We start from the raw sequence: 1,153,433 nt of genomic DNA on the forward strand, positions 1-1,153,433 counted from the left end.
CTGGATACAGAATGGTATTCCACGCATGGAGATGTAGAAACACAACGGATGTTTCCAATGTAATATAATATATACTATTTAAAAATAGTACAATTGTAAATTTATTCTTTTTTAGTAACAAGTATTGCAATATATCACGGGAATAATTAGTAAGTCCCGAATAACTTAAAAACGAAACCTTAAAATAAGTTTTAAAGTCAGTTCTGTTTTTTTAATATAATATTTAGATGTAAACTCACTTTTTCTTGCTTTAAAATATTATTATGGGTTTTCTTGGAAACTTGTATTATTTGTACACTTTACAAGTAATTACCATTCATGGCATTAAATATACATATATGAATAGCATTATTTTTTTTTAATTATCTTTAAAAGACCCATTGCAATATTTTGATTTAAATTCCCCCCCCCCCCAAAAAAAATTGAAAAAATTATAAATTGAATGTAGAGTTCAAACTTTTAAGTATAAATGTCAACGCTTCCAGTTTCTTCTTGACATGATACCAGTTGATTTGAGAGAAATTAATATGAAATTATTTTAGTGACAAATGTTACAATATTCTATAGATTTTCCCTTCAGTGAAGTAAGAATATACCTGAGATCAGTAGTAATCATATGATAAATTAAACTGAGGGCACTGACTTCTAGCCTGACAAGTTTTAATCATGTAATCTATTTGCTCTTCGTTTGGTAGGCAGAATTAAAATAAGGCTTTGTTTCACGAAACTAACTCACTTAAAAAGACATTGCGAAGAAACATTTTTCACGTTATATATTTGAAGTTCATTTTCCATCAAATCATTACATTGTATCTCATAATTTTTAGTAAATTATTTTGTGAGGGTAATAAGAGCTCTAGTCAAAAGCATTAATAGTTAAACCAGAAGGATATAAATCCAATAATAAAAATTTCCTACTTGCCAACTAAATGCATAAGTAGGTTGATGGAAAACACAGTTTCATTGAAAGAGCAGTTTATTTAATCTCCTGAAAAATTACCTAACTGTGACTTAATCTCGTTTGGTTCTGCGTTACAAGTATAATATTCTATGGTATCTCTCAAGATAAATATGGATACGGTGTTAAGAGAGTTGTCTTACATACATGCATGTTATTGTGACGTGACATCGTATGCCACGTCATGAACCTGTATGTACCCTTGTAACTTGAAACAGTGCAAGAAAGGAATTTGTTTGCCGATCATCAAATCTGCTATATTTTAAACTCCTTTACTTGTATCGGTAAGTTTGAATATTTATTTGTGATTTAAAGTTTTTCCCCAGTAAATGACGCTACTTTAAAACCGATGAGCTATTTTTGAATATGTGGTAAGAATCTTAATGAAAAATGCTTTAATTTTAAGTTTGCATTTGGTGAAAAATTATTCGTGAAACGAAAACCCAGTTATATCAACAATCACACAGCAACAAAAAATACATCTTGGTAGTCTTTTTTTTTTGCATCGGCAAAATTTCCACGCTCTTTTCCCAGGCCACTTCCAATTTTTACAGGATCAAGTTAATAATTTAACTATACTTGATGAACATAAATGATGTAGACAAAATGGGCTGGCTAAGAAACGGACTATCGTAAAAAAATTACGAATTATAGTGCCACAAAATTTTCACAAACAACAAGATGCATGAAAGGACGCATTTGAGTCGTCCTGTCTCGGAAGGTAACTTGGGAGAATTTGTAAGCATTTTTACAAATAATAGAAAGTCCTTTAGAATGCACTTTTTAGTAATTCTTTATGCTAAAGGGTCCTTTTAGAAGATGGTTTCGGAAAGTTAGCAGGAATTTGTTACTATTATTTTACTGATTTAAATGACTGATATTTTTTTAGACTCCAAAGTCTGCATAATACATGCAGACAAGGACAAACTGCTAAAATAAACTGATTCTTAAAAAAATAGTTTTAAGTGGCTTACACATTTAACGAAAGACTTAAATTCACAGCCAAAACTCAGCTGTTTTCCACACATACAAGATCAAACTCCTGCAAATTCGCTCGGTCAATTCACTTTTCCCTCGAAGTAAGATTGACCAATAATGTTTTTTTCTTAAAAAAGCAAATAAGATGTATATCATTTAAATATTCTACAACTTCAAAAGTATTTTTTCCCCTGAAATAAGGTATCAATAAGTGCTAGAAAATTCAAATCACTTATGTAGAAGTCTACTGTCAAGTTTTAACATAAATTATGCCAGCACAACTAAGGATTGTAATGTATAATATTCAGCCCTCAGAGTATGCGTAAGAGACGGCGATATAGATACATTTCAAAAGCATGAATTATCGTCTCTAAATTTTGGTCAAATAAAGCAGTTCTTCATCAGATGCAGAAGCAGAAAGATCTTCTGCTCACTATGAAGCAGAGGAAAACTCAATATCTAGGACACATAATGAGAGGCAAGAGATACCAGCTATTTCAACTCATAATTCAAAAGAAGATGCCAGGTAAAACGTATGTCGGGAGAAGGATGAATTCGTGGCTTGAAATACATTCGGAGATGGTACAAACTGCAAGTCATTTAAATCTTTCCATACTACAACATCACGTCCAGAGCTGACTTTGTGGACAGCCAACCTCCGTAAGGAGAAAATTGTCTAAGGAAGAAGTAAAATATTAAATTTTTCAATTGGAAATGTGGCTATTGCAGCTTTTATAACACATAATCACTTAAAATAGGCACACAGATTATTCTCGGCTACAACAGACATTTTTTAACTAAAAAATTTTCATTAAAATACAAATTTAGTTCATTTGATTTTCCAACGATTCTGATAGAAATAATTACAAAAACTTACATAGCACGCCTGTACTTTCAGTGTCTAGTATTTAGATCACTTGCGTAAACTTTTAATTATATATGTGTATATATAATAGGTTGAAACTCACAGGGTTCAATAAATCAATTTATTTTAAGGTGTTTTTGAAAAATGAATCGTATAAAATCGAAATTTTTAACTATTTTAAAGCAGAAATATAAATGTTTTTAAAATTATTTTATATAATTATTACTATGTGAATGTAATTAATTAGTTTTATATATTTGTGTAGTTAAGTAAACTGTACACAAAAGATCATTTTTGGAAAGACAAATTTTTACACAGAGAGACAAGGTTTGTTACACATAATTATAATGCGAGTAAATAAAAATCAAATATTTACTATTATTAATTAATCCATCCGCTGCCAGCATTATTAAATAGATAAATATCTTTATTCAGCTACCTCTGCATGTACAAAAAACTAAGATGAAATATATACTTAAAAGAAAACTTTAATTTAAAATTAGTCTGTTTTGTGAATATCATAATTACAATCGCAAACATAAGAAAAATTACAGAATAGAAAAATCCTTCGCGTGTGTATTTAAAAGATTTGTTATTTAGAAGCGTGAGTTCAAAGTAAATGTTTTAAGTTATTATTTAAGATGATTTTGGTTAAGTTACATGGTTTTACTATGAAAATGCATGATTATATGTAAATGGTTTAACACAACAAATGGATTTTATAGTTATAAAATTTTGAATATTTTTAATGAAAGTTGGACTCCACTTAAAAACAAATAAATTTTAGATTAAATCAAAACAGAAAAGTAGAGAGGCTAAATAAAAGTCCCTAAATAGGATATTTTATTGAAATATTAGTCCAATCAATAGTGTTTTTTGTGTAAATTATACAAGGCTATAATTTTTTTTTAGAGATTTTTGAAATATAATGTGCAGGGCAAATAAATGAAACTAGATTTTCAACCAATTCATAGAAAATAATCAACAATTAGAAAATAAAGAATCCTAAGCATCTTTAGAACTGAAATTATATTTAAATTCATTAAGAGAGTTCAAAATGTATTGTAAGACAAGTTTAAACAAGATTGGACTTATCAGCCACTTTTAATTATATATATAAAAAAAAATATGTTTTTTTATTTTTTTTATTCTTATCTTTATTGGTAAAACTTACACCCCCGCCTTATGACGTTAAACTGATAATACGTAGCTCACATACTAACCATAATCCACCATACAGCTAATAACTCCAAACACGACAATGGCTTTCAAGGAATTCAAAACCTGAATGCCTCTTACGAAATTGACATTTCAACTAAATGCGCTTCAGCGGTTGGCATTATTGGCTAGTGTTGGAGGCGATTCCAGGTAAGCAGGTATCTCAGTTTCTTTGTCAAATATTAGTATTAATGTCGGTTAACCTTCAGTTTCATAGCTGTCAAATTAAAATCTGTGTTTTCCAGCGCATATCCTGCATTAATATTTTACGAGCGTTGGCAGCAAAAAAAAAAAAAAAAAAATTAGAGTGCGCCTTGTTTTCGAAGAGCTTTCAAAATTACGCAGGTTAAACTAATGCATGACAGCTGATAGCACTGACACGGCGGCCTCAATTATTCGCTTCGACTGGCATGTAACGCATTTCCTGATTGAATTACTCTTTAGTTACATGCAATCAACCCTCTTTTTTTCCCACCCGGATAGCCCGGGTAATTCGAGCTTCCTCGTCTGTGTGCCATGCGGATAATGACGCTAATAACAAGGCGTGTTTCACAAACAGAAGGCGTGACCGTAAATTTGTTTTGATAAATGAGTTGAGCGTCGCAGCGCGAAGGCTTCAGCTTCGCGGGCCTTGTGTATCCACTCGCGGCTCTTACTCAACCATCGCGCCCTGAAGTCAGGTTAAGGGGGAGACAGAGTTACATAAAGACGCCATTTTCCGCCGTTTCATGGCATGACAAGATCCTATAGTATGATTATTTTAAATTTCGAAATATAAGAATATATATAATTGGATGTTGGCATGTATGACGTCGATAAACTCTTATACCGTTTGACCGATCGCCATGAAAGTTGGCACATCGAAGTGTTTTTTTTTTATCATGGAGCAGGTTTATATACTATCCATTTTTTTGTAACTCGCCGTTAGATGGCGCTGTAGCGCATCAACTTCGAAACCTTTCAACCGATCGCCATGGGTAAACAGAAAACCATAGGTCACAGATACACAAACAGTAATTATGTGTCATTTATTAATGTCCACCACACTGGACATATCGCTATCCATTTTGCTGTAACTTGCGGACTATATCACCCGGCGTTCAACCCGGGCAAAGCCGGGTACTGCAGCTAGTATATATTATAATTACTTCAAGTGTCATCATTCTTTAAATACAAATTATTGAAGGTTTTTTTTTAACAATTCTCTAATGTATGATCCCTATGTATATGAGGGCGAAAATTTAACATATAACGTTCAAAATTTGTTATAGCATAAAAATTTTAGAAACTAATTTGGTGCTTTTCAGTTCCTTTAGTTCCCCTGTGGCAATGCCTACCTTACCTCTTAGTTTATGGGAAATTTCAGAAAGTGTTCTTTTTAATTCAAACATTTCTTCAGCTATTTACTTTTTTGCATTACGTATAATAGTATTTTTATTTCACTTTGTAACTTCCATTTCTATTAGTTTTGTAGGCCTGTATTTATTGTATGGCTTTAGATTTGGCTGGTTTTTGTTTGTTTAGTTGGAAAATTTACTCAACTTAGATTATTTTTGAAACTTAAAGTATATTTTTTGATAGATCAGCAATTTTCTGTAAATTGATTTAATGGTTATTTTAAACATGGTACCCAAAAATTCGTTTGCATTTCTTCTGTTTTGTAATAAACAAAATTTATTATCTCTATGTTGTTGCAGAAAGTATTTCTTATAAAAGCTTTATAAGAGTTTCGGTAAACTATTTTCTGGTGACGAGTATCAATTGTGTTTTCCGAGGCTACCACTTGGATCGCGGCGAAGCGTGTACTACAACGTCATAGAGATATATAGACTACTAGTGGGAGGCCATCTTTGATTCCAATTGAACCATCACCGGCAGCCATGTTATTATGCAGCTAGACAGATTTGTGGGCAAAACAATGTTTTAATAGCAATCGTTGCCAGCATAAAACAAGCAGCTCCGAGCAGAATACACTTGTAAAAATCTGAATTGTAGGAAGTTGACGGAATAAATTAGCAAATGATGTTTTGAGACGATTGATGATTTGGTTCAAGTTACTTTTTTGTTCAGGGTCAGTTAAAAACTCTAATGACAATTTCTTATGTGGCATACAGTTGCACGAACACAATTTCATCGCGTGGCAATGGTCCTCTGGAATAATTTTTCGCAATTAAGGCTGCATGCACAGAATTATAAAGTTTATGTGCCAAATATCGGAATAAAGTGTATTTTATTTTAAGAATGTTCTTGTTATATTTTTTCAGATGTTTGTTTACATTAAGAATCGAGGAATGTTATCACAGCTCTTTAAGAACGACAGTATTTATAAGCCAAAAGTAGTGAAAACAATAATGATTAATTTTGGTTAAATATACATAGTTTAGTTTTATTTTATATTGGTGTGTGTGTTGAAAATTAGGTATTTGCATTACGAATTATGTGACATTTGCGAGTGCTGGGTGGTTTTGTACTCAAGAAAATGTTTAGCAAAACGGAAATCGTGTTCATCAATCGTTCAGTAAATTTAATTTTGCTACACATAACTATAATTTGTGCTAAACAACAGCTGTTAAATATTCTAACAAAATATGATTTCCTCTTAAAACGCAACCTATAAATAGGTTTGCTTTTCTTGCTTCGTGATTTTGATTCTCCGTTTAAAAAACCACTTTTAATTATAATAGAAACTGTAAAAAAGACAACTCAAACTCGTAAGAGCACATATACGACTATAATAATAACAGACACGCGCACATCATTTAATTAAAATTTTTAACGCACAGTGATGAGTAAAATTCAATGTACTCTATTAAATTATCTACCCGAAATAAACAAAGTCGGTTCAATGACTAATTTACAAGTTAGTTATAAACTAAGGGTCGAAGAAAACTTAGTTAATTTACAATCGCATATAACAGCTCAATTACACATCGCACAACAATGAAACTTTATTTAACATTATTTCTCACTCGTTTAATTTTTATCTGTTACCTGCAAAAACTGAAATATTGCGAAAATCATACATTTTGAGGGGTTTTACTAGCAAATTACAGCTTTCTCCCATTGGAACCAATACTTTTACAATTTTTTTTTGCCCACCAAGCTATCAAAACAGATCTGTCTCTCTCGCTCGGACTTTAGTTCCCTAGTCTGCCGTCAAAAGCAACAAATGACGCTGATAGCAGGGTGACAAGCGGTGTATATATCTCTAGGTCATTACAGTGCTACAAGCGGCCGTCTGCATCGCGGGAATCCTAAGGTTCACACAAGTCGATTCCATGACCCGAACAGTTCCCAAGTTCACTATATTTCTCCGTTTATTCGTGCAGGGTAGGTGGCACCTATTAAAGATAAAAAAAGGTGGGTAAAGATTTCGTCGTCCAGCTATATTAAACATGCCTTAAAATATTGTGAATGGTTGGTTGGACTAGCTTTATTACAAATACTAAAAAATAATAGGAACAATCTTGTAGTTAAATTAGCCACATTAAAAAAAGTAATTATCTTATAGGCCTAACCATTAAAATTATTTTACAGTATTTTTAATGAAACTAACACAATCCAACCAATCCATTCACTCTTTTAAAGTAATTTTAATCTAGCTAATCTAACCTAACTGACCATTCTCACCTAACCAGATCTTTATTTTTTTTTCAGACAGTTTTTTTTCCCCAGAGCTTTCAAAGTTTAAACCACTCAACATTAAAAAAACGAAAAGGCAGTCAGAGGGACTGTCGACAGAACTGAAAACTTGAAACTTTGTTGTTAAATGTGTAATATGACATTTCTACGTCAAATGTACGTAAGAAAATGATTTTGGTATCATATCAGTATAATGTCAGCATGATATAATTTATCCTTAAACCATGTTTTAGTCACAACAGACGTCAGTGGTATGTCAAAACTTCGTAAAAATTCATTACCTAGCTATGACTTACCAGTGATGTCAGACCTAGGCCATTTGTTCACTGGAAAGTGCACAGTATACACAAATGAATCTTTTCACGTGGTCAATTTATCTTTACTTACTGCCACTACAGCATGTCGGTGACAAGAGTCCAACACGCACATGATACAGTCGAGTATATACATTGTATTAGTGTATATATGCGTATGAATGTACACAGGCCGCTGCGCGTCGCCAGTCTGGCGCAACACGTGACTAGAATGTCGATGATGCGAACCCATAAGTTTTTCCTCTGCCGAAAATCGCTCAACGCGACTAAATGAGTTTTCACTTCAAGAACTTCCAGCTAAATGCTGAACACACAAGCTATAAATGTAAATTTAAAATCCAAAACCCCAGCGTGTTAGTTTCAGATGAACAAGGAGAGGAAGAGAGAAACCCTAGGACGGCGTGGTGAGGGAGCCGGGGTTCCCCAGCAGCGAGGCGGACCACGGAGAGAGGACAGGTGGCCGCGTGCTTGTTCGTGCTCACTCGTCTCTCCAGCAGAGCACCAGGCAACATCTGTCAGGACGTCAGGAAGCAATAAACTACTGCCAACGTGGGATAAGAAGTGGATTTTATGAGCTTTGTACAAGAGTCTGTGGTTATTTAAATTGTTTCATAGGTTAAATAATTTTAATATTAAGTTTAACGATTAATAGTTTTTAGTTTCCAATGTATTTGCCATGAGTTTTATTTTAAATTTTTATGTCCTTTATTTACTATTTAAAAAAGTATCAATTGTGATACAAGTAACATATAGCTTAATATGCGTCAATCATGCTTCATTACTTGCTAGTAATTGGTTCGTTTATATAGTTTGTATTATATTTTGTAAGTTGTTTATCATGTTCTTGTTTATTGTTGTTTTTTGTTGTAACTTTGCATTTAGTTGTATAAAACGTCACCACATAAAATAAGTCCATAAAGAAATAAAGTCAGCTGCAGTCAAACTCATGTAACAACCGAGCCAACAGTCCATCCCCAAGTTTTAACAAGCACAGAGATACGGAGAACAACTTCGCCAAAAAATTTTTTTGCGAGTGGTTCTTCAGACCTATTGTATATTTTGTTGGTTTGGTATCCAAACGTCAATATGCCATGCAAATTTTAGAGAAGTTAAATTTTTGTGAGTGTGCAGCCCTTGAAACGTTTTGATTTAAGCCACTGTGCAGTTATGGCAAGGCATAGTAGTAAATGTACAGCTTATTTAACGGAAAAACTGTTCATAGGTACTCAAACTGTTGCCAAGTCATGTAGTTTGGAAGCTACTTAAATTACTATGACGTATTTGGCATAATGTAATACGTAACATAAACTTTTGACAAGAATTTTTTTTTGAGGCACCTATAACATATTTTTTCCTATGCCTTATCCTAGCATGAAGGCATGCAGGCTGATACTTGCCAATGTATGACACGTAGATGTAGTTAAATTGGAAAATCACGCAAGCTGTGTAGGTGCGTGCAAGCAAGACTTGATTACGTTTTGAACTTTTCCTATATCACTCGTTTTTGAGCTCCAATATATATAATGATAGTTTTGGCGACCGTCAATAAACTGAGTTCTTGTTGTGCTTTGTAAACAGGAATGTGACATCGGTGAATTCTACTAGAGTTTGCGAAGTTTATGATAAACATTAATTTTGAAACGTTTAGGACCAGGATGTAAACTGCATACGTAAATAATTGAAAAACTGTATTTTGCTTTTTCTAATAAATTACTTTCCATACTACATTGATTCAACATTAATCAAGTAATTTTATTTTTATAATATCTCTACCTTTTTCAGTGATTATTAGTCATTTTCAATATTCTTTGGAAACACATGCCATTTCCGTTTACGCCTAGCACGATTCTGACTGGCTAACTCCTCGAAACATACCACATAAATTAGAACCAGTCTTGTGTGCAAAATATTTTATGTTAGCTTAAGTCATCAAAATTGTCAATTAAATGTGGCTGCGTTAGTGGGTATATCCTTTCATAGTATTATTTTTCATATGAATTTCCGGTTGGGTGTTACTTTTGCTGAGGATTTGACACCACTTAAAACTCATAAACAGAGTATAAGCAAATATATCTTAGTACAGCAGACTTTGCTCTTGGTCATAACGTATTTCTAACCCGGTTAACATTTGCATTGAAGACGTAACGAGCATTGGTAGACAGTGTCGAATTTAAGTCAGTGAGAGCTGTAACTCCGAAAGTAATAGACCGATTTGCGTATTTAAACTTTAAGTTGCTCATGAGTGAGCATTGAGTGTTTCTAGTTGAGTGGAATAACTATAAAATTACAAAATTTATTTGGGAGACATTAATCACAAAATTCTTAAGCGAAAACAGGCTCTGTTTGAAAAAAGACAAAAAACATGCGAAATCGCCGAGCAGAAGTAATAAAAAATGCAGAGAATTTTCGTAGGTTTAAATTAAGCCAGCAAGACGTTCATAGAATCCACATTAAAGAATAAAGCAATATCAATTTTGAAAATTATTTTATTTATTTCATAGACTACATTCCAATTAAACGCGATGGAAATTCACGAGAAAAAAACCCTGGCAGCTGTAGTTAAAAATACAGCCTACCCACAATTTTTAATGTAATATTTAATTCTGGTACATAATAAAGTAAAAATTATTTTACAAGTTTTATTTTTAATCCCAAGTGATAAGTCATGTATTACCTATACAAAGCTGTTCCAAATGAACAATCCTCGGTGGCAATATTACTAAAGGGGGTTGAGGGCAGTCGTGCACCTGGTTGTATGCTGTGCATTAGCTACCCAAAAACATGTCTCAACAATATCAGCGTAACCGAGTCGATCTTCCTCGTGTTTGTGGCGGAATGATTTCTATCTTATCTATATAACTTTTCTTCACCACTTTTTAAACGAACCTTAGCACCGGGTGGACAGTTTTACATACAAGACACGTATTTATAACTATTCGACTAGTTCTCTTTCTGGTAAACCACGGCTAGCTCCACACCCATATAAACAACCTTTCTCTGTTTAAGATTTCTTTAAATTAAGATCTCTGAAAGTAGTGAAAATAAAAACTTTCCCCAAAATAAACTTATACATTCTAAAAGTTTTTGGGGTTTATTTTATCACCCGAAAAATATTTTTTTTTAAATTTATAACGCATATAAATTATAGATGTATGAACATAACCTCACTTGAATAAATACACTTGAAATTTTTTATAAAAACAATTTCTATTACTAATACTTAAAATAAATAAACGTTTTTAATTAAATTGGCCAGCATTCAATATAAATCACTAAAATATGTGATTTAAAAACACATATAATTTTTATTTGTATGTAATATTTTTTCATCGTGCTAATTTTTGTTGCATGCTAACGCTCATCGTACAAATTCAATCTCATCATTTTTTCATAATGCGCCTAATGAAGTATAACCTAACCCCACTTTTATACAAACACTTGAAAATTCACTTTTAACAATTTATCAACACCATTTCTATCACTCATATTCACTATACATAAATGTGTTGATGATGTGAAACAGTATTCAATATAAATCACTATAGTAATATTATTTAAAAGCACATAATATATAATTTTTATTTGAAGGTAGCCCTTTTCATCCCGTCATTTTTTGTTGCATACTACGCTCGTATCGTAAAATCTCATTAACATCATTTTTCATTACGTGCTTAAAGAAGTATAAGTTCCAAAAATCTTTACCAATGATCAATAATTAAATTGCAGGTATATTAGTTTCCTAATATATTTTTAATTGTTTGCCTTAGAATAGTTCTAGCTTAATTTCATGTGTATAATTTTTAGTGTGTTAAAGCTATAAAGTAATTTGCCCATGTCTATAAATTATGCTTTTAAGAAGCAATAATGCACTTGATATTTAGTTTCATTCTTAAATAAAAATTGTTTTTATTGGAAGATTGTAGCACTTTGATGTATATTTCCGAAGTATGAGCAAGAGTTATTTATGTGACATAATTTTTAATCACAATCCACCTGACTTTTAGTTAAAGAGCTGAAAAACTTTCCAAATAAATTTAAGAACATATTATATTATTAAATATTCATAACTTTACTAATTATTTTATTTTTTACTATTTTATATCATTTCTTTAGTCCGTTAATTATTATTTAATCACGAATAATATAATGCTCATTTAACTCAATTTAAAGGCTTTCTCACAATTTTTGCAGTGCGTCGTATTGCTAAATATGCGGAGTTTTAACAGTTGACGTATTGTGGTAAGTCTAGTTTTTGTACATCCACTGTAGTAATAAGGATAAAATCAGTACAAGTTTTACACACAAGAAATATGAATAAAGTTCAGTGTGCACAACTGCAATTACAGCTCATTATGTCGTTATTCAACCAAATTGTTGGCCCTAGTCCCTTACTTTCCCCTAAGCAGTAGCGCTGCTGTATTGCTGGCCGCCTCGCTGCACTTCGCCTCTCCTCTCCTCGCTTCGCGCCGGTGGGCCTCGGTCCTCCTCCAGCAGTCGCGGCCGGCACTAGTCTCCCGGGCCGAAGCAGCGTGGCCTGTCGGTGGTGTCCACTTCGACCCGCGCGGGCTCATGACCATGTGCTGTGCCCTCAAACATGAGGCGCCCTTGTGCTCATCGCCGCCAGGCCAACCTCCTCGCTCGTCCGCATGCGTGCTTGGCACACGCACACTCACACACAATAGTAGTCCGTGGGTGCAACCAAATGCTTATACGTTTCTATCCCGTAATATTGTTAAAAGTAGATGTTCAAAATAAAAATAATAAACGTGATACACTAAAAATTTGAGTATAATTAAGAAAACAACTACACCGAAATTAAAATACACCATTTAACCCTAAATTAAAAGTATTGAAAAGAAATATAATTAATTAACATGATGTGTGAGACCGATCCTAAATATAATTTCTTTCATAACCATATTGTCCATACGCAAGAAATAATATTGTCATCCATTTTGTATCAGCGAAATAACATATGTTGTATTTTTATTAATTCTATGATAACTTGGGTATTAAACTTTTCTTCTGAAAAGTTAATGAATTACTCGAAAATATTAAAAATAGGGGATTATAATCATATTTCATTAATTCTTATTTTGCTTTTTAGCTTCTTGAGGTTCAACGATATTTAGGTTTGCACTTTGTGTATTTTTTGCATTTCTTGTCGCCATAATCGTAATACATGTTAAATGTAATTTTTAATAAGTAGAACCATTATTGTTATTTTAATTACTTGTTGTATTAATTGGGTTTTGTTCATCCAGTAGATACCATGATATGTAATTCACACACTTTGAACAATTTTCACCTTAAATTTATGAAAAACAATGTATTGTTACGAACATGAGAAAGGCCACGTCACGCGCAGGTGCAGAGCTAGCTGGGCTGCATCACATGCCGCCGTAACATGAGGTGTGCAGTGCGCACCTGGGTCGCCGCTTTATCTCCCTCCAGCCCTCCGCTCCCCCCGCGCGGCACTGTTAGTTTGACATCCGAAACCTGCCAGCTGCGGAGTTACGCAAGCCGCCGACGCGTGTTTTCGAGAGATTTCTGCCGTCGGGACGGCTCGGAACGACGCGACTTACCCCGGCCGCTCTCGTGAGTTCTGGAATTGTGCCGGGGCCTATATATATGCCCGATGACGTCAGGGCAGGGAGTCTGAGTGGAATTAAGAGAGTTCAGGTGGCAGCCTTCCCGCGGCGGAGCTTCCGAGGCGATAGTGCCGCGGGTGCGGCAGAGTGGCGAAGTCCTTGGACGAAGGTTCCAGGGCAGGGAGTGAGTGAGTGAGTGAAGTCGGGAGTTTTCCCGCGGCGGAGTCCCGAGCGAAGTTGCGAGCGAGGCGTCGAGTGGGATCTCGGCGAAGGGGAAGTGCGGCGGCGGCGGCGGAGTGCGGTGACGGAGGACCACGAGGGCTGCTGCGGTGAGAGTTGCGCCTGAGGTGCGGCCCAGCGAGGTGTGTGAATTGTGAGAAACGAGTAACCGGAGGAAGCAACATTTTTTTATGTACAATTGATTAATTTGCATTTTTAGATTATTAGCTAATAATGTAAATAGTGGCCATAAATAAAACTGTGTGTGATAAAAATCTGTAATTGGGCTATCCTTTATGAACCCCCGCGGTAAATCGTAACAGTATCATACCCATTATTCAAGAAGGAAATTTTCAACGATTATTCGAATTCGTCCCAGAGAAACGGGAGGGGTTAACGAAGCCACAATAGTTTTCACCGCCGGTATGGATTATGGATGGGGCTTAGTTGTGGTGTGTCTTCTATGTCATTCAAATTTACCTTGCACGTGGTGTACCGTGGGCCCGTCCTCTGGTATAAATTTGTTCCAAGATCATAGCAAATTTACATAATATGAGTTCGTTCGTTTTATAGACAATCTTACTAGACCCATCATAGAGTTTTTACAAAATATTCAAACACTTGTTACGTCTCCTCTAATAATAGTCTTCTTCTCTCTACTCGCGTTTTTACGTGTTTACAGCTGACGGAACCTGGAAGACGGAATATGGTGAAGTTTCTACCTAAGTCCAATTTTCTTGAACAACCAAGATATATTCGTTTATTTGAAGTGTATTCTTAGTTATAAAGTCGTTGTTTTACTGTAATTTCTAACTATGAATAATTTTATTTCTATAGTCCTATTATCTATCATGCAGATTTAAAAACCCATACATTTTCCTAAACCTATAAAGATTGTCTTAAAGTTCGGTGATTGTGATTTGTTAATACCTATGAATACACTAGTAAATTTTAAATTGAAAAATCGGTGGACGAATGAATGAATTGTTCCTCTAAGTCACTTAAAATTTGATTGCATTACAAATGATATGAAATGTGTGAGTTTTCTCAGTGACAGATACCCCATGCACTGCTTACTATTGTCAATTTCATGCGCCTCAGGTTTTTAATTTTAATTTTTACAAATATTTTATTAAAAATTCACAATCATAATTATTCAGAACAATCTGTATGTGGTTCGTAATCTGTATAGGGTTATAAATCTGCATGGGGCTGGGAGGAATTATATTATAATTTTAAGTCCTTTTTAAGAAAGTGGTAATTTAATTTTTTTTGTTTAAAAAATATCCTGTTTTTAGTCTTATGTGTGCATTGTAATCTAGTTCTAAGCTTTTTTTTTTTAGTTTAAAATCTCTATCTCACCGGGAAGTTAATTCAAGGTTTATTACAAAATTTGTACCGAACGGACAAGCAAACAGACATGAAAGCGAGGTAATAAAAACTTGGTTATAATAAAATGATAGCCTGGCGGGTGCAGCGCTGTCCTCAAGGGAGTTTGCGCGGTACAGTCGCAGCAGTAACACATTACCTCCTCGGTGGCTCCGTGCACCATTGAAGCGGTCTGTACAGCGGGCCCCGCAGTGTGCGTGCCGCGGAAGCTCTGCGGTTAGCGCTCCCCCACCCTCCTGCCCCCGACCCGACAAGCCCTGTACGGGAGGAGAGGGTTGCGGGTGGAGAAACTGCCCCAACTTGCTGAGGCGTTGTTTCGGGCTGTAGGAGCGTCTCGCGACCTTCCACCCCCTGCAAAGAGGAGGGTGGAGAGGAGAGTGAAATACCTCCCCCCACCCCCACCGCAGTCCGGCCCTGACCCCTGCGAGCCGAGTTGTATCCGCCGTCGTAAACTACTTGCTTTCCCTCTGCTTGGACCGCTACACCCTCCTCGAGACCCAGCGCGGGCAGGCACTGTCCCGAGCAGAGCCGCAGAACTCTCCACCTCTCCTGCCCCGCCCGCCTGGCGGCAGTCTTGCCAACTGTACACACACTGAGTGATTACTCCCGAGAAATCAACTTGAAAATACACTCTAGATTTCCTTCGTACGGTGAACATTCGGACAGCTAATGTCACCTGAAAATTTAACTAAGTAATTCTTGGATTTCAAGGTGGCGTGACCAATCATTCGGCATTTCTTCTTGAATCCATCCTCAACTACATAAAGGCTTGATGTTGCGGCACAGTATTTACATCTTAGCCAAGATGTTATTGTTCCCTGTGGGTGGTCATGATTGGAGGAGGGTCTCCTCAATCAGAGTGAGTATTCTCATCAGATGCAGCAGCCTTGACTGTGGCACTGATAACCTCTGAAGTTTATTAGGTTTTCCTGTATAACTATCTCTTTACCTTTTCCCAAGATATTGTACTTGTAACATATAACTACGTAAATTAAATTGTAATATGAATTGATTTTGGAAGCTAAGTTTGAAAAACCATTTAAATGGCAGAATTTTTCAACAGTATAGTTAATATATTTTTTTACAATTTCTTGTAGAGTAATTTATTTTTGACCTTTGATACATATAGCCCTATTTGGATTCCAGGGTATATTCGTGGTACTCCCTGGGATTCTAATTCGATATTTGGATACAAGAAAACTGAATTCAACCCATTACTAGTAAAAAATATTGAAAACATATTTTTTAAAATTATCATTTAAAGTATTTGTGATTGTAAATCTGGTTCTAAACTGCGTTGGCACTGTCGACAGTCCTTCTAAGATCATATACTTGGGGAAGGGGAGAAGGGAACGAAACTGTTACCCCCACCCCTGCCCTTCCTCCGACCCTTTCAAATGAAATATTTAAATTATAAATATCTGGAAAAAATTAAAAAATACAATTTCTAAAAAAATACAGGATTGTTTTCAGTATTTCCACACTTTGTAATTAACTTAAGTACGAAATTCTGTGAGACGTCATTGACCATAGAACGCGAAGCGACAGCGAAATATCGCATTATTGTGAACTTTCGGTTTCCACCCACTTAAAAAAAAATGGGTGGTTAAATACTAAATGTTTCTTGACATTACATACGCAACATATACAGAACAGCCATCAACGCTTCTAGGTTTTCTTTTTTAGTTTGGCACGTTTGAGAGAAAAACGTTTACTTAAAAATTAACATTCATTTGAAAAAATCACCGCGCACGAACACATGTTATAGATTTCACTAAAAAAATTTAGAAAACAAAATCCTTACGTAAATTATAACAGAGTTACCAACAAAAGAATTTTACTTAAGTCACGTCACGCTCGTGACAAGATGGAAATATAAAAACTTTCTAACCGCGAAGTTGGTCGCATCTGCCATCAACGTCGCGGTGTCGTCACGGATGCGCCGAGAACGATTGATTAGAGAAATATTCGCTTTAGTTGCATTGCGCCCCACGTGCTAATGTGATTCCAGCATTATTATCTTATTTTTTGGTTTTTAATTTCTCTATGTTAACTTTGACCACGCTTATATATTTTGAATAAAATATGAGGTGACCTACAACGCAACCATTTCTATAAATACAGATTAAAACGCCACGCGCATCCGTGTTTTACGCGGAATTCTGACCCCGAACCGCTCACCTCACTTCAACCTTCTGGGCTCCAGGGATTGGCTCCTGTGACTGTTAGTTTGTTGGTTTTTATTACTACTATTTGTAATCAGTTACTATAGACATGCAAATTCCGGTTATTTTTCGGTGATAGTCTACTTAGAAAAAAAAGTCTGTACTTTTACAAAATATTTCTTTGGAAACCAATTGCCAATAAATACAAGTAAGATGCTGGAACTTTATGGATCACATGGCTGTGGTTATTTATTCACAAATTAAATATTTTATTTCAGATAATACTGAGTGTTTGTTGCTAATATTAAGGCATAATTTTATTTTTTAATTTATGTTTTATTCAAACATATATTTTAAATCCATGGAAAAGCTAAACAATATATTCAATAAGTGAAAGATTTTATTATGCTTATTAATGTCCGCAGTTAATACTGGAAAGCAATTCAGGCAACGGTTGACGAATAACTTTAACTATTGGAGGTACTGGGAAAACACAGAGCATGAATGTCCGGGTAAGAATCCGAACCCCGTAAGTATCCTACTGCGAAAACCACAATGGAGTGATACGGCTGTTTTCATGTAAATGTGTAAATTTACAAATATCTGTAATTTTGCATTTATATTTCTGTTCCATTAACAAACAAAGAAATTACAGTGTAGCACGTGCGAGTGTGGACACTTGAACCGCTAGTCGCTTGCTCTAGAGTTGTGTGACACATCCTGAAGATCTAGAAGCCAACGAAAAAAACCCAGCGAGAAGTCATCTGACCGAATCACGCTCGCGAGATAGACTTGATTTACGCACACGCTTGTGAATTCTTGCCTAAAAGGATATAATGTTGTGAACAATACTTGTCTCTATTAGTTACAATAAAAAACCAGCTGGCGAGTAACTAAGTAACTCAGTGAGCGGGGTCGCAACGAATGAATTATATCTGGAGTGTGAGGGGAAGGGGGTATGGGGAACAAGTAAACTCGCCAAACGGTCATATAATATAATTACGCCCATCACTATCTCAATGACTCTGTAACGCTGTGCGTGCTTGTATGTGTGTGTTTGTGTGAGGAAGGGGATAGAAGGTGGATAAAGAAAAAAAATATACCAAAGCTACAATTTAAACCCTCTTCTGTCACTCATGATTTTAGAATAATTGCTTGATATGCACATTATATATGCAATGAAACATTAAATATATCTTTTATTGGAAATTTCAACGCGTTGGCATCAATTTGGATACCACAGTAGTTTCACACGGCCAGCTGCATGTGGCTTTGTCACGATCAAGAATTGCAAGTAAAGTAAAGGTGTGTATTGAATCGAATTCACAGTAAGAAAGATTATAAAATGAACAGAGATAATTAACAAGCAATGTATTTGTTTAAAAGGTTTTTAATTATAAACTATTTTTTTCATATATATATATATATATGAAATAATTTTATTTCTACAATATTAAAAGAAATTGAATTTTAATTAATATTTCGTGTAGCCTATATTAAAATAAAACATTTATTATATTCATCATTTTTCAACGCCTTAAAACTAACTAGTAACTCATAGTCAACAACTGACACTCAAACGTCATTAAATCGAATTGCAGAATTCCGTGTGCCCACGCACTGCACATGCATCGAGAAAAAAAAATGCTCGCACGTCAAAGTGATTTGTCGCTTGATTCCTTAATTGCGACACGAAAAACAACTATACTGGTGCCTGACGTGTCGTGTCCTTGCGGCCGAGTTCCGTTACCACGTTCGTGCGCACTGTGCGCGGAGGCAGGAGTTCCTTAAATACAATCAAGGCCACGAATGGGAGTGCTGCATCACCAAGGGCGCATCAAGCGGACGGGAAAAGGGAGAACGAGCAAAATAATAAAGGTAATAAGTTATTATAAATTTCTCACAAAATACTTAAAAATAAGTGTTAGTTATAGTAAAAAAATTAATTACTAGCAACAAACATTGCTTTCATAATTTAAATACTGTACGAATGTTATAAAAAATGTAAAATATGTTATTTTAATATTGAAATAATTTCAGCAGGTAGACAGTGAAGCTTAGCAGTGTAAGTTTAAAAGTAGTTTTGTATGAGCAAACCATATAATTCCTAATATGAAATATAAAGTTCCAATATCTGTATTTGGTAGAGAACAATCATAATTTCTAATGTTAGTAAGCTTTCACGGCCATTGTCTGAAGTAGCTTGGCTTCTGGATTGTAGCCGCGTCCTTGGCGAATAATTCACCGACGTTTCGGTCGACATTGCAGTCATCATCATCTGGGAGCAGTTACCTACTGAAGTTTTTACAAGTTATCATGCCTTTATAAACCACCGAATCAAGCTTAGATTAAAACTGTAATAAACATCTAACTGTCAAAGATGCCAGAACCCCGACATTCTATGGGCTTCCGAAGATACATAAGAAGGACATTTCTCTTCGCCCAATAGATAGTGAGTGTAATTGGCTCTCCTACTCATGCACTAGCCAGATAATTTAATGGATTAATCCAAACTTTAGTACCCATTCCTGCTTCTCACGTCGGAAATTCCGCACATTTCATTTCTATTCTTAAACAACTTTCTCTTCAACCAACAGATCTTCTGGCCAGCTTATGTGGTTTCACTCTTCACTAGAGTGCCTGTCCCAGAAGCCCTTCAAATTCTCCTCACACACCTGGGAGAAGATAATCTGAGCAGAGACATAGTGAAGCTCACAGAACACTGTGTTTCTTTGACCTTCTTCGCATTCAAGGGGCAGATCTACAAGCAGCAGGAAGGCACTGCTATGGGCTCGCCTCTCTCTCCCCTATTAGCAAACCTTTTTATGGCCGAATTTGAGGAGAAAGCAATAAGTACCAGTCAGCTTAAACCCAAGTGATGGTACAGGCATGTTAATGACAACTTTGTTATTTTGAGCCATGGTAAAGATAAGCTTTAAGACTTTCTAAAACACATGAACAGCATCCATTCGAACATACAATTCACCATGGTGGTGAAATAGAAGTAAAATTCCCTTTTCTGGATGTCTTGGTCACAAGAGGAGAATATAATTACATCGGTCACAGTGTTTAAAGAAAGCCAACCCACACAGACAGGTATCTACAGGCAAGTTCACACCACCCTCCTTCTCAGAAGAGAACAGTCATCTCAGCTTTGGTAAACAGAGCTCGAGCCATTTGTGAAGAAGGCTATTTTGGGGAAGAAATGAAACATCTTTCAAGTGCTCTTCAAGCGAATGGTTATTCAAAGACAGAAATCAGGAAAGCCATGAAGGCACGTAAACAGCCAAAGAAATAACATATTCCTAATTAATCCTTCATTCCTTATGTCAAAGGAATTTCTGACCAAGTGGAAATAATTCTTAGGAAGCATGAAATTCATACAGTTCTCAAACCCATAAATAAGATTGAGGGGTCTCTGACATAGGTGAAAGACAAAACTCCTGCCGAAAACCTAGCTGGTGTGTACAGTATTCCATGTTCCTGTGGCAATGTATATATAGGACAAACTGGCAGACGAATAATCACAAGGGTTAAAGAACACATCAGTGACTATAAACATGAAAACCTACTATCAGCTAAAGCATAACACGCCATGGAACCCAGCATTGATTTCGACAAATTCCTCACCATATCCAACATCAGATAATACAAGAAAAGATACATTCGAGAATCAGTAGAAATATTAAAACACGCAGCAAACATTAATATAGAAGATGGCTACAAATTAAGCAAAATATGGAACCCACTCTTTAGAAATTCTCAAAACACAGACACACATCAAACCAGAAGAAAGGAAGGAAGGCTCTGATTGGCCCACAGCTGCAGCCAATCAGGAAGCACCTTCCCCTCAGGCGAGAGTATAAAAAGGCAGGATAACTTGTAAGAACCTCAGTAGGTAACTGCTCCCTGATTATTGCGACTGCAATGTCAACAGAAACGTCGGAGAATTATTTGCCAAGGACGCGGCTACAACCCAGAAGCCAAGCTACTTCACTTAACCATCGTTTCATTAGTAAATTGGCTGGATTAAGACAGTAGATTTGTAAATTACAGTTAGATATAAAGGAAACTTTAATTTTTTTGTGGTGATAAACAGTAAGTTTGTTTAAATATGAGCCACTGCTAAAAGTAATCATGATTAGTAAATTTATTTACCCATTACTGGAGATCGTGAGCACATACATGACAGCCGTGCCGTTTCTATTCTTGCCGAGGCAGGATGATTATAAGACTGTTTACCATTGCCTTCCGCGGGATGAAGTTGAAAGGGTCATCACAAACACCCGCTCCTGAGCCCGGGCCCCCGGGCCACCAAAGCCCACCAGCCACACACGCTAGCCACTGGACCAAGCGGGCAGGCAATGCTAATACTGTGAGGCCAAGGAAAAATTTTGTTTCCAGTTAAATCAAAGTTTTCACTGTTGAAACAGTAAAGCACACTTCTCAAGAGCGAAATCAACTCTTATTTTCTATAAACAAAAGTTTATTTCACAAGCCCTATTGTTGAAAACTCGAATAACAACTTACGTCAGAATTTACCATTAATATAAAATAAATTGCGTACTACGAACGCTGATTTAATGTATTATTTGTATCAAAGTAATTGATTCGATAAAAATATTTTTCGGCCATAGGCCTGAAAACGATATTTAATGGATGTAGAACATTTTGGACCGCAACGTATGCGAATATATTGAATGTGTTCTAAATATGCTACTGCGTGGCAGTATGCTTCTAGTCAGTCTGGTGCATCGATGCACGTCACGAGGAGTGGAAGTCTAGCGGGCACGAGGCGACTTGCGAGTTAGAGCGAGCAGCGCAGAGGGCAGCTGTGACTCGGTGGGCGTACAGTTTCTACAATAATCTAACAAACCCGCAGATGCGAAAATACAGGATTCATCTAACAGACGACCCTACATGCGCGCTGTGTGATAGTAATGGTACAGTCTCGCACAGAATAAGTGACTGCACGAATGCGTTGCCGATATGGCACTGCTGTTGCACACGAGTGCGAAGACTATTAAGCGGTGGCCTATGTAACGTCAGAGATGAGCCTCTAATGTACTGCGACTTCTACGTGTTTGTGTTTCCGTCAGTGAAGAGAAGCGCGGCGGCGTGGTTCATCCTGCGAGCTAATAATTTCCTGAAGAACGTCACAGCACGGTTCAGAAACTCTGTCCTTCCTGTCACTTGCTGCTCAGTCTTAAAACACCTCACTCTCATATCATTAGTGTTACAGAAACCCTGTTTTTCGGTCTTTTCTTGGTCCCGCTAACCCACTTACTCGCCCGACGAGTAGAAATGTAACGGTCGTCGGCGAGCGTTTTCCACCTTAAGGCGATGTTTGCCCACGTCCAAAGGGTCTAATTCCGCACAGAGTTTTTCAACACGGGAGTCGCCCAGCGAGTAGCAACTTGCTCCGCGAGTTGCACTGGCGAGTAAGTTAACCGAAACCTGTTACCTTCTCCGTGGGGCTAAGTCCGTTGAGCTCCTTGGCTGCTATTGTACTAACAAGGGGACCACCAAGTATGGTACAAACGGATTTTAATAGGTTTTATATATGTTGTGGAGGGAGGCCCCCAGAGTACTAAACTAAAAGGGTTTTGTCCAATGCGCCTTAGTTTTCGCGAAAATGGTGGTTAAAGTTTTATACGAACGTTTTAGACCGGTACATTTTCCGTTGCGCCAGGCGAGCCAGTCTAGGCTGGTTGGTAAGGCTCTTGCCTAGCAGCCGGTCAGGGTTCGCTTCCTGCTAATATAAATTTTGTTTTTGGATTATTTAATAATTTTATAATAATTCTTATTTTAACGCTGAAATAAATAGTCAAAAAATAATTTATTTTTGCGTGATGTATTCTTTTCAATCCTTCTTGGGCAACGATTGCTACCTGATTTTGCCGTTCCCAATCACATTGAATAGCATTAAATATAACAATGAGTGAATTATGCGTTATAGTTTATTACTTCCTGACCATTTATTCCCCCTTTAAAAGATTAGAATCCCATTAGGACTCGCCTATTGTAACTACAGCATAAGAACTATTATTCGTATAAAACTTTAACCGCCATTTTCGCGAAAACTAGGGCGCATTGGACAAAACCCTTTTAGCTTAGTACTCTGGGGGCCTCCCTCCACAACATATATAAAACCTATTAAAATACTTTTGTACCATACTTGTTGGTCCCCTTGTAAGTTCGAACTGACTGCTGCAAAGTTAGAGTCCAGCTTACCAGAGTTTCAGGCCAAGTCCAAATCGGGCCCAGGGTAGGCTTATTTATACCAGTTACCTGTCCCTCCGTAACATTCTAGAATAGTCGAGTTAGGGCCGGTTTCACAAAGTCTGGTTATCGTCCGGTTATCTTCTGATTAAAATTTAAGTGCTGGTTAGCAGAATTACCTGTTTCTCAATATAGGGTTAACAGTAATCGGCCGATTAACTGATGGTAACCAATGGTTAAGTTAAACACAAGAAGAGGTTCTGATTAGTTGGCTACTGCTGATAGTTTTGAGGTTATGTATATTTTTGAAGCTGTTTGAAACCACATAGTGTGCAAAACAGAGATAATTGATTGAAGTGCCGCACTGAGGATGGCGAATGAATTGAACATTTTGTTTGAAGATGATGATGAAGAAATTGTTGATTATTTAAATAGACCACGAATATTTCGAGTAAGGCCAAATAACTTTCAAATGAATGACAGTGAATTTGCAATGAGGTTTCGGCTTAGCAAAAATACGGTCCTAGCACTGTTGCTTTGTGCCATATTTTTTGTATATTAAGCGCCCCATGCTTTTTTCTCATTTATACTAGTATTGCATATATACTATTGTCATAAATTAAATTTTAAAATTATTTTTTACTTTTTAGTTTGATAATCTTTAAAAGCATGTTTCTTTAGTTTTTTAAACTATATTTATTTTTAACTTTTTAGTTTGATATTCTTTAAAAGCATGTTTTTTTACTTTTTTAAACTATATTTATTTTTAACTTTTTAGTTTGATATTCTTTAAAAGCATGTTTTTTTAGTTTTTTAAACTATATTTATGTATAATTATCATAGGGAAATGAGTTACCGACTCTACCTATTATCATCTGAGATAACTATTTGGAGTTGCAACGTCACAAAGAAATGGTAAAGTCTCTCCGAATCATTTACAGTTAGATGTATGGATATAATCTTAGAATTTACCAGAAAAAACTTTTTTTTATTATTTCGGCGTGGCCGGGAGTAGAACCCACGATCGCTGAATCCGAAAGCTGATGTCACAGAAGTCGCGCGCCTTAGACCGCTCGGCTAACGAACATAATGAAATTGGTGGGACATTTTACAGTGATAAGCCACTCACTCTTAGTCGAAAGAGTTACAGACGGACAGACAAACAAACATACAGGTGAAGCTAATACAAAGCATGTAAAATAGAAAGACAGTTGGAAGTGTTTGACATTGTTTTAGCTAAAATTTTCCTCTAAAGATATAAGTAATTCCGTTTCCGAAGCAAGAAAATTTCCGGATCGTGGCCGCTTATTTTCGTCCATATTGATGTTTGTTTACAATTTTCTCTAACCGAACCTTAAACACTGGCCAAAAGTAACAAACTAAGGTAGCACGACAGCCAATCGCGATCCAATACGTCATCGCCTGGTTGCCATATTTCCCTTAACCGTTGTTTAGTTAAACACTCGTTAAAAATACGTTGGGAAACAGTCAAATGATAATCAGTACTTTAATGTCCTGTTTAAATTAATCGTTCGATTAGATAACCGAAACTTTAAACAGACTTTGTGAAACCGGCCCTTAGTCAGTTTCTACACCCTCTTCTGGCGGGGAAGGTGGCGGGGAGGTAGTTCAGCTGACCTGTCACGTGATGTCCCCCACCACTGCCCAGCCTTGCTCGTGCTTCGAGCTGCTCTTGTGGAAACTTTCCGGAAGGTTAGGCAGCCCACGCTGCCTTGCTGTACGGCAGATGTCATGCACAGTAAGGAAAAACGTTGCAATAACTTCGGCTAATACATTCTTCCGTTGCGTGCGGAAAAACAAACCGCAACAGTATCGCCCACAGTTCTCTCGGAATATGACAATGTATATATTTTAAAATGAATGAAATTGGATATAAAAATAAGAACATTTAACATAAAACGTACATCTTTTTAATAAGGCTTGTATTTGTATTTACCATAACATATAATACTTTAATACAAATATTTCGTGCTTATTATTATTTTTTTGTGTTTCTTTTCCTGTTTATCTGTAAAGATTCTTGTAAAGCTTTTTCTCAAATGCGATGCATTGTGTTGTTCTCGATGATAACCCATCATGTTGATATTCCACCGTACCTGGTACCCTTTCTCCATCATTTTTATGTCTTGAAGAAACTGTTCCTCTTGCTCGTCACTCACATCGCCCAAATATTCAGGAAAAATGTCAAGATGGTTGTGCAAGAAGTAGACTTTAAAGCTCATCAAAAATCCAAGATTTTTGTTCTTGTCTATCATATTAGTTAAGATAATCTCATAGTTTGGGTCTTTCACATTTCCTAAAAACTTAGTCACAACTTACTTAAATGATATCCAAGTCTTCTTTCCTTTGAAGTCATCGTTGCTTTAAAGTTGGACTCGAACATCATTTTACGAATATCAGGCCCAAAGAAAACGCTCTATTGTTTGGCTTCTAATAAATGTATATTTCACACAAGTACTTAACATTCACTATCCTTGGGTAAGGCTAATACAAATTACTTTATTAAGCCCAGCTTGATATTAGAGGTGGTAGAAGAATCTGTTTTTGGATCCACTGACGTTTATGCAAAATGTTCTTCTCGCCAGAGTTAAAATATTTTTACGGGCCATTGTTTTATGGACCAATGCTAATCCCTTGCTCTGTGGTTCCGCACACATAAAAAACATGCAAACTTTGTAAATCTCTTTTCAAATATATTTCATCTCCACATAGCATCCAATCGTGAGCTGGATAGTTAATGTTCTGTAAAATCATGTCTAGGTGTTCCTAAGTTTTCTCCCTATGGACTGAATAAGCAACATTCAAAGAAAAATAAGTATTTCCATTGTGTAAAATAACTGCCTTTAAACTAGTTTTTGATATTTCTATACAAATCCTCCAATCTTACTGCTTGTACACAATACCAAATTAGTCCATTAACTACTAATATCATTACAGTAAATCAAAACATCTTCCTGCTTGTAAAAACTGAACAAACTTTTGATGTCTTGTTCTATATTGGTAAATAGATGTTTCAGATGCCAATAATTTTTTTTCAGCCTAGAACAAAGCAATTCTGCTTTTTCCTTCGTCGAACTCAAATTTTTTATTAAGTAATTTAACTCAACTTTTATAAACAACTGTGGTTCTAAATTTTCTGGAGAACTTTAAAACTCATCATCTCTTGGTCCACTTTCATCAGACTTGGGTTCATTAGACTGTAAAACGTAATGAATATACTCAGGTGGCTCAGGGACAGGAAGTCCCGGTCCATGTTCTTTCGGCCGAATAGCTGAAGGAAGGAGAGTGTAAACAATTATTTTCTTTTTTTTTATTTATACCCACAAACACTAACGCTGCAAGTATAACAATCATTTGATTCTTTTTTGCTCTCTCAATACCACGAGTACTGCAAATCCAAAAGTTTTCTTTTGTTTTTAGACCATTTCCTAATATCCTTGACACAAGCATAACATATCTTGAGAGTAGCCCAAAGTTTTCTTGATCACCAATTGTTACACCAAAATATGTTAAGAATAGTTTTTTCCAAAGTCAGTTATGTTTCTTTGATTTTTTTAACTACAAACTCACTAAATATATAACAAAAAGTGTTAGGACAGTTTCTACAACCACGGTTATCCATGCTTAGAGCACATGGGCCAAACACTGAAAAGTGTGTTTATGTTGATTGAAAAAAAAAACAGCAGTCCCATTTTTCAGAACTGCCAATCTAATAACATTTGATTTTACTGTATTTTACAAATAATGAAATGTAAAAATATGAGAAAAAAATTACTTTTCACGTCTTCAATATTAAAATGTGAATATTTGGCGGGTGATTCGACATTTTTATAATTATTAAATGCTAATTTTTAACTTGGCCTGTGTAATCTTTTATAAGGTTTTTAAATAAATATGATTCAAAGAAAAATCTATTAAAATATAAAATTATGCGCCAAATTTTGTAGAAATATTCTCGAAAGTCGTGTATCATATGTGCATAAATAACCATAGTCAAATGTCGTACAAAGTTTTAATATCTTTCTTTTAGTTTTACAAACTTTTCTTGACAACTAGTTTCCAAAGGAATCTTTTGTAAAAGTACAGAAGAATTTTGCTGTGTAAAAATTGGCAAGGATGCAAGTAATGATGGAAGCGACTCATCCATCAGGGAAGGCTATAAGGGTCCTTGTTATCGGAAAGGTCAGTCAAAATGTAACGAATTTAATGTTATAAAAACATAAAATTGATTTAATAATTCTGATGTCATACTCTTTTGTTATGTAACATCTTAGCTCCCAGTATACATTTAGTAGGAGATTTTTTTTGAACAGAATGAAAGTCGCATGGAACGGAATTATGTAACTACGGTGCTGCCAACTGTAGCGGATGGCGCTAACCAAAGTTCACAAAACTAAAAGACACTTGTTAGTATAAACTGTTTAATGAATTTTATTAAGATGGGCAGTATTTTAATAAAAAAAATTGTCGAAAATCAGGTGCAAGCAGTTTTTTACCTTTTTCCCCAAGTATTGTTCACTTTTATCGGAGCCGTTTCATTATATAGTTTAAAATTATTTCAGTCTGCAAATCGAATGACTTGCTAGTCAACGTAGCTGTTCCGGCAACGAATTTTAGTGGCGAGTGCGGAAACTACGCGAGATTCGCGACAAGAATTGTAGTTGAAAACACAATTTGCGTATATTTATAACACTTGAAATTTAAAAAAAAAAAATTCTTTAAATTTCATGTCCGAGTTTCGTATTATAAGTGTATTTGAAACATGAGAACACAGGAATTTGCTTGTTACCGAGGTGAAATGTTACACATTTCTGGTGAGTACTGAAAAAAATCGCTCACATTTCATTTTATTTATTACATTATCTTTATGATTACTATGTTTGTTTAAGCTATTAACTTTATTTATGTATTGAGTTGTCACGCTATTCGGTAAGATATATTTTGTAATTTGTGGGCTTTGAATTTTACATAGCTCAAAAAGGAAAGTAAAAACCTAACAAGGATTTTGTTGACAAAATCGGGCCATGTGACCAAATTGTATACAAATAAAAAGTGCCTATCGGAACGCGGTCGGAAAACGGAATCTTTTTCGCGCATACGCACGTTTGTGCCTTCAAGCGAGTAACTGAACACATCCGAGGTGATTTATCGTTCGCTTCCAGAATCGCGTGCAGGGCGGCCACGTCTTGAGGGGAAAAAACTCCGTCGGGACTGGCGTGTTGTTCCCTCTTTCTTCCGCGGGAGAGAATTCCGTGCGTGAAGGGTGGCGGCAATGCACGCCGAACTGGTTGCGTGGGCGCGTGACAAGGAGATATTACAAGCGAAATTCTACAAGTTGCTCTACCTCATTAAATGGTAATTCCATATATCGGCAGCTGAAATGTATCATGCGTTAGTGACGTAATTGAAAAATGTTAGACATTCTGCATGGCTTATTTAAATTTTTTTTGTAAGTATTTTCGCCTACTATAAATTCTAACTTTCATTCACGTATCGGTTACAATGAACCAAGATGTAAAAAATATTCACGTGCAATGTTTTGACATTTTCTTTCGTTTGAGAAAGAATTAAATGTAAATGTAAATTAAATAAATGCTTTTATAAGACTTTTAAATATTTTACTCTTTTTTGTTAGATTTTAAGTGATTTGAGAAATCGTTAATTAGAAAATGGTTTTAAAAATATTCACAGAGAAACTTGCAAATATTATTTTTTTATGGAATTTGCAATATTTTAAATTTTTTTTTTAATTGTTTCTTTGCGGGAAGTTTGATTTCCAACCGGGTTAAGCTCGGATCATCGCGTTTATTAGAAACGTAGCGGACACTGCCGTTATGCAGGTAGATTTTCTCGAGGTCATCACGTTCACCCTTACTAACGCATTTTGTCACATCTCCGTCTCGTGGTCCACATACTTTGTTTTGTAACGTTTTGGATGCCCGCCCGCCATCACCACCGACTACATTACAGAACATACCCTTTTCAGTATAAAAGTCAGTGTTACTGGTTTCTTCTTGATATAACTTACCGAATTACCTTAGATAATTCATCTTACTTTACTGAGGGGTAGAAATATTTAAAATTAAAAGATATTTGACACCATGGTGGAGTTACGTAATTGTATATTAGATCATATTTAATCAAGCCACTCTAGTCAAGAATTTACTTTTTTGTAAACATTTTAAGTTTTAAAAATGGAATTTTAAAGCTAAAAGAAAATTAATTTAGGCAATGGAATGTTTTTATTTCTTAAAAAATTGCAAAAGTTAATAAGGCTTTATTTAGATCAGCGATTAATTTAATATAAAATCACGGTCTACTAAGTAACAAAAATAATTAAACACAGTAACTTAATCTCCAACACCTCGTAGAACACTACTACACCCGCTTTGAGAGAGCACTTTCACGTTCATTGACATTCGTGTATCCCACGGGAAAATTCCTTAAATTATATCTCAATGTTCAAATGTTTTACGTTACTAATTTTTTCATTGGAGTGAAAATTATTCAAGACAGTTTACAAAATGCTTTAAATTCTTCGTACTTTACTGGTTGAAGATATATTTTTGCAAGGGTGTAGTTTATTTTAAGAGCAATAACTAAAGTTCTGTAGTTCAAGAGCTGCCTTTCTCATTGATCCATTCAATGAGTTTTAAAATACGATGAAATGTATTGTTACTTATTTATTTTCGTTTATTCTCAACAGTTTCGTATTCTCAATTTTTGGGTGTAGTAAATAATTCGGAAATCATTGAAATTTATGTTTCTAATTGAGAGGGCGTGAAGCTACCATAAAGAATAAATTTTTATTTAAAGTTCATGAAAATAATATTAAAAAAATTTTTTGTATGTTACTTATCCACTGTGGAGTACATACCACATTAGAATTACAGGATAGGAGAAAAAAACGAAACTAACGGAACGAGCTGTCCCAAGTGACCGAGGGCTTATTTCAGCTTAATTTTTTTTATTAAATCGAGTCATCTCTCAGTTCAGTTGTATCAATGTCAAGCTGAATCGATGAACGTAATGGCAAACGTATGATAAGCCTAAGTTATACTAGCATATTTCACCGGAAAGAGCTACTAAGGTAATACATTATGCAGATATAAATAAAACATAATTATGGCTAACAAATAGTCTAACTTTCCTGCGATGATTCAGTATTCCTATTAATTGGCAATGATCCACACTTAACTGACCAATGAGAACATTGTTACTATGCTACTATGTTACCTAAATTATCTGTGGCCTGGCTAACATTATTTTACCAACCACAACAGTAAAATATACTATACTGTTTTAAGAAATATTCAAATATCAAATATTTAAAAAAAGTGTGTCTCGCTGTATATTTATTAACGTCTTCGTTAAATGTTGATTTCGTTACAGGCTACGACACACAAATCTAAACACAGCTTTCTTTACGCTGCCATATCTTCTGTTTGAAGTCAAGATCGATTAGCGATGAGCGGTTTGTTGTTACAATGATTTATCAAGATTTTTCATAAATATTTCTTAAATATAGTACAATATTGTACTTTTATACCCACAAGCAGCATGACATATTTTACACTAAATCTATATATATAAAAATGAAACCCGTTTTCCTTGGTCACGGCATCAGCGTGAACGGCTGGACCGATTTCACTAATTTTTTTTTGTTGTGTTTGTTATTGTCACGAGAAGGTTCTTATGAAAGAAAAAATTTAACGGAAAATTAGAAAATTTAAGAATACTGAACCACCATATATAAAATTATTTCCAAACTAACCCAACACTTTGTACAATATAAATATTTTTAAAGTAACCTTATGGCATTCAGCTTTAAGCGTTTACAGTTTCCAGTGCGGCTTGCATTTGCAATGTCAATAAATAAATCGCAAGGGCAGTGGCTAAGTGTATGTGGCATCAACCTAGAAAATCCATGTTTTTCACATGGCCAATTATATGTCGCCTGTTCCCGTGTCGGAAAACCATCAACATTATTTATTTACGCGCCAGAACATAAAACTAAAAATATAGTTCATCAAAAAGCATTAGAGTAGAGAGAAGCAGTGAGAGGTACAGAGACTATTAGTTGATTTATAGAGCGCGCGTGGTATTGAGCTCATTGTTTACTTAAAAATGCCAAGTTGTTCAATAGCAATTTGTAAAAACATTAGTGGAATTATTGAATCCTATGGAATAAACACTATTTTGACAATATATATTTTGTTTTTTATTTAATTAAATTAGTAAGGTCCTTTTCAGTTATAGTGATACCAGGGAATTATGGATTCATTTTTATATGGAGGATATTATAGATTCCAGTTCAAATTGAATAGGTACTCATACCTAAGATAGGTCAGCTATACAAAATAAAGTAGTGCATCATTGCTACGCTAAGGCGGTACGAAGTTCGCCGGGTCAGCTAGTATATTAATAAATAATAAGTTGTAATAATGTAATCTCATATTAAACTCCTATTAAAATTTCTAAATTTCAAATGTATGGTAAAGTGAGATAAATGTATATATATACAGAAAAATAATATAGGTATTTATTATAAAATATGTAATTCAAGCTTATATCAAAACAATGATTAGTTCTAGAGAAAAATATCATTAATAAATAATAGACAAAACTATTAAATATACAGCTTTATATATATATTAATAAATCCCCTCAAAAATGATAATATTCTTCCTAGTATTTTAATATAATATCCATATATATTGGTTTTCATATATGTATATATACATATATATGAGTATTGTTAATTATGCAAAAGTTTGTATGTTTTCTACTTCCTGGCATCCTCGCAGTCCATGTACTTATTCATGGAGATTAGAAACTTTTAAAATTATTTTCTTGTCCACGTCATTTTATGAAATTTAATGTTTTCCTCTCCAAATTCACTCTATGGCACTTGAGTGCCTTTACGATTTCAGTGTTCTAAATTCCATAACAGGAGTCACTACTAATTAATGTATTTATTGGTAGCAACGTATACGTGAAGCACACGCGCATCTGATTCACTCTGATGATTGTACAAAAGTGCCCTTGACGACCTTGAGCCAGTTATAAACAATGTGAAGAAATGGTTACCCTGTCACTTGTTACCCGCCGAAGGATGTGACCTTGTTATCGGACAGTAAATGTTCTAAACGAGGCTCTATTGTATGAAGGCAAATTAGTCTAGCCTGAAGTACGAGTATTGTCTGAAAAGTTTCCGACTTCATCAAAAAGATGGCATCCGCTCTTTTACAAAAATCGGGGGATGTGCGCACGATTTGGAATATACTCTCTGAAATTTCAACCAATTTGGACGAAAAGTTTTTTTTTTTAACAATCGTTTGCGCGAGTGTCTGCAAAATAGTTGCTAACGGAGGTGATGGCCTCCTCATTCAACAAAAAACTCTATCCTCCGAGCGCAACTTTTAGCCTAGGGAACAAAAAAAATGTCAATTTTTGCTTAGATCTAACAAGTCAGGAGGGTGGTCAACAATTCAGACTGAAATTCGTAGATTTTTGCCATGTAATCGCTGAGGTGTTAGTTGGTGCATAGTCTTTGTGAAACAAAATTTTTGTTTCTTCAAATGTGACATTTTTCTGCATTTTCTGCCTTCGGTTTGTCTATTAATGATACGTAGTATGCTCCTGTCATGTTTTTTTCCTTTTTAAAATTGATTGATTAAAACAATTACACATCTATCCCAGAAAACAGTCACCACCACTTATCCCGGCCAAACGGACAGTCTTTGCCTTTATTGGAGCTGATTCCCTTCGCAATTTTTGGTGTCGCAAACATTCATCTTCACTCAAGCTGGTACGGCTGTGTTTGAGTTCAGTTGCCCAAAATATCACTGTGGTAAATGATGGGACAGAGTCCCAGTACAGAGCGTCTAACTCGTTTTTCATTTAGCGAAGGCGTAATTCCATTTGAAATCAAATGTTCAATGGCCACTCGATACTCCATTTTCCATTTTCACACAATTATGCGCAAAGACTCACGCAAACTATTGTTAATAAACAAATGCACGTCCAAAATTGCTGAAGTTTCAGAGAGTACTTTCGAAGAATGAACAAACACTTTCACCAATTTTTGTCGATGAGTGCTGCCATCTTCATTTTGAGGTCGGAAACTTTTCAGACAACCATCTTAAAGTATCTCCGCAAAATAATCATGACCCTATCCATTACACCCAGTCAAACAGTGACCTGATTCACAAGAGAGAGAGAGAGAGTGTGTGTTTCCAGCCTATCAGAGCAAAGCTCATATTGGTGGGGATGAGAACTTGAAAATCACAGACAGCTAATCAATCTTCTGATAATCAGTAAAGAAAGGCATGAAAAAAAGTTACAGCAAAATGTGGTGTGGGCCATGTGTTAATTTTAATGGTTTTGAAATTATTTTTTACTTGAGAAAAAAAAGAATATAAACTATTGTAGGTATATAAAAGGTTTCTGAAAATTACATACAAGCTCTACACAAGTGTACAGGATTTCTAGTTGAAGGTTTATTAAGAGAAATAGTTTCAATCCGTATTTCACATTCCATAACGAAAATAATAAACATTGTGCATGAACACATTTCAAAGATTTCACAGTCAGATGGTAAACTAAAAAAAAAACTCTTAAATATAAGAATAATAATATTACCAATGCACCATCAACACATCATTCGAAAACCAATTTTTGACATGCATACCCAATATAAATAAAAGAAACTTCGTTCGGAAACTCTATCGGGTCCGTATTTTATCGCAACGACGCCACATATGTGTCGATTGCTAGGAAATTATTTTATTCGCGTCGCCAGTTGCACTATCGTGATTTCAGCATAAAAATATCAAGAAAATTAAGATGAGCATGTCTTTCAGTACTCGCCAGTGAAGTGTAAACTTCTACCCTCGATAACGAGCAAATTAATGTGTTCTCATGTTGCAAATTAACTATTATACGAAACTCGGACGCCAAATTTAACGTAGAATTCTTTGAAATAATACCGAGCATGATAAATAAACGAAGAGTATTCATTTTAAGGAAAAAAGGTAAAAAATAATTCCTCTTTTTAAAACAAAAATATTATTCTGTTTAACAAGATGGTATTATTGATTTATCGGGACTAGCAGAACAACAGGAGTAACATCCTCGCATGTAAATGTCTCAACGTTTTATTTGTGACATTTTCCCCCAGACGGGAATTATCTTTGCTTGTGTTTTTTCTTCTTTAGGCTAGCTAAGGATGAAATTTGAGTGTGCAAAATAAATGCAATGAAATGAGCATGTATTATGCAAACGTAAATTTAACAGGTTGAAAGTCCAACGAGCCAAAGTCGTCAAGATGGCGGACTTACGTGTGGCAACATGCACCTGTATATATAACCTTTCGTGAACATCATGGGATTTACTAAGCACATTGGTGTGCAAAATAAAACTTTATTGTAGTGAAACTATCCTGGATTACATTATGTGAACCTGAATAGTCATAACAAGAAATAAAAACATTTTAAAAGAGATATAATTTTTTTTATTTAGCTAGGAAAAGTACTTTGGGACGAACATGGCGTAAAAGATATTTAAAATTATGTTGTTCACTAAATAATTATGTACCTTGCACTATATTTTAGGTATTTTTTCAAACTAAAAGTTGCAGTAAAATACAGGACGTCCGAAAAGTATTTCCCTGTTTACACACATGTATAACTTCGGCTAGACGTACGATAAAAATATGAAAGTGGTGTCAAAATGTTAGGTCATAACTCAAGTTTTTTTTGTTATAGGTTCGCAGTAGTTGTGCAGTGTCTGAGGTGTAGTGCCCCGGATTACCATTCAGGAGAAAGCGCAGTGTGTCCTGTGGTACCACGAGACACGATCACCAATAACAGCGCAGATAAACTTCCAGACCACATATGGAAAGATTCCCCCTGATGTCAAGAGCATTAAGACGTGGTATGAGGTCAAGACAACAGGATCGATTGCTGACCTTCCGAAGTCTGGTCGACCATCAACCTCAGCTGAAAGGGTGGAAGCTGTGAGACAGTCATTTCTGCGAAGTCCGAAGAAATCTGTGCGAAGGGGGCTCACGTGGATTACAGATGCCAAAAAGCTCTCTCCACGATATCTTACACAAACGTTTAATATTTCGTGCATACAAAGTGCAAATCGTTCAGGCTCTATTGCCCAATGGCAGTACACGTCGATATGAATTTGCGGTCGAAATGTTATCACGTATGGAGAACGATAATGGCTATCTCCAACGAATTGCCTTTTCTGACAAGGCGACCTATTTTGTCAGTGGAATAGTGAATCGCCATAACGTGCGCATTTGGGGCTCACAGCCCCCTGGCGAGGTGATGGAGTGTACCAGAGGAAGTTCAAAAGTGAATGATTGGTGCGCGCTATTGCATGACAGAATTATCGGGCCATTCTTCTTCGTTGAGGCAAACATCACATCTCCAGTGTATTTGGACATGTAACAAATTTATGCTGTTCCTCAGCTGCTTGAGTATCACTCTGATGTCATGTTTCAACAAGACGGTGCACCAACTCAATGGGGCGTGGAGGTCCGTGCCTATCTTGATAGACCTTTCCTGGACGATGGATCGGTCGTGATGAACCAACGGTTTGGCCTACACGCTCTCCTGACATAACCCCATTAGACTTCGTTTTATGGGGTTATGTCAAGGACGAGGTCTACCGAACACATGTACCAGATATTGCAACCCTTCGACAACGGATAACCAGAGTCATTGCATCGATCCCTCCAATGATTTTGGCTAATGTGTGGACGTAAATTGAATATCAACTTGATGTGCTACGTGCTACCAAAGCATGGTATTAGGAAGAAAGGAGGTAAGGGCATGCGCATCTTCCCTCCCTCCACTCCTAAGCCTCTGACGTAACCTGGCGACCAGGCCATGCGCCTGGAGGGGCGGGCGCTGCACGTGTTTACCAGGAAGTGGTTTGCCGCTCTTGGTACGCCATTGTCTGTGATTGACCTCGTCAAATGTTTAGGAGATGGCAGCGGTTTTAAATATACTTAAATATAATATTATTTGTATTTGTTAATTATAAGTTATAATTCAAATCACATATATGCAAGACTTTATTTAGAAACCATGTCATACTGCTCTGTCTTTGGGTGCAATAATAGCAGTAGGCGAAATAAAAGTGTGAAATACTTTCGTTTTCTTACTTGCTCTGAAATTCAGAAGTTATGGATCAACTGCTGTCGAATGGAAGATGTAATTAATGTCAAAACTGGTAGGCTAAGTCATATTATAATACACAACTTTTAATATTTTTTACACGAGAATTAAATCGTTTCTATGTTGTCAATAATATATGTAAGTGTTTTGTTCATTTTCAGCACGAGTATGTTCAGCTCATTTTAGCGAAGAGTGCTTCTACAAATGCTTACAAGAGAAACTGCTAAATTACTCACCAGTGAAAACTCGAAATTAAAGAAGGACGCAGTGCCTAACTTGAAGCTTCCAAACGTTACCTTCACTGCACAGTTAAATGGAACTGAAAGACAGAATATCAGAACAAGGAAGAACTTAGTAAGGGAAATTCTACTACATGCAAACAGAACAACAGAGTGAGTAGTAATTAAAATCTGTATACTAGAATTAATCTGTCGTAGTACTTAGTAACATTAATTTAACATGCAGAGCGATTTTTAATGATAAAGAACACATTTTATATATATTTCTAAAACATGTTATGAGTATTTTTTGCTGGCTTGCGTTCTGTTTTTATTTAACAAATAATAGTTCCGAGAAAATTATTTTTTTTTTTATATTTTACGTGCTTTTATATTATCGTGATAATTTAATTATTTAATTTTCACTCGTATTAATTCTGTGAAACCCACAAACGAATTACTCTGCTAAACTTAACGGCCTATAATTACGTATTTCTTGATCGTTGCTGTATATTTTATTTTCGTGCAAATTCCCTTACAAAGTGTATTAACTTTTGAATTAGGCTTATATATAACCCTAAAATTCTCAAGTATAAATGTTTAGAATTTTCCCATATTGTATTGTAGGTCTATATACTGTTGAGATAATGTTAGTCCTATTTCAATTACTGCCAAGTGATTATTAAAGTATAATATAAGTTTTGAAAACTAATACATGTCATATAGCATTAATGAATTTCAATAGCTCTAATATGTTTGTAAATAAAATTAAATACAGTTAAATTTCATTTGTCAACGCTTGGTTTTTACAGGCTGAGTCCGAACACCGACGAGCATGAATCACTGCCGCCTGTCTCTACTGCCTGCCAAGACTCGCCTCCTGTTCGTTCCAAGGATGATGTTCAAAAACTTCACGATAGGATTCGAGAACTGGAATCACAGGTAAAAGAAACTTTGATTAAAAATAAAGAACTAGAAAAAGAGAAGACATCTTTGAAGGAAGAAATGTAAGCAATTAAAACACTGCACACTGATTCTAATATTAAAGTGCAGGAAGTGTTAGGGAGATTTTTCACTCCGGGACAGATTCGTTTGATTTTACCGAATAAGAAACGAAGGATTTGTTGGTCTGCAGACGATATTGCTGCTGCCATTTCTTTGAAGAGTGTAATTGCGAAAGCATATCGATACCTTAGAAACAAGCTTAATTTTCCATTATGTACTTGATTTATGTACTCTACGGAAGTGGGCTTCGCAGTTTGATTGTAACACGGGAATTTTATACAATGTTGTGGCTTTGATGAAATGCAAGAGCAGGGAACTTGGAGATTTTGATAAAGTCACTGTCATTTCTTTCGATGAGATGAAAATTAGTAATCAGATATGTATGGACAGAAAAGAGCAACAGATTCTAGGTCCTTACAATTACGTACAAGCTGTAATGGCTCGTGGCCTCTTGAGTAACTGGAAACAACCTATTTACTATAATTTTGACGAACCCATATCTGAAACAACACTGAAGAAAGTGATCGTGTGTTTAGAAGACAACGGTTACAAAGTTTGCGCGGCAGTAAGCGACATGGGAGGAGGTAATCTAGCTGTTTGGAAGCAACTCGGCATATCTCCTAGCAACACATCATTTAATATCCCTCATGATAGCACCAGGATAGTTTATGTTTTTCATGATGCGCCACATTTATTAAAACTAGCACGAAATTAATTAATTGATAAAGACTACTTCCTTCAGTCAGAAGTTATTGATAAAACATCTATTGAAAAGCTACTGTTCAAATCAACACATGACCTAAAACTAGCACCGAAACTGACCCAAAATCATCTTGATGTCCAAGGGAGTGGAAGGCAGAAAGTCAAAATTGCTGCACAATTATTTTCAAACACGGTTTCGTATTCACTGAAGTATGCATATGCTAATAACCTTATTGAACCTGACACTAGTGTGATCTCAACTCAAATTTTCTCAAATTATTTAATGACTGGTTTGACATTTTTAATTTTTCTGTTCTACAAACGGCATACAGGAAAGGTTTGGTTCATCAGGATAAGATTTTACGTGAAATGACAAACACAATAGAACTGCTGAGAGTTAAAAGCGGGAAACATAAAATGTCTTTTCAGAAAGTAATTCAGATAAACAATCAATCTTTGAAAGATTTATTTGCCTACTTAAATAAGTCACTGAACGTTCGGTACATCACGACTGTTAAACTTAATCAAGATGTATTAGAATGCTTTTTTTTCATATATCAGAGGAATGGGCCATCAAAATACACATCCATCACCAGTAGAGTTTAAATACAGGCTAAGAAACTATGTATTTGGTAAGCATTCTGCTGCAGTTTTTTTCTGAGAAACAAAATACCAACGAGAGACCTGAAGAATCGTGCTTGCTTGAGGTCACATCTCATGTTTGCGAAGGAGAAAAATATGTGGGTGAACGTAACAACTTATTACTTCAAAGAGAATTTGACGTAGCATTAAAGCTGCAAATGGAAACTTTAGCTGCAAGTGGCTGTGTAGAGGAATTTCCTTTCGAACACAATGAACATTCTGAATTGACGGAACATTCGTTAAGGAACGAAGGGTTAAAATACATTGTAGGCTATGTTGCTCACCGCTTCAGAAATACACATCCTGAGCTTGGCTCTGTGAAATTGACAACGGAAAAGCTACACAATCTGCGGGAGGCTTAGTGAATCCCGAAAATGAATTACTTGGAAAAATTTCTGTCGCAGAAAAATGTTTCAACGATTTTCATGGTCCACTATTTTCCATTGATAAAAATATGTTTGAACTTTTGACATGTGTAATTATGAAAGAAATAGGAGAATACCTTACCTTTTCAAGTTGTTCACTGCTTCGTAAGGACAAGGACATATATACGCACAAGCATTTGAATATAAAGAACAAAAATGAAAAGGACAAGAAGAGGAAAGAAATAATCAAAATGAAAAAAAAATTATCAACTAATTTTGTTGAAAACGGTACACTACTGTAACCTAGGCTGTCAAGGTTTCTACGGAGTTGAACATAAACTTTATGTTTTGTGTAGGTACCTAGTATAAATTGTTGAATGCATTATCTTGTTCCGTGAGAATGCACTTGTCGAAAATAACAAATATTTTTGTTAATTTTTTATGTTTCACAGGTATTGTTGTGTTCAAATTAAAAAAAAATTGTCTTTCGTAATTGTATACTTCTTTCATAAATTTATTTTAGTTTACTATAAAGTTCTACTGTGGTAAGTAATTTTTGAAACGCGTTTGACTGGCCTACATGTTAATGCAAGTTCTAACTACTTCAGAAACACTCATATATATAGGGGAAGGGGGGGCAAGATGGGGTCGTGAGGCAAGATGGGGCAGGTGTTTATTTGTCTGCATGGTGCTGCCATCTTACGGGAAAGGATTTAATATCGAAGAGCAAGTCACGCTGGCTCGGCGTACAAGATTTGAGTAAGCTTGGAGTATTTAGTTGTGTTCGGTGGCCATTTTATTGTATCTCACTGTTTTGATCTTATTTTAATTGGTTTTGGCAAGGCCAACAGGTAAGCCACGATTTAAAATGTTATATTTCTTGGCTTGTATTGAATAACATTGTGTTTGAGGTATTTAATACTGTAACCGCGGAACTGACTAAAAAAGCTGTAAAGTTATTATACTTCTTTTAAGTATTATGCTACAGTTGAGGCAAGATGGGGACGTCCCCATCTTGCCCCTTAACATTGCTCCCATCTTGCTCCTTAAAAGCTCCTAAATATTGTCATGCCAAGAGTAATGCTTTTGATAAGTTGTAGTTATATTATAGGTTTAAAAACCATACCTGCTCGTTTGTAATAGTCTAGTAAAAACCAATCTTTTTTAACTATTAGGACAGCTGTATGACCAATACCAAATTACTCCAGACAGAGTGTACAACTGCGATGAAACAAGTGTGTCATCAGTGCCAAAGTGAAGATCGAAAATCATCTCTTCGAAAGGAAGAAAACAAGTTGGAGCTCTAAAATCGGCAGAGAGAGGACAAACAGTAACTGTAGAACTTTATTTCCGTGCACCAGGCGTTTACATGCCACCGATGATATTTCCTCGACAGAGAATGAAAGACGAACTGTTGGATGGGTCTGCACCTGGAACTTGGGCCGAATGTCATCCATCAGGCTGGATGCAGTCCGACATTTTCGTAAGGTGGTTCAAGCGGTTTATGCAATTTACTAACGCCTCCAAAAATAATCGTGTTTTATTACTGTTTGACGGCCATTCTACACAAACAAAAAATCTTGAACTAATTTATCTAGCAAGAGAAAACGGGGTTATCCTCCTCTGTTTCCCGCCGCACTGCACATATCGCCTCCAGCCACTGGACGTTACATTCATGAAGCCACTCAGCACATATTATGAAGTTGCAGTAACCATTGGTTGCGATGCCACCCAGGGCGTGTTGTCACAATGTATCAGATAGCCAGCTTGTTTGGAAGTGCTTTTCTACGAGAAGCCACAATGACGACAGCCATCAATGGTTTCAAAACCACGGGAATATGGCCAATACACCCTGAGGTCTTTCAGGATAGTGATTTCTTGCCTTCCGAAACAACTGACAGACCAGCGCCTAGTGTCGTTGAAGGAGCCAGCATACCAGAATCTTCGGGTTCTCAAGTATGGAAGGATAATTCTGTTCCTAGTTGTTCGTCCAAAACTACTGACAGAATGATGCCTGATAATGTCACTGAAAAAGATAGCATACCAGAGTCCTCGAATCCTGTAGTAAACAAGAATTGCATATTTCCTAGCTGTTCGTTCTCCACTGTACAAAATAACACTGGTGCATTGAGTCGAGTATCCCCAAAAGATACAATGCCGTTTCCCCATTTCGGCAAAGAAAGGAACAATTCTAGTGATCGGCGCCGTGGGAAAACTGCTATTTTAACTGAATCGCCATATATAAATGACCTGAAAGCTCAAACTGGGAAACGTGCTGTTTCTTGCAAAAACAAGCTGAACCTAGAGCACAGAATGATGACAACAAAGAAGAGTATGCCCACCCAAAGAGAAAAAGGACAAAGGTTCTGAAGTGAAAGAAACTGACGATGCTAAGTGTATTTTTTGTGGTCATTTGTTTTCTGAATCAACGGAAGCGTGGGTTAAGTGTATAGAATGTCAAGGGTGGGCTCACTGTGCATGTGCTGGAGAAGACGATGAGGACGAAGACACTGCTTATGTATGTGACATGTGTAAATAATGGCACCCCATCTTGCCCCAAGTTATGCCCCATCTTGCCCCATGTATGGGGCAAGATGGGGTGTTATCGTGAGATCGTAAATGTTTTGCCATTGTTTTCAGTGAGTAATCTGTAACTATCATTTTAGTTTACAAAGATAGCCTGACATTTTGTGCACCTGTAGAAATATTTGTCGCCATTTTAGCAACAACCATTATTTTTTTAAGGCAATTTCTTCTTAGCGTCCCCATCTTGCCCCCCCTTCCCCTATATATATATATATATATATATATATATATATATATATATAATTGCATTTATTAAGTAAAAAATGTACTTGTGATCGTTTGCAACGTTGTCGGCCGGTTCAATATTGTACATTCCGCTGTCATGCGCAGTAGCCGTCGAAACTCGTCGGCCGCTTGCCTGCCCCCTGCTACCAAAGGTGTTCATGTGGAAGTGTTCTGATGTGCGAAAAATCTTGGATAGTTTCTCAACATTTTGTCACCAGTTTCATATTTTTTTCTTACTTCTAGCCGATGTTATTAATTTGTGTAATCAGGGAAAAATTTTTCGGACATCCTGTACATCCTTGCTTTGTGTTGATTTGGACTTGATTTTCGATAAGGAATTTTATTAAAATAAACACATTTTCTTGAAATTCATAAAAATTTGATACTTTGAAGTTACCGCACACGTTAGAAGTTATACTTCTATGGCATTACTAAAATATTAACCTAAAATATTTTAAAACACATATTATAACACTAAGAATATGTTTGTATATTTGTTTTCGCTTAAACTACTGAATTAATTCTGTAAATACTACCTTAAAATATCTTATTCAGCAGATTAAAAATTATTATACAATATTATTATAATATTATGTTATTAAAAATTAAAAGAAAAATTTTTCCAGTGACGAGATTTGAACCACTTCCTTAAATTTAACAAGCGCGTGCTATCCCGCCGTGCTATTAAGCCAATTAGCGTAATCCAGAGAGAAAATACTTAGAGTAATTAGTGTAATGCCAGATTTCTTGTGTGCTGTAAAACTTGAGATTACTTTTTATTATGACTATTTTAGTTTACCAAATATATTCCAGGGTAGTTTCACTAACATTAAATTTCATTTTTTACACAAATACGTTAGGTATGTATGTGCCCTAATGTTTACAAAAGTCCCTAAATACGGGTTTATAATGCTACAAGTCTGACCGCCATCTTTGTGTTACATCGACGTCCATTCCATGTTCACGAAGGTTATTCCTACCAAACGCCGTATACCGAGAGCTAAAATGTTAACACATCAAAAAATAACATTTCGTGGCACCTCGGGAGTGAGTAGTTTTTGTTTAGAGACATACGAGGTGTTATAGTGTCAGGATAGGCTTTACAAACGTGTGCGTGATCAAGTCGACGCAAGTTGTTCATTGGCTGCTGACACTCGCCTTTTTCTCTCGAGGTCAGTCTTTGTTATTGACTTTTACCACAGCAACGATAATTTCAAGGATTCATTGGGTTAGCAAAGTAGATTTAAACACATATTCATCTGCTTAACGTTGATGATTGGTCCACAGTGCTCTTGATAAGCCGTTGACGACCCTCAGTCGGTTGTAGACATTGAGAGTAAGTGGTTACCTGATCATGTGTACACAGAAAATATTTTTTTTACTTTTAAAGTAGATTCCTTTGTAAACCTGTTGCTAATACAAATATTGTAAAACTACCATATTGTTGAAACACTATAAGAAACATAATGTAACTTTGTACAACACATGGCTGGAAACATACAAAGATGTGCATAATTGACAATACTCACATATATGAAAAGTAAGATAGATTTAAGTACATCGTGTGAATATTATATGAAAATATTAAGACGATTATTACCACTAATCTTTATGAGAGTATTATATTTTAATAAAATTAATATTTAGCAAGATAATTATACGAATAACTAGGATTTCATATGATTTTGTTAGGATATTTTTCTTTAGAACGTATCCTTGTTTTTCTTAAAATTTCGATTACATATTTTGTTATAAATATATTTTGCTGTTTTTATACTTATCACTCTCGTACATACTTCTAAAATTTAATACTTTTAATGTGAGTTTAATATGATATTAATTTATAATACTTATTATCTATACTAATAATGAAACCGTTCGACGCAAAAGGGTCTGTATATTAGATGAAATGTTTAAAAAAAACTTCCGGAAATGTATATTTACATTATTTAGAATTAAATAACAAAGTTTTTCAAAAATTTGTCTGTTTTTATGTTTTTCGGTCTGTCAATTTATATATAAATATAAATATATATAAATAATTTGAGTTTATTTGGTTTTATTATGTGTATTAATGTGCACAGTTAATACTGGAAAGCTATTTAGGAAAAGTTTTCAAGTCACTTTATCTATTGGAGGTTCTGGGTCAATACAAAGCATGAATTCGCGGGTAAAAATCTGAACCCTAGTATTTCTACGAACACTACTTATTTTTTAGTGATACAGTTGTTTTCATGTAAAGGCATAAAATTTCGTAATTTAACATTAATATTTATGTTCCATTAAAAAATAATTACAGCATAACCCGCCAAATTTTGTGATCTTTTACCGACAAATGAGCGCTCTAAAAAGGTTTGAGTGTGCGTAGGAAGGTTGCGTTTAGCCTGGAGTGAAATTAATTGATTTTAGCCATCTCAAAATTTCCCCGGAGGGATTTCGGATAAATCATGGGAAAATGTATCTGGATGGTCCGACCAAGGATTCGAACATGGGTCTCTCACAAATGAGAGTCCAATATCTTCACGTTGCACGACCCTCGCCCGGTTCGCGAAACGACCATTGCGTTCCGTGAGATTCGCTCTTACGGGAGGCACGAAGGCCGAATAAAGAATATTTACGCTATTTCTGAAATAGCCGGTTTGGCAACCGTCCGTCAGCCAGGGTTCGAGCTCCCGTCTACATTTACTGCTGCGCACGGCTACGAACACGCGACCATAAAGAACCAAAATTGCTTCGTTTGTTGTTTGTATTATAATTACGTCCTGGGGGATGTAGAACATATTTCAGGTTAACCCGCACATTTCCGAAGGGATTCCCAAGCGGATCTTGGCGTAAACATCGAGAATTTTAAGTAGAGATAGGTCGGTCGAATCCTCGAACCATTTGAATACCATCGAATCTCCAGTATTTGAATGATTCGAGATTTGAAGAAAGATATTCAAAGAAAAATATTGATGAAAATGTAGTGAATTTAGAAACTTATAGCAGATAACGCTGGAGTGAACTATGCAGAATTTGTGTTTTCATTTTACTTATTGTATGAGCGTTCTCTAAGATATTGTAGTTTTGACATTAAATTATATAATTTAAATAACGTACGATTATGTAGGCTAATAATACTGAAAATACAATTCTTGAAAATATAATTCAAAGAGTAATATTTTAACACCGAATAATATATTTTTTATTTCTTGTACTTTATTTTATTTTTGACCATTGAGATATAAATTTTGATACAAAGAGTACACTTTGTGATTCGAATTAGAGATGGATTCGAGATCATTGATATTTGAGCTATCATAATTTATAATTATATTTAAACGATTATATTTTCTTTAAGAACCTTAATATGTAACATGTCAAAAAACATTATTAATTATATGTTTATAAATAATGTTTTTCAACTACCTTCTTCTAGTTATAAATTAAACGCTACTCAAATATTGCAATATTTACGCAGTTGTGAACATGTTCTTACGCATTCTGAAGTTTCCGTAAATTGGGCATTATATTTTTTTGATAACTTGATTAAATGTGAAATCCTGACAGTAATTTAACACTTTAATATGTGTTGTTTATGTGACTGACTATCTGTTTAACCTTCACGCAAAAACTACTCATTTTTTTCACGAACAAGTTTAAACACCGAGAAAGAAAATATGACTATAGCCCATCGAAATGTTTCAACGTTTCAGGACGGTGGTGGTTTTAATGGGTGGCGGCACCAACACGATTACGTTCATTGACGATATTTTCAGTTACTTCCGCCAAACAATAGTAGTAGTTTAGGTTGTCTGGTCCTAGGCCTAGGTTCTGGGTGTAGGTTGGGATTTTCAGTCTGCCATCTTGTATTGTGAAATCATGGCATCCATCTTGGTGTCAAATTTCTTCAAAATTCCTCAAAAATTGCTCAAAATTCCTAGAAATATCCCTGTTTTGAGGTACAAATTCCCGTTTTGAGGAAACATTTCCCATTATATTCCCAAAAAATGCCAGAGGCTTGAAATATCCCCATTGAGGTTTAAATTCTCATTTACAAGCCTCCGATACGTCTCTGGCGCAAGCTTTGACCTTGACCTTGACCTCGATCCCCATCGTCGCACTTTTCGCTACGGCCGCGATATTTAAAATCCGTAAATATTATCCAATTTGAATGTAAAAAATAAATAAAAAATTTAATTTATTCAATTTTAATAAAAGTGACTTTATACATTTTGAAAATCATCTACCATATTAAATTCCCAAATTTTTAGATAAATTTTCGAGAAAAAAAAATTATAAAAAAATTTACTTAATACAATTTTAATTTAAAAACGCACTTAGAAGATGGATTCCATGGTAAGAACACAGCGAGGGCAATCGATTAAAAATAGTGACAGATACAACATCCACGGAAGCCACCGTCAGACTGACCTCCCACCTCTAATGTCAAGGCAGATATTACGTTAGACAGTGGGACGTCATAGCGGCCATCTTGTTTTCATCTGCTGTAGGTCGCTGTCAACATCTTGTTTTCATCTGCTTGAGGGTGTTGCCACCATATTAGTTTAAATTGTGCCCGCTATAGAGAAGTAATAAATAATTATCATGGTGAAATTCCAAAATTCATAAAAAGAATCATTTATTAAAATAATAATTCATTCTATAGCCTTGGTACAGTTACAGACTGGTGCAAAAATGATAATTAAATTAAAAATACTATTTAAATGACAGGTTAGAGAAATAATAATAATAATAATTTTATTACATAATTTTCACTCTACTACTAGAAAACTTATATAATGTAGCAGTCTATTAAACATTGAATTCTTCATTAGCTTGAACTGACTGATTCTCCGCTTCAATCAATTTACTGAAGACAGAGACCAGCCAGATCATTTACTGGCATAGTTATCATCTTCCTGAGTTTCTCGATACTGTGTTTACTGACTGCTTTACATCGTCAAAAGTGAAAATTGTAACAGCCGATGTCTTGAAAGCGCAGTTCTCTTCCTGGTCCTTGAACGGAAACGATTTACCATATAAACAGTCCAGCCACAAGTTATAATTTAAAGGTCCGTACGTTGTTACTTCATCAGTAAGCTAATTGATAATATTCTGCTTGATTTCGTCAAGAAAAGTACCAATGTCTTTCGACTCACTAAGTGTATTTAGATAATAGTAGTATTTCAACATTCCAAGAAATGCGAATTTCGCTAATGTATTCCATTATCATTGACATGTAATGCACCGAGTACAGTCATGGGTTTATTTTCATGTCCAGGCGTCATCGCAATCGGTTGCTGCCCATTTGCTTGTGTGCGTGCATGTATACGAGTCTCCAACCGAAATCGAGGCGTTGAAATATCTGCAGGCAGTTCCACAGTAGGCACATAGACTTCAACTTTACTGTTTTCCGCGTGTCGTATCAAATTGTCAATACGAGTAAACCAAACATGACACTTATCGCAGCGAAACTTCATACAAGATGGATCTTTCGTACATTTACTTCTCTCATATCATCGTGCATCGTGGAAAAATGCATACGACATATCCAGTACCCTCAAGGATGTCTCGTCGACGAAGACGAAACTTTGAAACCGGAACCAGATACTGATTTTGCTGCAGATGTGTACTCTTATGCACATCCATGCATCGTTGTTGCAGCGAAACCTTTACTTTCTGCCGAACAGCAGGGCCTTTACATGTCATCAAGTGTTTTTTAGATTTATCATTTCTTGTGAATTGCTTGCGACACTTCTAAAAGCAAATTATTCTGCGAGAAAGATTAATAGCATATTCTCTCTTCTCTCGACGAGCATTACTGTTGTTCGAGTAAAACTTGTCGCAGTAATGACATCGATGCTGGGAAGATGCCGATGCACCTTTAATGGTCAACTTTGATGATTTTAGTATTGCAGCCATTCATCGCTCTATCGACGGCGAAACGTCATTCATCGAGGTTTACTTTGTAGCCAGCATTGCAGCCATTAAAGTCTCTTCTGCTGATGGAACCACACCTATTGAAGTCTCCTTTAATGTTTTCGATGACGATGGTATAAATTCCACCGAGTTATTCGTGGTTGTTGTCGACGACGCAAACGGAAACTGCATCACCATTGTTGTAGGCATTATATACTATCGTAAATTTATGATCGCATCGTACTGATTTGAAATTTTGCACATGTAAGTCCCTTTTCTTTAAATGTACGTCTATTTACTCAAATTTACGTTCAAAGGCTCGTCCTTTTCGTTAAATGTGCTTCCTATTTGATGGATTTTCGTCCAAAGGAGCATTATTTTCGTTAAATTCGTGTCCTGTGTATACATTGCGTGTTCGGTGTGTGCTTTGCGTGTTTGGTGTGTACATTGCGTGGTCATTTCGTGGTCATTGCGTGGTAATTGCGTGTACATTGCGTGTCCAGTGCGTACATTGCGTGTTTGGTTTGTACATTGCGTGGTCATTGCGTGGTCATGCGTGGTCATGCGTGTACATTGCGTGTACATTGCGTGTCGAGTGCGTACATTGCGTGGTCATTGCATGTACATTGTGTTTATATTGCGTGTTCAGTGGGTACATTACGTGTTTGGTGTGTACAGTGCGTGGTCATTGCATTGTCATTGCGTGTACATTGCGTGTCCAGTGTGTGTCCAGTGCGTACATTACGTGCTTGGTTTGTACATTGCGTGGCTATTGCGTGTACATTGCGTGTCCTGTGCGTACATTACGTGTTTGGTGTGTACACTGCGTGGTAATTGCGTTGTCATTGCGTGTACATTGAGTGTATTGTGTGCCCATTTCTTTTGTCAAATTTGCTTCCATATGTGCTTCTTTCTTAAATTTTGATTTAACTAGTGTATTATTGTAAGTGAACAGTGTTTTAACTAACATATTATTCGACCGGTTGCGTGTATATAACGAGTCCGAAACGAAAGGACTTTCAGATTGGTACTGGCTGCGGGGGTATAATGATCACCTATTTTGCTAAATCTGGTGCATAAGTCGTTTTATTACCTAATCTTGTGAACGCGATGATATCTTTACCGTCTTTATCGTCGAACTCGCTGGAGGTTGTACCATCGACTACGGGAACCCTGGCGTCAGCGACGACGATGATGGCGCAGATCCCTTTGCCAACGTCGACGTCAACACTAGAGGAGACTTCAACAGTCGTGGTATCACCAGCAGAAGAGGGCTTCATGACTTCAGTGCTGGCTGCACAGGAAACGACGATGAACGACGTTTCGCCCTCGATGGAGACTTTAATGGCTGGTGATTCGACAACAAATAACGAGCGTAGATGCCGTTACTGCGACAAGATTTTCGCAAAAAACAGCGATGCTGATGACACGAGAAGAGAAATTGTGCTAAGAATCTTTCTCGTAAAATGTTGGGCTGTAAAATGTGTCACAAGGAATTTACAAGAAATGTTAATTTGAAACATCACTTGAAGACATGCAAAGGCCCTGCTGTGCGGCATAAAGTAAAGGTTTCTATACAACAGCGAGTGATTGATGTGCAAAAGTGTTCACCAGGAATTGGTACAACTGCAGTAACATCAGCATCTGTTTCGAGTTCGTCTTCAATGACCATACATCCTTGCGGCTACTGCGATATGACGTTTGCATTTGCTCATGATGTACGGAGACACGAGAGGTGTAAATGTACGAAGAATCCTCGCATGAAGTTTTACTGTGATGAGTGCCATGTTTAGTTTACTCTAATTGATAATTTGTGACTACATGCAAAAAACTGTAAAGGTTAAGCCCGTGTGCCTACTGTTGTATTACAGGCAGACTTTTCGTCTCCTCTGTTTAGGTTGGAGACTCGTGAGCGTACAAGCAAAAAAAAAAACAGAATTGCAGCAACCGACTGCTATGACGTCTGGACATGAAACTAAAAGCAAGACCGTGTTCGGTGAATTACAGGTGAATGATAAAGGGTTCTACTTGGCGCAGTCTGCATTTCGTGGAACATTGAAAGACTATTTTAACTAAATAAGTTTAGTGAGTCGAAATACATTTGTATTCTTCTTTACGACAACATGGAGGGAATAATCAATCAGCTTACTGATGACGTAGCAAAAAAAGGTCCTTTAAAATATAATTTGTGGCTGGACTTTATATATGGTATGCCGTATCCGTTTGAGGACAAAGTGAAGAAGTGTGATTTAAAGACAACGGCTGCTGTAATTTACGGATCTGACGATGTGACGCAGTCTGTTAAATGTGGTGTCCATAAACTCTGTCAAGAAGATGAATAATATGTCAGTAAATGATCTGGCTGGTCTCTGTCTTGTATAAACCGATTGGAGCTGAGAATTAGTCGTTTCTCGCCAATGCAGAACGAAATGTTTATTAGATTGTTAACTTTCGCAAGTTTTTCTGTAGTAGAATATAAATTATGTAATAAAATTTATGTTTGTAAAAGAACTTGAGGTGTTTTATTTTCGAAATTATCACTTTTGTGGTATTTTTAATTAAATTACCTTTTTTTGCATTGACCAAGGATGGAACCATGGATAGGAATACATCGATTGAATCATTATATTAATGAGTGATTTTTTTGTTGAATTTTGAACTATTCCCTAATTTCTAGGGTAATTATTATGAATTTTCAAGATGGCGGACATAACGACTTACTGAAGTCTGGTAGACTAGCAGACTATGCTGCTGTTAGGATTTCGAACATGATTTATTAAATTTGTATTTTTTTCATACAATTAAAATATTTGCATCGGTCAAGGATCGAAGCAAGGTCAGGAACTAATCGAATCAATCAGTATATTAATTGCAAATTTTTTAAAATTATTTTTTGAATTTTTCCTGAATTTTTAGCTAAATAATTATGAATTTCCAAGATGGCGTCCAAATTTCAAGATGGTGGCACCACAGTAATGATAAAGATTACTGCACTCTAGCAGGTAAACATTAAACTAACATGATGGTAGCGCAGTCTATCATACGAAAACAAGATGGTTGACTCCAGCAGACATAGCCTCATACTAGCTGGTGATGTATATATACCCTGGCATTAGAGGTGGGACGTCAGTCTGCCTGCAGCTTCTGTGGAGATAGGATCTGTTGTCATTTTTTTATTTTTGCCCTCACCGGGTTCAAACCAAGTGCGTAAGTGCGTATTATAATTAATAGTTTATTAAATTTTGATTAATTAATTTTTTTATGAATTTAATTTTTTTTCGATTTTCTAGCATAAAAATTACGGATTTTCAAGATGGTGACAGTAATGATAATTGCAACATTCTAAATCCAAGATGGCGGGCGTAATGAAACATGCAACGTTTCAAGAATCCAAGATGGTGACTGTAACAAAATGTGCAATGTTTCTAGAATCGTAACGATATGTGCAACAGTGTTTTAAAATATTTTTTATTAAAATTTTATAACATAATTTTATTATGAATTTGATTTTTTTCCCCATTAAAATCTGATAATAATTACAGAAATTCAAGATAGCGGCAGTAACGATAAATTGCCACAGTTACATCACAATCCAAGATGTCGTCAGAGGCTTTTCGGAGGTTGTAGGTATGGATTCTTAAGCCTCAGTTATGGACATTTCATGACGTTGGCCTTTTTTAAGGACAAAAACGAAAATTTTTCCCTCAAAACCGGAATTTTTCCCTCGAAATCGATAACTTTTAGGAATTTTCAGTCATTGTGAGGAATTTTGAGGAAATTTGACACCAAAAATGGCCACCGTGATGTCACAAATCCAATATGGCGGTCGGCACCGGCACCACAAGCCTGAAACCTGGGCTCGGAGGCTCTATTCTACACTACAATGAAACTATTTTAAATTGCAGACAAAAATTACACAAAATAATGTATTTAGATTTTTTTACACTTGTATATCACACAGCACGCAAAATGTATGCATATAGATGAAGCATCAGAGATTCTAGGAAGAGTGTTGATGCAGCCAGATAATTTGCTTTGTAAATGCGGCATTATCTGCGGGTCATGCAACACATTTGAATGTACAGAAGCGGTCCCTGCAGACGTCGCGCACCAGACCGGACAGCGGCCAACAGGCGAGGTGACTACGAGTTCCACGAGGAGTGGGTTCTGAGCTTCGGGATACTTGTCTCCGTCTGTCACTTCCTCCCCCTCCGTAGACATCATTGGGAGTGGCACAACAAGCCAGCGCGACTACCTGCTTTCAGCCTACAAGCAGTTAGCTATTCATCTGCTAGGAGAGACTCGATCGACTTTTTTCCGCGCTTGGCCTTCCACTGTTCGGGAGCCCAGCAACACACCCTCCCCCTTCGAAGGCACTCTCGCAACTGAGCGCCCAGCGGCGCGATACTGAGTCTTATATAGTGCTCCTAGGGCGTTCAGGGATCTTTTTTATGCTATAGTAAGTTATGTTTCATTTGGAGGTCATTCAGAAGTGGGGACGGTTTTTTGACCTCTTGATCAGCCTTAACGAATTTTTTTTATTGAGTAATGATTTTTTTCTTTTAAAATCCACCTGATTAAATTATGTAACTGAATTGTTCTAACTAAATGAATTTCTGAATAAAATTGCATGCATAATTAAGTAAAAACAAATTCATGTAGAGAGTGATTTCTCAGAAATAACTAGAAGCACTCGGAGAACATCAGCATAAGTCTCGCCAGGAATAACCAGGAGCACACGGAGTAAACCAACAGGAGCGTCGCCATGAATGACCAAAAGAACTTGGAAAACCAAAAAAACATTGGTAGGAAAAATCAGGAGCATACGGAGAAATCTAACGCACGTTTTCCTAAATCAAGATAAGTGAATCACAAAAAAAAAAAATTACAAATACAGATTCTGCTAGCTTATGAACTTGTCTTTAGTTCAGCTTGAATATAGTTCTAGTAAAAGCCAGAATGTTTGTATTTTTTATATTTTTTTTTATGTACACGTGTATCATTTTCGTTAAATAAATGCGTGTCCTGTGTGTGTGCATTGCGTGTTTGTAGTGCATTACATGTACATTGCGTGCCCTTTCTGTCGGTTGTGTGTACATTGATATACCATTGCGTGTTCTTTACGTGTTCGGTGTGTTCATTTCGTGTCAATTGCGTGTCCAATGGGTACATTGTGTGTTCGGTGTGTACATTGCATGTTCATTACTTTTCAGTGTGTACATTTCGTGTCCATTGCGTGTCCAGTGTATACATTGCGTTTTCAATGTGTACATTGCGTTTTCAATGTGTACATTGCGTGTTAATTACGTTATAGTGTCTACATTGCGTGTCCATTGCGTGTCCAGTGTATACATTGCGTATTCGGTATGTACACTGCGTGTTCATTACGTGTTCCGTGTGTATATTGCTTGTTCTGTGTGTGCATTCCTTGTTTATTGCGTGTGAAAGGTGCGTCTTGCGTGTTCATTGCGTGTTCATTGAAGTTATTGGGTGTTCTTATCTTTTGTTGAATGTGTGCGATTTCGTTAAATGTGCTTAGTCAAGACTGCAGTCAGGTGATTGGCCTCGTGGTTCAGAGATGCCTAGTTTTTTACGCCTCATATTGAACATGTACTGTTTAAAATGTTGGTCGCTCATCAGCGAATAGCACTTCTTGGTTCGGAGACGCTTGGCCTATACACCTAACATTGTACATGACCTGGTCTCGTGGTTAGGAGACGTCTGGCTTTTGTATATGAACTGTTTAAAATGTTCGCAAAGTATCGACGAAAAATATTTTTTTGCTAGTGACTGGATGTTTCTGACAACCTACTGGATGTGTCTGGCTACCAAATGCATGTGGCTGGACACCTACTGGACATGCGTTCCTGGCCACTGAATAGTCGTGTCTGGCAATCGACTGGGCGTACCTTGCCATCAACTTGACTTGCTAGCCTTACCAACCGACTAGACGTGTGTGTCTGACCAACCATTCTGACGTTCCTAGACAACCAACTGGACGTGGCCGGTTAATCGACTTACAAGTGGAAATGTGCTGAAAACACATGTCAAGGCATGAAAAGGACTTGCTTCGCCTTCTAAGAAGACTGAAGAAATTGAGAAACTTTAGTACTTTGATTTTGGTACTTGTAGAATTTCTGTAATACTTTTTAATTTGTAATATTTTTTTTCTCTAACCTAAATTTTTTTGGTAATTTTAATTAAATATTCTTCATTTGCATCAAACAAGGATTGGACCAAGGGCACAAATCAATAGAATCAGTCATTATTTTAACAAGTGTTTTTTAATGATTTTTGTAAATATTTTCCCGAATGTTATGTAAATAATCACAGAATTTGAATATGGCGGCCAAGATGACGAGTTTCCCTGGCAATACATGATTACTGAACTCTAGCGGGTAAAAATTAAACTGTTATGGCGGCAGCGACCTCTAGCAGACGTAAAAATATTTCGGCAGCAGCCTCCTCTGACGAAAACAAGATGGCCGCTATGACATCATACTGACTCACGTACCTAATAATCTAGCTTGACATTAGTGGTGGGAGGTTAGTCTGCCAGTGACTTCCATGGTGGAAGAATTCGTCGCAATTTTTAATCGATTGACCTCGCTGGATTCAAACCGAGGACTCCATGACGTATGTGCGTTTTTAAATTAAAATTTTATCAAATAATTATTTATTAATTGTATTTTTTTTTTCATTAAATTCGGATAATAATCACGGATTTTCACGATGGCAGCGTAACTTAAATTACAAAGATGAAGTCATACTTCAAAATGGCAGCCGTATCTAACAGTGCAACGATTACGATATACACAGCCAAGATGGCGACCGTAACGAAAAGTGCAGCGTTATAGAATCCAAGATGGCGAGGTGTGATGAAAAGTGCAACATTTGAAGTACACAATTATTTATATATATATATTTTTTTTGTAATTTTTTCGGAACTGTTGATCAAAAATTAAAGAATTTTAAGATTTTGGTCAAGTTAAATTTCATAAAATCGGCGTCTTAAGGCAGCTAGAGACAGTGAATTTAAGCCGCTATGAAGAATTTTAATTTTTTCTTAAGAAAGTGTCTTTTGAAGTTTTTCTAATTCCTAATTTGTCAATTTTTGAGGGGAACAAAGGGAAAATTTCCCTCAAAATCGGAATTTTTTTCCTCGAAATAAGGGATATTGAGGAATTTTTGAGGTAATTTAACACCAAGATGACCGCCATGACGTCACAATCCTAGATAGCGGACACAATTCAAAATCCACACAATCCACAGCCAGAAGCCAGACGCCGGAAGAACTACTATACTATACTATATACTTTACTATATACTACTCATGACTAAGGTGTATTATTCTGAGTACACGCGTTTAGCCCTTTTAACTATCCTCAAAATACATTTTAAAAACGAAATACAGAACTACCGTATTCTTAAATACTTTTCATATACAGACCCGCTATTATATCTTGAGAATTTTTTTCAAATCACTTTGTTTTTTCTGAAGCTCTGTACACCGTGTGTGTGCCCAGGTAGGCGGGTCCCTTAGTACTTCAACGACGGGAGTCCACGTGTGACACACGCGAGGCACGCGCCTGAAAAATAAATGGCCAGCGGCGAGCGGGGTGGGCCACTTTGGAGTTCATCAAAGCGCGCCCGCCTTTGGAGCGAACACACTCAAGCATAACACCGGACACCTCCGTGCCATCCACACAGGTGGAAGTGCGGGGGAAAAGAAGAGAAGCCAACCATTGCTATAAGCCCTGCCACACCCCCAAATGTTTGTCTCCAACTATATTTGACAATAGAGTTCGACGGGTAGTAGCCTACTGGAAGGAAAATGGCTTCCAAATTTTCCATTAAATAATTTGAACAAATAACCTGAAAAAAATGTGTTTTAAATTATGTCACAAAATCAAAGTTAAATTTTGGTCTCAACTATCTAAAAAATTTCAATTTTAATATAATTTTGAAATTAAATAACATATCACAGTTCTGGGTGGAATTTTTTTAAATTGTTATGGTATTTGGGCATTTAAAAATTAATTTAACTTGCCACAATAATATTCCATACATAATAAAATTAATGTTCTGTGAATTTTCAAGTTACGGAAATATAATTTGATTTTTTCAAATAAAACTATTTCGCATACGTCATTGATATAAACACTGATTTAGTCATTTCAACTTTATAACCTCTTTAAGGGGGTGCCTCCCATTTCAGGTCATGATTTTATATTTATTTTAATCACTGATCAACTTTTAGACTTTTTCAATTGTTTAACTTTCACGAAATGAAAAATATATACAGCGCATACTTTTTGCATAATTAGCTGTCAATGTTACATTTTTAACGTTTTTGGGTTGTAAAAATAAGGAGAATTAAATTTATTGCAGAGCTGAAACTTTTTAGGTTTAACTGCAATTCCACTGGCTACTTCATGATATGGTTTGCATTTCTATCACAAAAACTCATTTCATGTTTCTTGGCTGTCAAAATCGTAATAAATTTGAGATTTTTGAAATGCCAGGAGAATTAATTAATATTTTCTAAAAGAAATTCAAACCAATTCTTGAAGTAGCCAGTGACATTGCAGTTAAACATAAACAGTTTCAGATCTGCAGTAAATTAAATTCTCCTTATTTCTACAACCCAAAAACGTTAAAATTGTAACTTTGGCAGCTAATCATGCAAAAAATATGCGCTGTATATATTTTTCATTTCGTGAAAGTTAAACAATTGAAAAAGTCTACAAGTTTATCTGTAATTACTGTAAATATCAAATCTTGACCTGAAATGGGAGGCACCCCCTTAAGTACCCATGTGTTCTTCGCCATTTTATAGATTCGTTGTGACGAAAACGGATGTTGTTTCCGTTTTCTCTAGACGCAATTTTGATTGGCTGATTGTATCCAAAAATCCAACAAATTTTAGAACCAATCATGTAGGCCTATGCAAAATATTTTATAGAAAACCAAGTCATTCAAGTTGTCAAACAACTGCACTAGTGACGTTTTTCGATAACGTCATAACCCTCCAAATTTATTTGACACACCATATCGTAAAGCGATGTAAGCGAAAGTTTGAGTGTGTGGCAGGGCCTGAAGCTCACCTCCGACAAGCAGTTAGACGCGCACTGGCTTTCGATGCGAGGAGTTCTGTGTTTGATTTCCGGGTAGAGCATGGGTTATGATCTTGATTTGTCACTACTCTGTCACATGGTCAATAAATTATCAAATGAAAAATTTAAGCAAACAGTGTCGAAAATAGGTGAGTAGAGGGGGAAAGGTTTGCTCGTTGTTAGAAGAAAAACTACCAATGGGACAAATAGTTTTAATAAAATGAAATAAAGGTGGTGCGGTGTTATATATATTGGACGCGTGTTTATTTTTATTCTGGTTATGCCATTATGATAGACTATCTGTTTTTTATGGTTTTCCTAAGTCACTCCATGTCATTTCTAAGTTCTCTTAGCGATTTATTCCTCCAAAACCACTGACTAATGTAGTTGTGTGTTTCCGTCTCTGAAAAAGAAAAGGTAAGAGTGTGAAAAATAAACTACCAGGAAGGCGTTTCAATACAAAATATATTATAAATAAATATTTAAAATGCCAATCTTATTATCTGGAGGAAAAGACAAAAAATTTTACTCATTTTAGATTATAAAGTTTAAGGCTCGTACGTATTGTTGCGTACCACAAAATTTTACGACGAAAGGAAATGGTTTGGTAAAGAGGTAAAAAGGTTTTTAAGTTTTCATTATCATAATTTAAGCATTTTAATTTTTAAAATTATAATATTGATAATTGGGACATATATTCTGCCATATAAAAAAGGGTGTGAAAAAATTAACGTTTTTTAGAAAAAAAATCTTTGAAATCCTATCTATGATTCTCTAGAGTATTTGTTTGAAGTGCTGTGGTTATTAGGTTTGTTACCTGATATTTTCCTAGCCATACTTCCACAATGACTTTAGACTGTTAGCCGCATTGTAATATTCTGAAACAGAGAGTACAAAAAGATAAATAATTAAATGTATGGTTCTGAATTTTCGAATTGGTATGTATATAGTAAATATATTTATTTTAGCAAATTAGACGCCTACGCCTACGCCTACGTTATAAATATTTTTTTTAATCTGATATGATTTAACTAGAAATAAATTCTGATGCTATTGACTTCCAATTGAAACAACTTTGGTAATAACCCAAAAATAAACCAGTTTATATTGATATGATATCAAAATACGTTACGAAAACATAATGATAATTAAGTACCAAACAATTTTCCACATAGCATTACTAAGCAGTGTCTTAAATTCACGCTAACGTATTTTCATGTATGTTTATATTGTGCGTGTTAATAAAAACGTTATGTTTTAGATTTTAAAATATTTTCTTTCATTCATAACGTGATAAAAAAACCATAAAAATTAAGACGGATTATTATATAACAGACAAGAATTATTATGTTTACACCAATTGCGAAAGTAACTAGTATATAATATTGTTACTACCTAGGTATGTGGGGATAACTGGGTTCGTAAGGAATAGCGCAATTAAGTTTTATGAACTACTAATATTTACATTACTAATAAATAGTTGTACTTAAAAATGTCCGGTCACCAATCACTAGCACTTAAAAATGTTTATTCTCAAGTCACACAATGTCTGTCAGGTTCCACAATTCGAACTCCTCACTCGAGCTAGGCTCAACAGTGGTTCGTCCCTTGCCACCCGCCTGTCCACACACACAGTCTCGAGACACTCGGTCGTACTCTCAGATCCAGTCTAACTCTGCGTCGCGCCACTCTCGAGGGGGTCTCTCACCCTCTTCGCCGATGTCGCCTTTCCCTTCGCTCGCGGAACTCTCCGAACTATCGGAACTCGCTCGGGACTCCCGCGGAGGCCGTCGTCGCTGCTTAAGTACTAGTGGTTCGTCTTTCCAGAACCAACGAGAGCGGCTGTGACACGTTGCGTCAACCCGGGCCGACCCGACGCCCGAACAGTCCATAAGGGCGGCGTTCATTCACGCCACTCCGCGCGGCGGCCCACGGTATTCCCAAGGCGCTAAAGGTGACAATAGCCCGAGACGGGACCATGCGGCCGGGGGGAGAGGGGTAGCGACGACCCTTGTAATCCGGCCAGGCACGTGTTGCATGCCTTACGTCAGTAGACGGCACTTGACATGGCGCTCTGACGCCAGTGGCCTGGCAGGGCCGCCCGCCAGCTCCGAACCTGACGCGTGTCGCGGTCCTGTCTGCGTTCGAAACCATATATTAGTTTATTTTCGAAAGAGTTTGAAAATGAAGGAAAAAGGTGGTCAATAAAAGGCGTGCTCTTACGACGGGGCTTGATGAAATGACGTTATAATTGTGAGTTTTGCACTATCTCAACGTGAATTGATATAAACAGAACACAGAGCCGTCAATCTATCCACTAGATTACACATATTGCCTCGTTAAAAACATATTTCGTGCCTTCAGAGAGAGAAAAATAATCTGCTTACAAACTTTATGTACCAAATTTAAACAAACACACATCAAAATTAAAAGGTCGTTCAGTCTTCGGCGTCAGTTTGTGGGGGTTGAATTCCGTGCGCTGAACGCTGCCAATGAAGCTAGAGGAGGAGAGGAGAGGAGAGGAGTAGGGGAGGGAGTGGGTAGGGATGGTAGGGGGTAGGGGAGGCGTGCGTGGGTGCGCTTGACCGCGCAGCGCGTGGGATGCGTGCGCCCCCGCGCGGTGTTGTATTCCCCTTGGCACGTGAATTGTCTCAAATTCAACAGCTCTCAAAAGCATCAGCAGTGATACATATTTCTCATCTCCCTTGCTCTAACGCTGAAACCCTTTGAAGTTGTTTACAAACACTGTTGACACAACCACAGTGACAGAAGGATACGCAGACTATTTGTACTTACTATTTTCGAGAATCGTCACATTTGAGGCCAGTTACGTTACGCAAACACACAGGAGGAAAACTCCCGGTTCTCGCTGGACAGATTCCGCCCATTGAGGTTTTGCTTTGCCTTACATGTTGGCATGTTCATGATTTCATTTATTAACTAAGCCAATAGGTAATTTTTTTCTTGGTTCTGGATCAGTGAAAAAAAATATAGCGGTAGTTTTTGAGCTATTAACATTTTTACAAATGTTTTAAGTTCCGTACCTTGCAACAAATTATTAAATACAGTGACTACAAATTTCCATAAATTTTTAATTTTATCCCCATTTTTATCATTTTTTCCACGCAATTCTGAATGACCCTATTATTGATAACCATTCAACTTGAAGTCGAACTTGCTATACGTTTGGATAAAAAAAACGTTTTTGCACCACTTTTTGGGGAAAATGTTTTTAATCGCACAATTTTGAAGTACACATGGAAAGTTGTAACGCGCGCTAGAGCTAACGTACGTTAGTGGAATATCTAGGTGTGGATGCTTTACGCATATTAGCATGTGTACGCTTTCATCTATACCTAGGTGTTCCACCAACGCAAGTTAGCTCTAGCTTTCATGTGTACTAGGCCTAACTCTTGTCGCTACGTACGACTTGTAGAGCGTTCCTTTCTGAAGCAAAGCAGAGGCCTATTGCGAACAGTTTGAACACATATTTTACTTAATAAAATAATTTCAATGAATGCTTAGGTTCAGTCCGATTTCAATACATGTCTTACCCAAAATCTCGTCGACACTAATTAAATTCGGGCTTCGAGTAGTACTCATTGTATTATAAATTTCATATCAGATATTTTTATAAATATGGAAATTTTGCAAAATTAAAAAAATATTAATTTTTAATAAAAGGTGATTTTATTTACATTTGAAAATCTTGTTTTTCTGAGCCAAATTATTTTTTTCTATTATTTTTATATATGAGTATATTATATTAATGTAGTGCATAATTTTACAGTATGGATAGTAAAACACTAAATTAAAAAAATTTACTGCAAAAGTCATGTTTGATTTAATTTTTTAAATTTTAATTTTAATAAATAAAAGCTTGTTCAATATTGCCCAGCAAAAAAATATAAAATTATATCTGTAATTTATTTAATCTTTTGGTGCAGGGTGGAAATTATAAAACTTTGTAAAAATGGCATAATCTCTAAAACACGACCATTACATTATTTAAATTCAGAACCGTCATTTACTGGCTAAAAAACTGCTCTCGGCTTGGCGTTTAGTTTTGGGACACTTGAGTACAAAGATTGCATTTTGTGTTCTGTAGCAATTTTGATCGCTAGTAATTTTCTAGCTTATCTGTTATTTGTATTGTCAGGTAAATAATAACGGCCAATATGTGTGCCTGACTAACTCCCTCAAGGGTCACTCAAATACATTTTCTGTGTTTGCTTCGATTAAATACCAACGAAATTGCTTGTTTCATTTTAATTTAGAAAAAAATGCTTCTTTCAAAGCGTTTTATTTACAAAAATACTAATTTTCTAAGTGGCAGGTGAAGCCAAGTTTAGTTTTACCAGTTTCAGCTGTAATTTACCCACCCTGTTAAACTTCTTCTGCTAAATACGTAATTTTATGAAGAAATGAGACATTTTGTGTCTCTTACACAACTGTAAAAAATCTGAGAATAAACTTCAATTGAGTGAACACGAAACAGATGGCCAAGCGAAAAATACTATCTATTATTTGTATAAGATTACGTCCTTTTTACATATAGGAAATAACGATAAGCATAATTAGGTGAAAATATTTACTTCGTAAAAAAAGTCATACCTTTGTAGTGGAACATTTGTATGAATTTTCATGGATAGTAACTTTTAGCATGAAAACTCTAGATACCAAAATGACGTGAGAGATAACGTTTTATCTATTATATAATGAATTAAATAAAAACATTTATTTTATATTTTGCTAGAAAATTCGCTCAAAACAATACTCCATTTTAACTTTTTAATCGTACAGGTCACAAAACTTTTCCGAAGCGTTGAAATAATTTGGTTTGTAGTTTGATATTTAACCAGCTGCCTTACCCAAAGGTATTGCGCAGCTCAATAAAGATTTTTTTAACACAGCAAGTTAATTAACGTCAAGCGTCTGAACCACCATCGATACTCCAATACATGGCTCGCCCATTAAAAGTACATACATATCGCTGCTCTTCGCGATGTCCCGTCGGCCTGCTGTCACTGAGCAGTCTGGATACGTGGATACGGAATGGTATTCCCGCACAGGGATGGGGAAACACGGCGAACGTTGCCGTGGAGATTTATATAAATGTAAGAATTTGGTAATCTCTTACAATACAATTTTGTTAGTAGATTTTATCCGGTTTTAGTTACCTACAAATATTGCTATTACTTACGGAAACAACCTAAATAAACGAAAACATAGTCAATGTCTATCCGGAACGATGCAGTATTATAATATTGGAAAAATTTTCATACATGTCATGTAGTTATGGTTTACTACTTTTAAACAAAAAAGTGTAATATCTCTCTCGGTAATACGTATACATAGTATATTATAAGTACCCATGGATAATGCAACAGCTAATGATATACTCATAACATAATATATTATTTACAAATAAAAATCATTTGAAGGAATTAAATTTTCCCTTTATTGTACGTAGTGAAGTCACTGCATGATCAAAATAAATTTCCTTGTCAAAAATTACACCTGAGATAAAATGCAATTTTTATAGCCAACACGCCTCTTGATTGTTTTAAATTTTATTTTCATTGTTATTGCGCTATTTCTGAAATTTAAAGGATACATCCCTTGCACTTTTAGTTGTGTCACAAATATTTCCAACAAATATTTACTACGTGTTATGTAATGGGTGTTAAAAACGTTGCACAAAGGACCGTTATTATTATTTTTTACTTGCGCGACCTTTTTACACAAATTATAGTACCTTAGCGAATATATGGTGAAACCTTTAGTGGTAGATCAACAAATGTATGAGATTTACTGTGTTAAATTTCAGAAACAACCCTGAAATAACAGTTATGAGGATAAAATTTAAAAAAAAACTTAACATGGCGTTTGAGAGAGAGATTAAAGAAGGTAGACTACTTTTCTAAATGTTTATGCTGCTATATATTTTTATTTTTAACATGATTTTTAATAAATTCGTAATTTAATCAATAAAAGGGGTTTTACATAGTTTAAGAAATTCAATTAATGTTTATTGGGTGGTTTTATGAACCAAACAGGGAAGAATTTAATTTTAATCTTGGTTTAAATGTAAGCATTAATAATATTGTATTTTTAGAGATTAAAACCATCATTTTGTAGCTAACTTTTGTTTTAAAACTTTTATTTTTAGTACTTAAATCATTAAATCATAAAAAATCAGTTTTTCCAAAACTCAGTTTTCTTGAAACTACTAAATATTTATTTATGAATAAGATTAAAACGAATAGTTTTACGGAAAAGGCGGTACACTAACGGTTAACGGTTTACCTAATACATGTTTAAATGTAATTTGACTTTGAAGTTTATAATAACCATTAATTAAATATTTATTAAATATATGAAATATTTTACACACAATTAAACACTGTTAAATTATGAATTATTTTTTGTAAGTATTGAACCAAAAAAAGGAAAATATAGAAGCAAAATAGTGAAGACCACCCCCGTATGCGCCCGCCTCATCTTAGAGCGAGCAGGTTTAGTAAGAGGGTAGGGGGTGAGGTTAATGAGCAGAGGGCAGATGATAACAGGGGTTCCACAGGCGACGCCTCATGCCCTGGGTTCGCACAGAACTAACTCCAGGAGCCCGAACCCCGATGAATTATAGATCTGCTTCTTAATGCCCTCTCGGGAAATGAGTTCCTCCAAGATTAGCGCCGATGTCGCCCGTTTGGCTCGGGCGGGAGAGGGGTTGTCGTATGAGCCGCGGCTCTGAAACATGAGCTCGGGAGGCGGCGCGCTAGGGCTTTGCATATAGATGAATGAGTCGGGCCGGTAATGAGGGCAGCCGTTATTTCTTGATGTGGCCGCCCCGGCCGGGAGGCATAGCGACAGGCCTAAAATATTTTGACCGACTGGTAGTAGCCTAGTTCTTCAATCGTATTGCCGGGATTAATTAAACCAAGCGTTGTTTGACCGACACTCATTCAACCAAAAACCCTCATATTATACATGTATATTGCTGGCATAAATCCTAAACTCTATTAACAGAGTCTTGACCGACAGTCACTAGTCTAAAGTCGCTTATCCGACATTTAAGACAAACGATTGCTACCGTCTTGCCCCACACTATAAAACAGAGAGAGAAAATCGTGGTGGGTAGTGTCGCTACACTATCGTAATTTTTTGTTTTGCGTGAAATCTTTTCTCTTGGACCATCAGGTATAATTTAAGAGAAAAGAAACGAAATTCATTCTCAATTCACTTTCTCAATTAATGTATTTATTTATAATTTTCAGGTTAATCTTCAAATGATATTTTACATTTATCAAGTGTAAATAAATATTTACTTTAATTTACTTCACATTTAATACATATAAAATAAGGTTTCATTTGCTTTGCCTTCGTCCATCTGCGTCGGGTCTTCAGAGTTGGAGTTGATCTCAGCCATCCCTGCCTCTGTTCTGGTCTAAGCAGTCGGTGGCCCTGCAGCAGCACCCAACACTTCAAGTCTACAGCGCTCACGAAGGCGCCTCGCTCGTTCTGTTGAGTTCTGGCGCTTCTTTGGTTCGGTAATAACCGGCCCGAGCGCTCTGCTCTGTCCCGCTACCTCTGCTGCTGAATACATCTGTAACTGTGCGGCATTGCCTGAAACAAGCAATTTAAGAACATTTTGTAAACTGTCACCAGGCACACACTCCTTTTTACTCGACGACATTTGTTCTGCCTAGATTAACTTTTACAGCACCCACCTCCATATCCACACGACGACGCATTAAAACTTGTGTAACCCTTTCCGTTTCGGAGTTATTACTAATTCTTTGTTCACTGAGAGCGAATTTCGAGGCTCTTTACCAACCCCCCTTCCCGGTTCAATGACGTAGGCGCACGATTTTGTTAATGCATTAACAGACAACGTACAGTGGTCTATTTCAGAATATATACAACACTTGGCGATACAACTGTGGAGTCACGAGATATGTTCAAATTTTTGGTTACAGAAAAAGCATTACATCGTTAACTCTGGAGGAACTTAGTAGGGAAGCCTTTTTAATAACGTTTTCACGATAAAATCATTATGATTTTAGGATTTTTGGTAAGTTTGCGGGTTCACAGCTGCATCATTTTTTTAATCCCATGAGTGAGTCATTGAGTGGTATTTCGCTTATATATATATATATATATATATATATATATATATATAAGTCCTTGTCAGAATTGTAACGGGAGAGGAAAATTATTGATGGTCCAAAAAATGAAAATTAATAAAAAATAATACAAATAATTCTAGTAAAAAAAACAAATTAAACACATAGAGAGGAAAAAACAATAGTTTTGGTTTGCGATTTAAAGTGATAAAAAGTATTTAAATACAAATTGAACTCTTATGAGGGTACTGATTGCTTCGTTGTTAATATCACACGGGTGTTTTTTACTTGTATGGGAAAATTAAGAATCATAAGGCATCTAGTGCGTGGCAACAATGTTAATAGGCAATAGGAAAATAAACTTCTAGCGCCTGCGGCATTGTCAACACACACTTCGTACGTGTACTGCATGTTGTATCTAACCCCCTCCAACGCATTTGATTCTAAATTGGACTTTTAGTAAGGATCCCTAATGTTTTTGATAATATAATATAGCCTATAGCCTTCCTCGATAAATGTACTATCCAACACTGAAAGAAGTTTTTAAATCGAACCAGTGGTTCCTGAGATTAGCGCGTTCAAACAAACAAACAAACAAACTGTTCAGCTTTATAATATTAGTATAGATTACAATTTCTTGTGTCTCTGCAGTATCATGGACGTTGCGCTATCTCTTCATTTCAATGTTAACCAAGAGTTGTCAAAATTGTAATGCTAGGATCCTACCGATTTTTTTTAGTTTTTCACTATTTCTTTTGACTATAGATTTTAATATACAGTATTAAAAATAGTTATACTATTATAAAGTTTTATTTTCAATATCTATGCGCAATGTAAATTCTGCGGTGTTCACGAAAGCAATATATAAGGATGAATCTCGTGGGGTCCACTTTTTTTTTCCAGATTTCTGAGACTTCCACAGATGGCAGCACCGTGGTTAGACATTTCTGCCCCATTCAAGAAATTACTGCTACCAAATGCCGTACTCCGACAGCTGAGATGTTATGGATCAAAACCTTAATTTTCCGTTACAAAATCACAGACTACTGTATACGCAATGTGTATAAAATACAGTGTTGTTGTACAATTTTCATCATCAATTAACGTGTGTCCAGCCCTGGGGTTGGTTCCAGAATGACGTGTGGCCCTGAGCGATAGTGGTGTGGGCCAGCATCGACGGAACGAGGTCTCTGCCAGTCCTTCGCGTCGGGCCGTGCGATCAACTTCGGGTCGCGGTCGTCGCAGCGGTCTAATGGAGCACCCGCAGAAAACACAGGCTCGCGCGCCGACCGGAAATTAGGGCCGACGGTCGCGAAGTCGTACAATCAGAAATAAACAGCGCTTCGCGATATGCGCGCGGAGAGAGTTGCCCATACGTTCCCTGCACACGCGATAAGAAGTTTTTTACAATTTACAGGGAAATTATTTTCGGTCACAAGTTGCCAATTGGAATTTGTGACGCAGCGCGCAATAACACTTGATCTAGTCTCAGAAAGTTGCCTATGTTTTCTTCTACTTTGTCAACAATGATTGTGAATAACTTCATGCGAGGTTGTCCGTGTTCGTAAACAAACATTACGTGTACGCTGGTACTATTTTTTTCAATTACGACGACACAAAATAAACATTTTTAAAACATGGCCGTGGAGCGTATAGAATGCATGTTGTATTTTATGATTATTCTGATTAATGAGACAGCTATACTTGCTTGTTGAGGTTTATCTTTACTTATATTATGAACGGAGAATTTGTGTTTGTTTGTTGTTTTGTACGAATTGAACAGAAATTACCTGACCGATTTCTATAACTATATACATCTGTTAAATTACTAATATGCTGGACTTTGTACTGTGCCATAAATATTAAATATTTAGCTATTTGAAAATTAACTCTGCCATACAGAGTAGCACGTGTTTTTTTTTCTGTAAGAACAGGAAACAGGCGGATAGAAAATTACCATTACAAACTTTACAGGAAAAGTTCTATACGTATAGTTAAATGAAGAAGAAATCACTAATCATGGCAATACGTTAGTTAAATAAAAAATATTTAACTTTGTTTTCCTTAATTAGGTTATCAAACAAAAAAAAACAAATATTTATTATATCTAAAAATTATGGTACTATTTTTGTCTACGGAGTGGGTGTGTAATATATAAGCCTACATAATGTCATTCTTATTATTAATTAGCGCGAAACAAAAAATAGCTACATGCAGTCTATTTCTAAATGTTTGTTGAATATTTTGAAAGCAACTTGTTTGGAAGAATCCTTAGAATGGCATCTTGTTTTGCGTATTATTACAAAAAATTGTTAAACAACAATTCAGCAAGGAATTACCGCTAATAGTCTACAACCATAAATTTTTGCTATCCAGAGAGTGGTGGTCATTACTTTTTAAAAGAAATAGATTTCACAAATGACTCCTTAGTACATCAATGATCATTTATTCTACCGTTATAAAACCAAAATTGAAATGCCTGACCATAGATTTGTAAAAAAAATGGTTCCTGTATTTATGTACCCGCGTTAGAAGTTATATTTACGTGGCGTGATAAAACAACTAACTTTAATTTTGCATGTAAATAATTTATAGAAATAAAAAAAAGAACTTGAGTGATATAAATATTGATGGTAAGTATAAATACAATAAAATTAAAAAAAGTTTTAAAAAATTCAGTATTCAATATTAATATAAACACGTGTATAGAAATAATTATTTATAAAAGTTAATTATATAGATTATTTTTAATTAATAATGATAATCAGAAATTATGATGAATGTTTATTTTTAATTTAATAATTGAATTTATTATATGAAAAGGTAATAATTTATAGAGAATATAAATCAAACACATATAAACATAGACTGACTTATATAAAAAACTTTAAAATAAACTTGAAAAAGTTTATATACACAATTTCTATTTCTAATTTTCAAAAAAATAAATGTTTTTAATTATATGGGCCAGTACTCAATATAAATCACTAAGGTATAAGATTTTTAAGCGCATATAGGGGAAGGCGGGGCAAGATGGGGTGGTTAAGGGATTTCGTAATATATTTAATAAATTATTTAGCAGAATATGTTTTATTATGTATACATGTTAACATTGTCTTGTTTTCTTTCAAACACATTGGTCAAAATGCTTATAACTTTTTACATTAACGAAAAAATTTCGTTTTCTCAGAGAGTGGCAAATGCCCCATCTTACCCCGACCCCCGGGGTAAGATGGGGTGGTTGTTGGGGTAAGATGGGGTATGAGTAAAAAGTTTTAAATGTGAAAGGTTTACATGTAATAATTAAAGTTTCAACATAATAATGAGTTATTATACATAATTACATAAAAACATTAGGTATTATCGCTCACAAGAACTTTAAAAGTACCTATTAAGTTTGAAACCTTAAAGCAATAAAGTTTTGAAACAAACCATTGCCATTAAACACACGCTTATAAGAAAGATTTTCATTTTCTTGCTAATAAAGTTTAGATTTTACTAAAGTGAACCATTTAGTTTTCCTTACAATGTTCACAGACAAAACTGACTTCATCATCTTCATCTTCCTCTCCGGCACATGAGCAGTGTGCCCATCTGTAGCAGTGTCTACATGACACCCATCCTTCATTAGACTGAGTATAAAAGTAGCCGCAGTACAAACATTCTGTATCACAATTTCCTTCACTGTCTGAGCTATCCACATCCTTTTCCGATGAAACATTTTTAGATTTTATATTTCCTGCTCTTCTCTTGGCCTTAATCCCCTTACACTTTTTTGGCAAATTTTTCTTCAGTTTTTTGTCAGATAGTGTTTTCTTCTGTACTGTCTCATTTTGCAGTTTGCCCTTCTCTGAAAGTTTGTCTTCGAGTTCTCTTTTATAAGGAGAACTTGTAATTATCGCTGTTTTGCCTTTTCGACATGCTACCTTCCTAACGTTTCTTTTTCCTACATGAGGAATGGGCAATATTCGATCTGGAGAAGTGGTGAAAACACTCATCTTCCCTGAGTCACTGAGGATGGAGTCGTCTTGGTGGCTCGAAGGCACAAGATGATGTGAACATCCAGGTTCGTTGTTGACTTGAAACGTACCAGGGTCAGCTGTTGTTGCCTCGCTGAGTGCACATTCATTACTGACAGTAGGATAGGTGTGGTCAGTAGTGTTTGATGCATGAAAAGCTGAGTCAGGAAAAATATCTGAATCAAAAGGATAAATTCCTGTCGCCTTGAAGCTGTTTATGGCATTGCTCATTGTTGCAGCTCTAATGAAGGCTTTTCCTAGAATCTCAGCAATCTGAAACATAGTGACCGCCTTTCCTGGGTGCTATCTTAACCAGTTTGTTGTCTCTTGGTCATAATATGTGCTAAGAGGTTTCATAACTCCAACATCAAGGGGTTGTAGTCTGTGGGTGCAGTGAGGTGGAAAACACATTATAACCACCCCACATTCTCTGGCTTTATCGAGAATGTTTAAGTTTTGAACATGAGTTGAATGCCCATCCAGCAGGAGGAGAACTGGACGTTCCTTTGATGCACCTGAAAACTGCACAAAACTCTCAAACCAACTTTTAAAAATATCTTTCTGCATCCAGCCAGAAATGTGGCACTGCGCCCACATTCCAGGAGAGCAACCGTTTAGCAGTTCGGACTTCATCCTTTGCCTTGGGTACACCAGCATGGGTGGCATAAATGTGCCGGCAGCATTCATGCATAATTCAACAGAAACTGTTTTCCCTCTGTCAGCTGAAGTCAATGCTCCAACCTGCTTTTTTCCTCTAGTAGCAATAATTTTAGATGTCGATTTGGGAACAGCTGAAATTCCAGTCTCGTCACAATTGTAAATTCGGTCTGGTGTAAAGCTGTAGCTGTCATAAAGTTCTCCCAGCAACTTATAAAACTGCGAAATATTTTCTTTGTTGAATGCTGTAGCACGAGCTATCGATGTAGGCTCGGGCTTCCGAATCGACAGATCAGGATTCCTTCTCAAAAAACCGGCCAGCCAATCTGCACCTGCTTCCTGCTTTTCTTTATTAAAATTATGTTTCTTATTATTTTTTTCAGCTAGCTGAAAAGCCAATTTTTTCAAATCATTTGTTCTGAGACCAAATAGCCGACTTTCCATGTGCTTTACATAAGCTGCCAGCTCCTTTTCTTCGTCCATGGTAAATACGGTGGTCATGGGACCTAACTTTTCTCTCACGCTTTCCACATCTGTCATCTCATTCTGCTTATTTTCTGTTCGATGTTTTCGTACCTTACGTTCCAGTGTGGTTTGTGGAACATCGAATATTGAAGCAGCCTTGTAGTAACCCATTCTTCCGCTCAGAACTTCATTCGCTGCTTTCATCATAGAATCATCTGACCAAGCTCCTCTGTTACTGGTCCGTTTATAACAGCGAACCATTTCTGGAAAATAAAAATAAATACATTCAATTCACTGGAAAATTCCGAGTTTATAAACAGAACTATGAACATTTAAAGAGATACATTTCTTATTAATCTACTTTTGAATTTTGGATGATTTACATGTAATAATTAAATTTAAAACACAATAATCAGTTACGATATGTAATTACATAAATTGTCGGAAGACTAAAAACATAAAAAAAATGCTAGCATGGATTTTAAAATTATAAATTTAGAAACCAATGAACAATTAAAATTTCAAATATACCTAAACATTATAAAAGAACAACAGTTTGTAATAAAAACCCTCATTTTCATATTAATAAAAATTCATTTACAAGAGTGATCCATTTAGTGTCACGCGCAATGTTCACAAACAAAATTTATCTTCAGGATTAATTTTTTATTTATGTAGGTCAATACTGGGGTAAGACGGGGTACCTCCCCATCTTACCCCGGGCATTCGTCCCCGTCTTGCCCCAAACCACGCCTTATAGGTTATACCGACTTAGATTAGTACCAACGAACGATAAAATTATAGTAAATACTGCATTTAAATCCATAAAAGGAGCACTATTGATGGTATGATAAATTTTATTTAGATATATTAAAGCAACTTACCGTTGGATGATAGTAAAATGCTGAAAATTACATCAACGTCGGCGAATAATGCAAACTTGTATGTGTGTCATGAACAACTGAAGAGAAAATGGCTCCAACGCTGGTATTGCTCTCTACGATTACTTTGATTTAGTTCCAACTGTCACCGCTAGATTGCAACAGCTGGCAGGTTTGGAAGTGCCACTACCCCGTCTTACCCCATATCCCCATCTTGCCCCGCCTTCCCCTACACATTTTTATTTGTATGTTGTCTTTTTTTGTATTTAGCATTTTGTTCATCATGTGAAAAGTTTCTTTGCATGGTCCGCGTGCGCATCGTAAAAATGTCCTATCATCATTTTTTCGTAACGCGCCTTAAGAAATATAACTTCTAAAAGAAAATAATGGAAATTGGGTCTGATTTCATGTAAATATTTTATGATATAACTATAAAATTTCATGGAATAATTAACTTCAGTTATTTAACAGATATAATTGTGATCATTTAACGTTATAAGTTCAAAATTATAGCCATATTTTAATTTTGATTAATTACTTACGTATAAATATAGTTTGATTAATTGAAAAGATAACACTATCTTACCATCTGAGAAAATTGAGCAAACACATATTTACGTAATAGTAATGGCCATTATTTTTAAATTCTTAGTGAAATGAAACCAGCTCGCTTTTACATTGGACATGTGTGCAGTTTCTATTAATAATTCGTTTATCTAAAATATTATTTAATTACAAACTTTGGTGTCTCAAATTATAGAGTTAATTTTTTTATTGAAGGTTGTTGTGCTTATATTATTTATTTTTACTATAAGGGACAAATAAAGGCTACGCTGTATGAAATAACTGAAACATGAGACTGAGCTATGTAATTATAAAAAGTTATTACAACAATTAGATACAAAAAATAAATCATTTTTGCTTAAAAGAAAATTTTTATACTCTAATAATTATATAGAAAAGGTTTTCCCCGTGAAGAAATTGAACCAAATAAAAATTACTTCAGTATATAGTGCCGCACTACCGAAGTACATCATGAACTGAATGATATTAAATGCTAAATTTCTAACGTAATTTTAAAGTTGGAGATAACTCGTTTCTATGACTATTTAAGTTTACAATTTGTATTCGAGAATAAGTTTACTGCTAAAAATTTTCATTTAGTACACTAATACGATTTGTGCGTCGCCCGGTGTTTGTACGAATTGGGATTCACTTTTACAGTTGTTATTTTTTTTTTGCTGCAACATATAGTCCGCTTTGAAGTTTTTTGTGTGTAACCTTTTTTTTCTTCATCCTTATAAAATTTCGTTGCATGGTGCGCACGCATCCTAAATTTTCACTCTTGTTATTTTTTCATAGCGCTACTAAATAAGTATAACTTAAGAAAAATGTTAGTGGTTCTCTCATTACACGCCAAGTTCGGTAACGAGAAAAAATTATATAATGTCGCAAATACACTTAGAATACGAAACTCGGTGACGAAATTTTACGTAGAATAAAAGAAAATAATGCTGATTAATAGATACACGAAAAGTATTCATTTAAAAGAAAAACCATAAAAATTGTTTCCCCTTTTAAAAACCTAACTATATATCTGTTTTAGAAGATGGTACCAATCATTGCATAGGGCTAGCTGAACAACAGACGTACCAAACGCGTGACATGAAAATGCCTCTACCCTGAACATTTGACAATATTCCTAGACCGGAACTGTCATAGCTTTCGTGCTTGAGGTTATACTTGTTTATGGCGTTGAGGGAGAAATTTTAGTATGCACCAGATTTAGAATGAAATAAGCGCGCATTACACAACGGAAATTTAAGAATTTTTAAATCCAAGACGCGTGAATGCTCTATAGCCTCGAGCAGAATTCATCAAATGGCAGACTCATGTGTGGCAACATAAACCCGTATATATTAACTTTCACGAACATCAAGGATGTACTAAGCGTATTGGTGTGCCAAAGTAAACGTTACGGTAGTGAAACTATCGTGGAATACATTTTGCCAACTTGAATAGGCTTAACAAGATATAATTTCAACTTTTAAAATACTTGCAATTTATAAGCCAGGAAAAAGTCGTCAGAACAAACATAGTGTCAAGGAAATATAATTTTTTTTGTTGTTTCTCTAAAGCATTACAAACGCGGCGCTTTCTTTTAAGAATTTTTCAAACTAAAAGTTGCTGTCAACTATACATGGTAAAACAAAATTAACCTGAAACCTTTTGAAAAAAACATTTTAAAACTAAGTATATATATATATATGTGTGTGTGTGTGTGGGGGGGGTTTTTTGCTTAAACGACGAAAATTTGTCCGTAAATACTTCCTACGGTAAAAACCATTACCTTACTATATTGATTTAATTGTTAGGATTTAACAGTAAAAATTTCATTATAAAATACTTTTATTCAACATAGCGTCAATTATAAGTGGACTTATAATTTTTTCTGTCTCTACAGTATAATTAAAGCTGCGAAAGTAAATATAAACGGACGAAACACGTGGATACGCCACCTTTTAGAGATTTCTGAGCCTTCCACAAATGGCAGCACCGTGTTAACACATTTCCGTTCCAATCGACTTCCGTTCCATTTCCAAAATTACTCATACAATATTACGTATACCGAGAGCAAAGATCTTTACACATAAAAACTTTACCGTTTTAAAGCTCTCATTTTTTCTGCAGCAGCTGCGGCTCTAATACGGACCGCAAAGGAAAACTTAGTATTCAGTTGCTTTTTATTGACTTAGTGTCATACACGCGAATGATTCACGTTCATCCTTTTTTGTATTACATAATTTTTAAATTTTTTCCTGGTATTGATGTAAATATTTGGTTATTTTGGGTCGGTTACATAAATAATGCGTAAAATATTTATTAAATCACTTAAATTTTCACTAAACTACTTATTTTTTGGAAGGGTGGATTTGAACATGTTTCGGGGATCCTATTTAAATATAAAGGGTTGTTAAATTATTGGAAGGACATTTAAAATACTCTTAAATTGTGAATGTATACTAAAACATGCAACAAGCTTTTTTTGTAAATACTACTTTCAAAATAATTATTTTTCTTAACTTTATCACATGCCACATTTTTTGTTTATTAATCACTGTACATACATTGCCTTCCGCTGGTTGAAGATAAAAGAGACATCACAAACACCTAACCCTCAACCCAGAGAGAAGGTTTTTGGAAAATACTCCCCCAAGTCTGGGTTCGGACGCGAGCCCCTTGGCCCGTCAGCCGGACACATGAGCGATCAGACAAGGGTGCGGACTGAAAAATTATATGAATTACAAAAAAAAAATTTAAGTTAGTGTTTCAGTACTCGCCAGAGCAGAGATTTGTAAAATCTAACCTCGGTAAAAAGCAAATTCATGTGTTGTTATGTTGCAAATACACATATAACACAAAACTTGGGCCTTGGGTACGAAATTTAAAGTATAATTCTTTAAAGTAGGTTTTAGTGTAAAAATATACAAAAATTGTGTTTTAAACTACATGTACGGATGTGAATCACACTTATTTTCCGCACCTACGGTTGGAATTCGTTGACGGAGCAGCTACGTCGACTATCGATACATTCCATCTACAGAACGAAATTTTAAACTATGTAAAGAACCGGCTCCGATTGAAGCGAAAAAAGATTTATAAAAATACTAAACCCCGGCTTTTAACCTTATTTTACAAAAGGAAAATCATGAAATACTTACTATCCTGTTAAAACTCATTAAACAGTTAATACTTTAAAGTTTACCTTTGTATATGTGACCACAGATGGCAGCACCGTGTATGTTACACACTTCCGTCACATTCAATAAACTACTCCCACCCAATGCTTTATTGTGATAGCTAAGATGTTGCACATCAAAAATAAAAATAAAAATATTTTTAACCTTTTTGTAAGAGCGTCGTGGCTTCATAACGGTGTCTGCTGATAATGTATACATATGCAAAGAAAGACTTATGGGTCTGGTAATACAGGTTGTTCATAAAAGAATGTCCTAGTTTCAATGGTATCATATAACAGTTTAATTTAGACTATTTAAAACAAATCATACATAAAATTTAAGGTAAACTGACCTAGTTTATTTTAAAAATTTTCAATATGTGCACTTTTAGCTATACGGCAGACATCCAACCTAAGGTCCAATTCTTCTCACACTTTGTGTGTCTCAACCCTGGCAAATCATTAGGTAGCGGCGGAACGTAGACACGATCTTTTATGTAGCCCCCAAAGGAAAAAATCCCCTCCAGCACAGCCTATTGGCGTAGTTAGATTTCGAAGTCCCTATTTCTTCTGGAAATATTTGAGATATTTCTATAAATTTCTGAAACATTTTAAGAGCTTAATGTACATAACATATTTATGTTCTACGATATTAATAAATGATTGATTAAATATTTTCTCATTATTCATGCAGTGAAAATGTTACTAATAGTTTGACCTCAATGCGTCCAGCATTGAATTGCTCAAAACTAATAACATATTATGCCATCTAAGATAATTATTCAATTTTGGTGATCTTAAAAAACTATTTTTCATCTCTTGCACTAATAACGTGGTCGTATAAAAATATACTTCATACAAAAATTTTAAGATGGTTTAAAATAAATTTAAACGGATTTCATACAAAGAAAGTTATGATTATTTTTTTATCTTTAACCCTTCTTTTTAAGGTAATAAATCTTTTCATCAAAAATAGTTTCAGGCAAATTTTGAGACAAATTTTAGGATTTATACAATAAATTATAACGTATTAGATAATATACTTTCAAACCTCGTTATTTTTACCTCTTGTATAATGTTTGATTAGATAAAAAAATATTTTGACAAATGTTTTAGACAATATTTATAAATTTAAACAATAAAGGAATTGATTTGATAGCGTACATGGTAAGGAAGTTATATTTATTTTCTTTTTCCAACCCCAGGTTTTTCTAACACCCTACGATAATTCTCTGAGTTATCCAAAATTGTTTCAGAATATTTTTTAAATAAAAATTATGATTAACAAACAGTAGTACAACCACCATTTTGGATTTTTACGTCACGACGGCCATCTTGGGGTCAAATTACCTTAAAATTTCCTCAAAATTCCTTGAAATTTCTCTATTTCGAGGGAAAAGTGACCGTTTTTAGAGAAAAAAATTCCCCATTTTTCCCTAAAAAAAAATTCAAGTATTTGGAATTAGAAAAACCTCAAAAGACATTTACCTTTGAATGAACCCAAATTCCTAAAAGCAGCTTAAAATTCCTACAAGCAAGCCACCCTAAGTCTCATAGTTCATGACCTTAACCTTGACAGTAAACACGAAATATGTTATTTTTGACCAAAAATTCAGAAAAACAATTTTAATAATAAAAATTTTGAATACGTCACACCTGCCATCTTTGATTATAGAAACGTTGCACTCTTCGTTACGCCCGCTATCTAGAAAATCTGTAAATATTATCCTATTCAAACGGGAATTTTTTTAGAATGACCTTGACCTTTGACGTCAGTCACCATTTAGCATTCCACCATATTAGATCCCCAATTATGTATCCACCATATTGGTTTATAGAATATTCTGCCTTTTTTTCCCTTCATTTTATATTCTAGAATTTTTCACCAATTAAAAGCCCATCTCCCTACCGTTGCAATTTTCGTTACGGCCACCATATCAAAAATTCGTAAATGTTATCCGATTTTACTAGAAAATTTTTCAAAATTATAAAAAATGTATTTAATGTAATTTCAATATAAAAAACTTCTGCTATCTTCAAAATTGTCCACCATCTCGAAAATTCGTAATTTTCATCAACAAATCAGGAAAAAATTTTAATTAATAAAATTAAATTTTTACAATTCACTTACATCATGGTGTCCTTCGTTTTAATCCGGTAATGGCAAAATAAAATGGTAACAGATACTTTTTCAATGAAAGCCACCGGCACACTAATTCCAAAGTAGTTATTACGTCAGCCAGTATGGCATCAAACGGCCATCTTGTTTTTACTGCTGGAGGCCGCCGTATATTTTCGTCTGCAAGATGGTGCCACCGCCATATTATTTTATTTTTACCTGCCAGAGTGCAGTATTCATTTATTGCCAGGACGCCCCGCTATTTTGACATTTAGACGCTATCTTGAAATTCTTTAATTATTAGCTAAAAATTCGGAAACAAGTTCAAAATTCATCAAAAAATCTATCACCTAGTTAAATCCTTTATCAATACAAAAATTAAAGTAAAATTGCCAAAAAAAAATTACAGTTTGGATAAATTAAACAAAAAAATTACAAATAGAATTTATTACATAAATTCCACAAGTAGGTACAACAACCCAAAAAAAAATTACTAGTGTTTCTCAATTTCTACAGTCTACTTAGAAGGCAAAGCAAGACCTTTGAGTGAATTTTCAGGACAGTTCCACATGACAGTCAATTAACCAGGCACGTGCAGTTGTTGATTAGACACCTCCAGTCAGTGGTCAGACATATCCAGTCTGTGACCAGTCACGTCTTGATGTAAGCTAGACACGTTTATTCAGTGGTCAGGAACACTTGTCCAGTAGGTGTCCAGCCACATCCAGTTGGTAGCCATGTGCATCCAGTAGGTGGTCAAACACATCCAAACAGTAGCCAAGAGGTATTTTTATTCAATACTCGGCGAGCATTTTAAACAGTTCATGTTCAATGTCAGGCTTATAGGCATCTCTGAACCACAAGACCAATCATGACCTTACTACAATCATGTCAATGCATATTCAAAAAAAGGAAGCACATACAACAAAAGAAAAGAACATACAATATACGCAATGAACACGTAATGAACATTCAATATACACACTTGACACATAATGAACATGCAATTAAGACATCCAACACGCAAGGAACACGCAATGCACACACCTAAATTGCAATGAACACGTATTGTACACACTGGAAACGCAATTGACACGCAATGTACACACCGAACACGTAATGAACACGCAATATACACATCTAACTAGTAATATACACACAATGGAAACGCAATGTATACACTGGACACGCATCGTATACCTGGACACGCAATGTAAACACTGAACACGCATTGTACCCAATGGTCACGTATTGTACACACTGGACACGCAATGGACACGCAATTTACACACAACATACAGAAAGGACATGCAATGGACATGCAATGCACACAACTTTCATGCCGAATACGTAATGAACACGTAATGCACACATTAAACGCGCAGTCGCGAGAACTCAATATTAGAAATAAGATTTCGTGAAATAAATCAATCACTTTTGAAATCCAAAATACAATCTAAGTATTTATTTTTTTAATTTTATACAAATTCAAGTAAAACCAGTCATTATTGTATGTAGCAAGCTTCCCTCTATTATTTGAGTATATTGGCTACTTCGTTGAGGTGCGAATAGTTTCCTGCCCTAAGCGAAGCCATCAGTAGTCTCAGAAGATTTACCTTTATGTTAGAATATTTCCATTATGTGTAATAGAATTGTTTTGCTGCTGTCATCTTCGTTGCATGTATACCTTATCACCAGCCTCAACTTCACTATTGTATTATCGTAGAAGTGAGCATCTTCGCCAGGATTACTGAAAGAATACGAAATCGATGATGTCAAAGCTTCTTTATCGTCTAAATCTTCCTAATCCAAAGTATGGTGGATCTACTTGAGATGGGCTTAAATGTATTCTCACTTTTCACGGTGATGATATTTCCATAGCTCTGAATATTTACCGGTTCAAAATCTCTTGGTCCAAATAAAACATTTTTTAGGGATTCTTGCTCCTTCAGTAAGTGTAAAACATGTTCCGTTGGTCTAATTGCTTGTAATTGATTTTATCGATACTTATGTCTTACAGTTCGAAAACTTTGTCTTGACTGCTTTAAATATGTCATATTATCTATCGACGGAGAAGGTATTGAGGTTCGGAAATGTCTGGTCTATGCGTCTGACATTGTTCATGACCTGGTATCGTGTCCGAAGACACTTGGCCTATACGTATAGCATTGTAATTGAATTGGATGGAATGTATTTCATGCATCGAAAAAAAAAATAGTCTTCCATGTGAGGCAGCGTGACAACATATTTAATTTGTCGGACAGATATAATGTATAGAATGTTATAGGAAACAGAATTTAATTTGATTTTAAGCTTTAGGGGCTCTTATAACTAGTCGAGAATCGAGCCAAGAATGCATACTAATTGAATCAATCATTATATTAATAAGTAATTTTTTTTGTATTTTTTGGAATTTTTGCTAAATTTCTAGGTAAATAATTAAAGTTTTTTAAGATGGCTTCCAAATATCAAAATTGTGGGTGCTCTGGCATTATATAATTACTGTACACAATCGCGTGAAAATTAAACTAATATGGCGTCAGCACACTCTAGCAGAAGAAAATAAGATGTCAGTAGCGCACTATAGCAGATGAAAACAAGAAGGCGACTCCAGGAGACGAAAACAATATGGCTGCCTCCAGCTGAAGAAAAAAAAGATTGCAGTTTCCAGCTGACGAAAATAAGATGGTAGCCTCTAGCTCACGAAAGCAAGTTGGCGGACGTGACGTCATTAGCCGGCAATATATACCTTGGCATTAGTAGTGGGTGGTCACTCTGTCAGTGGTTTACGTGGAGAGAGGATCCGTCGTCATTTTTAATCTTTTGTCCTAGTTGGGTTCGAACTCAAAACATTTTTATAATTTTTTTATAATTTTTTAATTATATATATAATTTTATAAATTTTAAAGTTTTTCCCGTAAAATTGGATAATAATTATAGATATTCAAGATTGCATCCGTGACAAAATTTGCAACGATGACATCATACTTAAAAATGGTGGTCGTAAAAAAAGTACCTACAGCGTTCTAGAATCCAAGTAGGTGGTCGTAACTAAAAGTGCAATGTTCTAGAAGCCAATATGGCTGGCGTAACGAAAAGTGAAACGTTTGAAGTAAAGAATTTTTTTGTTAAAAAAATTCAAGATTATGGTCATGGTCAAGGTCATGACCTCAGCGGCTTAGGGCGGCTAGAAGACGAGAATTAAAGTCGCTATGGGAAATTTTTATTTATTCTTTTGAGTCTTTTCGAATTCCAAATTTTTACATTTTTGAGGGAAAAAAACTGGAAATATTCCCTCTATTTCTCCCTTGAAATAGAAAAATTTCCAGAACTTTTGAGAACTTTTTGAGGTAATTTGACAGCAAGATGGCCGCCGTGACGTCACAATTTAAGATGGCGGTTGGACCTCACGCACCCCAGCCATGAAGCCCGTTTCCTGACATGAATGTATGCACTACTGTTGGTGTAATAACTAAGGTTGGTATGAGTATATTTTTGTTTATTTAACCCCTCTTTTTATTACCCTTTGCGGCAATGGTTAGTTGTATCAAAAATGGTTTTAGACAAATATTTTTAGAATATATGTATAAAGTTTACAAATATTGTAATTACTAAGGTTGTTATATTTTTTCTTCAACATCTGTTGTTTTCTACTCCTTGCAGTAAGAGTTGGTCGCATAAAAATTACTTCAGACGAAAGTTGTAGATAATAATTTATGGTTTTCAATCAATTATAATGGATTTAAAAGTGTAAAGGGTATAGAATTTATGATTTTTTAAATTATAATCCTATTTTTTAATCCCAATTCTTCACTGATTTTTTTGAATCAAAAATAGTTTTACATATATAATTTTTTAGATAAATGTTCAACCACTCTCGCACAAAGAGATTCCAATTGAGAGGGACTCCATCCTGTTGCCAAATAAAGTTTACAGGTTCACTCTCTACTAATTGGGGAAAGAGCCTTTTCTTTCTCGTTGTAAGCGAGAAATCAACAAAGCAGTATTCGTGCATGCGCTTATCTAAAACTGCTTGAGTTACTCTTTAATTGTGACCTTGATCCCATCATCTACTATTAAATTTTATAACTGCGACATTGTTTTAACGGACATACTGTATTTCTTTGTTGCGGGCCGCTAGTTTGGCCTCGCTGTCCTGGACTGATTGGGGTACGGTGAACCCAGGCTTGCCGACCGCAACCCGCCAGCCACAGACGAGGCTCTCAGGCTCGGGTCCAATCAGGCGGACGAGGCGAGGCCCGTGTCCTCCCTGGGGGGAGCACTGCTGCCATCTGGGCGGCAATTAGCCCAAGTCCCTCCGAGCGAGGAGCGGTCACGTGACTTCCGCCCGCCGACTGCCCCCCTGCGCCCTCCCTCCACCCCCTCACTCACTCTTCAACCAGGTTACCTTGTCATAGCACACGCTCTCTGTGCCTGGCGCCACGGAAGACTAAGGTAGAACTGATCGATCGTGAAAAGTATTCCGATCGTAAGACAAGTCATATGTTTAGGGTTTTAAAGTATTGCGGTTCGTCCAATCATGGGGTGGCCGTCTGCATGATTACATACATGGTAAGCATGTGAAGCGGTTTTTCTTTCTTCAGCTAATTGTTTCGCTGCATTAGTTAAACGCCTAAAACATTGACTGAAGTGTAGTTACTGCATTGTAGAAAAAAATTTTAAAAGCATCTTTTTTACGAAAGTGACTGGTTTTAATGACGGAGATACTAATACATAATAATTACTCACCATCATCTGACGTTATCACGGTCATATAAATAGGACTGGCAACTTCCTATCCTTTACCTTGACGTGTCTCGTGCTCTTAGTGAAAATCGCGGCGGCCTGCGAACTAACGGCGTTAGTATAAGTTCAGCCCCCTATTTCGTACATAATATGGTATTATGGTTAATTCCATCTATATTTTGAAATTTTTTCCCGATTAATATTTTCGTTCATTTTTTTTAGAGCTTGTTAAAAAGCTAAGTCATACAAATGCCTTAAATAATTTCCGCATTTGTCAATTAAGCTGAAGTGGTGAGAGCAAAAGCCTCGATTTTGTATTGTGCCTGGTTGTAATTAAGGTTACGGCTCAAAATCGTCATGTTTCTGCAAAACACTTACATTTTAAATCTCCAACATAGTAACAAATGGGAATCTTTTTTGGGGTTCATTATTTATATGAATAAATCTATGTTTGGATTAATATATTACTCCTTTTAAAAGTAATCCACCACACGTGTTAGCTTTTCTTACAAGCATCACATAGCTGAACATTTTACAGCAACCATATGTGAACTTGAAAAGTAATTAAAATTAAAAAAAAAAAGTTTTTAATTCTAATATAATAAAGTTATGTCTCAAAATAAATTTCAATTTTAAAATCATATTCTGGGCAAAACGTGTAACTTGAAAATGCAATTATACAAAATTAGCGTTATTTCAAAGAAGTTAATATATTCCCTTAATCACAATGGCTAAAATTATTACTATATGTATAGTAAGCTCTTGAATATAAATGCTAAAACTTAGAGAAGTATGACGTGTAAGTCAGAAATTATCCGCAATTGTGACATAACTCTTCTTACATTTTTTATATTGACCTCTGTCCTCGTTTATTTTGTTTTTATGCAGTTGTGGTCATGCTATTAATGTTTGATCCTAATTCCTCCATTTGTCATCCTTTTGTTGCAGTTTGATCATGGCCGCTTCATTAGAAGTTTGCACCAAAGTGCAACAACGAGCAGTGATTTGGTTTTTGTGGTCTCAAGGTGTATCAGGGGCCGCAATCCATCAAAGATTTTCAGTACAATACGAAAAAAACAGTGTTTTGCCGCAAAAGAGAATATATTAAAAAATTCAAAATGTTCTTACAAGTGTTACGTATGAGGCCACAAATGATGACAACATCGAGAGTGCACGTGACTTGGTTCTGTTAGACGAGTGGATATTGATGACGTGGCACATCGTCTACAAATTAGTCATGGTTCTGCCTACGAAATTATTCACAACAAACTTGGGTTTCATCAAGTATGTGCAAGATGGGTCCCAAAATAACTCAAAGTGTTGCATAAACAAACGTGATTGGACATCTGTCAAAAACATTTAGATAGCTATGGTATCGAACGTGCCGGCTTCTTAGACAGAAACATCACTGGTGACGAAACATGGATTCTGTTGTGAAAAACTAGACTGACTTCATTTTGTTAACTGTTTGTTTAATGTTATTTTTTGTATGTGATGATCTGCTAGTGTTTTGTACGGTATGTTGTATATTTGTCGTTAACGTGAGTGTGCATATTAAATGTTGTAGTGAAATTCGTAGTATACAAATGTAAGTCCGGAGACTGGCGCTGGCGCGTGGAGCCGAGAGTCAACCACCATCTTGGATTGTGACGTAACAGCGGACTTCTTGGATGACCTTGAACTTTGGTATTGACCTTGACCTTCAAAATTTGCCAAAATTTGCCAACATTCTTAAAAATTCGCCAAAATTTCCAGTGTTCTGGAAAACAATTCCGCCAAAAAATCTCAAAAAATTTGAAAAATAAAATAATTCTCTTTTCGAGGGAAAAATTCCCGTTTAGAAGGAAAATTTCCCGTTTTTAGTCTTTAAAAATACCAGTGGCTAGAAATGTCCATATAGAGGCTTAAGCATCCATGTCTACAGCCTCCGATAAGCCTCTGATGTCATCATGGATTATAACGTCACCTTTGCAATTTCCGTTATGGCCGCCATCTTGAAAACTTTATTTATTTACCCATTTTAATGAAAAGAAATTTTAAATTTATAAAAAAATTTATTATTAAATATTGATTTAAAATATTTTTCAAATACTGTTGCGATTTCCGATACGGCCACCATCTTAAAAATCCGTAATTTTTATTTTAGCAAATCGGGAAAATATTTAAAATTCAAAAAAAATTAAATAATGAAAATAATATACAAATTTATTTTAAAATATTATAAAAATTGTACACTTACGTCATGGAGCTCGGAGTCCTCGGTTCGAACCCGTCGAGATAAAAAAAAAGATGGTGACAGGTCCTTCCTCCACGGAAGCTATCGGCAGACTGACCTCCCACCACTTATGTCAAGGTTTTTATATCGTCAGCGATTATGACGTCATGTCCGCCATCTTGGAAATCTTTATTTATTATCCGATTTTAATGAATTTTTTAAAATTTATAAAAAATTAAATTATTTAAAATTTAATAAAATATTACTTAAAAACCACCGTTGCAAATATCGTTAAGGTCGCCATCTTGGATTATATAAATTTTGCATGTTTCTTTATGCCCGCCATCTTTGTTGAGTACGATGTCATCGTTTCACTTTATGTTACGTCCGCCATATTGTATTCAAGAATGTTGCACTGCGGCCAGAGGTGGACTGAGGGTCAGGTCATATGAACCTCTATACGCGAGGCCTACTCGTATACTACATGAGTCAAAGTATTGAATTTATTTAAATTAATTATTATATTGTAAAGGAAGCACATTTGAAATCACCATCTAACGAAAAGGAAGCACAATAAATCAAAAGGAAGCACATTCGGAAACACAATCACAAAAAGGAAGCACATTTGGAAGCACAATCACAAAAAGGAAGCACATACGGAAGCACAATAAATGAAAAGGAAGCACATTCGGAAACAGAATCACAAAAAATAAGCACATTCGGAAGCACAATTATAGAAAAGGAAGCACATTTGGAAGCACATTCACAAAAAGGAAGCACATTTGGAAGCACATTCACAAAAAGGAAGCACATTTGGAAGCACAATCATCGAAAAGGAAGCACATTTGGAAGCACAATCAACAAAAAGGAAGCACAATCGGAAGCACAATCACGACAAGGAAGCGCATTTGGAAGCACAACCATCGGAAAGGAAGCACATTCAACAAAAATTAAGCAAATCTAATGGAAAGGACACACATTGTCACGAAAATTCAACTCAGTAGGTTGCGTTCGTTAATTTTACGTTAGGATACAATGCCTCCAACAGTCATTTGCTCCAAATGTCTTTGACTCCAACAATCAATGACGTCAAAAGTATTTGACTCCAAATAGTCTTATGCCTAGCGCTATTTGATTACAAGACTAGGAGGCTACGAAGATACGAGACTACAGGACTACATGTCTACATGAGTACTTGACTACAAAGCTACAAGTCTACAAGGCTCCAATTGATGTATCTGTCTTTGGCGGAATATTATATTTGGCTCCAACTGCTCCCGCAACATTATGTTATAAGATTACAAGGCTCTTGGTTACGTAGCTACAAGTATACATGGCTCCAAATCATCATGACTACGTGACTACGAACCATGAGGTTACGAGACTACGCGACTACGAGTCTACAACGTTACGAGACTGCAAGGTTAAAGTACTACGAAGCTTCCAGGACACGAGGCTATGTGGCTACGAGAATATATGACTCTACCTGACTACAATAGCACCATTCAGTGGTGAGAGTTAATTTATCTCATGCAAAATAACCTGTTTAAAGTAGTGTCAATTCTTGTCAACAGATGACACCTCATTCTGCTTACAGGTAAATATTATTTAGTTATTTTATGTGGGGTACTGGATGCTCACTAACGATCGCAAAACAAGGATGGCTTCGCTAAGCACCAAGGAGAAGGAAGTTCGTCTTACTTATTAGTGATTCTCAGAGCTTATTATTATATATGACTGAGTAATTGTATTTTTGTTTGAATTCCACCTGATAAAATATTACAATTGATGATTTAGTAGCAGAAATTCAATTTATTAAATTTAACTCTGAATAAAATGACATGACTCATTAAGTAAAAAATCCTTCATGCATAGATCAGTTTCTTAGAAACAACCAGAAGCACTTGGAGGAACCACAAGAATAATCAGGAGCACACAGAGAAAATCATCAAAATATTGACAAGAATAATCGGGAGCACACGGAGAAAAACCGTCACATGTAATTCTTTTATATAAAAAAATCACAGAAAAATTTAAAAATAATAATAAAATATTATAATAAAAAAATCATATCAAATATTTTTGGCTTATTCTAGAACTCTATCCTTGTTCTACAAATGAGAAGTTAAAAATCTGTCAGAAACAGTTTTTTATTAATAAATGTTTTGTTTTTTTCTATTATTATTTTTTATTGTTATTTTTAAAATTTTCTGTGATTTTTTGATATCAAAGAAATATATGTGACGGTTTCTCCGTATGCTCCCAATTATTCAAGAATTGCTCAAGACTTAAGTAAATTGCCTGTGTTTTTTGAACTTGTAGTGTAGAATTTATGTAATAAAATTTATGTTTGTAAAATAACTTGTGGTGTTTTATTTCTCGAACCTGTCACTTTTGTGGTATTTTAAATTAAATTATTTCATTTTGTGTGTTGCCCAACCAATGTTCAATCAGTTAATTAATGAGTTATTTTTTTCGATGAATATTAGAATTTTTTTCCAAATTTATGGGTCAGCAAATACAAATTTCATATATGGCGGTCATAACATCTTACTGTAGGCTTGTAGTAGAGTATTTTAAGTCTCTTTTAGGATTTTGAACATCATTTATTGAAATTATTATGTTTTACATCAAATTAAACATTATTGCATCGATCAAGTATCGAACCAAGGACAGGAATTGATCGAATGAATCTGTAAATTGATTACAAATTTTTTTGGTGTATTTTGGAATTTTTATCGAATTTCTAGCTAAATAATTGGACAATTCCAAGATGGCGCCCAAATGACAAGATAGTGTGTGTCACAGTAATAATAATAAATGATTACTGCACTCTAGCGGGTAAAAAATAAACTAACATGATGTCAGCGCACTCTAGCAGGCGAAAACAAGGTGGCGGACATGATGTCATACCAGCTGACGATATATACTTTGGTATTGGTGGTGCGAGGTTAGTCTGCCTGCGGCTACCGTGGAGGAAGGATCTGTCGACGATTATTTTAATTTTTGGTCTTATCAGGTTCGAACCAAAGACTGCAAGGCGTAAGTACATTTTAAAATAATATTTTATTAAAGTTTGATTACTAGATTTTAAATTTTTTCCAAATTTCTAGCATAAAAATGGCAGTTTTTCAAGATGGTGGCCGTAACAAAAAGTGCAACATTCTAGAATCCGATATGGTGGACGTAACATAAAGTGTAACGATGACATCGTACTTAACCAAACCAAGATGGCCATCGTAACGAAACATGCAACATTTATATAATCAAATTTGGCGACCGTAACGATATGTTAAACGGTGGTTTATAAGTAATATTTTATTAAATTTTAATTTATTTATTTTTTATAAATTTTAAAAATTTGTTTATTAAAATCGGATAAGTGGAGGGAGTTCAGTCTGCCGATAGCTTCTGTGGAGGAAGGACCTATTGCCATTTTTTTTATCTCGTTGGGTTCGAACCGAGGATTCTGAGCTCCATGACGTAAGTGTAAATTTTTTATAATTTTTAAAATAAATATTTATAAAATATTTATTATAAAATTCGATTATTGAATTTTTTATGGATTTTAAATTTTTTCCCAATTTTCTATCTTAATAATGAGGGATTTTAAAGATGGCGGCCGTAATGGAAATTGCAACAGTATTTTTAAATCTTTTAAATCAAAATTTAATAATTAAATTTTTTAAATTTTAAATTTTTTTCATTAAAATCGGAAAATAAATAAAGTTTTCAAGATGGCGGCAGTAATGGAAATTGCAACGGTGACGTCATAATCCATGAATACGTCAGAGGCTTATCGGAGGCTGTTGAAATGGAGGGTTAAGCCTCTATATGGACATTTCTAGCCACTGGTATTTTTAAGGACTAAAAACGGGACAATTTTCTTCGAAACGGGAATTTTTCCCTCGAAAAGAGAATTTATTTTGTTTTAAATTGTTGAGATTTTTTTGGCGGAATTGTTTTCCAAAAAAACTTGAAATTTTGGCGAATTTTGGGTAAATTTTGGCAAATTTTGGCAAATTTTGAAATACTACGGAAATATTTTCTTTATTTATTCGGTCCTACAAATTACCACAGATTCATCATTATGAGCTAAAGAGTAAACGGCAGAGTATGGAATTGAAACATCCACAATAACCCAGCAAGAAAAAGTTCAAAACCCAACCATCCTTAGGAAAACTGTTGCTTACCGTTTTTTTTTTTGGGACGCACAAGGCCCAGTACTAGAACATTATCAGGAGCGTGGCAAAACAATAAACAGTGAGCGTTACAGTAAGATGCTAACTGATAGGCTTAATCCTGCAATTCGAAGCAAACGCCGAGGACTACTGTCGAAAGGTGTTGTGTTGTTGCACGACAAAGCCCGTCCACATGCTGCTGCTCACAATGCTGAAACGCTTCGGAATCTCAAGTTTGAAGTAATGGCTCATCCTCCGTATAGTCTTGATCTTGCCCCTTCGGACTACCACTTGTTTGGTCCACTCAGAGGCATTGCGGGGCCGTCGATTCACCTCTGACCAAGAAGTGAGGGACGAGTTGCTTGTGTAGCTCGCTGCTCAGCCGAAAACTTTCTTTCCTGAATGCATCAGGAAGTTTGTGTAACGATGGATCAAGTGCGTTGAAAAGCAAGGGGGGGGGGGGGGGGTATATTGAAAAATGAGGTCAACTTGAATTTTCTATTTATATTACAATCAACTATTGAGGATGGTTTTTGAATTATTGTAGACGTTGCCATTTAAGTTATAACAAAACAAACACTTTTGTTTAATTGAATCAAAAAGAATTATTGTATCTTAATAATCACAATTGAAAGAATTGCACTTGCTTGAAGATTAAAATGTATACCAAACGGATTTTCATTTTTAAATACGCACTTAATATTTAAAACATGCTTTCTTATGAGAGGAATCAGTTTGTTTGGGATCTGCATTCTCAACTCTCCAACTTTAAATGACAGCTACGGCAAAGTTATAAGTTATTACTATACATTTAACACCTACAAAGATTCCAAACAAATTAAAAATCCTAAACTCCAACCGAACTTTAAAACGAAACAGGGGTTCAAAATAAACACCCTTTTTTTAAACAGAACCCCAACTAAACAATATGTTAATAATGGGTTCCACTACTACTAGCGCTGTTAGTTCGCTGGCTTCGTTAAGCAGACGGTGAATGAAGGTAAGTTGCCAGACCTTTCTATATGACTGTGGACGTTATCAAGCACATTTTATGCAATATTTTGGGTGGAACAACAGTGCGATGGTGATTTTAAAAAGTTACTTCAACTACGTTACAGTTTGCCGTCTCCTGACTCTTCCTTATACCAATCATCCAATATTGAGAGTTCATGTAAGTTCCATAGACAAACAAAAACAAGGATCCAAACAACATTTCCCATCATTACATCACATACAAAATTTAACAACACACATCGATATTTTACTCTAAACACAAAATGTATAAATATATTTCTTACAAAGTTGAAACGTTTAAAATTTTAAAAAAGTGAATATATTACGCCTATATTACCTAACGAGTCCAGCATTAAAACCCAACCATATGTCCTCACAAAATACCATTTCCAAATATCGCCAGCTACTGGAGAAATTGTAAAGGTTTTTATGTGGTAGCAAAAACTTTTCAAGTAGTTTACACAGGTTGATATAAACACTCACTTTAAAAATAAATCTAGCAGCAGCCTAATTTGGTTTTCTGCTTCATTCTTCTATAAAAGAGCCAACCCACTTAAAGTCTTTAAATAATTACTTAAAAAATTACTGTATTCTAAAAGTATTTTGCTTGAAACGAAAATATGAACACTCATTTTAAAAACAGGTAAAACATTAAAGAAAATATGAATACAAATTAATACTATGAATTTTAAAAGGTTTTTTGATAAGGCTCATCAAAAAATTCCTTTCGGCACAGCCTACAGACATATGTAGATTTCAAAGTATATATATAATCTGGAAATATATAGGAATGTTAGTAGTATAGGTTAGCCGGAACTGGGACAGGCGCCAGGCGGAGGATTGAAGATTGTTTACATTGTGACGTCACGGCGGCCATCTTGGAGGAGTGTAACGGGACACAGCGTAACGGGACAAGTTTGACCTTGACCTTTGACCCTCAAAATTCGCCAAAATTGGGCAAAAAATGCCCAAAATTCCTCAAAAATCGTCACAATTTACATTTCTGTGGAAAAAAATTCCGCCAAAAAATCTCAAAAAATTCCACAATTCAAAAATCAGGATTTCGAAAATCCTCAAAAGTCGTTTTGCCCTAGAAAGAACCCAAATTCCTAAAAGCGGCTTAAAACTCCTAAGAGCTAGCCGCTCTAAGCCGCCTAGGTCATGACCTTGAAAACTAGGATGCCATGAAAGCCATATTGGATGATGACGTCACCATTGCAATTTTGGTTACGGCCGCCATCTTTAACTTTTTTATTTATTATCCGATTTTAATGAAATTTTTTTTAAAAATTATAAAAAAATTAAATAATAAAATTTTAATAAAATATTTAAAAAACAAACATTTACAACACGGAGCTCGGAGTCCTCGGTTCAAACCCGGTGAGGCCAAAAAAAAAATTAAAAATGGCGACCGATCCTTCCCCCGTGGTGACTTTTGGCAGACTGACTCCCACCACTTTTCTTAAAGCATATATATATCGTCACCTAGTATGACGTCATGTCCGCCATCTTGTCTTCGATGCTGGAAGCCATCATCATCATTGTATCGTCGACGAGAGTGCGCTGACACCATGTTAGTTTAGTTCGTATCCGCTAGAGTTCAGTAATCATTTATTATTACTGTGACACCCGCCATCTTGAAATATGGCCGCCATCTTGAAAATCCGTAATTATTTAGCTAGAAATTCGGGAAAAATTCCAAAATTCATTAAATAAATCACTCATTAACTTACATATTGATTCGATCCGCTCCAGTCCTTGGTTCGATCCCTGAATGATGCAAAACATTTAATTTTATATAAAAAATAATAATTTCAATAAACCATGTTCAAAATTCTTAAAGAGACTTTAAATCCTCTACTACCATCATCCTATCAGACACCAAGACCACCATATTGGAAATTCGTAATTGTAATGCTAGAGATTCGGGAAAAAGTTCAAAATTCATTAAATAAATTTGTAATCTATATACTGATTGATTAGATCGACTAAGGTACTTGGTTCGATCCCTGGTCGATACAAAACAACTTTAATTTTAAAAAAGTACCAGAAAAGTGTAAGGTTCGAAAAATAAAACACCTCAAAGTCTTTTACAAACATAATATTTATTACACAATATCTATCCTACTACAGAATCACTTGCGAAAGCCAACAACAATCTTATAAACATTTAGCCCTGCATAGACGTGCAACGACTACTTCTTAGCTCCAAATGGCTCCCAAAGCTCCAACAGCCTCCAAATGCTTAACACAGCTCCAAATGGCTCCAAATGCTCCAAACGGCTCCAAATGCTCCAAATGTCTCCAGCAGCTCCAAATGCTTGACAGCTCCAAATGCTTCAAAAGGCTCCAAATGCTCCAACAGCTCCAAAAAAAGGCTCCAAATGCTCCAATAGCCTCCAAATGCTTAACACAGCTCCAAATGGCTCCAAATGCTCCAAACGGCCTCCAAATGCTTGACAGCCTCCAAATGCTTAACACAGCTCTAAATGGCTCAAAATGCTCCAAACGGCCTCCAAATGCTTGACAGCTCCAAATGTCTCCAGCAGCTCCAAATGCTCCAACAGCTCCAAAAAAAGGCTCCAAATGCTCCAACAGCCTCCAAATGCTTAACACAGCTCCAAATGGCTCCAAATGGTTGACAGCTCCAAATGCATAACACAGCTCCAAATGGCTCCAAATGCTCCAAACGGCCTCCAAATGCTTGACAGCTCCAAATGTCTCCAGCAGCTCCAAATGCTCCAACAGCTCCAAAAAAAGGCTCCAAAAGCTCCAACAGCCTCCAAATGCTTAACACAGTTCCAAATGGCTCCAAATGCTCCTAACGGCCTCCAAATTCTTGACAGCTCCAAATGTTTCCAGCAGCTCCAAATGCTCCAAATGCTTGACAGCTCCAAATGCTTCAAAAGGCTCCAAATGCTCCAAATGCTCCAAACGGCCTCCAAATGGCTCCAACAGCTCCAACAGCCTCCAAATGCTTGACAGCTCCAAATGTTTCCAGCAGCTCCAAATGCTCCAAATGGCTCCAACAGCTCCAAAAGACTCCAAATGCTTCAAAAGGCTCCAATTGATCCAAGAGCTCCATCTTCAATTGGTTCCAACTGATTCCTATTACTTTTATCGAACTTGGCATGATTACTAACATGTCTTTATCAGTATACATTTTGACTGGCAGTGGTAACGTTTTTTTACACCTTTAAGTTATAAGTTTTATTTAGAAATCAGATTTCGATAAATGATAGCTTCCATCTGGAAAGAAAATATATTAATTTATCTTCAAGTTTATACACATACATTTAATTTAATCCATTATTTTATGTAGCCAGCTTCCCTCAGTTCTTTGAGTATGAAGGATATTTCTTTAATGTTCGAATAGTTTCCTGCACAAAGCGATCCATGTAGTAGTCGTAGCCTGTTAACCAATATGTTAGGATCTTCCCATGAGGCATAATCAATCTCTTCTGCTGCCTTCATCATCCTTGCATGTTTATAATAAATATTATCTCTGGTGTTTATCGTTTTAACACCAACCACAAGGTCACTTTCGTCATCTTGCCAGTGATTATCACAAGCTTGATCAGGATAATTTATTTTATTACGCCGTTTCCATCGTTTTGGTCTCAAACCACCATCACAGTCTTCGCTCTTGCATGCTTTTGGTGCTTCAGTACAGTACTCAATCATGTCAGCCTCAGATGTGTCACCACAATCTTCAATCATGCCAGCTTCTGATGTGTCACCACAGTCTTCAATCATGTCAGCACCACAAACTTGATCAGGATAATTTATTTTATTACGTCGTTTCCATCGTTTTGGTCTCAGACTGCCATCACAGTCTTCGATCTTGCCTGCTTTAGGTGTTTCAGTACAGTACTCAATCATGTCAGCCTCAGATGTGTCACCACAATCTTCAATCATGCCAGCCTCAGATGATTCATCAAAGTCTTCGACCTTGTAAGCTTCAGGTGGTTCTCCATCTTTCACATTTTCATGGAGACGACTAGATATTGGAGTAAATATATTTTCATTTCTAATGTGGCTACAACTTCCTTCGTTTGTTTTAAATTTTAAATTATTATCTTGATCTAGATCAGTAATTTTAGCATTAGCTTTTTCGCCTTTGTTCCTCTTCCGCGATGTTGTAGCCCAGTCTTCGTTATCTTTATTCATCTTAATTGTACAGGTCTTGTAATGTCTATCCAAGTAATATCTTCTACCAAAGGATTTCTGACACTGACTGCAATGAAATGGTTTTTGACAAGGACCCAAATTACACTCACTTCTCTCATGTCGTTTAGCATTCTTTCTCAAGGTAAACACCTTGCTACAGTATCTACAGTGATGACGTTTTGATACAGCAACAAATCCCGTTTCAGGATTCATATTAGTTATTGAGACTAATGCCAGATGCAAACTAAGAGTTTTAAATTAGATATATTATTTAAATAGAATTTTTTAATTATTTCATCAGCGAGAATTAATTTATCTCATTCAAAGGTACTTGTTGCAAGTAGTTCTGCTTTTCAACAACAGATGTCGCCACATGTTACTTGCAGGTAAATAATATTTAGTTCTTTTATGCGGGATGCGGGATGCTCATTAACGATCGCAAAAGAAGGATGGCTTCGCTAGACTCCAAGGAGAAGGAAGTTCGTCCATCCTGTTAGTGCTTCTTAGATTTCTCAGAGATTATTTGACTGAGTAATGATATTTTTTTTTAAATTTCCACCTGATAAAAATATTACAAGTGCTGATTTATTGGCAGAATTTCAATAATTAAATGCGACCTTGAATAAAAAATGACATGACTCATTAAGTAAAAAATTCTTCATGCAGAGATCAATTCCTCATCAGTAACCAGAAGCACCCAGAGAAAACCATCAAAATATTGTCAAGAATAATCAGGAGCACACGGAGAAAACCACAGCAAGTTTTCTTTGATATCATAAAATTTCAGGAAAAAAATAATACTAAAAATAAAAATAAATTAATAAAAAATTAAAAAAAAATAAAATAAAAAAATACATAAATATATTCTGCTAGCTTGTGAACTTCTCATTGTTGAACAAAGATAGAGTTCTAGTACAAGCCAGAATTTTATGTATTTTTTTTATTTTATTTTTTTTTTAATTTTTTATTAATTTATTTTTATTTTTAGTATTATTTTTTTCCTGAAATTTTATGATATAAAAGAAAACTTGCTGTGGTTTTCTCCGTGTGCTCCTGATTATTCTTGTCAATATTATGGTGGATTTCTCCGTGTGCTCCCGTTTATTCTTGACAATATTATGGTAGTTTTCTCCGTGTGCTCCAGATTATTCTTGACAATATTTTGATGGCTTTCTCTGGGTGCTTCTGGTTACTGATGAGGAATTGATCTCTGCATGAAGAATTTTTTACTTAATGAGTCATGTCATTTTTTATTCAAGGTCGCATTTAATTATTGAAATTCTGCCAATAAATCAGCACTTGTAATATTTTTATCAGGTGGAAATTTAAAAAAAAATATCATTACTCAGTCAAATAATCTCTGAGAAATCTAAGAAGCACTAACAGGATGGACGAACTTCCTTCTCCTTGGAGTCTAGCGAAGCCATCCTTCTTTTGCGATCGTTAATGAGCATCCCGCATCCCGCATAAAAGAACTAAATATTATTTACCTGCAAGTAACATGTGGCGACATCTGTTGTTGAAAAGCAGAACTACTTGCAACAAGTACCTTTGAATGAGATAAATTAATTCTCGCTGATGAAATAATTAAAAAATTCTATTTAAATAATATATCTAATTTAAAACTCTTAGTTTGCATCTGGCATTAGTCTCAATAACTAATATGAATCCTGAAACGGGATTTGTTGCTGTATCAAAACGTCATCACTGTAGATACTGTAGCAAGGTGTTTACCTTGAGAAAGAATGCTAAACGACATGAGAGAAGTGAGTGTAATTTGGGTCCTTGTCAAAAACCATTTCATTGCAGTCAGTGTCAGAAATCCTTTGGTAGAAGATATTACTTGGATAGACATTACAAGACCTGTACAATTAAGATGAATAAAGATAACGAAGACTGGGCTACAACATCGCGGAAGAGGAACAAAGGCGAAAAAGCTAATGCTAAAATTACTGATCTAGATCAAGATAATAATTTAAAATTTAAAACAAACGAAGGAAGTTGTAGCCACATTAGAAATGAAAATATATTTACTCCAATATCTAGTCGTCTCCATGAAAATGTGAAAGATGGAGAACCACCTGAAGCTTACAAGGTCGAAGACTTTGATGAATCATCTGAGGCTGGCATGATTGAAGATTGTGGTGACACATCTGAGGCTGACATGATTGAGTACTGTACTGAAACACCTAAAGCAGGCAAGATCGAAGACTGTGATGGCAGTCTGAGACCAAAACGATGGAAACGACGTAATAAAATAAATTATCCTGATCAAGTTTGTGGTGCTGACATGATTGAAGACTGTGGTGACACATCAGAAGCTGGCATGATTGAAGATTGTGGTGACACATCTGAGGCTGACATGATTGAGTACTGTACTGAAGCACCAAAAGCATGCAAGAGCGAAGACTGTGATGGTGGTTTGAGACCAAAACGATGGAAACGGCGTAATAAAATAAATTATCCTGATCAAGCTTGTGATAATCACTGGCAAGATGACGAAAGTGACCTTGTGGTTGGTGTTAAAACGATAAACACCAGAGATAATATTTATTATAAACATGCAAGGATGATGAAGGCAGCAGAAGAGATTGATTATGCCTCATGGGAAGATCCTAACATATTGGTTAACAGGCTACGACTACTACATGGATCGCTTTGTGCAGGAAACTATTCGAACATTAAAGAAATATCCTTCATACTCAAAGAACTGAGGGAAGCTGGCTACATAAAATAATGGATTAAATTAAATGTATGTGTATAAACTTGAAGATAAATTAATATATTTTCTTTCCAGATGGAAGCTATCATTTATCGAAATCTGATTTCTAAATAAAACTTATAACTTAAAGGTGTAAAAAAACGTTACCACTGCCAGTCAAAATGTATACTGATAAAGACATGTTAGTAATCATGCCAAGTTCGATAAAAGTAATAGGAATCAGTTGGAACCAATTGAAGATGGAGCTCTTGGAGCAATTGGAGCCTTTTGAAGCATTTGGAGTCTTTTGGAGCTGTTGGAGCCATTTAGAGCTGTGTTAAGCATTTGGAGGCTGTTGGAGCCACTTGGAGCATTTGGAGCTGCTGGAAACATTTGGAGCTGTCAAGCATTTGGAGGCTGTTGGAGCTGTTGGAGCCATTTGGAGGCCGTTTGGAGCATTTGGAGCATTTGGAGCCTTTTGAAGCATTTGGAGCTGTCAAGCATTTGGAGCATTTGGAGCTGCTGGAAACATTTGGAGCTGTCAAGCATTTGGAGGCCGTTTGGAGCATTTGGAGCCATTTGGAACTGTGTTAAGCATTTGGAGGCTGTTGGAGCTTTTGGAGCCTTTTTTTGGAGCTGTTGGAGCATTTGGAGCTGCTGGAGACATTTGGAGCTGTCAAGCATTTGGAGGCCGTTTGGAGCATTTGGAGCCATTTGGAGCTGTGTTATGCATTTGGAGCTGTCAAGCATTTGGAGCCATTTGGAGCTGTGTTAAGCATTTGGAGGCTTTTGTAGCATTTGGAGCCTTTTTTTGGAGCTGTTGGAGTATTTGGAGCTGCTGGAGACATTTGGAGCTGTCAAGCATTTGGAGGCCGTTTGGAGCATTTGGAGCCATTTAGAGCTGTGTTAAGCATTTGGAGGCTGTCAAGCATTTGGAGGCCGTTTGGAGCATTTGGAGCCATTTGGAGCTGTGTTAAGCATTTGGAGGCTATTGGAGCATTTGGAGCCTTTTTTTGGAGCTGTTGGAGCATTTGGAGCCTTTTGAAGCATTTGGAGCTGTCAAGCATTTGGAGCTGCTGGAGACATTTGGAGCATTTGGAGCCGTTTGGAGCATTTGGAGCCATTTGGAGCTGTGTTAAGCATTTGGAGGCTGTTGGAGCTTTGGGAGCCATTTGGAGCTAAGAAGTAGTCGTTGCACGTCTATGCAGGGCTAAATGTTTATAAGATTGTTGTTGGCTTTCGCAAGTGATTCTGTAGTAGGATAGAAATTGTGTAATAAATATTATGTTTGTAAAAGACTTTGAGGTGTTTTATTTTTCGAACCTTACACTTTTCTGGTACTTTTTTAAAATTAAAGTTGTTTTGTATCGACCAGGGATCGAACCAAGGACCTTAGTCGATCTAATCAATCAGTATATAGATTACAAATTTATTTAATGAATTTTGAACTTTTTCCCGAATCTCTAGCATTACAATTACGAATTTCCAATATGGTGGTCTTGGTGTCTGATAGGATGATGGTAGTAGAGGATTTAAGGTCTCTTTAAGAATTTTGAACATGGTTTATTGAAATTATTATTTTTTATATAAAATTAAATGTTTTGCATCATTCAGGGATCGAACCAAGGACTGGAGCGGATCGAATCAATATGTAAGTTAATGAGTGATTTATTTAATGAATTTTGGAATTTTTCCCGAATTTCTAGCTAAATAATTACGGATTTTCAAGATGGCGGCCATATTTCAAGATGGCGGGTGTCACAGTAATAATAAATGATTACTGAACTCTAGCGGATACGAACTAAACTAACATGGTGTCAGCGCACTCTCGTCGACGATACAATGATGATGATGGCTTCCAGCATCGAAGACAAGATGGCGGACATGACGTCATACTAGGTGACGATATATATATGCTTTAAGAAAAGTGGTGGGAGTCAGTCTGCCAAAAGTCACCACGGGGGAAGGATCGGTCGCCATTTTTAATTTTTTTTTGGCCTCACCGGGTTTGAACCGAGGACTCCGAGCTCCGTGTTGTAAATGTTTGTTTTTTAAATATTTTATTAAAATTTTATTATTTAATTTTTTTATAATTTTTAAAAAAAATTTCATTAAAATCGGATAATAAATAAAAAAGTTAAAGATGGCGGCCATAACCAAAATTGCAACGGTGACGTCATCATCCAATATGGCTGTCATGGCATCCTAGTTTTCAAGGTCATGACCTCGGCGGCTTAGAGCGGCTAGCTCTTAGGAGTTTTAAGCCGCTTTTAGGAATTTGGGTTCTTTCTAGGGCAAAACGACTTTTGAGGATTTTCGAAATCCTGATTTTTGAATTGTGGAATTTTTTGAGATTTTTTGGCTGAATTTTTTTTCCACAGAAATGTAAATTTTGACGAATTTTGAGGAATTTTGGGCATTTTTTGCCCAATTTTGGCGAATTTTGATGGTCAAAGGTCAAGGTCAAACTTGTCCCGTTACGCTGTGTCCCGTTACACTCCTCCAAGATGGCCGCCGTGACGTCACAATGTAAACAATCTTCAATCCTCCGCCTGGCGCCTGTCCCAGTTCCGGCTAACCTATACTACTAATGTTCTATAAACTTCTGGAACATTTTAAGAAATTAATGTTCATATCATATCACCAATATCTATTACTAAATAGTTGATTATAAATAATTGGTCATTTTCTATGAAGCGAAAATTTTACGAATAATTTTAACACAGTGTATCCAGTATTGAATAGTTAATAACGCAGAATTGAATAGCTTAGAACGAATTTCATATTATTTAATTTTTTTTTTGACCTTCAAACACTATTTTTCATCCCTTGCACTAATAACGTGGTTGTATAAAATTTTTCTTCGCAACAAGGTTTAAGATATTATTTAGATGATTAAATAATTTCTAACAAATTTCATACTAAAAAAGTTTTTTTTTTTATTTTAACTCATATTTAACGGCAATTATTAGTTTTATCAAAAATTGCTTCAGCGAGAGTTTTAGATGAAGTTTAGGATTCATATAATAAATTATAACGCATATAATAGCATATATATTATAAGTAATGATTATTTTTTTTACTTTCAAATCATGTTATTTCCACCCCTTATGGTTGGGTAAACAAAAATTAATTTTAACAACAGTTTTAGCCAAATTTATTAGACAGTTAAACAAAAATAAGAATGGATTTGATAGTGTACCCGGTAGGGAAGTTTTATTTATTTTCTCATTCAAACCCCAGGTTTTTTCAAACCCTTGAAATAATGGTTTTTAGTATCCAAAACTGTTTCAGATAAAAGCTTTCTGTAAAAATTATAATATTTACAAACAATCTGAATACATTTGATAATGTACCAACTAAGGGAGTTATGATTTTTTTTAAATTCTATCCCTTATTTTTTCAACTCCATACAGGAATCAAAAATAGTTTCAGACAAAAGTTTTAGACACAAATTATAAGATTTATAAAATATTTGAATGAATTAGATGTTGTTCCTACGACGGGTGTTTGGAATTTTTTGTCCTCCAACCCTTGTTTATTTTACCCCTTGCAAGTCTAATCAAAAATTGTTTCAGACAAAAGTTTTATATAAAAATTAATAGATTGATACAAAATTTGTAGGAATTCGATGTTGTGCCCACGAAAGGAGTTATGATTTGATTGGCCATCGAACCCTTGTTTTTTTAACCTCTTGCAGTTATGGTTCGTCGTACTACTGCTACGAGTTATAATACATCCAAACGGATGTTATATTTTCCATATAATGGGAGTTATAGCGATTTTCATGTTTTTCAAAACACCTTTCCTATTTATATCCCTTTGGTCGGATATTAGGCCTAACCATTAACAAATTCGACCGAGTTTCCACGATTAGATTTTATGTATCTGTTTGGAAGTGATTTGTGAAACATTGCGACAGTTATTGTGTCTACAAAAATAGTGATATATAGCTATATAATATATATAAATATGTATAAAATTGTAGTTGACGATGTTTTTCGGGTCTATGGACCATGAAACAAAAATCTATATAAAAATTTTCAGAATGACATTCCATGGTAACGGTTACAATTGGCAATATTTCTTTTAAATCTACATAAAAGAAGCAAATGTTAAGACACTACGAACAACTAGCGCCAAAGTGGCTGATCCTTGAACGAAACAGGCTTCCACTGAGCCTAACTCCGTGGCCAATGCTAGGAAGTGGCTACGCAAGATTTACTTCACGGATGCTTGCGGGACATCGAGGACATTTACTGAAGTGTGGTGATGCATTGTGGAAGCATTTTATAGGACTGTATTGATGTATAACATCTTAGCTCTCGGTATACGGAATTTGAGAGGAGTAATTTTGTGAATGGAACGAATTCGATTGGAAAGGAAAAGTGTAACCACGGTGCTGCCATCTATGAAAGTCTCAGAAATCTCGAAAAAAAATGGTGAACTCACGGGATTAATCCGTACATATTGTTTTTGCGAACATCCCAGAAATGACGCCACACGTAGGCATTGAAATGTAAAATTAATAATAGTAAAATTATTCTTTAGTTCTTTATTTTATAATTTGCAGTCATATAAATAATAATAACTTAAATACTTGGTGTTATAATACATTTTTTTAATGTTACATGTTAATATATAATTATTAATAACCATAAGTTAATTTTAGTGTCCGAATTTGGTATTATAAGTATATTTGAAACATGAGAACACATTAAATGGCTCATTACCGGGGTTAGATATTACACATCTCTGGCGAGTGCTCTCGCTCACTGGGATTTGTTTTTACTTTTCTATAATAACAATATAATATTTTATAATAATAGTGTGAATCATATCAATAAGTTTAAGGTTTGTATGTAGGAAGTATTTACATACTGACTTTAGTCGTTTGGGTTAAAACAAATTTACAAACATATCCTTAGTGTTATTTAAGGTATTTTAAAATGTTTAAGTTTAATATTTTAGCAATTCCATAGAAGTTTAACTTCTAACCTTTGCGTAAATTTATAGTATTAACTGTTTGATGAATGTTAACAAGATGGGTAGTATTTTAATATAATTACTTTTCGAAATTTAAGTCTATCCTGGGATAAAAAGAACTACAACTTTAAGTTTTAAAAATACCTGAATGCTAGCGCTATTTTCGTAATGCTTTAGAGAACCAACAAAATTTTGAATATTTTTGATGCTATGTTCGTCCCAAATAAACTTTTCGTGCTTGAAAATTTTAGATATTTAAAAAGTATTTTTAATATTTACTTATGACTATCAAGTTTACAATATGTATTACAGAATTGTTTCACTACTACAAAAATTACTGTGGCACAACAAATACGCTTAGTGTTTCCCCCCGATTTTCGCGAAACATGCACAGGTGAAGGTTACCACACGAGAGTCCAGCATCTTGACGACTTCGGCTCGTGGCTACTTCAGTTTCTGCATGCATATGCTTTGGACTTTAAACCTGTTAAATTTCCCTTGTGTAATGCCCGCATATTTCGTTACATTAATGGTGCATACTAAAATTTCACCATCAACGCAAATTAAGTAACATAACCTCAAAAACAAAGGCAATGATAATTCCGGCTTAGGGGGAATTATCAGATGTGTAACGTTGAGTCGTTTATATGGACGCGTTATGTACTTCTGCCCTGATAAATCAATATTACCATCTTGTTAAAAAGAATTATAGATAGGTTTTAAAACGGATTTTTTTTTTTTACATTTTTTCCCTTAACTTACTTATTTTCGTTTATTTATCAGGTTCGGCGTTATCTACGTTGAACATGGTGCCCGTGTTTCATATTATAAATTTATTTGCAAAATGAGAATACATGAATTTGCTGGCGAGTACTGAAATACTCGCTCATATTTTTTTATAACAGAACTGTTTGCCGATGGACATGCTGACTCATACTTATTCATCATCATCATCATCATCATCATCATCAAGCGTGGTCTAGCTCCATTTCTGCACGATGCAGTAACCGTTAGCTACGGCAGATCTGCACGTGTGAGACATATCGCATTTGAAACCACTTTATATTTGCTTTTAGTTAAAAAGTATCATTTTTCCTCAGCGAGAGAAACGAACAGTGTTACCGACTTAACCAATTTCCTTCTCTCCAGCCAGTGTTCTCGAATGCAACAAATTTCAGATGCTCTTGTAAAAGAGTTAAGTTGGTGAGTTACGAGAGGAAAACTGTTTAAACTGTGTTTTTGCTTTATTTACGTATTTCCATAATGACCGGTGGGGAGAGGCCTCGACCTGTGTCCTGGATGGAGAGGAAGCATGCAACGCGCAACTCTGAGCTGTTCGCCGGGCAGCCTAGTACAACTGATTCAGGCGCACGTACTGACGCACTGTATCACCTCCCATGTGTCTGGACCTAGGATACGTCAATGTTGTGACCAACCTATTCAAACATACAAATATATCAGTAGTTTTAACTTCATTCCTGAAATAATTAATACATTTGCGGCCGTTATGCTCTGTCATTGCTTCATACGAAATATAATATATATTTTTAAGTTAAATTTTAGCTATAGACTTAAAGGATCATCTCCTTAGTGGCTAGCTTCCCCCCTTTCTTCCCACACGTACCAAACCACTGCTTTATCTACGTTCCTACAGAATAACATGCGAGTAGTATTCCAGTCATCCTGCAAACATTTGGATGACAACTACTATTTTAAACTTATCTATTTAAATATCTTCAAATATCTTAAACCACTTTTTTTTTGTTTCTATTATATATACACAAATTTTATTGAGTATTGATTTAATATAATGCTGTGTTTTTTGCCGCTTGACTTTATTTATTACTTTATTCGGCGCAACGTAGAGGAATGCATTTAGAACGGCACAAAACATTTAGTTTTCCTCCACTACTTTCCCTCGAAATCCTTGGGAGATCGCCTACCTCATCCCCAAGCCAATAAACTTTATGGCTCATGGTGATAAAAAACATTTATCTATTTAGTGATTTAATGCATAACTGTAGATTGTATAGAAATTATTTCCTGGATAGAGTCAAAATACATATTTCAATCTCATAGCAGTAGCTAAGAAAATAACTTAAACATCTATGTTGCATTAACTCTTTTGTTAAAAGGTTGAATGTGAGATTTTTTCATAAAAACAATAAGGATCTGAATATTTTTTTAATTCCATGCTCTCAAGATCATTAAGGAATAAAACATAAACATTATCACAAAAATAGAAGTATGAATCGTATACTGATTACAATACTCTCTTACATTAAATAAACTAATTTAATACAAGCAACAAAATATGTGTGTATTTGCTAAAAGTATAATTTCTTAAAATATATAAAAATGTTTTTACAACTACTACTCATATTTAAAAAGTTTCAAATATCTTAGACAAGAGGTGACCACCTCAGCCTGCGAAACGTTTCTCTAATGTAGCCACACAGAAGAGAATCACAGCCAGTTAAAACTTAAAAGACACATTATAAATTGAAAGCAAATATTACAAACTTATACATTCCTTTCAATATTAACACTATGAGGATGCTGTATCGTGCCTAACTCAGGAGGATTGTTATTCGCCAAAATTTATTATGTTCTTCTCTGCTACGATTTAAATATGAGATATTGATCCTATTTTATATGATGACCGATCATGTAAGTATCCAACCAGGCTTTCAACATGCATTATGTTATGACGAGATCTCTCCTAAGGAAAGCCTTATTGCCTTCTCTCTCTAATGGGGCTTGAAGGGAATAAAGGGTTATAAAATAAGGTCTCGACATTAACTTCAGTTCCAATTCAATTTACTACTAACTATTACAATTGCCCACACCGTCACCCGTTGAGTTATATGTATAAAATATACTAAAGTCAATCTACGTGGCTCGCTATCACACCTGTGAGTCTCTCACCTCCGCTCTCCTGTCTCGCGCTCGCGGCAGACCTCTGGGCGAGGCGGGAAGCGGCGGCGAGAGTCACGTGGCTCCGTCTCGGCACGGCCACCCGCACCGGGCGTGGCTGCCGTGTCTGAGACCTCGACAGTCCTCGTTCCCACCCCCTCTCGACCCGGGGGCCAGCCTCGCTCCGCAGCGCTGTCCCAGTAGTTCGCGCTGGCGCCGCTGTTGCCGCAACGAGGCCGGCCCGCCCGTCGCTGCACGTGTGTCGTAACAATTAGAGTCTAATATTTGCCAACAAGTCACGGGAGAATATATGTGATTACTTAGCATTAGCAAATAACACTGTCCTCTTCATTAAACAAGTCCAATAATGTTTCCATCAGCAAGTGCAGGCCATAAACTTTGATACGTCAGATTTACTACAAATGGTCGTCAAAATTAAAATGTAAAAATTCCAAAATATATAATTCTGAAGTAAAGACTGTTTTTAGGGAACAGATAGGAATTTGTGTAGGCATATTCAGGTTGAAATAAACATAAAACCTTTGAGGATATCAAATAAATTTTCATTCCTGACTCACAAATAATTGCAATAAGAACGAATATTTTTTAAGTAAACATTAAAACCAAGATAGAATGTACTAGGTAGAGACCATAACATGACACACCACTCACTTTGGTTACCAAAACTGTACCATGGAGGTAAAAAGAAGAGAGAAACTATTCCAAGACTAGGAAGCCGTTAGGAACTTAAGAGAATCGTGTCTTGAATTGCTACAGTATCTTTAGATACATGAGAGAGATCGCCATAATTCCAGCGGCCTGTGTTCACGAGACTATCGCGGTAGCACAGATCTTCTCAGTGAGTGTAAACCAACCATTGTTACAATTGCTGCAGAAGTGTTAACATTCTTCAGTCATTTTTAGAGGCTCTAAGACTCCGCGGGTTTATTCCCAGCAAAGTAGACTTGGAATCACACATATGTCTTACTTATCAGTTGGTTTGAGGAATCTGAGGCATTAACGAACACGGATTAGTGCTGAGCCATCGTTGAAATCTCTGGTGGATTGTATGTAGAACAGTGGAGTGAAGCTTGGAGGAAAAATAATTTAAGAAATACCCATGATACCAAGATATACCAAAAATAAGAACTCATACATAGCTGTTTGTATTTTTAACACAAGGAGGATTATAATTTAAAATCACAACAAAATCTCCTCTTAAAGATAATCTTACATATTAGGTTTTCAAAAGTGTTAGAATATTCGTGTCGTTCTTATTTTATGTAGTTGCTTGAAAATTAATTTACGTGTGACTGATAATTTTTTTCTCATTACTTATTAAAATACTGTATATAAGGTTAATTATATGATAACGAAATCATAATGTTACCTGATATTAAATATATTGACATCGAAGAAAAAATTAATATCGTTTCAGTTTGTTATTATTTTCTCAAAGAAGTTAATATTTTAAGGGTTATTTGTAAATTTTGTGTCGAGCTTTTTCTCAGTTTCCATGCGTTCTTTACTAAACCAAATTTTTATAATGAGGATTAAAGTTTAACTTTTTTTGACAACGATTTTAAAAGTAGACAAATGTTAACTGGTGTGGTAACTTGAAAGATACGCGAATCAATTATTTATTTTTAAATAAAATATTGCGTGCATAACATTTAATAATAAAAATTACTTACCTTAATACAGTCTTTATAAATGAACACGTAATTTTAAATTATTGCTATACCTACCATGCTTTCAACTTAAGTGTGATATCAAACAAACTAAAGGATAACATTGGACATGTCCTGTACTCAAACATTGAGTGTGCGGCAACTTGAACGTTATCACTACCTAAGGAATTATTTGTTAGAATGGTAGCGCCCAAATATAATTATGGTTTTCAATAGCTCACGTAAGACATTACGTCTTAAGAAATTACGTTTGCTAAAGCTAAAAAAATTAATAAAATAGTATTTATTTAAATACATACTAGTCTCACGGGTAGTAATAAGTCTTTGAATAAAACATTTGGTTTTTTATATTGTTTGATCGACTTTATGCAAAGTATTCCAAACTCTTTATATAATCAACCACTGATACAAACAAAAAAATATTAATGTTGAAAATTGAAAATTGATTGTATTAAAATGTAAAACATTTTAATATTTACGTTGTTTAATCGCTGTAAGATCATTAATTAGTTACTATTATTTTAAATTAATGATTTCAAATATTTCAGTGTTTTATTTAGTTTCATTTATTCATATTAAAGGGAGTTTTTCAGGTACTGCTTGTATTAATGTTAATTAACAAATAATTGAAGTTAAGTTTATTGCTACTTTCTTGTTTGCTTAAAAATAAATATAATTAATTTTGTTTATTTCTCAGTTATTTCAATTTAAACGTCGGGATAGAATCTAAATAAGATTAAGTTACAGTAAAATTATTTTTAATTGAAATTTAAAACTATATATTAAGAAATAATGGTTAATTATTATAAACATAAGAAAATATCACACCATTTTTGTCAATAAAATTTAAGTACATATTTACAAGAACATTATCAATTTATGACTAACTTTCTTAGAAATTAATTAAATAAGGTTTGGTAATATTTATAAAATATTTATTTCATATTTTAAGTAACTTCGTATGTTAGTTATACAAAAACGAATTATCCCCGAACTTTGTGTTGGAATGCTAAGTATTTCTTACTTAAGGTAACTTGGCGTGTTATAATGTATTTTTAAATAGTTCTTTTTTGTTTCATTGCATTAATTTACATTAAATTAAACGTTAGAACAAAAACAAATAGTTTTGCTGTACTGCTACATTATCAGTAAGTGTTTGTTATTCATATGCAAACAAATATATATATATATATATATATTATTCAACCCAAGTGTCTTTTTTCGTGTGCAAAAAATATGAAAATATGAAAATAATTTGCACATCGATTTTTAAAATACTACCTATGATAGTATAAGTAAAACTTAATATTTTTATCCTTATATCGTTCTTCGCTAAAGTGCCAACAAAAATCAATAAATTAAATAAGATTTGTGAATGAAAGGAATGTTTATAATTATGAATTAATGTAGAGAAATATGTTTCCTAGATACCTTTATACTGATTTAATAAAATAGGTCTTACATAATAATTTTTATCTTCTTTCTTTGTAACAATGGAAACAATAAAGTAAATTTTAGAATCATGCCTTATATTATTTAAATGATCAAATATTTAGTTACTTTAACATTTGTAATTTTTCTGATTTGTTTATTTGAAATCAATTTCGCATATTTTGAATAAAAACCACTGGGGTTCTGTCAGACCACGAAACATGTAAACAAACTGCCATGTAAACTCATCCGCAAAAGTAATCAGGTAACGGTATAGTTCTGTTAGAAATAGGTAATTTTGTAACAGGACCTGAGTGAGTTTGTCACCTTGTTTGCATAGGGCTGTGTCCACGAGGAGCTGTGGTCACCAGGACGAGTGTCTGGCAGAGGAATGGAGACAGGACACAGGTCCTGTCGCGGTCAGTACAACCTTCCTGGGTGAGGTGAGTGTGCATTATATATTAATACAGTGCCTCCCGGGCCCTGTTTCATAAATCTATTAGAATACAAGCTTTAAGTTATAAGTAACAAATAAAGGTTCAATAAATTTCTAAACTTAACAGTTACCTAAATGTAACTGTTTGAATTGTAAAATTATCACACATATAACTCTACATTACAAATAAAACAAGTCTGCTGTATTTATAAAACGTCCACGAAAAACAAATTACTAACTTTCCAGATTTTTTTTTATAAAACTGAAAATCTAGTACGGTACTAACATAACGTAATCAATTCTTGGTTATTAAGATTTTATCTGTAGCTTGCTGTGTAAGTATTTCAACGATATGGACTGCTCATTAATTTATTAAAACAGAATCTTTATTAAAAGATTGTAGGATTAGTCAAAGCAAATACTAATACACCGCAATTAAAAGTGCAACGCTAGTAGTATAGAAAAGTATTTTCGGCGCCAGGCTTGAGGCTGAGGGGTGAGGTGCCAACCAACCTCTAATGTCACGGCCACCTTTGACGTGACGGTGGCCATCTTGGGTGACCCTGATATTTGACCTTGACCTTCACCGCGGCGGCCAATTGGATACGCCATTTTTAATTCCACCATTTTGTTTTCTAGAACTTATCGCCAACTAATAATCGAATGCCCCACTTCCTTGATGCAATTTTCGTTATGGCCACCATCTTGATAATCCGTAATTTTTATGCTAGAAATTCGGGAAAAATTGCAAAACAAATTTAAAAAATTGCTTAATTCAATTATTTAGTTAGGTATTTAACCGATTTCGGTCCTCGGTTCAATTCCCGGCGAGAGTAATCATGTATTTTAATAGTAAAAAACCAAAAAAATAATAATTTAATAAAAATTAAAAAAAATGATAAAAATTTCTTACTCAAACCCAATTTCTTGAATTTTAACGTAACCTTGGCAATTATCGTTACGGCCAATATCTTGATTTAGTCTGCTAGAGTGCACTGCCGCATAAGTTTAATTTTTACCCATTAAAATGCAGGAATAATTTATTATCACTGTGGCACCTGCGATATTGAAATTAGTACACCATCTTTGAAATCCATAATTATTTAGCTATAACTTCGGGGAAAATTCCGATATTCATTTTTAAAAATCTTCAATTTATATACTGATTCTATCGATTCATGTCCTTTGTTCGATACTTGAGAGATGAAAAAAAAAATCATGCAAAAATAATAATTTCAATAAATATGATGGAAAGTCCTAAAGGAGGCTTAAATTCCTCATATACCAGCATCCATTAAGCTGATATGTTCGCCATCTTGGAAACTTGTGTTATTGACTTATAAATTCGGAAAAATTCTAAAAATTCATCAAAACATCACGTATGTGCCACCAATTAGTATTTTTGGTACAATTATAAATTTTAAATTTTGAAAAATAATGTCGCCAGTCTTTTTTTGCTGCACGAACTTAAACTTTTTCCACCTCCTGTACACTCATGTTTAATCTTTGTCAGACCTGTCTCCCCAATCGTTCCCAGCATAAATATAATTTTGCCTACCATCTAATGACCCAGCAATTGCTATCGTTTTATCCCCGTATTGGCGCACATTCGTCACCTGTAATTCTCCTCCGAGCCGTGACTAGAAGTGCTATGTCCTGCAAGCTATTAGAGCAGCTTGGTTCTGAGAGCCAGCCTTACGCGAGCGATTTCAGGCACAAGCACGGGTCATTTTGCTCGAGCCCTCGACACGGCGCCGGCCGCTGCCGAGAGAAGTTCCCACTGGCATCAGCACATTTCCCATCCCCCCTTACAGCCTTTCCTGGGAACCAGACCCAGTTGAATGGCCGGGCGTCAACCCCGAGCCAATCTGAAGGCCACGACACCAGTCTCCGAATGTATCGCAGCTGCACTCTCGTGGCAGAGTTGCGAATTTTTTTTTCCCTGGGTGTTTGAACGCCTGCTGAACGCCTGCTAAACGCCTGCCCCCTGGTGTCTCACGCATCAAACAGTGCCCTCTAGTTAATTTCCAAGCCACCATAGTGCTGCACTAGTCCCCTCCATAAGCCCAATGCTTTAGCAGTCGCCTCGTGTGAGTCGATCTCTCCTTGTTTTGGACACCCCTCTGTAGGTCGCGCTGACATCGGTCAGTACCACCAACTTCGAGATATCGAAGTTAGTATTTCTCGACCACTCCCTCGGAAATCTTTGAAACCTTTCGGTCCAAAAGCCGAAGGGGTCTCCCCCCCTTTCTTTTGATTGACTTCGTCTTTTAATTACGAGTCGCTGCCACCCCAAACTGACTTCGCGCCGCGACAGCAGACTGACCACACCACATCGCCGGCGAGCCGCACATCAAGACTTCACTCCAGTCGTTGTTTAAAGAAGTAATCAGCTAGGCAAGGGATGTGATCCCCACAAATTTAGTAATTAGTAATTAGTCAGGCTGTGTACCTCGTAGAAGTAGTCATGCTTCGTTTATAATACTTTAAAATATATTATATTTTTTTTAATCATGGAAACGACCGCGACAACCGCGTGTTCGCGAGCTCCGCACCCTGGCTGACGCTAGAAGCCATCTCCCTGTATGGTGAGTTTTTGACAAACCTTCTTCCCCGACCAAAATCACCTTTGTTAGTAGGCATTTTCTGCCTATTTTGCTAACTGTCTGTGATCATGTTCTGATCATGTTCAATTCGGACCTGTTCACAGACAGGGTCCAAGGGCAGGATGCGGACCTAGCAACACCACCATCGAGTCCTTCCTCCAGCAATCAGGACGACTAAGGTGCCCTAACGCCACGTTAGCAGCTCAAATTTGGCCAGCGAAACCTCCAGTCCTTCAGTTTTTTATATCTTCAGAATAACATTAGATGACGTTGAAAATATCGGAAAACCAGAAATTTTTCTTTTGGGACTTTAATCGCTCTAAGTGCACTGGGACTGCAAAAAACTTAACCTGTTTATTATTTCTGATTATATTTTAATTATGTCTAATGATTATTGGTAATTTTATAATTGGGGCCGGCCCATTCTTTAAATAATGTCATTTTAAAAACCTGTTAATATAATTTAGTAATTTTAATATATTTGTCATTCAATTTATCAAGTTTATTATTCTATGTGAAAGTAATCAAAAGTTAAATAAACATAGAGGTACTTACATCTATACGAAATCATTATTTTAGCCTTTTGAAACTAAAACATCCACCAGTTACACAAGTAATCAAGAGAGAGTGAAGTGTGACAAAATGGTAACAGAGCTTGGGTTTACTGTTTACTCTGTTATTACTTAAGTGTAACACTTATTAAAATAATGATTGTAACGATACATTTCCGTCCGTGGTTTCATTTTCGCCCAGTGTTATAGGTAAATAAAGCTTAAAATAAATTTTAAATTCTGTTTCCCTTTTCCTTTCGTGGAGTTTATTAAACATTCACTGTACGAAAAAACCTCTGGACAAGATATTTGTCCGTGGAATTAAATATTTTGACACTTTCCTAGCACGGAAGTCTATTTTTTCGAAGTATTAAATACATTCCAACCAGTTCTTGTACAATGCTATACATATAGACCAAGTTTCTTCGAACCACGAAACCAGGGCATGGACAATGTCAGATTTATATGTCAAACAAGTAGTATGTAAATGGGACTCTGGCGCCAGGCTCCAGGCGCGAGGTGCCGGTGCCGAGCCACATCTCTGATTCTGACGTCATGACGGCCATCTTGGATGAGCGTGACGGGACACAGCGTAACGGGACAAGTAGATCACGGTGGACATCTTGGATCCACCATCTGTAAATCGAGAGCCCCACTCATTATGATGAAATTTTCGTCTCTGTCACCATATTGATTTTTTTCTGTTCTGCTGGAGGCCGCCATCTTGGACACCGTCGACTTTGTTTCTGCTGTTTGTTCCTAGAGAGCGCCAGCGTCGCTCTTGATTTTTTCTGTTCTGCTGGAGGCCGCCATCTTGGATGCCGTCGACTTTGTTTCTGTTGTTTGTTCCTAGATAGCGCCAGCCTCTCTCTTGATTTTTTTTTCTGTTCAACTGGAGGCTGCCATCTTGGATACCGTCGACTTTGTTTCTGCTGTTTGTTCATAGAGAGCGCCTGCGTCGCTCTGTCTCATCCAATAAGGTCGATCCTCCATTACCTACCATAGCTATTATGGTCCTTATCGATATATTAAATTTAATTTTTTATACAAAATACATTGGAAGCGCTGTGATTCGAACCATCGCAGCTCAGATCTCTAGGTTGGAAAACATACGCCTTTAACCGCATGGCCATCGAGACATTTACCAGACTGAGAATTAAATAAGGTATATATAAAAATAACATGAATATTCGGACTTTGAAATTTTTTAATTTGAAGTAATAATAACACCACTTGTTCGAGACAGAACCACCATCGTGTATTAAGACGTAACAGTTGCAATTATCGATACGGTCGTCATCTTGAAAATCCGTAATTTTTATGTTAGAAAATCGGGAAAAAATTTAAAAATCATTAAAAAAATTAATCAACCGAATTAAATATTTAAAATCCTTAAAATCACCGTTGCACTTTTCGTGACGGCCGCCATCTTGAAAATCCGTAATTATAATGCTAGAGATACGAGAAAAATTCCAAAATTCATCAAAAAATTTACTTATTAGAATACCGATTGATAAGTTTGATTCCTGTCCTTGGTTCGAAACCGCTAAGAGCAAAAAAACAACAGATCCTTCCTCCACAGAAGCCACCTACAGACTGACCTACCGCCACCAATACCAAGGTAAACAGGTATATACCGTCAGCTGGTATGACGACATGTCCGCCATCTCGTCTTCATCCGCTGGAGACCACCATTATGTTTTCGTCTACTAGAGTGTGCTGATACCATGTTAGTATAATTTTCTGGTCACCATACCTTTGTCCTCAAAGGTAGGCATTGAACTTTGACCTTGACCTTCAAATTTGACCTTGACCTTGAACTTTGACTTTGACCATAAACTTTGACCTTGACCTTGAAATTTGACTTTGACCTTGACCTTGAACTTTGACCTTGGTCTTGAAATTTGACTTTGACGACCATCATGGATCCGACATTTTATGTTCAGTACATGCTACCAGGAGCTACCGCCTGCTAGTGGTCATTACCACCATCTTGTTTTCGTCTGCTGGAGGACACCATATTGTATTTGTTCTAGTCTTACCATCATGCTAGTTTTATGCTAACCTGCGACAGTGCAGTAATTATTATTACTGAGATGCTCTCCATCTTGAAATTTGGAGCCATCTTGAAATCATGAAATTATTTAGCTAGAAATGCGGGAAATATTCCAAAAGTCTCCGAAAAAATCAATTATTAATATACAGATTGATTCGATCCGCTCCTGTCCTTGGTTCGATACTCGATCAATGTAATAACGTTTAATTTTATATAAAAAAATAGTAATGTCAATAAACCATGTTCAAAATTCTTAAAGAGACTTTAAATCCTCTACTACCATCATCTTATAAGCCATCAAGACCAACATCTTGGAAAATTCGTAATAATTATCCTAGAAATTCAGGAAAAAGTAAAAAATTCAATAAATAAATTTACATCCAAAATACTGATTAATTAGGTAGACTAAGGTCATTGACACGATCCTGGACGAAGCTAAAAGAAATTTAATTTAAATACCAGAAAAGTGTAAGGTTCGAGAAATAAAACAACACAAGTTCTTTTACAAACATAATATTTATTATATAATTCCTATCCTACTACAGGATCACTTGCAAAAGCCAGACATTTAGCACTGCATAGACATGCAACGACTATTTCTAGCTCCAACAGCTCCAGCTGCTCCAAATGCTTCAACAGCCTCCAAATGCTTAAAAAAGCTCCAAATGATCCAAATGGCTCCAAATGCTCCAAAAGGCTCCAACAGCTCCAAATGCTCCAAATTCTCCAAATGCTCCAAAAGGCTCCAAATGCTCCAACAGCTCCAAATGCTCCAAAAGGCTCCAAATGGATCCAACTGCTCCATATGCTCCAAATCCTCCAACAGCTCCAAATGCACCAACAGCTCCAAAAGGCTCCAAATGTTCCAACAGCTCCAAAAGGCTCCAAATGCTCCAAATCCTCCAACAGCTCCAAAAGGCTCCAAATGCTCCAAATGCTCCAACAGCTCCAAAAGGCTCCAAATGCTCCAAAAGGCTCTAAATCATCAATCGGCTCCAAATTATCCAACAGATCCCTCTTCATTTGGCTCCAACTGATTTCAATTACTTTTTTACCGAACTTGGCATGATTACTTACATTTCTTTATTAGTTACCATTTTGACTGGCAGTGGTGACGTTTTTTTACACCTTTAAGTTATAAGTTTTATTTAGAAATCATATTTCGAGAAGTGGTAGATACCATCATGAAAAAATTATTAATTTATCTTCAAGTTTATACATACAAATTTAATTTAAGCCATTAATGTATGTAGCCAGCTTCCCTCAGTTTTTTAAGTATGAAGGATATTTCTTTAATGTTTGAATAGTTTCCTGCACAAAGCGAACAATGTAGTAGTCAGTCTATCAACCAATATGTTAGGATCATCCCATGAGGTATAATCAATCTCTTCATATACGTTCATCATCCTTGCATGTTTATAATAAATATTATTATCTCTGGTGTCTTTCGTTTTAACACCAACCTCAGGGTAACTTTCGTCATCGTGCCAGTGATTATCACAAGCTTGATCAGGATAATTTATTTTATTACGACATTTCCATCGTTTTGGTCTCAAGCCACCATCACAGTCTTCGCTCTGGAATGCTTTTGGTGCTTCAGCACAGTACTCATTAATGTCAGCCTTAGATGTGTCAACATAGTCTTCAATCATGTCAGCATCAAAAGCTTGATCAGGATAATTTATTTAATTACGTCGTTTTCACCGTTTTGGTCTCAGACCACCATCACAGTCTTCGATCTTGCCTGCTTTAGGTGCTTCAGTACAGTACTCAATCATGTCAGCCTTATATGTGTTAGCACAGTCATCAATCATGTCAGCCTCAGATGTGTCACCACAATCTTCAATCATGCCAGCTTCAGATGATTCATCAAATTCTTCGACCTTGTAAGCTTCAGGTGGTTCTCCATCTTTCACATTATCATGGAGACGACTGGATATTGGAGTGAATATCTTTTCATTTCTAATGTGGTTGCCACTTTCTTCGTTTGTTTTAAATTTTAAATTATTATCTTGATCTAGATCAGTATTTTTAGCATTAGCTTTATCGCCTTCGTTCTTCCGCGATGTAATAGCCCAGTCTTCGTTATCTTTATTCATCTTAATTGTACAGGTCTTGCAATGTCTATCCAAGTAATATCTTCTACCAAAGGATTTCTGACACCGTCTGCAATTAAATGTTTTTTGACAATGACCCTAATTACACTCGCTTCTCTCATGTCGTTTAGCATTCTTTCTCAAGGAAAACACCTTGCTACAGATCTACAGTGATGACGTTTTGATACAGCTACATATCCCAAATCAGGATTCATATTAGTTACTGAAACTAATGCCAGATGCAAACTAGGAGTTTTAAATTAGATCTATTACTTAAATATAATTTTTTAATTATTTCATCAGCAAAAAATTAATTTATCTCATTCAAAGGTACTTGTTGCAAATAGTTCTGCTTTTCAACAACAGATGTCGCCACATGTTACTTGCAGGTAAATAATTTTAGTTCTTTAATGCGGGATGCGGGATGCTCACTAACGATCGCAAAAGAAGGATGGCTTCGCTAGACTCCAAGAAGAAGGAAGTTTGTTCTTACAGTTAGTGTTTCTCAGATCTCTCATGGCATATCATTATTTGACTGATAAATGGGTGTTTATTTTTTAGTTCCACCTGATAAAAAAAATATCGCATGTGCTGATTTAGTAGCAGAAATTCTGGAATTAAATTTAACTCGAAATAAAATGTCGTGACTCATTTGGTAAAAATTCCTTCATGGAGAGATCAAGTGTTCATCTGAGATTTCTAGCCAGGATTAATCGGAACTACTTGGAGAAAACCATAAAAATATTTTCAAGTATAATCAGGAGCACACGGAGAAAACCACCATAATATTGTCAAGAATAAACGGAACTACTTGGAGAAAACCATCATAATATTGACAAGAATATTCAGAAGCACACGGAGAAAACCACCATATTATTGACAATAATAATTGGAAGCACACGGAGAAAACCGCCAAAAGTTTTCTTTGATATCATAAAATTACAAAAAAAAATGAATAAAAAATTTAAAATAAAAACGAAAAAATACAAAAACATATTCTGGCTTGTACTAGATCTCTAACATTGATAAACAACGAGAAGTTCACAAGCTAGACTCTGCTAGCTTGTGATATGCCATGAGACATCTGAGAAACACTAACTGTAAGAACAAACTTCCTTCTCCTTGGAGTCTAGCGAAGCCATCTTTCTTTTTCGATCGTTAGTGAGCATCCCGCATCCCGCATTAAAGAACTAAAATTATTTACCGGCAAGTAACATGTGGCGACATCTGTTGTTGAAAAGCAGAACTATTTGCAACAAGTACCTTTGAATGAGATAAATTAATTTTTTGCTGATGAAATAATTAAAAAATTATATTTAAGTAATAGATCTAATTTAAAACTCCTAGTTTGCATCTGGCATTAGTTTCAGTAACTAATATGAATCCTGATTTGGGATATGTAGCTGTATCAAAACGTCATCACTGTAGATCTGTAGCAAGGTGTTTTCCTTGAGAAAGAATGCTAAACGACATGAGAGAAGCGAGTGTAATTAGGGTCATTGTCAAAAAACATTTAATTGCAGACGGTGTCAGAAATCCTTTGGTAGAAGATATTACTTGGATAGACATTGCAAGACCTGTACAATTAAGATGAATAAAGATAACGAAGACTGGGCTATTACATCGCGGAAGAACGAAGGCGATAAAGCTAATGCTAAAAATACTGATCTAGATCAAGATAATAATTTAAAATTTAAAACAAACGAAGAAAGTGGCAACCTCATTAGAAATGAAAAGATATTCACTCCAATATCCAGTCGTCTCCATGATAATGTGAAAGATGGAGAACCACCTGAAGCTTACAAGGTCGAAGAATTTGATGAATCATCTGAAGCTGGCATGATTGAAGATTGTGGTGACACATCTGAGGCTGACATGATCGATGACTGTGCTAACACATATAAGGCTGACATGATTGAGTACTGTACTGAAGCACCTAAAGCAGGCAAGATCGAAGACTGTGATGGTGGTCTGAGACCAAAACGGTGAAAACGACGTAATTAAATAAATTATCCTGATCAAGCTTGTGATGCTGTCATGATTGAAGACTATGCTGACACATCTAAGGCTGACATTAATGAGTACTGTGCTGAAGCACCAAAAGCATTCCAGAGCGAAGACTGTGATGGTGGCTTGAGACCAAAACGATGGAAATGTCGGAATAAAATAAATTATCCTGATCAAGCTTGTGATAATCACTGGCACGATGACGAAAGTTACCCTGAGGTTGGTGTTAAAACGAAAGACACCAGAGATAATAATATTTATTATAAACATGCAAGGATGATGAACGTATATGAAGAGATTGATTATACCTCATGGGATGATCCTAACATTTTGGTTGATAGACTGACTACTACATTGTTCGCTTTGTGCAGGAAACTATTCAAACATTAAAGAAATTTCCTTCATACTTAAAGAACTGAGGGAAGCTGGTTACATACATTAATGGCTTAAATTAAATTTATGTGTATTAACTTGAAGATAAATTAATAATTTTTTTAAATATGGTATCTACCACTTCTCGAAATCTGATTTCTAAATAAAACTTATAACTTAAAGGTGTAAAAAACGTCACTACTGCCAGTCAAAATGTATACTAATAAAGACATGTAAGTAATAATGCCAAGTTCGATAAAAAAAAGTAATTGAAATCAGTTTGAGCCAAATGAAGAGGGATATGTTGGATAATTTGGAGCCGATTGATGATTTAGAGCCTTTTGGAGCATTTGGAGCCTTTTGGAGCATTTGGAGCCTTTTGGAGCATTTGGAGCCTTTTGGAGCCTTTTGGAGCTGTTGGCGCATTTGGAGCTGTTGGAGCATTTGGAGCATTTGGAACTGTTGAATCCATTTGGAGCCTTTTGGAGCATTTGGATCTGTTGGAGCATTTGGAGACTTTTGGAGCATTTGGAGGCTTTTGGAGCATTTGGAGACTTTTGGAGCTGTTATAGCATTTGGAGCTTTTGGAGCTGTTGCAGCCATTTGGAGCTGTTGGAGCCTTTTGGAGAATTTGGAGCCATTTGGAGCTGTTGGTATCATTTGAAGCATTTGGAGGATTTGGAGGCTGTTGTAGCATTTGGAGCCTTTTGGAGCATTTGGAGCCATTTGGATCATTTGGAGCTTTTTTAAGCATTTGGAGGCTGTTGGAGCATTTGGAGCAGTTGGAGCTGTTGGAGCTAAGAAGTATTCGTTGCACATCTATGCAGGGCTAAATGTTTATAAGATTGCTGGCTTTTGCAAGTGATCCTGTAGTAGAATAGAAATTATGTAATAAATATTATATTTGTAAAAGAACTTGTGTTGTTTTATTTCTCGAACCTTACACTTTTCTGGTATTTAAATTAATTTTATTTTAACTTTGTCCAGGATCGTGCCAAGGACCTTAGTCGACCTAATTAATCAGTATATTGTTTGTTAATTTATTTATTGAATTTTTAACTTTTTCCTGAATTTCTAGGTTAATTATTACGAATTTTCCAAGATGTTGGTCTTGATGTCTTATAGGATGATGGCAGTAGAGGATTTAAAGTCTCTTTAAAAATTTGGAACATGGTTTATTGACATTATTATTTTTTTACATAAAATTAAACGTAATTACATCGATCGAGTATCGAACCAAGGTCAGGAGCGGATCGAATCAATCTATATATTAATAAATGATTTTTTCTGAGACTTTTGGAATATTTCCCCCTTTTCTAGCTAAATAATTTCATGATTTCAAGATGGCGCCAAATTTCAAGATGGAGAGCATCTCAGTAATAATAATTACTGCACTGTCGCAGGTTAGCATAAAACTAGCATGATGGTAAGACGAGTACACATACAATATGGTGTCCTTCAGCAGACAAAAACAAGATGGTGGTAATGACCACTAGCAGGCGGTAGCTCCTGGTAGCATGTACTGAACATAAAATGTCGGATCCATGATGGTCGTCAAAGTCAAATTTCAAGACCAAGGACAAATTTCAAGGTCAAGGTCATAGTTCAAGGTCAAGGTCAAAGTTCAAGGTCAAGGTCAAAGTCAAATTTCAAGGTCAAGGTCAAAGTTTATGGTCAAAGTCAAAGTTCAAGGTCAAGGTCAAATTTGAAGGTCAAGGTCAAAGTTCAATGCCTACCTTTGAGGACAAAGGTGTGGTGACCAGAAAATTATACTAACATGGTATCAGCACACTCTAGCAGACGAAAACAATATGGTGGTCTCCAGCGGATGAAGACAAAATGGCGGACATTTCGTCATACCAGCTGACGGTATATACCTGTTTACCTTGGTATTGGTGGCGGTAGGTCAGTCTGTAGGTGGCTTCTGTGGAGGAAGGATCTGTTGTTTTTTTGCTCTTAGCGGTTTCGAACCTAGGACAGGAATCGAACTTATCAATCGGTATTCTAATAAGTAAATTTTTTGATGAATTTTGGAATTTTTCTCGTATCTCTAGCATTATAATTACGGATTTTCAAGATGGTGGCCGTCACGAAAAGTGCAACGGTGATTTTAAGGATTTTAAATATTTAATTCGGTTGATTAATTTTTTTAATGATTTTTAAATTTTTTCCCGATTTTCTAACATAAAAATTACGGATTTTCAAGATGACGACCGTATCGATAAATGCAACTGTTACGTCTTAATACACGATGGTGGTTCTGTCTCGAACAAGTGGTGTTATTATTACTTCAAATTAAAAAATTTCAAAGTCCGAATATTCATGTTATTTTTATATATACCTTATTTAATTCTCAGTCTGGTAAATGTCTCGATGGCCATGCGGTTAAAGGCGTATGTTTTCCAACCTAAAGATCAGAGCTGCGATGGTTCGAATCACAGCGCTTCCAATGTATTTTGTATAAAAAATTAAATTTAATATATCGATAAGGACCATAATAGCTATGGTAGGTAATGGAGGATCGACTTTATTGGATGAGACAGAGCGACGCAGGCGCTCTCTATGAACAAACAGCAGAAACAAAGTCGACAGTATCTAAGATGGCAGCCTCCAGTTGAACAGAAAAAAAATCAAGAGAGAGTTTGGTGCTATCTTGGAACAAACAACAGAAACAGAGTCGACGGCATCCAAGATGGCGGCCTCCAGCAGAACAGAAAAAATCAAGAGCGACGCTGGCGCTCTCTAGGAACAAACAGCAGAAACAAAGTCGAAGGTGTCCAAGATGGCGGCCTCCAGCAGAACAGAAAAAAATCAATATAGCGACAGAGACGAAAATTTCATCATAATGAGTGGGGCGCTCGATTTACAGATGGCGGATCCAAGATGACCGCCGTGATCTAATTGTCCCGTTACGCTGTGTACCGTTGCGCTCATCCAAGATGGCCGTCATGACTTCATAATCAGAGATGTGGCTCGGCACCGGCACCTCGCGCCTGGAGCATGGCGCCGGAGCCCCATTTACATACTACTCAAACATTTCCGAACCACATGACCTTCTTCGTTGATAGCTAAAATAACATATTTCAACCAATAAAGACCAATTGTTCGACCTGTCAGACCTAAAGTATCGATAAAATCAATTTTAAGCAACTAGACCAACGGAACATGTATTACGATTAAAAAAGGACCAAGATTCCCTGAAAAACGATTTATCAAGACCAAGAGGATTTGCACCAGTAAATATTTAGAGCGACTACAGATTTAACAATGTAATATTAACGAAAAAACACACATTCAACAAAAGAAAGGAATACAAAATCCAGACGCTGGACACACATTACACACTCAGTATAAACACAGTACACGCACAGGACACACAGTACACACTCAGTACACAGTACAAACTCAGTACACATATTACACACATAGTGCACACTGAGTACACACTAAGTATACACACTTGACACACAATATACCCATTGGGCTCATAGTTGTAGCAGCAAACCACGGTCTGATTACAATTTTTGTTTTGCTGGGTGGATCTTTAGGTTTCACAATGTTATTAGTAATGAACAGAAACAAGGTGTGATTCCGTCTGAAATATAATTACTCTCCATACTGAGTAAACTTATAGCAGATAAAAGAGAATATTAACGTATACTATTAATTCCATTCTTTAACAGCTCTCAGGTATATTCAAAAAAAGAAGAAAAAATTTTGGGCAGGCCGTACATGAAATTATCAAAAGTTTCATTTACTAAAAATACATAAACAAATAAAAAAAATACAAATATATTTAAACTATCCCAGTCTAATTAAAGTCCAGAAATTATGTTTGTATGATTATGTTTGTTTAACGGCGTAATTTAGGAAAGTTCAAAAAAGGTTGAACAATACAGTAGCGCCGGAGGTCGGGGCTTCGTTTCGGAGATCACGCTGGAACATGATGCCAGTGCGATTGTGTCCTGTTGAGGAAGGGAGATGAAAATGCCAATTCGGCGTCCAGCTCTCGGACCCTGTCTGAAACAGTCCGAATCAAAACTGATCAGAACTTGTACACAGACAGTATACGGGGCAGAAAATTCCCGGAAAAGTTAAGGGGAGGTTGAGGAAAGTCGCGGATCGTCACTCACCAGACAGGGGAGTTGGCTTCTACCGATGCGTCACCAGCCAGGAACTGGATCCCGCGAATACGCGGCTGGACGCGGATGTTTTCATCATTTCAAAAGAAATAATTTAAAAGAAAAATAACTATTACACTTGTACTAAGCAGACGGACTAAACTACTTGAAAAAGATTATAGGGATAGCATCCCTTATTTAGGCGACTACATAGTCGGTGGCGGCCGGATGGAAGTCTTGCAGTGTCTCGTCGACTCGCCGATAATCGCAAAATGGTGTCCCGCGAAGAACCGCGTCTCGTAATTAAAAGTAACTGTTCTATCAAAAGTGGAGGAGGGGGGGGGGGACTGGGAGTCCGGACCGAAAGGTTCCAAAGTTCCCCAAGTGGGCATCATAAAAGAACTCTGACTGATGTCTCTAAGTTGGTAGCACTGGCCGACCTTAGCGCTACCTGTTGAGAGGTGTCTGAAATAAAAAAGAATCGACTCGCCCAAGGCGTCTGCTTAAACCAAGGGTTAAATGGGCAGTCAGGTGCTACACTCTGGTGGTCTACAGGGTAAGTTGGCTGGGCGGTTAGCGAGTTTCCCGCTAGTTATCGTGTGCGGTCCATCTTGGCACACACATTTTTTATGCAAGGCGTCCTTGGAGACGGTCGCTGTCTGCTGGGGTTTCTGACCGGTCATTGGTCTTAGACGAATTCTTAGAACCGAGAGGGAAGGGGGGTGGACAAAAAGTGCAACGACGCTGAGAACGAGCGTCCATGACGTGCTTTTCGAGGAGAAAACCTAATACGTATTCGTGACGGTAAAGGCTATGGTCAGCTCGTTTCTGAGAAATGGTAACAACTCGTCCGGAGCTGCTGTATGCAGTTTTAGTCATGAAGTGAAGTAACATTACAGGTCTGGGACGTGCCTGTAAGCGATTTTTTTCCTTGCCTTGAGCGTGATTAGGTTCATAGCTCTATCGATTGCGACAAAGAACTAAAATTGAAGGATACTGACGGTTTAAGGAAGACTTAAACTAATGGAAGTATCAACACCGTGAAAAGTGAGAATACGTTCAAAACCATGTCCAGTAGATCATCCATACTCTGGAATAATGATGGGCACTTAAAAAGTAAGTTTATAGACGAAGAAGAAGCTTCTACGTCAACGATTTAGAGTTATTACAATAGTCTAGGCTCTAGGTGAATAGACTTCTATGGTGATGGCGGCAGTGACTTTGAAGCTGGTGACGCTATCGAAGACTGTGCTGAAGTACCTACAGCAGGCAATATCAAAGCTTTGGTAATGGCCTGAGACCAAAACAATGGTAACATCGTAATATAATAAATTATTTTGATAAAGCTTACGATGATCACTCGGACGATAGTGATATTAAAAACATTTATAATAATTATGCAATGAAGATGACAGCAGATGAGATTAATTACGCATTATGTAAGATCCTAACATATTGGTTGAAGGTTAAGACTTCTACATCCTTCGCTTTGTGCAGGAAACTATTCGCACATCAAAGAAATAGCCTTCATTCTCAAAGATCTAAGGGAAGCTGGCTACATACAAAAATGACTTGTATTACATGCATTTGTATAAAAGAGAATAATAAATTATTTTTTGGATTTTAAAAATGTTAGTTATTATTTCACGAAATCTGATTTATAACTACGCTTGGGTTCTAGCGACTGCATGTTCAATGTCAGTATCAGTATGTCATGTGTGTTTATTGTGTGTGTGTTCATCGCATGTCCTGTGTGAGTACTGCATGTTCATTGTTTGTTAAGTGTGTGTACTGTGTGTTAATTGTGTGCGTTCTTTGTGTTCATTGTGTATGTACCTGTGGGCATTGTGTGTGTACTGTGTGTTCATTGTGTGTCCAGTGTGTGTGTACTGTGAGTCCATTGTGTGTTCATTGCGTGTCCTGTGTGTGTATTGTGTGTCCAAAGTGTGTCTAGTGTGTGTATAGTTTGTTCATTATTTGTACTGTGTGTGTACTGTGTGTCCATTGCATTTACTTTGTGTACTGTTTATCCATTGCATGTACTATGTGTGTACTGTATATACTGTGTTTACTGTATTTACTGTGTGTATTGCGTGTACTGTGTGTCCAGAGTGTGAACTGTCGTTATACTGAGTGTGTACTATGTGTGTAGTTTGTGTATTTTGCGTTATTTTCTTTTGATGAGTGTGTGTTGTTTCGTTGAATTTGCGTAGTCATATCTGTAGTAGCTCTGAATATTTAGTGGTTCAAAACCGCTTGGTTTTGATAAAACATGTTCAGGGATTCTTGGCCCTTTAGTAAGTATAAAACATTTTTTCCATTTGTCTAATTGCTTGTAATTGATGTTATCAGTGTTTTAGGTCTGACAGTTGCAGACATTGTCTTGACTGCTTGAAATATATTATTTTAGCTATCGACGAAGAAGGTCTTGTGGTTCGGAATTGTCTGGCCTATACGTCTGACATTTTTCATGCTCTGGTCTCGTGGTCCGAAAACACATGGTCAATAAGTATAGTATTGTATATGAACTGGTTTGAATGTATTTGATGCATCGAAAAAAAAAATACATTTTTGTTAGGCAGAACGTCATAATATTTAATTCATCTGACAGGTATCTTGTCCAGAGAAATGTTTTTCATAGAGTGGATGATTAATAAACTCCACGAAAGTTAATGGGAAACAGATTTAAAAATTGATTTTAAGCTTAAGTTACCCTAATCACTAGACGAAAATCAAACCAAGGACGTAAATCCATCACGACAAACATTATTTTACTAAGTGAATTTTTTATGAATTTTGGAATTTTCCTAGGTCAATAAATACAACTTTCCGAGATGGTGGTCATATCAGCTTAATGAATGCTGGTATATGAGGAACTTAAACTACCTTTAGGTTTTTGAAAAAGTTTTATTAAAAAGTTTTTTGTAGCTATACAATTTTTTATTTTTTTTTTGGATTGTTCAAGTATCGAAGCAAGAACAGGAAACCATAAATTCAATCAGTAAATCAATGAGTGATTTTCTTGATGAATTCTGGAATTTTTCCCGAATTTATAGTTAACAATCATGATTTTCCAAGATGCAGTCCAAAATTCCAGATGGCGGGCGCCACAGTAATAATAAATGATTACTACGCTCTAGCAGGTAAAAACTAAACTAACATGACGGTAGCGCACTCTATCATACGATAACAAGATGGTGGCCTCCATCAGCCGAAAACAAAATGGCGGACATGACGTCATACTAGTGGGAGGTTAGTTTGCCGGTGGCTTCCGTGGAGGAGGGATCCGTCGCCATTTTTAATCGAATTATTTTGTCGGGTTCGACCTGAGGAATATATAACTTGTGTTTTTAAACTAACATTTTTTTAAATTATATTAATTAAATATTTTCATAATTTAAAAATTTTCATATAAAATCTGATACTACTTTTATTATTTTTTAAAATAAAATTTTACTTTTTCCCTATTACCTGTTATAAATATTATGGATATTCAAGATAGTGACGGTAACAAAAATTTAATCGGTCTAGTATCCAAGATGGCGGCCGTAACTAAACGTGCAACGATGACATCATTCACATCCAATACGTCGGGCGTAACGAATAGTACAACATTTCTAGAATCGTAACAAAATGTTGAACGGTGTTTTTAAAATTATATTAATTAAAATTAAATTAATTAAATTAATATGACTTTTTAAATTCTTTCAGAATTTCTAGCATAAAAATAACTGATTTTTAATATGGCTGTCGTATCGATAATTGCAGCAGTTACGTCATGATTCAATATGGTGGGTGTGATGTACGAATTTTTTTTTTATTAATTAATAATAATTTCTTAATTTTTTAATAAATATTATTTTTACTCTCACCGGGAATCAAAGGACCGAAATTGATTAAGTAACTGAACATTCGAAGTAGGCAATTTTTCTACATATATGAATTATTTAATTTTTTGGAACTATTTGGTCAAAAATTTAAAAAAATATATTTTATGGTCAAAGTCAAGGTCATCCAAGATGGCCGCCAGAGGCTTGGGGACATCTTGTCTTCGGGGAATTGAAGCCTCTTGGGGTAATTTTGGTTCTTTCTAGGGCAAAAGTCTTTTGAGGTTTTACAAATTTAGAACTTTTGAATTTTTGAGTAATAAAATGGGTAATTTCCCCTCAAAACGGGAATCTTTCCTCTTGAAAAAGGGAAATTTTTTATTAACTTTGCTTCATTTTGAGGCATTTTTGAGGCATTTTGAGTCTAAATGGCTGCCGTGACGTCACAATCCAAGATGGCGGGCAGCGCCATGCTCCACAGCCAGAAGCCAGGCGCTGGAAATACTTTCTTATACTACTGACATTGTATTTCATCGTGTTACTAGACATTAATATCGTTATTAGGTAGAATTTGAAGAAAGTAGTACCTACATTTTGCAATAGTTAACATGTTGCGACTTCCGGAAATTTTATATATAGTTCTTCGTTTCATGACACCGAGATCCCAAAACCGTTGACCACTTGAAAGTTCTAACATAAATTACTATATATATTTATATAACTTGCTTATGGACACAATGACGGCAGTAATTTTGCATAATTACTTCCAGACTGATACAGAGAATCTAGTGATGGAAAATCTCGATCAAATTTGTTAATAATAAAAATGGGATTAAGAGGTTAGAATATGGTTGGGTTGTTTTTAATACAGAAAAATCATATTAACTCCCTTAATATGAAAAATATTTTATTCATGCGAATTTATTGTACTTCCTAAGAATAATATACCACAGAGTTGTAACAAATACGTGTTGAAGGACAAAAATATTGTAACTCTCTTAGTATGCAAAATATCAAAACCATTCAAACGTACTGTAAAATTAAATATTAACTAAAAATTTTGTCTGATATATATATATATATATATATATATATATATATATATATATATATATATATACACGACTGAACCTTACTGCAAGGCATGATCAATATTATTAAAATAATATTTGCCCTTTTTTTGTACCAACATTAATGATTATACATCTCCCTTTTGGATATGTAATAGGTGATAGCTATCTGCCCACTTAAAATTAAATAATTTTATAATAATAAGTTTCTAATTCCAAAAAAAACCTGGAAAAAAAACATGTAAATATTAATTGGTGTATAAAACATTTATTTTTTGCTTTTTAGTAAACTAATATAATTTTTTTGTATTTTTTAATCGGTTTTTTTAACCGTTGTTGAACCTCACCATGCTTTACAGAAAAAACGATCTAAGCACCGCCAGAAAACGCACTTCACTCACAATTCACCAACGCTCACAAAACAACTGCTTTGACAACACTCAAACGCGCGCGAAAAATTGCTAATAGAAGATAGCTGTCCGCTGCAAGTAGTTGCCGCAGATCACGCTAGGAGCGCCAGTGTACGGCCGCTGGGGAGAAGACGGACTGCGAATGGCGACACGGCTCGAGCCTCGCGCGGCAGTAACACGGGCGAAAGGTTTTTGATCATTATTATTAAACTGTTGGCCGCACAGCTAAGCCTGATGTATTATTGTAAAGAAAAATATTTTTTGCTAAACATAATGCAATAATGTACATACACAATGCTATTTATTTATTCTGAGTTGTCAAAAGATCCTTACAAAGTTTTACAATTAAAAATATTTGAACAATTAATATTTTTTTCTTTTAATTGGCACTGCATACGATTATGAAATTTTCCCAAAAGGTTCTTAAATATATAATTTGGAGCGTCATTATTTTTGCACTACCCACAGCTAAGTAGTTTCTATCAATTGTTTAACTGCAGTTACAATACTAAACCATTAATTAATCAATCAATCAAAACAATTGTTATATTTCAAATTGAATTTTAAAATGTTGTTAATTTAAAATAACTTATAGCATAGACAGAATTTTAAAACTGCAGTATTTAAGAAATTTTTTGCATCTTGAACAACCTTAATTAATGATTTTATACATATATGTATTAAAAAGATATATTTTTATCATTGATAGGATTAAAGGAAGGAATTTAAAAAACTAAAATAAGAATACATTCACTATAAAATTTTAATGTGTGACAGTGGGGTTTAAATGAAAGACTGTCGTTGGGGATGGGGGTTTACCATCTCTTCTTAAGGAACGATCACCAATGCAACATGTCTAGGTGCTTCGTGGAAATTTATTGACAACATGCATACTATTCCCTGGTTGGGTTACAATTATTGAAATTAATACTCTTCAGGCATGGCTCTGTGAACCGCCACGTCTAGCAGTAGGGACATGACAGCATGACTCGTGTGTACGAAGCCTCGTTCACTAGAGAGCCTGTAACGAAACAATAATTATTGATGAGGCAAACTGGCTGCTACCATCGTGAATCCTTTACAACAAGATCTTACTGGAAAAGGGCTCCAAATATAACTATATCCACAACTACATTTTTACATTAAAGTCACTGGCATAAATGTAATTATTCAATACAAAATATTAATTGCATTTAATAATAATACTAATGATATTATATTCTAAACAATATTAAGGTGAAAAGCCGTATGTTTCCTTTCGCTTGTGCAACAGCATAACAAACAATTGGAATATAATACAAATATCGCACAAAGAGAATTTTAAAGAAATATTAAGTAAATATTTTCAGACGTTAATCAGAAAAACGTGTATTACCAAAGACAAGCAAACCTGACTACTTGAGTATTCAAAGTTTCAACAAATATATACAGACTAGGAGGTTGTAAGGTGCCTTTGAAAAATGATGAATATCACAAACGCTTTAATATGTTCTTTTAATGGATAATTTAGGCAGCAAGAAATCAATTGACCACAAATAACAAATAATATAATTATTGAAAAGGGCGTAACTACAAAAAAAATCTGCCAATAAACTTTCGGGCAACATATATATGCATAAAATAAATAATGACAACGGTCTTCAAATAAAATTTTAACTTTTCAAGATATAAGCATAATTAAAAATAAAACAATGATTTTTGAAAGCGCATAATTAAAACTTCACCATAACAAAATATTCCCAGTGACGCATACTTATATTTCCAAAAATGGAAAAAGGTTCACCGTTGTTCGTTAGAGCTCAACTTTATGAGATATAAGCCTTTCATAGTAATTATAAGCATAGTTGGTTGTAAGGCGCCTAAGACGGTATTATAAATATTATAAATATAACAACCATTTTAATCTAATAACCAAGGTGTGTTCCACTTATGTAGCTCTATTCCAAATGTTACTCTACTGTTATACTTCCATTTTATATTTTATACACATCTCTATGGAGTAGTCTAATACTTGTGATTCATGATAAGCTTGTCTCCAAGGTATAAATATATATTTGGCCATACGCGATCAAGTCAGTGATAAGCGTAAATATATATATATACGATTAATTATTGTGTATGTACATATAAAATATAAAACCCCAAAGCTAAAAAAAAAATAAAAAAAACAGTTTTCTTGCATGCGCTTATTTAAAACTGTGAGTTGCTCTTTAAAGCAAATAACGATAAAATGAGGCCGATATTTCCATACATATTATGAATTTCACTTTTTAGTACATGGCCAAAGAAATCGGTTCATTTTTAGTCGATGCACATTTCGGTGATAATTTAAAGGCTTTTGTTCGAAATGTACTTTTAAAAAAATTGGTTGGCTGTAAAGTCGGTTATAACAAAACATTGATGAAATGATTGCATACTTTTATGAATAAAATTGAATCATTTTTATTTTAGTAATAAAAGAATAAATATTTGAAATTATAGTAGTAATCAGATTTCAAAAATGCAAGTATAATTAACCTTTATTGCCGACATTGTTGTTGTAATAAGCAATGAAACTACATTAACTTTTCACTTCACTTTATGAACAGTCGACGAAACAGTTCACGTGTAGAGTACTTGTAATTAATTTTAAAAACTGGCGTTTAGCTATAAAGTTTAAATAATATAATGAACAAGTTTTCATATAAATAAACTGTAACAAATATCTATCATCAATTATATGAATCACTATAATTTTTTAGTCAATTGTAACATAACCTATTATATCTGCACTCGCCGACAGCGTAACGGAACTCAGCGTAACGGGAAACAGCGTAACGGAACAATGTGCGTAACGGGTCACTTTTTCGTGCGTGCAGCCGGCGTTCATAGATTTATTAGACGTGGTCACGTCAAAAAAACAGACGTTCACTACGATCTTTAAAATGAGTAATGAGTGTAGCCGACACAAACAGTGTTGATGTTTAATGGATTAGCACAACTCCGGCACTAACTCCTGCTCAAAATACTTGAGCATGCTGTGACGAAACCCCGCCGGGAATTGCGGGTGTACCTGGGGCGTAACTAACCTCGCAATCTAGCAGTGGTCCACGGGGTTGTCTCTGACGAGTTGCTAATGGTGTCGGCTCACTCGTGGCTTGGCCCCCAAGCGAGTTTTCCCCGAAGTCACAAATCTTGCCTCTGTGGAAGTCACTGGCCACTCGTCCTCCGGCTCCGTGTCTCTGGAACTAGCTGGCACTCCAGGGACAGCTGCTGGTACACGGCTGCAGGAGAGTACTCCTTCTCCTCGGTGACCTCCAGCTGCGACTGTAACTGTCATTACACGGTATGCACCGAGTCCCCTGGTGTCTAGCGTCCAGGGCATGGTCGTGTAGTTACGTCAAGTCCGTTATGCTGTCCCGTCGCTCGTCCCGCTACTACGTCATGCGCTGGCCGCCACCGTCGCAAAGACCCAATGCCCCGATAAAGACTGGTTTCTCGTCGCACAGCAGTTACTCGCTGTCTACCGGCGATCTCACGACGAAGCCTCTTTCTTACACGCTTGCGTCGTGCGTGCTTATGTACAGTTGCGTACTCGTGTTGACTTAGTGAGTTTCTCGGAGCTGGAGACCTGGATGCTGGCGGGCAGACAAGCGGCGACGGAGCGTGCAACGGCGCCTCCCCCCCCCCCCCCTCTCCCCCATCAAAGTCTCGTCAACGACCCTTGTGACCCTGGTCGCAGTGCGACGAGTCTTCGATGTCGGTAGCCGGTGTATCTTTCTGGCCCTGAATCGTGCCGTATTTATACCAGCCTGCAGACGGCGATTATGACCCAATGATGGTGGGCCAATCAGAAAGCTAGGTACCGAAATAATCTTCAAAGCGGGCATTTTGCTGCGGGTTGCGTTCCGTCCGGGGATGCGACTGAATCTTCTGCGGGCTGCCTACCCGCGCAGGGGTATAGCTTCCTCTCGTCAGCGCTAATGGCTTGTACATGTATCTGAAACTGGCATCTGAGCACAGTGGTAGTGTTCACACTACAATAAATGGTGTTTTGTGTGGTGTGAAGGTGATCATATGTACTGAAAGAAATTTGTTTGCCCTTGCTAAATAAAAAAAACAACCTACAAACCCTAAGTTTTACATATTTTTGTAGCAAAAAATAGTTATTTTAATTTTTGAACAAACACTTCAAAATTTGCTCCTACTCGTTAGTAGGCTTATTTTAAAGAAAACAATTTAATATTTTTGTATGAATGCTCTACTTTAAAATTATATATATATATTTATATATATAATATATAGTAAATATTTACACTTGTAGTATAGAAAAAGGGAATCCGAGGACAGGCTTCAGGCTGTGGTTCTTGGTGCTGACCGCCATCTTGAATTGTGATGTCACGCCGGCCATATTGGATGACCTTGAAATTTGACCTTTACCCCGGTGGTCATCTTGGATCCGCCATCTTGGATACGGCATTTTGTTTTCTAGAACTTTCCGCCATTTTGAATTTTGACATCACCGTTGAAATTTTCGTTAGGCCGCAATCTTGAAAATCCATACCGCCGGGGTCAAGGTCAAATGTCAATATCAAAGTAATCCAAGATGGCCGTCATGACGTCACAATCCAACATGGCGGTCGGCACCAAGCATCACAGCCTGAAGCCTGTCCTCGGATGCCCTTTTCTATTATAATACTCGTAAAATTAAATATCAATCAATCAACATATACATAGTATTCTGAATATAATTTCAATGTCTTTACTGTATCTTGAACGACCGTTATTTTATAACTTACTCAACAATATACTATCATAATTTGTAAGTAATTTTATTAATTATTTGAAAAAATACGTGTGAATAATTTAATAGGAAAGTCTTTAAATCAAATTTGTAAAAAGAAATCTAATGTGGTAAATGTTTTTGTTTTGAAAACTGAGTTACACAGGCGTTCGTAAGTAATGTAAAGAGTTCAATATAATTATTATTTGCTATAAAAATGGGAATAATAATATACATACTCCCGCAAAATAACTACCATACTAGCTTATTTTGAGCACTATAAAATAAGGAAACACTTTGAAACACATAAAAAATTAAATAATTCTAAAGCATCTAAAACTTTCATAAAATATTCAATTTAATACTTTGTCATTTAGATTATTTTCTTTTAATTATTTTAATCTAATTTTTTTTCTAAATGATGTAAGATCTTGAATGGGAGTAGCCATTCAAACTATATCCTTGTACGAATATGTCATTAAGCTAAAATTTATGTTCACAAATGACGACCGTAAACGCAGATTTTCTGATCAAATTGAAAAGCTTAAAATTTTTTGTTTATACGTGGGAATAAAATTAATTTCTAATGCGCAAAAATTTTCTATTTATTTAAGTAGGCAAAAATTTCATACAAATTCATATATTGCTATTATGCGTTATTATAGTGATCTCAAATTACTCTCGCTGTTAAAAAAAAACTTCAGCTTACGCAAAAAAATGGTCAAGTTTGTCAAATTTTCAAAAGCATTTTCACTTAATTTTCAAATTTGTTTTTTGACAAAGTACTAAATTTTTTTTTATATATATATATTGAAAGTAGAATTTTAAATTGTAATTTTGAGGCAAAAATTAGAAAATACTTCAAATAGTCAAGGTAAGATTAACACCATACATTCTCTCTTTTACTTTAAAGCTCGATATTTAATGCACTAAATATAAAGGGCAAAAGGGTTTAGCAACCTTAAAAGCGTATCTAACTCATTAGGGCTTAGCAATCTCATGAGCTTCCGTCTATGTACGAAAGACAAAAAAAAGTAAATTTATATTTAAAACAAAGGGCATAGAAAAATAAGGTTATTTCTCCATTATAATTTTTAAATTATAAGCTCAAGGTTTATCTACATTTTAGTATTTCAATAAAATATTTCAGAAAGAAAAACTGAAAAAAAAATCGTTTATGTTTTATTTTTTTGAATTCAGTCCAGACATAAGATAATTCTAAAATTATATTTCAAGATGTAACATGTCTATCAAAATAATTAATTAATTGTTTCCTTCCACAGTGTCAGTAGTTCAAAGAAAAGAACGAATCAAATACTATAAAAACGAACCAGGTTAAGTAATGCTTACACCTGTACAGAAAATCACGCCAAACTACAAACAAGATTTTATTGTAGAACCAGTCGCTATTACCTACCAACAAAAAGGTTCACGTACTTACAATGAATACCAAGCCAGCAAGCCGCGCCTTAATAAATGACAAATATACCGTTACAAATCACACATAGGATGTTAATGTTGCATCCGGCTCACAAGTCTCACCTTACAACCGACCAGATATTCCAGTACAGCACGTCACACCAGACAAACAAGACTCAACAAACTATCAAGAAGATTTTTCCATGAAACAAGTCGCACGCAGCTACAAGTCTTAACATATTAATGTGATGGAAATTAGGTATTTCGGCAAGTTTTTTAAATTTTTATTATAATTTTAAATTATTTTTGGAAATTTTATTTTCTATATAAATTGGTTACGAAAGGGTGATTTACACTTTGTTAGGCTGATGTAGTCAACTTAATTAAACTTTGCTGCAGTGGCCCGAGGCACCTTTTCTCAGGGGCCAATCTGATCTTTTGCAAGTCTAAGACGACGTTAGCAGCACGGATGACATTTCTCCCGCTTACAGTCATGCCCGGTGCCTGTAACATTATTTCCCTGCATGACTAAATTTACACACAACAGCTCTGGACGAGTTGTTACCACTTCTTAGAGACCATGTTAGACCAGCTCTTCCCGTCACGCATATGTCTTAGGTTCACTCATAGAAAGTCATGTTAGGACGCATTTTCCCATGCCAAGTGGTGTCGTTTAGTCCCCCCTCCTACCCCGCCCCGAGTGAGTGTAATTGACAGTTCAAGAACCCAGCAGGGCAAGTGGCCTGAGTCAAGGCCGTTCAGCCGCCAGAACTGCGGTGCGATTTGGAGATACCCACGCCATCTAACGAGCTCCTTTAGAACTAACCACCTCGTGGCTGACAGAGAAAGGCCACCAACGCTCCCTGTGCGCTTGAGATGAGTATTTCCATTCCCCTTCTCAGTACTGGCTACAGCATAAGAACACAGGCATCACCACCTCGACCTGGATAGAGTCGATAGGCGGTTGTTTTCGGAGTTACCCTCTAGACAGTGCTGTGATCGCGCGAAGCTCGAGTTAAACACTCGAGTTGTGTTTTGTTCTCGCCCCGCCTCTTCGGTCATCTTCGGCTATCTTCGGAACACCCCCACCTCCCAACCTTTGTTCCAGGGCGGAACACTGTTTTAATTAAGACTATTTCCGCGCGCACCGACACTTTGGCGCGCGGGCCTTTTCTGGCTGGTACTACCGTAATCGTCGACGCTTGTCTCCGCCAAGAAGAACGTCGTCACTTGTAACATGAAGTCAACAGACTACGAGGGATGAACTCCCTAATTTAGATAGAATTGTTTAGTCAGCCAGTAAAGTTTTTAATATTCAAAGTGTTAGAGTAGTTTTATTTTTCTGGTTTTAATTCTTGTTAAAAATCGCGTCGCGTGTGTCGGGACTCCAATGCGCGCCTCCACCCTGAGTGACTGCATCAGCCACCCTGCATAGGTGAGTGTTTATTTTCTCGTCGCTATATAGATTCCCCCTTCCCACACCCTTTTCAGGCCTTTTGGGCCAATGTTTTTCGGAACTGTCTGCAAACAGGTCTTATTCGCAAGAATGGATCTCTGTTGCAGGTAGGGTCCACGAATCCGAGAGTCCAAGAGCCGGATGCGGACCTAGTCGCATTTTCGCACACTCCCTCTCCAACAAACAGGTGCCCTGACGCCATGTTGACTGCTGGACTCCGGCTGACCCGATAATTTATTAAATAAGAGTATTTTACCAATTTTTAACTTAAAATTACCTTTTTTGAATCGTTCAAGTATCGAAGCAAGGACAGAAATTGATAGAATATATTGCATATATTTTTATGAATTTTGTAATTTTTCCCGAATTTATAGCTAAATAATTACAAATTTCCAAGATGGCATCCAAATTTTAAATGGTGGGTGCCACAGTAATAATAAATAATTATCACAATCTATCAGGTAAAAATTAAACTTACATGGTAGCAGAATACTCTAACAGACGAATACAAGATGGTGGTAGACAACCTATAAATCGTTTCATATCCTGACTTACTATAAAAACATTTTTAATTTTTAATTAAAATATAATGCATATTGGGGCTCGATGGAATATTTTAATTTATGAATTCATGGTAATTATTTAATTTTAAAACGTTTATAAATTTATATCGTATTGATACGATTTATTAATGTGGGGAGACTTGGTTCGTAATGGATAGCCCAATTAAGATTTATTACAGTTTTATTGATTACTAATATTTACACTAAACACAAATCACTGAAAAAAAATGTTTATCAAGTCTCTCAATGTTTGCAAAGTTCCGCAGTTCGCACTCCTCACGGCACTCGCCGTCGTGGGACTCTTCGCGCGACTCGCGCGGCCCCTGTCGCTCAACTCCGTCGCCAAACTCTGTCCCCGAACTCCGTCGCCCAGTCAAACTCCGCGTCACGCCACTCTCAGGGGGTCTCTCACGCTCTTCGTCGCTGTCACACTTCCCTTCGCTGCTGCTGCACCCGAGGCACTCTCACCACTCTCGGGGTACCCTCGCCGCCCCAAGAACTCATACGCCCAAAAACCGTTGCGGAGACCGGCGTCCCAGCTTAAGTACCCAGGGGCGTCCTTCTCGAAGGGACGAGAGGGGCTGTTGACGAGTCGCATCATCCCAGGCCGACCCGACGCCCGAACAGTCGATAAGGGCGTCGTTAGCTCACGCGACGGCCCGTGGAATTTGCAAGGCCGCTCAGCGATAGCTACGGTGCCGAGGCAGAGGACGATGCGCGGGGAACGGAGGTAAAATGTGGGTAGCGACGACCCTTGTAATCCAGCCAGGCACGCTTGGCATGTATTACGTCAGTGGTGGTCACGTGATACGCGCATGATGCCTGTAGCCTGGCAGGGCCGCCAGCTAGCCCAGAATCTAGCATCGCGGTCTGGTCTCTCGCATTCATAGCATTATTAATACTCGTTGCGTAGTAAAATAAATATTCTGTAATATTTTAATACTTAAGACGCGATATTTATATAATCATCTTATTTAATTTAATTTTAAATAAAAGCGTTAATCGCAATATTTTAATTCGCTGCGAGGGAAAACGTAATTTCTGTTTTAGCTGGGCACGACTCTGATTGGCTTATTCCGCCAGACAGCCAACACATTTCATACCCAGTCCTATAAAATAAATACTCGTATTTGATGGAAACTAAAGGCATCCAAATGTAAAACAGACATCGCAGCGCTAGTGATGTTTCCGATGTTGTCATGCTCCTTCAACATCATTTGACTAACTAAAATGGTCGGTTTTGGAGGTGAAAGTTTGACTGCGTGACAGGGCCTTTTATAAGATATAAAATTAAACTGCCTCCTATAAAGCAATATTATTCCTAAAACTTTCATCTCAAATTTTTTTTTCTTTAAAATGATCTTAAAAGTTAATGTGGGGAGAGAAAATGCCTTGCTCTTCTATTGCATCTGCTTGTAATAAAGGTTATGGTTTAAAACTTGAGTGTAGTGTAAATTCCAAAATTACTTTTTGAATACAAAATTAAAATTTGTTCCGAAATTATATAAAAAATATAGCATTATTTCAAAGAATGAGTTAAATACATTATTTTAATTTTAATCACCAAACTAAAATTTTATAGATGTGAATAAACATAATTAATTTTTAAAAAATTTGAAGTTTATCACTGCCCGTGTACATTTATTTTATGACTTAAAACTAGATGAACTCCTGCTAATTTACATCAAAAATAATTTATTGGTTACCAAAATCGCATTTGAAATAATTTACCTTCTTTAAAGATTAATATATTTAACATACGATTTTTATTTATATAATAACGCATCACTCGAATGCATTATTATGGAATAATTTCTTTTGTGTGAGATCTGCATTCTTACTACTTCAATTTTAACTGACAAATGCGAAAAAATTACAAGCCATTGCTATTCATTGAACACCTACAAATCTCCCAAACAAATAAAAAAATCACTATCTATAAAGGACATTTAAAAACTGACCATAACGTTTAGAATAAATCCTATTAAATTGGAAACGCCCATTTAACTTAATGTTAAGATGGGCTAAGCTACCACTAGCGCCGTTAGTTCGCAAGCCGCTGCGAGCTACATTAGTGGAGGAAACTCACCAAGGAAGAATCTAGTATTTGAATATTTCTATGACCGTGTTCCTTCCCGCTTAAATTAGCTAATAACTAAACGAAAGTCAAGAAAATGGTCTAATTGAAATATTAAAATATTTCAGAAATGTGTATATAATGACTTTATTTATTAAAGTCGTCTTAAATAATAAAATTTTTGAAAAAAAATTCATACTTTTGTGTTAGCAATGACAATAATTATTTGTCTTTCAAGGAATCATTTCGTCTTATAGTGTTTCGCCCCTTTTTTTGAAAGTACATTGTCTATGGTCGAAAGAAGTTTTTTCATGGCATATTGGGTTATGAATTATGCTGATTTAATGAAATGGAACTTAAAACATTGTGTATTCTAACGATGTGTTTATTTTTGGGATCAATTTGTTTGACTTTATTGTATCTGTGGTAAGTATTTTGCAGTATAAGTTAATTCGAAATATATATACTATCGCACATGGCACAGACCCATGTTTTAGTGAATGTTAAAGCTATCGTAGAGATAGCGGGCCTCTCTCTTGAACAGAAATGAGCGGGTGATGTGGTGCAGCACTGCACTGGTGGACTCGTAGTGGGAGTGCCTGTGTTGGTTCCAGTTTCCCTGTCATCGTCGTCATTCCAGGCAAATGCTGGGAGTGTTGGTTCCTCCCATCGTCTCCATGGCTTGGCCAGTGTCCGTCCTTCCATGATGACATGCATGAACACGCCGAGGAACACATCTTCTCGTTCACCTCGACATGTGCCGCGTGATTCGCTCTCAATTAGCCGGCAAAATTCTTAGTCGTGGCTTTTCCGTAAATAAAATAGTAAAATTCCCGAAATGGCGTTCCTCAGTACTACAGACGTTCCTTTCTTTATCCTGGAAATGGCGCTCATAAATTCCTGATGGTTTCTAAAAAAAAAACGTTTATGATTTTTATTACAAAGCCTGTGCTTTGACGCTACCTTCGCAATTTTGATCGTTAATTGCGTTGCGGATCTTGTGTATCTCCATACATAAGAAAGTTTATATTTAGTGTTTGGATTTTGTGACGCACTGAAAAGTAAACACAACTAAAAAAAAAAGAATTTTTCCAATTAGTCTTATATGCTAGCGATTAGTAGTACCTATGTACTTGAAAGCTAGCGAGTGCTATAAAGAGGCTGTTAAATTTTTCATTTTCTAAAAGGCCCAGACACGGAGTCAAAACTTCGCTTCCAAAACAGTCCAGTTAAGTTAGTCATATGATGTTGGAGGATCATGACGAAATCGGAAACATCACTAGCACCGCGATGTTTGTTTTACATTTGAATGCCTTGAGTTTCCATCAAATAGGCTACGAGTATTGTTTATTTAGGACTGGCTGTGAAATATGTTGGCTGTCTGGCGGAATAAGCCAATCAGAGTCGTGCCCAGCGAAAACAAAAATTACGATTTTCCCTCGCAGCGAATTAAAATAATACGATTAACACATGAGGTTGTAAAATTAAATTAAATAAGATTATTATATAAATAACGTATCTTAAGAATTAAAAGATTACAGAATATTCATTTTTATTACGCAACGAGTATTAAATACGATATAAATTTATTGACGTTTTAAAAGTAAATACGTCCCATTAAATCATTAAATAAAATTTTCCCTTCAATCCCATTATGCATTATTTTTAATTTAAAATAATTAATATGTTTTGTAGTAATCCAGGATATTAAACGATTTTTGGGTTATCTGTACCACTTTGGTCGTGTTTGAATTCGCTTGAAGTGCATACTTACACGCAAGGACCACTGGGTGTGGTGAGAGGGGACCCACTTGCGCTTGCAAAATCGTAACTTTGAATTGGTAATGATAACCATTATTCCATGGGGGCCCCTTGGGAATTAATTATTTCCTTGAACAAAAACACTACAATGCTTACAGATGATGCTATTACATTTTTCAACAGGGACATTCTTTTCTGGACATACTGTATTATGAAAGCTACCATCTCGCGGGTGGGCTAGAAACTACTTCAAAAACTAGGTGCCAGTCTCGGAAATGAAGAGATTCTCCCCCGTGACTGCAGCACAATGCCGGCAGGTGCCAGCACGGTCCCGTTGCGGCATGTATGCTCACACAGGATTCGCCTGGTCGAGTCTGTCCACCTCGGACATGAGGTGAAGCCGGTTGTCCAAATCACGCTCTCTGGACGGGTTCGCCAGGGACTCGCCATGGCAGACACGGACGGGTGCGAGAACAACTCGTCAACAGTCAAACTCGAGCCGAGCTCTTGGTTCACCTAGCCCAGCATGCGAATCCTGCAGATTTTTGCTCATGCTTGCACGTACTTGTCCCCTTGTGACATCACAAGAGTTGTACGAACTGGAAGTGAAGTATGCAGTATGCAAGTAAACGAATCTGTGTACGTCTCGCGTACTTAGAGTAAAAGAAACGTTATCATTTTTAAAAACGTTTAGTAGATTACATTTTATATTACATAAAAATGTTTTGAACACTTGAAAACACTATATTTACTATAAATAAGAAAGATTTTTAAAATCACCATAAAAATATAAGTTAAACATGTTTACAAAAATGTATAAACAAATATATGCACATAGGCTACGTGCCGATCGTAATCACGAAAAAATGTAGATTCGTAAAGGAAATTTCCTTAAAATTCATGTGCCCGGAATAAAGTTTTAAAAATTATTAATGTTAGTTTAAAGTTGTTTTAGCAATAAGATAAATAGCCTGTCCAGCTGGCTAATGCAGTTTGAAGACACCAAAATTTGTACCCGTCCGGATTCGTCAAGTACGCCACAAGGGCAAGTAAATAACGAATGGTCGCAAGTACACAACTTGGTACTTGAATTCGGACAGGCCATTATTTAATGGAGATATTTAAAGTCGCAACTCGTCAAATATAACATTTCTAAACTTTTTTTATCAATTATATTTCCAGCACGGAAATATCAGTGTTTGAAAGGTCCTTAAAAGCTTTACAAAATACGTGATTATCTATGATTTTCACGTGTATATTTCTTCTAGCAGTCAAGCGCGTTGTCATGTTGTTCTTGCGCTTAGCGTTCACTAAAATGTTCCACTGAGTTTAGGCTAGAACTATCTCGTTTAGAATATGGCGGTGGGGGAAGAGGACGAAGTGGCTACTGTTCCGGCCCATAATTTCCTAGATGTCTCATTTCCATTGGTAAAATTAATTGTTTAAATAAATGAATGTTATAATAAATTATGCGTAAGGCAGTAGAGGCAGTAGATGTTATTGAATATGATTGATTATGATTAATTATGATTGATAATGATGGGTAACTTTGAATATTATTGATGAGGGATGATTATTGATTATTATTCATGATTATTAACAATGATTGATAATGATTAATGATTATTGATGATGATTGATGTGATTATGATTGCTGATGATTGATTATTGATGATGGTTAATGATGGATGATGATTGATGATTATTTATGAAAATTTGCGATGTTTAATGATGGTTTATGATGGTTTTTTGATAATTGAGGAGGATAAATAATGATTGATAATATATGATTATTGATGATTGTTTATTATGATTGATGATAAATGATAATGACTAATGAAGATTGATAATTGGTGATGATTGGTGATGATTTTTTATTATTAATAATGATTATTAGTCCAGACATTTTACTAACAGTTGGACACCTTGTATTAATTTTAAAGATGCATGGTACTCAAGCAAAAATGCAGCAGTGATAGTAATATATTGTGAACAGCTTTGCTTCTCAAAATCTTCACAGTAGCAACGAGAGTACCTACAATTATATACGTAATATATAACCAAACTTGTATTTACAAACATCATAACACTTGAACCACTTGGGTTATTGCATTTTCGTGCTTTTTTTTTACCGATGTTAATTTCTTACTGTGTTTCACTTTCAGTTTGTGTTCTGTAGCAAATGTTGTTAGATGAATGCTAAATGTTATAAAAATTTGTTGCTTGACTAAGTGTGGCGTTTTCACTCACAACAATTTTTTTTTGCTGAATATCCAAAGAAACGTAAAGCATACAAAAACTTTCATATGTCGATATTTTATTTGACGTTTTCAATTTGTTCGAATTTTTTTCCCTATGTTTCGCAGTTATCTTAATTTTGCATCCAGTACAGTGTTCTGTACCCAGAACCTTAGTCAGTGTCCATTGCTATAGTCTGTGCCCAGAAATATAGTCTGTATACATTACTTTAGTCTGTGCCCAGTTCTTTAGTCTGTGCCATATATCTTGTTTTAAACTTAAAGTAGTACGAGTGGTACCTATTTCCCCACTGTTACTTGTAATACATCATGTGATGTTTGTTTGATAATACAGGCAATGTAGGCAATGTACAACAAAGGCTGAAAATAACTACTTTTGGAACCATCAAATTTGAGACAAGTTATATGACACAGATTATAACTGACACGCTAATGTGGCCGACAATGCTGTGCGCTTTCTTGACGGAGGTCAGGTTTTCAGAGTCGTATAGTGGTATTGGGCGTTAAAAATTATTATACACTTTCACAAAAAATTCTTTTTCAAAAATCCTAGTATGATATTAAATTTTTTTATTATTTCTCAAAAAAAATTAAAATATCACAATGAAATAAAAATGTATAGCACTAGTTCCCTAACTTAAAACATGGATATAAAGAGTGCTATTTCACTAAAATTTGCTAATTTGCGTTTATTTGTTGAATAATGATACATTTGTATACTATTGCACTTTAATAATTGTTCTTAGGACCATAATAATAGTATAATTACTACATAAGGTTATGGCACACGTGCCATAGTTGTGCCATTGTTGTGTTCCATGTACCATAATACCGGCACATGCGCCACAGATACAGTACACGTGTGTCCAGCAACCCGGCCTTGCTTGCAGGTTCCTGCCGAGGCTAGTGCGGCGGCTCGCTCGCTCTCTGCTGCAAGTGGAGCTGACTGTCGGTAGAGTGGCGCTCGCAAGCCTCTCCGTGCATCACGTCCGCGTCTCCAAGCCGGGTCTCTTCTCGCTGGTAGAGTGCTCGCTCGGCGTCACTGGTGCCACTGATCCGTGCGTGATCAGGTCCACGTCACGTGTTCACAGGCGGCTGCCTCGTATCGCCTTCTCTCCAGGCCGCATGATTGTCAGTGTTTATCTTTCAGGTCTTCACACATAATACGTCAATTCATACACAACTTGCTGAAACAAATGTACCACGAAATTAAATCAAAACATTTTAAAATTAAAACAAATGCTTGCACAGTGTATCCTAAAATATGGCCCTACTTTCACAAATATTCAAATAAAACATATACACTGCAATTTTTTTTTGTAAATGGAACAAAATTATTTATGTAAAATTACAGATATTTATGAATTTCTACATTAACATGAAAACAACTATATAACTACAAAATAGTATTATTTGAAAACCGTCCTCAGAATAGATTTCCAGTATTTACTACGCGTATAATAAGCTAAATACGACCCAATAAAATCAAATTGTTAAAAAATATTCCACGGTTTAAAAAAATTATGTTTAAATGAAACATAAAATAATGCGCTAATTTTCGTAAGAAAGCTCAGTAATATCTCGAAAACCGTATTTCATATAGTCAAAAAAAAAAACATAACCATGAGTTGTGCATAGGTACAATAGGTACCTTTCTTGTGGTATTACAAACTATTTCTTGGCAACTGGTGTCCAAAGGAATCATTTGTAAGAATACAGAAAACTTGTATCCTTTAAAAATAAAACCCCTAAAAACCTGCACCAGATGAGACCTGCGGGCGGCAATCCGCCGCCTGGAACTCTCGGCCGGGCCTCGGGACTAGCCCATGCTGTGTTCCGTGTCGGCCCCTGGGACCGCTGTGGCGACGGTGATAGCCCAGTTCCAGTCAATGATGGCTGCAAGGGGTTGCTTCGTTAGGCGACCATTCCGAGAAAAAAACTGGCGTGCCAATGACATGGTTCGTCTACGAATGTGCAAATATTGCAGTCTAGACTGTTGCATGAAAACGTGAGTTTAGCAGGTCCCTTAGATACAAGTTGCAGTAAATGTCAGGGTTTTTGTGTGTACCATACTTAAATTTGTGGTGTGTTATGTAAACTGATTTTTTTCATGCCAGCCAAACATTAAGTTCAGTGCGAAGTTAATTGTGGAGACCGTTACAAATCCGTGGATTTATATCGCGATACGCTGGAACACAATCTCGTTCACCTTTATGCTGCTTCTGTGGTCAGACCACAGTTCATTAGAAGGATTCTGAGCCCATGGGAAAAAAACCTCAACGAAAGAAGTATCGAATCACACGTAACCCAGTCTCACAATAAACAGTTGGCAGAGGATTGTGTAGGTAGAGGGTTATGAGGTCTATCCTAAAAGTCAATGAAGCCGTGAATTTTTCTAGGCCTTAGTTTTCTGCTAATTCTGACTAGCGCTGGGTAGGGGTTTTCTCACTAGGATTGGAGAAATTAGACTCACAGATTGTAAATACTGAGCCATATTCGTAATAGCATGCAAACAGCATGGGTTTGTTGCATGCTGCATATGCACAACATAGAAGTCCGTGCTACATTCCTGCTTTACAGAGTGATTCGAAACACTTAATTCGTTTTTTCTTTCCACTTATTAAATTTTGTCCAAATTTTCTTTTCCAAACGCAAAAATATGGTCACACATTCTTATTGTTATTATTATTACTATTATTATTCCCTCTGGGACCTGCTCGGACCTCTGGGTTCAAAAATATACCTCTTTAACCGCACGGCCATCGATACAATTACCAAATTGAGAATTACATAAGCTATTAAAAAACAACACATATTCGGACTTGTATTTTTTTTAATTTGAAGAAATAATATCATCACCTACTAGAGACCGAGCCGTCATATTTTTTTTTTAATACCTGCTACCAGCAGCGCTATTTAACACACACAACCTGCTAGAGGGCGTCGCCACAATCTTGTTTTCATTAATCGATACCAAGAGCGCTAGCGTACTTCCTGATTGCGTCGCTGCCACATTAGTTTAATTTTTAATCGCTAGAGTGAAAGAATCATTTATTAACAGAAGACATTCAACTGTCAGGGTATCCTACATCTTGAAATTTGGGTGCCATATTGAAAATATCTAATAAGCAATAAATTCGGGAAAAAAATCTAAAAATATTTTTAAAAGTCGCTTGTTAAAATGATTATCGATTTCTGTCCTCGGTTGGATCCCTGGTTGATGCAAAAATTGCAATTTTTAAGTAAAATAATATTGATTCAATAAATTATGGCGAAAAATCTTAAAAGCAACTTAGGTTCCTAGTCTACTAGCCTGCAGTAAACCGATGATAACATATTGTAGCCATCTTGAAAATTCGTAATAATAACATATAAATTGGCAAAAAAAAATTTCAAAATCATCAAAAATTCGTCTGTTAATGTAAGATTGACTCGATGGATTTCCGTCCTTTGTTTGATTCTAGGCCAGTGATTAGATTAAATAAAGCTTAAAATAAATTTTAGTAGTATAGGAATGGGGCTACTGGCACACGGGTTCTGGGTGTGGATTGTGATTGTCGGTCCGCCATCTTGGATTGTGACGTCACGGCGGCCATCTTGGATGGATGTGACCTTGACCTTTGACCTTGACCTTGAATTTGATCCTCAAAAATCGCCAAAATCCGCCAAAATTGGGCAAAATTTGCCCAAAATTCCTCAAACTTTCCATTTCTGTGGAAAAAAATTCTGCCAAAAATTTTTAAAAAATTCCACAAATTAAAAATTTCTCTTTTCGAGGGAAAAATTCCCGTTTCGAGGGAAAATTTCTCGTTTTTAGTCCTTAAAAATCCCGGCAGCTAGAAATGTCCATATGTAGGCTTAAGCATCCATGTCGACAGCCTCCGATAAGCCTCACGTCATCATGGAATATGTCATATTGGATGATGACGTCACCGTTGCATTTTCTGTTATGGTCGCCATCTTTAACTTTTTTATTTACTATCCGATTTTAATGAAAAAAATTTTAAATTTATTAAAAAATTCTCTTAATAAAAATTTAATGAAAAATATTTAAAAAACATACATTTACGACACGGAGCTCGGAGTCCTCGGTTCGAACCCGACGAGTGCAAAAAAATAAAAATGACGACCGATCCTTCCCCTGTGGTGGGTGCTGGCATACTGACTCCCACCACTTATTTCACCTAGTATGACGTCATGTCCGCCATCTTGTCTTCGATGCTGGAAGCCATCATCATTGTATCGTCGGCTAGAGTGCGCTGATGACATGTTAGTTTAATTCTCATCCGCTAGAGTGCAATAATCAATTATTGCTGTGACACTCGCCATCTTGAAATTCGGCCGCCATCTTGAAAATCCGTAATTATTTAGCTAGAAATTCGGGAAAAGTTCCAAAATTCATTAAATAAATCACTCATTAATTTACATATTGATTCGAGACTCGGTTCGATACCTGAACGATACAAATAATCTTAATTTTTATGTAAAAATACCTAAAAAATTACAGGTTTGAGAAAATAAAAACACCGCAAGTTCTTTTACAAACATAATATTTATTACATAATTTCTATTTTACTACAGGATCACCTGCGAAGGTTAGCTATCTTACAAACATTTAGGTCCGCATTGGCGTGAAATGACTAATTCTTAGCTCCAATCGGTTTATACAAGACAGAGTCCAACCAGATCCTTTACAGACATAGTCCTCCTCTTCGTGACAGAGTTTCTGGATACCTTGTTTAACAGTTTGCTTGACATCGTTAGAACTGTAAATTACTGCAGCCGATGTCTTGAATGCACACTTCTTCACTTTGTCATCGAATGGATAAGGCTTTCCATATATACAGTCCAACCACAAGTTATATTTCAAAGGTCCGTTTGTTGCTACGTCATCAGTAAGCTGATTGATTATGTCCTGTTTGATATCATCAAGAAAATTACAAATGTCCTTCGACTCACTTAACGTACTTGGATAATAGTAGTCTTTCAATGTTCCACGAAATGCAGACTGCGCCAAGTAGAAGCCATTATCGTTCACTTGTAATGCTCCGATCACAGTCTTAGGTTTATTTTCATGTTCAGATGCCACAGTAATCGGTTGCTGCACATCGGTTTTTTTACTTGTACGCTCACGAGTCACCAATCTAAACTCAGGAGTCGTAATTGCTGCAGGTAGTTCTGCAGTAGGCGCACGGACTTCCACCTTTACAGTTTATCGCATGTCGACGCAAATTATCAATTCGAGTAAACCATTTATGACACTCGTCACAGCGAAACTTCATGCGAGAAGGATTCTTCGTACATTTACTCCTCTCATGTCTCCGTACATCATGTGCAAATGCAAACGACATGTCGCAGTAGCCACAAGGATGCCTAGTTGAAGACAATCCCGAACCAGATGTCGCTGTTACTGCAACTGTACCATTTCCAGGCATACTCTTATGCACATCAATGCATCGTTGTTGTATAGAAACCTTTACTTTCTGCCGCGCTGCAGGACCTTTACATGTCTCCAAGTGATGCTTCAAATTAACATTTCTTGTAAATTGCTTGCGACACTTAATACAACCAAACATTTTACGATAAGGGTTCTTGGAACATTCTCTCTTCTCGTGTCGACGAGCATTACTGACGTTTGAGAAAATCTTGTCACAGTAACGACATCGATGTTCGTTAGTTGTTGACGATTCGCCATCCATTGAAGTCTCCATCGAGGGCGAAACAGCGTTCGTCGAGGGTTCCTGTACAGCCAGCACTACCGGCATTAAAGTCTCTTCTTTTGGTGGTATCACGTCTGTTGAAATCTCCTCCAGTGTTGACGTCGTCGTTGCCAACGGGATCTGCACCTTCTCCATCGTAGCTGTCGTCAAGGTTCCCGTAGTCGACGGTACAACCTCCATCGAGTTCGACGTTAAAGACGGTAAAGATGCCATCGAGGTCTCAAGAACAGCTAATTGACACGACTCATGCACCAGAAGAAACAAACTAGGTGATCCTTACACCGCCGACGTCAGTAACAAACTGAGCGTCCTGCTGTCTAGGACTCGCTTATATACATGCACCGTATGGAATAATACGCTAGTCAAATCAAGAACCATGTACAATAATACTAGAGTCAAATCTACAAATTAAAAAAGAGAATCATTTGATCGAAAAAGAAATTCGATCTCTCCAATATACGCCAGGCTCCAAGAGCTACAATTCACGTCATCAGATCCATCTACATTTTGCTCCTATGCTTCAATTGACCATTAGCTACAAGGATACAAGTCTACTCGGCTCCAACACGCGATGTACGCAATGTACGCGCAATACATGCAATTTACACGCAATAAATGTAATGATTACACAGTACACACAGGAAACGGAACGTACACACAGTACACACAGGAAACTGAACGTACACACAGTACACACAGTACACACAGGAAACAGAACGTACACTCAGTACACACAGAAAACGGAACGTACACACAGTACACACAGGAAACTGAACGTACACAGTACACACAGGAAACGGAACGTACACACAGTACACACAGGAAACGGAACGTACACACAGTACACACAGGAAACGGAACGTACACACAGTACACACAGGAAACAGAACGTACACACAGTACACACAGAAAACGGAACGTACACACAGTACACACAGGAAACGGAACGTACACACAGTACACACAGGAAACGGAACGTACACACAGTACACACAGGAAACGAAACGTACACACAGTACACACAGGAAACGGAACGTACACACAGTACACACAGGAAACGGAACGTACACACAGTACACACAGGAAACGGAACGTACACACAGGAAACGAAACGTACACACAGTACACACAGGAAACGGAACTTACACACAGTACACACAGGAAACGAAACGTATACACACAGTACACACAGGAAACGAAACGTACACACACAGGAAACGAAACGTATACACACAGTACACACAGGAAACGGAATGATCACACATACAGTAGCGGAAACACACAGGCTTAGTTGGAAATCAGAATACAAGAAATAAAAACATTAAATTTTTACTTTCAATATTTAATTACTTCTCAACATTACACAAATACAAGTAAAACAAGCCATTATTGTATGTAGCCAGCATTCCTCAGTTCCTTGAGTATGAAGGATATTTCTTTGATGCATGAATAGTTTCCTGCACAAAGCGAGCCATGTAGAAGTCTTAGCCGGTCAACCAATATGTTAGGATCTTTCCATGATGTGTAATCATTCTCTTCTACCACCATCTTCCTTGCACCTTTATAATAAATATTAAGATCTCTAGTGTCTTCCGTTTTACCACCAACCTCAGGGTAACTTTCATGTTTGAGACGGTGATCATCACAAGCTTGATCAGATTTATTTAATATATCACACCGTTTCCACCGTTTCGGTCTCAGGACACCGCCACATTCTTCGATCTTGACAGCTTTAGGTGCTTCATCATAGTCTATGTCTTTGTCAACAGCCTCAGAGTCACTGTAACAATCACTGTAGAAGACATCCTCTTCACCCAGATTACCGTATGAATTCGCTATCGATGAGGTCGAAGTGTCTTCATCGTCTTCATGCTTCCTTTTTAGGAGTCCATCATTTTTACAAAGAATGGAGGATCTACTGAATATAGGCTTGAATGTATTCTCACTTTTCACGGTGTTGATACTTCCATTAGTTTCAGTCTTCCCGAAGCCATTAGCATCCTTCAATTTATTTTCTTCCTCACGATCGGGTGAGCTAATTCCATCACGCTCAGGACAAGGAAAATTATTGACATAATGCAGAACACTCTTCTTTAGTCTAGTGATTCCATCGGTGTCCTCTATGCCGTAAGTAGTCTTGACTTTACATGTTCTACCATGTATTTTTAAGCTGTCAATTCGTGTTAACAACCTGCTACAACGATTACAGCTTAACATGTTGCGTAGTGGGTTTCTAGCACAATCATTCTTCTCATGACGTCTAGCATTCCTTCTCATGACAAAATCCTTGCCACAGTATCTACAGCGGCTTCCTTCCGATTCAGCTATAGATAACAAACCACGATCCATGGTAGCTTCTGTGACTAATGTTAGATACAAACTGTCAGTTTTCTCCAATTGGATCCATTTCTTAAATAGAGTTTTTGAAATATTTCATCAGCGAGAGTTAAGTTATCTAATGCAAAGCAAATTGATGCAAGTAGTTCTGGCTGTAGTCAACAGATGGCGCCACGTGTTGCTTGCAGGTAAATAATATATATTTCATTAATGTGGGATGCGGAACGCTCACTATCGATCGCAAAGGAAGGTTGGCTTCGATAGTATCCAAGGAGAAAAAAGTTCGTCCTTCCTGATAGTGCTTCTCAGATTTCTCAAGGTCACACCCATCCAAGATGGCCGCCGTGACGTCGTAATCCAAGATGGCGGACCGTGAGAAATCTGAGAAGCACTATCAGGAAGGACGAACTTTTTTCTCCTTGGATACTATCGAAGCCAACCTCCCTTTGCGATCGATAGTGAGCGTTCCGCATCCCACATTAATGAAATATATATTATTTACCTGCAAGCAACACGTGGCGCCATCTGTTGACTACAGCCAGAACTACTTGCATCAATTTGCTTTGCATTAGATAACTTAACTCTCGCTGATGAAATATTTCAAAAACTCTATTTAAGAAATGGATCCAATTGGAGAAAACTGACAGTTTGTATCTAACATTAGTCACAGAAGCTACCATGGATCGTGGTTTGTTATCTATAGCTGAATCGGAAGGAAGCCGCTGTAGATACTGTGGCAAGGATTTTGTCATGAGAAGGAATGCTAGACGTCATGAGAAGAATGATTGTGCTAGAAACCCACTACGCAACATGTTAAGCTGTAATCGTTGTAGCAGGTTGTTAACACGAATTGACAGCTTAAAAATACATGGTAGAACATGTAAAGTCAAGACTACTTACGGCATAGAGGACACCGATGGAATCACTAGACTAAAGAAGAGTGTTCTGCATTATGTCAATAATTTTCCTTGTCCTGAGCGTGATGGAATTAGCTCACCCGATCGTGAGGAAGAAAATAAATTGAAGGATGCTAATGGCTTCGGGAAGACTGAAACTAATGGAAGTATCAACACCGTGAAAAGTGAGAATACATTCAAGCCTATATTCAGTAGATCCTCCATTCTTTGTAAAAATGATGGACTCCTAAAAAGGAAGCATGAAGACGATGAAGACACTTCGACCTCATCGATAGCGAATTCATACGGTAATCTGGGTGAAGAGGATGTCTTCTACAGTGATTGTTACAGTGACTCTGAGGCTGTTGACAAAGACATAGACTATGATGAAGCACCTAAAGCTGTCAAGATCGAAGAATGTGGCGGTGTCCTGAGACCGAAACGGTGGAAACGGTGTGATATATTAAATAAATCTGATCAAGCTTGTGATGATCACCGTCTCAAACATGAAAGTTACCCTGAGGTTGGTGGTAAAACGGAAGACACTAGAGATCTTAATATTTATTATAAAGGTGCAAGGAAGATGGTGGTAGAAGAGAATGATTACACATCATGGAAAGATCCTAACATATTGGTTGACCGGCTAAGACTTCTACATGGCTCGCTTTGTGCAGGAAACTATTCATGCATCAAAGAAATATCCTTCATACTCAAGGAACTGAGGAATGCTGGCTACATACAATAATGGCTTGTTTTACTTGTATTTGTGTAATGTTGAGAAGTAATTAAATATTGAAAGTAAAAATTTAATGTTTTTATTTCTTGTATTCTGATTTCCAACTAAGCCTGTGTGTTTCCGCTACTGTATGTGTGATCATTCCGTTTCCTGTGTGTACTGTGTGTATACGTTTCGTTTCCTGTGTGTGTACGTTTCGTTTCCTGTGTGTACTGTGTGTATACGTTTCGTTTCCTGTGTGTACTGTGTGTAAGTTCCGTTTCCTGTGTGTACTGTGTGTACGTTTCGTTTCCTGTGTGTACGTTCCGTTTCCTGTGTGTACTGTGTGTACGTTCCGTTTCCTGTGTGTACTGTGTGTACGTTCCGTTTCCTGTGTGTACTGTGTGTACGTTTCGTTTCCTGTGTGTACTGTGTGTACGTTCCGTTTCCTGTGTGTACTGTGTGTACGTTCCGTTTCCTGTGTGTACTGTGTGTACGTTCCGTTTTCTGTGTGTACTGTGTGTACGTTCTGTTTCCTGTGTGTACTGTGTGTACGTTCCGTTTCCTGTGTGTACTGTGTGTACGTTCCGTTTCCTGTGTGTACTGTGTGTACGTTCCGTTTCCTGTGTGTACTGTGTACGTTCAGTTTCCTGTGTGTACTGTGTGTACGTTCCGTTTTCTGTGTGTACTGAGTGTACGTTCTGTTTCCTGTGTGTACTGTGTGTACTGTGTGTACGTTCAGTTTCCTGTGTGTACTGTGTGTACGTTCCGTTTCCTGTGTGTACTGTGTAATCATTACATTTATTGCGTGTAAATTGCATGTATTGCGCGTACATTGCGTACATCGCGTGTTGGAGCCGAGTAGACTTGTATCCTTGTAGCTAATGGTCAATTGAAGCATAGGAGCAAAATGTAGATGGATCTGATGACGTGAATTGTAGCTCTTGGAGCCTGGCGTATATTGGAGAGATCGAATTTCTTTTTCGATCAAATGATTCTCTTTTTTAATTTGTAGATTTGACTCTAGTATTATTGTACATGGTTCTTGATTTGACTAGCGTATTATTCCATACGGTGCATGTATATAAGCGAGTCCTAGACAGCAGGACGCTCAGTTTGTTACTGACGTCGGCGGTGTAAGGATCACCTAGTTTGTTTCTTCTGGTGCATGAGTCGTGTCAATTAGCTGTTCTTGAGACCTCGATGGCATCTTTACCGTCTTTAACGTCGAACTCGATGGAGGTTGTACCGTCGACTACGGGAACCTTGACGACAGCTACGATGGAGAAGGTGCAGATCCCGTTGGCAACGACGACGTCAACACTGGAGGAGATTTCAACAGACGTGATACCACCAAAAGAAGAGACTTTAATGCCGGTAGTGCTGGCTGTACAGGAACCCTCGACGAACGCTGTTTCGCCCTCGATGGAGACTTCAATGGATGGCGAATCGTCAACAACTAACGAACATCGATGTCGTTACTGTGACAAGATTTTCTCAAACGTCAGTAATGCTCGTCGACACGAGAAGAGAGAATGTTCCAAGAACCCTTATCGTAAAATGTTTGGTTGTATTAAGTGTCGCAAGCAATTTACAAGAAATGTTAATTTGAAGCATCACTTGGAGACATGTAAAGGTCCTGCAGCGCGGCAGAAAGTAAAGGTTTCTATACAACAACGATGCATTGATGTGCATAAGAGTATGCCTGGAAATGGTACAGTTGCAGTAACAGCGACATCTGGTTCGGGATTGTCTTCAACTAGGCATCCTTGTGGCTACTGCGACATGTCGTTTGCATTTGCACATGATGTACGGAGACATGAGAGGAGTAAATGTACGAAGAATCCTTCTCGCATGAAGTTTCGCTGTGACGAGTGTCATAAATGGTTTACTCGAATTGATAATTTGCGTCGACATGCGATAAACTGTAAAGGTGGAAGTCCGTGTGCCTACTGCAGAACTACCTGCAGCAATTACGACTCCTGAGTTTAGATTGGTGACTCGTGAGCGTACAAGTAAAAAAACCGATGTGCAGCAACCGATTACTGTGGCATCTGAACATGAAAATAAACCTAAGACTGTGATCAAAGCATTACAAGTGAACGATAATGGCTTCTACTTGGCGCAGTCTGCATTTCGTGGAACATTGAAAGACTACTATTATCCAAGTACGTTAAGTGAGTCGAAGGACATTTGTAATTTTCTTGATGATATCAAACAGGACATAATCAATCAGCTTACTGATGACGTAGCAACAAACGGACCTTTGAAATATAACTTGTGGTTGGACTGTATATATGGAAAGCCTTATCCATTCGATGACAAAGTGAAGAAGTGTGCATTCAAGACATCGGCTGCAGTAATTTACAGTTCTAACGATGTCAAGCAAACTGTTAAACAAGGTATCCAGAAACTCTGTCACGAAGAGGAGGACTATGTCTGTAAAGGATCTGGTTGGACTCTGTCTTGTATAAACCGATTGGAGCTAAGAATTAGTCATTTCACGCCAATGCGGACCTAAATGTTTGTAAGATTGCTAACCTTCGCAGGTGATCCTGTAGTAAAATAGAAATTATGTAATAAATATTATGTTTGTAAAAGAACTTGCGGTGTTTTTATTTTCTCAAACCTGTAATTTTTTAGGTATTTTTACATAAAAATTAAGATTATTTGTATCGTTCAGGTATCGAACCGAGTCTCGAATCAATATGTAAATTAATGAGTGATTTATTTAATGAATTTTGGAACTTTTCCCGAATTTCTAGCTAAATAATTACGGATTTTCAAGATGGCGGCCGAATTTCAAGATGGCGAGTGTCACAGCAATAATTGATTATTGCACTCTAGCGGATGAGAATTAAACTAACATGTCATCAGCGCACTCTAGCCGACGATACAATGATGATGGCTTCCAGCATCGAAGACAAGATGGCGGACATGACGTCATACTAGGTGAAATAAGTGGTGGGAGTCAGTATGCCAGCACCCACCACAGGGGAAGGATCGGTCGTCATTTTTATTTTTTTGCACTCGTCGGGTTCGAACCGAGGACTCCGAGCTCTGTGTCGTAAATGTATGTTTTTTAAATATTTTTCATTAAATTTTTATTAAGAGAATTTTTTAATAAATTTAAAATTTTTTTCATTAAAATCGGATAGTAAATAAAAAAGTTAAAGATGGCGACCATAACAGAAAATGCAACGGTGACGTCATCATACAATATGACATATTCCATGATGACGTGAGGCTTATCGGAGGCTGTCGACATGGATGCTTAAGCCTACATATGGACATTTCTAGCTGCCGGGATTTTTAAGGACTAAAAACGAGAAATTTTCCCTCGAAACGGGAATTTTTCCCTCGAAAAGAGAAATTTTTAATTTGTGGAATTTTTTAAAAATTTTTGGCAGAATTTTTTTCCACAGAAATGGAAAGTTTGAGGAATTTTGGGCAAATTTTGCCCAATTTTGGCGGATTTTGGCGATTTTTGAGGATCAAATTCAAGGTCAAGGTCAAAGGTCAAGGTCACATCCATCCAAGATGGCCGCCGTGACGTCACAATCCAAGATGGCGGACCGACAATCACAATCCACACCCAGAACCCGTGTGCCAGTAGCCCCATTCCTATACTACTAATTTTTAATTCTGTTTCCCATTACATTTCGTGAAATTTATTAATAATTATCTCTATAAAAAACTACTCTATACAAGATACCTGTACTATGAAATAAATACGTTGTCGCTGTGCCTACCATGGAAGTCTAATTTTTATATACTTGAAATACATTCCAACCAGCTATTGTACAATGTTATGTATATAAATCAAGCGTCTCCGAACCGAGAGTTATTTAACATTAACACTTGAAACATTTTAAACAGGCCATGTACAATTTCAGACATTTATACAAGACATCTCTGAACCATGAGCTCAATCTTGACCTGACTTCAGTCTTGAATACACACATTTCACGAAAGGTCACACATTCAACAAAACAAAAGTATACACAATACACACACTTGATATGCAATGGACACGCAATACACACACCGAACACGCAATGAACACACTAAACACGCAAACGACACGCAAAACACACACCGAACACCCAATGAACACACAATGCACACATTTAACACGCAGTCGTGAAAACTCCGTCTTGGTTAGAAATCAGAAATCGAGAAATGAAACAATAATTTCTGAAAGCCAAAATATAATTAATTTTATTTTTTTTAATTTTATACAAATGCAGGTAAAACAAGTAATTATTCTATGTAGCCAGTTTTTCTCCGTTATTTGAGTTTGGTGGCTACTTCGTTGAGGTGCGAATAGTTTCCTGCCCTAAGCGAAGCCATCAGTAGTCTCAAACGATCAACCAATATATTAGGAACTTCCCATGATGTGTAATCGATCTTTTCTGCTGTCGTCATCTTCCTGGAAAGTTCATTACTATTATGTTTAGTATCACTTTAGTCCCAGTGATCATCGTACGCTTGATCGGAATAATTTATTTTATCACGACGTTTCCATCGTTTTGGTCGCAGGGCTTCATCAGAGTCTTCGATCTTGTCAGCATTAGGGGCTTCATCACAGTCTTTGATCGTGTCACCATCTTCAGAGACACTGTCGCCATCATCGTAGAAGTCAGCATCTACTCCTGGATTACTGTAAGAATTCGAAATAGTTGACGTCGAAGCGTCTTCATCATTTAAAAGCTTATTTTAAGAGTCCGTCATTATTCCAAAGTATGGAGGATCTACTTGATATGGGCTTGAATGTATTCTCACTTTTCAAGGTAATGATTCTTCCATTGGTTTCAGTCAGTCTTCTTTAAATCGTATGCATCCTTCAATTAAGATATTTGTCGAGATATGGAGTGCTATGAACATAATCACATTCAAGATAATAAGATTATGGACGTCATGCATCACACTCTTTCTTAGTGTAGTGGATTTATCGATGCCCTCTATCTCGTAATTGGGGTTGGTTTTAAAAGTTCTGCCATGTATTTTTAAGCTATCAATTCGTGTAAACAACCTGATACACCGATCACAGCTTAACATTTAATACCAATCATTATTCTCGTGATGTCTAGCATTTGTTTAATAATTTACGTAGGCCTACATACATAATATTAAACTTCAAACTATGCACACCAAAAAAAACTAAGGATGTTTGTGGAACTATTTTTATTTAAGTCATAATGTTTAAAACATTTGTAGGATATGTTTATATGTAAAACTGTGGCGGCCATATTCCGCTTATCCAAAGGAGTATAGAAGTTAATAGAGATTTCACTCCCTGTACACACCACAAATCTTTGAATTAAGTAAAAAAAACATAGTCCAAAATGAAACAAAATGTATAAATAACGACCAATTTGACAAAAAAATTTGTACTACTCGAATGACAGTGTTAACATTGACCTGAAATTTAATATAAGTAGGTAGGTAAGAATGTATATAAGAAATTAAATGAAATTAAAACATACATAAATAAAATTATCTCACACCTAACCAAACATAATGTTTAATATGAAATAAAGGAAGAAGGTAATTACACGTAACTACTCTAATTAATAAAAAAATCAACCTACCTGAAATAGTAAAATTAAAATTTTTCAACAATATATTACAAAATTAACAAATATTTCTGGTCTACGGTCTCGGCAGCCCTAACAGACGCTTGACGCTCAGCAGATAAACTATAAACACTAAACCAAAACCAAACTCCTTGCAAATAAGTAGGTAAATGTAAAAAATTAACAATATTAACAAATAGAAAAAATTAGTAGGCCCTACCAACTTATGAATAAAATTTGAAGAAATTTATAAGTTTAAGAATTTATGTACCACTTAATATTAAACTTGAAACTAGCCACACAATAAAAAACTAAGAATGTAAGTGAAACTGTTTTTTTTATTTGTCATAATACCTAAAAAAAATTAAGTTTGTTTCCAAAATTTAACATAAAGTATAAATAATGACCAATTTGACAAAACAAATTTGACTACTCGAATGACATTGAAAACATACACGTGAAATTTAAAAAATTATGGGTGCCCTAGGTAGGGAGAAAATATATATAGAAGAAATTAAATAAAAAAACATATATAAATAAATTTACCTTGCGATCAACCAAACAAAATGTAACAATATAAAAATACGTATTTTTAGAGGTATTTACAAAATTTCACTGGAACAGTACATAAAAATGAGCCTATGTCAATCTCCACCCCATAAATTATCTCTATGCAAAATTTCATGGCGTAGCAAACAAACACTCGCTTTTATAATAATAGTTAGGATGTGCAAACTATAAAACGATTAATAAAAAACTTAACAGTGACATCTACTGGTGTATTAAGGTATTACGATGCAGATCTTTGATTTTTATTACTCTCTACTCAATTCCTTACAATAGCAAAACGTAACGTAATGGCTTGAAAGCTATTGCTCGGCAGACATAGAGGAATGACACTAACAGTTTGTGTATCTATGACACACATTACATAAAATTAAGATATATATTTTTTAACCCGTTAAAAGATTATTTTTTGACGTGACAACGTCTAATAAATCGATGAACGCCGGCTGCACGCACGAAAAAGTGTCCTACTACGGATGTCCCACTACGGATGTGACGTGTTTGCTCATTGTACGCATGCGTGGCATTTCTCTTCATGCTCATTGTACGTATGCGCGGCATCTATCTCTTCCACTCGATTGGAACAACCATCGATTTGACTTTTCAATCATATTTTCGTCGTTGAATTATTAATATTATGTAATTTAACGATCGTCCACCGATTTTCAGCACAATTGGTACGGTTATTTAAAAGTAATGTTGAATATTCAAATACGTTTTGAACCAACAATGGAGTTTTACAGTTACACATAATAATTCAAATTACACCCGGGATCTTTTGCACAATGTTTTAAAAAATATTGTAACACATTATAAATAATTTTGGTGTATTTTGGATGCGTATTTGTCATCAAATCGTGTTATAAAAACGAAATAATATTATTCCCCTACCCTGAAAAAAAAAGTTTATAAATATATATATATATATAATTTGAAACTACCTAATTTCATGTATGGCCTCGTGGTCTTGCGGTTATCGTCGCAAACTCACATTCCAAAGGATGTCGGGTTGAATCCTGGCAGATGTAAAAAATTTTTTTGTACTTCTAAAAATAAATACGGCGCACGCAACATTTCAATAGCAATAAATATATTTGAATTAATGAATGAATGCAACTAAAAGTAATTTTATTAATTAAATTGTACATTTCATTTCACTCCTTTGTATCCATACAAAATAGTGATAATTCAATAAAAATTATTCAAATTAAAAAAAAATTCTTCCTCAAAGAATATAATATTTTTAATGCCTAAATGGTTTGGTTGCAGAAGCCTATTACGGCTCAGTCTCAGGCCGAATATGATATTTCCTTTTCTTCTGGATCAATCATTTCATCAATGTTTTGTTATGACGTCACGTTAAACTATCGTCCGTAAACCGACTTTACAGACAACCAATTTTTTTAGACAAAAGATAGCCTATGTCCATCTCCAGGATATAATCTATCTCCTTGCCAAATTTCATTACGATCCGTTCAGCCGTTCAGCCGGTAAAAGGAAACAAACAGACAAACAGACAGACAGAGTTACTTTCGCATTTATAATATTAGTATTGATTATAGGCATATTATAAAAAGGCCTTTATTTTTTTTAAATCTATCTAATGCTAAATTTATAAAAATATAAATATATTTTATAGCCTAAACATTTATGTAAAAACTAACTAAGATACAAACAATTTAAATATATAAACCAACAGATTTTCTTACAATAAATCATACATTTGCACGTACATTCATACATATTAAATCACACATATCTGATATGGAATTTTTTGTATGGTGATAAAGACTGAAACGGGTGTTTTCACCGCCTTTTTAGGAAATACAGATTTAATACACATTATTGCAAGTAGGAAAGTGACATGCAGTGAGACTTTATTTTTAATATACACTATTAAATTATAGTGACACAGCTTAAAGTATCACAGAAATGCACTATCAACAAGGAAACTGCGCCAGATTTCGGTGCCTAACGCGTAGAGGCGAAGAGTCATGTATTGTGTGAGCCAGTTACGCACTTTAAGAGCTCGTGTGTCAAGCTCTCCATTTTGAATTATTATATTTTAAAGATATTATTTATTTATTTGAGAATATTGCTTATGTTTTACAAGCCCTGCAAGTTAATCTTGATTCTCAAACTTGCTGGAGTCATCCACGCTTCGCTCGGACAAATCCAGCCAGCTCCTATCACATGTGAACTAAAGAAAGTATTTTTATCCCAAATATCGACTTAGTAATCCGAAAGATTCTATAACATTCTGGAAAATTCTAAAAATATTATCCAACATTTTCAAACATCTTATAACATTCTAGAGCATTCAAAAACATTCTGGCCAGTCTCGGCCACTTCGACACTCGAATCCCAGCTGCTTCACCGACATCCCATAAGATGTCCATTGGGGCGATGCGCTTTTTTGACACCCATATCTTCAAACTCAACCCCTGCAGACCCAAACCGAAACCTTCTTCATGGATGGGGTATGAAAGGCTACCATACCACATAACCCCCGTGGGATTGCGGAGTTATAGCGGCATGCACGGACAAACCAAGCTTACTTTTATTATATACGGGATGTCCATAAAATAATGTCCCAGTTTCGATGGTATATTATAAAAATTTTATCCAGACTATAACCAACAAATCATAAATCCAAATTAAGGTAAACAAAGCTAGTTTTTCTTAAAAATGTTCAGTATGTGCACTTTTAGTTATACGGCCCTCATCCAACCAAAAGTACAATTCATCCCACACTTTGGTTAACAAGCTCGGATTAATTCAATCAATGGCCTCTTCAATGCTGTGTCTCAAGTATAGCAAACCATTAGGTAGCGGCGGAACGTAGACACGATCCTTTATAAAGCCTCATAAGAAAAAAATGTATCTTGGCGTTATGTCGGATGAACGTGGAGGCCAGCGAAAAAGATCTCTGCCATCGCGACAATCGGCGTATGGCAGTTAAACGTTGAACTTAAACTGCAGATCCACTCTTAACAAATTTCAGAAAACAAAAGGCTCTACGCTCAGGAGAAGCCATTTTGCGAAGGTGGGGCTACAAGCGAGAAAACAACAAAAATCAGTACTCGGGCGTGCACCTATCTAAAACGGTTTGAGTTACTCTTCAATTATGACCTTTAACCGAAACTCCATAACGCTTGCAGAGTTATAACTGGGTACATTCTTTGATGGACGTACTGTAAATTGATTTTGTCGTTGGTAAATGCAGGGAAATGCTCGTTGCCTGAGTGTCCGGGCTGTGTGCAGCACGTGGAGGAGGCGCGACTCCGCGGATGGCTGCTCGGCGGGCAGGCGCCCGGCTGGCTGGGGCTGGACGTCCACGGCGCGCGCGCGACCCTCGCCGTGCCGCGATCCACGCGCGACCACGTGACCGGCGCCGCGTGTCCGCTCCGCCACCTGCTGCAGCTCGCTCAGGTCGGCCCACCCGCTAGATACGTGCCCGCTAGATAGTGCCTCTCACAATACATGCCCACATTCATTGTGACAAGTGATGCTTGGGCCCATCCGCTAGATAGTGGCTCTCACAACACATGCCCACATTCATTGTGACCAGTGATGCTCGGGCCCATCCGCTAGACAGTGGCTCTCACAACACATGCCCACATTCATTGTGACCAGTGATGCTCGGGCCCATCCGCTAGACAGTGGCTCTCACAACACATGCCCACATTCATTGTGACCAGTGATGCTCGGGCCCATCCGCTAGACAGTGGCTCTCACAACACATGCCCACATTCATTGTGACCAGTGATGCTCGGGCCCATCCGCTAGACAGTGGCTCTCACAACACATGCCCACATTCATTGTGACCAGTGATGCTCGGGCCCATCCGCTAGACAGTGGCTCTCACAACACATGCCCACATTCTTTGTGACAATTGATGCTCCGGCCCATCCCCTAGATAGTGGCTCTCACAACACATGCCCACATTCATTGTGACAAGTGATGCTTGGGCCCATCCGCTAGACAGTGGCTCTCACAACACATGCCCACATTCATTGTGACAAGTGATGCTCGGGCCCATCCGCTAGATAGTGGCTCTCACAACACATGCCCACATTCATTGTGACAAGTGATGCTCGGGCCCATCCGCTAGATAGTGGCTCTCACAACACATGCCCACATTCATTGTGACGAGTGATGCTCGGGCCCATCCACTAGATAGTGGCTCTCACAACACATGCCCACATTCATTGTGACAAGTGATGCTTGGGCCCATCCGCTAGATAGTGGCTCTCACAACACATGCCCACATTCATTGTGACGAGTAATGCTCGGGCCCATCCACTAGATAGTGGCTCTCATAACACATGCCCACATTCATTGTGACAAGTGATGCTTGGGCCCATCCGCTAGATAGTGGCTCTCACAACACATGCCCACATTCATTGTGACAAGTGATGCTCGGGCCCATCCGCTAGACAGTGGCTCTCACAACACATGCCCACATTCATTGTGACTAGTGATGCTTGGGCCCATCCGCTAGATAGTGGCTCTCATAACACATGCCCACATTCATTGTGACAAGTGATGCTCGGGCCCATCCACTATAGAGCATCCCACTCTTCGATTGCAGTGTGGAAGTAAATGGGCGCATTCTCTCTCTCTCTAACACACGCCGATTGCCGTTAGCACTGTCCTTGTTTCTTCGTGCGTTGTTGCCAAATATCAAACGAAATTTAAAATTTTAATTTTCGGACCAAGCTTTTTTTCATATTGTATAGAATCAAAATACGCATAAAGCAATGCTTATTTTAAATAATTAACAATATTTTAAGTGTCCGAAAAAATTAAAAAACATAACTTATTCGCTGCGAACTGTTTTGAAGTATTCCGATATGTTTCACATCAAAAAAAGGAAACTAACATGTGTATTTCATTCAGATTTTTTTTATTAGTAAATTAATGCCTTAGGACGCCACCGAACAAATGTTAAGACAAAAACTGTACAGGTTTCACTTAAATAATTTTTTTAATATATTGAAATGCATTTTCTCACAAACTGACACATCAAAAAGTTGACCCGCGGAAATATTTTTTCTATTAAAGATAGATGGGGGACGAAAGCGAGAAAAATGTTCACAATGAACTGAATTAGTTTTCAAAAGCAGCCCAATCTCAATTGCTTCTACAGTTTCCGTGGAAATAGCTGTTAAAGATGTGTCTTATCAGTACAAGAGCGCGCGCTGCCGTCGTAAGAGGAAACAGGGTCGTGTGTTTAGATAAGTGGGGTTCTGTCCTACAAGCAATTTCAAATACATAGCTTCCTTAGTCAACAAAAAATATTATAATCGATTCTTGAACATAATATGTAAAATGTATTAAATAAATACGAAGGAATACAATAACGATCATGGTACAAAATTTTGAATTATTTTTATATCCTTCTCAACACCAAGCATCTTATCAAACATTGTTTTAGACAAAGTTTTGGAAAATAATTATGATATTATTACAAACCATTTAAACAGATTTGATAAGGTGTCTACTAAGGCAGTAACGTTTTTTGTCCGGTGAAAATGTTTTTCGAACCCATGCAGTTATGGCTGGTCGTATCAAAAATGTATTTAGAAAACATTTTTCGGCATTAGGTAATCCGAGTTATCATACGTTAAAACGGATTCGATATTATTCATATTATGGGAGTTGTTGCGATATTTCTGTTTTTAAAAAAATCTTCCCCATTTCGAACCAATTGTTCGGATTTTTCCCATAAATTACTCGACCGAGAATTTCCATTACCGTATTTTATTTATCATTTTGGACATGAATTGTCCAAAAATACGGCATTTATCGGGCCCATGAAAATGTGATAAATATATATAATTATATATATATGGGATTTTTAGAACAGAAAATAAAACTATAAGAAATTTTCGTCTACAATAGGTAGTTTTTATTTGAAATTTACATAAAAGTGGCATTATTACAAATTTATATGTGTAATAGTATAAAATATTATAAATTACGAAATGATTTCTTAAAATTCATCTTGTTCGATCAAATTACAAAGACACTGATCTCCTGAAATTCGTAATGTGTTAGAGATTTGGCAACAGCGCGCGCCATAAGCCGTGTACTGCAATCTAAGAGTGGGACGGGCTATAGATAGTGGCTCTCACAACACATGCCCACATTCATTGTGACGAGTGATGCTCGGGCCCATCCGCTAGATAGTGGCTCTCACAACACATTCCCACATTCATTGTGACCAGTGATGCTCGGGCCCATCCGCTAGACAGTGGCTCTCACAACACATGCCCACATTCATTGTGACAATTGATGCTCGGGCCCATCCGCTAGATAGTGGCTCTCACAACACATGCCCACATTCATTGTGACGAGTGATGCTCGGGCCCATCCGCTAGACAGTGGCTCTCACAACACATGCCCACATTCATTGTGACAAGTGATGCTTGGGCCCATCCGCTAGATAGTGGCTCTCACAACACATGCCCACATTCATTGTGACAAGTAATGCTCGGGCCCATCCACTAGATAGTGGCTCTCACAACACATGCCCACATTCATTGTGACAAGTGATGCTAGGGCAAACAAACCAGTGGTTTCATTTTGGCAACCACATACCGTGTGGCGTAGCATACCAGACATTTTATACCTCCAACTAATTTATATGGAATACTAGCTAAACCCGGCCACGCTCCGCCGTGGCTCAGTCTGAAATTAGATGAATAGGAAAGTAAATCAAATTATTCTAGTGAACATAGATTCGCCCAGGAAACACGTCATTCAATTTAATACCCTGCTTTGCGTTGCTGCGGCTATGCGGTGGAATGAAAGGAAAGGAAGAAATAATATTTCTTTTCCCCTTAAAATCATTTTTGTTTTGTTTTAAAGCTAGTGTATGGACTACAGTTTTTTTTGTTTGTCTGTTTTCTGCACAAACATAAATATCAGATGGTTAACTGACTCTTGAGCATGCGACTTATAATTTCCCATGAGAGAAACAGCTGTTTTTTTTTATTATTATTCAAGCCGCACACTTGCAAAGATGGCCCTCACGTAGCTAAGCTTGACTACGAAGCTACAATTATATGAGACTACAAGTTTGCAAGTCTAAAAAACTACGGGGCTACAGGACTACAAGTCTATAAGACGACGAGGCTACGAGGATACAAGTCTACAAGGCTGCAACTGGCTATAATAGGTCCATTCAGCAGCGAGAGTTAATTTATCACATTCAAATAACTTGTTGCAAGAAGTACCGATTCTTGTAACAGTTGTCGCCACATGCCGTGTTGTACAGGCAGTCATGTGTGATGCGGGATGCTCACTCACGATCGCAAGAGAAGGAGAGCTTCTTCGCTAGACACCAAGGAGAAGAAAGTTCATTTGGCATGATAGTGATTCTCAGCCATCTCAAAGCAAATTATTTGACTGAGTAATGATTTTTTGTTATAATTTAATCTGGTAAAATTATTGTAAGTACGTACTTAGTAACATAATTCACTAATAAAATGTAATGCTGAATAAATTTTTATGACTCGTTAAGTAAAAAAAACCAGGAGCACTCGGGAGAACCTAAGAAGAATTCTCGCCAGGAATAACCAGGAGCACACGGATAAAACCAACATAAGCGTCGCCTTGAATTGCCAGAATAACTTGGAGCAACCAACAAAATATTGGCAGGAATAATCAGAAGCACATGGAGAAAACTAACTCACGTTTTCATAAATCAGGAACAGCTAATCAATAAAAAAAATAAACCAAAAAAATGAAAACAATTACAAAAAAATTTACAAAAAACATTCTGGCTTGTGCTGAGCAAAGGAGAAGTTCACAAGCTGACTTAAGTTGTTTTATTTTTTTCTAATTGTTTGTAATATAAATTTTGTGGCCTGGGGCAGAGTTGGGTTGTGGCCCAGGGCAGAGTTTGGGTTTGTGGCCCCCTCCCCTAAAAAAATAGTTTTTGTACTACATCGGTCTAAATTTGCTATTTTCACACTATTTACCTGAAACTGAGAGATAGAAACCTGGGGCCTAGTTTCTACCTTTCTCGATAGCACTATACCACCAGACCTGTATGTAGTTAGTTTATAAAAATGTATTGGAATGTTTATGGTTACGGTTTCAGAAAAAAAAATAAAAATTAAAAAAAAATTTAGTATCATTAACATAAGTATTGAGAAAAATTATTTATAACTAAACAATAATATTCAAATTTTTGTTTGATTGCTCTTAAAATTAAATTATAGCATAACACAATAGTGTTAGTTTCAGTTAATGAAAAGTTTGTCTTCCCTTTTTATATTACGATTTAGATGTGACCCTCTTTGCAGTTGAGTATTTTTGGCCCAGGGCAATCTGCCCATTCTGTACCGCTATCCCCGTGTGCGGCCCTGCAGTGGACATCATCGACCCAAGTGGTGATGCAGTCATTGAAGTCTCCTTCGACAGCGAAACGTCATTCATCGAGGTTTCCTCTGCTGCCAGTACTACAGGAATTAAGGTATCTTCAGCTGATGGAACCACACCTGTTGAAGTCTCCTCTAATGTTATCGGTGACGATGGTAAACATTCCATCGAGTTATGCATAGTTGTCTTAAACGATGCCAATGGGATCTGCGTCGCCATCGTCAACGCTGCCCTCAGGGTCTACACCATCAATGGTAGACCGTCCATTAAAGTCGATAGCGGAACAGCAACTAAACCCATTGAAACTTACTGAAGAGAGCCGATCCGCACTGCACCGTGGTCAGCTGTAATTTGCGAGTCAAAACAGGAACACTTAACATTAATACGCGAGGCAAAACGACATTAAAAAATGCACATTTGAAAGCACATTTGACAAAAAGGACACACACACTGTACACACTGGACACACTGGACACACATTGGAGACACATTCGACAAAAAGAACAAACACTAGACACATGCTGGACACACTTGACACACACTGACCTAAACTGGACCCACTGGACATACTATAGAAACACACTGTACACACAATGAACACACTGGACACACACTAGAAACACATTCGACAAGAAGGACACGCATTAGTCGCACATTGGTCACACACTGGACACAGTCGAGAGAATTCAGTTTTAGTTAGAAATCGGATTTCGAGAAATAAAACAATAATTGTTTTAAACACAAATAATTTATTTATTTTTAAATTTTATACACAAGCGAGTAAAACAAGTCATTATTGTATGTAGCCTGCATTTCTTAGTTCACGGAGTATGGTGGCTACTTCGTTGAGGTGCGAATAGTTTCCTCTACTAATCGATGCCAGTATCAGTCTCAGACGATTAACCAATATGTTAGGATCTTGCCATGACTTATAATCAATTTCTTCTGCTGCCATCATCTTCCTGAAATATTCATTAATGTTATTTTTAAAATTTTTGAAGTATTCTGTTTTATCGTCAGCCTTAAAGTCACTGTCGTCATCATCGTAGAAGCCAGCATCTTCACTTGGATTACTGTAAGAATCCGTAGTTGTTAATGTTGAAGCTTCTTCGTCGTCTTCAATCTTCCTTTTTAGAAGTCCATCATTTTAACAAAGTACGGAGAATATATTTTGAATTCAGCTTGATTTTATCCTCACATTTCTCAGTGATGATACTTCCATTGGTTTCAATATCCCTTAAACCATCAGCATCCTTTAATTTATGTTCTTTGTCGAGATCAGGAGATCTATGAACATAATCATGTACAAGACAAAAAATATTAGTTACATCATGCAGCACATTCTACTTTAGAATATATATATATATATATATCCATCGTTATCCTGCATCTTGTAATTGGGCTTGGCTTTATGAGTTCTGTCGTGTCTTTTTAAGCTATCAATTTTTGTAAACAACCCACTAAACCAATCACAGCTTTATATTTTGTGTAGTGGATTTTTAACACAATCTGTTATTACGTGGTGTCTAGCATTCTTTCTCAGGGCAAACTACTTGCTACAGTATCTACAGCTGTGTCTTTTCATACAGCTGCAGGCAACAAACCAGGATCTATATTAGCTTCTGCAACTATTACTACAAGAATACTGAGAGTGTTTAAATTAGAACAATTAATTAAATTGAAGTTTTAATATTTTGTCAGCGAAAGTTAATTTTCCATTTTTAAAGACTTATGGCCAAGTAGTTCCTAATCCTGCCAACAGATGACGCCACATGTTTTTGTGATAAATATATATATTTTTTACTTGGGCTTAGGGATGCTCTTCCACAGTCACAAAAGAAGAAGGGCTTCGCTAGACATCAAGGAGAAGGAAGTTCGTCTTGCATGATAGTGGTTCTGAGTTTTTTTAAGGCATATTATTCGACTCAGTAATGTTTCTTATTACATTTGAATTTCACGAGATAAAAAATATTGTAAGTGATAATTTGGTAACAATAATTACTCAATTAAACTAAATTCTGAATACAATTGCATGCCTTATATCGATGAAAAAAATGCTGGAATTGTTTTATCAGGATAACCAGAAGTACACAGAGAAAACCCACAGAAGCCACATCAGGAATAACCAGAAGCCTTAGTCGAAACCAACAAAATACTATAATGAATAAAAAGGAGCACACAAAGAAAACCAACACACGTCTTGCTAAATAAAGATCAGTGAACCACATAAATAAAATTTAAAATATTACAAAATTACAAAAACAGCTTCTGCCAATTTGTGAACTTCTTCTTTGTTCAGCAAGGATAGAGTTAGGCATGCATGGATTACTACAAGGACAGGCTCTCTGTCCAGCTAATGGTTCAGCCCATGTTTAGAAACACAAAGAACATTGGCTGAATTGAGGTGTTAAAATATTTTAAAGGACTGTGTTTAATGGCAGTTAAATAGTTTAACAACGAAACTTCTCATTCATTCTTATTTATCATCATCAGCAGGGCCATCCAAAGGTGGGAAGGGAGGAGTATATTTTAGTTTTGATATTGTTATTTAATTTTTGGGTTTACCCTAATAAGTCGAAATATTAAGTCATTTATTAATAGAATTCATAGGAAACCTTACAAGTAAATTGATACGCACAGATCATGTTTACAGTTATGGCCGCAGTAACGTTTGCATTCTTCAGATATTTTTTTTTTAATGGTGGGCCCCATGACCCTTGGTTTCTCTCAATGGCCCTGACCAACTGTGGACGAGATTCATTCCCGCGATGTTTTTGGCATTGCAGAACGGTGAGGGAGGGGTAGCAAGTGACTTATACCATGTCACAACATGCCATCTCCTGAAATCTCCTATAGAAAGTCTCACAGTTTCCAGTACAGAGTAAATTACATCCACTGTTGCCAAATATATACCACCCGGCTTGATAAAAGTAAAAATCTTATTTGGAATACTATCGTTAATTAAACCCATTTTTATATTAAAATAATTGATTTATGCGTTGAATGGTCTAAGTCCATAAAATTGTGTCTATTGTCAATATAATTAAATTTGTAGTCACTCTGAAAGAAAAAAATAATTCATTACTTAGCACAAGATTTTAATAAAAAGGAGATCCATAAAATGATGTGCAATGTTCAAAAATAACCAAAAATGTTAATATTAAATTATATATAAAGAATTTGAAAATAAAACATTTGAAACTAAGATTGTGTCTTTGTGTTGTATCTCCCTATAAGTAAACATAGAATATTATCAAATCAGGCTCTTGATGAAATACAACAGGAAAATATGTTTACGAAATTCTAATCCCAAATCTTAATTTACAAAGTAGGTACGATGTTTCAGATAAATAATTATTCAATTATCATTCCTTTATAAATATGTTTATGTTTTGTGCTCTATGGCATATATCTGCCAACAGAGCACACCGAAAAAAGGGCAGCGCTAATAGCATTATATCGAGTAGCCTATTGACAATAGAGAGTAAAATGTTCATTAAGGGAATTAAGCCTAGCCATTTTGCAAATTCAAATATTTTTATATGCACCGCTTGCAATAAAGTTTCCGTTCTATATTTTTCTGTTTATCATTACATATGAATTAGCTTTGGCTATTGCTTGAAGTGAACACTTGTGAACTGGTGTAATTATCGTAATAGTTTGTAGTCACCCCAGTTATTTGCTGGCGGTGATCAGAAACTAGAGTGTAAATATGTGGTTGCAACAAGGCATAGAATATCTGGCCTTGACAAGCTAAAAATCGAGATAAATAGTTTAAAATTAGAATTATAGCAAAATGATCGAAAAATCCAAGATGGCGGGGAACTTAAATTGCACACTGAAAACTAAGGATGAGAGACGCTCTAGCCGCATGCATTGACCACGCTATAGCTACAATGTTGGCCGGCAGTTGGCGGGCCTGCGGCTGCACGGGGTGGTGGCGACCCTGGCGTGGCGCGGCGCGACGCTGCAGCTGGGCGCGGCCGAGGTGCGCGCGAGTGGCAGCACTGCGCCACGAGCGGCGGGCCTACGAGTCCGCGGTGGGTTGGCAGCTCTGCGACGACGCGACAAGTGCGAGCCCGCGCTATCGGCCTGGACGTCGCAGCTGGCGGTCGACGCGATCTTCGGAGACGCCAACTCCGTCGAGGTACGTGCATTCTGAGTCGTGTACCGGTGGAGTCACAATGTTACATCGTACATCGTTCCAGCAGTACAGAGTTAATAGTGTAGGGGCACAATACCACGACATCATTAACACGACGAACTCTAAAAAAAAATTGTTTATCATATTTGCATATAAAAATGAAACATAATTGTAAAACAGTTTTAATACTGGACAGTTTATTTATAACTTTCCGTCTAATGGATTTTACACTAAAGTCTAGGTATATTAAAATATTGTTAAAGATAATTATATTCGGACTTTGTACAAGATTATGAACTTTTATTTCAATATAATATTTGACTATCATCTGCTACTGAACGTAGACGTTATTTATTTGTATCAGTTGGAAGTTTTAACAATAAATCAATGAGTTCCTTTATTTTGTGTTTTATTTCAATTTGATAATTATTAATATTTTGTAATATTACTGTTTTGTTTTCTTTAATTTAAACTATATTTTAATTATTTTCTTTGTTTTTTTAAATCTTTATAACCAATATTTTATAACGATTAGGATCAGGTCAAATAAAGTATGTTTCATCTTTCAAGCATTTTGTTTTAAGTTTATTCCTTTGCTGTTTTTTCTTAATTAACTCTAGTATTTTTATTCTGTAAAAACATAATCAAGATAAAAAGTAAAACCATTGACCAAACGGATATAAAAGCTTAGTTTTGAGGTCAAATTTTGAAAAACAATTAGGCCCCCGGACCCCTCTCCTGTGGTGGGTATTCCATAAACTCCCGCCCCGCAGATAGATTGGTCTCCACCCCCCACCCCCCCCCCCCCCAAATTAATTGTTCTTTATGGCTCTGGTGCAGTTGGCAAATCTTGAATGCCAATTGCGTCCATAAACTACAGTATCGAGCCAAAAACAGCGTAGGCGCTGTAGAAATGTTATATTTCCTGTTGACAGTTTATGAGCATAAAAAAAATTGGTAGGCCACGACACGAAGTGATTAAGTTTATTTAAGCTACAATGAAGTAAGATATAGATATTTTAATAAGCGTAAAAAAAATTAATTTTGTTGTTAGCTGTGCGAAGAATTAAAATAAATTTTAACTAAATGTTAAATAATGTTGACCATGAACACCATGATAGATATATCCTTTTATTTAAACAGCTCAAGGCAAACTACAAACATGAAAGTGTACCCACACGTAAAACGTAATTTCTTTTTTTTTATAAAGATTTATCTAGTGGGTAATATTGTTGAAGTTTAGTTTTGTAAGGTTTCCGGTTTGCTTTCTGTCGTGCCGCGCGAAATACTTCTTGCGCGTATTTTGTCGTGTTAACGTCACGGTGACCTTGTATTTCATTGGCTACTGAGCGTGTGGGGTCTGTCGTGTCGTGTCCGTCGTGGCATTGTGGCTCCAGCTTGTGTCTTGAACTTGACGGTTAAGTGTATTACAAATTTTTCAGCGCTGTTGCAATTATTGGCTTTGTTCCAGAAGGATTAATGTATTTTTTTCTCAAAATCTAATCTTTTTCTTAAAAATTTGGGAGATAATAAAAATATAACTTTAAAAAATAAAATTAATGACTTGTACATTTTAAAAAAGTATAACATTATCTTACTGCGAATCTCAATTCTTTTAGGAATTGTAAATTTTATAAAAGTTGATTTAATTTGTTTTATACTTTTACAATAAAATCCCTTTCGGAACAATATACAGGCGAAGATAGATTCCGAAATACCTTCCTACTCCGGAAATGTTGTGGAAATTTCTATAAACTTCTGGAACATTTTAAAACCTTCATGTACATAACATCATTTATGTTACCCATCATTTCAAAATGATCGATAATTTTTTTTTTGTATTCCATGCCGTAAAAACGTTTTTAATATTTTTTTTACTCAATGCATCTAGCATTAAAAAGCTGAGAAATATTTTTTCATTTTATGCCTACCAAGGTGGAAGTGAATTTTTTTATCATAACACACTATTTTTTATCCCTTGCACAAATACTTGGACGCTAAAAATTATCTTTGGACCAAGAATTGGAACAATGTTATTTATCATGCTTTTAAAAAATTCTAACAAATTTATTTACTATAACGTTTGATATTTTTTAAATTACAAATCCCTCTGTTTTTACTTAAATAATTCGTATCATCGAAACTTGTTTCAACCAAAAGTTTTATATATTGTTCAGAATTTTTACAATAAAAATAATGAATTTGATAGTATATCTAATAAAACAGTATTTTTGTGTGTGTGTTTGTGTGTGTTTCAACCCTTGTTATTTCCATACCTTGCAGGGCCACTCCTGATTTTAGACTAAATTTAGGAAGTTAAAATCAAGAAGAACGGATTCAATAGTTATATGGTACTGATGTTTTATTTAATATTTTTATTCCAACCCCTGTTTTTTTTTTCAACCCCTTGAATATTGGTTCGTCTTATCAAAAATTGTTCCAGACCAAAGTTTTTGATAATTTGTAGATTATTTACAATTAGTTGTTACATATTCTATATATTACCTAATAAGGGAGTCAATTTGTTTGTCCTTTAATCTCTGTTTTTTTCTCCATCCTTTGAAACAATCGTTAATTTATCAAAAATGTTTTTCGGCAAAAGTTTTGGATAACATTTATAAGGTTTACTTACAATATGAACAGATTTGATATTTTACTAACTAGGGGAGTTGTGTATTTTTTTGTCATTCAATTCCTGTGTTTTCCACCCGTTGCAGAAATGGTTAGTCGTATAAAAAAATATTTCAGACCTAAGTTGTAGATAATATTTTAAGGTTTCACAAAAAATAATGGATATAATAAAGTACATGGTATTAATTTTTTTTTATTTATACTCCTGTATTTTCCCAAAGTTTTAAGGAATGGTTAGTCTTTCAAAAATTGTTTGAAATAAAAGTTTTAGATTAAAATTATGATATTTACAAACAATTCGAAAATAATTTATGGTTTGCTTACTAAAGGAGGTATGAATTTTTTGTTTTTTAACCCTTGTTTATTCCACTCTTTGCAGCACTGGTTAGTTGTATCAGAAAAATGTTTTAAACAAAAGTTTTTGAAAATATTTTTAATTTTACAAACAATTTGAACAGATTTAATAGCGTGCTTACTAAGGGAGTTATAAAATTGTTTGCCCTTGAACCCTTCTTTTTTTCACCTCTTTATATAAAGGTTGGTCGTATAAAAAACTATATCAACCGAAAGTTGTAGATAATATTTTTAAGTTTTACTGTAAATTACAGCGTAATTAATAGTGCAAATGGTATAGATTTTATGATTTTTTATTTTACCACGGGTTTTTTCATCCCATTGCTACAATGATCCGTTTTATCAAAAATCGTTTCAAACAAATTTTTGAGAAATAATTTATACTATTTACAGACAATTTGAATGAATTCGGTAGTGTGTATACTAAGGGAGTTATGAATTTTTTTATCCTTCAACCCTATGGTTTTCCACCCCTTGCAATAATGGTTTATCGTATAAACATATATATCGAACAAAAGCTGTAGATAATATTTTAAGGTTTTAGAATAAATAAGAACGGTTTGATAGTGTGTGTGGTACGGAAATAGGTTATTTTATTCTATTTATTTTTTATCCCTTTTCTGCAATTGTTCATTTTATCAAAAATAGTTTCAAGCAAAAGTTTTAGGTAAAATTTATACAATTTAGAAACAATATGAATAGATTCAATAGTGTGACTACTAAGAGAGTTATGAATATTTTTGTCCTACAACTTTTGTTTTTTCACCCCTTACATATATATGTTTGGTCGTATCAAATAAGTATTTGGACCAAAAAAATTTGCATTACTGCTACGAGTTATACCTAACACGTTCAAATTGATGCTTTTTTTGTTTGTTTTCATAGTATGGGAGTTATGGCGATTTTTGTGGTTTTCAAAACATCTTCCCCATATCTACTCCTTTGGGGAATTTTTATTTTATATATATATACACACACATACATATACTATCTGACCCGGCGAACTTCTTACCACCTAAAAGTCAATGAATGTCGTGTCAACTTTTAGCTAAACGTAATTTAGGATTTTATTAACGTAATAAAATATTCAATAACAGTACAAAAATGAAGGTTTTTCAATGGCGTGTAAGTAAGACACTTGCTTTATTGAAGCTATGTTATTTGCTGTATGGGTTGCACTCGGGTTGATTCTCTTCAGTGAAGCACCTTGTGATATACATTTTTCGTTTTGTTATCAGGCGCAAGAACAAATAAAGCGGATGGTTTGCCGACACGTGAACATGCCACGTACAATTGACCATGAGAAAAACATGCATTTTATAGATTCAGACCACAAAACTTACGGATTGGCCTTGTGATTTATTAATCATGGCGAATGCAAGACGAATCGGAAATTGAATTCGTTTAAACTCAAAGGGCATGTCGGTTGGGATAATCGGAATCCTCGGAATGAGAACTTCCTTACCTTTGAATTTTACTTTGAGTATCATCGCGTGAATCACATTGATCATCAATTTTCTTATAACCAAACGCGTTTCATTGCATAGTTTTGGTTGGGTTAGATTTCGAAGCATGATGACTACCGAGCCAACCTTCAGTTGTAAATTGTGCGGTGGTAAGCCAGGCACATCTAAGGAGTTTAAAAATTCAGTTGGATATTTGGTGACTGCGTCTTCGTTTGTTACACAGTCAATAGATTTGAATGAATGCAGAGTACCAACGATTTGGTTCTGAATAACGAAGTTTAAGTCATCCACATTCTTAGCCGCCAAAATTGCTCGCTCTCTCAACCATTTGTTACTTTTGTGGTTAACAATGATGTTCTGGAACACTTTGTTGATGAGATCATATTTCGAAGAGACAAAAAAAATTGCAAAAATTTGGAGGAAATGAAATCAATCCGCTCTTGTGTTTGAGAAACATGAAGTCGGGCCATAGCCCGGCGCTCTTCTCTTGCGATTTCTCGTTCTTCTTCACTGGATTGATTCGCAATGTTCCGAAGCCTAATTGCATTACGACTTTGTTGGGAAAGATTAGTTCTCCTTTTTCGCGGCATTGTTAATAATAATACTCGCACAATAAAATTTATTAATAACTCTCGCACAAAACAAACGAATCGACCGGTAACCTTTAATTGTTTTGTTTTTCAAAACTAATCATAGACATCATGAAACAAAATAAAATTACACTTTCGTGACTTACAGCTTATATACTGACAGGCAGCATACTGGAATGTTCCGAGAGTTTCTCATACATTTTGTGTTGTCAGTCTTTTTTATTATTTTTTTGTGGTATAGTAGTGTAAATGTGATTGTGTGATTCATTTTAACTCATTGTAATGATAAAAGTAAACAATAAATCACAAAATGGGTAAAAATAATTTTCCTAACCATGGCAACGACAAAAACTTTAGAGCTTTAGTTTTTCTTACTCTCTCTACTTTATTCGTTAGAATAGATTCGCGGCTATTGCTAGGCGGACATAGAGAAATAACACACAGTTTGTACGTCTGTAACTTTGTATGTCTATGGCCAACCTGCGTGACATGAGCTGTCAATTTTGGAATATGGCGAAGTTCCATACCTAATTTATTAAAAAAAAAATTTCTGTGAATTTCAGCAATATTTAAATAGTTATTCTACTATTCGAGGTCAAGACGAAATCAAGAAATCAGAGATCATTAAAATCGGTCCAGCTGTTCTTGAGTTATGAATGGTGTAACTAACCCGACTTTGTTATATATATATATATATATATATATATATATATATATATATATATATAAACACACACTTTTGAGTTGCGATGGTTTTGGGGTTTATGTACCATGAAATAAAAAACTGCATAAAAATTTTCCGGAAGTCGCGCCATGGTAAATGCCTACATTAACAGGTAGTATTTTTTTCATAATGTACCTACAAATAGCAGTGGGGCATTGTTCCACACATTCGTTGAGGCACGTTTACACATTGTGTAAACTTACCGTGTTATTTTCATTTGTACTATTTATAAATAAAGGGTTAACAAACGATTTTAATGTTTCTGTTGAACAGTTAAACCAACATTTGTATTTATAAGATAATAGGAATACACTGGTAGCTTTTAAAATACTAGAGTTTGCTTCAGTCCTACATTACACGATAGCAAAAATGTTAAAATAAAATCTTTTCGATGCAAACTAAATCACCAAAATCATAAACTCAATCAGAGGGTCTGTTCATTATTGCAAACAAAATATGCTCAACGATCTCAGGAACATGAACCTATCAGTTTATGAATCTGCATTAAATCCTACTCAACCGTAGTTAAAGAGGTGGCACTGTTCAATGAAGCAGCAAGACATCCTGAATAGTAGGTGTGAAGGGGTTCTGGGACTTTTGAAGCAGGGGAGGGGGAACGAGCTAGAAATCAGTATGGGTAAAAAGAGATCACAAAAGTGGGTACATTAACTTAGGTCAACAGGTTGTTGAAAAACGTGTGACACATGGGTATTCAAACAAGTTGTGGAGTGGGTATGACGATGGTGACTTTATTCGCTCAGCCATCTTGGTTTGGAAGCCTGAAGACAGGTGGTGCAGTGGTATTTATTTGTACAAAAATCTTGCTGTAGCTGGGTTCAGAACCGAGTGACACAAGCTTGTTAATGTTAACTGGGCTAACAGATCAGTTGAAGAAGTTTGAAAAAAATGAATAATATTTTTTTTCAAAATATGTATATTTAAGACGACATATGGTATGGAGTGTCACATTCAAATTTTAACAATTGTTTCCCAGAGGATGCAATCGTGTAGCTAATGCTTCCAAGGGGCATTACAGCAAGCCATTTTTAATGGTCGCGTCATCTTCTAGGGCGCACCACATTTAAATTTCAAGAAGAAAATTGCCTAAGGGCACCACATTTAAATTTTGAAAACTAGTTGGCAGAGAGCATCACCATTTTTAGTGCAAAAGTCGACTAATATGTAGACCATCTTGGATTGGCTTTTCCCCTGCTAGAATACATTCCTTTACATGCACAGTGTGCACAAGGAAAGCTTTTAATGCACTGCATAAACCACCATATTGGATTGAAAAAAGGGGCACCATCATGGATGGAGTGATATAGGCAAAGTGCACCTAATGATATGTTCCTTTACATGCATTAGAAGCATGCACAAGTTGCATAAGATACTTCCTTGTTAAACTAATATATATTTCAATAATATGTATGCTTATAAGGATAATGAAAGCTCAGTTTTATTGGCATACTCTTTGATGTTCAAAATAACTTAAAGTAATAAGTATAGTATAGGGATAGGGTAGATATATGCATATTTTGTTTATTAAAAAACATTTTATATGTTTGCTTATGAGAATAGTGGGTAATAGACATACCATGTTCATGAATTATGTGTAGCTTTTAATTATTTATGCCTATTTAAGAATGTCTATAGGGATAAAGGGTTATAGACATACCTACCTTGTTTATGAAGTAGGTATAATAACCTTTAATTTATTTATTCTAATATAAGAATGATTATAATGATATGGGTCAAACGCACACCTAGTTTATGATATATTATTTTAAATTCCTATAGTAATAAAAGTCATATCATATTTATTAAATATGTGTAACTTTTAAATTTTTTTATATTTATATATGTAAGTATAGTGTTAGCTCTGTGTTAGGCATACAATCTTAATGAACCATGTATAATTTTTCAATCTTTTTTTATTTAATAATTATGCTTATATGGAGATTGCTAGCTCTGGATTACTTAAAGACATTCTATCTTTATTAAATATGTGTAACTTTTAATTAATTAATAGTATTATAAGTATGATTTTATGGATAGTACTAACTCTGGCATAATACTGTCCATTATATATTTTTTAATTTTTAATTAAATAAGTCTTTATAGTAATATAAGTATGCTTATAATGAGAGTGAAAACACTCATTTTATAGTATTGTGTTTTCCCAATCATATCAATAAGCATAGTTATGTAAAGGAAGTTCAGTAGTTCCATCATGAAGAAACCTTAATATTACATTTTTATGATGTCTGTAGTACTAACCATCCTTTGTTTATCAAATAATTTAATGAATTTTTGTAGTGGCAGTTTAATTACAATAATATATTGCTGTAAATAATAATTAAAAACAAATGAGTCTATAGTGATAGCTCTCCTGTAATAGTTATACATTATTTATTAAATAATAAAAAATATTATATGTATAAGGATAAATATGTTAAGTAAATGTATTCCCACATCCGTCTCTCTAATTTATATGTAGTTATAAAATTTAACTAAAAAATCTAATATATTAGATATCAATATTTAGTCTTATAGTTATATATTTAAAAAAAATAGTGTTGGTTAGACGATCTCTCATTCTCTCAGACTGTAATCGAGTGAGGAGAGGTGTGTGATGATGCGGTGCTCTACAGCCAGATGTCATATCCCAAAATCGTGTAACACGAGTGGATGAGGTAATTCACAATTGGATGGAGAACATGCACCCAGCTATATCAATCCAACTATGCTATAGTCATACAGGGATGGCAAGTGATGTATTGAAATTACCGGGTGTTGAGGGACGTGACGAAATTGCCACAACCGCCATCGTGGACGATGCCAGTAGGATTTAAACCACTGCCTCGCTGCTTCTGTCGAACTAAACACACCTGCACTCAAGGCGCAACTCTCAGCCACCGTGGTACGCATCGGCGGGCAACCTGGGGTGAAAGTCTTATTTTCGCCCGGCACCTACCTGTAACTTTACCGAGCATAGACAACGAGCAGGATAGCTACCGGAACGCGCGAGGTGCAGTTCCAAGCAGTTAAGCTTATAATATCACTCTGTACAGCTCTCTCAGAGCTCAGGCAAAAACATATATTACGTCAAATAATATCTTTGTAAAAAGAAAAATAAATGATACCTATTATCACACATTATATATTTTCAACCCCCCAAAAAATGTATTGCTACATAGCATGAACGAAAAAATACAATGCACCCAAAAAAATTAAAAATTTCCAAAATGCATGTAATATCACTGGATCTAGGGGACACTGCAAACAAAAATCTCCAGAATCGCAAGAGAGAGCTAGTACACAAACATAGTGTCAGTTTAGGAAAAAAACAGAGGTAAAACAGCAAACTATCTTGAAAATTTTAAACAGAGTAGTAATTTAAGAAATCTATGCTTCCCAGACACAATTTAAACATTCAAACACTATAAACTATTTCCAAAAAAAAGTAATAATAATTTGTAGCAGTTCATGTAGCCAATAATAAACACTATTTAGTCATTTTAACCCACCCTGATTGAAATACGTTAATATATATTATCGTAAAATACACCAACACCTCAAATATAATAAACACCAGCGCTCAAATGTAAGAAACGCGAAGCAGGAAAAATCTCAAGGAGTCATTTCAAAAGTATAAACATTACTGTAATTTAATGCTCTAGTACAAACATATTCTAGTAAACATAAAATTAAATTTATGAACACCACAGAGAAGGATTGACCCCAAGTCCTATAGCTGAAATTTAAATTTTATTTTCGCGACTAAATGTGTTGATGGAAAACTATACTTAATATATTTCGACTAAGCTAAATCTTGCTTTTACAACTTTCAGTCTTTACAGTATATGCTATTACTATAAGTTTATAAATGCGAGATATTTTATCGTTTCAAAGTCCAGCAGTGTATCGAGCAATTAAGCATCATAACACGCGAACATACGAACATGGTTCAATGCAACACAGTATTTTAAAATGGATACAATTATTAACCAACAGATTCATATCCTACAACCGATTATTACAAATTAGTTATTTAAATACGAGAAATAATTTCAACACCTACATTTCAAATGTTAGTTTTAAAAAGAATATAATTATTTAACAGCAACTACAAGTCATACAATTGATTATTATTTAAACAAGTTATTTAATTTCGAACGATAAATTTCGTAACCTAGCGAAGAAAATTATTTATTTTAATATTATCAAAAGTTTATACTCCTCATACTAACAACGAGCTAGTTTATTTATCATATGATAAATTATATTTACTAAAAAATTTAACAAATTTACTATTTCTATGGCTAATTCTAGAAAAAACACACAAACTCTGATATAACAAATACAAATGTAGGAAGACCCAAGTAGATCAGGTTTGACATCAATGATTTCAAAATATTATAGTAATCTAAATGAAAACAAGAATGTGTGTATCGTTTGATGATGCTGATAGCTACGATGATGCATTAATGACTTTGAGGCTGGTGATAAAACATAAGAAAGTAGATATTTCCAGGATATTGACAATACAGATACAAAGTAGATGGAAGTATCAGCATAAGAGCTATATTACGCATGGAGGGACAATCCGAATGGTTAATTGACAGACTGGGACATCTGAAAACTTCTCTATGTTTAGGAGACTATTCTTGCATAGATGAGATAGCCCTTGTACTTGAAGTCCTGAGAGAAGCGGATTCATAGAATATAATGTCTATCTTTGGTTGAAGAAGTTAATTTTTTTATATTTGTAACGTGTAGTAAAAAATTAAACCATCCATATTTGTCATTTTTCATTCGGTATATAATTAAACAGATTTCCATCCATGACATTGAATGTGCGGCCACATCTGCATCCTAGATGAAGAATGTAGGTCTATATATGCTTCAATGAAAAATTGAGTGTCCACATTTGTGCCCTTCAAGAATATGTATCCAAATATGCATCCTTTTTATTGAATGTGAGTCCTTTTAGTTGAATGTGCATCCTTTTTTAATGTGCTTCTTTTTGTCGAATGTGTGTCCAAATGTGAATCCTGTTTTCGAATGTACATCCAGATGTGTGTCTTTTCGTCGAAAGTGCGTCCTTTTTGTTAAATGTCCGTCCTTTTGTCTAATGTGCGTTCAATTGTGCGTCATTTTGTTGAATGTGCTTTCAAATGTGCGTCATTTTCGTTAAGTATGTGTCCTTTTTATACATGTGTCAAAATTAGCGCCTTTTTATGTGCATCCAATTGTGCATTTTTTTTGACGAATGTGCATCCTTTAGTTAACTGTGTAACCAAATGTGCGTCCTTTTTTATAAATGTGCGTCCAAATGTGCGTCCTTTTTATCGAATGTGCATTCAATTATGCGCCCATTTAATGAATGTATCTTTGAAGATTTCATGGTCCAAGAAATATAGTTCATTTAGTTAGCATAAAAAAATACTCCAGAGACTCTTGGTCTTTGAGCATGCATAAAGTGCATTGATCTTTGATCACTGTGGGACTCACTGTTAGAATCTGATATGTCATTCTATAATTTTTATACAATAAAATAGATTATAACACATGAATGAATATGGTGGTGGTTTTGACTCGCGTATTAATGAAAATGGTTGTTATTTTGACTTACTTACTATACCAGTGACCACTAGTGTTATAAGTGAGGACCAGACGACTGCATCATTAGTTCACCTGTAGTTTTTAATAGAGTGCAGATCAGCTTTCTCCGCTAAGTATCCTGGTATTTGGTTGGTGTTTGTACGGTTCCAATGTTTACTTCGATGGAAGGCGTAATATCGTCATCAGAGATCCCGAAATCAGCAACACCGGCGACCGCAGAGATCCTGGTGGTAGCTGCACCGATGATTATCAAAGAGATGCCGATGGAACATGTACCATCGTCATTGGAGAACTCAAGGGCAACGATTTCGGCGATCGCGGAGATTCCGGTGGTAGATGAATTCGAGGAGAGACATCAGTAGACGCAGTTCTATCGGCCTAGGAGACTTTAGAGGGTGCAGTGCCATATGCAGAGGAAACCTCAATGAATGCAGTTTCATCAGCGAATGAGACTGATGGTTGCAGTACGCCTAGCATCAGTAATTATCACTGAATTTGTATGGACGTCTTCCGAGCATCGATGTCGTCACTGTGGAAAGATGTTCTTGAACAACTGTAATGCTCGTCGACACGAGAAGAGACAATGTACTAATTATCCTCCTCGCAAAATGCTCGGCTGCAAGGAATGTCATAAGCAGTTTGCTATAAAAGATAATAAGAATACAGACTTGAAGACATGCAAAGGCCATGCTGGACAGCAGAAGGTAAATGTTTCGCTGTACAGTGATTGATTGATGCGCTTAAGAGTAGGTACGCCGTGAATTGATACAACAGTAACAACATCAGCATCGGGCTCGGGATTGAAAGGTTCATTATCATCGAATAGACATCCGTGCAGATACTGTGATATGTCATTCGCATTTTTTCCGTGATGCACGAAAAAACGAGGATTAAATGTACGATAAATTCTTCTCGTATGATGTATCGCTGTGATAAATTCCATCTATGGTTTACTCGTATTGACAGTTTGAGAAGACATGAGAAAATCTGTAAAAATGAATTTTGTTATCCTAGTTTGGATCCAACTGTGGTCATTTCTAATCCTGAGTTTAGGATGGAAACTCGTTTGCGTACAAGCTCTAGTATTAAATTGGATGTTTTGCAACCGATTGCATTGACGTCCAGACATGAATCAAAACCTAAGACATTTCGTGAAATGTTGAAAAACTACCATTATTTAAATATTGTTAGTAAATCAAAATACATTTGTACTTTCCTTAGCGACATCAAGCAGAACATACTCAATCAGGTTACTGATGAAGTAGCAACGCACGGATCTTTAAAATGTATCCTATGGTTTGATTGCATGTATATGTAAACCATATCCGTTCGAGCAGCAAGTGAAGAAGTTTGCTTTCACGGAGATGAATTATGTTATTTATAATTTTGACGAAGTGAAGGAGTCTGTAATACACAATATTGAGAAACTCTGCCGGGAAGGACAAGACTATGTGGAGAAAGAATGTGGCTGGTCGCTGTCTACGTTAAATCGATTGGAGCTGAGAATAAATAAATTCGGCCCGTTTACCGAAGTACATGTATATTGTGTCGCTAACAGTAGTATGTAAATGACGGAGCTGGCACTGGGTCCTGGGTGTGGTGCCTGTGGTGCCGACCGCCATCTTGGATTGTGACGTCACGGCGGCCATCTTGGATGGTTGTGACCTTGAAATTTGACCTTGACCTTGACATTTGACCTTCAAAATGTGTCAAAATCGTCCAAAATTGGGCAAAATTTACCCAAAATTCCTCAAAAATCGTCACAATTTCCATTTATGTGGAAAAAAATTCCGCCAAAAAATCTCAAAAAATTCCACAATTCAAAAATTAGGATTTCGAAAATCCTCAAAAGCCGTTTTGCCTTAGAAAGAACCCAAATTCCTAAAAGTGGCTTAAGCATCCTTAGAGCTAGCCGCTTTAAGCCGCCAAGGTCATGACCTTGAAAATTAGGATGCCATGGCAGCCATATTGGATGATGACGTCACCGTTGCAATTTTCGTTACGGTCGTCATCTTTAAAATCTTCATTTACTATCCGATTTTAATGAATTTTTTTTAAAATTTATTAAAAAATTCAAATAATAAAATTTTAATAAAAAATATTTAAAAATCATACATTAACGACACGGAGCTCGGAGTCCGCGGTTCGAACCCGACGAGTGCAAAAAAAATTAAAAATGACGACAGATCCTTCCCCCTAGGTGGCTGCTGGCAGACTGACCCCCACCACTTTTACCAATGCACATATACCATCAGGTAGTATGACGTCATGTCCGCCATCTTGTTTTCGATGCTGGAAGCCAACATCATTGTATCGTCGGCTAGAGTGCGCTGACACCATGCTAGTTTAATTCTTACCCACTAGAGTGCAGTAATCATTTATTACTAAGGTGTCCGCCATATTGAAATTTGGACGCCATCTTGAAAATCCGTATTTATTTAGCTAGAAATTCGGGAAAAATTCCAAAATTTATTAAATAAATTTGCAATCAATATACTGATTGGCCCGGTCAGTTCCTATCCTTGGTTCGATACTCGATCGATGCAATATATTTTTATTTTATGTAAAAAATAATAATTTCAATAAATCATGTTCAAAATTCTTAAAGAGACTTTAAATCCTCTACTACCATCATCCTATCAGACATCATGTCCGCCATCTTGGAAAATTCGTAATTGACTTATTAATTCGGAAAAAGTTCAAAATTCATTAAATAAATTTGCAACCAATAAAATGATTGCCTAGATCGACTAAGGTCCTTAGTACGATTCGGAATGAAGATGAAAAAAAATAAACATAATATAATAGTGGCAGGTCCGAGAAATAAAACAACACAAGTTCTTTCACAAAATAAACTTTATTACATAATTTCTACTTTACTACACGAACACTTGCGAAAGCCAGCAATCTTATAATCATTTAGGTCCGCAGCGGCGTGAAATGACTAATTCTTAGCTCCAATCGGCTTATACTAGAAAGAGTCCAGCCAGAACCTTTACAAACATAGTCCTCCTCTTCTTGACAGAGTTTCTGGATACCGTTTTTAACAGTATGCTTCACATCGTTAGAACTGTAAATTACTGCAGCCGATGTCTTGAATGCACACTTCTTCACTTCGTCTTCGAATGGATACGGCTTTCCATATATACAGTCCAACCACAAGTTGTATTTTAATGGACCGTTTGTTGCTACATCATCAGTAAGCTGATTGATTATGTTCTCTTTGATATCATCAAGAAAATTACAAATGTCTTTCGACTCACCTAACGTATTTAGATAATAGTAGTCTTTCAATGTCCCACGAAATGCAGACTGCGCCAAGTAGAACCCATTATCATTCACTTGTAATGCGCCGAACACAGTCTTAGGTTTATTTTCATGTTCAGACGTCATACCAATCGGTTGCTGCACATCGGTTTTCTTGCTTGTTCTCTTACGAGTCTCCAATCTAAAGCGAGGAGTCGAAGTTTCTACAGGTAGTTCTTCAGTAGACACACGGACTTTACCGTTGCATTTTTTCACATGTCTTCGCAAACTGTCAATACGTGTAAACCATTCATGACACCCATCACAGCGAAACTTTATACGAGAAGGATTCTTCTTGCATTTACTCCGCTCATGTCTTCGTGCATCATGAGAAAATGCAAACGACATATCACAGTAGCTGCAAGGATACCGTGGTGATGAAGACGATTCTTTCAGACCCGAACCAGATGATGTTGTTGCAGCAGTTACACCATCTCCAGGCATACTCTTATGAACATCAATACATCGTTGCTGCACCGAAACCTTTACTTTCTGCCGCACAGCAGGACCTTTGCATGTCTTCATGTGCGTTTTCATATTATCTTGTCTTGCAAATTGCTTGTAACATTTCTCACAAACAAACATTGTACGATAAGGGTTCTTAGCGCATTATCTCCTCTCGTGTCGTCGAGTATTGCTGCTGTTTGTGAAAATCTTGTCACAGTAACAGCACCGATGTTCGTTAGTCGTTGTTGAATCACCAGTCATTGAAGTTTCCATCGAGGGCGAAACGAAGTTCGACGAGTTTTCCTGCGTAGTCAGCACCACCGGCATTAAAGTCTCTCCTGCTGACGGTATCGCGACTGTTGAAATCTCCTCTTTTGATGACGTCGTCTTTGCCGACGGGATCTGCACCTTCTCCACCGTAGCTGACGTCAGGGTTCCCGTAGACGATGGTGCGTCGTCCATCAAGTTCAGCGTTTTAGATGGTAAAGATACCATCGAAGTCTCAAGAACAGGCAATTACACGACGTATGCACCAGTAGAATCAAACTAGGTGATTCTTACACCGACGACGTCAGTAACAAACTGAGCGACCTGCTGTCCAGGACTCGCTTATATACACGCACCGGTTGGAATAATACTCTAGTCAAATCAAGAACCAATTACTACAATACTCGAGTCAAAACACCATTGAAAGAAGAAGCACACCAAAATAAGGTAACGCATTTGGAAACAAATTCATCAAATGAAATGAACACGCAATGCACGCACTTGCAGCTTTCATCTCAAGGTATCATTTAAATTTCATTCCAGCGAAGTATCAAGCCAATGTCACATCATATTATAATCCTATTGGTCATACTATCCTCAAAATTTAACAGTCTTATAAATCACACCAGTTATAGAAGGACTTATAGTTTATAACACACATCATTTCAGCCATTGTTCTTTAACAAATTCGAATTTAAAAATGTAAAATGTAAGTACTTGTTAAGTTGAAGAACCAGGTACGTAAATATATTATATACTTTATGGACACTGTAGGCACAAAAACCCTGAAAGTACATATGTAAGAATGATATTTAATAAAACTAATATTAAATTGTACATTTAATCACAATAAAATACTTACATCAGATTAAAAAAAACCGGTTTTATTCTATAAACCCTGCATTTCGTAGATCATGTTTCTTTGAGGATGTATAAATTTTCAACATTTTGCGAACCAAGTAGAAGTTTTAGCCTATTCTCCAATCATTTGGATTGACTCTCGATGATCAATTTGGTCTCGCGTGCTACGGCTTCCATCTTTTCTATATTAATAATATTATTTGTCGTAAAATCTCCGCATCCGTGTCACCATCACATATTCAAATCACCATCATCGTAGTTGTCATCAATATTGTCATAAGCTGCATCAATATAACTTATTTTATGATATCGTTTCCACATTTCAGTTGTCAGAGATTAACCACAATCTATGATCTTGTGAGCTTCACAATATTCTCTATTGTTTTCTAGACATGGTTAGCTCCATTCTCATTTTCTTTAAAAGCCTATGTGTCCAGTTTTATTATTTAAACCTTCAACCCATCATCCCAAACTCAATTAAATTATTTAATTATATAGAACAAAAATCAACAATGTTCCTTTCATTTAATCTTAGGTACCGTATCATCCTTTCCATCTATAGTTTAGTTTCTTGAGCCCAGGAGTCATTCATTATATACCATACAGTGTTTTTCAAGAGATGTGGTATACTACCAGTTCTACATACAAATCCATCCTATCATTTTATTTTTTACACATAAAAAAACCTTCACGTTATTTTTACACGTTTTATTAAATTATCACTTCGACTAAAATAATTACCACTCATAGTAATACATACAAATCCATCCTATCATTGATTTGTTTACACATAAAAAAAACCTTCACGTTATTTTTACACGTTTTATTAAATTATCACTTCGACTAAAATAATTACCACACATAGTAATACATACAAATCCATCATATCATTGATTTCTTTACACATAAAAAAAACTTTCACGTTATTTTTACACGTTTTAGTAAATTATCACTTCGACTAAAATAATTACCACTCATAGTAATTTCTACAAAGAACTCTTTGCCCAAGAAATTTTAACCATCATCTCCGAAAACAACCATGTCACGTCTATATCACAAAGTAAAAGAGGGTAGAGGAGATAGGACAAACAAGTGCTAGTCACTCATAGGGTAAGAACCATGTGTGGATACCTATCTCTAGCAACTCTGTATTTTTCTTACCTCATGTAGAAAAATATCTTCCTAAACATACGTTTTTAAAATTATTCACGTACGTCTAGTCAAAAGTACCTAAATTCAAGCTCGCTAACCTCAAAGAAAATTTAAAAAATTCTCAAGGATAGAGGCAGAGACTACACGATCGTGACACGCATACCGTCACCCGCAAATGAACATTGACCCCTCGCGCAGGAGTTGCAAGCTTGCAGAATGCTGCGACAGTCATATGTTTGCTCAAGTCATACATACATAACGTCGCCAGCCTTCCCACTCATTTCACGTAAAGCTCCAGTGAAATCGTAATAAAGCTCATGTAAAGTACTCGCTGGAATCAGTTTAAAAGTGCTAAACACGGATCCAGAGCAGAAAATCAGCCCTCGAATGTATAACTCGATACTATAAAAAAAATTTGTAGTGTATATAACAGATTCAAACCCAATAGCATACTCCTTACGGTGAAAATTATAAGCGGAAAAATATTTTAAATCATGACCCCGGCTAGTATACATTTTTTTCGTGAACCCTAAATTCATGTTAGTAATCGGTACGAATGTGTGATTAATTCGGACGAATAATCGCTTACCTAGTATCCAGAATCTTACTGTTACAGCCCAGCCAGTGCACCAGAGTACCCCGAAGTATGATCAATTGATTAACATTATTCAAATTTTTAATATCACCTCCGTAGTGTACACCAATATATGACAGGTTACGATTTAAGACCATAAATTTCCCACAAGTCTGTTAGTTTTATTTCGGGAAGTAATAAATTATTTCTCAGAAATAATAAATCAAGTTCCTATCAGATTTGCTCTAACGTTACGGTATTACATACACCAGCACTTTACCAAAACATCTCCAATAAAAAATCCTAAGAATGCAGATAACATACTCAGACAAAAGTAATTTTAGCAAAACTGTCTTGAACATTATTGGTAAAAATAATAAACACACAAACAAGTCAAAACGTGCATTAAAACTCCGACCAAAATTACGTGACGCATGTAGTTTATTACATTAAGATGAATGAAGTAGGTTAAGAAAAATAAATCAAAAAATATTTTTAATTCTATAATTTATTTAAAATTGTACATTTATACACAATAAAATCGGACATGGTATATATATATATATCGTATACATTTCTCAGTTCATGTGACAATCATTTTTATTAAAATAAATTATTATATTTCGTTTTTAGAGTGACAAAATACAAATAATTCATGCAGATCACGTTACATCAGTTCAGGAGTGTAGCACCTTAGAGGACCAGAGATGATGCTAGAAACCCACCTTTACAAAATTTATAATGTTTTTTCAAGTATAATTTTCGTGTAACCTGTACACCGCACTTCTCACACAGAAATTTTACACGGTCAAGATTTCTTCTGCATCCATGCTTTTCATGGATGCGTGTACTTCGTAGTCGCTCAAATCGTTTACCACAGTAGCGGCACTGATACAGATATTCATCGCAATTACCATCGCTTCCCCGCTGTACAACTTGCAAATGAACTTTGCTTTTACAATGCCTAATCAAATTACTTTTGTTTGTGAAATGTACACCACATGGGTCACACGGAAATGTCACACGATTAGCGTTTCTTCTACAGACATTATTTTCATGTCTTCTTGCATGTTGACGGTATTTAAAACTTTTGTCACAGTAACAACACCGATGTTCGTTAGTCGTTCTTGAATCACCATCCATTGAAGTTTCCATCGAGGACGAAACGAAGTTCGTAGAGTTTTCCTGTGTAGCCAGCACCACCGGAATTAAAGTCTCCTCTGCTGACGGTATCACGACTGTTGAAGTCTCCTCTTGTGATGACGTCGTCGTCGTTGCCGACGGGATCTGCACCTTCTCCACCGTAGCTGACGTTAAGGTTCCCGTAGACGATGGTACAACATCCATCAAGTTCGTCGTTTTAGATGGTAAAGATGCCATCGAGTTCACAAGAACAGGTAATTACGCGTCTTATGCACCAGAAGAATCAAACTAGGTGATCCTTACACCGTCGTCGCCAGTAACAAACTGAGCGACCTGCTGTGTAAGACTCGCTTAAATATCAGCGTCCGCTTGTATAATACGCAAGTCAATACATCATCCAATGTTATTACTAAAAAAAATTAGGAATTTCAAGGAATAAAAGTTTAAATTATATATTGAAACAACTAATCGCACATCTTTCATACACGGTTCATTTAGACTTACAAGAAGGATTAAGAGTCTCTGAACAATGGAACTTTCACAACCCAAACATAATTTAAACTATGTACCCAAATTTAAATTTTATTATGTACAGCTACACATAACCTCCAACTGACTCCAAATGACTACAACACATGACCAAAATAATTTATACGATACCAGGTTAGGTCCAAAGTCAATTTTTTTTGTACCTCTCATCTACAGTTCAGAGGACCTTCAGTGTTGATATAGCTACAGACAAGACATGCCCAGTACCATACATCTTCAAAGCCATCAAAGTCGATCCTTGTTAAGCCTTATGACAAAAGTCTCCAAAACAAGAGTCCTACTCTATAAGTTTACTATACACTTTTATGCCTTTTCATAGCACACATCGATAAATATATTCATAAATAACCCAAAATATTATCAGACCACTAGCATTCGATTTACGCACCAACATATTCATCAACACAAGTCCATTCTACATTAAGCTCCTCACTTATTTTCATCAGTCTACTCGGCTACACTCAGCACACAAAAACCAAAAGAAGTCAATTACCAACCTATTATTTATGTACATTCGCTCATTTAACATGAGGTGCCCGCCATATTGAAATTTTGGCACCATCTTAGATATTTGTATTTATTAACTTATTAGTTCGGGAAAAATTCCAAAATTCAGCGAAAAAATCACACATTATTTTACATATTGAATCGAAACTTGCGTCGATCTATGGACGAAGCTGAAAATAAATTTAATTTAAATACCAGAAAGTGTCAGGTTCGAGAAATAAAACACCACAAGTTATTTTACAAACATAATATTTATTACACAATTTCTATCCTACTACAGAATCACTTGCAAAAGCCAGCAATCTTATAAACATTTAGCCCTGCATAGACATGCATATATATATATATAATGAATGACTCCTGGGCTCAAGAAACTAAACTATAGATGGAAAGGATGATACGGTACCTAAGATTAAATGAAAGGAACATTGTTGATTTTTGTTCTATATAATTAAATAATTTAATTGAGTTTGGGATGATGGGTTGAAGGTTTAAATAATAAAACTGGACACATAGGCTTTTAAAGAAAATGAGAATGGAGCTAACCATGTCTAGAAAACAATAGAGAATATTGTGAAGCTCACAAGATCATAGATTGTGGTTAATCTCTGACAACTGAAATGTGGAAACGATATCATAAAATAAGTTATATTGATGCAGCTTATGACAATATTGATGACAACTACGATGATGGTGATTTGAATATGTGATGGTGACACGGATGCGGAGATTTTACGACAAATAATATTATTAATATAGAAAAGATGGAAGCCGTAGCACGCGAGACCAAATTGATCATCGAGAGTCAATCCAAATAATTGGAGAATAGGCTAAAACTTCTACTTGGTTCGCAAAATGTTGAAAATTTATACATCCTCAAAGAAACATGATCTACGAAATGCAGGGTTTATAGAATAAAACCGGTTTTTTTTAATCTGATGTAAGTATTTTATTGTGATTAAATGTACAATTTAATATTAGTTTTATTAAATATCATTCTTACATATGTACTTTCAGGGTTTTTGTGCCTACAGTGTCCATAAATATATAATATATTTACGTACCTGGTTCTTCAACTTAACAAGTACTTACATTTTACATTTTTAAATTCGAATTTGTTAAAGAACAATGGCTGAAATGATGTGTGTTATAAACTATAAGTCCTTCTATAACTGGTGTGATTTATAAGACTGTTAAATTTTGAGGATAGTATGACCAATAGGATTATAATATGATGTGACATTGGCTTGATACTTCGCTTGAATGAAATTTAAATGATACCTTGAGATGAAAGCTGCAAGTGCGTGCATTGCGTGTTCATTTCATTTGATGAATTTGTTTCCAAATGCGTTACCTTATTTTGGTGTGCTTCTTCTTTCAATGGTGTTTTGACTCGAGTATTGTAGTAATTGGTTCTTGATTTGACTAGAGTATTATTCCAACCGGTGCGTGTATATAAGCGAGTCCTGGACAGCAGGTCGCTCAGTTTGTTACTGACGTCGTCGGTGTAAGAATCACCTAGTTTGATTCTACTGGTGCATACGTCGTGTAATTGCCTGTTCTTGAGACTTCGATGGTATCTTTACCATCTAAAACGCTGAACTTGATGGACGACGCACCATCGTCTACGGGAACCCTGACGTCAGCTACGGTGGAGAAGGTGCAGATCCCGTCGGCAAAGACGACGTCATCAAAAGAGGAGATTTCAACAGTCGCGATACCGTCAGCAGGAGAGACTTTAATGCCGGTGGTGCTGACTACGCAGGAAAACTCGTCGAACTTCGTTTCGCCCTCGATGGAAACTTCAATGACTGGTGATTCAACAACGACTAACGAACATCGGTGCTGTTACTGTGACAAGATTTTCACAAACAGCAGCAATACTCGACGACACGAGAGGAGATAATGCGCTAAGAACCCTTATCGTACAATGTTTGTTTGTGAGAAATGTTACAAGCAATTTGCAAGACAAGATAATATGAAAACGCACATGAAGACATGCAAAGGTCCTGCTGTGCGGCAGAAAGTAAAGGTTTCGGTGCAGCAACGATGTATTGATGTTCATAAGAGTATGCCTGGAGATGGTGTAACTGCTGCAACAACATCATCTGGTTCGGGTCTGAAAGAATCGTCTTCATCACCACGGTATCCTTGCAGCTACTGTGATATGTCGTTTGCATTTTCTCATGATGCACGAAGACATGAGCGGAGTAAATGCAAGAAGAATCCTTCTCGTATAAAGTTTCGCTGTGATGGGTGTCATGAATGGTTTACACGTATTGACAGTTTGCGAAGACATGTGAAAAAATGCAACGGTAAAGTCCGTGTGTCTACTGAAGAACTACCTGTAGAAACTTCGACTCCTCGCTTTAGATTGGAGACTCGTAAGAGAACAAGCAAGAAAACCGATGTGCAGCAACCGATTGGTATGACGTCTGAACATGAAAATAAACCTAAGACTGTGTTCGGCGCATTACAAGTGAATGATAATGGGTTCTACTTGGCGCAGTCTGCATTTCGTGGGACATTGAAAGACTACTATTATCTAAATACGTTAGGTGAGTCGAAAGACATTTGTAATTTTCTTGATGATATCAAAGAGAACATAATCAATCAGCTTACTGATGATGTAGCAACAAACGGTCCATTAAAATACAACTTGTGGTTGGACTGTATATATGGAAAGCCGTATCCATTCGAAGACGAAGTGAAGAAGTGTGCATTCAAGACATCGGCTGCAGTAATTTACAGTTCTAACGATGTGAAGCATACTGTTAAAAACGGTATCCAGAAACTCTGTCAAGAAGAGGAGGACTATGTTTGTAAAGGTTCTGGCTGGACTCTTTCTAGTATAAGCCGATTGGAGCTAAGAATTAGTTATTTCACGCCGCTGCGGACCTAAATGATTATAAGATTGCTGGCTTTCGCAAGTGTTCGTGTAGTAAAGTAGAAATTATGTAATAAAGTTTATTTTGTGAAAGAACTTGTGTTGTTTTATTTCTCGGACCTGCCACTATTATATTATGTTTATTTTTTTTCATCTTCATTCCGAATCGTACCAAGGACCTTAGTCGATCTAGCTAATCATTTTATTGGTTGCAAATTTATTTAATGAATTTTGAACTTTTTCCGAATTAATAAGTCAATTACGAATTTTCCAAGATGGCGGACATGATGTCTGATAGGATGATGGTAGTAGAGGATTTAAAGTCTCTTTAAGAATTTTGAACATGATTTATTGAAATTATTATTTTTTACATAAAATAAAAATATATTGCATCGATCGAGTATCGAACCAAGGATAGGAACTGACCGGGCCAATCAGTATATTGATTGCAAATTTATTTAATAAATTTTGGAATTTTTCCCGAATTTCTAGCTAAATAAATACGGATTTTCAAGATGGCGTCCAAATTTCAATATGGCGGACACCTTAGTAATAAATGATTACTGCACTCTAGTGGGTAAGAATTAAACTAGCATGGTGTCAGCGCACTCTAGCCGACGATACAATGATGTTGGCTTCCAGCATCGAAGACAAGATGGCGGACATGACGTCATACTACCTGATGGTATATGTGCATTGGTAAAAGTGGTGGGGGTCAGTCTGCCAGCAGCCACCTAGGGGGAAGGATCTGTCGTCATTTTTAATTTTTTTTGCACTCGTCGGGTTCGAACCGCGGACTCCGAGCTCCGTGTCGTTAATGTATGATTTTTAAATATTTTTTATTAAAATTTTATTATTTGAATTTTTAATAAATTTAAAAAAAAATTCATTAAAATCGGATAGTAAATGAAGATTTTAAAGATGACGACCGTAACGAAAATTGCAACGGTGACGTCATCATCCAATATGGCTGCCATGGCATCCTAATTTTCAAGGTCATGACCTTGGCGGCTTAAAGCGGCTAGCTCTAAGGATGCTTAAGCCACTTTCAGGAATTTGGGTTCTTTCTAAGGCAAAACGGCTTTTGAGGATTTTCGAAATCCTAATTTTTGAATTGTGGAATTTTTTGAGATTTTTTGGCGGAATTTGTTTCCACATAAATGGAAATTGTGACGATTTTTGAGGAATTTTGGGTTAATTTTGCCCAATTTTGGACGATTTTGACACATTTTGAAGGTCAAATGTCAAGGTCAAGGTCAAATTTCAAGGTCACAACCATCCAAGATGGCCGCCGTGACGTCACAATCCAAGATGGCGGTCGGCACCACAGGCACCACACCCAGGACCCAGTGCCAGCTCCGTCATTTACATACTACTGCTAACTTTTCAAGAAGTTGTGCACTAAATTTTATTTTTCAAAAGTGTAATTCTTTTTCTTGAACCTGAAACCTAGATATTTCCGGTGAAACTTCCAATTGAGGTCATATTTAACTAAATAAATAAAATCAGACTCAAATATACTTTTTTTTATCGACCGAGGATTGAACCAGGGACTGAAGTCGATCAAAACACTCCGTATAATAAAGTGATTTTTTTGATGATTTTAGATTTCTTTCAGATTTTTTAGTAGGATTTACAGATTTTCAATATGGCGACCAAGATGGACGAAAATATGGCAGACACTACGACGATTTGGAGATTGGTATTACTACGCTCTAGTGGGTAAATAAACCAATATGGTGGGTGCACACTCAAACAGACAGAAACAAGATGGTGGATCGAATATGTCTGCCATGACGTAATAATATGGAATATATACCTTGTTAGTCGTGGAGGGAAGGGGTCAGTTGCCTGGTAAATATTGTGTAGGAAGGCCTTGTCGTCATTATTGTACAATTATTGCACAGACCAGGAATCGAACCGAGGAATCGGGATTCTGTGGCTTAAATGTGTTTTTATTAAATTTTTTCATATTTTTTTTTTTTGTAAATATATTATTGAGATCTCAAATTACACTTGAGGTATCATATTTCAGACATCATGAAGGTCAACAGTCACGATTCAGGCTCAGCAGCTTGAATTTAATTTCTTTAAGAAGTCTTATTACCACCTTTACGACATTTAAGCCTCTGGCATTTATTAAGAAAGAAGTAGATAATTTTTCCAAAAAATTTGAATTTTTCTCTTGAAATAAGGAAAATTTTTACTCATTATAATAATTTTTGAGTCTTTTTGGGGAATTTTGTGGAATTTTTTGCACAATCCAAGATGGCGGACACCATTCCTCAATCCTCAACCTTGAACCTGTGTTCGGATACTACTGTCAACAAAATTTAAAGTTACGTAATACTTTATTTATAGTCGGGGTTCTTCATTTCGGCATAATTCAATTTGGAATATTCTGTAATGCGGCACCGATAGAGCCTCTCGCGTCCTGTTTTTTCCGCGATGTTTTCGGGTGTTTGCTAAACAATATTTTTGCACCAAATCAGAGGTGTTTATAACACTACGCTCATGTGTATGTGTTCTTGCCACGGAGCAGCTTATTATAACTTGTTTAAAAATCACTGTAGCTGTACTTATTTTTTCGTTAGTGTTTCCGTTAAAAACTATACTGGCGTTCGATAATTTGTCAAAATTTGTAATACGGAATGGCCAGGAGTATATGCAGAATTTAATTCCTACGGGAAAAGTGGGTGTGGGGTGTGGAACCACTTTTCCTGCTGTTTGATTTCGAATTCCTTCCATTAATTGGTAGGAATGATATATTTTTTAAGACGGGAAAGGGGGTTATATCCTCCCATCCTTGGGCACGGCCGTGGCCCCGAACACTGGATTAAATATAGCCTTTGCAAACTGTAACTTTAGTTTGTAAATTTGACCCGAAATATGCATGTAAAATTACAGATATTTTAAATTTGTACGTTTTCATTAAATTACTGAATCACTTTAAAACAATGTTCGCAATAATACTGGTTTTGGATTATTTTCTGTTGTCCCAGTAGCTCCAATAGTTAACTTCATTTGTAAACCATTCCCTTCATATCTTGCCAATATTAACTGCGCACATTAATAAGTATAATAAAACAAAATAAATTCCAATTATTGAATATTCAATTATCTTTTCCATGGTTTAAAAAATTATGCTTGACTGAAACATCAATCAAAATGTAAAATTTTGAACCAAATTTACTAATAAATACTCAGTATTATCTCGCAAAACGTATTTTATACATGCATAAATAACCATAGCCCTGTATTGTACAAAGTTAAAATATCTTTCTTGCAGTATTACAAACTATGTATTGGCAAAAGGTTTCCAGAGGAATCTTTTGTAAAAAGTACTTTTTTTTCTGTGCATTGTTTTATGTATTCTTAGAAAAAAAAATTAGCAGTGCGCGTGGCAATGCCCACTTTGCGGTTATAAATGGCCTTTGTTTGATGCTATGCGCAGCTGACAAGCGTCGCCGCGGACAACTGTACCACTGTCGTCGCTGCGGAGGAGCTGAGCTTGTTGTCAGCCGGGAGTCTCCTAGAGACAGAGACTGGAGGGATGTCGCTTGTGCCTCCCAGGGATGTTACCCTGGACATTGAAATGATCACGTTTGGGCCAACTTCTCCAAAGGTAAAAACTCAAGTTTTTACACTTCCTTTGAGACCATCCAAAAAATAATAACTATTTTATACAGCGTGAGTCTAATTCGATCGACAAACTTCAGCTGCTGGTTCATCACGAGAAAAAAGTTGCAACCACATTACACGACTTTGTTTTGAAGTGCTTCCCTAGACTGGTATGGACGTTTCAAAATCGGAACTAAATATTTGGTGTGTGGTAAATAATAGAGAATGTTAAACTGGAGAAAGTTATACAACCATCGTAAAACTTGTTACTGTCGTAGAATGAGTTCATTTTAATTATTTGGGTTTACACAATTATTTTTATACATTGTGATTTTTTCTCGTGGTTATAATGCTGTAAAATATTTCTGTTAAGTATGTTATTTCGTAGGTTTTCTTGAGAGTAATGAAACTCCAGTTCATATCCTGAAAATCATTACTTTTCTGTTTCTAGAAATGTTTTCTGAACTGTAAAATGTTGAAGCCCAGTGATATTCTGAAGAAAGACGATGGTAACTTGTGCATCAGTGTGCAAAACTTCGGATTGATAGCGATTTCCGTGCCATTGCCGAGGATAAAGCAGACCAACAGTGAGTTATAAGTTAACAACTTGTTTCTTCAGATATTATAGTTAATTATATTTCATTTTTATATATTGAAAGTACTTAATTATTTATTTATATAGGATAAGTTGGAGTAAATAAGGGGACTTTTTTATAATGTCCATACTGTTGAAATTGTTCCGAGTACAAACATTTTATTCCATGGGTTTTCTTTAATGTATATAACTATAATCAATTAAAAAAATTAAAAAATATATTTCAACTACAAAAAAAAGATGAGATAGTATGGTTCCAATTCCTTCTTTTATTCGTGTTTTAAATCTAGGGTAAATTTTTCATCAAAAAAACCACCAGAATATTTATAAAACACATTTACTGTGCAATAAAAAAATTACGGTGGCAAAATAATAAAAAAATGTTGAAATTTGAATTTTGAATCATAAAAATAGGATACAAATTGTTTTTTTTAATTGTAAATGAGATATTTGAAGAGAAACTGAGATGAACTATTTTTTTTTACCAAATATATAGGAAATATTTGGACAAATTTTTAATTAATCTCATTTGCATTAAAATCTAAAATTAGTTATTGCGAATTTAGATCTCCTATTTGCCTCATTACGACCCTTCAACATCTTAACCTAAAATACATAAATTTTTCCAGCCCATGTATTTTATTAAGAGGAAATTTCCCACTTCCCCCACCCCCCCCCCCCAAAAAAAAAGCTTCTTTGCTTTGTTCTTCAGTTTGACCTAAACAATGAGAGGGATTTGAATGCAAATCTGTGTGTAAATAAAATGTACGACCCGATTTAACATATTCTGTCATTTTAATTTTTTAATTTTTTTTAACGTTTAAGTTTTCCCATTCTGACTCTTTTTTGCAGTCAGGACTGTAGGTGTCGTCTCCTCTGAAGTGAACGTCGGTAGACTAAGTGTCGCTTACAAACAGAAGTGCATTTTGTGGCTTAAGAATTTTAGCTCTAAAACTAAGGTAAGTCATAAGAAAAACAATTATCTACAAAGCATCAATTTCCTTTGAGCTAATCAATATATATTCTGTGTATTAAAATATTTTACCTTGTTTATGATAATCTATTCATATACGTACCTATGTGTTTTGCGCCAAAAAAAAATATATTTCGAGACAGGTGTGTGTTAAAATATTGTAGCATCGTCTGTGTTTCGTGATTGGTCAAGTTTCTTTCATATACACGCCCACTGTTAGCATACGAATTAAAGAAATTATTTTCTGAAGCAAACGCCTCCTAAATAACCCAGCCAAATGCCCGTATAAGGTCATCCTTTCTTTTGCAGAAGTCCGTCAATCACAAGGAAGAAACCGCTGGCGCAGACATAGGCCTAGCTTATTGCAGTCTAATGAGCAGTCAAATATTTTTGCGGAAAATACTTTCCCCAAAAGTTTTAAGATAATTGTAAAAGGAAGTCAAGTGACAATTTTTAAGGATTATTGTTGTTTTTTTCAGCAACTATTGGTGGAGAGCGATATTTCCGTAGGTGAATAGTCCGGCAGAATAAATACTTAGTGGTATTTTTGGTAAACACTAGTTCACTTATATGCAAGGTATTAAACTTGCGTGGGAATAGCTGAGTTTGTATATATATACTAATATGCTAAATAACCGTTAATTTGTGTCGATATATAAGGTTATTCCATTGTTATTACATTATTACAGATGTGATTAGGACAAGTTTTATTTTTTTTAAATGGTTAATTGAGAGTAGTATAGGCCTATAAATTTTCCTCCGAGCGCAGGTTCCAGAGTAGGAATTAAAGTGGACCGTTTTCTTTGACTACGCCATTTTGGAGGACCTTAGGCTTTGAAATGTATTAAATATTCCACAAAAATGACACAAAATCTCCCAAAAGGAGTCACAAACATTTCCCGTTTTCAAGAGAAAAATCCCGGTTTTGAGAGAAAACTTCCCAACAAACAATCTGAAAATTTAAAATTAATTAAAATGGTTTTATTTTTTTCTTAAAACACCTTAGTTTTTTTTTTCAAGTTGAATAATATTCCTATTTCTAGCCACAGACGTCTGCTTGACCGCTATCTAGGATTAAAATAATTAAAAATTTTAAAAAGTCAAATATATAAAAACTTGTTTTTTTTTAAAAAAAACAGCACTTTATCGTGCAGTTAAAGTAACATTTTTAAACCCGAAGAGGGTAATTAAAAAATTACGTCCCTGCTCCAAGATGTGCATAAGCAGACTAGCCCCCATTATTTCTACCGAGGCAAATATTATTCCTAACAATGTGACGTTATGGCAGCCATGTTGGCCACCATGTTAGATTCTCTGGTGGTCTGCTAGTATTTTCTACCACCATTTTGATGAATTTCTTACCCAATCATTTTGAAACTTTCCGACCGAAATATTTCGGCCATCTTGAAAATATTTAATATAATAACTTAAATATTCTAATTATTTTGATGAAATACATAATAATATATATATCCTTCTTCAGTACAAATTGTATTTTTAGTTGAATATTATTTAAAAATAATTTATTCAATTAAGTATGGCCTTTTTTTATATAAATTGGTATTTACAGTTAAAAGCCTAATTCATGTGATCTGTCTTACGTGAAATTACAGTAATTAAGACCATACAAATAACTTTTTACAACAATTATTTAATTGTTTTAAATTCTTTTCTACTGCAGGTACTCATAAAAAAGTAAGCGATCCAAAATGCATTGACATCCAAAGTCTCTTTAACTGACTAGTTAAGTTCCAGTTTGTTCACTGAAGTCAGCGTCCAGACAAATCCTTTCCCCAATTCTTATTCTGCTTCCAGGTGGAGTTTCTTGACTACGTGGTTTACAGACTGCTCTTCTGTGTCGGAATTGTAGATGGTCGTATTCATGGCCTTGAATGCAAGCTTCTTTACCTGCTCTTCAAACGGCTCCGATTTAAATATTCTGCCAAATGCAGATTTTGCAAAGAACACATTAACATTTACTTATGATACACCTAGCGCTGACTGTGGTATAGATACATAATGATCATTATCTGCACATCTACTTTACTACTAGAGCCTGTGCACATGCGAGTCTCCAAAGTAAACTGAGGAGAAGAAATGTCCGTAAGCCATTCCGAAGCAGGCAAAAGGACTTCACCTTTAGGCCCGTTATAAAAAGACACGTAAACGGAGACTGGTCACGTAAATGGAGACGGATAACAGAGTTTCTACAATAGTACGTAGTCGGAGACGGACCCGTACGTTTACGTCTACGTTTCTCTTTGCGACCAATAGAAGCCGAGTATTTGGCTGCGGTGGTAGCCATATATGTTTATGTTCTAAATTGGTTAAAAAATAGTTTGTCACAATAATATATGGTGTTCTACTAAAACTTTTTAGTTTACTTTATTATAAATTTAAATTATGCCCGTGCTATGATACTGAAGCATGATACATTTCTTAAATTTAATGCAATAACATTGGTTGCGATTTGTTACTTTTCCGTGCATTGTGGAAGCAGCAGACGCGACTGTGAAATGTTCCGGACGATTCGTTTCCGTTTCCGTGCCACTGTAGAGCGAGCCTTAAGTTTTTCACATATCTTGTCAAACAACCAATACGAGTAAACCACAGATGCACTTATCACAGTGAATCTTCGTACGAGAAGGGTTCATCTCACGTTTTCACTTCTCGTGTCTTCGTGCGTCATGAGCAAACGCGTAATGCATATTGCAGTAGCTGCAAGTATGTCTAATCTATGACAACAAACCTCTCAGGTCACGTGTTTTCAGCTGTACACCGACACCATCATGACGACATCTGCAGCGGAGAAGCTGCACGCGATGTACGACCACATCGCTGTGTACCAGTTGATGTCCAGCATCCTCGTCAACTATCACGATTCTGTAAGTACAGACAGGGCACGGCGCGTCCATACAGGCGAACTAGGCGACCGCCTAGGGCGCCAAGTAGCTGGGGGCGGCGCAGCACGACACACAACAGCTCATATAATATGTTTAACCATTTATGAAACTAGATGAAAATGGATTTTTGTAACAGTTTGGAATGTTTATATTTATATAAGTAATTATTTAAAGTCCACGGTGACCTGTTTATGATTTGTAATAAGTAAAAACGTAAAAAAAAAAAAACACAAGCCAGCTTACATTTGATTGTTGACAAAATCTTGGCCTTACGTGATGTATTTTGAGGCAAGGAAAATTTTTTTGGGGTGTCCGGCGTGGTAGAGAAGGGGGGGGGGTGTCATTAAGGTTTTTCGCCTAGGGCGCCAATTTACCTTGCACCGGCCCTGAGTACAGAAACATGATTCCAGAGATTAGGTAAATATACAGATGGAGCATAAGGTCAGATTCTAGACGAGGGGGTGAAGCAAAAAGGGAAGAGGGATTTCAGTGTACTACCCATACCAATAAGGAGGCCGTTTGTTTACAAATATATCAACTGTACCTTTATTTGAGGTGAAATTGGATAAATATCAACTCATATCATTGTATTTGTATTATTAATGTTTATTTTGAACTTTAAATGTATATAAACATGTTAACCAGAAATATTTTGATCTATTTTCTTCCGAATGGCTTAACTACAGTCGTTAATAATAGTATATTAGAACAGTTGATACAAATGTAAACAAACTTCCGCCCTACTGGTATGTGAATATCAGAAAACATTTGGGAAATAAACGGCTTCACGTCTGACGGCTAATGCTCCATTGTCCATTTGTATTCTATCCTAATCTCTGCATAATTCTCTTTGGCATATTTTCCACAGATGTCGCATAGTTTTGAAGTGCAACATGAAGTGCCAAAATATAAATCTTAATGTTTAGTCTATTTGAGTTGGTGAAAACTGAAACATCAGACCATGTCACCATATTAGTTTCTAATGTTAAATTCCATAGCAATTTTTTTGTTTTTAAAATTGAAAAATCGCGTTATTTAAAGCAGAGATGAAACACTAACTAATTTATAAGAACCATGGCATAGTGTCTATTTATAGTATTACTAGCTGCAGTACCCGGCTTTGCCCGGGCTGAACACCGGGTGATATATTGTCCGCGAGTTACAGCAAAATGGATAGCGATATGTCCAGTGTGGTGGACATTAAGAAATGACACATAATTACTGTTTGTGTATCTGTGACCTATGGTTTTCTGTTTACCCATGGCGATCGGTTGAAAGGTTTAGAAGTTGATGTGCTAGAGCGCCATCTAGCAGCAAATTACAAAAAAAATTGTTAGCATAAAAACCTTCTCCATGATAAAAACACTTCGATGTGCCAACTTTCATGGCGATCGGTCAAACGGTGTAAGAGTTTATCGACGACATACATGCCAACATACTATTTATATATATTCTTATATTTCGAAAATTTGGGGCTTTTACTTTTGCGGAAAGTGGATGTTCAGGACCTCGAATGGTTTGGAACACTCCATCTCGAAAGAATAGATATTTGAAATTCCTGAAATTGTCGAAATTTTGGGGCTTTGTTCCCAGAGGTGGGCGGGGGGTTCGAGGACCCTGAATGGCTCGAAAACATTTAAAATCGAAAGAGATAGATTTTTAAAATTTTTTAAACTTTCGAAATTTTGGGGCTTTAACCACCTGGGGGGGGGGGGGGGGGGGGTTGACGTTGAGGACCTCGAATGGCTCGGAAACACTCCAATTCGAAAGAGATATAAAGGAATATAAGAATGTAGGCATTTACTGTACTCCTATCTACCATAATAACAATATTGACAAATAGAAAGCTTATTACCTACCTATTAATAATTATCTAAATAAATTAATAAATAACTCTATGTTTAAGAATTTACGTACATACATAATATTAAACTTCAAACTATACACACCAAAAAAAACTAAGGATGTTTGTGAAACTATATTTATTTGTCATAATGTTTAAAACATTTGTATGATTTCTTTATATGTAAAACTGTGGTGGCAATATTCCGCTTATCCAAAGGAGTATAGAAATTAATAGAGACATCACTCCCTGTACACACCACAAATCTTTGAATTAAGTATAAAAAAAACATAGTCCAAAATGAAACAAAAAGTATAAATAACAACTAATTTGACAAAAAAATTTATACAACTGGAATGACAATGTTAACATCCGCCTGAAATTTAATAGAAGTAGGTAGGTAAGAATATATATATATAAGAAATTAAATTAAATTAAAACATACATAAATAAAATCATCTCACACTCAACCAAACATAATGTTTAATATGAAATAAAGGAAAATGGCAATTACACGTAACTATTCTAATTAATAAAAAAAATCAACTTTCCTGAAATAGTTAAATTCAAATTTTTCAACAATATATTACATAATTGATAAATATTTCTAGTCTTCGGTCTCAGCAGCCCTAAGACTCTTGACGCTCAGCAGATAAATTATAAACACTAAACCAAACTCCTTGCAAATAAGTAGGTAATGTAAAAAAAAATAACAATATTGACAAATAGAAAATATTAGTAGGCCCTACCTACCTATGAATAAATTTCGAAGAAATTTATAAGTTTAAGAATTTATGTACCTACATAATATTAAACTATTTTTTTTATTTGTCATAATACCTAAAATACGTATGTTTCCAAAATGAAACAAAGTTTAAATAATGACCAATTTGACAAAAAAAAATTGTACAACTCCAATGACATTGAAAACATACACGTGAAATTTAAAAGAATTATGAGTGCCCTAGGTAGGGAGGAAAAATATATACAGAAGAAATTAAATTTAAAAAAATGGGTGCGTGTACTTAGGTACGCGCATGTGAAGTTATACTTATTTGGCATCATTAAAAAATAGTTTTTAATTGCATGCAAAAATATTGTGTGGAGTCCCTCCGCGTGGAATAAGTGAAACTTCGTAATGTGGAAATGAAAATAGGAAGGGGTAGAAATTGATTTTTGGTGAAATCATATTGTATCAAATCAAACTAAAAAAAATAAAGGAAATAAATTTGTAACGATTCATAGATTGATCTTCAGAGAGAGAGAGAGAGAGAGAGAGACCTATTGAATGTCTATAAAACTATCTTTTTTATGAGAGCAGATTTTCATGAAATACGTATATCATGAAATCATTCAACGATAAAACCTGTTTATTTAATTAAGCGGACGGGTTCGCCCCAAGGAGAAAATAACGCGGCGAGACCTCGTGGACATAGAGAAATGACACACTCACTATTTATGTGTCTATGAAACATGATTTTTTTCTGCAATTTAAATTGTAATATAGAAAAACGGTATTGAAAATTGAAACAAATATGGCGACACTACAAACTGTCAAGAGCTTTTTTTTCTTACTCTCTACTTAGTTCTTTACAATAGCAAAACGTAACGTAATGGCTTGAAAGCTATTGCTCGGCAGACATAGAGGAATGACACTAACAGTTTTGTTTCATTTTGGACTATGTTTTTTTTATACTTAATTCAAAGATTTGTGGTGTGTACAGGGAGTGATATCTCTATGAATTTCTATACTCCTTTGTATAAGCGGAATATTGCCACCACAGTTTTACATATAAACAGATCCTACAAATGTTTTAAACATTATGACAAATAAAAAATAGTTTCACAAACATCCTTAATTTTTTGTTGGTGTGTATAGTTTGAAGTTTAATATTATGTATGTACGTAAATTCTTTAACATACAGTTATTTATTAATTTATTTAGATAATTATTCAAAGGTAAGTAATAAGCTTTCTATTTGTCAATATTGTTATTATGGTAGATAGGAGTATACAATAAAAGCCTACATTCTTAAATTCCTTTATATCTCTTTCGATTTGGAGTGTTTCCGAGCCATTCGGGGTGCTCAACATCACCCCCCCCCCCCCCCCCAGGTGCTTAAAGCCCCAAAATTTCGAAAGTTTAAAAAATTTTAAAAAACTATCTCTTTCGATTTTAAGTGTTTTCGAGCCATTCAGGGTCCTCGAACCCCCCGCCCCCTTCTGGGAACAAAGCCCCAAAATTTCGACAATTTCAGGAATTTCAAATATCTATTCTTTCGAGATGGAGTGTTCCAAACCATTCGAGGTCCCGAACATCCACTTTCCGCAAAAGTGAAAGCCCTAAAATTTTGAAATATAAGAATATATATAATTGGATGTTGGCATGTATGACGTCAATAAAATCTTACACCGTTTGACCGATCGCCATGAAAGTTGGCACATCGAAGTGTTTTTATCATGGAGAAGGTTTATATGCTAACCATTTTTTTGTAACTCGCCGCTAGATGGCGCTGTAGCGCATCAACTTCTAAACCTTTCAACCAAACGCCATAGGTAAACAGAAAACCATAGGTCACAGATACACAAACAGCAATTATGTGTCATTTCTTAATGTCCACCACACTGGACATATCGCTATCCATTGTGCTGTAACCCGCGGACAATATATCACCCGGTGTTCAGCCCGGGCAAAGCCGGGTACTGCAGCTAGTATATATATATAAAGATTAACGTTTCCCTTTTCTTAACCACTCCATACCGGTAAAGAAAAACCTGCGGCCATTCACTGCAACTATCTTCATTGTCCTTTGCACTCTGTTAAATTTTCGCTTCCAACACCTTGCAATATGTTGTGTTAAATAAAGTTGGAGGGTTATGACGTCATCGAAATCGTCACAAGCGCATTCATGTTTGTTTGACGAGTTGGATGACTTGAGTTTCCATCAAATATTTTGCGTATAGGACAGGTTCTAAAATATGTTGAATGCAATCAGCCAATCAAATTCGTGCCTATCAAAAATGTAAATGACATCCGTTTCCGTCACAACGAATCTTTAAAATGATGAACAACACATGGGTGATTAAAGAAGTTATAAAAGCGAAATAACTAAAATAGGTAATGGTAATATGAATGTCGTATGCGAATTAATTTTATGTATAAAATAATATGTTTCTGTAACTTTAATAAATCACAAAACATGTTCTTATTATGTAAAGAATATTATTGTGAGTTAAATTTATATATATTAAAACATGAATAAATATACAAAAAAGCATTAGTAAAAAATTACATCCAGCACTGAAATGCATTATTTAATTTTAACATGAGATTATAATTCTAAAGATAGCTCAGACAAAAACAAACTTTTTATAGTATGACATGATTGAAAACATATTTTTTGAGGTTATCTGACAAAAATTATTTCATAGAGAAATTTAGAAGCCATTTTCCATCCAATACTTTCCCTCCAGCACTATTGTCAAATATAGTTAGAAACAAAAATTTGACAGTGTGACAGTACCTTTGAACATCTTTCCTTCAGGGATAGAAGCCACAAACACGAAAAAAGAATTAAAGTTATTCCAAAATTAGTATAATGGAGTTGGGTATTGCCAGTAACAGCAAATTGAGGGTGGTATTCCAAGACGTCAGGGTAAGGTAGCGAATACACACTGCCTTATTGGGATACAACCGTAACCTAACTCTCAGACCGTATCCCAGAACGTGTCCAAACCAAATCCCGGTAATGTAACAGAAAAGCAACTGTTTTAATAAGCGGTTACCTGCGCCAGGCCAGAAACTAGTTCCATTGCTTTCCAGCGGAAGTTTGGCAACCATCGATACACTTTTTATGGCAAAAACCTGAAGATAGCAACACCGTCACACGATTTAAATTGTTTTATTCTAATTTTCTCAAGCATATTTTATGTTACGAATATTTCTTCTTATAACCAATAAAGATCTAGCCCTATACTAACATTAGGATCTTCATCGTGGATAAAAATTTTCTCTGTGTGTGGGTGTGCATATATAATAGTCTGTGTTATAATTACAAAATAAAAAAATTAAAAATTACTTATAGGCTAATCCTCAATACTGGAATACAGATTATATACAATAAATAAAGCTCGAACAATATGGCTAGCTTGAATAATTGATGGTATATGAAAAATTATATTTAAGAATGTAAAATTATGAACAAATAAACCATTTGTGTCAGCTCAAATGTTTGTTAAACGACTTGAAGTTAGGTTGGGCACATCATTTAAAAAACAAAGTTATTGTCAATATGATAATTGGGTCCCAACATTAGTGCACACCACGATATATTTTATATTATAATGTTTTAATTATAAATCCCGGCTAACTGATGTCAATGGTAGAGGACGAAATTCATACCTTAGGACTTCTGAAATTCCGACGAGTACTCGGTATTAGTCAACAGACTCGATTGTATTTAATTATTTTTTTCACTCATAAAATATAACCTCATACGATTATCACTTCAAAAAGAAAAACACAGCCTTCGTATTTCTTTTTAATTTTTTCCTTATCGGGATTCCAATTCTTCTATTCTTTTAAAAAAAAAAAACTCCTTCTGAAGCCTAGAGTAATGTACACACAATATGACCATTCCAATACCATAGCACAGACTTCAATATAGCAAACAAAACATGGCACTGAAAACTAAATAGGGTAAACCTGGGTAATTTCGTGGCAGTGGTTAGTTCGTGACATATTTTGAACATTCTCTCACGGAAAAACAAAACGCTCTTTCAGTTCGAAAGTTCGTTGGTTGATAGCGCGGCATGTCTGTGTCCGGACTTACTCACGTAGGATTCCCCATAATAGTTCATTTGTTCTCTGTGAGTTGTTTTGTTATTTGATGTTGAATTTTTGTAATGTTTTGCGGAAGGCTATCTAAGCGTGTTTTTGAAAAATATTTGAAAAACTAACAAAACAGGTAAGTAATTGAAATTTGGTGAAATTATAGCAAATATCTTAAGCTATTTTTTAGCACCTTAAACGTATTTGTTCTTTCTAACCTAAAACCTATATAGCCTTAGCAACACAAAGAATAATTTAAGGTTTAAGGAGAAGATAATTTGGAGTGTCTTGCGGTGTATTATTTAATAATTTGTGACGATTTTGTAAACACTAATTCTAATTATTTTAATAATTGTACCGAAACTAATGCATGTGAGCTACACTTTGAACATATTTTCACATTAATTTAGGATATCACGAAATAACCAAGGTATAACGAAATTACCTATTGTCATTTTTGTATAGTGTAAACACAAACGTAGAAATGACTAGTAAATTTATTATTTGTTATTTTTTGCGATAATATTCTGTCGCCAGTTTCTTCCTGTTATCTAATTCTAAACACTAACTGAATTAGAACCTAAAAATTAAGCAAATTATTATCGGAGTGACTTTGAATCTTAAAAAAATATATATTTTGTTATTTAGGAGCCTAGGTGTTTGGATTTTATGACACCTGCATCACTAGTCAAATACCAACAATTTGTTTTGTTATTGTCTGCCAGATGGCTAAAAAATATCCACAGTATTACCAGAAAGACCTTATCAAGGCTGTACAAATGGTACGAAATGGTTACTCTGTGTTCAAGTCATTGAGAGAATGCAGTGTTCATTGGTCCACTCTTAAAGATTTTACTACAAGGAGCAAGGATGAAGAAAACTTGGGACAAAGTTTACCAAAACTTGGGAAACCTTTCGCTTTGTCAGTTAAATTAGAACAAAGAATTTACAAATATCTAATCGCAATGCAGGAACTTGGTTTTGGGTTGACAGTCATTCAAATTCTTCGCCTTGCTTACAAACTTGCAGTGATTTCTGGTAAGAAACACCCTTTCAACAGTGATGATGAAGCAGCAATCGAATGATGGTGGAAGGACTGCAAGAATCGATATGGTTTGACACTTCGGATCCCAGAAAACATTGCTGCATACAGATCATCAATGGCAAACAGATCAATCATCGATGACTTCTTCGCAAGCCTGGATGAACTTGTAAAAAGGTTGCAAATCAAAGACTGTCCTGATAAAATTTGGAACTGCGACGAAACAGTTTTGTCGTACGTTTTTAAACCTTCTAAAGTTGTAACAGCGATTGGGGAAAACATGTCTACAAGAGAACATTTGTTGATCGTGGTGAAAATCACACCATATTGGGATGTGTGAATGCCAGTGGTCATTGGGTACCGCCCATGATTATTTTAAGGGTGTTAAGATGAATGATGATCTGCTAAAGGATGCCATCCCAGGAAGCTTAATAAGGCTGACGCCAAAGGGTTGGATCAATAGTTATCTCTTTCTTGAGTGGTTCCAGCACTTCATGAACTGCATCCCACCAAAGAGGCCAGTTGTCCTTCTAATGGATTCCCATGCTTCACACATTTTGAAGATGCCATTTCACTTGCGAAAGAGAATAGGATTTTTCTATTCACATTCACGCCTCACACGACTCATATTTTACAACCACTGAATGTTGGAGTTTACCGGCCGTTGAAACAAGCTTGGCGGAAGAGTTTCAGTAGCCAAATGAGAGAAAACCGTACTCACTAACCAAGACGTGCTGATTTTAACAGACTATTTATACCAGCATTTTTGAGCGCTTTTAGCTCTGAAACAATCATTTCAGTTTTCAAGAAGACAGGTGTTTGCCCACTAATCCCCGATGCTATCTCAGAAGAGGCCATAACAACATCAAAATTGACAGAAACATCTCCTGGAACATCAACACAACCAGTTGAAGATGTTGACTTTCAACTTTATTTGCCAATAGCGGCCACTGTAAGGAAGATCCGAAAAAAAAAACAGAGCTAAGAGAGATCCCAGAGCAAAATGCTTAAATCCATCTGAGGGAGAACCATGGGCAAAGAAAAGACAAAAAGGTAATATGTTAATGTTAGATATAATTTTGTATAAAACGAAAATAAGCATTATGATTTAACTGTTATTCACTAAATGTGGTAATTCTTTTGCTACAGGCAGACCAAATAAGCAGAGCAATAACAGTGCAACTGCCATCACTTCTGGAGAGCAGGAGAGAGATGATGACTGCATGTGTGAAGTTTGTGGCAAGAGTTACAATGACGATGCAAGGAATAAAACTGGAGCCACATGGGTTCAGTGCAGTTTCTGTTTGGTCTGGTATCACATTAAATGCCAAACATTGTATGATGCTGAGGAGGACATCTTCATGTGTGAAGAATATCACGGCAATTCTGAAAAAGATTAATGTGTTTTATTGTTAAAATCCCTGTTTAATGTTCCATTTATTTTCGGTGGAAGAATTTTTTTTAAATTTTTACTATTCAATTTAAGTAAATGTTAAATATTATTTTAGTGTACTTTGGAGACAATTAACATGTAAAACTGTAAAAATAACATAATGAAATTAATTGGCACATTGTTGGAATTTTTTTCTATGTATTTAACAGAGTAGTAAACCATCACGAAATTATCAAGATATAGTCACGAAATTACCAAGGTTATCACGAAATAACCTAGTATACGCACATATAGACAAAATATTAATTATAATTAACAAAAATTATATAATATAATTTAAAACACAATAAAACTATTAACATTGAGTGTGTACTAAATGCTAACATACTAAACAAAAACTTGCAATTATTGGTATCATTGAAATGATCATAAAATGACATTTTATCACGAAATTACCCAGGTTTACCCTATATATCCGATTCACAAAACCAATGCAAAAAGTTCATCTGTAACCATGTTTCGTTACAAATTGTTCTAAAGTATTCATTTAGCACACCAATATCTTTGGTACATTCCCTTATATTTACGAAATTGAATATATACGAGTAAATGGTGCCAAATATAGGTCCGCCATCTGAATGACACCAACGAAAAGTTGAGCTCTGCGCATGCGCGGAATTTAGGCAACAGATCGGCAATGGATAGGAAACCAAAATCCATGCCCTAAAAATAAGGGACTGGTCGTGTCCCATCGATCGTGCACTTGAATTACTGTAAGAATGCAGGTGTAGCATATTCAGCACCTAAACCCTTATTTCTGTGCCTCTGAATAACGGCCTGAGATCTTTAGTTGAAGTGACTTTCTAATTTGCCATCGCCATATTGTAACACCCTAAACATTGCGGAGATGGTGCTTGACCACGCCTGATGAAGTATAAATTAGAAATTTCGTCATTAAATACAGTAACTTTCAAAATAAACAGCCCTTTAAAAACTGTTTCCTCAATGCAAACACTACACTTCACCCAATGTTCTGAATGTTCAACAAACATAACGCAGATCATCAGCTTGTCAAAGAGCAGCTTCGCTCGGTATCTATGAAGTAACGCATGTATGGCCACCCTCTGATACTAGTTTACTAGATGGAAGAAAAGTAAAATAGAATAAAAAATAATTGACTCATAATTTTCATGCTGTGATGTGGCCACTATTTTTTTTTTCAATTTAGCTATTCTTCAAATAAAATTTTTAAAAACTAGTAAATGGATAGGTAAAAAACCAAAATGCAAAACTTAATTTCCCTCTTTGCTGTGTTTCACCCGGGTGTAGTCTGTCGCGTCAACTACCCGCTCTCTGCTAACTGGGGAAGTGTTCGGGGAAAGTGTTCATCAATAAAATTTTATAAAATATTAATTGCGTCATGACTAAACAATATTTAGTTAAGTTTGTGTGTTTCCACAGAAGTGCAATGCGAACTAAAAATTTGCAGTCTAAAATAACTTATGTAATCTCAGTTTGGAAAATTTTTTCATGAATTTGTTATAATCATGACAGGTGAGACCAAACTTTAAAATAATTTCAAACACTTTCATTTTATTTTTCATGTTTAAAAGGTTGATTACCTCAATTTCTTTGTTCATAGATTTTTTTACTGAAATTATTTTACAGACCTAAATCTGGGTTTACTTGTGATTTTGTTTGGTTGATGGATTCTAGACGAATTACACTCCCGTCTTCATCTCGGTGATCTAATTTTAAGGGTTAAAGGAGGAAAGTATGGAGTTACAACCTCCAAACACATGCAATAAATATATGCAATATAATTATCAACTCAAAATTTAGTTTGTGTACTTAGATAATAGAGAATAGTTGTTTCATTAAATATTTTTACAACGTGCACCCATTACCATATAGAACGTCTGACAGCCTTTTAACTTGCTATCCCAAGCGACACAAGAGATGCGAGAAAATATTACGAGAATATCGCTTCATATGTCTGTACCTCAGAACCAAATTAGTCTAAGTCTTAACTGGGCCACTTTACAGGAGTGTAAAAAATCTCTTTCAATGACAATGTCATTTTACATCTACCTATATAGGCATGTGGCTGGCAATACGTCTTACTAGTGGAGTGACTGTCTCCAACAGCCACAGGCACATAACATTGTAACTGGATTTAACATTTGTCTGGCTCAATTACTAAAGCTTTGGACTTGGCTCTCATTACTATCGCTAAATACTTTATAACAATGTTTTTAGTGAGTTACGATGTAATGTTTCGATAGAAAATGAACTTAAGATATAACTGCACAAAAAAAATTGCCAAAATAAGACATAGCCTTGTTTGGCTCTGAGGTACACATATTGCATTAACACTTGAAAATAACTGTTTAATATTAGCAGTAAGTTGTTTATTATCATTGTTTTGTACAGAAAGTCTTAAATCAATTACTAAGGCCACTGTGGGTCAGTGTAATCAAACCCAACATTTTTAACAGTAAGAAACCCGTGGAGGGGGGGGGGGGGCGTTGTATTTAGCTGCTAGGTTTTTATCTTTGTGCTCACGTTTTCTCCACCAATTCATTCCTTTGTAACCGTGATGTAGTTATTTTACCAAACAAGTGCTTTTTTATACTTTATTAATGGGATTTCCAATATTTTTGTTCGTCGTACAGGACTGCGCCTCAGACAGCCACAGTGGCTCAAACAAACTGTTTGTCACATGTGCATCTTGGATGAGGAGAAAATATGAAGACCACACTGCAAAAGTGAAAGATTTGTGTGTTGTGTTCCGTCCATCAGAGGACGACGCGAGCTTCACTTGTCGATTTGATGATGCCAACATTCAATTCGTGGCTAAACCTCGCCTTTCTTCCCAAGGTAACATAAATTCTTCTATATTTCGTTTATATTTTTTGTTAGAATATAGGTGCATTTTCTTTGTCATACTTGAAATAAACTAGGAGTATTTTAGTGTATAGTCATTTTAAGCTAAAAGCTATGCTGGACTATTATTTTCGTTATAAGCTTCTGAGCTTTACTCAAACCAAACAGTTCCGATGCACTTTATTATTAAATCTTATTTTAAAAGTTTCGTAATTTTCGTTCCGGAACAGAGTTCGCTTTTAACAATTTAAATACCTTTGTTCCATTATTTTCTCCTCTTTTCTCTATATTATTCACTAGGTGTATGCTAGTTAATTGTTATTGAATATTTTAGCAATCATTGTGACATTTCTTTCATGCCAGCTCAATGCAGAAAGTGTTTACTTAGTTTATCGTGTGATGTTTGTAGTGAAATGCACGTTTATTTTCTTGTATAATGTCAGCCTACCATGAATAAATCCTGTTTACTGGCACTTGAATCTAAAATAAACATTATCTGGAAAGATTCATGGTGTAATTTATCTCCATGATAGAATGTTCACCCCTACAGCACACTCGGAAAAATATCCCCTGTTAATTGGCTCCTAGTACAAAACAATTTTTTTTTTTACAGGATTTACTCTGGATTCATATGGGTGGCTAGATTTATGGTAATGTCTGGTGCTAGATCCATATAATACTAGCTACTAAATTTTTATAATTTAGAAAACGCAAAGTTCCCAAAAAAAATATTTTATTTGGCACGAATCCTTGATACTTATGAGCCGATGGCTGTCTCATGTGGTTGAAGTAGGCCATGAAAATTATGTACAGTGAGCCACACCCGCGCTCTAATTCTGTAATCACTCTACGGGATTTGTTACCAACAGGATAGGAGATAAGTTTCACATATCATATGTAACGGGTGGTCCCATGCATATCTGAACCAACCCGCGGAAATGTATCTCATAGGCTCTCAATCCACCAGATAAACCGTGAGCACATCGCAGAAACAACATAGAAGTAGATCGTTTGAATGTTAACCTATCAAGAAATGAGTCTGCGATTTCTCCTGGCCTGTATTGCGGAATGGAAGGTTTTTACCGAGTCCGAACTCAACAAGGTAGTACTCTCTCACTTTTTCTCATCTACTCTTGATGTCAAATAGTTAGCTGCGACGCTGTTTTAAGTGGAAGGCGAACACAAGGTGAAAGGGAGGGTTAGTTCACTCTCTAAACACTCAAACATCCTGTATGGTAGCCATCTTGGCTTTTAAAGTAGGTTATGATAATGTCTAGTTTATGTTGCAATTTAAATTTTATTTCAACTCACAACTCCATGATGTTTTAAAATTCACGCATTAATAAATTTTAAAAAAAGACGAGGGTGGTTTTCAGAGAGAACTAGATTAACCTGTATTGCATGTATTAATTTGAACTTTAAGTTTTCCATTCATTCCGCTTGCACTTGCGTCCAATTCAACCAAATTTACCATCGCCGGTAGATGCCTGAACTCATTAAGATTGAATTGGTGTGTGCCAGAATGAGAGATTACAGTGAAAGGGTGCATCCTTTTGAATTCTTACACTGTCTTATTTGTCACTTTGTTTAAGGGCAGTGATATGAATCGAAAGACAAAATATTATACTCAACATTTTGTCCATAAAAATTAATTGTACTTTATTATCAGCGATTTGGCGAATTTAAAGCATAATAGATAGTTAAAATATTTGAGGTTCAGAGCTTAATTCATTTAGATGAACGAATATAACTGTTAACATGTTATCGATAGTCACACTTACCGTGTCAGAACAGTGGTTTACACAAAGGAGTTGGAAAAGGGGGAGGGGGTTGTTTAGAAAGAAAGGATATATCCTTTCTCTGAAGTTATAAAAAAAATGTGTGCATGAAGTCCACGCGCGACAGCAGTGAAACTTATTGCTTATTAGGTATAGGTAGAGATAAATTATTAGTATTTTTTTATTTAACAAGGGATAGGTGAACTTAAATAAAAAAAATGCCTTTTTCCGCCACCTGTACTCTCGCATCATTTCACTGGCACTTTTTGGCGTCTATTTTGGCGGTTTATTCCCACGATACCTTTGATGATACCTGTTATCTGCTTCTGCCTTATTATTATTACTAGGCAAGATGTCAAATCACAATCAGCAGCTGAATAAAACGAAAGAACAAAAACACTCCAATAGAACATAAATTAAACTTATAAAGTATATCTTACTGGTCTATAAGTTGACGTGCTCCGCCTGTTTCCCTGATGATGGTCGAGTTTCGGGTTTGAGTCCCGTGCACCGGCGAACTGGTGGTGCAATGTTTCTCAGGGGGTAGGTGTGGGCCACGTGGCTGGAAACAGGGGAGACATTGCAGCAGGGAACCCCGAGTTATTGCCCACTCGGGGCGCCGTAAGAAATAACGGTAAACACTGTTTGTATGACGTTGCTTTACTGCAGCAAACAATACAGCACACCGTGCTATTCGCAGAGCTGGCCCTTCACGTCTGAGTGCCATAGCATGTTCCAACATACTTATTTCCCCTCGGTGCTAGTTTCTCATTTATGGTGGTGTGTATGACGGAATTGAGTACTACACCAAAACTTACATCACTGATTAACACAATAGGACAATAAATGTGGTCTTTAACAATGACGCGAATGTTACACTCTGATAATTATGATACAAGAGAGGAGCTGTTCACAGAAAAATGTTACAGAAGTCCGTGGTGCCACATGCATCTTTAACACTAACAAAATAATATGTAGTAAACTTGGGCAGAGGGCCCCTGTAGCTATGCGTCCCGCAGTATCACTGCATGCCCGACTGGCAAAATCCCAAGTGAAATTAATGGCGAATTGAGTAGTTCGCACTTTTAGCCCGGATGCAGCCCCCGGCGGGCGAGGTCGAAACACCTGCGGCAAGTCCGCAGGGACCGAGGTGGGAACCGCGCGTTGTGGCCCTGCGACTACAATATCGATGACTTAACTAAAGAAACGTTCTGGCACTACAAAACTTGACACAAATACATCCAAATGAATAAGCAAATAGATTGATTTCTGGCAGATTGATACACAGCTGATGCACACAACAGTGTCATGTGATAGTCGCGCGGGCGGCTATCGCTAAATCGGCTGCGGTCCGTCCTTTTCGTTACACACTTACGTAGTACTGCACGAGCGAGAGAAGGGAGGAACGACAATGGGCAACAACGGCCTAAGAGACCGGAGGGAGCACTGGAGGTGACATCAAAGTCATTTTGACATTTCAAATCACGCTGTTAACATACAAAAAATTAATTACATTTATAAAGCTATCCTCTTAAGTCCATACGTCTTTTTTACATTTTCAGTAACACTATTCACATAAAATGAATAGCACTTACAAAGTTAATTGCAATAATCAATAATTTATTTCCACACGAATAAATACATTTCTGATACTTTAAATTAAATAAAATAAATGGGGTAGCATCAATCGTAAGCTGTTTGGAAAATTGAGGAGTAAACAAATGCAAGCAGCGTTACGAGAATTCCTTAGCATCACTGCCGCGTCATTTCTAGCTCTCCCCTGCCGTGTCCTCTTCCGGCTGTTACAACTAGTATATAGCATGCTACGCTACTTACCTTTTCGCCACCCCCCCCCCCCCCCCCCTCCGAAATATTTTCGTAACGCTCGAAAATTGTACTTAGGCCCTTCTGCAAACAAGTTTAACTTTAAAAATTTCAAAATATCTGTGAAGGCAGCATGTTACTATGTTAGAAGCCACGTCACCTACAACTACTACTGTAGGCCTACTCGTCATTGTGTTTGCATCAGAAGTAATGTAAGGTTTTTTTAATATACCAGTTTGTGTTAAAATTTAATTTTTTATCTATTTTTCATTTCAATATCCCCCTCCCCCCTCCATAAATTCCTGGATCCGCCACTGTGTCACACGATCTTCTAAGAAGTGACATTGGCTTCAACATAGGCTAATTTTCTAAAACTGTCCTGAAGACATCTGAGTACAAGATGTCGAGTCCCCTGATGTCTTGCCGCGTGGACAGATTGCAGCCGATGCACCAGATGGGAGGTGGCGCTGGGCTACCTCCGCCTGTACAGCAGTGATGATGTTCGCGCGGCATGCGGGAGAAGGAGTACCGCCTCCTCAGAGGCCAGGCATCAGCTGGAGCAGGCGCGGGGCGAGGAGCAGTTGTCTGTGGTGGTCGGCAGCCTGTGCGCGGAGTGGAGTCCCCGCGTCGCCAGATGCCTCGCGCAGTGCGTCAGGTACGTCGCTGCAGTCTCGAGCACCTCCGTGTTACAACAGATAACCATTTCCTCATTCCTCTGCAAACCAGTTGCCAAGACATAGTTAGTACTACAAGAAAGATTTTGTATGTTTGTACTACACATGGTATGGTTATTTTGGCATAAATATAATACTTTTTTCGAGCTAATACATATTGTAAAAAAACATTTATACTTTGGGAAACTCGTAATAAATACATGAGACAAGTGATGTCAGCAAACCTGGCGGCGTGGAGTGTACCTACATTTTGTACAATTTGTTTTAGGCGCGTGAGAACAATTACAGTGTGGCACCTAGCGGCATGGAGTGGAAAATAGCTAGAAAGCAATGAAGTTAGTTAATTGTCTCGAGTTTCGCTGGCACTAATTGGTCAGAGTTTCTCATATTGTCATATTACGATATTTGATAATACTTATTATTTCATACGAAAATTAGCACATAATTTTATATTTTAGTTGATATTTCAAGTAGTATACGAATGTATGTTCTGCGGCAGGCGTCAGGCTGTGGTGCCTGTGGTGCCGACCGCCATCTTGGATTGTGACGTCACGGCGGCCATCTTGAACTCAAAATTCCTCAAAATTCCTCAAAAATGACTCAAAATGACTCAAAAAATTCCCGTTTTCGAGGGAAAAATTCCCGATCCGAGGGAAAAATTCCCGTTTTAGTCTTCAAAAATACCAGGGGTTAGAAATGTCCCCATAGTGGCTTAAATTCCCCTAAGGTCATGCCGCTCTAAGCCACTTGTGGGGAGCTTTGACCTTGACCTTGACCCCGGCAGCCATTTTGGATCCGCCATTTTGGATCCGCCATCTTGGATGACGTCATTTTGTTTTCTCGAACTTTCCTCCATTTTGTTTTCCGCAATTTTGAATGATGACGTCACCGTTGCAATTTCCATTACGTCCGCCATCTTTAACTTTTTTTATTTATTATCCGATTTTAATGAATTTTTTTAAAAAATTATAAAAAAATTAAATAAATAAAATTTTGATATATTTTATTTAAAAAACATACATTTACGACACGGAGCTCGGAGTCCTCGGTTCGAACCCGACGGGTGCAAAAAAAATTAAAAATGGCGACAGGCTCCTTCCCCCCGTGGTGATGCTGACAGACTGACCCCCACCACTTATGTCAAAGTATATATCTTCACCTAGTATATAATCATGTCCGCCATCTTGAAATTTGGACGCCATCTTGAAAATCTTTATTTATTATCCGATTTTAATGAAAAAAATTCCAAAATTCATCAAAAAATTAACTTATTTGAATTCTGTTTTATTATATCGATGAACGTCCTTGGTTCGATTCCCGGCGAGAGTAAACGGTCGATCCTTCCTCCATAAAAGCTACCTAGACTGATCTACCACCACCAGTACCAAGGTATATATCATCAACTGATATGACGTCATGTCCGACATCTTGTCTTCATCCGCTGGAGAAGTCCATCTTGTTTTCGTCTGCTAGAGTGTGCCGATACCATGTTAGTATAATTATCTGGTCACCATACTTTTGTCCTCAACTGTTGACCTTGAATTTTTACCTTGACCTTGAATTTTGACCTTGACCTTGAAATTTGACCTTGACCTTGAATTTTGACCTTGACCTTGAAATTTTACCTTGACCTTGAAATTTGACTTTGTCCTGGAAATTTGACTTTGTCCTTGTCGACCATCATGGATTCGACATTTTATGTTCAGTACATGCTACCAGGAGCTACCACCTGTCGGAGTATGCCATCTTGTGTGTGTACTTGTATTATAGAGCACATTTCCATCTGGATAATTATATTCTAACCCGCTAGAGTGCAGTAATCATTTATTACCGAGGTGCCCCCGCTATCTTGAAATTCGGCCGCCATCTTGAAATCATGTAATAATGTAGCTAGAAAAGCGGGAAAAAAATCCAAAATTCATCAAAAAAATCACTCATTAACTTACATATTGATTCGATCCGCTCCTGTCCTCGGTTCGATACCCGATCGATTCAATAATGTTTAATTTTATGTAAAAATAATAATAATTTCAATAAACCATGTTCAAAATTCTTAAAGAGACTTTAAATCCTCTACTACCATCATCCTATCCGACATCAAGACAAACATTTAGGAATTTTCGTAATAATTAAACTAAAAATTCAGGAAAAAGTTAAAAATTCATTAAATAAATTTGTAATCTATATACTGATTGATTAGATCGACTTAGGTCCTTGGTTCGATCCCTGGCCGATACAAAACAACTTTAAGTTTAAAAAAGTACCAGAAAAGTTTAAGGTTAGAGAAATAAAACACCTCAAAGTCTTTTACAAACATAATATTTATTACACAATTTCTATCCTACTACAGGATCACTTGCGAAAGCCAGCAATCTTATAAACATTTAGCCCTGCATAGACGTGCAACGACTACTTCTTACCTCCAACAGCTCCAAATGCTCCAACAGCTCCAACAGCTCCAAATGCTCCAACTGCCTTTTCTTTCAACAGCTCCAATGATATTGGGCTACAATGCTACGAGTCTAAGAGACTACGAGGCTACAAGGCTACGAGTCTAAAAGGATCTAGCTGGTTCCGAGTTATACATGGCTGCGAGACTGCATGAATAAAAGACCGCATGGCTACGAAACTATTTATGTCAATAAAGCTACTCGGCTCCAACACGCAATGTACACACAGTACACACAGGAAACGGAACGTACACACAGTACACACAGGAAACAACGTACACACAGTACACACAGGAGACGGAACGTACACACAGTACACACAGGAAACGGTGACATGAACACACAGGAAACGGAATGTACACACAGGAAATCAGAACGTACACACAGTACACACAAGAAACGGAACGTACACACAGTACACACAGGAAAACTAAATGTACACACAGGAAAACGAAATGTACACACAGGAAAACGAAATGTACACACAGGAAACGTGACGTACACACAGGAAAACGGAACGTATACACAGTACACACAGGAAAACGGAATTCACACATAGGAAAACGTAATGTTCACACAGGAAAACGAAATGTACACACAGGAAAACCAAATGTACAAACAGGAAAACAAAATGTACACACAGGAAAACGAAATGTACACACAGGAAAACGGAATGTACACACAGGAAATCGGAACGTACACACAGTACACACAGGAAACGGAACGTACACACAGTACACACAGGAAAACGAAATGTACACACAGGAAAACGAAATGTACACACAGGAAACGTGACGTACACACAGGAAAACGGAACGTACACACAGTACACACAGGAAAACGGAATTCACACACAGGAAAACGAAATGTACACACAGGAAAACAAAATGTACACACAGGAAAATGAAATGTACAAACAGGAAAACGAAATGTACACACAGGAAAACGAAATGTACACAAAGGAAAACGGAATGTACACACAGGAAATCGGAACGTTAACACAGTACACACAGGAAACGGAATGATCACACATACAGTAGCGGAAACACAGGCTTATTTGGAAATCAGGATACAAGAAATAAATCATACTTTTTTAAAATATAAATATTTTTTTTATTTTTCATTAGTACACACATGACAGTTAATCAAATGATTATTGTATGTAGCCAGCGTTCCGAAGTTCTTTAAGTATGGTCGATACTTCCACGATATGCGAGTAGTTCCCTCTACGAACAAATGCCACCATCAGTCTTAGCCGGTCAACCAATATGTTTGGATCTTTCCATGATGTGGAATCAATCTCTTCTGCCACCATCTTCATTGCTTGTTTATTATAAATATTATGATCTCTGGTGTTTTTCGTTTTAACACCAACCTCAGGGTTACTTTCATCATCTAGCCAGCGATCATCACAAGCTTGATCAGATTTATTTATTATAACACGACGTTTCCATCGCTTCGGTCTCAGGACACCACCACATTCTTCGATCTTGTCAGCTTTAGGTTCTGCATCACAGTCTATGCCTTTGTAAACAGCCTCAGAGTCACTGTAGCAATCACCGTAGAAGACATCCTCTTCACCCAGATTACTGCAAGAACTCGATATCGTTGATGTCGAAGTGTCTTCATCGCCTGTATGCTTCCTTTTCAGGAGTCCACCATTTATACAAAGTATGGAGGATCTGCTAAATATAGGCTTGAATGTATTCTCACTTTTCACGGTGTTGATACCTTCATTAGTTTCAGTCTTCCCGATACCATCAACATCCTTCAATATTTGTTTCTCGTCACGATCGGCGTGCTAAGGCTTCCATCTTTTCTATATTAATAATATTATTTGTCTTAAAATCTCCGCGTCCGTGTACACTATAACAGACGTAAAGACATCATCATCGTAGCTGTTATCAATATTATCATGAGCTGCATCAATATCACTCATTTTATGATATCGTTTCCACATTTCAGTTGTCAGAGATGTACCACAATCTATGATCTTGTGAGCTCCATTCTCATTTTCTGTAAAAGCCTATGAGTCCCAGTTTTATTATTTAATCTGTCAACCCATCATCACAAACTCAATTAAATCATCTTAGTATATAGAAAAAAAATCATCAAAGTTCCTTTCATTTAATCATAGGAACCGCATCATCCTTTCCACATATAGTGTAGTTTTTTGAGCCCAAGAGTCTTTCATTATATATACCATGCAGTGTTCTTCAAGAGATGTGGTATACCACCATTTCTACATACAAATCCATCCTATCATTGATTTGTTTACACATAAAAAAACCTTCACGCTATTTTTACATGTTTTATTAAATTATCTCTTCGACTAAAATAATTACCACACATAGTAATTTCTACAAAGGACACTTTGTCCAAGACATTTTATCCATCATCTGTCTGAAAACAACCACGTCCCATCTATATCACAAAGGAAACGAGGGTTAGTGGAGATAGGTCAAACAAGTGCTAGTCACTCATAGGGTAAGAACCAGTGTTCGATACGTATCTCAGTCATTGTAGCATCTATGTATTTTTCTTACCTCATGTAGAAAAATATGTTCCAATGCATACGAATTTAAACTTATTCACGTGCGACTAGTCAAAAGTACATAAATTCAAGCACGTCAACCGCAAAAAAAAAAATTCTCAAGGATAGAGGCAGAGACTTCTCGATCGAGACACGCCTACCATCACCTGCAAATGAACATTGACCCCTCGCGCGGGAATCGCAAGCTTGCAGAATGCTGCGACACTCATATGTTTTGTTCGAGACATGCATACATCACGTCGCTAGCCTTCCAACACAGTACACGTAAAACTCCAGTGAAATCGTAATCCAGCATACGTAAAGTACTTGCTGGAACAACTTCAAAGTATACATCACTGAACCAGAGCAGAAAATCAGCCTACGTATGTATATCTTGCTACCTACAAAAATAAATGTATAGCACATATACGAGAGGAGTCGATTCCTACATACCATACTCAATACTCTGATAATTATAAGCAGCAAAATATTTTAAATCAAGACCTTAGCCAGTATACCTTCATTTTCCCATGTTTTAAAAATTCATGTTAGTAATCAGCAACAAAGGAGTGAGTAACTTGGACGAAGAACCGCTTTCCAAGTATCCGGAATCTTACTGATACAACCCATCCAGTGCACCAGCATACCCCGAAGTGTGGTCAATTGATAAACATTCTTTAATTTTTTAATATCACGTCCGTAGTGTACACCAATATATGACAGGTTACGATTTAAGACCATAAATTTCCCACAAGTCTGTTAGTTTTATTTCGGGAAGTAATAAATTATTCCTCAAAAATAATAAATCAAGTTCCTATCAGATTTTCTCTAATGTTACGGCATTACCTGTACCTGCACATTACCAAAACATCTCCCATAAAAATCTTAAGAATGCAGATGGCATACTCAGACAAAAATAATTTTAACAAAAAAAAAAAGTCTTCAGCATTATTGATAAAAAAAATAATACACACAAACAAGACAGAACGCGCATTACAAATTCGACCTAAATTTCGTGTCAAATTTAGTTTATTACTTTAAGATAAACGATGTAGGTTAGGGAAAAATATATAAAAAATTCTTTAATTCTATAATTTATTTAAAATTTTACATTTATACACAATAAAATCTGACATGGTATATATATCGTATACATTTCTCAGTTCATGCGACATTCATTTTTATTAAAATAAATTATTATAGTTCGTATTAAGAGTGAAAAAATACAAATAATTCATACAGATCACGATACATCAGATCAGGAGTGTAACACCTTATAGGGTCAGAAATTATGCTAGAAACCCGTCTTTACAAAATTGATAAAGTTTTTTCAAGTTAAATTTTCGTGTAACCTGTACACCGCACTTCTCACACAGTAACTTTACACGGTCAAGATTTCTTCTGCAGCCATGCCTTTCATGGATGCATGTACTTCGTACTCGTTCAAAACGTTTACCACAGTAGCGGCACTGATACAGATACTCATCGCAATTACCATCGCTTCCCCGATGTACAACTTGCAAATGAACTTTGCTTTTACAATGCCTATTCAAATTACTTTTGTTTGTGAAATGTACACCACATGGCTCACACAGAAATGTCAAACGATTAACGTTTCTTCTACAGACATGATTTTCATGTCTTCTTGCATGTTGTCGGTATTTAAAACTTTTGCTACAGTACGTACACAGATGTCTCGTCGTTAGACCGTTAGTCACCAACGGCTCGGAAAGTATATTACTTTCAATGTGCACTGCTGTTGTAGGCGACGAAGTCCCGTATGTTGCATGAGCTGGATATTTCCCAGTCGACATTGACAGATCATCTGTACTGGATGCCAAAGAATCTGAAGTATACACGACTGATGCAGAAGCTGGGAATTGCTCACAAAATGTTTTATTTACGAAATGCGGTGTATTTGCAGGTATCGGAGTCTCCTCTGCGTTCGATAATGAACACATTGAAGTCTCTTGGAGTGAAGAGACAGTAGATACAGCCATCATCGGGATCTCTGGAGATGGTAGCTTCGTTACCATCGGAATCTCTGGAGCTTCCCTCATCGTTGTCATAGGGATCTGCTTCGTCATCATCGCCTCCGTCGTCAGGGACCCCGGTGAAGACACGAGACCCTCCGTCAAGATCTCTGCAGTCGTTGACCCCGCCACCATTGGGATTTGTACCGATTTCGACGTTGCTACCATTGAGTTCGGATACACATCACTATTCATATACCAGACTTATATGCAGACGAGCCAATCCATCAAATCTGCACTGTACCACTACAAGAGGTGGACTGAGGGACCTGCTGTCTAAGAGACTCGCTTAAATAACAGTGTCCGCTTGTATAATACGCAAGGCAATACATCATCCATTGTTATTACTTAAAAAAAATTAGGAATTTCAAGGAATAAGAATTTAAATTATATATACAAACAACTAATCACACATCCTACATGCACGGTTAATTTAGACTTAATAGAGGAGCAAGAGTCTGTAATCAATGGAACTTTCAGAATCCCTACAAAATTTAAACTACTCAAGTGTAAATTTTATTATGTACAGCTACACATAACCTCCAACTGACTCCAAATTTCTACAACACATGACTGAATTATTTTATCCGATACCAGGCAAGGTCCAAAGTCAATTATTTTTTGTACCTCTCATCTACAGTTCAGGGGAGCTTCAGTGCTGATAAAGCTACAGCCAAGACATGCTCAGTACCACACATCTTCAAAATCCTAACCCTTCAAAGTCGATCCTTGTTAAGCCTTACGACAAAAGTCTCCGAAACAAGAGACCTACTCTATAATTTTAATAGACATTTTTAAGCTTTTCATAGCACACATCGATAAATATCTTCGTAAATAACCCAAAATATTATCAGACCACTAGCATTCGATTTATGCACATACTGTGGGTCACCAACATATTCATCAACACATGACCATTCTACATTAAGCTCCCCACTTACTTCCATCAGTCTACTAGGCTCCACGCTGCACACATAAACTAAAAGAAGTCAATTAACAACCTATTATTTATTTACATTCGAATATTTAACAGCATACCGTCGACTAGTAAAATAAGCCTGACAGTGAACATGTTAGCAAAGTCTACATTTATATAGGACCAGGAATCCATTGAACATTCAGAACCTAGCTACACATACACAGTGCTGGATGCAAGGAATTCTACACTCATTAGCCATCACTGACACTCATATTACATCATAGGCACTTGAGTCAACACTCATTTTCCATCATTAACATGCACACAAATGCAAATTAACCACCATTGACACTCAATTCAACACTCACTTTCCATAATCTAATCTCAATTCGGCACTCATTTTCCATCATCGACACTCAATTCAACACTCACTTTCCATCATCGACACTCAATTCAACACTCACTTTCCATCATCGGCACTCAGTTTCCATATTCGACACTCATTTCAACACTCATTTTCCATAGTCGACACTCAGTTTCCATCATCGTCACTCATTTTCCATAATCGACACTCAATTCGACACTCATTTTCCTTAATCGACACTCAATTCAACACACATTTTCCATCATTGACACTCAATTCGACATTCAATTTCCATCATCGACACTCAATTCGACACTCAATTTCCATCAACTACACTCAATTCGACACTCATTTTCCATCATAGACACTCAATTCGGCACTCATTTTCCATAATCGACACTCAATTCGACACTCAATTTCCATCATCGACACTCAATTCGACACTCATTTTCCATCGATGACACTCAATTCAACACTCATTTTCAGTCATCGATACTTAATTATACATACTCCTTCCTTCTTCGACACTCATTTTCCATCATCTACATACAGTAAAATGGAAACTTTCCACATACACACACACACACAGAGATATATATTAATATATCCATACTCAACTCAATTCTTTAAAGTAGCAAACACATGAACTTTGTTAGAGCATGAATAACGACACATTTTAATAACAATTTTTAAAATTATATTTATATCAAAAATACAAAAGTATAAAAATTCGTCAGTCAATAAACATTACTAACTTATTATATACCCTGAAATTCTAAGTTCATCAAGAATAGTCCACGTTACTTTGATAACTGATAAAATTTCGTCATCTTGCGAAACAAGTAAAAGTCGCACCCTGTTCACCAACACGTTCGGGTCTTTCCACGATATATAATCAATTTCACTTGATGACACCATCTTCTTCGATTGTTTGCTGAACATATTTTGAAAATTTTTGTAATAATGATTATGATAATTTGTATCTTCATCATCGCTGCTGTCCACATCTTTATCAAACACACTGACATCTTCATCTTGCATATCCCAGTATTTCGAATTTTTTAACATTGGAGTACCGTCATTGGCATTAAGCTTACTTGCTAAATTTCCAAAAAAAATATTCCAAAGTCCGTAGAAGTCTACTATAAGACGTCTTGTCACTTTTTCTGGACATGTTACTTTCATTATCTTCTACCTTACTTATATCTCCAACACCATTTAAGCTATATCCTTTCTCAAGACCTGGAGAGATTTTAACACAATCGCTTTTAAGGCTAGGTAGATCAATTTCATTGTAAGACATACTGTCCCCGAGCATATCGTCTCCATCTATGTACTTTATCTCCTGAACGAGCTTGGCTTTACAAGTTTTATAGTGTCTTTCTAAATTCTCTCTTCGTGTCATCCGCCTACCACACTTGCCACAACTTAGGATTTGACGGAATGGACTTTTAACACAATCGTTCTTTTCATGTCTACAAGCATTATAGCTTTTATCAAAGTATTTGCTACAGTATGTACAATGTCCTTCAGATCGAGATCGATATTTGAGTATCGTACCTTCACTAGACTGTACGTACTCCATAATGGTTGAATAGCCACTAAAAGTATTTTTTAGGTACTTCGTATTTTTATGTATGAACATTCATCAACTATTTACGAAAAAAGATTTTTTTTTCTCATTTTGACTAAAAAACTCATGTTCCACGTAGTTTTACTACCCACCTTCATATTTCCTCATATGTTATGTTGTAAAAGCAACCAAAGTTCGTTGTAGGTTATGGAATGCTCACTCGCGATCTCTTGAAAAAGGTGTGCCTCCCTAGATCTCAAGAGGAAGAACATTGACCTTATTTAAAAATTAGTGAATAATACCATAGTCTAGCAAGAATCACAAGATAATCTATTCTCATATTAGCAACCATCATGTATCAGTTGTCTGTATAAGCAGTCAATGATTTGTGTGGAATGCAGGATGCTCCCTAACGATCGCAACAGAAGGAGGGCTTCGCTAGAACTCAAGGGGAAGGGAAATCTTCGTGTGTGATAGCGTTTCTCAGTTGCTTCATGACGTAGTAATCGTCTGATTAATGAACTTTTGTTTTTGCCTGATTTCCACCTGTTAAAATTCTTTTTTAAGTGTTGATTTGATAATATGACTTCGGAAATTTATACGAAACTCTGAATAAAATTACCTATCTTAGACACCAAGTACAATGCAGTTTGTCCTTCATGTTAAAGCTTCTCAGCTGTCTCAAAGCATATTATTTTTCTGAGTAAGGTTATTATTATTTAAATCCACCTGATAATAGTATTGTATGTGCTGATTTATTGACAGAATTTCACTAATTAAATGTAACTCTGAATAGAAATGTCATGACTCATTAAGTAAAAAATTATTCATGCAGGGATAGATTTCTCACAAATAATCAGGAGCACTCGGAGAAAACCATCAGATTTCTCACAAATAATCAGGAGCACTCGGAGAAAACCATCAAATGTCTAGTCAAGTATAATCAGAAGCACTCGGAGAAAACCATAAGATGTCTAGTCAGGTATAATCAGGAGCACACGGAGAAAACCACCATAATATTGTCAAGAATAATCGGAAGCACACGGAGAAAACCATCAGGGAGGATGTCGTTTATAAACATCATAAATTACCAATTTTTTTTTAAAAAGTCCAAATTTAATCCTGCTTAAGCAAAGAGTTCACAAGCAGACTTGTGCTAGAACTCTCATGTTGCTGAAGCAAAGAGTTTACAAACAGACTTGTGCTAGAACTCTCGTGTTGCTGAAGCAAAGCGTTTACAAGCAGACTTGTGCTAGAACTCTCATGTTGCTTAAGCAAAGAGTTCACAAGCGGGCTTGTGCTAGAACTCTCATGTTGCTTAAGCAAAGAGTTCACAAGCTGACTTGTGCTAGAACTCTCATGTTGCTTAAGCAAAGAGTTCACAAGCGGGCTTGTGCTAGAACTCTCATGTTGCTTAAGCAAAGAGTTCACAAGCTGACTTGTGCTCGAACTCTCATGTTGCTTAAGCAAAGAGTTCACAAGCTGACTTGTGAACTCTTTGTTTAAGCAGGATTAAATTTGGACTTTTATAAACATCATAAATTACCAATTTTTTTTTAAAAAGTCCAAATTTAATCCTGCTGAAGCAAAGAGTTCACAAGCAGACTTGTGCTAGAACTCTCATGTTGCTGAAGCAAAGAGTTCACAAGCTGACTTGTGAACTCTTTGTTTAAGCAGGATTAAATTTGGACTTTTTTTAAAAAAATTGGTTATTTATGATGTTTATAAACGAAATCCTCCCTGATGGTTTTCTCCGTGTGCTTCCGATTATTCTTGACAATATTATGGTGGTTTTCTCCGTGTGCTCCTGATTATACCTGACTAGACATCTTATGGTTTTCTCCGAGTGCTTCTGATTATACTTGACTAGCTATTTGATGGTTTTCTCCGAGTGCTCCTGATTATTTGTGAGAAATCTATCCCTGCATGAGGAATTTTTTACTTAATGAGTCATGACATTTCTATTCAGAGTTACATTTAATTAGTGAAATTCTGTCAATAAATCAGCACATACAATACTATTATCAGGTGGATTTAAATAATAATAACCTTACTCAGAAAAATAATATGCTTTGAGACAGCTGAGAAGCTTTAACATGAAGGACAAACTGCATTGTACTTGGTGTCTAAGATAGGTAATTTTATTCAGAGTTTCGTATAAATTTCCGAAGTCATATTATCAAATCAACACTTAAAAAAGAATTTTAACAGGTGGAAATCAGGCAAAAACAAAAGTTCATTAATCAGACGATTACTACGTCATGAAGCAACTGAGAAACGCTATCACACACGAAGATTTCCCTTCCCCTTGAGTTCTAGCGAAGCCCTCCTTCTGTTGCGATCGTTAGGGAGCATCCTGCATCCCACACAAATCATTGACTGCTTATACAGACAACTGATACATGATGGTTGCTAATATGAGAATAGATTATCTTGTGATTCTTGCTAGACTATGGTATTATTCACTAATTTTTAAATAAGGTCAACGTTCTTCCTCTTGAGATCTAGGGAGGCACACCTTTTTCAAGAGATCGTGAGTGAGCATTCCATAACCTACAACGAACTTTGGTTGCTTTTACAACATAACATATGAGGAAATATGAAGGTGGGTAGTAAAACTACGTGGAACATGAGTTTTTTAGTCAAAATGAGAAAAAAAAATCTTTTTTCGTAAATAGTTGATGAATGTTCATACATAAAAATACGAAGTACCTAAAAAATACTTTTAGTGGCTATTCAACCATTATGGAGTACGTACAGTCTAGTGAAGGTACGATACTCAAATATCGATCTCGATCTGAAGGACATTGTACATACTGTAGCAAATACTTTGATAAAAGCTATGATGCTCGTAGACATGAAAAGAACGATTGTGTTAAAAGTCCATTCCGTCAAATCCTAAGTTGTGGCAAGTGTGGTAGGCGGATGACACGAAGAGAGAATTTAGAAAGACACTATAAAACTTGTAAAGCCAAGCTCGTTCAGGAGATAAAGTACATAGATGGAGACGATATGCTCGGAGACAGTATGTCTTACAATGAAATTGATCTACCTAGCCTTAAAAGCGATTGTGTTAAATTCTCTCCAGGTCTTGAGAAAGGATATAGCTTAAATGGTGTTGGAGATATAAGTAAGGTAGAAGATAATGAAAGTAACATCTCCAGAAAAAGTGACAAGACGTCTTATAATAGACTTCTACGGACTTTGGAATATTTTTTTTGGAAATTTAGCAAGTAAGCTTAATGCCAATGACGGTACTCCAATGTTAAAAAATTCAAAATACTGGGATATGCAAGATGAAGATGTCAGTGTGTTTGATAAAGATGTGGACAGCAGCGATGATGAAGATACAAATTATCATAATCATTATTACAAAAATTTTCAAAATATGTTCAGCAAACAATCGAAGAAGATGGTGTCATCAAGTGAAATTGATTATATATCGTGGAAAGACCCGAACGTGTTGGTGAACCAAGGTTATTAGAGAGAGGTTGCCTCGATCGCTTGCGCATCGTTCTGCGCATCGCGTCACTTGCAGCCCCGGCTCGGCTTGCCAGCCCGTCCGCTCCTATCAGTTACTTAGTTTACAAGCACATCTGCTCGTAATAACGTGTCAAACTACAGCGTAATGCAGGGAGAGTTATTGTTATGAGTTTAATTGAGAGTGCGTGTGTTATAAAATGTTAGTGTTGCTTATATCATAAGTGCACAGGTGCTTCGTTAATTATAACTAGCAGGCAAAATGTTAAGAACACGAATTATTTAAAGTGAATTTGTTTTGTTAGACTAAACGCTGTTAAAGGTTGTATTTAACATTACAATTCCAGTTACGCGGTGTACAGTGGCTGAGTGTACAAATAGCTTGGTAAAAACAATCTTTACCTGAAACAAATCATATAAAATATCATCGATTCCCACGTGATTATCATCTGTTGAAAGTGTGGGTTCAGAAATGCCGACGTGATGGTGAGTGGAATCCAAAAACCTCTTACATATGTTCAGAGCACTTTACAGATGATGATTACGAGCCCGACTTGAAAGCTGAGTTGTTTAATACATGCGCTAAAAGACGTCTTAAACCAAATGCTGTACCTTCATTAAAACTTGGAATTACAACACCTGTAGAAACATTGGAAAGTCGTGTGCGCCGAGAAGACCGAGTTAAATGCAAGGAAAACAAAAAAAAAAATGTTACGTAAATTAATCGTAGATTCAAATGAAAATGTAAGTGAGGAAGAAACATGTTCTTGTAGTCAGTTAAAGCATTCAAAGTCTTGTTCTAACAATGACTCGGTTGAAATGCTTAGGAAGAAATCCAAATTCTTAAAGAAAATTTGTTTCTTGCCGAAAGAAAGTCAGTTTTAAATTTGGAAGTCATGAAAAAATTAAAAAAAGAAAACGTAAATCTTAAAAACAAACAAAAAACCGTTCTTCATTAGAGTTCCGTATGCGGAATATTCTTTCATAGTGTTTTTTCAAAAAATCAAATTGACTTATTACTTTCGTTGAAAAAAAGTGTAAACTGGACCAATGATGAAATAGTTCTCGCTTTCACTTTGCGTTATTTCAGTAAGCGATGTTATTTATTTTTAAACCAGAAACTTAACTTCCCATTGCCTGGACTTTCACCTCTTCAACGATGGGCATCTTCATTTGACATGAGAAAAGGTATCCTAGTAAAACATGTTTGAATTTTTGAATGTAGCACGTTCTTCGTTACTAGACTTCGAACACATTGTTGTTCTTTGACGAAGTAAAAGTGAAGAAAACGCTCGAGTATGATGCAAAAGAGGATGAAACGATTGCACGAAATACTGGTCTATTCATGTTAGAAATTTATTTTTAAATCTAACTTCAGTTTATTTATATTGCAAACACTCCCAAAACGTTCTAATGAGCTATGGCTACTTTTATTAAATTCTAAGAAATTGATATGCAATTATTTTAAATATTATAATCTTGCTGAGAAATGAATACAAAAAACCATTTTGTTTACTAGTTACATAATAATTATATTAATTTTTAAAAATTCATGGATTCATCATTGATATTTTGAAAATTTTTACTGTCACTGAAAAAAATATGTTGAAGTAATAATTCATCCTTGTTTTCAGTCACAGCATGTTGTCATTTTAAAAGCATATCAAAGCGATTTTAATTAACAGTAATCTACAAAGCATAAATGAAATACTATAAGTATTGCGTATCAGACATGTGAAATGAGCCGAGCTGATAAGAGAGCGCCTTCAGTCAGCAGGTGTAGTATTACGGCTGGGAACGGCGGGGCTGCAGATGACGTCAGAGCGGAGTGTCGGGCTGTCTACATTGTTCTTATGGGATCGAGACAACCTCTCTCTACTAACCTTGTTGGTGAACAGGGTGGGACTTTTACTTGTTTCGCAAGATGACGAAATTTTATCAGTTATCAAAGTAACGTGGACTATTCTTGATGAACTTAGAATTTCAGGGTATATAATAAGTTAGTAATGTTTATTGACTGACGAATTTTTATACTTTTGTATTTTTGATATAAATATAATTTTAAAAATTGTTATTAAAATGTATCGTTATTCATGCTCTAATAAAGTTCATGTGTTTGCTACTTTAAAGAATTGAGTTGAGTATGAATATATTAATATATATCTCTGTGTGTGTGTGTGTGTGTGGAAAGTTTCCATTTTACTGTATGTAGATGATGGAAAATGAGTGTCGAAGAAGGAAGGAGTATGTATAATTAAGTATCGATGACTGAAAATGAGTGTTGAATTGAGTGTCATCGATGGAAAATGAGTGTCGAATTGAGTGTCGATGATGGAAATTGAGTGTCGAATTGAGTGTCGATTATGGAAAATGAGTGTCGAATTGAGTGTCTATGATGGAAAATGAGTGTCGAATTGAATGTAGTTGATGGAAATTGAGTGTCGAATTGAGTGTCGATGATGGAAATTGAATGTCGAATTGAGTGTCAATGATGGAAAATGTGTGTTGAATTGAGTGTCGATTAAGGAAAATGAGTGTCGAATTGAGTGTCGATTATGGAAAATGAGTGACGATGATGGAAACTGAGTGTCGACTATGGAAAATGAGTGTTGAAATGAGTGTCGAATATGGAAACTGAGTGCCGATGATGGAAAGTGAGTGTTGAATTGAGTGTCGATGATGGAAAGTGAGTGTTGAATTGAGTGTCGATGATGGAAAATGAGTGCCGAATTGAGATTAGATTATGGAAAGTGAGTGTTGAATTGAGTGTCAATGGTGGTTAATTTGCATTTGTGTGCATGTTAATGATGGAAAATGAGTGTTGACTCAAGTGCCTATGATGTAATATGAGTGTCAGTGATGGCTAATGAGTGTAGAATTCCTTGCATCCAGCACTGTGTATGTGTAGCTAGGTTCTGAATGTTCAATGGATTCCTGGTCCTATATAAATGTAGACTTTGCTAACATGTTCACTGTCAGGCTTATTTTACTAGTCGACGGTATGCTGTTAAATATTCGAATGTAAATAAATAATAGGTTGTTAATTGACTTCTTTTAGTTTATGTGTGCAGCGTGGAGCCTAGTAGACTGATGGAAGTAAGTGGGGAGCTTAATGTAGAATGGTCATGTGTTGATGAATATGTTGGTGACCCACAGTATGTGCATAAATCGAATGCTAGTGGTCTGATAATATTTTGGGTTATTTACGAAGATATTTATCGATGTGTGCTATGAAAAGCTTAAAAATGTCTATTAAAATTATAGAGTAGGTCTCTTGTTTCGGAGACTTTTGTCGTAAGGCTTAACAAGGATCGACTTTGAAGGGTTAGGATTTTGAAGATGTGTGGTACTGAGCATGTCTTGGCTGTAGCTTTATCAGCACTGAAGCTCCCCTGAACTGTAGATGAGAGGTACAAAAAATAATTGACTTTGGACCTTGCCTGGTATCGGATAAAATAATTTAGTCATGTGTTGTAGAAATTTGGAGTCAGTTGGAGGTTATGTGTAGCTGTACATAATAAAATTTACACTTGAGTAGTTTAAATTTTGTAGGGATTCTGAAAGTTCCATTGATTACAGACTCTTGCTCCTCTATTAAGTCTAAATTAACCGTGCATGTAGGATGTGTGATTAGTTGTTTGTATATATAATTTAAATTCTTATTCCTTGAAATTCCTAATTTTTTTTAAGTAATAACAATGGATGATGTATTGCCTTGCGTATTATACAAGCGGACACTGTTATTTAAGCGAGTCTCTTAGACAGCAGGTCCCTCAGTCCACCTCTTGTAGTGGTACAGTGCAGATTTGATGGATTGGCTCGTCTGCATATAAGTCTGGTATATGAATAGTGATGTGTATCCGAACTCGATGGTAGCAACGTCGAAATCGGTACAAATCCCAATGGTGGCGGGGTCAACGACTGCAGAGATCTTGACGGAGGGTCTCGTGTCTTCACCGGGGTCCATGACGACGGAGGCGATGATGACGAAGCAGATCCCTATGACAACGATGAGGGAAGCTCCAGAGATTCCGATGGTAACGAAGCTACCATCTCCAGAGATCCCGATGATGGCTGTATCTACTGTCTCTTCACTCCAAGAGACTTCAATGTGTTCATTATCGAACGCAGAGGAGACTCCGATACCTGCAAATACACCGCATTTCGTAAATAAAACATTTTGTGAGCAATTCCCAGCTTCTGCATCAGTCGTGTATACTTCAGATTCTTTGGCATCCAGTACAGATGATCTGTCAATGTCGACTGGGAAATATCCAGCTCATGCAACATACGGGACTTCGTCGCCTACAACAGCAGTGCACATTGAAAGTAATATACTTTCCGAGCCGTTGGTGACTAACGGTCTAACGACGAGACATCTGTGTACGTACTGTAGCAAAAGTTTTAAATACCGACAACATGCAAGAAGACATGAAAATCATGTCTGTAGAAGAAACGTTAATCGTTTGACATTTCCGTGTGAGCCATGTGGTGTACATTTCACAAACAAAAGTAATTTGAATAGGCATTGTAAAAGCAAAGTTCATTTGCAAGTTGTACATCGGGGAAGCGATGGTAATTGCGATGAGTATCTGTATCAGTGCCGCTACTGTGGTAAACGTTTTGAACGAGTACGAAGTACATGCATCCATGAAAGGCATGGCTGCAGAAGAAATCTTGACCGTGTAAAGTTACTGTGTGAGAAGTGCGGTGTACAGGTTACACGAAAATTTAACTTGAAAAAACTTTATCAATTTTGTAAAGACGGGTTTCTAGCATAATTTCTGACCCTATAAGGTGTTACACTCCTGATCTGATGTATCGTGATCTGTATGAATTATTTGTATTTTTTCACTCTTAATACGAACTATAATAATTTATTTTAATAAAAATGAATGTCGCATGAACTGAGAAATGTATACGATATATATACCATGTCAGATTTTATTGTGTATAAATGTAAAATTTTAAATAAATTATAGAATTAAAGAATTTTTTATATATTTTTCCCTAACCTACATCGTTTATCTTAAAGTAATAAACTAAATTTGACACGAAATTTAGGTCGAATTTGTAATGCGCGTTCTGTCTTGTTTGTGTGTATTATTTTTTATCAATAATGCTGAAGACTTTTTTTTTTTGTTAAAATTATTTTTGTCTGAGTATGCCATCTGCATTCTTAAGATTTTTATGGGAGATGTTTTGGTAATGTGCAGGTACAGGTAATGCCGTAACATTAGAGAAAATCTGATAGGAACTTGATTTATTATTTTTGAGGAATAATTTATTACTTCCCGAAATAAAACTAACAGACTTGTGGGAAATTTATGGTCTTAAATCGTAACCTGTCATATATTGGTGTACACTACGGACGTGATATTAAAAAATTAAAGAATGTTTATCAATTGACCACACTTCGGGGTATGCTGGTGCACTGGATGGGTTGTATCAGTAAGATTCCGGATACTTGGAAAGCGGTTCTTCGTCCAAGTTACTCACTCCTTTGTTGCTGATTACTAACATGAATTTTTAAAACATGGGAAAATGAAGGTATACTGGCTAAGGTCTTGATTTAAAATATTTTTCTGCTTATAATTATCAGAGTATTGAGTATGGTATGTAGGAATCGACTCCTCTCGTATATGTGCTATACATTTATTTTTGTAGGTAGCAAGATATACATACGTAGGCTGATTTTCTGCTCTGGTTCAGTGATGTATACTTTGAAGTTGTTCCAGCAAGTACTTTACGTATGCTGGATTACGATTTCACTGGAGTTTTACGTGTACTGTGTTGGAAGGCTAGCGACGTGATGTATGCATGTCTCGAACAAAACATATGAGTGTCGCAGCATTCTGCAAGCTTGCGATTTTCGCGCGAGGGGTCAATGTTCATTTGCAGGTGGTGGTAGGCGTGTCTCGATCGAGAAGTCTCTGCCTCTATCCTTGAGAATTTTTTTTTTTTTGCGGTTGACGTGCTTGAATTTATGTACTTTTGACTAGTCGCACGTGAATAAGTTTAAATTCGTATGCATTGGAACATATTTTTCTACATGAGGTAAGAAAAATACATAGATGCTACAATGACTGAGATACGTATCGAACACATGGTTCTTACCCTATGAGTGACTAGCACTTGTTTGACCTATCTCCACTAACCCTCGTTTCCTTTGTGATATAGATGGGACGTGGTTGTTTTCAGACAGATGATGGTTAAAATGTCTTGGACAAAGTGTCCTTTGTAGAAATTACTATGTGTGGTAATTATTATAGTCAAAGAGATAATTTAATAAAACATTTAAAAATAGCGTGAAGGTTTTTTTATGTGTAAACAAATCAATGATAGGATGGATTTGTATGTAGAAATGGTGGTATACCACATCTCTTGAAGAACACTGCATGGTATATATAATGAAAGGCTCTTGGGCTCAAAAAACTACACTATATGTGGAAAGGATGATGCGGTTCCTATGATTAAATGAAAGGAACTTTGATGATTTTTTTCTATATACTAAGATGATTTAATTGAGTTTGTGATGATGGGTTGACAGATTAAATAATAAAACTGGGACTCATAGGCTTTTACAGAAAATGAGAATGGAGCTCACAAGATCATAGATTGTGGTACATCTCTGACAACTGAAATGTGGAAACGATATCATAAAATGAGTGATATTGATGCAGCTCATGATAATATTGATAACAGCTTCGATAATGATGTCTTTACGTCTGTTATAGTGTACACGGACGCGGAGATTTTAAGACAAATAATATTATTAATATAGAAAAGATGGAAGCCTTAGCACGCCGATCGTGACGAGAAACAAATATTGAAGGATGTTGATGATATCGGGAAGACTGAAACTAATGAAGGTATCAATACATAGGTGAGAATACATTCAAGCCTATATTTAGCAGATCCTCCATACTTTGTATAAATGGTGGACTCCTGAAAAGGAAGCATACAGGCGATGAAGACACTTCGACATCAACGATATCGAGTTCTTGCAGTAATCTGGGTGAAGAGGATGTCTTCTACGGTGATTGCTACAGTGACTCTGAGGCTGTTTACAAAGGCATAGACTGTGATGCAGAACCTAAAGCTGACAAGATCGAAGAATGTGGTGGTGTCCTGAGACCGAAGCGATGGAAACGTCGTGTTATAATAAATAAATCTGATCAAGCTTGTGATGATCGCTGGCTAGATGATGAAAGTAACCCTGAGGTTGGTGTTAAAACGAAAAACACCAGAGATCATAATATTTATAATAAACAAGCAATGAAGATGGTGGCAGAAGAGATTGATTCCACATCATGGAAAGATCCAAACATATTGGTTGACCGGCTAAGACTGATGGTGGCATTTGTTCGTAGAGGGAACTACTCGCATATCGTGGAAGTATCGACCAAACTTAAAGAACTTCGGAACGCTGGCTACATACAATAATCATTTGATTAACTGTCATGTGTGTACTAATGAAAAATAAAAAAATTATTTATATTTTAAAAAAGTATGATTTATTTCTTGTATCCTGATTTCCAAATAAGCCTGTGTTTCCGCTACTGTATGTGTGATCATTCCGTTTCCTGTGTGTACTGTGTGAACGTTCCGATTTCCTGTGTGTACATTCCGTTTTCCTTTGTGTACATTTCGTTTTCCTGTGTGTACATTTCGTTTTCCTGTTTGTACATTTCATTTTTCTGTGTGTACATTTGGTTTTCCTGTGGGTACATTTCGTTTTCCTGTGTGTGAATTCCGTTTTCCTGTGTGTACTGTGTGTACGTTCCGTTTTCCTGTGTGTACGTCACGTTTCCTGTGTGTACATTTCGTTTTCCTGTGTGTACATTTCGTTTTCCTGTGTGTACTGTGTGTACGTTCCGTTTCCTGTGTGTACTGTGTGTACGTTCCGTCTCCTGTGTGTACTGTGTGTACGTTCCGTTTCCTGTGTGTACTGTGTGTACGTTCCGTTTCCTGTGTGTACTGTATGTACATTGCGTGTTGGAGCCGAGTAGCTTCATTGACATAAATAGTTTCGTAGCCATGCGGTCTGTTAGTCATGCAGTCTCGCAGCCATGTATAACTCGGAACCAGCTAGATCCTTTTAGACTCGTAGCCTTGTAGCCTCGTAGTCTCTTAGACTCGTAGCATTGTAGCCCAATATCATTGGAGCTGTTGAAAGAAAAGGCAGTTGGAGCATTTTGAGCTGTTGGAGCTGTTGGAGCATTTGGAGCTGTTGGAGCATTTGGAGCTGTTGGAGGTAAGAAGTAGTCGTTGCACGTCTATGCAGGGCTAAATGTTTATAAGATTGCTGGCTTTCGCAAGTGATCCTGTAGTAGGATAGAAATTGTGTAATAAATATTATGTTTGTAAAAGACTTTGAGGTGTTTTATTTCTCTAACCTTAAACTTTTCTGGTACTTTTTTAAACTTAAAGTTGTTTTGTATCGGCCAGGGATCGAACCAAGGACCTAAGTCGATCTAATCAATCAGTATATAGATTACAAATTTATTTAATGAATTTTTAACTTTTTCCTGAATTTTTAGTTTAATTATTACGAAAATTCCTAAATGTTTGTCTTGATGTCGGATAGGATGATGGTAGTACAGGATTTAAAGTCTCTTTAAGAATTTTGAACATGGTTTATTAAAATTATTATTTTTTTTACATAAAATTAAACATTATTGAATCGATCGGGTATCGAACCGAGGACAGGAGCGGATCGAATCAATATGTAAGTTAATGAGTGATTTTTTTGATGAATTTTGGATTTTTTTCCCGCTTTTCTAGCTACATTATTACATGATTTCAAGATGGCGGGGGCACCTCGGTAATAAATGATTACTGCACTCTAGCGGGTTAGAATATAATTATCCAGATGGAAATGTACTCTATAATACAAGTACACACACAAGATGGCATACTCCGACAGGTGGTAGCTCCTGGTAGCATGTACTGAACATAAAATGTCGAATCCATGATGGTCGACAAGGACAAAGTCAAATTTCCAGGACAAGGTCAAATTTCAAGGTCAAGGTCAAAATTCAAGGTCAAGGTCAAATTTCAAGGTCAAGGTCAAAATTCAAGGTCAAGGTCAAATTTCAAGGTCAAGGTCAAAATTCAAGGTCAAGGTCAAAGTTCAAGGTCAACAGTTGAGGACAAAAGTATGGTGACCAGATAATTATACTAACATGGTATCGGCACACTCTAGCAGACGAAAACAAGATGGTGGTCTCCAGCGGATGAAGACAAGATGTCGGACATGACGTCATACCAGTTGATGATATATACCTTGGTACTGGTGGTGGTAGATCAGTCTAGGTAGCTTTCATGGAGGAAGGATCGACCGTTTACTCTCGCCGGGAATCGAACCAAGGACGTACATCGATATAATAAAACAGAATTCAAATAAGTTAATTTTTTGATGAATTTGGAATTTTTTTCAATAAAATCGGATAATAAATAAAGATTTTCAAGATGGCGTCCAAATTTCAAGATGGCGGACATTATTATATACTAGGTGAAGATATATACTTTGACATAAGTGGTGAGGGTCAGTCTGCCAGCACCCACCACGGGGGGAAGGAGCCTGTCGCCATTTTTAATTTTTTTTTGCACCCGTCGGGTTCGAACCGAGGACTCCGAGCTCCGTGTCGTAAATGTATGTTTTTTAAAAAAATATATATTAAAAATTTTTTATTTAATTTTTTTATAATTTTTAAAAAAATTCATTAAAATCGGATAATAAATAAAAAAGTTAAAGATGGTGGGCGTAATGGAAATTGCAACGGTGACGTCATCATTCAAAATGGTGGAAAACAAAATGGAGGAAAGTTCGAGAAAACAAAATGATGTCATCCAAGATGGCGGATCCAAAATGGCTGCCGGGGTCAAGGTCAAGGTCAAAGCTCCCCACAAGTGGCTTAGAGCGGCATTACCTTGGGGGAATTTAAGCCACTATGGGGACATTTCTAACCCCTGGTATTTTTGAGGACTAAAACAGGAATTTTTCCCTCGGATCGGGAATTTTTCCCTCGAAAACGGTTTTTTTTTTCTTAAAACGGGAATTTTTGAGTCATTTTGAGTCTTTTTTGAGGAATTTGAGGAATTTTGAGTCCAAGATGGCCGCCGTGACGTCACAATCCAAGATGGCGGTCGGCACCACAGGCACCACAGCCTGACGCCTGCCGCAGAACATACATTCGTATACTACTATTTCATCCAAGCATAACTTTTTTAGATATGAAAAAGATAATCTTATATTCGAAAATTTGACCTTATTTTGTTATTTTATGTGGTGATCCCGATGTGAAGTGCGCTGTATTTTGTTAATGAAAGTTTAGTGTGTACATCGCAATGAAAACGAAAATGTAAGGTCTCGTGAAACAACGTAAGCTATAGAGCAATCCACTCTTAGATTGCAGTGTGGAAGTAAATGGGCGCATTTTCTCTCTCTCTCTAACACACGCCGATTGCCGTTAGCGCTGTCCTTGTTTATTCGTGCGTTGTTGCCAAATATCAAACGAAATTAAAATTTTAATTTTTGGACCAAGATTTTTTCATATTGTATAGCATCGAAATACGCATATGGCAATGCTTATTTTGAATACTTAACAATATTTTAAGTGTCCGAAAAAATTAAAAAACATAACTTATTCACTGCGAACTGTTTTGAAGTATTCCGAGATGTTTCACATTAAAAAAAAAAAAACCTACATGTGTATTTCATTCAGATTTTTTTTATTAATAGATTAATGCCTTAGGACGCCACCGAACAAATGTTAAGACAAAAACTGTACAGGTTTCACTTAAATAATTTTTTTAATATATTGAAATGCATTTTCTCACAAACTGACACATCATAACGTTGACCAGCGAAAAAGTTTTTTTCTATTAAAGATAGATGGAAGACGAAAGCGTGAAAAATGTTCACAATGAGTTGAATTAGTTTTTAAAAGCAGCTCCATCTCAATTGCCTTTATAGTTTCCGTGGAAATAGCTGTTAAAGACATGTCTTATCAGTACAAGAGCGCGCTGCAATAGAGTTTTCTCTCACAAGCTGCCGTCGTAAGAGGAAACAAGGTCGTGTGTTTTAGATAAATGGGGTTCTGTCCTGCAAGCAATTTTAAATACATTGATTCATTAGTCAACCACGTATTTCCTTAGACACGCATTTCTGAAAACCAGCCTGTCAGTTAGTATCGCGTCTCGCGACGAAGCAACGCGTTGTGTCCGGTGACTCGTTACAGTTATAATTTTGACAAATTATATATTGACACACGTGATTTTATTTTCTACATTTATTTTTATTACGTACATTTAAAATATGGAAGATAGAACACCGAAAAGAAATTATATCGGTAGGCTACGCGGGAGGGAGCGCAAGATTGTGTTGAATGTATTTGAGTATTTTTCAAAAAATATGAGTGTGTGCAATGCAATTAAGGAAGCCTACCATTCTTCTGGTCAGCTCTGTGCTACTCTTATGGAAGGGGTATCAACATTGGTCAGCGGTAGCGATAGTGATTAAAAGGTATGTGATGTTATTAATTTCTTAATCAAGTTAACGTTACATTTATCGTATAAATTCCTATGAATGAAATGTGTGTGAACAGATTATTGTTGTAAGTTAAAAATAATTCCTTATCGGCACAGCCTAAAGGCACAGGAAGATTTTGATGATTATATTTCTTCATTAGAACTAGTTAGATAAAGTTTTGGAAAATAATAATGATATTTACAAACATTTTAAACAGATTTGACAAGGTGTCTACTAAGGCAGTTACGTTTTTTGTCCGGTGAAAATTTTTTTCGAACCCAAACAGTTATGGCTGGTCGTATCAAAAATTTATTTAGAAATCATTTTTTCGCATTAAGTACTCCGAGTTATCATACCTACGTTAAAACGGATGCGATATTATTCATATTATGGGAGTTCTTGCGATTTTTCTGTTTTTCAAAAAATCTTCCCCATTTCGACCCAATTGTTCGGATTTTTCCCATAACTTACTTGACCGAGAATTTCCATTACCGTATTTTATTTATCATTTTGGACATGACTTGTCCAAATTACGGCATTTATCGAGCCCATGAAAATGTGATATATATATATATATATATATATATATATATATATATATATATATATATATATATATGTGGAATTTTTAGAACATAAAAGAAAATTATAAGAAATTTTCGTCTACAATATATAGTTTTTATTTGAAATTTACATAAAAGTGGCATTATTACAAATTTATATGTGTAATAGTATCAAATATTATAAATTACGATATTATTTCTTAAAATGCTTCTTGTTCGATCCTAATTACAAAGACACACATCTCCTGAAATTCGTAATGTGTTAGAGATTTGGCAACAGCGCGCGCCATAAGCCGTGTACTGCAATCTAAGAGTGGGACGGGCTATAGTCAGAATATCTTTCACTAATTCGTTATGTGAACAGTTAAGTGAACATGAATACAATGAAGAAAAAGTCAAGTTTATGTTCGGAAAGTTAGAACGATTATCACAAGAGATGAGTGCATTAGATGGAGTGCTTGATGCAATATTGCAGGAAGATGATGATGATGAATGCAGCATTTATGAAGTTGAGTACACAACTATCGAAGAGTATAAGGACAAGATAGACATGGCCAGGTTGAAAATATAAGCATTCTACAATGAAAAGATAGTGAAATCTGCTTGCAGTGAAAATGGTACTGCATCAACATGTTCGTCTCCAACCTCTCCCAGAAAGAAATTGAAGATACCAAAAATCGAATTAAATAAATTTGGTGGGGAAATAAAAGATTGGTTGGGTTTTTGGAGTCAATTCAAAAGAATTCACGAATATGACAAAATAGAATCTGAAGATAAGTTTCAATATTTAATTCAGGCTACGATTGCTGGCTCCAGAGCCCGTGAGATTGTCGACAGTTTTCCTGCAACAGAAGAGAACTGTCAAAAGGCAATTGATAGTCTACATGTGAGATTCGGAAGAGAAGAGTTACTTATCGAGTTTTATGTCAGGGATTGTTAGGTCTTGTGATAAAAAATGTGACAAGTGCTAAAGCCAAACTGGACATGTGTCAGTTGTACGACAGACTGGAATCACATCTGAGGGCATTGGAATCAATATGAATGACTCAAGATAAGTATTCAGCTATTTTGTTCCCTCTTGTAGAGTCTTGCAGTGATGTGTACAGACTTTCCAATTAACAAGGAAGACACTGAAGTGAAACAGCATAAACAAAATGAAGAAGAGAATGCCAGTGCTTTGTCCAATCTGTGCTGCTCTAAGTAAGTGTTGTTGCAGACTTTCCTTGTGAAATTAGAAGCGAATGGAAATAGCAGAACAGTACGTGCTCTTATAGATAGTGTGTCTCAACGTTCTATTATTTTGAAAAGCACTGCGGATGTAATGGGTTGCGTGCCTGTTAGCTCTGAAACTTTGGTACAAGTGCTATTTGGTGGTGCAAAGTCAAAGAAGTAGTACATCACTGTTATAAGTTAACACTCGCTAGTCAAATGGGGAATAAGTCCTTCAATATTCAACTCTTGGATCAGACAAGCATTTGTGGATCAATTCCTAGAATTAAATATGGGCCTATTCTTAGCAAAATTAGAAATAAGGAAATGTAGCTAAGTGACTTTGGTGAAGGACATTGTGATATTGAGTTGTTGATTGGTGCAGATTATGCGGGACTACTGTTCACAGGAAATAACTGCCAACTGAAAAGTGGACTCACTGCAATTGAAACACAATTTGGATGGGTGATCATGGGGAGAATGCCTGATCAGAAAGTAAATGCTAACTATGCTAACATGGTAACTACTCTATTTATCAACAGCCAGAACTTACCTGATTTGTGGAGTCTTGAAGCCATAGGTATAAAGGATCGTTGTGAGGTGAAAACAAAAGAAGAAATATATGCTGCTGTGTTGGATAATTTCAAAGAGACTGTAAGCGTTAACTGTAAGGGAAGGTATGAAGTAGCCCTTCCATGGTTGCAAGATCGGAATAACCTTAATGAAAACAAATAAGTTGCAGAGAAAAGGTTGGCACACATGACTTATAAGCTTATATCTGATGGCAGGTTTCGTGATTATGATGAAGTTTTCAAAACTTGGATGAAGGAAGGTGTCATCGAGGAAGTTTCGAAGGATTATCCTGAAATACATGGGCATTTTTGCCTCACAGAGGTGTGTTCATGAGCAGTTTCACAACAAAGGTCAGGCCTGTGTTTGATGCTTCGTGTAATATCAAAAGATCACTGTCACTTAATGACTGCTTAGCTAAGGGACCAAAGTTGTTAGAACTGATACATTCTATGTTGATGAAGTTTAGAGAGAATGAAATTGAAGTTATAGCTGACATCAAAGAGGCTTTCTTGCAAGTTTCTGTTTGTAAAAGTGACCGTGACTTTGAGATTTTTGTGTTGGGCAGACAGTGATGTCGATGAGGTGAAAATTTTCCGACATTGTCGTGTAGTGTTTGGAGTGAACTGTAGCCCATTTATTCTTGGTGCAGTTATAAACAATCACTTGGAAAATTGTCCACCTGAGCTTAGGCCAGCAGCAGAGAAACTCAAGAGATCATTATATGTGGACAATTGTGTGACATCAGTTAGCAATGAAAATGAACTAAAGGATTTTATAGATGTTGCTTCTCAGTTAATGTCTACGGCCATGTTTGAATTGGGAGGGTGGGAGCACACAGTGATACAACAGAATGAAGTGGTCAACGAGCCATCAACAGTACTTGGTTTGTCATGGGCCAAACAAAAGGATTTACTTTATTGTTGTGTCAGTGAAATAAAGCTGCCTGAAGGTCCCATTACTAAGAGAATTATCTTGTCAGTGGCACAAAGGATGTTCGATCCCATTGGTTTCTCGTGTCCAGCTACTTTGTCACCTAAACTGTTGTTGCAAGATAGCTGGAAAAGCAAGGTGAGCTGGGATGCAGAAGTGTCAGAAGATTTCACACTCAAATTTCTGAAATGGGTTCAAGAGTTACCAGGGCTATCGAATGTGAAGATACCGAGATTCGTTTCGCTGCCAGGTGGTCACGTAAAACGAAGTCTTCATGTATTTTGTGATGCTTGTCAATCCTCATATGCTGCTGTGGTTTACATGAGAAGTAAGCAAGAGATTGACAATTTAACTTCTGTTCAACTGGTTCAGGCAAAGTCTAGAGTGGCTCTGCTGAAAAAAATAACAATTTCAAGACTGTTACTCCTGGCATGTTGGATTTGGGCTTGGCTTGTAAAAACAACAAAGAAAAGTTTGGATTTATGGGATGTACCAATTTATTTCTGGACTGATTCAACTACTGCTCTATTGGATCACGAGAGGTGAATCACATTTGTCAACAACAGGGTTAAAGAAATATGATCAATATCCAACACTGAGGACTGGTATCATGTTCTGGGGTGTTTTAACCCAGCTGATCTTCCTTCGCGGGAATGTACAGTTGACACACTGTTGGAGTTAAGATGGTGGGAGGGACCAGACTGGCATAGACAGAGAAAAGAAGATTGGTCAAAGTCTGAACTCACTCCTCAAACAGAAAGCATTGGTTACAAAAAGGATAACAAGAATGTGACATGTTTCGTTGCAGAATTTCAGGAAGAGGCATGGTACTTAAGGTACTTCTCTAGTTACAAACGAGTGTTAAGAATGATAGCGTGAATTTTGAGATTCAGAGATAATGTACAAGCAAAGCCTGAGAAACAACAGAAATGGGAGTTGTCAAATAAGGAACTTTTAATGGCAGAGAAGCTTCTAGTGAGAATTGTCCAAAATGAATCATTCCTGTTCAACAAATTGAATGATCTGAAATCATTGTGCACTTTTGAAGACAGTGAAAAAATTTTGAGAGTCAGAACTAAAATAACTTCTCGAAAGGATGCTGAGGATTTTCGATGTCCAATGGTACTTCCCAATAACCACGAATTAACCAGATTGTTGGTTCTTGAGGAGCACTACAGGAATGCCCATGCTGGAACTCACATCCTCCTGTCAAAACTGCGAGAGCGATTCTGGTTTCTAAAAAGGAGACGCACTGTTCGAAAAGTTCTCTCCAAGTGTGTTAAATGTAGGAAGTATGAAGCAAAGAGTATTTGTACTTCTCCTGTGCCTTTACCTGAAGATAGAGTCAAAGATGCTTCTGCATTTGAAATCATTGGGGCAGATCTCGCAGGACCATTGACTCTCAGAGATGGAAGTAAAGCTTGGGTCGTTCTCTTCACGTATGCGGTGTACACAGCTGTGCATTTGGAAATTGTTTCTTCCCTCAGTACAAATTGCTTTCTTCTTAGTTTTCCACGATTTATCTCTCGCCGTGGCAGGCCGAAGATTGTTTACAGTTAAATAGAACGAATTTCACAGGAGCAGTAAACTTGTTCAAATTTCTTGATTGGAAGACAATTGAGACTGAAGCTGCTGTGCTACAGATTCAGTGGAAGTTTATTCCACCCACCGCAGCATGGTGGGGTGGCTGGTGGGAACGTATAGTGCAGGTTGTGAAAAGATTGTTACGGTGTACTTTAGATAAAGCATCATTGAACTATGAGGAAGTTCTGAGTTTGATGTGTGATTTCGAGGCAACAATAAACCTACCTGTCAGATAATCCTCAAGACCTTCTACCATTAACAATGGCAATGTTCATACATGACCAGCAAATAGTGGGAGTTGCCGATCTTGACAATTTAGATGAGATCAACTTGTCAAACAGATTTAAATATCTGCAGCGACTTCGCAGTGACTTAAGAGAGAGGTTTAGAGCAGAGACCTACTTAAGTCAACTTGTGCAACACCCAGGGAAAAGAGATTACATATGGATGGAGTTATGCAACAAGAAACCAACCGACAAAACCAATGTTTTGAGATATTGACCATCAAAGATGGAAGCACCTTATTTATTCCACAGTAATCGATGTTTGTACACATAAGTGATTTAATATGTAAAATAATTATATGTATCTAATTAGTCAGTATATTGTACTCTGTATAACTCAATACATACCTTTTTTTGACAAAAATGTACTGATATGAGCAGTTGGTCTACTGTTGCATGGTACAGAACTTGACATTTTCTGACATATTATGTAGTTGGTCGTTTGTTGCATATTCCGATTGATAAATAAAATGAACAGGAAATAAACAGTAATCTTTGCATTTTTTATTATTATTTTAAAACTAAATAAAAAAAATCCAGTTGTTGGTAAACTACATTTGTATTAAAGAATCCTTGTGGAACAAATTTCTTATTGGATTTCTATGTCGAAGTCTGGCTCCCTGCCAAAACCATCAATATCATCTTCGATTCCTTCTTGAGCAACGAGACTCCTGTACATTTTCCTGCAGTCACTTGGAATAAGATGCATCAGAGATCTGAGATCTTTAAGTTTTGCTGGTGTTATTGGCTTCCCATTTGGCCAGAGTTGAGCGAGACATTTATGGATATATGGTTGAGCAGGCTGATTCTTTTTTTGCAAATTGATCTCTACGTAGTCAATTTGTGTGAAATCTGTTTTTATGAATATGGAGTATGGTTGTACTCTTGTGATTTTCAGTTCCCTGATTTGCAACCAGTTAATTTTATTTCTGTCAGTGTCGTGTTTTCTGTTGACTATCATAGTTTCCAACTTTTCAGTTCCAACAAAATGCTGCTTCTTCATTTCCTTTACAGTCAAAGCGTTCTTCTTCCTGCAAGACTTCATGATGTTCATGTAGTCAACCGCTGTATAAATTCGTTGCTGGTACTTGAGAGCAGACTCTATATCACCGAAATCTGAGCCATTCGGAAAGAAAGAATGACCAGACACCAAAAACCATTGAGTGATACACTGAAGTGTTGGATGCTCTTCAATGACAGCTTTTAAAAGCAGTAAGATCTTAATGTTGCGGTTCTGGCCCCCACAAGAGTCGGACCATAATGTAAGTTCTCGTATTTCAGGGCATTCTTCCATGAGGTGCTGTCTGAGACATGATCCGACCTCCTGAGCACCTCGTCCAGCCTCTCCTTCAAGCCAACAATAGCAAAAGCCCTTATTAGCGGATCCTGAATGTATTCCACAGTTGTAGAGCATCAGCTGCCGTTTGTAGTACACTATGTTTGTTGGGATTCGAGGGAGAGGAAGTGTTTTTTCCAAATTGAATGTGAGACACTCTACTGTCTTGTTAGCTTCAAGCATGTTTTTTTTTTCATTAAGTCACGTGCTGTAGTTGCCGCAAAAAGGTGTTTAGAATGTCTTCCCTTCAAATCTGCCTTCTGATTCTCAGTAGAAGCATTTTTGAGTTGTGCACTAAAAGAGTCGCAAATACTACAGGTATCTTTTTTCAAAGGTTTTCGTTTCAAGTTAAATTTGGTATAAAACATTTTCTTATAGGTGGCAAATGAAACAGGTTCATCAATCTCTTCTTTATACATGTTGTACATGATAGTGAGGGTGGTTTCGGCTGGTAGGAACTGGTCATTATTGGTTGATCTTGAATAATGTGAGATATACCATGGGTACTTGCTGATATGATTCACAACTTCTTCCTCTCGTTCTTTTTTAATTGCGTTGTGGCCACCCATGGAGCCACGCTTGTCCTTGACAGGGCTTTCTGCAATAATCTTTGACATAGCTCTGTGTACCATTCAGCTGGAAATACGGAGGGTTTGCAGAAAGAATGGTTTGCTAACTGGTGTCTCTTTACTACCCAAGGTGTAAACTCTTGAGAAATGTCTCTTCTTATCATGTGTTGCTTTGCCTGATATCTTCGTAATTTCTTGAGAAACCATTGTTCCAATCAGTAAACATCTATCTTCATATGAGCCAGCTCCCCATTGAAAATAATCTTCCTTTCATCTAACGAAACTTTATGACTGCAACGACATCTGCAGTTTACAAAATCCCTGAATTCTTTAGGCTCAACAGGAACCCCTCTTGAACTGATATAAGGTTTGTTTGTGTTCGTATATTTCTTCCTTGACTGCCTTGTGTGATCAGCATACTTTCTCTTCCGTCCTCTACTGGGTCATCCTTTAAAACTCTCACATTTTCCAGTATCTTCTTCAGCATTTTCTTGTACCGGTACAACACAATCAGAAGAAAGTAGTTCTACTGTTTCTTCAGCCTCTTCTGGTATAGACACAAAACAATCGGAAAGTGGTAGTTCTAAGCCATCTTCATCTGCTTGTAAGACTTGGCCTTCTTCTTCTACTTCTATGGCATCTGCATACTCATTATTTGTAATAACTGGCAATGTTGCCAGATCTACTCTATCACGACTGAACAGCTCATTTTCGGTGATATCAATAATATCCACAAATCCATAAAAAATTACAGTCTCCTCTTCACCTTCTCCAGTTTCTCGGTGTTTAAATTTTTCTGCAGAATTTATTGGGCAAGCCTGGAAAACAAATGTATTAATTTCCAATGATTCATAACATACACAAATAGACAGTAATGTGATTTCAGTTTTATGTACTGCGGGGAACGCCCCGTAACCTATAAACATCATTAAGATCATTTAAAGCACAAAATAGTGACGGAGGAACACAAATAAAATATATATAATTGATAACTATGCCATTTAATTTACGACAAAATGCTAAAAACTACATTATGTCATTATAGAATACAGGTACCCCAGGGGCCCTATTCTTGATGTTGCTGGAATAATTCCGGTAGCGGAATGATCCGCAAGTTTCAACCCGCTAGACAGCTAAATGTCTATTCTTGAAACTGCTACTGCTGCTACCGGAATCAACATTGTCAGGTTTATGAAATGTCTTTATGGAAGTGTGGCAACGTTCAATATTGTGTTGACGTCACTGGTAGAAGGCAAATCACAACGATGGAAGGACCATTTATTATTAAAAGTTAAATGTTTTCATTATACTCGTATCTTTTCTCTAGTTGATGGATGTGGAGGTTATGTAATACGTATAATAAATACAAAACTAATAATTAAAAATGAATGGTATGGCTTATATGAAAAAAAATCGGGGAAATATATTGTTATATGAAATGAACGACTTTATTTAATGTTAGAAAAAGTACTACAAACAAACAAATATTTACGAAATTATTTACAAATTCATGTGTTTTTTTTATATTAAAATTTACAATTCTTATACCTTAAAAATACTCGTTTTTTTAGTTTATTGTTTCTGCTTACTTGATAGAATTTAAAATTCTTATCACTTAAAAGTAATTGTTTCTTAGTTTGTTTCTGCTTACTTTGCCGCAACGTTTTATGTTAATGTAAAATTTGAGGTGAAAATAAATTTTATGCGGTGTTTCTTGATTCAGCAAACAATTTTGAATGTGCACATTATGATTTTTATAACTGCAAGTCAATACAAAATTATAAAATTTTATGCACATCATCTGGCAATTATCTCAGGGTGCGGGGGGAAATGGGTAAAAGTTCCGTATTGCGTATCCAAGTTAACCTGTGATCCTGTTGGCATGATCCTGTACACCTGATCCTGTGGTACATGATGCTTATTTTTTTAGCAGTGGACAGGCGCGTAGCGCCGACGCATTTCGCGCGACAGCGCGAAATGTGAAGTTATTTATCATATATGTAATTTATTTTTTACATCAGGTTTCGCGCTGTCGCGCTAAACAAGTCGGGGCTACACGCCTTCCCAGTGATAAAAAAGATAAGCATCATATAACACAGGATCAGGTGTACAGGATTATGCCATTAGAATCAAAGGTATATCTGGATACACCTGAATAAGCAATACAGAACTTTTACCAAAGTTTGTTATATTTTGGTGTAGGGGCTTCTTGAAAACAATCTTTTGAATTTATCAACAAAATCTTTCAACTATATCTTCTTTTATCATTTATTTAATAATACTTGTGTGGGTTTTCATCGGTGTGTGTTGTTTTCAATTATATTATTTGCGGGGTAGGAATGTTGGCTCTGTTTGCAAGATAGGGAAGGGTAAATAGAATAACCTTTATTATCACAATCACTTATCATTGTGGGAAATTCATATATAAATGGACTCATTTCGAGTACTTTTCAATTCCGGGATGAATGTACTTTTAACGAATACATGTGCATAATCTAACTACCACTATAGATTGCAATATTTGGTGTTAAAAAACGAATTACGTAATATGGAAACTATGTTACCGGTATTGTATTTATCACAATATACATCAAATAAGCCACAAATTTATACACAGCAAAAATTTCAATGTTTTTAATACTAAGTAGGTACCATATTAAGTACTTAATGGAAGATGGTAAATATAACTTTCGTGACGTAATATTTAAATACCTGCCATTGCAAATCACACAAACAAATGTAATAATACTTAAAACATTAAATATTAGTTAAATTGTTACAAAAGTTTCCTCGCCACGCACACACGAATTTTGAAGGTTAAAAGCATCACATGGTGTATTTTTATCTGAATAATCACATAACATAATGAGGCGAATAAGTTATTTCTGGTTTTAAATGAAGTAATCTAATATAAGTATATAAACACACGCATTATTAAACGAGATATGTAGCTAACCTAAACTAACCAAACATACAAACGATTTAAATATTTTTCAGAACCATAACAGAGACTACATTTTGAACAAATCATGGTTTCAAAGAACAAAAAACGCTCAAATCTCTACCGGAATTGTGATTCCGCCAGCTCACGAGGTGGCGGAATATATCCGGTAGTTTGTGACGTAATTCCGATACAAAATTCCGCTAGCGAGTGTTCAAGAATAGGGTTTAGCAAATTTCTGGTGGAATCAAGTAATTCCGCTAGTGGAATTCTTCCAGCAGCGTCAAGAATAGGGCCCCAGGACTGGTACTGCATCAACCTTAACCGCCTTGTAATAAATATGTAATTTTTTCTATGGACTACATTATGCTATTGATTATAATATACCTCATTAGCATTTGTAGAGTCCAGAACTTTGTCACCATTCACAATTTCCATACATCCTTCACTGCCATTAAGTACAGGATGTATTTGTTTCAAATTGTATTGGTCCACCTGTAAAATAAATATTTGTGTTAAAACTTTCAACGGGACACTAAACACATAATTAATTAGTAAAGTTTATGCATGAATTGTTTTGTTTAACTTCAATAGTATCAAAAATTAAAAAATGCATTAATATTATATGCAATAAACTTGTTTCATGTTTTAACCAATATGGATTCTTCTTACCTCTTTGGTTAAGCTACTTTCTGGTTTGTCTTCGTATTCTGTAGAGTATATTAACTTAGATGGCACTGTGCACATTTCCATAATACGTTTTGTCCTATCTGAGATGTTATCCATATTTACTTAAAATACTGACTATATAAAATCTACTAAGAATTTGTTATCTTAACATAACTTTCTCAGAAAAGATCAGACAGCAACGACGATAATGCCAACTGTGCAAAGATAAACTATAAATGAATATTAACCAAAACAATTTCAAATATGCCAGTTGGTCTGTTGTTGCAAAACAATCACCAACTATACAGTTAAATCAACACTAGATCATTACTTAGTCTATTGTTGCAAAATAAAATACAGATATTTTGAAGTTGCAACAACAAAATCTGCTCATAGATGTCAGCAGAGTACATGTATATCATTCTTGATTTTTTCTCAGTTAATTACACGAGTGAGCAACAGATGGGGCCAAAATCGGATTTTCAACCAAATTGTTGGTTGGTCTCTTGTTGCATAACTCCGTCCATATGAGGTTCTAATAATTGGCAGTGATGGTAAAAAAAGAATAGACTGGCCCATGGCTAAGGTGATAAAGGTGTGACGTCGACCCAAGTGTCTCCCCTGCTCATAAAGTCCGTTATGCTGCGCCAACCCTTGATCCTCCCCTGCCCCGTGCAGTGATTGTGTGTTATGAGGAACTTACTTTTATATTTAATAATGTGTCATGTTTATTATTTTTCTGTAAAATTTGTAATTATTGTTATATGTGTTTCTAAAATATTATGTGATATTTTACGTTAACTGTCACCGGGCATCGAAGCCGAGGCCAACACCCGGAATCTCTCAGAGATGCGGCAGGAGGGGGCAGTTGGCATCTGGCGGCTGGACGAGGCGGTCGCACGGTGAGACGCAGAGCCAAGAGCACCGACGGGTGAGATCGTGTCAAGGGGAATTGAGACTTCACGACCACGCGGGTTATGCAGCTTATCGTTTTTGTAAATATTTAAATTGTATATAAGGGTTTTTCTTGTTTCCGCGAAATCAGACATTGCGCGTATCAGCGGACACGGGCGTACCACAACGAGACGGACTTCACGTCTTCGACGCTGGCAATCAGACTGACTTTGTTTTTTCGATATCATTCAGGAGGGGACTAGTATGTTCTTCATACGTACGTGTCGCGAGACCACGGGGGCAGCCCGCACTCGGCGCCTGCCCACCGAAACACATGTAGCCGAGCTTCACTCCGCGTAGAGAACGGGTGTTGAGCCGCGCGCAGCCCATGTAAAGGGACTGTGTGAAAGACTAAGTAAATCGTTGTGTCACAAACTGACGAACTTTCATTGAAGCACGGGTAGTGATAATTCCCCCCTGCCACAAGGCCTGAACCCGGACCCAAGAGTAGGACATAACCAGCTAAATTACGGGGTTGATATCCGTGGCTACGACAGGTGTTCCTTGGATTAGATGGAGAAGTCAGAGTGGTGCATTTGAAGACTATGAATGGCGAAATGATGCGACCTGTGCAATGTCTGTATCCTTTAGAAGTCACTAGCCCAACATACTTTGTCATAGAAAAAGAAAAGTCTGGGACTCTCCCTATTAATAAGGTTACTATATTAACTAGGAGTGGGCAGGGTTGTAAAACTTCCATCTAGATTTGTTGAAGACTAAAAAACAAAAAAAAAAACAAAAAAAAACATGGCAATGTAAATATTTAATTTTGTTTTGTGTTTTGATTGGTTTGTCCTATAATCAAAAGGTAGGAGTATGTTGTGTCGCGTACCCGCCTCCATAGAATGCGTGGAGACGTGGCGGACGTCGCTCGGTCGTTTTCTAGTGTTGCCCGGCGCCAGCTCTCTCGTGTAGAGCAGCCTCCTGCGGGGAGGCAGGGGTGGACCGTCCGGCCCGTGTAGCTGCCGAGGGACGTCGCGCGCTGGAGAAATGTGCAGTGCAGGCTAGTTGTGTTAGTCCACGTGTTTTGGCCCGCGGACACGCCAGATACAAAACAACACTCACGCACACGGTAAAGAAAACGATAAAAGAGATTATACACACTATAGAACAGAATCCAAAAGCGATAATAGCGGCGAGTTTATGGAGCGTCTCGCGGCCGCGTCTAGCCTCGAAGGTGGCTCGCACGGGACTGGAGACCAGGACGCCGGCGCACTGCTCTCGCGCGCACGGAGCGGAAGTGACGTCATTCCCAAAGCCGCGGCGTGCTGCGGACAGGGCTGTGATCCGGGCTTTAACCCAGAGGCACGGAGGTACGACGTCAGATGCCCCCCCTGGATAAGCCCGGGTCAATGCCGTCCGTGCTTCCACCCGAGGCAGCAGGATCGGGACGCCCTCTCCCACGGCGGTCGTTGGAGTTACGGCCGCCTTTCTCGCCCCGTACTCGCCGGGTTGTCGTACACAAACGCGTCCAGCTCCGTGCCTGTGACATAGTCTGCCAAGTAACGTGGGGCTCGCCGACGTCGCCGGTTGCATCTCGGGGTCGTCTCAGCCAGCTCCTTGACTGTGACTCTGAACTCTGCATCGGCGAGGGAGGCACCATGTCCCCATCCACCTCGGGTGGGGGAGAGTGGCTCAGCTACCTCCTCCTCGTCCGGCTCGGTCACCAGAGGTTGTTCGCCTGCCGCATCGGCAACCGCCTCGGGCATCCCGGTGACGTCATCGATCTGTGTCCGCGTCGTGCGTCCCCGACGGCGTCGCCTCGGACTTGTGGCCGAGCTTCCTGCTGTTTCCAGGGTCGCTGTTTCGGGGCTGGGGGTGGCATGGAACAGGCCCCGCATGCCTCGGGGTGTGATCGAGTCGTCTGAAGTAGGCGTTTCGTCCACTTCTACTAGGGTGACATCTTCAGAGACCAAATTTTCTCCTGGGACTGATGTTCTCCGTATGGTGTCTCGGTGCACTTTTCGCGCCCGCCGTCCATCAAGGCGGACTAGGTAGGTGCTCCTACTTAGCCGTTTAAGGATCGGGTGTGGTCCCGACCATCTGGGGGTCAACCCGGCACTGTAGTTCTTCGGCACGCTGGACAGAGGCTGCGTGCGCACGTATACCAGTTCTCCAGATTGGAGTTCCGGTGGCATTCGGGTCGTCTGCGGTGTTATCTGGCGAGTATAGGCCCTCTGGTGTTCGAGCGCTGTTGTCATTTCTGCCTCTCGCCGTTGACGGCGCTCCTCTGGATCTTCTTCTTCATCGGCTACCCCGTGGGCTGTCCATTCTCCTGGCAAGGGCAAATTGTGGCCTTGGACCATTTCCGCCGGGGTCATTCCTTTGGCTGCATTGGTTCTGCGACGGATACAAAACAGAGCCTCTGCAAGATGGTTGTTCCACTTAGTATGGTTGCTACCCAGCCTTATGCGCATCTGGACTTTCAACTCTTGGTTTCGCCTTTCCGTCGGGTTGGCTCGGGGGTGGTAGGCAGGTGTGGTCCGGTGTTCGACGTGCCACGAGTTGCACATCTCCCGCCACTGCCTCCCGACGAATTGGCTGGCATTGTCCGTCAGCAGGTCTCTCGGGTAGCCCCAACGTGGGAAGAATTCCGTTTGCAATATTGTCCCAATGGTGTTGGCCCGTACATTGCTGGTGGGGTAAGCTTCTACCCAACGGGTAAAGAGATCGGTCACTACCACCAGGAATCTCTTGCCCCGGGCTGTGCGGGGATATGGCCCATGACATCCAGCGCGACGGACTGGAAAGGGGTAGTGGGAATGCGAGGCTGTTGTTGCTCCATCCCGTCGCTCCACCGCGCTTTCCGCTCTTGACACATCTCACAAGTCCTCACGTACTCCCGCACGTCCCGGGCCATGCCGGGCCAGTGGTAGTGCTGACCGACCGCCCGCCATGTTTGGTCTGCCCCAGGGTGTCCGGCCAGGTCGTGATCATGCATAAAGCGAAACACCGCTTCACGTGCCTCCGGTGGGACATAGGTGCGCCACTCCTGATCGGGTCCCATTCCTCGTATGTAGAGCACACCGTCCCTCGTAGTCCAGGTCTCACATGGTTCCGCTATTTGCTTCGCGCGTCTGCGCTCAGCGTCCTGAGAGGTGCGTTGGGCATCGTGCACCCGACGTTTCAGCTCGACCATGTCCGCAGGAGGCGGGTCGTCGTCTACACCTAGAGCAAGCAGGCGGCAGGTTGGGTCCCTTGGGTGGTGGTGATCCGTCTCACGGCCAGGTGGCAGTATCTCGTCCCAAGATACCTCGTCCTTCAGGCACGATCCCTCATCAGGGTCCCATGACAGGGCATCCGGCAGCTCGTTTTCTACTCCTGGAACGTGCTCCATAACGAAGTCGAACGACTGTAGAAACAGCGCCCACCTCACGAGTTTGCTTTTTCGCCCCTGGAGGGTCCGCAACCATGTGAGGCATTGGTTGTCCGTGCGCAATACAAATTGCCTACCCTCGAGGTGGGGATGGTATTTCTTCAGTGCCCATACCACAGCCAGGCACTCCTGTTCATTGCTGTGGTAATTCCGTTCTGCGCGGCCAAACTTGGCACTGGCGTAGTCGATTAAACACCTGTCCCCATTTTCGTCTCGTTGATATAGCACCGCGCCCACCCCCTCGGCGCTCGCATCCGTCTGCACGTACAGCGTCCTCTCGGGGTTTATCCGTGACAGAGTGTGGCATCGGAGAAAAGCCGCCTTCAAGCTGTCCAGCGCCTGCTGTGCAGCCGGTGTCCATTGGTAGCGCTGTCGTGGTGACAACAGATCTGTCAGAGGGGCAGTGAGCGTGGAGAACTGCGGGATATAGTTCCGCAGCCAGTTGGCGAGGCCCAAGAGCTTCTGCAACTGCTTGCGGGTTCTAGGGGGTTCAGCTTCTGCAATTTTCGCCAGGTGCATCGGGTGCGGACGATTACCCTCAGCATCCACCACATGCCCCAAAAACTCCACCTCTCTCCGTCCAATGTGACACTTCTGTGTGGCACAGGTCAAGTGGTGCATCTGGAGCCGCTCCAGGACCAGGGACAGGTGCTGCACATGGTCCTCCCAGGTCTTGGAGTACACAATCACGTCGTCGAGGTAGGCTGTCACGAACTGGCCAATGTACCCTTCCAGTACGCGGGCCATCATAGCTTGAAATGTGGCCGGCGCGCACTTGAGCCCAAAGGGCATGGCACAGAACTGAAATCGTCTACCATCGGGCACCGTGAACGCAGTCTTTTCTCTGTCACCTGGGTGTATTGGCACCTGCCAATACCCCGAACGTAAGTCAAGGGTCGTGAACACTCGTGCATTGCCCAGGCCTACCAAGGCCTCGTCCACACTGATCTGCGGTGGCGGAGAACTAATGGTGACACTATTCAGGGGACGGAAGTCCACACAGAAGCGCATGGTCCCATCCTTCTTGGCAGCTAGGACGATGCGTGAGATGTATGCGCTGTTGGAGGGTTCAATGACACCATCTCGCAACATTTTGTGCACTTGCTCACGTATCACCCGTTGCATGCGGAAACCATATCCCCTGGGGGCCTCATACACTGGTTGGTCATGCATAGTGGGGATTCGGTGTTCTGTCACCGTTGTGCGCCTGAGTGGGTCGGCAGTGGCGAAGATGCTCTGCCTTTCCCTTATGAGCCGCCTGAATGCATCCTGATACTCTGGGGGTACATCATTGTCCACATCTTCTAACTTCGTGGGCTTTCTCGGGGGAGGTGGTGCTCTACCTAGTGCATACACTGCCAGGCGCTCATGTTTGCCAACATTCACTAGCCCAGAGGCCGGCGCTATCACTGTGTCATGCTCTACCAACCAAGGCTGTCCCAGCACTAGGTCCTCCCTGAGTCCCTCTACTACAACTGCTGCCGTCTGGGTAACCAGCTCCCTCACACTCACCGTTATGATGGCGTCCCCGATGGCTGTCCCGACTCCGGTGCTCGTGGCCAGACGCAGTGCACAGCGTCTCGGTGTGACGTCCGCTGGCGGCACCAAGTGTTGGGCCACGAACACGTGGCTCGCACCTGTATCTACAAGAGCAGCCGTCGGTCTCCCGTTCAGAGTGACGGGTACCCGCATCAGCCGGTCGTCTGGGGTGGTGAGCTGTCCCAGTGTTATGCGTGTCTCGGCCGTGGCTTCGGGAAGGAGGTTAGGTGGTGTGGGGGGCAGAACTGTTGGTCCTACACCCCCTGCTGCCCGTTTCCCGCCAGTTGTTGTTGTTGTTGTTTTTGTTGTTGTCTTGGGCAGTCCTGGTGCCAATGGAACGTGTCCTGCGGGCATCCAAGGCGACACTGGGGTGGTCGGCCTCCGTCCCGCCGATTCCCCGCGCTCCGCCACTCTGGTGCGGTGGTCTGTCGTCTGCCACTCGGTGGGTCTTCGATTGCCCGTGCTACCATCTGCCGTGGACATTGGAGCTGCATGTCTCCCTCTGGGAGAGCGGGCGCTCTGTACTCGTGTCTGGGCTCTCGTCCGGGAGTGGTCTTAGTTGTCCGTCGCCCCAGAAGGCGCTGCAGGTTGCCCTCCGTGGCTACGGCCTGTCGCACATATTCTTCAACAGACCCGTTGCAATACGGCCTGAGGAAGGGTTGTAATTCTTCCCGCACTAACGCGGTCACGTCCGGCAACGCTTGCTCCGGCGCTTCCCCTGGGGCTATGCGACGATATAGCTGCAACTTGCCCGCCAGGAATCTCTCCACCGATTCCGTGTCCCTCTGCGCCTCGCCGTAGAAACGGGCCTTGCAGCTCAAGACTGCCTGGCGGTCATCAAATCACTGCATGAGACACGTGGCGAACTCCCGCCACTGCATATCGTATCGCCCCCATAGAGTCCACCACTCACGAGCTCGACCACGCAACTGTTCGCTTGTGCGCTGGGTCCACTCCTCTACCGGCACACTGCACTGTAACATGCGCCTCTCACACCACCGCACAAACTCCCGTGGGTCTTCGTGCACGAGCCCGCTAAACTCTGGCAGCACTATACGCCCAGCCCCTGTGGCAACCCGCACAGCGTACGCGACTGGCGGCGCTGCCGAGTTCGTAGGTGTGTCCCAGTCAATTATGTTCGGCGACGGTTTATTCTGGTTCGGTAACATCGACCCGACGCGGTTGCCCAAGCAGCCTCTACACTCGTCACATCCCCCTTTTTCCCGGTACACGGCACTCGCTGTGTTCGGGGCTATCCTATGCATCTGCTCTGATGATGCATCCCTGTCCCATAACAACACACCCTCAGCAGTTTCTGTCTTCACCTCACTGCGCCTCAGTGGCGCGCACGTACACGTGTTCCGACACTGCCACTCTCCTGTCACAAGGTCCATGCCTTTCGGTAGCTGACACGTCGCGCATGTATCTGTCAACCCACGCGGCAGCATTGTTTACAAACACGGGGCCCACGTGGCCGCTCCGTCTGCGCAGCCTGTCCGCGCAGGCTATCACCGCGCCCGCCCGAACACCGCCGGCGCGCCACGAAGATCACCGATGGCAGAACGGCGAAAGGGTGAAAAAGGAGGGGGTACCACGGTGCGTTATCCCGTTGAAGGGGGGTGGTTGTGAATCGACGGGAAATATAATCCGGTTGCGGGACGGGAGACGGCGATGCGTTATAAGCTGAACCGTGAAACTGATAGGTGTTGGAAACGTGGGAAAGAAATGGTTGCGTCCTCGCATTGATGAGATCAGAAGTACTGTCTAGGTGAATAAGTGAATCCATCCATTGTCCCAGGTGGATTTTCACGCTGTCTGATCACTCACTGTACACTCTTTTCCCGCACTGCATGCGCTCTCCTGTGGACTTGCAGTTCGCCACACATACGGGCGCCAAATGTCGCGTACCCGCCTCCGTAGAATGCGTGGAGACGTGGCGGACGTCGCTCGGTCGTTTTCTAGTGTTGCCCGGCGCCAGCTCTCTCGCGTAGAGCAGCCTCCTGCGGGGAGGCAGCGGTGGACCGTCCGGCCCGTGTAGCTGCCGAGGGACGTCGCGCGCTGGAGAAATGTGCGGTGCAGGCTAGTTGTGTTAGTCCACGTGTTTTGGCCCGCGGACACGCCAGATACAAAACAACACTTTCGCACACGGTAAAGAAAACGATAAAAGAGATTATACACACTATAGAACAGAATCCAAAAGCGATAATAGCGGCGAGTTTATGGAGCGTCTCGCGGCCGCGTCTAGCCTCGAAGGTGGCTCGCACGGGACTGGAGACCAGGACGCCGGCGCACTGCTCTCGCGCGCACGGAGCGGAAGTGACGTCATTCCCAAAGCCGCGGCGCGCTGCGGACAGGGCTGTGATCCGGGCTTTAACCCAGAGGCACGGAGGTACGACGTCAGTTGGATATGTATTGCTGAATGTTTCTGTATTGGACACAACTTTGAATTAAGGAGTTAAATGTTTTCTGTTTTAGTAAAATATCAGCCACTCAAGATGGTGTCTATGTTTATTAAAAATTTGTGATCTTTGAAACAACAGTAAAGATCTGTAATGTAATCGCAAGTAAATGCAATGTAACGATCGGGATCGTGATGTTTTATTTATTGCATGGTTAATTATGTGTTTTGCGGTTATTTGTTATAGAGGGAGGACACATTAACATGTTGTTAATGTGTGGACCCAACAACGGTCCCTCGAGTTAGGTTACATTAATTCCCAACAAGGTAGTTTTTCTTCATTACTTTAAACGATTGTCTTTGAATATCACCCTAATTATTAGAAAATTAATTTTTTAATTTTAAAACTACTACATTAAATTATAAAACATAGTATTTGGAACATTTGTTTGATGGAAACAAAGCAGAAGTTGAATTTTCTTTAGATAATTCTTTATATAGTTAAACATAAAATGCATTTAAATCATTATTGTCACTTTTAAAATAGTTATGTTTTTGAGATTAATTATTTTTCGAGTTTTCGTCTTCTTGTTTGAGCTGACACTATTGTGCATTCATTTTGTCATTGGCTAAACAACTGTTAAGAAGTTAAACTCCTGAAATCGTTCGTTTAAATATAAGCCATGGCTATCTATCTTGTATGAGAGTAAATAAGTGATGAACGGAAATTTGTAATTAAACTTTGCTTAGTGTTGTTAAGCACAGTTTAAATTCTTAAAAGAAAGTTCTATATCGTTTCAGATCGTTTATAAATAACAATTATAACAATTCCAAAATCTAGTATTTTATGGCTAAATGGGTGCCCTAAGGCCAACCTAACAAGATTTTGATGAAGCGATTAGATTAATTTCCGTTACATAATCACTTTGTGTTGTGTTAGCTGCGTCCTTAATTGTTTGAATTTTAAATTATCAGAGTCATCGGATTATTATATTAATACTAACTTATACCGGACGCGTTGCAGGTTTAACTGAACCTTTCCGCATATTATTTATATTTGGAGACTTAGTTGTTTCATAAGCTAAACTGTACGCCAAATACGTAATGTGCAGTAGGCTTCAGCGTGTTGTGATTTAGCCAGCATTATTTTGTAATTTTTTAAAGTGGTATGAGTACAATAAAATACAACTTGAATTAGTGTTCATTTAAACGATCGAATATAGGCTAATCTCAAGCCGCATGTCTACCACTTTAATACCGACATGTCTGCTTACAGAATACACGTTCTGTTCGAAGGGTACTCGACCCTTCAAGAACATGTACAAATTGCAAACTGCACATGTACGCTTATTACTGGTCAGAAAAATGTGATCGTCGACACGATGACTCCTTGGGATGGGGCACGTATTTTTGAAGCATTGAGGGTACGAAGCTTGAAATGTGAGGATATCGATTATGTCGTTTCAACCCACGGTCATGCAGACCACGTTGGTAATAACAATCTGTTTTTAAATGCCACGCACATAGTTGGAACTTGCATTTTCAAATGCGATAAGTTTTATAATTATGACTTTGACGGTGGAAACCCGTACCCTTTAGACGGCGGAAGTGTGTGTGTGTTCGCGACTCCAGGCCACACCCTTGACCATGTATCTGTGCTAGTCAGAACCGAAGATTTGGGCGTTGTGGTGGTGGCGGGAGATCTGTTCGAAAAGGAAGAGGATGTGTTCAATCCGGAAATATGGAAGGCCTCGGGCAGTGCAGACCAGTGCCTTCAAGTGCAACACAGAAATAAAGTGTTGCTGGAATCTGACTATATAATTCCAGGCCATGGACCTATGTTCAAAGTCACAGAGGGAATGCGTGATACTGTGAAAAATTAACTTTTTCAACTTTGAATCAAATGTTATCAACTACTACATCTAGTACTGCTTCAAGTTATTGAATTCCCTCCCATTTCCATTGCTATAGTGTCCTATTAATTTGGCATTGCCCCCTTTCAAACACTCGCAAAGCAGATTTTCCACAGCCATTGTTTTCCCTGTTGTCCACCTGACTGCCTTAAATCTCTTACCAGTATGCTAGTTGCATTTGGTTCCCCTTTTGGAAATTTTATCAGGCATGCTTCAGTTATAATCCATTGTGGTATTGTCATCTATTTGTTCGGTCTACTGTTTTGTATGTTCATCACGTTCGTACTGAATACCACTGTTGCACTACGTTTTTTTTATATTTCTTGCAGAATATGGGAATTTTGGTAAATATGTAGTTGGGCGGTATTTGCGAAAAAAAATTTTAAGAATCCGAAAATACCTTTATTTTATGCTCTTCAACGTCCTCTTTTCATTAAAAGTGGCGGAGGTAAGACTCCTTCATGTACCCCTTGTCAGTAGTGGAATACAAAGCGCCCGAGTATTCCTTTTCCATGTTGGTCCATCGAGGCTGTACTGCATCTTTGGCTTTATAAATAACATGGGGGCGGGGAAACAGTGCTCCAGAAGCTGAAACACAGCAGTTGACTGAAATATTCTTCCTACCAGTCCCAACTATTCTTCGGTAAAAAGATTTATGTCCCTTTGGTCCAATAGCTTTCAGCTTACTGGGATCTGTTGCAAATCCGGTTTCATCGCAGTTAAAGATCAACTGCGGACAATCATTTTCTTCAACAATCTGCTCTAGTTTTTTATAAAAATCATTAACTATAAAGGAATCACATGCTGCTGCTCGTTTTTCTTGTAAAGACTCTGGCTTTTTTAACCGTAAGTTGGGTTTTCTTCTCATGAATCCCAAATACCAGTCTTCTCCTGGTCTGTCATTGGTGAATGGTGTCTTGATTTTGTTCTGCTTTACTTAAGTTTGAACAATACCGAGCAATTCATTTCTGTCAACTGGATAACCCCACCCTAGCCAAATTGAACTGTTCTAAATCATTTTCCACTTCTTCAGAGAGTGCGGGTGCTCTCCCTCTATTAACTTTCTCTAAAGGAGTCTGCCGCTTACATTTTATTCTGTGATATATAACACCCCGATCTACATGAAATGTTTTTGCTGCTTGCCCATAAGTCATACGATGAGCACGCACCGTTACATACGCCGCCTTCACGTTTGCAGGTTTGTAACTGGGTTTACACCTTTTCTTTACATATGTCCTTGGAATTTTCGTGATGAAGTGTTCACAAAGCACAAATCCAGCTCACCACTTACACACATATTTTTCCTTTGTTATTAAAGCATGAACATATCGCACCCCCAGTAAAATACTGTCGTATGTGAAAAATCCTAGTTTTTGGGGAATCGCAAAAGAAGTATATAAAGTAAATAAATAAATAGGTACTTGAAATAAATACTTGCAATTCAATGACACAAACAATTATTTTATCGGAAGTTTATACTATCTACAGCTATGCACTTGGTGTTATACATTTCATAAAATTAAACAAATATATTTTTAAAATGACTTACTACAGTATTTTTCTGGGGAATATGTGGCAAAATAGAACTTACTACTTACAGTACATGGCATACAATAATATTTAATTGGGTTGCATGCATATTTCCATGCTGAACTACATAATAAAAATAGTTTTATAATCCTACAAAGACAAAGATTATTAAACTGTTGTTTTATTTACTCATGGAATATCAATATTAAACTTTCATCATTTTAACATGTTTGACTGCAGTACAGTAACTTTAGTTAAATTTAACAAATTAATGTAATAAAACAATAGACATATAAATATTCTTAATTATAGACTGTCTTTTGTGTACTAAGATACATAGAAAAGTAATAATTGAAACCTTTGCTACCTAATGGAATTCACACAGAAAAATTGCAGAACTTAATAGTTTCACATTATAAAGCACTAATTCTCACCCATCAGATGCTCATACTTTGTGGGATGTCACGTCGCCTGCAAAGATCTAAAAAATCATTTATCTTGTTTCGTTGAATTTTTGGTGCTTCAGTGTAAGCTTTTTCTAATTTGAATTCTTGAAGTGGTCGGCCTCTCTGTCTTCTTCCCAAATCAATTTTTTTGTAGTCTTCAGTGAAAGTTGTGCGGTATTCAATCATGCCTTGTGACTGATTTTGCTTCGTGACACAAAATTCTTTGACACAATTCCACACCACTTTATTTCCACCTTCATCTACGTTGAAATTTTTTCCAATTTGAGATGACAGCAGTTTAAAGTCATGAAAGTCACTTGTCTGCATCTCTACCACTTCATACGGCTTACTGGTTTTCTTACTGAGCTTGATGACTGTTATCATTTGACTAGGAATGTAAATTGGTCCATTCCGTAAAGCTGGAGCCTTTTGTTTTTCTATGGTGGAATGCATTGCGTCACCTTCATTCTGGGTGTGTCCTGTTGTCAAATATTTATGGCAAACACTGTTTAAATGTGGTATTTTGCAACAGCAAACAAATACATTGAAATGAGGTTCTTATTCTTGTTCTGTGACCCACAGTTGTCGCTATAAAATATATCTGAGACACTCGCACAGTGTGCTGATTGCAAATATTTCAGTACACAACTTGCAATGTCGTTGGCTCCCCTACCTCCTACAGACTCATCCCACAAGAAACAGAATCCCTCTTTCACAGCAATGTCATAGATAGTAAAATTATACATGGATAGTTTTCTCTTGTAATAGAAAGTAGAAATTTGACCACATGGAATTGGCAGGACTGCTTGTAAATCAAACACACAAACCCTAGACTCTTGTTTTTCTCCAGCTTTCTTCAAATCTTCTCCTTTCTCATTCCTTGCCATATCCTTTTCTGCAAGATGCATTTCATGTTTAGCCCTGTTTTGTGCTTGTAATTCAGGCGATGAATTTTTAAATCCTTCAATTCTGAACATTGATCCTTTTTAGGTATAAAAAAACTTATATTAAACTCAGTGTTGAAAATCTTTTCATACAGATACAGCTTACCAATTCGTTCTCTCTCTTCATCATTTTCTTTCTTGGAATTTCTGTCCTCGATGTTTTGCTTGTAAAGTCGGTACATCTCTGCAATAGTCAAGCTGCCATCCAAGTATTTTTGTTGTGTCTGAGCCCTAAGGTAATGAGACTCTACAGCTGGAAATTCATTTATATGCTTTATTATTCCATCTCCAATTGATTCATCTAACTTCTTATGCTGTCCATGTTTTCCTCTTTTATCAGAGTCTACAAAGCCTGATGAATTTCTTTTATCCCAGGATATGTATAAGTACCTCTCAGAAATATCAAAGGTATTCAAGAAAAACCTCTTACATACCCCTACTTTTTTGTTCACTATCTCCAAATGGTATGCAAAATTACTTCTACGGATACTACCTTGTTTCTTGTTTTTCATTTATATAGGTGTCATACTTTTGTTAATGTAATCTCTCTGCCTGTCAATATTTGCCAATTTCAAAAATGAATGGAAAAGTTTCTTTCGTTCATCTTTAGATCAATTTGTTCCACATTTTAAATGGCATTTATCTCCACGGGGTGGCTTCAGTTCTCTGTCATGAATAACCTTCCCACGTTTGGTTGTGTACTGAGCACCTGCATTCCTTTCACATTTCTTCTTATTGTCCTTCCATTCTTCTATGTCGCGGGCATGTTTTCTACCTCTCTTCTGTTGGTCCACCAAGAAATCTGCAACACAACCATTATTCAGTAACAAAAGATTACAAGAAAAATTAATTACATTAAGCCTTTCTATAATGTGTATAAACATCTGATTAGTGTTCGCTGAAATGTTGCAATATATTGATAATTAGTTTTGTGGTATACAGACAGTTATACAGTGTTTATTTGATAAAATTAATATGTCTGAAAATGTATAACGGCAGAATGATAATGAATCTATACCTGAATAATGATTTCTCATATTCACATCAAAATACTAACACACAAAGATGTATGATAAATATTTTTGGTATGATGGCAATTTGAGAACCTAACCCCTGACTTTAAGAAGGTCTTGACTATTTCTAAGTAGTTTCTTGCGAAGTCATTTTTTTAGAAACGTAAATTTACAAAATATTGGGAGGACTTATTTTTTAAATAGAGTATCAGTGTTACAGAAATGCAACCTTACCTGACGTACCACCACGTGGTTCTTTTGTTGAGTGTTCTTCTGTGGTATGAAGTAGTAATGTCAGTGTGTCATTATCTAACTTTTCCAAATCATATTCAATGCTTGTCGAATCTCCCACGTCTGCATTTTGTTCAACAGTCATGGGAATTCCGGTTTCATCTGAAATATCGAGTTCCACTTTATCAAAAAAGCTGGAAATGTTTTCTTCTGCTACAACTGCAACAGAAAAAAAAATAATTTTGAAATATTGGGGGATGGAATGTGGGCTTAACGTCTCTTCTAAAGCGAAGGTCAATAGAGACAATTACACACACAACTGAACAATTTCAAGGAACTTTGGAAAAAATTAGCCATGGCCTATGTTAAGAACTCCTTCCCGGCTTTTGCCTGGAGTGATTTCGGGTAACCATGGAAAACTGTAATCAGGATGGCTGGTGCCAGGAATCGAATCCAGGTTCTCACGAGCGTGAGTCCAACGTGCTAACTGCTTGAACCGCCGCTGTTCAAAACAAGGTAGCAGGAACTGGAGTTGATCGAAGTAGATGTACTTTCGTCATTTTGTATCTGTGCCAGATCCTGAAGGAGCTTTCCTTTGCCATGCTATTTTCCTTCGAAAACAATCTTTCAGTGACTTCCACCGTTTCTGTACCTCATCTTCTGAAAGGAAAAAAAAAAAATTATCAAATATTAGCATGTTAATTTTTGTTTCAGGTACTTGGCGACCGGGAACTCCTTTACTTTGCTCCACTACGAGTTTCTTTTGGGGATAAGTACTGTAGGATGCATTGTTAAAGACACTTGCCAGGCAATATGGGATACGCTGCTTTCTATTTACATAACAAATAAAACAACAGAAGAATGGGTGAATGTGGCTCTACAGTTGTATGAATACACACATTTCCCACATTGTGTCGAGGCTATTAATGGTAAGCATGTCCGCATTGTAAACCCATAAAACGCAGGTTCCCAATATTTCAGTTACAAACATTCCTCTAGTACTGCTTGCCCTTGTTGATGCAGATAATTGTTTTTTAGTTATTGATGTTGGTGTGTGTGGAAAGAGCAGTGATTCTAATGTTTTCAAAAATTATATTTTAGGCCAAACAATAGAAAACAATCAAATTAATTTCCCCCCTCCAAAACAACTGCCAAATGACAACGGAATTAGTATGCCCTATGTCATTGTTGGAGACGAGGCGTTTGGTTTATCACAACACGTACTGCGACCATATCCACAAAGAAACTTCGGTGTGAAAAAAATAATTTTTAACTATAGGCTAACAAGAGCAAGATGAATGGTGGAATGTGTATATGGAATATTGGCTAATAAGTGGCGTGTTTTTCATAAAGCTATAGACGTTGACGTAGAATTTGCACAGTTAATTATTCAATCGTGTTGTGTTTTACATAACTATGTATGAAAAAAAGAAAGAATCCACTTTGAAGACACTATGTACGAATGTCCACTGCAGAATATACATCAGCGCGGGGTAAGGGGAAGTTTGCATGGTACTGCTAACAGAGATTACTTTGCTGAGTATTTCATAACGGCTTTCGGTTCTGTACTGTGGCAGTATGATAAAATATGATTGGATTGACATTGAAAGTCACAGAAAGTTTTTAAATTAAAATTTACAGGCATATATAAGTGAATTATATGTATTTTTTATATTACAAAATTAATTCAATGTTTTTCACTTATGCATGACTGTACCAATTTTGCATAGGGCCTATATTATGTATACATAAATTAAAAATTAATGTTTATGAAGGAAAACAGTGGGTATAAGTGATATATAAAACAAGCAACAACAAATAGTGCTATTTTGTTACAGAGTATTTTACAAACTTATATTGAGCTTAATGTAAAACCTATTAAGAAATAATCACTTGTTTGTAATTTGTATATCAATAATTATTTAAATTGTTTAATAAATACAATTTCCTACCTTTCTCTTTCTTATCTTCTACACCCAGGTCATCCCAGTTTCTGATTACATACTTACATACATCTGCCCACAACTTCATTTTAAAATTTCTGTCACTATAACTTTATAATGCACAATTATAAAGTTCAGGTCGTGTTTCTACTTTAGATATTAACAGTTCCGAATCTATATTCATTTTTGAATGTCGTGTCAATGCACTACTACGAGGCACGAGCACCCTGCTCTGGCAAGTCCGCTATACTGACGTGGCACTCGCAGCTACAGTTCTGTCGCTCGTGTGAAGGGACTGTTTGGACGCGGCGACTCGCGACAGAAATGGAACACGTTGCGACTTTTCAGATGCTGCAACAAAAAAGTCGCTCGTGTGCATGGGTCAATTACAAAGCATTGGTTCCATCAAGAGCGACAGGAAGTCGCCCGTGTGTAAGGGCCCTAATTCAATTCAACTCTGTAATGCAACAATGTCAGAAATAATTTGTGTGGTACTTTGCAGCGCAGTGTTTTTATTATTATTTATTTATTTTTATTTTATTTGTAAGTACCTGCTCAGTAACAAGATATGTAAAATGTAAACAGAAACAAACAGTACAATAAATAAAAAGAAACACAAAAATTGATGTAGCTCCATATTTGAGTACTTATTTTACTTGGCTGGTGCACTGCCGTGCATTCAGACTCAAAGTTTATTTTATAAATATGTGTATATTAAAAAATATTTACATAAATACGTAAATTCAATTTCAATTAATGTGTGTTTTCCTTTCATCTTACCGTATTTCTTTTTCTCAGGCCCGGACAATGTTTCAAATTCTCCGTTAATTTCTTCACACACTTCCTTCCAATTTCTAGCCACTTCATTCCGGTCCTTGTATAACTCGGTACTTTTGTCCCAAAGGGTGGGCCGGATACGCACTGAATTAATTAAGAACTTGACATCATCAATCTTGAAAGCGAGAGACTGAGGAGTGAGAACTATTGTCGCCCTTAGTGTGAATGCCCCCACTCCTCCCTTTGCATTTCGAGGATGAAGCGCGACCCCCGTCCACAGCGCACAGCTCGCGATGTGTGAATCTGGCTCGAGATGCACGAGCCTTGCCGGCCCGTGCTCCCCGTGTGAAAGCTCCAGTTGCACACTCAGCATTTCAGTCTCTCGCGCCTCGCTCCCACTCGCGAGTGCGAGCCGCACGGCTCTCCGTGTGAAAGAGGCCTAAAGTTTTCAGATATATTTTGACTGGTATAGATGTATATTCGAAGCGTGCTTACCGTGTCCCAGTGAAGAAGAACAGTGCAGAGCTCATAATTCGAGCAATGAAACCTATTTTGAAGGCTTCAGGTGCGTTCAGGCATGTACAGTCAGACAAAGGTAGTGAATTTTATAACAGACCGTTTCAGGTCTTGATGAAAAAACAAGGAATAAATCATTTTTTGACCAACAGCGAAATTAAAGCATCGATTGTCGAACGTTTTATAAGAATTTTTAAGTCTCTCTTGTTTACAGAGATGTCGGCTCAGGGAAAGTACAAGTGGCTGATGCTTTTGTTTACAGTTATAAAAATATATAATGGTCGATTCCATAGAACCATTGGCATGAGCCCTGACCAGGTCAAGGACAATTCTCTTCTTACAACCGTTTACAATGATGTGAAATAAACTGATCCCAGGCGGCTGAAAGCTCGGGTAGGCTATCATGTACGGATCTCAAGAAATAAGAATTTATTTTGAAAAGGTTATTCCATAAATTGGTCCCATGAGATTTTTAAAGTCTTGAAAATACGCAATATTTACCCTAGAACCTACTACTTGTCTGACCTGGATGGTAATGAAGTCAGGGCGATTTTTATTCTGAAGAAATTTAAGTGACGGAGTATCCAGATAATTATTTAATGAATAAAATCCACAAGCAACTTCCTAAACGTCTTCTAGTCAGTTGGATCATGTTCCCAGAAAAAATAAATACATGGATATCCAGAACCGCTGTCGAAGACTAATAGAATGGTTTTGACGTGAACTAACCTTAGCTAACTCTAACTGCGGCTGTCTGGAGACCCTTGAAATGGGGTGTGACACATGGTGGGTGGTCGAACCCTGCAGCGCAGATGTACACGTGTGGGGGGTGGCACGGGTCGCGCAGCTGCCCTTAGGGATGTTTTTAGAGCAGGCTCGCGGTGGGCTGGTGTTGCCTGCTGTGTATTTCTAGCCTGCCTCACTTCTCTGATTGGGGAGCCATGTCTGGTTAAAGTTTTAAAACTCTTTGACAGCCGACCCGTGCTTGTCGTACGAGGCGACTAATCGGGATGCGTTCGGGACCTGCAATGTATTCGGACCTTCACCTCATGTTTCCTTTTTCTTCTTCACTTTCTCATCATCTTTCTCTTTTCACCTCACCAGGTCCCGTCGTACCTTTTCTTTCCTCGGCATCGTCTCAGGCCAGGGCGATGTATTTCTTCCTAATGAGGGCCTCTCCTCGCAATTGAGTGCTGCCTCCAACTTGTGTGACCACACGTGGTGCCTTTGCTAGTGACGGTTTAGTGAACCCTTCTCACTGTCCCAGCAGGCAAGTTTAGGTGCGGAGCCCGTATCCATGCACATGTACACCCACGTAGCACCACTGGTGCCCCCACAGCCATACCCGCTGGGCCGACGTGTTACCGCTGTGCAGGGGAGGCCGGTGTAATCAACCACAAGTCCCCTGAAATGGCACCTAGGGTGACCTCTATAGTGGGGAGCTTGGGAGGTTTTCCCAGGTAGGGGAATAAAACCGGCCTTGCCCCGGATGTACGACTTGTCCCTGGTTTGGCCCGGTGCACATGCTAATGTGCTACTGGGCCAGTGATTCACAGTGAATAGCGGTGAAGGGTAGCTGCTCCTATGTACAGCTTAGGCCTGTGGGAGGTTGGTCCCCCTCCCAACGGCACAAATCGTGGGGTGTTCCAACTGCTGGCTTCTTTTCTCTCACCCCCCGAGCGGCAGGCTGACGCCGACAGTCCTATTAGGGGGGACATCCACCATGGCTTCTAAAAGCACTCAGGGTGGCACCCTAAACAGCCAAACCAAAAGACAGCGGAAAAATGAATGGAGCGACTCATCGGACAACGATACGGGCAGGTCCACCACCACTGTCACCTTACCCAAGCCTCGTTTTCTTGTGGTCAGAGGTCTTGAGGGGCACACCTTCCAAAAGGTGTCTCCCTTTGAACTCCAGAGAGTGATTGACGGTGCAGCAGGTGGTCCTGTCAGGGATTGCAAGAAGATCAATGAGCGTCAGGACCTCCTGTTGGAGACATCGAATGCCGCCCAGTCACGTGGGCTAATGGCTATGAAACTGTTCTGCGGGGCGACCACACGGTTCCCTGTTGAGGTTAAGCCCCACACGTCCCTGAATACGTGCAAGGGCGTTATTTGGTGTCCCGACCTGGTTGAGGTCCCTGAGAGTGAGCTTCTTCAGGAACTGCAATCTCAGTACGTTGTCCATGTGCGCAGAGTGCATAAGAATGTCAATGGCATTCAGGCTCCGACAGCAACACTGATTTTAACATTTGGTATCCGAGATCTCCCTGCATCCTTAAAGGTTGGCTATTTAAATATCCGGGTGAAACTGTTTATTCCGTCTCCACTTCGCTGTTACAACTGCCAGCAATATGGTCACTCTTCTGCTCACTGCAAGAAACCCGCAGTATGCCCGAAATGCTCCGATCCTCAGCATTCTCCTGACTCGCCTCAATGCACGAAACCACTGCGGTGTGCCAACTGCCATCATGGACACCCAGTATGATCAAAGGAGTGCCCTGTCTTTCACGAAGAACAGGGCATCCAGAAGTTACGTGTTGAAGAGAAAATCTCTTTTGGCAAAGCTAGGAAACGGTTTCAGACACTTCACGGTGTACCTCAACCGTCCATGCCTTACAGCAAGGTAGTGGCCTCCCGCCCTCCAACGAAAGATGCATGTACGCAGACTGTTGACGTGGCAACCCAGACTGACGTGCCTACAACTCCACCCCCCCTTCAGTGCCCTCCGAAAGCTAGAACAGCAACAGTCAGCACACAGTGTGGTCCCACTACCAAACTAGTCTTCTACTGACAAAGTGGTATTAAAAGCTGTAGGGAAGGCTCACACTTCGCCTTCCTCAACTCTTCCCCGCACTAGTGCAGGCGAACGGGAGGCAGCTCGACTCTCGCCAACCCGCCAACACATCACCTTGGATACTGACCTTGAAGTATCCATGGTGACTGATACTACTCAGGAGGACACCGACAACGATCCGAGTGTTTACAAACCTGTGCTGCACAGACATAGGGGAAAAGTAAAAGGCAAATAGTCTCCCACCCACCCCCCACTTTTACACAATGTCTCTTCTCCAGTGGAATTGCAGGGGGTACTTCTGTAACTTAACAGAACTGCAACTGCTTTTATTATCTCGCACACCCTTGCTTACTTGCTTGCAAGAGACCCACTTCTGTCCCACTGATTCCCCATCTATAAGAGGGCACACGTTCTATCGCACTGACAATGTGCATGCGGACCACGCATGTGGTGGTGTGTGTATTATTGCCCGGGACACTATCTTCCATGAGGCCATTACCCTCACTACTCCTCTTCAAGCAGTGGCAGTTCGCTGCTACCTTAGCATTTTCATAACGGTCTGCAGCCTATATGTACCCCTCGCTCCAAGACTCCAGCGTGCGGATCTCGAAGGTCTTCTCTCTCAACTACCACCACCGTTTGTTGTCGTTGGTGATTTTAATCCCCACAATGAACTGTGGGGCTCATCGCGTCAGGATAGCAGAGGCCAAATGATCGAGAGGGTCTTCACCAGTACCAACCTGGTCCTGTTAAACACTGGTTCTGCTACACACTTCACCTCCCACACTGGCTCTTCTTCCTGCATTGATCTCTCCTTTTGTAGCCCCGCCTTATTCACCCATTTTGAGTGGTCTGTTCACGATGACCTATGTGGTAGTGACCACTATCCGGTCTTTTTGGATAGTTTGGCTAGACCCTCCCCACAACTTCCGTCTCGATGGGTGATTAAGAGAGCAGATTGGGAGAAATTCCGGGACAACCTCCAAGTACCCACCACATTCCATCCAGATGTGGACATGGCTGTGGAGCAATTCACTGCCATGTTGGTATCGGAAGGAGAGGCATCCATCCCTACGTCTGTGCCCACTGGTCGGCGGCGCACACCCTGGTGGAACGACCAGTGTCGTGATGCTATCCGTGCGCGGCGACGAGCACTCCGACGGTTTACGGCTCGACCGACACAACAGCACCTGGAAGAATTCCGTATCGGCAGAGCCCGGGCGCGACGGACCATCCGCGACAGCCGACGCATCTCCTGGAGGGAATATGTTTTCCAGCTTACTGTGTCTTCTACAGGTCAACAAGTATGGACCGCTATTCGGAAGCTCTATAGGCGCGATCGTAGCACCCACGTTCCTTATCTCCGAATACATGGTACCCTAGTGCATGATGAACAGGCCGTCGCTAATCAGCTCGGCCATGTCTTTGCAGAAGTATCGAGCAGTGCACGGTACACCCGTGCTTTTTAAACAATTAAGGCTATTCGCGAGGGTGCTGTAGTTGACTTCAGTCATTCCGGAGGAGAAGACTACAACCAACCTTTCACACTTACCGAACTGGAGAAAGCACTATCACATTCAAAGCAGTCCTTGGCCGGCCCAGACGACATACACTACGCGATGCTTCAAAATCTTCTTGCGGCCGGGACAGCTGCTATCTTACGGTTATTTAATTCCATCTGGGACTTTCCCCTCCAGCTTGGGTAGATCAATCCTGGTGCCCATTTTAAAACCGGGATAAGACAAAGGTGTGGCTTCTAGCTACCGCCCTATTTCCCTTACCAGTTGCCTCTGCAAGACCATGGAGAGGATGGGTAACTCCCGCCTGGTATACTACCTTGAGACATGGCGGTTCCTCTCACCGCTTCAGTGTGGCTTCCGGCGTAACCGTTCGTCCGTTGACCATCTTGTCGGCTTGGAATCTGTGTTGCAGGACTCCTTCCTCCACAGACAACACGTCATCGCTGTGGTTTTTGACCTGGAAAAAGCCTATGACACGACATGGCGGTATGGTATCCTTCAGCAGTTGCATGGGTGGGGCTTTCGGGACTCTCTCCCCCTTTTTATCTCTAATTTTATGGGCAATAGATTTTTTCAGGTTCGTAACGGTACCTCTCTCTCTCGGGCATATGTACAGGAGACCGGTGTTCCGCAGGTAAGCGTTCTTACCGTTACCCTCTTTGCAGTGGCTATCAAGAGTGTTGTCTCAGCCGTTCGACCCCCGGTGCAATGTGCGCTGTATGTTGATGATCTGGCCATCTTCTGTCGCTCTGCTACGTTTGTCATGGCTGAGCGACAGGTTCAGCTTGCAGTTCGGCGGCTGGAGGCCTGGGCAGATTCCCACGGTTACAGGTTTTCTCCATCAAAGACCCAAGTACTACATTTCTCTCGGAAGCGCTGTATATGCCCTGCCCCAGAGATTCTATTGTATGGCTCAGTGCTGCCAGTCCCTACTACGGTGAAATTTCTGGGTCTAATTTTTGACCAGCGATTGACCTGGTTGCCTCACATCAAAGACTTGAAAGCTCGTTGTCTGAAGGATCTCAACCTCCTCAAACTAGTGAGTAATAGGGACTGGGGTGCAGATAGGGTTACTCTCCTTCGGCTTTACCGCGCATTAATACGGAGTAAACTGGATTACGGCTGTGTGGCGTACTCCTCGGCACGGCCGTCTACCTTGAAGCAGTTGTTGAGTGTCCATCATGCTGGCATCCGCATCGCCACCGGTGCATTTCCTACCAGCCCGGTCGTTAGCATGTGTGCGGCAGCTGGTGAACCTCCACTGCAGTATCGGAGAGACCTATTGCTCCTGACGTATGGAGTACGCATACGTTCCGACCCGTCTCACCCACTATACACATCGTTTCTGCGCCCGCCTTCTGCACAGCTGTATGCTTCGAAACCTCTGGCTACCAGGTCGGTCTGCGTGAGATTTCAATCCGTTTGGGCACTTGCAGGGCTCCCGCGTGACATGCTACCACCCATGCAACATGAACCAACCTGGTTGCAACGGGAGCCTCGGGTGCATCTCGACCTGGCTCGTTGGACGAAGCCGTCTACACCCCCATTTGTTTATCGATTGCTTTTTACTGATTTACTGTGTCATTCTTTTCGTGGCTTTCGCTGCGTGTATACAGACGGGTCCCGCTCGGGGGATCTGTAGGGTGCTCCTTTATTTGCGATCGGGAGAGGTACCTTTTTGGGCTACACCCTACCTGTAGCGTTTTCACCTCAGAGCTTTATGCCATCCTGAAAGCCATTTGTTTTACCGGTAGAGGCACCCACCGTCGGTGTCTGGTGTGCTCCGACTCTATGAGTGCACTATCTGCCCTCCGGTCTGGCTCGACCTTCCACCCTATCCTTCCCCTGATTCGGCGGAAACTGCGCGAATTAGAACACAGGGGTACTCTAGTGGAGTTCCTGTGGGTGCCAGGGCACGTGGGCATACCTGGCAATGAAGATGCCGATCGAGCGGCAAAGGAGGCCTGCGAACTCCCGCCTTGTGTCCTACGCGTCCCTGTGTGTGATGTTTTGCATGCTTCCTGAGCCCTCGCTTGGACTGCATGACAGAGGGAATGGCAGTCCCTACCGCTGACCAACAAGCTACGTTCCATCTGCGATGTACCACGCCTTTCCTTGGTTGATGGACTCACCCGCAGGGAAGACACGACCATGACTCGCCTCCGAATAGGCCACACCAGCCTCACTCACCGGCATCTGCTGCGTGGGGAGCCTCCGCCTGAGTGTGATGCCTGCTCCACTCCCCTGACTGTACGCCACATCCTTTTGGAGTGTCCCCAATATCACCAGGCTCGCTGTTCTTTTAACTTCGCTGCCACGCTTCAACAATTGCTCGGTGAAGGGAGTTTCCCTGCTAGTGTTGTACTCCCTTTTTTACGTACTGTGGGCCTTTTTAACGCGTTGTGACGACTGTGTTTTTATCTGACTGGAAGTGTTTTTTTTCCCTCTCTCTCTCTCTCCAGTGGATACCTCTTTTTTTACTGTGTCTTTGCTTTTGTCTGTTTTTATATGTATTGTAACTTTCTCCACTGTGTGGGATGTTTTTTATCATTATCTCCCGTCCTTTTCTCGTCTGTCCGTAACATAGTTGTTCTGTCATTCCGTCCCGCTCACTTTTTAAACCCTTTTATGTCTTTATGCTTTTAACACACCCTGTGGGTGCTAATGGCCTTCGTTGCCGATGCGCCCCTACATCACCACACACTCACTCTTTGACTGTTATAACATGTAGGAGTTTTATAACTGAATTAACACAAATAATATTATATATATTTATTTTATATATATATTATATATTATAACAGAAGAAGATCTAAACTTATTTCAAAAATATGTTTTTTATTACTTAACACGGATTTACTGAACATATCTAGCACTATATCAATACACAACAAACATTAAAGATTATTTACCACTATAAAAAACTATTAATTTAAAAACTGAAATTTTTTATAAGGAAATAATGGTATCTTATACTCATTCTATTAAATGTGATGCTAGTAGTACAGTAAAACCTCGCAAATCGAACTCCTTTATAAGGAAATCCTCGGTATAATGAAGCAACTGTTAAGTCCCGCCAAATCGCTATGTAATCCTATGTATTTATATTTCTAAATAACGAAGCATTTTTTGGATGCAATGTCAAAAACACGTGCTACAGCAAAGGTAAAATGGAAAAATCTTGAAAATATTTTTGTAGGATTGTCATAAATTTTCAATTTTGCTTCGTAAATAAAGTACGCTTCGGCAAGTCAACAATACTGCCGCCATCTTACAACTGATTGGCCATAGAAGTAAGAGTTACGGACGTACTGAAACGCACTTTGACTACCGACATAAGCTATAGTACTTCAATTAATCGATCTTCCGAAACTGCCTAGAAAATTTCATCACGTGAACAATTTACATCATTGTTCTGTGAAAATGTGTGATAGTTTATCCGTGTTGTAATGAATGCCGATAACCGATACAGATTCTTTGGAAGTGTTTCTTAATTAAAATCTGTAGGTTTAGAAAGTTGTTTTTGTTCCATGTTGTAGGGGAAAATAAATTATTTAACCAGTTATGTATCTTGTTAAGAGGTTAAGTTTTCTGGGTTAAATTTGTTCGCTTGTAAATAGGTTATGTTTGGACAAATCTTGTGCGGTAATAAATGAGACTTAACTTTCAGTAATTTATTGTTAGTGTTCGTAAAATGGATTAAAAAAACGGAAAGCAATTTCTCTTACAACGCAACTGGAAATTCTACACGCAGTAGATCTGGGAGGTAAAAAAACAGAAATAGCTAAAAGATTTGGCATTTTAAATTCAACACTGTCAACAATAATATACAATATACTTACGTACTGTAATAAAATCGGATTGGTTTGCTTAATCTTTATTTGCTCTGCTCGAGGACTCTGTAGCATGTATTAAAAAGTAGGTAAGTACTTTGTGTATACTGTATCTATACACTGAGTACCTACTATTACTTCTGTGTTTTTTGAAATAATGATGGCTACAGAAAAAACCCTTTGTATCACAAATCATTTGTTCGTTGGTTTTGAATTCACCTCATTATAAAGAAACCTCGCTATAACACACACACATAACATCAGTCCCTTCAAGTTTGTTATACCGAGGTTTTACTGTATAAAACATTTTGGCGGACAGCAAAAAGCTGGGTGGCACTATACGGTATTTTAACGTCTTTGGACGTGATGTCATCTTCTAGTACTATAAAAACGAGATGAATTTAAACATGTAATTGAACTATTAAACAAGATGGCGGTTTCGCTTTGAACTTAACTGTGACCTAGCGCTATAAAAAAAGATGGCGGTCTCTCTTTGAACTTAACTATAACCTAGCACTATTGAAACGATGGCTCTCTCTCTTTGAACTTAACGGTGACCTAACACTATAAAAAAGATGACTCTCTCTTTGAACTTAACTGTGACCTATTACTATAGCGGTCCTACATATGCATTTTTTAATATATAAAACATTTTATTTTAATAATTTTTTATTATATCAACATATCTACCACTGGTATTTTAAGTGACGTCATAAATATAATTCTCTCTGAAATAAAACATTATATAGAAAATGGTGTGGGTGGAATTATTTTTATTGGTGCACACTGTGGATGGAGTCCCAGCAGATGACTAGATCGCGGTTGACTGGAGTGCTCTCTGTGGCGAGAGTTGGTATTAAGATGGCCTCTTATATCATAGCTAGTACTCGGAGGTGGCACCCAACCCCTCTGTGAGTGTATGGTGGCATACCTAGTACTGTAGCTTTAATTCTTTATTTCTTTATTTAATCTTCAACTGACGTCCTGGTCTAGCAGCTAAGGTCGCTGCTTTCCAACCTTTTCTTGCTCACGTCCCCCGGATCAAACCCCAGCCGCTGCCGCCTTAACGTTTTGATTATTAGTAAAAATAACTTCAGCGCTACACAACAACGCCTCCTTGCACCTAAAGAATGAACAACAGCAGATGACTAAGCCCTATTATACCAAGAACTAACGCGTTTTACAAAATAACAATAATTTATTTTGCCCCTCAGATTTTATAAACCATAGGTTACAAATAACGGTAACAAAAACAAATAGTTCTGGGCCTTATACAGTTTTTAGTTCGTGATAGAATAATCCCTAACCGACCTAAGTGTCCGCCACTGTTACTGACGATTTTGTCGATCCCACCTCAATATTGCTGTTTTCCGGGCACCCGCAACGATGGGTTCGTTGTGGCCGTGTTGCTTCTGTTTATGATGTTCCTCTTCGGTGGCACAGCTGTGGCGGTGTGTTCTCTGCAGGTCTCTCCTTCCAGTGCTGCCCTGGACGAAGCTCCTCACGTAGATATGCAACAATAAAATGATGGGTCAACAACCAGGATACCCATATGCTTGTTCCCCCCGATGACACGACCTGCCGTCCTGGGGAACTGTATGGTTCCCGGGTCACCCGGTGTATGCTGCACGACGTCAGTCCTGGTCTGCACGAGCCATGTCACAGCCATCCCCTGATGACAGTCCGTACATGCCGACCCTTGACCATCACTCGTCAGCCCTACACCGCTATTCTGCCGGTGACCTCCCGATGTCGCCCCGCAACAACTCCTCTCTTTTACTTGCCGCTACAATATGGCCCTGCCTCTGCCAGACTGCACATGCGCCGTACCCACCCGCCTGAGCGCACCTCTACTGACGTCACTGGTACCACGTGACGATCAAAATGGAAGGTATCCGTTTTATCCTCCCCCCACTTAGCGAAAAAAAAACCTGATTGAACATAGCACTTCGCTGCACTTAGAGGTGTTACCCGTATTACATTTCACATAGGTGTTATACATTTCACTAACTTAATTATATACTACCACTATTAACATAAAAACTTTGCCCAGAACACAATACTGACCTCGTAACCTACTACAGTCAAACCTCTATCTTATCGTTTATCAGGGGACGAACAAAAAATTCAGTAGATGCGGACATTCAATAGATGTGGACTTAACTCTTAGATTTTGAAAAAAATATTTCAACCTCAAAATTAGTGTCAGAAATATATCACACCTTCTTGTAAGTTAAGCCTTGACGCTCTTTGAATTTTGCCGCCCAACCATTTGATACAGAGAAATTTTCAATGTCCAACCTTAGGGCAATCTGCTTTTTTTCTCTTTTAATATTGTACCATCAACAGGAATACCATTAGTTCTGGCCTGCTGATACCACGAGAATAACACATCTTCAACTTCTTTGAAAGTCGACTCTACCATTTTTTTCGTTTTTTGCTTGTTGGCCCGTACTTGCTTACTTGTAAACGAATGTCCTCTTTTTTTGCAAAAATCGAACATAAAGTGGAGACTGGTAGGCCCAGGCGTTTAGCTGCATCCACACTTTTCACTAGGGTTATTTTCAATTTATTCAATAATCCTAATTAGTTCATGAAGTGTTCTCATCTGTTTACTATGCCGACACATTTTAATCGCTCTAAAACATTAACCTCACTTTTGCACTTTTTATTAAGTCAACATTCACGCACATGTAAAGGAAACACCAATCAGAATCAGGAAGTAACATGTGCCACAGATTAGGATAGCATGCCTGAACAATGAAATCGCAGAACAGGGATGGATATAGAACGCTATCTCCCATAATGAGAAATGAAGCCTGTACTGCCGCGATCTCTAGCGGATGGGCCCCGAACTATATCATAAAAATTTCCGCACTCAAATCAGAATATCAACTTAAAAAATTCACTTTTATAATCTCTGAGCCACGAATCTTGAAATGTATACACTTATATGCCAACGCCAAATCCAAATTAAAAAATAGAGTAAATATGTATAATTTCAGTAAGAAAATTGATTAACACGTTGACTGCCATGGAGGACACTGGTGTCCGCTCCTTAAATATCCCCGAGGGCCATAGCGGACACGGGTGTCCTCTCGGCACTGTTGTAAAGAACCTGCCTCTGGCGCCATATGGCCGCTCGAGCATCAGATTTAGCCTTGTAATGTGTCCGCTGCGGCCTCAGGGGAAGTATAATTGGTTTTGGTTTCTCTTATACTTTTACCATATTGTGTCCGCCAGTGGCGTGGAGGGAATTAAAACAAATATTAATAATTACGTATTTACATTCAGTTTCTCGTGTATTTGCTTAATTTTTTTTTTTCACTTTTCTGAACGTAAGTTTTCTCATAACAATTTCAGATACAATCACATCATAGCTCTACAGACAGAAACACGGCATCATGTAAAAATATTTCTGACTTTATTTATTATGTAAGCTACATTTTACTAATACATATGTACACAAATTTTTTCAATACATGAGGCTAAAATATTTTTTACCACTGTTCAAACTGTCTAAAATTTAGTATCCTTATAAAAATACAATAACATTATAAAATACCCCATTACTATTACAGACAAATATTTAATATATAAAATGCTTTGTGCTTTATTTGATATGTAAGGCATATTTTACTTTAATGTATTACACAAATAACTTTAAATAGCCAGATAAATATTTTAGACTTGTGTAGTAAAAGAATTCTAAGAAACAGTACCCAAAAATAATACAAATAGAATCACATCAGCTCTACATAGAAATATTGTACAATATAATTTTTTCCCTTTAGTTTGATACCTTTTCATTATACTACAATTCTTTTCATGTCTGAGAAATATTTATTTATCTTTACATGTTAAAAATTACTTGTGCACGTTGTTGAAACATTCCAGGCAGTATCTTGGTTCGCCCACACAATAAACACAGTATGTTGTGACTTTCTTCACCTTATTTTGGTCAATTTCCCCATGTTGTATCTTTTCATAGCAACCACGACAGTACTTGCGTCCTTCTCTTGCAGAACCTTCGGTTTTTTTGAAAACGTGTTTGGACATCATTTTTGCACGCGTTGTGGGTGTTGTTTGTGGTGCTGGCGTCTCATGTTTGTTTTGAAATTCCGGTACTGCACAGGGTGTTATCATTTGTTTTACTAATGCTTTCCGGAAACTCGTGATCGTAGTTCTCTTCCCTGTAACTTGACAATAAATAATGTGCGCATTCACGACAACAGTTCCCAGCAATAATTCAATAACAACTTTGCGATACCATTTTAGTGATCTGTGAAGTGGGGTGCTGTAGCTGGACATTTGGTCTGACAAGTCGATTGCTGCCTTGCCTTTATTGTAATCCAATATCGCTTTTGGTTTGTTCACGACCACGTTCCTGCGGCTGACTGGGACCATTTCATCCACCTGGCTAGCTTTCCATGCCCTCTCTGACTGAGATGGATGCCATCCTTGCTGACATCTCCCTCCCCTAGGTGGGTTTTCACGTTTACGTATCTTGCTCCCATCTTTTCACAAACTCCCTTCATCTCCATGTTGGCTTTCTCTCTCCATCCTTCCGGGACTCCTTTTCTTGGGAGAACCCCATGTACTACCAGGTCCTTCTCCTGGCCCCAATTCTAACTGTGAACCTCTGTGAATTAAATTAACACTGAGTACTTCGGCTTAACTTTCTAAAATCATAACTCATTTATATTATTCTACTTCTATACTCCTTGGTAAGAATACATCATGACCAATAACCTCATATTTACGAAACACGTTCGCATATAAAATGGCGTTGGGGCTCAATGATTTGATTGGTAGAAAACGGCAACGGTGATGCTGCCAAGCGGACAGGCCCGTAACTGCACATGGGTGTCACCTCTCCCATATAAAGATAATCCCCCCTGAATGAAATACCGGCCTACAAAAATGGTTATTTCTGCAAAATCTTAATGGTTAAACGATCATCTATTATAATTTATAGAGCCAAGATTATATGGTTTTATGCGAAATCACGAATTTTCACGCGAAATTCATCCCAAACCGCGAAAAATGCGAAATGTTTTCTAACCACAAATAAACACCTCAATATTGATTGAAATCGTTAACTACCGACTATTGGTTGATTCTTGATTGACAAAAATTCCGTATCTGTTTGTAGAAGAAATGGTCGTCATCCAACTGCAGTCTGGTGGTTATTTAATGCGATAATTATTCATCTTAAAAAATTACAAGATATCACAAAAATTGACGATTTCACGAACAAAAAACAGATCGTTATCAGAGTTAGGTTAGGGTTTTCAAACACATCTAGCCACTAGAGATCACGCAATTATAACAACTGACGATCGTAAAAAAGTTAACAAACACAACAACGTGAAAAATCTCAGCGCCTTGTTTGCTGTATCCTTTGAAAAATACACGTGAACAAAAACTGCATTCATTAAATAAATAGGTATGAAAATAAAAGCGAACATTGATATTTAATGATCACTTGATATTGAATGAAATTTCACTGTAACGCAATTTTGTGTGCTTGTTGAATAAGCAGTTTACCGTGAAGCAACGCCGTGAAGCCTTCATTTTCATTTCACACTTCACAGGCGAGAGAGCCGAAATCGTAACATTATCGAAGTTTTCCGATCGCTAATGAAAAAGCACCATATTGCAAGGATTTATTTATTTTACGGTCATTAAATATTTTAAATAACGCTTACCTACCCAACCCTCCCGGAAAATAAATAAAAACATTTATTTCACTGACCTGACATAACCTAACCTTTTACTTCGGGTTGAGTATATGGTTCTCTCGCCTGTAAAAAGTAGGCTTCCCGCGGTTTATTTTTTCGCTACAACTTCAGTAAATACTAGTTTTTGGTACCTCCGGGCTTTGTTTACAAATTACGTGCATAAATGAAAGCTAAATTTCTTAATCATGCCGAAAAATAAAGCTACTGCGGCATCACGTGCTGACGAGTTTAAGAATGAGGGATTATATGTCAGTGACGGAAAAATACTTTTCTGTAAATATTGTAATTGCCGTTTGGAGCATGAACGTAAGGACACGGTAAACAAGCACATAATTAGCGACAAACATGCAAAAGCTAAACGATCCCCATGCACTTTGAAACGACAGCTTTCTATCCCAGAAGCAGGAGTGGCGCAAATATGCGCAAAAAAACAAAAGGAAGATTTTGTTCTCGAAACTGTTGAAGCCTTTGTAGCTGCAGGTATTCCTCTTGAGAAACTTGACAACAGCAAGCTGACTGCATGGATGCAGAAGCATGTAAGTGGTGCTGGTGATCTTCCAACAGTGGATTGGATGAGGAAAAAGTACATTCCCCTACTTAGAGAGAAAAAAGAAGTGGAAATCAAGCAGCAGCTCTTGGGGCAAGATGTGGTCATACTCGCAGATGAAACCACTGACAAGAGTAATAATTGTGTTTTCAACATCTTGTTTAAAATTCTGAAACCAGGTGCTGAACAAGATGTTATCTTAGGGGCTTCTTGTGTCCTTGATGCAGCAAATGCTGTTTGTTGTTCTCGGGCAGTGATTGATGTATGCTCCAAATATGAAGTCAAGGAAGAAAACATAATTGCGTATGTTACAGATAGTGCCAGGTACATGACAAAATTTGCTGGCACCCTTGAAGGTGTATTTGGTGACCACATGTACCACATACAATGTTGGGCCCATAAAGTAAACATTGTTGGGCAGATCTGGCAAAACAACTTGGAAGAACTGAACCTCTTCGTTTGTAAGGTAAAGATGGCCTTTCTTAACACCAGAAAGAGGAGGCATGCATACCTTCAATTTCTTCTCCAGAAACATGGAGAAAACAAGGCTCTGGTCAAGTTATTCCCCATGCCAGTTGTTACACGTTGGAACACATGGTTTGAATCTGTATCATACCTCGCACTCCATCTGCACGACATTGTGGAATTCTTTGAGCAGCTTAGCGAAGATAACTCTGGTGTTAAATATATCAAGGGACTCCAGAAGGAAGAGTTACAATGTCTTGAGGCCACTCTTACATTTGTGGCTCAAAACTGTAACACCTTTGTAGAGCTAATTAATTTTCTTGAAGGAACAAAGTATCCTACTGCTCATCAGTTGTGCACAAAATTGAGTAAACTTCAAACTACTCTTGATGTCTTGGCTAAGGGAATATTTCCTGAAAATGTTGAAGACATTTTGGTTGAAATGAAAACTGTCAACTCTGCAGCCCTTAAAGAGCAGTTCAAGAACACAGCTAAACTTAGTCTTATAAAACTGATTGATCTGGTGAACACTGATCCATCTCGTCAACTATTTCTGGGAATCAGCGCTCTAATGAATCCTCAAAATGTAGGAAACATTCGTGTGGAGGAAAAAGAATTCCAGAAACATATTGGGAACCTACCTTTCCTTTGCAAGGTGCAGAAGACCTCTGTAGCGACAGGCTACATAACACTCCAAAACCTGGTTTCCCAAGAGCAGAAGAAACCGCATGTGAACTACATAGACATGGTGGACATACTATGTAAAATGATAGCGGATTATCCTGAATTTGCAGCTGCTGCTTTAAAGTTAATATGGATACCTGCAACGAATGTGGACTCAGAGAGATCTTTTTCTAAGTATTCTGTAGTTGTAAGTGACAGAAGATCTCTAAAACCAGAGAATGCTGAACTGCTGACAATGGTGGCTTTTTCCTGAGCTTAATTATATTGCATTTATAGAACAAAAGTTTAACTGTAGTTTCTATTTGAATTAATTTAGACTCTCTCCTGAACTCAGGAACAGTACTTACCTGCATAAGAATACTGAATATATTAGTTGTTAATTTTTTATGTACTCTCAACATAGTATTGTTTAATGTGCATATTTTAAGTCTCTAACCACAAATTATTGAAGCATTTGATCAAGGCAGCTCTGCTAGGTGTGTACATGTTATTACATGTGTTTTAATTTTTTATGACGATAAAGACGAAATCCACAATTATTAATGACGAAAAGTCCTTTTTCATAACACCATAAAATCTTGGCTCTAATAATTTATAGTGACGGGACCACATTTTGTACGATCAATGCGGACAAAACGATAATTCGAACATCGGTACTAGCAGACTTTTTTAACCTTAGTTGTGTGGCAATTTTGCCGGGACCGTAGAAAGTATACGATAAACACGGACAATCGATACATGCGAGTTCGATAGATAGAGGTTTGACTGTTTTATATATACATCAAATATATTATTTACACATTTTGTACAAACCAGCACATTTGTTACATACATAAAGTTACCCTGACTTAGATATAACATACAGTTTTAGGTGGGAGACGTGTACTTTACTCACTATAGTACCATCCGCTTGGTCACCTAATTGAGCTGTAACTGGCGTAAGCCTTTTTAAGACCTCGAAGGGCCCAGCGTACTTCGGCGCTATTACTCAAAAAATGTGTTTCCACTAAAACCAGATCTCCCTTCTGTATCGTGGTTTCCCTTCGTCCCTTGTTGTACTTGTCAGTGAGTTTCATCTGATATTTTCTCAAATTGGTTATGGCTCGTCCCCAATCTTGTGTCGTAAAGGTACTATCGTTCTCATCACTAGAGACATAACTAAAACACCAAGCGTTTAGTAGTGGATGGTACAACTGCCTACCAAGAAACATTTAAGATGAAGTTACTCCTGTGGCGCTACACCTTACATTATTTAGGCACAACCCTATTTCATAAAGTCTACGGTCCCACCGAGTATGTTCGCTTGCGTCCGTTTGATAGGCCTTTGAGGCGTATTTCAAATCACGGTTTGCCCTCTCCGCTACGTTTGATTCAGGCCGGTAGGCACTGATTTGGATAAATTTCACTCCCCAATTTAAAGCTAAACTTTTCATTTGCTGTGAAACAAAATACGAAGCGTTGTTCGTGACCATACTTAAGGCTTCGACACACAGAACACTTTAAAATGCGGTGCTCAGGGAGGAGGAAGTTTTGATTCTTCTAGCCTCAATTGAAAGTAGTGAAAGGAATAGACGTAGTTGGGTGCACCCAATTAATAAAAAGAGAGAAGAACTTGGTGAATACCACTGTCTGTGTTCAGAGCTGCATTCACATGAAGATCGGTTTTTTGTATATTTCCGCATGTCAAGACAAAGTTTCAAGGATCTGCATGATCTACTGCAGCCGAATATTGAGAAGATCACCACAAACTGGAGGAGACCTGTTGAAACTAGGGAAAGACTAGCCGTTTGTTTGAGGTAAGTTTATCGAAGATTATTGCTTGCATTTTTACAAAAGTATTTATTTCAATAAGTCTGGGTCACTGTAAATATAAAGGTAATATATGTGACTCTCATTGTTAAAAACCTCATACGAACAAAGTAATACAAAACATAATTGAAAAACATTGAGCTACGTACAATTTGAACTTAAACACACATGCCAAACAAAACAAATGTAATAGGTAATATAGGTATTGAAACTATAATGAAACTAATCTGATTGACAGTTAGACTCGCAATTTTCATATAAATGACTTGTGCTTTCATACAAATCATTGGTTGATGAGCCCATTGGACCCATGTTATGATAAACCGGGGTTGGGGACGTAATATGTCCTGAGGGAGATGGTGAATGATCATAGAGCATAGGTGAATACGATGTGGATATCCCAGGTGAGTACATTGGTGTACCAAGTTCTTTCATTTCCATTTTTGCGAAGAGAGTAGCAAGTTCCATTTACATCAGTGCTTGTGTCGCTGGCTGGAATTTTCTGAACATGTCATCTATGCCATCAAACTCGCGTCTTGCAGATTTACTTTGCAAATATTGAAGGGTCTTGTCCATGGGCGTGTTTGAGGGTGTATCATGTTGGGCCTGGAGTCCAACTTTCTTTATTTTCGCTAGAGGCGGGGTTGGCATTGGCATTTGTGTAGAGGGTAGAAGTATTTCTGCTTTATGTTCCTCAGCTTCATTTTGAGGTTCAGTTGTTTCATTGTGGAGAAATGTGGATTCTTCAATTCCGTCACTTGGTATATTGCTGTCAGTGGTACGGGTTCGAAGGGTATCGTCCAAAAATTGCATTTGCTTACTCCATTGCCACTTTGGGTACTTTTTGGCCTGCCCTGTTACACCTTTGACGCTTTTCTTGTACCTCATATAATTGTCTCGTAAACTTTTCCATTTTGTCTTGGCTGCATCACCTAAAAATAAACAAAATAAAATATTGCTATTAGAAATTATACTAATTATAAGTTATTAATATTTATATATAATTTTATATGAATTCAAAATTAAAACGTAATAAACATTTCATATGTATTCTTTATGTTTCAGGTATTTGGCTACTGGCGACAGTTACCAGACCATCGCTTTTTCTTTTCGCCTGGGACGTTCAACTGTTTCCAACATAGTGAGAGACGTTTGTCGGGAAATTTGGAACGTTTTGTAGCCAATATAATTGCCCCCTCCCACGACACGGACTTGGAAAGAAGCTGAGGAAGGTTTTTCAGCACTATGGGGTTTTCCGAACTGTGTTGGAAGCATATTTGGGAAACACATCAAATTAAAATGCCCCAATAACAGCGGATCTGAATATTACTGCTACAAAGATTTTTTTTCTCTCGTCCTTCTGGCAGTGGTGGACCCATTCTACAAGTTCATAGTAGTTGACATTGGAAGTTATGGACGACATAGCGACAGAGCTATATTTGAGAATTCCGCTTTCTACCGGCAGTACATCGATGGAAACACTATTCTCCCTCCAAAGCCATTACCTGGCACAAATACTCCCATGCCTCATGTCATCGTCGGCGACGAAGGCTTCGCACTTCAAACGTACCTAATGAGGCCGTATCCTAAAGTTGGAATGATTGATCCTAAAAACAAATGTTTCAATGCACAGCTCAGTCGAGCCCGTCGTGTCGTGGAAAATGCGTTCAGTATATTGGCTATGAAATTGCGTGTATTTTTGAGACCAATAGAAACAGTTGTCTCAATTGCAGATTGCGTAGTTAAAGCTGCTACCTGTTTGCATAACTACATTATAAAGAAGAATAATGTTCAAGTAGAATATTCAGCCAATAATCTAAGGGAAGAAGATGCCACGGGACCTATGCAAGCGCTTGTACCAACAAATGCTACCAATCGAAGGTCAACAAACGCAGAAATTCAAGTTCGCGAACAGTTTGCTGATTACTTTGCTAATACGTCACAGTTGTATGAAGTATTGTTTATAACACATAAGAAATAATACTTTATAAGTAGTTATAATGATAACTAATAATTGTAGGGTTGTGCGATTCCATGATTTTCAGTTCGATTCGATTCCGATTCGATTCTCACCACAATAGTTGAAATTCGATTCCGATTTAGATTCTTTGGGTAACTTTATCTACATAGTCATTAGTCCGGTAGGAATAACTAAAAAAATTTGCATTTATTTTGAACCATATGTATTTGACTTAAGTGAATAAGAAAGATAATTCGGGAATAGTACTTATATAACTAATACCAGGTACATAACTGAAGGATGATAATATTTACACCATACTACACGAGGCAGCACTTTTCAGGTGATAACTGGGTCCCGATTAGAAATGCTTTGAACACTACATTATTTCACGATTAGGCACACAGGTTCTGATGTAAGAAGGTTAACTGTTCTACACTTTCAGGAGACAGTTTCTCTCTCCGTGCTGTTACGATATTTCCTGCCGAGGAAAACAGGCGTTCAAGTATGGTTCAAGATAAAGGCTTCAAAGACTTGATGGCGCTAGTTGAACCCAAGTACTCCCTACCAGACCGAACAACATTCTCTAGGTGTGTAGTGCCAGAGCTGTACAATGGTCTGGTAGAAAAAATGCACATGAAAATAAATAATGACTTCAAAGAAGGCGTCAATTCGGTGGCATTTACAACAGATATGTGGACATCACGCAGTAATGACAGCTATTTATCATTAACATGTCATTATGTGGACACAGATTTCGTTCCTGTTCATCACATGCTGGGGAATGTTCTTTTCACCGGAGAACATAGTGGGGAAGCAATTGCCAATACTCTGCTTAGACTAAATGCAAAGTGGGAAATTCCAAATACTATACCTATTTACATAGTTTCAGATTCTGCTAAAAACATGAAATCTGCAGCTGCTAACACCAGTTGGCATTCATTTGTTACACTCCAAAGACCGCCGGACTAGCTCAGATATTTTACGTTTTGGTCTTGGAAGTGTAACTCACAAGGTACACTTGCATATTCGGATGCTGAAAAAGTGTGGTTATGTTTCCCTCAGAATATTAGTTATGGGCGATGTTGAATTTCAATGATGTCTCTCGTATACAAAATGTTTTTCACTGATTATTTATTTATACCTTTCGAATCCACGAGACATTTGCCGCCATCTTGCGACCACACCATTTACAAGTTGAAAACAGTATTTTCCTTTCTCACAACAAACAAGCTTCATTAATTTGGTTCACACGCTGACTGGCCGAAAATTTAATTAATAAAACCGTTCGAAATTAAGTCCCGCAGTTGCACTCAACTTTCGGTACAATGCAGAAGGACAATAACTTTGGTAAGTTCTGTTTTGGGTGATTACCGACGACTGTATTCAAAACATTCTAATTGTGTCCAAAAAAATGAAAATAAGGTAGATTATAAACCGGTGACGCCCGGACCACAGCCGCGAAATTTACTCGTTAAATCTTCATAGTTAAGTTGTGAGCCACCTACTCAACTAACCACCTCCTCAATCGCTGTTCAGTAGATGACTGAGGAACCAAAATGACACACTGGTCTCAGGAGAGACCAAGGATTGCACCATGACGTAACTTTCGGCCAATCTCAGCACAGTATCCAGCACTTCCTCCAACACCAGCCAATCACAGAACAAATTACAATACATAAAAAAACCCTGTACACACATAACTCAGGGCTTCCCTTGATCTGTCTCTTTTCAATTTCACATCAAAATCGGGGACTCCCAGAATATATTCTCACGCTAGTTGCTCTGTCTCTCTCTTACACAGGATGCATCATTATCGTTTTATCGCCTCGGCGTCACTGTGTCGACGCACGCCTTTCTTTCTCACTCTAACTGCCACGCAACTGGCTCACATGATTTCATCATCCCATGGACAAAATTACAAAAGAAAAATATGTTACAGTGCATTTGCGCATATAAACAAAATATTTAAAGCTTAAAAAAAACATTTTAAAACACATAAAAACGTAATTATTTAGGTAGAATTCGGTAAATTTACAGTTACATGGCTGTTTCATAATAAAGCAAATAGGCTTAAACAATACCCAAATATTAGAAACGGTAATTAATTGAGAGAGTACATTAATAAAACATATGGAAACATAAATATTAACATGGAAAACAATTATAAACCGTAAAATATTATCATGAAAGTTATTTGAAAAGATTCATTGTAAGTTTCAATGATTTACTACATGTACCACAGTTAGGTTATGCCTGAAAATTATTTAAACAACTTACATCCTGTATTACTGTTAAAACATATTATTCATAAAAACTTAAAGAAAAATTGGGGAAGGAACTGTCCTGCAATGCTACACATTTAGTTGTTTAGGGCACACTTTGCAGCTAGCCATAAATGATGCCAAAAAGGAAACTCCTGGAATTGAGGCGCTGTGCAAAAAAAGTCGTGCTATAGTGGTGTGCTACAAATGTAGCTCCCAAGCTCGTCAGCGTCTTCATGAATTACAAAAGCAGATGGGAAAACCAGAACATGAATTGATCCAGGATGTAGACACCCGATGGAACAGTAAGTTTGCTATGTTGAAATGACTTGTTGAACAAAAAGAGCCTATTGCTGCAGAATTAGCTTCTTCTGATGGTGTTGACAATTTAACTGCCAATGAATGGAAACTTGCAGAAGGGGCAGTCAGAATTCTAGAGCCAATAAATGAAGCAACTAAAGAATTTAGTAGTCAAGACTATCACACAATTTCTCTAGTTATACCAGTTACTGATGTGATAAAAAACTTGTTAGATACATTTGTGTGCAAAGCAGAACCAGGCGAAGGCATAATTTCCGGACAAAATTTTTTGAAGGCTGTATTCTCAAGATTTCCTGATTACAAATCAAAAGATGAATATGTTGCTGCAATGCATGTTGATCCTAGATTTAAATCAGTTCTTTTGAAGAATCATGAGAAATAGAAAGGTGTAAGTATTTTAAAAACATTAATTTCCAAAGTCTGTGCTGATAGCAGCCATTCTAAAGCACAAAGAGTTGAAAGCCAAGCTGAAACCTCAGGGTCTAATTTAAGTGTTTGGAGTTGCTTTGAAGAATAGTCTACAAAGTTGGATGCATCATGTTCAAATACTCGGAAAGATATGGTGGAAAAAGACATCCTTTTGTACTTAAATGATCCCATTCAGAAACATACTACTAATCCATATCAGTGGTGGCAAGAAAACCAAATTCGCCACAGATAGGCATTGGTTATGGCAATAGCTTTGGGATGGTCTCTACCATTACTTGATGTGTAAGGTGCATGAGTTAATTCTTTCTGTAGTTAGAAGTACTCTGCATATACACTCTTGTGTAATGTTAAGTGCTTCGCCATGCTAGAAGTGCTACCATGCACCTGTTTGAGTTTACTTCCACAAGTTTTACATTTGGAATGGCTTTCTGATATTTTGTCATAAAATTTCCAAAGATGACTACAGCCCTTAATCTTGCCACAATTTCAATCCATTACTTATTTAATCACTTCACCATTGTTTAAAGATGTCAAATGTTACCAACGGTAAAGTCAGCTGCCTCACTGGAGTCTCACAGATAGTGCGATGCGTGCTGCGCACAGAAGTATAATTTATTAACTAAACTACATTTGCACATATGACGTATGCAGCATGGCTTAGCCAGTAGGTATATTTAAATTAAAACCAATAAGTAACATATATTTCTTCGTTTTTTTCAACAAGATCTGTTCCCCTAAAATCGGAAAAAATACGTAAATATGATTAATTTATTAACTTCACGAAGTTAAACCACACAACGATGATCAGCTTTAATTAAGTTTTGTAAAAGGCCAAAGCATAAACAGTAAACAGTACTTCGATACTGACAGAATGTTATGATTCAGTGATTTGATTCCTTTGTTAAATGGTAATGGCTATGATAAATGGTGGCATTTCAACTGGTCTACACGTCCGGCACCGCTAAAATATTTTCATGTCGTGAATGTTTTAATGTTGGTTATTCTGTTAACAGAAGACTGTCACAAAATGGCGATCTTTGTAAATGTATGGTTGAACAAGGAAATATTTTAACTGAACAGGAAATTGTGCGTTGATGGTTGTAAAATTCATTTTTAATACGTGTTATTTATTTTTCAAAACAAATAAACCAACTTTTTTTTTTCCCGTGCAACGTGAGAAATGGTCATGAGTAGAGGTACGTTAAAAGAGCATTTACAAACACCTTTCATAGCATTTATTTTGTGGTCTGTAGCATTTTGTAGCATTTTGTAGCATTTATAAAATTAGGAAAATAGCATTTTGTAACACATATACATTGAGAAAATTTGGATTTTGCAGCATCTATAAAATTAAGATATAAACATGTTATACTATTTATAGCTTGAAAAAAATAGTTTTTAAAATAATTTCCTGTGTACTGTCAGTCAACAGTTTACCCATACCTATATGTCCACTCACTTTCATTACAGTACTACACCCACAATGTAAATATTATTAATCCTACTGGTTGAACTTTAACATAGCACAAGTCTCCAAGTTATTTTCTGTCAGTTTCCTCGTCCTTTCGGTAAGCACAAGATTGTAGCTACTGAAAAACCTACTCTGTTGACTGGTAACCAAAGAGATTTGATAGCTGCACAGCAAAATTCTTCAAAGTTTGGTCGCATTGCCAACAAAATCTGAAGAACATCAACTTTGGCTCCTTCTTTAAGCTGTTTCACCAACTGCTCATGGAAATATAGGTAGCCTTCCATAAATTTCAAATCGACAGATTTGCATGCAGGCAGTATTATTCTGTTTGCATGAACAGATGCTTCATTAACCTGCACTACTTGTCCGGCAACAGCTGGGTTGAAGAGTTTGCTTGATGCCCTGTATAGATTGTTGGCTTCACATGGACCCATGTGCAGTACAAGCTTCATGTGCGTTTTTGTACAGGCATTTTTCAGGTTTTCAGTCATTTTTGCCTTCATCACTGTGTTGCTGCAACAAGACAAAAATGCTGCATTTTTTTTCTGGGAAGAATCCTTTTTCTTGTCTCCCCAATGACAAATCTATTCTTTCAAGGTGGTCCCAGATGATATGACCACAAGGGTACTCAGAGCCTTCAAAAATAGTAATCAGTGTCATCAGAGGTTGACAGATTTCAGAAACGAATGTTATCTGTGTCTTTACCTGCATTTCCAGTTCTGGGGTTTGGAGTGTCGCATACCAACAGACTACTTGCATTTTTATCTTCATACTGAGAAAGAAATTTTGCAAGAGGATCTAGGTATTTGTCAAGATAGACTACACTCTTAAACCACGAATTTCATCTTGTGATGACTGGTTTTGGAAACAACACAGGAGGTAATTCAGGGTATTCTGACATCAGAAAGTTAATATACAAATTTTTTATCTTTCTGCCATGAAGAAAGGACATTTTCAGGTTAACAGTAAGCCTGTTAAGTTCTGGCAGTTCTGTCATAAAGACATCTCCAATGAGACTAATCTTGTGGGCCCAACATTTAAAATGTATCAAATGGTCTCCAACAAGAACTTTCAGAGCAGAGAAGCAGGTATTCATATACCGAGCTGAATCTGACACCAGACCAACAATGTGATCATTTGAAATGCCATATTTCTGAACAGTATCTACTATAGCTTGACTACATGTTGTCCCTGTAGCTGTATCAAGAAAAGAGCAACTGGCAAGAGCAACCTTTTGTTTTGCTGTACTGCTTACAGTTCTAAACAATACTGCAAAAACACATCGTCCTTGAATGTCAGTCGTTTCATCAGCAACTATTACAGTGTCTTCTCCTTCAAATTGTTTGCAAAGTCTCTCTCTCTCATCTTCACCACACTTCTCTACATAAACTCGTCTCAACTTGTCGCCCGCTGGCAAGTCACCAGATCCCTTAACATATTTTGACAAGTATTCACGCACTGCTGGATTATCTAATTTATGTAGTGGTATGTTTGCCTGAAGGAATGTCTTCACAGTATCCATGACAAATTCTGATTTTTCCTGCTTGGCTTTCTTTGCATTTTCGTTTATTTCAAACAAACTGGCTTGCCGCTTGCTGGACTGAGGGTCACTTTCGAAAGATTTTTTTTTGCTTTTATGCCCACCTGACTGACAGTGCTTGTCCAAGTTATCTTTCTTCTCCCATTCCAACCTTATATTACATATCCCACAAATTAAAATTCCCGATTCACTTACATAAAATTTTTCTTCTTTGTAGTCTCTCGCATGGTGTTTAATAGTTTTTTTGGGTCGCCCCATATCTAGAGATAATTATACCTACTTCCGCCCACGCACAAAAAAAATGCAAAAAAATGAACACAATGCACCGACTAGACAAATGTCACAACATTTGTACACACAAAACTATGGTGATCTGATCTGAAAGCAGCCAAAACAGTGTGTGCGCAGCGAAATTAAAAATGCATGCGATAATAAACGCCTCGAAACGGACAGTGTAAGCGTGCCGACTGTAAGCTGAGGCTCGCGCACGTACATGTAGTTCGAACTTCCAACGCCAGATCAACACGGCAGCACTTCAGATGTGCTGCGATCTGTTGTCGATATTCAAACTACATCGTCGAATCACAGCTTTTGTTCGCGGCGAGCTTGTGCCGTGCCGTGTTTATTTTGTTGTAATTTCTTGTTAGTAAACAACCCTCGGAAGCAAAAAATAGCAAAATCGAAAGATGTTTCGTCTTGATTAGAGCTGATTAGATAATGTTGCAAGCTAAATAGTTTCCAAACATAATATTGATATATTGTGTTCGCATTAGGTTAGCGGGCATGGATGGAATTTTTTTTACTATACATTCGACAGTAAACACGATTGCGCTACCAAAATTATACGACTGTGTTCGCCGAATCCTGAATAACGTATTTGCCGTTAAAAACATTAATGGTATACTTAATTTGTTAAGTCTTATTCTGAACATATTAATTTGTTGTGTAGGGCCAATCGGCACTTCTTTTAATGATCTTCCAAGTTTTGTAAATCGTTGCATATATTTTGCAAACACCCGGAAATTTCGCATCTATTTCGCATTTATCGCAATTGTGATTTTAACGTACCATTAGTCATGAGTAATATGCCGTAAGTAAGCAGAAATAAAAATGTTTGAGCAGATTGGTAAACTATTTCATAAACAAGCAGTTTTCGTAAGGTATTTATCTTTCCAAGCCTAAACAGTTAGCGATCTTTGAAAAAAAATTTAATGTTCGTCCTAACCTAAATTTCATAACGTTATGAAAATGCTTGAGTGAAAGTGCGCAGCAATTTTACGAGTTACATTAATGATAATTGACGAATAAATTTATGTCTAGCAATCAGTTAAACTGGTAACTGTAATTTCTTTCTTAGATTTTTTTACTTTTGAAAAATTTGCTCGAATTTTTCAATTCCAAATTTTAGTTTTGGTTCCGGGTTCAAAGAGTTGAGGAATTGAATCGAATCGAATTTGAAATTATCGTGTACCCGCACATCCCTAATAATAAGTACTACATAAATAATAATACATTATGATATGTAGGTATTCGTTCTTACTTGTAATACCCAGCTCTTCAGCAATCACATTCGATGCCTCCGCCTTCTTCACCACAATTTTATACAACTTACGTGAAGTGTCATACAAATAAACGAACTTTCTCACTTGTTCAATAAGTTTCTCGGTTTCTTTTCCCATCTTGCAACTGTCTGTGAATGAAAAAAGAAACACGCAGAACGCCCGTAACGAGCGTTACTTTGGTAATTTTCCACAACCCGAATGGCTGATGTCGCGTTCCGGAAGGTAGCGCTGCGTCGTAACGCTGTGTGTGTGGCAGGGATGATGCAAAGTTGCGTCATACAATCGTATTGCGGTAACGTGACGGTACAGGAACGCCGAACGTCGCGTTATAACGCGTTCTGTGTGGCAAAGCCTTTAACGGCAAACCAAAAATAGGAAAAACTCGCTCTGTTAAAATCGCAACCACATCTTTGGATCGCGTCTGCCTCATAGGAAACAAAAATAATTTGTTACAACTATTGATGAGTAGCAGGATATATTTAAATCCCGTCCTGCTCCTAGGTAAAGGTCCGAAGACATCCATATACCCGCTCCCACGGTTTATTAGCCACGGTAGCGTGGTGTTTCCCCTGTTGCTTTTCATTTCTCGGCTTTGTTCGTTGGCAAATTTCACGTTCGCGAACTCAGCACTGTACATCCTTACTAATTACCGGCCAAAAAAATTCACGTCTTATTCCTTGCAGGGTACGTTCGCGTCCTTGGTGCGCACCGAAAAAGTATCATGGTAATACTGGAAAGCTAACCTTCACAACTCCCACGGCAAACTCTCCTTTCTTATCAATTTTCCTGATCACACCGCTTTTCACCTCATACTCCGCGCTCCCTGTTTTCATTTTCTGGGTTATTTCCACGCATTCGGAATCGGTGCTTTGTTTAGTACACATAAATTCCCCATGTCGCCATTAGTTCCGTCACTATCATCCGTGATGACCTCACTCACATCCGTATTCACCTCTGAAAACATCCTAGACAAACAGTCCGCGACTTTGTTAGTGGTCCCTTTTTATTTACTTAAGTGTAAAATTGAAACGTGTTAATCGCATAATCCAACGACTAATCTGCCCTAGAGGCTTTTGGAATTTGAGTAACCAACTTAACGCCTGATTATCTTTCAACTTCAAACTTCACTGGCTCCAAATAGTCGCTAAACTTTTCCATACCCACCACACATGCCAAATATTCTTTTTCATACACCGTATATTTACGTTCATTCGCATTTTGTAGGCGGCTAGCGTAAGCTACAGGTTTTAAATCTCCACTCACCCGCTGATTTTAAATGGCCCCGACCGCTAGCGTCTGTCTGCAGACCAAAATCATTGTCAAAATTAGGCAAGGTGAAAACTGGCGGTGTAGTTAGCGCACGTTTTAGAATTTAAAATGCCTTTTCCTGTTTTTCTGTCCAGATTAATTCTATTCCTTTTCTTTACAGTAAGTTCAAAGGATCGGTTACATCCGCATATTCAGGGATAAATTTAGCAAAATATCCACACATGCCTAAAAATCTCCGTACTGCCTTCAACGTTTTCGGCCGAGGGAAATTTATTACGGCCGCTACCTTTTCCAGATCCAGCCTAAACTGACCTTCTGCAATAATAAATACAAGAAATTTTGTTTGTTCCTGCATCTAGGTTACCTTCCTCGGATGTACTGTCAATCCTACCTCGCCTAAGGACTTCAATACTGTTTTGATGTGCGTTTTATGATCTTCCCACATGTTACTATAAATACAAACATGATCAATGTAGTTAAAAACAAACTCATACTGATATTTTTCTAACACATGTTCCAGTACTCTTGACAATGCCTGTACCCCATTATTACACCCGAACGGCACGCGACACCAGCTATAGTGCCCCCACGGCGTGATGAACGACAATGGTTCCCTAGAATCTGGATGTAACTCTATTTGCAAAAAAGCCAGGTTTAAATCCAATATAGTAAAGTACTTTGCTTCCTCCAACTGCTGTAATGCTAAGTCTACACTCTGTACTGGAAACGGGTCCGGGCATAACTTAAGGTTGACCCATCTCAGGTCCGTAACTAAACGATATCCTGAGGGTTTACCCTTTCCTTTCGGTACCGAAAATGCCGGACTCGCGTATCGACTAGTAGATTTAACTAATACACCTTTGTCTAGCATTTTGGAAATCATTTCACGAAATGGTTTCACCTTAACTGCCGCCACCTTATACGGCGCGCAGACCACTGGATCTCCGTCCTTTAAATGAAAACGGTAAGGCAAAACTGTACAGTGACCCAACTTGTCCATCAAAACGTTTGGATACTTTTCCTGAAAATATTCTATCATATTTTCACGCTCTTCGTTTGCTCTGACTCTATACACTTGTCTTTCACTCCCCCCCCCCCCTTACCAAATCTACCTCCTGTTCTGGATTTTTGCTAAACTCAAAAAGAAATCTACATGTTCTAAAATCAATTGTTGCTTGAATATGAGTCAAGAAGTCAATTCCTATAATTACTGGATAGTTGATGCCATCTAGCACGTAACACTCGTATTTCCACGCAAATCCAACGATCCTAATTGGTACACGCGCTACGCATTCTGATGCCAACAAACCCCCATCAGCTGTGGTAAGTGTTACCCGAGAAATTTTCTTTACTCGAATTGTTCCAATATCATTCTCCCTGACTATCTGATTACACCAATTTTTACTTATTAGCGTACCCGACGATCCTGTGTCGACAAGGCCATTCACACAATTTTTCCCAATTGTAATGGGTACTTTAATTGAACCTGAATTTTTTTATTTTCAATGATCCCGGCCCTTTTTGTACTACGAAATTTTTTAAATATCACTTATCTTGCCTATGGCTCGTATTACCGCATTCCCAACACTCCTGTCTCCCGCCGGCGTTCGTCACTGACGTCACTACACAGTCCCGACGTACGTGATCAGCCGACCTGCAAGCCCAACAGCCTTTCTGCTTGCTTCTATGAAGCCTTCCTACCTCATGTACTGCTAGTTCTTGTTTTTCCTCACGGTTTTCCCGGCCATCCACCGTCGGTTTTCCCCTTAATTTACAATCTCTTTTCGATGACCTAATTTTCCGCAATTCCAGCATTCAACCCTTTTACTTTTCTTGACCTTTCGTTTTCGAAAAATCTACGCGACGTTTCCATTCCCTTTCCTCCTTGCCTCTATAGTAACACTCTGAAGTCGTGTGATTACTACGTCGACAAATGCTACACGGTGGTCTTAAGTTACTGGGAACCGCTTCTACCTTCGGCTGCGCGTACAACTTGGCAATGTGCAATTTTTCCATTTCTTTCTCCTCCGCGAGCTGCAGTAGAGCTGCCAACATAACCGGCCTTGCTACTCCTATAAAATACCGCACGTATTCCTCACGGAAATTATTCATGACTATTGCCGTATATTTTAATAATGTCGGCTACGTAATCCGACAAACTCTCTCTTGCTCTTTGAGTCCTTTATAAGTACCAAAACCGTACCTTTATAAACGTCCAGTTTGAACAAACTTTACTAAGGCACACTTTGTACAACTTATCCGCAGGCCAAACCTCTAACGTAGCTTGGGCGAATATTTCCTGAAATTTTTCCGGAACTTTAGAGATCATTCCGCCATACCACATTTCACGTGTTCCGATGCCTAACTTTAACATTTTATTCAACTCAATTAAAAATTGTATAGCATGGTCCACATCCATGTGACATAAATCTGGTAATCAATGGCATGACTCCACCGTATACGTTAGAGCTCGCTGGCACGAACTCACCCATGCTGCCTGCCGTCGATGGATCTTTGTCTCCGTCCCGGCGTATAAGCTCCCGAACCTTGGCCCGTAATACCTCGATGCCATCCTCCGAGCCGTACTCTACTCCCGCCTCACTCAGCATAGTGCCTAACGCTGCCTTACTGAGCTTCTGTGTCCAAGACGTGGCTGCGAACATGTTAGTAACGATTATTAACACACACGCAAGCGACACACTATGGTACAAAAAACTTTTTAAATTTTTGAACATCGCTATGGCGCTTTCTACCCTTTCATTTGACACCCCCTCTGCTCCCACAGAGCAGAGTGGCGCACCTACGTTAAGCCCTATTATACAAATAACAATAATTTATTTTGCCCCTCAGATTTTATAAACCATAGGTTACAAAGAACGGTGTCAAAAACAAATAGTTCTGGGCCTTATATAGTTTTTACTTCGTGCTAGAATAATCCCTAACCGACCTAAGTGTCCGCCACTGTTACTGACGATTTTGTCAATCCCACCTCAATATTGCTGTTTTCCGGGCGCCCGCAACGATGGGTTCGTTGCGGCCGTGTTGCTTCTGTTTATAATGTTCCTCTTCGGTGGCACAGCTGTGGCGGTGTGTTCTCGACAGGTTTCTCCTTCCAGTGCTGCCCTGGACGAAGCTCCTCACGTAGATATGCAACAAGAAAATGATGGGTCAACAACAACCAGGATACCCATATGCTTGTTCCCCCCGACGACACGTAGCATTCAATCCGACCCACGCCAGCATGCCTAGCCTATACGGCGCGGCGAATACAGGGTAATTATAAAGTCCGTGAAACATTTCAAAAAATCGGTACAGTGAAATGGCTAAGAATTATGTAACAAATTATATACCACGTGAAAGAAAAGCTCTCAAAGTTTTTTTCACTAGTTATAAATGTTCTATGTGTCCACTTTGCGTCACACGACACACAGCTGATCGATAGTCCAATTCTGCCCATACCCAACCCAGAATATCAGAAGTGATGGTAAGAGCAGCTACTACGATGCAGTGTCTCAATTCGTCTAGGTTCTGTGGTAGAGGTGGAACATAAACACTATCCTTGATGTATTCCCACAAGAAAAAATCGCAAGGTGTCAAGTCCGGTGATCGTGTTGGCCACTGGAGTAGCACTTGGTCAGCGGCTGCCCCACGGCCCATCCAGCGATGTGGCAACGTCTCATTCAGATAATCTCGTACCGCATTGTGGTAATGAGGTGGAGCACCATCTTGTTGGAAGATGAAGTCCCTGCTATCAGCTTCAAGTTGTGGCATAAGCCACAATCGCAGCATGTCGAGGTAGGTGATACCAGTGACAGTTCTCTCAGCGAAGAAGAAGAGGCCATAAACTGTCTTGTTTGACATGGCACTTTTGGCGAATCTCGGACGTGTTCGAGAGTTGCATGTGGATTCTTTGTCCGACTCTTCCTGAGAGATGAAAAGTGGCTTTGTCACTGAAGATTAATTTGCTTGCAAAGTCATCGTCTTCAAGACGGTTCTGCATGGCAATGCAGAACTGCAGTTGGAGCAATTTTTCATCGTGGCTGATGGCTTGCAGAAGCTGCAATTTGTACAGCTTCACTCTTAATCGCTTACGAAGAATTTTCCACGCTGTTGGTTGAAGGATGTTCAATTCTGCACCAGCCCGATAAGTTGACTTCTTGGGACTCCGCACCATCACGTCCCGTACACAATCCACTGTCTGTTGTGACACGCCTGGCCGACCCGACCGTTTTGCGTCGCACAAACAGCCGTCTTTCTCAAATTTCTTGTACCACTTCATTATGATATTGTAAACTGGTGGTGTTTTGTTAAACTTGCCACGGAAAGCTCTTTGGACACTCACTACCGGTGTATTCAAGCACACAAAAAGCTTTCTCTGCCTGGTTCGCAGCCATTTACAGGAACTACATGCACTAGCGCCCCTGTCGGTTGTTTTTTAAAATAGCTTTTTGGCGCTACATTAAAAGAAAACTTTGACAGTTTTTTTTTCACGCGGTATATAATTTGTTCAATTATTCTTTTACATTTCGCTGTACCGATTTTATGAAATGTTTCACTGACTTTATAATTACCCTGTATGTTTAACGAAACTCCTCACCAAATGAAAACCATTTAATAAAATGACGCCAAAATTTTTACAACAAAACTATGTATTGTTCTGCCATTGACTATATCAGTTAATGTTATTTAAGTAAGTAATTTAATGTAAATAATATCTTTTTATTAATATCCTGTAGACAGTCAAGCAGAAAATGCAGACCACAATGTAGTATGCAACAAATGGAGGGTATCAGTGCAAGAAAGTATCTACATTTTATTTTCGTACACCTGTATTTTACTAATGTGAATCAATGTATTTTAGCAGTAGATAAAACACCCAGAAAATTTCTGACACAAGTCGTATTCTTCATCGGAATTGTCAGTGATGTCAGAATCATTCAAAGAATTCAAGTAGTCAAGTGCATCATTCACTGTACAAAACACTGTTTCACTTGCCATAAAAGCCCTCACACGCACAGAGGTAACCTAAAAATACGGCAATGACAGCAAATGATTTTATAACACAACTCTTAGACAGTTGAAAGAAAACTATGTAAGAGCAGACAGAGTTCTGCTGCAGGTAGTAACTCGCATGAAAGGCATGTGATGATGTGTACGGTTTGTGGCTGCGCTGAGGCGCAAGTAGAAACATGTGCAGTATGCGTGCGGTAACGCATATAAGTAAAGTGGTCCACAATAATCAGAACCCGCCAATGTTTAACTTCTGGAACATCTAAACGTCTGGAACACCATTGAGATGCTTAAAAGTTATAATTGAATACTCGTACGTGGAATCATTTCTTTTACTCTTCCTAAGGCACCCTAAGCTTTCTAAATAGTTAATTTACTTTTATTATAGCAAAATAATACAATAAAGAGTGTGCACCGCATCTGATTTTGCCATTTTGAGAAATTGCTTACTGTATTGTTCTTTATTACACTGTTTGATTTTGTCTCCAATCATCTCATACTACATATGAATAGACCCTCACCATCTTGGTAACTGCCAGGTTAGCCAACCATTACATCATTACTTACTACATCTCCCTTTATACAAAACTAAGATTTCTTTTTTAAATTGATACAGTTAACATCACTGTGAAGAAGTTTATTTCAGTCTGTAGTCCTCAAGGTAATGCGGTGTCTTGGTCATCCTCTTTGGTCGGTGTGCAAACTCAACAAACGGATCTCGATCTATTCTCACTCCTGCCGCCTCCCTATGTTCAGGTCCAAATCCTTTGAACCCCTCTTCCTGTTAACTCCCGACACTGGGTTCCTCTTCCACTTCGCCCCCCCCCCCCCTTCCACTTCGCCCCCCCCCTTCCACTTCGCCCCCCCCTACCCCTTCGCCCCCCCCCTTCCACTTCGCCCCCCCCTCTTCCACTTCGCCCCCCCCCCTTCCCCTTCGCCCCCCCCTTCCACTTCGCCCCCCCCCCCTTCCCCTTCGCCCCCCCCCTTCCACTTCGCCCCCCCCCTTCCACTTCGCCCCCCTTCCCCTTCGCCCCCCCCCTTCCCCTTCGCCCCCCCCTTCCACTTCGCCCCCCCCTTCCACTTCGGCCCCCCCCCTTCCACTTCGGCCCCCCCCTTCCACTTCGCCCCCCCCTTCCACTTCGGCCCCCCCCTTCCACTTCGCCCCCCCCTTCCACTACCTTGAACAGTCTGCTCTGGGTTCATCCTCATCACACTACGTTTGTCTGACCAATAGCATTGGTTGTACATATTTGAGTTCTGCTGTTGTTCTTTCTGCTGGAACTCCCTGCTCACCAAGGACTTCTTTAATTGATGTGTGTTTCTCCTCTTTATTTTTCCTTGTTCATCTTGAATTAACACGGAGCGTGGGCTTCCTTCTTCTCCAACCACCTTCGCTGGTCGGCTCTGTGAATGCCGAGTGACGTCATACCTAGGGCCGGCTATGGGTGGTGGTGGGGGGAAGATGCGCACGTGCTTACCTAGTATTTTTGTTAGTACCATGGGCACGACCCGCCGTCCTGGGGAACTGTATGGTTCCCGGGTCACCTGGTGTATGCTGCACGATGTCAGTCCTGGTCTGCACGAGCCATGTCACAGCCATCCCCTGATGACAGTCCGTACATGCTGACCCTTGACCATCACTCGTCAGCCCTACACCGCTATTCTGCCGGTGACTTCCCGATTTCACCTCAACACCACTACGTCCTTCCGCCGTCGCTCTGCAGCAACTCCTCTCTTTTACTTGTTGCTACAATATGGCCCGGTCTCTGCCAGACTGCGCATGTGCCGTACCCACCCGCCTGCGCGCACCTCTACTGACGTCATTCGTCCCACGTGAATCAAAATGGAAGATATCCGTTTTACGACACTCCAGAGATTACTCCATGTGGCGACAAATGGCCGCCTCTAGACCGAGAATAACACAGCCTCCTACCCCCTCCACCTCTTGGGGGGATCCGTTCCCCCTGGGATAGGAATAGCATAGCCTCTTCTTATACCCCCCTCTGAGGGGCCTATTCTTAACAATATGATCATACTACCCCTATCCCCCCCGTAGATTCCTCAGTCCCAGAACCAGCTCGTTACCCCTACTAATTACCCTGTAAATAATGATGAGTCATACTAACTCTTAGGATTAAACATTAATTTTATTCTGTAATAACTGTTCATCAAAAAGAAAAGGCACAGGCATAGAAAAATAAAGGAAACAAAATTGTAACTTTCATATTGACGTTATTTCTGATTAACGAGGCCTACCAGCTCCTTTACTTTTTTAGATAACAAGTACTTCAAGTAGACTTTATCTTGAAAGAACCTAATAATTCAAATTTATCGTAACTATGGCAATTATCCATTTATTATCAAACATTACAATTTCAAAAATGGGGTAAAACTCACAGCGGCAAAACAGTGGTCACGGTGGGTTGATCAACTACCATTTTCCATTAAATCTACCTATGAACTTCGAAGATCTGACTGATACTTATCTCTTAGTCCGCTACATCTTTGTAGTCTTCCCGAGGGTCCTCCACCCTCATTCTTCTCGTTACCCTAACTTGAGCTTAGGCCGGCCAGCCTGGCACGTCCATCTGTGACAAGAGTTACTAACTGACGCTCAAGACAGACTCCTCAAAAACACAGTTGGCCAGGTCATAGCCCCCCGCTAGGAGACACTTTGCGGCAGCAAATTGTATAGTCCCGCTCCCCTCGTCTACCAACGTTATCGCCAGCGCAGCAGACGCCACTGCCAGGCGGCGGTCCGACCAGATGCGTGGCGTAATCAGCAGCGCATGGGCGAACGCCAACCAGGCTGAGGCAACAATATGCCCCGAACACGTGATAGCAGGGTGCAACGAGACACAGCAAGCACAGTGCACCCTACTCCTGGGCACAACTATCCTGACACAAAAAGTTAACCAAAATCACCACATTACTGATAAAGAATAAACCTAAATCTAAAAACGAGAAAACAAACAACAGGAAAAAAATGCACCGTGAGAATATCATTTGTGTTAAAATTTTCTATCAGTAATAAAAATACAATTTGTAATAGATTTTCTAACACTAATTTTAGAATATAGCCAATACAAAAATTATAGAACAAAGTTGTTTTGAAAAAATTAGAATATAGTCATTACGAAAATGAAAATATGAACTTAATAACAATAATGAACTTTTAATGGATGCTTTAGGAGTGCAAATTTGTAGGATTTGCAAGTCGGCCCTGGCAAAATTTACGGGTTTTTGTGAGGGGTGGTGGCCCGAGAATTTGGATATGGGGTTAATCGACACATCATATCTGGATGTGATACCCGTATTTTGGCCTACATGCATGCATTAAGAAGAAAATTTTAAAATATACAGAAAGATTTCCATAAGATATAGTTTTGACTTCAAACATGTTTGTCACGTTTTTGCAAGTGCAGGCAGTCCCTCTTAGTGAGGGGCTTCTTGATTCCAGGGAGACCTGGGTCCCCCGGCATCTACGTCCATGGGTGTTTGATATCATTTGTCCAAAATTTTGTATCACCAAGTTAGGATATAGTCTAAAAAATGAAAGAAGAGAGCACCCCACGCTTTTAGTTATACAGAGTTGTGATACATTATTTGGCTGATTGACAAATAAGTAAAATTTTAATGTAATTTTTTTTTTAGTTCATTAAATGATAAAAGTGGGTTTTTAAAAGTTTTTTTTTAACTGTAAGTTAAATTTTTCTTTTTAGTCTCAAAATAAAATAAAAGTTTTTTATGAGTGTTAGAAACAAATAAAAAAATATTAAATATGTGTGATTACAGTATTTATTTATTACAATAAACTTAAATTAGTCATTAATCTTTACATAATCCAGTTATTTAAACTAATGCGTCAACATTACATGGAACTTTTCTTGTTATTATAGAGCAATCAAATTCCTTTATTATAGGCCGTCCATTGACTTTATTTGACTAAGAACTACATAAGCCTGTCTGGCAGCAAAGAGATGCGATCCCAAAAAAAAAATTGGTTGTCTGTAAAGTCGGTTTATGGACGATAGTTTAACTTGACAACCTCATAACAAAACATTGATGAAATGATTGATTCAGAAGAAAATGAAATATATTCGGCCTGAGACTGAGCCGTAATAGGTTTATGCAACCAAACCATTTAGGCATTAAAAATATTATATTCTTTGAGGAAGAAATTTTTTTAAAATTTTTCTATCTTTTGTATGGTAAAATCTACCTCTTCATACTTTTATGAATAAAATTGAATCTTTTTTTTTGAATTATCACTATTTTGTATGGATACAAAGGAGTGAAATGAAATCTACAATTTAATTAATAAATTTACTTTTATTTGCATTCATTAATTCAAATATATTTATTACTTTTGAAGTGTCGTGCGCGCCGTATTTATTTTTACAAGTACAAAAAAAAATTTCAGCCACCGGGATTTGAGTCGGCGTTGCTAACCGCACAGCCATGAGGCCATATTGGAAACAATTGTTTCAGATGTTATAAATTAATAATATTCCACGCACAATATTTGTTTGAATTTCTTTTAACTAGCATATTCTCTGTTGGACTCGAAATATTTACACGCTCGTGGGCTCATAACTATAATACGGTGTGTGATTTAGTTGATCAAATAATAACTCATGACAAATAATTCCAATGTCAAACTAAAGCGTGAAAAGTATCATACTAGCAATAAATATTTAGTTACACAGCTAAAACAATACTCATACAACACTGTTTAAATATACTGATTTACACTAGTAATTAAAATATTACGTACTTGTAAGAATGCCATTTCCTTGCGAATATACTCCCGTGGCACGGTGCACAACAATAACCTCGAACCCTGCTATATTGTCGTCTGCCCCAAGCCGTGTGTGGCGACATGCGCAGGCATGATCCAACCGGCGCGACCCGCCTATCCCTGCAGCATGGCAGGGTGAAACCTGAGCAGTACGCAGCCACGTGCCGGCCGAGTTCTCTGTACTGTCCGCAGCATACCAGAGAGATGCTACGCATGCGTAAACATCCGCAGTGGGACATCCGTAGTGGGACATTAGTAGTGTGACAATTTTTTGTGCGTGCAGCCAGCGTTCATCGATTTATTAGACATCATGTCAAAAACTGGATAATCTACAGTGCAGTCTTGTATTAAATGCATGGTAGATGCCCAATTTAGTATTAATAGAAACATTTGCCTTTCAGCAATACCAGATCTGTGTTTCGCTAGAAACTGATTGACTATTTGTAATTATATGTACATCATCTGTGCCGAATTCAACATGGACTGATGAAATGTCCATATAGTACACTTGATCACGCTGGAAGAGTGGCCAGAAAATTTCAGACATAATACCCATATTGGCATTAATGTACCCCAGGCATATTTTTCACCATAACCCGATCTCGTAAACAACTCAAAATAAAAAAGAATAACATTTTTAAAATTTTTGAAATTTAAGGCCAATACCGGGCACATTTTCCACCGTAACTTAACCTCGGAAATACTCTATAAATCAAATATATATATATATATATATATATATATTTTTTTTTTTGTAATTTTCAAACATTATGGTTATTATGCCCCTACCTTTTATGAAGGGGATGAAAGACAAAACCCAGACAAAATTTCCACCATAACCCGACGTTTTGGATCGGAAACACTCCAAAATGAAAAAAAAAAGCATTGAGTTATAAAATTTTTGTTTTTTGGGTATTTATATCCCCCCCACCCCTCCCTTCCCAAATCCCCTTAACAGTAAGGTCTTAAGTTATCAAAATATTATATTGTCAGACGTTCTTTATATGTATGCAAAATTTCAACAATTTGGATGTCAAACAGTGGATTACATCCATACATACTTACAGGTGAAGATAATAAAAGTTTGGTAATAACATTAACCATTTAGAAATATGCTTATCTAAAATTGTATCAAAAATTTTAGTTCTTTTATTTGTTTCCTTGCTTACTCAATATCTAACATAATATTTTCTAACTGGTGATAGAAACTAATAATGGGGGTTGATGAGGAAACAACTAGCTTCATTTCAAAAAATACATGCCACTCCATCCATCTGTCTTGCAGAAACTATGGGTAGGATTTTATTTAGTGTTATTATCCATCTGTCATTCACACGAACTAACATTAAATATTGTAATATAACAACAAAACTGAGGTATTATTTATTCTATTTATGTTCAATATCGCTCTCATTTTTAACACATAGGTTTACCATTTCTGTTGATTAAGAACCTCATTTTTTGTTTACTAAAAAAATATTCTTACAGTTGTATGGCCACTTAAAACTAAATAAACATTGTTCAGTAAAGTGATTTTGTACTTACTATAGTTCTTATGCTCACTTTAACTCATGTAAACAAATTGCAGTTTCAGTGTAGAGCAGTGGTTCCCAACCTTTTTTTGATCAGGGACCACTTTAATTTTATTATTATTAGCAGGGACCACAAGGTTAAAAAATAATTTGTATCAATCTAAAAATAAACTTTAAGACTAACCGTTCAATGTTAATCGAAACGTTTAACATAAGCAATTTTAAAACCAAAATAAACACTAATTAACAGTGTTATGATTTAAAACATATTTTTAGTACACAATTCAGTTTGCATCAATGAGATTTTTGATCTTGCATCTTCTGTACAAGATCTTGAATTCTTAGGGGTAATATTTTTGCTAAAAGCTACACGCATATCATCATTTACTTTCAGTCGATTCCTGGATTTGTTTTTAATGATCAGTAATAAAGAAAATCCTTGTTCGCATAAATAACTTGTTGAGAAAACCATAAGATAGCGCAAAGCGAGTTCTCGAATTTTAGTATATGAAATTGCTTTCTTACACCAAAACGTCTCCAAAGAATCAGATTCAAAAGCGTCCTTACAGTTCCTGTCATTTTGTAATTCAATAAGTTCTTCTTGGATTTCTTCTGCAACTTCTCTAGCGTTAGTGCCAAAAGGGTTGGGTATCAGTTTTTGGTACATATTAGCTTCTGTATTGTTATATTCTGGGAAGTAACGGTTGAATTCATCAACCAACATTTGAAAATGACATTTGCTGTTTTTTTTGTATACTTTCCCTAAACATGACATACTTTATGTCGTCAAGGAGTGCCTTTAATGTTGCAAACGCACTATACTTGCCCTCGCCAACTTGACTAATCCATAAATTAAGTTTGCAAATAAAAGCACGAAGTTTATCTTGAAAATTAAAAATATTTGCAACACCTTCTAATTGTCTGTTTCCTGAACCTTGCATTTGCAAGTTCAACTTGTTTAAGTTTGTAAAAATATCTACAAGATATGCCAAATGAATCTGGGATGTCAAATCAGAAAACTGTACTAGTAAGTCTTCCATTTTTTTCTCACCTAGAAACAACTCAATCTCTCCTCTCAGCTCGTATAATCTTTCCAGCATATTGCCTTTCGACAACCAACAAACCTCTGTGTGAAAGAGGAGGTTCTCATGGTTGGAGTCCATTTCAGTGCACAGTTTTTTAAAAAGGCGTGAATTTAAGGCACTGCTTTTAATGACATTTACTACTTTTATGGCCAATTTCATTGTGTCATTAAGGCATTTAGGAAGAGTCTTGGAATCTAACGCCTGGCGATGAAGGATACAATGTGATGTTAATTTGGACGGATTACTCTGTTTGATTAACGTTGCTAGACCGGAATGTGATCCTAACATCGCAGGAGCACCATCCGTACTGAAGCCGGCTAGCTTTTCCCACATAATAACATATTTCTGGTAATATCCAGTTATTATATTCATGACGTTGATACCTCTTGATGTCATTTCCAGTTCCTGAGAAAACAACAGTTCTTCTTTGATTATGTTGTCGTCGTCTAAAAAGCGGACAATAACGAGTAACTGAGCACAATTAGAAATGTCAGTGGATTCATCGCACTGCAAAGCGAAGAATGGCGACATTTTAATTCTTGAAACAAGTTGCTCCTCGATATAATTTTACATGAGTTCAATTCTAGCTTTCACCATGTTGTTCGACAAAGGTACTTATATCTTGTAATTTTATTTGCTTCTAACCCTAAAACTTCTTCGACGGCTTTGATCAAACAAGGTTTCACAAGAGTTTCTCCTATTGTGTGAGGCTTTGTTGATTGTGCTATTAATTTCGATATCTCAAACGATGCTACTAATGTTTTTTCAGATGATGCATATCTTGTACCACTAGGCCCGAGTTTCATTTTTTTTTAATTCTCCAATTTTCCTGAAAGAACTCTGGTGGTCGGTCAGAAAAATTTGGATGAATCGTTTCTAGGTGAAGTTTTAATTTCGCTGGATCAAGGCTTCGTTCGCGAGAACAGTTGTGCATAAAACACATTGTGGTTTTATTTCTCCATTACTTTCTATCGAAGTAAATCCAAATTTAATGTAACTATTATCATATTTTCTCTTAGGCGGCATTTTCTGAAAACAAAACCAAAATGCAATAGAATGTACCTACACTGTTATGCTTATATTATGTTTTATGCTAAGTAAAAGAATAAAAAATAATATAGCTAAATTGTTTCATAAAATAAATCATTAAATAAATAAATATAAACTGCCTTCCAAAAAATTCTAACCTCGCTATCGTTTTTTTACAAACTTAAATCTTTACTACACAATTTAAAAAATAATGTTGTCTAATCGTTAAAAACAAGAGTCTTGGTAGGTAAGGTACCTTATTTCCCTTGACCTCTTGGTGCCAGCCTCAAATTGTCTAATTCTATACTAAAAGTGCCAAGTCATTTTTAAATGAATTACATATCTGGAGTTAAATATTAATAACTTTTTACCTTTAGTTACTTTTTTACCTTTAATAACTTTTTTACCTTTAAGTATGGAAGTATAAATTTTTACATCTTATAAATACATTATTCTTTGTCATTTTTTAAGATTAAATAAAACATATAATGCATTATTTATTTATTTTATTTTAAAGTTCTCGTGAAAAAGTTATATTATTTTTAATGGATTGGCGTGCGAATAGGGCATGGTTATCAAAGTAATATTCTTGGCACTAAGAATTTTGTGGGAAAATATAATCACTACAACTATAACAAAAATGATTTTCAACGCACAATAAACAAAAATAAAGAATAACTGGCAATTTATAATATCCACGAAACTGCTTATCATTTTTTGATAAAGCAACTTAATAATTTCTTTGCCAGAAATATATAATTTTTGTAAATATTTGCAAAATAAATTTTTATAAGCAGGAACACACATTCTTATGCAGAAAATAATTAACACTTACAATTTACAAAAGAATCAAAAGATAATTTTTTTAAAAATAAAAGTTGAATTTCTCACAACGGAAAGTTAAATTCAAAACGAAGAAATGTGCACAAACGCAGTAGGTACCAATCTGTTTCACATGCTGTTCGAAAACAGCATGAGAACCCTGCTCTCTATCAGGGAAGGAAGACAGAAGCGTGACAGCTCTGCTCTCTATTTTGAGAAAAAGCAATTCAATAGTAGGGCCAGTCAAACCGACAACGGTAGAGTGCGCTGCAAGTGTCGTAAATGCGTCTTTGAAAGAAAGAAATATTCGTACGACAGAGAAAAGGCGATTTATCCTACTTTGGCATTAAAAGAGTTAACGGTGTTTTTATTTCGTTATGAAAAACCTAAAACAGCATAATAACAATTCAACAATTTTATGATAGCATATTTATAAGAATTGTTATGGCTGGCTCCACTTTTTAATTTGGGAGGCCAGTGTTCTTTTACTATCTTAATTTTTAATTTCATATCGCTTTATTTTATTTATAGGTAATTAGGTTTTCAACTAATTGTACCTAACTGTTGTGAACATTTGTAATACACAAACACAAGAATCATACGTAAACTAACGTCCACATTCTGTTTTGTAATAGCATGTTTTTATTAAAAAAGTTTAACAGAGAAAAATGCGTAGCCTACATACCCTGTTCATATTTTATCAAAATATCCATAAGAATATCGAGGAGTTACAGATGTTGACCCACTCAACAGCTAAACAGAATCACTAACACAACACTGCTGAGCAAAACAAAAGAAAACGAACGATTGACTGACCGGCTTGCGCCATAATGTTTAGTCAGTTGCTTGCCCTTCCCCCGTTCGCCAGCGCGTCGCGCTCTCTTTTGTTCACCGATGCGCGTTCATTTAAAGTTTGAAATCTTTCACGGACCATATTTTATCTCTCACGGACCACCGATGGTCCGCGGACCACTGGTTGGGAACCACTGGTGTAGAGTAAATGAGGCGGTCTATGGAAAAAGGGCACATATGCCAAAATGGCATTTTGTGAAAATGACATTCAAAGTTTTTCATTTCCATTTGTAGATTAAATTCAATGAGGAGCTTATAATACTGTATTTGCGAAAGTAAATTGGTTTACTGTCTATGAGGAGGGACGAAAAAGAAACTGCTTAAAAAATACACATATTTATTTACACACTGTTAAAAAATGTTTGTATTGTGCCCTTTTTCCTCAGAACATTATTTCCACAACAATGTATTATTTCAATGTATTAAAAATGTATTTTATTTGTTTCAATTTTGAATATGTCCTACATCATTGTACACAGGAATCTCTTACATAACATTTATTTTTATCAAATATATTTAAACAAAAATAAATAAACAAACAAGAACCTATTAGTTATTTACAGTATTCATACCGGGAACTTCAATGTACGAAATGTTACTCTTAGTAAATAATATGTAAATAGGCAAATAGTTTATTAATAGGCACAGAATTATTTTGCAAGTTTTTACATCATTGGAAAAAAAAACTCCCACAAGACATTTCTTAAACTTTCAGCATGTCCTCTATCCAATCTGCATCTTCTTGTGGCAAAAAAGTATACAAGCTGCGGACATCTGTTATTTTCTGATCAGAAATTTTTTTATGTGGTGTAGTTTCAAGGTGAATGTTCCTTACATTTTGGAAATGTCCTTTCCCAAATCTAAATGCATTATAAACTTCAAAGTAACTTTGAGAGGCCAAAACCATTCCATTGTAATCAAATTTTAAAATGCAGTACTTCATAAGGGTAAATGTGTTTGTTGAAGAAGTAGGTTTCTGAAGAAAGAAATGTGATAAAGCTTGGTCCCAGCCCTTCAGTAGTTCCTCATCTATTATGACTTCAAAAGGGGTAGGTTCCTGTCGGCACAAAACCATAGCAGTTAAGTAAGGTTTAGTTGTCCCTATTACTTCCTTGTTGTTGATTTTCTTCTTTATTAAACCACAATTTCGGTCGCACTGACAAAACGAGTGACCCCTATCAGGAAACAGGTGCACAATATTTACATGAAATGCTTTAGCAAACCATGAAGCAAATTTTATAACTGTCATGTTTTTATTTTGTCCCCCTGCAGCTTCTGAAAGGAAAACAATGGTCTTGACATTTTTAAAAACTTGCATTTTCTTCAGAAAACAATCGTATAAAAATGACACAACTGAATTAGCATTCTTCTTGCCCTGACTTTCCACAAAACAATAACAAAATGAACTTTTGTCATTAAAAACATGCACATTAAAGCAATACAGCCATAAAAGGCGTTTGTAAAACTGAGTGTTCATATTTAGTTTAGGGATAGCAAAGTTCTGTGCATAATCAAATTCTAGCACCAAGAATGTTTCATCTCTTCTTGCCGTGTCTATATATTCGTCTCTTATTATTTTTCTTCTAGCATATTTACGTTTGTGCTCCATGAATGATGTTTGGCAAGGGTCTGTTGGATTCACTTTCAACTTTTCGGTACATAGTACACAAAAGTCACATACATCGGTTTTAGGTTTTCGAAAACCATAAAAAAATTTAGTTTTGAAATATTCGTAGTATGTCTTGTAGCTCATTTTTAATTTGGTTCCAGTTTTTTCATTGTAATAATCGAGAAACATGTCATGCAAATCTTTAATGGTTAGGTTGGTGTTGTCAAAGTATTTTAAGTTTGTTTTATGAGCACTGTATTGAGATTCTTGGTGTGGAATACTTTCAATGTGCTCCCCCATTAAATCAGTGACATTGTCCTGTAACTTGTGCTGCCTATTGGCATGTGATCCTCTTCTTTCAACAAAACTAGAGTTATTCAGTATTTTCTTCTGAATAACTCTTATTCTTTTTACTGAAACCTGAAATAATTTGAGAATTAATTCCCGTCAGACCTGTATTCTTTTACCATTTATCACAATGCTATAAGCCCATACATGTTCTCGAGATTTAATTGGATCAACAATTTTTCTCTCCATTTTTGATGCTACTTTTTCCATACATTGAGCTAGAAAAGAATCTTGTAGGGTCTTTTCTTGCCCATTATAGAATGAAGAAAACACGTCTACTTGATCGTCAAATGAGAGTTTATCACAACACTCGCTAACACAGCACTTTGAAACCAAAGTAAATTGTTTTCCTTCAATTGGTTTACCACAAGACAAAACATAACCTTCACCTCTCACACGTTTTCTTTTCACAGTTTCACGTTTCTTGTTTTTTTTGTTTCGTGTAATTTTTCTTTTTTTGACAGTTTGGCCACTTCTTTCTTCACTGTCAGTGCTACTAGAACTAATTTTTATGTTTATAATACACAGCACTGACTTGTCCCGGGCTTCTGCGGGGGACCCTGGAGTGGTTCAGGTGGGGGTAAAAAACCCCGATGAGTGACGCGATCAGGCGTCTGGGCCGAAGAGCTCTTGCAGTAAGTCTGGCCGAGATGGGCTGCGGCCGCGGGTCCCGAGGGCTGTCACCGGTCGTATAGGGCTTCGGGGAGCGGCGGTCGGAGAGAGGAGGAACATCGATGGTGGTGAGGGGAGGAGCGGGAGAGCCGGTGGGTGAGACTGGGGTAGGGGGATGAGGGAACAGGAATTGAGCAGAGGGCGAGTGCCCTGGGGAGTAGGGAACAGGGGAGTATCGTCCAAGGGATTCGGGATGGTAGGTAGGGCTGGGTTCCGCTGGCCCAGTGAAGTAGCCCAGCTGGTACGGCTTCAGCAGCTCCTCCGATGTCTCCTTCCGGGGTCGTCCCTGCTGGCGAGAGCGCTTGCGGCCGGCCGTTTTTGGCATGGAGGGGCAGAGGGGAGGGGTCCCCGAGCAGGGGTCGCTGTCCAAGAGCAGGGAGAGGTAGGAGCGGTCCCCCCAGAGAGGTCGCTGCCTACCAGAGGAGGTGGGGGTAGGAGTGGTCCTTCAGAATGGTCACTGCCTACCAGAGGAGGTAAGAGTAGGAGTGGTCCTCCAGGGAGGTCGCTACCTAAATAATACTGTTCAAGTATTATGCCAATTTTATTTCCCCAGAAATTACTGGGAAGAGCTTTCTGCCTGGCTTAGCTCAGCCAGAATAAATATACAATGCATGTACATATTCATCAGGGTGGGCACACCTATACCATTCCTGTGCATACATAGTAGAATTACAATAATATTTACATTCACTTGTATAATTCAAAGGCTTCTTGTTACAACACTGGGTATTTACATATTTGTCCTGAATTATGCTGGGCAGGTTGACAAAGTTTCCTTAATTTACATTTTCCTTTGTCTGCCATCTAGGGGCGGGTGGTGAACTAACTTTCCTCCCCATAGATTATGTAGGATGGGTGGCGTACTTGGGGCTTGTGCTATCATAACAGCCGAGGCCAAACTGGTGGGCATGACAGCACATTACTCACATCCTAAACAAACTCAAATTATAACATCAAAATGTGTAGTAAACAACTCTGGTAAAATTAGGTACACCAACATCAGGTTGTAAAAATTTGGCTACCAACCTCAGTTTTTAAAATATCTCTATGAAATTTTCAGGGATTGTAGAAAACAATATGGTGGTTTTAAAAAAACATTCTGTGGAAAAAGGGCACGTGAGCCTATGTGCCCCTTTTCTGTAGACCGCCTCAAATAGTCCTCCAGTCTTCTCTGACTTTGTTTTTGTAGACCTTGGAAACTGTCCTCTAACCTTAACCTGGCTTGGTTTCTGTCTCCATAGACCTTGGAAATTGTCCTCCAACCTTCCGTGGCTTTGATTTTGTCTCCCGTTGAAACTGTCCTCCAACCTTACCTGGCTTTGTTCTTGTCTCTGCCTCTGTAGACCTTGGAAGCTGCCCTCCAACCTTCCCTGGCTTTGATTTTGTCTCTGTCTTGTTAGTCCTCGGAAACTGCCGTCCAACCTTCCCTGGCTTTGTTTTGGTCTCTGTAGACCTCCGCAACTGCCTTCCAACCTTCCCTGGCTTTGTTTTGGTCTCTGTAGACCTCCGTAACTGCCCTCCAACCTTTCCTGGCTTTGTTTTGGTTTCTGTAAACCTTGGAAACTGCCCTCATATTCCCTGGCTTTGTTTTTGTAAATCTCGGAAGTTCTGGCCTACTTTGAACTAGACTAATAAGTACATCAACTGTGTTGTAAATACATTTTCAGTAACCAACACTCAGAGCTATCGGGGACGAGGAGATGCTCACTGTGCTCAGGTGGAGGCAAGACTGAAGGGGCTAACCGTCTTCTGTCTGTTCACGTCCATAAGCCATAATGCCCTGTTCCCCCTCTTTCAATGTAGGAATGTCTGTCTGGGTTCGGAGAACTGTCGAGAATACCCCCGGGCTTTTTCTCTGCCCATCCAGGCACTGTGGCATGACTCTTGTCTTGTAATGTACTCCTATGCCACCCAGGGCGCCGGATGAAACTCAGGCGGGCAATCACCCGGACCATGTGATCTAGGAGATGCATTGGGGCAGACTTGGCCTCTGCAGTTGGTAGATATTTACTTGAAGGTTCATCCCGTTGTCTTGCTTCGCTTATGTGACTTAGGATTGTTAAAATTATATTAACAAGCCAGAAGTTGAAAGAAATAGTGAACATTATTTTTTTTTGATCCCCTTTGGTTTACTATTGCAAAACTATATGGATGGCGTAGGGGTAATAACGTGCGTGGTGAGACAATATTAACCTTGTAAGTGCAATATAACTATTAAAATAATAGGAATACTTAATTTAACCATTTGTTGGATCAGTTCTAAGAAGAAACCCTGGAAGCTTGAGTTTGATAAACAGGTAAATTGATTCATTCCCTTCAAGACTGCACACATGTCAATTCTCCATTATTGCTAACCTATCAGCAAATCGACCAAGATTGTGTCAACTGCCATACTCCAACAATAGTCCTTAAAATTTACAACACTTTATAAGTATGAAAATTTTATGGTTATAAAGAAGTTACAAACAAAACATACATTTCATTTATTAATAACCCAGCAGTAAATTAAACATAACTGGTGCTAAAAATTTTCCTTCAAAAACTTCACTGAGGTAGGAGTACTGGGCTGTCTTACACAGTGCTGCAGAAAATGTTTATTTATGCATGAACCAACCGTAGGTTTAGGGTCCATTGCAGTCGTAGGATTGCATAAAGTGTTTTTCCCACTGGCTCTTAACACAGCTCAACTTTTTTTTATTCACGTAGGTAATGTCAGACGTCAGTTGTTGCCGAATGTTCATTGGAGACAAATGGTGTGCACACACTTTGGTTTTAAAAGCACTCATGGTGCTTTTAAAATCAACATTTTAAACAAATTTTTAGCTTTCTGTTTGCTAAGGGTGCTGGTCACATACATTGAATTTAATGTAAATATATATAAATAATGATTCTTTATGATACAAATTTTCTTTACCTATTTTATTGTATGTAGTTGCAGTAGATGGCAATTTTTTTCACACTTCATTTTGCGTGTCATGGGTTAGCTACTATTTGAGAGTCCATATTGACATTTATTTCATGTTATTTATTAATATTTTTATGTCAAGTCATTGGCATGGATTTATTGTATACAATGAACATTCCTGTGTTTTCTCACACAGGTGCATGGTTGATTACCGGAGCCTGTGTTCAACTGAATTGGATTCTTCTAGTTCAGACAAGCCTGATACCAACTTTAATTATTCCACTTGTACTGCTCGCAAAATGGAAGGCATAAATGGTAATTATTGAGAAATTGTCCTTTTGTAAGTACTTGGTAATGATTGACAAAGTTTTTACCATAAGACAACATACACCTATCCCTCACTTAGCACATCTTCAGATTGCACTGCTTTATTTAGCGCTATTTGAATTTTACTGCCCCAGTCTTGAAAAGCATGTCTGTAAATTTCAGTTAGCACAAAATCTCGGCAGGCAAAAAAAAAGTTGAGCACGATGTCACAAAGTCTGTTTCAACTTCTGTAAGCAACAGATGTGCCGTGGGATACAGTTAGCCTAACAAGGGGGGAAGAGATGGCCGCGCAGGTCTGTATGCTATCGGCTATTGTACATACATCAGCTATGGCAAGTTAAATTACGACAATGGAGTGTAAAGGACCAAATATTTTTACGTCCGAGCATATGCCATCGTGCCGTACCGTTGTCGCCTGACCACAAACCGGATCATGAACTCGGTCTAGCCAGTGGCAGGGAATTCACTCATAAAAAGCAACGTCTGCCCATTCAGCTGCCTGTAACTATACGTGCTTGATCACTCATAATGCATTGTGTTCAAGTATTTGAGACACAAACTAGAAGTATTACGGCGTTCAGATTGTCATGAAGACCATGATTATGTTGGTCACAATTTAGTTTTAAGCAAGTTAACTGTGTGCACAATCGTACGAAATAAGCAGTCTTACCAAAAGTTTATATAATTCTGATGCTGTTGGTTGTACTAGCGAGAATATATTTGACGTTAGATACCAGAACAGAAATGAACAGATGATTCACGTGGAAAAGGTTTGAAGCATATGCTTCTTGCGTCACCGTACAGCTGAGCGATTCCTTCCCCTCCCTTTGTCGTTTCCCCCTCTCTGCTACCTCTTCCGCTGGTTAGATTTCCCCTCCGCATCCCCACTCCTACCCCTGTAGTGTGTTATTCCGCCGCAGCTCCAGCGCCCTCTATATTGTGCTTATAAGGGCCTGCGAGCTCTGCGGTTGGGGGAGCAGTGTGTACTGGTCAGTATCAGCGATGACGGTAACTTGCATGCAGTAACGGTAAATTTCTTGCACGATGTGGCCGTGGCCTTTTTTACACACATGTATTTCGCCCTTGTAAAGTTAACTTTAATCAGCCACAATGTTTGTTTGAGTCGTTTGGGCATTTCTGTTTGTGTCTCACTATACTGCCAGTTTTCTTACGTGGTTTGCATTGCCACCGGTAAACGTAACGTTTGATTCCTTGTATTAATGAATTTATTAACTTTTGTACTCTTTTTGTTCAAGTCGCACCGATATTGGCTACCTTGTTTTGTTGTGGGGGCTTTAATTAGTTTTTTCTTTGCCTATTAACACCATGCACGTCATTTGCTGCGTGAACCAATATCGAGTTTGGGCTTGTGTAATTTCTCCCCTGGCTTCACCAAACCTGCACGTTTAGGGCTTTATTATTCATTTGATTCAGTCTAAATTGTATTGTTTGTTTGAATAATTTTTTTTTTAAATGGTCTGCGCAGCCCGCCGGGGTTTTAAACTCCTTTAATACTAAGCAAGTATGCATGTGGGTCATTCTCATGAAAATGGACAATTTGTAAATCAAAAAGTTGAAAAGATAAAATATCTGAACTGTATTTGTTTAAGTTCTATAATTGTGCCACATATATGTATAACACTGATGACAGCAATGGCTACAAACTTTGTCTAATATTTTTAATTTTAAAAAATATTAATGAAAAGTTTTGATCACGGAGGTGACAGCCATTGACACGGAGGTGACAGCCATTGACACGGAGGTGACAGCCATTGACACGGAGGTGACAGCCATTGACACGGAGGTGACAGCCATTGACACGGAGGTGACAGCCATTGACACGGAGGTGACAGCCATTGACACGGAGGTGACAGCCATTGACACGGAGGTGACAGCAAAACTCAAATGGATAAAAAATTGCAAATAAGTGACACATTTTTTATTTCACTCATTAATTCAACTCTAATTAGCATCAAAATAAACTCCGCTATCTGCTTGGCTTGTACAAAAGTTGGAAAAGTAAGTGATTTTATCAATATTTTCATAATAGTTTTTCGAATATCAAAAGAAAATATACTTAAATTATTTTACAAATATTATATAATACTGGCATTTAAATTTAGCCACAAAACAAGACCCTGTCAACACATATTTTCATAATTACATATGTTATCACCAAAACTGTACCAACCCCTGTTGCTTTTTAGTGGACATTGTAAAATATGAATTATATCATTGCTATTGACTTGTGCTATATCTTCTACTTGGGGGAAAACAAATTTTCTGCCAGCTGACTTCCTCAAATATTTAACTGTAATTCTGTACTATCATCTACAGACTGCACTAAAGCTACATAATGTTTAACACATTTCTTCCCACGGAATTTCACTACAACAAAGTCGTCTTTCGGCACTACAGGTTGTTCTAATGTGCAATTTACACTCATTTCAGCATTATCGTCACTGTCGAAAGAATATACATCTGCGTATCGAAGTTTTGCTATGCCTGGGTGACCAGACGTGGATGGATCTGAACAGTCAAGGTTAAGGACATACAATTAGGTTTTGAGAAAAGCATATCATTGCCACAAAAAATTACATTAGATGCACCACAGTTGTAATGATTCTGCAAAAACTATCAACACGCTAAATTTGGAATACCCAATTTATAAGAGTGACAATTGAGAAAATATAATAACTACAGGTTATCTGTTATAAATTTAATCAAAAGTATGCAATAAAAGGATACCGTTTAGTTTTTCCAGTGAAATGTTTCCCAACCCGTAGTGGTTGCAGTCATATCCAGGCAAACATGTCAAACAGCTAAGTCTTCTAACTTGAAGAGAATACGGCTTCTGCTTAGACCATGTAATCTGATGTGCCTTCATTTTACCTTTGAATGCTGGAATATCGCTTGGAAGTTTTGCTTGAACAATGGGAATGATCATAGGGTCCAAAACCATTACTTTTATTCTTGTGGTACGTTTCTGAAGTTCTTCGACTAATCTATCAAAATTTGGAATGTCGGTGCCCATTGCCACCAACCTATCTGCTGTCCTCTTCAGGGAACCTCCCACACCATCTGGTGCTCCCTTACCATGACCTGCTTCACTGTAGTGCCACTGAATACAATCTGCTTCTAACTTTTCTCTTAAGTAGCTTCCCATCAAGTAAAACATTTTGCGATTCCTGTATTTATTTGTGGGACCATAACTTAAAAAGTGTACATTTTTCAAACCAGGCATCACAGTCCTCACATCTTCTATAACTGGTGTAAGATGACAACATATAGTTACTGGGTCATGCTGAAGTATGCCTGAGAGAGTACAGTATGAAAAAGGTTTTTATATCTTGAGACTGAAGGCATACACGGTACACAACTACAGCGTGAAGACTCACCTGTGGTTTGGAGCCACCAAAATGTGCCGACTGTATTTTTTCAGCATATTTGCAGTTGTAGTTTTCCGAGAAATCACAATGGATGAGAACGTCATTTTCTTTCATTTGTTTCTTGACAGAGTCCAATGCCTGGTACTGGTGCCTAATGTTTGAGACATGTCTTATATATTTTGCTACTGAATCTTTCATAATATTTACAATTTCTATTTTGGTACATTTCTCATCTACTTTTTCTGTCTTTATACAGATTTTTTCTTACCCTTTTACTGTAATCATCACTTTATTTTTTTTTATCCATTTTCCATAACTTATTTTATCTTCTGCATTGAAGGTATTAGTATTTATTTCTGCAGTTTCACATAGCTTGCAGTTTCTCTAAGGCTCTGTTCTTTCTGATCTTCACAGCACATGTCTTTCAATAATTCATTTGGGGATGAATAAGCAACAATGTTTAAATTGTTGAGCTTATTGACAACCATAGACATGTTTTCATGAATACTGCAAAGACAAGTATTCCTGCCTGCAGCAGTAGTAGACAAAACCCAAAAAGAATGATGTTTACAGAAGGCGCTGTAGCTGAGCCTCATTTCTGGATGTTCTACATTAAACTTTGTATACAATGTTTGCATTGTGTCATTGAGGAGTCTACGTTGCTTCTTTGATTTTTTTTCATTGTGACTGCTTCTTTCTTACCTGCACATAGGCGACTTGAATCGTCTTTCTCTAAAAATGATTTGACTGCTTGTCATTTTTTGTCAGCCTCTAAATATCTCTTGGCCTTCTTTACCAGCTGTGCCATCAGTCTTCGTGAAGTGAGTTTATGCATATGACTTAGACATTTATATTTTCTTAGTATTGCACTCAATAAATTAGTTACTAATTTCCTTCTGTTTTTAACATTTAGTTTCTTAGATGCCCCTTTTAAATTGTCTGCAAATACTTTGCCAAACAACAACTTTCTTCTAACATCTTCTGATACTTTTTGTCCCTTTAAGAGCTTCAGTACATTTCTCCTTGGTGTGCCACATTTAGAAGATTGTTTTTTTTTTGTACCTTCTTTGCACTTTACTCTCGCTAATCTTTTCCTATATTTATCTAATTTCTTTTTCATTATACCTAAGGTATTATACATTTTGGTCAATTTTCTTTTCAACTCTTCCCTATTCTTTCGTGATCGACGTTTTCCATTCATTACTCTCTTAGCAGAATTCATTATTGCATTATTCTTTCTACTTTCAATCGGCTGACTTTCAAATTCTTGAAGGTTGTCACTAACTTTGTTACTCATAGGAGTAGGTGAAGCTGAAGATACATCCAAAGATATTTGAAGAGTTTCTACTTTTTTTTTTAACTGGCGATGTCTTCTAGTTTTATCCTTCCAGTTCTTTCTCATACTCCTCTTCTCTCTTTCAGTCATCTGCTGTACAAGTTTTATTTTCCCTTCATTCTTGCGCTTGAAATATCTCTCTCTCTCCTTTATTTTAGCTTCTTCGTATATTGTGGGGTCCTCCTTAATTTTTTCTCTATGTTTTTTCATATTATCCCTTTTATGTTTATTTCTATCTTCAGCAGATATATTTTTTACTCTTCCCATGTTTCAACTGTAAACTGAACCACATATATGTTAAATAGGTAGGTCACATCACTATATGTAAGCCAAAACTATAACCTTCACTATTATAGACATTATTTATGTCTGTATTTTAAATTATATTTTGAACATAAAACTCACTCTATGCAATGTAAATCAACAACATTTATTTTATATGTTCTGAAATTTACAGTTTGAACCAATAAAATAATAACCAGAACTTAATTCAAAGGTTTTGCAGCCTTGGTTCCAAGAAAAATTTAAATGTAACCTCCATGGTAACTACGTCATCTCTGTGGTCATTACGCGACCACGGAAATGACAGCCACGGAGGTGACAAATATTAATATTTTGGTTCACAGATTCCATAGTTTTAAGGTTAGAAAACTTATTTTTGGTAATACTGCAAGCAATCAATAGAGAATAGTACCTATACAAATTGAAATAAATACATAACAATATTTTACCTCAGTAAAGCTGACACGGAGGTGACAAATGTTAAAAACACATTCCCCTTTTTTACATTACACAAATAATAAATCACAATACACACTCCACTCCAATAATACTAACATAAAATCGTGGCTTCTGGCATCATTCTGCCAAAGGTAAATATACTTCACTGCACTCTTTACAACTTTTAGCCAACTAAAACTGGCGGCCATATTGCTATGCCCATTTTTATAGGACAGATGGGTAACATACTACGAATATTAGATCAATGAGTATGTAAGCAATAAAAATTATAAGTAGTTAATTGTTACAATTTTATAGAAGTTTGGTGCTGTCTCTTACTTTGGACAGGCCACGGAGGTGACAATTTTAACACTTTTCCTATTATGAAGGGTAAAAATTGTAACTTTCCTCCAGACAAAATATAAGATAATATTCAATCCATTTATCGCCTAATGATAAATAATCCAGATAACACAAATCAAAACATATATAGTAGAAATAAATATGGACTACAGATTGTACGTTTTCGTGAGAATGACCCATGTATTAAGTATTTATACTCATGATTGTTATCAATAAAAAACAAGTTAACGAATGTGGTTAGACCTGTTCTATAACAACATTTACACCTCTCTGAATAATTACACCTTTTCACTTTAATAGCTTGCAGTCTGGTCGAAACCGTGAGTCCACCCGGCTGCAGGTTGTTAAATGAAAGTTGCCATGAAAAAATAATCATTGGCCTGACATGATTGGTGTGAACCAGGAGGTGATACGTAACAAGCACTTTAATTTTTGAAAATTTACAATGTAATTATCTGGACAGTATGTTGATTTCACTGCCAGTAAAGGATGGTTTGGAAAGGTACGCAACTTGAGTTGAAGGTCACAACCGGGCGGGGAAGTCAGCCAGCCAGTCGACTGACGATAAAGTACATAACCACGTATCTCCCGTTATGCAGTGTCGTATTTGTCATACAAAGTGCGATGGGAGGCATATAGAGATAAATGCTGTGACACATTTATAATAATGTTCGCAGGCTTTCACGGCCATTGTCTGAAGTAGCTTGGCTTTTGGGTTGTAGCCGTGTCCTTGGCAAATGATTCACCAACGTTTCGGTCGACATTGCAGTCATCATCAGAGAGCAGTAGACTATTATGTTGGTTATAGAAATCAACCATGAAATAGAAATATAATTACAGTCAATTCAATTTTTTTTTAGTGAAACAAAAAAAAACTGGACTTAGTATTTTGTTATAACAAGTAATTGTTTAGAAAAATATTAGTCTTAAGGAAAAAAAATTGGTTTGAGGAACAAAGCAAATGAAAAGATAAAACTGAAAGCTTTTGTCCCCTTTAAAAAAAATGGAATACAATTATCTCCCCCTTCCCAATTCTGACCATGTCAGAATGTAAACGGTATGCAAGTATAGTATAAAGAAAGGGTGGAGGAAATGGTTATGTTAAAAATTTCAAAATTCAGCTTAGTAATTCTATTGTAAGTCAACTTTTTTTTCTTTCTAAACAATACTTTAGATATGTGACCATCCATGAAAACTGTGGAGAGTGTTCCCTGGGATCACTACACAATGTTGTTGCATTAACCCTTTGAGGACCAAGAATTAAAATGTTTTGATTTTGGTATAATTTGGTTTACAGCATCAATTGAACATCTATAAACAGTTTCTATGATAACATTCTTATTTTGCAATTCTTAATAAAAAAATGATATGGAAAAGGGCATTTTATTCTATTATTACTAAATATAATTTAAACTACACTGAAATAACCTAACCTATTTGTATGTATTTGTATTTTACATAATGTGGCATCTCTAGAGGAAAAAAAAATTAATTGATGACATTAATATGAAAAAAAAATGTAAACCTAATATATTCTAACCTTACACCAGCTGACCCTGCTTCATGAGGGGCCAAATTAAAGAAGATAACGAATTAATTTTACCCTATATACATACAGGGTGTCCCAAAAGTCCCGCATCATAGGAAGAACACTAACTTGTTACAGTAGTGTGAAACAATTCATAAAATGTGCTCCACGTGAGTGCCTGAAAGCTCACAACACAGCTGCAGGCGATATTTCATGTTTAGCAGAATGTTTTGTACCACAATTGGCATCATAGCGCGGCATTCGGAAGCAATTCGCTCACACAAATGGTGTATGTCCCTGATCTTCACACTGTACACTTTGGATTTGAGATATCCCCATACAGCAAAGTCCATTGGGTTTAAATCCGGAGATCGAGGAGCCCATTCCACAGTTCCCTTCGGCCAATTCAATGTGGGTTGTTGTTGTTTAACCAATGACGAACCTGCGCGCCATAATGGAGAGGAGCACCATCCTGCATAAACCATTGAGGTTTAGCAAATCAGGCATCAATGAATTTCCCAACATGTCCAGGTACTTTTCACTTGTGACAGTTCCCTCAAAAACGTAAGGGCCGATGACTTGGTCATTCCATAAAGCACACCACACCATAATCCGGGAAGCTCCTTGTTGTTTGGCATCGGTATTCCAATTTGGATTTGCGTCGGACCAGTAGCGCACATTTTGGCGGTTCACCTCACCATTCACGTAAAAGTTTGCCTCATCAGAGAACATCACTGTGGACAAGAAGTCTTTGTCCTGCTCCAGTTTTTCCAGAAACCAATTGCACATTTCCACACGTCGGTCCGGATCATCTTCTGACATGTGGTGCAACAATTGCAACTTGTAAGGGTGGAAGTTGCACTTTTTCAGGATTCGCTGAACAGTTGACCGAGGAAAACCCAATTCCAAGCTGGTTCGTCGAATGGATTTCTTGGGACTTGCTACAACCCTCGTCAAAACAGTTTCCTGCACCTCTCTTGAAGTGCTTGGTCGTCCAGATCTGGTTGCATCAGCCACACTTCCTGTTTCCTTGAATTTTTCAAGCAGGCGGCTAACAGTGCTTTGCGACACTGACTGTCGTTCAGGGTACATCTCATTGAAATGTGTTGCCATGTCTCTCTGGGAATATCACGCTCTTCCTTAGTCAGCATGGTTCACCTGCAACATGAAAAAAAATACTTGCAGTTTAATTGCCTATGATGCGGGACTTTTGGGACATCCTGTATACATAATAAAAAGCTTCTGTGACTAAGCTACCAATCAGTAAATATCAAATTCCTATTTACAAATTTTATGTATCTCGTTCACTCTTTTTTGTGATATTTTGCAAAGCAGTTTTTTGTTCCATTCATGCAAAGTCCAATACCACAATTTTCACAGCTCCATTTTGTTCTATGGGGCTGTGCTGCCAAATTGCATAATGCACATATTCGAGATGTACCACTTTCAGGTAAGTGAGCGGCCTTGTCCAAACGCCTTTCAAGGGGAGCGTAATGTTTTGAAGGAACTCTGCTTCTTCACAGATGCTTAACGTTGACCTGGATTTCATCCCGGCCACGGTTCTGGCATGTAAACATCTGTTAGTGCCAGCTTTAAGGCAGTGTACACCTTAGGGTATTGGTGACCCTGGTCCAGGAAGACAAACAGGGGCTTGACTTTAAATGCCTTGGGCGCGGCCGCAGGTGACTTGTTGTAGCAGGGCCCACATCGCTGTCGGGGGCAGGTCCAGACTCGTCCGCGTGTGACCTCTTGGCACTCTTGTTCTGGACAAGTATCCAGCCGTCCTGGCCGCTTCCACTCGCAGAGTGGTCAGTTGCGTTGTTCGTCGTGGCATCCATGTTGTCGCTCATCATCACCTATCACCTGGCTGCACCCACTGACCTTTCCCTGGGACTTAAGATAGCCGTGGTCAGGCTTGGCTGTAGGGGATCTAATCCCCGGGTGTCACCAGGCTTGTCGGTCGTCACACAGTACAATCAAAAATACCTGTACCTACACACTTACCATCTGTGTGTATAAGACACGCCGGCACCCTTCTTTATTTGGACGCTGGGTAGCACTAAAAAGTGCTAACAACAGCTATATTGAAGATCTCGCTGAGCTGCTTTTGGGACGTCCACTCGCTTTGGCATCTTTTCTATTGGCCACTGGGAAACCATTGGTTTATATATGTTAAAGCTCCTCCCTTGCACAGACAATGGCAGGCGAGGGCTATCCTGATTGGTCGCGCACAAAAGGGGTAATATTATTGGCTAATGTTTTGCTGAGAGGGTTGTTGGTTTTTAACTGTTTTGTGTAGTAAATTGGTTTCTTTTTTGATTAAAGGTATCCATATATTTTTAAATTCAATGCTTTTTTGACTGATAATATTGCTATTGCTTACAATAAATGCTGATTCCTTAAGTTTCCTTTTTATTAGGTGTTCTTCCTGTATGAGTGGTGTAGAATTTTCCCAGAGTATTCTATGGCTATTGTTCCAGGCATGTTCGACAAGTCTAGATTTTTGAGTTTCACCCTTCTTGATGTCATTTTTGTGCTCCTTAATGCATGTTGAAAGGTCCCAGCCAGTTTCTTGTATATACATATAACCACATTTGCAGGGGATCTGCTACACACAGTTCTGACATTAAAACTTATCTATGGCTGGATTTACTTTGGTAATCATGCTTTTGATAGTAGAAATTCCACTTGTTTGAGGAAACACCTATCAGATGTATACCCCAATTTATTCCAATTATAGCACTTGGTGAGAGTCGGTAGTCCTAATGCCTGCATTTGCCCACGCTCTGCCTTTAATTTTATCATTTTGTAAATTAATATTACTTTCTTCTAAAGCAACATCTATAGCATCTCTCAAGCTTTGAACACAAGTCCCCTTCCTGCGAATTATCACCTGAATTTTCTCTTCGCTTAATCCTTGTACAAAACCATCTTTGGCTGAATGATCAGTTAATGCTTGAGCCCCTGACAATTCTGCCTCTATTACAACTCGTGCCATGGCTTCTTTTAATTTTGACATCATAGAGTCTAATGTACTTCCCCACATGGCTACATTTTCATGCAAGCATAATAATTTAGTGTTCTCCTAACTGCATAATTTTCTTCCAAAACATCCTGTACTCCATCCCATGAACCCACTGTGGTGCGTGCTAGCAACTTAGTTTTCGCATCTCCGGTAATTTTATCTTTCACGAATTTAAGTAATTTATCATGTTCACTTGGGTTTACTAATTCAAAGGCTGCCTCAACGTTATCAATAAATTCCTTCAACTTTTCCTTATTTCCTGAGAATGGCTCTCCGATTAATTGAAGGGCTTCTGACAAGCTACAAAAGTTACTGGCAATCTCTCTCTCTTCTGTTGTGCCATGTTTGCTATTTAAATTACATAACATTAATGTTTCCAAGATGTGAGGACTTATAAGTCTTTCGACAATTACTTACTTTCCGCACCTCTGTCGCTCTGGCCTAGACCACTTCTATCGTCAACTTCTGCTTCAGCATATAAGTTTTACCTCTTCATACATGTTGAGCCCTCGGCATGACAGCAATAACAGCAAACTTTTTCTTACAAGTTGTTATGACCTTGTTTCCGTCACGATTGGTAGAAAAACGGCCTTCCATTCGTTGTTGCACAGTACTATAAAATTTCTTCCTGTCTCAGCTTCACCATCCTTTTCATTCACGGCTGCTTGTACCATCTATTTCGCTACCCCACATCTGACACCAATTCTGTTGTGCCCGGCTGCCGGGCATATGCAGTTTCAAGTGCTGAGTGGTGCACTAGCTGTCAGCCAAATTTAAGGGATAGGTATGCTAAGAGGGAATTTCAGGCATGAGTGGCTGTTGTTGATTTACTACTACCTTCGACTATATATTTGTTTCTCACAAGTACAATGACAAGCATCTTAACAGACTATATATTTGTTTCTCACATGTACAATGACAAGCATCTTAACAGTTTAGTCTTTTACATGGTACAAGAGCCTGACCACCTCTGCGCGTCGTGCTTTGTGTCGCTGGCATAAGTTCCTTGCCAGGCATGCTCCATCTTGTCATCTGTTGCACAGTGGGGCAGAGGACCGATTTTCCTGGACAAAACCTCTGTCCTCGTATAATACAATTTATTGCTACTGTTACCACGCCCCTATAACTAAATGAGCAAATAAAACACACAATCAGCATTTAGTATGGAAAATTTCTTAATTCAATGATTATAATTTGTTCCTATCATATGTGTAATAAGTTAAAAATATAAGTGGAATTCTGTTTGGTAAGAAAATATATCAAAAAATATGTTAAAAATAATAACATTTGCTGTAATTACATATTCTTAGACTTTAAATAATCTTTTGCTAATCACCATTATCATCATCATCATCATCGTCACTGCTGCTAAAAACAGAAGAGTTGTATGGGGAAGGAGTTTAAGTAGGGAAAGAACTTCTGGCTTTATTATTTTGAGTTTTCTTGGTGGAAGAGTTCTAATTGAGGAGATCACGGGGTCAGATGATATAAGCATTATATGAAGAAGATCCTGGTTAGTCACCTCTCTACTAATTTTCCGATATATTCTCTCTCGGAACCTACGAAAGTCTTTGTTTCTAGCTTCTTGAGCCTCTTTGTTTAGCATTCTGATTGGGAGCAAGGCCACTTCAAGGACATTGGAGCCATGGATCTGAACCCTGTGCACTGAAGGAGGCATAGGATACCATGGGTAGTTTGAACTAAAGCTACGCTGTTTCAAGTGCATATTGCAGAAAAGCAGGGGCACTGACAGCGTATCCACAAGATAATGTGCGCAATATTATCTCGCATCCCCTATCAGGTCATCTAACAGTCCGGTAATTGATGCTGAACACTGTGGGTTTTTGAAAACAACGTGACTTATTTCTGCCATTGGTAGTGCCATGACCTTGTTTTTAACTACGTCAACAAAAAAAACCATTTCGTTTCGAAAACCAGACTTCACAGCTATCTTCTTTGTGTCAACCAAATGTTTGTGTTCTTTCTTGATGTGTCACACTTTTAATTCCAGTCTCTAACTCACATGAAGCAGCCACTCGAAAAATCTTATGTAGGCGTGAAGGGTTGATAAATAATCTATACTCCAGTACTTTTTCATTAATTCTTCTCTTCTCTATGTTATTGATGTCATTCATGTTTTTTTGGAACGCTCCACATAAACTGCAACATTGACTGTATGCCGTCTCTGTAATAGCTGAATTTACTTTCCCGTCAATCATAGTCAGCAGCATTTTGTGTTCAACATAAATATTTTCATAGCCGGGTTGAGAAATTTTAGATGGAAGGAGCAATTTAATTTGCCCGTCAATATGTTTGTGCTCTGTTGTTATAGTATCTGTGGTCTCTTTCTGGAATTCACGTTTTAATGGCCAACAAAATCTAGTCGATGATGGTCGCAGATTTGGCCAAACTATTACTTTATTTCGAGTTTTAAATACATTAAAGTACATTTGAAGAGGCACAACACTGGTCATAATTAAATTACAGTCTTAAAAATCACCTTCAGTCCCTTTCTGTTTGTACATAGATTGGTTACCCCATCAAATCCCCACTTTGATATTAAAACTAATTTTTTCACCTTAATATGCTGTGCACCGATCACATCTACTTGAAGAGACAAAATCCGCTTTGAAGTTAGATCAAGAAGCTCCTGTAATTTTATTTCGGCTTTCTGTTCTGTTTTGATGATGTACTTAAAATGGTAACATTCTTTCTTTGCACCTTGGATCATTTTATATGATGGATACAAATTTATTCCCCTCTCCTTTACCTGAATTTTTAGTGTCTGTTACGAACTGCGAGACAGGCCAGTCTCTATTATAAACAATTGCGCTTTTTGAGGAGAGTAAGGTTTAATAGCTTCAGACTGCTGCGTAGATCTTCATGATTTGGTGATTTTTGACGCACGTGTTGGTGTCGTATGAAGTGCTTCATTTACGAGCCTGGCTTCTTCTGTCTACCATATGCATGGAGCTTCATACCAGCAGAGAAGGTGAGAATTGCAGTTGAAGTAGAAGTTCTGATTTATTCCGTTTTCCTTCTTTTGCTGCGCCCACAGCTACTCTGGAAATCCTTCGTTAGGCGACCACCTGTGTAGGAAAAAGATAAACACTTTTTTTTTTTTAAAAACTGTTCGTCTATCTATAGGTAGTCCATGCTCAAGTGACTACATACATTTTAAAATTTAGATTTTCTTATTATTTCAGCTCAGAAACACAGTAGAGTTTAAATGTTTATTTGTTCAAGTTATGTAGATTTATTATATGTAGGCCTACTAATTAATTGTGTATTTAAAATGTGATTTATGTTATACACACTTCACTGATATCATGACTTTTGAACACTGTCACTGCCAAATTAATTATTTAGAACCTTCATTGACGTTAATCCCAAGATTTTTTTACAGTTCGCCGATCGGCTTTACATGAAAGAAAAACAATTCAAAGAAGTTGGTGCTTATTACAGAACTCGCTTAGCAGTCTGGGTAATGTATGTACCATGCGGATTACAAAATTAAAATAAAGAAGAAAAAAACACGAAAGCAATTTGTTGTAATGTAAAATATCAACTTGGACACGTAATACATGATTATTAATTTCGAAAATCATTTAAACTCTCAATAATTCGAAAAACTGGAATGATTTTCAAATTTTAAGTAGTTTTGTTTGGAGTGTTTACTTAACACGGCTTGTATACTGAAACAGAATGCAATAGTAATCCTAATTATAAAAATGTTTCTTACCTGATTAAGATGAGTGCTTTCCGCTGCAGCAGGCTTCCTAATCCACACAGTTTTGTGCAACCATTCTTTGCAAACAGTATAAAATTTTTCTTTAGTTCTGCTGTGCTGTTCCCATTTTTGTCTAACACGCGAACCTATTCTCCTGATGGAACATCTGACCACTTCATCCTTATCGCTCAAACCAAGTTTATTTTCGATGTGTTCACAAACATGGAAGTACTGAAGGTTCTAAATATAGCTGTTTTTCTCCATTAGAAGATCGTATATCTCACGGTGAGTGAATGTGACCGACGTAACTCATTAACTTAGTTCACTGCATGCAAGACACACACTGTGTCAACTAACTCCCACTTACTACTGGCAGCAGCACTGCTTAATCTAGAAACAAGTCCACATAGGTCTAATCTCCCTCAGTCCTTGGTCAGCACTTCCAGGCCCAGCCACTGGCTTCCCTGCCTGGGGCCGCACTCAAAGAACCACGCATGTTATCACTCATTCGTGCTTTCCTGCCAAGGTGGCAAGAGGTGGCATGTAATTTTTATGTATGTTATAAATAAATGTTTTCTGAATATTTTAACACCAAAAATAAAGTGGGGCCAAGTAGGGCAAATTTTTAATGTCTGCAAATGTACAAATGTGTATGCCGAAATCAACCTCTCACATCAAAAAATATCAAAATCAGATTAATATATAAATTTTTAGTGTTTATTTAGCTGTCTCACCTGCATCGGAATAGATAGGTTTTTAAAGCGCAAACTAACTCATCGTAATTTTATGCCGCTAACAAGGATGGGAATATCTATCATACATTAGTGACGTTAGGAAAACATAAATGTGGAATCTGCATAATTGAGACACTTTGCAGGCTTTTCACAAGAAAGCATGTGAAACAATTCTCTATTTATGGTGTTTTTAGATGCCCTGGACTTTGTCTAGCACCAAGAGATATCAATTAAAGTTATTTTGGAATATTTATTTTTTAAGTTTGGTCCAGTCAAATCGGCCCTCTTCCCCACTGTTGCTTGGGGTCACAAGATGTAGGGGTTTCCAGTAGGGATGTGCCGATTCATGAAAAAAACCGATTACGATTCAAAGATTGGCCGATTCTGATTCCGATTTATTCCGATTCTGATTATTTAATTAATTTTTGGTAAATATTTGGTACAATAATTTTTTTTTTGTATTTAATAATATATGAAACTTTATCAGTAAATGTAGGTACTTAACATCATTTGAAGGCGAGACTTTTATTTATTTCAATTCTTGTTTTACCCCAAATTATCCCTCCTCCCACATTTTACTACTTATAATGAAATTATTTAGTCCTTGCAGTGACATTTTTTAAATTGGCCTGGGTTGACTAGGCATACTAAATATCGGAGTCTGCAGCAAAGTGAAATAAATTAGATCTAAAACACTATTTCTAATTATTTTAATTTTAAAATTGGTTGGAAAAATCTCATTTTATAGATAATTACCAACTACCTAAAATTATTTTTTTATTTGGAAAACTAAATCAGTAAGTGTATCAGAACACTGTAAGATTCTTTTTCAAGAACATCAGCTTTTGAAGAGTCTCTGAGTGAAAGATTAATGTGTGTATAACTTGTGAGCTCATATTAAATTCAGAATTAGAAAAGCGTAAATTTTATCTTGTTGTAGAATTAACCTTAACATTGCTTAAAAAAAACATAGTATCAACACATACTGCTGCTACGCCAGCGCACCTAGCGACAGAATTTATTCCGGTGCCAAACTCACCCATTAGACAATTCGTTTTCTTCCTAACCTGTAGTAGAATTAACCTTAATTGCATGCAAGAAACGACAGATTAACATGCGTGAAATTCGTGAAATAAGTTTTTATTTAAAATGAAATATTTTTTGTATTCATTTTTAGTGTTCATAATTATTATACGCGATCATTGCAGAACAGGTTTTTTTACCACTGGAAAAAATAACATTGTTCGGCCTTATGAGGTTTGGGTAATTGTTTGAGTGTTTCCGTTAATATAAATCTGGGTATCATAGTGAAGTATGTCCTGAACTTTAATTAAAAAATTATCTGTATAAAGTATAAATCTATAAATTATTACAATCGGAAAATTGGTCGTTTTCCGATTCTTTGAGAATCGGTGATTTACCTGAAATCGGCCAGTTCCGATCTCTTGCCAATGCATCGGTAACATCCCTAGTTTCCAGAAATCGCAGCGGCGCACACACAGATTCATCCTCGGTTTGTTCAGCACACAGAGTAATGTAAATAGTTCTATGTACATGGCCGCTGACGTTAACAGAGTACTAACATTTTCCACGCATCAGCTGGCTAAATGTGCATGTGTCCTCTCCAATGCATCCCAGGAACTAAGTCTTACAAGTAACCCAAAGAATGATAATTGTCTTGAAAATATACTTAAATAAACTAAGTACAAGAAATAAATAAAATAGGTACAAGAAATAAAATAAGCATGTTAACGTGTGTGCCCCTTCCAGAAATCCGGGACACAACACATGTTAAGATATGAAGGGCAGTACCCACCCTGAGTGTGCAGTATTGTTAACATGTGCATTTCACTATGCTTGTTTATTAAAATAAGAACCTCTTAATTATTGCAGGAGTTAATTCTGCAGCATTGTACAAAAAAAGTAAGCTGTAAAAATAATAAACTAAATTCACAAATAACTATTAGCATGAGCCGAAACACAGCTCTAGTTTCCATTTCTCTGTTTGTTAGTTTTTTTCACCAACTCTTCATTAGTCTTCTATGTATGGGACATCTGTCTAATACAGAGCTCTAGTCGAAGAATCATACGGTATGGCCTGCCAGTGGGGTATTCCCCCACTTTTCCTTACTACTAGAGCATCCATGTTATACTGATGCTATTTTTGTTTGCTGTCCATAGCACAGTCATTGAACATTAATGTTGCCAACTTTATGAGAATAATATTCCAAACAACTTCCAAAATTTTTATCGGTTGCTGTGAAATTTATTTTTTGTTTGCAGTTGGTCGCACATGATGAATAGAACGGTCTGCAAGGCGCACCAGTTTTTAAACAAGAAGGAATTGTAATCCTCATCAACAAGGACCTCATGAATCAAATGGAAAACCACGAGCAATAAGCACTTGTTTCATTTGGTTGTTTCCTCTGTTCCTTGAGTTTTAAGAACTCATTCTTGTCCCCTCATGGTAATGTTAGCTTTATTGTCCTCTCTGTTTATTGGTATGGTGGACCCTTCCATGACTATAGCCAATTGTAAATGAAACAATTCCAGTGAGTGTAGGAGCAGCCTCACAAACATGTTTGCAGATGCAATCACATGGGTGTACAAAGAAAATACTACGTAGTTTTCCGATGTCTTGGTCCTACGGATAGCGACTATGAATTGCCCTATGGGTGATCTCTTGCTTATTCATAATTTCAAAGAAGCTTTTTAACTACTCCAAACTAGTTGTGTAGTTTGTATCCTTTAGTTTTCCTTGAAAAACTTGCATGCTCGTAAATAAGCCACCCTCAATGACACTGATGTGTAAAGCAATCTAAGGACTGTCTTCCTTTGAGTACATTCGAGTTCTCTTTTGAAGGGAGTCAGAGTGGTTGAGTGGTCAGATCCCGCGATCACCGAGGCGAACGGTGTTAGATTCTCGCTGGGGTCAAATATGGATTTTTTATTTATGGAGAAACCATGGTTAATGTTCCTATGAGCAGGCGATTTTTGTTTAGGTACTTCTCACCCAGTTATTCCGGCAGAACTACATACAATATTTTAATCCTTACTTATCTCTAATGGCTCCAATGTCAATAAGATATTAAGTCGTGATTCATTCTTCCACCTTAGAACACATCAAGTGTTCACAGAGACTACTGGTAGATTGATCCCGCATCTTGGTTATGGTTTTGTAAGCGGTTTAGTTTTTAAAGAGTTGGGGGTTCGACCCCACATGCAATATGGAAAGGTCTCTCTCACTTCCATCTGCCCTGACGTCTATTTTTCCACGGGGGTTAGTGACCCAAATTGCACTCAAGAGACGTTACCAGTGAACAACTCGAGGAGTGGGGGTTGGAATAGCATATGTGAGGCGGAGTCTCCAGGAGATATCTGGTGCATTGTCTTCAACCACAAGCATTGGTCTATGCTCGTATAGTTAATTTTCTATGAAAAAAATGTGAAAATGGTTTTCTGCTGCAGTTTATATCTTGGAGTCTGTATTTGATAAAGAAACTAAATTAAAACACGTTCATCTGCCTCTTACCGCATAATACACCAATGCATAATTTGTACCTGCTTTGTGATTTAAGTTTGGATGCAGTTGTTTTATCCACTATGATCATTATACTGCCTTCTGAAAATCTGTGTGTTCCAATGGAACCAATTAAAATTGAGATGCGTGTGATCACGGTAATACTAAACCACACTGTTTAGACATGTTGGTCAGCTTATTTTATGTCCCAGTACTCATTACCAAATCACTACCTGCATTGGGCATCAGCCAGACTGGTAAGCGATCTCCAGCTATTTCTAGCAACGGAAAGAACATTCAAACTATCAAAAGTTTATTATGGTGGCCACATTGGCACAAACAGTATATCATGATAGAGCCATGTTTCATGTCATTGCTCACGAACAAAATTCCTGTGCGTTTGTCACTGAGCTCTGCATGTGTTTTTTATGATATTGACCAATAAACCTATTGATTGGTACTGTTAAGTGTCACCCAGGGTTGTGAGAAGACACTTTCTTGTGATCCAGTTTTCAATCCCTTACAAAATTTAATCTAATATCTTTACCGATATTTTCACATATTTAAAAGATGTGTTGGACCATCTCCTAAGTTAAAGAAATATTTGGCACAATTCTCCCAATTGTTTGTCTGATGTTGGTAGGATTTATGCCATATTTCTTTCTTCTTAACATGTAATCACCATCATTTAACAGCAATAAACAATACCTTAGAACCATAGTAAAATTTATTATTATGAAAATTAATGGTTATTGCTTATTTTTTGATACAAGTTTAATTGCTATAATGTGATTGGGGGATTTTCTTACCGGTGTTGCAGTAATTAATGGGTGCCTCCGTATTGAGTGAACATGGACCTGGCGGAGATTCTATTCTCTGGGCCTGATGTCGCCCGAGTGAGACTCGTAACCTCCGAGAGCAATTACCTTGATTTACCTGGCCCTGGCTCGCTCTCAGCATAGGGCTAACTATGAGAGGGTACTTAAGTGGGCTGTTATTGGCACCCCGAATGCTGGTTGCTCAGTAAGTCTTGAAAACGTGGATGAGCGTACAAATAAATTAAAGATGTTCGGTACTGAGATTTATTATGCTCCACATGCCATTCATACCTGAATTAATAAAAAGATAAAACTGTTAAAACTTACTAAAGCATGACTGGTTTACGTGACGTCCAGAGCCTAAAATGTTTGCATTAATGACAAACTTTAGCCATTTGATTTAAATATTGAAATAAACGGTCAAGCCCCCGAAGTAATCTCTGAGGAAAAGTAAACATGATTTAGAATAATTAAAGATTTCGGGATGACGAAAATCAGTTGCGATACAAAGTTAAAGTTTTCGGAGTGCTGAATCTTATTGAGTTGCGACGGAGGCGAAAGATGGCCCCTAAGACTGTTGGACAGTGCATCTGACGTAAAGTTGAAATAATCGTTAGGCTATTCAAATTTATGCTGTTAACATGTTATGGTGAAAACATTTGCCTTCCTAAAATTATTAATGTGTTACTTAAGTATCCACAACATGTAATGAATTTTTATTTTAAGGTTACTGTTCAAAACTTATTAAATACTCAGGCAAGTTTTGGCTCATTTCTATTTCTATAGACTTATTTACTTGGTGTTGACATGTTAATTCAATGTGTCAAGACAAGTTCTGAAATAATACAGATCCACCAAACTACTTAAAGTATAGACAGTCTTAACAGCTTGGCAGAACAGTTAATGCACAACTGTTTAATTGTTGTATCTCCAACAATGTTTGAATGTGTGTTATAGAGCTGAAATAATTTCTAATGGCAGTGACGTATATTATAAAAAAATATATATGTGAGGTTCTTTTACCAGACTGCTGGGCATTTTAGGGGTTCTTTGCAAAGAATGTTTTTTCGATTACTTGCAGTTTTTATTATTATTGTTTATTATTTTTGTAACATGCCCACCAACAGTTTAGAAATTTTTGAGGAATGCATAAATACACAAAGGATGGGACAGTCACTACAGTTCAAAAAATGTCAGACAAATAACTTAAATAAGTAAACATGTAGAATGTTTATGGGGTTCTGAAAATAACATATACATTTGAGGATAAATAAAAGTTTACAGTTTTAATTAGTTCTTAGTAAGGGAATGAGGCACTGATTCTGCTGCACTCTGTTGTGGTAGATTGTGGGATCATTGGTGTTATTCCAAGCACACATCACATGCAAGTGGCTGGTGGGAGGTTTGAAATTGCCTTGAGAATAGGAAGATTGTAAGGGGTGGTGACATATTGGGCTCTTTGAGCATCAGCTAGTAAATGATAATAAGTTTATTTTACTATTTAAACAGTGTGTGTATTCTTTTTGCAGTGTGCTTTTTGTTGAGGATGGATTCAATGATAGTCAGCGCTTCCTCAGTACAACTGGTAGTGGTTTCGAAGGAAACTGTATTGTCATACTTATCTCAAAGGATATGTTCATCCAGCCCCTCTACTGATTCTGAAGAACAGGTGAGATTTGTCTTTAGAACATCTTTTCTTTGTAGGAAAGTATAATTATGAAGGTTTGTATTATGTTTTATTCTGTTTAACTGAGTCAGTTCGTTGTATGGAAACATGAATTTTCTCCATAGTAAAGGTGACTATGGACTTTCAAGTTCAGCATCTCTTGCCATAAATGTCTTGAAAAGTTATTTAACTTTTTTTTAGTAAACTGTGATCTGTGAAGAGATATTTGTTTGCAGCAGATGGTACTGGCAAAATATGGCCGGGTGGTTCACGAGCGAACAAGTGGTATCACTGCGCTCCACCTACTGGGCAATAACAGCTGCAGTTGGTCGACTGGCGTGCACCGTAGCTTCATGGCTGTGTCAAATACTTTCGCAGGTGAGATTGTCCTTCGTTAAACAGCACATGTGGGTCACCTGGATGGAATAGTCATATCATCACCTTTTGCCAAGGCTACATGTGTTCAAACCTGGATTTTTCGCAAGTGTTGTCAACCACGTTGCTGCAGAGTGATATCTGCGCCCGTCGGGCTTTTTGACATAAGTCGGAGATGCATTGACGAGTGCAGTCAGTATTTACCCCTATTCATAATGTTGTAAAGCTGGCCTATGGTATAGTCCGTATACAAACCAGCTCAAAAAATTAGTAAACAAAAGTGCAACATTGGTGCACTATGTAACTTTAACCACTGAACAAAAACATAACTCTCTCCACACCTAGATGCATAACTTTAAAGTTATGGACTGTACGTTAAGCCTTCACTGGCTGTAAACCAATGTTAGGTTATTATAAGTAAGCATTTTTTAATTTTCCGAGATAAGAAGACATTTGCCAATACTATATTAGTGCCAAGTGGAGGGCTGTACAGGCCCAAGCAAGCATATGATGCATTCGTGCGAAAACTTGGTCGCTGACTTGCACGGCGGGTGGTTGATGGTTGGTAAGTGGCGTTATTTTGGCGGCATAATCTTCTTGCCGGCGTCGTGCCCCGTCGTGGAGGGCGATACATCGTTGGTCACGTCCTTCTGTGGTTTCGTCGGGGTGTGGGTGCCATGTGTGGCCCATTCACCCGGCAAAGGTAAGTTGTGTCCCTGGATCATTTCAGCGTGTGTGTCCTGTGGCAGTATTACTGCGTCGTCGTACGCAGAAGAGTGCGTCCGCTACGTGTACGTCCCACTGCGAGTGGTCCGCCCCCAAGCGGATGCGGAGCTGCGCCTTCAGCTCCTGGTTACGCCGTTCTGTCGGGTTCGCCCTTGGATGGTAGGCGGGCGTGTTATGATGCCTAATCTGTTGGTCGTTGCACCAACCCTTCCAGTGGCGTCCCAGGAACTGGCTCGCGTTGTCCGTCAGAACTGATTGGGGGTAGCCCCAGTGTGACAGGAACTCTCTGGTTAGTATCCCGATCATCGTGGGCATCCTCACATTGCCGAATGGATACACTTCCTTCCACCGGGTGAATAAGTCTGTCACCACATGGAGGAAGCGTTTTCCGTGTGGTGAGCGGGGGTAGGGGCCCATCACGTCCAGGGCTATCATCTGGAAGGCGGTGGTGGGCTCCCGGGGTTGCTGTTGCTCCTCGCCGTCCCATCGTCGTGCCTTCCTCGCCTGGCAGACCTCGTACTCCCGTACGTCGTACGTGATGCCGGGCCAGTGGTAGTATCGGCCGATCTCTCGGTCCCCGGGTGTCCGGCGAAGTCATGGTCGTGGTCGTGGAAGAACCTGAGCGTCCGGTGGGACGTAGGTCCGCCAGTCTCCTTGTTCTCCCGGTGTTCGTGCCATAATCACTCCCTGTTGCACTCCTCATGCTTCGTCCCCGGCGATCGCCTGTTGGCGTCCAGTGACGTCCCTTGGGCCCGGTCCACCCGGTGTTGTACGTCGGCTACGGTGTTGGGCGGATCCTCGTCCCCGTCCACGTCGGCCGTGATGCGCTTACACGCCAAGTCATGTCGTGCCCTGTCATCTGGTGTGCCCGGTGGTAGTATTCTCTCCCAATCGTCTGTGTCCGTTAACTCTGCCTGCCCGTCAGGTTCCCGTGACAGCAAGTCAGGCAGTTGGTTTTCTGTGCCAGGGATGTGTTCTACGTCAAAGTCTAAAGACTGGAGGAACAGAGCCCACCGTAATAGTTTGCCCTTCCTCCCCTGCATCGTGTGCAGCCACGTGAGGCATCGATTGTCGGTCCTCAGCGTGAAGCTCCTCCCCTCCAGGTGGGGCTGATACCTCTTCATGGCCCAGAACACGGCTAGACACTCTTGCTCATTACTTTGGTACCGGCGTTCGGCCGGCCCGAGCTTCGCACTAGCATAGTCGACGACCTCCCTGTCGCCCTTCTGGCCCACGTGAAAGAGTACCGCGCCCACTCCGCGTGCGCTGGCGTCTGTTTGCAGGTAGAGGCGGCGCCCGGGGTCTACTCGCGTGAGCGTGTGGCAGCGGGTGAAGGCTGCTTTGATCCCGTCGAAGGCACGTTGAGCGTGTTCGCTCCACCGGTACCGCGACTGGGGAGATAGCAGGTCGGTCAGCGGGACTATTATCTGCGGAAATTTGGGTATGTTGCTTTTAGCCAATTCACGAGTCCGATGAAACGTTGCAATTGCTTGAGTGTCCGTGGGGGTTAGGCCTCCGCAATTTTCCGTAAGTGGCCGGGCTGGGGCCGATTTCCTGCCGCGCTCACGAGGTGTCCCAGGAATTCCACTTCTTGGGTCCCAATGTGGCACTTCTGGGGTGTAGCCGTTAAGTGGTGTGTGGTCAGGCGTTCTAATACTAGCGCGAGGTGTCTGACGTGATCCTCCTACGTCTCAGAGAAGACTATCACGTCATCCAGGTAAGTGATTGCGAATTGACCTAGGTAACCTTCTAACACCCAGGTAATCATCCCCTGAAAGGTGGCTGGGGCGCATTTCAAACCAAAGGGCATGGAGCGAAACTGGAACCTCTGTCCGTCGGGGATCGTGAATGCCGTCTTCTTCCTGTCCTCAGCTCGTATGGGTACTTGCCAGTAGCCGGCCTTCAGGTCGAGTGTGCTGAAGAGCCTAGCTCGAACGTGTCCGGCCACGGCGCTGATTTGAAGTGGAGGGGCACTGATTGTGCATTTAACGGACGGAAGTCGACGCAAAAACGTAATGAGCCGTCTTTCTTGGGGGCCAACACCACGCATGCATTGTAATGGCTGCTTGAAGGTTCAATCACCCCGTCCTTGAGCATGTCCGACACCTGTTCGCGGATGGCTCGCTGTTCTAGGAATCCATAGCCACACGGAATCCGTAGCCTCTCGGGGACTTGTGCACGGGGTTGTTGTGTGTTGTTGGGATATGATGTTCTGTGACAGTGGTGCATCTGAGGGGGTCGGTTACACTGAAGACGTCCCGCCTCTCTGTTAATACACGGTTGACAGCTGCCTGGTGCTCGAGAGGGACACTGTGGCGCAACTGCTCTAAGGTTAAGCTCTCTGCGTGTGTTTCGGGGGTGGCCCCAATAGCGTACAACGTGAGGCGTTCTCTGTTACCGATGTGGACTCGCATAGGTCTCATCTCTATCACTGCCGCCTGCTCTGCTAACCATGGCTGGCCGAGTACAATCTCCTCGTGCAGGTTCTCAATGACAAGGGCAGTCACTGTGGTGGTGAAGTCCCGAAGGCTTACCTTGAGCTCCGTTTGTCCCACTGTCACTCCTGGTTGGGTACTGGTTGCTAGTCTCAGCTCGGCCTGGTGTGGCTGCAGCGTGCCGGGTGGTACCGGGTGGGGTGCCACGAAGATGTGACTCGCGCCGGTGTCCACCAGGGCCGCCGCGGGAAGTCCGTTGACTTCCACTGGGAGGCGCAGCAGGACGTCTCGAGCGCGGGTCAGCTGGTTCAGCTGGGGCGGCGTCTCCCCCGTGTCTTGCGCGGGCTGGGTCGTGGTGTTCGGAGGCATGGTGTTTAGCGCCACAGCCCCGGGGTCGCGTTTCCCGTCCTGGTGGGGCTGTTTGCTGGCGAGTGGGGCAGTCGTTGTGCCAATGACGCGTGCCAATGACGCATGCCGTTGGGGCAGCCCAGTCGGCACTGTGGTAGTTGAGGGTCACTTCGCTGTGGAGTCTCCTTGTACCGTCCTGGTGTCGCTGCTTCGCGGTGCGATGGTGCGCCCTCGATGGCGCGGCACCGCGTGGGTAGTCAGTGTCCGCCCGTATCGGGGTAATGCCTGATGGACGACCTTGGCTCAAGTGCGAGGCTGGTGTTCCCGCGCCCAGTGTTTGGTGTATTGCGGTGCCACAGTCCTTGGATGTTACGTTCAGTTTCCGTAGCCTGCTGTACGTAGGCATCTATGGACTCGGGTCGACAGCACCGCATTAAGGGTTGCAGTTCGTTTCGCATCAGGGCTGTCACTGTGGTGAGGGCAGCGATCGGTTCGGCGGTGGGTGCTACTCGCTTGAACAACTGGATCTTCTGAGCTACAAAATGTTCGGCGGATTTGCAGTTGCGTTGGTGTTCGCCGTAAAATCGGGAGGGGCACTGGACTAGTGCCTGGTCAGTGTCGAACCGGTTGCGGAGTGACGTCGTGAATTCTTCCCAGGGCATGCCGAACCGTCCCCAAAGGCCCCACCACTGGCGGGCGGTTCCCTTCAGCTGCTCTTTGCGCGTCCCGACCACTCGTCTGCCGGCATCCCGGATCTCGCTAGTCTCGCTTCGCAGTGTGTTAGGATCTCCTTCGGGTCCTTGTGCTCGGCTCCGCTGAATTCCGGTAGCACTAGTTTCCCTAAATAGCAGGGGCTGTGGCTGTACGCGCCGGCGTTCGGCACGATGAGTGATGGTTTTCGGGTGTAAATATCGGTCTGGTGGGTGCGTGTACCCGTCTGGCACGTAGTTGGTAGCTTGTCGATTAGTGTGTCGCCGGCCGTTTTTTCCGTTTTGAGTGGTACCCACTGCCACGGTAATGGTACCTGAGATTTCTCCGGTGACGTTTCGTCCCATGGTCTGACCCAGGTGTGATCAGGCGCTTCGTTCAGGTGGGCTGTGCACTGACACGTTCGGTACCATGGCAGTGATCCTGTCAGCAGGTCTACATTTTTGGGCAGTACGCAGTGTGCGCACATGATGCCCCTAGGTGGTGCTTGCATGTTGTTGAGGTCGTTCTGGTTTACTGTTTACTAGGGCTGGCTGGTGTACGCGCGCGGCTTGGTTGTCAGCGGTTGGACAGGTGCCCGGACAGCCGCACAAAGCGGAGGGCGGAACCGGGCGAGCTGGAGGAAGGGGAGTGCGGATGGGCGTGTGAAGCGGAGGCCGGACAGTCGCACAAAGCGGAGGACGGAAACGGGCGCGGTGGAGGAGGGGTTTGGAGGGGTGCTGGTGGTGACGTCGGTGGTCCGCGTCACGCGCTGGGCCGGAATGTTCGATGGGGGAGGGGGGGTTGTGGGAGCCGCTTTGTTTCCTCGCCTCGTCGCTCCGGCCTGTCTGACCCTAATCCCTTTTTCCTGCGCAAAATGGCCGTCCTGTTTCCGCGTTGTGGCCGGAGAAAAAAAATGGACAGATAGATGGCTAAAAAAAAAAGTTTTTCGTGGGAGTTTTCTGTAATGAACGTGAAGGAAATCTTGAATTTTCTGTCTTAGCCCCACGTTGGGCACCAAGTGCCGTCGCACGGGTTCTCGTGTTCGAGATCCGGCGTAGTTCCTAGCGGGAAGACTGTTTTTTACATGAAACGTGTCTGGGAGGGCACCAGGCTAACTCGGTGGTTAACCACGAGGTGGGTCATTGGGTACGAATGCCCCTGCGTGGCCCACTAGGAATGGCAGCGGTGGTCGTGATGTTAGGGGTCCCTGATTACTGATGCACTACTGGCCCTACACAGCATAGCACACTGATCCCTAACTGGATTGGGGAGGTTCACAAATAACATACACGAGTCTGGTTTGCACTGTCGTATACACGTCGCGCATGAATTGTGCGGAGTGGACGTTTTATTAACGTTGGTAATTACACTTGCAGTTACAGTTACACTATTTTCCCTATTACACTTTGTTTATACTGGGTGCTCTGACGCGCCGTCACTAAGGTTAAGCCCTCACGCCAGTCGAGGTTGAGGAGAACGAGTTTGATTGGAGTCGGCCAATCCCGTAAATTGCGAACGGCGGCGCTTGGGCCCACCTGTGTGGACTGCGGCTCGCTATGAAATTAGTTAAAAGTCTTTAACTAGATGTGGCCGGTGCCTGTGCACTTCGGCAATTAATCAAATGTCTGTTATTGCGGGAGTCGGGCTGCGCCGTATGCTGCACTGTCCCGCGTAATGCGTTGTGCGGGGAGTTTTACGTTTAAGCGGCTGGGATAGGCCCTACACCGTTAAAGGACCAGGCGCACACGGGGAGTTAATTAAAAAAGGTTTTGAAGCGTGACTATAATTACCAGAATGAAATCAGTGTAGACAATGGTTGAAGGCTCCCCGTGGGACGCACGTCCGTCCCGGTCCGCGAGTCGCTCTGTACTGGCGTCTGGCCCTGGCGCGAGGGGAGGGGTGAGCATCCTCTCGCGCCAAGGTTTCTAAAGTTCCGTTATTCGTAAAATATTATATTAACAAAAGATTGTAATTGGCTCTAAATTCACACATTAAAAATTAACATTAAACCTAATACATATATACGTTTTGGAAATTGGATTTAACAAGTTTACATTAAGTTTGAATAATCTGAGTCACACTGGAGACTGTTCGTCGCTTGATGACTGCTCCAGTCGCGAATGATACATGAAAATTTGGGGCGGTTTAAATTAAGTCTCACACTACTTTATTTAAATTAGGCTGAAGGCCGCAAGGGGAGCACTCACAAATGTATTAATAAAAAACCACACGTGAGTGACCCGGGCACTCCTCTGTCGCACTTCCTTTGCACGGGGTTGTTAATTAAAAGTGATGTGATCATTTATGTATGTTGAATTTACAATGTACTGGAATCTTGTTGTCTGGTCGGTTAAGGCATGGGCTTTAATTCTACCTTTGCTCCGCGGTGCTCGCCTGACTCGGGTGGGCCATGGCTAGGGGTGCGTTCTGTTAGCGGGGTCGGGCTTTAGGGTGGCCTTCAGTCGGATGACGTCAACACAAGAACTGAAGTGCTTTCTGTACGAGCGTTCAGAGTTGCGGACGAGCGTTCAGACTGAGCGGACGTGTTTCGGGCGCGCTCCTCGGTTTCGATGTTTTGAAGCGATTAACTGCGTGTTAAATTTTTTTATTTAGTGCTCAGGATCATTAATAATTAATTCCTCAATACTAGACCAATCGGAATTCGCGGGTTTTGATCTATCAAGTAACGATGTATCTACATCAGTACTAGACAGTGACGTCTGTGCGACCATGTTTCGGTCACCTTCTAAAAAAACACCGGTAAAACCTGTGTTCACTCTGGAACTACAATCGAATGACTCCCTCACTTCTGAAAGTATCAACAGGAACACGGTGAACATGGAAGATCTGCTCAAAATAATGAATACGGTATGTGTAAAAATCGAAGAGTTAAAAAATGAGAACTGTATACTGAAAACCCTGCTTATGGATTCCAGAGCGGAAACAGCAGAAATCAGGCAGGAACTAATTAATATTAAAGAAAAACTATTCTCCGACATTCATCCTGAATCTTCATACAGCCAGGCCCTCAAGAAGCCTTTCATCGCCAAGCCAGCTGACCGCGCGATTCCACAGAACCGCGCCGGTAATAGCAGCCTGTCCTCTGACCTACATTCCACTCAGCGCGACAGCACAAAGGAAAATAACAAATGTGACGACACTGATGGTTTTACGCTGGTACAGCACACACGTAAAGCCAAGTCAACAAGCCATCCGGAAATGAAGCGTGAACTGGTCATGAAAAAAACACCCATGAAAGTGGGCATTAGAAATATATCCTCGTTAAAAATGATTCCCAAACCTATTTATAAAAAAACGAAGGCACTTTTTATAACTAGGTTTGATCCGACCGTGCAAGAACAAGACATCATTGATTACATATCTAATGAACTGAACTTATCCCAAGTTAAAGTAACGAAACTCAAAACTAAATTCAACTCCTACGCATCTTTCCACATCTCCGTGCTGGAAGAGGACTTTTCTAGAATAAATAACATTGTATTTTGGCCTAACGGCTGCTTGTTAAGCCCCTTCTACGGCAAACTACATCATGATCAAATTCTAAACAACAACTCTGCATCTGAAGAACCCATCATCAGGCCTAGTGCATCCACCACATCCACCTCTACTTCTATTTCCGCATCCACATCTACTTCAATCTTGGTGCCTGGAGGAGCATCTTAATCTCCACCTGTGAAACAGTTTCTTGAAGAATATTCAGTTGCGTATCAAAATGTGAGAGGTTTACGAACCAAATCTATTGAATTTCAGGAAAACCTAATTAGTTCACATTTTGATATTATTTGTTTAACAGAAACATGGTTCAACAAAAATAATATCAACTCTCACTATTTTACAGACCGTTATTTAGTTTTTAGAGACGATAGAAACTCACAACTGACAATGAAGAATAGAGGCGGAGGTGTCTTATCTGCCATCAATAAGCATAAATTCTTATCAGTGCATCCTTTGTATGATTACGTTTTCCCCGGCATCGAAGCTGTCTGGTTAAAAATAAAACTAACGCCTACGAAATCATTAATACTTGGTACTATCTACTTACCTCCAGATATCACACCTATTATTTACCGGAATTATTTTGAAGCCTTGGAAGATAAACTGATAGTCTGTTGTGATGATATATTGATTCTTGGTGATTTTAATGTGCCTGGCATTGACTGGTCTAATTCTAATCCTGATAACATTATACACTCACATGTCAAATCTAAAGCCAGTTACCTACTGAATTTCACATCCAGTCTTGGTTTATCACAATTTAATTGTACCCAACCAGCTATAAATCTCTTAGATCTGTGTCTTTCTAATCTTCCTCATTGTTTGGTATCACATTCTGCTGATATCCTTATCAAAGAAGATATATTCCATCCCGCTTTAAATATTAACATCATGTTAGAAACATGTCATAATAATATTAATCCCTCTTCTGTGTTCAGAAATTACAAAAAAGGGAATTATCTTGGTCTTTACAACTCTATTAATGACTGTGACTGGTCATACTTTTATAGTTCTACTGATGTTAATGATCTCGTGGATCAACTAACAACTTGTATTTCTGAAAAAATTGATACTTATATACCTCTTTCTATTAAAAAAAAATCTAAATATCCCCTTTGGTTTTCCAACGAATTAATAAGTGCTCTTAAATCTAAAAAACATTTCCACAAGTTGTACAAAAGAAATAATAATCTATTCTACTATGCAAAGTTCTCTCATTTTAGAAAATCTGTGAAATCTCTAATTAAACGCGACAAAATCCACTGGACTCAATCGACAAACAACAATATCAAGAAGAACCCTAAAAGTTTCTGGAGATATGTTAAAATAATGAAAGATGGTTATTATGAACAACTTTCTCTTAAAGTAAATGGGGATATTTCAAATGATCCGAATGTGGTAACGAATGTGTTTGCTCAGTATTTCTCTAGTGTATATGTAACCCCTAATACTTCTCCCCCAATAACTACATCGGTCATGTCTGTTGAGACTATAGCTGTGCCTAAAATTTCTGAAAGTCTAATACTTTGGGCAATTAAGGACTTAAAATCAACTAAATCCACTGGTCCTGATGGCATTCCCAATTTTATTCTTAAAGGCTGTGCCCATCTTTTAGTACCCCTACTTTATCACATTTTTAACACCAGTCTGAAAACGAATATATTTCCCAATAATTGGAAAATAGCAAAAATGATTCCTATTCATAAAAATGGTTCAAAATTAGACGTCTCAAACTACAGGCCAATATCATTACTTAATGGGTTCTCCAAAATTTTTGAAAAAATTATAGCTAAATTTTTAAATTTTCAACTTAGTAATACTCTCACCAATAATCAACATGGTTTCAGGTCTGGTATGTCTACTACCACTAATCTTCTTACCTTTCTTAATCCTGTATATAATATAGTTACAAATAGGGGTCAGGCCGAAGCCTGTTACTTCGACTTGGCCAAAGCCTTTGATACTGTAAACCATTCCTTACTTCTTATTAAATTATCCCATTTTGGTCTTTGTGGAAACTATATCAATTGGTTCTCAAGCTACCTATCCAACAGAAGTTTTTTTGTATCGATCAACAATCATAGATCTTCTCAGTATAATGCGTGTTTTGGTGTTCCCCAGGGAGGTACTCTTTCACCTCTTCTCTTTAATATATTTATTAATGACATTACACAAGTACTTTGCTACTCTACTGGAATTCTTTTTGCTGATGACCTAAAAATTTATAAAATTATTTATTCCTTAGAGGATTGTGAATTATTACAAGAAGATATTATTAAAGTTAATAATTGGTGTCTAAGAAACTTGGTCAAACTCAACAAAGATAAAACCAAGGTTATATCGTTCACTAGGAAATACCATCCGATTAAATATTCATACAAATTAGCGAATTCTATCATCTCTCAAGCCCACTACACAAAGGATCTCGGTATCATCCTTGATTCAAAACTATATTTCCATAAACATGTAGATTACTTATATTCCTATGCACGAAGAACTCTAGCGCTTATAAAATTTATTACTTCTTATGCAACCAACTCAGACTCACTTATCTCTCTTTACATGGCACTTATAAGATCAAAATTAGAATATGGCTCTGTTATCTGGAATGGTATCAACTTAACAGATACTGAAAAAATCGAAAGTATTCAAAATAAAGTTATAGATTTAATTATTACAAGGAATCTCCCACGCCCCATTTGGACACCTCTGGTAGACCGTAGGGCCTATCTTGATGCTCTTTTTGTTCATAACTGTTACATTCATAAATTCAGATGCCCTTATCTTCTTGAAAATACTGCCTTAAGAATTCCTCAATTCAATTCCCGCTTACGCTCTACTCTGTGTACTCTTATTACTAATAATGATATTATTTATAGACTTATAACAAATTACAATAATATATATTTGAATTCCAACAGTGTTTAATTATATATATTCTGATTTATGTCTGTCATAGCTATATTATTTTTCCTTCAATATCTCTTAACATTTAATAATTTGATTTTACCTGTATTAATTATGTTTGTATTTGTTTTTTATTTTTGTTAATGACCTAGTTGTTATTGTTCTTATTTCTATATATCTTTGTTTGTCTTGTTTATGTATTTGTGTTTCTGTGTTGTTATAAGCTTTTTTTTTTTGTTTTTTTGTGTTTTCTGTATTTTGTATTTTAGTTTTTTTTTTTTTTCGTGCCCACCATAAAAGTGTTTCAGCTGTTGGTGGGCATGTCACAAATACAAATAAATAAATAAATAAAAAAAAATAAAACTGAATAAAACCTAAATTCTCATAATATTTGTAACATTTCTGGTTTTAAATTCCTGAAATTCTATCCAAATTGAAATGCCATAGGCCTAATTATATAACATTCCTGATGTTCCTTACTTTTCCCAGGTGCTGGTGATTTAGGTAATTATTAAATTCTTGTTTTTCCTATATGACTTAAATAAAACTAAAAATTTTAAAGATCACAAATTACCTGGGTTTTTAAAAAGTAATAAAAAAAGCAGTAAAAAGAAAAAATTTCTTAAAGCAACGAAAATTTTACCGAAATAGTTTTAAAAATTACGAAAAATACACTGAAATCAACAAAAAAAAATTGACGAAATTTGCCATTTATTTTCACCGCAAACAGGTTGCTCTAACTATTACACATTTTTTACATCTTTGATGTGACATTTTTACACATGAAGAATAACTCACACAGGTTATTTAGATATACAAAAATTACAATTCTTGTTTATTAATATGTACTATAAAGTAAAATTGCAGGAAATTTTCCTTTGAAACTTATTGTTATCCTCCTTTCACACACGTACCAAGAATGCAAACTTCGATAATAAATATTTGTAATCAGTTAACTCTCAAATATGTTGAAATACTAAGTTTTGGTAGATATAGCACACTACTAAATACTTATGGAATAAAATTTTAACTCTGTGTTGTAATACTTCACTGGAATCCCTTTTTTGTATATAATTGTCACCATAACTCTCATAAGTATGTTGTAAGAAATCTTGGTTTCTTACCTTTGCCCTATGATTTGTAACATCATCTATTTGATAGGTATTTGATCATTGAAGGGTGCCAAACACTATTGAAAGATAGAACACCTAGAACTATGCAATTCAGAAACAATAAAAATTTCATTTCCAGGATTAATTAAACTTTATGGGTCATCAATATGTGTCTTATGTTCATTGAACTACCCATGATAATATATTTGAGTACTTTATCAATGTTATGCAATTCCTGACAAATTAACTAAAGTTACAAATACTAGTCCGATTTGCTAACTCATATGTTATATGTGGATGTTGGTTTATTTGTTTCTCAATATTTAAAATTCAATTAAGATTGTCCACTAGCCGAAACAGTAAAGCCACTATGAGAATGCTCTTAATCCAGGAACTCCTGGAATTATACCAAATGAGTTAAAATATGACAACAGCAAACAAATTTTAATTAATAACAAAACAAAACCTTTTTCATTATGACTTAATATTACTGTTATAAAATTTAATTAATACGTAACTGAAAGAATTTTAAACAAATTTGACTATAAATTTTACACCTATATCTTACATTTCATTAACATAAACATTCTAGATTATGACTTGTACAAAATCCTTATCATTTATAAGATGAAATAATAGGTAGTTCAAGGTGTCTTCCTTTGGACTCCAACTCCAATCCTCTGCTCGGGTCAACGTCTCACCTACAGTGTCTAGGTACAGTATAAATCATTTATTTATAACTTACAGGGATGTGACGTGCTTCCACTGCGACGTCTCCAAGTCCCAGACTAAAACCAGATTTCACTTATTTCATTGCTTGATTATGCTATTAACGTAATATTTTAATTTTCAGTTCGTGGGACAGTCATAGCAACTATTATTGCCAAATATCTTTAAGGGTTGACTGCCTAGTGCTTAGCTTCCCACTTCTCTTCCCGCATGGCGTGATGAACCAACCACCCCTCCATTCAATTTATTTGTGCGTTTCTATGTAAATGCAATCATGCTACTTCAGTATAAAAAATTTAAAATCTTAACCATAGCCTAGCAAAAAAAAATAGTACTTAGGAAGCACACAAACTGGATAGTTTACTTTAAAACAGATTTAAATAATGTAAATATGATCATATTTTCTACCAAACCACCACAAAAACATGTCTAACGATTTTGTTAATTGTATGCTTGTCAACATAATATTGAATATCAACATACAATCTGAAATAAAAACAACTTAATAATATTGGGTAAATATACAAAAGTTGGACAACCTTTTGCCCTATTTGGAAACATAATATTTATTCATTATATATATATATATATATATATTGGTTTGTATGCATATTTTATCTTATTAATATACTATCCTATGCCAGTCCAGTTAGTTTTTAAATATTTTGTTAGTAATTTGCATTTTTTTTTTTTCAAATTTGATTACCAAAGGACTGACGAGGGTGGCAGAGTACTGATTAAAAAACTCACATTTGTAGGAAAAAATAAGTTTTTTTTTGTAACTTTCAATATTTTCAAGTACAAATATTTTAGAATCTAATAAAGGCATATCTTATGTTCCAAACAGATTTTTGTGTTTGTTCCTTTACAAATTTCTCCCAATTATTATTTGTAAAATTAATTATTTGTTGTGTATACTGTTTTATTAGGAGTTTAAGTTCTGATTTATATTGTAATTTAGCTCTACAAGGCTCACATCTTCTATATTGACTGATTTTGTGTTTTAATTGATTATTTTTAATTTCCAATATTTATTCCTCCACCATATTTTTCAGGTTTCATTTATTTTGATCAGTGGTATATTGTTTTGTGGTATATTGTTTTTTTGTGTAAATAATTTAATTATGTTTGTTTGAAGTAATTGTTTTTGTGTGCTCTCCAGCACTCTCCCCACCTCCCGCACAACCCGTGGACAAACACGCGACACTCCCTGCGCACGTGGTAGCTTGTTGACAGCCCAGGAGTGCTGCCTGCGTGTAGCTCTGGGGCCCTGCCGGCTGCCCTGGCGTTGGCCAGTGATCACGTTCCTGGAGGGGCTCTGGGGCAGGCTCGGGGCGGGGGGGGGGGGGGTTTCGTGCCCTTGGGCGGCCCTCTTTAGGCCGGGTTTTGTGATTTCATGGCCTCTCGTACCCGCTGCTGGTATGTTGAGCATTTTTTATAGTTTGCTGGGCCCCCGCAGTTTGCACAGGTGGCCAGCACAGGGGGGGATTTCTGTGCACGCATTAGTCAGGTGGCCCTGTGTGCACTTGGGGCACTTAAAGGGCAGGTTGCATTGATTTTTGGTATGGAGCCACTGTTGGCACCGGTGACATTGTGCTAAGTTTGGTGTCTTGGGCCTGTACGGCTCAAATGCGCACCTAATGTGGCCCACTCTGGTGATTTTCAGAAAGCCCTCAATCTTGTAGCCTGGGGGTAGTCTGGCAACAAAGATCGGCAATTTCCTGGTCTTGTGTTCTTTGGTAGTCGGGTCCTGGTAGGTGGAGGACATCTCTATGTTTTCGACTGGAACTTCGTCATCCCGTAGGGCCTCCACGAGGTCCTGTGTGGTGACGTAAAGGGGGACATGGCAGATGCAGACGTGCACAGGCTTAGTCTTGTCTGGCTTGTACCAGTAGGCCGGGATCTCCGTGCCCCTCGTGCGCCTGCACAGCTCGTCGAAGTCCCAGCGCTTCTCCATCCGAACCCGGAGACTTCTGCGGGTGTAAGCTATCAGGTAGTCTGTGCTGCAGACCTCGTGACACAGCCTGGAGACCTCCTGGTATTGACTGCTGTCCTGCTCTATTATGTCACTTAATGGTATGACATGGCTTGCGATTGGCCCTGAGCTGCCCCTGTTCCTTTGGTGGGGGGCCCTGTGGTCTCTTGAGTGCTTTGCTCGGTACTGGCGAAGCTCTGAGCAATTTGCTTGGATTTCTTTGCCCTATTTCGACGCCCTGTCTGGACCGTGAAGTCAGACAGGTCTGGGGCCTGGTCTGCACCTGTCTTAGCAAGCCCTTTTTTGGTGGGCTGTGGGGTGGACGACCTGGGAGGGTGCTCCGGGATTGTCTACCCAGAGTCGCCTGCGGGAGAGTCTGGAGAGTCCGGGGAGGATCGGGGGGCTTGTGCGAGCACGAGCAGCCCATATTGACGTCCCTTGGATTGGGTGGGCCAGGAGTTGGGGTCGAACACTGTGTGTTGTGCTGCTTGCTGGCTGTCCTGTGCCCAGTTTCGTGTGGTGCAGGGATGTCTAGGCTGGGAGGTCTTGGGAGTCCTGTTGCGGGAAGGCCAGGGCAAGGTCTTCGCCGTCAAAGCCTCTGAATGAGACATCTGAGGGGACGGGCAGGTAGGGGCCCAGTTCTTCACTATTAGAACAGTTTGACCACTTGATTGGGCTCTGCGGGGGCACACCAGGGTCTGCTACGATGGACTTTACAGGCAGGGTGGTTTGCGGAGGTTTTCCTCCCACTAGATGCAGAGGCGCCATTGCCCGAGGGCAAGGGCGTCGCACCTTTCTTGGCTTTTTTCCTGGCCGTGATGGTCTTGCTCTTGCCTCCGGCATGCTGGCCAGGGGTTTAAGTGTGGGATTGGGATGAAACACTCAGAGGCTTCATCCCTGCCCTCCTTACACAAGTTGTTCGCGATACCTGGCGCTGAATCCCTCGTAGCCTTAGAGTTTTACCTGTTGGAGATGGGGGGATGTGAGGCGTTCGTCCGCCTCGACCTAGCCAACTTTCGTCTTCTCCTCGCTTCTCTCTGAAAGCTCCGTGGCGGACTCCTGGAAATCTCGCGACCACTCGCCCCGGGTGCCTAAGCAGAAAATTTCCACCAAAATTCTTTATCAAAGTCAGAAGTAGTTTGTCAAAGTTCCGAAAATGTTCGTCAAAGATTCACTGAAATTATCTCGAGATTGAAGAAATTTTTGGATATGTCCAAGATAGTACAAGAATAAACATAGGTATTTATTTTTTTGTGAATATCGCTTGAGCTAATAGGAATTAAGAGATGTGGTTTTTTGCAATTTGAAGCGTATTTACTCACGGTTTAGATAGTGTAGCGTACAGTGTAGAATTCATTGTAATTTCTTTTGTATTCGCTGTTTCTTGAAGTCACTACACTATTTCACTTTTTAGCTAACAAATTTTGAACTATTGAAGTTTTTGCCAAACTGTTTTCACTATTTTGATGACTGTCACTTATTTTATTTTTTCGATTGTTTTTCCCACCCAAACCCGCACATTTACAGGAGCTTCCCCCACACACGACCTATTCCTTTGAGAGCATGATCGCCACTACTATATGACGTACAACAAATAAGTGACACATTTACCTCTCTTAGCCTGTAGTGGCCCTGCCGATGTGTGTGTGTGTATGTGTCTTTATGTATGTATATATATATATATATATGTGTGTGTGTGTGTATACATATATATATAATAATTATATTATTATTTTTTCCTTGAATAATTTAATACTAATTAACAAAACCATTAAAAATTCCTGCCAGGATTCTTATGTAAAAGTCTAGAGTTAAACAAATCATATTAACTTGGTCAGCTTGGAAATCCCTCAGGTCCGCACAGGGAGGATATCTGAAGGATATTCCACCCCTAGCGGAGAGCGGTATTTGGCCTAAACAAAGTGTTTTATCTTAGAAACTTAGGTGTTTGGTTTCCAATTAGACCATGGTGACCCAAGCCCCTCAGAAATTTTTTGGTACTTGTTATATATGGTTAAACATTATTAATTTTTAGTATAAAATAACATAGGGATGGGCATGTTATATGACACATTTTTTTTTTTTAAACCAAACATAGATACATACTATTAACTTGTTAGTACAAAATTAAATAATATAAGTATAGACATGCTATGTGACACACACTTTTTTTATTACTAAAAAAACAAACATAAAAACATGCTATAATTTGTTAGTACAAGAATAAATAATATCAGAATATGACACACATACATCCATACATTTTTTTCTCTTTTTCTCCTTTTTTTTTTAAAAAATAACTAACGTAATTAATGGACACAGATTAAATATAGCTAAAATTACTTATCAGCAAGGAATAATAGAAATACGATCAACACTTTGATGCACATAACAATGACAACCAGTTACAATGTTTTACATTTCGCAACACCTACAGTTTACCAGGCTATAACCCAGAGCCCTCGCACAGATCAGTCGGCACATTAAATCAAAGAAACATGCGGAACATTTTATAGCCATGACGAGCAATACATCTATATCGTCGTTTTTTTCGCTACATCTGAAGAAACTAAAGTAACGAACACAGAGTTATTGTTTACAATTTCTTTTGTTTGTCTTCTGTTGTATGTTTACAAGACAGTTCTTATCCAACCAGGATTAAAGGGGCAAATAAAAAGACAAGTTGTTCAAAAGTTTAACTTTGAATACTTTTAATTGAAGATTTAAAATTTCCAGTAAAATTATAGACATTTCTTACATATTCAGGTAACTGTATTGTTCAAAAAAATTTTTTTATTCTTTAATTTGCATTGTATTCATATACATAGGCCTATATTTTTCAATTTTTTTGCATATTATTTTCCTTGTTTTATCTTGTGTGTATCATAATTCCCTAGGAATAATCTATTGTGCATGATATACGCATACTTTTTTCATATAATTGTCATTACTGATGGGTGTGATTTGAGGTTGGCAGCTCTGCATTAGCATCATCAATAATTATAGTTTTAATTATATTGTATACCATTTTAATAAATTCTGCTATGTGGGGATATATATTGTGTCATTATCAATTTCATTATAGAATAGTGGTCATGTTTCTCAATGTGCTTTTATGTCTGAGTTTATCGCGTTCTGTTAAAAATAGGGGCAATCATAAAATAAGAGATATGTATCCTGCTGTCCCTCTCCATATTGACATGTCATCAATGTCTTTGTTGAGTATATTCTTTAAGTAATACTTAATTTGACAATGCACAGTTAGTAAAGATATTTCTTCCTTACAGAGATACTATACATTCCACTTGAATACCATTCTTCAAGATTTTTTAAGAAGTTTTTTGAATTAAAATTTCTTTCACAGGTTTTAACAAATTGTATCCATTCTTGTATACTGTTAGCTCTTAAGTATTGTTTAAAATATTTTTCATCTAATGGATGATCATTATCCCTCAAAAAGAAGTACAGTACACTCCCTATTTAACGCGGTTGTCGGGGACATAGCTTTTACCCGCATTGTTGCATAACCGCGATGTTTCGATGTGACCAAGGTCAAAAGGCATAAAACACCGCCTGTGTTCTAATAGGTCGGCAAGCACGCACAGTATAGACGGCCCGCCTTTGTGCGGACTTTGCATCCGCAGTTTTCACTAAACGCGGGTGAAAAAATAAAAATAATAAATTTTAAAGATAAATATTAAATGTTGAATTTTATTTTTTATTTTTCCGCATGCCGCGCACAGTTTGTCGCACGGCCTACGAGCGCGCCACACGCCGCCATACACACGTGCGGCACACAAGCTGCTGCCAGTCTCGTGGTGTCAGCCACAGTATCTGCTTCGTCTAAGTGTCCGTAACAAAGTAAGTGCAGTGTGTGCGGTTACACACGATTCTGTTGTCAAAGTCTTCTAAATAGAAAGGCCATAGTAATACTTCAAACCGAATATGAATCGCAAAGTACCGAGTTTGATTGACAAAATAAAAATTCTAGATTTACGTACTTACAGATAGCGTGTCTTTTGCAGAAGTATGCAGCAGATACGTGAAAAACGATTCTAGCATTCGTACAATATAAAATAAAGAATCGTCTATCGTGTAAAGTGGTTAAACTTTGTTATCCATGCTTACAGTAAATTATAAATGGTCACATGTGGGATACAAAAATTGCGCCAAAATAATTTTAGCGCAATCAGTGGCGCCGTATTAAAAAGTCTGTTAAACGTTGTCTTTACTTATTCCATCAAACGCTGTGTCGAGTTGCTGAGTGTGTGTGGCTCGGATCGGCAAGTGTTATATTCCCCAGCCTCTGGTTAAGGGTCGGGAGGCCGCTACACATAAACATTTCCGGGGCTTGTTTACTACCTCACGGCAAAAGTGGCACAGTATGGTTCACGTAAGTATTGGACCACTGGGAATTCCTCGGCAAAGATTAAAAATACGCTAGCTGATTTACTTTACTATTTAATGTTAAAACATTATACCAAAGTAAAAAGATGAACGTGTATAATACAACGAATAATATTACGTCTGTAGGTTCAAGTTGTAACAAAACATTTATATGTCTCCGCTTGTCAACACACGTGACCACGAGAAGTGTGCAGACGGAAATGAGTGAACTACTCAAGGTCACCATACTTCCCCCTTTCGGCTTAATCGCCCCTCTCATCACTGGCGCTTATATTCCACTCCTCCCGTCTACCCGGGTGTCTTGGTCGCATATTCTCGGCATATTCGGCATATTCTTGGCAGTGGTTTCGCTAGACAGTAGATAGGGACAGTGGGAATCTCGTTAATCCATTCATGCGCGTCACTAATTAGATGACGAGGCATTTGGCTATATATACATTTATTAACAGAGTATTATTACATACAAAGAAGAAACACGAACACCTTAAGGGTGTGAATCTGACAGAACAAGCACAACTGTTGGGAAGGCTGCACTCCAACTAGTCTCCGGTGAAGGAGGCAGCAGAGTGCAGCACGGGCAGGAAGAAGGGTGTGTGCCCCCACTGTCGCTTTTCCCCGTCGATGACGCACCACCTCCCCTACTCGTTTCGGGGCATAGGGGTACGGCATCTCCAAGGATCGGCTCCAGAAGGGCAGGGAAGGGGGAAAACACATAACACTGAATGAGAGTCTGAGTCCTTGACTATCGCCGAACCAGAAGAGTGGTGTTGTTGGGCACTCTCTTCTGCGAAGCTCCATGAGAAAGGTTTCATGGCCGGGAATGTGGAGTCATGCTCGGTTAGGGGATCAGAGTGGCCCTCCTGTGCGCTCAACTTGTCGAAAGGCCACCCACCCCCGTCCCCCAGCACTTCTCCGGCGTCCGACCACTACATCTTCCCCATGAAGACTTCGCGCCTGGGGGCCAGGGTTCCAGCTTCCAGGAGAGATAGTGCGATGCCCGACCGAGAGACGAATCTCCCCCTCGGGCACCGCACCAACTCCCCCTCATCGCCGTACTACCCGAATTGCCCTCACAATCTGGTTGCTGGTGTTGGTGCCATCGGCGCTGCTGCTCCATCCGATGCAGGGCAGCCGACCAAGCCGTGGAGTCGCCTGTCGTTTCACATGCGATCCCACGGCCCAGCCGACCGCCCCTCACCTGACGGTCTTCAACAGCGCCCAGCGTCGTCAGGAACTCTTCCTCTCTCCGTTGTCGCGTTCCGGGGCCGGTGCAGATGTCGTCGTCGGGGTGGCTGTTGGCATACCCACCAGGATGGCCCGGCAGGCGGAGGGAAGGCGCACACCGAGCAGGGGGGGCCTAGGGGCCCCCCCCTCCCCCGCCACTGCATCTGGTGACGGGACAGCGCCTCGAATGAAGATGGCGGCTGGTAGATCTCGGGTCCCGGGTCGCTAGTACCGTACAACTCGGCATCCCTCGTTGTACGGTTTCGACCAGTCCCGCACTCGTCTTCCGTGTGCCAGGGCAAGGTCCTTGGCAACCTCGTCCCAGTTGGTCGAGAGGCCTCTTCTTTCAGTTGCCGTCTCGACCAGGGCTCGAAGACGTACAGCGTCAGTTGGCAAGCAGGCGGCTGCCAACGTCATCCGCTGCACAAGTGCAGGCTGGGGGAAGCAGATGTTCGTCCCCCCCGGGACGGTGTCCCTCACCACCAAAGAAAGGGCGGTGGTGAGGACACGGTGGTCCTCCAGCCGGGCGAGCTGTAGCCGGAGTTCACAGTCCAAGTAGATTTGGACTGGGTCGACCCCCTGGCTTGGGGGCCGACACGCCTCGACGGCCTCAGCTGCGCAAGACTCCACCTCTTCGCGGGCTGTGGAGCTGCTGGTCTCGGCTGGGGGAGCGGGATTGGCGTTTCGGCTTCGCAGCCTGTGCGCAATCCCGCGCTCAGCATCCCTCCGCCTCTGCGTCGGCCGCTTCCCGCAGTGAGCAGCAACCCAGGCGGCGCCCTCCCGGACGAAGACGACGGGCTTCCACCCCAACACAGAAAACCGTGGGATGGCGTCGTCCACGGCCCGGTTGTCGGGCTCTTCTCCCTGGGCCGCCAACTCGGGAGCAGCCATCGCAGGCAAGGTCTGGGCCATCCTTCTTAGATCACTGCAACATAGAGAGAGAAGCAGGGTGAATTGGCCCAAAATTGATGTGTGCTAGTTCAGCACGATCTTATCTTTCTCTCTTCGGCTGTTGTAAATGACCGTGAACTAATGGCTAGGCAGTGCCGTATTTTTTTAAGCCGAGACTAATTCGAAGACGGTCCTTACCTTGAACGGATTAACCGGGGTTATTACTTTTTTTTACAGGATTTTAACTATCCGGGCATCGGCGGGTCCCAATTAACACGAATAATGGAGAGTTTACAATTTTTTATCCATCTGCTGCCAAGGCGCAGTAAGCCTCGGTAGACGTTACGTCACATGACCTTGGCCTTAACCCAGCTGCACGCCGGTGTCTGAGAAGCTTGACAAGACCTTCCGGGCTTTTAATCGCTAGCCCGTGAAATTCGGTAATCCGTGATTATCTCGGTCGCGACCATCACGAATTAACGAGGTTCTACTGTGTTATTAGTATTATTATTAATTTCTGATTGGGGGACATGGTTTGACCCGCGATATACCCGATTCCGCAATCTATCGGGGCGCGGTATACCGGGAGTTTACTGTACTTTCCTTCTTTAAGTTCTGCTGTGATCTCAATATTACGTTCAGTTATTGTTTTACTTTGTTTTGTATTATAAACTATATTCCTATTTTGAATATTATATTCAATGGGTATTTCCTTATTCAATACAAGAGTAGTATGTATCATGTGGTTTGATACATACCAGTAATTTTTAGTAGAACGTATCTCTCCGTTGACTTGAGAGTTCTATTTATGTGTGAATTATTTAGTCTGTGGGCAAAGACAGTTGCAGCATATGATAGTGTGTTAATAAAGAGAGTTTTTTAAATTATTGTCTGTTTTATCTTAATATAATTTTTTATATTCAAATATTTTTGTCTTATTTGGAATTTTTTTTTTTTTAGTTTTTTCAGTGATATATTTTATATGAAGCAGAAAACTTAATTTGGAGTCCAAGTAAATACCTAATATTTATAATTTTTTTTACAAATTTTATATAAATATTATTGTATTTAATGTGAAGAGGTCTTTTATAAAGATCTCCTTTAACTTCCATAGCAACTATCTTTGGCACTAAAATTTCTAAGTCATGTCTCCTCATCCAGTCATGGGCATTTGAGAGAACTGTATTAGATATTGTTTCTAATTATTTTCTACTATTGCCATGTATTACAATGGCTAGGTCATCTGCAAATGCTATGGTTACAGCTTTATTATGTTTAGTGCCTTCATTTAGGAATTTATTGATTACGATGTTCCACATAGTAGGGCCAAAAACTGAGATTTGTGGGCAACCTCTATCCATTTTCCTAGTAATATTGATATTATTTTTGGTGATCTGCAAATTTCTTTCACTGAGATAGCTCCATAGGATTTTCTTAATTGTTTTAAATATATTTAACTTAATTAATTATATTTTGATGTGACATCTAAAATTGGAGAATGCATTACTAATATCTAAAAATATTACAGTTACATATTTATCCTCTTTATTTATTATCTCTAGAAGTTTATTTACTGCCATCTCAGTGGAAATTTTTCGTCTAAAACCGAATTGAAATTTATGTAAGTGTTCTTGAATAGTATTATTAATTCTCCTTAAGATTATTCGCTTCAATATCTTGCCCATAACTTGAAAAAGCTATATAGGCCTATTTGAGCTGGGATTACTTTTGGGTTTATTTAGACCCTTATATAGGAGAACAATTTCGAAACTTTCCATATTTAAGGAAAACACTGTCGGTTAAACACCTGTTCATAACGTACAATAGTTTCTTGATTATTTTTTAAGACTTCTGAAGTTATTGTTTGATCCAGGTGCTTTATTATTTCTTGAAAGATTAATTGCTGTCTGTATTTCCTCCATGGTGATTTTATTTTCTGTTTCCTCTATTGTATTAGTGATGGGGACGACTCTAGTTTGTGGTAGTTCAAGGGGGAGTAGGTAGTCTATTAGTTTCTGATAGGTTTCATGAATTCCAACATTAAAGATATGGTTAATTTTTATCCTACTAATGGGTTCTGTTCTATGTAGTTTTTTTCCTTATTGATTTATCTGGAATGTTCCAAATATCTCGTTTAGTTTCAGAAATAATGAATTCTTGCCACTTATTAATTGTATGTTTAATTTATGAGTTGTTTAAATTGTTTTCTTATCTTTTGGTAGTCTATTTTATATTGCATTTCAGCTGAAAAAGTGCAGCGTCTTCTAAATTTGCTGTGTGCCTGATGAACTTTTAGTTTCATGTTATTGAATTCTTTTGAGCATCACCAGATTTTCTGCTTCTGAGTGTTGATGTTATATCTCTTATTTTTTTGTGTGCATGCCTGAATTATTGCGTCTTGAAGTTCTCTTACTATATCATTAATATTATTATTTCTATGAGTTACTAAATGGAGTCTATTCTCTGTAATGGTGATCTCATTAGTGATTTTCAATTCCCATTTAATAGTGTCATGATCACTACTACTACCGGCAGATGACTGTGCACTTGAGTCCCCTCCTGCTTGCTTGACTGAAGTTCGTCACGGCGCACAGTGCGGCTTTGAAAAAAAAATAAATTACAAGAAAAAGTTTTCACTTTCATCATAATATACACATTAATAAGAGTTTTCAACTGTAATATAATATGCATAAATAGACCATATAAGATACACTGAAATACTACGTTAACAAATATTTTCTATGTAAAAAAAAGCTTTGAAAAAAATTAAATTATAGAAAAAATTTTCATTGTCATCGTAATATACACATTAAGAGTTTTCAACTGTAATATAATATGCATAAATAGACTTCATAAGATACACTGAAACTCTACGATTACAAAATGTTTTCTATGTAAACAAATATGACTGAAAAAAAAATTACAAGAAAACGTTTTCATTGTCATCGTAATATACACATTAAGAGTTTTCAACTGTAATATAATATACATAAGTAGACTACATAAGATACACTGAAATTCTACGTTTACATAATATATTTTCCACGTAAAAAAATAAGGCTGTGAAAAAAAATTAATTACAAGAAAAAGTTTTCATTGTCATCGTAAGAGTCGTAAGCCTCTACATCAGTACCTGACTCATCGGCCGAGCTACTTTCCACAATTTTTTGTTCATCTTCTTGAACATTTACAAATGGAGGTGATAGTAAATTAATAGTTTCTGTTGACAAAGATTTCAGTGGTTTAACAGGCAAATTTCGACAACTGGATATGTATGGATCAGATGCAACTAAAAATCTTTTAAAAACATCCTCTATTGTTGTTGTAGATAATTTTTTCTTGCAAAATGTAAGAGATAAATTCCAAAAAATTTATTGCATGCCTCCTGCGCATCTTTGGACATTTGACCGATAGGCAACACTGAATGTTGTATTATTTCTGGGCTATGAATTAAAAGTTTATGAACTAAAGTAGGCATCAAATACCAATCAAATGATTTTACGATTGTTTTAGCTAATTCCACGGAATACTTCCGAAAATTGTCCACGTGAAATGGCTTTCAATATAATATAAAACCGATGTATAATATCCGATCAATTCCCGTTATTTGTGCAGATTTTTGATATTTTTGAAAGAAACGTCGAGCCAGTGTTACCATTGTTTGAAGTTCCACTGCCGTCTTTCGGCTTGTCAACATTCAAGCCCATTTTGGTTTTAAAAGCTGCTTGTATATTTTTTTCCTTCTTTCGACCGATTCTTTTTCTTCTTTTGAATGAGCCTGCCATTTTAGGATTTCCAATTTGTAACAGGGTGTCTACCGGTCACGGAAGTCACAAAAAAGTCACGGAATTGAACACATGGTCACGGATGTCATGGATAAGTCACGAAAGTGGCCATATAGGTCACGTTTTTTTTCGTAATAGAAATAATAATTTTCAGTCTACAAGTATGGGTGCTTATTTTTTTTCTTTTATCATACGTTAAAGCTTAATTTTGTATTAAAATTTTCATTCTTTTTTCAACTTTTCAGCAAAATCTAACCTACTATGTAAACAAATATCGTAATCATAGAATGTAAACATCAATTATGTTTCGTCATGCAAGTGTCTCGCTTTACGATGCATGATAAGTAGTGTATCGTTTTATTGACAATATGGTGCCGCGAGCGTGTGTTATACATGATGGCTATGCAGTTAATCGGTAACTTTTTTATGCTTGCAGTAAAATGATATACGATGTAATGTATTGGTTAATTGAATTTTTCTGTGTAAAAGATTACCGATAAAAAGTATCAAGTGTTTCTGTAAGATTTAGAAGTATTTTCTGGACGTGTGTTTACAAAAACTGTATTTTCAACATTTTTATGTTGTTTTTTATTAGCATTGGGTGTTTGTATGTGAAGTGTTAATAGTTCAAAAAGCTGTGTTAGGTGTATTTAGCACACCTATAGCAGGTATTTTCCAATGTTTTATCAGTGTTAAAAATGCCAGGAAAGTGTCATTTTCAAAACACTTGGTTGGATGAAGAGGAATGGAAATTGTGGCTAAGAGCTGGTAAGGATACATTTTCGGCTTTTTGTACTCTATGCAAAAAAAATATGTGGATGTTTCTCACTCTGGAGTTAACGCAATTAAATGCCACGAAAAAGGAAAAAAAAAAAAACATTGTGAGTTTCTTAATATTCACAATGTCAGGCAGGCAGCAAATGCTCTCTTTTTGTACAATGGTACCTGCGACCCTGGTTAGGCCCACCACTAGTTCATCAGAGCCTGTGCCCAGCATGCCAAGTTAAGATTCATCTCAGCCAGCACCTAGCACCAGTTCACAGCTTACATCTTGTAGTACTATCCCAGGAGAGATATATCAAGAACGAAAGCTCTCCACTTTTCTTGTAAGTGATAGTTCAACAAAATCAGAGATAGTGTGGGCTGTTCATTGCGTCTGCACGCATGCTTCAACCCGCTCGGGAGCAGCTGCAGTGGAACTTTTTCCACTTATGTTTCCCGATAGTACTATAGCTTTAAAAATGAAATTACAAAAGGACAAAGTAGCATATAGTGTCACGTATGGCCTTGGGCCTTATTTTGCTTCATTATTGTCTGATAGTGTACAGAAAAGCCCTTTTTTTTTGCACTATCTATTGATGAAAGTCTGAATGATATTTGCCAAAAACAGCAAATGGACGTTGTTGTTAAATATTGGGATTCAGAAAACAGTATATCATGTACTTGATACCTTACATCTGCTTTTCTTGAGCGCTGTACGGCTGTAGATTTGCTTGAAAAAGTGCTAGTGTGTGTTGGTGAAGCCAAACTTGCCCTGGGCTGTTTAATTCTACTATCTACTGATGGACCGAATGTAAATCTGAAGTTGATTTCTGATCCCAAAAGTTACATGAAGAGTACGCTTGATACTGAAAAGGAACCTTTGAATATTGGTGCCTACAAAACGGCACATACAAAGGTTGGTTGGCAACTTAATCAGTTTCTTAGAGCATTGTATCAACTTTTTGAGAATTATCCATCTCGGCGTGCTGTTTTTTCTCAGATTACTGGTTCCAGAGTCTTTCCAAAAATGTTTTGTGCTGTGCGGTGGACTGAAAACTCATCTGAAATCAAGAGATGCCTGGAAATTATTCCATTTCTGAAACAATACCTAACCAACAAAGAGCTGGAGAAAAACCCTCCCAACACTGGCATTGTGAAAAATGTTTTGTTAGAAGATTCAGTTCTGGAAGCTTAACTGCATTTTTCAGCTGTGATTGCGGAAGAGCTGGAAGAGCTGGAAGAATTTCCAGAGAAATAATCCTTTTCTTCCTTTCATTCACCAAGAGTTATTTCTTTTGATGAAAAACATAGGGAGAAGGGTTTTCAAGCAAAGTGTGATGGATAAAATTTCAAACGCTTCTCAGTTGTAGAATATGGATATCAAGAATGAGAATATCTTACGAAATACTGATTCCATATAGATAAGTTTTGGTGCCACCTTCAGTCTCAAAAAGGCAAAGGAGCTTGACTTCCTGAAATTTAAGGCTGACTGCGGAAATTTCTGTTCTCATTGTATGCCAAACTTGATGAAAAGAGTCCTCTGAGAAAGAGGATTGTATTGGGCTCAACTTGCTTGTCTCCTTCAGTAATGGTTAGAGACACGGTTACAGCTCTTAGAGCTAAGGCTGTCATTCAGGAACTCATCTCACACAATCAGTTGGCACTTGCTGATGGAGAGATTATTCTTAGGCCGGCCGCACACCGGATACGGCGCGGCACGGCACGGCGCGGCGAGACGTTTTGCCTTGCCGCGCCGCGCCCGATGGTTAAGAGCAGCACGCGGCGCGGCACGGCGCGGGAAAGCAATTTGAGCAGAGGCTCAGTGGATTGAAGAATTCAGACAAGTGAACCTGTGTGTTTGATAGATTGATACATATTTCGTGAAATCAGTTTTCAGTCTGTGACACGTGAAAATGAACGCAGAAGAAGAAGAGGCGACTGTAATAGCGTTGTGGTACTTCCTAAAGTCAATAGATGATTCCCCCAAGAGACAAATCTGGGTGCATCCTATCAATGAAAGACGTAACATAAAACTGTTTATTGCTGAGCTAAGAGCAGATCCGGAAAAGTTTTATAATTATTGTCGTATGAAACCGGCAACGTTTGATTTCATTCTTGGATTAATTTCTCCATCCATCCAAAAACAAAACACCAACTATAGGCTGAGCATAACTCCAGAAGAACGACTACTGATCACATTAAGGTAAGATTATTTTTATTAACTGCACATTATTCAATTTGTTAACTATAATTCGTTCATGTAGTATCCCCTAAAAAACAAATAATTACTTAAAATGTATAAAATAACCTGTGACAACCTCGGGTAGTAAAATGCCAGGTTTCAAACGTTACAAATGCTATTTTTATTGAGAAAACAATACAAAATATTTGTGGTCAATCATGGAAATTGATGATATTGTTCACCGTGAGTTGTACCATCATTATAGTTTACGCCATGCAACTGGTTAATCAGAGGAAAGAACTGATGGTTCAACGTTGAGCTTGAGGACGAAGCCACTGAAGCAGGGGACGGAGTGTAGCGACTCTGCTCACTATCTTGATCCTCCAACAGGCTATGCAATTTTGCCATGACCGATGATTTGAAGAGGCGTTGTCTTTTTGGAGAAAGCGTTTCGGCTTCGGACACTAAACTTTTAAAAAATGTTAACATTGCACTATCAGAATTTTCCTCTCCAGCTTTACGTTTTTCTGTGACAGTTTTTAGGTATTCCACCATTGGTGCAGCCACTATATCTGCTGTAGTTCTTCTTTGTTTTTTTGAGGGGTTAAAGTTGTTTTGCTTTTCAATAAGTGGTTGAGGATCGTCTTCAACCTCTCCCTGTTCTTGTGATTCGTTTAATATGTCTTGGGTCACATCGGTGTTATTTTGCAAAAAGTCATCTAAACTACCTGTCATTTTCCGCGTAGTACCAATCCAAGGTGGGAGGAAGCTCATAGCATCAAATAAGTGCCACTTTTTCTTTTGTTGCTTGGAACCACTGGGTGTCTTTTTCAACTCCTTTACGTATCTAATGTATGAGCCACGTAGATTGGTCCACTTTTTCTTGCATGTGTTACCTAAAATGAAACCAGAAGTTACGAAAGAGCACTAAATAAAATAAAAGTGGTAAACTTATTTTCCATACTGAAACAAATCAATTCCACATCTTAACAATATTATTTGTAATATTTAATTGTGGGAAAAATTGTAAGCAACTCTATTATCTTGTCCTTTTTTACAGATTTCTTGCAACCGGTGATCGGTTCCAGTATATGCATTTCAACCATCGAGTTGGCGCTACTACTGCAGGAAAGATTGTAGCAGAAACATGTACTGCCATTTGGTCCGTAATGTCTCCAATGTTCCTAATGACTGATCCATCACCAGAGAAGTGGAAGGAAATATCAGTGAGGTTTGAAGAGCTATGGAATTTTCCAAATTGTTGCGGTGCTATTGATGGCAAGCACGTACGCATTGAAGCCCCATGGAATAGTGGCTCATTATTCTTTAATTACAAATCATACCACTCTATTATTCTACAAGCTTTTGTTGACGCGGAAGGTAAATTTGTAGCAGTCGATGTTGGAGAAGCTGGAAAACACAGTGATGGAGGTGTATTTAATTCTTCAACATTTGGTCGTTTGTTTAACGATAAAAAACTGAACTTACCAAAGCCCAAAACTTTATTTAAGACAAAGACAACTGATTTTCCCTATGTCTTTGTTGCGGATGAAGCCTATGCCCTCAGCAGACACATGATGACCCCCTTCAACAAGAATTATTTGACACGAGAACGAAGGATATACAACTATAGACAATCTAGAGCACGTAGAATTGTTGAATGTGCTTTCGGTATGATGGCGAAGAAATTTCGTGTTTTCGAATTGGCTATGTTAACTCATCCAGATAAGACAAAAATCATTGTGTTAGTGTGTTGCGTTCTCCACAATGTAATTAGAGTAAAAGAGGGTACTATGAGTCAGGTGTATGACGAAATGATGAACATTGAAGTTGAGTGTGACAATAAACAAGAGACTTCGAGGGCAAGAGCAGCTAAAGCTGCTTACAACATCAGAGAGAACTTTAAAGAATACTTCAACACTGAAGGTTCAGTACCATGGCAAGACCAAATGGCTTTTGTATAAACAACATGATTTGTTATTGACTGTATTATGTATAGAAGATGTGTTAAATAAAGTATGACTATTTCTGAATGAATTAATGTTGCTGTTATTTTATTCTTAATGTCTTACAATATGCAGTAAGTTTCATCAATATCGGTCAATAAACATACTTAAATTTTGAATTTCGGTAGCCACAATCGATTTTCGGCCGTTATTTTGGATTTTGGCAGATTGAATTTTGAAATTTCAAAAGAAATTACATCATATTCGTTTTAGCGACCAAAAATACAGCGTGAAACATAGTTTCATCAAAATCGGTCAACAAACAACAAATATTGTTTTTTTTTGCCGCCATATTGGTTTTTTGAAAACTAGGCTCACTAAAAAAGATATTGTTTTATGTCGTAAATAAGTGTTAGGGTTTACAAGTGTGAGCGCTCAGTTTGGTAAAATTTTGCCGCTTTATTTATTGAGGAACCTAAAACTCACAGTAGTATCAAAATTAACATGTAATCTTAAGGATGCAAGGGTATTTTCAGCCCCACATAACAGCCCGCACTATAAAAATGTTCAATTTTGTGATTTTTTTTTCCAGTCCAAATATAGAGGAGAACCCACATTTCAAATTTCAAGTTTCTACGATATCGGGAAGTGGGTTATTTTTAATTGTTTCAGTGATTTTAAGGTGATGTTTTCTTGTAGTGACGTCATAAAACTGGCCGCTATCTTAAAACGGACGAGAGAAAGTAAAAGTCTTATATCTACATCGATCCGCTTAGGTATAAGGAACATACATGCAACAAAATATAAAAATCGGTCAACGCGTTTAGCCGTTATCGTAGGACAAAGAGACAGACAGACAGACAGACAGAAGTTTCTTGTAGCCATTTTTGGCCTATGCAACAATAACAAGTGCTAATATTAGGCCTAGCTTAAAACTTACAGGGAAAATTCTTAGCATATTTCGTTGTTGAACTATCTTACTATTAAAATACTCGCACAACAGATAGTACTAAAGACAGGCGTATAACAACATTTACCTGGTACACTCAGCTCTTTGCCAATGTCGTTCCAAATTTTTGAGATGACGTCCACATTATGGTGTTCCTTTAACGATGTATTGTAAATTGGTGGGTTGTTTTGTACATAAAACAACAACCTGTCAACATCAACACTAGTAACTGCATCAACATCATCCTCCTGGCTTGCCATTTTCGTTTGACAGACAAACAACTGCTACACGCCACTACCACTGCCTCTCAACTACGATTCTCGCGCATGCGCAGAACGCTTTGCATCAAGCCTCTTGCCCGAAAGACGAAACTTGACAAGGCAGTACAAGGCTCCTTGCGGCGCCGCCTCGCCGCGCCATGCCGTGCACGATGCAGTGTGCGGCACCTCCATTGATAGAAATACAAACCACATCGCATGCGGCGCCTTACGGCAAAACGCCGCGCCGTGCCGTGCCGCGCCGTATCCGGTGTGCGGCCGGCCTTAGAGAGTTCACAAGGTTTTGTGAATATCCTGAGGTTATGAAAGCTGCAAAATGATTCAACTGGAAAAAGGAAAGCGTTGATAAGTTAATTTTTAATTTGATCAACTCATTTATGCAAGATGCACATGTTAAATTTATCCTATTATTCCAACGCTTCTTGATTTGTTTCCATGGAAATGCAGCGGTAGAGAGAAGTTTCTCTTTTAACAAAGATTTTTCGGTTGAAAATCTTCAAGAGAAATCTTGTAGCGCAAAGACTGGTTCATGATCATATCTTTTCACTTCCAGGTGAGTATTTTAACTTTGGATTAATTTGTTTTGGGCTAGGGTGGGAGTACTTACAATTGAGATTGTGTGATATTGCAGTACAATTATTACCTAATATGTTTTACTTAACTATTTTGATTATTGATTCATTTGGTTTTTCAGAGGGCATTTCTTCTCTTGCGCATCAGATTATAAAAAAAATGATTTTGGAATTTCGCAATGCCTCAGCAAGACGGAAGGAAGACCTAAGAAGGAAACATAACGAACAGGATGAGGTGTTAAATGCAAGAAAAAGAGCTGCACATGAAATCAAATTGCTCGAAGAAAAAAAAGGAGAATTATTAGAAATAGAGAATGAATTGAAAACACTCAAGAAAAGTGTATAAACTGTTTTTAGTGTCGGTAAATAGCCTAATATAGAATATTTAGGTTAGATGATAGTGCATAACCTTGAAAATTTTTTTGTTTACTCTATTTCAAAAGAGTCTAATGTATAATATAGGGCAAGTGGGGGTAATTGTGAGACAAAAATAGAACTTTTGCTATATCTTTTTTGATAGCAATTGAAAGTTATATCTCTTTTTGGTAAAATATGACAACTGACATCATTTATCAGATCCCTGTCCATTTTTTGCATTTTCTTGTAGCAGAAAGATGTTAGACTCAAAAAACCTTGTCTCATTTTTTCCCGCTATAAGGGAAATTATGAGACAAATGTGGGAAAAAATGAGACAGTATGTTTTCTCAGTAAGGTAAAGTGACCGAATATCGGATACTTTTTTCAATTTGAAATTTGCATAATAAAAGAAATGTTATTAAGAATCACAATTTACTCCGTAATTAACTTTGTTAAACATAGTTTACACTGACATGTATTTCGAGTACGCAAATAGTTAACGGAAGTATTAAAATAATAAAAAGCAAAACAATAACATTTTCCAGTTCTGAAAAAAGTAGCCTAATATCGGATACTAGGTGTTCGTAATATTGAATAGTTGGTATTTAAAAAAAAATAATTATGAAATAAGGCATAATTCTTCTGGCAGTTTAACAAGTACAATACATAACTGTTAGACTTAAAAAAAATTACTAAAAATATATCAAGCATTGAGTGCAAGGAACCTGAATTCTGTGAAACATACTAAACGTCTGTCTGAAACAAACAAATTAACTAAATTACGAACCACAGTTTTCACAAACAAAGGTTTTCCAGCTACATCACATGTTTCATGTACCCATCCTAGACAGCGAATACACCGAATCAAGTCGCTTCCAGAATGATCTTCGCGATATGGCACACCACAGTAGAGGCACTCTTCATCTGCACTATTGCTGTCATCAGTTGAAACCATGGGTGGTTCGTCCTCCAAATCTGAATCTTCCGAATCAGTGAAATTTGTCTTTGAAGTTCCTTTCTTTCCACATGCCTTAGGCAAGGATGTCTTCCTATAAATGGACGTCGTTGCTCCCTTCTTCAAGTTTTTACAATTTTTTTTGGAACTCATTGAAAGATTCAGCTTACGTTTCCTTAACTCTGCATTTTGTACAGAGACTGTAATCTGTGCCTTGTAAGGAGATGACGTGATGACAGCTGTTTGTCCAGACCTTAGACTCTTTTTAGAAGGCCCTGGTAGGCTAGGGCATGGGCGTAAATCGAATGAGCTGATTGTAACTGCACCATTTCCCTTCTTCTGGGTCTCAGAAGTTTTAGGAATGTCAGTGATTTCATTCATGGATGTATCATGGCTTGTTCCTTCTTGGTCCTTTGTGCTGTCTTCAGATCCTTTATCGAATTGGAAATAGGAATTTTCGGTCATGGTAACATCATTTTCATGTTCCAAACATTGATCTCTTTTGTGATTCTGCTTTTCTTCAGGAAGGAAATCCTGTTCTCCAAAGACTAGTGGATCAAATGGTGAAATACTACACTTTCTGAACCCGTTTACAGCCGATTCCATGGTAGCGGCTCTCATGTAGGCGCGTCCCATTAAACTTCCAACTTGGTAAACAGAAACGGCTCTGAAAGGATGGGCATCCAGCCAATTTTCAATTTCAGCAGAATACAACTTTTTAAAGGAAGCCATGAAATCTACATCTGAAGGTTGTAGCTTGTGTGTCGAATGTGGTGGAAGGCAAATTATTTTCACCCCATTCTGCCGAACAGTTCTATCACATCTAAATTCCTTGTATGGGAGTAATGTCCATCAAGAATCAAACAGACAGGGTCATCAACAGTTGGCTTGACTATTCTAATGAAATGGCGGAACCAGTCGGTGAAATGTGATGTTGAATCCAACCAGATGGATGGGTAGCTGCTATAGTACCAGGTGGGGTACCATCTAGAAGTTCAGGTTTTATGTTCGTTCTGGGGGAAACTAACATGGGTGGTACAAAATTACCTGCTGCACTCATGCACGTCACTACTGTGATCAGGGATCCTCACTCTGCAGAAGTCAACTTAGCAACTTCTTTCTTTCCTTTCATGCTGATAATTTTCGAGCATGTGCCCTGAACCACTGTCACACCAGTTTCATCAAGGTTGTAGATTTTAGAAGGGTCATGGTTTATCAGATGAAGCTCTGGTTTCAGAAGCTGGAAAAATGCGTCAACTTTCTCTTTTGTGAAGCTTTTCGCTCTAGCTAATGAAACAGCACGAGGCGTTCGCACTGCTAGCTCTGGATGCCGACGGAGGAAGTTTTTCAGCCATTTTTTTTCAGCCGTTCCTTTCTCGGCAGTGAAAGGATGTGTCAAATTATTTTTCACAGCAAGTTGGAAAGCAATTACCCTAACATCTCGTCTTCTAAGCCCATGGTAACATGTGTCCATTTCTTTACAGTAAGCAGCTAACTGATTTTCAAGGTCATCCCCTAAAGCATTCTTCCTTCCCAAAGGAGTAGACAGTAGCTTTTCGATGTCTTTTCCTTTATTGTTCACGTAATTTTCCAGTGTGGACCTCGGGACATTAAAGGCTTTGGCAGCCTTAAGGTAACCCATGGCTTTATTTTTCACTGCATTTATGGCTTTCCGCATTGAGTCTGGATCCCACGAACTTCGTTGTTTTGCAGTAGACATCTAAAACCAAAGACATTTTCAAAATACTTAGAAAAGGAATGAAACTTACGTAATCACACTTACATAAGCAAAATTATTTGTTTATGTGAATAATTATTACAAAAATAAATGCCTTAATAAACATACAGAAAAAAAATTATTCTTACAAGCATGAAAAAATGCATTAGGCCATCCAAATAACATAACGTAATAAAGATCGCAGGCTTTCACGGCTGATGATGGCAGCTGCAATGACTGCCGAAACATCGCAAGACAATCTCCTGACACGGCCTACACCGAAAAGCCAAGAAAATGCAAAAAACATTAAGTAATATTTTTAAAATAATTGTTTGAAAAAATTTACGGCTGCATGTAGTTAAACTCTACAGAAATGTGTTTAGGAGTTTAGAAAAATACTATATAAACAGATAAAATAGTATTTGGCATTGCTTTAAGCATATTTCCGCGACAAAATTGGCAATTTTTTGGGTTCAAATCTCTAAAAACATTTAAGTTTACTGCCACATGAAAATTATGTACAAATTAGGCCGTCAAAATTATTTAAATAACACAACACTTATTTTTATTTAACATTCACAATTTATAATAACTGTTTTTATAAATTTATTTCTATAATTCAATGTTGTTCTTCGTGGAGCACCTTTGAGCGTAAAAATTGAACTGGAGCCCTATTATCGGATATCGGATATTCAGCATCCTTCAGTATCCGATATTAGGCATCATACATCTTTGGATGTTACATTTTTTCGTGTCAAAACCAAACTTTTGTATTCATAAACACCACTTACTCATTAAACTACAACACTTGTAGATTAATCTAATGTATGGATATGGTTTGTAACTACTAACCTTCTACCCGCAATCTGCCGTTCAAAACTCTCCTTGAAAATTTCTAAACTCCATAAAACACACAAACGTTAATGGCGTCTGACACGCTGGTGACAACGACCGCGCATTCTCGTGAATGCAAAGGGTACTTTGAGGCATCTATTTAATACCACCACTGTTAGAGTGCAGCATCTGTGTGTTCAAATATCCGGGTATCCGATATTAGCAACCTATCCTATATTCCGTCACTTATATCATATATATTAGTAAGAAGAAGTTATGTGGGCAATAGTGAGACAGAGCATGTCTTAAAATATAAGTGACTAAATTTTTATATCCAAGTACTGAAAATTACGCCAGCAATAGACATTTGAAAATTTTTTTAAAAAATAATGAAAAAGTATTTAATTTTGCTGAAGCAAATTTATTGTTTTACATAAAGATAAGTATTATATACCCTTAATAGTAATTATTTTGAACATTTAAAATTAATTTTTAAAAAAGATTAAAAATTTTTTAGTAATTATTACAAAATAAACTGAGGCTTGCATATATTTAAGGTGCAAACTAATTGATGAACATCTTGTCAATCCTGCACTAATTTTACATTACAACATACAATACTGGAAAAAAATCTTTAGTCCTATGCTATTTTTTCCAAGATTGTGGGTAGGCCTACATCTGTAAAATGTCCACTGGCTGACGGAACCTATACTTTATCCTATCTCCTACTGAAACAATTTGTGGGGCAGTAAGTTTGCATATTATGTCTTTTACATTGATGACTGTTCAGTTTTTTTTTATATAATTTCGGACCATTATTCCTATAAAAGAACACATTAAAATCTTAGCATACACTAGTAAATACATAAAGACATCAAATGCTCAACCCAATCTAGAGTAGGTAGGCAAATTTTCAAATGAGGCTATTTTAGTTGCATTTATCAGATGTTGGCCCCCTACCACATTTCCCTTAACAATTACATTAAACATGTAATTAAAATGTATCCCTGTTATTGAATAAGCTTCTACAATTAATAATTTAGGTTAGGTTCTTTACACCATGCTGTGTTTACCTAATTTAATAAGAAATTTTAAAAACTATTATGCCTATGGCACTAGGTATTACAATGTAGGCCTGCACTTCTTAATATAACCTAATCACACTATTTTAACATTAATTTTGTGCAAACACACACAACAATCCGACAAATTCTCATTCACAGGAATTTTGGTAGTGTCTCAAAATTTCCCTCTGCCCAACAGAATAATTACCTATTTTGTCTCATAATTACCTCCTCCACTTAAGGCATTAATAAAAAAAAATCTAATAATTGAAAATTTAATGTTAACAGATTACTGTATTCCTCATTCAATTCTACTAATAGAGCTAGTGATCACATTTATAATACTCCTATTAATTTTGATAGCCAACGAAATTTCCAAAGTGTAACATAAAAGTTTTTACTCGTTAAATATAGGGGAATTAAAAATGATTTTTTTTAACACTATTAAGATGGCAGTACTTTACTGGGGAAAATTTTAGTAGTAAGTAAGGAATGTTTGCAGCATTATATTTATTTTGAGTAAAGAATAAGCTGTCCATTGAAACTGTTTACATGTCTCATAATTCCCCACATTTCAGCTGTCTCACTATTACCCCCACTTACCCTATATTAAAATTGTCAGTCATAAAATTTTTTTTTAAAGGTCCCAAAAAGTCACTGATTTTTGCTTTTGGGACTTGGTAGACACCCTGTGTAAGACAAATGTAATAAAAATTCAAAGCACCGAATCCAACAATGTAAAGGTGATAGACCAAATTTTAAGTGATCTGTGACAATTTCCTTGTTTAACATTTTATCTATATCGTTAAAACTCTTAGATGTACAATTGCATAGATAACAACGCATTGCAGATTTTGTATCTGATAATGAATTGCATACTTTAGTATCTATCATTGTCAACGTCAAAATATATTTAACACAAACCTTTTCTCCGTTAATAGTTGTTTCTAATGGATTCAAATTTTTTATTTGCTGTTCTACATAATCAGTTTTTTTTTTTTTTTTTTTTTTTTTTGTTAAATCCACTGATTCTTTTGCACATTCAATTTTAATGGGTCGACAAATCTTGGTGATGATGGTCTTGGATTTTTCCAGACTACAGTAGTTTCCTTGGTCAAAGTGTCTACGTGTACAAGTTGCAATGGGACATAAGACTTAAAAAAAACACTTTCATGACTACTACTTTTTTTGTTGAGCTTTTGCTTATATTCACTGTGCCCTGAACTACCATCGCAGCCCCACTTACCAATTAGAGTTAAATTTTCGAGTTTTTTCTCTGATAAAGTTTGTATAGCTTCCATTTGATTAAGAGTAATGCGTTCTTTTGTGTGATTCAATGGAGATTGCAATTTCACTTATTCTTCATTTTCAGTGATAAAAAAATCTGAAACTGGATAACATTTTGATTTTGCTTCCTGTAGCTGTTTATATGATGGAATCATCTTTGACTTTTTCTGCAAATGAGCATTTCGTAGCTGCTGATATCTACTCTGTGATAAACCAAGTTCTATAAATAATGATAAAGCTTCGTCATTTGTGAAAGGTAGATTAGTATTTGCGGAGTCCAAATATCTTCTATACTGTGTAGCTTTAGTAGGACTACCTTCTGAGATATTGCGCACCACTTTTGCAAAATCACTTTTTCCTTCGGACCTCAATTTACTTGTTGCTGAATAAATGAGTGCTTCAGTCGATATTGTCGCTCATAAATCTTCAGTTTTCCTGCGTTTACTTCGTGCAGAAGACTCTGAAAAACTGAGTTGTGGCCGACCTGAATTAGGCTTCTTTTCATCAGATTTTTTTCCTTCTAAATCTTTGCATTTTTTCTTTAGTTCAACAGATTTATGTAGCCTATAATGATTTTTTTTTCTTGAAAATATTCTCTGTTCTGCTGCTTGCATTCGATCTTGTTTTCATCTTGAACACCAAATATGATATCGTCCCTTTCTCGTCATCTGATAAAAGGTATTCTGAATCTTGTTCTTCAGACAAAAAATTTTCAGTTATAGGATAAATATTTTTCATGTCATCTTTTAAACTATTTTTTTATGACATTAAAAAAGTGCAGTCTCGTAAAGCCGCATTGAGTCGAAGTACTAAAACCTAAAAAACAAATAGCAGTGTTATATGATAGTCATGGAACATATGTGAATAACTAACCTCAGATGAAATTTGTAACTTAAAAATTTATGCAACAAATCATAATCCAATATTTTAAGTTAATTGATATTTAGTTACATTCACTTTGTAGAGGCGATTATCTTGCTGTGTCAGTAATCACCTCCCCCTCATCTCTTTCTCTCTCTCTACCTATTCTTTTTGCTTTCTATATTATATTATCTATACTAATATATAAAGCTGTAGACATGTTTATCTTTGTTAGGTTATAACTAATTAACAATACAACTATACTTGAATTATAATCTAATTTTAATTTGCCATCATAATATCGAGATATATGTCAAATAATAATACTTAGTAAATAAAATAAAATAAATAAGAGTATAAAAATCAACAACTCTCAATTGTTTGGTGATTTGTTGTTTTTTACATTAAAGATTTGTTTGTTTTTTCCCTCTAAAATTTAACAAAAAAAATGTGGTTTGTCTAAAGTGTAAATTTATTAGTATACAAATTTTATTGAAAATATGCTGATAAATTAAAAAAAAAAATCCACAGCGAAGCCATTGGATATAAGCTAGTTCAGTAAAACCTTGGTATAACAAACTTGAAAAGACTAATATTATGTGTGTTTGTTACAGCAAGGTTTCTTTATAATGAGGTGAATTCAAAACCAACGAACAAGTGATTTGCGATACAAAGGGTTTTTTCTGTAGCCATCATTATTTCAAAAAACATAGAAGTAATAGTAGGAACTCAGTATGTAGATACAGTATACACAAAGTACTTACCTACTTTTTAATACATGCTACAGAGTCCTCGAGCAGAGCAAATGAAGATTAAGCAAACCAATGTGATTTGATTACAGTACATATGTATATTGTATATTACGTAATAATGCCGTTGGGAAAGAATTGTTGGCAGCGTTGAATTTGGAATGCCAAATCTTTTAGCTATTTCTGCTTTTTTACCTCCCTGATCTACTGCTTGTAGATTTTCCAGTTTTGTTGTAAGAGAAATTGCTTTCCTTTTTTTTATCCATTTTACGAACACTAACAATAAATTACTGAAAGTTAAGTCTCATTTATTACCGCACGAGATTTGTCCAACCATAACCTATTTACAAGCGAACAAATTTAACCCAGAAAAACTTAACCGCTAAACAAGTTACATAACTGGTTAAATAATTTATTTCCCCCTACAACATGGAAAAAAAACAATTTTCTAAACTACAGATTTTAATTAAGAAACACTTCCACAGAATCTGTATCGGTTATGGGCATTCATTACAACATGGATAAACGATCACACATTTTCACAGAACAATGATGTAAATTGTTCACGTGATGAAATTTTCTAGGCAGTTTCGGAAGATTGATTAAAGTACGATAGCTTGTGTTGGTAGTCAAAGTGTGTTTCAGTACGTCTGTAACTCTTACTTCTATGGCCAATCAGTTGTACGATGGCGGCAGTATTGTTTATTTGCCGAAGCGTAATTTATTTACAAAGCAAATTGAAAATTTATGACAATCCTACAAAAATATTTTGAAGATTTTCCCCCTTTCCCTTTGCTGTAGCTGGTGGTTTTGGTGTTGCATTCAAAAAATGCTTCGTTATTTAGAGGTATAAATACATAGGATTACATAGCGATTTGGCGGGACTTAACAGTTGCTTCTTTATACAGAGGATTTCGTTATAAAGGAGTTCGTTGTGCGAGGTTTTACTGTACATGTATATTTCTATCTTTCTTTTTTCTCTAAATGTTCTTATTTGTATGCTTTATTTCTTTCATTTATTATTACAACACTTGAACCGAATATCCTACTTCATTTATGAAAAAAATGCATACAAATTCAATAGGCAGGTAAAGGCAGCTGAATTTTGTTTTATTCAGTAGATAATACTTTTATGTATAACCTCCAAAAAAAATTAAAACGGCATTTTACGGCAATATATTACTTTTTATCTAACAATTCAAATTTTCTTAATAAATAAAAAATAAACCTGCACTTATATTTCTATTTCTAATAATTTTCTATGTAACAGTTGAATACTAGAAATTTTTTCACATATTTGACTAACCTTCAGATGTTGACTCCATTTTGTTCCGCTTGATTTTCTTTATCTCAAAAACTTTCACACACACATAACGAAAGCGTCCACTGTCCCCTCTGTATCCACCACAACGTAGCGCTCGGACGAAGGCCACATTCCGACTGACATTGTGGAGGGGATTTTGGGAAAGGGTCGTTGCTGGGAACGGTTTTCATTTCTTAGGGGATCCCTTTAGCCAACACAATGATGAAAAAAACTGTAACTATAAATTTTTTTTTACTACTTTTGGCCACACATTGGGCCTTCGGCCGCACTGTGCGACGTGGTCTCTAGCCGGGCGACAACGGTACGTCCCGGCGGTATACACGCGGGACTAAAAACATTTGCTCTTTGTAACAACAGTAAACATTAGATAACAGTACGGAACACGGGGGTATTTGTTAGCTACAACATATAACAGTAGTATTGTTGTGTGTAATATTAGTTATATAATTTTTCGTTAAGTGTATGCACACAAATAGTGTACAGTAAGCATCACTTTACCATTTCGTAACAAAGAGCTATCGCTCATATGGGAAAGTTTGTAGTGTCCTGATACAATAAAATGAAATGTAAGAATTATGGTTATGAACAAAAAAACACATGCATAAATTTTTTTCTTAACATAAACAAGACAATATGTGAACAGTCAGTGGGCACAGATTAACTTTCCCACTAATATTAACACAACTTGTACGAATAAATCTATAAAATCAAGCAAACACAAAATTTCCACTCTAAAATGTTTTAAAATGGTTTTGATAGAGTACAACCACAAAACTAATCAAAACTTAGTACAAATACTAAACTGACTGACATATACATATACTTAAAAATTATCTCTGCTAACATTTCATACACACATAAAGAAAATTTACATTTAAGAAAGAGTATAGTAAATACGTGCAAATAATTAGCTGTAGACAGAAGACTAACATTGTTTGTATCAAGCCACGACTCATCCAAGTAAAATATTTTGTGGCCTTTTTTTCTTAATTGCTCATTTCCGTAAGATGTTTCGAACGCCACATCACAATGTCGCTACGTTCAATGAGTAAAAAACGTTTCTTCTGACACTTCTTCCACACAAATACCATGTCATGAAGGATTCTTCTCAGCGATCTCTCACTCCACTGCCATACAATATTCTCTTGTAAAACAGGCATTAGTTTACCTATTGTTGGAACAATCTTTTTCGTGGTATAGAATTCCTCTATTGTGTCTTGTATAACTCTCTTGTTGAAACTGTCCACCTCAATGCAGCCTTTCGTTTTGGGCCTGCAAATAAATTTATTCTCTATTTACAATCATGCCAAATGCAACAATTAAATATTTATCATCAAACTTAAATTTATGCAGTTGTGAAAAACGTATCTTACCATGTAAAAAATGAGAAATTTATCTTAACTTTTTATATGTTACAGGAACAAAAATAAGCATACAAAAATCACGCTAACCTAAAATACTTTCCAAATGAAACTATTAACAACATTGCTCATAATAACTGCATTTTGTTGTGTAAATAATAGCTAAATTATTCAGCAAATTTGGCAGCGAATGATTGCAGCAATGAAATTAATTAATGCATTTTAAATATTTGTGTTTAAACAGTGTATATTGACAACGACCTGTTTTAGATCAAAGCAAAATTTTTCGCTTGTTTTAAATATTATATTCACTATACTTGCTTTTCCATGGGGTCGTTTGGACGTTTTCTGATGGCTTTACGCATACTGCATATGGCTCTTTCACTAACTCTGGTATATTTCGCAGCTCTTGCTGTTGCCCTTTGAAGCGGCTCCAGAAGACAGCCTCGCTTAGCCTCTTCATCGCAACACTGAATCACGACTTTATAATTACACGTTCACTGCTGTGAATAACTTTCCCGTAACGCAGTGACCGTCCTTTACCCTCCATAGCCTTTCACGCGACTAAACTAGGGGTGGCTAATGTTTGTACAACAGCTGATAGTCTAATCTGACCTGCGCGCACATCTTTTCCCCTCTCGCATTCGTTACCCCGCTTCCCCCCGTTCCCCCCCGCTCCCACCCGCACAAGCATGCACTGCTGGTAGCTGTAATAAATTCTTCAACTCTCCAGTTAGTTATTTTGTCACTTAGGTTTTGTGATGTTTTTGTATTATCTATATTTTCCTGTCCATGTATGCTATCACAAGTAGATATTTCTCCATCTTTATTATGTATATTAAGATTAATTCAAATCAATGAAATTTATCGTCTCTTCATCTTTATCGTCGTTAAGTTTTGGAATGCCATATTATATATTTTGCGAATTTTCATTGTTAATAATTGATTGTATACATTTAATTATGTAAGCATTTTCTTGATCAGGGGGAAGATATTATTTATAATTGCTTCAATGATAGTTGTTTCTTTGAGTTTAATATTACTAATTAGTATTGTGTTTTATTCTTTTATGTGTTAGTATGGCAGTAGGAGGAGCAAGCTGGTTCTGTGACGATGTACACTCCCTGGGAAGTTTCTTGACACTTTAATTTCTATAAACTTCTTATCCACATTGTCTATAATGTCCCACATCCTAGTTCTTGGAGTGAATCCCCACTCGATTGCTTTAGCTCGCTGTATCCATTCGACTGCAGGCATGACCTCCAGAAATGTGAATCGATAGCACTCCTCTGCTGCAGTAGCTAGCTCCAGCTCGCTGGGTTAGTGTGGTTCAATTATGTCTATTCCTAGCTCTCCAATGAAATCACCAAAGTCATAGTCATAGTCATCGTCATCGACAACATCAGGGTCGGATGAAGAAGCAACTGTGGACAGCTTAGCTTTTTTAGCCATTTGTGAAGCCTCCTCCTCAGCTTTATGTTTGACAGTCTCAACTGTAAATGGAGTTCATTGTTATGCTTTAAAAATTGCAAATTAGGAGACACACATAGCCAATTACCGACGCACCTTGTTGTTCAAAATACTGAAGGGCAGTTTTGACAGCCTTTAGTCCCTCACTATGTGATATTTTAGGAGTTTGTACGGTGAAGTACTCATCGTCAATGTCTTCATTATTTTCCGGCATTTTTTCATAAACTATGACACCCGCAATTATTTCTGCATCGTTCATAATGTCTTCCTCTGTATCATTTTGGAACCATTGTTCGATGTCACTTTCATTGGCTTCTGCACATCCAGGAATTCTTTTCAGGAGGTCGTGTTAGTTTACATTATCTGCATCTTGTTCAACAAACTCATTTCCCTCATGTTCAAGGAGTTTTCGCCAGGAACGAACTAGTGTTAATGACTCTAACTCGTCTGCCACCCATCCAACAACATCCAATAGATAAATTTTTTTAATTTTTGGATAAGACCTTGGCCATCATCGTTTGCAGAAAGAAGGGAGGATAACAGCTTGCACCTATATCTTCTCTTGAGACTAACCAAAACTCCTTGGTCCATTGGCTGGCATAATGCTCTGATTTTGGGTGGTAAAAACATTGCTTGTATGTCCCCATTTTTCAACTCTTCAATGTCTGGGTGGGAAGATGCGTTGTCCAAAATCAGAATAGCCTTCCTTGGCAGGTTCTTAGATTTTAAAAACTGCTCAACAGATGGAACAAATTCTTCATGGAACCATTCTTTGAAACCATTCTTTGAAAATTGTACAGCTCATCCAGGCATGTCACTGGTTTCGGTACCAAACTGAAAGTTTACCCATCTCAATGTGCTTAAATGCACGTGTTATCTTTAATTTTCCTATGAGACCAAGTTTTAATTTGTGCTCACCTGTTGCATTACTCCATGCTAGTATTGTTACCCTCTCCTTGCTCATTTTAAAACCTGGGACTGACTGTTCATCCTTGAAAGCAAGGCTTTGCGCTGGTAACATATAATTTAACCCTGTTTCATCACAATTGTACAATTGCTCTCCGGTCAAACCTTCAACTTCGATAAATTTCTGAAAGTTTTCGTTAAACTGAAACATACCCTCTATGTCCCCAGATAGTTTTTCCCCACAAATACTAAGTTGACGGACTCCATAGCGTATCTTCCAGCGATCAAGCCAGGCAGTGCTTGCGGCAAATTTAGGACCGTTGTCTTTTTTAAATTCTTCATAAAATTTCAAGGCCTTCTCTTGCAAGATTGGCCCACTAATTGGCATGCCCTTCTTTCTTGTTTGGCGAAACCAAATGCAAAGTACCTCATTTACCTAATTAAAGTCACTTTATTTCATACTTTTCCTTTATTTCAATGTTTCTGTACACATTCTCTTAACACACCACAACTCGATTTCTGTCCGCTTCTTCTTCCAGTCTCCAATTGTACTTTTGCAGACTCCCAAGTCATTAGCTACAGCACTGACACTTTCTCCCTTATCAAGTCTCTTTAATGCCGTCAACTTTTGCTCAATAGACAAGTTCATTTGTTTTCTTTTAACAGAAGATGCCATCGCAGAGTACTGTCCAGCACCCCCAAACTCAGTCACTCACACCGAGATGCGCAACACACTTAAGAAATTTACTAACACTGGCAATGACTAACACTGGCAAAGGCTACAGGTAGACTGAACACTGAATGGTTGAGCGCGCGCCGGCGCCAGACATGTGGGGGAGGAGTGGGGGTGTGGCACGAGACAAAGGAATGCGGGACCTTGAACGAGTCTGCGTGCTGGGATTTTTTCCTTTTCAGGGTGTGGCCGAGTTATCCGGACTGCCGGTTTATCGAGTGTCCAGTTTTCGGACTCTACTGTATCAAATTATCTTGCAGGGATTTTTTCGTTGTACTTCAAAAATGTTTCGTTTCTTGTTCCTCTTCTGTCTTCTATTTTTTTTTTTAAATAAAATTTTTTGATTATATAAGTTTTTAAAGATATTTTTGTGTATTTTTTCTATTTTTATAGTTATTACTAAATTATTAAGTTTTATGACATAACAGTGCAATGTTCTTCGATGTGGCATTTGTACGATAATTATGACATGGTACAATAGTTGGTATCTTAGTTATGGTATGGTGTACTTCAATTTTTGTATGTGTGTACCAAAATTATGGTACACCTGGTGTATGGTAAGATAATAATATATAGGTTGTAAGTTTTTTTTTGGTCATTACGAATCCAATTGAGCCTCTTAGTTTCGATCATACATGTCAACTAAGAACTGATTAAAGAGATTACGAAAGAGTATTAAATGGCATATTTCACTAACACGCTCCATTAACCTATAACTGTTGATCTCAGAAGCAGAGTCAGTCTTCTTGAGAGGAGCCCTAGTCTTTGCATCACGTTTAGGTATGTTTATGTAATAACCATCTTCTCCACGGAAAAACATCAAATGGTACTGGAGAGCATCGTATGCATGATGTGTTTCACTAATTCGTATTAATTTATTGTCTGTGCTGTAAAGAATTATATCTCTTTTTTTGAAAGCCTGACGGACAATAACAACTGCTACTTCATTAGTTTGAGGAACATTGAAACGACCCTTGTGTTGACCTTGCGGTTTTCTATCGGCATTAATTACAACCTTGAACTCTTTTTGGTCTTTAAGAACTGAATCGATAGCGGCCTTGAAATCCAAAATATATTTATTATGTTTATGAAGAGACTTCTGTATTTGGCTAACTAATTCTGGTTTAACACCAGGAGAAATTCCACAATGGATTTCATTCTCATGTTTATCATCCCCAAGAAAGTACAACTGAAGAAACGATGGCTGTTGATGAGGTTCAGCCATAAGGCTACCTATTCTGTGGTAGACTTGCCTCTGAATTTTAAATGTTGGCATAAAATTTTCCTCCTTCACTTCTTTTGCTCCAAATGACGTCATCTGAAAACATCCATTATACTTTCGAATCGTGGAAAGGAAATGTTCTGAAAGCGGGTCTTGATGGATAAGGAGACTGTACAAAGGTACAGGTTAGGGCTCAATTGTAGGAAGCTGGACTTGATCACCACTACAGGGAAGCTGGACTTGACCTCCACTGCAGCACATGGTTTGAGGTTCATCCATCCATTTTAAAGCATGACAATAAATACAGGGTAATTGTTTTCCGATGTTTACACTTTTATCATTTGCATAATCTATATTCGTTTTATATTGAAAGCAAGACAGTCTTAGATTGCCAAGGTGCTAGTATAGCTTGTGACCTTTTTTGGTTGTATTTAACTACAGTTGATAGATTAACATGTTGGTTTTCAGATACAATTTATTTACACCTTTTCTATTTACTTCAGGATGACTTTTAGTATACTTCGCAGCAGCTACTCTATTTACTTCAGGATGACTTTGAGAATATTTTGTAGCAGCTTGTCTCAATTGTTTATTCCTAATTGAATTTGTAAAACTTTTCTTTCTTTTTTTTTTTTTTGTTTGAAGAGGTATTACATTATCACTAATAGATTCACTTGAACCTGATAAATTAATTTTAGATATTGATTGAGGCTGTAAAACTAACACATCTTTTTTAGTCTGAGACACTATGAATGACACAATTTCTTTACTTTATTGCACATTATTATCAATACTTACATGAAAATTACCAACATACATTGATTCTCCAACATCAATCAAAGCATTGAAATGACAGTTTTTAAAATTTCCCCTAAATCGTAGTCTTTTTATACCCTGTGTCGCTTCTCCAACGAAAGCCATGAGGCTGCCACCTTGATACACTTGAAATTGATAAGAAAATAATTCTGCAGCTGCCATAATTTCGCAAATGGACCCATACGTGTTATGCTTAGACATTTCTGTACAGTAAATACCTTGAGTATCATAAGGGGCGCCAGATGGCATTTGGGTGATGCATTGAAACCTTGTCCAATTATTTGATACATGCTTAACAATTTCGTTTCTAATTTCGTCAGCCTTTGATACGTTGCCATACATCAGTAGGGACAGAGTTGAAAATAAACACGCTCCGTCACCTATAATCTGGACAATTCGGAAAGGGATATATTGCCCACCTATTAAAATATATTCTACGTTAATTATAAAAGCACCGTTTGTGAGTACACCACTGCCGAACCCGTTGCCATGGAGACGAATGAAGCATCAACAACATGGTGATTTTCTACCAAAAAACTGGAATTATGATCTTTTACGTCCCCCGAAACTCCCCTTGTGATTGAATTTCTGCAGAATCCGTTCTTAGTGAGCGTCTACATCACAAAATGAGTACGTATGCTAACTTTCAAGTCAATCGAGTGTATAGTTTCGGAGATCTCGTGATGAGTGAGTGAGTCAGTGAGTAGTATTTCGCTTATATATATGTATAGATTATTAAATCTCTAATAAATACTGGTGATGTTATTGAATACTGGATAGTATCGTGGGAAGTAAAAGTTGTTTAAAAGTTGGATGTTGGTTTTGAGGTCGTAGCACTTAGTGTGGAAATTTCCATTTGCAGCTATGTTGAGCACGACAAATAAAACTAGTGTTAAAAGTCGTAGGGCATGGCCAGACTCGAGCGTCAAATGTCGCGTGAACAACGGCGTGAAATGTCGCAAGTGAAACGATAGACGGCCACACATGCAACAAATAGCGCTCGCTGCAGCCAGTTGATTGCAGTGCGCCAACTATGAATGTCGTTGAGGAAGCTGCAGTAGTAGTAGCACGTGTACATTGACGATGAAAACGTTGAAGGAAATTGTGGGTACGCCCTTTAATTAGTGACATCCAACAACTACTGCATGAAAAACTGAAGCACCCCAGCAAAATTCACGAGTATTACCGTATGTCAGTGAATTCATTTATTTACCTGCTGTCAGCTTTGACTGTGAGTGGTATGTTAGCAAAACAGAACACCGTTATGCGATACTGTATAGGGGTGGAAGAAAAACTAGCAGTTACACTAAGGTAAGTTTAATTTAGTAGTAATACAGTGTTACTGGATATCAAATTAAAATTAGAAAGCACCAAACCGTTGTGCATCACTGCAACTTAAACACTGACATGATAGACTCGTCTGACTCATGTGATGCCACAGACGTCGGCGACTGTAATGAAGTATCTTGGGTACACGGGACGAAGGATGGGCACCGTAAGATGATGGTGCTTGTAGATAGAAACCCACAAGTTTTTAATTGATATTTCATAATATCTTGTTACTCTAAAGAACATCAATGAGTTTCCGCTCAAAAGAATTGGCACCTCTTTTACATTGGTGAAAATTTGTCGGCCTGCTGACTGTAGGCCCGATCACTTCCTCCGTCCTCTGCCCTGATCCATCCATGTCAGGTGAAGGATGTGAGTCTTCTACATCCGTAGTGCCAGAGGTCCTGTAATTTATATTATACAGTGTTAGGAAAAACTTCCACGTCTTTCTGTATTGTATTGAAAACACTTATGCTTATAATACGCACCATTTAATAACTATAAAATGGTCCCTGGCATTTGTATTGCACACACACCACCACGAATTTGAACTGTATTTGAACTGTAGTGCACTAATAGACTAACACATATCATTTCACAACAAAAGACATTTACTTGCACTTGTTTCCCAGGTGTTGCACGAAGTTATGAACAGAGTAGTTCGCTGTAAATTGTTCTATATTAATTGTGTCATATTTGAGCAAGATAACTATTTATATTTAGACATAAATAGTGACCCTGGATTTTTATCTTAAAAACATTTTTAGCTGTCGTTTTTCTATTACATAGTTAAACTGTGTGTATTACGGTTTTACGCATATAACCACAACCAACTAAGTTAACTACAATCAGTATTGTACACTTAAAATGATCTCATGTGCTACTTTAGCATTTATTAAAAACACACTCATTAATATGTTTGTATGTTAAAAAAACACTTAAATTGCATTAAATATCTCCAAATCATCTTTTCTTTTTCAATTACCAAATATTTGGTATTATGTGAAGGTATACAAGTAACCCATTACATAGTTTGTCTGTGCACATTGATTCATGGAGTTTAATTTATGGGGTTTGGTTATATTCATAACACTCCATAATGCTAATTTTGTCTATGAAATTATCTTTAAAAAAAATATCCAAGGTAGCAAAACATAGTCAATTATTCTAAAAACTAAACACTCGTAATCATCCCCTTAAATGACGTGCTGTTGCACGAGACCGTACCTACCACAAATACATCTATAAACAATATTGATATTTATGTAGATGCACATGCATCATGTTTATAAACTATTTGTCCATGCATTGTTAAGAGAACATGTTCACTAGCAAGTGAAGTGTAGGCACAACTGTCAATATACCTGAACATGGTGTGTAGCGTGTATATAAGTGCTAGAAACCACCTATCTCACAAACATCATCATACAACTTACAAATGTACTGCACACGTACGGCCTTGGTTTTAGGGTGCGTGTGAGAAAGCTCATCTACTTGTAATACACTTACGGCTTATATTTTGTGGTACCACTGCCACCGTGACCTTCCTGGTTCTTCAAGGCTCTCGCAAATGAATCCTCCAAAGATTTCCATCGTTTTTGTATCTCTTTTCCTGAAAGCATAATATATAAATATACATTAAACAACACTTTACTATGAAAGCTGTATATTAGTAGAAAACATTAATATAAGATGGGCAATTGCAAATGTACGCACTGGCAATAGTTTTCGTACTCGTACATCGTACTACAGAGTATATTGTTGTAAGACTGTATATTCCACTTGTTTCAGATATCTCGGTACAGGTTGCTCATTCCTTTCTCTTCACTTTGAGTATCTGATTGGGCAGGCAACTGTTGCTGAAATAGTTGCCGAAAAATGTGCAGCATTGTAGAATATTCTATGCGGAAAATACATCAAACAACCGACAACAGAGGACTGGTTACACATTTCAGAAACATTCACAGCAAGAGCCGACTACCCATACTGCCTCGGTGCAATAGACAGCAATCATGTGAGAATAATTTCAAGTCACAATGGTAGTGATTTCTTTAACCATAAGAAATTTTTCTCTGTTGTGCTAATGGCAGTAGCTGACGCCAACTATTGTTTCACGTACATAAATGTTGGAGCATACGGGAAAGAAAGCGACTCCAATGTACTAAAAAATACAGTGTTAGGGCAGAGGATTTATTCCAAAAACAACCCAAACCACTGGTTGCTGACACTGACGGTGCACCAGTTCCTTAAACCTTCGTAGCAGATGAGGCATTCGCTCTGGCAGAAAACATCATGAGGCCATATGCAGGAAGAAATCTGACACATGAAAGGAGAATATTCAACTACAGACTGTCGCATGCTCGCAGGTTTGTGGAATGTGCTTTCAGGATACTTGCAACCAATGGCGACTTCTTCATTGGCCTATAGATTTCAACTGTGACTTTGCAGACAATATAATTAAGGCATGTTGTGTACTCCACAACTTTGTGAGACAGCGTGATGGGTATAACTTTGACGACACACTGACATGTCCTCTGGACAGCGTCCCTCCTCGTGGAACAAGAGGCACTTCGACTGGAATGAACATCAGGGATCACCTCGCACTTCTGCAGTGACCTAAGTTCACTTCCATGGCAAAATAGCATTGTTGCTAACATGTAGTTGTTCATTGTGTACGGAAAGTTTATCCTGTGTTGTTTTGTTAGTGCATAGTATTGTGCAAACAAGGGATCTTAATTGTGTTCCCTTATTATCTTTGTTAGTATTCTGATGTCATTAACTTATGTTATGTTTATTTTGTCACATCTCCAGTGCGATAATTTGGCGATGGTTTACTAAGAACTGTAAACATGAAAAATGACTCAGTGTTGTATCAAGTATAAAGGCAATGATGTATAACACAAGGTGTCTACCAGACTTGTATAATATATTATATATAATATGTAATTGTTGTATGTTTTCATTACTGGAGAGTGACAGCCTGTTTATCTCCTACATATTTTAAGATATCCGAATCTATACATACCGATTTTACCGATAGGGTAGTATTATTTTATGTACATTGGTTAATCTTTTGTCTATGAAGATCTATAAATTCCTGGTCGTATATTTTTACCACCCTGCCTCAAAATGTCATACATGTGATTTAATTTATAACTGTTAAATCATAAACGTACCAACAATATTTGTTTCCAAACATACATGCACATATTGTGAGATACTATTAGCTACGTCTATTGCACTTACTACATGCATTTTTTTCTTCATTCGTCATGTCGTTCCATTTCTCGCCAACATTTTTTGCGACGCTCAACCATGAATCCATTTTCAAGGTACGATTCTTGTATATTTTGCATTTCATATCGTATAAACATGGTCGACTTTCAATTTCCAGTATCTTTCGTTCACTGTAAATATAACTCAAATTCATTGCGCGCTACATAGATCACCGTCCGTGGCTCTTCGTTCCTCCGTCTGCTGCAAAGTCACACGTCTGGCCGGTATACTGCCACATTTGACGCGCCCAGAAATGGGTCCGGTCCTATTTGTTCTGCGCCACGCGCGTGTCGCAGGTCGCTTCACTTGCTGAGGCGTGTCATTTGCGGCGCGTCTGGCCAAACACACTTGCTGCCATGCGACGCATTGACTGGCTACATTTTGCAGCGCTCGAGCTGATTAAATAACGCTCGTCTGGCCGTAGCTATGATGAGATATGAGATATGTTTGTTTTTTGCATTTTAAAGCTTGTTTACTCACGGTTCAGACGATATATCGTGCTATGTAGAATTCTTCGTAGTTCATGTTGTATTCACTATATTTCTTGAGGACACTGCACTATTTCACATTTTCACTAATAACTTTTAAACTATTGTAATTTTTGCCAAAATGTTTTCACTTATTTGAAGATTTACATTTTCTGCATCAGTGATATATGTTTGTTATATTTTTCCGAATGTTTTTCCCACCCAAATCTGCGCATTTTCAGGAGCTCCCCCAAAACGTGACCTACTCACTCCAGAGCATTATCGCAATGTTACAAGAAAGAAAGAAATGAAGATAGTCCTGGACCCCTCATAGTGTTAGCCCTCCGAGGCTTTAAAATTCCTGAAAATTTTGATTTTATTATTTATTTAAATTGAAATAAAAAAATACAAACTTGTTCGTTAATTTACTACTTATTTAAATTTACTTATGCCATCTGCCGTACGTTAGTAATTTATTTGGTTCTCATTTGTTTAAATTTTGGATTCCGATCCTGACTTGGATATCTCGGGAGGTCCGGCTGAAGAAGGTGACTGAAGAGTCCTCCTTCCCCAGTCGGAAGCAGCAATTAGCCCGGACGCCCTATTGTTTACTATCTTGTTGCTCGAGATGAGTCCGAACTCGCCACCCCGAAGCAATTGGGATTACTCCCAGTGCTCAGCGGCTCGATCCCAGGAGAGGTCCTATAAACTATGGTACACCATTAAAGTCAGAGCAGAGTCAGCCTTTCTGGCGTCCCACGGAGTCACGAGTCGGATCCCCGTCTGCGGCAAGGTGTGCTTTTGGGCTCCTGTGGTAAGCAGGAAGCTGTGCCCCTACACAGTCCCCCTCTGGCCCACCTCTCGCACGCCAACGAAGCTCCTCCGCGGTCCTATCTTTCCGGACCCTCTATCACATACCGCAGGGTGACCTCTACTGGTGTTCGGTTCTCGTGGGGAACCACGTGAAGGTTGCTGCCTGGCAACCCAGCCCCTCTGTTTGTTTTGTTTTATCTTTTATTTATTATTAATTTTTCTTATTTTTTCTATTTATACTTTATTTATAACATTATTAGAATTTAGAAGAAGAAACATAAGTATATGTATATTGACACAGAGAGGAAATAAATATAAATATAAATAAACATTTTAAAGTTTAACAATTAACATTGAATATTTGTACTATTTAAAAGAAAAATAACAAAAAAAATTCCTTTTTTAAAACAGGACAAAACAACAAATCAATCAGGTTTATGAGGTAGGGTATTTATGTTTTGAAATAAAAAAAATTTAAAATTTAGTTAAAAAGACACAGAGAGGAACATTATTTTAAATATACATCTAAATTTATAATATAAGATATGTAAAAATTAATATTAAAGTTAAACAATTTTTATAACAAGATAAAAACATTACATTGGTTATAATAGTGAGACAAAAACAAAAACAAGACAAGACTACAAGTCGGATAAATACACTTAAACCAGTTACATATATATGTGGTTTAAACAATGAGTATTATTGATAAATATTAATTATAGTACTGATTTTATGTTTGATTTAGTCCAGGATCCAATCTTCAAATGTGTAATTTTTAAATTTTATTATAAATTTTAAATATACTGTGAAGTATTAATTTTCAAGGTCGTCATTTAAAGTTTTTATTGTACAGAGTGTCCCAAAAGTAGTGTACCCATTTAAAATACAGATACTATAGTTAATAATGCAGTTACAACTGAAATGTTTATATCTTTTTGCAGCTTATAGTCAGGGGTTTATTCATGAAAAACAACATTGGGCATATGCCAACCATTCACATCTTGGCAGTGACGAATCCTTAGCACTACATGTTGCATGACCTTCGCCAAGATTTCTTGGAAAATGTTGAGGATTGCCATGCGAATGTTGTCTTTGAGGGTAGCAAGTGTCCGTGGTTTATTTCTGTAGACACTGTCCTAGAGAAAACCCCACAGAAAGAAATCGGGGGCGGTGAGATCCGGTGACCTCGGCGGCCAGTTTATGTCTCCATTATGGGACATTACTGAAGAAGTGTCATGGTCAGCCGAGCGGTATGGCAGGTTGCACCGTCTTGCTGAAACCAGACATCGTCATTTTCCATAGCCAATAATGGTCTGAGAAATGTGCTCAACATGTCATGGTAGCATTCACCATTCACAGTGACGGCCACCCCATACACGTTTTCTAAAAATAAATGGCCGAAAACAAGATGTGCCATTATCCCGCACCACACTGTAACACGTTGCTCATGGATGGGTCTTTCATGAATCATTTCCGGGTGTTCAGTTGCTTAAATGCGGCAGTTCTGTTTATTGACAAAGCCACTCAGGTGAAAATGTGCTTCGTCACTCATGAGAAGTTTCGTGTGGAAATTTGGTTCTTCTGCCAGTTGAAGAAATTCATTCGCAAACTGAAGTCTTCTGGGCAGGTTGGTAGGAAATAATTGTTGGACAATTTGAATTTTGTATGGATATGTGTGTAAGTCGGCAGTTAAGATTCTGTGTAACGAAGATTTCGATATGCCAAGTTCTTGAGAACGACGACGAAGCAATTTATTGGGACTGTTTGTCACTGATGTGCGGGCATTGTCATTATTGGCTGCGTTTCGCGCCGATCTTGGACGTCCACTTCTGGGTCATTAAATTCTGGTTTGTACGCCCGCTGAGATTGCACAATATTATGCCCATGCGTGAAGTAAAGTTCAACTATGGATGCACGTTCTTTTGGGCTTCACCTATTCATGATAAATCTCCAATATCACAGCAACAATCTGCAACAAACAAAACAATTATAACTACTATGGTTCCCGGTTTATTTGAGTTTAAAATGGGTATACTACTTTTGGGACATTCTGTATTATAGCAATGTCCAAAAAATATTCTTATGTCTTCAAAATATCATTATTGTAAAATTCATGATTATTAAGGGGACATGTTTCATTGTGTTTTAATAGATGTGTTTTTAGTTGGTTTCTTTCAATATTAGAGGGGAGTCATAAATTATATGGTGGGTGTTGCACTGGGATGTGTTGTCATTAATTTTATTGAGTGTATTTTTAGATTGTATTTAAATTGTCCGTGACCTGTAATAAGTTGTATTATTTGTTTATTTAAGTCTATGGGACTATTATACCATTTTTGTATGTTTTTAATATAATTTTTGGTGGTGTTACTGGTGTCTGTTATTTTTATTTCTTTTTCCCATTCTATTATACTTTTATTGAAAAGGTATTTTTTAAATTGTTTTAGACTATGTGGTTGAATATCATTTACAAAGATATATATTTTATAAAGAATTCTCTACTATTGTGTATGTGACTTCTCTGTCTTCGATTGGTTCTTTGTATGTTTTAAGTTTATATATTATATTACAGTCTCTTATTTGGTAGTCTATCAAATGCCTGTTAGTTTTATTAAATTATGTCTTTGGGCTGCGCAAAGGGTTCTGGTTATGTGTGTGTTTTTTAATAGAGTGTATAGGTTGATGCTGCATATTGTATAATATTCATAAATAGTGTTTGATAAATTATTTTTTGCTTTCTTTTATTATATTATATTTGTTTCCAAATTGTTTGTCTTAACCCTTAATTTGGCAGGGGAAAAAATTGTCAAGAAAAAATTTATAACCACTTTTTTTAAAACCATATTACTGTATGATAAACATAAAAAAATATTATTTACAACAATAACTTATTTTCTTTTTGTTTTTTATGATGTGTCACATATGACACACAGCCAAATTATAGTCATAGTAATAATTATCAGTATTTACAATGAAAGTGCTAAATAACACTTCACAACTCAACCTTAAAATGCAAAGAAATATAAAAATGTTCCACATTTTCTCAAAAAGTTACTTTTTACACTATGAGTGATAATACTCTAACATATTGTTTTACCTTCACGAGCTTTTATTAAAAATCTTACTTTCATGTTCTTGCGCAACTATTTTCAGTCTTTGTTGAACACGGTTTTTGAATCAATTTACTCTTCAAGAATTAAAAGTGAAATGCTACAAAGCAGTTACGATTTTCTTTCAAGCATAACCTGACTTTGCACTTTGTACGTTGAACGAATGACTGATCTTTTACACAATATTTACATCTGCCTCTTTAGACGAACTCTGGAAAATGGCCATACATGTCTGGGCTGACTATGTTTCTTTTTCTTGTTTGGTGGTGTGGTAGCACTTCATGGTCTCCCTCGTATTTTGTTCTTCAGTGTAAGACCTTCAAAGATAAGGATGCGAAATTCCTTGAGTGACAGTCTTGGATGAGGTACGGATTTCAAACCAATTTCACGCTTATAAAGAAGCCAAGCATTGTTGATGCAAATGTCAATAATTTGGGCAAATATAGAAAGATACCATTGTCTTGTTTTCAGCTTAATTCTGTAAAGTGCAACTAGCATATCAGCTAGATCTACACCGCCCATGTGCTTATTATAATTTTTATCACTTGGGGGTAAGGAATAGAAACATATTCTTTTCTCTCTTTATCATACCGTTTGACTTCCTGCAATGGGTACGAATCTGTGTATGAGCTGACAAAGAGTTACAGGTTTGTTGTCAAACCATCTTACAACACAAACCTGGTACTCATCTGAAACTACCTGGGAGAAACTACCTCGCCTGGTTTTTTTCAGTGCCATTTCATACTGCAACGTTTCTTCACAACTTTTGGCTCGATTTGTCCGTATTGTTCCAAGGCTGAAAATGCCAAGTTCACTCCATAGAGAATGAACCAAATAAAGAGAAGTGAAGAAATTGTCGAAATAGACTACAGATGTTGCTGGCTCAGGAATTGATTTGCAGAGGGCTATTACAACTTTCTCTCCAAGTCCAAATGATGATTCTTCTTCAGTGAAAGTGTGATTACGGAAGGTGTCTTCTCCGCCATACACCATGAAGTCATAAATAAGTCCAGATACGCCAGCCCTTACAATAATTTTATAACCCCATTTCTTTGGTTTTCCAGGCATATACTGCTTTCTGTTACCAGCTTTCTTACCTTTGTAAGGGACCATTATCTCATCTATGGAAAAACGACTTTCATGTTCGATTTTCAAACAGCAATCCCTGATTATGTCCAATAGAGGTCTGATCTTGAAGAATCATTCATCATTTATGTCCTCATTATTTACAAAGTGCATATACCTTCGTATTTGTTGATATCTCTTGAGTGTCATTAGGCTTGAAATCTTTTCATACCTAAGTTCATTAGACCAGTAATCCAGGTAGCTGGGCATGTATACTATACCCATCATGATTTCTATAGCAATGAAATCGCAAAACTCTTTTTTTGTTATGTTTATAGAGTTCTGCAGTATCTGGCAGGAATACAGGTTTGTGTTGAAGACGATCAAGTCCAAAACTTCATCAGGGAAAAATGTTTTGAAATAGTCCATTGGTGTTTTTATTTTGTTTGGAGTTTTAAGTTCTCAATCTTGCAGTGTCACTCTATCTTGAAAGGATGTTTTCTTCCAAGTGATGGTCTTGGTTTTCAGTTTGCTTTTTTTCCTTCCCTTCACAATTTTCTTGACATTCCTTACAGCTTCAGAAATGGGAGAAGAATGTTGTTTCTTTGAACGAGTAAGTGGTGTTCTATAAGAAACATGTGGCATCGATACATCACGGCTGAACTCTTCTTGAATATCAGTAGCTTGTAAATGGGCGTTTGTCTCAGTACCAATGCCAACAACTTCAGATAGTAAACTGATGTTATGCAATTCATCTATTTTCAAAGATGATTTTGAATTTGTTGTCTGATTTTCTATAGTAATAGCATAACCTGATGAAGGTTGTCTCACCATATTGTCATCATTGCCAATCAAACTTACAACTGGAGCTTGTGTATTATTCTCTATCTGGGATTGTTGCATCAAAAATTGGGTTGGTAAAGTTTCTATTTCCATTTCATCAATAGGTTTCAACGGTTCTCCAATATTTTCTTCCAATGCTGTGCTCTCAGATAAGAAGTCAATGTTGATGAGATCTTCATTTTCCAGTAACTCTTCTAGTATTGCTGGCAATGAAGGAGGAGGAGTAGAGCTGACGTCATCCTCATCTTCATCGCCATCTGGGATTTCCTTGGGGAGGTTGTTTTCAGGTTCATCATCTGAATCTGATATGTATACCGGCCAAAATTTAGCATTAAAATCTCCTGCAATGATAAAAGGTTTATCTTTATGTTTTATTTGTATTTTTTGAATTTCAATTAAGATGTGTTCTATATCTTGGAAGGGAGGTAAATATACTGATATTAGAATTGTTTCAATATTATTAAATTTTGATATTAGAACTGTGATTTATTTTAATTTAATGTGTTCCATTTGTAGTGTTCCAATTTCTTTATGTGTAATTATTGTTGTAATAGTGTAGGGGTTAAGGGTTTGAACCTTGCACTTTTTGATAAAAGCAAGCCACTTCGTATACTTTATAAGTAAACACTCCTCAACATTTTTAGAAGCTGTGCCTCTCGGTACCCCCCTTATAATGTGCCAAAATTAAGTTTTTCTCGTTTATTGGAAAAACGCAGGTTCCGGCGACAAATATAGCCATACACAAAATGAAAGATATTTAAATTTCGTACAATAATGTTTATTATTATTTTTTAAATGGAACTTACCGTTTGGTAGATAAATTATAATTAATGTTCAGAATATATTGATGAAGTAAGAAAACCTAACTCAACTACATTATTGGCCAATAGTTTTTACCAAAAACTTAAATACCTACATAGAACAAATCATTTGTATTGTTAATGGAACTAATATTAATTACAATATTTAGTAATCGAGCCTTAAAAAAATAAGTTATCCTACAGAAATTACAAAAGTCGTGCATTGCGCCAAATCCTGGAATGGATAATCCAGAACAATTTGAAATGCCTTGGGTACTTCTGTGTTTTGCGTGTTGACTAGATGTTATAATTATGAAGACCTTCATAAACATAAATTTGTATATTAATTGTATATTTTAATGCTACAAAAATTGTAATAATATAGTTGTTTGTTTGTTTTGGAAACTAATTGATAAGAACAGAAATACATATAGTTACAATATGTAGTTGCTTTATGTTTCACATAACAGTACAGTTAAAAAGATAACAACAGTGTTTTCAAACTAAAAACTTATTTCAATTCAATATTAAATATAAAAACAATCACTTCACATCAAAAAAACAATGTTTATATTCTTTCGAACTAAAATGTCTTCTAAAACATGCCAAATATAATGCCAAGTTTGTTCTCAGTTATGTTGTCCTATTCCTGTAATTAGTTCTCTTTCCATTACCTATTAAACGAAAGTATTGTTTAAATTTCAACATTTATTTACGACGTTATAACAATAAAACACATATTCCTGCCACCCAAAACATACATATTACTACAAATAAGTAAGTAATTACGCACATGAAAATCATTTGTAGTCAGAACTGCATTCGCCACCACAATTGCACAAAGCAGTGCTCTTGAGTTGTACTTTTCGACACTTTCAGTGTGATGAACACCCTAACTTGCAGACACAGACTCTGAAGCTTGTGGAAGAGTCATCTAGACTGGCTGCCATTCATCAACATCTTTCCTCCACCCATATTCTGCAGGACTTGGGATCTATGCCAACACACATTCTAGGTTTTAGAATAAGTTTCAAAACATCACACCGAAAAAATAAATGAAAGTTTAAATAAAGGGAAATACATTTTATTCTCACCTCAGGCCATGGATTTGCTGCGTTACTCCAAACGCAACCTCCTTGGTAGGCAGCACACCTGACATGTAGGTAAAGGGCGTCCAGTGTAGGAGGAATCGCTTCCATTTGCCTGCCTTTCTTCGTAAAAACACTCTTTCTACATTCATTGACACTATCCAACTGACTAGTTCTGTCATACATTAGTACGACTAATTTCTGAATTAGAGGAATTGCCTTACTAACTTCATTTCTTGCCATGGACAAAAATGCCAATGTAACCTCAGGAAATGCTTTCCAGGCCGTTGAACTGCGACACTGTATCACAGCCAGTAAATGCATGGAATATGGGTAATGCAGCTGACCTGTCGGGGCCCAAGGCTGATGAGATTTCATGATCTGCTACACTCCGTTGATGTTTTCCGGTTCCAATGGAAACCCACAGTTCTTCCAAGTTCTGAATCTGACTCACAAAGCACACAGCAAGTACAAGTACATCGGTGTCCACGGTTCGTATCATAATTTTGGAACAACCTCGTGCTGCAGCATGAACTATGAGTCTGACATCGGCCTCCTCATGTGTACAGTGGCATAGACTGTCCATATCTTCACGTTGTACAGAAGTAATCACATTTAAGTGTAGTGTAGAATACACTTCTTTGTCAGTAGTTTTACATGCTTGAATGATGTGTTTTCCAAGATATATAAAAAAACTCTGTTTTATTCTCACTATCTCTAAGAAAACTTTGCCAACTATGAGGTATTTTGGTAGAACTAATGACTCGTATTCTTCTTCCACTGCCTCGTTTTGTATATACAAAATTCTTGAGGCTATCTTTGGTATGCAAACCCCAAATTATATCAAGCCTTTTGGCTGGCAGTGAAAAGTTTTATGGAAGGTATACATCATCCACATAATCTTGGAATGTTTATGTACCTCTAGGTTGAAGCATGTGAACAATTGCAGCTGCATCCAAAAGTGTTGCATTCACTGGAGGTAATTTTGAAAATGTAGCCTCTTCCGAACTTGAAAGTATGCATTGTATTAAATCTGATTTAGATTGACATACATATATTTCACCACTAACCGACAGTGAAGGTGAAAAGCACTGATTCTCACGCTTAAAGAATTAATGAAGATCACTGTATCGTGTTTGACAGGCTATGTATAGTCTGCCAAAAAGGGAGCAGTCATTTTTCAGGCCAGCGAATTTGCCATCCCCAACTTTCTCGGTGGAGTTTTACTGAATGTAGGAAACTGGTTTAGTTTTATGGGTTCTATTATTCCCAGATTTGTTTCTTCCAGTCTTTCTCCTTCACAAACCGCTCATATAACTGTTTTCCCTCTTTTCCAATAATCTGGACAACATTTGCAACTGTACTATCTGCAACCTCCCTTGTAAATAAATTATAAAGTTCGGAGCTGTCTTCCAGAAATGGGTTGCCAAGGTTATCCATTACCGCTTCCAAACATTTTACGTCTTTTTTAAAACGACTCTGAGCCGAATTGGTGTTTTGGTGATGCTTGACTACGACATTATCAGGATCAGCCGAACATGTTACAAATGTCTGAACTATAGCATACAGCTCAGGACTAGCCAAAATCCACTTGTTAAAAGATTTAGTATTTTCTGTTAGGCCAGCTATGCCACCATCGCCTTTCAATACAGCATTAACCTGTTCATGGGCATGATCTAAGGCAATGTTTGAGAATTTCCTTTTAGATTTTGTTGCCACAAATGCACCAGATTTAAATTTTTTTGCAATTTCAGGATGATCATGTTCCTAGTTGACCATATCTGTAACATTAACTGAAAGCCATCGAGCATAATGTGTGTGGTCTAAAGCAAAGAACCAGAGCAATAGTCTAATCATAGCTTCATATGTACTTGTCAAAGTCAGTTTGACATATGGCACGAACAAACTGTAATATTATGCTCTCCAGATGCATTACTAAGCTCCAGAAATTGTGTTGAAGATAGAGCTTGCACCTTTCTTGAACCCAATCTCAAAAAACTAGCTGACATTCTTCATTGCATGTTTCCCTGTAAACTTTATATGCCTTCCTTTTCGAGGAATACAGAGCACAAAGAGTAACTTGATGGGTATATCTTGTACATGTGATATGTGTTGCTTTTATCATGACATTTGCTTTACGTTGTGTCGTGATTTCAGCTTGTACAAGAACATTTACCCGACCACTGTCCTCAAGCCAATGGCTGACTGCTCTGAGCACAACAAGTTCTATGTGAAGTCCTCCAAGAATAATAAAAAAATATGTTTGCCATGTGTTTCTGGTTTCAGAAATTGTGTTTGCTTGGCAATAGCTTAAAGTGATTGATCTACAGATATAACTGGCATTCAAATGATTCACACCACTTTTAACAACATTAAATGAATGTAAGATCATTGTCATGGAGTGAATGGCTCTGGGAAAATCGGCATCAGTGCTATTTTAGTGATTGGTCGTTCATTTGGTGCACGCTTTGCTGCATGGTATGCCACCCATCGTCTATTTTCATAGTACTTTAAAGTCAGTCCTCTTCTTCGGCATTTGGAGAGGAATCTGGAATTTCAATGCTACCCTTAGATTTTGGGCCACAGTGAAATGTATTGACTTAAAGGAAAACCGGTGGTACAACAGTGTATTCACTCGGGAGTTTCCTTACATTGCGTTTTTCCACAATTTCATTGACACCGAGTAACTGTTCTCTACAAGTACCTTAATCAGCTGTGGTAGGGTGCTGCATGAGCGAAATTGCTGTTCCATGAAATGCACTTTTGGAAGTTGTTGATGATGGGTTGTAGTCTATCTGCAAATGCGGTTGTGAAAAAACCATACTTGAGAGATGGAGGACACACAACATTTGCTTCGTGGTAATTTTCACTAACTTGATTGGCAAGTTCAGGTATTATTGAGTTCAGCCTATCATATGATATACTAAAACCAAGTTTGAATCAGTGTCTACAAGATCCTTCTTTCTGGTTTCTCCATAAAGCTTCATAGCCATGTAAACTAGTACAGGTGTTTCTTTTTGTCTCGTATGATGACTAGTCCCTGGTGCACTTTGCTTTTTAACAGCATGGAAACTCATGAGTAGAGCGATTGACAACATGACTTGGTCACTCGATTCGAATTCCGTATCAGTAGACAGAGGTCCTGGTCCAAATAATACCATATGAATTAAGCTTTTCAAAGAAGGTGGGACAGAATGTTTTTGATTTTCAAAAGAAAAGTGTTTCCATGCAGAAGATGGGTGTGAAAATATATCCTCGCGCACAATTTCTGCAGCTTTTCTGAGCTTCAAACCCTCATCATCAAAGTCTCTCGTAACTGAATCCTTAACTAGTCACTTGATATCATCTTTCAAAGCAAGAATAGTGTCTTTGCCAGTTGCTTTGACTGCCCCAAGTTGAGGGCATGTTCTTAGCAGTCGTTCTTCCAATAGAGTCGAGTAGATACTTCGTGAAGTCCCAAGTTCTTCCAGCTCTGATGTGTACCGTTTTGCAAGATCAGTCATTTTAAATACTGGTGATATCCCATCATTACTTGCTATGGAACTTTAATGTAAGCTGAAATACTGGCAATAGCAAGACCGTCCAACTGTTGAATTGAAGTATTCTTACTCCTTCCTGCATTTAGTGTTCTTTCCCTGTTGTAAAATTTTTCTAGGCACTGTGGATGATATTCTGCTTGTATTGCTGGTAGATCTTTTACAGCCAGCTTTGACAGTATGGCTTGGTCTCCAAGTTTAGCTGCAAGTTCTTTAACTCAGTTGCTTGTTTTAAATGTTTCAAATCTTGAAAAAGCTTTTCCTTTATCCTCTGGCAGGTCACAAAAAAAAACAATGTCCTTGCTCTGTTGTATTTGCGAGTCTTAATTGGTGATGCAACATTACTACTTTTACTATCATCTCTTCTGCTTCTGCTCATGCTCATAGGCTTATTCAGTTTTGAAGTTGCAAACTTTAAATGGCAACTTTTGTGCCATGATGCCTCGTTTTGAACTAATAGTTTAGTAAAACTATCACTGTCATGCAAAATATCGCATAGTATTAACAGCTCTACTGGCATGCATTCTAGTTCATAGAATTTTAAAATGACATCCGAAAATCTCGTTTACACTTCTTTTTCGTCATCTCTTCAGTAATAAAAAAGCTTCTTCTGGGAATTTCTGTACTTGTGTATAAAAAGTTTTCTATCCAACAAACTTACTTTGGGTACTTCTGAAAATCTTGTGAATTCCATGCACATATAATGGCTTCAGCAATTTGAAAAAAATAGTCTTTTGTAAATAACCTTCCTCTCTTTACCTGAGGAAGAATGTATACAAGTGTGTTTTGCTGCTGGAAGAGAATTTTCACACCCTGAGCAAACATTTTCCCACGCACTGTCTAAATAATTTCTTAAGTCATTCAGAGAGTTTTTTAAGTATTCAATCACAGAAATTTATGTCGCTGATTTTAGCTTGAAAGATTTGGAAAGTGGATTATGAATGCGAGGAAATGTATGAAAATATGACCTGTAAGAAATCAAAATCAAAATCTTTCAAATGTGATGAAAGACCACAGGCATATTATAATTTTTCGCAATCGCACTTGTCAGCATTTTCTATCATAGCTCTTAGAAGCTCTCCTATATTTTCCGTGTGGTCATACACAATTTATACAAGCTTACTACTGTAGTTACAGCGAGTTAGAGAAAGTGCAAGAAACCTTTTTTTCACCTCTGCATCTAGAGCCTTCATCCTCTTTGTTGATTTGCCAAGAAACTAACAAATGCTGTTAGAGATGAAAAATACTTTTCATATATACAAGTCGTTTACTAGCAATAACTATGCATTCTTCGTTCATTCCCGGGGGAATCATTCATACAGGTTAAAATAATGTTGAGATTAAGTGGGCCTAATGGCGACGCGTTTGACGTAGCATGAATAATATGGGCCGCTAAGCTGAAAGCAACAGCAAGAAACTGGTCAGAGGACCAAAAATATCTATATGTAAGACATGCCAGGGCGCTACAGGAGGATCAGCAGCATACAAACCCACCTTAGAATTATGCGGCGGCTAAGAAATCTGGCAGTCGAGACAAGATCGAACGAAGCTCCGAACATCAGCATGAAGCTCGGGCCAAAACAGGTGCACTGAAATTCTGCGAAAAGTTTTATCTATTCCTAGATGACCACCTAGGAGAGACGCATGAAAATAGGTTAACACCATAGGCCTCAAGACAGCTGGAACAACAGCCTTTTGGGCTCTGCCAGAAGTTCCTGTAAAATACAACATGCCACTCTCCTCAACATAGGGAACAGCCTTCTTATCATGAAGATATCTCTAAGTACCTGCTGGCAGAGGGCGTCCTGATTCTGATATTCCTTGATGTTAAAATAGGATTCAGGAAAAAATTTAAAAGCAGTGATAAATTTAGTAGCATCAGATGAGCGGGGTTCCAAGGGCTCGAATTCATTGGTGCAAAACATGTGAAAGAGAGAGTCAGCTATAACATTATCTTTGCCTGGAATGTGATGGATGACAAACTGAAATCGTGATCACCTCAATATCCAACGACCCAGCTTACCCAGCTGATGAGGATGATTAAAGAGCCAACTAAGGGCTCGGTTATCAGTAAATAAATCAAACTCCCGAGCATCAAGATAACTTTCGAATTTTTCTAGGTCGAACAGGCAAGCCAAGGCCTCCTTCTCATAGACACCTAATCGCTGCTCAGACTCCGATAGCGAGCGACTAGCATAGGCAATGGGCCTAATCTGGCCTTCCTCAAGGTGTCCTAGGACGGCTCCAAGCGCATTGTGCGAGGCATCAACCTGGACGGAAAACCGTTTACTAAAATCGGGTAGAATGAGCACTGGGGGTGAAGCCATACAAGACTTCAGCGCCTGAAAATATTTCTCTTGTTCGGGGCCCCACTCAAAAACTGAATCCTTCTTACGTAAGATATTTAAGGGAGCAGATAAGTAAGCAAAATTATTACTGAATCTGGAAAAATAACCTAACATACCCAAGAAGTGCTGAACTCCCTTCTAGCAGGCACTGGTGAAAACTTTGATTCAAGTCAATAACCGAAAAATATCTAGCCTTACTTGATGCTGAAGGGCAGACTCGACATTAGGGAGCGGATAAACATCATCTTTAGCAATTTTATGGTTCAAAGGAATGTAATTATGCACCATACGCCAGCTCGCACCGTCTTTTTTACGCACTAAAAAGTAAGAGTGCAAAAATCAGATGTAGAAGGTGAAATTACACCAGCGGCTAAGAGCTTATCCACGATGTCACGCATGGCCTGAAGTTTAGGGGGAGAAACCTTGAGATATTTAGCGTGGACAGGAACTTCTTCCTTTAAATAGAATTTATAGGGCAAAATATCACAACATCCTAATTTAGAGGTGATAACATCGGAAAAGGCGTGAACTAGGTCGGCAATAGCCTGCCCTTGAGCAATGCTATCAGCATCGCGACACTCAAAAATAACAGAATTACTAGGCTGCGATCGTAAAGAAACTTTCACATAAGGGGCAAAGTCAAACCGGAGCTCACGCTGGCCCACATCCAGGACGCAGCGAGTCTTTCTCAAAAAATCTAAACCCAAAATAAAATTAGGTTAAAGACCAGGAACAACAAGAAACTTCCAATTCCAGGAAAAATGTTTAATCTTAAAGTGAATAACCACGAATGTATTTGCGCGATGGCACTCGCCATTCGCCACACAAATATTAATCTGGTTTTCAGAAAATACACGAAAAGAAAATTTAGGAAATGTTTCAATTAAGGTCTGGAGAAATGTCTCACTAATAGCCGATCATGTAGCACCGGTATCAACAAGAGCCGAAAAGAAACGCTCGTGAATACACACGGGCAAGAAATTCAGAGAAACAGAGTTAGAGGCTTTCCTATAAAAGAACAGAAACGACCTCTTTTCTGTCCTGTCAATGGCCGTTTCCTGGACAATTACTCCGGTAATGACCCAATTCCCTACAAGAAAAACATCTACGTGCGTTAACATCAACGCGTGTCTGATCACAGTCCTCATTCATATGTCCAACACGCAACAATTTGCGCAGCAAGCGCAAGTGAATGTTGGAGCACCCTGTACTTTCTACGCCGGAGTGGCAACAGTGCCGCCAGTAAAACGCCCACGTTGCTGCGTAGTCCTAAGAGGCGGGGCAGACGGGCGGCCACGGGGACCCGCTGTCAAATCTACGTGGTGGCAAACGCCGCGCACGTGAGCTGTCATGAAGGCGAGGCAAAAAGGGGGAATGCTGACGACTATTATCTTCATGCGTGTGTAAAACACGAGCGTCAGCATCGTGTGCGTCACTGCCACGAAAGTCTGAAGTAACCTGTAAGCTGTGAAATTCCCTGTCACGAACACATACGTAGACCTAGGGGGAGGCGAGAACTCAGCCTCGTATTTAGACACCGCTAATAACAGCTCCTCTACCTCACTACCCGAAGCACGCAAAGCATCAAAGGTGGTAGGTGGAGCTAACATACCACAGTGGGTGAGCGCATGGGGCGCAAAGTTGCCTAAAATAAGCTGTACTAATTCGGACTCAGCCATGTCAATTTCCAAAACATCGGCCTAGGAAACAACCTCATCAATGTAATGAGTGACTGACTCATTAGGACGCTGAAACCTGAAAATCAAATCGCGCTTACACACGTCCATGACGCGCGGCGGACACATTGCACAAAGTACCGACGTCTTAAAAGTATGAAAATCTACCTTCTGTACGATAGCCTCTGTTAGTCTAGACACATACACGCCAGTACTTACTAAGCAGAGCTTTCCTAAAGGCGCCAGCTGACACCAAATTCAATTTAGCGAGGCGCTCAGCCTGTAGAAAAGAATCTAGAATAGGCCTAGGCTCACTACCACTCAACACAGGAAGGTATTTCAGAACAGAGAAAAACAATTTTTGAGAAAAGAAATTATCGGGAGCCGGACTTACTTCCAGTGTGGCCTGCGCCGACGGAACACCAGACGAGACGTTACTGACCTCGCGTATGAACTGAACTGCCGGACGCGCATGTCAGCCACGGTGTCGCTCGCTGAGGCAGGCAGCTGGTTCTCCTCGAGATACCGTATCAGCTCGTCGCGGTGAAGCCGGTAGATCCAACTGACTCCCGAGCCGCTCATGGTCATGAAAGAAAACAAGCAAAACACAGCAAAACCACTGCTGAAGCAGAGTAGCGCAGAAATTTTAGCCACGACAGGGGGGTCACAACTGAAAACTAAGAAAAACAACAAGGGGTCTTTGCAGTAAGACCGACGGCAATGGTATGCTGGTGCTGCAAGAAATAAAGTCATTGGTATGCAAAATAACAAAGCAATTTATTTATAAAAATATAGAGACAAAACATGCGTATATATATAAGTCGTTTACTAGCAATAACTATGCATTCTTCGTGCATTCCCGCGGGAATCATTCATACAGGATAAATTAATGTTGAGATTAAGTGGGCCTACTGGCGACGCGCTTGACGTAGCATGAATGATATGGGCCGCTAGGCTGAAAGCCACAGCAAGAAAGAAATTACAATTACCATTACGACGCGGCTTGACAAGAAGTGTCCAAAGCCATTGTGGCGTGCCCATATACAACCGCAGAAAAACAATATTACACAAGCTACAGGTAGTACTTGGCGTGAGCAAAAGAAACTAAGGCAATGAACTAAATCAAGCAATGACCTGAAGGGTCCAAGATGGCTTACAGACATTACAAATCATGGCAAAAATGCAAAGGTGAAAGCGCAGCCACAACGCGCAAGCAAGAATAAGAGAACATACTAATTACAGAAGCTAAGTTTCACAGCAGAGTACATACCACAACGCGACGCCAACCCAAGTGACAGCCTTCGAGTCAGACGACCGAGAGACTGCGGAAAATAAGCCTGGGTGCCGGGCTTATATAGGCCAGGAACAATACACGTCAGAGGGCGCTGGTGGCGCGGCGGTGAAGGGAGGAAGAGCGGGGGGTAGGAAGGGGTGGTTGGTGAGGAAGGGGCAAGGAGGGAAGGGGAAAGGAGGAGAAGGAATGCTGAGCAGTGCCCGCACTGCTTCAGTTTGATGTAACTTACAGATCGTGAAAAAGCACAATTTAACTTGTGGGCATAAAAGTGAACAAAAATAATTTGATTACAAGACTGCTCTAATTTTTGTCTGCAGTGAACCATGCTCTCCAGACATCACGACAGCTCCATCTTAAGTCTGGGCTGCTAACCATTTAAAGTCTTAAAAAATTTTGGTGGCATTTTGGTAAAGTCCATTAGCTGTTTTATCATCACTGGTGTCCATAACTTTAAAATATCTCAACATCCCTATTTTGTGTAACATAGCATAGTACTGATGATAATTGTGATTTGACTGCTATTTTGGTTGTCTCATCCAAAATCAGTACCACAAAGGTGACTCAGATATTTATTTTTATTCCATTCAGTCATTTGGACAGAGTAAACAGAAAGTCATTCTGGATGTCACTCTTCAAGTTGCAACTCTTGCATGTTAAATAGTTTTTGGTATCCTAGGCTTCTTTATTGCAGTTGACAAAAGTCTCGTCAGTGTTCTCAATCTTTGTTGTACTTACACAGGCTGACTGCACCAGCACAACATGCTTATTTGAAAGAATTATAATTTAGGTAAAAGGTTTTGACTGTATTTGTGCAAAGAAGTGGGCTCCATTGTCACATGAAGTGGAACATGGGCGGAAGCATTTCCGAGTCTGTAATTAGCACAGAACGATTACAATGCTTTTCAGTATCACTCTTTACTGTGCCCCAGCCTCTATATTTGTCTTTGGCCTGACTGTCAGTAATACAAGTTGATATGGGGTTGGTTCCTGCATGCAGGACTTTGAGACCTCTCTATTGGTCTTTAAGCACTTAATGGGGCCATAGTGGTTGAGTGGCTAGACCACACCCCCCCTCAAAGGTTATCATGGTTCAATTTCCCGTGAGTCAAACACAGATTTTTTTACTCTCTTAATTGAGGAACCCTGTGGACGTTGAAATGTGCTGGTGTTTTCCCAATACTCCTCTTTTCTCCCGTCAGTCATTTCATGAGTGCTCTATTCTTATCTTACCACCTGTTTTTGTCTGTAATGTCTTGCATGTCAAAGATATATTAAGGCTTGATTTAACAGTTTATCCATCCATCCATCCATCCATCCATCCAAGCACTTGTGTAATACGAATAAGGTAGCTGGTTGTGTCACATCAGCTTATTCTATTTGTGCAAATGATTAATTTATCTGAGCTTTGAATGATGTATGCCATATTCTACCGAACTTGTTGACTGGACATTGTTCCCGATAATTGAATGGAAGCAGTACTGTTTAATGTATATTGGCATGAAGCCGGTGTAAATGTGAGAAAGCTCACTAGTAAACCCATTCATCTAGCATTCTGCGAAGCTTTTATAAGGGGTTTTTTTACACACGTGTTCACTTCCTAAATGTAGCTTAGAATCACAATAGAGCCATTTAAAGTGTGGCATATAAGTTAAGCAAATTATTACTTTTTTTTTTCCCACAGTAGACGGTGATTTGCTGAAAGAATCTTCTATGGCTTGGCTGTCCAAATTTCAAGTACAGGCAACAGGAATAGTTCACTTCACCATTGGCGTTTCTCCAAGCCATACTATTAAACTATCGTCAGGTTTGTGAAAAAATATATGCACATTTTCTTGCAGTTATTTTTGCTTCTTCGTTGTTAAGCACTATAGTAGTTGTAACAACCATAGTTATAGTAACCCATAGTTATGTAAACTTGGTGCTTTTGATGGAATTGCTACTAGTGATATTTAAAAAATTAAATAGCAAAATTATTATTATCAGTGATGTAGTTTTGAACATGACACTTTATGCTACTTAAGCCTAGCTCTACACAGTGTGCTGAGAAGCTCAGTTTTCTGTTTTCTTTGTTCAGGTGCTTATCATTATTGTTGGACCTAAGTTAAGGTACTAACTGACATTAAAGATATCTAGTTATGGTTGTACTATGGTTAAAATTTCTAACTAGGAGATTTATTCCAAAAATATTGTAATTTTAGTGCCGGCGACAACTCTGGGCTGAATTGAAAGGGAGATAGAAATTATAAATTTCGTATTTCAATGAAAAATATTAAGAAACAAAAAAGGTTGATATAAGGTTAGTCAGGGCAAATTGAAACCAAGACTTGGTACTAAGTTTGACATTGAATTACTGGAAAGATATGGTTTGTGTTACTAGACAAAAAATTTTTTCAGAGTACAAATCAAGGCCCTCCCTTTCATAAGTCATGTTCTGAAAGTGATATTTGATTACAACAGTTTTTATGAATGATTGATTTGTCTCAGACCAAAGTATTACTTGCCCTGCAAAATTGACTTTATTATGTATATGACCTTTTAGAATGGCTTTGTTAACCCTACAACATATTTTAGGAAGGTGCAAAATCTTAATTTTTTTTTTACACTGTGAAATTCAATTGAATAAATATTAACTGAATTCGGCAAATACACTTATCAGGTTACGGAATGTAAAGCAAAGTGAAGATGTATGATAAAAGAAATATGAAATATAAAGCAAGTTCTTTTTAGTACATATAAACTGTTTAAATTGTCTTTTGCACTTTGTAACTTGAGGTGGAAGAACACAAAAAATAACACTTTGTCAGCCGAACTGATACTTCTGTGCGGAGGCCTTTTAATTCCTACTTCAAATAACTTCAGGATTATAAGCACGACAAACTATAAGTAACACCTTTTTAATATGCTATCTACTGTTATTGAGAATATACTCGTGTTTTCACATTGGCATCTGCAGTCGATGAAATAATTACTCTTAAATTTCTTCATTGAATAGTAGAGTTAAAATTCTTTAGTTCGAGTAAGACTTCTACAGTAGGCACAGGATATCTAGAAGCTTGGGACACGTCACAGATTTACAGTGGTGGGGGGATGCAATAAAGGAGGGAGGGAACAAGGTGGGGAGGCAACCATCGAGTCTATATTGTAACTAAAAACATTGACTACTCACCGGCCCTATTCGGTGCTCTCTGGCAATGGAGCAATGCCTCTATTTTGTCTTTTCAATAACCCGTATTACAGTCGTCATCACTACTATCACTGCCGCTGTTACTGTCCACACCTCCTAGGTTAATAATAAATGGATCAATTTCTATGTCGAAATGTGCATCCCAGTCATAGTACTCGTTTTCAAGTTTTTTTACATGCTCGCAGTATGGTATCCAGTCTGTGCTGCCCAAACTCTGCAAGGGGCGTTCCATTTCCGGCAAGTGCAAGAGTTGGTTTTTTTCAGCCAGCAATAAGTATCTTTCAATTTTTGTTTTAAAGGCAATTATTATTTGTCGTGCCCACCGCTAAAGCCCTCGGCTGTTGGTGGGCATGTTACAATATTAAATAAATAAATAAAATAAATAAATAACAGTATTTTGTCATCCTTGAAGGCGGATATTTACCTCATTAAGATATTCGAAAAAATCAACAATAAAAGCCAGGGTGACCTTGAAATCATCTTCGTACAGCTGAGGGAACTGGGGGGCGTAACCACTGGAAGAAATAAACGCCTTAATTTCTTCAAAAAGTTCCCAAACACGTGAAATAGTTTTTCCACGGCTTAGCCAGCTAACATCTGTGTGAAGAATTAATTTGGAATGTGGAGCAGACAAATCTTGTAGGAATACTTTCAGCAGGCGTTTGTTCAGAGGTTTTGCAGCAAGGAAATTAATCACTTTCACAATTACTTTGAAATGCTCTGGTATTTCTGGAACTGACTGAAAATGACTAGCTAAGCTTTAAACAGGAATCAAGCAGTGTAATGGATGAAAGAAGGAAAGCGTTCATCTTTCTTCAAAAGTGTAACAAATCCCTTGTTTTTGCCTACCATTGAAGGTGCGCCATCCGTAACCACACATACAAGCTTTGACACATCAATTTCATTATACACGAAGAAGTTTGTAATAGCTGTGTAAATGTCTTGACCCGTAGTTCAACCTGATAGGGGTAGAACTGTCAAAAATAAACTATCAACTGTCCCATGACTATCAATGCAACGCACGAAGCACATTAGTTGAGCTACCAAAGCAAAATCGGTGGACTCGTCCACCACTAGCGAAAAATAAACACACTCAGACATTTTTTGCAGAGTATTTTCCTTGATTTGAGCTGAAATAACATTAACACATCTGGCAACTGTATCGTTACTTAAAGGAACATATTTTGCCGCATTTATCATAATACTTCGGTATTTTTCAGGTATTCTTTCAACAAGAGTTGTCACTGCTGAAACAATACAGTCTTTGACCACCTCTCCAACTGAAAATGACATTCCTTGCCGAACTAGTTTGTTAGACACGTCTATGGATACTTCTGTAGAAAGCTTATTAATATTACTGTTGGATGAAAACCGTTTTTGCTGACATTGAAACTTTATCTTTAAGTCACTCACCTTATGCAATTGTGCGTCTGAATTTACTTGATATTCCTTCATGAACACACTGTGATGAGTTTCGTGATGTCTTTGACAGTTTGCTTTTCGAAATCCAGATAAAGAAGCCGAACAGAGTAGGCAGATTACACTAGTATTATCATCGTTCTGCACTACAAGATAATCAGTCTCCCAGGTTTTCTGAAATGAGTACGTTTTTTGTTTCTTCCATTCGCTGCCCTTATTTGAAACCACTACCGATGATGTCAATGTCTCTTCTTCATTCCCAGTACGTTTCCTAACAACAAATTTATCCATTATAACAAACCATAATCTCACACTTCATGTTACTGTGCTCGGTGCGCAGAAAAATATATGTATTGTCACGGCAATCACAATGGTACGCGCCTTGCTATCTATTGTGTGAAGCCCGAAATATTTCAAGCGAGTGGGACACACCCATGCTGATCTGAAACCTCTCGGCAAAGTTTTGTACCACATGTGTTGCGAGCGAGAGCATATCAACAATACAAGAAAATCAGTATATGTATATATTTTTTTAAATGTGGAATAAGGGTGTTCGCGAGCACTTTTTGACCATAACTATTCGAGCACCATTATTCCTTCCGCGAGCACTCGGGTTTTCTTGAGCACCTGGTTGAGTACGCCTGCTATAGAGAATCATTTTGGAGCGTAGTAAAAAAAGTCCTCAAAATAAAAAAAAATAAAAACATTTGTCAAAAATAAATTTACAAACACATGTATAGTATGAAAATTACAAATCTTTATTATCAAACAATATTTACATAAAAAGTGATTAAATGCCTAAGTCGTCATTGTAAATTATTCCGGATCGGAATCGCTGGAAGTTAAATCGCCATCTTCTAAGTCGGAAGAAGCTTCTTCTAGTCCGAGATCCGTCTGCAGGATTAGTGCGTTCATCGGTTTTTTTGTTGAAAACCAAATTTTTATGTATATTTATAATTAGGAGAATATATATTTACCAGCTTGCTTATCAAAATTTGGTCGCCAGTATTTTTAATTAAATTATTTTAAATTGATTTTTGGGAAAAAATTTTGTTCACTTGTTTTTTTAAAATAAAATAATGTCTACATCACGGCAATTTATATGAAGATTCAAAAAAATCACGGTTGCCGTTACGCACTTGGCCGCACCTCTTAGCAGCCAGGTGTAAATAGGTATGATTTCGATACATTTATACGTTCATAACGTTTATACGTTCATAACGTTTATTTATTACTCATATATCAAATTAAAGCTATTTTTTTTCTATTTATTATCATATATGGTTGCCTAATTAAATCCACCCGCAAATAAGGGTTGCTGGCTGTTAAACATTATAAATATTTAAGGTAGAGTGAAAGAGAGTTAGCGCGTAACATAATTTGTCAGACGAGGATAGCGATTGCTGGCTGTGCGACGCTTTTAAGCCATTGCGCATGCGTCGAATGTTAGTGTTCTCAACTTAACAGCTGTAGCATTTTTATTCTTACATAAAAACCATGCTGTTTTGGAGTTCGTAATGTACAACGTTTTATATTTACATTGGTCCATCTAAAAATTATTAAATTAATTAACGTAAAATAAAATTGATAAACATGAAGTCGTGTTTTCTGTGTAACGAAAAAATCAAAGTACTCGACTTTAATAATGCATCATTCAAAAACTGCTCGCTTATGTTATTGTTTCGTCGTAATAAAAATATAAATATCATGACACTTTATTTACAATTGAATCTACTAATGATTTTGGATATCATACAGAGTGTCTAAAAAAAATTACAGTTCTAAAGCAAAAAGATAAAGAAGAATTTAAAGAGTTTTGCAAAACACAAACCGTAAATAAAATTTCATTTGAACTTAAGAATAATATATAAAAATAATAATAAGAATAATAGGTTATAGTTACAAAATAAATGACACAGTGCTAACTTGGAGTATTTTTTTGTTAAAATTGATTGTTTTTTAATCTCTTATTATTATAAAAATAAATTACTGCATTTTTCAAAAAAATTAAATATTTAACAAATTTAATTAATGATTAAAAAATGTAATGTTTTTTTTAAATTAATTAATATTAATAACATAAAAAATTACCTAATGCATAATTTGAAAAAAATTAATAATTAAAAAACTCCACTAATAAATTTCAAAAAAAAATTAATTTAAAAAAATGAATTGATTAATTTAAAAATAAGATTAAATAAAAATATTAAATTAAAAATAAATTATTTATGTTTATTTTTATGGAAAAACACGGTAACGTAGTACAATCTACTAATTTATAATATATTACATTTCTTAGACAGGTAAAATTTATCAGGTATTCGGACCTTTTTGAACCTTTTTCAAACAAACAATAAAATCATTCAGCAGTATAATGTTTTAGAAATAAATACCGACTTTCTCAGTTGACTATGCGTTATATCTTTACAAAAAAAATATGTCACTGTCTTTTTGATACAAATTGTCTTTCTACACATACATTTACTTTGCAGGAAGAATCAATTACTCTCCCGTGGTTGAGAACACTAACATTCGACGCATGCGCAATGGCTTAAAAGCGTCGCACAGCCGGCAATCGCTATCCTCGTCTGACAAATTATGTTACACGCTAACTCTCTTTCACTCTACCTTAAATATTTATAATGTTTAACAGCCAGCAACCCTTATTTGCGGGTGGATTTAATTAGGCAACCATATATGATAATAAATAGAAAAAAATTAGCTTTAATTTGATTTATGAGTAATAAATAAACGTTATGAACGTATAAATGTATCGAAATCATACCTATTTACACCTGGCTGCTAAGAGGTGCGGCCAAGTGCGTAACGGCAACCGTGATTTTTTTGAATCTTCATATAAATTGCCGTGATGTAGACATTATTTTATTTTAAAAAAACAAGTGAACAAAATTTTTTCCCAAAAATCAATTTAAAATAATTTAATTAAAAATACTGGTGACCAAATTTTGATAAGCAAGCTGGTAAATATATATTATCCTAATTATAAATATACATAAAAATTTGGTTTTCAGCAAAAAACCGATGAACGCACTAATCCTGCAGCCGGATCTTGAGACTATTCATTTGCATTCTCTGTTATTTGCAAAATATCATCTATTTTTAAGGCTGTTTGATCTCCATCAAATCCTTTTGGTTTCAAAAGACCATCGAAAAACCAACCACAATTTTCAGGACATCATTTTATGCAATTAGCATCAGTTGCATGTCAAACACATTTAATTGACATAAATTGTGGGTAAAATTTTTTGCTTCATTGATTTCCAACATGGTGGTATGTATTTGAGTTAAATCTTCAGACTTTTTAAGGAACTTCTCACTATCTTCTTTTGCAGAAAAATTCTTCAGGAAAATTTGATATCTTGCGTCGTTTACTTTAGTACAATGTTTGATACCATACATAGCCACCGTAAATTATTGAACAATGTCCATTTTTTCACTAAGAAAAATGTCAGCTTCGTCAGTTAATGAAACAAAACATTTTTGGTGTGGCTTGTATTTCGAAAATATTTTAAACAATCTTACATTTCCTCTGTTGTATAATGCAGTCCTGTAATCAGAACCTGTGTATGCATGAAAAGCAGGTAGACTTAGGCACAGATTAAATCTTAATTTCAATGCTAGTTCCGTGCAATTGATACAATTGAGGTCATTACTACTTTTTTTCTTGGTCCCTGAACTAGCAAGCCAAATATCAGAATCAGGAATTTTATGCATATTGCCACGTAAAATTATCAGAGCATCTGGGTCAACAGATTTTATTAAAATTCTTGAACCTGGTGCTGCTTTGTAAGCGTGGAAAACTATTCTTGTATCCGCCTCTTCGTGATAACACTCATAATTGTTTTCTGTTGTTTTTATAATGCAATTTTGTTGAGTTATATAAGAATAGCAGTGTTCTTCTACCGTCAAAATTTTTTTTATTATTATTCCTAAATGGTTGTTTTGCCAGTAGTTAGCTAAAAACTGTACTTAAGCATCTTCAAAACGATAATTTTTTGAGACACTGCAAAAAATCTATAGGCCTAGTTTGTTGAGGACCAGAAATGTTGAACAGAATGTCGAATTCCGTAGATTTTGACGTTCACAATCTTTGATTGATCGTGCAAAAAACTGTCAAAATTTAAATGAATTTCGTCAGCAGTTGATGAACAAAGTTTAATGAGCATTGACTCCGCAATTTTTTCAAAAATTTGAGGCCTTGAAGAACTGATCAGGTGCAAGTAATAAAATCCAGCGATGATCTCAACGTTAATATTCGTGGGCTCAACCATTTCGACCTGAGATTTTAATGTTTTAGCTAATGTTGACTTGTCAGTATTAAACATTTCGCCAGCACATGAGAAAAGAGCATGCGGCATCTGTGCTAGCGGAAAAGTCAAGCAATCTTCAACATTAATATTTTATTAATACTTATTCCAAGTAACCGACCAAAAATGTCACATTCGATCTTCAACAATACTTTTTTGGTTTTGTTTTTGTTTTTATTTGTTAATACTTTCATAGCACATTTAGAAGCGAAGTTCAAGATTTAGTTTCGAGTAATTGGTTTTTCAATCTTCCAGACTCGGAGTTACATTTAGAAGTAAAGTTTAATTTTTATTCATTACCAATTGACTTCGTGTTTAGCAGAAAATTTGTGACATTTTCAGATGCTGATTTTCCCGTTGAAATGTTAAATATCATATTTCGATCAATGGTGTCTTCAAAAGGGTTCATCATATTTTTTATGGCGTCAATAATACTTTGAAAACTTTTTTTGTCCTTTTTAATCAAATTTTATTGTAAGGCGTGTGAAGTATCAACTTTTCGTGACAATTTAACATCATCCTTCACACTCGACAATATTTGTGTCCTTGTACTGTGGCTGAGCGCCCATCTTTGATGCGCTGATAATGAATTGACAGCAAGATTGTCAGATAATTGGTTGCTAGCATCAACATTAATGGTCTGCTCCAAAGTAAAATCAACAGGTGATCTAGCGAAATTTGTTTTAGTACGACGATTTCCAAAAGCACTGCGGCGAAATTCAGGAACTAAAGGTGAGTTCTCCGCTTGCAGTCTTACTAAGTTATTATTGTTGACTTGCATAATTAGGCTTATTTAGTGCAAAAAATAAGTCACACATATCAAAAATAGAATCCATGTACAGCTCAAACTTACTTGTGCGAATACTTATTGAAAAACGCAGAAACAAGTTAATAAACTCACAATATTGGTAATAGAATTGGGCAAATTACTATGATTTCCGGTCAAAGTCTGCTTGCAAAATTCTTTATACCGGATTAAAATACGATTCAGTAAATCGGGTAATTCTGTTGGCTCGTTCCCAGCAGATTGAGTCTAATTGTAAGGTACTTCAATAAACGCTCGTAGTAACTCATCCAAAATTTCGCCAGATACATTTGTTGATAGATTTTTTTTTAAATGTCATATTTGTAATGCGGCACTCATAAGTGGATGTAATCGTTTACATCTGTTAAAATGCTTGCTATCCAAACAACTGTTAGCAGAGACTGCAGCTAATACTTCTGCTGAAACTAATACATCAACGAAATTTCCAACAGCTTTGAAAAATGACATTTGCATGTGGAATGCTCCGGGATTTATGAAAATATGGTCGAATTTAGGCTTTTCTTTGTTTTGGATTTGCATCGCCATTTTTGCGATTGCTAAATCGTATTTTGCGATGATTTGATTTTGTTGGCATTTTTCAGCTATTTCATTAGCCATATTGAGTGTTTCATCTACAATGGCACATGAGGTTGGAGAAGATTTAATTTGAGGTAAATATTCGATTTTTTGAATTTCACTCTGATCCGTAGGCACCATGCAGTTATAGCCTAACCACATTGGAATGAAATTGAATTGCGATAAAGACATTATCCAGAAATATTTTTAGTTATTGCAATTTCTGTAGTGCCTTATCATACATCAATTCTATCAATAATTGAGTCTGCAGGACGAAGTTGCATAGTTATTTTAGGTTTTGGAAAATATTGCTGAACCTCTCTTGAAATCACACTAAAACGTCTTCGTTTACGATGTGGTCCCTGTTCACCTCGGTCTTCATCCAGCAGAGAAGTTAAACAATTTGCATCTTCCATGTCTTGAAATTCAGAACAAGGAAACTGATATATGATACCAACCGTATCATGCATAGTATCTTTTCCCGAATTTGTGTCAACAAAACGATCGAAATTGTCAAACGCAACATGGGTACTGCAACATGGGTACTGCATCCATTTGCCGCGGTGATACCGGTCGGTATAACCCTGTTATCTTGAAACGATGTATATGTAATCTCTGTTTTAAATTCTTCTGCTAAATTATACCCAATTGTATGGCCATACCTGTTCAGGAATGGTAATAACTTGTCGAGAATTTGTCAAGGATTTTACTGCTAGTCCAAGAGTAATATTTTTTGCTGTTTTACATTGACCTTTGCTAACTGCGTAAATAGTATCGCTACAAATAGATTTTACTCTTAATTTAGTTTCTTCACAGTCTTTATGAGCAAAGTCAGGTCCATTTATAAGATTTTCCATAAAATCAAGCAGTTTTTTAGGAATTTCACATACTCCTCGAATGACATCATCAGCGGTTAGTCGGCTGGGTAGTGGATGAAGATCTATCTGTTTAATACAATTCGTTAATTGATATGCAACTTTTTTAAAAAAAAAATTGTATTACTTTCGTGAAGAAATGTTATGTCATTAGCCATTATGGAAATACCAGTGTCTGCTTTATAAACTATTTTTTGATTACACGGTCCTTTAGATGCCTCTATTATTAACTTGTCCCCAAAATGTTTAGGTAATTTTTTTTCCCAGCATTTCCGGTTGATAATCTTTAAAATCATTAAGATTTAGTTCATTATCTCCTAATTCTAATAGTAAAGCTTGATACCGTAGAAACAATTGAATGAAATACATAACTTCACTGTTTTATAAAATTTCACACTCATTAAAATAGACTCAAAAGCTAATCTGTGACCTCATCTATATTGATGCCATCTGGAATCACCTTTTTCTTCGGTACACCGCTTTGCTTTTGTTTGGTATGCAGCATAACATGGTTTGTGATAAGCAATAGTTTAGGTTTGATAGAGTTTTTGAAGAGTCTCCGAATCACGAAGTTATCTGCTAATGTTCTCAGTTATTTTGTAGTTTCATCACTTTGAGGATACACAAGATTCAGTACATGACTGATGTTGACGAAGTTGATGCTGTGTCCATAAGAATTACCTTAAAATAAATAATGTCTTTAAAAATAATCAACATCCAAAATTAATGCAAACTAATGAAAAGATTTTTTATAAATATTTCTTAACTGTTAATAAAGAGCTTTCAGATATTAAGAAAAATTTGTTTATAATTAATGAATCATAAGTTTGTCGGCGTAGTTGAGTCGTTGTACTGTAAAATACTGTCAATGTCAATGAGTGACATGTCACTGTCACTGGCAAAGCATCGTTTTCTATGGCAGCAAGGAAGCCAGATAGTCATAAAACAACATGGCGCCTGCGCATCAAGTTTTCGACGAATTGCCAAATAATCGTTAAATATCTTCGTAATCTTAGTGATTTGGATGCTAATTAATATTGTAAATTGTAAATCGCTAGTTTGATAAAAGATTAGAGAAATTACAGTTTAAGTTTTATTTCATGATTAATATTGAACTGCTGCCTGATGAATCCCCATGTTTTGAATAGCAGTAAACATATATATGAGTATTGTAATTACTGCGTATCAATAATTCAGTGAAATCAGTAAAACTTAGATTGTTTCAGTCATTTTAACGTTTCAGTCTACATTTCTTAAAATAATTACAAAATATTGAATTATAAATAAACTTATTACCATGTCAACACTCTCCAGAGAAGGAGTTCTTACATCAGCACTACGTTCTTCTTCTGCAATAGATGGTGGACTTGGATTTTCAATAGCTGAAGAAGTACTGGGTTGCACCTGAATATATAATTTAATTAATTAAATAAAATATTAACATATTAAATTTTTATGTAATTCTAGAGTTAAAAAATAATAGCTTTTGAAGTATTAAATTCACTTTGATTAACAATTAATTTTAGTTAAATAATTGACAATATTCTTATGAATAACATTTCAAAAGATTATATGATAATAATGAAAAGTGAAATTAATTATATACTTACATCAAGATTTTTAACAAATGCATTATAATCCTCAATGTATTTTTGTTTTAAACAGTCACTTTTTTTAAACATGAGTGATAACCTACCAACTCTAATAAATCTATGTTGAATTGTACCTTCCCTTTAGATCGTCTGTATGCTAATTTTGAATAGCAACAATCAAATTTTCAGTTATTAAAATCAATAACAGAATTTTTCAATCCACATAAAAAGCACTTTTTTGTCATTTTCAATTTTTTTCACAAGACATGTGTTTATCACAACGCACTACGCTCCAAACTATTTCTTCGTCGTCTATACTACAAATAGGAAGCATGCGCTTTCTCTCATATTTTACAGGCAGGTAGCATGCAGCTGCTATGCTACATCCTCCTTTATCGTATGAAACAGCACGAGCAACGCTTCTCTGTCACACATATTTACCTGCTCCAATTTTTTAAACTTTAAAGCCAGGCTACCATTATCTATGAACAGATTTTCACGAGCCTTTACTACTTACTCACTTACGATTTTACTACTTTACTCGCAATAAAATTACCTACATTTTAATATATATTCATCGTGGTAAGCATATGAGCACAATTACCAATATCAATTTACCTGTTTGTATGCGGCTACCAGGTAATAGGGAACAGATAAAGGTAAGCTACCGATTAACTGCATAGAATGAATGTTGTATTTTTTCTATTAGACTATGAGTCGTTTGGCAACCAAGACAGTCAAATTTAAAAAAAATAATTATTTTTTATAATTTTAATTAATCATAGCCATGAACATTTTTTTTATTACAACCCTATTTGTATACGTTCACAAACATATTTTATTTGTTAAAATATAATTTTCACCTGGTTATCAAATTGGTGAAGGTCGATCTTACTTGGGATCTGAGACTATAAATGTATGTTTTTATGACTGTGGGGTTAAGTGACAGTGTTAAAAAGCTGAACTTTCATTTGGTAGGACTCTGCTTCAAATTACGGTTGGCCATCCTGGTCTTCCATGCTTTCAATAAATCACTTCAGTCGAAGGTGGGATGATTCCTCATTGAAGGTCTTCGCCAATTCTTCGCATCTGAGGTAGTGGGTTGCAAGTAAAATTGTATGGTAAAATGACCATAAATTTAGATTTTGTTTGTTTGTTACTAGAATTAAATGTTTTTAATCTTTACTAGTTAAAAAAAACTGTTGTGTTTAATAGAATAGAGAAATAAACTTTAAAAACAAATTATACATTTGACAGCACTTGCATTTATGGTATATGTCATACGGTCATGTTTTTTTGTGTATTATATTTGCACTGATTCACATATTTCCTAACTATCTCCTTAGTACAAAAAAAAACACTATTTGTTGAAAGGCTGTAGTTTTGGGTCAAGAACACAGTATAATTACAGAACTGAAAAAAAAAAAAGGTACGTTTATAATTTTGTATGATTTTACACATAAATCTTAAAGGTTTACTAGGCCCAAATAGCAGTTGCTACAACCTGTCTCAAGATCTCCAAAAATTTAAATCTTTAAATACTTTACAGTACTTCTAAGTGCAATAATATTAAAGTAATTACTTGAGATAAATTTTGATTAAAGAGAGTTTTAGTAATTAAACTTATTCAAAGATGCTTGCATAAAAATCTAAATTAATAAAAAAAATTCTGACTTATTTATAATTTTATAAAGATTTATTTACCTCTTGGTTTATGTAAATTAGTTTAATGTTTCCTAAAAGTATTTGACTTATCTTTTGGTCATTCAAATTTTTCTCGGGCATTGGCAAGTTTCAGTCTCAAGGTTGTAATTGGTTGGCTTTAACTAAGTGAGGAATTGTGAAACAGTAATACTTTGGATTCTTGTTTTTGAGGACCAGTGTTTGAATAGTGACCACGCCATCCTGATTGCCACTTGCCTTGGTCCCAGCAAATAGTGGGGTGGTTCCTTACTATAGGCGAAGGGTTGGCATACTTCCGAGTGAGATGAGCCAAATAATAAGTAATAAGATTCTCCAATTTTTTAGAATAGCTGCAACATGTATTCCATGTATGTATTCCATGTATCCCATGTATCTACATGGAATTTTAAGATGATTAAAAAAGGGTATAAAAATAATTCATCATAAATTGTTAAAAATAAACACTACTTGGAAAAACAACACGTAAATGTGAAAAAAAAAATATTTAATAGTAATTTGAAAAACTCTACTGATAAAACCCTAATTAATTGAATTAAATAATCATTAAAATAAAAAGCTTAGCAATTGTGGGGTGGTGAGGCAGTGCGATGGTAGGGGTGCGAGTGCGCAGATTGAGGATTTTCCTTATGAGTGTTCCATTTTATTTTGTTAGGCTTTTTTTGTTCTATGGAGCACAGTGGGTTATTAGAGCGGTAAAATCCTATACAAAGAATCGCATGTGGCTTGTGGTCTGCCGACCTCTGCAATAGGTCATGGCCCAGTTTTCCTGGACTGTGTTGTGATTTCATCATCTCTGATGACCTGGCTGTCATGTGGCATTAAACCTAAATTAAGAAACACACTGAAGACAAATGCTGGGATTGTACCTTACTGTAAGCTACATGTGTAAAGTTACATTGTTTTCAATGAGACTGAAAACATGAATGAAAATATGTTCCCTTCAGATGAACTTTCCATCTCCGGGAGCCAGCTACTTTGTAGGATGCGATCAAAGAGAGTTAGCGTTGCTGTTGACGACGTGGAATTGGCCAATGTAGATAAGCTAATGGTCTACAAATCCAGCAGCGATGAAGAAATGGTTGCAGAGAGACTGAGTTGTGAAAACTTTCTGCTGCCCCGGAACTCTGCGTGGTGAGCTATCATCTCTTCTTAACTGTAAACTCTTTTAACTTTTGCAGTGAATTTATGAATGACGGATTAACATCTTTTCAATGTTGAGGTTCTTAGGAGACAGTGAGGTATGGTGATATGAGGGTGGAGTTTTAGGGGGGGGGGGGGGATATATGGGTATGGGAAACAGGAGTTCCCGGAGAGCAACTACCGGCTCATAATAATGTCTGTCACATTTCCCAATTGCAAAAAACTGTATTTGACTATGTTAAGAATGGAACTCGCGATTCTCTTGGTAGGACATGAGCTGATGGTTTTTTGTGGGGAGTTTTTCTAGTTACCCTACATACTCTTTTCATCAGTGCCACTTTTCATCTCATCGACTCTTATTGTCACTATTGACCTTAACGTCAGTGTGACATTAATCCATAATTAAAAAACATTTCATTTAATTCTAAACTCATCCGTATTTTCCCTAACACTTATTGCTTGTATATTACATTTTATTTCTAACACTAAGTGAAGATCATTGCTTCCAAAATTGCCCTAGTTATTTATTTATTCATTTCCAAAATGTTTGAGAAATTAATGGATCTATAGCATCTTGCCCGATGGTCATTATGGAACTAGCTACTTGAACCATCTTAGCTCTGGTACTCAGTCCACGGTGTACTGTAATATTTAATTAAAATTTAATAGCTTTTATGGTTCTTTTTTTTTTTTTTTTTTTACATAAGTGTAATGCACAGTTTCAACTTGTGGAGACACAGGTATAAATTGAGTGCCTGGCTTTTCCTTGTTGGCTTAACCATGTTTGCAAACCAGTGGTCTAACATTTAAGCTCTATAATTCTTACTCTCATTCTGATGTTTACCTTTTATTTATGTGTGGTCACCATTTTATTGAGAGTATCTTCCCACACCTTATTGCATTTTATCACCAAAACTGTTAAATTCCTGAACACTGCCGACATATTTTGTGCCAGTTCAGCCTGGCACCACAATGATAACACTGGCTTGCATATTGTACATTCACAATCTCATATTTGTGTGTTGTCAGGATACTAGGAAAATTTAAATTCCATCTTTGATTTAGATGAACCAATTGTAAGGAAGTAGCTAGGGTATAAAGTGTGCCTAAACTGTTGGCTTGGAGCTGATTCAGCATGTGCAGTTCCCATGACCTTCTTTAAATTTGGTTTAAATTGTCCAAAATGAGGGTCTAGAAGGGATATAATGTCCTGTGATTCAGAGCTGTCAACCATTACGGCTTTTCCGTAATTATTACGAAATTAACACTGAATTACGAAACATTGCTGGTTTATTACGAAAACAAGGGTTTGTGCTGCATGGTAACGGAAAAAAAATTCAATTTCTGGTGTGTCTGTTTCGTGAACGCAGTTCGAATACATCACGTGATTGCGCAAATAATGGAAATAATAAGTGTGTGAATATACTGTCGAAATGAGTAGAACTTTTTGTTTGTTGACTACTTACATCACAATAATTTTTGTATGGTACTTTGGCTAACCTGTGTTGTTTTAATTTCTTTCTTGAAAGCCATTTTTTTTCATCAAAGTGTTTTTGTCGTATCTACAGACGTGAAAATTTTCAATGTTTTTGGATAGTGTTGTGTTCTTCAGTGCCGGTTGTAGAAATGAAGCATGTGACAGAACAATGTGTATCTGGGGGGAAGAAAACGCAATTCTTCAGAACTTTCGACCTAACTATTCAAAAGAATGGCCGTGCTTCATCTTCAAATGTTTCGGAATGCCACACATTTTGTAATGTATGCACGTGTGACTTTTCGATTGCTCATGGTGGAAGGGATGACTGTAGACGGCATATTGAATCAAAGAAACATGCGGAACATTTTATAGCTGTAACGAGCAATAAATCTATATCATAATTTTTCGCTACATCTGAAGAAACGAAAGTTAACGCAGAGTTGTTGTTTACAAGTTTTCTGGTAGAACACATTTTACCAATAGCAGTAGCAGTAGCAGTGGTTCTGAAATCCTGAAAGGCAGGGCAACACTATACAGCCCTTCAGCACTTTTACAATGTGTCTGCTTGAACAGTTCTTTACATACAGTGTCATCTTGGGAGAGATACTGCTTCTGTGTAAATTCCTCCAGCTCCTAAAACCTTTTCATTACTTTTTCTGGGAGAGAAATGTTGGTCACCATGTATGTGAAAAAAGGTTGAGGTTTTACCATATGCTATCTCCACCTTTAATGTAAGGACCCATCCTACTACTGAGTTAAAGGGCCATTGTAGAGCCTTCTAGCTTATCACCAGTCAGTAGTTGTGGAAACAAGTCTCCACCAAGAAGCAAATCTACAGGACCCGAGATATCAAATAAGGGTTCAGCTAGTTTAAGGTAAACAACAGACTTAACAGCTGAACACTGGGCAAGCTATTAGCAATTCGAAGGATGAAGGCATCGAGAGCAAACTGAAGACTTGTCTTCACCGACTGGCTAATTACTAATTACCACTAAAGTGTATGAATTGGCAACATTCACTGGTATATTGGATAAACCTACTATGGGTAGGTGAGAATTCTTGCGAGGCAGACTTAAACACTGAAAATATCTTTCACTGATATAATTGGCCTGGCTGGCAGAGTCTAGCAGGGCCTGAAATGTATGTGGGTTTCCACGTACGTCATGAATTTGAACTTGGGCTGGTGACAACAAGACTGTTGACATTGAGTTCACAGCACAATAATAGGTGACAGTGAATAAATTTGAGTTTGGATTAACATCTAATAGAGTTGGCTGTTCCTCTGCAGAGTCTGGGGCAGCATCAACATTTCCATCTTCACAAGTTTCATCCTTGAAATGTAAAACTGAATGACGCGAACCACAATGGTGACAGTGTGTACCCACAAGGCAGTTCTTTGACTGATGTGAAGGGCTGAGCTGGTTGAATTTGGAGCACCTAAACACTAGATGTGCACTGTTGCACATATTGCAGGAGGATGTCTCAGACTGGGCAAGGAAGGAATTTTCACTTTGGTATTTGGGAGGAACAGTCTTACGAACAGGTGCAAAAGAGGGGAAATATTTCTGTCAAGTGGGCTGTGTTGTTGGTACCTTTTCCCAGGATGATATTATCGCATCTTTAGCACAACAGTGCTTTTCTAGAAATTCTGTGAATTTGACCAAGGACGGTAAATTTAAGGTACACAAATCTCTCGACATCTGTGAGGCTGGCATTTGTGGTCACAAGTGTGGACAGGTTGGCAAAACTCACCCACTCCCTAGGGTTTTAATTTAAATGTCGCAGGACTATTTTCGGCAAAGCAACAAGGGAATTCTTTGTTTGCTCTTTTATGTCTTTCACTCTCTTGTCAGTACTAAGGGACTCAACGGCGGTCATTACTGAACAGAAATAATTTTCAAATAAAATGCTGTGAGTTACATGGGATTCAGGATCAAAACCCCAAATTGTGTCTGCTGCAGCCTCCACAGTGAGATAGTCAGCGTCAAAACCAGCTTTCACCGGCGCAAGTTCATGAGCCATTGCAAGAAATAGGCCCTTTGTAATTTGAATCCTTCATCGCATTGTGTGCAAGGTCCGCCGCACGTTTAACCCGGTCTTCAGCAAACCTAAGGCGTAATAACGCCGACCGAACATCTGTCATATTGTGCTGATATTGTTCTGAAAGACGTACTATTTATTCAATTGACGTCAAGGACAAAGTTAGCGACTGAACATTACATAAAGAGGCAGCATCGAAACCCAAAGGACAAAGGTAGCAACAGTACACTCGAAGGAGATGTCATTGACCCTGAACAACAAGGATAGATGATGGTGACGAAACACAAAGGAGAGGTCAATGACATGACATGGCAGGGCACACTCTGACCACACTTGATAATTTTCAAAACCTGTGACATACACAATAATGGGATGCTTCAGGTCTGACACATTTACACATTTGTTTTAACTGCACGAAAACAAAGAAAATAAAAAGGAGGTTTGATCACCACACTTCAGTCTTGAATGAACAACACTTGAACCAGAACAAATATATAGACGCACGCCGATGGAATAAGCTAAACAACTACAAAACTACTGCTTGAAAGACTAAACAAACCGGCAAGATCCGGCCCAGGGGACTAAATGTTTTGACTACGAACTTTACACACCATCTTCTCGGCGGAACTACTGACAGTGGCAGCGCGATAACAAAGACTGTTTATTACCAGCACTCCCAGCAGATAATAGTGGCACTACTGTTGCTAGTAGCACGGGAAATTGAAACTTTACACACAGTCTTGTATTTACAGTCTGTCTCAAAGTTACAACACATATGCACAAGTCCAAACAATCCAAGTTAATAAAAAAAATTACTACAACTATTACTTGCACTGAATGGTTGTTATCGTGGTTAGTTTTAAGTTCATAACCACTATGCAAACTTTTGCTGGGTTTTTATGACAAACTGCTCATTTTGAAATGTAATTATTAGTTTTCATAACTAATATTATACTGGTGATTAAAATTATGTATAGCTGTATGTGATATGGATCATGCATATGAAAGAATGGTAAGTTCAAACAGGGATGTGCCATTAAGCATAGATAATTTTGTCTGCCTGATGTCCCACTTACAGGTGTGTAACTGCAGAGTCAATTAAAGTCTGCTTCCCACACGAGCAAAGCTTTGCAGAAGTAGTTCATGAAGATCTACGAAATGTGATACTGTGGTTAAAGCAGCTTCACATGAAAGAGAAACCGGTCGGCTGCCAAGACAGTGCTTTGGCCTTGGATGTTAACTTTAAGGTACTGTTTCAAATTGCTGTACTGTTCTTCTAATTTTGTTTATGCTGTGTGTTTGAAATTTTGTGACCAGGACCATTAGCCTAGTTTGCATGTTCCCACCTACTGCTCTGACATCTTGCTATTTTACATAGATAAACAAGAGTTCAGCGTGGTTAAGTTACTATGGATTACTGAACTTTAGGCATTACATCCAACCACCATAACGCCTTCATTGACAAATGATGTTCAGCTCGATGTCTGCCTGCTGCTTGCTGCTAGTAACTCAGAGGGGTGAAAAGGTTGTACTGCATTAAAATAATTAGTAAATAATTTCTGAAAATTTAATTTTCTGATCTATGCCTCTCTGTAACATTACTTGGTGAATTTACTTTATTAGTATTTACAGAAAGCATAAACCAAAAATAAAATCTTTAATTGTTACTTTAGTATCCAGTGACTGATTGTAGTTCTCTGCTACAATACTAGACATACACTAGTGAATATTTTAAACAAAATATAAAATCAAAATATATTCTCAAAATATTTTAATTGTTTATATTATTATTTTCATAAGTTCTCAACAATAACACAAAATTGAATGAATAAATTTAAATGTAGTGAATTGACAAATCGTTTCAAGAACATATAATCAGTTTACTATTATTATAAGGTTATTGTTATACCATATCGTCACTCACTGGGTTCGAATCTTTAAAATGAGTTCGCTGGATCAATAAATAATAAATAGGGTGGCAAAATGTTACTCAAGAGTTCAGGTTTAGTTCTGTTATCGGGGCTCGAAAGTTATTAAGATTTTCTTAACTGTTGGTAACACAAATTGATGGATAGGACGACTTTAACTTATATGTTGTTCAGTCTCTGTGTTCCAAATGGCTAGCGGTGTTAGAACATGAGATCCTATTTGTACCACTGGGTTTCTTTTAGGGTTTTGCGAATATTCGGTATACCGAAACCTAAATCGAAATTTTGCTTTCATTTTCGATTTCGATAAGAATTTCATATGTCAAAGTTCGTTTTTTGTGAAATATTTCGAGCCAAACAAAAGTTCAGTATCTTACCGAAGTTTGTTTGTTCTAGTTGAAAAAGAACTCGTAATTTAAAAAAAATGTAATGTCTTTATATGATTTGCATATGTTATTACTAATAACATAATAACATATGCAAATCATATAAAGACATTAACACTTTCAAGCCCAGCTATCATGTTATTGTTTTGGCCTGACATCCCAGCCATTTTTTGATATTTTCATTAAAATTTTAAAATTTTATTTTGAGAAAGAATTGAAATATCTTTACAGCTATCAAATCTTTGAGACTATATACTTCATAAAAAAAGGAATTTATCTCGTATTTTGATAGTCGAATATTTTTATTTTATTTTGAAAAAGTGCTTTTTTATGTATTTATAGAAAACTCAGACATTATTATATAAGAATAAAATAAATTATTTATATCAATGTATTTACATCTTTTTCTTATAAATATGAATTAGACAGTTATTACATTGTAAAAAATTAAATCTTACATAAATATTTTACATTGGCCATTTTTTTACACTGTAAGAAAATGATATCAGATATCAAATGCTTTAGAATTGATACTTTCTAAAATAAAATAAATAATTGCCTAGCGAATTGCAATCACTGTTTAGATCAAGTATAATAATTTCAAAAAAAAATTATTTTACATGTATCATAAATTTGTACACTGTAAAAATGTATTTACATAAATATATTATAATCTAGAAACATTTTGTTCTCGATATAAAACCTTATCAGTTACTACTTGTAGGGTAATGAATACTATTTGAGTGTATCAAACTCACACCAAATAAAATTATTTTACATGAAATTTTCCACACTGTAAAAAACACATATTTATATAGTGGAATAGAATAATATTTGAGTGTATCAAACTCACACCAAATAAATTTTTTTTACATGTAATTTTCCACACTGTAAAAAACACATATTTATATAGTGGAATAAAACTCTCAAACACTGATACTATCAATAAAAAAATCAATTACTGCTTGGAGGGTTATAAATACTGTTTACAGCAAACACACTTCGAGAATGATGATAATAAAACACATGCAATGATCCAACATCTGTTTGCATGCCTTCTGAATTTCACGTGTCCAAAAAGACATGTTTTTTTTTTATTTCACATAATTTCCCTTAGTGTGGTATAGCCTAAAGCAACCTAGGATACACAATGCCACCTGACACTGAGAGCACCACCAGCATGTTTCTCTTCTTGTTGCTTTTCCTGTTTCTGCTTTACCTTTTTCTGAACAGACTTTACAAATCCGTGTCGGCTGAGATTTTTTTTCTGTAGGAGGAATTTTGTCAGGGAAGTGCCTTCCTGTAAGCCTGTTTGCGTTCGAAGCACTGCCCACATCTTCATTTTCATTTTCCGCTCCACCTTTTTTGACCAATTCTTCTCCCAACTCTTGCATGAATGTTGCAAGATGGCAGCGCTTTTTGTCGTCTGCTCTTCGTGTCTCCTTGAACAAGATGAAAGCATTCACAATAGACATTACAAAGAGGTGGAAGAACAATTTTTTCCACCACTTTAGCTGTTTTCGCTTGAATGGGTAATATGCTATTAGCTGATCATTTCTGTCTACTCCAGTTTTGTGAAGATTGTAGTCCAGTATGGCATTGGGCTTTGATTTAGTCTGTTGGCCTTGCTTTGTTTGAACAACTTTCTCAGTGCATGTTGCTTGATGAGCTGTTGACAAAACTAAAACATCTCTCGTGTCTTTCCATTTTATACAAAGGAGATGATTTCTTCTCATATAAACCATTTCTTGTTTCTTTATTTTTTTCCTTACAAAAGCATCTTTTGGCAGTTCTTTGCGATTTGGCATGCATGTGCCTACAACTTTAGTTTTACGTTGCCAGAGATAGTCAAAAACAACAGGCGAACTGTAAAATCTATCCATATAGACAGTGTATCCCTTGTCAAAATAATCAGCTAACATTCTTTTCAAAAGTTCAAGAATGCTATTATCTGCAGCATCTTTCCCAGTGTAGACTTCCATTTTTATCACATAGCCTGTTGATGAATCACATACAGTAAGTCCTCTATTTACGTCGTACCGATTTACGTCATTTCGGATTAACGTCGCTAATGTTGGAGTACTCATGTTTCAATTTAAGTTGTCGCCGATTCACAATAACGTCGTTTACAATGACAGTAAATCTTTATTTTAACCAAAAAACCGTATATAATTTGTTTATAATTCTTTGTTTCCTTCGGTAGTTAATTTATGCTATGTAGCGTAAGCTACACGTTCACCGCCTTATCTTATCATACATCATGAGGGACGCTTCCTGCTCTCCGCGCGGTGATGCAATACTACCAGCCCGCCCGCTCGGCCACCCACGTATCTCGCACGTAGAAGTGTTATCTACTTCCCGCAACGACACAGCATTTTCTCCTACCCCTTTTCGTCCAACTCCTTGGCACTTCAGTAGAGGTGTAAAAGTAACTAAAAAAAGTTTACCCGTATGTATTCGTTACTATAACAATTAGTACTCGTTACTTTCGTATCGTTACGCGTTACTTCTGATACCGCATAACATGCTATGTTATGTGACAGCAACGAATCAAGTCGTATTTCGTACGCGTACAGTATGACGTCGTGTAAATAATAATAAATTGAATATAAACAATTAAAAGTATTTGATAATTAACAGCTTTTGTTAACCAAGAAACAATAAAATCTCATTAGAGCAGCTTTATTATAATATCTCTTTTAAGAAAGAACAAAAAACATGAAAATACACGATAACAAAAAACAAAAACATACATATTTATAATTTGTAAAAAATACTTTCTTACGTTGTTTCTGTTCCAATCTCAAACTTTGTCTACACACACAATACCTTTAATAAACAGTAAAAAACTTGGACGACGAATTTCCAAATTATACTTTTCTTAATAAACAAACATCGTTCTTTGTAACGAATAAGCGCGCGCATGCGTAAAACATACGAAAAATGTGAGTAACGAAATGTATTCGTGTGTAACGTTTCGTTAGTCGTTACTAGATGCCGCACCCGTTACTCAGTAACGAATACATACGGTTTGTTACAGCTCTACACTTCAGTCGCTATGATATCATTGAGTTGGCCGGAGTTTAAAACGTGCCGTTGTTAACTTTAACGTGATTAAATGCGTTTGTAGTAGGCCTACAGTATCAGCTCACTGCAATTTATGATTTTTTCTTCATAAGATGTCTTCCAAACGACTATATATCTGTTTTTATATTTCAATCAATAAAGGTAATAAAGCAGCTGGTTAAATAACCATTCTATAAAGCTGAGAAGTACTAGTTGGACTTGTTTCCCACGCTGTCGGTTGTAATTTGCTGATAAAATTGCCCGTTGTCACGTCTGTATGCCAGCGCTTCCGGCCGACCTTGGGCCGTGGCCGGCCGGTGGCATGAAACATGGCTCATTTTGCGTTGTTTCTATTTACGTCGCGGTTTTCAGGAACGTAACCCCGACGTAAACCGAGGACTTACTGTACCACAAATAATTTGATACCATATTTTTCGGGTTTGTTTTTCATGTACACGCGGAATATGATGCGTCCTCTAAATCCACACATGCCTTCATCCACTGTAAGGTTGGCATACGGAATGAAACTGGACGAGAAGGCTGTACAAAGGTGATCAAAATAAGGCCGAATTTTGTGTAAGGGATCATGGCCAACTTCGTTCCGGGGTACACAAGTGCTATTGTCATTTATGTGAAGATTTGCCAAAATAGAACTAAAACGGTTGCGGCTCATGATGGATGGTGCAAACTGTGTGGATATGAATGCATTTTTTTACCAGTAGTCTCGTAGTCTTGGCTTTTTTACGAGACACATATGAATTACGATGGCAAAAAATAAATATATTTCTTGCAGTTTCGCTGGTACTCAAGAACTCCACATGCTATTTTTCTTCAATTTATTTGCACTTCTTTGTCTTTCAACAATTGAAGCTGCATACTTGTTTGTCTTGTGTTTGATTAGTTTTACTACGGGTGCTGGAAAGAAAATCAAAAAGCAGTCAAGGGGTGTGGATGTTTCGTCAAGGGGTGCTGAGACACCACTGTGTTCCTGAAATGATGGAAGTGGTGGGGGAGTATCAATAGGTGACCACACCAACTCAGCATCAGTGACCATTCCTGGTTCTTTACTGCGTTTTCTTTTACTCCGGTTTGTGCCAGATGTGCCTGGAATATCCGGGTGAACAATGGTGTCGTTTTCATTTTCTACAACAGAAATTATCGGCAGGAGTTATTTATTTTATAAATGTAGCCTAAAGTAAAGATATGAATAAAGAAATATTGCTACTGAAATAGGCCTATACTTTTGGAAAATAATAATTATTCCTAACACTAATTCAATCAAGGCTTGAAACAAAATTGTAGTAATTATAATAATGTGAAATAATTGTTTCTTCCAAAATACCAATTACATAGCGTATATTGGCATAGGCTCAAACGCTATGACACTGCATCAGAGAAAAAGTTGAGAGTTCAGCTATGTTGTTGGAATTATTTTATTACATTACATTTATTTTATATGATGCAAATTATTTACTTACTAACTTATGAGAACTCATTTCGTACAATTCCTAAACAAATAACATTTTGTACAAATGCTTACACTCTTTACAGAGCAGAAATGAAATAAATAATTTATCTTACCTTCATCAGTGCTGCTAGGATGAAAATCTGGGTCTGCATCTGAATCGTCCTCTTCCACTTCGCCATCCGAAGCAGAATCGTAAATAAATTCAACTGTCTTATCTCCACTATTATATTCATCCATTTTTCAGCACAGAAATATTCAGCCACTTGCCAATACAACTAAAATTCACGGGAAAATCATTTTACAGTGCAAGTAAAAAAACACCCGCTATTTAGTTACAAAAAGGAATACCAGATAGCAGTAGCGAACAAAACACGTTAGTAGAGAAAGAAAAACGAGTTACGAAGAAATGGAATATGTTACGGCCAATAAGTTCCTAAAAATCCAACAGATAGCAGCACTTATATAATGAAAATATACAGTAGAGACCCAAGAAAAAGTACGAAAAGCTTTTGCTCGATAATCATTCGGCAGTTCAAATCAGTTCATTTAAATTTGTAAGCCCGAGCGTGCCTCGGGCTTGGGCCGTTCATTACTTAACCTAAGCCCGATACATACTCGGGCTTGGGCTTTAAAGTGTTAATTAGAAAAAAGATTTCCATTAAGAATAATTTACGTGGTGATGAAAAAAACTCACGTTAATGAAAATACGTTAAAATCATAATGTGAACAAACATGGCCGATAAAGTAAACAAAATTCAAACGTGATTACAGTAGGCCTAAGTTTCAAAACATAATAAAGCAATATTTGAAAAATTACCTGATTAATTTGCTTTCAAACAGTAGTGTAGGTACCATATTCGTAAAACATACATTCCAGAACTGTTAGTACACTATTTAGTATTTACCTTATACACATAAACAAAGATCGTACCTACTTTTATTCGCGCACGGCCATACAAAAACATTGTTGTTGGCTTTATTTAAATTTTACATACTCTGTCCGGCATATAAAATCCTCATAATATACAGTCAATTAGACAAAAAGGTCAACAAGTCACTGCGTGTAAGGACCTTTCGGCAGCAACCATTTGTTATGTTTTGATGATGTCCCTTTGCCTGGTCTACAGCTTCCTGAGCTAGCCATGTGTGACAGTGGTGCAGGATGGCGGCCGTTCCGCAGTAGTCACGTGTTTTTTCGTCTGTACCATGCACGTGAGAAATATATTATCATAGACTGCGACATTGTGTACGACTGTAAAGGAAATAGTCTGTGCGCTGAAAGATCTGGATTGATTCTTGAAATTTACGAGTGACATGGGGCTGTGTTGTGTGGTCTAGGGCGGATATTGATTATATTAAATATTACATATCCTATTCTTGCATGCCTGATGCAACTTGTGGTGAACATGAACGAAACAACTATTGTGACTTTAAAAAAAGAAGTCAAGTTTTGTGTGGAAATATTAAGTGCAACATGCAATTCATGCAAGAGAAAAATTTGTACGCCAACAGGTAAGGGATTGAAATTACAATAAATAAGTTCATGATTTAATAATCACACAAGCTTTGTGGTTACCAGCACATCTAGCGCAGAAATTGTTACTTGTAAAACTTCAAGGTGCCAAATTCCTATTACCGTACTTTTGTTGCAGGGAGTACTTCTGGTTTGGTATCTCGTATTGGACAACATAAAGATATTGAACCTGCATTCTAGAAACTTATAAAAGAGGCAAGCAAAGTAGATGTCACACCCTCAACGAAACAAGCCACACTTTTTGATGTCTTGAAGAAGAAAGAAATATGGAAGAGTGACAGCCAGGAAACCAGCCATCTAAATTCCAAAATGGCAGCCTTTTTAATAAAAGGCTTCCATTCATACTCTACTGTGGAGGAAACAGCATTCATCGAGCTACTGAAAACATGTCAGCCATTGTAAAAGTGTCCATTAAGAACCACATTTTCCAGAATAATTAATCCTGAAATATACGATAAGACAGTGCAATGACTAAAAGAAGAAATAGCAGCAGATATAATAGGCAGAGTCAGTGCTGTTTCCTTTACTACCGATACATGGACTTCCAAAGCTAATAATGGTTATATTTCATTAACGTTGCATTATGCCAGCAAAGACTGGGTACAAAAATGTTGTACACTCTGTGTCCGCCATTTTCCTGGCTCACACATGGCATCAAATATCCAACAAGCTTTGAGCACACTGATGGAAGACTGGAGAATCCCAAATGATGGCAGCATCACAGTTTTCTTTGTAACAGACAACGTTAAAAATTTTGTCTCTGCCATAACTAGTGAACACTTATGGACACATTTACAGTGCCTCGCCCACACTCTTCAGTTGGCCACAAAAGATGCCAAACAGGAAACACCAACTGTGGAGAAATTGCTCTCAAAGTCAAGAAATATTGTAGGTAGATACAAACGAAGCAGTATTGCTAAAGAACGGCTAGAGTAACGTCAAATAAAAGATCAGAAGATTCCGCTTTCTGTGGTTCAAGATGTTGAAAAAAAAAACACATGCTCGAGCACCTATTGGAATTGAAGGAATATATAGCTGCAGAATTTGTGTCATCCAATTCAAGTGTTGATTGTCTCAGTGCACAAGAATGGGCAACTGCAGAAGGAATGGTTAATGTCTTGAGGCCAATTGAGAAAGCCACCAACGATTTGAGTGGAAACATATATGCAACATGATCGATGCTATTTCATTCCTGCATTTTATCGAGTCCTCAATCAAAAAATCAATTTCAAACAGTGTAAAGTGTAGTGTGTTAGCAAAAAAAGTAATGAAAACTCTAAAGTCTAGATTTCCCTTCTATAAAGAAGACAAGGTAAATCTATTGTGTATGGTGTTGGACCCTCGTTTTAAAATGAATCTCATATATGTACCAGAGCAGAACACCGCCTTGATGCATTTAAAGAGTAGCCTGGGAGACATTTCCTCTGTAGTGGAAGAAACATCCGATACAAACGATGAAGAAAGTGCGAGTTGTGATGATTTGTCACTTTTGTGTGCAGTAACACACGTGAAGAAGCTATCTGAAAACTCAACAATTGATGATGAAATTTCTTCATACTTGAATGAAGTACTTGTAAATAAAATACAAGATGTGTGCTTCTGGTACAAATGTGTTGGTTCTTTCAAATACCCTAATATTTCTAAATTGGCTGCTCAGTACCTTTCTATTCCAGCTACATCTGGGCCAAGTGAGTGCTTGTTTTCGGCTGCAGGGAACACAGTCACAGCCAGGAGAACTCAACTTTCCCCTGAACATGTGAACCAGCTGTGTTTCTTACACGATAATTTCCAATTTACAATTTTCTAAATGTTTACATTAACTTATGTTTTGTTTGACATTGCTGATTAGCAGGCCTTGTAAAATATTTGGATGGCTCACCAGTCAGTCAAAAAGTTCACCGGTCAGAAGCACCACGGATTGTAATCTTATGCTAATACCGTAATTCCATTTATTTATATTTATACATTATTACATATTATATTTATAGTACTGCACCAGTCTGTTTTGTTTCTGTGTAACAATGTAACGCAATAAGAAATTGAGGCATGGCGTTTGTGTCCTTGAACATGCCTGGTAGTTTTGGCACTGAAATACCATTTATCTATAGTCTTAGAAGGTATAAATTGTGATATTGGTGGTCCATTAAGATTCACCATCATAAGGTCATCTAAACTTTCTGTCTCTAAAGAGGATCTGAGTTTGTTTTTCACCAGATTCATTTGGCTGAAACCTCTTTCACAGCTAGCTGTTGAAACTGGTAGAACAGAGGCGACTTTGAGGAGCTTCAAAAGTACAGGAAACCTATCACCATTTGACATTGCCTTCCCCAATAAATCTGTTGATGACAATCCTTTAGTGCACACCTTAAACTCATCCAGGGCTTTTTGATGTATGTTTTCTTTGGCATCATGTTGTAGAAGGTCCTTGTAATGAGATACAAGTACTGTCACTTCTTTTTTACCAAAACTTTCTGTAGAAGTTTCCGGCCATGTAAAAGTATCATATATCGACAACAATGTTAATACTGCATCTGTGGCTGTTTACGAAAATCGTCCCTCGATGTCTGTTATTCCCTTTTCAATGATTGCTTTTCTATCACGCTTAAAATGGGGTTGTCCAGTTACAATTTCAGCAAGCTGGATATCTTTGTACATCCCAGTCTCTGAGGTACCAGTCAGAAATTCATTCTCCATAGGTCCTGGATTACTTTTCAATTCTTTGAGTGTGGTCATTGTGTTCCTGACATGAATCTGCACTTGATTCATCAGCAAATCAGACTTCTGAAAAATCAAGGAAAGTTTTTTCAAAGGCAACAAAAAATCATGGAGAAAATGCAGGGTTCTAATAAATCTGTACCTTTTATGGGTCTTCAGAATACCTTTGGCTTTATTGCTGTCACTGTCTTTTCCGCAGCCCAAATTTTCAAGGTGAATCACAAGAGATATCCAGTCTTGAATAATAGCTCTGATGGTCCCCACTTTACTGGCTACCCAACGTTCTGTATACAATTTCTGCAATTTCAGCAGTTTTGTTGACACAAATTCTGCTGTTTGTGATAATTCCTTTTGTTTTTTGCTTGACCTGTTGTAGAATTTATAAACAGAAATTAGGCACTGGTCCATTTCATCAATATACGATACTGCTTTAAGTGACTTCAATACACTTAACTGAAGCTTGTGTGCAACACAATGAACAGTTATGACATAATTTGCACAATCAAAAATTTTTTTTGCCAAACCATTGGCACTCTTTATCATAGAAGGTGCTCCATCAGTAGCTAGGCCAACTAAACATTTCTTATTTCTCCAATCCAAGTTCACATTTTGGAGTACTTTGTCTATGCTTTCTATATAGCCTGAAGCAGTGCCATGTGCTAAGGGAGAAATGGCTAAATATGACTCCTTGACACCACTGGCATTTATGTACCTAACATAAATTATACATTCCTCCACATCAGATCTGTCTGTGGAGCCATGCAATAAAATAGAAACAAATTTTGATGCTTTTATGTCAGTCACAACATCTTCCTTCACACATTGTGCAATGTAATGAATAAACTCCTTACATTGTTTATTGTTGGTATATTCTTCCAGTACTTCCACATTAAGTTTATCAACAAGCTCTGCAAGTCCTCTGATATCTGTAAAGGGTTTATTGTTTTTGGCAATATAACTTATGTTAATCAACACTTCCAAATGAGAAAACCATTTTTCGTCCATTCTTTTTAGACACTTTGCCATTGAAGATTTTGTCTGGGTGTCCTTGAACATCTGATGCTTCCATACATCTCTTATGTGGAGCTGATACGTTATGAAACTTGAAAATCTCGTGACGAAATGGTTCTCTTAACCCATTTGCAACTCGTTATGATAAATCACACAATCCTTTGAACTGTGGACACACTGAACATTTTGCTACACCAGTCACAATATCATACTCCAACCATTTAAACTCATCCTTCCACTTCTGCAAAAATTTCCTTTTTCCACTATTCTGGCTATCATTATCAGATTCAGCACTAGAAACACAAATGTTTGATAATTGTGGTGCTTCTGCTGATGTACACTTTTCATTGGTCTCCGATCTCGTGGCATGAGGTTGTTTTTTAAAAAAAAAAAACTCAACAGACTCTTTTGTTCCATTTCTTAATCCCTCGCATATAAACGAACAAGATATGTATCATAATTATATGCAACTGACGCCCCAAACGTTAACTTACTAGCAAATTTCGGCAACACAAATTGTATCGCACAATTGCCCTAAAACCACTTGAGCCATGCTTTTACATCCCTGAAAACAAATATTTATCGATCTTAAAATCCAAGTCTGCACATATTTGTTGATATTACAGTTTCTCACCGGTACCACAGTATCGAATCGTAGCTATCAACACGTTTGCAAGTAACAGAATCTCGCACGAACAAAAACATGACCAAAATATTTAGTTGAGTTCACCAGAGATGCAACATCAATTAAGTGCAAATAATGTGACTTTTCTGCGCTTTATAATTCGTTCGTGATCAATACGTGTATAGCGTGAATTTAATGAAATGAAAGTTTATACTATCAAGGAATAGTTTAATTATAACAAATTCTTTGAACTATTCCACAAGAATATTTATTTTTATCACACACTATACAAATAAATATTTTCAATTTAAAACCAAGGCTGAGTCTGAATACAATCATCACAAAGGCATGATGTTTATGAACGCGAGCATATCGAAGAACACAAGATCATGCTCCATATTCCATAGAATTAACCGAGTAGGGTTTTGTGCACTCATGATCACATATCTATGATGTTTATTTTTATTTGTTAGCTATTCCCACTGAAGCTATTATTCTTTAAACTCTTAAGATTAATTTTACAATGTTTATGGTGGTATTATATTTAATATTCGCATAAATACCGCAGATACTTCACCGGTAGAGTTTGATCATCATTCACCGTCGATGCCATTCGAGAATCATTAGTTTTAAAGATCTTTGGTGACGAGTTTGTTTACAATATAAGCATATGCGTAGGCCTTGTGGTTTTTCCACTTGTAAATTACAATTTTTCACTCGTCACGGACGGGCAGACGAGTGATTTTTCAACCCCTGCTGATTAGTTTATGTATGCCTACTTGTGCAGATTAGTGTTTTAGTAAGTTATGTGTTTGTTATATTAGTTGTGGTGGCTGCAAGTTCTAGAAAGGCAAGGTAGTAATGTTTGTTAGTTTTATATAAATGAATATTTTTGTTTTATTGGCATCATTTTTCATTTACTAATGCAACTTCATAAAAATAAACCTATCAGGACAGAGTCGTCCTCACAAAAGAGCAGCATTATTGTTTATTTATAGATATTGTCAAAGACATTTTATTTGCGGTCGCGGTCGAATAAATGTTATTAATCACCTCTGCTGCATTAGTGCGAGCGAATAACCTCGGCGTCACAAGTTGCACCTGTCCACCAGACAGTTGCCTTTTTTATTTTGCCTGCCCGGACGAGATTTTGCCTGTCCCGGGCAGGCGGACAGGCGCTAAAATCGAGCCCTGATTAAAATATAATGTTATAAGTGTATTTTCTTTCTTTTTATCTTCCTTACTACCACATTAGATGAAATAGATCAGTGGTAGTCACTGCAGAAAATGAAATGGATGTACATAAGTAGAAGTGTGGTGACCTAAACACAATATGTAAATTCTCTGATGCATTTACACTTGCTACTCTTGAAGGTCATTTGTATTTCTATTATTAGGACTGTTAAAAAGTAACTAATGTATGCACAGTTAAGTGTAGTGGTGTACATGTTTTTTGATCAAATTCTTTATTAATCTAATATATTTCAATAATAGATTAGTTTACCAAAAGCATTATGTAAATTCGAAGTCTGATGTTAACAAGACATGAACTCCTGCATATATAAGATTTAATAACCATGGAGCATAAGATGTTTAAATTCTTAAGAGTTAGTCACATTTTAAACAAAGCCAAAAACATGCATATATACAAATAAAATATTGAGTTTTGATATGACTTTATTATCATGTACATGTATACATAAAAGTAAATAATACAAAATACATTAATTACAATGAAATTAAATTTACAATAATCTCACATTAAAAACACTTCACAGCCTTGAAATGGGACAGAATATCATTTCTTACTAGTCAACAACCATTATTCACAAACGTAAATTGTAATAACACATAAGAAATAGATTGTCTGTTAAAGTATACATTTTCTCTACTTAGGTAGGTAATTGATTTGCACATAGTAAATATCACTTACAAACTCATTTATAGTAAGCTTTACAGCAGGACTAAAATTTAAAATATCTTAAGTGGTTATGGTAATATGGAACGCATGCTTAAAAAATTGAATGCCAAATGTGATACCAACTAGTTACCACTACAAGGCAAATTATATTAAATGTCACATTAATAGAACACAAGTTACCATCACACGAACAAAGCACAAACACCATGAATTTCTAGAGATTTCTGAAATACAGAAAAATGAAGTTTGGTTTTATTTTGTCACAAGTCTGACATAACTGACATTTGTGGCAGAGGAAGCATATCAAATCAAAATTACAAACCTTTTGGTTGCTAAATAAGCAAATTTGAATAATTAACATTTAAAACAATTTCACTGTTATGAAATTAATTTAATATTGGTTGATTTGCTTCTGTCCCCATAGCAATTTTTCTTTTTACAACTTTTTAAATGTGAGAAATGCACTTGGATGCTAATACTTACTACCAGTGGCTTCAAAATATACTATTAGTACTTGCAACCAGAAATGGGAGGCTCACAAGTTTTCTAAGTGTTCAAAGGTATGGTACCCACATAAACTGATGCACAACAAGATAAGAAACATTATTACAGCAATAACATAACACATTAACAAATTATGATGCTGACTAGACACGTTAAATAACAATTGACATAAAACACTTGTTTCACAAACTCTACATGATACAATGTTATTTTGCATCTAGCCACAGATATATGAAAAATTCAATACAATATTTGGACACAAACAATATGGCATGAAAATAATGACTGAATGCACAAACCTAAACACTATTAACTGTAGCTAACCTAGTAGAAATATAATATGCTGTGCACCATTCAACATAATAAACAGAAGCTCTTCTCAGACCTTCAAAATATTGTACAAATGTCTGCCTTGCAGCTTCTTGAAACAAAGGAATATCCCCATCCTCAAAGTCTGGGATAACCCTTGCCTGAACAGCAGGGTCAGCTGGTGGTTCAGGTTCATTACTGTCAATGGCAATGTTATGTAGCACTGCACATGCTACAATTACAGCTTGAACATTTTCAAATTATATCTGTATGCCTAGTGCAAGTACAGGAAAGCAAGCTTTCAACACCCCGTACTGTCTTTCCACTGTATTTCTCGTTCTAATCAGAGCTTCATTGTAGAGATTTTCAGCAGGAGTACGAGAATTTCGAAAAGGAGGAAGGAGATGTAAGCTGGGGCCATAGCCAGAATCACATATGATTACACCATTTCTGAAATCTCCTCTCTCAAGCCTTGCCTTCAACACACTATTATTAAAAATTGTAACATCATGTGTTGACCCTGGCCAATGTGCTACAATGTCCCTTATTTTAAGTTTTGGGTCGCATACAGCCTGAACATATATGGAAAAGTAACCTTTCCTGTTCCTGAATTCTTCAGGCATGTCACCACCTGGAGATTTCACTTTGACATGTGTGCAATCCATGGACCCAACAACTCTGGGAAAAGCTGCTATTTGAAGAAACTCACTTGTGCTTGCTCTATTTCTTCTTCTGTCTGCGGCAACTTAATATACTGGGGTCGCAGAAACGCAACAGCCTCACTAACGCGTTTGACCACCCTATTAGCTGTGGTCTTATTTACCTCAGCAAAATCTCTCACAGAGGTGAGTGTTCCGCCTGTCGCATAGTAGCGTAACCTCAGCAGAAGTTGGTTGGTGGGTGACATTGCAGAATTTCTGAAAACAAATTACATTTTTTTTGGGGGTCTATAAATGTGTGTGTGTGTGTGTGTGTGTATCAGAATTGTTTTGAAAAAGAACATTTGATGACGCTAAGATTTGTTAGGTTGAATACATGTATTCATTAATCATTATTGTAAACAACAGGGGCCCTAGCACACTCCCTTGTGGAACCCCTAAAGTCACTTCCCCTTCTTCAGATCTTTGCTCCCCCACCCTCACCCTCTGCCTTCTGTCCCTTAGAAAGTCACCTTTCCAATTTACCACCCTTTCATCATCCACAAACATGTCTACCTTCTCCATCAGCCTCTTAGGTGGAACCCTGTCAAAAACTTTTTCAAAATCGATGAAAATACCCCCTCCTCCCAACCAAAGGTGACTGTTTCCAATCCCCTCCGGCTCGGATGCCTTCCTTCCCTTCAAACACCTGACCTCTTTAAGCACCTCTTCCTCCCTTATCAAAAAAAATCTTCCTTTTTACGTTTTTTTTTTACTTTCCGTCCCTCCCATATCTCTCCCTTTACAAGAACCGATAGGTACTGCTCCTGTAGAAAATTTGCTTTCTCCCTGTCCTCCGTAATTCCTGCCCCTCTTTACCATTGAGCACCGCTATTCCCTTCCCTCCCTTAACCCTCCTTACATAGCTGAAGAGATCCGCCCCATTTACATTCCCCCTTTTCCCTATTAGCCTTACCATGTACTCATCCCTTACCTCCCTTGTTTTTCTCCCCAGTTCCCTCATCTCTGCCTTTATTTCCACCCCTCCTGTACCTTGCATGTACTTTACAATAAACAACATATGATAAATTTTTGTTTTTCCAGGATCATTTCTGTACCTATGTGAATTGTACGTGATTGGCTAGAAAAGGGGCTACCTGTGTTAACTTATGCACTGATTAAGGATAGACGATTTTTCTTGTGTAATTTAAGTCACTTTATTTATGCTACGCCGTTTGTGGACAAGGCTTCAGGGCCTTAACCTATAAACATAGTTATGGTTATGATTAAATGATCCTATATCCAAAGAAGATGTTTCGTCCATTTTCATTCACACAAAAGTATGAGCTAATTACCTGTCGGTACGGAATTTAATATAGTCGTTGATTTCATTCCTCAACTGGCGTGCTGTTTGTTTGGTTATCCTGAAGCCCATAAAGAACTCCTCTTCATTCCACTCTTCAAGATTATCGGGTCAAGATCTAATTTTCTTTGCGCTCCTTGCATGCTGAAGCATCTCATCCAAAAATTCATCATCGGAATCACTATCAATACAATACGTCTCCTACGTGCTGCCATTGTCATCAGCTACTTGTAACATGCTGATAGGCATATATCAGGTGTTCGACGTACCTGATAACTTACCAGGAATTTTATCAGGTAGATAGGCGATATCCAGCAGGTCATAATACGAATTTTAGAGCTATTGTGCTGATAAGTTGTATCCAGAACTTTATCAAGAGGTGGTAATACAGGCTCTTAGAATAATTTTTGCAGCCAGTATGGATTGTGGATTATGCTCAATTGTGGTGTGTATCTTCTATGGCATAGAAAGCACAGTATACCTTTTACGAGTTCCCTGCAAGCAGTGTACCACGGGCCCGTCACCTTGCATGTGTATAAACAAATATGGTTTGTGCACAGCCAATCAAAAGTAGTGCGTTGCTCATCTGGAGGGGTCGTAAGGGAATGATTAGGATTGGGAGGGGGGGTGTGGCTATTCAAAAAGCGCCAGGCAAAGAAGTCAAGTACCGCAAGTATCACTCTTCAACCCCCTTTCCTTGCTGAAGCTGTCTATCCTCCTCATGTGACCAGCAATGTTGCACCACCAACAATTCTTCCCTTGAACACACTCCAGCACCCTATCCAGTAGTGGTAAGCGACATCATTTTGACGTGGGGGAAAGGACCTTGTACTGATTCTTTTATCCAGTACAGATTTATAAAATGAGTAATATAAATATGGCAATGTTAGTTTAAGTAACGGAACAATTGCATGAAACATTCATTATATCTTAGCAAGTTCCACAGCGCTAAACCTAAATGTGCCTATAGAAATTTTATTATCAATCTGATATTTGTTTCATTACTCATTGGCAGTATTATTATTCTTTGGACACTATTTCATTTCATTTGATAATTACTTAACGTATATAGGAATCTCAGACTGTTTCGGCTTATCACAATTAAGTTTAGGTTATTTTAAATTATTTTATTTATCTGGCCAATAGCAGACCTGCTTGTTAAGCCCTTCGGACTCTTAACAATAAAGGGCATTTTGGCGTGAGTCTTCATCATGCTGTAACCGACGGGATGAGATGTGATAGCCACACGAGGTCGGAAATCTACGAAATGAATTATAATAGCTCTAGACCATCCTATTCCGACCGTAGAAAGTGCGTTACAACATTTAGGCCGGACAAAATTTTTTACCATTTTTGATTTAAATTCTAGTTTTCACCAGGTTTTGATCCACCCGTATTGCAGAAAATATTTGGCTTTTTCAACACCGTGGGGGCATTATGAGTATAACAGGGTTCCGTTAGGGTGCTCATTTGGGTCTCAAGCGTTGTCACGAGTGCTAGAGTATTTGTTAGGCTGTAAAAGATCTACCAGCAATACAAGCAGAATATCATCCACAGTGCCTAGTAAAATTTTACAACAGGGAAAGAAGCCTCCAGTTATTATATACATCACCATAAATATGACTTTAATAAATCTATAAGATTTGTCACAATTGTTCTTCCTTTAAGATGCCCGTGTTGATTATTTTCAAATTAAAAGTTAGTTGCTTTTTAAAACATTTTCTTTTGAACTTTTGAGAAACCACATACAAGCCTACAGTTTGATATTGATAATTTACTTTTTTTTTCTCCATGAATGGGGATTTCTTTATGCACAATTAGGGTTTGGCAATTTTTTATAGTGTTGTTTAATATTCTGTATTTTTAATATTGTACCTTCGTAAGATCATTAATGCAATAATCCAGTTATAATTATTTGATTTCTATTTTGCATATTACATTAAATACAAATTATTTCATAACAATTTTTTATTTAAGTTTATCATGTTTAACATCATAGTTAAGCTTTTTACAATGTACATATTTAAATAAAGGATTTTGCATAATAGGAGTGCAACAGTGATGTATTTTAATTTATGGGCAAAATACATACAAAATATTTACATAAATAAAGTTTCATTATTATTAAATGTTTGAAAAGGAAACATAAACTGCAGACTGTCATAAGAGAGTACTGTAGGGACAGTAGAAAATAAAATTAACATTTGTGCTTATCTTCTATTTCCCGTAAAGTTTGTTTCTTTATCTTTATGTCAAGCTCAAGTTTCTCTAATATTTTCTTCTTTATCTCCACTTCAATGTTGTGAAGCTCCTCCTCCCTTTTTTCTCTGGCCTCAAACTCTTTTCGGAGTAGCTCTTGCTGACAACGCGCAAGGTTTCTTTTTTCAGTTGCCCAACCGCTGAGCCGTTCCCCGTTCATTGATACTGGGCGGTCATGGAATGCAGGCCGTTTCCTCTACATACTTCTTGACACTAAGAAAACAAATTATCAGTCTTGTTTAATAGCCTAAAATCTTCAGCGTTCACAGGTGTTAAGAGTTGATGGAGCTTTAAATTAATTAAACGATGTACATTTCTAGTAATATGTTAACATTCAAGAAAAACTGTTGATAGTGTTTTGCCAGGAAAATAGGCCAGAAAATAATTTAACTTTAAAACATATTGTTTAGAGAAAACCATTGCAGCATAGAGTAATAATTGTTTACATTATGAATTAACAGTAACTAAAAAGTAAAACTTAAGAAAGTACCATTAAAGCAGTGTTTTTTATTTAGGAATAAAATAAGAGTGGTTTAGAGAGTAAACAAAAAATACTGATGTAAAAAATTTTAAATAGATCTTAAAATATCATAAATATTGTCTATATTACATACAATAAACAAACAACCTTCTGCACACACACATACACACATACATATAAATTGTCATGCATCTGCGTGGAGAAATGTGTTGCTGGCCAGGTGAGCTTCCCCAGACAGTGCACTGTAATGTTGTTTGTGATAAATTAAAGTTCCTTTATTTTATAACATATCACTAGCCCCATATGATCATTATCAACTATCTGAACATACAAATAAAGTTTCCCTTCATTAAATCCACATTCTGCACCGCGCACAGTTTTTGGTACATCTGTGGAAAAGATTTTCTAGATTTATTCTTAATTGATTTGGTTTCAAAGTGATTTTAATAACATTATGGTAACCATTATAAACAGTCAAGGCCTACATTTCTGAACTGATCACAATTTCTTCTATGCATTAAAACAAGTATTAAGATTTGGTTACTTTTGAAATAGCAATGTACACTGTTTACATTATTTAAGTGTAGAGTATGTGAATGAACAAAAATTTAAGATTAAAACAAGTGACATACAAATAATTCCAGGCTACATAAATTTCTTTTCTTAATAATGTAAGGTGAATGTCTTATGCCTTTTAAAAGTACTGTATCATAAACTGAAGAAGTATAATATTTGGAAAAAGAATGTACTGTAATTTGTTTAAATGTCAAATCCTTTCCAATATGTACTATTTATTTTGGTTTATGTTCAGTTTGCTGAAATTGTTTTCTTGTTTTGTATTTGGTGTTTATAGTGGCAAAAGTGGACATAACATGCATACACTATTACTTTTTGACATTCATATACAAGACCCACTACTACACAAACTGACACATCTGAAGAGATTTGATCCAACACAAAATATTGAAGCCTTTTAAAAAAAAAAAAAAAAAAAAAAACTCCCCTTTTCACAATACTTAAGTAAATGAAAACCAGTGAAAAATTTTATACAATTACCTTTTGGAGTTAAACATTCAGCTTCATCGTTAGATGCAGCAATTTTCTCCCTCAATTTGAAATTTTTAGCTTTTCTCAGCATGGATGGCTTATATGATGACCAGTCATCTGTTTCTGAAAGTGAAAGGTATTATAAATGATATTGTATGTAAGGTATTTGAACTCTATAGTATTTATTACATGCTTGAAAAATAAAGGTTCTGTTTAAAATGCAGAATTAAAAAATAGATGGTAATTTTTTATCTGATATAATTACTTACTGTTCTGTTTTAGAGGGGGAGGAGGGGGAATAAATTTTTTGGCTTGTCAACGCATTAAACATTGTATTCTACATATTTTTATAACTATCAAAACTTACAAGCTCTATATCTCAGGCTACTTATATCCATTATGACAGTATTAATTAATTAATAAATACCTTGCAGTACCACAGTTTTGTAGGTATCTTCCTCATGTAAATGGTCCCAGCATGAAGCTTCTACTGTAATTTCCTAATTTAAAAAAAAAAATCAAATTAATATGTTGTTACATAATCAACAGATTACTGAACACTTTGTTATACATCAAAATAAGCCTAATTGGGCAAACAAGTGTTATATAAGTATTTGATATTTTATTTAATTAAGGTGTTTTGCATTACAGATGATTAATCATTAAATTTAATATGTAAGTGTGCAATCTTAAATACAGGTAATAAGTACTATGCATCAGTGAAAAGCAAACATAACGGCGGGATTCATGCTACTACATCATAGGAAGCAGAAGAGCCTGCATTATTCATGGAAGAGGAGCTGCAGAGGCCACAAGGAAAAAAACGGACCAGACAAGATTGGGCAGGGTAAACGTTAAATCTTAAAGCAGCGGTCCAGTAGAGTTGAGCAAGTCTTTCGACATAACAAGAAGTAATTGTTAGCAACGGCCAATGTGGGGTAGCGAAAGTGAATTTTACACGCCTGTAAGGAAGCTAATAAAAATCACATTAACTTTACAATTTGACAAGTTGCGTGACTTTCGTGTAACCAAGTACACATAAAAATTATTTGTTGCGTTTTATTTGAAATAACCTAGAAGTGACATGTAAGAAAAACAGAAACATAAGGGGAGGTTATGACAATATTGGAGTTCAATAAAAATGCTTGTTTTCATAATGTTCTCAAAAATCAAGCACTACTTTCTACATTATGCGTCCTTGCAATATTAAAATCTGTCACACACACAACTAGGCCTACTACCTTATATAGACTGAAGGATATTATCTTACTCACTAGGCTATTTAAAAACTGTATACCTCATAGGGCACAGTTGCTACAGCTGTCTGAGTACCAAATAATTAAATATTATTCTAAAAATTATGTACTTTTCAGGCTATATACATAAACTAACAAGTTTCCATGACATTCAAAATGCAATGTTAAAAAAACTTTAGACACCACTTCATAATTTTTTCAGTTTTGCTTCACACTCTTTACCTTGTTCTTCAGAATGGCTGCATTTTTTTTAACGTTCCTCTAAGGTTTCCAACATTTCTTCCTGCACCTCACCTGGTTCAACAGTTGTCACAGAGACTTGCGCATCACCTAAAGAAACACAGTCCTTCATTAAACACCTTATACGTTTCACTACATATGCAGATTTAGGGGGGGGAGGGGTGGCATGGAGGCACGGGGGCACGTGCCCCCGCCCCCTCCAGACCCTTAAAAATTTGCAAGGTAATTAATACAGTTAATTACGTTCGTTACGACCCTTGTAATCCCCCCCACCCAGAAAAAAATCCTGGACCCGCCACCTCGCACTATTTTTTGTACTAAACTATAACTTACATATCCGGTCGCAGTCGAAAATGCTGCTCAATCCGTATGCAGAGAGCTGGAGGAGTTCTTTAATTTTCTCCAGTACGATGTTAATTTTGATTTCAATCCCTGGTCCGCCTCCAGTTTGCAATAAAGCCTGTCACCGCAGTGCAGAGTCTTTCCTTGCATCACGTTTGAGGGCTTCATACTTCTGCCTCAATTCTTTTGTCGTTCTTGACTGCGTCGTTATACTATTGTACCTCGTACATATACTGTCCCATGCTTTGTACTGAAAATTGAAAACATTAAACTAGTAACTAAAAGGCACAACAGCAATCAAAAAAGGAGAATGACTCATTTCAAATTTACATAACTTACTTTTTCCGTCCACCGAACAGCATCAGTTTTTTTTTGTTTTCATAACATTTTTTAGTGGACGGATTAGGTCCACCAGTTTCAGGCAGTCTTCGACACTGTAATTCACGGACCTGGCGCGTTTCGTACCTTTGCGATTTATATTTTCCATTTCTAAGTTTGTAAACCTAACCTATATAAATCAACAACACCGTTTATAAAAAAAAGAATAATTTACAGTTACAACCCCAGATAAACACATACCAGATATACCAAGCTAACGAACACCATTTTTACTGAAATTCATGTTGTAGCGAACAAAATAATTACCAACATTCAAAGAATCACACTATAAAATCCCAGATAGCCATTGGGTTGCAATCAGGAGGTCGTAATACGTGACAGTGGCTGATAAGCCAGCAAGAGCTTATCTGGTAGATAGCTGTCAGCTAGTTTTATCAGGAGGTGGTAATACAGGCCCTAAGTCGAATATTCACCGCTCCCTAATAGTAAGGAGGAGCTTCCACAGAGCTTGAATTCAATCTAGCTCATTGACACTTTCAAATGGGAGGGTAACTTTCTTACTTGACTGAATCTGATGTAATCTGTAACAAAACTGAAATATGAAACTGCATGTTTAAGGGATCAACCCATTCTACTTACTTTGTACCATTTTGATTAGGAAAGTGCCCATACATTATTTCCCTAAGCAATATTCTTAGTTGTAATTAGCCAGTTAATTTAAAAACACTAACAATCACTCATCGATGCCAATTTCGCAACTGAATAGATTGAAAGCATCCTTAACACTAATTAAATAAAATCTTAATTATTGTTAATTCCTACTTCACAAATTGCAGCCTTATGCTAAATCACAGTGATTTCAGTTTCGTCCACGTTGAATATTCTCGATGGATCAAAGTGCATGAATTCAAGTTTGATCCTCAGGAAAGAAATGAACTTGTCAACATTGGCTTCAGTGAACCCTTTGGCCCTAGCCAGATAGAGGTTTTTGGATATTGCTTGAAAAGTAACTGAATTCACTTTTTACCAGTGGACTTACCTTTCCTAAATAAAAAAGTTCACAAATGTTGTTACTTATAGCCAACTACTACTGTGGTAATGGTGTTACATGTTCACACATTATTCTGTGTGGACATTTTTCAAGATCAGAAGAAAACACTGATCTCTTTAAATATGGTAATTTAGCCATGCTCTTTAAATGGAATATTTAGTACCAAGTTTATAAAGATTGCAAATTTATAAACGAATATCCAAGCTATCTGATTTATTACTTTTATTTGTTAAATTTGCTTCTTTTATGAGAATCACCCACTCCAACTTGATCATGTACAAGTTGGTGGGATCTAGCCTGGTACTGAAAAATAACACAAATTTATCATGCCTTTATCAACCATGGAGCAAACTGTTTGGTGTAATAGAGTTTATAGTAATCTGATGGTTTTGGTTTCTATTCCTGGGCAAGCTGACAATTTTTTACTCACAGGAAATTTTCTTCCTGGGTTTAGGACTGGATGTAATGTTTTTACCTGAAATTAATTATGAACCACTGCAGAATCGCTCTGCCATAGGAATATCAGATCTGTTGCAAGTTCCACACCACACTGCTCCTTGGGGTCACACCCTTCAATATTGAGCGATGAGACTCATTATAATCAACCATGGGAAGGGAATACAGTTTCCCAAATGTTTATTTGAAATTCACTGAACTAACAATAAGTCAAGCAGTGTGTAGTGTACTCGAGCTGATAATTGACTTGCGACAGTCAATTCCTAATACCGTATCTCTACGAATTCGATTTTTGAGATATTATATAGGATTATTCCCCATATAAAAATTAGTTTTTTCTATTGTGCATTAAAGATTCTGTTTTTAAAGTGTAATGAGGTGAATCTAATTAAAAACTAAATGACACTATAGTATTTGGTCTAGGGTTTAATACCAGTGACTGATATTCCTGTCAGCAACCACAAAAATTTCAACTGCAACAGGAGAAAAATTCTATAATTTATTTTTATTCATTTTTCATATGTGCTAATTATCGCAATTACAAGGTGCAGACTATATTTTTCCAGAAATTAGTCACTATAATCAATCTGTTTGCAATAAATAGGCTCCATGCTGTAACGGCTGGAAGGAAGTTTGTAATTATTTCACTTTAGCAGCTGTGGTTAATGTGATGAGTAGAGACATGCATTTGTGGTTTTATTTATGCTATAAAGTGGTGTTATTTTTTGTCAAAAGTTGTGTTATTTGTCAAGTGAAAATTAAGTTATTTTCTCATTAATTAATATATTTATGTAAAAAAAAACTTATATTTACTGGCATGTAAGATTTGGCAATAAACAAACACTAAGCATACTAAATATCCAAATATATCACTCATATCACTATTAGTCAAACAGCTTAGCAATCTGTAAGTTTAATTTTTCTTTGATTTTTCCTGAATTTAAAATTTTAACAAAAATGTAAATATGCATGCAAAATTAATTTGGCTACTAGCGAGATTCAAATTGCTTAACTTACCTGTTGTGTTCCTATAACACTTTTTTTGTCACAACTTAAGCCTACATAACTTCAGTGTGAACTTTAAACAGGGAAAGAAATTGTTAACAAACACTGTACATTTTCTTAATTTCTAACATGTACCAAGCTCTGTTCAAGAACACTAGTGACGCTCAAAATAAAATGCAGACATTGTTTCTTGATTGGCCTGGCTCAAATTTGTTCTTCTGTTCGACCAAACACTGCTGTAAGCTGAAAGAAACCTTTCAGAATCAACTTTTTTATAAGGAAGCCAGATGGCTTCAAAACACTTTTTAGCAAAACTTGGATGAGACAATTTTACATTGGCCAGAGCTTTGACAATGTCATATCCACCACTTTCGGTTACTTGTTTCTTTAAGTTGTTTTGTAAGTCCCTGAAACCACCAACGAGTTCTTCTGTACTTGCCATTTGCATTTCCCTTACATGCCGTAGTTTTGACACTGTATTTCTGACAATATACACTTTGGATAAAGAAATTTGATATATCATAATTTCTCTTGCATAGATCAGCTGTCATCATAGAAGAAAGTTTGTCACGAGACAAGTGCCACAGTTTTCTGAATGTCAGTTTTACAGAAGCACTAGTAGCTACACTCATTTTCGAGAGAAGTTTAGCAGTCCCATCAAAATAAATGCCCTGCAAAACATTTTTTAAACCTTCTTTCAAGTCATTTAGTATCCTGTATAATGTGTGGGCAGTTGGGTATGAAGCACCTTCCAACATCTTGATTGAATCAACAAGGGTTTTACCATGATCTTTCACAAAAGTAGCTAGGCAGTGAATTACTTATGTGTTTTGAAGACAGTGATGCCAAATACTCTACACCTGCATTTTGTGTTGATTGTAAGTCTTCTGTCCTAACAAAATCATGAATGTCATGAAAATGTTCAACCAAATAAAAAACATTCTTGAACCATACATTCCACCTGGTAACAACAGGCAAAGGAAAGAGTGCACATGGTTTTCCATGCCTGTTTTCTAGGAAAGTGTGGATCAAGTGCTTTTGTTTTCTTGTGTTTATGAAAATGTGCTTGATGTTTGCAACAGCAGTGTTGAGTACTTTAAGTTCTTTTGCCCAAATGTTTCCAATAATGTTGAGTTTGTGTGCCCAACACTGAATGTGAATCAGACTGTCACCAATCACAACTTTCAAGATATTTGCACATTTGGTCATGTATGGAGCAGAATCGGACACCAAACAATTAACATTTTCATACTGGACCTCATAAACTTTCAAAGACTCCAAAATTGCCCTGACACAATTTGTAGTATCTGCTGCTTCGAGGAAATGGACTCCATACACAAATAATTCTGGAGTTATTCTTCAGTCAAAACACGAAATAGAACAACAAACACATACCTTCCTATGCTGTCTGTGGTTTCATCACACATAATGTCAACTTTTTTATTCTTTATTTTACGTTTTACCTCTTCACATCTTGTATTCATTACTGCTCCAACATGTTTTTCTCGAAGTGTCCTGTCATGTGGTAGAACTCCAGCACCTTCAATGTATTTGTTCATTCATTCTCGAATGTTTGGATCATCAACCTTTTCCAAAGGTATATTTGCTTTTATAAAAGCTGTTGTGTGTCCGTGATGAATTCTGTAAAAGTGTCTTTTTTACGTTTTACATCACGAAAAGACGATACAAGAGATACTTGTCTTTTGCTCGAAGTTCTAGGTTGTTTTTCTTCTACAAGATGCTTGTGTTTATCAGTACTGACGTGCTTTGTACACGAATCTCTTCTCTCCCAGCAAATGGACACGTTACAATACCGACAAAAAACTGTGTTTTCATCACTCGCATAAAGCCCCTGGCTAGTAAATTCTAAAACTCGTTGCTTGGCAGTAATGTATGGTTTTGGCATTTTCCTTACATAAAGTAAGTAAGACTATTTACTTAAATGCCAATCTTTTTACGAATATATATTTTTTGTATCGCGTTGATTCAACTTTCATCGGTTTTTGTAAACGTAAACAAGCAATCAATGACACCGTGCATACATGGTGTGTGCCTGTGCGAGCTGTGCGCAAAACTAAATCGAGTTGTTGGTTTTCTTAGTAGTCGACTTCCTATACGTGATTTGAGAGTATCGAAGGTGACAAGATGGCACATGCGCAACGAGATGTGACGTGTTTATATAATTATGTCACATGTTACAGCTAAATAATAATGTATTTTAATTAAGCTGAAAACATTTCGCCTACTGAAAATGATGTCTTATTTTGTACACAGAATATTCTTCGAAACTCAAAACCGTCATAACGCCTGCGCCATGCCTTCAGTGATACCGAAAGCATAACCTTTTAACTTTCAGTTGAGGAAGGGAAATGTGACTAATTCAAAATTATAGTTTTTAAGTGAGAAACTGATGGACCTGAAAAGGATTGAGCTAAATAAAGGGATTTAAATTGTTTATGATTTTAGTCGGGTATGCAACGATTGTGATATTTGTTTGCCACATTTTTTATAAATAGTCATAAATTATGTACCTACTACTACTATGCTGTAATGACTATGCTGTAACAATCTGATTTACCAAACAAATTATGTTTTTGTAAAAACATTTACAGCATTATCACAGATTTCATGTTTTTGTTAGATTATTCTCCTTATTTTTCAGAAAGTAAAAAATTTGTTTTATTAAAGAAAAATCACTGATAATGGCATAAAAATTTGCGTTATCGCAATTGCGAAAAATGCATGTCTCTAGTGATGAGCTACTCTGGGCTATTAATGTTGTTTTCAGCAAGTGCTCGCCTAGGTCCTGTGGTTTGTTGCGCCATAAAAATTAAATAATACATGTGTTCTGCTTGCTGTGGCCAGTTTTGTTTACATTGTGGATGACAGAGTATAGTCCCCATCACATGTTCCAGCTGTTGGTACACTACAAAAATTGTTACATTTTTAGTGCCTTCTTAACTTATCAATAATCCAAACCTGAAGGGACAGTAATTTTGTCAATTTGCAATATTAGATTTTAATATTGATAAACTATTACACAGTTTAATCAAAATTTATGTATGGTTTCCAAATAAAATTCAAATAGCCAAAATTTGCAAACAATATTATATTACATCGAATATACTTTTTTTGTTTGTAAAATACAATTTTAGGATCACAAATTCCTAAAATAATAATAATAATAATAATAATTTCTACTGTATCACTCTTCGAAAGGATTCAGATAGAAGAATAAAGCAAAGTTTAAGAATTATTTACAAAATGAAATAGTATCATCCTTTTGAAAGAATAAAATTTCCAATTTTTTTTTCTTTTTTTTTTCGCCCAACCTACAATGAACCAAAACAATAATTGAACTAGTTACATTAGTTGAAACTTCACATTGTTACCACTCACCACCTCCGGCTATCTCAAAATTAGGTGATGAGTGAACATACAGGTTGGTAGCAGGTCACGAAGTAATTAATACGCGATGTTCAATGTATTACCTGTTTTTTTTTTTTAATTCATGTAAAAATCACAATATATTCAGCACAACAGAACGCATAAAAATTAAACTGTACATCCAGAAAAGAGAAAAACACGTAGACTCTTATTACGAATTACATTATATTATTATATTGCTCGGATAAGATCCGGGCAGCGACGGCTGGACAAAACGCTTTGTCGCCTCGCTGTGGGCTTTGCCTACGACTACGGTCAAAAAAAATTCTAATTAATCAAAATGGCCAAAAAAAAAGTTATTAGGCATCGCCCGGACCGTAGCCGAAGAGTTGTACTTTAATAACAGAATATTATTATGTTATGCGAGCCATCGCCCGACCACGACCTCCCGTCAAGGTGCTCGAACAATGACTGCCCGGCACGGTGCTCGGACAATGTCTAACTTTACAGCCTTCCTTTCCTTTGTGCGGGCAGTGTCCTGGGCTTGCTGACGTAATTCTCAGCCAATCACGGCGCATATCAACAGAAACTTCCACGAAATGCTTACTTCTGTTCCCACGACGCAGCAATTTCCTGTCTCTCTGACACTCCTGTGACTGTAACTCAAACACCTAGTGTGTGAAACAAAGCCTCACTCGTGGAAATAACGAAGGAGAATTACGTCAGCATGCCTTCCCACACAAAGAAGCCAGCAAAAAAAAAAATTACTTAAATTAACTTAAGCATTTTAAAATTATAAACAATAAACCTGGTGAATTACGTTTACTATAACTTCTGAAAGGAAAAAAATGTTTCATCTAACCTGCAATATGACAAAAAATTAATAACAAATTATTATTACTGGGTTGCATGGGGAAGGCTGTATTCTGGGTTGTTACATCATTGTTATCTTAACATTATTCTGGGATTGTATTAACCATCCTTTACTATTAATGTAATTGTTCATTGTTAGAATCAAAACAATGCTATTACATAATAAACATAATTTTTTGTTAAAAAAATACTTTGCTCTAAAATTCGTATTTAATTTCTAGAGACTGTGCAAACACTTTGTATAAGGCAAGTTTTGTATTAACATGGTTTTTAATTATGATATTTCATAGTAATTCAGAGGTATTCTAATTAGTGGATATGCAATGCAGCCCCAGCTATTTGTGTGACAGGTGAAGCGGTTTGTGTGGGAGATGGCGGAAGAGCCGTTCGAGGCCCGCCTGCTTGACAACTACATGCTTCTGAAGGATGAGCAGGAGGAATGCTCGCAGCGCTTTGGCTTGCTCGAGGCGCGCATCAAGGAGGTGCGAGCAGCGGGCACCGCCCTATCCGCGGGGCAGGTCGAGGAACTCTTCCGCAAGCTGAGCCAGAAGAACGCAGAAATATACATCAAGCGCTCCAGGCTGATGAAGGACAACCCTGCAGTCAAGAGATCCATAGTCGTCTGTTTCATCAGGGACTTGTCGCTGATGTTACTGGCCGACCCGTCGCAGCATGGTGCAAGTAACATAACTCGCATCATGAAGGATATGGACCCCAAAAGGTGATGAATGTGAATATTTACTTTCTGCTCTGTATAAATCATGTGATATGTCTTTCAAGGACATTTTACTATCCCTTCTAAAATGCATGATGTTCTTATATAAAGCAAAGCATCTGGGTGATTTCTATAAATGCTTTTTCACACTGTGTTGCAATTACTATAATGTAAGTTTATTTTTCTATTTATTAAAACTTTTTATAATTTTTATTTTATATTTGTAACATGCCCGTGAACAGTTTGGGGCTTTTTCAGCGGGCTTATTTCAGAAAGGAACCTGAGTCACTTTTGAATAGTTCTGAGATAATCACAAAAAACATTCTAAAAGCTAGAATTTATTGTTCTGGAGACTGATCATAGAATATGTTGTTAACATAAAGATAATGCACCTTTTACACTTGTTACATGCACATATAAGCTGTTAGGGTTTTTTATATGAGGATTTAAAAGTCACTGATTGAGGTCCCTTTCTGCTATAAATCTGAATTTAATTATATTCGCTTTGTATTGCAAGTTGATATTATTGGTTTAATGGGTACATAGAACAATATTCAGTAGTCTTAACATAGAAAGGCATGTTCGAAACATAATTCATTAATGACTGACACAAAAGCATTGCTATGCACAAAAAAATATTTGCACTTTGACTATCATGTAGTACCATCTGCATTTAGTCACATACAGGCAGCTGCATTATTTTATCGTAAAAGTCTTGGAATTTGCTTGGCACGTATCTCAATACCTTTCTTATGTCTTTCTTCTTGGTTTTCTTAATGGGTATACATCCCAGTGGATATGCAGGGATGTCGCACATGTACACGCCTAGGGTATTACCCTTGGACAGATGGAAAGTGGAGTAGTAATAACTCTGATTATCTTCAGAGCTCAGTTTGTGAATGAATTCTGAAGTCAAGATAACACCCTTTTTATCGGAATTGTATTCAAAATATGTAGTGATATTTAGAGCTACTGAAGTGTTCCCTCTCCTTGTATGAAAGCCTCGCTGTCTCCACTGAAGAGACAGTTTTTTTGTAGAGCACTGGCCACCATGTGTCATAGTTCATTATGTGTTGAGTTTCAAAAGGTTAATTGTGTTTCGAGAACTGTCCTTGGCAATAATTAACTCACAAAGTTGATTGATTGTATAAATTCTGCTGGAGCGCTTTATTGGACGTTTGATTACGCTAAACGTTCTGTCGCATGGAAGAAAAGAGTGTCCCCTCAGAGGGAAGTGTTTCACTGTTTTGAATCTCCCACTATCCGTTAAAGCAAGCAAAACCCTGGGAAAAGTGTGGTTTTTGTTTTGACCAGGGCAATTATCACAGAATAAGTGCAGTTCCGTTACTGTTAGGAACATACGTTTTAATGTAGTCGGTTAGGAATGAAGCCACTTCATTTGCCCCCTTTTTTGCAATACCTTCATGGTAAATGTAAAACTGTGTATGGTCCGATTTCATGTTACAAACAGCAAAAATATTCACAGCTAACTGTCGTAAGTAGTACACTTCCTGAATCAGTGTCTTGGGTAAGTCTACATTTTGCATAAAATCAAATACTAACCCTATGACATGTTCATTATTTACGGATTGTTCCTTTGATTCTTGCAGAGTTGTATAGAACCGCTTAGCATGCCTTTTGTGCACAATTAACTGTGCTGCTTCAACTCTCTTTGCATGATCATTGAGACTGGGAGTGGTATTTATATTCACGTCTTGAGCAATTCCTTCGTCAAGAAATTCTTATATGCATTCTTATTTAACATTTGTGTGCCATAGAGGTTGCTTGAGATGATCTCAAGTGATCGCAGACAAGACAATCTTGATGAAGACCATCTTATGATAGTCCCATATTTCTTATTTCTGAGAGAGCATTCTCCTGTCTCATAGTCGTTGCTTTAGAACACCATCGTAGAAGCATGTTTCATAGTCGCTGAGACCATGCTTAAGAACACGAATAAGATCGTCTTTGCCAAGACCACTGCAGGCATGTCTCAAGCAATTGCTTGTTCTGATCACAACGTATAAAATGGCGGATTCTCGTGAACCTAGTATTTTTAAACCTAAATAAATCCTGTATGAAGTGCTGAAGCAATTTTATATGTATTTTAAATGAGTTTAGTGTTTGTTTGTGACCAGTGGTTACATTTTCAAGTGATGAACAGACACGTTTATTTACATATCAATCACAGAACGAGTACAATGGATGTGGAAAATGATGCGTTTAATGATGGTTGATGGTACATATCACAATCAGAAATTTTAATTCTACATTCGTGACACCCAGAATACATTAAAAATAATTTAAGAAAAAGTGGCATTATACTGTTGATATAACATAATTTTCCCCAAATTTCGTTAGAGGTTTGGTAGTGTAATGGTTAGGGAGTTAAGTTTCAAGTCCGTGAAAACAATATGGATGTGGTTCAAATCCTGGCACTGACAGTATTTTTTTTATAGTTACAGTTAATGAAAAATGTAAATATAGCTTTAAGAGAAATTTTATTATATTAATTTTTTTAAATCTAATTGTTATAATATATTTAAATACATAGCTCAGTTTATTGATTTGGTTATTTCATACGCAGTAGGCTTTGAGACATATTGTAGTCTATAGGTATATTTTACTTATAATACTATTAAATTATACAATCACAAGTAACTTGAACAAGAAAAATTAAACTATTATATGAGGAAATTAATGTCTTATATTATTGATAACTGCAGTACCCAACGTTGCCCGGGCTGAACACAGGGTGAAGGGGAACTGTTTAGAGATCAGATGTAGTTAGTAATTGTCTTCTTAATTTGAATGTCAAGTGTGCAAAATAATTTATATCACTTTCAGATCCCGACAAACGTTGTTCTGCCAGTTTATAGTTATTTACCTGGTCTGTATGTAATCTAGACTCTATAAAGAAATATAGAAAAAAAAAACTGAACAATAAGGGATTACTAATATTGAAAAGATTTAATTATCTAGCTAATGCTCAGCATGCATTGCAATGCCTCATTCAGTTTTGTTTTGTAATATGTTTGAAGTAGTTACACATATACAAATAATCTATCCATGTCTCTAAATATATATTTATCTCTATCTACATCTATAGTCCTATATATCTATGTATCCCTCTTTCTGTATTTATCTCTTTATATCTACATATATACCTCACACTATCTCTATGTATTCTATATGAGGGTACTGATTGCTTCGTTGTTAATATCACACGGGTGTTTTTTACTTGTATGGGAAAATTAATAATGATAAGGCATCTAGTGCGTGGCAACAATGTTAATAGGCAATAATAAAATTCTAGCGCCTGCGGCATTGTCAACACACACTTCGTACGTGCACTGCATGTTGTATCTAACCCCCTCCAATTCATTTAATTCTAAATAGGACTTTTAGTAAGGATCCCTAATGTTATTGATAATATAATATAGCCTATAGCCTTCCTCGATAAATGTACTATCCAACACTGAAAGAATTTTTCAAATTGGACCAGTGGTTCATGAGATTAGCACGTTCAAACAAACAACCAAACAAACTCTTCAGCTTTATAATATTAGTATAAATTAACAAACAAACACTTTATAAAGGGTTTTTACAAAATTTTAAATTCCTTACAATGTACCCTTATCAGATTCGTTCAAACATATTGTTATAATTCTAAACATACATTTTTCTTACTTAAATTAAAAATTTTCTTTTACTGTATAGTTAAATCTGATATTTTTTTAAACTAACATTTACTGTTCCTTATCCTGAAGCTGAAGCAGAGTGACATTTTCTGGGGGGAAAACTGAAAAAAAAAAAAAGTTTTTCACTATCGGAAATATTTTTTGATAATTCTGTAAAGACAAGTAGCTTTTAAACAAGTAATAATTCAGTATTAACAGTTATGAAGATGCTAACTTAATTTTATTATTTATTAAAAGGGTATTATTAAATCGTTAGATACATAATTTCTTAATGTTAAACTTACACAGGTAAGACAAAAGTCTATAAAGTTGTTAATTTCATTCATCTCAAATGACACAAGTTGAGATGTACTAGAAAGTGTGCATATTTGTGGTCGCAAAACATCAATTTTTCCATGTGTGATTCAAGAGTATTAAAACAATAAACAAATTCCTCACATCAACGTACAAACGCACTTCGAATGTAGTGATATTTACTCACTAAATCTTGTTACTATAAATAGCCTCAAATTATGGGGTTTCAGTGCTTGGTGTGAATAGTACCAGAATATTTTACGAAACATTTCAATCGGCAAAGTTTGTGTATGCTCGTGTCTTTTCGGCTGTCTCAAGTAAGTGCTTCGTCAAGCCGTAAGTACGGCAAACAAGCTCTTGCTTGAGCATGCATTCTTCATGAAGCTCGTCTTGTTCGCGGACTATGAAACATGGAGATTGAAATCTCTGCCTTGAGAAACAAGACCGTCTTCATCGAGACGGTCTCAAGACATTGCTCAAGATGCGACTATAAATACCAGCCTAGGATTTCTGAGGTTAATACTTTTTCTTCACAGAAGTTGCAAACATCTACTGGTGGCCTTCCAAATTTTAGTGTAAAATTTTCTCTGAAATACTGGTTATAAAAACTGTACATGATGTTAGGATCTGGGAACTATGCCTTAAACAGTTCATGCATTTTTACGACACGCAAATCTTCGTGCAAATATTTTACATCCTTGTAATGTCCATCGGAAACTGGAAATGAAGCTATATGTTCGTGCACTCTAAGCACTTCATCACTCTTTATCTTGTTACCACTAATGTTTTTGCCACGCTTGTCTAGAGGGATTTTTCCTTCTAGTAACAGCATTTGGAGACTCCTAACTCTCTTGTCTGTAATGTCATACAGTCTAAAAAATGCCTCCCTACAAACCTGCACTAATTCATCACGAAATAGCACTTAAAACTTATATCCTTCAGCACGGAATCTTTTTTTCGTGGACAATGTTTTTTAATCTCTCCAACATGGATCATTCTTTGAAGATGAAGGTCTTGTTCATCTTTTGTTTCCATCCTGTACAGTGTGTCAAAAATAGTTGCTTTGTCAACTTATTCAAATTTCTCTCAACATTTTCTTTGGCATCTGAAAATAAATGAATAATTTTTGTTTATTATTTTACATTCAGAGCTTATAGTTCAGACAGTAATACAATAAGACTCATAAATTACATTGCCGAAATTACAATTTTTTATGCTACCATTTAATAATTACAACAATTTAAAAAAAAAACGAATTTACTGACTGAAAATAATTATATTATTGGCTGATGAAAAAAAAGAGATGACATTGTTGCCTACATTTATCCTTTTCCCTTATTTACGCAATTTGTCTTGTACCTTATAACCTAGTATAAAAGTTATTTTCTACTCTCCCCACACTTACATTTTTCCTTAAATTACAACGTTTGAAAAATATAATAAAGGGCTTTCTCTGTAGTAATTAGTCAAAGAAATGCTTCTCACAGATACTGATAACCATTATGTAACGAATAAGTATTCGTGGTCTTACCTGCAAGGTGATCGAACTCGTTTTGCTTGTTTTGTTTTCCCTCCATAATCTGTGTACCTTGTCCATGAACCTTTTTAGATTTTATAATATTTTTCTTATAGCATTCAGGATGTCTAATCCCTTTCTTACATTTTTGTGGTGACGAATCAATACTAGAATTCATTATAAAAGCTGTTAAGACCGCAACACACAAACCAACTTGCTTTCCATAACCTTTTGAGAAAACTAAACGTCAACTAAACAAAATGGGAGCGAAAATGGACATGAGCAGTGTGACCAACATCAATGATGATTGTATTGTTGAAAGATTCAGTGTAAACAAAGTGTATTGCAGAAAAGTACCCGAGTCAATGACTGAGGTACTTTTCTGCAATACATTCAGTTTCAGAAACCTCTATTAAGCAGTGCATATACATGGCACAGGGTTCCTTACTGCACTAGAATGTGCGTCTTTATTAGGAGAACAAACATTTGTTCCTTACGCAAAATTACCAAATAGTTTCTCAGGTCCCTTTCTGAAATAAGCTGTTCAAATGCATTATCCTATCTTTATAAATAAAAAATTTATGTTTGTATGTTTGTTCTCTATGCATTCCTATACCAATGATCTGATCTCGATGAAATTTTGCACACTTCACCTTTGAAACACGAGGATGGTCACTGTCTAGGTGAGATTTCAATAACACCAACCCTTAAACCAGAATTTAAGACTAAGATCCTGAGTTTCTCCCAAGCGCGCAGATAAAGAACACAACACACTTAGTTCCAAAATCCTCGATAGAGAGCACTAGCTGTACAGATGAGCGATGGATTGGTATAGCGGGGTGAAATGTTCTTCAACGAGCCTGAAAAGGGGTATGGGGGAAGACAGCCAACTGCATGCCTCGGAGAGAAGTAAGATTTCCGCTCGATTTCTCTGTCAATTCTCCCCAGACTTCTTTGAACATTCAACGCTCAAAGTGCTTAAGAGAATAAATATTACTTTTTTCGGTACATTTCAGTTCTAAACCCGTAAGTAACCTTATGCGACCCAGCAGAATTATAATAAATATTAATTTTGTGCATACATATGTAAACAAATATAAAGAACACTTCACATATACGATAAACATATTGTACATTTTACCGCGGTGGGTTGGAAGCGAAAGTCTGAGATTGACATAGTTTTATAGTAATTCATACTCACGTTTTAGAAATTGTAATTGCTGCGTACCAAATTTACATTTTAAATTGCATAATAAAGAATAATTGAGAAACAGTAAAAATTGGTAAGCTTAGTATATAATTAAAAGTCTTCGGTCAAATGGAAACAAAACAATTTGAGGACAAATTATTTATGTAAATAGCAATGTATTAAAAAAAAATTTGTAGAATAATAATTATACATTCGTTGCAAATTAATAAAAAATGTTATCATTTTTTTTAGATACTTTTGGCAACTGGTACACATAATTATGCTATCAGCCCTGTCAATTATACTTTTTAACGTTTTCATCAAGAGTACATACGGGCATAAACATATGAGGCACAGAAAATAACAAATATTAATTGATTTACACTAAAGTATACCTTGTTTACATAGCATACAAATACCAATACAATACTAATTTGAAAAACCATTTGGAGGTAAACACAATTTTATTAAATTGAAGTATACTCTAATAGCATTACAACTTTAGTATTATAGTTGATTATGATAATGATTACTCTGACATCACGGCGGCCATTTTTGGTATCAAAATTCCTCAAAAAAAGACTCTTCTGCAAGTTATGCAAGATCAAGGTTTTAATTATTTATTATAACATATTCGACTAGTTTGACCTGCTTACTAACTAAATAGGCTAACCCATGAGATGACACAAGAACTCTTGTACACAGCTAACCACTACAACCAGTGAGGTTTACCAGTAATGCAGTTGTCCGTCCCGTAAAAAAAAGTATTGTTATATACTGTACGATAATGGTTTTGTGCTTCTAGAGGTTTTCTTGTTTTAAAAATTTTGTCACAGCTACATATTGAACATCTAATTACGTGACTTTCTGTTGTAAGAAAATGTCTTAATCTAGTGTTGCTAGATATGATGCACACGAATGTGAAAATTGAATAAACTGTTTCACAAGTAATGATATTATTTTAATTTGCCGGTTATTCAGAACAAAAAAAAGGTCCTCTCTAGACTACTGGATCTGGTTGTTGATATTGTCATCCGAACTGTCAAGGTCGGTGGCTTAGAGCAGATTGACGATAAGGAATTTAAGCCACTATTAGGAATTTATTTGGACTAAGTGTGAAAATGGTCTTGTTTATCTGTGGAGTAATAATTTGGTTTTTCATTAAAATGCAGTAAATTATATTTCTGTATTGTAAATGTAATTAGTTCAATACAAACTGATTATTTTTTTTTTTATGTATTATTCATTTGTACAAGTAAAATTTTTTTTTTGGTGTTGTGTTTATTCACCACTGCATAACCACATAGAATCTTTCAAGCCAGTAATTATCCTTCTATTTTATTATTGAGAGCAATACATTTAATAATATATACACATTTGAAAGTATACACACATATATACAATAGACAATATTGTTTACTTACTTAGGATGCACTCTCTTTTCTATCTATAAGCTGAATTTACTGTCCATTACCAGACTGTTTGAGGATGCCAATTTTCAGTAGCATTATGGAACTCTTTCCTCCCACTATTATCACCATGTCCAAACAGTGTTATTTGCTTCTGCTGAAGCTGTGTGACCAGTGGCGAGGCGTGAGGTTTACATGACGGGAAGCAATAACTCCGTTCACACCAAAACATGATGAGGTTGGGGGGGGGGGATCTGGGGGCCCTCCGCCGGGAAAATATGGATTTCAAGGTACAAAATGGTGCTATTTAAGTAGTTTTCTTAACTGAACATTGACTATTCCACAGGTAGAAAATTTGACATTTTTTTTAAATACATTATTTTTGAAAAATAATGATTGACTTACATTATTCTGATAGTAAAATACCTACTCTACATTACTTATATACTAAGTGGGAGTGTAGTATCATCGTACGCCCACAAATCCCCCACGCACTGCCAGCCAACAGCCCGCGGGAGAGATGCGCGCGCCCCGAGAGACGACCGCCGACTGAAACGCGACATCGCCACCTGCCGTGCCGAACTGTACCAGACATAGCCGAAGCAGTCGGCGGAAAAATTCCACCCTCTGCTTCGGCCATGTTCGCTCCAGTTCGGCAAGAAAGCGTTACCTTCGTAGCTTCTACCGCGTATTTTTCCAGCCAATCCCCTCCCTGAACCTTTGTACCATGCCACCCCCCTTCCGAAAGGAAACTACTGCGGCAGCCTTCCTGCTGAAAGCGATCCTACCAGCGCTTCTAAACCTGGCAACGCTTCTAAAACAGCATGTTTTTGTGTCAACGAGTTCTTTTTTTATAGCGCACAGCGCACAGTATTGGGTCCCAAGAAGATAGTGTAAAAAATACATACACCTAACTGCACGAGCCAAAGTAAAATACTATTCTGAATAAAATATTTATTTAAAAAATACAATGTCTGGAAACTGCCTGGGCAAGCACTGCTTGCCTTGCTTGCCCTGACGAGACGCCACTGTGTGTGACGTATTGCTCTTTTGTAGCTTGAGCAGACTCCAACCAGATGCTGTAAGCATAATTCCCGAGCTGCTGATGGCAGATAAAACAATGTTGCCTTAGTAGGAGAAGTATGAGTGTGGAATTTTATTTTACTTTGAAATTTATAGAAATTTCTTGAAATTTCCAATTTTTAGCATAACTTGCAGCAGAGTTTTATTGTTGGATTTAAAAATACATGGAATCTGACTTTTCACTTTTTTTAGTGTTTACAAACAATTTGTTTCCTCACAGCAATTGATTAATTACATAATGTTTTTTTCAGATTCTATTTCATATAAGACTCTAAATAATGAAGGAAAAAAAACTTGCCAATCTGTTTTTAGTTTATTATTCTGGAAATGTATTTATCACTTCATGACAGTTGCTATGGCAAAATGTTAAAAAAATTGGAAAGGTAAAAGATCTATTCCTCTTAATGAGCTACTACTCATATGTCTAATAGTTAGCACAAGGAATTACACATTGGGACTTGCAATATGTGTGTGTGTGTTTTTTTTAACGTTTTTTTAACAGCTCCAAGATTATAGTGAGCTTCGATACATATGGATACAACTCTGTAGTCAGATGTTTCAGTCGGGTCGTAGTGATGGAATTGGACCCTCGCTACGTGTGACGCATCAGCGATCAGGCGCTGTGAGTGATGCTGTGCTGATGCGGTGTCGGTGGTGTGTGCGCAGCCCGTGGCCCACGGAAGAACCGCTCTTCTCCGTGCTGTGGTGCCGCTCGGTGTCTGCAGGCTGCGCGGACCTCCAACTGCGGCTGAGGGACTTCCCCAGTCCGCTGTGCCACGCGGTGGGGTGGTCCATGTGGGGGCGCTTGGTAGGCGCCCAGCGAGCGGCAACACGCACAGGTACCCGCCCGCGCCCTCCGAGGTCTCCAGCACCTGAGTTGCTCGTTTAACTTAACGATAGCTCTATTGCACTTGTTGTTGGATCAATAGTTCTCTCACCAGATATTTGCCAAATGTTGTTTGCAATCTGTGAAAGGTATCACAATTGATAGTCATTTATTACATGACATTCTAGAGTTAAAGTTAGCAAATATCAAACAAAACTTATCATGCAAGATAACTATCATTAAAAAATAAAAAAAATAAAAAGATTTATTAAACAACCAAAATGGCGTGAAAAATGCAGCATAAGTGCCTATGTGGACCTACATATGGTGTGCAGAGCTTCAGAAGAACCAAATCGGTTCAAAAACTGCTAAAAATTTAAGAATGTTATGTGTTTACAAAAAAGAAAATTAAGAATATGTGTAAGGGTTACTCTTATAAATTAATTATTCCACATAAAAGTTAAAAAAAAAGTCTTGCGCTTCATAAAACAATCAGGTACCAATGTGATATAACTGTATATTTACCTGTGTGTCTGATATGTATCTGAGATAGAGATTGAAAACAAATGGCTACTGACTCAAGAATTATGATAAAACCCTGTATTCTGTTAAATAGACGTACATGGATGAAATACTGACAATTACAATGAATATCCATTAAAAAAATAGAAAAACAGAATTTTCACGATTACATCAAAGACTAATGAAGATTTTAGACATTAGCATTACCATTACAATTTTAACTCATCATTTAAACATTTCCAACCAGGTAAACTATTTAGTCCCACACGAAAGAAAAAATCATTTAATAGTATTTACTGTTAAAATATAAAATTAATTACAAATAAAATAAAGCTAAGCTCAATGCATTAGAGCAGCGTAAGAAACTTTATCTATAACAAAGTACTCTTATAGGTGTGTAGATTAATACAGAATCAAATCTTGTAGTTTTGTGTTAAGATCATATAGAACAAATAAAGTTACGAAATATGTTATATCTGCAGTAATATTAAAATAGGTAGGTTCAGTTATACCAATTGAGAAATTATAATACTTTTAGACAAGTCCTTTACAATAATTTTACATATTGTTTGGAACTAGGAACATGCTTTCATCAAGCACACAAAAGGATATTGTAGCATTTTCAATTATACCCCATCCAATTGTCGTTTAACGATATTTACGTTGCTAGTAGATTATTATTCCTGGTTAGAAGTTGCAAACTGTCAAAAGTGATGATTCGTCGAAGTTGATATTTGCTGCAGAGTTGACATAGGAATGCGTAATCTGTAGCTATAGTAGTACTTAAAGAGCAGTAATACAACGTAGAGATTGTAGCTGCAGAAAGTCTTTGTAGAGCAGCAACACAATGTATAGGTAGTAACTGAAAAATGTTTGGAGAACCATTATCCTCTATGACAGCAATTTAAACCTATGGTATACACCATCATTTTGTATAAGGAATTATGACTATAATATCTTTTATATAAATAATTCTCAAAGTTATATGAATTCGTCTTTATATAATATTGATTATAAAAATTATTAAACAGAATATAATGATATTGTCGCAATCGCCCTCGGTCTCCGTCAAGATCAACACAAATGTCACTCAAAATAAACATTAGGGGGGGGGGTGGTAGCAGTAGAGCTGGTACAGGGATGGTCTAACCTCCTTAGGACAGGGGGTGTAGGGTGTTGACTGAAAGAAAATAAAGTATTATTTATCCCACATCATTTCAGGTTTTATTTCTGGTAAACTGTGACCAACACAAAAGTAAATAAATAACTAATTAAATAAATAAATAAAGTCAATCATGTCAAAATATCTCTGGTAACAACCAAAAAAAAATATTAAATACTCTTTTGAAATAAATAAAATAGAACGAGTATTATTTTTTTAAAATAACATGATTATTCTTAACACACACCTCGACCCATCCTTAAGCTAAAATTAACGAAAGAAAGTTTACATTACTGGATACCACAAACTGCCTGCACTCCTGGAAAGAATCAAAACGTTAAGTCATCCTAACCCAATTTTAAAATACGCCCACAGATGTTACAAGAGGTGAAGGAAAATTACGAGTTCACCATTACTTACAAACACCTTCGAAAGGCAGCACGCAGCTACCCGCCAGGCCGGGGCTCCGACAGACCTCCAGCACCTCACCGAGAAGAACCACCCCGGCCGCACCCAGGGTGGCCCCCTTTATTACATTCACTTCACAACGTCATCACGTCGAGAACACTCCACGCGAAAACAAAAATCCCGGCCGCGATTTCACAACACAACGCCATTCCGCCAACCGACGCTATCCCCCCCTCCACCGGTCATGCTAGACTCGCACTTCTGCCACCTGGTGGCGACACAAACACCAGCACGTCACGCGCACGAACAGCAACGCAGCGAAACCAACCAGGGCAGCCAACACTCCCGGAGATTCCAGGACAGGATGACGCAACCGCCCGCGCAGCTGGCCAGGCTCTCGGGCGGCGAATCACGTCACCGTCCCAGAAAACCAGAGAGCGTTAGCAATCTACCGCGCCAGGAAAACAAGTCAAAGCCCGAGTGTCGCAAACAAGTGTCAGGAACTCACGCGGGCTCACAAAGCACTACAAGTGTAAAGCCAAATTCAATAAACCCTACACGTAAAATTTACCGCGTGACATCACTCCGGACGACGAGGGCTTGTGCCCCACAAGCCAAGAACCACAACTTTAAATTTACAAACAAAGGATTAAAAGAAAATTTTACAATGTTAACTATTAAGATCACAAAAGAAGCCTGAGAGGCACGAGCCAATTCCTAAAAGTCATAGCAAGACCGGCCAGTGGAGAATCGATGACATAACAAACAGAGCTAGACTTAAAGATGGGTTCGAGGTATCCAAAGATTGATCCGATTGCTTACAACATAAAATTACAATTTCATATCTCCCATTATGAGTATACATTGTTGTATTGAGCTAAATAAAGTAATCTTGAGGTTTTCACTTCAACTGTGTACAAGCACATGTAAGCCTATCTTGACTGGCCTACAGCCGAGAGAGGCGGAGTATGGTGACAGAACAGCTCGAAGGGGCGGCGGGAACCATGGTCCCGGAGGACGATCTGCAGCTCGTCCCCAAGTCCAGGGCTCCACCATTTGGAGTAGCACCCCTCAGCTCCAGCCATCTCTGCTGCATGTTGCCAGCAGTGGCATCTGTCAATACTGTGAAACTTTCATACCCAGCATCAGATTCATCAACAAAATAAACAATAACAACAAAAAAATAATCTTAGGTGATTCAAAAACATAAACTTACATAGGGGTAGCAACATACTTCAACAATAAAAAAGGACATACTCATAAATTTAACCTTTCATTAATGTCATTTAACAACAGTGTCTAACATAGGCAAATCTCAAACAAGGTAGGTATGGGAATCCAAAAACGCCTAACCATTGATGAACCCAGGTGCCTGTTTACCCCGCAGATTCAATAATTAGGATACAAAACTTACAACCTACAAATAAAGGTTAACCCGAGCAAAACAAGAAATTTGCAACAAAATATCCTTCCCCTTTTAAAAGGACCGAGGGCACAAGAGGATACGCTTCTAGGTAGGAACCAGAAGGTAGTTCAAAAGTTTCAAAAGTTAGTTGAAGTCCAAAATCTTCACAGAGTCGTAATGGCAGCAACCAGCTGCGGGATAGAACGTTCACCAAAATCATTAGTACAGAAATGTAGCACTGGCTTCTCAACGTAGCAATGCCATGATAGCGGCGAACCCCACTGCGACCAAGCAGTCTCGTCTCTTCTCTTCTAGAAACTGAGAGTCCACACATACATGTCGCAATCAACTGGGGTCATCCGACGAATGCACTTCCACAGGAGTTACACACACAGCCCACAACAATTCCTGGATGGGATAACAGTTACTTTTTCCCACCACCAGGTACAGGCTGTATAGTCCCAGATCCTCGGTAATGAGGATGGACACGATGATTGATGCTATAACAGTTCATCTTCTACACTAGCACCACATGTCGAGTTTAAAGTTGGTCCTGGCTCTCCGAGTCCATGGAAATCTGGTTCAAACGCACAGTACATGACACTGGAAGGAGTATGGAAGGGAGGTAAAGGAGATAAGGAACTCTTTCTTGGCTTAACCTCCAAATCCAGCATAACCTATCAAAATAGCAGACACCTAGGGTCATCTCTGGTTAACAAACAAAATCTAAATCTTTATAATCAATACACCAATGTGCCCAAATAATTAGTCGTAACTTACTTTGTTTGTTTTTTTAAAAACATAGCTAATTCTTCATTAAACAACAAATACCATTTTGAAATAATTACAAACCGTGATAACAGTAAACAATTAGGATGAGTCCATCAATCAAAGAAAATTTACCTCATGGTTCGATAAGTGTGATGTTTACAAGAAATTCATCACCAGTGTTACTAGACAATTTGGCCTTTATTACATTTTCATTACGTAATCGTTCTCGTAAGTCCATAGCCTCTCCACTCGTGGAGGCCTCAACAGGCGTGACTGGGGACGATATCTTCAAATTTTTCTGTGCACTTCGTTTAAGTTGAATACACTTCCAGATAAGAAAAGCCAACATACCAATTATAATTCCCAATATAAAAACCATAACAGTAAGTTCAGCATTTAACATAGTGGTCTCATCCAGTGCAGCTACACGTGGGAACGTTCCAATACCCACAAGGTATGGATTTCTAATAATAACCAGAAATAGGGTACCCCCTATCACAAATAATGCAATACTCTGAACATGTCTGACCATGAAACTCAATACTTCAACCGGTTTATTCAAAGAAATGGGGTCCAATCTAGTGAACCGAGAAACCGTGAAATTCAAATGAGGAATGACAGAGGGCCAGTCCTCATCTAAACAATCCTCCAACGAGGGGAAAACTGTGTGGCTGGAAGCAGTCTGTGGAAAAATCTTTAATTTCTTCAACCTGGTCCAGGCTGCTGGGATCACATGAAGTAGTTGAAACTTAGACTTAGCTCTATAGTCACAAGGGTACAATTCATTAATTTTCAATTCACTATTCAAATACAATCGACAGTCACATGGAACTTCTATGTCCACAGCACCTGGTCGTTCTTCATCATCTATAATCAAAGTTTGGTTAGGATTCTTGGCACACTGTAACTCCACCTTGCCCCTAAGGTGATTAAAAAAATAGCGTTCCGGCCCAGCCTGCGTGATCATGAGGTGAGTTCCGGAACGGCATTGAAAAGTACAAAGTTCTGCAAGTCTTTCGATTGTAACCCCCTGAAACAAAGCTTTGGGGCACAATGTACTTCCCATGGTGTCTCCTGAAAATCTAGGCACAAAACACAAATTCTCCTCCAAAGGCCGGCAGTCCAACAAATTACGTCCTTGGATCGTCACTAGGTGGTTACCATCCACCGCTAAAAAGTTTGGTTCATGTTCTAGGTGACATGTATTATTCTTCCAATGAAAAGGTATACCAACAAACTGAAACAACTTCCAATTAGAGCTATAGCGTACAATAGGGATTTTGACTGACACATACAGACTTTCTTTAAACGCATTACATCTACAAATAGGCAAATGGAAATAAGCCTGAACTTGGGTACTACTAATTGCTAATTTATAACCATCTTTAACAAGGATAGTTTCCAAATCCTGCAATTTTTCCTGCAAAAGTGCCGGCGTAATCAAAACAGAAGGAATCTTATGTGAGCGGCATTGATCCAAAACTTCAATACGAGTTAGAGTGTGAGCTTGCTTAGCTAACTAAGCCGCTAATAATAATTGTAACTGAAAAGAGTGACCTATTTCTTTTACCATCCCGGAAAAACGAACTGTCATTGCTTCTCTAAAAGTTCTCAGGTAATCAGTAAGGTTAGTGAATTTCGTTTGAACTCTTTTCAAAACACTCGTCATGGCTTCATTAACAACACTAATAGAATTACTCAAATTGGCAAGCGCCACATGGTCATCTATGATTTGTGCTTCCATCTGATCAATATGCAGAGCAATCTGTTGCTGATTTAGAAATAAACTTTCTACTTGACTGGTCACTGCCACATCACAACACCATCTTACAAAATCGCCAATAAAAGATAAGCCTCGCTTTTCTCTATTAACCACACTGTCATACTCCAAATTCTCACCAGCTGCATCATTTAGTTTATTCAACAGCATATCAGAATAAAACATAACCTGTTTTAATTCCCGGAAAACTGAACACCAGTCAGAGGATACATTAGAGGGGCAAGAACTCAAAAGTGTTATACCTTCATGAATTTCTGATAATTGTAATGGCCAGGGGGCCTTAAAATTTAAAGGTACCGATGAGGTATACAACATCACCTTTGGTAGAGGTTCGAAATGGGCACCAGCGATGACCCCCACTGTCTCAGGTTGGAACGGCGAATGAGGCGCGTCATCCCCTCGAGACAGCACCAGCATACCCATCAGTAGCCACCAGCAAGTTGTCTTCATTATGAGGGCCCGAGCGGCTTTGAGGGTACCTGAAACACTCTTACGAGCGACTTAAAAAAAACAAATCTTAAATTGACAAGTCACTATTAAACAAAATTACCCAGGACCGAAATGAAATGTATCACAGGTTACAATACACAACAAACGAACACCAAAAACAAATACTTGATGGCCTTACAAAGAATCTAGACACAATACAAACAGTGCTCACAATTGACATCACCATAAAAAAAAATAAATAAATAAATAAATAAACTCAGGCAGCAAAGAATGGTTTCATTCTTTCCACATTAGCTACCTCATAGCTAACTTTACCACGTTGACACTTTTTTAACCGATACAGATTATCAGATATTTTTTTTCTCACCAACAAAAGGACCAAACCAGCGATGCAACAACTTCTCCGAAAGCCCTTTTTTCCGGATCGGAGTAAACACTAACACTTCCTGCCCCACCTTATAACTCACCGCTCGTCTTCGTTTGTCGTACCTACGTTTGTCTACTTTATCTGGCTTGGGATTGTTATAGCAAAACACATCATTAAGCAAAGAAACATTTTTGGTCCATCTACGTAATTTTGTCTTAGGTCCTAAAGGCATTAACCTGGGGTCAGACTGTTGCTTCTTAGTCAAATCAATATCTTGCACAACAAAAACAGGTAATTCTAACGTTTTCTCTTTGCCCCTTAGGGTTCTACTACTAACTTCCTCTGCTAAATCATTACCTGCAAAACACACTGGAATTCGTTGATGCATCCTAGCCTCGTTGTGTGAATGCTCTTTTATCCTGACACAACCTAACCTCAAAGTAGGTTCTGATTCAATTTTGTTTACTTTAGGAGGATCATCTTGGGTTCCTGACTTCTGAACTTGGTTATCACAAGGGGGTGCGTTAATTTTATCATGTTTTCTGTGTCTGTCCTTAGCCTCCCTCACCTCTGCTCCTTGTACTGGAATGCTCGCAGTGGGATGGTTTATTGTAAATAAAGTATTTCTGTTTCCCTTACATGAAATTACTGCCTCAAACTTAGTAAGAAAATCACATCCTAAAATAAGACCACGGATTGGTGTCTCTACCAGTCCTACTGGGTGATGATAAAAAAATTGGCCTAATTTAAAACCCAACATAACCATGTGATTCAAGTGGTGGGTTTGTGCAGACACCCCTGCTACAACTCTGTGTTCTGCTGGTTTCCAAAAACGTTTAGGAATTAACTTACTATCCACTAAAGATACAGCAGCGCCGCTATCTATAAAAACGGGGATCTCTGTCCCAAAAATCTTAGTTTTTAGACTGAACACCCCATCGCACTTAAAAAGGGACATTGTGTTTTTACAGAATGCATTCCTAGTCTGTGCATAACTTTTCCTGCCTAGTTTCCCTGTTTTCTGCATATTTGGCTGTGAGCGACAGTTCCACTGAATGTGTCCCGGCTTGTTGCATTTAAAACAGATGGGTCTCCCATCAAAGGTCCTCTGGGGTCTAGCAAAGGTTCTAGAACCGGGATCTTGGGTTGTGTCTCTAGGTGTACTGTTGTGTTTCTGTTTGTTAAGATTATTTCTATTTTCTCCACTAGGTCTGAAATTTTGTAAGTGTATGGGCTGAACTCTTAAAACTTCCATTTCTTCACGCAGTTGCTTTAACTGTCTCCCCAACTCCATTAGTCTATTTTCTATTTTTGAATCCATTGTGTCTGCCTCCCTGATATTTCGAACAGGAACTTGTTCTGGTTTTACTGCCCCACTTCCCTTTAATCTATCATGACTCTTCGCATAGTATAGGCCTGCCTCAATTTTTCTTAAATTTCCTAGCAACTGGTCTACTGTGTTGTTAGGAAACAACATAACTTTCTCCACAATATCCGGTCGTAAGCCTCTTAATAAATATCTCACTTTATTGGCTTCTGGCATTTTGGGGTCAAGCCGATTACAAAGGTGAAGAACGTCGTAAATAAAAGATTCAAATGGTTCCTCCCCACCCTGTACTCTTGATTGAAGTCTTATTTCCAGGTCTTCTACCTGACCTACACGAACAAAAGCAGCCTTTAAAGCAGTGGCTAATTCATCAAAAGTTTTCAAATTTTCCAATGTTGACTCATAACTGTCATACCAGCGGCTAGCTGGTCCCCTGAGAAATGTGGGTAAATACGCAATACATTTTTGGTCATTCCAGCCATTGACCTTGGCTGCTCTCCTAAACTGTTTTATAAACTCATCGACATCTTCTATTTGTCTCCCCCAAAAATAGCTAGGTTCCACAAAAAATTTTCCTGCCTCCATTGTGTCGTGGTGGTCTTCTCTAGGTGCTGAGTTTAACAAATGCAATTTTTCTTGTATCTTTACCAGGGGCTCCTCATCTGAACTACTATTTCCACAAATATCAGGTATCCCTGTCTTGTCGTCAGTACATAGGCTAAGAGTGTATTGATAAGACATGCCCAAACATAAAAAAAATAAACAGAATACTCAGTGTGTGGACATACTTAAACTAAAAAAAATAATCATGCTCCTGATAAACATTCAGCCTCCTACCTAACCTGGCTTAAAAAAAAAAAATCTTAAATCAACTGCTTATAATTACACACACAATACCAAAAAAAAAAAATCAAATGAAATACTAAAGTGCAATTTGTAAAAAAAAAAAATTACTTAACTTAATTAAAATGCTTAACTCTATAACAAGACCATTTCATTTCTACACTTATTCAGAGTACATGTGAGTAGGCTTTCTGTCTCCACTCCCCTAATTAAAACCTGAAAATGGAAGGTATGCAAATTAAAACACCTGAATATGTTGTTCCTTGCTGATAAACATAAACACTTATCTCAAACACTGGCTGAAAAAAAAGAAAATGATTACCATTACAGAATAGGCCAAATTTAAAAAAAAATAAATTAATAATACTTTATCATGCTTAAAACATTTATAAATAACCTGGCTGTACCTCGTGACCCCTGAAACAGATATGGTTAAAACCAAACATCACCATTACACCAAACAAATTTAAAAAAAAAATAACACACACACTACAATTAGACATACCCTAGCCTCACACCATTTTGTCGCAATCGCCCTCGGTCTCCGTCAAGATCAACACAAATGTCACTCAAAATAAACATTAGGGGGGGGGGGGGGGGGGTGGTAGCAGTAGAGCTGGTACAGGGATGGTCTAACCTCCTTAGGACAGGGGGTGTAGGGTGTTGACTGAAAGAAAATAAAGTATTATTTATCCCACATCATTTCAGGTTTTATTTCTGGTAAACTGTGACCAACACAAAAGTAAATAAATAACTAATTAAATAAATAAATAAAGTCAATCATGTCAAAATATCTCTGGTAACAACAAAAAAAAAATATTAAATACTCTTTTGAAATAAATAAAATAGAACGAGTATTATTTTTTTAAAATAACATGATTATTCTTAACACACACCTCGACCCATCCTTAAGCTAAAATTAACGAAAGAAAGTTTACATTACTGGATACCACAAACTGCCTGCACTCCTGGAAAGAATCAAAACGTTAAGTCATCCTAACCCAATTTTAAAATACGCCCACAAATGTTACAAGAGGTGAAGGAAAATTACGAGTTCACCATTACTTACAAACACCTTCGAAAGGCAGCACGCAGCTACCCGCCAGGCCGGGGCTCCGACAGACCTCCAGCACCTCACCGAGAAGAACCACCCCGGCCGCACCCAGGGTGGCCCCCTTTATTACATTCACTTCACAACGTCATCACGTCGAGAACACTCCACGCGAAAACAAAAATCCCGGCCGCGATTTCACAACACAACGCCATTCCGCCAACCGACGCTATCCCCCCCTCCACCGGTCATGCTAGACTCGCACTTCTGCCACCTGGTGGCGACACAAACACCAGCACGTCACGCGCACGAACAGCAACGCAGCGAAACCAACCAGGGCAGCCAACACTCCCGGAGATTCCAGGACAGGATGACGCAACCGCCCGCGCAGCTGGCCAGGCTCTCGGGCGGCGAATCACGTCACCGTCCCAGAAAACCAGAGAGCGTTAGCAATCTACCGCGCCAGGAAAACAAGTCAAAGCCCGAGTGTCGCAAACAAGTGTCAGGAACTCACGCGGGCTCACAAAGCACTACAAGTGTAAAGCCAAATTCAATAAACCCTACACGTAAAATTTACCGCGTGACAATATTGCACCCCTAATACAATACCAACATAAGTAAAAAAAAAAGGCCATTTTGAGAAAATTGCATTTGCAACTTTGAGGTACAAGGTAAAATATGTTTTGTGAATGCTGCCATGAGAAAACTGTGTTTAACATTTTCTTTTGATATGGAAATTACTGTGCATGTGTTGAAAGTATTATTTGTAACAAGGTAAAATAATTATGACATATTTTCTTAGTTATGTTACTCTTGCATTAATAAAATGTTTCTCTGTATCTGATTCTGTTGCCCAGTTATTTGTAAAACTTTTAAGTTATAATTTACATTTGAAACAGAAAGGCTATAAATTACACTCATAATTATTTTCATAATTTAGATTATTTTCAAAACAGTTAAGATTAATAAAAATGTTTCATAAAATAATCACATAAGATAAATTTTTTGCCTGCAAAGTATATGAAATTTATTGTTAGTTAACACTGATAATAAGCAATTTATTTGTAAGTACGAAAAAATAAGTTGTGTATTGAAATACCTACTCCATTTATGGAATAGAAAAAAAATCCCAATTTACATAAATTAGTGGACTAGAAAAGAAAAATGTATAATTCATCAACTCTGACGAAAATTTTTATTTAAAGTGAATACAGTTTACAATCGGCTTTATAGGGGAAGAACATTAAAAGTTCAGTTCTTAATCTGCTAACTCTTGTTTCATTATCTGAGTCTGTGTTTTCTGAAAGAGAACGATAGAATGCATGATGGATGACTGTAATAGCCCAGCTCCAGCACAATGCCAGGAGATCACTCTTTTTTCTTAAAGATATTTTGGGAGGTGATGAATATTCATTTTTAGGCTGAATCTTGGATTTTTATTATGAAGGCTGCCCTCTCTTCTTTTTCATGACATTGATTCTCATGAAAATTATCTTGATCAAACTTATTTTTGAAGAACCAAACCCTGTCGTTTTCTTTTTCAGTGCGTAAAACTCTGAGTTCATTCCACACAAGCTTCTGACCGGTCATCAACATTATAATTGTTTCCTATTTCAACTGCCAATGTTTTGAGATCTCTGAAGTCGGATGTTGATAACTCATAAACTTATATGGTTTTCCCATTTTGTTGGACAATTTTATAACTGGAACCCACTGACTTGGTAAGTAAATGGGGCCACTTCTTTGTGCTCTCTTCTTCTCCTTCTCAATGCAGGAGTGCATTGAGTCTCCCTCATTCTGAGTATGTCCAGTGATGAGGAATTTATGGGTAATAGTTTTAATATCAAATGCATACAGGTACATGGCTGCAATGAATTTGTTCTTATTTTGACCGCAGCAATTGTCTGAGTAAAATATTATATCTTTGTTTTGGCATTCTGATTTCAAAAACTGTAAAACACAGCTACCTAATTCATTCGCACCTCTGAGCCCTACACCTTCATGTCATACATAACAAAAACCACTTTCCTGTCCAATGTCATAAACAATAAAGTTCATTGTATTCAGTCGACTACGATAAAAAAAATGATGAAACGTCTCTACATGGTGTGGGTAACACTGTTTGTAAATCATTACACGCAACTACCACAGAAGTATTTTCTCTTGCTTCTTTGACATTGTTTGATTTTATTGCCCTGGAAAGATCCTTCTCTTACTGATGCTCTTCATACGTGGGTTTCATTGTAACTTGTTCTAAGCCAGTAGTATTCTTGAGAGTTTCATACACTGCACACTTGTCCTCTTTTAGGTACAAAGAAACGTATAATGTACTCTGAATTAAGTATTTGTTCATAAATTCACTTTTTCACAGCACGCCCATTTTCCACACCACACTTCTGTTGATACATTCAGTAAAGAGTTGCAAGATTGAGACTGCCGTTGATGTACTCTCGTGTGGTTTGAGCCCTCAAATAATGTGACTCAATCCAAGCGATGGAATGTACGTGTTGGCGAACACCAGTTTTGATGGAGGCTTCCAATTCATTCTGTTCCCCATGCTTCCCTCTAATTTCTCCCTCAATAAATCCTTCTGAACTGTTATTCTTAAATGCATTTCTAAGCATTGTGTCACCAATTTCCAGAGTAGCCATGAACAATTTTTGGCATAAATTAACTTTATCAGTTTTCACTAAATAATGTGCAATATTATTTGACCTTTCTCTGGTTGGGTACTGCTCTGTATATCTGTATATAGGTTCGTTTTTTGAACAGCACTTAATAAATTCACGCTGCCGACTCACATCTGCCAACTTCCAAAAATCAGAATGAATCCTGGTCCTGTCTTCATTTGCTAATGAAGAATTGCATTTCAAAAAGCAGCTATCTTTGCAGGGAGGTTTCATACATTTTTGTGCAATAGTTTTACCTGTTTTGGTTAAATAGCGTACACCTGAATTATTTTTCCATTTTGTAATATTCCTTTTCCATGTCTCTGGTCTTCTGGACCTTTTCCTGTCCCTAATTATTTCAGGGGGTGAATTTTCTGTAGTTAACAAGACATAATCTTCACTGTTTGTTCTTTTTTTGGTTTCCACAGCTTTTTCAGGCTGTGTGTGTGTGTGTGATGTGACATCTTCATTGTTGGTATCTGTATTGATATCAGGTAAAATATCATTACACTCATTTTGAATAAGCTGTATTTTACTGGGCATGAATGCTGATGTTTCCATGTCACTGCCTGTAGCGATTACAGGAACTCCTCCCTCAATTACCTTACTAATGAAATCACTTACATTGACATAACCATCTACAATGACAGTACAGTACCACTATTATTAAGTCCTGTGTTATCTTACTGTTCATTAGTCTCCGCACCTTGATTTTCACTCGATCTCATCTGATCTGTGCGACTGACCCTGTTACATCACTAAGATCATCACTTACATCAACACATCTATCCTGTATAGCATTATCGTCATTATCACAAAGTTCCAGTCTTGTTAAAATATCAGTTTGCAAGTCTCTATCACTGAACTCCTCTGCACTGGCATTATTTATGACACATTATACATTTATCCCATGGGCCAATTGGGAAATCCCTTGATCGCCATCTTCAGATACAGCCTCCTGCAAAAAATTTAAGTAAATTCAAAACCTTCCAAGAAATTACTATTTTTATTTGATAAATGACACATAACCTTACAATTAATTCAAATTCGATGTAATATTAAAATTGTCTAGTATTTACCAAATATATTTATAGAACTGTTAACTAACCTTTTCTAATTTTTTGTGCTTCAACACTAATGTGATCATTTGTTTTCCTCTTGAATACATTGTGACATTGAATACATTCTCACAACACAAAATCCTTATCCTTTTGATAGAACAAACCAATGTTTTTCTACAAAGTATCAACATAACTCAACTTAACAACTGATATACACAAATACAGAGTATTCTCTACATAACTGAAAGTAAGTTAGTATTGCATTTGTATATAGTAAACTATTGACAAATCAAAGTGGAAATGCTATAGTTTCATCTGCCATTCTCCATAGTTTTGGATTTAAAGTAGGAGATGTGTTTCAAACTGATAAACTAGATGTTGAGAATGAACCATATCAGGAAACAGTAGCAGATGTGTTTCAAACTGATAAAGTTTATGTTGAGAATGAACCATATCAAGAAGCAGTAGCAGATGTTTTTTTTTAAATTTTATTTATTTATTATCTTCCTGTTTTATACACTCACAAGGTGAAATAGGAGTTGTCAATTACAATACTATAAATGATAAAAATCATAACAAACAATATAATAAACATGACACAAAGTATAAAAAGGACATATTATGTAATAGCTAATAAATATAAAACAAAAATACACAATAAAATAATAAAATTGACAAGACAATTAATAAGTATCTATACATTAATCACAATTATGAGAAGATATTAGGTATTCATCCACACTGTAATAGGCTTTCTTAATAAGAAATTGTTTTAAACTTTCTTTGAAAACTAGAAATTTATTTATTTTAAAAGATAATTGAAGATCTTTAGGAAGTTTGTTTATTAATTTTGCTGCTGAAAAATAAGGATTCTTTTCATATAATGTTGTTCGATGAGATTTAAAATATATATCAGCCTTTTTTCGAGTGTTATAAAAGTGGATATCATTATTATGGGGAAACTTAATGTTTGTTAACCCAAAAATTATTGTTTGATATATATATATAAACTTGGCACAGTAAGAATTTTTAGGTATTCAAAATGGGGTTTACATGTAATTGAAGATTTAACGTTTTGAATTATCCGTATAATTTTTTTTTGCAAAATGAATACATTTTTCCAATAGCTAGATGCCCCCCAAAATATAACCCCATAGCTGATAATAGAATTAACATTAGCAAAATACATTGTTCTTACTGTATCATGAGTACATGTTTTCCTAAGAGCATTAAAAGCATAACATAATGAGCTTAGTCTGCTACATAAATTTGTGATATGTGTTTTCCAAGACAAATTATTGTCTATTGCTAATCCAAGTAATTTAATGTTATCATTTATAGGAAAAATGTCATTTTTTAATTTTATTGGAGTCACAGGTACTTTTTTCATTAAGGGGGAGTTACTATTCGAGAAAAAAACCAGTGAAGATTTATGTATATTAAGTGTTAATTTATTAATTCTAAACCAGTTATCCATCTCTTGTAGAGTAATATTTACATTAGAATGGAGTATCTCTATATTCCTATCACACAGTATTATGGAAGTATCATCTGCAAACATAGTGGGTTTGCCAGATGTTAGGCAGTTTGGGAAGTCGTTAACGTACAGTAAAAATAATAAAGGACCTAGTACAGAACCTTGAGGAACACCAATTTTTATATTACAAATATGTGATTTATATTTATATTCTATAAAATGATTTTTTTCATTATATTGAGTAACACAAACAAGCTGAGTTCTGTTAGTCAAATATGAGTTAAACATTTCCAATGATGTTTTTGTAATACCGTAATTTTTCCTTTTATGAATCAGTATGTTGCTGGAGATCAAGTGAGGAGAGCTATAATTATGAACTACTACTTTTATTAAGGTGGCTTACATGGCTACAACGAGGTTTTCATCCACTACAAATTATTTAATTGTAACTTTAAATTAAGTTAAATTCATGCACCTCACTTGTTTTGTATCTTACATTGCCGTCACCCGTCCCTATGGAATAGTTACGGGGGATGCCTAGCGGGCTAAGGGCGTAGCTTTAGATTCGTTGTCCGGTGGGCGCCAGGCTAGCTTGGAAGAACTATACCGTGAGGAGGTTCGTGGGTTCGCTGCCCCAGCGTGCCCCGCTAGGTACGTCGGCTTACGGTGGTGATTGGCTTACTGAGTGGATACAGGATGCGCCCTAGGCAGTGTAGGAGACTGCATACCTATGCAGGTGACACTGAAGTTACACACGAGTTGGACTGAATTACTTTAATAATGCGCCATTATGCACGATTGACACACAGCACTGGTACACGTTTATGACATATCACTACATAGCACTACATGATTCTGTTACTCAACTACCCTAATCTCCGCGGCAGTCTCGCGGGTCGGTATGGTTACCGGAGGCGGCCAGTACCGTGAGTTAACCCGTGACGCGGCTGCGCAGGGTGTTTGTTAAGGCGGTCGGGATAGGCCCGGCTCTGCCGAAAATGGTCCGGGGACACGTGAGCAGCGGTAAAGCGAGGTTGTGATATATTTACTTACTGAACATAAAGACTTATCGGTGCACTTAAAATGTAAGCTACTCACGGGACATACGTCCGCCCCGGCCGCTAGTGTTCGAAGACTGCCGAAGATGGCCACCACGCAGGGGTGGGAGGACTCGTCCCCCCCCCCCTCCTCCCCGTGCCGCGCGCCAACACCTTTATTTTATCTTAAAGTTATAATTTTATATAATACATCCTTCCAGATACTTAATTAAAAATTAGTACCTGGAAACTGTTTGCTGAGGGCTTAATACTTCTATCACTAATAATTAACTGTTTGAAAATATAGTCACATGGAACACTGTTGTTTACAAGCATTAACACTGATGAGATCCTGGATTTCATTTAATGGCACTGACAAATATCCTGGTAATTAGCATCTTATGTTTTAATTGTTACGTAGGTCAGGTAGCGAATCCCTCACTTGACACGTTCCGGATGTGGCTGGGGCGCGCTCCGAACGGGAGGGTCACTGATCGGGTGAGAACCGGCTGAAGGTAGCGTCGGTACGACGTCAACATTAAATAAATATGTAATAGTTTTGAAACACAATTAATTAACCCACATTTATTTAAATAATAGATTAAACAAATTAGGCATATTATAATGATAGCCAGAAATGTATTGAATATAGACAATAGCTGTATATACTTATTATATTAGGAGTAAAATTACAAAAGAGTTAAATTAAATATATTTTCTTGACCTGTTATTAGTTAGTTGCCATAAATTATGTAAATTACTGATGTTACGAACTTGCTCCCCAGAACTATCAACAACAGTTTCTTCAACAGTTTGGTTGGAGTTAGTCACAATATTTAAGAGATATATTCATCTTTAAGAAGTGTTGCTTTTCTGCCATTTCTCTTTGTCCTTCAATCAGTATCATTTTAACATGGTGCTCCTCTTACAACAACTTAATTTTCAATGCATATAATTCAGCAACATTTTCAGATAGAGTGGAGTTTGACGTTTCGTTTTTCCTCGGCTTCCTTCTTAGCGATAATTCTGCATATATTCAAAAAAAAAAATCTTACATTGATTTCAATTACCTCTCAAAAGAAAAATATTGATTTTATAGTGGACAGTTATTTGTTGCAATAAAATAAAATAAAGACTACGAGCCCTGCTAATAGGATTACTATAGCCCTAGTGTATTGCATGTAGGACTACTTACTGTTATCAAATTTTGATGGGTTTTTTCCTAGCTGTCAGTATTCCGTGGGCTAACGTCTTGAGCTATGAAATCAATGTTATTATAGTTTCTTAAATTTCCTTCAATTTATATGTTTGTTCATCAGATTTTCCAACCGAACAATCATTGATGTCATCATATGGATCTTTTTCATTGTCATCATCTCCCACATTAGAAAGGTTTTAAAATACTTGTGGAATTAAATCTGCTACTATTTTTGTATTTTCATCTAAGTCAGGCTCTTTCTTTCCTCCTACAGTGTTGATCATTGCTCGTCTCTTCTTAGAAACAGATTTATTAGCGTTTGCTTTAAAATCCTTCCACATCCTTCCACAGGATTTTTAAATGGGCTTGAGATTTATGTCCAGAAGCCTTAGCATTATATTCTGCCACAATATTATCTCAAGCTAGCCTCTTATTCTGTATAGCATTATTATCATGTTTTTTTATATTACATCATATTGTCATGTGTTTTCATTAACTCCAAAATTCTTTCTTTATGACTCTCAGAAATGTGCTTTCCTTTATTCTTTTTAATTTCCTCATCCGTAATGCCTCTGCACTCTTAAATTTCCTCATCCGTAATGCCTCTGCACTCTTAAATTTAAACACTTTATAATACCTCACAACTCACCTTTACCACAACTTTATATTATACTAAACTTTCTGTTCACCGAATTGTTAGTTTATGTTTATAACAACAATTGAATGCAGAATAACTAAATTAGTTTTGGCAGAAAATTACATTTGTTGAGACTACAGAAGTATCCTATGAATGAGCTCTCCGAGGAAAACTAATGTAGTACACTACTGCATGAATAAAATACTTCTTTAGTTGTAACTAACGTAGTTTCAAATCTAAAGTAGTAAATTTCTCTGATTTGGTGCTCGTCACCCTAAGAGCTAATTATATTAAAGTGGGAATATGTGCAAAAGAATTATTTAACCCGCGATCGGGCGCACTATAAAAAGTTCCGTGATAGGGCGCGCATTGAGCATTTTGCTCACGGCAGCAACAGTAGTGATTATTCTGTCAAAATGCGGGATTTTAGTTAAATAACATGTATTTTATACTAGAAGTTTCAAATGATTATTCAAATGAAATACTTATCAGTGTTTAATGCTGAAAAAAACATTTACACATCTATAATTTGCATATTTATGAATGCACTGCAATGTGTATCTTGTATTGTAGTATTAAATCATCACTATATTTTTTAAGATACAATTAAAGAAGTTCACATAAAATTCAACTTCACTACTATTTATAATTATTATTTGGAAACATCCTTCGTGCCTCTTCATCTATAGTAATATAACATAAAAAATATTGTTATGTAAGATCCGCATTTGAAGTATCATTATATTGAAAAAAATCAAACTAAAATACAACCATGCTGAATAGCTACAGAGGCCCTAGTAAAACCTTTATAAATATAATTTAAAGCAACATAATAATTGGTAAATAACTCGCAAGAGCAAATTTTTAGTCTGTCCCTATATATCTCATTGTGTCACATTACTAGTGTCTTAGTCTTCATCACTTTACACCCAAACTTCAAAAGAGACCGAGCGAAAACTATCGGGGATACACGTGCGACATGCACAGACTGTAAGAACACGCGAGTGTAATCGGATGCGCATTTGATGGACATTCACACCCGAAACGCGGTCAACATACGCTATCGGGCGCGCATAGAGCAAACTGCTCACAGAGTGAAGGTAGCTGACTTTGAATGTTGACACTTTCGATTCCTTTGTGTATTAGGGGCTATGAATGGAACTAGGCGAATCACAAAATGCCGACTTGAAGGTACCAAGAGACCCGAAGTCAAATGTGAAGATTTCATAAAATGATGTACGAATATTTGCTGACCGTGAGCAATTTGCTCATAGTAAGCCTGATCGCGGGTTAAGACAAGATGGCAGGAGTTCACATACTGTGCGATGCGAGGTGCATCAGTATCAGGTAGTATAGGAACACACCTGAAGCAGGCCCCAAGCAGTTCGTCAACCTACTATAGGCGGTAGCAATTTCCAGGGACAGTTTAGTTAAAGCGTTCTCGCGGTATCTCCTGTGCGGCGGGCGGCAATCTTCCTCCAGGAAACGGCCGCTGATGGGTGACTGTGATAGGCCGCGGTGACAAAAGACTGTAGCTGGGGAAGGAATTGCAATGGGCAATATCAATGGCCTGCAGGAGACATTCTGGACAGGTATGGTGATCCCTGTAAATTCCTGCTGCAGGGAATCCATGGGTGTGGGGCGATGTGCTCCCTGTAGTACGAACTTCTGGGACATTTTGTCCTATGTAACAGGATGGAATGCGGTGTGCCAATGGCCTGCTGAAGGACCTTAATTTTGCGGTAATAGTCAGACACACTGAAGTCGGACTGTGGCCTCGGTTCAGACAGGACCACTTCTTAGTGAGAGATTGTTTGAGCATGGCATGGACAATGTGATAGTGGTGACCTGGGTCCAGGAAAACGAAAAGTGGTTTGACTACATTTTTCTTGGGCATTACCTGAGGCTTTTGCATTTGCAGGGGGGTTTGCGGGTAGCCCATCTGCTATATCATTGCATTTGTACGTTTTGTCGCACGTCCCTTGGACTTGGCATCCTTAATGGTCGTTGACTCCATCACATGGTGGGGGCACCAATGTCGAAGTGTTAATGGTAGCCGTTATGCCTGTAGACATCCTATCTGCATTTGGATAACCCACTGACAAAACCCCGGGACTAGCTAGCCGTGGTTGCGGCTAGGCAGAGAGGATGCTGTATCTCGGGTGTAAACTTGTGTGTTTGTTCGCTGTATTGTCAGTAAGTTAAACAGCTTACTTATACTTTTCCTGTGCACACAGGAATTTCCTTGATCACTTGTGGGCTGGGCAGTGCTAAAAAGTGCTAGGCCACAGCATCGGCAACTCGCAGCTCAACTTTCTTGCAGCTCTGGAACAGCTCCCTTCGATAGGCGGTGAAATGGGAGGGGGAAATTGAAAAAAAAGTTATAATTAGGGTGCAAATTAGTTCCTCTGCACAAGGAGGACCCGTGGGGGAAAGGGGTTGCTCCTTGTTTTGGGATGTTACATAGAAAGAAAAAAACTTCTGGTAATACATCCAATTTAAAATCTCATCTGAAACTTTATAAACTGAAAGATGAAATAGTATATAGGCCTACACCTAGCAAGACCACTAAATCGAGTCCAACCACAAGTAGTCTTCCTAAGATATCATTTGAAAAACATTCAGCATCAGCATCTCAACCGATTTCGTCGTCTTCAACTGCAGCAACGAAAGAATCCGCTGATGAAACTACGTCGACACATCTAACATGAACGACTGGATCAACATTTATTCAATCAATCATCTATCCATCAAACAAATTTTTCAGGTTAGTAATATTAATACTTCAAATTGGCCTATTTCATTATTATTTCAATTTGAGATAAAGGAAGGTAATTATCTCAACTAGTCCCTCTTCCATAAAAAAATATTAAAAATTCGGGTATACTTTTATTTTGTGCTACAAAAAATTCCTCTATTTAACACAATTCGCGGAGATACGAAATTCCAACACGTTTAGGAGAAATCGCCGTTTATTCATTAACATACCTATACATTGGTGCGGCCGCCAACATATTTTTTGTTTGCAGTGTGTGTCCGTGAATGTTTATTTTGGATTACTCTAATGGTGGATTAGGTTAGGTTAGCTACATTATGAATAGGTACTTTAAAACATTGTGGACGGTTGATTTGGTTTGTATAGCTACATTTAAGATACTGTGAAATCATGTGAAATGTTTCCTATCTCTGGATAGCTACATATTAAATTATTTCCTAAGCAACCATCAAAGATTTTACAGTATTTTTAATGTAGCTATACTTACCTAATATAACCAACCATCCACAATGTTTTAAAGTATTTATAATGTAGCTAACCTATCGTAATCGACATTTAATTTTATATTCCTTTTCACACTCACTGTTTAAGTGTTTGACATTATTTTTTAATAGTTTGTACTTACTTCTAAAAATAATTCTCTCTGTAATTGTAACTCACTTTTGTTTTCTTACAGAGGATGGATCACGTCACTGCAACATCACTCAAGGGCTGCTCTATTTTATTTGCAAAGATGGAATGGCTTTGTCAGTGGTTGATGGGGAAGGTTTTAGACGTCCGATGAAGGAAGCTGTACCTTTATACAAGATACCCACACTAAATTCGATGAAGAGTATGATTAACGAAAAAATCTGCACACTAAGCACCAACTTCAAAATTCTAATTGAAAATGTAGAACAGTTCACAATCACCACTGATGGTTGGTCAAACATGATGACAACAACCAGCTTCTTGGGCGTGACAGTCGATTTCATTGATGGTACATCAATTCAGTCAGTATCACTTGGTGTATCTGAATTAGAGGCATCTCACACAGTAGATTATTTAGGTTAGGGATGTGCCGATTCATGAAAAAACCGATTCCGATTCAAACTGCCGATTCTGATTCCGATTCCGATTGTTTAATTAATTTCTGGTAAACATTTGGTACAATAATTTTTTTTTTGTAATTTTTAATAGTATATAAAACTTTATCAGTTAATGTAGGTACTTACATCATTTGAAGGCGAGACTTTTATTTATTTAAATTTTTCTTGTTTTACCCCAAACTATCCCTCCTCCCACATTTTACTACTTATAATGAAATATTTTAGTCCTTAGAGTGACATTTTTTTAATTGGCCTGGGTTGAATAGGCCTACTAAATATCAGTGTATGCAGCAAATGGAAATTAATTAGACCTGAAACACTATTTCCAATTATTTTAATTTTAAACTAGGTTGGAAAAATCTCATTTTCTAGATAATTAACAACTACCTTAAATTAATTCTTTATTTTGAAAACTAAATCAGTAAGTGTATCCAAACACTGTAAGATTATTTTTCAAGAACATCAGCTTTTGAAGAGTCTGTGGCTGCAGTCTGTTACGTTTCTTGTCTGCTATATCCCCAGCAACACTAAACAGTCTTTCAGAGTTCACAGTGCTCGGAGGAATACCCTTAGTTTCAAGAGTTGAGAATGATGCCAGTAGTTAAAAATGTCAGCACTAATTAACAAATTTGGTTCACTGAGATATTGAGTCAATTCATTTTCTGCAGCTTGACTTGGGGAAGGTTGATGACTGGAAATGTCAGATGCACTCATAAGCTCTTCACAAATTGCCCACAAAGATGCTAGATGCTTCTTTGACACTAGTGACTGCAGTGTTTACTTTAGTCGCTTTGGGCTTTGGAATGTTGTCATTCAAACCAGTACATGTGATTGTCATTGCTTTTAAGAGCTCCTGTTTTACTAGTTTCACTGTATTCTCCTCTTGAAATGGTCTACAACAAATAAGAAATGCAGTCATATACACCAGTTAGTCTAAAGTTTTAGATATATTTAAAGGTTTGGATGTTCTAAAATCCTAGTTATTCAGTTGCTGATAAATCTGAAATGACATGAACATGATGTAGTATCCACTTGCAACTGCATTATTTCAGCATGATTTCCAGATGGGAAAACTGGGAGTGACCCAACCAGGAATCGAACCTGCATCTATTTTAATGGGAAGCAAGCCCTATTATCTCTTTGACCACAACTGCCCCGTGTACATATGTCAGCAATTGGCCTACTATTGTTTGCATGTCAAGAATCACAAATAAAGAAAGGACTATTTGTCATCCTTACCTAATTTTGTAACGATGATCAAGATCAGTTGATATTAAGTAGAACAGATCATCTTTAATATGACCAAATCTTGTATCAAGTGATCTTTTAATATCTCTCGCTATACAACCCAATCCTTAAATTGTTAAGAACTTCTCTGCTGCACACTTCAGGCTTGTAATATTAGGTATTACATCTCCGAGTGTAGTTTTAGATGAACTGAGAGAATGTGTTGCCTCATCAAATAACTTGAGGATCTTCACCAAATTTTCTGCAAGCACCCAGTCACTGTTGGTTGATTCTACATTCAAACTGATTGAGGCAGTGGCCACTGCAATAGCAGTGCGTTGCTCGCACAGCCTCTGCAGCATGTGGAATGTGGAGTTCCAACGCGTGGGTTTGTCTTGGATCAGTTCATGTTGTGGCAGTCCCAAGGATACTTGTGTCTGCCTCAGAACTTCGGAAGAATTAGTTGAATGATGGAAGTGGGTTATTATTTTTTTGCAATTTGAAACAAGGTTCGAGACAGAACTCTTGATGAAACAACTGTCTTTCAATACAAGTTGAAGTGTAGTTATGTTGCAAGTTAAACCCTTAACAGGCGAATGTGTTGATGAAAGGGCCAACTTCATGTTCGCAGCACCATCCGTTACTATGGCAACTATTTTGTTGGAGAGCCTCCACTTATAAAACACAGTTTCCCAGTTTTCTACAACCAATGCCGCAGTATGTGAGGCACCTACGAAAAGAATCACCTCCAGAGCCAGTTCTGTGAGTGACCAGTCTTTAATGAAATGGGCTGTAACAATAAGGTAGTCTTGTCCTCGGACAGATATCCAAATGTCACTAGTTACTGCGATGTTTTCTGGACTTGATAATTCATTCATGACTTGACACTTCAATTTCTCATACATATCTGGTATCACAGTATTTTCCAGATGCTGCCTTGTTACCATATGGTATCTTGGCTCTAGATGGAAGATTAATCTGTGAAAACCGATATCTTCAACAACAGAAAATGGTTGACTGTCAGTGCAGACCATTTCTGCTATTTTTTTGGTTATTGCCTTCCTCTTGGGATCATCACTGCCAAACGTCTTTGTTTTGTTTATGATGGCCATCAATGTTGTTTGCCTTAGAACTCCGGGTGATGAAGCTGAAGTAGTTTTTACTACTTCTTTCTGTAAATTTATTCCTGGAGCTGAAGTTACAGTGGAACTTGAAGATAAAAGGGAAAATGATATTTGTGCACTACTACCAGCACTGAAACTGGGGATGCCAGGATCATCTTCATTTTGTGAACTTGATATAGGATTTGTGTGTGACACAACATGATTTTTAACAATGATGATGTCATGTTTCCTTCGCAAGTGATTTTGAAGATTTGTGGTACTGAATGTTCATTTGTTTTTTCCACCTCTCTTAATACAACATTCGCATGATTTACAAATCACATTCGACTCGTCAGTTGCTTTGTGCCGTTAATTGGTAATTTCGACACAATATATTTTAAATTTTTATTATGATTTTAAATTTTTGTGTGGAAATTTTATTTGCTCTACTATAGTGTAATTTTAATTTGTTAGTCGGGTGTACTCTGAGTTAAACTTTGTCTCAGTGCTCTGAAGCCCCTTTCCCATCGGCGTATCGGATATTTTGCTGGCCTAATCCCTGACATGCAGACAGCTTACCCTTTCCCCCGCCTTCAGTCACGCCTCAAGCCTGTAATATCATTTCTCTTCGTGACCCTAACTGCATAGAGCAGCTTCTGGGCTGCAAGCCGCTACTTCTCAGAGAGCTGCTGAGAGAGGTAAGTCTGGTCACGAATACGTATTAGGTTCTCTCCTCGAAAAGCACGTCATGGACGCTTGTTCTCAGCGTCGATGCACTTTCCCCCCCCCCCTCCTCACTTTCGGTTCTAAGAATTCGCCTAAGGCCAATGACAGGTCAGAAACCCCAGCAGACAGCGACTGTCTCCCAGGATGCCTTGCATAAAAAAATGTGTGTGCCAGGATGGACCACCCCGCGACACCTAGCGGCAAACTCGCTAACCACCCAGCCAACTTGCCCTGTAGGCCGCCAGAGTGTAGCACTAGACTGCGCCCTTTAACCCTTGGTTTAAGCAGACGGCTTGGGGGAGTCGATTCTTTTTTTATTTCAGACAGCCCTCAACAGGTAGCGCTAAAGTCGACGCAATGCTACCAGCTTCGAGACTTCAATCAGAGTTCTTTTTTTTATGGCCCTCACTCGGGGAACTTCGGGACCTTTCGGTCCGGACTCCCAGTCCTCCCCTCCACTTTTGATTCAAGTTTTACTTTTAATTACGAGACGCGTTTCTCCGCGGGACACTTCGCGCCGCGACTGCAGACGGACCGTTTGATTATCGGCGAGTCGACGAGACTTTGCAAAACTTCCATCCGGCCGCAACCGACTATGTAGTCGCCTAATTGAGGGATGCTATCCCTATAATCTTTTTCAAGTAGTTTAGTCCGTCTGCGTAGTATAAAACGTAATAGTTATTTTTTTTAGCTTTTAATTTTTTTTTTGAAATGAAGAAATCATCCGCGTCCTGCCGCGCAATTCGCGAGCTCCAGACCCTGGCTGACTCCACGATGGCAGCGTGCTGGGCAACTCCCCTGTTTTGGTGAGTGATAATTCGCGACCCCCCTTTTTTTTCCCTTAAATTCTTTTTGGGCATTTTCTGCCCCATAGACTGCCTGTATACAAGTTCTAATCAGTTTTGATTTGGACTGTTGCAGACAGGGTCGATGACGGGGAAAGATTGATTGCTCCCATCTCGTGGCCCCCTCCCCATTCTGTTCCGTGGGTCACATTAGAAGAAACAATTTCTACTACCCGACGTGATCGTTTTGAAGACCCCGGGTGGTAATGTAAATTCAACATTTCCCCCTTAACTAGCTACGAACTATCTTAAGCGGATGACCAAACCACCAGCGACCAGTGTTTTTCTCAAGAAAATGTAGAACGAATAGAAATAACTATCAATGTAATCATCGGATCCATCCAACTTTGGGTGTGAAACTTATAATGCAAATGTTCATATGTCAAACTAAGAATGTAAATTGTTTTAAAGATTCGCGGGCCGGCCCTCATGTTCGTTTTTCTTTTTGTTAATCTTTGAAACTTGTTTTGTATGTAAAATAATGGAAACAAGATAATTCATCAGGGCAAATAAAACAGGGAAACTATAGATCATGTTAATCGTGTAGTTTTTATTTATCGATTTTAACGATCCTACAACTTCCTCCTTGCTTGTTACAGGAAGTTCCTAAATTTTGTTTGTTCCCCACCTCGTGTCGCCTCTGGTAAATCAATTTATTTAACTTTAATTTTTTTTATCCAGCATGTTTCCAAGGCTTTTTTTAATTAATTCCAATTAATTCAATTTTGAGGCACGAGGGGTATTACAACTTGGTAGCAGAGCATGGTTTCCTTGATCTATAGGCATACTTGAATAATATAAGCATATCTAACATAAAAATAAAAGTACAAAAAAAATTTTTTTAAATTCATTTTTGATAATAGCAATTTTGTAATAATATTGTAAACTGATCGCTGGTACACCCTGTAGCTATAATGAGTTAAATTTTTTAAATTTATCTTGAGTTAAATTCCCGTGTGGACTTAGGCTAGCGCGTAGCGCGCGAGACGTCCTTCAGCCAGCCAGCTGTCCCCCCCCCCCCCCCACCACGCGTTCCCGAACGTGCTGTTGACTAGGCCGTAGACATTCCCTCCTCCCCTGCACCCCAGGCGACCGGCGGTGTTATCATATCTCGTACGTGTCTGAGGCTCGCGCGGACACACACACACACACCCCATGTCCCGCAAGTCCCGGAGGTCGCTTACCTCTGAGAGAGAGACGCCTACAGACGTACCAACTTATTCGTCGGTCGGCAGCAATAGTTAACTTTTTGTATTCTGAGCCTTGTTCTTTTCTTTTCTCGAGCAGCAGAAGTTCCAAATTAATGTTGACTAAACTAATATATTTTTCATTTTTTTTTTCTGGGCACATACTTCCGACCCGTCGGAGCAACTAGGATATTATTAAGCTAAGTTAAATTAAGAGTGTCTTGTGTAGAATTTAAGGTACTGTTTCAACCATAGTTTTAAGCCTTTGTTGGTTAACCAATCCACGTAAATTTTTGTATATATTTTGCTGTCCTCGTAAGACTGGACCAAGCTCCACCTACGAAAGGGACACAATGCTCACGCCGGAGTATCTCCGCCGTGACGAGCTGGAGTACGAACTCCGATTTCGAGGTTTGTCAAGCCTCGGTAACATGCCCATGCTCCGGAGAAGATTCCGAGCTGCGTGTGCCGAGGAAATTCAACCACAAGTCACTAATCTCGCTTACTTGGACTGTTTGGAGGAATTTAACTGTGTTTGTAGTAAATTTCAGGAACTTCACAGTTACACTAATTCTATACAAAACGAGACAAATAAAAACAATATCTTACGTGCGCTAACTCGCTTGAGTCGTATTGGCACAAGATTTACCAACCTCACAATAGTAGCCACCAAAAAATTAAATGGGATCTACCAAAAGGAGATCGAGAAATGTAGGCAACAGATTCCTGGTCTAAATTTATAATTGCGGAGCAAACTAGCCGCAATCGACCAAAGAACACTTGAACCCGTAGAGGCAGTGGCAGGAGGAGTAACTGACAGTCAAGTACAGGACCCCCCAAAACAAATGCACACTGGAGGCAGCCCAGTCCCTACCCCACCTCCTTTACCCTCCCCACCACCTTCACCCCCCGTGACATCACGGGCATTGACTTCGACATTCACACCATCTCATTTTCCATCTGCGACTGTCCTGGCGACTGGTGCTCACCCGAGCACCAATGTCACCTTCGCCTATCCCATGCATTCGCTCTCAGCTAATCCTGTTTACATGCCCCAACCCATATAGCTACCCTCCACCTCACCCGCCATTTTCAACCCCTATCATGAATTCCGGTCAGCCTTCTCATCCCTCCGTACCTCTCCGGAAGCCCTTCCCACCTCCTCGGCCAGTGGAAGGTCAGTTTCGCCACTGACAGCCTTTCCTTCCACCCTGGCAGCTACGCTACCACAACCAGCCACTGTGCACCCTGGTGGCAGGATAGAATCACAACTTCCTTACCCCAGCCCCGCCACCACATACCTGCCATTGGGCCCGCAGGTATACCAACTTCAAAACCAAACTCAACCTCCACCAGTCACACCTCACGCCTCTAATCTAGCACCGAACCCAGTACCTGTGGTTCCTACCTTCAATCAGACAACTGGAGGTAGTTTTTACGCCAAGATTCCAAATCCCGTTGAAAGACTGCTGGCTAATTTTAAGGAAACCACAGGGTTGGAGCCCAGGAGCCTAATCGACTTCCTAAAGAACTTGTTCAAAATCAAACAAAAGGCAAACCTTCCAGACAGGGAACTTCTAGAAGTTATTTTCCCCTTTACACAACCACCCTTGAGCGAGCGAGTGACGCTCGCCATTGAGCAAAATTATTCTTTTGACCAATTTCATGGGGACATTCTAAATTATTTTATTCCAGCCCGTTTGATGACCAACATCAGGTTGGAATGGTACAACAGGCTACAACAAAGAAATGAAGCCTTGCCTAATTACATAGCAGACATCAAACTAGCCGCTCAAATTCTTCGGTTGCGAGTATCTGAGAGTGAGATAGTCTCAAACATCCTCAATGGAATTAACCCTCAAGAAAGATCGCGGGCAGTTTTTCAGGCCCAACCACAAAATTTTGCCGAGCTTGATCGCTTGTGCATCTCCAACACAAATGTAGAATACGCAGACCACCAGCGAAACCGAGAAGCTAATGTCTACGCCCACAACAATACCAGAATAACAGAAAATAAACAGCAGTATTATAACAAAAATTCGCAACATAAAAACAGCAATGAACAAGTCGCTAAGCCTCAAAATAAAGATGAACGGATACCTGTCTGCAGGTACTGCAAAAAACCCGGGCACTACATTGAACAGTGTCGCGCAAAAAACTATCGCCCAAACTATCAAAATTCGCGTGATTCAAAAAAACGTGTAAATCGCTGGCCAAAAAAATTTTTTCTGAGCCAGCCACCCAAACAACCATTAGGAATTTTTCCCTTCACCAAGGCCCTAATAAAAATTACGAACAAAAAGTGCAACAAAACACAGCTTCCCCACACAGAGGAAAAAACAAAAGAAGAAAACAGAAACAAAGGCGAGCTAAGAAAAACAAAGCCCGCCAAGACAAGCAAACGGAAAACTGTAACACGTCTAGGCCTATGTGCAGACAATGTAATTGTCCGCGAACCACCGACAAAAGAACATGTCATAATATTCTAGCTAATATACCCACAGTTTTTCCCTACGCCAACACAATAATTGGAAAACAAGAAGTTCCAGGCCTAATAGATACTGGATCCGTGCGATCATTCGTGTCAGGCCAGCTATTCAGGAAATTACAACAAGACCCTTTGATTCAAAAGGTAGAGCCAATAAAAATAAAGTGTTTTACAGCTGCTGAACAGCCTTTGAAGGTAAATTGTATTGTTTTTGTTAAAGTAAAAATCGATTTGTTTTCTTGGTCTTTCCCATTCTTAGTAGCAGATGATTTGGCCACAGATTTAATTTTTGGTTCCGATTTTATTGCAAAAACAGGCATGATAATTGATTTGAAAGCACGAAGAGTTCACTTTAAATTTAACAACCAAGTTTTTGTTTCTTTTGTGTCACCTGATGCAAAATGTCAGAACAAAGTAAATGCCATTCACACAGAGGCTAAAGATGATAATAACATTTCACTAACCCATCTTAACTTTGAACAGAAACGAGAAATAGAGAAGTTATGCAGTAACTTTCCCGACGTTTTGAGTGAAAAATTAGGGCGCACCCATCTCACCCAATATGAAATTAAGCTTTTGGACAAAACCCCAGTTAGGTGTCACCCTTACCAATTATTAGGACCTAAAATGCAGATAATGCAGGATCACATACAAAACTTATTGGACAAAGATGTTATCGAACCTTCCACTTCCAGTTTCGCCTCCCCGGCATTTTTAGTACCCAAGGACCAAGGCCAAGGTCACCGCATGGTGGTCGATTTCCGCCGCGTAAATCGGAAAATTGAAGTAGAGATGACGCCATTACCAGACCTAAATTCGGCATGTCACTGGTTTAGTAAAGCCAAATTTTTCAGTGTGTTTGACCTAAATTCAACCTATCATCAAATACCACTAACACCAGAGTCAAAACACGTCACAAGTTTCTGCGTTCCGTGGAATCTGTATCAATACAAGGTAGTACCCTTTGGCCTAGCCACAGGCGCCCAAGTGTTAACACGCCTTCTAGACCAAATTTTCGGCGACCTGAAATTCAAATTTGTTTTTAATTATCTTGATGACGTCGTTGTTTATTCAGAATCCTTTGAAGAGCATATGGCTCATTTGCAAGAAGTCCTTAAGCGCCTACGTAAATCCGGCCTCACTGTTAATACTAAGAAGGTGAAATTTGCAGTGCAGGAAATTTCCTTCCTCGGACACCTGATTTCAAGTCGAGGAGTAACAATTGACTCTAATCGCACACAAGCGATAAAGGATTTCCAACCCCCTAAAGATGCTAAGGGCATTTCCAGGTTTATTGGCATGGCAAATTTTTACGCCAAATTCATACCTAATTTTGCTGAGCATGCAGCACCACTGAATGCTCTACGTAAAAAAAATTCCGTTTTCAATTGGGGTCCAGAACAGGACAAAGCTTTTGATTTTCTAAAACATGCAATAGCTATCCCTCCAGTACTTAGAATGGCTGATTTCAGTAAACCTTTTATTTTGCAAACCGATGCATCCAGTGTGGCCATTGGGGCCGTGTTGTCACAAGAATTCGATGGCTGCAGGCAACCCATAGCTTTCGCCTCCCGCACCCTAACACACCAGGAGAGGAAAGCCTCCTCGGTATACGAACTTGAGTGCCTTGCCGTAGTTTTCGGCATAGATAAGTTCCGGCCCTATTTGGAACACAAAGAATTCCTACTAGAAACCGACAACCAGGCCCTTGCTTGGCTTCTAGCCCATCCGAAGCAACTAGGTAAATTAGGTCGGTGGATTGTAAAAATTGCTTCTCTCAAATTCAGCATCCAACATATTTGTGGTTCACAGAACATCGTGGCAGATACTCTTTCTCGAATGTTCGAGAATCCTTCCAACTCCGAGATTCAGGAAAACAATCCTATTGCCTGCCACGCATTGTTAACAGATTTTCCTCTAGCATTTTCCGACATACAATCAAATCAAAATTCTGACCCACAATTGTCCGACATAATTAACCAAATAAAATCAGGCTCACCTCCAAAATATTACAAACTTTCAAAAGGCATCCTTTACCGAAGGACACAACAAGCAAAAAATTTTAAAATAGCCTTACCTCAGAATCTCAGGGACATGGTTTTTCAATATTACCACTCGTCACCTTTGGGCGCATATTTAGGAATTTTCAAAACAATTGAAAACATTCGCAGGAATTTCATCTGGGACGGAATGCATAAAGACATAACCCAGAGGGTCAAATTATGCAAGTTGTGCAATTTGAGCAAACCTGCCCAGAAAACACAATTCGGGTTTTGAGTTCCGATGTGGCCGAAAGGCCCATGCAAAAACTTTTCATTTATTTTGTGGGACCCTTCCCAAGGTCAAAAGACGGAAATTCAATGCTTCTAGTATGCGTAGATGCATTCTCAAAATTTGTGTGGCTAATCCCTGTTAGAAGAGCCACGGCCGAAATCACCATTCGAGCCCTCCAAAATTATATTTTCAAAATATCCGGGGTACCTTCCATTATTGTTTCCGATAATGCCACAAACTTTAAATCGACTCAGTTCAAAAACATGTGTTTTTCACACGGGATTCAGCATGTGACCACGACTCCCTACTACCCCCAGCCTTCGCATGCGGAGCGTTTCAACCGAAACCTCCGGTCTGCCTTAATAGCATTCCATGCGAACTCGCAGGATAGGTGGGATTCCAATCTCGTGTGGTTGCAAATGGCTTTCAATTCCGCCAGACATGAAAGTCACAAAACAACACCGTTTGAGCTCATGTTTACATACCAGCCCAACACCCCACTCTCTAATCAATGGACGTTAAAAGAGTTACTGCACGACCCCAGGAACATTAAGGAAGTCTGGAGTAGAGCTCGTAAAAACCTGAACTTGGCCCACGAGGCAAGCAGGCAAAAATATAACAAAAAACGCTATCCCAATCCCTACAGAGTAGGAGATTTAGTGTTGTGCAGAGCACACACACTCAGCAAGGCGATCGACAAGAGGTCAGCCAAGCTTTCATATCGTTGGAATGGCCCCTGGCAGATCCAGCGATACCTCACGCCAGTCACGGTCGCGTTAGCCGACCCCAGCTCCGGCGAATACCGCGCGCGCGCGCACATATCTCAGCTGAAAAAAGTGCACCCGAACCTAAAGTAAGGGCACTCTTCACTGTTATCTTTATACAAGGAACAGCGTTCCTACTACGGCATGCCATACTCAACCAACGTGTTGATATAAAAAAAAACCTAGGTCATAATTATAAGTAATATAAAAAAATCCATGGTACTAGTTTATAAGAAATTTAGGTTAAGAAGTGTTACACTAAGTTGTCTAGTTTAAAGGGGCGCCCCTAATTCAATAAGTTATCTGTAAGTTTTAGACTTTATTTATTGTTAGCCATTGTAAGTAGTTTACTACAGTAGATCCTGGTACAGGGTAAGATTCTGGAACCCAGGTTTTTGGTGGCTCAAGTGGGCCACCCTGACTCCGTCTTTCAGGGGGGAAGTATGTGCCGTTAATTGGTAATTTCGACACAATATATTTTAAATTTTTATTATGATTTAAAATTTTTGTGTGGAAATTTTATTTGCTCTACTATAGTGTAATTTTAATTTGTTAGTCGGGTGTACTCTGAGTTAAACTTTGTCTCAGTGCTCTGAAGCCCCTTTCCCATCGGCGTATCGGATATTTTGCTGGCCTAATCCCTGACATGCAGACAGCTTACCCTTTCCCCCGCCTTCAGTCACGCCTCAAGCCTGTAATATCATTTCTCTTCGTGACCCTAACTGCATAGAGCAGCTTCTGGGCTGCAAGCCGCTACTTCTCAGAGAGCTGCTGAGAGAGGTAAGTCTGGTCACGAATACGTATTAGGTTCTCTCCTCGAAAAGCACGTCATGGACGCTTGTTCTCAGCGTCGATGCACTTTCCCCCCCCCCCCCCTCCACTCTTTCGGTTCTAAGAATTCGCCTAAGGCCAATGACAGGTCAGAAACCCCAGCAGACAGCGACTGTCTCCCAGGATGCCTTGCATAAAAAAATGTGTGTGCCAGGATGGACCACCCCGCGACACCTAGCGGCAAACTCGCTAACCACCCAGCCAACTTGCCCTGTAGGCAGCCAGAGTGTAGCACTAGACTGCGCCCTTTAACCCTTGGTTTAAGCAGACGGCTTGGGGGAGTCGATTCTTTTTTTATTTCAGACAGCCCTCAACAGGTAGCGCTAAAGTCGACGCAATGCTACCAGCTTCGAGACTTCAATCAGAGTTCTTTTTTTTTATGGCCCTCACTCGGGGAACTTCGGGACCTTTCGGTCCGGACTCCCAGTCCTCCCCTCCACTTTTGATTCAAGTTTTACTTTTAATTACGAGACGCGTTTCTCCGCGGGACACTTCGTGCCGCGACTGCAGACGGACCGTTTGATTATCGGCGAGTCGACGAGACTTTGCAAAACTTCCATCCGGCCGCAACCGACTATGTAGTCGCCTAATTGAGGGATGCTATCCCTATAATCTTTTTCAAGTAGTTTAGTATGTCTGCGTAGTATAAAACGTAATAGTTATTTTTTTTAGCTTTTAATTTTTTTTTTGAAATGAAGAAATCATCTGCGTCCTGCCGCGCAATTCGCGAGCTCCAGACCCTGGCTGACTCCACGATGGCAGCGTGCTGGGCAACTCCCCTGTTTTGGTGAGTGTAATTCGCGACCCCCCCTTTTTTTCCCTTAAATTCTTTTTGGGCATTTTCTGCCCCATAGACTGCCTGTATACAAGTTCTAATCAGTTTTGATTTGGACTGTTGCAGACAGGGTCGATGACGGGGAGAGATTGATTTCTCCCATCTCGTGGCCCCCTCCCCATTCTGTTCCGTGGGTCACATTAGAAGAAACAATTTCTACTACCCGACGTGATCGTTTTGAAGACCCCGGGTGGTAATGTAAATTCAACATTTCCCCCTTAACTAGCTACGAACTATCTTAAGCGGATGACCAAACCACCAGCGACCAGTGTTTTTCTCAAGAAAATGTAGAACGAATAGAAATAACTATCAATGTAATCATCGGATCCATCCAACTTTGGGTGTGAAACTTATAATGCAAATGTTTATATGTCAAACTAAGAATGTAAATTGTTTTAAAGATTCGCGGGCCGGCCCCCATGTTCGTTTTTCTTTTTGTTAATCTTTGAAACTTGTTTTGTATGTAAAATAATGGAAACAAGATAATTCATCAGGGCAAATAAAACAGGGAAACTATAGATCAAGTTAATCGTGTAGTTTTTATTTATCGATTTTAACGATCCTACAACTTCCTCCTTGCTTGTTACAGGAAGTTCCTAAATTTTGTTTGTTCCCCACCTCGTGTCGCCTCTGGTAAATCAATTTATTTAACTTATATTTTTTTTATCCAGCATGTTTCCAAGGCTTTTTTTAATTAATTCCAATTAATTCAATTTTGAGGCACGAGGGGTATTACAGCTTTAACGGAAAAATAATTCCAAACAATACTCTTTGCCATAGCATTTAGTAATTATAACCAAACACTCAAACAGCACCTCACATTGGAAGCTTTCTATATATTTTTGATGTGAATTGTTCATGTTAGGAAGATCAATGTTATAATTTTGGCACACAAAATGGTTTCGGCGCTAAATAGCAGTGTTGTTCGATCCATGTACCATATTCATTTATTTTAATGCTTTTATGGCAGTCTCTTGCATATTAATTTCAAAGTGAAAGAGTAATTTGGGTATAACTTTTGTCAGTTCATATTAAATTCAGAATATTAAATTCATATTAAATTTTATCTTGTAGTAGAATTAACCTTAACATTGCTTAAAGAAAACACATCTGCAAGAAATTACCGTTAAACCAATAAATAGTTTTTCTTCACGTACGCAAAAGCAAAAAAAATGTTCTATAATTCATGTATTCTTAATGGAAATATTGTTAATTACAATTTCTGCAGTCAAAACGCATTCAACTAAATACCAAACAAACTAACGTATTAGACTTACCGTCGCGTTTACCTCTCATTCTCACCACCACAGCAGGGCATTTTTTTTTAAATAAAAAAAGTAAACAATATATACTGCTGCTATGCCAGCGCACCTAGCGACAGAATTTTTTCTCGTGCCAAACTCGCACATTAGACAATCCGTTTTCTTCCTAACCTGTAGTAGAATTAACCTTAATTGCACGCAAGAAATGACAGATTAACATGCGTGAAATTCGTTTTTATTTAAAATGAAATATTTTTTGTATTTATTTTTAGTGTTTTTATTATACGCGATCATTGCAGTACAGGTTTCTTTACCACTGGAAAAAATAACATTGTTTGGCCTTATGAGGTTTTGGTAATTATTGTTTGAGTGATACCGTTAATATAAATCTGGGTATTGTAGTAAAGTATGTACTGAACTTTAATTAAAAAATTATCTGTATAAAGTATAAATCTATAAATTATTAAAATTGAAATCGGAATAAATCGGTCGTTTTCCGATTCTTTGAGAATCAGTGATTTACCTGAAATCGGCCGGTTCCGATCTCTTGCCGATGCATCGGTAACATCCCTAATTTAGGTAGCCAGATATTGTCAGTCTTGAGCCAGTGGTCTATACCAAAAGATAAGGTTTTTTGTGTAGTATCCGATAATGAGGCAGCAATGGTAAAAGCAGCAGTTGACTCATTTGGAAAAAATAAGCATGTCCGATGCTTAGCACATTCAATTAACTTGATGACAGAATCTGCCATGAAAAAAACTGTAGGTTTAGATGAGTTGATAAAAAAAATTAGAGATATTGTAAAGTTTATCAAGCGCTCAGTAAATGCCAGTTACCAATTGAGAGAGGAGCAAAAGATGAGAGGGATACTTACGGGAGACATTTTAAAAATGATTTTGGATGTCCAGACACGCTGGAACTCCACATACTACATGATAGACTGCTTTTTAATCCTTTCAAACATTGTCAGCAGTATTCTTGTTTCTAGACCTGATTCTCCACCTATGTTGACTGCTTTGGAGCTTGAAAGTGCCAAAGAAGTGAAGAACTTATTATCTTATTTAGAGCATCTGACAAGAGAAATTTTTGGCAAAACCTATGCTACAGGGGGCATAGCAATACCTCTGCTGAATTGCTTTCTTCAGTCAATGACTTCAAGTGTCCCAAAGCTAAACATTGGCATCAATCTGAAGTCCAGTCTTCTGATCAAATTTGGCTAGAGATTTAAAGACCGAGAGCAGGCACATTTACTTGCTTTATCCATGTTTTTAGATTCTAGATTTAAAAACATTCATTTTTTGCAACCAGCCTCATCAGCGAGAGCTCTGAATCAAATAAAAAAGCTTCTTGCGGCAGTAACAGAACATATACAATCATCTTCGGATTCAGAGCCTGAAGTGGATGTACATACGGATTCCACAGACTTATGGTCACACCATAAGACCCTAGCATTGAAGAGTGCAAGGAAAATGTCTGCAACCAAGTTGACATCTAGTGTTTATTTGGACTCAGAAATATCGCTGTACTTGTCCACATCATTTGCAGCCAACCATAAAGCTAATCCATTAGAACTTTGGGAGGATCTAATAAGTGTTTATCCAAAAATGTATCTATTAGCAAGGCAACATATAAGTGTGCTTGCCACCTCAGTCCCTGCTGAAAGACTTTTTTCTAAGGCAGGGAACACTTTCACGGAAAAAATAAACTGTCTGAGTGGAGAGCTATTGTGCAAACTTTTATTTTTAAATGGACTACCATCAAAATATTTGAAGTAGGTCTTTCGATTTTGTTCTTTCTTAATGTTTGAATAGGATTTTCTTTGTATACATTATTTTCCATACGTTTAAGTTGTATTTTATTGGCATTATCAATGAGGTATACAATTTTTGCTGTTTATATTAATAATGTATGTCTTTATAAGTATGTATATGTGTAAATAAAGCTGCTGAGCCCATATTATGTTAAAATAAGAATAAAAGCTTAGATAACTAAAAAATAAATGCTAAGTTTGACCAAATATATGAATATATTAAAGTATTGTCAGCTAATTATAATAAAATTACTTACTTGCTTTTGCCAGCAAAATGAAATACAATCTAAGAATTTTCCAATTATAATAGTTCATTATTCTCTTTTCTACGAATTTTTGGCTAAACATCCTCATAAATGTGTATAAAATAACAATCCATGAAAATTACTTGGAAAAAAAAATAGTTGGAGAGAAAAAAATAATGTAGAAAGTATCATTTAATAATAAAAAATAAAATTTAGATTAATTTACTTTTACTATAAATAGCTAAAATTGTATTATGTGATTCCTTCTGTCAAAAAACTCAATACAACATATACTTAAATATTAAATAAGGATTTTAGAATAAGTAAAGCACAGATAAAAGTTTGTCTAGTGTAAAAGACCAATATATTGAAAATATCAATTATATTGATATTTTCAAGACAATATTTTATCAATATCAATAAAATTCAAGCAATATATTGAAAACCTGACATATCGATAAGTGGAAAAATTTTGCCATCCCTAGCAATGGAGGCCGCTCCACACTTTAACAGTTCTGGAGCGGACTGTTGTGACAAAAGTGGGAATTTACCTCATGATTTCCTTGTCACTGTGTTTTATATTGGTCGTAATCTCTGTACCTTCAAGCAACAGTTTCCAAGTTCCCACATTTGTATTGTCGATTAATGGTTCTTCAAACAGCACAGATGTAGAACTAGGTAACTGATTGAAGTGAAAGCTGTCCGGTTACGTTCATGACACAATAGAGTTGGCTCTAGTATGCGGGTCAACAGTCTGGTAATCATGGACTTTCCAATATTGGTTGGTCCTTCTATTACAAAGCAGTTGATTTTTTTCACTATACAGCTTTGAATCTTAATGATATCCATGTTGACCTCCTTAAAAAAAAATCTCCAACCAGATCAAATTGTCAATAGTAATATTGTTAGTTCAGTTTTTGTTCACCATGTCGTAGTTCCATTTTTTGTTGTTGTTTTACTTAGTTTGATGAGTAACCGTACCTAAGATTCCATGTAGTTCCTGCAAGTTGAATTAAATGTGTCCTGACTGTGATTGCTGTGTATGAATTGTTCGTAAGACTTTGGCTTATGAATGTCAATGAGGTGGTTTATTGTGGTAATGGTATTTTGTTTTTGTAGTGTGTTTTTTTTTTTTTGAGTTGATGTCTCTTTTTGCCTCTATGTACATTTAGCAGATAGTCGGGTCAATGCTGTCAGGTATATCTTGTGAGGTTTGGGATTTATTGAAGAATTGCATTACGACGGCAGGGAGTACTCCACTGCGAAGGAGGAATCGGATACCGTAACACGTAAGGTATATAAGGAACTGTTCGAGCCATTGAATGAGTTGGAGAGTGCAATAGCACTCTGCAGTGACCTGACGGCTGGGAGCAATGAAGGATTAAATATGTTTGAGTTTACAGGAGTTGTTTCCAGTGGTACTGTGGTAGAGGATGTGAAGGTGGTCTCCGTGGAATGTGGCGAGAAAGGCCTGGGACGTTTTTGAGCTATGGATCCTTGCTCGGAGGTCATGCCATTCGTCTCAGTTATATCTGATGACAAATGTGTAGTAAGATTTGTTTGAATTCTCATTGTCTTGTTTGAGTGAGTCTTCCAAAAAAAAACAAAAAAAGTGGGATATAAATTACATTAAGGCTATGAAATACCATTCCTGATTGCTGAAATGATGGCAATTGTTAATGAACCAGTGAACATGGTTGAAAGATTGTTAAATGAGACCCTGCAGAGATATGCCATACAGAGAAGACTATACTTTTAAGAGAAAATATTTCAGGAACATTATGAAAAAGTAGTAACAAAGATTCAAAAATTTTTGATGATACAGATAATGTATCAGTCAGTACCAACATGTGAACATGCTTGCAAAACTATGTTAGTTTCACTGCACTGTGTCTTGACAGCAATTTTTACTTGAGACATGTTGCACTTTATGTACTTTGAAGGGCAACATATAGTGTAAAATATAGCAACTGCTCTGCAAGTAATACCAAGCTGGTGGGAATGCTTTTATCAAAAATTCATGTTATTGTTTATGACCATGGGCACAACATTGTTAAGGCTGTTACAATCCAGGTTGGCCCAGCTAAGCAACCCAGAATAGTAACAAGAGGCTTTAATTACTTGAAAAGTTTATGTTTATATACAATGATATTGAAGTAGGTTTTTTTTTAAGTTCCTATAGTTGCTGACATTGTAGATAAATTATTCCATTAGAATAAAAGTTTATTATGTAGTTGCATTAAAAATGAACGAGTTCAAGGCAGTCTTTTATTATTATTCCTCTAAAACAAAACAAAAAAAAAAACAGTAATCATAACTTTATAGCAGGTCCAGACGATGTATCACATATTCACTATAGTGTGTCAGTCGATAACCAAAAAAATTCAAGTCATTTTGTTTTACTGTGGAATAAAAGTACCAATAAACCAGCGGGAAAAATCCCGGGAGGGCGACAACTGTCGCCTTGACCAATGCCGATGCCTGTGGTCAAATTTTAAGTTAAAAGTCCAAAAATTATTGAAAAAAGGTTGTGTTTCTGCCTGACCCCAACCAGCAGGCGTGAAGTTAGCTATTCGTAACTTTACTTCATTGTTTATGGTGAGCTTCCAATGACTTTGCCACACATAGCGACAATCGAGCGACAACTAACTAACAAAGAAGTTGTCTGCCCTTACAAAGGTGACAACAAAAGGGAGACAACCCCATGTCGAATGACCAATCACAACACGGATCCAGAAAAGTGACCATATTAGGAGAAATACTGAAAAAATATTTTTCTCTGGAAGTCTGGAAAGACACATCACACTACCTTAAGGCTTGCTCTAAATGGCTGGTGAGAAGCACTCAGCAAAAGTTCTGGTTCATTGTTGCTCAGTCATGTGCTCAGGTGCTAGGTTTTTCCAATAATTTGAGGTGTGAAAAATAACTTGCTGGCGACAGAGAGTGGCGCAGTGTCTCCCTTTCTTTTGAAACCTGAATTTTCCAGAATGTTATTCTTACAACCTGGAATATGCTTTAAAATTTTACAAAATGTAATTAAAAAACATGTTAATTTTAATTGATAAAGTAAATTACAGTGAAACAAATAATAATAAAACATATTAAATTTAGCTTTATATAGAACCTATCCCAAATCAATAATAATATTAAAGTACAAAAAAGGACTAACTTACTGTATATAATAGAAAAAATGTGAGTCCAAAATAATTATGAAACATTCAGAAAACATCAACGTAAAACATTCTCAGTCAAAGTGTTATTGGTAGTAGGGGGCAGGAATTCTGTGATGTTGCTTCATAGATACACTACAGTTAGTAATCAAAGACTCAAAATCAACCTGAAGTCAAAAAAAAACTATTGTTGTTGGACGAAGAATAGTATCCTACTATAGTCATTCAGGTACTGCTGAAGGGGGGGGGGGGGGGGGGGAAATTCAGAAAGAGCTGGAAATAGCATAATTTAGTGCAAGATATAACAACATGTTGTAATTCTACCTTTTATATGTTAGAAAGGCTTCTTGAACAAAAACTAGCTATTCCATCTATCTAACTAATACGGCAAACATATCTACTCTGAATGTAAAGCAGTGGGAGATTGTAGACCAATTACTGAAATTATACAGGTCTACAAACAAAATTTTGATTTGATAAAAGTGGCTAATCTTTATGTTTTTGGGTGTGCTAAAACCATAAATGTCTGTTTTTCTCCATCACATACAGTTTTTTTTTTTCAAAACCATATAACATAATAGCAGGTGTGTAGCATACCTATATGTATATAATATAAATTCTCCCTTGAACATTTGGTTATTTGTTAAACAATAAATACAATAACATAAAATAATGTAAAATATAATACTAATACAAAATACAATATTCTAAAATAAAACATGAGTAATAAATTATAATATCACTCACCCTCAGGTGTTGTAGACATAAAGCTCCAGGCACTACCTGTACATACAGGAACTGTGATAAAAGGACACAATAGGTTGACAGTTTTCTTAGGGTTTTCCATGTTGGACAATACCAAATATATAAGTCCACACACACATCAAAATGGCAGAGTACACAATAATTCCTTTAAAAGTTCTGCGTGTGCACCTCCGTGTATAGAATGCCTCAGATGAATCACGATTAGGGATGGGACGATTCCAATATATCCATTCTCGATACCCAATTCTCGATTATCTATTGATTCTCGATTCACTATTGATTCTCGATTCCTATACTGAACAACTGATAGGAGATTTTTTTTAACATACAGAGAATTTCACTTTAATTCTGATTTAAGGAGGTTTATTTAAAGTCACACACATTTAGCAAATACTTGGAAGTTAAACAGCTTTCAGAAAAAATTCAACACTTATACAAATTGTAGAAACTGTTTTAAACTTTCAATTTATGTACATATAAAAGAAAGATATTGTAGTTAACTTTTTAACAATTAGACATCACTAGTTTTAGATTCTACAAAAATTAACCCAGAGAATGTAAATTAATGTATTAAAAAAAAACATAAGGCCTACTCAAAATTAAACATAATATCACTACTGTGAACAAACAAAACAATTTACAAGTTTTTGTTTAGCAAAACAAGCCTTCGCACAGTTTCAGGGTCTAATTGATGACGCTTTTGGTCAACTATCAGGCCAGCAGTACTGAAAAGTCTTTCAGAATACACTGTGGATGGTGATATGCTAAGGTACTTTTTTGCCAATTTTTTTTATGTTAGGGAATTTGTAATTTTCCTTCCAGTACTTTAAAATGTCTGCAGTGGGAGGAAGAATTGGTTCCTGAAGGTAAGTGTTTATTTAATCCTTCACAGAAGTTTCCTTTGATTCACACTTGGCATCATTCATGATGTTGTTGTAAAATGCCTACATTACATGACTCGCTGCTGCTGCTGCTGCTGCTGTTTGCTTTGTTTGGACATTGGGTAACTCAGGCTCGGAGCAGTTGGTTTATGTTGCTTCTTCAATTAAGTAATTTTGTGCCACTTCAACACACTTTTGGTTAACAAACACATGGCTTTTCAGTCGAGGATCAAGAAGTGTTGCTGCTGCAAACAAAATTTCTTGCTCCACTTCTGCATGCATACCTTAATTCAATGAAGAAATGAGATCATTTTTCATACCCAGAATTCCTGAGCCATTGGGTGCTGGCTTTTGTAGCTCTCGACATGTGCTGTTAACAATCGGTATTACCTCTGATGCAGTCACAGTTGCAGAACTAACAGCAAGTGTAGCATGGTTGAAAATGCTCAGTAGGTCAGACACATGGGCAAGTAAATTCCATTCTGCAGTCGAAAGTTCTGCAGGCAAGTTGAGCTTCGTTGCAGCTAGGGTGACTGCCTGCTTTTGCTCAAGTAGACGTTGCAGCATGTGTAATGTAGAATTCCAAGTTGGTTCGTCTTGGATGACTTTATGCTGTTTTACACTCAGAACAGACTGAGCATTTTTCAGTTCCTTGCATTCTTTACTTGAGTGTTTAAAATGACCAACAATGCGGCGGAATTTTCCTGTCAAACTAGTTTCATTCTTGTTGTTAAGTAACCCATCTTTAACAACAAGCTGAAATGTATGTGCTAAGCAAGAGAGATGTTGAAACTGTGATATCTCTAGGGGACCTACGATGTTCGTACCATTGTCTTACACAATACAATCAACCTTTTCACTCAGATTCCACTCTTGAAGAGTTTCTGTGATAAAAGTGCAAATGTTCGACCCTGTGTGTGAGAATTCAACAAATGGGATTACCTCAATACAAATGTGTTGCAGAACAATATTGCTGTCGACAAAGTGCACCGTCAGACTCATATTTCTGTCGTTATTAGTTGAAGTCCACATGCCTGTTGTGAGGCTCACATACTCTGATACTGTCAGCTGTAGTTTGACACTTTCTGTGCACTCATTGTACATCTCTGGTATCACTTTCTTCGAAAAATGTTTCCTACTGGACATTACATACCTTGGCTCCATGAATTTCACAAATTCAGTAAACCCTCTGTCCTCGACAATACTAAAAGGCTGCTTATCTAGGCACATCATTCTTCCACTATGTCTATTTATTGATTTAGCTTTTGAGTCACCTGGTTTGAAAGGTGAGGTTTGAGTGTTGGTTGGACAAGGGATTTCTTGGCTATTGGTTTTGGTTTTGGTTTCAGCATTTGGCACTGTTTGAAACTGCTTAGAAAGTCTGTGGGATTAGGTGAGCTGGGATCATCAGGGTCAAGTATTGTACAAGCAGATGACTCGGCTATTGACAAAGTAGTGCTGCTGCTTTTGCTAGGAGATGAACAAGGTTGATGACTGACTTGAATCAAAGGTGATTAAAACAATGAACCACTTGCAGGGCAAGGAAGTTGATTTCTCTGCATGAGCTGGTAAGTTCAAGCCCATATTTGCTGAATCAAGTTTTCTCTTCTTGGTATCTTCAATAAATGCAGTATGTTTCCCAAGATGTTTTTTTCATGTTTGTTGTTGTTTCTGAAGCACCACCACGCAAAATTTTCGTACTACAAATTTGGCAAATGGCATAATTGTTGTCATTTGGATGAATAAAAAATGCTCCCAGACTTCACTTGACATGATCGTAATTAATAAAAACGTAGTAAACACTCGGAAGTATACAATGTTTTTAAAGCATTTTAAACAGCAGAGTACAAATACTTCCAGATCTACAACAATTTCGAAGTGAAGTCGCTGCAATCAATATAACTTACTTAGTAGGTACGTGTTTACGTTTTGCAGATGCTGCTTTCCTTACGGTAGTTGATTCGGCGGCCACGTGCTAGCTATCTATTACTGATTCAGTAAAACTGAACGCGCCATCGACCATTTGTGATAAAATGAAAACGCCCTTTTTTTTCTCGTAGCAAACTGTTATATCGTGCCATACAGCAAGGCAGCAAGCTGTAGCAGTGTATTTACTCCATGGAGATATACTCTATGGCTACTACATCTTTGGTATCTCATGATGTCATGATGCTATGCTAAGCCAATCATAACCTTAACACGCCTGATATATAATATTTAAAGCCGGCAGTAATAAGTGTAACTATGAACAGTCGGGGCAATTATAAGTATATAATCATTTAAAATGTTTAAATGTATGTTAAATTTGTACGTTACGTTACGCAGTTTTATTATGTTATTGGTACAAGTCCTTGGCGTTCATATTTTCGTTGCGGCGAGGATACAATAAAATTTTTATATTCCTTTTTATTACCAAGAATTATGGTGGAACATAAAATGGTTACTGTATGTAAATCAAAACAATATTTAGTTAAAATTACAGGTAAATATTTGTTAGTAAACAGACGTGTATAGCTGATTTATGAACAGTAATGGGCAAAAATCTTCACTAAACTTCCGAATGTTTAAAATTTGCACGGAAAATTATTTTAGAAAGCATATTGTGCGGCATTTTTATTCTAGTACCACATATTTTTTGTATGTTTGTAGACAAATTGTGACGCACAGATTAGGTTAGGTAATCGATAATGCAAATAATCAACTCTTTTTCCCCGATTCTTGATTCTAAATTAATTCCACAGAATCGATTGGTATTGAAGAATCGATTTTCCAATTGAACAATAGTCCGCTGGCATATTCATGTTTTCCAAAAAATTGTTCACATGCGAGTGTAAGTAGTGCACCTTTAGACTCACCTGCAATGTTGTTGTTCAAACACATGCAACATGCGTTCCACTATAATTCTGTAGTTTGGATCCTGCACGCTACCAAGGAACTTCTCTACAACCTCCTTGAAATAATTACAGGCTTCCTTCTCCTTCTCATCCATGGTCAGAACAAATTGTACATCTGCAAAAAGTTTTCTGATGTCTGAACCTACAAATATCCCTTCTTTCAGCTTGGCATCACTTAAACCAGGAAACACGTAACATAAGTACTTGAAACATGCACCTGCTTGATTGAGAGACTATGAATTGTTTCATCAACCCGAGCTTTGTGTGTAGAGGTGGTAGCAGGATTTTGTCAGAAGGAACCCAACTGTCTTTTCGCCTGGCAACGGAGAATCTTTTGATGGCCAGTCTTTTTTTTCCAGTGAGAATTTCTGTCAAGGATATCCCATAACAATAAAAAACAAGGAAACTCTGTGTACCCAGATTGTTCACCTAACAGCATGGCTATTACTTTCAAGTCTCCACAGATCAACCACTTATGCTTTTTATAACGAAATCTGTTGAGAAGTTATGCAAAATTGTTTTATGTTTCTTTGAAACGTACAGAATGGCCAACTGGCACTGAGGCATATATATGGCCATTGTGTAATAAAACAGCCTTTAGACTTCTCTTCAAAGAGTCAATGCATAAATGCCATTGATTCGAGTCATATTGTACACCAAATTGACCTGTCAGTCTAGGTATGTCTTTACAGTACACAAAATTCTCATCCTGTGCAAAGTAAGGCACGAAATCTGTTTCACGATTTCGATACCATTAAAAAGATGTGCCTGGTGGTAATAAATTTTTGTTTTTAAGGTGGGAGCCAAGTAACAGAGCAAAATATTTTGATAGTCCAAGATCTCGCACTTAAGTCGTTTAACTCCTGTTGTGATAAAAGCTGCGGTTCGAAATCACTGTTTGATTCATACTTTTCCACGTTGGAAACTTCCCCCTCTGTTTCCTGTTTCCCAATCAAGGCATTCCAAGTCATCAGGGGGCTGAGGAACTGGAAATCCGGGACCGTGTGGTACGGGACGACTAGCAGATCCAAAATTAGGGTCGTTAATGAGCTTCTGGTTTATGGAATTATAACCTTGAACATCATAGGTACAAAAGTAATAGTCATCCCATGTTTTTTTTGCTCACTCTACATCATTGGGATGGTAAATCTAAACTATTTTGCTTCTCCTTTGTACCACAAGTGCAGTTTTTCAATGCAGCTATGGCATACTTTGCGAAGAGCTCACACTTTATCTTGATCACCTATTCTTAACCTGAAATATGCATAATATACCTTCTTAAAATAAATTGTTTATATTTCATTGGTAGTTCTTGATTGTGTACTCACCACAGATAATACAGTAGTAGTCCGGACTGGTAACACAATGACGAGACATTTTTGACAATTCCAGTTCGAAACGCACAAACTTTTGTAGCCACTTGCACGCAACTACGTGTATTCACTTCACTAACACAACTCGACTGGCTGACTGCGAGAATGAGCAGCCACATGGGTTCTAAAGTCCAGATGTAACAAGTTTAAACCTGTGTGGCTTCCAAAACTGACTGATGAGGACAGACAAGAAGTACGTTCTTGTATTTAGAGGTTGTGCCTGGAACTTCATTCATGCCTGCACCACCCACTGCGGGAGAGTAATGCATTATAGAAAATGTTTACGGAAAAACAAAACACCAGCAGTTACAAGTGTATAACTAAAAAATTTTTTATACTTATTTATATATATCTTTTTGTTTTTTTATTCATTTTAATTTGCAGCGTTTACTGTAAAACATACACTTCTCGTAAAGTGTCTACGAAATACACCATATTATTTTTTTTTATTTAAGTTTATTTATGTATTTATTTATTTAATTATATTCTTTTTATCATTTATCAATTTATTAAATTAATTATATTTATAAACAAAAATACAATCTGTTATCAGTGTAATTTATTCATTTAATTTGATACCTTTTTTTGATCTCTTAGAAAAATAACTTAGTTGTGTTTCATTTCCCTTGATCTTTTAGATAAATAAGCAAAAAATTTAGTTTTCTCAAACTTAGAATGTGTGTTCAGAACTAATAAAAGTTCCTCGATTAATTTACTGTGTTTTTTGTTATTTCTTACTCCTGTTTTTAGCTGTTAAGTATTTGGCTAAATAGCGATGAAATATCCGGTATTCGGCTGAATAACATAAAATAGGCCGAATACCAAATATTAACTGAACATTTGTTGCAACATTACTATTTTTGTATTGATGTTTTTGATGCGAAATTTTCGGAAACAAGTTCAGCATTTTTTTGTGACAAGGGTTTACTTTTGACAGAGAGGAATTTTTTTTGTAAATTTATATATATATATATATATATATATATATATATATATATATATATATATATATATATATATATATATATATATACAGTGAAACCCCTTATTTACCTTACCGTTATTTACGTTTTCCCGTTATTTGCACTATATTCTTCAGGTCCCGTTTGGTTCCCATTTAATCCAATACAATACTTTTACGCGAATTACGTCTCAAAAATCTAATCCATCCCTCTATTTATGTCATGTAACAACGATAGTAGGCCTAAAAACATTGTGAACAACGTAACTTTTATAGTCGGCAGTGAACATTTTAAATCGCAAAATAAACATATTTTATAACATGAAAAGTTGCTTTTATTTCTAAACATATAATAATTTAAGCCTAGGCGTGTAAAAGTCCGAGTAATTATAGCAGGAGACAATCTAAAATGTACTCGGGAAAAACGTAAACTCACGAATGTATAAACGTTCTGTTACTATATTTATGTCACAACTTAGCCGAAATACTGGTACGAGATATAAACTTCACTAGATAAAATGAGCGGAGTCTTGGTAACTGTTTTAAACGTATTTTATAATTTCAGAAGTATTGTACAGTTGAAGCATATTTTTTAAACTAACCATTTATATCTGGGGATCGTAAATAATTAATTATTGGTATCAAGACATCAAGATGAACGTAAACTTGAACACATCACGGCAACGAGAAAATTGGTGCGTATACCAATAAACTGGTATTAGAACTGGACAAAACTGGTACACGGGAGGTGGAGCTTATATTTTTTTCCGCTAAGCTCGTATCTATTGGCTGGCTGCTGATGGAACGTCACGAGTCTAGGCGGATCATAGAGTGAGTTATACTGCGCATGCGCAGCTCCGAGAACAGAGAGAGCCAGCCGGCGGCCACGCCGTGCCATAACAGCTGATTGAGTACAATGACTTTCTCCACGCACGGCGCGCTATTGACGGTAAATTTCCAATTTGCGGCCCTTTTTTTTTTACTGTGGTGCAATGTGTATGTGTAATGTAGCCTGTATTTGTTATGAACGCTGCAGGTGACTGTATTTTAATCAACTTTAACGTATTTCTTACTTTTCCCTTTATTTACACTTTCCCGCTTTTTACACTTTTTTACTTTGTCCCCATGAAAAGTGCAAATAAGGGGTTTTGCTGTATATATATATATATATATATATATATATATATATATATATATATATATATATATATATATATATATATATATATATATATATATATATATCTTTTTTTTGCTAGTTCTTTCATTAGGGAGTCATGGTTAGTAGTATGTATATATTTGATTTAAATGTGTATTGAATTAAACTTTTATTTATATTGATGGAAATGCTTGCTGTGTTCTCGCTGTGAGTTCTTCTCTTACTTTGTGTGATGTGGCTTTTACCTGGGGAGAAGTGGATGGGGGAACAGGAGACTGAGTCTGCATAGGGCCGCATCACCCCACAGAGATAGTTGATATAATTGATAACTGATTGTAAATGAGTCGCAGACAAGCGGTGTGGATCCACCGGTGCTGTGTTCTGCTGGAGGATTTTAGTGTTCCGGGAAACATCGCAAGTAGCTTTCTTATGTTTGCTTCGAGATTTTTCTTCAATTGAAACATTTAGAGCTCGTGAGTTCGGATCTATTTAATGGATGTATGGGGAAATTTCATATGTGTGTTCTATTTACAAGTGAGCTTAATAATATGGTGCTTATTGTGTGGTAACTGTATGTGTGTTTGTGGTGTTGGTAATACATTATCTTTTTTTTGTGTCTGTTTTGCTTTTATTATCATGTTAGATCATTATACATTTCTGTAGGTATTGACAGTTCACTTTCTAAATTTTGTCATGTTCTTAGTCTCAAGCCCTATCCTCAAAATTTCTCACTCAGCATATGCCTGTATATATATATATTTTTTTTTTCACTAGTCATGCACAGATGTATGTAAGCGTTTTTGCCCTCTTGATTTTTCAGATTGCGAGTATGTTTATCAAATTCGTCTCAACATTTCGAGCTAGCAAAACACTTTTTTTTTTAATGTTTGAATGTCTGAACATTTCTATCCTTGTAAAGTTAGTATTAATGGTTTATTATGTCTTAATAACCTTTTCTTGCTTACAGCACCTGTATTATTTTCACTTTTCATAACATTGTTTGTCTACCACATGCATTTCAAACCATTCTCGCCACTCTTGAAGTCCGGTTAATTTTTTTATATATGTTTAATTTTCTAGAACATGTATATGATTATTTGTTGGGATGATATCGCGGGTGCGCGAGTAAAAGGTGTTAAGTCAATGAAACTAAACTTTAGGAAAAATGAAAAACAATGTTTGAGACACTGTGTGGAATATTGTTATGAGTTAAACCATAAATAAGTAAAAGTCGAAGGTTAGTATTGCTATTGTCTTTTTAACAAATCGGTGACCAAGTAAATGTTGTTCATTGTTAACATTTAACAGGCATTTTAACTGAAGAATGTGTGCAACATATTGACATATCCCCTTTGCCATATGATGTTCAATGACTTGTCCCATGTGACACAGCTAACTGGAAAGTTAACACAAGTATTGTCTGCTAATCTACACAGCTTTTGTAGGGACAGAAAAAGCAGTTTGCGTTCCCTAGCTCCCTTTGAAGATGGAGCATAATGGCCAGTCACATACTACCTAAAGAATCAAACCATTTTCGACAGTTGGGTGTTCAGTTGTGTTACCTTGATCTGATATGGTAGAATCAAAAACAACAGCATTGCTTTCCAAGTAAAAAACTATTTAAACAAAAACAAATGGAAAGTTTAGCTTTTACAAAACCTTCTGCTTTATACATTAACATTATCATAATGACACAATTAAAATGTAAAAAAATATTATGTATACATCTTCACCTTATGTGTCACACTCATAACTAGGATAACATTCTTTGTTGTTACAGCTGTACATAATGTCTGGAGACAAAGATTTTTAATTTATTCATCTTCACCTTCTGTGTCATACTCATTAACGATGATATCATTCTTTGCTGTTCCAGATGTTCTCATATTTCTGTAGAAATTTCTGAAAACATCAGAAATAAAAGGAAGAAGGTCCATTAGATCTTTCTTCTCAGTGGAAATGGGCAGTGGCTCTTGATAGGCAATTTTTGGCACAAGATTCGCATATCCTTTACCTCTTCTTCTGAAGTTTACAGTTCGGAAGGTTTCTGCCTCATCAAGTGTAGTTTTTATTTTGAAGCGACCTCCATTGTCTCTCGAGAAGTTCAACCATTTTATGTCCCGCCAGTTTATTTTCCTATTGTCTTCATCCACCTTCCTGACTTGTAGTGGTCCTTTAAACAAGTTTGAAAATGCAAGAAATTCTTTTTGTGTCATTTCATGGACAACGAAAGGCTTCTTTTTTGCTGCATTTTTGACAAGTTGTACCCAATCATGTAGGTGTTCGATGGGAGCATTGTATTTCCTTTTCATTTTTTCTATTATGCTGTGATCACTATCACATTCCATGTGTGTGTGGCCTGACAAAAGAAATTTGTGGTCAATTTCTTTCAAACCTACTAAGATTTGCACAACGGCAAGGCACATAGCTGTGAAATGTGTATTACGGTTTTGGCCACCACATGTGTCACTGTACATAGTTATGTGATTCACTGATTGTGGAAGACTCAGAAGATAGCTGTAGACACATGATGCTATGTCGTTTGCACCTCTACCTGCAATGGTTTCGTCCCACATACAACAGTATGCTTGACCATCATCACAATCATGAATTTTGAGGTTATAAACCCATAGTTGTCTTTTGTAAAATGTGATAGAGTTCTTGAGTAGAGGAGTGGGAAGACATTGTTGAAGATCAAACACAATAGTCTTCTTTGTTGGATCATCCTTCGAAAGAGAACGGTCTTTGGATTTTGCTTCATATGCACTGTCTGCTAGAGTATGGTGTTCAAATAACTCCATTTCTAATTTTATCTTCTCCTCATTATTTTTGCTCATAGCTATAGACATTTTCAGACGGTCACAGCGCTGGCATGTGTCTTTGTTGGGTCTTTTAATGGATAGCTTCAAATCGTGAAACACTTTCTCATACACTTTTCTTGAAACTGATTCATTGCCATATACTTTCTTATATTCATCATACATGGTAGCTAATGTTAAATGAGGTGGTAAATATTTCTTTTTTGAATCTCTTCGAGAGTAATGACGCTCATAAGCTGGAAAAGATAATAAATGGTTTCGTACCAGTTGCATGCGTTCCTCAGATATTTTATTTGGAGGAACTGAAGTTCCTCTTCCGTCTCCTTCAAACAAACCACTAACTGAGGCTCTTTTCTTGACCAATACCATTTCAATGAATTTCTTGGTCTCTCCAAACACACTTAGAAAGCATTTCTTACAAATTGCTGTGTTTTGACCATTAATTTGTACACTGTATTTAACTGTGATCTGTCGATAATGACACTTATCTGGATCTTCATATCATGGTCTATGAGCTGCTGTTATTTGTAATTCAAGCAGACCTGCAATGTACATTGCCCTGTCACGAGCATTACCTAATGCCCAGTAATCTTTAAAGAGTTCCTTAACATCATTTGATGATATTCTTTCATCACACTTCATCCTACAAGAACCTATATAAGATGACTTTCTTTGTACCACAATTCTTCCTGTTTTGGTCGTGTATTCCTCTCCCTTGTTCCGAGCTTCACTTCTGAATCTTCTGGTTTCTCGAGTGTCTCCTTTTACAATACGTTTACTCCCCCTGACATGCCTTGATCGTTTTGGAACTTCACAATGCAAATACTCTTCAGTAGTTGCTGAAGAATGAGTTGTGTCAGACCCAGCCACGACATCTTGGGAAGTTTGATTTGGACTTCTTGAGTTATTGTTCCTGGGCACTCTATTTTGAACATTTCTCTTCCTTTTATTAGTTTTGGGTGAATCACACAATGCAGAATCAGTATTTTCATTGACAACTTCATATTCAGGGTCTTTTTCACTGTCATAGCCAACTATGTCTTCTACATCAGATGAGTTACTCATTGCAACTGTGTCTATCTCATTTTGTACATTTAAAACAGCACTCTTACCTACAGACAAGTTGTCAAGCACAGGCTCATCTGTACCACTTGACATAACATCAAAATTGCTTCCAATATTCTCATAGAGCACACAGGTACTTTTACCATTATCTAATTCATTGACAACATCAAAAACAGCACTCTCACCGACAGCAAAATTTTAAAGCACACGCTCATTTGTACCACTTGACATATCATCAAAATTGTTTCCAATATTCTCAAAGAGCACACAGGTACTTTTACCATTATCTAATTCATTGACAACATAAAAAACAGCACACTCACCGACAACCAAATTTTCAAGCACACGCTTATTTGTACCACTTGACATAACATCAAAATTGCTTCCAATAATCTCATAGAGCACACAGGTACTATTGCCATCATCTAATTCGTTGACAACATCAAAAACAGCACTCTCACCTATAGCCAAATTGCCAAACACAGATTAAATTATATTATTTGACATAACATCAACATTGCCTACAATATTCTTATTAAGTAAGCTTACACGGTTATTTTTGTCAGTTACATTTGCAACATCCAAGAAAGCACTTTCACCTATAGGCGTATTGTCAAGCACAGGTGCAGATGTAACACGCGTTATAACATCATCACTTACAATATTCTCATATATAACACGGGTACCTTTACCATTATCAGGTTGATTGACATCAACATTCTCGCCTACAGCCAAAGTTTGTGGTTTAGGAATTGTTGTATGTTTACTACTTGACATATCATCAGTCATGAAAATAGTTTTTTCTGCATCTTCATTTTCGTCACAAGCACTCATGACTGCAGTCACCCCAATCTCACTGCATCCTGCCACTGTTTCATCATTAACTGTAGCCGTGATATTTTTATTGTTGCAATCATAAAAAGAGGGTATTGAACTGTTATTTTTCTTATGTTGGCTGCATTTATATGAATCTGGAATCAATACATGCCTTACCATTAACTTACATACTATAATGACCAATCAGGTGTGCATCAGGTGACCAAATTTTCAACTGATCGAAACATTTTCAAGAAAATACTTCCATTACTTCTTCGACAGCTCACTCTATAAGAATACAATCAATGCTCAAGAGTTAAACAGAGGCCTTGTCAAAGAAAGTAATAATGGGATTATCGCCTTTTGCACACCTAGCACAAAGTATTTTGTGCAATAGGGAATTAAAATCATTTATTTTCAGACTTAATTCACTTTGCATGCTAAAACATTGTTGCGCAATAAGGGATATGTCAGATATTATGTGACATAACTCTCTTTGCATGCCTAACATAGTGTAATATTGTCGTGCAATAAGGGGTATGTCTGATGTTGTGTGACTTAACTCACTTTTCACGCATAACACAGTATAACATTGTTGCGAGATAAGGGATATGTCAGATGTTGTGTGACTTAACACCCTTTGCACACCATTGTATTTCAACATTCAATGTGTAGTAAGGGGTAGGTTACTAATATTTGACATAACCCTTTTTACGTGAACTTTATTTCAGCAAAAGGAACATAGCTCATATTTCACATGCTTCCTATTCTGAAAATATCACGAATTCAGTTATCTCCTTTTGCACAGATGAAGAATATTTAATACTGAATTTTCCAGTGCATATAACTCATTTTCCACCAAAGCATGACTTAACCCCTTTTACTCGCGCACCCGCGATATAATGGTTTAATTTTTTTTAGTTTGCATGCAAAGAGTCTCATTCTTGTCAGTTTGGTTACAGCACATACTCGCGAGACATATTTATGTCAACTATTTACCAACTGCGATTTATTTTTGTATTTATTTATTTATTTATTTATAACGTAATGTTTAATTTCATAGATGTTTTGGTTGTGTGGCATATAAATGTTTATAAATGTGTAGCCTCCTTAGAACCGTGGTTCTAGGAAATTACATCGGTGCCCACACCAAAAACACACAAATGCAGCTTCGTGCTAGAACGAGGATGCAGAGGTTTCACAAGTTTGGTAACTGTTTAGCAACAGTGTGGAAGAGCTCAGATCGTAGTGTGTAGGACAGCGTTCGTGGCAGGGAATCGTAAAGAAAATTCAAATTACTGTTTTATTAAAAAAGAATAGACTTAACAAGACTCACAAATGCAGGTACACAGACCGCTCATACAAATACTCAATCAGGCAAAGAAAATGAGCATCAATATACAGAGTAAGATTAGGAATTACATTAATGAAAAAAACAATATTACATATCAACAATACCTGTGGGCAAAAAAAAACTAGACGCCACACTGAGTGTACCCTAACCAGTTGCGTGTCTACAGCAATCGATCAGCCTCAGTTACCAAGAAAACTCGGTGGTGTGCAAGCGAACCTCAAGACACACGTTTATCAAATAACGCCACCACCGGGTAGCATGAAACGAACATAAAAAGCTTAAATGAATACATATAATAAACTATACACGAGCCCACGAGCAAGAACACCAATTGGTGCGAATGTGGTAAATACAGACATTTAAACTAGCCAAGTCACGTGCTCACTGCAGATGTCACATCCTTGGGTAAACCAAGCCTGATTAAAGGAATCACGGCCACAAACAAACCCGAGCTGGAGGCTCACAAAGGCAGAGAGAAAGACTGAGCACGGCAAGAAAGAAATGTGCATTACACGGGAAGTGTCCCAAACACCACAAGGAAACGTTGCGCATAACAGGCCAAAAGCATCCAAGTTATGACACCATGCACAGCCCTCGAATGAGACCCCGCCTCTCTGTACTCACGCAAATTAAACTGGCATATTGTTCCTCCAAATGTTGACCCAGTGAAAGGCCACACACACAAGACGTGAAATAGTGAATGATGAAAAATAGACTGACAAAAAAAAAACTCCAGCAAAGCTATACAAGTTAGTGCAATTCACATTGAGAGCGAAAAGCAAGAATACATGACAAAGTTACGATACCGTAGACGCGTGAAGCTAGATGCTGAATAAAAGGTGGAGCATTTACGCATGACGCCGGCGAGAAGCTTAGCAAAGTTAACAGCCCGAAACATACTAGACGAAAGAGGTTCCAAAATGGCGACATGGCCTTAAATAACCATACACAACCCCCAACTGTGCAGGCGCAGAAGAGAAATTAAGGGAAAAAGAATATCACAAGGTACATATACTCACTCTGACAAAATAACAGGAGAGGAGAACTGTTGGTGCGGTAAGTGGGAAGGGGGCCGGAAGACGGCAAGCGCGCAGACTTCAAAGCAGCGAAGACGTCCGCTGCAAATGTATTTTTTGTGGGGCCTTATAGCTGTGTTGGACATGCAATTTAAAGTGTGGGATACATTATTTAATAGTTATGTCTGTAGCTGGTTAGTATTGCAGGAATTAAGCGCAAATTATTTCAGTTTGGGTTCAATTCAGAAATGTCTGGCTTTTTTTGGGATTGAAATTTACTTTTCCAAATATTTACAAAATTATAATTATTTACAGTTACAATACATACTTTTTTTTTATTTGTGTTAGACTCTGAATACAAACTGTCTAGTGATGTGCCTATTGTTAAAATTGAAATGGTGTGAGGAAGAGAAAATGGGAAAAGGGGGGGGGGGGAGCTAGAGAGTAGTATATGAGAGTCCAAGATATACTGTCTCTTAACCCTTAACTACCCAGATTAAATTTTTTATTTAAATTTTTTTTGTTCTATTATTTTGCTTTTAATAAATACACACAACCATAAAAAAAATTATATTTAAAATTGGTTTCTCCTAGATTGTTTACAACATGCTGTGTTCATATGGACACGCTAGGCATTTACATAGTCATTTTTACCTCATTATTTAATAACACACTTTTTTTTTAATGTTGTACACAATATATTTTTAAAAATTATGTTTACTATTCCTGGCTGTAATTTAAATTAATTACTTGTAAAAATAAATTTAATAAGTAGGTTCACATTTTCAAAAAAAACATGTTTCATGTAAGAACACAAAGCCATAACCCCAAAATGTTCATTTTGAGATCTATTTACGCACTGTATGGTAATATTCGAAGTAGTCCAAACACAAGCCAACATCACATTTACTACACTGGGTACGCACAGCAGAAGATTTTTTTAGGCAACCATCACCAGCACATCTTTTTTTCTTCTGAATGTTTTTCACCAGGTGGTTGATGCCATCAAAACGGATGTCGTAGTTCTACACTTTCCTGATGAACCAAATTGCAGAGGTCTTCCAAAACCTTTTGATGGATTGGCATATTTAGTTAAATATACCAATACAATCTCACTCCTGAACTCTAATTGAGAAATTTTTTTTCTACACCGTCGTGCCAGTTGCCAGGCATTGTGAACACACACATCAAGACACCATGACAGGAGAGGCCAATACCACTTTTTGTTCCGAATATTCTCTCGGTACATGACAATGTTTTGGTCCATTTGATCTACACCACCCATTTTTCGATTATATTCGCTAATCAAATGAGGCCGGTGCATTTGTATTAGTGATAGCCCGATATTCGATACCGAAGATCGGTAATATCGGCACATTTTTCAATATCGGACGTCGGTAAATACTTGCGATATTTTGATAACCGATGTTTGCTCTCGCCAATAATACTTCTCACATAACCTTAACCGTAAGTCCAAGCTTATTTTCCTTGGGCCTAATTTATCTTTCTTCACGTCACCATATTAACTAGTAATTCAAAGCATATTTTCCACTGAAACAATTTCAAGCCTATTTCTTCTTTCTGATACTGCAATGCATCCCGACGGTACAATTCTTCCATGTGTACACAAATCCCAGTCATTAGTGCATATTTATTCGTTTCAGATATTCACAAAATGTTTTCGCTTGATGAATTTTTGAAGTTCACTAAGTGAACATAAACAAAAATAATTACGATATTTAATTTAATAAGTAGTGAAGCCGTAAGTGAACATGAAGAAGAATAAAGTTGCTGTTTGATATAACAGGCATTTTCTTTCCGTGTCGTTTCATGGTCGCCAACTGCTGTTCTATACAAAGATGTTACGTAAGATTTACTAAAGCTAAAATATGAAACGTGTTTAATTAGGGCAAGTTGCAGCAAAGGTATTATGTTGGCTATATTGAGTGCATTGCAAAAAACATAAATAAAGATGTGGGGTTTTATAAAATCTGCAGTACGTTTCAAAGTTGTATTGAAATTACTTTTCACGTATTTTTAACGTGTTTTCGCACCAATAAATGGAGTGATACACTTGAACTATGGTCAAAAAATTTGCTAATTGAAGACCTTCCTTTCTAGCGTGTCGTTTACCGTGATGAAATTTTACAAAGGGTACAAAAGTTTGATGTTTTTCGGACAGTATTTTTCGTAGATTACAGTTGAGACGCTGGACTAAGTACATGCAGTGACTCGTGATTTATACATTATAAGCAAATACACTAGAGACTAATACCGGACAGCTACAAGATTATTTTGTAAAAACATGGCGTTGTTGTCACCTCAGTCCGATTCATTTAATGTGAATTTACAATATTTTACAATTAATAAAAATAATATACATTCACATAAGTATGTTTTATTAATATTTAACATTTTTCATTATTGTCTCTAATAATACTCCAGAACCACAATTTTATAGAATCAGTGTTAGAAATGAGATAGGCCTATTATCGGAATATCGGGTATCGGTTATCGGATCGGTAAATTTGGAAATATCGGTATCTGGTTTTTGGATATCGGGCCATCACTAATTTGAATCATTCGCTTTTCTTTCTGAGAATACCGCTGTACACCTGACACCAAGACAAATTGATGCTATAGTTACAACTGAGTTGTCAACCCATTTTGAAACTAGAACACCATCTTCTTTGACAATTGAGGCTTCATGGTAGCCCCTATTCTTTTTCATAAGAATGTTTTTTGATGCTATAGGGCACGATTTAGGGATCCTATTTTCCCTAATTGTGCCTGTACCACCATAATCTTTTTCTCTCAGAAATGCTAGTAGATCAAGTCCTGTAAATAAATTGTTGAAATAGAAATGGTAAGGCAAGAACCTCACTCCTTCACTAAAGTCATCAATAGTTGCCTTTCCAAAATTATTTTCATACAAATTGTTTGCATTGGGAGATTTACCTTGATAAACGTTGAAATTTACAAGATAACCATCATTCGAACAGAGTGACCATACCTTATATCCAAAATGTATTGGCTTCCCTCTAATAAACTGTATACAAGAATGTTTGCCGTAATACTTGACCATACATTCATCATATGATAGGTCTTGCTGCTAAATGAAGTGCTGTAAACATTTTTTTCTTATATTTTCCAATAAAGGCCTATTTTTCCAAAGTTTATCATTTACATTCATTTTATTGTTATCAGCACAATGAAGGAACCTGAGTATATGTTCAAACCTATTCCTTCTGATGGCATTACGAATATACTCATGTCGTGTGGCCTTGCGATTTTCCCAGTAGAGTCTCTTATTTGGAACACTGTTATAGCCACTAAGGATCAAAATACCTAGAAAACACTTCAGTTCATCTTTAGTGATGTGTGGATTTTCATTGTTTTTAAATATTGCATATTTATTTCATTCTTGAACTAAGTATTCAACAAGGTCCTCATCAATGAATAACTTAAATAACTCCGCAATTGAGAAATCTTGGTATTTGCTACTACACACATCAGGAAATGGTTTTAGAGAGGATTCCATATTTCCATGAATCCATGTTCTTTTTGCGGATGGTGGCAAGCGATGAAACGCATTTGATTCATCCTCTCTTTCATCATGATACCGTATTTCCGCTTCAGCTGACAGTTGTCTTGGATTCAAATTATCTAGTATGCCACCTTCATCTTCATCCCCTGAATCTTCATCGGTGAGAACATCTGGATCTGGTGGGGTAATGAACACAGTATCAGCACTTACAACCTCGTCTCCATCTCCGAACAAGATATCCGCAGCCTCTTGAACAGTGATGCCTGGCATTAGAATGCTTTTTCAGTGCCTGAAAAATAAGGCACTGTGATTTAGCTCTCAATTGTTGCATAATTTATTATGCTCCTAATTTATGCAAATATCCTAATGTGAAATTAAGATTTTCACAAATTATCTGACATATTGTATAATGCAGGTCCATATTCTACGCTAGATGTGACATGCCTATAATTGAGTTATAACTTACTAATTTCTAGTATAGGCTAGCACATAAAGCATGTAGACCTATACTTTGTAAATACTTGAAACCGTCATGTGGTAATTGTTGTCATTATATTTGTTTGTGTTAAATCGTGAACGTTTTGAGTAGTTTCGTTAGACGAGACTTTGGTACATACCACAAAGAATGAGAAACAGTTTGTATAGTTCCCCATCCTTTATTGCCAACATAAACTATTTCCAACAATACCAGTAAATTATTTAAATTTGCTATTTGCCCAGCGTGTCCATTTGGACACGTCAACATTTAACTGAAAATATCATAATGAAAATGGTAATAACTTATAAACATAACCAGGTTGTGTGATAAAAGCAAGAACAATAATATAAATTAATATATATTAATAAATTTACAGTTTTTAGTGCAAAATATTGTACTTACTCTGTATCAACGTCCATGATTTTCGCATCTCTTACTCTTCCAGTTGTAACACAGTTAATTAGCTTCACCACATGCAGTTAAAAGTAACTGTCTATACTTGATCACAAAAACACACACTTTGTTTACAGCATTGCATGGGTACCAACCTCAAAAATTCAAAATTAAAAAATCCATAGAGGTTTCAATAATATACTTCAAGTGTGTCCATATGGACACACAAGGCAGTTAAGGATTAAAGAAGCAAACTAGAAAGGTGGTTGATACTGTGTATTTTTGAGCATTTCTTTCTGCAGAGAGATGGGTTGTCAAGGAGGGGGTGTCTTTATGATAGGAACCTTTTAAAAATGCACACAAGCCTCAGAAGTGGGGAGGAGGAGGTGTTGCAAGTTGTTTTCTGAAATAGTGGAGGGGTAAGGCTGTGAGGGTGTTTTTGCAAGGAGAGGAGGGGTTAGGTTTTTTGTTTGTGTGCTCTGCTATTGTAGTGCTTCAAATATTGTTCCTATGTCTTCCGTGCTAGTTAGAAGTTGCTACAATTGTAGACAGCTCTACACCTATACTGACTGTTATTTTGTAAGCAAGCATGGCTGTAACTGATGCTGTAAAAGTTGAGGAGAACAGTACACCGTGGGGAGACTTCTAAATGTTGTTTTACCTGGTGGTTGCAAGGAAGTGCTTTAACCCTATGAGAATGTTGATAAAGATAGGTGAAAGGTTTTGTTTATATTAATGCATGTTTTTTCAAATAAAATCGTGGTGTTTTGAAATTTATGCTTTTATTTTTTATAATACTTTTCCAGGTGTCTTCATGATTGTGAAGTATGAATTGTAGTGTTGTCAATTGTAAGAAGTCTATGCTGCTCTTAATTGGTTCAAGAAACTGTATCTTATGCACTGACCTGTAGCGGAGTTGTGTAGTGTAAATACATCGCATTGAAATGCAAATGTTAGGTATTTTATGTGTTCGATTTTGGTCAATCCTCTCATGACAATGCGTGGAGGGTCCACATCCATTGGTTGGCAAACATGATTCAGCATATTTGTTTTAATTTTTTTCTTTCATGTAATAAAAAGAGGACGGATTACGTTTGAGATATTGCTATGATAATGATGATAATAATATGATCTGTTCACACTTGAAGAAATTGTGAGTTCTTATGTGTGGACAACATACATAAAATTGAACACTTTGTGTTGTGTCATAGTCTAATTGTTGTTAACCAATTAATTATTGCAGGTGGAATTAATGAGAGGAATATATTGCTAGCATTACTTTGGGTTTAATGGAATGAATATATGTGTGATGCTAGCGTATTTTCATGTTACATAATCATATTACGTATAACATGTTGACATGTCAAGTGGTGAAAGTGGCTGCCTCATAACCCTGAGATCATCCTGCTCTCATTGTTAAAAACCCACCCTCGGCAATTACATTTTATAAATATATAAAAATATCAATGATGGCAGTTTCACTATCCAACAGTTACAACTTGAACCTGCTGCTGTAACGTCATCACGATGACATCAGCGTGGCCTGATTGAGAACTCAGTAACAACCTGGACGACACCTATCAACTAAGTCAGAACTAAGCAGAGTGGAAGTGTGAAGGGGGAGGGGTGGTAAAAGAGCATCCTTCCCCAGATACCAATTATATCCACCCTCAAGTTAACAGTCTTGAGAAGAAAAACAATACTAGATATTGTGGTCTGTTGGAAAAGGGGGGGGGGGGGGGGGGGAGATGTCATACACATGCCAATTAGGAGTAATTGAAATAATGGGTTCTTAATTGACAGGTGACAGGAGGGGTGTCACTAATTATAAATAATAGGATTTAATTGGCCTTTTGTGTGGGGCAGTATCTTCTCACTCCCCTTACTTAAAACTTCTCCACCTTGATACTGCTTTGCTTGCATCACAGAATCATTAGTTTCCGCCACTAATATGTCCCGCTACAAAAATCTTTCCTGCGGACCGAACTCTTTCACACACACACGTGTGTAACCAAATCTTCTAACTGCATTCCTTCATGCCACCTCAAAGTCAAAAACTGTAACTGTGATAAAGTAGATTCTTCCATGGTGGAGAAATTATCAAAACGTGAAATTTAAATTTTAAATTATTTAAGTTCTGTTTCAACGAAGGTAAATAAATGGTAAATTTTAGTCATTTTGTTGCGATAGTATTAAGTAATAATTCAACTCGTCGGTTCTCAGATTCATGTTTAACCTTTTAAATTTGAAGGTACAGGTTAAATTTCTGCTTCCAAATTGTCCATATTTGATCTAGATTTCCTTCAAAACTTGGTGATCGAGTGGTTTTGCTAACTCATCTATATAGATCTTGAAAGGTAAGTGGAACCGAGTGAACAAACTTCCCATATTTGCATCACAAACACAAATCACCCATCTAATGACCCACCATGTAATAAATATGAAATTCACTGTTATTTTAATCATTACGATCTTTCTTCCTTGCATGTGTGCAGGTGCAAACTCTTGTTGACATGTTGCTAACATAACATCTTACATGTGCAAGCCGCTGTGTTTAAATATTTCAGCCGAGAGGTGCGTGGTGGTCAGCCTGGCCCCTCCGTGGCCTGATGAACACCTGTTTAGAAACATGCACCCTGTGAAACTGTACCATGATCTGTGCTGCGAGGTACAGTTTGCCGAGGTGTGTTGGGGGCCCAGCCTGGCTCCTGTAGTTTCACAGTGCATCCTCGGTGAGTGCTCCACAGTAATCAGTAATGTTGTTATTCTTACACTCATACATTTATATCTTCAGAGATAGCCTCACACACACAAGAGATGCTAAGCATCAAGTTGTTGTACCTACAAATTCACTGTGCGAGTGTGTGGCCGAAAATTCTCCTTGATCCCACAAAATCGTATAATAGATTAGAATGAAGTGTGCCTTACCACAAATATCCATGGGAGATAAATTTTCGTTAGAGTCTGCAGGTTCGAAATCGAGCAAGCTTTGTTTTCATCAATACAAGCACGTGTTGACCCAGTTTGGATCATTCTCTCAAACTTGCACCAGGCAGAAGGTCAATAAGACCAGGTATTGTCAATGTGAGGGTCTGCTGACAGTGTTTTGACCAATCTGTTATTGCACACGAAGATCCAATAGTGCAAGGCAAGTTACCAGTAATTTGTGACTACATAAGTGAGTGATTCAGTACACATTGCGGATCAGTTGGTAACTGAATTTTGAAGTTTCTTTATCTTTTTAAATGGACAGTACCCCTCATCAAACCAGAAACTCTTTCAGTGTCCTTATGAGAAGGAAGGACAAACAATTTGCTGAGGCTTCAAAAGTAAACCATCTGGAGCTGCACAACCAAGTTAGGCATCACATGATGCTTACCTCTTGCACCATTAACATACACCAGGGTTGTTACCAACATGACAGAAGTTTTACTATCATGAGCTGAAACACCCAGGAACTGATAAGTCTGAGCCATCTCTTGACTGGAATTTGTGGTTTAATATTAAAAATAAATTTTATATGTGTGATTAACATAGAGCAGAATATGTTGCCAGTGATTGCATTTACAAACACACTAGATAAACAATCAGGTAGTCTTTAAGGCTTTTCCAAAACATTTGGAGCAGAGTTTCTTGTCTAAAACAATCTGTTGCCTGTCTCTTGAGGGGGCTTGAATAAACTCAGGGCACTTGTAGATGGAATGAGCTTTGTTACACAACGGACATTTAGACAACACATGTTTTTGACTTAAGTTACAAATACTGCCTTCTGTTGAAAAATGATAGCACATAGGGATAGTGACAACACATTCTCATCAAACAAGGTAGCAGCAACAAAATGTTTGTAAAGAAGTAGTTCTGGCTAAATAAACTGGAGGAGGAACGCACGAAAGGATAAAATACTCGACAAAATACCCTCTGTGTTATTTAATTTTATTTGGGCTTAACGACTCTTTGACAGTGAGATCATTAGACACTGTTAAACCACACGGAATGAAGCATCAGGAAAAGATTCGACCAAGGCGTTTCAATGAGATATTTTTCAATAAAGTGCTATTTTGTTGAATTCTAATTTATTTTGTAAGTTGAGCAGTGGTTTTCTGTCAACAAGCAATCTGCTGAAGTTATAGTAGTGACTGGGTGGGCAGCTTCTGGGAAACCAGTACTTTGGGGTTCGGGGGGAAGTATGGTGCCAAAGCTGAAACTTAAAAGTATGGACAGTATGGTCTGTGACACTGCTACACTGGAAAAATCACTGGGTCCTCTTAGTTCAAAAGGGCTAGGTAACCTTTTTAACCTCTTTCGTGTTAAAGATTGTGATGTGTGGGCGAAACACATTAGCCTGCGTAGGTTATCTTAACACTTCCATTTTTTTTTTTGAGGCTATCTTGCGCTGCTGTGCATCTGCTTGACACGCATTTGGGGCTTGTAGATTTGGAGAAGCTCCTGCCACATTCACGGGACCCCAGCCGGCTGCTGCGCTGCTGGGACAAGCTCCGTCTGCTAGCCCACGGGCAGCTGACGGTGGTCTGCAATGACCTCACAGTGATGCTCCCATCCTCGCCGGTACCTCGTGACGTTGTGGACGGGCTACAGATCCATGTGACCACCTTCGCCATCGACCTCTCAGACGGTGAGTCATTTTCTCCCCACGTACTTTGCTGTGCTGGGTAGGCACTCCATGCTGACTGCGATGAGTCCCACAGCAGTAATGATAGCCTGGTGTATATCCATTTATGTGTGTTTTAATTTTTGCAAAGTGTTTTCTTTCAGTAAAGAAGACTTGAAAAGCTTAAATTATGTTATTGTATGTCATCAATTCTCACATTTCAGTTGGAATTTTGTAGACATTTTTTCAAAGGAATTTCAGTCAGAAGTTAATTCCTAAATTTTTGTGTTCAGTGAAATGCACTGGGTGTCTGTAAATACTGAAGTCTTTGTAAACTGAGCAGCACCATTTCAACTTTAACAGAATCATATCATCTTTTCATGGCTGCCCAATGAGAGTCTAAACAACATGGGTGGTCATGCACTACAGTCAGTTCTCATATTTATTTTGATCAAATCGAGATGAAATGTCAATCTTGGCCAAAGTGAAAGGATAGAATTACAATAACTGATTTTTTGCTGGCTGGCTATGTTGATTGATACAAGTGGCGCTACCATAGCTAGTAGTGCAGGTAGTTCTTATTATTACATAACCACATAGACTAACAATGTATTTCCTACATATCTGGTGCCCCATATTCATATTGATAAGTATATGTTATTTTAATAAATTCTTATAATATGAAAAAATTAAGTTTTCTGTAATTAGTAACAAGTTACTGTAAATTGATGGCTTAATACAAGATATATGAGAGAAAAAAAGGTTTTATGGCATCCTGTGTCACCATTTGAGTATTCACCTCACTTTTGGGATACCTTCGGTGTTAGAGGGGTCGTGTCACTCGCCTTCCACCAAGGCGAACAGGGTTCGATTACCAGCAGGGTAGAACCAAGTATGACCAGTGGACGTTGCTTCGGGTCGGCGGGTTTTCTCAGAATGCTGTTGTTCCCTCTTTCCCCATCAAGTGCATTCATGGCTTCTCCATCTTGTCACATGACCACTGAGGGCTTTCGGCTGCAGAATATATATTGCTGTGATTATTTTTTATTCTCTGTTATCTGTGATTTGGGTAAAGTTTTAGGATTGGCCAAGTAATGTATAAATAGAAAGTAGTTTTTAAAGAAGAGGTGTTCGCAAAATACTTATAAAGTGCCACAGAAGTCATAGTGATTAATAACAAGTTAAACTTTTTTTTTACTTTAACACATGCTAAGTCTTTAATGAGCATTTTGTCTCATGAGAGCCCTTAAGATTTCTAAGGGCAGCTGCCCAAACTTCCTTTATGTTTTTTGGATCATCTGGTAACAATTCATTTAAAGACCAAAGGTTTGCTAATGGATTATTAGGGGTGAAAGTAAACATCAAATTATATGGAGTAGATTTATGAGATTCATGGCGTGAATAATTGAAAGCCATCTGGAGCCAAACTAAATGCTTGTCCCAACTATTCTGATGTTCCGCATGAAAAGTGATTAACACTGATCGGAGGTTCCAATTAAACCTTTCCGCATGCGAAGGTGGAGGATAGTATGGAGACAGACAAATGTGACGTATACCATAGGTGAAACACATATTCTTAAATACTTTTGAAGTGAATTGAGATCCATTGTCTGAAAGAATTGAAACAGGTATGCCAAAATTTTGAAAAAAGATTTGTCTGAAGAGCTTGGATAGTTGAGGGTGCATCAGCTTTCTTTAACGGGATCAACCAAAAAAATTTTGAAAATGCATCAATGCAAACTAACAACATGTTATTTCCCTTTTTACTTCTTGGTAAAGGTCCCACAAAGTATATGAATAATTTTTGCATTGGTTTATCTGAAACTTCGGAAGACAGGAAACCTAAATGTGTGTTTTGAGCTGGCTTACTGAGAGCACAAAGTTGACATTGCTTAACCCTTTCAGCAATTTCCGCATACATGTCTTTCCAAACAAATTTTCTTCTGATAGCTTCAATGGTTTTATAGATACCCAAATATGCACCAATGGGCGATGAATAAAATTTTGGAAAACAACAGATTTCAAGACTTGGGGTAACACAATACGTTTTTGATGATTTCGAATTCTGGAATATAAGATACCATTAGATAATAGATAGGGTTTTGGGATATACCAGATTTTAAATTCTGAACAATCTTTAGTAATTCTTGATCCTCTTCTTGATGCAATTGAATGTTTTTGAATGTTAAAGGAAAATCTGTTAGAAGAACTTTACATCTGTTTTCATCTAATGAGGGGTTGGGTTGAATTTGATCAAACATATGTGAAAGAGCATCGGCAACAACATTTTGAGATCCTCGGATATGTTGAACCTTAAATTTTAGTGAAGAAATCCTCATTACCCAACGACCAATTTTTCCTAACTGCTGGGGATGTGCAAGAAGCCATGATAAATGCCTGATTATCAGTTTCTAGTAAAAATTCAGCATGTTCTAGGTAGGGCCTAAACTTGTCAATACCGAAAACTACTGCCAAACATTCTAATTTATAGATCGATGATTTCTGTTCCTGTTGAGTGAGGGTTCTAGACGCGAAGGCTATTGGCTGTCTTGTCTAACACCATCTAATTCCTGCGCCAAAATTGCTCCTATGGCTGAACCAGATGCATCTGTTTGCAAAATGAAAGTTTTAGAAAAATCTGCCATACGAAGAACCGGGGGACTTATTATGTCATGTTTTAATGATTCAAAAGGCTTTTGTTGCTCATCACCCCATTCAAACTTAGTGTTTTTCTTACGTAATTTATTAAGTGGAATTGCTTTTTCAGCTAGATTAGGAATGATTTTGCCAAAAAATTGTATCATACCAATAAATCGGGCAACACCTTTTACATCTCGTGGTGGAGGGAACTCTCTAATAGCTTTCGTTCGTTCAGGATCAATGGATATTCGACGTGAATAAATTTTATGTCCTAAAAATGAGATTTCCTGTACCGCGAATTTAACCTTCTGTGGATTAACGGTCAGACCAGCTTTTTCAAGGCGAGACAGAACTTCCTTTATGTGTTGGAGGTGTTCATCAAAATTCTTAGAGTATATGACGAGATCATCTAAATAATTGTATACAAACTTGAATTTGACATCATGGAAAATTTGGTCTAGTAAATGGGTGAGAACTTGTGCGCCTGTTGCAAGACCAAAGGGCACACGGGTGAACTGATATAGATTCCATGGTACACAGAAACTTGTAATTTGGTTTGGATTCATGTTTCAAAGTATTTGGTGGTAAGCTGAGTTTAAATCTATAGTAGTAAAGAATTTGGCCTTGGAAAACCAGTGAAAGACTGAATGCAAATCTGGTAATGGAACTGATTCTATTTCAATCTTTTGATTCACACGGCGGAAATCAACTACCATGCGTTGTTTACCATTAGGTTTTGGTACTAAAACTACAGGACTTGCATACTAAGATGTGGACTGTTCAATTACTCCTTTATCTAATAATTGTTGTACCTCTTTTCTTAGTAGATTCATCTGGGGAGGTGCTAAACTATAAGGGTGACTTTTAACATATCCATTGTCATGGAGTTTAATTTCATACTCGAGAAGATTTGTAAGTCCTAAATCAGAAGTGAGAACTTTAGGAAATTATTCACACAAATTCTTAATAGCACTACGCTGATGCTCAGGTAGGTGGCTCAAGGAATCAGAAGATTCGCCAGAACTTTGTTCAATGCTAATTTCGGCAAGGCTATTATCAAACTGGGTTTCACCTGCTAAAGGAACTTTGAGGTTAGGTTGAAATTTGAAAAAAAATATGTTTCTCCTGCATATCAAGAACAAGACCAGATTTTGTCATGACATCAGCGCCGAGGATGAAGTCTAAACCAACATTTTTTTGAAACTAAACAAGGAAACATCCACGTGAAATGTGCGATTTTGAATTTTATAACAGCACAACAAACGATAGGCTAAACTTCATTAGATGCAGTGTAACACCTAAATTTACCATGTTCAATAAATTTAACAAGGTTAGATTCTTTAAGTTTATTTAACAATTGATAAGAGATAATAGAGCACGTGGAACCTGAATCCACAAGAGTATTTTCTACAAACGTGCTAAAAGAAACCCTGACACGAGGCACTGGCACAGCATTAGATCCTACTAAATTAGGTGAACTAGAATGATTAACTTGATCTGGAAGTTGTCTATTCTTAATTGGTGTACCAAAATACTTTTGAAAACAACATGCTACTTTCATCTGCTGAAAAATGTGAGCATTATACTGAGAATTGTTAGCTTGGCCAAATTTGCAGGGTGATCTGCTCACCTTGAATCCCTGCTCCAGGCGTTTTTATGTTGCAGAAATCTGCAGTTACTAACAACATGATTGGTTCTTTTACAATGTGTGCAAAATAAGTTTTGAGGTGAACCTCTTGAAGTTTCTGGCAACTGTGCTCTTTCTTGCAAAATCACATTACTGTTGGCATAGTTGTGTTTCGGCTGTGTTGTGTTGCAAGTACTTGTGAAGTGTCTAAATTGTTTGTGACCTGAAAATTGGGGAGTTTGCATATCTCTGTTTCTGTCAGCAAATCTTATGTTCTGTGAATGAATACACATTCTGTAAAGTTCGGCAAAAGTACATGGCCTATTTAAGAAAACTAAACGTGATCTTTCTTCAGGGGAAAGCCCATCAAGGATATTGTTTACTATTTCTTGTTCAGTGACATTTAGACTTAAAATAGCCGCGGCTTCCTTAATATCATTAACGTAAACTGAAAGTGTTTCACCGGGCTTCTGTAGACAACTGAAATGCGTTAGATGAAGTTGTGTGAGCAATTGTGATGAAATAAAAAATTTAAGAATGTCATCATGGTAACTATCAAAGGAAATATTTTGAGAAATAGCCGATCGAGTTCGTTCGGCCAAGGGACCCAAAGTAAAAGGGTAAATCACCTCCAAAAGTTGTGTTTCGTGCACACAATGACTTTCGCAACCTGACAATGTTTTTTAGGAAATTTAGTAAGGGTGGGACATTAAGACCGTCTGTGACTGGGAGCTCCTTCAACATCTTTTCAAGTGGGTGTGTAATCTTGCCAAAAACACTAGGAAGAGAAAAGCTACTTGGTGCTGTTACTGGCTGTGACGTTCCGGGTGCTGTACAAAATACTACACGAGAATTAGAACTCGTGGGTGGTAATGATGTGTTGGTTTGGTTGGTGAAATCCACAACATGATTCGTGGTACTCGGAACAGGATCGAAATTCAACATGGAAGGTCTTGGGATGGGTTTGCAAGGAAGGTTTTCATTAATGGAAGTGGGCAATGCTAACCTCGCGAGTTGGTCACAAATTTGTGCCGTAGAAGCTGAAGGGGTAAGATCTCGTAAGAGTGAAAATTCAGTTTCCGACTTGTTAAAAATTTCTAGTAGTCTCTTAACTTCTATTACTACATTTTGCAAGGAAGCAACTTGGACCTCGGACAACACTGAGGAATGAACCTCCAAAAGCAATTGAACACGTCTGTTTAAATGAGACAAACAATTTCTTACTCTGGGCAAGGTAAGGGCAAAGTTTTCATCATCAGTTAGTTTAGTAACTATCTCCTGTAAAACTAAAATTTTACTCGAACACACATTAAATTCGTGATTGGGGTCAATATTTTTCAAATTGTCTTGAACAATAGGCACATCATTATTAATAGCTGTGCAAAGTTTTTTTCACGCAAAACAGCAGCAGTGGTTTCTTGGTACTGAACACCACGCAACTGGCACTCAAATGTAATCTCATCCTTTAAAAGGAATTCTGGGACTAATGTCGAGGGCATGATGAAGACACAAATTACAAACAAACAACAAGATAAAAAAAACTTCAACAAAATACTATTGCCACCTTCAAGATACCATTACTGTTGAGGTAGGGACACATGCAAGATTTAAAAAAAATCTACACATGCACAAGGTACATCAAAACAAACTTCAGAACCACGCTCTGCTACCATTACTGCGCCATCTACTACCTCCCTCCATAACTCAGGTTAGGTTATGAGTGAAAGGCAGGATGACACTGAAAGCCCGTGGACCAAAGGTTCATGAAGTGCTTTGATGTAAGGTTAGTTGAGACAAAAATTGGCTGACTGGTCATGCACACTTGCACAATTGGGGAAGTTAGTTAATAATAAAATAATTTTCAGGTTAATAATTTATTTCAAGAATAAATTATGTTATTTTGCTTAGACACCTTTACACCTTACATAATATCAATTGAGTATAATAATTTACATAATCATTTTAAAATTATTATTTAGATATACCTATATTTTATATTTTTAGCAAGGGCCCCGCTATCACAAAACGTAATTAACGAACATTCAGAAACAGACTTTTATGCAAAACATATCTTAAATTTTTTGTTACACAATTTCTTTTCTATAATTATTGCTTGTTACATTATTTTCCTTTCTTTACTTATTATAATATTTTAATTTTGTTACGTTGTTCCAATAAAAAAAAATATTTTAACTTAATGCGTAGTAAACTTTATACTAAAATGTCTGACGTGACTCAGTTAAAAAAAAAAAAGGATTTTCACATGGTTTATTTTTGAAGGATAGTAGATCATGCCAAAAAAAAATAATTTTGATGCCGGCTTTCCTGATAGATGCGGTCACTGCATGGCTTCAGAGCAGATGAGGACAGGCCTCGTACACCACAGCACAATGTAGATTCAAGTGAACCGCATGGCCGGTACCGTCGACCGCTAAGAACACAATAGCAAATATATTTTAACACGCCCAGTCCAACAAACATTACCAGACGTTCTTGATAAATAGATCTGAAAAACTCACCACTTAGTGCGGTATAACAATGCGTAAAGCATGTTAAAATTCACAAACTCCAACAGGCACGAATTATTGCTATGTAAACATGGCGTCAAGGTGTCGAAAAGGAAAGTTTTTTCTTGCTCACGGCAAGACAAAGAAGAACATAGAACATAGTACTAGTAGAGAATACTTTTTGGAACTACAATATGTATCGATTATTACTTGACAATATATTTTAGCACAAAAGAATGGATTAACTTATAATTGATGAAATATTCTTTTACATATTTACTAAAATAATTAAATTAAAATAAAACATGATTCATAATAAGTTTGAAGTTACTTTGTCACAATAACAAAATTGATGTTACAAAATTTTTTAAGTTACACTTAACTACAATGATTATAAACAATTACAACTTTGTTCAGTAGTAAACTTTAAATATTTAAATATGGGCTGGGCAGTCTTAAAACAGCCTTAGTTCCATCTCGTTACCTTTCCTCACCTGTAGATAATGAGGTTATGTTATCTTATTTTACATCATCAATAATACTTCCGTAATAACTCAGTGGTCTATGTTAGCATTACTGTAACAAATTAATATTGAAAAATGGTTTTAACCAAATGCAGGTTGTTCAAATTACTTGCAAGTAAATCCAGGTTTTTTTTTCTGGTTTCAGCATTTCGCTGTAACTGTACTCTTGTCCTTTCAGTCGGGCATATTTGACCATAGTTATTTTATACTTGGAAGGATCTTTTTTTGTTTACCACCACTTCCTTCCTCGGAACTTTCCATCATATTTCAAATATAAAACACCTTATTACAACACAAACTGTAACACTTCAATTCATTCAATTGAATGAAAACAAATGAGGTGCAGTTCAATGTAATTTTTTTAGCTGTCATGTAGATATTCAATAGGAAACAATACACAATGCTTATGTGCTTACCTTATTTTTGTTATGAAAGGGCATGAGTCATTGACTCATGCCTTTTCCAAACTCATTCTGTATTTTGAATGCAAGTAACTAAGTACCCACACGATGCTCTGACTGATGCCCTTCCTACACCAATCATTAGGTCCTAATTTTGTGATCGGGACGAAACATATTACTCAAAATCGTCAGTATACTAACTGATTTCCTTTCAAAACAAAGCGATTCATTTATATTATTTGCCAAAAAAAGCTTTAAAACATATTGGTAGTTTTTTTTTTTTACTTTACTCATGAACAATTATTTAGTGTATTAAAATTCCTGGAAGTTGTAGAGATATTAACTGTCAATTATATTGAAACAAGTTTAAACTTTATCGTAAAGTAGCAAAAGCTTCATTTCTGTAATCCATTTTTTCTCCTTATTGATACTGTCCAGAAATGTAAATAAATCTCTGGAAACTAATTACGTTAAGCTATCTATAAATTTTTCATTCCTGGAAAATTAATTCACTGAAAAAGTCAACAACTGAAAGTAAATATGAAATAATAGCTTGGTATGGTACAACCCTGATAAAGCAAAGTAATGTCATGAACACGGGGAGTGCGAACGAGCCCCGCGGCACTGCGTGTGCTTGCAGGCCGGGCAGTGTGCGAGGGGGCAGTGGTCGCCGATGTGTGCACCCTGACCGGCCACGACTCGCACACCCTGCTACAGCTGGGCTCAGCGAGGGCGAGCATCGGCCTGCTGTGGGGCTGCTCCGGGGACGCTCGCGACCACCATGCTGTCCTCCCGTGCGCTCCGGACAAGCTGCCCGGCCGCCCCCACGCCCTGGTGAGCCAGCCAGCCATCTTCCACACTCGTTATAAGGTGTGCAAAGCTTTAGTAGAAAAAACCACGCCATTTAAAAACTGCTGAGGGTGGATCAGTAGATCCATAATTGGATTTTGAATTATACCTTTATCATCATTTCTTTGACGTATAATATTATGGTTGCCTATCAAATTTCACAGTGTTGATACCGCATAGAAGCACCAGCGAGCATTGCACATTTTAATCTGCCTTTTTAACACGTATTGTTTTGTTGCTACCTTTACTGAATGTCTTATTACCTTCTTTTTTACTTGCGGACTTGAAGGGAATGAGATGTTATAAAATAAGGTCTCAACATTTAATTTAGTTCCACTTCAATTTACTACAATTTATCACAATAGTCAACACCGTCATCCATCAAGTTAAAATCTAATAAATATACCTAAGTCAATCTACAGTCCTCGCTATCACACCTGTAAGTCTCTAACCTCTCAACGAGGCGGGAAGCGGCGACGAGAGACATGTGGCGCGCACCAGGTTCCTTCTCAGCGTGGCCACTCCAAAAAGTCCCCTTTTGGGCGTGGCTGCCGTATTTGAGATAATGGGTCCGCGGCATCGTCAGCAGCCCTTTCTTCCTGTTGCTTTTCACAATGGTGGCCAGCCTCACTCGGAAGTTGTGTCTCAGTATTTCGCAATGACGTCGCGAGGCCAACCCGCACGTGTGCTACAGCTGTCTCAACACTCTTCCCCTGGTCGAATTAGACGGCTGTCCTCAGCCTAACATTTGACTTTGTTGCCATGTGCGCCAAGGGGATGCCCACAGTATAGACATGGGTCAGGAACCTCGAGGATTACAACCCCTAAAACGTAAGTTCTTTTCAATGTCGTGTTGGCACTGCCGTGGACCCGGGTTTCCTGTAGTTGTCTTCACGCTTGGCCACGCTGCCCTATTCTCTTTCTTCCCGCGGTTGGTAATGCGGAACGAATCTCAGCGAACACTGTCTTGACGTGGTTTGATAGCTGGGGACCTGTTCTATTAGTATTACATTAACATATTAATATGAGTAACGCATGCATGTTATTTGAGTGACGACTTGACACGGACAGGTACAAAATTTAAATACAAAATCATTATAGAAAACATGAACATAAAACACTTTACCATTACAATTTTAATGGTTTTACCTGATAAACAGTGAACTAGGACAATTCTTTTTTCTCTGCTCTACGTACATGATGTATACAATGATTTCCCTTGTTGACTTTATGAATTACAATTAACGTTTAATTTATATAATTTATCTCAGACATTTCACATACTTACACAGACGGGTCAACCCTTAAGAAACTATGGTGTGTTAACACTAGGCCATTGTAGCGCTATGTGTTTAATACTCCAGGGAGTTAGGATTGGTACCATGTTGAGGATATTACAAATGATCAGGTTGGGACTCACAGATCTCAAACTTCAATAGGTGCATATGCTGGCATGCTAGATGCCAAGACAGCAATGCAGGTTGTCCAGCTGCTGCGAACGGTGGCTACTTGTATTCCGTGACACGTTTGCACCAAGACTTGTTGGGAGCCCTTATTATTATTATTACTATCTTTTGCAGTTGTGTATTGGTGTCAGAGATGTTATTGCAGTCAGGCCAAAGGTCGAAGTAACTCCCTCAAGATTGTCGAGATTTGATGACACGTATGTATAGGAAAACAGTGCTGCAAACCAGAAAGGTTGTGATACCAGTAATTGAAATGGAGTATGCTCAGGTATTAAAATTGCTTATATTTGCAACGCATCGTCCGTGGGTAGCGGTGTCAATCTGTGTAAGTGCTGAAATTATATATTACGTAAGTGTTTCAAGTGCCAGTGTTGGATTGATTGAAGACAAGGGTAATATTTGTAAAGTGAATCCCCGTGGATGTAAACTGGTCGACAGCATATAATGTGTCGTTTACCCACTGGATGGGAATGACAGCCTTTGAGAAGGTCTGAATGGGTGAATTTACGTCACAAATGTAAGTTGGTGTAATTAAAATATTGGCTGATTGTCTGACTTCACATCTACAGGGCGGTTGCATTCAGTGACACCAACCTTAATGCTTTAAATAACCGTATTAAGTGATGGGTTTTGGCATTGAATGGTTAGATCTTTTTCGATATTTGAAATTACATCAAATTGTGGGGATATGAATGAAATTACCACGTATGTCTGCTCGTAACATGTAAGTTTGCAGACCGTCATAAGCTGTGAATAGTTAGATAACACGATACCTGCTTGTATACATCGTGCTTCTGGTGTAGTGGACACTTATTTAGGAATTTTGTAAATACAGTAAACTCTTGATTATCCGTGTTAATCGGGACCTTCCGATGCCCGGTTAATTGAATGCCCATAAAATAACCCAGATAATCCGTTTCACCACTTAAAAATGGTGTATTTACTGGCAAAAGAGTGTCTCTTCAGTAGAATTCTATGAGTACAAGCAAAGGCTTTGTATACCGTGTCCCAGCTTATTGGACCGTAAACAATACTGGCACTGTGTTGCCGCCATCCTTCTCCTGTCTCCTTTATTGCTACGGGAGGGAGAGCGGCGACAGTCCCAACTCAGCATCTCCCTCCACCCTTTTAACGACCTATTCGGGGTCACTACAAAATAAGTGTCTGAACCACAGCACAATATTATACACATTTTTTTCCCCCTTCCAGCTATTGCATTTTATTTTTTTACCTCGCGCGGCAAGATATTGTTTCTTGTTAATTCCTCCTATTAAAATTAGGATGCACTTTACAGTCATAACTACGAGTATGGGATACTACGAGACCTTCGAAGGAAGTTATGAGAGTTTTGAAATGCACTGTCAGTTTGACTACGTAAATAGTAATCCTAAACTAATCTGGTTATTACGAGTGCTTCCTTGTTGGCTCTTTCGTAAGAAAGAGTGATTTAAATGGCATCTTCAAACAAGGAAAAATACCGTTAGTTGGAAGGAAAAAAAGGTTCACGCAGTAAACAAAGGCTGCAAAGCGAGAGAGGGCCGTGGCTATGCTGGCGCCGGGGCTGTGGACCATGACTCGCAGCTAGCTGTCGAGAAAGAATGAAGGCTGTTGTTGGGTGGGGTTGTGGGGGGAGGAAGGGGTGTCTGGTGGCGAACAACATGCTCCCTTTCTCTCTCTGTCTCTCTCTTGCTCGGCGGTTTCAAGAAGCCCTCCTCTCCCATTGTGTTACTGGCTGCTTTATTAATGTCTCGCACGGTTTGGATTCCAATTTCATATTCCTGTGCTAATTTCGCGACAGTTTCTCCTTTTTTTAACCTGTCCACAACTTCTTACTTTTCTGCTATTGTCAGCACTTTACGTTTCCTTTTACCAGACATGATTACAAAAACAAATGTGCCTGGGAGAACTAATGTAAATAACTGCTTGAAAAATGCCTCTTCCAGTCGTCAGGAGTGTGGGAAGGTAAAAGATGTAGAGGGACTTTTTTTTTTAGCGTGGCGGGGCGCTGTAAAAAGAATGCTTGAAAAGAAAATGAAAAGGAGGGGGGGGGAGTTGAGCTGGAAGCAGCAGTCAAGGCATTCCTTTTTGGTTTAAAGTGTGAGAAATTGAGGGGTGAGGGTGACTGGGGGACCGAGGGTCTGAAGGGTCAGGTAAATAGCTTTCTGACACAGCAGTAAAAAAAAAAAAAAAAAAAAAGTGCAGCGCAGTCGCTGCGTAGCTACACCCCGCCATTTTTTTTTACAACTTCATAAAAAAATCAAGCACGGATAACCCAAAAACCGGATAATCCAGGCCCGGATAATCGAGAGTTTACTGTATTGTGATTATGTTCAGATCAGATGGGAATGACTTATAGACTGTGTGTTTGTACTTACACTGCTCCTAGCATTTTTCTTCTATGTAAATAACATGAAATGTTCAAATAAGAAAACGGAATAGGTGTTAACTCAAACAACTTCCAGTGTATGCTTTCATGTATTACAGGAACATGTAATTTTATTACTATTTTTTATTTATCTTACATGATAGACTCTGTAATGGGTAAAGAGTAACAGTAAAATACATCTTGACTCGTCAGAGACAATGTCATATTTATAAGATTCAGTGCCTTACTGAGCTTTTTTAGGTCCGACTTAAACTTATCCGGAGTAATTAAAGATAGCGGTAAGTTCTGAGTTTTACAGTGCGAATGAATGCTACGAATTTCCTGTTCTCGCAATACATTATGCGTAAAGTGTAAGAAATAAGACATTGATAACTGTTCAATTTCTGTTAGTGTAGGGGAAAATCTTTGACCAATTTTGTATGTCAATTTTTTTCTAATCCAATTTTCATTTAAAAAAATTCCCGTCTATTTTGGAACAGTAATAATACTGTTTTTGCAACAATATTACAGTTATTTTAACACTAAACTATCCTTTTTTAAGTGTGTTTTTGTAGAATTTTTGTAAGTAAGCAATTTGGTCAAATGTACAACATGGTCTTGTACCTCTTACCAGGGGTATTTGTACTTTTGACCACTATGGACAGTGGAAAAATTAAGTATATCAAAAACTAATAATATTTTACAATATGCATAAATAACACAAAACAATGCAACTTTATATTGGCTGGCTCTCAAAAATAGCTTATATGAAGGCATTAATGAAAATAACCAGCTAACTCATTGGAAAAAAAAAATTGCCTAGCACTCAAATTTGTTTAATATAAACGACAATTCATGGTAGCAATGAGGTATGAACCATTAATATCATAAGAACTTGACTATCTATGAAAAATTCTAATGACAGATTGCTGCCGGGCTGATCCGCCTGCTTGCATTGGATTCAGGAGCTTAAAAACAATGTCATTGTTGTGTATATCATACAAATTATTATCCCTTCTGACAAATTTTGCACTTCTGGGTGTTTAGTTTTTTCAAATATTTCACTACGAAGATGTCTTGTGATGTAACTGATACCACCTCTGCAACAAAATGCTTAACAATCTGTTTTCCACACACTTTGCAAGAACAAAATTGCCGGCTTCAATGCTGTCTCTTTCAAATTGAGCATCTTCATTGAATTCCCTAAGTTCTGAGAACATGCCATACTCGCTGTCTGATGATGGCACTTCAAGTTCATTTTCAGTATCGGAATTTGAGGTCTCTTGTTGGAAGGAAAGTGCTCGTTGAAATGAATTTTTCTTCTTTGGTTTTGGCAACTTTTTGGCCATGCTTTGCCTAATTTTCTCCTCCGGTAATTTTTTTTCTGGCATGTTAGTCAATATGCAGGATTTTCCTTTTTGCGTTCTTACATTATTTGTAGGGACATGAACGTTTCGGTAAATAAAATTACTCAAAAGTGGTATAACAAAAACTAAAATTTTTTTCAAAAAAAACATGAAAAGCTGTGAAAAAATGTTATGCTCTCACGTCACTGAAAGCTGACTATCCTTACTAATATTATAAATGCGAAAGTAACTCTGTCTGTCTGTCTGTCTGTTTGTTACCTTTTCCCGACTAAACGGCTGAACGGATCGTAATGAAATTTGGCAAGGAGATAGATTATATCCTGGGGATGGACATAGGCTATCTTTTGTCTAAAAAAATAATCTTTAAACGGTTTAAAAAAATATATCTTAATTTTTAGTAATGTGTGTCATAGATATACAAACTGTTAGGGTCATTCCTCTATGTCTGCTGAGCAATAGCTTTCAAGCCATTACGTTACGTTTTGCTATTGTAAGGAACTAAGTAGAGAGTAAGAAAAAAATAAATATCTTGACAGTTTGTAGTGTCGCCATATTTGTTTCATCTTTCAATACCGTTTTTGTATATTACATTTTAAATTGCAGAAAAAAATAATGTTTCATAGACACATAAATAGTGAGTATGTGTCATTTCTCTATGTCCACGAGGTCTCGCCGGGTCAATTTTCTCCTTGGGGCGAACCCGTCCGCTTAGTTAAATAAACAGCTTTTATCGTTGAATAATTTCATAATTTATTTCATGAAAATCTGCTCTCATAAAAAAGTTAGTTTTATAGACATTCAATAGGTATCTTGCTCTCTCTGAAGATCAATCTATGAATCGTTACAAATTTATTTCCTTTATTATTTTTAGTTTGATTTGATACAATATGATTTCACTAAAATTCAATTTCTACCCATTCCTATTTTCATTTCCACATTACGAAGTTTCACTTCTTCCATGCGGAGGGACTCCACGCAATATTTTTGCATGCAATTAAAAACTATTTTTTAATGATGCCAAAAAGGTATAACTTCTCATGCGCGTACTTAGGTATACGCACCCATTTTTTAAATTTAATTTCTTCTATATATATACTTTTTTCCTACCTAGGAAACTCATAATTCTTTTAAATTTCACGTGTATGTTTTCAATGTCATTCGAGTTGTACAATTTTTTTTGTCAAATTGGTAATTATTTATACTTTGTTTCATTTTGGAAACATACGTATTTTAGGTATTATGACAAATAAACAAATTAGTTTCACTAACATTCTTAGGTTTTTATTGTGTGGATAGTTTCAAGTTTAATATTATGTAGGTACATAAATTCTTAAAATTATATTTCTTTTTTCGAAATTTATTCATTCTATTTGTCAATATTGTTATTTTTTTTTACAGTGCCTACTTATTTGCAAGGAGTTTGGTTTAGTGTTTATAATTAATTTATCTGCTGAGCGTCAAGAGTCTTAGGGCTGCTGAGACCGAAGACCAGAAATATTTATCAATAATGTAATATATTGTTGAAAAATTTGAATTTTACTATTTCAGGAAAGTTGATTATTTTTATTAATTAAAATAGTTACGTGTAATTGCCATCTTCCTTTATTTCATATTAAACATTATGTTTGGTTGGGTGTGAGATAATTTTATTTATTTATGTTTTAATTTCATTAAATTTCTTATATCTACATATTCTTACCTACCTACTTCTATTGAATTTCATGCGGATGTTAACATTTTCATTCCAGTTGTATAAATTTTTTTGTCAAATTAGTTGTTATTATACTTTTTGTTTCATTTTGGACTATGTTTTTTTTTTTTTTTTTTTACTTAATTCAAAGATTTGTGGTGTGTACACAGAGTGATATCTCTATTAATTTCTATACTCCTTTGGATAAGCGGAATATTGCCACCACAGTTTTACATTTATAAACAAATCCTACCAATGTTTTAAACATATGACTAATAAATAATAGTTTCACAAACATCCTTAGTTGTTTTTTTTTTTTTTTGGTGTGTATAGTTTGAAGTTTAATATTATGTATGTACGTAAATTATTAAACATACAGTTATTTATTAATTTATTTATATAATTATTCATAGGTAGAAAATAAGCTTTCTATTTGTCAATATTGTTATTATGGTAGATAGGAGTACAGTAAATGCCTACATTCTTATATTCCTTTATATCTCTTTCGATTTGGAGTGTTTCCGAACCATTCGTGGTCCTCAACATAACGCCCCCATCCCCCCCAGGTGGTTAAAGACCCCAAATTTCGAAAGTTTAAAAAATTTTAAAAATCTATCTTTTTCGATTTTAAGTGTTTTCGAGCCATTTAGGGTCCTCGAACCCCCCGCCCCCCTCTGGGAACAAAGCCCCAAAATTTCGACAATTTCAGAAATTTCAAAATTCTATTCTTTCGAGATGGAGTGTTCCAAACCATTCGAGGTCCTGAACATCCACTTTCCGCAAAGTGAAAGCCCCAAAATTTTGAAATATAATAATATATATAATTGGATGTTGGCATGTATGACGTCGATAAAATCTTAACACCGTTTGACCGATCGCCATGAAAGTTGTCACATTGAAGTGTTTTTATCATGGAGAATATTTTTATACTAACCATTTTTTTTGTATATCGCCGCTAGATGGCGCTGTAGCGCATCAACTTCTAAACCTTTCAACCGATCGCTATGGGTAAACAGAAAACCATAGGTCACAGATACACAAACAGTAATTATGTGTCATTTCTTAATGTCCACCACACTGGACATATCGCTATCCATTTTGCTGTAACTCGCGGACACTATATCACCCGGTGTTCAGCCCGGGCAAAGCCGGGTACTGCAGCTAGTAATATTATAAATGCGAAAGTAACTCTGTCTGTCTGTCTATCTGTCTGTCTGTCTGTCTGTATGTCTGTTTATTCGTTACCTTTACCCGACTGAACGGCTGAACGGATCGTAATGAAATTTGGCAAGGAGATAGATTATATCCTGGGGATGGACATAGGCTATCTTTTGTCTAAAAAAATAATCTTTAAACGGGTTAAAAAAATGTATCTTAATATTATGTAATGTGTGTCATAGATATACAAACTGTTACTGTCATTCCTCTATGCCTGCCGAGCAATAGCTTTCAAGCCATTACGTTACGTTTTTCTATTGTAAGGAACTAAGTAGAGAGTAAGAAAAATATAAAGATCTTGACAGTTTGTAGTGTCGCCATATTTGTTTCAATTTTCAATACCGTTTTTGTATATTACAATTTAAATTGCAGAAAGTAAATCATTATTGATAGGTAGGTAATAAGTTTTTCTATTTGTCAATATTGTTATTATGGTAGATAGGAGTACAATAAATGCCTACATTCTTGTATTCCTTTATATCTCTTTCGATTTGGAGTGTTTCCGTGCCATTAGGCCCCCCTCCCCCCCCTAGGTGGTTAAAGCCCCAAAATTTCGAAAGTTTAAAAAATTTTAAAAATCTATCTCTTTCGATTTTAAGTGTTTTCGAGCCATTCAGGGTCCTCGAATCCCCCGCCCCCCTCTGGAAAAAAGCCCCTAATTTCGATAATTTTAGAAATTTCAAATATAATTTCTTTCGAGATGGAGTGTTCCGAAACATTCCAGGTCCTGAACCTCCACCCCCTCCGCTTCCACAAAAGTGAAAGCCACAAAATTTCGAAAAATTGGAGGAAATTGTATTAAAATTAAGTCATTACTAACTAAAGTGTCTGGGGCATAGTGGAACTTTTACCCAAAGTCGACTACCCACCCAATTTTGAGGGAGGGGGGAGTGCAAAACCCCAAAATTACGAAAAAAATTTTCTTAAATTTAAGTATACCTTTTTACTATTTGGAGTGTTTCCGAGCAATTCGGGGTCCTCAAACTACCCTCCCCCCACAAGAAGTCAAAGACCTAATAATAAAAAAAATTCCCAAAATTTCGAAAACCTATTCTCTTTCGATTTGGAGTGTTTACGAGCCATTCATGGTCCTCAACATAACCCCCTCCCCCCTTCTCAGAGGTCAAAGCCCCAAAATTTAGAAAATTTCAAAAATCATTCTCTTTCGATTTTTAGTGTTTCCCTGCCATTCAGGGTCCTCAAAATCATCCCTCCCCCTCTGGGGACAAAGCCCCAAAATCTCGAAAATTTCAGGAATTTCAAATATAATTTCTTTCGAGATGGAGTGTTCCAAACCATTCGAGGTCCTGAACATCCACTTTCCGCAAAAGTGAAAGCCCCAAAATTTCGAAATATAAGAATATATATATAATTGGATGTTGGCATGTATGACGTCGATAAGCTCTTAAACCGTTTGTCCGATCGCCATGAAAGTTGGTACATCGAATGTTTTTATCATGAAGAAAGTTTTTATGCTATCCATTTTTTTTGTAACTCGCCGCTAGATGGCGCTGTAGCGCATCAACTTCTAAACCTTTCAACCGATCGCCATGGGTAAACAGAAAATCATAGGTCACAGATACACAAACAGTAATTATGTGTCATTTCTTAATGTCCCACACACTGGACATATCGCTATCCATTTTGCTGTAACTCGCGGACAATATATCACCCGGTGTTCAGCCCGGGCAAAGCCGGGTACTGCAGCTAGTTTTCAATAAAACACTTATCTTTCAGCACAGATTCATATTTAAGCAGTGTTTAAATTCTGTACACATTATTTTGCCACTAATATGTCGCTTAAACACTGTAATATCATTTTACACCCTTAACAAACTGACACAACACAACATGCATGTACACATCAAACTGATATGAATCTTAATCAATGATGAGCTTGAATAAAAAATTTTTGTTTAAACTGTTTTTTTGCCAGCAAAACGTTTATAAATGTCACTAAGACTGGTCAAAAGAAAACATAGTCATTATCTCTGTATTTTCCTCCAGTAAGATGTGCTGCCTATCTGTCACAACTTTACCATAGGAAGAAAAACCCCTCTCGCTGTCAACGTTCGAACAGTGTAGCACAAACAAAAGCAGGAAAGTCATGCTTCATGGAAAGAAGCACTTCTACAACATCAGGTGTTTCTTTTCTGCCTCTACTTTAACGATTTCCTTAAATCGTGTGTAACCACAAGCAATGTCAGATGGTGTCAAGACAGTAAGTTTCATGCCAGGAAGGGTTTGAAATGGTGTGACCAAGCTGCTGTTCACGTCATTAAGGACAACACTAGAAGGGTTGAACAGCTTTCCCACCACTTCAAATGTCTTCCTGCAAGGATCTTTTGACATTTGCTCTTGTAGCTTATCCATGGAAAGTGATGCAGTACGCTGGAGTGTCTGCTTTACTTCGGCCTGTAGAACTTTGCTTCCTAAATCTTCTAGTAAAGTAGCAGTTTCAGATTCAAAAATCCCTTTTGCTGCTACTGAAAAACCATCTTTCAGTTTCGAAAGTTTACCACAAAGAATATGGCTAGTTGGATATGAAGACCCCTCCAGACAGTCTATAAGTTCCATCAACTGTGCAGCATGTTCTCGAACAAACACGGCTTGGATGTGTACTTTCTGAATATCTGACTTCGGAATGGCATTGAAAAACTCTTTATTTTTTATTATTTAGTGAGTTTTGCATTTCGTTTGAACCGAAAAAATCAACCATGTCAGTCATGTAACATACAACACTGACTTGAACCAGCTGTTCCAGCGAGTAAGGACTGGAACAGGAAACTGACAAATTTTCTTGTCAGTGCCTGAATATTTCTCTGTCAGAAACTTGTGTGTAAAGATGTTTGCATTTCCTAGTATTTTGAAACGCTGCCTTGCACTTAACAACTGCATTGTTGAGTTCAGTACAAACTTTCGGCCAGATATTGCCTACAATGCAAAGCTTATGAGCCGAGCACTGCACATGCAATACTTTATCACCCAGAATGTCTTTGGGTCAGTCACTACACTTGGACATGTAACGAGCTTCATCACTGACGAAAGCAACTACTGAATCGTAGCCATAGAAAAGTAAAGGTTATAGAAGGACAACTCAATGTATGGAATCGGGATCAGTGATAGAAGCGCTTATATGGTTGTGGCAGAAACTAAAATACAAAATTGATTTTTATCGATGTAACGATCGAACATGCCGATACTTAGTAAATTCAATATATCGTTGTTCATTCTTTGCATATTATTCGGTAATTGTTCGCAATCACACTAAGAGTATTGTGTTTACCTTATAATTATAAACTATCACATTGTTTACAATTACAACATTTCAGCAGGCACGATTATAATTAAAATTAATCTTCCAATAGCAATAATTAATAGCATTCCGAGTTCTATGGTGAGTATCTAACCTGAAAGTTTTGGAGGGCCAGTAATAAAACATTTCGGACATTGCTTGAGTTAACAATGATATTGTGTATCTTTAACAAACTCTATTCGCAATAAGACGGAAGGCATTATTTCACTGTTTGCATTATACCTATATATGTATATATAATGGAAACAGTGAAATAATGTCTTCCATCTTATTGTTAACACACACACATGTGTGTAACTAATCAGCTATATCGAGACGAGCAACCAAAAAGAGACAGAGCACAAATAGACCCGCTCGTAAAGTCTGAGAGACTTTTTGACTAAACAGAAAGTGAAGTTCACGGCCAAATAATATGGCTCTAGTGAATAATAAAAGTTGTAATAACATTTTCCATACTTGTACAGCCAAAGTCTGTGGTGAATGTGATATACGCTTATCCTGTTCAACTTTTCATTTCAGCACGTGTAGGCCCTTCTAGAATTTACAGGCTCACATCTTGGTCCATTTGCGAAAATGGACTTCACATGCAATCAAAAGTAAATATACATGAACTAGGCACCTTGAGATCAAATTACAAAATACAAATTTATAATACCATATTCTTATTCTCGCATTGTTGTAGGTTGTCTTTAATGTTCATAGTCAGACTGAAATGAAAGGCTGCTTTACAACAGTAATAGTATGTGTGAAGGAACGTTAATGAATGTAGAAAGGGGACTGCAATAAATTGGTGTGGGACTTCAGGCACGCAGTGGAAATTGGAGGTCGCATCCATCAATGTGGTCCTTAAAAGAATGCATTGAATGAGTCGCCAGCATCCTGTAACAGTGAATGTGCACATGATTTAATTGGGAAACTGTAATGTTTTAATGCCACGGGAACATTGACAAATATCTGCTAAATTAATAAAAACACTTACATGTAGCATTGCATTTATTTGCATCATTAATTTTGTGTGAAATACTATTAGGTCCTACCATATTCCTCATAAAGAATATTGAATATTATTACGAAATTACTTATATATTTTGTCTTGTATCAAGGTAATATGTGAATCACAATTTTTTTTCCCAATATGTAACTAGTGTGTTTGGTGATTTAATGTTTTGTACAGTATGAAACTATGACAAGACCATGTTATGCTATACGGATGTGACACAAACGTAAACAAACACTTTGTTTACAAACACGAGACTGCATGAATGGCAAATGATAGTTGTCAACTCACGAGTGCAAAAGTAAATACTTTAGTTCCTAACACTATCTTGCCCTGTTTGCCATGAATTTAAAACATAAATATGGAGACTGACCTGTAGTACAAATAAACAATAACAATGGGTGATTTTCCAAAATATTTTAATAATATTAAGAAAATGAAGGCAAATCGACAACATAACATTGGAATTACATTTAAACTGGCAGGTTCTGACAATTGCTAAAATTCTCTGAATCTCTACAGGCACAATGTGACTAGCAAAATGTTACTTAAAATTCAGGACATTACGATGGGCACCCGGCTCGACAACAGTCCAATTCAAAACTCAGTCTCTGTTTTTGGTCTCCAACACAACACGTAGATGCCGTCTACACATTAAATAATGGTGGGGTTTGCTCCGGGCTAAAACTCTGTCGGTAGGCTATTTCTACCCCCAGGACCTCTGGGGGGACCGCGGACAGTTACTCTTAGCTTGCACAGTCTCTGCTATAAAACGTCTCGTAGCGAGAATCACCGTGTAAGATGAGGGGAGTTTGCAGTCCAACAATGCGCTGGCGCCGACTCAAGGCGACCACATCTTACCTTGCGAATGCTGCGCTGGCTCAGCAGTCTCCAGTCTGTGTGACGGCTGTCCCCAGGAGTCCGTTGAGATGCACCAGTATGCACCACACACTTTAGGTCACCAGAGCACTCACACGAGGCGAAGTTCCAGCGCGCGCATCGTTATTTCCCGGACCGCGGACGCGTTTGCGAATTCGATAAATACAGTTCCAGTTCAGCTGACAGTATTAATAACACCGAAAGTTCAATGTAAATGTCGCGATTCCGCAGCCCGGAATCGCGGGTAGCGAAAACTTCCGACGCGAAGCGACATGTGCTCGGACTCTGCACAGCGGACTGACTCCCCGAGAAAATGCCGGGCGGCTCTTTTATACCTCTGCCGAGCGTCACCAGCGGTTACCGATTGCCGCTAATACTCAACTTAATTTCTTAACGGGCGTTCCGTAGTTCATAACGTCGAAAATGCGTAGAAACGTAAATTGAATATAAATTACACTGTAATTTCAATACTTTAAATAAATATCAACCTTGATAATCTGGCGGAGGGTGGCAGGAAAGAGGGCGGTCTGGCGCTGGCGCACATGCGCGTTCACACTATGACTTCAAAAGTTGGTTCTCAGCACCGTCCGAATATTTACCAATACCGCGGACCATTGTTGCTTAGGCCCCCTCAAACACTGTTTATATGTCCTTAAATATGCCCTATTGACCATATATATATATATGGGCCGTGTATCGGTACAGTTTATACACCCTAATTAATCATTGAACTCAAAAACTCACATAGGAACAGCTGGACATCTAATTGCATATGATCTCTAATGGGAGGTTGGTACACATGCAATCTGGATAATGTTATTTGTGGTTAGAATGGTTAGTTTACAAAGCTAGGTTTTCTCGCCACCCTCATAAAAATTGACTTAGCTGGCAAAAGATCATTACTGCACTTCTGCATGGAAAGCATGTATTACCCAAACTGTGCAAGTTTGTATCGGCAAATACCAATCTGTAAATAAATTACTTTGAAAAAGTCATAAAATATAAATAAGTTGAAAAACCATTCAAGAGTTGTGATCAATGACTACTCAGTGTTCTTGGATAGAACCATCTAATGTCACATAAATAGTGTCACCATCGATAGGCAAGTCTTTTGTGAAATTAGAACCAGGAATTTCCAGCTCTTTCTCGAGTTTTAAAATTTTTAGACTTTTCAAATAGCTTTCTTTTTCTAGTAGTTCAACCTGTAATTTCAATTTCTTAAGCCGTAAATCATTTCCCATATAATTTCCTCTTTTTGTTTTGGGCTGGTTTTTTTGTTTGCAACTCGTAGAGGGCAGTGTTTTGCTATTGACATGTGTCATCAAAGTGTCTGCACTACTTGTAGGGTTTATACTTTCTAACACAGATTCGTCCTGCCATGTTTCAGGGCATTCTAAACCAACATTTGATGGCGTTTCTCGGCCAATAATATCCAATACTGCATTGTCTACATCAGTTATTTTGCTTTCAACCCCACCTCCACTTCCTGTCTGTTTTTTGTTGTCAATTTTCTTCTGCTACAAAATAATGCATATTATTAATTAGCCTCAATTAACATACTTAAGAGTTGTTGACTTTGATATATAGGTGCCTTCAAAAATGTTTTAATTTCTTTTATAGTTGTACATGGGATTCGTAACCAATGCTGTTCCCTAAGTGAGGTTAGGTAGTTCATTTACAAATGTAGGCTACATATACCACAAAATATTGACAAGACTGTACCAAAATAAATTAAAAATTGTAATATAAATAAACTTACTGTTCCATTTTTTTTAAGTTCTGCCAAAATGTGTGTCTGGTGTAGGTGAAGTCCTTGCCTGCAGGGATCAGTCCCAAACCAGTAGCCTTTCCATGAATTGCTAACCATGCCTTCATTTCTTCTTGTTTGGTGCATTTGTCAGAAAATGCAGGAAACATTATGTCCTTCTTTCCTTTAATCTCATTTAGAATACACAGTTTACTTATAGTCTTTCCAGACATCACGTTTTAAACAATTTCCTTTTTAAAACAAATACATACAAGTTTGGTTATGACAACAACAACAGAGTAAATGCAGCCAACTTGTACACTTGTACTTTGTACTTGTACTTGTACTTTTTTTCCTACAATTGTAACAATTCTCTGTGGAACGCCTGTAACTTGTATCTTGTTTTAAGTAGAACTTGTGCTTGTACAATTGTAGCTTGTACCTTCGTACCTTCGTGGAATAGGCCCCAGGTTGTAAAAAAAACCTGAACACTTAAGACGAGAAATGTGAGAAGTTTATATTATTTGCAAATTGCATGTCTTGAATACTGTGAAACCAGCAGTCTTTCAATGTTGTCACAATTCACATCGTCAAAATACCTTAGCTGTGTATTGGAAGAAATTGTGAAGCATTGCTATGAATGAATACCAAAACAATTTGTTACGTAACAGTTAAACAAACATATGTACTGACATTGAAAAGTACCGAGTTCGGCACACTGATTGCACATTTTTTGAAGCCCTTTTTGGTGTAGAAATATTTCCATTCTCACAATGCTTTCATCCGCCACATGCAAACAGTTGCATCAAGAAAGGTCCATATGAACTTTGGTACCATGATACTTTATTAATGAGCTAGTCTCATTCACCAGTGAAATTACGAAGTACGTACTTACATTCATTAGTTGACAGCCAGGTGTCTGTGTTTTTATAAATTAAATCTGTAATGTGCCATGAAAAAAGTTGTAGATGCACAAATATGTTACAACAGCATTAGTAAAATTTTACACTTTCATGCAAATGTTTTAAAAATAATAACTATTTTGACTTCTTACAATGGCGATTAAAATAATTTCTAGCTTGGTCTTTTATTGGGTCTGTAATTACAGACTGCAAAAAATTTTTCCCAGAAAGGATGCTATTTACTGATTTTACCCGACAATAAATCATCATTTTTACAACCAACTTTGTAGTTAATGTATTTACGTCATGCTTGGTACAAAGTAAAAAAGAAAAATCAACTTCTTCTTCTATGTGCTTAGTTAGAATAGCACTGATGCTTTGTTACACTTTCATGCAAATGTTTTAAAAATAATTATTTTGACTTCTTACAATGGCGATTAAAATAATTTCTAGCTTGGTCTTTTATTGGGTCTGTAATTACAGACTGCAAAAATTTTTTCCCAGAAAGGATACTATTTACTGATTTTACCCAACAATAAATCATCATTTTAACAACCAACTTTGTAGTTAATGTATTTACGTCATGCTTGGTACAAAGTAAAAAAGAAAAATCAACTTCTTCTTCTATGTGCTTAGAATACCACTGATGCTTTGTTGGTGACAATAGTCGGGCAATTTTTTCTGCACAATAAAATATATTTCATAGCACATATTACTAAATGGTGTGTTTGGAAGGCATAATGCTTTGGGTGAATACTGCCTTGCAACAATAAAATAATGAGCAGGCAATACATGTTCAGAAATCAGATCACTTTTACATTGACTACATGATTTTGTTACACTGACAATTTTTTTGGCTACATAGCCACTCACATATGTAGCAGTAGCTTCTTTAATACCTGTTTTAGGAGGAATGCAGTCCTTTGGTGCTACTGCTGCATTTTCAGGACAACCGAGAGGGAAAGCAAGTGGTTCATCACTATCGGTTTTGAAACTAAATGTCCCGGCATCATGAGGTACCTCATCCAACAAAAAACTTCTTAGTGGGTCCAGAGCACCTCCAGTGTCATCTTCCTCGCAGTTATAATTATCAGAATGTGATGATAAAAAGTAAGTAATAAGAAGGGATTTAAATGCTGACTTAAATGCTGCACTTGTAGGGTTGACATTGCGTACTCCATGGCATCTGATACTGCCAAAAAAAAATTTCAAGACGGTCCTGATTGATGTTTCGCATACAAATGTATCTGAAGTCTTCATTCAGCAATTTTTTGGCAAGAAACTTACTATTTTCAAGGGTGAAAATCCAATTCTTCAAACTTGGTGGTATACTGGTTGCTCCGGTTTTCCTACATTTGAACCTCACAGTTCTAAGTATTCTGAGGGTGTTCACCCAAAATTGAAAATGTTTTGAAGTTCCCGTTACAGAGCATCTGAGTAGTGTCCCCTTCACTGGGAATCTTGCATTGACATTGACACTGTCAAATAATTGATCCATTATTATAAGGAAGTCTGCAGTGTCTTCAGCATTTGGATCAAGTATTTCCTCAGTCACTGTTAACATAAAGGCAATAACTTAATATATTCGGTTACTGACTTTCAATTTCTGTGGCATATTTTCAGTATACAAAGATAATATTTTAGTCATTTCTAAAAACAATGTGTATTCCCAAATAAAACACGAAGAACTAATTTAACTTAAATACCATATATTCTTTATACAGACTTTCCCATCTTATTCATAAGTACAATCTAACATAAGACCCACGGAACGGGATATCCCCAGTGGCAACAAATGGCACATGTTTATATAAATTGTATGATTCCAACAAATGTGTGTATGTACTTACCCTGCTGCATTCCACATTATGTACTAGGCCTAGGTTCTGACATTTTAGGGAGTGTCTCATCACTATCAGGTGTGGCTGTCTCATTTAACACTGTAGTTCACACAGAACATAACAGAATTAATGTTTATAATTTTGTGTGTTAGAGTCCAATCTAGTGTTCAGTTCTTGTAAGTTGGTAGTGATACCATCATTCAGATATTGACTTCCTGTGAACAAAATAAAGTGACATGAATCGAGAATAATCGTCAATGAATGTCTCCATATAACACGCACCACCAAGGGAAGATGGAAGCTTCCCCATTACGTCACTATGAACGAGTTGTAGTGGTTTGGGGGAGACCCTCTCACTTCTAATTGGGAAGTCAGTCTTAGTTGACTTGCCCTGTTTACAAACACAACATGTTTATCCAAACTTACCGGTTAGTTTTAGGTTAATAATACTTTTTATAGCAGCTTCATGTAGATGTGCTAACCTGTAGTGCCAAACCTGAATGCTCCTTAGAGCCACTGCATTTCTTTCTTTGAAGTTTATACCATAGTCACACTCACACTTTGCGTCTGATGATGCTGCTGTGACGTTTGATTTGCTTATAACCTTCAGGTTGTAGAAGCCACCAGTAGCTCTTGCTCTAAAGATCTGCTCGTCTCCATCATGTCCCACTGCACACTGTTCGTTAAATTCAGTGATGATACCTTTTGATGTCAATTGGAAGGCTGAAATTAGGTTGTACTGGAACTCAGGGACATACAAAACATTTGATAAACCTAATGTCCATCCCCCACATTCCTCGGTCATTGTGATATCAACCTTCCCGCATCCTTTAATTTGTGCAAATAACTTGCCCATTGACACTTTCCCTTCACATGTTTTGAAGGTCTTGAACATTTCGCGCCTGTAGCACATGTGATCGCTGGCAGCCGAATCCAATGTCCATTCATCCACATGTTTTACTGGTGTTATAAGTCCTCTTGCTGTTATACATGACCTGTAACTCACATTTTCTTCTTTTCTTGATGCCAATTTTGATGGCATCATTGTTTCTTGCTCGGAGCCTCTAAATGTACACTCGCTTGTCCTGTGGCCCATGCCTCCACAACGAAAATATTTCAATTTCCTACAGTTTCTCGCAATATGGCCCAATTCATCACATTTGAAACCCCTCTGGTTTTCTTCCCCTCCATTGTTTACTGGATAAACTTGCTCAGGTTTCATTGAATTGTTCCTCCAGCTGTTGTTTTCATTTTCTCGGTAACCTCTTCCACCATAACCTTTATTGCCGAGTGATTGTTTCGTTACAAATGCTCCAGACGTGTCACTCGTTTAGTCAACATCTTCTCTTAGCAGTAGTGACTTAACCTTTTCAGTAGTTAGGTTAGGTTCCCGTGCAACGAAGTTTACTAACAGTCCATACTTGTCCTTTGGTAGCATTTGGGTTGCTTTCTGAATTCTTTACAGATTACATGTAATTAATTAAACAGCCAACCCCCGAGGTAGGCTCCGAGGATAACGAAAACGATAAAGAAAAAATTACCGGGTCAGTTTAACGAAGTTAAAGTCTTCGGAGTGCAGAGCGCGTCCTACCTCAGGTGGTGATGCGAAGCGACTGGGGCGAGCGATGGCCGCCAGGGTGGCAGGACAATGGCGTTGCACGCCAAGACGGATAGTACCGTTATTCCGAGCCATATAGCGCTGTGGCATATTTAATAAAACTAATTACATACAACCAATTTTTTGTAATTTAAAGTCGGTTTACGGACGTTAGTTTAACGTGACAATGTCATAACAAAACATTGATGAAATGATTGCATAACTTTATGAATAAAATTGAATAATTTTTATTGAATTATCACTATTTTGTATGGATACAAAGAAGGAGTGAAATGAAATCTACAATTTAATTGATAAATTTACTTGTATTTGCACTCATTAATTCAAATATGTTTATTACTTTAACGAGCAGATTATTTTAACTATAACTTTTATACATTTTTACTATTTAACTTCTTCCAATCTATGTTATTCTGTTAAGGATAGGACGATGATAGGAAAAGTAGGAAACGAATGGGAGTGTTTCAAGGATGATGTGAAGGAAAATGGCTTACCCAATACCAAGATGCAGTCAAAAATAATATATTTGCGCCACAGACTCTGCAGCAATGCTAGGAGGAACGGGTTAGCAAAGAACAATAAAAATGTTACATTGAAATGCATGAAAACAGAATTACTCCACGGACTCGGTCGCAATGCTAGGAGGTTCAGCTTAGCAAAGAGCAATACAAAATGAGCGTAACAGAACACAGCGAAACGGGACAATGTGCGTAACGGGACACTTTTTCGTACGTGCAGCCGGCGTTCATCGCTTTATTAGATGTTGTCACGTCAAAAACTCTTTAACATTATACCCTGTGCGGTTCATGAGCCGCAACCATGTAATAATTGATTTACACAAGAAATAATTAAATAAAATTACAGTTACTGGATGGACTTCAGCAAGTTTGAGTGTAGCGGCCCTTGAGCATTTTTGCCGAGAAGAAAAATGAATTACAGTGTCAGGCCCTGAACTTAAATACATAACATGCATTAAATAAATACAATAATAATACTTCATTATAAATTAGAAGGGAACAAAGCACTGGCTCGACTCTGCCTCTTGCCGGGTGTTCACATACACACACACGCACACGTCGGCCGCGGGAGATTTGAATGGACGGGACGGAAGAAAGAGGGGTAGGAGGGTGGTGGCATATCGGGCTAGAAAGGCCGCAGGCCCGAACGATGTCAATATGCACCATTAAGAGAAGAAAGAGGCTTCATCACTGGTGGATAGAGTAGAAATATCTTGATAAAATGACAACTCAAGATTTTGTGTAGTGGTATTTGAAACCATATACAACTTTTTTTAAAAAAAAAAAAAACACTAACTATTTTTACTGAGCTCATTTTTCGTATATTTTTTTTGGGTGGGTAAAGTGCTATAATAGTACTGCTCAGTCAATTTTATCGAAAACTTCCGATGGTTTATGATATTCTGTATCATAGTTGACCTCTGTGTTTAATTCTGGTTTGTGGTTAATAAAGATTTTGGTGTTGCAAGTTGAACCCAAGGATTTGCCAGGAATAAGTGAAATATTATCAGTAATCCTTTCTTTTGATTAATAGTCAACTATTATTTCTTCAAGTCCTTTTGTTATACTTTTTTTATTGCTGAAGATGATCACAAAACAGATATTGTAAATAATGTAGCTGAATTTAAACAAAAATTTTTTCTCATGGTACTTACAGATAGTTGTTACTTAATGTCCTACTCTAATTAAAAATAAAAATTGGTCCTTTTCAGAAATGTTGTTTAATGTTGCAGTTGTCTTCGGCCCAACACCATACACACTCTTGTGGCACTCATCTTTCTTGAAAATTACAATAGAACACTGTTTTTCCATATTTCCAAATCACAACTTCACACAATTACTCAAGTCAAATGCATAAAGTATACTGAACTGTTGTACTGCACTCTCCCCTCTCCCTCTCTGTGTGTGCGTGGGTGCATGCATGAGAGTAACCTTGCCTAAAGAGACTTGTTTGGGCAAGAGATCTCAGGTCTAGACAGGTTTCTACTGTTAAGGGCTTTGGGTATATAATATTTTTGTTATAGAGAATAATACTGTACCCTTGTTATGGCCATATTTAATTTTAAAAAATATAATAGTTTACCTTGGAAGTGGCTGGGATATAAAAAAGAAACAGACTAATAAAACATGGAAACCCCAGAGGCGACACTAAAGGCCAAACAAAGAAAAAGATAAAAAGATATGCCTCCCTGGAAACACTGTGGAGACTGTGGATTGTTAACTGTATATTAATAAATAAATAATGCAGTTTTGTCCATAGGCGTGCTTTGATTATTTTTACTTCATATGTCTGAATTGTTACAAAAGGAAATAAACATCATTTTGATAGTAATAACTATCAGTACACTTTGGTTAAACTTATAGTAGGGCAGGCACAAAAATGATTACACAAATGCATTAAGACATAATTAAAAATAAAACATAATACAATATGTTAGCATCTACAATTTACACATTCGTGCTTTTGTTTGTTGCATAAGTTATTATAAAAAGGTGGCTGTAATTAAATTTCATGTGTTTTTGCTGACATCCTAATTCTTGCAGAAATGGCCCTTTGTGAGTGCCATGGAACAAAAGGGGTTCTGAGTTGTCATGAAGAATTTGGAAGTTGAAAGTCCGTAGCCTGTGGGTCTGCAGTGGTTATTTCTAGTGTTGGGCCGATTCCTAAAATAGACCAATTCCAATTCCATTTTTGATTCTAAAATTAAAGGGTCAATTCTTCGAATCTGATTTTGATTCCAATTTTTTTTTCTGACTATGTTAAACAAATAATATTCTCAGAAAAAAGATTGTTTATGATATCAAAAACATAATTGTATTATGTTTCATTTTCTGTGCATTAATTAACATTATATACAGCTTACATGATTTTTAAAAGCATGTTCATTACACTCGGTTACTGGTACCTTCAATTTCTAGCACAAATTAGGCCTTTTAAATTTGCATATAGTTAGACGAAACATGTGCTCTAACACTGCCAACAATCAAAATGTTAAGACGTAATTTGGAAATTATTTCTTTATTTGTTGTTACATTGCAATGAACAGTTTATCAAGTAAATATATATATATCAAAACATTTATATAATTATTGTGTTATAAACCCTTAAAAAAAAGAGACCTACAGTATATAATTATTATTTATGGTTTACATGTGAGTATACGTGCTTATTACACTTTTCATGCAGATTATAATTTTTCGTATCTAGCCATCCTAGCTATACGCAAATGGCAACAACCATTAAAGAAGTGAATCCACCTTAGGCGACACAGGCCTCATAATGATCATGCGCGTTCTCAAGGTGAGACAGTCTAATGCAATCGTAGTCAATGACAAAATCAGCAAGCAAGACATGATACAGAAAAAATTACTAAGCTAAAGCCCTCAACATGAATTTTAATTAAAAGGAAATATACAAAACATGAGGTCCCAAACCGCGCACGCGACACAACACAACACGATTCAACATGGTAATAAACATCAAAAATACGAACAAGGTAAAACTCGCAGCAAAAAGGAATTTAGAAGTGGCACCTGAAATACAATTAAAAAAAAATTTTTTTTAATATAAACGTTACTTTACATTACTTAACAGTGCCACAAACTGCTACTGAACTCAACAAACCTCAAAAAAAAAAATAAATACCATGTCTGTCGGATGTCCACGTCGCTACCTGACTCCAAAGTTCTTTAACTAAGAACCTATAGCTGCTCTGATGAAGTGACCTGATTAACATTTCAATCACTAAGAAGAATGAAAAATGCTCTGCAAGGTCTTTTATGCAGCACCCCAGGAGGGAATGCGCATGCGCACAAAGCTCAAGGGAGGGTAAACGACCAACAAAAATGGAAGGAGAGGAGGAATATGATGTCTCTGGGGAAACAGAAGGGGAAGTGGGAGGGAGGGGTGACACCCACGCCGTGGCAAATTATGAACTCGTGAAGACGTATTCATCAGAAGTTATAGCCCATTTACAAACAGAATACATGGCTCATTATTTTTAACAACTTAGGGGCTTTGAAATCTATATCACTGTCTTATCGTGCAAGTAATAAAGCTTACTGTGTCCAAATATTCGACTTTGCCAATACTGACCTGTACAGACGCCTCTCCGGCCGCTACCGAACAACCCTAGACCAGGTCCACATGGCCTTCTATATCATCCAATACACAGGGCACATATGCAGCGGAGGGAGACCACAAAATGGGAGGAAGGCGAAGGTAGAGGGGGAAGCCAAACAAGAGAGGCAGCGGAGGAGAGGAAGAGAATTATTAATGGGAGGAAATCGCTAGGCCGCGTGGGAGCGACAAAAGAAGCACATGCTTCACATGGGAAAAAAAATTATGCAGTGGATACCACAATTTGAATATATAGCATTTGAAAATTCTTTAAAACTGCAAGTGCGCATCATTCTCACACACTTGCCTGCAGACTACTTGCTTTAAAACTAGTCTATAAATTAAAACAATTACTTTGGATTTTAATATTATCACATCTCATGAAATTGGCATCCCATCACTTCGTTTCTCTTTGATCAAGTTCTCAACACTGGTTTTAAACTCCTGGAACCGTATATCTTAAACCTTCTGAATGCTCTTTATGAACTTTTTCTATTCTTGAGTCAAGGCAGATCTGCTCTCCAGTTATGCACTTTGACTACAATGACACAATATTTTGAAGCAGCTTGGCAGTTGTTTGTTTGAATGGGTTAATTTGCCACAGTAATCTTGAAAAGTTTCCAACGTAACATTGTGACGATCCTTTTGGCATGAGCCTCACTTCTCCACAATATCCATTTCGCATAATGCTTTCAAAACAAACCATGTAACGAACAAAGCACAAGAGTGATCAAAGTGACAATAACTTCTACTACACTCTGACTAGTAGTACAGACCATGACCTTGACACAGTTGTCTTGTCATGCCATTTCAAACTATTCTTCCAGCAGCTAGGTGTAAATTTGTGATTGTAATATGGCCTCCAATTTCATATATTTTCCATTTTTTGGTAAAACTCATGGCATTTTTTCAAGAAAATAAAGTTTTTATAATAAACTATATGTAAAACAAGGAATTGGTGTTACGCCTGGTGTTACAGGAACACGACTCTTTCAGAGAATTCCGCTCCCAGCACTTGGACTTGAGGGTGATGGTGAGGTTGAAGCCAGCGGGTTGTCATGCCTGTGCCACGGTTCTGGTGTACAGCCAGACGCTTGGGTGAGTTTGTGCCTCACTCCTCACCAAACATCGCACCGTAGAACCCTTGTTCCTTGTTTTACAATGTATCAAGGTTCAGCATGCATAAATTGTGTAATCAAGGGCAGATGGTTAATTGAATATTTCATGTCATTTACTTAAATACCCTTCCTCGGCCTATCATTTCTGAAGGTATGGCAGTGCTGGCTACCAGGGGAACGGAACTGACAACCCAACCTATCCAACTCATGGCTTAGTATGCTTTTTCCGGTGCTGAGCAATCGGGTGGCATTGTCCTGTCACGGTGCCACTTGGGCCTGAAAAACAAGAACTGATTCCAGCACTTAATACTATCAATCCATCTTACTAAACACTTCACACATCTTTTTGAACTTCCTAAGTGTATGTACTTATAAAAAAAGGAAGATGAATTTTGTGAGGATAAAAAAAGTAAGAATATATTTGGTCTAAAGCTAAACAATTTTTTCAGTACATAAAGTTTAAATATGCTTGAAGATGCTAATGCTTCATTCAAAGCAAAAGATAGCCTATAACATGGAATAAATTGGTCAGCTATTTGACTAAATAAAATGTTAACTTCAGGATTTGCTATGGGTGATTCTCTTTGGTTGTTTAAAATAGTAATTGTGTACATTAGGAAAATAGCATGTGGGTATGTAAACAATAGTTTTAGTGTAACTAACGGGTAAGTAGAAACTCAGAGTAGAGACAAGAAATGTCCTCTAATTGATGGGACAACAATTTGAATTGTAAGTTCTTAAAAATCCTGCAATTTGTCTGGATGTTGTGTGATACGCCTCTGTGGGCCTTTAAGCCAACTGCAACTAGTTACAAAAAGAGAGAAGTTTTTTTTTTTAACTTTATTGCAACTCTTTCCAAAGAGCTGAAAGCTCATGCTGGGGGACTATACATACAATGTACAACGTATATACAACAACATAAACACATGTATCTGTATGGTTATCACTATCAAAATAGCCTATACACATACAGTATTACGTTTTACCACACACGTCAAATAAAAGTAATATAAATAAATAAAGTAAAATAAAAGTAATATCTATGATTATTACAAACATGTTCAGGGTTTCGTAAAACTTTAAGTAATATTTAGCGGTAATAGTCATTATAAATTACAAAAGAAATAACACATATCATACTCAAAAATATTTATTATAAATAGAACCCTTTCTCTGTATCTTTTTTTGTGTTTTTATTATTATTATTAATATAATTAATTCTTAAGTTTTTTTTTTCTTAATCATTAGTCACTATTGCCATTAATGTTTACATGCAAATAGATGATCTCTTTGTTATTTTTAACTGAGGCATATGATGTTTTTTTATTGAAGCTTTTAGATACTTCATTATAAATCTTAACTAGGTTGTTTCTAACACTATTAGTACCAAAATATGATGTATTACATTGCAGTATGTGTAATTTACTCTCTCCTCTCGTGAGTCATATCCAAGCCATTCAACATTTGTAGCATACACAACCGCTTGTGAATAGCAATGTAAGATGAACTGTGTAAAATATAGTTGAGTGTTTGGCTTAGTTCACTTGGGCCTGCACACCTACTGGTACACCTCAACTTGTGAACCTGTGTTGTTTGAACGGCCACTAGTATACATAGGACAAGGTGTGCAGGATGAGTGAAAATAGGGAAACCTGAAATTGTTAGGGAATTAGTTTTATTCCTGAAAAGTTAGGGTGTGGTCAGGGAAATATATGTTACTTAAGAAATTTTTAGTCGAAGACTTATACGGAATCGCTAAGTTGGGGTGAAGGTGACCAGATTTCATCTTCATAATGAATTTTTGCTAACAAATTTTAATATGTTTATTTATCTAACTATGTACGTGTATAGATCTATACTTGTTTTCTGAAATGCTGTCATTGAAAGAAAAAATTATTAATATTTTAATGATGTTTTTAATTGTTTTATGTAATTGGTCATGTTCACCCTCAGTGGGGTGAATGTGACCAGTAAGTTTATTTTCATTGTAATATTCACCTTGCTAGTGTTAGGCTTAAGTTGACTACATTATATGTAAGAGAAACACCAAAAAAATTATTTTGAGAAAAAAAATCTTATTTTGAATTTTTACTTTGTAATAAAAAATATATAAACAATTTAGAACAAAATAAAGTATTATTTATTTAGACTGCCAATAATGAAAACTCAAGTGAACAGATTTATTTACCCACCTATCAATAGTTAAGGTGACTTCACTTAAACTACTTGTGCACAAAACTGGAAAATAATTAAATTGATTTTTTACAAACATTATCATTTAGGCTATTCCAGAATATGACTGATGGTTATTTCCTAAAATAGAGGAATCTACAAGTTACGAAAACGGCCAATAACCAAAAAAATATATATTTATTAGTATAATAAAACATTTAACTGATATGTGAAGTAAACCTTACAATAATAGAAAAAATAGACCAAATAACCACAGGTAAGCTACTGGAAATAACAATTGAAACTATATGTTAGTAAACATTGATCTGCATTTCCATTCTAGTTCGTTCTGCTATCACTTTTACTTGGAACACATAATGGCCTCGTTTGTTTAGTTTATAAGGAGGCAGAACTCTTTTCTGAATTAGACACTTCTAAATATAAATTACTAGACACTGGGGTGAACATGACTATGTGGTCATCTTCACCCAAAAATGCTTAAGAAACTGCACAGTTTCAATAAAATTAGTTTACCTTAGAAATTTTTATTTATTTGGCAATTTTTTTTATTTACTTACTCTTCTATCCTCTCAAATCAGCAAACATAGCAATTTAGTTGCAATTATTTTTTTTATTATACCCGGCAGTAATAAAGTATTATCAACATTATTAATCATATCAAATAGTTCTTGGTTTTTATTTGTTTCTAAATTTCTGTCTAAAATTATAATTTCAGTCCCAAAATCACTTCTTTTAAGAGAAACTCTCCTATATTTTAAAACATAACCACATAAATTTTTATCTTCATTGCCTGGATTGTGTCAGGCCAACAAAACAAATTTAATAAAAATGGTCAACTTCACCCCAACTGACGTAATCGATTACGTTGTCACACATTATGTATTTTGAATTAATCATTGTTTGTTTCAATTCTGTTATGTTGACAATTTTAGCATAGTTGTATTTTTGAGGACAAGAAGCTGAATTCAATTTGCGATTGTGTCTTGGTGTGTGATTTGAGAAACATTGTGCATAGTTTGCAGGATTTTGTTTTACTGTGTAATCTGTTTTGTTACAGAATGGAATACTTTGTATGTGTGTTGTGACTTGGCAGCGTAAGGAAATACCGTAAGACATTATTGTGGTTTATTCTGTGGAGTATTTGGGGAAAATTTTGGGAATTCTGTTTGGGGATCTTGCTGGACAGCTTGTGCAATATAGGGTGGTCTTATAGTTAGCTATTTTTCTTGCACAATTTCAGTATAAAGAAACAAAGTCTTATTCACATCAGTAGTTCGAAACAAAACTATTAACATTTGTTTCCACATTCATATTAATTCTAACCTATATAATAAAATATTTTTGGACAATTTTTGACTTCCTGCTCAAAATTCTAAACATCAAATATTTGTATAATGTATATTATTTATTATTTTTCTTGCATATGAGCTAGAAATTACATTAGTAGTAAATTTAATTTTAAAGTTTAATGTTTAGGAAAAAGGCTTACATGAACTAGGTTTTGCATTTAGATCAGTGAACTCTCAATTCAAATAGGTATTTTTTAGCTTATCACTTTCTGCATATGAATATCTTAAAGGGGGAGATATTTGAATTGAAAGATGCCATATTGGTTTCAAAAATGTTTAGGTCAAAACAGATAGTTTGTAATATCTAGCTCATATGCAACAAAGATAATTAATAATATACATGGTACAAGTATATGATGTTTAATATTTTGAGCATAAAATCAAATATTGTTTAATTTTCATAATTTGACACTTTGTTGAAGTTTTGTTTATAATTATTGGAATCCATTAAGCTAATATGCTGTTGACCACCCAGGATGCCATTCTAAAACAGACACAAAACAATTCCAAGCCACAACGTATCTGTTTATTTGAATTGGAAATATAGGCTAACACCATTTGCAGTACAAAGGCCTAAAACACTTGTTGGTGTGTGGAATAGAGGCCAAAAAAGTAATATTGTCTGCCCATAAAACTGAATCTAAAGGTATAGCACATTGAAAACACTAGTTGTATAAAGTACCTGGCATAGCAAAACGAATCCCTATGGATGCAAGTTAGCACTGAATGAAAGCCTGACATGCAGGTGGGAAACGGCCACACAGAAGTTTAGGCTGGGGTAAAACCAGTCGCCGGGTCAAAGATAAAAGGATTTTAATTTAATAAACAATGACAATGACAAGCTAACTACTTCAGTAGGGAAAAGTAGATGAAGTCGCGATGGTTACCTCACAAACCTCCGGCCGCAGTGGCTGGCGAGGACTGACTCCCGGAAGAAGAGGTGGCCTGTGCGGGGGGTTGGGAGGTCCTGAATGCTAGATGGATTACACACAGAACAGCAATATTTGGCTTGTCAGCCACGTTTAAATAATATGATGAAAACTTTTTGATTAGAGAATTAAGTAAATAAAACAGACAATCATCAGCACCCCACTTGACCATAATTAGACCATAAACAAGCCACCTAGCCATAATTCGATCACAAACAAGCCACCTAGCTGGTATCTTGAAAATAAAGTCTTCACAAAATATACACACCATAGCATCACTTGTAGGAACTTTTGGAACATCTAATTCATAATCAGATGCAGATTCTTTTTCACTTGAAGAAGTGTGTTCTTTGGGGCTGCCGAAAATCTGCCTGCAGTGTTTCTATTGGAGTCTTCTCTATGTCACGACTCGAGCTACGGCCTGAATTATGACCTAAACCATGGCATGAATTACAGTCTAAACCACAATTTGAATCACTACGTTATATCCTGATTTCTTTGTAATCAGCTTTGCTTTTCATTTTTCTTTTCAAACAATGCACATAATTTTGTCTTAAATAGGGACGCTATAATAACTTTTCATTTGATGGCTTCACGGCATCTGAGTGAAAATTCTCTTCTCTCCACAGGAACTGGTGAAAAATCACAAGGGCTGGTGTCATACATGTGGAAGGCTGTGAAGAAATAGTATAGGTTGCTGCAGTTGAGTTGTCTATGGACATGCTTCACAAAATGTGAAATCTGGGCTGAGTGTAGAATTTGGAATATTTACAGAGCCGTGAGTTTCTGATTCTTCCTGGGATGCACGATGAAGTCTGCATCTGAAAAACTGCAATATTCAGTGGTTTCAGCCCTGTTTCTCTGAAGCCATTAATGGCAAATTTTGCTGTATGTTGTCTATATATAAGCTCAGCTGAATAGTTCTACAATGTTGTACTGAGTTACTGGCTTTCCTGTTGAATGTATTCACAGGTTAATCTCCTCTTGAGTAATGCACTTTCAATGCACCCATGAAGGTTTTATCAAAGGGTTGTATCTTTTGTGTAGAATGATGGCGATGAAATATAATCATGAGATCGAATATATCAAGGTGTCATGTGTAGCTACAGTGGCCATCGAGTATCAGCACAATAGGATTATTTTCTATCAGTCACGTTTTCAAACCATTGCATGGATAAAGTTGTCAGCCTCCACCGTGATGGGTGCACTGCACAGTTGGAACCTGCTGGAGATTCTCTTATCTATAAATTGGTAATATTTTTGCGAAGAAAAATATTGGCCATTGGTGCCACTAATGTTCCATTACCACTTTCTGTGCCTAAGACTTTTATTAGAGTTACTCTTTCTGCAGATCTGCTGCTTTCCCTTTCATCCGACCCCTAGAGGTATCTTTTTGAACAATGGTCAAACCATGTCATTTACGTTAAAAATGGGATCAGATGGATAGTAACTTATTATAGACAACATCCAATATACCTCCAACTCCGATCTCATTGAATTCCTCTTTTCTAGAAAAATAGTTCCTTTTGGTGAATGGATAGCTAACTCACGATGCCTTCTTAAAAAGAGCCAGAAGCCAGGACTTACCAGCCATAAGACTGTTGATTGAATACTTAGTTTGGTTACTGAGCACTATTTGCAGTGTGATTTTTCCCAAATCTGTTTGCGTGAACCCACAAGAAGTTTCCTTTCGAGGTAATCAATTACCTATCCTAATTTAGCATTAGCTACCTCAAGTGTACCATATCTTTTGTCAGCGTCAGCCAACTGTCTAAGAATTTTCTGAGGCACATTAAAAATTTTACGTGCTTTAGCCATCCCATTTCATGATTTTAAATTGCCCTTATGACATGGGCCATATTCTCATGTTCCCACTGCCAATTTCTTTCTTGTTTATTTTATGTAGGAGGTCCCACACTTTTTACTTTGTGTCATTAAAAACAAATTAAAGCGCAAATTAGCAGCCAGTATTTACTTGTGCAAAGCAAAACATCCAAGTATATCAGTTTATATAACTCGACACTTTCACTTATCTTACCAGTATAGAAGAAATAGAAATGTTAAAAATTGTAACCAAACATATTTAGAATGCTTTAAATTACATGATTACAAAATTACATAGATAAATTACTCACTGCTACTGAGTTAGTCCAATATGCATTTAATTCTCTACCAAAAAAAAACTTCACAATGTTATACTTCTACAAAACATGCCTCTTTGTACTTTGGGACTACAAAGTTCACACGAGTGTCGCTAGATTGCAGCACTTTACCGCTAAGAAATATGGGTGTGTGGATTTACAGACCAATGTCAGTTTTAGTGCTTTTTCTCTACTATTAAAAATGTTACAACCTCTAAATGACCTCTTTAAAAATGTGATATAATTAATTGCTTTAATTGTTGAATACAAATAAAAACTTTCTTGGTACTTCATTCTTTTCACAAATTAATCAGTTACATACTCCTCTCATGTCATTGTCCTTGTAAAACTTAATAATACCTCTCATGTTCAAATGGTTTGTAAATTTTAGCATATTTTCTTTCAAATTTCAGAGGTAGTGTTCTTTCTTTACAATGCCATCAATTGAAGTCATTTGTACGACTCTACTTGAAAACATGCAGCCCTAAATCATGTTTGACTTTACGCTGTATATTTCTGTTTTCTAAACACATACCTTGCCATCATAAAGCCATTTAAATAAATAAAACTTTTTTTATTCATGGCAGGTGGTTGAAGAAGTGGAGTGAAGCTTTCACTGCAGTTATTCGTCCCGTGAGACGAGGCGCAGTCTTCCATAATCCCGGTGCGTGCAAGACCTCGTTGTTCCGTCACTTGCACAATGTGAAACTCGTATTTGAAACGCCTGTGTTCGAGCTACAGTACTGGACGTCGTTTGCCAAGCAGGATGGTTTCACGGTCATTGGAGGACCAGTCTTGTTGCGCTGTGGTGAGAATCTTTTCCTATACACTTAAGGAATTTTTGTAACATGAATGAAAATGTAATATACTAGTGCAGGGATGCCACAAAGAATAGTTATAAAATCCTGTATTAGACCATTAAAAATCCTGTAAAATACTGTAAGAATAAAATTTCTGTAAACAGGTTTTTCATTCACGCCAACATTTTTTTTACAGGAGAAAACAAATTACCTATTATAAGCATATTTCTTCAGAAATCAGCTTTTCCTTCATTCCAGTTGCATAGGCCTACTTAAAAATAATAATAATGAATGTAGATATAAAACTGATAAGTTTATATGTAAAGAGTTAAGTACCAGTATGAGGTTCTTACAATAATCACTTAAAAAATATACACACAGACTATGATGTATTTGCAGGCATTTCTTGCCTGAACACTCCAACTGCTTCACTTCTTCAGGTTCCTAGCTTTTTTTCTCAGCTCATCAGTGGGTTTGAATTCTAGCCCCAAATTTTTGGTCCTGTTGTGGCAGTGCAACAATGCATTCAACATTCGCATTTCTAAACGTGACCTGTGTGCAGTTTTCACAATTTTCAAATTACTGAAAATTCTTTCTACAGCAGCATTGCTGTGAGGAAGACAAAGCATCGCTTTAGCTAGTCTTGAAAGTAACGGAAAAATTGGTTTTCCATTTTCTTCTGCTTGGGATGATGTGTGCCAGTAGGTGTCAATATCCATCACAGATGAATTTTCCTGAGGTTCCTTCAGTGAGTATAAGATGAATTCTTCCTGTAGCTTGTCCCGTTTGTCATCTGGAATGATATTCGGGAACCTAACCACTAGTGCTTCCAGTTTTTTCCAGTCACCTGATGACTTATGTGCAGGGTCAAAAATAACTATGTTTTTAAGTACTTCATCATTGAGGGGGCAAGAGACGATACAGTGGGTTCCTGTCTCATAAAAGTCCCTCACACTTGAAAAGAAATTTTTTCTAGGGATGCATCAGCAGTTTCTAGAAAATTTCTTGTTTTATGGCCTATGAACATGCCTGCATCTGTGAGCTGGTTTTCTCTCTTGTAATCAACAGCTGTAATTTCACATTTCTGTATGACTTCAAACTGTACAAAACTTGCAATGAATTGCAGTAGAAGAAAACATATTTGTGGATGGAGCTTGTGAACACAAGGCCGTTCTTTTTGGAACATGACATTAAATTTTGTGAAACGAGGGAGAACTGCCTGAAGGAAATAGAAATAAAGTTTTGTTGCATCAGACTGGAAGGTAATTCTAATGCGTTTTAACAGCTTCAGAATTGGCCTCTTTTCCATCCAGTCTGTCAAAGTATTCTGTCAAAGCTGGCCATTGTTCTAAGAGACGCTCCACACAATTCAAAAGGGCCAACCACCTGGTAAAACAAGGCCGCAGAATACTATGATTTTCTACTTCCATTAAATCTTGAATGGTGCTGAAATCATCTTTTCTTTTGCCAGATGACTTGAAATGAACATGCACATCTTTGGCAAGCTGCTCACATACATCTGGTAACTGATTACAGGCATGGGAAGCTGCTAAATGAGCAACATGGCATGTGCAGTGCAGAAACCACACATTTCCCTGATGTTGCCTCACACGTGAAAGTACAGAATTAAATTCACCTACCATGGCTTTGGCACCATCGGAGGACATGCTGAGACAGTTTTCCCAAGGGATAGTCTTGTTCATATGAAGAATTTACCAAATTAAATAAGTTTTCTCCACTAGCCTAACCACTTAATTCAATCACTTTATACAGGTGAGTTTCAACTTTATCTGAAACAAACACCCTGGCCATAACAACAACTTGCTTCGTGACAGTAACATCCATTGACTAGTCAATCAGTAGTGTAAAAACTGATGTTTTAATAATACTAATTATGTTTCCTTCAACACAGGAACCCAATGCCTGAACAATTATCTGGCTCGTTTTTGTACGCGAGCAGTGAAAATTCTTAGCAATTTTGCTGTCAGGAAACATCTGTGGGACGAGTTTTGTGAAACTGTCGCTAAGTTTCATTGGCAAATTGTTTTCACAAATAAAATTTGCCCACATGAGCTCTGCATCTACAATTTTGTTGTCTGGTTTGCTGATGAAAGATGTGAGAGAAGTACTTTGTTCAGCAGCCCTCTGATTTATCTGGTGTATCTGTGTGCTTTCGTGACGCCTTAGATCTTTCAGACCACCCTTTTGAATGTTGAAGTCCAACCGACACAATGAACACACTGCAGTAAAGTCCGTTTTACCGGGTTTCAGCCACTTCAATTCTACTTCCCACTGACGTTAGTATTGTTGTTTACACAGCGTTCGATCTGGAGATGCCTTGCATTTTCTTTCCATTTCTTTCAATTTCAATATCCACAAAGATGCAAGCCGAATTTTTTGTACGTAACAATTACTTTAAAATTAACAAACTGTAAAAACTCAGTCAATCCGTCATAGAAATCGTGATTGCACGGTATAACAACACAGACTGTAAAAACACTGTCACAGATATCACTTCGCACAAATATAACTGAGCGTGTTCCGTTACACGCACGAACGCACCATTGCGCAGAAGAGAGAAACAGAACACGGTGTCTAAATAAACTGTCATAGATATTACGATGCACGGTATACTTTAAATGCTTTCAGACATAAAAGGTATAGCGTGAATTATCATCTTAGAAAAACTGAAACGACGTAGCAAAGTGAAGTATCTCTTGATGACAATGTATCTATGAAGTGGAGCGGGAGCAGTAAGTAAATATTTGTGTTTGTGCGTTCGTCAATTAAAATATCCGCTATTCCAAGTGCAAACGGATAAAATCCGTAAAAACGGCAACCTGTACTAGTGTATACCAACCTTTAAATGACAAGGGCCAAATACAATTATTAAAAAAAGTGTGTGCGTAGAGTCCACACACAACAGAAGTAAAACTTCTTGCATGTAAGGAATAGATAGAGATAAATTATTAGTATTTTTTTATTGACCAACAGATATAATTAAAAATTGTAAGCATGCAGGTATTATATCAAATGGAAAAAATAAATAATGAGTAGACAAACACAAGCAGCATTACGAGAATTCCTTAGTATCACTGGTGCGTCATTCATACCTCTTACCTGCCGTGTCTCCTTCTGTCCATTACTACTATCATGTAGCATGCTACGCTACGTGCCTATCCCTCCCTCCCTTATGTCTGTCTTCCCTTTCCACAGCTAGTGCCTGCGTTGGAGTCACGTCGCCTCTGATGCACACTCCTCCTTTACCGGTTCCCCCACCACGTTCTTAACTATTCCCCTCCTGCAATGGAATTTTCGTAATGTTCAAAAATTGTAGCTCCTCAAAAACAAGTTTCACTTCAAATCAGTTTTTAAATTTTATCTGTTGTACTATCTTTTTCCACCTTTATTATGCCATTTTTGTTTATAAAAGATTAAGTCTAAATGTAACAAGCACTTTTATGGACTATTTCTACCAAACTAAGCCAGTAAATAATATATGCAGTCTGTGAACTGTAAATTATGATTCAACTGACCAATACGAATGTGTGCAATGGAGATCAAAGGATACCAAAATGTAATTCCTCTCTATTAGTATCAATTTGTCAATGCCTTACAAAAGTTTTAGTCTAGTGTTAGAAAATAAAAATTACCAACAACAGTTGGTTCCAATTGCAATGGACTAAAAACTGTACATAATGAAAAGCTATCTGGAAACCACATGAGGAGAATAAACCCAGGTTATAGATGAGCGCAGTGAGACTAATAGGGCAGGTGATACAGGATTGCATCATATCGAAAATATTAGTATTTTTTTTGTCAGTAAGAACATATTGAATACGCATTACAACTGCGACATTGGAAAGAGAAATTGACAAGTGGTTGTATTACTTTATTTTCACTGGCACATGCTCCGTCTGGACTCTCCCAATATCTTTGGTAAAAATGCTGTCAGAAGCACTGAAGTGGACAACGGAGTGAACGAGCAGCACAGCTGTCGCGGCGACACGCATGTGGGTGGGTGTTTCAGAGTACAGCGTGGCGCTCCGGCTGCCCCAGGACGGACTGAGGCGCAGGCCCAGCCAAGTGTGGAACCCCCGTCACGCGACGTGCGACCTCAGCCAGGTCTCCTTCACGCTTGGTGGCGCTGATCGCAACGTGAGTGCCCATTCTGTCACCTCAGTTATCCTTCGCAATACTCGTTGCGACAAAATGTAATTTTTTTAAAAAAAAACAAAAGACAACACGTAATTGAAACTAATTTTCCAGAAAAAAAACCTGTTGAATTGAAATATTTTAGTTTAATTTGGAAATTTCCAACTATGCAAACATGTTTGGGGTTGTAGCACATATATTTTTTTTTACAAACAAATATGGAAACACATGTCAAGTAATTTTTGTAAAAAAGTTAACTAAGAGTTCTGCATGTGCCATTTCTGGAAGGAACTCAGTATCATTTTACAGAATGTATAAGATACCTTTACTTTACATGACCTTTCATCAAGAATTACTGGTTAATACAATTAATTTACACCAGCCTGTGTCATCATTCTAAAATTTCATCACATTTCATGTCATTGGTTATACAGTTTCCTCAGATTATTTTGAGACTATTAATCAAGGAGATCGCTGATCCAGCTGCTCTTGCACCATTGGTTGGTAGTATTTTGCGGTTTCTTGAAAAAGGGGGGGGGGGGGGGGGGGGGAGATGCGGACAGCCCAATTTGTGAAGTAATTACGCACTGCAACAGTAGTCACCGGATATGTAGTATGATTGATCAATTTGTTCAAAGTTCCAAACCACACAATAACACAATAATATTACTTCCAAAAGGTGAAACAATAGTGTGAAGAGTAAAATACCTAAAATACAGAACAAATATTTATGTTACCTATTTAATATGTTTATTTTATCATTGAAGCATTTTAATAGGGAAGCCTGCTGTTCACAGGGGTGAGAGTCACACCTGAATAGATTTAAAGTTCTCTGAAGTTTGCCTTCGCTCATGAAAAAACACCATATTGCATATTTATATATTTTTTGGTCAAAGAGTATAACGCTATTCATACCTAACCAGCCTTTTATTTTAGTTACTGCAACCTTATCTAACCTACAATTGCAGAAAACAATTATGAACTATTATTTAGGATACTGACTGAACCTAACTTAACCTAACCATTTACTTAGGTAAACTTTAAACTGTTCGGGTTGTGGTTGTGGGTTTCATCCCTGTGAACTGTAGGCTGTTTTATTTTGTTTTAGATTTATTTGTTCTCTTCATGTAGCTAATGTTAACTTCAGGTTTACGTTTTTCATATCAAGAATTTGCCGTTACACTAGAAGACCAATAACAAGTCTCATCTCTTATGATCATAAATTCAGAAATGAAGATTTTTTTTTAATACATGTAATTATTTTGGTGTAAAACTTACAACAGTGCCATTTTTAGTATTGAATATATATTATTGCTGTTAAGATACATGAAAAAACCATCATTTGCAACTTGTATGACAGTAGGATAATTGATGCTAGTAAGTAACAGAGGATTTGATTACTTTGGTAAAGGTATGGTAAGTCCTGGACATGATGTTATGGGAAGCTGGTTCAAGGTAGATGGGTCTGAGTTCAATCTCCACTCATTAATCATACAGAATAATCGCTGTACCTGCATTTAAATACTACATATCCAGAAACATTTTTAACACCATCTGGTGTAACATCATTTTGAAAAAAAAAATTCCAGGAATGTTTTTTATTTTTATTTTTTCTATTATTTTTTTAGCCTGAGCTATACGACGAGAAAACATCCCAGATGTTTTTCTGACATTCTAATGTGTGATTGAAAGATCACACCATCATCCAGGAAGTTGTTTCTGACGAGCTTCAGTAAATGTGGCACATCAGACATGTTCCAAACCTTTTCATGTGTATTTATGTGCTGGATAAAAAAATAAGGCTTGTTTGTGATTACACACAGCTCTTTCCATACTATTTTGTTCTTGCCAGCCATGTCACACATAACTGCAACGACACGTAAGCCAGTGACTTCAACCTAAATGATAATTGTTTTCAAAATTTTGCTGGTCATAGTAAAAATGAAGTTGCAAAACACTAGCTGCTTCCACCCAAGGAACAAAAAACTAATCATCGCTATTTTTACATTTGTTGTGTGGGCCAAATATCACTTTTTTTTTTTAATCATAGCTAGAGATGGTGATTTATAGCATTTAAAATAATAACATTTAGCATTTTGAATTTGAAATTATTTTGTAGCATTTTTAAAAACAACATTTAGCCAATTCTCTCATTTTACATTACTGAAGAAAAGTATATTTTTAAAAAGCTGACGCACGTCCTCCCTCTCCAGTGCACAAAAAAGGAGGGGGGTTCCTCGCGGTAAGGGGGAGGGGAGGAACTGTCAGAGTTTCGCCCTCAGAGGCAGGGGAAGGTGGCCTCCTTTGGAGGGTAACAGGCTCCCACTTGGCGACTCGGAGGTGGCCGCGAGCGGGGGGGGATCTCGATGATCTGGCGGTTGGCCTGTGGGGGTGCAGGCCGCAGCTGTGGTCGGGTCGGCTGGCGCAGGGCCGCCTGCGGGGTCACCCCTCGGTGGTCGCTCGGGGGTCGCTGGTTGATGGCCCGGGCTGCGACATGGGCGGCTGTTGGTGGTGCCCTCGTTGGTGAGGCTGGCAGTGGGGTGATCACTGCAGGTACTCGAAAGCACCCGGGGGAGTACCGCTCCCGCGTCGGTGGGCCCCTATGCACTGCGAGAGGCGCGGGGACGCGACCCCCACGAGCGCGGGCGGCCTCGTCTCGTAGCACCGTATAGATATTTCTAGGGCCAGTCTCCTCCCGTAACTTGGCCGCTAGCACCTTCGCTGCTTTCTTTTGGCCGGCCTGGTGTCTCGGCATTTAAGGGGAGGCGGACAGGAAGGCTGGTCGCGGAGGCAGGGATGGTCTTCGGTTTTTACTCCCCCAGCTGGTGTCTGACACCTGAACAAGAAAAAGGGGGGGGGGGATGGTGAGAGGGGCGATCCCTCTAAATGGCGGTGGGGGGGGGGTGTCTTCCCTAGGTCCCTGAGCGCGAACACAGGGCTAGGGGAGAGGCTCTGGTTCGACCTCTGTCCTTCCTCGACTCTGGGAACTCGGACGGCGATTAAAACCGCTCTCCGACTTCACCTGGCCGGTAGGCTAAAGCCAAGTGCGGGAGAAACACGGAGGCCCCCTGGCCTTCCCCAACACACTGAGTTACCAGCGTAGTGTTAGGGGGACCGGAGTTGTCTCTCCTCGCCAGGCGAGAGGAAATCGGTACGCGATGTAACCGCGTAGTCCCGACTCGCTCGCTCGGCGGTTCTGTTTCCCCCTCCGCCGGGGAAAGAGGTCTGATACGCGATGTAACCGCGTAGTACCAGCCCTCTCGCTCGGCGAAGACACTCGGAGGCAGTCAGACTGACCGGCCCGGGACCCAAACTCCCTTTGGAACCAGGAATGGCGGAATTACCTGCCAAGGCCAGCTCCCGCGCAGTAGCGTGGAGAGTGAATCCGGAAACTGCTGTCGTTCGGAGATTTTCCCCCCCTTGGTTCGGACAGGAAGGCTGTGGAGGGGCGGCGGAACTGACGGGGTTTCGAGATCTTAACACAGCACGTTCTGGTAAGCAGCTTTTTTATTCACGGGAACACAGCACGAACACGAGAGTTCCCAGCCTCGGGCGGCAGCGATAGACTTCGTTGTCGCTTGGTCGCGCACGCGAAGGGCGAGACTGCTCGTCAGGAGGCGAGCGCCCTACTCTCCCTGAGGGCTCTCCGCAGGGCCCTTTTATACCTGATAGCCGGATGAAAGAAGGAGAGGGGGGGGGGGGGCGGAGGAAGCCTCCCTTGCGGGCAAGGGTGGAGCGTCCTGTGCTGCGGGTCGCCGAATTGCCCAGGGGTCGAGCGCCCACCCGGCGCTCGGCCCGGTAAACGGCCGCTCGGGGCTGTGGACAATCTCTCCGAAGCTGGGAGGGGGGGCGCATGGCGACGGCTCTCGTAGATAAGACCGCCGGCGGCGCGTCAAAGCATTAAATAATACACATATTAATTATTAATAGAGCCAAGATTATATGGTTTTATTTTGAACCTGATTTCGTCATTTAAAACCACACATTTCGTCGTTATTTCGTCTTTTAAAAAAATATGGCTTTTTTAAGCTATTCATGATACTTACACAATATATTTCACGATTGTGACATAAAAAATAGCAGTTGGGCCTATTGTGTTGTTTAGAATCACATGTAATCACAATTTTAATGTTATGGTTAAACATTTTCTCTTAAAAAGTACCATACATTCTCAGGAACCGTCAAAAAAATCTGATATTTTGGCACCAAAACAAAAATAATTGGGGAAGATATTGTAAAACTCAAAATAAAAGTTTTTAAAAAGCCATTATTTAACACGCAGCATATATTGTGTGTGGGTTTATAATAATCGTACTAATGTTCGTATAAGAAGAGAGAAAAAAAAAGGACATTCTGCTTAAAAATACGGCAGCAGTAGCTTGTGCAACGTAAGTGGGAGCGCGGGAATCTCGTCTAGACAGGCTGGCGACAGCACAGGCGGTGGATGCATGACGTCGTACGGCTTACCTCTCCTTCCCTTGTCCAGACTTCAAGGTTCATCCCTCCCAGGCATACAAACCATCGTGTCTCTCTCCCCCTTCCCCCTCAACGTCATTTGGCATGTGAAACTGTCAACATCCTTCCTCCCCTTCTCCAAACTGCGTGCGACGGAAGCCAGGTTTGTATAGTCCATTTCTGGTTAAATGGAAAATTTTTAATGGCCCCCGCGACAGCCATTTACCGTTAATTGTTTTGATACAATTTGTTTGTTAGTTACACAACATTATTTCTGCTGGAAAATCACTGAAATTCAAAATTTCTTAAATGGAAAAATTTAGCAGGGCCGTTAAAGTATTCATTTTTACCGCAAATGAACTATACTCTCCCTTCCTGCCGGACAACATTCTCTGCACGTGACTAATGGCAACTACATCGTGTGCCGCGCACAGCTACGAAAAACCTACGCGATTTCCAAACTACACTAGATATCCGACTGGAGTCTGTTTACGAAAAGCATTTAAGAATTTGATAATGCCCAACTGGTTCTTTTGATATCGGATCAAGAGGATTTAGAGGAGATAAAAGAGCTAAAAGGCAGGTCTTCAAAGTTTTAGGTGTAAAAAACCCGTTACAAATTTCTTGAAAGTATCAGAGGGAAATGCATTACACATTTATCTTTATTTTTCCGCCATATAATGTTACGGTCACCGCTCAAATTTCACAATTATCTGACGGGAACGAGATGACTGCGCGCCAGTTCAGAGCCGCGCTAGAACTACCATTGAGTGTCGCTCTTATCATCCCGCTTCACTAACACACACGCTGACCAGACGGCGCCCTAAAGCTGATTAGAGGAAGCATGTAGAAATGCAAGGCAGGAAATTCTTCCAGCTTATCAACCAGGGCTCGGGCAAGTCTTGACTATCAAGCTTTTCACATTAAAATATAACAGACTTGTATTGTGTTATTTAGAGGTTTTTCTTAAAAATCGTTTTTTTTTTTAGCATTTTCCATATAAATTCGCGGAAAATTTCGCAATTTCGCGATTCACCATATAATCGTGGCCCTAATTATTAACAACCATTGAAATAAAGATCTAGTACAACTACAAAGATAACGTATCTTGGAAGGTTTCCAAACAACATTTTAGCACTTATGAGTGCAATATATTGAAAACTTCCCCATTTTTTTTGGTTTTCGATCATGCCAGAAACCGTTGCTTGTCGTTTTACCGGCTTTTTTTCTTAATCCAACTTCTCGGTGAACATTTTTTTTTTTTTTTTTTTTTTTGTCGCCTGATGTCCCTCAGATTTAATGTGCTTTTCCAGTACATCTTTTTTTTTCCACTCCAGACAGTGATTACATAAATTGCACATTAAAATATTTGTATCACTTTCGTAGAACTGTTCACTTTTGTATTTATTTATGCGATTGCGAATGGAAATCACGTTTTGTCCCATTTTTACCACGAAAAGTAACAGAATACAACACATTCACGAGTATGCACGTATTTGTAAACACACCACCTTCCACAGACTACACAAGAACGCGGCTTTCACGTGAAACACAGCCGGAAAATGCGGCGAAGCAGAGATGTCGCAATTTGGTGGCCTAAAAACTTGTACTCTGCAAGATGACGGACAATCTTCCAGCTAGTTGTTCTTTGCTTTCTTTACAATCGCGAGGCATGGATGGCTATTCTTCATTCAATATTTACGAACAATAGTTGTTGTGAATGACGTGACAATAAAATACTTGTTGTGCTGAATATGCCATAAAATGATGGTTTCTTTTGATACTGAACTGAAACGAAATACAATCAGTAAATAAATTTTTAGAGTGAAGACGAATCTACGTTTTTTACCTTGATTTCGCATTTATCTCGGAATAGTGTATATTTCGCATTTTATAGCGGAAAAAATATAATTTAGCATATTTTCGCATCTATTTCGCGAAAACGAAAAATCACCATTCCTTATCATAGCAGATATGGCCATCAATGTTCATTTCATTTAACATTAGCACTGCAATCTTGCCCATTTCACTAAAAGTTGTCCTGACTTTCAATAGGTACAACACTTTGTTAGGACTGACATTGCAAGCAAAAGTAGCATTTTCTTAAGAACATATATATATATTTATATATATACATACACACCTATGTATGTGTATATATATATATATGTATGTGTATGTATGTATATATATATATATTTATGTGTGTATATATATGTATGTGTATATATATGTGTGTTTGTATATATAGATTAATATATATAAGAGTTAATGCATCTTCAGCATTCCACCTGACACTATTGACACAATTTTTATCATTTAATATGCATCTAATTTGACAGTATTGTCTCCACTTGATTGTTTCTTTTCAAACAAGTTGTGTTGATTCATTCATGGAAACTATTTTTTGAACATTTTGGCTTTAATCATAGGTAGGCTACTTTATATTGTTTAAAGACAACTTCAGAGTGTTTAAGTTAATAACCACTGTTTTCTTCTATACCATGTGTTTATTATATCAACATATTTAGCACTGTTTACAGAACCCTTTTAGGGTTTACATTACTTCCGACATTTTAATAACTTCTTACATATTCTGTTGTACTACATAACAACAACAGTCGCCATTACATTACCTAACTTCATGACATGTTCTATCCAGTGTGTCCAACTTATGAAACTCCTCCAACACCTTCGCCCTTTACTATGATGTTTTAATGAAGCGTTGTGGTGGTTTGCTTATTCTCCCACAGCGTGTCACAGTGGGGTTTTCACCTGACCTTATTCCTACCCTAGCTAAGCCCCTGTAAACTGGACCTATCTCTTCCTCACTAAATCCCCTGAATGTTTCCTCTTCCTCTGCCTGGGATGACTTGCCTAATTGACATTCTTGTGGTGTACATCTTGTGTTTGGGGTTGGCCTATCATTCTGACAGTCACTTTGGCTACTGGGACTTTTACACTCTGCTAAATTTCCTTGAAAACTCTCTATGAATTCATGGGCACTATGTACTCCCTCATTTGATGACTGGGTGTATGATTTTTGAATATGTTTGGTAGTTCTCCTGACAACACTACCTTCACTAGTCATTACTTAATAGGAGCGGGGTGTTTCATGCTTTCTTATGATCCTTCCATTTTAACACCCTTCTCTCCTACCTGTGCTTATTATAACTGGTTCTCCTGGGCTGAAAGTCTATGTTGTACTGCAAGCAGTTTCATTGTACCACTGCTGAATTGTTCGTTGATTCTTTTCTAACCTAGCAGTTACATCTCTCTGAACTTTGGGTTCTAGATTATGGTGGGTTGTTGGCAAATTCGACCGTAGCATTCCACTCATTAGAAGCTGTGCCGGGGAGGCTTGTAGTGCAATTATAGGAGTATTCCTGCATTCAAGTAACAAATTTCGTCAATCCCTACAGTCCAACCTACTTTTGCTAAATATGTTCTTAGTGATGCTTACAGCTTTTTCAGCCTGCCCATTACTTTGGGGATAGCGTGGGCTGGACGTTACCAGTGTGCACTGGATGTCATCCATATACTGTTTGAATTGATACGAATTGAATGGAACATTATCAGAGATGACTACTTTTGGGTAACCATGCGTGATAGTAACAGATTTGAATGCCTCAATATCTGAACGAGCCGTTTTGTCTTTCATTGGTATGATGTCAAGCCATTGTGAAAAATAGTCAACAATTGTTAAGTATCTGTGCCCGCAATCGTCAAATATGTCAGTTGACACTTGCTCCCATCTTAGCGTTGGGGGCAGTTTGCTAAGTAGTTGTTCTTTCTGTTTAGCCGGTTGGGCAACGTCGCATACCTTGCACATTTTTATATACATGTTTATGTGATCATTCATAGCTGGCCAGTATAGAGCTTGCTTCGCCTTAGCTATGCATTTGTCCCTGCCACAGTGACCTGTATGTAATATATGCAACATTTTACTCCTTAGTTGTTTGGGAATAACTACTCTAACACTATCATTATCATCATAATTCAACAATACAATCCCGTCTTCTACAAATATCTTTTGTCTGTGCTTCCAGTATGGTTGCACTCTGACAGTTGGGTTACATGTTTTGGCCACCCTTGATAGTAATATCGAGATACATTCTGCAACGTCAGGTCATAATGAGTGGCCGCTTTCAATTCGTCCCTTGCACAGTCGCTGAATGGTAAACACTGCACTGAGTGTACCATTTCGAGCATGCTGGGCTCATCTTCTACAGGATCAGCTAAATATGCCCTAGACAACATGTCTGCAACATGCATTTCCTTACCCGGTTTATACTCCAAGGCTACATTATATTTGTACAATTTCAAACACATTCGTTTTAGTTTGCTAGACACAATCTTCTGTAGTTCCTTCTCCATTAGAGGGACTAGTGGTTTGTGGTCCGTAATCATTCTGACTGGGTAACCATAAACAATGTTGTGAAATTTTTTTAGGGACCATTCTACCGCTAATATTTCTTTTTCGACTTGTGCATAGTTAGTTTCACTTTCAATGAGGCTACGAGATGTGTGTGCGATAGGCTTGTTGTTTTGCATCAAAAAATATAAATCAATAAAAAAAGCAAAATGTAAACCTATTTTATCAGATTTCAATGTTTAACACTAGGCATCAATGCTATATTAAAATAATGTATTATAAAATAAAATAATAAAGGGTGCAACATTCTGCTTGGTGCAAAAGTTTAAGGAGACCCATGTCTACACCACATATATTGCAGAACCGGGTGACGTGGCACCATATTTTACCAGTACCGCACCCTAGCATTCTATGTGCTTCATATATTGTCCATATTGGAATTTAAAAAAATTATTATAAAATAAAATAATACAGAGTGCAACATTCCGCTTGGTGCAAAAGTTTAAGGAGTCCCTTGTCCACACCACACATATTGCAGAACCGGGTGACAGGGCACCATATTTTACTAGTACTGCACCCTAGCATTCTATGTGCTTCATATCTGGTCAACCTTGGAATTAAATAAAATTATTATAAAATAAAATAATAATGGGTTCAACATCCCTGCTGTTCACATGCTTTTCTCGATCAGACCATAGATCTTATTTAGACTCTCTTTTTGTTCACAACATTTATAATTCCCCACTTAAAATTTCCCCAAAACAATTCTCGCCTCCTCTCAAGTGTATATACTATTTACAATAACAATGATCTTATTTATAGACTCAACTCAAATTATAATAAACACAACTAAATCTATAGAGTTATGTCATTAATGTATTGATCACATAACTTTAATTTGTTGATCCAATATAAAAAAAAAAGATATCTAAGGATACTAACCCTGATTATGTACACAATATAATATGTTCTGTTCTTAATTGTTAGCTACTTTAACAATACAATTAGTAGATCCTACAGTATGTAATATAGTAGATTTTATTTTGTCATTTGTTATTTTGTTTTGTTGTTTTGTACTTGTTTGTTTTTATGTTCGGTGGCTATCACCTTGGCTCATTGCTGTTGGTAGTCATCTCACAACATTAAATAAATAAAATATTAACAACAAGTAAAATTATTATGTCATTTGTATTCTTACCTACATTGGATATCAATACTACCATTTTTTCTATGAACACATCAAAATGGCTGTTACCTACTGCATACAGAGTAGGCCTAAATAACAGTAGGCCTATGCTATTAAATTGAACTCTCAGACCAGCATTGGTAAACACATATGTACATTTGATGTTATACTTGTAACCTGTTTTTAACAAATAAGTGTCAAGATAAGTGCAGCACTTTGAAGTCAGAGCCGTAGTTGTTGATGATTGTTTAAATTAATTTATTGCAGAACTACGATTTTGTAACTATAATATTTTTAATTTATTCTCAAATAAACAAGGGATTTTTATAATTAAGCTATCATTACAGCTTAACAGACTAAAAGTATTGATTCAGAATTATTGACATAGAAAGTGTTTTATTTTATACTTATAGCAAACGTTACTCAAAACTAAGAGGAAACATTACATAGGTAATTATGAAAATAAAATCTATATTCTGAAATGATGCCAATATCTGTTTTACTGCAGTTCTTCCTGATTAACTTGGTATACAATTTACACTTGTATGTTGCTAGGCGTTATGATGGACTACATCTTCCGTCCGTCCGTGCACAAGCCGAGCAAATCTTTATCATGCGCAGGTCTGTTATAATATTTTTCTACTTGGATGCCGTCAATTAGTGACAAAGACAAAAATTTTCAAGGACATTTATGTTGTTAACTTTTGCCACCTTGACTATCATGCATGCTAAACACTTATAAATGGTTGAATAACTAAAATTTTTTTAAAAAATATAAATTTTTCATTTATATATATCATGCACATTTTCAAAGTTTGGCAATGTTTTGACATATAAACAGAATTTTTGGGCCATATGATTAGTTGCAAGACACATGATTGAAGAATGCACAGATGAAACTGATGATAGTGAGTCCAGCCTTATTTTCTAGCAAAAGTAATTAACTTGGTTTTATTGGTACTTAGGGAAAACAATTTACATACACATGAATAATAATTTTATTAATTTGGTTTTTGATTACACAATGATAATTGTGTAATGCTTTTTATGATTAAGACCATTCATTAGTTATATAGATAAGGTTGTACTAGATAAATGCATCACATATCAGACAAAAATTTCATCATTTTAGTTTGTCGTACGGGGGGTTTTTCAGATGGACGAAAAGGAGTAATTTGGGCGCCACCACGTGGAAGGGCACGTGGACCCGGCTACGAACTCTCGCCTCAGGGTCTTGACCCGTGTGGGGCTAGGCTAATCTCTCCCCTCGTGCGTCGTGTTCGTGGGCTCTTGAGGCGTCCCACACGCCTCGGAACTCAGGGAATTATACTTGTGACCACTGAACCACACATTCTGAGCTAGTGATTTTATTACCAGCGAACTTGCACAGGCGAATTATTACACGGCACGTTACAAAAATGTTAAAAGAGTTTTACGTAAAGTACTAAAAAACACCGTTGCGGGTGATAACCAGTTTATAGGCTGACCAGGTCACAGCGTGGCCTGGCCTCGAGAGTGAATCACGTATTGCGCGTACGAAATATCCGTAAATGGAAAACAAATATTTGGCGATAGAGTCTACCACCTGGAGCAGGCCTCGAAGAAGTTACAAGGTTTTAGATTTATTTAAAGATGCGACGGAAACTAATGGATCAGTGAACAAAAGAGATGAAGTCGAAGAGTTGCGCGGGCCGCTCCTACTCCAGGCGGCGAACGGAAACAGACTCGAGACCAGAGCATCATGGCCGCCGGGAAGGGTTAAGTTCCCGCTTTGTTACCGGGCAGCCATCCGGTAACATACTTAATCAAACAAATATTATTTAAAAAACAAACATAATTTAAGTACACTTATTTATAATTAACAACCTTTAGTTATGGTGTTATTTTTTTATTAAAGTTTAAAAACTATTGGTGGGTAGTTCTGCGGATGCCCGCATGGGGCGCTGCGCCGTCCTTACTTACTAAATCTTGAGGCGTGACACTGATATTTTATTACATAAAAAGGTTTATACATTATGTTTATTTTAATAAAAGAAAGGGGTTGTCGCACCGACTCTAGCACCGCCTCTTGCCGGGCGACCAACACACACACACACACACGGGGCGGGAGGTTTTAATAGAGGGTGGTGGCGGGAGGAAAGGGGTGTCGACGGCGTGAGGCACATCGGGCTTAGGGAGGGCGTAGCCCCGGTCGACGTCAAGTTAAATGTTTATGAAGATTCAAAAGGCTTATCAAATACAAACAAAAACATATATAAATACAATTTAAAATAATACAGTTCTTCAAATAAATTACAATATATGTTGTGATCATAAATCAAGTACTTATTTATGTGTTTTCATTAAAGTAATTACAAACTAAAAGGAAACATTTACAGGTATTCATATTAAACAAATTACAATGTATTACAATTAAATGATGGCAATGTAACATCTCCCTGTGCATAGTAAAATGTTTTTTATAAACACCTGAAGGAAAATCAGCTAGTTTAATATCTACAGAGACAGAGTTTGTGTCCAATAAAAGTTCTGCATCTGTGTGAACTTAGTATTTTAATATGTATTGTAAACAATATACCATCACTAAGTTCTAGGTAACTGTTACTGCAGAGCCCTGATTAAGGACAAACAAAATTGTTTTACATTAAAATGTTTTAGTATAATCTTGTCCGCTAACAACTTCCACTTTGTTGCTAAATTTTTACCTGAAGAAATCGTTAAATAAGCAGGTTCAGGAGGTCATAACACAGGTCTTGTTACTAGAACTTTAGTTGAAATAAAAATGCATATCAAGAAAATCGTTTCCTTCATAATCTGCGAAACATTGGCTCTGGATCTCTCAATCTTAGCCAGGACAGTAAAAATTAACAAAAGCAATTACTGCAAAAATAAATTATACTGTATATTTTTGGATGAACACAAACTTCAATTTTTACTGTGCTGCACAGTGGAAACCACAAGTAGGTGTTTAGAACTTCCACCAGAATAGGAGAGGAATCACAGGAAGAAAGGAATAATGGATTGATATGATCTGGGGAGTTTTAACCAAAAATGGCAGGCCACCTCGCCTATTGCCCGGCACCAGAGATGGGGAGTTTTAACCAAAAATGGCAGGCCCCCACGCCTATTGCCCGGCACCAGAGACGGGGAGTTTTAACCAAAAATGGCAGGCCCCCTCGCCTATTGCCCGGCACCAGAGATGGGGAGTTTTAACTATAATGGCATGCCCCCTCGCGTACTGCCCGTCGCCTGAGATGGGGAGTTTTAACTATAATGACAGGCCCCCTCGCCTACTGCCCATCGCTTGAGATGGGGAGTACTAACTATGATGGCAGGCCCCCTCGCCAGAGATGGGGAGCTTTTATTATGATGGCAGGGCCCCTCGCCTACTGCCCATCGCCTGAGATGGGGAGCTTTTATTATGATGGCAGGCCCCCTCGCCTACTGCCCGTCGCCTGAGATGGGGAGTTTTAACTATGATGGCAGGCCCCCTCGCCTTCTGCCCGTCGCCAGAGATGGGGAGTTTTAACCAAAAATGGCAGGCCCCCTCGCCTATTGCCCGGCACCAGAAATAGGGAGTTTTAACTATAATGGCAGGCACCCTCGCGTACTGCCCGTCGCTTGAGATGGGGAGTTCTAACTATGATGGCAGGCCCCCTCGCCTTCTGCCCATCGCCAGAGATGGGGAGTTTTTATTATGATGGCAGGCCCCCTCGCCTACTGCCCATCGCTTGAGATGGGAAGTTTTAACTATGATGGCAGGCCCCCTCGCCTTCTGCCCGTCGCCAGAGATGGGGAGTTTTTATTATGATGGCAGGCCCCCTCGCCTACTGCCCATCGCTTGAGATGGGGAGTTTTAACTATGATGGCAGGCCCCCTCGCCTACTGCCCGTCGCCAGAGATGGGGAGTTTTTATTATGATGGCAGGCCCCCTCGCCTACTGCCCGTCGCCAGAGATAGGGAGTTTTAACTATGATGGCAGGCCCCCTCGCCTACTGCCCGTCGCCTGAGATGGGGAGTTTTAACCAAAAATGGCAGGCCCCCTCGCCTATTGCCCGGCACCAGAAATAGGGAGTTTTAACTATAATGGCAGGCACCCTCGCGTACTGCCCGTCGCTTGAGATGGGGAGTTCTAACTATGATGGCAGGCCCTCTCGCCTACTGCCCATCGCTTGAGATGGGGAGTTTTAACTATGATGGCAGGCCCCCTCGCCTACTGCCCGTCGCCAGAGATGGGGAGTTTTTATTATGATGGCAGGCCCCCTCGCCTACTGCCCGTCGCCAGAGATAGGGAGTTTTAACTATGATGGCAGGCCCCCTCGCCTACTGCCCGTCGCCAGAGATGGGGAGTTTTTATTATGATGGCAGGCCCCCTCGCCTACTGCCCGTCGCCAGAGATAGGGAGTTTTAACTATGATGGCAGACCCCTCGCCTACTGCTCGTCGCCTGAGATGGGGAGCTTTTATTATGATGGCAGGCCCCCTAGCCTACTGCCCGTCGCCTGAGATGGGGAGTTTTTATTATGATGGCAGGCCCCCTCGTCTACTGCCCGTCGCCAGAGGTGGGGAGTTTTTATTATGATGGAAGGCCCCCTCGCCCACTGCCCGTCGCCTAAGATGGGGAGTTTTAACTATAATGGCAGGCCTCCTTGCCTACTGCCCATTGCCAGAGATGGGGAGTTTTAACTATAATGGCAGGCCTTCTTGCCTACTGCCCATTGCCAGAGATGGGGAGTTTTAACTATAATGGCAGGCCCCCTCGCGTACTGCCCGTCGCCTGAGATGGGGAGTTTTAACTATAATGACAGGCCCCCTCGCCTACTGCCCATCGCTTGAGATGGGGAGTACTAACTATGATGGCAGGCCCCCTCGCCAGAGATGGGGAGCTTTTATTATGATGGCAGGCCCCTTCGCCTACTGCCAATCGCCTGAGATGGGGAGCTTTTATTATGATGGCAGGCCCCCTCGCCTACTGCCCGTCGCCTGAAATGGGGAGTTTTAACTATAATGGCAGGCCCCCTCGCCTACTGCCCGTCGCCTGAGATGGGGAGTTTTAACCAAAAATGGCAGGCCCCCTTGCCTATTGCCCGGCACCAGAGATGGGGAGTTTTAACTATAATGGCAGGCCCCCTCACGTACTGCCCGTCGCTTGAGATGGGGAGTTCTAACTATGATGGCAGGCCCTCTCGCCTACTGCCCATCGCTTGAGATGAGGAGCTTTTATTATGATGGCAGGCCCCCTCGCCTACTGCCCGTCGCCTGAGATGGGGAGTTTTATCTATAATGGCAGGCCCCCTCGCCTACTGCCCGTCACCTGAGATGGGGAGTTTTAACTATAATGGCAGGCCCCCTCGCCTACTGCCCGTCGCCTGAGATGGGGAGTTTTAACCAAAAATGGCAGGCCCCCTCGCCTATTGCCCGGCACCAGAAATAGGGAGTTTTAACTATAATGGCAGGCACCCTCGCGTACTGCCCGTCGCTTGAGATGGGGAGTTCTAACTATGATGGCAGGCCCTCTCGCCTACTGCCCATCGCTTGAGATGGGGAGTTTTAACTATGATGGCAGGCCCCCTCGCCTACTGCCCGTCGCCAGAGATGGGGAGTTTTTATTATGATGGCAGGCCCCCTCGCCTACTGCCCGTCGCCAGAGATAGGGAGTTTTAACTATGATGGCAGGCCCCCTCGCCTACTGCCCGTCGCCAGAGATGGGGAGTTTTTATTATGATGGCAGGCCCCCTCGCCTACTGCCCGTCGCCAGAGATAGGGAGTTTTAACTATGATGGCAGACCCCTCGCTTACTGCTCGTCGCCTGATATGGGGAGCTTTTATTATGATGGCAGGCCCCCTAGCCTACTGCCCGTCGCCTGAGATGGGGAGTTTTTATTATGATGGCAGGCCCCCTCGCCTACTGCCCGTCGCAAGAGATGGGGAGCTTTTATTATGATGGCAGGCCCCCTCGCCTACTGCCCATCGCCTGAGATGGGGAGCTTTTATTATGATGGCAGGCCCCCTCGCCTACTGCCCGTCGCCTGAAATGGGGAGTTTTAACTATAATGGCAGGCCCCCTCGCCTACTGCCCGTCGCCTGAGATGGGGAGTTTTAACCAAAAATGGCAGGCCCCCTTGCCTATTGCTCGGCACCAGAGATGGGGAGTTTTAACTATAATGGCAGGCCCCCTCATGTACTGCCCGTCGCCTGAGATGGGGAGTTTTAACTATGATAACAGGCCCTCTCGCCTACTGCCCATCGCTTGAGATGGGGAGTTCTAACTATGATGGCAGGCCCCATCGCCTACTGCCCGTCGCCAAAGATGGGGAGCTTTTATTATGATGGCAGGCCCCCTCGCCTACTGCCCGTTGCCTGAGATAGGGAGCTTTTATTATGATGGCAGGCCCCCTCGCCTACTGCCCGTCGCCTGAGATGGGGAGTTTTAACTATAATGGCAGGCCCCCTCGCCTACTGCCCGTCGCCTGAGATGGGGAGTTTTAACCAAAAATGGCAGGCCCCCTCGCCTATTGCCCAGCACCAGAAATAGGGAGTTTTAACTATAATGGCAGGCACCCTCGCGTACTGCCCGTCGCTTGAGATGGGGAGTTCTAACTATGATGGCAGGCCCTCTCGCCTACTGCCCATCGCTTGAGATGGGGAGTTTTAACTATGATGGCAGGCCCCCTCGCCTACTGCCCGTCGCCAGAGATGGGGAGTTTTTATTATGATGGCAGGCCCCCTCGCCTACTGCCCGTCGCCAGAGATAGGGAGTTTTAACTATGATGGCAGGCCCCCTCGCCTTCTGCCCGTCGCCAGAGATGGGGAGTTTTAACTATGATGGCAGACCCCTCGCCTACTGCTCGTCGCCTGAGATGGGGAGCTTTTATTATGATGGCAGGCCCCCCAGCCTACTGCCCGTCGCCTGAGATTTGGAGTTTTTATTATGATGGCAGGCCCCCTCGCCTACTGCCCGTCGCAAGAGATGGGGAGTTTTTATTATGATGGCAGGCCCCCTCGCCTACTGCCCGTCGCTAGAGGTGGGGAGTTTTTATTATGATGGAAGGCCCCCTCGCCCACTGTCCGTCGCCTAAGATGGGGAGTTTTAACTATAATGGCAGGCCTCCTTGCCTACTGCCCTTTGCCAGAGATGGGAAGTTTTAACTATAATGGCAGGCCTTCTTGCCTACTGCCCATTGCCAGAGATGGAGAGTTTTAACTATAATGGCAGGTCCCCTCGCCTACTGCCCATTGCCAGAGATGGGTAGTTTTAACTATGATAACAGGCCCTCTCGCCTACTGCCCATCGCTTGAGATGGGGAGTTCTAACTATGATTGCAGGCCCCCTCGCCTACTGCCCGTCGCCAGAGATGGGGAGCTTTTATTATGATGGCAGGCCCCCTCGCCTACTGCCCATCGCTTGAGATGGGGAGTTTTAACTATGATGGCAGGACAGTACGATAGTGGGATAGTATATATTAAACGGAAGTTAAATTTTGTCATCTCAAAGCAGGGGTGACATACCTACCACATTAGTGTACATCATTCATGAATTAAAAAGGGTTATTATAGTTATGAGTAGTGTATTTTCAGATAATGATTGTAGTATTGGTGTGTCATATTACCTTTAGAAAAAATTCTTCCTAGGTTGCCCATTTTCCAAAAATGGTCCGAACAAATCCAAAACACCTACAGGTAGGTGACCTATAACAATGAGAATACAATTTACATGTTCAGTACAATATAATAACAAAGAAGTTATTGCCTGCAATGTATGCTGAAAACATTTGCAATAATTTATTAATACCTGAAGCGCCTTCCATATATACCTATATGACAAGAATTTGTAATGATGAAATATTAATTTTGTTTTAGTAAAGGAATTTACAGTATAATAATTAAAATTAAAAAAAAAATAATTTAATCAAAAACTTCAATAATTTCATTGTTATAAATAATCTCATGGAATTATTTGTTAATAGAACAATTTTTCTTATAGATTATTACTAGTTTGCCTGACATCTTCAATTGGAGCTGTTAAGTAACAATTTCTTTTCGCAGCAACAATTGTCGATTCAAATATCTGGCACCAATATTTTTTCCCCATAGTGTTTTTGTAGTTATTAAACTAACCTAGCCTACGCATTACGTTACTCTTTGTTTCTCATAGGCCAGGACATCAGTAGTGTGCGGCTGCTTCTCACGCACACACTTAAAATGTTGGTGTATGTATAGGCCCCACTAGGGTAGCCAATTAGATATGTGGGGAAACTAAATAGGCTCCACTTCTATGGAGATAAACATACATGTAACACGTTGGGCTGTGTTAAACTGTGTAGAAAAATTGATATTACTTGTGTGGCTCTCCGGTGGTAAGTGCTGATATCAAGTAGGCCACAATAAGTTGTTAATTAAATAGGTACTAACATACATAGATATACACTAGGGTAAATGAAACTATAAATAACATAACACAACACTCTCAAATAAAATATGTAATTATTTATTGCAAATGAAAAATGGATTCAAAGTTTACCCTTATTAATTATATTTGTTTAATTACTAATTATATTCAAAGACCTAACTGGTATTTGGCATCATATATCACGAATAAATTTCAATTACCAGGAGTTATGGTGCGCACATTTAAGTTTTAACAAAAGTCTTTATTCTGGTTCGTCGAAACTACACAGTTTTAATACATGTTTTTAGGGATCTTATTTAAATTTACCTCGGCTAGTAAGGTTCGAAATGTCGTCGGTAGAGCTCAGAGTCTCTCAACCTATAGGACCTCTGAGTCGATGAAATAGTGTGTAAAACATTTAAATTTGTATCAAAATATTATTTAAATCGTAGATAATGTCCAATTACTTAAAAAAATCAATGTTTACATTGGTTTCTGAAGGCGATGTGACGGAAAAACGGGAGTTACGTGACGAGTGCATAAGTGAAGGAAACAAATTCTTGGCACTTTTATTTACTCACGTTTTACACTCCTAGGTTATTTATCTTTTTAGATAAATCCTAATTTAGTATCTTGACTCCCTAAAGATACATAATTTTCATCCTCTATCCGGGATGCCTACTGCTAAATAGCTGATTCGTAGGATTTATTATCGCCGACGTCACAAAGTTACAGCTCTTTTAGCTGGCCATTTTAGAACTCTCTTTTCTACTCGCTTCTTAAATTAAGCCAGTAAAATTAACTTTCAAATTGCGGCCTGTGATTGGCCGAAAACCAAAATCAGTTACATAATTTCCTTAATAAAATGTGAAATCCGCACGCAACAATAGCGCGGATTACAAAATTTCACGTAAAATTTAAATAAAAAAATATTAAAATAATAATTTACATTATAAAATAACGGCGTTAATTTTACCGTTTACCGTCTTAAAGTTCATTTAGTCCTTAGAGGGGTCCAACAATACATACTTTTAAATAGTCCGGAAAATTCAATAGAGTCACTTTCTCATAGATACACATAAAAATAAATTACCGTTTCTGAAAATAAATAACATTACACATAGAGCAAACAAAATAAATAAATTGTAAATAATAATAATTAAACTGTCAAAACAAATAACATGTTGCAGTACAGATTTTGCCGCCCTTGTCAATTACCTTGAACAGTACTCTTTGACCTGTTCAAAACGGTGCAATGTGATTGGCACTTCCCTTTCTTCGTCGCACAATACACAACAACACTCCTCGTTGCCTAGCAATGCGCGCACAAAACGACAAAAAAAACAACTCGAGAGCGATTACCTCTCCTCCTCATTCGTTTTTTTTTACCGGTGCGCAACTGAAAATATCGCCTTTTAAAACACTTTTCGTCGGGTCGTCGCTGCTAACAGACCTGCGCGATGAAGTTCACGGATTTTGCCACGCAAAATCTTCGAAAGCGGGAACTGCTGCTGCTCTCCGACTGCTTCTGCCTTGAGCCGCTCCTGTTGAGAGGGACTCGGGAGGACTTACTTACTGTGAGTATGATTCACTAAAGGGATTCGAAGGGGTGCAATGTACACGTGAATCAACAATAGGACGTTCTCCAGGTCACGTCACGGCAGTGGGTCAGCGTCCACCTGCAGTGATGACTGCATCCTTGCTGCGACTCCTCCTTCCTGCAGCGGACAGCGGCGTCGAGACGGCGCCTGTCCTCAAAACGACCAACAAACCTGGCCTGGTTCACCACGCGTCGACGGGGTCTGGCGTGGGGTGATGATGCTGTACCAGACAGCACGGCATCTGGCACTGCAGCTGATGTCATCAACTGCTGATGTGGCGGCATCCAGCCGCCCTGCCTCACGACTACGCGCGAGACGGCGTCGTGGCGTCTGCGGTGCTGATTGTGTGGGGCGAGGTCACCACTTCCCACAAGGAAGCACTCGTCTATTCCCATCACTGTTAGGTACACAATCGTTGCGAACCGCACTGTGTCTAGCTCACTCTGGTGTAATCTTCGCACCTGGCTTAAGTATAGGTGTCCGGGTCTTAATCAATAACTTAATCACTATGTGCGTACTTGTACTCTTGCAAATACAAGCGTCTGCAGGCAATACAACTTGTGTACTTGATGCTATGACTATGATGCCAAGTAAACAGAAATAATAATTAAATTCTTAACTAAACATATAACATTCACATTATTAACATCATTGTTAAAAAAATACAATTAATTATTGGATTTCAATTCTTGCATAACAATACATGGTTATCAATAACCAATAAATTCAATATTAGCATTTTGCTTTGCTACTAACATATCACATTGTTAGTTTATATCTGATTAACCCCTTAACATATTAACCCGAGTATATTCGTTTTTTTACATTTGGCACGTAATTATTAACCCGAGTTTACTCGTTCGACTAACAAAAACGTGCGTCTGATTATATTATTTCCAGTTTTCTCGAATGAGTTACATGAGCTCTCGCTAGATGTCGTGGTAGGTATTTTCAGCCTTTGAAACAGACTTCCAGTAGTTTTATGTTACCCACTAGATGTCAGGGCAGATTCGATCCATCACGGTACCCTACTTACACGCGTTCGCCGTTTGTGTTTGAAAAATTGTACATTAGATGTCTCTAATAGTACTATTATGAATTTATGATGTTCCCGCCAATGTTTATATATTTTAGCTGAGGTGTCAACATTACTGTAATGTGAATAATAGAAATTGTTCAAAATGAGTGATTCCGACAGTGAAGGAAGCGACGTGAGTGATCTTGATAAATTGGGATCTGATAGTAGCGACAATTATAATGACATTTCAAGCTCAGAAGAATCAGGTAGTGAAGAGATATCTGGCAGAATGTGGTGTGAGATAAACTGTAGTTTGCCAACTATCTCTCCTCCAAGATACCCATTTACAGGTAAACCAGGCGTCAATGTAAATGTAAATGTTGACGATAATTTTCTTCGTTATTTTCTCTTATTTTTTGATAATGATTTGGCTGAACTCATAGCTACAGAAACGAACCGTTTTGCATCACAGTACATTCAAACACATCCTCAAACAAAATGGAAACCAACAAACAAAGAGGAAATCTATGTTTTTCTTGCACTAGTTGTGGCTCAAAGCATAGTCAAAAAACCTACATATCAAATGTACTGGGGTAAGAACCCAATATTTGACACACCATTTTTTAGGAAAACCATGCCATTTCGCAGATTTGTTCAGCTGAAACAGTTTCTTCATTTTGTGGATAATGAGTCATATGATGCAGCCACCCATCCAAACCCTAAACTGAACAAAATATGGCCTATATATATTCATTTGCAAAATAAATTTTCTGAACTTTACACTCCAGAAAAAGATGTCACAGTAGATGAAAGCCTTATGTTATATAAAGGGCGTCTAGGTTGGAAACAGTACTTACCTCTCAAAAGGGCGCGGTTCGGAATAAAGTCATTCATGTTATGTGAATCGTCAAGTGGATATGTATATTCCTTCGTAATTTACACCGGACGAGGAACCAATTTTGATGATGAATACAAAGGCTTGCCAATGTCGTCACAAGTAGTTATGTCATTAGTGAAACCTCTTCTTGGGAAAGGTTATTGTGTCATTACTGACAATTTTTATACCTCACCACAGCTATCAGATATGTTGCTATCACATCGAACCGATTCTTATGGGACTGTGAAAACGACAAGAAAAGAAATGCCACCAGAATTGCGGAAACAAAAATTGCCGAAAGGCAGTGTCATTGCTTTCCAAAGAGGTAAACTATTGGCATTGAAGTGGATGGACAAAAAACCAGTCACAATGTTGTCTACAATCCACAATTCTGAAATGAAAAGTGTTACAATCTATGGACAACAGCACATAAAACCACAAGTTGTGTTAGATTACAACAGTACAATGGGAGGTGTGGACATTGTTGACCAGCGCACAACAGACTATGCAGTACCCAGGAAGAGGGGGAAAAAATACTATAAGAAGATTTTTTTCCATTTAGTGGACCTAGCAATATGGAATTCATTTTTGTTATATTCAAAGTTGGGAGGGAAGCAGTCACATTTGGAGTACAGAGAGGCTGTTGTCAAAAATTTGATTGAACAGTTTCACAAGCCAACAATGTCGCCAGGACGAGGTAGGCCTGGAAAATCAACGAATCCACTGAGAATGACTGAACGTCACTTTCCAGCTACGATCCCGCCAACTGACAAAAAAAGCAATCCTACACGCCAGTGTGCAATGTGCAGCAGGGTGACAGATGCACGGGGGAAAAAAATACGGCGTGAAACACGGTACATGTGTGAAGACTGTGGTGTGCCACTGTGTGTAGTGCCGTGCTTCAGAGTTTATCATACAACAGCAGACATTTAGGCAGAAATTAGTTAGGCTTACAGTCAGAGTGAAATGCGTTCAAGAATAACTTCACAAATGTCAATACAGACTCGTGACATTATTCAGCTACTGTATTCAAATAAAAATTCTTCTATTTATTGTGCTGTGAAAAAAACTGAATGTCTCACATAAAAACTTTGTTTTTTGTAAAGAATGACATCCTTGACATTACAATGATTTTTTTTTGTATTTGTGAATGTTCAGCTATTGCAATTAGTGTATACTGTACAAACCTTGTGAGGTAAATTTTTATACGAAGATCTATTCGGACTGACAACATTTACATATCATATGTACATATTTTGTTTTTCATGTTATTCAGGCAATTTTATAAAAGTAGATGTAATTTTGTAAAAGAAATATGGTATGTTGCAAAAGTTATTTCACTGGTTTCTATGTAAGCTTATACTATATCTGGCTAATGTTATAAATATTTTTATTAATCTTAGTGAATATTAGCACTGACGAGTATACACGGGTTAGGAAACCAGTGTCCATTCAAAATGACATGATGGTGTGATAAATGTGAAATTTTAATGTATTTTGTGTGGTATGTCCATTTGCATATTGAATAGGTAAAATATATTGCTGCACAAATGTGATTTTCAGATAACTACTTTTGAGAAATAATTCTAACCATGCTGAACATTACTAATGTTGTTATAATAACTTCCAATTTGTGTTAAATGTTTTTATCTAAATATTTATCTATTTAATTATATTCCATAAATATTTATAATGTATTTACATATATTTCAGCAATGACGAGTATACTCGGGTTAGTAAAACAGTGTGCATTAAAAATTACATAATTTTGTAAAAAATGTAAAAACGTATGTTTTACATGTGGTACATTTATTTGCATATTAAAAACAATAGATTACTGCAAAAAAACCAATTTAAAAAAATGGTTTTTTTAGACACATATATCTAGCCATAATATATATGTTAAGGGGTTAATATGCATCACAGTGCATTTGCTTGTTTATGTTCTCATTTCATGAGATTTCATACATTTCACAATACATTTCACTATAGCATATCATTATAACATATCATTATTGGATATTTACATCACATGTTTGTTTTTCATTATTAACATATTGATAGTTAACATACTTGCTATTCATTATTAGGTACATGTTTGTAGTTCACATGTTTGCATTTGATTATTAATATATTTGCATTTCATTATTAAATATTTGCATTTAACTATAGCATCTTTAGCTTGCAATTTACATTTGCATTTCATAACACTTGTTTACATTTCATTAAAGAATACATATATCATGTGCATGTTATCAATTAACAGTTCATTATCATGTTTACATTGCACATATTAGCAATTATTATACACATATTATTACTATGTACATATCATAACATTTAGGTACCTTTCATCATTAACATTTCATTATGTTTACATGTCATACAATTAAAAGTTCATAGTGTCTTTACACATTGTTTTCATTATCATCTCATATACAGAGAAGTCGTTGGTTTACACAATTACCAACCTAGTTACTTTTCATTTCAGTTTGCTACGATTAACTGAACAGCTGTAGAGGGTTTATCTTCCTCTTCTCATCTTTCATTACTGTTGTTTTCATCCCGTAGCGGTCTCGCTGGGTTGAATAATGTTCATATTACATTCTCATCTTGGTTACTCTATCAGTAACACGAGTATTGTAGTTGCTGAGGCTCCTGGCTTCAGTGTAGATAAAGTTTCCTTTTGCAATCAGCTGTTTCACAAACATGCTGTATCAGGATAGGTTTCAACATATGGTATCACCTGTTCAATATTTGCTCATTTCATTTTAAGTAAAATTTTCTTGCTTTTACAATTTTATAACTTCTGTTAGGCGAAGTTGCTTGTGGACACTTGTTTGCCGGAGTACCTTCACTTCTCGCGACAAAGGGCTTAGATCCTGAGTTTTTCAGATCCACATTCTTCGCTACTCTTCGCATCATTTTAAGAATACTATTCAAGCAACTATAACAGTTCTGCGAGTGAATAGTGCTGTGACGAGTAATTATCTTGTAGAGGGGTTTCTCTTAATAAAATCCTCCAAAATCGTCGATTTCACAATTTCGTGTTTTCATTTCATAAAACTTCAATATCTTGACATCCAATGTCACAGAAAATAAATGCAGTAAATAAAATCTGATTGGATTTGTATGCGAAAGGAGTGCATACTTTTCTAATCTGCATTCTGGGGAGAATGCAATTCTAAAGATCATTCTTTTCCCTAAATCCATCCCAGAAATGGTAATAAAATAGTGAATTTTTAAAATCTTAGTGAGTTTTTTCAACAACAAAAAAATAAAATTTGCCATACATCATTGGATTAATCAGCAGCATCAATAAACCAAGGTAACCTGCATAATATTATTCTGCTTGTAGTTGCAAAGTGTTATGTGCTTTTATAGATGCTTTGCATGCCAGTGTTTACATATGTTTACACAGCAGGATGGGGTATCATACCACATAGTTACATCGACACTAAATAAGCTTAATTTCTTCTCGTTTGTCAGTACACAGTAAATACAGCTTTACATATATAGGCAAGTCTAGTTTTATGTACAGGAATTCGTGATATTTGAGTTCATACTCATACGAAGAATCGTGCAAGCCAACTGATACATAAATACAATACACATTGTACACTGGTAGCTTCACAGGCTACAATAACGTCTGTATGGGTGGCATTTCACTTCACCTCAAATACAGCAATATAGCGGGAATTACACTCCCGCATAACCACAGGGTAAATATCTGCATAGGTGGCATTTCACTTCACCTTTACACAGAAACAAGCGGGAATCACTCCTCCGCTTAACATTACAAATTACAGTGGCTGCACTACGCCTTACATGGCGTACTAGATCACATAATCACAGTGACATACACTTACTCATCTGTACATTCAGATCCTGGTCTGAAACTTACACTTAGACTGCGCTCAGCTGTTCATGGTACTATTTCTTGTACCATCACGAGGCATTCTTAGCTTAGGTCGGTACTGCTTACATAGTAGTAGGGCTCTTGTATTCCCTTAGCTGTGTTATATTATAACGGCCTACTGGTCGGCCTGTTGCTGGCTCTGCTAGAGCATAGCAATTCTCTTACACTATGTCTGTGATGACATTAGGACCTTCAAATAACAAAAAAAAACTTTTTGGTTACATGTTCCCAGGCCTTGCTTACTGGAGTAGGTTTCTTCAGTACCTGGTATCCAAATTATAAATTTTGCTAATTTTGATGCTGGTTTCCTCTTGCGTCTGATGTCAGCTTCTGCTGTCAGCTTCCTCTTTACTAATGCTTCTACCTCTTCTCCTGTAGGTAGTTCTTCATCTTCATTAGGTGCTTGTTCACATCGGGGTAAATATTTCGGGTTGATCGCCACCGATCTATTCAGGCTCATAGCTTCTCCAGGGGTAACTGCAATTGAACCATGTACTGTATGGTTAATAACGCACTCTACATAAGGCAATTTATCTCGCCATGATTGCTGCGAGTTATGGCATAGCGTACATAACAGACTCCCTATTGACCTCATGAGTCTCTCCACAGGATTACTTTGTGGATGTCGTACACTGATAGTTGTAGGTATGGCACCTAATTTTCTTACTCCTGTTTGCCATAAATCACTGGTAAACTGGGTACCTCTGTCTGATAATACCACTTTAGGCATACCAATTTCTTCAGTGAAAATTTTTAATTTTTGCATAACTGCTTTTGCAGTTGGATTCACAATTGCATACAATTTAGTGAACTCTGTGAAAACATCTTGCATCACAAAAACATACTTAACACCTCCCTTCGACTGTGGTAGGGGGCTAAATAAATCAACTGATAATAATTCCAATGGTGCTGTTGGAATAATGGGCTGCAACTCTCCATGCAGGTGTTGTCCCGGTGACTTCACCTCTCTGGCATAGGTCACAGGCACTCGTGACCTTGCTTACATGACGTGACATGTTAGGCCAATACACTTGCCTCTTTAATGCCTCAATGAGCTTCTTGCTCCCTATATGTCCCAATGCTACATGTAGTTCCCAGGTGATTGGTTGTCTCAAATCAGCTTGTATCACTGGTTTCCAGTGATCTTCAAACATGCCTCTTCTCTTAGACTGGGCAAACAAAATATTATCTTAAGATAAACAGAAATGCTGGTGAATTTTGTTGTCAGCTGACTGTTTCTGCAGCTGGTTGATGGTGCTCTTGCAGTACTCATCTGCTTGTTGTTTACATTTTATATCCTTCAGGATATCTCGGAGCTTAGGATTTGTTTTGAATATCTCTGTTCATACTGGTGACACTAGATACTGGAGTTTTGTCGTCTTGTACCCCTGAACCTGAATAGTGGGTTTCTGTTCGGGGCGATCTAACTGAAACCCGTTCTAGTTTAACATGCTTTGATTTGCACGTCCACCTGGAACACGTTGTTGTCCCTCATTGTGGTTCCAATGACTTGGTCCTGCGACGCTTGACACTGCAGCTTTGAACTCGGCTGCTACCGGGTACACTTCCCCTCGCTGGTAGTACGCAGCCTGATGTCCTGCATGCTGCGCCTGGAATGGTGGTGGAAATGTTGCGTTCTGGTACCGTCGGTGGTTGTTTCCAGAGAACTGGCTACTATAGGCCTGGCCGCCATGGTTCTCTGTCGTCTGGGGGGAATAATGGTGTGGTGGCATTCGGGTCTCTTCGTGCCGGCCCTGGTATCGAGGTTCATTCAGTCTTGCGGTATTTCCTCGCGTAGTCTCTCTCGTCTTCTGACGATGATCTTGGGCGTCGGTCACGGGATTCCCTGGGAGGCCGTACCTCTGGCGAGTAGGAACGGTGGCGGTTGTCATTGCGGTCGTCCTTCCTCTTGCGCTGGTATGCTTCTTCGTCGCTGTGGTAGTTCCTCGCATTCGACCACCAGGTCTTCTTCTTACTGTACGGGCCCTTGCGCTGGCTCGTAGCGTACCTGCCATAAGAGCTCTGCTCTCTGCCCTTGGGTTGCCAGCTCATCATGTGGACAGCTGCTGGTCTGTTGTCCCTAGGCTTGTTGTCTCTGTTTTGCCAGTAGTTGTTAAGGGGTGGCTGGCGGTTTTGCTGAGGCATCCTATCGTGGTCCTCCTTGGGTGCTGGTGTCCTTTCCATTTTCTCCAGCTTATCATAGTTCAGGAGCCTCTCCCTGAACTCGGTGATGTCCCGGTATGTCAGGCCGGACAACTGCTTCTGATAACGAAGCGGCAGCTGGGTCAAAATTGCCGCTACGAACTCCTCGTCCATCATGGGCAAGTCCAGATACCGTGTCTTCTCGAACATGGTGGACAGGTGGGCTTCCAGCATTGTGCCCTTCCTAGGATCATACCTCTCGGTATGGAGCTGGGCACGCAGATTGCTCTGGATTCGCAGACTCCAGTACTGTTGGCGGAACATGGCCTGGAAATGGTTGTAGCTGCTGGTGGTTGCACTTAGCATCTCCCACCAGTAGAACGCCTGCCCCTTCAGCGTGCTGTTGAGGCACTTCCTATTATACCCTAACAGGGATTACATATAGGAATGAAGCAATAGAAATATGCCTTTATTATTTATTGGAGAAATCTGTTGAGGCACTTCAGCACTTCAGCCTCACTGAGATTGAACGTGGCAGCGTACTCCTCAAACCGTTTCAGGAACCGGATCGGGTTCTCTGTCACCCTCCCTGAGAACGTGGGCATGGCTTCTGCCCAATGCTTGGCCGGGTGGTGCATTAGAGTAGCGGGGTCCAAGCTCGAGGTATTTAGAAATGTTCTGGTGGCAGACCTGTGAGTGATGGGGGTAGCATGTGGCTGTTTTTGGGGCTGGTGCTCAGTGTAGCACTCGGTGCCGCCCTGTTGTTTGCCTGCGGTGGGCAGTGTGGGAACAGTAGGCTCCTGGCACTCGCTTGCCTGGGCCTGGTCTCGGCTACCAGCTGACTCAGCTGTAGGGCTCGGTTGGACGGACATGTTCTCCAACCTGTCCCTCAGTGTAGCTGTGGCCACCTCAATGTCGCCCAGCCTACTCTCCAGGTGCTGGATGTGTTCACGCACCTCTTCCCTCGCGTTGGCCTGCCCTCGGTGCTCGTTGGCCATCATGTTTCGGAGTGAAGTGACATGGGACTCCAACCCATCTACTCTGCTGTTGTATAGGGAGACCTGTTCTGCAATTTGTTGCATCTCCTCATGTTGTTGTGTGAGCCTAATCTCAATACTGTGCTCGAGATTCTTAATGCTGGTATTGTACTGTTCTAACTCAGCTTTCAGCTCAGACATGTTAGACGCTATGTGGGCACTCGTTTGGTCCATTTTCGAGTCAGTCTGCTTCATTTGAGCATTTGTCTGCAGCAAGATCTGCATCAATGTCTCAAGTGTCACTGGTGGTGGGGTAGGAGTGCTGTCCTGGGGTGCAGCTGTGTGAAGGACAGTGTCATTCAGGTTTACCTGCTCCATGATTAGGGCTCTTCAAAATAATGAAAATAAATAAGCACAAATTTTTTTGTTACATTTCATTATTGAAGACAAAAAATTTGAAATAAAAAAGTTAGCGTTAACCTGTTTATGAAAAAAAATTGACCTTCTTTGAATTTGTCAAATTCATTACAAATACAAAGTTGGTAAAGAATGTATGAAAATTGATATGTTCCCCATTAGAGACATATTCTACATGGATGGAATTGGCCTGATGCTTACATGAGTCAGCTGTCCTACCCAATGGCACATAGTGTTTAACAATATCTACTGAATCAGTAAGTAAATAAATAACTACTCACAGTTAATTTGTGATCTGTCGTAGCAGATCTGTTCATTGATGGCAACGACATCTCTCCTAATGAAATCATTAATATCTAATATTTTTGCCCTTTTCTCTGGGCACTTCCACAGTCGAGGGAAGGGGGGAACCATGCAAATAAGCACACTCCTCCTACTTCATATCGTCAGAAATCGAAGGAGCCTCCTCAGAACTGAAGTTTTAATTGGGGTGTCCCCATCTGAAAGAAGAATTGCAAAAACAAAATTTTTTATTTTATTAACTACCTATAGTTAGTTTTGCAATCCTTACATGGGCAAAATGTAATTCAATCTACATCAAAGTTCTAATTAATAATAGTGTCAATATGAGTAATATAAATTCATTACATTAAACAATGTATGTTATGAATGATATTACAAACAAATACAAGAATGAATGTTAAGCTTTCTTGTTTGTGTACCACATTAGTGCTCTTGTAAAAGACATCAAAATTGGTTGTAGCTATAATAATGTATGTGCATAGCAATGACAGATTTGATCATCAAATACAGTGGGCAAACTTACCAACAGATCATTTATCCCCACTAACAAAATGATCTTGTCATGGAGATGGCCAATTTGGCTTAACCGCTTTGCATGGTTAAGTATCGCCTGCGCACACTGGCCACTTACACAGCTTCCTATTTTGTTGCTTAGGCCTGTTGTCGAAATAACAAAGATACAAAATATTTAGCACTATTTCAAATAAAATGCAACAGTGCACATTTTTACCTGTTACAAGATTCCAGGCTATTGTTTTAGATTAAGTAATTATTTTGTGTGTGTACAGAAATAATAAAAATTCTTTTATACGTGTAGTAACTATATATTCATTGCAATATGTGTTTCTTTGTAGAGCCATTCCACCTCAATTCAGGCAGTTAGCAAGATAATGTGTCAGGTCACCATCTCAGATTTGCTTTAAAAAATTACAGCAGTTACAACCAGTGCAGACAAGAAGTATGCCAAAAGGATTTTGTCCCAAAAAATTTTTTCCCCGTGTTATAGCCTTTTGAAGTTGGTTCAAAATCAAAAAAGGTGGAAAAAGGGGTGTTTTTTAAATGAGCGGCATTTCAAAACTATTTTACTGATTTTGTTGATTTTTTTTTTATTTTGTACCTATTATAGTGAACTACAGAGTGGAATAGTTCCAGTGAGCCCAACGACAATATCTTTAAGGGGGGGAAACTAAAAAATTTGGCAAAAAATTTAGATTTTTTTGGATTTTCAAAAAAAAAAATTTTATGTGGAATAATCAATTTTCATAAAAAGTAATTCTGGTAATATGTAGACCTATTACAGTAGTTTTACAGGAAAAATTGTTTTTAATTCTATGATGCATGGAATTATTAAAATTTAACTTTAAAATTTTCAAAATTTGACAAAAGTGCCATTTTTGATTGAAAATTACTGAAAAACCCCATATTTTAAAAATCTGAAAATTTGTAACTTTGTAGTCCTCACCTTTATTAATAGCATGCACTTTGTTGGATAGTGTGTTTTTGCCTGTAAACATTTCTAGAATTTTTTGAAAATGTAATGTCATTACCTTTTGTATGTTGTGCATGCTCAATTAATAAATGTTTTGTTGGTATCTAAATAGTATGTGATAATTTGTAACTGGTTTTGTATGAGGGGAAACCTTGGGAAATATGAAGGGGGAGTCCCTATCTGAATATTCCCAGGCGCTTGCTGTAAGGGGAATCCCTGGTAGCTTGAGGGAAATCCCTGGTGACCATAGGGGGAATCAACTACAAGACTACAAGGGAATTCCCAAACTTTTGCTGTTACAGTTGTGTTGTGTGTGTTCATGGGTGATGTTCAGCTAGTGAACTAAATCATGTCTGACTTTCATAGTACGGAGAGAATTAAATGTGTGGACTACATTAAAAGGCACAAAAAAAGTGTGTATAAAAGTAAATGTGTGAGGATGTGTAAGGTGAATGATTTAGCAGATGATATTCAAAAGTTTGTGGGTGTATCTGTTTCAGTAAATAAAAATGATATTTTGTGTAGCAACTGTGTTACTTTTTATAAAAAGAAATTTCTGGAACTTGCTGAAGATGCAGAAGAAACATCCACATCAGAGAATTTTATTCCGGAGGATGAACTAGTAAGTGTTTTAAATAGCAGTCTCATTAAAACATTAAATGTAGAAGTATCACCATTGAAATCCCCTTCAGAGGTGAGATTGGATAGGAGAGAAGGTTATGCGAGGAAAAAGAAGATAAAATTAGTTGATGAGTTAAAAACTTTTGCTGTGAACAAATTACAAGACATATATCACGTGCATCTTTCAAGTGAGTCTGATGATGAAATGCCTGTGTGTGTCAATTGTAGTCTATGGTTTTCGAATATTGACTCAGCTCTTCATACTTGTAACTACAATGGAAAAGTACAGCTACTAACATTGGTACCACAAACATTTAGTAAAACTGGATTGAAGGAAAAATTACCTTCAGTGTCAAAGTACCTCATTGATAAATGTCGCACAGTTATAAAAAATAAGGGAATTTATGCTCAACCTGACCCCTATAGTGGACATCCTTTACCTACACAGGTACAAGATCTAGCATTATCATATTACCTAGAAGATAGTAAAGACTGTTCAAGGGAAAGTCCAAACAAAAAAGATGTTATTTGCATTAAGGATGGTAATGGCGAGAAAGTAAAAAAGGTTAAAAGATTCATGACAAGGTCCATCAAAGAGGCATACAAAGCATTCAAAAAAGATAATCCTCTTATAGAAATTAGTCTTTCAAAGTTTTATGCCTTACGACCAAGATGGGTGAAAATTCAGCCAGAACAGACTGTGTGTTCTTGTATTTACTGCAGTAACATGCAACTTATCTGTGTAGCTCTTCGAAATGTAACAAATAACCAAATTGATGAAGACTATCTTCTACTGAAGTGTTTGTGTGACGAAACAAGGAATGAAGATTGCTGGCTCGAGGAGTGTGGTGACTGTCCTGGCACAGAAACATTAACTGTTGAAAACTTTGGCTTGGATGAAGGGGAAGAAGTTACATTTGCGATTTGGGAACATGGTGACCTCATAAAAAAAACTGTATCTGTAAATAATTTTCTGGAACATGTAAGGCATTGGGTTAAAAAAAGCTATTCCTCACAGTTACATTAGGAAAATACAAAGGGAAGGAATAGCTGAAGCAAGAAGTTCTGTCCAACAAAATAATGCTCTTGTTTTACATTTTGATTTTGCTGAGAACTGGTCAGTTGTATTGCCTGATGAAATCCAAACTTACCACTGGCAAACTGATCAGCTTTCACTGTTTACCTGTGTTGCATACTTTGGTGCGGAAATAAGAAGTTTTGTTATAGTATCTGATGATATAGCTCACGACTCTGCTCACGTTCTCTGTGCTTTAGAGGTTATAAAACTGGAAATTTCAAAATTTTGTCAGTTAGAACTTTTGAGTTCAATAGTGTACATTACAGATGGGGCAGCTGGACATTTCAAAAATAGGTTTCAGCTGTATGAACTATGTAAAAATACTCAAACTGTTGAAAAAAAAATGGATTTTTTCTGCTACAGGGCATGGCAAAAGTGCATGTGATGCAATAGGTGGTTTGTGTAAACACTTTGCAACTAAGTTCAATCTTCGGGCAGAGTGTGTTAATGCCATTAGAGATTCTGCTTCATTTGTTGCTGAAGTAGGTAACCTTGTACCAAAGATAACTCTATTGGCTCTTGAAAGTAAAACAATTCAAACGTATAGGTCATCTAAGGAAAAAGAATGGGCTACTGTAAAACCAGTTGTTGGAATACAATCTAAACATTACTGGCTGATTAAAAATGAGACATACATGGGACGCACAATTAAAGATAAAATAGAAATAGTTGTACAATCTAACCAGATTAAAACACATTATTCAATAAATGATTTCCAAGTAGGCCAGTTCGTTGCTTGTGTATACGATCAGAATTGGTGGATGGGACAGATCACTGGTATATCTAAAGAGTTGAACGACATGACAGTGTCTTTTATGCATCCCCATGGTCCAGCTAAAGGGTTTCAGTTGCCACAGGAATCTGGAAAGAAGAAGGATGAATGTCCGGTGCCACTACAAAATGTTTTGTTAGCAGTAAGCAATTCTACTCCACTTGGACAATCAGCAAGACTCCACACTTTCGACAAAGCTGAGTTGATGAAGATCCAGCAGATCTACTGTCTTTAATCAGCCAAATAATATTTTAGGAAGTTTGTCAATATATGTTACATATATTTGAGGAAGGGTAAGCAGTCTACATATAATTAATTATAGGTACATATTGTTGGTTTCAATTTTACTTTGAAATTTTGGTTTTCATGCAAGTTAAAGAGTATGCATATGTATTATATGTGTGTATATGTATTGTGCATATTATGTTAATGTGATAATGTATACACAGACTCTCCTTTTGTAATTCCCAAGGTTTCCCCAATTTACAAATTACATCTCACTTTTTGGAAACTAACAAAACATTTGTTAATTGAGTGTGCAGACCTTAGATTATGTAAGAAAATTACATTTTCAAAAAATTCTAGAAATGTTTACAGGCAAAAACACACTATCCAACAAAGTGCATGCTATTAATAAAGGTGAGGACTACAAAGTTACAAATTTTCAGATTTTTAAAATATGGGATTTTTGAGTAATTTTCAATCAAAAATGGCACTTTTGTCAAATTTTGAAAATTTTAAAGTTAAATTTTAATAATTCCATGCATCATAGAATTAAAAACAATTTTTCCTGTAAAACTACTGTAATAGGTCCACATATTACCAGAATTACTTTTTATGAAAATTGATTATTCCACATAAAACATTTTTTTTGAAAATTCAAAAAAATTCAAATTTTTTGCCAAATTCTTTAGTTTCCCCCCCTTAAAGATATTGTCGTTGGGCTCATTGAAACTATTCCACTCTGTAGTTCACTATAATAGGTACAAAATAAAAAAAAAATCAACAAAATCAGTAAAATAGTTTTGAAATGCCGCTAATTTAAAAAACACCCCTTTTTCCACCTTTTTTGATTTTGAACCAACTTCAAAAGGCTATAACATGGGGAAAAAATTTTTTGGGACAAAATCCTTTTGGCATACTTCTTGTCTGCACTGGTTGTAACTGCTGTAATTTTTTAAAGCAAATCCGAGATGGTGACCTGACACGCTCCTGCCTTAATTGAAATGGAATGGCTCTGTAACAATAACTTATATTTTTTCATCTGCAATAATTGAGATTTATCGAATATCGTTTGAAAATTAACTTTGCACCAAATAATAAATGTTGTAAGTTGAAGAAATGAAAAAGTTAAGTATTGCACATACACATGCCACAATATAAATCCATTATAAGTACCACTCAAACATTTTGTTTTAAATCAAAGTAAGAGAAACATCAAATATCTCTGTAAGCCTGAGCCTTTGTAAATCAGCAAAAAATTACAACATTCAGTGGAAATATAATGCAATAATTCATTATTACCTTCACTTTGGCTACCAATCTTGCAAGAATGGTAACCAAAAGTCTTCGCCAAGCAAACAAAATTTGAGGCACCCACCAACTGTGCATCATAAAACATAGGCTGAAAAAAAATCAATCAGCTATTAGGTGTAGTCTATACTAATTCACAATTGCATATATGGTATTACAGCTACACTCTTAAATTAATTTCTTTTGTTAAAGTATGTACATCAGTAAATGAGAAATTTAGGTCATTTATGAATATTTTTTCATTATAATTTAATATGCATTTTCCTAAAAAGCTAAATAAATTTAAATGAGGTGGTAGTAAACAAACCTGGGTGACAAAAGGCATGTAAACATCTAGTATTAATCCAAGTCTCTGTATGAAAAAAAAAATAATAATAAATCCCAAAATTTTGTAAACTTCCTATTTTAAAAAAGCAAAGGAATTACACTTAGAACAGCCAATCTGTAATTCGGTAAAAAATCGAAGACAGTATGGAACATTATTAACAATCAGGTAGATATAAAGGAAGTCAACATTAATTACAAATAGTAGATAATAATAGAGATATAAAATCTCCTAAAAAGACTGTAAGTTACATAAACAACTATTTTTGTGATATAGCAAAACAGCTGTGTGCTCAAATCCCTCAATATGACGCATGTAAGTTGACTCTAAACAGGTCCAAAATAGCATCATCTTTTTATCTTCTTCTTGCACCGAGTCTTCTTGGGCTTGATGCCCGTTTCCTGTTTCCTGTTTCCAGGGGTGTACAGGGGTAGAGAAGGTCGAGCTGGTCTAGCGGCAGGATTCACAGTCGGCTGGTATGTAGGTCGGGCGTTGGTTCGGGCAAGGGGGACGAGGTGTCTCATCTTGGTGTGATTGTCGGTCTTAGGTTCCCCTCTCCCGTGGCTGGGCAGTCCTCCGCAGGGGTTGCGGGAGCGTCTGTCTTCGGGCTGGTACTCGATCGGAAAAAGCCACTTGCAGTTCCTTGGTTGAGGTGGATTGGTTCACACTAGGATGTTCTGGAGAGCTAGAGATGGGTGACAGAGGGGCTGGGAGGTGTCGATAGAGAAATAGGATGCTGCATAGACGTTTCTGGCTGGGTTCCTGGTCTCGCGATACAGGGCCGAGGGGGCTGGTTATGGGTGAGAGCGGGGGTGGTATGTGGTGATAGGGGCGTAAGAGGTGGTGTAGCTGAAGCTGGTTGAGCTCCTCCTCATCCTTCCTCTTGACGGTGGATGCACTGATGCTCGGAAGTGCGGTCTGCAAGAGTCCCCTCGGCAGAGGGAAGCCGAAGCGTAGATCTGGATGGCTCTCTTCGGATCGCTGACGTTGGGCAAGCTCCTCCAGGGTTGGAACTGGTCCGGGTATCCGGATCAAGGCTGGAAATAACTCCGGCGGATACTTGACGGAGGTGACCTTCGATGTTCTCTGCCGTGCAGCCTGCTGACGTAGGTGAATAGCTAGAGGGGTGAGGGATGGGGCTAAACCACTCATCGAGAATGACGGAATGATCTCAAAGAATACTTTAATTATCCTTGTTATACAGTTCAGTTGGTCGGCTGCGATGACTTTCCCTACTGATACACATGCACAAAATTACACTAATTACATCTAGCGTCAAGAAGGGGGGGGGTGCTAAATGCCCTATGCCGAGATAGGTCTTCGGATGCCATTGGCTCGCGAAGGAGGGGTGCGAGACTGCAGAAAACGAATAGCCAGTTGTTCTGCTGCTCCCCCTAGGGTCGTCCCGTGGTCAGTGGGCGGATTCCAGCCTCACTAGCCGTCGGGCCGATCAACTACCTTCGGGTGGATGACCTCCCCTTTATATAGGGAGAAAAGCGTGGGAACGAAGAAAGGAAGGGAGGGGCGAACTAACTCCCTCTGAAGGGATGAGATGCACGCGCATAAATCTTCCTGAAATTTCCCTGCCCTGGCGGTGGAAGTATAAACTAGATATTAATAATAAAAAAAAGAAAAATGTGGCCTAAATAATTATATGTACATATATATATATATACATATGTGTGTGTGTATATATATATGTGTGTATGTATATATATATATATATGTATGTGTATATATATATATATTCAATCCTATGTATTGAAAAGTATTTAAACTTGCTCTCTCACCATATTTTATACTCTTATAAAATATAAATATGGTTGATAGATCGCAGGTCACAAGATAGCATCCCAATGTACATGTTCAGCTGTAGTAAAAGAAAAATATCCATTTGTGTACATAACTCGTCCATATTTACTATTATATCCCGAAGTAAGTAAATATGTATGGTTATAGCAACATGGAAAAAAAAAGAGTGAAGATGGTTGGTTGCTTTAATAAATTATTCTATTCTTTGTCGCTTTGTTTATAACCTACGATGTCGCACAGATTCCTCGCAGCATATTACATGAGTAGGCCTATTGCCGAAATCCTTTTTTCCCTGAATTGCTTCTGAGCTTACATATTAACCTTTTACCCGCCACCCCAAGATCCCCCCCAAAAATTATATATTTTCCTGCGAATTATGTTTACTTAATGTTTCATTAAGAAATGAAAATTGATACATAACAAGAAAAAAAAAATTTCTATTTATTTTGCTATGTTCCAGAAGTGGAACATTGGCAGGAAGTGGTTATACAAAAATTGTCAATTGGTTTTTAAAATATATGTATTACTATATAAACCCATTACAATGTATATCCATAACCATATAAAATAGCTATTTCAAAAAATTGGAAAAATATAAAAAATCAACTTGGAAACTTTATTTTATGGAAATACAGGGTAACACCCAAGATCAATGCTGCTTTTGAGTTTGATGTGTAAACAGTGCAACAACATCTCTTTTACACGTGAAGCCATATCAATAATGTCTATTATTACACTTTCAGTCCATGGAAATATGGAAAACACTCAATATGGATCCTCTTCTTGCAGTCATTGCATTGGTACTTCGTATTGGAGATACAATGAGCACATCTTCCGTGTGATGCCGAAATCAAGTAATGCCCATCTGATTTTCGTTGAGCAGGAGGTATACGAGGCTTTGGCCCAACTCTAGGACCCTCCTTTCGAGGAGAAATTCGCAGGAGGACCATTGTAATCTGAACAATAAATTTTTTTGATTAGGTAAATGCAAAGTAAAAAAAATAGAAAATCAAATAGAAAAAACTAAACGTACCTGTCGCCGAAAAAAAGATGGTCCAGATGTAAACACAATGGTTTGGAGTGAAGCTCTTTGTGAACAATCCAGGCAGCAACAACAGACATGTTGAGCGCGTTGGAGGACAAGTTCCACGACCACTTTTTTTGAACGCAATTTTGGCCGGTAAGATCCCAACAATCTATTTATAACATCAAATCCACCCATGCCATAGTTATACTGCCTCAGGAGATGAGGTTGATCAATTGCAAATCTTGTTCTTTTGTTCATAAACTCAAAAAACAGGTCAATAGGCTCAAGGGATATCAATTTAGGAAATTTATCACCGAGTTTCGCTTGATTTTCAGAAGGAAGTACATAACTGAAGCTTTTAGTTTTTTGTCAGTTTGGTTTTTCCGGGATATGTTTACCTTTCACTCCAGGTTTTGGATTAGCTTTTCTTTTACAATTTCTTTTAGGAGCAGGCAACTCTTTACTAGTTGAAGGAAATGATTCTTGCTGCGTTTCATTGGACACAGATGCACATGATTTTATAAATAAAATTACCTGTCCACAAACGTCAGTCGGCTCCACTTCTCCCAAATTGTTGTCATCAATGTCTTCATTATCCATCAATCGTTCATTTTCTTCTGGAGATAACTGACACAAGTCATATTCCTCATCGGAATTGTCAGTGATGTCAGAATCATTCAAAGAATTCAAGTAGTCAAGTGCGTCATTCACTGTACGAAACACTGTTTCACTCGCCATAAAAGCCCTCACACGCACAGAGGTAACCTAAAAATACTGCAATGACAGCTAATGATTTTATAACACAACTCTTAGACAGTTGAAAGAAAACTAAGTAAGAGCAGACTAAGTTCCGCTGCAGGTAGTAACTCGCATGAATGGCATGTGATGATGTGTACGGTTTGTGGCTGCGCTGAGGCACAAGTAGAAACATGCGCAGTAGGCGTGCGTTGACGCATATAAGTAAAGTGGTCCGCAATAACCAGAACCCGCCAATGTTCCACTTCTGGAACATCTAAACGTCTGGAACACCAGTGAGATAAGTAAAAGTTATAATTGAATACTCGTATGTGGAATCATTTCTTTTACACTTCCTAAGGCACCCTAAGCTTTCTAAATAGATAATTTATTTTTATTATAGCAAAATTAAAATAAAAACAATAAAGAGTGCGCACCGCATCTGATTTTGCCATTTTGAGAAATTGCTTACCTTTATGAAATGCATCATATGTCACTAAATAAAATCTGTAAATTGAAAGGGACTTAGTTTAACTAGGAAAAAATTATGTCATGAAATATTTTAATTTTGTTGTAGAAAAAAAAATTCTCAAAATCATGTTCCATAAGTGGAACAATAGCAGGTAAAAGGTTAAAACTCGAATTGGGTTTAGTTACAACGTAAAGTTACGTGATATTTTATATATTTATGAGAGGGCGGGCAAGCTTCAATCTTTACCCAGTAAATGCATCAGAAATAATAGATTGTGTAAATAAAATCAAAACAAAGAACTCCACAGGCCTCGACAATATTCCAGTAAAAATATTAAAAGGTTGTTGTGATTTAATTATCAAACCATTAACACATACAGTACACTCCCTATTTAACGCGGTTGTCGGGGGACATAACTTTTACCCGCGTTGTTGCATAACCGCGATGTTTCGATGTGACCAAGGTCAAAAGGCATAAAACACCGCCTGTGTTCTAATAGGTCGGCAAGCACGCACAGTATAGACGGCCCGCCGTTGTGCGGACTTTGCATCCGCAGTTTTCACTAAACGCGGGTGAAAAAATAAAAATAATAAATTTTAAAGATAAATATTAAATGTTGAATTGTTTTTATTTTTCCGCATGCCGCGCACAGTTTGTCGCACGGCCTACGAGCGCGCCACACGCCGCCATACACACGTGCGGCACACAAGCTGCTGCCAGTCTCGTGGTGTCAGCCACAGTATCTGCTTCGTCAGTGTCCGTAACAAAGTAAGTGCAGTGTGTGCGGTTACACACGATTCTGTGGTCGAAGTCTTCTAAAAAGAAAGGCCGTAGTGATACTTCAAACCGAATATGAATCGCAAAGTACCGAGTTTGATTAACAAAATAAAAATTCTATATTTACTTACAGATAGCTTGTCTTTTGCAGAAGTAGGCCGCAGATACAGGAAAAAAACTATTCTAGCATTCGTACAATAAAAAATAAAGAATCGTCTATCGTGTCAAGTCGTTAAACTTTATTATCCATGCTTACAGTAAATTATAAATGGTCACGTGTGGGAAACAAAAATTGCGCCAATTTAATTTTAGCGCAATCAGTGACGCCGTATTAAAAACCGTGTTAAACTATGTCTTTACTTATTTCACCAAACACTGTGTCGAGTTGCTGAGTGTGTGTTTCTCGGATCGGCAAGTGTTATATTCCCCAGCCTCTGGTTAAAGGTCGGGAGACCGCTACACATGAACATTTCCGGGAATTGTTTACTACCTCACGGCAAAAGTGGTACAGTATGGTTCACGTAAGTATTGGACCACTGGGAATTCCTGGGCAAAGATTAAAAATACGCTAGCTGATTTACTTTACCATTTAATGTTAAAACATTATACCAAAGTAAAAAGATGAACGTGTATAATACAATGAATTACCCAATAATATAACGTCTGTAGGTTTAAGTTGTAACAAAACATTTATATACAGATGTACCAATTATGATTCTGGAGTGGAATTTTAAACACCGGACTACCTGATTTTGCCTTGTACGCAGGGACGCTGCTCAGTCAAGTGACTCATGCTCTGCCTGTGTGCTGCGTGAACACATTCCCTCCCCCACTCCCCCTCTCCATGTTTCTGCCCGCTCTAATCTCTACCTCTCTCCATATTCTCGGCTCGCCTCTCCCTACCCAGCGCTTGCCGACAACCAAGCCTATCCAACATCAATCCCCAGCCGAGTCACGCTGGATAATGTCGCTGGACGGTGGGCTTTATCAGGTCCCCTGTCCGATGCTTCATTTGTGAGATAAAGCGACATTAAGAACTAGTCTTTCAGAAAATATCACTGGGCTGGATTGGACCATAATTTGAAAACACTACAAGATAGAGGAATAATGTACGGAGATATCTTGTTTAGAATTTCACTGCGGACATTTTCTACGCCTAGGCTTTTTTCTGCCCGATGCTTAGTTTGTTAGTTACAACGCAAAATTATCCTAATCGGCTATCAACCATTTATTCCATTATTATTCATTTCTGACTGGGGGACATGGTTTGACCCGCGATATACCCGATTCCGCGATCAATCGGGGCGCGATATACCGGGAGTTTACTGTATAATCAATAATTATTTTTTAACTGGTATTAACCCGAGTGATTTGAAAATATCTAAGGTTGTGCCATTATTTAAAAAGGGTGATGCAGATAACATTGAAAATTTTAAGCCTATATCACTCCTGAGTACAATATCTAAAAATTTTGAATTCATATTGAAAAATAGAATGACACAGTATTTACTCAAATTTAATCCTTTAAACAGTTTTCAACATGGTTTCCTACAGTGTAAAAATATTGAATCTGCTATGGGTGAATTTATAAATAATATTTTAACAAGTACCTAATGATAAGTCTATTTATACTTTTACACTTCAGCAGTACACTATTGAACTTTTTTATTTTATTTTATATATTTTTTTTTTTTTTTAATTCCAAGGTTGACCAGATATGAAGCACATAGAATGCTGGGGTGAGGTACTGGTAAAATATGGTGCCACGTCACCCGATTCTGCAATATGTGTGGTGTAGACAAGGGTCTCCTTAAACGTTTGCACCAAGCAGAATGTTGCACCCTTTATTATATAATTTTATAATACTGTACATTATTTTAATATAGCGTTGATGCCTAGGGTTGAAAAACATTGAAATCTGATAAAAATAGGTTTACATTTTGCTTTTTATATTGATTTATATTTTTTTCCGGTTTTTATGTACACATAAATCTCTTATGAGGGTTCTATACTTATTTACTTTAATTAAAATTCCTTTTTTAACTTTGGTTTACATATGTCGTTCTTGCACCAAGTCATTTGTTAGCTTTGATTCGTTTTTATAGTACAGTACTACAATTATGGTACACATTTAAAAACGAATCTTGGATTCGTATCGAACTTATCCTCAGTCAGTAAAAGCACAACATATTTGAGGTTAGGAAGGCATCAGATGTTATAAACAAGAATGTACCCAGCCTAAGCTGTGTTAATAATGTATTATGTTTTGCCTACATACAACAGTTTACGAATTTATTAATAAATCTGCCACTTTTCAAAATACAAGCAGTAATGCAAAAGTATTATTGATCTTTACCATTAGCGCCGTAACCTAATCAAGCACCAAACTTCCACTCACGACTCGCGACCGCGGCGCATCGTCAGCTGCATTATCTTCGAACTCATCAAACACTGTTCCGTTTTCTTTAAGCATATAAGAATTTGTTTTTGTAATGGTTTAATCAAGAATATAAATTAATAAAATAGTTCACAAACAAACGTAAAAGTTTTTAACAGAAACAATTTTCAAACAAAATAATATTCACAACACACAATTCACACACAAAGTAATGGCGACACTGGGAACGGAACAATGGCGTCTCGTCCCGTTTCTTTATTAATTTGTTATCGGTATTGATTTTATCTGTGCGAGTTTTTCTACTGAACTGATTATTTCCATGTAACATGTGGTTTATCTTTTGTTGTGAATGGTGATTTAAAGTCATTTACGGTACGTGACGTAAATCACAATCAGAGATGTCGGACGTATGGGAACATTTTGTTTTGGACAAATCCAACACCACCAAAGCTGCATGTCTGTTTTGTGGTGCAAAGATATCCCGCGGAAAGTCATGTACAACAAGTGCATTACGTAAACATCTTAAACTCCACTCGGCCCAAATCGCTGTTGATAAACGGGAGAATAGTGAATCTTCCGGTTCAGGAGAAATTGCAGGGCCTAGTGGAATCTTATCTGAACCTCAAAACAATGAACCATCACTCACACCGCCCACACTAGCACAATTCATGACAAAAAAACGTAAGTTTTCAAGCAAAGATGGCAAAGGAAAACACATAGGTAGGCTTATTGCAGAAATGATAAGTGTAGACAATCAGCCACTGTCTGTTGTAGAAAACAAAGGCTTCAGAAAGCTTATTGCATTTCTGGAACCTTGTTATTCAATGGTTTCGAGAAAATTTCTGGCTAATACACTTATACCAGAAATATACCAAACTACATGTGAGAAAGTCAAGGGACTTTAAGTGCAAGCAGAATACATCTCACTCACATTAGATATGTGGACATCATCTGTTAAAAGATTCATGTTTGGGTTCGAGATTCGGCAATTCCAGTCGAGAATTTGAGTTAGGATTCAGATTCAAGGAAATCAGGATTCGCCCCATCCCTAGCTAATGACTTTTATGCGTAATTGTTATTGTACTTCTTATACTTGCTTATTATTTGCTCTCTTATGTGCAAGTTAGTGCAATATGCATACACAAAAATATAGCAAGATGTAGAAAACATTTTTACAATGAAGTGGTCAAAAGTATTTTATGTTGGCATCATTGATAGCCTATATCAAAAGCACAGTACATGGCAAACATCTACAACAATTCAATAAAAAAAATTCATGCTTCATGTTACTGTGGCATTAGGTGCTTAACAATGAAACCTAGGGATGGGCGTGTTGATTCTTCTGTGCTTCCATTCCACCGATTCTGCCAGGAATATGAACAGTCGATTCTTCGGCAAATTTTAAAGGAATAGTATCATATTTAGTATGGTACTAAGCATTATTAATAATTTAAAAAAAAAAATTCCTGAATAAAACCAGGGATTCTTGCTAAAATTACCGTATTTTTCGAACAGAATACTGTCAAAATATTAACGTAACTCACCTTGCAATTTGATTTCAAAATTCGGTAAATTATGTAATAGTTATCTTATATCACGTTTATATTGGTTGCAGTTTCGGCTTGTAGCCTCGTGGCTACGGGCTGTGATCGGGACGAGTAGGATCGCATTGAAATGAAACACCATATACTTGGAGGCGTACTTTATTGGCGGCAGCGAAAACGCGTACAGAATGCTACTACAAGCAACAACGTGTGCGCGTGGCTGTGTTCCGAGCCGGACTGGCTCGCCTCTCAGGTGTCGGGTCTCCCTCGCTGCGGGGGTGGCTTGCCTGCCTAACGGTACTCCTGGGTGGGGGGGGGGCGTGTCCTGCCAGCTGTCCGCTCGCCCGCAGGGTCCCGGTCACTGCTGCAGGCAGCCGCAACCACGGCCGCTACACAGCTTATACAATTACATTATAAAAGTCGTTAGGATCAAATGAAATATTGGTTTTCCAAACTCTTGAATCATAACCGTGTTTTAACTTTTTTCGTGTTGAATTACACAATACGTAAAGAAAGGAAAAGACACAAATTACGAATACATCATCTCATCTAGCCGAGTCCACCATACTTAACATTGTGAACAGCTAACAGAGCGTGCAACACAACAAAGGCAATACTATCTATCGTAATTTTTTTTTGTTTGAAGTTTTAAAATGGTTAAATTGGGTTTAAACACGTAATATATCACGGTATTTTTATTTAATATAATAATATATTTAACTAGTATGTCTGATTAATTAACTTTATTTCGTTTGCTTCGCACATAAATGGTACATTTTGATGCGGCTGAGCACTTACTGCATGAGATGAAACACAAAAGCCTCCATATTATTGAATACTTTATGTTGTAACCTAACTTTTGTTTCTATTAACACACGTGCTTTCAATTACTATTTTTCAAGATATCAGGTGAGTTTATTTCTACTATAGTATGGTACACATTTTTTGTGATGTATATAACTCGTTTTTGCAGAAACACACGTGAAATGGTGTAGGAATTAGAAATAAAAAATCATGTCTACCCGTTCGATGACAAATTTGCAGTATGCAATTATTGTAACACGAAATTATCTCGTGGGCCACTAAAGACCACAACCAACCTATTAAAACATTTTCGGACTCAACATAAGTATCTTGCTTTGGGGGACTTCAGTGAATGTGTGGGTGGAACTGAAGCCGTTTCTAAGTGTGAACCAGAATGTTCAACAGCTGCTGAACTATCTATAAGCACCACCTGTTCTGCATCATCCATTTCCACTGTTCTTTCTGGTGCAACACAACCAAAAATAAGTAAAAAATCTGCAAGCTTTGTGCAAAGTACTCTTCCAGCATTGTTTGATGCAAAGAGCAAATTAAAGCCTGGAGATGCCAGAGCAGCAGAGATCACAAGACTGATAGGTGTAATGATGTGCATAGACAGTCAGCCTTTCAGTGTTGTAGAGAATAAAGGATTCTGTCGGTTAGTTTCCAAGTTGGAACCCAGATATAACATTCCAAGTAGAAAGACATTTGCAAACAAGATTATACCCTAAATGTGTAATACTGTGACGGAGAGAGTGATAGGGCAACTGAAAGATGTTGAGTTCATTGTAGTTACCACAGACATGTGGACTTCAACAGCAAATGTTGATTACATGAGTGTTACTGTGCACTATATGGATAACGATTTCAATGCCAAAGGCTTGTCCATTGAAGTTATTCCATTCAATGAAATAAGCCACTCAAAGGAACATCTGTGTAGTTTCATCACACAAACTTTGCAGGAGTGGGGCTTAAAAGAAAAAGTGACTGCGATTGTCAGAGACAATGCTCGTAACATCAGTGCAGGGCTGGAAATGTCTGAATTTCAGCATGTATCATGCTTTGCAAACACCCTTCAGCTTGTTTTAAAGGATGGCTTTTTCTCCAAAAAGACTGTTACAAATCTAACAGCAACATGCAGAAGAATTGTTGGATTTTTCAAGCACTCTTCAAAAGCATGTAAAGTTTTAAGAAAGTGCCAGAAAACCGTTGTCGTACCAGAGCATCGACTTGTTCAAGATGAACCAACCACTCCACATGTTTAAAAGACTTAATGAGCAGAAGTTAGCTATTCTTTTAGCAGCGGCAGAACTGAATATACCTTGTGAATTATCTGCTTCTGATTGGAAACTTCTGGAAAACACAATTGCTGTGCTGCAGATTTTCGATTCAGCCACACTGGAAGTCAGTTCAGCCAGTGCAAGTGTGTCAGAGGTAAGGCTAATTTTTGTTTTTAATTTAACTTAACATAATTATATTTCAATCTGCAAAATATAGCTACTTTCACATCACTTCTTCTAAAGAAATATAATAAATGAATTGGTTTTTCTCTTCCATTTAAAATATACAGTGTTTGTGTCTAAGTATAAGCCTAATTATAAATATTTTTTTGAGGTAATCCCTCTTATGACCATCATTGAGCATGAGTTAAGTAAACCTGCTCAATTGGGTTCAGGCCTTCAAGGGCTAAAGAATGTCATCCTTGCCTCATTTAAACACAGATTCAAAGGAATCGAAACAAACAGAATCTATCAGTTGGCCACACTACTCGACCCATGTTTTAAAGGTGCACCATTCAAAAACAAATATGTGTTACAAGAAGCTAAAACAAATCTTGAAGCTGAAGCAAACATGGTTTTTGTGTCAAAAGTAAGTAAACACTCACTTCCTGTAATTTTTAATGTGATGACTTTTTCCATACATGGTTTTTACATTGTAAATGGTAATGATTTTAGGTGGAGAACGCTCCAACAGATGAGAAGAAAGAAAGACGAACAGGCCTATGGTCTCAATATAGTAGTCTGTTTGGTCAGGCTACCAGTGAGATAGAGTCTGCAAAGAATGAATGTGATACCTACTTTTCAGAACAAGTAGTCACCAATTCCTGTGTTGCAAGCTACTGGAAGTCTAGGCCAAATTTTTGTTTACTTCAAGTTCTTGCTAGAAAGTATTTGTGCCTCCCACCATCGACAGTTAGCAGCGAAAGACTTTTCAGTACTGCTGGAAACATTTGTGATGTGAAGCGTAACAGTCTTGATCCAGAGTGTGTAAAAATTCTCATATTTCTGAACAAAAATTTAGAATAATGTTTTATTAACTCCATTAATATGTTCATGTTTAACTGATTGGTTTTGTTTTGAAAAGAAATTCATAATGTACTATAAGATTCTATTTTTGATTTATATAGGCCCTATTGTTTTAATATTTCAGTTTGTTTTGTAAATACACCTGAATTCTCATTTCTAGAAATTGATGAAATTATAACCTTTTATTGCTTATGAATTAATTAGCATAATACAAGCAGCTGAGTTCTCATTAGAATTGCATTAAAAACTTTGTCTTGAAATAGAAGTTTTCTTGGAAGCATGGTTTATTGTATTTTTCCTTTTTTAAGTTCTTTAATGATTAGGTACATGGCAAATTTTTTGGTGGAGTCGGAATCTGAATTGAGAAAATATGGAATCGACCCATCTCTAATGAAATCACTTCAAGTACCTATATGCACAACATTTAGCGAAAAATTAGCATGAACATACAAACAATAAAAAAAATTTCATAATAACTGTTAGATCATTATTGATAATTATATGCAATTGATAAATAGTGATCATGTTGTCACTATTGTTGAAAAATATCACAATTACAGAGAAAGGTAAGTCTCTACCAGATGTGGATGAAAAAATGGAAGAGAAAGTCAAATCACTTAGGCAGAACCACCACACAATTATGACAGGACAAATTAACAAAAAAATTGTGTCCTGGATAAGGTCGCATTATGTGTGTTTGTAGGGGAAAAGCCTCGTCTGTGACAAACACATATGGCACGTTTTCTTGTGTACCAGGCAACTTCTTCGGAGGAGGTATGTTCAAGGCATTGGATTCCAAACTTTGCCAAACACTGATTGCTTTAGAATACCCCCATCGCTGTTTCTTCCAGCTGCTCCTATATCCACTGCTTTCTGTCTACCAAAGGACAAGTTATACATAACACTACTCTTATACATTTCCTATTTTCCATAAAACTGCTATAAATAAATACAAAATTATGGACATACAGTTAAACTACAAACATTACACACACTAGAGAACTTATTTTTAAATTAGATGTACGGAAAAACAAATAGCAAAGAAAAACAGATATGTAAAAAAAAATTATAATATTTGGGACATTAAATGGGACACAACAAAGAAAAACGTATAAAATTATAAAAATCATTTTTCTAAACAATAATAGATCATATGCAGATGAAAAAAGAACCTAATACAATAGTTTTTTGTGTTTTTTATCTATGTGTAAACAAAATAACAAATTACAGTCTGAAACCATTCATTTATCGTTACTGTTTACTCATTAGTGAATTTTTTTCTTGAGTATCCTTGAACTTGTTTATTGCTGATAATTTAATTCTTTTAAAGGGGGGAAGGATAGACAAACAATTGTTTCACATAAATAAATTTTGGCCTAAATATTTATTTTTTAAAAAAAAGAACATATTTTTAATTATTTTTATGATGGCCACAGTGGTTTAATGTCACAGAAAACGCATCGCCTATCAATTCACTCAGGTTCCAATTTATCGTAGTGTTTTTTCCACCCCATGTAGACAACCATGGCAGATGTTGTCATGAGCCGGTAGCCCTGTTTCGTGCTCGCCCCTGCATTCCTTCAGTCGGTTCTCAGAGGCCGTGATTGTTAGGTCATACTCCAATGGTGAGGGTCATGGTTATTGTATTCAACACCCGAGCATGACTCGTTATTCATGAACATCGAATCAGTACCCAAGTGAATCAGTGCTCATGTTCAGGCTGTGTGCAGAATTCATTTCCCCGAGAAGGGAAGGGGGGAGAACCAATTTTCTCACTACTTGCCTTCAAATTCTTTCCTTTTGTTACTGGGGATTATAAGAAATATAAATTTATTATTATTATTATTTGGTATTTGGTGCAGGGGTAGTTATCCCCTCTCCCCCTTAATTATTTCTCCCCCCAAACTATCCAGATTATGCTCCTCCCAGCTATAATCTTTGAGGTAGCCATTACAGAGTCTGTATCAATTCAAATATCTTCATTCCTCCATTTTCATCGCGTTGCCCTCATCTGTTATGACCCTGATATCGACAAGAAGTTAAGCCATAATTCATTAAGTTTTACACAGATGTGTGTCTATGCATCAGGGTTCCCAGGCAGTTTGCAGACAATGTATTTTTTAAATAAATATTTTATTCAGAATAGTATTTTACTTTGGCTCGAGCTGTTAGGTGTATGTATTTTTTACATTATCTTCTTGGGACCCAATACTGTGCGCTGTGCGCTATAAGAAAAGAACTCGTCGACACACAAAACATGCTGTTTTAGAAGCGTTGCTAGGTTTAGAAGCGCTGGTAGGACCGCTTTCAGCAGGAAGGCTGCCGCAGTAGTTTCCTTTCGGAAGGGGGGTGGCATGGTACAAAGGTTCGAGGAGGGGATTGGCTGTAAAAACACGTGGTAGAAGCTACGAAGGTAGCGTTTTCTTGCCGAACTCAAGCGAACATGGCCGAAGCAGACGGTGGAATTCTTCCGCCGACTGCTTCGGCTATGTCCGCTACAGTTCGGCAGGGCAGGTGGCAAGGTGGCGTTTCAGTCGGCGGTCGTCTCTCGGGGCGCGCGCATCACTCTCGCGGGCTGTTGGCTGGGAGTTCCCTGCATCCTATTGGGTAACCAAAGGCTGGCAGTGCGTGGGGGATTTGTGGGCGTACGGGAGGCGGCCTAGCAGTGCCAACTGCTACCGACCGCGTCCCGCGGGTGGCGGATACGGGGTGCCAGCTCGTGAGTTGCAATCTCGCTGGAGTGACTGTGAATAACCACGTACCAGTTAACAGAGTTTCTGATCATGTATGAAGATAGTTTCTTTTTTGTTGGTACAAAAAATACCAACATTTAATTTTTACTATTCTAGTACATTTTTATGAGCTTCTTCTCTTTATTTTAAGTACCTACTTACTTTGCCATGTGTTGTCTGTTTAAAATTTTGTACCAGATATCGATGATACTACACTCCCACTTAGTATATAAATAATGTAGAGTAGGTATCTTATTATCAGAATAATGTATGCCAAACATTATTATTTTTCAAAAATAGTTTATAATTTAAAAAAAATGTCAATTTTTCTACCTGTAGAATAGTCAATGTTCAGTTAAGAAAACTACTTAAATAGCACTCTTTTGTACCTTGAAATCTATATTTTCCCGGGGGAGGGCCCCCGGACCCCCCCTCCCCTCCACCGTGTTTTGGGGTGAACGGAGTTGTTGTTTTCCCTCATGTAAACCTCACGCCTCGCCACTGTTCCCATCATCATTGAAACCCTGGAATTTTCAGAGAATTTGTGATTTGTGGAAAATCATGGAATCAATAAAGAGATACATGTTCACATAATTTAAATAAAATTATTAGACAAAGGCTTAGCATGTATCAGTAAACCATGAACTGTGTCATGCATTTTGTATTTTAGGCTTCTTTTTTTTCCATTACTAGAGCAACAAGTAATTTTCAGGACATTAAGTCGTATTAAGTTCTGAGTAATATTTGAGAAAATTTAATATGTTCATAGTTTCTAGGCTTTTTGTTATAGAGCAAATATGTAATTTTGTCACGACATTGAGAATCTACATCTACATTAAGACAGTGACAGTGTTTATAAGTAGCAAAAATTTATATCGGTTTTCCATGGAAATATTGCATGTTGTATGGCTAAGAAAAAATTGTTAAAAGACCTCGAGAAAATTCTGTTTTGTGTTTGTTTTGCTGGACGTTCTCCATGTAAGTGGTTCTTTAAGATTTTCTGAGGGCTCCTCTTTTCCCCACGATGTTGCAGCCACGAGGCGCCTGCTCGGGGCGAGCGACGCCGAGGGATTCCTTGGTGCGAGTGTCGGCCGTGCGGTACGCGCTGGCGTCGACCCTCAGCTGGCGCTCCGGCGGCGTCCAGGAGGACAGCCGCCGGCCGAGGCACCGGCTGGCACTGCTAGGCCTCCGGGCGGCATGGAACAGGAGCAACAGGGATGGCGTGTTCGCCGTAATCGCAGCCTACACAGATGCCCAGGTGCCTGCTCGTCCTCAATCCATCTGGCAACGTCGACACGTGCTGGTTGCTTTGTTGTACTGTCAAAAATCTAATTTAATTTATGGACTTTACAAAGTGTAATTTAACTTAAATAAACAGAGTTCATAATTTTAAATAATTAAATCGTTGTGCGAACATGCAATATCTAGACTTTCTGAGTTGTATGTTTCGTTCCAATCAAAGGCAAACACACACATAACAAACGAAATGTGTTCTTTCTGTAGACTTAACACATTTTTGACTGTTCTGTTAATATACCAATAAAAATCTTTATTATTTATGTTGAAAGTAAATGAACACTATGTCCATTAATTTACAAAGATGGCCATAAATTAATTAAGTTCAATGGATAATTTGTAACCAGCATTCTTCATGCATTGAAGGTGAAAATGATTCTGGTTCCACATTTTCGTGAAAAAATATTCTACCAAAATGGGGAAATGGAAAGCGATTGAGGTTGAGGTCATTAAAGACATTTATGTGTGATAAAATGGAGTATTGGATGGAATGAACGGGTGGGGAAATTGGGAGTGCCCCAAGAAAATGGCACAGGCTCGCTGCAATGTTGTCTCCCTTTCTCACTTAAAAAAACTCCTGGTTCAACCCTGCCAGAAATGGAAACCCAGATAGACTTTATGAGAGGAAAGTGATCTGATCACTCAACATCTACCAGGGCCTCTGTTGGAAAAATTGGGCTCTAGAAGTGTGAAGTGTATGCGTTTACCAGCCACGGAAATGCAAACAATGTACTGCTAGTGCAAGGTTTCATAATAACTGTGCTGCAGCACACTAGTGTGCCATGACGCCTCTGCAGCTGTAACAAAAGATTTTGGTAATCAAAAAAATATGTTTAAAAATGTGATCATTATGAATACTATATGTATGTGTGTGTGTGTGTGTGTATATATATCGATATAGATATATACACACCCACACCCAAAATATAAAAATAAATATTTCTAAAGAAAGTATGAAAATGTATGTCGTCCTGCCAAATTCAGTAATCTAATGTTTGTGTGTCATCATACAAAAAGGGTTAAGAAATGTTGTTCTAGTGAGTAATTAAGATGCAGTTATCCAAGCAGAATCTTAGATCATGAATATTTGCCTGACTTTTTACAAATAATGTAATCGTTGTTTAATGGAAACTGTTAAAATTGTCCTAGATTAAAGATAGTGTTGTGCAAATTCCATGGTAAAGCCAAGTGTTGAAAGGTCTTTTATAAATGCATTTATTTTCCTGTAAGCCGCATTTCTGCTAATGTTTAATATTCTTTTATTACGTGTTTGCCTGAGCAGACACCATTGGTAATTGTTGTGGTATTCCACTGATTGAATAAAAAGATTATATTTTAGAAACATGCTTTCTCTTATTCTCTTGATGCCCAAGGTATTAAAAATTTCAGGGAAAAAAATTTATATTAAAAAATATTAGTTAGGAATGGTTTGTGAAACACAGTCTACCATCACAAGTTTCAAATTTTATTTCAAATACAAATTACAGCTTGGTGACAAATATGGCACAATGGGCAGAATTGGTAAAACAATGAATAATATGAAACTAATAAAATGCACAGTTACAAATGCCAAAATGACTATTTACAAATGTTCTTCGTTGACAAATACTTTCAAACCTTTGTTTATAGTACTACATATACAGCCATCTTGGCATTCAAAATTACTCTAATTCCTAATTTTGCACATTGAAGTAAATGTTTGTTAGCTTTACATATGGAAATTCACAAAACAGTGTTTTTGTTTAGGCACAAATGAATATCACATTTCTGACATTTTATGAAAGATTTTAATTTGCACATAGGATTTTCGCAACGCTGGCGTACCTTATCATAAATTGGCCAATGACCAAAACTGTCTCGTCTGACACACGGTTCAGGAATAGGTTTTGCTGGACCTCGGCGTTTCATTTCTTCATGATTCTTGTCTGTGACATTTTTGCTTGTTGATGGCCTTCCACGTTTGCGTATATCTTTCCCTTATAAGCATAGTGATGCAGCTACTTCAGTCCTAAATGCTAAAAGGTCAAGTATTTCCTTCGGCCGACAACCTTGAGCCACACAATCTGTTCTGTAGAGTAACCACGATGCCACCAAAACCATGTCAATGAAGTGGAAAAAAAACCGCAAATAGTATTTCTTGGAACGAATCCTGATTCTATAATAACTTATTAGTCCATCAAGAAGGTCAACACCTCCCATGAATTGGTTGTACGTTTTGACAGCTCTGGGGCAGTCAATCTCAATCATTTTTTTCTGCTTGCTGTCAAACATTGACACTTTCGTTACTGGTTGGGCACTATCAAATGTTGTCACTAAATGGACAGCTCTGTTGTCAAACCATTTGATCGCACGAACTTCAACTTTATCAAATAGTTGTCATCTTTTCTTCAAATGTTCCCCTTCCTTTCTTCTTTAGTTCAGAATCAGATGTGAAAGTCAATCCAGGAAATTTTGGAAGTCCAACAGTTCCCAAAGTGTTTATGCCTCTCTTTGCCAAAGTGACAAACAATGCTGGGGATGCATACCAGTTATCAAAAAATAGAACATGATTTTCATTAATTTCTGTGTTTTGAATGAGCCTGAAAACTACATTCTGGCTAGGCCCTAAATTGGGCATTCCCTCTACTGGGTCGATTTTACCAGTGTACAATTCAAAGTTTTTTTATCAGACCTTCATTGTCACAAAGCACAAAATTTTTGTACCCCCATTTATGGTTTTTTTTTGGGTTGTACTGTTTCAGTGATGACTTCCCTTTGAAAGGTACAGTTTGTTCATCTACGCAAAGCATCATATTTCTTATGGGAATTGCTTGGAACTTCTTCTGAAGTGAGTCAACTAAAGGCCTGATTTTGAATAGTTTATCTTTCTCACATAGATTTCCTTCTGGCAGCTTGGCATTATCATTGAAATGTAAACACGACTTTATTTCTTCCCACCGATTACGCGGCATGACTGTAGCAACTTTGTCAACTGTGGTATTAGTTGCCCAGTATTGCCTGCAACATGGCATACCATAGACACTCATGTAACAACATATGCCTATGAACTGTTCAATTTCTTTTGCATTAGTTTGTAATGGTTTATTTATATTCTTTTGCACACTATATAGGTTAGATTGTTCTACAATATTGTCAATTATGTCAGAATCAAAAAAATTTCTAACATAGTTAACCGGAAACATTAGCACGTTTTCTTCTTGCTCTGGTGGATTCCATACAGGAAAAGGCTTCTCACTTTCATGTTGTGGTACATCACACCACAGAGGTCTTTCGGGTCTTCTGTTCTTTGGCATTGGAATGCTATCATCGTCACTTTCAGAACTTGTGTGGGCAACATCTGGAAATTATTTTGTACAATTAGTGCTTTTATGAGAAAAAAAAGTAAATTTCATTGTTACCAAAACCTATTATGCTTTCCTTCAGTGGTATGAGGATCCCTAGAGTAGTAATGATCGTTAGCCGGATTGTAATCTGGGTCGTCATGACTATCAGAAAGGCAGCTATCTTCACTGTCTTCTGGCGGAATAATACAACTACCACAAATTTGTTTTTCTCGTTCCATCTACAACAAATAGAGGGAAACATATGAAATAATTATATATGTAAATATTTTCCCCTATATTTTGAAGAGTTAAGAATTTTGTATAAAGATATTGGAACACAAAATTTTATTTCAAGAAAGTTGTATAATACATAGTAGGCAAGCAACTTTGATATCTGCAACTAAAGATAGCTCAGTAGGCCATATTAGGCACATACCTAATTTTTTCGGCAGTCCATTGTGTCATAAATGGCACAAACCAATTTCATATCTAGCACTTTATTTCACATAACCTATTTTTTTGACTTCAATTACTACCAGCTCAATGTGACAGATGAGGCGCATACACAAATTATTTTGCTACAGAGATATAAATAAATATACTGTTTATGTTAAAGCTTTGAAATAATCTACACAAATAACCAAACAATTACATAAAATTACAAGCCACTTACTTTATTTTCAGCAGGAGAAAAAAAATCATCAAATGTTAGGTTTATACAAACATTATGGCCGCTCGTTGGCATTCATAAACAACAATGATGCAGTTCTTAAACTGAACTACAGAGTGCAGCCCGACGTTGTATGTCATAGAGTATAGGTTCTGGAAGAGATGCAAACACTTACCTGTAGTAAACAGAAACAGTTATAAATTTTAAAAAATATGTTTTAGTATGTGCCATAAATGGAACATGAGGCTGTAAGAGGTTAAATATATACAACAAATTCTTACTTAAATGTAGTGTATAAAAAGTATTTCTAGCTGGTTAATACCTATTTTAAACTCCCTACTAATGCTTTCCATTAAATAATAGTTCATTTTCAAGAACGTTTGTTGTTTAAATATCAGGTTTTTTTATTGTGTTGTGAGATTTCACTGTGCTAGCATTTGATTTTGAGAATTCATGCTAGCAACCATTTTAGTAGAGTTGATAAAATCTGCATTTTATGGAACAAAGCTAAGTTTTAAAAAGTTAAAAATTGTCATGCTGTAGCTTCTGGGCCTAAGCTGCATCTGGATGTTAAAAGGAACAGTTGACTGGTTTTTTGACTGTTAGCATCTTAGCAACTACAGTGTATGCGCTGAAATGCTGATGATGAGCAGCATCCATGCATAGCTGAAGTACATAATACTGTTGTCACTGACAGTGGTCGCTATAACCTGCAAATATAAATTTAAAAATTATTGTTTTTATAGTCATCTTTCTTCAAGGTGTCTAGCACCATGGAAAACGGAAAACTTAGAATAATCAGTCAATATTAAATTTTTGGGGAGGGAATTGTCTAGGACATGTATGTAACATGATGGTGTTTAAATAAAATGGCCAGACAAAGACTTGTTCTGTATCGCTAGTCCATTAACTGTATTGTAAGTATAGTGTTCCGGTTGCAATGATTGTGTGCTAGGTTGTTTTTGGGCATTATTGTATTTTTTTAGCTGGTGACACTGAGTTCCTTTTGCGATGGTGCCTAGGAAAGTGATGTGCGAAACAACAGTTTGTAGATAGTTCCCAGGATTTTTGTTAACGTGGATTAAGCCTCACCATCTTGCAATTTCAAATATTTTGATACCTCTTTTAGGACGGAAGCTTTATTACATGTTTTGGTTTGACATGGCATAGGACTTAGCTTTGGCTACTTGATGATGTCAACACTTGTGACCTGGTGTGATAGTCATGATAGTTGTAGTCGCCCATATGAAATAATAAGTTATTCACTTGCGCCACTTACAGACTGCAGCCTGTTAGTAAATATGTAGTTGCAGCAAGATATAGAAGATCTGGAAGATATGATTTATGCCTTGACATGTCAAAAATTGGGATAAGTAGTTAAAAATTATAATTATAGCAAAAAAATGGAAATATCCAATATGGAAGGGCCTATTACCCCTTAATGTTTAAACAGTTTTGCCACAAAATTTATAGATCTATAATTGACGGTAGTATTTGGAAGTAGGGAAAAATATTTTTTAGAGTTTTCTATAAAAATATTACATGTTTTGGTCAGCAAAATAGTACAAAATTTGGGTGGGAGTCAATGGAATTCTGTTTTAAAGAGTTTTGCTGGACTTGCTGTCTTATCATTTCAGCATGCATTTGCTTGGTGAATGTAACATTTGTTAATATTGGTAGATACTGCAGAGGAACCTGTCCAGCAACCTGGTGCACATCTCCACGCCGTCTCAGAATGCTGGCCGTGTAACCAAGAGCCCGTCCACCTCCCCTCACAATGATTCATGGGTAACAAGGTTTCCTTCCCAAGCACATACAAACAGGAGCATATGCACAATTTCATTTTGGGGAGGAATTGACCCACTTTGCCCACTGTTTTCTTTCAAATTATTTCCATATGTTGGTGAAAATGATAGAGTTTTAGGATTTTGAGGGGGATTTGTTATTCCCCCCCCTTCCCCCAATTCCAAACCTCCCCTCCCCAGTTGCGTGTATGCTCCTGTTTGGAAGCATTGTATACAACAGTCATTCCCATTAGTGCAAGTGTTAGAAATGTATCCATGTAAAAACAGGGGATGAGCAAAATCATATGGTTAAAATAATTGTTATCATTTTGATACAGCTTAGAGAAAAATATGGAAAAAACAAAAAAAAATTAGAGCTTTTTTTTTATTTTTTTTTTGACTTCACAGGATTTGGGATTTTTTTAAGAGTATTATTATGTTGTGTCCATTCGTGAATCCAGTTCATACAGTTTGTGACTGTCCAGAACTCTCAGGTTAGCTACGGTCTGAATAATTTCAGATACATAAAACTTTTGGAAATATGAATCACTGCAAGTTGTAGGTTCAGACAGTTTATCAATTTTAGAGTGGCAAGTGTTGTTTATGAATTTAGAATGATGTTCTGTTCCAAATAAAATAACCTTTCTTAATACTATATATAATGAAGTCACAAATAGGAGTCAGGTTGATGCCTGTTATTTTGATATAGCGAAAACCTTCAACACAGTTAACTGTAATATTTAATATCTTACTATGTAAATTATCTTATTTTGGCTTAAGTGATAACTTTATAGACTGGTTATCTAGTAATCTTAAAAATTGACATTTTTTTGTTTCCATTAAATTAATAACTGTAATTCCTTTCTATTTAAATATTATCCTGGTGTACCGCAGGGTGGTGCGTTGCCAGCATTACTTTTTAATATATTCATTGATGACCTCTTTCTTGTTCTCAATCACTCTACTGGTGTTCTGATTGCTGACAATTTAGACATTTGTAAAAAAAATATTACCCAAAATGGTAGTTCACTATTTCATAAATGCATTAATGAACTCAATAATTGGTGCACACTTAATCTTGTTACTCTCAACATTGATAAAACTAAAATAAAATCCTTTACTAGGAAATATCTTCCTGTTAAATTTGATAATCAATTAGATACCACTTTAATTTTTATTTCTTTGCTTTGAAAGACCTCAGTGTAATTTTAGACTCTAAATTATATTATCATCAGCATGTTAATCACTTAATCACAAGTTGTGGAAGAACTCTAGCTTTAATTAAATATATCACTGTTATGCCACTATTTCTGATTCTATTATTTTGCTCTATTTAGTAGCATTAATAAGGTCTAAAATAGATAACTGTTCTATAGTTTGGACCAATATTGATACATACTATTGTGACAAAATTGAAAACATTCAAAACAAATTAATGAAGTTTATGACTTTAAAACAATTGCCCCAACCTAATTTAGTTTCACATTCTGAATGTAGAGCTTACTTACATTCTCTCTTCATTAAAAATTGTTATAGTTCCAAATTAAATTGTAAATATATTCTTGACAGTACAGATCTTACAGTTCCCCAGTACCATAGTCACCTTGTTTCAACTACGTTTGCACTCAACAAAAATAATGATATTGTATTTCGATTGATTTCAATTTTTAAAAAAATTAAAGGACAATATTTAAGCTCATAAAGTTTCTTATTAAAATGAAAATATAATTTCAAGAGACCACTTTACTGTATCAAGCATGAAAAAGTTTTGCCTTACCAAAATCACTTGCCATTTATCTTTGCCTGGCAGTACTATGGGCATAAGTCAAAAAGTATGATTTTTCAGAGAAGTGAAATGAAGTTTCAAAAAATTATCCTAAATCAAAAATGTATTATAACACAAAAGTTATTGATGATATAAGTATCTTGTAATCATCGTTTTAGAAACATGTTTATGTTATTCGGCTGGTTTCATAATCGTTTTAGAAACAAGTTTTTGTTATTCGGCTGGTTTCATAATTTACATATTTTAAAAATATTTTAATGACTTAAGCCTGTATCATAGTCCACTAAAATATATCTTTAAGTGACTTATTTCCTTTTGATTATATAGTGAAATACATATTTAACTAATTCAAAATGGTTTGTTGTGATATTAGCTAATAATTCTAAGTACAATTATATAATTACTAACTACTATCTGTTTAAGCAAAAATAAAATGGTTAATTTGCATTATTTCAGGACCTGTTGGTCCATGAAAATGGAAGAACCTAATGCAATATGATATGGGTGGGGGAAACAACTGTGTATTTTAATCTTACAAAAACAACGACAAGAAAATGAAAAATCATTAAATATTGTCCATTAAAAAGATATATGAATGTGTCATGAAAATTACATAATTATGTTCCTATTATTAACCCTTTTAGTGCCAAAGTCTGATAAATCGGCTTTGCCTGGTTGTGCGAGAATTGCCAGGGCAGAATAATCGGCCCGATTTTTTTTCCGTTTTCAAGACAGGTTTTTGTTACTAGCAGCGCATTCTACCTTTGTCTAATGAAGTGTCCTACTATCTAGTTCCTTTTTCTGTAAACAGGTAGCGAAAGTGCCCTACTATTTAGTTCTTTTTTCTCACAACAGAGAGTATGAGTGTCATACTGCTGGACATCGCACAGCATAAGAAACCGCGTTTTGCTGCATTTTTCATTCTAAAGAAACACTTTTCCTTTTGAAAAAAAAATTGTTTTGTTTGTAAATACTTTATTTTAATTCTTTTATATCATGGAACTGTTTTCCAGAAATTTCTACAAATGTATTTTTTTTAAAGTTATGACAACAATGGTTCATTTATGTAAACAATATATGTAACTACCAGTTTCGTGGATATTACAAATTGCGTAGGATTTTATACCGTTGGTTATTCTGCATTGAAAATTATTATTGTATTAGTTATAGTAAATACGTTTTCCCGCATATTTCTCAGTGGAAAGTGATGTTACTCTGTTTCAAACTAATACTACCGCGAAACTTTGTGCGACCAAGACTTTTGTTCTCGTTTTCATAATAATGTCTCGGAAAAGAAGTTACATTGCGGGTAAAGATGACAAAGAAATGCTGGACTATTTTTATTCGCTCGATAGTGATATTTGTGAAAGTGATACAACAAGCGACAATGATACAAGTACTGATGAGGAAGAGCTTACCATCCACTTCAAACACACCGAGACTTACTCCAGTGGCTGCGGGTAATTATATTCCAGCCGGTGCATCACTTCGTACAAATTCAGGCGATAGTTCAAGTGATTCGTCGGATGAAAATGAACAGACTGACGTAAATAATATAATCTGGTCTTCTTGTAAAAACTTTTCAGCACCAAAACACAACATACCCCAGTTTTTAGAAAATGCTGGACCAAAACATTTACCCCCTCGAAACTCGAAGCCCATAACATATTTCCAGCTAATGTTTACTTTTTCCTTACTACAGCTTCTGGTAAAGGAAACCAATAGATATGCTCAGCAGCTTTTATCACAGAACAAGGGTAAATTAAGTACAGGTTTGAGAGCTATTTCGTGGAAAAAAACTTCAGTTGTTGAAATGAAAGCATTTGTAGCATGTATAATAAATATGGGCCTCATAAAAATGCCTACACTTTCTTCATATTGGTCTACTGTTCCTTCTCGCAGCATGCCATGGTTTCGAAAAATGTTTTCTCGCAATAGATTTCAACTACTTCTAAAATTTTTCCACCTATCCGATAACAAAAACCTTGGTCTACCAGGCGAATCAAACTATGATCCAGAAGGAAAATTCAAGCCAATTATTGACCACACAAATAACATTTTCAAGCACCATTTCACTCCATACCAAATGCTGAGCATTGATGAAAGTTTGGTCGGAACAAAGAGCCATACGTCATTACTTCAATACCTTCCCAACAAACACCACCACAGATGGGGAATAAAATTTTGGATGCTTTGTGATAGTACTGTCAATTACTGCATGGGATTTTATGTATACCTGATCAAACCAAGACAATATTTTTTCTTCTAAAGTTTGAATGTCAGTTTCACCTAAATTTGTAAAAAAGGCATACAATACTTATACATAATTTTTTAATTACACCGTTTACTTTTTAAATACATTAATAACAGACTTATAATTATTCAAAAATTATAAAGATTCAAAATACACTATATAGTTGGAGTTACGCTAAGAAAAGATTTCATTTGAATTGTCACACAATTAGAAAAGCAATTTTTTTTTTTTTTTTTTTTTTTTTTTTTTTTTCGAAAAATTATTATAACAATAAATATTGGAGACAATTACATTATTATTATACAATTATATAGAAAAACAATTAAATATTAAAAAAAAATTCAAACCAAAGAATATTACTGTCAAAACTACTCCCTATCCACATTAAATCCATAAAAAATATTTAATAATAATTTTTTTTTTAATTTAAAAAACATTAAAAATTAAATAAGATAAAATAAATTATGTTTCAACATGAGAAGTGACAGAAGAAAACATTTATCTATAAACAGTAAAAATTTCATAGTTAAAACAGTAAAGGTTAAAAAGTTATTAAAATTAAACTGTAGAGATGCAATTCAGTTAAAAATGACATGGCACTATTAGCACTACCATCCTAGCAGAGGCTGGCACTAAGAGGGTTAACATGTAGTGCTATGGTTGAACAAAATATGTTTATATCCCTAAATTTCTCTGTATTATTTATATTTTTTGGAACAATGTCACTCGTCTATGTTTACATCCACAAGGTCTGGATCCTGATCACTAACTTTAGCTGCTGTCACAAGGTCCAAATAAAAAGTGTGGAATACTGGTGGCACTAGAGGCAACAAATCTACAAGGTCCTTCTTCTTTTCAAAAGAAATGGGAACCATGGATTTGTATCGCCGATGAATATCTGCGAAAGGAACTTTCCCTCTTCTTTGGAAGCTCATCATCTTCAAGGGCATATCAGCAGACAGGCTGTACTTGTAGTGCATGCTACCTAAGTCTTCTCGATATTGAAGCCACTGAACATCATGCCACACAAATGGTTCTGCATCAATATTTTTTTCCGAACTACCAAGCCATTTTTTAAGAGGGCTGCGAAATCAAGAAATTCATCTTGTTTCATTTCATGCACATGAAATGGTGTTTTTTTGCCAGTTCCTCTCACAAGTTGGAACCAATTGTGTGAGTGATAAACTGGAATCTTAAGTTTCTTCTTCTGCTTCTCAATCATGGAATGGTCTATGTCACACTCCATGTGTGTATGTCCAGGAACCAAAAACTTGTGATTGATTATGCTGAAGTGTGGAAAATCATTCATGGCCTTCATGAACATGGCAGACACATGGGAATTTGTTTTGCCCCCCCACAAGTGTAAGAATAGAATGTTATTTCTTTAACACTTGTGGGTAGTTTACTTAAATATTGATATAAGCATGAAGCTATTTCATTGGCTCCTCTCCCTGTGATAGCCTCATGCCACATGTAGTTGGTAGACTGTCCTGTAACATTATCATGAACTGTTAGGTTGTAGGTCCACAACTGGTGCTTATAAAAAGCTACGGAAGATGCCAGGAATGGTGTCGGTAGGCACTGCTGAAGGTCGAACGAAAGGCATTTTTTCGACGTATCAATTTTGTCATCTTCTGTGTCTTTTCTCTTAGAAGCATATGCTAGTTCGGCGCTTTCTTGATGTTTTTCCAAAGTTATCTTTGCTTGTTCTCCTTCAATCTCGTTTCCGGTTCCCTGAGATACTTTAATATGCATATTCAACACATCACATTTGTGACACGTATCAACACTTCGCTTCTTAAAAGAAAGATTCATTGAGTGAAATTCCCTGTAGTATATTTTTGGAGACACAGGATTTGAGGTGTTCTCCTTATACAAATCATACATGGTTTGCAGATTTAAGTGCGAAGGTAAATATCTGCCGTCATTGGTGGCCCTTGTGTAGTGACTTTAATGTGAAGGGAATGACTTAATGTGGTCTCTTACTGCATTAATTTCTTCATTTGTTGTTTTGTGTTTTGGTGGTTGGTTTCCACGTCTATCTTCCTTTGTTATACCTGTAGTAGTCGATAAATTGTTACATATGGCAAGCCTAACAAATTTTTCATTTTCATCTAATGTCCTAAGAAAACAATCTTTGCAAACTGGCTTCCTTGTCCCATTTACTTCAAAACAGTATTCATAAATTATATCTCATTTCTTATTGCTTTTGGGATTCCATGGTCTGGATGTCTTTTTTTCTATGCTAGTAACAAGCTTAGCAACAAATGCAACACGTTTGTCATATGATCCAAGTTGCCAATACTCTACAAAAATGGTTTCACGTGTATCATTTCCAAGAGAAAGAGCACTTTTTTTTCTAGATTGTTTGAGAGGTTTTATTTCCCTCTTCCTTTTAACCCATCCATTTATATTTACATAAGATTGACCACTGTTGAGGCGAGATTGTATTTCATGACGAATTGCTCTCGACCATCTACGTTGAGGTTTTGGTTCAATTGTCACAATGTTTACGAAATTTTCTTCAACTCCTGTACTCATGTCATTTCTTGAATGTACCTCTTCAGAAAATGATGGACCTGTGACGCATTCAGTGTCACAACTGCTAGTATCCTTAATGTCTTTTATAACATTCCTGGTGCTGCTCTCTAATTGAATTTTAATGTGTGGTCTTTTGTTATGTTTTGGAACCCCCAATTCTTTTGTATGATTCCTCACATGGATTCTTTTGTGTATTACAATTTAAGAGTTCAGTTCTTCCTCACTGCTGTCACTTTCTGATTCAGGGACATAGGTTAAACCCCTGTCACTGTCATCATCGTCTAATAGATATCATAAATTATTTTCTCGTCTTGTACACGACACGAGCTCAGTTCGTTGAATGGATTCTTCGGGTGGTAGTATTTTATCGGCAATCATCATTAGGCCAGCTTCCGAAACAGGAGAAGGAGATGATGCCAATGAAGCGATGTTACATAAGGAAAAAAATATGTTTTTCTATAATGCTATTTTCGTGGAAAAAGGCTCACATCATTACACTTTAAAGGTAATGGCTATGCAAAAATGTGTTTTTGTTATTTTTGCACCAAACATTAAAAAGTGAGACAATGTAAAACTAACGCATTTAATAGTGTTCTCAGCTCTGAGTAATTTTTAGTAAAACAGACAAAATATTGTAAGCATTAACAGAAATAAGTGAAAGTTACTGATCAATATGTTATTGGATAAACAAAACTGCATGGCATTCTTAAAAAAAAAAAATAATACTTGTAGTAAAGATTGCTATAACCTCTAAAGTTCAGAAAGTTCAAACCTTTCAGCGATTACAAATAAAACAATCAATATCCATTCATCATAAAACCAAAACACATTTATACTTATTCTAATATAATGTTATTTTATTTTCTTTAAAAAGAATTTTACTGGTATGCCTATTTAATTTAGTTACATTAATATAAATAAATTTTGTTGAGATAGAATGAAAAATTTAAGTTACAAATCTAAAGTTATATTCAATAGTTAGTAGAGGTGGCACGATACCACATTTTCGATACTCGATTCTGTATTGTTTTTTCAGTTCGATACTTTCGATACTCCAGGGAAAAATATTTTCTCATTAAGTAACAATTATTTCAAATAACATAAATTAGTTTTAAACTATATAAATTCCCTCTTTATTACAAAAATACAAACTGCAAACAACTTTAAAGACTGGAGTATAAAAATCAATATAAAAAATAGAAGTGAAATACAAAATGAGAAACAGTGGCATTACAAAATGTTATGAAGTCCTTTCTTGGAGGGGGGAAAAGTCGCCAAGCCTAAATTATAAATAAAAAAATTAGGCTATTGTAAAAAGAAAATCAGAATTTTTTGCTGGTTTGTTTCATTTTACAAACAACTTCATGTAATAGAACCATTTTCAATAAAACTTTAACTTTAGAAACGTAAATTACAAAACAATCCGATCGTAAGAAAACAATAACAAATGAGTATATTCAGTTCAAAGATTAATGATTGCACAAAATATGAGATCCATGCCTTGGTAAAGCGTGTGCACCATTTTCATAATCATTGCTAGTTTTCGCCACTAGTTTCGCTTGGTGCTGGCCATAGATGCTACTAGCAAAGTGCATAGTTTTCCTGATACTATCCATATCTATGTTGTGTTAAAGTTATTTTCTTACGTTTGCAAAGGTAAACAATTAACATTTTTCAAAATAAAAGCATTAAAACATAGTTTATCAGGAGAAATATAACAATAAAATTTGTGCATTTTAGGACTTTTCCGCTTGGTATAAACTATAAACGTATGAAACGGGAAATTAATGATTTTATAAGTGCATGTTCCGGGAAAGTAAAACATTGTAAATATAGTACTTTCGGCAGGACCAAAATTAATCGGCGTATGACGCTGGAAAAAAGCTAATATCTACACCTCGTAATTGTGCTGCAAAATCAACAAAAAATATTATTACTTTGAAAAATTAACATTAATAAACTGTTTGCATTTCCAGAATTCACTTATATGGCCTGAACGACAAAAATATTCCAATCTTGAACACTATAATCCGACAACGATGAAGAACAAAAGAAAAAAGTATCAACATAACCACCAATTGTAAGAAAAGTTTAACTGGACATTGCTAAACTCTGTTGGATGTTACACGTCATTCCAAAATGTTCTGCTGGTATACTGCAGTTTGTTGAGCACTGGGGGTTGGTACTGGTGCGTGGCACAGGGCGTGCAGATGCCGGCCATGCTGAGACAACTGCTGCGCGAGCTGCACAGCAAGCCGATGGCACACTGCGAGGCTGCGTGCGAGACCGAGCCGGTGGTAGGACCGGGCCCACGCGGCCCCAATGCTGGCAGGCGGGACGACGTCATCTCTATCAACTTTCTGCGTGAGTTTTCGCACCCAATTGTTTGACGTGCACGGGTTCTGTGGAGGGCAGCAGGCCAGGTAAAACTGAAGCAGACTTAGTAGGAGAAAAAACTTTGTATAGCCTTGTTTGGCAGGATTGGCTTTCTTTTTTATATATAAATTGAAGAATGGTAAAATCTTGTATGGTGTAAGGTTGTACAATTTTTCTTAATAAATATGAACATTGAAGAAAAGCCCTTTAATGTTATTGACATTGTAACATCTTCAAACAAATTAACCTTGTTATAAATCTAGAGCTGTACCGAAACAAATCGGTTGAAGCCGATTTTGCCGATATATTTTTGGATCGGCGTTTCTGCCGAAAAAACTATACACTCGTTAATTTTCGGCCAATATTACTGAAAAAGAGTGTCTGCCATAACCTAAAATTCCACAAACGTACCCTTATTGCACTTTTCGTAGTACTGCATACTTTAAGGTCGCATCATTTCTTAGCTACATGTGCATATTACAATTTTAACATCTTTTTAATAACGTTCTTTAACTCCAGTATGTAATAAATACTTTGCCATCACGGTAAAGGTAGATACGAAACAAAAATAAATATTATTTATTCAGAGTGCAGCTGCCACCACAAACAACGAAAAATACCAAATACTTCAACTACAAAGAAAAGTTTATAATATCGTGACGGGGACATTTTTAATAACTTATTTTCAGTTTTAAAAATTAAATGCATAAAATAACGTAAAAATATAAGGCTTTACACAACGTAAATCACTTTTGCTTTTTCTCTTGCAAAGCGACCACATGAATTATATTCTGTATACATGTATTATACCGTGACTTTAAGCCGTCGCTTGCGTTCATAGAAAAGAGAGGGAGGGATAGAAAGGCCACTCTCTGGATATCAACTAGAATGCTATATGGAGCGCTGTTGTGGCCGTGCACAGTACTAACTGTGTAAATATTGGTGGATAATGACCTAAGTATCTACTGATGCTAAAATTACCTATGTCACAAGCTAGCATTACTATTGAAGTTGCAATTGCATCTACAGCATTAAGATTTCTAGTAGATGTTTTACTTATAAAGAACATGAGACCAATAATATGTGTACATATACTTTGTTAAATAATGTCTGTTATATAAAAACATTGTGGATAGGTACCAAACATGAATATTACATGTATAACCATTATGTATATATAAGCTATACACAATAGAAAAAAAAGACCCCTTTGATTTCAGGCAACTAAAATTGCCTTGAAGTATTTAATTGAAAAGATGTAATTACATAATATGAAACTACATTTTTGACATTAACATGTTAAAAAGTTATAGTAAAATCTATGTAAAAATGCTGCTTTTTATGATAATCAGAAATTTATTCTACATCTTAGATTTTACCTTGTCAAGTAGTTCTAAGCCCCAAACTAATTTTGTTGTACATGAGGGGGGATAAAAGTCATTTGGGACATATGTTCATAACATTCAACTAAATAAAATTCAAAATGTATATGACTGGCTTCTAGCACAAATTCTAGGATATTTAACATTTAATTTTAATAACTTTACCAATGTCTGATTATATTTAAGCTTTAATAATGTTGTGTTGATTGTACACAGTTGCAACAAATTTCAGTGAATTTATAGTATACCTATAGCCCCCTCCAAAATCATCCACCAACATGAAAATGTTTTCCAGGTCCATTGTCTTCCCCCAACTAAGTTACTATACATAATAATTTAAGGAAATTATACACATTTTCAATATATCATTAATGCTGCTTCTGAATGCACTGATATTAAAAATTTGAATGGCAACCAACATAGTGGCTTGCTCTAGTGGGGTACCTAGCAAGTTTAAATGCCTAAGTTTGTTTGAAAAATAGCAAATTTAACTGGAAGAAATTAGTATTCTGTAGAAAGTGCATACTATCTGCAAACCTTCCTGCTTAAGCTGTTAATTTCACATTAATTTCTTAACTTTCATATATATTTTAATAAAGTATTGATACTTTTATTCCCATGCAAAACACAAACAAACATTCATTTTAATTTATTTTATTTTAAATTCTGCTGGAACCAATAATTAGTTACAATAGTAGGAGGGAAAGGAAACACTGTAAAGAGAATAAAGAACATAAATTATTTAATTTTTATTTTGCTGATATTGAATGACATTAAAATTTATTGCATTACTTCTAAAAGTTTTAATACATTCAACCTGATGTGATATTTTTCAAATTATGGGAGTTAGAGTGATTTTTCAGTTTTTCAAGAAACCTTCCCCATTTCTACCCCTATGGTCAGATATTGTCCATTAACAAACTCGACTCAGATTTTCCACCTTAAGAATTTATGTATCAGTTTAGACGTGATTGGTGAAAAATTGGGGCAGTTATTATCTCCAAAAAATTGTGATTTTTATATATATATATGTGTGTGTGTGTGTATGTGTATGTATGTATATGTGTATATATATATATATATATATATAGTGTGTGTTTATGTTGTAAACACATGCACAACACACACAGAGATATAGTTCTACATTTACATGTTTTACAAAAAAGCACTGTTTATCCAAAGAGAAACCAAAATAATTATTTACATATTCTGCATTCATCAAGTCATACAAAATGAGAGAAAACATGCCAGATGACACAACAGCAACACACTGTACAAATTAATAAATACATTGCAACGTTACTGGTCTTCATTAATAGTATTGCTAATATTTACCAATACTCTTTGAATGTTTACTTGTACAGTAAACTCCCGGTATACCGCGCCCCGATAGATCGCGGAATCGGGTATATCGCGGGTCAAACCATGTCCCCCAATCATAAATGAATAATAATAATAATAACAACAACAGTAGAACCTCGTTAATTCGTGATGGTCGGGACCGAGATAATCACGGATTACCGAATTTCACGGACTAGCGATTAAAAGCCCGGAAGGTCTTGTCAAGCTTCTCAGACACCGGCGTGCAGCTGGGTTAAGGCCAAGGTCATGTGACGTAACATCTACCGAGGCTTACTGCGCCTTGGCAGCAGATGGATAAAAAATAGTAAACTCTCCATTATTCGTGTTAATTGGGACCCGCCGATGCCCGGATAATTAAAATCCTGTAAAAAAAAAGTAATAAACACGGATAATCCGTTCACGGTAAGGGCCGTCTTCGAATTAGTCTCGGCTTAAAAAAATACGGCACTGCCTAGCCATTAGTTCACGGTCATTTACAACAGCCGAAGAGAGAAAGATAAGATCGTGCTGAACTTGCACACATAAATTTTGGGTAGCCCCCCCCCCCCCCCTTCCCCCCTCATCAAAACTTCGTCCAGCCGAATGCCAGCCAGACACGTCACTCGCCAGGCGCCTGCCGTGCGTTGGCGGGTGGAAACAAACAATTGGAGACGGGAAGCAGAAGTCAGGACATCCCCCTCAAGTTTAAAGAGTGACAAATGTGACAGCTGAAAGGGGGGCGACACAAAGAGTCGGTACAAACTTCGTTGCAGAGTTTGGTGGCCCATGCGAAGGCTTGCAGTGTTTGCCGGCCGCCGGCCCGCGTGACGTTAATTTTAGGCGCTGACAATATTTACTTCTCTTTTTTTTTTCTGCACTTTTAAATCGTCCCGGATTATCCGATTCCCGAATTAGCGCGTCACGGATTAACGAGGTTCTACTGTAATAATAATGCAATAAATGGTTGACAGCCGATTAGGATAATTTTGCGTTGTCACTAACAAACTAAGCAACGGGCAGAAAAAAGCCTAGGCGTAGAAAATGTCCGCAGTGAAATTCTTAACAAGATATCTCCGTAAATTATTCCTCTATCTTGTAGTGTTTTCAAATTATGGTCCAATCCAGCCCAGTGTTATTTTCTGAAACACTAGTTCTTAACATTTTTTTTAACCCACAAATAAAGCATCGGACAGGGGACCCGATTAAGCCCACCGTCCAGCGACATTATCCAGCGTGACTCGGCTGGGGATTGATTTTGGATAGGTTTGGTTGACGGCAAGCGCTGGGAGGGGAGAGGCGAGCCGAGAATATGCGACCAAGACACCCGGGTAGACGGGAGGAGTGGAATATAAGCGCCAGAGATGAGAGGGGCGATTAAGCCGAAAGGGGGGAAGTCTGGTGACCTTGAGTAGTTCACTCATTTCCGTCGGCACACTTCTCGTGGTCACGTGTGTTGACAAGCGGAGACATATAAATGTTTTGCTATAACTTGAACCTACATACGTAATATTATTCGTTGTATTATACACGTTCATCTTTTTACTTTGGTATGATGTTTTAACATTAAATAGTAAAGTAAATCAGCTAGCGTATTTTTAATCTTTGCCGAGGAATTCCCAGTGGTCCAATACTTACGTGAACCATACTGTACCACTTTTGCCGTGAGGTAGTAAACAAGCCCCGGATATGTTTATGTGTAGCGGCCTCCCGACCTTTAACCAGAGGCTAGGGAATATAACACTTGCCGATCCGAGCCACACACACTCAGCAACTCGACACAGCGTTTGATGGAATAAGTAAAGACAACGTTTAACAGACTTTTTAATACGGCGCCACTTATTGCGCTAAAATTATTTTGGCGCAATTTTTGTATCCCACATGTGACCATTTATAATTTAATGTAAGCATGGATAACAAAGATTAGCCACTTTACACGATAGACGATTCTTTATTTTATATTGTACGAATGCTAGAATCGTTTTTCACGTATCTGCTGCATACTTCTGCAAAAGACACGCTATCTGTAAGTACGTAAATCTAGAATTTTTATTTTGTCAATCAAACTCGGTACTTTGCGATTCATATTCGGTTTGAAGTATTACTATGGCCTTTCTATTTAGAAGACTTTGACCACAGAATCGTGTGTAACCGCACACACTGCCCTTACTTTGTTACGGACACTCAGACGAAGCAGATACTGTGGCTGACACCACGAGACTGGCAGCAGCTTGTGTGCCGCACGTGTGTATGGCGGCGTGTGGCGCGCTCGTAGGCCGTGCGACAAACTGTGCGCGGCATGCGGAAAAAAAAAATCAACATTTAATATTTATCTTTAAAATTTATTATTTTTATTTTTTCACCCGCGTTTAGTGAAAACTGCGGATGCAAAGTCCTCACAAAGGCGGGCCGTCTATACTGTGCGTGCTTGCCGACCTATTAGAACACAGGCGGTGTTTTATGACTTTTGACCTTGGTCACATCGAAACATCGCGGTTATGCAACAACGCGGGTAAAAGTTATGTCCCCCGACAACCGCGTTAAATAGGGAGTGTACTGTATTATGCACACAAATAATAATTACCATTACAATTACATACTGTACACAAACGTGTACTTGAAGAAATTAATATTTTCTTTTATAATTACTCATGAACTCTATTGCAGGATTTAATAACAGGGCGCCAGAGGTATTCAACATTTAACAACAAAATAATACTATCAATAATTATTTTTATTGCATTAAACATAGGATGAAAAACCTCGAGTCATGGAATCAACAAAACCAACAAATATTAAATAACTAAATGAGTCCAGTCTATGGGATGTCGTAGATAACCTGACTCTTAAACAAAATAAAATAAAAGTATTAAGTTCCTGAAAGTGTTCACAAAGTCAAAAGTTTTGGGGTTTGCTCCGGCTTGCTCGAGCATGAAATTCCTAGCTTCTGGACCTCTGAACTTGTGTGTGAGTAAATTGTGGATTTTTAAATATTTTTGCCGATATTTGCCGAAAGTCAATAGTCACGTAATTTGATAATAACTCAAAGTTTATCCTAATACTGTTCAACTACGTCGACGGTAAAATTTACGTTAGCGTCCCAATATAAAGACGATGCAGACCATACCTTAACTCTGGGCGATTAAGATCGTTCAGAAAATACGTCGTCACTCACGTAACAATCCCTCTCCATTCAATATTAGGGCGTCGCTGACTATTGCCCTGTATGCAGACGTAATTTTCACAATAATAACGCCGAAATTAGCCTCCCCACGTATAAATATTCTCCGAGGGAATAAACTTCAACCTGCACTAAATGTCGTCATTTTCCACACTTTTTCTTCTCTCTTGCCTAAAATAAATTGTTACTTGAAAAGGGCCAATCACGGCCGCGACACGTTAGCGTCCTTTTTAACTAAGCCAATAAAATGTCATTATTACACAAGCATAGGCTCGTTGAAGCTGTTCCAAACGCCGCGCGATTATTTATATCAGCAGTTGTCATGACGACGCAGCACGAGCTGCGCGCGCCGCCATGCGAGAAACAAAACAAAACAAAACATTGCCGAAAGTCCGGGAAGCGGTATTAACCTCGAACGTAAAACAATAACAAACAGTTTCAGTTAGTCTGATAATACCGTAGTATTACAATACAGAGGTAGGAATAAGAGAAGAAATATTTGCTATGTAATTTATATAATACCATATCCATTTATTAACATAACACATCGGCCACAATTACGTAGAATTCCCAATTGAATTATTAATATTATTAATCTGAAATTCGTGACATGTGTCTGATTATCCGCTAGAGCAATCGCAGGATGTAATGTTGGCACAGAAATAAAATTACAAGAGTCTATTGTCCCAAATATTAAATACTATTTCTTCAATTTACTGTGTATGTTGCAAAGATTTTAAATGTTATTATTTCACGTGAGGGTTCAATGAAAATAATTATTACCACGGCTATAAATCAGGGTCAGCTTCGAGAAACTATACGCTAAGACCACTGGTGTTTGAATTCTAATTCCAGACGAAAATGTTTTGATTTAGGTAGTTAAAATTGTTTTGCTCAAATAAATAAGACGTTTCGAATTGATTGAAAATTCGTATGCTGACAAAATAAATTAACATATCTCAATGCCCTTCATGATGTCCAAAGCCGCGTCCTTTGCAACGCAAAAACGTATTTATTAAATACGTGGCCAAACTGTCAATTACTGTCATATTTGATACTTACAAACAATAAGTGGAGTCTGGTGAATATGTCGGTATATGTAAAGACACTGAAGCTAAAAACTTACATTTTCTATCACCAAAATAATAAGTGGCGTATTGGTAAAAACCATTCGACGATGACGCCTTATTACATTCTCTTCTCTAACAATTAAAATTTAATTAAATCTCCTGACCTGAACCGGCTGCTGATTGGCTGAAGAACATTTAAGACATATGGCCTTCAGACAAAACCCGCAGCAAAGAACCAGGTAAGACATAATTAAATTAAAATAACAATAATTAAATTTAAAAACATACGTCAACCAAAGAGATTACATACATATTATAAGTTTGTGCTGAAAACAAAGAAAATAACAAACAATATTATAGGTTAATGTTCTAAACAAATATCTTAAACTGTTATTATATCGTTGGACTGGGAAAATAAGTGCTTTTAAAATAGTCTGTTGCTGTAGATATCAAATGCGGAAAATAAATATTACACAATTCATTAATATAAAATAAACTAAACAATAATAAACATTATTAATGTGTTGGAACTTTTGTTCCCTCACAACATATGCAGTGTAATACAGTTGACCCTTTTCAGAATTCATGAAAAAAAAATCCAAATATGTTCACGTGTTCAAGAGCAAAAAGTATTTTACGTACATTTCATCACATGAATTGATGCATATTTTCAAGAAAAGTGATTAATACAATTGCATTAAAAAACTATACACACAATATAGTAGGTATGTATCGATATTGAAAAACCGGTTACCGATTACGATTAACGATTCACTAAAAAATTCAAATTTAGCCGATGTTCCAAACTGATTAAGAATACCGATTATATTTGCCCGATTATTACATACATAAATTAAAAAAGAGAGCAAAGAGAACAACATTGTGATTAAAATTGATGAAATGGAGGCATGGACCATAAGTGTACATACATATGTATAGAATGCAGAAAAAATCCTTTTTATTTACATAAATATTTAAGATTTTGGTAAGCTAGCTAAGGCATTGCACAAAACATTAATATGTGAAGAAATACAAGCTGATTGACTTTGTGTGGCTTCAAGTTGCATCACTTCTTCTCACTAACAAGTCCAGCTGAAGAAAATAATCTCTCTGATGCCACTGAACTTGATCGGACATTTTAAAACCGCATAACGACACTTTTCATTCCAGGAAACATGTTTTCATGTGTCCAATAGCCTAGTGGATTTGAAGCAATTGGCTCTTTCTTCTTCTTTAGATAACTTTCCACTTAATTTTCTATCTGATCTGAAAGAAGAAAAAAACTTGATACATACAGAAAATCAACATTTAGGCTCTTCTTTTATTCACATAAGACATTTCATTATATAGGCATGCCTAACATACCAAAATGTACCTAATTTATTTTTAAAATGATTAAATTTACCTTCATTTTCCATTGATCGGTCATCTTTCTCATCTATGAGTCCTTTAGGACTCTGCATATGACAACCAGTATCTGATGATTCCAAATTAATGTCTTGTGTCATCTCTTCATGAAGCCACAGTCTGGATTTTCTTACTAGCTCCTGGGAAGAAAAAAGTTTACACTTGTAGCGTGGGTCCAATGTGGTTGCCAAAACATGTGGCCGTGAATTCTCAAGAAATGAAAACCTAGTTTCTAGGGCTTGGAGGATGTCAGCTACTGAAGGTTTAAGTGCTGTAGCCCCCGCTTTAAAGTTGCTACAAGTGGAATCACATCTGCCATCATACAGTTATCTTCACTCGTTTTAAGAGTCACTTGCTCAAAAAGTTCCAGAATTTTTATGATTTCAGCCATGAAAGTCCAATCTGATGAACTGAAGTCACACCCAACAATTGTGAAAGTTGGTAGAACATCCTGAACTGGTCCTTAGCTCAAAAAGTCGGCGCAACATGTTTAGCTTTGAATTACACCTGGTTGGAACATCCTGGATCAAGTTCTTCTCTGGAAGATTCATTGCCTTTTGCTACAACGGAGTGGTGGAAATGTGATACCAGATGCCTGGCCATCGGGATTACCTTTCTTGGTATGACACTAGACACAGTTGTATTCACAACTACCTGTATACTGTGTGCCATACACGATACTGAAAGTTTGCCTAGGATACCTTGTGCTCGTATCATGTTTGCAGCATTATCAGTCACAATATAATCAACTTTGTCAAAAATGTCCTACTTTGTAAGGCACTGTTTAAAATTGTCAGCTATTAATACTGCAGAATGAGTGGGTCCTTCAAAAGGATGAACTTCCAAACAAGTGGACCATTTGCATATCATCTGTGATCTCATGTGATCTCATGTGATGTTAAACTCATGAAATCCATCATTGCTGCAAATGACAATATATCCACAGTAACAGATGTGTACTTCAAATCACTTAACTTTTTTTTACCTTAAGGATAACTTTTTTTTATATATCTGGTATTAATGTTGTGGAAAAGTGTTTCCTAGATGGCAGTTTGTAACGTGGCTGAAGAACTTGCATCAGTCTTATGAAACCTTCATTATGCACCACAGAAAAAGGCTGAATGTACAAATCATTTCAGCAACTGATTTTGTTATTGCTGTAGCACGAGGATCACTATCAGTATATTGCTTCCCTTCCTCAAACATTGATTGAATAGAAGGTTTCAGCAATATTTTGTTTTCAGATTATGTGTTTTTGAAAGTTTTGCTGCCAGTCGCCTGACAAGGATCACATGAACCAGATGGTGTTGCACTCTCAGACACACACATTTTGTCTTTTGTAACATCCTGCATCTTAATTTTATATATTGGAATCGCTTAACATTGCTCCACATATTACTTGTAGTGAAAGACGTTTTGTTTCCATGTACGTTACCACGCGATATTTTTTGAGAACAATATATACACACTGCATATTTATCGTCCGGCCCTGATCCTAAAAAAAAATATTTCCACACACATTGCGACTAGGCGTACCCATGATTATTATGGAACATTAAATAGTGAATGCAATGTATAACAGCTCTTAATAAATATTTATTTTGGTAAATGCCAACAAATAGAAAACTTAGCAAAATATACTGTAATATTTGATCAAAGGATTCGTCACTCCGTTTACGTAATGTATGGACGTGCATTAGTGACTATAAAACATTAAAACAATCTACAGTCGCCGAGTCGTCTTCGCTAACACAGACATTACCAATATTCGAAAAATTAATTTCTGTCGCTAACAGAAATATTTCTACAACCGACCACCAACTATCGCAATCGTGAACTTTTATTTCTGGTTAAAATTTGTTGTTAATACAAATGAAAAGTAAAGAAGACTTTCCCGTTATTAAAGCAACTTTAATCATAATAAAAAATAATATAAAAAGGTTCACCTATACAACGGTAATTCCGGTGAAGTGAGATAAGTTGGCAAAATTGTTTTTGTTCTTCACATGACGTGCGTAGGTAACCTAAACGTAAAATGGTGATGTGATGATGCTGTTCAAATAATATTGTGTTTTATACTGTTTTATGTGGTTTTATGTGTTGTATTTTATTACAAGCGGCACTCAAAGCAGTTTTTTGATGTATGGAGCTGACAATAATGGAAATACTAGCCATACATGCTGTTCACAAACGTGTACTTGAAGAAATTAAGATTTTCTTTTTAAATTACTCGTGAACGCTATCTCAGGAATTAACAATAGGGCGCCAGAGGTAATCAACAGGTAACAACAAAATAACACTATCAATAATTATTTTTATTTCTTTAACCATAGTATGAGAAACCTCGAGTCATGGAATTAACAAACAAACAAATATTATGATGCGTGCCCGCCGTTCCTATATTAAATATCACGTTACTTTACGTTATAATTAAACTCAAAACGAGTTTTAATAAGTTCAGAAGCAATTCAGGGAATGTATTTCGGCAATAGGCCTACTCACGTAATATGCGGCGACGAATCTGTGAGACGTCGTAGGTTATAAACAAAGAAAGAACAATAGAATAATCCATTAAAGCATCCAACCATCTTCGTCCTTTATTTTTCACGTCGCTGTAACCACACATATTAATGCACTTCAGAATATAAAAGTAAATATGAACGAGTTATGTATACAATGTATATTTTTCTCTTGCCACAGCTAAACATGCACATTGTGACGCCATCTTGTGAACGGCGATCTACCAACTGTATTTATATTTTATAAAAGTATAAATTTAACTAATTAAGTTGTGAAAGCAAGTTTAAATACTTTTTAATACATAGGATTGAATATTAATGTAGGTACATATAATTATTTATGCCACATTTATCTTTTCTTTTTAATTATTTATATCTAGTTTATACTTCCACCACCAGGGCAGGGAAATTTCGGCGAGATTCATGCGCACGCATCTCATCCCTTCCAAAGAGGAGTTAGTTCGCCCCTCCCTTCATTTCTTCGTTCCCGCGCATTTATCCCTATATAAAGGCGAGGTCATCCACCTGAAGGAGTTGATCGGCCCGACGGCCAGTGAGGCTGGATTCCGCCCACTGACCATAGGACGATCATAGGGGGAGCAGCAGAACGACTGGCTATCCGTTTTCTGCTGCTCGCACCCCTCCTTCGCGAGCCAGGCCATCCGAGGACCTATCTCGGCCTAGGGAATTTGTCTCTTCCCCCCCCCCCCCCCCCCCCCCTTTTCTGGACGATAGGGTGTACCGTGTATAAATTCTGTGTATGTTGTAAAAGCCGATGCAGGCAACAAATTGAACTGTTTCGTCAATTCAGGTCAATAAAAGTTCCGTGGAAAATACCGACATTATTTTCAATCAATAGTTTAGTCCCTATCTCTCACCCCACTAGCTATTCGCCTTCACCAGCCAACTGCGAATCCTGCCGCAAGATCAGCAGTTGGACCTTCTCCACCCGGATACCTGGCTCTCACCCAAGAGAGACATCGGTGAGAGAAGAAGAGGGGATCACCATCAAATTAGCTGGCGCCCAACGTGGGGCCAGACCAGCAGTTCGACCTCCTCCACCCCTGCTGGCTCTCTGTCAAGAGGGCTCGGTGCGAGAAGAGAGGAGAGGATCAACAACATCCACAACACAATTAAATACAGTCTATGGGATGTCGTTGATAACCTGACTCTTGAATAAAATAAAATAAAATAAGTTAAGTTCCTGAAATTGTCTACAAAGTAAAAAGTTTTGGGGTTTGCTCCGGCTTGCTCGAGCATGAAACTCCTAACTTCCGGACCACTGAACTTGTGTGAGTAAATTGTGCAATTTTAAGTATTTTTGCCGATAATTGCCGAAAGTCAATATTCAATTAATTTGATGATTATCCAAAGTTTATACTAATACAGTTCGCATACGTTGACGGTAAAATTTACGTCAGCGTTCCAATATAACGATGATGCAGACCATACCTTAAATCTGGACGATTAAGGTCGTTCGGAACATACGTCGTCACTCACGTGAATTGAATGCAATTCTTCTGCATTTAATTACAGGGCGTCGCTTACTATTGCCCTGTATTTTGACGTAATTTTCAGACCAATAACGCCGAAATTAGCCTCGCCACGAACAAAATATTCCCCGAGGGAATATACTTCAACACGCACTAAATGGCGTCATTTTCCACTCTTTTTCTTCTCTCTTGCCGAAATTAAATTGTTACTTGAAAAGGGCCAATCACGGCCGCGACACGTTAGCGTCCTTTTTACCTAAGCCAATGAAATGTCATTATTACACAAGCATAGGCTCGTTGAAGCAGTTCCAAACGCCGCGCGATTATTTATATCAGCAGTTGTCATGACGACGCAGCACGAGCTGCGAGCACCGCCATGCAAGAAACAAAACAAAACACTGCCGAAAGTCCGGGAAGCGGTATTAACCTCGAACGTAAAACAATAACAAACAGTTTCAGTTAGTCTGATAATACCGTAGTATTACAATGCTAGAAGTAAATCGTCAATTGAATAAAATAAGAGTAGATGTATTTAATTTATTAGACAATAATGTTTCTGAAACTTTCAGCACGTGTGTAGGCCTACAGTCTGAACGGTGTTTCATGAATTAAACTTAAAAGAGTTCACTATTTACCGTTAAAAGAATATATTAGCATCATTGGCATGTTTTTTTATAATGCTAAGAGATAACTATGATAAATATAATGAGAAAATGTTGACAATTTTGTCTAAATAATCGGTTGAAATATCGCAGATTAAGATTAATTACCGATTCTCTATTATCGAGTGATTACAGTTAATCGGGATTCGAATCGGTACATCCCTACAAGATATACACTACTAGATACAATTATTTTAATTGATCAATACAAAAAAAATATACAAATAAAAGTTAAACATAAGATCTTGTAACAAGTCAGGAAATGTAACACTACAAAGGCGACAACTATACTAAGAAGTTTCTGAAGAGAATGACAAATATTAAATTTTTAACAGGGAAACATTCTTAAGGGGGAAAATTATGTAATAATTGTAAACACATTAAGGGGATTGGTGCAGGACAAAAAACAGTCATTCGTCAGAATTTGTTGGAAATGATCTTAAGTGTTTAATAAATGCTTGTTTATTACTACTGTACGGCCAGCCAGCACGTATATAAGCTAGCGGGTGAGATTTGGCAAGTTAGTGGCGAGAGAGCTTCTGTGAGTGGAGGTTGTCGAATGTTGCAGCTCTGAGGCCTGCCATCTAGCGGGAATCTTTCGAAGGTCTTCCACAATATCGCCTTTCTCTCTCTCTCTCTCTCTCTCTCTCTCTCTCTCTCTCTCTCTCTCTCTCTCTCTCTCTCTCTCTCTCTCTCTCTCTCTCTTCTCTCTCTCTCTCTCTCTCTCTCCCTCTCTCTCTCTCTCTCTCTCCAACACGGACACCCAACCAGCTCTTATCTTCGCTTCCCATCTCGCCCTATCCTTCATTCTCGGATCAGGTAGCCGCCCTTCCCCGCGTAGACTTTCGTGTTACTCCAGGAAACCAAGACAACCTGTGAAAAATTTGTCCAAAGCTGAATTTTTGTACTGTGGTAGAGTTGACTATGCTTAATAACATACCGAAAGTTTACCGCTGAAGACCTTGTGCGTTATCACCGAAAATTTGCATTTAAGTCCTAGGTGACAGCAACTTGCATCAGTCCATTAAAATGCTACCCATTTATACAGTTTTTAATTTTGACTGTCCGTAAACTTACCAAAATAATCTAGAAACTGTAATACGCCCATTAATGTTAGAAAAAAATTTTTAATATTTAAGATATGATATAAAGCGATTAATTCACGACATATATTTATTTTATCTTTGCCACCCAGATAAAAATACGATTTACACCGATTTAAAGAGCCCAATAAGAAAAAATGTCTAAATAAATGTTTTTAATTATACTTTTAGCTTTAAGATAGTATATTTATAAAGAGTCTAGCATAATTAGTTGCCTCATTAAAGCTGCCCGAGCGTTGCAGTGTACTGCGGCCGTACTGATCTTTCACGGCCGGCGGGCTTTGAAACACGCTGCGTACTGCGACACTCAATAAACTTGGTCTTATTTAGGAATTACTTAAAATATATTTAATGCATATGATAGGGTGTATTCATGTTACATCTATTGAGATATACATATTCTTTTTTCTTATATGAATGATTTTTGATACAATAAAATTAACAATAAACAATTTCTGCTTGGAACTTGTAAATAAAAATTCTAGAGGACCTCTGGTTTTATATATGTGTGTTCGTATTTTTATTATTAAAAAATATTTTAATACCAAAAAATATAATTATTTTTTATTTCTTATACATTATATTATTTTAGATCAGAACTGTGCAAAATTTTAATGTAGCCTATATTATAAAATATATACATATATTTAATTATATGAAATTAGTTTACTACATAACAATTGAAGAAAACGATACACCGTAAATGTGCTTATTGAGTTTTGTCACTTTTATAACATAATTCGTATGATAATATTATTTTTTTCCAGAAAATAAATAAAACATAAGTTGTGTTGTAAAATGTATTGATAGAATTACATATTTAGTATTTTTTTTCTAAGTTAATTCATTGGAGTGCTGCGCCTAGCTTACTTCGTTGAATTGCTAGTGGCAAAGAGCGGTGGTGGATGTTTTTGCAAGAGTTTGACCGTATTTTATGACCCCAGCTGTGAGAGGGTGTTCGTCCCAGAAATCTTAACGGTCAAGGAAAATAGCCTTTCTCTGTAGTCACGTACGGGTCTGCTACTCGCGTAATATCGTCAGTTTATCACAACTTTCCGGGAAGTTCTATTGTTATTTATTTATAATTTAGAAAATAAAGAGTCGATCATACTAACATTTTTAACTAAGCAAATCGCATCCTGGAAGATTTTTATCTACGTAAGCAGCAAAAATCACTTGCAGTTAGGAAACTTTTATTCTTTCAGAGTAAAATTCAGTCTGGAATTACCATACATTAAAAACCTTCGTTTTCTGGAGCAAAAAACGTCCCAGCACGAGCGACTAACACTGCTGCACACACACTACGCATCTTGAAATACATCAGTGGTCAGACTATTGTACCAGACACTCAAAATATACACATTTAAACCTTTAAAAAAAAAACACACAGACAATATTTATGAAGTGATTTTGACGCTACACTCAACATTTTTATGTAACATGTAGTCAAATTTCTATAAAAAATATATTTTTCTTACCTTTTATGATTAAAATTACCAATTTAATAATAGGACGTTTAAACATTGAGGTGTTTATCACAGTTTCCATGTAGGACATTCTTTTATATTACTTTGGTGCCATAATGAGAACCGGCTTAAAAAAGTATTAAAGTTATTAAATTTACGAAACATTTTTGTGGATCATTGTAGAAATTATCATTAAGGACTCAACTGCTCATTATTGGTGTGATCACCAATGTTACTAAGAAATTTTCATTCTACTACTGTACAAAATTTTTGCTTTGGGATAATTTTCCATGTATTAAAAATTTTTGTTTCTTAACAGCGAAATTCGTCCCGACCCGAGCCTACTTCGACAACCTCGCAGTAGTATACACTACGCGGCTCGAATCGCTTTAATGGTCAGACTAATTGTATGAGACACTTAAAAAATATACCAATTTAAATATGAATAAATATGCAACAACGTTTAATTTAAGCGATTTCCACGTTGGGCTCTTTAAGTTTATGTAAGATGTATTTATATTTTCTTAAAATTGAATGAAAGTGAATTCGTTAACTTTAATGATTTAAAAGGTATATTTTATAGAAACATGTTAAAACTTTGTGCTTTTTATCACTATCCTCAGATAGGGCAATGTTTCTAGATTATTTTGGGTTCCATACTGACGGTCTACTCCATAAAGTGCATTTGCAATATCCATTATTGTTGAACGTTGCAAAAAATTGTCATTTTGGACTTAACTGCCCGTTTTTGGTGTGACGCACAAGGTTTGCGGCAGTACTTAAACTTTTGACGTGTTACTAAGAAATTTTCATTCTACTACTGTACAAATTTTCGGCTTTGGGATAATTTTCCATGTATTAAAAACCTTTGTTTCTTCACAGCGAAATTCGTCCCGACCCGAGCCTACTTCGGCAACCTCGCAGTAGTATACACTACGCGGCTCGGATCGCTTTAGTGGTCAGACACATTGTACTAGGCTCTCAACAAATAAACTAATTTAAAATTTAAGAACTAAATCATGATCATAAAATGGCCGCCATGGTGATTTGCGCATTTATGGAGAAATAAAAGCAGTTAAAATCTTATGTAGTTTCCAAGAGAAATTATTACATCACCAATCATCTAAAGTAACAGGTTTACAAAATTTCAACATATTCAGTAACTAGTCAGTTTTTTTCAAATGTGTTAGTATTAACAATCTGGACCATATCTAGTCTGTGAGGTCTGTATTGTAACAGACTATCTGTATTCCGGTATTTGGATTTTGAAGCTACTTAATGATTCGCTTTCAATGTCTATTAAAATATACCTAATGCTAATTGCAGGAATATTTCTACTCGATTTCAAAGTTATAATTCCTGAACATTTGTAGCAGACACATTTCAATGTAACACTTACTGATTTTCGAGTTGTGTTGAGGTTTCACATGCGTGGCCCCTGCTCTGGTAACAATGAGTCATCACAACCGGTGCCGTCTGTACGAGCGTCTACATAAGTTATCCTGAAATATGTTCTTAAATATTAATTCAAGTGAATTCTTAAAATCCTACACACCTTATCTTAAGTGTCGTAAATGAATCGTTATATTTTATAAATCCATAATATAGGAGCCATAATGGCGCAAAGCAATGGACGCGATACAAATAATATTTTTTTTTTTACCAACCACTACATCAGTAAATATTTGTGGTTTCCATTCGCTATGAATTCAAGCATGTAACATGTGTACTGCTTCTTCAATTCGGCCACAGTTAAATGGGAGGCTCTGAATCACTGAAAACTCCTCAACAAAATCAACGATGAATCACAGGCATTACAACAAACAGTTGTCACAAGTCAAGTAGCCAATGAGCAGGTGACATTTTTCGAGTTCGTAGAGGATTGTTGAGACTATCCTACAGGTCAATGGCAACGCGCCCTTACGCGCATGGTTAATACCCCACATGAGTAGAGTGTAAAGGCGTAAGCCTGAGACACATCTAGGTCCTCATCTAACCGCGCACACTTAGATTTAACTCAGGATAGGGTGAAAAATATTTACTAATTTTGCAGTCCTAACAGTCACCAACGAATAGCCAGCATAATAAATAAATAAGCTCACGAATATTGTTCGTGAATGAAGGCGAAGCTGATACTTTGGAAACGTTACCAGCAGATATTAAATAATTTTTAACTATTATTTACGTAGCTTACTTCTTAAAACTGCATTCATGTAAACTGATTTTGTGTGAGACTATGTTGAGTGTTTTCTGCTACACGTAGTTTTCTGAAAAAAGTCTATTGTGGCTTAATAAACTTGTTAACATTGGTGCCTGTCATAAAAAAAACTCAAACGTAATTATACGGATACATGTTGAGTATAGTTAATGAATGGATCACGCATTGCTGAAAAAACAAAAAAAAACATGTTTAAAATTTTACACCTTTTTGTTGTCGCATCGCGTCCATCGCGTTGTACATACGCAACTCTGAAAAATAAATATATGGTAAAAAAAGCTATAATAAAATAATCTCGTATCTTTCTTTATTCTTTTTTCTAAGCGCTCTAATGGCTTTCGATAGTTTTGTTATTTTGTGTACGCTGCTTGGTGGAGGTTTCTTCTGCATTTTATTCCTGAATAAATCTCACGCTTACAACAAAAAACATCTAGCTAAATCACTGTGCTAAATAATAACAGAGAATAACCATTCAATTATACGCCGAGCTATACCAAACACGTTCTCTTATCTACTGAAAATGAGTACGTTGACCTTCATATCAGTTTCCCGCGAAATCCCGTCTCCCCTTCGTAAATAGCAGACAGCTGTGGCTGGGTGGGAACGAGCTGCAAAAAGTTTGGAAAACTGTCGCAAGGTGTCACTACTGTCCAGCGCGCTCCATAATTCCTCGTATCCGAGCTTGCACGCTGCTCAAATTTCTACAGCTACATTTTTACTTTAGGTCCGACTGCAATAAGCTAAAGACTAAAATAAAGTCAATCATTCAGCCGACATATATGTAGGCGTTTGAATTACAAATGAAAACGCGAATGTTATTAAATTCGCAAATGAATATCACGTAATTTCGTAGCAGCTTATTTATTAAAATTCAAATTGTAAATACGTTAAATTAATAATGATTACAGATAAAATAATGGTCACAGTCATATCTCCCGTGTCTGAAAATTTATCTGCGAAAGTTTTACCACTGAATTCTTTATAGTTTTTTAATAAAGCTTGAATTTAAAAAAGTCCCGAAAATCAGCAATAACTTAATTAAAATAAAAAAAATAAAAAAATAAATTTTACACCAGAATGGTTCAAATCTTTTCTAGCAGCTGAATCATTAACAAATATATTGTTTTTTTTTAATACGATGCTGGTGCACCAATCCCCTTAAGCAGGTAAATTACTTGACAGGTAAATTCTAAACAGGGTTTCACATTATAATCAATTCCACACTACAATATACACATGCATGTATGTACGACTATTCTAATTGACTGAAATGATTGAGTAAAGAGATTAACTCGCACCACAGATGGTGCTGGTGAAAAGCACTCTGTGCAAGTTAATACAATTGGTTTGGATGCAAATTCCACCAGTAACTGAAATACCTTTGTTATATTCAACCAATGTTCACAGTGTGCAGCCCCTAGCAGTAATTTGAATACACATTTGTTTTTACACTATAAAATAGTACTGTACATAAAATTCAATGGCTTTCTAACAGAATACAACAATTTTTTAACAGTGTGGTTATCACCTCCCTCTTTACAAAAGAGACACATTCTAAAGAATATCAATAGAGTACCTACATTTGTCTAAAAATTTTAACAATATTACGACCTACTTTCTTTTGCATCTTTTCATATATTTTTCATGAGCTTGCATCTTGATTGTATCTGTAAAATCAGCATTTGTACTTTTCCCACGAGACATTCTTTTTCCAGTTAAAATTCTATTGACATTTTTGCACCATCTATGAACTAGAACTCTAATGCAGGGTTTCAAGAACAGCTGCTTTAAATTGTGCTTGTTGCACTGCATATACTCCAAATTGACAGACTCCGACACCTTAACAGCTAACAATTGACATAATCTTGAAGAATTACCTATCATTGGACAGTTTTCAAATACAATGGTACTTACATGCCTGAATGTTTTTGTGAACAGTGTGTTGGGATAGCACAAACATTTGGGACTGTATGCTCTGGCAGTTATCAAGATGTGTTCAGGAGCTTCTACTGTTTTTGGTCTGCTTCAAAAACTGCTTGAGCATGTAGCCTGAAATGTATGCATGCACAGCTCCACTTACTTCCTTATGTTTAGGGTAGTTTCTATCTGAAGTTGGCGAAACACTTTTTGTCACTGTATTTACCAACTTATTGAAATCTGAATGTGTATCATCTAAATCACTACATACCCTATATGAAAGTAAACTTCTTAATGTATTTAATGCTCCTTCTGTTAGGTCCTCTTCATAATTTGAACCAACTGAATGAGGTGACAAAAAATTGTTAAGTAGAAGAGATTTAAAAGAAGATACAAAACTAGAACACCTGGGGTTATTGTTTCTAGCTCCATGAATTCTAATGGAACCAAAGAAATTTTCTATGGGGTCTTGATTGAAATTTCAAGGGCACAAAAACCTGAACCCATGCACATTCAATTTTTTCCATATAGGTATATGTCATACCTTCAATAGTTGAAATCCAGTTTTTTTATAGTAGGTGGTACAGACACATTTCCTTTTGCATCAAGAAATTCCACAGATCTGAACACATTTACAGCCTCAACCCAGAATTCTATGTGTGGTGATGTTGCAGTCAGAGCACAATGCAGATACTTGCCATTGCGAGCCTTTAAAGAACTCCCATTACAACTGTCGAAAACCTTGTCCATGAATAATGAGTTGGCTGTATTCACTGCAGATGCATCCAATTTATTAGAATACATTCCATCTTCAGCAAAACGTGTCATTAAACATGAAACTCGCTGACTGAATACTTGTGCACAGTAACTTACTTTCATTTTTTTAATTCTGTCAGGTAGTCAATGCTCGTCAGTTAACTTAGGGCACATACGTGTATCTTAATTGCCATGGTCTAACATGTAAAACCGTTCAACATTATTCCATGAAGCAGTTTGAACTTCTGACTTCCACTTAAATTTTGCGTCTTTGGTCAATAACAGATTACGCATACACTTCAGCAAATGGGGTACGTCATATAAGGGAATCACTTCTTCCCCATCTACAAGGAAACCACGGTTTCTATTTTCAATACATTGCCTTACACACTTCCTTACGCTTGGTTTCTTCTAAGAGACTGTTGATTGCTGCCTGATTAGTTGAACCCTGGTCACAAACAGTTGCAACCACATTTAAGCCAGTAGCACGGACACTTCCTATTACATTTTTAATGAAAACAGCAAGATTTGCAGATTTTGTTGTGCTCTCACAAAACATGAAAGCAACTGGCTGTTTCCATTTCCTTCGTATGCCACACACCATAAAGATAAGAGCATGGTCGGCGAGTCTTGATCGCCTGTCATCATCTCCAAAATCTTCAAATCCAACAATCCTATCTGATTTTTCATTGTAGTATTTGTTAGTCTCTAGAGCCATCTCATCAAAAACCAGGCTACAATGTTTGTCCAATTCATTCATTTTGAAAACTGGTTTTCTTCAAATTATACAGTATCCTTTTATTAAGTCCAGTACTGAATGGAATGTTACTAAGTAGCTTCATTAAAGTCTTTCGAGATGGGAGTGCAAATACTTTAGAAAGCAGCCTACAGCCTTTACCACTTTGTTTGTACAATGAAAGTGCCAACACTTTTTCGTCAAGAGTAAAACGCCTTCCTCTGGATTTAAACTTCTGAACATTGACCTGTGACTTTATAAAGCGTAATGTCACAGAATCAACATGTTCCGAAAGCTGTTGAAAACATTCTTGTGTAGAAAAATGTTGGGCCATTTTCAGTCTCTTCCGGAAGGATATGTCGCTTTTGGTAAGCTTGCGCGCTTTTCGCTTGAGTTTTGCTGCTGTTTTATACAGTAGACTTGCCTTAGGTGTAAGCTGGATACATCTCTTTACATTGATGGATTGCAGAAGAGTGCTGCCATGATCTGTCATACCTAAACCAAAATGGTTTAATTAGCAATGTAATTCATTTCATATTTTATTTAATCAATATATTAAATTCCTTTCAAAATAAGGTAAAAAAAATTGTTAAAGCAGGCTCATTGGAAAGTGATATAATGCTGTCAAGACTGAGATCTTTCTCTTTAATGTTACCACCTTAAGGTGAAAAATATGTACTGGAATATTAAAAAAAAGAATTTAACATGTTACTAAATTAATTTTAGACAATAGCATTGCCTCGTGGACATCAAACGAGTCTAATACGCCACAAATATAACAAGAATTAGTTACAATTAAAACTGTATGTTCATAGCATCTGTACGTTCTTCACTAGGGCTTGCTTGTCTACATTTTAGAATTACGATAGCCATATTTTTAAATTGAAATAATGTTAATACAGGCGTAATGCCTTGCGTAGAGCAATGTAAAACATGTGAATTTCAGAGTATCTAGGTAGTTGTAAAACCTTTATGTTTATACATAATTTGCGGGAAATTTTGCATTAAATAAATTTTCATACATGTGAAAGTACTTTCTTGTCGAAACAAATAATATTAAAACAACAGCATAATTGAAGTCTCCTGTATTAACATCCAGCGTACTTCTCTTGTAGTGATGATATCAATTTCATTTCTGAATTAAATATCTACATCTGGGTAAATTATCAAAATTAGAACTGCAAAATATTGCAGACAAAATATAGCTGCTTGCAATTATATGCCCTAATGCTTTCAGATGGGTCAGACCTCAACAATGGTCTGACGTCCCTACTGTCACGTGAAAGATTTCAGCAGGTTGACAGAGCATGCCTAATCATAAGTCCCACAATGGATCAACATACATCTTAGCAGTCATGAAGGAAATTCAAAAATAAATTAAATTCATTAAATATGTAAACCTTGGCAAGCAGGTGGTACAAAATGTCAATACAACATTTAAATAACAATTTAATTTATCTATAAACCAATACTATGTAACTAGTTAACTTAAGTGAACAAACTCTATGAAATAGTTTCTTTAATAATGACATTCCTACCATATCGTGACACTAAATTAATCTTTTACTATGTCCCTATGGTGACTGGGAATTTTTCCAAACTACCTATTGAAAGATATTCTGATATATATAATTGTAAAATTTAAATTTTATTCGGACAGGCCAGATGTCCTGAGAAAATAGTATGCTCTCAATAGCTGAGGTTGGATAACAAAAAGTAATGCAATAATATACCAGTGAGAGTTGAAGGACCATCAGAGTGATCTGACAATAGGTTTGTGAGTGAATTTGCTGGTGTGCTACTCAGTGGAGTAACGCCCAAATCCATGTACGTGTCAACATGACTGTGATGTTACTCTCCAGTGTCTTGCTGCTGGATGACTGAAGTACTCATGGAACTTGGTAGAGGGCCTACATTTTGTGAGCCAACTGAACCTATAAATAAGAAGAACACTATCAATACACAGCCCCATTTGCCTACTGTTACTGTAAAAAATATTGTGTATGCTACCGAACGCATGTACTTTGGAAAAACATGTTTAGCTTATTGTTTCACGTGTATTATGTTTTAAAATATTTAAAATTATACATACCAATTATCTATATAGATCCTTGGCATATAATTGCTGTTTAAAGGCATACCTGCCTACTTGTTAACTTGAAAATCAAGAAGACGGAAGGATGCTCTAAATAGTGCGTGATCAGGTCGCAGTATTTTATTATTATTTTCTTTAAGCTGATACCTACAAAATTATGAAAATATTATGCTAAATCATTTTCATACAATTTGTTAGCCTATAATCATCTCACCACAATATAGGCCCTTATTTCTAGATATAAAAAAAAACATAACTTAGCATGAACTGAAACCAGAATAATAATATACTTACATGTAGCCTACCCACAAACAATTATTTTCTCAAGAAAAATTTTCCAGTTACTTACCAAATATTCCTATATCTATTCACATACTTGATATTCCAGTCCATCACTGTCCTAAAATTTTTCCCGGTTACAAAATGGTAATGGTTCAAAAATATTGTAAAGAAAAACAGTTTTATGCAGTAGCTACAAATATTTACAGTAAAATCCACAAAACTTTTCTAGTTAAGTATTTTACTGTTGAATTCTTAGCTGCCTAAAAAAACTGTGTCACAAAACCTGCTGTACACAAATTTACACTAAAAGCCATCACACTAATCTTTCTGGCTCTGTAAGTATTTCATAGTAGACTTCTTGGCTCTCTTCAAAAAATCTTCTCTTGAAATTTTTGCAACCTTTCCTTCCTTTTAGAACTCTTCTCTAGGTAGTAATATATGTCTATGATTAGTTCATCTAGTTTTACAGGAAAATTCGGTAATGCCTTCTCAGCAGCTAAATTGATCAAGTGACAAATGCAGCCAACTGAAATTAAATTTTTCTGTTTTCTTTTCAATACAGCAATTACACCATTTTTCGAATCCACCATCACAGCAGCATTATCTGACCAGAATGCAATGTAGTTGCAAAATGGGACTTCTAGACGACCAAGTTCTGTCAACAATAATTCACCAATATTTTTTCCAGTTGAATCCCCATGGTGTGATGGGGAAAGCAGGGAGGTGACTATCAACTGGATCTTGGGATCAAAATAAGTCACTACAATAGGGTATAATTTTGAACCCGTGTCATTGCTACCATCTGTAGCTAGAGAAAAGACCATTTTGTAAACATTCTACAATGGTAGATGTGACGTCTATAGCCATTTCATTTACAATAGCAGCTGTTTTAGTACGCCCACAGCTGTACTGTTTTACAACATCAGATTTTGGGAACATTTTCCCAAATAAGGGACCGGCATGATCTGCCACACTAAAAACAATGTTATGTTCGATTAAAAATCCAGTGAAGAAACATTCTGCTCTAATAACATCATTTTCAATTGAGCTTGTGTTACCAAAGTAACCACTAATTTGTTTTGTTTTCCTCTTGGCATTTCCAATTTTTGACATGTTTTACACTCTTAATATGATTACCTACTAATGTCACTTTTCCCCCCGTGACAAATAGTTATGTCACAATGACATGTACTACAAAATGCAAATTTCTTTATTCGATTTCAATATAAATGGAAACTGCTCGGTATATGCCGACCTGAATACTTTCTCGTATTGTTTCTGTTTCTCGCACATATTTAAGACTATCTCGACAAATTTGAAAATATTTCTTTTAGCCGCAACATTATTAAAATATTTCTATGCACTACAAATACTTAGTAGTCCATGTTCAAGTTCACTTTACAAACACCGTAATAGCTTCACGCGGCGTTATTCACCACATAGGAGCGAAAAAATACTGGCGAAGCTGCAAAAGTTTTTGTTTTTGCGGTTATTTTTAATTTATTGTATTATGGCTGCTAAAAGATGCCACAACACCTGAAATGCAGGAAGTTATACGAAAAATTATTCTGCTAGAAAGGAAACCTATTTTAAAATCAGCGCAAACATATACTTACCAAAATTATAAATTTCTTTGTATCACTTGGACGTAAACCCATTTTCATGCTTTACCGCGGCACTATATTTTTAAAAACTAGTATATAAATATGCACTTGCCAACAACACAACACTGAAACTTCGACAACTGTGCAGCAACAGCGGAGCATATCACACAGCGCCGTCACGTGACGCCCGCCATGAAGTCAAATATCGTCACGCTCCTATAACTATCGTATTCACGCTCGGGATTGAATAAGGCATCATCTAACTATGGCACACCATGTAACGAATTATCGTACAAATACAACATTTACATGACAACTTTTACAGAACCAACAGCAGGGCATTCGGCCGCGATTTTATGAATTTTAAAATCCGGACGTCGGCCGAGAGAAAAATTGTAAGATTTGGAGCGTTTCCGTAAAAATTACGGGAATATCTTATGGGTTGGCTGGTCTGTAAGGTAAATCAATTTATTTATCAGTTCAGAAATGTGATTCTACAATTTGTAAATCAATTGCCTAATTTTGGTTTAAATCTAATTCAAGCAATTATTACCAATGACAATGAGTTATGTGAAAATTACAATCTTAATTTTTAATTACGATATTGAAGAGCGATATTAAAAGCCTGAGGATATTAAAGCGCCTATGTGAATTTTCATATGTTTTCAAACGGGTAAATCACTTTCACTGTATTTAAGGTACATTAATAAGTTTTAGCATTGTATTTACTTTCAGCACTTTGGAAAGAAATCGGAAATTGCAGGTCATAATAATATAATTTCATTTCTCTGAAGCAAGTTGATAAGAGTAATTAAATGTTCGGGGAATTAAACTTGCACAATTTCATTTCAAATCTGCGTAAGAACTGAAGCAGTTAACTAATAGTTAATTATACACAAATTAAGTTATCAATTTTACTTCAGTTTGTTCTGTTTATGTTTAAAGATGGATTTAAAATGTTTTGTATGGATTTTAACATTGCAACATCATTTGAAATTTACCTAATAATCAAATTTTAAAATATTTTGTAAATTTGTATGGCTTTCAACAATTTTATTATTTATTATTACTTTCTAAATGTTGTTTCGTTGTTGAAATCCACTCAAAAAGATTTTAATGCAACTTTACAAATAAATTAAAAACATAATAACCCTTTATAAAATCAATTTTTTGAAGCCAAACATAGCTCTTTACTAGTCAGCTAGAAATATAAACAAGCAGATACACACACTCATATAAATATTTTACGAATTTGATGCACACAACATATCAATATAATTGTAAGACAATATGCACATAATGATACAAACCCAACCCAAAAACATTAGAAATAATGTAAGTTCTTTAGGATAATTAATGAAACGTGAAATGTTTGAAAACTACTCGAAACAACACTCACAGTTACAAAGAATAACAATTAATGTCCATTGGTGCCTTACCAAACAGATACTTTAAACCTTCACGTTAATGGTTATTTCTCTAAAACGAGTAGGAATTTTGTATTTCTGCCTTTTGCTAAAAAATAAAGGAAAATTATTTTTAGCAATAAATAAAGGTTGTTTCAGATTTTTACCTTTTTTTTAAGGAAGATCGACCAAACTTAATTTACATCAGTAAGTAGGCTCAGGGATTCATAATATCCAATACTAAAATTATTTAACTATATCTGCTATTCGCAGAGGGAAAAACGCAGGTTTTAGAACTGCTAATTTAATGTAATTTTTTTTAGTTGTAGGCCACAACTCTCTAGAACAAAAAATAATAAAACATCATGGAGGAAATTTAAATTACCTAGAATTGATTATCAAGGTATAACAGTAAATTTGTAATAACATAATTTTAGTGATAATTCTTTGTTTTCCACAAAGAGACAAGTAAGAATGTTACCCACAAAGCCAGTAGACATACAGAGTCCAACACTGCTGGTTTTGGATCCGACAACATTCTGATTGGCTAGTGTGTGGGGTGTTGTGTAGATGTTAATCCCATTTAATGAACCCTATTTATAATTTAGTACATAACTAACCTTTGTCAGCAACATTTGCACAATGCACCACAGGAAACATAAAAGGAGCAGACAGGGTGGATTCATCTTTGAAATCTCAAAAAATATAAAACAATTAATTACCTACTTGTTAGCACACAAAAGGGTGGCGAGTAGGACTGAGGATATTTTGAGGGGGAGTAGGCAGAGAGTGGGAATTAACATATTGGATAAAGATAGGATTCCTTGGGGGGTCGGGGGTACCACATGGAAGTTTGTTAGGCTACATTCTTTTTACCATTAGTTAATATTAACACTGGCCGGCCAAAATTGTGAGCTTTAAAATAAACTATTTATTTAGGCTACTTTCGGCAACTTAAAATATATTTTTGTTAAAGCCAAATTATTTGAAAACATACGTATATGCCCAAGTTATTTTTCTTAATGAAATTCTTTAATGTTATATTTGAAATATGTTTAATGCTATCTTTCAAACACAGAAATTATACTTACTTGGCAAATATAATGTTGGAAGAGAATATATCTTCAATATCTTAAAGCCCTCTATTTTACAAACTGAAGCAAAGTGACGGTCACAAACTACGTACGGATTGTTGTACACATCAAGAGGGTGGAGAGTTTTCAGCTTCTCATTTTTCATTTTCTTTTTATTGTTATAAATGAGCAAAAAATACATGCTATATAACTCATCACATCTGTGTAAAATAAAAAGTATACACACATATGAATTTTTTAAAAAAAAGGTACATGATACAAATATTACATATACATACATCTACTATTATATTACAATGAAGAGATACACAACAATTTAACATAATTATGCCATATTCATATATTTAGATACACTATAATATGATCCATTTAAAAGGAATTTATATAAGTATTTTTTAAATAATTTAGGATTATTTATCATTTTTATTTTAGATGGGAGTTTATTAAACAATCTAACTCCATTGTTTATTGTTAAATTTAATGTAACACTTTTATAAACAAAATTGAAATAAAAATCACTTTTAATACGCATATTATATTTATGAATATCATGATATTTTTTATGGTAAACACTATTATTATGTATATTAAGTAATAATTTATAAATATAAATACAAGGTACAGGCAAAATTCTCATTACCTTGAAGAGATTTCTACAACTATCAGTAGGGCGAAGATGCAACATAATGCGAATAGCTCTTTTTTGCAATACAAAAATTGACTGTAAATTTATTTTGTTTATTCCCCAAAATATGATACCATAGCTAATGTGTGAGTGCATATGTGCAAAATAAACCGTTCTTAAACACTGGATTGAAATGATTGATGACAGGGCTTTTAACATAAAGCATGAACTATTTAATTTGTGAATTATATGTGTTACATGATCTTTCCAATTTGGTTTGTTATCTATTATAATACCAAGGAAGCGTGTTTGTTGGACAGGCTTAATTCGACTGTTACCAACCAGTATTATTGGTTCATTTAATATTGTTTTTTTTTTTTTTAGAAAACAATATACAATTTGTTTTGTTAACATTTAAAGATAGCTTGTTTGAAGCAAACCAGGAAGTTAATTTACATAAAACATTTGTTGCCACATCTTCTATAGACAATGACACACTGGGTTTAACAAGAATATTTGTATCATCTGCAAATGCAACAACAGAAACATCATCCAGTTAAAGAACCAATTCATTGACATAAATAATAAATAATAATAGACCCAGAACACTTCCCTGTGGAACACCTGAATCAATAGACAAAGGTTTGGACTGATATATGTCCCTAAAATTTTTACTATTTATCATTGAAATCTCTACAATTTGTTTTCTGTCTTTTAAGTATGATTTCAATAAGTCATTTTCAGTCCCTCTAATCCCCAAATTATCGAGTTTTTCCAATAATATTTTATGATCAACAGTATCAAATGCCTTTGATAAATCGAGAAAAATTCCCTATCTATCAATAGACCTATCATTACTGGTTAAAATATTATCAATAAATTCACCCATAACAGATTCAGTATTTTAAGCCTGTAGGAAACCATGTTGAAAACTGTTTAAAATATTAAATTTAAGTAAATATTCCATTATTCTATTTTTTAATATTAGTTCAAAAATTTTAGACATTGTACTTAAGAGTGATATAGGCCTATAATTTTCAATCTTATCTGTATCACCTTTTTTAAATAAAGGCACAAATCTTAGCTATTTTTAAATCATTAGGGTAAGTACGAGTCAAAAAAGAATAGTTAATTATATGAGTTAAGAGCTGTATAATTAAATCACAAAAGTTTTTAAATATTTTTACTGGAATATTGTCAAGACCTGTAGAGTTTTTGTTCGACCTCTCTGGTATTCGATCCTGCAGCAGCATGGTCACTTTCGAGAGCTCAATGTACGGACTGACAAATCATTTGTCTCCATACTGGTTTAAACCTAGTGCAGTCCTGTGTTAGATCTCTCTGGTCCTCAGAACCAGGGCTTCTCATTGGGCACTCACCGTGTCAAAATCATGGCAGCTAAGTTAAGATTAATGGACTTACAAATGATTTGTCTCCGCCCTCGGTTTGACCTCTCTGGTCCTTGGAATCAGGGTTCTCCGTGGGCAGTCACTGTGTCAATATCGCAGCAGCTGATATAAGATGTACGGACTAACAAATCATTTTCTCCATCCTGAGTTCAACCTTTTGCTGTCCTAGGTTCGATCTTTCTCCAAACTGGGCACTCACCGTGTCATTAACGCGGCAGTTGAGATAAGATTTACGGACTGACAAATCAGTTGTCTCCATCGTGGGTTTTATCCTCGTGCTGTCCTGGGTTCAACCTCTCTGGTCCTTGGTGCTGCAGCAGCACTGTCACTTTCGAGACCTAAATGAGGAGGAAGGCAAAGACCTGGTTTTTAGGGATTTTCCTCAGATTTATCAACTTCGGCAAGGGCGTTGCGGCGGCAGTGAGGCCTGTGGCTGCGAGTGTTGCCTGGAAGACTTGCTGACTCCACATCACTTTGTGTGGCCTGCATGTGCGAGCTTAAGAGACCTTTCTTCTTCGCCTCACAATTCAGTCATTCAGAAGAGTAAAGTTACTCCTTTATCAGTAAGTTTTTGCCCTTGTTCCTTGTGTAAACGTGTCGTGGTGTGGCATGTCGGCAGTTACCTTCGCGGACAGCCAGGTTTTGCTGAAGGGCTGCGAGGCTCCGGGCTTCGTCGTGGTGAGTGCGACTACAGCAGAGCTCTCACAGCGTGCGCACACCCCTGTGCGGCGACATGCCGGGCTTGTGTCCAAAACCATGTGGGTCGCCCGGGTTGATGACATGCGGTGCCATGCCACCACAGCTGAGGACGGCCGCTTCCTGCCAGGTATTGATTCGGAAGTGAGAAGGTCTTTGGTGGCAGTATCGCTGACACACAGAGTATTTTATAATCATAGTTTTACTGTATGCTTTTACTGTCTCTTTTCTTAAGGAACTTAAATATATATATACATATACTTTTACAAAGTCTGGAACACATGTTTATCAGCTAGGAGCATATGCAGAATTTCATTTTTGGAGAAGGGGGGGGTTACAACTACTTGATAAATTTTAAGTATTTTGGGGAAAGGTGTATATTCCCACTATAACCCCTCTCCCTTTACGTCCATGGTACCACCAACTGTTGTATCTATTACCTAGAATTTACCAAGCCAGAGATTACCCATAAACAGTGTTTATTTTTTTGTCATGCTGGGTCAGCTTTTTTCCCCCTTTATTTCTAAAACGGAAAGATGAGTGTCCGAGCTTTCAAGATAAATATCACCATCGGTTGCCAGGCATACTGCCGGCACTTATAATAAATTTTACAAAATGTACATGGTTTTCAGATGAGCAAAATTACAATTTTAATGAATTTGTGGTTTGTCAAAAACACAGCTGTGAGTTCGTCCCTCCAAACAACCATGTTAAATGAGAATACTACTGTACTTTCTGTAGCATTACTGTTTTAACCTGCCAGAATGAAAACGTACGTGGTTCGTGCAAGCAGACAGGTGTCTAAATTGAAAACTGCCTGCAAGTACCAGGTATGGTCACAGTGCATTGCTCCATCCTCGACACACTGTTCAGCAAGTCGTGTGTGTGCTCCAGATGAAGTGGTGTGGCTGGACACGGGAATCTCTGAGGAGTTGTACGACAGCGGCATGGGCCGCCCCGAAGACACGCCTGCAGGGGCGGCCTTCACCATAGGTGTGTGCTGCGGTGGTTCTCCGCACTACTCCTCCGTGCAGGTGGGACCCTTGCTTGATGCATTCCTAGTTCTAGTTACTGTCTGCAGAAATTACATGCAGTGAAGTCTGAAACAGCCTATCCGGAAAAAAAAAAACACCTAAATTTGTGTTCTTAATAATAAATGTCGTTTATACTAATGACTAGTTCTCACAAATTTCAGAAAAATGAATTTTCAAAATAAAAAATATATAACTTGCTTTAATTGACAACTTTTTTATAAAATACACAGTACACAAGTTCCTTACCTCAACTGACTATGTGGTCCCAAACATTTCTCAATTTAATTGAAATTAGTATAGACATGAAAAATATCAATTATGAGGGAATGATTATACAGGTGAGGGAATGAGGTTTTTTATATTATTGCTAAATTTACTGATGACACCTGGCTCTCTGACCCCTGTTGCGAGTGATTCCCTGTCGAGACGAGAGCGCCGACCTGCGTAATACTCAGGGAGTAAACGGGTTCTCACCTTGTGGCTTACAACAGGGGGCCAGGACAACAGCAACCCCTGGAGCTGTCTGCCGCTCGAGACGCCATTTATGATGAATGTATGTCCATAGTTCGGTCTATGTCGTAACTGCGAACCACTCACGAATCTCTAGCGGAGCAGCGCTCAGAGGCGTCCGTCGCGGATGAGAGACGAGCTACGACTGACTCCTACGCACCGGCGCATGGCTAGCGGGAAGCAGGGGAGGGGGACGCACGAGATGCTTGAGACTGAACGCATCCGGGTCAGATTACACTGTCACTCGTCACACCGACCGCCGCGCTCGGGTGCGCTCACTGCTAGAAGCACCACTCAAAGTACTTTGTTATACTCATGCCAGGACCAGACGGCTATGGGGTCTAGGGACTAGGATAGACATGACTCCTGTTGTCATTACATTAACTTCAAATAAAAATCATCAACTTTTTCTTTAATCATTATTTTTACCATTTTAATGAATATATTTCTTTAAATTTACTGAGATCTTCATTATTTTATTTTCATTCCCTCATTAATAATTTTGATGAGGGAATGATAGTGAGGGAATGATAAATTTTAACATTGCCTACAAAAAATTGTTGTGCATAACCGCAAATTAAATTGCAATTTAAGGCAAGTTGTTTACTTCTCAAAACATGTAAAATCATATAATAATTATTACAAAATAAAATAATTACCTTTTTTCTAATTTGAGGTGAAGGAATGATACATAAACATTTAAAATTTAAATAATGAAACAAAAATTAGTTTACTACAATACATCTCTTCGCGCCATACAACAATGCTGATCTGGTTACATTGGCAGTACTACCAACTACAAAATGTTATAAGCGCGGCAATATGCTTTCTAATTCAAAAGTATAATGCAAGTGTTAATAAAAAAGTGAGGGAATGATATTTTTTGGGGGACCCAGATAAAAATTAAATTTTATAATTATTTTGTTCTTGGTATATAATGGAAAGGATATTTACTTTAAAATATAGTATTTTTAAAGAAACTAATGATATAAAAATAGTTATTTTCATAAAACAAAATTAATTAATGATATATCTTTGTAATATTGACAATGGGACACGATGAAGGAATGATATTTAAAGTATTCGTTCAACTGCCATTTTTTATTTTGAGATGAGTACACTAAAATTACGTATGGTTCGAGTAGCTATAATGGTACAGTTTTTATAAAAAAAAAATACAAAGCTTATGAAATAATGTTTATAACACATAAAACTGAGTGTGGACACGATTTTCGTAAATTTCTGAGAACCAGGCAAATATTCTATTTCCTTTTGCTGTGTTCACCCAAAGTTCTATATTGTAACACAAAATGGAATGGAAATTAGAAAAATATGCAGAATGTACGTAGTCTTTAAACACTAATGTTCTAACTACCCTTAAACTACAACAAGAATGGTTTAGTTTTTTTTAACAGTATTATGTATATGCATGTGCCAGTTTAGGTGTGTGTATATTTCGAAACCTAATAAGTTTGTGGACTTTTTTCCCTCTATTATTTGACCTATGTAAGTATAACAATGGGTCTGGGGTTACAGCATAGAAAGCTCATTTTGCTCAGGTTTAGTTTTAGCCTGTTTTCTTTCAGACAATATTCCTGCTGTCTAGGGTGTTTACGGCTAACACATTTAATTTTTCTGGGCAGTAGAACATTGTTTGTATCATCGGCAAAGAGTATCATCTTTCCATTTATGTTTTAAAAAGGAAGGTAATTTATGTAGATCAGAAAAAGTAATGGCCTAAGTATAATTCCTTGGGGAACTCCTGTTTTAATTGTATCCCAATATGATAATGATCGCAGGCTTTCATGGCCATTGTCTGAAGTAGCTTGGCTTCTGGATAGTAGCCACATCCTTGGCGAATAATTCACCAAAGGTGTCCTTGAGATTGGACCAGGGTTGACGGCCGGCCATTGAACTGGGACTGGTTCCATGGAAAGGTTTAAAAGGAGGGGGGGGGGGGGAATGTGCTGCTGCCATTGGGAAAATCTCTCGGCAGAGGCCCGTGTCGTGCCGGGGAGAAGTTTAAGATGAGTCGCAAGTGTGCCTGAAATGTGGAATCCTGAAAGCAATTCGGATAGACGGAGTTTGGATAGTTGGAGTTCTACTGAATTGTTCAAATTCTTTTGGTTAACAGATTTTTTTTTTAGATGGAGACAATGTCTCGTGAAAGGTTTTCTCTCAAAGTCTACCTTGTGTACATTTTTGAAGTGCTTGCACAACCTACTCATTTGAATATTTGTTTTATTCACTTCCTCGTTCACACACAACCACTGTGATAAGTCATGTCTCAGTGGAAGATTCACCACAACAACATTCATCAAGGTAAGTTTGGACAAATTATTTTTCACGTTAACTACATATAACATTTGGTACTTAATTTCTGGTCACATCATTGCAAGCTCCTAATATTACAACAGTGTCATTGAAGTTTAACTTATCACTATCCTCACTGCAGCCTTCTGTTACAGACTGAATTTTCACACCAGGTTTGACATGGCCTGTAACAGATGTATCTTTAAGTGTTTAACTCATTTTACTTGCAATGCCCATCCCATGACTCAGAATACAAAACTACCTTTCCTGAGAATGCTTTATTTCTTGTTTAGCCTACCTTCAGTGAACCTTTTTTCTTTTTTACACTGTACCAAACACTTTTCCCATGCATCACTGTTACAAACACTACACATCAGACCAAGTGTTTGTGTATGGATAGCTCTGATCATTGACTGTTTGTGGTGCATGCTTACCTGCCATTTCGTTCTTTCAGTGCTGTAATTTCTTCAACTAAAGTGTTTATCAATTGCCGGACTCCTGCGAATCACTTCGTCGACAGTTGATTTCTTCGCCACAATCCTCTTATTATTCGTATGCACTTTACACATGGTGCAAACCCATTCATTTGATGGAATATTAAATTCCTCTACATAGCTGCACTTGTTGTAATGATTTATTTATTTTATTTATTTATCAATTTGTTACATGCTTACCAATGGCATAAGGCCATGGGTGGTAGGCACGATAAACATAAAAAAATACATAGACGAAACAAAATGAATAACATTGAGGACAATACTATAATAACACATACACAAGACAACACAGCAAGCAACTAACAGATAAACAAGAACAAGTTTCATAATTCTATATCAACAGAAATGATAATCCAGAACCTTATTATAAAAAAAAATTAAATATGGTATAAACATATTCAATTTAAATTAAGATAAGAAAAATTGTTATATATTTAAATTATTTTTTGATAGAGAGACATAGCAACCATGTTTATTAAAATTTGATATAATTCTGTATAATATATCATTTGATTTGCCTAAGGAGCATAATAAAGGTGTCTGTCGACTGTTATAGGTGGTTACTTTAATCCCAGTATTATCTAGAATATAATTGCATTTTGTTTTATTAGTATAACAGTTATAGATAAAAAGGGCATCTAATAGCTCTCTTCTTAGAGCTAAAGATCTGAGAGAGGATAGACTATTAGAATTGTTGGTAATGTTGGTATTTTGATTAATGATATTGATTAATTAATTTGTAATTTATCTAGTTTGTCACTATCTGTTTTTGTGATATTGTTCCAGACCACGGAGGCATACTCAATCTTGGATCTTACTAAAGCTAAATATAAATTAACAATAGAATCTAAATTAGTGGCATTAAAAGTAATATATTTAATCAACACTAACAATATATTACATTGCGATCTAAGAGATTCAATATGGTTATGAAAGTACAATTTATTATCAAGTAAGACACCTAAATCTCTAACACAAACTGACTTAAAGATAACATGATTACCAAGTTTATAATCAGAAGCAATGATATGATGTTTTCTGGAGAAGGTTATAGAAGTAGTTTTCTCATAATTAAGGTCAACAAGATTTCTTTTACACCAATCGAAAACTGATGAGATGTCATTTTGAAGAAGTTTACAGTCTAGATGAAGATAAATTTTTCTGTAAATCTTAAGATCATCAGCAAAAAGTAGACAATTAGAGAATTGTAATACTTTGGTAATGTCGTCTATAAAAATGTTAAAAAGAAGAGGGGATAATGTTCCACCCTGGGGTACACCAGAACTAACTATATGTAGATTAGATTTAATATTATTAATTGAAACATAAAAGATTCTATCTAATAAATAGCTATTGAACCACTTTAGATATTTATCGCTTAATCCTATATATAATAATTTTGTTAGTAAAATACAGTGGTTAACCGTGTCAAAAGCCTTGGCTAAGTCAAAGTAACATGCGTCAACTTGACCCCGCGTTATTACTTCTGAATAAATTGGGTTAGCAAAACTAATTAAATTAGTAGTAGTAGATTTCCCCTTTCTAAACCCATGTTGTCAGTCGGAGTCTATTTTTAAGATTGAATTCAAGATCCTTACATATAATTTTGTCAAATATTTTAGCAAATCCATTTAAAAGTGATATCGGTCTGTAGTTTGCAACATTAAGTTTACTCTTTTTCTTATGTACAGGTATTACCTTTGCAATTTTCCATTTTTTGGGGTAAATTCCGCTATTTATACTAGTATTGAAAATAAAGTTAAGTATAGGGGCCAGAATAACAGCACATCCTTTTATAATAAAATTTGGAATACCATCAGGCCCAGTTGACATAGTGGATTTCAATGATTTAATTCCCCAAAGTACAAGGCTCTCAGATATGGTAGTCATAGGAATAGAGCACTTACTGTTTTCAGAAATTGAGTAGTTTAAATTAATTGTAGTAGTTACATAAATACTAGAAAAATGATGTGCAAAACTGTTAGCAATAAGTACTGGGTCATTGGTAACGTTATCATTGATTTTAAGAGATAATTTCTGTCTGTATCCTTCTTTCATAATTTTTACATAGCGCCAAACTTTTTTTGGATTTTTTTTTAACTTTATTGTTAAGATTTTGTAGCCAAAAATTTTTGTCCCGAGAAATGAGACTTTTGGCCTCTCTACGATATTGAGAAAATAAATCATAGTAATAGGGGTTCATATTACTTTTATATAACTTATGGAAATGTTTTTTGGATTTTAATGTTTCTATAAGTTGTTTGGAATACCAATGCGGGTAACTGGATTTTTTTATTTATTTTATTCGGGATGTAGTTCTTGATGTAGTTAATCAAAGTAGTAGTGAGAAAATCAACCATTAGATTAACATCATCAGATTTGTACAGTGTAGACCAGTCATGTTCTTTAATGGCCATAAATAGACTTAAATAATCACCTTTTTTGTAGTCCAGATAAGAAGACGTAGTATTAACATCCATTGTTAATATATCCATTTTGATATTAATTATGATAGCAGGATGATAAATATCTTCCGTAACAAGAGGATTTAATGATTTGCTGACCAGACAATATTGTAAATTAGAGAAACAAAGATCTAAAAGATGGATGGGCTGCTGAGTATAATTGAATTGAGACAAGCCTAAACCTGTTGTGAAATTGCATATAGCCATAGCTTTGGCTGATAAGCCTCTATAATTTATACTATCAGACTGAGAATTTAGCCAATGTATACCAGGCACATTGAAATCACCAAGTATAATAACGTTTTCTAAACAATTTGCAAATTTTTCTTCGAGATCTTCAAAGTAGGACTGGTAGGTTGCCGTAGAAGTATCAGAAGGAATATAAATATTGCCAAGTATTAAGAAGTTGGTATGTGATGTTTTGACCTTAACCCAAATAGATTCAATTTCATGATGCTTAGTTATCTTAATCGAGAAAGCAGAATTGAATTTTTGCTTGTTGATAGCAATTTAAACCCCACCCCCTCTATTTTTATATGTTAATTTTGCGTTTCTATAATTTCTAAAAATCAAATATCTATCGTCAAAGTAATGTGAATCAATACAAATATTATTAAACCAAGTTTCAGTTAGGCAAAGAATGTCAAAATTATTAATAGCTAAATTATTATAAAATTCTATTGATTTAGTTCTCAGTCCTCTCACATTTTGGTAAAGAATTTCCCACTCACACAAGTCCAGTATGCGGAACACGGGTTTCAATGTGCTCCTCCAGGCACCGGGATATGATCTTGGACAGAAGAATTTAATGCAGAGTTGGTTGTTTCATGGTTATTGAAGTTTTTATCAGCTTTCTTGAATATTTGATCCGGGAATAGCTTACCATAAAATGGGCTGATAAGGCAACCGCTCGGCCAGAAAACTGTATTGTGTATCATGTCAAAGTCTTCTTCTAATACTGATACATGGAAAGATGCATAGGTGTCATATTTGGATCGTAGTTTAACGACTTTCAGTTGTGATAGATTAAGATCACTGGTTATATAATCAACAACTTCTTTTTCTTCAACTGATGGGTCAAAACGGGTTACAAATAGTGCTTTTGTTTTTTTGAAAGCTGGTTTTGAAACTGTTTTAAGAGATGAGATGTTCCTCATCTCAACTTGTATTTTTGATTTCTTTTTGTTGTCAGACTCAGGCTGGTTTACGTGGCTACCGTTGGATTTGTTCTTACGTGAATAATGCACGGTGGTAAAACCTTGCTCATCAGTAGTCCGCTTGATAGGAGAAGTGCTTACTAATTTGCTTGCATCAGCGTTGCTTGCAACACGGGAAAAGTGCTGACTGGTAACGAGGTCAGCCGCACGTTCAACCGGCGCGGCGACAGATGTTTCAACTTTCTTTTTATGTTCAATTTTCTTTTGTTCTGTAACTTGACTATAAGTTTTATTGGTTTTCTTTGGCTCAGTTGGAAGATTTTTTTCATTTTTGATCTTGAACACTTTTTCACTTAACTTCACAATCTCATTTCTGGAGTCGTCCAGTAAAGTTTTTAATACCTGGTTTTCATTTTTAAGGTCGTCAATTTTAGTATTCATAGATTTAACAAGATCATATAATTCAATAAGTTTGCTCATTTCCATGGAAACAGGTGACATGACTACATTACCAGATGCAGTTGAATCCTTTTGTGATGACGTTCTAGAAGGCTTGTTTGAAGTCGCGTCCTCTTCTGGGATAAGTGTTACTTTCAGAGCATTAAGATTAGTCGTATTTACACTCTCAGTTTGAAACTGATTTGGCGCAGTATTCACATTCGTTTTTTTTGTCGGAGACCGGAACATGTTCAAGTTATCTATATGGTCTAATTCACAATTAGTTTTTTCATTCGTTGCATCACTATAGGATAGAGAAAATCCCTCAAAATCCGACTGACTGAGTAGTGAGGAATTAATACTGATTATCTCGTTCCACTAGTAAAGAACAACAAAGATTAGATATAATACCGCGGAGCTGGCATTAAACACGTCCGTCCGCTTGGGACACACGGCCGCGACTGATGATAACATTTATCACAGTTGCCGCATACAACTTACAACTTTAGAACATTTTCCACACTTACCATCTTTTATGACACTGTTTTTTTGAAAAGTTAAAGAACTACATTTCTGTACTGGCACCATCTTGTATTTTTTTTATTATTACTTACCAAACTTTGAATTGATTAACTTTGGAAGAAACAATTCTATCCTCTCCGAGTCGGCAGTGTGTTAACAATGACTGACATTTGATGCTGGCACTGCTAGTAGATGCAAGTGGCACTACTATAGGTATATAGAGTCTTCCCGTAGTCTTCCTCGAAGTCGCAATATGTGCACAAAAGTCCAAACATAACCATCCACCTTGAAATACTGTTTTCCACATTCAACTGGTTTGGGGGAGAGGGCAAATGTTGTCATTTCCAGGATGTAGTTCTTAACACTACTGCAGTGGGGAAGCCTCTCGTCTTTAAGCAGCATTAGTTGATCCAGCAACAGTGGTCTGTCTTTGTCTGGACCACTTGCCATGCTGCTGTAGTGTATGAAAGTAGTCTTGGTGCTAGCACTTCCAAAAATCTGGTGCAGCTGTCTATCCACCAGCTGAAAACATTGCAACCGGCCAATGAGGATGGCACAGTGAGTGGTTTCCACTTGTACCAAGGCAGTGTATGACTCCTTGTATGTAAGTATCTACACTCCAATAACCTGCCTGATGTGTGTCTTGAAGAACTTCACCCCTGCTTCCCAGAGCCCACGAAAGTGAGGAGCAGAAGGGGAACTCCAAGTGACTGCAAGGATTCTATAACAATTTCCTGATGTTCCGATGACGACAACAGCTGTTGTAATTCTCAAAAATAACTGTAAGCCCTGATAAAAATTGTGCCACAATCACTATAAATCATGTGTGTGTAGTTCCCCCCCCCCCCCCTTCCCCCTTCAAGTTAGAAAATTATATATTTATAAATAGGATTGTTTGATCGTCATTTGATCACATGATATTTTAATTAAATCAAATTAATTTTATTCGGTTACAGCGTGTCCAAAATTAGTGCGAACTTAGTCCTCTCCCCCCCCCCCCCTACACACACATTTAAAAATTAAAGGTTTTTATATTTGTTGTGAAAGAGCATCATTTGATGAAGTTTTATATACCAAAGTACTATTTGATCAATAATATTGTATATATATATATATATATATATATATATATATATATATATATATATATATATATATATATATATATATATATATATATATATATATATTTTAAAAAAGCAAATGCGCAGTTAGCTCCCCACATATTCATATTGAAATGACAATGATTTTGGGGTTATGGACCATGAAATGAAAAACTATGAAAAGTTTTTCCGTTAGTCTCACTATGGATATGGCATAAATGTCAATTTATATTTGACATGTTGTTTTATTGACATGATTATATTCTAGAAGATAACTTAATGTTTTACATTTCTTCCATCAAACCTTTCAACTTTATTTTGCATATTACAAGAAATATAACATAGTGCGTTAATAATGTCTCAAATTACAATAATATAACTATTATTTACACATTTGAAAGCATTTTTTTAACCTATGAAAACATAAAAGCAGATGAGTTTTTTTGTATGAACTTAATTTCGGATAAATCTAAAGCGGCATTTATGTCCTAGGCAAACAGAAAGTATGAATATAATTTGAGTCAGGTAAGTGAAAGTCTACACAAGGGTTGTTTCTTCTAAGTGTAAGAAGATACATTTTGTACAACAATTTTCAAAACTATCAAAATAGATGTAGCAGTAATATGTTTTTAAGGGTATTTTTACAAGTTAATGACTTTTAAAACTAAATTTGCTGGAAAAAAAATAGCATCTAAAGTAAGATACTATTTTTTCCAGAATCTACAAATAGGTGTCCAATAGATGTTTCCACTGCAGCCCAAGCACCTTTACGACTTCTTCTAAGACTAAGGCGTAATAATGCCGACTGAACATTTGTGATAGTGGCTTCATGTCCATAAAGATGTAAAATATTTTTTAGTCAATACCAAGGATGGTGACGTCGCACAAAAGGAAGTTCGTTGATCTTGATCACCAAGGATAAAGGAGATGATGTTACATGAAGGAGAGGTCTGCTACACTAACGGGCACAGCACATTCCCACAAAACTTTATAATTTTATAGTCCTGTGACCAACACAATAGGAGGCTTCACGTCTGACCTTCTACACATTACTGCATGAGAGAACAAAAAAAAATGTTTTGAGCACTGCACTTAGTCCTGACTGAACAACACTCATATACCATACAAGTATATATAAACCACGCTGGCTGAATAAACTAAACAACTATGAAATTAAAAATTGGCACGCAATGTGATATTTTTTAGTAGAGACTTGTCTTTTTCTTGCCAGCAATCGCTCACTTAAAGTTCATCCCATAGTTTCTGAGTATGCTGTATTTTTCATAGTAATTTTATATCTGTATCCCAGAAGTAGAGGACAACATGTCCATTTTTTTGTAAAATAGTGCTGGCACAACTAAAGTGTGAAACTATTATCTTGGAAATGGTAATCTTTACTAGACAAAAATAATAAGAATAAGGTGTTAAGTTTCATAAAGCAATTCCTATTAGCAGCAAATAAACCCGAAAAAGTTCAATTGTGTGAAATGTTGTCCTTTAAATCCGGGGTACAGATATGATCCATTGTCTATAAACCTGTATCAGTCAAGTGATGGTCTCACGAGATGTGTCTCGTAGCTCACTGCAGGCAGTGAGTGAGCCAGCGTATCGTTTCCTCAGTTGCAGTGCGTAGTGTCTCGCTGCAGCTGCGAGCTGGCGTACATGCAGTACAGCCAGGAGGTGATCGACCCGTCAACTCTGAGTGACGTTCCCCTCGCGCTCAGCGACGATGAGGTCGGGCTGGCCGAGGACTGCGAGGACGTAGCGAACGTCCTCACCTTCACCCACGAAGACCTCGACATCTGCACCAACGCTCATCAGGTAAAACTATTGAATATATTTTGAATCAAATCCATATATCTTCTCTAGAGTCTTTCATTTATTCAAATCTATAGTTGTAATGGTTGAGGACACTTATTAGGTGTAGCACCCGTCATGGATACAGGATAGACTTCTGGGCTCCCTCCCCAGGAAACTTAGCCTAGATCGGGCCTGCAGATTTCACGGATTTTATCCGTTTTGGCTGATTTTTAAATCTCTAAACGGATTGTCGGATTTTGAATGAATATCACGGATTTTAAATAAAGCTAAGCACAAAAATGCACGAACGTACGTTTGTAAACAAATACAAAATGCATAGACATATTCAACATGGAGCACAATCTTTACACGTTTTAGTGCTGCCCCAAGGGGTAAAAATTTTTAAACAGCCATTAGACGCACTGATATCAACTATCGATATTTCTCATGAAAGAATTTGAACCGCTCGCGGCAGAATCGAGAAACAACATTCTCGACACAGCAATGAATCATTGAAGTTCTACGCCTACCCATACCGTTTTCTTCTATGGCCGTGTTGAATGTAAACAGGAATCTTAACGATGAATACCACTTCTTTATGTTTGTTAACTTTGTCTCGAGATAAACACGTCATCGCTTCAGCTATTTATTGAAACGGAAAATTTCTTAAGCAAAGTTTTTTTTATCGTAATCTCTTGTGCGCGTTACGATGAATAAAAAACAAAAGGCATTACCAGAAAGCGTCCCATTCAAACAACATTATAAATGGGAATGGGAGAATGAATTGAAATGGGTGAAGCCTGGGAGTAGTGTTTTCCAGGTGAAGTGCAATGTTTGTAATTATATCATTTGCGTTTCCAATGGAGGGTTGAAGGATTTGCACCGTCATGGCAATAATGAGAGCCACAAAAAAAATCTCACATGTGTTGAACAAAACTCTTCGCTCACAAACTTTGTGATTAAAGATGATAATGAGAGTTTTGATGCAGACTTACTGTGGTCTAACTTTGTTTGCGAAAACAATTTGCCCATGAAACTGAGTGATAGTTTCACTAAATTAGTACTAAAAATGTTCCCAGACAGTTACATTGCTAGAAATTTTCGTTGTGGTCGCACAAAAACTGGCATGATCATCCAACAGGCATTGGCTTTTTCCGAAGAGGAAGAAATCGTCAATGTCATGAAAACAACATTTTTTACACTCTTAATTGATGAGTCTAATGACATAACAGTGCACAGGCAGATGATTATTTTGGCCAGATATTTTGTTAGTCAGCAAGTGGAAACACACTTGTACAAGGTCGTGGGTATTGAGGGCAAAGCAACTGGTGAGAACTTATTTAATCTTGTAATTTAGTCATTTCAGAAAGGTGATATTCCTTGGAAAAACTGCCTTAGCATGTCATCAGATGGTGCAAAGGCTGTGGTTGGGGAGTTTAACTCAGTACTTTCGCGAGTTAAAGGGGAACAAGAAAATGTATGGTTTCTGCATTGTACTTGCCATGTTTCCCATCTGGCTGCATCGCATGCCTGTGGTGCACTTCCAGGTGTGTGTGAACAGTTTTCTAGAGATGTGTATACTTATTTCAAGACATCTGGAAAACGCCAAGATGAGTACAGACATGTCCAGCAGTTGTTGGAGGTGGAAGAACATAAGATTTTGCATCCTTCTTTCACCAGATGGCTGGCACTACTTAATTGTGTAAATCGTATGTTGGAGCAATGGCCAGCTTTAACTGAATATTTTGATTCGGTTGATGCAAAAGAGAGCTCTTTGGAATCTGTACAATGAATAAGATCAACACTACACTCATGTTCAGCCAAACTGTACTTTCTTTTTCTTCAAGCAGTGTTGCAACGGTTTGAAAAATTCAATTTGCTGTTCCAACAAGAACATCCATATTTACACAAGTTGTACAGCAAGATGAGTACACTGCTGCGACAAACAATTGCAAGTTTCGTCCAGTTTGGTGTGATTCAGAAAAGTGATGTAACCTCCATTGATTTTCAGCGTTCAAACCAGCTTTCAGATTCATCCTTATTTGTTGGCCATGCAACCCGTACGTTTCTGGCAGAAAATGAGATTCCTACGTCTGAAAAAAAAAAAAAAAACAATTTTTTAACAATGTAAGGGAATTTTATGAGACTGGAACAAAATAATTGTACAGACTTCTTCCTGTGAATGATGTAGTTCTTCAGAACATAGATGTTTTTGACCCAACCAAAAAAAATCGTGGGGAGTGGAAAAAGATGGAAAACTAGCCGAAGTTTTCCCAAATGTAATTTCTGATGGAGAACACGATTCTCTGAATGCAGAATTTTTTGATTACACGCTTTGGGACTTACCTGAATCCATTTGTCCACACTCAGACACAGTTGATGTACTTTGGTACAAAGTTTTCAAGTATGAGGAGAATGGCAAACCCCGTTTCTCAACCTTGTGCAAATTAGCAAGAGCAATGATGATACTCCCTCACAGCAACGCGAGTCTAGAGAGAGCATTCAGTCAGCTCAAACTAATCAAGACAGCACATCGGTCATCTTTATAGGCACCAATACTGAATGCTTTGATGCAGGTTTCTGTTAGGAATCGTGTAGCTGAGTTTAAACCTACTGCTGAGTTGAGGAAAAAAGCAAGAAACTTAATAAAATAAGTTTGTTGTGAAAAACAGTTATGTGAACACTGACTGTACAAAATATAAACCAAATATTTTGCATTATTCTGCCTACATACTTTTTCATAGTTACGTGAAGGCATTTTGTTGAAATGACTATTTCAGTTGTACTATTTTCCATAATAATAAGAACTTTGTTTGAACCAAAATTTTATAGTAAGAACAATTGATTTGGTTGCGTGTATTTATTTCTTAATTAGTATTTTAAGCCTACTGGTTAAAGGAACAATAATAACTTATTAATTATATTATTTTCTCGAACATTACTTCATTTGGATGGATATTAGTTTTTAAGAAATTTAAGTAATAAAAATTTTTCAGGGTCAAAATACTTATTTTTTCGTCGCAAGGATTTTCAATAATATGCTTGTCATATTTTCAAGGATTTTCAAGGATTTTTGGATGTTTTGTCAAGCTTTCATGTTCATGACCTGGTGGCAGCCCTGGTCTAGATATTAGATCAAGTCTATGTCCATCTTTTATAAATATTTATTATAAAAATAGCTCAAAATTTACTTCATAAGTCTTTTCATCCGTGCATCTTTTACCTTTTACCCTTCTAGCAGAAAGCCCCTCTTCATGACCCACCTCTATAGTAGAAAGTCTGCTCGTGTGGTTTCATAAAAAAATTTAATTGAACAGGACCAATGGTATAGTAAGGTTGCACAGTGGTAAGACTGGAACGAATCCCGGTCAAACCATCCTTATTTTGGTTTGATATGATTTTCCGAAGTTACTCCAAGTAAATACCAGGATAGTCGCTAGACCATGGCCAATGCCTTCCTCAACGTCCCTGTGATTCACTACAGTGTGTTACTGTCTGTAATGACCTTGATGTCAACAAAATGTTAAACCCAATTTAAAAACAAAAAGACATTTTGTGTAGAATACTGATCTTCAAAATCAGCCACCCCCTAGCATATAACACGCAGATGAGTCAAGGACATAGGCGGATTATATTTTTTCTTATTTTCTGTGAAAAATTTATAGTACCAATTTTTATTATTTTTTTTTACTATGTAGATAAATTGAGCATGTTTTACGTCTAATCTTAGACAAGCAGAAAAAAATCACAAACTAAAATATTTAGAGCATGGCTAGAAACCTGATCTTTCACTTTTCTGGTCCTGCCTACACCATTGGCCTATGCTAAAGGTGAAAGGTAGAACTGGTATATGTATTTGTATGTGTGTGTGTATATATATGTATATATTTGTATATATATATTTATATATAGGTATGTATATATTTATGTATATATATATTTATATATGTGCATATATATGTATATATGCTTCTTTTTTTAATATGAACCATAGCTCATATAATGGAGTGCTTGAAGCTTGAAGTATAGTGATTGTTAGATACAAGTATGTTGTTACTTACTTCTGTGATATAATTGTTGTTAACTTGCATTACATTGGTTTTCAACAAAGCCAATAAGTTACAGTATAATGTAAATGGCTGTAGCAAACAAATACAGGCTACACAAAAACGTCTTATTTTATTTCGAGAAATCACAAGCAAGGTTTGAAACATGTGTTGCTAATGATTAGCTGAGGGATATAATTGCAGAGATAGATGATGGCATACTTTATTCAGGAAAATGCCACAAAAGGTAAAAGCAATCATTATCAGGTGCATGAAAGAGCCTTAACAAAAATATATTACCAAAACTTTAATGTAAAAGGTTCTAAACTAAGGTGAACACACAAATGTTACATTTATTTACCAAGATACATATGGAATTAAATTGTGGTTATTTGCATTGAGGATAAGCACAGAACATAAAACTTAAAATTCAAAAGCCAAAAAAATTTTTATAACAACCAACATTAAGGTAAAGATCTTTCTCTTTCTCTTTAAACCTTAAAAGCGACGCTACACATGCACAAACTTACACTAGACCATGAAATGTAATTCACTGATTTACGTAAATAATCGCAATTTGGTTACAAAATTTAGGAAAACAGGCAAACTTTATAAATCACAGTTAATACTTTAAAAGGTACAAAACACCTATCTATACGACGTATTCACACAAGACCAAGGAACCTTTCATAAAAAATGCTAATTCCAAGCAAACAAAAGCTAACAAAAACTGGACATTAACCGCCAATCTAATTAAGTAATCAAACCCTACACAGGGCATAGGGCATGGTCACCAGCACAAACTTAAGTGCTTTGTGAGTAACAATAAAACACTGAAAAAATGTGAACAAGCACAAAGATTTAATGAGTGACAGCAAGGCTAATCATGGCAAAGCTTAAGGTGAGGCATAAACAGAAACTAATGAAAATGCAACAAGAATAGCTACACCAGAACAACATTTTTAAGGTGGCTGCCAGAGTATAATTTTGTCAACAACTAATGCAAATTAATCTAAAATTCATGGTTTGGCCACCTCAAACCTACTTGAAAACAGAAAAGTTAAATTAAGCAAATATTCTATCAGGGACAATATGGGAAACTTGTAAGAAATATGCGAGACAAGTGATGTCAGCAAACCTGGCGGTGTGGAGTGTACCAACATTTTTATTCAATGTGTTGTTAAGCGTATGAGAATAATTACAGTAATTGGCATCTAGTGGGTGGAATGGAAAATAGCTAGAAAGTGATGCAGTAAATTGTCCCACTCTTCACCAGTGTTCATTGGCCAGTGTTTCCCATGTTTTTGTATTATAATATTTTATTTAAGTGCTTCACACAACTCACTTCTCATTGACTCACCGCAACACTCGGGTATTACATCTAGTTAAGGATTGCAGGAACTAGCCCAAATTCGCATGTGTGAAGTTGAATCAAATGTGAATAGTTGCATTTTACAAGCAAATAAATTACCGTAATTTTTTTTATCTCAACTCACCAACCCCATTAATAAAGCACCCCACAAAAAAAAATTGCAGCTTTAATCTGTTTTATTTAAAAACATGAAACTAACTACTTTTAAATATCCTTATATTATAAATTAAATTATCATAGTTTTATAAACATGTACACCATCACAAAATATAAATTGAATTACTGTTCTTTTGAGCCTTCAAAAAATGTCCATTGTTATAAGTATAATAAACTCTTTACTACACTGGGAAAAATTATTAAACTCCAGTGTCCATTTGGTGCAAGAACAAAACACCATTTAAATCTTTTAGTATATAAAATATTTAAACACTATGCACTAGTTATAGCCTTTCAGAAGTTTAGCTTTTATTTTAAGTCATGTAAAAACACCAATTGCTCTTCATGCTGAGGAAGCAAGTTTTCTCTTCATGCTGAAACAACGTTCCCAGCTGCTGTAAAGAGATGCTCTGAATTCACTTGTGTGACAGGAACCTCCAGATACATTAGAGCTACTTTGTATAGATATTAGTAATTTGTGTCTTCATTTTTCCACCAATTTAATGGATTTTCATGTCTGCTGATGCGGGGTTCTTTTAAGGTAAATGCTCCAATGGCTGACACATTAAGAATAGTACCTGTATAATTCTCACACTGATAGTTTTTTTTTTTTTTTAATTATCAAATCAAGTTTTTACTAGTAGTATTTTGGTTAACAATCTCACTTTCAAAAACAGCATTTACATATGATGCTGTAACTATACTTATATGATTTTAAAAGCATAATTGAAAACTGTGCTATTGGTCCTAAAGATGACACAAAAATTTAAAATGTCCCTAATTATGACATTCAAGTTCTCAAAGCTGACAATCTTTAAAAAAAAAATTAATATAAATTACTACTTATAAAAAATTACACCAATTAGACTTCATTACCTAACACAAATAAGCTACTTTGTGTGTCAAGTTTAGTAAGAAATAAATAATTAAAAATTCAATTAACAATGCACTCTAAGCCATTTTATATTTCACTGTGAAAAAATAAGTGCCCTCGCCTGTCAAAAGTGGGCTCCTTGAGAATACTACAAATACAACTTTCATCCAACACATCTACATCGTCTTTTTCAGGCCATACATATTTATCTCCACACTTCTTTAAAAACTTTACTGTTACGTCTTGATTTTGCATTGCTGTTACTTGGCCCACAAACTTCTTGTCATTACCTTCAGTTTTGTATGATGCTACCACCCAACTACCTACTTTAATTTCTGCATCCTTTTGACTACCAGATTCGATAGAATTCTTGTAATTAGAACAGTTTAATCCCTCTTTATCTTCATCAGACTCCTCAGATTCTAATGGTAAAACCCTTTTCTTGGCCTTGGTATATTTTGGTTTCTGTTTCCTCAATTCCCTCTGAAGTTTTCTCTGCAACTTTTCGTCTTCTTTTTTCAGTTTCTCTGTTTCTTTCTTCTGATGATACTGTTTCCACTCTTTTGAAGTTACAACTGTGGGTACTTTGTCTTTTGTTTCTTAATTTTTCCTTTCTGAGAAGATTGCCCAGGACAGAAAAGGGCATTTTTAAATGGTGATGGAGTTCCAGCAGGAACATTGTACTTCTCTGGTGTAATCTCATCCATTGTCTTGTGTACTGGTGTAGCTGTTTCTTCATTAGTGTCTCCATTAACTTCTGTGACATTGCTATTCTCTTGTTGACTATTTATGACTTCTATAGCTATATTGGTTTGTTCATTAAATTCTTCAACGGCAGTATGTTCTACCTGATGAACGTTGAGGTGTATGTTTTCTTCCACAGTGACGATTGCTTGAGGAATTTCTTCAAACTGTGCAGAAATATCAATCATCTCTAGGTTAACATCTGGTAGTATATCACCCTCATTGACAACTGGCAATTCAAGTTCTATCATCTCATCACCTTTGTTGGAGATAGTACTGGGTTTGATTTTTTGCATATCCTTATGCACCTCTTTCCACAACCTATATAATGAAATGTCTTCAATTGGAATTTTGGTCACATCATTAGTCTTGAATACCTCTAGTTTACTAGTTCCATTTTTCATCTCAAAATGGTTAAAAAATCTTGTGGTGAAGGAAGTGAGCTGTTCAGTGTTAGTAACATGATTTTCATTGGGGTGATCACCAGGTGTGTCCTTAACTTTGCCTTGATGTTTCAAAATGAGTTTACTGCATTCAATTTTGTTGAAATCCAAATCAAGTAATCCACATGATCTTGAAAAGCCAAACGAAGCTTTGGAGGCGAGATGGGAGGCCAGAACTTGGCATGGACTGGGGTACATGTGAATGGAGCAGATCAGGTATGCAAGGTAAATGGTTTCAGGTACACAGACATTTTATTCAAATTCAAATGAAAACATTACGTTAACATTACTGATAATGATAAATGAAAACAATTTAGGCAAGGCTAAATACATAAATTGGGTACATTGATTTCGACAAAACGTTCTTGTTAACATCAATAAATTTCGAAGGTAAGCCAGCTACACCGTAAGCGATCCAAACAACGGACCATCAAAAGGGGACAATGCTCAGTTGACTCGAAGCAAAAGCATTGCCAAGTATGAAGTTAAATTCACATCAATAATATTTACAAAACTACTGCAAAGTGCATCTACAATTAAAGAAAGAATTTACATTATTACTTAATAAACAAATACGTGCGACGACGTCTCAGGGGGAGACAGTTACAAACAAAAACGGAATCGAAGATGAAGTTAATTTAACGCAAAAATCCAAACATGTTTTTCTTGGTGGCGGTCGAAAAGGAATTTAGACAGAACAGATTCAAGAATAAATGACTCTACATTAGGGTGAGGACCACCGCCTCACTCACAACTCAAACCAACTTACATTTTTCCCCTGAGGTCGCACATGCATGTAGTTCAAACAGAACCTAACGGACTACATGCTAGTAGAAATACAACAGATCAGCTACTGCTGACAACCGAGCCTGACTAAACAAACCAGCAGAAGAAGGCACCACATGGTTGCAGCTCAATTTATAAGATCGCGCCGCAGCGCGCGCATGCGCCGATCAAGGGGGGGGGGGGGGGGGGGGGGGAAATGAGTAAAAATTTAACAAGCACTAGGAGGGGGAAAAGGAGGAGGGGAGCAGAGTGCCGGAGGCCCACGACGGCGCGCGCAGTTCAAAAGTGGCAGACCTAACCGCTACAATCTGAAGCCATTTATTATTGTCTCTTCTTTTAAAGCAGTCTTTAGTACCTTTTCTAAAATTGGAGGAAAGTCTTCTCTTTTCAATTTTTTCCCACCATTCTTCAATCTCCATTCACATACACTTTTTTTCCATTCTACTTTCAAAGGATGGAAAGCAGCTACATCCAAAGGTTGTAGGATATGAGTAGAATTTGGATATAAATGACACAAGTTCTATTCCATGGCTCGAGCAAAATTCACTAAGATTAAGAGTCAAATGTGACTTGTGGCCATCAACGAATAGAAAAATGTTTTCAAAAATGCAAATCCAATAAATGCTTCGAGGATGGGTACGATAAAAGTTCGCATAGAGCAATAAGGGGAACTGGAAAAGAAATTTTCTTCTGCTCTGCATCCTTTATAAACAAGTACAATTTAATAATACTGCAGTACACCAGATCTCTGTTAAATTTTGTTCTACACCGTAATTATAGCAAAAGTCAACTTGGGTGAAACTATTGTCACAACAAAAATTTTAATATGAAAATTAACAGAATTATAAACTATAAAAAGCAATTACCTAAAGAGCAAGGAAGATGTAGCAAAACTTTAACCAAACATTTAAATTAAACAGTAACAGAGGATTAGGCATTTAAGAGCATTAAGCAGTTAGACAAAAAATCAACAAACTATTTCAGAAAGATTACAAAAAAAAGAGTTGAAAAAAAAACACATAGAGGCATCGCACAATGCCTCGTTCTTAATATATAAAAAAAATAATGGAGGAAATGTGTTAACCCAACATGGTAGAAGGGCCTAAGGACAGGTGTGATGTGGAGTGCTGGTGTCTGGGCAGTGCGCCGCAGTGCTGGACGTGGTGAGGACACTCTTGCTGCACGTGGACCCTGGCCGGAGGCGCACGTGCGACCTCCTGCAGAGGATGAGGTTCCGCTGGCAACTGCTGAGCGGCGAGGACCCCCGCCGGCCTCTGCTCGAGCTGCAGCTGCATCTCAGGTGACAATACCTTTACATGAGTCACTGTGTTCTGATGGAAGCTTCATTCTTGTGTTTTATGCTTCAAACTATACAAATAAACAAAAAAATAAATATAGTATTTTTTTTTTTTTTAATTATTTTTCAATCACAAATGCTACAATAGATAAATATTAAAAACCACAGCATCACATTATTATAAAAAAAAAATTTTTCTTTTATTCAGTACAGTATCAGTTGGTATTAGTTAGAGCTGGGCCCATCACCTATTTGGCCGATCATGCCGATTTTCTGAACTGATTAGAGCCTTTCAAGTACCTCTGAATTAATTAATTTTGTAATAAACAAAATTTTAAACAACCTGGAAAAAAAAAACTGGAAATGTGTGGCCTATCCAAGCAACATCACAGGATTTAAAATTGACGGTTTTTTAATATGTGTGAATTACTTATGGAGAGAAATTCAAATTTCAATTTTCAATACTAATTACAATTACAAACAAAACTATATTACTAAACCTACATTTTACAATAAAGTCGTGCATGCTTAAATTCCAATAATGCATTAATTGGTCACTCAACACACTGGCCTTAATTCTAATTAAAATAATAATGTTGAACAGAAAACAAAGACAATCAATGAACATTGCACAACTTCTACTTTGCTATAACTCTATGTTACTTGGCCTACCAGTATACCAGATAAATGAGGCTGTGTAAAGAGTCTGTAATTTCACTTTCACAAATTAACACACTAATATTGTTTTTCTTTAAAAATTTATCTATTGACCATTTCTAATCACCTGATGCAGTGCTCTGCAAAATTCAGTTACTTTATACTATTATACCTTATCACCTGAAACCATATATTAAAGATTAAGAAAAAGTGGTTCAAAAACAAACACAAAATTATGAAAGCCCTTTTAGCCGAGTTAATCGAAACTGTCAAATTATGCAATCTTAATTTTTCAGGGATGATGTTTTTGGGTTTTAGTTGAGATGTTTCAAATTCTTGTTCAAAAACACCAACATTTGCACTTTTTCGGGATTTAGAGCACATCTCTTCCTGTCACAAACAAGGCCTGCGGTACTGAAGAGACGTTCTGAGGCAACAGATGATACTGGTGGAGTCAGATATTTGAAAGCAAGCTTCTTCAAAGCCTTGTGCTGCGATATCTTCCAGTACACAAATGGACTTCCAGTTGTGTTCTGCAAAGGTTCTGCTAAATACTGCTGCAGCTGTTGACGAGGAGAATTCACAAATGCTGTGTGAGCATGTGCTTGTGGCTTTGCAGCTATTAGTCTACTGTAGACAGAAACCATTGACTGTGAACCTACAGATTCCTTTGCAAATTTTGCTTTCTGTAGTTGTAGTTTGTGTAACATCAGTTCCTTCAGTTACGTTTGTGAGAACATCTGAAAGTTTTCTCTTTGCTACCTCTGCAACTGCAGGTTCACTGAATACTGTTGTTTTGAAATGGGGATCTAGGATTGTGGCAAATGTGAATATATCATTTTGTTCCACATCACTGTAGTATTCATTCAGATCGTGCAGCATGTCTTTTGCCATGTGCTTCATATGTTTTGCTGGCATCTGTTCTAAATCAAGTTTCAGTCCATTCACAATTGGAATAACTTCCGAAACTGTCGTCTGTGAATTGCTGAGAGCACATGTGGCACGGTAAAAAAGTTCTAGCAAGGGTAGCACATTTTCCATCAAGTTCCAGTCGCATGACGAGAGATCACCCATCAAATTAAATTCTGGTATCAAAAACATGATAGCCTTCCTCGGCTCAAACAGACGCTACAGCATTAGGTAAGTACTGTCCCATCTTGTTACCTCATCCTGCAACAATCTGTTTTTTGGCAAATTGTTGAGCTTCTGGAACTCCGCTAGCTTTTTGTTTGCAACAACTGAATGGTTAAAATGTCCTACTACTCTTCTGGCACGTGTACACATGTCACTTACATTCCTTTGGGATGTTATGGAGTTGTTCACTACAAGTTGTAGTGTGTGAGCGGTGCAGTTAACACGTTCCACCTGAGCTTCTTTCATAGCTAAAATCATGTATTTGGCATTATCAGTAACAACACAATGAATTTGGCTCATGTCAACGTTCCATGTCTGAAGAGTTGACTAAAGGAAATTTGCTATGTTAACTGCTGTGTGATGTGTGTGGGTAAATGGAGCAACTTCCAAGCACAACTCTACTCTGCTGAAGTTTTCTTCAAAGAAGTACACAATTAAAGACATGTAATCTTGTTTTGCAAGTGATGACCACAAGTCCAGGGTGAAACTGACATACACAGCATGTGACTGTTTTGCACACATTTTTCCACTGACTTCACTGTAGAGGTCAGGAATTACTTTTCTTGAAAAAGTGGTCCTATCGGACATCTGGTATCTAGGTTCGAGGTATGAAATAAGATTTCTGAAACCTGCCATTAAAAAAGTCCTCATTAGAGTCAATGATTTTAGAAGGTGTTTACAATATACGATTGGTTCCTTTTTTTTCACTTAGTCGGCTGTTGTTTTTTGCGACATAACTATTATGAGGTAAATCATATATTAAATATTTTACCTTCTTTAATATAAATATTGTGAAATTTATGCTAATCGTTGCATAAATTAATAAAGGCCATCAGAATACAAAGTAGGAAACATTCAAAAATAATAAATAGATTTTAAAAATCAATATAAAAAATATAAAAAAGTTTTTTCATTATAATACTCTAATCACGTTTGTAAGGAAACAAAGAGTTATGAAAATCATCCAGTAAGTATGTTAGCCTAATTAACAATTAATTAATAAATGAGGACAAATTGGAAAAAAAATTGCCAATTTATACTTACCAATATCTTCAATAGTCGAAATAGTTGTAAATCTCTGCAGATCATTTCCCCAATCGGTTGTATTATCTTTATACCTCTAGGACTAATGGCAGGTATTTGAGCGTTTTTGCTGAACATTTCTGAAATACTGGGTTGGTAAACAGCCTTTGTTACCAATTTACATTGTTGACTCTCAGTAGCATCACTACAGGTAGAAGTGCTTGTTCAAGCAATTCCTTCATTGCTTGAAATAATGCTTGCTGTTGCTGTAAGATCAGATACTTGTGATTTGTGGGTCAGATCTTCATGCACCTGTATTTCCAATGCTTTGCTATGAAACGTCAGTAAATGTCTAGATAAATTTGTTGTCATGAATCCTCGTACATTGGTACCGCCACGTGAAATTATAGCGTTACAAAAATTACACGTTGCTTTTGACGGATCACTATAAACTGTGAAATATTCCCAGACAAAACTACTTTTCTTTGACATGATTACTTATAAATCACCACACACAGGCACACACACTTAACTGCGTTAAAATGTAATAAGGTCAAACCAAATCTTCACCTAATCACAACTCCGTCATTCTGTGATCCGTGTGTGCCAGTAGACGTCAGCGATGATAATTTTATTGCCCTTCCTTCCCACCAGTGCCGCCAACAAATTTTTAATAATTCCAGATTGTAAGTTAATTTATGAATGCGAAATACCACTAAATGGGGAACAAAACTCTTCATCAACCAGGTTTTTTTACAAAAAAAATAAGCTCTATTTCCCGCTAAACAGGATAAGAATATTAATTTCGCTTAACAAAACTTTCACTAGGCCATATTTAGTGAGAAAAAACTAAATAGATAAATTCCCGAAGAGGTAGTTGTTTACTAACCACGAAACTACTAGCGCCTAATCCGTACGAATTCCGTCGCACGACGCGCGTCACATAACCAACCTACACAACAGTCGCCATTCGCCATTGCGGTAATATTAACCGTAAATGGTAAACAAATACATAGTTTTCAGTTCGTAAATGATAAGAAATAACTTTGCAAATAGTATAATGGAAAATTATTTTACCGAAAGTACCTTAATTATACGTGGAAATTGATACTTAGGTATGTATCTGTTCAATGTTTATAAAACTTACGCTATTTGTTTACTTTATTGGTATATTTTTTTTGTGTGTGGTTAGTTTTAAATTATTAAATCCTATTTATTTTTCGATGAATAATTGAATTTTCTTCCCGAAAAGTACCGTAAACAAACATGGAAAGTTGTTAGGTATAGGTAATTATTCAATGTTATAAGTTTGCAGTAGGAGACCAATGATTGGCTCAAATAATCGGCTATGTTTTGCCTATCATTATGATCTGCAAAATTAACAAAATCTGCCGATTATTACGATCGGGGATCGGCATCGGCCCAGCTCTAATTATTCCATTTATTTATTCATGTACCCATAGCATTATATAGGTATTACTGCGTGAAATCATTTGCTATTATTATTGCTACTGGCACAATATTGAAATATTGAGCATTATTACTTTACCTTGCAGATACAATGTATCCTTGTATGTAGAAAAACCCCTATTTATATTTTCAATTAACAACTGCATTTAATAACATAATTTGTAGCAACTGAAGGGTAAAAGGTTAAATTGTATTCCATCAAGTGCCGAATTTACTCAATTGTAAGATGCAACATGTAAGGGATTTTTTTTAGCTTATAAAATTGGGTGTATTGCATAATTGATTTTGTCTTACATTCCTGAAATAAATCTTAAGAAATAGAGGTCAGTTGTCAACTGTCACATTAAGAATAAATGATTCGTGCTATCATCTCATTGACATAGGGATCATTAGAACAATGTCAATACAATTAAAACAGAAATATCCATTTCAAAAATAGTAGTCAGTACAATGATCTTTAAATCAGGTTGCTCTATGGCAAAAAAAATACACATAAGCACAATGTTTAAAAGTGTCTTGTTATCAAGTGCAGTGGCACAATCTGGCATTCAAGGTTAACAAATTCCAGAATTCACCCAAAAAAAGTCTGAACGAGAGCGACCACAGAATGTTTAGAACCGAAGATTGCTACATCAAAGAGCTCTCACTGTTTAATTTTATTAAATATTTGCTGTCCAAGTAATTTTTTTTGTTTCAGAAGTTTGTATTCAAATCTTCAACGTCTCAAGAAGGTGTATTATGATGTGCAAAAGTCTCTCACATATGATCCAGACAATGAAGACTTCATGCAAGAATTAGAGGATTTAGAACTGAGGGTAGGTACTGATGTGAGCATAATTTTTTTCTGTTTAGGTCTGCAGAATTAGCTGTTGAAAATTAATACTTAAGTTTATGTTTCTGTTTTAAAACCTATTTATCAAATTGTAAAGCATATTTGAGATAACAGGAAAAACCTACAATTATAGTGAATTTAAAATTTCTGGAAATATCAGGGAATAATTGCGTAGATAAATGTTAGTTTTAGCTCAGAGAATTTAAATTAAATTTGTTAAATTGATCCATGTACTGTATCATGGCGTATTGCATTTCGAGTTTGGTCGTTGTTTGTTTTGATGCTTTTCTAAGTATTTTTGAGCAAAGTTATATTATATGGCATGTGAGTTTGAATTATATCTATGAAGTGGCCTCTGAGTGTGATGTAAGGAACAAAACTTTGTGCATAGTTTTCCAGGACTCTTGTTACTGTGGACACGTCATCACATTGAAGAATCAGCAATTATGTTATGACTATGGTAGTTGTGGTGTAAGTCGGTTCAGGTTAATATCTGTCTGATAGAAACTATATAGTTGTTCTTTTTAAAACCTGGAACACACTGCCTGACCAGATACAGTATATGCTGTACTTCTTGACTACAAATGCTAATCTCCATACTTTGACTTTATATAATTCATTCTGTCTTTTCGTAGTACATGCATGCTCTAAGTAGCAACTGGTTAATGTGTCTACACTTATCTGGATCATTTTATCGTCTGCTCCGCCAGCATGGTTTGTCATATGATTTGATTTTCCACAGCTTCTCTGGTGCTCCCATTTTTCTGAGTTTTTCTTTCAGCTTATTTACAGTTTCACTCATAATCATTTCACTCATAACTCCTCTAACATTATGAAAATTATGACCCATGGTCTTGATCGCCGTCGCTGAGTCTACTGCCAATTTGCTCTGCCGTGTCTCGCACTCCTTATAATAATCTGTCCTGCAACATTCTTTACAATTCTGAAAATTAGACTGGATAGATATCTTTCGCAGCTCGATCACATACTGTAATACTGTCTCGCTTCGCCCTGATATCACAGGCCAATGAAAAAAATATTTTTAAAAACTGTTTGAACCAATTTAACTAAATTTAATGTATTTTTGGGTGCTGAAACATTAACGATATTTGGTGTACTTTTTTCATCACCAACGGTTCGCTCCCAATAAGACATCAATTATATATTTCAAAAAATAAGGAAATATTGAAATGAAAAATTGAAAAATCAGTGTTTTTTAATTAAGTTACAGTTACCACTTACGATAATATTAAATAACTGAATATCAGTATTAGGTGCTTTCTTTCTCTTTCTCTTTCTCTCTCTCTCTCTCTCTCTCTTACTCTGTGTTGGTTTTGGTTTTCATACATCTGTCACTTTTTATGTGATTTGCAATGGAATCTTTTCTTTGAAACGTAACTTAGCAGTTGCAGTATTTACCCATTAGTATAATGGCATCAGATGCATAAAAAAGTCTCTTTTTAACTTGTCAGCCCATTGCCCTGCACTAATAACATTTTGTTTGAAGCAATTAACATTTAAAACTGGAAATATTGATAATTTTATTATTTATATGGCCTATGTTAAAACTGCAAGCAGGCATTATAACAAAAATAGTTTTATGGCTGCAGCATAAAAGATGTCATTTGGAAAGCAAACAGTAGTAAAATTGTCGGGATAAAAGGGTGTGGAATGTATAAGCGAATGAGAAAATTCGGGGGGGAGGCACTTTTAAAGCAGTAACAAAGAGAGGATAGGAAGGAAGAAGGATCCTGCGACAGCTCCATTGGTGCACTCTACAACCCCACCCTCCCCCACCTCAACCCTTTTTTTTTTCTATTTTCAAGGAAATTCCTAAGTATTATTCCGTGTCATTTGTCACCCGAGATGAGATTTCAAAGGCAGTGAAAAAAACAGTTGTCAAAACAGGCGTAAGTAACGTAGTTTAAATAATGCAGAGACAGTACTTTTTTTAGCTAAGCTTGTCTGGCCCTCTGCAAGCAGGGCATCAACAGTATCTGGTTACCACCGAATGACGATAATAAATAATAGCGCGGCATGCGACTCAAATAACTAAATCAGCACCAACGCCATCCTTGTAATAAAGGCAGTTCTTGACACTGATACACCACGAAGATAATCAGTTCAAATTCAAACAGCACCGCAATGGCAGACAATGCAGACTTGGTAACATGACCGATGCAAACGAACACTCCGAATCTCTCTCACGTAACCCACTGAGCCTGATAGCTCAATAATCATGGTTTGAGGATTGATCCAGCCCGGATGAACAAATGTTTCATAATGATAGCACGATTTCCACCAATGATAACCAATTGTCAGATGACACCGAAATCAATCAGATCAACTGCTGAATCTCCCTTGATGGCCACCAGGAGCCCTTGAGTAACGGCACCATGATGGCGCTGTTGTTTGAATTTTGAAGTGTCCATTACTTTGGTTTAATCTACTATTTATATCTAGGACAACCAATATAGTGAAACCCATCAAATCCGAACCACGGAAATCCGAAATCCCGGGAAATCCGAACGAGCTTTTTTGACAAATTTAGGTTTAAAAAATATATGCAAAAAAGAGAAACATATTTATTTGGATAAAACAATTATATATTCTACATTATAACCTTATTTTACATAATTAGTTTAAAATTAATAAAGAAATACAGTTAGCACACTTAACAAAGTGTAAATGTGTCTGCATACTTATGTCATCCAGGATTGAAAAATGATAAAATTTGGTTATTGGAATTCTTTAGGTGAATCACTTTGCAAAAACAATGAAATAACAATAGAAACACACAAAATATCACTTAATCTTTCACTTGAAATCAGTTACCTTCAATTGTCGAAGTGACGAAAACCTTCCCGTGAAGACAATTGCGCGCCAGCGTCGCAGGAACATGACATTGTTTGGCGTGGCTGCTGCGTGTTGTTATACGAAGCACAAGGCGATGTCAAGAGCAGAGGCAGCATCAGAATAAGCCACATTGACTGTTGAAATTTCTTCTTTCTCACTGTCACTAGATACATTCCTGTCATGTTAACTTTGGACCAGACTCACTATTTCATGTTCGCTGCATTCTTCATTGGTATCAACTCTTGCCCACTGCTCTAGACAACATTCTCCAGCATCCTCACAACCTGGTACTTGCTGAACAAGATGAAGGAGCTCAGTGTTTATCATCTTGTGTGACAGGTGTATTCTCGAACTCGAAGCTAGGACAAAGCTTCTTCCAAGATCTCTGCAGTAAGTTCACACTTCTATTTTGTCAAACTTTCTCCAGCGTCCAGATGCTTTAAAGTTTTCAGTTTTTTTTTCTATGGTACAAGAACTGTATTTTCGTTTGTTTGCCATAATTTAAAATCAAAAAATTAATCAACACCGTTCGCTTAATTAAAAATTCAACAATAACAATGCAACTCGGAACAGAAACAAAAACGAACAGCACACAAATTAATCAGTGCAGGGACAGGAGACACGCACAGAACAACAAACGGAAGCTGACTGTTAAGGTAGTGTTCTATTTTTTAGCGCAGGCCTGCCAAACGACAATACGGTCAGTTACCTTCCCGCCGCCTGCTCATTAGTCAAGGTCACTAACCTTGCTTGTCACCTGCCTCGCTGAATGTGCAGTCCTATAGTGTAACGAGGGTTCGTTATTATGTTGTGGATAGTTATCTGCTAATCCGAACAGGCTACAGCCCCAATTATTTCGGATTGGAGGTTTTTCACTGTATTTACAAATCCAACAGGCTTTGTAAATAATATTTAAATTCAGGAAAAAATTACTTCATGGACAAATACTTAAAACCACCATGCATAAAGCGTAAATTATCAAATTCCAGGACAAAAGTAGCTCAGCTAAAAAATGTCCATATTTTATTTAATTGATCCGTCAGATAACAAATAGTTAGCCAGTATACAAATGTTTTAAACCTGGAAGCATTATAAATAATTTATAAAATATTTTTGTTTAATTAGTGGATTAGCATCCTTTACAGTTGAACCAAAAAAAATTGGGGTGCAAAAATGGTTTTTAGCAAACTCACATAGTACAATAACTTTCAACAAATATATTAAATTAAAAAAAAAAACACTATTTTTCATGATGCCAAAATTCCATCAGACTCACTTGACTGGGTAAATGACAAATCTGGTTTCTGTAGTACTGAACTTCCTTGATTAAACTAAAATATAGTTACGCTATGTTAATCACCATTCTGCAAACCATAACACTGACAAGCAAATCAGTAAGTGTTGTTGCTCTTAATTGGTATGCCACTATTTTCTCAGTGAGGTCAGCCCCTCAGTTATGACTGGCTTGTGCCTGCAGTGTTGTTTGTTTATAAGTCTTTAACATTGCATGGTTATGAAGTGATACTTAACCTCTGTCTCCAATCCCATGTTGGTTATTTAATTTTCTTGTCATTACTGTTTTTTAGGTCCTTTTCTGGAAATTTATCATGATGTCTCTCTTGAACTTCATGGTTGGTCTTAAATTTTCTCTACATATAAATAGATATTTACTAGATGTTATCTCATTACGGTAAAAAGTCCCGCAAGTGTTCTTAATTATGATAATGTGTGCGACAGTTTACAGTTCGTAAATATCTTTTGATAAATTTTTGAGATGCAACAGCAAATGCAAGAACACTATTGGAATGATCTAACATAAAAAAAATCTTAATTAATAGTATATAATGAAAAGAAAATAATCTAAGGTTGTGTGAGATAGAGCCGCATGGAAAAGGGACTACAAAGCTATACAATACTCTGTAACCACTTGGGTGCTGGATATTCGTGTCAGTCGTATGACCACGAGAGCATCACGCAGGTGGCCGAGTACGAGAAGTTGGTGCGCATGCAGAGCGAAGAACTGCACGCAATGCTTGTGTGCTGCAATGAAGCGCAGGCGTCTGTGCAGAGGCGGCTGGCGCACATGCCTTTCTCTGTGGTGCGCCGCAACGAGGTCTCCCTCAAGCACGTGCGCTGGCAGCTCACGGATGCTGCTGGCCAGCACGGCATTGCCAACTGCATCCTCTGGAACACACTGTAAGTTGGCTTCAAGCCTCGTCTACTCCAGAGACATCACGCGCAGAACCCGGTAGTTGGGAAAGGAAATTGGTCATGGCATTGTAGTAAGGATCCATCCCAATGTTTGCCTGGGGTGATTTCAGGGTATCTTGGCAGGACCAGGTTTCAAACCCAGTCCAGTTTCTAATCTCTGTCACATCGCTCCGTAAGTATAAGGGAATTATTGAATTAATAAATGAATAAAAGAATAATTAATTAATTAAATATAATACTTACTGTTGCTATCAGCATTCACCTAGTGCCAACACTACTGTTTAGATAAAATCTTCTGTACTCACATCAAGGTGTATTTAATCTATTTATGAAAAAATTTATTTTAAAATGTTTCTCTTCTAAACCAACTGATACTATGGAATGTATACTACTTATAACCTCCAAAGGATGCATAAACACCTAGTCGTACTTAACTTAACAGCGAGCAACCAGCAAAAAGTCCCTTTTCAGTGGCTTGTTATGACAAAGTTATTTATTTTATTGTTTAAATATTAACGTATTTCATTAGTCTACAAGTTGATACCACAGAAATGCTTATTCAACATATTGTCTTCAAATAGAACATAAAAAGTTTGAAACATCAGTTACCTTGCGCGAGACTCCCAGCTAGGAGATGTGCAACATTAAAAAAATATTTCAAATATTTTAACTTTTCAAGATAGTCAAAAGTCCCTCCCAGTACCTGGAATACACTAGCAGTTCATCAGCAAAATTAACATAAAAATACTTTAAAAAAAAAAACAGTAAAGGGTAATTAAAAAATGTACAGAATTTAAAATAAGGAGTCTCACTTGGTTACAAAAAAAAGCTAATTTTAATTAAAATGCAAATTAAGATATTAATATATTTGTACAAAAAGTACAAAACACGCTACATATTTCAAAACGAAAAAAGAGTCCTCCGTGCGCAGCCATTTTATTCAACATTTCCTAAAATTCTTCACGAATTAACAACCTTGTATATAATTTATTGAAAGCTGCTATATGTCCGTTACTTTTTGACTTAATGCCGCATCTAACATGTAAATCAAATTACTCCTCGAAAAAGGAACTAACTCACTATGACCCATTTAATATGTACCTTTTATAAAATTTATCTTACATATTATTAAGCACTCAAACATTCCATACAATGTACATAATCTAATCTTAATAAGTACATATATAACATTTTACAGAAGAGTGAAAAAATTATTGTTTTAAACATATCACAAAAATCTTAAAGAATTTCTTTGTTTTAAGAGAATGATAGAAAGTCAGTATTCCAAGAAAATATTAAGTGTTGAATTATTTTAATGGCCCCACTAAGGGACCCAAGCACAAATACATGATTCTATATGGCCCCATTACTCACGGTTTTGCTTCATTTCTATGATATGTGTGACCCTGTCACAATATTCTAGAAAGATCATAGAATCTTGTGGACTAATAATTTTTAGTTCTAAAGCTACGATATCTTTTGATACGTTTATGTGAGGTTGTTTTTTATTTAGTCCAATGAACATGAAAACTTCATTCCTGGTCAGCACATATTAACTGCTTACAAAATCCTTGACTGTAACTGAAGTCTCTTCATTAAACAGGTTGTTTTGGACATGGAAATGTTTGTCATTCATACACCACTTGGCATGATTCGCATCCCTCTTTACCGCCTGGTTGTTCGTATATCCATGTCATGGCACGTAACATTGAAACATTACAAACTGAAGCCTGTTATGCTTGTACATTGTTGGCATAGGCCTCGACGTTTTGAAAAGCATGCCTGAAACCTGATGGCCACATAAGCAAGTACGGTGACTCATTCCATTGGAACATTCCGACCAGTGAAAAACTGTTCGAATTCGGGCGACGCAATTGGTAGTAAAACGTGTCATGCCCTTGCATTTCCAACAATGTTTCATGTAGGCTTTGAGCACTCAAGTTCTTGAGGGTACAGAGGAGTGCGCTATTTTGCCAAAGGTCATATACATATTGTATTAATCATCAGGTTGACTTGGCCTATCTTACACTTAGTCACACTGTTATGGCCTTAGCATCTGTGTTATATTATTATATTTAAGAGAATAAGAATTTCCTTTGGAAGTGGCGGGCATTCGAAAAGATACAAAACAACACTTTAAACTTTAGAGGTGACACTAAAGGCCCAACAACGAAGAAAGTCAATGTCTGCCTGAAAACAATTTGGGGACAGTGGATTGTTAGCTTCAAATTAATAAATAAAAAAATGCAGGTTCGTCTATAGCTGTGCTTCTATTTATTTTACTTTCATAGTTAATTGTAACTAGAGAAAACAAACATCATTAATTTAATAATAATAATTTGGTTTGATAGAAAATTTATTTACTTAAAATTAAAATAGGGCTCATACATTCATAAATTGCAGTTTATAATGTGGGTTCATACTTGAATGAGTGATAACTTTATAATAGGATCCGGCCTGTAAATATTTAAAACAATAATATAAAATAACAATCCATTCTAAATATTAAACAATTAGTCAATTTACATACCCACGCTTTCCGGTGTTGCTTACAGTTAGTCCCTCTAGTTATTGACAATACCAGAAATAAAATCATTAACAATTTAAGTCCAGTTATCGTACAACTTTAGATATCACATGCTGGATCCCGTGCCGAACTGGCCCAATGTGGGTGTCGCAGAGAATTTGGAGGTAGTGTTGGCGGAAGTTATCATTTATGATGTAGCCGGGCTACCAGGTGGCACCTTAGTAGCCTTTGGGTACTGAGGACCAGGGAAAACCGCAATCTTGGCTCCGTGTCTGGGACCCTGTATGTGAACAAGCCAAATCCAAACTATTAGATCTGCTTCACAGCCAGTTGTTAAATAGACATAAATGCCCACAAAAAGGAAAATGGTCGGGGAAGAGAATGGTTGTTGAAAACTCACCGAAACTGGGTGTTGTAGCTGGGACTCAGGAGAAGTCTCGCCGAGGGACCCGCAAAATCTAGACCTATAATGGCGCGGTGGACGCGGAAGTACTCATAATTACAATTTAACCAAAATTTAGCAAATTATAAAATTCTCTACACTAAAGCACAGTCTGACTGACCGCTTTCTAAAAGCTTAGGGAAATATCCCTAAACGAGGCGACTACATCCTTGTAGTAGTAGCAGCGAAGTTGAATTGTGCTGAGGGCTGGCCGAGGAACAATGCAGTCAGTGAGAAGTCGTGCCAAGGAGTTCCTGGCATGGCACCTATGATGGTTAATTAAATCAGGCGCTTCGCCTTAGAAGAGGGCGGGAGGTTCTTCAGCTACAAGACCGAAAAGTTCCGAAGACATCTGAATGAGTAGTCGCGAAATACTTGTTTCTATACCTCAACATTGGTGTAAGTGCCCGATCACAGCACAATCTACTGGGGAGTGGCCAAAACAGAGAAGTCAACTCGTACATATCGCAAGAGACTACTTGAAAGGCATGAGGCTTATGGAGGAGATTGGTGGAGCTCTCTGGTGGCTCGGAAAAGAAATGCAGGAGAATGTTTGTTGCGTGAGTTGCTAGGGGGCAGGATGTGTTAGGCCAAGACTCCATGTATACCATTGCACTGCACAGTTCCTTTGTTGTTACAACCATGTTTCACTGGAGGACCACGCAAAATAATTGCAAGAGATAAATGCACGAAACTGTCCAAACACACAAGTCACAGCACCTGTCCTATGGTCCAGAACACGAATTGTCTGCACGGCATACCGATTGTTCTTGTTCTCGTTGAAGTCAATCGTACAACCTTCTCACATTATGTGAACAAAGGAGAGACCTGAACACTTAAAATGGCACCCGGTAACAGTATCTTTATGGTCAGTGTCGCCAACATCTCAATGGTTAAATTCGCTTCTAAACACCAGTTATACCTAGTTACACAACACTCGGAGTAATTGATAACTCCGCCGCTAGAGGTCAGAGGCGGTATGTTCGAAAACCAGTGTCCAGACCTTGAGACAGGCCGTCGCTGGCCGGGGTTAAGCACCGGTCAATGCTCTGGGTGGTGATTCGTGGAAAAGAGGGAAAGAGAAGAGAGTAAAATTTGCAGGAGCAGTGGGAAATGTGCTCTACTGAGCCTGTTGACGTGACTGGGGTTTAGAGAAACTGACTCAAGGGGCTTACTGGAAGTGCTCGTCTCAGACGAGCTCTGAGAAAAGAGGTGCCCTTGTAAGCTGCCGAGATAAGCTGTCCTGATCATGGCGGCAGACCGAGTTTCAGGGTCTAGATTTGCACCAAGGCGGGAAAATACAAGGCAAAAGCTAGCCTCGCAGAGAGTCGACAAAATATCAGATACGGTGCTGGAACGAATTGGGGGACTAGCCGAACAAAAATTATGTGGGAGGTTACAGTGGGCTGAGAAAATTTAAATTTTATTTATATAATTCCTGCTAAAATGATGTTTCAAAGTTCAAATTTAAAAAATAGTGCCGAAAATCACTATTGGCGTCACAGCACTCGTAAAAGGAATTGCAAAAAATTAACATGTGAACCTTTTCATTACAAAATTGAGTTAGTTTAACACCATTGGAGAGCTACTGGTATACATGGTTTCTGTTTACCCCAATATGTTGATATAGCAAAAGGATGCACTTTTCTTTCATTGGAGTACAGTAAAATGTTACATACAAGGTTATCTAACCAATGTTATTAAAATGTCAGTGTACTGATACATAGCTGCCAACCTCAAATCACACCCATCAGTAATGACAATTATATGAAGAAAAAAAAGTACGCGTAAATAATGCACGATAAATGTTTCCTGGGGAATTATGACACATACAAGATAAAACAAGGAAAATAAAATGCAAAAAAAAAATGAAAAATATAGGCCTATAGGTATATATGAATACAATGCAAATTAATGAATAAAAAAAACTATTTGAACAATACATTCATCTGAATATGTAAGAAATGTCAATAATTTTACTGGAAAGTTTGAACCTTCAATTCAAAGTATTCAAAGTTAAACTTGTGAACAACTGTCTTTTTATTTGCTTCTTTTATCCTGGTTGGATTAGAACTTCCTTGTAAACAAACAACAGAAGACAAACAAAAGAACTTGTAAACAATAACTCTGCGTTCGTTACTTTCGTTTCTTCAGATGTAGCGAAAAAAACGACGATATAGATATATTAATCGTCATGGCTATAAAATGTTCCGCATGTTTCTTTGATTCAATATGCCGTTTACAGTCATCCCTTCCACCATGTGCAATCGAAAAGTCACACGTGCATACATTACAAAACGCGTGGTGTTCCAAAACATTTGAAGACGACAAGCATGGCCATTCTTTTGAATAGTTTAAGTCGAAAGTTCTGAAGAATTGCGTTCTTTTTTTCCCCCCAGAAACACTTGTTCTGTCACACGCTTCATTTCTACAACCGGCACTGAAGAACAAAACCAACGACCATATATCATAAAGACCGGAAACTCAACGCTGTTTTTCTGTACCTACAAACAATCGCCGATTACGCTGCCATCTATGAATCTACAAATGAAATAACGTGATCGAAAGTGCGTTAACGATATAAATCGATATGTATAATACAAATCGATTAGCAACGTGTTTCGAGCTATCGAACTGGCTATTTTCCGTCGTATAATAATAATATTAATAATAATAATAGCCTTTTGAATTTGTTTCATAATCTTATTTGCAGGATGCTCGATACAATTTCAATGTGCTGAAAGTGATCCTGTGTTAAAAAAACTGTTCATTTTTTTTTTTAAATTTAAACTTTGGACTAAATGAGATCTGCTAATTAAAATTCTCCTTAGTTATCACAGACACGATCAGGTGGTAACTCAATTCTTTCAAGTCACGTTTGGGCACTACATTTTTCTTTTTCAAATGGAAAATCATTAAAAACCCATTTAACCTAGCGGGATGAATAAACAAAAAGAGTCAAAGTTACAAACATAACCCAAGAAAAAAAAAAGGAACATGAATATAACATTTGATGATTTCACAATTTAAATAAACTAAAAAACTAAGTTTTGTGTACATAGTGCATCTCACACAACTATGTAAACCATAATATGGCAAGGTTGAAACAACACTAAAAAGGCTATTTTTAAAGTTCAATACATCCATCCTTCACTGTCCACAGAATTTTGTTCTTTCGACTCAAGTAGCGACTTGAGTGGTGCAGTACGCTGGGGAATCGGTGGCGGGAGAATGGGGAGGAGATACCTAGGCATGCACAAGTGTTCCATTGGGCCATAAGTTTTGAAAGTGGGAAATCGATGCCACATATTGCATCCGGCAACCAGCATCAATGAAGGCAATATTCAGGCTGTATGTTTGGTCCACTGAAAGAGGCATTAGGAGGGTAATGATTTGAAGACAATGCTGCAGTCAAACAGTACATGTGCAGTTGGCTGCTGGAGCACCAGTCTTCTTTTCATGAAGGGATCAAAAATGGGAGGGGGGAGGAAGTATATATGCTTAAGGAAACTATGTAGAAAAAAAAGGCATTCCACTTGTAGTTTTCGTATATCACCAATAAATCTGTATAAAAATATTCCGGTTTATATTTGAATGACCCTATTATCTAATTCACTTTTAAGAATAATATTGTATATTGTTGCATTCAAAATTTACATTAAAAAAATGACATTGTGACTTACAAAAAGTCAACAGTAAATACAATATTAAAGTTTACTAGTCAAGCCTTGAAATTTTGAGTTAAAATTCAGCATGAATTATTTTTGTGTTAAGTCTAAACCTTTAGACCTCATAAATCATAAATATTTTCTTCAAAAGTTGTTATTTCAAGATCAAAAGTAAAGTAAAAGACCTAGTAATTGTATCTCACTTACACAACTTTAAAGTGTACAAATAAAATCATATATAGTTCTCAGAATGAGTTTCCTTGGCCCACTCGTGTTTCAAGTATACCAGCTTTCTCACATTACACAAGGTAGCACACCACACTTTTCTGATGGTTCATAAATTTTTGTGAAGGAAAATAGTATAAATAATGCTGTAAAGACCTAATATAATTTCTGGTTTGAAGCTAACTACTGCTAAATAAATCTAAAACCAACTGTATAGCTCTTAGAAACATATGTACTATGGAGTAGATGAAAGAATTGGACTGAGGATACCTTCTTTCTCTTCACCCACAAGATGAAACAATTTATATTTAAACACAATGTGGGTAAATGTTCCGCACAGCGTATCCAAGCCTATCCCTTGATCCTAATGGCATGATCCTGAATATATTGATCCTGTGGTACATGATGCTTGCTGTTTTAATTTAGTACATAGAAAGATCCTGGATACAATAATGGGGTGATGTAACAATGAATTCTGATGGTATTATCACATCAAATAAAAATCTGAAAGTAATTTTTTTTTTACTTCCTAAAATTATTTTTATTGTAATATTTTTGTTATGTCCAGGATCTTTGATGTACTAAATTAAGACAGCAAGCATCATGTACCACAGGATCAATCATACAGGATCAAGGCTTAAACTTGAGTACGTGATAAGGAACAATTACCCACGTATAACAAGAAGATACCAAAATTTAATTATAACTGAACAAAAAAATAAGATGCAGTAAAGGAATTCTAAGGGTAATGGAAAGTCCTAAATAGGTAATTTCATTTTCTGGTTTATAAAATAGCCTATTTGAAGCATAATATAGATTTTCATGTACACAGGTGAGATTGGCACAATTTTAATTGTTTCGCTATCAACATTTTGCAGAATACTTTATTTTATTAATTTAATTGGAGGTCTATGTGCATTTTAGCAATGCAGTCAGCATACAGAGAGCAAGTGCAATAATTAAAGTTATCATTTTTTGTCTCTGAATATATTATTTTCACTCATTGCAGTAATGTTTGGTTACATTAAAGTTTCAAAAGATATTTAGAAAGTTTTAAATAAATAAGAATGGATGCGATAGTGTACACTGTACAGAAGTTTTATTATTATTTTTTTAAATTTCCACCCACTGGTATTTTCAACTTCTTGCAGCACTGGTTAATCCTAAAAAAATTGTTTCAGATCAAAGTTTTATACAAGTTTTAGAAGAATTGCAATAATTGTTATAGATTTTATAGTTAACTTAATAGAGTAATTAAGAATATTTGTTTGTCCATTAACCCCTCATTATTTTACCCACAGCACCCTTGGTGGTTATCAGGTGGTTATAAAATTTTTTAAAATTGACAACAAATTTGAACAGATTCTATGGTGTGCCTACTAAGATAGTTAGGAGTTTTTTGTCCTCAAACCCTTGTTTTTTCCCACCCCTTAACAGTTATGGCTGGTCATATTCAAGTATGTAGACAAAATTTTTGGTAATACTCCTTTAAGTTATAATATGTTCAAACAGATGTGATATGTTTCATGTTATGGGAGTTGAAGTGATTTAAATGTTTTTCAAAAAATCTTCCCCATTTATACCCCTTTTGTTGGCCTATATCCATTAACAAACTCAACTGAGAATTTCCATAACCATATTTTATGTATTAAGTGATTTATTTGTACAAAATTATGGCAGTTATAATGACAATAAAAATGTGGTACATACACATGGTAACGACTGCAACAGGTAGTCTTTCTTCGAAACATACCTAACAGTACAATTTATTCTAGTCATGAGTTTGCTTTTTTCAGCTAATTTATAATACCTGAACAATTTTAACTTACAAGAAATGTAACACATATTTAGTACTTACAGTTAAATTGATCAATACTACTTTTCACACTTTATTCTACAAATGATATTTAATCCCTACAGTCAAATAAATTAACCAAAAACAATTCATTTGAAATCAAATAACAAAATACTACTAGTTTATAAGATGGTAAGAATTCATTTAAAAGCATGTGTTATTTTTTAGTATGCAGACTTTTTTGGGAGCTGCATGTATATAAAAGCTTGTAACCTTTTAATTTTATTTTAGATATTTCAATTTTCTCATGTTACTCAATACATGTATGTGTCCACTGGCTTACGTAAAACACTTTTACATACATAAAAAACTTTTGTATAATTGTGCGCTGTGAATACAGGTAATCCTGAATGTTCTTATGAAGTGACATCCAATTTTAAATATCATTTAATTTAACACAATAAATCAAATGAGTGGTTGTAACTTATAATGAACACAAAAGTAAGAAAAAAAAGGCCACACGGCAGAAATGGTAGTTAAAAAAAAGGTAGAGGGCTCAGTGGAATTTCATTACATTTACAAATCGGAATACTTTTGTAGTTTATAATGTAAAAAAAAACCTTTATACTGAATAGTTATTGAACATAAAACATCAAGTAAAATAAGTTTTTAAGTGTGGATGTAGAACTTATTGAAGGTTCAATTGCATACTATACTACAACTTACTTTCTAACTAGCTGTATATACATCACATGATCATAGGTTATAAATATGTTGAAGATCAACATTTTAAATTTTCCTCTACAATTTATGGTCAGCCTTGCTATGTTTAAACTCGAATTACAATTCTTTGAAGAGAGTGGCCCAATCCCATGTATTGTGACTTTTTTTGCAATGTGATTCAAGGAATTGGACTGATCGGAAAAAAATGTTAAGGCAACAGATAAGGGAAACAGTAGAGAACTGTGTAGGAGGTTTAATAAAAAAAAGTATCCCGGTCACCATACCAATCTTTAACATCAAATAAAAAGTGTGAAATACCCCACACATATATGTTTGTATGCGCCTGTACAAAGGTTGTAATGATGGACTGCATGTTGACCAATAATGTTAAATACTGCTTCATCACATGTAAATGCTACCTGTGAATAACAAAGGACCTTAGAGGCAGGTGAAAATATATATCTGCACAAGTAGATCTTACAAGTTATGTTATGTAACATAAACATTTCACCTATATTTGGCAGCATTCTAGACATAATAAATTATAACAATAGATCCATACTTCACTGTCCACAGAATTAAAATATGTTGTAGCAGCACCACGATTCAATTTGATGCAGTCACATGTAGTGAAAGCTCCAATATCAAAATGTTCGGAACATACATATTTAGTTTTAAATGTTTCAGCATTACTGGCATCAAGGTCATAGCCAATTGCAGCAATCCACTTCAATAACCTGGAAACAAAACAAAAAAATTTTATAGTGTGAGCTAGTACATACTTAAATCAGTATTTCCAGATTATTAGCTAGCATGTAGCATACTATAAATATAAGGTATAAACATACATGTATTTAATTATGTGTATTTAGTTTAGCATTACCACTCAATGAACGTATATATTTCAGAGGTAATGTTTTATTATTAAAGTGCTGTAGAGTGTAATAAATTTGGTGGGTTTCTCTTAATTACGATATATTAATTTTCATTGAATCACATATTGTATAAATAATATAAATTCAGTAACACAAAACGATTTTTAGGGTTCATATCACAAATCATTACATTTAAATTACTGATTTATGGTAATTTTACTAAGCCCATACTATCCCCAAATGGGTATATGTATATATATGTGTATACATATGTGTGTGTATGTATATATATATATATGTATGTGTATATATATGTGTGTGTGTGGGTTATTAAAAATAAATAAATGATTATACTACGTAATTACAAAATTATTATGTGCGCAAATTCAGGTCTCGATAATATCGCTCTATAAATCCTGTATAATAAGCCTTAACATAAATGCCTAACCCTTAACATGTTAAACCACTTATTGTAATTTTTTTAATATAAACATCAGTACTCACTTGCTTCGGCTTCATGGAAATCTGAATGTTGTCACATCAGGATTAACAGTAATACTGTTCCTGCACGAAGACACAAAACATTGATGTGTATTCACAGGCATCTTCATCGGCTTCTTAATTCACAATCATATAGGAAAATAATTCAAAATGATAAATCAAACTCCATTGTAAAATCCATCTTTCACTCGACCAAAATCTACTACAAACCGAAAAAAAAAAGACCGACTATAATGCTCAAATCAATCTGTAAACGAATATTACTGCAAAAAAAAACAATTTTTACAAATCAACTGTTTTTGAAATCAAAATAAATTAATATTACACTATATTTATTGCATTATTAGTATTTATTGCATAAATTTAGTTTCTTATAAACATTCAATTGACATTTGATTATGAACACTAACGCTACCTATGAATTTACAAAAGAACTAGGTCAATCTACTAGCGCTATCTGTTGTGCAGATTAAAAATAGTATCTGGGTACATAATGGCCTATTAGAGTTGCCACCCCCTGAACAAAACACTATCGAAAAACATTAAAAAAAATTTCACGTCTGTAGAAAGACAAAAACACTATGATGAAAAAAATGGCTTTCAAAAAAAATTAAAACACAGGTTAGCCAAAGTACCGTGCAAAAATTATCGTGATGTAAGTAGCCGAAAAACGAAAAGTCCGAGAATATGTACTAGTTTTGTCGTACAACGGACGTAATACCATCCCATTACTATTTGAAAACACGAGAATTAATCTACTAATTTCAATAGTACATGCGCACACATACTAGTTCCGTTATTTGCGCAACCACGCGATGTATTCGAACTGCGTTCACGAAACCGCACAGCAGAAACTGAATTTTTTCCGTCTCCGTGCAGCACAACGCCTCGTTTCCGTAATACACCAGCGATGTTCCGTAATTCCGTAATTCGGTGTTAAATCCGTAATAATTACGGAAAATCCGTAATGGTTGGCAGCTATGCTGATATAACATGCACACACTAATAGTAATATGACGACAGACAACTGTTATGCTGGATTAGAGTGACCCAAACGTAAACAAACACCTCGGTTGTTTACAAACACAGGACTGACTGAATGGTAGATGATATTTGTCAATACACGAGTGCCTAACATTACTTAGCCCTGTTTGCCATAACTTTAAAATATTATCAAGGAGACTAACCTGTAGTACAAATAAACAATATATGATTTTCCAAGAAATTTTAATAATATTGATGAATTTGAGGCAAAAACAATAACATAACATTGGACTTATACTTGACATTGGCTAAAGTTCTCTGAGACACAATGTGACTAGCAAAATAAGAATGTTATTGAAACTGCAGGACGTTACGAAGGGCACCCGGCTCGACAAAAGTCCATTTCACGTTCAGTCTCTATTGTTGGTATCCTACACAACACGTAGATACCGTCTATACATTAAATAAGGGTGGGGTTTGCTCCGGGCTAAAACTTTGTCGATAGGCTATTTCTGCCCCCAGGACCTCTGGGGGGACCGCGTACATTTACTATTAGGAGGCACAGTCTCTGCGATAACGTCTCGTAGCAGGAATCACCGTGTAAGATGAGGGGAGTTTGCAGTCCAACAATGCGCTGGCGCCGACTCAAGGCGACCGCGCCTTACCTTGCGAATGCTGCGCTGGCTCCACAGTCTCCAGACTGCGTGAAGGCTGTCCCAGGAAGTGCGTTGAGATGCACCAGTAGGCACCACACACTTTTAGTCACCAGAGCACTCACACAGGCGAAGTTCCGGCGCGCGCGAAGTCGTTTCCCGGACCGCGGACGCGTTGATGAATTCGATAATTACCGTCCCAAATGTTGATAATACCGAACGTTCAACTTCAAATCGCGATTCCGCAGCCCGGAATCGCGGGTAGCGAAAACTTCTTAATCGAAGCGATACGTGCTCCGACTCAGTGCAGCGGACCGACTCCCCGAGAAATCGCCAGGAGGCTCTTTTATACTTCCGCCGAGCGTCCCCAGCGGCCTCTCCTATTGGCTCGTTTTTAAGTTCAGTCGGTTGCCGATTGCCGCTAATTCTCCTGGCGCTGGCGCGCATGCGCCGTCACAATAGCACTTCAAAAGTTGAATATTTACCTAAATACGCCCTACTGACCATATATATTTATATGTGGGCCGTGTATCGGTACATCAGTTTCATCAAAAATATGAGATACAAGGTTTTCATTCCAAGCCATCGATGTGACATCATTACTAGCATTATTATCTAGAACATTGAAGGATGCTTTGTGGTTGTATTATTTTATCCAAATTGTGATTACCTTGTAAAAATACTTGCCAATAAAACCCTAACTTAAAAAATAGAAAGTTACAATATAAAGCATCCATATTATCTCTTCTTCTGTGTCTCACAAGCTATGTTGATGTTTTCATTTTCTCATTAATACTATTGTTCATGGCCAGATGAGGTCATCCTGAGACCCTTAGGCAGTGCAAGTTTTGGGGTCCCTCTCCCTTTAGATAGGTAGGACTCTAGGTGGGTATCATTTAAACCTTATACCAACGCCAGATTTTAATATTTTTGCCTGAATGAATGTATGTCATATATTAAAATATAAATATTTATAGGTAATGTAATTAAATTCAATTCATGCAATTCTTGTAAATGATGATTAAAGTAAAATTATAACAATGATTTATTTCTTGATTAACTGTAAATCATCATCAATCATCCAATGTCAAAATAACCGCATGTAGTCTATTTAAATTGTCAATCATCTTTTAAACATTAGTTTTCTTCATTTTTTTATGTGAATTCTTTCAATACATCTTGAGAAAGTGGTTTTTCTCGAAGTTATCATATTCAATGTGCATTATTATAAGTGCATTCAAATGGTTTTGAGACATTGTTTTATAAGTTTCAACTTTAAAAAGTTTTGTTTTCTAATTGCATTTGTAATCATCAGATTTCTGTATATTTGAAATTCTGTCTTTACATTTGAAAACGTTGATTGAGCCATAAAATCAAAAATCAGTTTATATAATTTCTCGGCAGGCACAATTTTTTTTTTTTTCAGCAGTCATTATCTAATTCTGAGATGAAGTACTTGAAGTGTGCCATTTCGTCTTTAAACACATGATCAGTGTCCTCGGATTAATGTTACCTAAACTTTTCACAGGCCTCTTTAATTTCATCTTCAGACTTCGTTAAGAAATCTACCAAAAATCCAAATAGGGAATTAAATTCCCGGTAAGCTTCTAGGCGCTGCAATAGTTCTGTACACAACATTGGTAGCTAATACAGGCCAATATGTTTCAATTTTTAACTTCTGTTTTCCTCTGAGCACAACGTTTCTGCACTTCCATCATCATGATGCTTTGTCCTTTTTTACAAACTCCTATATCTCGTAGTCATCACAGATTTCTCTCTGTGACATCAAAAAATCTACAAGCAATTTTAAAAGATTGACTGCCATTCAAATTTCAATTGTTTCTTATTGCATAGATTTACTGACACCATGATCCGATCCAGTATGACAGCCCAGAAGACTGTCATTATGTCATTTTTATTTTTTTTAGAAGTCCTTCGATAGACATCTGGCCTCATGAACCACTTCTGATTTCTGATTCTTATCGCCAGCAATACACTACAGAGCTTTCTGAAAACTGCTGCAAACAGTGGTGGCCAGTTCTTCGCCTTTGTTACTTTCTATGGGAATAAATGTTAGAAAACATTCTCTCACTTCACAACTTTATTTCGTAACATATCTTAGCACTACAGTCAACTGATCTGAATGAGATTTGTCTGGTGTCGAATCTACACTTATTGAAAAATACTAGTCTTCAAGAATTTTGTTAAAAATATCTTGCAAAACTTTCTCTCCCAATATATCAATAATTTCCTCGCAAATCGTTGAAGACAAATATGATGATTTTCCTTTGCCTTCATTACTATATCTGGATAAATGAGAACTGAGAAAAGGGTCATGCTCCATGATTAACCTAAAATTCCCAAGTAGTTGCCATTATGTTGAGAACCAAGAGTTTTATTATCACCAAGGAATGCTGATCACTGATACCACTTTTTTAAAAATTTTTACCAGTACTCCCTTTCTTTATTTAATTGAATCTCCAAAGTGCTTGGTCTACTAATCAATGTATTTTTACGTACTCAGTGCGTTACACTATTCTCATGCTGTTTAATTCATTGTGATGTATTTTTCCAATCAGAAAATCCAGTTTTATATTGAGATCGACTTTGGGCTTCACCAAAAAGAACACATAGAAAACAATATACATATCCAGTAGAATGATAATACATGAGCCACTCTCTCTTCATTTTACCACCACTTACATGTGGCCGGAAAAACACAGAATGAGAATGGTTTATTTTAATATTATCAAATTGTCGGCTTATAGCTGAAAAATCACAATCAAAATGTTGAATTTCGTTAGTAAACCAAAAATCTTGTACTTCGTTGCTTATATTTTGCCATAAGTCAACATAATTTTGGTATTCTACTCCTAGATGGACTACAGTTTGGAGAAGTAATTGGACCTCTCTCTCTGCCTCACTTTTCTCTGTATGGTAGGCACGCACTAACATAACTATTTCTTGGTGGTCCTGGCTAGGGCCAGTCTGTTGGAAGGATTCAGTGTGCTCCCAGATGTACTCTAAGTTGGAGAAGCATGATGAGGTTTATTTTCCATCGATTCGTCAGTAAAGTATTTTTTAAAAAAAGTTTTGGTGTCTTTTTTCAATTATTCATTAAATTTTGTTTTGCCTTTTTTTTTATCCACTTTGGTGTTTTCTTTTTCTGGGTGCTGCTGGCATTTTGCTTGAGAAATAAAACGATTAAAAGTTTTTGAAAAACGACATAAAGAGTAACAGTAAACTCCCGATTTTCTGGGTCGCGTTATCTGGTTGGGGGGGTAACCGTGCCATATTTCACTTCCGTAATCCATAAACATAAATATTATTTTTTGATTTATTTCCTTGCATACACAATAGCAATGGCACTAGTGTAGTATTAAATACAATCCAATGTATAGGTAATGCAACTAATTAGCAATGCAACCAATTAATAATGTGATGAATCAACAATTAATATTTTGCTTTTCCATAATAGCTATTGTAACCCTTCTTTACCTATTACCCTTACAGCAGGGAAAACCTGGCCTTCACAATTGACCCAAGGGGACTAAATCAAAGGGAAAGAAAAGGTTACATTAAACAAAACAAAGAGCAGAGCTCAGTGGTATAAATATATTTTGATTATTTTGCAAACAACTACTATATGCGCATCTCAACAGCGCTCAAATACAAAATTGGCTTTACTACAGCAATCAGAGTAAACTTAATAATTTCAAAATTCAGGTACAAGACAAAAACTTTTATACGGGTAGATAGAGTTTTCTTTTTTTTTTTTTTTTTGTTATGGGTTCACAGGCTTCACCACAAGTTCAACGTTGTTCATGAGCTCTTACTCCATTTTCATACGCCAAATACAATAACAATTTACCTGACAAAAATTTTAAAACAATACTATTAAAATTCCATTTATCCCACCCCGAGAGCTCTCCTATAGCAAGTCCCGACACTCTAAACAATAATTTAATTATGGTAATCTACCAACAGTATGACTATATAGTTCTATAAAATTTTATATAAAAGACACAATTATTATAACAAAAATTTCATAATTTCATCAATCACACATGGCAGCCTCAGATGAGCATGAATAAAATATTTTAGCTATCGTAAATTTAACATTCAATAAAACATATATGGTAATAATTTATATCTGACCATAATTTATCAGTTCCCTATTATTTTAATTTCTTACAGCTCATAAAGCTTCATACCACTCAATGTACCAACAATATAAATATATAGTTCTATAAAAATTTATATAATAAACACGATATAACAAAATTATAATCTCACTAATCACGCATGGCAGGCTTTTTAACTGCCAACTTCATTACAACCATATTAGCTCCAGGAGATCATAAGTTCACGATTGAGATAAGCATAGAACCACAGGTCTATTTTAATTGCACTCCAACCTACGGTGGCGGGCAGCATGCCAACAATAAAATGCCTAAAATATTTCCGGCAAAACTTAAATCACCAAAAATTCTAGAACTTATTAAAGGAATCTAGTACGATTTAATTCAAAAAGTCACGCGGTTTGCTCTCTCACACAACCCTTAGGCATATAATATTAAAACCCTTTTTAATATCTCATAACTTCTTACTAGCTCTTCATCATCCGCAGCGACCCAAGGAAAAATATATTTTTCAAGACTCACCCCTTCAGTTGCCATCGGGAACAGGACGACGCACAATATAAATAATTTAAAAAGGCCATTTAAAAGAAAAGATCACTACACCACCATTATACGATTTAAGGACATCTGCACAGCTGGGACGCCGACTGCAACCACCGACTCTCGAACCAGCTGCATTCCATACGACGAACCATTTAAACTTCGTGGAATTTTGTTCGCTCAGCTACTGACGAAACTTCATTTCTTCCCAAATTTCATTTAAAAAAAAATAATCCGTCGAGACGATCTATTCCCTTCCTCCGCAATAAACAGGAAAAATCAAATCATAGACCAAATTTAAGTTTATAAAATGTTGTCCTCCTCCTGTGCCAGCTGCTCAAGTTGACTCGGTAGACTAGTCTCACACCTTCTCGCTCATTCCACAACCCGCCATGTCATCTCGAACTCCAAAAAAAAAAAAAAAAAATAATCATAACTTCTTAAAATAATTTTCTCGCACGCGCCGATGCTTACTCGTATTTAGAAAAGAAAATACCACTATTATCTTGTTACAAAAATTTTAGCCACAGCTCAATCGTAGCTTCTTTTCTTCTCCTCAAAACTAGCCCGGGTCTATGCTGATATTTTCCTCGGCGATCGAGGCCTCGACTGGGGGTTACTGCACTCCATTTCCCCGCACGAGCCTCGCGTTGCGTTCTCCAGCATAAAAGCGCTGAAATCTCTCTTCTCCTCTCGTCCACGATTTACACGTAAATCAAGTAAAGTGAAAAACATTTCTTGAAGTCGTGATGTGCATTATTCACCGGAGATACCTATCATAGACCCACTCTGACCGTCTGCCTCCACTGCCAACTCACTAGTCGTCTTTCTTTCCCTCTCCCCACTGTCCTGCGCTGTGCTCGACCGGTCGCTTACCGCGCATGCGCGGTAGCTAATTTCAACAGTCAACCGCCCGCGGCACTGCACGGATTCGCCCGTCTGCTAGCGTACAACTCTCGAGCAAACCACTACTAGATGGCGCGATAAGTCACACCTGCGGACACGAACAAAAATAAATTTGTGACGCCGTCACAGGCGTCACACTATTTGCTTCCTTCATTGCAGATTTATTTCCAAAGACGCTCGAGTGTTCAGCCCACACTTATATTTTGCCATCCTGCATGTCAGCAGTAGAGTAAAGCCAGGAGCTTTCAAGGCTAGTTTACCTCGTGCCTATTAGAATGCGATAATCCCTAGTGGCAAATTATGGCTGACACCAGTTTATTAAACAACAGAGTTGGGAATTATGTGTACAGATTAAATAATATTTCTAATAATATTTCTAACAATATAAAGTGTTAAGTTTATGCTTTTCAAAATCTTACTAGAACAGAATTATTTATATCATTATTATTTTGTAATATTGGTAGCATGTACTTAATAATGTTGTGCCCAATCCCTATTATGTAAACAATGTGATGCCTACATTTTTAAATTTTATTTTATTTTTTTAAATTTTAGAATTTATTTATTTATTTATTTATTTATAATTGTAACATGCCAACTAACAGGACAAATCCTTTGATGGTAGGCACACAATTAGACACAAATACACTCACAAAAATAAACATAAATGAAAAACACAAAACAATACAATGAATGTTATTCAACATTTATTTAAATGTACGTCATATGTATTTAGACATTGATTAGAACTGTAAATAAATTTTAATAAGAGTAGAATCTAGATTAAAATGGTAGTCAGCAAGCACACTTACCTAATTGGAAAACCAATTACTTTGAAAAATACTCTTTATGAACAAAATGTATTTGACTAGCGCTGTTTTGATTAGCACACTGTTTTCGTAGAAAAAATTTGGGTGTTACTTTGAGAGAAGGGTTTTACAGTATTTATTGTATACAGCCAGGTTTTTTTTTTTTTTTTTTAGAATGCTCAAATAATGTTTTTTACTTATTCAAGGACCCCTTTGCATGACATTACCCCGTATAATCGGGATTCTACTATGTAAAGTAATAAACACTGTATTTTCAAAAATAATTAATTATTGCAAATTAAATTGCTTAAAAAAAAGTTACGTAAATGTCACTTCAGTTTTCTACAGTTATTTGAATGTCTTTACTACGTAGTTTTGTAGATTTTTTCAAACCACTTTTCTGCACAATCTATCTATAACAATGTCGCACAATGTCACGATCAAAACGCATTGACTGATCAAAATGACTTACAAGGTTTTTTTATTTGAGTAAATCATGGAATCCTCCAATATTCTTTTTCATTTAAACAAAAACAGTAAGTAAGCAGTACTGATTACTTACCAACATAATTAATGAAGGGGCATGAAGATTATTTGAAAAAAACATTCTTAAATTATGTTTAAACATTGCCGAGGTAGCGACAGGATAGTTTTCTATGTCTGGTAATGGCATTTTATCTTATTTTAGGGAAATAAGTATGTACCTTAAAAGATTATAACAAGTAACTAACGAAAAATTGTTTGTATTTTAAAAGTAATAAACATAAAATCTTTGTAAAATTAAAACTGCTTTGACTTTTTTTCCTTATAGGCCGCAAAGTCCTAGGTGGCGCGGGGCCCACAGGCTGTTGCCTATTTTTCCTATATGGATAATCCTGTACTGCTATTGTTTGAAGGCTATATCACTTATTTCGCTGCAGTGGTAGCCATGTTCGTTTAGGTTCTAAATATGTTAAAAATTATTTCAAGTACAAGAATATCTAGTGTTCTTTTATTTTATGGTGATTTATTTTTGTTATATATGTAAATTCTGCTCGTGGTATGATCTCAAAGTATTATTATTTATTTTTCAGTGAAATTAATATTGCCTTAACCTTAAAAAGTTCTGGAAGATCCATCTCAGTTTACATGATCCGTCTCCATTTCCGTGCCATTGTAGACTAGGCCTTAGCGACTACTGCCACCAAGGAATTGTTAGCTAGTGCAGTTTGTGGACAAGGACGTGGCTTTGTGCCGCAGGTATGCCAACACGGTCTGCAGCGACGGCTCCGGGGAGCATGCACTGGAGGTGGAGTACTTGTCGGTCGAGAACCTGCTGCCTGGTGAGCCGTACCAGAAAGTGCTGTGTCCCACGCAGATAGATGCCAGCATGCCCGTGGACAGGAAGGTGAGTTCTGCTTTCCGTCTCTGATCACCTGCTATCCACGTGACTTTAAGCCATAGTGCAGTCCCAACATTTTGTGTTTTAATTTTTACTGCATATAGCATTGTAGAATAAACTTTAAAATGTCAACATTTTTCAGCGAATAGAATAAAATGTGGGTAAATAGTATGTTTTTGGATATCCAGGTGTATTTTTAATTTAAATCTTAAATAACAGAAAGGAATTGGATGTGTTTACTATGCAAACCTGTATAATTAACAAAATATATCTGATTTTAAAGATATGAATAAGCTTTAACCATCCTTTTGCTAAACAACAAATACACAATAAAATACCTTAAATGTTTTAGAATTTTGCACAAAGAAGAGCTTTAAAAGACAGAGCCAAGGTGCAGTATAAACATTGGGCTACCATTTAAGAGGAATTACTATGGATCAAATTCAGGAAGCTCCCTTTATTTAATTTACAAAGAGATAACTTAGGAAAAATACTCTGATGATGCCCATTATTTGATGTAATCTAATTGCTCCTCTCATTTTGGTTTGGTGTGTACCTGTCCATCTCTAACTAACGCCATTTTTTTCTATGAGTTGTAAAACCAAAAAAATTATTTTAATGAAAAATCTTTCCTATGAGAACTAAGACTAAGAACCACCAATAATGTAACTGTGAGATTTTGGGGAAGTGGTTCAATACTGTAGTTCATAGCCAAAAAAAAAAAAAATCGCAAAATTAAAATTAATTGATAAAATAAATGATCAGCTCCCAACAATTTTATCGAATACGAATCTCAAATTCTATTCATAAAGATACTTCAAATCTACCCCTCAGATTCGGATCTTGGGGCCAAATGCACAGATTTCATTAGAAATCTATTGCCTACTTCTACTTCCTTTAGTGGAGTATTCTAAGTTCACTAGATTTTATTTGTAAGCATATTTTAGCGTAAGTGCGGCTGGTCTTAACAAAGTATAGTGTGGAAGGTTATTAAATATTGATGATCGTCGAGTTTAGCCGGATATGGCTCGGATTCAGTGGCGTCCAGTCGTAACGTCACATCCTCTGCCAATATAAAAAGCTTCTTGTTTTTGTTTTATTATCTGTGTTTAAATTATAAACATTGGGTTATCCACGTGGTTTTGACTCATTATTGATCGTACTGAGGAAACTTTCTGAGAAATTCTCTGTTAATGAGAAATCAATTTTGGTTTTCATTAGTGGGAAAAAAAAATAAAATAGTAGAAGCCAAGAAAACAGATTCCAAAAACATTGCCGTTCAGCGGAAGGATCGGCAGGAAATTTAGAAAGATCTCAACTCTTATTCAGAAATCACTAAGGTTAGTACAATATCACAAAAATAAACTTATACCAATACTGCTTTAATACCATATGTTTCATTGTAATTTTTTTTAATGTCTTGTTGATAAGAGTTTTTTTTTTTAATTCAACAAGTTTTAAATTTCCCATTTTTCACATTTCGATACAGGCATACAAAAGTTGACATGCCAGCACTCTGTGCTCTTTGCTACGAGGTACAGTTTTTATAAGACATGACATGAATTACAAGCATAGACAGTATTTACAAAAAAAAATTACAAATTTCACTAATTCTTATCAGAACTTTTGGCATTTATGCGTTTCAAAAATATTAATTTTATTTTACAGTGTACTGCATCCCAACTAAAGAAATGTTGTGAAAATGAAAGAATAAAGTCATGCAGTTCTTTGGATTTTTAGTTGAGTCTGTTGGAACTCATGTTACCGCAAATCCCTTAAATGGTTCAACTCTGTCCTCACTGTTTGTAACTGGTGATATCGTTGACATGTCTTGTTAGTGCTGCATATTATAATGTCATCAGTATTAATATTTCTTAAGCTCCTATAAATTATGACCCTTGGAGAGAATTTAGGTACTTTTAAAGAATAGGATATAAAAACAAAATTGTGGTGAGAAAATCCAGGGGCTGTAAGTGGTCCGTGTCTTAAAATCCTTTCATTGTTAGTCATTATTAAGTCAATCCACATTATAGTAGTTACAGTATGGTGAGTGGGTGAAAGTTAGCAGATATTAAGGTTAAAAGATGCAAGAATAGCTCTTAGCGCATGTGGCTAGTTTTGTGAAGAAGGTTAATGCTGAAGTCGCTTGATATTATGACATGTTCATATGTCGAGAAAACTGAATGTTCTTCTCCGTAATTAACTTTAGGTGGTTTGTAAACAACGCCTAACAAGTCTTTCTGGCTGCTGACAGTGGCCTCTAAGAATAGGCACTATGCCCAGGCGCACTCTCAGGTAGGGAGGTTGAAACAGTTTTAATTTTAATTTTAATGTTGTTACAAACAAATATTGCCACTTCTCTACCTAGTTTAAGAGTTCTATAATTCCTAATAAACACACAACTATTCAGAAAGATTAAGCTATCAAAAAGAGAGGGGACTAGCCACTTTTTTTTTATCTGAGAATGGCGTGAAGTGAATGAGAGGAGAAAATGTCATGAAACTCATCTATATGCCCATGGTGGGGACTGTGCATTAACGTGAGCAACTAGAAATGGGCAAGGGAAGCGGTTTACTTCTAGCCTGAGATGACAGCCAGTAGAATGTGGGACATGTTAAAGTAGTCGTTTCAGTTTGTTGGGTGGTCGTTTACTTCCTCTACAATATCTTGAGCTCCTCTGAAGTCGAGATATGTAGGCAATCTAAGTCAGTCTTGATAACTATTTTACCATCTTACTGTCTACACATTCTGGAGGCTGTACTTAGTGACAGCAAGAATTAAACACCACAAGGTGTTAAGATGTTAGATCTTCATGAATAGTGATGCCAGAGTGTTTCAGAAGCAGTTTTGCATTGAACACTTCACTGCATTTGCGTTGAGATACAAACATAACATTATTGGCTGCGGCCTTCCACTTTTTTTTGCATCAATGCAATAGCTTCTGTCAATGTCTCCAACTGAAATATGTACCAATTTGAGTTTGTTGTACAATATATTGAGAATAATTCCATAAATGTCCTAACTGTCAGTTTCAGGAACTCCAAACACACTCAAGTTTGAACATCTCTGGTACTGCTCCAATTCATCCTTGGCCAATACTACCTGCCACTTTGTTCTTTCAAGTTTTTCCTCCAGAGATACAAAGTCCTCTCAGCTTTTTTGTTTCCCCAACATCAAACACCATAGTGTCTTTCAACTCTCGAATAACTGCCTCAGTAACTACGCTAGTGATGGAGGCAACAACGAGGCTTACAATGTCCTTCGAGTTGAGGATATCTTTAATCTGCACTTTCACTAAGAGCTCCAGTTGGCCCAGGTCAACTTTCTTCCCAGCCATGGCTATGAGTCGAGAATTCACTGCTTATAGGTTATTGAAAAAGTTATTTAAGGGAGTAACACCAATACTGTTAGACTTCACTACGACTACACATACACATTATCATAGATAAGTGAAAATAACTTACCAGAAAAAATACACCTACAAACCAAAAAAGATGCTGCAGCAAAATTACAGCGACCTAATCACTGTCAGCCATCTTTATATATCTCTAAATAGTTGGCTAAACCATCTTTAGACCTTATTTTACTGCTATTTAATCCAGTATTGCTAACAGTATCAGATGATTATTCACATGGCTTTTTAAATCGTGATCATTCACTATTGTCAACTTTTCTTTCATTATCATGACAATCGCGTTTCAAGGATACTAGAAATATTGAACTTACTACAAAAGGACTGAACACTGGACAGTTATGCTGTCACACACACTCTCAACATTGTGATCTTATACCCCTCTCTATTTTTCTGTTGTCCCTGTGGACCTTTTAGCTGTTGTCTTTCCACAGACTGCAATGTCCGTCTCTAGCCTGTCTCCAAGCTTCCTACACCCTACCCCACACAACACACTTTCATGGTCAGAAGCAAAGGCTTTTGTATTGAAATTGTGAAGATTTTAATCAGTGCAGTACAATTTTTGTTGAATTATTTACTGTCCATCTATTTGACATTTATCTTGTTAATAATTACAAATGTGTCAGTGATACTCAAAAAATGCTTTTGATTGATTTAGTATTTAAATCTCGCCATTATGATATATTGAAAAATGCAGATGGTTAAATTTGGGCATTTAATGGGTACGAACCTAATTAATAATAATAAAAAATTTTTAATAAATATAAAATTCATTGCTGATATACACATTTTATTTCTAAAAATAAAGCTTATCAACTATTTTTATCTAACTATTTCTCTGATTCTAATAGGCAACATATAGTCCACTTTAATAAACATCCTAAATATTTGCAGAAGTGATTCAGTTAATTTTATTAAAAAGGCAGCTGACTGAGTGTGCCTGAAAGAAAAAAGTTGTAAATTTACTACTGAAATTATTAGCAGTCATAAAAAAAATTAATATGAAACAGTTATTACATAGGTACATTACATTAACAGAAAAGAACAAAACCTAGCCTGTTCACACGAAATGACGTTCAGTGAACACAGCCCTCATTGCAGCTGCTCGGTTGTTGCGTGGACACAAATTTGCAACTGGAACTGCAGGTTAAACATGAAGCTTGTCTGCTGGAGATGCCAAGGCTCTGAATGTTACACCGCAACATCGTGCAGCACAGCACAAGCAAGAATCACCTTGTTTGAAGCTGCCAGTTTCAAATATACCTCTCTGCTACAGAATGTTTTGATGTTCAGCTTAAAAATTAGGAAAATATTAAACAACTGAAGTGCTTCCATAAAATGATAAATTTTGCACTTCAGGAAAAAAGGTTTCAACTTTTCAAAATAGTGATTTTAAAAATACTTAAACATATCAGCATCACACTCTTAAGCAACATGTTCACACTTAATTATTTATAAGTTAAAAATTTCTGCTCGCGAACTATGCATTTTGCAATTTATATCTTTAGAATGGCGACGGAAAAGTATTGCTGCAGATAGCCCCACTGTATTTGGGCATTCACTGTTGCCACACTTGCCTGAAATCGTGCTCCGACTTCTCCCACGATAAAGTGCACCAAAACATCGCCACTAATGAACTCACCAGCCAGCATCCACCCTCCTTCCCTTCTTGACTTCGGTGACAAGAACTTCCAACAAGGCAACTCAGTGCACACCACCAAGCCATAGGTGTTGACCTCGTCTCATGACTTGTGTATAGTTCATCCGACAGCTTTCCTTCAAACACTAGAGCAAATTTTATTTTACAAACAGAGCTTCAGTTCCGGTTTCTCCTTTGCACTACAACGACCGGGGGATGGCTTTTGACGTAACCTGTCGGGTCGCTAAGAGTCTAAGTCCTAGTTTCGGGCTCGGTTAAGACAGCACTTTTTTCGAATATCCGAGGTTAATAATCCATGACTAACTGGTACTTGGATTACTCTTGCTTGCCGCACCGTGATCTCACTCGTCACTTACTTGCTCAACGAGTGAAATGTGTAACCTTCACCAGTGTGTAGTTTGACATACCTCCAGCTGTTCCATAGTACTAAACCCTATACATTCCACTGAGCGAGTTTCCAGGATTTACTTTCTCAGCGAGTTTACTATAACAGCAAGTGTGGTCTTCTTCTCCCTCGATGAGTTACCTTGTCGGGATGACTATCTCTGGCTGCTTCTCCTCGTCAGGTGCTAAGTCCGTCTGAACTCAGTATTTTAACTGTGCGTACTGCTGTAAAGGCTAAGTCTGTTCATCGCCTGGAGCTACACTCGGGCAGCACGACATCCTCCTGGCAGGCGGCGCAGTCATGATGGGCAGTCTTCTTCGGCAGGCGGAAAGTTATCAAAGGTGGAAGTTGACGGCTGGAGAACCAGTGATATACTGCACCTCCCTAGCTTTCAGGGGGGGGTATATATACTCGGCTGAGCGTAACGAACTTCAGCTTTAAGAACAGTTAAGAACAATCTTCTGAAGTCACGCTCAGAAGAGCTTGGGAGTCACTGTACACGAGGCTTAACGTGGAACGTCGCAGTGAAACCTAACCACTTAGGAGAGAAAATAAACAAGGACAGAAAATACAGTGTTCGGCGAGTAGTCTGTAAGTTCATGTCCAGGAGGAAAGGAAGAAACCACCTGTAACACATTTTAAATACATACCTGAACACTTACTATAAAAAGGTAATGCAGTGATCACTTTAATAATTCCTGGCACAGGAATACTGCATTTATCTCCTTTGTCAGCCACAAGTGGAACAATAGTATCAATTACCGTTTCTGTAGTGAAACGAAAACGTTTCACAAAGTCTTCATAGCCAAAAAATTTTAACGGATTATATCCAGCTCATAGATATTTTCTAGGTGATGGATTGTAGGGAACATCCCTAGCACATCAAACAAATTCTTCAAACTCATCACCCACATTGTGTCATACAGCTTCCATCTTGTGAAAAGTAGCACTAAATAACAATTTAGTAAGGGTTATCTGTGATTAAATATTCTCTACACGATTTCACTCGAAAAATAAGCACTACTTATACTTTATTTCCTGTGCATACAGAAATTCTGATTTTGGTATAACTTAATACTATAGTTTAGTAGTAATTTCGTCAGTGCATTAAGTCTCAAGGGTTGAAAATAAAGTAAAATACAGATAATAAAATATATTAATTATGGTGTAAAAGATTCAACTTTTTTAATGTTCCGTTTTACAAACTGAGTTTCTTGAATCAATACATGTCATACTTTTATTGACATAGCTTAATATTAAAAGTACATTATCTTTATCTGTGAGAATGGTAATGGATAGAATAGAAGAATAACACAATTAGACATAGTAAAACTCAGAATATGCAGTGTTATATTTTTGAATTTACTATTATTCCTGCAATATTTTTCGTTCAATTTTTTTTCTTGAATCTCAAATATTTAGTTACTATATAAGCTCACCAGACAAAAATTAGCTGCCCCTGGAGAAATCATCACTAGCGTAATCTAATACTATGTTTTTCGGCCTCTGGACTTGATAATCATCTGGATTCGGTTAGGATGTGAACTTTCAAGTTTGAGCAGGTTTGTCACATCCAGGTTAAGCCACTCCCTGATGTTTTGATTGGTCAATTCCACCAAATTGTGGGGATGCTGATGTCGGCATTTTCCTTGCTGTTCCAACATGTTCTACAGTTTTTCAATGCGGTTCAAGTCAGGTGATTTTGCAGGCCAGTCAAGATTGAATAGGGTGGGGGAGTGTTCATAAAATCAGTCACATATGCATCCAGCCTGATGAACTTTGCTGTTGTCATCTTGAAAAATCAAGGTATACTCATCATGCAGTTGTTGACTGAAATGCAACATCTGATCATCCAGAATCTATACTAATATTATAACGCTGAAGATTTTGTTTGTTTGTTTGAATGCGCTAATCTCAGGAACCACTAGTCCGATTTGAAAAATTCTTTCAGTGTTGGTTGTACATTTATCGAGGAAGGCTATAGGCTATATTATATTATCAATAACATTAGGGATCCTTACTAAAAGTCCAATTTAGAATCAAATGCGTTGGAGGGGGTTAGATACAACATATAGTACACGTACGAAGTGTGTGTTGACAATGCCGCATGCGCTAGAAGTTTATTTCCTATTGCCTATTAACATTGTTGCCACGCACTAGATGCCTTATCATTCTTAATTTTCCCATACAAGTAAAAAACACCCGTGTGATATTAACAACGAAGCAATCAGTACCCTCATACAGATAACATAGAGATAGTGTGAGGTATATATGTAGATATAAAGAGATAAATACAGATAGAGAGATACATAGATATATAGATATATAGGACTATAGATGTAGATAGAGATAAATATATATTTAGAGACATGGATAGATTATTTGTATATGTGTAACTACTTCAAACATATTACAAAACAAAACTGAATGAGGCATTGCAATGCATGCCGAGCATTAGCTAGATAATAATCTTTTCAATATTAGTAATCCCTTATTTTTCAGTTTTTTTTCCTATATTGCTTTATAGAGTCTGGATTACATACAGACCAGGTAAATAACTATAAACTGGCAGAACAACATCTGTCGGGATCTGAAAGTGATATAAATTATTTTGCACACTTGGCATTCAAATTAAGAAGGCAATTACTAACTACATCTGATCTCTAAACAGTTCCCCTTCACCCTGTGTTCAGCCCGGGCAACGCTGGGTACTGCAGCTAGTGTTTATATAAACATGCTGGTTCATTTTAGTGGTCACTGCAGTGAGTGGGACTAATCCATGATACAAAAAAAAATCCAAAACATCACATACCCACCTCCGGCTTGAATTTGACCTTGCATACATCCGGGATGAAATGCTTCATTTGGCCTTCGGTGCACTCGTGATTCTTCAGACCACATTAAATTACGCCAGTCAACTACTGTCCACATTCAATGATTTCCAGCCCATTTGCCTCTTTTGAGGTTCCGGACTCAAAATGTTCATTGCATGCAGTTCCAGTTGCAATGTTCTCTCGCTAACAGGTTGGGATGGACTCTCGTTCACTGACTGCTGAAATTTTCATCGGGTTTGGAAGCAATTTTGATTCACAAGCCGTGAAAGTATCTCCGCTCCTTCTTAGTGAGGATCTTTTTCCAACCACAGTTCTGACATGTTTCATGACCATGTGTAGTACACTACTGCTTGTGGACACATTGAACAGTCCACTGTGAATATCAAGCAAATCCAGCAACTTCACACTGTATGGCCATGGCACGGCCAAACACGATTGCCCTTTTTTGCCACTTTGTCACATCCTTATATATACCCATGTTGACTTAACTATCTGCTTCAACACCAATGTCTCACTGATCGCTACTGCCTTATGCTTATGTAGAGGCAGTGCGCTGGGCCATCTGTACAGGCTTAACGATTAATCTGTGCGTGTGCACTATGATAACTAATTTTTTGTCTGGTGAGCTTATATTTGATTGTTTTTGGGTTGGACCAATCTGTAAATTTTTAAAATGTAACTAATTAGATCTTTTTTATCCCAAATAATTTGCCTTTACTTTAATTTTTAACTTATATGTATGGGTGGTAGACTTATCAAACTATTAGCAGTTTTAAAAATTGGTTTCTGTTGCAGTTGTCTTTGAGAGTTATCTGCAGAGAGAAGTGTCCAGTTGGTGGTATATCCATCATAGAACACTTTGAGATCAATGTGGCGCCCCTCACGATTGGTGAGTGTCAGGTTGTTTATATTTTTGCATTTAAGGTGAGCTGATAACCTTGTGAGCCCTTGTACCTTACACATGCAAATAGCACCTTAAAAGAGTTACTCATGGAAGTCCCACATGACCTTACCCATGGAGGGAAGTGGGGCAGCTCATTATGTATAGAATATTATTATAACAATGTTACGTATGCAAGAGACAACACCACGATGTGCACCAGGTTCAGAGCGGGCTGGCGGCCATCCATTGACATAAGGCATGCCGTGCGTGCCTGGACAGATTTCAAGGGTCCTCGCTACCCACCCCTCTCTGCTTCCCGCGCACCGTCCCGCCTCAGGATATTGTCACCTTTAGCGGCCTGGCAATTCTGGGCTTACAGAGGCCGCCGCAAGGAGTGGCGTGAATATGCATCGCTGTTCTGGGTGTTGGGCGTCAGGTCAGCCCAGGATGACAAGACACATCACACCCTCTCTCATCCCTTCAAGAAGGATGCCATGGGTATATAAGGGACGACGCTGGCCTCTGCTAAAGTTCTAAGCAAGTTCCGAGGGTTCTGAGAGTTCTATGATTAGGGGAGAGAGTCTCCCCCTCGGGGAGTGATACTGGCAATACCTGTGTGATCAGCGAGATGTGAAGAGGGCAAGTGGCACTTGCTGAGCGAACTGAACCTATCAGGAGGTGATACCTGCAAGAAGGCTAAGCGATCCAGTTGGGTGGGACGAGCGATAGTTGAGGACTGTGTTGCGGCACGGTGTGGGTGAGTGTGCGAAGGATGCGGATAGAAGAGCGAGCCACTGTTGAACCAAGTTCAAGTGAAAAGTGTTAATGTTTTAATGACCAGTGTAAGACTACCTAATTGTTGTGGACAGAAATCTTGAGTAAAAAAAATATATACACACAGACACACAGAAAATTGTTCGATATTGTAGGGAAAGTTATTTTCATAAAAATATTTATAATAATACACAAACTAAAATTTTTTTTTTAGATTTCCTGAAAATATATTTCAATCTGGGTTTGCATCATGCAAGATGGTGAAGCCAATATGGAAGGAACAGTAATTCATTTACTCAAATGCATGCTTTATATCTTGGCATATTTACAGATTTACTGCAATGTTTTCTACCACTTTTTTTCCTAAATCAAAAGTAGTGGGTTTTTTTGGGGGGGAAGGGGGGGGGGGGGGGAAATAGGTTTAGTTGTTGGGCCAAAAATAAAATTGGCCAGATGGAAATATTTTTTAGAAAATGTAATTTATCCTTGTGTTTATAAATGCTTCAATTTTATATAAACTCAATATTATTAATTACAGGTTTAACTAAGAAGTTCTTTTACACAATTCTGAGGTTCTTTTTCCCTGAGGGACAACTCCATGCTCGCAGAAATGAGGCAGTCAGTAGAAACAAGAAGGATGTGAGGTCGCGTGGGAAGTTTTACATTGACATCGACAGTAATGTGGAGAAAATGAAGGTGAGTGAGTGTTAGTTATTTTTCTGTGCAGTCTTTGTCTCTCTCTTCTATATCTAAATTTAATTTCCATTTTTTGACATGCATTATTTTATGATATAATAATTAAGTATGATCAGGCTCAGCATACTTGAAAAAAATTTTACATTTCAAGACATTGCCCTAATTACCCAAGACAGCATACTCACTCACCCTGTCTGGCACTCTCAACTTGGAATTTGAAAGGAAGAGTGAACAAAGTGTTCACTCACTCCTTTTTTATAAGCTATCATAGTTTTCAAAGCGTGAACAAACTTTTAAGTAATAACAAAGTCTAGGTTGTTGGAAGAATGTAAAAGATAAAAATTATTATTTTTAAAAACTTAGACAGGTTACTGTTTTAACATAAAATACGTAACTGACTGAAATGGCTTTTGGTCATTAATTTCTAAATTTTTTTGTACTTTGTGATATAATTTTAAGTTAACATTTGGCCAGTAAAATTCTGTGCTAAAGGCCTAAAAGAGGTGTTAAATTACTGCAAGTAGCTATTTTATGCATGTAGTTTGCAGAGCGCAATTCCCAGGGTGTACAGGAGGAGAGTGCATAGTGAGATTGAGCACCATCTGGAATTGGTGATTCCTCCCTAAGGCATTACATTTTATGGCCTGACGTACATGATTCATGGAGTGGTGCAACTGTCATGACAGTTGTGGCTGCCCTCACAAAATAATGATCTGTTACTCCCTCAAGATGTTAACAGAGAGAAGGGTGTTTGTGAAATCTGTACCTTAAGAGAATGTGCCCAAAGCTTTAGTTGAACTAGACAAGTTTATGTACGTATGGTTGTTGGAAAAAGTACCCCGCTTGGAAGAAATAAATAATAAATTCCTTCTTGCCAGCCAAATGCATATGAAGTATAATTGCAAGAACCATTTTATTTTTACTCTCCTTTGAAGTTTCTGAGTCGTGACTTATACTAATTTGGTTCTGAGGTACAGGAGTATCAGACTGTAAACAGTTGTGAAAGATAGTCACTTTATAAGAGTGTATTGTGAAGTTTCTTGGAGAATTATAATGGATGGTTTACTACAATAATTTTAATTGTTCATTTTATAAGCTATTAAAGTAATTTTTAAAAAAACTCCAATTGTGATCCACGTGTGATATAAAAAAAAGTAAATTTTAGAGGAAGTTGCATGTTCAAATTTTCCTCGGTGACATCATTTTTTTTTTCTCTTTCATTTTTTGTATGCCACTGGAATTTTTTTTAACATATTTTAATTTTCCTTGTTTTTATAAAAAAAAATCATTGGTTAGTGATTTTAAATTAAGTTATTTCACAATTAGTATTTTATTTTACCACTTTCCTTGCGCTTTTGTTTACCTAAGGTTGACTATAGAGCCAGCAGACACTAAAATATTTATATTTTGTAATTTTAACTAGTGTGTAAGTTTGTAACGTCCTCAACGTGACTCGTAGAACTGTCAGCATACTGCAGGACTGTACAAATCTTACTATTTTTTGCGAGAAACTTTTTTAATTTCTTTTGCTGCCCAATTTAATGTCTTGTTTTAACTTCGTAGAATTTAAACTGCTGTTTTTGTGTCTGCACCCCAGAACTCTTATTACCTATTTAAAAGCCTTTGTCATATTTCATTTTAAAATTAATTGTAAGTTTGTTAATTTCATGTAGTTATTAATCTATGTTCATTTGCTTCTATGTTGGGGGCCCCTTTCTTTTTGATAGTGATCTCATGCATAATTATTTTGCACTTTGACTTAGTAAAAAAAAATATAATATTTTTACTTTGTCATAGTTTAGCTGTAATTTCTTTTCATTATTCAGGCACAATGTACATTGCCCTGTTCGTGTATTTGTTTGTGTGTTAGCACCTGGTAAAATAAATTTCATGAATTTAAATAATTTACTTTTGCCCACTCCTGGCATTTGGTTGGCAACATATTATTTTTTAAGGAGAAATGGCCTAGTCGGGGAGCAGGGACCTGGGTAGCTAACTGTGTGGAACAGTGGTGATTTTTTTTTACCCTCAATATGTAAGCTTCAGTTTTGCATTACAAAAGCATAGCACATAAGCATGGAATTTTTTTTTCCGTAATGGCTTGATGAAAAAATTGAATCTCCGGCGGAGCCTAAAGCCAGATTGTTGACGAGGGGTGTGAGTTGTAGAGGGGAGGTATTGCTGCTGGTTGTAGTGGTTGGGAGTGATCCTAACTCCTGCAGAAGGAGGTGATTGTTCCTGATGTGTCGGAGCTGTTGCCGGCTCTAGTTACCAGAGACATAATCCAACAGGACCACGGAAATGGTACAAGAATGCAAATCTAATGGAAATCCGCTGCCTCCTCGTGGTACCAAGGGTGTCTACTAAAGTGGGCTCTGCCGGGGAGTCCACGCCCCTCATCATCTGCAGGCAACAGTGAGAGGCTCGGAAACATTGCCAGGGTTCAGCACTGCTGGACCCTCAGAGGCCGTGGGTCCCATTGGCCGTGGCTCTACGTGAAGAGCCACATTGGCGGCATGATGGTAAAAACTTGACCTGGGCGGGGCTTTGGACAGGGAAAGGGCTGTAAATGGTCCGAAAACTCTGGAAACTCCGGAGAGTGGGAGTCGATGGGATATCTGAGGGTCTGGTTCTTCAGGTCTCCAGTTCACGATGTGACCCTGCAGACTGGACTGGAACTGTTACCCTTTTAGCTCGTGGGCTAACAGGCTGCACACTCCCCAAGTGCCATTAAAAGTCTAGGCAGTAGTGCGGGATGACTAATTGTAGTGGGAGATCCCCTGTTGAGGTTCCCTCAAAATGCCCAAGTCGTGTGTTGCGGATTCGCACTGGTTTAAGGTGGTTCTTCGAAGCTCTACAAACAAGCCCCAGGAGTCCCCGCTCTGAAACGGGCGGACAGGTCAGCAGCATTACACTGCTCAGGTACTAGCCTGGACAGCGAGTAGATGTTGGATAGGTCCTTGGCCAGATCACTGGCACCCTGGATGTTCTGAGGAGTCCCAGAGATGTGATAGGTTCAGATAGGTCCCTTCAGTGTTTGCTGGAGGGGGTAAGCCAGTGAGTTTCTGTTGGTTACTGATTGGGCTAGGGGTTGTGGCGACAATGCTGGAATGGGTAGTCTTAGCGACACCATTAAAATGGTCAGTCCATTTCCCTATGGCTCTAGGGAGGTCATGCAGGTAGGACTCAGCCCACACCAGGGGTTATATGCCAGTAAATCCTGTACTTTAAACAATTGCTGGCTGATCTGGTTGTAGTAGCCCTGCCTGAGGAGAGTGGTGCCTGTGCAGACGCGGGCGTTGCGCAACAAGCTGTTCGTGTACACGAAGCTGACGGCGGTGCCCGTGCGGTTGAGCTACCGCGGCCGCACCAAGGTTGAGGAAGTGAGAGACCTGCGTCTGGCGGTGCCGACCTTGCAGTACCACAGCATGACCTGGACGTGGCTGGACCTGCTGCTGGCTGTCAGGAGCGACTGCCAGCGCCTCGTCTTCTCCCAGGTGCGGCCCCCGCCCTCTTCTTTAGGCCCTGTCACACTGTCAGCAGAGTTAGAGGATGGAAAATGGCTTCCAATTTTCTTCATCAAATATTTTTGGACAGATAACCTTAAATATGTCTTAAATCATGGCACACTATCAAAGTTTATTTTTTATGTGAGCAATCTCACACTTTTAAATTTTAATATTGCTATGAAATTAAATTATCCATCATAGTGCTGGATTAAATTTTTTAACTTATGGTTTTTGTGCAATTTTGCAAGTTTTAACTACAATTGGTTATTCCACCTTTATGACCTCTTTAATCATCCATGTGTTCCTCACCATTTTAAACATTCATTGTGACAGAAACAGGCGTCATTTCCATTTTTGCTAGGCACGATTTTGATTGGCTGATTGTATCCAACATCTGACATATTTTAGAACCCATCACGTATGCAAACTGTTAAATAAAAACTTAAGTCATCCAGCTTGTCAAACATTAATGCTCAAGTGACATTTTTGGTGACATCATAACCCTCCCAACTCATTTGACACAATATATTGGAAGGTGTTGGATGTGAAAGTTTGACAGTGTGACAGAGCCTTTGCGAATCCCAGTTCCGGCCATTTTGGTTTCCATATGCCATGGTTTCCTTGCCACAGGCCATGACCGATTCATTTTCAAACTTGCCTGAAATGTTTCATTGCGTGTTTACTGTCACTAATGACCTCTCTCGTGACATCTTTGTGGAAACAAAATTATATTGGTTTTACTTTTATAATTAGAGTTAATTCTTGAAGATGGTACAATATTGAATAAACAACACTAAAAAAAATATTTCCTAATGCTATTTTTTGTGTGATACCAATTTAACTTATATAATAAATGTAGGTTGTTTGGATGTCCGCGACAAATTCACTGAGAAAAAATTAATAAATCAGCAAGTATATATGTATTTTAAGTATCATATGAATCCTAAATGTAATAATCTAGTATTGGTATGAGTTGTGTTATTAATCAGGGACAGGCCTGCACAGTTACTTGTTTGAATGTAACTTGTTATAATTATATAACTTTTTGTAAAAAATATTTAATTACCTGTAAAATTACTGTGCTTCGAAAGTTACAATTACATGTAAAATTAATATTTCATGACCAAAATCTACTTAAAAAGCTTTTTTACAAAATCATGTGTATATTAACAAGTTTTATTTTACAAATTCATGTAGGAATTAATAATTACAGTATTTTTTATCATCTTTATTGAATCGTTATGAGAACGCTAGTACTGGTTGTGGTATAGCAAAAGGTGTATCTCAAAGTTTTGTCACATGCAGCTATAATTTGGTAGAAGACACAAACTGCCAGAACTAAACAGCCATTCAACATCCACGCTTACTGGCAAAGGCGTATTGAATTTTATAAACATGCTTTTTAATATATGTATAGAACAAAAAAACACACATATCTTTACTTTGAAAATAAGTGGACAACCCAAAATCAGCAGAAAAATGTCTAGTTTTCACTTTCTCCAAAAATGCATCACTAGTGCTAGAAGTATGTTGGTCATCTTCCATACAATTATTGTATTTATCTTTCTGACTTGCACAGCTACAAAACAGTCTAAGCTTACAACTACGCCATTGTCTGTGTTGTGATATGTGATGTTGGCATCTATGAGAGTTGGTATCTATGAAAGGAAGTGGTAGAGCGGGCAGTGGATTGTGATGTAATGGTGGAAAGTGAATGTAACATAATGAGTAGAGCGATTTTGAATAAATATGTGATAGTCGTACAGTGTAATGAGTTGATGTCCATTTAAACAAGGTGAAAACACAACATGGCGCAGTCGGTAGTAAATCGCATAGTGTTCGCAACGTGACCTTAGTGGTGTTGTTTCGTTGTTGTGCCACGTGGAGATAGAGGTTATACAGGTTTCGGCGCGATGGAATCGTTTAAGCCACCGCCGGCGCTGCTTCTAGATGAAAATCTGTGTGAACACTTTCGGCGGTTCAAACAGAGCTTTGATATTTTTATGCTGGCGACTGGATATGAGTCCAAACCATCGGCAGTCAAGGCGGCGATGTGGTTAAACCTCATAGGAGACGAGGCTGTTGAGTTGTTCAACACATTCGATCTTCCAGCGGAAGACCGTAGGGATTTTGAAAAGGTGTTGCGAGCATTTGAACATTATTGTAACCCTGTAAAAAATATCTTAGTTGAGCGGTACAAGTTTAATTGCCGATCTCAGGAAGAGGGAGAGCCGTTTGATTCGTTTGTAAGAGATTTAAAAAAGCTGGTTCAAAGTTGTGACTTCAAGGACCAGACAGACAGTGTTGTGCGGGACAGAATAGTTTTGGGCATTCGGGACAAAGGGCTGCAGGAACGTTTGTTGCGTGAACCGGATCTCAGCTTGTCACGGGCAATGGAACAGTGTAGGGTGGCTGAGCTAGGCAAGCAACGTGCCGACGCTATACAAACCAAAGCTGTCAATCCTGTTAATCGGCGTGAGGATTCGTCGGATGATGAAATTCACCCGAGAGGAGACACAGTTGAAACTGTGTGGCGAAATAGAAGAATGCAGAAATCAACTGAACAGCAGCAGGTACCATACAAAGGGGGGGCTGAACAGAAGCATGTGCAACAAGGAAGTCCTAAGTGCCGAAGGTGCGGGAGGGTACATAGGAAGAATGAGTGCCCTGCCTTTGGAAAAAAATGTTACAAGTGCATGAAGTTCAATCATTTTGCAACCGTGTGCACCAACCAAGTTGAAGAGGTTAGGTTAACGGGAGGTGAGATGGAAGAGTTCTTTGTCAGCACATTAGAAGTGGCAGAAGCAACGACCGGGGTGGAGGATGCCAAGCCAGGCCGAAAGGAGTGGATCCAAGAAATGTGGGTTGAAGGTAAGACTGTATATTTCAAGCTTGATACGGGCTCAGAGGTAAATATCATATCACAGAGTATTGTGAAGCAGCTGGCTCGCCCAACCCAGTTGAAATGGTCACACATAACATTCGAAGGGTTCGGCGGCAAAAAAGTGAAACCAGTGGGTGTCATTAAGCTAATGTGTGGAGTAAATACAGCAGATGGTGCTCAGGAGTGCCTGGAGTTTGTTGTTGTTGAAGATGGTAGCTGCAGAATGCCCATTCTTGGACTGCCAGGATGCGTGTGTTTGAAGTTAGTTTCTCGCAGTTTTGTCCACACCTTACACAGTAGCGTTTTATCGGAAGATAAGTTCCTCTCAGAATTTGCAGATGTATTTCAGGGAGTCGGGTGTATTCCGAACAAGTGCACATTGGTAGTAGATAAATCTGTTCAGCCAGTTGCTAAACCACCTCGAAGAGTGCCCTTTGCCTAAAGAGATAGATTAAAAATCAAGTTGGACGAGCTTGTTAAGCTAGGAATTATTGCCAAGGTTGATCAGCCAACTGGATGGGTTAGCAACCTAACTGTTGTTGAAAAGGGCGACAAAAGTCTCAGACTCTGTCTAGATCCAGTAGACCTGAATAAGGCAATTTGCAGGGAGTATCACATGATACCAACATTAGAGGAGTTGAGCTGCCAGCTGAACAATAAGTCCATTTTCACAGTGTTGGACCTGAAAGATGGGTTTTACCAGGTGGAACTAGATGAGGAATCAAGTATGTACTGCACTTTCAGCACACCATTTGGATGTTATAAATTTCTCAGGCTCCCATTTGGGGTATCGAGTGCACCTGAAATTTTTCAACGAATAAACATGCAAAACTTTGGTGATATTCCAGGGGTACTAGTATACTTTGATGACCTCTTGATTGCTGCTGCAAATGAAGTTGAGCACGATCAAATATTGTTACAGGTAGCACAGAGAGCGAGAGCGCTAAATGTGAAGTTCAATGTACGCAAGATTCAGTTCAAAAAGAAGGAGGCAAGGTATTTTGGGCATGTGTTCTCCTCAAATGGTATGCAGCCAGATCCCGACCAGGTGCGAGCTATTCTAGCACTACAAACACCCACCAACAAAGTTGAGCTGCAAAGAGTGTTGGGTTTCATCAGCTACTTAAGGAAGTTTTTACCTAACTTAGCTAGCATCATAGCTCCACTGAGGGAACTCCTGAAGAACGATACTGAGTGGCAGTGGTTACCAGTGCACACTGATGTGTTGCAGCAAGTCAAGGAGTTGGTCAGCAAGGCACCAGTACTCGGCTTGTATGACCCCAACAAAAAACTGTCCATTCAGTGTGATGCCTCAAAAGATGGACTGGGATGTTGTTTAATGTGTGATGATCAGCCAATCAGCTATGCTTCCCGAAGTTTGTCCTCAGCAGAAAAGAATTATGCACAAGTCGAAAAGGAAATGCTCAGTATTGTGTTTGCAGCGAGAAAGTTTCATCACTACATATATGGAAGGCATGTCATAGTACACACAGTCCACAAACCATTAGTTCCAGTATTTAAGAAAAGTATAGCAGATGTGTATTCTGTTAGACTTCAACGGATGAAAATCAGGCTGCTACGGTACACGCTGTCGGTAGAGTATCTTCCAGGCAAACTCATGCATGTAGCAGACTTACTGTCAAGGGCGTATTTGCCAGAAGTGGAACATGCAGATGAAGATTTGTCTGCAGAAATGGTTCACCTTGTGAGTGTGAGTGATACAAGTCAGGTGTCGACTACTAGAAAGGATGAGTTCAGGCGGGAAACTGCTAAGGATACAGCACTGTGTGAGGTTATGAGGTACTGTCAAAATGGGTGGCCAGAACACAAACATCAAGTCAGCCAGCAAGCTCAAATGTACTTTGTCCAAAGGAATTGCTTGCATCTCGACAAGGGTCTAGTGTTCTTAAATGATCGCATTGAAGTGCCAGTGGCATTGAGGCAGCAGATGCTACTCTTACTCCATGAGGGCCACTTAGGCATAGAAAGAACCAAAGCACGAGCCAGGCAAGTACTGTATTGGCCAAAGATGGCAGAAGACATTGAGATATTGGTAAATAGGTGTTTCACATGCCAAAAGTTCAGAAGCCAGAATAAAGCAGAACCACTCATATCTCACAACATTCCAGAATTACCGTTTGAGAAACTTGGTATTGATCTTTGTGACTATGGGGGCAACAGCTATATGGTTGTCATTGACTACTATTCCAAGTGGATTGAAATAGTACCAGTAGCAAATAAACAAGCCAATGAAGTCATAAGAGGACTGAAATCTGTGTTTGCTACTCATGGTGTGCCAAAGCTCATTATTTCAGACAATATGCCATTTAACTCCTATAAATACAGGCAATTCGCAATGAGTTGGGACTTCGAAGTAGTGACAGCAAGTCCTCACTACCCAAAGTCGAATGGGCTTGCAGAACGAGCAGTGCAGATTGCTAAGAACATGTTGAGGAGGTGTTCGGATTCGTCTAGTGATCTACCTGTCATGTTACTAGAGTACAGAAACACTCCTCTGACTGCTGTAGGACTGTCACCAGCACAGTTGCTAATGAGTCGCCGGGTAAGGACGAAACTACCAATGAGGCAGCAGTTACTACAACCGGAAGTGCAGGGAAAGGTAGCAGAAGAACTACGTAACAGTCAAGTGAAGATCAAACAGTGGTATGATCAACGGGCAAGAAAGGCAACCGAGTTCGAGCACCAAGATAGGGTCTTGTTAAATAGAAACAATCAGTGGGAACCAGCAGAAATTGTACACAAGTCTTCGACTCCGAGATCATACGTTGTCCGTGATCAGGATGGCCAGCACGTGCGGAGGAACTCCCATCACTTGAGACCATCCAGCCTTGCTCCTGAGTTGCATAGGAGAAGGTCCAGCCTGGACTCTGATGATGAGTTCCGGGGGTTCCCATCAGAAGACGAGGCAGGAGGAGAGTCGCAGGGAGCAGGGTCAAGAGTGCGGCAGGGAGAGTGCCCACCAGCACTGATGAGTGGTAAGGAAAAGGTCAATGTGTCGAGACGTACAAAAAGTGGACGTGAGGTGAAAGTGCCAGCAAGATACAAAGACTAGTGAGTACCAAATAATATGATTCCCCAAACTGATGACTGTTTTAACTTTTGCTCTGTTTCTGGATTGTAGTAATATGTCAAGAGTGTGGATGTATTTGCTATAAAAGGGAAGGTGTTGTGATATGTGATGTTGGCATCTATGAGAGTTGGTATCTATGAAAGGAAGTGGTAGAGCGGGCAGTGGATCGTGATGTAATGGTGGAAAGTGAATGTAACATAATGAGTAGAGCGATTTTGAATAAATATGTGATAGTCGTACAGTGTAATGAGTTGATGTCCATTTAAACAAGGTGAAAACACAACAGTCTGACTGGTGCTCGCACGCACACAAGAAACAATTGCCACTCAAGTCAACATCACAACAACAATCAGTAGGAAAGGCTTAATTTTTGTGGGCACAATATTATTCTTTTACTATTTATTTGATGTTTTCTCTCTGAAGAAACACGTTGACAACATCCCAACAGAGTCAATTATGACAGAATCAAGCCAAGTACCAAGTTTAATTTTTGGGTAAAGAACACTGGCAATCACTATGTTTTTATGTGTAAAAAAAGTTTGAATCTATTTTTAATGCCTTTTGTTAAAGAAATACTAAGCAGTTAACAATACTTGATTAGTCCTTTGAGTTTTGCAATTTCAGAGGTACGGTACTTCTTGGATTACTGGCAGCATGTATCTAAAGTAACATTACCTCTCAGTCAGTAGTGTATGACCAGTGGCTTGGCTAATGGAGCCACAGCCTGAGAAACATTATTAAAATGATCTATTATCTTATAAATATATTGTTTAATTATGTAAGTAAATTCTCACAGTTTAATAAATTTAAAAAAAAAATTGTGATTGAAATGAAATTGGAGGGACTCAATAGCAAAAATTATGTGAGAATTGCTATTGTACCTTTAAGTTAATTATTGCTTGTCTCATCTTTGGAACTTAGCTGAGCACAAACATCTTCCAATTCAGCTTCTTCAGATACAAGAAATAGGTTCATTCTTTCCATTGCTTTGTTACATTGTTTCCATTGCTGGTTATATTTGGTCATACAGAATACATTCTACTACACTGTTTAAATATATAAGCTGCATTCGTACTATGACCTTTTTGTTCAATAAACCTTGACACTTCGCAAATGTGGAGAAAATTCTTATTTTACACTAGATTTTCGTACTCACTTTCAGAGTCTTTTGTTGCAACTAAATTCAAAGTCTGCACAGTGCAGCAATTATGAGGAGGGAGGTTGTATCATACTGTCAAATAAATAGAGTATTTCAGTGAGTGGTACTATGGTAATTTCGTCTTCCTCTGAAAATTCTTCTTTTGAATAAATGAACATCTGAATGCCTTACAGAAATTTGACTCATTATCAGTAACTGTCACAACCACTGTATTTGTTCTTTGTGCACTTCCATCATACGTATGAGAACAAACAATTCTTATGCAAGCTAGGGAACCTTATGTTCTTTTAAGGGCTTCTTCTTCAGTCCCAGTGCACAGTAACACCGAGAAAAGATCTATGGCGAGAGTTCCAACAGTCACTCAGCAGTTGTGGATACTAATTTCACAGCAGATAAGTTTTTAATATACCTTGTTTCAATTCACCAAATTTTTTGTTTATTTTCATTATTAATGACTTCTGTCCTAGACCTGATCTGTTAGCTTGCAAACCTGTAAAATATTTCTTAAAACCATCTTTTTCAACTACGCTGAAAGGCTGTAGGTATATTATCGCAAAGTCGACAAGTTTATCCACACCCTTTTGCAATACATTTCTCTGAACATTATCCATACTTGAAACAAGCAAGAGTTTTGTCTGCTTCAATTTTGGAACATTTGAGGCATTGTTTGTAGATTATCCCTATTTATCATCAGTGGCCTTTCTTTTGTTTGATTTTGAAAATGATTCAAAACATAATTTTTCTAATTCTGGAAAAATATTAGGATGAACTCTGTGAAAATAAATTTAAAAAAAACATATATGAAACATCTTTCATTTAAAATTTCAAGCTCCGACGTACCCCACCACCCTCGCTTCGGTGATGGTCTCACCCGCAGGGAGGACACGACCATGACTCATCTCTGAATAGGCCACACCCGACTTACGCATGTGTACCTACTGCGTGGGGAGCGTCCGCCTGACTGACTGACTGTATGCCACATCCTTCTGGAGTGCCCTCGATACCACCAGGCCCGCGGTACTTTTAAGCTCCCAGTCACTCTGCGACAGTTGCTCGGAGAAGGGAGTTCACCCGCGAGCGGCGTCCTTCCCTTTTTACGTACCGTGGGCCTTTTTAACGCTTTGTAACAGCTTTATAATCTTAACTGCTTCCCAGGACCTTCCTGATAAGTGGTCTTTGTTTTTGTGTGCCCTACATTTGATGTGAATGTTTGTCCTTGGTCCTTGTGTCTACATGGCTGTTGCTTTGTCTCCACTGGGGTATTGTATTTGTATCTCCTGTTTGTTTCTCATATGTCCTGTTCACTTTTTTCTCTTCCTTTTAATAATCTGTGGGTGCTAATGGCCATATTTGCCGACGCGCCCCCCCCCCAAACACCACTAATAATAATAATAATAATAAAATTTCAAATCTTATAAAAATGGAACACCAAAAAAAAACATATTTTCTGTGAAATGAATGTTGAAAAAAAGTTGTGAATAAACTAGAACTTACCTGCATTATTTACACAGATTAGCTGGTGATTTTTTACAACAGGAGAAAACTTTTGTTGTAATACAGATAAACATTAAAATTCTTAGTCATTACCTTCTTTATCTTGAAACACAAATTACATCTGCAAGTAAAGCCAACTATTAAATACCTTACCTTCGCTTCTTTTATCGGTAACTTTTTCCCTTTCAAACAATTTCTCCACTGACAGTTCACTGTTTTTCACGTCAGTGTCCTCCATTATAGTCAAGATCAAAACATTTGTAGCTATAATCAGATCCGTAGCTCTTCTAAACAATGTTGCCTACTTCAAAACTCAGTACTCACTGAATGTTAATTGTTTTTCATGAAAAGAGCTAAGTTGGCAGCACTGCTTCTAAAATTTACTTTTTTGGTGATTTCATTGTTACACGTGAGTAGAGTCTTTACAGAATCATCGTGTCACGCACTGATTTTTGTAAATTGTGTTAATAATAAAATGAATATTAGTTACTGTAACTAAAATATTTTATTGAAAATTATGTTATGAATTACTTATAAGATCACTGTAAAGATATACAGGCACATGGTAATTTTACTTTGCAAACAATCTAGTCGTCTATTTTATTATCATTCCTTATGTTTTTTAAGGTGCTGAATTTGAATTTGGAGTTATCCAAGAAAATTTCCTAGTGTTATTTGAGACATTCACAAAACACGGTGAGATTTTTGTCCTTTTTTGATTTTTTGCCTATAATTTCAACAGTATATGTGGAAGCGAAAAACTCACTCTTATCATTTTTAAACAAGACTAAATGTGCCACTATTTGAGCTGAACTGCAACTCTGTACATCCCATAGTTCTTGAGATAAAGCACTTCAAAAATTGGTCTTTTTTTTTCCATAAAGTAAAATTTAAAGTTTTGAGTCACATTTTGAGCCATATATTGGGGAACATACTGATCATATGATAAAAATTTCTCAGAAGTGAAGTTGTAGCAAATCTATTTAGCTTTAATTCTATCACAAATAATGCCTGCAGACTCAACAGTTGATTCATAACTTGAATGATAGAAAAAGAGAAAATTGGATTTTGCAATGATTTGATCTAAACCCTTTCCATGACTAGAAAACATCACGTTTATTTTAGTTTTAGTTTAGTTTATTTTATTTTTAGGTTTCACATATAATAATATAACTATAGAGAAAAAATATTAATAATATTTTACATAATTATGTTCAAAAAAAGTGTGAGTCTTTATTACTAGCTAGAGATGAGTAAATACACAAATAATATGAAACTCAAAACAAGAAATTAATGTAAAATTCTTTAAAATAGTGCAGAGCGTAAGATATATGTGCAAATTGTGCTTTCAGCTACATTTTTGAACACAAACCACACATAGTTTCCACACCCACCACTACGATTCGCTGCCGGAGCAGCTATACGTTGTCTATTGAATGATTTGATCAGCAGACCAAAATGTTAAACTATATAATGAGATGGCTCTGACACAAGCGGAATAGACATGAAAAAATACTAAATCCCAGCTTGGGACGTGATTTTCGACAAAGAATTTTATTAGAATACTGTTCACCTTGTTACAACTCATTAAACTGTTAATAGTATAAAGTTTATCTTTGTCTTTGTGAACTTTGGTTCGGGCCATCTGCCACAGATGTCAGGTCCGTGTTACACATTTCCATTCCATGCGACTTCTGTTCCATTCATGAAATTACTCCTACCGTTTGACATACACTGAGAGCTAAGATTTTATACATCAAAATCCGTGCTTGGGTACAGAAGGCCACTGCAGTCCATAAGGCCCTTGCTGCGGCTCTACCTCTGGAACATTTGTGAGAAAGAAATTCCAAAAAAGGATGAGATTATTGAAATTTAAGTGTTGATTGCAAGTGCAACTGGTACACAGTTTATTAAATTTACTTTGAACCGGTGGCATGTGTTTGTTATCTATATCTTCTTCCTCTTCGAGATCATAGCAATGCACATGGCTGGCTGCAGGATGCTTCACACGGCTCACACATGTTAGGGCATACAGCCCAGCCTTCTTGCACGTTCGCATTGCAGTTGCTTGCACACCCTATTTGTACAAGCATACAATCAGTTGAAGGATTTTTTTCAGTTGCAGAGGCTGGTTAAAAGTAACGGGCTTTAGACCATTGTTTGTACGCCTCTCCCAAACTTCTCTGGCTCCCACCATGAAACTGACTGGCCCATCCAGAGCTGCATTTGCACGTAGTCGAAAATGTTGGTGTGTTGCAGCTCTGGTTGGGGGAGAGTGGCATATTTGAAGTTAATTTATAAGCTGGAGACCTACAGTAGTTCATCTAGAGGAACTTGCGTGTTTCCAGTGTACAAGGCAGCTAACAATTTCTCGCAAGCTGTGAAGATTATCTCGACATCAATGTGTAATGTTTTTTGAAAGACACTGATGGAAGGCTGAGGTCTGGGTTTTCGCCTTTTCTTGGTTAAACAATGTAATATATGAGGTTTCGTTGATCTTACTCTAAGACTGTTAGGTTAACGTAGTTGTTTCACAATACATAACTACATTTGGCTCCTAAAATCATGATATTAAGTCACATAAATGCCCATCTAATGAAATGCACACAAACTAGATTATTTTAATTTGGTAGCTATTAATACAGCAAATATGCAAATTTTAATGTACAATTAACTAATTTCCTTGAAGAATCAACAGTTACATTCAAATATAATGGGCACAAAAAATTACATAACATAAATGTTTATATTAAAACATAAACTTTACTGAGGTCCCCCAGATACTTAAACACTTTAGGTGCTACATATTATTTAATAGTTATGCAACCTATTTAATATTTTTAAATATATTAGACAGGCATGTGCAAACTACCAATCTTCAGGCGAGCGTGATTTAAAAAATCAAGCACTCCAATATGACGGTTTAACATTTCTTGATCCACACCTTTATTTAAAAACATTTGTAAAATGGTTTCCTCTGCATTAAAATGTTGTATGAGTCACAGAAAGTAAAATTGTTGTTTGTTCAGAAGTCAAATTATTAAGGAACAATTATAATTTAGAATTGAATTTGACGTAATTTGGGTGTTTGTACGGACAGATTGCTTGTGTTCAATAAGTTCAATAGGCTCCACTTTTTCAAGAACGAATACCGTGTGTGTACACAAACCAATCAGTTGAAGGACACTTCAGAGGCTAGACCGACACATTTTTCCTTATTTTGGACTACTCCTTGTAGGACTATAATAATACCTCAAAAATAAGCATTTAATGTATAAAGGTATTAATTATTTTAATATACTATAATATTATGATAATCTATATTATAATATAATATGACTAAAATAGGCCTAGGAAACTGTAAAAAATGAAGGTCTACATTTTTGGAGAAGTTTTCAAGTCATGGAAAGAGTTTAGATGAAAACATCTCTAAATCCTATTTTCTCCTTTTTTAGTTTTTGCAAATTATGATTCAACTGTTGGGTCTACAGGCATCATTTTCTGCTAGAATTAAAGCTAAATCAATTTTCTACAACCTCACTTCTGACAATTTTCATTATAGGATTAGTATCTTTCTCGATATATTGCTCAAAATGTTAATCAAAACTTAAAATTTCACTTTTTGGAAAAAAATGACCAATTTTTGAAGTGCAGTATCTTGAGAACTATGGGAAGACAGAGCTGTAGTTAAGCTCAAAATATGGCACATTTATTCTTTTTTAAAACTGTAAAAGAGTTATTTTTTCACTACTGCATATGCTGTTGAAATTTTAAGCGAAAAACAAAAAAGAAAATATTTCACTGTTTTTTGTGAATATCTCAAAACGCACCAGAAAATTTTGTTGTATAGCTCCATATTCAGATTCAGCACCTCAGAAAACATAGGGAATTATAATAAAATGGAAAACTGGATTTTTTGGAATGAGAAGCCTTTTTTTTGACACTTATTACCTGTGTTAAAAGTAATTATTACAAATAACTCGTTACTTGTAACATGTTACTGCACAGGCCTGATCAGGGAACATAATTAATTTTCACAATTCATATGTCCATCAATTTTGTTAGAAACAGCATAGAATTAGGTGTTAACTATTTTGTACTTTTATTGATTTGAGCAAAGTTTTTTTTTTTCATTTTGTTTTAGATCTTGATTTAACTTGGTGTGTTAACATTATTTTTGGTGTTATATGGTGTATGACTTACATTTTGGTTTCATCATAATTCACTGTAAAATCTTGACACTGCTTATTTGAGATTAATTGAGGAATATGGTTATATGCTTATTTACTTTTTACTGTACTAGATGCAGACACAATAAAATTAAATGTTTACTCATTCAAATTATAGCTGTTTCAACACACAATATTATTTATATTTATTTATTTTATATGGAATAATTGCAGAGTGAGAGAAATGGTAAGATAATTTTTTTTCTACAGACAATCAAGCAGAAGTTAAAAATAAGGAGACATCGCAACTCTCCTGACGTATCTGATGCTGAACGTGAAGAGACGGAGGCAATGGAGTTATTGCATGGTCACAGACCTGACACATTATGACTGACAGGAATTTTGAAGCCGAAGTTACCAATGTCACCATATCTTTTTTCTCTTTTACCCCAACTATGAAAATGTTCTCTAAGAATACTTGTCCAGTGGTTTATCATTGAGTTTTATGGACTTATTTCCCTCCTTGAAATTTCTTGTGTGTTTACCAAATTACTTTTTAACATTAACTACCATCGGCTTGTGTTTCTATACACATGTATATTACTTGTCATTCTTTGATTTCTATCACAAACAAATGTTCACAAATAAAGTTCAGCAATATTTTTCACCTAAATATTTTTGTTGATGTTGAGGAAATTAGTTTAAAGCTGTAAATGTATTAGTTCAACCAAAATAAAATTTAATAAATAATTATAAAATACAAGTAGCCAAAAAAAAAAGTGCCACTTCCAAAATTTCAACCAAATGGTGACAGTCACAATGGCTTTCTATTGCAAATATTGCGACAAATAGCCCAACCATAGTTTGCAATTATATTCAGCAGTCACAAGTTTTAATAATAAAGCGTTATGGTTATAGGTCCTTCATCATTGATGTCCTCAATCAGAGTGACCCACACCACTACTACCAAGGCATATATTACTTCCACATATGGTGTCATGGCAGCCACCTTGGATATGTCATCTTGATTTCATCTGCTAGTGTGAGCTACCATCATATTGGTTTATTTTTTACCCGCTAGAGCACACTAATGTAAATTACCAAACAGTATGCCATGTTGTCGACAATTTTGGCTCCTATATTTTCAACCATTTAGCCGCCATATTGATCAACTGTAATTATCAACAAAATATTCCAAAAACCATTTTAAAAATTTATCTATTAATGTACTGATTGATATGATCTATTTTCATCCTTGATTTGATCCTTGTATGAAGCCAAAAATTTAATTTAGGCTTAAAAATATTTCTTTAAATATCATTTAAAAATAATATATTACCATAAAAATGTAGCAACCATCTTCAAAAAACAAAACAACACTTTTATACAAACATACATTCTACACAACAGGTTCAAACAAGCAAATTATTAATGATATTCCTTCAGTGAGCAGAGTCTGCTTGTTCGCAATGGCATTCGATCCCCATGACTAAGTGTTCATTCACTAAATTTCCTTGGTATTTTTCCCCTTCAGGACAGAATTTTTTAATGCCATCATTTACAGACTCTTCTACATCGTGAGTAGTATAGGATAGCCGGTCCGAGCCCAGGAATAGGAGTGTGGTGCCAGGTGCCAGTCTGCCATCCAAAAGCTGCGAGTGGAAGAAAAGATCACTTTTTTCGATGTGCGTAAGAAGTTTCAGTCACTTTGTGGCCCCCGGCCATCAGTGCCGTTTAACAAGGTAGTGGCCTCCCGCCCACTGACGAAAGACGCGTTCACGCAGACTTCCGACGTGGGAACACAGACCGATCCACCGACAGTTTCACCCAAGACTACTCCTCCCCCGAACGCCAGGACAGCAACAGTAAGCACACAGTGCGACCTGTCTACTAATCAGGGAAAGCGGACCATCTCAACGGCTACAACAGGAAAGTCTCAACCGAAGCGGGTTGGTAACGCAAAGGTTTCAACTCCTCCCACATCAGCCGGTACCAGTGCAGGTGAACGGGAGGCGACCCGCTGCTCGCCATCCCGCCAACCTACCCCTTCGACTGCTGAAGTTGAGACAGCGATGGTATCTGACGACATCCCTTTTGAGGAGACAGATACTGAATCAAATGCATTTAAACCAGTACTCAACAGACATAAAGGGAAAATGAAATCAAATAAGTAACCTCCCACCCCCCTTCACTACGTTTATGACTCTTCTCCAATGGAATTGCAGAGGGTACTTCTGCAACCTCACTGAACTGCACCTGCTTCTCGCCTCGCGCACACCTTTGCTTACCTGCTTGCAGGAGACTCATTTCCATCCTACTGACACACCCTCTATTAGAGGGCATACATTCTATCGCGCGGACTACCTGCAGGCTGACCAAGCATGCGGTGGCGTGAGTATCATTGCACGGGACACAACATTTCATGAAGCAATTCCTCTCTGTTCCCCAATTCAGGCAGTGGCGGTTCGCAGCTACATCGGCATCTTGATCACGGTGTTCTGCGTGTACATACCCCCCAACCAAAAATTACGTCGTGCCGAATTTGAAGCTCTTCTCTCGCAGCTACCACCACCGTTCATTGTTGTTGGTGATTTCAACGCACACAATGAGCTGTGGGGCTCCTCGCGTAGGGACGGCAGAGGCCATGTGATCGAGGGAATCTTGACAGGTGGCAACCTGGGCCTGTTAAACACCGGTTCTGCTACTCATTTTACCTCTCAAACTGGCTCTTCCTCCTGCATTGACTTGTCCTTCTGTAGTCCTGCTTTAATCACCCATTTTGATTGGTCTGTTCACAACGACCTCTGTGGAAGTGATCACTACCCGATCTTTCTGGAGACCCTGACGAATCACTCACCACACCTTCCGTCTCGATGGGTGATTAAGAAAGAGGACTGGGTAAAATTTTGCGATAACCTCCATGTGCCCACCACCCTCAATCCAGATGTGGACATGGCGGTGGAGCAATTCACCACAATGTTGGTATCTGCGGGAGAGATCTCCATCCCTAAATCTTCGCCCACCGGTCGGCGACGCACACCCTGGTAGAATGACCAGTGTCGTGATGCTATCCGCGCCAGACTGCGAGCACTCCGACGGTTTACGGCCCGACCGACACAACAGCGCTTGGAAGAATTCCGCATTTGCAGGGCACGAGCACGCCGTACCATTCGTGAGAGCAGACGCAATTCCTGGCGAGAGTTTATTTCACAATTAAATGTATATTCCACAAGTCAGCACATTTGGGCCACTATTCGGAAGCTAAATGGACACAATACCTCCACCTACATCCCTTATCTCCGAATACATGGTACCCTTGTGCTAAATGAAATGGACATAGCCAACCAACTCGGCCACGCCTTTTCCGAAGTCTCGAGCAGTGCGCGGCATCCTCCCGCCTTCCAAAACCTCAAAGCGCGTCACGAGGGTGCCGGAGTGGACTTCCGCTCCTCTAGCGAGGAAGGCTATAACCTCCCATTCACGCTCACAGAGCTGGAGAAGGCACTGTCTCACTCGAGGCAGTCATCGGCCGGCCCAGGCGGCATACATTACTCAATGTTGAAGAATATGTTGGAGACAGGGAAGGTTGCTTTATTACAATTATTTAATAGCATTTGGATATCCGGGACTTTCCCCTCCGCCTGGTGTAAATCGATTTTGGGACCTGTTCTAAAGCCAGGGAAGGACAAATCTGAGGCATCCAACTACCGCCCTATCTCACTTACCAGTTGCATATGTAAGACCATGGAGAGAATGGTGAATTCCCGCCTGGTGTATTACCTTGAGGCGTGGCGGCTCCTCTCCCCTCTCCAATGTGGCTTCAGGCGTAATCGCTTGACTGTCAATCACCTTGTGGGCTTGGAAGCACTGGTACAGGACGCCTTCCTTCACAGACAGCACGTTATCGCTGTCTTCTTTGACCTTGAAAAGGCTTACGACACAACATGGCGGTTTATTATTCTTCAACAACTGTATGACTGGGGCCTTCGAGGCTATCTCCCTTTTTTTATCTCACATTTTATGCAACATCGTTTCTTTCAGGTTCGTAATGGCACTACTCTCTCCCGTGTGTACGTACAGGAGAACGGTGTCCCACAGGGAAGTGTACTGATCGTCACCCTCTTTGCAGTGGCCATCAACAGCATTGTATCTGCCGTCCACCCTCCAGTGCAATGCCCTTTGTACGTGGATGATTTGGCCATCTTTTGCCGCTCAGCCACGTTCGCCATGGCTGAGCGACAAATCCAGCTTGCGGTGCGGCGGCTGGAGAGCTGGGCGGACTCTAAAGGCTACAGGTTTTCCCATGCCAAGACTCAGGTGATGCATTTCTCCCGAAAGCGCAGTCTCTTCCCTGCCCCTGCGATTCAACTAAATGGCTCAGTACTACCGGTCCCTAGTACGGTAAAATTTCTGGGACTCATGTTTGATCCCAAACTGACTTGGTTGCCTCACATTAAAGACCTGAAAGTTCATTGTGGCAAAGGGCTCAACGTCCTTAAATTGGTGAGTAGTCGAGATTGGGGCGCGGACCGCATGACCCTGCTTCGTTTATATCATGCTCTGATCCGGAGTAAGCTCGACTACGGATGTGTGGCATACTCCTCGGCACGGCCGTCTGTGTTAAAGCAGTTGGCGAGCGTTCATCATGCTGGTATCCGCATCGCTACCGGTGCATTCTGTACCAGCCCAGTCGTGAGCCTCCATGCGGAAGCTGGTGAACTGCCACTGCAGTATAAGCGAAACCTCCTGCTACTCTCGTATGGAGAGCGTGTCCATTCAGACCCCTCACATCCCCACCATATGTCGTTTCTGCACCCCCCTTGTTTAGCACTGTATGCAGCGAAACCACGTGTTACCAGGCCGGCGTGTGTTCGAGCACATGCCGCGTGGGCAAACACAGCGCTTCCGCATAACATGCTACCACCTGTCCAACGTGAACCAAACTGGGTGCAACATGAGCCTGTGGTACACCTCGACCTGGCGAGATGGGCAAAGCCGTCTACACCACCCTTTGTGTACAGAGCAATTTTTCAAGACCTTATGTGTGACAAATTCTGTGGATTTTACTGCCTGTACACAGACGGGTCCCGCTCGGATAGAAATGTCGGGTGTTCTTTTATTTACGGCCAGGAGAGTTTTTTGTTTGGGCTACACCCTATTTGTAGTGTCCTCACTTCCGAACTCTACGCCATTTTAAAGGCCCTGGGTTATATCGGTGGAGGCACACACCGTCGGTATCTGGTGTGCTTAAACTCTATGAGCGCAATGTCGGCCCTCCAGTCTGGCTCGACTTCGCACCCTGTTCTTCCCCTGATTCGCCAGAAACTGCGCGACGTGGAACTCGGGGGTACTCGAGTTGAGTTCCTGTGGGTACCTGGGCATGTAGGCATCCCTGGCAACGAAGCCGCAGAGCGAGCAGCAAAGGAAGCTAGTGGACTTCCACCTAGCATACACCGTGTCCCTGTATGCAATGTTTTGTTGTCTGCCCGGGAGATTGTTTGGACTGCCTGGCAGAGGGAGTGGCATTCCCTCCCTCTGAACAACAAGCTCCGCTCCATCTGCGAGACACCACGCCGCCATTGCTTCGCCGACCATCTCACTCGCAGGGAGGACAGGATCATGACCAGACTGCGGATAGGCCACACCAGCCTTACTCACCGGTACCTACTGCAGGGGGAACCACCACCAGAATGTGACCACTGCGGCATTCCCCTGACTGTACGCCACATCCTTCTGGAGTGCCCGCATTATCACCAGGCCCGCTCTACTTTTAACCTTCCTGTTACGCTTTCAGGATTGCTCGGTGAGGGGAGCTCACCATTGAGCGGTGTACTCCACTTCTTACGTACTGTGGGCCTATTTAATGTGTTGTGATGTCCATGTAATTTTACTTCTAGTCACCTTTTATTCTGAACATACTGCTTGTGTAGCTATGCCTCTGCTTTTAATTGTTTTTACTTGATTGTTGCTTTTCCCCTGTGGGAAAGGTTACTCTGTTTTAACGAGTTTGTTGCCACTCCCCTTGTGGGGTCTTTTAACTGGTTTTATTTTATCGAGCTATTTAACTGTGGTGGCATTTTTTTAACCTTTTAATTGGTCGTTGTTACTCCCTCTGTGGGGCCATTTTGAGGTTTTTATTGGATTGTTGTTCTTACCCCTGTCAGGACTTTTTAGCCTTTTATATTTGATCGTCTTTCCCCTGGTGGGACCTTTTAACTGTTTTAATTTGAATGTTGTTCATTCCCCTGTGGGGACTTTTTACCAGTTTTTATCTGTTTACCTGGTCGTTGTCATCTCCCCTGTAGGGAAATTTTAACTGTCTTTCTTTGTTCTGCTTATAATGTACAAATCTATGGGTGCTAATGGCCTTAGCTGCCGACGCGCCCCCACAATCTCACTCACTCACTCACTCACTCACTCTCTCCAACACCATGAGACATCAGTTATAAGTCAGTTCCCACAACCGGTGGGGAATCCCAGCTTTTGTCTCTGTTGGCAGGGAATCCCAGTGTCCGTCTCATTCTTACTTACAAATCTCATATCCCTCTTTCTCTCTATTTACATCCGCCAGACACAGTTCTACAACCATTATGCCACAGCAATCATAATACAAATTACTTGACATAATTAAACTTATTGAGAAAAACTTGAAAAAGTAGGCCAAAACAGGCAAAATTCCAGTACAATGGCTTATTTGTGAATAATTACATAAAAAATAATAATGATTTAAAATGTCTGTAAAAATACATTGTACATTCTTAAAACACATAGCAAGTGCAAATATCCACCCTTAAATACAAAAAAACTGTAAAATTATGCTTTGTGAGACTTTTTAAGAAATGTTTACATTCATGAAAACAGTTTAAAAGAAAAATATTTAGCTAGGAGGGCAGGGGTCTTGCAACGTTACAACCTTTCATATACTTTTTTTCGTCCAGCAATCTTAAAATATGTTTTTCAATCATTACGTCCAACAATAACTCTACTTCCATCTCTGTCCACACATTCCTCTGCTCTTTTTTTGCCATTTTCACAAATTATGCCTGAAATGGAACGAGACTAATAACAAACAATGCAATATGGTGGCGGCTTGCTCGTGCGTGTTTTATTTTCAGTCCAGTCCACCTCAACAAGTGGAGTGGATTATCTCACTTCACTCCAACTTCATTCCACAACAAAGTGTTTTAAGTAGAATTTCAATCTAGATTCCTCACTCCACTCCAGGTTCAATCCGGATTGAAATTTTACCCTAAACGAGGTATACCGTCAGATGGGGTGATGTGATACAGTTTCAAAATACAAGTTAAAATTATTTAATCAGTATTTCTTCAAGTATTATGGAACTGATTCTGACTTAATGATATAAGTTGTCTCTTTCTTTTCCCAAAAAAAGTGTTCAAAAATTTTACCTTGTTTTACTAAAAAAAAAAATTTTTAAACTTGTGTCTCACTTCACCCCATCTAATGGGGTGTAGTGATACACTCGTTAATTTTGCACTCTGTATCACTCAAAACTTGTCATTGGGTGAAGTGATACAGATAACTCTTTTAAAATTAATATACTGCAGGTATACCTATAAAACTAAGATAAAAATATACACAGTACACAAATTACAAAATTTACTAAGCCCAAAATGATGGAAATTAAAAGATACCTAGACCACCAAAACTAAATCTTCAAAATACGAAGTTCAAATTGAAACCGTGTCCATCACTTCACAAAATTTCAAATGGAAATTTCATTTGTCCATATCGAATAACTTGAGGCTCAGGTAACAGAGCCACAACTTCATGTGGATAAACAAAACTCGTTTCATCAACATCTGGCCAAACAAAAGTGTCCTTGTGTGTACGATATTGCTTCATAAATTTAACCTTCACAGTTTTTGTCAAACCACTGCTGGACGATTCCACGCTAACTACTTTTGCTGGAAATGTGCGGTTCTGATTAGAACCAGATTTCCCACTTCTATGACAGGTCAAATTAATCAGCAAAAAATATCCTTCTTCAATTTCTTCATAAGAAGCAGGAACTGGCGACAGTTGGTTCACTGCATGGTGAGCTTTTGTCACCTCATTTTCACTGATTATGGAAACGTGATCAGAAAGTTGCAGATTATCACTGGTACCCACAGATTGCTCCTCTTGATCACGAGATTCTGGAGACTCTGCATCACTTTCACTACTGCTTGAATCTAAATTTCCTACACTCTTCCCAGGTTCAATATTTATTCTACTTCTACTTCTTCGTGCTGCTTTCTTGTTGGTGATTTTACCATAACGCATTTCACGTACCAGTCCAATAAATGACTGCTCCATTGAAGAGACTGCTGCATTTGCATCAATGCCTCGATTTGGCAACTGTCCGAGAACTTCATCTCTTTCAAGTGGAATGAGTCCTGTTTTCCTAAAAACACTTTTAATATTTTCAGAAGAACTTTGTCTGACATTTTCCATAAGGACCTTCAGAAGGGGAGGGAAACGGACTTTTGACAATGCACCTTTATTGCCCTTATTTCGCCATGCTGTAAGGATTTTTCGCTATTCCGATTTAAGGGGATGAAAAAAGGACACATCAAGAGGTTGGGTTATGTGAGTGGAGTTTTTCGGAAATTCAATAAATCTGATGTTTTCATTGCACAATTTAATAACATTACATGAAAAATGACTAGAAAGATTGTCCCCAATTAAAGCTCGTGGAGATGGCTGATCCTTGAGATAAGGAAGAGCAATGAGTTCAAACCATTCTTCAAAATGTTTTTGATCAAACCACCCTGACTTAGTGTTTCCATATCGGGTCAATTTTGGACCTCCAACAGTCCATGATTCATACAGATGCTCAGCTTTATATACTACATACACAGGAAGCAAATTTCCGTTGCTACTGCAAGCAAACAGTAACGAAGTAGACGACTTTGCATGATCAATAATGTTTTCTGGATGTTTTTCCCCTCGCTTACATATCACTTTCCTTTTCTTAGGATCATCTGAGAGATTTGTCTCATCATAATTAATTAAACTGGAATGTTTGACACCAGCTAGACTTGTCTCCAAGTTATCAAAATATTGATTTATTACATTAGCAGACACTTCAGCCCTTGCTCGCTTAATGTTTTCTGCTAGCCTGTCAACCAACTGTGTCTTGTGCCTATGCAGAAATGATCTAACCCAGTCGATGCCTGGTAATTTATTCTTAAACTTTTTCACTGTTCGTTCAGATGTATCAAGGTAATTCTTCACAACAAGTCTCAAATCCATCTGTGTCAGAGGAAATCCCCATTCACTAACAGTGATAATTTAATCTGAAAAATAAGAATGGAATGGCAATTGATTAGAGGTAAGCGACACAGTGAAACATTGTTTGAATTTACTTGTAAATTTCTAAGTAGTTAAGTACATGGATAGATATTACCTCGTAAAAGCACTTCTTCTGCATTTGTAAACACTGTTTGGCCTCCATACGGATTTTGTTTAAGCCCTTTCATCTTCCGGAATATTTTCATTTTATCAACCCCAAACTCTTCGGCTGCTTGCCGCAAAGACAGTTTTCCTGCACTACACATTTCCAAAGCTTTTATAAGCATTTCCTCGTTGGTAGAAACATAGCGACGAGTTCCTGGAGGCCTTTTATACTTCCTGGGCATCTGAGAAGCTGTAAAATAATAAACATAAATTAATTTTAACAAGTGTGGGGTGAAGTGAGACATTGGGGCGAAGTGATACAGTTGTTTCACTTCAACCCACAATAGTTCCAAAATTAAAAAATGACATAACCTCAAAAACTTATGTGACATAATGTTATTGTTTCCATGGGTAATAAAACACATTGCTATGACTTACCTTCAAAGTAATAATAACTTATAGTGGGAATGCAAGTCTTCTGGATTCATGTAAAGTTTCCAGCCACTTAAAATTCCACAAAAATAATCAACAACTTTTTACTGTTCTCACAAGGAAAAAAATGGCGGGAAAACAACAACTGAAGCGATCTAACATGGCAGCATGTATAGGTGCTGACACCTGGTGATTAATTCAGACCTACACAAATTACATCCTTTTCAAACTGTATTTTCCTAAAATTATAACATAATGTATCACATCACCCCATCTGATGGTAAGTGTTTAATTTTGTTTGCTTAAATTCTGATTTATTTAATTTTTACTGTAGGTATATGTTATGAACTCTTGTAGTGTTGTAAATGCAGATAACTTGTTCAGGGTGAATGTATTTAAAAGTTTTGTGGGAAAAAATTGTATTGTAAGATCACTCTCGAAAAAAAAAATGTGAATAAACAAAACATTGTATTTAATACCCAGAGATGGAAAATGTATTATACTGTTTGTTTTATCATTTCAAACAATAACCAATGGTGATTTATTCTTAGGTGTGTGTATTAAAAAAAATTAAATTTGATTTAAAGTATAAAAAAATTACAAGTTGTCTAAAAAGTCTTCAAAAAATGTTAGGTGAGTAAAAAAAACATTAGTTGAACATTAAATAAATACTTTACTCGCATAATCGTCGCAGCAATTTTACCAAATTTTATGGGGGGAAAAGTGCGGTGTGACTATTATGTGAGGAATTATTTTAAAAAAATATATTTTTAAGTAAAATTTTTTAGTAAATCGCTTGAAAATGCTAAATAAAAGAAGTTAATATCTATGTACATGGTACCTATACGTAATATTTATTTACAATACGCGCAAAATAAACAAAACAACTTTTGGTTACAAGAAGTTTTGCAAAATAAAAATATAGTATAAACACAAAATTGCGAAAAAAAAATCAATAACCAAAATACATTTCTAAAACACATTCAGTCTGAACACTCACCAAGTGTATCTATTCATTGTCTGAACTAGATTCTGATGCATCAGATTCATTTTCTGGGACGTCAACGTCATCTTCCTCGCTGCTGTCGTCACTGTTCTGGCGCCAGATTGTGTCATCCTCCGTACCGTCTAGCGCGCACGAGATGCCATTCTTCTTAAAACTCTTCACGATTATCTCATGAGTGATGAGACCCCAACATCGCATTATCCACTCGCAAACCAAGAGCAATGATGGTCGCTTTCGTCAGTTCTTGCGTCCCACTGGCCATCCACTCCCCATACAGGCGACGGAGATGTCCCTTGAACGGCTTGTTCACGGAGACATCTAGTGGTTGCAGCATCGATGTCAGGCCACCTGGGATGGTAGCAATATCAGTCCTCGACTCTTGCAAACTTCGCTTCACTTCCTCAACCAAATGAGCGCGGAAGCTGTCCCACACCAACAAGGCGTTTTGTTTCAGGAGACACCCTGGCCATCGCTCCCAGGGGCGTAGCCAGGGTAGGGGGGTTTAGGGATTCAACCCCCCCCCCCCCTCCCCTTAGCACAAAATCTTTAATTAATTTCTTATTCATCACTCAAACAAATTTCATATTAAAATTAATAAAAATTTTACCATTACAATATTTAAATTTAAGTACCGATAACTGCTAAAATAGCACTATTTTACACCTTAAAATCCAAATTTTTCCCGGGGGAGGACCCCCCCACCACCCGCTTTAATACGGGGGGGGGGGGGGGGGGGGGGCGGCATGCTTCTTAACACCCCCCATACACAAATCCTGGCTATGCCACTGGTCGCTCCCACGCAGTCTTTACCCAGTCCTTAACGAGCTCAGCGTCCATCCAAACCTTTTCTTGAGCATGGACATGTACGCCTGGAGAAAACGGCTTCATAGGATTGTAATGCTTCATGCAGTTTCTACTCTTGAAAAGTATTATTGATTCATCAATGGAGAGTGCTCTAGTTCCATGATAAATGTTGTCGAATGTCTTGTTAAAGTTTTCGATCAGCGGTTTGATTTTCCATGTTCTGTCTCTATTATTTGGAGAAATCTGACTGTTGTCATTGACATGCAGATAGCTAAGAATGTCGTCAAATCTGTTCCTGGACATCGTGTCACAATTTTCACCGAAAATGCTGGATCTGTAGACCAATAATGTCTCTAGTTTGGCTTGTGACCACTAGGTGCGCACATGCGCAAGTGTATGTACATAACTATGTAATAAAACAGTTGACTGTGTGACCTCTAAAGATGCTGTCGTTTGTGTTGTTCCCGCCTGTAATATATTAATTTATCAGGTTATGGGCCCAGAAAATGTCGTAGAAACTAAGTAAGTGTTAATGTTTACGGGAAACGCGATCGGGGAAATTAAAAGTGAATTATGTGCTTAATGTAACGAGAGAAAACAAATGTATTCCATGGTGTAGTCATCAAGTGTGTGAAAAATGGCGGCGGGTCCTTCTACACTTTATCCACAATTAACTGACACTAATTTTAAGAATTGGAAGTTCCGAGTTTTGACTTTGCTCGATGAAAAAGACGTGAGATGGATCGTGGATGGAGAAGTGAAGATACAAGAATGTACAGGAAATGATCTTGAGAGGGCAAAAGCAGCAGATAAGAAAGCCAAGAATCTTATCATAAACTGTGTTACAGATCGTCACATAGACTATGTTAAAGACGCGAAAACAAGTGCGGAAATGTTGTTTGCTTTAAACAATATTCTTGAGAGGAAGAGTACTATTTCGAAACTATTGATACGAAAAAAATTGCTAACACTGAAGTGCAATTCATCTTTGCAGGAGCATTTCAACAAATTTGATAATTTGATTCGTGATTTAGAGGGGATGGGGTCTACACTTGAGCAAGACGACAAAGTGTGTCATCTGTTACTTACACTTCCCGAACGTTACGACAACATTATCACAGTTATGGAGACCATGGATACAGATTTAACATTAGACTTGGTTAAGTCAAGACTGCTTGATGCAGAATTAAAGTTGGACCATCTACAACCAGATGATACGAGTAAGGAATCTTCATTCCTTGCATCAAAACAATTCCGAAAATGTTTTGGATGTGGAGATACTCGTCATTTGATTGCAAACTGCCCCAAAGTGGAATATCACCCTAACACTAGAGAGGGGTTTCGCGATTGATTAAATAAAAGTTACAGAGGCCGAAATCTGAGATACAGTTATCGTGGAGGCAGTGGACATGGCTCGAGCTACGTTTGTTCTGATGAGACAGAAATTTCATTTGTGGCCACAACTAAGACAGAAGAAGCTGTGCTAAGTAGCGAGACTGGAAATGTGGAAGAATTAACGTTTGTTCTAGACTCTGGTTGTACAGATCATCTGGTCATGCCAGATTTGCTACCACATATGTTAGATATTAAAGTCATTGAAGATCCTATCAGAATAAGAGTTGCAAATGGTGAAGAGTTGATTGCAAATCAAAAAGGGACTCTAAAACTTCATGAGGGTGACTTGAAGATAAATATAGAAACACTTGTTGTGCCAAACCTTACATTCAATTTGCTATCGGTGAAAAAAGTGGTAGACTCAGGAAGGAAAGTGATCTTTAGTGCCAGTAGTGCAGAAATAGTAGATGACAGTGGGCTTAAAATTTTATTTAGTACATCTGGTAAATTGTATGTTGTAAAGTTTTCCTTAGCCATACGCACTGCAGCATTCCAACTCAATCGTTCCCCAACTACTGCACTTAATGGAAAAATCCCTGCAGAACGTTTTCTTGGGAAGGTGGACCTTGCAAAACTGAAAATCTTTGGCGCAAAATCATGGGCAATGAAATTGCCCCAGAAAAACAAGATTGATCCAAAAGCAAAACCTACAAGGATGGTTGGCTATAGTCCAAATGGCTACAGGGTATGGGACCCTGTATCAGATAGTGTGCAGGTATCAAGAGATGTGACTTTTGATGAAACTGATGTGTTCTATAAAGTAGAAGAAAAACAGGTCCCACTAACAGTTAGATTAGGTGAGGAAATCTCTAAACATGTCAGCGCAGGTTTGGAAAACGAAGAAACACTTCCAGACAAAGAAACGCCCACTGTGGCAGAAAGTGACGAGGAGTTTTATGGATTCGCAGATGATAATGAGTGCACTTCACCCACCAGATCTAAGAGGAAAATAACAAAACCAAGGCATCTAGAAAATTACGAGCTCTACGTTGCCTACTGCTTGTTGGGTGAGTGTGATCCACAGACTTATGAAGAAGCAGTACAAGAAAGTGAGGACTGGAGAAATGCGATTCAGAAAGAACTAGATGCTCACAAAAAATTCCAGACATGGACTACAGCTGACCCACCCAAGGAAATTCAACCAATTGAAACAAGATGGGTTTTCCACACCAAACCAGATGGAACCAAGAAGGCTAGGTTGGTGGCAAAAGGCTTTCAGACAGGCAGAAGTGAACAAGTATATGCACCTGTAGCAAAAATGCCCACTATCAGACTTGCATTGTCTTTCTCTCTACAGAAAAATTGGACTGTAAAACAAATGGATGTTCCTACAGCTTTTTTGAATGGGACACTAGACAACGATGTGTACATATTTCAACCAAAAGGAGTTAAAGAAAAGACAAAAATCCTGAAACTTCAGCGTGCTTTGTATGGGCTTCGTGAGTCACCGCGTTGTTGAACCAAAGATTCAATCAGTTTGCAGCAGAAAACAACCTGAGGAGGTCCAACTTTGATGTCTGTTTGTATATCGGAGATAGTTTGTGGTTGGTCTTATGGGTTGATGACATTTTGCTGTTAGGTGAGACAGCAAAAATAGAAGAAATATCTACACGACTCAGAGAAGAATTTTGTGCCAAGGACCTAGGAGACCTGCACTGTTTCATTGGGACAGGAGTGAAAATAGTTGGAAATCGAAAGGAAGATAGGTTGGAAGACACTGACACAGAAGCTATTGTGGATGTTCCCTATCGAGAGCTAGTAGGCAGCCTGATCTACCTATCGCAGATTAGCAGGCCAGATATAGCATTTGCTACATCGTATTTAAGCCGCTTTCTAGATAGACCAACTCGTCCGTTGTGGAATGCAGCTAAGAAGGTGCTTCGGTACGTAACGGGAACCATCGACAAAACTTTGGTGTACCAGAAACATCCAGAACAGTGCTCTCAGGTCATCATGTATGCAGATGCAGACTGGGGAGGTGACAAGAAAGATCGCAAAAGCGTCAGTGGGATGGCAGCCTTCCACTGTGGGAACTTGGTGTCGTGGAGCTCAAAGAAGCAGCCAGTAGTTGCTCTGAGCTCAGCAGAGGCAGAGTACACCTCATGTGCCCTAGCTGCATCTGAATTGCTATACTTAAAAGGGCTTTTGTCAGAATTTGTAGGAGAAGCAGGGGATGTGAAAGGTGACTTAATGGTAGACAATCAAGGTGCAATTCATATGATGAAAAACTACGAAAATACAAAGCGTTCCAAGCATATAGATATAAAATTTCATTTTCTCAAAGACATTGTAAACAAACAGATGATTAGTGTTGGGTATGTGGAGTCTAACAAAAATGTTGCTGATATATTTACCAAACCTTTGGGCGCAACTAAATTTTATCTGTTAAGAGATATGCTTTGTTTGAGTTGATGTACACGTTATTGTGTTAACCTAGGATGTAGCTTTATGCATTTCCAATTTCAAATCTCTTCTTTAGGATATATTCTACAAAGTGTTGTGTGTTCAGTAAGGACCAGTTATTTGTCTTTTTATATTTGCTGTTATTGCATAAAGAGACTTGAAATTGACAGGGGGTGTAAAAATACACAGTAAATTGTCTATCTAGTTTGGCTTGTGACCACTAGGTGCGCACATGCGCAAGTGTATGTACATAACTATATAATAAAACAGTTGACTGTGTGACCTCTAAAGATGCTGTCGTTTGTGTTGTTCCCGCCTGTAATATATTAATTTATCAATCCCATGAAGAAATTGATTCCGATGAATGCAAATAGTTCGGGTTTCTTGAGATTTAGAATTTTGTTTCGTTGTGTCGCGTAAAGATTACTCTGGAATACAACTATGTCAGCTACATCATCCAATATCTTCATAAACACTTCTGTAGGTGTGTGACATCTTTCAAAAATACCCTCAATTACACCTTCTGAACTACAATATATAGGAATAGTAGTTTCTGCTTCACGCTTCCTCCACAATCTGTTAGGTACGTTGACAACTGTTTCTTCCAAATTTTGATTATGCCTCCCAAATGTGTTGCTTTGTTGGCCTCATCTTCAGTAACTATAGGATGCCCAGCATTAATAATTGTTGACGACGTGCTTGCAAGTTCGTTGTCAGCCTCGTTTCGTTCCCTTGGAATTACTTGTACATTAGATGTGAAACAAGAAGGTTCACATTCACTCACTTTAAGAACTTCAGATTTAAAAATTTTGTCGAAAGTACAATCGGTAATGTTGACACTACAGCTAAAATTTTCGACATTCTCATCGTCCGACTCATCTTCAGTATCTATGTTGTTGTCATCGGGAAGCTCTTCAAAAAACTTACCTATATGCCTGTTCTTGTGTGAGAGGAAGTTCTCTTATTTTCCGAATTGACATTTTGCTTAAAATTTACTACATAAATACAAAAACTGATGATGATATGTCCAAGTAAACACTCCTCATAACTACTAAAATTAGGTTACATTGTTGCCCAGCGGTACTCAGCAGTCCACAACAGAAAACTTTGATTTATGTACTAATAACATTAAAAATATTTAAGAAAAATATTAAAATGTAATATTAATTATGGGTCAAACAATCTACACAAATATTTTGTCTAACTCCACTGAGTTTGTTTTATAATTAACTATAAAAACAGCAGAGGAAAACAATGCCATAGACATTCACATGAAGTGGTGGTTAGAGTGAGTTTTTTGTTGGGATGGGTAGTTCGCAAAATACAAGTTCATTTTGAACTGTTCTGACGAGCAAACTAGGTGACTTTTTCGCTGTTACCAAAAACAATCTTTCGTTTTTTGCGTGTTTCTCGTCTCCTACTCTGTTTGGTCCTTACTGCGCATGCGCGAAAGACCCCCCCCCCCCGGGTCAACCAATATGCCACGTCTTTCTTTCTTGCTTTCTTCCCTCTCTTACGTTTGTTCTTTATTTGGTCTCATCCCCCCCCCCCTTTTTTTATCGACAGTCCGCCGGACTGTTATTTAACACCATCCTGTCCATATTATTTTACCTATATTTCCCCATCACTTCGTCAGTTCCAAGTACTGATCTGAACTACGAAGACCGAAGAGAAAGGGAGTACATATACACACTGAACTAGCTAGTTCAAAGACCCAGATAGTTCACACAGTAAGTTTATTTAATTGTGTAGTCAGGCTGTCGGTCATTATTTTCGTTTCGTTCTTTCTTGCGCAATGATGTATCGTTTGACGATCGCGAACTCTTAGTTTTTATCTAATATTCTTTAGACATTTACATTACATATTGGCATTAAAAAACGTGTTACGTAAATAAGTGTAATTACGTTAAATTTCAGATAGCCTATACAATCTGAAATTAAACTTTAATTACACATAGACCACAACATTACAAAATTGCACTAAAATTTAAAGAAACATAATAAAACTTACCTAATACAAAAAAAAAATCAGCTTAGGTTGTTCACAGATGAGAAAACACTATACCATTATTTTGTTTTGTACACATGTGAAAATAAGCACTTTACTTGCAGAAAATAAATTAATACACATTCAAAAATGTTTCACATAACTAATACTGTTTTGACTTGATGTAAGTGTTTGGACATACGCCATTGCTAAGAACTTTTTCTGTTGAAGGAAAAAAAACTAAAAAATAAAAAATAAAGTAATACATTTATTATTTATTTCTTTATTTGTTATTTTTTAGTTTTTCTTCAACAGAAAAAGTTCTTAGCAATGGTGTATGTCCAAAAACTTACATCAAGTCATGCACTCCCATTGCACAAATCTTTCAAAAATATAATACTGTTTTGAAGACACTTTGTAGTCTATTTCATATTGCTGTAAAGGAACACTAGTTGCGAGGTTTTTGAAGATGACAACCTGTTTCTTTTTTCAGTGAGGATTTTTCCAGCTTTGGAAAATATTCTTTCGCAGGGTACAGATGTTGGTACAATACAAAGCCATCTTTGGACGAGTGTGTACAGTAGAGGGTATACATACCTCCTCTCTTGCCACCAATCTAAAGGATTTTTGAGCATGTTTAGTAGCGGCTCTTGTATGTAATTGTCGGCTTCGACGATTCCAGCAGCGGTCGGGTTTTTTGTTGAAAGGTTCTTCACTGTTGTGTCGAAACTTCTCCACAATGATGACTGTGAAGTTGTTGTAGCTCCAGCAGCAGACGACTCTGCGTCACTTTCAATTTCAACAGGACCTCTTATCGCACATACTTTCTTGCGTAGTAGCGCATATGCTTCTTCGTACTTCTTGTATTGTATGAAACCGTACTTTTTAAACCTGGGATCCAGAAGAGTTGTTTGACAATAAAATTCATTTGATTCACAGTCATTCAGACCTTTATTCAGGTTATCCATTAATTTAGTGCACATGTTTGTTATTTCCTTTGGGACTGGCTGCCTATCAGCAGAACATTCTTGAACATGGTTGTACATTGATTCGTAAAATATTATTATTTTGGACGTCGAAACAGACTTTTCTGCACTAACTTCCCCAGTAACTTCGTTGAAAATTTGCAAAATATCAGTCGCTCTCTGTAAGATGTCCCAGTCAGTCGTTACAACATTCAGTTCGGGCTGAATAATGGCTAGTGTGGCTATAACAGCATCTTTTATTTTCAGCAGTCGTGAAATCATCTCATATGTTGAATTCCACCGGGTGATTACATCTTGAATTAGTTTCAGGGGTGGCAATTCCATTTGTTCCTGTGTTGATTTTAGTTTTGACAGAGCACTAGAGCTCCTTTTAATATACTCAACAATACTTTTCACTTTAGCAATGGTTGTGTCAATTTCTTGCAAAGATGACTGCACAATTAGGTTGACAGTATGGGCAAAACATGACAAATGTCTCCAATTGCTTAACTTAATCGCAGCCACGATGTTCGGTGCATTGTCTGTTACAACAACGGCAATTTTATCGTTCATTTCCCACTAATTTACCAGAGTTTTCAGGAATGAACTAAGATTGGCTGCTGTGGGCCTCTCATTAAATGAAATACTATCCAGCAAATGTGAACTTAGATTCGTTTCGCCATCAATGAAATGGGCAGTGACAGCTACGAAACTTTCATTGCTAAGGAAAGTCCAACTGTCTGTTGTCAGGCACACCGCATTGGCATTTTTTTTAATTTTTGCTGCACCTTTTCCCTCACTGAAAAATATATTTTTGGAATAAGGCTCTGGGAAACAGTTTTTCGCGTCGGCAACTGATAGCCAAGAGAAAGCATTTGTACAAATTTTATGAATTTTTCCTCTTCTACAATGCTGAATGGGTGATATCCTTTCACTTCCATTTTTGTAAGCTACTCATCAAATTGCATGGATTTTTTTAACGCGAGAGGCTTGCTAATGGTCATGAATTCGCCGATTCTTGTTTGGTTTTGACGTGCTGAACAAATTGTTGTTGCAGTTTGTGAAGTAGGTGGCAATTCTACAGCAGATTGTGAAGTGGTTGGCATTACAACTACATTATTTTCACATCGTGTAGAAACATCGTCACATCTCTGTTCTCCAATAAGTGTGTTTGCTGGCCCACTCACAAACTCTCTTCTAACAAAGTTTATTGTAGGATGTTTGGTTTTTAAATACCTACGTAAATTTCAAATGCTTCCAGACACAAAGATAATATCTCGTGAACAGTAACAACACTTCGCTTTCTGTTTACCTGGCAGTTCATTGTAATGATTCCAGATATCACTCGTTCTACGAGGTGACATTTTCCGAGACGAATGTATAACACCACTTAACTGTAACGCGAACCCGTCACTTCGATACTACCGAAATGCGAACTAGTTCGGAAGAGCGCTCTCACAGAGGAACTACAGGAACTAGATCCCTAGTTCCGAGGAGTTTGCGCATGCGCAGGTACCAAGGTCAGCGGCGGATCGCATGACCAGAGCGTTGAGCAGGGGAGGGGGTTCAGCCGCTTCCTGGCTGTCTGGCTGATAGCGCCCGGCTACTCGGCTGTCTGGCAGTTGGCAGTCCTAGTTGTAGTTACTCGAACCGATCCAGGAAATGAATGGCCTTTATGCTAGAATTATAGTCTATAATGTTGCAAACCATTTCAGTGAACAATGAAAGTAGTAGACTTTATTTAAATCCATTCTCTGTCGAAGACCGATGACTTATATAAGAAGTGTGTGAAAGAAAAACAATATGATAGTCGTTCATTTGTAGTGGGAGATATTGTTTCCAAGCATCGGATTACTGTGTGCCTCTTTTATTTATAGAAAAAGAAATGCCCATAAAACAAAAAGTCTGTAACGATTGTGTTGGTGTCATGTATGGAATATTTTGTTTAAACTTAACATTGGAAACCGCGATACAGTCCGCGACCTATGTGGTTCAATACAACAGTTCCTAAAGAACTAGTCTTGAAGTGACTAGTTCCGAACGAACTAGTTCTTTCCAGAGAACTATATTTCCCATCCCTAGTTTTTTGACAAAAATATCCTAACCAACATAGAGAAAGAAAATTTATCTTATATTATGAAGGGTACTCTGAGGTACCAACAGGCAGAATTTAACATTTTATACTTGTGCATTGAGATATAAGCACAAATAAATGATGGTACTTAAAAGTACCGTCAGACAAAAACAGTCGGAGAGTTTTCATTTCTATTGGGCAACCAAGGGTTAAATGCGTATGTAATTTGACTAGACTTGTACATTATTGTTTTGATAGTAGGCGCGGGAAGTTAAATAGTCTCCTTCAATTTCAACATGAATGAAGAGACTAATTTCGACTTAAGTTTAGTTTGCCTAGTTGAAAGAAAACCAATTTTATTTGATAAATGCGTGGCAGGCGATCGTTGATGCCTTGTGTGAACAAGGATTTCATATCAACTGTAAGTATTCTGTAAATGAATAGAATTACCTTGCAAGGCGTCATAAATTTTAATTCGTTGTTTCACATTATTTTTATGCCAGTTTACCTTAATGGCACCAAAACGACATATTTTCATTTAGTTTTGTTTACATTTTTTAGTTATATATGACGTCGTACCAACCATGGCCTTTAAGCCCGTGCTCCGCACCGCCAGTACCGGATCCCATTTTCGGAGCGCACCCCTAGCCCAGCCAGAATGAGTCAAGTGAGCGCCCCGGGCGTGACCTCAATTAACTGAATTAAACATCAGGAAAAAAAAAACCAGGGGCTCGACAACGGAAAACAATTCCCAAACGAGGCATTAAGACAAAATTAATTAATCACAAGCAGTGAGCAAGTGCGTCATAGAGACTCCGTGCGTGTGCAGCACGCACAGAACAGAAAACAAACCTCGTTACTAGCCACAGCGGCTACTGGCCTTGATTAATTGGCCTGTCATAGTAGTCTAGCCAAACTAAGGGAATTCAAACCCAAACAGTGCACCTTGAGACAATTTATAGTTAAATTTACAGGCGCCAACTTGGTGCTGCTTTTTAAATTATTACATCATTTAAAACAACTGTTAAGCCTTAGGCTACTATTTACCAGGTGCAAAGTTTTAATCAAGCACCTGGAACATGTTTTTTACTCATAGTATAACAAATTAGGTTATTATAAAGGCCTGGCCAGACAGAGCGCGTCCTACCGCGGCGTCCTGCGATCTCTGACCGCCGCGATCTTGTATTGCACAAGATTGCATCAGACATGTCAGACAGCACGCGTCCTACCGCTGCGTGCCAGTCAAGATCGCGGCGACGGTGATCCAGTTGTAATATTTTACAAGAACGCGAGCGGTCGCCATGTCTTTCGAAGCGGTTGAGGTATTGATTGAAAAAGTGCGTAACTATCCTGTGTTGTATGACACAGGTCATAGTGATTACAAGAACGTACTGAAGATATCTGAGGCATGGAATCAGATTGCAGATGAGTTAGGCCAAACTTGTAAGTAGTTTTTAACTTCTTCACTATTTAACTTATTTAGTTTTACTAATTTATGGCGTAGAATGTTTTTAAAATTGATGCATAGGAATTCATTTGTTGAAAAATATAGTACACAGTTTTATAAATAGTTTCGATTTTTTTTCCAAAGGTTTGCAACTGCGGTATCTGTTGTGCATTTTGTTTAAATTAAAAGTCTCTAAACAAACATCTTTATTTCTTATAACATTTTAATAATAATCTGTACACTTGCACATTGTAACATACAAAACATGAAAACGTAAATATATGTTTACTTATATCTACCTAATTATTGGTGAAATAGTCGGCAAATTTTTCGCGCACTTGGAATGTTGCACTATGTGATCTTCTGTTAGTTGGTGTTATGTCTGACAATCTGCGAATAGGTGGCTGGTCCTCATAGTTATTAATTTCGGGAGCTACAAGTTCCGAACTGTTCCTCAGAATGTAATTATGCAAGCAGCAAGTGGCTTTGACAACGTGCACAGCAGTGTTTACATCTATTTCAATAGGCCTAAAAAATACTCTCCACTTCTGAGCTAGTATACCGAAGGCATTTTCGACTACGCGCCGTGCTCTGCTAAGACGTTGATTGAATTTTTGTTTTTTTGGCATGCCAGCAATTGTAGCTCTTGGAAAAGGACGCATTAAATACGTCTGCAAAGCAAAACCTTCGTCACCTATGATAACGTGGGGAATAGGTGGACTGATAGTTCCTGGAAGTGGTTTTGGTTGCAGAATAGTTTTTCCATGCACGAATTCTCCATAGAAAGTTGAACATTCAATAATACCACTGTCACCATGCCTTCCGTAACTGCCAATATCTACAACGATAAACTTGTAATATGGATCAACTATAGCTAGCAGGACAATAGAAAAAAAATGTTTGTAGTTGAAAAAATTTGAGCCGCTTTTTGCAGGAGATTTGAGCCTAACGTGCTTCCCATCAATGCTACCCAAACAATTAGGAAAGTCCCAAACTTGTTCGAATCCTGTAACAGCACGCTTCCAAATTTCCTCTGAAGGTGTGGGCAAATATAATGGTTGTAAAACCACCCACACTTGTTGGCAGACCTCCTTCACAATTTCTGAGACAGTTGACCGTCCAACTCGAAAAGAAAAAGCGATGGTCTGATGCGTGTCACCAGTACACAAATATCTGAAACAGAAAGATCATAAGAGTGCTTAATTTAATATTTGAAAAGTTGTCCAAACTAATAATTATTGGAAAATTTTCGTGCGAAATTGGACTACTGCACTAGCCAAAACCAACACAAGTGTGCCACATGTTGAAAAAATGTATTCAAATATTTATTCATCACTGTGACTGAAGACTATTTACAAGATAGTAATTTTCATGTTGTGGAATTATCAAAACTTCCTTAACTGTTTTATAGAACATTACATTTGATACTTTACTGTACGCTACGCAGTGTGACTGATTGTTGCATTCCTTTCTGTTTCAGGTGAAGCACTAAAGCAGAAGTGGAAAAACCTGAGAGACTGCTACATTAAACAGAAGAAGAGCATTGCTGGTAATACAGGACAAGCAGCCAAGAAATATGAAAAATGGCCATGGAGTGCTCATATGGAGTTCCTAGATGATATTATTGCACCACGCCAAACCACCTCTAATATTTCTTCAGACGTCTCTCAAATATCAGACACCTCGTCTCTGGAGGGAAATCATGTTGAACTGCAAGAGGAGAGCAACAACCCATCAGCATCTGGCCCTTCACTAATGCCAACAACAGTAAACCGGAAAAGGAAAGTGAATGAACCGACAGATGATGTCAACAAAATTATTGCCTACTTCGACTGTAGAAATAAAATTAAAAATAATTTGGACTCTGTGGATCATTTGTTTATGAGTTATGCGAAAACATTTAAAGAGTTTCCACGAGCAACTCAAGCCAAACTGAAAATTGAGATGGCAACACTATTCGCAGAGGCTGAGATGAACTTGGCACATACTCAGGCTCCAGACAGTGTGGTGAGTTTACCACAAGAAACAGACTTCGGCTCCGAGACACATATTTTGCAAGACCAGTCACAGTCGACAGATTTCTTCGCTGGGCAAATCACACAACAAACCAGCGGCCACAACACGCTCGTACAGCTGAGGAGCGCATACGAAAAGGCATTCGATGTATTATCATAATTTTGTGAAATGTATTTATTATGTTTGTATTGTAAACAAATAGTTTGGGGACAAAAGTTTTTGTACATATTTTTTTTTAAATATTACTAATAAAATTGAATCTTTAAAATGCTGGTTTTTCTTACCTTAGACAAATGGATAATCTTTCCCTTGAATGAATAGGTCTTCTCCAGTTTGTGGTGGGTTTCATGATTGTTGGCTCAATCAGTTCATGAAGTTCTTCGAAGCACGCTCTTGACATTCTAAAATATTTGAAGAACCGATCTTCATGGTCTTGCAGTTCTATACATAGACGATGAAATTCACCTAACTGTTCCCTTTTTCAGTTTATTTTGTGCACCCAAAATCGCCTACGTTTTTTTCTGTTGCGAACTAACGCTAAAAGGAGAAGTTCTTCTTCATCCGAGCTTGACATTTTCGAACGAACTATGCTGAAGGAATTCTGAAATCGAACTGAATATAGCGAAGCATCCTATCGTTGTCTGTCTGGCCAAGCTGATCGCAGATCGGCGCGATTGCTCGCTCGCGGTCAGAGATCGCAGGACGCCGCGGTAGGACGCGCTCTGTCTGGCCAGGCCTTAAGTTTTTGGCGCCGACTCACAAAGGAGGTGAAAGTTCCCTGCCTTGCGAAGCGTCCATCTTTCGGCAGTTTCCAATCACTCCGTGCCGGGAACATACTGTTACGATTTTCCTGCGGGTTCGTAAAGGATAGCCCAATTAAAAATTTAATTCACACACAGTTTTATTTATTACCACTACTTGTCACTTACAAATAATCTTCTAAATTGGCAAATAATTAATTACACTTAAAGAAATGTCAATTCCCCAGTTACTCGTTCCGCACACCTCTCTGGGCCGCACCTCTGGCGCAACTCTCGCCGCTGCCCGACGCACTTCCCCTTCGCCAAGGATCCGCTCGACTCCTCGCTCGCAACTTCACTCGGGACTCCGCCGCGCCCGCGACTCTATCGCCCGGAACTCCACCGCGGGAAAACTCCTGACTCCACTGAACTCTCTCACTCCCTGCCCTGGAACCTTCGTCCAAGGATTTCGCCACTCTGCCGCACCCGCGGCACTATCGCCCGGAAACTCCGCCGCGGGAGAACTCCCCACTGAACTGAACTCGAAGGTCGGCCCAACCTTCTTATATAACCCTTGGGTTCCCGTCCAGAACAATCGGGCATGTCTCCGAGATATCGCGCGACCTTCGCCGTCGAAATCTCCAGAAACGCGTCGTGAGTCCTGTCGAAGGACGCGGCGACTGCTCAAAGAATGCCGATAAACGCAACAAGCATCGGGTTCCCACAAAACGCGCCGATAAACATGTCTGAGTCCTTTTATTCCGCAGTGCGGCCTCTTTTAAGTAACTCGATCTGAGGCAGGTGCGCGCTGCGACGGTCAGGATGTCGCGAGATAGTATGACACGAGATACCAGGGAGAGGATGCGGGTGGAAGGAGGCGCAGACAGGCCGAACGAGCGCGGCGACGCCAAGCACTGCAGCCAAGCATGATCGTAACAATACGTTTGTCCATGGGCAGCATTCAAGTTAGTTTCACTGATTATTTTTATTCTGCACTATACCTTCATAACTAAATCCTTTTATTAATTCACCGCTGCCCACGTCGACTCGGCGCGTATTTTGCGAAACAACCGTCTTCATTGTATACCACGCTGCGTATCGGATCACGAAATATATAGTACTGGCTGACTCCAGCGAGAGCATTTTATTTAAGGACGCTGTGCATATGCCTACCGGCTGCACTATCACGTAAGTGTTACTCCGAACTTAGGAGCCCGCTCATAGAGCCCTCCCTGCACCCGTTCACGTTCGGCGCTGGCTGTCTCCAGCAAGCATTGACCCACGTCCCGCGAGACTGCCGCGGTAATCATTTCAGTGTCGCGTAGTGTTGTGTTTTTTTTTGTTTTGTTTTTTTATCGTTTTGTAAGTGTAACTGTGTAACTGCTAGACGTTGCCAAGTTTTGGTCAGAGTTTTTGTAGCGGGACTGAACCGCGGAGCGAACGTTTAGAGCGTCCCGTGTACCCAGGCGGACCCCCGGTGAAGCTCTTAAATTAAACGTTATTCTCACCAACTTGTGTTACAATCATTTCCGTAGTCTTCCGTCCTCCACACGGCCGAGCGGCCTTCACAGCCAAGGGAATACCATTCAGGTTAGATTCCAAGCCGTGTACCTGGCGGGGCACACGGGGGCAGAGTACCCACGACCCGACATAAACGGCCTAGCAGCCCACTAGCCTGCCCCCCCCCCCCCTTCCCACCCGACAACAACAGCATCGCGACGCCCGTAGCGCCTGTCAGGTACCTCCCGGGCCTTTCACAGAGGTCGGGTGACGGCAAATGGCGCCAAACGTGGTGCAGAAAAAAGTGTTGAGTACGTAAACATGCCATACAATGTAAAGGTCTCTAACATTGTACCCTTTCGAAGGATACTCTGTTTAAGGTTAGAAGTGTACGATTGTTCAGAGACCTGGAGGGAAATTGTGATTTTTGCTACCTTAAACCACAGCTACAGTATTTATATTATGCTGATTTCAGGTGAAACAGCACAGCAGAACTGGCTACGAATCCGCCAGCGCTACTCTAGAGAAAAGAACAAAATAACACCATCAGGTTCTGCTGGAAGCGTTGAGAGGGAGTGGGAGGTTTTCCCATACCTTTCGTTTTTGGATATGCATGTCAAGCACAGAAAGTTAGTGATAAAGTAATAACTGTATGCAGGTAATAAAAAGTGATAGGTGTCTTAAAAGCGATAGTGGTTTATGCAGGTTGACAAAATTTGATGCATTGGCCTTAATCATTCGGACGGGAATGGAATCCAGTACCGTACTTTATAAAAGTAAAAAACTTGTATTTTTTATTAATGTTCATTTCTTAGCTACTTTATTTACTACAACAGCACTTGATAAATTTTAGTTATGCTAAACAAAATAAAAACTATTATTCAAGTTATATGGTACATGGTCCTAGAAAATTCCTTGTTATATGTTCACTATAAGGGGGAGCTGAATTGTTGCCCCTTGGAAGGGCAGCCCTTCAGGATTTTTCTGGCAATGGTTTGTTTGTACAGAATATATACATTTTAAGATACTGGAAGGGTTGTTTTGTCAGGTTAGGTTGGTTTAGGTTAGGTTACAGAACAATAAATTTTAAGATACTGGAAGGACTGCCCTTCCAGTCACTTTACAAACATACCACTGTCAGAAAAATATTGATGGGCTGCCCTTCCAAGGAGCAACAATTCAGTCGCCCCCATTACAAGCTGCATTCAACCTTTGTAAAATAGATACAAAATTGTGCAATTATGGAAGTTACCATTCTTGAATGTTTTATAATAACGTATGTGGTGTTCATGTATTGTAACTACATTTAATTTCCATGATCTGTAATTCTTTTGTGTTTGATTTATGATTTCCAAATGTATTTGTTTCCAAACATACTAAACATAAGCGTTTCTTTTTTTACTAGGACAGTGAGTAACATTTCGAGAAAATCAAACCCCATATCCTCAGTCAATAGTTTTGATTCAGCATGGGGTATGCCACTGACTGAGAATTCAAATGACTCTGCTCAGTCAGGTTTCAACTCACCAATGCAAGAACCGTCAACTCCGCTGAGTGGTTCCCTGTGGCCTGGCTCTGGTGAATGTTTAGTTCCTCCAGCAGATAAATATTTTTAAAAAAGAAAGCTCGAGGCTGATTTATCTAAATCTGCGATCACCTCTTCACTGGAGAAAGTGGTCAGAGTAACAAACAAAATATGCACACGCTTTGACCAACCAGGGGAAGTAGATGAAGACAAAGCAAGTTTAAATTCATTTACCGAGTCATTGCTTCCATTTTGGAAGCGTATTCCATTGGAAAAGAGGGGTCAGTTGATGGCCAACACAATAAACCTTTTTTTTTTTCAAGAATGTTCTTTTAATTAATGTATATATTTTGTGTATTTCTTAAGTAATGATATTTTATGTATATGTTATTCACATTAGCATATTTTTTCACAATGTGACTTAATTCAAAATGTTACCAGCATATTTTCTGACAAGTACAATACTAAATGTGCAACACAACTTGTAACTGTTGAATAGTGTGAATTATAAATTATGTAATGCAGAAATTTTCTAAGCAACTCAGATAAGATATTCTAATTTAATGCACATTTTTTTCACAAATAATTTAATTGTCATATTTTTGGTTACTCTTCAACATGTTAGGGTCTTGTGATGCTATTATGCATGAAGAAATTAAAATAAAGTCCTTGAAAGTACCAGCAATTTGAGGTCCATTTATAATCACTGTGTAGCATTAACATAAGCAATAAGTTTATAATCATGTTTTCTGTTGACCTTACCTTCATTACTTAACCATTTCAACATTGTTCGGGATTTCTCTTGTCAAATTATTAGTTGATTGTAATTGTTAAGCTTATACTGTTGACATTTAAAGAAACATTTTTGCACAGGCGATAACATTGTAAAACAATACAGACTTGTTTACAGCTTTTGCTGTTGATACAGACCTCATTATTAGCAACTGCAAACACGTAGGTCCCTTGAGGTTTGTATTAATAAAGTTGTATTGTATAAGAAAAATATATTTAAATTCAAAATGGTCCTACATCATACCCTTACATTTTTTCATATATGTAGAAAGCCTTTTGAGTTTGCTTGTCTACTACATGTAGGCTACACAGTACCTGTGTAACCCTTGTTTATTGTGTGCCACTGCCATGGTACTGAACCAATTTCAGATTCAAAGAAATCCCGTAGTGTGTTTGTTTGGATCAGCTTCGCTCTTGCTGCATTGTTAGTTGCCAGTCTACCAATGTTAGGCAAGACATTAGTGACCCTTTCTTGCCATTCTCGTTCATCAGCAAGTGCATGTTGTTCTTCGTTACGAATGAACACTCAAGGCATATACCTGCACAGAGAAAACAATCTTGCTTAGAATTATTTGAAATAATTTTTGCAACAATTTATTTTTCGAAAGAAGGTATCATAGAATACATTAGCTTATTTGTCAGTTATACTAACCTCTCTGGGTTTGCCTTCATAATGAAGTTATGGAGTACTGTGGTTGCTTGTACTATCTTGGTGACAGTGCACACAGACCCTCGAATGGCTTGATTGTAAATTTGCCAATGACTAGTTAAGATTCCGAATGCATTTTCCACCGTTCTGCGGGCCCTACTCAGACGATAATTGAATATTTTTTCACCATCTCCCAAATTTGTTTTTGGATATGGTTTTAAAATCACTTCCTTGAGAGGAAATGCAGCATCAGCTACAAATGCAAACAAAAGTGAAACATTAGTACCTGGCAATGCTTGGGGCTGTGGGAAATCAATACCATTTTGCAGGACTAATTTTCCAAATGTTGAATTGGCAAATATACTACCATCACTATGGTGTCTGTAGTCCCCAATGTCAACCCATATAAATTCATAGTTGGCATTAACTGCTGCCATGAGAACAATTGAAACGTACTTTTTGTAATTAAAGTACAGGGACCCGGATTTCGGTGGTGCATGACAGCGCACATGCTTTCCATCAATCGCCCCAAGACAATTTGGAAAGTTCCAAATATTCCAGAAATCTTCAGCAATATTCCTCCAATCACTCTGTAATGGCTCCTTCATTACTTCTGGCCCTAATACTGTCCAAAGAACATTACAAATCTCCGGAATAATTTTTGCACAGTTGAAACACCAACACGAAAGTCCCATGCAATAGACTGGCAAGTGCCACCATGGACCAGATATTTTGGTGTCAGTGCCAGCTTCAGGGGAGGAGACAAGGGCGTGTGCCTGGTGTTTTTTTTTTGTCAAGGAAGGGGTTACTAATTTTAGCAGCTTTTCAAACTGGCAACACTTCATTCGCGTAAATTTAAAAAAACTGTTCGTGGTCTTTATTACGAAGGTATGTAAACAACTGTTGAAAACAACCTTTTTCCCGACGACATTTGTTTAGAGGACGCACCCACCACCGATGCCGTCGTTCATTGCGAACATTTTGATCAATATAACACGAAATTATTGCCAACTAATTAAATTATTTTCCTTTTCAATCATCTTCACATCGTGCGCGCAACACAAATAAACACATACATCAGCTTTTTTCCTCTGACAAGGCTACCAATACATGTACACAATTTTTCCTTCGCTGCACTTCCTTTAATTTTCGTAAATATTTTGTATAAACTTCCGATTTCTCTGTGCGTGTGTTATTTAATTGTAGGTTGAAGTTCTGTGCTTTGCGTGTGCCCTGTGCTTTTGCGTGTGATATTTTCTGTGCGATATTTTCTGTGCTAAATCATTTGTAGGCTAGCCTTTAGGGTGCGATGATTATGGGGAGAATCTTAAATACCAAATTCATTACCTCAAACAATGGGTGTGACGGTTATGCGATGGCGACGATTATTCGAGTAAATACGGTATTAGCAAAGTAATCTTTCAGTTTAAAAAAAACTTTATAATAAAAATTTAAACAATAGTAATCTTTCATATTGAAAAATATATTTTGGTTAGTGATCTATAGTATATGTGTTTTTTGACTGGTAGTAGTGCATTTGAAATAGGTTAGTACAGGGTGCGGTGCAGAAACTTGCTAATTTGTATTTCGCGTCAAAAGGTGAGATGGTGTCGGGAGAGGGTGGGGAGGGTCTCGTTCGAAAGGGCAGTCCATGACGTGTTGTCACCCACCTGGTCAGTTGCTGCTATGCATTGGACCAACGAGCAGCGCGCGTTTGCCGTCGAGGCTTACATTTCTAATGGCCGTTCCATTATCGCCACTCAACGAGCACTCCGTATTCGGTTCAATATTCGTCCTGCAGGTCCAGTTCCTGGTCGGAAATCGATTGTTACATGGGTGGACACATTTAGGGCGAGTTTAAGTGTGATGAAAAGTGGGGTAGAAGGTCCACAGACTGTCACTACCCCAGTGATGATAGATAGACAGTGCTTCTGTAATGGTACTGCGCATTCAAAATTATGGTACATTGGTAAAAAAAACATGGTACATAAAAAATGTCTAAAATCAAAATTTTGAGTTTTCACTGCTCAACACATGATTGAAATTTACACTAATGATATAAAAATCCTATAAATGGCATAAATATACAGAGTGTATCAAAATTAATGTTACAACGCTTGAGGGTAGAAAGCTCTTATTATTTGCAACCATTTTTCCCAATAAACGTGTTGCCGGAAACACGTAGTTAAGCCCCTGTAGCTCCAGAAAGAGTCAGCGTAGGCAACCCGTTGTAGAGTGTTATGTTGTGGATGTGCGGGCGTTCGAGTAGAGAAATAACCTTTTTAATCGTGGCACAGATTTTAATTTTACTCTGAAATCAATCACAGCTTCGGCTTTGTTTCACATTGAAATTGTTGCATACGTTTTAACAACGTGACAGCCTAAAGCAACGGCTCAAAAACACGCCCACCTTAAGTGACACAGAGGTGACAACAGCGAATCATGTTTTCACGGATACGCTGGAGCATGTGTGGAGTCGATCTTATGATTTCGAATGCTTCAATGATTCGCTGTGTAAGCTCTTCTACCGTTTCTACTGGCGTAGCATAGATAAGCCCTTTTACATAACCCCACAGAAAGAAATCTAACGGGGTTAGGTAGGGTGACCTTGGCGGCCATGCAACAGGGCCCGCTCGTCCAATCCATCGGTTTGGAAATGTTTGGTTTAAATACTCTCGCACTTGCAGGGAAAAATGAGGTGGTGCCCCGTCATGTTGGTACATCACACGTCAGACATGCAATGGAACCTCTTCAAGAAGACCTGGTAGTTCGTTCTGAATGAAGTGGAGGTATCCGGCGCTGGTAAGTCGTGGCGGAAGAAAAAAAGGCCCGATGAGTACGCCGTCAACAATACCGGCCCACACATTAACTGAAAAACGTTCTTGGCGAGCTGTAACAAAATTGCATGCAGATTGACATCATTCCAAACATGACTGTTGTGCGAATTGAGAATAGCGTCTTGAGTGAACTTGGCTTCATCGCTGAATAAAACCGCTAACTCGGGGTTCCTCAATACTCTTTGAATGTACCAACGAGAAAAGGTCATGCGAAGAGGATAGTCCACCGGACCTATGTGTTGCACTTTTTGAAGGTGGTACGGGTACAAGAGTTGCTCATGAAGAACTCGCCAAACAGCCATTTTGTTAGCGTCCATATCGGAACCTTCTGCCCTTGTGCTTGTATCCGGACTCTCAATTCTCTGAAGTACATCTTAAAAACTGGGAGTACGAACCCTGCGTGGAGCACCAGCATTTGGTCTTGCGACAGCACATGTACCAGTATCACGCATTCGCTGAGTAAGTCTTGCAAACATGGTGTGAGCTGGAATCCTACGACCCGGATATCGTTCTTCGTACAGACGACGGGCGGCTCGTCCATTTTGTCTAGCTTCCCCGTAAACAAGCAGATGTCCGTGTACTCACTAAACGTGTACTCCATTGAGCTCCACTAAAACGTCGCCCTTTTCAGAACCACAGCAAAAGAAATGACACCACGAGTTTGCTTGTACGACAGAACAGTCAACGACAGACCACCAGTGATATCAAAACACACTGCGACAGTGCGATGTCACGCTGCGCAGTGCTATGGCACAGCACGAACGGAATAAAAGAGGTGAGGGCGCCACCAACGGAAGTAAAAAGGGGTGGGGGTCAGCATTCGACATTGTATAGTCCTCTCGAGCGCTGCCCGGCGTCGTAAACACGTAATTCACCACAGCATCGTCTGTCTCGCACAAAGCCCAACGGGTTGCCTACGCTGACTCTTTCTACAGGGGCTTAAATACGCATTTCCGGCAACATGTTTACTGGCAAAAATGGTTGCAAATAATAAGAGCTTTCTACTCTCAAGCGTTGTAACATGAATTTTGATACACCCTATATATATATATATATATATATATATATATATATATATATATATATATATATATATATATATATATATATATATATATATATATATATATATATATATATATAAATTAGCTCATGCTTTTAAAATCACAAAATTACGAACGTTTGGCACTGAAACACTGGCACAATGATTATTCACTATCAGAATTAAAAGAAAATATGTCTGTGACAGTTGGTGTGTTATCGTATGTAGGATGTTCCTTGGAATCAGATTCGGGATACAAGTGTGTTGCTGTCATCCTCTTCAACATCTCGTCAGATGGCTGGAAATTACTGCAGCTAGCACCAGTTTTTTCTTTCACACACTGTGATGCTAGCACAATTCCATTAACAGTCTCTGTTACAAGTAGATTCCTGGTCTTGGTCTTGATGAAATTTATCTTACTAAATATGCGCTCACAATCAGCATTCGAGTGGGGAAGAGATAATACTGTGAGAGTAAAATTAGGCAATGCTGTATACAAAACATTCTCATCTTCATTCTTGAATTTCAGCAACGTATCCCAGAACTTGTCAGGTTCTTCCCCTTTAGCGATATCATCTGCTAAAGTTTTGAATGATAGGCGCCTCCATTCATCATCAATTTGTTGCGTTTCGCACATCTCCACAGGCTTTGCTCTCTTTACTTGGTTTGCAAGATCCAGAAGAGATGGAGTTGTAATGCGTTCCTTCTGTGACAAAGCTTTCTTTGGATGCAATACAGAAATGGAATCATACATGATCTGCAAAATCAAATCGTCATTTTATTCATTGACACCCTTTTATGAGGAGTCTCGACATTTCGTCCGTAAGTTTTCGATCAGATCGGGCCTACCTTGAACACTTTGCTTATTTATTTCTGTCATCACACCTACACCAAGATAGATGTTTTGAAGTTGCAAAAAATGCTGCTCAGACTTCGGACAGATAGACCACAGAGGTGTGTGTGCCACATAGTCTTGTTCCATATAAGCACAAAGTAATTCCCGGTAGGAACTTGCCATCTTCTCTTTTAGAACAGTAAGTAGTAGTTTTTCAGACTGGAAGTTTTTATTCACTGAAACAAACTTTGGAAGTACCCACTTCAGGAAAAGATAAAACAATTTCATGAATGGGTCCCGGAGAGCATTGAATATTTCTTCGGCAGAAATGGTACGGTTTTCTTGCCACTTATCTGAGAAGAATAAAAGCAATGCATCCCATTGTTCTATTACCCTCTCCACTACAGCAAACAAAGACAGTCATCTAATTTGTGCAGGTTGTAATAACTTGTGCACCTTGATTTCCATAAATTTTTGGAACTCTGAAAGTTGAGATTGCCGTTTTGCACTGCATTTCATGTAGTTGTATAATGCATCTTTCAAAATACCAGTTTCTACCACGGTCTCTGGCTCTTCGTATGTGTGCATCTTCCTCTTGTACCCAGCTGTAGCATATTGTCAATACTTGCATAATAGTAGTGATAAATAATAGGTTCATAATAGTTACTGTTTATTTTGGCTGTGTCAAATACAATGGGACTACAACATCAGTAGGTTTTTAATATTATTTTTTTTATCCTTCACAACATAGTAGTGTATGACGATGTGTGTATGTGATTGCAATGTCAAACACAAATATTTCCGTATGAGATCACATCAGTTTATTTTTCTCTACCAGTATTATTCATACCAATATATTTCTAACCTAATCTGCAAAAATTTATTATCTTTGGAATAAGTAGCATTTAGAATAATATATAAATGGTCTCATATCACTACACATCCTTTATGCCAGTAGTATGCAAGAAATCAAAAATATTTTTTTTAAATCAGTCTTCTTTGTAAGATATCAGATAGTAATATTATCTGGTTGTATACAAGTCTCAGTTTTTTTAATTCTTAAGTTACTCCACTCATATTGATTAAATATCAAGAGTAACAAACGTAATGGAAAAAAATCAGCCCATATAACAAGTGTTTTTAGCATATCGTCGGTCTTTTGCAAAAAGGTGCCAAGTAACATTTTTTACCAAAAGGAGTTATGTACATCCGGAGACTTCAAATGATGTCCTCCATATACTGCAAAAAGGTGACAACTCAATATTCAATTGTTACAGAGATAGCTTGGGTAACATGTTACAACAGTTTCTTCATCGAGATTGCATAAAGGAGCTATGTGCCACATAACCATTTTTTACTATCTAGATAAATCGTATGGATAAAAATCTTAGTAACAAAAAGGAGACAAGTGTGAACATGGAACCTTGTTGGTCATTTGTTCTACATAAAAACAAAAGCAAAATGGTGCCATGTGCCACATAGCACCTTTTTGCAAACTAGATTTATATTGTAAAAAAAAAAAATGTCAGTGTACATGGAACCTTTAATCTCATAATAATATTGTTCGTTGTTACATTTACATGTAATAATTCTTGCACTTAAGGCTAAGATCCTTAGTTTTGCAGCCTCCAAGGAAAATTTTTCTCCCATGAATATCGTAGTAGATAAAAAAATTAATAAACAGTAGAATTGTAAATAAAACTTTGAATTTTGTAAATATGATGATGAAAATTTTCTCAAAAAATTCTTTCTTAATTAATTTTAATTTAGAAATTTTCAAAACTAAATATTAGGTATATATTTAAACGGTACACAGCTGTTACTTTGCACACAACTTAAAGGAGGTACAATGAACAATTCTCCGGTTTAATTTTTTTAATACAACTTACAGAATTTAAATAATCTGAGTACAAAATATTGTGATTTAACTGTCACTTGCCGCTGATGAAAGGAACGAGTTCAACAGTTTGCCGCTAGAGCTCCGGTTAGTTCCGAGTTTACTCACTAGATGCCTCGAATATCGCAGGAGTTCAGGCGGGAATATTATCGCTTCGAAACGGTCAAAACACAACACTAGTATCAGCAATAGTAATCAATGAATTGAAAACCGTCTCACGTTGTCGACAATTTATATAGATATATTTGTCAGCTTTTCAGTGATGTAAATTATTATTAATATGCTTCACTTGTCGTAACAAATTTATTCATAGAATATATTTTTATTTTTAAAATAATCTAACTACAATTACTGAATTGTTTTAGTAGATAGAGATTTATTATAATAGTTGGGCGTCTTAAAAAAAAACTTATTTTGGAAATAATAAAGTGCTAAATATGATTATAATATCTAACCTGTTTAGTTTACGGGCATCTACGTGAACGTTGTACATTACATTTTATTACAACATTATTTCACATATTATCTTAGTGACTTCATTATGTATTTTGATATGACTCTACCTTAGCACATGAATGAATCCTGCAATCACGGTGTATTACAATAATAGCAAAATGGTTTCATATAATAATATAACTTCCAAAATAAATTTAAATTATTAAATTATTATTTATACTTCTATCCAAGAATCGTACATTCAAGACAAATAAATAATGTTTTAGATTTTATTAGAATATTTCAATTATTGTAAAAAAAATTATTTGCAAAATGACAATGATTTTCTATAAATTTATTTAATTATATTTCTTTCATAGGCGTGCCTACAGGGGGGGCCAGGTGGGCCATGGCCCCCCCTAATGTAATCACTCAGATCGGCATTTTCTCTAATGTGTTCGTTAATATTCGTATATTCCTGGCACTGTGACACTCAAACTGTTTTTTCAGTGTTGCAGTGTGGTAATTATCAATATTTCTAAACATTTTATCGTTCTGGAAATACAGCCGCCTTAGTTTATTTAAAACACGAGGTCCCTTAAAATGGCCAAGCAAAAAAAAATTAAGAGGTTTGTTAAAGTTCCGTTGTCTGAATTGTTGTGTTTGCATTCACTAAAAAGAAGTTAATTTCAAGGTAGATCTGGACCAAGCTATTGGAAAATTCGAGAGGGAAAAATGTGTAAGTACCCTTTAAACATTGTCTATGGAAAAAAAAAACATATTTTCAAGATTGCTAAAATTATACGGATATAAATATTAACTAGTAAACATTCATATCTCGTCGATACTGCACAAAAATATAAACACGCAATGAGTGAATGTATTTAGGCTATTTAACATTCTAAATTCAGCTTCTGATTTAAAAATTTAGCAGGGCCCCCCCTAATGGAAATGTCTGGGCACGCCTATGATTTCTTTAGTTATATTTATTTAATTATGTTTCTTTGATTATATTTGTACCTCGACTTTAGCTCTGGTAGAATGGGCTATACCTCTGGGTGTAATGTTACATAAATGAGTTATGATGAAAATATTAATAGTTAGTATTGCAAATTTATAGAGATGTTTTAAAAAAAAATAGTAACTGAAGGACCAGCCGCCTATGGCAACTTCCTCCCGTAATGATTTAGTTATGTATATAACAATACAAAAATTAGGGCCAATCTCTCGATGCTGTCGTTGAACAATGGTTAACTAAAGTCGTTTAAAATTACCTTTGGTTTTTAACAATAGATTTTTCACTACCCAAGCATTTATTGTATCACTAACCTTGAGCAGTTAAACATTTTCGTTAGTTACATAAGTTCGTTAGAAACACAATTACAAGGCAGTGGCGATTCTTTTTTTTTCTTCTGGGGTCATGTAAAATTATGTTTGTAAACAAATATTGGCCAGAAAGAATTAGGTATATATTTTTCAATTTAACTTCCGCTACATTATTTGCAACTATAAATGATCAAAGAAACATAAGTTCCAAGTGCGCGCACACACGCACGCATATGTATACATGTAAATACTTTTGAACAAATGAAATGAGGAGTTTTAGCAAATAAACATTCAGGTAATTTTCCAAAATACAATTTTAAAGACCTTTATATTGTGTTCTTACATTTGCAGTTAGATTTATTTAAATTATTTGGCAAATATTACAATCTAAAAACTTTTTTAAGAATGTCCAGTAATTGTTTTTAGGTAATTTTATTTGTGTTACAAGAAACCGAAGACCTTGCTGAAGTAAAATTATTATGTATATAAAATGTGTTTAAATGGGTGTGTTATACTTAGATGAAATTGATCTAGAATTATATGAAATAAAATGCTATTGTTTTACCAGCCTTTGAGCTTTCTAGCTTACGTGAAATTGTTATAATTAAACTTTATTGCCTAAATTTTGAATTGCTCGAAAATGCAAAAAGTAATTCACTCGCTCACACACTGGCCTATACAAATTCCAACCCACTACCAAAAGAGCTGGAAACTTGAAATTTGGGTCGCAGCCTCAATGAGGAAATTTGGAAAAGTACCGATTTTTATTTTCTAATTACTAAAAAAATAAAATTAAGAAATATGCACGCACCTTTAAAATCGGTGTATACCTTCTTTCGGAAGAACGTTGTTGCAGAAATTATTGTTTACTTCTCATGCTTGTACAAATTGAATAGTACTGTAAATGTATTTGATGACATAAGCAATAGTAAGATATTAGCTGATATTGAATACAAACAATTTTTTTCGTGACTACAAAAAATAAGGTTCTCTGCTTGGCGAGTGATTAACTTATACTAATGTCAAAAAGATGTTATCGGGAAAAAATAAATGAAGTTATTTTATACCACTGATTCACTATCCATAAAATCAAACTGCAAAGTCTTTGCAACTGGTATCTCACACAAGAAATATAAAACATATTCGTGCTTCATTTTGTATAAAAATAAAACACATATCATATAATATCGGGAGACAGCCTTGACAATCGTGCCTATCACCAACATGGCCAATCAGACTCATTGTCATGTTTACGATGGCAAGACAGCTAGCAAACCAGTTCAGTTTATATGCAGCTTAACTGAAAAATTTATTCAATATTTTCGGGGTAGTTTTACGCTCAAAATTAATACAAAACCAAATCAGCAATCCTTGTATGATCATTTATAATATTACAAAAAATCTTCCATTTTTCTTTCGAATTGTATTGAGCACTAAAATATTGATTTACTTTTGCCCAGGTTTTATTTGACGATACTCTGTAGAGTTTCGCTTGTTTGCATTGTTTATTTATCAGGTTTAATTCATGGCCAAATTAATTGAAGTGTAACACAAATTATTTATATATATATATATATATATGTGTGTGTGTGTGTGTGTGTGTGTGTGTGTGTGTGTGTGTGTGTGTGTGTGTGTGTCTGGTTAGGAATCAGTATGATGTACTAGAAAAAATATGTCCTATCAGTGTAATGAATGGTTGTACCCTTACAAGCGTTGAATATTTATGAAACATTTTATTTCTTTGGTATTTAAAGCCGCAGACTTGTATTTTATTTATTTCATTTAGACAACAACATGGGTCCGTGTTTTCTACATGGCACGCTCTGTAATATTTTGAATGTTATAGTAATTTTGGCTTTTTAAAATCTGTGATTTGTGCAGTAGACTAATTTGTAATTTTTTATAATTTCTTTTCACATTTTTAGAGATCCATTTGCTAATAGTATATACACTTCTCCATTAATTATAATAAACACATATTCCATTATTGGAATTCTTTCAGAATGGGTATCACAAGACTACAAAAACTATTCTCCTGCATAAGAAAGGTGATAATACCGGTAAAGAAAATTATCGTCAGAGAGCAATTACGTCTTATATCTAGGGACACCTGTATTTTGCGAATACATTTCGTGTCAATGTATTTTACAAAACAATGTAGATTTTTCTTGTAATTATTGGCTGTGGTCGGTGAAGGCTGTTTTCCCGCACTTGACGGGGCCAATGAGGACGTAGTTACCGTACTGCTGCACGCCCGCAATTCGCCAAACCTCTAAGAAAAAAGCTACAGTTATGTGTGAAATAGCCTGACACGAGATGTATTCGCTAAATACATGTGTCCTTACTTATATCGAAAAATATTTGAACATTGTATGATAATTTTAAGTATGAAAATTACAAAATACTTTCAAATTTTATACATGGTTTTATATCAACTCTAAGCAGTAAAACATATACTGCTTATTTTATACAAAATATATCTATACACGGCAACTGATTATGAATCACTTGAGTTTTTTTATAAAGCATCTAAGCCCTTGACTGTATAAATATATTGTTGGATGAATTAACTAAACTAGGAATACTATAAAATGCACAAAAATGACATAAAGCATAATCTATCTATTTAGCACAGCCTGAATAATTCATTTCCTATTGTCAAGACTAAAATTTAAAAAATGGCGAAAGAAGCAGTATAAAATAACTATCTCATTATCTTTACGGGTAACTCAAACATCATACAAACAATACGAAATATTCTTAAACGCAAGAAAGAATATTTTAAACACTGTAAATAACTTAGATTTTAAATCAAAGGATAATAATCAGTCTGTAAAATTTAGTTTTAACGATGAGTTGGAAACAGAACATCAAACATATAGCATAGGTGTTACTGCCAACAGAGAACTCTCACAAACAATACAATTCCTTTCTGCGAAACCTGCAAGCTCCGGTACCTTCTGTAATTATATATATATACTTATATACTTTTTTCGATAAAGAAGTCAATCTGAATTTATTGCCTTTTTTTCCATATTTTTTTATACATTAGATGTATATAAATATAAAAATTTATGTAACAGGATGAATCTTAAATGGTTTGAACCGTTATCTATAATGACTTAGTTGGTTTGTTCATTAAAAGCCTTTCTTTTTTACTGTTCAAGTTGGATTCCTTTATAACTAAAAAAAAATATAATATCACGTAACTAAAAAAATAAATAAAAGAGCAAACTTCTGTTCGTATAAAGGTGTTAATTTTATGAAAATAATGTAATACAATTTGTTCTCTAGATAAGTAGATTTAGAAGTAAGACTTCATATTTCAGTCGTTACCATGGTACGACTTCCGGAAAAGTTTGACATATATATATATAAATCTGGAAAAAAAGGCAATAAATTCAGATTGACTTCATTATCGAAGTAGAATAAAACACAAAATACACTTGCAGAGGACCACCAAATATATTGCGTGTTTCTGCAATGGAGTTAAACTCTAAAATTTCCTTTATTATTTCAAAACAATAATTTAAAACTCCAAGCAAATGTAAGAACACGTCTTCTAGATATAACGGAAGATTATAATGCCGTGTCCGAATTCGCCTGAAGAATATACATGTAGATACTTTGGAAGTGACTTCGCAAGGCTGTCAGAAATGGACGTGAAGTATGCTATGCAATACGCAAGTAAATGAATCTGTGTAATTCTCGCGTACTTCCAGTTGAAAATACGTCTTCATTTGAAAATTTTTTGGTCATATTTTATATATAATTTAAATTATTCAAGAGGTCGTAAAATAAATATCATTTATTTTGTATTTTACTGGTATCAATAAATAAATTGACAAAATTAATTTATGGATGTTTAAAACGAAGTTTCAACAAACACATGTACATATTTAGCCTACCGATCGTTACTACAAAACAAAAGTCCAATAATAATGTAAGATGCCGTAAATTCACGTGAAAGCGATGGACTAATTTCACATGCGTTTAAAAATAAAATCTAAACATCCTTTTCGGCTGGCTAAACATTGAACATATCCGGATTCGTCAAATGCAAGTGAAGTACGCAAGGTTGTAAACATGTAACTGCATTACTTTATGATTAAATTTTAATATAATTATGCATACCTCCAAAAAATGTTCAGTTAAAATTAGTATTGTATTAGTGTTTGTATTAAAATATAATGTATACCGGGTATATTTTTATTGTGTTTTAAGATTTGTTGACTTTTGTACTTCATGTACTTTTGGTGAAAAGTGAAAATGTAATTATGTAGGTATTATTTATTATCAGGGCCCAAGGCATAACTATATGTTCGTTGGCCGAAAATGAATTGTAGTTATACTTGTATATCTAAGAAAAATATTTGTATTTTGTATCAATGTAAGTATTTTATTATAAAATTTTTATATTACTTACAAATATTTTGTACTCATAATATATAGTTTCCATTTGTCTTAAGACATAATCAAATTATACACTCAGCAAAAAATATTTATTGGTTCGCAATTTTTCATTGTTACAATATTTAAAAATATTAATTTGCTATTCAGCAATATCAACTTCTAAAACGCGAGTAAAAATTATCATTAAATTATATCAATGGCATATTTATTGCATTAGTATTCCTTGCTCCTAATCACTTACTCTGGTTGATTACCTTCTGTATAACCTCAGTCAGTGATCGTAATTTATGTACACCTTTTGCCCACTAAGACGATTCAGGTGCAGATTCTGGAGCAGTGTTTTTTATGTACGAATGTGTCAATAAATCCGTCAGTTTGTGGGTGGTGTTGGGAAGGGGGGGGGGGAGGAATTACTACTCTTAAAATATCACTTTATCTGTATGCTTGATAAAATATCCTTTGGTTAGCTCCCTCTGAAATATTCTTATACAACCTATGACGTGTAGCCTACTCCTTAGATATTTTACTTCCAACACGTTTCATTGCGTAGAGAAGGCGATTCTTCGAGTATGTGGCCCTTTCAGAATTAAATTATTATTATTAGTTACAACTGATGTTTATTTCGAGCCTCTTTGACTTCCAGTTCATACATAAAAGACGAACTACCAGTGATGCTTGACGTCACCAGTAGGGATAGCATGAAGGAGCTCCTCATTTCGCCAGACGCGACTGGCATAAACAAGTATTTATATTGCAATAATAAATTACTAAATGATAGCTTATTTTTCGAAAATATGATTATGTTTTTTTACAAGAAGTACGAATGCCAGGACATTTACTAATAACATCGTTTTTAAACATCACATATAAAAAAAGGAAGTGTAATCAAAAGCAACAAGCTGCAGGTCAGCTAAAAACGCAAACCAAACATTTTTCTAGCTCTAGCCTTCATGTATACATACTTAAAAATATAATACATTTAAAACACTAAAATTAATGCAGTAGTAACCTGCAATATTTTGAAGACATATATTCAGCTACAAAAAATTCTCGGATAGTATAAAAAGTTCGCCTGTATATATAGTTGCACAGAAAAATACAGTCCTAATGAGATATCAAATATAGCAAATAATACCGCTTTGCAACATAACGTCATGCTATTAGATGGTCAACGTTCAACTGTTTGTGTAATACACATATGCACACACCTGTGACAAAATGTGTAAAGAAATAAAATTTGTAGGAGCGCAAAACCTTTGTAGTACACAGTTAAAAATTATTATTATTTCTTTTACGGGGGCAGGAAATCTACATTACTGGCCAACTTATTTGAATGTAGCGGTTAGCTGTGAACGAGCGTTCTTGGAAAAGAGACCAAATCTTGATAGTTTTGGCCACATAATCACCGCAGTAAAACATACAATTTGTATATCGTATATGTGTAGTGCACCAAATTAATATTTATTATAATTACCTTGGGTTGCACTCGGTTGCGTACGGGTTTCTAACTGAAATGTAGCAAAAATAGTAATATTTATTCTCTTGCGCTTTGTTGAGGATCGAGTAGTCTTGGATGGGTGTATGAGAAAGGGACAGAGAGGCAAAGGGATTGGAAATCTAATGCTCGCCGAGGAAGAGTACACCCTTCCCCCACCCCCCTCTCCATGAACCAGTCGTAAACATGACACCCCGCTGGGCGATAAGAATTCTGAGAACAGCGTCCTCTTTCCCACCCCCCTTCTTTTTTCCGCGCGTCGCTACATCGTTCAACCGTACTGCTAGTGCGCTCTGTTGAGGACAAAGATAACTATGCGTCTTTGCCCGCTCGCGAGAAACTCAGGATCTTAGCCTTAAGGTTTGAGATGTATTTTAAACTTTGTTATCATGTATTTTATATGTAAATAAAGATATAATATAATTGGCAAAGAAATATGAAATTTTGTGAACAGCAAAATATAGAGGTTTTGTTGCCTGGAATTCATTCCTCCTTGTGCACAATATTTTTTTTTTGTGGTTGGTGGTACTGTATATTAAATAAATCTAAATGAATAGTGTATAACTTTCTCCCATGTGCTCCTTGGTTTGGCGTGTGTTTATTCATTACGCAGTGACGTAAACATGGATAGTCGGGGAATGAGAATGATACAAATGTGTTTGGCTTTAAGAGAAGATGATAACTTAAATTGTGAATGTGTAGAAAATACAGGAATAATTTCACAACAGGTAAGTTTACCCTTGTTTTCTAATTTATAACCAAAATTGTCTAAAATAATTAACATCCAGATTTGATGATAACAAACAATGACATTTTTTTGCTGTTTAAATAAAAATAGGTTATCTTTTTAGGAAAGGGATTTGATTATTTTTGTTTCAGATTGTTGAGAGTTGTGGCAGTTCATCAAATGTGCAAGAACACTTTTCAACAATAGTGGAAAATAATGTTGTTAATACCGATGCTGGGGAAAATACAGAAATACTCTCACCACAGGTAAGTTCAACATCATTTTTTAACCTAAAAACTTTAGGTGATATGTTATGCAACAACTTTTTTCATTATTGTAATTGAATTTTGATTAACAAACTTACGTCATTGTTACATTAAATAACACTACGTGACAATAAAATGTTCACTTAGGATAAAAAACAGTTTGTTTAGGTTCAAAATACGAAAATTGTAAATGTGACATAATATAAATTAAGTTTTGCCTATAGGTTGTGGATTTTTTTTGTTTCAGATTGATGTTAGTTGTGGTAGATCTTCAAATATACAAGGGCACTTTTCGACAAGAATGGAAAATAATGTTGATAATACTGATTCTGGAGGAAGTACAACATCACTGTCGCCACATGTAGGTTCAATATTTTAATTTCCTTACGTAAAAACATTGGACCTTTTTATGTTTTAAAACAACTTTTATGAGGTTTTGGTACACAACTACGTCCCCATGCAGGAAATATTAATATTATGTATCTGGCAAAAATATCTTGAAAACACTTTCAGAATGACATTTAATAATTTTATCCTTGAAAAGTTAAACATTCTAAATAGCTAAAATACCCGTGCATCTTACCTTGCTAGCTGTTATTTCGCAGTTTCTTTGTAGGGCCCATTTTCCTGTGTTGTATTCACAAACATGGCAACGGGCATGTGTAGCAATGATAAACTAATCTAAATGAAAAATATTTTAAATACACAATGTCCAATTTGGTATTGTGTATATACGACGATAAAAATAGCCGATCCTAATTATAAACATCACTATTTCTGCATTTAACACAAACCCAGATAAATTAACCCCGTTAAATGAGCCATGTTAAACTAGCCGACAACACCACAAGAAGTTGGCTTCTAGTCAGAGTATGCCAAATTAAAACATGTCATAATGTAATAACTATGAGTATTTTAAAAGTATAAAATATTGCATGACATGTTGAATGTGTTTATGAGATAGTTTCCTGGATCCATAAGGGGGGTGGGACGTTAGCTTCACGTCTCGTCGACAACTGAGGTCATTATAAATGGTACCACACAACTGAACCATTGTAAAGTACACAGGAGGGAAGCGGACATGGCCCATGTTAAGGAGCCATCTCGATATTCGACTGGAGTGAGTTCGGGAAACCATGGAAAACCGAAATCAGGATGGCCGGAGCCGGGAATCGAACTTTCGGGTCCTCCCGACTTCGTGTCCAACGTGCTAACTTTTCTACATGTACATGTTGCATACCGTAATCCTTAGAGCATTATTGCAGTGGAATTTTAATTACCTTAGTAAGCTCATTGTTACGCTAAATAACCTAACAAGACATATTAATGTCTATGTTGTTTGCTTAACCCGGATATGTATTTAGTTTCAACATACTGAAATTGTAAATGTGGTATATAATAATAATAAGCTTAGCAAACTTAAAGGTTTATATTACTTTTGTTTCAGATTGTTAAACGTTATGGTGGTATATCAACTTTACAGGAATGCTCGTTGTCAGCTGTAGAAAGTGAAGAGGAGGATTTGTCTCTTTCGGGTTCCAATTTTTCTTCTCCCAACTCGGAGGATGAAAGTGATAGTTCTGACTATAATGTACGAGTAAAGAAAGCAAAGACATCAGTTAAAAATAAGAAAGTCTTTGCTTCAAAAAAGAAGAAAATTACTAACCAGGTGCCAAAATGTGGAAGTAAACAACAACATAAAGTATTACGAAATAAGAAGATCATGGAAATGAAGGTGGTGAAATTTCATGTAATGTTGCATGTTCCGATGTAGAAGAAGTTGTCGGAGATATACCTAAGAAAAGGAAGAAGGGTGAAAATTCAAGAATATTCAGAAAGAAGAGGAAAATTGCAGGAGAGCCTTACAAGAGCACGAAAGGTTATATTGTTCCAGGGAAATGTCTGCCCCTAAACCCTTGTACAAAATGTAAATTACGATGTAAAGATATTGCTGATGAAGAAAGACAACTTATATTTTCTTACTATAATACAAATTTAACATCTCAGCAGCAAAATGACTGGATATGCTCCCATGTATCGAAAGTTGCAGTGAGTAGAAGAAGGAAAGATACTAAAAACCCTGAGAAAAGATTAAACACATACAGATACCATTTTGATATTGAAGGAAAGCCGGTCCCTGTGTGTAGACAATTCTTTCTTGCAACACTGGCTTTGAAGAAGAAAAAAGTGCACTATACCATTGAACATGCAACCAGCATCAACACAGCGAAGGTCGATGAAAGAGGCAAATCAGAAAGTCACAACAAAACACCAGATGCTCTTGTAAAAAGTGCGGAAGAATTCATTTCTAATCTACCAGTGGTGCCATCTCACTACTGTCGAAAGGATTCCAACCGTCGATACTTGCCTTCACACTTGAACATGAACATAATTTACAATGATTATAAAAAAGGAATGGATGATACAGGAGAATCAGCCGTGTCATTTAATGTATTTAGAAATTCATTTAAGTCGTTTAATCTTGCATTCCATAAGCCTAAGAAAGACAAATGTGGATTATGTGAAAGTATAAAGAACAAAACTGCCTCAGGAGATATGAATGCTACTGACAGGGAGAGTTATTTGACATACATGAATGAAAAATATGCCACATATGCGGAATACAAGGAGGACACTAAAGAGACAAAAGAAAACGCATCACTTATTGTTGCTAGTTTCGACCTTCAGCGAGTGTTGACTACTCCACATTCTGATAGTACTTTGATGTACTATGCACGTAAATATGCCTTTTATAATCTAACAGTGTATGAAAACAGGAATGGTCGTGGGACTTGTTACGTCTGGGGTGAGTGTGATGGGAGAAAAGGGTCAACTGAAATCTCTACCTGTGTAAGCCTGTGGTTGCAAGATATTGACAAAGAGCTGGGTGAGCATCAACAGTTAGACATTGTTCTATACTGCGATAACTGTCCAGGACAGAACAAGAACAGATGTATGTTCTCAATGCTGTACCATAACTGCCAGAAATTGCCAGGAGTTCGAAGTATTCAGTTAAAGTTTTTGTTAACAGGACATACATACATGGGTGCTCACACTGTGCACAGCACAATTGCTACGTTCATTAAGAAGCGAACTATCATGGCACCTTCGCAGTGGCCCTTTGTCATAGAAATGGCAAGAACTAACCCTAGTCCATTGCTGGTAAGAAAACTAGAGTACAGTGATTTCGAAGACTGGGAATCACTTCAAGATAACTATTTTCCCAAGACTCTGGACTGTGAAGGGAATCGAATCAGATGGTCAGCACTACGGGAAATTAAGTTTACCAAAGGATACAAGTGTGCTGAAATTTGGTACTCAAGTTACACAAAGGATATTAGTAGAACTGATATGCTGAAGCGCAGGAGCTTTGACCAAATCCAGGTTTACAGGGCTTACAGCAAGAAAAGACTTATTTCAGAAGCCAAGTTCAAAGACCTGATGAACTTATGCAAGAAAATGGTTATACCCAAAAATTTTCATGAGGAATATTCTTCTCTGCCACATTCCGTACAAGAGCATGATCATCTGGATGAAAGTGATGAAGAAGATGGTACCCAAGAATAAAATGTGACGGACAAACATGGGTCTACTTTCGATAGACAAAGGAAAATAGGATACTGTTTATTTTTAGTTGTTACATTGAATGTAAACCAAAACTGTTGAAGACTTTTATTAGTAAACGTCTTCTCCACAACTTTATCAAGAAGAACATGTAAATATGACCAAGAACAAGAGGTTACTACAAAACATTATTATATTGATTCCAATTTGAATCGACAAGGGGAAACAGTTTTTTTAGCTCTTATGTTTGAATGTGTTACTGCCGAATATTGGTTCATTAATTCTAATTCAGTTGGAAACACGTGAGAAAAATATAATTATTTGTGTTTGTTATGTTTGAATGTAGGAATATGTGTTAAAGATTTCATCAATAGTTATTCTTTTCTACTACATTTCCTGCAACTAATATTCTTCTTATGACTATTGACGTTAACATTGATTCCTTTTTGGATCGACAAAATATTGTTTACTTAAGTAATGTTTTATTGTAGGTTTCATTGTTAGGTTCTGGTTTATAATGTCAGAATAATAATGTAAAAAAGTATAACAGTTACAAGTATAGTTGAAACAAAAAAGGGTACAAGTGTCATTATTGTTACTTAAATACTCACTGGCAACAATAACAGAAATGCAAAAAGGGGACAAGTAACATAATTACTAATTACCAAACATCATAGCAAGTGTTATGTTATCACATTTTTTAGTACATTTTAAAGCCACTAATTGGTGTTAATATCGTTCACCTGTGAAAAAAATACTTTCTGTTATGGTAGACGATACTGTTAAAAATGTAGTTTTTCCCCTCTAGTGCAAAAGTAAGAAAATGTCACTTGGCACCTTTTTGCAAAAGACCGACGATATGTACAATGTGGTGGCCAGAAGCCAGTCTACAGGCACGCATCATCTCTAAGTACTGATAACACGTGGCACATCCTCTATCTGTCGCTGCGGCCTTGAATAATGATAACACGAGGAGCGTCCTTCTGGAGTCAGCATAGGCCTTGACTCATTACCTCAAAACTTGTGGCAAAAAAACACATGCATATACAAACATGCACCCAACTACACACACACATGCAGATGTACCTGCAGATGCACCTATGCACACAAATAAACATGCAAATGTGCATATATAAACACACATACCTTACTACCAGTTGTTTTATTTTACGCTAACACAGATATTCAATGCTAGCTTTCTTCCCTGGTTTGAAGCACTTAACTATAGAAAATCTGACCATTTATATATATAAAATTCAATGTTAATAATCGGAGGTCATGCAACAATAAAATAAATTGTATATATGTAGGATACCATCAAATATTATTTGATAGAAAAAATTCTGTCAGAAAACAGTATACAAAATTATAATATGAAAAAAAATGTAAACCCAGTGACATATATATAACACATTGATATATATATATATATATATATATATATATATATATATATATATATATATATATATATATATATACATAAAACATGTAAAAACAAGATGCAATAATACAAAAATTGTCAACACTTTGATATATAAAAAAACCAAATGATCACTGAAAATATACGATGCAATAATATAAAATGTTGTTAACACATCAATATGTAAATAAAAAAAACCTACATGATCATTCAGAAAAAACAGAATGCAATAATATAACAAAATTCTAAGTAATATTAAACAAAATTTTAAAAAAATAATACAGTGGATGTATGTCATCATATAGGTTGAATTTTATCTCTCGCGGAAGGTAGACTATTGTATTCTGCTCCTCGCTTAAAGAAACTACAGCCCCTAGAAGTTCCTGTAGGACATCCTCAAGGAGCTGTATCATACCAGGAGCCTGCTGCAGATTCGTGAATGATACCGTCCCAGGAGCTTACGTCGTCACAGGATCGAGGAGTCTCACAACATTCTCCAATTCCGATGCCTGGGCAGTTGAGCTGTTTTCACACCCGGAGCCCCTGGCACAGGATTTAGGAGTACCATAAGATCCTCCAATGACGAGGACAGGTTGGCTGTCATCGTCTCCGGAACCTCCGGTAGGGTGTATCCCGTGGCTGATGCCGTCTCCCCTGGAGCCTCGAGCAGAGATTATGTGAAAGTTGACGGCGTCAACCAGTACACCTTCGTCCTCGGTGCCTCCGAAGTCAAAAACACAGGATACGCTATTTCCGTCGGTGTTGTAGGTGGCGACCAGATGTGAACCGGCGACGTCACCGTCATCCACACCGTTGTAATCGTCATCACCTATTGGGCCACAGACGCTGATGGACCCAGATGGACCCAGAGGCATTTCACCTACCGGGGACACCCATACCATTACACGTGATGATGACAACCCCAGAGTGATACCGTCTTCTGGCGGTATCGCTATTGCTCCAATTGTTATCGACTCCTTTATTCAGCTTCTCACCCTAAGCCCCGACGGCTCTTCTTCGTCGGGGAGTGCCATCGTAGCCTCCTTCTCAGTACTGCATGTTTCCATGCTCATACACGACATACTAAAAAAACTGACCGAGCACAATAAATATTACGAATGACTGTGTAGAAAGAACGCTCACTAAAAACTCCTATATGGATTGCTATCCCCCCTTCCTCTTACCAAAACATCCCTTGTGTTCTCTCCAATGAGGCGTATAGTGGATAAATAGGAGGAGAGATAGACCTGTGCCCTTCCCCCTCCACCACCGACCGCTAATCATACCACCTTTCAATTACAAAACAAATTAAAAAATTCTACACCTATCTAACATTGAATTTGTTTTTATAAAATAATAATTTAATCCGAATTAACTTCTATCAAAACAAACACAGATAAATAAAAAGAATACTGACACAGATAACGTCATACTAAAAAAATAATAAAAACATATATAATGGGTATATACAGAAATAAATAAGTACAAAAAAATTCTGTATGTATAGAAAAAAACTGTATTACTAATACAGGTTTAGATACTTGGCATGTGTTCTGTATCACTTTTCTTTGTCATGTGTTTATTCATACTTACAAAAGTGTAAGATTAAAACATTTAAATATTTTGTTTTTGTCAGTACACATTTCTTATTCGTATAGTACATCTGCAAATATATTTGACATAAATTTTAATAAATCCTTTAGCTGTGCTTAAAATCCCACGTGTCAAAACATATAAGGGTTATAGTGATATTCCAAAATTTATTTATTGCATAATTACTTAGTGGTATTAACTCATTTACTTAAGTTTTGAGGGAGATTATGGGGTTCTGAGTAAGATGTGTGCTTATATTTTCATTAATTTAATTGATCACAAATATCTTACACTGGATGCACGTTTCGGATAAACCCGGTGAGGTCAGTCTGAAGTGTATTACATACCCAGAGAATCACCTTCAGCTTATTCATGAGGTACTCTTACATTTATCCTGCTTGCGGGTACAGGGTTTTACGGTTAGAGAAAACCTGGAAAAGGCAGGGAATTCCATGTACTCTGGAAAAGTCAGGGAAATCAAAAAAATATTTCTGGTAATACATTACATACACATGAAAAAAAAAGCACTTTTTTTCCCACGCTGTTAAAGTGTAATTTTTTTTTCTATTTGTTTAAGAAAACTTCTTTGTTTTCTTCTGTAATGTTTAAATCTGTTAAATTGCAAACATGATGGACAAGTCTATATTAATCAAACCACAACATACCTTATTGCGTGTCCTGCAATTTCAACTAATTAATAGACGCTGTTCTTGGAATAGCATGTAGCTGTGATGTACATTGTGACAGATAGAATGACAATTTTGACTAACTAATCAATGCGAGCAGTAGATGGAAAATTTCTTATAAGTTCCATGGAACGCGCTTATTATAGCCTAGCTATAATGCAAATGTTTCAACATTTCAAGTAAAAAAAAAATTCAAAAGAGGCTCAGAAGGAATCCCAAATATTAGATGATTAAATATCTTTTATTGCCAAGCAACATCCTTAAAATGTTGTGAATAACGATTTTGTTTATATACTTATCACAAGTTTATATTTTTTGTTTATGGTGTCATATGTATAGACATGTTGTCAGCATTTGGAAATGTCTGAAATACTATACGTTCTACAAATATTTTATATATTCAATATTTTAAACCAAAAAATAGTAAATTTACCAATACTTCTTTGAGATATGTAAGGACTTTTTAAATTTAATCTTTTATTTATTGTGTGCTTGTTTCATTTGTGGGGCCTACACATGTGAATATTAAAAATTTTATGATTTTGGTATATTTTTTGACAGTTGATTAATTTTTTTTCTTGAGGTGAAAATGCACCTTCTTAATCCACTTATTAAAAAGATTTCTTAAGTTAGTTAATGCTAAGATATTCATATTCTGAAAGGACATTTCTTATACATATTATCAGATAGTGCTGCAAATAAAAATTTTGGAACGAAATTGTTGTTTACGACTAAACAAAAAAAAAGTCACCACCTACAAATACAATATTTACTTTTCATGGTTACTTTTCTTTTTATTATACAAGACACATTTACAAATAAAGAACGGATATTTATGTGTACTGTTAACATTAATGCCAAACATAAATGAATACATTTCTGAAATACTTGAAAATAACAATGATTTTTAAATTACAATATAAGTGCTTTAAAAAGTTAATAATAGAACGATATAATTTATTATTCTATGCAGTTTTTCTCAATTAATATTTATGGCTAAAATATATGGAAGTATTTATTTATACAAATTAAGTTACTGCGAGCTTATTTGACCATCATGCTTAAATGCCAATCACACCATTGTACATCCTGGTAATATTCTTTAATTATTTTTGTGTTTAGATATGATATTTATGTTGAGTGAAATCTATTGATCTCATGCGAGACTTTTCCACAATCACTGCCAACTGAGTTCACCCAGTACTGCTCTGTTAGTAAAAAAAAATTTTTATAAACATGACACACTACAAATTGAAAATGGTACCAAATGTTTTTTTTTTATTATTTATTGAAAAAATAAAAATATTTTCCTTTGTCTTGCACTCCTCATTTAGACTTAAAGGTACATACACATTCCTCTAGTACTAATTAATTATCACAACTTGTAATATTTGAGGTAGATGGTACTTATTTCCCCATCTGATTATAAATGGCTTGTCTATAATCATTTGAACTACTCAATGAATCGAAACAGTGCTTATTTAGTACCAGTATGCATACCCATTTTAAAAAAGTATTTATTGATTACTGGTTGATTAAATAAACATTTGTCGTTAATAACAAAGTATTATATCTTGTTTCAAATCACATTATCTCATAATGAAACATTTGATACTTAATAAGTATTGCTATAAGTAAAAAAAAAACCTATACTATGTTTAGAAGTCTTCTATGAATGTAACATTGAGTACATCTAGGAAGGAGTAAAGTGCGTCCCTATCCTTCCTTACCTCCCACCTACCTCCCACCTACCTCATGTAAGAAATACTGCTAAAGCTTTATGTTGCTTAATACCCACCATCATACTGTGTTACACAGCATCTTACAGAGCTCCCTTTCGCTTTCCACCTGCACCATGCATGTTCAACATTTGGCCTCGCGTAGCTTAGACCTGTCACCATATTCTGTTATGTATTGTTTGTGTGAGCTCGCTTTCTGCCCTCGTCACGTGCGGTCGACATTACGTCTCACCTAACTGAGACCCCTGGAAACTGCAAGCTTCTTGTCAGCTCCATGAGCAGATCTGGATACTGAAAGTGATGTTAGTTCACTCCTGATGAACATTATGTTATATGCCTGAGAACCTACCATGTACTCTACATGGAGCATTATACACACAAACACAGGTACATACAAAATGCAATCAAAGAAACAAATTCTTTCCAGCTAAATTTTTTTGATAACCGAAAATTATTTACTAACTCAAAAATTATTTAAATGATGATTATTTATTTTATATTTATAGATTACTTATTTTGTCATAAAGTTATTTTTTAATACTGCCAAGAGGTTTTTTGATTAGGCAAATATTGTTAACTGACTGGGAAATTATATATGTTGACGAAATAGCTGCTTACCCGAGGCTGTTTTTGGTGGGTGCCACCACATGAGTAGGCACGGGGTTGGCGACTCCGCGCACGTCTCATCTCGGCCGATGACGAGCAGCGCTCTGCGCGCGGGCAGCACTGTAAGAATATTCGATATACATCGATGCATTGGGAACGTCGATGTTTACAATGCGATACATCGAATCGATCCAATGTTTGTTACATTTAGCTAGCAAACTCATTCGCCAAATTGTATTCCTGTATTCATTAATAAAACAACATGTATATTAATTGATGAAATCAAGGAATTAATTCATCATATTAGTCTGGATCATTCTGTAATTAGGTATTAAATTTATGTGTGTGTTTTGACATTTTTGATTGACGAATTTATCGATTTTAACTACTATAATAAATAAAATATTTTTATTTCAGTCTGACAACACGTACGATGGCACCTTCCAAGAATAGTTATGTGTGGAGGTTTTACGTTAAAACTGAAAAAAACAATAACTCTGCAAACTGTAGACTCTGTCAAAAATTAATAAAATCTTGTGGCAATACAACTAATTTAATTGGTCATTTAAAAAATATACATAAGGCTGCTTTTCAAGAGTTCAAAAATGAATGTTCTAAAAAATCCGATATTCAGAGAAACACAATTAAGAAAGATATACAATTAGTCCCCAATAGCTCTGATCTACTACCATCAACATCGAGCTCTGCTGGCATAATGGAAATGGAATCGACTAGTGATGCTGATAAAAAATGTGACTCTTCAAAAGACGATGTATGTGTTTCTATCCCTCCAGCTCCAAAACGTCAGAAGTCTATTGTGTCAAGTTTTGAAGAAATCAACGCTTTTTCAGAGAGAGGTGATAAAACATTAAGAATTAACGACGCCCTAATATATATTATGTGTAAAGACAATCAACCATTTACAATTTTTGAAAATGAAGGCTTTCGCTGTTTGATTAAACTTCTTGTGTCACATAATAAACTTCCTAGTAAAACAACATTGATTCGATGGGTTGATGATAAATACGCAGCATTATCAACAGTCTTCAAAACTAAGTTGTCAAATATTGAATATGATACTCTTACTACTGACATGTGGTCTGAAACAATGAGCATGAGAAGTTTTTTTAGGAATGACAGCACACTTCGGTGAAGGTAATGATCTTTTTTCAATCACTCTTGGAGTGTACGAGTCAAACGAACGCCATTCTTCAGAACACATAGCTGAAATGCTGCTGAAAACTTGTGCTGAATAGATAGTGACAAAGTTTCAGCTGTAGTCACAGATAACACAGCTAACATGGTGAAAGCTGTTGATTTAGCTTTTGGAAAAAAGCATATACCATGTTTCCGTTTAATTTGGTTGCACAATATGCTATACAGCAGTGTACTAATCTGCGAAACTTGATAACCAAACTAAAAGAGATAGTAACTTGGTTTGAACAAAGGAATGTAGCCAGTATCGAATTACGTGAAGCAACCCAGAAAGAAACGAAATTGATACAAGAGGTCCCAACGAGATGGAACAGTACTTATTATATTATCGAGTGATTTTTGGAGCTTCGCAGCGTCTTCAATAATATAATCATTTGTCATAAAAATGCACCAACAGAATTATATATTCTTTCTTCGGTTTTACAAATTCTGCGACCGATTGAAGATGCAACTAAGGAATTGTCAGGTGATAAGTACTGCACTAGCAGCAAAGTAATACCACTTATCCATTGTCTTATTTTAAGAGTTAAACCTCTTAAAGTCGAAGAGTCTCTTGCCCAAGAATTGCAGTCATTGATTCTGAAAGAGATTGACAAGAGAATGGGTGTTATAGAGAGAGTAACTCCTCTTGCTATAGCCACAATCTTGGACCCCAGGTTTAAGAAAATGCATTTCACAGACTCACTCGCTTGCTCCATAGCTGTTTCAAAAATCAAGGAAATGATGAAAAGTAGAGTACAAAATGAGTCCGTGGAATCTGATTTGTCAGATCAGTCTGACAAAGCAGAAGAAAAGTTTTCTCTGTGGGAAGATCACGACAAATTAGTCCACAATAGCTGTAAAATGGTGAAATCTGACGATTCTATTTCATATGAACTATCTATTTACTTACGTAGCCGAGTAGGCAGATTAAATGAGAACCCTTTAGTAATTTGGAATGATCTCAAGATTTAGCTTCCTAAACTTCATACAATTGTATACAAATACTTAACCATAGTAGGAACTTCAGTCCCATCTGAACGTTTGTTTTCTAAAGCGGCACAATCCTCAATCAACAACGAAATAGAGTGAAAGGCAAACGTTTAAATAAACTGTTGTTTTTGCAAAGTCTCCCACAAGAACACTGACAATAGACTTGATAGACTTAGCAAAATTATTGCGAATGTTGTTTTTTTTTGTTCTTACGTAAATTTTAATAACTATTTTTCTCATACATGGCTTTTAATTTTTTTTAATAAAACAATGTTTGTATTAGTGATGGTTTGCATGAAAAGTTGTGTTGAAGTAGTAAGGTACCTGTACCCTATATGGCCTAGTTAAGCTTCAGATATTGTTTTTAATTGATTAATGACATAGAATTGCATAATGACACCTGGAAAGAAAAGAAGGAATACCATTTACACATACCAGAGAGATGGCGAGAACATGAAGATGAAGGGAATTACATAACAATGTATTTAAAAAAAAGTCACATCGGCCATATTGGGTACACATTGTACTCAATATGGCCTACACATAAGTGGCATCAAAAAAATCACATTCACATAGAAACAAATTACTTCTAGTCTGAATTTTCACAGTATGGACAACAGAAATAGTCTTTGTCATCTTTTGTCAGTCCGACACATTCTTCATGAAGATATTGACCACAACTAATGCACAAACGCATGTCCTTCACCGAAGTTACGTTGCATACCCTACAATACCAAGAATCTTGAGTTTTACCTGAAGTCAACTTGGCCTTCTTCATTGCATGTTTGCTTGGAAGGGCTTCTGATTGTGATGAATGGCTTAGAAATGGTGGGCACATTTTTTGAAAACAATGATTTCTTCAGGAGAACACCTTTGCTGTTTATAACAGGTTTTCTCTTCTTAAATGTTTGAGTTTTTTTTCTTCGGGGTTGGCAGTAAATCAGAAAATGAACTGTTATGAGCATTGTTTTTCCCAATATCGGGATCCAAAAAGGCTTTGCAAAGTTGCTCCACAGATGGTTCAGGTTGCATTTGCAACCATGATGGTCCAGGCTGTGGTTGCTGTAGTTGTGATGGTTCGGGCTGTAGTTGCTGCAGTTGTGAAGTTACAGTCTGAGGTTGCTGCATTTGATATGATCCAGTCTGTGGTTGATGCAGTTGAGATTGTCCGGGCTGTGGTTGCTGTAGTTGTGATGGTTCGGGCTGTAGTTGCTGCATTTGTGATGGTACAGTCTGAGGTTGCTGCACTTGAGATTGTCCAGGCTGTGGTTGCTGTAGTTGTGATGGTTCGGGCTGTAGTTGTTGCAGTTGTGATCGTTTAGTCTGAGGTTGCTGCAGTTGAGATTGTTCGGGCTGTGGTTGCTGTAGTTGTGATGGTTCGGACTGTAGTTTCTGCAGTTGATATGATCCAGTCTGTGGTTGCTGCGGTTGTGATTGTCCAGGCTGTGGTTGCTGCAGTTGTGATGGTCCTAAGTTTGGTGTTCCAGGATGTGGTAATTCAGATGCTGTGCTTGGTGCAAATGCAATCATAGAAATCGCATTAGGATCATATGGGTACATACCTGTTGCTTTAAACCCAGACTTTATGTTTGACATTGTGAGTGATTTGTCCCATACTTTTGTGAAGATTCTTCCAAAATATTGTTTTGATAGGGTTCTTTCACCATGGTGATGCCAGTTAACATTACCTTTCATCCCAGTGGTATTCGAAGGAACGGAAAACTGCCTCATCAAGAGGTTGCAGTTCATGTGTTGTATTAGAAGGAAGACAGTATAATACGATATCATACCGCTCTGCAGTGCCCACTATTTTGTGGTCCAGGTGGCTCTTGGCACCATCGAAAATAAGGACACAACGACCTGCTGGTTTATAATGTCCAAAATGGTGCAGCCATTCAATGAAGGTGCTTGTTGTCATGGAACCCTTCGGAGACATGCTGCAAACTGATCCTACTGGCAAATCATCAACGAATTCTGGCCTCATTCATTTTCCTTGAATAATATCATTGGGGGAATGGCTACACCCGTTGCACTCACACAAGTGACAATCGTCACATTTCCCCCGTGCTCATTGCCAATGATGTGGACTCGACGTGAACCTTTTTCTGCTAGCACTTTTGGTTCTCTGTGTAAATTCAGTCTGCATCCTTTTTCGTCCATGTTGAACAATCTTTGTGGTCTTCCAAAAATATTGTTATCCTCGCAAATCGCTTTGATTTTACTGAAATGGTCTTTAACTACATATTTGTTTAATTTTTGCGCTCTAGCAGGATTGAGGTTTTGCCCTTTTCTGATATAAAGTCTAGGGTTATGTATCAGAAATTGTCTTGCCCATTTACAACTCGCGATTTGCGTAATGTCAGAAAACTGATGTTTGATGTTGTTTTTCTCACAGTACTTGTACACACATAACCTTAAAACTTTCGGTGTAACAGTATAACCAACTTCGGCAAGACGCTTGATTCGAGAACAGAGTTCTGCAGTTTGTTCTTCAGACAAAGTGAACTTACATCCTAACTTTGATTTGGTAACTCTGCCAGATTTTACATATCTCCGCAAGGTCCTGCGTGGAATACCAAAACATTCCGCTGCCTTGTAATCTGACATTTCTTTATTCTTAATTGCTTATAAGGCTTTTTCTAGATCCTCCTATCTCCACCTGCCTCTTTTCTTTGATGGCGACTTCATTTATGAAAATAAGAAACCATTTATTGTAGACAACAAAGCAATGATAAGTTATTTATAAATTTCCAGATTTTAACATAACATATCTTGAATTCTGTACACTGTATTGAAAATCTGATGAAATTTTAGAAAGTTTCAACAAAGATATACAATAAGCCAAAGTATTAACTTCCGTTATAAAAAATATCAAATTTGAAATAAATAATGTTATATAGGGAGGGAGAGGAAATGCAAATCGAAAACAAACTCAATATGGCCTACTAGGCCATATTGGTACCTATTGCTTCATAAAGATTTTTAGGTTAGAAAACATTGTTATTAATTTTCTTGCGAACTGCTATGACACTACTTTAATCTAGACACTATTTACTGTCAAAGAACACATAAACAATTTTCATACAATTTATTATATAATTATTATAAACAAAAGTTACCAACATTAAATTTATAATCCACAAATGCCTTGTAACAAATAAACACACTTACTCGTTGCACCAACAGCTCATGGATACTATGCACCTGGTAAACGAAACACACTCTTCTTGTTACTTTTAGAAAAGGGTGCTGGCACCATATTTAGTATAGATGGTGACATTACGAAGAACTAGTCAATAGGCCATATTGAGTACTAGGCCATATAGGGTACAGGTACCTTATATCTGATCTGTGTCCTGTGAATTCTATTTCTTAGTATTTGTTGTTATAGCGGCAACAGAAATACATAATCTGTGAAAATTTCAACTGTCTAAATATCACGGTTTTGAGATACAGCCTGGTGACAGACGGACAGCGAAATCTTAGTAATAGGGTTCCGTTTTTACCCTTTTGGTACAGAACCCTAAAAAAGTACTCGATGCGTACAAAATATCGATGTTTTCACCCGATACATCGAAAGACATCTATGTACAGTTCTGATTTATCGGATCGGAAAAACATTGATGTTTTTTCCAAAGTGGACACCCCTAGGTAGCAGGCAGCTTCCCGCCGGAACCAAACCGTTATTCTACTCTGTGATCCCGCGCCAAGGGTTGGTTTTAAGGAAAAGACAAAACATTCTTAAAATTTATACAATTCCTCATCTGGGCTCAGAACCTTAAACAGCTACTTTATATATTAATACTTAAGTAATAATTGTTGTTATTGGTTTCTGGGTGACGTCGCACTGTCGCTAAGCGCCCTCTTACGGTAGTCAGTGGCACGCAATTTTAACACACGCACGTCTACATATGTTGGCAGGAAAGATGCCGGGAAAGAAGGAAAGTGGATTCGGACCAGGCTTACGAGGCGAAGCCCCGGCTGACGTCAATATAGATATATATATAAATATATGCTCTTTTCATAACAAAAATAACAAAGTTTTTATTAAAGATAATGATTTTTGTCAATTGAAAAATTTCATAAATTTTTTTTTAATAAAGGGTGAAATAAGTAATACTGATATAGGTGAAAGGCGTTCAAAACTACATAGGCAGGTAAAATGGCACACTCGTTTTTCTCAGAAACCAAAGATAAATTAGTTCTGAAAAAGAAGTGTAGATGGCCTTTTAGTTATTGGTCGCAACCTGTGGTATCGCCAGTGGCGTCCGTTCGGACGCGTGAGGTGGACACTTATTTGATTTTTGCAGTCACGAGTTTTACTCGAATATTGTTTCTGCGTAAAAGTAAGTATTTATCCACTTTCATTTGTGTTTATTGACTTGAGTTCATTGCAAACTTACTAAATAACTCCGAAAATGTGTTGATATCTCAATGTCCACATTATTATTTTTCTAATTTTTGAGGTTATAAAGCATACCTTTTGTTCGGGTAAAATGGCATAGTATGTCGTTTGACCCAACTATTTTTTTTCCTTTTTCCGGATAATAGATCAATATACCTCGTAACTATTCTATAAATACAGACAGGGTTCGGATAAATCATCCATGGAAAAGGCTAGTGAAGGATACTTTGTTACGTAGCTACAGGTCTACGAGGTTCCAATGCATCATGTTTACGAAGCTTCCAGAACACAAGGTTACGAGACTGCGAGGCTACAGGACTACGAAGCTTCCAGGACACGAGGCTACATGGCTACGAGACTACATGACTCTAACTGATTACAATAGCACCACTCAGTGGTGAGAGTTAGGTTATCTAATGCAAAACAAATTGATGCAAGTAGTTCTGGCTGTCATCAACAGATGTAGCCACGTGTTGCTTGCAGGTAAATATTAATTAGTTATTTTATGTGGGATGCGGGATGCTCACTAACGATCGCAAAAAAAAGAAGGAGGGCTTCGCTAGACACCAAGGAGAAGGAAGTTCGTCTTACATGTTAATGCTTCGCTGATGTCTCATGGCATATTATTAGACTGAGTAATGGGTGTTTATTTCTTTAATTCCACCTGGTAAAATTATTGCAAGTGTCAATTTATTAGCAGAAATTCACTAATTAAATGTAACTCTGAATAAAATGACATGGCTCATTAAGTAAATATCCTTCATGCAGAGATCGATTTCACACAAATAATCAGCAGCACTCGGAGAAAATCATTAGATGTCTAGCCAGGAATAACCAGAAGCACTTGGAGAAAACCATCAAATTATTAACAAGAATAATCAGGAGCACACGGAGAAAACGTAATGACAAGAACAATTGGGAGCACACGGAGAAAACCATACACATATTGAAAAGAATATTCATGAGCAAACATAATAACAAGAATAATCGAGAGCACACGGAGAAAACCACCACACGTTTTCTTTGATATCATAAAATTACAGGGTAAAAAAATATTTAATAAATAATAAAAAATTTAAAATGTAAAAAATACAAAAATACATAAACAGATTCTGCTAGCTTGTGAACTTCTCATTGTTGAGCAAAGTTAGAGTTCTAGTACAAGCCATAATTTTATGTATTTTTGTATTTTTTACATTTTAAATTTTTTATTATTTATTAAATATTTTTTTACCCTGTAATTTTATGATATCAAAGAAAACGTGTGGTGGTTTTCTCCGTGTGCTCCCGATTATTCTTGTTATTATGTTTGCTCATGAATATTCTTTTCAATATGTGTATGGTTTTCTCCGTGTGCTCCCAATTGTTCTTGTCATTACGTTTTCTCCGTGTGCTCCTGATTATTCTTGTTAATAATTTGATGGTTTTCTCCAAGTGCTTCTGGTTATTCCTGGCTAGACATCTAATGATTTTCTCCGAGTGCTGCTGATTATTTGTGTGTAATCGATCTCTGCATGAAGGATATTTACTTAATGAGCCATGTCATTTTATTCAGAGTTACATTTAAGTAGTGAATTTCTGCTAATAAGTTGGCACTTGCAATAATTTTACCAGGTGGAACTAAAGAAATAAACACCCATCACTCAGTCAAATAATATGCCATGAGACATCAGCGAAGCATTAACATGTAAGACGAACTTCCTTCTCCTTGGTGTCTAGCGAAGCCCTCCTTCTTTTTTTGCGATTGTTAGTGAGCATCCCGCATCCCACATAAAATAACTAATTAATATTTACCTGCAAGCAACACGTGGCTACATCTGTTGATGACAGCCAGAACTACTTGCATCAATTTGCTTTGCATTAGATAACCTAACTCTCACCACTGAGTGGTGCTATTGTAATCAGTTAGAGTCATATAGTCTCGTAGCCATGTAGCCTCGTGTCCTGGAAGCTTCGTAGTCCTGTAGCCTCGCAGTCTCGTAACCTTGTGTTCTGGAAGCTTCGTAAACATGATGCATTGGAACCTCGTAGACTTGTAGCTACGTAACAAAGTATCCATGGAATCATATTGTCGCGGGTTGAAATTTTGCAGGGTTGTTGAAATCAAATTTAGGGACTTTACTGACGGGACTCTGGGCTGGCTGCTCTGTTCACTCGTCAGCGCAAGTGGCGTGACCATGTAATTGGGGCACGGGGCCGGCGCGGCGCGCTGCGGGCTTGCAGAATTTTGTTTGTTTGTTTGGCCGCGCGCTGGCGCAGCCACGGGCCGCAGTTACTGGGGCGCGCTGTCGTAACAAGCCGCGCGGTGTGGCCTGCACATTGGGGTAGAGGGGGGGGTAGTCTTCCCAGGTGTTCTAGTTAGTTGTTTAGTAAATTTGACTTCAATAACGAGCTTTTGTTATGGTAGGCGCGGCAGGGCGCGCGAATTTAAGCGCAAGTGAGTGGTGACTCGGGGCTCACTCAGGCGGAGGCTATGCGTCTCACCTGTGGTCACGAGTTGTTAGTTCGTTCGTGATGTAGGAATTCAGGCTCACTCAGGCGGAGGCTATGCGTCTCACCTGTGGTCACGAGTTGTTAGTTCGTTCGTGATGTAGGAATTCAGGCTCACTCAGGCGGAGGCTATGCGTCTCACCTGTGGTCACGAGTTGTTAGTTCGTTCGTGATGTAGGAATTCAGGCTTTCGGGCGGAAGCTATGGTCGACGCCAGAGGCCACGAGTCGTTTAATTTAAGTTAGGTCATAATGTAGTCGTCAAGCTTTCGGGCGGAGGCTATGGCCCTCGTCAGGGGTCACGCGTCATAGTTTTTAAAATGTAATGTTCGTTCGGGATTTCAAGGGCAGGAGAGGCCCCTACGTTATTTTTTTAAAGTAATCGATCAAGAAAGGCTTTTCGGAAAATGTGAGTATGGACTTATCTTTGTTTTAATTTTAAGTATTAATTATGATTTGAGGTATTCGGAAGGACTAGGGAAGTGTTTAGTGAAGTTCTCTCATTCTCTCTCTTGTAAGGTCGTTCAATCGTTAAGGAAGTAAAGAGATTATTGTTTTAAATTGTAATCCCGCTATTTAAATGTTCTTTAAAATGATGTTGAGTATTTGACTTTAAGAATAAAATAATTTTAATTAAGTATTATGTTATTTTGCAAAATCTCCTTAGTTCAGCTCTCACCAGACATCCTGTACGGGATGACGAACCTATGATCCTAGGTACAGTAAAGTATTTTATGAAGTTAAGACTAGTTGATGCCAAGCGAGTTGTTTCTATGTAAAGAGCTACGATTCTCTCCCCCCTCTGAAAGTGGATCGTGACAGAAATGGTGGTGGCACCGGCTAGGTGCACGTGACAATATAACATAATGCTGATGGAGCAGTGGGAGCAAAAGAGAAAATGCCGACGAAGACAGATGCGATAATTGGAGCCTTTTGAAGCATTTGGAGCTGTGTTAAGCATTTGGAGGCTGTTGGAGCATTTGGAGCCTTTTTTTTTTTGGAGCTGTTGGAGCTGATGGAGCCATTTGGAGCTGTTGGAGCCATTTGGAGCTGTTGGAGCCATTTGGAGCTGCTGGAGACATTTGGAGCTGACAAGCATTTGGAGGCCGTTTGGAGCATTTGGAGCCATTTGGAGCTGTGTTAAGCATTTGGAGGCTGTTGGAGCTGTTGGAGCCAATTTGGAGCTGTTGGAGCCATTTGGAGCTGTTGGAGCTAAGATGTAGTCAAGTACTCGTGTAGACTTGTAGTCCTGTATTCTCGCAGTCTCGTAAACTTATGTTCTAGAAGCTTCGTAGATTCATGGAACTGAGGAAAGCTGGCTACATACAATAATGGTTTGTTTTACTTGCATTTGTATAATGTAAAGAAATAAAATAAATAATTTAAATTATAAGAATTTAATGTTTTTATTTCTTGTATTCTGATTTCTAAGACTTAGATCTCGTAACTTGTGCTTCCTTTTTGCCTTTTTTTGTTGTTGATGGAGCTTCCAAATGTGCTGCCTTTTCGTTGTCGGTGCTTCCAAATGTGCTGCCTTTTCGTTGTCGGTGCTTCCAAATGTGCTGCCTTTTCGTTGTCGGTGCTTCCAAGTGTGCTGCCTTTTCGTTGTCGGTGCTTCCAAATGTGCTGCCATTTCGTTGTCGGTGCTTCCAAATGTGCTGCCTTTGCGTTGTCGGTGCTTACAAATGTGGTGCCTTTTTTTGATGGTGCTTCTATTTTTAATGTTGTTTTGACTCTAGTATTATAGTAAATTGTTCTTGATTTGACTTGCGTATTATTCCATCCGGTGCATGTATATAAGTTAGTCCTAGACAGCAGGTCGCTCAGTTTGTTACTGCCGTCGACGGTGTAAGGATCACCTAGATTATTTCATCTGGTGCATAAGTCGCGTAATTACCTGTTCTTGAGAACTCGATGGCATCTTTACCGACTTTAACGTCGAACTCGATGGACGTTGTACCATCGTCTACGGGAACCTTGACGTCAGCGACGACAATGGTGGAGCAGATTCCGTTGACAACGACGACGACGTCAACATTGGAGGAGATTTCAACAGATGTGATACCACCAGCAGAAGATAGCTTAATGACTACTGAGCTGGATGTGCAGGAAACCACGACGATCGACGATACGACCTCGATGGAGACTTCAATGGATGCCGATTTGACAACTAGCGAACATCGGTGCTGTTACTGCGACAAGATTTTCTCAAGCAACAGCAATGCTCGACGACACGAGAGGAGCGAATGTGCCAAGAACCTATATCGTAAAATGTTTGTTTGTGAGAAATGTCATAAGCAGTTTGCCAGAAAAGATAATATGAAAACGCACATGAAGGCATGCAAAGGTCCTGCTGTGCGGCAGAAAGTAAAGGTTTCGGCGCAACAACGATGCATCGATGTGCATAAGAGTATGCCTGGAAATGGTACTACTGTTGCAACGCCTGTATCTGGTTCGGGTCTGAAAGGATCGTCTTCATCACCACGGTATCCTTGCAGCTACTGTGATACGTCGTTCGCATTTTCCCATGATGCACGAAGACATGAGCGGAGCAAATGCACGAAGAATCCTTCTCGCATGAAGTTTCGCTGTGATGAGTGCCTTAAATGGTTTACTCGAATTGACAGTTTGCGACATCATGCGAAAAAATGTAAAGGTGGAGTCTGTGCTCCTGCTGCTGAACTACCTGCCGACATTTCGACTCCTCGCTTTAGATTGGAGACACGAAAGCGTACAACCAAAAAAACAGATGCCCAGCAACCGATTTTTATGACGTCTGAACATGGAACTAAACCTAAGACTGTGTTCGGAGCATTACAAGTGAACGATAATGGCTTCTACTTGGCGCAGTCTGCATTTCGTGGAACGTTGAAAGACTACTATTATCTAAATACGTTCGGTGAGTCGAAGGACATTTGTAATTTTCTTGGCGATATCAGACAGAAGATAATCAATCAGCTTACTGATGATGTAGCAACAAACGGACCTTTGAAATATAACTTGTGGTTGGACTGTATATATGGAAAGCCATATCCGTTCGATGACAAAGTGAAGAAGTGTGCATTCAAGACATCGACTGCAGTAATTTACAGTTCTAACGATGTGAAGCAAACTGTTAAAAACGGTATCCAGAAACTCTGTCAAGAAGAGGTGGACTATGTCTTTAAAGGTTCTGGCTGGACTCTGTCTAGTATAAACCGATATGAGCTAAGAATTAGTCATTTCACACCGCTGCGGAACTAAATGATTATAAGATTGCTGGCTTTCGTAAGTGATCCTGTAGTAGAATAGAAATTATGTAATAAATATTATGTTTGTGAAAGAACTTGTGGTGTTTAATTCCTCTAACCTGTTACTATTATGTTAAATTGTTTTTTTTTTTCATCGTTCAGAATCGTACCAAGGACCTTAGTCGATCTAATTAATCAGTACATTGATTGGAAATTTATTTAATGATTTCTGAACTTTTTCCCGAATCTCTAGCATTAAAATTATGAATTACCAATATGTTGGTGTTGATGGCTTATAGGATGATGATAACAGTAGAGGTTTTAATGTCTCTTTAAACTAATGGTCAACAACAATATCCGTTTCTTCTTCTATTTCATTTAAATCCGCAATCATTAATGCAACACACACCCTTTTCATTTTCGACAAACCCATAGCAAAGCGATCAACCACGTCACAAACTTCGCTCAACCTGTGCTTTCCGCAGTGTCTAGGAAAACACTCTCCGCAACGGCTGTGCGGTGCGGTTTCTTAACTGCGGATTCCGTTCTCCGCTGCGGGATATACCCCGCAGCTAGGAAAGATACGCGAACCCTTTCCCCCCTCCGCCCGGCCTCCTCATCCGCCCGGCTTTCACGTTACCATGACAACCGAGTGACACGCTAAGGCCTCTTTCACACTATACGGTTTTTTTGCCGTCCGGGAACCGGACGGCAATACTGCCGGACAAGGAAAATTTTTTCATCCCTTTCACACTACACAATATTCGTCCGGTATTTCATCGGTTGTTGCAGCCATGGACAGACGGCAGAAATTATGCGCTGTGCTAAGTTTGGTCCAAAGACGTAAAAAAAAAAGCGAAATAGACGGTTTTGGATACATCCTCTGTTAGTGAGAAGAGATGAAAAAGGAGCATTTTGTATATTTCAAGAACTGAGACAAGATGAAGATAAATTTTTTAATTATTTTCGGATGTCAGTGACAACATTCGATGAACTTCATGGTCTTCTGAAAGTTCATTTGCAGCGTCAAAACACGAAGCTAAGAAACTGTATTCAGCCAATATAAATGCTAGCTGTATCACTCCGGTGAGTATTGTTGCAAAGTAATAAAATAATGGAAAACCCTAAAACATGTTTCTATAAAAATTACAATTTTTTAAGCAATAAACAGGACTTCTGAAAAAATTATTATTTAAAGCAATTAAAAATAGTTCAGTAAATATGAATGAGAAATATCTAGTCCGAAACAAAACAATAATAATCTAATAATTACAGAAAAATTAACAATTATAAAAAATTAACACGCTTTAATTCTAATTCAAAAACTTTGAGTTTAATATAATAGTTTTAAAAAGTATCAAAGCATATTTCTGCTTAAATTCTGTTTGTATTATGACATAGCATAATTAGGTAGAAGTAACACTAAAAATCAATATCTTGCATTTCTGACAAACATGTTAAAGTCGAATCAGCAGGTGAAGGTGTCTTCGTGGCCGATGTAGATGTACCATGTAGCCATTCAGGTGTAGTGGACTCATTTTGAGTTGCTGAATCAACAGAATGGGAGGTCTGTACTGGAAAGACTGTTTTAGACGTATGCTGCTGAGGAGTCGTATGTATAACACTAGGTTCAAAGCGTGCTTGAGGTTGCGAAAACTGAGTGGACGAGTGAGGGTAATGGTGAAAATTAGGTGGACTCACATGGGTATAATTATGATAAATGGGCACTCCTTGAATGTCCAAGCCTTGTCTAGGAGGAAGAACAGTCATAGTAGCATTTTGGGAACTAACAGCCTTTAGTGCCTGTAACACTGCCATCTGGAAATCAATGAATTGTTCATTTGTTAACATTTTCATTGATGGCAAAAGTCCTTTAAAAAAGCTTAAATGAGGGTCTTCGGGACTGATGGTTTCTTCCACAGCCTTTAGCATTCGTGTTTCAAATTCGTCGAGCTTCCTTTTTCGTCGTCCCTTATTACCTTGAGCCGTGGAAGAGTCTACATTTACAGAAGTCCCTGAATCACTTCGCTTTTGCGTGGTTGTCTTTTCAGTGGGTCTTATTTGCTGTTCCACTGCTGCGTCTGCTTCTTCATAACCCTGTTCTTCAGTAAATGTCTCTGATGTACTGTTATCTGGGAGGTTGTCAGTATTATTCTGTGAAATATTGCGTTCTTCTGCCTCAAAGCTAGAATCACTCGGCCGATGTTCACATATTTTTTTTTCAAAAACATCAATTCGTCGTGATATATGTATTTTCTGATTTTGTTAGCACCCGAACCAGATTTTTGGCCTTCTTTGAGTTTTCTATTCGTTTTCATCCAAGAGTCTCTTATATTGTTCCATTTCTTCATGATTTGTTGCCCTGAAAGAGAAATTACATTGTTAGAGTTATTTTGTTTTTAAATATGACATGATCATTTGTATGATGTCTCTTTGTGTTTCTTAATGTAATGTTTTATTAACAATTAATTATAATTCTAGGTTCCTAGCCAGTGGATGCACTTCCATGGACCTACATTATTCGTATAGAATGGGAGTATCAACAATAAGCAAAATTGTCAGAAATGTTTGTTCTGCAATCTGGACCATTCTTCATGAACAATGCATTCCAAAACTATGCAAGGAAAAATATGAAGCAATTGCAAATGGTTTTGAGAAGAAAGCGAATTTTCCGCATTGTATCGGCGCAGTAGACGGGAAGCATGTCAGAGTAATAAAGCCAGAAGATAGTGGGTCAATGTACTTCAATTATAAAGGTTACTTTTCTATAGTAATACTAGCTGTTACTGATGCAAACTATCGATTTACATACGTCGACATTGGTTCCTACGGATCAGAAAGTGACCCTTCTATTTTCAAGCAATCTTCTTTGTGGAAAGGTTTAGACAGTGGTCAGATTTTACTGCCAGATGAAAGACCTTTGTATGGAAGTGAATCGCCTAAAGTACCTTACTTCTTTTTAGGAGATGAAGCTTTTCCTTTGTCGACAAAGCTCATCCGTCCTTTTGGAGGCGTTCATCTTGATGTAAGAAAAAGGGTATTCAATTATCGGCTCAGCAGAGCAAGAAGATATGTGGAATGTTCTTTCGGGATACTGACCAATAAATGGAGAATTTTCCATCGACCACTGAATGTTAACATTGATTTTGCGGTAGACATTGTCAAAGCTTGTGTTGTACTTCATAACTTTGTGCGCGACAGAGACGGATATAGCTTTGAAGACACAACGTCAATTGTTGGACTTGAAGATCTTTCAGTTGGTGGACAGCCTATTCGTGGAGGAATAAAGTCAAACATGCTACGAAACGTCCTGGCTGATTACTTCCTAACGGATTTTGGTGCACTATCGTGGCAGATGAAAAATATATAAACTGACACAATGATGCGTCTCATGATATGTTTTCGTACTGTACTGTACTGCACTTACGAGTTTTATTTACATGTATGTCTAAATACGTTACAAAAATATTATTTTAATAAAACAAACTGTATCAATTCAATTCTTTAGCCTCGCATACATTATATTAATAATTAAAATTTTTTATTTAACATAAATGGTTGGGATTTAATTTGCCCATTTTAGTTTTAAAATTAATTGTATTAAAATACAAGAACCAAAATATATCTACTGCAACCAACATCAGCCTATAATTATTATGTGCTACCTACAACAGTGCTAAGAAATGATGTGTAAAACTGTTGGGAAAACTTAATTGTTAAAATTTGAATAACCTTTAAAAACATATTGTTGGCTACATACGTTTCGTATCTCAAGAATGTGTACTTATTTCTAATTTCCAACTTCTCTTTAAAATTTAACTAATGGCGAAATTAACTTACCAATACTCTTCTTTTCGGAAGGTGTTTTACTGTCGAAATCCCCAACAAACTCGACACAAACTTGGCGCCATGCTTCTCTTGTGAGGTTTCTGTCCTTGTAAATCTCCATTGTTTTATCCCACAAAACAGGCCTTTCGTGAACTAAACATATTAATTTGTCCACGTCGATGTCAAGATCACTCATTTCTATGCAACTATGCAACAACACTTCTCATGAGCTGAAGACCGCCGGATGTACTGTACGGCAAACTGCCGGAAAGTGTGAACGCTCCAATACTGCGCAGTAAACTACTACGCAGTTATGCGGCTATTTCGCCGTCCGGCGACCGGACGATTGTAGTGGCAATCCGGCGAGTCATCAGGCAGCCGGACGGCGAAACTGCCAGAGGTTCGTAGTGTGAAAGCTCCCATTCCCCTCAATGTACCTCGCTGCCGTCCGGTTCCCAGACGGCAAAAAAACCGTATAGTGTGAAAGAGGCCTAACCGACGCGCCCGCTACGGTGATCGCATCGCATTGGCACACGAGATGAAATTACCAGATAGCAAAAATTATTACATTACGCCAAGCAACATAACAAAACAACAGGGTAAGCACTGCTTACCTAGCGTCTATTGAATACACGCCACTGACTATACTACTTCTCATGTATTTAAAAATTATTTTATATTTTACTATACTTTTCATAATTAACTCTTTAACATCTTTAATTTACTAACAAGCTAAAAGTAGGAATGTTTATTCTATGAACAAATAATTTGAATATTTTTAATGTGTTTAATTTAACAAAGAAAAAAAATTAATTACATAGATAGTATGTCAGAAATTTAAGCAATCAAATTCCCACAATGAATACTTTAAACTTCTTTAAAGTTTTTACCATAATTTCACAACTCTTTACCACTTATAATTCTCATTGTTAATTAACATTATAAACCTAGGTAATGATTATAATAGGTTTTCTCTGTGTATTACTGATTATTCATGATAATATGTAGTTGGATTTCTTCGTGTACTCTTGGTTATTTCTGGGAAAACAATCTCTGCGTGTAATTTTTTTTTCGTAATAAGACCGGTGATTTTATTAGAGTTTCGTAAAAATAAATTGCTAAATTCTTGTTACCAAATCAGCAGTTACAATATTTTTTTATCAGGTGGAATTCAGACAAAAAAAGATTAATTACTCAGACGATTACTAAGTCTTAAAACAACTGAGAAACATTATCACACAAGACGATTTCTCTTCCCCTTGAGGTCTAACGAAGCCTTCTTTTTCTTGCTATCCTGAGTGAGCATCCTGCATCCCACATAAAACAACTGCTTGTACAGACAACTGATACATTATGGTTGCTAATATGTAAATAGATTATCTGGTGGTTCTTGCTAGGCCATGATATTATCCACCAATTTTTAAATGAGGTCATTGTCCCATCCTCTTGAGGTCTAGGTATATGGAAATATCAAGAAGGGCCCTAGGTGAGAAAAGTAAATATTACAGGAGAGACAAAAACTTATTTTCCATAAATTATAACACTGAATTGGAGTTTTTGATATTTTATTGAAAAGCCTAGAACTAAATACACATTTTGATAAATTATTCATTTCTCATGTCGTTACTTACATACAGATATAAAAATAACATTGTGCCCTTACTGCACCGAATTATATTCTGAATCTGCAATATTCAAGCAAAAACAACTCTAACCATGACACTCTGAATCACAACAATGGCGTCCTCGTATGTTGTCACTTTTTAAGTACTTTTAGTAGCTTTGTACATGTTTGGATAAGTACACACATAATTTAAGTACATCTGTCAACTTTTCTGATTTGATGGGCAAATCACCCATATACAAGTCCTCCATTGGCATTTCAACTTTACCAATATGGGTTTTAGCATTTTAAACTCATAAAAAATAAGCCATTTAAGCTATTACTAACTTTCATTGCAAAAGGGTGTTTGTCACTAACACAAACAGCTTGTATTTTGTTATCATGAACCTAATGCCCTCACACAACTATTTTTGTAATAATAGCTGAAAACATCTTTGAAATCCTTAATCATTTCCCTGTTAACTTCCACAACTGTGAAACTCTCTCAAATCAACTCATTCCACCCCTGGAAGCTTTCAACTACCTCTTTCTGCCTTTGCTTTTTTTCTATCTTACCAAAGTGCCTATCACAGGGCAAACAACTGTGCTCTCTTTCAAGGAAATGATGATGAACTTCTGAAAGTCGACCATTGATCAATAAAGACTGCCAAAACCTAAGCATGGTTATGTTGTGGTTCTGGCCACGACTGCCATCACTAAAAACATGTAGTTGTTTTATGGTAGAGGGCATTATGGTACTTATGTAATAATGTAGAATAGAAACCACCTCATTACATCCTCTATTCGCGGTACTTTCAGGCCAAGTGAACATTGTGCTTTTGCCTGATTTAGCAGAGTAAATGCAGAAAACGTACAGCCACAATTGCCTGCTGTAAAACACACATTTTGTTTTGAGGTGAGGAAATGACATATTCTGTTTGAAATCAAAAGCCAGCATGTCAACACTTACATTGCCTTTGGCCATTATTTCGGCTGCTTTCATTTTGGTATAAATAAACCTTAGCTTTGTTTTTATGTAACCGACGTTTTGTTTCAAACTGTTTGTTTTCAGGACTGTTGTTAATAGATGCTGTGAGACGTTCACATTTTGTGCAGACATCTGTTCTTGGCCTACCAAATCCATAGTTAAAATTGTTCCTAAAATAATTATTGTAAAAGTCATAGCTTACATTACATTTTACAGATTTAACATCACTGCTACTTTGTGTACCTAATGCTAAGTAAACATCTATAAAATATTTCTGCAGGTATAGCTTGTACATTTTCAAAACATTAAGTTCAGAATACCTCCTCTTATGACCACTGCGCCCATAATGGGTAACACAATAAGGAAAACTACGAATATGTTTCTCTACAGATGCTATTGTATCTTGTGACTTGGTCCTTGGCCTATTGTTATGTTGCCCACGTAGGTCCTTTGGGGTTTCCGCGGCAGCGAAGAGAGACGTGATTCTGCGAACTCTTTTCACACTTATGCCACTTTTTCTCATTCCTTTTACTTTTAGGACGAATATCACTGCCATCTGCAATATCCTTATCCATGTTTAGAAAACATGTATGGTTTGAATAATATTTCGTTCACTGAAATAGGAAAACCAATAACCAACTGACAACTTTACTAAACATGGAGAAATAAACAGGAATTAACTCTAATGGCAAAAGAAATTTTTTTTATATATTTCAAGAAAGGCCCAATTGCATATTTTTGTTTGGTTCGTAGAGGGCCCAACTACTGCAGTGGGGCCCATCTTGAAACATCCTGAAGTTTTAAAACTCATTTTAACTCACTTTATGAAACCAATATATGCGTCTCTTCTTACATTATATTTTAGGATAAAAAAGTAAATTTCGAAAAACCTTTTGGTTCGGCCCTCCTTGAAATCGCCTCTTCAAATATGATGGTTAGTAGTGAAACTACTTGGGGCATGACTTTTTCAAAATAAAAAAACATTTTTTGTCAAAAATAATTTAGATGGCCATACATAAAAATACGATGTATATAAAAATACTTTAATCGATATTCAACCATTATGCAATACATACAGTGTAGTGAAGGTACAATACTCAAACACCCATCTTGATCTGAACGACATTGAATAAACTGTAGCAAATACTTTGATAAAAGCTACAATGCTCATAAATATGTAAAGAACGATTGTGTTAAAAGCCCATACCGCCAAATGCTAAGTTGTGGTAAGTGTGACTGGTGGTTTACACGAAGAGAGAATTTAGAAAGCCACGATAATGCTTGTGAAGCTAAGCTTATGCAGGAGATAAAGTACATAGATGGAGACACTATGCTCGGGGCCAGTATGCCTTACAATGAATTTGATGTTCCTAGACTTAAACTTGATTATGTTAAAATTGCTCCTGGTCTCGGCAAAGGAAATAGCTTAAAGGATGTTGAAGATTTAAGGAAGGTAGAAGATAATGTAAGTAACATATCCAGAAAAAGTGACAAATCTTTTATGAACTTTGGAAAAAACATTTTTCGGCAAAGAGCAAGTAAACTGGTGGCAATGATGGTACTCCAGCATCAAAGAAGTCTAAATTCTGTTATTATCTAGATGAAGAAGTCAGTGTGTTTGATAAAGATATTGACAGCACTGATGATGAAAAATGTGATCGATATCATTATTATAACGATTTTTAGGGTTAATCCCGGTTGCCCTTCCTCAGGGTTATCCTGTGGGGATGATCAGATTAGGAAGTCCTCCGGTACCGACGGCGTGGCTGGTATTGACTATGGTCGGAGGGAGGGATCCGGAGGCTGTAACTTAAGCTTCTGTAGCTTTCACCAGTCGCCAACGATCTCAGTGTAACACTTAGCCTGAAACAAATAGTAAAATGTAAACTTAGGAAAGTATTTGGAACATGGTGCTTGAGAACTTTTCATTACACAGTATTATTCATACCTTTTTTTCCACTGAAATACTCTCTCATATTAGTGTTTTCCTTTTTAACAGCTTTCTCAACTACAGTATTCAGTTTGTTGAAAGTGCATTCATCCATTCGTAGATAATTTTATACACACTGGGTCTTCTCTGCGAAGTTCATCGTTCAACAGGCTATGTACATTACTTATTCCTTCATCTCGTCTTCGAATCCATGTCCTTTTCCGCCATCTACGTCGTCTCCATCTTTTGTGTTTAACTACAGATACTAATGTTAGAGCACAAATTACTCCTACGGCCCCTAAAAGGACCTCGTAATCAGAATTGGATGGCATTCTGCAACATGCATGCACAGTGCCATGTGTACGGTATGCGCAAGATACCCCCAAACAAGACAGTGTACAGCTTCTTGTTCACCTTTAGATGTTCACCTTCTTCCTCAAGAAAGATAGCCATGTGTACTAGGCTTTACACTTCGAAGGCATCAGCGCGAGAATCACCCTTACAATGTGGATGCGCCTACAAACATACAGTCTAAATGATATAAGAGAACATGTATACACCTGGAATCACAAACCACAGATGCAGTTATGCGTATTTAGAATGATAATGTAACGTCCAAGCCACTTGACGTAAGTTTTCTGTAACACAAAAATTCTTATTTGATTATTTTTTCAACTCCCCTCCGGAAATAAATTTCTATGCTGCCACTGAGTCCGCCCTCTTAATATCTATACATTGTCAGTGACACGAAAAGGTAATGTTTACACTGTAAAGTCATATGTATATGTATATGTATATTTCCATTCCATTGTTGGAATTATTTCATGCAATTTCATCAAATTTTAATATATGTTTAAAATGAATTTAATTTTATTTTGAAGTATAGTATATATTAATCCTGTATCAAAGTTATAATGGCATTACATTTTATAAACAAATTTTAAGATTGCCTGACTTATATCATGATCTGTGTAATGATTAAATGCAAGAAAAAGCTGAAAGCCATAAAAGTCGTTAAAACACTAAATCCATTCATCCATACACATATAATAAATCCTAAAGTGTGTTTGTTGGTTTATTACACAGGCCAATAAAAAAAATTATTTTGAAAACTTTTTTGACTTTAGTAGCTGATCTTTATAGATTTTTTTTTGTGCTGAATCCAAATCTGGCTTTGATTTTTTTTGTATCACCCATAGTTTTCGAGCAATCAGCTATTTATTATATAGTGTAAATCCTCTATATGGGAAAATTAATGGAACACTATGTTTCATCATAAGCATGGTTTGTATTTACAGTAGGCTACTTACAACAGTGATATAATGTGCTAATACAGGTTTCACTTGTCAGTTAGTATTGGTTTATACTATCTTTCTCTTTTTTTCTATGAAGCTTCTTGTGTAGCTTTTTCTGCGTTGAGTTGCTTGCTGAACTTCTCGGTGAAGTGACCAGCAGTAGTCCCCCATCATGTTGGTGTTCCAGCGGCCCTGGTAGCGTTTTTCCATCACTTTAATGTCCTGGTGAAAACGCTCACCTTGCTCTTCACTAACATCTCCCAAATTCTCCGGGAAGTAATCTAGGTGACTGTTTAAAAAGCGAACTTTCAGGCTCATCAAACATCCTAATTTTTTAACTTGTTTAACATCTTAGCTACAATAGAAACATATTATCGGTGTTTTTCATTTCCCAAGAACTCTTTAACAACTTGCGTGAATGATAACCATGCTTCTATCTTATTTAAGGTCATTGTGGATTCAAAGTTAACGTCAAACATCATTTTTCTAATGTCAGGTCCGACGAAGACGCCTTCTTTTAGTTTAGCTTCTGAAAGGTGTGGACACTGTAGGCAGAGGTACTTGAAACATGGTCCATCTTTAGGCAAACCCTTGACAAACTATTTCATGAGGCCTAACTTTATATGTAGATGTGGTAGGAGTACATTTTGTGGATCTCTTAGGATTTTCCGCAGAATGTTCTTCTCGTCAGGTTTTAAAGACTCCCGCACAGGCCAGTTATTTCTGCACCAATGTTGATCCCTTGCTCTACTGTCCCATTCACACAAGAAACAAGGAAATTTGGTAAAACCGCCTTGCTGACCAAGAAGCATACATGTTATTTTTCAATCGCCACATATCCTCCAACCATGAGCAGAATAGCCTATTTTATTTAACACTCTATCTAGGTTTTCATAGCTTTCTTTCATATGAACAGAATGACCAACAGGTATAAATTCGTACATGTTACCATTGTGCAATAAAACAGCCGTTAAACTAGTTTTGGATGAATCAATAAACAGCATCCAGTCTTCCTTTTTGTATTCAAGACCAAATTCACTGATCACGCCGGGAATGTCTGAGCAGTACACTAAGTCACCTTCCTGTTCATAATACTTGGAAAATTGCTGCTCCCTCTTCCTATACACATTAATGCTGGTTCCAACCGCCAACAAGGTCTGACGCCACTCCCGCTGCCTGATTAAGGTTTGAGTGAATCTTAAGTTGAAAATGATCTCAGGGGGCAAAAACGGAGATCCGACCTCGTGGCTGCAGGCAGGAGTGCGTCGCGGTTTTAATACTACCCGGGCTGTTCAGGCCACCCAGGACACCTTGAAAATAAACGGAAAACCGACTGGAAAGATACCGCACTTTATTAAGACTGTTACACTTGCTTGTCCAATGCCTGGCCGCGTCTCTTGTCAGACCGTCGCTTCACGATAGGCTCGTACCTTGACGTTGCGCGCGAACAGGATAGGTTGCAAACTCGTGTCTAATGATTTATCCTGTTACCGTGGTTAACATTAATTAATGCTGCGGTAAACTAACGCGGAACTGATATACTGCAACTGTTTATGTGGTGAATGACGGTAAACATAGTATAACAGTAATATATAATTAAAGTTCCTACAGGTGATTGCAATCTAACCCATTACAAATGCGAATGCTTCGAAATGTGCGTAAGCCCGGCTAGATGAAAACATATGAGAGTCACAGTCACTTCTTACAGGTTAACAAAGTTATAATTTGGTTAGATTGCAAATACGTATGTGACACAATTAAAATCAGCTAGATTGAAGACACGTATATTAAAGAGTTAGTACATGACACTCGAGGCTGGCTAGAAGCCCTTAACAAACACCGATTCACTGGCGTCGAAGCCTGGAAACTGTGTATGAACCAAGTCCGCCGTCCTAATGCTTAAGACGTGAAAAATTACGCAGAAAGTTGAAATATCCCTGATGGGATTAAAATGAATTATGCTAATAGCCGCACGTAAAGACATACGACTGAGTGGAGTCGGGCGCAGAGCTAAATGAAACAGATTTGATATTGCGAAGAACTGGGCGTGGCGCGAAAACTGTAGGCTCTGCGTTCGCGGAGCGAACGACCCCTGTGAGCTCCCGACGTCAACTGGCGCGAGGGCACCGCGCGACCTCGCGCCAAGACGCGTGAAGCGCGGGAAAACAGCTTCGAGCAGTTTGGACTTAAATGATATATTTGACATTACATGATTATTTAACAATTGCACATAATTTTCACATTATTACAGTATCTTTTAATTGTTATTAATTTGGTTGTTTTAAAAAGAAGAATTACTGATATAATTATACTTTAGCGCATTGCCACACCCGGCCGGCCGCTGTAGTCGACTTGGTGTTCGTCGCGGCGCACTTTCACTCACTAGGCGGACATCACGCTCGGGCGTGTTCGATGCACGTAAGAGTAAGTGTTGTTGAGACGTAACGGCCTGTGCGAACCAGAGGGAGCACTGGCGGTTGGTGTCAGTTCTTTTCTTTTAGTCTAGAGCCAAGCAATTCAGCTTTTTCTTTCGTTAAGCCCAGATCCCTGACCAAGTCGTTAAGCTAGATCGGAGTAAACAATTTAGGCCCTGCATTTTCTGTATTACATTGGAATTCTTCAACATCTGGTTCATCTATCTCAGCTACATCAGACAAAACTTCCGTTGAAATATAATTTAAATTATCTGGTGGTTCAGGGACCGGCAAATCTACACCATGCCCTACTGGTCGGGTAGCGGACGGAAGGTTAGGGTAGCAAATAATCTTCTTGTTTTTCGAGTTATGGCCAGTAATATCAACACCGCAAAAGTAGCAATCATTGTAATGATTTGTTAGCTCCCTCCATATCATAGGAACAACAAATCTAAAGGTTTTTTTTCCCCTTTTTTGACCATTTTCTCAGATCTTCAACACATACATAGCATACCTTATGCGGCGCCCATGATTTATCTTGATCACCAAGTTTAATTCCAAAGTATGATAGATAAATGTTTTTCACAAAGTCTGAAATATTTATTTGGTGTTTCTTAGTGTCAAACTCACCACAAATATAACAAAAACAGTCAGCAGAGTTTTTACAACCACGATTAGACATTGTACTGAGCACATGTACAGGAAACATGAAAGTGAGGTTAGGTTGACAAAAAACAAAACATCAGCTGTTTACTGTAAAATAGATTCAACTTTTTTTGCCAGCAGTTATGTTTGAGCAGTGCTACCAATGTCCTTTACAACCATTACAACTACTTTTTTCAATTTATTTAAACAAAATAAAAGCTGTTACATTCTGTAATAAATCGGTTAATTTTATATGTTTATTTATAAAATGTGAACAAATGGTGGGTGGTACAGCTTCTTAAGTATCATATTTAGATTCAGCACCCTAAAAAACATAAGAATTTAGTATTTTTAAGTAAAAATGTTTTTTCAATGTTGGCCTGTGTTATGTTTTATTGGTTTATTTGTCCATATTTCACGCTTGAACGGACTGACCGATCGACCTGATTTTTGGTGTACAGACAGTTTAGAGGCCCGATAAAAATATAGGCTACTTTTTATCCCGGAAAAATGTACGGTTCCTGTGAGATAGATCTGGAGCGTAATAATGTAATTACTTCTTCGTGCTGAAATGGCTGAAAGGATTTTGTTATTGCATTGTTGAAACTTAATTTCCTAGTGATATGCATGTCTTCAAGATATACACATAGTAGTGGTTTATTTTTAGGTTACCTAGGTTTGAATTGATAGTTGTCAGGGAAATCAAGCTTTGATTACATATGGACGGTCTCTGCGTAAAAGGTAACAAGTCAAGAATTCACTTTTTGCAGGAGAAACAAAAATCTCTTAGATAAAAATTGAATTTAAATACTTAAATTTTTCTTGCATTATTATTTTATTTACCAACATATTTACCAACGATTAAAAATGCATTACATATTCTAAGTATACTTAAGAGTTTAAGTGACTTGTTCCTTTTCTCACTGTTTTTCTACGACTTGTTGCATTTTTCATATATCACCATAACACTTTTAATGTTCACGAAACTAGCTGTTTGTGGATATATTAAGTAGCATAAACCATTTATGTTCAATAATTAATTACAATTAGGATTTTGTGTGGCAACCATAAAAACATTCTTATTAAATGTGAATAAATAACTAATGTTCGCCAAAGTTCTTAGCCCTCACATTTTAAGATTTTGTTTACAAGTAAAAAAAAAAAAAAAAAAAAAAACATTATATCATGAAGCTCAAAACATATGGTAATTTATCCTAACAGATTCACAAATAGGATCAGTGAAATTCTTTTCGGTTTTCAGGTTTTTATAAAACATATGAAAAACAGGTGGTATGTATGGGAGCAACGACACGAGATCCTTTTTTTTCTCCTCCGAAATTGGCACTACATCATTGTAACATTTATGTGGCTTCAGATAAGAATGAGTCTGCTGGCCATGTGTCATATCAATGGCAGAGAATGTGTCCTCTTCCTTCAGAGATGTTTTATACAGCACTTTTGTTGGCTTATCTATTACATAGCGTAACCACCTTACTTGTTTCCATACAAACTTTTCCCCATCTTTATTTGCTTTCCTCATCTGTATATCAGTTCTGAGAAGTGATGCATAGTCGAGGAAGTCCTCCTGTGTAAGCTCAACCACATTGAATGGGTTCTTTTTTCCCGCAATTCTGATAAGCTGTGCCCAGTCATGAGGATGACTGATTTGTGTATGGTACCTTTTCTTCGCTTCTCAATTAGTTCATGATCACTGTCACATTCCATTCTACTGTGTCCTGGAACCATAAATTTATGATCTAACACATCAATTTTCTTTTCCTGCACAACATAAAGACACATAGCAAGAAATGGTGTGTTCTTATTCTGTCCTGGACATGAGTCACTGTACAGAACAACATGCTTGATTTCTTCAGGAAGGCTCAAAATTGCTCTGCACACACACGATGCAATTTCATTTTCCCCTCTTCTTGCCACCGACTCGTACCAAATAAAACAAGTCGCTAGGTCATCATTCATGTGTGCACTGTCAAATTGAATGTCCATAATTGTCTTTTGTAAAATGCCACACTAGTTTGCAAGGAAGGTGTTGGAAGGCATTGCTGGAGGTCGAATGCACGTGCAGTCATGCTTTCCTCAGTCTTGGACAACTTTTTGTCTGCAATTTTAACTTGATAAGCCAGTTCTGTTTCAGTATGGTGCACCTCTTGTTGCTGTTTTAATGGTATTTGTTCATCATTATCTGCATACATTAACTTCAACTTCAGTTCATCACATGTGCGGCAAGTATCTTTTTTTGGTGTTCTTTATTGCAATATTTGCTTGAGAAAAAAGTTTGGTAAACATTGGGTAGCTAACTGGTCTGTCTTCAACTTCACAGTACTGTCTATATATTTCAGATACAGTGAGATGTGGTGGCAAATACTTCTTGCTACTTTCCTTTCGACAGTAGTGGCTTTCATATGTTGGCAGTGCATTGATGAATTTGTTGACGTCTTCCAATTTAGCTTTGGTAGTTTTGTTTGGTGGATCATGGCGACCTCTTTTATCTGGTGTGTCAGAGCTCCCTGGTGAATTTTGTTTTTGCTGTCCAGTGACCCACACAAATTTTGGTTTTTCGTCAAAGATTTCAAGAAAACAAGACTTACAGACCTGCGCATTCTTGCCAGAAATTGTAACATGATATTGAAATGTCACACCTTTATTTTTCTGTTTCGAAGGTGTGCTTCTTCTTTTTATTGAAACCTTTGGTTTGGTAAATGTCATTAGGCCTGAGAGATAAGATGCTCTCCTGTCGTGTGTTCCCATTCGCCAGTATTGCTCAAATAGTTCTTGTTGATTTTCTTGGTTTACTTTGAGATCACATTTCATACGACAGTGCGACAACCGACGAAACGATCTTGCTTTAATGTTTTTTCCACTTTCAGTTACGTAACTCTGTCCTGTATTCCGTTTTCTTTTCCTACAACTTCTTTCTTCTCTTGATCTTCCTCTGATGCTTCGTTTTTCATGTGAAGAAATTACATCTTCAGTATTCACTTTACTGTCACTAGAGTCAGAAACTATATCTGGTATCTTGTTTTGTCCATCATCTGGTACAAAGTTGGGATCTATGTCACTGTCATCATGGACCTCTTCCTGTAAATGAAACATGTATTGTTAGTCACTGTATACTAAACAAAATGAATAAAATTATTTAACTTGCATGATGTTTCTGATACAAGCTAATTATTTTCCTGAATAGCTGACTGGACGAGCTGCGGGAACTGGTCGAACCCCAGTATATTTATCTTGCATACACTGCATCATCAACAAGAGTACATCTTGTATAATTTTTTACATTGTGAATTATGCAAAGTCACATCCCAGCTAAATATATAGGAAATTATATGGGTTATACTTATGGTAATATTTTTTTTTTAAATATGTTACATACACTGTATTCTTCAGCTGAAATGAATTATCTCATAAAAGTTGTAGCTTCTTTCACTTCATTCTGTGCTATTGTAGTCTGGACAGATTTATCATAAGCTATATCTTCAGCATATGTCTTGCTACCAGACACATGTACATCAAAATCCAGTCTTCTAACCGATTTCTTTTTTGGTGGATCTGGAATTAAAAATACCACGTTTTGTGTCCAACCACTTAGCAACACAAGAGTAAACAGAATTAAAATTTTATAGAGTATTGTATATATTATGTCTGAACATAAACATATCAATATTTATGTTAATTACAAACACTATTCCATTTCAATTATGATGATTTAAACTCAACTTCCCGTAATATTACTAGTAAAGCAACAACATGATGCATATTATTATTTATGCATTGACATTTGAAGATAATAATTAACGCCTTTAAATCTCAGTAATGTGAATACACAATGTCCTCATTATCATAAAAATATTTAGTTCATTGTCACAGGCCTATCATACATAACAAGAAAACAAACAACATAAGGTTATGTTGGTTAGTTGTAGGTTGTGTTACTAGGTTATAATGACATATTTTAATATAATTTCATAGAGAAGTTCTATTTTTAGGTTAGGAAAGTCTCATATTTGCATAAATATGTTCCAAGGGCAAGATTTATTGTCTGATTGCAACCACATAGTACTATCGTCATTATGCTGGCACTATATTTTAATGTAAAAATTAAAAGAATATGAATACCTTCGCTATTATCAAGATGTGGCAGTTCTTCAACCATTTCTATTTTTTTTTCTTTTTATTCTTGCTTTCTGTAGCAACATCAACGACCTAGAGATATATAGACTGCTTATCACCCTGCTTTCAGCGCCAATTGCTGCTGTCGACGGCTTACTGGGGAACTACAATCCGAGCGAGAGAGACAGAGAGCTGTTTTGACAGAATGGTGGGCAAAACATTGCTGTAAAAGCATTGGTTCTTATGGGAGAAAGATGCAAGTTGCTAGTAAATTCCCTAAAAATGTAGGTTTTTCGCAATTTTACAGTTTTTGCGGGTAATATTTAAAGATAGAACGAGTGAAATATAATTTTAAATACAGTTATATTGTAGTGCGATGTGTAAGTACGACATTAAATGCGCTAGAAAATAGCTAACCCTTCTTCGACCCAAGGCTTGTGACCAATATGTAGATCAGTTATTGAACCTATTATATATGTATTTCGGGTAGGTAATTTGATACAGTACATGGAATTTATCTCATCACTAAGTACTATTAATTAAAAATAATCGACTGCAATTGAATAATGACCACTTTTAAATGATTTGTGTGGGTTTGTTATTGTAGTCGTATTCGTTCATTACGAGTTTTAGTTGTGTCTTTACTGTTATAATATTTCAGATTCAATGCAATTTTTTAAACAGGATAATCTAAATTACGTAGCAAGATAAAACAAAGCTATTGCTAGGATAGATTTTAAGAGGAAATCATTGGACGAGTGCAAACCTAGACTGTGTGTTGATGTTTTAAATACAAATAAAATTGTCATCACAAACTGCTCTACCTCATGTTAATATTATGTACAATTATAACAGTGTGTCGTCCAATTTTTTTTTTTTTAAATCTTGAAAGTAGTGGCTCTAGAAAATAAAGTGCATACGTAATAGCTGAAGTAAAAACTTGTGAGTCAGCTACATTAATACATACGTATAATCTGGGTTACATTATTTTTTTTAAAAAATGTAATTTATTTATCACTTTAAAACCTTTCAGTTTTGTTATTATTTGCCATTTCCCCAGGAGCCTCTACTTTCTAAACTGTATTGTCTTCGGTGCTCTCTCCCCAGACCCTTCTCTATATAGAAATTTAAGTAACATATTTATACTTACCCATTTTTAGAGAAAATTAGCATTTATAGCAGTAAAAAAAGAAACATTTTTGACTCTTCACCTTGAAAAGCCAACCCTAAAAATAAGGCTCTATGCACATAAATTGCTGAACCAGTAATACTGGAGATTAGCAGATTTTAGAAAATAATTGTTAAGTAAATGATTGGTTGGATCAGCTACCTTAATAATGCATAATATCTTGTTGAAATGGTAATTAAAGTATGATTAACTTTGCTTACCTAACCTCTCAATCTTTTCACTTAATATGGCTGACATAACCGAACCTACTATGCACACAATTTCAGAGTATTTTTAATGTACCTAACCTAACCACTTTTTGAAATGGTAAACTATTTAAGGTATCACAATTCCCTCCCAGAGAATGGGTAAAAAGATTAATACACAAATATATATATATTTTATTCAGGACAAAAAAAAAATTGCTTTCCTTCAAACCTATCCTGCCTTTATGTACAAAAATCCACCGGATATACTTAAATCAAAGACGTTCAATTTACACGAGGAAAAAAATTACCGGTTCATACTATCTTAGCTGGTGACTTATCGAAACTCGTGTGTCTGGAGAAACTATGAACCTTGTCTCAAGCCTACAGTGCTCAATGTGTTTAGCCTACTCATTGTTTTACGTGGTGTTTCCCCCAATAGGCCTATTAAAACCTTTCACATTCATTATTTGCCTATTTTCCAGGAAAACCTACTTTGAAAAATAACTATTATCTTTAATTGGTTATTGCGTAAACTCTTGTAGAAATATTAATTTACGTGTAATGTTGCTCACCTTACCTACACAACATTTTTTTTAAATTTTAATTATGTAATATACACATTTCTGTGAAGCTGCTCATTTCTGTAATTACTTTTAAAATTATTAGATGTGCAGTGTATACATAGGCTTGTTAAAATGGTGAACTATTTGAACACCACCCTTTTATAGTATGATTGGAAACAAGCGTGGCTCCAGAAGTGTGCTCGACCCCCAAAAAATGCTGGAATGACAGCACCACTCAGTATTTGGTTTTATGTGACCATGGCGTTGCGTGTTTCTTTTGGCGCATTTGCAGTGGCCCACCATAAAAGAAGCCTTAACATCATGTTTCTTTGTATGATAGTCCCTCTCAAAGTGTCTTCCTGGAGCTTCTGCTGAATGGAAAACATGTTATGATGCAGAAAAAATTTTTTTTTTTTTTTTTAAATTCAGAGGCTTTCCTGCAGACTTGATCTGCCCCACAGGAAAACTCCACTGGATGCAATTTAGTAAAGTCAATCAAAGATGTGCAATGTACCTACTACATGACGTAAGAAAAATCAATGGTACATACCATAATTGTTTGTCTATTGAAAATCATACTTCTGGAGAAATGTACTGAGTGGAAGCAGTGCAGTGCACAATACATTAACTCATTTTACACGGTGAGTTTCTCCAAGAGGCTTATTATACCATGCTATTTAATTTTCTAACTACTACTACTCCGTAGCCTGTGTAGTTTCTGGATGTCTGTAACTACATACTATGTCATGATTACAACCAACAAGTCCTTGTTAGAATCTTGAAGTATACTAAATTGTAAGCAAAGAAACTCAGTTCCAAATTTTGACTGTTAAGAGATATTGCCCAATGGGACTAAATTGGGCCAGGAAGATAAATGACTCAATTTGAAGTAATTGTAACAGAATTTATGCGTGGACTATTTTGATGTATACTTGTTGCCTTAAAATAAAATTCACATAAATAAACACTGTTGATATGATTCATAACACTGTCACCAAAGTTTGAAATTTTTATCTACTCTAGAATTACATTAATAAAACAAGAAATGTAATACAGGAAAAAGTAACAGTTGACTGACAACTTCAAAAAGAAAATTATTGCCTAGGTAGGTGTAAATGTTTAACAGTTATTGTCAAGCACAAAATTTACAGCACATTTGCTGAACACTGGTGTAAGTACATAACCTTATGACTACCCAAAACTCGCACTTCTCATTATATTCGTAACACAAATCCTAAATTTTTAACATACACATCAATATTTAAATGAAGCTTATTTATGTATAAGAAGCTGAAATCAATCATTATTGTATTGATTACTTTTGACATCATTTTTTTTATTATTTAAAGGCTGAGATTACATTCGTCGGATTTTTTAAGTAAACAAATATTTAAAAATTAAGATAACTCCTAAAAGAAAATACTTCAAAAATTATATTTTGAAAGTAAATTCAATCAATTCAACACATCATCTGTTCATTCATCATGTAATTTTACAAATTCATCCCGTATTATTGCTGTCAACGTATGTCGTCTGCTAACAAAGCACTGTTTGCCACCATTCTGTCAAATTCAATTGGAATCAAAGATGGCCTCCCACTAGCAGTCTATATATCTCTAGGTCGTTGAGCAACATGATTCCAAACTTAAACTAGGCCTACTGCATCGCCATGTAGGTAGGAATCATAGAGTAAATAAAGTAACTGTATTTTACTGCATATCATGCTGCCAAACTTCGTAGCACCTTTGAATATATATACTGTATAGAAGTCGCGAGGGGATAGGATTTACTCTACGTTTTTCAGAAGCGTACGATGAGCAACTTGGGAACTTCGCCGCTGCAGTGCGCTGCCGTAACGCCCTGTATCGTCTTAGTTGTTATTTACACGTTAGAGGGCAGCTCTGTCGCCCGCTGTCATTCCCCGCACCCCCCGCCTATCATTCACTGCAGCTCAAGTTCGTTCCACGGGAGGGGACCACCACAAGTCGATGCCCTAGAGATGGTGGCGATTGCGGCGGTGAATTAACCAACTACCTCAAAACCGTATTAGAATTTTTAACCTGGGCTGGCGACTTCTATACAGTATATATATTCAAAGGTAGCACTGAGGTACTGGCAAAAAAATGTGGCCAAAATAAAAAAGGTTAAATAATGAAAAAGAGTAATAATCATCGAATGCAATCAAAAATTAATTGACAATTTTCTATACTTTTCATAGATTTCTTTACTGCAACCATTGTTAGATAGCATAAAATTTGTACCTAATATTTTGTTTCATTAAATATTATTTCATGTTGTCAGATGTAACAAACAAGTTAAAAATATTTTATGCAGAAGTAAGAATAGATTTATAACTTTGTCATTTGTGTTTACTCATTGTTGAATAAGTACAATATGGTCATCACTAATGTGAGTAAAATGAAACAAGAAAGACTTATTGCCCTGACGCCGTCCCCGCTACCTCTATTGAATTTTACGTGATTTTAGTATTGTTCGGAATCCAGTTCGGCCTTGTGGCTAGAGGTAGGGGTTCAACACAGTAGGGCCCCCCCGAGCTGTTATGGCCACTCGGGACGCCTGAAAGAGAACACGAAAATACTGATTGATGTCTGATGAATTTATTACGGCACAGCCCTATACACAGTGCTGCCCGTCCTGGCCATAACGGTTGTCCCGAATTGAATCGTCACATGCGCGACCACTCTCTCAGTGGCAGCTCACGATTTTATTACGCGGTAAGATCATACACTTGAACACGATGCGGTGGTTACAAAACAAACCCTAACATGACATACTATAACCTGACTAATAAAACACTTCACAATTACACATTACATATTACACTGGGCTAATGACACATAGGCCCGTAACTCCGGCGACTCTACCTGACTCTTAGACTTGTCCCAGACATTGACTCGTTAGTAAGTTTGAGTGCACGTGTTGACTACTGGCTGCCCCGTGCGGGCTGAAACTAGCTAGCCGGTTGGCTAAGTTATCGCGTGAAGCGCCGACGTAACATCTCGTAGATCACCCACAGTACTTACGTATATTACGACGAACGCTCGTCTTGGAGCACTGAATAATTTAGGTTAAATACCACATGGTAAGTCGAGGCCGACCACAGAACTGAAAGAAAAGGTTTGCGAAAGATTACGACTATTGAAAACTACATATCAGTGAAAATGAAAATTGCTGGTCCCATGTTGCACGGAGGCTGCCGGACTCTCTGAGCTCCGGAAGGATACTGCCGCTCTTACCGCGCGCGACCCCCATCCCCCGCCAGCCCTCCCGCGGAAACGTGTGATTTTCGCAGGAAACTAAACCGGCCAGGTTCATAAAAAGACACATATTAAAACTTAATTTTGAAAAAAATGAAATATTAAAAAATGAAAATAATGTCTAATAATCTCCTGTGGAAAAAAATACATACATTACATTTGTTGTAGTTCGGCGGAGGGATATGCCACACCCGGCCGGATCCTTCCGCCGACATAGCACTTGTTACCTGGCGTTCGCCCCGTTGCACTCTCTACACTCCGGTGCGCGCACAAGCGTGTTCGGTGCACACACATTTGTGAGAAGTTGATGAGGCATGGCGGTCTATGCGACATACAGGAGCATTCGCGGTCGGCGTCAAATGCCCCCCCCCCCTTCTCTGAGATTGCTATGTGCATCAACGCCTCGCTTCACACGCTGAACACTTCAATGTCGTCTGCCGCACTGCGAGCCCTACACTGAGCGGTGGAGTTGTGGTGTGTTGTGAGGTAATGATCCTGCCCGGAATGTCTCTCCCACTCGATGAATGACAAGGGGGTACGCCCTGACCCGTGTCCGTTATCCCCCTGGAAAGGGGCGGCGACATGCGTCTCCCCTAGCACAACCTGGTGACAAATGGGTGGAGTGGTCAGTGGGTTCGGGATGTGGCGTGGTGGTGGAATGGACGACGTGGATGGGTGGGATGATATGGGTCTGGCCACGTGTGTTGGCACCACTGGAACACCCCGTACAGGCAGCGCCCGTGTGGAGTAGCTCGACAGGGACCTGGACCACTCTTACTCCGCCAGGTAGGCCGGGGGTCGGCAGGTCATCTGTGGTCATGTGGCGGGAACTCTGTTGGTGTGTGTCTCTTCTGGGCAAAGTGTTGTAGGCTCACTTGTGTCCGGTTGGGTGGTCGGGAAACTCGTCTCCACTGCGGGGATAGGTGTGAACTCAACCAGCTCGCTGTCATCCGCGCAGCACGTCCTGACTGGGGCCCGACGTCTGCATGTGGGGTGCTTACCCCTCCTGTCCGGCTCGTCCATGGACACCCGGAATGTAGCGTCCGCCAGACTCAGGCCCAGTGGCCACACAGTGGCTCATCGTCCTCCTCAGAAACCTCTCCCCTCTCCTCGTCAGAGAACCAGACTAACGGACTCCCTACCTCCACGGGGACGTGCGGAACTGTGACCAATTGCACCAGGGACCTAATCGGGGTGTCCCGGAGGTCGGGTCCGGCGCATTCGGGTGTCTGATCGTGGTTACCCCCATCTGGGTCGCCCGTGTGCGTGTCCTCCCAGGTGGCGAGTTCGGGTACTGCTCCTTCCCGTGGTGTCCCTGTGGTATCCTGGAGTGTGGGGGCGGGGAAGAGGGGGCCGTTGGGTCAACTCTGACTCTGTGCGCGACTAAACGCAGGTCGTCCCGATTTACTTTAGCGGGTCGCCCCCTTGGCGTCCGGACCGCATAGGACGAGGGGCCCATCCTCCACATTACCTCCCGCAGCTCCGACCATCGTGGGGCTAGCCCCGCACAAAAGTTCCGTGTCCCGGATGACAATAGGTGCTGCCTGACGTACAACAGCTGACCTGGCTGGATCGGAGGTGGGGGGTGGCTACTCAGGGGCGTGTGTTCTGCCAGGAATTGGGCCTGTTGTCGTCTGGCGAGCTCCTCCCCCTCCACACGATTGGGACGCACCACCGTGCCCATGGCGACGTCAGCCACCCTGCTCTCCCCGGGCAATGCCAAGTTTTTTCTGTACAGGAGCTTGGCAGGGGTGTGACAGGTGACGGCATTGGTGCGGCGTCGGAGACAATAGACCATTTTTGGCAGGTGGACGTCCCACTTGGAGTGGTCATCGCCCAACCTAAGCGGCAGCTGCTCCTTGACCTCCTGGTTCCTCCTTTCAGTGGGGGTCGAGGCCCCATCGGCTACAGTCAGCTCGCCAGCGCCTCCCACTAAACTGACAGCAGTCGTCCATCAATAGCACGTGCGCGAAACCATACCGTGGGAAGATCTCATGGTTCAGAAGGGCGGCTATGGTCCCGGCACGCATGTTGGACACCGGAAAGGCCTCGACCCACCGGGTGAAAATGTCAGTGATCACGACCAAGAATCTCTTTCCCCGGGTAGTCCGCGGGTAGGGCCCCATTATGTCCAGGGCCAGGGTGTGAAAAGGGTCGCGGGGCCTGCAGGGGCGCTGATGTTCCACTCCATCAGACCGCCTCGTCTTCCTCTGCTGGCACTGCTGGCAGCGCCGCACCATGTCCCGTACGTTCCGCATCACCCCCGGCCAATGAAAGGTTTTGCGAATGTCCAGTTGTGTCTGGTGTGTGCCCGGGTGGCCCGCCAGTTCGTGCATGTGGTGGAAGCCCATGACCTGTTCACGGTGTAATACCCCAAGTGTCTTAAAGAATAATTAAATAATAAGGTTAAAAGATTTGGAAGCTTTGATTACTGGGGCCCTCAATTAATAACTATAAAAGTCAACAACAGAGGAGACAATAGGAGTAAACAAAGAAAATTTAGGAACTCCCTACAAATACTTGGGAGTAAAAGGATCGTTATGATATATTAAATAAATAAAAACAACTGTTAAGTCTATAGACTTCCTTATTTTATTAATCACTGTTCTTTTTTTTTTATAGATTAAATTTTCCTTAGTAAAGTCTGTTTTTCATTGATAAGTGATCTTATTTACATAACTCACAATTACACTTATTATATGATATTCCTTAACGTTATTTACGATAGGGCCGGCCCTGAATGACTAACAAAAATTAAAATATTTAAAAACAAGAATGAAATTAACATTGGTAACTTTAAAGGTTGTACATATAGTCCATCCAAAACATAATATAAATTTCTTCTCCTGAAACTGCTTTTTACTGTCTGCTGTCTTACTTGGGTTACACTATTTTTGAGTTCGTGAATAAAAAGATAGAATTATGCGGGTATCACCCGGGGCTGTAGGTAGATGGTGATCGAGGTAGTAGGCCTAATGATGTTGGATTCTGCGCAGGAACCGACTCCAGTGGGTCCTGGCAGAGGATTTTGGTTGCCCCAAACTTGGAACCCTGTCTGAAACAAAGGTCCAAATTCCAAAGAATTAGACCTGTTTCCAGACAGTATACTTAAATGGCGCAAAAGGCCAATAGAGGGAAATTAAAGGGGGGAATGACGTCAAGACTTACCAAAACAGGGTGTTGGTCCTGGCGCTCAGGGGAGGGCGTCTCGTCTCCGCAAACTCGAACCACGATTCGCGGTAGCCACGGAAGTCATCATGATTAATTAAAAAAATAAATAAAAAAATACTAAATTTCTCTAGGTACTTTCAACTAAACTACTGACTGGTTAATAATTTTAGCTAGGGACTCCATCCCTCTAGTCTGAGAAGACTACATAATATACGATGTCGATGATTCGCCGAAGATCGCAGATACAAACGGTACCAGTCAGTCAGGAGGCGCGCACCGAAGTAAGTTCAGAGCGGGATATCACCCGAATATCATAAGCGCGGGGTCTCTAGAGAATGGGAGGGGGGGTAGGCTCTGAACCGAAAATGACCGAGTCCACCCGAAGGTGTCTGGCATAAAAAAATTAGATCTTACTGGAGTGACTGCGCGACTGAGGCGCTATCTTTTGGTGGCGAGAAGAAGTACTAATAAATCGACTTGTGACCGACGAGAGTGTCAAGCTAGGGGGTAATGGAGTAACCAGTGGTGCCACCTAGCGGCCTGAGACATAAGGAGGGGAGAGAGGTTGTCGTTACCTCCGCGCGAGCGCTGGTGTCGGCGCTGCCGACGTCCACAAGTGGCTTTAGTGACCACAGCCGTCACTAGATGTCGTTAAGGTGCAGAATCGTAACTGCGGCTGTCAAGCCTGAGATGGCCTTGACTTCGGTTAACGTACCCGAGCGGTCGTCGCTCCTAGCCACTTCTGAGAAGAAAGGGTGGGTGAGCAGGCAGGGGATGGCTTCAAAAAACGCATGGTCTGTGGGACACAAGGCCCACGGGATCCTCCTGTCGTGTCTTGCTGCTAGTGAACCTTATCCCGATTCGTGACAGATTTAGCAGGGCCCAGCACTGCTTCACAAGCTGCTCTTAGGCAAAAGTAGTCACGCGAAGAAATAAAGTTACCGGCCCCGACGTGCCTGGAGGCGGGAGAAATATTAGCCAGAATGCTAGCCTAGCATGAGGCTGGGAAAGAAAATCAGCTCGCCTCTGAGAACAGAGGCTGAGGGCCTAGCCGTAAAGAAAATAATATGAGAGAGAAAAAAAAATATTTCCAAAAAAATTTAAGATTGCAAAATTTTTAAATAAAACGCACCGAGCGGCACATGGAGGCGCGAGGCGTCCATATTTCCCGGGTACCCGGGTCTCCAACACCCCGTCTATGCACCTGTGGTAGGGATGAGACTGCTCCCCACATGACCGCACCTCGTCCTGTTTTTGTCGTCGGTCCGCTGAGCCTGTTTCACAAACTCAACTAATTCGCTCAGTGTCCCCACAGGCAAGGCGGCAGGATGGTCGGGGCCCCTTGGAATGTGGAACAAGGTGGCGGGAGCCTCCCCCGGAGTGACTGGCAGCGTGACTCTTTCTGGCGGCAACAGCCCTTCTCAATCCTGGTCGTCCTGAAAGGTGACATGCGGGTCGGGATGGCGTGACAGTTCGTCGGCGAACTGGTTGTCCCGCCCGTCGACCTCGAAGTCAAAGTTCTGGAGCATCAGCGCCCACCTCGTGAACTTTGACTTGCGGCCCTGGGCGGAGTCCAGCCAGCGGTGGCAGTAGCGGCGCAAAGCCCAAACGACGGTCATGCACTCCTGCTCGTACACATGGTACGGCCATTCGGGCTGGCCGAACTTGGCAGTGGCATACTTCACCACCCGGCACACGCCTTGGTCCCCCACCTGGTACAGGACGGCCCCCATCAACTCCTTACTGGCGTCCGTCTGAAGGTACAGGGGAAGGTCAGGCTGCAGACGGGCAAGCTGGTGGAACTCGCGGACCTGCCGCTTTACCGCTGCCAGTGCAGCATCCGCCCCGCTGGTCCACTGGAACAGGAGCTTGGGTGACAGCAAGTCCGTCGTCGGGGCTGTGATACTGGCGAAATGAGGAATGAATGAGCGCAGCCAGTTGAGTAGGCCCATAAACTTCTGCAGCTGCTTGCAGGTTCGTAGGGCGGGTTTCGACTCTATCAGGTCCAGGTGCTTTGGCAGGGGCCGGCAACCCTCGGCGTCCACTATGTGCCCCAAGTACTCCAGCTCTGCCGCACCCACGTAGCACTTCTGTGGGGCACACGTGAGACCGTGTCTGGCCAGCCGCTCAAGGACGAGGCCGAGATGCCGGGCGTGGTCCTCCCACGATCTCGACCAAATGATGACGTCGTCCAGGTATGCAGCGGCGAACTCGCCAGCGTACCTGTCTAATACACGTACCATCATAACCTGGAAGGTCGCTGGGGCGTCCATCAGCCCGAACGGCATGGCAGAGAACTGAAAATGTCGGCCATCAGGTGCAGTAAATACGGTCTTCGGACAGTCTTCCGGATGTACGGGCACCTGCCAGTACCCGGACTTGAGCTCTAGGGACGTGTAAATGCGGGCGTCGCCCTGTTCCGCCAAAGTGTCCGTAATATTGATAAGCGGTGGTGGGGCAGGTATAGTTACGGAATTTACAGGTTTGAAATTAACGCAGAAGCACATGGAGCCATCTTTTTTGTTCGCCATGACACTCTGACAGTTGTAAGGTGATTCACTGGGTTCGATGACTCCATCGCGTAGCATTTCTGTAATTTGTGTCTGGATGACGTGCCTCTCAGTTGGTCCAAACCTGTACGGCTTCACGAACTGGAGTTGGTGAGGTCGGGTGGCGATGGCGTGTTCTGTGGTTGTGGTATGGCGGAGCATGTCCGTGGCTGCAAAAACCTGAGGCTGTTGAGACAGGACACTATTTATGAGCGCTACGTGGGCAGCTGGTACACCATTTCTCAGGTCCGCGAGTGTGATGGGTGGTCCCTGTTTGGCGGGTGGCCGATAGCCCAGGCTGTACACCGTATGCCGCTCGTGATGGCCAATGTGCAGTCTCCCATCCCTGACCTCCACAGTGGCGTCCTCCTGTGCTACCCAAGGCAGTCCCAGTATTAGTGTCTCCCGTAGCCCCTCTACGACTAATGCTGCTGTGTGGCTGACATGATCCCTGATGGAGAGAGTGATATTCGCACGACCGACAATACCAGCTGTTGCCCCTTTCGTCGCTAAATGTACCTCCTCCGCACATGAGTCAATGTCCCGTAAGCCCGTGCACTGAGCCGACACATACGTATGGCTGGCTGCCGTGTCGACAAGGGCATGCACTGGCTGTCCATTCAACCTGACGGGAATCCTGAGTAACTGGTCAGTGCCAGGTCCTAACTGCCCTAATTGGTACGACTCGCCGCTGCCGTCAGGCGGTCCGCAGCTGCTGCCGGTGTCGCCGGGGCCACCTGGTGTCCAGTGCAGTTCGCCGACGACCCGGTGCAGGCCGCTGATGGGTCGGGTGAGCGGCGCCCGTCCGTCCTGATGGGGTGTGCTGATGCGTCAGTGGAGGCCGGGCTAGGATTCCAGGGACAGTGGCCAGCCAGGGCACCACCCCCTAGCGAGTGTTTCCCGATGTGGGCCCGCCTGTCCCGCAGGCTTGCCAGACCGCTGCCCACGTGGGGCAGACGTCGTGCCAGTGGTACCTCTCCTCGCGGCAGTACTTGCAGCGCGGGGCTCTCTGGTTAGGTGCCTCGGTGGTTCCCCTGGGTTCGGCATGCCGGTACGGCTGCTCCCCCAGTTGCCTCGGTGCTGGCGCCACATACGGTACCAGGGCCCTGGAGTCCTCTGTTGCCGCTAACGCAGGTGGTGACGCCCCTGGCCGTCGGTTAGGTGGCTCGCGGCCGCGGCGAATGATCTGCACGTCGCGCTCCACCTCGTTCGCTAACCGCACGAATGTCTTTAGACCCCTGTCAGTGACGGCTCTGAGGAATGGCCGCAGTTCGGGCAGCATGAGCTGGACGACCACCCCTAATATGCTGCTGTCGTCTTCGCCTTCCGCCAGCCGTCGGTGGAGCCGTGCCTTGGATCTGATGAAGGCTTCCGCTTTCTCCCCCACCTCCTGAGGCCAGCAGAACAGTGATTGCTGGCACCGAGCCTGGGCACGGGCGTCGTTGAAACGTTCCTCCAGTCTGTCGGCGAAGTCGCCCCACTCCATCCCGTATTCCCTGGCTGTGGTCCACCAGTCCAGGGCACACCCTCAGCTGGTCGCACACCTTCTCCGTCAGTAGGAACTGAGTATCGGGCCAGCCTGTCCCGGCATGTCCGTAATTTTACGGGGTCCTCGTACTACTGCCCCGTGAACTCCGGTAGCTTGAGAGTGCCGGCCGGGCGCAGTGTGATAGGGGGTTTTGGTACTACTGGCGGTCTGTCTAGCACGAGCTTGCACGCGCGGCACATAAATAGCCCATCTCTAAAGTTGAGAAACTCGCGTGCCTCTCTGCACGAGCGGTGCCTCGTGGTACCGCATTGATGACAGAACACCACCTCATCGGGCCGCCTATGGCACCCTACCGCGCCGCATTTAAGTGCCGACGTCGGCCGGGGTTTTCCGTCGTCAACGTGTGTTGTGTGTTTTGAGCTTCCTCTCCATGTCGCAGGTACAGATGGCGAATGTCCCTGCCGCGGCATGATTTACCGGCAAGCCTGGCAGTAGGCATGCATGGCATACCCCTTCCATGTCTATGCTCACGGCTCCGTCACGGCTCATGTCGACGGGCGCGGCAGCGACGTAGCTGCGTCACCCGATCTGTGTGAGGCGCGCGGACATCCGCTCCCACAGCCGTTATCGTGCCTTTATCGCGCCTTGCGCGTAACTTGATGCGCGTCTATCGCCAGCGCCCGCTCCTTTGGCCGTCTGAACGTCGCGTCTGTTTCCGCACGATTCCTTTGTCCCTACACGAGCCCTTGCTGCTACACTAATTTTGATGCAAAAAATAAATTTGAAAGTTAATAAAAGCCACACTAGTTGAACCCCATTTTGACACCGTCCCTGCTACCTCTATTTAATTTTACATGATTTTAGTATTGTTCGGAATCTCAGGGTAGGTTCGGCCTTTTGGCTAGAGGTAGGGGTTCAACACAGTAGGGCCCCCCGAGCTGTTATGGCCACTTGGGATGCCTGAAAGAGAACACGAAAATACTGATTGATGGTTGATGAATTTATTACGGCACAGCCCTATACATAGTGCTGCCCGTCCTGGCCATAACGGTTGTCCCGAATTGAATCGTCACATGCGCGACCACTCTCTCAGTGGCAGCTCACGATTTTATTATGCGGTAAGATCATACACTTGAACACGATGTGGTGGTTAAAAAACAAACCCTAACATGACATACTATAACCTGACTAATAAAACACTTCACAATTACACATTACGTATTACACTGGGCTAATGACACATAGGCCGTAACTCCGACGACTCTACCTGAATATTAGACTTGTCCCAGACATTGACTAGTTAGTAAGTTTGGTTGCAAGATACGATGCGGCGGTTACAGAATAAACACTAATATGACATACTATACCCTGACTTATAAAACACTTCCAATTACACATTACGTATTACACTGGGCTAATAACACGTAGGCCCTTAACTCCGGCGACTCTACCTGACTCTTAGACTTGTCCCAGATAATGACTCGTTAGTAAGTTTGGTTGCACATGTCACCTACTGGCTTCTATGTTTATATTGCTTGTAGAGTTATTACATTTTACCCAATAACGGGTGTGTAAAATTGTGACTTATTGCTGGAATAAACTAAAAATCACGAAAATGTGACTTGTTACCTTTTACCCGGAGACTGTCCATTAGGTTTATGTGGTTTCATTGATTTATCTTTGTGATTTGGTTTCGTTGTCTCAGTGTAGTTTAGATTTATTGTATGCTATTTTTCTGTTAATAATTTGCTATTGTTTTGAAATACTTGGTAATAACAATTAAATAAATTCTTTTTCCCTTTTAAAACACAATTTACATCATTTTGATTGACTGTATTCATACTTATTTCTCACGAGGGCGAAACCGCGAGTAGTTAATAATAAGTTAGACTTATTTTAACATTTATCTAGGTCGATATTTTTTCCAGCACAATTTGTCAGCTGAACGGTCAAGAAACTAAATTTTTTTGCTTCTATGTTTTGGAAGAAGACATATAATTTCTAACTGCCTTTTCTATTTCGTTCATTTCGTAAATGTGATGCAGTATCGAATTAAGGATTGTTCGTATCGCCCCTCCGTCTACCGACCTCCAACATTCTCTACAAAGTGTCATTACTTATTAAAAACTTCGGCCGAAATGCTAACGTCCAGTAATACAGGTCAGGGTGCAGGCCAAACTTTGGCGCTAAAGCCGATTGCTTATTGCTTAGTATTTTATGTAATTAAATTATATTTGTCATGGACAACATAATGATTTATTCTAAAATATTTTGTAGTTTAATGTATTTATACTTATAACAGTCATATCCAAGTATTGACATCATAAATTTTAATTTTTTACACTCATAGAAAATTACTATTCACAAATTTATGTTTATACATTTCTTAAAGGCTAGAATATGGCAGTAATTCTCGGATTGTTTCCTTATTAATTTTTTTTTTCAATTCACTCTCCATGAATGATTATATCGTAGTTAAAAAAAAGTACTGTAAATTTAAAGGGATAGTAATATATATTACAGATATGGCATTTATTTAGACGTTACACTCTGCCGTAATGCCTACCGTACGTTCCAAATGTGATCACGGGAATATCGAAGAATAGGAAGGGAGGGGTAAGGTAATGTCGTTAAGAGGAGTTACCTGCTGGAGGGGGGGGAGGAGAAGGGAGAGAGTGACAAGCACGCGCATGCGCAGACATGCTTTGGCTGGTAGTACGGGCCTGTCTTTAGGCGCTAGTGCAGGAACTACTTTCTAAGCTATCTTCTCGGTCGAGGCCCGTCGACCAATGGAAACGGGGCCATGGAATAGGAGTGAATGTTTGTTTAATAATCCGGTCACCAAGGACAGGGTACCCGGGGGATATACAGATGGCTCTTATGTGTATGTCATTCTCGAGTAGAAAGTTAGAGATCACAAGACAGACCTCACAAGTAGATGTATATAACAAGGAGGGGTACGCCATTTGGAGTGGCAAGTCTACGTCCATAAGTTGGGTATAGAGTTTATTCCGCGATTTGACGTTACGACATTCAAACAATAGGTGATTAATATCCGCCAGTACATTACCACAATTGCAGTCAGCATTATCTTGGATACCTATTTTATGTAAGTGGGCTGGGGCCGAGTAACGATTGGTGCGAAGTGGAAATGATAAGACTGTGTGATTACGAGGCTGATTATCGATGATGATATCGTGATTTATGGTTGTGTGTTGATATAAAGTCGTGTAAACTTTTGTGTTTCTCCTGACATATTGTCGCCATACTACATCCCATTCCTTCATAATGAGCCGGTTAAGATAGGGAATAAGGACATTATATGAAATTGCTGGAACAATACTACCAGTACATCTAGCCAAGTTTAGGGAGGCGATCTGCCATTTCATTACCTGGAATCCCTATATGCCCAGGAATCCATATAAATTGTAAATCTATGTGTAAACTACTCAAAGCATGAGAAATTTATTTTATAGGCCAAACAACTGGTTCCCTAATGATGGGGATGGAATTGAGGGACTGTATTAAGCTGTAAGAGTCTGTCACGATAAGAGGTTGTTGAATTTTATTCCCATAGCACATATTGCAATGTTTTATAAACTGCATATGCCTCAGCATTGTATATCGTCGTTATAGATGGCAGTTTATATAACCCAGTAGTCTTATTGTGAATGTCATAATATGCTGCTCCGACTCCTTGGGCTGTTTGAGATGCATCTGTATAAATGTTTCGACGCAAAGGCACGTGATTTACAATTTCGTAGAACTCATAGTAAGATATGGTGCTTGTTCCTTATTAACTATGACCAGAGTTCTCAGCGGGTAAAACGTGATATCATGTCAGTCGATATTTGTTTAAATATTGTGTAGGTATGATATGGGATGTTTCTCTTTTAAGAGTGTCCAGTATGTCCAAATCTATCTTATCTATTGCACGCATATAACCCTCAACATGAGACACCCTTGAGTGTATCCAGTTTCCCTAGTACTTGTTTTCTGTGGAGGGTTAGCGGCATAAGACCCAGTTCTAGTTGCATATAAGGGATAGGTGTCGAAGGAAATGCACCTAAAATGATCCGCATGCTATTATTCTGTATCTTCTGAATTGCTGTACTCGTTGTAGTAGGGAGATTGTATAAAATGCAGCAACCATAATCTAGCACTGATCGTATAGTAGCAATATAAAATAATTTTAATATTTGGACCTCCGCACCCCACTTTTGGTGTGCGAGAGCTTTTAACAAATCTATGCGCTTGTGACATTTATGCGTGAGATATTTTATATGTGCTTTACCCGACATATGATGATCTAATACAACTCCTAGGTATTTAATTTCAGTCACAATCGGTAAGGTTTTCCCCTGAAGTTGGAATGGTAGAAAGTTGTGTTTTTTATATTTTCTCATAAAAAAACATGATCTGACATTTCTCCGGGGATATTTCTAAGCCATTGCCTTCAGTCCATGTATGTAGTTTGTGTAGAGTTTCATGTAATGTATCCTGAGCTTCCTGGTATGTTTTATTAAAAGTCCATATAACTATATCACTTGCATAGGTTATATTGTAGGCTGTATGTCCAATGTGGTAGACGAGATCTTGTGTATACAAAAGGAAGCGTAGCGGACTCAAAGTGCTTCCCTGTGCAAGGCCTTTATATACCATTCTAGCAGAAAGCTTTCCCTGAGAGGTGACAGGGTAATATTGTCATACCGCAAAGAGGGCGTGAATGCATTTAATAATTTGGGTGGGTATGCCGATTCGGTATAACTTCTCATATAAGACCGTCAAATTAACATTGTCAAAAGTAGATACCAGGTCTAAGAAGAGCGTGGTACATATTGTTTTCTGCTTGAAAGCAGTATGTATCTTTGATAGTAAGGAGATTATAGCCTCATGTGAACCAGTTCCCGGTCGAAATCCAAATTGTTCCGGCCTAATGAGTTCATTCTTTTCCAACCACCCCTGCAACCTATTTTTCAAAAATTTTTCAAAAATCTTTGCAAGGCATGACCGCAGTGCTATGGGGCGGTAAGAAGTTGGGTGTAACAGTGGTTTGTTTGGCTTTTTATAGGAAGTATGGTGTAGTCCCGCCAAGCTAACGGAGTTATACCATGGAGTAAAATGTTGTTATATAGTTTCAAAAGGGATAACGTACACTTCTCAGGGAAGTTCCGTATGATGTACGGGATTTTGTCTTTTCCCGGCGCCGTGCTAGGAGTATGGATAATACAAGTGTGTAGTTCATGCTGTGTAAATCGCATGACTAAAGCAGTGTAATCTAGATCCTTATTTATGGGTGTCACGGGCGGTGTATAATATGTATCATCATTGGGCACGTAATCCGGGGCGATATGATGCATAAACCCAGGTACAAGGACACCAGGAATAGGAGTCACATAGGGATGGACTTTGCTATACCGAAATTGTTTAAATTGACTCCATAATTGGTGTAGAGGGGTGGATCTCGAAAATGATGTGCAGAAGGATTTCCACTTTTCCTTTTTTACCTGTTTCCACGTCCGTTTTGCCACTGTTTGGGCCTTTTGCAGCGCTTTGTAGTTGTTTAGTGTGGCGTCGCGTTTATAAGTTTTTAGGGCTGTAAGTCTAGCAATATTCGTTTCCTGGCAAATATCATTCCACCATGTCGGTTTACGTTTATTGCAAGGGGACTGACGTGTCACGGGTATGGCCTGTTGTGCAGCCTGCAAGATTTGTGTGTAAAAATAGTCATAACATTCGTTTAAATTTTCAGGGCCTATTTCTGTAACAGGTGCAAAATCTTCCAGAAGTCCTTGGAATTTACTCTAGTTAGCTTTATGAATACAGAAATTGGAGCTTACAGTGGATTGTTTGGAGGGTATTGTTTATATGTTATGTGCTTATGTGTCGTCAATAAAATAGGAAAATGATCGCTCCCCCAATTATCCTCTAAGACTGTCCAAGTTAGTTGTCTTGCTAAATCTGTAGAAACTATAGATAAGTCAATAGCTGTGGATTGTTGTTGGTAATAACCTAACCGAGTAAGGCATTTGTCATTCACAATCATGTATCCCGAGGTATGTATATATTCATGCAATGTCGTACCTGCAGCATCATTATAACTATGACCCCAAGAGATGTGGTGGCTATTAAAATCCCCACATATTATTACAGGGGTTGGAAACTGTCGAAAGAAAATATCCCACGAGTCCGCATCTACGTGAGAATTAGGGTGCACATATATTGATACCATTGTCCATGCAAATTGTAGGTAATGTACCTTAATGGCGATAGCATCAACATTATCTGAATGCCACGGATATTGGGGCGACATTTCCTGATGGTGTACTTATCAGAAGTCTGGTTTCGCAAAGCATTATAATATCAATTCTGTGGTGTTGTACATATTGTTCCATGGGAGAACGATTTGCAATCAAAGACCGTGCATTCCACTGTATAACCTTAAGGTTGTGGGGAAGTGAGATCATGAATTGGAATTGGATTAAGGACTCAAAATCCGGAGGAGAGCCTCCATCAGGGTATCATTGTTGATTGCGAACGTGTGGTCTGATTTCGCCGTACTCACCCTCGATCATATCTACAATATTGTGTACTTTATCGTCGGGAACTTGGTGTACGGTTACTGGTGATCAAGGGTGTGCTCTTCTGAGGGTGGTTTCCGTATGGGTCCTATGGTGATGTCCGGGACTTCAGGACGAAACTGTGCATAGTATTGGCGGATGTCGCCATTTGTGTGGGGGTCTAGTGGGATAAAGGGTGGGATCGCCTTGTAGCATGTGGTGTATCAGGTCGTGTAGTCACTGTCTAACATGTCATGACGCATTGCATCACGTACGCATATGTCAGCAAACTGTTGTGGGTGGAAAGTGTGTTATGGATGTGGGCCTGCGTGGTGAGGATTCCTAGTACAGAATAAGAAATCTGTGATTCTGTTCCGCAATGTGCAGGTGGTAACTTGTTTTTTGCTTCCACATACAAGAGGTTATGATAAGCCAAAAGACGCTTAATCTCACGTTCTCGTTCCCATATTGGGCACAGTTTTTTGTTGAAGGCTGAATGATGTCCCCGGCAGTTTATACATTGGGGGTGATCTGCTGTAGGGCAGGTCTGTTCGTGTATGTTAAGGCAGGTGGCACATCGAGGAGTGGTAGCTCTACAGGTCTTTGCGGTGTGTCCGAATCTGTGACATTGATAACACATGGTCACACTTTGTACCTTCGGTGTGAGTTTATAGATTTCCTTATAGATGCTTATGTGCGAAGTCAAAGTTTGTCCCTCAAAGCTAAGACTTATTAGTTTATAGGTACACGAATATCCTGTCCATCTCGGTTGAAGTGTTTGGTGAGCCATTCTGCATGGAGTAGTTTGTGAGTGGCACTTTCATAGCCTTCGAGAATTTCGTCCATACTTATATCCAACAGTATGCCATATAAAATACCCTGTTTCCGTGTAAGACCCATGGGAATACTAATGCGCAGGTTTAACTTGTGTGGTGTGTCTGAGTCAATAAAGTGGTTGGCTGTGTGTGCCGAACTGAAATATATTTTCAATCATTTCGGTCCCGCTTGTTGAATTTGCAAAATGAAGCGGGTATGATGTAATATCTTACCTATCGCTATCGGGTATAAGTTCCATATGTTTTCATCATGGGACTCAACGACTACAATGTATGGGCCATTACAGGAGTCCGGATATTGTGCACTCCCACCCGGTACATACCCATTACCACGTTGTTTGTCTTCCATTCGATCACGACCTTCCCCAGTCATTACTTATTCCAAAGAATTACTTGATTGATCGTCACCTCTGAAGGTTTTGCGAGTTCTTGCTGTCAAGTCGCTATTTTCACATATGTTCTTCCACTTTAGATCGGTACACGTCACTATTTCCATACTATCATTACGAATTACATCTACTAATACTTCATTTGAGGAGGTGTCCAACTTAACCGCGGGGTAGGTAGACAAACGTCCGCTCGCACTCGCAGTCAAAACCGACCTCTCATCACATCAATAACCTCTCTTGATTGTAGTTTCATATGGCTCACAGTGGAGTATTTGTACCGAAATCCTGGCCAAAAATATTTTTTTGATTATTTGAAGTCAAACAGTATAGACGACTTTTTGTGAACTATTTTTGCAATAAAACACTTAAATGAAGCTCTTGTGCACCAAAGAACAACTGGATTCAACAATAAAATAAAAGCAAAGCCTATTAAGTGGAAAGCTATTCACATTGCTGATTCATTTTACATTTACTTCTGTATTCATACCAGACTTTATAGATGATAAGTTATTTACAAAAATGAGTTCAGTTTATTCTCAGCCTTCATTGTAATTTCTTGTGTCTTTACGATGAACGCGCACTGTGTTAATCCGAGTCTTCGGAGCTACAGCTACGGTTCTCCTCTGCTTCCTCGTAATTATATTCAGCTTCTTCATCGCACCCATTTTCGCTTCTTTTGGTAGAACGAATTTCAGCCATCTCTGGCAGAAGAAGCTCCACAGTCTCGCTGCTATATGGCTTAGTTGTTTTCCTTCGCCTCTGTGTAGAGCAGCTCAAAAAGGATCACTGGTTAACAGCAGCCTATTGAGGACATCTCTGTTGCACACTTCTCTGTTAAATTTTCGGGAATACTTCGTCCTGTACATCCGGAAATGTTTGTTCCTAGCCTCAGCAGCTTCTTCTGATAGCTGGCCTATAGGCAGAATAGCTTCTTTAATAACTGCAGCTCCGTGCATCAATACTTTGTGCATTGTTGGACTCATGGGATGCCAACTATAGAGGCTCACATATAGCTTGGCTGTTTCATAAGCATACTTATGAAATTTCGTCTCATCAATATGGTGCCCACTTGAAATAGCTTCCAATATTACTTTTAATCTTTTAATAAGTTCAACATTCACGCCAGTAATTCGTGATGCAGTGTCTGGTTCTGCAAAGAAGCGTCTTGATGTGTTCCCATCATTCGTAGTTCCAAATCCTTGCTTTGGAACATCAACCAATAATCCAAGTTCGTCTTTAAGCATTTTTTGAATGTTCTTTTTAGTATCCGCAACAATTCTCTTCTGTTCTTTACTTCTTGCTTGTCAAATGCTAATTGGTATTCTGTATGACAAACGCAAAATTGATTCCAAAGACCTGATCCGTGTGTGCAGAGGGGACAGTCCAAACGTTAAAGTATTGGGTTTTTCTGTGAAATCCTTACATAATTTATTAAAATCTTTTGATGTAGATCCACAGATGTAACACCTCATTGTCGATGTCGTGCCAGTTACAGCATTGCAGACTTTTCCATCAACCATTGTTAACAGTAAAGTGTGTCGAATCTTCACAGCTCCATGAAAACTTGGCACTTCTGTTTCTTTCAATGTTTTTATTTGTTCCTGAATGTACTTAATTTCATCAAGAGTAACATCTGCAGTTTTATGTACAAAACGGATGCAAATTGGCCTACAGAATCTTGTGGAGGAAGGTGTTGGGTTCTGCCATATAATTTTTTTCTCTGTATGGTTATTAGCAATTAATTTTATGGGCACACATGAGCTTTGAAAAATATTGGCATCACTATCAGCTATGTTTTCAAATTTTTGTTTGAACTGTGTTTGCTGAGAACCATCGCACCCCCATTTTGAGATTAATTCCAAATTTTGTTTTTCTTCTGACGACAGTGCCTGTAACACTTCTTCTAAGTATTTGCATAACCTTGAAGAGGTGTGATCCAATAAAGACTGTAACTTAACTTCTGCTTTTGTTTCAGAAACGACAATGGAGTCTTCGCTTGGGTAACATTCATTTTTGCTTTTGTGAGCAGTGAATAGCAAGGGTAAACATTTTTGTTTGCACTATAAATTACTTGATATTGCTGTTTTGTTAATTTCGCTTGAACAGAAATAGACAATGCTTCTGAAGGGTTGTGTTTTTTTACTGAATTTCTGTTTGACAATAGATTTGTTTTAATTTTACTAGCCCTTGTTGGAGTCTCAGTGATTTTTTTCATTAAATCAGCAGCATCAGAATTTCCTGAAACTCTGTGATTCATTGATGCAGCATATGTTAGTTCTTCAGGGGTGAACTGCTGTCTGAGTTCTTCTGTTTTCCTGCGTTTTGTCCTCTCACTTGACTCAATGAAGTCCTTCGTAGGACGACCGCGACCTGAGGTAGTTGATGAAAAGTTGGGCACCTTAATGGTATGCGATAACCATTTACCATTGTTCTGGAGAAACCGTTCCTCTTTGTTATTAGCTAAAGACCACCTTTTCTTAAAATCAGCTTTAAAATACCTGAGTAAGCGACTTAATGACTTTCTCTCATCTTCTAGGCACTTTGTTATGTCAGCTACTCGTTGTTCCATAAAATGAAGCTTTTCAACAATGGACCTGTTTGGAGATTCCCGGAGTAGTTCATATAATGACATTCTTGTAAATTCCTTTTCCATGTTCGGAACCTAAAACAAAATAAACTAATATTTATGACTGTAATTAATTATGAAATAAAGTTTATACTTACATATTATTTTAAAAAATTATCTAAATCTTATTTACGGTTTATATTAGTATAACGTAGGCAATCACTTAAAAACCGATATCTTAAATCTTATCTATATCATGATAAATATAAATGTATAAGATTTTTAATAAATATGTGTTAACAAAACCACATTTCCTATCACATTAATATCTGGATAAGAAGCATGATTGGGACAAAGAAAATAGTAAACGCACAGAACTTTGAAAGTGAATGTTGATGGGAATATGTCCACTCCGAAATTAAGAGAGGAGCATCACATAGGGTATTTTCCTCAATTTATTTTCTAATTCCCAGTCTCCAACACGTGCATATCTCAGCACTGATGAATCAACTGGCTCATAATATTAATTTAAGCACAAATATTGAATAGCAACTTGTACCTAGTTCTGTAATAGTTTTATTAGAATTTACTAGCGGTGCAAAACGTTTGGTAGGGACTGTAATGTTATTATTTCTTATTTAATAATGCTGGCAATGTATTACAAATACAAGAGCTATAATAAACCAAAGTAAAATTAGTTTTTCCGGTATCCTTTGATAGGCAACAGTCAAATTTGTTAATCTGAAAACTATTGTAAAAATCCACACCAATGTTTAAAATTAGTGTTAAATAAAAATGGCAACTACATGCGGAAAATTTCTCTTCTGGTATTGAAACTTAGTGGGCAACGTATTAAGAATATGTTAAAACGATAGCCCGACAAGGCCCGACACACATTCAAAAAGTCTCTTGAAATCGTAAATTTTTTCTAACCTTTCGAACACACATTTTGTCCTAAGTTTGTTATTTTTTATTACGGCACTTAAATAATTTTTTACAATTAAATATACATTTAAATGAAACAGTTACCTTATTTAACAGCTGTACGAAATTTCATGACAATATGTCAATCCTAACAGCTAGTAGAAACACGTATGTTGATGAACAGGAACGGTGAACTCTCTAGCACAAGCACGTCCGCACACATAGACATCAACTCTTCAACTAAGCGTAGCAGTCACTGGATATGACTCATGGTACCAAAATAGACCCTGCTCGACGCGCATGTGATTAGGCAACAAGAAAATACCATTTCTGCTGTGACTAAACGAAATATTCTTTTTTTCTTTTTTGGCCAGGATTTTGGTACAAATACTCCACTGTGCGGCTGGCCCAGGGTGGTTAAACTGGAATTGACCAATATGTTGCTTATTTTCTCCCAGTAGTTGACGTTACCTCCGCAACGAGATTGGGTCCTCTAGTTGCCAATTTTTTTTTTTTTTTTTTTCGTTGCAGCAAGAAGCATTTCGTATTTTTTCACTACTCGTGTTGAGGTTATGTGTTGACAAACGTGACAAACGTTCTGGGGTACTGATGAATACGATTAGTCGCAGTAAATAATATTATAATGTAAAAGTTGAATATGTCTCTGCCATATTTGTGGGGGACCAAATGTGCCGCAAAGGGTTGTAATTCTAATCCTAGAGAGCGGCGGTTTTTCCGTTTTCCAAACTCCAAGACTGCTTCTTCTAAGATAAGGTCAGTAAATTGTATTTATTTATGTAGGTACTTAAATAAAATCGCAAATATAAGTTTTGCAGTGATTTGAGATGTTGAGTGCCAATCCTTCAATTAGGACTAATGTCAATTTAAATGTATAAAATAACCGCACCATGAGCTTCGCAGAAGGGTTTTAAATTATTCTCATGTCATTTTCTCGTTGATTTATGTTATTGTCAATTAATAAAAAAAAGGTATGTTAAATCGCAGCAGTTAAACTGTTATTACTGTTTCAGGTGTCAAAAATGGATTGAATGTGCCAAGACTGACAACTTCAGTGCAACAAACTTATTTTTGTGCGAATTTCATTTCTATGGAAGACAGTTTCGGGATGCTGAAAGAACGTTGTTGATATATGGTGTAGTACCTACTATTCCTTCACTTGATAGCCGACAGAATACATGTGTGACATCATATACTGAGTGTCAAAACTGCTGATGCTAGTGTAGGCCTACATGTTTGTGTCGACAGCGAGTTGTGTAGTCAAGATGCTTTTGCACAAGTTCCAATTAATCGTACACCGTACAAAGACTCATGTGTAGAAGCTTTTCCTAACTGTAGTGTTGAACATGATGATGTTTCTGTGCATCCTGCTAAAGATTCATTTGCCAGTAGAGTAGTTTCATTCTTACTGGTTTCTGAGAAATCAAAGTTTATAACTTACCTTACTGTTTTGCTTTTCTGGGTGGGTCTGTCTGTGTATGATTTGGATAACTTGAGTTAAATCTTAAATATGGTTAATTATGTTAGGTTAGCTACATTAAAAATGCTTCAAAACATATTGGATGGTTGATTAGGTTAGTATAGTTACATTACAAATAGGCTATTGTAAAATATTTCTAATTGTTGCTTAGGAATTACCAATTTAAAGTTTAGCTATACTAACCCAACCAACAAAGTACCAATTTTTAATGTATCAATGTTAAACGCTATAATCGGCCCATTTTCCACCAAAAAACCATTGACAACTTTGTATGTAAATAAAGTGTTTTGCATTTTGAAAGTGTTCTGATTTTAAATAAAGTGTTTTATTTTATGATTTGTCGCAAAAATTTTAGATGTACATTGGCGACACTTAAAAACAGTCAAATATGTAGCTGCGGTGGCATTAATACGTAAGTACAATAAAATGCAACCTGAATAAATCTCTCTGATGCCTACATGTGGAATATCGTAATCTTGGTATGTTTATGTTGATTGTAGCAAGTTTTCCATGCTTGTCATTACGACTTTCCCTAGTCTTCAAAAATTGTTTATAGGTTTTTTGATGTCATTTTTTAAATGTTTGTCAGCATTTTTACAATAAAACTTTTCATTACTAGTATTAATAGTGTATTGTTTTTATTAACTTACTACCTATAATAACACTCAAAAAACTTACTTAAAGGCCTATTTTAATTATATCTACTTAAACCGAAATTAAATTGTACGTGCAATTAAAATACAATAAAAACAAAGCTGTCAAGATATATTTATAACTATTCAAACAGGTGCTCTAAATATAACACTTTCAGGCCTCAGCGTTTCTGGTTATGGTTTACTGTAGATTTGATTGCATGCCAGAGGACTGCTGTAGCGCATTTTCAGGGATTAAATTCACTTGTAAACTGCCGTCGTAATATATTTTTGAAATGTTCTTCTCATACTTTCAGATAAAATACGTTCAGCAAACGACATGCACTAAAAGTAAATAAACAAGAAAAAAAGTTATGGGAAAAGGAAGGGGGGTAGAGAGTCAGAGCTGCACTGCGCATGCGCGCTGGTTGGAGTTTCACATTCCCGCCGCTGAGAGTTTGGTGCCGCTGCTGTGACATAACAGCGAGGTCAAAATAAGTGACATCAGTTTTAAGCTTGAGCTTCCTTTTTTTTTAGGTTTGTTTGACTCGTGGTCTCTCGTGCTCCTCGGGAGTTGAAAGAGTTGGGAGCAAGTTGACCTGAGGGCAAAAAGAGTCGGTAACTTTTAATGCACGAAGAAAACGCTATTTGTTGTAAAACAATGATGGCGGAAAATATAGCAGACATTGTGAGAAATTTGTTTGGAAATGAAGATTCATCTGAAGATGAAGCTGCTATTGATTTACCATATGTTGGACTACAAATTATGAGAGAGCTTGATGAAGGTAAAAAATATAAATATTGCTTTTTGACTTTAAACCGCCTGTGGTATGCATAAGCTAACCTGTACTAGGAAACGATTGCAAATCTTGTGATTGTTAAATAAAGGATGCCAAATAAGTTATAAGGTAAGTTGGGGTAACTGGGCCATAGATTTTCAACTTTTTTCATATACTATACTTTTAACACATTATAATTTTACTAAAATGTATAGTTTTCAAAAATCCATGTATGACACATATGTTAGTAATTCTTAGAAAGTCTGATTAAGCTGTGATATTTATTTTTACTATATTTATTATATGTATAAATATTTTATATAATTTTTAAATACAGGTGGGCCCAGTTACCCTGATAATGGGGGTAAGTGGACCACCCAAGTCTATTTCTTATAAGAAACTACAGAATCTGTGACTGGGTAACTGGGTCCAATGCTTGCAAATGTACAAATAAAAATAAAAATTTACCCCCATTTAGAAATAATTTTTCAAAGCAATTACCAATGTTGCAAGACTGATTTTTGTGAACATCAGCTATAAATTAATACAAAAACAGTTAAAAAATATAATGTAAAATAAGTAAACTTACTCATACTCAAATAAACAACCTTTTAACTCAGGAACACTAAAAATTCCACGTTTGTTCATAGGGATTGGGGGTCTAATCAATCTTAAAATATCTTCTTCTTCATACCACAAAATGTCCTCCTCTTCTGGCCATCGCCAGTAAGTTAAACCAGCACTCTTCATGTGTTTTATTTGCACTTGGTCTCTATCTAAATCTACAACTTGTCCAGGATATTTTATACCATTATACAATACAATAACATAGTCATCTTTGATAACAGAGATACCGGGCACAACTTTGTCTGATTCACAGTCCGCAATGCTCATACCTGATGAGCCATCATCATCAGAGTCTGAATTCACACTTGAAGGTCTCGCCTTTTTAAACTTACAGAGGCCAGAAGTTGAAGGTAATGGGTTTTCTAAATCTACTGAAGTCAGTGGCTTAGATACAATCTTTCTTTTCTTTTTCTGATTTTTTTCCTCGCATTGCATCTTCAATTTGCTGCTTCCCTTTTTGTTTTTACTTTCCAGTTTGTCTTTGAGTTTTTTCTTCACAATGCTATTCTTTTGTTTAAGGAGCTTTTCTTCTATTTTTGTATTTTTTTGCTGTAAAGACAAATCTTCCAATCTCTTTTCTTCCTGTCTTTTTTCTATGTACTCAGATGCAGTCATAATTTCAGCTCCCGAGCTTACTTTTTTCCTTTTTGGCTTGACAGATTCCTTGCCAGACTCTTCTCGAGTTTTGTTTTTGTGGAAAATTTCGACAATGATGTCTTCAAAACTTCGTTTTACATTTACATTGTTGGGCATCTCAACATCAGAGCTCCTGTCAGATACTCTATGAGCGTTAGGCGTATTGTTGGCACCTGCCTGGCCATCAGGAGTCTTGTCTGCATCAGGATGGTCATGAGTACTGTTGTCTGTATCAGTAATCTTGTCGGCATCTGCCTGGGCATCAGGAGTCTTTCCAACATCAGCCGAGTCATAAGGAGTGTGTTCCGTATCTGTGTGGGCATCAGGGATCTTGTCGGCATCTGTCTGGTCATCATGAATTTCGTTGGCATCTGCAACCTTTTTGAGCTGTGCTTTGTTGTAAGCCTGTACTTCACAAGGTTTGAATTTGCACTTTTTTATTGCTTCTTGCCTGTTTGGGCCCCCTGTCTCTTCATCATAAATTCCAGATGCTTTAAAGGCATTTGTGATATTCTGTTTGTTAACATCATAAAATGTAGATATCAAAATATTTACAAATTCCTGTTTAGGAATTTTTTTCCTAGGATTTTGTCTCTGCCACTTGGTCAGCTTCTTATCCCAATTTGATTTCAAACCTTTGAATACTCCAACATCCATGGGCTGAGTGACGTGTGTCGTGTGAGGTGGCAATTTTACGAGCACTACCTGATGTTCCACTGCCTTTAAAATCATAGGGAGACTTACAAGACTCTTGTGCCCATCAAGGATAAGAAGTACGGGCCGTTCTTCTGGTATGTTGGGCAGAAACACTTTTTTAAACCAGTTTAAAAAAATCTCTCCATCCATCCACCCACTTTTTGAAGCTGCATAACCAGTACGGGCATCAGAGTTTGTGTCAATCCAGCTTTCCATTACATTCTTCCCTTTTAAGACACAAAGGAGAGGAAGCTTGTCTCCTGCAGCAGAACAACATGCAAAAACAGTGGTATTTTCACGCCCAGCAGAGCTTATTGTTCTAGTGCACTTTACACCTTTGCCACCTACAACTTTGGTTTTGCTTGGATCGTGTCCAAACCCTGTTTCATCGCAGTTAAATATCAAGTGTGGTTTGTTGATCAAAACATTCTCTTCAATTGTTTTCTGAAGCAAATCAAACAATTAATTGATTACAAATGGGTTTTCTTGAGACATGCAGACATATTCTACTCCTTGTGGTTTTTTATTGATAGGTTATGCCTTTTCTTAAAAGCAATGAACCAATCCGGACCTGGCCTACCCTCTTTAAATCTGGTTTTTATGTTGTTTTGTTGAACAAATGATTGCACCATGTCCATGACTTCATCTCTTGACAGTCCAAATCCCCATTTTTCTAACACTCTTAGGCAATCTGCAAGTTGAACCTCATACACATGTGGAATTGAAAGTTTTCCACCACCCCCAAACCCATCTCTCGAAATAGACCCTGAACCTCTCGAACCATGGATGTAGTGACGCAGTGTACTTCTTGGAATGCCATGAAATGTCGCTGCTTCTCTTTGTGTGCGGTTTCCATTCCTCACATCTGCAAGCGCCAACTCTAAAACCTCTCGGGAGTATGAATTTTCTTGGTCTGCACCCTTGGTTGTTCTCCGGTAGTACTTCCTTACCATGGTCTATAACATAAAAAGTAACTTATTAAGTTATAATTTAGTTCTTGGATGAGTTGTAAGAAAAAACTCTTTTTTTTTAATTTTTACAAGCTTTAAAAGAATAAATTTCTCCAACATAATTCTACCTAAACAGGCCTTCATCTTGATTAACTTAATTGCAACTTATTAAAATAACATAAATAGTATAGTTACTTATATTAGGTTAGGTTAGTAGCAACTTATTTAATATAAGCATAAGTGGTTCAGTGTGGGGTAACTGGGCCATACATGGACCCAGTTTCCCTGAATGTATGGCCCAGTTACCCCAAATCACTAAATATGATGGGGCAACTGGGTCATAACACTCCACAGACCTATAAAATGCACGATAGGTTAAAACACTACACGGAATGTTATTTTGACATTAACTGAGCTAAAATTTCTTATATTCGATTTTCAAGAGATAAAAAAATACTTACCAAAAATTTTTGAATTCACCTTTGTAGAGACATGTTTTGCGCTCACAAATACAAAAAACATTAGCAGCCATAAAACATTCTTCAATCAAGCTGGAGACCAAATGGCTGTTGTTTTGTATACTTCTGCTTACCAGTGTTGCCACAACAGAGTTCAATTTCCCTCTTATATGTTCAGGGAAAATCTGGGAGGGGATGGCCCAGTTACCCCATGGGCCCAGTTACACCAACTTACCTTATTGAAATGTTTTTACGCTTCAATTTAAATTTGAGCTTCTGTATACATATGTTTATTTACCACTTCAGTTGGCCTTACACCTTATGGAAAGATATGTGAAGTGCGCCCATACCTAATTGTGTGCTCCGAAATTTTAGAGTTTAAAACATAGTTGTGATACCTAATGGATTAAAAAGTTTCGGAACTTAATTAGAACAAGGATTATTCACCTACGGATTAGAAGCAACGTGAAAAACATAACCAGTAAAACTTATAACGCAAAGGAAAACAGTATTTCAATGCTATTAAATTGGTAGTTATATACCATTTCCTTCACGTTTTATTTTCATCAACCTTAATTTTTAATTATAAATGTACTATTATTAATATTGAAAATCATCTCTTGAGTTATAAATAAACATTGTTTTAAGATAATAACCCAATGTTTCTGGAATTATTTACTATTTACTTTCAGTGCCTAAACTAAACTTTTACTGGCCTGAAACTATATAATACTTAATTGGGTAAGTAATGTTATTGCATTTGTAGACATTCCAGCAGGGGTTTAAGGACTTCAAGAAATTGTTGAGCTGTTGGAACGCAGAGATAGAGTTGCAGTACCTCTCTACGTCGAACAAACTGTTCCATTATACAGTGATGAGAAATTTGTATCTCAATTTTGCATGAAGCGAGGTGTTGTCAATGACCTCTCAGTTAGGTTTAGAAATACTGAGATTTTTCGTTCATTGTTAGGTATGTTTACAGAAAATTATATAATATATATACACCTATATATTCATCTTCATGATAAAATTTCACAACACTTTTATTATGGTGCATGCATTACTTTTGTTGCAGGGCATTGTGGCTATGAGCCTGTCTCACCTGTAAAACATGTTCTGGTATTTTTGTTGTTTGTTGGTCATCAGACAGCATCATACCGTGATGTTGGTGACAGGTTTGATTTAAGCATCAGTTGCCTACATGATGTTATAACAAGAATGATATATTTCTTGTTGGAATTGGCTCCTACAGTCATCTGCTTCCCAACTGAGGCAGAGAAGCAGACAACGAAAATGCACTACCTCACAACTAAAGGATTTCCAGATGTCCTGTGTGAGCATTTAAAATTATTTTGGCATATATTACTAGTAGGTAATGTTAAATGGCATAAATATGTGGAACACTTATTGTAGGTAGAACTATGTATTATCATGCAATTAAATCTAAGTAAATACTGAAGCATCACAAATATGTAAAGTATTTTATTATTTTTTTGGTTAGTAAAAGTTGGTAGTACCTATGTCATAGACTTGTGTAATATACATTTTGTTCATGATTTTCAGGGCATAAATTTAATGGGTGTTAGTGAATGCCAAAAAGGCAACTTTTGTTGAGGAAAATATCTCTATAATTGTCATATAATTAATTACACTTAAATAAAGGTATATTCCCCAGTCACACGTTCCACACACCTCGCTGGGCCGTACCTCTGGCACAACTCTCGCCGCAGCACCCCTCGTGGGTCTCCGCCGCGGGACTCCGTCGCCACACTCCGCCGCCGCCGACGCACTTCCCCTTCGCCGAGGATCCGCTCGACTCCTCGCTCGCAACTTCGCTCGGGACACTGCCGCGCCCGCGACTCTATCGCCCGGAAACTCCGCCGCGGGAAAACTCCCGACTCCACTGAACTCACTCACTCCCTGCCCTGGAACCTTCGTCCAAGGACTTCGCCACTCTGCCGCACCCGCGGCACTATCGCCCGGAAAATCCGCCGCGGGAGAACTCCCGACTGAACACTCCGAACTGACTCACTGCCCTGACGTCCTCCGGCATATATATAGGCCCCGGCGAAATTCCAGAACTCACGAGAGCGGCCGGGGCCAGTCGCGTCATCGCGAGCCGTCCCGACGGCAGAAATCTCTCGAAAACACGTGTCGGCGGCTCGCGTAACTCCGCAGCTGGCAGGTTTTGGATGTCAAGCTAACAGTGCCGCGCGGGGGGAGCGGAGGGCTGGAGCAATTTTATTTTTCTTTTTTCCTAACCTAAGTTAAAACTAAGTGTATTGGGAGGGGTCCGGGTTAGGGAGAGACTCTAAGTGCGCCTCAGGCCGAAGCCTATACGCTCTAATCATGCAGGGGGTACCATGCAGAAAAGGGAACATGCATATGTGCTAAGGAGGGGGATTGGCCAGCCATGGCAGCAATTGGCGCCATGACTAACTCCCCTCACTTGACTATACTAGACTATACTAGATAAGTTAGGCCCAGGTAAAACCTGCATAGACACAGGAAAAACCCTGGGCACTGACATGCGGGATGCAAAATTCATGCATTAATTTCATGCTGGTTGGTTACGGGAGTAGAAGGATGGCTCAGGAAGAAGAGTTGGAAGAGTAGAAAATGTCTACTAAGCAAGGGCGGGCACTTGGACATTTCTGTCCGCATTTTAGTTTGGTAGGACTGGTTTTTAGGGGGCGACTTTAGTCGTTTCCCGCCAGGCTGCCAGCCAGCCAAGTTAGCTGAAAAAGAAGTACATATTGCAGCTGTAATTATATGACCGCAGCTCCCAGGTTGCCCCAGCTGCCACGGTCATGTATGCCCGACTCATTGTGCTGCCAGCCTGGGCATGTCAATCATCGGCTAGTCCAATGTTGCATATTTGCACCGCAGGACGTGGTCAGGCACATGGTCAGACACCTATTATTCAATAGTGAGGCTGCTCACTGAATATATTTTAATCTAAGGGACAGTCAGGACACACGTGTGTAGTTCATTAGGGCCCCGCTGGGCCAAAACGCGACTGGTTTCATTAGAACCCCGCTGGGTCAAAAACACGACTAGTTTCAGCGAGCGGCGCAACGAGTGTGCTGGGGGTTGTGGGGGCCTTAATTCCGACACATGATGGTGCCAGCCTGGGCATGTCAATCATTGGCTAGTCCAATGTTGCATATTTGCACCGCAGGACGTGGTCAGGCACACGGTCGGAATCCTATTAATTAATACTTAATATTATACTTAAGATAGTATGTAATATAATATACCACCCTACTGCAGGGCGCTTATGTTCTTAATTAACTAAGGGGATGAAACCTTCAATTTATATTAAATTGACGTTTACTTATTATCTAAGAGCTGCCAGCACACATGTGTATCGTGCGCGAGCTTTATTTCATTTGTCATGCGCACTCTGCCCTTAATTATGCGGAAGCATAGGCAGATTTGTGTTGCCAGCCTGCCACGAGTCCGTGGAAGGCCGGCGCGGGAGGTACTGAGCTGCTCCGATTTGGTTTTTTTTTTTTTTTTTTTTTTTTTTTTCTAACTAAAACTAAGTGTATTTGGGAGGGGTCCGGGTTAGGGAGGGACCTAAGTGCGTCTCAGGCCGAAGCCTATACGCCTTAGTCATGCTGGGATTAGCCATGCAGGGAGAGGGTCGCATGCATCGTGTGCTAGGAGGGGAGCCATGACTAACTCCCCTCACTCTTAACTCTAGACTAAACTACTAGATAAGTTGGGCCCAGGTAAAACCTGCATAGACACAGGGAAAACCCTGGGCACTTTCATGCGGGATGCCAAATTTCATGCATTAATTTCAGGCAGGTTCAATACGGGAGAAAGAAGGATGGTTCAGGAAGAAGAGTTGGTCAGAGCAGAAAGAGTCTACCATGCGGGGTTTGGGCGCTTGGACTTAAATGTCCGCATTGTTTGTTGTTCTGCAGTTCTGGATCTTCTGACCAGGGACGCGAGCGCCCCTGGTGGTGGCTGGCCACACCGGCCCACCCACTCCGCCTCCAGTAGCACCTAAACTAAAAGAAGAAAATTAGAACAACTTACTTACTAAACATACACAAGCAGAACATATTTCACTATGTGTACGCTCTGCTAGTGCGGAGCGTAGGCTACATTATTTAAGATATCTTAAAGCTAATAACTTAATATGAATTAAACTATTATATTTTTGGTATTTTATTTGATTTTTTTTTGTTTTTATTATTTTTAATTTTTCTCTCTTAGCCTAATATATTATATTACTTTATTTAGTATCTTAATATCTACGCACTTAAATATAGTGGTAGAACTGCCAACATATAAAGTCACAGGCGAATGGGAACAGAGCACTCGTATTATTGTTTTAAATATTCAAAATTTTAAGTAGCCATGCCCTGCAGCAGTGGTACCCATCGGAAAGCAGCATGCCACTCGTATCGGCAACCCCAGCTCGATCGGTGTTTATTTGCACTAACTATCCGGGCAAACACGTATCACAGGACACGACTTCTACCACTAATTTTAAATTATATCGTCGCGACGCACCACAGGCCTACCATGCCCGGCAGCAAGCAGCATGCCACTCGTATCGGCATCCCCAGCTCGATCGGTGTTTACTTTCACTGAATGCGAGGGCAGAGGGCAGGTTTAATGCAGTACGACACTCTTTGTCGCTACGTTTGGTAGCCTAACTATTTATTATTGTAATTAAGTATAAATTAACTTGAAGTTTCATTTTAATTCACGAGTAGTATTTTCATTGGCCGGACGAGTCGGCCAACCACAGCGCAGCTACGGGGGCCTGTGAGCCAGGATTGAAACCGGCATTTTATATTTCCGATGCAAATCCGGATCTTTGTCGCCAAGGGAGGAAATAAACGGATTTTCACTTAATTTACATTTATCATAGAATTTCTGAGTAGTCCTAACATAATAGTCCTTTAATAATTCGAGTTTTAGCTCCCTATGCATGGCCCTGACGGGACAATACACAGGTGCTTCAGTCGCGATACGAATGCTTTTGTTCTGTATTCTCTGTAGCTTTTTCAGATGGGATTCTGCTGCTGTTGCCCACACTGGTGCCGCATAGGTAATAATGGGTTTAATTAGCGCGTTATATATGGTTAATCCGTTTTTAACTGAGCTACCTCGTCGTCGACTCATGACTGGATAGAGTGTCATTAATCTCGTGAATGCCGCCTTTCTTTTTGCTTCTATATGGTCGCGCCATAGTAATTTACGATCCATATGTACGCCTAAATATTTTACTACGTTTTTGTGCGGTATTTCTGCATTGAATAGCGTTAATTGCGGCCTATTTTCTAGTGGCGGGAGATGTTTCCGCGTAAAAACAATGGCTTCGGACTTTGTAGGATTAACTTTAATTCGCCATTTCGTGCACCAATTTTCTAGTGAGTTTAACGCAGTTTGAAGCCTTTCTGTTGCAAGATTTAAGTTGCGTGACCTACTAAACAATACTGTATCGTCGGCGTATAGGCCGAACTGTACTAGGCGATGCTCAGGTTTAGGCATGTCGTGTATGTAAATGTTAAATAAAACGGGCCCCAGTATGCTACCTTGCGGAACGCCTGCTCTGATTCGTTTCTCGTCTGACAGTGCCCCCTCTGTAGTGACTCTGAACGAGCGATTGGCTAAATACGAGGCTAATAATTTTATATAGCAGTCGGGGAAATCGGCTTGGTATAGTTTATAGATTAAGCCTGCGTGGAAGACTCTATCAAAAGCTTTCTCTACATCTAGAAACGTTGCTACATTATAGCTGTTCCATGCAAACGCTGTTACTATTTCTTCCGTCATGCGTACTAGTTGTTGCGTAGTGGAATGCGCACTGCGAAATCCGAATTGTTCATTCGGCAATATGTTGTGTTCTTTAATATGAGTATTGAGTCGTTGCAAAATTATGTACTCAGCTACCTTTGACATTATACTTAGTAAGCTAATTGGCCGATAGTTTTGTGGCATTGTTTTATCTTTACCAGGCTTATGAAATACCATTACGTTGGCCTGTTTCCATTGTGAAGGGAAATATTGCAATTTAAACATGGCATTTATTAATTCAGCTAAGTACTCTAAAATTTTATCAGGCAGTTTCTTAAGGACAACTGCCTGTATGCCATCTATTCCCGGAGCTTTACGCGGTTTCATACGTTTAATAGCCTGCTTAACTTCCTGCGATTGAGTTAGATAAGGCTCTGAAGTTAAAGGCTGATTTAGTTTTATTCTTAATTCCCTATATATCATTGCATTAAATATTGGGTCGCAGGGCTCGATATTAGGTTTAAATGCTTCTTCTAATGTGTCCGCGAATGCCTGTGCTTTATCTATTGGTGTATAAGCGACTCCAGTATGGGTTTGTAATGGAGGAATTTTATCTGTCTTGTGGAGGAACCGCTTTGTCATACTCCAGGTGCTACCATCTTGCACCTGGAGCTGGGAGACTTTCGCCTCCCATTGGCTGTCCCTCCACAGAGTTATCTCATCGGAAATTATTCTTTGTAATTCATTAATACGCGCCTTAATGTCACGCTGTCTACGCCTAGTATGTTCGCGCCTTAGTCTACTTTTCTGTGATATTAAGTCCCTTATGTATGCCGGCAGCTCTCCCTGCTTAAACTTAACCTCCTTTTCTGGGATGCACGAGTTTATTGCAGTTTGTATATTTACTGTGAGTTCTGTTACTGCTGTTTCAATACTTTCTTTAGTTTCTAGGTTGGCAGCATCGGCTGCGGGCACGTTATCTAATAGATGCGTCTGAAAGCCTCGCCAGTCAGCTTTTTTATAGTCTTTGATTTTTCTCGGCGGATTGGTGTCAGTGTCCGCGTCATCGAATATTAAATGTACTGGGAAGTGGTCAGACGACAGTTCATGGACGACTCTGAGTTCGAATCCCGTTTGGACTCTCTTATTTAAAACGATATCTAGTATGTCGGGGGTTTGCCTTAGTGCTCCGCTATCGTGTGTGGGCTCTGAGGGAGCATAAACTTGATAATTTTTATTAGACTCATGCCGTTGCAGCAGGAAGCCATTGGCTGTGTTGCTCCGACAGTTCCAATCCTTATGCTTGGCATTAATATCGCCAACTGCTAAAAATGCAGGAGCTGAGCCATATAATATGTCCAGCTCATTCAAAGTGAGAGACCTACCCGGCCGTGCATACATGGAAATAAGTACTATGTGTTGGTTGTTGATTTTAATATTTATTGCAACAGTTTCTAATTCATTAAATGCAGGTAAATAAAATTCTGTGTGCCTAATGCTTCTGTGGACCACTAAGGCCACCCCTCCACTTCTGGTGTCACGGTCGCGCCTGTAAACATTATAGTTTGATATCGTTAATCTATCTGTTGGTATTAGGTGAGTCTCATTGATGGCCGCGATTTTAATCTTATATTTTAGTAAATGATCTGTAAACTCGATTATTTTGTTTCTAATTCCTCGTGCATTCCAGTAGAGGATGGTACCTAAACTACTGTCTACGGGATTAGTGTTCGTGACAGGACCTAAATTAGGGGTGTGCGGCATTGAAGCTGGCCGCTAGTGTCTGCACGAAGCCCATGGTGGCTTGTATCTTTTCCTCAAGGGACATGGCCGCGTCGCACCAGATGGCCATGAGTTGGCACATTGGCTCAAGGGCCTGGGACAGGTTTGGGTCCTCAATAAATGTTTTGGACTGGCCCACGACCTTTAGAAATGCCTTAGGGTCGGGACCTGGCTTACGAGTGGAGCTGGGCTGCAGCGGAGCAGTTGGCAACACTGCAGGCGCTGACTCGATCTGCATTCCAGTTTCCTCGTGCTCGTGATTCACCCGGGGCGCCACTGGGATTGGCTTCGTGCGTGGTGCGATGGGAGAAGGGGGGGCGGGGTGCTGCGGGGCAGGCTGTACCTGCCTTGGAGCAGGCTGTTCCTCCGGGGCCCTCTTCCCCTTTCCATTTTTATGTCCCGAATGGTGTTTTTTCGGGGCTCTCTGGGGCTGTGGCTGCCCTCTGGGCCTCCAAGAGTTGGCCACAACAGGGTATTCCAACTCGTACCTGTCGTCCAGCACCGAGTACTGGTTGGGGCTCTGCCACTGTTGAGGAACAGGGCAGCTGGGGCCGCGCCATACCTGTCTGGGGGGCTGGGGCTGGTAGCTGGACGAGCCAGCTTGTTGTGGCTGAAAGTGTGTTTGCGCCGCAGCTGCAGCTCGCTTGTTTTCGCGAATTGCACGCTTTGACTGCAGCTCCCTTTCCTTGCGTTCCTCCTGCGGGAGATAGCGCCAGTTTTCACGCTTGTAAGCCTGGCACCCTCTGTAGTTGGCGCAGTGCGGGCCCTTGCAGCTCGCGCACTTTGCCTTGTTCCTGTCCCCTCCCTCGGGGCAATTATCTGTTTTATGGCCCTTGCTGCACCAGCGGCACACAGGAGATGCTCTGCAGCCTTTCGTGGGATGCCCAAAACGCTGGCAGTTGCCACACTGCATGGGACCTTTCGGGTGGCGGTAGTCCTCGACACGAATGCTGAGGTTACAGAATGTTTTTATGGCGTAAATCCTATCTGAGTTTACGGCCTTCGGGAGCTCAACCACAAGTTTATTTATTGGGCGCCTGGTTTGCCTGTTGCATAGGAACCAGAAGTTCTGTACGGGCAGGCCCATTTTTACGAACTCTGCCTGGATAAATTCTTTGTCGATGCTGCTGTGCACCCGACAAAAGACGAATTTATTAGGGATCTCGTCTGGCTGCAGTAGAACAGAGTGCTGCACACCTGCCTGCTCTAATGCCTGTACTGCACGATGGTAGTCCTCTATCGTGGCAGTGTGGATCATTAATTGATCGTGGCCTCGACTTACGCACGTCCATGTCATATGGAGAGCTGCGTCCAGTGCAGCTTTGATGACCGGGTAGCTGTGGCCTTGGTCTACAAATACAAACAGGGGTTTTATCTGTACTTTCTTTGCCTGAGGGGCAGGGTTCTGTGGCGCAGGGATCGTGCCTGTATTTGCACTCGCAGCCGGCTGGCTGGCTGAGGCGCCACCCTGTCGCCGCGGTTGTTTGCGCGCACGCTCAGCGTGCTGGCGCGCGATGGCGGGGTTGGTGAGGGGGGGACGCAGCCTGTCGCGGTTTTCCCCTGTTTTCACCTTCTTGCTCGAGACAGTGATGAATCCGTCATCGCTGCTCATCTCTGCCTCGTCCTCGCTCGGCAAGGGCACATTGATTCCCTCCATCTGTATCTCTGTACTGTTATCTCTCTGTACAGTAGACATCCTACAACACACTCGCACCCACTGACCAACAAACCTGAAATTAATCGAGGTTTGCGGCTAGGCTGTAGGGGCAGCTACGCCCCGGGCGTTTTGTGTGCTTACACTCTTAGCCTATATTCTCTATACCACCTCTGGCCTGTGTACAAGTACACAGGCTATACTAGTGCGCGGAGCTCCTCTTCTCACGTCCGTCCTCTCTCGCGTCGCCCGACTCACGGCTGGTTATCTCTTATGGCTAAGCTGCTCACGGTAGAAATAGTTCGAGGTACAGCCACACGACCTTGAGCGGTAGTGTCGTTGTTTACACTTTTGAAAAAAATAACCTTACTAGTGTTTGGCAGACGTTATGAATTGTGTTCAGCTTCAACGTAGTGGTCATTTGTATGGATTTGAACAGTGGTTGTTGCTTGGTTTGGTGATCATGTAATTATTTCTTATCGAGTGACTTTTCCCTTGACGTGTACAAGTATGTATACCAAGAATTGCTGTGTGCCGGGATGCGAAAATAGGACTGAAAGTCGCCACAGATTTCCACGTGTTTCCGATGTAGAAAGGTTTGAAGTTTGGAAACGTGTTATTGCAGCACCAAGATTTGCCCAAATAACCAACGAGCATATATACAAAGTATACCGAATTTGTAATTGCCATTTTCGTGATGATTGCTTCAGTCCAGGAACAAAGAGGCTTAACGCCAATTCAATTCCAACACTGCTTTTGCCAGGTAAGAATTTAAAATAGTATTAAGAATGTCAGGTAGTCAAAAACAGTAGCTAGGCTTAGGTTATTTCTAAGACCATATCTTAAGAGGACTTCACTTTTCACTATTTGTACTTATATATCAAGAGCAATAAAGGAGTGAAATAAGTTGGGGAAGGACATGGTTAAGGATATTTTGACAATGGTTAGTAGGGTTGAGGGATTGAGAAGAGGTGGGTTAGGCTAATCGGTACTTTGGGATTAACGCCACCTGAGCCGCTAAACCATAAGTTTCCAATTTAAACAAGTATGTTGTGACTGACCTAACCTAACATAACCCTTCAATTTTTTTAATTTAAATTTTTAACTGTTAACGGGGTTTCAATTTATGTTTTATTTTTATGTATTTTCATCACTGATAATAAAGCCATGTAAATTTACAGTTACCAACGAAGAGATTTGTGAAAGACAAGCATCTTCAAGCATGGATTGTTCATCGCTTCCTGAGCAAGCTGAGGAAAATACTGTGGGCACACAACCTGCTACAGGTATGATTTAAGATAATAATAATAATAATAATAATTGATTCACTTGCAATTGGGCTTTCACCCGGTGGCAAGGTTCTCCCTCTCTTTTGTCTCTCCCTACTCATTTTGTGTTAAAGACACAGGGGTTGGGGGGGGGGGGGGGTAGTTTTAGTCTATCTCATGAAAAGTTTCCAGGTTTTGACATTTCTCTTCTGAGAAAGATGCCTGACAGTTCCATTGCTTTGGCCTTTAATACCTCACACTTTCCTGGAAAAACAAGACCTCTACAAATCTTTTACACACAATTTTCTCAAAAGAGAAATGCCAAAATCTGGGAACCTTACCCAAGATTGTTACCATGATGAAATTATTCACTTTCAACATTTGACTGAGTTTTTGCCATTCATATAACCAGTTATAGCATATTGTACATAGTTAAGGATATGTACTGAAACAGTGGTGAGTGAATTAATTTTGTTTTTGACCCCAGATAATGTTCTTAACTATCAAATAAATGTATCATACAGTGCATGCTACAAGGCTGTAGAGTATGCAAAAACAGTTAAGAACAAAGTAACAGTAGCTATGGTAACTGCACTTAACATTGTGCTACAACGAAAACTGTCCTTAAGCATGGCACGTTATAGTGGAATAGAAGTAACCTTGCAGCATTGATACATCAAACTACATATTTTACTACTTCTGTATTTATTTCTGACTAGAACTGAAATACATACTCAAAGTAAGCTACATTCCAAATTTTGTCCTTTAATTATAGTTCAATGTGTTGAAGCAGGGCAGTGATGAGCAAATCATTGGGAATGTTTTATTTTATGTTTATATTTTCCTATGTGTCTGTATTTTCACCACTCATAATAAAACAATGTAAATTTACAGTTACCAACGAAGAGATTTGTGAAAGACAAGCATCTTCAAGCATGGATTGTTCATTGCTTCCTGAGCAAGCTGAGGAAAATACTGTCGGCACACAACCTGCTACAGGTATGATTGAAGTTGATATTGTAGACTTAGGTGTTATATTCTCTGTAGATTGGTTTTAGCTTCAAATAGCCTGAAGAACTATAATTTTTATTGGTACTTTGTGATTAACGCCACCGTAGCCGTTGGTTACAGTAGTTGCGGCGGCGGCCATGTTGGTTATTGTTTACGTTCACATTTCTGATTTTTCGGTAAAATATTTCTGTCCTGCAAATATAAAATTGTGTTTTGTTCTGTTTTTGGCAAATCCCAAATTCACATTTTCTTAGTATTCAGAAATGGCATCATAAATCAGCAATATAGTGACTGACCAAAACAAACCTAACCCTTTGTCTCGGAACATAGATCTGTTTGAAATGTTTAATATTTAATGTTAAATCAAAACCCTGTTAACAGTCAAAAATTGAAATTAAAAAGATTGAAGGTTTAATGTTAAATAAAACCCCGTTAACAGTAAAAAATTAAAATTAAAAAAAAAATTGAAGGGTTATGTTAGGTTAGGTCAGTCACAGCATGCTTGTTTACATTGTAAACGTCTGGTTTAGCGGCTGCGGTGGCGTTAATCTCAAAGTACCTTTTTATTATTCAACATTAGGCTATTCCTTACTTACTGGCCACAGATCCTTCATTATCCTTTATTTAGTGTAACTAATTTTTTTCATGTAATGTGTGTGATTTGAAAAGGCATGTTGCCAAGCCCTTATTCTTAATACATATATAAAGGATGATTTTCTGAATGTCAGTTTGAAATGTAATTCCGCAATTCTTTTACCTAATAGGTTTCAGAAGCACACCTTCAGTGGACATCAGCAGAAAGAAAAGAAAATGCCTTTTTCCTTTATTAAAAGCAGTGGGTTCTCGTACTTCTGCTGAGTTGACACCCAAGGCAAAGACATTATATTTCACTGCACAGAAACTAAAAAGATTGGCCCGGTATCATTCGAAGAAAAAGTTAGATTTCAAGAAGTCCTTACAGAGAATGCAAGATTTAACAAGTACCAATCTGTTTGATGAAGTGAATATTAACCCTATTGCCAGGCAATTCATAATCTCTCAGTTGCAGAACAGTGGTTCTAAACCCAAAGGAAGAAGATTTACACTAGAGGATAAAATCTTGGCACTTGCATTGTACAAGAACAGTAGACGAGGTTATAGATTGTGGCGGAAGTTGTTTCATTTACCATCAAGAAGAGTATTACTAAACATTCTGAAAAGATTGCCTTTTCAGCCTGGCATAAATTATTCAGTCTTTTCTCAGTTGAAAAGTTCAGTCCATAAGCTGAAACCTTCAGAGAGAATGTGTGTTCTCATGTTCGACGAAATGGCAATAGAACCTGGCATTCGCTGGAATGAGGCCTCTGACACTATTGTAGGATTTGAAGACTATGGTCGCAGAAGGGAACCCCAATTTGCAGACCATGCGCTAGTCTTCATGGTCCGAGGGATCACAAAGAAGTGGAAGCAACCAGTGTCTTACATGTACTCCAAAGGGACTGTTAGTACTCCTGAACTTGTATTTAACATAAAAGAGGTGATAAGGCAACTGCATAAAGCAGGTCTAGAAGTTGTTGCAACAGTTTGCGATCAGGGGGCAACTAACATGGCTGCTATTAATTCCTTGAAAAATTCTACAAGAGAATCCTTCATTAAAAAAGGGGAAGAATGTCGTTCTGTAGGTTTCTTTGTTGATGGAGAAGAAATCATTCCTTTGTTTGACCCCCCACACTTGCTCAAAGGAATCCGAAACAATCTTCTCAAATACTGCCTGATGTTCATTGAAGACGGAATAAAAAAAAGTAGCTAGTTGGAAACATGTTGAGCAGCTATATAATGTTGATTCAAGTCGACCCAGCCGACTCCGTGCGTGCCCGAAGCTAACAGAGCAACATGTCAACAAGGACAAACTGAGAAAAATGAAAGTGAGCACATGTGCTCAAGTTTTCAGTCACTCAGTTTCAACTGCCATGAGATACATTGCAGAAAGACGTGAGTATGGTCAATATTCTCCATATTTACAATATGGGGTGGCTGTCAGCCTTGTAAACATGGGGGAAAAGGGAAATATGCATGAATGGTCCTTGCCAAGGCCAAAAATGGAAATAATATTAGAATAGAATTCTTTAACTTATGGAATTATTTTTGGTTCCATTTCATTTCTTTAAAATAAATATGTACCTTGGAACATCTATCTGTCAGTTTTCAAGTGACTGGGAAAAAATTTAAGACATATGGACATTTCTTACATGCAGACTTGATATGCAGGTAAATGTACAATGGATGCTGTGAATTCACTAGCATTGCCTATTCTAATATTAAATGGGTTGAAAATTTTAGGGTGTTGTTAAATCATGAAAATAAACAGAAACATTCATGGGGAAGCAGTTATGTCAGTTTATACACAAATTATGGCAGTTTAGCAACTTTATGCTGTAAACATAGCTCAATACATTCATTTATGTTTACAATATTTGTTTGTGCTTACATTTTTAATGAACATATTTTCAATAATTATACACAGCTTTAGTTTGGTTAGTTATTTGTCAACTACATTTCAAAATCCATATTTTATTAAGAGGGATGAACATTTAAGGTATGCATTTGAACTTTAGGAATTGATGTCAAATAAAAAATTGTTGTTATAGTACTTATATGTGTGTGTGCATTTTTTTGTTACCACGAATCTTACACAGATTGTACATTTACAGCTGTTCCAGGAATGCCTGGTGTTGATCCCGAAGCAACACAGACAGCAGATCTACTGCTTTTTTTTGACGAACTGTTTGACAGTCTGAATGGCGTTTCATTGACGAATAAAAGTGGCAAGATCTATAGAACAGCTATGACAAAAAAGTCTCATCATCTTCGTCTGTGGAGGAAATGTTTGCGAGTGTTAAGGACCATGAAGTTCTACGATAAAGAGAACAAACCATGTAACGTTCATTCCATCAAGAACTTCATCGCTACCTTAGAGGGTTTGATAGAATTGTGGAAAAAATTATGCACTAGCAAAAATCTGAAACATTTACCAACTAAATGTTTTAACCAAGATCCAATTGAAAACTTTTTTGGTTCAATCAGAGCTCATGGAATTAGGAATGTAAACCCAAGTTGTACTGCATTTGCTAATTCATTCAAGTCACTGTTGATCAACAACTTTAACTCTGCACATTCAGTTTCTTCTAATTGTGAAGAGGATGATTGTGTTGGTGCACTTGACACACTGAAAAGCTTTGTGATGCAGGATGTGGAAACAGGTCCCTAGACCTATCCCTCCTTGCATAAGCTACTCCAATGTTGCATGTGATGCATCTCAGGGGGTTCGCGGCCAAGTGGCTAGGGATAGACTGGGTGGAATTACCACGTAAAGGTTGCTGATTACGAAGAATAGAGTTCAGGGTTTATTGCAGAAGGCTTTTATTGTTGAAAACATAGTCCGTTACATGGTGCTGCCGCCTTACGTAGTCTTTGCACGGACAAGGCCGGAAGCTGACCTTAATGACAAGTAACTGAGATATTTTGGGTACTAATTTTGAGGTTAAGCAATTTTTTCAAAATCTAAGAGTGAAGTCCACATCTATTGAATGTCCGCATCTACTGAATTTTTTTGCTGGTCCCCTGAAAAATGATAGATAGAGGTTTTACTGTATTGAGAATGATTTATATTCGCAGTTGTATCCCGTAGGTGGCGATGTGATCGAGTTCTGGGATTTTTATTTTTCGCATATCAAGACATAACCTTACATGGTAACAGTTGTTCAGTTAGGTTGCCCTGGTAACTGTGAAACTGTTTTCATCTTTATTAGTAAACATTATTATTATTGTATCAGAAAGATAATTACAAAATTAATTTAATCTATTATAAGTACTGAGTCACAGCAATGGGTGGCTAGATCAGCTAGTATTTAAATAACATACACATATATTTTCTACATTGATTGGTTACATAATTCTTGTTACTGAAATGTATATAATGTACATACATGTCCGTTAACTGAAGGTGCTGATCATGTACTATTAGGTTGTAGAATTTCTGACATCGGTAGCTGTATTCTTACATTAATGTTGTTTCTCATGGGACTGATGTAAAATATTTAAGTGAATGAGGAATTTATATTAATGCAGCCTTTAAATGCAGTAAAATAATGAAATGAGACCCTGAATGTGTTACATGTGTGCAGTGCTTCAACCTATCAGATTTAATTTTAGGGAATTTCTTGTACTATTCTAAATTAAGTTTTATAGTTCTTGTGAGTTTGCTGTGGTATTAATATTTCAATTATTCATTTGCTAGCAATGAAGCAAATTGAAGTAATTTTTTTGTTTAGACTTCAAATTTGTTATGTTGAAACAACAGTAACCTAGGTATATTCAAGCTTTTCGAGAAGAATTAGACGATTGTTTGTGTTTTGCCTTGTACATTGTCAATGATCTTTACAAAATTCGTTTTTTTAACAGTGGGTTCTTATACATAAATTATATACTACACAAATTACAACTAAAAACAAACATATGAGGTCACAATGCAATACTATTGAACATGGAAGAAAAGTTACAAGGTTAGCATGTTTTACAATATAAGTTCAACTAAAGTTGTTAAATATTGATTTTTTTTGCATTCAGAGAACAAATTCTTTGCATGTGTTTGATGACAGTCTGATTGGGTATTCTGGTCACGCACGTGGCTGGGACAACCTGGATAGCTCTTATCATATTGCATTTCATGAACATTTCATGGAATCCAGACTATTACAGGTGGCTGTATTAAGCAACAAGTTAGATTCGTGTAAGTTATGTCACATTATCAGAATACTGTATCATAGCTTCTTAGCCTGGTTGTTATGGTACACTTGCCAGCAATTATTTCTGTTCACTTTTTGTGTGCAAGCATTTAGAAATCTGATCACAAATGAAGTAATTTGAGTAGGGATGTTACGCTACTTAGCTAACTTAGTATGTCACTTCTTACAAAATGCTACTTTGTCTGCTTGTGTCAAGTGACACAAGTATCAAGTGACACAAGTGTCAAGTGTCAAGAGACACTTCTGATTAGTTGGTGAACTAGTACTAGAAGTTCCCCAACTTGCCTTCCGATAACAAGATTTTGTACATTAATTTTTATTTTTTATATTGATATGATTTTGTCTAAATATGTTCAGTATTTTTAGCTGTATATTGTAGAATGTGTAGGAAGAGTTGTTTTAGCAAAGTTCTGATTGTCACAAGAAGACTGCTGCATTCAGAAAAAAATTTTCTGTGTGCTCATGTATATGTTATATTACACTAATTTATATATACGTGTGTGTGTGTTTCTAACGATACCTCAATCTCACATGTAAAAGTTGTTTGAAACACATGTTTACAATGTTTCAACATTTATATTTTTGTAACACAAAAGTTTTGAGAAATATTGTCATGGTAGTCTTAAGTTGTAGGTAATCTGTAATGTATTATGCAGAAAATTTCTGTAAGTAAAGGATTTAAATTATCTCTGTGATTGTAAATGGTGTCATATAAACATGACCCAGAATGACAGTACCTTTTTCACAGGGTGTACACCAACATGTAAAACAAGGAAAATTCAGGGAATTTCTAGCTGGTTCAGGGAAAAATTGTACAAATGTTGTAAGAAGAAAAGTAAATTGATTTGTAGACACTGATAACACCTGGGAAAACTGGTTATATTTTTCAAATGTGTGCACCTGTTTCTATTAATTATAAATATGATTTTTTTTATTTCATTCACAATTTTGACTGTGACTTGGTGTGTATGGTTCGTAATTAAAATGTTTGAATCAAGTTACGTTAATGTTGTTTCATTACAGCGATTTATCTCATGTGCTAATCTATATTGATTTATGAATAAGGAATAAGGGTACCAATTCAGAGAGACTTTTCAGCCAAACCACACTAAAAAATCAACTCTAATTTTTCCATTTCAGCTTGGTTGTATTCATGCATTGGAGGTGAAAAAAATCATCATGGGCATGCAACAAACACCAATAAGCTGGCATACTATTTTTTTTATTTATTTAACGTTGTATCTAAAGATAAGCCAAGAAATTTAGTTAGTCTTATATTCTTAACATTCGCATAATTACCATCATTTACTGCAATGTGTTCATTTATCTGCTTATTATTATTTCCTAATAAAAACTCTAAATAATTTGTTTTACCATAATTCAAAGTCAATTTATTTATAGCAAACTACTCCAGGGTTCGTACGCCTCCTTAATATCCTTAAAAAGTCCTTAATTTTGTCCTTAATTGCATAAGGGCCCTTAAAAATCCTTAAATGTCACTAATAATCCTTAAAAACTACTTAATAAATACTTTTTTACAAATAATCCAAAAACGTATTTTAATATTCTTTTGTTTCCTTTTTGGCAACGAACAATACATTTACAATTTGCAAATTTCGGCCCATGTGATTAGGTTGTTATGTAAAATTATTTTGATATTGTTTTTTCATAATTGGCATTTCACGTTTAAACAGAAATTTGTGTTTTGGTGTCATATTAATTATAAATAAGAAAATGTTAGAGGGCTTTAGATAGACACTATCCTTGGGTTAGATATGTGTTCCAAAGATAATTTTGGGTACTATGGGCTTATCTTTAAAAATTGAACTAACCAACAAAAATTGTTTGCTAACTATCAATTTGTCTTCTCTTAAATATATATTTTTTTAATATAAAAGTGGTTTTCTAGCTCTTGATAGTGGTAATGGGGTCCTTAAAAAGTCCTTAATTTTTGATTTTACAAGAGGGTACGAACCATGTACTCTTTTAAGTTGTAAGAATGTTCTTTCTCTATTTTACAATAACTGATTATAAGAATTCATTTTAAATAAGATACTAGTATCATCAGCAAAAAAGGATAGGGCTAGTTCCAGGTCCAAGACTATAAGGAAGATCATTAATAAATACAAGGAACAGCAATTGTCCCAGAATAACAATAATGGGAAAAAAGTTTCGCAGCCAGCTTGATGTACATATTTACATCATCAGCATTCATTTTCCTCTTTTTTGGTAGGATTATTTAATCTGAATATATTTCTATTTTTACTCTAATTTGTTTCATTGTTTACTTGGTGATTAATAACACAACATTGCACTGCATGCCGGTCAAATTGAAGAAATGGTGATGAGTAGCTCGAAGTTTCGGGCTTAAAGATTAGAATATTTCCAGCCGAGCTGAAGATAAGTATTCGGCAGAGCTTGATTTTAGAGTACTTTACAGCCTTTTTAAGGATAGTGTAACATATATTATTTTCAATTTATGGCTAACCTATCAGTGGTCAAAATAAGTGAATTGATAATTAAAATTTAACTATTTAATATGCAATTCTATTTTATAGCTTTTTTAAAAGAATTATGTTTTGACATATATGCAGTAGGTTATGAATAATTACCATTTTGAATTTTATAAAATTTAAAAATTGTCCTATACAATTGTTCCACTAGTCAGTAACTGCCAGAACAGTTCAGTAATATTGCCTACTGTTTATAGTTTCAATAATTAACTCCAACAAAAGTTGTAAAAATAGTCCATTCCGAAGTGGTATAGGTCACATTTGAATTTCCCGCCTTGTCTTAGTTCAAATCTCCCGCCATCGCCGCCATTTTGAATTTAGTACGAGGTCCAGCCACCAGGAGCGCTGTATACTGTCAATGATTAATGTGAAAGAGATATCCATCTAAACTATCCTTTATCTATGGCCCGACTCTCTCAGCTGCTCCGAGCGCCGGGCAACTAGTTTTGTTTGGAGGGGGTCGCGCGCTGATTGGCTGGCCAATCAGAGGGCGCCTCGCCGTTGCGGACTGTACAGAGGCCCACAGCTATGGCGGGCGGTGCGCGAGGATTGATTTTGGGCGTTTGTATTTCTGTCTGATGTCAGGATCATAATTTCCAAGGGAGGAAACATGTGGATTTAAACTATTTACGCAATTTTCGTAAAAAGTTCGTGTTGTTCGAATGTAGAAGTCATGCAAAGTTTCAGTGCCAGTTTCACGATGCAATGCTGCTACGGGGCAGTAACTAGGGGCGTCTGTGACGATTCGAATGCATTTATTCTGAATGCGTTGCAGTTTTAGTAAGTGAGTTTTAGCTGCAGTAGCCCAGACAGGGGCTGCATAGGTTATTAGTGGGCGTATAAGGGCTTTGTAGAGCAGTAGGCCAGTCTTTGCTGTACCTCCGCACCTCCTACTCATTACAGGATATAATGTGTTCATTCTACCCTGTGCTTGGCCTCGCTTGGCATCAATATGGTGACGCCAGAGTAATTTTCTGTCCATATGGACGCCTAGATATTTGACTACATCCTTGTGCGGGATGTTGTCATCAAACAGTCTCAGCTGTGGCCTATTATCGGCGGGCTGGAGGTTTTTGCGCGTAAACACAATAGCTTCTGACTTAGTTGTGTTTACCTTTATTCGCCAGGTCGTGCACCACTGTTCAAATTCAGTGAGTGTTGCCTGTAGCCTGTTGGTAGCTAGCTGGAGGTTGTGCGATCTGCTATACAGTACAGTATCGTCTGCATAGCAGCCTAATTTAACTAAGCGATGCGCAGGGCGTGGCATATCACTTACATATATGTTAAATAACACAGGGCCTAGGATGCTGCCTTGTGGCACGCCAGCTCTTATGTGCTTTAGGTCTGACGTGGCTCCTTCAGTGAACATTCTAAAGGACCTATCGGCTAGGTAGGATGCTATTAGTTTAATATAGCAGTCCGGGAAATTTGCCTGATATAGCTTGTGGATTAGCCCTGCATGAAACACTCTGTCGAAGGCTTTCTCCACATCTAGAAATGTTGCAACGACATAGTCCTGGACATTAAATGCGCCAGTGATTTCTTCAGTTAAGCGGACTAGTTGGTGTACTGTCGAATGCGAACTGCGAAAGCCGAACTGTTCATTTGGCAGTAGGTTATTGTCCTGAATATGTTGATTTAGTCGGTGCAGTATTATACATTCTGCAACTTTAGATACAGTACTGAGCAAGCTTATAGGCCTATAGCTTTGCGGCAGTGACTTATCTTTGCCTGGCTTGTGGAATACTATAACTTTCGCCTCTTTCCATTGGGAGGGAAAAATATTAAGTGACAGCATGGCGTTTATGCATGCTGCTAGATACTCTAGCGCCTCGTCTGGGAGCTGTTTTAGGACGACTGCCTGAATGCTGTCATTCCCGGGGGCTTTGCGTGGCTTCATTTTTTTGATAGCTCGCCTTACCTCGTGTGCTTGTGTCAGCAGAGGTTCTGAGGTTGTGGGGAGGCGCAGTTTTACCCGCAATTCACGATAGATTTGCGCTGTAAAAGGAATGTCACAGGGCTGCATGTTGGGCTGAAAGGCAGTTTCTAAGGTCTCAGCGAAAGCTTGTGCCTTGTCTCGGGACTGGAATACTACCCCTTGATTGGTTTGTAGGGGGGGGGGGGATTTTTTCTGACTTGTTTAGGAATCGCTTTGTCATTGTCCAGGCACTTCCGTCCTGAACATTGAGTCGGCCTATTTTTTCATCCCATTGGCTGCTTCGCCAGAGTAGGATTTCATCAGAGATTACTGTTTTTAATTCATTTATGCGCTGTTTGGTGGCTCTGGTGCGGCGCCGCGTATATTCGCGGCGCAGTCTGTTTTTCTGCGATATAAGATCGCAGATATATGCTGGCAGCTCGTCATGACTTAGCCTAATCTCCTTTTCTGGTATGCACAGGTTTATTCCTTCCTGTATTTTTGTGGTAAGCTCGGTAATAGCATCTTCCAGGCTATCTCTGTTTTCTGCATTTATGTCCGCGACATTTTGTAGGTTAGTGGTAAGAAAATTTTTAAAGCCTAGCCAATCGGCATTTTTATAATCCCTGATTTTTCTGGGCGGGTTCGAGTCCACATTAGCATCGTCGAAAATTAAATGAACTGGGAAATGGTCGGATGACATTTCGTGTACAACCTCGAGTTCGAATCCCGTGTTTACACGCTTGTTTAATGCGAATATCGGGCATGGTATTATGCCTATCTGGGTCATGCGTGGGCTCTGAAGGAGCATGAACATGATAATTTTTATTAAGTTGGTGCACATATAGGAGCCTACCATTTGTGGTCATACGCCTACAGTTCCATGCTAGGTGTTTCGCATTTCGACCATCAAAACACGAAGTGGCGTATCTGTAAAATGCCAACTTTTCAGGAGAGAAAAAATAAGAAAAGCACCTATGTTTGAAGTGCTATACCGCACAATCCCAAACTAGAAAACCCTTCATTTAATTTTTTATATATATTTAAGATGTCTGACTTGGGTTACCTATAATTACTTTATTTATTACAAATTTATATTTTAAGATTTATAATAAAATATAAAAAATGTTGTAGTTACGCCACTTCGTGTTTTGTTGTTTTCATTCATTGCAGAGTTACGCCGCGAAATAAAACATTTAAATAATGAAAAATGTTCAAGTTTTATTACTTATAACAATACAAATCGTTTGTTAGTACAAACACTAAAGGTTATTAGGAAAGTATATCATATTAGCAGTAAATAACTCAATCACTCAGCATTAATTATTGGGCCTTCTTCACACAGTGTATTATTAAAAAAAAAATTTAATCGAGTAGCTTCACATAATATATTATGGTTTTAAAAAAGTAGAGGTTTGAAAACTGCTTACATAAAAATTTTTACTATAGTGAAACTAACATGTATACATTGAAAAATCTACACTCTTAAACAAAAATTTCTAAACAACAAAAACTAGGCAAAATAATTATTATCAGAACTACAATATCCACTTAGTGATACTCAACTTTGTTGGTTTCATAAAATAAAAAATTTGTTTTAAAAAAAAGTAAAATAAAATAACCTGATGTCAATTTCAATAAAAACAGTACTGTTTAGCTTTAAAAACCATACAAAATGATAAAAAAACTTATCTTAACTAAATAATATTGATTGATAAAATATCAATAACAAAGAAGAAACACTAATAACGATATTCAAGTTTCATCTCTTCTAGACAACAATCTTTGAAAAGTTAATTAGGTAAGGACCTGTAATAGTTCTGAAACTCTGCAGCCCTTACAACGGGAGTAGGTCCTTCGCAAAGTGATATCAGATCCTTGAACTTTTCTTTTGTTATAGCCTGCGGTAGAACGTTGAGACGATCTAGGGGCATCTTCAGGTTCTTGTCAGCATCACGTTTTAAAGTAAATGACCTGTACGTTTCATCAAGATGGCTGTTCTTGAAAAAAACTGTTGTAGGATGGTCTTTCTTAAAAGCATACTCTACCATGTTAGGCCAATTTATGGGTTGTCCTTTTTCGTTATCCTCTCGAATGGTGAGAATGCGCAGTTCTTTGGAGAGTCTTTTAAAGTCCAAAAAGTCCCTTGTTTCCATTTGATGGACTATGTAAGGATGCGCCCTTCTGGCGAGTTTAATTATTGGTACCAGCTGGGAAGGAACAAACAGATCGCCTGCTTGATTTATGGCATGGCCAATCGCACTGTGAGCAGCATCACCTTCATTTTGACCATGGTAAGGTTCAAAAAATCTCAAACTAATTTCAGAAATGTTAGAGCTATTGAACAAAAAGTAAAGGAACATTGCAGGCAGAATACTATTTTTGTTCTGGCCAGAACAGCCATCAGCAAACAAAGTCACTTTTTTGCCTACGTTGTTTTTATCATGCTCCTTAAGCATGAGGAATATGCAAGAAGCAATTTCAGATGAACCTCTTTTACTTATTGACTCATTCCAAGTAAAACAATGACAGTCCTTGGTTCCCAAGTCGTATATTGTAAAGTTGTACACTGATAAGCGTCTTTTATAAAATACGGCGCTCTCGTTGGTTTTCGGCAAGAAGATTACTTGCTGAAGGTCAAATACTAAACAAACATTAGTTTTGTTTTCAATTGCTGCTGCTTTACACCTTTCCTTTATTGCTCTAACTTTTGTTTTTTCCGCAATGTGTTGGTCATACCTCTGTTTAATTCTGTCCTTTGTGTCTCCATCGCCTGTCTTGTAAGTCATACAGAGAGTACACATATCTTTTTTACGATGATGAAAACTTAAATTTAAACTTCTAAAAATAAGTCTGTATAACCCGATGCTGCCCTTGTTGGCGTTGGGATCTTCACTTTGGTAAAGGTTAAACATTTTTTTAATATTCAAATCATCATGTAGAAATTCTCTGGTTGTATTAGCCCTGCAGTAATGCGCTTCTACTCTTGGAAATCTGTTGATGTGATCGGTCATTCGCTTACGAATATCTGCATCTCTAGCTGCTAGGGTTTCCTGTCTTCCTCCACGCTTTTCTGGTTCTAAAACACCTGTCTCTGCTACTTTTCCAACAGCTGTTCTTGCTGTTCGTTCACTAATACTAAGAGTATTAAGAAAAAACTTTTTGCACACTGCTTCTTTTTCATTTTTTAATGTTAAAAAATACTGTTTTGACTGTGCTCTACGACTGTCGCCAACTGTAGTTTTGCGTTTTGTTGCCCCTGACACTATGTGTCTTGCAATGAACTCTCGTTGTAATTGAAGACTACCCATAGCATAGTACGACTTGAAAATATTTTGTCTGTCTTCATCTGTAAATTTACTACAAGACTTCTTGGTTTTCTCACAGAATCTACCAATGCAACGGTCTTTAATTTCTCTTGGAGCAACTAAATTGTAAGACTTTTCTTGTGTATAGCCGTGACCAGTGTTTCTCCTTTGTTTTCTTTCTTTCTGTCTATTTATTTTGTACCGTTTTTCTAAGGGGAATTCTCGTGCAGACCCTTCTGTAACAAAATCTTCTGGCTCTCTTGGCTCTTCGATGAGCGTTTCCAATTTTTCTAAATTATCTGTATGGTTTTTGCACTCATCACTTTCCTCAAAATGTCTAAAGCATAGTAACTCAAGACATCTCACACAAGCTGCAAAAATCTCTAAGTTACAACCGTTGGAAGTACATGTAGAATGCATGGGATCTGTATTATCAATATTATTCTTTTCTGCAAACTTAGGTTGGGGTTTCTTCTTTTTCTTCTTTGGAGATTTAGCAATGAATCTTTCATCGCTGCTATCAGTTAAAACAATATGGTCACATTCATTTTTTGACCAGTGGGATTTGCAAACAAGCAATCCACAACAACATGTTTGAACACCTACTAGTTTACATTTTTTTAATTCGCACAGTTCTGTAAAATCTGGATCCGCGTCGCTGTCATCGGGTTCACTACCAAAACAATTTAAGTCTACATTAGAGGCTATATCTGTATTTCCAAATGAAGTGTTGGGGTTGTGATCAGCTTCGGTATCTCTGTTATTGCTCTTAAGGCGGGAAAGAGGCACAAATTCGGCCAATGCCTGTTCGTCTTCATCAGACATGCTATCTGAATCACTGTTTTCTAACAATATTATTGTTCCAAAATAAAATGTTTTATTGTAAAGCATTTTAACTTTGGAGCCTTTTTTTAAAGCATTGCCCTTATCAACTGGAATTAAATCAGTTAATCTCACCACGTTCCGGGTGCCGTCAGTCCACTTCACTAAAGCGTCCATCTTCTTTTAGTCCACTTCTTACTTGCATGCAAACTCCAGCGTCGATCTGTAAGATACAATAAGTAATGTATTATAAATATACAAAATTAAACTTGCAATGTATGTTGTAACGTCCACTTCAAAATAGCCTAGAGTTAATTTTACCTGCAGTAATAATTCACTAATAAACAGTTTATCAAACAATGCATTTAAAGGTGAACATAAGTGTTCTTGATGTACAAATTATATGCAGACTAATTTATTAACCCTTAACCACAGACATGAGGTCCCCGGGACCACACAGCGTTCTGACGCCCTCTGCCATCAGTAACCAGTAACCTCGTGGACACATGATCTTCAGTACCTTCCTACCATTCAGTCTTCTCTCTGCCGCCGGAGCGATAAGTGGTTATCTGACACCTGACTTCACGTCTGTGTTAGTGTCAGCATTATTTGCAGCGTGGGACCTCACGCCTGTATATACGCACAAAAGTTTCACGTCTGTGGTTAAGGGTTAGTTATGGTTGTAGGCCTAATAAGTAATATTTTAACAAAATGCTTACCTGGGCTCTACATCTAAGGGTAGAAACACACATACAGCGGCGCGGCGCGGCGCGACGCGGAGCGACTGCCGCTTTGAAAACAAACTGTCGTATTAGCATGAGTATTATCATACAGGCAGCGGAGCGTGGCGGCGCGGAGCGGAGCGGTGCGTAGCGGCAGTTGAAGAAACAAATCATTTTGTTTCTTGCGAGCGGCAGGAGCGGCAGAGCGATGGATGTAGAGCAGCTAATTGTTGAAGTGTTCGCCAGAAAGCCTTTGTGGCAAGTGAAAAATTGCCAGCATCACAATCGAGGTGTGATAGATAAATTGTGGGGAGAAGTTGCATCAGCTTCGGAGTCTGATAGTAAGTACACTGCAATCATATTTTGTGTAAGCTTGAAAGTCGTAATATTTGAATAATTTTTTATGTATACCTATCTGCACTAAACATTACATAATAAATAAACGGTTTCTTTGTAATTAGTTAATATTAGGCATATGTAAGTACGTTCACATTATAAATGCACTGCTTAGATAAAAATTATGTCAAAAAGATTTTACTCTTCCGCAACAATTCATTATTGTGCAGTGAGTGAAACGCATACGTTTGTGTGCAAACCATTGTCATTTTCCACGAGTAAATTAAAAGTATTATTGCCTTTTTTGACTGAATATATTCTAAATGTTTGCCTTTAAGCATTACACTGAGTTAACATATAAGATACATGGTTGCATACATTTAGTTGTAGGCAAGACAGCAATTCCTTCTTATTTATGTACTAATGGCTGCGGAAACGTACATGAAAAGTTTTCCAAGTGGAAAAAAAATATGTTAATAAAAAAACATTAAATGTTATTCAATGAGTTATTAGTTAGCCTACCCCTATGTAGATTGTTTACAACACTTTTTAACATTGTTTGTTAACAGCATATTTTTTGTAATTGCCTAGCATATTTCGACACAAATATTAATCTAGGTGTATGTAGGCTACCTATAGTCAACCTACGTATTATATATTGTATATAGATACCTCGAGTATACAGGGCATTTTATGACATTCCAGATAAATATAACGAATGATTCGTGCACTGTACATTGTACTTTGTTGAATTATTTTATAAGAGCCTATGTGACATGATGTAATCTTTAAACACTTCGCGAATGTAAAGTGAACGTCGGGTTGCTCTGTTATTTCTTCTGTTTCTTCTCTCTCTTCCGTTATCTTCTTCCTGGATTGAAAATTGACTAACTTCCTTGAAAGTAGGATCATTTTCGCCGTCTCTTTCTCTCACAACATTGTGAAGTACACAAATACACTTAATAATGTCAATAGCTGTTTCTACGTTCGTTTCGATTGCCTTACTTAACACTCTCCATTTGGCATACAATAAGCCAAACGCACACTCAACACATCTTCTCGCTCGAGACAGACGATAATTAAACATATTTTCAGCAGGGCCAAGATGAGTTCGGGGAAATGGGCGTAAAAGGTAGGGTTTTAGAGGGTACGCTTCATCTCCAATCAAAACCACAGGCAGTTTCACATTTGAGTTTGGAAGTTCTTCATCGGGAGGCATGTTGAATGTATTGCTTTCCAGGCGCTGGTACAATGCTGATCCTGAAAATGTACCCCCGTCGCTTTGATTTCCTCTTCCTCCTACTTCAATAGATATGAATCTGTAGTCTGCATCAGCTAATCCTTGCAGTACAATTGAAAAAAAATGTTTGTAGTTGTAATAAAGTGAACCACTATGTGGTGGACATTTCACCATACAATGCTTACCGTCAATTGCAGCTACACAATTAGGAAAATTCCAGCGGTTCCAAAAAGCTCTTTTGCTGGCATTCAATCGTTCTTGTGTGGGTACAGGCATGTGAATCGGAAACAACTGAAGCCAGATAGCTTTGCATGTGTCTATAACTATACATCTTACTGTTGAGGCTCCCATTCGAAATGAAAATCCGAGTGATCTGAAAGAAGCGCCGGTTGCTAAGAACCTGTAAGAAATCAACCATTTTAGACAATTTTGACATTTTACATTGTTACAGATTATGCTTATCATATGCACTGCCATTGAAAAATAAATTATCTCAACTATATGTTTTGGCTGCATGTAATGTAAATGTGAAAATTATTGCAACAGAAATATATTTATTCGTCTCATACTTTCTTTTTTTTTGGTTACAGCAGAAGAATTGCGTAAGAAATGGAAGAATTTGAAAGACCGATTCAGGAAGGAGCTGAGAAAAATAAGAGATAAGAAGTCAGGTGCTGATGGGGCTACCCAACAGGAAAGTGACTGGCCATTTTTTCCATTGTTGCACTTCTTACGGGATCAGATGACTCCAGCACAGATGAGCGGTAATTTGCAAGAAATGACAGCTTCTGAAATCCATGATACAGCAGGAAACAGTGATGATGAGGGAGGACAGGAGACACAAGTACGGTTTGCAAGTGAAAGAACAGTAGATCGACCGCAAACACCTCCAAACACGTTAGTTCGGACACCAGATACTCATGAGCTTGTTCGAAAAAGGAAAAGAGACAATTCACAGGACGTGGCCACGCAGAAGCTCTTACAAATAGAGGAGAAAAAACTGGAATTCCTACGAAAGGAAAACGAGCAAGAGAAAAATGATGACTACCATTTTTGTATGAGCATTATTCCACATATGAATAACTTCACCTCGCGACAAAAATTGCGTGTGCGTAACAGAATTCAAAGTGTGATTATTGAAGAGTTAGATAAAATAGAAGGCACACAGACTAATCAAGGTGGGCTAACAGGATACGTGTACGGGGAGGACGGTCACTATACACAATTACCAATTCACAACAACCAGTCATACCTCCCAGGACCTTCTCATATTTAAGTTGTTGAAGTTTTTAGCATGGTTGCAGTGTACAACAATTTTTTATTTGTTTTAAATATCAAGCAGTGTTTTTATATTTATAACTAATGACTATATTTAATATTTCTTTGTGAATTCCTGGTTATAATATGACAACGCAATTGTGGTATGTAGGTATCTATGTAATGGTATTTCACGTTTGATTTTCTTTTAAACGTAAGTAGTAAAACTTGATTTACTTTGTTAAGGCATATAATTTTTTTTTGTCGTTCTGTCCCTACATAATGATTCATTTCTTGTCACTCCACATGAGTAACAACGTTAATTGTTTCAAATAACATTTATTTAACAAAGAAAAGCAAGAACTGTGCCATACGAATAATTTGAACCTATTGAAAATTTGTGAGATAACACTTAATAGTTAAAGTAAAAATAACGTCTTAATCACCTTATAGTTACCACCAATCTTTCTTCAGCACATATAGGTCTCCTCCAGTTTGTTTCTTGTTTCGTAATAGTGGAACCGACTTGATCAAGTATGTACATAAAAGTTTCCAGCGACATTCTCATGTACTGGGAAAATCTGTCCGGATGTCTTTTCACTACCGCGAAAAGGTGATGATATTCACCATTATAACATCTACTTTCACATATTTCATGTATCCACAATCGTCTCCTTTTTTGTGTTAATACATTGTACTTCAAAACAGTATTTTCAACGAGAAACATACGGCGACGCACCTTCGACAGCGACATTATGATACCAATGAATAGGTGTGTGATTGCACTCCGCTGTGGTCTGTTCTGTCTGGAACACTAGCGCTGCTTGCCGCTTCGCTGCGGAACGCTGTCTGTGTGTAGCGCCGTCGCTGCGCCCCGCCCCGCCCCGCGTCGCGCCGCGTCTTGCCGCGTCGCGCCGCGCCGCGCCGCTGTATGTGTGTTTCTACCCTAAAGCATGTGTTGTGATGGACAGACGAGCAGATAGTGGTGCAGATCAGTATATAGATAGTGCGGTATTGCGGTATCAGTCTTCCTTCCGGTGTTTTCCCTCTATTCCCATCTTTGTGCAACAAAACAATTAGGTTGCATTTTCCGACCGCCCCACATGTAGTTACGCCACTTCGTGTAAAACGAGAAATAGTCAACAATTTTTTTTTTCGGAAAACACGAACAGGCGTAAGTTAACTTAAGTCAGTACGTGTTTTGCTGAATAGTCTCCAAAACACTTACGACGAAATGAAAAAGCATTATATCTTCAAAACCATTGGGAATTAAGTTACGCCACTTCGTGACATGATAGACCACGTAAAGATATGTCTGTAGCCAGTATATCTCAACATCGGCATTTTTGCAGTTACGCCACTTCGTGTTTTGATGGTCGATTTATGTCTCCGACTGCAGGGAAGCACTGAGACGACCCATATAGGGCGTCCAGGTCCGCCTCGCTGAGTGACCTGCCCGGCGGAGCATACATAGAAATGAGTTTAATTTGCTGCCGATTAATTTTTAAATTTATTCCTACGGCTTCTAGGTGAGGAAAATCAGGGAGCTGGCATACAGTGTGTTGTATGCTATTGTGGACTGCAATGGCTACCCCCCCCCCCCCCCCCCCCCGCCGTATGCATTTCGATCGCGCCTATAGATAGAGTAATTTAATATTGTGAATCGGTCAGTCGGCTTCAAATGCGTTTCATTTAAAGCTGCTATTTTAATTTTATGTTTTTCTAAGTGGTTTATGAATTCCGTGGTTTTGTGTCTTATACCTTGTGCATTCCAGAAAAGGAGGGAATGGATTCTAAAACTAGTGGCCGGGGTTTGACTGCAGTTCGGTGCCGGATTAGTGGGCACCATGGAACTGGTCAGCGAGCGCCACACAGCAGTTCATTGTTGCTGTGAGCTTTTCAGCCATGGTTTTGGTGGGGTCCAGCCATATGATAATGAGCTGGCACAAGGGGCCCATGGCGTCGCGCAGCTGGCTGTTTGAGCTGACAGCCTCGTTGTCTTAAAGGACTTTTTGTATGTCCTCAAGGCGCGGAGCTTGGTTGCTGCTGATTGGCGTGAGTGGCTCTGTCGGGTCCACTGTTACCACGTCGATCAGCATATTGTCCTCGGCCGGGGTTTCAGCCGGCGGCGGGACAGGCTTGGGCGTCGCTCTGGGCTTAGCAACAGGAGCTGTCTTTGCTGCAGGCTGCTGAGCCTGGGCTTGCTGCTGGGGTTGACCCTCAGTAGTGGTGCGGGGTTTACCCTTGCCATTTTTGTGGTCTGTGGGGTGCTTTTTAGAGCCACGCTGCTGCCATTGGCCACGCGGACGCGGGTTATTGGCAATCGCTGGGTAGGCCATCTCGTCGTAGCCGGGCTCGCAGTGCTGCTGCAGCGGCTCAAACATGTTCGCTCCAGCCTGGGCCATGTACTGGCCGAAGGTGGGGGGCGGGGGGAACCTCGGGCCCCAGGGGTTCTGCCTGGGCGGGCCAGTGTTGCCAGAGGGGCCTGGTTGCTGCTGCGGCTGCGGTGGGGGGCCTGCTGCAGCCTGTCTGTTGGCTTTCATGTCCCTTCGGGACTGTTGTTCGCGAGCCTTGCGAACTTGAGGGGGCAGATGTCTGCGCGATTCCTTTTTAAATTCAGCACAGCCTCTGTAGTTGGCGCAATGCTGCAGCTTGCAGCTTACGCATTTCTTGTGCTCCGGATTGCCGCCATTCGGGCAGTCCGGGGCACGATGGGGGCCGCTGCACCACCTGCAGACGGGATTGGCCTTGCAGCCCTTGCCAGAGTGAGTGAATCTCTGGCAGTTGCTGCATTGGCTGGGTCCTGACGGGCGTCGGTAGTCGTCTACCCGTATCCGCATGCCAGCGAACTCTGTGAGGCCGTAGATGCGCTCAGAGTTGCAAGTCTGCGGCACCTCAATCACTAGTGCATCGCACTTTTAACGACGCTGCCTGCTTTCCAGGAACCAGCAGTTTTGTACTGGCAGGCTCAGGGCAGTGAATTCCTGCTGCAGGAAGTCCAGGGGGGTGTGGCGGTGGATGCCACGCAGCACGAACTTTTTTGGTATTTCGTCGTGCTGCAGCAAGACGGAATGTTGCGCGCCAATAGCCTCGAGGGCCTTGATCGCCCGGTGGTACTCCGGGACTGATGCAGTATGCACCATTATTTCGTCGCGGCCTCTGTTCTGGCAAGTAAACTTGTCAGTCAGGGCATTTTTTAGGGCCGTGTAGACCCTCGGGTACTGGTGGCCTTGATCGAGGAACACGAACAAAGGCTTCACCTTGGGCGTCTTGGCTGGGGCCGCGGGTGGCTGCGGGGGTAGAGGGGAGGGGGACGGGCCTGCCTCGTCCTCGCTGCTGGCACCGGGCACGTCCAGGTGCGCACGCTTCACCCTCTTATTCGTGTGGACGGACCATGTGCCGCCCACATCGTCTTGCCTTGAAGAGGCTTGGTCGGTCGTCGTCATGTTAATTGACGGGGGCCCTGAGGGGGCGTCGCTCATTGCCATTGGTTGGCTGTGAGTAGGCATCCTAGGCTCACACAGGAGACCCACTAACCCAATCAGCCCGGACAAGCCGGGCTGCCGGCTATGCTGTAGGGGCAGCTACGCCCCGGGCTTCTCCGTGTGCTACACTTATACTACACCTAGGCAGACACTGTTACTGGCTTGCGCGCGCAGGGCGCACAAGTTACTGTGGCAGTATTAGCACTTAAAAGTGCTAATACACCTTGTAGCCCCGCTTGCTATCGCCGCAGGTTGCCTCTCAGAGAGCTTCTTCACTGGTCGACCTCACTCGTCGGCTGCCGAAGGCGAACTCCTTTTTTCGGGCTGGAGGGAGATAAAGCGGCGACCCAGGTGTGCACAGAACATCTCATGTTACGGCGGCGTGTGATGCAGCACAGCTAGCTCTGCACCTGCGCGTGACGTGGCCTTGCTAACGTTCGTAACAATATAAAAGCTAACACTGCATGAATGTACATAGCAATAATTTAATTCCCTTATTTTATAGGTGGAGGTTACATGTTAGGAGATCATACCCTTACATGGCCCAGCTTACAGGTATAAATCCATACAGAGACAATGGGCACTTAACAGTTGCACAGCGACAGTTACACATGACGCACAGTTCCTGCAGTATCTGTGTTGAACATGCATTTGGCAAACTATAGCAACGTTTCAGGCAGCTGTACCATTTAAGTTGCAGGATATAAGGAGGATGGTTCAACTGGTCCATGCATGTTGTGTTCTACACAACCTGGCTGATCTAGATGACCTCAACATATTTGAACCACCAGACGATGATCTTCCAGGCCCAGAAGTTCACCGGATACTAGGGGTTGTAGATCCTGCACCAGCAGCCGATGAAGATGGCAACCCTGACGACCTACCAACTGTTCAAAACTTGAGGGATGAGTTATGTCGGCAGTTGGTTGCAAGACGACACAATTTACAGTACGGTAAAACCTGTCATATCCGGATATGTAAAAATCTGTATATCAAAACGTCATTTATAAATAGATGGAGGGCCGGAAATAATTAACGTGTTTGTTGTTGAATTTTTTTCTAGAGGTTCCTATTGGTTTGGCATTTGTATTTGTACAAAAATCATAAAAATTAGAGGACATTTCAGGTGGCCTTATTAAGATGCTAGGTACCAAATAAGGCCACCGGGTGGTACCTAATAAGGCCATTAACAAAAATTTTATAAAAAAGCTTATAGCTGTCACATTTAAGACTCCCATGTATAAAAAATTTAAATTTACACAATATGACAAAAATTTACATATTACACTTCAAATATCTATTGATTTGTACAAATTAATCAGTCTGGTAATGTAAAGTCAAAGAGAAAAAATATCTTCACTAATCCTAATCATCATAAATTGTAAATAAAAAATTTAGGTGTATAGCACAAAAACCTTAAATTCAAATATGTATGTATTTTAAATGTACTTGCTGAAGTCATGGTTAGTATCTACTGAATTTACTTAATCATCACAAGTAGGGCAAATAAAAGGATCATTATCATCTTTATCAAGTCCAACACATTCTTTGTGATAGTATACTTTGCATACTGAACATAGTCTCATGTCAACTACTTTATGTTCCTTGCAAATGGGACATGACCATTCTTCTTTCCTGCTGCGAGTTTTGTGTGTACCACTTGTTCCAGCCTGAGGAAATGAGGGGTTCGTGTCTGCTTGGTTTTGAGATGATTTTGGCTTCATTCCCTTCCTAGCTACATTTCGCTTCGTTGAACAACTTTGAGATACTGTTTTTCGATCTCTTTCAAACAACTGTTTAACAATTCGTTGGACTCGGGAATGTATTGCAGGTCGCATTCTTGTTGTTACTTTTTGCAATTTTGGGGTTGATAGCAATTCTTGCAATGGTACATCAAGATTTCTAGCAGTGATCAATGTATTGCGATCACATGGTTCGTTCATAGAGCTTGCTTTGCATGCACTTTCATTTCCTGAACTTTCCTCTGCAACATTTGAAATTTCTGGTTCATTTACTGTAAGGTCGGATGGCGCAAAGGCAGTATCAGGGAGAATGTTGCAGTCATAAGGATAAATCCCGGTCCCTCTAAATCCCGCCACTAAATTAGAAGGGGTATTGATTTAATCCAGACTTTGGAAAAAATTAAGCCAAATCGTACACGGTTTATGTTTCTGTCACCATGTGTACTCCAAAAATTAAGAACCTCTTGATCCCAATATTCCTCGAACGGCCCCAAAGACAGATTTATCCAGGGGCATCAACTCATGAGTGCAGTTTGATGGAATACAAAACAAAATAATGTCATTCTGTTCAGCCACATCCACTATATTTGCATCTAAATGAAACTTCGCTCCATCGAATATCAGCAATGTTTTACCAGAGGTTTTGAATTTTGAGAAATGTGAAACCCACTTAGCGAAAACCTGACATGTCATAGAGTCTTTATTTGTCATTTCAATTACTGTTCCTGCTGGCAAATTTTCTTCTCACTCAGGCTTGCAACGCTTGCCTTTGAAGAGAATCATTGGAGGGATCGCCTGGCTGATTGCATTACCACATGCTACCATTGTGACATTTTGTGCATGCTCTGGTGCAATGAGGTGAACTCTCTTACTTCCTTTTCTGCCATAAACCTGCTGCTGCTTGTGCAATGTTAGGCGACAACCTTTTTCATCAATGTTGTAAATATTTTCTGGGTGACCTGCAAAATTATGATTCACTAATATTTCGTTTAACTTAACAAAATAATCACTGACGATGAATTTGTTTAATTTAGCTGCTCTACCTGCATTCATTGGCTGGGCTTTCCTTTTCGCAATATCTGGATGTCGTTGAAGAAATAACTTCAGCCACTTTTTTCCGGCCATTTGTGTATTTTTACTGAATGGATGTTTGATATTGTTCACTTATCAAAATGAGTACACACTCTTCCTTAAAATTGTAGGTGTAAGGGGAACACCCACTTCTCCTTATCAGAAAATACGAGTGCACAAAATATTTTCTTCATTTGTCCAAGTTTTTTTTTTTTTTTTCATTACTTCCTAATGCAATATGGTTTCTCAAGGTTATTCTTGGTACATTAAACTCACGAGCAGCTGCAGCAACAGGCATGCCATTTTTTAACGACATCAATGCTCCCTTCAGCTGTTCAGTAGTCCACTTGGCTCGTTTGCATGCTGTAGCCATAGCTAGTGGTCTGAAATAAAACATAGAATTCTCTGCCGCATTTCACACATGCAATAAGCTATTCAATAAACAAAAATTGAATTTAAAAATCATTAAAAATATATATTCCTTAAAACAAATAACTTGATAAGTCAACCAGCAGTTTAAATTAAATTTTTGTTTATGTTTGCATGGTATTTTTTAACTCCTTTATTTCTGCCTCGTACATCGCCTGACTTAACTGTGTGACATTGTAGATTTCAAATGAATCACATGTCAATTGTATTTACTACAGCATCATTAAATTTTATTTATATATCCAAACCACGCTAGTGACTGATAGATTTACGTATGTATTATTCTTAATTTTATTTGATATTATAATAATAAAATTCTTTATTGTAATCTTTTACAAAAAATACATTAATATTCTATTAAAACTTTAATAATAAGTAACAATTAGGCCAGATAATCTCTAACAATAGTACTGTTACGTAAGCTCAATTAAAAATTTTCTTGTTGAAAATATAACGAAACGCACTGTAGGCTACAACATGTGGTTCCAAAAACGATGTAAGTGTTCCTAATAAGGCCACGTTGGCCTTATTAAGATACCTGCACATTGACAGGGATTTTATTCACTAACCAACCACATAATTTTTTAACATTTTACCCCCTTATATTTTCTTAAAACTTAATAAATTATCTTTCTTTTAATGTATTCATACAATATCTTTAGATTTTAGATTATGAACTACAACATAGAATTTAGCTTACCAAATTGCGTAACCAGCAAGCGTCAAAACGTCGTCACCATCTTAGTCCAACGTATCATAAAACAACTACCACTACCTGTGGAGTGAAGTAAGTACTAAAGGAGATTCCGGCTGGTGCTTCTACCTACCTCGTTCATCCATTACTACGAGCTACAAAGCTTACTGGCCTTGTTAGGAGACTGGCCTTATTTAGCGCCTGTCTGTACCTTAGTACATTGGTAGCAGTTTGTAAGAATTATTACTATTATTATTATTATTTAGTTAGTAGTAAAAATGACCCAGGTTTTTTTTTTTTAAATCGAATTGAACATTTGGTTGATAACTTAATTCTTATTTAAAATTATTTTCTACTTTTCAGTTGGGTTAGCTATAAAAGTGTGTTTTTTTAGAGTTTTTTAAACTATAATTTATTTTTGAATTTTTAGTGTAGAAATCACTAAAAAAAAATTGGTAATGTTACAAAATATGTCAGTCTAATCATTTTTCTTTTTAATTTTTATTGTCTAATTTTATTTATAAATTTAATTTGGATTTTGGATGGTGTGTGATGAAAGTTTTTTATAAATCATATTTTTTTAATATTATAGTTCATAATATTATTATTAAGTTGTTAACTACTGCCTCGTGCCAGGAGTGGGTAATTTGCGCGCCTGCTGCCTTCCATCGATGTGGTAGCCGTTTCTCAGGCTCCCTTTCCGTAACATTAAAAATCACTAATTCTGAAGTTCTGGGTCAGGATAATGGGACAAGCTTATTAAATTATTGCACTGTCATCGTTGCTTGCTAAGTTTGCAAAGTTTCAATTTAATCCGACGTTTTGAAGTGAGTGAAAATGACGTACAATTCCATTACATACATAGATACAAGCGAAGCTAATAATGGGATATATTTACAACCAATTCTAAGGTTTCATGAGGGTGTAATTTTTTTTAATCCAATAACATATATACACACAGTTTGTCGAAATCTCTACTTATCTGCAGATCTTTGACTTATGCTGCTGTTGCTAGCTGATGGGATTAGTTGGCGAAGTAACTCCACTTGTTGAGATAAAAGCCTGTTCCTTTCCTCCCTAATGTCATTCAAACGTTTAATTTCAATGACATTTTTCTTATACAGAGTTATCATCTCTGCATGAGCATCCATTCTCCTTGATTTTTCTTCTTGTATTGCTGTTGTTTGTAGCAAAATTGTCTCTTTGAGGGCATTCAACGCAACAGCAGTTGCCCCATCTCTCCTACCAAACCTTTTGCGTATTGAGCTGTTTTGGCTCCACGCATTGCTTTCAACAGGTGGAGTTGAACTTAAAACAGGCATTCCCACTGGGACTGGAGAGCTTATGGATCCTGCATAGGACGATAGTGCTGGAGAGCCCAGTGCTCCACTAACACTCACTAAAGGGCTGGCACTTGCACAATTCTCAGTAGAACTGCTTTGATCACTCCTAGACAAAACAAAATTACTGTTTTAATTTAAATATTAACATTAAATCAGACTTTCCTATAATTCTACAACACTTGTAATTAATAATTTGTAAGTTGTTAATTTATGATGTACAGTGATGGATTTGGAGGATATAACCCTATCCTCCCGTAACTTCCGAAGTAATGAATTGCTGTATTTCGGTAAAGGTAGTATTTTATTTTCAGGTGAAGCAAGATAGCTAATTCAACACCTGCAACTACAAAATTTTGAAAATCATAATTTAGTAGCCCAACGCCCCTGTTTAAGTAAAATTTTCTGAAAACAATAATTCTATTTTTTTTCTTTTTAAATCCTCCTCTTTAAAAATTCCCATATCCACCAATGATGTAATAGTGCTATAGCAGAAAAAATAACTTACGAGGTGTAAAGGGAAGGGGGTTTGATTATTTAAAAATCCTACTGTTTTTTGCCTTATTACTGAATGATAAGTAGGCTTATTTTGCTTATGTGGATTTGTTTAGGGTATTTAAATGGTAATTATGAAGTTATTTTTCTGAATCAAACTAACTAAAATTTGTGAAATATTAATGTATATACTACTGCTTGGTACATTTTTAATAGTTCTCTAAGATGATGTTGTGATACTTCAAGTAGTTACAATTTTGAAGAAGTTTAGGTTAGGTATGTTTACACATGTCATATCGTGAGAATGGTTGGCTGGGTTTGTTTAGCTACATTACAAACACTATAAACTAATTTGGACATTTGATTACGATTGATTAGCTACATTTGCAATAAGGTAAAAAAATTTCAATAGTGGTTGAGAATTATCAATTTAAAATGTACGTAGCTAACCTAACCAAGTAGTAACATGATCTTAAAGTTATTAATACAGGTAATCCAGTTTATACAATTTTACAGAAGGTATGTTCAATGATGCTTACATAAGCTAATGAACTGTTTACAAGTGACATTATTCTTAGTGTAGACTGCCAAACGATGACATGATTTCACAGTAAATTTTATGTAACTTACCTGACCAAAGTACTCATTAAAATGGGAAACTACTATCACAATGCCCTCTTTGGGTATGATAAATATGTTACAAAATAAATAAAAGCATTTTTTTATTTTTTCTAGATTAGTCTCTCTCCGCCAGGATTACTGAAATCTGCAACTAAGTTCTGTTATAGCATTATCTGTTATGGTAATTTGGACTAAAAATAAGAAAGTCTTAATTTTGACCTGGCACTGCTTTTTGCACATGACTACTTATTGTTAAATGATGGTGTCAACCTAAATTATAACTTTTACAAACAAGCCAGTAATTATACATATAATAATAATCCTATAGCAAAGCATTTTTGTTTCCAGAATTATCTGCAAGTTTTGAATGATAAGAAATTACCTTAAATCTGTTTCTTGTGGCAGCACAATGCCTGCTTCCAGTAACAGGTCAGCTCTATTTTTCGTGCCACTGGCCCCTGACACACATGCAGGTACGATGGAGTGCTGCCTGCCAAACATTTCCATCATCTTCCTGGGTGAATAAACAAAAATAAATAATTACATGTAGGCCTTCACAATATATTATCACCAAAGAAAATCTTTGTCAAATTTAAACCTACCGCTCATAAGGTAGTGCCTTCCTTCCCTTCCCGGTGCTATTTTTTTATGGTTTTTAGGGTGTATTTTTTTATGGTTTTGGCCAGGAGTTTGTATTTATTTTCAATCTGGTTACCAGTAACTTTATAACCATATGTTTGCATACTGGTTGCAATGGCTGCAAACATCCCTTTTTGCGTTTTAAAATGACGTTTGTCTAACAATGTCTTTTTCAAAGCAAACTGCTCGAAGAAAAGTTTTATCGCTTCATCTGTCCAATAAAATTCAGGACCAACCTCATCAGCAGCTAGCGGCAGGTGTGTTACATTCTTCCAAATTTGTAACAAGCTGTTTTTGTTGCACTTCCGCATTTGCAATTCTGGATGTAAATAACTTTAAAGTTATATGATATGGTGTCTTGACGACAGTTACACCTTTCTGCAGTTCAAGTTCAGTCACTTTGATTCTAACTGAAGCATATGAGGAATCAGGTAAAAAAAATAACAGGAAAACAATTGAAGTCTAATATAGTACAATTATTTCAAAATGGTTTAGTTGTACTACAGCTAACAAACAAGTAGATACTAGCATAAATTGTACACTAGAATACCAAGTTACTAAATCTATCCAAAACTCAAGTGTAATTGCTTAAATATGAGCAATTTTTTTACTTGTAATAAATAAATGTCCATATCATTATTAAACATTGGATTTTAGTAGGACTGCGTTACTTTAATCAACAAAATGTCTAGTCTCCAACCATCATGAAACTCCCAATAGAATGTTAGAAGCTCACGAGATTCATAAGGTGCAAATAACGGAAGGAAAGGGAGGCAGTGATATGTTGAATTGATGTGTGAGTGGATAAGGGGATCATTTAAATAATTACTGTAAGTTATAAACCATACATTATGGGAAACTGACATTGACGTAAATATAAGGGTTAGGGCCCTTCCACACGGACCAACAAGAAATCGGGTGATTTGAAGTTCGTTTTCTGTCACAGAAAAATTATCACAAACCAATCCACTGAAAAATTAATAAACTAAGTATTTTAAACGACACTTACCTGTTGTTTTGAACAATACAAAACCTTCGTAATCTATTAAAATATTACCGTCATCACCATATGTTGTTTGATAACATGTTGACTCCATCGTCAAAGTCGCGCCAAAACAACCAGCAGACGACTTGCCCTCGCAACTCTTCCTCGAGAGGAGGAGCATCGAGAGCATGACCTGAGTGACCTGAGAGCAACTTGCCCCCGCGAGTAAAACGACCATCCGCCATTCTGCTTCCGGAAAAGGGCGCCCCGAGAGTTGACAGGTCAAAAAGAGACCTCGAGTCAAACAAACCTTTTCCGTAAAGGTGGGTTTACGATTGAAAATTAAGAATTAAGAATTAATACTTAGTCGTGTACTTACCATATGACTATGTAAACTAGTGGAATGGTTTATGATTGTCGTTTGTGAATTTTGACGGGTCGTGTACGAACCATATGATGACTTAAGACTTAAAAGAAATTGTTATATCTTATATTTTTCATTAAGACTTAAGGGAAGCGACCAATCACAACAAACCGGAACCTTTCAGCCGGAAGTTTGTCTTGGTATTGGACCGAGCGATGCAGTATTTTTGGTTAGAATTCGTATATTTGTAATTACGAATTAATTTAGACATGAGTGAACATTCTTATGCAACAGAATTTGACATTTCAGTAGAAGATGATGTAATGATAAAAAAAATCGGGCTATGATTTGCTGATCGACTTGGTGCGCGGTTATCCGCATCTCTACGATCGCAGAAGATCAGAATTTAAAGATGTAAGAATGAAAGAAAATACTTGGGAAGAAATTTCATATAGCATGAACATGACAGGTAATTTTAAATCCGCTGTAGCATAATGACTTGGCATTGTTTTCTTCTTGCTATTATTATTAATATTATTATTATCACATGCAAGCATGGTGATGAAATAATAATAGGTAGTTCTGTGAACTGTCTGTTAATTTGTTAGTTTAGAAGCACATTGGAAAAATTAAATTTCCTAAAATGAATTTTGAACCTGTTCCTTGATCGTCTCTGAAAAATTATTCAAGTATTTTTAATGTCGCTAACCTAACCAATCGTCCACAATATTTTACTGAATTTAAATGTAGCCAGCTGTTGATTAATTTACAGTATTTTATTGAAGCTAACCAAAACAGTCACAATATTTAAAGTGTAGCTAACCCTAACAAACCATTACAACAGTAAACTACTTTAAATTCCACAATGCCTTATAGTCTTGCTAGAAAAAGTTTTTAAATAATTAAATTCATTTAAGTAACGACTGTATTGCAATTGTTGGGAATTTTTAATGTTTATGTTCCATGTTTGTTATTTTATTAGGATAAGTAATTGTATTACGTAATGTTTGTTTTTGCTACATTGCATTTAAAGTACGTACTATTTTGAGTCATGTTGTAATGAACGAGTCTAATGGGATCCAAAAATTTGAATTGAATCGTTAACGTCGTTTATTTTCTGTTTCTGGGAGGAATACCTACTTGTTCCTGTGGTACATGATTTCTGTTTTAGTTCAGTTCGTTGAAATAACTTGATGGTATGATCCTGTGGTACAGTATGCTTGCTGTTTTAGTGCAGTACATCGGAAGATCCTGTATATAAAGAAATATTATATAATAACGAATTATGATCGCAAGTAGAATAGAAACTTTTTTTTTACCTACAATCATAATTAATTATTATTTTGCAATTTCTTGCATGTACATGATATTCTGCCTTTACTCCCATCACTCTCAAAGAAGTATCACTTCAAAAATTGTTGCTTGAACAAAAAATTTGAATTATTCACTAGAATAGTGTAATTTGCATGCAATACATTTATTTAAGTAATTGTTTAGTAATTTAATAATAATGTGGAGCAGTGTAATGGTTTAAAGATTGATTACATATTTTGTATATAGATGTGACTCTATTGCGAGGACTGTCTGTTTTCAGCTAATGAATGCCAAACAAGGTGGCAAAGGTTAAGAGAACATTACGTTAAGGAAAAGAAACTAATAGACCAAGAAACGCGTAGCGGAGCTCCTCATAGTACAAGGAAAGTGTGGAGTTTGATGAAGACAATGGCCTTTTTTAACTGCCACATACTTAAAAGGAAGTAAGTTCTCCTAGTATATGTTTTATGTTTTGAAATTTAATGTCAAGCTGTAATCATTACAACAGTCAAACATCTGTGAAAAAAATTTGTAATAATCCTTGAATGTGTCAACAAGCGCAACATTTGAAATTTGAATGTGTTACTGGAGTTCCATGTTTAGTGTTTCCTGAAATGCAAGTGTAGACATTTTTTCTTCATTGTCTGGAACAACTGAATGTCAGCTGAACAGGTTTACATTAATGTGTCTTATTTTTGTTTGTGCATGCCACTCATAAATATTAAGATCAGGACAAAAATTTGGGACTAGTCCACTTCGCGATACAATAACAATACTGATGATGTCACCAAGATAGCGTCAATTACGTCATTAACACCCCTACATTCTACATTCTTACGAGACACGCACGGAAAAATAGGGGTTTGGGGCAGGGAACAACAAACACACTATTTATCACGTATGTCAATTTTTGTATAATTTGTTTTTTTCAGTATCGTAAACTATCACCCCCCCCCCCCCCAAAGTCTATTTTGCGATACCGATTTTGCATTATGTATGAAATAATGCCTGGAGATGTTACGACTAAACGTGGTATCGTGAAATATAACATTGTGCCCTATATAGGCCTATTTAATTAAAGTTGCGGGAAAATATGTACATTGTGAAGAATAAAATACCGTTCTCGCAAAATAGACTAGACCAGGTGGGACTGTATTCTACTTAACAATACCAAAAAATATAATCTTTGAAAGATTTGTGCAATGGGAGTGCATGACTTTATGTAAGTTGCTAATAGCAATGGCGTATGTCCAAAAACTTACATCAAGTCAATACCAAAAAAAAATATCATTTCGAAAGGCCTCATTTTCAAAAAAAAATTCGCAAAATATACTACATCGGGTTGGTCTGTATTCAACATGACGATACCGAGAAAAATTAATCACGAAAATTCTGTCTACAAATTAAGTAAGGTAGGTGACCCAATGGTGGCCCGGGTTCTCAAGGTGGCCCACAGTTAGTTTTTCATGTTGGCACTGCCACTAGCCGCAATATGAGAATATCTTGTTGGATGGAGTCGCGATCTAGGTAGAGAAACGAGAAACTAAGCCTCTCGGTTGAACGGCCGCCATGTTGTGAGCCATCATTAGAGTTGCGCTGTTCACGCAGGTCCCGCTTGTTATTTTCAGGGTGAGTTTGAAACTTAAATAAAACTAGTAAATATTTAGACATTTCATTGTTGTTATATAGTTTTGAAAAGATTTTTTAATGGGTGTTATGAATATGTAAGCATACATAACATGTAGGTTTTATTTTTTCTCTACATTACCAAAATACTGTTGAAAACGTTGTCGTTGGATAGGTTCCTAAGGTGGCCATCGTGGGCCACCTTGGGAACCTTGTTTGAAATTTTTTTTATAATTAGAATAATATAAATATAGATAGCTGTATAGAGCAAATATGAATTAAATTTAATTTTTAACGAGGTACTTTATTCTGCATCTGTTGTCAGGTAGTCGTCAGAAAATTACAGGTAGGAAACCTGGTCTTTCTATTGACCAGGAGTTAGAGCTGTGCTAGCGGATCTTCAGATTAGCTGATGTAGGAATGCCACTCACTCCAAAAGTCTTGAAAATAACTGTGTTCAAGTTTTGTCAGCTTAGTAAAATAAAACATCCATTCTATCTCAACACAGCATCGGCTGGAAAAAAAATGGCTTAGATTGTTCTTTTAAAGGCACTCAACTGTATCCAAAAGCAAGTCACAAAATCTTAACCCTGCAAGGGCACAGTAAAAAAAAAAAAAATTGTTAATGATCATTTTGACAAATTGAAAAATGTTATGCTAGAGCTTGGAGTTATGGATAAGCCACAGTCTATTTATAACATATATGAAAATGGAAACAGACTTTGTCTTCATAAAGCACAAACTGTTTATGCGAAAAAAGGAGCTAGACGTGTGCATTATATGGCTAGTGAACATGGCGAAAACTGTAAAATAGTAGCTTGTGTAAATGCGTTAGGTCATGCAGTGCCTCCTGTCATCCTGTACAAACTAAATCGTTTGAAACCAGACTGGACTGAAAATTTACCTACAAGGAGTCAGGTAAGTTTCGATGAATTCCCTGACTTTCGTCAAGTGGCTTGAACACTTTGCAAAATACAAGACTCCAGGCAATGCCCTCTTAATTTTTGATGGAGCATCCTTACACCTTGATGCAAACATAGTCGTTGCTGCAGAAGCACATGAGATAACCTTATATTGTCTGCCTAGCAACACAACACATGAGCTTCAACCACTTGACAAAAGTGTGTTCAAGTCATATGAAGTTAACTGGGACAATCAGGTTACACTTTTTTGGACACAAATAGGGCATGGACATAATACTGACACAGAATAAGTTGTTACTGCTGGTCGACTTATCAAGAGATATCAATTCGGAAGAGTTTTTTCCAGGGCCTGGGCTAAGTCTGTCACCCCATCCAATATCTGCAGTGGCTTTAGAGCAACTGGAATACATCCCTTTGATCCTAGTGCCATCCCTTATGAGGCATTTGCACCAAGTGAACCCACTTTCCAACCACTCATACTCGTAGAAGACACTCTTTCCATTCAACCACCAGAAAATGATGCTTTCTTCACACATTAAAATAGTACCGAAGAAGAAATGGCTTGATCAGGGGAGCCATCTTGCAGTTAGAGTACAACATACTTGAAGACAAAACAAAAGTAATGTCAAAACATCAAAGAATGTAAAGGTGGAAGCTCTTTCTCAGATTCAGATTACTCTGAGCATGATTCAGTCTCTGAATATCTTGATGTTACCGACCATTCAGAGTCTGAACAGTGTCAGTTATCACCTACGATAACAGAAATTTCACCCAATTTCAAGAAAAAAAGGTATCACCAAAATTAAATAAAGACGCAAATCAATAAACTACAGAGGTCAAAAGGTTATAGCTAGTCTTTTCCAAAATGCCACGACTGCATCCAAAAAGAACAGCAATCAAATTACTTACAAGAAGAATGTGGCTAAAAGAAAAACAATTTCGAAGAGAAATGAGAACAAATCTGAAAACAAAGAGATGCATACTAAGACCAACGAGATTATTTCTGCAACCGAAGAAAAACATTCCAAGTCGAACATGATAAATTCTGAAGCGAAAAGTAAGAAACCGAGGTTAAAGAGAAAATTGATCTGAAAGAAACAAAAAAGATAAAGATATCAGTGACACATTATGAAGTGCCCAGCACATCTTCTCAGAAGAAAAACCAGCCCAATTATTCCTGATTTTGCCACCTATGCAAGACTGATAGAGTTGAAGATATGAGACTTTGCTATCTCTGTTTGCGTTATGTGCACGAAGCATGTGAAGGTATTGCTCGTAACGATGTAATACCAAATTTCCGTTGTATGTTTTGTCGAGATTCAGACTGAAAATTGATTCTCTAAATATGTATCACTTATTAATTATGCATATTTTTGTGTTACACCTACAGACAATTAATTTAATAACTGATGTTATTTATAAATAATGTTTTTAGTAATGATTAATACATTTTTATGCCTGTCGATGGTACCCGTGTTCCAAAGGTGGCCCATTTACTGGTTCTTATATTTTGAATTTTTCCTCGGTTGTGGTGACTAATACATGGCTGTAATTTATGTATACTGTAAAGAATGAATAAAAATCATAAATAAAAATATTTAAAAGTTTTTTATACACTAAAGAAAAATTAAGAAAATTACTGAAAGCCTAGGTATGGCCACCATTGGGTCAACTACCTTATTGCTAATGCAAAGAAAACTAGAAATGGTGGAATTTTAGTCAGCCATTCTATACCCTACGGCCTACACCTATAATTCACTAATATGAATCACGCGTCTACAGCACTCTCGCAAAAAACCGCGCTTATTCCGTAAGATTGAAGCTATGGTAAATTATAAGTTTAGCGACCTCATATACCCCTGCGTAACTTCCTCAAGAAAGCACACGTTTCAAAACAGGCATCTAATTTATCACATGAAACGAAAAATACATAAAAAATACGAATAACAAACATTTAAAAGCCATTAAAAAAAAAACACTTACCTTTCTTGGCTATATGACAATAATCATTTTGTCAATATTTCTCTTGTTTATATTAAATTTACGCCAAGATTTATTTTGTCATTTCTGCTTTTAATTTATTGGACATCATGAAACACGAACCGTCTCTTTTCCGTTTACGACTACTATCACAAACACACTGATTCTCTACACTGTGCTATTGTATTAATTCAGTACAAATAAACACGACCTTGTTCTTCTCTCATGACTACTACACTAATTACCACACATATCCATTAAATTTCTTAAGACCTACTGAATTCTTATTACGTAAGTAATTCAATTCCACTTATTAATTCACCCCTCGTACAACGACCGTTATTACGCTCCAAAACTCACGCTAGCATTTGTGTTATTTTTTCATGGCGCTCTTTTGACTTTCGTGTTGCCAATTTTACATACTATAATGTCCGTTCCGCCATTCAATTTGTTACAATTGGTCAACGTCTATGACGTCATTCATTTCCTCTACATTTGTTTTTAACCTGGTATCGTAAAACCGACTAGACCCAAATATTGTAGCATTTCTATCATTCATGTACTTTCACTGTTTAGGTATTCTGTAATTCTGATCTAAATGTATCTGCCCTCATTTTTAGACACTATAAAAAGTTTGTATAATGTTAGAATTTTCTTGTCCCTAATTATTTTATTTATCAGCATATCAATGCAGACTGTGCATCTTAGATTGTACATCATTTATTATGTCAACATACCTAACTAAAGAATCTAGTATTTAAATTTAATTTTGACTTAAGTTGAAAAAACTTTACAGGATTTGACCTTGATGCTTACGAAAGTTTTTGGTCATTTATTTAATCCAGTGTCGTGGCTTTGACTCTACAAATCATAAACTTTATAACTGACTTGCACTCAATATTAAAGTATTTCTCTTACAATTTTTGTATGTTTTATTTATAGTAAAAGCTATTTAATAATGATATGTTATTAACATAATTGTTGATTTGGAAAAAATGTATTCTTTAAAACATATTAGAATTTGGTCCCCACTAAGAACATTTAAATTGTTTAAATATTTAGAATGCCACATAAGTGCTGATTTTAATAATTGCAATGCTTATTACAATTTTGTACTTGATACGATTTTCTTTAATTCTGACCAATTTGCTTGGTTATGAAAAAAAATTACGGTAGTTCCTTGATTGTAGAAATATTCTGAAAAGATTATTGTGGGAGACTACCATATAATTTACTGTGCATAAAACTCAATTAACCAATATTTGTATTTCAATGTTTAAAAGCCTGAATATTGCATTTAACATAGGTCTTGCAGGAAAATATTAGCCTTTAACATTACTGTTTTGTAAAATAAAGAATTTACTTTAGTTCTGTTAAATGTTGTAGTTATACTTATTGTTGCGTACACTAATAATGTCATCGGTGTTTGTTACAGAACTCACACTAACGTGCTTGCAGCATCAGTATCGGAAAACCAGCAGAAGGGTGTTGTACTTGATACACCATCGCAGGCAGTGTTGGAAAATTCAGAAAATTATGAATCATCATCAGAGGACATATTCCCAGCTCCTCAACTCAAATGTTTTCTTTCGAAGGTTCGGAAACATGCATCTGGTGAAGCATTAGAACAAAAACTGCAAACTGAAGCCAATTTGATTGTCAAGAGAAACGAACAAGGTTCTGATAGTGATCATTTGTTTGTACTGATACGATGGTAGGAGCAGAAATGAGGAACGCCCCAAAAGAAAAGAAAAGGATTAGTAAAATTAAAATAATGCAGTTGTTAAATGAGGCCACCTTGATGTGAATTTAATCGGTCATTTGAGAAACGTCATGAGTCCATTTTTATAGAAAATGAGTTATGGCAAACAAAGTAAACAGAATGCGAAGGCCGAGCATTCCAGCAAGAAACGGAATGAGTCCATGATATATCCTCGGTGCTTGGTGCAGTAGAATTTTTTAGTGAATTGAGAAACGTCACGAGTCCTGGACTTGTGACATTTCTCTTCTGAACGACAAGTCCTGGACTTGTGACGTTTCTCCTCTGAAAACCAATAGGCAAAATAATGTGTTTGTCTTTCCGATCACAAGATATCAGCAGTAGAATAGAGAGAAACAAAATCAGTTTTATTCACAAAATGGCAGACTCTAGTGGCAATGAAAGTGATAGTGTGGGTATGTCGACCAGAAAACGGAAGAAAGGTGTTATTAATAAGTGTTTGTACAAAAGGGAAGTGATCAAAAAGGCACGGTTGAAGGGTGTCGAATACACAATCAGCAAAGGTGATATAGTTACAGCAAGTGAGATTGGTGTAAACTGTGGGTAAGTACACAGTATTTTTTCGATGAGGCCATTATGGTAAGGTGATCACTCGTAAAAAAAATTCAACCTTAGATGTTCATTGTTTTGAAATACAAATGCCAGTTTTTAGTTATGCATACATGTTGTATATAGCAAACTGAAGGATACGTTGGCTGAAAGAGAATGAAAACAGTGGTCATTTTACCATGAATAGCAGAATACATGAAAGTGTTTTATAATGAATGCGCCCATGGTAGTAACCTCCATTGCCACTGGCCATCCACCCCAATCTTGCCTGAGCATTAACTCGGAAAATACAGCAATGATTAAAACATCCATTACACACCCTACACCACTCCCCCTAAAAATATACTAATTCATCCCTTCTGAAAACTTACATCACACTACCCAGCCAAATCTCCTACTACCTACCCTGAAAACATTCCTCATACTACACACTTTGACAACATTACTCATACTACTCACCATGAAAATATTCTCATACGACTAATTCTAAAAATATTGTTTTATCTTGCTACCCAGTTTGATTACATTCTTCATACTACCATTCTAAAAACAAATGTCATACTACCGACTCTAAAAACATTCGTCACACTAACCACTCTGAAAACATGCATTCCATATTGAAAAATGTAAACATACAGATAATACTAACTTGAAGTTTCTAGCCAGCATTGTGTGTGGGAAGACTTATATCAAATTATTAAGTAATACAGTGTTTCTTTGCAATTTTCAGGTGCAAGAAGCAATGCTTTTCTAAAATAACTGAAGATGAGAAATTTTAAATATTTAAACACTTTTATGATTCTTTCGACACTAAGGACTGCCAGGATATTTACCTGCAGAGCTACATAGATTTCAACAAAGAATGTGAACGTTTCCTAACCAAAGAAGACAAAAAGAAAATAGAAATTTTAAAACATTTATTAGAATACTCCAGTGTAGTTTGGTACAACTGCATGCAAATGAAACTTACAGTGGAATCGGACTGGAACAAATGGGAGAAAAAACATTTTGTGAGACATTTGCAAACAAAGGATGGTCACCCATCAGATATGCTGACTTAGAATAAACATCAATGACTTCCCGAATATATTGATTTTCATAGCAGGATATTGAAATTATTGAGTACTGTAGTTCTTCAACACGCTAGGATATATATTTTAGAAGCAGCCAATATCTCCTCAAATTCACTTTAATAGTAAAGTCATGTCATAAATAAAAAATTGAGCCCTATCTAGAGACACTTCTGAGATAAAACAATATTTATCGATTTTATTTTAACTGCAGCCAATATCTGTTCAAAATATACTTTAATAGTAAATTTATGTAATAACTATCAAGTTTTTTTACACTGTTATAAAATTTATTTCATAGAGTAAAGCATCCTATTGTTGGCACAGTACCTATTATTGGCACTATTTAATTCATTTTGAAGTAATAAGCCTTACAGTGTGCTGGCTGCACTGTTTCCTGTTTTTTCAGTGATGCCAACCTTTTGTTTATTACTATCGACAGTTTCCACCACAAAACATTGTTAGTTAAATGGCCGCTGTGCTGACAGTCAATTGCTACACATGAAGCTACTAATTAATGATTTTTCTTAAAGGTAAGTTAAGAATAGTGTTACGATTTACCGCGGATTCGTAAAGGATAGCCCAATTAAAGATTTTATTACACTACACAGTTTTATTTATTGCCACTACTTATGTCACTTACAAAAATCTTCTAAAATGGCAAATAATTAATTACACTTAAAGAAAGGTCTATTCCCCAGTCACTCGTTCCACACACCTCGCTGGGCCGCAACTCTCGCCGCAGCACCCCGCCGCGGGACTCCGTCGCCACACTCCGCCGCCGCCGACGCACTTCCCCTTCGCCGAGGATCCGCTCGACTCCTAGCTCGCAACTTCGCTCGGGACTCCGCTGCGCCCGCAACTCTATCGCCCGGAAACTCCGCCGCGGTAAAACTCCCGATTCCACTGAACTCATTCACTCCCTGCCCTGGAACCTTCGTCCAAGGACTTCGCCACTCTGCCACACCCGCGGCACTATCGGGAGAACTCCCGACTGAACACTTCGAACTGACTCTCTGAACTCTGCTGACTCCCCAACTGGCGTCCTCGGGTATATATATAGGCCCCGGCGCAATTCCAGAACTCACGAGAGTGGCCGGGGCCAGTCGCGTCATCGCGAGCCGTTCCGACGGCAGAAATCTCTCGAATAAAATGTGTCGGCGGCTCGCGTAACTCCGCAGCTGGCAGGTTTCGGATGTCAAACTAACAGTGCCGCGCGGGCGGAAGCGGAGGGCTGGAGGGAGATAAAGCGGCGACCCAGGTGTGCACAGCACATCTCATGTTACGGTGGCATGTGATGCAGCCCAGCTAACTCTGCACCTGCGTGTGATGTGGCCTTGCTAACGTTCGTAACAATAGTATATTCATTGAGTAGAATCATATAAGAAACATGTTTGATAAGAAACTTGATGTTTGGCTTTTGTGTGAATGTATACTATGGCAGTTATTTGTGAAGTAAATGAAACTCATAACCTCAAAAGTGTTGTTTTGCCAATTACTGGTACACAAATTTGCTTGATTTCCTTTTATTGACACTGGTGCCCATAACTGGATTATTTTTATTATTAAAATATATAAATGTTTTCGTATGCCAAATGGTTTCTTTTTTGCCACTAAGCACAAAGCTGTACAGAATTTTTTTTAGAAAGGAGTGTAACCAGTTATTTAATAACTGAAAAAATTGGTGCCATTTTCTGGATACGGTGCCAATTACTGCAGTAAAACCATGCCAATAACTGGGACTTATTCTAACATGTATACTTTTTTGTAGCAAATTTTAAAAGGATCTTGTCTATGTTTTCAGATACTAAATGGGTCGACGTAAAACAAACAGTTATACAACCGAGCAACTTGAGGCTGCGGTTGGTGCTGTGAAAAATGGAATGCCTTTCAAGACAGCGGAAAAACAATATGGTATTCCAAGGGCAACTCTGGAGTTTCGTTGCAGTGATAAATTTTCAAAGGCAGCACATGGACCAGCTCTTGTACTTAGTAAGGAGAAGGAAGACACTTTTGTTAGGTAGGCATGTATGGAGTGATAAATTGTCATTAAATGATATTTTGAGATAAGTGATGTGCCAGGAATCTAATGGTATAAAACGTAATATTGAACTTCATGAAATAATTTAAATTAACTTTATACCTATCTAAATTAAACCAGTTTTATACATGTGTGGTGAAACTGGCTGTAATATAAAGTAATCTATGCCATTTCTTTCTTTTCAGGTGGATTTTTGAGTCTGCTCGAAAAGGGTTTCCACGGAGGAAGGAGGATATACAATCCAGTGTCAAGTCGTTTCTTGAGGAAAATGGTCGCCAAAACCCATTTAAAAACAACATGCCAGGAAATAAATGCCTAAATAAATGTTTCCTACGCCGACATCCTGACGTAACGAGCAGAACTCCCGAAGGTGTTACTGCAGCTAATGCTTCTGTTAGCAAGGAAGATCTACGAGGGCGGTTTCAGACTGTGGAAGAAGTCCTTAAGGATGAAAAAGTATTTGAGGTTCTATCAGATCCTAAAAGGGTGTTTAATGGTGATGAAACCAACTTTATGTTGTGTCCTAAAAAAAACATACTTCTTGCTCCGAAAGGTAGCAAAAATGTTTATGAAGTGGAACACAGTCAGGCAAAAGCAACACTAACTGCCATGTGTACATTCTCGGCGTCAGGAAAAGTATGCCCTCCTATGATTATATATCCTCTGCAACGAATCCCATAGGATTTAATCGCTAAGGTTCCCGAAAATTGGGGTATTGGTCGCAGTGACAACGGATGGATGAAGTCTGAGGTTTTCTTTTTAATTTATTGGGAATGTTTTCTACCCTTATCTTGTAGAAAAAAATATTCAGCTACCGATTGTGTTGTTTGTAGATGGACATAGGACACATCTTACTTACCATTTGAGTCAGTTGTGCAAGGAGCTGAAAATCGTAGTTGTGGCTCTTTACCCCAATTCTACAAGAATTCTGCAGCCAGCTGATGTATCAGCATTCCGACCAGTGAAGAACAAATGGAAGGATTCAGTTCTGGAATGGCGAGAACAAAATCCTGATAAAGCAGTTACAAAACCGGATTTTGCTCCCATACTTAACAGTCTGTTGAAAAACATTGATTTGGAGCAAACTTTTCAAAATGGCTTCCGAGCAACGGGTCTCTATCCTTGGGATGCAAATTCAGTAGATTTCTCAAAGTGCATTGGAAAGAAGATTCGCAGACCAAAAAATATTGCTACAAATCCAGAAGTAGCCTTACAAACACTTAAATATGTTGACTTTTGCAGAATAGTGGGAGATAGGCGAATTGAGACTTTTAAATGCATGAAAGATGTTGAAGTTGATGATGCAAGTGAAGACCTTTCTGTTTTTTTTCAAACTTTGGCAACACTTTCAGAAAGAACCAGAAAAACCACATGAAGACAGAGATAAGCAGGTTGATGATTCAAGTGAACAGAGTACAGTGCTAGAGAATATTGTGGAGAAAGCTTAGTGAAAATAACACAGTGGAAAATAATGTTGAAGGCAATTTGGCATGGGCAGTAAATGATAGACCTAGTTGTACTGAGCAAGAAGTAGACAAGCGTAACTTTGGACAGAGTGTAAATGAGAATTTTAGGATTGAACAAGATGGTGGGATTAATGAAATGAATATGGAAGAAGTGAATACGTGTCATGTGGAGCAAGATGATAATATAATTAGAAGCAGCATAGGCCTAGTTACACCATCAAAGGAAAATCCAATGATTGAGATCCTGGCATGGCCTGAAACTCCGAAGAGAAAAGGGAAGAGGAATGTTAAAAGAATTCCACTTGTCCTTACTTCAAGTAGGTGGAAAAAAGTCCATGAAGAGAAAGAGAAGGTTAAAGAAGATGCTGTAAGACAGAAAGAAAAAAGAAAAGAAGACAGAGAAAATAATAGACTCTTAAAACAAGCATCACTGAAAAACTAAAGGAACAGTAGGCCCAGTAAACGAACTGCAGAAGAGCATTCTACAGACAATGCCAAAAGGGCAAATACATCAGTTTCTTACAGCATCCTTATTGAGGACATACTTGAAATATCAACTAGGCCTACCAACAATACTCTAAGAGGAATGTGCTACAAATGCACACGTACAATATGAAATTCTAGGAAAGGGCTGGAATGTAGTAAATGCAAGAAGATTTGCCATGAGACATGTATACCCAAAGAACACAAAAATTACCTTCCAGATGATTCCGACGACGAACTTTTTATGTGTCATGATTGTTTTCAAGTTGAAGATGATGATTTTGACATTTCTGACGAAAATGAAGACTCTGAGTTTTAAAACCTGACAATTTGTTAGTTAAGCACTAAGATATTGAAACCATTAGATCCAGATAACATTAACGAATGAAATGTGGATGTATAGTGGTTTTTTTTTTAATTGTAGGAACTTCTAAAAGTTTACTAATTATTAATTGCAAAATGTTCTGTACAGTGTAGTGCTACGAAACCATTTTTTTTTAATATAGACTACTAGCTGCCCGACCCGGCTTCGCACGGCTATACTAATGGGAAAAAATTAAGCCACATCTCCCATTTACAGTAATGGTAAATAAAAAAATTCAGTGATAATTTATTACAATGCTGTATAATGTACCGGAGAGAAAATGAATAGCACCGATGGTTTCCCGACTCGTGCACGCAACATACAACTGATGTACCCGTACTTTGCTACGGCAGTCTACAGGCAGATCACTCTTGCGCCGCTCATTATACATGCCCCTCCTTGTGGGTACGCCACTGCCGCGCGATGCCCGTTGCCATGGAGACGCAGAAGGCATGAACAATGCAAAATCCTGTTCTCATGCAGACAAAGTAGGCTACCCACTATTGCCTGGTTTTAACCACCCATGGGATCTAATTTTCGGAAAATGTTATCCTGCGTAACATAAGGTACATTACTGTGAAGTTTCAAGTCTATAAAATATATATACTTGAAAACAAGGGCAATTTTTGATATTTAAAGTACCCGCCAAAATTTCAACGGTGATGAGGACTGCACTAACAATGAAATAGTCGTTGCCATAGAGACGAATGAAGCATCAACAAATCAACAGCCGTTGCCATGTGATTTCCTACCAAAAACTGGAAAGTTTGATATATTACGCCCCCGAAACTCCCCTTGGGATCGGATTTTCGCATAATCCGTTCTTAGTTAGCGTCTACATCACAAAATGAGTAACTATGCTAAATTTCAAGTCAATCGGGTGTATAGTTTTAGAGATCTCGTGATGAGTGAGTCAGTGAGTGGTATTTTATCCCCTTTGGGGTAGAAATAATCAAAATCCTTTCTTAGCGGATGCCTACGTCATAACATCTACCTGCATGCCAAATTTCATCCCGATCCGTCCAGTGGTTTGGGCTGTGCGTTGATAGATCACTATGTCAGTCAGTCAGTCAGTCAGTCACCTTTGAGTTATATATATTTAGATGGTGCCAATAATAGAAATGTTTACTGCCAATAAATGAGCGATTTGTGCCGACAACTGGTGTTTTTGACAGTGTTTTACAAAAACAAATTGTTTTGTTTTATGTACGAGGGTTATTTTTTTTTCAACCTCCGATCGGCTGTAATAAAAAAAAACGGGAATGAATTGGGAAATTATTTTAATGTCAAAAGAAACGTACATCTTTACTCTATTTTTCCACATAATCACCATGCAGATTGAGGCATTTGTCGTACCGATGCACCAGCTTTCCAATACCCTCTGCATAAAATGATGCCTCCTGCCTATTCAGCCACGTTTTAACAGTGCCCTGCAGTGTGATTACAGTTTCATTTCTTCATGGCATGCCCATTAATCTATACCCTAATCGCTCGTACACGAATCGACACGTCTCGTAGTGTTTACCCCCTTCCACCAACCATGTGGAGCGGCCAACTCACACCTCAGTTGAAGCTTGGTTATGGGAATGTCAACATGGCTGCAACGATAAACTGTACGGCGAAATGCGAGCTGCGTGGAGTCATCCGTTTCTTACAGGCAGAAGGGCACACTGCAGCAGAAATCCATCGCCGAATGAGTGTTGTGTACGGTGAAAACTTTATGAGCGATGGCGTTGTGCGAGAGTGGTGTCGGAAATTCCGCGAAGGCCGTATTGATGTTCACGATGAAGGTGGCCAAGGAAGGAAGTCGGTAGTAACAGATGAAACAGTTCAGAGAGTTGATGCGGTTGTTCGTGAGAGACGTCGATTCACGATTTCAGAACTGTCTGAACAATTTCCGCTCATTTCAAGGTCAGCCCTATACGCCATTGTTACAGACAATCTCGGATACAGGAAAATCTGTGCCCGATGGGTACCCAAGATGTTGACTGACATCAACAAGGAGCGGCAAATGGCATCAGCCTTGTCGTTTTTGCTGCGTTACGCAGACGATGATGAACACTTTTTGACTCAAATTGTGAAAGGTGATGAAACATAGATTCATTTCGATAATGAAGAAACAAAACTTCAATCACAACAGTGGATGCACACCTATTCTCCAAACAAGCCGAAAAAGTTCAAACGGACATTCAGCACCAAGAAACAGATCGCTACAGTGTTCTGGGATCACCAAGGTGTGCTACTGGTTGATTTCATGGAGCCAGGGACAACAATCAATGCTGCTGCATACTGCGCGACACTACGACGGCTAAGACAGTCGATACGCAACACGCGGAGAGGAATGCTGACATCTGGTGTTGTCTTGCTTCATGACAACGCCCGACCGCATAGTGCCGCCGTAACACAACAACTCCTTGCAAGATTTCGATGGGAAGTGTTTGATCACCCTCCTTACAGTCCAGATTTGGCACCGAGTGACTATCACCTTTTCCCCACGTTGAAAAAGTGGCTTGGAGGACGACGCTTCAACACCAATGATGAACTGCAGAGCACTGTTAAAACGTGGCTGAATAGGCAGGAGGCATCATTTTATGCAGAGGGTATTGAAAAGCTGGTGCATCGGTACGACAGATGCTTCAATCTGCACGGTGATTACGTGGAAAAATAGAATAAAGATGTACGTTTTTTTTGACATTAAAATAATTTCCCAATTCATTGCCTTTTTTTTATTACAGCCGATCGGAGGTTGAAAAAAAAATAACCCTCGTATTTATGCTACAATGTCTATAGTGCAACATGTTCGTAAAATTGTAATGCCGTTATTAAAAAAAAAATTAAGTAAACTAGCGAAAGAAAAGTTTAAAAAACTGCATTTTGCGTTAAAATCATGCTTAAAGTGCCAATAACTGGGTGTTTTACCCTACGTCGATAAAGAAGTACCTATCACTTTAAATTATAAATAAACCAAACTAAAAAGTAGAAAATAAATAATAGTTTAAAAAATCTAAAAAATACTCTTTATTTCGAAAATCAAACTAAAAAATAGAAAATAGATTTTAATACATTTGAATTAATAATAGTGTATATAAGAAAAAATGTATTTTATTTTAAAAAAAGCGTGGGGTGCTTTTTAAGATATAATAGAAATGATAATCCTTCTACTCATATATGTCCATAAAATATTTATAACTATTGACACCATGCACCCCAAGCTTTTTTTTAAAAAAAAAATACATTTTTTCTTGTATACACTATTATTATTAATTTATATTTAATTTCTATTTTTTTTTTGGTTTTCTATATAAAGCATGTTTTTTAGATTTTTTAATTCTTCTTTCACAGGAATATGTCAGTGTCGCCAATGAACCAACTGCTGGCTACACTTCGATTTTATGCTACAGGCTGTAATCAGCTAACCGGTGGGGATTATGCTGGCTTTAGTAAACCCACATCTCACTGAATAATACATAGGGTTAGCTCCGCAATTGCATCTCTTCGACCGCAGTTCATTAAATTCCCAGAGACGATGGAAGAACTGAATTCAGCACAAAGGGATTTCTATGCAATTGCTAAATTTCCCAGGGCTATTGGTGCTATGGATTGCACTCATGTAAAGATCCAGTCACCAGGTTGGTTTAAACATTGATTTTATGCTACCTTTTATTAAACATTGCAATCCACATACAAGCTTGCTTCATGTTTGTTGCAGGTGGAAACAATGCAGAACTCTACCGTAACAGAAAAGGTTACTTCTCTGTGAATGTGCAAGTAATTTGTAATACACTATTGGAAATAATAGATATTGTTGCACGATGGCCTGGTTCCTTACATGATAGTACCATATTCAACAATAGCAACAGAAGGGCATGTTTTGAGAGAGGGGAGTATGGTGATTCTGTACTACTTGTTGATGCGGGCTATGCTTATACGTCATATCTAATGCCTCCATTAGATAATCCCAGAAGTCCACAGAAACACCTATTTAATGAGTCGCAAATTATGTCAAGAAATCCTGTAGAGCGACGTTTCCCAGTCTTATCTTTAGGATTGAGAGTGACATTAGAACATTCGTCTGCCATCATTGTAGCGACTGGGGTGCTGCATAATATCCTGCGACAAACTGGGGAAGAACTCCCTCCAGACGACCCTAACCTCAACCTACACCTCCCTTGGCAACATTTGCTTGAGGAAGGGAATGTACAGCAGAACAGCTAAAATGCAAACAGAAGGCTCATATATGACAGTCAGGCATTTACTGATTGAAAACTATTTCAGGAGGTAAATGAAATGTACATATACCTATAATATAATACCTATATATATTGTTGTAATACTTATTTAAGATACGATCATTTAACACACTGTGTATTTTCAGTTTGTTGTAGGTCATACTGATCTATATGTCACACAAATATGCCATCAACTTGAAGATTTGCTGGTGAACATAACTACATATAGCAAGACGTATGGAATATTTTAATACATTTGCGTTGTACAACTGCTGAGATCATAAAAAATAATGAGACATAAGCGAACATGTATTATCTTTTATATAATTCTTAACATTTGTACTTGAAACTGTTTGTTAATAGCCACCATGAATATCACTTTGTAAATATACATTTAATATATCACAATTATGTCATAATAGTTGAGCAAATGTTTAATACATAAGAACAATTCAGTTACTGCAAATGTTCCAGTTCTTTCTTTATTTTCAAGATTTGTAAAGATAAAAGTTCAGTTTGCAGCTTTTCCTGCTTTAATTTTTCTCGTTCTTGTTGTAACCGCAATTCCCAGATTTCTTTCATAACCTCTTTTTCTCGATTGCATGTTTTTTTGCAAGTTCAATTAGTTCGATTTTTGCTGCAAAGACAGCACTTACGTCGTTCACTTTGGTGGCCGGGGTTGGTCGCCGCTTGCTAGTAAAGGGAGATTGCACTGAAGTATTTCCCCTACTGCTAGGAGGCATTGCCTTCCCACTACTTGCAATGAATCAGTAGTATTGGTCTGCACTGTGTTTGTGATAGCCGAGTTGTTATTGGAGTGTCGAAGGGCAGAACACACAGGACTGCTGAGCATGGCTGGAGTATAATGTGTCCAGTCGCCATTTGGAAGAGTTACCTGTGCAAAAATAAAATTTGAACATTATGTGAGTGAAATAAAGTTAACACAGTGCATAGGCTATAACTATACATGATTAATAAGCATAACTATTCACAGTGACACATCCATTAGGTTTTGTCAAAATAAAAAGTGTAGGCCTACTAACTATCTCTGCCGTCTCCAAGAAAGAAACATCCACTTCTGCTCCGTTATCCAGTTGAATGCTGTCATCCTCAGCAGTAGGCCTATTTGATGCATCAAATGGTAATGTTATTGCATCTGCATCTGAATCTAAGGGATTCTTGGCATCATCGACAGTTGGTTTGATTAGGCTCTGCACTCTCTCACAAATGGGATCATTACTAACTGTTTTTGAAGGACCTCCTCCTGAAAAAATACATAAATAATTCAGTTATGTGGTGTATATTTCATATCCACTAGTGGTACACCCACACAGCACTGTTTGTAACATTTATGTATCTGAAACATTACTAAAAGACATTTTCCTTGCATAACATTATACTTGTTTCTGAAATGGAAAGTTGGACAAAATGGGGAGATGCAAAGTTAATTGAATGTTGTGAGTAATTTAAAACTGTGAGGTGAATTTTCTCTGGCCCTAAATAAACTTTAATTTTCTGCTAATTAATAACTCATATAAATAATTTTTTACTCCTTTAATTTTTTCAAAATAAATCATTTTTTAAATAAGTGTATTTTTCCCCATTTTGTCCAACCGGTATGATAAAATGGGGTAGTAGATAAAATGAATCCTGTAGTTAAGTTAATCATAATATAAAATATAAATTTTACGACTAAGGATGGAAAATTCCTTTTTATATTAAATATATTTGTTGAAATCGATTTTTATATGTATTTTTATCATCGACTATTCTTAAAAAAAGTATCAATTTCAATAGTAAAAAAAAATATATTTTACAAACTTCACAAAAAGTTGATGAAACAAAATTTGCACTTTACAGCCTGCTATATTGGGCGACAGCGCATGAAAAATGATAATTGGAACGCGCACGCGCACGCACACGCACACACACGCACACGCACACACACGCACACACACGCACACACACGCACACACATGCACACACGCACACGCACACCGCACGCGCACACACACACACTTATTAAAAAACGCTTACAAATATATTCAAATCTTTAATAAAATTTAAATTATTCAAATAAAATGCTAAGTGATTGATACAAATAAACCAAATTAAAAGTATTTTGCTTTTCACAAAAGTTTCTAATGGCAATAGTCACAAATGTAAACATCATCCTGTTCATCAACCCCACTACAAAGTTCATGGGCCCAGTTTTTGCACTGAACACACTGAATCCAACCTTATTGGGCTACAGAGCTGGAAAAATGTTCATTGCAAAACAAGCATGAAGTATCACTCTCTTCATCAGAGCTTGAACCAGAGTCCTGTGTTTTCGACTTTGATGATTCACCAAATAATTTGTAAGACACTGCTTTCAATTTCTTCGAAACATTGCGATGTTTCCTTCATTACGAGTCCTCCCCTTGTTTGCCTCGAGTTTCTTTTCTTTGGTCGCGAGATCTGTAGCTAGTTCATCCTTATAAGGAGTGGAAGTCAACACTGCAGTTCTCCCACATCTGCGACTTTTGTTAATGTTTCTTTCAGCTTGAGGGATTTTCACTAGATCGTCTGGAGAAGCGATACTGTAGCTCGAACACCTTTTTTTCTATTGATGATCCTGTTTCGGTAATGAAGCTTAAATAATCTCTCCAGCTGGTTTTCCCCCTTGTTGGCGAGGGACTTCTTTTTCTTGAACTGCAGAAGGTGTTTCAGCAGGGCTGGGTCTTTCTGCTGTGCATGATGGTTCTAAAAGGTAGTCGGGAAATACATTTGGGTCCAGTGGATAAATTCCAGTTACCCGAAATCCATTCACAGCAGTCTGCATCAACGCAGCTCTCATGAAGGCTTTTCCATAAAGCTCAGCAACTTGCTTCTCAGAGACAGAACGACCAGGCTGCTGCAGTAGCAACTTGTCAACCTCTTGTGCATAAAACTGGCAAAGGGTGCCATTAAAACAACATCCAGTGGCTGCATGCAATGAGGAGGAAAGCATATGATAACCACATGATGTTGACGCGCTAATAAAACTAAATCTAAACTTTTTGTGTGTATTGCATGTCCGTCAAGCAGGAGGAGAACTGGCTTTTCAGCTGTAGGATTAGTGAAAGCCATGAACCTCTTAAACCAAGCAACGAAAATATATTTTTGCATCCAACCACTCTCATTAAATTCAGCTGTAGTTCCAGGTGGTGCATTGTCAATAAAATCATTGTTGGGCCTTTTTCTCGGGAAAATGAACATCAATGGCATGAAGTTTCCTGCAGCGCTCATACAGACTGTTGCTGTTACTAGTGTGCCCCTTTCTGCTGAAGATAACTTCCCAACTTGTTTTTTTCCTTTTAATCCTATCACCTTGGACTTCTTTTTGGGGACCGTAGAAACTCCCGTTTCATCGACATTCCAAATGCGATCTGGTCCAAAATTATAATTTACGTATTCTTATCTCAGTAGCTCAAAAAACTTTGCAACCGAAACTTTATTAAATCCAATAGCTCTGGCAAGAGAAGTGGCTTCCGGTGTTCTCGAAGAAAGTTCTGGATTTCTTTTCAGAAAAGAATAATACCAACATTTCCCTGCCTTTTTCTTATCTTTGTTGAAATTGTTAACTAATTTATTCCTCTCTGCTAACTCAAAAGCCATGGCTTGTAAGTCACTAATACTAAATCCAAACAGCCGCTCTTCCATACGAATAACGTGTGAAACTAATTCCTTTTCTTGTTCTTTTGAGAAAATCGTCTTGAATCTTCCCAGACCTGAACAAAACCCCGAAAAGGTTTAGTACTGTTTAAACATCTATCTGCCCAACAATATTTAATGAGGTAAACAGGTGTATTCCATACCTTTTTCTGTGGCCTCTAGGACTGACTTCCCATTCCGCACTTTCTGCACACGCCTTTCAAGTGTTGTCTGTGGGACACTGAACTGCTTTGCCGCCTTGAATGTCCCTATTGCTCCAGACACCACTGTCTCAATTGCCATCTGCATCGCATCGTAGTCCCATGATTGTCGATCGGTTTTTCGTTTGTACTTCGAACAGGACCTTAAAATAATCACAAATGCCTGTAGTTATTAGTGCAATTACATAAGGCCTAAATGTAGGACTTTAATAAATAACTTTTCAAATAATTTAAAAACTATTTTGTCTTATTTTAAAAAGGCATAATAGTGTATTAATCATTTCTATAGCAATAGTTCTTTATTGAAAAAAATTGGTTGTCTGTAAAGTCGGTTTACGGACGATAGTTTAACGTGACAACGTCATAACAAAACATTTATGAAATGATTGATTCAGAAGAAAATGAAATATCATATTCGGCCTGAGACTGAGCCGTAATACGCAGGGTGTCTGGCGACCGGGAAAACCTGGGAAACCTGAAAAAGTCAGGGAATTTTGGTGGTCAGGGAAAAGTCAGCGAAAATTGTGAAAGTTCTGGAAATGACCAAAACCACTAACCACTCGCTTAACATGAAGCTTTTTCTCAAAGTTTTACAGAATACACTCTTTAGTTTTACTATTTTACAAATCAAATCATATCATATTTAAACTAATGTTTTCCTTTACGTATCTGAACTTGCGACATACAAGCGTGCTGCTTTCATGAAGTCTTTAAATACCTAACGTATTGTTACGATCGCGCTTGGCTGCAGTGCTTGGCATCGCCGCACTCGTTCGGCATGTCTGCGCCCCCTTCCACCCGCATCCTCTCCCTGGTATCTCGTGTCATACTGTCTCGCAACATCCTGACCGTCGCAGCGCGCACCTGCCTCAGATCGAGTTACTTAAAAGAGGCCGCACTGCGGAATAAAAGGACATAGACATGTTTATCGGCGCGTTTTGTGGGAACCCGATGCTTGTTGCGTTTATCGGCGTTCTTTGAGCAGCCGCCGCGTCCTTCGAGGACTCACGACGCGTTTCTGGGCATTTCGACGGCGAAGGTCGCGCGATATCTCGGAGACATGCCCGATTGTTCTGGACGGGAACCCAAGGGCTATATAAGGAGGTTGGGCCGACCTTCGAGGAGGAGTTCAGTGGGGAGTTCTCCCGCAGCGGAGTTTCCGGGCGATAGTGCCGCGGGTGCGGCAGAGTGGCGAAGTCCTTGGACGAAGGTTCCAGGGCAGGGAGTGAGAGAGTTCAGTGGAGTCGGGAGTTTTCCCGCGGTGGAGTTTCCGGGCGATAGAGTCGCGGGCGCGGCGGAGTCCCGAGTGAAGTTGCGAGCGAGGAGTCGAGCTGATCCTCGGCGAAGAGGAAGTGCGTCGGCAGCGGCAGAGTGTGGCGACGGAGTCCCGCGGCGGAGACCCACGAGGGGTGCTGCGGCGAGAGTTGCGCCAAAGGTGTGGCCCAGAGAGGTGTGCGGAACGAGTAACTGGGGAATTGACATTTATTTAAGTGTAATTAATTATTTGCCAATTTAGAAGATTATTTGTAAGTGACAAGTAGTGGTAATAAATAAAACTGTGTGTGTGAAATAAAATCTATTAATTGGGCTATCCTTTACGAACCCGCGGTAAATCGTAACAGTATGTATGACATGCATACCGTATTTTGATGATAATACCGCACGCAATGTTAGGAAGGGGGCAGATAATACCATAGTTTGTAAACTTGTAAGCTACTGTTCATAGTTAGTCTGCCTAATATATTGCTACTGTACCATATTTTGGGTTACAACATACCATACTTTTGGCGGTTCTCGAGTGTACCCGAAGATTACCGAAACTGGCCGAAACGACCACCGGCGCCATTACTGCAGTTTCCTCCGTTTGTTTACACGTTTCGTCAGTTCTCTCATATCGCCAAACATAATTTTCTTTGAAAGATACGAATATTATTTTGGAAATTTTTGTACTCTAATCATAGCCAAAATACTGACGAATTTTAGTGCTGTGATCTTAGGAAGTTATAAAATGTAGCATATTTCTTTACACTGTAGCGATGTGCATACAAATTTACGCTTTGTTTATTGAGGTATTTCTGCTAAATTTTATGGAGCTGCGAATAGGCCTCTACAATTTCGGTGAATAATGTCTAAATTCAAGAAAACATCGTTCAATCCGACATGGTTACTTGACCCAGCATTTAGTTGGTGCGCGGAAGTGCCGGGCGATAAATTTAATTTTTTTTTGTAAGTTATGCAAGACTGTCGTTTCCCTCAGTAATATGGGCAAACAAGCTCTTTCAAGCCACATGAAAGGCCAAAAACACCAACGTGCAAATAATGCAGTGAATTATTCTAAGTCAGATAATGTCAAATCATCTCAAAGCTCTTTGTCACATAATAGTGATTTGCCTAGCAGATCCCAGTCTGTGAGTTCTCGAGGTGTTGAACAATATTTCAAGAAAGACAGTGTTACAAAATCAGAAATTGTTACAAAATCAGAAATTGTGTGGTGTTTGAATGCCATTATGCAACATTCTTCTCTTTGGTCTGCTGCCAATAGTGTATCTTTACTCAAAATAATGTTTCCAGATAGTGAAATAGCTGCAGGAATGCAATTACAGAAAACAACATTAGCATACACAATTGTGTCAGTCTTCGCTCCTTACTTTCAAAAGGAAAAGTTAAATAATGTTGCTGACTGTCATCATATTGTTGTTGCTTTTGATGAAAGTTTAAACAAAGTTGCTCAAATGCAACAAATGGATATTTACGTCAGATTCTGGGAAAGGAAAAGAAAGCTGTAGCTACACGATATTACAACTCTGCATTTATGGGTGACGCAACTGCAAATGATTTGTTACTTTCATTTAAGATATCTCTGGAAGGTATCAATCTGAAAACTTTTGTACAAATTTCCATGGACGGCCCCAATGTCAACAAAAAATTGTTGGTAGATTTTAAGAAGCAGATGGCAGAAAATAACCAAGATAACCAAGATAACCAAGATAACCAAAATAACCATTTTGCTGGATATTGGCAATTGTGGGCTGCACACCCTCCACTGTGCTTTTACAGGTGGCTTGAAAAGTGCAAGCTGGAAAGTTGTCGAATTTTTTAAGAGCTTTGCTATAACTTGTGGCACCATGTACCTGCCAGGATAGCTAATTTTATATCCATTACAGGCTCTTCATTGTTTCCTCTCAAGTTCTGCTCGATTCGTTGGCTTGAGAATGCTGAGGTGGCAGACAGAGCTTAGAAAATATTTCCAAGTGTACAGGAGTATGTTGCGCACGTTTCTGTTACAAAAAAAGTACCAACATGTAATGGTTTTCAAATAATTGCAGAATCTTTTAAAGACAATGCATTGACAGTGAAATTGGCATTTTTAAAGTCTGTTTCTTTAGAACTTAACCGTTTTTAAGGGAATTTCAGTCAGCTGCTCTTTTAGCTCCATTCCCGTGCAGCAGTATTTCATCACTTGTAAAAAACTTTATGGAAAAGATAGTAAAGCCAGAAAAAATTCACCCTGCCTCACAATTGATGTAACTAAAAAGGAAAATCTTATGTCTCCAAAATTAGTGGAACTTGGTTGTGAAACAAGAATTGCTCTCTCGCAGGCAAAATTGTCAGAGCGAGAAATACTGGAGTTCAAAATGAGTGCAGTACATTTTTAATATTGATATTTAATATAAAATTTATTTCATACGTCGATAAAGAAGTATCACTTAAAATTATAAACAAACCGAAATAAAAGTAGAAAATAAATAATAGTTTAACTCTTTGAAGCACAAGTATGCAATTTACAAATATAATAAAACATTTCTTTAATATTGAGACATTATTAACTGACATAATACAAAAAATAATTATTTACACACATTTAGTTATTAATATGTTCGTTATCAGGTGGTATGAATACTATACCACTATGCAAGTATGTGTCAATAATAGAAATAATTTAAAACCAGTTGCAGGGCTTGTAACAAGTCACTTTTTTCACTTTTCCCCCCCTTTTTTTGTGTGTGTCACTTTTTGTCACTTTTTCACTGTATTGGTCACTTTTCTTCACTGTTTCCAGTGTATATTGGATTGGATAAAATATTTTATTATTTAAGTATAAGGAAAAGGTACATGGAGGCTTGCCGTACTTCAAATATGCTCAAGTAAGTAATATAATATTCAACTTCTATGTACGTAATTTGTTTTGCCCCAATGAATGTTTTCTGAGGGGCGTATGCTCCCATGCTATCATAATCCAGTATGGTGTAGCATTTTATTTCAGGACTTAACAGCTATGCTGAATTAGTAAAAGACAAATAAGCCCCTATCTTACATTTTATACATTAAGTATTAAATTGGCTTCTGTAATATAATAATACTAACATTTTCTTATTCATTAAAAACTTGCATTAAATTGAAAGTGAGTTATATGTTTTGTTGGGCAACTGTGGTTTAATATTACTTAAAATTAATGTGTTTACTGCTTTGTAGATAGGGCTTATAAGAAAATTTTTGCATGTGCAAGTGTAATGTGTGTTTTTAAGTCTCTTGATTTTCTATCACTGAAGTGGCTTATGATTTGAAATGGGGAAGTATAAATTTCAATCTTCATGGCTGGAAAGAGATGACTCTGAAGGACATTTGGTGAAAGAGTGGGGAAAAAGATGCAGTGATAGTGAACTGATGTGCATAGTATGTGACAAATCGATAAATGTGAGCAAAGGTTTTTAGGCAATAGCACAACATGCATCCATGTTAAAACACAGACAAAATTTTAAAATCAAGCAGGCATCTAACCAATTTCACCTCACAGTTTCACCCCCATCCTGTTCATCTGCCCCGTCTTCTTCACGTGGTGGGACAGTGCTGTTGTACAATAACAGAGACAGAACTACAGCAGCTGAGCTTATTTGGTGTTTAAAGTGTGTTGCTTCTGACTATTCATTTTCTTCATGCAATGGACTGCAAGAAACATTCAAAGTTATGTTTGGTGACAGTGTGTTGCAAGACTTCTCTTTAGGAAATAACAAGGCTCATTACTTGGTTAGTGATGCTTTGGGTCCGTACTTCAAAAAACTTCAAATGCAAGATATGGTAGGTTCCTACTTTACTTTACTTTATGACGAAACCACAAATTCGTCTGGAATGAAGGAGCTCCAAACTGGTGTGCGGTATTGGTCAAATACTCAAAACAAAATTGTTTTCAGTCATTTAGAAACCTTTTACATAGGTGCAGCCACTTCTTCAGTCATCGTAGAAAAGCTGAATGATGCTTTGAACAGTTATATGCTTCCTTTGTCCAATTTGCTGATGCTTGGATCTGATGGTCCTAATGTCAATAAGTCAGTTGCTCGAAACTTTACTGATACCTGTGTATTGAATAAAAGAAAGCCATTGATTGACATAGGTACCTGCAACATCCACACAATCCATAATGCATTTCTTAAAGGCATTTCGGAATTTTAGAGAAGATGTTTCAGAACTTGTTTTGGATGTACACAATTTTTTTTGATGGATGGCCAGCTCGGAGAAGTGCATGGAAATACAGACATCTTTGAAGCTCCCAAAACATAATTTTGTAAAGCATTGCTCAAGTCGGTGGCTCACATTATGTTCAGCAGCAAAAAGGTTACAAGAGCAGTGGACTGCTGTGCGCAAGTATTTTTTGAGCTACATCCCCCCCAAAAAAAACAAAATTAATGGAAACCCCACGCTACTTGAAAATGTCCGTCAAGTGAAAAAGCCTACAATCAAAGCTCAATATTGTTTTTAATTTCAAGTGCAACATTGTTTAGCAGTGTAACAGAGTTTTTTCAGAGAAATGAACCTCTAATTCATCTGCTTCATTCCCGACTTGAATCATTAGTTACTACCTTACTTGGAAGAATCTGCACCACAGACTGTCTAAAGAATTTAAAACTAGACTGTGTTGAAGATGTGTTTTTTACACATAATTTGCTTCCCATTGATGATATTGTTGTTGGGGATGAAGTCAGAAATGCCTTGAATGGTACATCTGAAAAGGAAAGGAGCTTATTCTTCTTGGGTGTTCAAAAACATTTCACTGAAAGTATAAAGCACATTGTCAAAAAGTCATCACTTGGTTCTGCTCTTCTCAAGATCTTATCCTGTCTCAATCCTGATACGAGATGTTTACCAGAGAGCTATCGTAGCCTACTTGAAATATCACGAGCTATGCCATGTGACGTCCCGAATGACTTGCTATTGGACGAATGGAAACTACTGCAAAGAGAGGAAGAAACCTCAACTGCATGTGTGTCGGTGGATGTGTACTGGACACAGTTCATGGAGCTGAAGAATGTATGCGGCGCTGGTCCAAAGTACCCTAACGTAACCAAAGTTGTGAAAGCAGCACTATCACTTTCACATGGTAGTGCTGATGTTGAAAAGGGGTTTTCATCTTCATGTAGGACTTTGACCACTGATTGGGCCTCAATGTCTGAAAGAACGTTAAATGCAATAATGACTGTAAAGTGCACTGAAAAAGTATGATAATAAACCATGTCTAGTCCCTATTACGGATGAGCTCTTGAGAATGGGACGTGTTGCTTACAAGAGTTATAATGCCTACCCGGATTGATTACATTAGCTGGGCGAACAAATAACACGTGACCAGAGCAAAATACTAGCGAAGGCTAGTTTAGCATACAGTACTCTGTTTGTTTTGAAGAATTTAAGGTAATCTTTTTTATGAAATGAAAGATTAATAAACGGTGACATATATATGTAACTTTAATCATGTATTTTTTTTTTTTTTTTTTTTTTATAAATATTTTTTTTTACAATTCTCTAAAAAAAAAGGTAACATAAGCAATGAATTACAAATTATCTTATCACCTAGTTCTTTACATTTATATCATCTTACACGCTTATAGTGACCACATCTATTAAGTTTTTTTAGAGATATAGTCTTAGGTACATGAAGAATAGTTATGACGATATTTTTTTTTTGAAACAACAAACATAACAATGAATCGTCTTACTTGAATTGTTTCCCCTTTAGGTGCATATCCAAAGTTAATGGACGTCTTATTAACTCGACCAAAAACTTCATTACAACACAGGATAAGAAAACTATGTTACGTATCCACCCTTACGTAATCTCAGGTACATTAGTATTATCAACCCTAGGACGTGTATAGCAGAACCCCATACGTAAATTTTACTTCAACTGAGTGTACGCATACACCATTACATCATTACTAAGGATTCTACCTAACATTAACCATCAATATCTAACATCGAACGTAGGCACACAATGACGGATGAAACGGACCCGATTAACTGAATTAGAAACAACACTAAGTCAGTGTAACGCGACTGAAAACGCATCTAAACAAATGAAGGGAAGACCTACAACCACCCACGGCCTGATAGTAAGTTCAAACGCCGACAATCCCGCAACACGCAGTCAGAGGCGGAGCTCACGCCACTGCCTGAGTGCATCCAGAGTAAGCAAGCTTCACACCGAAGAATAATTCATAACTGGGACCCATGTTAAGCATGTGCGGATTCCACGAGCATACAGACGACCTAGATATACCTAGCTAAATGATCCCAAAGAGCGTGCCTACGCAGATGGACAGCCTTACTCCTAGTGAGCGAGGACTGCCAAGAAGACCGGTCGGGCGGCCCTATTTATACCCCACTAAATCTATGCCACAAGAGGCGCTACTGTCGACCTAAAAAAGGGGAAGGGAGGAGGAATGGTGGAGGGGGCACTGGTAGGTGAGGAAAGGCTGCCCGTTGGAGTGGGGGAAGTGGGACGGAGGGGAGTGATGTGCTGGGTTCGAGTCCGGTGTTGGCTACAACTTCCCCCTCCAAAAGTTCCTCTTGCCAGCAAAAAAGTTAAGTCTCAAAAAAGCACGTACAGGTCTCTAAAAGAGTGTTGACAGTAGAATGTAGAAGAGAATGTTTAATACTTGTTGATGGCTGAGACACTAGACACTATCCAAGGCTAAGACCGGCCGGGGTGAGGGTACCAAAACGACCAAACCGTCCCACAATACCCCTCTTCAGGCCGAAGTATAAGCGGGTGGCACAACTCTTGCAGATGCCCCCGAGATGCGTCGTTTAGTCGAATCACGGCGAGGTCCAGAGATGAGGTTCCACTGGTGTCTACTCACGACACCAACACTGAGCAGGCGACGATCGGATATATTCAACTGCAGGCAGACGAGGTACGCTCCGAGAGGATGTAGCCCAAGTCCGGGCAGAAGGCTCCGCTCGAACCCACCGCAAGATCCCGCGCGACATGATTCCAGAGTAGCAGCACAAGGGAAGGACGAAGGACACAGACAAGGACGAGCGCGATCAACTGAAACAAGGGGGAGGAGAGAGAACAACTGGGCACACAACAATAACAGAACCTTAAAAACTAAACAACCTAATTCTACAGCCTATTCACACCGTTCCTTACTTTTGAAAAAAGAATTTTAATTGAGCTACATGGGCCTTACGAAATTTCCTAGGATTATCAACACATTTTAAAAGGACAGTATTAACCCCGAGGAATCGCTCCACAATGAACGGTCCCTCATAGGGGGGTATAAGTTTAGAATTTATCTGAGAAGCAAGATTAGGAAGTTTGTAACATCTTACAAGTACCAAATCACCTACTTTATACGTATGATCAGATCTGTCTCTATTATATGACATGGCTACATCGTGGCGCGCTTTTTCCAAGTTACAGGAAACAGTATCCAACACTCGATTAAGCGAACTGGCATCTAAGCTGGAGTCGATGGGAGGAAGACCCCATTGGTTTAGGAGTGGATGGGACAAGTCTCTACCTAAGAAAGGTACACAGGGAGGGAAACCTGTCGCTGAATGAATCGATGAATTAAGCCCAATGTTTATAAATGCCAAATCGGAATCCCACAGAGTCTGATCAACCCGGTAAAAAGATGTAAGGATTCCTTTCAAGACCTTATTAACACGCTCCACCATATTGCCCTGAGGGAAATATGGCGAACTATACACAGGTTTGACCGACCACTGAAAGGTAAAATTCTTGTACACAGAGGACTGAAAGTATGGGGCATTATCAGACACTATTATGTTTGGAGGTCCGAATAACTTAAACACATTATCTGTCAAACTCTTAACTATGGTTTCTGCTTTCATATTGCGAAGGGGCAGTAATATTACAAATTTAGTGAATATATCAATAACCACTAGCACACATATGTTTCCTTTTTTTGAACGAGACAACGGGCCGAAAATATCAACGTGAATACAGTGCCAAGGAGCAATGGGAGGGTCGGCGACATAAAGGCCTTTTTTGGCATTGTGGGGAGGCTTCGACATTTGACAATCAACACAAGTTCTAACATAACCTCTAATATCTTGTTTCATTTCGGGCCAGAAAAAATGTTTTGAAATACGTTGGATGGTTTTCTCGATGCCTAGATGGCATCCTATGGCAGAAGCATGGAAATAACACATGATCATAGGACGTAACGCCTTGGGAACAACTGCCTTTTTTGCCTTTCCTATCTTACCCGTAAAATATATTAAGCCTTGGTCGATGATATATGGAACATTTCTCTTACTATGCAAATCCTTCCTAATCGCTAGACATAGGGAATCTTCATCTTGATATTGACGGATGTTTAAATATGATTCTGGGAATAACTGAAAGGCGTGTATCTGAGCCATAAAACTATTATTTTCTTTTTTAATTTCAAATTCATCGGGGTTGAACATGCGTGAAAGCGTGTCGGCAACAATATTATCTTTACCAGGTATATGATGAATATTAAACCGAAATTTGGATAGGCGTAGGATCCATCTGCCTAGTTTACCTAACTGATGGGGATGATTGAATAACCAGCTTAGGGCTTGGTTATCTGTGTATAGGTCAAATTCTCGATTATCCACATATGACTCAAATTTTTCTAAGGCAAAAAGACAGGCTAGGGCTTCTTTCTCATATACACCGAACTGACGTTCAGTCTCCGACAGTGTCCTACTGGCAAATGCTATCGGTCTCAAATTACCCTGCTCAACATGTCCCAGAACTGCCCCTACCGCTACACTAGAGGCATCCACCTGGACAGCGAAAGTTTTACTGAAGTCAGGAAGTATCAAGACCGGTGGTGACGTTATTAGGTTTTTTAACTTTTGAAAGGCCTCCTCTTGTTCGTCACCCCATGTAAAGCTGACATTCTTTTTTCTTAAATGGTTTAAAGGAGCACACACTGTAGCATAATTTTGAATAAACCTAGCATAATAACCAATTAGCCCTAAAAAACGTTGAACACCCTTAATATTAATTGGTCTGGGAAAATGAATGATAGGTGCTATTTTATCCGGATTCATATGCAATTCACCCTGGTGCAAAACGTAGCCCAAAAACATAACTGAAGTTTTACCCCATTCCACCTTTTTTGGATTTATCGTGAGGTTGGCCGCTCTTAATCTATTTAAAACTTCAGTAACATGGGTGATATGCTCTTTCATGGAGTTGCTATAAATAATAATATCATCAATATAGTTGAATACGAATTTGTATTTTATATCTGCCAGGATGTGATCAATGACTCTACTCATGGCTTGACTTCCAAATGTGACTCCCATGGGTAATCTATTAAATTCAAAGTGCCCGAAAGGAGTGGAGAAGGCAGTATATCTTCTACAAGCAGGGTGAAGTAAAATCTGGTGAAAGCTGTTGTTTAAATCTATTGTAGAAAAATATTTTGCTTTACCTAAATGCTGAAGAGCGCACTCTACTGTCGGAAGAGGGTAGACATCCTGGTAAACTATTTTCTTATTGAGCGGAATATAATTATGAGCAAGGCGCCAACTTACACCGTCTTTCTTGCGTACAAGGAAAGTAGGAGTGCTGAAGTCGGAAGTCGAAGGCACAATAACATTCTCCTTAATAAGTTTATCAATTATTTCACGCATGGCCTGTAACTTAGGCGGAGACGCTTGATAGCACTTACTGCGGACTGGTATTTCATCACGTAGGTAAAACCGGTATGGAAGGACATCGCACTTCCCAATCCTTTTAGTAATAACGTCGGGATACTGGGCGATCACTTCATCTAGTTTACATCTCGGTATTTCACTGTCTACATCAGGACATACAAACACGGTGTCATCTTGCTGTCTGGCGTGCAACGGAATTTTGTAAGTGGGCGCGAAGTCAAAACATAATTCATGATGACTCAAATCAATCACAGCTCGGGCATGACTTAAAAAATCCAGACCGATAATGAATTCAGGAGATATGCCATCCACCACAGCAAAACTCCATGACCAGGAAAAGTGTTTCAATTTTATGTGTAAAATCACAGACTTGTCTGACGAAATAACGTTACCGTTAGCCACACACATATTTATAGGTTGCTGTATAAAAGACGTAGACGAAAAGCATTTCATTTTCATGAGAGCATTCACAAATTGTTGACTCACCACAGATCGGGTAGCGCCCGTATCGATTAATGCGGGAAAAAAAAAATCTTTGAGTTTAACTTGTACATAATGTAAACACGGATTTTGACAAGAGGCTTTACGAAGGAACCGACGGCGACGACCTCTTTTACGCCCCGTCAAAACCGGTTTTCCGGACACGCAGCCCGGTAGTGTCCCTCCTTTTTACACTTAAAACAAGTTCTATTGTAAAAGTCTACCCTAGGAGCTTGACAATCGGTTACAGCATGGCCGAATTGAGTGCAGTTCGCGCACCGGCGGTGAGAATATTGTGTCCCCGACTGTACCTGATGACGCGGTGTGTCTGCCGCCGGACTGCGCGCCGTAGTCTGGGCTACAGGAGGACTTACATTAGCCATAGGTGGAGGCCCCTTCTGGGTGACAACAACATTAGTGTTAAGATTGGATGTAAGGCGTTTTGGTGTAACGTTCTTATGCTCATCCTTACTATATGATGTATTGAACTCGTTACCGCATGTGAATCTGCTTTGTGCATGAATGCGAGTGTCAACAGCAATCGCCCATTTACGTAACTCCTCAAAAGAATGAGGAAGAGACAACATACTTGATAAACTAATGGCGACCGGCGAAACGTTGCCCATTATCAACTCCACGAGTTCACTTTCCTTAAAATGAAACCCCAGAACCAAGGCGTAAGCTATCACACTATCTATAAACTGAGACACACTTTCAACTGGTGACTGTAAACGTAATACATAATCTCGTTTACACTGTTCCATGACAAGAGGAGGACAAACAGCCTGAAGGACTGAATGTTTAAATTCAACATATGATTGCCTCTGCACTATCGCCTCCGTTAACGTATTTACGTAAACCCCTGCGCATTTCGTTAATAATCCCTTTAGGAAGATATCTTGTGAAATCAATTGCAACTTGTGTAGGCGATCCGCCTCTAAAAAGAAATCTAACACCTTTTTAGGATGGTTGCTATCCAGCAATGGTAGACATTTTAATGTAGAAAAGAACAGTTTGGGAGCATACGGATCTGTAAACTCACTTACTGCGGGAACCTTGGGAGAGAAGGCACCAGCTGGGTTGCCAGACGTTGCAACTATGGACGCGCGTAAATGCGCGACCAGACGGGCTCGCAACTCCGTTACGGTTTCCGCACCGTCAGTACTCACGTCGTTCTCCGATAGGTATTGGATGAGTTCAGGCTTATGAAGCCTATAAACCCATCCAACACCGTCTCCACGATCCGATGTAGCCATGAAAAAGAAGAAACAAACGGATTAACTGCTGCGGACAGCAGAGTTGCGCAGATCTTGTAACCAATCCCCGGACCACCCGGATTGATTACATTAGCTGGGCGAACAAATAACACGTGACCAGAGCAAAATACTAGCGAAGGCTAGTTTAGCATACAGTACTCTGTTTGTTTTGAAGAATTTAAGGTAATCTTTTTTATGAAATGAAAGATTAATAAACGGTGACATATATATGTAACTTTAATCATGTATTTTTTTTTTTTTTTTTTTTTTATAAATATTTTTTTTTACAATTCTCTAAAAAAAAAGGTAACATAAGCAATGAATTACAAATTATCTTATCACCTAGTTCTTTACATTTATATCATCTTACACGCTTATAGTGACCACATCTATTAAGTTTTTTTAGAGATATAGTCTTAGGTACATGAAGAATAGTTATGACGATATTTTTTTTTTGAAACAACAAACATAACAATGAATCGTCTTACTTGAATTGTTTCCCCTTTAGGTGCATATCCAAAGTTAATGGACGTCTTATTAACTCGACCAAAAACTTCATTACAACACAGGATAAGAAAACTATGTTACGTATCCACCCTTACGTAATCTCAGGTACATTAGTATTATCAACCCTAGGACGTGTATAGCAGAACCCCATACGTAAATTTTACTTCAACTGAGTGTACGCATACACCATTACATCATTACTAAGGATTCTACCTAACATTAACCATCAATATCTAACATCGAACGTAGGCACACAATGACGGATGAAACGGACCCGATTAACTGAATTAGAAACAACACTAAGTCAGTGTAACGCGACTGAAAACGCATCTAAACAAATGAAGGGAAGACCTACAACCACCCACGGCCTGATAGTAAGTTCAAACGCCGACAATCCCGCAACACGCAGTCAGAGGCGGAGCTCACGCCACTGCCTGAGTGCATCCAGAGTAAGCAAGCTTCACACCGAAGAATAATTCATAACTGGGACCCATGTTAAGCATGTGCGGATTCCACGAGCATACAGACGACCTAGATATACCTAGCTAAATGATCCCAAAGAGCGTGCCTACGCAGATGGACAGCCTTACTCCTAGTGAGCGAGGACTGCCAAGAAGACCGGTCGGGCGGCCCTATTTATACCCCACTAAATCTATGCCACAAGAGGCGCTACTGTCGACCTAAAAAAGGGGAAGGGAGGAGGAATGGTGGAGGGGGCACTGGTAGGTGAGGAAAGGCTGCCCGTTGGAGTGGGGGAAGTGGGACGGAGGGGAGTGATGTGCTGGGTTCGAGTCCGGTGTTGGCTACAAGGAGATAGAAAAAAAAGTTACTGGAAGAACAGAAAGATCTAGAAAGAAAAGCAGAAGAAAAATAACAACTAGAGAAGTTGGAAAATCAGAAAAGTACAATTGAAGAGGATGAGCAAAAGTTGAAGAAATGTAGGAAGGAATACGAAGAAATTGAAAATTGTAAAAAATTAAAAATTGAAAAAATTGTAAAAAAAATTTAAATTCTCTCTACCCCCCCCCCCCCCCCCCCAATTATACCACAACACAATACAATTTCCTTATGTCTATTCCATAAATAGGCTTCATGAATACGTAAAAAAAATTTCAACATGCTGTGACAAAAGGATCCTGAGAAAATGGGACATTAAGATGCTAATTTTAACACTGTCAAGATAGGGCATTCCCGGTCCCCTTAACACTTCTGGATGAAGCAAATGACTCATAAAAGCACTGAAGAAAAGAGACTTCAAAGAAGTTATGTACATTGGCCCAAGCTATGATTGAAGGGGCTAAAAAAATCCAAGTTCAAGCTGCTGAAACAAAGCGTGTACATCAAACTTTGACTACATCAATAGAGAAAAAAAAACCAAGTTGATTAAAGACTTTTTTCAACATTCATTAAAAAAGAAAGACCGAAGTTTTGTTTTGTATAGAAAATGTGTAAGTGTATTAAAATAGCTTTCTGTGTTTATGTATTTTATATTTTGAATTTTTATATTAAACCTTTAAATTTGATATATAAATACTTGGGGTTTTTTATAAAAAATTTTATATTGCAAATACTATATGCTTTATCTCATTTACTTGAATAAAATCACAATTGTTATTGAAACAATTTATTTAGGTTTCTATCTGCATTTGTATACTTTGTAATGGTTTATTAATAATAATGCTCTATAATAGTTTTTATGTAATAATTAATGTATACTGGAAAGGATATTGTGTGTATTTGAACTCAATTGTTACAATGAAAACAAGTGAATAATCTTTGAGCTAGCTCATGTATGCAACATTTTAAATCATGTTGTTAAATGTATTATGTAAGTAATAGAACTAAAAGTTAAAAAGTAAATAAGGAAAATGGCAAGGGGTGGTTGGGGAGGACCATTTTCTTTATTTTGTTTTGTTTTTACACATATCACTTTGTCAATTTCTACTCCTTGAAAAGTCACTTTTTTAAAAATCTGAAGTCACTTTTTCACTTTTTCACTTTTTTTTAAGCCTTTTACCTGTTACAAGCCCTGCAGTTGCCATTACAATAATTAGAACAAATATCCATATCTTATATTTTACTTGATGCGTGAAACTCCTGGAAACACGTTTTGTTTTTACTGAGACACAAAGGAACCTTACACACAGAACACATCCACATTGTACGAACTTGTTTGTTTTTGTTGCTGCACTTAGCACAGCATCTGGCTGTGGATCGTTCAGGCTGATGTGCTGAACCCTGCAAACGTACATTTGCACTAACATGTGGTTTGTGTTTTCTGACTTGAATTTGGGCTCTTGGTGAACACACTATTGACTGTTCAGTTAGTGTCCCTGCTACCAAACTGGTCAACACGTTTCTTCGAAATGTTTTAGCACTCATTTTCTCCTGATCCTGCAGTTCTTTCCAGATTATGAAACTGTTCACAACACATACATCAAGAAGATGGAAAAAAATCCTGTGCCACTACTTTTTGCTTGGTCTGTCGATTGCATACGACTTCTTCAACTGATCAAATGTATCGACGTTGTTCATATGCAAATTGTAGTCTTGAAGGGCTTTGGGGCAAGGTACTTCTGTAACACTGCCATCTTTTTCTCGTCTTGACACAGACACAGCATCGCTAGGGTTGTGATGGTTTGAAAGCAGGTGCACTGTTCTCTTATCCTTCCATTTCATGAACGAAATTCCGTGGTCACTTACTCGCCAATAAAATTCCCCTCTTTTCAATTCCTTGTCTGATTTCGGTGTTGGTAAATGCTTCCTGTTTGCTTGCACAGTTCCACAAGCATGTATTTGTTTGTTACATAGTTCTAGCATCAACTTGTAGCTGTTGAAGTAGTTGTCAAAGTACAAACAATGATTTTTTCCCTCTAGCCCTTCACACAGTCGTAGCACTACACTTGCCCCAAGGTCCTTCTGTACAGTTTGTCCTACTTTTCCGGTGTAAATATCAAATTTTATGTTGTAAGAGCTATTGTCGCACAGCATCCAAGATTTGTATCCTCGTTTTACAGACTTGTCTCTCATGTATTGCTTCAAAGTGCTACGACCTTTAAATTTTATCATCGACTCATCAATGGCTTGAAACTTGCTAGGACAATAACATTTCTGGAATGTTTCAGAGAGTATTTTGATCAGTGGGCGTAGCTTGTACAACTTGTCATAGTCACAGCTGCCCCTTTTTGGTTGTAGTGAATTGTCATTCAAATGCACATAAGAAAGAATCCAACCAAACAGATTTGCTGTCATCAGAGATGAAATATAATGATCATGGAGTTCAGGCGTACTAGATCAATAATCTCTGTAGCTAAACTGCTTCTTCAAACCCATCAACAAATTTATTCCAAAAAATGTGCGTATTTTAACTGGTGTTGTGGGTGTAAACTTGTTTCCCGATTGTGTAGCATAGAGATTTGTGTGAAATACAATGTGTTCAATAAGTTCATCTGGAAATAGTTGACTGAATATGTCGATAGGTGTAGGATCTTCAATTTCTAAGATGCAATTCGATGGTCCAAAATATTCACTGAATTCCGAAATGTTTCGTACAACACATTCCTGCCTCCATTTTGGTTATTTTACTAGTTCTGCCATAACTGTGGTGGGTGATTCTTCTGCTGTATTACCTGTGATGGAAGGATTTGTTGCATCCTCGTCTTCATCCGATGAACTTGTTTCCATAGGTTCAGGGTTTGGCTGAATATTAGGAGTAAAGTCAGGATCATCATCGCTGTTATCTACAACACATTCTTCATCGGAAGGTACCGAAACAAATATGTCAGATCTCTCTTCTCCACCTCTTCCAAGTCTCCTCTGAGACCGCCGTAGCATCTAGAAAAAAAATTTCTTTTTTTAGTTATTTATTCCCTTTGGACTAGCGGGGTGATTTTGTGAGAAATACAACTCAAGGACATGGGATGTGTCACAATAAATTATAAACCATATTAAGTTGCATTTCAAGAAGAAGAAAAAATTAATTCCATAAGAAAGATACAATTATAAATAATAAGCTTTGTTGGTAGACAATTTTAATTTATGATGCGAGTACGGGAGGGCCATGTATTTCTCCTATAAAGACCGAGAAATAACTCAGGGAGTGAGTATAAAACAAACCTCCATGCTAATGCAGTATATATTTAAAAGAAGTCCGTAATTAATTTTTGGCTATGGTTTTGTTGCCCAGCTCAAAGATGCACAATGGTATAATTTAAATACCACATAGTTTATGTCTAAAATACTATTTGAAAATATTACATGAAATGTTCCAAATTTCTTACCTTTTGTGGATGCCTTCTGTTGATATATATAATTGTAGACACACAGAAAACGCGGTAAACACCTAACTTTATAGTCGTAAACAATGTTGTAGCAAAGAGCAATAAACACGTCCTGGCGCGAAACGTTTCTTGGAAGTCTTTAGGAGCGATGGGGTAGCTGGCGCTATCTCTGGGTGGCGTAGAGAACTACGTGAACGGTATAGACAAGTGGTAGTAGCAGTATACCGGCGTGCTTCATCTCCAGAAAAGTTTTAAAATGTGGTATGGTTTATTTACCATCTTGCTTCAAAGAGTTAAAAAAATCTAAAAAATACGCTTTACATAGAAAACCAAACTAAAAAATAGAAAATAAATTTTGATAATTTGAATTAAGAATAGTGTAAAAAAATTTAATAAATATAAATTAATAAGTGTGTATAAGAAATAAATTTATTTTATTTTAAAAAAAAGTGTGGGGTGCTTTTTAAGATATTATCGAAATGACAATCCTTCTACTCATATATGTCAATAAAATATTTATAACTATTGACACAATACACCTCACGCTTTTTTTTCAAATAGAAAGGTTTTTTTTTCTTATATACACTATTATTGATTTATATTCATTAAAAAAAATTACACTATTCTTAATTCAAATTTATTAAAATTCATTTCTATTTTTTATTTTGGTTTTCTATATAAAGCGTCTTTTTTAGATTTTTAATCTATTATTTATTTTTGTGCTTTGTGGTTTATAGATGGTAAGCATTGCAACATAAAGTTATTAATAGACCGTTGAATAATAGCTTCTCAGTGTCGGAGTGTATATCGAGTGTTGGCTCTCTGGACGGATTGTGTATAATGGTTTGCTGTAGGCAATAATGAAAACCACGTTGGTGAACTTTCTGAGTTATTACTTTATACTTCTCTTTGAATAAATATGACTATTTACATGTACTGCTGTGTTATGAGTAGGTGTTTGCATAACTCCACTCCTTATTAGGGTCACTCAGTTCAATAGAGACTCTGATTTTTAGGATTGTGTCTGGGAGCCACTCTTATGTAAACCTTAATTTTGTTATCAAGATAGAACAAGTGTAGTAGAATACATAAGAGAAAAAAAACATAACACTTCAGATCTAGTATTTGTACAATAGTGAAAACATGTAGGTTCAGGGTCATTAAAAAAAAAAAAAACTGTGAAATAATAATCAAATAAAAAAATAGAATTGAACAAAAAAGCTTTAATAAAATAAATATATATGTAATTATTGGCTTGACCAGTGGTATACTCTTATGTTTCTCAAACAAACAGGAGACATGAAAAATATAACAAAAGTTCATTAATTTAATTTATTATGTCCGTTGCTCTCACTCTTAGATTAAAGATAGTGTATCAAAATGTAGTTTATTATTTGTTGACATTTAATTTAAAATAGTGTACCTCGGCTAAATTCAGTGTGTAGGGAAGGTAGAACATCATGAGAACTCCGTCTCATTTCACCTCTGGGTTAGAACTAGGAACGTGTAAAACAGAATAGTAATTGGCTTAAAAATGTTTGTCTCTACAGAGCTTTACTCAGTTCGACACAAAAATCAATGTTTATGTACGTGTTTGGCAGGATCAAATTACGTTTTAGGCAGAAAACTGTCTTTTCAATGTAGCAAAATGAGTCGGTTTTACTCACGTTAATTTCACACCTAAATACACATCATATAGGGTGTGCCCTGTATAAATCACATGTATTTATGTTTAGACGGCGATTAAAAACATATTTTCAACTGGATGACCTATTTAGCTAGTTGAATTATTCGATTTTCACGGGGATTGCAACCCAGGCTGTCTAGCCAACGCCGTAGCCATTCCAAACTTTTTTCTTAACTTTTCTTAAAGACGCTTTACTTAAGCAACTCGGCCTCTCATTGGCCGAGACACAAAGATCGTTGACTTAATTAACACATCAAAACAAAATACAGACATTCAACAATACTTACATCTTAAAATACTAAAATGTCTCAAATTTAAAACGTTAATTTTCAACAATGAAAATTCTCTTATACAAATTACGTGCAAAAAGTTCAATTTGCCGTTTAAGTCATTAGTTCCCTAGAGGGGTCTTGTCAATTGAGGCTTCAATGTCACTCGAGCTACGCCATAGAGTGTAGCACTCGTAAATACGTCCAATAACCAACAATAGAGCATAAACATGAAAACGTAAACAAATAATAATAATATAAAAATGTTATTTAAAATAAAAACAATACACTTTCTGTGCACGGGATAGTCATGTAACAGCACACCGTGATGTACTCAATTTAACTAACCAGAATATCGCAATGGATATTGCACCAAATACTCTCGTTAAAAGAAAACATCAAGCAGACGACAATCAGGAGTATAACAGATCAACGAAAGCAAACCGGACAGATGAGACTAAGAGAACTCCAGAAATCAGCAGATACGACCACAGCTCGACAACATCCTTTCCCATAACACATCCTGGACTCTATGTTGTTCTAATAGAATCCATTGACAAACAAGTCGGTAACCTACATCCTATGGCGATTGGACGTAAATTACATCCAAACCCTGACATAGAACTTATACAGAGATCTGGCACCAACCGTTTGAAAATAACTTTTAAATCTTTTCAAGGAGCTAACCATTTCCTTCGATCTGAAATGCCAACCAAACATAACCTAATGGCGTTTATACCCCAGAGCTTACTCCAGAAAGAGGGATTGATTTACGGGGTACCATTGGACGTGGATGTAGCGGAATTAGTAAATGGGGTAGAATCACCCACGCACACTATTGTCTCCTTTGAACGTTTAACTAAGTATGACCCCAATGGTCCCCGTAAACCTATGAAATTAGTCAAGGTGACTTTTGAAGGGTTGACATTACCGGAGTCTCTATTAATCTACAAGGAATACTACAAGGTAACCCCTCGGGTTCTTTCTGTAATACAATGTAGGAAATGTTTTCGTTTCGGACATGTCTCATCTATATGCAGGACTACACATAGTTTATGCTCTAATTGTGGACAGAATCATGAACCGGATCTTTGTCTACACGCAGACAATCCCATATGTGTTAATTGTCGAGGCAATCATTGTGCAACAGATAAACAAAGATGCCCATCGTGGGAGTTTGAAAGGGAAATTAAGAGAGTGATGGCATATAGAAACTTTTCCTATTTAGATGCTAAATATGTGGTGCAGAAAAACACGGGTTTTACACCACAGAGAAAACGTAATGTTTCAAACCCCGGTTACATTCCCAACCTAACGAACTCAGACTTTCCAGTGTTAAACACTCAGACAACAACTTTACCTGCTACCTCTGTACATGTTGACCACTCATATGCACAGGGAGCCCATTCTCCCCAGCCTCAATGTTCAATCAGGAAAGATGGATACCTTGTATGTTACAAGGCTATTCCAACTATGTCGGATATGGGCCGTGATACTGATTTTGATAAAGGCAATATTATTCACACTTCCGCCCACAGACCCCTGATTTATATACACAAGCCACCCCGCCGATACATCTAGTACAATGCAATCTTAGACATAAGAGCCCTCATGTTGGTACAACTCCTCTTCCACAGGAAAGCACTCCTGACAACCCGGCGGCCCGGGGAAGAACATCAACACAGGAGGAGGAGCAAACTCATACACCAATGCGCCTACAACCGAAACTGCAAGATTATCATGATAAACTTTATTCGCTTATTGATACACTAGAACTGATGTTTAACTCAGCCCGAGAAGACCCGACGATTACTTTTGACAGAGAAAATACTACAATCCTTTCCTACAAGTTATAAAACCTTAAATCACAATACTATTTATCTTTTATATAACCAGGTATGTTCGATCAGACATTTCACATAATACAGTGGAATGCTCAAGTTTAAGAACTGGTCCGATTTGCATCATTCTGTTTACGTTCCACCAAGGTCCTGTTTTAAGGCCTCTCAATGGGAGCAATTTTTTTCACAATTCTCTGGGACGCTTATTGTAGGAGATTTTAATTGTCACCATACTGTTTAGGGCAATGTTTACTCAGACAAGGCCAGCCATAATTTAGAGGAGTATTTGCACACGTCTAACCTTTTTCTTTTTAATACAAAACACATTACTTGGCGAGGCCCACCCTCCTCAGCTCCCTCTGCCATAGATCTTACCCTCGCCACTCTCGATATTTGCCACTCTTTGGCCTGGACGGTGTTGGACGATATTTGGGGAAGCGATCACTACACTATCCACATCACATTCCCTGGTAAAACGGGAAAGAGAGTTTCACAGCGCTATGGTTACTCTAACTATAATACACGGAAAGCGGACTGGGTCAACTATCAATCGTACTTAGACCAAATGTTTCAAGTCACACCAATAATTAGACCCGATACTCTACCACATTGTTATGACTTCTTTCTAACTCAAATATCCACGGCGGTGCATCTCACTGTGCCTCTCAAATCGGCGAGGGAAATCGAAAACACTGTATAGCACCATGGTGGAATTCTTAATGTCAGGATGCAAATGATGCCTGCATCAACGCCTTAAAAACTTATATACGCAATTCGACTATGAAAAACTATGTAAAATTAAAGCGAGTCCAGGTGGCGGCCAAACGGACATGGAAAGCCGTCAAAACGTAACAGTTTGATGAGATTTTGTAACAGCCTATCTCGTTCAAGTCCAGCGGCTCTTGTATGGAAAAGGTTTGACTCATTTGTAAATTGTACCCGATATGATACATCTCATATGATGAAAGAGGAACTGTGGCCTAGATTTTTGACCCAGATTGCCCCGGATTATGTCCCAGACGCCAATGAAATACAACCGCTCATATGTGAAGCACTACCAAATCAACATTTTACAAATTTCTATGAACAGCCGATCACGAGGGCGGAATATATGCATTGTCTTAATACTTGTGGGAATACAGCGGTCGGACCGGATTTAATATCATTTTCTATCCTAAAGCATCTCACCACCAGGGGTTCCCAATATCTATTAGAATTATATAATATGATTTACAATACCGCAGTCATTCCAGACACCTGGAACATGTTTTATATATATATTTTTAAACCGAATAAACTGGTAGATGATCATAACTCCTATAGACCCATAGCATTATGCTCTTGTATCGCCAAGCTGTTTGAAAAAATTATTAAAGCCAGTCTAGTATGGTTATTAGAACGTAATCAACTGCTCCGGCCGGAACAATTTGGATTTCGAAATGGTATAAGTGCAGGGGATGCTATAGGCAAACTCTGTTCACATATCACCGAAGCGATTACTCACAAACAAATTCTGGCAACTGTTTTCTTCAATGTTTCGCTCTCGGTTTTATATCGAAAAATGTATAACATAGGGATACCTATCCACATTATTAATTTGGCACAAGCATTAAATACAGGACGACGTTATAGTCCTAGAATAGCTGAAGGTCATGTTTTTCCAGGATAGCATACCGGGGACTAACACAAGGCAGCTCCTTGAGCCCAACATTATTTATCTTATATATGCAGGATTTGGTGTTTAATATTGGAGGGGTCTCACGACTTATAGCTTATGCGGACAATGTCATATTATGGGCCTCCTGTCGAACCTTTCAGGAGGCTGCCGGGGTATTGTCGGATGCTCTTAGTCATCTACAGGGTTGTATGATGCAACATGGATTAGATGTGGCACATCAGAAGAGTAGAACAATGTATTTTTGACGTAAGCAGAAAGCGGTAAATGTTCCTATCCCGGTCTACCATAATCATGCAATTCATCTTGTTACCGCTCATAAATACCTAGGTGTTATATTCGATGCTAAAGGTAGGGGAGCGGACCATATCCAATATTTACATCATAAATGCTTTAGATGGATTCAGCTATTAAAGGCGATTTCCTCTAAAAAGTGGGGCGCGGGACCCGTAACCCTAAGAAAATTCTATATCTCTACCATTCGATCTATTCTTGATTATGGAAGTATCGTTTTACTTCACTCGCCACAATATTTATTGAGGTCCCTGGACACGATTCAGAATCAATGCCTCCATATTATTACGGGAACTTTCAAGTCCATGCCAATTACTTTTTTGCAGACAGAATGTTACATTATGTCTCTAACTCTATGGAGAAAACTTTTATGGGGTAAATATTGGTTGCACACGGGAGCTCTTCGGATTCGTAATGTATCCAGGTCCATCGACAAGCTGAACCTGTATATTCCTCAGACAATATTGAAATATTTTGACACACCCGCCGCTGCTCAAGAATTACAATTCCAGATATTTTATACACCTTATGAAGTTAATTTTACTTCTCCTAGGTGTCTATGTGGGGGATAAAAACCAACACCCAACTATCACTGCCAAGGAATTCCTGGATATGCTACATAGGTTTCCCCATTCCCAACGTATATATATGGATGCCACCAAAAACGAAAATGGTGTGGGTGCGGCATTATTCCTCCCCGACACAAGACAGACGGGATTCTATTGTTTACCAGCTCAGGCGACCATCTTCCAGGCAGAAGCTACTGCTTTATTTTAGGCGCTACTTTTTAGTTTCGCTCAAGGACTCGGCCATACCGTCCTCCTTACATTTCTTATAGTGTTCTACAAGCCATTTCATCTACCACCCCATCTTTGGAACCACTTATTTGACCTTAAGACACTTTGTCTCCAACAGGCAAAAGTGGGGATAACATTTACGTTTATCTGGGTGCAAGGACATGTTGGTATATGGGGCAATGAGCAAGCTGATCGATTGGCTAAACTTGCAATTAATGAAGGGACCCTAATTGAAGAAAATTATCTTCGAGGCTTTTACCCCCTATTAGTTCGAATGATTCAGCAATCATGGGAACAAGACTGGGTGGACTTTTGACGTTCATGCGCCTCAAACTTTGAGTGTTTATATCCAGACCTCGACTCATGCCATCTCTGAAGATTTAACATTTATGGTCGTGGGACGTACGTTTCATCGGTTAGGATCCGATCAAATCATAATTCTACACCAGCACACCTATACAAGCTTCGCATAATTCCCCAACCGATATGCGAATGTGGTGCTCCTAGCGCAGATCTCAATAACATAATTCTGGATTGTATTTGTCTTACAAACAGAGAACACTTTCTGAGGGGACTCAGAAATTTGCATATCGATTTTCCATTGAAATTTCCTGAGGCGTTACTAGGTGCGCCTTTTCGAAGTTATAATTTCCTCGCTAACAATAATATTGTATTACTGATGAGATCACAATAGGTACAACTAATAATCAACAAATTTGATTAATACTAAATGTCATAACCAGCCATTTATAATTATAAAAGTACGTATAACACCCAGCTCCCTGTCGAGATTTGGTCGTTGGCTGTTTGGCTGGAGACCATTAAATTAAAAAAAAAATAGTGATTTAAAATAAAAATGAATATGTTCTGTGGTGCAGCTGTCACTGGTAGTATTACTCTGTGAGGTGTGTTTCGGGCGTGTTATTGTTTTTTTTTTTTGTGTTAGAATGTGTAGGTAAATTTTGTGACTGTATTGAAATAATGAGGTTTCTAATGATGTAAAACACATCTTTTTTACAGTAATACTTCAGTTTGTATTGTTGCTAAAACTTTATGTAGGACACAATTGTGACCATTGGGTTCTCGGGTAGATGTTTCAGTATAAAAATTTAGGTTAGATTTTATTTGTTTACAAATAACTTCTGCTGGTTTTTAGTTTGATGCCATTTAGTTTATAGTGTAAAATGAATAAATTTACAAATGTAAACATTGAAAATTCATAAGAGCCTTTACTTGGCCCTTCTGGCATTGCATCGCACATATTAGACAGAATCGAAAGTGGTTTGCTGTCTGATGTATCACTCTCTAGTGATGAAGACGATGATTTATCATTACCGCCTGAAATATTTTCGCACCATATAGGTGCCGATAAAATTTCCAAGACAGCCAAACAAGCCCCTGAAGCAGGACCTGCCTCAGAGGAGGAAGATGATTCTGATGGTGACAGTGAGAGTCAACCGGTTTTGTAATCCACCGTTCCTTCCAGATCGTGAAGCGATGAAAAAGGAACGTGACTTTAGTCAGGAAGTAACGAGTAGTGATGGTTCTGTCACCCTTGTGAAATGGGTGTATACCAAATCAGTAGTTTTGGGATAAAATTGTTTCGGAATTGGTACTACAGACAAAGTGAAACGTTGGGACAAAAATAAATAAATAATATGTTGAAATTGAAAGGCCAGAAGTTGTAAAGCATTGGGGGGAGTTGATTTACTTGATCAGCTTATCAGCTACTATCGCACTTTCATTAGGTCCAGGAAATGGACGCTAAGAATGATATTTCACGCTACCGACTTTGCTGTTGTGCAAAGCTGGATTGAGTACCGGGAAGATGCAAAAACCGTGGGTGTAGAAGAAAAAAGAATATTGGACCTTCTGCATTTTCGTATGAGGGTGACCGAAGGCTTACTATTTTGTGGGAAAAATGTGGAGGGAAAGAAGAGAGGCCGGCCATCTTATAGCAGTACTGCACTTTCTCCAGTGCTTCAGCGAAGGAAGGGCGAGCAGTGTCCATCTTCTGAAATTAAAATGGATATGGGCCACCTTCCTGTCCACAACGATAAAGACATACCGAGCCATTGCAAGATGCCCAAGTGCAAAGGCAGATCAAGAATCATGTGCAACAAATGCAAAGTGCATCGCTGCCTGACCAAACATAACAATTGCTTTTTAATGTTTCACACAAAATAATGTGCAGTACAATGCAAGCAAATATTTTGTTGTTAACCTATTTTATGTTTGTAGCTGGCTGCACATTTGACTCTTTTTTTATTACTAGGACATTGTAATCAGTATTAATATGATATGCAAAAAAAATCACTATTTTGTATTATTTTTGTTCCATACAAAATGAAAAATTGTTGCATGAATGGTATCTGAGTTTTCTGCATTCAAAGTAATTTTTGTAATTTTTTTTTGTATGCTTCCTAAAATGTAATGAGTAATATATTGTTCATGTGGAGAGTAATATTTTTTTAGCGAACTTATAACGCTTAAACGCTTCAGTACTTTGCAAAGCCAAAAACCTGATGTCACCGTTTGTGTACATAATTTATTTTCAAAAAAGGGATTAGCCAAAAAAAACTTTTCTTTTGCTAAATTATCTTAAAATTACATATTAAATTACAGGAATGCAGTAATTTTTTTTTTTTGCAAAAAATTAATTCAGGTCTGAAAGGGTTAATTTCGTTGTTACTTTAATTAATCTAACACAGTACCATGTGATTTTGCACGACGTCCAAGAACTTTACAAGACGTCAAAAACTGGAAGGCTACCGAGTTCAGTCAGTTTCTTCTGTACACTGGCCCTGTAACTATGAAGAATATATTGCGTAAAGACGTATATAGATAATCATTTCTTGGTTCTTCATGTCTCATTTACAATTATTTGTAGCAGCAAACTGTTGGAACTTGATTTCATTAATTATGCTGAAGAGTTGTTGCATCATTTTGTTAGGTGTTATGAAGTAATTTATGGCAAAGAACACATTTCCCACAATGTTCATAACTTGGTATATATTGCAAAGGACGTGCGGAAATTTGGCGCATTGGATTCATTCAGCGCATTTCCATTTGAAAACTACATGTCTTCAATCAAGAAGTTGATAAGGAAAAGTGAAAAGCCATTGCAACAGCTGGGGCAGACGGTATATGGAAAAAGAAGCATGGGATGTGCCGGAACATGTTAGTTCAAAATGCAGTAATGTTAGCAAACCCCATAATGAGGGCCCTCTTACAGATGGCTTTAGTGAAAATGTTTCACAATATAAAGCATTTAATGCTGGTACATTTTCTATTACTTGTGATGGCAAAAATAATTGTTGTGTTTTGAAAAGTGATTTATGTTGTTCAGTTTTAAACATTGTGTATGATGGTAAACAGACATACATTGTTGGGCACGAATTACTGCCAGTTGATAATGTATAATTATGATAAGCCATGTGAGTCAAGCACACTTGATATTAGAGTTGTTCGGGAATCATTCAAACTCTGTTCATGGAATGTGTGTGAAATAGATAGAAAGTTGTGGAAAATGCCTTATAATGAAAAATTTTCTTTATTTCCTGTAATACACACCTAAAAACTTAATACCCTACTGTAAATTAATGCTGTATTATTTTATTATTATTTTTAATTAATGTATGATATAAGATTCATAAATTGTTTTTAAGTCATACACATACATATTTTGCTGTGTTTTTGCAAGCAGCCTCTATTTGCTGCTCTTGACTCAACACAACCTGGAAGATGTTTTGTGTAGTTGTATTTGAAGATGGACTGCAACATGTTCCTTGAAATTGGTTAAGAGAGGATGGCAAGAAATGTCTGTGGCCAAGGTATACCAGCCAATTTAAATGAAACAGGACAATAGCAAATAAAGAAGAGCCATCCAGAGAATTGGGAAATGCATGGCGTCAAAAGGAATTTTGGTAAAACAGGTATGTATGTTACAAACATTAAGGTAAGGTCCCATATGATCCCCATGTTAAGTAAATTTTCGCAAATTACATTTTTTACATGCCAACAAATCTGGCAAAAATGTGTAATGTGTATACCGGATGAAATTTCTAACCTTACTCTTTATTTTAAACTGCAAACAAGTTATCTACCATCATACAAAAGCATAGGTTCCGTAGAATACTGCACCATGTATTATATAATTCATTTATTGTATACACTTATTTTATTCATTAAATATAGTGATCACTGGTAAACTGGCAATCACAGGAGACATTCTTTTATGTAGCTTTAAGTATAGGCTAGTTAAAGTTGCTATTAAAGGTATTATTATAGGTGGTGTGTGTTAAATCTTCATTTAATCTTAAACAGATTCTTAAAATTCTACTTATTATTTACATATAAATTGAGGCCGTACCACACAAAGCAAAAAACCTGCATGCCATTCAGGACTATGCACTGAAAATAGATGGGCACTTTGTGCATATACCAGTTCAATCCTTATTGTTACCTTGCTTTAGTGCCTGAAGTGTAGAAGGAAATAGCCTTATTACGGAAAGATATATATTATTTACACTAGTATATTTAATTCAATAAAAAAAATATATAAATATAGGGTGATGTAAACTTAAGACTTGTTTTCTTTCAGATACTTACGAAAATGGTATAATTAAATTAAAATTGGCTGAAATTTTTTCGGATATTGTCAGTCCACCATCTGAGGTAAATCAGACATGAGAGGGCTAAACGCAAACTCGATTCATCTGAATCAGATGAAGAATCATCTAATTCTTTGTTGCCACCTCTACCACAACCACCATTGGCCCAAATATCAAAAGTTTTGTTGCATGGAACCACTGAAAAATTGCAGAGTTTTTCTGTCTCTCAGCCATTGATGACTGACAGTATGGCCCAGCTATTGCGTACACCTCTAGCCCAGCCAGTACAGAGTACTTCAACATATGCACCTTCAAATTACACCACTTTGTCACATTAGAGTTGTGCATCAACATCAATCACAGCTAGCAATAAAAGTCAAACTTGTGAAGTTGCATCCAGCGAAATGAACTTCGTATCTCAGTTAGCTGCTTCAATTAAAGGTACGTACAATATGATGTGATAAATTTTTACTTAATTTATTTTATTGTTTGATAAAATTGTTATATATATTTTTTCCCCTCTGGTGAGCAGAATTTCATAAGGACTATGTAAGAAGATTGAACCAGTTGTACAACAAAGTGAAAACCACATGGAGCAGTTCAAAAAACTCAGCACACCATCAGCTGAAACTGTGGCAGTTCCAAATGATCCAGAGCTGCCAAGATTGCCACTACAGGATACTCAATCTCTAAAAGAATTAGAGTTGTTGTTTAATTATTTATTTTATTTATTAAAATCCACCACTAGATCCCCTTACAAGCATTACACTTGGGGATATGGGCTTAGTCAAATTAATATAAGTATACATATTTACTATATATACATACATTCCTTTTTCAATACTCATAACAAATTACAGTCACAAATTAAAATTAAAGAATAAAATTTCCCATATTATAGATATATCAAAAGGCCTGTGTTTCATAATACACTTGGGGATATGGGCTTAGTCAAATTAATATAAGTATGCATATTTACAATATATACATAAATTCCTTTTTCAACACTCATTACAAATTACAATCACAGATTAAAATCAATGAATAAAGTTTCCTATATTATAAATATGCAACGTGCGCTTCGGCATTCAGACGCCCGCCGGCTCCTCCTCTTCCCTCGTTCCCCTTAAAGCCCCTCCCGCTCTCCCTCGTGACGTCCGCGTGACGTAGGCGCCTCCTTCCAGGCCTACTGAATGCGACACTAGCGCCATCTGGATTTTTTATATATAGGGGTGTAATTATTTTGCTCGTTCTGTTCTGTTCCCGGAGCGATCGCCGTGAGGGGTGCTTCGGCGTCGCGCCGTGTTACGCATGGCTACGAGGTGTTCTCTGGTCGGTGTCTCACATTTTTTTATTTCTTGATAATTCTGTAGTTTGCCTTCTGCGTCATGTTTGGCTTGCCTCCTTGTGGCCTCATAAAGTAATGTTTGCTGGACACCGAATTTGTTTCGTAATTTCCTGGTTTGCATTGCCAGTGTGTTTCACCTTGTGCATTTCTTTGAATTTGTTTTTTGCTTTCGACCCATTTTCCGTCGGGGCGTTTGTCGTTTTTCTCCGCCGCACCTCTCACGTCCGGACAGACAGCATTCTACCTGCTATTGCTTGATTTAAATAACGTTAGCGCATAACATTTGTATTGCTCATCAGTACCTGTTTACGTAATTCTTTCTTTCGTAATTCTTGTTATATGTTGCCCCTCTATATTCATATAGGGCTTGATTTAAAGAATAATAAAATTGTGTATTTTTGTATATCTGATATTTACGCTTATTTCTTTAGGGGTTACACAACACGTCTGGCACTCTGCCTGTCCCTTTACAAGGGCCATAGTTTTTTTTTTTATGTTTCTTATTGTTAACGTCATTGAGGTAAAGTGAGGTGGATTTCCCCTTCCCCTTCACGATACTTCAAATATATCAAAAGGCCTGTATTACATAATAATAACATGTTAAAAATCAATGATATCTGATATTGAATAAAAAAAAATTTTAATTATAAAATTTCTAAGTTCTTTCTTAAATTCATTATGATTGTTTAGAAGAAATATGTTTTTAGGCAACTTATTAAAAAGCGTAATACCTTTATGTTGAACTCCCTTTGCATATAACGTAGTTTTAAAACATTTGGGTTTGAGTTTATATTGATACCTAGTTTCATAATAATCGATAAAATGAGTTTCTTTAAAATTTTCCACATTTTCTTTTGTAAATAACAGTAAACGATAAACATATTCGGAGTAATATGGTAAAATATTTAGTTCTCGAAAATATGGTTTACAGGAGGAATTTGGTTTCTTATTACAAATAATTCGAATAGCTCTTTTTTGTAATCTAAAAATGTTCACACTGAAACTACTATTTCCCCATATTTCAATTCCGTAAGTCATGTAAGAATGAAATAAAGCAAAATAAGCAGTACGTAAGGATTCCTTAAAATTCTAAGTGCATAACATGATTTGCTTAATTTTTTTACTGTTTGTTCAATATGTTCTTTCCATTTAAGACTTTTGTCTACTATTAAACCTAGAAATTTGGTTGTATCAGTCATATTTGTTTTTTGATTTAATATTTGTTCTAGAATACTTTTCTGATTAATGTCATAATTAGGCCTAATCCTATTTTTAAAATACATAAATCCGGTTTTATTAATGTTAATTTTCAAGTTATTAGCAATTATCCAGTCACACATGATATTAAATTGTTGTTCTGTTTTAGTCTTAAGTTCAAATAATGTATCAGTTGATACAATTAAATTAGTATCATCAGCAAATGATATGAGGTTTCCATTTGTAATTTGATTAGGTAAATCATTAACATATAATAAGAATAATAGAGGATCCAAAACACTTCCCTGGGGTACACCTTTTTTTATATAACCCCAGTCGGAATAATTTATATCATTATTACTTTTTAAAAATACTCTTTGTTTTCGCATATGTAAATATGACTGAAACAACTTCAATTCTTTTCCTCTTATACCGTAAAAATCTAATTTATTTAGAAGTATTTCATGATTAACTAGATCAAAAGCCTTAGAAAGGTCACAGAACACTCCAAGTACATGGCGGCCAGAATCCAAGCTATTCAGGATAGTTTTAACAAAGTGGTACATAGCCAAAGTAGTAGATTTGCCTTTTTGAAATCCAAATTGCTCAGGTCTAACAATGTTATTATTTTCTAGAAAATTAATTAATTTAACATGAATGATTTTTTCATAAATTTTTGAGAAGATAGGAAGTAAACTTATAGGCCTATAGTTATCAGCAGATGTAAAAGTCCCTTTCTTGTGTACAGGAATTAGTTTTGTAATTTTCATCCTATCAGGGAAAATACCTTCCCTAATAGAAGTATTAATAATATGAGTCAGTGGTTTAGAGATTTGTTTTGCACATTTTTTTATCAAAAAAGAAGAAAGATTGAAAAAGTCAGTTGACTTTTTATTACTAAGGGATGAAATAATTTTAATAACTTCTCTTTCAGTAACTGGACACATATGGAAACAATTTACATTTCTAGTAAGTTTAGAAAGAAAATGTTGATAAGAATTTATATTAATTTTTTTTAATTCATCCGATATATTCAAAAAGTAGTTATTAAAATAATTTGCGATATTAACCTGTGAAGTAATTAATCCTGATTCACTGTTTAATTCATTAATCATATTATTTTGAGATTTGAGTTTAGTTTCATTGTTTATTATTTTCCATAACATTTTAGTTTTATTATCGCTTTTACTTAATAACCTTTTTGCGTGTAATTTTTAGCTTCTTTTAATACTTTTTTATATATCAATTTATAACTTTTGTAATATTTCAATATTTCATCACTTGATTCATTTCTTCGTACTAAGGAGTAAAGCTCCTTTAGTCTTACACTCGAAGTTCTTATACCTTTTGTAACCCAGTGTTTATTTCCTGTGGGCATCTTATAATTGTTTACTTTAAGTGGGAATACATTTTCAAAGAGTTTCAGAAAACTATCTAAGAATTTATTATACATAGTATTTATATCGTCAGATTCATATACCTCTTCCCAGGTGTTATTAGTCAATTTTCCAATAAAATCTTTTATCTAGAGATCATACATAAGTCTATAATTTTTTTTATTTATTGTATTAGTTGAACTTGATATATGTACAGGAAAATTTATTAGTTGAGCAAAATGATCAGACAATCCAAGATCAATATTATCTACATTGATAGATGAGATGTTAGATATCACATAATCTAATGCGGTGCTGTTTTTATTTGTTAGACGAGTATAACCACTAATCTTGTTTTTTAAATTGTATGAATTCATTATTTCCATAAGTCTTTCCCTCTCCCTAGACTCTACCATAAAATCAATATTTATGTCTCCACAAATTATAACATTTTTATTAAGATTATTTTGTTTAAATAATAGATACACTAGTATCTCAAACCTTTCAAAAAATATTTGTAATTTACTATTTGGAGGTCTATATATACAGACAAATGTAACAATTTTCCCACTACATTCTACTGTTATTGCTACACATTCAAATTCACTAGTGACACTGAGATCTTTTATATAATTCAGTTCATTGCACATTGGTAAGTAATTATCACGAACCAATATGCAGCTACCTCCATACCCTTTTTCTCTACAATATATGGACTTGATGGAATAGTTATATAAACCTATTTTATTGGAGCCTGCTTCTTGTGGATTGAGCCAATGTTCAGTGAGACAAATTAAGTCAATTTCTGTCTCTAAAGATTCTAAATAAGCTGTTAATGCTAAGTATTTATTTCTGATTGATTGAATATTAATATGTAGTGCATTTAAAGGACCAACATTATCTGATATTCCTACAAAATTGTTACACATACTAGTATTTTCTTTACCAACATTACATACATTTTTTCCACATTTCTCAGAAATTTCATTAAGATCAAATACCTTTCCAACAGGCCTACTTTCTAGTTTTTTTTATGGCTAAATGAGGGTAATTCAATTATTGGATGGTTTACAAGACCAGTACATACCACACCTGCAGCAATCATCTGTTTACCTCTCCCATTGAAATGAAGACCATGCCTTGTATAATATTCCCTTTCAAGACTGTGCACATTGATCATTCTTACGTGGTCATAACGTTTACAAAATTCCTCGATTCTAGTGTTGATTCTCCTAATCTCAACATTGACGCAAGAATTTTCAATGAGATCGTATCTTTGTGGTATGTTGCAGACTGCAACTTTAGTATAATTTAGACGAGGTACCACAGATTTTAAAGTGAAAATTACATTATTAGCTTCATTTTTTGAAACATCATTTCCACCCGCAAAAATCACCACTTCATCATTCCTATTAAGTGAGTTGCAATCGTCCTTTATATTCCTTGCCACTTCTGCAATCTTTGCTCCGGGCTTGACAAACCCTGTCACATTTACATTATTGTCTAAACTACAAATTTTTCCGGCAAGACCCTTTCCTTGACTATCTGCATAAATCCTAACCACTTTATGTCTTCCCATCTTGCTACCATTGTCTTCAGCACCATCCTCTTGGTTAGTGTTTAGCTCCTGGCCAGTATTACACAATACTGCGTATCTATTACCAGTGGAGATTGTTAAATTTCGTTTTTGAAGAACACCACCATTATCGACTTGCCGCCTACCTATTACTCGAGACCATGTCAACTCATTTGATTGAGAGTTTTGAATTTGTTCCCGTGCTTTCCTTTCGTTTTGTAGATCATCCCTAAGTATGTTTATGATTTCCTTAAGAGAATCAATTTCTTCATGCAGAACCTTCAATAAGTCCCGATGACCTTTGACTGTATAAGTTTCTTGGTTTTCTTCATTATCTTCGTTATTAACACTATCATGAGGCAGAATGCCGTCTTATTTATTAGAGCAGTGTTTACAATACCAGTCACCTTTCACTTGGTCGATTTCACCTTGATTTATTACGCTACACTTCCCAAAATGATACCATAAATCACAACCATCACATATTATCCCATTTTTAACTACTTTTTTAAATACTCCACACTTAATATTTTGCAGAAATCGTTTTCTCTCGCGAGAAATATCACGTAGCACACCACTCGGCGCCATGTTGGAAGATTATAGTTTTTTAAAACAAATGGTAAGTTAGTTAAATGTAATTATTTACTGTGGAAGTATAAATTTCACATATGTTTCATATAATTCACAGATGTAAATATTGTTTTGACCTACAATGTTGATTATGTATAACTGCTTGTTTACAACTACATATGTGTTTATCTATTCCCAACCTTTTCTATTTACATATAATTTGTATAATTTTTACATTTTCTGAAAACTTATATTTATTTTAACCAGTAACTTATTTAATAAATTTAAAACGCTATATTCTACAAACGTCAATTATCTATGTGAACCTTTTTTTATTATTTTACTAGCTGACCCGGCAGACTTCGTACTGCCTAATTAAATTGCAATAAAGTCCTGTCAAAATGATTTGTAATGTGACATTTTTTTTGTTCCTACATATATTATAGTCGGGGCAAAAAATTCTCCTGAACAGAACCGTCACCCTGGTGATAGGGCGTTGTGAATAAGAAATATAATTAAATAAAACATATATAAGCATTTAAAAATAAGTAATCTCTTTATTGTTAATCATGTGAAACATAATAAATTTTATTTTCATTGTAGTGCTTTGTGATATACGATGTTGTTTGTTTGATTATCTGGCGCATAGACAAACAAATCTGATGGTTTTCCAACACGGGAACCGGCAACATACAATTGACTATGTGAGAAACATGGGTTTTCCAGATTAATACCACAAACATTTAATGATTGCCCCTGGGACTTGTTTATGGTCATAGCAAAAGCAAGCAGAACTGGAAACTGTAGTCGTTTAAAGTCAAACGGCACATCATTCGGAATCATTGGGATGTAAGGTATGAGAACGTCCTCTCCTTTATATTTTCCTTTCAGTATAGTTGCTTCTATCACGTTGTTTAGTAATTTTTTTATTGCTAATCGTGTGCCGTTGCAAAGACGCGGTTGGTAGATTTTTCGCAACATTATAACAACCGATCCAACCTTTAATTGAAGATTGTGAGGTGGCAATCCTGGCAAATCCAGCGAGTTTAAAAATTCTGCTGGATATTTCACTACATCATCTTGGTTAGAAGCGGAATCAACTGATTTATAAATCCTCGATTCGCCTGTAATTTGTTCTTGTATTTTTAAATTTAATTCATTTACATCTATGTTTTTTGCAGCCAATATAGCACGTTCGCTCAACCAATCATGGTTTCTGTAATTTTGAGAAACATCTGGAAACACCTTCTGAATAAGTTCATATTTTGATCGAGTTAACTGACAAAAACTTGGAGGAATGTTAATGCAGCCAGTCAACATGTCTATAGGAAATTTGCCATTACCAATGTCAATGAGTTGTTTAGAGAATATGTTTCCAGATTGGTCATTTTGCAACTCGACACGCATATTCTTGCTTAAATGAAGTACTTTGACATGTTTCCACAAATTGGAGGACTTTAGACATGCATTCAGTTCATCAGCTGGTGTTGATCGTGGAATCACGGGCAATGTTTGACAAAAATCTCCTGCTAATAAAATCATAGCACCACCAAATTAGTTATGATTGCTCCGTATATATTTTAATGTTCTGTCTAAAGCCACCAAAGAATTTTTATGTGCCATCGTGCATTCATCCCAAAAAATTAATTTACATTGCTGCAAGATCTTTGCCATTGCAGAGTTCTTAGAAATGTTGCAGGTAGGAGTTTCATTGCTTTGCATATTTAATGGCAATTTTAATGCTGAATGGGCTGTTCGACCACCTTCAAGCAAAGTTGCTGCGATTCCCGACGAAGCGAGTGCAAGTGCAATTTTATTTTGTGAGCGAATCGTTGCTAATATTAATGAAATCAAAAAAGTTTTTCCTGTACCAGCAGGTGCATCTAATAAGTAAATCCCTCCAGTTTCATGATTTATTACTTTCATAAGATTATCAAATACATACTTCTGTTGTTCATTCAACAGTGGAAGGATCGTTTGAATTAATTCTTTTAAAGTGTTGAGATCATACATTTTTTCTCGATTCAACTCTTGGTTAAAAGCATCATGCATTGGACGATTGGGCGCGGCCAGGCCTAATTGAATTAATGGTTTGTTTGACATCATCAAGCACATGTCCTCAATTGAAATCAATGCTTCGTTGTAAATTTCTTCACTGATTTGTATATTTGGATTTCCCATTCTATTTCGTATTTGATACAAAATATCATCACACATATTATCTTTGTACTTGATCCACAAATCAATTGGGTTTGATGGGAAACATGTAGATAAGATTATAGAAAACAATGTTCGTATTTGATGAGCGTGTGATGATATTACAGCATCATTGAGAGTTTGATCCCAATGAGCGTCATATTCTAGCAATTGCAAATGTTGACAGGCTTCCCTGTAAGATCCACACAATTCACCATCAACAGTTCGTAAATGTTGGAATGATGTTGGGCCACGTACATTGACTAATAGTAGTCGTAAATAAAAACATTCATCATTGCTTGGATGTACTGAATAAATTCGACCAATGGCATCGGTGGAATACACATCTGGGTATCCTTAAACTTGTTTCCCTTGTTTCCGTCTTATAAATCTCCTTGAGGAATGATTACAAGTATAATATTTTGGCATTTCAGATTATAGCAATGTTTGTGCAAAATAATCGTTTTGGCATGTCTCAAAAAAACTGGTTAATGTAGTAGATGGTGGCTGAGCAGCTCTTTGTACTGCGTTCTGTGCTGTAAAATACACTCTTTGTCCATTTTCTAAATGCACAGCTAAATGAACAACAGAAGGGTGTCTCTCATGAATAGGAAAAGAAAATATTCGCCATACTGCTTCATTACTACTAACATAGCGGCCCATTTGGTATTGTGTAACTTCATCATTGGAATTCTCTCCACCAATTCCAATCACAGCCATATCACTTCCTTTGGTTACATATTTGCAAATGTATTTAATAGATTTCACTGAATGGCAAGATTCAACGTTGATGTGTGCTTTGCAGGTTTTTGATAAAATGGGTGAATATGGGACAATCCAACGATTATCTATTTCAATATCTTGTTGATTTAATTTGACGATTGTTGATCTTCCATTGTCTGCTGTCAATCGTCGACGATACAGTGGATAACCGTCAGTACCAGTTATTGGAGCCAATGTAATATTGGAGCGAGCGAATTAATGGAGCCAATGAATATTGGAGCCAATGAATATTGGAGTCAATGACAAATGTGCTGCATTTTCGTTGATGGTGCTGCCTTTTCGTTGTCGGTGCTTCCAAATGTGCTGCCTTTTCGTTGTCGGTGCTTCCAAATGTGCTGCTTTTTCGTTGTCGGTACTTCCAAATGTGCTGCTTTTTCGTTGTCGGTGCTTCCAAATGTGCTGCCTTTTCGATGTCGGTGCTTCCAAATGTGCTGCCTTTTCGTTGGCGGTGCTTCCAAATGTGCTGCCTTTTCGATGACGGTGCTTCCAAATGTGCTGCCCCGTTCGTTGTCGGTGCTTCCAAATGTGCTGCCTTTTCGTTGTCGGTGCTTCCAAATGTGCTCTCTTTTTTTAATTGTGCTTCCAGAATGTGCTTCCTTTTTGTTGATGGTGCTTCTATTTTTAATGTTGTTTTGACTCTAGTATTATAATAAATTGTTCTTGATTTGACTAGCGTATTATTCCATCCGGTGCATGTATATAAGCGAGTCCTAGACAGCAGGTCACTCAGTTTGTAACTGACGACGACGGTGTACGGATCACCTAGTTTGTTTCTTCTGGTGCATTAATCACGTAATTACTTGTTCTTGCGAACTCGATGGCATCTTTACCGACTTTAACGTCGAACTCGATGGAGGTTGTACCATCGTCTACGGGAACCTTGACGACAGCTACGACGGAAAAGGAACAGATTCCGTTGACAACCACGGCGACAACACTGGAGGAGACTTCATCAGACGCGATACCACCAGCAGAAGAGACTTTAATGCCGGTAGTGCTGGCTGTGCAGGAAAACTCGACGAACTTCGTTTCGCCCTCGATGGAGACTTCAATGGATGCCGAATCGACAACAACTAACGAACATCGGTGCTGTTACTGTGACAAGATTTTCTCAAACAGCAGCAATGCTCGACGGCATGAGAAGAGAGAATGTGCCAAGAACCTATATCGTAAAATGTTTGTTTGTGAGAAATGTCATAAGCAGTTTGCCAGAAAGATAATATGAAAACGCACATGAAGACATGTAAAGGTCCTGCTGTGCGGCAGAAAGTAAAGGTTTCGGTGCAACAGCGATGCGTCAATGTTCATAAGAGTATGCCTGGAAATGGTACTACTGTTGCAACGTCCATATCTGGATCGGGTCTGAAAGGTTCGTCTACATCAGCACGGTATCCTTGCAGCTACTGTGATATGTCGTTCACATTTTCCCATGATGCACGAAGACATTAGCGTAGCAAATGCAAAAAGAATCCTTCTCGTATAAAGTTTCGATGTGATGATTGTCATGAATGGTTTACTCGAATTGATAGTTTGCGACGACATGCGAAAATATGTAAATGTGAAGTCCGTGTGCCTACTGCTGAACTACCTGCAGACATTTCGACTCCTCGCTTTAGATTGAAGGCCAGTGAGCGTACAATCAAAAAAACAGATGCGCAGCAATCGATTGCTATGACGTCTGAACATGGACCTAAACCTAAGACTGTGTTCGGAACATTACAAGTGAACGATAATGGCTTCTACTTGGTGCAGACTGCGTTTCGTGGAACATTGAAGGACTACTATTATCTAAATACGTTCGGTGAGTCGAAGGACATTTGTACTTTTCTTGATGATATCAGACAGGACATAATCAATCAGCTTACTGATGACGTAGCAACAAACGGTCCATTAAAATATAACTTGTGGTTGGACTGTCTATTTGGAAAGCCATATCCGTTCGATGACAAAGTGAAAAAGTGTGCATTCAAGACATCGGCTGCAGTAATTTACAGTTCTAACGATGTGAAGCAAACTGTTAAACACGGTGTCCGGAAACTCTGTCAAGAAGAGGAGAACTATGTCAGTAAATGTTCTGGTTGGACTCTGTCTAGTATAAACCGATTGGAGCTAAGAATTAGTCATTTCACACCGATGCGGAAATAAATGATTGATTATAAATTTGCTAGCTTTCGTAAGTGATCCTGTAGAAGAATAGAAATTATGTAATAAATATTATGTTTGTAAAAGAACTTGCGGTGTTTAATTCCTCGAACCTGTTACTATTATGTTAAATTGATGTTATATTTAATTTTTTTTGTATCGGCCAGGGATCGAACCAAGGACCTTAGTCGACCTAATCAATCAGTATATTGATTGGAAATTTATTTAATGAATTTTTAACTTTATCCCGAATCTCTAGCATTAAAATTACGAATTTCCAATATGGTGGTCTTGATGTCTGATAGGATGATGGTAGTAGAGGATTTAAAGTCTCTTTACGAATGTTGAACATGGTTTATTGAAATTATAATTATTTTTTTACATAAAATTAAACATTATTGCATCGATCGGGTATCGAACCGAGGACAGGAATCGATCGAATCAATATGTAAATTAATAAGTGATTTATTTAATGAATTTTGGAACTTTTCCCGAATTTCTAGCTAAATACTTACGGATTTTCAAGATGGCGGCCAATTTTCAAGATGTCGGGTGTCACAGTAATAAATGATTACTGCACTCTAGCGGATAAGAACTAAACTAACATGTCATCAGCGCACTCTGGCCGACGGTACAGTGATGATGGCTTCCAGCATCGAAGACAAGATGGCGGACGTGACGTCATGTTACCTGACATTATATATGCTTTGAAAAAAAAGTGGTGGGAATCAGTATGCCAGCAGCCACCGCGGGGGAAGGTACGGTCGCCATTTTTTAATTTTTTTGCCCTCGTCGGGTTCGAACCGAGGACTCCGAACTCCGTGTCGTAAAAGTACAATTTTTTATAAATAATTTATCAATTTTTTTTTATAAATTTTAGAATTTTTTTCATTAAAATCGGATAATAAATAAATAAGTTAAAGATGGCGGCCGTAACATAAATTGCAACTATGACGTTATATTTCAAAATGGCTGCCATGACATCCTTATTTTCAAGGTTGGCGTCTAATAAGCGGCTATCTCTTAGGAGTTTTAAGCCGCTTTCAGGCATTTGGGTGCTTTCTAAGACAAATTAACATTTGAGGATTTTCGAAATCCTAATTTTTGGATTGTGGAATTTTTTGGCGGAATTTTTTTCCACAGAAATGTAAATTTTGGCGATTTTTGAGGAATTTTAGTTTTGGCGCATTATGAGGGTGAAAGGTCAATGTCCTACTTGTCCCGTTACGCTGTGTCCCGTTACGCTCATCCAAGATGGCCTCCGTGTCGTCACAATCCAAGATATGTGGCTCGGCTCCACACCCAGAACCCAGATCTCGGACCGGCTATCCTACACTACTTACCTGTAATGGGATTTATCATTTTTATTGCTAAATCATAGCCATCTTCACCTTGCCAAAATATAATGGGATATTGCAGTGCATTATTTGAGCGGTGTGTTTCTTTTATACGTTGTAATTGATCATTCCGACGATGTAAAACAATAGCACGGGATTCCAAGTTTTCTCCAACTACAACGATAGCAACTTCATCACTAGTTGGTGCATTAAAACGTCTTGCATGTTGACCCGCAGGTGTTTTATCAGCTCTGATTACAATTTTGTGATTATCTGATGGCATCAGATCCAGGGCAGTTTTAAACAATATAATCAATTGATTGTGTTCATGAAATAAAGTTTGTAATTGTTCTAAAATAGACCTCTTTACTAAATTGTTATGTGCACGACGCATATTAATTTCTTGTGCTGAATTGCCCATGAAATAAATTTGCAGGAATTTGTAGTTGCTATCTGACACTAGTAACAGTGAACCGGCTTTGTGATATATTTGGCCTTGTATCTGTAAATTAAAAAAAATATTATTTTAGCACTGAACACTATAAATAAAATAAATAATCAATGTGGGGTATAAATGTATGGATTATCAGTGATCAAACTTAAATATATTTTTTTCTTAAAAATTATATCTGTCTCCTAATTAGTTGTAACTAATATCTATCATCAAATAATTATATTGTGTTTCAAAATAATAAATGTGTTGCTAAAAATGAATCAACAAATATGATGACTAAGTGATGATTATGATTAGTGACACATCTTAACATAGGTGACAGAACATATTGTTCGCTAAAATAATTATGATTAATTGATATAATACATACCTTGAAAGTTGGCATAAAATTTCCCCGAACTACATTTGTTGAACCAAATGAAGTAATTTGAAAGCAATTGTTATGTTGTTGAATATTTGTCAAAAAGTGTATGGAATCTGTTCCTATTCCTGAAACCAATGAGTACAATGGCTCTGGTGGTGGTTCCAATGGTATCAATTTCACTTTACCATTTGCGCAACACAATCCATTAGCTTCGTTTTTATATTTCAATGCCTTACAATGTGAGCAAACCGAGTTCATGGAACCAATAACAACACATTGGTAGGTACTGTAGTCAATTGACACATCGTACCTGAAAGCAGCTCGATTCAAACTTGCGCGATTATTAGCTTGGTTTGTAGCATTTCGGGTTCTTCTACCTAAATTGCTTCATCTAATAGGAGGCATATCTATATTGCCGTAAACTGGGGTGAATAGGGACAGTTTTTAATTGTTTTTACAAGTAACTTTTAAATGTAATTTTTTGTGAACAGGCAGTATTTTTTCCTTCTTGCACTACCCTTAAGCTATTCATAGCTTGTTATAAATGTTTGCTACCTGCGGTCATTTAACATATATTAATTTTTTTATTGGTGTCCCTATTCACTCCAATGTCGGGGTTAATAGGGACAATAGTGTATCATTAATGGTAGTCCCTATTTTTAAATCACTGGGGTGTATAGGGACATAATTTACAAAGCATCAAGCAGACATTTACATTTGTACCAAATAAGGAAATAGTAATTATTTAATTTTACATGGTATTTTCTATTTTATTTAATGAAAGGAGGCTCCTAACGAAATGTTGAAAATATTGTTCTGTTTACAAAAAAAATCTTTATAGCAATGATCAATGCACACTAATAATATTTGGAACACATGTAAATAATTATGAGAATCATGAAACTGCTCTCAAATTTACACTGAGTTCAAGTCGAAAGTGGATTTGGAGTGAATGAGTAAGGTCCCCTGCTCACAGTTGGTTCATTCAGGACAGTTAAATTGTCATTCTTTGAGAAGTCACTTTCATCTGGCACATTGGGAAAAACAAATATGTTTGAGCACTTGGTTGATTGCCGCAGAAATGTTCCAATTTACCGGTGCTCATCCGTCTCAAATTTCTTCACTATCCTTCCTATGAAAATCTTGATGCCCCGATCGTATGCAAATCTGACTTTTACCCAGTCCCCTTCTGTTGGATCTTTTTCTCCTTCCTTGCCGTTAGGTATCTCACATTCACTGGATGCGTGTCTATTTAAAACCAATTCATCATGTTCTAAAATCACATGTTCTGATTCAGAATCACTTGTATCAGATCCCTCTAAATCTGCAACTGTCACACTACGCCCTGCAGGGACATTTAGTCTCTTTTTTCTGCCCCTGGTTACTTCTTCATCAGAAGTTCCATACCTCATAGTTTTTAGGAATTATGTTAGGCTGCTGTCTAGAGTCTGTTCTTTTTGTTCATCCTCATTACATCCAGAAGGTAGCTTGTCGAGCACTCTTTTCCTGTTGAGAGGAAAAATGCCTGCCTTAGCAAATCCAGCCTGGATGTTATGTTCAAGTTCCCTCTCCATCAAATTCATGGTCTTTTTCAGGAGGGAAGGGAAATATTTTTTATCAAATGGCTTGTGTTTTCCTTGAGCCTTGGCCTTCGTTTCTCCTAGAACTTTTCTCCAGGTCATCTTGAGAGGCCTGAATAGACTGACATCCAAAGGCTGTGTCAGATGTGTCGAGTTTGGAGGAAGGAAAACAAACAAGATTTCATTTTCCTCGCATAATCTGACTACTGTAGGAGATAAGTGTGAGCTTAAGTTGTCACCTATGAGAAGTTTCTTTCCTTCGAATCGACGACAGTATGGGATGATAACTCGTTTGAACCAGTCGAGAAAGCAGTTGCCATCCATCCAACCGGACTTACTACGATTGTAAAAGGTTCCAGGAGGTCCGCCTTCACTCCACAAATCGTACAAATATGTGGACTTGTAAATCACATATGGAGACAACATCTTCCCAGAAGCAGTTGCAGCAAACATGACAGATACACTTGCTTTATTCTGATTCATTACTCGTTCGGGGTACTTGCAGCTTCTTTTGAAAATGAGTTTCCACCGGCCTGGGTCGTCGGAAATTGCTGTCTCATCGTAATTAATTATTAAATGTGATGATATGCCATCTGCAGTCGCTTCTAGTTTATCAAAGAACTTATTGATGACAGGAGGTGAGACTTCTGCTCTGCTCCTTTTAATGTTTTGACATAATCTTTGAGAGAGGTCAGTTTTGTGTCGAGTTAAAAAGCGAAGTGCCCACTCATAGCCAGGCATTTTGTTTTTGAATTTTGCTATGGTCTTGCCCTCTCTGTCTAAGTGGTATTTGACAAAACAGCGTAAGTCGAACGCACTTAGAGGATATCCCCATCCAGCACAAGTTTAGAGGCACTCAACAATATCCTTCTCAAAATCTGAAGGGAGCAAAGTTTGACCACCTTTACTCTTGAAATCAATATGTTTACCTTCATTGTCTCTAAACTGCTTCAAATAACGATGCAGGGCAGACTTTGAAACTCCAAATTTTTCTTCAGCCTTCCTAATAGTCATGCCATTTTTAACTGCTTGCACTGCCAGATTCACCTTTTTTCCTGTCTATATGACGATGCTCTTTTGAACGAGGATCCCTTTTGTATTTTCTAGGCATTTTAATCACTGAAAAAGAAAGTAAAGTCCTAAATTACAACTTACAAAACAAAATATAGAACTGAATAATGTTAGTTATAATAAATTAAATTTAATAATATGACTAATAACAAAAACTGTAACAACAAAATTTTTGGAAGTGATTTGTACAAGTGGATTTTATGTCCCCATTCACCCCATTTTTATGAAGAAATTACAAGCTTGATAAAAATCAACTGATCATTTTTTTAAAAATAGGAGGATCTTTAATATTTTTTGTGTAAAAACTAACCAGACGACACTAAAAGCTGACATTTACTTCAAGAAAACATAGAAGCTGAAATAAGCTTGTAGCAAACAACATTTGTGATGGCACAATATGGCCTCCCAATTCAACAGCTGTTAACTAGGGCTGCCAACATGAAATAAAAGCTACAAAATACAATTGCACTTTCTATTTTAGATAAACAAACGATTTTTTAACGTAGTCTACTATATATAAATTTAATACTCATTAGTTTAAGCAAAATATATTATAAATATAGTTTTTCCCAGTTTTTGTCCCTATTCACCCTCATGTCCCCATTAACCTCAGGTTACGGTATAGATTATTTTGTCACATGCAATAATTAGCGATCATAGGTAAATAAACACTGCACAAAATACTATATAGGTTAAGAATTTGTTTCGTGTATCAGTTGACAAAAGCAAACTCATTAGGGTAGGTAACCTAAAATCCAAGAAAAAAACACTGACAATGACAGTTTGTTGTTGTTTCAATTTTTTTTTTAATTTGATATGACTTGGAGTCAAATCCTTCAAGCCGTATTTAAAATATGGAAATGATATAATAAAAACTTAAAATTATGAAACACTTTTGGTAACGCTGGTTTTTTTGGACTGATGTAATGACTTGAAAACTGATGCATTTTAAAGTAAAACAAATGAAATAATATCGCGAAGCCGACCAAATTGAACTATTCGATTTCGGTTTATTTATTTTTTTTATCTGTGCTCCAACGCACACTGTTTTGATAGATATGATTGAACTTTGTACAGAGGTAATAAAGTGCAAATTGACTCTTTGAAGTTAGGAACATACCTTCATTGTTTAAACAACAGTGAGTGCTTGTAATTCAATATGAACTTTATACAATAGCAATAAAGCTCGTTTTAGTTAGAAAACGTTTGTATGGGAAAAAAAGGGCTGGTTTTAGGGTTTTTCCGGCAATTATTCGAATTTTTCTCGCGGTAAAAACCATCTTTGAACTTAAACGAACATTTTAAAAAAAAAAAATTGGCCAAATTGGTCCAGGCGTTGTTGAGTTATGCGCTTACCAACACATTTTGCGATTCATTTTTATATTATAGATATCTCTTTGTCAGAGCTTTTTGCTTTCAAAAATTGTATTCTATTTGTATTGAAGTTTAAAAATATTATTATATGTAAGGTACAGGAGCCAAATAAGGCCACGTTAAGGTTTGGCTGTGGTTATAAAATTTATGATAGTATATACAAGTTTGGAATTTTACTATGTAATAAGAACATAAGTGGAGATTTAAAAAAAAATACAGAACACGATTATCATAATTATTATTTTTCCAGGGTAAAAAAATATAAGGGCATAGCAAATGGCCTTATTAAGACGTCCGGTGCCAAATAAGGCCACTAGGTGTTGCCTAATAAGGCCATCATGCATGAAACATAATAATACAATGAAAAAATACATTCATTATTAGAAAAGCAGTTTAAGAATGAAAATTAAGGAAAACTAAATGTTACACATAAGTTATAATGTTATCAATTTACCAAAAATAAGAAAAACAAATACATGGCACAATATTAAACTTGAATTTGCATCGGTCATACACAATAGCTACAAGAAAAGTTCCTTTACACTAACAATACCCAAAATAAATAGTCTTGTCACAAATATACCATTAAGAATGACTTTACACATGACAAAGTATCACATAATAGGAGTAAAAAAAAGTGACCTGACCCTTATTGCATGAAAAATGTAGAAACATTTGTGTGTTTAAACAAAGGACGTAGGCATACTTGTTTCCTAACTGTCAACTGTGTTATTTCAATAATAATATTTTTATGAGGCATTATTAATGAAAGCCTAGAAATTTCAGTCAAGGACTTCATTAAAATCTACTCTAATCATCACAAGTAGGGCAAACAAATGGCCTGTCATCACATTTGCCAAGTCCAACACACTGTTCATGATAATAAACTCTGCATTCTGAACACAATCTCATGTCTATTATTTGATGTTCTTTGCAGATAGGACATGACCAATCCTCTTTTACATGATGATGTTTTGTTATCCCACTAGATCCAGCCTGAGGAGCCGTGCGATTCTTATATCTTGGTGTCCGAGAAGCTGCTCGTTTTATTTCCTTTCTTGGTTCAGTTATCTTCTTTGGACATTTTCCGGGAACTGTTTGTCGTTTGGTCTGAAACAATGATTTTACAATACGTTGAGCTCGTGAATTTATTGCTTGGCGTCTTGGTGTTGTAGATTTTTTCAATTTAGGTGTTGCCAGTATATCGTGGAATGTTAAACGTCCATCATTGTTTGGAAAAGTGTTCAATACTCCGCGATCAGATGGCTCGTTGCTAGAACTAACAATGCTTGCACTTACATTGTCAACTTTGTCTTCGCTAGCCACAGTTGCATCGGGTTCGGTGTATGTCAGTTCAGATGGGGCGAAAGCTGCTTCAGGAAGAATGTTGCAATCGTAAGGATAGATCCCAGTTCCTCTAAACCCAGCAATTAGATTGGCAGGGGTCATTGACTTTACCCATACCTTTGAAAAAATCAGTCCAAAGCTTACACGGTTTAAAGTTCTGTCGCCTTGCGTGGTCCAAAAATTAAGAAGCTCTTTATCCCAATAGTCTTCGAAAGGGCCGAATACAGATTTATCGAGTGGTTGTAGCTCGTGCGTGCAGTTGGATGGAAGGCAAAACAAGATGATGTCGTTCTGTTCGGCTACATCCACTATATTCGCATCTAAATGGGACTTCGCTCCATCAAATATTAAAAGTATTTTCCCAGGGGCCTTGAATTTTGAGAGATGGGTTACCCACTTAGCAAATACCTCGCATGTCATAGAGCCTTTGTCAGTCATTTCAATAACTGTTCCTGCAGGCATGTTTTCTTCCCACTCTGGCTTGCAGCGTTTTCCTTTAAAAAGAATCATAGGAGGGATAGCCTGGCCGATTGCATTACCACAAGCAACAATTGTAACATTTTGTGCATGCTCCGGTGCAACGAGATGAACTCTCTTATTCCCCTTTCTGCCATATACCTGTTGCTGCTTGTGTAATGTCAAACGACAGCCCTTTTCGTCAATGTTGTAGATTTTTTCCGGATGACCTACAAGATTATGTGCCTCTAATATTTCACGTAATTTAACAAAGTAATCACCAACAATGACTTTGTTAAGTTTGGCTGCTCTACCTGCATTCATTGCTTGGGCCTTCCTTTTTGAAATGTCTGGGTGTCGTTGAAGAAATAACTTTAACCACTTTTTACCAGCCATTTGGGAATTCTTATTGAATGGATGGTTGATAGAATTCAACTCGCAAAACGAATATACGCTCCTTCTTAAAAGTTGTGCATTTAACGGTACACCTACCTCTCCTAACCTGAAAATACGATTGCATAATAGGCTTTCTTCTTGATCTGTAAGTAACGCACGTCTTCCAAGTTTTTTCTCGCTACTTCCGGACAAAATATGGTTTCGCAATGTCCGTCGTGGTATATTGTACTCACGCGCAACTGCTGCAACTGGCATGCCATTTCTGAATGCTGCTAAAGCTGCCACAAGCTGGTCAGCGGTCCACTTTGCTAGTTTACATTTAGTGTCCATTTTCATCTGAAACAAAACAAGATGTTTCAAGAAATTAATTCACATGAGAAGTACTGTAATTTATTTAGTAGACAATTAATCAAACGAATTAAAGCCACAACAAATGTTGATTACATAATATAAAACCATTGCACTGTGAATATAGCAACATATCACAAAATACAACATCGACACCTAATAAGGCCAGCACAGTATCTTAATAAGGCCACCTTGGCCTTATAAAGACACCTACACTTTGTGTCTTTCATTAATTTCCTTACAACAGCACAATTGGCTGACTGTTAAAAACATACTATATTCTGAAAGCTTTCGTTTAATGTATTGATGTTCTATGTATAAAATCTAGAATCATTACTATGACATAAACATTACTTACCAAATTTGTTTACCGCAAGTCAGACAAAACATTCTTCACAGCCTGTCTACGACGTACTTGGCGATACAGCTCGCGCTACCTGTTGTGTGAAGCTGATACCAATGGATGTACCGGATAGTGCCGCTACCTATCGCGTCGAGCTACAACTACGTGCTACAGAGCGTGGTGGCCTTGTTTGGAGACTGGCCTTGTTTGGCGTCTGTACCTTAGATCACCCGATCATATATTAAGTAGGCTTATTTTTAGAAGTTACATCATAACACTAATAATCTATGGTAAACTTAACCTGCAGCAATATTACAAATTCTGATAACCATTTTATTTTAAGATGATATACTAAATATTGGCGTGCTACGATTCAAGCGTTGATGCCATGGCAGGATGAACTGGTATAAGAGCATATAAACAAAACGGTTTTTCATTCTGGAGCTTTTTAACTACTATGAGAATTTATGTGGAGTGGTTTTATAAATTTAATTTGGATTTTGCACACTAAAATATACCCAGATGATGTTCTGGAATAGAGAATCTTTTCTCAGACTGAAACCATAGCCGCGATAGAATTTTTATTAGTGAGAGCATCCAGGTTATTGTAAAATCGATATCAATTTTATTTGATAACGGGGATAAAGTGTTTATCTCTGTTAATACTGTAATTGCAAAATATAGTTCACATTACTTGAGTTGTATTAATATTTTTATAAATTTTAATCTAAGCGCAAATAGATGGAAACTATACATTTTTTAAAGCATAATTCGGTCTTTGAATCACCTTTTTTTTTGTCTTTTCGACAATACTGGAATCTTCTTGTGTGAAGCTCTTGGTATAATTATGTTAAGTAATGTAAGAACATTTTTCTCACTTTTAGATTGCCCTGTTGAAAGGCATTGGGGGAAGTGATGCCTACAATGTAACCGTCAACATTCTGAAACGACTGCTAAGTAATGGCTTAGCAGTGCAGTATAGTTGGGCAGGTGTACGCACAAAAAGGGCATTCAAAGATTTGAACATCTTTAGATTAGTGCTAGGTAAGACTATTGAGTTATTTAGTGTACTTAACATGCAGCTGGCAAATACAGGATATAAAAAAGTATTTTTTTAGTATCTGAAATGCATATTTACAATCAAAGGTGATGTAAGTTTTTGTCAATTATCTTTTTTTTATTATTATCTATAGTAGGCCTAATAAGTTGATTATTGTTTCGTTTCATAATTATAACACTCAATTTTAATCAGGGTTAAGACAATTTCGGTGAAATTAATATTAAAATTAAGCATGCTTTAATTTTTTTCCCCAAATACCCACAAAACCAGGTAAATACGTATAAAGCCTGATAAATCAACAAACAGGTTTAGCAGGCTTTAAAAATTATAATTTACAAATATTGTAAACAAAATAAGTTAGACATGTAAAATAAGATTTAGAGACCCATAAAGGTTGTCCATAAATGTAAATTTGCTAATTAATACATATATACATAAATGTCCCATTTACCTTTCTTAATAAACGTGTGTATGTTAGCCAATATTTTCTACATTTATGTAACCAAATTCTACTTACGTTTATAAATTGTAATTTTCCAAACGAACATTTTAATATTATAAAAAAATAGTTCAAACATATGTATTGTAGAGATACCTCAGTTTGGTTACTATATCATTCTTATCTGGTTTAGTCAATAACACTGCTACACACCTCACAGTTCCTCATTTTCCTCAACATGGTGTAACGTGTGTACCTGCGTACACTTGCAAAGTATTGTACCCCTGACTTTTCACGGCATACCACCTGCAACACAGTGAGCTGGGCGGGCTTCCCCCGAATAGACGAGACTATTCTTCCTCCAGCTCGTCGGGGAAGCCTGCGAGTATAAAAGGGCATGCGCCCAGACTATCGATATGCAGAACAACTGGGACATCCAGCCGGCAGGCTGCTTCGTTACTCCGACACCGCTCGCCGGCCTACACCGTCAATCGCCGCGGAGTTGCTGCCGCCCGAGGACCGACAAGACATCAACTGGGTGAGACCTCTCCGAGTTGTAACCCAGGATATAGACAGTTCAAGTGGAAGCGTCGCTGGAGTAAGCATAAAATCTTTCAGAACGAACATTAACTAAAAACGACGGTTCAGCCACAAGGGCAAAGAGGGCGGGCATTAGCAAACTCCGTGAGGGCCGAGCGAGCGGAAGTATTGACATAATCACGACACTATCAGGACACTATCGCGACCAGATCGCTACACAGTTTGGACTCTAACTCTACCGCCGGTAACGAAGAATCGTAGCCACAAGAGACAGCGAACAAGATAACGAACTTACGCGTTACTACGGGAATGCGGAGAGAGCTTCACATGGTACCGGGGGAAGAGTAACGAAAACCTACCTATAAACATTGACAGCGTTTCACAACTAGTTGCGTGTATATAAATTGTAACCTCTGGTATTAACTATCTGTATTTACGTTACGTGTAACCTTGAGTAATATTAAGATTAGGTATGTTCCTTGTAACTTTGTAAATGGTATATATAGCCTTGGTTGTTGAAATTGACGGCGTTTTGATCGTTAGCTGTGACGAGCGCACGGCTCGCCACAATTAAGGGTATTGTTTTGTTTGTTTTAATTGTTCAGTAATCGAAAACGTAGCGTTAATTCGTACGTTTTGTGTTCTAGTGGGAACTTACCTCAGCAGTTCGTCCCCACGAGAACCTGACTTAAGTGTTATGTCAGTTTGAGAATAAATGCAATTCCTTTTGGTGTCATTAAGTTTGTCAATAAATTTTTATTGGATCGAATTTAACTTAGCAACTAATTTCATAACCACCCGCAAACGTCCCTTTTTCCTCCTTGTTAGGGTTTTCCTGTGTCCTTAGTAAAACCCGCGACAATGGGATTCCGCTTCTCCATACACATTTATTACATCTTATTCATTCATTGGATGACTGGTTATGTCCCTTTGGTTAGTGTAGATGGTCTTACTAGCTCTAGCCTTTGCTCATGAATGTTGGTAATTCTTTAGATGAAGCAACATTCACGTGTATTTTAACTGTAAGCCTTTTTTAAAATAATTTGTTTTACTTAATTCTTAATTTTCTATTTTATTCCTTTTCCGTTTCTTTAAATTAAGTACAAATATATCTTTATTCATAACTTTTATGTAAGCACAGAAGATACTGAAGTTGTAGTTAATATTAAACAAAAATGTTTACCATGATAAGAAACATATTTGCTGGCAAGAATGCTGTGGGTTTTTTCCTCAAAGAAAACTTTCATAAGATCAGTCTCTTTTCTAAAGTGTTCACTGCAAATGAGTGTTTGCATGTTTATAGGGACAGCTCGGGAACATGTGGCTAATGTGGCAGAAAAAATAAGTGGCTGATATAACTGCAAAATGGCTTCTTCAGGCCAAATTAAGAAATGATAGAGAGCAGGTGTAAGTAATAATCTTATATTACTCCAGTTTTCTGATGGACTTAAAATGTCATGTAAATGTCAGCTATCATCACACGTGATGATAGTTGACATTTTTAATACTTGATTTACCTCGAGTGCATAAAAATTATATTTTAATACTATGTAAACATTTTTACATGTTCTTGGTGGTAGTTATAACTGATGTCGATATATGTAAGTACTTTGAAAGGCAAGGGGCAAGGCACCTTTAAAAAATTGTGTGTAAAAAAATAACAAGGTTGGGTTTTACAATAGAAAAATAACTTTCAGGTGTCATGTGAATAAAGGATGTAAGATTTGTTATTAATTTGCTACACTTATGATGGTATTATAGGCACTAGCTCACTGTTTACTGCACAAGTTTACCGTGTTTTATCGCATAATCCTCGCACATTTTATGCAAAAATAAAGTTTGCAAAGTGGGGGTGTGACGTTTATGCGAGACATTTTTTTTGGAGGTTAGGTTTTCATAACAACAAACCATGTTGCATATAAAGTACATTTAATTAAAAATATATGATTCAAAAGCACATAAAACAATTATAATTAGTTACTGAACAATTTATTAAAAACTATATATATATAAATCTTTGATAGTGCACTTGTTATTCACGAGTCATTTTTCCGTTGTAACATGCAAGAGAGAAATTAAAAAAAAATACTTTTAAGCAATAATTATTTTAAAAAAACACCGTACCGGTAATTTAAATAATTTAACTCGCCAGAATTACTCGGCATCACGCATTTATTTCCGTACATGAACAGTTGCTTCCGCCGAGGTTGTTAGAATCAACGCCGCACAAAGCCGTCGCTATCCGTCGCTATCTCTCCGGTCTCTTCGGTCAATGGCGTTTGAGATGCAGCGGGACCATAAACATCACGCGACTGTAATGCAGTGGCCAGACCAAAAAATTACATGATTGTAATGCAGCGGCCGGACCAAAAACATCACTTTCATGCGTGAATTGTTTTTATTCCGATTTGGACGCCCTAAAATAGCAGTGCGACGATTATACGATAAATTGACTGCTATCCAATGTTGGGCATTTAACAAGAAAATCAACCCCAAAAACAATTAGACATATAAAGGCAAACCTAGAATTCAACGCTAATGCAGAATCAAAACATAGCTATACCAAAACACAGAACTGGAAATGCATATTTCCTGGTCAACTGAATCTCAATAGAGATAAAAAAAAATAGATGGAATGAATTTCATCTAGACTGTAACGGTAACGTAGGGTCTTGCACGGCCACGTCCACGCCCGCATACAGTACTCGCATTCACTAGTACCCGAACCGAAACACGGACATCTTCCTTATGCAGCATGGCGCGGATTCACGTGACACAACTTCCCGCAACCCGATAAACGATAGCACGAGGCAGTGGTATCCCACTTCTGACACCAAATTGTAACGGCTGATCTTCGCTGCCGTTGACGGGTCCTGGTCACTGTGCCTCGGCACAGTGCTACCACCCCTGGTGTACCGCCCGCCCCCAACAGACAAGGGGAGGGGGGTGTGCCGTTTATCGGGATGTACCGAAGGCGAGTTAATAATAACGCGCATTACGTACTTTTGAACCCATTTATTATAATTACTCCTACACACAAACACCGCGTGTCGCGCGACTGTGGGTCCACCCGCGAGCGAGGCGTCATGAGCGCAAGTCCGTCCTCCCTCAGTGGCTGCCTCCCCCCGACTCTCCCCGGCACCTCGCCGACGCCACAGTTTTGCGTCGCGCGGCGACCACTAGCCAATGGCGTGCAGGCAGCTACCGGGTGGGGCTACCCGAACGACCCACTGGGTGCACACAAAACCTTACATTCTACAGGTTTTACAACTAGGTGTTTGCAAACACATGAAGATAGAGAACCACATTTACACATTTCATGAACAAAACTAAACTCAATAGCTACTTCATAACAATAAAGAATTTGGGCTAATATAACAATAAAATTAAAGACAGATGATATACAAATCAGAATGACAGTTCATTGGTATGATACTCTCAATAATCTTGTTTCGAAAGGGCTTATAACCCTAATTTTTTGTACATATAATTTTATTTCATACATAACTAAGCAGTTTATCTGTGATTGCATTAATTTGTATTTATGTTTTTCAGGATTACTAATTACGCAGTTTTTACATAGATGTCGAAATTGCTTTAGTTAAATATTTGTGTAAATTTACTACATGTTGAAATCGAACAACATCTTGCATCTTAAGCAGGTGCTTTGTTTATTTTTATTCTTGCATAAAGATAGTAATCACTACTGATAAAGTATTGTGCTTGTACTGGCCCAGTCAAATAATTTATTCATAGTAATTTTTTCATAATAATGTACACCAAAACTATAAGAGACGGAAATGGGCTTACGATTTTGTCTGTCCTTTTTTTTTCTCTCTTTATTGCTTCGCTACAGTATTAATTATGGTGTTTTAGTTCAAAAACAGTTTAACACATTTTTGTAAATAATATTACATGTAACATTGCAGTGTATCCCATATATGATATGTGTGTAATACATAAGCCTTTTGTACAATACCCTACTACGTATCTGATATAACCTTGTTAGATATCTGATACATAACCCTATTATGTATCTGATACATAACCCTAGTATGTATCTGATACATAACACAGTTACATATCTGATACATAACCCTGTTACGTATATGATGCATATCCTGGTTTTGTATCTGACACATAACCCTCTTATGTATCCGTTGCATAACCCTTTTATGTATACAATACATAACCAACTCATGTATCATATAAACAACGTAGTGACATATCTGACACATAACTTTGCAATATAACACAAAGAGGACATTTCTCCGTATCTGAAAGGTAACCGATACCAGACGATTATATTCTGAAACATTTTGTATTAGTTACGATGTTTCGGATGTTACGTTTCTGAAACATTTCTGAAATATAGTGTGCTGTGTGGGTTGTATATTTGAAAGTTGACAGTAGTACGGTCAAAGCGTTTGCGTGTGAAGAACATAAGTCTGGTATTTTCTAGGGATATAACCAGACTATTGTGATCAAGCCAGACCTCCAATTTCTTCAAAGCCCCATTCATTGATTCTTCTGCTTCAGAATGGTGTGAGGCAAGATGTTAGAGAACAATATCATCTGAATAGGCTAGGGAACGTACATGGGAACCAATGTGGAAAATTAAGTCCTGAGTGTACGACATAAAGAGTAGTGGACTGAAGATGCCCCCTTGACGGGTGCCGCAAAACACTTCTCTGGGAGAGCTATGGGGTTTTTCCAATCTTGATGTAAAGTGAGCGGTGCGACAGCATGGAGTGGAGAACTTTTATTATGGAGCGGGGTATGCCAAGTTTCGTGAGTTTATACAGAAGCATAGGAATATTGACAGAATCAAAAGCAGAGACCAGGTCAATATAGCAAGCAGTTAGGATATTCTTCTTAGTTATGACCTCAGTAGTATACGAATGTATGTCCGACGGCAGGATTCAGGTTGCGGAGCTGTGTGTCCTTTCCGCCATCTTGGATTTTGACGTCACGGCGGCCATCTTGGACGAGCGTAACGTGACAATATGCGTAACGTGACACTTTTTCGTGCATGCAGCCGGTGTAACGGGACATAACGTAACGGGACAAGTATATCACGGCGGCCATTTTGGATCCGACATTTTTATGACGTCATTGTGTTCTCGAAAATTCCGGCGATGTGTTTTCCGCCATTTTGAATCATGACGTCACCGTTGCAATTTTCGTTACGGCAGCCATCTTTAACTTTTTTATTTATTATCCGATTTTAACGAAATTTTTTTTAAAATTTATAAAAAAAAATAAATTAATAAAATTTTAATAAATTATTAATAAAAAAATTACATAAACGACACGGAGCTCGGAGTCCTCGGTTCGAACCCGACAGAGGCAAAAAAAATATAAAATGACGACCAATCCTTCCCCCACGGTGGATGCAAGCAGAATGACCCCCACCACTTATGTCAATGCACATATACCATCAGGTAGTATGACGTCATGTCCGTCATCTTGAAATTTGGACGCCATCTTGGAAATCCGTAATTTTTATGTTAGAAAATCGGGAAAAATTCCAAAATTCATCAAAAAATTAACGTAATAGAATTCTGATTGATTATATCGATGTTCGTCCTTGGTTCGAAACCGGTGAGGGCAAAAAATAAAAAAAATCAGATCCTTCCTCCACAGAAGCCACCTACAGACTGACCTACCACCACCAATAACTAAGTATTTACCATCAGCTGGTATGACATCATGTCCGCCATCTTGTCTTTGTCCGCTGGAGGGAACCATCTTGTTTTCGTCTGCTAGAGTGTGCTGGAGTCATGTTAGTATAATGTTCTGTTCACCATAACTTTGACCTTGGACTTTGACCTTGACCTTGAAATTTGACCTTGACCTTGAAATTTGACCTTGACCTTGAACTTTGACCTTGACCTTAAACTTTGACCTTGACCTTAAACTTTGACCTTGACCTTAAACTTTGACCTTGAAAATTGACCTTAGCCTTTGACCTTGAAAATTGACCTTAGCCTTTGACCTTGACCTTGAACTTTGACCTTGACCTTGAAATTTGACCTTGACCTCGATGTCCATCACGGATCCGTCATTTTATGTTCAGTACATGTTACCAGGAGCTACCACATGCTAGTGGTCATTGCCACCATCATGTTTTCGTCTGCTGGAGGACTCCATATTGTGTGTACTCGTCTTACCATCATGATAATTTTTTAATAACATGCTACAGTGCAGTAATCATTTATTATTACTCAGGTGCCCGACATCTTGAAATTCGGCCGACATCTTGAAATCATGTAATTATTTAGTTAGAAATGCGGGAAAAATTCCAATAGTCTCCGTAAAAATCAATTATTAGTTTACAAATTGAATCGATGGATCCCTGTCCACGGTTCGATTCTTGACCAGAGACAGTTGTAACTAATTATTAAATAAATGTTAGGTTCTGTTTTCCATAACCTTTCGCGGAGTTAATTAATCATTCACTCTACGAAAAAAAAAACTCAAGTCAATATACCGGACCAACGAATTAAATCAGTGCCGATTAGCCTATTATGAAAGTCTAATTTTTCAATAATCTGAATAACATATAAACCGTTCATGTACAAAGCCACACATATAGATCAATTGTCTTCAGTCCATGAGACCGAGTCATGTCATTATCAGACGTATAGGCTAGTCATTTCAGGACCACATGACCTTCGTAATCCATCGTGACATTTTTATACATTCTAAAGGACCAAGTGACCTTGAAAAATATTTTAGTAACACCAAGAGGTGATAAACTAGTATATATTCAATCACTACATTTTGTACTACGTGCAATCAACAAAAAAGGCAGCACCAACAACGAAAAGACAGCACCACCAACGAAAAGGAAGCACATTTGGAAGTACCAACAAAGAAAAGGCAGCACCGCCAACGAAAAGGAAGCACATTTGGAAGCACCGTCAACGAAAAGGCAGCACCGACAACGAAAAGGAAGCACATTTGGAAGCACTGACAACGAAAAGGCAGCACCGACAACGAAAAGGAAGCACATTTGGAAGCACTGACAACGAAAAGGCAGCACCGACAACGAAAAGGAAGCACATTTGGAAGCACCGACAAAGAAAAGGCAGCACCGCCAACGAAAAGGAAGCACATTTGGAAGCACCGACAAAGAAAAGACAGCACTGACAACGAAAAGGAAGCACATTTGGAAGCACCGTCAACGAAAAGGCAGCACCGACAACGAAAAGGAAGCACATTTGGAAGCACCGACAACGAAAAGGCAGCACCGACAACGAAAAGGAAGCACATTTGGAAGCACTGACAACGAAAAGGCAGCACCGACAACGAAAAGGAAGCACATTTGGAAGCACTGACAACGAAAAGGAAGCACATTTGGAAGCACCGTCAACGAAAAGGCAGCACCGACAACGAAAAGGAAGCACATTTGGAAGCACTGACAACGAAAAGACAGCACCGACAACGAAAAGGCAGCACATTTGGAAGCACTGACAACGAAAAGGCAGCACAGGCATCGAAAAGGAAGCACATTTGGAAGCACCGACAACGAAAAGGCAGCACCGCCAACGAAAATGCAGCTCATTTGGAAGCACCGACATCGAAAAGGAAGCACCATCAACGAAAAGGCAGCACCATCAACGAAAAGGAAGCACATTTGGAAGCACAAGTTACGAGAACTTAGTCTTAGTTAGAAATCTGAATACAAGAAAAAAAAACATTAAATTTTTATAATTGCAATTATTTATTTCTTTACATTATACAAATACAAGTAAAACAAGCCATTATTATATGTAGCCAGCTTTCCTCAGTTCTTTGAGTATGAATGATATTTCTTTGATGCACGAATAATTTCCTGCACAAAGCGAGTCATGTAGAAGTCTTAGCCGGTCAACCAATATGTTTGGATCGTTCCATGAAGTGTAATCAGTCTCTTCTACCACCATCTTACTTGTTTGATTATTATAAATATGATTTTCTCTGGTGTCTTCCGTTTTAACTCCATCCTCAGGGTTACTTTCATTATCGAGACAATGATCATCACAAGCTTGATCCGATTTATTTAATATATCACGTTGTTTCCATCGTTTCGGTCTCAGGACACCACCACAGTCTTCGATCTTGCCTGCTTTAGTTGCTTCTTCACAGTCTATACCTTTGTCAACAGCCGCAGAGTCACTGTAGCAATCACCGTAGAAGGCATCATCTTCACCCAGATTACCGTAAGAATTCGATGTCGATGATGTCGAAGCGTCTTCATCGTCTTCATGCTTCCTTTTTAGGAGTCCATCATTTTTACAAAGTAGGAAAGATCTTTTTGAATTCGGCTGGAATGTATTCTCACTTTTTACGTTAAAGATTCTTCCATTGTCTTCATTCTTCCATAAATCATAATCGTCCTTCAATTTAAGTTCTTTGTCGAGATCGGAAGAACCGCGATCATAATCTCTCCCAAGACAAGGAATATTATTGTCGTAATGCAGATCACTCTTTCTTAGTCTAGTAGAGCCATCGTTGTCCTCTAGCTTGTACACATGCTTGACGTTACAAGTTCTGTCATGTCTTTTTAAGCTCTCTCTCCGCGTAAACGACTTGCTACATCGAACACAACTTATCATATTACGTAGTGGATTTTTATCACAGTCATTCTTCTCGTGTTGTCTTCCATTCTTTCTCAAGATAAATTCTTTGCTGCAAAACTTACACCTGTGTCCTTTCGTTACAGCATCAGTCACCGAATCAGGATTCATATTAGTTACTGAGACTATGGTCAGATGCAAACTGAATTAATTAAATTAGATACATTACTTAAATATAATTTTTAATATTTCATCTGCAAGAATTAAGTTACATCATACAAAAGAAATTGTTACATGTGGTCTCGATTATTAGCATGTGATGTCGCCACGTCTTGTGTTGAGTCATAATTTATTTAGTTGTTTTATGTGGTATGCGGGAAGCTCACTAACGATCGCAAAACAAGGATGGCTTCGCTAGACATCTAGGAGAAGGAAGTTCATCTTACATGTTAGTGCTCCACGGATGTCTCATGACATATTATTTGACTGAGTAATGGTTGCTTAATTTTTATTTCCACCTGGTAAAAAAATTACAAGTGCTGATTTAGTAACAGATATTCTCGAATTAAATGTAACTCTAAATAACACGTCATGACTCATTAGGTAAAAAATCCGTCATGCAGAGAGCGGTTTCTCATAATAGACAGAAACACTTGAAGAATCCACAGGAATAATCAGGAGTTCATGGAGAAATCCATCATAATATTGAAAAAATAATAGGGAGCACACGGAGAAAACCATCACACGTTTCTTTGTTATCATATAAATACAGAAAAAATATTTAATAATAAAATAAATTAATAAAAAAATTTTAATTGAAAAAAAAAATTAAATTGAAAGCAGGAATAATCAGGAGCACACGGAGAAAACCATCATAATATTGACATGGATAATCAGATGCACTCGGAGAAAACCACCACACGTTTTCTTTGATATCATAAAATTACAGGGAAAAAATTTTTTAAAAATAAATAAAAAAAATTCAAAAAAGGAAAAAATTACCAAAATACATAAAATTCTGGCTTGTACTAGAACTCTATCTTTGTTACACAATGAGAAGTTCACAAGCTAGCAGAATCTATTTATGTATTTTGGTAATTTTTTCCTTTTTTGAATTTTTTTTATTTATTTTTAAAAAAAATTTTCCCTGTAATTTTATGATATCAAAGAAAACGTGTGGTGGTTTTCTCCGAGTGCATCTGATTATCCATGTCAATATTATGATGGTTTTCTCCGTGTGCTCCTGATTATTCCTGCTTTCAATTTAATTTTTTTTTCAATTAAAATTTTTTTATTAATTTATTTTATTATTAAATATTTTTTCTGTATTTATATGATAACAAAGAAACGTGTGATGGTTTTCTCCGTGTGCTCCCTATTATTTTTTCAATATTATGATGGATTTCTCCATGAACTCCTGATTATTCCTGTGGTTTTTTTTTAAGTGTTTCTGTCTATTATGAGAAACCGCTCTCTGCATGACGGATTTTTTACCTAATGAGTCATGACGTGTTATTTAGAGTTACATTTAATTCGAGAATATCTGTTACTAAATCAGCACTTGTAATTTTTTTACCAGGTGGAAATAAAAATTAAGCAACCATTACTCAGTCAAATAATATGTCATGAGACATCCGTGGAGCACTAACATGTAAGATGAACTTCCTTCTCCTAGATGTCTAGCGAAGCCATCCTTGTTTTGCGATCGTTAGTGAGCTTCCCGCATACCCCATAAAACAACTAAATAAATTATGACTCAACACAAGACGTGGCGACATCACATGCTAATAATCGAGACCACATGTAACAATTTCTTTTGTATGATGTAACTTAATTCTTGCAGATGAAATATTAAAAATTATATTTAAGTAATGTATCTAATTTAATTAATTCAGTTTGCATCTGACCATAGTCTCAGTAACTAATATGAATCCTGATTCGGTGACTGATGCTGTAACGAAAGGACACAGGTGTAAGTTTTGCAGCAAAGAATTTATCTTGAGAAAGAATGGAAGACAACACGAGAAGAATGACTGTGATAAAAATCCACTACGTAATATGATAAGTTGTGTTCGATGTAGCAAGTCGTTTACGCGGAGAGAGAGCTTAAAAAGACATGACAGAACTTGTAACGTCAAGCATGTGTACAAGCTAGAGGACAACGATGGCTCTACTAGACTAAGAAAGAGTGATCTGCATTACGACAATAATATTCCTTGTCTTGGGAGAGATTATGATCGCGGTTCTTCCGATCTCGACAAAGAACTTAAATTGAAGGACGATTATGATTTATGGAAGAATGAAGACAATGGAAGAATCTTTAACGTAAAAAGTGAGAATACATTCCAGCCGAATTCAAAAAGATCTTTCCTACTTTGTAAAAATGATGGACTCCTAAAAAGGAAGCATGAAGACGATGAAGACGCTTCGACATCATCGACATCGAATTCTTACGGTAATCTGGGTGAAGATGATGCCTTCTACGGTGATTGCTACAGTGACTCTGCGGCTGTTGACAAAGGTATAGACTGTGATGAAGCAACTAAAGCAGGCAAGATCGAAGACTGTGGTGGTGTCCTGAGACCGAAACGATGGAAACAACGTGATATATTAAATAAATCGGATCAAGCTTGTGATGATCATTGTCTCGATAATGAAAGTAACCCTGAGGATGGAGTTAAAACGGAAGACACCAGAGAAAATCATATTTATAATAATCAAACAAGTAAGATGGTGGTAGAAGAGACTGATTACACTTCATGGAACGATCCAAACATATTGGTTGACCGGCTAAGACTTCTACATGACTCGCTTTGTGCAGGAAATTATTCGTGCATCAAAGAAATATCATTCATACTCAAAGAACTGAGGAAAGCTGGCTACATATAATAATGGCTTGTTTTACTTGTATTTGTATAATGTAAAGAAATAAATAATTGCAATTATAAAAATTTAATGTTTTTTTTTCTTGTATTCAGATTTCTAACTAAGACTAAGTTCTCGTAACTTGTGCTTCCAAATGTGCTTCCTTTTCGTTGATGGTGCTGCCTTTTCGTTGATGGTGCTTCCTTTTCGATGTCGGTGCTTCCAAATGAGCTGCATTTTCGTTGGCGGTGCTGCCTTTTCGTTGTCGGTGCTTCCAAATGTGCTTCCTTTTCGATGCCTGTGCTGCCTTTTCGTTGTCAGTGCTTCCAAATGTGCTTCCTTTTCGTTGTCGGTGCTGCCTTTTCGTTGACGGTGCTTCCAAATGTGCTTCCTTTTCGTTGTCAGTGCTGTCTTTTCTTTGTCGGTGCTTCCAAATGTGCTTCCTTTTCGTTGGCGGTGCTGCCTTTTCTTTGTCGGTGCTTCCAAATGTGCTTCCTTTTCGTTGTCGGTGCTGCCTTTTCGTTGTCAGTGCTTCCAAATGTGCTTCCTTTTCGTTGTCGGTGCTGCCTTTTCGTTGTCAGTGCTTCCAAATGTGCTTCCTTTTCGTTGTCGGTGCTGCCTTTTCGTTGTCGGTGCTTCCAAATGTGCTTCCTTTTCGTTGTCGGTGCTGCCTTTTCGTTGTCGGTGCTTCCAAATGTGCTTCCTTTTCGTTGTCGGTGCTGCCTTTTCGTTGACGGTGCTTCCAAATGTGCTTCCTTTTCGTTGTCAGTGCTGTCTTTTCTTTGTCGGTGCTTCCAAATGTGCTTCCTTTTCGTTGGCGGTGCTGCCTTTTCTTTGTCGGTGCTTCCAAATGTGCTTCCTTTTCGTTGTCGGTGCTGCCTTTTCGTTGTCAGTGCTTCCAAATGTGCTTCCTTTTCGTTGTCGGTGCTGCCTTTTCGTTGTCAGTGCTTCCAAATGTGCTTCCTTTTCGTTGTCGGTGCTGCCTTTTCGTTGACGGTGCTTCCAAATGTGCTTCCTTTTCGTTGGCGGTGCTGCCTTTTCTTTGTTGGTGCTTCCAAATGTGCTTCCTTTTCGTTGGTGGTGCTGTCTTTTCGTTGTTGGTGCTTCCTTTTTTGTTGATTGCACGTAGTACAAAATGTAGTGATTGAATATATACTAGTTTATCACCTCTTTGTGTTACTAAAATATTTTTCAAGGTCACTTGGTCCTTTGGAATGTATAAAAATGTCACGATGGATTACGAAGGTCATGTGGTCCTGAAATGACTAGCCTATACGTCTGATAATGACATGACTCGGTCTCATGGACTGAAGACAATTGATCTATATGTGTGGCTTTGTACATGAACGGTTTATATGTTATTCAGATTATTGAAAAATTAGACTTTCATAATAGGCTAATCGGCACTGATTTAATTCGTTGGTCCGGTATATTGACTTGAGTTTTTTTTTTTTTCGTAGAGTGAATGATTAATTAACTCCGCGAAAGGTTATGGAAAACAGAACCTAACATTTATTTAATAATTAGTTACAACTGTCTCTGGTCAAGAATCGAACCGTGGACAGGGATCCATCGATTCAATTTGTAAATTAATAATTGATTTTTACGGAGACTATTGGAATTTTTCCCGCATTTCTAACTAAATAATTACATGATTTCAAGATGTCGGCCGAATTTCAAGATGTCGGGCACCTGAGTAATAATAAATGATTACTGCACTGTAGCATGTTATTAAAAAATTATCATGATGGTAAGACGAGTACACACAATATGGAGTCCTCCAGCAGACGAAAACATGATGGTGGCAATGACCACTAGCATGTGGTAGCTCCTGGTAACATGTACTGAACATAAAATGACGGATCCGTGATGGACATCGAGGTCAAGGTCAAATTTCAAGGTCAAGGTCAAAGTTCAAGGTCAAAGGCTAAGGTCAATTTTCAAGGTCAAGGTCAAAGTTTAAGGTCAAGGTCAAAGTTAAAGGTCAAGGTCAAATTTCAAGGTCAAGGTCAAATTTCAAGGTCAAGGTCAAAGTCCAAGGTCAAGGTCAAAGTTATGGTGAACAGAACATTATACTAACATGACTCCAGCACACTCTAGCAGACGAAAACAAGATGGTTCCCTCCAGCGGACAAAGACAAGATGGCGGACATGATGTCATACCAGCTGATGGTAAATACCTAGTTATTGGTGGTGGTAGGTCAGTCTGTAGGTGGCTTCTGTGGAGGAAGGATCTGATTTTTTTTATTTTTTGCCCTCACCGGTTTCGAACCAAGGACGAACATCGATATAATCAATCAGAATTCTATTACGTTAATTTTTTGATGAATTTTGGAATTTTTCCCGATTTTCTAACATAAAAATTACGGATTTCCAAGATGGCGTCCAAATTTCAAGATGACGGACATGACGTCATACTACCTGATGGTATATGTGCATTGACATAAGTGGTGGGGGTCATTCTGCTTGCATCCACCGTGGGGGAAGGATTGGTCGTCATTTTATATTTTTTTTGTCTCTGTCGGGTTCGAACCGAGGACTCCGAGCTCCGTGTCGTTTATGTAATTTTTTTATTAATAATTTATTAAAATTTTATTAATTTAATTTTTTTATAAATTTTAAAAAAATTTCGTTAAAATCGGATAATAAATAAAAAAGTTAAAGATGGCTGCCGTAACGAAAATTGCAACGGTGACGTCATGATTCAAAATGGCGGAAAACACATCGCCGGAATTTTCGAGAACACAATGACGTCATAAAAATGTCGGATCCAAAATGGCCGCCGTGATATACTTGTCCTGTTACGTTATGTCCCGTTACGCTGTGTCCCGTTACGCCGGCTGCATGCACGAAAAAGTGTCACGTTATGCATATTGTCACGTTACGCTCGTCCAAGATGGCCGCCGTGACGTCAAAATCCAAGATGGCGGAAAGGACACACAGCTCCGCAACCTGAATCCTGCCGTCGGACATACATTCGTATACTACTGACCTCCTTAGCTTTCTCGACCAGAACAGCAATGGGATCAACAGGAGAACAGAATTTTCGAAATCCAAATTTCTCATTGTGTAACAAACGATTGTGTTCTAGCCACCATTCCAAGCATAGTCTCAGGATATGTTCAAAAGTCTTGGCTACACATGAGGTTAGTGCAATGGGTCTGTAAGAGGCAGCAATAGCAGGGTTCTTCTGTGGTTTAAGGAGAGGGATGATAAGAGCTTGTCTCCACTGATATGTTATTTGTCCATCTTGTATTATATTATTCATAATAGTAAGAAGTACATCATGTCCACTTTGTGGCATTTCTTTAATGTGGCGGTACGTAATGCCATTCAGTCCTGGTGATTTTTGTGTTTGTCTGAGAACGGCTTGATATTCTCTATAGGCAATCGGAGATGTAAGTACTGCTGTATCAAGACGACAGTGGTGATGTCCATATGGGATATCTTCATGGTTCATTTCCAGTCTAGAGGTTACATAGGCAGGAGCGATAAGCTGGTGTATGGCTTCTACTAACTGCGGACCTAAATTCTCAAAAGTGGAATGAGGTTGTTTATTTTGAAGTTCCCTTAGGACCCTCCACACCTCTTGAGTAGTGGTGTGCGCAGACATTTTTCGACAAAAAATCCTCCAGTTGTTTTTTACTACTCCTAACTGCTCGTTTGAATTTAGCCTGATGTGAGAGGTATATTAAAAAATTCTCTCTGTTACTTTCTTGCATGTAAACTTTGAATGCATCCAAATGCTTTTCATTCAAGCTTGCACATTCTGCAGTCCACCACCCACAGTGTGGTCGTCGTGTATTTGTCTTGAGTTGTTTAGAAGGAGAGCTGAGTTTTATGGCACAGGTAATTGAATGTTGCCAATGACTGTAGAGTTCCTGTATGGAACTGGTAGTCAAATTACTACGGAGATTGTTTTCCACCTGAGTTTTATATAATTCCCATGAAGTGCGGTGATAATCGTAAGAGTAGTACCATAGTGCTGAAGTATTATTCGATAGACAAGGATGGTTCTGACAATCTGTTGGTGTAGTAATAACTATGGGATAATGGTCACTGCCCATAGTATCCTGGAGAGTGGTCCATTGAAAATCATGAGCAATACGAGAAGAACAGAAAGTTAAATCGATTGCTGAGGCTCGACGGTCAGGTGTGCCCATGTATGTTATATTTCCAGTGTTCAGTAATACAAAGGAGGAATTGGCTATGTAGTCAACTAGGTGCCGTCCTGCCAAGTCTTGAACGGTATCTCCCCAGAAGGGATGGGGATTAAAATCTCCACCAATAAACAAGTTGCCTTTCTCCAAATTGATTGTGGCGTCCCATTCGGCTTGAGTAACATTATGCCTGGGGGAAGCATACAGAGAAAAAAAAGTGATTTCACAGTCATTATGCCAGACAGTGCATGCCACAATTTCAACATTGTCAGGAACATTATCAATATGGCATGAAGTGGAGGCAATATTGTTGTTGACAAGGATGGCAACACCATGCGTATATGGTGGTTCAACATGATACACTTTGTACCCAGATATGTATTGCTTGTGATGGAAATTTTTCCAGTGAGTTTCTTGAAGCAAGATGATATCCGTAGGAGTTTGGAGGACATATTTTTGTATAAGTCCTATTTGTAGTTGTAGAGACCTGCAATTCCACTGGAGGATTCTCATAAGATGGATTTAGTATGAAAAGTAGTGTATTGTCTTTCGGGGTGAATTAGTTTCTCAGCACTCTTAACAGGAAAGGGAGTGCTGGGCAGAGAGAGATAATAGGTGCAAATTGGACTGCACATATTGAATGGCTTCTCTGAGCCGAGGGTTTCGTTGTAGGCCTGCTTGGTCTAGGAACAGACTTAGTTGCTTAAGTATCTGTTGAGGAGATATCGCTAAATCATTAGCCTTGGAGGTCTCTGGAGGGTCATTAGTGTTAAGAGCTTTGTTTACCCCACCGGAGGTGGTTTGTTGCATTTTATAATAAATCCCATTCCCAGTGACATCTTCATCAGGTCGAAATTGGGAATAGTAGATTGCAGTGGGTGAAAAGTGGTGCGTGTCTTGCCCTTTTGAATTTGGATGTGTATAGTTGAAGGTCTTTTTACCTTTTTACGTACTTCAGAGGGAGATGGTAAATGCTGCGAAAGTGGACGTTTCTGTGTCTTGGCAACAGCCGAAGCATAAGGCATGAGGGTAACTGATGGAAGAGTGGGTAGTTCATAAGTCACTTTGGATTGTTGTCCTTCACCTGGTAATGGAGACCTGGGCCGCGCTGGGAATTCTGTTTGATACTGTTTGGTCCCTGGGACTGCAGTTTGATATGCACTCTGTTCGGACACTGTAGTGTGAAGTGGTTCTTCCAAGACCGTCTGTCTGGCCGACTTGTAGGAGATGTTTCGATGAGCCATAACCGATTTGATTTTAATTTCAAGGTTCCATTTGGGGCAGTTGCTTTTATCAGTAAAGTGTGTGTGCCTCCGCAATTAGGACAACATATGGTGGTGGAAGAGCATTCTGTTTGTAGATGTTCGGTTCCACAGTTCGGACATCTGGGTTTGGTTGCCCTGCAGTGTTTTCCGAGATGGCCGAAACGGAAGCAAATGGTACATTGTATAACAGGTTGCGTTTTAGGTTTTACATGAAGTACAGTTTTGTATACCACTACTGATTCAGGTAGCAATTGACCTTTAAACGTGAGACAGATGAGCTTAGTGGATTGTAGTGTGTTGACATCGTCCCTGGTGACCTTTTTCATCATTCGTTCCACTTTAATTAATTCATATGGAGTGCCGCTGCCTGCACGGATCTCTTCATTGGATAAATCTAGAGGAACACCATAAATGAGACCTTGATATTGGGTCAGCGAAAGTGGAATGTGTCCAGTTAGGTTGTGTGTTTCCAACATGTCCCCTAAAACTAAGTCATTCGCTGACTGGGCGGATTTCATTGTTAGTTTTACACGTTTAGGTCCAGCTCGTGAAATTTGTACAATATCTTTGGTTATACTATGTCGTTTTTTCCCCACAGAAACTGGGTGTAGATTTTCAATATTTTTGTCTCGAGATTCAAGAAGCACTATATAAGGGCCGAGACTTGTTCGCGAGTATAGGGGCATGTGACTTTGAGATATGTTTATGTCATCCATTGGTTCGGAGTGCCGAGTATGTTCCAAGGAATTGTTGGAGACAGTTAAATATTCATGTTTCTGTATGGGTGGTTGAATACCAACCTGGTGTTCTTCGGTTGCAGCTGAGTACCCAATGGGGGCGACTTGCCTGTAGTTGTAACCAGAAGTATAATTCTCGACGGTCTGCTTGTTGATCTTCGTGGTCGAGTAATTAGCCGAAGTCAAATGGCCTAGGTCCATAAGATGCAAGGTTAATTAATAAGTACAACTTCACTACACTTCGGAACTTCTTTTCTCACAAAATACGTCTTGTCGCCGAGGCCACGAAAACACGAGTGGATGTTGTCAAGTGTCAGTGTTTGTTTGAATTTAAATTTTTGTACGACCTAAATTAAACCAAATTTAGTGCAATTTTGTGTGAATTAAGGCCGAGAGTGGTATCTGTGATACTACAACAGATCACAGAACACTGAAACTTTAATTTAAATCATTTATTTATATTTTTGTTTACATTTATGTATTTTTATTTATGTCAAATGTATATATCTTTCGTGTTTAATAACCTCTAAAGTTTGTTTTTGATATTGCTAAGAGCATTGAACCATTTCTCTATGTTTGTAACAAAAATTTTATGTCTTTTAAAAATACGTGATTGAAGGCCGGTGATTGGCCCATAGATCGGCGGATCTTTTGAACTGCAGTTTTGAGACATTGTTGTAAGTGACGCTATAATTTTGTAAGATAGAAGAAAAAGCTTCTGTGTAGGCCATCTTGTGGATTGTGTGTGCTGCCGCATCGGGCCATGCCGACGCGGTATTTTAAATATTTTCTCGCAACGCTAAGTCACCAAATTGGTGAGCAATTACGCCCCGAGCTTTGGCAAAGCTCTGTTAATATTTGTATTACTACGGCCTTAGCTGAAAACCAGCCATCAGCGGAAATTCAGGTTTGATTATAGGCTGTGTAAAATCCTAAACTGTCGCTATAAAAAGTTACCGCGAGTCATAGCACAAATCGTGTTGGTGACAATCTGCTCCTTCGGGACACAAACGGTCTTTAATAGGTTGTCTTAAAAATATTTTTAAGGCCTTTAAGTTCATACATTTAAGACACGATTAATAATATACACAACTTCACTCAGAAGTTTTGATTTTTGAGATTTTCATGCAAACCGACTAATTTTGAGCTAGGAAATTTAATTTTATTTCAAACTAAATATACAAAAAAAAAAAAAAAATTATCAGAAATATCTCTAGGCCAGTAAAAAAAACGGAATTTGGATGAAGAGACCACAGAACGAGCTGTCAAAAGATTAACACACTAACGGACGAAATAAGAAAACGCCGAGCACAGTTTTACACACACATCTACAGGATGGAATACTTCATGAAGGCGAAGAAATTAGTTGGCTGACAGAGGTCTGGAGGAATTTACCTTACAGCAAGATCAATGGAATAAAATTTTAAAAAATTTCAGGTTTGAGCAAAGAACATCCCGACAACCTGGGGAAAAAATGGACAGCTGAGCAGAAGACGGAGCATTCTGAGAGGGTGAAGAAGTTTTGGGAGGAAAAAGAAAACACCAAATGATGAAATAATGAATTCAAGTTCAACAATCGCTCTCCTAAAAGGGAACAAATTCTTGAATAAAATTAATAAATATTAAACATAAAAGACTAAGGATTTCAGAAAATGTTGCAACATCAAATGACCAATATATCTAAAAACGATTTATCAAAAAAAATATCGATTCACAACAAAATGGCAGCATAAAAATCGATACAAAAATCGATATTCATACCTCGTGACAGCTATGCATTTTGCATTGATTTTTTTATACAACAAACAACGACACGTGGAACTGGTAGAAGCTTCGTTTGGCGTTTATTTATCAGGGCACCTTATGGTGGAACATGCAAATTATGCAACAAGTTTGTAAAAACCACAGGTCTTTCGAACCATGCTAAACGTCATCATCCAAACGTAGAAATGATGAATGAAGAAGGAAAACTATGTTCAGCAGAAAGAAGAACTGTGCAAGTGAGTGAGCGGCATTCATATAACTACTTATTACACAATAAATTAACCATGAAATTTGTAGCATCATATACTGTGTACTAGTTCTTTATGTACGATGAATATGAATTACCAATTTGTTTAAGGGTTTATCGACAATTGGAAGATATCTTCAAAGAAATGACACAGAAAGGGAAAATAGTTGTCCAGATGATCCCGATTCTGAAAATGCTATTGCCACCGGGAGAGAATCGGAGTTATCAGAAGCAGGGCCTTCCCGGCCCTCTGTTTTGATAACTGAGGGTACAGTGACAAAAACAAAGCAATCTCCTAAACAGCGCCAAATTGATAGCGTGTTCTCAGCAATGAATTCTTTCAAAGGTAGGTTAATTTCCAGCACTCCATACAGCATCTCTCCATGTGCAAAAAAAAATTACGTGGGCGGCAAATATGTAAAAGTGTAAAACTTAGATCTAGCCAATGAGATGCGTATTTAACTGTCTGTACCATTTATCGGTGGTACCAGCGATAGGTGGTCAGAACTGTGTTTTTAATTATTTACATAGTATAATCCGAAACATCATCATGAAACCACACTTTTAAGCCATTTAAATAATTAATTAAAATGTTATTAGTTTACACCGGGCCTGTTTCATAAAACTACAAGTATACAAGTTACAAGATGATTTACTTGTAACTTGTAAACATTTAAGAGTTGCATAAAACTACAAGTCAAATGGTGATTCTGTTTCACCAAGCAACTTGTTATTGTCATGGACTTGAAAATAATTAAGATTTTTCACAAGTATCCTAACCTATTTGAAACCATTTACAAGTTGATTTTGTGAGACAATTGAGTGATGTTATCTATGCATGAGCTTTGATAATGTAAATAATATTTTCGTATTGTATTATTGTTAGAGTAATTTTAAAAAGTAAAAAAATATAAAAACGTGTGTGTATACATATTATGCTGTATTTGTCGATTCTGACTAAGATGAACACACAAATTTGCAGGTTAGAAGGCCGAGAAAGTTTTTAGACAGACTTGATGTATTTTTTGAGACTTAGCATAAATATAATGAACATTTTCACATGAGTCCTGAAAGATTTGAAGTTTTGTTGAAAGAAATTGAACTGTTGCTATCCCACTAATTAACAGCTGTGAAATCCTGAATTTCCCTTCATGCTAGCATTTTTAATTTCTTTCGTCATCGTGTATGAGAAAGCCCCTAAAAAAATACTTTTATTTTATTAACCCTTAATCGGTCGCGCTATGGTCAAAATGACCGGGTATGATCAATTTTCACTGCTACGAGACTGTACACGCTGTCTTATCATCCACTCTTCTGAGTAGCTGCGTCATAGGGTTCTAGTATTACAAATCTGGCATTGTCTGCCAATTGCATTCTCGCTTTCATTCAAAGTGGATGCATGAAATGTTTCAGCTGGTCATTATGACCGTGCGCGACCTTTAAAGTTTTATTTTATTTGTGTATCCCGTAAAATAACACAGTGCGCGACCTTCGATGGAACTTTTTTATGATGCCATAGATTGCAGTTCTCAGCACTTTTAGTGAACTTTTCATAATGTTTAGTAATTGGAGTGATGACACTGCAAGTAATAGAGAACAAGAAAGAATTATACAACTTTTAACACATGTTTTCAACGAAAGTGACGAAGACGTCGGTGGAAATGCCTCTGAATATGAAGACTGTCTAACCTACAGTGATCACAATACAGACATCGAAACTTAAGGCAGTGAAAGTGATAATGAACAAGAAATCAAACAGGATACCATTTACCTAGGTACAGACAATACTACAAAGTGGAATATACATCAACCAAGACAAAAAGTTCGGGCGAGGAAACAAAATATCATTACACATTTGCCAGGTGTGAAAGGATTAGCACGGAATACACAAACTGTTCTTGAGTGCTGGAGTCTGTTTTTTTCCAGATTCTGTAATTGACGAAATAGTGAACTTTACTAACACTTGCATAGCAAAGTTTCGCCAAAACTATGAACGTGAAAGAGATGCATTGGACACAAACATAAATGAAATGAAGGCTCTTTTCGGGCTGCTTTATTTGGCAGGTGTACTAAGAGTAGCTCACTTGAATTTGTCTGACTTATGGGCAAGTGATGGTACACGTGTAGATAAGTTTGGCTCAACATTATATATAAAGAGAGTGTATTTTTTATTGCGTGCTCTGCGTTTTGACGATCTGGATGACAGGGCAGAACGAAAAGCACGAGACAACTTGGCTCCTGTTAGAAAGCTATTTGATGAATTTGTGAGTCGATGTGCGCAACACTACACCATTGGCACCCTAGCTGAAAGAACTTTATTTCTTGTCAAGGCCATAGTAAGTTTCTTCAAGCAAAGTGTAGTTGCTGCAGACCAACTCAGGAAATCTCAAGAATTATCCGGACTACCCCAGCTTAAGCTAAAACAGTCTGTTCCTACTCGTTGGAATTCAGTGTACTGCACGTTGGAAAGGTTTGTAGAGCTGAGTGAAACAGTGGGAAAAGTTATACTTAAATTCCCGAAAGCACCCCCTTTGATCTCTGCTGCTCAGTTATTGGTGATCAAAGAGGTAATACAGATACTGAAACCATTCGAAGAGTTGACAAAAGAACTAAGTGGGGATGCATATATGACTAGCAGCAAGGTGATACCATTGGTTCACTGTGTTACCAACAAAATAGTATCCCTCCAACAGTCAAGTTGCATTGGCCAGAAGCTAAAAGACATCACTTTGGCAGAAATGAAGAAGTGGTATGGCGCAGCACAACACGTAACTATTTTGGCACTGTCCATGATTCTCGATCCCCGTTTCAAACGAATACAAGGATCCAGAAGCAATTGCTAAGGCTGTGAGAAAGCTTTACAGTTTGATGCAAGAGCTTTCTGACATGGACAGTAACGAAGCAGCCGAAGGAAGCTATGTTCTGTTGAGATAAAGAAGACAGTATATGGAGCTACCATTCTGACTTAGTGAAGAGTACTCAAGTTCCCTCCAATGATGGCTGTGATTATGAGGTCAAGCAATATTTTAAACAACCTGTCATCCCAATCTCAAGTGACCCAATTGCATACTGGACGACCCAGTACCATGCAACTTTCCCATGCCTGAGTGTTCTTGCTAAGAAGTACATGTGTATAACTGCTACATCAGTACCTAACTTCAGAAAGATTGTTCTCCAAAGCTGGCAACATTATGAATCAGTCGCGAAACAGAATGTTAGGCAGAAAATTGTCGAAACTGTTATTTTTAAAGTCACTGGACAAAAGTTACTGGCATTTGTAAATTGTGATTTACAGTTTTTTGCTTTCATGTTTTTATTATTTTATTTCCCAGAGTTTTCAATATGCGTAGGTACATATTTATCAATGATGAAAACTGTAACTTTGCAAAAACAAAATCTTGATTTTAACTATTATTTGGAACTTTTTTAACTGAATTGTGTTATTTTGTGTTATATCTGTGACCATGTAAAAACAGCTATAGTGGAGGAGGACCTATAGTAAATAGAATTATTTATATTCTCATTATGATACAGTTTTATTTTTATATTCATTTGGTGATGTGTATTTCGACACACCACCACTTATATACACTTGGTTGGATTAATATTTATTGTAAATGTCCCGTAGAATACTAAAGTGGTTATACTTATAGGCCTACATGGACAACATGTTTATAATTCCCTAACCACACAGGTAGGCCTAAAAAACTATTTACATGTTAGTCATCGTGGAAGTATTCGTGGACATCATTGCATTCCTTATTTTTATTTTAAGTTACAGGATGAATTGTGTCGTGGGGAGAATTAGTGTAAAAAAAATAGGAAATAGGTTTATGGAAAATCGATCTTTTCGCTCCGATTTTTATGCGAATCGATTTTGTCTACTTCGATCTTAATCGATTGAATAAATCGATTTATTTCCTTGAGATCAGCATCCCTAATGCCAACCAGCTGACTGGCGTTAAATACGATACGGTTTATCTTCCGTTACGCTGTGACAATATTTTCTTCATTTAAAGTATTCGGTGGTTGGCTTAAAAAGATAAATGATGTGACATATTACTCCCAAGTGTTATTCTATGCATATATATTATGTAAAGATTATTTCCCTACACATCTTGGAACACATTATTTATGGGGGCTAATGCTTCAGAATACGCGGTAAATACGGACCTGACATTAAACAAGTGAACGAGATATTTGCAACGGTGTATTTTTCTTGTAACGACTTGACCGGGTGCACAGTGGCAATGTACTTGCTGCATTTATTTATTACGCTTTAGATGTAAATTTAGTGAAAACGGGACATTTGTTTATTGTTCATAATGAATGCCTATTTGCAAGAAGAGAACTCTATTATTATTTAGGATGTTACGCATACATTAGTTACTTCTTAGTATATATTTGATTTGTGAAAATGCCGCCTATTCGCAAGAACACAAGCTTTCAAGAGGATTGGCTAAGAGATGTTGAATTTTCGTCGTGGTTGCTGCTGTTAAAGTTAAACAAAAATGAAGCTAGGTGTTTGTTTTGTCAGAAAACAATTTAATTAAGCAACATGGGAAGATGTGCCATTACAAGCCACATGCAAGGTTAAAAGCATAAGAAAGCTGCGAGAAGTAGAAAAACTTCTGTTAACTTGGATGGGTTTGATGGTCAGAGTTTCATTGTATATACTGACTTCGGTACAGGGTTGGATGATGATTCCCTACCTGTGCAATGGAAGCATTGGTGTTCATGGCTGTTGCTCTAAATAGTAGCTGGAAGATCCCAGTAGGGTATTTTTTGATTGCTGGTCTTAATGGTATGGAACGTACAAATCTTGCAAGACAATGCTTGAAGATTCTTTTTGATTGTCGCAGAGTTGTAGCATCACTGAAATTTGATGGTGCTGCATCAAATTTATCTATGGCTGAACATCTTGGAGCCAAGTTTTCAGTACCTGATATGAAAACTTGGATCACAGATCCTCATACAGGTAAGCCAGTATACCTGTTTCTTGAGCCATGTCACATGTTGAAACTTGTCAGGAACTGTTTGGCCAGCAAGGGTAGTTTAATGGATGAGAATTGAATTATTCTGTGAAGGTTTATTGAGGAATTAGAAAAACTTCAAAGGTCTCAAGGTTTACATGCGGCAACAAAATTGGGAAAACGCCACATAAATTGGTCTAGCGAAAAGATGAAAGTGAAGTTAGCTGCACAAACATTCAGCCAGAGTGTTGCTGATGCTTTAAAGATCTACAGTTGGTTGAATTCGAAGGATATGAGTCTACCTTCAGATTTATAGAAGTTTTCAATAATTTATTTGATATTTTGAACAGTCGAAACTTGCTGGCAAAGTGTTACAAAGGACCTCTCTCTGAACAAAACATTGACAAAGTGAAGGAATTCTTGGTTGTCGCAAATAATTATATATTGACATTATGTAAATCATCAGGTGGGAAACCAATGCATTTGAGCAACAGAAAGACAGGTTTCATTGGATTCCTTGTATGTATTGAAAGTTTATTGGGTTTGTATGATTATGTGGTCAAAACAGACTTGATGAAATTTATGTTGACATACAAAGTACGCCAGGACCATCTGGAGTTATTTTTCAGTGCAATAAGGAGTCATGGGGTCCATAACAACAATCCAACTGCGAAACAGTTTCAAGCAGCTTTCAAGTGCCTGCTAGTGCACATACAAATAGGCACCACCACATCTTCCAACTGCCAAGCTATTGATTCTACCACTATTTTGAATGCAAGTAGTGGGAAAAGGAATATTAGTGATCCCTTCCTCAACATACACTGTAGTGTTCCTGTTGCTGTGGAAAGTGTTGAAGATGACCACAGCTACAATACACCAGCGAGTTCTGCCAGACTGAGTGAATATGTAGATGTAGTGGGGTACATTGCTGGCTGTGTTGTCAGGAAGTTGAAGAAAGAGATTCATTGTGACAATAATTGTTGTAGTGCACTAGTTGCAGAGGAAACGAGTTTAAAGCTTCTGAACAGGAAGAATATTGGTGGATTGGTGAGACCTGTTGAAGATGATGTAAAGTTATGCCGTTTGGCTGAAAAGTATTGTAGGATTGAGCTCTCAAATTTGGCTTTGCATAAAGTTTGTTTGAACACTGTTTTGTGTAAAATAATGAGAGGCCTCGATCTATATCTGTTCCCTGTGCTAGATGAACATATACTTCATCAGCAACTCCTACATAACCATAAGATACAACTTTTAAAGTCCATACTTACCAGATAAGGTACCTGTACCCTATATGGCCTAAAACTCAATATGGCCTATTGACTAGTTCTTCGTAATGTCACCATCTATACAAAAGATGGCGCCAGCACCCTTTTCTAAAAGTAACAAGAAGAGTGTGTTTCGTTTAGCAGGTGCATAGTATCCATGAGCTGTTGGTGCAACGAGTAAGTGTGTTTATTTGTTACAAGGCATTTGTGGATTATAAATTTAATGTTGGTAACTTTTGTTTATAATAATTATATAATAAATTGTATGAAAATTGTTGATGTGTTGTTTGACAGTAAATAGTGTCTAGATTAAAGTAGTGTCATAGCAGTTCGCAACAAAATTAATAACGTTTTCTAACCTAAAAATCTTTATGAAGCAATAGGTACCAATATGGCCTAGTAGGCCATATTGAGTATATTTTCGATTTGCATTTCCTCTCCCTCCCTATTAACATTATTTATTTCAAATTTGATATTTTTTATAACATAAATCAATATTTTGGCTTCTTGTATATCTTTGATGAAACTTTCTAAAATTTCATCAGATTTTCGATACAGAATTCGAGATATGTTATGTTAAAATCTGGAAATTTATAAATAACTTATCATTGCTTTGTTGTCTACAATAAATGGTTTCTTATTTTCAGAAATTAAGTCGCCATCAAAGAAAAGAGGCAGGTGGAGACAGGAGGATCAAGAAAAAATAAATGTCAGATTACAAGGCAGCTGAACGTTTTGGTATTCCACGCAGGACCTTGCGGAGATATGTAAAATCTGGCAGAGTTACCAAATCAAAGTTAGGATGTAAGTTCGCTTTGTCTGAAGAACAAACTGCAGAACTCTGTTCTCGAATCAAGCGTCTTGCCGAAGTTGGTTATCCTGTTACACCGAAAGTTTTACGGTTATATGTGTACAAGTACTGTGAGAAAAACAACATCAAACATCAGTTTCCTGACATTACGCAAATCGCGAGTTGTAAATGGGCAAGACAATTTCTGATACATAACCCTAGACTTTCGATCAGAAAAGGGCAAAACCTCAATCCTGCTAGAGCGCAAAAATTAAACAAATATGTAGTTGAAGACCATTTCAGTAAAATCAAAACAATTTACGATGATAACAATATTTTTGGAAGACCACAAAGACTGTTCAACATGGACGAAAAAGGATGCAGACTGAATTTACACAGAGAACCAAAACTGCTGGCAGAAAAAAGGTTCACGTCGAGTCCACATCATTGGCAATGAGCATGGGGAAAATGTAACGATTGTCACTTGTGTGAGTGCAACGGGTGTAGCCATTCCCCCAATGATATTATTCAAGGGAAAACGAATGAGGCCAGAATTCGCTGATGATTTGCCAGTAGGATCAGTTTGCAGCATGACTCTGAAGGGTTCCATGACAACAAGCAACTTCATTGAATGGCTGCACCATTATGGATATCATAAACCAGCAGGTCGTTGTGTCCTTATTTTCTATGGTGCCAAGAGCCACCTGGACTACGAAATAGTGGGCACTGCAAAACGGTATGATATCGTATTATACTGTCTTCCTTCTAATACAACACATGAACTGCAACCTCTTGATAAGGCAGTTTTCCGTTCCTTCGAATACCACTGGGATGAAGAGGTAATGTTGTACTGACATCACCATGGTGAAAGAACCCTATCAAAACAACATTTTGGAAGAATCTTCACAAAAGTATAGGACAAATCACTCACAATATCAAACATAAAGTCTAGGTTTAAAGCAACCGGTATGTACCCATATGATCCTAATGTGATTCCTATGATTGCATTTGCACCAAGCACAGCATCTGAATTACCACATCCTGGACCACCAAACTTAGGACCATCACAACTGCAGCAACCGCAGCCTGGACAATCACAACTGCAGCAACCGCAGCCTGGACAATCACAACTGCAGCAACCACAGACTGTATCATATCAACTGCAGAAACTACAGTCCGAACCATCACAACTACAGCAACCACAGCCCGAACAATCTCAACTGCAGCAACCTCAGATTAAACCATCACAACTACAGCAACCACAGCCCGGACAATCTCAAGTGCAGCAACCTCAGACTGTACCATCACAACTGCAGCAAATACAGCCCGAACCATCACAACTACAGTAACCACAGCCCGGACAATCTCAACTGCATCAACCACAGACTGGATCATATCAAATGCAGCAACCACAGCCCGGACAATCTCAACTGCAGCAACCTCAGACTGTACCATCACAACTGCAACTACAGCCCGAATCATCACAACTGCAGCAACCGCAACCTGAACCATCTGTGGAGCGACTTTGCAAAGCCTTTTTTGATCCCGATAATGGGAAAAACAATGCTCATAACATTTCATTTTCTGATTTACTGCCAACCCCGAAGAAAAAAACTCAAACATTTAAGAAGAGAAAACCTGCTATAAACAGCAAAGGTGTTCTCCTGAAGAAATCATTGTTTTCAAAAATGTGCCCACCATTTCTAAGCCATCATCACGATCAGAAGCCCTTCCAAGCAAATGTGCAACGAAGAAGGCCAAGTTGACTTCAGGTAAAACTCAAGATTCTTTGTATTGTAGTGTATGCAACGAAACTTCAGTGATATATATATCACTATCTCTATCTCTCTTTCATATTTAAATAAATTGTGTCATGCGTGCGCACTTATACAACAAAAACAGACGAAGTGCCACTATATAAATTGAAATAAACACATTTGTTGACACGATTCGTGCTCCAACTATTGAAAAATAGTTATAAGTCTCAGTAATAACCTGTCTACAATAGTCCGAACCTGCGTGGTCCGTGTCATCCGAATGTGAGTGACGTCACATTGTCTCGCCGAAAACTGCCCTGTCCACAATTGCGATGTCCGAATGTATTGATTTCTAAAGTTGTCACCAGAGCGCAGTAAATGTGCCAAACCAAATGTTTTTGTTTATTGTTTTGATGCTTTGTAGTTTGAGATTGAACTTATGAAAGTTGTGGGAGTTCTATATTATATATTTATTCAGTAAGGCAAAGTGAAAAATGTAAATGCTAAAAAATTAACTCATATCACACTGCCAGAAATGTATTCGTGTGTACCTTTCATTTCCTTCAATAACAAAAACAAGCACCGCGTTTTCAAACGGGAACCGGAAATTCAAACGGGAACCGGAAATTCAAACATCGTGAGTGTTCTGTTCTTTTTCTGTGTCCGAAGTACACAGGTTGGGACAAAAAGTTCAAATTGACGAATATCTTCGGACCAGCCGGGCGAGCATGGTTCTCTTTTTCGCCCGTCATAGGGTTGACGCGTCATCGGTATGACGCTTCGCTACTAAAAGCGAGCATGGATCTTTTTTCGCCTTCTGGAAGACGCCTTAGCTATGACATGCCCGTCATAGGTAAGGCGGGATTATTTGCCCGTCGTAAGGCCGTCATAGCCGTCATAACCCCGTCATACAGCCGACTACGTGTGTAACTTTAATTTAATACTGGGAAATAATTCTTTCAAATGAGTTAAATAATATATTTTCGTGAAATTTAAGGTTTTGCCTCAATTCTATTTACTCAGAAATTACGTGTGTGAGATATACGATGTATCTAAAAAAAAGTTATGTTTTTCTCTGAACAAACTTCGAAACAACTTGTTTCCGATAATAATCACGCCGTATAAATAAATAGTTTCTATGTTTCGTGTGAATAAGACACACTGATTCTTTTTTCTCGTTATTTTTAACTGCACAATACTAGGTTTACCAAAATATATCATACTAAAAAAACTGCCAATCTGCCTACTTTTGTCATATCACTTAATAAAAAAAGTAAAGGTCAGGACAAAATAACGTAATATTTCAACTAGATAGAAGATAACATCACATTAGTTAATTATTCTGTATAAAAGTTAAGTGTAAAACACCTACAGCATGTGGCTTATTAAACTTCTAAAAACAACTACTAATTTCCCCTTCAGCTTCCATACGTGTAATTTAAAAAATCACTTGTAAAAATAAAATACATGCATTGATAAGGTTGAAAATACACAAGAATACCCCTGATAAATACATAGTAGTCTGATGGTTATTTTAAACCTTCGTTTTATCGCATTTTAAACAGAAAGCATTTCCTCCAAAGATTTAGTAACTTTTAGGTTAGGCCTACTCCCCACCCTCGTTGGTGGCTAGGTTTGCTCCTGCTGTATCACATATTGAAACGTATTTTATTCACCTAAGATTCGCTCAGATACTTTCAGTATGATAAAATGGTAACAATGTAGGAATAATAGTGTTTCACGTAGAGTTTAGAGGTTTCGTGTTTATAGTTCATACGAAAATTGTAATTTGTGAGAGGAGCGGCTTGTGTGAACAGAAAGTAATTAATTCCGTTAAAGGGTATTTTTAGTTCCTCTACTCTTCTGGTAGTTTTAAAATGCAGACACAATACTGTCAACTACAGTTTACTTAATAAATTATATTCAGGCATTTAATTAACAACACCGACTTCGTGTTATATTGTTCAAGCTTGCAAGATGCTAAATAAATAATATTATCAGCGTATTCACCAAATACATATGCTACGATACAAAATAGTGTGAATAAAACTTGCAGTGCACTAGAAAAAATGCTATAAACCAGTCTAAGGATAATGTAATTAAATATAACAGTAGTATTTTTTGAACAGTCTTTAAGGGACGTATAGCACACCGAGTTGTTTCGGTACCTTCAAATCGGCAAATTAACTTAAACGGTGACGAAAATTACCAAATAATGATTAAATCAAGTCTAGTATTGTAATGTTTCACGTCGAGTCAGAAAAGTGTTTTTAATTTTTTTTTCTTCATCATATGATTTAAAGTAATAACAACTGACCATTGAAAACAAAATTAATAATAACGGCAACACGTTTCACAAGATCGCTAAATAATATTTTCATATTAAAAACTATAAACTTTCACAGTTTCTAATACACTCCTTAACCTTCTTATATACTACCTATTTAATAATCATAAAAGACTTTGCTATGTAAAATGATTTTATTATATTTTGAGACTGAGACGTGACGAGTGTTTCACTGGGCAAAAAATAGTCTGTAAAACTTATATTTACGGAAAACCAACAGGCGTACAATGAAAAATGATATAAATATTGAATATAGTTGTGGAAAATATATAATTCGATAGACACATCATGCCTAAGTTTTATGAATGTCCACTATCTTGTTTTCGTGTAGGTAGTTTTCTATTGGCTGTAAATTGCTAGCAGATAAACCAACTGCCAAATAAAACACCTCCTTTCTGTAAATTCACTGCCAACCTCTGCATATTATCGATTGCCAAGCCGTCGTAGGTAAGGCGCCTTAGCGATGACGGGAGAGATATGACGATGGGATCCGTGCTCGCATTTTCACGCGGCCGTCATAACTCAGCCGTCATACCGGCGACGCGTCGTCGCTATGACGGTGGCGAGCGAAAGAACCATGCTCGACCTGCAGGTAGGTTCGGACCTTCGTCCACTTGACGCATGATGTCAGAGGGTCACGTGGACCAAACACGCATGATGTCAGAGGGTCACGTGGACCAAACAGCGACGTGTGTCCACTACATTTGGAACACTTCACAAATGTAAGTCCTTTGCATGTAGGGACTCTGCATTGATTCCGTGACTGATCCCATGTTGGCCAGTGACTTGTCTGGTCAGTCCTCACATCTTTGCCGGGAACATGTGTAGCTCTACCAACTTTCTGCTTCTTAAGCAGATTTTTTTTCAAGATCTGATGGTCGACCTATTTTTGGGGTTGTCGTTTTGCCCAATTGGCAAAGCGTCCTTGCCACGGCTTCTCTAAATGCAGATATAGTGACAGATTTCTTGTATGGGTTCTTTGCCTCGTTGACTCTGCGATATAATAGCCATGAATTTGTAAGAGCCAGATCTATCAAATGGTAGAACAGTCGAAGATACCATTTTTTGGTTCGCATGGATATTTTGTGTCGCCCCAGAATACTGTCTAGTAAATCGACACCACCTATGTGGTGGTTGTAATGTTTGATTATGTTTGGGCAGTCAATTTCAATTACCTTCTTATTCTTTTTGTCGAAGCGCTCCAGTTTTGAAATTGGCTCTGCTCCCACAAAAGTGGAGGCCAAATTCACCACTTTGTTGTCTAACCAAGATACTGCTGTTACCACTACATCATCAACAGGCTACTCTTCCAATACAATACCCCCTGTGTTTCATTTGTGTGTCCTCTGGGTAAGCTGGTTTGGGCATGCGGTTTTTTCTTACAGTTCCAAGGCTGTGTTTTCCCCATTTTTCTACCTGCACAAGCAACGGCAATGTTGTGTAAAAGTTGTCAAAGTACACTTTGTGGTGTACATTGTGTGGCAAAACTCTGCACAGTCTAACTAAGATCTTGTTCAGATTGTGGCCGAACTGCTGTATTTTCTTGGCCTGTGTAGATTTCGATGTTGTAGGCAAACCCTGAAACACCAGACAAGAAAAATAGTTTGTAGCCCCACTTGTGTTGCTTTATTGGTAAGTACTGTTTCAGGTACTGGCTTGGTTGCACATAACTGCTCATCTACTGACAGCGATTCCTCAGCTGGGATTTTTTGAAAGTCCTGTACAAACATGTCAAACACAGGGCGAAGGTGGTGGAGTCTGTCATGTCCCGGATCCTCTTTCGGTAGCATTGTATCGTTGTTGTTTATGTGCAAGAACTGCCTAATTTTTTTCAAAATGATTGACAGACATCGTTTCTTGGACCATTGCCCAGTTCATTGTTTCAGGATGTTCTTGCATTTTGCAAATGAACAATGGACATCACTATGCATATACCAATATATTTCACTATCTCATCCTCTGTGATATTGAAAGGCTTGTTGGGGTTCACTTGTACACTATATCGGACTGTTTGTTCAACAATTTTGTCAACAATATTGTCTGTGAAGAAATATCTAAAAAAAACTGGTACAGTGTTTCTAGCCCCATGACATCTTCTGGCAAATGAGTCTGTCCTGTGAACATAATATCGGGTTTTGCAAAAGATTCCTCTTTCCAAGGGGTTGATGGCAAACTAGAACACTTAGATGCCGCAACTGGCTGCTTCTTGTTGCTGGCTTTGCTCATTTGTTTATCTATCGGTACAGATGTGGAAGATGAAGGCTGTTGTTCTGGTTCACTGATAACATCTACAATTTTAGATGGTTCAGGAGCATCACATACATCATCATAAAAAAATTCCATGTGTGTAAAAGTGTCATTTTTGTTTCTACCATTCGAAAGTTCGTCATCTGAAGTTTCTTCGAGTTCATCCTCACTGCCAAATGGTATTCCAGGTTAAGAAATCACTTCGTTGCTATCCATAATACTAGATTACATCTACACAAATACTTTAGAAGCAAAAGTAAACAAATCAAAAGGAATATTTTCAAAAATGTACAAACATCACTTCACTGCATGGTGTATCATATATGATACAAAAGGAAATAACAAATTATAAAATCAATTGCTTTTACCACACTGATGAGAAAGTTATAGGCATAAACTCCAATATTACATTCAATGCAACAATTTTTTCTAATTACAACAGACCACTGCTGGATGCATAGATACAAAATATCAAATACCAGTTGCCATAGAGGTATAGAACCATTTAAATACCGAACAACAACCACCAATTTATAATCTTTTGTGTCATCTACTAATGTTCCAATGAACTATAACACTTCCATATTGTATTTTATATGATACACATGCACATAACCACAACCTGTGACATGGAAAAAAATTTAGAACGGTTTTTACTAATTGTCTCAGATGTGATACAATATGCAATGTAGGGCTAAAGCTGGTTTTAAATTATGCAATATGCACACAATTTCCATGCAGTTTGCTAGTATTGCATTGCAGCTCACACAAAAAATTCTCGGAATTTCACACGCGATGCAAGCTACGGCGCAATATTTGAGAATAGATCATGCTCTATATTTTGATGCAAGTTGCGCAGAACAAGCACTGTTTGGTCGTTCACTGTAGTAAATTTACGCGCGTAGTTGTAAATATAAACAAAAACAAGCACTTTACAAACATGGAATGGACACCCAAGTGTGTATTGCGGCTCTTGGATGAATATCAAAAATATCCAGTTCTGTACAACACAAAATCGCCAAATTACCATAACAAACATTTGCGTGAGAAAGCAATACAAGCTGTGGCCACGTCTGTGTCGGAATTACGTGTAAACACGACCACAGAAGATGTAAGAAACAAGTTTAGAAATCTGCGATCGTGCTTCACGAACGAACACATGTAGAGAAAGAAGTCCAAAAAAGTGGAGTTGGAACAGACGAGGTAAATCGTATCGATATATACACAAATTCAGTGTTAATTTGCCGTCGTCCGAGGTCTCGGGCTCGAGTCCCAGTGCGGCTCCTAGCGGGAATGGCTGTTGTCGATGTAGTGTTTCCGGGTGGGTGCCAGACTAGCTCTATTTCTAGTCGATAGGTGGGTCGTGGGGTCGGTTGCCCCTGCGTGGCCCACTAGGACCGTCGGCTGTGTTGCGTGGGATATGAGGGATTCACTACTTGGTGGTGGTTGGGAGTTGTATGGTTAATTCATTAGGCGCTGAATTAATGCGGCAAGTGACGTGCGTCGTTTATTCATGCGACTGTGGGTATGGTGTAATACCGTGGATTACACACCATGTCGTACAGAGGGTGACGTCACACAATACATAAGTTACAAAATTACACAAAGTTATTCTGAAAAGTTACGTAATGAAGGTGTGGCACAAGTTTACAAAATGTTACATGGTGGTGCGTTGCACAAGTTTACTCAAGAATGTTCCAGGTTCAAGGCATCGCACAAAATTACTAAAATGTTACTTATTAGTGTGGCACTAGGCGGTTCTGAGCATGGTTACTCAAAACGGGGGTGAGGACGATTGGAGGCGGCCAATCCCGTATATCTATGTCTCGAGGCGGTGTTTGCGTCCACTGTAGTGGACGCAAACACCGCCTCGAGACACGGCCAGATTAAGTCCTGGACCGAAAATTTGGACCGGGTACGCACGGAGAGATTAATATAAAGAGGTTTCGAGGAAGTGACCATAATTACCAGAAGTGAGTTCAATGCAGACAATGGATGATGTCTCTCCGTGGGATGTGCGTCCGCCCCGGTCCGCGAGTCGCTCTGTACTGCCTTTGTGTCATGGCGTCCGGCCGAGGCTCGGTGTCCCTCGCGCCAGGGTTGACCTCATTACGTTATTTTCCAATTTAACAAGATAACAAGAGATTTTAAGGGTGCTAAATTCCTACATTAATTATTAAGGCTAAATTAACATTACTCACCCCTTCTACAATTTAGAGTTAGTATGTTTACGAATTATGTTTTTTAAACTATTCGTCACACCAGAGACTGTTCGTCTCTTGCCGGACTGCTCCGGTGGGGGGTAATAACGAAACACAGGGGGTTAATAATTATGTCACATGAAATACTTAACTAATCTAGGTAGAAGGCCTCCAGGGGAACACTAACACACGTATCGACACATTTTCACACGTGAGTGCCCGGGCACTCCTACGTCGCACTTTCATTAAGCAAACGTTTAACTTATACGTAATTATGTTTATATTCTGTGTGTGTTTTATCAAAGTGATCGACTGTAATGTCGGTCTGTTTATTATGGGGCTGGGTTCTACCTTGTCTGCTGGTGGCTCGCCTGACTCGGGTGGGCCGTGGCTAGGGGTGCGTTTCGTTAGCGGGGTTGAATACTGATGGTTGCAGGTCGGGCTTTAGGGTGGCCTTCGGTCGGACGACGTCAAATTCGTTGTTGGGTGTAATGATTTTGTTGTTTTAGCCTATATAAAACACATTTCACATTATGAGCTGTTGAAAGGCATACCATTTAAATGCAAGTCCCTTTAAAGTAGACCAATAATATTTTCAAAACAATGAATCAATGGTAGATTTTTTTCAAAGGTTTTTTCAAGTTATGGAATTGCGAAGTTAATATAAATTTTAAAATTATCAACAACATTCCTAAATTGCTCCAAGGGATTATAATATAATATTGTTGTACTGTACATATTTAGGTAAAGTTTGCTTTAACTGTATGAAATTTGTACTGCACAAGTTTAATTTAAAATATTGAAATAAGTCCGTTAATATATTTAGTTTATAGCACAATTGAAGATAACATACAATTAGTTGTGTCACACAATAATATAGTAATTGATCAATTATATGGTTCTTTTTTTTTTGCAGATATCTAAGTCCACCCTATACTATTACAGTCAAATTATGTTCCTTGCTCCACACATCATAACGAGAGCTAGTGTCTCAACACCAATACAGGCTGAATCCCAGAGCCTTCTGAGCCTTGGCACACAATGTGGCATGGAGCATCTCTCACAAGATCTACTTCAGCCATCATCCATCTCCTCACATGCTATGTCTAGTCAGACCACTGAGGGAAGAAGCCAGTCACAGACCCAATGCCCTCTTCCATTTCTAAATGTGGTCGAAACAGATTTGTCAGAGACAACCCAATTTGTTTCAAATAATATGGATGTCACTATTGGAGAAGAGACGGTAAGGTTAAGATAATTTTCAGTGATTTCGTTACAAGGCAATAATTTGTACATAAGTTCTCATACGACACAATTCATATTCATAATGTACAAATGATTAGTTAGCCTATTTGCCTATTTGCCTATTTGTTATCTATGTTTCAGCATGTAGAATGTACAGTTTCACCAATAAATGGCGAATTACTGGCCACCAAGCGTATCAGGAGTCCCACACCCTCGCCTTCATCTTATGATAAGGGAACCGACAGGGCGAAAAGGAGGCGGCAAGATGCTCTCACAGCAGATCCCGCCTGCAAAGAGCGTGTCTACAAATTGATTGCAGATAGCCTTCAGTCACCTTCTCCCCAAAGCCCTCCACCTCAGACAGCAAATCAAAGATTTGGCCTTGCGATTGCGAATATTTTAGACGAAATAAGAAACAAAGCAATTGTGGTGCAATTAAAAAAACAAATAATGTCTATTGCCTTGGAAGGCCAGGCCAATGATGTCAATGCAGAAAACATTTGCAACTTCTAAAGATGTTAAGTTAATGTGTGTGTGTGTTTTTTTTTTCAGTGCATTTAATTGTTATTAAACTTTTTGTCTAGTTTGTTGCTATGTCGAAATCATTACTGCACTTTGCGTTAGTTTTATAATATTTAACAAATGATATGTGGTGAATATGTATACTTTGTTTCTAATTGTTTTTACTTTACTTCTCTCTTTGCTATCCAAAATAGAATCGTACCCTTTATATATAACAACAAAAATACTTTAAAATGTCAATTGTATTATTATTTACAATATTGAGCGATATCAGTTGTATAATTCTAGCAGGGATTGCAGACACACAACATGTATAATAATATTGTTAAAAAACACATGAACATACATAGATTAATGTTAAGTGAATCGTGCATTTCCAAAACGTTGTAAATGCCACAATTTGAAAAATGCACTTTTCATACTAAAACACGTTGTAAATGCCATGTCTTTCTATTGCAAAACAGTTTGTCTGGATAGTGCTGCATCTAGCGGGAGAAAACTGAACTAGAAGTAGCAGTGCAAGTCAAAAGGTCGTAAGCATAGGCGTGCGCACGGTAGGTGCCACAGGTGCCTTGGCACCACCATTAGGGTTAATGTTATTTTTTTTTTTACATATTACGTTTACGTATTATTTCCAAAAAAAAATATGTTTTTCAATCGTGTCGAGTTACAGATATGTGCTCATAACACTATCAGTATATCAATTATCAATCGAACCAACTATATACACGGAAACAATACAGGTGCAATTATTTGTGTTGTACACGCAGGCCGCGGCTACGAAACTTCTGAAATGTAAATACTTCTCCTAATTCTCCTCGAATTACATAGAATGCGCGCTCGGTGTCCACTGTTCACTCCACTTGGCAGGCGCACGGAATAATAGCCGCCGTTCGCCAGGTAGCACTACTGTGTAGTGTTTACTCTTACTGTTTACTCATCAGTTTACTGTTCTAATTTGTACACGAGTACAGCCTGTGTTTGTTACGTGGATCACTCATTAATTAATTATTTTATTTTCACTAGTTGACAGTTGTTATGGTTCGTTAATTGTTGTATATAACTGTCTGTATGATGTATAAATGGGTGATTAAAATTATAAAGCCGGGTCCCGAAAAGGATTACTCAATGACTTATATGCAGTCGCCGACAAAACATTTTTGTTGTATTCCAAAAGTTAAAACTTTTGCCCACTCTTATTTGTGTATTTTTATTATTTTAATATTTTACATATTTGAGGTATGTTACAAAAACTCCCTTGATTTGTTGATTTTAAAATTTAACATTTGAGAATGTTTTTTCTAGCATTTATTTGGCGTCTTCAGAAAAAAAGTAAGTACGGTTTTTCAAAGCCACCAGAATGAATTCCGTGCAAACAATTTGTTCAATTTACTTTATGGCTCAACAAAGCTTAAAACTGTAAATAGTTTAGTAGTTTTCCTGGCGATTTAAACGTTCAAAGCCATAATTTGTCATAAAAAATGTTAAAATTTTTACATCTGTGTATTTAATGTTTTTGTTCGGAAACACCTTAAATAGCACCATTTTGCGCTTTCAAATCCAAATTTTTCCGGGGGAGAACCCCCGGACCCCCGCTTTAGGCTCGGGGTCTGTGAATGATAGGGCTGTTATGTAATCTGGCACCACCACTACTGAAGTCCTGCGCACGCCTATGGTCGTAAGTACATGGCGCAACCAAGCTACCATATGTTGCTCCATTGCTAGTCTGACTTACAACAACGATACACGTTTATAGGTTATGTTGTGTTGTTTATTTATTCATTTGTAGAGTGAGTATCTTGATCTAATCCATAAATATGAGTTTGAATCAAATTGAAACGACATCAAAACCAAGAAAGAAGAAAAGGTGCCCCGAAGAATGGGTTAAAAACAAGTTAAAGAAGGACAGAAATTCTGGAAATGAGTACACATCACCGAAAACTGGAAAAACTACTCCTGCAAAAGATCCCCCATCTGAGGTAAGTTTAGGCTCCTAATTGATTATTTATTAATAGAATTATACAGATACCTAACGAAGATTACTTCTTGCCTAATCAGTTAATTCTATACAATGAAATATATTGTATAAACAATGTAGGCCATGTTTATCTAGGGCCTACATTGTTCTTTCTCTGTTGTAGTTTATGTAGCCTGCATTCACAAACACACACACACACACAGAGACCACACATACACCTACATAGTTTTTAAATTTCAAATGCAAAACTAATCTGTTTGTTTGTTTGCAGGTATCATGTAAATGTAAATTGTCATGCACAGCCATAACTTTGGCATACAGAACAAAAATGTTTCAAGACTTTTGGAAGCTAAATGACTATAATAGCAACAAAACTATTTGATTAGGCTTATCCATCCACAACTAATAAAACGGCGGAGGTATGGACAATATGATCACCCGAGCGAAAGCAGAAGGCAGCATTCTTTTTCGTACATTCTGGTTCTCCGTGGAGGATCAGAGGTAAAGGTTTGTCTGAAAACGTTTTGCAATACGTTTGGTATTACACCTAGACGAGTGCAGCTACTTGGAGAAAATATCCTCAAAGGTAAAGTTGAATGTACTGATAAGAGAGCGTAAGAACGAATGCTGAAAAAATGAAATGGACCAATAAAATCATTGAGCATATTAAGAGCTTACCAACCTACGAGAGCCACTACTCAAGAAAGAAAAACCCTAATAAGCTTTTTCTGTCACCTGACCTCAATGTCAGCAGAATGTATAGGGAGTTTTTGGTAAAATATGCTCCAGGCCATATTGGTAAGCCCCCAGTCAGCAGGCAATGGTATCAGGAGGTATTTTTGTCAAAATTTAACCTCTCCTTTCAATCACCCAAAGTTGATACATGCTCAACTTGTGACTCCTTTGCAGTAAAATTGAAGGCAGGAGACACATCAGTGAAAGTTCACCAGGATCTACACCATCGACAAGCTGAAGCTGCCTTTAAAGCAATGAAAGATGATGAACAAAATGCTATCTCTTCTGATGCATGTGTCATAACTTTTGATCTACAGCAGCAAATGTACATCCCACAACTAACACTCTCTGAAATGTATTATTCTCAACAAGTAGCATGCTGTAACTTCGGTATCCATGACAGTGTTACTAGAACTGGTTGTATGTGTCTTTGGTCAGAGAACTATGGTGGAAGGGGCTCCCAAGAAATTTCTTCTTGTGTATATAAATATTTGACGATGGCTAACCTCAGAGGGAAAAACAAACTTATATGCTGGTCAAATAACTGTGGGGGCCAGAACAAGAACCAGTTTATGTTGGCCATGTACTTAGTCCTAATTGCTAATAACTTCTTTTCTGAAATTGTTCACGAATTTCCAGTGAAAGGGCACACATTTCTCAGTTGCGATAGAGATTTCGCCTTTATTGAGAAGAGGAAAAAAGTTTGCTCGGCTCACACTCTGAAGGATATTGCTGTTGTAATTACTAGTGCAGCCCATAAGAATCCATTTATGTGTATTATTAAAGAAGAGTTCTACGATTTCAAGACAATAGCCCATGCCTTCCTGGATACAAGGAAGCTCGGCATTTCATCTGCATGCCTGATTCGTCTAACAGCTGCAGAATTTGGTAAAGTGCAAGTGGCTAAAAACTATGGTGAATTAACCAACTGGGAAAAAAGTGTAAGCATCCTAAGAGAGGGTGTGTCTGTGGAAGATTTTCGTAATGTGAATTTGCCCCTGAACAGAACACGGTTTGGCCTGCCAGAAAAGAAAAAGGCGGATATCAAGAAAATGATGCCTTACCTAGGAAATGAAGTTAGGGAATACTTCGAGGAAATGTTAAAGGAAACGCCACCAAACGCTCCACAAAATGACGAAGAAATATGAACTTTTCCTCAAGCAGTGACACAGTGACTTGCATAGTGGCACTTACAATGTTCTGCAGTTGCAATGAAGAAAAACTATTTATTAAAAAAAAGTAATAAGAACTTTTTTTCATAATTTACACACTTAATTCTAACAAAAAACATAATGTAATGTGCTATTTAGTTATTTTATAATAAATTTCTTCTTTGCAAAAAACATTTCTTTCTTTCTCCTGTAAAATTTTACTTTTGGCCCTTACAACGTTTTGGAAATGCACAATTCAAGTATAGTTTTTTTTCCACAGGATTATAAAGTTTTAGACTAATGCCTTGTCACATATTTGCAAGCATTTCTTACAAACCAACATTACATTTCGAATAAATAAACAATATTTTGAGTCTTTATTATATACTAATTTTACCTCAACAAAGCGGCTAAAAAATAGGTCGTTCACAATAAACGTAAAGCTTTGAAAGACTTCCTCATCATGTTTCACATGTTACCACAGACTTTTAACATTGGGGTCATTCCATGGTAACGGGTGTGACATTTCAACTTCAAATAATACTTTTCAAAACAGTGTAAATGTATTAATAATAAATATTTATAATTTAATTGACATCTGGTTGAAAGCCGAATATTTTTCTTACATCCTTAACATTAATATTGCCAAAAATATTTTAAGGTAATGTAATGAATCATAACTGAAGCTGTGTAACGGGCTGTGACATGCACAAACATCAATTGTACGCATACACACAGGCAACGTTAGTATTCTGTGAATGTGTTGAAATTTAATATCAACATTTTTTTTTATCATTAATATGAAGCATTGTTTCACACACCAACCAAGTCTTGGAACTGTTAAATAGATATTTTAAATTAAGTTATTTTTTTTTTAATTTGTAACGGATGTGACAGGGATTTGTAACGGGTGTGACACGTACAAATTTCTTTTTGAATTTACTTATTAAATATAATGTATTTTGTTAAATATAAATCCAACATTATCTTTATTTACTTACTGCATTATATAAATAATTTGAAGAAATTGCAATAATGTATTAAGGCCAATATTTGTACAAATGTACATAATTTAATTACTTATAAGAAAAAATTATTTGATTTAATCCAAAGAAAAAACAAAAATTTAAAGTCAATCACAGTTTAAGCTTTCTCGCATACTTCTACATTCTTATCAAATTTATAGTAAATACGGTTACCAGCATTGACAATAGATGGTGTTGGTAATACACCCTTAACCTGTTCCAGTGGCACGTATGCTACATCATCATCAATAACTTTAAACATTTTTGAATCATTTTTCCTGGCAGACTTCAAGAAAGTTACTTTACTTTCTTTGTGTTCAATTTCACTCTGGCAGATGCCAACATATTTGTACATCTTTGAAGTATTTTTGCCCTGAGCAGATAACGCAACTAGAACAAATGCACCATTCTTCAAATTGCTGGCAGCAGACAATGTTTCCTGGATCTCATTCTCAAATTCATCCTCACCCGAGTCTGAATAGACATCAGAAATCAGTAGTTGACCTTTCACTTCTTTAAAGAGGCATACTTCGTGTAGTTCTGAACTTGCTGTTAGTCCAACTAGAAGACAATGTTGCTGTGCTTTGGAAACTTTGAAAGCATGGCGAGACTGGAGTTGAGGAATTGGTACTATGCTGCACCACCTATCGTCAAGAACACTCTTGGTAGATTCAACTTCATCTTCCGATACAAAAAATATTTTTACACCTTTCATGTGTGTCTTCAAATGACTACAGTAATCTTGAGCTGACTGTATGATCACCTGTCTCGCTTTCATATCCATCCACAGCTTACGTTTGATGCATCCGCCGACACCATCAACTGCACCCTTACCATGGCTCGTGGCAAGGAAATTCCATTCACAGTCCATGGAGAAGTCTTCTTCCGCAAAGCAGAGGTTAGCCAGTGTGTATTTATTTTTAAATTGGGCTGCAGCCCCATCACTGAAAATATTTACCTTGTTAACACCTGGATTGACGGATCTAATATCATTCAAGATTTCTTTCACAAAAGCATGAACTGCATACTTATCATGACTCAAGCTATCACTTATTACTGCATAAGATGTTGTGGTACCAGCAACCCAGGCACAACCTGTAAATATGGTCACTTGCTGGAGGGACCAGTGGGCTACTTGAATTTCATCTTGTTGGATGATTGAAAAATTTTCAGCGAAATCTATTTGCAAAGTGCAATCTATACTTGATGTGTTTTTTTTTTTTTTCATGTTTTGGAAAACTCCTCCTGAATATCTTTTACAAAACAATGAGTCTTAAAAAGTCTAAGTTTTCCTTGCAATAGTTCAGCTGCATTCATTATCGTCCCAGAATCTTGTGTTAATTTTGGCCTACCATCAATTACGGACCATTGTGACCATACAACAGATTGTGTTTCCGGGTTATCTGGTATCAAATCGTACACATTTTTACATTCTGCACATTGACAAGTCATACATTTTTCACTTTTTGAATAACAACAAATTGCTCTCAAGACTTCTTTGGATGTACAAGGGAACCCAACCACTGAATTTGATATAGTTTGTACAAGAAAAGTAAAATTTGCATGATATATACAAACACACACACATTGTGTGGAGTTTCAGAACACAGCAAAACATGTTGCGGACGCAGTTCGTAAAATTTCGACTTGCGCACATTTACTATGTCAGGATACTCTGCTTTAAATAAACAAAAAGTTTCTAAGACTGACATTACCATATACCGCTTTTGTACAAGCTGCCGTTTACCTGTCACCTGATTTTTTAAAGACTTTGAATCCTTACGACCAGGAGTTGGCCTACTTATAGTGTCTTTGCAATAAAAATCTTTCACTATGCTTCCCGTTTCATGATCTACTGTGTCTAACCTCTTAACTTTGTTTTTCGACAGGACGGTATCTCTACTAATTTCTGAACTAAACAATTTCTTTGTAACAGCAATTTTCTTTCTAGGACTACTTGGCAGGGCTGCCTTAAGGGGCCTCCCTAGTAAAAATGTTTAGCGCGGTGGGCCACTGGCCACGTGCTACTGCCAGTGGTTGGGCGTGGCGATATACCTGAGCCTGTCGCCTGCGCCGCGGTGGAGGGGGGAGAGGGCGTTTCAGCGAGGGGGGCGGAATAATGGGAGGGTTGTCATTGTGTGGACTTATACCTGCGTTATCTGCGAACAAGATCGTGGCAAGAAAGGTGACTGTTTTTCCCTTTCGCTACATTCAAACAAAAGATAATGTTCTCATATTGCCTTGCTTGCTTCCTGACAGTGTTTATTAACTTGAAACATTAAATTAGTGTTGCGATCCAGTCCATATCCATTAAATGCAAACAATCGTCAATTCTGTTTAAAACATTTATTTTTATTTTTTAATTATGTTCTACATAATTAATAGATTTACATACATTACAAAAAATTGTCACCAAAAATTGATGCGTTAGCTTGTGTTTTCAGGAAAAAAATTGTAAAAATTGTTATAATTAAAAAAAATTTTACAACATTATACTTTAGAACTGACATTTGTGTGATGAATGGTTTTGCACGAACATTATGCTTTCATTCATAAAAGTCTTCCGCACCGCGACGAGAAATCACGTCCTACTAATAGATTGAGTAATAAAACTGGGAATAAAATGATGAAAATAATATTAAATATTTTTACTCTTAGACACAAATCAACTTTTGAAATCGCAATAACGACAAACAAATTTTTAACTTACTTCCTGAAGAAAAAGTGCATGCCAAACTCACTTTAAAATTCTGTAGAGAAAAAAATGTCAGGAACAAACAAGTGATCCCACCAACGACACATCGTCAACTTTGTATTCTAGGGTTCACGTCGTATTTAGTTACACTAAATATTACAGCATATTATTATTTTCTGGCACTTATTACATGTTTAGCATTTTATTTTTTTAATATTTTTTAATGACTTTAACGTTGCATAATATGATGAATAAATATACACGAATGAACTGGAATCCCGTTCCGAGTTACATACAGACTGTTTACGAGCAGTGTAAATTTCTTAGCTGTTGCAACAGCGGCTTACAGGTGGATTCAGACTGCAGGCTTAGTCAGTCATGCTGAATCCACCTGAGTTCAGATTTTATCGAAGACAAGTGCGGGTGGTATGTAAGAACTCAGTGTGCACTGACTGTTGTGCTCAAGGTGTCAGTGAAATGTATAGCTGGAATCACGGGCGAAAATCTGTAGGATTCCCTTGAGGCCCGCGCGATAACGTGAAGATTTTGCAAATCCAAGCGGGCCCCCTCCGATGGGCTTTTTTTTTATTTCAGGGAGGTTCGGGCCACCCTGAGATTCTCCCCTCCTCTCGGAATGTACACATGCAGCTGGAATTAATTTTTAGCCAAGTACGTCATTTGGTGCTGTATTTAGGCTGTCAAAGAAGATACGAAACATGGCTGCTTTGATAATTGACGATAACTCCTTTTTATTGTGAAATAGTACCCATCTACAACGAAATCCCTACATATACCACCACTACTGTTGGGGATTTTCTATACAAACTATCAAAATAATTTTGGTTTCGTCACTGTCACTAGCTGTTATTGTATCATACGAAAACATGTTTGTTTTGTGTATTAATTTACGGTATTCATCTCTGTCAAAAAAAATCCTTTTCGATAATAAAGTGTAAGCAAGGTAGAATATAAGGCTAATTTTAAAATAAAAATTGAATAAAGTATTTTTTGCTTGCAGTAGTTCAAATTTTTGAATTAATTTTGTTGTTTGTTAAAAAAACCCTTCTAAAATCAAAGAAACTACCTACTTCCTAAATAGATAAATAGCGCTTTAAGAGTTCACACGCTTTTATAAATATTTAAACGCCAACATTTCAAATGTAGGTTTCACATAATGATAAAATCTTATCTATTTTCATGGTTACGCCTAATGGAAATAATACACAACAATTCGTCATAAATGTTTTTTATGCTTTTAATAACTACTCTACACATGAGCAAATTTCGATATACATAAAACTAAGGAACTCTGCATTACATTTTAAATCTGTGTACGACACTAACAGAAATTGAAGCATAAAATAACATTTTTATTTTTTAATTAATAAGTATTTCATCAACGTGAGCTATGCTTTCATCTCAATGAAGCCACGCTACATAGAGGAAGTGCACATGTATTCAGTCATAACAACAGACCCTGCGGATCACCGAGTAAACTAATGAATAGAATTCATAGCATTACCAGGGTTTTAAGACATATTTTCGCTTCTACTCAATCGCAACATCCCACTTAGCATGTATAATGATATTGTTTCAGTAAACATTACATAAGACATATTCGCCCCATGTACAGTAGAGGAAACTAAAATGTTTGGAACACTATAAACTAATTGTATTGTCATTTCTGTAGTCGCTCGAAGCGGCAAACTATGTATTATTGTTCAATAAAACGAAATATTGAAACAAACAAACAATAACATTACGTTCAGACAATTCGTTTCGTGAAGTGAATGTAATAAAATACACAAGACAGTTTCTTATAAATACACACACCATTACCAAAACACAATCCCATAAAAATCATATAATATTCCATGTCGACTTAAAATTATTATCTATTATTCACCATGATAATTTCTTGCGGGTAGCCAGCAGCAAAGGGACACAATTTTTATTCATTTAATTAACTTTGACCAATCTTGTAAAACCTGGCATGAGCAAAGTAAGCTAATTCACAATTTTATTTTGCGTCACAATATTAAACATCAACTAGTAATGAATTAAGAGTTTGCTTCGCTTGGTAGAACATCGAATATAGTCATCTCCAGGTATTAAACTGAATTTTGAAAGAGGGACTCAAGTTTCTGAACAAGTTGTTGACTTTCCTGATGATCCATCGACAGTTCGTAAACGGTCTCATCGTCGGGATGTCGATCTTGGGACCTTTTTCCTCACCATAGACCCGTGGTCTGTTCTACCATTCGCACAGCTATCCCAACCTATACAAATAGCCGAGTGCTACTACTCCCGTTGCTTCTATCATGGAGCTCGCCCGCAGTAGTACTTCCCTATCCAGCCTGCGTAATACACGCGTCCTACCTGCTAGCCGCCAAGAACGCGTCCATTTGTGAAAAAGCCTCACCCGCTAACAAATACTAACTCATTAATTATAATATGCAAAACATAAAAACATTACATATGCGATAAAACAAAATTTGCTGCTGTCATAAGCCGAAGAAAAAGAATCAAGTTGAAATACCTATAACATAGACAGATAAATCTAAAATAGAGTTATCGATAGTAATGTATGTCATATTACACTAAATACGTGTTCTTACTAACAACCGAATTTAAAAATAATATAAATTACTTTTTTTTCTTTTTCAACCATAACCGCATAGACGAAACAATAATTTTGATAAAACATTTTGTATAACTATACGACAGGACTAAAAGTACATTGTACGTAATAAGTATTTGCTTATAGGAATTAATGCTGCAGAATATACTAATAGATTCAAATGCATAGAATTTAATATATTTTGGAATTTATTTGGCAATATGCATGTACAAAAGATTGAATTTGAAATGAATTATCTGTTTTTAACTACAAATATAATTTTATCATTTCTCACTTTCATTCAAACTTCAGAGTGTCATTTTCAACAACAAAATAGCCACAACATCACTTAAAAATATTTTAACTTGATACTTATATTGTATAACTTTTGATGAAATTAAATGTTAAGAGTTTCATTTAAGTTCGAAAGGAAACATAAATATTACGTTCAAAACAAATAACAAACGTTTTGTCTAGTTAGGAGTTCCGCGTCATGCAAATAAAGGAAAGTTAAACTTTTCAGTATACGGCTGCAATAATTATAGAGGAAAATGCTATTTATTCATTACATTTAATTCCCGTTTGAAGAAGAATAAATCGAAAAGTGCTATACCGAAAGTATAAAGTTGAAGTTCAATATTGCTTGTCAAGTAAGTTCAAGATCAAAATAAAAAAGAAGAAAATTTGTTTTCTTGAATATATTTTTTTCAGAAAAGTATACATACATACAATATTTTTTAAAACTAAAATAAACGTTTTTAGTCCTTGAGTATAAATTTACTGAAATATTTTTTTAGTTAATTAATTTTTTCATGCGAAGAAATATTTAATTGTTAAAATCACGAGAACATAATTTATTACGTTTATGTATTCTAAAGCTTATGTTAAAGATCGACTATATGCTATTCAATTTGCCCAAGAATTTTACTGCAATAGGAGAGCATTGAAAAAACACAATTTAACTAATAGGTAGGCCTATTATCACAATAAGTTATGTTCATAAACTATATTAAAGGGAAACAAATATTTATCATTTAATGATATGCAACTTTTTCCTTTGAGGTAAAAATTGAGGTATATTTAATGTAATAAGTAAATCCTCTCATAAAATTTACTGAAACTAATATTCTTCATTGTCCGTCATATTATGATTCCAAACAGTTCAAATCAACTGAAACATGAAATAAAATAGTAAGGTTAACCATGAGGTGTGGAAGAAATTAGAGAGTGCTTTGTAAAAAGTGTTAAAAATTTCTTATGAAATATTGTAATTATTATGTTCGTACATAATGTAATAAAAAATTCAATACATGCAATTCAACACATGGGTACTTTGTATTGCAAGTTATTAAACATACCTATATTTTAAAAACACATGTGCGTATCTAAGTCGAATTGTTATGCAATACATGATGAACAATAACATTACCAACACAACTTCCCTTCCAAATAACTTTCACCCAAAGATAAGGCCGCGGACAAATTATACACACTGGTCGCACGAGGAGCTGAAATAAGTCTTATAAGAAAGCCGGCCGGAGTAATTCTTTTCAAGCCAAAGCTGAAAGTAATGGATGTTGTTTGTCTAAAGCAGGCAGTGAAATTACATACAAGTTTACAGAATAGCCATATAAGATCTTTGACGCTTCTTATCCCGTCAGTGGACTGTACGCGAAGAACCAACTGCATCATGGCCCGCCGCCAGTTATATACTTACGTATGAATACACTTGTAAACGATGGTTTGTATACTTATGTAGGTTGCCGACATCGATAGGTATTCTTTGGCAGCTCGATGTGGATTCATTCGAACACGTTTGCGCTAAACACGACATATTTTTACATAAGAGTGACATCGCGCACTGAAAAAAGTTGCAGGTCTGTAACGCAACAGTGATGCAAATATTACATAGTTCGAACATTTTCTGGAGCACGACATTCACTTTGGGTAATGCTAAGCTACTTGATAGGTACACTTTACCCGCTTTAAAAGTGATAGCTTAAAAAAAAGTGTACATGGAAGCAGACTCAGCCATATGTTTATTGCTGTTGTGTTTGTCATAAACCTAATAAGTTCAATACGGCCTGTAAGTAGAACCCATGTTTTTTTACGACTTGTGTACAAGCTGTGGTTGTAAAGCGAATTTATATTCTTAGTTAACAAACGTCTATCATAACAAATTTGGAATAAGGCTACCTTAATTTTTTTTCTAGAACGAAAATATCTGGAAATAAAAATCAAGGAAAAAAGCATGAAAGATTACGGATTTTTTTTCCAACAACAAATAATTTATGGTTTAACTGCTTTGTGTACTATATAAAAACATAACAAGATTTCAAAATTTTACATTTTTTTTTTACTATCCGTTATAGTTATGTTTTGTTTTAACTCATAAATATTTAAGTTGATTGCCAACGTCACGAGTGTACAATAATTTATGTCACACTGCTCCGGGTTGCAGGTAAAGTAACAGGCGTGAAATTTGATTAGAAACGCGTTCTATTAATTCAGGCCCTTTAATTGGGCGTGACGGACCATGTGCCAAATATGTAACAATTATAAGTAGGTGAAGTATTAAACAAAAAGAACTTGAATGCAAAATAATGCATCTAAAAAAAATAATTTGCAAGGTTCTTTCATGGATGTTGTAATGTATGGGCAATATTTACTTAATTTTTGTTTTTGGATAAATTAATTGTGGTTTGTAAAATTTTAATAATTTTGTATAATTGCTGTAAAAAATTTATTTCCTGTCCTTATTAATTAATCGAGCTGTAGAAATAAGTTTATCTGAAAATTTACGTCATCTTCATTAAACATTGCCACTATTTATACTTTTTAACTTCCAAATGGTTTTTGAATTTTGTAATTAATAACGTACCATCCATAATTACATATGTGAGCGATCGGTCACTGACCTCATCTTCAATACTCCTCGTGACTCCTGCGCCAGGAGGAACATATATATACTCCTGACTAGCTTATTTAATATAGATCTTCCCTTGTTTTTATTTTTTATTTATCATTCCATGAACATTTTTAAAACAGAGAAGACCATCAGATATCTATCTAACCAAAAAGCATAGAAAAATAACATTTAGTTTTCAAAATATGATTTTTCTTTTAGTTTAAGATACATTTTATATAAACCTACATTTTTAAGTATGAAAACTTTTGTAAATAGTTAACCATTTGGTTAATACCAGTATAAATTTTTCTTCAGCGTTGTAAGATGTGTAAGATCATTTTGGAAAACTAAAATAATTAAAAAAAATATTGGGTAGTATAATAATTGTTTTTTGAATATTTATTAAAAATAGAAGGAAAACACTGAAGTGTATGTTCATGTTAAAAGTTAAATAAAATTTTTGTCGAATTAGCTAGCGAGACTGTAAAGCCACCAATAAATAGTTTGTGGGACAACTTTCAATGTGTTGATTGATTAGTTTCAATACTTTATTTCGTAATACATGATCTAGTATGGTAAGCTTTAGGATATTTGTAGTTTAAACAAAAGCAATGTTTTAGAGATACACGAATATAGTCACAGAGTAAGTCGAGCACATGGTACTGTGGCGAGGCACACTAAAAGCAATTCTGAGAATTTCTTTCGGTCATGGGATTATCTTTTACTGGTGCAGGTTGTGGGTTGTCTCCCTCTCACGCACGCACGCACACACAGGTAGCCTGCCTCCCCCCCCCCCCCCCCCCGGGCCAGGGTCCACCACCACGCTACCTGTGCTGTGGCTGCGAGCTGGCTTCGCCGAGCGGCAGCACGAGACGGTGGAAAACTTTCAAGATTTGCAGAAATTGCGGAAAAGATATCTCGGATTCAAAGCGATGACTATATGTTTTAAATACATGAATTTCTTCAGAAAAAAATTACATTTTTTTTCTAGACTTGTACTTTTTTTCTGTCATTCTCCTAAGCAGTATAAAATGGCCCCAAAGTTGGACAAGTTGGTGATTTTTTATTTCATATTTTGATAGAAAAAAACATAAATGTAAAAGTATACAGACAGTTCGTGTAGTATCTTCTCGTGGGTGAAAAATTTTCAGATTCGTAGTGTCGATCAATAAAGTCCCATCATTATTTAAAAAACATAGTGTTCCGCTAACTTCTGAAGCTACTAGGGAGGCCCCTTAACCTTGGACACAGCTTTTCCCAAAGATTGCCTACAAGAAAAGGACCCTAATTCTGTTGAAGAAGATAAAGAGAGGGAAAGTTTAGTTTTTTCTTCTGCTTTCCTCTTTCTGCAAGCCTGCTGTCTAAGAGCATCTTTTCTACGTTTGATTGTAAGGTCCCTTTTGTTTGTTTTAATTTTATGTTTCCTTCTTCCCTCCTCTTCCGATCAAGATTCCTTTCCTTAGCAAAATGTGCAGCATACTGATCCGGGTCCTCTTTCAGTTTTTTCCTGCATTTCTGCATATGGTTAGATGGGGCCATTTTTCTGGAAAATAAGCATAACATAGTTCAATTTTTAAAAATTACATGCCCAAAAATACCTTTTTCTTTTATTTTATTGTTCCATTTATACTTAAAACAAAGATAAAGTTGTAATTTTACAGCAAAAGTAATGACCTCATTGAACATTTTCGAAAAATGTAACGGGTGTGACAAGAATACAAAATTTTATTTCAGTGAATGTATTAATATTTAGGAAAATGTGATGTCACATCTTTATTCCACAAATACCTAACCTCACTTTCACAAAGTAACAAGAAATAATGATGCTTCATTTTGTTTATACATAAACTGTTTATTTACTGTAACGGGTGTGACAGGAGAGCTACCAAAATTATCACTAAGGAAATAAAATATAGTTTCAACTTACCTAACACATCCAGTTTTTTTGGTTAGATGTAATGTTATCTTGTCTTTCAAACATTACCAGATAATACACAAATAAACAAAGGAAGGAAGCAAAATCAGTGTTGCCAATAGAGTGACGCCGTCCCCACTACCTCCATTGAATTTTACGTGATTTTAGTACTGTTCGGGATCTCAGGGTAGGTTCGGCCTTGTGGCTTGAGGTAGCAATTCAACGCAGTAAGGCTGTTATGGCCACTCGGGACACCTGAAAGAGAACACGAAATTTCTGATTGATATCTGATGAATTTATATTACGGCACAGCCCTATACATAGGGCTGCCCGTCCTGGCCGAAACGGTTTTCCCGAATTGAATTGTCACGCACGCGACCACTTTCTCAGTGGTGGCTCACGATAGAGTTACGCGGTAAGTTCATACACTTGAACACGATGCTGTGCTTACAGAGCAAATCCTAACATGACATACTATAACCTGACTAATAAAACACTTCACAATTACACATTACGTATTACACTGGGCTAATAACACGTAGGCCCGTAACTCCGGCGACTCTACCTGACTCTTAGACTTTTCCCAGATATTGACTCGTTAGTAAGTTTGGTTGCACGTGTCACCTACTGGCTGCCCCGTGCGGGCTGAAACTAGTTAGCCGGTTGGCTAGGTTATTGCGTGAAGCGCCGACGTAACTTCTACAGTACGTACGTATTACGATGAACGCTCATCTTGGAGCACTGAATTATTTAAGTATAATACCACATGGTAAGTCGAGGCCGACCACGGAACTGTACGAAAAGGATTGCGAAGATTATAATTATTGAAACTACATATCGGTGAAAAAACAAATTGCTGGTCCCGTGTTGCACGGAGGTTGCCGGCCTCTCTGAGCTCCGGAAGGATACTCCCGCTCTCACCGCGCGTGACCCCCCTCGCCCGCCAGTCCTCCCGCGGAAACGTGTGATTTTCTTGGGAAACTGAACCGGCCAGGTTCAGGACGAGGCGCACCGTGAAACATAATTTTGAAAGAAATAAAATATTAAATGATGTAAATAATGTCTAATAAAATCCTGTGGAAAAAATACATACATTACATTTGTTGTAGTTCGGCGGAGGGATATGCCACACCCGGCCGGATCCTTCCGCCGACGTAGCACTTGTTGCCTGGCGTTCGCCTCGTTGCATGCTCTAAACTTTGGTGCGCGCACGAGCGCGTTTGGTGCACACGCCTTTGTGAGACGTTGATAAGGCATAGCGGTCTATGCGACATAGAGGAGCATTGGCGGTCGGCGTCAACAGTAATACCACGATGCTTTCAAATGTGTATTTCAGCCAACTTTCCATCTCTAAAAATATAGTAGTAATAATGTGAAACTATTTTTTAATTTTAGGATTACCAAAACATTCATGATTCTGTTATTCATTAATCACTAAATCAGTTCTGTTTTATTTTATTTTTTTCAGTTTCTGGTTGACATTAGCATGGAATGGCCCATTGGTTTTAATGTATGGTGTCACTCAAGATAATTGTTTCAGTGCCGCTACTTATTTACAGCATTAAAATCTGTGGCAATATGTAAAATATAGCAAAGAAGATGTTTAACATTTTATTTTCATCGTAAATGACCTAACATAGTAAAGACTTATAAAATATTTGTTTAAAAGTTTCTCATTGCCACCCTTTCTTCCTGCCACTCCACTCTTCCCACATCATTGAAATAATGCATGAACTCATCTCTAATTTCCTGGCTTCTTGCACTTGAATGATTTCCTCCTTGTTGTGCCATTAAATTTCCCAATGTAGCATTCACAGGCACATCAACAGTCTGCTATGGTCCATTCTCAATTTGGTTGTCATTCAACTCTACTGTCCTTAGAAAATTATGTAGGGCACAACATGCAATGGTAATGAGTTGAACTTTTTCCACTGGAAGAATAATTTTTGTCATGAAAATTCTAAAACGCTGTACCCAAATGCCAAATGTATTTTCAACTATTCTCCTGGCTCGGCTCAGTCTGCAGTTGAAAACTCTTTTTTCATGAGATAGCCCACGCTTGGAAAAAGGCTTCCTGATGTACTATTACATATGGTACATCTGCACTACCACCTGGCAATGGTCTTGCTGCAGGTAAGTTCAATTTATTGTTGCTTAGGGCATTACCAATTGAACTGTTTGCAAATACCCCAGCATCATTAACACGCCCATTCACCTCCACATCTACATATAGAAATCTACATTTGGCATCACACAATGCCAGCAGTACTATACCATGAGAACCTTTGTAATTAAAATAATATGATCCCATGTTTCTTGGTGGCTGGAATGAAATGTGCTTGCCATCCATGGCACCCAAGCAGTGTGGGAAGTTCCACAGGGAGAGAAATTCTTCAGCTATTATTATGAGAACTTCTCTGGAATATTCCAGATTTTGTTAGAATATTCAAGAAATATCTTCAACGTTCTAGACTGTTCTTGGATTTTTTTTATTTTTGATTACAATGTATCACTATAATTGGCCCAGAATGTTTTAGATTGTTTTAAAATATTCAAGAATGATTTGGAAAGTTCTGAAATGTATGTAGATATTTAAAAATTATTTAAAATTATTCTTGTCAGTCTAGAATGTGTTAGATTGTTCTAAAAATTTCGAGATTGATCTGGAAAGCTTTAAACTATATTCACATGTTTAAAATTACTTAAATGTACATTAAATAGTACAAGGATCTGTATATGCATGTATAAGATATGGAAAAACTTATTTTATTACCAATACCATTTAGACAGTTTTTCAATCTCTTCGCTTAACTTTGCGACTTCGGCTGCCGATTCACATGATTTTTTCCTGTATGCGTTGGACTTTGAAAGAAGAGTAATGACATTGAATCAGCTTCTTTATTCATTGAATCAATTGATTTCTCAATCTACAGCTTCTTCTTCTTCTTCAGTTCTTGGACAATTTCTAACATGTGTGACCTCTTTCTACTACTTTCCTCTCTAGATGTTTGTTTCTTCTGTTCATCCAAGAAGTGCTAAGAGCGCATTCTTGATGATCTAGTATTTGCCAACAGTTCTTTACTGAAAATAACATCACTTACTTTTTTATCTTTAAATTCATCATTCACAATCCTCATTGTTACTAGTTTTTTCTGTTAAATTTTCCACGAGCATTTCTCTGTTGACAGAGAAACCACGTTCTACAGATGCTTGGCCATGAGACAGAGTCAAAATAAGTTTAAATACTTTCCACAAATCTGCATACTGTTTGTTGTCCAGGAAATATTTACAAAAAAAAGAATCTAACCTTTGAGTATTTCTATCAAAGTTTGTAAACTGTGAAGGATCTGGTGACACTTCTCTGAGGAACAACTTGAACTGTAGTAAAGTTGCATCACACACACCTGTACTGTTCAGTTTTCTATTTTCAATCTGCTGAAGCAACTTTTCAAATGTTTCAGTGGTTTCAGTTTCATTGCATAGTAGAGTTCTCACTACAGGATATTTCAATGGATTTGAATTGAATTCTTTTAACCAATACTTTCAATAACTGTAGTCATTCAGATTTGAACACTAAAACATCCTTGTCTGACTTTCTTTTGTATAACACACATAATCAGTTGTTTTCTTGTTGCAAAACCAGTTTCGATACTCTTCGTAAACACTGTGTTGTGCTTGCTATTAGGATCAAGTGCACACAAATCTACATCATTGTTTGCCTTATCCAAAATTTCCTTCTTTATGAATAATGACATTAGTCCATACAACAATTTTATTGTGTCAGAAGCTTGGAAAGGAATCATGGGAGAATCAGTCTGGTAGCACTTGAGGTATGGTTGTATCTGACTTCCGATAAAGGAAAATAAAGACAATTTGGCAACCATCAGTGGATCTTTAGTAGCCTTCTGAACAGTCTGAAAAGACTTGGTACACAAAGCAGATTTGGGTTTACCTTTGTAAGAATCGACAAATGCTGTAACTTGTGGCCAAATAGCAATAGCCCGTTCTGAAACAACAACATCCTCCACCCAAAGGAAAATATCAACTTGAAAGCTTTTCAGCTGTAAATATATTTTTATGATTTGTGACAAGAAGGAAAATTTGATTTTTTTCGCTAAGAGTATTACTGACAAATTATTATAAAAGTTAGAATTATGTACAGATTTGACTATAGGTAAATAATAATTTCCTCATTTTAATGGCTTTAAAAATGTTTTTACTAGTATCTCTGTATTAATATATAATGTTCATATTAATTTTGATCATTCTTTGGGAATCCACAAAAAAAATCACATTGGTGAAAACACCGAAATAAAGAAAAAAAAACAGCTTTAAAGTGCAAGTTCGTGTATTACGCCTTTTTAGTTTATAGATGAACGTCTAATTCACGACATGTTATCTATGAATTTATGTTTGTTTACAATACAGGCTGCATGGACGGAGAATTTACTTCAGTTAAAGGAAACTTAAGTTATTTAATCAAGTGTTTTACTGTAACACAGAGTGTGCTAAATAAAATTTCAAGGATAACGATAAAATTTTCAGGACAATTTACAATTATTTGCGAATTCCAGGACATTTCCAGTACTGGAAAAAGTTTTTTGAAATTCCAGGTTTTCCAGGACGTGTATGAACCCTGACAACTCAAGTGGAAAGACAAGCGGTGCGTGAATTTGCTTTCCAACTTCCATAACCCTGAAGATGAGCGTGAGGTGGTGAGAAAGGAGAAAAATGGCACAGCAACCAATGTTCCTTGTCCAAAAGCCATAGTCGACTACAACACTTTGTATGAACTGCGTGGATAAGGCTGACCAGCTAAAGAAGACATATGAAGTAAACCGAAAGAGCAAAAATTGTGGCATAGGATTGTATGGCACTTTATTGATGTATGTGTTGTAAATGCATATATCCTCTACAAAGACCAACATCGACCCAAGATTTCCTTGAAAGACTTCAGGCGGGAGATTTCAACTTCTTTGGTGAGCTCTTCAATTGCAACATCCCGAAACAAGCCAGCTAAGAGGCATTCAGTTGAAGCAGTTCAGCTCAAGAAAAAGAAGCTGTTTGTACCAACAGCAGTATGTCTTGAGAGTTCTAGACACCAGCCAGAACGCACCACTCAAAGACGTTGTGCGAAGTGCAGCACAAAATCAAACCAAGTACGCACAGACTGAATGAGTAATGTGTGTAAAGTGCCTTTGTACCAGGACTTCCACTCATAGGCTGATTCACGTAAATGACAAGAAACTATTGTCTACTGTACGGTTTCTGTTTTATAAATATTTTTTTTATCGCCAGCTTGGTGTACTATTTATGTGTGTGTGAAACCTATGCTTCTTGCACAATTGACAAACTTTTGCATATTTAGTGAACAAAAAAAAAAGTTAAGCAAAAACCCACTCAAGCATAGTGGTACATAATTTGTACCACCCATTATAATTTGTTATTATTTATGAATTTTTTATTTTAGGCAGTATCATATAACATAAAAGTAATAGTAAAGAAATAAGGTTTTATAGCGGTTTCCTCATTTAGCAACAAAAAGTCTAATGCATGCAATATAAGTAAATTTACTATTTTGTATACTGTGCCTGAAAGAGTTAAGTGATCCTGATGGCGAAATCTTATTATTTCCCCTACTTTGACTCTTTATGTAACCGTGCTCACCACCTCTATAATCCTTCCCAGTATCCACAGAGTCTGTTCTCCTCTGACGCACTTTACCCACACCTGATCGTGTACACTAAACCTGAGTCCTGGCCCTCCTCTCGGCCTACTTTGCTTTTTATGATATTCCGGCAAGTTTGGTTTCACTAACAACAATTGTGTACGAGGCTTCCTTTTTAAGAACATTTCAGCTGGGGTCTTCCTCGTTGTGGTGAGAGGTGTGTTGCGAATGTATGCTGCAGGGAGAGTGTCCCTCCTGTTAGACCATTCTCCACTGCTTGCTTCAGAATAGCTGTTTTTACTGACTGCACTGTTCTCTCCGCTACTCCATTGGATTGGGGGTGGAACGGTGGTGTTAACTGCAGGTTGATAGCATTTGCCTTGCAAAACTGCTGAAATTCCTCCGAGCGAAACTGAGGCTCATTATCCGCCACCAGGCTTTCCGGCAAGCCATATGCTGCAAAAGCCGTTCGCAACTTTTCAATCGTTTTCTCTGCCACCCTGCTCTGCATTGGCCATACTTCCACCCACTTAGAATAGGCATCAACCAAGATCAACAACCTTTTTCCCTCCCTTTCAGCAAAGTCCACATGCATTCATTCCCCCACTTGACAAGCTTCCGGCCACGGCACCCAAGACTTCTGTGGTATGCTATGCCTAGTTAGTTGGCAGGCTGTGCATTTCTTTACTGTATCCTCAATCTCGTTATCCATACCTGGCCACCAAACATAACTCATAGCCAGTATCTTCATCCGCACTACTCCCGGATGAGCCTCGTGCAACATCTGCAACACTGTTTCTCTCAATACTTGTGGAACCACAACCCTGTCCGCCCACATAATACAATTATCTTCTATCGCTAACTCATCCCTTCTGGTGACATAAGGTTTCATACTTGCCACCCCATTATGCTGTGGTCATCCATACATGGTATAGTTTTTTTACCCTTTTCAAGACTTCATCTTTTTCCGTTTCCTTTGCAATCTCCTCCGCTTTGATTGGGATGTCCCGTTGCACCAGGAAAACTGTTTGTATCACTGACTGCTCGTATGCCAGTGGTAACCTTGACAAAGTGTCCGCATTACCCATGTCTTCTCCTTTTTTGTATTCTATTGAATAGTTATAGGTCATCAGTAGAAGAGTCCACCTCTGTAACCGGGCTGCGGCCAAAGATGGAACTGCCTTCTTTGGTCCAAAAATCGTTGTCAACGGGCAATGATCCATATACAGCGTGAAATGGTGACCATATAAGTATTTGTGGAACTTCTGTACAATAGAGCTTAAAATTTTCGTCCAAATCACCTTACACAGTTCTTACTTCTAGAGTAAAGTAAATAAGAAAAGGGAATTTTTTTCATAGAACCATTAAAATACATAATATTAAATTTTTAAGTTTATTGTGCGAAATACAAAATAAAAAATAATGTAATCATTAATTAATGAAAAACTGTATATTGTTAACACTTTACTATAAAAAGGGGGGGAGGACTGCCGTAGTACGTACATTACAACTTATTTACTAAGATATTGGAAACTTAAAAGTCTGTAGACATAATACGCTGCAATCTTACGTGATAGAAGAGAAAGTCTGCGAGAGATAGTAAAATTTCTGATTTAGACGTAGGGTATAACGCAGGTCACACCGAGCAGATCGACCCGCATTTTCAGCCACATGAGTCATAGTGGGAGCAAGTTGTTTTCCGTGGGATTTTTGTGGTACAATATTGGGAGATGGTTTTTCTGACAGGTATTAACACAAGGAAAATGAATATGGATGTTGCCAGTCCCAAAAATTGTGCAGAGCGGCGGGGGAGAGGATTCAAAATGGCCGAAAATAAGTTACACCAAAACAGCAATAGCTTCTTCATTTATAGGGCTAGAAAAAAATTTCAAAGCTAAAATACTTTGTGATGAGGTGTTAAGAATTGTTGTTAGGAAAATAGAGTTAAAATACACATTTGTATTAAAATATTTTGAATAATCTCATTTTATGGTTAGTTAAATGTTAATTTTGGTTTGTTTCAGATGGATCCTGTTAACCAGATATGAAGAAGTTAAAAATGGAACTCAACTATGAACTGTGTATAATATGTCAACAGAAATCAATGGAAGGACTTATTATGAACCCCACCACACATGAAAAGGTTTTACAGTGTGTGCAAGAGAATGCAAAATACCAAAACGTTAAGTATGTTTCATCAAATATTCGTCTATGGGGAGTGACTGCTTAAATGCTGGCTGAAAAAGGACATCGTAGCACCGAAGTTGTTACCAAGATGTCACTCACAAGGGAAAGTTGAAGCGTATGAAAAAGTGCTATGAAAGGCAAACTCAGGCAACACCAACTGTGGTGGAAAGCAGCACATCAACACTTACACGTTCTAATTGCATTCCATTGAACAAATATGTATGTTTCTTTTGTAATGGTGGTCAGACACGTGCAAATTCACTGAGGAAGTTGTCGATTGATCATGCTCAGAAATCCCTGAGCGATGCTATTGTTAAAAGTGAAAATGAAGCCCTCCGCATAAAGCTATGTACAGCCATCAACCCTGAAGATGGTCACGCTATAGATATTAGATACCATTTGCCATGCTGGGCAAAGAATGTGACACATGTACTATGATGTCCTGATACTAGTGTACGAAATATAACTACAGCCCCTGAAGCTGCATCAGAGATTGAATTCATCTGCATGATTCAAAAGTGTTTAAAGACTGGTATCTGAAGTATTATTATTATTAGTGGTGTTTGGGGGGGCACGTCGGCAACTATGGCCATTAGCACCCACAGATTATTAAAAGGAAGAGAAAAAAGTGAACAGGACACAATGGTACGGCAGCCCCTTCAAGGACATATGAGAAACAAACAGGAGACAAAGCAACAGCCATGTAGACACAAGGACCAAGGACATACATTCACAACATATGTAGGGCACACAAAAACAAAGACCACTTCTCAGGAAGGTCCTGTGAAGCAGTTAAGATTATAAAGCTGTTACAGAGCGTTAAAAAGGCCCACGGTACGTAAAAAGGGAAGGACGCCGCTCGCGGGTGAACTCCCTTCTCCGAGAAACTGTCGCAGAGTGACTAGGAGCTTAAAATTACCGCGGGCCTGGTGGTATCTAGGGTACTCCAGAAGGATGTGGCATACAGTCAGTGGCGTGGCACAGGCAGTAAATTCAGGCGGACGCTACCCACGCAGTAGGTACACATGCGCAAGTCGGGTGTGGCCTATTCGGAGATGAGTCATGACCCGTGTCCTCCCTGCGGGTGAGACCATCACCGAAGCGAGGGCGGCGGGGTACGTCGCAGAGTGAGCGTAGCTTGTTGGTCAGGGGAAAGGATTGCCAATCCCTCTGCCATACATTCCATACGAACTCTCGGGCGGCAAGCAGAACATTGCACACAGGGACTCTAAGAGCACAAGGTGGGAGTCCGCACACCTCCTTTGCCGCTTGATCTGCAGCTTCATTGCCAGGTATGCCCACATGTCCTGGTACTCACAGGAAGTCAACTCGAATACCCCTTTGTTCCATGCCACGCAGTTTCTGCCGAATCAAGGGAAGGACTGGGTGGGATGTCAAGCCAGCCTGAAGGGCAGATAACTCACTCATCGAATCTGAGCACACCAGATACCTACGGCAGACGCCTCCGCCGATAAAACTCAGGGCTTTTAAAATGGCATCAAGTTCGGAGGTTAAAACACTACAGGTAGGAGATAGTCCAAAGAGGTACCTCCCCTGGTCGTAAATAAAAGAACACCCTACAGAACCACCTGAGCGGGAACCATCTGTGTAAAGGCAAAAAAACCCACGAAAGGCATTACACATTAGGTCATTAAAAATGGCTCCGTAAACAGACGATGGCGTGGATGGCTTCGACCAGCGCACCAGGTCAAGGTGCACCTGAGGCTCATGTTGCAGCCAAAGTGGTTCCTGTTGCGCAGGTGGCAGCAAACCATCCGGGAGCTCTGCAGGTCCCCAAACAGACTGTACCCTGATGGATACAGGTCTGGTAGCTCGGGGTTTTGCTGCATAGAGCTGGGCAAAAGAGGGGTGCAGAAATAACCTATAGTGAGGATGAGAGGAATCGGAGTGGACACGCACTCCATACGACAGTATCAGTAAATCCCGCCTGTACTGAAGGGGAGGTTCTCCAGCTTCCGAGGTTCTCCGGCTTCCGCGCAGATGCTAACGACCGGGCTAGTAGGAAATGCCCCGGTAGCAATGCGGATTCCAGCATGGTGAACACTCACCAACTGCTCCAGGACAGATGGCCGTGTCGAAGAGTATGCCACACAGCCATAGTCCAGTTTGCTCCTAATTAGAGCATGGTACAGTTGAAGGAGCATAACTCGATCTGCACCTCAATCTCAACTACTCACCATTTTGAGGAGGTTTAGATCTTTGCAACGAGTCTTCAGGTCTTTGATGTGTGACGACCAAGTCAGTTTCCGATCAAAAATGAGTCCCAGAAATTTCACCGTAGATGCTACCGGTAGCACTGAGCCATACAGTCGGATCTCAGGAGCAGGGGTGAGGTGCCGCTTCCGGGAGAAATGCATGACTTGGGTCTTTGCATGAGAAAAACGAAAACCGTTAGAATCCACCCAGGACTCCAGACGCCGCACCGCTAACTGAATCTGTCCTTCAGCCATGGCAGACGTGGCGGAACGACAAAAAATGGCCAAGTCGTCAACATAAAGTGCACATTGCACTGGGGGTCAGACGGCTGATACTATATTGTTGATGGCCACAGCAAATAGGGTGACGCTAAGGACGCTTCCCTACGGAACACTATTCTCCTGTACATACATCCCGGAGAGAGAGGTACCATTACGAACCTGGAAAAACCGATGGCGCATAAAATTTAAAATAAGAAGAGGGAGATTGCCCCGGAAACCCCAGCCATACAGCTTATGGAGAATACCATAACACCATGTTGTGTCGTATGCCTTTTCCAGGTCAAAAAACACAGTGATAACATGCTGTCCGTGGACAAAGGAGTCCTGGACTGCCGATTCCAGGGTAACAAGATGGTCAACAGCCGAGTGGTTACATCTGAAACCACACTGAAGTGGTGAGAGGAGCTTCCATGCCTCAAGGTAGTACATTAGGCGAGAGCTGACCATCCTCTCCATGGTTTTACAGATACAACTTGTAAGGGAGATAGGGAAATAGCTGGACGTCTCCCCTTTGTACCAGTAGTGATTTACACCAACTTGAAGGAAAGGTCCCGGATTCCCAAATGCGGTTAAATAGGTGCAAAAGAGCGACTTTCCCTTCCTCTGTCAGATTTTTCAACATCATGTAGTGTACGCCATCAGGGCCGGCCGAGGACTGCTTGGAATGGGACAGTGCCTTCTCCAACTCAGTGAACGTGAACGGTACGTTATAATCCTCCCCTCTGGTGTGACTTAAGTCAACTCCAGTACTTTCGCGAAGAGCTTTGAGGGTTCGAATGGCGGGGGGTACCGCGCGGTGCTCGACACTTCAGCAAATTCGGAACCGAGTCGGTCAGCGATTTCCATTTGGTCGAGTACTAAGGCTCCATTTACCCGAAGATAGGGAACGTGGGTGTTACTATTGTGACCATTAAACTTCCAAACTACGGTCCAGATGTTTTTACTGGTGGCATGCACAGTAAGCTGCGAAATATATACCCTCCAAGAAAGACTTCGACTCTCTCGAAATGTACGACGTGCTCGGGCCCTGCAGATACAAAAGTCTTCCAGGTGCTGTTGTGTCGGTCGAGACTTAAACCTTCGGAGCACCCTTCGCCGGGCACGGATTGCATCACGACACAGGTCGTTCCACCATGGTGTGCGGCACCGACCAGTGGGTGAAGAAAAAGGAATGGACGCCTCTCCTACTGATAATATCATGGTGGTAAAGTGTTCCACACCCATGTCCACATCAGGATGAAAGTTGGTGGGTACTTGGAGGTTTTCCCGGAATTTGCCCCATCGGGACGGAAGGTGTGGTAAGAGTCGTGCCACAGTATCCAAAAAGATTGGGTAATGGTCACTACCACTTAGATCAAAGTGAACTGACCACTCAAAATGGGTGACCAAGGAAGGGCTACAGAAGGAGAGGTCAATACAGGAGGTATGAGAGTATGAGAGGTGAAGTGTGTGGCAGAACCGGTGTTGAGGAGGGCAAGGTTCGAACCGATTATTATTTCCTTGATCATACGGCCTCTGCTGTCCCTGTGTGTGGAACCCCACAGCTCGTTGTGGGCATTCAAGTCACCAACAACGACAAATGGTGGAGGAAGCTGCGAGAGGAGCCCTTCGAAATCTGCACGGCAGAAGCATTGATTGGGGGGAACATATAGACAGTAGACAGCACACTGTGACGAGAGTGCCGATGTAACTGCGAACTGCCACTGCTTGAAGAGGAGTATTAAGGGTAATAGCCTCATTAAAGATGGAATCCCGAAAAAAATACACACACCACCGCATGCATGATCCACCTGCACATTGTCCGTGCAGTAAAATGTCCCACAATAACTTGGAAAAAATTGTTGGTATTTATGTGATTTAAAATGCCCAAAAAGCACCATTTTACACCTTAAAATCCCATTTTTTTCCAGGGGGAGGCCCCCAGACCCCACGCTTCAAAAAGGGGGGGGGGGTCGGTGATTCTTTATATAAAGAGCCTAATGCTGTGAACCCCTATTTTCAAAAGGCACCAGCCACCACTGACCGACACCCCATATTCCGTCGTCGGTCAACGCCCGCAAGCCACTGTCTCTCGCAGAGTCCAAACAGTCTCTCCCCTGGATATGTCACACACCCGTGACGTCATCCACCTCCCTCCGCTAATTCCCCTCTTTCATGCGTGAACAAGTCCATTCAACAGACCTAAATGGCCGCACGGAAAACCAAAGTCTTTGATTAATTTTAACTGAGACTTTTGAAGATGTAAATAAAAATAAACATGAAAGCATTAACTAAAAAAATACGTTAACATAAAAATTAAACATAGTTAAACATTAAACATAATAACATGAGACACCAGAAGTGTCTCATCATCATGTGAAACAGGTGAAAAGAAAAAATCACGTTCAACTTTGTGTACTAATAAATCTCCAGCAGAGTTGCCCACACAGCAAGACGTTGCAGCTGCATCAGCTGCGTCTGACACAGAACAGTTACCAGTACAGCATGACATTGTTGCGGCCCCACAGGTTCCAGACAGTGCGGTCACACTGGGTGAACGTCATGAAAATGATTCAAATAGCAAGCGTCAAAATGTTGCAGATAATAATGCTTGGCACACTCCTGAAGGGAATACGAACATTCTTTTTCCGGGGTGAATCTGAGTTGAACCCGGAACTTTTAGCCCAGTTTATTGATGTTACTGAGTTTGATTGTTATAAACTGTTTGTTGGGGACGATTTGCTAGATATTTTTGTGGAACAGACAAATCTTTATGGGAGCCAAAAACTAAATCATCCAGATATACCAGCCAACAGCAGAATCAACACGTGGGTGCCGACGAACAAACGTGAAATATTGCAGTTTTTAGGTATAATAGCATACATGGGCATTGTCAAGGTACCATTAGATTAATAAGTGATTATTGGACCAGTGATCCTTTTTTCAAAATAAGTGCAATTCCTTCAACAATGTCTAGGAACCGGTTTGAACTCCTTCTGAGAATGTGGCATTTTAGTAACAATGAATTCCAGTCAGAAAATGACAGACTGTACAAACTTCCCATTGTTGTGGATCATCTTGCTGCAAAATTTCAGATGGTGTGTAGTGGTATTCCAAGTGAAACTGTGTGTATCGACGAGACCATTGTGCCCTACAAAGGAAGGCTGAAACTGAAACAGTACTGTCCACAGAAAACACACAAGTATGGGTAAAGATTTTCAAAGCGTGCTTTGGGAAAGGTTACACGTGGAACCTAAATGTTTACTCGGGGAAGCAACAAAATGCAGGTAACTCTGTTCCAACAAGTGTTGTGCGATGCTCTACTGAATTTGGGATGTGTGATAGTCACTGACAATTACTACACGAGTATAGGTTTAGCTGAAAAACTTCTGGATAAGTCCACTAATTTGTTGGGAACCTTTAGATCAAATAGAAAAAATAACCCAAAACAAATTATCAGCAAAAAACTCAAAAAGGGTGACATGGTTGCTCAACAAAATGACAGAGGCATTACAGTATTGAAATAGACTGACAAAAGAGATATTCTTGTGTTGAGTACGTTCCACGGGGATGAAATGGTCCCAGCCAGCCGCAGGAACGTGGTCGTGAACAAACCAAAAGCGATATTGGATTACAATAAAGGCAAGGCAGCAATCGACTTGTCAGACCAAATGTCTAGCTACAGCACCCCACTTCACAGATCACTAAAATGGTATCACAAGTTGTTATTGAATTATTGCTGGGAACTGTTGTCGTGAATGCGCACATTATTTATTGTCAAGTTACAGGCAAGAGAACTACGATCACGAGTTTCCGGAAAGCATTAGTAAAACAAATGATGACACCCAGTGCGGTACCGGAATTTCAAAACAAACATGAGACGCCAGCACCACAAACAACACCCACAACGCGTACAAAAATGATGTCTAAACACATTTTCAAAAAAACCGAAGGTTCTGCAAGAGGACACAAGTACTGTCGTGGTTGCTATTAAAAGAAACAACATGGGGAAATTGACAAAAATAAGGTGAAGAAAGTCACAACATACTGTGTCGATTGTGTGGGCGAACCAAGATACTGCCTGGAATGTTTCAACAATGTGCACAAGTAATTAAAAACATGTAAAGATAAATAAATATTTCTCAGACATGAAAAGAATTGTAGTAGAATGAAAAGGTATCAAACTAAAGGGAAAAAAATTATATTGTACAATATTTCTATGTAGAGCTGATGTGATTCTATTTGTATTTTTTTTGGGTACTGTTTCTTAGAATTCTTTTACTACACAAGTCTAAAATATTAATCTTGCTAGTGCAATACATTATAGTAAAATATGCCTTACATATCAAACTAAAGCACAAAGCATTTTATATATTAAATATTTGTCTGTAATAGTAATGGGGTATTTTATAATGTTATTGTATTTTTATAAGGATACTAAATTTTAGACAGTTTGAACAGTGGTAAAAAATATTTTAGCCTCATGTACATATGTATTAGTAAAATGTAGCTTACATAATAAATACAAGCAGAAATATTTCCCAGGGTACAACCGAGTGTGTTTAAAGTTCTCATTGTTGAGACATGTGTTATTCATAATTGTATGTACTAGGCCTTAATTATGTTCTCCTTGTGGTTTTATGATTTAATGAGCTTAATCACCAAATTTTGAAATGGTGCTTTGGCAAAACATGTGTAGTTATGTAATAATGGCATTGGCCAGCAATTTAGATTATTTCTGAGGAGTATCTGTAGTGTTGCCAGAAACAAAAATGGATTTAATATTGTTAGCTGATTGTGTTATATTAACAAAAATCGTGGCATATGAAAATAATAAATTGCAAATATTTCTGAACAATACAAAACAATACTTTCTCAAAGAAACACTTTCGTAACAGAATAAATAAGTACTGATAATTGCCAATGACTTCTGTACAACTTGAATCAGTCATCATATTAGTCAATAGACACTAATTTTATACAATTGTGAACCACTAATAAATTAATTTGTAGATTTTTTATTATGTATTCATTTGCCAGATATATGAAATACTGTATTGAGTTGTATACATAATTTTTTTTTTTCAAATGTTTGACCATTAAAGTAATGGCATTGGTGACAAAATATTACTTTAAAAATATTTTCAGCGAATACACTCGATCAAATATTGTATTAGGACAATATAGGAAACTGGTTAAAGAAACGCGAGACAAGTACTGTCAGCGAACCTGGCGGCGTGGATTGTTCCTACTGTTTGTAAACGGCGGGAAACGGCTTTGAAATATGTTTGACATGAGATGATGATGGGGTTTCTTGCAAATAAATGATAATATTGTTTGTGAACGGTTTCTAAAAATTGGCCGGAAATGTTTGAGTGGTGTTTGTTTGCAAAAATTACAGCGTTTCTAACTACTCCAAGTCTTTTTCAGATTTTCAAAGGACCTAACTCACTAAGTGTTGTGCTCACTCATGGCAATTTTAACGCCATTGTTTTTATTTATGTGTTTTATAATTTGGTATATATATTAATAATAAAAATAGCTTCACACCCTATGTATTGATTGCAGCAATTTTTAGGGAAGCATTATTAATTTGGAAAATGTTTTGTGTGTAGGTGCAAGCAATGGGTGTGTGTATATACTCCAACTCTATTTTGATAATTTTAAATCATCTTAAATTCTGTCAGCATTATTTGGATGCCTTTTTCAAGATTGCTGACTCCAAAAAGTAGAATATCCAAAGTAATAATTTCAAATTCATTTAATTACATTGTGTTAATACTTGCAAATGGGCTGTGGGTAATTGTTCCGTTCACGTATCCAAGTTCTATCATGATGGCATGATTCTTTATGATTGATCCTGGGGTACTAGTACAGTCAATGAAGGGTTTGTAGACAGACTTTTGTGCAGAGTTTTTTTGACACTTGAAATGTGTTCGGAGGTGTTTGGAGATAAATATACCAAAAGTCCTGGAATTTGTAAGAGGCGCTAACTACAGGATGTTCCAAAATGTGTGCATATATTTGGTTTTTCACGTATATCTCGGCAATGGTTTGTCCTAGCGAAAAATATCCAAGTACAAAATTAAACTAAATACAATTTTGCATAAAATAGTTCCGATACATGTTTTTGATTTTTCTAGCTGTTTTCTTGTTATAAGCCGCTGAAAATCATAATTTTTCCCAAAAATCATTTTTACTCCACGTTTTAGGACATATAATGTGTTACATCTTCTAAATTATTTTACTAAGAACAAAAGTGCTTAGAAACATAGTTCGAGAGAACTAAAATATCTTTAAAATTGAGTTTAAAAAAACCCAATGTCCACTGCATCTCAAGTTACAACTGTTTCAAAAAATTCCTTATAACATTGCATGCACTTTTTTTTTTGCTAGAAAACAAATTGTAATACTGAAAACCCATAACATTATTTTCTTATTTACAGATTGATCGAAGAGTGAGAAACATGTCCCATTCCGTAGAGAAAAATGCAGTTGGCTAAATTGGAGTTGGCCTGGATTGACCTTCAGTGTTCTCACAGTATCCATTAAGAGGAAGTGTCCAACTGACATTATGTGTTATATGTGATCAACAAATTGACGTTTCTGGTGGCAATGTAAATCGAGTGTCTGAGAAGGGACTTCTTGTCACTTTAAAAAGCCAGCAAAGAAATAAGTGACAGTAAGGAACATTGTTTTGTTGGTATAAAATCCCTTATCGTTCACACCTTGTGTAGGAGAAAATATACCAGGACCGATAGTATTAAAGCTGATTTGAAAAGGCAGGCATTAGTCTCAACATCACAATCTACGGAGGACAGCAATACAACTATAGGTTTAAGATCTTCGCATAATTTTGATTTCAAGACCAAGTGCCAATTGACGATGACTTAAAGAAAAAAGAGGTGAAAAAACCGTTGAGTAAATGCAGAAAATGGTGGCCAGTTCGAACTTTTAATATGCAGAAAGCATGTTTGGAAGCGGGTTTAGCAAGAAAAAATGAGTGGGGGAATGAAGTTGTTGGTCGTATATCAACTACTGATCTAATGGCAGAAGAAGCAGTTAGTTTATCATGACGACTGTCGTAAAAACTTTTGTAGGCTAGTAAAAACCTCAAAAGATGAGGGGACCGACCATGTAACCACTGCTATGGAGCAAATTTATTCTTTCATTGAAGACAACAATGACAGCCAATTCACCCTACCAGAAATACGAGCTGCAGTTACTGGGCCAGTGCCTGATGACAAGACAATCAAGAAGAAACTCGTAGAAAAATTTGGAGATCGTGTAACTATCACAGAAGGGTTTAATCGATACCACCTTCCAATTATATGTTTCACTGACACTGCCATACTCTTGGTACGAAAAGAAAGCAAACAATATGGAAGCTGAGCGGCTCAGTATTGTTACAACTGCAGCAGAAATAATAAGGCAGGATATACAGCGACAAGTGTATAACTCCAATACCTACCCACCAGCTGACAACTTTCTTCAGGATAAAGAAACTTCGATACCTTCAACCTTGTTGACATTTTTGAGAGAAGTAATGATAAACAGAAGAAAGACAGTTGAACATATTGAAAAGAAATGTCTTGCCATTTCACACACTATCTTTGCAGCTGTTCGTCCTCGGAGCTTTATGTCCTCAATAATGACTAGCCTTGCTTTGCTGATCTACAGAAAATTTGCATCAAAAGGTTTGGTTAACCTAATTTCGAGTTTAGGATTCTGTTCCACTTACCACGACGCTCAAAATTTGGAAATTTCTGAAATGGTTCATTTCTCAACCAAGTTTCAAAGCAGGGTCGTTCACTCAGTTCGTATTTGATAATGCTGACTTTAATGTATGTTCCCCTCAATGGAATGGAACACATTTCACTCCATGGGTGGCATTAAATATATAACTCCAGCAAGTTCTGCCAACAAAGGATCTGAAATACCCAAGTTAACAAAAAAGCCAAGTTCCAAAAAAATTGGGCTCCAGGGAGTTGTCCCAGTTAAAACATTTCATGCAGAAGGAAAGGGGTTACAGAATATAACTGTCGGAGATCTGTCAGTGTCCGAAGAAGCATCATGTCCAACACCACACGATGCCTTGTGGTTGTACGCAAAATGGAAAGATAATCCCAATGTTCCCGAGCGGAAGGGTTATATGCATTTAATAACAAAAGGCATGTACAGCGAGAAGACTAAAGTCGTCCATTTACCTTTCATTAATACACCACCTTCTGACTATGACACAGTATACACAGCTTTAAATTATGCTGCTATGTTGTGTGACGAAATGAAGCAGGACTGTCCGATCATAACATTCGACCAACCCCTATATTTGAAGAGCAGAGAAATAGTTGCTGCTTCTTCAACTGATTCAACACTGTCTAAGTGTGTAGTGAGACTTGGTGGCTTCCACCTATTAATATCATTTTTGGGTTGTATAGGCTACTTAATGGGTGGAAGTGGCCTGAAAGAGTTCCTAAGCACTGTTTATGCTCGTACATCAGTTGATCACATGTTACAAGGACGTGCCTTTGCCAGAGCTGTCAGAGGCCACATACTTGTTCAAACTGCCTTGTCAAAAATCATATTTGATAAAATGCCCTTTAATGACAGTGAACTGAAGTTTCTTGATGAAATGTTAATCAATTTCCTCGATGAATCGCCCTCACTGAAATCACTGGACGAAAATCCACATGTAACAGCTCTGGCTAACCTAATGGGAGAACAAATAACAAAGTTTGCCATGCATGGACCAACAGCTACACTCTGGATTCAATATTTTAATATGGTGTGTTTGATGAAAGAGTATATTCACGCAGAACGCTCTGGGAATTGGGAATCTCACCTCGATTGTGTGAAAAAAATGACACCATATTACCATGCTGGTGGCCATTTCCCATATGCTAAATCTTGTCACTTGTACGTGCAAGATATATTGGATCTACCATCAAAACTAACACCAGAGGAATATTGCCTATTTACAACAGAAGGTTACTTTACAATGCGAAGGTCTGATGTTTTTTTCACAGGCGTTTGGTCAGATATGACCATTGAAACAACATTGATGCGAGGATTCAAAAGCAGGGGTGGATAAACTTGAGGAAGGGGTATCACTGTGAGTGTCCTTAGCAAGTGGATACTGGGAACACCTGCACCCAACGAAATTTGTACTTCATTGGAAGAATTCTCTGGTGTATTGTTTGCCACAATTTAACAACATAAAGAGTGTGAAACTTACCGCAAAACACGGGATGCAGCTGACATACAGAAATCATCACAATGGTTTGAAAATCATGACCCATTTTGTGTAACTGAAAACATTATGTCAATAGCAACCGGAGTTGTGGGAGATGATACCATCACTTGCTACAAAGCTGTTGCAGTGGGAAAAGCAGCAATGGAAAAGATCATGGGTACACCTTTTTCAAAGATGAAATTAACATGTAAAGATTATGCGCTACTTTTCTCCACTGTGACAACATCTATTCAAATTATATTCAAAGCATATTTAAACCCATCTTGAATAACAGCCTTCAAGATTTTGATATTGTCATTGACGGAGGTTTTCTTCTTCACAGAGTTTTTCGATCAAGGGGTTTCACCATATAAAGGTAAAGTTACTCTTTATAGCAAGGAGTAATGAACGATTCAAATTCAAGTAATATGTTTGTTTTTCTCTAGGCTTTTATACGAAATGTCATGTAATAGTTTTAACATGTGGTTTGGTTTTTATTAACTCTGAGAACCACCTACCTTGAGCATTGGTATAATATAACTATTATCCAAAATCTACTAAAGGGAGCTGTACAGAAATTGACCGCCAAACGTGGGGCCGAAATGATTGGTACAAGTTGAGGATAAAATTTAGAAACTTTAAGTAATCATGACGGATGATGTAAGAACTACGTATTTCTTAAGAGGAAGTAATTCTTGAACCACTTTAGAAACAGACTCCACAGGAAATCCAGAAATAATGGAAACCAGTAATAATATGGAAGTACAGAATGGAGAAAGGGATTATACAAATCAAGATACTGCAGCAAAACCAACGTCAGGCGAAGTAGTTTTACCTACGTCAGGCGAAGTAGTTTTACCAATGTTCACTAATGAAACTGAACAAATTCGTGAGGATTTGAATAAGACGTTGCAGGAAACGGAACAGAATTTTTCTATGGTATGTAGCAGACTAGAAGCATTAGAAAACACTAGATCTAAAGTAGAAGAAAGGGTTGAAGACAAATTGAAAGAGCATGAAAAGAAGTGTCATGATATTGCTGTAAGTGTAGTAGATGATAAACTGGACTTGATATAATGAACAGATATAATGAAGCTAAATTTCATGAGCTACATACACTACATAAAACATCACAGGAGAATGCGGAGACACGATTCAACTAACTAGAAGTGCGATTAGACTAAATTGAAACAGGGATTTGATTAAACAATGGTACTTGTACGACTAGAGATATTGAAATGACACATTTACAGAATGGACCTACACATCACCAAAACACAAATGTAGACAGTTCAGCTGAGAACGTTCCGGAGTCAGGAAGTACTACTGTGTTAGTTAAATTGTCGACAACAGATCCAATACTAGCTATGCATCATCCAGCCAAGAAATGGCTAGATAATATACCTAATTACTCTGGAAACAGTACAGAAAATCCTATGCGATTCATACGGTTATTTGAGGATTACTGTAAGACGTTTGCACTGTCCGAATCTGACAAATTAAAATGCATAGGTCATTGTTTGAAATATACTGCATTTTTTTGGTGGGAATTATTACAGGATACGGTAACAGAATACGAACAGTACAGAAAATTATTCTTGCAGCAATTCTGGAACACACGTATTCAGAGTAATTTAAGAGTTCAATTACATTCAGAAAAGTTTGACAATAGGAAAACGAAAAGTTTAGAAGCACATGTGAGCGATATGTATGAGCGAACTCGTTACATGGATTGTAGAATGGAGGACGAAGAGTTTGTGGCATTAATTTTGTCTCAATTACCAATTAAATATCAGTTACAATTAACTAGCAGGTAATTTTCAAGTATAGCAGATTTTAAAGAACAGCTTCTAGCGTACGACAAACTTGAAAAATTAGAATGAGTCAACAGCAACAAAGAAGGTTACGAACGTCGTAATAATAGCCAAACAACACCGCTATATCAAAATTGGCAGGAAAAAAAATTTGATAGGGCAGGTGAACAGGGACAACCACGAGCGAACACATTAAGAGTGAACCAGTATAACGTTCATGACACTGCAATATGTCGTAACCCTCAATTCCAACCAAATTGACTTTGAGACATTGTCAGACTCGTGGTTTACATCTACACCTTCCACAAAAAATGTTTGCTGTTATATTTTGATGCAGTGTTCTGCTGGGCTAGTTCCAAAATGTCATAACCCAAGATATTTTGGATTACGACATTTTCACTAAACAATAAGTTATGAAGTCACAATAGCAAAGTGTTGTATCCCATAGACATGCGAGGGTTACACAAATTGCCTTCAACCATTTAATTTGTCTATGGTGATTATGCTGGATACACTGTGCTAAGCATTTGTTTGTTTATTGTTCTACAATGATTAGAAGCCTGTATTAATCGCTCTATGCATAGAAAAGAGAGGGAGGGATAGAAAGGCCACTCTCTGAATAACAGCTAGAACGCTATTTGCAGCGCTGTTGTGGCCGTGCACAGTACTAACCGTATAAACATTGGTGGAAGAATGACCTAAGTAGCTATTTCTGCTAAAACCACCTATGTCACAAGCTAGCATTACTATTGAAGTTTGCAATCACATCTACAGCATTAAGAGGGTGGAGAGTTTTCAGCTTCTCGACGTTTATTCTCTGTATCCATTCATTGTATACCGTTTCTTTGTAAACTGGGAAGCGGTGTCTAACAGCAAATTTATCATCGCAACCAGGCACATAGCATTTTTGTACACGTGGCGGCAATGTATTTTACTAAATACGTAATGTTATACTCAATTTAACAATCTTACCTCAATGAAAATATGACCACTAAATAATTGAATAAATAAACGCCAGATATTTTCCAGTTTCCACCTATGAAGCAATAAGCAAGTAGCACGCAAATAACCTAAAGTCCTAAACAAAAATACGAAAGAAAAATTGCCGCCATTACAAATGAGCTTTGGCAACGAATCGTAAACAAACATTGAGCAGTGAGCACACTAGCACTCTTACGGCCGTGCACACAAACAAAACATTGTTCAAGCATCTCTCTAATGAGTGCACATCCCGTGGCTCTATTACTGTTATGATAAATAGGTAAGATGATTAATGTATTAAATCATGTATTTAACTTCATCCCTTCAACTATCAGAAGCATTAGGCTACACAAACATGCATCATAACATAACCTGAAATGAGCAAGATTGTTATGAATTTCGTTAGTCTTCTTGCTTTTACAACAATTTCATGGACTATATTAGGCATATTATATAAAATAATATTTGTATGTTTAAGGATATAAGATGACATCGAGATGTAGACTATTAGTGGAAATGGCACTAGGCATTAACACTAATGCCCCAATTAATACTAACTCAGAGAATGTATCAACAACTGAAACTGTGCCTAACCAACTTGGCAACAAGACAACTGACAATAACTCCACAAACCAAGCACATGTTCTAGAAGGCACTGAGTGTGTGGCTAGCAGCAGTAACATTAATATACTATCTCATCCTGAAGGTAATATTTATATGCTAGAACCAGATGATACTGAGCTGCTTGATTTAATTCAAGTGACTGACATTCCAGTTCTCGATTCAAATAGTGTGCTTAAAATGAATGAAGTGTTAGTTACTAATTTTGTACCAATGGAAGAACCAAGTTCATCTGACAAGATTAACTCTGTCACTACAGACATTCCAGTTCTTGTTGCTACTAATGTGCATGGAATTAATGAAATATTTGTTACTGACCCTGAACAAATGGAAGCATCAAGTTCATGTAAAAACAGTAACAATTCTGTTGATGCAGAACAATTCAATGGTGCAGATATGCCAACTAATTCTGAATCATCTCCTTCTCCTGGTGACACTTCTTACAAACGGAAGAGAGGTGACAGGAAAAACTGGAAGATAAATATTAATAAATAATTGTGAATGGAAAGGAAAAAATACATAGGTTACAGAAAAAAACAGGATAAAATTGTACAGGATAAACCCAGAAATGAAAGAAAGCTAGGAGAGAGATGTGAGTCAGAATCATGCAATAAATATGGGGAGAGAAAATGCCCTGATATTTCAGAAGAGGAACTAAATAATTTATTTAAGCAGTTTTGGTATATGTTGTCATAGGAGCAGAGAAGAGTGTGTATTACCAATAATGTCAAGAAGATAGTACCTAAGCGGCGGTACACATCTAATGAAGAATCACGTAGAAGTGTTACCTTCATTTATTACTTGACATTAAAGATGGCTCTAAGTATCCTGTTTGCAAGAAGATGTTCCTCTCAACACTGGCATTAGGAGAGCGTTCTGTGAGAGAGTGGGTGGGCAAATGTTCTGCAGGAATGTGTGCTTCAGATGAAGTCTCCTTGAAGAATAGAAAAAGTGCCAGACCTACATCTCAAAGTGAGCAACTCGTACATTTGCATCAGTTCTTCAACAGTTTACCGAAACTGCCTTCACATTATGGCAGGAGAAATACATCCAAGATGTTTCTCGAGCAAAACAAAGATTCTTTGACCCAGCTGTATAATTTGTATTGTGAGAAAATACAAAATGATAATGGAAAACCAGTAAGCAGAACCAAATTTTCATCAGTGTTTCACGAATTGAACTTGTCCTTGTATACACTTCAAAAAGATCAATGTGACGTGTGTGCTGAACATGAAGCAGGTAACCTTTCTGAAGAAGATTGGATTCAGCACCAGAACAGAAAGGATAGGGCACGTACTTACTATGGAGCAGTAAAGGTTGCACCATGTATCCAGGCCAGTGCTTTCTATTACAAAACAAAATTAACATGTCATAACTTCACAGTTTACAACAAAATGTCACATCACTGTACATGCTATTGATTCAGTGAAGTTGATACTGATTTGTCGGCATCCACATTTGTAACCCTAATTATAGACTATCTGAAATGTCACTGTGCAAATGAAAAACAAATAATAATATACAGTGATGGTTGCACTTATCAAAATAGAAACTCAATTTTAGGAAATGCTTTGCCAGACCATGCCATCAAAAGTGGGCAGACAATCATACAAAAATTTCTTGAAAGAGGTCACACACAGATGGAGTGTGACTCCGTGCACAGTACAATAGAACGGAAGTTGAAGAAAAGACCAATCCATCTACCCAGCAACTATGTCACCATCACGGAACTAGCAAGAAAGAAACCCTTTCCATATGAGGCCAAATGGATAGACTTTGATGCTTTCACTGACTATTCTGTGAAATCCTTACAAAGGTAAATATTAGTAATTTAGCAAGTTTTAAGAACTTTTTCGTACTAACTTAAATTAGTGACGATGTGAACTTTTTGGTTTTTGCAGATTGCATAGCTTGCGACCTGGACAGAGAAAAGTAACAGACATCAGATGCCTGAGATACAGTCCAAATGGATGTATTGAGTTTAAAATTAATTTTCATGAAGACTGGCAAGTACTGCTACAACGGTGTAAAGTAATAACATCTCCAGTTCAGTGGCCTTCAATGCATACAGAGCCAAGGAAAATTTCATCACAGAAGTATAGTCATTTGCAGCAGTTAAAGCCTGTTCTTCCCAGAGACTGCCATGCCTTTTACGATTCACTCCCTCATGAATAATCATTACAGTGATTGACTGAAAAGTAGGCCCAGTGGTGTAAAGTGTCGTGTAGACCTGATATGTTGGCCTAACAAACTAATAGTATGCTCCTTTTATTATAAGTAATTTTCAATATTGAATTACAGGTCTATGTCTAATAATGGATTAACAATTTATTTTTACAAAACTTCTATTATTTAAGGTATTCTAATGGCAAACATGTTGTGTTATTACTATTGCTGTAGACGATACATAGTTTTGTAAGTTCACTGTAACCTGCTCTTAATTCCTGTGCCCTTGATAGCACTGAACTAATAGTCTCCTAATGGCAAAATGTTGGAATAAATAATTATAAGTAACTAGTTGTAAGCCACCTACTATGTCAATTATTTTGATACAAAATGTCGTAAGCCACGTTATTTAATAGAAAATGTAATAAATTCTATTTGTGAAATATTTTAAACAAAAATAACCTCTATAAGTCACTAAAATGCATTCATATTATAGTTAATATGCTCTTTAGAGATCCTATCATGTTTTTTGTTTCTGTTGTAAACTTGTACTGTTGTGGTAAGGTAGGTTGCCCTAAGTTCGCCAGTGTGCCAAAATTCGCCACCTGCCCTAAAAAAAAAGTACTGATGTGGGCCAACAGGTGGCAGCAAGCATATATATTTACACCTCTAAAGCTTTAACCTTTACAACATCTATGGCAGTTCCGTTGCCAGTGTCGCGATAGTCGCCATATTGTAGAAAATGCTCATCACGATATAAAAATTGTAAGTAAGTATCCATTTGTGATATATTAATCGTTTTAATTAATTTAAAGTTCCATATATATTTTAAAAGAGTTTTCTGTGTACTTTATGATGAAATAAATAGTTGTGTGGATTTATGAAAAAATGTTTAATGGTTCATTATTTTAGAAAATCGTGTATGTGTTCTTAATTTCGCCACCATAGCATGTTATGTGGCGAACTTAGGAACAGTATGACAAACTTACCTCTGTCAGTTACTCAATACCTAAAAAAGTGTCAAGAGGTTTGAAAATCATTTTGCATTGGTAAATATAATTACATGATATTAATTTATGTATTTTAAAATTATTAAAAAATAAATAACTCATAATTTTGGATAAATATTTGGAGTGTGTAGTTATTTAATAAAACATTCATGAATTTATATTTTACTTGTTTCTTTTTATAATTATAAACTCCATTATTCACTGCTGGTATTTAAAACATTGTTTCAGGCCATGGATAAAAGTACTCTGCGTGGAAAATATTGCAAATGGTCCAAGGAGGATTTGGACAAGGCTTTGGCCATGATCAGAAGCAAGAAGATCAGTATATTGGGAGCAAGTAAGCGATATAACATACCGCGCCGAACATTAGGAGGTTATGTCAAATCTCAAGTTTGGAACAAAAAGAAAAATGGACGCCCTACAGTCCTGACAGGTGAGCAAGAAGTACAGTTGGTTGCTAGAATAACGCGATTAGCAGATGTAGGCTTTCCCTTGACTGTTAAAGTCTTAAGGAAATGTGTTTACACCTTTTGCGAAAAAAATAGGATAAAGCAGCAATTCAGTGTTATGAAAGGGTATGCTGGCAGGAAATGGCTTAAAGGTTTTCTCCAGAGACATCCTGAAATCGCTAGAAGGAAGGCACAACATCTTAATGAGGCTCGGGCACAAAAATTAAATAAGTTTATAGTGAATGATTACTTCCGAACACTGAAGGATGTAATGACAAAGCTTGATATTGCACACATGCCTGAACGAATTTACAATGTAGATGAGAAAGGTTGTCGTCTCAGTTTACATCGACAGCCTTTCGTACTTTCCAAGACAGGCTCTCGGAGAGTACATTTCCGTGGTAAAGAACATGGTGAAAATGTAACTATTGTGTCATGTGGCAATGCACTGGGCAATGTTATACCGCCTATGATCCTTTTCAAGGGACAACGCTTGAAGCCAGAGTGGGCTGACAACTTGCCAGCTGGAAGTGTAGTAGAGATGACAGCGAAGGGTTCAATACATCTGAAACATTTGTGAAGTGGCTGCATCACTTCAGCCGTTACAAGTCTGCAGGACCATGCCTTCTAATCATGGATGGAGCCAAGTGTCACTTAGATTATTCCATAGTCGAGGCAGCTGACAATGTGGGTGTTTCACTGTTATGTTTACCCAGTAACACCACCCACGAGCTCCAGCCGATGGACAAATCAGTTTTTGGCCCATTTGAAGCTTACTGGGATGAGGAACTTATGAAATTCTGGACAACATATGAGGATCGAGTATTCAACAAGCAGCGCTTTGGTTATGTGTTTTCACCCGTATGGGAGTAGTCTACAATTCCAAAAAATATTAAAGCTGGATTTGAAGCTTGTGGAATTTTCCCATTTAATCCAAACAGAATTCCGGAACAAGCTTTCGCGCCAAGTGAAACCACCACAGTACCAAGAGTAACCTTGCCACCTTTTCCTGAGCCAGCTCAACATCAAGAAGCCATACGGAACCACCACGAGGATGAACCACACAATGACTCTGAAGAAACAGATAATAGCAGTGCATGGGACAGTGATAACTCGCATGGAGACAATGGTACTCGGAACCAGCAATCGAATGTCTTATTCTCAGAAATCCTTAGTACACCTGCCAGAAATGCCCAACCAGCCAAAAGAAACCATCCAGCAATTAACAGTCGAGCAGTAGAAGTGCAAAAATCGTTGTTTGTGAACTCAAACAATCAATCCATTCCCTGCAGCTCCAAAAATGTCCATCTCTCCGCATCACCATCAGCACACAACCAGAAGAATCCTCCCAAGAAGTCCAAAGCTGTTGGTTCCAAAGAAAATCCAACAAAACTTTACACTTCACCTCGAAGATCTTCTGTAACTAAGAAATCACTGCATCAAGAGAGTTGGTACTGCTTTTTGTGCAAAGAATATAGAGTGATAGACATGAGGGGTTGCAGTTTGTGTAAACGGTTTGTGCATGAAGAGTGTGTTGGACTTACCAAACATGACAAACAAGTATTTGTGTGTCCTAAATGTGAAGTATAGTGGGATGTTTAAGTAACCGCATGTAGAATGTTTACATAGGTACTGGAAGTAGTTGTTCAGTTTGTATGTTTTATATTTGATTATCATGTGGCGAACTTATGGTACATATGTACCCTAAGTTCGCCATTTGTAGACACACAATTTTTTGTGTATACAAGTGCGCATACAGTATTCTTTGGCTTCACATCCATTTTATGGTGCCTTGATATATTTCTTTTACAATAAAATACCTACATAGTTTGACAAAAAAATATTTCCACATTTTAAAATTAAAAGTTTCTTAAGGTGGCGAACTTAGGGTAACCTACCTTATATGACATATTGCAGTGTCATGAACGATAAGCGAAACTGGTACAATAGAAATCAACAGAATATGAGAAATTATGGAAACGATAGTAACTATAACAGGAATCGTAAGTACGGCAATGAACAGGGTACTGGATATTAAAGGGGCGAAAAACAAGAAATGATGAATAATAGTCATTGTGAAAGAAAAGAATTTGGAATCTATATGACACAGCTAGCACAGAATGCAAATGGCGAAAAAAATGAGTCTATTGGAAATTGGGAGTCGTCACAAGGTAATAGTGTTAAAACACCTCAGTTTACATTCAATGTTGATAGTGCACATGTGTGGAATCCTAACACTAAACTGATGTCACAGAATCCTCTGAGAAATTCTATACTGCAAAGGAACAATTGTGCTGATGTTACTACTAGCAATAGTAATGTGACCAAAACATGGACACCACAGGAAGCAACTAATAATTCGGATCATCAGGTAAACTAGCTTGGGTTGGCGAAAATAGGCTCTGAAGGGGTGCTGTCATAACTTAGAAACACACAACTTAGAAACACATAACTTAGAATTTTCTAAGTTATGACGGTTCTAAGTTATGACTTTCTACGTTATGACGTTTCTAAGTTGTGTGGTTCTGCGTTACGTGTTTCTAAGTTACGTGTTTCTAAGTTATGATCGTTCTAAGTTGTGTGTTTCTAACTTGTGATAAATCTAAGTTGTGACTTTCTACGTTACAACGTTTCTAAGTTGTGTGGTTCTGCATTGCGTGTTTCTAAGTTATGTGTTTCTAAGTTATGACAGTTCTAAGTTGTGTGTTTCTAAGTTGTGATCGTTCTAAGTTGTGACTTTCTATGTTACGACGTTTCTAAGTTGTGTGGTTCTGCATTGTGTGTTTCTAAGTTACGTGTTTCTAAGTTATGACAGTTCTAAGTTGTGTGTTTCTAACTTGTGATAGTTCTAAGTTGTGACTTTCTACGTTATGATGTTTCTAAGTTGTGTGGTTCTGCATTGTGTGTTTCTAAGTTACGTGTTTCTAAGTTATGACAGTTTTAAGTTGTGTGTTTCTAAGTTGTGATCGTTCTACGTTATGACGTTTCTAAGTTGTGTGGTTCTGCATTGTGTGTTTCCAAGTTACATGTTTCTAAGTTATGGCAGTTCTAAGTTGTGTTTCTAACTTGTGATAGTTCTAAGTTGTGACTTTCTACGTTATGACGTTTCTAAGTTATGTGGTTCTGCTTTGCGTGTTTCTAAGTTATGACAGTTCTAAGTTGTGTGTTTCTAAGTTATGATAGTTCTAAGTTATGATTTTCTACGTTATGACGTTTCTAAGTTGTGTGGATCTTGAATTGTTAACATTCGGTTACTAGTTTGTGGCGAAGGTTTTCATACGGTCTTTCATGCAGTCCCTACATAGTTCTCACTTTGCCCGCTAGATGGAGATGAATACCAAACCATCTTTACCAGGAGTGCTTTCTATTGGTTACTTTAAATACTACATTTTTTAATTTTTTTTTTATTAACTATGGCATTTCCACACAGTACGTACATTTAACAAAGAACATCTGTGAGAAATAAATTTTATATATTATTAATTGTAGAATAGTAAAAAAATGAGCTTATCTCCAATTGAAACACAAAGTTGAACTATGGTATAAAAAAATAGCCTAAATTATTTGAAGCGCAATCCAACAAAAAATTACTTCAACTGAACTAAAAAATAAAGGTAACATCCAATTACCAATATGATGGAAATAACGGCCATTTAAATTAGCTAGCAATGCCTAAAACTTGATGGGTAGTTTTGATTGCATGGTTTTAAAACTGGGAACAATACGATTGGTTTATTCTTTGTAATACTGAACACCAAATAACTCTTTGTGTTTTTAAACTGCGTAATTAAAACAAATATTTTAAATTTATATGTTATTTCGTTTTATTGATAAAGCTCCGCTTTGTTTGTCATTTGTGAAACGGAATAATTAATTCACAGTCCAATGTTCAATAATAATGTTTGTTCACTGAAGTATTACTTGTAATAAAATGCATTAATGATTACGGCTAGTCGACGTCTTATAGAAAATGCATAATCATCCCATACAACACAGAAAGTTAGCCAATACATTTACAGTGAAACATTTTAAGTTTTCATTATGTGCAATTCACAGTTAAATAGTATTATTTTAGTTTAAAATTTGGTCTAATAAATACACACTTAGCAGACTTACGGGTCTATATTTTGACAAAAGTTTGAAATCAACATATTTCATATGCTTTTTTTGTATATGTAAATTTTATTATTTATTGCAGGGCTTTATAATCATGCAAATTTAAAATATATACTTGATAGTTCAATGGTTTCATTACACGTTACAAGATATTACTTCAACCATTTTTTTATTTGTAAGTAAATCATCTAGAGTTTGTGTTGTAGGCTAATGGAAATGAGAAAAAAATCTTAGCGACATAGTTTTGTACACTTCAAACGGATTGTTGAATAGAGTTTGATTGTGTATTGGGTAATCAAGAAAACAATGCCAAAAACACGTACAATGTTTATGAGTTGTGTTCCGAAATTATATTTGATACTGCTGTAGCGACCAGCCATCCTATCTTATTTTAACTCAATAACGTTAATTGTTTAAGAGAGTCTTTATTTTAAGAACTAATTTTATAACCTTACATTAATTATACTGTTCCTGAGCTTACTTTTACTATCCATAATTTATTTGTGTTAACGCTTAATAGGCCCCTACTTCAGAATTCTATTTTAAAACGATTTCTCTAGACTCATCAGAATTAAAAACTTTGTTTAAAATTTTTATATGAAAAATTTGCCTGAAAACAAATTTAAGTATTTATTTTTTCGTAACCATACAAAATATTGCCTGAAGATATTTCCCGGTGGACTGATTCATACTGCTGTATTTTTAATTTGTACTTGGCTTTGGTTGCCAAAATAATTAGTGTAACTTCTACAGTCACAAAAATTTTGTCATAATTTTTACCAGTTACAAAATTCCTTTAAATTATATGAATAAGGAACGTAGCATTTAAACAGATATTTTCATGTTGGTTAACTTGAATATTTTAACATTAAAAGAGAACAAAATTACATAACATTTTCATGGACTAACAAATTTCTGAATTCTTGCAAGTAGTAAGGTCTGGCGAGTCGAAAACATAATTTAGAGTTGTTATTGTTGTTAAAGTTGGGTTATACCCGACTTTGACGTATTACTTCGACAGAAAAATAACAGATCTAATAAAGTTCCATAACTCAGGTAGAATTTGATATTTCGAGTGAAATTTGAATCCTAGATTCCAATTTTACCTAGAAACTGAAAGATTCAAATAAAAAAAAATTAAATAAATTACAAAAATTATGAATTCTTTTTTCATTCTCTTTTTTTCATACAACTATTTATAAATATAACTTAAATTAAGATGTATTTGAAACCAGTCACATGAAAAAAAAAATTATTAGTGTCAATTAATTCAATTACGGTATTTGAACCTCGGGAAGACAACGAAAAATCCACCGCTGTCTTTACACTTCCAAGCCCATTAGGCGACTGATCTCCTCCGCAGCAAGCAGGAAGTCTTTTATGTTCAAATACTCTTTCTATTCTTTAACTTTTCAATCTCACTGAACATGTCATAAAAATATAAAGAATGCTGGTAAATCTTCATACAATTAAAAAAAAATTAATGACAATTATTCTCATATAATGAAATTCTTTCATAACTTTTAATGCAAATAATTATTTTTAGAAATGTTTGGCAACGTATGGTATATACATAGTCATTTTAAATATTTTAAGGTAGGGAAAAAAATTTAACGTCATTGTTTTCTTGTTCTATATTTAAGTGAATACAGGAATACCCATTTAACAAAAAAAAAAATCTGATTTAGTTGTTGCTTAAAGAAGCAACGCAAGTGTCATGTAATGTAACATCATTAAAAAAAATTGCAAAAGTTCTAACCAAGAAGACGCATATTTTTTGTTTATACAAATCAATAATTTATAAACGCCTTATTTGTACATATAATTGAATATAATTCACTTACAACATACAAAAGTGCATGCATTTTATGGCAAATTTGACTGAATTTTGCGCGATTTGTCAACAAATTCACGATGTGGATCCACAAGCAGTGCGGGATCCCCCAGGCCTTCAGATGATGCTGGATCCCGCGGGATTGCGGGATTCCACTTAGCTGTATTGCAATCCCTAGTCTCAGTGCCTTGCTCCTGTCAAGCTTATACGCCTAAAGCGTTACCGTATTTCATTGACATGCACCTTATTAAGTAATGCGATTGTAGTCTCGTCTTTATTTGCTGTCAGCCACGCACACGGAGCTCAGAAGGGAGACGCTAGCCATCAGTGTGTACCTAACTACGTTTTGCTAACTAATCAAACCATCTTTCTTTACAATAAATATATTTTTAAGTTTCTCTACTTTTAAGATCAATGCATATATTTTAAACCCTGTTTTGCTATGCATTTTTATCAATTCTGTCAATTACAATAATAAATTAGTTTTTCTGTCTGTCTTTCGCGTTGCTCGGAGACGTTAATTTGTTACATAGATTCTTCTGGAAGAGAGGAAAGGGAAGGGGGTAATTTAATAAAGTTTCCTTTATTTCATGTTAAACGATCTTTACGCCATTAGATACACCTCGACAACGCGACAAATTCCGTGTTTCATAAATTGTAAAACTATTATTTAAACATACTCCCCTCACATGCCTCTTCTGCATATATTAAGTTTACTTTATATCTGTACCTCAGAGCTAAAACCACGTAAGTCACATATGTAGATTTTTACAGGAGAGAGCCCAAATCAATCATGCAGGTTTAGTTTGCTATGTTACTTCTAAAAAAATAGTAGTATGATTATTGTGTGGGCAGATATTAAAACTCAAAACACATAACATTTTACTGATATTGTATTTTTACTAAGTTTTCAAAAAAGTTTACCATAAGTGGACTTACACTCATTTGACTCTGAACACATTTCAATATATGTGACTTACATTTATGTACACAACATTTTATAAATCAATAATTTTTATTAACCAGAGGTAGTATTCATCTATTTCGAATGTTAGGTTATAATAAAATGCTAAAAGTTAATTTTTAGCATATAAAAAACCATTTCACAAACAATCAAATTAATTATGCATCACTGGTCTTTCTAATATTGGTAATTCAAGCAAAAATCAAAAAGAACATCACGCAATAAGTACTCTTATGATGCATCATTCGTCATCTGGGAAGTCTCCAGTATTTTTTGTATCTCCATTCGGTAAATCACGAAAATAAGACCTGTACTCTTCAGGAATCCACTGTTGGAGTGTCACAAGATCCTTGTACTTCTGGGCGCTGATTTTTTTTCTTTCTGCTCTTAACAGTGGAAGCAATGCTGGGAGTGATAAAGGTCTCCATTTTATTCTCCTCAAATCAGTTGATTTGAACTCCCCATTAAAATCACTCTTGAAATAAAGGATACCTGGTTCACTTTTTCGCAGCTGTACCCAAACAACTGATGAGATGAGGAAGGGCTCACCCTCTGTGTCTATCTTTCTTGAGATGAATGGGGCTGAAGTATTGCCAATCAATGAAGTAAAATCTTTGAAATCCTTCAAAGTCATGCGCTTAACGTTGAACGACTTCTTTTTGCAGCTTGCAATAAAATTCACCCAATCATTACATGTGAATATAGTGTTCGTTGGCAGATGTTTTTTCGCTCTCTCTATGATACTGTGATCTCCATCTACTTCCATGTGTGTGTGGCCTCTAAGCAAAAACTTATGGTTTACTTCCTTAAGATTTGAGCTGAAATACAACATCCACATGTACATGAGAATCATCGCCATGTTGCGATTCTGACCAGCACAGTTATCTGTCCATACGGTCAGATATTCTACCTCACTCTGTAGAAAAGTTTCATTCGCCCAGCTTACAAAACAAGATGCCATTTCATTACCTCCTTGTCCACCTGTCACTTCATCCCATACCATACACCAAGTCTCCTTCGAAGTTGGATCCGTTATCGTATAATTTAAAGTCCAGAGCTTCCTTAGATAAAAACTTTGAGAATTCGTCAAATAGGGAGTAGGTAAGCACTTCTGAAGGTCCGCCATGATCGTTTTGTGCTTGCAACTTTCTGTAGAATTTACTTTGTCCTCACTTTTTAACTTGTATCTCAAACTAGCTTCATCTATGTGCTTCTTTTGTTTTTCTTTTATTTCATTTATTTCCTCTTCACTTGAAGTATTCTTAAGTAGACACAAATATCAGTCACACATATCACACGTATCTACATCTGGTAAATGGAAGGCAAGATTAAAATCTTCATTGAAGATCCGTCTGAACAGCCATTCTTTCCCACACTCTCTTCCTAATTCCTTGCATTCTTCAACATACAAAGAATACATTTTAGAAATATTCAAATGACTTCCCAAATACTTTTTGGATGTTCTTTCCCTACCATAATGACTTTCGTATGCAGGATATTGACGAATGTGTCTCTTAATGTCATTGACAATCTCTTCGGGTGTTTAATTCACTGCAACATGTCTACCCCGTTGGTCAGCGACAACCATCCCTACTTCAGATGTCTTAGCTTGCGCTGTTCTCACAAAGTTTTCTGAGATACATAGGGTATTTAAAAAAAACACCTTGCAAACAACCAATTTCTTATTGTCAATAGTGAGGGAATATGTGTTACTCTTCGTCCTTTCATTCTCTCTTGAGAAGTCTCTAGGTCTAGATCTTCTGATTGGTTTTGCTGTTACACAAGAAGAGATATATGTACTGCCGCTTTGAATTCCATGACCTATCTTCTGCCCAAAATTCCTTGTGGATACGTATTCTATTGTTTTCGTCAAAGCGTTGTGTACACTTTAACCTGCATGTTTCCTTACAAGGAGGCTTTAATATTTTTGCCTCCATTACTGTGCCCTTGCAACTTACATATTTTTTGCCACTGATTCTTCTTGCCTTTCTAACATTTTTCTTCCATTTTTTTTCGCATCTTATCCTTTTCCTTCCTCGGTTGTTTTTTTCTTTTGGAAAATCATCTTCAGAAGTGCTATCATCGTAAGGAACGAGTGATTTATTTCTGTGAGCCTGAATGTCATTTATTTCAACATTTGGTTGACCATTATGTGCTTGAAGGTCTGGAAATCCTAAGATTTCAGTAATAGGACTTGAAGATAACAAGTGTAACTCAGCAGTGTTGCTTTCTTCCCAGCTTAAATAAGTTGATGGTGAAGGATCATCAATATCAACAATCCCTTCTGGTTCTTTCACGAACTTGGTAAACGATGAATCACTACTTGTAGAAAAACCATTCATATGAGCAGTAGAATCTGAAACAATATAAGGAACCATACAAACGTAGTACTTATATTTTAAGATATATGAATAATAAAAATCCAAGACAACTAAACACAAATAACGTACAACTGGAACTTGCGTGATCGGTAGGTGTTAAGGCAGTCATGTAGTTAACACCCATATTATCTGCTGTCTTCAGGTTATCATCTCCAACATTCATTTCTGTTTCAGACCATGTTGGAACCACAACCTACAAAAAAAGACAGTTTAATAGATGTTAATACCAGTATAAACTTAAACAATGGTAACAGCAACACTATAAAAATTATCAGTGCAAATAATATTAAAATTTATATTTTGTAGTATATTTAGTTATTTAAACATTATTTCACAAAAAATATATAATTATTACTAAGGTTTCAATTTAAAAATTTTTTGGTGCGTGAAAGTCCGCAAAATACACAGCTAAAACAATTATTTTGCTACAATTTTTAAGTGCACACAGTAGTTAAAAATTTTAATGGAAATGAATGATACTAATGCACCACATTGCAAATTAATTGACTTAATAATGATATACAAAATGCACCAATACACATACCTTAAGTTCTGTTAGTGTTGGAACAGAGCTGGATCTTCTGCTGTCGGGTGGGACAAAATGCCTTCATTAGTACCCTGACATACTTTGTTTTCTATATCTCTGGTGGGGAACATCCAACTGCAACTTGCTTGATCGATGGGCGATAAGGCGGTTATGTTGTTTAAACTCATCGTGTCCAATATCATTGGGTTGTTATCATCATCGGTCAACATTGTGTCATCATCGGTCAACATTGTTGGAACCACAGCCTACAAAAATAACATGTTGTTAATGAATGTTAATTGCAGTCTTAAATGAAAAATGGTATTTATATTGTTAACAATGCAAAATTACAGGATAAAAAATGCATTGAAATAATAACAGTATTAGGAGTACTGTATTTATATAGTTTTCCATTCAACAATATTACACAGTTTGAAGTGTGAAAGTTCGCAGAATACTGAGTTAAAACACTAATTTTGCTACAGTTTTAATCTGCACAGAGTAGTACACAAATTATTTTGAAATGAATAATACTACTGCATTAACTTTGATAATAATAGAATCATTATTCTGTGTTGTAGCCATACACATACCTTTTCTGCCAGTGTTGGAACAAGACTGCAACTTCTGCTCTTGGGTAATACATTAATAATATCTACATTAACACTATTTAGTTCTTTGCTCTCATGTGAAACATCATTGTTTACATTAGAATCCTTTAGTACTAAATTTATAAGTAACTGACTTCTACTGAAAGCTTCCATGTTTCGAACACATTAATAAACATCACAAAAGAAACAACCACACACTGCAAATGCATTCACACTTGTGCTTCAGAACAAAGAATAATGCTATAATTGATTACAATACCTCTATGCTCAGCTCAAGTGGAGATAAAAAAGAACTAACTGTGGGTTTTGTAGACAAAACCTATTTGGAAATAAAGAATAAAAAAATAAAGGATTTTGTTTTGTTGGACTTGCTTCCCCAGTGTTGTCTCTATTGAGAGCTAAAACCACATAAGTGGACTTGCATAGTTTGACCTGCAAAATTCTTAGAGCCATATTGTAGTAAGAGGACTTACAACATTTTAGCTCCATAATAGGAGTGGACTTAGCTCATTTTCATTTTACTTTTTTTTGTTTCTATTTATATTTTGGACTTGCACTAGTTTGCCACTGATGGAATCGACAGACGAGTTCAATTCCACCAATAACTGAAAATCCATAAATTTGGACTTACGTGGTTTTAGCTCTGAGGTACAGATATTATATTAGTATTTTTTTCTTCATATGAACTTTTTTTTCTATTCGGAAATTCCTTAAAAAACACTTAAAAGGTTTTGTTTTTATCAACAGCATAATTATTTTGTAGCATGACTTTTAATTTGACTGATTGTTAGTATAGTCGCTATTCCGTGTTATTCCTACTGACCGCAGCTATTGAATTGTCGATGCTTTCTTCACTGCAGTCGTGAAAGGCCCTTGGTGTATTACACACATTTCTCTTTAGAAACTGCCAATAAGTTATAATTAATCAAATTCCTACTCGGTTCAAACCTTGGAGTTTTAATTCAATTGGCGTTAACATTTCAGTTTCGATTTAAGTACGGAATAAAATAATTTGTATTTCAATACTTTCTTGGTGATATTTTTGTGTAGAATCAATTATGACTATTTAATGTGTTAAAAAAATAATTCATTGATTCACTTACTATTTTATTACTGCATGGTTGCACCGGAACGTGGCGCACACGTGCTTTTGAAATATGATATATTATAATTCTCACAAGTTAACATCACTTTTGAATGTTAACCCAGTCCATCTGTTATTATTATCACATTTCTGCAGCAATAATTAAATAAAGTTGAATTTAAAAACTAAATATAAGAAATTGTTCGAATTTTACATTCATTTTGATATCAGTTATTTGTACTGCTTCTTTAAAGAAAACATGCTAAATCTGATCCAACCATACAACTTACTTAGTCCCACACCTTTTTCATTAGAAAAATCTGGTCTAAAAATTAAAAAAAAAAATAAAGAATTATACAACTAATTTATAAAATAAATGTTTCACAAGTATGTTTATACTTCACTTAAGATAAAGTAAATATATATGTATATAAATATATATGTAAATAAATATATATGTAAATAAATATATATGTAAATAAATATATATAAATATATAAAGTAAATATATATGTGCATATATAAAACATTTTCAGCAGTCTGTAGAATAAGAAATGAATAAATGATACATAATACATTCATTTCTTTAAATATAATAAAAATAATATCCATCACATTTACTACTTCCTAGCTTTATCCCACGGTTAGCTCGCGTTTAAGTAGATTTTGTCATTCAATTTAGGTTGTCGGTCGACACAGGAAGCAAAACTATTAAATTCAATTAATTAATAATATAATTAACTCATTTAATTCAGGTTGTTGTTCAATACGGGTAGAGGTTAAATATTTACAAAAGAAAAAAAACTACACAATATAAATCAGGGTTAAGTGTTGGAGAAGAAAATAAATAGCGGAGTTTGTGTTAGTAGAGTAGTAGGTTCTGCCTTGTCGCGAATTTAAGATTTCACTCCATATTAAATTTTACCTACAGTTAATTAACATCCCTTATTAACTCCGCTTGTAATCTATATCTTACATAGTATAAAACAAAGTCGCTTCCCGCTGTCTATCATTATGAATGCTTAGATCTTTAAAACTACGCAACGGATTTTGATGCGATTTTTTTTAATAGAGAGATTGATTCAAGAATAAGGTTTATATGTATAAAACATGCATAATATAGTAGAGAAACACTGATAATTTTAGAGGTTTAGAGGTGTATGTTGTGATGAATTGGTAGAAAATCACCATGGCAACGGCTATTCGTATCTATGGCAACGACTATGTCATTGTTAGTGCAGTCCTCATCACCGTTGATATTTTGCGGGAAATTTAAATATAAAAATTGCTCTTTTTTCCAAGTATATAGGTATCCTACAGACTTGAAACTTGACAGTAATGTTCCTTATGTTACTCAGGATGACGTTTTCCGAAAATCAGCTCCCAAGGGTGGTTAAGCCCGTGCAACAGTGGTTACTTCGTCTCCATGGCAACGGGCATCGCTTTGTTTTCTTTTTCCATTCGAGGCACTGCAGTGGCGTACCCACAAGGAGGGGCATGTAAAATGAGCGGCGCAAGAGTGTACTGCCTGCAGACTGCCGAAGCGAAGTACGGGTACACCAGTTGTACGTTGCGTGCTCGAGAGTCGGGAAACCATCGGTGCTATTAGTTTTCTCTCCGATACATTAAAAAAAAACATTGTAATAAATCAATTGCCATGGTATTTCATTCATTATTACTGTCTCATTTTCCCTGTAGTATAGCCGGGTCGGGCAGCTAGTATATATATAAATGATGAAATTTCTTCTGCTTTGAGGTGCAATCACGTAAACACGACTAAACGTACCGGTATGGGACCATCAACATTCGAAGTGGGATCGCATGTAGGTGGTTCTAGGTTATTCATTTTTTGAATTCCGTTGACCCTTTCACCAATTTTTGTTTAGATTTTTAAATTTGTTAAGATTTTTCGCCAGTAAAAAAAAATATACATACAATTTATGTTATGGAAACTTTTCTCCGTGCTAACGGATTGCTCATAGCAACGAAAAATAACTACACCCAGCGATATATTAGTTATATTTGCTGTTAAAGTTTTATTTTAGTTTATTAAAATATAATTTATTCTTTGATGAAATATAGGTATCCTATGTGCTTTTCTGTACCCCTGACAATGTGTATGCAAAATTTAATGATGATCGGTTGAGTAGTTAAGGCGTGAAAGCGTAACAAACAAACAATCAAAATAAAATTTGCATTTTTAATATTAGTAGGATGAATGAATAAAAGTGCTAATTGAACGGAACAGGCCTGTGTTTATTTTTTATAGTCGTTTACCTATATTTGTTTAAGTCATTGACATTTCTTTCAATGAAATTAGATATATGCCTCCCGAAATCAGATACTAAAATAAAAAAAATTAATTTAGTTTTGTTTATGAATAGGTTGAACGAATATTTATGCTTGTGTATACGAGCACAGCGACTGCTTGTTGTCGACGGAAATGTTTGCAGATTGTACTGTATGGCTTGTCATTGTGATGCCTCAGCGGGGCGCCTGAGATCCCGAACTCAAGGTCGTACGTAGGGTCTTTGGAGAAGAATACCTGAAATGTGCTGGGATGGGTTGTGGCAGGAAACCCGTGCGTCACTCGGGAAGGGGAGAGAAGTTGCCAAGTGGTGGGGGAACAATTTACGGGCAAACGGATTCTCAAGACAAAGGACAGAATGAAACTTACGCAGATTTTCGTGCTGGTTTGTATGAAATATAATTCGAGTATTCACAAACACAAAATATTTAAAAAACACAATACAGTCTCCTTGAGTTCTATGGGGAAATTAATTTTTTTTTAGTTGAAGTGTTCCAAGTTACTTCCAAAATTAAACCTTCACATTAAATAATGTTATTAAAAAAATCTGCATTTTTTCACTTTTTACAATCGTATTCTAACACATAAAAATTTTTCACCTGTTCATATAGTAAAACAACGAGCTTTGAGAGACGCACGTGTACACTTACAAGGGGCCATCCATAAATTATGTCACACAAATCATGATTTTTTGCCCCCCTAGGGGGCCTTGTCAAAGATGGTGTGACATCACAAAATTTCCAACTTTATATATTGAACTAATTTAATTAAAACAGCAGTTTTAAAATTATTTTTACTTTCATTAAAACTATGTTTTAAACAAAATAACATTAAATCAACATTTCTTAAAATTGACAAAACAAGAAACTACTTAAAGAATGATAAACTAATAATTATATCAATGAAAGATACAAAACTCAATCATCTTGTGTCCATGGACTCTGAACCCACTCCTCTATATTGCTTATCACTGACATAGCAGGCATTTAGTTCTCATTTTGGTTGTTAATGCCAAGAACACATAGGCCATTTATCGTTCAACTCTGTTGAATGCACTTCTTCCCGGAGCATTTGTGGCAATGTAAATAGCATCCAAGTCAAAATCTTTAAAATATTGCACAGCTGATACTATAAATCGCTCTAATTTCAAATCTCGAAAACTTCTTTGAATTTCGCATTCATGAGTTGATTACCTTAAATCGTATAGGCGTATTGATATGTTGGTAATATTTCTAAGTTTTTCGCTTACATTTAAAGTTTCGCATTTAAATATTTTATATTTGGACAAGTGACATCACGAAGCTTATGTAGCCTCCTACTTCTTGTCACACAATGTCACACTTCCCCTTAACGCGTGGTGTTATTTAGGGATGGCCCCCAATGAGACCGAGTCTTATCAGTTTCAGATAAGAAGCTCAAGAAAAGGTAAATAACAATGTTTTCAAATAACCTTTAAAAATCACACAAGACATCTTGCAATTCTGTCCTCCATATTTAGTGTAACGTGTTCCAAAAAAACTGAAGTTATTTGTATGGAAGCCAACGACTTTATTTTTATTGCACGTTTCACGTTTTCACTTATGAAACTACCAAACAGGCAAAGCACATGAAAATTTTTAATGAAATTATAAATAATTGCTTACTTTGACATAAAAATTAACATTACTTATAGAAATAAGCCAAATGTAAATTGTTTCGACATTTGTATTGTTTCAAGTTGCAGGGTCGGTGATGTCTAGCGTCTGGCATATTTTACCTATAAATTGCCGCAGTTTTATTGCACTTGTTGCATGTAGCGTCCTGTGCGTTTGCTTTTCTTGCGAAGTTTATAACATTAGCCTTGTTGCCAACTAGTGAACACCTTAAGGTGTAGCCAAATTATACTTGTTGATTTTATTTAATTTCAGATGCCCGTGGTCACTTCTTAAACATAATTTACTACAGTTACATCCAATTGTTAAATTGTCATGTATTTCACACTTCTTCCACGTGAAAAGTGCCACGTATCTACCGCTCAAGCCCGCTCCACAATGTGTAATGGGACTTCAAGAAATGTAGGTTTCAATATGCGTTCGCTGCTTCCACAGTGCATGAAAACTTAACAAATGGTAATGAAGTGATTGAATTTTTCTGGTTATGAAAAAAATTAATTAACTGAAAATTTGTTGAGTTACGATAAAATAACCACGGTCATGATTTACACACACACGCCTACACGCACACACACATGTATATAAACATAATTATATAATTAAATTTAATTAAAAACAAAGTAATGATTCTGGAGGCAAATTGAAAATAATGTCTTATAATAGCGAACTACATATTAAAAGTTCTCAAATAAACTCGTTGAAAACAACCGCATACTCTGTTTATTAATTACTGAAATCCAGCGCTATTGGAGGTCTACACTTTCAACTACCATGATTCACAACTGCATTTGCTTTACGAGAACTTGCAAAAAAAATCAGTGTAAAAACAACAACCCACAGGTTACATACAGGATTAGCATATATGAATGACCGGATGTAAAAAATCATATTTTCAATGATATTATTCTATCAGTGATACTCAAAATAAAATAAAAAATTTCCATTTTCTTATAAACAAATCGTTCACTTCATGGCAGCTTTACCTTAGAACTCGATGATAATAGGAAAAAATGATAAGTGTTTATAAACCAAGTATACATGAATAGTTAATAATCAGGCATTGATATGTTTACATATCATGACCTAACTTCGTATTACGCTTCATATTCTAATAATTTCATCACTGTAGATCCACAAAATGTACTAGTACTAGGCTCCAATTTATATATGAGTCAACCAGGCATTCGCCCAGATTTCCAGTTTTTGAGCGGCGAAAGGATTCGTGGTACGAAAAAAATTGGACAAAAAGGTTTGGTTTGAGGGACGAGAAATAATGCCTAAAAATATAAATTACTAAATAAAATAATTTAGAAAAAGATTTAAAATTCGTTTAATAGTATACTGTAACTCATATTTTATTAAGTTAACTATAACAGCCGTATAAAAATACTACAAGCATTTATTAAATTAAAAAAATACACATAGCCTTTGTCTTTGAAAAACCTTAGTATTTAGTTGCATAATAAGCTGTTTTAAAACTTATTATAAATAAGCTTGACTTTGAAAAGTTTTATTATTTTTGCGGGGAACTGGAAAGAAAGGGGGGCGGCTAAAAATTATTTTCCCAGAGCGCTGGCTCCTGAAATCAGGGCCTAGCTAGTACATAATACAATAGACACCAAATTACTAAAATAGTTTAAGATGAAATGTACTTATTTTCCACTTTCCCTACAACCAATTCTATAGATTTTGGTGGAAAGTCAAAATCATCCTCACAACGAATCAAGTGAAAGCTTACCATACGAAAATATCTTAAAAGAAATGTTTTGTACAAATAAAACAGAAAGGCTGTTTGCAAAACAATCTGTTATTCACAAAAGCAAGGCTACGCACAGTTAAAACATACTTGTTTTTCCAACACTCAACCCACTTAGTATTAAAGAACATATACTGAGAACTAAAATTAACCTAGCCAAACTCAAGAACTAATTATTCTTAGATGACGCTTTGGGCACTATTCATTTGGTTAGAATTTGTATATAAGGAGTATAAAATCTATATTGTAACAAAAAAAATTAGGATAGGTTCCTAATATGGTAATTTTATAAAATAACAGCTTCTTGTAAATAAGGCTAATACAAAACCGTCAAGTGGAAGATTCGTTGCGTAAATTCAGAAGTAGTAATATTTATTTGGTACGTAAGTAAAACTTTATATGTAATTAATAAAGGCAACCTAACTAACCTTTAACTTTAGTTACTATTGAAATTGTTTTCCAGGAACCGCTACACTGTAATTTTCCCCTAAAACATTCCGATGTGGCATACAAGTAATATATAAATGTATGTCCGGCATCTGGTGCCAGTACATTGTGTGTGGTTGAGGTCCATCATCTTGGATTGTGACTTCACAGCGGCCATCTTACATGACCTTGACTTTGACCTCGGCCACTTTTTATTCCTGACAACATTTTGTTGGTGTTCTCCCTATACTCCTGGTTATTCCTGTCAAAACTTATGTATTAAAACAGCTGAGAACCACAGCATGCAAGACTATTCTCCTTCTGCTTGAGGTCTAACAAAGCTCTCCTATTCCGATTGTGAGTGAGCATCCCGCATCTCGCTTAAAACATAACAAATAACGAATGTTTTATACTTGCATTATTATACAAGGTAAATTGTACTAGATGGATTCAGATATATTGTTTAAATTACGAACACTGTGAGCAATTACATGAGGAGACATCTGTTGGTGAAAAGCAGATCTACTTGGAGATGAATTTTTCAACAAGTGTAAAATTAACTCTAGCTGATGGTTTACTGAAATTCCTACTTGAATTTCTGTTTTAGTTTGGAACACTCAGTATGCTTCTGACCACATTCACAGAAGCTAGTATGGATTCCGTAGCGATGTTTGTAGCCATTATCGAACGGACACAAGTGTAGTTATTGCAGCAAGAAATTTACCTTGCAATAAATGTTAACCGTCATGAGAAGCAAGTGTATTTTGGGACATTACTAAAAATTATTTAGTTGCACTCAGCATCATTTATTTGACGAATTTATCTTGAATAAACATCACAAGATCTGTACAACCAAGCTAACTGATGATAACAAGAACGGTGCTTCATCATCCAGAAAGTGAAATAAAGACAACACTATCCTAGATTTCGTTAATGATTTGAAATTAAATGCTAACGAAGAAAGTAGCATATTTAATGGAAATTAAAAAAAAATATCAATAGTAAATTCAAGTCATCTTTGCAGAACTGAAAACAATATAAAAGCATCTGAAGCTGACAAGTTCGAATAACGTGATGACGCACTTGAACCTTTCAAGATCAAATACCAAGCTGAAGCACCTGAATCTTACAAGATGGACAATTGTGATGAAACACTGAGACCTAAACGATGGAAGCAACATGTTAAAATTATCAATTCTGATCATTTCCATGATGATCAATGGGACGATGATGATTATAATAACAATGGGGCTGGTTTTAAAACAGAAGACTATCGAGTTTCTCAGGAAATTGGCAGTAAAAGCACAAAGAAGATGGCGGCAGCAGCAGAAGAGATTGATTACACAACATGAGAAGATCCTAAAATATTGTCGATAGGTTAAGACTTCTACTTACTTCCCAAAATGTTAAAAATATATCCATCACTAAAGAAAAATGTACTATACTTCATGAACTAAGATGTACGGGATAGTACAATAATGCCTTGTTTTACCTGCAAGTGTGTTTTATTGAAAAATAAATTATAATTGGTATTTTGAAAAAAAAAAATGTTTTATTTCTTGTATTTTAATTTGTCGCCTAAGATTGTTTTCTCACACTACAATTTCTAACTAAAATATGCAATAATCGTCACCAAACAAAATAATAAGTAACAAAAAAGCCTTCTCAGCAATCGAGACAGTTTCGGGCTAAATATGACTGAAACCAATTGGAGCCAAATTCAGTTGTAGCTGCTGTAGAGAGTTGGAGCCATTGTAGCCGTTGTAGCCAGTTGAGCTGCTGTAGCCATTGTAGCCGTCGTAGCCATTAGGAGCTGTGGAAGCCAGAGCAATTTGGAAATGTTGATTAAAATCTTTACTCGGACTGGACAGTAGCAGTCGCAACAACGACTAAGACCTTGATGACGTATGTACCATCACCAATTGGAGGTTCTTCAGTTCAGTCTGACCTATCACCTACAACAACAGAAATGCTGACTATCATCAGTATAGATCATTGTGGAGGTCTACCATCGTCGTTTACATACTAGAGGAGACAAACGGGTGCAGTGTCATTATCAGCAGTAAAATATAACAAGTATCGAAAACGAATATATCGTGGTTCGGATACGCTTGGCCTACAAGGCTGACATTGTAAATGATCTGTTCGAACAGTATGCTGAGAACCGATGAATTAGATCTTTTGGTTCGGGATACTTTGTCTATACCCGAAATGGTACATGAGTAAGCTGAAGGGGTTTCCAAACCTTTTGGTGTGGAGACGCTTGTCATACGGCCTGTCTAGAGAGACTTTTCGTTGTAAGGCCAACTATCCAATTGTCAGAAGATAAAGAGAGAAATAAAAAATATATTTTTTTAGTCTAAAATCCCTTTTTTTTTCCATCGACCAAGGTTCGAACCGAGGACTTTAATCGATTGATTCAATCAATATATTATTTGGCTAATTTTCAAATATTTGGTCGATTTTTTCTCGATTATTTATTTTGACATCGTCCGGGGCTACGCCCATCTCAATATGCCATCACACCCCGCCACTCCACTCCTTCCCTGGCGTTTGAATCTCCCGCCGACATGTGTGTGTGTGCGTGTGAGGGCGCCGCGAACCACAGGAAGAGGGCGCAGTAGAATCAGTGCTTCGTACCCTTAAATTATTAGTAATTGGATGTTTGTAATTCGCTTTCCTTTTTAACCCCTGTTATTTTTATAATATTTGTCATTTCAATAATTAACGTAAATTTTAAGTGTCTTGATGACGTATCCTGCAGGCCGCCAGAGACGTAGACTTGCCGAGGCCATAATGCAAAACCGATCTTCACCTTTTATTTAGAACTGCATAATAAATTTCTAATGTAATTCTTATATTTTATAATTCTATGTAAGAGATTAAAGAATAGCTTTTAGGGTTTTCTTGAGTAAGCCTCGGCGCAATACGGCCCGAATAACGGTACCATCCGTTTTGGCGCGCTGCGTCATTGTCTAGCCACCCCGACGGCCATTGCTCGCCCCAGTCGATCTCTAGCGCTCACCGAGGTAGGAAGCACGCCGCACTCCGGGGACTTCAACTTTGATATTCATCTGATCCGGTAATTCTGTCGACTAGTAAGTACTCTAAAACGCTTTCGTGTATCCCCGGGGCCTACCTCGGGAGCCGACTGTTTGATTAATATCTGTTAACTCCGGTAACGGGACTTGAAACTTTGGCGAACAATCTAGCACGGCCACGTAGTGGCCGGCCTCACCTAAGCCTATTGCGCCGTAAGGCTTTTGACTGTTAAACGACGGGACTAGGAGTATGTAAAGAGTTATCGTGCCGATGTGTATGCAAGGCCAATAAAAACCCGGATCCGTATCTTGTGTTGTGATTGACCACGTGTGTGTTACCCGAGTACCTAGGGGCGTGTGGGACGCCCTGAGAGCCCACGGTAGGGATTAAAGCGTGCCCGACGCTGAGAGCGGGCTGTAGACCTGGTTATTGCATAGGCAGTATTCGGGGGAAACGAGTCACGTCTCCACACAGGCGACGTCACGTTTCCACACGGGCGACGTCACGCCCTGGGATAGGAGTCTTGCCGGGTCCACGTGCCCCTACACGTGGTGGCGCCCATTAAATTACAGCCTAACATCTTAACAACAACCCCCGGCCACGTCAATTTAATAAGTACAGAATTTCAATATGGCGACCAAACCTACATCTGTGGCTCACTGGAAGCTGATAGATCAGGACAGTAAATATATATTTTTTGTATTTTTAAATGAATTTAATTAAATTAATTTTTTAACATAAAACTTTATTTGTATTGGTCAAGGATTGAACCAAAGACTTAAATCAATCGGGTCAATCATAACATTAATGGGAGATTTTTTTATAATTTTTGGAATAATTTCCGGATATATAGGTTAATAATTACAGAATTACAATATGACGGCTATGATGTCCGAAAAGATGGCGGAAGTGAAAACATTGTTGCAATAAATGCTCCTGCACTCTTGCCAACATAGCGGTAGCGCTCTATAGTAAACGGCTGGACACTAACGTGCCTGGTAGCAAGAACTAAAAACAAAGATGGTGGCAGCACCCTCTAGCATATGGTTGGTGTACTACGTGACACTCGCGCTCCTATTATTGTGAATTGAAAACAAGTATGGCGGCAGTTCCCTCTAACAAATTCTGATATTTTTATTTCATCATATTGAAAAAAATTACAAGTCCGAACATGCGAGATTTTTTATATATACCTTATATAATTCTCAGTCTGTTAAATGTCTCGATGGTCATGTGGTAAAAGGCGTATGTTTCTAATCCATAGTTCCCAACTGCCATGGTTCGAATCACCTAACTGCCAATGTATACAGTATAAAAAATTAAATTTTATATGTCGATAAGGGTCATAACCTCATTAGTAGGTAATGGAACATCGAACTTATGTACATGAGACAGAGAGTAGCTGACACACACTAGGAAAAAATAGCAGAAACAAAAATGGTAGACATTACATAATCCAAGATGGCGACCTCCAGTAGAAGAAAGAAAAGAAAGATGACAACTTCCGGCAGATAAAAACAAGATAATGGAAAACCAGATTGCGGCCGTAACGAATTGGGGCATTCGATTTTAAGATGGTGGAAAGTTTCAGAAACAAAATGGTAGATTCCAATATGGTGGCGAGATCATAGTCAAGGTCATTCAAGATGGCCGCCGTGATGTCACAATCCAAGATGGCGGACTCCAAACACACTACGCACCGACTTCAGTTTCCGGACATACATTTATACACTTCTCATACGGAATGTTAGAAAAAAGTTTATTTTCAATGCATTCTGGCGTGAACTTCTTATTCATTATAAATACTTTTTTTTGTTAAGAATTCTTTAAAAATATATCAAAAGGAGTTTTGTGTGTTGCAAGGGAAAGGACCTACATACTGTTAATTTAAGGTGCAAAAAAAAAAAAAGAGTCAAAATATGACAAAACAACACAAGTGAATAATGTTCAAATTACTAGTTAATGGAGTGTAGCACTACAAGGCAAAAAGCCACAGACTTATATAATGTAGGTCTACACATAACATAACCAACCACAGAAATTCAATTAAGTAAATGTGTCACAGCATTTTTCTCAAGAAAACAATTAGTAACTCATTTGTGAATCACCTACTTGCACTTGGCAATGAATTAGTGAAAGTGTTAATTCAAAGTCGAGTAAATAGTTATCTGGTTGCAAGCAATATAGCTTAAAATTTTCGTCCAAATCACCTTACACAGTTCTTACTTTTAGAGTAAAGTAATTAAGAAAAGGGAATTTTTTTTCATAGAACCATTAAAATACATAATATTAAATTTTTACGTTTATTGTGCGAAATACAGAATAAAAAATAATGTAATCATTAATTGATGAAAAACCGTATATTGTTAACACTTTACTATAAAAAAAAGGGGGGGAAATGCCGTAGTACGTAAATTTCAACTTATTTCCTAAGACATTGGAAACTTAAAAGTCTGTAGACATAATACGCTGCAATCTTACGTGATGGAAGAGAAAGTCCGCGAGAGATAGTAAAATTTCTGATTTAGACGTAGGGCATAACGCAGGTCACACCGAGCAGATCGACCCACATTTTCAGCCACATGAGTCACGCTGAAATATGAACTCGATTGAAACTTCTACGAGCCGAAGAAAAGAAACAGCAATTTTCCCTAAACTGTTACTAATTCAAAGTAATGATTAATATAAAAACGGAAAATACCCCTGCAAAATTTTTATAATATTAGTCAAAAATCGTAATAAATAACTACGGGTAACTCATTTAAAGATATGAATAGGTATATTAAACGAAAATAGTTATCGAATTTTATTTTAAAACTATGAAAATAGGTTACGCAAACAATAAATTAATCACAGTAACAAAGAAAAAATTTGTAATAAAATACATACTTTTAAATTTAAAACCTAATTCCCGTAAAAATACTTCATTATCTCACATCAAGTAATGAGAGTTACTCGAAAATGCACTACGTATAATACAACGACGTAGCGCAAACGCGAAAGCTCAGGTTCAAAATCATTTCATGAATCTTGATATTTTACCACCTCTCCAATGACCTAGCCGTCATGTTGGAACCAGCTGTCTGGCCAAACGTTTTCTGCATCACCAGTAAACATTGCTTGTGCAGTATTGCCCCGGAAATCAACAGGAAAATAGTACCTTGATATAAATTTTATGAAATGGAAAAATTAATTTTTTATGTTCCTCATATATAAAATTTGCAACGCTTTTAATCTAAAAATGTTTTAAAAATATTTAAGAACTACCCTGCGTCTGAACATTAATGTTTCTGCTTTCTCAACATTACGTGATTTCTCACTTATTAAAATTTTAGCGATTATTTTACATAAATTCTGTATTTATATTCTCAAGATTATGTTAAACGCTACATTTAAAAAAATGTAAAAATTTTATATTAAATAAATGGCACTAATTCAATTTTTTTTCTTCTTGGTTTTACTTGTAGTTATTTAAAAACGTGAATTTAGCGCAACGCTCATTATGTAATCAACTTAATTTATTATAGCTATACAAAAAAACTGTTTTACTAACACAAATTAAATCATAATCATTGAAAACAGGAATAAAATAAACATGTCGTTCAGATGTCGCGAGCAAACCATTAGCTGAAGTCAATTTAGCTCTGTGTGGCACTAACAGCGCCATCTATACAGAGAGAACCAAACTGAACACGAAAGTAACTATTTAGCCACAAGAGTGCAGCTCTGAATGCAGGGAGTGCAAACAAAAATATTTCTCACTACAGTCCTTTCAAAATATTTACGCCTTCTCATTCAAATTCTAAGTAACGTGATTCGGCGTTATGTGTTTCTAAGTTACGTGTTTCTAAGTTATGATCGTTCTAAGTTGTGTGTTTCTAACTTGTGATAGTTCTATATTGTGACTTTCTACATTACGTTTCTAAGTTGTGTGGTTCTGCGTTGTGTGTTTCTAAGTTACGTGTTCCTAAGTTATGATCGTTCTAAGTTGTGTGTTTCTAACTTGTGATAGTTCTAAGTTGTGACTTTCTACGTTACGTTTCTAAGTTGTGTGGTTCTGCGTTGCGTGTTTCTAAGTTACGTGTTTCTAAGTTACGTGTTTCTAAGTTACGTGTTTCTAAGTTATGATCGTTCTAAGTAGTGTGTTTCTAACTTGTGATAGTTCTAAGTTGTGACTTTCTACGTTATGACATTTCTAAGTTGTGACTTTCTATGTTATGACGTTTCTAAGTTGTGTGGTTCTAAGTTATGATCTTTCTAAGTTGTGTGTTTCTAAGTTACGTGGATTTTTCCAAGTTTTCTAAGTTATGACAGTTCTAAGTTGTGTCTTTCTAAGTTATGTGTGGTTCCCGGCTCCAAACGTCCAACCCAGATATGGAGAATGGAGCTAGATTAGTAAATAACAATAGTGTAACGAATGTTGAAGACGATGTGGCGCTTAAACCATTATGCACTTTAGTTTTAGATAACAGTGACAGAGAATTTCTTATTGATGAAACTAATGATAATGCAATCAATACAAAAGAAGCATTATATCCCAAGATTACTTTATTAGTAAATGAAGTGAAAGTTCCCGTTTTGTTGGACAGCGGAGCGGAAATTTCATGTATAAGTGCAGATTGTGTGGAAGTGATCGAAAGCACTGGCTTCAAATTACCAATTTTACCAGTACCATGTTTTAAGATAATGGGAGTGACATCTCGATCTAGCCCAGTAATAAATAAACAGACTTTGCTAGAAATAAAGGGACTTGGAAGTACTAAACAAGTACCTGCATTGATCGTGAAGGGGCTGGCAAAACCAATTATTTTAGGCACAGATTTCTTGAATAAATTCAAAGTGATCTTAGATTTTGGAGGATGGTTAGTTACAGCTAAAGACGATGAAACATTATCGACCACTGCTGAAAATTGGCAATTTACAGATAAAACATTGTCACTTTTGAAGAAAGAAATTACACGGAGCAAATATATACTGTACCAATGTAAAAGATTTGATAGCGACTGAAGAGGATTTGCGGAATGTGACTATGGGAGTTACATTAGTTAACGAAGATTTGAAAGCGCAGTTATTTGAAGTTTTGAGAATACACAGGGAAACATTTTTTGACAAGCCCGGCTTAAATAATCTGTATCAAGCAAAAATTAAGGTGAAGGAAGGTGAGCCGTTTCACCATAAATCATACCCGATCCCAGCTAAATATCTTTGAAAAGCTAAAGAATACTTGCAATTGCAATTCTCAAAATACACTATGTTTTACCCTATGGTAAGAGCTATGGGAAAAGGTGTATACAACAAGGTAAAACAGTTTGTTAAAGAAGTAGGCCTACCTTGTTTCATACTCTCGGATCGAGGTACTCAATTTACTGGGAAAATTTGGCAAGAAGGATTAAAGAAGTTAAACATTATTCCTACAACTTCGTCGGTAAAACATCCTCAAGGAAATCCTGTCGAACGAATAATGAGAACACTTGGTAATATGCTAAGAGCGTTTTGTCATGACTCACACAGAAGTTGGAGAAATAAAATTCCATATATCGAATGTGTGTTAAATCATACAATACATAGTTCTACAGGTTTAACGCCATACAAAATATTGACAGGAAAACAATCTACTGTAATTCCGGGATCAATTTTACCAAAGCTAGCTGTTGATTTACCAGAAGAAGAAAAAAACAAATTTAGAGGAAACTTTGAAAGAAATACAAGTTATGGTAAAAGCAAGACTGATAATTTCAGCTAACGTCCGAAAAAGACAACAGAAAGCGAAATTAAAAACTACACTGTCTTGTGGTGAATTGGTGTTGAAGAGGGCAAACCCTTTTAGTCGATTTTGGGAGTATTTCACAAGAAAATTATTTCTTTTGTATGATGTTCCTTATATAATCACCAAGGTTATTAGAGAAAACTGTTATGAGTTAGCTGAGATCGATACAGGAAATATAGTTGGTCATTATATTTCTCAGTTGACATATAAAAAGCCTAGCATAACAGACTTTGATTAACTTCTGCTTTGTAAATACTGCATAATCTTGAGTTTTAGAGCTGAAATAATAAAATGATATGTATATATAGGTACACGCAACTGTGTAACATATGTGACATCATGCCTTAATTATTAATGATAAGCAAGAATATGATTTATTTTCCTCAATGTATGATTGTTCATTTAATACTGATTGTATATATATAAAAAAATCATTTTAAAATATTTGAAATTGTTAAGATATGTTTTTGTTGTTGAGTGGTCCTTTTATTGTAAACTGCTATTGTGATATAAGTTTGTTTGTTTTAGTGGTATAGTTCATTTTATCTATATGTAATGAAAATTGTCTCTAGTGTAAGACTGGACTATACACAATATAGACATTTTTCGAAGGGGCATTTCTTTAAAGGTAAAGTTACTCTTTATAGCAAGGAATAATGAATGATTCAAATTCAAGTAATATGTTTGTTTTTCTCTAAACTTTTATACGAAATGTCAAGTAAGAGTTTTAACGTGTGGTTTAGTTTTTCTTTTATCTCTGGTTAGTTGGTTGTTTAAAAAAAAAAAAAAAAGGAGAAAATATAAAAGGTAGAGAAGATAAAATGATTTAAGTTTGAATTGTAATTTTATTTTATGAAGTTATAGATGTGACTAGTTGTAAAATTGCTGGATTGTAGGTTGTTGGAATAGCTTAGGAAGTTAAGATTTGTCGAAATCCTTGAGGATAAACTTTAAACTACAGCAACGTGAAGCATGGTGCAGGAGCAAGATAAGGAATAGATGTTATATTGATGAAGCTACCAGACTACTGGTAGTACTGTGCCATCATTGGGACGATGAAGTGTCCCAGGAGTGTTCCATCTGGTGTTCATGTACTGCCTACATCGGTATAAATTTCCAGGTACAGTAGAGCACCCCTCAAACCTAATTCCCACAAACAGAACTCCCGATATCCGGAACTAATTTTCCAAAAAAAAAAAATTAAAACATTACAAAACATTTCCGCACTGGAATGAGACGTTTCTGCTTGTGCCTGACTGTACATGCCTTCTAGGCACGCGAGCACGCACGTCTGTCAGAGAGCTAATTACATGTCTGTCAGAGAGCTAATTATAGCCAGTCTTTCCCGCACATTGCGTCGATACGCAGCTGGTTTTCACGTCGGACGAGAATTACTGTAAAGGTTTTTATGTTATAAGTAGTTTCATTGTTTCACTATGTCAAGTAAACGGAAAATTCCGGGTTCTTGCGACACAGCTAAGCAGCAAAGAAAAATGGTGACCATTCAAGAGAAGATAGACATGTTAAAAAAATTGGATGCCGGAAGTTCTGTCAAGTCAATGTGCACACTTTATGGTGTAGAAGTGTCCACAGTTTATGACATAAAAAAGCAAAAGGATGAATTGTGCAAATTTGACGTTGGTAGTGAATCCAAAGCGGGATTGGAGATTCGAAAAACACTTCACCCAAGCAAAAGTTGTGAATTGGATGAAGCTTTAATGAAATGGTTCCGACAAAGGAGAAGCGAGGGACTAAGCATTTCTGGACCTATGCTCACTGAGCAGGCTAACATTTTTCATGCTAAACTTAAACTTGATTATGAATGTGACTTTTCATTAGGGTGGTTACACAAGTTTAAGAAAAGGCACGGAATTTCTCTTTATGCACTGAGTGGTGAAAAACTCTCTGCCGACGCAGAAGCAGCAGAAAAGTATGTTCTGGAGTTCGCCCAGCTTGTGTCGAATGAAAAACTAACACCCGAGCAGGTGTATAATGCAGACGAGACGGCATTATATTGGAGGTGTGTGACGAGAAATACTTTGTGTACACCTAATGATGCGCATATTGGGATGAAAGAAAGCAAAGAAAGAATAACAGTGTTAGGTTGTTCTAACGCAGCTGGAACACACAAGATCAAACTCTTGGTCATCGGTAAAAGTATGCGGCCACGAAAGTTAAAAGACGTCAAGGTAATGCCTGTAGAATATACGTCAAGCAAGAAAGCCTGGGTCACAACAAAAATAACCACAGACTGGTTCAATAACATTTTTGTTCGACAGGCAAGGAAACACTGCAATAGCGTAGCCTTGGACCCGGATTGCAAGATATTTCTTGTGTTAGATAATTGTTCCGCCCACCCACCAGCTGAAACCCTGTCAAAAGATAACGTGCAAGTTATTTATCTGCCGCCGAACTGCACGTCACTCATTCAGCCCCAAGACCAGGGAATCCTACGCTCACTTAAATGCCGCTATCGATCACAGTTTCTGCGATCATTCCTGACTGACCTAAATGGTGGCAAAACTGTTGAGGAAATAAAGAAAGATTACAGTTTAAAAGATGCAGTGTGGGCACTTGCAAGGGCTTGGGATAGCATCCCTAAATCTACCATGAACAATGCCTTTCACAAACTGTGGCCGACAATCATTTTCACTGAAGAAAATGAAAATGAGTCAGCAGACTTCCGTGGATTCAATATTTCTCAAGAAAAAACAATGGCAAATGACCTGATGAAGTATGCAAAGACCATAACCAGTCCTGAAATCGCAGAACTGCAAGAAAACAACATTGAGGAATGGTTCACTGTTGACAGTGATGTTCCCGTCATGCACCATTATACAGATGAAGAGATTGTGGAAATGGTCACAAACAAGAATAAAGAAGACGTGAAAGAAAGTGCAGATTCCGATGTAGACGAACCTTCCGAAAAAATCACTCAGGAAGAATGCATTTTTCACGTGACTCATCTGATAGAGGACTTGAGCAGCGAAGCTACATAAGTGAACAGCAGTTAATGAGCCTGTACCTCCTAAAAAAATAACTAGAAGGAGAGAAGTCAAAGCAAACAAAGCAAACTCGCTTTACAGATATGTTTAAGATCTTATCAGGTCCCGTCACTAAACAGCGTGATGATGAAACAGCCGACTCGAGAGTATGTACACCCACTCCCACTACACGCCGACACAAGTGATAGCAAGTAACATTTACTTCCAACGTGTGATGCTTTCAGTTTGTAGACAAAAATTTAGTGCACAAATATGTATTATGAACATTTATTTATTTATTTATTTGTAATTGTAACATGCCAACCAACAGGACAAAGCCTTTAATGGTTGGCACACAATTAGATACATATACACTCTAATATTTATAAGTTAATATATGGTTAAACAGTCTACATTTACCTGTATTTTTCTAACTTTGTATTTGTAAATGAGATGCATGAAGTGTTATTCTTGTGTATGTGAAATGTAAACTGTGCGTGGCAGTGACTATACACTCTCCCGGAAGTGTGAATCACTTGCACATCAACACCGAAGTAACACAACACCGCAGCTGTAGTCCTAATACCTCCCCTGACCCCTCTGTTTCTTCCTCTTTCCTCACGCACGCACCCACCCACAGTGATAAGAAACACATGCCTGCCAGCTTGCTTGAATGAAGGTCATTCAACCGGCCGGGAGGTCGGCCCTACCGTAACTCCCCTTAACCGGAATTTTCCCATAACCGGAATAAACCTCCCCCCGATGATTCCGGTTGAGGGGTGCTCTACTGTATTAATATAGAGATCACTCTACCAAAGGACCGGTTATATAAAAGAACTTCTATAAGGTTGGTCAGTTGATTGAGATATGGAGAACTGTAAAATTTTACTATTTATAATTATTTAAACTGGAATCTTACTCCAATATAATCATAATTGCACTAGTGAAGGGCCCTTTGTTTATAATAAAATAGTAAGAAGTCAGTCGATTATTGGTAAGGATGAGTAGTAGTTTGATACCCATATGATTGCCATTTGTTTAATGTCTTCTTTTAGGGTTAATCCATTGTCACGGGTGTGACATTTGCAGAGCAGTTTTCAGCCTTCAATATAATTTATTACAACATTATGATTTATTTAGCTTTAAAAATTGGTCATACATTTGTAGTACAATGCCAGGCGAACATTTTGAGCTAATTGGTTTTTGTTTTATTTGGTGGTTATTTTGATTCAATAATAGGGAAAGTTATGTCACGGGTGTGACAAAAATAGACAGTTCATTTCACTTCCACTAATATCATTGTAAAATTCTGTGAATTTATCAGAATTAAAAATTTAAAACCATGATACTATAAAAAAGGATTTCAAGACAATTGGGTTCAAGTCCATGAAAATTCAATAACTATTACATCTGGTTACTAAAAAAAATTATTCTGTCACGGGTGTGACACACTTTTGTCACGGGTGTGACACTTACCAATTCACTCTATGAAAAAATTATTTTCAGAGTTAAAACAGTAATTACATAAACAGGAACTGATAATATACAATTCTGACTTGTTTTCTATGCATGATATGAAATTATAAATGAAACATAAACCTACAGTACATTGAGACAAATCTACTGCGAATGACATGGTGGAAGCAGCCCTTAATGTGCCACCTGGTAATGATGGTTCTGGAAGTTTCATCATAATATCACTGGCTGACACCAGACAAATATCACTTTGTTGTGGAAAGAAAAAAGTCCAGGAATCACTTTACTTACGCAGAAATGTTATATGCAAATCACTGAACTCTTTACCCTCAATTTGACCAATAAAGTATTTCTTGGAATTCTTACTTGCAAATTCTACCAGGACAAAGTCATTCACTTGAACGGTTTTTATGTTTACACCTACACACAAGTCAGATGCATTATGATCTTGATGATCTGAAAGTTCACTAGAATTCTCTTCTGTTTCATCCACTTCAGAATCTGAATCTGTACAAACGTCCTCTACCTTGCTCTTGAAAACTTGGCAAATATCAAGTTTGGAGGTACTTGTGCGTCCTACAAGTAGACTGTTAGCGGTGTTCACCTTGAAAATATGTTTCGACTGCAATGCTGGGATTGGTCTTACATATTCCCATCTCTCTGCATTTGTCTGTGACGTCACATAAACAGTGTTTACAGTTTTGACAACAGTTTTCGCACATTCAAAAAAATCTACAGCAGAGTTCACTATACATTTTCTTGCCTTTACTGCATTCCAAACCAGTCTCTTCACACAGCCACCAATTCCATCAACAACCCCCTTCCCATGGGATGTGGCAAAGAATACCCACTCACCCTCCATGTCAAAATCAGGTTTCATGAAGCAGAGATTGGAGAGTGTAAATATATTTTTAAACTGAGCTGCACACCCATCAGAAAAAATAGTTACTTTTTTTATTTGTGGAAACTGTTTCTTTAACAGAGCAAAAATTTCCCTTAGATATACCCACACAGAGCATTTGCCATGGGTCAATTCATCACTGACAATTACGATTGAACGTGTCTCATTCTTTATCCAGGCACAGCAGGTAAATAAGGTTACTTGTGAATGAGCCCAATGAGCACTTTGAATTTCATCTTGTGAGGTAGCATAGTAATTCTCAGCAAAGTCAACTTGTATAACAACGTGGTTGTCTTGAGCATTTAACTTGCATTCCTCAAATGACTTAGCCTGAACCTTCTTAACGTAACCATGTACCTTAAATGTCGGCAGTTGTGCATTCAACTCCTTAACAGCATCCTTTGATCTCTACAAGCTTTGGTCGATTGTCTAATTCATTACATTTTTTCTGCATCCTGTAAACGCTTTAATTTTAACTTCTGCTTGGATATCAGTTTTTTGGCATTCTCTCTTATTTTCTTGTCCCTTTCCTGTTCCTTTTGCAAGTGTATTTCTCTCCTTTCTATGTCCTTCTTAAGCTTCTCACGGAGATTTCTCATTCGATCTGTTGAACTCATTTTGGTAAATCTGTATTGTACGGATTAGCGCCAAAAAAAATCGTACAAATATGAAATAACTTTCATTATATGCTATCTTATGTCCTCTTTTCAGAACCGCCTGCGGAGATAAAAAATTCCAATTACTTTTGGAGATATCGAATTTTTTAATATTCATTTTTTGGCAATTTTTTTAAAAAAAAAAATTTAAAAATCCGAAAATACCTTTATTCTGTGCTCTTTAACTTCCTCTTTTCATTAAACCCGGCGGAGATCAGAAATTCTAAATACTTTAGGATATATTGAATTTTTTAATTTTCATGTTGTGCACTGATGCGGCATTAAGAGGGAAGCCTACGATTCACACATCTTTCTGGACGTACCCGAATACTCACGTTGGCATGCCTTCTTTTCTTAAAATTAGCAAGAAGTAATTAAAAATACTTTAAAACATTGTAGATGGTTGGTTATATTAGGTAAGTATAGCTACATTAAAAAAACTGTAAAATCATTTTATGGTTGCTTAGCAAATAACTTTTTAATATGTAGCTATCCAGCGCTAGGAAACCGTTTACATGATTTCACAGTATTTTTAATGTAGCTATCCTAACCAAATCAACCATCCACAATGTTTTGAAGTATTTATAATGTAGCTAACAACCTAATTGACCATTAGTTTTCATGAGTTGCATATTTATTTACAATAAACAAAAAAAAAAAAACCGAACATGCACGATCGGGCGTTTGCCTCTCGTCTGTTGAAAGAAGGCTTGCCAACGTGAGTATTCGGGTATGTCCAGAAGGATGAGTGAATCGTAGGCTTCCCGCGTTTCACCATTGTTGCTTGTTTACAAGTATTATTTATTTTTTTCGCGACGTAGTTGAACGACTACATCACGTAAAAAGAAAATTACGTGAGTTCCTACTGTTCATCCTTTTTCCCGGTTTGTTAGGTCAGGTCAGCTACATTATAAATACTTTAAAACTAAACAACCATTAAAATTTATTTTTATTATTTTTAATGTCCGTTCAGTTTCAAAGTATTTATACTGTAGCTGACCTGACCTAATCTACCTTTGTCCCGTTTTGTTAGGTCAGGTCAGTTACATTATAAATACTTAAAACTATACAAGTAAAATTAATTGATATTATTTTTAATTTCCGTTTATTTTGAAGTATTTATCATGTAACTAACCTTACCTAATGGAAAATTTCTGTTATTTAGGCATTCACGCACACACGGCAAAATATAAAATGGCGTCTGTTGAATGATTCCATAGGGCTTGTATTGCAAAATAAGAACGGCGATATCTCCAAAAGTAATTGGAATTTTTAATCTCCGCAGGCGGTTTTGAAAAGAGGACGTAAAAGAGCATATAATGAAAGTTATTTCATATTTGTACGATTTTTTTTTTGGCGCTAATCCGTACAATACAGATTTACCCTCTTTTTATCTGAAAAACAAACAGCGACATTTTGGTGATCTACAGACGTACTCCTAATTAAGTTATATGTTGTTATTTTATGATATAACAGTCAAGTGCATAACCTCCATCTGACATGTGCAATTTTTACTACATCCTGCTCAAATAAGACAAAAAAATATTTGTATAGGTATATCTTTTCTGTCATGGGTGTGACAATCAACTAAAGTTTTACTTAATTCCCAAATCATTGAAACTGGAAAGATAAATTACTGTATAAACAGCAAGTCTTAACATTTTAAAGGCTTCCTACATAATTGTCTTACAAAATGTATGCAATTTATTGTGTTAAGCTGAATCAATATTTATATGTAGTGGTGTCATAAAGTAGTCACGGGTGTGACATAAAAAGAAGCAAATTTTCTTTAAAAAATATAAGTTTTAAAAAATTGGAGTATTTTGAATTTCTTATCTACGCCACTTTTAATGAAAAGAGGAAGTTTAAGAGCATCTAATAAAGGTATTTTCGGACTTTTAACATTTTTTTTCGCAAATAGCGCTTAACTACATATGATGAAATTTAAAAATTCGATATCTCCTAAAGTATTTGGAATTTCTTACCTCCGCCGCTTTTAATGAAAAGAGGAAGTTGAAGAGCGTCTAATAAAGGTATTTTCGGATTTTTAACATTTTTTCGCAAATACCGCTCAACTACATATTTACCTATAATACTTTTATTTGTTTAATAACTTCAGCAAAATTTAGTGACTACATCTTTCATTAGAGAGGGAACATAACTCCAATACACACGTACCGTATTGGCCCGAATATAAGGCGACCTGCAGTTGGTAAATATTTACAATCGCGGTAGATGCCAAAAAAAATGCTAAAAATCCGAAAATACTTTTATTCTATGCTCTTTCACTTCCTCTTTTCAAATCAACCGGCGGAGATAAGAAATTCCAAATACTTTAGGAGATATCAAATTTTTTAATTTCATGATATGTAGAGTCGCGGTAGATGCCAAAAAAATTGCTAAAAATCCGAAAATACTTTTATTCTATGCTCTTTCACTTCTTATTTTCAAATCAACCGGCGGAGATAAGAAATTCCAAATACTTTAGGAGATATCGAATTTTTTAATTTAGCAATACAACGCCCGTTTAACCCTTCGAACGTCGCCATTTTTTATTTTGACGTGTGTTAGTGAATGCGTAATAAATAAAATGGTTGATTAGGTAAGGTCAGTTACATTATAAATACTTTCAAACTAAGCGAACATTAAAAATAATGTGAATTTAATTTAATGGTTCTTTAGTTTTAAATTATTTATAATGTAACTGACCTGACCTAACAAAACCCGGACAAATGATGAACATCAACAACTCGCGTGATTTTTTTTTTACTTATTACTTGCGCAACAATATCCAAAAAAAAAAATAATACTTTAAAATTAGAAACGTTAAAAACTCACCTAAGTTGGAGGCGGGTACATTTCCTTTGTCACTATAAGGAAATGATGTAGTCGTTCACGGCAGAAGTTTACCGATTAATTAAACATCGTATTGAACAATAAATGAATAAATAATCACGTATTGGTTCATTTGAATACTGACCAATCACGGAATAAATAATCACATATTGGTTCATTTGAATACTGGCCAATCACGGAACAGTCACGTGACAAAATTGTCCAATAAGAAACATGATACTCGTAAACAATAAACCTTATTATCTATGACAAGAAACAATGGTCATCGCCGCATACTATGCAGGTATTGTGATGAAAATTAAAAAATTCGATATCTCCTAAAGTATTTGGAATTTCTTACCTCCGCCGGTTGATTTGAAAATAGGAAGTGAAAGAGCACAGAATAAAAGTATTTTCAGATTTTTAGCATTTTTTTTGGCATCTACCGCGACTCTACATATAATGAAATTTAAAAATTCGATATCTCCTAAAGTATTTGGAATTTCTTACCTCCGCCTGTTGTTTTGAAAAGAGGAAGTGAAAGGGCACAGAATAAAAGTATTTTCAGATTTTTAGCATTTTTTTTGGCATCTACCACGATTGTAAATATTTACCCTGCAGTTTAAGGCCAACTAAATGTAAAAATTATTTTGGTAGAAATTAATGTGAAAATTCATTAGTCATATATTTTGTGTTGATAAATCCTTTTTGCATTTATATATAACAATTAATTTATATTTATCATATTACTTATTTTAAAAAAAAATTGAATGGCCTACCCTAAAAGTAAAAAAAAAAAAAAATTAGAAAATATTTACATTTTTAAGTATTAAGCACGCCTTACACGGTACAATATTCCTTACAATATTGTAAGCTAGGAGTCGTACTGGCTCTACTACTAGTTTCTTCACTCGAATTCAAACTGGATACTAGTAGCTAAACTAGCTGGGCTACTGGTTTTGCATAATAGACTGTGTCCTATTTTCGTTTCTTGTTGTGTTCCAATATTTAAGGAGTGGCCAATCAGAACTCACGAAAACAGCACGAGGGGTTGTTTACACTTTTAAGCAGGCATGTCGTGATAAACATGGACGGAAAGAAGCGGAATAGTGACCAACTCCTCGTTTTAATAAATGCATACAAAGAAGAGCCTTGTTTGTATATAGTAAAAAATGTGAATTATCATAATAAAAATTTGTTGTGGAGAATATTCTCTTAACAAAACTAGTACGGCAGCTAGAATCGTGTGCAGCAGAAACTTGTTGCGCACCTAGTGTTTCAGCTTGTAGCCTACACAGTACAGAAACCTGTACCGCGTGCGGTGGGCTTTACACTAAAAATTTTTTCGTATGTTCACTCTAATGCAGCTGCATCATTGTCATCTTCAGAACTGCTTTCTTCCTCTGAAGTACCACTTGACTCTTCAGAGACAGAGGCAGTCATTTTCAGTTCCATTTAGATTATTCTTTTCTGTGACATCGTACTTCCATGCAGCGGCACAATTGTTCGTCCGTACAGCCTCGTTTACCACCAACACTTTGAAGTTCGCATCGTAACTTTTCCTACAACCAGTGTTTATTTGTCTAGAGCTCGTTCCCCGCCGTTCCACCGATGTGTTATTGGTTATCTTTCACAGTTTACTGTATCTACGAATTTAAAATTTTTACAAAGGCTATTAATCACTCTTAAAATACCGCATTTAACTTTCCGTTTCACTCAAGCTACGTATTACTATTAATAGCGTGTTAAACACCTTGGTCAAGTTCCATATGTATATGACCAACACCAACAAAATACATACTGTAGGAATCCATGATGGTTTTACACTAAAATCCTCTGTTTAAAAACATTAACCCAAGATTATTGAGACACATTTTTAAATTTAAAAAGACAGAAATCTATAAAAATAACTTAAATTTGAGGGGAAAAAACAATATCCAAAATATTATTTAACCAGAAAATATTTTTTGTTTAAATAAACGTAATTTAAAAAATTTCTAACTAAAAATTAACCTCACCAACCAATAAGTATGTATTAATTCAGAGGGCTCAAACCAAGGATTGTCCGAAATTAAAACATAATTCCAGCGTTAGCCCAAGGCTTTCTTAGCAATTTGTACCATCCAAAATTTTAAGCTGGGCCGTGAGATATTCTGTATATACTTTTACCAACAAAAAAGTGCGCGGAATGACTGAAGTAGTCTGCGCGAAATGTGCTTGAATTGAATAATTTTTTCCGTCATGCTCAATAGAAAAAATATTGTTTTACAATAAACATACAAATGTGAAGGTTCTACTCAGCAATAAACCAGAAAATATTTAAGGTTAAAAGGTAAGTATTTTAAAAAACACTAACTAAACTAGGACCACAGCTGCCAGATTTTTATTATAAATTTTAATTCATAGGGATCAAACTAAGGATTGTCCACACATAACGTTTTATTCCAGCGTTAGACCAAGGCTTTCTTTACAATTTGTACCATCCACAATTTTAAGCTGGGCCGTGAGAAATTCTGTATATACTTTTACCAACAAAAAAGTGCGCGGAATGACTGAAGTAGCCTGCAAAAAATGTGCTTGAATTGAATAAAATTTTTCTTTCATGCTCAATCGAAAAAAAAAAAATTTATAATAAATATACAAAAGTGAAGGTTCTACTGAGCAATAAACCAGAAAATATTTAAGTTTGAAAAATAAGTACTTAAAAAAAACACTATTTAAACATGGAACACTGAAGCCAGATTGTTATTATAAATTTTAATTCATAGGGATCAAACTAAGGATTGTCCACACATAACTTTTTATTCCAGCGTTAGACCAAGGCTTTCTTTACAATTTGTACCATCCACAATTTTAAGCTGGGCCGTGAGAAATTCTGTATATACTTTTACCAACAAAAAAGTGCGCGGAATGACTGAAGTAGCCTGCAAAAAATGTGCTTGAATTGAATAAAATTTTTCTTTCATGCTCAATCGAAAAAAAAAAAATTTATAATAAATATACAAAAGTGAAGGTTCTACTGAGCAATAAACCAGAAAATATTTAAGTTTGAAAAATAAGTACTTAAAAAAAACACTATTTAAACATGGAACACTGAAGCCAGATTGTTATTATAAATTTTAATTCATAGGGATCAAACTAAGGATTGTCCACACATAACTTTTTATTCCAGCGTTAGACCAAGGCTTTCTTAACAATTTGTACCATTCACAATTTTAAGCTGGGCCGTGAGAAATTCTGTATATACTTTTACCAACAAAAAAGTGCGCGGAATGACTGAAGTAGCCTGCAAAAAATGTGCTTGAATTGAATAAAATTTTTCTTTCATGCTCAATCGAAAAAAAAAAATTTATAATAAATATACAAAAGTGAAGGTTCTACTGAGCAATAAACCAGAAAATATTTAAGTTTGAAAAATAAGTACTTAAAAAAAACACTATTTAAACATGGAACACTGAAGCCAGATTGTTATTATAAATTTTAATTCATAGGGATCAAACTAAGGATTGTCCACACATAACTTTTTATTCCAGCGTTAGACCAAGGCTTTCTTAACAATTTGTACCATTCACAATTTTAAGCTGGGCCGTGAGAAATTCTGTATATACTTTTACCACCACAAAAGTGCGCGGAATGACAAGTAGCTTGCGCGAAATGTGCTTGAATTGAATAATTTTTTTCTTCATTCTCAATAAAAAATTAAAAATTGTTTTACAATAAGCATACAAAAGTGAAAGTTCTACTCAGCAATAAACGAGAAAATATTTGGGTTTGAAAGATAAGTACTTAAAAATAAACAATTACCAAACATGAACCACTGCAGTCAGAAATTATTATTAATGTTAATTCATAGGGATGAATTTTAGGATTAGCGACAAATAACTTTTTATTCTTGCGTTAGTTTAAGGCTTTTATTATAATTTGTACCATCCACAATTTTATGCTAGGCCGTGAGATCTTCTTTTTATACTTTTACCAACAAAAAAATTCGCCGAACGACTCATGTAGACTGCGCAAATTTCTGCTTGAATATTATATATTTGTTTTAAATCATTCTCTTTTAATTTGAATATTTAACTAATAATTATATTTTATTGGGAAATTTTTATTCATCTATAAACCAGAAAATATATTTGTTTAAGAAACGTACTTAAAAAAAATATTTAGTAATTATAATCCTCTGCATTCGGAAATTATTATGCATTTATTAATTCATAGGATGGTCTGAATATTACACACAGATCAGATTTTAGCTGAATGCTTCCTTAACAAATTTCACTATCCAAATTTTTCAACAGCGTCGTTAGTTTTTCTGTATATGCTTTTACCAACACTAAAGTGTGGCAAATGACTGAAGTAATCTGCGCATAATATGCTTAAATTGAATTTTTAATCATTATCTAATGAATTAAAAACTTTTAAATATATACATACTAAACCGGAAAATATTTTTGTTTTAAAGAAACGTACTACTAAAATAACTAACTTAATATAAATCTCTTTAACCAGTAAGTATAATGCATTTATTAATTCATAGAGATCAAACCAAGGATTGTTTGTAGATAACACAAAGGCTTACATTATAAATTGCATATCTGTATTATTTAAATGGTTTATTTTAGAATTTTTATTGTAATTTTACTATAAACTGAGTACGTTGAATGGCTGCAGTAGCATTCGTGAAAAATATTATGTATTCTCTTAATATTTTAAAATCACTGATATATTAAAAAAAAATATATTATAAAAATAATTGACTTTAACATTGACTTTATCATAGAACTTGTCATAAATGTATTTTGTTTGTAAAAAAAATTAATTCAACATTGCTAAATAAATTTCTGTACATGTATTCACGGAAAACGATCAAATAAATGATTTTCCGAACATAACACATACACACATTTATACCCATATGCTTTTCTAACAAAACTCTTAATCCTCCTTTTTTAACTTCGTCTTTACATTTACTTTATATGTTTGTACATACAACTGACAGCGACGATGACTGAAGTAGGCAGCACGAATTTTGTTCTAATTTCAATTATTTTTCAGTTTTTGAAGATAATTTAGCATTATAACTTTTATAAAATAACTTAAGTTAAAGCTTTTGTCAAATAATATATTTTCAATTATTTATTTATTTTTATTCTGTTTCAAAAACACTACCTGAATAAATACCTACAGCTGTTATTTAGTACGTAGAATGGGGATACTTGCAATGGTGGGGTAACTTGCAACAAAACTACAGGTAAATATATTTTGTGTGTTGGCTACCATGATTCAGTTCGATGTGTACATGTTTCTATTGCCATTTGTTTACAAATGTCTGTTGCATCTTGTACATGTTGTTTTAGGCGGTACTTATTGTTTTGTGCATTTGTTTTTCATAACTAAATATTATTATTGAAAATCTGCGAAAAGTAACATCTGGAAACTTCCTGTAGAAGTTCTTAGAAGTACACATCTAAAGACATTGTAAGGTATGTATGGCTTTAATGTAGTGTCAAGAAGTGTATCCTAGAGTCATACCATGCAATGATAATTCGTTTTCTGTCAGTTGGCTTTTTTATGAATTTGTGATTCCAGTGGGGTAACTTGCAACCCAGACACACCCACTTTTGTTATCAATTAAAACCTAAAATACAACCTTCACATATGATTTTCTGTAATTATTACATACCTACCAACTTCATATTAGTTCCCCTGTTAGTTTAACTTCGGAATGTTGCCCTTTTATGTAGGTAAATGTAAAGGCTATGTAAATTTTTTTTTGTGTGTTTTAGGTTATGGCCAGAAAACACAAGAAAGTTCCAGGACATCGTAGTTATGCCAATTTTTCGAAGGAAAACCTTTTAGCTGCAATAGAAGATGTAAAAATAAAAGGCCTTTCATACAGACAAGCTGGTGAAAAGTATGGAATCACTGGATCAACGATCTACAGGGCGTTCAAAAAGAAGCACCCCAAAAGTTATGGAAGACCTGCAGTGCTGACAGAAGATGAAGAACGTAAGCTGGTTCATGGGATTTCATTGGCGAGTGATTGGGGGTTTCCATTTGACAAGTTGGATATTTGTTTACTTGTTAAAAGCTTTTTAGATAATGAGGGGCGAACAGAACCTAGATTTAAAAAAAATATGCCAGGTAGGGATTGGTATCTTTCTTTTATAGGAAGGCACAAGAAAATTCTGTCGCCACGATTTTGTCAGAACATTACGAGAGCAAGGGCTGGTGTTAGCAGAGAAGTTCTAGAGAAATATTTTGCTAACTTACAGATCTCTTTGCATGAAGTAAAACCAAACATGATCGTCAATTACGACGAAACCAATATGACAGATGATCCGCAAAGAGCAAAGGTGGTGGTTAGACGGGGGGCAAAGTACCCAGAACGTGTTATGGATCACTCCAAAGTTAGCGTTTCTGTGATGTTCTCAGGAACAGCATCAGGCATTGTATTACCACCCATGATTGTTTACAAGTCTGAGCACCTGTATGATACATGGATGGAGAACGGACCAAAGGGTACAATATACGGGTGCTCCAAAAGTGGGTGGTTTGATGGTCACCTATTTCAGAAATGGTTTTGCAATATAGCATTGCCCTATTTCCGATCTTGCGATAAAGGAGGTGGAAATTCTCCAAAAGTCTTGATTGGGGACAATCTTGCTAGCCATCTGTCCATGCCAGTCATTGAAGAATGCAGGAAACATAACATTAAATTTGTTTTACTGCCACCAAACAGCACACATATTTGTCAGCCTCTCGATGTAGCCTTTTTTCGTCCTCTGAAAATTAAGTGGCGACAAACTCTTGCAGAGTTCAAAGCAAAGTACAAGGGGACAATACCAAAAAATTTATTTCCCAGATATTTGAATGCAACACTGGAAAAATGGGAAAATGCTTCGCAAAATTTATGCTCGGGGTTCAGAGCAACTGGCTTGTATCCGTTCAATCCGCAACAAGTTTTAAATAAACTTCCAGCTGAGAATGAAGTTTCCTCTGCCAACTCAACAGCAGATGGCTCTTGGTCTGAAGCATTCATTGGGGTTCTGCGAGAAGCCCGATTTGGCCAGTCATCAGCCCCTCGAGTTCGCAAGAGAAGGGTTGTTAATGTTAATCCTGGTCTAAGTGTAAATGGAAGTTTAGAAGATACCAGCATTGACCAGGACCCTTCTTCAACTTCAGCTCCTTCAACTACAGCTTCAACTTTAGCTTCAACTTCAGCTCCTACAACTTCAGCTCCTACAACTTCAACTCCATTTGCAAAGGCTAGAACATGGTCCAAGTTTTCATCAGAATCTGTGGATTTTGAAATGACAGATGTGCATCAGAATGCAGAAAGTGAACATGAGACTGCAAACTTCTGTCTTATCAAAACCGGTGACTTTTTATTGGTGAAGTTAATGTATGATAGCAAATCAAATAAGGCAGTTCAAAGGTTCTTTGTTGCTAAAGTCTTGGAAAAGAATGAATCTGTTGTTTATTGTTCTTTTCTCCGTAAAAGTGCTAAGGCCGAAAAAGTATTTCTCTTCCCATCAGTGGAAGATAACTTTAATGTGATGAAAGAAAACATTGTCAAAATATTGAGAGAACCAAGAGTAGTACGAGGACGACATATATTTACAGAGGATTTTACTGAACAAATTCAATGAACTCACCTGATTCATAACATGCATTGTTAATTTTTTTTTTTATGGGTTTACTGATCAGTTTCTTGTGACATTTGGTTTCTATTTTATTGCATTTTTACTTAAATATAGTATTTAAATATTCCAACTGTTGCAAGTAACCCCACATAAGTGTTAACTTGTAATTCCTAAATGATTTAGTAAGTGTTGCAAGTTACCCCACTGATGGGGTTACTTGCAACAGCTATATTTTGTCATTATACGTGAAAACTATTTTGGGTAAAAACATTTTGTGCATATCATTGTATTCTACATGCATATATTATTTACCATGTCTATATTTATCCCATTAACATGAGTCTGGTATAGTGTAACATATTGTTGAATTCATTCTCTGTTGCAAGTATCCCCATTCTACTATTTCGTCACAATATAAGCAACGACAGTTGTATGACACAAAGTGTAATATTGAAAATCATTATAGTGTTGGACTAATATGTAACTATTTTTAGGAAACAACCGAAGTCATTAATGCAAGTTAACGATTCTAAATAAATAATTACTTTAATAATAACTCTCTTTTCAAGTGAGCGGTTTTGAGAGAAAACTATTGTGCACAACCACTGAAAATAAACTGTAAAATAAACAGTGAATTTAACCAATTATTGTGCTATTAAATATTTTTTTTATAACTTACATCTTCCTACAGTCTTGTAATATGTGAACTACGGTCACATCATTACCCTGGACAGTTACTTGCCGTCGGAGTGATTCACTCAGTTTCTAGTGTGAGGCTAAGTTACATTGCACGAGCGTCGGTGGGTCTGGCTACGTGAGGCTTGGTTTCATGTGACACCTAACGGCCGTGATAAAGCGACCAAGAAGACTGAGCGAGTGTTGGAGATTGGAACCAGGTCTGCCAACTATCCACCTGCCTAGTGAGTTCCTACTCGCCTGAGGACCAAGGCGAGTACCACAACTTAAAGCGTCGTTTGCTGATCAGAAGTGGATACCCTACACCCGGAGTCCAGGGAGAAGTTTGGGATTGGTACCGGGTCACCAGCGAGTAGCAGAGCCGCGAGCGAGTCGCAGTCCAGGCCGCTGGTCGTGGCTGATCCTGGGGTTGCGCCCAGGACCCAGATGAGGAGCTCAGGCATTCCTGGACGAGATGAACAATCACCTGGAGATGCGGCCATATCGCTGAGCCGCGGACCGAGAGGCAGTAGTACCCATTGCCTGCCCGAGTACCTATATTGGCGTCGACTGACTGGTCTCTTCGTGAACTAGCGAAGTTAAAAAGGACTGAGGCTGCCTGTATTATTAGGACTGTTAGTGTTCAGAGGGCAGCCTGTCGTAATAATATATTAGTTATAAATGTAATTTTCATGTGGTTTTTTAATACCAGCTACACGTTAGGTTTAATTAATAGCTCACCGAGGATGATTGTTCCTTAAGACCTGTTGTGTTTATCTTATGGCCGAGGTATGAGAGAGATTTGTCGTGGACTGGGAGCAGTGTATGGTTTTTGCCTACTCGTGCCTGAACTGAGTTTATTTTGTTACCAGAGTAGTGGCCAACGAGTCGCCAGCAAAACGAGAGAAAGGGAACGCAGGCCATGTTGGATATTATGTTTAAATTATTTGTATTGTCATTATTGAAATAATAACTAGCTCGAGTCCATTCTGTTGTAAGTGGCCAAAGCGCTGCCACCTGCTGCACTGCGTGGGGCGCCGGACGCCTGTAGCGTTCAGTCTTATGAGCCGCCTGCGAGCTCGCGTAAGGCGTGGATGCGCTCATGATCGCAGGCCTGAGGCACCATCGCTCTTCTGCCTGGTCCCGCGGTTTTCCAGAAACCACAAGTTATAGACAGACAGTCCTGGAGGAAGTCGGTCGGGGTGTGTCTATTCACGCCGCGTAGCACGAATCTGCGCGGGATCTCGTCCCTCTGAAGGGGGCCCGAGTGTTGGGCGCCTTGACCGCGCGGTGACACTCGGCGATGGAGCCGTGACGGCCGCGGTTTTGGCACGTGTGCTCCTTTGAGCGCATGAAATACCCGCGGGTACTGGTGCCCCTCGTCACTAGGGAGGGAGGGGGGCTGTCGGTCGTAGAGATCTCCCGACCGTGGCAACCGGCTGTTCGCTCGTGCTCAGCCCTGAAGGGGCCTGGCAGTCCGTCATTGTAGTCGCGTCACTCATTGTTCGTGCGACGGTCGCCTATTCACTCAGGGCCCCCCACTGACCTCCCACCCCCCCCCCCGGGGCTAGTTAACTGGGTTCAGACTAGGCTACAGGAAAGCTATATCCCAGGAAACAATATTTTGTGAAAATTTTGCCCAAAGATGAATTTTTTCACAGTGGTAGAGTCAACTATGCTAAATAATATACCGAATGTTTACCGCTGTAGCCATTGTGCGTATCACCGAAAACGTGCAGTTAGGTCCCAGATGACAGCGACTCACAACAGTCCATTAAATTGCTTCTCATTTACGCAGTTTTTAACATAGCCTCTCCATAAATGCATCAAAATAATCTAGAAACACTATTTCACACATTTATATTAAAACATGTGCCAAATATTAGTATAAAAGGTGTGATAGAAATTGATGAAGTAATAAAAAAGTGTTTTTTTTTTTATCTCAGCCAATGACATAAAAATATTAATCACATTAAAATTAATGGTCCGATGTAATAATTAGCCTGAAAAAAAGTTTTTGCATATTTTGTAAGCTGAAATGTGATATATTTGAAGAGGCTTGTGTAATTTATTAAATCGCTAGAGCGATCCGAGTGTAGCAGTGTTGTGTACGTATTGCGACAGTGCTACAGCTGCAAAGGCTGGGGTGACTTTCGCTCCCATGCAATCCAGGTTTTGTAACCTATTAAATATTCACCCCTAACTGAGATTTGGTACAGTTGTAATATCATCTTTTTCTAGTTACATGTGAAATTAACCTCCGCAAACCTTGTGCTTTACACCAAAAAAGTAAAGTGAACTTTGAATAATAGCTTCTTGAGTGCTCCACAATATTGCATTCCGTAAACGTTATTACTGTAGTAAACCAAACAAAATTATTCTAAATATATTATTCAACTTGATATAATTGAAAAATGTTTCATATTATGAAATATATATATAAATTTAATTATAAAATTAATGAAAATACAGATAACATAAACCTGAATGGACCGACTTAAAAGACGTTAGAAAAGATTGTTGCATGATTCTTAAGCATTAAAATGGTATATTGCTCTGACTCAATTGATATGACCGGTGAAAGGTTCCGAGCGGCGTAGTGTGTATTGTACTGCGGGAGCCTAAAGTTGCTCGGGTTGGGGCAAATTTTGGTCTTAGGGAACTAAGGTTTTTAATGTAAGAAAAAATATATAAACGCTGTATTTTTCAACAGTGGTAGAATCAACATTTTTTTAGTAACATATCAAAAGTTTTCTCCTGCAAACCTTGTGCAACACACATAAAACGTGCGGTTATGTCGTGCTTAGATGTTGCGAAGGCCCTGTGTCGCATTAAAAGTAATGCGGTTGGTAATGACAAACCTTTTGTTGTACCTGTGTTGGAGTACATTTTTAATGCAACACTTACTACAGGTCAATATCTAACTATATGGAAGTACTCGTTTATTAAACCAATTCCAAAAATTAAGTCTCCAGAATAATCCAAAGACTTCCACCCTATAAGCATCCTACCTGCTGTTTCCAAAGCTCTTGAACACCTGGTGCATCAGCAAACTGTACATACCTATGAAAAGGAAATCTTTTAGATACTTTCCAGTCAGGTTTCAGACCTGGTCACAGTACCACTACTGCCCTAATTAATGCTATGGATAATATACGTTGTTTTATTGATAAGCGGGTACTAACGATTTTAATGCTGCTTGACCTCAGTAAAGCTTTTGATTCGGTAGACCATGCCCTTTTACTAAGTAAAATTTCAGTTCTCTACAACTTCTCTCATAGAGTTTGGCTTGGTTCGAATTCTATCTTAGCGGTCGTTGCCGATGTGTCGCCCTTGATAGTGAATTTTCCTGTTGGCTCCTTGTAAAAGCGGGAGTTCCTCAGGGTTCGATTCTTGGTCCACTTTTATTTGCAATTTTTATTAATGACTTACTTAAATGCCTCAAAACTTGCCAATATCACATGTACACAGATGATGTTCAGATTTATCTTTATACCAAAGTTGTTGTTGTATATTTATTAAGCTTTAAAGTTAAATATTGTGAAGAGGCGTTCCAGTAACGAAGACTGTGCGAAGACAGTGACGGGACCCTAGTGCGCGGCTGAGTGGCGGACGAGTCTGCGAGTGGACAGGTGCGAGGTTAGGGGCGAATCGCTGTTGAGCCTTGCTCCTGTGAAGAGGCGAACTGCGGACTTGAAGAGCAATTAGTGACTTGTGGACAGATATCAAGTGTGGATATTTAATCAGTTCTGTAAATAGAGAAAACCATAAAATAATTATTTGGGCTATCCTTCACGAACCCTGTTTCCCCACGAACTCGTAACAATATTTATACTAGCTGTGCCTGCGACTCCGGAGTTCGGTTAGGGATAAATTATTATAAAATTGTTTTTTCAGCCCCTAATAAATAAGAAACAATAACCTTGATGCAATACACAACGAAACATAGATAAAGGTAAATAGGGATGAAACTACGTATCAAACGAACATCACACCTAAACTCAGCAATATCTTAAGCTTCCTTATCGAACGATGCTTTCCATATTTTCTTTCTGGTTCGTCAATATTTCTGTATATTCTTTAAGCAACACCGATAATAATCTAATTTCTGTTAAGGTCCATGCTAATTATGTTGTGTCATTTATGTTTATTACATTTGCTTTACTATCTAAATGTTTTAGTTGATTTATTTTTAATTTCATTTTACCGACCTTCTTCATTCTTAGTTCTGGCTTTTAATGTGATGTAGTGTGTTGTGTTCTATTACTGGGTTTGTTTTGAATGAATCAGTTTGTTGAGACAGTTTCTGATTATACCTTTATTATAAGTAAAGGCGAGGTGTTTGAATACCTGAAAGAAAAATAAATTTTTTGTATGCAAGTATAAGTTCAAACTACCTTCATTAATTATTTTATTTCTTTTAAAATCCCAGAAAATTTTTGTTTGGAAATTATTTTAATTAAATATGATGTTCCTTGTTGGCCTGTTTGACCCTATGTTTTGTAAATATGTTGAAAGTATAACTTGGAATTGGTGTTTGTTATATTAAATAATTCTAACCTTTTTTTGTGTCAGGTATGTGTCATTGTTTGTTATTTCTTTTCATATTTTGTATTTTAGTTCACTTCCATCGTATAATAGCAGAATTCTCAACTTGTAGTGATAACGGGAAGGTATAAATAAAATAAACAGTTAAATATTTGTTATTATAACGTTAATTTTAATACTTGAAAACACACTGGAACATTATTATGATTATATTTTTTGCTTATTTGTTTTACATTTGCACGGAAACAAACTGTTAGATAAAGTAAACAAGTTACATACATAACACATACTATTATATTTATATTATATATCTTTTAGGTAGTTAATGTATTTCAGCAGCATGATTACAGATAATTAATATACAAATAATAGCCATACTTTTTAAAATAAGATTCATTTTTACCTTGAAATATTATAACTAAATTCTTGAAAATGAAACAACCAAAGAGCCATGCCTTCAGTGACACACAGTCTACACTGGTCGTGAAGTATTTCAAGATTGAATTCAATGCCTCGGAACATATTAGTGTTTTAGCATTCGCAGACTTGGAAGATGAATACGTTTGATCAAATATCTGAGACATGTGAATTTAAATGCGAACTATTACAATTACGCTGTCTTTAGTATTACAATGAACAGATTAGTTAGCTTAGACCACAAACCAAACTATTCATACAACTTAAAACTTTTTAAGTAACGTTTGTTTGAAATCATTTAGAAGAAATATTGAGCAAAACTAGTAACACTTTTTCTACGATAAAACGACTAACTTAACGTGTTCCTTAATCAAAACACCACATTTTTCTCAAAAATATTCCAATGTTTACAGCATAATTACGTTTTATATAAACTTAATAATTAATTCATAACACATAACATTCGCAATATTAAGCTTACAAGTTTATAAATTAATATTTAGATGAATTTTAAAAATACATTCAAAACTTATTTCACAGTATATGTTCATTAAGTATGTTAAACTCATCATGTTATTCACCCATGTCACTGCAGCTGAAAAGTACTTGCGAAACTTGATTGCTTCAAAATGTATTACTTTTAGTAGTGCAGAAAGATGAATACACGCACATATATATACATATAAAACTTCAATGTTTGATATAAGTAAAAAAAGGGGAGGGGGCGCTATAGGATTTAAGGATGTATTAAATCAGGTTGAGTGTTTTTGCTACACTTTAAATTTGTTTAATATAAACAACATAACATAAATTTTTCGTATTCTTTTAAATTTAAGAGGGACTAAGTGCTAAAGCTCAATTGTTCATTATTAATCCATCAATATAACATATGTGCCATGCCTGATGTTCGAAATGAAATACAATAGCAATTATGGTTTGGCAATAGTTCTTTAAAATATGGCTAGGCACTAGTCATGGCGCATATGATATTTTGATATAAATATCGTGAAGATCTGGGGTTTTCACTCAATTCCTTTTGAATTTAAACTCTTTAATTATTCACATTGTTTACAACATCCCAGCCAACGGTCAACAATCGTAATTTTGTTAGCATTCAATTCCGTTTAATCACCTCATAATATCTTATATCATCATCTTCATTCTCTATCATATTTAAATGCTTGCTCTTTATGATGTTTGGGTAAAAAAAAAAAAGGCTTCCAATTTAATATTGTCATTGTAAATATTACAGGTTTAGAACATCTTTAATTTTTTTCACCGACTGTATGTCTAGTGCAACAGTGGAAGCATGCAATGTACGTTATGTGATGTAATGTAATGTAATTCATTATAATTGTATGGTCATTTGAAAACAATAGCCGCTCACACAAATTTCAGTGCTTATATCTGTGTATGTTAGGTACAGTGAATCACAGAAGACCGTAGAACACATTAAGCACGGCAATATTTCAAACTTGTGCTAGAACAATTTTTGTATGGTACCTATGCAAGATGCTAATTTATATTAGTGTTGTTAATTTTAATATAAATAATATTTTTTCCTTCACATTAAAACAATTTTAAATATGGTTCGCTTGGTTTCATAATGAGCATGCAATTGTATATTAATTAGGTTCAAATAATTCAGACAAAAATAAGATGATAGTATTATGGAGATATTTTGAGTATGCAAAATGATGCTACTTACAGATACATTCTTAAACTTCCATAAATTATGATTTACATATGACAATCATAGATTTGGCAAGCATAACATACATATCTCACTTTATATTAACTTCAATTACATAAAATATGTGTTTATCCAAATGTCTATACGTATCAGCTGAGATTGACGTGTCTCCTGGTGGTTCTAAGCACCTCATCAGTAGCCGCCCTCAACAGCCCAAACCAAAGTGTGGCCCCGTGTTCATCTCGCAGTTGTTCCCTCTGTGGTTTTACTGTGGAAGTTCCATCCGGCCGCGAGCTTAGCAATAATCAAACTAGCCGTGTCAGATTTCACTTGAGAAAGTGTTTCGTAATACAATGAAAGTGCGTGGTAGTGTCATTGCTTCAGCCCTTTAAGGGCATCCTGAATATTTCACTGAGTAGCTTAATGCGTTATTGGGTCCAAATAATTTAAGTGCACAAATCATGCTAGTTCAGTTAGAATTATAAACTGTATCACGGAGATACGGGGGTGAAACAAAGACAAACGTGGTATAGTTATTAAAAATAAATTTTATTTATTTATTATTAATGACTAAAAAACATTTCTTTAAGACGTACGCTAAGGCGAAGATAATTTGAACACAAGAAAAATTTTAATATTAAATGTTTTATCACTAAGTTAAATAAATATATTTACCAAGTTCTTTTTGTATTATTTATCGCACTGTGGCGATATCAGCCCGCCCCCCCCCCCCCCCCCCCCCCTTTTCCGTTTCCGGGTTAAACACTGTCATTTATAGAAAGGATTGGTGTCAGTTTGTCTAAAAATGGTAAATATAAAAAAAATTCTTTAAACGGATAACCCAAAAAAAATACCTTAAATTGTATTACATATGGTGGCAAAACTATTTTGAATACTTTAAAATAATATTCAAAAAATATATATAAATATATAGCGGCCATCAATGTAGTTCTAAAAAAAATAAATAAAAAAATTACTGTTATTTCGTACTTCATAAGTTCAGTTCATAATGCGGTTGATAAAATACATTAACATAATACAATCCTGTTAATATTACAATCTTCTTATATAAACTTTACCACTATGGTAAACGTGGTACAGTATATGCCTTAATTCAGTCCCATTTTAAGGAAATTAAGCGTAGGGTACAATTTAACATTGCTTATGATAATTATTACTCTGGTCAGCTGTCAGAAATAAAGTACCATAGGGGAGCAATTCAGGGCTACTACCGTCCTTGGAGTCTTAATATCACAAACTTTCCTCTACAAATTGATCAAGGTAAACTATTCTGTTTGCATGCGACACACCAATTATTTTTAATGAAAAAGTCACAGAACACAGAATATATTCAGGATACAACTTGATCAGAAAGGAATTTTTTTTTTCTTCAAAAAACCAAATTCTCTTCAACGCCTCAAAAACTTCAGATATTAAACTAAGAAAAACCGATGTATTTGGACATGTTGATGTTAACATTGAAAATTCTGGAAATTATTTCTCACAGTTCTCTATACCAAAATTCTTGGGAATGTTTATTGATCAACAATTAAAATTTTTATAACATGCTGCAAAAAATTAGTATCAGCCAATATGTATAATGTATGAATTAGTTGATTAAAAAACCACGAAAAGACTACATCATGGATCCTTCCACTTAATCTATACTAATATTATAAAGCTGAAGAGTTTGTTTGTTTGTTTGTTTGTTTGTTTGTTTGAACGCGCTAATCTAAGGAACCACTGGTCCGATTTGAAAAATTCTTTCAGTGTTGGATAGTACATTTATCGAGGAAGGCTATATGCTATATTATATTATCAATAACACTAGAGATCCTTACTAAAAGTCCAATTTATAATCAAATGCGTTCGAGGGGGTTAGATACAACATGCAGTACACGTACGAAGTGTGTGTTGACAATGCCGTAGGCGCTAGAAGTTTATTTCCTATTGCCTATTAACATTGTTGCCACGCACTAGATGCCTTATCATTCTTAATTTTCCCATACAAGAAAAAAAAACCCAGGTGATATTAACAACGAAGCAATCAGTACCCTCATAAGAGTTCAATCAGTATTTAAATACTTTAAATCACTTTTAATCGCAAACCTAAACTATTGTTTTTTTTCCTCTCTCTGTGTTTAATTTGTTTTTTTATTGCCCTTTTTTTCAAGTATATATATTTTACAGACTTGAAACTTCACAGTAATGTTCCTTATGTTATGCAGGATGACATTTTCCGAAAATTAGATTCCATGGGTGGTTAAAACCAGGCAACAGTGGGTACTTTGCATGAGAACCGGATTTTGCATTTTTCATGCCTTCTGCGTCTCCATGGCAACGGGCATCGCGCGGCAGTGGCGTACCCACAAGGAGGGGTATGTATAATGAGCGGCGCAAGAGTGATCTGCCTGTAGACTGCCGTAGCGAAGTACGGGTACATCAGTTGTACGTTGCGTGCACGAGTCGGGAAACCATTGGTGCTATTCATATTCTCTCCGGTACATTATACAGCATTGTAATAAATTTTCACTGAATTTTTTTATTTCCCATTACTGTAAATGGCAGATGTGGCTTAATTTTTTACCATTATTATAGCCGTGCGAAGCCGGGTCGGGCAGCTAGTAATGCCTTATAATATCGAAAATCAGGTGAATTATGATGAAAACAAATATTTTATTAAATAACAAAATTGTTGTCCATTATAACAAGTGTCGGGTAATATACCGCTACAGAAGCATTAATTTGCGGAATGTTATTTTATTGTGTTAGAAATAAAATTAAATCAAAAGGAAGAAACATTTCCATTATTACAATACATATACGTTGCCGCAAAAAACTCGCACAAGCACAACAAACCACAATTCCCTTTAAAATAGAGATACATTACATAAGCAAATATTATTTTGCTTTTAAAAAGGTATAATTTCAACTTATTCGTTCTACAATTTCATCGAGTTACTAGAACATACAACCGAGAGATGGGGAGAATACTGCTGAATATGGGTCATATGTAGGCTATGATACACGGTGACTGCTAGAAAATGTTTTGTGGGTTTTTCTCGTATAATTGACTGTTCCTGTCGATATCAACATCCTTAGCACTGCACAATTTGTATAGTGTAAACCGATATGGTTATTATCATACCTGGATTATTATATTGTAATTTTTTATTGTTGTGAGAAATTGATGTGAAACAGTGCAATAATATAGTTTGTGGACACTTGTGTGGGCTGATTAATTTAATAAGTAGCCGTCATTAATTAAGTTTAAACCATAGCTCTCTAATTGCGGCATCCATTCCCTGCGCATTCCAATGGATGCCATCTGGTCGGTCCCCATCACCCTGAAATTACAAGACATACTGTGTCCAAAATCATTTGTCACGTGGTAAATTTTAATAATAATATTAATTACAATTTTTAATTTATTTGAAGGATATACTGTCAGCGTTACAAATATTGTCTAACACTTAAAATTTCATCTGAAATTGACTATATTTTTTAGTTTAATATGTAAAACCTTTTCAATGAATGTAAGCTTGCCAAATATGTCTTCATGCATAACGATAAATTAAATTGGCAAGAATATTCATTATCTATCTCTTGTCAAGAATATATCATGGCAATGATAATGCGATTTTCATAACGAAAGCTGGAATGTGCTGTGGAGAAGAAAGCTTTGTATGCATTAAAAGAGATAAACTCATGTCAAAGTTTTGTCATTTACATCAACACAAGTATGTCAAGAATGTTAGTTATTTTTGGAAAAAGAAACTACACATAACAAACATAAGCAAATGTCGAACTATATTACAAGACAGATTGTCGAAAATACATGCATATGATAATCATGTATTCATATTTTTAAATTGCAAGAACGTAATTTTTCCGATTATAAATAAAGTATTTTGTTTAGAAAGGTATTAATCATTACATCCGCATTTTAACAACGTTACTTTTAAAGGCTAGAGTGTTGTAGGTTTGATTGAGTAACATCAAAATATTGACTGAGATAACAGTGTAAAGTAGCAAGTACAGGAAGAACTAAACTTCATCTCATCTTGCAGAATCGTGCTCAGTTAAACAAAACGTACTGTTCATTATTAATTTATAATACCTCTTATCTGAATACTACTTACTTCTCATACAAATGGTGCTTTATTTCACCATTTTCCCAGGTGAAAACTCCTTCCATATCAATGACTTGGATGTTTCTGCCTTCTACAACAAAAAAAAGTTAAGTGAGAACTTATTATTATTAATCAATATGATGAAGCATGTTACAGCCCAGGGACAAAAAAAAATCACCAACAGTATTGGAAGCCTCAAAAGCCGACTTCTTAAGATAACCTTAACCTTTGGCAGTTAATAAAGTCTGTCACGAGGGACTGATTTACAGACTCAACCACTTTCCACATCTCTATACTCTCCGGTGTCCAGTGTTCTGGTCTGCCGGACGTTCTGTTGAAAGGCAACAAGCTGTCCTGGTCTAAAGTTTACAACCGTTCTTAATGTTTATTTCCATTATAGTTAGTAAAGTATAAAATATTTCACATCAGAGAAAGTATAATTTCTTGTGACGTTAGCATTTCATTGTTCTTGGGAATGTGATATAACACAACAATGCACGCACTGTGAAAAATTTTACAAAAACTATCTATATTTTTTCCCCCGAACTCAATATAATTTCTCCAAACCATTGCAATGTATCTACGTGCATTGTGTTACATCACATTTGCAAGAACAATGAAATACTTACGTAACAAGAAATTATACTTTCTCTGATGTTAAATGTTTCATACTTTACTAACTGTAATGAAAATATCCATTAAAAACGGATGTAAACTTTAGATTGAATACAACTTTTTTTACACATGTCTGTGCAGTTTTATCTTCACTGAGTATTTTTTAATTGAACACAACCTCTCCTACGTTCTACATGGCCCTAAACCAAGTAATCAATATTTCCCTCATATCCTGAAAGTTTTTCAAAAATGAAATACAACAATTAAATTGTCCCAACATGAGAATTATGGTATCTAATAAAGGTTACCTGCTTTGCAGCGAAGATAATTGTTAAACAATTTCCGAACGTGGTCCTGCGAGCTTCCCGGGTGTAGGCGGGGTATAGGGGGCAACAAAACCAAAACCACCCTACACTTCCTTCGCCTCAGTTCTGTTATGATATTACTGATATCTCGCTCCATGTACTGCAGTCTCGTGCCCTTCTAGAGCAACATACCGTACCACAAATTACGTTCATGCGTTTTGATATAAAATATGATAATACAGTATATATTTACACATTCACAGGACACATGGCTGAACTGCATTTCATACAAGTTAATGCGCATAAGCAAGTTTGGTATATTTTATTTTAATGTTTTCATCAATGCCATGTTTGGCGTATTTCTTACAGTCATCTATTACTTAAACTCAATGTCTTAGATATGTTAACAGTTTGTATAAAGTAGTTTGCAATTGCAGATTTGCAATTTTTTAATTTGGATTTTGTAACTTTTACCAAATAATTTTTCCAAATGATTTTCATGAACCTCGGTAGTTTCAGTAGGCTAATTTAACAATAATTCAGTAAGTTATGGTTGAAAATCACGTTCTTACAGACAACCCATGAAATAGTTTCACTTATGTCAGTGATGGCTCTGTGAAAGTGAATAAATGTATCTTAAATGTTCCACACCAATAAATATGGAAATTATATATTTTTAATGAAAACAAAAAAAAACTTTAAACCAAAGATGAATTAAATTTATTCAATCATATTAAATTTTTGAAGATTATGTTCTGCAATTGAATGCCAAGTTACTATATTTGCCGACTTTTAAAATTTACCTTATCTTGTCCCTTTAAAAAAATTATAACAGGGATCTACTGTATTCAGTGTACCACCATTGGTTTAAAGTAGCATTTAAAGATATACCTTTAACAATATAAAACAAATGAACGCGTGTTACACCTTTGACAAACTATTTTAATACTTTACACAATTTGTTTTATTACGCTTCACTGAACTAATAATAAGAATGCAGTTCTTATCATCCTAAACGTCCATAATTTGCCAGACCAGTAAGAAGAATCTACATTTTTTTTTTTATAAATTACCTGACAAAAGTTTTAACAAGTTTCTCAAAATATTTATTTCCGAATATTTAGCTATACAATTGAAACTACCAATATCAACATTTCAATAGTATTAAAAAAAACATGAAATTATATTTTCCTTTTAAAAGTATGCATGTTTAATTCTACTTTTGAGAAGTTATGTTATACGAAGCAGTGGCAAATGTATCCAAATACATTTCTCAAGAATTGTCCAGAAATATGACGAAATAAATTAAGCATAAATTTCTGTATGGTTAAAGTTTGTGTGGCCTGTAAAACTTTTTTTTTTTTTTTTTTTCGTAATATTAACACGTGTAAGTATGTACAGCCATCATTTCAAGGGGCTGTTTAATAATATTAAATGTTGTAATCATCCTCTGTTGATCAAGTGCATAGTCACACTGTGACATGACTATATCCACTATCAGCACAGCACTGACAAGAGGAACTGAGTAAGGACTTTTACAGGTCAGTGTGGCCGATGATTTGACCACTCTGCATCCCATAATGCAGTTCATGATAAATTTGATAACTATTAAAAAGTACGTATTACAACATTAATTTGCATTTTGACATACTTCCATATGTAAATAAATTACATTCCACGTATTGATAAATTTATTTACCAATATATCATTTGTGCCGAGCATGAGCATCACTGGCACTGCTCGGAACATTGAGTGATTTTTTTTAATTCTCTTTAAAGAGTCCTTCACTGTGGCTCCACCGGTGCAGAATCCGTATATATGTTTTCCTTTCCCTGTAACAGTTATAAACATGATGTAGGTGATTCACAATACATACAATAGATACATTACACTTGAGTTAGTGCTGTCCATTGCTTCAAGCAGTCATTGCACATAGAAATGTCTTATGAACGTTTGTTTAGGCAAATGTAGTTGTGGAGCAGGCTACTATAAATCGTGTACTATTATACTACAATGAAATAACAAATAAATATCATTTTTAGACATAGCAATTTTTCTGAAATTTACAGTGAAAATAAGATACACCCATATGATTCAGCTCGGTGTAAGCTCGTGAAATTTAAAGTAATACAATGTACAATTTTAAGTTTGAATTTATTGACTGTTACCCCACATAGCACACAATTTTGTGGGTTTGAGATGGCTTACATGTAAGAAGCAAACAAAGTGAAACTTTTAATTTATTATAACGCTCAACCCCTCAAAAATATTCATATACTTTAAATTATGCTTAGAAATAAAGGTGTATAATTTTAATAAATTAAAATATAAAAATTGTTAAATAACGCAAATGTTTTACTAAAAAATTGTTTACCTTCATAAATTTTAAAATAAAAATTATACATGTTTTGTCATATAAAATTAAAATATTTTCCTAAAATAAATGATGACTTAAAAATTATTTATTTATTTTTAACAATTTATTTCACTGGCACATGTGCGCTCGGGTGAGAATAGATACGCCTTGCATACTTGCTACTTCTTTCGCTGTACACATGCTATACCTTGGGTGCAGGAGTTGCGGTATGTACAGAGAACGCAAACAAAGCCGTAACGTAAAACATTTTGCGTTATTGTGATGATTATACTAGGAGGGACGTTCCGAAAGTAAGTTTCGTAACTTTTTCACACAGAAACTTTATTGCCAAACAAAATGCACCATGGCATCATGAACAATACACCTTGCACTTTTTTCCGACATAGTCGCCACCGGCATTAAGACATTTGTCGTAGCGTGCAATCAGTTTGAAGAAACCACTCTGGTAAAACACGGTGCCCTGCGATGCAAGGAATTGTCGCATAGCCTGCTCCACCTAAGCATTGTTTTTGAAGTGACACGCCAGTCCCGCGTGCCCATTCATATTGTATAAGAGCACGCTTTTCCATTGGCGACTATGTTGTCAGTGTCTGTCTTCCATCGTGATTTGTAAGGGCCCGCCGGTCTGCTGCTGCTATACTCTTTTCTTCGGCGCTCTGCGCATGCAACAGTCCTCCTCCGTTGACGCTACTTACGTCGTTGAACCAGCAACGGGTGTGGATTCTTATGGCGATTGCTTGTTTCACCTAGCGTAGCATATGCTCATTCAAAAAAAAATGACAAAACTTACTTTCGGAATGTCCCTCGTTTAAACAGAGGGTAGCCAAGTCTATTTGATGGCAACTGAGTGAAGGCATTTTTTTTCTTCCGCTAATTGTTGCGCCTTATTGGTTAGGCTTAAACGCCTAAAACGGCTGAAGTGAAGTGCTTGCATTGTGGAAACTATTTCAAATGACATATATATATTTTTTATAAAAGTGACTGTCCAACTAAGGAGATTAAAATTTATACTTTGTAATCATCACAATATGTTATCAAGCAACATTTCCGCAATGTTTTGGGCGGAACAATATGACAATGACGAGGTAAAAAAAAATTACTTTAATTGCCACTGCATGCCGTCTCCTAACAATTCCTAACTCCATAACTATAAGCCTGTTACTTACTGTTTCTTTCGTTTTTGACGACTATGCCTTGGCGAGACTCGATATGCTTGCCAAGGCGTGCCAACATTGACCCTCCAAAAAAATTGTATTTTAAGGAACTTCTCGATTCCTGAAAATTTCATCATACAAATGCAATATTAAATGATAACACATAATACTTCTTCACTTAGTTTACTTGTTTCGTTTAAATACACAATTATGTATGGTACAGCATTATATATAAACTTCTAAGACAATTTATGAATTGAAAAAAAAAAAAAAACATTTCAAGCTTTGTTTTGCAAAAAAAAAAAAAATTTACTATTGCATTACATTCACTTTAGTGGCACTGTCATGAAAACAGGCCTGGTTGCCAAACTAACTTTGATTATACATATTTTAGCCTGCATAACTATTAACCTACATATCGTGTTATTTACATTCAGAGCATACACGAGATCAATAAATATAACAAATATGTCAGTCCATAAATGAAATATGTGTGAAGTACCATCGACCTGCGACCTACTTGGGAATGTAACACTTTTTTTAAAATTATTTCCCATACGGATTTAATGGTATTTTGATTTCATCAAAGTTTAATCAGATTACAAAGTGGCGAAAACTGAAATGTCATTAAAATATAATATTATACATTACCGCATTCGATACTCCAGCATTATAAAGAAACTTCATTTTATTTTTAGTGTGCTTCAGTGAAGGATATTCGCGAGTGATTGCAAGGATTTATTAAAATGTTTGAATAGGTAGGTATAAAAACTACTCAAAAATTTGCCCAACAAAATATGTACGTAGTATAAACGGCGAAAACTATAAAACGCTGAAATGGTTTTTCGTAACTTATTGCACGAAGATGAAGTACTCTGGTTTTCGTCTTTTGATACCAACCCATCACTAGTTGAAACACTGTCATCCAAATTGTCCCTGGCTTTGGGTTTTGTATCACCATGCGAGCGAGAAGTTAGTCAAGGAGAACAGAAACATCAGCTTAGTCAATGATTGAGTGCATTTATTAACTACCTGCATTAAATTTTGGAGTATCTTACTGTAAGACACAATGCATGAAGCTAAACATAGTGCATACAAAGTGTGCTACAAAGTGTTTCATTAACAGCACGGTAAATTCTTAAAACATGCATGTCAAAGTGTAACGCGAACATAAGGCTTCAATGCTAGAAGTCAGGACGAGGCAGACAGATGAAGGTGTCTCGTTCTGAAGAAAAAAATATACTGGATTTTACAAAAACCTTTCATAGTTGTGTATGTATCTTAATATAAAACGAACAGTAACAATGAGAATCGCACAGATGGATGCACTTATCTTGCTCGGAATGCGACTGTTGCTGTGTAAGGGATTAACTTTGAAACAATTTCAAGCCGAAATAACCTTACTTATTATGTGGAAAATGTGCTTTATTTGTCACATTTACAGCAAAATAGTTTTCAACTTTTATCTAGGGGAGATACCTTGAGGCCTTCGTTTTTTTTTTTGACGTGGTTTTTTTTCGATCTAACACTGTAGGTAATGTAATTCGCAATGACACACAATGATATTTTACGAATTGATATTTCAAACAATTACATTCAGATTAGCTTTAGTATAAAATCTGGTTCCCTTCCGTGGAAAAAAAAAATGTTTCATTAAATTAATTCCATTAAACTCTTAGTATACCAAACAACATGTAGGCCTATTCATTTACAACCAATGAGATTTTAAAAAAGTAATTAATGCAGGAGGGTCTTGGTGAAGAATGAGTTGGAGTGAGACGCCGCACTCGACCTTGCCCCAAATTGAATTTTTCTTACGTCCCAGACTTTAACAACTGTATTTACAAAATTAAAAATATTAGCCAAAAAATCCAACTGGCGCAAAGTTTGACACAATGTACATGATAATGCTGAAATCGATATTCATTTTATACTTATCACAGCTCAGATCACACAACAATTCATGAATTCAACAATATACGAATAGCATAAGCCTAGCGGTTGACGTTTGTTTAAAAGCTCCATCACTGTCGCCAAAGTCTCAACCATAGACGGAGTCCTCTTTAATTTTGATAAAGATTAATAAAATAATGAATGAAAAACCAAATTGGTGTGAAAAAGAGGGACACGTTACAATAGCTGGGCAAATCGTGTAACGTGCCGGAGAAACCACACCAATGAAGTACGTCATACCGGCTGCTAGTATTGCTAGCATTCAAACCACCGCTTACATGTCTTAAGAAAAAAAAAGTAAGTTACGATCTTCTGCATTCATATTGAAGTAGAAAATTGCGTATCCGAAAACTTTTAAATAATCAATAATGCCATTTTCACTGACAAAACTGTATAGCACATCAACATTTAATCAAAGAACTGGCAGAATCTACGTGAATGAAATCACGAAAAGGGCCTTAAGCCGCAAATGACTCGAGTCACTTTTTCCCCAATGACATTTTTATATTATACTTAAATAGACCTTAATTTTAGTAATAATTATCCTAATTTAAGCAATATATTAAAAAAATTTTTACAATATAATATGCTCAGCATAACTTAGTTTAGATGTAGTTACTTAAATAATACCGTCTTATATAGCCCCAGTGTTGAGAACCAGCAACCAAAGTAGCATGCTATGAAACGAGCTTACATTGAATAGTTTACGTTGGCTTTCTTAGGATTTCCTGTGAGAAAAAAAAAACAGCAGGTCTATATGCATTGTATGTAGAACCCGGGGGGGGGGGGGGGGTGATAGGGGGAATTAAGAAGCCCCTGACTGAGGAAGTCCACTTGCACTTGCAAAATCGTGACTGTGAAACGGAGTTGATAAACGTAAACGTGAAAACTGTGTGTCATGGAAAACTTTGTGTGTATTATAAAGTTTTCTGCTTATTGCATGCATATATGCCAAGCTATGGGCTGTATACAATATGCAAGCAGTCTATCCAGAGATAATTGTGCCGGTTAAGGGGGTGCCTCCCATTTGAGGTCAAGATTTTATATTTATAGAAATTATAGATAAACTTGTAGACTTTTTTAATTGTTTAACTTTCACGAAATGAAAAATATATACAGCGCATACTTTTTGCATAATTAGATGCCAAAGTTACATTTTTAACATTTTTGGGTTGTACAAATAAGGAGAATTTAATTTATTGCACAACTGAAACTTTTTAGGTTTAACTGCAATGCCACTGGCTACTTCAAGAAATGGTTTGAATTTCTTTCAAATAATATAAATTAATTTTACCTGGCATTACTAAATTCTTAAATTTGTTACGATTTTGACAGACAAAAAACATGAAATGAGTTATTGTGATAGAAATGTAAACCATATCATGAAGTAGCCAGTGGCATTGCAGTTAAACCTAAAAAGTTTCAGTTGTGCAATAAATTAAATTCTCCTTATTTGTACAACCCAAAAATGTTAAAACTGTAACTTTGGCAGCTAATTATGCAAAAAGTACGCGCTGTATATATTTTTAATTTCATGAAAGCTAAACAACTGAAAAAGTCTTAAAGTTTATCAGTGATTAATATAAATATAAAATCATGACCTGAAATGGGAGGCACCCCCTTAAACCACGCGCAAAACTCTGGGGCCGCACGCGTTCCCATATGGAGACAAAAAATAATTCGCTTTCAATGTAAACGTGTTTCATCTATGCACAAAGTTATACATTTAAAAGTTGTTTGCTGAAGCTTGAAACATTCAGTATACATAAAATGTCCTAGATATTTCCTTGGTTGTATACATATTATTTTAACATTATGCGATGAAGAAGTTGAAAAAGAAGCAGTATATTTGTGTTGGTATTTATACCGTTACTGATTGTGTCGGAATAAATAATTCGTAGGCAGCCAGTTTGAACAGTAAAACAAATCACACTATTGTATTTAAAATTAATTCGAATACATAGGTTAAACAGGTATTTTATATAATAAAGTGCATAAAATGATACTACAATTTTTAAAACCGGAAACACGTTCATTTATAAACTGAATGTTTAAAAAATAATGTATTAATTACTATCCGAAATTTTGGTTACTCAAAACCACATCCGCAACCGTTGTTTTCGGTAAGAGAAGTTATTCTGCTTATTATTATTAGTAAATATATTTAAAATATTACAATATTAACAATTTCATTTACAGATTCAACATGCAAATAAATTACATAAAATATATACCTATAAATAATATCTAAAATGAGAGTTATTAACACTACATTTTATTTGCTGAAACGCCAACATTCACACAGATCATCAAATATTACACACTAATCACTAACACAAAAAATATCCCTTATAATTATCACAAATCAGCAATCATTTGCATTTGCTGGGCTCCAAGGCAACAAGCAATGTTTCTTATTTCTTATAATTTTAAAAGTTACCTTAAGGAAGAAAAATACTGGGCTACGAATTTCTATATCAGAGTCATATGAATTTATTGAAAATCATACTTTATTGAGAGTTCCGGTGGGCCAGAACACGACTGGCTGTGTTTTAGATTGAAGTTTTCAATGTTACCTATGAAAGACTTTGATGACCATTTTCAATATTATAATTTGAATTTGTTAATTATGCTACAGTATTAGAGCCCCGCTGGGCCAGAACACGACTGGCTATGTTTTCGATTGAAGTTTTCAATGTTACCTATGAAATACTTTGACGACCAATTTCAAATTATAATTTGAATTTGTTAATTATGCTACAGTATTAGAACCCCGCTGGGCCAAAACACGACTGGCTATGTTTTCGATTGAAGTTTTCAATGTTACCTATGAAAGACTTTAAAGACCAATTTCAATGTTATAATTTCAATTTGTTAATTATGCTACAGTATTAGAGCCCCGCTGGATACGTTTTCGATTGAAGTTTTCAATGTTACCTATGAAAGACTTTGATGACCAATTTCAATGTTGTAAATTCATATTGTTAATTATGCTACAGTATTAGAGCCCCGCTGGGCCAAAACACGACTGGCTATGTTTTCGATTGAAGTTTTCAATGTTACCTATGAAAGACTTTGATGACCAATTTCAATGTTGTAAATTCATATTGTTATTATGCTACAGTATTAGAGCCCCGCTGGATACGTTTTCGATTGAAGTTTTCAATGTTACCTATGAAAGACTTTGATGACCAATTTCAATGTTATAAATTCATTTTGATAATAATGCTACAGTATTAGAGCCCCGCTGGGCCAAAACACGACTGGCTATGTTTTCGATTGAAGTTTTCAATGTTACCTATTAAAGACTTTGATGACCAATTTCAATGTTATAAATTCATTTTGTGAATTATGCTACAGTATTAGAGCCCCGCTGGGCCAAAACACGACTGGCTATGTTTTCGATTGAAGTTTTCAATGTTACCTATGAAAGACTTTGATGACCAATTTCAATGTTGTAAATTCATTTTGTTAATTATGCTACAGTATTAGAGCCCCGCTGGGCCAAAACACGACTGGCTATGTTTTCGATTGAAGTTTTCAATGTTACCTATGAAAGACTTTGATGACCAATTTCAATGTTGTAAATTCATTTTGTTAATTATGCTACAGTATTAGAGCCCCGCTGGGCCAGAACACGACTGGCTGAGTTTTAGATTGAAGTTTTTTTATGTTGGATAACTGAGCGACATACAAACGAACAAAACGATGATAAAAACAGATAATCTGATGAGGGAAACAGATGTGGTCAGTTTGTTGCTGTTTATTAAAGGTCGTTGTTTCTCTATTCCGTTCGGGTTATGCCTTATTGTTGTCAGACCATTATTTGCTTTTGCTGTGATATTTTTGCCTACTATTTCCTTCCACTGAATTCTCTGTGTTGTATGTGTGTTTAACATTTGACATCGGTTGATTTCAGGTGGTTTTTGTGTGCCTTTGAAGTCATCTTTCTTGTTAATTCAGTGGAATTTCTATGACATGCATTTAAAACCAGGAATGGCGTACTCCATGAAAATCTTTTAGATCTATCTTCCCTACTGCAAGTATCATTCTAAGGACGACAATAAGTTCTGTTATAATTCTGCGTTAAATATATACCGTGAAGAAATGCACTTCCACACGCAACATTTTTATTTAATTAGTTTCACATAACTGACATATGAAATCACAATTTTTATTAACCATTGCACCGTTCAAGCATTCCGGCATGTGAATCCATCTCAAACATTTGTCGCACATTACCCAATCCAAACCAGATTCACGGCCACAAAACATGCAAAGATCAACAACACTTTGTGATTCTTTGAGGATGTATTGTTGTAAGTATTCTCTATACTTTTGTACGTTCAGATTATCTGTAAAAGGTTGTTCGGTTATTAAACACTCGGCGTAATAGATAATAAACACGCCACAGTTGTAGCCATCTTGTTGTTTAGGGTGTTCCGTCTCTAAGATCACCCTCCATTTAGTGGTGTCAAATGTCATGTTTTTTTTATCTATATGTCGCATAAAAGACAAAAACGAATTTAGCATAGCCCTTGTATCAACGCGCGACTGAAGCGAATCAAAAATCTGCAATATTTTTTTTCCTACGTTTGCAACTATAAGTATCCAGTGATTTCCTTCTAGGTTAAAAGGCATAATAATTAAATCCAGTGCACTGGCAATAGTTGTCTGAATTGATTTATGTTTCGGATCCCTGGGTTTTCTACCAAATATATCACTTGTTACGTCACAATCCAATATTAGCACATCCATTCTGTTTGATAGATGCAACATTGCATACAGTATTATTTCTATAACGTAATTTGATAACCACAATTCGCCAAAAAGCGTCTTGTATGCATTACTCCATAATTTATGATGAACACTGTAACCTGTGCAGCGTGTTTTTAAATGGGCAACCAGGTATTCTCTACCTATGTTTTTAACATAATGTTCAGGATCAAGAAGTAGGCCATTGGGTAATATAATGGAAAATTCCAGCGGAATATCGCGTGGCGGAGGGACCACTTGCGATTGTAAAATAATTTTACTTTCTGATGTCTCTGGAGTAGCGTTTAATGTTTCGTTACGCATTGGTGAACCTTGTTTAATATCTGTTGTAGTTTCAGTTGGTGATAACGCAGTTCCGATTACAATTTGGGTTTTTTCTTCTACAATGTTAAGTTCACTTACGTTCGAAGTTAGCATTGGTTCGGTTGCAACTTCACAAGAATATTGAATATCGAGATTTTCGAAGATATTTGCTGGTGTTTGTAATATTACCTGCTTGGCCACGCTGTTGTTGGTCCGGATATTTTCGCAAGATTGTTTGTCTAAGTGAATGCTTGGTACACTATAAACTAATTCCTGGGTTACTTTGGGTGACGAAATCTGTAAGGGACAGACAATATCCGCTCGTTTATCGACGCATGTTTCGGTATGGTTACCTACATGACCTGGCATTTCAGCATGGATGTGCGAAATACTATCAACTAGTTCCTCGTGTACTACAGGTGCCGTAATTTTCGAGTGTTCAAATTGAACCATGTAAGTGTCGTTCTTTTCATTTAATAAATTGGGGCATATCTGTAAGTTCGTGAATGTTCTATCAAAATACGTTTTGGTGCGTTTAACTCTTCGTGACCATTGTTCTTCAACATTAGGGTCATCTGCGTCTTCCTCTAACTCTAAAACACACTTTACATCTCGTTTACGTTTTACAGAATTCTTTGGTATTTCGTATTTCAGAGCCTTACATTTTGCCATTATGCGCCTTTTCACTTTGTTAATAAATCGGGCTGGCTTGTTCTGCATCTTGTGATCGAGTATGTCTCCTTTAACTTCGCCCATCCAGTTTTCTACGATCGCATTGCTAAACCGAAGGGTACTCGTATCTTGGGTGCTCGCAATAACACCTGACCACAGAGGAGCAAAAGGCATGTACCTTTTTAAAATGTAATCTGCAAAATCTGGACAAAATAGTTTATTTGGTACGCATGAAAAATTACTGTTACAATTCAGCGCTGCTTCAATTTTTTCTGATTCGCTTTTGAAATATTTGTAATACGGACTGTCCAAATAAACAGTTCCTGTATTCGCTTCGGTGTCTGTATCTTCGTAGAGCTCCGTGTCTGTTGTTTCGCTCTCGTCAGTGCTATAAGAAACATTGCCTGAAATTTTTTGTGTAGCAACATGCACATTCACGGTCACGAATTCGGATTTCAAAACCAAAACAAAGTCATGGTAGCGAGCGAGCATGCAGTTGATATCTGGACTCGTAACTAAAGTAGCCATACCTTTCATTACGAATAACTTAAGCTCCTTTTTTTTTGATATGCGATGGTATGCTCGAGAAATCATTTTCATAAAATGACTGCAACACAAATAAACAAACGTAATGTCTTTTATTTCATCCTTACTGATATTATCATGCAAGTAAGCGTAAGTAAATTCTAAATATTTTATTAGTTCCATTTTGTTCCACGCTCTCAAGAAACTTTTTATCAAGGCCCAACTCCAATCGACAACTACTCGTCCGAAAACAGGCCATCTGCGTGCATGTTTGTTCAATTCAAACTTGACGAATAGCAAAAAATTGGAAATATTGTTGGTATCATGTTGACATGTGAGCATTTCAAAAACCGGTAGAATATAACCTTTTACGTTTATGGCACCTGCATAATAATATATTTTTTGACCTGAAGGCGTATCTCGTACAACAGAACCTGTGGAATCGAAATGTAAATTAACTAGCACTGATTTTCTAAATACATTTTTTAAGATATTTAACTGAGCATTGCTCATTAAGTAAACCCGAAAAGGAATCCCAACATGTTGAATATAATACGTATCGTCTTTAGCTTGAAGGCGGTAATGTAAAATTACGTCCACTTCGTCGTCACGGTCGCAATCGCCTTCCTTCAGTTTTTCCCACCGCGCTTGTTTCAAAACATTAAGTGTTTTGATATCCTGCATATTCCGACCTTCAAGCCCGGTGCTCCTTGCGGAAAGTACTTGTTGTGACATTAATTGTTTTGGTGTTGCATGCTGCAATGTTTCCTTAACTAGTTTCCTTTTCCTTCCGCGTAGTTGGGTAAACGCGACATAGTTCTCGGCATGATGCTCTGTGTCACTGCCCGAGCTATGTATTTCTACGTTAACATTTAGGTCGGATGTATGTACATCGAATCTGAATGTCTTGCATATACTCTGTTCGGTAGAATACTTACACACAGCATACCCTACGCAATGGGAGCTATTACGGTCTTGGAAGCTCTTAAACTGGAGAACACAATTTTTATTAAGTGTATTACACATTTCAGTTCTGATCTCGTCTCGAAGAAATTCTTTGTTTAACCCCACCTCTTTTTTTTCGTCTTTTACTTTGTCTTTAAGTAACACCAACTGGCCCTCGTAAGTAGTAAAATTGTGTTTTCTTTGCGAACATACAGACGCACTATCATAACAGATGCATTTACCTTCGATACTACTTTTCAATGTAACAATACAGTCATTGATGGTTACGTAAACCTTAAAAGTCTTGCGATTTGCTGAATGTCGGGAACGCACACAGTATCCGTAAATATTAAATTCATTATTGTTTAGCCGGCGGACTACTGCTAGATCAATGGAGCACTGTATATGCAAAGTGTCTTTGAAATATGCACGGATTTTCGCGCGCAAAACTTTTTGAGAAATAGTTATAGCGGATTCTAAATGAAGAGAAAATTCATGCAGTGAAGATGAAGTTACCACTACACACGTATCATCTAGGTCTGTGGAAACATTACTGCAAATACAGGGCTCTCTGCCTTTCACGTCTAAGGACACATCGTTTTTCGATGATAGTTTAGGCTTACGTACTAAACCATTTGTTCGGTTATTGCTATCGTTGATGACACTCGTCGCTACTTTTCCATGCGATAATGGAGGTAGGTTATCTGTGCTAGTAGAGGAATAACCAATGTCGGCACGTAGCTGACACGGCGAGGTAAACGTTTTAACATCAAAGGACCCGTTAAGTTCGAAAAGCTTTGAACATATGTTCACAACGTACCTGTAGTTGTTAGCTGTCGCTTTAATTTTCATGTCCCGTAAAATATTTCCAACGATATCACGTTTATTGTTTGAAAATGATTCAAAACTTTCCTCATGATTTACAAGCCAAATTCTAACATCTTCACTACGCACGGATAAACGGGATTTCTTGCCTGCTGTTTTGAATTCAACAAATTCTGTACTGTCTTTTGATACATTGCGAGTTACATCGTCAGTAGTTGAAAGTGGGTTAAATTTATTTTCTACCTTTACATTATACAGTGACTCGTGTTCCGGTATTACAACCATATCTTCACTTCCGCTCGTAGAATAGCTGACACGTTTACGAATGTCTTCCTTTTTCGGCATTTGGTGGCGAGTTTTGGCGCCTGTGGGAACTGACACCTTGCTATGGGCCTGCTTTTTGCGGTAATATGTATGATCAGAATTACTAGCAGGGACGATTTGTTGTTTTTTGTGACCACGCGATTCATATCTGAAAGCATTATCAGAAATGATCTCTGCATTGCGCGGCGGGGTCTTTACTACGTTAGAAAATAAATCTCCACATGGTGATTGGGAAATCAACACCGAAGGAAATGGGAAAAGCTGCTTTGTTTCCAAGATTTTGAGCAGATGATGTCTCATGACTTTATTTGAAATAATGTACCTCTCCTTTTCAGGATTGATACCGAATGCCAAAGAAGTGGCGAAAGCGGCAGCATAGACACCGCAGTCAATTGTATTCTGTTGCTCCTGAACGGTATGGAATTCTAATGTCGTGTAGCTAGGGTACAAAAGAGAAATACATTCCGTTGCTGCTTTACTTAATTTCTTTTCATTTACGCTGTCATAAACATGAAGAACATTAGCCTGGAAACAGACAGTAATATAATGACCGGAACTAATACTGTCGGAATTAAATAGGATTTGAATGTGTTTTTCAGTCTGTGGAAGCGCTATGGCCGAGCCCAAGGCGAAGATCCTCTCGACAGGTAACATTGGCTTGCCAGCAGTCTTGTTAAAAACTTCAGAGAAATCATTTATATGATCTGACAACAGCTGATCATCAAGCAAAATACTGCGGTTCTTTTCGGAAGATAATTCGCGAATTGGTAAATTAACAAAATTATTTTTCCCTCCAGTACTTTTAGGTTTCATTTTGGCGAGACCGGAAAAAAAGGTTTTACACAAAATCAACTAAGTTTGGCAAAATGCAAAATTTAAAAAAAAATTAAAAATTTTTACGCTTGTATGAACTTAATTAACTTGGCTGAAAAATCACGCACTTTAATCGACACAGTAAGAAAAAAACTATATCATGCAGCTACAAGTGCACAAACCATGCAAACAGGACCACTTACCATCACGAAGTACTCACTCACAGTGACTCGTAAAGACCAACTATTCTCCAAGCGCCGAGTATTTCCGAAGATGACCACCCGAGATCCGAGATGCGCCGAAGGCCCTTGGGTTTTTTTTTTAATGGGTGAAATTGTTGTTGCGTGCCCACTCTTTCGACCCTTTCACTTGGAAAAAAAAAGTTCTCTCCTTTTTTTATCGGTGCGAAGTTAGTACCACTTCCCCCTTCCCTTTTTTTTTCCTTCAAAAACTTTTTGTTCGTCATTCGTTAGGTCATCGTTGGACTAGATATTATAGGCAGTAAAATAAGTTGGATCAAATATAAAACTGAAAAAGTTATAAAAATAGTGTAAAGTTAGCACCCCCATTTCAGAATATCCATTATTGAAGTTGAAATCATTTATTTATATCGTCATTGGTTTCATCATCTTTACATCAGATTTTATCAGTAATAAAATTATGAAAAATAGGCACATTTTTACAAATGAACCTTTTCAAAATTGCTATGTTAACAGATCCACTTTGAATATACGTTAACGTCAATTGAAAACATAGTTCCAAAATTGACTAAGTCTATGTGGTTTGACATGAATGTCAAATTTGTACCCTTAGTTATATATATATATATATATATATACATATGTGTATATATATACACATATATATAGCAGGTCATTTCGTTTGGCCTACATTTTCGATATCTCATGTTTCATCTACGTTATATACTTACCATTAATTCAAAAACTTGTTTAAGGCTCGTTACAATTAAGTGGGCAGTTACTTCTCGCATAAGTAGTTTTCATTTGTTTTAATTTTTCTTGGGGTTATTTTGGTAGGCTATGCGTGAAAAATCTAACAACCTCAAACCGGAACAATCAATGTGCCATTACAATCAATTAATATTGGTTCTACAAGGTCGAAAGACAGATTCACTTCTCGTACATCTCAAATTTAGGTGTAGCCTATATGGTTTGAACCAATTTTGATAAGTAAAAATAAGTCAAAAGTCCAAAATAAATTGGCATCACTGTCTCTCATAAAACTACTACGACAGTAAATTCATTGTGTTTCCAATTTAACTTTTAATATTCCAAGACTACATCACTATGGTTGGAACATATTTAATTATCTATTTACTGTGCTGTATACATACAGAAAGTCTGAGGTACTATTATAAAAATAATGATTTTTATGTATATTTGAAATGATCTCTCTCCGCACTTTAAAATAAAAATTAAATTTTCTAGTTTTCTATAGCTCTTTCGTTTGTTAATATTAATACAGTCGTCTAATCCGTTTGATGGAGACTAATTTATCCATTAACACTTTTAAGTAAGTGCTATTTTTAAAATATTGCAGTTTATTACTACAAACTTTATAATGTCCCATAAAATATTTTGGTACAAAACAGCTGTTCATTTCCCTGAAATTTAAATAATATCTAATATGAAATTACTTTACGAAATTAATTTATTTGGGATTTTATTTAAGTTTGGTGGGGTGACGAAAATCAAAGGACAAATAACTTCCCCTGAAGCGATCCTGATTTTATTGCCAGTAGAGTTTCGTCCAGATTTTTGGTAAGTGATAAGTGTGGCGGACGTTGCCATGAGACGGAGAGTTTATTCGATAATCTACCCTTTCCCGCACAGTAGTATATAAATGTATGCATTTTACATTCTCTTAGTAATGATTCTTTCATAGAGTATTTTATGCTTCTACCTAGTCCTTTGCCATTAGTAAAGGAAATATCAGTTGAATGTAGTAACTTACACCAGCAATTCATATACATATATATGTATATATATATATGTATATATATATATATATATATGTAAATTTATTTCGTGTATCTCGGAAACTGCTCCAACGATTTCGTTTAAATTTACAGAATTGATGTGCTCAGAGGCGAGAATTGGCCCAAAATGCATGAAAATTCATTTTCAGGTAACATTTTAAATTTAAATTGTACAAACACACCAGTAAACAAAAATTCAAAGAGATGTGTGTATCTTAGAGAAACAAATGTAATTCCAAATAGGTATGAGATGTTCGGATTTAATTAGATGGTTTTTGTGTCACCTTAACCATAGAGTGGCAACTTAAATACAGCTATACAAACTGAGCATACCTTTATCTGCCGCCACTGTTTATGTATGTAAGTTGATCTTTGCCATCATATTTGTTTACTGTTTCCAAGTTTTTCTTTTAAGAACGGACTGAAGGCAATAACAATATCACCAATTAGTTTTGTTTTTCTTTAACGAGGTGTGAATGTTTAAACAAATCGTTTAAATGAACATGCTTAGAGTACGTCCACTAAGACAAAATAATTCAAATTTCCGAACTTCGCACATTCATGCAGTCTGAATGTCCTGGTATAAATTTGCAGGTTAATTCTTCTGGCAATGTTATATATATATATATTTTTTTTTTTGGGTTAGACCAAGGAACTCATACTGTTTATTTCAAATCTGTATTTGTAGTCAACCTGGGCACTCCCAAATGACTAGGAAACCTTTGAGAAAACCATGAAACTTCACATTGCTCTCATAAATAAATATTTCTATACTAACTGCTCAGAGTCGCCCTTGGTTGTTGTTTTTGAGGGAGTCCTGTGTTCAGCAGTGGGCATCTTAAGTCTCACTATATATCTCGTATCTCGGAAACCTTTCAAACGATTGGGGTGAAAATTTAGCTTTAGTTAACACTTAACTTTTCAAGTTGATCGAAATAAGTATCTTATCTGAAAAAAATACGATTCTTAAAAATAATACAAAAACACCAATCAATATTACTTTGCAAGTAGTCTTATAGCATATATTTAGAACGATTACCTAATAGCAGCATGAAGTTGCTCAAGTGTTTACTATTTTCATTTTTTTCGCGACTAAATAAATTTGGAGAAAAGTTAAGTAAATTATTTTTTTTATCTCATTATCTTTTTTTTTTTTTTTAACTTTATAGTGGTGTTATGGCTTCTAGCCTTCTCTTAACATTTGGCCTACTACAAAAAAAAATAACGTGACTTATTACGAATTTTCTAGACTTCACTTATCTAAAGTAATAAATTACTAAAATTCCAAAAATATTAAGAATAAAAGAAAATTGAGTAATGTAAGTAATAAACGTAGTTAAAATAAAAACCTTGAATGTAGTAATAAGTATGCAATGTAAAGAAATGTAGTTAGACGCATTAGGCTATACATATACGCACGAACGTGTGCAAAAGGTTTTTCTGGAATCATTTGCGACATGAAACGATGCATTTAGCAACCTCACGTTAAACTTTGAAAATGTTTCCGAGTCTCACAACACAGCAAGGAGCCTGTCTCAGCCGTGCGCAGCATACACAGTGAGAGGATAGTTGGAATACATACATTATTTTTGTGATTGGAAATGCATAGTTGTAAGTCCGATTTAGAGCGTGTATTAAATATATGGATAGCACTTACTTTCTACCTTCAGTTGTACAAATAGTCTGGGATAGAATTTGTCAAGATTTTGTAAACAAGGGTTTAGCGATTTAAAATCTGTGTATCGTGTATTCGTAACCAGCTAAGCATCTTATCACGGGACTTCAAGTTAAAGATTACTCATAAACATGTATTCAGGATGCTTTGTTATTTTGATGACAGGACGTGTGTTGTGTTTGGTAATACAACCAGTAAGCAGTGACAAATTAAAGCAGAGGAGGAGCAAGATAAAGCCCCTCCCTCGCAATGGTAAATTACACAGGATCTAAATTACGTTTTCTAAGGAGAGAGGGAGAAAAACATTATTTCTGAACTATAATAGTCCTTACTTCGCGAGAGTTCTGGATCCACCCCTGAATACTGCAGAAATAGAAATACATTGTTATGAAACTGTGTTGCGACAAAATGGAAGTTTCACTGTTTTATTCACATTGACATAATTTGTATGTTATTGCTGATTCCATCGATAACCTTTTTCAGCACAAATGTTCATAAATATATGAAAAACCCTTAAAAATGATGGCAATACATTTAGTAATCTAGCAGCCAATACCAAGAGAAATATAATAGGTATGCTTTTCTGTAGTAATTCAAACAGTACAAATATATTCAATCTAATTGTTTATATCGTTGACGTTTTTTGTCACCATGCACACGCGAAAAAAAAGACTACAAATGCAAATGTCAATTGACAGTGTGATTCATATCAGTTCATATTTTATATACATATATATATATTTAATTTATTGTCTGAGTGGCGAAGTTAAGTTTCTTAGCCTTCTCTTACACTTAACCACAGTACTACAACACCATACAAAAATATAAATTCATAAACTTATATTCCTAAACATTTCGCACAACTAAAGTATAAACATAAACTTAAGTTAATATCATTAAAATTAAAGAAAAAATTAAAACTTAAATATATGGTTACAAACACTACGCACACATAAGCTGCTGTTACCGTGGAATCAAAGTTTAAAATTGGAGATTTTGTGTTTTCCCAACCAATAGCATTGCTTACAATGAAAAAAAAAAAAAAAAAAAAAAATCACACAACACATAACTATTAAAAGAATTATCCCAAATTTTGCACTTTTATTGGATCATGTTCCATTTTTGGTGCGACAGCGAATTGCACACGTTACGAGCAGGCACGTGACTATATAATTTCCAGGCCGGCTCAGTAGAATTTACTGGGAAGAACTATTACAAAACACCAGGAAATTAAATATACCATAATTATTTATCTATTTTTTAAATTTTTGAGTAAGTGACTGCAAACAGAGAAAATTGTACCATTTCATTTGTGTTACATTTATTTTATGGGAAGGTAAAATCATTTATTTTGGTTTGGTACACTCTAATCCACTCTATGTATAATTATCGGCCAAATATTGTTATGATAGTTTCCCCTTTACTTTGCTGACTTTTAAAATGTGGTCAAACGTGCAAAAAATTAAAAACAAAAACGTTATGTATAGATAGTATGTTGTTAATAAAATATATAAATTGTCATAAAATATTTTAAAAAAATATTTAAAAACTTTTTTGCTACATAGTGTACACAGCAATTATCTCTATTCATTTATTAGTGCAATTAAATTTATAATTTGAACCACACTGACATATACGTGCTTAGCAAAACTGAATTAATAACAAATTAAAAAAAAAACTTCACTTCATTTTCCAGGGAAAAAAATCTGTCCACTTCTTCCCCTTCTCCATAACAATTTACCCTTCTTCACCCTTAGCCATTGTCAGACTGTCTACACCCTGTCCAACCTTCTTTCTTTGTAGCCCTCCCGTGGTTTACAACTCATCCTCGCAGTCCGAAAAGATCCCAAAAAAAAATTAAAAGATAAAGCAGAAACATCTGTCCTCTTAACAAAGTACTGCAAGGAATTCATGTGGGCCCTTGTGTGTGTGTGTACATGGGGCGGGGGGGGGGGGGGGGGGGGAAACTGACCACTGACTGTAAACTTATTTGAGAACTTTGAAAAAGGTTGCCGTTCTAGATGTGGAGGGAGGTGGCTGACAAGTGACAAAGGGGCGACAGGAGCAGCGCACCCGCGTCACGTGGGCTCAGGAATGCGGGAACTAGGCCTCGCCATCGCGCAATACAGTTTCCGTGCTTTCTTTATCAATACGCTTTTATTAGCTTCGCTTGTAATTAAATTAGTAACTAGCTATGTAATCATATCTTGCAAGGCAATTTTAACCTTCTTCTAATTGTCGTATCGTAAAATTTGCAAGTATCCGTAATCCGAATGACAATACAATAAATTGGTGTCTGCGTGTAGGCTATGTATAAAACAGACTCACGAGCAGTATTTCATGGACGGGACTTGCAAACCATGTAGTAAGCAGTTCACCCGGCTCTACACAGTCCATGCAGACATCGCAAGTACATTACTGGTGGTATTATAACTATTAATAAATACCTACACGTTTATGTTCAGTTAAATTTGCATTAATCTGAGACGTGTGTAATATTAGACGTTATTAAAATTCAAAATAACATGAAGACAAATCTTATTGGTGTTTGTCTTATATATAGACACTAGCTGCCCGACCCAGCTTCGCACGGCTATACTAATGGAAAAAAATTACGCCACATCTCCCATTGACAATAATAGTAAATAAATAAAAATTCAGTGAAAATTTATTACAATGCTGTATAATGCACCGGAGAGAAAATGAATAGCACCGATGGTTTCCCGACTCGTACAACTGATGTACCCGTACTTCGCTACGGCAGTCTACAGGCAGATCACTCTTGCGCCGCTCATTATACATGCCCCTCATTGTGGGTACGCCACTGCCGCGCGATGCCCGTTGCCATGGAGACGCAGAAGGCATGAACAATGCAAAATCCTGTTCTCATGCAGACAAAGTACCCACTGCTGCCTGGTTTTAAGCACCCATGGGATCTAATTTTCGGAAAATGTCATCCTGCGTAACATAAGGAACATTACTGTGAAGTTTCAAGTCTGTAAAATATATAAGTATATTATACTTGAAAAAAAAGGGCAATAAAAAACAAATTAAACACAGAGAGAGGAAAAAAACAATAGTTTAGGTTTGCGATTAAAAGTGATAAAGAGTATTTAAATACTAATTGAACTCTTATGAGGGTACTGATTGCTTCGTTGTTAATATCACACGGGTGTTTTTTACTTGTATGGGAAAATTAAGAATGATAGGGCATCTAGTGCGTGGCAACAATGTTAATAGGCAATAGGAAATAAACTTCTAGCGCCTACGGCATTGTCAACACACACTTCGTACGTGTACTGCATGTTGTATCTAACCCCCTCGAACGCATTTGATTCTAAATTGGACTTTTAGTAAGGATCTCTAGTGTTATTGATAATATAATATAGCCTATAGCCTTCCTCGATAAATGTACTATCCAACACTGAAAGAATTTTTCAAATCGGACCAGTGGTTCCTGAGATTAGCGCGTTCAAACAAACAAACAAACAAACAAACAAACTCTTCAGTTATATAATATTAGTATAGATTGTGTATGTGCAACTGCCGCCCTTCCGCTTGGCACACCGAGAAAAATATATTTAGTTAAAACTGTATTTGCCCTGTGTAACACGTCAATCTTAGCGTGATAAAGGTATTTCAAAAATATTGTTATGTTTAACTTTACAGTGTGGTGTAACCTCATCCGGGCAAGACACGTTAACAGACTGGTTAAATGTAGGATAGGCTTGATATAATTTATAAAATAACTGAAAATATTCATTGTATCTTAAGTGTGTAGTATTTGAACCCACGAGTTTGGGCTCATTTGGTTTTGTTTGACGACTTCCATAAAAATTGGAGACGAAGGTCTGATAATGTAGCCGGTAGGTGGATAGTGTAACTCTTCAATTTTTTTTTTTCATTTCTTAGAACATGATTTTAATATTTGGCATTCCGCGTGTTTAAATGCATAAAAAAATCAATGCATTTGTTATTCCAATTTTTGTGAGTAACACCAAGCTACATACGAGTTAATTACATATTAGGTTAGAAGAAAATTAGTAAAATCATTCTTAAATGCGCAGAGAATAAATAGATTGTTTAAAAGGTTTGTAAATAAGATTTTAACCTCCGAAACAAATATAGGAGTGTTAGAAGTTTGAAGCAAGTCTGATTTGGCATAAGGCATGATGTGAGGACTTGCGCGTGATTTCTCACCAGGCTTCCGAGGACCAGATGTGGATCCAAGGACCTGACCCAGGTCCTCGGATTGTAAAAACCTTATTTTCTCGTAAGTTATATCCTGTCCTTTTATGCCTTCTTGCAAGTTTTCAACGAAATCTGGCCGAGTCCTCGGTTACACTGTAGAGCGACAAATTCATATTTCAGCGTTTTACCGGTAGGAAGTACTGTAGTCGAAATTATTAATACACCGAGTGTCCGTTTATAAGCTAGTAGACACAATTCGAGGACTTGGTTACACACTTCTCTGAACACACACTTTGCCTATAGCCGCTGTAACTGAGGACGTAAATATTTCTGCATACCTTCAGCTTCTAAAACACTTTAGTATTAACCCTGCAATCCTATGACCTTGCATTTTCTGACTGTAAGCGAGGACTTGTTTGTTTAATGTGTTACCATGATATTAACACATCCATATGAACTGCGGAAACGGAATGTCCGATTATTTTGGTCTTCTTATAGGAATATAATTACGAGTATTAAAGCCCACAGAACATATTTGCTGTGCATTAAATATGTTTTTATAGCCCTTCTTTGTGATTTTTTCAATTTGTTTCTAATTACTTATATTTTGGTGTGAAAATATCCAATTTTTCGACTGTTCCTGAGAATACATTCGTAAAATCGATGTTACGTAAAATGCGGGGTTTGCTAATCGGAGTTCTAGTGCAATTAGAACTGCGTAAACCTCTGAAACCTTTGCCGCACGCCACACGTTGTTACAAGTGTATTTTTGACCAATAATCTGCTTGTATTTGTGTTCCAGATAGTGTGAGATAAAGCTTATGTATCAATCAGAAAATGTATTGAAACAACAACTCTGACCCAGTATTTTTTAAAACAGTAAACGTTACTTTTTTTGTATAGTGTTTTTTTTAATTATTGTGCTTATTTAATTAAATTCAGTTGACATAGTTTAGTTTACTAATCTTTATATATATATATATATATATATATATATATATTTCCGGCCGTGTGTATGTGGCTAAACTCCTCCTAAATGGCTGGACAGATTTCGATGAAATTTTTGCGTGTGTTTAAGTGGGTCTCTGGATGGTTTGGATTCACAATTGGACCCGATATGTAGCGCTGTGATCGAGTTCTAGGAAGAAAACTCTTTATTTTCGGATTTTTTATATTAATTTTTTATTTTTTGCATATGAGAACTAAAATTTCACATCTCCACCACCACACAATATTTATTGACTAAAAATTATGATAATATAAAGAATAATTGATCGTAAAACCTTCTGTAAAGTATTATACATAGTTTTGTTTGTGTTACTTGCGTCGTAGCTTGGCGTTGTTTAGACATTTCGATTTCTGTTCTCTTTGTTTCCATGTTCCATGTATCAACATTGGGTGCATATGGAGTGTATTATTCATCGACAAAACACATTAAAATTACATTTTAAATCATAAATGAAGTGACCTTTAACGCAGAACCTTACACATTTTCACAATGTATGTTTTTAAGTGAATATATTACATTATATTCCAAGAATTTAAATTTTATAAATTTGTGCATTTAATGACAATCAATCAAACGTGCAACTTTTTATTTTCAGTTATTATTAGTGTCGATGATTCTATAAAATTTACTGAGTGTTAAACAACGCATCGAAAATAAACAACATGTGAGTTAGACCAACAAATTATAACATCCAAAAAATTTAAATATAAGAACCTTATATTTATATGTTGTGTGTTTATTAAGCAACTGATCTGAGCCACTTCACCACCTTGCGTTCGAATATGTGCTGGAAATAGGCTAATCGTCACATGCACTAATTGTCATCGACAATACAGACAAATAATGCCAACACTGCCATGCATTTAAATACAAAGGTGAATCGGCCAGTCGTTGCTGCGCACCACCATTCGCCACCAGAACCATCGATAACGCTATTGGCTGGAGCCAAATCTCAATGAAAATTCGTTAATTCAATTCTTGCTTCCAAATGACATCATTTAGAGCAACATAAATCTTTCAGAATGAGGATGGTCGTAATATTGAATCGACATTTAAGATTAAGGACTAAGTGTATCATAAAATTGTTTTTTTGTTCTCAATGCCTGATGGCCATCCACAGGTTTTGCAGATCTATTTCATTGGCGACGAGGAGGAACAAATAAACACACGCTGCCAAAACAACCACATCGAGCAGATGGACGAGCGAGAAATAGTGGCGAATTTGGAAATGTTGCGTGATCAAGTGTGTGCGTGTATGTATGTGTGTGTGTATATATATATATATATATGGTCCACATTTATTTTGGATGGCACTGACTTTTAGGGGGTGGCTTGCGCCGTTTCCCGCCATGCTGCCAGCCAGCACACATACTTAAACTAGAAATATCAGTAAGAATGTGTAAATGTGCAGAGGATTATTCTTGGGCGCTTCACCAATTAGGGTCTCGGGAGACCAAAAAAGGAAAGAAAAAAAATCAGACTATAATTAGAGCCCCGCTGGGCCAAAACACGACAATAATTTTAGAGGGCTGCGTCGGTGTTGGGCGTTGCATGAGTCACTTAAAACTATGATTATACTTAATTAAAATTAATAGTACGAACTGCCAGCTTAGAATTGCAAGGACTGTGTTTTTGCGCTCCGCGTGGACGCGCTAGGCGGAGAACCAGTTTTCATTGGCCGACAGACTGCGCGGCCAATCACGCGCGACTAGGCGGCCGGTGGGCGAGGAACGATTTCGGTCGCTTGTGTTTTTGTCACTCTACCATTCGGGTTATAAAACATGCGTGGAAGGTCGCAACAGTGTTGGCGGAAGGTTTGTCAGCAGGGGGCGGGGAAGGGACAAGCAAACCCGCTACTTCCTGGCAGCTGTCAAGGCGTGAAAAAGAAATGTGTGCCGCACCCGCTGGGATCTCCCTAGGGTAAAGGCAACTGGAACTGACGGCGGGTTAGATTTATTGCTCTAGGAGCAAGCCGGGTGTATGAGAGAGGCTCTTGCCGTAAAATCGCTGTAAATTAAAAACGGCCAGTTAACCATATTGAGCACCATAAACTTACTTCCCAAATATTTCTCCCATTTACGAAAGAACAGCTTTTCTGCTGCTTTTGTCCTTGTAGCAGCCTCAAAAGCAAGCCAGTTTGTAAAGAAATGTTTAAACGATAAGGTATATTTTACCAATAGGCAATATCTGAAAAATTGCCGATCATTACGATAACCGATAACGGGCCATCATTAGTTAGTATTTGGTGTAAATTCTATCAGAGAGGTCCTTATCAAAATGAGGTCTTTGATGGCGATTTATTTTATTTTGTTTGTCGACTTTGTTGGTGGCGAAGTTACGGCGATATGCCTTTTCTTACACTTAACCACATTAAACAACACTTAACCACATTGATGGCTACCAATAATAGCTCGTATCCAATAGGTTTCGAATCTTGTCAAACTGTTATTTTCTTTATTAATTAATGATTTATATTAATTCCAATACTACAATCAAGGTGATGTACATGTATATTTTAATACTTAATCAATTCATATTGATTACTCAATTAGTAATGTTAAAGTCTTGCTTCCATTTCTAAACGAACAAATGAAAATAAACTTATGCTGTAAACAGAGAAACCCCAGGCTATATGAATTGGTTCCGCTTATATGATAAATAAAGGCTATCGCTTGAATGAGTTAAAATTAATTTATCTACAGCATTGAGAAAAACATTAAGTTCTGATAAAAACAGTCTTCACCTGGAAGGAGCAGATATTGCAAATTAGCATAATTACAGTTCTCCCTTTATGGAACTGCAGCCCGGATAACCTTATTGTGTGTCGACAATATAAATTACCTACACAGTTATCATAGTAATTTCACACGAGCCACGCGTAACTCTATGCTAGCAATCCCCGTGTATTCTTCCAAATGTTTATCAGCATAATGCAGCCACGAGAATCAGGCTCTGGACCAGACGTCAATGCATTCGGAAAACTTAGCTATTCGCCTTAAATTTATGCTTGTATGTATTTTCCCCCGGAAGTCATATCACAAGTGCCGTCCGAACTGGAAATGAAGTATACAAAATATGTATTATTATTTTGTGGGCTCCTTACAACGTGAATATGTGTATGAATGTGCGAGTGATAACTAACTCTTATTAGCTTATTTAGGCTACGAGTGATTTCATATCCTTTGTTACATTTCAGTAGGTGTATGCACAACTATGATTTATTATTTGATACATGTAAATTTGCTTTTATTGTAGATTTTTTGTAGATTCATTTTCATCCATTCCATTTAAGGCCGTATCCAAATTCAAGTAGGCAGTAATGTAAATGTGTCCTCGCTAAACTAAATTTGCCCATATGGAGTACTTGAATAATACGGAAGGGATTAATTTTAAGCCTCTACACAACTAGCCAGCTACAAAGTAATTAAATCTCTATATTTCCAAAACTTAATTTTTAACGTTAGCACATATATGTTTGAAGATAGTAAAATTGTACACTCAATTGTAAACCCATGAATTTATAAGAATCTTCTAAGTGTCTACAACTATTAACAAATTACAATTTTCAGCCATTCATAAAAACTTTTACACTCATTAATATATATGATAAAATAATAATTAAAAACTTTATGCTTGTTGAAAAGAAAGATGCTAGTGATTAAAAGAATATTATAATGCCTTAAATCTGCATTAAAATATCGTCGTCTGGGAGCGTAAGACTGCGACCCCACGTATATCAATATAAAATGACACCACTACAGTCATTCCGCGCACTTTTTTGTTGGTAAAAGTATATACAGAATATCTCACGGCCCAGCTTAAAATTGTGGATGGCACAAATTGTAAAGAAAGACTTGGGATAACGCTGGAATAATAAGTAATGTGTAAACAATCCTTATTTTGATCCCTATGAATTAAAATTTATAATATATATGGCTGCAGTGGTCCATGATTAGTTAGTGTTTTTATTAAGTACTTATTTTTCTAACTTAAATATTTTCTGGTTTATTACTGAGTAGACCCTACACTTTTGTATGCTTATTGTAAAACAATTTTTTTCTTGACTGACATTGAAGAAAAAAATTATTCAACTCAAGCACTTTTCGCGCACGCTACATCAGTCATTCGGCGCACTTTTTTGTTGGTAAAAGTATATACAGAAGATCTCACGGCCCAGCTTAAAATTGTGGATGGTACAAATTGTCAAGAAAGACTTGGGATAACGCTGGAATAATAAGTAATGTGTGGAAAATCCTTAGTTTGATCCCTATGAATTAAAATTTATAATAAAAATATGGCTGCAGTGGTTCATGATTAGTGAGTGTTTTTTTCAAGTACTTATTTTTCAAACATAAATATTTTCTGGTTATTGCTGAGTAGACCCTTCACTTTTGTATGCTTATTGTAAAACAATTTTTTTCTTGACTGACATTAAAGAAAAAAAATATTCAATTCAAGCTCAAATTTGCGCAGCTGTCTTCAGTCATTCCGCGCACTTTTTTGTTGGTAAAAGTATATACAGAAGATCTCACGGCCCAGCTTAAAATTGTGGATGGTACAAATTGTAAAGGATACCTTTAGCTAACATTGGAATCATGTGTTATGTTCGGACAATCCTTAGTTTGATCCCTATGATTTAAAATTTATCATAAATATTTGACTGTCGTGGTCCATGTTTAGCTAGTGTTTTTTTAAGAACTTATTTTTCAAACATAAATATTTTCTGGTTTATTGCTGAGTAAAACCTTCACTTTCGTATGCTTATTTGAAATATTTTTTTTTTTTTTAGATTGAGAATGAAGGAAAAAAATATTTAATTCGAGCACTGTTCGCGCAGGATACATCAGTCATTCGGCGCACTTTTTTGTTGGTAAAAGTATATACAGAAGATCTCACGGCCCAGCTTAAAATTGTGGATGGTACAAATTGTAAAGGATACCTCTAGCTAACATTGGAATCATGTGTTATGTTCGGACAATCCTTAGTTTGATCCCTATGAATTAAAATGTATAATAAAAATCTCGCTGCAGTGGTCCATGTTCAATAAGTGTTTTTTTAAGTACATATTTTTAAAACAAAAATATTATCTAGTTTATTGTTGAGTAGAACTTTCAAATTTGTAAACGCATTGTAAAACATTTCTTTCTCGGTTGAGAATGAAGAAAAAAATTATTTTATTCGAACACATTTCGCGCAGGCTTCTTCAGTCATTCGGCACACTTTTTTGTTGGTAAAAGTATATACAGAAGATCTCACGGCCTAGCTACAAATTGTGGCTGGTAAAAATTGTAAAGGATACCTTTAGCTAATATTGGAATCATGTGTTATGTTCGGACAATCCTTAGTTTGATCCCTATGAATTAAAATTTATAATAAATATCTCGCGGCAGTGGTCCATGTTCAATAAGTGTATTTTTAAGTACTTATTTTTAAAACTAAAATATTATCTTGCTTATTGATGAGTAGAACTTTTACATATTTGTAAACGTATTGTAAAACATTTCTTTCTCGGTTGAGAATGAAGAAAAAAATTATTTTATTGGAACACATTTCGCGCAGGCTACTTCAGTCATTCGGCGCACTTTTTTGTTGGTAAAAGTATATACAGAAGATCTCACGGCCCAGCTTAAAATTGTGGATGGTACAAATTGTAAAGAAAGACTTGGGATAACGCTGGAATAATAAGTAATGTGTGGACAATCCTTAGTTTGATCCCTATGAATTAAAATTTATAATAAAAATATGGCTGCAGTGGTTCATGATTAGTGAGTGTTTTTTTCAAGTACTTATTTTTCAAACATAAATATTTTCTGGTTATTGCTGAGTAGACCCTTCACTTTTGTATGCTTATTGTAAAACAATTTTTTTCTTGACTGACATTGAAGAAAAAAAATATTCAATTCAAGCTAAAAATTTGCGCAGCTGTCTTCAGTCATTCCGCGTACTTTTTTGTTGGTAAAAGTATATACAGAAAATCTCACGGCCCAGCTTAAAATTGTGGATGGTACAAATTGTAAAGGATACCTTTAGCTAACATTGGAATCATGTGTTATGTTCGGACAATCCTTAGTTTGATCCCTATGATTTAAAATTTATCATAAATATTTGACTGTCGTGGTCCATGTTTAGCTAGTGTTTTTTTAAGAACTTATTTTTCAAACATAAATATTTTCTGGTTTATTGCTGAGTAAAACCTTCACTTTCGTATGCTTATTTGAAATATTTTTTTTTTTTTTTAGATTGAGAATGAAGGAAAAAAATATTTAATTCGAGCACTGTTCGCGCAGGCTACATCAGTCATTCGGCGCACTTTTTTGTTGGTAAAAGTATATACAGAAGATCTCACGGCCCAGCTTAAAATTGTGGATGGTACAAATTGTAAAGGATACCTCTAGCTAACATTGGAATCATGTGTTATGTTCGGACAATCCTTAGTTTGATCCCTATGAATTAAAATGTATAATAAAAATCTCGCTGCAATGGTCCATGTTCAATAAGTGTTTTTTTTAAGTACATATTTTTAAAACAAAAATATTATGTAGTTTATTGTTGAGTAGAACTTTCAAATTTGTAAACGCATTGTAAAACATTTCTTTCTCGGTTGAGAATGAAGAAAAAAATTATTTTATTGGAACACATTTCGCGCAGGCTACTTCTGTCATTCGGCGCACTTTTTTGTTGGTAAAAGTATATACAGAAGATCTCACGGCCCAGCTTAAAATTGTGGATGGTAAAAATTGTAAAGAAAGACTTGGGATAACGCTGGAATAATAAGTAATGTGTGGACAATCCTTAGTTTGATCCCTATGAATTAAAATGTATAATAAAAATCTCGCTGCAGTGGTCCATGTTCAATAAGTGTTTTTTTTAAGTACATATTTTTAAAACAAAAATATTATCTAGTTTATTGTTGAGTAGAACTTTCAAATTTGTAAACGCATTGTAAAACATTTCTTTCTCGGTTGAGAATGAAGAAAAATATTATTTTATTCGAACACATTTCGCGCAGGCTACTTCAGTCATTCCGCGCACTTTTTTGTTGGTAAAAGTATATACAGAAGATCTCACGGCCCAGCTTAAAATTGTGGATGGTACAAATTGTAAAGGATACCTTTAGCTAACATTGGAATCATGTGTTATGTTCGGACAATCCTTAGTTTGATCCCTATGATTTAAAATTTATCATAAATATTTGACTGTCGTGGTCCATGTTTAACTAGTGTTTTTTTAAGAACTTATTTTTCAAACATAAATATTTTCTGGTTTATTGCTGAGTAGAACCTTCACTTTCGTATGCTTATTTGAAATATTTTTTTTTTAGATTGAGAATGAAGGAAAAAAATATTTAATTCAAGCACTGTTCGCGCAGGATACATCAGTCATTCGGCGCACTTTTTTGTTGGTAAAAGTATATACAGAAGATCTCACGGCCCAGCTTAAAATTGTGGATGGTACAAATTGTAAAGGATACCTCTAGCTAACATTGGAATCATGTGTTATGATCGGACAATCCTTAGTTTGATCCCTATGAATTAAAATGTATAATAAAAATCTCGCTGCAGTGGTCAATGTTCAATAAGTGTTTTTTTTAAGTACATATTTTTAAAACAAAAATATTATCTAGTTTATTGTTGAGTAGAACTTTCAAATTTGTAAACGCATTGTAAAACATTTCTTTCTCGGTTGAGAATGAAGAAAAATATTATTTTATTCGAACACATTTCGCGCAGGCTACTTCAGTCATTCGGCACACTTTTTTGTTGGTAAAAGTATATACAGAAGATCTCACGGCCCAGCTTAAAATTGTGGATGGTACAAATTGTAAAGGATACCTCTAGCTAACTTTGGAATCATGTGTTATGTTCGGACAATCCTTAGTTTGATCCCTATGATTTAAAATTTATCATAAATATTTGACTGTCGTGGTCCATGTTTAGCTAGTGTTTTTTTAAGAACTTATTTTTCAAACATAAATATTTTCTGGTTTATTGCTGAGTAGAAGCTTCACTTTCGTATGCTTATTTGAAATATTTTTTTTTTAGATTGAGAATGAAGGAACAAAATATTTAATTCGAGCACTGTTCGCGCAGGATACATCAGTCATTCGGCGCACTTTTTTGTTGGTAAAAGTATATACAGAAGATCTCACGGCCTAGCTACAAATTGTGGCTGGTAAAAATTGTAAAGGATACCTTTAGCTAATATTGGAATCATGTGTTATGTTCGGACAATCCTTAGTTTGATCCCTATGAATTAAAATTTATAATAAATATCTCGCGGCAGTGGTCCATGTTCAATAAGTGTATTTTTAAGTACTTATTTTTAAAACTAAAATATTATCTAGTTTATTGTTGAGTAGAACTTTCAAATTTGTAAACGCATTGTAAAACATTTCTTTCTCGGTTGAGAATGAAGAAAAAAATTATTTTATTGGAACACATTTCGCGCAGGCTACTTCTGTCATTCGGCGCACTTTTTTGTTGGTAAAAGTATATACAGAAGATCTCACGGCCCAGCTTAAAATTGTGGATGGTAAAAATTGTAAAGAAAGACTTGGGATAACGCTGGAATAATAAGTAATGTGTGGACAATCCTTAGTTTGATCCCTATGAATTAAAATGTATAATAAAAATCTCGCTGCAGTGGTCCATGTTCAATAAGTGTTTTTTTTAAGTACATATTTTTAAAACAAAAATATTATCTAGTTTATTGTTGAGTAGAACTTTCAAATTTGTAAACGCATTGTAAAACATTTCTTTCTCGGTTGAGAATGAAGAAAAATATTATTTTATTCGAACACATTTCGCGCAGGCTACTTCAGTCATTCCGCGCACTTTTTTGTTGGTAAAAGTATATACAGAAGATCTCACGGCCCAGCTTAAAATTGTGGATGGTACAAATTGTAAAGGATACCTTTAGCTAACATTGGAATCATGTGTTATGTTCGGACAATCCTTAGTTTGATCCCTATGATTTAAAATTTATCATAAATATTTGACTGTCGTGGTCCATGTTTAGCTAGTGTTTTTTTAAGAACTTATTTTTCAAACATAAATATTTTCTGGTTTATTGCTGAGTAGAACCTTCACTTTCGTATGCTTATTTGAAATATTTTTTTTTTAGATTGAGAATGAAGGAAAAAAATATTTAATTCGAGCACTGTTCGCGCAGGATACATCAGTCATTCGGCGCACTTTTTTGTTGGTAAAAGTATATACAGAAGATCTCACGGCCCAGCTTAAAATTGTGGATGGTACAAATTGTAAAGGATACCTCTAGCTAACATTGGAATCATGTGTTATGATCGGACAATCCTTAGTTTGATCCCTATGAATTAAAATGTATAATAAAAATCTCGCTGCAGTGGTCAATGTTCAATAAGTGTTTTTTTTAAGTACATATTTTTAAAACAAAAATATTATCTAGTTTATTGTTGAGTAGAACTTTCAAATTTGTAAACGCATTGTAAAACATTTCTTTCTCGGTTGAGAATGAAGAAAAATATTATTTTATTCGAACACATTTCGCGCAGGCTACTTCAGTCATTCGGCACACTTTTTTGTTGGTAAAAGTATATACAGAAGATCTCACGGCCCAGCTTAAAATTGTGGATGGTACAAATTGTAAAGGATACCTCTAGCTAACTTTGGAATCATGTGTTATGTTCGGACAATCCTTAGTTTGATCCCTATGATTTAAAATTTATCATAAATATTTGACTGTCGTGGTCCATGTTTAGCTAGTGTTTTTTTAAGAACTTATTTTTCAAACATAAATATTTTCTGGTTTATTGCTGAGTAGAAGCTTCACTTTCGTATGCTTATTTGAAATATTTTTTTTTTAGATTGAGAATGAAGGAACAAAATATTTAATTCGAGCACTGTTCGCGCAGGATACATCAGTCATTCGGCGCACTTTTTTGTTGGTAAAAGTATATACAGAAGATCTCACGGCCCAGCTTAAAATTGTGGATGGTACAAATTGTAAAGGATACCTCTAGCTAACATTGGAATCATGTGTGATGTTCGGACAATCCTTAGTTTGATCCCTATGAATTAAAATGTATAATAAAAATCTCGCTGCAGTGGTCCATGTTTAATAAGTGTTTTTTTTAAGTACATATTTTTAAAACAAAAATATTATCTAGTTTATTGTTGAGTAGAACTTTCAAATTTGTAAACGCATTGTAAAACATTTCTTTCTCGGTTGAGAATGAAGAAAAAAATTATTTTATTCGAACACATTTCGCGCAGGCTACTTCAGTCATTCGGCACACTTTTTTGTTGGTAAAAGTATATACAGAAGATCTCACGGCCTAGCTACAAATTGTGGCTGGTACAAATTGTAAAGAAAGCCTTTGGCTAACATTGGAATCATGTGTTATGTTCGGACAATCCTTAGTTTGATCCCTATGAATTAAAATTTATAATAAAAATCTCACTGCAGTGGTCCATGTTCAATAAGTGTTTTTTTAAGTAATTATTTTTAAAACTAAAATATTATCTTGTTTATTGATGAGTAGAACTTTCATATTTGTAAACGTATTGTAAAACATTTCTTTCTCGGTTGAGAATGAAGAAAAAAATTATTTTATTGGAACACATTTCGCGCAGGCTACTTCAGTCATTCGGCGCACTTTTTTGTTGGTAAAAGTATATACAGAAGATCTCACGGCCCAGCTTAAAATTGTGGATGGTACATATTGTAAAGTATACCTTTAGCTAACATTGGAATCATGTGTTATGTTCGGACAATCCTTAGTTTGTTACCTATGAATTAAAATTAATCATAAATATTTGGCTGTCGTGGTCCATGTTTAACTAGTGTTTTTTTAAGAACTTATTTTTCAAACATAAATATTTTCTGATTTATTGCTGAGTAGAACTTTCAATTTTGTATACTTATTGTAAAACATTTTTTTCTCGATTGAGAATGAAGAAAAAAATTATTTTATTTAAGCCCATTTCGCGCAGGCTACTTCAGTCATTCGGCGCACTTTTTTGTTGGTAAAAGTATATACAGAAGATCTCACGGCCCAGCTTAAAATTGTGGATGGTACAAATTGTAAATGATACCTTTAGCTAACATTGCAATCATGTGTTATGTTCGGACAATCCGTAGTTTGATCCCTATGAATTAAAATGTATAATAAAAATCTCGCTGCAGTGGTCCATGTCCAATAAGGTTTTTTTTTAAGTACTTATTTTTAAAACTAAAATATTATCTTGTTTATTGTTGAGCAGAACTTTCAAATTTGTATACGTATTGTAAAACATTTCTTTCTCGGTTGAGAATGAAGAAAAAAATTATTTTTTAAACACATTTCGCGCAGGCTACTTCAGTTATTCGGCACACTTTTTTGTTGGTAAAAGTATATACAGAAGATCTCACGGCCCAGCTTAAAATTGTGGATGGTACAAATTGTAAAGGATACCTTTAGCTTACATTGGAATAATGTGTCATGTTCGGACAATCCTTAGTTTGATCCCTATGAATTAAAATTTATCATAAAAATTTGGAAGGGAATGGTCGATGTTTAGCTAGAGTTTTTTTTAAGTACTTATTTTTCAAACTTAAATATTTTCTTGTTTATTGCTGAGTAGAACCTTCACTTTCGTATGCTTATTTGAAAAAATTTTTTTTTAGATTGAGAATGAAGGAAAAAAGTATTTAATTCGAGCACATTTCGCGCAGGCTACTTCAGTCATTCGGCACACTTTTTTGTTGGTAAAAGTATATACAGAAGATCTCACGGCCCAGCTTAAAATTGTGGATGCTACAAATTGTAAAGGATACCTTTAGCTTACATTGGAATAATGTGTCATGTTCGGACAATCCTTAGTTTGATCCCTATGAATTAAAATTTATCATAAAAATTTGGAAGGGAATGGTCGATGTTAAGCTAGAGTTTTTTTTAAGTACTTATTTAGAAGCTTAAATATTTTCTGATTTATTGCTGAGTAGAACCTTCACTTTCGTATGCTTATTTGAAACATTTTTTTTTTTTTTTAGATAGCGAATGAAGGAAAAAAATATTTAATTCGAGCACATTTCGCGCAGGCTACTTCAGTCATTCGGCGCAATTTTTTGTTGGTAAAAGTATATACAGAAGATCTCACGGCCCAGCTTAAAATTGTGGATGGTACAAATTGTAAAGGATACCTTTAGCTAACATTGGAATCATGTGTTATGTTCGGACAATCCTTAGGTAATTTTATTCCCATGATTTAATATATTTATATGATTTCATTTTCAAGATTTTTTTTTTAGTTTGACCATTATCTCTTAATTATTTTAATAAAAAAATGGTTGCGGGTTTTAGTAATTATACTACGTGCTTATTAAATGATTTGGCATTGTTTTTTTTATTTTTTTTATCATTTTGCTATGATGTTTTTGGTTGCGGTAGTATTTTTCTCTGCCCATCACCCTGCGCCATCTTGTTTCCGGTGTTGGTGTTGGTATATACAATATAGAACTTTACCGAGCTTGTTAAACGGGTTAAACGTTAAACCGTTAAACGTAACAAAGCAATAAAAGAATACAGCTTGCCGGTACAAACAAGTGGCTAGCTGCCATGGTGAAGCATACGGCCATGACTAACTTCGGTGACGTGACTACGAATATTTGTCCGTATTACTCTCTGACAAAGTCTCTGTCCTATGAATTTTAAAGAATAATCTATGATAATTATGTTGTTTGAAAGGTTTTTACATAAATAAAGAGTGGATTACTGTGAAATTATTAAAATAGATTTTGAAGCAGTGAACCGAATTCCTGTAAATAATATGACGTCTTCGTGCATGTTCGGCAATGTTCGTTTTAAAAAAAAGAAATATTGTGGAAAGACAGTTGGCAGCCATGAATTTCCAAACATTACATCCCCTTGATTACATCCAAAATGTTCTTAACATTTTGTTTGTAAACGGAAACAATCGATCTGAAAATAGCTGTGATATTTTAGTACAAATATTTCCGTTAAAAATCTGAAAATAAATTACCGTAAATGTTAACACGCGATTGTACACAAAGTACAAATATGAATTGTGTAATAAAAGGTTGCCATTTTGAGATGCTTCAACATTCACATTTTTACTCAAGAACGAATATTTTATTTTTCAACTTTAAACAATTGTGAATTACTGCAATATTGGGTGGATTTATCGTTTTCCCCGTGTGAGGTAACGATGTTTTAGTTACCGTAAAATGGGGTGAATAGGGTCTAAGGGGTGAAAAGGGACAAAAAATTTCTAAAACATTTAATGTACAGCTGTAATTTTTAATTTAAAGATATCACAACACATTTTTTTTTTAAATTTCTGTGCATCTTTAAGTCTTTCCAACTATGTAGACAAAACTGTTAGGTAATTATTTATGTTTAGGCTGGCAACATGAGAATCAGCTGTTGTTTATAGTAGCCATTTGTATAACTTGAGAACTGTTTGTTAATTTGAGGAGGTGGTTTAGCAAATATTTTAGATGAATACATTATAGTTTTTATTGATGTTTCGTAAGTATATTTAAATATTAACACCTTAATTTTGTGACTTATTAATAATTTTTACAGTAATGTTTAGGAAAACTTGCATTTTTTGTACTTATAGAGGGGTGAATGGGGACAGTGTTAAATTAAAACACTTCGAAGTTGGAATGGAATGTGTTTAGTTTTATAAGGTTAAATAAGCTTGTAGGCAGTAGTAAAAAAATTAAAAACAGTTAATTGCTTAATTGTACTGCACCGCTAGTCAGCATGGCCCCTGGTACGGCGCTCCTTCCCCTTTATCCCCCCTCTTCCCTCTCCAGGTCCTCCCCTCCTTTTCTCCTTCCTTCCCCGCCGCCGCGATGTTAGCGCCCCTAGCGGCCTAGTGTTTTGAGTAGTATATAAGGGTGTTCTCTGCGTGGCCTCCTCGCAGTTCATTCTCATTAGGGGAATGGCTGTCCGTCGAGACGAGCAAATGTTAGCATGGTTGACCACTCGGCGCGGTTACTATTGTCGATAGGCTGTAGATATGGTCTCTACTCACCCTGGGTGGTTGCTAAACTTTCGGTCTTAGTCTCGCGTCGCATAAAAATGTCAGTGAACGATCTTAGTCTTGCTCATGCGCATTCTTACGTTATGTTCACGTAGATTTGCCCGCAGCCGAGTGGTAATAGTCAGTGTAACTACTTCCTCAGGCATGGTGCTTAATGTTCAGGGCGATTCATGAGTCGCTTGTGGTGGTCCTTGTGCGGCGCTGTTACACTGGGCGCATGTTACTTGATTCATTTAATATTCCATGTTAGCATAGGTGACATTTGTGCGAGTTCGACGTACGGCTTACACTACTACACATTTTAATCCGTTTGATGAAAGTTAACTTACTGGTAGAGCTGCCATATTACTCGCGAGTAAACATATTTTATGTACTATTGATCCTGCTTCGAGGCGGTTGGCTTTATTGTGGGCGTAATAAGCAGTCGTTAATTTGGTATAGCCTTACATTATTTCAGGAGGCACATTTATTAGACATTTAGTGTACACGTAATTTCTTACGTATATTGAAGCATTACGGTTATGTATATACGTGGGATGTATCACTAGGAAAAATTGTGATGTTAGTCTCTTGCCTTCATTTGTTAAGCATTGAATATACAGTGAAAGATGGCAATTAATCTCTTATAAAGATACCTTTATGATGTCGTATGTTCGTTCTTTATTGTACTTCAGCTGTGATGATTGTAAATTTCATATCAAGAAAATATATTACTCTATCGTTACCTAGCCTCATGTCTTTTTGTAGCCAGTTACACTTCTCATAGTAACACTTCTGACTGTTGCCTTAATATCTTAGATATTTCGTGTTTTCTCCTGCTACGCAACACGTGTAGTCAATCCTTTCAGTAGAGGATTGGTTACAGTACAATTTTTATTTCTTTTTGCACCGTTATTCTAGGTTAGAAAATTAACCTGCAACAATGGGTCGGGCATACAAGAGTGAACCCACTTCAAGCAAACATGCACAATTGACCATGACCGAGTGCCACATGCAGTTTTGGCAGTAAAGGAAGGCATGTCAGTAAGGGAAGCTGCTAAGGCTCATACTGGCTGGACATGACATCTCATTTGTTTTTTTACCACCCAACTCAACCCATCTAACACAGCCACTAGATGTTACTGTTTTCAGGTCGCTGAAGATACACTGGAGGTTG

The 1,153,433-nt window shown here is 37.2% G+C and overlaps 4 protein-coding genes and 1 long non-coding RNA gene across 5 annotated transcripts; 3 read left to right on the forward strand and 2 right to left on the reverse strand.

The window, feature by feature from the left end:
* The first annotated feature begins 135,577 nt into the window (after positions 1 to 135,577).
* LOC134527397 (protein hobbit-like) lies at positions 135,578 to 755,401 on the forward strand. The gene is made up of 39 exons (XM_063360060.1): positions 135,578 to 136,080; positions 139,546 to 139,653; positions 142,337 to 142,577; positions 160,525 to 160,692; positions 169,565 to 169,801; positions 196,336 to 196,506; positions 196,954 to 197,089; positions 197,950 to 198,056; positions 200,842 to 200,955; positions 212,758 to 212,962; positions 217,006 to 217,225; positions 319,447 to 319,565; positions 340,270 to 340,409; positions 340,643 to 340,784; positions 411,201 to 411,323; positions 424,947 to 425,133; positions 429,738 to 429,906; positions 459,214 to 459,584; positions 469,437 to 469,609; positions 532,481 to 532,645; positions 534,346 to 534,546; positions 542,862 to 543,091; positions 567,593 to 567,711; positions 574,931 to 575,151; positions 579,174 to 579,301; positions 630,412 to 630,636; positions 636,348 to 636,455; positions 645,234 to 645,396; positions 675,791 to 675,997; positions 676,762 to 676,901; positions 687,527 to 687,727; positions 697,270 to 697,427; positions 702,406 to 702,523; positions 707,375 to 707,592; positions 727,637 to 727,784; positions 736,865 to 736,958; positions 738,265 to 738,422; positions 741,713 to 741,919; positions 754,999 to 755,401. Exons 1-39 carry the CDS (start codon positions 135,578 to 135,580, stop codon positions 755,116 to 755,118), a joined length of 6,963 nt encoding a protein of 2,320 aa, XP_063216130.1. The 3' UTR covers positions 755,119 to 755,401.
* Positions 262,224 to 262,976, forward strand: LOC134527594 (metallo-beta-lactamase domain-containing protein 1). The gene has a single exon (XM_063360410.1). The coding sequence runs from the start codon at positions 262,320 to 262,322 to the stop codon at positions 262,938 to 262,940; it is 621 nt and encodes a 206-aa protein (XP_063216480.1). The 5' UTR covers positions 262,224 to 262,319; the 3' UTR covers positions 262,941 to 262,976.
* On the reverse strand, positions 716,092 to 718,621 carry LOC134527592 (uncharacterized). The gene is made up of 2 exons (XR_010074226.1): positions 718,367 to 718,621; positions 716,092 to 717,724 (listed from the first exon to the last, which is right to left on the reverse strand). It is a non-coding gene; the product is annotated as an uncharacterized LOC134527592 (long non-coding RNA).
* A 43,315-nt stretch (positions 755,402 to 798,716) lies between the features above and the next one.
* Positions 798,717 to 803,826, forward strand: LOC134527593 (uncharacterized). Its single transcript, XM_063360409.1, has 2 exons — positions 798,717 to 798,873; positions 799,025 to 803,826. Exon 2 carries the CDS (start codon positions 801,521 to 801,523, stop codon positions 802,703 to 802,705), a length of 1,185 nt encoding a protein of 394 aa, XP_063216479.1. The 5' UTR covers positions 798,717 to 798,873; positions 799,025 to 801,520; the 3' UTR covers positions 802,706 to 803,826.
* A 94,424-nt stretch (positions 803,827 to 898,250) lies between these two features.
* LOC134527403 (uncharacterized) lies at positions 898,251 to 899,696 on the reverse strand. The gene is made up of 2 exons (XM_063360070.1): positions 899,211 to 899,696; positions 898,251 to 899,135 (listed from the first exon to the last, which is right to left on the reverse strand). Exons 1-2 carry the CDS (start codon positions 899,694 to 899,696, stop codon positions 898,251 to 898,253), a joined length of 1,371 nt encoding a protein of 456 aa, XP_063216140.1.
* Between the last annotated feature and the right edge of the window lie 253,737 nt (positions 899,697 to 1,153,433).

Source organism: Bacillus rossius, chromosome 1, assembly GCF_032445375.1.
Source record: "Bacillus rossius redtenbacheri isolate Brsri chromosome 1, Brsri_v3, whole genome shotgun sequence".
Taxonomy (NCBI): Eukaryota; Metazoa; Arthropoda; class Insecta; order Phasmatodea; family Bacillidae; genus Bacillus; species Bacillus rossius.

Excerpts from the sequence above, each read along its gene's own strand:
- LOC134527397 (XM_063360060.1), top strand. The coding sequence starts at position 135,578 with ATGTTTATCAAGTCTCTCAATGTTTGCAAAGTTCCGCAGTTCGCACTC. Across the intron at positions 459,585-469,436 it reads AAGGATATGGACCCCAAAAG|CCCGTGGCCCACGGAAGAAC; the intron begins GTGATGAATGTG and ends GTGTGTGCGCAG. Across the intron at positions 738,423-741,712 it reads GTAATGTGGAGAAAATGAAG|ACGCGGGCGTTGCGCAACAA; the intron begins GTGAGTGAGTGT and ends GTGCCTGTGCAG.
- LOC134527594 (XM_063360410.1), top strand. The coding sequence starts at position 262,320 with ATGTCTGCTTACAGAATACACGTTCTGTTCGAAGGGTACTCGACCCTT.
- LOC134527593 (XM_063360409.1), top strand. The coding sequence starts at position 801,521 with ATGAACATAATTTACAATGATTATAAAAAAGGAATGGATGATACAGGA.
- LOC134527403 (XM_063360070.1), bottom strand. The coding sequence starts at position 899,696 with ATGACGACGACCGACCAAGCCTCTTCAAGGCAAGACGATGTGGGCGGC. Across the intron at positions 899,136-899,210 it reads TCACTGCCCTGAGCCTGCCA|ACTTGCAACTCTGAGCGCAT; the intron begins GTACAAAACTGC and ends GAGGTGCCGCAG.